The following is a 1153433-nucleotide window of genomic DNA, read 5'->3' as shown; positions in this document are numbered from 1 at the left end:
TTAAAGGAAATCTTCTTCCGTCAGGAAGACGCGCCTACCTACAAAAGTGCTTTAACACCAGGAACATTTTTGGAACATCCACACAGTTACGTGATTTGCACCTGCCCCTCACGTCCGACTTCTACCTACTCCCACTTGAAAGAATTTGTAGCTGAACATATTTTGAGATCAACAAAGGCATTACATCATCTATAGATAGTATTACGACAACAACAGAAGACGAGACATCGCAACTTACGAAATCTTGCCACAGATTGCTAGAATACTGCTGGCAGAGCATACTGTAATACAACAGCCTGCCTTAACGCTGGACAAGTTTCCACTTGCTGTGGCTCAGCACTGCACATCCGTAGTCGCTTACATGACCGGAGACGAATTCCTGTGACACTGCAGCTAGTCAGAGTGACTATGAATATTGGCCTCTCAATCTTTAGCAGCATTTGAATACTACAGCTAGTTACGAGACTTTCGAACAGAGCCGACGCTTTGAAGTCTCCACACCAGCCACTGGTCCAGTCTGGAGCCAAGCATCTTAATTTTAGCTGAGGTGCGTCATCAGCTAGCTACTGGTGTAGAAGTTGCCAATATGCCTGACTGTTCCAACTAACGAGCCACTAAGTGGCAATGTCTACTAGGGTGTGTACGTTCATCACCCCGGGCGATTACGAGAATCCTGGATCCGGCGCGGGACATCTGCACGCCTGACCTAATGTTCACGGCCGCCACTGCGTAAGCTGGCTGCTTACCTAGGATGCCTCCCTTTATCATCATGGACACCTCGTTGTCACACGTCTTCGGCAGAGACAGCATTCGCCGTCTAGAACACACTTCCACTGCTGCAGGACCACGCATGCTGCTAAGGGTTATGCTGAAGTAGCAACCCACTGCCTGCTCACCCAAACACGCCATCGAGGCTCTGAAAAGAACCTCTGTACGGAAGTCTTGCAGAATAAAGAATGCTAAAACTGGATGGTATCTCCAGATTCCGCATTCTCCGTGGTGCCGGTAGACCGCAACCCACAGTTCCCGCACACGTTATTCGGTGGCAGAAACGCCTATTTTGGCTGTAGCATACGCGTGGTATATTCGGCCTCCGCTCTCGTGGATATGCTTCGCAGACCAGAAACGCCTCCTGTCTTACCTCGGACGCAAGCCACACCGACACGTGCTTGGACGTTTTGGGAAACACTGTTAGTCACAGGCACCTATCGCATCCGTGCGGTCACGTCAGCGCGTGAACACGGTGCCGGTATCCCTCCGCGGACAGATACTTACGTCGCCACTCAGCACCTCGACAGCTAGTTCATGTCCGATATGCTGCCCTCGAGCCTACTCTATGGACCACGTCTACTTCTATACCAACACACATACACCTCAAACTACAGTACGGTGCGTGGCGGAGGGTACCCTGTATCATTACTAGTCGTTTCCCTCCCTGTTCCACTCGCAAATAGAGCGAGGGACAAATGACCATATGCCTCCCTATGAGTCGTAATTTTTCTTATCTTTGTGGTACGCATTTTTATGTGAAATGTACGTTGGCGGCAATAGAATCGTTCTGCAGTCATATTCAAATGCCTGTTCTCTAAATTTTCTCAATAGCACTCCTCAAAAAGAATGTCACTTTCCCTCCAGGGATTCCCATTTGAGTTCCCGAAGCATCAACGTAATACCTGCATGTTGTTAGAACGTACTGGTAACAACCCCAGCAGCCCGCCTCTGAATTGCTTCTATGTATTTCTTCAGTCCGACCACAGGAGGATCCCAAACACTTCAGCAGCACTCAAGAACTGGTCGCACAAGTATCCTACATAAGGTTAGGCCAACAACACTTTTCTAAAATTATCCAAACTGAAGTCGACAATTCGCTTTCCCTAGTACAATTCTTACATTTCGCATTGTTTGTAGCGTTACGCCTAGATATTTGATCGATTTGAATGTTTTGTTTTTCCTACTCATCCTCATTAATTTACTTTTTTCTACATTTAGAACTAGCTGTGATTCATCACAGCGACTAGAAATTTTGTCTAAGCCTCCTACAGTCATTCTTTCCGCACACCACAGCAACATCGGCAAACAGCCGCAGATTGTTGGTCACTTTGTTCGCCAGTTCTTTTACGCATGGAAAGAGTAACAGCTGACCTTTCACACTTCCCTGGGTCTACCGATCCGACTAGCATCTCACGCTTTTACTAGGACCACAGCCGCCGACTGAGTGTAGCCACTCCGGAAAGCCTCACTTCCTCAGCTCAGCGCTAGTACCGAGAATCGCGGGCTTTGTCCTACAGGCGACCCCTCTGCATCATTACATCCACTGAAGCTGTATTGAGTTTAGTTCATGGTCAATAAACAAGTTGTTGTTACTTCAATGCGTGGTGCACACAGCACTTTGGCCAACACTTGGCCAAAAATACTTCACTGGCCTGTAGTGGTGTCCACTTAGCCAAGGCCGTTACAAGGGGTAACTTGCAAATATTCCTGAATCACACATCGGCGTTGATAAACCTCACTAAAAATTGTATTGGTCTATACTGACATTAATTTTTATTAGAAAAAGGTATTTAGCTGTCAGATAGAAAAATTTCTAGTTTCTACTCCTTATAAATCTATTGTACTAATCAGTGAACTGTTTAATCTGATGAGCTAGAAAAACCGAAACTAACGGAATATCGGACGGATCGCAGAGACTTCGGAAGTGGTGTAATCGAGAATTAACGATTGTAGTAAATCACTGGTCTGAATAAAATATCACACTAACAATCACGATATAACTGTTTCTCGCACCTCTTCCTTCCTATTCCCAGCACGCCTCCTCACTCACACTTTGTAACAACTAAGGGGAGTAAAACGTACATTACTATAGCTGACATATTCGTCTCGAGAGAATCAGTACTGTATTGTTATTTAGTATAATTCTCATTAATTGTTCAGTCTCAGTTGCTCATTTTTTAATCACATGACACGTTTCCATCATTCTGGATCATGTTTAGATCCAAGCAGTTACGTCAGCGACCTGTCTTGTCTATTCAGAAATTTATAACAGGGTAGCCCGAGGATCTGAATAGACACGTAACTACTTAGATCGAAAAATGATCCAGAGTGATCAAAACAAGTCTTCGTGATTAAGAAAACGAGCAACTGAGATTTAACAAGAAAAGAGAATTATTTTAAATAAAATTGAAATTTCATGTGGTATTATTGCCTGGGATATACCGTGGAATGGGTTCAGCCTCCTTGTCAACAAGGGGGTTCTTTCTCCGTGCGCATGGGCTCCTTTCCTTGCTGATAAGTGACTATTGAGTCGTATCCCTGTTTGTTGAGTGTAGATAGTGTAAATTGTGCCTGTATGGTGGTGTTATACTTGTGCTGTGTGATGACGAGAGGGGTCAGGATGAAATCCAGTGCGGGCACATAGCCCACTCCTCTCTAATACCACCATGGAGCCGCCGTGCAGAACGTCCCCTTCGGCTGAGCAGATCACCATCAACACTATCACATGCCTGCACTTCATGAGAAACTGCGAATAGTTTTTTAATTTAATGCCGGTCATTGGCCCAAAAATTGGTGACCATGAACTTTACGCCACCACCTCTCCTCCTGCCGACCAAATCTAGCAGTGAAAAATTCGTCCACCACCAGGCTTAGAACCGACTTACGTCCAAGTTGGGAGCCACCGCAGAGGCGTGTGTTAGCGACCATCCCTCCGGAGGCGAGTAAGACAGACGTGAGGGAGCTTATGCGAAACAGGAGCTGCCGCCCCAGTATCAATTACGAGAATGTGATGCCGGGCTTCCAGTCAGCTGAACTGACAGGTTTACGAAGTGAGCTTGATAAAGGAATCAAATTAAAAACAAGAAACAGAGGGGAAGGACAGAGATAGAAAAAGAAAGAGATACGACATGACGAGAAAAGGACGAGACAAGGAGAGGATGCGGCACTCCAGACATAAGACTTTCTTGAGGGATGTCTTTCACACACAGCACTCCACTTCCGTTAGAAAGCATTCCTCTGTCAGTAAAGCAATATGGCTTCCCACTCCAAAAACAGAAGAGGGAACAGCGTTGAAGGCTTTTCGAGACTATTTGCTGATATCATTACGCCGGGAGTTGGTGACACCGAACGGTGCTCGGCTGAAGAGGTACCAAATGTTTAGAGTACACAGATTCCTTCTGTGGAACAGAAACTGCTACCGAGAGAGGCCTTCTGGTTGCGTTTTTCTCACTGGCGAAAAAGTGTACGGAGCTAGTTTTATTTAAATTACGGCACTACGCAACTTTCTTCCCCGTCGAAGGTCACGCATGTACATTTCGAGCAAGTCATTGACTTTTCTCTCCGACACGCACGTAAACAGATACACGCACACTCACCAAGGTCGTATTTTTGTCTGCGACGAGACTGATCCTGCCCTTAAAAGAATTATTTCCAAGTTAATAGACGTGACTACCATTTTTCGGAGTTTTTCCACAGTGGAACCGCCGATGTTGGAACAGGAAATGTGGTTAAATGTACATGAAAGGTATGGAGTGAGGAGCAGGGAGTGGAAGTGGAAGTTTCCGGGCCAGTAAAATAATTATTTCCCCAAAGAAAATCGTTTTATTTTCTCAAGGCAGTACTGCACTAAGAGAATAAAATGCGTTAAGTAGATAATATGTTTGTTACGCTACAAAACATAGAAGAGGCTTTAGTCAAACCCGAGTCCACAGAGATTCAGTTATGACCGGAAAGCAAGAGCAAGGCCATGCCTCCCACCTTATACAATGTCAGGAACAGCACTGAGTTACAGAAACTGATGAATCTTGGCAATCAAGCAACGCGACCAGGGACAGGCTCATCAGACTGTTTGCAGAATACGAAAATGTTGTAAGAGAATATTCAGAAGCGTTGTCACCAATTTCATTTCCTTGGTAATGGCAGTCTGCGTATGAGATGGAGTCGGCAACAGCAAGCTCCTTAGTTCGTCCCGCCACGAGCTATTACACGTCTCTGGCCGTCTGCACTGCACACGGACTGCGACGCTCTTTCACTGCAGTCCGAGCTCCAAAGCAGAATGAGCGTCATCCTGCGCGATAAACACTGCACAAGATGGCAGACGGACAGGCCGCGTACTCTGGTGGGGCGCGATCATCGCAACTGCTGGGTAACTACCACAGCTGAGAGAGAACAACCTCTATCTGTATGAGCCGGGACACCTGCGTACGCAGTTGGGAATTTTCCTTACCCCACCGCCAGTTTGTTGCGATAAACACTGCACAAGATGGCAGACGGACAGGCCGCGTACTCTGGTGGGGCGCGATCATCGCAACTGCTAGGTAACTACCACAGCTGAGAGAGAACAATCTCTATCTGTATGAGCCGGGACACCTGCGTACGCAGTTGGGAATTTTCCTTACCCCACCGCCAGTTTGTTGCGATTTTCCTGATAAGAGCAGAACTTTAGAATGGGGAGAGATTTAAATTTGCCCTTCTCATCCCTTTTCATAGCATTAGAAGTGAACCACAAGGTATAGCAGGCTTCATTTCATAACAAGCTGAACCACTATGTAATATCACCAGAGGAGCGTTTCTCGGCGAAGGCGAAAGAGATCGCCATCGGGTAGCAGAGCGGCCTTGTTCGACACAGAGATGTCTGGTGAAAACTCTGATTTGGAACGGTACATATATTAATTTTCAATGTCATGACTGACGAATGAGAAATTAAGTAAACTTTTTAACATAATGCTTCATGCTTTTTCTATCATCTTCATGAAATATCACGAAACAATCTTAGCCCGATTATAAATAGTTCAAAACTCTAATGAACAAAAATTATCAGAATCATCCAAACCACTCACTAACCGCTGCCGCCCCCAGCGATGCAGATAAGTTATGACTTTCCTCATTAATCTGAAATACTGCGAATCAAAGAGTCCGAAAACCAGAGGAAAATGATACCAGTCAAAAGACGCGAGACTTACCAGGTAAGCCGTACTAAATAGAAATTTTATGAGCTTGTCTCCCTCGTAGTAATCCGATGGCGACAAATTTAAGCATGAATTAAATAACACAGATCAAACTTAGATTACGCCCGTAATCAGGAACAAGCCGTGGACTATGAACCTTGTTTTTAGCTTTCAAAATCTTTTCTTAAAGAATTTACTTTATTTACTAGCGATTCATCAAGAACATTAACACATTTAATCACACTATGTGAGCGTGGAAGTAGCTGAAAATTGGTAACTGATGAAACAAATTACAAAAAAAAGTTTTTTTCAATAAATGGTAATTTTATTCCTAAAAGCCCTTTAAAAAAAACAGATTTAAAATTGTAATCATAAAGCACCCTGTAAATATTAAGTTACAATTTATTCAGAGGCATAAATAACTTTTTTATACATATAGTATGAACTTTCAGGCGGGGAACCTTGCCGCTCCCTTTTAACACGGCCGTAGTCACGACCGCTCACAACAACCTCTGGAAGACTACACTGGTGCAAATCTGCAACACACCAGATTACCTTAAACTAAAAGTTTTAACAACTCACACAAACACAAACTATGCACCCCGTAAGAGGGATGGAAGTGGTACAAAAAACTCACATTAAAAATTATTTGCCACCGAAAGCGCAGCTTGTTTTTAAAAGAGATCTTACGGTGGAAGGGTGGCAACTTTATATATAAAATGACCATATAAATAAAATGACCATATAAATAAAATCCATGAAATGCAGTTTTACATAAAAATGTACCAACACGCTCTACATTACACATACACCACCTCGCAAGATGATAGGCAAAATAAAAACATATTTCAGGAATTCGGCCTTTACACCTTAAGCAATAAATTCGTTAACACCGAATCCGACAAACATGACAGAGGCAGCTATTAACGTACGGCAGACCGATAGACGGAGACAGACATTAACTGCCTAACAAACGCGGACGACAGACAAACGAGCAAGCTGGGGACGAGAGACTGACCAAGAAAACAAGTAGAATTTAACAAGAGTAAATCAAACAACATATCACCAATCACTTAACTTCTAATAAACTGCGATTTCTCGAGAAGACCTGGCGCAGCACCCCCAAATTGCTCTCCAGAACCGTCCGCTGCCAGCCGCTTCAACGGACGCAGGAAGGCGCGCCGATCTCCCGTCTCACGGCGTCGCAGCTCGCACCGGCCAGGCTGATATCGTGGGTTGACTCCTGTTGCTCTCGTGTCGACCGCGAAGTCACTACCCCTCGCTATATGCCGCGGCCCACTGGACTCACGTGGCGACCTCACATGCGCCGACGGTCAAGGCGAACAAGTCATCTTGTGACTCAGTGCGCAACCGACCAACCGATCGATCCAACCGCCAATGACCACTGCCCGAACAAACTCGAGCAGACTGGCGGCCCAACACATACTAGCACTCCGGACGACAGACCGACACTGACTGCCTCACAAATGCGGACGAGAGACAGACCAAGATTGACTTGGCTGACCAACTGACTAGACTCCCGCCACTGACAGACTGCCGAGCTCATAGCGCCCCTTAAATGCACGTGAGCAGGCAACTTTTCCCCTTTACCACCAGAGGGAGACACCAAAGCTGCGATTGCCCCAGCGGCGCCACCGCTAGGAACGGAGGGCGACTGCTTCACACTGCGCGCTGCGGCGCGCTCTTCAAAACAGCAAATTTTAGTACGGTTCAGACTAGCTGAAAATAAGTTGTAGAACCCGTTGCTGTAGCAATTTTTAAACGAAGGATTTTATGTCACAACACAGTACTACATTTACTTAAGTTAACTTCCTAACTTGTGTGCCCGGAGCTCGTGATCTAGTGGCTAGCGTTGGTGCCTCTGGATCACGGGGTCCCGTGTTCGATTCCCTGCCGTTTTGGGAACTTTCTCTCGCCGGGGACTGCGTATTTGTGTTGTGCTCATCATTTCATCATCATCATCATCATCATTCTTGACAGTGGCTCGATTGGCTTGTGTAAAAATGCGACTTTGTACGGACGCTGATGGCACGCAGTTGAGCGCTCCACAAACCAAACTTCATCACTAAGCCGCTTCTTATGTGCAGCTGCACTTGAAACACTAAACTGAGAGAGTAAATCCTAACAAACTGAACTTTATCTTTTTATCTCATGTCTACTGAAGATTTTCCATTGTAATTCCTGTCTGTAGGACGTAGCTTTTTTCAACAGTTGTGGCACAGGAAACTGTGGGGCGGAAAGTGGCTGGGGGTTGTGTGGGCGTAAATATTTAACAGTATCCATTAGTCGATCAATCATAGCCCATGACACCAAAACCTATAATGTATCCAATCAAAGTTAACGCCCTAAAGACATTCAGCAGTTAACAAAAGAGAGAAAATCAGCAGTAGAAAACATCAGCCAATTTACCCTCTGCTAGCCACGACACCCAGACCCCGCGCTGTTACGAAACGGACTAGTACAGTATTTGGTCCTCACTGGTGATACTGTATTCCAAGAAGACAGGACCAGTGTTGGCGTAGCTGCATCGTCCAGGATTAATTTTGTGAGGGCAAGGATGAAGTGTCACCTCTCCGCTGAACTATCTACTCTTTTGCAGGAAGAATGGTTGGTGTAATTCCCTTGAAAACCATACAGGAGCTGCATTTACCCACTCCGAGGCGACTGGAAGCGATTCTGAATGCCAAATTGTTCTCCTGCAACGTACTGGATGATAATGTTTTTCTGGTCTTTCCATATCTTGACCACACCCTTTATATCTGGCGATGTGGCAGTGGCCGAGCGGTTCTAGGCGCTACGGTCTGGAACCACGCAACGCTGTGCTCGCAGGTTCGAATCCTGCCTCGGGCATGGATGTGTAGATGTCCTTAGGTTAGTCAGGTTTAAGTAGTTCTAAGTCTAGGGGACTGATGACCTCAGATGTTAAGTCTCATAGTGCTCAGAGCCATTTGAACCATTTGATGTGGCAGTGTCAGTAAAATCCGTTAGTTGATACTACGATCACAATTTCTGATCGCAGTATTGACCGCTTCATTTATTTGTATCCTTACTAAAATGTCACTTGCTACTGCTTATAACGAAGTTTGAGGCACTTTTAAAACTTATATGACTTTTAAGTACAAAACTAATAACCTGTTGGTACCGTAATGGGTAGCATGTTAACGTTAGCGGCCATCAAGATAGGGTGCTCGAGCCATGTCACATACAGCTATGTGAAACAGGTTCACTCATCAGTATTCCATTTTCCATAGTGTCGAATAAAGGTTTAGAAGTGACGCATCAGGAACATTTCCCATTTGGAGCCATTCGTTGTATTTGGAGGAGATATCTGCCGCGTATCGTATTGCGCCTCCCGCACGCGTAATAATTTCGCTGCCTGGCGCTTAGCTCTCTCCGCGGTATGAAGGGCGGGCGGAGTAGCGACGCGGCAGTAGAGCGCGGCACGGCGCTGCTTTTAATTACTCGGCGCTCGCGCGGCACTCAGACAGCGGCTCACCTAACGTAACAGCGTAAACAAAGCTGCGACTTAATTGGTGCCGACAGCGCGGCTCGTCTGTACCGTAAACACTGCCAGCCCTAGCCAGTGAGCGGGCACAAATTTTCCTAAGCTGTAACGCTTGTTGCACTCTGAGGCAACGTTCATCCGCCTCTCTCAGTTCTGTTTCATTTCAACACTTCATATCAAATTCCTGTGTTTCAATAACATACAGAAAACTGTGGAGCTTCCCTTTAGGGATCAGGTTTCTCGTAGGATTATGGAATACAGTGCTTTTCTTAAGACACTTAAAATCGAAGGGTCTGTAGACAATCACTACCAGACGCATTCCTTCTTTCTTCTTTTCACGTAGGCTTTAAAAATTTTTATAGAAACAAGTATGTGTGTCAATATTTATTTATTTATTTGTTTATCAGGTTCATTCCAAAGCTACTTGTTCACGGATCACGTCAGCACAAACGTGGCGTCAAGCAAAGGATAGGCAAAGTTTTCGCCGTCATTACATAATGGCGGCGAAAACTCCATGTTTCGAAAAATTGGAGAAAGTGCAGTGTCAAACGACCATAGGTCACAAAATCAGCATATTCACTTCGCCAACGGGATGCGAGAAAGCACCACGATATCAAAACCATGAGAAGTTGTAGATTGTGTAGCAGAATAGCTGCCAAATTAAATGTCCAATAACATCATGTAAGTTAGGAAATAAAAAATAACCCATTGAAGATAGCACAAAAGGTGCTGAAATAATGTATGGGTGAAACAAAAAAACAGTGTCTTGCAAAAGGCAGAATTCCTCATCCTAAATTTTAAATTGGTCAACATCACTGACCGTTTGAGCAGTTTGGGACAGTAAAACTTCGCTTTTACAGCAGTACCGAGTAAGAACCTGTTTACAAAATTGTTAAGGCTTTCGTGGCCACTTGTTAACAAACTGCCTATTGGCTTCTGTCTCGGGTTCTTCGGCCGACGTTCATCTAATGATTTTTCTGACGTTTCGTCAGCACGAGTGGCTGGCATTGTCAAAGCTTCACCCTCCATTGCCGGTGGTGAACTGGAGCCGAGCTCGCGACCGCAGACTATATGTACCTAGCGCACCAGCGTCCGAGGGCTTCTCCGCGGTCATTTCCGGTGCGGTTCTCCTCTTGCTACCTGCGACGGTCGTTCGCTGCAGTACGGGAAGCCAGGATCCGTTTACCTTAAGGCTTTCCTCTTTCTTGTTCAAACTGTTCGCGTGTTTTTGTATTTCTACAGCTTCTCTGAACAAGCGTATGTGATAGTGCTTCTCTACAGCTAGAACTTCCGTGTCGGCGAATTTTATTACGTGGTCGGTCTTATTCAGTGCGTGCTCTGCCACGGCCGATTTCTCCACCTGCCCCAATCTGCCATGTCGCTTATGCTCTTTGATCATAGTGTTAATGGATCGTCCAGTCATTCCAACATATACTCCCGACATTGCAAGTGGATCTCTTTTCTGCCTCGCCGATCTAAGACACTCTTTGATCTTCCTTGCCGGTTTGAAAATCGTCTTTACGCCATGTTTGCGCAATATACGGCCGATTCTGTCCGTCACTGTGGGAATGTATGGCAGAAAGGCCTACCCAACGTTTCTTTGTCTGGTTCCTTACTTCGCCGAGTGTTTGGCTCTGTTACACTTCTAATATAATTTGTGGAGTACTCATTGCTCCTCAGGACAGTTTCCAGGTGTTGCATTTCTCGTTTGAGATGTTGCGACTCACATATTCGTCTTGCTCTCGTTACGAGCGTACTAATCATGCCTCTTTTCTGGCTCGGGTGGTGGTTTGACAGTTTATGCAGGTATCGGTCCGTGTGTGTCGGTTTTCGATACACGCTGTGTCCCAGGTTTTCACCGTCCCTTGTGATCAGCACATCTAGAAATGGCAGTTTCTTGTCCTTTTCTAAATAGAATGGGACAGAAAGAAACAGCCACGCACTGTCAGCGCAGCCTCAATAGGCCAGGCTCGAAAATGAATCCGTAAGGTTTGAAAATAGTCGCCTAATGGTAAGTACTGCAACTGTTGACAGAACCGTTAATAAACGCTTCATGAAAAGGAGTCGTAAGGCTTTGCTGAATGGTGTATCCAGAGGGCTAGGGTCAGGTGCTTAAGCGGAAATAGTTTCCTTGCTCCGAACGCGATGCTTCTTTCCCCCGCAGTTCCTGACGATTGTCTTAAAACATTAAGGACTGTCTATTTCTGTTCTAACTTGCGACACTAGCCGGCTATTGTGTGCTGCTTGATTTTCACGCAGCCCACTCGGCGCCACTGTCTTGCAGGTCTTCTAATCTCCTTTCAGCGCAGCCATTTGCTTATTCAATACGGTGTGTTTCCGTCTACCTATTTTGTTTTTCTATAAAACCACAAACAGAATTGTACAACCATCAGCTAAATTATGGAATGATTACAATGGGACTCGAACCTGGATTTCCCTCTTCTCGCGATCAGTACCTTACCATTAGGCCATCCGAGCACGCTCCACGGCCATACGCAAATTCCCATATGTCATCAACCATGTGTTTACAACATGAACTCGTTGGTTCATTATTCCCATTCATATTCCCATACAGAGGAGACATTTTAATTGAAAGTTGTTCGCCGGCTGTCGGCGGATAAATACGATATTTCAGTCCCTGTGTCGTTCAGAATTACGACGCAATGTTTCTTAGGAACATTGGATCGAATTCTGAATAACACTGGCACTGCAATATTGTATTTCTGCAGTGTCCAACTGTTTATCTGTTCGTATGTTATAAAACTGACTATCGCTGTTATACATGTAGCACTTCATTGAGACACACAGACAATTTGCAAATAGTATCACTGCGCTTCTTCGTTTGATTGATCGAGGAGACCCTACCATTTACAGTTACTGCAGTATTATTTCATATGTAGCGTTTAGCTAGAGTCTGTATATAAACAAATGATACTAGTAGTTTCAATCTAAAGTTCCGCGTAAAGCAAATCACTCTATGAAACGGAACTGTTCAAAATTTGCAAATAGACGTTGTATTACTTCCTTTCCCGTGGGCAGCGCAGTCTCTACAGCTCTGGCAGTCTCTACAGCTCTGGTAGGAAATTTTTTTCATTGTTTGAAACGGACACAGGTCACACTGCTTCATATCAACTGACAGCCTTCGAGATGGGTCCTCATGTCATGCTCTCCCTCTTCTTTCAGGTGATTCGCTGGGCACATCTCTCCCTGGGTCCGGAGAGCCTTCACAATCATCGTCTATAATCCAGTACTTCGCCACCGAAAGAGGAAATTGCTTATACTTCATTTTTTATTTTGATTCAGGACATTGTCAGTTCTACACTATTTGAAAAGTACGAAAATTAGTGGGTAAATAATGTTTTTTTATCTATTTCATGAACGTCCTTATAACTAGATAGTAAGAAATGTACTGATCTGCAAGATAAGCTCATTTCATGTGAGCATTGTTTTGATTTACACATACAGGCTTCTACATACCCTCTCCTGTGTCTTTCTTTCTTGAATTTGCGACTAAAACATCACGAATTGTTGATATTTGGCATCCCGCTAGTCTTTTGGTACGAGGAGAAGAACGCCACCTTTTCTACAAGAAACTATATTACTTTTCTTCATTTTTGATGCTTTAGCTTTCAGAGTTTGCGGAAAAAGTCTTATTATCCTAATAGTGCCATAGACTGTTGTCTTGTTTTTCAGTACTAAATCGGCAAGATGTTTTTTTTTTCAGTAATCTGACTTGTTTGATGAGGCCCGCCACGAATTTCCGGACTCGAGGCCTACGTGCTCAATTATTTGCTGGCTGTATTGAAACCCTGTCTTCTTCTACAGCTTTTGTTCATCTCACAGCTCCCTCTAGTACAGAGGAAGTCATTCACTGAAGTTCTAACAGATGTCCTATCATCCGTTCCTTCTTCTTGTCACTGTCTTCCACATATTCCTTTCCTCTCCAATTCTGTGCAGATCCTACGCATCCTTACCTTATCAGTCCACCTAATTTTCAGTATTCGTCTGTAGCACCACAACTCAGATGCTTCCTTCGATTCTCTTCTGTTCTCGTTTTCCCGAGGTCCTTGTTTCACTACAAATGTAAATTATCAGAAATTTCTTCCTCATGAATAAAAAATGAATAGAGGTGGATCCCCTCAACGCCCACACCGGCATGATGGCCAACTCAAAAGGTCTACTGCCATCTCTGCATAAGGCTTAGTATTCACTAAAGTGAGGTGTCGCAGGATGTGGGTACTGCGATCTTTGCGTATGTCTGGTTAAGGTTAACCATTAATACGCGCGCATTTGGAGATAGATTGGGTCGAAAGTAAAACGAATGGTAGCAGTTTGAAGGGCAGGGGGGAGAAGAGTGCCAAGGCAAGAGCCAAGGGGAAAAAGCCTCTCCGATAGTTAGGTCGGGTAGTAAGAGCAGTAGCGGATGTCTTGCTGCCTGCGACAAATCTTGCAACGGTAGGCTTTGTTGTTGGTTTCTTCCTCAAATTAAGGCCTATACTTGATACTAGAAGACTTCTCTTGATCAGGCATGACCTTTTTGCCAGTGCTAGTCTGCTTTTTATGTCCACCTTGCTCCGGCCGTCCTGAATTATTTTGCTGCCTGCGTAGCAGAATTCCTTAAATTCATCTGCTTCGTTATAAAATATGCATGCAAATATGCATGAAAAACGTTAGAAAATGGACAGAAAGTCTCGAAATATGCAAGATCAAATAATAAAAAAACATGTTAGTCACTGCGTGCGTAACATCTCGAAGTCCTGTCTCTAGTTGTCACCAATCCTGATGTTAAGTTTCTCACTGTTCTCATTTCTGCTACTTCTCATTACTTTGGTCCTTCTCCGATTTACTCTACACGAATATTCCGTACTCATTAGACTTCATTCCATTCGGCAGATCATATAATTATTCTTCACTTTGACTGAGGACAGCAATGTCATCAGCGAATCTTATAATTAACATCCCTTCACTTGAATTTCAGTTTCACAATTGAACCTTTCTTTTATTTCCAACATTGCTTCTTCGATGTACAGATTGAACAGTATACATATACATCTACATTATTACTCTGCTATTCACAACTGAGTGACTGCCAGAGGGCTTAATGAACCACCTTAACAAGCTGTCTCTCTACCTTGTCACCCTCGAACTCCGCGCGGGAAAAACGAGCACTCAAATTTTTCTGCGCGAGCCCTGATTTCTCTTATTTTATCGTGATGATAATTTCTCCCTATGTAGGTTGGTGCCAGCAGAATGTTTTCACAATCGGAGGAGAAAACTGGTGAATTAAATTTCATGAGAAGATCCCGTCGCAACGAAAAACGCCTTTGTTTTAAGGATTGCCACTCCAATTCACGTATCATGTCTGTGGCACTATCTCCCCTATTTCGAGATAACACAAAACGAACGACCCTTCTTTGAACTTTTTCGATGTCATCCGTCAGTCCCACCTGATGGGGATCCCCACCGCACAGCAATACTTCAGAACAGGGCGGACAAGTGTGGTGCAAGCAGTCTCTTTAGTACACCTGTTGCATCTTCTAAGTGTTCTGCCAATGAATAGCATCTTTGGTTTTCTCTACCCGCAACGTTATCTATGTGATCGTTTCAATTTAGGTTATTTGTAATTGCAATACCTAAGTATTTAGTTGAATTTACAGCCTTCAGATTAGCTTAATCGAAATTTAGCGGATTTCTTTTAATACTCACGTGAATAACTTCACACTTTTCTTCATTCTGGGTCAATTGCCACTTCTCGAACCATACAGATAACTAAATAACTTTGCAATTGGTTTTGGTCACCTGATGACTTTACCAGACGGTGAATGACAGCATCATCTGCAAATAATCTAAGAGGGCTACTTAGATTGTGTTCCTGGTGCACTCCTCCTTAGCTAACCTGGTCTCCCAAGACTCCTCCTAAGCGACCATATTGATGGCGATCTCAGTGCGGACGCCAGATCAACACAGGATGCTGTGAAACAGTACTCCCATCCTCAGACTGTCCACTACACCTGGCCTCCAAGGGGCTGAATTACAGGAGCACGCCACTCGGTAATGTAGATCAGGAACAATAGAGGGCTTACAACACTTCCTTGGGGAACGCTGGATATTACTTCTGTTTTAATCTATGACTTTCCGTCTGTTACTACGAACTGTGAACTTTCTGACAGGAAATCACGAATCCAGTCGCACAACTGAGGCGATACTCTGTAGGCACGCAGACGCTTGTAAGGAAGTTTTCGAAAGCCGTCTGGAAATCTAAAAATACGGAATCAATTTGCCATCCCCTGTCGATAGCATTCATTACTTCATGAGTACAAAGAGCTAGTTGTGTCAATAAATCGTTTTCTTCGGGTACTTCATAGTGTTCGAATACAGTATATGTTCCGAAACCCTTCGCAAATCGACGTAAGTGATGTTGGCCTCTAATTCAGCGGATTACTCCTACTTCCCTTTTTGGGTATTCGTGTGACTTGAGCAATTTTCCAGTCTTTAGGTACGGATCTTTCTGTGAGCGAGCGGTTATATATAATTGCTAAATATGGAGCTATTGTATCAGCATACTCTGAGAGGGACCTGACTGGTATACAATCTGGACCGGAGGCCTTTCCTTTATCGTGTGATTTAAGCTGCTTTGCTACACCGAGGATATCTACTTCTATTTTCCTCGGCTGTTTTTTTTTTATTGGAATTCAGGAATACTTACTTTGTCTTCTATGGTGAAGGAGTTTCTGAAAACAATGTTTTATAACTCTGCTTTTGTGGCACTGTCATCAGTGACTTCACCGTTGTTATCGCGCAGTGAAAGTATTGATTGTGTCTTGCCACTGGTGTGTTTTGTGTATGACCAGAATCTCTTTGGGTTTTCTGCCAGATTTCGAGACAGAATTTCGTTGTGGCAATTATTAAAAGCAGCTCGCATTGAAGTACGCGCCATTTCGAACTTCTGTAAAACTTTGCCAATCTTGGAGATTTTGCGTTCTTTTAAATTTGGCACGCTTTTTTCGTTGCTTCTGCAAAAACGATCTGACCCGTTTTGTGTATCATGGGAGATCAGTCTCATCACTTATTATTTTATGTGGTATATATCGATCAATTGCTGTTGAAATCATTCCACATCTTTTCTACGCTTACGTGATCATATCGGAAGGAGTGCAGACTGTCACTTAAAAAGGCGTTAAGAGAATATCTATCAGCTTTTTAAATAGCTGCACTTTGCGTTTCTTTTTGATGGTTGTGGGTGTTACGGAATTCAGCCTAGCAGCAGCTGCCTTGAGGTCGATAATCCCTGTATTCGTCATGATACTCCCTATTGGTCCAGGATTATTTGTTGCTAAAAAGCCAAGTATGCTTTCGCAACCACTTACGCTCCCAGTTCAAAATAATATTCTGAGAAAGCATTCGGTACAATTTCGGATGACGTTTTATGCTAGCCGCCGGCCTTAAACGTATAATTTTTCCGGCATATCGAGGGCAGATTGAAGTCGCCACCGACTATAATTGTATGGGTTGGGTACTTATTTGAAATGAGGGGGGTCGATAAAACGATCCAATTAATAGTTTAGTCCGATTGTCAAGTTTAACCTCTATCCGTCCTATTTCACAGGAACAATCTAATTCAGTTTCACTACAAGGTAAACTACTTCTGATAGCAATAAGTACCCCACCACCAACTGTAGTTAATCTATCCTTTCTTAACACTGCTAGCTCGTTTGAAAACATTTCGGTTGAACTTATTTCCGGCTTTAGACAGCTTTCCGCACTATTTGAGCTTCAGTGCTTTCTATTAGGGCTTGGAGCTCTGGTTCTTTCCCAACACAGCTACGACAATGTACAACTACATTACCGCAGGAGAGCTTCTGAAAATTTTGGAAGGTAGGAGACGTGGTACTGGCAGAAGTAAAGCTGTGAATACCGGGCGTGAGTCGTGCTTCGGTAGCTCAGATGGTAGAGCACTTGCCCGCGAAAGACAAAGGTCCCTAGTTCGAGTCTCGGTCGGGCACACACTTTTAATCTGCCAGGAAGTTTCATATCAGCGCAAATTCCGCTGCAGAGTGAGAATCTCATTCCGGATGCATTACCGATCGTTTCTACAACTACCTTACTCTGTTTTACCTACCCCCTTTTAGACGGAAGCTCTTTCTGTGTTTTTCTGAGACCCTCTAACCTAAAAAACCGCCAGTCACTTCCACACAGCCCCCACTCCCTGCGTAGCCGCTTCCTGTGTGCAATGGACTCCTGCCCTATCAAGCGAAACCCGGAAACCCACCACCCGATGGCGCAAGTCAAGGAATCTGAAGCCTACTCGGTCACAGAACCGCCTGAGCCTCTGATTCAGACCCTCCACTCGGCTCTCCACCAAAGGACCACAATCGGTTCTGTCGACGATGCTACAGATGGTGAGCTACGCCTCAATCTTGCAACCAAGACTGGCAGTCTTTACCATTTCCACTAGCTGCCCGAAGCCATACAGATTCTTCTCTGATCCAAACACACGTCATTGGTACCGACATGGGCCACCCCCTGCAGTTAGCTGTACCTTGTACTCTTCATGGTATCCGGAAGCACACTTTCCACATCCGGAATGACTCCCCCTTTATACACACGGAGTGCACACTGGATTCCCTCCCCTCCTTGACAGCCATGTTCCTAAGGGGCCGTATTATGCTCCTAACGTTGGAGCTCTCAACCCTCACCCTCTGTGAACACCCAGATCTTGGGGGCCTAGAAGCTTCCTCTCGAACAGGGTGGACGACTGCATCTGGCTCAGAGACTTCGTTAGCCACAGATAACGCCCGAAACCTGTTCGTCAAACTATCTGGGGAGGCCCTACGATCGGCCTGTCGGAAAGTCTTTTGCTGCCTTCCAGACTTTGAGATGACCTCCCATTCGACCACAGGTGAGGGGTCAACCTCAGTGCAGACAGTACCCGGGGCGGCCACAGCAGTGGACCGATTATGGGACACATGGGTCCTGCTCGACGTCCCTCACATCCCTGCGTCCAACCCCCCACAGTGATGCCCCTTGGTAGTAGCCTCAAGCTGACAGAAGCCAACACTGCCTGGAGCTGTGAGCGAAGGGTCACCAACTCAGCTCGCATCTGTATCCATGTCTCGCGGTTCTAGGCGCGCAGTCAGGAACCGTGCGACTGCTACGGTCGCAGGTTCGAATCCTGCCTCGGGCATGGATGTGTGTGATGTCCTTAGGTTAGTTAGGTTTAAGTAGTTCTAAGTTCTAGGGGACTGATAACCACAGCAGTTGAGTCCCATAGTGCTCAGAGCCATTTGAACCATCTGTATCCATTTTTAAAGTCGCTCCTGTTTGAAACTCGTAAAAGCATGTAATAAACGAAATGGTTTACTCTCCTTATTAACAGCAGGAACTCACGTGGCTCTGTCACTGATAGTCTAAGCAAAACAAACAAAAGCCTTTACGATATGATGGTCGATACAAGGGTCGATAGTAATGGCGGTACTCTACGCTTCACTGTTATTAAAATGAAAGGTTGTTCCTAGTAAACACTCAAACAGGCAAGAAACCACAAAAAGGTATTAGTAACTACACAAGTAACCGAAAATAAGTTGCTTCTGTTTTAAAGCTCGTAAAAATATGTAATAAACGAAACGGTGTACTCGCTGTATTAGCAGAGGGAACTCGAGCGACTCTGTCACTGGCGGTCTAACCAACAGTAAGGGCGAAAGACTACATCTCTGTTTTGCACCCTTTTTAATCCAAGCACTTGGTTCTTGGACTTCCATTCTTTTACATGCTGTATATTATCCGTCTCTTCCTTTAACCTACTCCGGTTTTCCTCAGAATGTCGAACATCTTTCACCATTTGACTTTGTTGGTTGGTTGGTTGGTTGGTTGGTTTGTTTGTTGGGGGAAGGAGACCAGACAGCGAGGTCATCGGTCTCATCAGATTAGGGAAGGATGGGGAAGGAAGTCGGCCGTGCCCTTTGAAAGGAACCATCCCGGCATTTGCCTGGAGCGATTTAGGGAAATCACGGAAAACCTAAATCAGGATGGCCGGACGCGGGATTGAACCATTGTCCTTCCGAATGCGAGTCCAGTGTCTAACCACTGCGCCACCTCGCTCGGTTGACTTTGTCGAACGCTTTTTCCGGAGTTACAAATCTTCTGAACGCATCTTTATTTTCCTTAGTCTCGCTTCTATTATCAACCGCGACGTCGAAATTACCCCTCTTAAAGCTAAACTGACCATCTAACACATCCTCCACTTTCTTTCCAATTTTTCTGCACATTATTATATTATTCTTGTCAGCAACTTGGATCCATGAGTGTTAAGCTGATTGTGCCATAATTCTCGCACTTGTCAGCTCTTGCAGTCTTCAGGACTGTGTAGATGAGATTTTTCCGACACTCAGGTGGTATTTGGCCACACTCATACATTCTACATACCAACGTGAATAGTTGTTTTGTGCACTTCCCCCCACTGAATTCAGAAATTCCGATGGAATGTTATACATTCCTTCTGCCTTACTGGATTTTAAGTCTTCCAGAGCTTTTTTAAATGCTGATTCTAATGCTGAATCCCCTATCACTTCCCTATCGACTTATGTTTTCTATCACGCCATCGGACAAGTATTCCCCCTAATAGAGGCATCCGGTGTAGTCTTTTCACTTATCCGCTCTGTCCTCCTCATTGAACAGAGGAATTCCCGTTGCACTCATAATGTTAACACCCTTGCTTTTAATTCCAATGAAGGCTGTTTTGACTTTTCTATATCTTGAGTAAGTCTTCCCCGCAATCATTTCTTTTTCGATTTCTTCACATTTTCCATGCAGCCAATACGCCAATCTCCACTGCACTTTCTATTTATTTCATTCCAAAGGGACCTGTGGTTCTATGTTGCTGAATTTCCTGAACATTTTTGTACTTCCTTCTTTCGTCGATCAGATGAAGTATTTCTTCTGTTGGCCATGCTTTCTTCACAGTTACCTTCTTTGTACCAATGTTTTTCTTTCCAACTTCTGTGACTGTCTTTTTCAGAGATGTCCATTCCTCTTCAACTGAACCGGCTGCTGTGCTGTCCGTTATCACAGTTACTGTAGCCATAAGGAATTTCAATCTCTTCAGTCCTTGGTCTTACGAATCCCACTTGTTAGCGAATTGATTCTTCCTGACTAATCTCTTAAACTTCAGTCTGCTCTTTATCACTATTAAATTGTGATCAGAATCTATATACTTTGCTCCTGATTACGCCTTACAATTCAGTAACTGATTTCGGTACATCTGCCTAACAATGATGTAATGTAATTGAATTCTTCCCGTATCCCCTGGGCTTTTCCAAGTATATCTCCTCATCTTGTGATTCGTGAAGAGAGTATTCACTGATTCACTGTTATTAGCTGAACTTTATTGCAGAACTCAGTCTTTCTCCTCTCTCATTCCAGCACCAAGTCCATATTCTACCGTAATGCTTTCTTCTACTGCTTCGTCTACAACCGTATTCTTGTCTCTCACGTCCACTAGATTTTCATCTCCTTTTACGTACTGCGTTACCCGTTCAATATCCTCATGTACTTTCTCTATCTCTTCATCTTCCGCTTGCAACGTCGGCATGTATACCAGAAGTATCTGTGTTGGTTTGCTGTGGATTCCAATGAGGACAACGTTATCACTGAACTTTTCACAGCAACACACTCTCTGCCCTACCTTTCTATTCATAACGGATCCGACTTCCGTTATACCATTTTATGCTGCTGTTGATATTACCCTCTACTCATTTGACCAGAAATTCTCAGCAGTAGAGATACTGTTATAATAAGCATCCTATTAGATATGGCGCCACATGCAAAGATACGGGCCATGAATGGGGAGAACAGAATGTTCCAACTTTCTCCCTGCACCTGCGTAAATCTCCATATTGCAGATATAACCTGTCTCACTCCTGCACAGCATCCTAAAAAGTAATTCATGCTATGTAATCTTTTCAATGGTGAACATTCGAAAACATAGGCTTCCATCCACAGAATAATGTTGTTGTTGTTGTGATCTTCAGTTCAAAGACTGGTTTGATGCAGCTCTTCGTGCTATTCTATCCTGTCAAGCTTCTTCATCTCCTAGTACCTACTGCAACCTACACCCTTCTGAATCTGCTTAGTGTAGTCATCTCTTGGCCTTCACCAACATTTTTACCCTTCACACTGACCTCCAATACTAAATTGGTAATCCCTTGGCGCTTCAGAACATGTCCTACGAACATATCCCTTCTTCTGGTCAAGTTATACCACAAATTCCTCTTATCCCCAATTCTATTCAGTACTTCCTCCTTAGTTACATGATCTACCCATCTAGTCTTCAGCATTCTTCTGTAGCACCACATTTCGAAAGCTTCTACTCTCTTCTTGTCTAAACTATCTATGTTCCATGTTTCACTTTCATACATGGCTGCACTCCTTACAAATACTTTCAGAAAAGACTTCCTGACACTTAAATCTATACCCGATGTTAACAAACTTCTCTTCTTCAGAAAGGCTTTCCTTGCCACTGCTAGTCTACATTTTAAGTCCTCTCTACTTCGACCATCATCAGTTATTTTGGTCCCCAAATAGCAAAACTCGTTTACTACTTTAAGAGTCTCATTTCCTAATCTAATTCCCTCAGCATCACCTGATTCAATTCGGCTACATTCCATTATCCTCGCTTTGCTTTCGTTAATGTTCATCATATATCCTCCTTTCAAGACACTGTCCATTCCGTTAAACTGCTCTTCCAGGTCCTTCACTGTCTGTGATAGAATTACAATGTCATTGGCAGATCTCAAAGTTTTTATTTCTTCTCCATGGATTTTAATTCTTACTCCAAACTTTACTTTTGTTTCCTTTACTGCTTGATCAATATACAGATTGAATAATGTCGGGGAAAGGCTACAACCCTGTCTCACTCTCTTTCCAACCACTGCTTCTCTTTCATGCCCCTCGACTCTTAAAGCTGCAATCTGGTTTTGTATAATTTGTAAATAGCCGTTCGGTCCCTGTATTTTGCCCCCACCACCTTCAGAATTTGAAAGAGTGTTTCAGTCAACATTGTCAAAAGCTTTCTCCAAGTCTACAAATGCTAGAAACGTAGGTTTGTCTTTCCTTAATCTATCTTCTAAGATAAGTCGTATGTTCAGCATTGCCTCCCGTGTTCCAACATTTCTACGGAGTCCAAGCTGATCTTCCCCGAGGTCGGCTTCTACCAATTTTTCCATTCCTCTGTAAATAAATTGTGTTAGTATTTTGCAGTCATGACGTATTAAACTGATAGTTGGGTAATTTTTACACCTGACAACACCTGCTTTCTTCGGGATTGAAATTATTATATTCTTCTCGAAGTCTGAGGGTATTTCGCCTGTCTCATACATCTTACTTACCAGATGGTGGTGTTTTGCCGGGGCTGGCTCTCCCAAGGCTATCAGTAGTTCTAATAGAATGTTGTCTACTTCCGGGACCTTGTTTCGACTTAGGTCTTTCAGTGTTCTGTCAAATCCTTCACGCAACATTGTATCTCCCATTTCATCTTCATCTACGACCTCTTCCATTTCCATAATATTGCCCTCAAGTACATCGCACTTGTATAGACCCTCTATATACTCCTTCCACCTTTCTGTTTTCCCGTCTTTGCTTATAACTGGTTTACCGTCTGAGCTCTTGATATTCATACAAGTGGTTCTCGTTCTCTTTTGCCCAAAGGTGTCTTTAATTTTCCTGTAGGCAGTACCTATCTTACCCTGGTAGATCAGCATGTTTTTTGCTACACAACAGTTCTCAAACGATTGCAGGGACACTATTGGTTAAAAATATTTGAATATTTCAAACTGTAATTTTCAGATCACAGCCTAATAACGCGATGCTTATTTTTTCGTTATTGGTCAGCTTTATTACCATACTTCAAAGCTGAGCACCTCACTGCTCGTTGGTCGAAGGAAACGCAGTGAATTGAGAGTGAGAACTGCGATTACTAATCTTAACGAAGAAACTGCAATTCCGAAATTGTCATATTTTGAAATGCGGCCCTCAACCATCTGTAGAAAAATTTCGACATTTTGCGTATTAATCCGCAGTAAATTTTTTAATCTTGTTCAAAATGATCGCACACATGTCTTTATGATCCTTAAAAGACCTAAATCTCTTTCTTTCAAGGGACGATTCGTTTACCATTTTTCTCTAAAATTTGAAAGTGTCCAAGAAATAGTATCCTTTGCCCCACCACGCAAGGAATCATGCTCGCATCTACACACATCAAAAAAAGTTTTGCATCAGCCCCGTTTCCAGAACTCCTGAAGATAGACGTTGACTGGACATTGTATCACAGACTCAGTCCCTTTGACTGTTCAGAGATGTTATTAAACTCACCCAAAGATGTAAACAAGCATGCATGAGGAGCGCCTGTTAGACGGAGGGGGTCCTACAGCCGATCAGTATCAGTCATTCCACCAGGAAGAAGGTACACGGCTCGTGTTGTCTGCAGTTCAATCATGCCTAGACGGTCAATACCGCGGTTCGAGCTCGTCTTCATCGTTACTTTGTGCCAAGAAGGGCTCTGAACAAGAGAAGTGTCCAGGCGTCTCACCTACGGATTATGGCTCCGTGTAACCCTGACAGCAACGCCACCATGTTGAATAATGCATTTCGTGCAGGCACTGGACGTCGTGTTACAACTCAAACTTTGTGCAAAAGGGTGTATGATTAGCAACGTCCATGGCGAGGTCCATCTTTGCAACCATGACACTATGCAGCGAGGTACAGATGGGCCCAACAACATGACAAATGGACCGCTCAGGATTGGCATCACGTTCTCTTTACCGACAAGTATCACATTTGCCTTTAACCACACAATCGTTGGAGACATGTTTGGAGGCAACCCGGTCAGGCTGAACACCGTAGACACACTGTCCAGCGAGCGCAGCTAGGTGGAGGAAACCATATCGACAGCATATTGACGAGGCATTCATTTTCATGGACGACAATTCGCGCCCCCATCGTCCAGTCTTGTGAATGACTCCTTTCGGGATAATAACGTCGCTGGACCGGAGTGACCAGCATGTTCTCCAGACACGAACCCTATGGAACATGCCTGGGATAGACTGAAAAGGGCTGTTTATGGACGAAGTGCCCCACCAACCACTCTGACGGATTTACGCCGAATCGCAGTTGACGGGTGGGACAATCTGGACCAACAGTGCCTTGATGAACTTGTGGATAGTATGCCACGATGAAAACAGACATGCATCAATGCAAGAGGTAGTGCTACTGGATATGATAGGTACCGGTGTGCACAGCAGTCTGGACCACCACCTCTGAAGATCTCGCTGTATGCTGGTACAACATGCAATGTGTGGTTTTCATGAGCAAAAGAGCGGAAACGATGTTTATGTTGATCTCTACTCCTTTTTTCTGTACAGGTTTCGGAACTCTCTGAACCGAGTTGAAGCAAAATTTTTTTTGAAGTATGTATATTTGACTCAAAGAAAGTAGGAATCTGAAGGTTGAGAAATCTTCCGCGCTGATGCAAAACTTTATGTGTGCATTATAAACGAAGCAATGCTGCACCCCATACTAAAGTAGATTTCCGAAAGTAATTTCCCCTTATACGTAAGCAATGGAAAGCCACAGATTTTGAATAAGTTTATTTTTTCGCTCCGCAGTTCTGCAATGTTTGCGATCAAGTGGATGTCAGTTGGGTGATGTGCATGTCCCAAACCATTTATCCAACCGGGAAAAGGGGAGCTGCATTGTAACGTGGGATCTGAACCGCTATTCGTTCCTGGAGAATCTCCACATTATTGACAGATGAATGCTAGGTTAGCCCTTCAGTTGACAAAATGTTTCCCACCGACTTAACGAAGAAATAAATGTCAGTACGCACTTTTTGGGAGTATAATGTACAAACCTGCTGAAATTATTATGTACTTCTAAGTCTACCATTAGTTATGTTGCGGTAAAAGTTCATACCAGAAAGAGTTGTACTTGGTTATTCTCGTGGCACATATTGTATTTGTAAATCGGGATTCGATCCCACAACATTACTTTTTCCATCCTTGCACTCTACTATTTATTTCCCCTCATTTAGTTCGTTATTGCTCTCGTCGTTTGATCTGGCCAGACGGTACATGACACCCTTTGTTACTATAGAGGATACGTAGCGCTCTTACCGTAGACGCTGAGACACCGTGCCGGTCACTGCTGGACCACCATATCAGATGCGAATTTGGTTACGCTTGCTGCACTCTCGAGTCACTGCTGCTCTCACGAGTTATGGCGTCTATTCGCTAGGTGGCAGTGGCGTGGTTTCCACAACTTAATTCATCACATTCATAAATTCATAAATTACATTCACAAGCCTTCCTCGGGAATCAGTGTATGAAGCTGTGAAAACGGAGTCAAAATCCCAACAGCAGTTCCTGAGATTAGCCTACATATACAGACGGATGCAAAAAAGGTGACTTCGATGCATATATTCAGAGAGGTGATGATGTGAGAAGGGAGAAGATAAGGGAAATTGGCGGAAAGTAGGCAATGCCTTTCGAAGCACCAAAGCGTGCCAATGCGACGGCTATATCACCATCAATAGTGCCACATGCCCTCACTGCGTGACACATTGCTGGGAAGATGTTATCCTGGACATAGGCGCAAAATGATTGGTGCATTTAAGCTGTAACCTTCCTCCTCTTGCCGACAAATACTGCGTGAAAATTCTTCCACCGCCACGGTTCTAATCAGCTATCTATGAGTCGAGCGTCATCACACAAGAGTGTGTTAGTAACTTCGGCTACGGGAGCGTTGGTGGGGCTGATGTTCTGCAAAATACAGGTAAGTAGGTAATAATACACTGTGACAGTATTCCTAAGATTGACCAAAGATCTCTTCTTTTGCACAGGTGCTACCCTGGTAAAATGTTGTTAATTAAGATCCGGAATGTTTAGAAAATGAAGCGATCGGTTTCATATCATTCGAATGCACCAAACTAAAGCACACTGTGAGAACTAATGGGCGACGAAAATAAAACTAAAAATAAAGAGAAATTAAGCTAAGCGCTCCAAAATTAGTTATAGTGTGTAACGCCTAGCGAATGTTAATAGCAATTATGATTGGCTATGACGTGACCTGCACACGTTTCTGAATGAATGTACAAGATGACCAAAACAAAACTGGACTGGCAACGTATAACACGACATACTGTATGATGCCTTTTATGCTGAGATTATACTGTCCCGAAATGCCGAAAACACTTGTCCGACCAATGTAACTTGACCACTCCTGTACATAATTATGAGAATTATTCGTGTATCAATAACTTGTGCAGGCTGTGTAGATTTTGTAGACAATGTCTCTGACGTTTATGAAATGAATTATATCCACTGAGATGAAATGAATATCAAGGCAAACCGTTCACGTATTCTGAAACTGCACTGAAATGAAGCTATAGAGGTGATTGAAAGTTTGCGCTAGACCAGGATTAGAACCCAGGTTCCCTGCTCATCACGACCAGTCTCCACAACCTTCGGGATATCAGAGAACGCTTCCGGGCTGTTTCAAGTTTTTGCCGTCAGTGATACTTCCATTTACGATTTTCGAATATTGTCATTACTCTGGGGTACTTTAACGTGGTACGTGGTTGATAACAGATGTAAATATTCATTGCATTGCTGATTCAGCGTATCTGAACAGTTTTAACTGACATCATTTCATACAATTGAGAATTCATTCAATCCATTTCCATCGATTAATTTATTGCATTTCAATGAATTTAATTCCTTTGATAGGAATTTTTTACGGCAGGGTGAGCGGCATTAGCCTACATACCGCTCGCTGGCACAAGTGACGCCCTTGTGACAACATTCACAGAAACGTGTGTTTGATTACTTTTGTCTTCAAACATAACTCAAATATTTCTAGACGCCTGCTTCATCCATTAGTCCTCATCAACGCCGGCCGGAGTGGCCGAGCGATTCTAGGCGCTTCAGTCTGGAACCGCGCGACCGCTACGGTCGCAGGTTCGAATCCTGCCTCAGGCATGGATGTGTGTGATGTCCTTAGGTTAGTTAGGTTTAAGTAGTTCTAAGTTCTAGGGGACTGATGACCTCAGAAGTTGAGTCCCATGGTGCTCAGAGCCATTTTGAAGTCCCCATCAACAACTTATAGCAGCGCGTAGAATCAACCTCAGTCATAATGTACGATAGTGGTTTCACGTCAAGAACCTAGGAACCGCCAGCACAAGCCATAGGAAGCCCAAAAAATCTGATGATGGGTTTAAAATAAGCCGAAACTGGCCATAATTAACAAATGTTATTGGTATCTCGACTGTCGTTTTTATCAAAGTCAGCACCAGATCGCTGCGCTCCACAGACAACTACAGGCGTTTGACTTTGCTTTCAGCTTCGTCACGTGATGTCCGATGAACTTATTACGACTTTGTTAACATGAAGGGTACTTTAAGGTACTTAATATGCTTTTCAAAATTCCAGCGGATCCATTACACATTATTAGAGACAACGCAGAAGTCGCAGGCTACCACGAACGTGATTGGGTAGTATGTGACGCTTATCGACTATAATTCATTATTTTCAAGCTTGTAAACAAAGACGAATCACTTAGCAACATACGTGATCTGCTAATGTCCTTTACATCTATTCCATAACTTCATTTACATAATTATGTTCTTCGCAAGCCACTGTATAGTGCATGTCGGAAGCTACTTCTACCCATATTATTGATGTTTTGCTCTATGCCATTCTCGTGCTGATCGAGAGAAAAGTAATTTTACGCCTTGGTACGTGCCCTAGTCTCTCTTATTGTAATGACCTCTACCCTATATATGCGATGGTGACAGCATAATGGTCGCACAGACTTCCTCAAATACCCTGCTGTAAATTCATCCAACAGGAATTTGCGATAACTTCTGTGTCTTCCTTCGATGATTCCTGTATGTTTCTGAAGAATTTATGTTACACTTTCGCATGTGTTAAACCGTCCTGTTACAATACCAGTGGCGTAGCTCCACAACCCTATGTTTACTGACCCTTCAAAAGCTGTAACGATAAAACTGATTGGCCTAACACCAGCGCCTTGTGCGTGAGTTCCTTTACAGATCCACTGGTCTTCCTCTGAATGCTTGCAACAGTAATGTCTTCCCAATATTTATTTCACGAGATCGTCTCAGTTCGTACAGTTCCTTAATATTACGTCTGGAAACTCGTAAGATGTGACGTGCTGATGTCGAATCACAATACGCATTCACGAATCAACCAAACGCTACTATTTTGCGTGCCTGAAGTGTAACAGTATGCCAATAGACAATTTATGCAGCCACGGTATATGAGACGTTTCTCGAATTTTTAGTGGTATGCTATTGATGCCTTTCTTCTAATAACCACGGGACTTCTCATTCGTTACGCAACGTGATAAGCACCTAATAGATGGTGCCCCTCTTGGTCAATGTGGTTTGCGTACTAATCAATCAGGACTTGGTTTTCACCTTTATTACTGCCTCTCGTGAATCTTTTATCTCCCGTGAGATGTCCATCTCGCTCATTCTTCACACTGAAACCTTAATCCATTTCCCCCCTCTCCTCGCAGAGCTAAAACTAGCCAACCCACCTCTTCCTATCTCGTATTTCACATTCAGTGATCTCTTCATTTCTTATTCATTGGTTCCAGACCCAGTTGGCTTTCTGAGTGAACATTACTTACCCTTTCCACGTCACTGAAGCGTGTTTTGAATATTTTAATTAGGTCCCTTCCCAGCTGAACGAACAAGGCGTTATCCGTCCGCTGTTCGTTTTGCTACATGAACACTGATATTTCGTGGAATATTTCACGCAATAACGCAGAGAACGCTGGTGTAAGTATAAATAGCACATAGAGTCTCAACAAGAGACTCATTTCGGTAAATTTTCGATTTGAAAAAACTTTCATTGTGCTGATTTTCGTTACTTTACATGCCATACTTTCATACGCTGTTGAACGTATATTCTGGTTCACAAGAGGTAAATAAATTTATTTGTTTACGAAGAATTAGAATTAGAATGTTATTTAAAGTATACCATCACACATTCTTAGAAGTCTCCGCAATACTCTTGAAATTCTCACATTCACTTCCATCACATTTTCTTCTGAATCGAATGTTTGGCTAATAATAAGAATGACTTCCAGATGACGTGATATATAGACAACCACAATACACGACATAATAAAAACTGTTCTTAAAATGTTGAGAGAGGGTGTGGTCTACATTTCGAGGAAAGTGCGGTTAACAGACGAATTGAACACACAACACTAGGAATTCAGATTTTGTGCAACTGAAAAAATAAAACATATATTGCTAGACACGCTTATACATATTGCGTACCTAGAATCAAGGATTCCTGTTAGTAATTCGAAGTCTCGGTTCTCATAATATGTAGGTAATTTTTATATTTAAGCATTGATCATTGCAATCATTAATATAGCCGTATGTAAACAACAGGTTCATAACAAAACTGAAAAAACAATAATGATTTCCAAATAGAGGTTATTATGTCACTTTTAATACTAAACTTGCAGTGCGAACATAAACCGTGTCCTGGTCGAAGAGTCCCGATTTTAGTTGGTAATACCTGATGGTAGGGAATGAATGTGGCACAGACGCCATAAACCCACGCACCCAAGTTGTCAACAAGAAATTGTGCAAGCTGCTGGTGGCTCCATAAAGATGTGGGCTGCGTTTACAAGGAACAGACTCAGAACTTGGGAGCGTAGAATTAGCCAATGTCTGCGGCCACTCCATGAAGGAATGTACGTTTAAATCTGACAATTAGTGATAGTGATTGGCTCACTATAATTATTTCAGTAGAAGGCACATTTTCCCATCCCAGCCTACATGCAAGTTTTTTGTCTGGATAATATTGGAAACCTGTCATGTAACGAGAGGTATTCTCTGCGTTCCACTCCGTGCCACACCATTATTGGTTAACCACGACAAAAGCCTGAAGAGCTGGAATTTGTTAAACTTATGTATAGACCTATTATAAGTCCCAATTTTCAAGGTCTGCTCCAACTGTTTAGTGAGATTTCTACATTGTTAGAACCAGTTAAGTTTCGGGGAATGAAGTAAGAAGACTCTTGCTTTAGGGAGACTGGAGAGAGCACTGACTTGTGATTAGAAGTTAAGAAAACACTTTCTTCGCGGTGTTGCAGAGAACTACAGAGGGAGATGTCATTGAATTAGAGCTAAGTGTAGAGGCTGAACTGGACGCAGAAATCCAGCTGTTACTGTCGCCGTCTTCCACATTCAAGCTATTTAAGACAAAAAGCTAGTTAACTTATATCAGGGTTTAATTGCGCAATTTTAACATTCGCAGCCAGCTAGTTAGTACTTAGTACCAGAATGCACTCTGGCAAATCTCCTTGGTGTTTGTACTTGCTTTTCTGAGATTCTTCCTTCAACTAACCAACCATTTACACAGATATTGGCTATATCCACAACACAGTTTCATATTATGCTTTCATATACCCACCCACCTGCGTCGGGGCTATAGCTTACAACGACAACCCTTTGTTCACCTTTTGAAAGTTTATATGATCGATTCAGTGAGTAAATCACTTTTTTGATGTTATATGATAATAAACCAAATTTTTATAGTGACCACTAGTTTCCTTTCTGGTTTTAAGAACCCTTTTATTAAAATATCAGTACTTTCGTACTTAACTGGACCACTCTTAGTAATTTTCATTAAATAAGATGTTATTCAGTGTGTGAAATTCTCTTAAATTTCCATTATCTTATGGGTAATATCCTAGGGGTATACTAAACAATTCAATCACAACGACTTCAGCGAGCTTGCTTACAGTTTTTGTGTTATTTGGCGCACTGGTAATGTGCGTCATTGTGTGTTACTGTGAGCAATGGCCATTTGCGAAGTACCCGACTCCAAATGTCGTTTACAGGGAGTTCCCTCAGCAATGTGAGTTTGAATGTTAGATGGATCTAAATTCACCAACAGCGTCAATTACTGTCGGGTTTAAAACCTATTGGCATAGACAAGGCATGATATTCCCCTCTGGTCTCCAGGTTTAGGGTCTTTCTCGACCACATTTCTTACGTATATTACACGGCGTTATACGTACGCAATTACCTGAAGACACGTTGGACAGTCCTTGTTGACAGAGCAAAAAAGTAGGACACTTCGTTCCCAATGTGCTCATGGGAGTATCAAAGAGCAATAGCCCCTTTGTGTCATTATACAAATACCACGTCACCACATCAAGCCATTTCACGAAGCTGATCCCATGTAACTGACTTCATGCACTGATTACCCACAACATTATGACCAACGACTCACTAGCTATATAACCCCGTCCAGATTATAGCAGAGTCACCTGCCGAGGAATCACTGCTAGTCAGACACGCACAGTGCATGTGTCTAATGGGGAAGGCGTGCGATCTATCGAAGTTTGACGCAGGGCAGACTGTATGGGCCATAGGCTCGGCAGGAGATTTTCGGAAACTCCACGACTTGTCGCGTGTTCGAGGAGTGCTGTGGTGTTTGTCTTCAACACGTGGTGAAACCAACGTGAAACCACTTCCGGACGTTGTGGGGTTGGGTGGCCACCTCTCATTAAACATGTGGGACGTCGTACGCAGGACAGACTGGTAAAATAAGACAAACGGCGAACTGTGGCGGAACTAACATCAGACTTTAAGGCTGGGCAGAGTACAAGTGTGTCTGAACACACAGTGCGCCGAACACTCCTAACTATAGGCCTCCGCAGCCAACGACCCATGTATGTGTCAATGTTAACACCACAACATCGACAACTATGACTAAAATGTGCAAGTGACCATCGGAACTGGACGTTGGTGCAGTGACAAAGCGTTGCATGGTCTGATAAATCACAATACCGTGTTCTTCACGCCGATGGGAGAGCGCAACTCCCTCGTCTTCCAGGGGAACAGGTCTTTGACGCCTGTACTGCGGGACGCAGACAAGCTGGCGTCCCGCAGCAAGCTGGCGGCGACTCCGTTATACTCTGGGGAACATTCGCGTGAGCATCCATGGGTCCAGTGAAGCTCGTGCAAGACACTTTGACGGCCAGAGAGTATTGTATAGTGGTCGCAGACCACATGCACCCCTCCATGACGATCATGTTTCCCGACGTCAGTCGCATTTTTCACCTAAACAATGCGCCATTTCATTAGGCCAGGAGGGTGATTCAGTAGTTTTAGTTAGTGGAGAGTTCTAGTTAATGTGCTGGAGCCCTAACTCTCCAGATCTTAACCCGATCGAACACGTCTGGAATATGAATTAATGTGCCGTCAGAGCTCATCGCCTCACTCTCCGGAATTTACGAGATTTACTTTACTTGTGTGTGCACATGTGGTGGCAGCTCTCTATAGCGACTTACCAAGGTCTTATTACTTCCACGCCATGAGGAATCGTCGCTGTTATCCGTGCCAAAGGTGGACATATCGGTAGAGAACAAGGAATTCAAATCAGCTTCCATTCGTCTAGGAATTTATAAATGCAAACGTGAAATCTGACTTCGCAGGACAGAGCGGATCAGGTTGTGGAAAGGGACCAAGGTCAATTACTGTTAGTTATACAAGAACACACACAGCTTTATTGCTCAAACCAATGCACAGTTTTCTCCTTAAAACAACAAAGATCAATTTACGGCAGAGGGCCTGAGGAATTTCTCCAGAATAAGTTTAAATGATTGCTCTTAAAACGCCAAGATTTAAAGTAACGGCTGAAGGTCTTACTTAAGCAAAATTACAATATCTTCTCGCCTAAAGGCCGATTCCCTTCCACCCGAAACACTCGCTCTCTATTTCAACCGACCGACTGACTACTCCAGTAGGCAGACAGCATTCATCTGCTCAGTGGAAATCACAGAAGCTAGACACGGTTCCACGTAAACACACATTGGCACAAGAACCCAAACAATCGTAAAAGCAATCACTGTGGAACAACAAGGACGAATAAATTCGACACACAGAGTGTTTCCGCAAGCGGTCGGCGACCAAATACACGTCGTACGATGAGACGACCGACCGAATAGCCAACCCAGATTGTGTCGGCAATGGTCGGGCGAGTCTTGGCTGTCCGAAGCTGATTGCAGCTCCAACCCGACTCAACTCCATGTCCGTTCGGAATTCGGAGATATGGCGACCCGGGCACACTGGCTCGGACCCATCCATGCAGAGGTAACTCTTGCCCATTGGCCACGACACACGTCCGGCACGATGACCAAGTGACGAGGCCCAGAAACGGTCAAAAGACCAAATACACGTCACCCGATGAGACGACCAACCGATCGACCGACCAACGGTCGTCCCGCTCCAATCTCCTTCCGTCGGGCAGTTCATGTGTGTCGCCAGCGGTTGGCGAGCACTGGCTGTCTGTACCTCAGTGGCGCTCCGTCCCCGACTTCACTGCTGTTGCGCCCCTGAGTGAGCTCCTAACTCAACTCCAGACATGCGAGGACCCGGAAATGCTATCGGTCGCTTCAGAGATGGTACGACAGTGCACTTGTCGACAAGCGCTGCTGCTACGCTCACGCGTAGGTAAGGCAGGAAGTTAGTGACGCCAGTAAATGGAATAAGAAAACGAGGCGGAAGTACCTTAAGAGAAGATGACAAACAATAAACGGGATGAACACGAGCCGCACACGGCTCAAAACACTGTCCAAACCCTGTCCGTTCTTCACAGAAATTTTATAGCATCCTTCCTGCCAGGTAGTGGCAAGTTCAGGTAACAGCAGTCACGCAGTCTATGTTAGACAAAAGAAGCTCATAGATATTGAGCTGTGGTGGCCAGGGGAGGTGCTACAATTCTTCTTCGTGGGCAAAAGACCTGTCCTGAACGATGCGAGCTTTGTGAAGAGAGGCCCTGTCTTCTCGGCCTGAAATTCCAAGCTCAGTGCTTTATGTGCTGACAGAATTCGTGGGTGACATATTCAGTTCTGCAGTGATTTTTCTAGCTGTTGCCCTCTTATTTTCAGTCACCATCCTCTTCAGTGAGCGACTGCCACAATCACTCAACACACCCTTCTGCCGGGTCGTGCCATAGCGAGAGACGTTTCTCCGCTTTCCGTGTATGCATTTACGGAAGTACCTTGGTTACGAAAGAACTCACCATACGGATAGTAACAATTTGCCCACGTTCGAATACACTTGTCTCCCACATAATGCACACACAGCTAAATAGAACCCTGTTCTGATCACGGCTGACACTTGCAACTTGGTGAGGACATTGCACACTTGCCATTCGTGGTCGAATACAACAGCGCAACCTGCAAAACTTGGCCAGCATCTACGTTTATGTTCAAACACGCATTTCTGTATGTTTGTCCAGTTCCAGTATTTTATCTGTTGTGGTTAATAATGACGAAGAGACGGAGAGAAATAAAATAAGCTGTTACAATTTCTACAACATATGCCTGCTTAATAGACATAGGCTAGGGCAGTAATAAAGTGCTACTATCTTAGTTTTTTTTTAAAGAGGTAAATTCGTAGAAAGTTTTCAGGACAGAAGGAAAACTAAATTAAGACTGCAGAAGCGCTATCCCGGTTGCGTGAAAGCTGCCCTTGTTTTGACAGTGAGGTCCCTGCGCCTGAGGTAAACACCCGGACTGTGTTTTGCGGTGCGAGTAAACAACAGCCGACAATTACTGAGGGCCGTTTCTTGCAGCTTTAGCCAACTCAACACGGCGAAAAATAAATGGCCTCCACCGTAGTACAGCCACGGCGGTGCTTGGTGACAGCACGCCGCAGGCACCAGCAGTTGAGTGCGGCTCCGGGTAGCTTGCTCTGTCTCTAATCAGTCATGTGTCTACCAATTTAAATCTTCAGGGCAGTTTGATGTTGGAAAACAAGCAATAATAATACAAAAAAAACATGAAAAAAAGGTGTCATTGTGTTGGTAAAACCGTGACATCACATGTGAGCACATCTATTGTTTCACAGTGCCACTCCAGTCCCCTCCCCCCTCCATCCCAGTTAAATCTTGGTTGTGCAGCGCGATCGAAAAGTAGCTCACATGAAAATAACTATGACTGTAAACAAGAGCTACACTGCATTCGTCCGCTCGGCCACCGGAAGTTCAAGCCACAGATATTAGCGATAACTAGAGTGGCGCTCTACCAGAACTTCGGTCCGGTAGTTTTGGTTCAGCGTATGAATGACGTAGTAAGTGATAGGATTACCAGTATTATTTCTAGCAGTGGCAGGGAAAGGAACATAAATGCATATGTGAAAAAGAAACTAGGAACCGACCTCTTTCTTTTGTTCTTCGCTTGTTTGTTTGTTTTGCACATAACTAGAACCGCGCATCGTTCAGATTTCGTCTATTGTTTATTTTATATGCTTACAGAACATAGCCTAAATTGCATTTTATAAACAATAAAAATTAACTGAAAGCGTAACTTCTGCGCTTTTATCAAATCAAAGCAATTACTTTTGATTCAAGTGGAGTTTACAGGCGCAATTATAAATAAGTGTACATAATTATTGTTTTTATTTTGTACTTGATAGAATTTTCATGATGATGATCAAAGGCAAAAGTTTCCTGTTATTAGTGACAGGTGTGAAAGTTGTTTGTGAATAACAGGAACATGCTTCACACAACCTTGAGAAGTACTGAAGCCATGATTGCTTTGTTTTTGTTTATTTTTTATCTTACCTTTTTTTTAGGAAACCGCGTATTCTAATGCTATGATAAATCTGTATTTTTTTTTACTATAGCATCCATTTATCTCAGGGTACATATAAACAATTTCCGAATAAAACCTAAATTTAACTTTGATGGTTTCACTTTTGTCATAAATACTATTTATTTTTTAGTAACAGAAAGGAGGGTAACTATGTAGAACAAAGTTGTTCCGCATGTTACGTGGCTCCTTATATTGTATATCGTTTCCCAGCTTCTTTTCGGTTTACCGCTTCCGATTTCTGGGGGAATCTGGTACAATGACCGCATGCAGAAACAAAGGGATCGAAATGAGGTGATGCCCGACAGAAATGCAACATACCTAACGTACAGACAGTGCGGTTACGATCTTAAATGACCAATATTACTAGGAGAACTACCATCGTCTACGCTTACTTGCGGTAGCCTAGTCTTATAGCTCTTACTGTGTTCATTGTAGTCTACTACCGTTCTGTACTTTTTCGTTCCTGTTTTATTTAGTCTGGTTATGTTCTACAGCTCTGTCATTATTTTAGTGGGTTGTAACTTCTACTGATTTTCAAAATGAGAGCAGAAGATCTTCTCTGAAGTTTGGAACGTAGGGGACAAGGTACTGGCAGAACTGAAGCTGGTGAGGACGGATTCTGAGTAGTGCTTGGATAGCTCAGATGGTAGCCGCCACGGTAGCTCAGCGTGTTCGGTCTGCAAAGGAATCAACGATCAACTTGCACGGATGTCTTGTGACGTTCGCCCAGACCAAACGCAACGAACAATACCGACACAAAAAAAGATGGTAGAGCACCTGCCCACGAAAGGCAAAGGTCCGGAGTTCGAGTCTCGGTCCGGCACACAGTTTTAATCTGCCAGGATGTTTTATACTGATTTTGTTATTTATTACGTTATTGTTCATTGCGCCTTCTAAAAGCTCTTAACATTACAAGAAAACTCACTGCAATGAAAAATGAAAACTTAAATCTTTTCTTGAGAACTCTGATTTCTCTTGTTTTATTACGAAGGTAATTTCTGCCTATGTAGGTGGGAATCAACACAATATTTTGGTATTCGGAGGAGAGAGTTGGTGACTGAAATTTCATGAAAATGGTATCGCCGCAACGGAAAAAGCCTCTGCTTTAATTACACTAGTTAACAAATTTAAACTTATTTTCTGCATCTGTCTGCCCCGATAGCTGCGTGGTCTGAGCGGCGGTCTGTCACGCCAAGGGGCCCGGATTCGATTCCCAGCCGGGTTGGAGATTTTCTCCGCTCAGGGACTGGGTGTTGTGTTGACCTCATTATCATTTCATCACCATCAGTGCAAGGCAACGGCAAGCCACCACTGGAATCACTTCCCTAGACGCTCATGCGGTGGACCTCTCTGACAAGACTTCCCCATGACAAGACCTGCCGTAAGGCAGAACAAAAAGTAAGTTTCTGCATCTGGTTTGTAAATGAGTGAATTTACCTAATTTTGGGGTGCTGAATACACTCGTAAAATCCGTTTTTCTCTATGACGTCAAATTTCCTAGATACACAGAAGAATAGAAAATGGTTCAAATGCCTCTGAACACTATGGGACTTAACTTCTGAGGTCATCAGTCCCCTAGAACTTAGAACTACTTAAGCCTAACTAACCTAAGGACATCACACACATCCATGCCCGAGGCAGGATCCGTACCTGCGACCGTAGCGGTCGCGCGGTTCCAGACTGTAGCGCCTAGAACCGCTCGGCCACTTTGGCCAGCAATAGAAAACGGTAGCAGCGAAAATTGACACAATTAAGTCAAACAAAAATAAACATCAGAACGTCTGAAATCAATACTATTTTGTGTTTATATATGGTCATGATGCCAATAAAAGGTCCAAATTAGTTCAGAAGATTTTTTTCACCTTTAATCGTCTTTGGTTTTTGAAAAATGCAACGACGGAGCTCTTCTTTTGTTTGCCGTTTCATCACTCTCCCTAACAATACCCCAGCATTAGTCACCCATCATCGAAGTGTTCCAGTGGCCTTGCTAACGGTGTTCCATAGTAAGAACGTCTTGGTGAAAGCGTTCGCAATGCTCCCAAATTTTCCGGGAAGAAATCTAGGTGAGAATGTAAAAAGTGAATTTTAAGCGACATTCTACACCCCATGTTCTTATAGCTGTCCAACAGATCATTCACTACGGTAACATAGTTTTTGTTTTTTCTGTTACAAAAAAAAAGCTTTAAAAGAATACCAAGCTGCTAATTGGATATCTGTGAGTTTGGTATCAAAGGCTGGATCTTTCAGCAGTTTTCTTATTTGTTGTCCAACAAATATACCCTCTTTCGGCTTTGCATCACTTAATTTGGGACACTTTTCTTTAAGTGATTGAAGGCCTCTCCTTCGTAAGCCATACCCTTTACAAAGTTCTTGATAAGGCCCAACTTGATATGAAGAGGAGGCAAAATGATGCTATTGGGCTCACCCGATGGGGTATTGTTCATATTTATGTTTCCAGGAAGATATAACTTCCTTATAGGTCATTCCTTGACTGTATAGTTGTTCTTGGTGTCACGGCTGTCCCAAAGGCACAAAAGGTAGCAGTATTTCGTAAATCCAGCCTGTAAACCAGCAAGGAGTGCAACAACTTTTAAATCACAGCAAAGCTGCCAATCATGGTCCTTGTATTTGATTGCCTCTAGCATCAAAGCCATGGTTTCATAAGTTCCTTTCATGTCTACTGCGTGAACCGGAGGTACCGATGGAAATGCTTTGCCATTATGCAGGAATACTGAATTGAAGCTGGTTTTGCTGGAGTCAATAAATAGTCGTCACTCCTGTGGATTATGTTGTACACCTAGCTGCATCATCAGACCATTGACTTACCTACATACACACACTGGATTCTGCATATCGAAGTACTGAGTGCAGGAAATACCTCTTGATCTGAACAGGAGATGTTTGTCCCTAGAGCTAGGAGGTTCCGTTTTTGCAGTCTTGACCCCAAGAGTTCAGCTTGCTGTTTCGAAAGTTTTAGATCGCGAAACAAATCGTTCAGTTCCTTTTGAATAAAGAACTGAGGCGAAGTGTCATGATATTGAGGGCAGTACTCTTCTATATGATCAACACTTCCTGAATCAGTTGACATGGTGTCTGGTTCCGTGGCTTTCGAGTTACAGATAGGAACAGGCAAACCCTCATCATGGGGCGCAGGACAATGCACTGAAGATACATTTGGATACTCTCATTTTATGTCTAGTTTTGCTTGAATGTCCGAATTATTTGTAAGACAGCAGTAACAGTCTGAATAATGGTCATTAGGCTCACACAACACCATCATATCAGCAAATGGCATGGCTCGGCGTTTTCCTTTCAACCACTCGGATAAGATTGTAGTACAGGCTATGTAGGCAATATGAGGTGTAAAATTTTTATCTTGATTACCAACAGGACTATTAAAATACAATTTATATGCCTTCTTCACCAAATCAGTAATTGGTTTTCTTTGGGATTTTGGAGTGAATTTCCCACACACATACATAAGTTTTCGGGGTGATTTAGACAGCAACGAGATTTAGTAGTTGCCATTTTTCTTAGTGTAAGTACGAAAATGGATCAAGTGGCTCTGAGCACTATGGGACTTAACATCTGAGGCCATCTGTCCCGTAGAACTTAGAACTACTTAAACCTAAATAACCTAAGGATATCACACACATCCATGCCCGAGGCAGGATTCGAACCTGCGACCGTAGCAGCCGCTCGGTTCCAGACTGAAGGGCCTAGAACCGCTTGGCCGCAGCGGCCGGCACACAACATGTGAAAGAAACTTTATTCTTTAAGTTTCGCACATAAACTTAGATTAAGAACAGCAGAAGGCCTAAAACACTTCCTTTGGGAACGCAGGATACCACTTCGGTTTCACTTGATAACTTCTCGTCATTTATTATAAACTGTGATCCTTCTGAGTGGAAACTACAACAGCCATAAGTTGCACACAATTACATTTTATGATATGTTTCGGCCGTAAGACAATGTCAGATAAACGTTGGCACTAGCATGTTACATGACAGGTGTTCAGAATAACTGCTGAAGATGTACGCAGCATCGACTGTCCTACACGCTCAAGAATGCGTACTTCTATCGCGGCAGCGACAGCCGTAGCAACCAGGTTCATGTGAGTATCGACCGAAGTCTAGTAAAGTAGCTCCTCTACTTCTCTCCAGAAGAAGGACTTAGGGTGTACATCTGGTTAACGAGCTCGCCGTGGAACAGGACTCCTGTAAGCATCCCACTGTTCTGCGAACCGTAAATTAATATGATCCCTAACCTCGAATATAAAGCGTGTCCACGTCCCTTCATCATGAAACAACATAAGCTATGGAGTTCTCGGCGGCACATCTTCTAGGAACTGTTCAGGGACACGACTTCATTCAGTTTATTGGAAAGTAATGTTAGACCTAATCATGTAACACTTGACAATATTAAAGCATGCGTTCACAATGAACTTTTGTTGATACGATCGATACAACGGTTTCCAGCACGTTACTACAGGAACTAATTAGCAAACTAGCCTCACATGGGTACTCCCATGGATGCAATGATTGTACCTTCTATGGATGATGCGTGTACAATCGTCGTTAGTGTAAGATTTTCAAAACAGTTCTTTATATTGTGTTTAGAGCTCGTGCAATGCGTTAACTACTGCTGGCAAGATGAAAGCAATAGCGTGCAACACATTCTCTATCAGAGAGACATCCACTATTTTTTGCTCTAACACAAAAGAATTTTAAAGCGATAGTGCTGTGGTGTGGTTGCCGTCACCGTGCGAACCATTCAGCACAGAGTCATTGTGCCGCTCTTCCATTGTACTCAGTGACCAATAAAAAGGTTCATAGCTGCCAACTGTTCACTGGTGGCTCTGAGCACTATGGGACTTATTTCACTGGTAAACCTATCCATACTGCCGTGTATCATTGTAACGTACAGAAAAAAAAAATCCAGAATAATAAATCCGGGATGGAACAGAGAGTTACTATATGCAACCGTGAGGGCACTACTAATTGTAATCAAAATAATCCCTAAGAGAACGCAGGTTTGTTTCCAAAGAAGCATAGCCCACACCGTCGACATCTTAACTGTTGTGCAAATATTTTCAGTACAACCGGGATGCAATAATAAATGGGGGGTAAGAAATCAAAGCATATAAAATGTCTCTGGATCCCAGCTCTCAAAAATTGGCTACATCCAAAATTTTGTCGTTGGAGTTCGGCTTCAGCCTGTATGTTAACAAGTAGTGTACAGTTTCGCATGACGTGTAAAGCTGTAGTGCGGGCTGCTTAGCTCCCAGTGGCCGGCCGTTGTGGCCGACAGGTTCTAGGCGCTTCAGTCTGGAACCGCGCTGCTGCTACTGCCTCAGGTTCGAATCCTGCCTCAGGTATGGATGTGAGTGATGTACTTAGGTTAGTTAGGTTTAAGCAGTTCTAAGTCTAGGGGACTGATGACCTCAGATGTTAAGTCACATAGTGCTTAGAGCCATTTGAACCGTAATTACGAGTGAACCAACATTTCGGTACTCCCGTAAATTTTGATTTGTGTGTTAACGGCGAGGATTAGCGATTACTATGAAGCAGACCTTACTTACGTTTTTGGCTCGCAGCTTGCTATCACGTTGTGTAAATTTGCTTCAAGTCCACGGCTACAAAGTTGCAAGCAATTTCAAGTTGCGAACCAAATTTTAATGGATTAGGAGGTACAGAGACATGGTGTGTAGAACATGTGCCTGCTGTTTACCAGTTTCTGTAGCTTTATCGATAGCGGCTTCCAATGTTAAGAACACTGTGCGTCTAGCTCCCACAAAAATCACATTAGACCCTGCATTGTGAATATGTTTCATTCTTCTTCTGTCCAAAGGAAGCCACCCATAATGAGTTAGCTTATATTAATGAAACACACTGTATTTGAGGTTTTGCATCTGTAACGGACTACAGATAGTTTGTATTCTTGGACATAAGTATGTGGTCATTACTGAGCATAGTGGTTGGCTGGGTTGTCTTTTTCATGTTCCTGACGAAATCCTAGTTACCTTTGATCTGTGCAGGTTAACGAGTCGTCTTTGTGTTTGATAACACCCACCACAACTCCCTCTCCTCTACTAACTTCTTCATCTCAGAATAGGTCATACATTCAGTTCTTATATGAATTGCATAACTATAAGTTTTTTACAATTTTTGGTTTCTACGGTTCCTTCTAGTAATATAGAATTTATTCCCCGATGCCTTTACTCAGGTTCTATCATACTGCTACTTCCTGTGATTTGTGTTTTCACGAACTTCTTGCCTCACTTCTTATCAATCTATTTAAACATCCCAAATCGTATAGTTCTCTCCTTTTCCTGTTTTGTTATTATCTTTACCTTACCCGTACGAGGGTTTGTGTATATTAAAAATACGATCAGAAAGTCAAGTCGATGCCAACACATAGCTAACTGTTCTGGCCACTTATCTTAACGTTGTATCCAGCTGATGGATTACCAAGACAGTGGTATATGGCCCCGGTTTGAGAAGGGTAGGGAAGGACGGAAGGAATATTAGCGTTTAACGTTGCGTTGACAGGAAGACCGTTATAGATGGCTCACAAGCTTGGATTCATAAAGTATAGCGAAGGAAATCGGCTGTGCCCTTTCAAAGGAACCATCCTGGCATTTGACTGGAGCTATTTAGGGAAAGCACGGATATTTCAAGTCAGGCTGGCCGGACGGGGATTTGGACCGTCATCCTCCCGAAAGCGAGACCAGTGCGCAAACCGTTGTGCTATCTCTCTCGGTCTCTCTTTGAAAGACACGGGGGTAAATTTTCGATACAACCCATGGCACTGGCGAACAGGTTGATGATGATGAACTGTTTACCACAACATCTCCACGCCTTTCTGGACAAATATTGGTGATGGAAGTCACTACCAGCATCTCATCTGGAACTGTGTAACCAAGTCGAGAGCAACTTCCTTAGTGAACGTTTTTGACGGTGCCTACGGTGGAGTTAGAGATTTTCTGCATTTGTAGGGATTCGCTACATATTAATAAATATCTGAGACAAAATCCAATTGACTGCTGCTAGGTATAGTTTATATGACTGCCCGTATTTAATGAAATACAATACCCATACGGACAAAATGGAACGTTGCGCAAATTTAGTTACATCCGTAGTGAGTCGACTCGTGTTATATTAAATCCCCCGTTTCGAGATATTATTATCCACCGCTGTGTATCCGGAACGTAAAATTCCTGCTAGCAGTAACGACAGTTCAGGAGGCAGGTAATTTGATAAGCGTGCCGGATGACGTGGTGCTGGCGTCACGGGCAGGCGATGGTGTGGATTGTGACGTCAGGTAGCAGTCAGCCATCGGCGCGGTATCGCCGGTGGTGTATCGCCTGGCGCGACGCACTCTTTGCCAGTGGCAATCAGTACTGGCCGGTTAGAGTAGTGCCTCCGCGCTCAGGTAGCCGAACGGAAAAGGTGAGACGGTGTAAAGTGCGCGTCGGTGGAGTTCACAAGTAAGTAGTAATAAAACCACGTCTGACAAGATCTGATTATGGAATGGTTTACCACTCTGGCATCGTTCTAGTTGTCAGGTACTTATCCATTTTATAGCGTAATAAATCATAAACATTTACCTCTGAAAATAGAAAATTCTCTTATCTTTAATAACTGATATTATTGTGGTTTCAGTATACAGGGATTTATTACAGAAACATCATGTTTTGTTTACTTTCTGAAGTTAGCATCAAAACATAACGTCTGTAAACTATTTCCTAGATATTTACTCTCTGGCAAAATGGCAAAACATTCGTTGCTATTTACTTTCATCGTGTTCAGGAATGCTTTTACAAGTACTACATTCAAATAAAAATGTTTATTCGGAATGGGCATCTTTCTTAATAAATAATATAATTTCCATTTTTGATATGAAAAAGTATCATTATATCTCAAATATTAATGAAATTCGCAGACGCTATGTTCTGCAATGTTTTCGTATGGATTTTAGCAGTTAATGAAGACGCTTGGCTTCATTTCATTTTATCCTTAAGAAGTGCTATTTCGTAACAGAAGTTCTACTCCTCATCTTAAAGACATTTGACGTTAATGAGATTACTTTAAGGTTAATTTGTATGTCACAGACAGTTTGGTTTTATGTGTCTAGAGTGGATAAGGAGAGTAACAACCAAACAAGTGCAGAAAGAAAGAACATGTATCAGTTACTGTGGGGAAATACCTCAGAGACAACTTCGAGAGTAGTTATTTATAAAAATGTATATGATTTAAATCCGTTTCTTAAATATATTTGGTAAATCTTTCATTTTATCTAGCAATTATGTTGATTCTTGATGATTATCCAATGCCATTTGGCAAACCTGGACTGATTTTCACTTCCAGTCATGACACCCAAATTAAAATAAAAGTCCGAAAACACGCTGAGCCAAAGTGTGGAAGATGACGTAGGTGACCCGTTCGGAGTCCTTCCTACCTTCCTCCACTTACTCTTCATTTTCTTGTAGGTAATGTCACGATAGTTAAGGCGCATCCTACACCAATGTAAACAAGATGGAGTGTGTGGTCAAAGACCCACCATTACTGAACAGCTCCAAAGAAAAAGTACGTAAGAAGACACATTGTGCAAACAAGTACAGAAATTCATGGTTCAAATGGCTCTGACAAGGGAACCTCCCCATTGCACCCCCCTCAGATTTAGTTACAAATCGGCACAGTGATTAGGCCTAGAAAAACTGAACACAGATCAGTCGGGAAAACAGGAAGAAGTTGTGTGGAACTATGAAAAAAATAAGTAAAATGTACAAACTGAGTAGTTGATGTGCAAGATAGGCAGCATCAAGGAGAATTTGAGTTCAGGAGTGGCGTGGTCCCGGGTTAGCGTGAGCAGCTGCGGAGCGAAAGGTCCTTGGTTCAAGTCTTCCCTCGAGTGAAAATTTTACTTTCTTTATTTTCGCAAAGTTATGATCTGTCCGTTCCTTCATTAACGTCTCTGTTCACTGTAAAAAGTTTAATGTCTATGTTTTGCGACCGCACCGCAAAACCGTGCGATTAGTAGATGAAAGGACGTGCCTCTCCAATGGCAACCGAAAACGTTTGATCGCAAGGTCATAGGATTCCTCCACAGGAAAACACGTCTGAAATAATCTATATGGCATGTGCGTCACATGACAGGAATATGTTGTCGACCCATCTAACTTGTACACTTGGCGAATGGGTAAAAAGATTCTTCTACCTTGCCCGACTTAGGTTTTCTTGTGGATGTGATAATCACTCCAAAAAAAGTGATGAAAACATAAGAGTTTGTCACATAAACTGCAACAAACTAACTGTCTGAAATTTAAAAAATTAAACTTTTCACCCGAGGGAGGACTTGAACCCAGGACCTCTCGTTCCGCAGCCGCTCACGCTAACCACGGGACCACGACGCTCCTTAGCTCACACTCTCCTTGATGTTGCTTATCTTGGGCATGGACTACTCAGTTTGTACATTTTGCTTATTTTTTTCATAGTTCCACACAACTTCTTCCTGTTTTCTCGATTGATCTGTGTTCATTTTTTCAAGGCCTATCCACTGTGCCATCTTATAACTAAATCTGAGGGGGGTGCGATGGGGAGGTTCCCTTGTGAGCACTATGCGACTTAACTTCTGAGGTCATCAGTCGCCTAGAACTTAGAACTAATTAAACGTGACTAACCTAAGGACATCACACACATCCATTCCCGAGGCAGGATTCGAACCTGCGACCGTAGCGGTTGCTCGGTTCCAAGCTGCAGCGCCTAGAACCGCACGGCCACTCCGTCCGGCACAGAAATTCATAATCAAAGGGACATATGCATGTCGCACCCTCGAAATATTTAAAGGTGAAGACAGAGTGAGTCAAATTTCTCTGTGCGTAATTTAATACACACTCTTTTCTTTCATCTTATGTCTTACTTTTCCAAATGTGCTGTACTTAAAATAATTAATTCAAGTACTGATAACGTGCCACGATAAATCGCTGGTAGCAGTACTCAACTGTGGTATAAATGGTTACAGAGATAAAAAGACAGTATTACCGGGACATAGCTATGTTTATCTGAGACTGCAGGTCCACAGCTCTATTTAACGTCTGATGTAATAGTTGATGCTGTATGTAGTAAACAAAAATTTTGTAAATTTTTCGTTTATTTGGTTTCCATGCATTAACAAGAAGTGAGGGGCACTGGAATATACGACTGAATCGCTTCAAATGGCTCTGAGCACTATGGGACTTAACAGCGGAGGCCATCAGTTCCTAGAACTTAGAACTACTTAAACCTAACTAACCTAAGGACATCACACACATCCGTGCCCGAGGCTGGATTCGAACCTGCCACCGTAGCAGTCGCGCGGTTCTGGACTGAAGCGCCTAGAACCGCTCGGCCACTGCGGCCGGCACTGAATCAGAGTTTCCGCCTTCTTACTAGGCAGAAACAATACATCACCATACTGAAAACACATTTGTCGCTGTCAAAACATGTGCTTGCTACACACGTCCACATCGTTCCCAGACTCTCAATCCTCTCCCCGCCCCCTCCCCCCCCACCTCTGTCAACATCTCATTTTAACGTTGTGGCTGGTGACATCATTCTTAAGGTATCATCTGATTCTTCTGCCGAGAATTAAGTTCTAGCTCTCAGTATCGAAGTATTTCGACCTCGTTGTGGTATGTTGTAGCTCAGCTGCTCCACAAACCTTTCTAAAAAAGTGTCAACATTAAACTGAGCGTTTCCGCACACACACACACGCACACACACACACACACACACACACACACACACACACACACACACACACACGTATATGCACACGCACACATACAACATAATCGAACTCTCATGTGTAAAACAGCTTCAAACTTATCATTAGTTAAGAATCAGCTAAAGTGTTAAATATTTGACTTTAAGCATGTAATTGAGAAAAAGTGTAGAAGAATCCAGCACAACCTGATACCGTACTGTGTTAGGAAATACAATTCAAGGATTTTCAACTCATGTGTTTTGTCAGTAGAATAAAAACTTTTAATGCAGCGAAAAGGAATAATATAAGTGTACCCTTCTGTGACAATACTTTATGTTAATACTTCGTTGCTTAATACTTTTGTGCTACTACAGCAGCACACCTTGCAGGCACAGTTGCAATTAATTGTACGATAATGTCCTGAAGATTCTTACCCCATTCAGACTGCAGAATTTCATACCAATGTGCCTTATTTCAATACGGTTTTCGTCTAGCAGATTTGCTCAGCACTTTCCACACATGCTCTATCGGATTTAAATCTAGAGACTGACGTAGCCAAGTCAAAACCAACACCTTTTTCTTTCCAAGACATTCTTCTACACACACTGAAGGATTGTTTGCAAAGTTGTCTTTCGAAAAATTCCAGCTTCCTGGCACCTGTTTGGCAGTACAGCAGTGTACGTTTGTCCACGTTCCAATAGTCAGGACCTTTCATGCTGCTTTCTACGAGTACTAAAGAAACGATACCTTTGGCGAGGTGGCATCCACAGAATATTATATTTCTTTCACCATGTTCCATAGCTGGAATTTGGTGGCGTGAGTTGCTTCTTTCGTTTACAGAATGACGAAGTTGCTGTTTCCCACCGACATACGCCAGTAACGTTGCCCTACTACTTACGTCAAGTTACACTTACGTACGTCTCTTCATACCACCTTGGATCAATGTTTTGCTGCCCACTTGCAGTGTTCCTTAGCAAACCAATTATCGCCTTCCTCTTCGCTGTCAAGCCCTGATAGCGAATTACATGTCGACAGTCGTCTAAGAATTCTGTCTAATTAACGATAGCTTTTAGTGGTACAGGCAACGGCCTTGCCGCAGTGGATACACCGGTTCCCGTCAGATCAGCTGTCTGGCGTGGCTGGCACTTGGATGGGTGACCATCCGGGCCGCCATGCGCTGTTGCCATTTTTCGGGGTGCACTAAGGTTCGTGATGCCAATTTAGGAGCAGGTCCGATCTCAGAAAACCATCATAACGACAGGGAGAGCGGTGTGCTGACTACACGCCCATCTTATCCGCATCCTCAGCTGTGGATGACACGGCGGTCTGATGGCCCCGATGGGCCACTTGTGGCCTGAAGACGGAGTGCTTTTTTTAGTGGTCGACCTTGTCGTTTGCTGGTTACATGACCAAGTATTCTATTACTTTTATTCCAAACAGGTACCAACTGCTTGAACAGTGAAAAGCACCATCAAACTTGGTCTGTGTTTTGCCTTGTTTCAAAGCATATATTATTATCTGCTTCCAATCTTTATATTTCAGTGCAGGTATAGTTATGTATTAATGACTTTACATTTGTCTGGAAAAGATACCCATTCCTAAGTAGGAGGAGACTTCATACAGAGAGCCTGATAAGGATCGGCTGTGTGACCCTACCATTAAACAGCTCTCGGGATATCGCTCCACGCACGAGACGTATGACCAACTCGACAATAGTTTCTGGGTACCCATATGACGGAGAATAGCCACACAATGTCTGGCTGGAATTTCAGGACGCCAAAGCCACGAGCAACTGTTGAGCTCGAGAGAGGGCTATCAGCTCGTTGTAGCGGAAGAGCTCTGTTCGAATGTAGTATTATCCGCCTAGCGAGTTTCGATCATAGGCTGTCCTCTTAAGTCGCGCAGCTAAAAAGACCTTCCCGTCGCTATTAAGCAGGGTGAAGGGGGCGATAATTACCGATGTGTGGACCCCCATGGATTTTGTGAATAGAGACGATGAGACCCTTTAGAAAGATCTGTTCTCCGCAGGTTACGGTGAACGTGGGCGCTAAAAGAAATCGGGAAGCACGATAAAATTGGACGATGATGCTGCAGGGCCAGGTGACTTGCTATCAGCTACTGCTTGGATAGCACCGAGAACTTCGTCTTCTGTGACTGATGCGTGCTATTTCATTGTCACGTTCCCGGCATCGTGCCGAATGTGAGCTGGGAGACTTTTTGAGTAACAGCCGGTAAATGACAGTAAGCGTACAGTTAGCAAAACGGGCGTGATAGATGCGTCTAGTGCTCCATTGGGTGCCACGCGTCATGCCTTCATCATGCCATCGTCGACCGCGTCTAGAAGATGGTACATCGACCGAGCTTCCAAAGACATGCGGTCACAAGAGAAGGCGCACACCACCGTCCCTTCAAGGTGGCAGCGCGTAATATGCGCTTTTGTGCTGTCCACATCGTTCAGGAGGAAACGGCTTCTTAGAGCAGTCCCTCAACACTCAGGTAATAAAAGCCCAAGGCTTGCCTCCTCCAGCTGCAGAGGCTCTGCCGTGCATCATCACGGACCGGTGCAGGGCAGGTTTTTTGCAGCACAGGCACCACGACAACGTAGACAGTAAGCGCCATGACGGCGGCGACATGAATCCGAAGTCACCTCGATAAGCTACCGACAGTCGGGAGAGTGCAATAGGGCCACATTCAGCTTCGAAGCACCACCGTGCAGCGGGAGACTTCGAAGTTATCCGATCTTCAAACAGCATGCTTCCGAACATAGGCTGCTTGTCAAAACTTTATCCACAAAGTCCCCTTGCAACCCCTAGATGCTTGTAATAGGAATTGTGAAGCACGCTGTATATTGAACGAAGTGGGAAATGGACACTATCTATGACTGACCCCTCTGCCTACAAGGACTTCATTTCTTGTCTCTTCTGCAATGTGTTCCTATACTTCCTGTTCCATGTGTCTGCACTTAACGTCTTCCTTTCTCTACAACCCCCTACATTATCGTTTCCAATCAATGACATGTCCTATTGTAGGGGAGACTGTTGGACCTAGAGTATAATGTGCCTACGAACAGAAGATGTATCTTCGACTGTACTTAGGGGTACTCAATGATTTGAGAATCATGTGAAGGTGTGTGCACTAGAATCTCCATAAGCAGTTTCGGCCATTTCCTATTAAAGCTATTCTTTACGTACAGAATTTTATGAGAAGAAAATGCTATAAATTTTTAGAATCGTGTCTCCAGTTAAGACACACTTCATCGGCGGTGCACTGTCTTGTACACTAATAAAAATCATCTGCGACCATGGAACCTGTGATACTTGGAAATGAATTGCATTTTTAAATGTTTGAACAGTTTTATCTCTCTTTAAAATGGAATTTTTTTCCAGTTTCCTCAGTATTTAACTTGTGACTGGGTTTTGATAATACTTCTGCTTAATATTACTTCGCTCACTGATTATTGATGTGTAGCTGGGTAATAATTTGAGAGACTATTAAACACAGTTCTGACCCGATATTTTCGGTTTAATCGTGCAAGTGTTCCTAGGTACAGGACGTTGTACCTGGTACATTATTCCACATTTCTAAAAACTTTAATTTTACGGAATAATTTTTGTAATTTGAGAAAAAAACTGCAGCGCACCAAATGTAAATTCCATTATTTAAAAATAGACTAAAAATATATTAAATTCTCTCACAGGTCTGACTAGAGGCGAAAGTTTTAAACGTGTATCAAGTACCGTACTCTCCTCCACTCCATCAAAAGATTGTTTCCAGTCGACAAAGAGCAAATACATCTTTCTTGTTCTTGGTATAACTCACCCCTCCGAGTACATATTTATTACATATATGGTGCCCTGTGAAGGGATCCCTGATTTCCAAATCAAATATCTCTAAAACTGAGATCTATAGACGAGTGCAACAAAAAGTACGTTTATTGTGGAAGCTGTAAAACGTTTACACAGAAGCTTCGAAATAGTTCGAAAAGCTGCTAGTAGATAGCGCTGTAAACAGTGCAGCTCGTATAGTATCATCGTGTTTTGAGTTCCATAACTCACTTTACCACTCCAGATATGGATATGTTAATCTGTCCATTATAATCTGCTCCCTGTCGGGAAATACTCGAATTTTAACTCGGGGCTGTACCTAAAAGTCTTTCCGGGTCGTTTGTGCATGCAGGTGCTCGCGAGTGCCCACTGAGAACAGATCTGCAAGAAGCGCGGAGAGACATTAGCGAGCAGACGACGGGCACCTTGTGTACCTTGTAAACTACTACCCAATAGCTCCTTGTGCACTTTGTGAAGTAATATGGATTGAAAAGTGCCATCTAACCATTGTGGTTTGGAAATAAGGGGAGGGCAGTACATCCTCCTGTACTGAACACTAAGAACTTAAATGTACCAATGCAGGGCCAGAGGCCTGCAAGTGACTTGCGAACGGCGCGAATAATTAAAATCGTCTTTGCAATCACATCGCATCACAGTCTTTGCGAAACGCCTGCCTCTCACAGTAAGAACGTGAGGCAAAGGAAGAATGAAATTTGCCATCACATCCTGTTGTATCTCAACCGAAATGGGTTCATATGTCACACAGACCGCCGATTCAAGCTCGTCTAGCGTGATGACATCGTTCCAGTAGGCAGTGTCTTTCCATGTACCCACAAAAAAGGTCACTAGGAGTCAGATCGAGCGAATATGTAGGCTAATGCACTCTTGCGCCAATAAATTTGCAATAATCCAACGCAGCTACTTTATTACTGAAGTATTCATTAAGAAAGCGAAACACCCGTGGACTGTTCGAGCCATGTGGTCTGTTCCCAGCTTGCATGATCCACTCGGTGCACGGTCCATCCTCCAACGCCAGCTGTGTGCTGACAAATTGTTCCACAATGGCAACGTAACTTCCACCAGTGATCCTTTCTCGCATAAAAAGGACAATAATGTCTCTGTTTCACACCTCAACCCGAACAGTGATTTCGCGAAAACCGAATGAATCATACAAATGGGGATTTCCGGACCTGCAAAACCGCCAGTTTTGTTTATCAATGATCCATTCAGATGGAAATGTGCTTCATAAGTGAACCAGAGGCAGCCAAAACTTTCATTATCAATCACTGTAAGAATCTGGTTGGCAAAGTTAGCCCATGCTGCACACCCCGTAGAGGTATGGAATTTGTGGCCTTTGACTTTGAATGGAAACATGTGTATTCTCTGTCTCGTGATTTTATGCATGCCGAAACGCTTCGAAGTAGTCTCTGCTGCAATTATTCGAACGGATTTTCTGGGATTTTACTGAATAGTTCCAAGGCCCGTGGTAACAGTTTCAGGGGTACGTACAGTTTGCCTGGGGCCGCCGGCCGAAGTGGCCGTGCGGTTACAGGCGCTGCAGTCTGGAACCGCAGGACCGCTACGGTCGCAGATTCGAATCCTGCTTCGGGCATGGATGTTTGTGATGTCCTCAGGTTAGTTAGGTTTAACTAGTTCTAAGTTCTAGGGGACTAATGACCTCAGCCGTTGAGTCCCATAGTGCTCAGAGCCATTTGCCTGGGGCCAACATCCCCGTTAGATCATCAGCCACGCTACCTGTCCGTTGGAACTTGGCGAAGAGCTTACGAGTGGTTTTCGCGTAGAATCCTACTCGATCATTAAACCCTGTTTCAAAAAGGCGTCTTGTTGCCGTATGATTGTGTTCTAACCTGTGGTACTCTAGCACCAGAACGTTGTTTGACGTAATACATAATTTCAAAAAGCTCTCACTTTTCAACGTTGGAACTAATAGATCTGAGCTGCGGTACGCTATTTATAGGCATTGTGCTTTGCGATTACAGCGTCATATGTTAGCAACTTTTCGGAGCAATTCTAAACTTCTGCATAAATTCTGTATAAAGCTTTCACAATATACGTACCAATTTTTGCTTTCGTCTATCAGTCACAGTTTTGAGAGATTTAATTTTGAAATCAGGTACTCTTTCGCTGAAAAGTCTGAATGTATCGTTATAAGAAATATGCTTTACGATAATTATATATCAACTACTGAACCCGAAACTTGATTTGACAGTCACAGTTGTCTACTAGCGTCGTTCCGGTAAATATAACTTACAATTCCTGTGATATATCTTGGAGCGCATTCACGTAGTCAGCAATTTTGTCCAACTAAAACTCAACACGACATCCAGTACACACCCCGATTTGAATTTTTTCACGTGGCAAAGTTTTTCCAGATATAAAAGTTGCAACGAGTGCTACAGGAAGGAAAATGGAACTCGAATTTACAGATGTATTACTGTAGAAAGTTATATTACTACATCACATGCTTCGTCAAATGAGCCTTCAATCCACTCACCCCGAAGGTAAATTTTATTCAGTAACATGCATTCTGTGTTCCACCCCGGTCAGGAGAATTCTCGGATGCATCGTTAATAATTCGGAGTGCCTTTGAAAGAATAATGATAACGGAGTTGGTGTGATTAAAGGCATTGCGCCTGCAGTTATAGCAGGCCGTTTCGACAGTAATCAATTTCGATAGCAATCGCGCAATATAGTGTTTTTATGCGCACAAGTACGAAAGGCTTTTCAGAATTACTTCTGATATTTTATTTTTAAGATTCGTTTCGCTCTGCGCACACGTTCGCAAATACGTTTGTTCTCTTTATCTAAGCAACACGATTTTATATTTATCTCGTCTGTGTCATTAGTTGCCTCTCCGTTTGAATAAAAAAGTTCATTAAATAAGAAATGAGACGTGCAACTAAGAATGCAACAAAACTGGATGCCTGGACTCATTTACAGAGTGAGGTAAGTAAACAGGGTACTAGAATTCAGAAAGAAAGAGAATTTCAAACGACAACAGATTTATATTATGCCGATTTCCATGAATTATATCAGCTGGATACTATGATAGTAATTTCCACAAAACAATAATTTTGTGTTTTGCTTTATTCGTCCATCTCATCGGTTCTTTCGTCTGCAATGGCTTTGAGGATATTTTCTACTTTAGTCCTACTCTGTAAAGAGATCTCTCGCCACAGTATAGCCTAAGAGAGATTGCGAATATGTTACTACTGGAATGATATTTCTTATTTTTGTGTGTTTTATTTGAGTCACTTGTTTAAACTTATTTGTTATCGACTGATCCGCCATTAGATATTCCGCTGTTCATTTCTTCAACATACTTCTTACTTTTCGTTTAGAAACTCGTCGTCAGTGGCTTGTTGCTACGGACTGCGATATTTGCTCTAAAATAGAAGTGTCTGCTCTTCTGCAAACTGTTTCAGGACATAAACAATAAACAAAAGGTAACTTCTTTGTCATGGGAAACTTTTAAGTATCGTCTATCACGCAAATTCGTAGGCTTTCACGCCCGAAGTCGCTTTCTTTAAAATTCTCCCGAGTTGTAGCCCACATTATGTCATAAAGTGTATCAACATTTTCGCTACTATTGCAAAAAGTCTTGCCATGATGTGTAATACTACTCGTGAAATGCAACTTTAAACTCTCAGATTCTTTCTTCATACGTCTGTGATACAGGTCTGTATCAAAGATAGGAATCTGCAGCAGACAGAAGCAGTAGAAAATATTCAGTAGGAATGGAACGATATATTGCCGGCAGCTGTGGCCGAGGGGTTCCAGGCGCTTCAGTCCGGAACCGCTACTGCGGTCTCAGGTTCGAATCCTGCCTCAGGCGTGGATGTGTGTGTCCTTAGGTTAGTTAGGTTTAAGTAGTTCTAAGACGATATAAGAATAACAATAATCAAGGTTGATTATGAAGCACTGGATAAGACGAAAGACATACGATAGAAAAGAGGCCTAAAATCTGGACACCACATCTTAAAACGACCATAAAACACAAAAATAAAACTTGACTATCTTAACAACCCGACATACGAAAATCGTCAGTTACAAACAAAAGAGTAACATTTCACAGAAAATCTTTAGAAAAGCAGACGGAGAGACAGTACAGATACATAACATAGAGCACTGGCAGTGGCTCAGATACTCGTGCTACCGATCTCTTTGATATGCTGTCGGAGAGACAGAATGGAAAAGTGGGATATATCGACTTGTGACGTGTAGACGATTTATGCAGAGAAGTGGTGATGGAGGCTGTTAAGGTCTTGAAATGCAGGGAAGCTACAGGTAGGGATGGAATCAATAATTAACTCCTAGAATACAGTGGATGTTTTCTCCATCTTACAAGGAACCCATTGAGAGCGAGGTCGCAAGTTCTACCTCTAGTTCATTTGAATTTGCTGTGTTAACACTTATGACATGAGAAAAATTAGCTGCTAATGTCTCACCATGCGCATCAGGAGGGCGACAGAAAATGAGTGTCCGGGAGGTGCAAATATCAACCTTGCGTGGGATGTATTTATTACACTTCACAAAATGTACATCGACGACATTAATAAAATATGTTCAATACAAACCATCAACCATGCACATCGAACCAAAAAAGGCGTGCCATAGTGATCACAAAGGTTCGCCCCTTCAAGATCAAGACGAACTCTTGGGAGAGACAAACCGTATAGGACGTCCAGCTAGGTATCCACTGATAAAAAATGCGTATAGAACCATACTGGTGTAACGTAGTGACGAGGACCGATGGAATGTGGCGGCATGCAATCGAATGCGAGACAGTTCTGTTGTGAGATTATAGTGAAACTGGCTATCTTGCAAGTAATAGTTGCAGATAATGCGATAGTAGTTTTTATAGGCACGGAAAAAAGAATCATCCAGAGGCTGACTTTGTCCAGTCATTCCAGTTGGAACGAACTGCAATGTCGCACACTTTTCAAGAGGGATAGTTTAAATGAATATGATTTTCATACACACACAAGAAATCAAGCCAAAGCAAGTTATTTTGACCAGCTATTGGTCAGAAGAAGTGCTCATACCATAATTGTAGTTCTTTTATGCCCATTTCCTCACTCCCGTTTGCTGTGACGTAAATACTGATCTACTGTCCTTAAAAGATCACGAACGCGAGAAACAATTGTAGGGGGCAGACTACCTCTAAATTCTCGCGAGACGACAAATAACTTTCCAGCTAATTTACCGCGCTGGTTGACAGTCGACAAATCGTACATGACTGCGTTAAGGCGTTGATGATTGTTAATCATGATACAACTCTCTCGGTACCTTTAATTTCCAGGGTTCCTTTTATATGTATTTCTCCTTCAACTCCCCATTGGTCGAAATCGAAAACAAATTCATCATTAAGCGATAGGACAAGTTTGTTTATCTCGTGTACAAACTTTCGGGTCGATTCCGCAGTTTGCTGTGCATCGTCAAGTTGATGATTCGTTTGAAAATTCGTTATCTTACGTCTTCCAATTCTGCATCACTGTTTGAGGTTATGCAGCCATCCACGGCTTCCCCTGAAATCGCTGTAACCCACTTCGTGCGAAGTTTGGTGTGCATATCGTAGTAGGCCACTATCATGCACATCCTGTGAATTGTATCGACCATCTTTGAAACGCGCAAGAAACCAGTAACAAGTGCGCCTTGTCCTCCCTTGAATATCCGTAGTTGTTCTTATGCACTGCACGGTCATATTGCTGCGGAATTATTCGAAACTTGTTCATAATTGTTTTTTACTACACTCCTGGAAATGGAAAAAAGAACACATTGACACCGGTGTGTCAGACCCACCATACTTGCTCCGGACACTGCGAGAGGGCTGTACAAGCAATGATCACACGCACGGCACAGCGGACACACCAGGAACCGCGGTGTGTGCCGTCGAATGGCGCTAGCTGCGCAGCATTTGTGCACCGCCGCCGTCAGTGTCAGCCAGTTTGCCGTGGCATACGGAGCTCCATCGCAGTCTTTAACACTGGTAGCATGCCGCGACAACGTGGACGTGAACCGTATGTGCAGTTGACGGACTTTGAGCGAGGGCGTATAGTGGGCATGCGGGAGGCCGGGTGGACGTACCGCCGAATTGCTCAAAACGTGGGGCGTGAGGTCTCCACAGTACATCGATGTTGTCGCCAGTGGTCGGCGGAAGGTGCACGTGCCCGTCGACCTGGGACCGGACCGCAGCGACGCACGGATGCACGCCAAGACCGTAGGATCCTACGCAGTGCCGTAGGGGACCGCACTGCCACTTCCCAGCAAATTAGGGACACTGTTGCTCCTGGGGTATCGGCGAGGACCATTCGCAACCGTCTCCATGAAGCTGGGCTACGGTCCCGCACACCGTTAGGCCGTCTTCCGCTCACGCCCCAACAACGTGCAGCCCGCCTCCAGTGGTGTCGCGACAGGCGTGAATGGAGGGACGAATGGAGACGTGTCGTCTTCAGCGATGAGAGTCGCTTCTGCCTTGGTGCCAATGATGGTCGTGTGCGTGTTTGGCGGCGTGCAGGTGAGCGCCAGAATCAGGACTGCATACGACCGAGGCACACAGGGCCAACACCCGGCATCATGGTGTGGGGAGCGATCTCCTACACTGGCCGTACACCACTGGTGATCGTCGAGGGGACACTGAATAGTGCACGGTACATCCAAACCGTCATCGAACCCATCGTTCTGCCATTCCTAGACCGGCAAGGGAACTTGCTGTTCCAACAGGACAATGCACGTCCGCATGTATCCCGTGCCACCCAACGTGCTCTAGAAGGTGTAAGTCAACTACCCTGGCCAGCAAGATCTCCGGATCTGTCCCCCATTGAGCATGTTTGGGACTGGATGAAGCATCGTCTCACGCGGTCTGCACGTCCAGCACGAACGCTGGTCCAACTGAGGCGCCAGGTGGAAATGGCATGGCAAGCCGTTCCACAGGACTACATCCAGCATCTCTACGATCGTCTCCATGGGAGAATAGCAGCCTGCATTGCTGCGAAAGGTGGATATACACTGTACTAGTGCCGACATTGTGCATGCTCTGTTGCCTGTGTCTATGTGCCTGTGGTTCTGTCAGTGTGATCATGTGATGTATCTGACCCCAGGAATGTGTCAATAAAGTTTCCCCTTCCTGGGATAATGAATTCACGGTGTTCTTATTTCAATTTCCAGGAGTGTATTTGTATTGACTGTGCAGTGGTCTCAACAATGTATTTTTCGTTACAAGAGAACCTCTTTTTGGATGGCAATCATCATACAAATATCTAAAACGTAAATTCTTACAGCACTACGGGCAATATAACGTGGATGATTTAAACGACAGGAGGGATTGTAAGTAAAATGAAATTAGAGTAAAATCAGAAATGGCAATAATGGATGTTATAACGTGGACCGAAAATGTAATATAACAAAATGGAAGCAATTAAATCGAAGTTACGCAACTGAACTGTCGGCAGTACCGATTAATCAGTCACTCCGAGAAAGTCTGAGAGATTACAAATTCATAAAAGAATGACAATTTATATGCCCTCGCCCACGAATGAGATAGACTGCCTTCAATGTTCGATGAAATGGGGTGAATTCATTTTTACAGATAACTTTAAGGACGTGAACTATTCAGGTATCAAACACGTATTTTATAGCCCCCCCCCCCCCCCTACTCCCTTCACCCCGTGTTTCAACTTAGATTCTGTAAGTGTGTTCATAGTTATAAAAAATCCACAACCACAGATTTTCAAGACTATATATATGGAGCTAGGAAAAACCATATTTACTTTTCAGTCCGTTTCAAAAACGTGTTACATTAAATAGTTTTTTATTTAAATAATTATTTTCTGCCTTTTAGTGATCTGTGTGTCAAAGTTGTCAATTGATTTAAAACATTTTGACGAGATTAAAGCAGAGACATGTGATTTCAGAATTATTTCAATTTCTCTTCACCCAAGTCAACGAATGTATTGTTTCACCCTACGCTTATCTAACGAAAAAACTAGAAGATAAAAATTAGAGAGAAGCGAGCTGACATGGGTACTTACCATCAACCGTTGCTACCACGGAATCTTTCGAAGTGGAACGGGAAAAGGTGGAAATAGCAGTGATACACAAGGTATCCTCCGTCAAATACCAGATACGAAAGCTGGATAATATTGCTTGTCATTTAAAGTTTCAAATGTTTAACTCTTCGAGAAATGAGGCGTCAATCGAAGTACCCTCCGGCACACGCCTCACGGGAGAGCGAGTTAATACTGCATTGTCTTGCACTTCTTGAGCTATGTTGAAAGTTTCAAGTCTCTAGCTCATCGGGATGTGATACTGGTAAGCAAAGCACGCTCCGCGACGCATCAGGAAACTAAGATAATTAATATTACCTAATCATCCAGGTTTGAGTTGTGGTAAAGTTGCAAGTTGCGGGAAGTTAGTTTAAAATCGACTGCAAAATGTTTACCGAATAAAAAGACTAGAAAGCGACCTTATAAAAAAGTCTTTGTGTGGTGCTCCGATGCCAACACTCACCTCCTGACGACGAACAGGGTATTGTCGTTGGGTCGTTTCTGCTTACAAGCTGTTACTTGTTCTTAGCCATCCTACCACAAGCAGACGTCGGATCACGCACTGCTTGTTTGGTTTCTTTTGCGCAAGAAATAGCGTTTGTGGGGATTGGTGAGTATTAGGTATTTAAAACAAATGAGCGCGATTTATAAGGGGGAAAACCTTTTTTTAAGTGACGTGTCGTATACGACACGGCTCTTTGACATGTGTTCTGATATTCCACCTTGTGGCAGAAAGGTTAATGTCGTTCAAATATTTAGAGAAGTATTGCGTTCAGGATATACGAATGAAAGGCAGCACCTCGAATAATTACGTAGTTCCTATTGGAGCTCAGATCTGCTGCGAGTATGGCCCGACGGACGATCTTCGCAGGCAAAGGCGCACTGGTACAGGCTGATTCACTCGAGCGCTGCACGAGCCGCGACTCTGGACCCAAGGCCAGGAAAGAGCCCACAAGTAGAGCGCACGACCTCTTTGGTCCGCTACTGTGCATCTGAGGGGCAGCCGGCGCTTCGCGTGCTCAAAGTTCTCGGCGGAGTGCAGCAGAGGAGCGGCGCGTGCAGCGCACGGCCCTGGGCCCGGGGCGCGTCGTGGCAGGTAATTAGACGGACAGCTCCACAAAGCGGCGCGCGGTGATTACTGCGTGCGCCGCGCCGTCCCCACTGCCGGCTGTCGCGCTCCAAGTAATGTGCACTGCGGAGACACGGCCGGCCTCTGCATAGAGGCGCAACCCGCCACCGCAGGCCTCAGCCCAAATCAGAGTGAAATTGGACATCTCAGCAGTGCAACACCCAAAGCGTAATCACAAAGTTGTAATGAGCATCTCGAAAACGTCTACCGACCGTGAAACTTCCTGTTAGTACTTCTCTACTTAAACCCCTACAAGTTTTCCCAGCGACAGAATATTTAGTGTGGTCAAATTTGCATTTTGGGTGTTCATGACACGTCGCATCTCGAAACTCAACTTGGCGTCACTGAGAAAAGTTTCAGCAGAATACACGGGGTGAAACGAATTTGGTAACGCAAAAGCAGCGGCCTATATAACTATATTTCATTCAACTTGTTGATGCTCCAAAATGTTCAAATGTCTGTGAACTTTATGGGACTTAACTGTCCCTACATCAGTCCCTAAGCTTACACACTACTTAACCTAAATTATCCTAAGGACAAACACACACACCCATGCCCGAGGGAGGACTCGAACCTCCGCCGCGACCAGTCCATTACTGCAGCGCCCAATACCGCTCGGCTAATCCCGCGCGGCTTTATTGATGCTAAAATGATCTGTTTCCTAGTTGCCTGCAACAGGGCATGCAAGCACAACTATAACGGTTATATATGTGTATACTGGCCTTTTCCTCACAGCTTCACCTACTTACACATTCGATGATGATGATGATGATGATGTTTGGTTTGTGGGGCACTCAACTACGCGGTTATCAGGACCCGTACAAATTCGCAACCTTTGCTCAGTCCAAACTCGCTACATTCATGACTGATGATCAAATGATGAGGACAACACAAACACCCAGTCATCTCGAGGCAGGTGAAAATCCCTGACCCCGCTGGGAATCGACCCGTGACCCCATGCTCGGGAAGCGAGAACGCTACCGCGAGACCACGACCTGCGGACATACACATTCGACACATATATTGAACACACCATCCCCTCCTTCTCTCTGTGTGCATCTCTTCCTCTCTCTCACTCTCCTCATTTTCCCACGTGTATCTCCTCCTCCCCTCTCTTTCTCCATTTCTTCCATCAGCACTCTTTGAAATTATCTTTCTGCCTTCTGCCTCTGATCATATCCTCAAAAATGGTTGAAATGGGTCTGAGTATTATGGGACTTAATTTCTGAGGTCTTCAGTCCCCTAGAACTTAGAACTACTTAAACCTAACTGACCTAAGGACATCACACACATCCATGCCCGAGGCAGGATTCGACCCTGCGACCGTGGCGGTCGCGCGGTTCCAAACTGTAGCGTCTAGAACCGCTCGGCCACTCCGGCTGGCATCTTATCCTCCTCCCATTCTGCGTTTTCATCTCCACCTCCCCCTGTTCCTGTTCCACTTGCCCCCAATCCCTCTACACCTTCCTCATTTCTCATGAATCTCTCCCTATTCCCTTCTCTCTTTCCATTGCCTCCTCCCCCGCACTCTGTCCATCTCCTCCTCTATCCATCTCAACCTGTCCCCAGCCAAGCTCATCGGCAAGTGTAGCCCATGCAGTACTTTTCAGTAAGAAAGGCCTATACTAATCCCAAAACACATGTCATTCAGGGCAGGCTACACATTAGGGACTTGAAATCATTTATTTGCCCTGATGTATAGGCTATCACACCAGCGCAATTCGATAAAGCACGCCGATACTATTCCAACACAGCACTACTATCATGCAGGGCAGCCTACATGTCAGGACCAGGAAATCAGTTTCTCGTACCTGATGCGGGCTGCCTTCCAAAGCAGGTTGATTTGGCAGGATGAGTCCGTTCCAGGAAGTCCTGTACTTCATATAATTGTTCACCAAATTTAAAAATTTAAAATACTGTCGTAATTCACTCATTAAGAGCTATAATGTTACATTCAACGTTTAGCAGAATAAGTCTAGCATCAGTGTTTGCATATGTGGGTTGAGGCAGCACAACTCGTGGCATGGAAGTCAGGAAGACTGTATTAATTCAGTATTTGAGAATAAACGCACTTAGCGATGCTTTTGCTCGCTGACACACCCCTCAAAATAATAAAAGAACACAATGTTTAGCTTTTTATATTTCGCTCTACATGAAGTAAAACTACAGCACGAAGCATGCTCTTTTATTTTATAACACTTCACTACTAATTCTATTCATAACAATTTATTACATTTCACTACTAATTCTGTTTGTAACACATTCCGTAAACAGTATCCACATATACCGCTTAATACACCTGCAAAATTATGTAATTGTATGCCACATAGTTCTGTGCAATTAATATGTAATAGATTCTTAATGGAATCAGTCGCTTTAGCAGGTGGGAGAGGAGTGGGTGAGGGAGTACTGGTAAAAAGTATTATACGTGTAACTATTATGGTCCCAGTAAAACTCGAATCATAGCATTCTCTGTAGCCTGCCAACAATTTTAGTGGTCTACATGAAACCCTGTGCTTTTGTGAAACTGAGTAAGACTTGAGGCGCTGTCTCTCATGTGGGTTACCACGAGTCAAGTCCATTCCCACAGCACGAAGTAAACAGTGTACTTGCAGAACAGGGCGCATCATATATATTCGAAAATATATATCATAATATAAGATAGAAAGGACAACAATATACATTTTTCATACTATAGGAAATAATAATTGTTCTTACAGTTAACTGGAAATGTAACTGTGTCCTGTACGGAATGTGCTGGGTGGATGTGATGGACAAGAAACATACCCTTCAACAGCTCCCCACTACGCTTCATGTTGACAGCTTCCCATAACCTCGTTTCCATATTTCGGTGCTATTCTCCTGCAACAGTCTGTCTTTTACAAGCATAATTCCTTAGCACAGCACAACGGCAGATAAACAGGTAATTTAAAAAAAAAATCGCTCATGACCATCTTGTGGGGTTATGAATGGGCTCTCGTCCAGATAAAGAAAGAAATATGCACCATGAAGTAATTATCCTAATGGGAGGGAACTCGATAGATGAGACGTATATGTACAGACAAACAAATGATCACAATTTCAGAAAATCTGGATGACTAGGAATGACTGACAGTTATTGGATATGTTCCTGAAGAATATCCGGAAAATTCTCTCCAAGTGGGGCTTTAGACCCTTAAAATCCCGGGCTGGTTGAAGGGTCGCGCCCATAATGCATTGAATGTTCTTCATTAGGGAGAGATCTGGAGATCTAGTTGGCATGCTAGTGTTTGGCAAAGACCAAGACAAGCAGCAGAAACACTCGCTGTGTGCATGCGGACATTATCCTCCTGAAATTTACCCCAATGGTACAATTATGAGTGTTCGTAACAGTCGGCTTTTGTAAGCTTGATTTGGAATGGCTCTAGAGTTCTGTAATTACCGATCATAATAGCAGCAGTAATAATAATATTACATGTACTGTAGGGAAGCAGCACACTCACACCTTATAAAATTCACATCAGTCTTTCCATTGTGTGCCAGCCAGTCCACTGTAACTAGCTCTGATGTCATAAATGTTACGCAATACTTTAAAAATCAAGTAAATAACCTGAAACGTTTCTAGCATGTCAGGAGTAATACTAAATCAATACGTGTTGAATATCAGTTCAATAACTTTTAACCATTTTCGAAATTTGGACGTTTTTCTGTAAAAATCATTGGCGAAACAGAAAAGAGCTAGAAACTTAAAAATTTATATTTAGATTCCTTTTGCATAATAATTTAGTAGAAAAGGTATTCTGGATCTCACAAATTAAAATTTTTGTTGAAATTCATGATTTTCTGATTTTTATCTTAAAAATTAATTAGATTAAGTAGGCGAATAAATAAAGCTAGGATGTTTAAATTTAAGTAGAAGGGATATCCGCTATAATCATAAAGATGTGAGAAGTTTCAACTGAATATTTATAAAACTATAGCGATAGTGTATCTACAAAGGGCAAGTTCAGAGCTCGTCTACTGCGTGTAGTGTAATTAAATTAATTATCTCTCCCAAAATATTTGACTTAGCCATGTCAGACTTTTATTATAATTACTTACCTGTGTGCTGATTGCACATTTAAATTGAGAGCTTCATCGGCTATCAGCAAAGGACGCAATGATTTATTCGATAACTTAAAGTGGTGCATTACTAGCCCAGCGGCTAGTCGGGAGATCAGATTTGATCAGGCGTTCCCTTAGCCGTCCGCACCGCGGCTTTATATGTAAGAACGCTGCGCGAGGAAAGGAAGGCCCCAGTTCTCTCCAGACGCTGATAGCGCACCACCTGTGCCGGGAGTCGCGTCGCGTCGCGTCGCGTCGCGTCGGTATCGTTGATATAAACAGCCTCGGATGCAGTAATAAGTTACTCGGGATACGCGTAACCATGAAATCGTTTTCGAGTGAAGTGTTAATTTTGGGATGACGTTAATGATCTATCTTTAGTTTGCGTATGTCGTATTTTCACGTGCCGCCGCAGGACAGACATTCTACCATTATTAGCGTGGCGTTTGATGAACATTATCATCAAATTATGGCGAGCATTCACTTTAACATTAAATTTGTACAGTTATACGAGGCCTGTTCAGAAAGTAAGCTCCGATTGATTGCCAAATTGAAACCACAGTGAACATCAGAAATGTTTTACTTGTAACAATTAGCTACACCTTTCAGCTACTTCTCTACGTAGTCGCCGTTCTGACTTAGACTTTTGTCATAGCGTTGTACCAACTTTTCAATAGCCTCATCATAGAAGGCAGCCGCCAGTGCTTTCCGCCAATTCTCCACGCTGGCCTACACCTCGTTGTCTGTGTCAAAATGTTGTCTTCAAAGACAGCGGTTCATGTGACCAGAGATGAAACTCAGGGGGAGACAATTGCGGACTGTATTGTGGGTAATCTAACATTTCCATTTGAAAACGATGCAGGAGCATCTTCATTGCCCCTGCAGAATGCGGCTGAGAATTGTCGTGAAGACGAAACAGCACGACAGTTATGTAATGTTAGCTGCATAGCTTCAGGCAAAATTTCTCACCAGGCCCTCGTACTTGGCGGCAGACACTATTTTCTAGACATCTTTACGCACTCACTGCGAGCTCAGAAATGAGAAGAGCGACGTGATGCTAACTGGGGTTATACTAGAGACACTACCCAACACATCTGTGCAAAGCTTTATCGGATTTTCATAGTCGTTTCCATTTCGCGACCGATCGGAGCTTACTTTCTGAACGGCCCTCGTAGTTGCATCAGCACATTAGACTCTGAACTGCTCTGGTAGTTGGATTGTGTGGATTCTTTTTGGTCTGTGACTTTAAGAATATAGTGAACTTTTTAGAGAGAATGGTTTTTGGTTATGAATCCCAGACAATCTCCTAATTCCTCAGAGCTATAAGTTGAAGCTATAAATGTATTTCTCGGATGAAGTGGGCACTAGGAATTCTAATTACAGGCTTCACCTTTTGCTAATCACTTTCTGGTTGCCAATATTGTAGTTAGAGAGCCAGTGTTGAGAATGGCAAACAACAGCATTAAATAAATAATAGGAACATTAACAATTATTCCACCCGCCGCCCCACAGTACGTTGTTTTCTATTAGTAATTGACGAAAAGTCGTTCAGTGAAACAAAAGCGATTTCTGGCGTTCTCCAGGGTAGCGTTATAAAACCTCTGCTGTTTCTTATCTATATAAAAGATTTAGGTGACAATCCGAGCAGCTGCATTAAGTTATTTGCAGATGATGCTGTCGTTTATCGTCTAGTTAATTCATGAGAAGGTCAAAACAAATTGTAAACGATTTAGAAAAGGTATCTGGGTGGTGCGAAGATTGGAAATTAACCCTAAATAATGAAAAGTGTGAGGTCATTCACATAAGTGCTAAAAGGAAACCGTTAAATTTCGGTTCCATGATAAATCATCAAATCTAAACGCCGTAAATTCTACTAAATACTTAGGAATTACAATTGCGAATAACTGAAATTAGAAAGAACACACAAAAAATGTTGTAGGGAAGGCAAACCAAAGACAACAGAGTACAATGAGAAAGCTGAAAGGCAAGCAGCATGTTTTCTTTTACCGCTAAATAGTGGAGAGAGTGTGTAAATAGGCTGTTTATGTTTTCTTATCGGCAACGTTACGTAGCGCTCTGTAAGAAAATCACTGGCTGTGCTGTGTGCAGTCTGTGGCTAGTTTGCATTGTTGTCTGCCATTGTAGTGTTGGGCAGTTGGATGTTAACAGCGCGTAGCGCTGTGCAGTTGGAGGTGAGCCGCCAGCAGTGGTGGATGTGGCGAGAGTGATGGTGGAGTTTTGAAATTTGTAAGACTGGATATCATGAACTGCTATATACGTTATGACTTTTGAACACTATTGAGGTAAATACATTGTTTCTTCTCTATCAAAATCTTTCATTTGCTAACTATACCTATCAGTAGTTAGTGCCTTCAGTAGTTAGAATATTTTATTTAGCTGGCAGTAGTTGCGATTGCAGTAGTTCGAGTAACGAAGATTTTTGTGAGGTAAGTGATTTGTGAAAGGTATAGGTTAATGTTAGTCAGGGCCATTCTTTTGTAGGGATTATTGAAAGTCAGACTGCGTTGCGCTAAAAAAAATATTGTCAGTTTAAGCACAGTCGTGTATAATTGTTCTAAGGGGACGTTTCATATGTCGACCCTTAGCCGAGGATACCTCACTGGAATCTTCTGATTTTTTCTTGTAGTTTGTGTAATTAGTGTAGATTTAGTTTATTGCTAGCGCGTAGTTGTAGAGAGAATGTCCTTTGTAGTTGCAGTCTTTCATTGTTGTACAGTAAAACAGGTGTGGCAGGGATGTAAATTTGCACCAAGTATTTCGAAGCTGCGCTTGCAATTAACTAGCTATAATTTTCAGTGCTATGTTTATGTGTTCTCTTATTTTTGCTCTTCAAATTGTGCTTTTCTGTGTTATCGTGTGAAATATTGTGACAATAATGGCGTGTGAAAAACGTAACAATAGGCTCCAAAGTAAACTGAGAAATAATAGTGACGACGAGCGTAGCTTACCAGCACCACTGAGTAATGAATTAACAGACATTCAAAGTAGTAATTTGGTAACTGTGCATAGGGAAATGGAGCGGGCATCAAATAATGGTGTAGACAGTGAAACAGGTAGTGAACAGGGAAGCATTATCGATCGATCGGTCGGCAACAGCTCGCCTCAGGAATCGGGAATGACAGAACACAATATTGCAAATACTGTAGACTCAGGTTTTGGGTTCTCACCGTTTTCTCAAATGAGTCAAGACACATTTTCCGCTTGTCAAAATGTGAATGTTGCCGGTGCAAATTCACTGCCGAAAAGCATAGAGGAACAGATTCCAGACACAAATACATTATTATTGCAATTAATGCAACAAATGAAACAAAATCAGAGACAAACACAGCAACAGTTAGACACAATGGATCAAAATGTTCAGAAGTTAGACACAGTGGAACAAAATCTTAAGAAGTTAGACACAATGGAACAAAATCTTCCAAAGTTAGACACCATGCTTGAACAAACACGTGAAGATTTAACTACTGAGTTACATAACATTGAATCGAAATTTCAAAAAGTCTGTAATGACGTAAAAACACAAATTTGTGAGCATTTTCAACCTATTTTTTCGCGTCATGAAAATGCATTACAGAATCACGAAGCAGCCATAAAAGAACTGCAAACTATTGTTCATGAAAATCACGACCCCTTGCAAGCTAAAATTGACTCAGTTGCATCTACCGATTTGGTTACGCAACTTGCAAAAACTCAGGAAAACTTAAAGGACACAGTAGATACGATTTCAAAGCCCGCATCTCGTGGTCGTGCGGCAGCGTTCTCGCTTCCCACGCCCGGGTTCCCGGGTTCGATTCCCGGCGAGGTCAGGGATTTTCTCTGCCTCGTGATGGCTGGGTGTTGTGTGCTGTCCTTAGGTTAGTTAGGTTTAAGTAGTTCTAAGTTCTAGGGGACTGATGACCATCGATGTTAAGTCCCATAGTGCTCAGAGCCATTTGAACGATTTCAACACAAATGGACACCCTGAAACTTGGTTCAGAAAAACACACAGAGGAAATAATTTCACATCGGATAAAGTAGCCGAACTTTCAGATCAGTTCACTAACTTATCTACAAAGGTAGATGATGATCTGAATGACACAAGACCTGTAGCCTTCACGGACACTGAAGAGTATGAACAAATTATAAAGTTCAAACAAAATCAAAATCAAATCAATACACAGTACAAAAGAGAAATCCTAGATGTACAAGATCAGTTGGCACAAGTAATACAAAAATTACATATTTCAGAGGACACTCGCGCTCTAGTATGGGAAGAGGGACATAGAAATACGGAACAACCACAAAATAATAACACAGGACATTTCGGAAATTATGAAAGAAATTGACAAGGTGCACCGAATTTTGAAATGGAACCGCCGAAACGACGTAACAATGACCGAAATGCGACTCGCCGACATGATGAATTTCACTATAAGCTGTTTATTACTACACGTAAATTCAAAACATTTAAGAATTCTGGCAACGACATTCATCCACAAGCATGGCTCCATCAATTCTCTCATTGTTTTCCTCCCAACTGGTCATTGGAGCACAGGTTAAAATTTATGTGTGGCTTCTTGGAGAATGAACCAGCTGTAAGAATGCGATCGGTCTTTCACGATTGTCACAGTGAAGGAGAATTTTATCATGCCTTCCTCTCAGCATATTGGTCTCAAGCTGCACAAGACCGAGTAAAACATAGCATCATGATGATGAAACACTTTGAACAATCTGAATTTTCCAGTCTTGTCAAATATTTTGAAGACATGTTGCACAAGAACCAGTATCTTTCAAACCCATACAGCCTCTCAGAACTCATCCGCATTTGCTTAATCAAATTGCCTGAACATTTACGACATATTAGTTTAGCAGGACGTTGCAAAGACGACATTGAAGCTTTTCAGGGACTGTTACAAGAACTGGAAATTGACACTGACAATTGCGGAACGCGAAAACACAATTACAGGTCACATCTGTCGCAATTCCGCTGTGAAAGAAATAATAACTGGACACGACAAGGCTATTCTCACAACACAAATCGTGACCAAAACAGACACCACCCGTATGACAACCGTTGGCAGAGTAGTAATAATTACAGAGAAAGATCGCATTTCCGTAGTAATGAATATGACAGAGATAACCATGGATACAGACAATATGGAAACCAAAACAATTGTTATCAAGGGAGACAGAATAACTTCAGACGTAACAGCTCAGCGCGCAGTTACGATTCCGTGAGAAATTCTCCACCACATGACCGACAAACAACAAACTATGTAATCTACCAACAAAACGACAGACCTGAATTGCATCAGAACTGGCGAGATTCAGAGCAGGGCATTCTCGACAAGGTGATTTTGTAGAAGTTAGGTCTCCTAATCCTAATAACGACGCGCGCCAACAAAGAGACAGACAATGACTCGCACCGTAGGCAGTCGCGTGCGCCAGATGGCTCAGAGAAAAATAACATAGACGCAAATCTTGAGAAAAATTCCAGTATTCGTTACCGACGTATACCGTAAGATAATTGCGTTCAAGTTGAAACTCTGAGTACTATGAAGAGTAAAAGATTGCACAACATTCCACATGTAAAACCATTTATTGAGAGATAATCTGCTTTTTAACTTTGTCTTTGCCATAAAACTTTTCACTTCACATTTCTCGTATGCATTGTCAGACTTAGAAACTATTAACATGCAGCTATGTTTTGAAGTTAACTATCCAGTCAAGAACCAAGAGAAATTACTTAAACAGAAATTACGAATGCATTGTTATTGTGAACAGACGACACAGTGTTATTGTGTGTGTACATTCTTGCTTGTTAGTTACACGATTACGTTACGACTATAAGGCTCACATACTTAGAATATATACTGCTAATGAGATTTTAATGCAACATTTTGATTTACTTGAAAATACATTCTGGATTTAAAGTACTTTCTGTGAGATACCAGAAAAAAAAAAGGTGGAGCCCCTCCACGCCCACACCGGCATGATGGCCGACACAAAAGGTCTACTGTCATCTCTGCATAAGGGTTAGTATTCACTAAAGTGAGGTGTCGCAGGATGTGGGTGCTGCGATGTTTGCGTACGTCTGGTTAGGATTAACCATTAATACGCGCTCATCTGGAGATAGATTGGTCGAAATCTGACGAAGGGTAGCGGTTTGAAGGGCAGAGGAAAAAAAGTGCCAAGGCAAGAGCCAAGGGAAAAAAACCTCTGCGAAAGTTAGGTCGGGCGGCAAGAGCAGTAGCGGTTGTCTTGCTGCCTGCGATAGGTTGTGCAAGGATAGGCTTTGTTAGTAGTGGGTATCATGCATGTCGATACCTTGACGTTGTGCGTTTGTGCTGCTCGGCGGCTGGCGCTGGGTGCTGGTACAGAGTCCTCGTTCAGCGTCCTGCAACCTGCAACAGTTATGTTTGTTATCGGTCTTGTGTCCGATAGGTCATATACCGGAGGCACAGTGTGAGGGAGTGTTGGGAGATTGTTCGTGCGTCTGTGGGCGAGCTCGTCGGTGTCCCTGCTGTGGCCTGTTGGTCGGCTCTAATAGCAGCTGGTAGTTGCCAGTCAGTATTGCTGATATGCAGGGGCTTACCGACGTTTGTCGCTGTTTGCGTATGTTAGTTTACCATAGGTAGTTATGCCCTAGCTAGCAGTGTCTTTGGTCGCTTGTGTTTCCACCTGTGGTTGTGATCGTAGTTTCCCAGAGTGAGGATGAAAGGATTGTTCGAGTGTCTCGAGTTCCTGTATAGTCGTGTGGCGTGTTTCTTGAATACTTCCTTGAGGGTATCAAGGCGGTATTCATGGTGAAGATCCACGGTGCGTGTGTAGCGTGGAGCATTGCTAATGATTCGTAGCACTTTGTTCTGTATGATCTGCAGGCGGCGCAGTCGTGTGGGAGCTGCATATCCCCAGACGGGAGCTTCGTACGTCATCAGAGGTCTAATCAGTGTCGTGTATAAGGACCTCGACACCCTCCTATTCAGTGTGCTTTCCCTGTTGAGCATTGGGTAGAGCTGTTTGAGACTCGCGTGCGCTCGGTTGGCAACGTATTCGATGTGGTCCCCCCATGTAAGTTTCCGGTCCAGCCAGACACCAAGGTATCTGACTTTCTCTCAGAAACGTATTGGGCGTGTATGTAGTGTTATCGGTCTACAGTGTTGGTGTTTGCGCAGTAGTTTCGGTCTGCGTGTGAACAGAACTGCTTCGCACTTGTCGACGTTTACTTTAATACGCCATCGCTCCAGCCAAGGCTCAGCTGTTCTGAGTGCTGTCTGTATTCGTGAGTTGATGTTCGACGGTTTCCAGTCTTGCGCGAGGATGGCTGTGTCATCCGCGTAGACGGCTAACGTCGTGTTTCGTGTCGCTGGGTAGTCATTAATGTACAGGTTAAACAAGATGGGCCCCAGAATGCTTCCTTGGGGTACTCCAGCTTGGATACCGTGTTGTGTTGATTGTTTATCCTGCACGTTAGTGTTGAAACATCTGTTCGTGAGATATGAGTGTATGAGACGTACGAGTCCGTCTGGGAAACCAGCTTCGCTTAGTTTGCGTATGAGTCCGTTGTGCCAGAGACGATCGAAAGCCTTTTCGATGTCTAGGAACACGGTCCGTGTGGCTTTGTTCATGTTGTAGCCGTGTGTTATATGTTCGACTACGCGGAGGAGTTGTTGTGTTGTCGAGTGGTGATTCCTAAAGCCGAATTGCTCCGGTCTTAGGGTGTCGTTGGCGATGCAATGCCTAGTGATACGTTTTAGTATTACCTTCTCAACAATCTTGCTGAGCGAGCACAGCAGACTGATGGGTCGGTAATTTTGTGGGAGGGAGTGGTCTTTCCCTGGCTTCCTGAACATCAGGACCTTGGCCGCCTTCCAAAAGTCAGGGAAGTGTTGGTGTGTCAGGATGGCATTCGTTAGGTGTGTGAGGTATTCTACGGCTTTATCCGTGAACTCCTGGAGGACACGGTTTTGAATGCCATCAGGCCCAGGGGCTTTTCTAGCGTTGGTGTGCTTGATAGCCCATGTGACTTCATTTGTGCTAGCACGTCTGATTTCGTCGCGCGACGGCTGGGCTACAAGTCGTGTAACCTCCTGGTCCGTTTCAAGTGTGAATTCTGGGTCTGAAGGAACCAGATTCGGCATGAAGGACGCTGCAAGTGTTGTGGCCATAAGCTCTGCCTTCTCCGTCGCGGAGTAGGATGGGCCGTCTGGTCCTTGTAACGTGGGAATGTAATGTTTCTCCCTGGTGAAGTGTGTGGCCAACTGCCACACGCCAGGACGTGTGGTATCCAGCCGAGCGAGTTTCTGTCCCCATTGTTCGTTTCTGAATGTTTGGATTTTATTCCGTATTATGCCCTGGAGTCTGTTGACGTGCAGTTTATAGAACGGGCGCCTGGTACGCTGCCAGTATCTCCTGAGGCGGTTCCTCATTGAGATAAGGCCCAGGATTTCCTGGGGCAGGGCCGTCGAGTGTTGTCTTGGTGTTGTAAATGGAATGGCGTCAGTCATTGCGTCTTGGACGGCAGTTGTGAGAGCCTCCACAGCCTCATCGATTTGCTGTGTGTTGTTAATTTCGTGGGTGTCAGGAATGCGACTATCAAGCGTTTCCTTGAACAGTGTCCAGTTCGCACGCTTGTAGTTAAGCATCCTGCGTGGTTCGATGTCCTGCAGTGTCTCTTCCATGTGCAGTATTACAGGCATGTGGTCTGAGTCCAGATCGTTTTCAACCGTTAGGTTGAGTGTGCATGTGATGCCCTTTATGAGGGCTATGTCTAACACGTCTGGCCTATGTCGGGCCTGTGTAGGCACGAACGTGGGAACGTCCGGCCCAAGTATAATGTAGTTTCGGCCTAGTGCGTGTTCGTACAGTTTCTTGCCGTTGGAGGTTCGTATTCGTGAGTTCCAATCGGGGTGTTTTGCGTTGAGGTCTCCAGCGGCTATTACCCGCGGTGCCATGTTGAGTACTGTGCTGATATCGCGTGTTACTATGTTTTTAGGAGGATTGTATAGCGATACCAGTGTGGTGTTGGCTCCGTTGAACTTGACCCTAACGGCCGTAGCCTCCAGTCTTTCAAGTGCTGGGAGCTCGATGTTCGTGTGGTCTATGTCTCTGTGTATAATGATTGCCGTGCCGCCTCCCCTCCTGCCATCCGCTCGGTCGGTACGATAGACGCAATAACCTGGGAGGTTTAGTTGTTTGCGAGGCGTAAGCAGTGTTTCGTTCACAAGAGCGATTCGGATACCCTTTCGCTCCATGAACGCGGCCATCTCGGCTTTTTTGTTCGCGATCCCGTTGGCATTCCAAAACAGGATCTGTGTGATTGTGTTTAAGTCTGCGTTTCGGGGCTGGTGTGGTGTATTATCCATGTAGTAGTGTAAAGAGCGGTGTGATAGTGGCTTGGAAGCTAGTCCAGTTGAGCGTACCCGACATGAACTGCATGAAGAGTTGTGAGACACACCCCATAATCTTCGTGACTATTTCGGTGGTCGTGCGTCCGGGGAATAATGTTTCCATTATTCTCTGGAATGTTGTTGTGATGTTGGTCATGTCGGCCTGGGAGTTGTTGGTCATGTTAGAGGCCGCTTGTTCCAGTGTTGGCGTTTGGTGAGGGCTGGCCTGCGAGTCGGTTGTTCGTGTGGCAGTTGTGGGCGCCTGTGTATTTTCTGAGGTGAGTGGGTGTGTTATGTGGGTTGTTGAGTTGGTGTCCGGGATGTGTTCGTGGGTGTTGGTGTTCTGTTGACTGTGTACTTGTTGTGGTGCGGTCGTGTTCCTCGTGCTGCGGCTGTTTCTCCTTCTCCTCCTCCTCTGGCGCTGTGGTTGTCCCTGTGTGGGTGCGTTTTCTGTAGCCTGTGGTGGGCTGCAGTTCGCGATCTCAGGGGGTAGGGTGGTGTTGTTGCTTGTTTCGTGTGGTGTGCCCGGTGCGGGTGTGGTGTCATTTGTTGTGCTTGTCTGTTGTGTGTCTGTTGCTGGGGGTGTTTGCTGAGCGTGTTCTGAGCTCTGGGGCTCCTCTGACCGTCCCGCGCTGCTGGGGCTGCCAGCGACCGCTCCAGCGAAGGATATTCCACTTCTTACTGGGCGCGGGGGCGGTTTTGGAACTGTGATGGCGGTTGGTTTCGCATGTTTCGCGATTTTGCGCCTCAGAGCTGCTTTGTATGCAATGCACCCTCTGTAGTTTGCCGGATGGGCAGCACCACAGTTGGCGCACTTGCGAGGTGCTGTATTGGGGAGTTTGCAGCGTTGGGTTGTGTGACCGCCAGCGCAGATGCGGCAGCGGGGTGCGAGACCGCATCTGATACCCGCGTGCGCATAGCGCTGGCAGTTGTGGCATTGTTGGGGGGTGCGCGGCGTGTTGTACACCTCTACATTAACGACCATGTGAAGAAATAATTTTAACTTCAGCAGGTCGCGGGATTTGGCCGTGTCGGCCAGCTCCGCCATGTAGTTATGTGACGGTCTCGCTGTGCCGAACTCTGACATCCGGTTTACCCGAATGCACTCCCACCCGAGAGCAAAGAGTTCGTTGTGTACCGTGTCGGTCGGGGTTCGTGAGTCTATCCCCTTAATCACGTACTGTTGTGTTTTTTCCAAGACTGTCCTGTACGTGAAGTGTTCTACCTTCCTTTCTTTGAGAAAGTCCAGTAGATTCGTGTAGTCTGCCTTGTTCACCACGTACAGTGCGGCGTGTTCCCCGGTGAGCTTAGAGTAGTATGTTGTGGGGCTGTGCTTATTGTTAAATTCTTTGTTTAGGAGACTTAGGTCTCCATAGTTGTGAATGATGACCGGTGGGAAGCCAGTCGCGGTGTTGTTTGTGTTCTGCGTAGCTGCGTGTATGTTTGTGGTAGCTGCAGTCGCAGGGTTGTTTGTGTTGGTCCCTGTGTTGTTATTGTTTGTTCTCGGCATGGATGGTGTTGGCAGCAGCGCTCGGCCGTTGCCTCGTGAGTTTGTGGGCTCACTTGTTTGCGTAGTTGGCTGCTGTTTGCGCCTTGGGCCGACCTGCTGCCACGGCCCGTCTTCATCTGTGTTTGTTGTGTCCTCTGTCGGCTCTGGATCCGGTTCCGTCGGTGCCTGGGCCGCCAGAGGTGAAATAGGGGGCATGTCCTTCTGTTGTTCAGCAGGTGCCTGTGTGTGTGGTGTGGGTGTTTCTGTTCGTGTGTTTTCGCTGCCCATCAGCTCTGCGATCAGCTCCAGCTGTTCTGCGATCTGCTGGTCCTTCAGGGCAACCTGCTCCTGGAAGGTGGACAGTGGGACGGAAATGATGGCGGGAGTAGCCGGCATTACCGCCTCTTGTGCTGCAGCTTTGCTGCGGGTGAGTGGTGGGGAAGCACAGGAAAGATCGGACATCTTCGCTGTTTCAGGAGTAATTATTTATTTGGATAGGGAAGGATGGAACACGACAATTTTGCTCTTTTTAAGGAGCGACAATAATGCTTTTTAGCGAAAGCGCTGTGTATCTTGTTCCTACAGAAGAGGGGTGTCCGTACGACCTATCTGCGCGGAGTGCAATGCGCAGCGCAAGAGAGCGCGGGTTGAAGAGAGCGGCCTACAGTGCGCGGGGTTATCCGACATGAACGGGCCCCTGACACTGAGATTACCCTACCAAAGAACGGGAGAGTCCCGCTAGGGAGATTTGCAACCGAAGTTGCAGGAAGTGGAGCCGAAGCTCTTGCCACTTAGCGCCCGAAAGCGTTAAGCAGCTTGCGCGGGTTCGTGCCGCTCAGAAGAGCGTCACTGGCAGCTACGCCAGTTGTAGCTTATTAGGGACCACTCCAAGGAGCTATCCGCGGGCAGCTACGCCAGGTGCAGAGAGCAGCGTTCCGCTCGGGTCGGCTGCTCGACTGCGAGTCGAGATACCAGATGATACAGTGGTTAGTTTATGTGACAGCTACACGATTTTATCACATTACTAATGAGTGACAATTTACAATGTTGCTTTTGTGGTGATTCTGTTTTATATCTGCACAGTTTTTCTGAATTCTTCTGGAAAGTAAAACATGTTTTAGTAGTACCTTTGTGGAATAGCTACAAGGAGACAGCCTTTTCCATAGCACAACAATACGTTACAGCACAGTACTTTCTTCATCACGGCAATAAGCGTAATAACTAAGATATCTATACGCAAAGCATTTCACTTTTGTTTATCATGAGGTAAGTACATTGACTTCTGCAGAACTTAGCTTTCGGAGGACGATAACCACGACACTTCCACAGAGATTATCTTACAACAAGACGCACAGTTTAGCGCTACAGTAGACGTATTTGAGTGATTAATTTTGTACTTAAAACATTTATTTTTAAAGATATTTGAAGTACAATGATATAAAGGTTTTCCGTGATACATTTCATTCCACTGCTGTAATCTGTAACACCTGACGGTATAATTACATTAATCCTCAGGAGGGTACACACCTACTTTGTGTACCATGTGTTTGGCAAGCACAAGGAGCCCTAGCTAATATGGTATTTGCTTGTACAACTTTACACATCAGTACCAAATTTCTCTAACACACAAATTACACAGCTATCTGATCATTTAACTGAGAGATAAACATTTTTTTACTACATCAGTGACACATGTTTACGCAATTACGCAGTTGGGTAACTTCACACTTATGAAATTGTATTTTGTCTGTACTTTGTGAACTGTTCATATTTTTCCGGAACCATTGTGATACTATGAGAGCTTTGAATGATGTATTTGGTAAGGGAGCATGATTTTAAGGTATGTTTGAGGTAGATGACACTCTTGAAATGAGCACAGAATTTTTTTTAGGTTTTGACGTTATTGCAGAAAGCTAAGACGTTTTTGACATTTGACTGAGGTGTTATGATGTTATTTTTACGACAACGATGTGTATTTTGCACACTGTTATATTCATAGTATTTTGTTTCTACACATTTGCAACGCAAATTCTTGAAGTGTGAAATTTTTATATGAGACTGTCACTGTAATGCAAACTGGTGTCGTAAATATTTCAATAAGAAAGTTAAGTGACCACCTTCATGTAATGAGTCGTGGGCACCCAGCTGCGCGACAGTCGCCTGGAAAAAAGCCATTAGTGTGTGCCTTTCAGAGGTACAGGGGGAGAAAAAAGGAGGCCACTGTCCTCGCTATTGACATTCCATTGTGGAAAGCATCGCAAATACGACACGCTCATTACTTGAAAACATATCATACTTTGTGCTACTTGCTGAAATGCTTATGAATTGATGGTAAATATTCTTACATCTGCAAACCTGATTATGACAAGTGTCTTTCTACGAGAGTTGAGAGCTACTGACTTACGAAATGCCACATAGCTATTGAATGATGTTTTTATGCTTTGGTTTGCGTAATTGCTTATTTCATTTGATATCTGTTTTCCAGCTGTGTTGCAGCATTGGTTTTATAAAATAAACTTAAATCCGTCTGCTAAAGTGAACACTTTCTGTCAACAGATCTATTAAATAATAATTTTCTGATCCACATTCTTCGAAAAAGGAGCTCTTGGAATGGAAAGAACAATAAGAAGGGACTAATAACAGTAACTGCGTATATAATTTTCTTTTTAAGTACTTGGTAATTTTTTGTAGAATTAGTTTTTGTGGTGCACCACTTTAATGACATGGATATTAAGATGTGAATAGACATTTCCCATATCTGCATTGTTGTCTTTAGTGTACTATTTTTTGTGCTTGAGCTTTGTCATGTTTAGATATAAGTTATTGCATTCGCTGCTGCTCTTTGCCAGGCATAATGTTACTGAATTTGACTTTGTATTACTCTGTTAAGCCAGTTTTACTACTGATTTATTTGTATTGTTTGCTGCACATTGCCTTATATTAGTTGTAATATTGCAATTGCTCTGCAAATTTATTTTAGTGCTGCTTGCTTTGCCAATTTGAATTTTTTTGTCATTGCTGTTTCGTGTTAATTGATTTGTGCTACTGCATTGCCTCGTCCCTTAGTTTAGCATCTGAGCTCCATAGATTTAAGTTAGCTTAAGAGGGGGTAGACTATATAAGAAACTAATTATGATGGATTGGAAGAAATGCATTGAGAAGCTATAAGAAAATGGTTTGGCCAAAAAAGTAGTGTACAGTGGAGAAAAACTATTTTTGAATGAGAATGTGAACAGAACACAGAAAGCATGCTTGGATAGGATTTTTTTTGGCTGGAGCAAATGTTGAAATAAGAGGGACTATCTATGGAATGAAGTTTTGGGTTGGACTGCAGTACCAAATGTTACTCTGTAAACAAATCCTGTCCTTTCCTTTTGTGTTATCCCACTATGTGTTTGTGTACCCTTGTGTATTTGTTTTCTTCCTTTTTCTTCCTGTCTCTGTGTACTGTTTCATAGAATTTTTTTCTCTTCTAGTACTAAGCTACATTCACTATGATGAGGTATACTGTTATCCTCAAATATAATTTGAATTAATAATATGTTATTTACTTTGTAAAGATGTTTAGACATTATTAATTCTGTTCTGTTTCAATGCTCATGTGTGAAATTAATGTTTCGAAAACTATTCTCATTATTTTATATATTTACTTGTGTCATAATTCCTGTAACACTGATGTATATGTTTATTTCTATTCTTTTGTAAAGCCTGTAGTATTACAAATGTTATCTGTATTATTATGTTTTTAATGAAGTTTTCTGTATCTTTGTAATTGTATTCTCATGTTATAACATTGTAATTGTCACCAGTTAATCATATTATTAACTTGTATGTTCCATTTCACTGCACACGTTTCTGTTGGTCATAGTATATGGATAATATGTGAGAAGTAGGGACTGATAGTGTTTGCACATGTGTTAATAATTGAGCAAGGGACTGGATAATAGCATTGCTGGTTCTAAAGCCAATTCCAAAAACGTTGTGAGTGCACAAGTGGTGGTTATGGACTTGCTATATTATCTGCAAGACTCTTCAATGGTGATTGTGCACCTGCACAGTCACAACAGATGGCTGCTGGCCATCTCTACAAGGACTACAGTAGGTTTACACCTTTGCTGACTCACCAGTACCATTATTTCTGCATGGACTGCAGTGGGTCTGCACCTCTGGTGGCCCACCAATACCACAATCTCTACCAGGACTACAGTGAGTCTGCACCTCTGGTGGCCCACCAATACCGTAATCTCTACCAGGACTACAGTGGGTCTACTCTGTGATGACCTACCTACCAATATTCTTCAAAACTTCGACTGACTCTGCTGTGGGTTTGCTCTGTTGTGGCCCATTACCTGTCTGGATGTCGAGAGTCAGCACTGTCTTTCCGTTGGAAGGACAACACTACTTCATCAAGACTGCATGGAAATCCACTACTTCCGTGTGCTTTTTCCTTTGCTGCTCGGACTTTGAGAAAAACACTGCAATTTTACTGTGTTGAATGATCAGGACTGTCTTTATGGACTGTGAGAAAATTTTAGCTTTTGACCAACATTGTATCAATAAGTGTGTGCATTTGATTTCTTTGCAAAACAATTTGTAAAATTTTTTGTGGGGAGCATGGGGGCTATGTAAGTAGGCTGTTTATGTTTTCTTATTGGCAACGTTACGTAGCGCTCTGTACGAAAATCACTGGCTGTGCTGTGTGCAGTCTGTGGCTAGTTTGCATTGTTGTCTGCCATTGTAGTGTTGGGCAGTTGGGTGTTAACAGCGCGTAGCGCTGTGCAGTTGGAGGTGAGCCGCCAGCAGTGGTGGATGTGGGGAGAGAGAGGGCGGAGTTTTGAAATTTGTAATACTGGATATCATGAACTGCTATAAACATTATGACTCTTGAACACTATTGAGGTAAATACATTGTTTGTTATCTATCAAAACCTTTGATTTGATAACTATGCCTATCAGTAATTAGTGCCTTCAGTAGTTTGAATATTTTATTTAGCTGGCAGTAGTGGCGCTCGCTGTATTGCAGTAGTTCGAGTAACGAAGATTTTTGTGAAGTAAGTGATTTGTGAAAGGTATAGGTTAATGTTAGTCAGGGTCATTCTTTTGTAGGGGTTATTGAAAGTCAGACTGCGTTGCGCTAAAAAAATATTGTGTGTCAGTTTAAGCACAGTCATGTATAATTGTTCTAAGGGGACGTTTTAAGTGTCACGTAGACGATACAGGGTCTGGGGTGGACATAATTAAAACATAGGAATTTTCCGTTGCAGCGGAATCTTCTCACGAAATTTCAATGATCAACGATCTCTTGAGAATGCGAAAATATTTTGTTGACGCTGACCTACATATGAAGAAACGATCATCATAATAAAATAACGGAAATAAGAGCTCGCACGGAAAGATATAGGTGATCGTTTTTTCGAGTGCTGTTCGTGATTGGAATAACAAATAATTATTGCGAAGGTGGTTCGATGTACCCTCTGCCAGGCACTTCAGTATTATTTACAGAGTATCGATGTAGATGTAGATGTAGGTGGAGACATATACTAAAAAAAATTAATAGCTACATTTTTAACTGTAGTGTCATTATTGTTGGCAACGGCCTTACCGCAGTGACAACACCGGTTCCCATCAGATCACCGAAGTTAAGCGCTGTCGGGCTGGGCTAGCACTTGGATGGGTGAGCAACCGGCCTGCGGAGTGTGTTGGCAAGCGGGGTGCACTCAGTCCTTGTCAGGCAAACTGAGGAGCTGCTTGATTGAGAAGTAGCGGCTCCGGTCTCGTCAATTGACATACAGCCGGAAGAGCGGTGTGCTGACCACATGCCCCTCCACATCCGCATCCAGTGACGCCTGTGGACTGAAGATGACACGGCGGCCGGTCGGTGCCGTTAGGCCTTCCAAGGCCTGTTCGGACTTAGTTAATGATTATTATTTAACTGCTGTCAATGCAGGAACTGAAACGCACTGAGAATGTACAGCCCATCTCGCAGCACAAGGTAATAGGGCATAATATCACACAAATAAATTAGTGTTCTGCTGAATTGTAATCCATCTACCCGTTGTAGCAATTCCCAGTAATCGACTTCGACCTTCCATGACCACCGTATCTACGATTTCATTCCGTGTCACGGCTATTCATTGTGAACAGGCAGAGTGGCCGACTACTGTTTGACAGCTGAAACACGTACGCATGACGACCTGGCTACTGCAGAGGTCTGTCCGATTATGATCAAATAGACATGGCTATAACTGAATTTTAAATTTCCACGGCGCTCTGTGTTTTCTAGCTCCACTTCAATTTTCACATCACGGGTATTTTATAATGCACATGCTCGTCGCTTGTTAAGGATGCGCATAATATTTAAGTAGTTTACTGTTATATATGCAAAATGATGTAGATACCGATATTTATACATTTGTTTGTGTGTCCTCTGTAACAGATGTTACTGACGATGGCCTCTATGCCTGAATATCGTTCTGGCAATTAAATATTTTCTATGCAGCTCGTGGTGTGGCGAAAGATGTCTGTTAACCTTCCCATGGCATACCTAGCGAGGGATGGGGGAGGGCAACTGCCCCTACAAGCTTAAAAATAAATAAATGAAGCGAAATAAAATAATAACTTCGCAAACTGAATCACTTCCGCCACACGGTGATACACATCATTTCTCTATCAGTATTCATGAAGTTATTTCTCGTATTTTTAGCCAATGTAAAAAACTACTAAAATGAGAATGTACGTTGTTTTGAAAATTTCCGTTACAAACTTCCAGGACTTTTAGAGGGGAGTGAGCTACAACCATTTCAAAACATGTTGATAACGCGACCGCTTCTATGAGTAATTGATTATAGACATGACCCAGTATGTCACCTGTTTTACAATTCCACTCATTAATAGCAAAATAAATAGCTCGTTTGCTCATTGACATGCAGTACGGGTGTGCGGCGTCTCTTTCGATCATCAGAGTCACGCCTGCTGACGGTGGAGGGACTCTTTTCGAACCCGTTGCGTAATTATGGCGAAAATCGTGTGCGATAGTCAGATGTTGTAGAGAACAATCCTGACAAAGGCAACGAGCAACACTTCGATTACCGTGAGGTTCGCCGTTCAGAAGGATCATGTCGGCGTATTCTGCAAACATGTACTCAACCAATTCGCTCTAACACTCACAGAGACGCAAATGAGGTTCGTTTGAGTTCAGAGAGGTAGGATGTACCTCAAATGACATCAGCCGATCCGACGTGACCATCCTCCACAATGACTACACTGTTGCATACCTACCTGGAAAACATGTTACGGAATAATGTAGATAAAGAGGTACAAATTGACACACATGCTTGGAATGACATGGGGTTTTATTAGAACCGAAAAAATACAAATGTTCAAAAAATGTCCGACAGATGGCGCTTAATCTGATTAGAATAGCAATAATTAGCATAACAAAGTAAGACAAAGCAAAGATGATGTTCTTTACAGGAAGTGGTCAATATGTCCACCATCAGTTCTCAACAATAGCTGTAGTCGAGGAATAATGTTGTGAACAGCACTGTAAAGCATGTCCGGAGTTATGGTGAGGCAATGGCGTCGGATGTTGTCTTTCGCCGGTCGGAGTGGTTCAAAAATGGCTCTGAGCACTATGGGACTTAACTTCTGAGCTCATCAGTCCCCTATAACTTAGAACTACTTAATCCTACCTAACCTAAGGACATCACACACATCCACGCCCGAGGCAGGATTCGAACCTACGACCGTAGCGGTCGCGCCTAGAACCGCTCGGCCACTCCGACCCGCATGAAATGGCTATCAAGTCCGTCACCCACATACATTGGGAGAAATGATCTTCACGACAAAATAAGAGGGAACCACGCTGCTGCAGGTTCGAATCCTGCCTCGGGCGTGGATGTGTGTGATGTCCTTAGGTTAGTTAGGTTTAAGTAGCTCTAAGTTATAGGGGACTGATGACCTCAGAAGTTAAGTCCCTTAGTGCTCAGAGCCATTTGAACCATTTGTCTTTCAGCATCCCTAGAGCTGTCGGTCGATCGCGATACACAGGTAACCCCAAAGCCAATAATCGCACGGATTGATGTCTGGGGACCTGGGAGGCCAAGCATGACGAAAGTGGTGGCTGAGCACACGATCACCACCAAACGACGCTCGCAAGAGAACTTTCACGCGTCTAGCAATATGTTTTTTTTTTTTTGTTCTAATAAAACCCCATGTCATTCCAAGCATGTGTGTCAATTTTTACCTCTCTATCTACATTATTCCATGGTTTATTAAGTTTTCAAATTTATACTGACTTTTTGGTCACCCGGTATAACTTTAGCGTGCATTCAACAATAAGTTGTTTTCCAGCGGAGATGCGGAGAAATTAGAAACACTGTTATAAAATTGAACTTCGTTCTGTCTTAATTATTTTGGGATATAGTATTAATAACATTGTTGCAGTAAATAACTGTTGGTAAAATTATTACTGCTGATCTAAAGCAGATACGATAATCAGCAAGTTATCTTTAGATGGCACATCAGAAGCGACAGTATCGACTGACGGAACGATGTACAGAATAAAAATACTTATTTACCCATCAGCATTAACACACAGTATCAGCGCGACAGTAATGTTCACAAACAAATGAGAGCATACAACAGTATATAATTTCTGCACCTATTTCCTTGTATTATTCGTCCTTATCTTACCATACTCTTGTAAATAACTGCAGTAATTCAGAGCGATTGACAGCACTAATTAGAGGCTGGGAGAGCGCTGAAATTTGTAGCCCATGACAAGCGAGCAGACTGAGATATAACGGTTACAATACCATAAGGAGATTTGTGTATCGGACACAATGAAGGAAGGCGTTGCTTTTGGGATGGGGTGAGTAAGGCTCTCACTGCTGGTCGTAACAAGGAATTTAGAATTAGTTCCTCTAGACGGATGCAGTCAGCTGTGTGCGTAGTTGCGATATTTAGAAATTGCAGGATTGTAGCCAAGCAGTTTCACAATGTAATTTTATTCCGAATTGTAATAGGACTGTATCTTAACATCTTAACATTCGTTTAGTGACAAACTGCCTATTGGCTTCTGTCTCGGGTTCTTCGCCCGACGTTCATCTAATGATTTTTCTGACGTTTCGCCAGCACGAGTGGCTGGCATTGTCAAAGCTTCACCCTCCATTGCCGGTGGTAAACTGGAGCCGAGCTCGCGGCCGCAGACTATATATACCTGGCGCGCCAACGTCCGAGGGCTTCTCCGCGGTCATTTCCGGTGCGGTTCTCCTCTTGCTACCTGCGACGGTCGTTCGCTGCAGTACGGGAAGCCAGGATCCGTTTACCTTAAGGCTTTCATCTTTCTTGTTGAAACTTTTCGCGCGTTTTTGTATTTCTACAGCTTCTCTGAACAAGCGCGTGCGATAGTGCTTCTCTACAGCCAGAACTTCCGTGTCGGCGAATTTTATTATGTGGGCGGTCTCATTCAGTGCGTGCTCTGCCACGGCCGATTTCTCCACCTGCCCCAACCTGCAATGTCGCTTATGCTCTTTGATCCTGGTGTTAGTGGATCGTCCAGTCATTCCGACATAAACTTCTCCGCGTGTGCATGGTATACGGTATATTCCCGACATTACAAGTGGGTCTCTTTTCTCCTTCGCCGATCTAAGACACTCTTTGATCTTCCTCGTCAGTTTGAAAGTCGTCTTTACGCCATGTTTGCGCAATATACGGCCGATTCTGTCCGTCACTCTGGGAATGTATGGCAGAAAGGCCGTACTCGACATTTCTTTTTCTGGTTCCTCACTTCGCCTAGTGTTTAGCTCTGTTACACTCCTAATGTAATTTGTGGAGTACTCATTGCTCCTCAGAACAGTTTCCAGGTGTTGCATTTCTCTTTTGAGGTGTTGCGGCTCACATATTCGTCCTGCTCTCGTTACGAGCGTACTAATCATGCCTCTTTTCTGGCTCGGGTGGTGGTTTGAAAGTTTGTGCAGGTATCGGTCCGTGTGTGTCGGTTTTCGATACACGCTGTGTCCCAGGTTTTCGCCGTCCCTTGTGACCAGCACATCTAGAAATGGCAGTTTCCTGTCCTTTTCTACTTCCATGGTAAATGTTATGTTGGCATGGAGGCTGTTCAAGTGTCTCAGGAAGTCACCGAGCTGTTCTTTGCCATGACTCCACACCACGAAAGTATCAGTGACGTACCTGTACCACACCTTAGGTTTGCAAGTCGCCGAGTCCAGTGCCTGTGCTTGGAATTGTTCCATGAAGAAGTTGGCCACCACTGGACTGAGAGGACTACCCATGGCGACGCCTTCCAGCTGTTCGTAGAAATCGCCATTCCGCGTGAAATAGCTCGAGGTGAGACATGCATGGAAGAGCTTTTCTGATGTCTTGCGGAAACATGGAACCGATGTGCTCCAGAGCGTCACTGAGTGGCACTTTCGTAAATAACGAAACAACATCAGAGCTGACCAGGATGTCGTTTGGTACAAGTTTCAGTTTCTTCAGCTTCTCAATGAAATGTCCTGAGTCCTTAACGTATGTGTCGGTCTTCCCCACGTGTGGCTGGAGCAGAGAGGCCAAGTGTTTTGCCAGTTTATACGTTGGTGAGCCAGGAGCGCTAACGATCGGTCTCAGTGGAACGTTGTTCTTATGGATCTTGGGTAATCCATACAGCCGAGGTGGTAGGGCTTCTGCGTTGCGCAGGTTTCTCTGTATGTCTGCCGGCAGAGAAGACGCCTTGATTAGTCGATTCGTATTCCGAGTGATACGCTGCGTCGAATCTGCGCTTAGTTTTCGGTACGTCGTCGGATCTAATAGTTCTCGGACCTTTTGCTCATAATCTTCGCTCTTCATTACGACGGTCGCATTCTCCTTATCGGCAGGCAGTACCAATATACTCTTGTCGGCGTTGAGATTCTTAATGGACTGTACCTCTTCTTTCTTCAGGTTGCCAGCTGGTGGTTTTGCTCGGCGCAGTATTCTGGATGTTTCAGTGCGTGTTTCCTCTGCCCTTTCACAAGGAAGGGTCCGAATGGCTGCTTCGGTGTTGGCAACGATGTCCTCCATAGGTATAGTTTTCGGGATGATAGCGAAATTCCCTCCTTTTTGAAGAACAGACACTTCCTCTTCGGTCAATTGTCGTTCAGTGAGGTTGACCACTGTGTGTGACATGTCGGGAATCGCCTTGTCGGTCTGATTCCGGCATCTTTCAAACTTTTTCTTCTGCTGCTCGGTGCAGCGCTCGATTTCGTTCTGCATTCTCCTGTGAGTGATGCTGTCGATCTTGTCCCAGTCGTCTCGATGCATTCTGCTACTTAGTTGATAGAAAATGTCCAGAAGTTCCTGATCCAATCTTGCCAAGTCTCTCCGTGTTGTATGTATTCGCTCACGAAGAAAAGCTCGTTCCATTCTGTCGTAGATACGATGTGCTTGGGCGGTGGTGAATAGGCGCTTACATCACAAGAACTTCGGTGTAGCACATTCATCTCGGCACCGTGACAGATAGGCGAGAAAGGACATCAGTCGCGCTTTCTTCTTACGTCGTTGGTCAAGGCGTCGGTACAATCTGCAAATCTCCTCCCCGTAGAGGCGTAATAAAAAATTATTAAGGTTTTCGTGGCCACTTGTTGACAAACTGCCTATTGGCTTCTGTCTCGGGTTTTTCGGCCGACGTTCATCTAATGATTTTTCTGACGTTTCGCCAGCACGAGTGGCTGGCATTGTCAAAGCTTCACCCTCCATTGCCGGTGGTAAACTGGAGCCGAGCTTGCGGCCGCAGACTATATATACCTGGCGCACCAACGTTCGAGGGCTTCTCCGCGGTCATTTCCGGTGCGGTTCTCCTCTTGCTACCTGCGACGGTCGTTCGCTGCAGTACGGGAAGCCAGGATCCGTTTACCTTAAGACTTTCCTCTTTCTTGTTGAAACTGTTCGCGTGTTTTTGTATTTCCACAGCTTCTCTGAACAAGCGCATGTGATAGTGCTTCTCTGCAGCCAGAACTTCCGTGTCGGCGAATTTTATTACGTGGTCGGTCTCATTCAGTGCGTGCTCTGCCACGGCCGATTTCTCCACCTGCCCCAACCTGCAATGTCGCTTATGCTCTTTGATCCTGGTGTTAGTGGATCGTCCAGTCATTCCGACATAAACTTTTCCGCGTGTCCATGGTATACGGTATATTCCCGACCTAGCAAGTGGGTCTCTTTTCTCCTTCGCCGATCTAAGACACTCTTTGATCTTCCTCGTCTGTTTGAAAATCGTCTTTACGCCATGTTTGCACAATATACGGCCGATTCTGTCCGTCACTCGGGAATGTATGGCAGAAAGGCCGTACCTGACATTTCTTTTTCTGGTTCCTTACTTCGCCAAGTGATTAGCTCTGTTACACTTCTAATGTAATTTGTGGAGTACCCATTGTTCCTGAGAACGGTTTCCATGTGTTGCATTTCTCTTTTAAGGTGTTGCGGCCCACATACTAGACATGCTCTCGTTACGAGCGTACTAATCATGCCTCTTTTCTGGCTCGGGTGGTGGTTTGAAAGTTTGCGCAGGTATCGGTCCGTGTGTGTCGGTTTTCGATACACGCTGTGTCCAAGGTTTCCGCCGTCCCTTGTGACCAGCACATCTAGAAATGGCAGTTTCTTGTCCTTTTCTACTTCCATGGTAAATGTTACGTTGGCATGGAGGCTGTTCAAGTGTCTTAGGAAGTCACCGAGCTGTTCTTCGCCATGGCTCCACACCACGAAAGTATCATCGACGTACCTGTACCACACCTTAGGTTTGCAAGTCACCGAGTCCAGTGCCTGTGCTTCGAATTGGTCCATGAAGAAGTTGGCCACCACCGGACTGAGAGGACTACCCATGGCGACGCCTTCCAGCTGTTCGTAGAAATCGCCATTCCACGTGAAATAGCTCGCGGTGAGACATGCATGGAAGACATGCATGGCGGACATACAGAGAAACCTGCGCAACACAGAAGCCCTACCACCTCGGCTGTATGGATTAGCCAACATCCATAGGAACAACGTTCCACTGAGACCGATCGTTAGCGCTCCTGGCTCACCAACGTATAAACTGGCAAAACACTTGGCCTCTCTGCTCCAGCCACACGTGGGGAAGACCGACGCATACATTAAGGACTCAGGACATTTCATTGAGAAGCTGAAGAAACTGAAACTTGCACCAAACGACATCCTGGTCAGCTCTGATGTTGTTTCGATATTTACGAAAGTGCCACTCAGTGACGCTCTGGAGCACATCGGTTCCATGTTCCCGCAAGATCAGAAAAGCTCCTCCATGCATGTCTCACCTCGAGCTATTTCACGAGGAATGGCGATTTCTACGAACAGCTGGAAGGCGTCGCCATGGGTAGTCCTCTCAGTCCAGTGGTGGCCAACTTCTTCATGGAACAATTCCAAGCACAGGCACTGGACTCGGCGACTTGCAAACCTAAGGTGTGGTACAGGTACGTCGCTGATACTTTCGTGGTGTGGAGCCATGGCAAAGAACAGCTCGGTGACTTCCTAAGACACTTGAACAGCCTCCATGCCAACATAACATTTACCATGGAAGTAGAAAGGGACAAGAAACTGCCATTTCTAGATGTGCTGGTCACAAGGGTCGGCGAAAACCTGGGACACAGCGTGTATCGAAAACCGACACACACGGACCGATACCTGCACAAACTTTCAAACCACCACCCGAGCCCGAAAAGAGGCACGATTAGTACGCTCGTAACGAGAGCAGGACGAATATGTGAGCCGCAACACCTCAAAAGAGAAATGCAACACCTGGAAACTGTTCTGAGGAGCAATGAGTACTGCACAAATTACATTAGAAGTTTAACAGAACTAAACACTAGGCGAAGTAAGGAACCAGAAAAAGAAATGTCGGGTAGTGCCTTTCTGCCATACATTCCCGAGTGACGGACAGAATCGGCCGTATATTGTGCAAACATGGCGCAAAGACGATTTTCAAACTGACGAGGAAGATCAAAGAGTGTCTTAGATCGGCGAATATACCGTATACCACGCACACGCGGAAAAGTTTATGTCGGAATGACTGCACGATCCACTAACACCAGGATCAAAGAGCATAAGCGACATTGCAGGTTGGGGCAGGTGGAGAAATCGGCCGTGGCAGAGCACGCACTGAATGAGACCGCCCACATAATAAAATTCGCCGACACGGAAGTTCTGGCTGCAGAGAAGCACTATCACACGCGCTTATTCAGAGAAGCTGTAGAAATACAAAAACACGCGAACAGTTTCAACAAGAAAGAGGAAAGCCTTAAGGTAAACGGATCCTGGCTTCCCGTACTGCAGCGAACGACCGTCGCAGGTAGCAAGAGGAGAACCGCACCGGAAATGACCGCGGAGAAGTCCTCGGACGTTGGCGCGCCAGGTATATATAGTCGTAACGAGAGCAGGACGAATATGTGAGCCGCAACACCTCAGAAGAGAAGTGCAACACCTGGAAACTGTTCTGAGGAACAATGAGTACTCCACAAATTACATTAGGAGTGTAACAGAGCTAAACACTAGGCTCCAGTTCACCACCGGCAATGGAGGGTGAAGCTTTGACGATGCCAGCCACTCGTGCTGGCGAAACGTCAGAAAAATCATTCGATGAACGTCAGCCGAAGAACGCGAGAAAGAAGCCAATAGGCAGTTTGTCAAGAAGTGGCCACGAAAGCCTTAACAATTTTGTATTCGTTTAGTTGTTGCAACAACGTTATTCTCAATCCAGTTATTTACTTTCCGCAAAATTTGGGTTTTATTGATACGATAGGTACAAACCTAACCTCTATCTGTTTCATAATAGTCGTTCAAAATCGCTCCAACTGTAGTTCGATGAGCAACGCAGCTCATATCCTGCAGTGAACCTTATAAAATGTATGCGATATTGCAACTAATTTCAGTCGATATACTGTCGTGCGTAGAATAATAGACAGACGAGCCAAAGACTTATATAAATCGATAGTACATTCAGTTACACATCCTAAAGATTCTAAACACGCAGTAATTTACGGATAAAAAGCAAGTGTCACATCGCTTGCTGTGAAAAAGTGCATCAAAAATAATGAGCAAAATCACAATATTGAGTACAATATTGTGCGTTACATATGTTGATCCTACGACCCCTGTGTTCCTGGCTTTAGACTGCGTTGTCTGCCTAGGGCGCTGGCCTACGCTGAATAGAAATTCGATGCCCCTGGCTTTGTTATGCAACATCACTCTGCGAGTGATTTGGCGCCCTGCACAGAACATTGACTGGAACCCCTGATCACTGGCGGTAATGCAGGCCTCGTGTAATTGGATCAGCGACACGCGCGTTCCGGATTAACGCTATGTTGCTAGACTCCTGCCTGATCACGACCTCGGCGATAATTTCATTAACGGAGTACAATACCCCGTCGCTTCTAGCTATTTACAGCGACAAAAAATAGAGGATGAAACTTTACATATTTCAACAGCTCGTTAGATAAAATATGGGCTGAAAGGAACGTGACACTCCACGAATCTGACGGTAGCGCCTGTTCTGACTACATGGTGCAAATTCTCATGTTTGCGATGATTCCTTCTTTTTGAATTAAATAGCAGAATCCGCAGTCATCACCACATTTTATTTGCACATATCAACACTTTCGGCTTGCGGTGGAGCGGGGTCGTTCTGCCGTCTCCTTACTCTTCTCTCTCTCTCTCTCTCTCTCTCTCTCTCTCTCTCTCTCTCTCTCTCTCTCTCTCTCTCTCTGTCACTTTCACCCTGCCGTGGTGGCCGAGCGGTTTAGACGCTTCAGTCCGGAACCGCGCGACTGCTACGGTCGCAGACTCGAATCCTGCCTCGCGCATGGATGTGTGTGACGTCCTTAGGTAAGTTAGGTTTAAGTAGTTCTAAGTTCTAGGGGACTGATGACCTCAGATGTTAATTCCCATAGTGCTCAGAGCCACTTGAAACTGTCACTTTCATCGAACGGTTCACCTACAGTTCTTCCTTCCGACGTCCCTTCACTCTGCAGTAGTAGATACACGATAGGCAGTGTAAAGCAGCATTGATGAAACCACTACCTAATACCTACCACAAAGGGGCCGCATAACTCAAGTTGCAAATCAGTTCCTGTAAGTTCATTTTCACAAATTTCGGGCGGTAGGAGAATGCAGTGTAATTGCAGTGAGGATTTGAAATTCTATTAACGTCTTTATATTCATAAGGAAGCACATGAAATGTCTATCAAGTCCGTCACCCACCTACATAGGGAGAAATGATCATCACGATAAAATAAGACGGAACCGCGCTGCTGCTACGGTCGCAGGTTCGAATCCTGCGTCGGGCATGAATGTGTGTGATGTCCTTAGGTTAGTTTAAGTAGTTCTAAGTCTAGGGGACTGATGACCTCAGATGTTAAGTCCCATAGTGCTCAGAGCCATTTGAACCATTTTTGATAAAATAAGAGAAATCAGGGCTCTCACAGAAAAATTTAAGTCCTGGATTTTCCCGCCCGTCTTTCGAGATTGCAACAGTAGAGAGACAGCTTGAAGGTGGTTTATTGAACCTTCTCCCAGGGACTTTATACTGAATAGCAGAGTAATCACGTAGATGTAGATGTAGATGCACCCGAAGGAAAAATTATAAAACTGTATGACAGTTCTGCAATGTGGGCTGCATAACATCAGGCGAAATCTCTCATCAGGACCTCATAGTTGGCGGGCGATACTATTTTCTGCGCATCTGTATGTGCTCTCCATGCACACAGAACTGAAAAGAGCGAATTGATGTAATCGATAGGAATACTAGAGACACTGTCGAACACATATGAGCAAAGCTTTATTAGATTTTCACAGTGCTTTCCATTTCTTTACCGATCGGAACTTACTTTCCGAATATCCCTCATAGGTAGTCGTTTTTCCCTCGCTGTATTTGGGAGTGGAACAGGAAAGGAAATGACTAGTAGTGGTACACGGTACCCTCCACCACACACCATACTGTGACTTGCGGAATATCTATGTAGATGAGCTCATATTGCCAAGTTATTTGTAGACCTGACTCGATTTTTATACACGTCTGGCAAGAATATTCACTTGTCGCCATTGAATTTAATTCAGTGCCCGATTGGGCCCGATGTCCGAATTTCCATTTCATTTCATCAAATATATGTACAGCTGAAGAGCAGTGAATATAAATATATTCAACGTGACGGCCACTGTCTCTCCCGAACTCTTGAGGTAATCAGCGTGTGGCTGCGAGCAGTGAATATGGGAAAGAGGGGGCGCTAAGAAAGTACTGTTCGACGATCTGGGAATTTTGTTTTGATGGGAAGCTGCCTAGGATAACTGAAGCGATTAAAGTGACCACTCAGGTAAAGGAGGAAACCCGCGTTCGTCAGTTCGGCACAAATTTTCTCTAGCCATTGAATTCATTTCAGTGCCAGATTGCACTGCAACTGATGTCGGAATTTCTGTTTCATTTCATCATAACTTGATTTTGTAATCACAAAAATAACATTATGTACCTTTCAACCAGGGAAGTTTCATTTCGTTTTCTTCGCGCATTGCAGATGCTTCACTTTTTGGTCAGTCAGTGTATTAAGGAAAAAAGGACATGTGTGTAATGGTTACATCAGTAGTCACGCTCAGCTACGAAAGTAACGAGTGACGAATATTTTGTAACACGTATGCTAGTTGGTAATACCTAGTACATACGGTACCAAGATTAGTCGTTGCTTTTACAGCTCCACATCGCATACAGGCGTGCCAAATACCAAGCGCAGCGCACGCGCCTCCACCGGCAGCCTCGCCGCCAGCCGCCCGCTGCGGCGTCCCGCGGTCAGGGACCCCGTGCACTGCCAGGCCGGAGCGGACCACCTGCCGCCCACCGCGGGTATCGATCCCGCGGCCCACCATCGCAGCCGCTAATAGCCGAGCGTCGTCATTACTGGTCGGCAGCAAGTGCTGTAAACTGCGGTCGCCCCGACAGCAGGGGCAGTGGCGGGGTAGGGCGGCGTGGGCCCAGCTTTAATGGGCTGTTTACGCACCCCACAGGGAGTCCCGGCCACGCCTGGGCGGCACACTCTCAGCGCCGTACTGCGTCGTAGGCAGCGGTCGTGATCGCGTCGTAGTGCTCCCGACATTGCACAGCTATTATGATAGCGCCAGGAGATTAGCTTCGTAAAAGTAATGTCTACATTTCGTATTGCATTTGCTGGGTTTTTCTATAAGATTTGCACTTCTTCTTCTTCCTTAGCGGACTTATCGCAATATACAGTGCGTTTAAAATAAGTTGTGACATTTGACGTTTCGGTCCGGAGCAAATGAAGGGAAACGTAGCTGCCGGAGCGTGCTAAACGCCCCAGCTGGCGACGATAATCCCACGCCTACCTTTACGATATTGCACTGCCTGTGTTATTCCGAATTATGATGTAAAGTTCCTTCGGACAATCACTGCGGGGACTACAGCTGTCTAAAACACATTAAAAGTATTCGCAGTTGCGAATATAGACTACCATCAACTGTATAATGGAATAACGACAATGAAAGTTTATGACAGATGGGACTCGAACCCGGATATCCACCTTGTCGCAAGCGGTCGCCTTATCATCTGGATATCCGTATGCGGATCACGGCCGGACCCAAACTTCCATATGTCGTCAATCATGCGTCTACATCCTGTACTCCCGTCCCGCCGAAGATTCGAGTCCTTCCTCGGGCATTTGTGTGTGTGTGTGTGTGTGTGTGTGTGTTTGTGTGTGTGTGTGTGTGTTGTTGTTGTTGTTGTTAACATAAGTTAGTTTAAGTAGCATGTGGTCCGCCCGGTAGCTGTTCGATATTCTCCACTCAGGGACTGGGTGTTGTGCTGTTTTCATCATTGGCTGGCTCTGAGCACTATGGGACTTAACTTCTTAGGTCATCAGTCCACTAGAACATAAAACTACTTAAACCTAACTAACCTAAGGACATCACACATCCATGCCCGAGGCAGGATTCGAACCTGCGACCGTAGTGGTCGCACGGTTCCAGACTGAAGCGCCTAGAACCGCTAGGCCACTTCAGCCGGCTTTCATCATCATTAAGCCGACAAGGTAACTCAGCATGTTCGGTCAGAGAGCTGCTGGGTCTCTGTAATAAAAAAACTGAGTGGAAGGATCAACAAACGAACTTGAACGGATGTCATGTGACGTCCACAACGACCAAATACAACGATCAATAACGAACAAAATGCACCAAAAAAAAGGTCATCGCGACAGACTGTCAAATCCTAAGGGCCCGGGTTCCATTACCGTTTGGGTCAGAGGTCTTCTCCGCTCAGGGACTGGATGTCGTGTTGTCCTAATCATCATCATTTCATCCCCATCGACGCGCAAGTCGCCTAAGTGGCATCAAATCGAAAGACTTGCACCCGGCGAACGGACTACCCAACGGGAGCCCTAGTCACACGATATTTACATTTAGTAGTGTGTGAGTCTAGGGACCGATGACCTCGGCAGTTTGGTTCCTTAGGGGACACACACATTTTTAAGATCCTGTACTCGTTCATTCATTATGTACGTCCCCGTAAAGGCGAGGCATTTTACTTGAAAGACTTCTGCCCCGTTTCGGCGGATACATGCTATACTGCAGTGACTGTGTTACTGCTTGCATGACCGAATGATCTTTGTATTGTAATTGGGAATAACACAAGTACTGCAATATCGTATTTATCCGCCGACACCCGGCAAGGGACTGTCAAATAAAATGTCTCCCCCGTTGGATGTAAGAGTACAGGATGTAGACACGAGGTTGACGACATGTGGAAGTTTTGCGCTGGTCATGAGTGTACGCCTGCCTTTGGTCGCGGCCGTTAACTGGCCGCCAGGCAAACATTATTTCACTTAAGTAAATACGACAATATTGAACACGGCAGTGAAATCAAATGGTTCAAATGGCTCTGAGCACTATGGGACTCAACTGCTGTGGTCATCAGTCCCCTAGAACTTAGAACTAATTAAACCTAACTAACCTAAGGACATCACACACATCCATGCCCGAGGCAGGATTCGAACCTGCGACCATAGCAGCACCGCGGCTCCGGACTGGAGCGCCTAGAACCGCACGACCACCGCGGCCGGCAGGCAGTGAAATCAATTAATATTTTATACATACACTAACGGTGTAAGTGGAGTGACCCTAAAGGATGGATAGTCACTGTCCTCGTCCTCGAACCCGGAAATGGTAACGGAGTTAGTCGTTCACTACTCCCTGTCTCCTCAACTACCTTGTTGGCAAGGCTAACAACTCGAGGTCAGTCGTCTGCGGTAACATTTGTTGTGGCTTCTTTTGTCAGCATTTCAGCCTTACTAAGTGTCGAATTACCTTTCACCTGAGCCCATATATTCCGATTCAGCTAAGCGTGGTTACAGAGAAAGCCAGATAACACTATGTCCTTCAGCGTGAGCTAGTTCGTCGACCTGGAAGCGTGGTGATTTTGGCTTGTACCGCGCTACAAGTTCGATTGACTACACGTTATACATGACAGCATCAACTTTATCCGATTGAAAATTTCTTTGCAACTGGAGAAAAATACCTGCTTTCTTCCATTGATCTACTGGAGCTTTATCTATCACCAGAAAGTGGCATGGTACATTGTCCATTACTGTTGTCGAATTAGCAGGAATATATTACAGGAGAATATGAAAACCACTCTGTGCAAACTTTGTCTTTCATTCCCTCATGACACTCACTTTGCTCCCTGGAACCAAACAGCAATAAGCAGTTTGCAATTAAGTAGAGCCGTGGAGGACAATTACGCTGACACCCTTGCGTAACAGTGCTCTCCTCCTTACTCGTACTGTGCGAGCCTTTCACTAACTTGTCAGTGTGCGACACGCATTAACCCACGTCTCGTCCGGCCACACAATGTCTTCGAACGAAATTCTCCTCTCGGTACGCAAATATTGGCATTTCTAGACCACTGAGTCACTTTCACTTCTCTCGACGATAAATGTCCAAGACGGAAACTTTTTGTGCCGGCAAGGTCTCGTGAAGGCAATTTCAAAGTGACGACCTACTCCGGTTAAACAGCTCTGCCTCTTTGTGGCAGAAAAGAAGTTTATTTAAAGCAGGGTATTCCTTGCACTGATAATAAGCGTACACATGTCTGCACACTGCAGCATGGTAGAATGCGTCCATCTTGGTTACCCGTAATTGTAACTTCTTTTCTCGTCCGTAGTTTTTATATAGAACGAGATGCAGCGTCTTCCTTCCTCTCCGTCTGCTTCCCAAACCTCAGCACAGCTGTTGCGTCCTTGTAACATCTAAAATCGGACCGCCACTATTGCACTCGAGTTCCGAATAACTGCGTGCAGAGTACACAAATTCATGGTCTCGTACCACTTCCAAGGCTCCATGTCTTCACAGTCAGTGAATGTGTTCTTGGACGCTCTTTTTCTATAGGTAATCCAGTGTTCAGACACGCTGTACTGTTGTTATTAAAGCAATGTCATCACAAAAAAACTGGTTCGCAACACCTGATCACTGCGGAACACGTCATCGCCAAAAATTCCACTTCACAGCGAGAGCTGACGAGCGTAGATGAATCTACTGTGCGACTACACGTGGGCTGTTTATTCACTGCATGGTAACAGGGGCGCTTTACCAATCAAACCGCAAACGGCGTTGTAGGGTAAGCCGGCTTACCATTGGTGTTACCTGGTTAATGTCGATAAAACCTATCCGCTGGGCCAAAAGTCAAAAGTCGCAATTAATTTTAAACACACTAATAGGATCAAGAACAATCTATCTTCGCTTCACACTGTCTTTTGCCTGGTCAGTATGGCGACTCGCTGAGGACTGTACGGAGGACATCTAGCCAATGTTGCCTCTGTTTCCCAATAGTTTGCAGTCGACTTTCAACGAAAATCCGCGTTTTCCTATTGTGCTCGAAGTACTCGAATATGTCCACACCACCGTAGACAGGCTTTCCCTCATCTTCTCAGTGATACGTGCCATTTAGTACCAACTGCATATTTCGTCAATAATCACACAGCCGCGAAGTGTGGGGCCAGATGCTCACTGACGTATTTTGTTTTCCATTACAACAAGTCGTTGCTCTGCTCCTCTCGTTGCGAGCCAACATTCCTCACCGTACAAGGCAACTGGGCAGATTAGAGTACCGTATTTTTGCGGCTTGAGTCGGCCCAGGAAACATACCCGATACGAAGTGTTCGTTACTCGTTAATTTCGTTTCTGAACGCTATTATTGATGTTGTAATAACACGCCTCACATGTAGTACCATATCGAGTTGTAGGTATTACGTGAACGGGATCACTTTCCAGAACAGATTTTCGTCTTCTGCATACTGACTAACAGTTAATATAGCTGTGCTGGCATTACTCATAAAAACCTAAGTTGCAAGAGCTGAACTCGCTATCGTACCAGAATACTTCCAAACTGAATCGCCAATCCACTGCCGCACTTACACCACTGCAGGTAGACGCAGCAACTCTGTCGTACTTAAGCCGAGCTCGCGCTGGTAAGGCACGTCCACTTACGGTCATCAAGTGCAGTAACTGTATTTCAACCATTTACTGATCGTTCTGAAAACTACCATTTAACGTTCGGATTGTCGGAGACACCAGCAATTTACTGCGGAAATAGAAACTTGTGAAAAGGATTTTAAGTGTTAAAAACACTTAGAGCTCCACCCGAGTTGGACACGAATTGAATGTGCCGAAAGTAATCATTTCGAGTGACAAGCTGTATTCGCTACTCCGTGTCATCAATGACTTACTCCGCTGAGAGTAAGAAATGTGATGAATGCGAAAACTGCGGCGTAGTTCTTGAGCTCTATAACCGGCGAGTTAAACTGACGATGAACACGAAATATTATGTATTTCGGGAATAACTGGCTTGGCTTCTTATTCTCAAGACCGTATTCGGTTCGAATCTCTGAATTGCTCCAGTGTTGTTCAGTAGCATGCAGGTTCTGAATAATTACTAAAATTCGTAGCATCTCAGAGAGATGGTTAAACATACGTCGTACAAGCCAGTTATTCGCATTCTCACTTGCACTCCTATAGCAAACCCTTTCAGCAACATAATAAGGGTGTTATTTGAACAAAATAAAAAAAAAACGTGACATAAAGTTTCATCAAATGTGAGTTTTATTCTCACTGAACTAAACTTACATTCATGCATAAGACCAAATAGATCGCAGCTAGGAGGAGGAAATGTAAAAATAAAAGTAACAAGTGAAGTATATCAGACAAAAGACGAATAAACGATAACATTTTATATACTGGTAACTCCAGCTTACATATTATGACTGCATGTCTTATACACCCGTACAAGTGTTTTGTCTTTATCACAAATAACACATTTATAGACAATTATATTTGCTCTAAAATAAAATAGTTTTATTAAAACAAAAAATCGAGAAAATTATTAAAATGTCGTTATAGTAACTAAGTCTTTGCGCTAACTTTCTTTCATCTTTGTTACTTAAATAATAGATACGCAAGCAATACAGCCATCTCAGTTAATACCGACCCATCAGGGCAATTAAATGAATGTATTAGATGGAATGACAGAGTTCGTCTGCCACTAGAATTAATAGTTGGGGGCAATTGATAATTGTTTCTTTTTTCGTAGCGGCGAGTGCCCCTTGGATATGCACTGTATTGTATTGTATTGTAATGTATTGAACAGGGGATCTAGAAACGACGGAGAGGCTTCGTTCCGCCGTAGCCCTCAGTGGTTCACAACCCCACAACAGGCCACAGCATTCCTCCCACTCCATCGCCGACCCACACCGAACCCAGGGTTATTGTACGGTTCGGCCTCCAGTGGACACCCCCCCCCCCCCCCCCTCCCACCGGGAACGTCCATACCGGACTAGTTTAAATACAAATGCCCAAATGTTTGCGTGGTAAAATAATTATGTTGTACGCTTACGTGGAAATGGTGTTTGCACACAGTGTAACTGAGGCGGAATAAGGGGAACCAGCCCGCATTCGCCGAGGCAGATGGAAAACCACCTTAAAAAACATCCACATGTTGGCTGGCACACCGGACTTCGACACTAATACGCCGGGCTGATTCGTGCCGGCGACCGGCATGCCTTCCCCTCGGGAAGCAGCGCTATAGACCGTGCAGCTAGTCGGACAGGCTTGGACACGCGTTAGTTGTGGCAAAAGCCGTTTTATGTTCCCTGTGAGGCCAGGTGAGCGAACCGGCAAGCGTGCCGGCAAGCGTAATTGTGGCAAAAGCCGTTTTACGTTCCCTGTGAGGCCAGGTGAGCGAACTGGCAACCCTCAGGTCATTCTCCGGCGTCTGGCTTTGCGCTACAGACAAAGAGAGCGGACAGCAATACAATAAGCGAAAGTCAAAAATTTTGATAGGGTTTTCCTATAGATTATTTTTTATAATTTCCCAGCAACCACTGCATTAAGCAGTCTCTCATGTTATCGTACAACGATGAACTTATCTCGTCTGTTGTTGTGAGATGCTTTGCGACACGCATAGGTGCTTTTCGCGGTCCACCCTCTGCCTGCCCACCATACTACCCTCAGCCATCACGGAGGCTTTTGCAGAAGCACCTTCACTGCAGTCTACAACCGAAACGAAGCAGGCGACTCGCCTGACATCTGCTGCCATCTAACGGAACTAAGGCCAGAACACGACACAGTGACTTAGGAGGGAGGGGGCGGGAGGCTGCTTCCTTTCTATACGTGTTACTCTGTGGTTACACTGTCGGACATGTTGTCCTGTTTGGGTGGCAGTGGCTATTTACGAGTTCATGATGTCGCGTGTGACAGTCTGGCGCCTACTTAAAGTATTGCTGTGGGAAGAGGAGCATTTTCCATCTCTCTGGCGCCAGCGCACCGTGAGAACCAAAAACCTGCCACGGCGGTTCTGACCTGCGACGACCTCCGCGTGAGGGAGAATATCGCGGCGAAGTGGAAGACCGCCTTGGATGTCAGAACTTGCTGTGGGAGTGTGCATAGCTTTTCACGGCAAGCTTTATTTCGCTCCTAGAACGGATTTGTGGTGCAATGTTATAATTACTCCATTGGTGCGAATTAAGCGAGCTGCTTGACAATATTTGGCGATGCTCATCGTGGAGCAATGTTGTTGAGAGGAAAAGGAAGGGAAAGGAAGACTTTTCATGACATTCAGTGGAGGACTGCCGGAGAGCACAGTCATGGTTTTTCCACCGTCACCAGCAATGTTTCCCCACTCACCTTGATACAAGGGTGGACTTTTAGCGGTCTTAGCAACTGTGCACCTTCGAGCAGACATCACGTCACTCGTTGAACAGCACATCGATGAGTACGAGGGTGGTTTGAAAAGTTCAGTTCTTCGTTAGAAGTGAATCTTCATCCATCAAGAATAATTTTCAGTTTTGGGAAGAGATGGAAGTCAGACGCAGCCGTATCAGGTGAATAAGGGGGATGTGGCAACAATTCATTCCTTAGCTTGCGTAATTTTGCCATGGCGACGGCAGATGTGTGCGGGCGCGCATTGTCTTGTCGCGGCACCCATCATACAGATAATTTCTTCATTTCTAATTCTTCAGTTGAAATGTGATGTATCCTTTCAGATGACATCTGGAAAGCGTGAGCAATTTGACACACTTTCAATCGCTCATCCTCCATGATGATTTTGCGCCCCTTTTGCAATGATTTCTGGAGTAGTGACACATCTTGGCCGACCACTGCGCGGATCATCATCTAAACTCTCCTGACAAAATTTAAATTCATTTGTCCACTTGGCGACAGCTGAATATGAAGGAGCAGAATCCCCTAGTGTATTCTGGAAATCGGTATGAGTGTCCTTTGCTTTCATATCTTCCTTTACCCCAAGTACTTAATCACTGCTTGAATCTCGATTTTTTTCCATCTTCACGAATCACTACGCGGGAACAAGAACCCGAGCCATGTCACCGCCACAGCTCTCTTCCAAGAGCACTGACGTGGCACTTGTTTACAGGCAATAGTCCAATGAATATCACGTGAACAACTCGTAGCGCTAGCGCTGACCTCTCGAGGTGATTCCGAGAACTTTTCAAACCACCCTCGTATATCTGCAGCCCGTGATTGTCAGGGATGTTATTTTGAGGAGCTTAGTCTTCACTACAGCGAGTCCATCTGACCTGCAGCACTTGCATTTCGGCTGGTGTGTGTCGTATTGAACGTCCAGCTAGAGGTTCACAATATCTGTCAATTCAACACATATTAATCAGATAGTGTTTATTGCGATTATATTTTGGGAGACTCCATATTAACTTGGTCACCCCATTCCCCTTTTAACAATTTTGCCTGTCATTAGTATCATCTGCGACCGTGAATTTTGTATCGTGTGTGTTTTTCATTTTTTACAGATGTTTTATATACGTATTTCCTACTTTATATTATAATAAATTCAGTCTGAGGAAAACAATATTTTATTTCAGTAGCTTGTTCTTCTTTATCATTTATGAATTTATTAATTCTCCTGTGACTTGGGGATACATCAGGAGGGTAGGATTCCTGTACTGAAATACCCAAAGAACTGCTGGATGCCACAGTTTGATTGTTAGCGCTGTTTAGTCCATCGCGTAGATACTGTCCTGGAGACCCTTAAGGGTGGTTCTGACATTGGCGGGAGATTCCGGGTCAGATGTCGCAGTAATGTTAGTTGTACTTCACCTCTTACTATTTGCGAACCATTGTGGGTACATTGTAAACGCGTGGGAAAGAAGACAGTCGAGTAACGGTACGCTCAGAGTCCGATGAGGGTAACGAACAAAAGGGAAACGAAATCTATTGGCTGAGCCTGGGTGAGACACGAAATGCATGTGAGGAAGAAAAAAAACGAGTAACGAAACTTTCAGGTAGTAACGAAAATTTTCAGATAGTAACAAAACGTTACCTCCAACCTCGTAGAACATTCGTTACTCAGTAACGAATGCATTCGACAAGCAACAGCCATATGTTAAATGTGATAAAAGCGAAGGGTGAGCTCATAAGACAGTGTGCATGTTCAACACATTTAGCAAAGCTAAAGCGGCGAACATCAGCCCTCTCTTGTTAGTTTTGTTATTGTACCAATGATGGCATTTAATCAGTGTCAGTTGATATGACTATAAGCTGCTGCGATCTCTACTTGCAGGTTCAATACTACAGTAGGCTGCGAGCCAACATTTCCAGACTGTTCTGAAACTACTACTCTACCTTTAGAGAGAATGTAAAAGGCAGTTATTAGTTCAAGAAACACAAAATATTATCAGTAAATAGTGCAGTACATACTGGTTCCAATGCCACAATGCGCTGTCGAATATGTTAGTGGCTAATGGAAAAATGTATGAGTTAATAGACTCATGATCAGGCCGGCTATAATTAAACGTGAGAGTGCCCCCATGACAAACTACAATGAAACTTCATGGAAACATTGTAAGAACATGCGAAAGAGAAATAACGAATATCCTATTGAAAGAAAGACGTTTTAATTTCCACACTAGAGGGGTAGGATTTGTGAATTGCATATCCTGTTTACGTTCAAGGTTACAAAAGTTACATAATATTATGGCCAATGTATCCACGACAGGCTGTAACCGCACTAGACATACCATTTCACAATTGTTCACTGCACTTATCCAATGGCTGTCATGGAACGTCCAGCTGTCGTGACACAGCTCGTGCAGTGCCTGAAGTTTGAACATTGCATTCAGAATTCTGACCCATGGCAACAGTACCTTCTTCAGCAATTTTTGCCGCAATTGGCCGTCGGCCTCTCCGAGGTGCAATTCCCAAATCGCCGGTTAATTCGAACTTCCGAATCATGGTCTTCAGCTCCGGTGCGGAGAGAGGACCTCTCCTTCTACCTTTAATGTGTCGATACTCGCGAAGATGAGCAGTACTATTGCTGGTGTTTGAATAAAACAGCTTTATAAGTAAAGCCCTGCTGACCTTCTCCAGACCCATGTTGACAGTCTGCAAATGTAATGCACACTAATGTTGGTGTTTCATCCCGACGTCACCGTATCAGTACCGGAGCTTATCGGCAAGCCGTGACACAAACACTACTAACAACGCGAATCCTGCAGCAAACAGTTTGAACATCATTCCTATAAAGTGTGGTAAAATAGTTTTCCGTCTACACTCGTCAAGTACCAAAAGTTTAGCTATACCTCTCCTTTAAGTTTACACTGACGGAAAATAAAACCGCAGAACCAAAAGATAATTAACGTACAGTAATGAAATTTCGGGAATACATTTGTCTAGGTAACATTTTTAAGAGATTAATATAGCAATATGACAGGTTAATATAAGCGCGACATAAGCCATTACATATGTGAAATACTGGTACACTGATAACCGGTATAACGGCCAGAATTTTAAATGTAAGCATGCAAACGTGCATGAATTGTGTTAACAGGTGTCGCATGTCAGTTTGTGTGATGGAATTCCATGCCTGTTGCCCTTGGTCGGTCAATGTAGGGACGGTTTATGCTGTTTGTGGATTTCGTCCGATAATGTCTCATATTTGCTAGATTGCAGACAAGTCTGGTGATCGAGCGCGCCAAGGCAACATGTCGACACTCTGTAGAGCCATGCCGTGTTACAACAGTTGTATGTAGGCCAGCGTTACCCTGCTGAAGGACACCCCCTTTAATGCTGCTCAGGAGTGGCAGCACAAAAGGTCGAATCACCAGATGGAAGTAATTTGAAGTCAACATGAGTGGGATGCACACCAGAGTGCTCCTAAATGCTCCAAACCAGCGAACGAGTACTGTTGGCCGAGAGCAAACCCGACTGGCCAAAGACTTTGTCACAAAAAGCGGCCGAGAGGATAGTGAAGGGCTAGTAACGATATGTTGACACTAGACACCTTTCACCATCTCCGGGGGTTAGAATAGGCCCGAGGTCTTCCTGCCTGTCGTAAGAGGCGACTAAAAGGAGTCCATCCCCCGCAAGGGGGTAGTTAGGGCCTGCGTCCGAAGACGGACGGTCCCACGACCTATATTTGTGGGCTTTTTGGTTTTTCACTTCTCGTTTCTTCCTTCTTTGGTTGGTTCCTTTCTTTGTTCTTCTCCATCTCACTGTCTTCCTTACTCTTTCCCTTGCCTTCTTCTCCTTGCCTTCTTCCTCTTGCCTTCTCTCGTCTCCGCCTCGGCGTTTGAGACAGTCTGTCCTCTCTCTCCCTCTCTCTCTTCTTTTTCTTCGTCTTCCTTCCTCCCTGCGCGCGCCTGAAGGCCGACGCACGCGTTCGCACGCGTAGCCGGCGACGGGGTAACGCGTAATTCCCCGCCCTGGGTAGACAAGTAAGGCACGCACGTACCCCCTGGTAAAGGCCAGGCCCAGGGAGGGGTGATTTCCTGAGCTGATACCTTCTGACCATGCCGATTGGTCCCTCCGTCTGTTTCTCGGGAGGTGTGACCTGAGGTGTAAACATTCACCTAAGGCGGGAGTGCCCTCTGAGAGGGTCCCCTTAAGGAAGGAGCGCGCCATCGGAGACGCTGGCAATCATGGGGGATTCCTCCGCAATGGATTTCTCTTCTTCTCTCTCGACTTCTGCCCACAAACGGAAACATGACCAGCCCCCAGTGACGAAAGTACTACCGCCTACCCCACAGTTCCTCGTCGTTTCTCGATCTGAGGATGGAAAGGATTTTTCCTCTGTCAACCCTTTCGTTATCCAGAAGGGCGTAGATGCCATAGCCGGATCTGTCAAATCTTGTACCAGGTTGCGTAATGGTACCTTGTTACTAGAAACTGAGAGCGCCTTTCAGGCACAAAAACTGCTTCGAGCCACACTCCTGTACACGTTCCCTGTCCGGTTGGAGGCTCACCGAACTTTGAATTCGTCTCGTGGTGTGGTCTATACTAGATCCCTCGACGGATTGACTGACGAGGAGATTCAATCTTTCCTCGCTGAGCAGGGCGTGACGGCTGTCCATAGGGTCATGAACAAGGTCAACAATGACCTTGTACCGACCCAGACACTTTTCTTGACCTTTGATAGTGTTAAGCTGCCATCGCGCATCAAGGAGGGCTACGAGGTTATTTCTGTTCGCCCCTATGTCCCGACACCTACGCGCTGCTACCAGTGTCAGCGTTTCAATCACACTCGACAGTCTTGTTCCAATGTGGCTAAATGTGTCACTTGTGGCAGGGATGCCCATGAGGGTGACTGTCCACCTCCGTCTCCTCGTTGTGTGAACTGTCAGGGTGACCATGTCGCATCCTCCCGCGACTGTCCCGTCTATAAGGAAGAACGCTGTATCCAAGAAATTTGGGTCAAAGAGAAAGTGTCCACCTCGGCTGCTCGCAAGCTATTGGCTAGTAGGAAGCCCACGCTGCTCCCAGCGGGGAAATACAGTACTGTCCTCGCCTCTCCTCGGACTACCAGCGAGGTGGCAACCCAGACATGCGATCTGACCTTCAGCACCACGGTCGTCCGTTCGGCCAGTGCTAAGATCGCGCGGTCGACGTCTCTTCTTCCTCCCATCGCCCCACAGACACCAGCCTCTTCATCAGCTTCTGCTAAGACGAAGACCCAGAAGTCAGATGCACGGGCCTTCAAGAAGGAACCGTCCCGTGCAGACTTCCTACGTACCTCGACCTCCCAGCCATCGACCGGTACTTCCACCAAACGACCTTCCAAGAAGGCTCATAGGAAGCACAGTTCTCCTTCTCCGCCACGGCGCATTTCTTCTCCTGCGCCACCCAGCGGTTGCCGCCCCAGGCCGTCATCCGTGTCGCCTGGCCGCACCGCTGGTAGCCGAACATCTGGTCGTTCACCGGCGGAGGAAGCTCCCTCTCCCGGCCATCTTACCAAGATGGCCGATGAACCTATAGAACCAATGGACGATGACTGTCCGCCTACTGATAGCGGCGGCAGTGCTCGCTCGAAGCCAGGCCCTCAGCGGCCTTCGAGGTGACCCCTTCTTTCATCTTCCTTTTCTTCTTACGATGGCACTTATTCACTGGAATATTCGTAGCGTTCGCTCCAAACGAGAGGACTTGCTGCTCCGCTTGCACTGTCCGCTCGTCGTAGCCCTCCAGGAAACGAAGCTACGCCCATGCGATCAAATTGCCTTGGCACACTACACCTCTGTGCATTTTGACCTACCCCCTGTGGTAGGTATCCTGGCTCATGGAGGGGTTATGTTGCTGGTCCGGGATGATATTTACTACGATCCCATCACGTTGCACACCGGCCTGCAGGCAGTTACCATCCGCATTACTCTCCCCACTTTTACATTTTCCATTTGTACCGTTTACACTCCATCGTCGTCTGCCGTTACCAGGGCAGACATGATGCAACTTATTGCTCAGCTACCTGCACCATTTTTGTTAACTGGAGACTTCAATGCCCACCATCCCCTTTGGGGCTCTCCAGCATCCTGTCCGAGGGGCTTCCTGTTAGCAGACCTTGTCAACCAGCTCAATCGTGTCTTCCTCAATACTGGCGCCCCTACTTTTCTTTCGGACACATCTCACACCTATTCCCATTTAGACCTCTCTATATGTACTTCCCAACTTGCACGCCGGTTTGAGTGGTATGCACTTTCTGATACATATTCGAGCGACCACTTCCCGTGTGTTATCCATCTCCTGCAGCATATCCTCTCTCCGTGCTCATCTAGTTGGACCATCTCCAAAGCAGACTGGGGGCTCTTCTCTTCCAGGGCGACCTTTCAGGATCAAACCTTCACAAGCTGCGATCGTCAGGTCGCACACCTCACGGAAGTCATTCTCACTGCTGCTGAATATTCCATCCCTCACCCTACTTCTTCTCCACGTCGCGTACCGGTCCCCTGGTGGACCGCAGCATGTAGAGACGCTTTACGTGCTCGTCGACGTGCTTTACGCACCTTTAAACGCCACCCTACAGTGGCGAATTGTATCAATTATAAACTATTACGTGCACAGTGTCGTCGTATTATTAAAGAAAGCAAGAAAGCCAGCTGGGCTGCTTTCACAAGCACCTTCAACAGTTTTACTCCTTCTTCTGTTGTCTGGGGTAGCCTGCGCCGGCTATCTGGCACTAAGGTCCACACACCAGTTTCTGGCTTGACGGTCGCGAATGACGTCCTTGTGGCCCCTGAGGCTGTCTCCAATGCCTTCGGCCGCTTTTTCGCAGAGGTTTCGATCTCCGCTCATTACCACCCTGCCTTCCTCCCCCGCAAACAGGCAGAGGAGGCTAGGCCACCTAACTTCCGCTCCTCGAATCGTGAAAGTTACACTCCTGGAAATGGAAAAAAGAACACATTGACACCGGTGTGTCAGACCCACCATACTTGCTCCGGACACTGCGAGAGGGCTGTACAAGCAATGATCACACGCACGGCACAGCGGACACACCAGGAACCGCGGTGTTGGCCGTCGAATGGCGCTAGCTGCGCAGCATTTGTGCACCGCCGCCGTCAGTGTCAGCCAGTTTTCCGTGGCATACGGAGCTCCATCGCAGTCTTTAACACTGGTAGCATGCCGCGACAGCGTGGACGTGAACCGTATGTGCAGTTGACGGACTTTGAGCGAGGGCGTATAGTGGGCATGCGGGAGGCCGGGTGGACGTACCGCCGAATTGCTCAACACGTGGGGCGTGAGGTCTCCACAGTACATCGATGTTGTCGCCAGTGGTCGGCGGAAGGTGCACGTGCCCGTCGACCTGGGACCGCACCGCAGTGACGCACGGATGCACCCCAAGACCATAGGATCCTACGCAGTGCCGTAGGGGACCGTACCGCCACTTCCCAGCAAATTAGGGACACTGTTGCTCCTGGGGTATCGGCGAGGACCATTCGCAACCGTCTCCATGAAGCTGGGCTACGGTCCCGCACACCGTTAGGCCGTCTTCCGCTCACGCCCCAACATTGTGCAGCCGGTCTCCAGTGGTGTCGCGACAGGCGTGAATGGAGGGACGAATGGATACGTGTCGTCTTCAGCGATGACAGTCGCTTCTGCCTTGGTGCCAATGATGGTCGTATGCGTGTTTGGCGCCGTGCAGGTGAGCGCCACAATCAGGACTGCATACGACCGAGGCACACAGGGCCAACACCCGGCATCATGGTGTGGGGAGCGATCTCCTACACTGGCCGTACACCACTGGTGATCGTCGAGGGGACACTGAATAGTGCACGGTACATCCAAACCGTCATCGAACCCATCGTTCTACCATTCCTAGACCGGCAAGGGAACTTGCTGTTCCAACAGGACAATGCACGTCCGCATGTATCCCGTGCCACCCAACGTGCTCTAGAAGGTGTAAGTCAACTACCCTGGCCAGCAAGATCTCCGGATCTGTCCCCCATTGAGCATGTTTGGGACTGGATGAAGCGTCGTCTCACGCGGTCTGCACGTCCAGCACGAACGCTGGTCCAACTGAGGCGCCAGGTGGAAATGGCATGGCAAGCCGTTCCACAGGACTACATCCAGCATCTCTACGATCGTCTCCATGGGAGAATAGCAGCCTGCATTGCTGAGAAAGGTGGATATACACTGTACTAGTGCCGACATTGTGCATGCTCTGTTGCCTGTGTCTATGTGCCTGTGGTTCTGTCAGTGTGATCATGTGATGTATCTGACCCCAGGAATGTGTCAATAAAGTTTCCCCTTCCTGGGACAATGAATTCACGGTGTTCTTATTTCAATTTCCAGGAGTGTATAATGCCCCATTCACCATGCGGGAACTCGAAAACGCACTTGGCCGATCACGGCCCTCCGCTCCAGGGCCTGATTCTATTCATATTCAGATGCTGAAGAACCTTTCTCCTGCGGGTAAAGGTTTTCTTCTTCGTACTTACAATCGCATCTGGATTGAGGGTCATGTTCCCGCATGCTGGCGCGAGTCTATTGTTGTCCCGATCCCTAAGCCGGGGAAGGACAAGCACTTGCCTTCCAGTTATCGACCCATCTCGCTTACCAGCTGTGTCTGTAAAGTGATGGAGCGAATGGTTAACTCCCGTTTGGTTTGGCTGCTCGAGTCTCGACGCCTACTTACCAATGTACAATGTGGATTTCGTAGGCGCCGCTCTGCTGTTGACCATCTGGTTACCTTGTCGACCTTCATTATGAATAACTTCTTGCGGAAGCGCCCGCCCGCGGCTGTGTTCTTTGATTTGGAGAAGGCTTACGACACCTGTTGGAGGGCGGGCATTCTCCGCACCATGCATACATGGGGCCTTCGCGGTCGCCTCCCTCTTTTTATTCTTTCCTTTTTAATGGATCGACAGTTCAGGGTACGTGTGGGTTCTGTCCTGTCAGACACCTTTCGCCAGGAGAATGGGGTGCCACAGGGCTCAGTTTTGAGCGTCGCTCTCTTCGCCATAGCGATCAATCCAATAATGGATTGCCACCCAACTGATGTATCAGACTCCCTTTTCGTGGACGATTTTACCATCTATTGCAGCGCGCAGCGTACGTGTTTCCTGGAGCGCCGTCTTCAGCGTTCTCTTGACTGTCTTTACTCCTGGAGTGTCGCCAATGGCTTCCGTTTGGCTGCCGAGAAGACGGTCTGTATTAACTTCTGGCGCTACAAAGAGTTTCTCCCATCGTCCTTAAGACTCGGTCCCGTTGCTCTCCCATTCGTGGAGACAACAAAATTTTTAGGTCTTACATTTGACAGGAAACTTATCTGGTCTCCACATGTGTCATATTTGGCTGCCCGTTGTACCCGTTCTCTAAATGTCCTCTGTGTTCTCAGTGGTATGTCGTGGGGAGCGGATCGAACCGTCCTACTTTGCCTATATCGGTCGATCGTCCGCTCCAAGCTGGATTATGGGAGCTTCGTATACTCCTCTGCACGGCCATCCATCTTACGCCGCCTCAACTCCATACAACATCGGGGTTTACGACTTGCGATCGGAGCGTTTTATACTAGTCCCGTCGAGAGTCTTCATGCTGACGCTGGTGAATTGCCACTCACCTACCGGCGCGATATACTGCTTTGTCGGTATGCCTGTCGGCTACTGGCAATACCCGACCACCCGTCTTGTCGTTCCTTTTTTGATGACTCTCTCGACCGTCAGTACGGGTTGTATGTCTCTGCCCTGCTACCCCCTGGAGTTCGCTTTCGTCGCCTCCTTCAACACCTTAATTTTTCACTCCCTGCAATCTTTCGAGTGGGCGAGAGCCACACGCCACCTTGGCTCCAGGCTCAGGTTCGCGTCCACCTTGACCTCTGCTCGCTCCCAAAGGAGGTTACCCCCGGTTCAGTCTACCACTCCCATTTTGTTGAACTTCGTTCGAAGTTCATTAATATGACCTTCATTTATACAGATGGCTCTAAGACCAATGACGGGGTCGGGTGTTCTTTTATTGTCGGGGCACAAAGTTTCAAATACCGGCTCCATGGCCATTGTTCGGTCTTCACAGCTGAGCTCTTTGCCCTCTACCAGGCTATTCTTTACATCTGCCGCCACCGACATTCTGCATATGTCATCTGCTCCGATTCCCTGAGCGCCATCCAGAGCCTCAGTGATCCGTACCGGTTCACCGTTTCGTGCACCGGATCCAACGCTCTCTTCAGCAGCTGGTGGACGTCGGTTCTCCGGTTAGCTTTATGTGGGTTCCTGGCCATGTCGGTATCCCTGGGAACGAAGCTGCAGATGCCGCGGCCAAGGCTGCGGTCCTCCAGCCTCGGACAGCTTCTTGTTGTGTCCCTTCGTCAGATTGTAGCAGGGTCATTTGTCGGCGCATTTTATCGCTGTGGCATGCCGATTGGGCTGCACTTACAGACAACAAGCTTCGGGCCTTGAAACCTCTTCCCGCGGCTTGGACGTCCTCCTCACGCCCTTCTCGGTGGGAGGAGGTAGTTTTGGCCCGGTTACGAATTGGACACTGCCGGTTCAGCCATCGCCATCTGCTGACGGCTGCGCCGGCGCCGTTCTGCCAATGTGGGCAATTGCTGACGGTCCGCCACATTTTAACGTCCTGTCCGGATTTTAACACACTGCGTCTTGATCTTGGCCTACCATGTACTCTAGATGCCATTTTAGCGGATGACCCACGAGCAGCTGCTCGCGTTCTTCATTTTATCAACTTGACAACCCTCTCTAAGGACATTTGATTATGCTGTTTTTTTTTTAATCCTATGCCTGTCAGTCTGTCTTTTATAGTGTTTTCCGTTTCGTTGCTGTTTTAAACTTGTGACTCGCGGTGCATTCCTAACTTAGTCTGGGCGCTAATGACCGTTGAAGTTGTGCGCCCTAAAACCACAAAAAAAAAAAAAAAAAACGACCAGGTGAGAGAAAACACAAACTGTGGCAGGACAATGGAGTAACTCGTACCTCTTGTATAAAGTATTGTGTGTCGATATCAGCGAATTAAAGTTTGGTGTGAACCTTTACAAATCAGTAAGTGTAAGTAAGAACAAAATGTATATCCAGAAAAAGTGCTCACAGAAGATGCCTTTAACATAACATGCGAAATACGAAACACTGCGCAGACTCGTGAAGACAGTAGAGTCCCTGCGTGACCGCCGGAGCTTCAGCGGTTGCAACGGCTATCTGAGGATCTGCCCAGGGCAGTGCTATCTGATGGACAGCGGGCGCCGCCCCCTCCCCCCCCCCCCTCACTCCCCTCCACAGTGACAGGTGAGCGCACCGACGCTAATGCGACGCAGAATTTAGCCCCCGGCTGCTCAATGGCGTCACGTCAGGAGAGCCCCAGAGGCAAGGAGCTGCCCGTCAACTGAGCCACACGATGTCACCAGGCGTTTGCTCAGCACTTGCCTCATCTCCTGCAAACTATGATCTGTCTCTGCAATCTGGTACAGCAGAAACATTGTTTGGCTGCATGCGTATTCTTCGGCATACGTACACGAAGTGTGGTAGTAACGAAAAAGAAAATTCTGTAAGTATTCTTCTAAATTTTCTAATCCCTGACATAATTTGTTGCCTATTATGATGAGGTTTTCTTTGGTTATCGTAACTGATTCCTATTACCAGACTAACGAAATGTATTAGACGTACTGCCGCAGATTATTTCTTTGTAAACTTCGTTCCATATCCTAGAATTTTCTTGAAATTTCACTCTACGTAGTCCGTATGTATTTATTTAAGACTCTGGTACTTTTTGATTGAGCTCTCATTTCATTTGGTATCTGTGATAAATTCAATCGATGGTGTCAAGAAGCTAAGACATGTCATCCTATATACATCCAAAGCGTATGAATATACCAAGGCACAACTTTGGGCTGAATTATAGCAGGCAATGTGAACGTACACAAATACCTTTTCAACATTTATAGCTGCTACATTTCGAAAGAGATTTTTTATGGAAGTAATTATTTTTTGTGATTCGGAATCAGCTTTCAGAGATGACATCGAAATATTGAGAGGTAGCACGCCACTATCTCATTTTAACAACATTTATAACAACAAAATGGTTCAAATGGCTCTGAGCACTATGGGACTTAACATTTGTGATCATCAGTCCCCTAGAACTTAGAACTGCTTAAACCTAACTAACCTAAGGACATCACACACATCCATGCCTGAGGCAGGATTCAAACCTGCGACCGTAGCGGTCACGCGGTTCCAGACTGAAGCGCCTAGAACTGCACGGCCAAACCGGCCGGCTTATAACAACATTTTCAGTCAGATTAATATTAATATTTTACGTCATCATCTCAGTGTTCACCAGTACTACATTTGGTATGTGTGATTTATCACTTTTTTCTGCATGAGGTAATTGTGGGCAGAGCGATCTTATAACTGGATGTGTAAACTGTAGAGAACTTGAAACTTCCTGGCAGATTAAAACTGTGTGCCGGACCGAGACTCGACCTCGGGACCTTTGCCTTTCGCTGGCAAGTGCTCTACCAAGTGAGCTGCCCAATCACGACTCACGTCCCGTCCTCACAGCTTCACTTCTTCCAGTGCCTCGTCTCCTACCTTCCAAACCTTACAGAAGCTCTCCTGCAGACCTGCAGAACTAGCACTCCTGAAAGAATAGATACTGTGGAGACTGGCTTAGCCACAGCCTAAGTGATGTATCCAGAAAGAGATTTTCACTCTGCAGCGGAGTGTGCGCTGATATGAAACTTCCTGGCAGATTAACGTGTACCTGAGGGGCCATAGCGGAGGCGAAGAACAACACAGAAGAGAGATGGATTGCCAGCCATAAATGCTGAGTCCAGAGACCTGGCGGTGTGAGTGATTCTGGGAAGCAGAACTCAGTGAATCGTACCTGCAGAGGGATTTCTGGCTGTACCATACTCCTCTTTTCGCTTAGGGTCAGAGCAGGTGGGTACCGGCTCGCAAAACTTGTTACCTCGGCCAGGCGGCAGTCCTTAATGAAGGCAGCCAGTTGGCAGGAAGTGGGTGGAGGAAGCCATTTAAGAGAGACAACTGTAAACTGAGCTTTTGTGAAAATGGTGCAAATGACATCAAACTCCACGCGTTCTCATGTTAGAAGATGGGACGATAGAGACTGGTTCCTCTCAGGAGACGAAAAGTAAAGGATTGCTCCCCCAGCGTGGGAAACCTGGTGCTATGTTTTGATTGCCTACCAGGCCAACAAGTCAAGAAGGGAGATTCGATGACGATAGTTCGATTGGTTTCTATAATGTGAGGGTGGTTTCGTTTTTATAATTCGGCTCCCATACCAAGGCTCGGTGCAAAGCTGTTGTGATCCAATCATCCTTCGTCTTCTTCTCCTTCCCTGGTGGAGAACTTCAAGTCCATCCCTACTGTGTGAAACTTGTGGGCCGGTCCATAAAGCTCCATGCGTTCTCATGTTAGAAGATGGGACGATAGAGATTGGTTCCTCTCAGGAGACGAAAAGTAAAGGATTGCTCCCCCAGCGTGGGAACCCTGGTGCTATGTTTTGATTGCCTACCAGGCCAACAAGTCAAGAAGGGAGATTCGATGACGATAGTTCGATTGGTTTCTATAATGTGAGGGTGGTTTCGTTTTTATAATTCGGCTCCCATACCAAGGCTTGGTGCAAAGCTGTTGTGATTCCATTCCTCCTTCGTCTTCTTCTCCTTCCCTGGTGGAGAACTTCAAGTCCATCCCTACTGTGTGAAACTTGTGGGCCGGTCGTTGTGGCCGAGCGGTTCTAGGCGTTTCAGTCCGGAATCTCGCTGCTGCTACGGTCGCAGGTTCGAATCCTGCCTCGGACATGGATGTGTGTGGAGTCCTTAGGTTAGTTAGGTTTAAGTAGTTCAAAGTCCAGGGGACAGATGACCTCAGATGTTAAGTCCCATAGTGCTTGGAGCCATTTTTGAAACTTGTGGTCTGTATCTTATGTTGGACTAAGAGCCAGTTTCCAGCGGTACCGACAGTGGAACTGCATTCCATCTCGGACATATTACGTGTCACATGGATGAACTTATTCGTCCTGAGTCGGCCGTCTGACTTTTGTCAACTCCAGCACGCACCGTCGTGCCTGCCAGTCAAATTGGTTTGGCCATATCAGCGAACGGGTGCACTTCACGCTGAAATCTGCCAGGATTTCAGGTCTCTGATAGGGAAGCTTCCGCGTTCTGATAAACAGAATGTGAGTTCTCGCAGTTTGCAAATTTTCGTGGACGCGTCAAAACATTACAGCTGCCTCACCCCGCCACTCCCCGCCCACAGCGTGCTATTTTCTGCTACCGCCGGAATCAAGGCGAAGGGTTAAAATATTGCTGCACCGGCGTAGGGTTGTTAAATGATATTCATAGCTTCCTGTTTTCCGGTGAATCATAGTTTGTGGTATACTTGGTCGCAGTTGACACCATTTGAATAGAATTGGATCTCACAGTGGATTCATGTAAACAACTCGGATTGCGTTGTAAAAGTGATTAATTCAGTGGAGAATTTGTATGACTTCCACTCCAATGAATACTTCGCCAATGAAGCACCATGCCTTTTCTGATTTGTGTTTGTCATTTTTTGTGAGATTTATCAGCTTGTTGTAGTTATAAAAGGATTAATAAATCTTATCATTGCTTTTGTAAACTTAAATACGCAGCTGTTTTCATTCATACTCCAAATATTCACTGTTTTATTTTTATTGTGGTGGTACAGGGATACAAGAGAAATTCAAGGTGCAATATTATTAAAGTTGTTAATTTTATCATTAATCTGATTTCCGAAAGTGATTGCAGGCATAGGCAACAAAAGTGCTATGAATCAACGCACTAATTTTGTATAAAAAATTAAGAATTTAGCTCACGATTTGATGGTTACTGAGAAGATAATACTTTTCTTGGATGATGACATTTAGCATAACTCAGCCATATACACACACATCAAAAAACTTTGGCATCACCTCGGTGCCGAGAATTCTGGAACCTGTACAGAAAATTGGAATGGAGATCAACGTAAGCATCATTTCTGCCCCTTCTATTGCTCACGAAAATCACACTTTGAATATTGCACCAACATAAAGCTAGACCTTCAGAGGTGGTGGTCCAGATAGCTGGTACCTCTAATACCCAGTAGCACGTCCTCTTCCATTGATGCATGTCTGCATTCGCTGTGGCATACTACCCACAAGTTCAGCAAGGCACTGTTGGTCCACATTGCCCCACTCCTCAATTCGGCGTAAATACCTCAGATTGGTTGGTGGGTCACGTCGTCCATAAACAGCCCTTTTCAATCAATCCCAGGCTTGTTCGATACGGTTAATGTCTGGAGAACTTGCTGGCCACTCTAGTCGAGCGATGTCGTTATCTTGAAGGAAGCTATTCACAAGATGTGCGCGGTGGGGGGCGCGAATTGTCGTCCATGAAGACGAATGCCTCGCCAATATGCTGCCGATATGGTTGCACTATCCGTCGGAGAATGGCATTCACGTATCGTACAGCCGTTACGGCGCCTTCTATGACCACTAGCAACGTACGTCGGCCCCACATAATGCCACCCCAAAACAGTAGGGAATCTCCACCTTGCTGCACTCGCTGGACAGTGTGTCTAAGGCGTTCAACCTGACAGGATTGCGTCCAAACACGACAATTGTCTGGAAGGCGTATGCGACACTCATCGGTGAAGAGAACGTGATGCCAATCCTGAGCGGTCCATTCGGCATGTTGTTGGGCCCATTTGTACCGCGCTGCATAGTGTCGTAGTCGCAAAGGTGGACCTCGCCATGGACGTCGGGTGTGAAGTTGCGCATCATGTAGCCTATTGAACACAGTTTGTGTCGTAAGACGACGTCCTGTTGCTGCACGAAAAGCATTATTCAACATTTTGGCGTTTCTGTCAGAGTTCCTCAGAGCCATAATCCATAGATAGCGGTCATCCACTGCAGTAGTAGCCCTTGGGCGGCCTGAGCGAGGCCTGCCATCGACAGTTCCTGTCTCTCTGTATCTCCTCCATGTCCGAACAACATCGCTTTGGTTCACTCCGAGACACCTGGACACTTCACTTGTTGAGAGCCGTTCATGGCACAAAGGAACAATGAGGACGCGATCGAACCCCAGTATTAACCGTCTAGCCATGGTTGAACTACAGACAACACAAGCCGTGTACCTCCTTCCTGGTGGAAAAACTGGAACTGATGGGCTGTCGGACCACCTCCGTCTAGTAGGCGCTACTTATGCACGGTTGTTTACATCTTTGGGAGGGTTTAGTGACATCTCTAAACAGTCAAAGGAACTGTGTCTGTGATACAATATCCACGGTCAACGTCTATCTTCAGGAGTTCTTGGAACTGGGGTGATGCAAAATTGTTTTTGATGTGTGTATGATTAAAATCAAGCGACGGCTTGCAATATAATATGTGTGAATCTCGTCTACGGGAAGAGTATACAAAAATCTTTCACAAAAAACGTAAATATATTAACAACATACAACAATAAATCCGTCGGACTAAATAGTATCCGATATTGCAGTGTGTATGTTATCCTGATGACGATGCACTGCGACGACCACACCCATTACAAAACTTATCAAATTGCGATTAATGGTAACCGTCAGCTTTAGAATGGAGTTGATCACGAAGCAGGAAATCCTGGTGCGAGTCCCGTTCCGGCACCAATTTTCACTGTCGTCATTCCATTCTACAGCTGATGGTTGTTGTTATTCGCAATTTCAAATTCATCTGATAGGATAAATAGTATCCGTCTTGCTTAGCATTGGGTCCTCTTTATATCCTGCCGCTGCCATGGAGCCAGGCACGTGAACGCTGCCAGGAGGGCCGGTCGGTGTGGCCGTGCGGTTCTAGGCGCTTCAGTCTGGAACCGCGTGACCGCTACGGTCGCAGGTTCGAATCCTGCCACGGGCATGGATGTGTAGGATGTCCTTAGGTTAGTTAGGTTTAAGTAGTTCTAAGTTCTAGGGGACTGATGACCTCAGATGTTAAGTCCCATAGTGCTCAGAGCCATTTGAACCATTTGGTGCCAGGAGAACATGAAGAGAATGGAAAATAATACTGGGAATACTTAGCCCAACGTGTTTACTGTTGTTACGTTTTTTATTTAAGATTATTGACGAGAGAACCTGTTGTCAAAACGTGCAGTGTAATTTGATATCTTACCACAGGGCGGGCAGGAACCTGCACGTGTGCGGCGCACTTGCACGCGTGCAGTTAACAGGTGTTCTGCGTGCACATAGGGGTAAGTTGGCCACCCGCTTATCTCCCTTCCCCACAATACCTTCTGTCCGCTCCTTCATCTGTAATGCGTTTTGTTTCCTAGCTTGCTTTATTGAATGAAGGAATAATGTCAGTAGGAGTGCTTGAAAGAAATCATGGTTTGAAAGAGTACCTATTACCTACGATAAGTTTTATTTAATTATCACAGGTGGAGTTTACAATACGTTTAATAGCTGGAACAAAATTTCTACATACAGACAAGGGAAAACAGTTACGTAAATTTTCATCACTGATGTTTGCTCTTAACCGAAACTTATTAATTAAGCAAATGGTTTTCCAGCTCTCCCTATATTAAGCACAATCTTATAACTTGCACGTACCGCTCGGCTATTATTGTTGTCGTCCTGAAAAATTGAAAACAGTGCTCCATAAAATGTTAAATCAGTTAGATCAGAGACATGACGAAAGAAAGTCGCAGATCTCTCGTGACAACAGCAACTACGACAGATTCATCTAGTATCGTGAGATCGCTCTTCTTAAGCTCAGTCAATTTCCCCATCCGCTCAGAATCCGACAATAAATTTTACTCTTCCTTATGAAATATACTATAATGACCTTCAATACTAAACTTCCGCTGACCAGCGAGAATGCTGCCACATATTAAACATTTCGAATTTTCCTTTTTAAAAGATAGCAGATCTCCAGTTCTCCGTTTCCTTTGTTCCCTCTGCATTTTCCGGTTCTTGAAATACAACATTCACTACGTAGTGGTCGCTTCGCATCAACGCCCGCAGCTTAGCCTGGCACTATACTGCCGCAACCTGCCAGCTGTCTCCACTGCACCTGTACACGATTGCACGCGAGCAGCACACGTGCAGCGCTGTGTGCTCATGAGCCGCGTGCATCGTTTGCCCGCCCCTGTCTTATCACAAATTTTATGTGGTTGAGACAAATTTTAATATTTGACTAATAAGAAGCATTGTGGAAGGTTTTTAACGTGTAACGTCAATTGAAGAGGAGGGGATGAAACGTGAAACACCTCTTGACATACATACGCTACATGATCAAGAGTATCTGGACATCACTGTGTAATGCGGAACTGAGCATTAGATGTCACGAACTGAGTATAAAAGAGGGCAGAGAATACCAGAACGGGGCGGTCAGGAGGTCTCAGTGACCTGGAACGTGGACTAGTCATTGGATACCATCCGAGTAACAAGTAAATCATGGATATTCCAACACTTCTAAAGCTGTCCGAGTCGATTGTTGGTGATGTGACTATGAAATGAAATGCGAAGCCACAACAGCTAAACCAAAACCAGTCAGACCTGAAGTACAAGGACCATAGAGCATTGCGGACGCTAATTGCAAATTAATTAATTAATTAAAGGAACAAACTGCTGAGGTCATCAGCCCCCAGCACTTACGCAATCTTACTAACTTACGCTAAGGACAACACTCACACCCATGCCCAAGGGAGGACTCGACCCTCCGGCGGGAGGGGCCCCACAATCCGTGACATGGCGTCACATGGCGCCCCCTAACAGCGCGGCCACGCCATGCGGCGTAGTTAAAAAGAATGGGGTACAATCACCGAGCAGCTCCTCATAAGCTACACGTTTTTGTAGTCAGTGCTAAGCCAGGCCTGAGGTGGTAAAAGGACAGATGCCACTACACAGTGCAGGACGGCAAACGAGTAATTTGGAATAATGAATCACACCATGTCCTGTGGAAATTCAATAGAAGGATCTGGTGAATGCCTGGAAAACATTACCCACCATTACATGTAGTGACAACAATGAAGTACAGAGGAGCCATTGTTACAGTACGGCGATGTTTACCGTGGCTACGGCGTGATCCCCTTGTTCCGCTTGCAAAACGACAAATGCAGAAAGATATGAAGACATCTTACTGGACTGAGTTCTGCACATGGCATCATAAGGCAACATCTGTGAGGCAATAGTTTGTGGAAAACAACGTTCCTGAAACGAATTGTCCTATATATAGTTCCGATCTGAACCCAATGCAACACTTTTGTGATGAGTTCAACGCCGACTTCACTCCAGACCCATGTGTCCAACCTCATCACCTTCTCTGGTTTCGTCTCTTGGTAAATAATAGGCTGCCATTCCTACACAGACATTAAGACACCACAATGAGAGTGTCCCTAGCAATCCTCCAGGGCGGCCAAGAGCGCTAACGCGCTACTTCCTGGACTCTGATAGGAGCGCCGGCCCCAGATCGAGATGCCCGGCCTACTAACGATGAGGGCCAGTGTGCCGGCAAGCCTGGATGTGGTTTTTAGGAGGTTTTCCACATCCCACTAGGTGAATACCGAACTGGTCCCAACGTTCTGCCTCAGTTACACGACTCGCAGACATCTGAAAAATGTTCGACTCTTCCATGGCTTACACTAGATGCAGATAGCTATGGTACAATAATTCCGTCCCAGGGGGTACGGGCTGGCGACAGGAAGATTATCTGGCCACCCCTTACAATTAACAAGCCACGTCCGTTTAACCATTACAGCAGACCCCGCCTGTCGGGATTAATGCAAGGAAAGAGAGAGAGAGAGAGAGAGAGAGAGAGAGAGAGAGAGAGAGAGAAAGAGAGAGAGAGAGAGAGAGAGAGAATGAGAGCGGATTGTAGTCATAATCAATATTGATAGTGTCTGGATACGAAATGTGTCTGGCTGCCGGTTTTCTTTTAGTTATTTAATCCACAGCCACCACTATCATCAGTAAGTTGTGTCAGTGAAGCCTGACATGGTCAGTCGGAAGAGATGGCGGTCTTAATGTGGTTCATTAAATAAAAAAAATTCAAAAGTAAAAAAGTTTTAATGCGTCGACCGCAATTTTCCCATCACAAGTTCGATCTTCAGATCGTTCAAAATAGGGAAAGATGATGAATAAGCACTGGAAAGCATCGTTAGCTGTAGTCATGAGACAACATGCAGGCGTAAGTACGAAATCAATAACGTTACATAGTTGAAAACGCCATCGTGAGAAAGCCAGATTGTAGACGGTAATTTTGCGGGTTGACGGTCACACAAGAAACCGCCCCGTTGCATGAGTAGAATTTCCTGTATAGCCGTCAACCTGTGAAGTTACCGACTACAACCTGGCTTGGTCACGATGACGTTTTTAACTACATAATGTTATTGTTTTGGTACTTACGAATGCATGTTGTTGCATGACTACAGCTAACGATGCTTTGCAAATGTTTATTTACCGCATTTTCATATTTTAAACCATCTGAAGATGGTTGAAGATAGCAACCAAAACCTGTTATCGAATTTTGTTATAGGAAAGTTGCGTATTAGGCATTAAAAGTTTTTATTTTAGAAACTTATTATTTGATTAATAAGTTGTGTGTTTTACGTAATAAACACCGTATCTTGTCTCCACGATGAAAGATATGTGTTCTGGGAACACAGCAAGTTTGAATCACACCATTATTCTGAAACATGGAACGGTCATCGCTTTGTAAGAAAAGCGTTCTGGCGCCGCTAGGATCGGTGGTACTTCGCGCTATGCAGCCTTCAGGCCATTAACTGCGGGCAGTAAAACTGCTGCTCAGAGCATAAAACTGCAGTAGCGCGATACAATACAGCACCGTGTAACGACCCAGGCAAGCTGGCGCGCGGCGAGCAGACCAGCGATTTTGTGTTTGCTCCTTCGCGAGGAAGTTTTTATATCTGCGCGCTTTCTCTAGGAGAACAGCTCGCTCGCCTTACCGTCGTAAAGACCCTTCGCCAAAGTCGTTGCCACCACCTGCCGCGGGCAACGCAGCACCAAAGAGGGTAGCGTGCTAAGGGAACTCCAGCCAGAGAAACGTTCTGTCTCAAGACTATATGAAAGGAGGTGTTGTGGTGGTTAAGAAAACGGAATATTATCAGATTAAATTTTACCTTTTAGTGTACATACAATAAAATTACACTGCAGGCCGTTGAAATTGCAAAACCATGAAGAATTGTAACGGAATTTTACTTGCTATTCGTGCAGAAATACCAGCAAGAACAAGTTTCGAGATGATAATGCACAGGGCAAGAAATTTAATAGAGTTGTCACCTGTGACATCATACCACTACTACTAATTTCCTTTCCTGTTCCACTCGCAGATAGAGCGAGGGAAAAACGACCATCTATATGCCTCCGTATAAGCCCTAACTTCTCGTATCTTAGCTTCGTGGTCCGTATGCGTTATGTTTGTTGGCGGCAGTAGGATCGTTCTGCCGTCAGCTTCAGACAAATCTTGTCAATGGTCTTCCTCGAAAAGAAAGTCGCCTTCACTCCAAGGATTCTCATTTGAGTTCCCGGAACATATCCGTAGCACCTGCGTGTTTTTCGAAACCTACCGATAGAAAATCTAACAGGCTCGCTTTGAATTGCTTCGACGTCTTCCTTTAACCCTGCCTGATAGAGATCCCAGCACTGGAGCAGTACTCAAGAATAGGTCACACTACCGTCCTGTATGTGGTCTCCTTTACAGAAGAACCTTACTTTCTAAAAATTTTGTTAATAAATCGAACTCGACCATTCGCCTCCCCCAACGCAATCTTAACATGTTTGTTGCATTTCATTCGCTTTGCAACGTTACGCCCAGATTGTTATACGACTGGACTGTGTCTAGGAGGACACTACTAATACTCTATGTGAACATTAAAGCTTTGTTTTTCCACTCATCCTCATTAACTTCTATTTTTACACATTTAGAGCTAGCTGCCTTTCAACACACCAACTATAAATTTTGTCTAAGTCATCTTGTATCATCCTATAGTCACTCGTCTTCGGCATCTCCCGATACGACAGTGGCTATATTTAATTGTGTAAAAATTGGACTGTGTAAAAATTGGGACTTTGTACGGGCTCTGATGAAAGCGCAGTCGAGCGCCCCACAAACCAAACACCATCATCATCGTCTTCCAATACACCACAACATCATCAGCAAACAACCGTAGATTGTTGCCCTCTCTGACCGCGAGATCATTTACATCGAAGCACCAGAGAAACTGGTATAGGTATGCGAATTCACGTACAGATATATATGTAAACAGGCAGAATACGATGCTGCGCTCAGCAACGTCTATGTACGACAACAGGTGACTGGCGCAGTTAGATAGGTTACTGCTACTACAATGGCAGGTTATCAAGATTTAAGTGAGTTTGAACGTGGTGTTATAGACGGAACGCGAGCGATAGGACACAGCATCTCCTAGGTACTGATGAAGTGGAGATTTTCCCGTACAACAATTTAAAGAGTGTATCGTGAATATCAGTAATCAGGTAAAACATCGAATATCCGACATCACTGCTGCTGGAAAAAGATAGTGCAAGAACGGGACCAACGACGACGGGAGAGAACCGTTCAACGTGAGAGAGCTACAACCCTTCCGCAAATTGCTGCAGATTTCAGTGCTGCCTCATCAACAGGTGTCACCGTGCGAAACATTCAACGAAACATCATCGATATGGGATTTCGGTGTAGAAGGCCCATTCGTCTACCCTTGATAACTACACAACACAAAGCTTTGCGCTCCGCCTGGGCCCGTCGACACAAACATGGGACTGTTGATCACTGAAAACATGTTGCCTAGTCGGACGTGTCTCGTTTCAGATTGTATAGAGCGGATGGACGTGTACGGGTATGGAGACAACCTCATGAATCCATGGTCCCCGCATGCCAGTAGGAGACTGTTCAAGCAGGTGGTGGCTCTAACATGGTGTGGGGCGTGTGCAGTTGGAGAGAGATGGGACCCATGATATGTCTAGTAGATACGACTCTGACATGTGGCACCTACGTAAGCATCCTGTCTTATCACCTCCATCCATTCATGTACATTGTGCATTCCGACGGACTTGGGCAATTCCAGCAGGACAACACGACACCCCACACGTCCAGAATTGCTACAGAGTGGCTCCAGGAACGCTCTTTTGAGTTTAAATACTTCCGCTGGTCACCATACTCCCCATACATGAACATATTGAGCATATCTAGGATGTCTCCACCCCCTCGTACTCTTAAGGATTTATGGACAGCCCTGCAGGATTCATGGTGTCAGTTTCCTCCAGCACTATTTCAGACATTAGTCGAGTCCATACCATGTCGTGTTGTGGCACTTCTGCGTTGTCACGGGGGCCCTACACGACATTAGGCAGGTGTACCAGTTTCTTTGCCTCTACAGTAATAGTTGTCCTACCACATTCCCTGAGGCACTTCTAAGTATACCTTTGTCTCTGATGAACACTCGGCGTCGAGGAAAACATACTAGGTTCTATTACTTATGTATTCTTCAAGCCACTCACATATCTGGCAACCTATTACGTATATTCGTACAATTGGTTGGTTGGTTGGTTGATTTGGGGGAGGGGACCAAACAGCGAGGTCATCTGTCCCATCGGATTAGGAAAGGATGGAGAAGGAAGTCGGCCGTGCCCTTTCAAAGGAACAATCCCGGTATTTGCTTGAAGTGATATAGGGAAATCACGGAAAACCTAAACGCGGATTTGAACCGTCGTCCTCCCGAATGCAAGCCAAGTGTGCTAACCACTGCGTCACCTCGCTCGGTATATTCGTACAGTCATTAACAGTCTGCAATGAGCTACTGTGCCAAATGATTTTCGGAAATCTAGGAATATGGAATCTGCCTTCATCCTTCATCCATAGTTCGCAGTGTGAGAAAAGGGGAAACTGAGTTTCGCATGAACGATGTTTTCTAAAACAGTGCTCGTTCGCGGACATAAGAGTTCCCGTCTCCAGGAGTATTATTACTTATTTATTCGAACTCAGAATTTGTTATAAAATTCTGTAGCACAGCGACGCTAAGGATATTGATCTGTAATTTTGCGTGTCCACTCTTTTACCCTTCCTTCTTACAAGAACCACGCGCTTTTTTCCAGCCGCTTGGGACTTTGCGCTGGGAGAGAGTTTCATGATTAATGCGAACTAAATAAGAGGCCAACGCCGTACTCTTTGTAAAACTGAATTGGGATTCCATCCGAGCCTGGCGACTTATTTCTTTTCAAATCTTTCAGTTGTTTCCCTACGCCAAGAATGGTTATTATTATGTCGTCCACACGACTCTGTGCAATAGTCAAACGAAGGTATGTTTGTACGATTCTCCTGCGTTAATAATTTCTTAAACGCATAATTTAAAACTCCGGCTTTCGTTTGCTATTTCAGGCAGGTCAACGAGTGACTGGACGAAAGTCTTAGACCCGCTTAGGGATTTTACGTAGGACCAGAATTTTCTCAGGCTTTCGGCCAGTCTTTTGATAAGGTATAATGGTGATCTAGCTGCTTAACTCTATGCCAGAAATCATCAATTGCAGTGGTGGTGTGACAGTCTCTTGGCAACCCATGAGGAGAGGTTTTCAGTGGATGAGAGATCTGCAGAGCAGTCCATTCTTCAGGCCAGGATAGAACAGGCTATATGTTGTCTAGCGTTATCTTGTTGAAGGACCACGTCACGGAGAACTCGAAGACAGAACATCGATAGCGATCTTGAGACATTAGAAGTGTAATGACTGCTGTTGAAACTGCCGGCTAAGCGAACCAGAAATGTTCGTGTTATGTACCCAAAGGCATTCCATACCATCACGACAGGTTCTCGATCCGAATGTCAGTGAAAACAGCAGTGTGCCAGCTTAGGTCTCTTTGGAGCCTCCACATTAACAATGTGTCCGTACTCATTCTACACGCACAATCACGGTTCTTCTGAAAGGACGTCATGGGGTAACTCCTGTGATCAGTGCTGCCGTTTGGCCCACCTCACCAGCCGCGTTGCGTGTCTCCACAACAGTGACCACTGATAGACCCTGGCGCTTTCGACATCGTCCGTCCTCTTTGGCGCTAGTCACGTGGGCCAATGAGGCTCTGCATAGTGTTGATTGATTGACTGATTGATTGATGGGGACAATGGGACTAAATGGCGAGGTTATCAGTCCCGCGAGTCCGAAGTTACTTGCGTAAGAGAGAGGATCCGCTAAAAGTGGACACATCATATGGGTCAAACTATAAAGCGAAGAAGTTAAGACACACACAGTACAACGTATAAAAGGATAGGCCAAATTTAATAACTAGAAAAGCACAGTGATAAGAGAACGGTCTTTGCGCAGAGGAGCAGCCATGAGTGCCAGACCTAGAAAACACAAAGACAGGCCCCAACCACAACTACAACCACCCTGCCTCTGCCCCAGCTCCATGAGCAAGGCAGAACCTTTTATGGTTCAAATGGCTCTGAGCACTATGGGACTCAACTGCTGTGGTCATAAGTCCCCTAGAACTTAGAACTACTTAAACCTAACTAACCTAAGGACATCACACACATCCATGCCCGAGGCAGGATTCGAACCTGCGACCGTAGCGGTCGTGCGGTTCCAGACTGTAGCGCCTTCAACCGCTCGGCCACTCCGGCCGGCAGAACCTTTTATCTGAGAATAAAAACTACTTCTACATAGGAAACTAAGGATGAGTTCAAACACTCGCGAATCGACTGCTAATATTAAAGACAAAGAATCAGTAAGGCCTTACTTAGTACGAAGGGCCAAAAGAAGGGGAAATTTCACCAATATCTGGGACACCTTTAGTCTCGTTCGACAGCCACATTGCAGGGGCCGCCTGTTACGCTAAGAAAACAACGTGTGAACCTGGTATGATCAATACGTAGATGGCATAAGACAGTTGACTTCTTCAGATAGGAGCAGAAGGAAGAGCGCCAAACACCAGTAGTCTCCTTGAATGTGCAGAATTTATTACTGTCAGTAGCGTACCAGATGTTATTCCACTTTTGGCCAAAGAGATGTTTTACGTAGATCCGCATATCTGCACCTTTAATCATGAAAAGGATTTGAAGGGGGGGGGGGTTAAGTATCTGCCTCTCTAGCCAAACGGTCAGCCAGTTCATTTGCTGGGATGCTCACATTTTGGGACGCAGAACAAGACAACCGAGCAGCCGTGGCTTGGGACCCAGGGAAAGACAACTGAGCCGGCAGTATATCCAAGGGCAGACAGAAGGTCATGGATAGCAGTGACCAAATGGGGACGAGAGTAGCGTCAGCCTATAGCCTATAGTTTATAGTTGTTCATTGAGACGGTACATATTAAAACACTGTGGAGGGAGATCTAAGTAACAAAACGGAGGGCCCTGTTATGGCTAGCAGCTTTGCTGAAAACACACTGCATAGTTCCGGCAGTAAATGGTGTTCCTCGCCAGTAGGAGACGTAAAAGCGCATCGCGCCTTATCTATTGTTTTAGAACCAGCAGTGTGGAAGTTGGTAGCACCCTGGAACTCTTCAACGATGGGAAGTACAAGACACTAAAGTGTCACAGGGGTGACAGAGATCTTAGGCCCTGGAATCGGTCGGTCCTAATCGATGGTCGTGGCACCATCCAAGGGAGGAAGATAGGGGGGGGAGGGGGGGGATACACTGAGCACATTCCAGTGAGTGGAAATGGAGATCCCGGCAGACGGAAGTGAGACTCATTCCAATTGCCAATCCAACTCAAGGGCGGATATCAGGAGAGAGACATCCCTTGTTTGCAAAGAGGATGGGAAACACAGGAGGGTGGCGTTTGCATAAGAAACCAGGAGCTGACCATCGTATTTTAGAGAGGAAATACCCGTTTCTTCAAGGAGACTGTCGACGGGACTAGTGCGGAAGGCACCAGTAGTCAGTGGCACCCCATAGTGATAAAAGGGTCAAGTAGTTTCAGAGCGGAAGGAGCTGCTAAGCCATTAACCTGACAACCGTAATCCAATCTAGACAAAACCACAGTGCAGTAAAGATGGAGAAGAGTGGCATGGTCTGCACCCCAATATGTGTGGGCCAGGAGGCGGAGAGAATTAAGCTTCTGCATGCATATAGTCTTCAGGTGGCAAATGTGGGGTAGCCACATCAGCTTTTTATGAAAAATAAGGCTCAAGAAATGGGACTGTGCTACAAAATCTAGGCGTTGGTCGCCTAAATAAATTTCTGGATCGGGGTGTATTGTAGGTCAACGGCAAAAGTGCGTTACCCTCGTTTTAGAGGGAGAAGACTGGAAGCCATTGGAGAGGGCCCATGCAGAGGCCCACAGGATGGCGCCTCAGAGCTGGCGTTCAACAGATGCTACCGAGTGGTATCTGCGCCAGATGCAGAAATCTTCGACATACAAAGCTGGGGTAATCAGAGCCCCAACAGATGTTGCAAGCCCATTCTTGCCGATGAGGAAGAGTGTAACACTTAACACAGAACCCTGTGGGATACCGTTCTCCTGGATCCGAGGGGTGCTGAGTGAAGTGCCAACTCGAACCTGGAAGAGCCAGAGGGATAAAAATTCTCGGACAAAAATCGGAAGGAGGAAGTGAAAGCCCCAGTCATGGCCAGTAACTAAAATGTGATGGCGTCAAGCTGTGTTTTATGCCTTATGTAGGTCAAAGGAGATCGCAAAAATTGCTCTCGTTTGATAAAATCCTGTCGTAATGCTGTTTCCAATCGAAGTAAATGGTCAGTTCGATGTTCTCATCCTTCTCAGAAGCCGCACAAGTTGGTCAATTAGAAGACCCCTACCCATTGAAGTGGCACTATCCCACAGGGGGTGGTGTGCAATGAAGTCCCTGATGAGGAGGTTTGGGGGGGGGGGGGGAGATGGGAGAAGTTGCTGTATTAAGGTAAGCAGGTCACAACAAGGATATCACCTACCTGGAGAGTGGAAGACATTGAATATTGTGATTTCTGGGGCGTTCACAAACGTACTGCTATTGCTTACAGGTTGGTACAAAGGGGGATCCATTCACTGATGACATCAGTGTGAACCAAAATGCAGACACCTCCAGACGCTGCCCCGTGGCTGGCTCTGTTCTGACAGAACTCCCAATAACGATGAAACGTTGGGGAGTAGTCATCATGGAAGTGCGTTTCTTGTAGAGCAAGGCAGAATGCAGAAAACGAGGAAACAAGTTGTTGTATTTCTCGTAGGTGACTTTAATATCCCTTGCATTTCCACTGGATTATCATGTGGTGAGAATCCATAAAGGAGCTGAGGGGAGGTCATGTCACCGAGTCACTGGTCATCACTAACGAAGATGGGGTAATACCCATAAATAACATGACCAATTCAGGTTGTGAAGCGGGTGTTGGCACCTCTGGGAGCACGAGGGTGGGAGGAGGGAGGGGGGGGGGGTTGGCCTTTCCTGGGACATGTTTCTCTTTATTCTCTCCTGAAGGCTGAGGAGGGCAGAGCACAGAGGAAGGAAGAGGCTTCTGCCAGATCTAGAACCGAAAGAGAGCAGGGGACCTTGAAGTACACAGATGTTGCGTTATGTGGCGTAGTTGTGGGAGCAGGCCTCCAACCTGAGAGATGCTGTTGGGCAGGTGTCCTGGGGGAAGGGAGGCCCCTCACTGGCGAGCACCAAAGAAGGGGGCACTTCTTCAGCTGGGGAGAGGGAGTGACATCTGGAGGGGAGGACATGTTAACTGCACGGGAGGAGGAGAAGAGTCAAAAGATGTGCCTGGGGTAAGAAAGAGGTAGAAGGGCGAAAGAGTGAAACAGAGGCAAAAGCAGACGAAATCAACACTGGGTGGTGGTGTCACACTTCTGGCGAACCTCAGCATAATATAGACTATCCAAGGCCTTGTACTCTTGGATCTTGTTTTCTTTCTTGTAAACCAGGCAACCTGAGAACATGGAGGGTGGCTGTCATGACAGTTGACACACAGGGGCTGCCCTCATAGAGTGGGTGGCCACTGTCACCACACAGAAAATCTGGCATACAGTGGGAAGGCATATACCCAAAATGAGAGCACCGAAGGTACCTCATGGGTGGCAGGACTACAGCTTCATCCTTGATATATTCTGGAAGTAACCCACTCGAAAGCCAGATAAAAGCGACGATATCGATACCGTTGTCTTTACGACCCTTCTGCACACGTAGAACTTAATGAACGCCATGTCGTCCCATATTAGCCCGGAGTTCCTCATAAATTTTCAGGACGAAAAATGGTTCCCTGGACCATAATCTGAGACTGAGGAGGGGTAATAGACACCAGAACGTCGCCAAGGCGTTCACTAGCATGAGTGGCTACAGAGTGGGTAGCAGAAGAAGCTTCGATCAACAGGGAGCCCGACCGCATTTTACTGAGAGACTTAAATTTGCAGAACTTATTATCGATATCCTCCACGAGAAATATTGGTTTTGTGGCAGTGAATGTGTCCCTGTCCACATTAGTACAGACCAGGTAGCGAAGAAGAATATGGCGAGCCTGGTCCTTCTCCCAGGATGTATCCAGGGAAGGGAAGACTGCAGTGCGGCCGGAGTGGCCGTGCCGTTCTAGGCGCTACAGTCTGGAGCCGAGCGACCGCTAAGGTCGCAGGTTCGAATCATGCCACGGGCATGGATGTGTGTGATGTCCTTAGGTTAGTTAGGTTTAATTATTTCTAAGTTCTAGGCGACTGATGACCTCAGAAGTTAAGTTGCATAGTGCTCAGAGCCATTTGAACCATTTTTGAACACTGCAGTGACATACAAAGCAGCATTCAATGATCTGCTACCACTCAAAGAGACGGCCATTTGGAAACGGCAAGGTTTTCGCAGTTTGATACATTTCACGAGCCAAGCATCCACTCTGATACCACCCATTCCAATCAGGGGCTCTCCGCATGGGCACCACCCAGCCACAACAATGACCATATGGCACAGTGGCCATTGCTGGGAGTTACAATGATCCAGGAAGACAAGCAACCACTTCTTAATATACTTTGGGAGGGAACACCTCAGGTATCAGTGTTATCCCTACGTCGTCTGGGGACTTAGCCAGATGTGTACATAACAGCCCCACCACACAGAATGGCTACACATTGAAATATGGCATCCCGGCTATTACACAAGTTGAAAATATGGTCACTATTTTTTATAAACTTAAATTTGCCATATTTCGTGACAGTACCTTTTCCGTTAGACGTTTGCAAGCAAATATAAGTCTTGGCTTCAGTTGTCTAAGTATGATTCCACAATGCATCGTTGTCGGCTGCAGAAAATGACGTGGTTCAGCGTGTTTCTCTCATTTTGGTGTTTCAAATACAGTTTCTTCAAATGTAGTTTCTTCTTTTTAGTTAATACAAAAATACACTCCTGGAAATGGAAAAAAGAACACATTGACACCGGTGTGTCAGACCCACCATACTTGCTCCGGACACTGCGAGAGGGCTGTACAAGCAATGATCACACGCACGGCACAGCGGACACACCAGGAACCGCGGTCTTGACCGTCGAATGGCGCTAGCTGAGCAGCATTTGTGCACCGCCGCCGTCAGTGTCAGCCAGTTTGCCGTGGCATACGGAGCTCCATCGCAGTCTTTAACACTGGTAGCATGCCGCGACAGCGTGGACGTGAACCGTATGTGCAGTTGACGGACTTTGAGCGAGGGCGTATGGTGGGCATGCGGGAGGCCGGGTGGACGTACCGCCGAATTGCTCAACACGTGGGGCGTGAGGTCTCCACAGTACATCGATGTTGTCGCCAGTGGTCGGCGGAAGGTGCACGTGCCCGTCGACCTGAGACCGGACCTCAGCGACGCACGGATGCACGCCAAGACCGTAGGATCCTACGCAGTGCCGTAGGGGACCGCACCGCCACTTCCCAGCAAATTAGGGACACTGTTGCTCCTGGGGTATCGGCGAGGACCATTCGCAACCGTCTCCATGAAGCTGGGCTACGGTCCCGCACACCGTTAGGCCGTCTTCCGCTCACGCCCCAACATCGTGCAGCCCGCCTCCAGTGGTGTCGCGATAGGCGTGAATGGAGGGACGAATGGAGACGTGTCGTCTTCAGCGATGAGAGTCGCTTCTGCCTTGGTGCCAATGATGGTCGTATGCGTGTTTGGCGCCGTGCAGGTGAGCGCCACAATCAGGACTGCATACGACCGAGGCACACAGGGCCAACACCCAACATCATGGTGTGGGGAGCGATCTCCTACACTGGCCGTACGCCACTGGTGATCGTCGAGGGGACACTGAATAGTGCACGGTACATCCAAATCGTCATCGAACCCATCGTTCTACCATTCCTAGACCGGCAAGGGAACTTGCTGTTCCAACAGGACAATGCACGTCCGCATGTATCCCGTGCCACCCAACGTGCTCTAGAAGGTGTAAGTCAACTACCCTGGCCAGCAAGATCTCCGGATCTGTCCCCCATTGAGCATGTTTGGGACTGGATGAAGCGTCGTCTCACGCGGTCTGCACGTCCAGCACGAACGCTGGTCCCACTGAGGCGCCAGGTGGAAATGGTATGGCAAGCCGTTCCACAGGACTACATCCAGCATCTCTACGATCGTCTCCATGGGAGAATAGCAGCCTGCATTGCTGCGAAAGGTGGATATACACTGTACTAGTGCCGAAATTGTGCATGCTCTGTTGCCTGTGTCTATGTGCCTGTGGTTCTGTCAGTGTGATCATGTGATGTATCTGACCCCAGGAATGTGTCAATAAAGTTTCCCCTTCCTGGGACAATGAATTCACGGTGTTCTTATTTCAATTTCCAGGAGTGTAATAGTAACATAATTCAAAATTATTTATGACGGCGACCTTCACATTGTTCTTCCGTCAACACACACCAAGAGTTAGCTTCCGACTCGGACTGACTATAGTCAAAGACTACTCCAACGTCAAAGATATTTTACACAATCAGTTTCTTTGCTATTCTTCGATACATTTTCTAATAGTAATCAATATGCCTTTACTCTCAAAACCAGAAGTAAATTAACATATAATAAGACAAATTATAATAAATTCTGACAAAAATATAAGAAAACATTTTCAATTCAGTATCGACAAATACAGTAAAAAAAAAAACATCTCCCAGATCCATTACAACTGCTCCCCAGGGCTTTTGTTGTTATGGACATATACAACAAAATCCCGACCACACTCAGTGATGGATCTGTATTACACAATTAGTACACTAATGATGCAGTCTGATAACCTCTTCCAAATTTGGACTCTTTGAATCTGTGGACTTGTTACTGGCTGTTGTTGCAATGATACTTCCCCATCAATCTCATACACAAAAAAAATTCAAGTAAAGAAATTATTTGACATGACAAATATACATGGTATAAAACATACATGAGAAATATTCTAACATACAGCATACAGATTGAAAATAATAGAAAGGTAAAACTCATTTCCTAGAATAAGATATCTACAACCACTTCTTTGGTCACACTGTGCCAACGGGCTCATGAACATATATAGTGTAGTGTTTTATTTATATTTGCCTTTTATATACACTCCTGGAAATGGAAAAAAGAAAACATTGACACCGGTGTGTCAGACCCACCATACTTGCTCCGGACACTGCGAGAGGGCTGTACAAGCAATGATCACACGCACGGCACAGCGGACACACCAGGAACCGCGGTGTTGGCCGTCGAATGGAGCTAGCTGCGCAGCATTTGTGCACCGCCGCCGTCAGTGTCAGCCAATTTGCAGTGGCATACGGAGCTCCATCGCAGTCTTTAACACTGGTAGCAAGCCGCGACAGCGTGGACGTGAACCGTATGTGCAGTTGACGGACTTTGAGAGAGGGCGTATAGTGGGCATGCGGGAGGCCAGGTGGACGTACCGCCGAATTGCTCAACACGTGGGGCGTGAGGTCTCCACAGTACATCGATGTTGTCGCCAGTGGTCGGCGGAAGGTGCACGTGCCCGTCGACCTGGGACCGGACCGAAGCGACGCACGGATGCACGCCAAGACCGTAGGATCCTACGCAGTGCCATAGGGGACCGCACCGCCACTTCCCAGCAAATTAGGGACACTGTTGCTCCTGGGGTATCGGCGAGGACCATTCGCAACCGTCTCCAAGAAGCTGGGCTACGGTCCCGCACACCGTTAGGCCGTCTTCCGCTCACGCCCCAACATCGTGCAGCCCGCCTCCAGTGGTGTCGCGACAGGCGTGAATGGAAGGACGAATGGAGACGTGTCGTCTTCAGCGATGAGAGTCGCTTCTGCCTTGGTGCCAATGATGGTCGTATGCGTGTTTGGCGCCGTGCAGGTGAGCGCCACAATCAGGACTGCATACGACCGAGGCACACAGGGCCAACATCCGGCATCATGGTGTGGGGAGCCATCTCATACACTGGCCGTACATCACTGGTGATCGTCGAGGGGACACTGAATAGTGCACGGTACATCCAAACCGTCATCGAACCCATCGTTCTACCATTCCTAGACCGGCAAGGGAACTTGCTGTTCCAACAGGACAATGCACGTCCGCATGTATCCCGTGCCACCCAACGTGCTCTAGAAGGTGTAAGTCAACTACCCTGGCCAGCTAGATCTCCGGATCTGTCCCCCATTGAGCATGTTTGGGACTGGATGAAGCGTGGTCTCACACGGTCTGCTCGTCCAGCACGAACGCTGGTCCAAATGAGGCGCCAGGTGGAAATGGCATGGCAAGCCGTTCCACAGGACTACATCCAGCATCTCTACGATCGTCTCCATGGGAGAATAGCAGCCTGCATTGCTGCGAAAGGTGGATATACACTGTACTAGTGCCGACATTGTGCATGCTCTGTTGCCTGTGTCTATGTGCCAGTGGTTCTGTCAGTGTGATCATGTGATGTATCTGACCCCAGGAATGTGTCAATAAAGTTTCCCCTTCCTGGGACAATGAATTCACGGTGTTCTTATTTCAATTTCCAGGAGTGTATATATATATATTTTATATTTTTTTAATTAGTCATGGTTTTTTTGTTTTTCTATTTTTTTTGCTTATGATTTTCTTTTTTTTAGTACAGCTAAAGATACATCAGTATTATCTAAATTTTTTGCAATTATTTATGTACACTTTCCTCTCTACTACAATATTACTACAAGTCACATTCTTGTGCTCCCCACAACATCAGTATAAACAACAATAAACTGCTCATATATCATGAGGCTTTATCTAAAATTGGTTTTGAAACTTATACCTTTGCATGCATGTCCTCACATGCATGCCTTCACCCACAGGGAAGACTTAGCCTCCAAAATTAGAAAAATTCAGAAATGCTCACTAGGGAGACTTTTTTTGTAAAAAAGTAAAAATACATCTTTCTCTCATTCTTTGTTACATCAGTGTTTTTTCATCAGTTTCAATTAACATGTAACTTCAAATTATTAATTTATACATGCAAATATACATACTTGGTTGTACAGGTAGTTTTGTTCTAACAAGCATATTCCAGTGGAGGACTTTTGTTTTAGATGATAATAGATTATTTAAATTTTGAAATTATGATTTCTGTTTATACAGATTTAAAGAGACAACATTCCTAAGACCAAATAATTTCTTTGACTTAGGATACACCAAACGATAAGCATTAGGGTGTGGATTTTCTATGACTTCAAAAGGCCCAATATAGATATCAAAGAATTTTTTAATTTCTGAAGTTAACATTTTTGATTTTTCATGAGATTTGACCAGAACAAGATCCCCAATTTTAAAAGTGGTTAATCTTACCCTATTGTTATGTCTTTTATTCCTCTTTTCCCCTTGTTTCCTCATAGTTTCCCTGACAATATCTTCTCTCTCTTGCATAGTTAAAGGTGTACATTTAGGAAATTCAATAAGTTCTGATATATGATTTGGAGGTCTAATATTAAACATAATCTCATGTGGTGAAAATCCTGTGGAACTATGTTGTAGGCTATTCATAATATCTTCAAAATTTCGAATGTGCTCAAACCAAGTTGGATGTTTATGGCTACAATAGGTTCTACAAAGTCTCCCAGTTTCCCTCATATATCTTTCTGCAGGATTGGTCGACGGAGAATAAACAGATATAAGTATATGCTTCAATTTTGATCTTTCAATAAACTTTTTCCAAATTTATGAGGTGAACTGTGAACCATTATCTGATAATATAGCTTTTAGTTTACCCACCTGTGCGAAATAATCTCTTTCAATTTTTATTATAATTTCATGGCTAGTAGCTTTTTTCACTGGATATAGTTTAATTAATTTTGAAAATACATCTACCATAACAAATATGTAACAGTGACCACCTTTACTCTTTGGTAACATTCCATATAAGTCCACTGCGATAAGATCTAAAGGTTTTTCCAGAATAATGTTTTGCATCTCTCCACCACATCTTTGATTGCTCACTTTAACTCTCTGACATTTGTCACAGGTTGCCAATTCTTTTCTTACCTTCTTTCCAATATTGTAAAAATAAACATTTTCTTGTATCTTTTGAATGCACTTCTGTATCCCACAATGACCAAAACTTTCACGTATGTAAATGATCAGCTTTTCAGCATCTGCCTCTGGCCAACACAGTTTCCAATTATCAGAATCTACATCTGTTCTCCGAAATAAAATCCCCTTATGTAATTTGTAAAATTTATCAAGTTTCTCATACCCCTTCTTGCCTAAACATTCTTTGATTAATTTCCAACTCTGATCCAAATTTTGATTCTTTCTAATTTTGTTACACATAGCTCTAATTGTTTTCTCATTTTCCACCCCTTTCAAGTATCTAATTTTAAATTGCTTTTCCTCCTCTTGTTCAAAAATCTCCTTTTCTCCCCCAATTGGTAACCTTGAAAGTGAATCAGCTACTACATTCTCAGAACCTTTTATGTGATTGATTTCAAAGTCAAACTGTTGCAGAAAAATTGCCCATCTGGTCAATCTACTGTGGTATAATTTGCATTCTTGTAAGTAACTCAAAGCTTTGTGATCCGAAAATACTATGGTTTTATGTCCAATAAGGTAAATTCTAAATTTTGTAAAAGCCCAATGAATTGCCAAAAGTTCCTTCTCTGTGACTGTATAATTTTTCTCATGCTTGAGCAACATCCTGCTTGCAAATGCTATGGTACAATGTATCTTAACTCCATTCTCTACTCTTTCTTGAAATAACTCTGCTCCAAGCCCATAATTACTGCTATCAGTGTTCAAACAAAATGGTAAATTAAAATCAGGTCTGTGTAATAAGTGTTGCTTCCTCAACTCTTGCTTAATTTTATCAAACTCTTCCTGACAACTTTTATCCCAAACCCAAACAGTGTTTTTCTTAAGTAACTGACTTAAACATGGTGCATTCAGACTCTGATCACTTATATGTTTTCGGTAATAACCGCATAACCAAAAGAACGACTTTAATTGTTTTTTAGTCTTAGGAATAGGAATTTCTGAAATTGCTTTAATTTTTTCTGGCTCTGCCAAAATTCCCTTGTCTGTGACAACATGACAAAAAATTTTAATTCAGAAACTGCAAATTTACATTTCTCTAATTTCAATGTCATCCCCCCTTTTCTAAGTTTTTCACAAACTGACTTCAAAATCAAAAAATGTTCCTCCCAATTTTTCCCTGTAACCAAAATGTCATCTACATAGATTATCAGTTTAGACGCAAGTTCTTGCCCAGTACATGATCCAAAGCTCTTATAAATTCGGAAACAGAAGAATTTAACCCAAATGGCACAACACAATATTGGTAACTCTTACCATTGGACAAGAAAACAGTATATTTTCTAGAATTAACCGAAAGTGGTACTTGGTGAAAACCCCAAGTTAGATCCAAACTTGACATATATTTTATATCTGTAAATTTATAGAGTAACTCATCAATATTTTCAGGATGGTCTGTCTGTCTGAACAAAATTTTGTTTAAGTGTCTAGAGTCCAAAACCAATCTTACTCCACCATCTTTTTTCGAAACTACTACTAGAGGATTATTATATGCACTGATACTCCTTTCTATTATATTACATCCTTCCATCTTTTTCAGCTCTTTCTCAACAGCAGGTCTTTTTGATATTGCAATACTGTATGGTTTTATGAAAAATGGTTCATGAGGTTTTACCTGAAGCTCACACTGATAACCCTTTACCCTTCCAGGTATGTCACTGAAAACATCACTGTATTCCCACAGCAGATTTTCTAACTGTTGTTTTTGCTCCCCAGATAAATTTTGTGTTTCTGAAATTTTCAAATTTACTAAATTCCCAAATTCAACTTCATCAGTATCAAATCTATGAATTTCAATATTCTCCAATCTATTTTCTTTTAGTAAATTAATACTGTCAAAATTTCCATTACTCTGATCACCAAGTGTGTTCACAAAATTTGTCTGAATGTATTCCCTTTCACTAGTTTCTATCAAAAGTTTTCTTCCAACCCAATCAAATGCTGTATTTACTTTTACTATCCAATTCATACCCAAAAGAAAATCCTCATTAAATTCCTGAATTACAAAACATCCATGTGTGAACAACTTGCCTTCAATTAAAAATGTCACTAAAGCCTGGCTTTTTACCAATTTACTGCTCTTCCCAGTAGCACCTTTTATCTTTACCTTTCTGAGTAAACCCACTGTGTGTTCTTGTTGTTACCCTATCCAACTTTTCAATATAATTCAGAAACTGCTCTACACTACTATCAGGACAATGACCTAAACTCAACTGCATTGCTGATGGCAATCTTCTCATTAAGGTATCAATTCTGATCAAGTCATCCAAAGGTTTTGTTAAATGAATAAGTTTTTGAAGTTCACTTTAGCAAAATTGTTTCATGTTCCCATCTGATTCCCTATAGTTTCGCCCATTCAAAAATTCACTTTTGATTCTAGTTTTTTTAAGACCATCCCAAAATTTTTCCAAAAATTTTGATTCAAATTCTGAAAAGGTCATCCCCAAAGTTACAATCTGGTTTGCCCAAGTCAAAGCTTCCCCTTCCAAGAATTTTTTCACAAATTTAATTTTTATTTCATCTGGTGAGTGAGGTAAAAAACAATCCTTACAATACTGCATAAAATCAGCGGGATGTAAGGGTCCATCTACCGAAAAGTGCTTCACTGGAATATTAGATATAAGATTACACGTGTTGACATTGTAATTTTTGCTTTGAAATTCAATGTCAAAACTTTCAATTTTTTCGCTAAGTTCTTTGACAGATTTTTTGTTTTCCAAATCATTGCATTCTACTTTTTCTTCTAGAGTAACCAAATGATTGTCAGTTTCTTGTTGTACATTTTTAACTAAAACTTTTGTATTCTCATCCAAATTTTTAATTTCCCCTTTTATCTCATTAAAATCAATTAAATTTCTTTCCCTATCTACCAGTAACTCATTTTTTACAGTATTAATTTCACCGCTCAATTTAACATCAATTTCATTTACTTTTGCTTCCACAGATTCAATTTTTTCCTCAACACTGCCAACTCTGTTCGAAAGCTCACCCACTTGGGTATTGACTGCTTTGACTTGCAACAAAATGTTATCAATTTTTTCATCCCAGTAAGTCTTATTGTCGTCAACTGATTGTTTAATTTCTTTCGTGAAATTTACAAGAAAACTTTTTAAATCAAATTGATCGGTTCTTTCTTTTTCATTTGACCTGTCCTGATGTTCGAAGTCTATTAAATTACTACTTTAGGCACAATACTCTCGAAAATCTCATAAGTCATTGTGAAGAACAAAAATTTATACACAACAATACAAAACAAGATAAAAATATTGTTTTAACAAAATACGAGGGTTTCGTGACTTATCTGGAACACTCTTCTACTGTTGCAAAACCACGTTTTCCATCCATGTGATTGTTGACCAAAATTCTTGAAGTATTTTCTTCTGTCGAAAATTATATTTTTTGCCGAAACATTTCTTCTCCAAAACTTTTACTTCCCGATGAACACAAACACTGTAACACACATTCTGAAGAAACTGGTATTAACACACAAAAATTTTCTTCCTCGTAGCACTGTTGAAGATCTCATGAACACAATATCCCGGCTACAGTCCCCAGTTGAAATATGGCATCCCGGCTATTACACAAGTTGAAAATATGGTCTCTATTTTTATAAACTTAAATTTGCCATATTTCGTGACAGTACCTTTTCCGTTAGACGTTTGCAAGCAAATATAAGTCTTGGCTTCAGTTGTCTAAGTATGATTCCACAATGCATCGTTGTCGGCTGCAGAAAATGACGTGGTTCAGCGTGTTTCTCTCATTTTGGTGTTTCAAATACAGTTTCTTCAAATGTAGTTTCTTCTTTTTAGTTAATACAAAAATAATAGTAACATAATTCAAAATTATTTATGACGGCGACCTTCATATTGTTCTTCCGTCAACACACACCAAGAGTTAGCTTCCGACTCGGACTGACTATAGTCAAAGACTACTCCAACGTCAAAGATATTTTACACAATCAGTTTCTTTGTTATTATTCGATACATTTTCTAATAGTAATCAATATGCTTTTACTCTCAAAAACAGAAGTAAATTAACATATAATAAGACAAATTATAATAAATTCTGACAAAAATACAAGAAAACATTTTCAATTCAGTATCGACAAATACGGTAAAAAAAAAAACATCTCCCAGATCCATTACAACGTGCTGGTGACCTATTGGGCCAAAGGTGGGGCTACAGTGTGGAGCAAAGTGGGAAAGGAAGGGGGCGAGAGTAATGCACGCCGTATGTAGGGTGGAAGCTTGCGTTTGGACCTCTTCCTCCCGAACGCGTCGTATGGAGGAGGTAATTTTAGCTAGACTCCGGATAGGGCACTGTCTTTTTAGCCATCGACATCTTTTAAGCGGCGATCCTCCCCCACTCTGTCCCCACTGCTCTCAGCTGTGGACGGTCAGACACCTTTTAATTGAATGCCCCTATTTTAATCCGTTACGCTCCCGTCTACAGCTATCGCCTGATCTATTGTCGATTTTAGCAGATGACACGCGCTCAGCCGACCGCGTTCTCCAGTTTATTAGTGACAGTGAAGTGACGTCAGTCATTTGAAGCTTTTTTTGGGGACAACCAACCCCTTTCTGTAGTGGATTTTTAAGCATTCCTTCTGCTTTTAGTTTCTCAAATTTTATGACTTTGTTCCCATTGCTGCTGGTTTTACATTTCGGTTTTTTCCTGTTTCCTAAGTCACGGGCTGGGCGCTAATGACCATAGAAGTTTGGCGCCCAAAAACCACAAAAAAAAACCTGCGACCGTAGCAGTCGCGCGGTTCCAGGCTGAAGCGCCTAGAACCGCTCGGCCACCCCGGCCGGCAGCGCAAGTAGTGGCCGAATGTCCCCAATTTTAATTAATTATTTTCACGGTAAAAAATTAAAAAGTAGTGTCGTATATGAAGCGAGCAATGATCAGTGAGATCTCGGACGCGATTTTGATAATACATTTTACTTGTGCTTTGATATCTGTGAGGCGTAAATAACGTGCTGAAGTAAGGCATTTGTGGGTTTGAAAAAGACCTGTTGTTTGTCTGTCGAAAATCGAACTCTGATAAATATGAGGTAGCTCTGTTATATTAGTCTGCCTGGCATTCGAAGCGACGCAAATTATTCCTATCCATACATTCAAATTGAAGTTGGTGAATAAAATCTTCCGCACTAGCTTTAAAAATACTTTTATTAAAAAGACACGACCGGTTTCGCGTCACTGGAGATCCATCTTCATGCCGCGACATGACTGTTAAAAAAGTAAAGAATCCTATCAGCGGAACCTGCATTTCCACTGATGCGAAACTGGCCGTGACTTTTATTAAAAAGTATTCTAACAGTCAGTGCGGTAAATTTTATTCACTTCGTGCCGTTCTGTTTCCGGTCGTCCGACTTCTAAAATAATATGTTCGATTTGAACTTGTGTTCAGCTATTACCGGCCCTGTCGACCGTGCACTGCGGCTATGGTCTCCACCGAATTCTGTCTGTTGCTGTTTCCTCCCAGCTGACTTCATTCGAAGCTTCTGCGTCTTTATTTACAACGTTTTCCCATCCGGTTCTTGCCGTACTCCGAGGGGTCTTTTCATTGTAGTGTGGGTGACGAAAGCTTTCTTGGGAAATCGTCTGCTCTTTTAATACTGATGTCGCCGTACAGTGCTATTTATGATTTGACAACACACCAGTCATTTTCTGCTTTTATCCAAAATCTTCCACATTGTCCTATGGTTCTAATACAGTAGCACATTTACAAAAGACCATATTATTTTCCATCACTATTTGTTTTTAGCCCTAAAAGGTGACGAAACCAATGGCTAAATATATGGTAGGAACTTGAACAAAGCGACAGTGATAAGTATAATTTGTGTTCACTGTCATTCCTGAGGACTACACAAACTTCAGCAGTGGTATGTACTGTTACCCGATCACGATATTATTGCACTTCACCTCACGTGACCGTTACCGGAAACAAGCGCTGACGTTGCAGTAAAGAAGTGCGGTGGTGACGAAGGAAAGCACATCGCACTGTGAATCATATCAAGGCAGTTGTGCATATACTGTCAAGTGGTTCAGCGTGTCCTCGTGAAATGTCACGCTAAAACTCAAGATAAGCCGACAGAAGCACCCTCACTGCGAGGTGCAATAATATATTGTGGTCGACTGATACAGGCATAAGCTGATAATATGTATCAGTAAATGCCTAAGCCGTGCAAAGTCTCAAATACAGGTTGCCTAACGACTTCCAGGTGCAACGAGACTGTTATTTCCAGTATATTATATGGTTACTGACTGGATTAAAAACTGAAATTTCTGTCTTAAGGTACTCGTTAGTAAGTACAATCACGCTAAATCTTTAACACAATTATACAAATTCTAAACTTGGAAATTGCGTGTGGATATATTGAGGCAGCGTAACTCACAGTGTATAAATTAAGAGAATATATTAATACAGTGCTTGAGAATGAGGGCACTTAACGACTTCCAACAAACTTGATAAGCAATTTCGAAACTTTACAAAAGCTGACCCTCCTCACAATAATGAAAGGAAAAAGAGATAATCGCTTACTACATTTTCTCAGTTCATGTAATAAAACTTCGGCATCAGGCACGACATTTTATTTTATTACTTCCCTACTATTACCACTGTTCGCAACATATTTTGTAGACGTATCCACACACACCACTGGATGCATCCGCAGGATTATATCACTGTACGACATACAGTTCAGGAGACATTACATCAGAAGCATTAGGTGCGTGAAAAACTAGCTCTACTTCAAAATGAAATGCAAATTATTAAAACTACACACATCCAGTATTTGTTAAAGAGCATACTCAGTGACTACCAACAAACTTCAAGTACGATTTCGAAGATTTTCCAATTTTCCAAACATTTTGATTTGTCTAAGGGCGAGTTATCCGAAACTAAGAACACCAACAGAATTAGGCTTTAGCGTATCTAACTGTAATGGTTTCATATGCTTCGAGTCAAAAATTGTAACTGAATTGTAGTGAGGTAGTTGAAGCTGATTTTGTGTGCGAGTTCAGTGGGGGGAGTGGGGGGGGGGGGGGCAGGAGGGGGCGGTCGTACATGTTGTACTATTGATGACTGCATGTGGAAACAGGCAGAGAATGCCACGCATCAAAATTTCAGCAGCAACAGCTAAACATATACATTCGGGAGAAATCCGTTTGTATTTTACGCATGTTAAGTGATGACGAGTAGAAATTGTACCATTAATGAGTCACTGAGTCGCCGGCCGGAGTGGCCGTGCGGTTCTAGGCGCTACAGTCGGGAACCGCGCGACCGCTACGGTCACAGATTCGAATCCTGCCTCGGTGTTGGATGTGTGTGATGTCCTTAGGTTAGTTAGATTTAAGTAGTTTTAAGTTCTAGGGGACTGATGACCACAGCAGTTAAGTCCCATAGCGCTCAGAGCCATTTTCTTAGACACTGAGTCAATCAGTCACTTAACACCGTGAACAGGCCAGTGTTCATTTTTCAGAAAATGTTCTGAGCGGTCCCTTGCAATGTTTGAGGATTCTGTGCATGCTTTACAGTGCGCCACCGGGAAGAAGTGCGCCACTGCTAAGACAATTAGTATCAACCAATATTTGAACCTGGTCATTTTGCTTGACGTCATTGTTTCTCATTCCCAAGGGTTTACCGGTATCATTTGTACCTCTGAATTTCTTCTCGTCCCTCTAAAAGTAGTCACAACCTGTGTGATTACAACTTTCAATCCGTTCTCAATATTTATACTTTACTTTCAATAGTTAATTAATAACTCGACGTGTCACGTTGCCACTACTCGCTAGAGTCAGACACAAACTGCAGTGCAAATTTAATATACTGAATCTTGTCGCGTAAACAACGAACTACTTAACCGTGCGGAAACTGAAAGCGGGTGCCATACGCCGAGCACAATGAAGGCCTGTATGGAAAAAACAAAAGCTAGTGAATAAAGCTCTTGTTTATTACTGCACGAACGCCGAAGACTGAAAGATGCCAATACAACGTCACTCCAAGCTAAGTCGCTACACGCTTATTGCACAAGAGTAAAGCAGCTCGGAACAAGAATCACACTAGGCTTACGACGACACAGTTATGAGTCAAGTGCTCTCAGATAGTATCGCGAGTTCTCAACTGATGAGCTGGAGGAAGCTTTGGTTAGTGTGCGTATAAACGAAGCAACTGATTTTGATGCAACGTATCCATAATTCCTGAAAAAACGTGGACCCGAAAACTAAGCAGTGGTTGTTACAGGCAGGTTCAGTACGAGGGTGTACTGAAAAGTAATGCCTCCAAATTTTTTATGTGAAAAATCGTAACGCTTATAAATAAACCAACGTTGTTAACATAATATGTCTTTATTATTCATGTCTACACACCTGCATCCCGCTGTCACTAGACGGCTCCATGTAACATGACGGTGTGTAATGTAACTAGGGGGGTGCTTGAGAAATAGCTTGCAGCAATCGAATTTCCGCCTCAAAGTGTTCATCCATACATGGAGCAACCTCTCCCCTAGTAATACAATGACAGACCACAGACGAGCGTTGCGACATATACAACAGCTCGACGCCTTTGGTTCACTGTCATCGATTATCCTCCACACAGTCCCGACTTACAGCCATTCGATATTCATCTGTTAGCTAAACTTAGAAAACACCTTCGAGGACTTCACTTTGATAGTGATCAACCGTTGTAACCCAAAGCGAGGTTGTGATGGCGTCAAAGAACGTTCTACATCGACGGTATTAACACAACGGTCTCTCGTTCGGAGAAATGTGTTCCTTGGCAAGGTGATTACGTTGAGAAATAAATATTCAGACACGAAGAATTAAAAAAATGGTTCAAATGGCTCTGAGCACTATGGGACTCTGAGGGCATCAGTCCCCTAGAACTTAGAACTACTTAAACCTAACTAACCTAAGGACATCATACACATCCATGCCCGAGGCAGGATTGGAACCTGCGACCGTACCGGTCGCGCGGTTCCAGACTGAAGCTCCTAGAACCGCTCAACCACCCCTGCCGGCACGAAGAATTAACATGTAGAATGTTTATAACAGTACTCATTGAACCCTTAGTTAATAACTATTATTTTCGGTGGTTAACATCTCGCTAACATGCTGGCAAATGTTGGACTACAATCGTACTGAGTTTCCTGACTTCTCAAATGAATTCGATCGCTGGCAACGGTAACGTTTCCAGATTCCTTTACATCAGACTTTACTGCAGATACCAACGAAACATAAACATATATTATTTCCTTTTATTTTTTGTGGTTTAGTATTCCCTTCGAGGTCACAACTAAACACATGTCTTATAGTAGTTATTTCTCCCTATTAGCATACCTCAAAATACACACATAAAAAAAGTTTTGCATTACCTCTGATCCGAAAGTTCCATAATCTGTGCAGAAAATTGAAAAAGAGATCAACATAAACTCCATTTCCATCCTTTTTATTGCTCATGAAAACCACACATTGCATGTAAAACCACACATTGCATGTTGTACCACCATAATGCGAGACCTACAGAGGTGGTGGTCCAGATTGCTGTACACACTGGTACCTCTAATACCCAGCACCACGACCTCTCGCATTTATGCATGCGTGTATTCGTCGTGGCATACTATCCACAAGTTCAGCAAAGCACTGCTGGTCCAGATTGTCGCACTCCTCAACGGCGATTCGGCGTAGATACCTCAGAGTGGTTGGTGGGTCACGTCCATGAAGACGAATGCCTCGCCAGTATGCTGCCGATATGGTTGTACTATCCGTCGGAGGATGGCATTCGCATATCATACAGCAATTATGGTTCCTTCAATGACCACCAGCGGCGTGCGTCGGCCCCACAGAGTGCCACCCCAAAACAACAAGGAACCTTCACCTTGCTGCACTCGCTGGGCAGTGTGTCTAAGGCGTTCAGCCAGAGCGGGTTGCCTCTAAATACGTCTCCAACGATTGTCTGGTTGAAGGCATACGTGACACTCATTGGTGAAGAGAACATGATGCCAATCCTGAGCGGTCCTTTCGGCATGTTGTCGACCTCGCTGCATGGTGTCGTGGTTGCAAAGATGGACCTCGCCATAGACGTCATGAGTGAAATTGCGCCTCATGCAGCCTATTGCACACAGTTTCAGTCGTAACATGACGTCCTGTGGCTGCACTAAAAGCATTATTCAACATGGTGGTGTTTCTGTCAGGGTTCCTCCGAGCCATAATCGATAGGTAGCGGCCATCTACTGCAGTAGTAGCCCTTGGGCGGCCTGAGCGAGGCATGTCATCGACTGTTCCTGTCTCTCTTTATCCCCTCCATGCCCGACCAACATCGCTTTGGGACACTCCGAGACGCATGGACACTTCCCTTGTTGAGAGTCCTTCCTGGCACAAAGTAACAATTTGGGCGCGATCGAACCGCGATATTGACCGCCTAGGCATGGTTGAACTACAGACAACACGAGCCGTGTACGTCCTTCCTAGTGGAATGACTGGAACTAATCGGCTGTCGAACCCACTCCGTCTAATAGATGCCGCTCATACATGGTTGTTTACATCTTCGGACGGGTTTAGTGACTACTCTGAACAGTCAAGGGGACTGTGTCTGTGATAAAATATCCACAGTCAACGTCTGTCTTCCCGAGTTCTGGGATCCGGGGTGATGCAAAATTTTTTTTATGTGTGTAATTTGCAATATTAAATAATTTCAGCAAGTTATCGATAAATAAGGATTGGTAGCAGTCCGTGAAAAAAGTTTTTCTTGAATATAAATTTTGTGCTTACTAACACGTTAACAACAGAGAAAGTATGAAATAGATTCCCTGTAGGTAACAAGAAATAGTCAAAAGGTGCTCTCTTCACTTGCTAGTAATCTTGTGCCATAGCTAACGGAGATTACGACGTGGAAGCTGGGATAACTCACGCAAGGTCGAACAGATAGCGATGGGAGAGTAATGCTCGGAGTCCTCCACCTAGCGATGGTTTTGTTGTGGTTAGCGCGGGCTCCGCTGATCGGCGCTGATGAGTGTCCCTGAGGGGCCACCACGGTACACCTGACCAGCAACACAACACAACGCAACGAGACACTAGACCTAAGCCTTGTGAGCAGACCAGAGCCCGGCTGCGGCTCAGCGCGACCCAGACCCCCCACTCGCCAATTAGCAAGTTGCCCGCACTTCGGGCTTCCTCACTCCCCCACCCTTACCCCTGCCCGTCCGGAAGAAACTTCCAAACCTCCAACAGGGTCGCTCGCCAACAGCAGCACGAGGCTGCAACTTACCGAGTTCTCTGCTCTGCTGCGTTCACTGAGCTACGAGAGCTTATGCGAAATAACTCTACTGTCCTGTACGATGAGAATTCTTCCAAACAATCTATAAGTAACTACTAAACTTCACATTAAGTAAGTGACGAAACGTCACATGAAGGATTCAGTCATTTGAAGATGTGAGATGTGACCCGTGTCCCCCCCCCCCCCCCCCCCCCAAACGTTGCAGCTAGATGCTGGCCAAGTTTAGACTACGATTGGAAAGGATATGATTAAATTTTTTACAGTATGAATTCGGTATTGCCGAGAAAAAATACATTTAGAAAATACTCGTTACTCATTACTTTCGTTACTAACGTCATTACTAGTGTAACAAATACACAGAAAACCTTGTTCGATACCCTAGAGAACTGTGGATATAACCATGTTCATGAGAGCCCCATTCGATTACATTCTGTTTTCTGAACAAATTCCTCTCTTCCGCATACTGATGACTAGTCACTACGGCTGTACTGGCATTAATTATAATAACTGATACTGAAAAACCTGACCGCTTTTCATTTCAAAATTATTCCCGATTGAATCGCCACACCACTGTCGCGTATAGGGTCCTACAGTGTGACATTATTGCCACATACTGGAAAGCGATATCGTATCATTTTTTCTCCCATTAAATCGTGTGACATTTGAGCTTGGGATGAAAGCTTTTCGTTTTTCTCACTGGGAAAGGGTACTCTCATTGTGACCTTAGATTCCTCACTGTCAGCAGAAGGCAGTCAGTGAATCTCATTCAGAGGGGCTAGCCTCCCAAGGGGGATTGGCAGGTTTTGCAGGAGTATGCCTGAAGCTTACTCCATATTTTTGTGGCCACAACTATCAAGTGTCCTCACAAATGGGAGAAAATGCTGTGCTGCCACTGCGATCCCCAGAGAATAATTGAGGAAGACAACGAGGGGTACCCAACAAGACCGGAGTAACATTACCGTGGGCAGAGCTTGTGTAGTACGCATTTCTGGCGCTAGGCAAAATTACATTATCTGTTGAATGGAATGGTCTAATGAGCGCAGAATATGGATTGAGAGTAAATAGAAGAAAGTAATGAGAAGTTGCAGAAATGAGAACAGCGAGAAACATAACATCAGGATCGATGGTCACGAAGTAGATGAAGTTAAGGTATTCTGCTACCTAGGCAGCAAAATCACCAATGACGTACGGAGCAAGGAAGATATTAAAAGCAGACTAGCACTGTCAAAATGGGCATTCTTGGCCAAGAGAAGTCTACCGTTATCAAACGAAGGCCTCAATCTGAGGAAGAAATTTCTGAGAATGTACGTTTGGAGGACGGCATTGCATAGTATTGAATAATGTATTGTGGGAAAACCGGAACAGAAGACAATCGAAAAATTTCAGATGCGGTGCTGCAGACGAATGATGAAAATTAGGTGGACTGGTAAGGTAAGGAATGAGGAGGCTCTGCGCAGAATCGAAGAGGAAAGGAATATGTGGAAAACACTGACGAGGAGAAGGGACAGGATGTTAATACATCAGGGAATGCCTTCCATAGTACTAGAGGGACCTGTAGAGGGCAGAAACAGTTGAGGGAAACAGTGACTGGAATACGTTCAGCAAATAATTGAGGACGTAGGTTGCAAGTGCTACTCTGAGATGAAAAGGTTGGTACAGGAGAGGAGTTCGTAGCGGGCCGCATCAAACCAGTCACAACACTGATGATTCAGAAAAAGAAAAAGTCGTGTATCGCGCAACTCACCGCCAGTTCAGTGCAGCCAGTGTTATCGACTTGGCTTGTTCTTTTCGTTTGAAGTGACCGTTTTTGCTAGCGCTGTTTTGTTCTTATTTCTTTTTTAATGATGGCAATTTTAAGTGAATAACATGCAGCTGTGAAATTTTTTTGCTACTGGGTAAAAATGCTGCCGAAGCTGTTGCAATATTGGAGAAAGCTAATAAGGCACGCAATGGGAAAAACTGAAGTGTACAAGTGGTTTTCTAGATTGAAAATTGGTGACGTTTCGATTGACTATAAACCTCGATCAGGACATCCATTAGCTACCCGAAGCGACGAAAATAATGAAAAAATTCGAGAGTTTATGCTCATAGACCGTCGACAGACAACTGATCAACTGCCGGAGATTAGCGGATTGTCTTGGAGCTCGGTTCAGCGAATTTTAACGGAAGATTTGGGCAGACAGGAGACTGGTTCTTCCGCTGCGACAACGCAGCTGCACACACAGCCATCACTGTTAGACAAATGGCATGGTTCCGCTGCCCCACGCACTTATTCGTTGACCTGGCTCCGTGCGACTTTTCCTTATTTCCAAGCACGAAAAGCGGCGCGAAAGGATACCGATTTGACAACATTGAAGAAGACAAGGGAAAAACAAGGAAGGAGCTGCCAGCCATTTCTAAAGATGACTTCAAAAACGCTTCGAACAGTGGAAGCAACGGCTGGACAAATGTATTAGTTGTAATGGAGAGTATTTTGAAGAGGATAAAGTTGTTTTTTAAACAATATGAAAATATGTAACTTTTAGAAAACAATTCCTGTTTTTTTGGGTACCCCTCGTACATGTCACAATGTTGGGAGTTAACCAGCTTTGAATGCGGGATGATAATCAGTGCAAGATGCAAAGGTGATACCATATCAGAGATTGCATGAGGATTGTACAAACATACCATCGTTCGAGGATCGCACAGACTCCCTATGGAAGAACAAGTAAGTGGCATCGCTGTCGTAGATCAACAACTGAAAGAGTTGCAAACAAGTAAGTCGCCTGGTCTGGCTGGAATCTCATTTCGGATTTAAGAAAAGTACCCAACAGTATTAGTCCTTACTTAGATATGTCGTGAATCATCTGCTGCCCAAGCGTAAAGACCCAAGCGATTGCAGAAAACGCATGTGGCTGCTGTTTGTAACACTAGTAGAAGAATGGACCAATATGCACGACATCGGTTTGTTGCAGAATTCTTGAACATATTCTCAATTCGAATATAGCAAATTTTCCTGAGATGTAAAATGCCCCATTCAGGAATGAGCACAGTTTTAGAAAGCATCGCTCGTGCAAAACTCGGCGTACCCTTTTCTCAAATGATATCCTGCGAACTGAGGATGAAGGGCAACAGGCCGAGTCCTAGTCCTAGAATTCGGAAAAGCGTTTGACACGGTGCCCCACTGCAGGACGTTAACGGAGATATGTGCATACGGATTAGGTTCCCTGATATGTGAGTGGGTCAAAGAGTTCTTAAGTAATAGAGCCCAGTACGTTCTCCTTTTTTTTTTGGTCATCAATCTACTGACTGGTTTGATGCGGCCCGCCACGAACTCCTTTCCTGTGGTAACCTCTTCATCTCAGAGTAGCACTTGCAACCTACGTCCTCAATTATTTGCTTGACGTATTCCAATCTCTGTCTTTCTCTACAGTTTTTACCATCTACTGCTCCCTCTAGTACCATGGAAGTCATTCCCTCATGCCTTAGCAGATGTCCTATCATCCTGTCCCGTCTCCTTATCAGTGTTTTCCACATATTCCCTTCCTCTCCGATTCTGCGTAGAACCTCCTCATTCCTTACCTTATCAGTCCACCTAATTTTCAACATTCGTCTATAGCACCACATCTCAAATGCTTCGATTCTCTTCCGTTCCGGTTTTCCCACAGTCCATGTTTCACTACCATACAATGCTGTACTCCAGACGTACATCCTCAGAAATTTCTTCCTCAAATTAAGGCTGGTATTTGATATTAGTAGACTTCTCTTGGCCAGAAATGCCTTTTTTGCCATAGCGAGTCTGTTTTTGATGTCCTCCTTGCTCCGTCCGTCATTGGTTATTTTACTGCCTAGGTAGCAGAATTCCTTAACTTCATTGACTTCGTGACCATCAATCCTGATGTTAAGTTTCTCGCTGTTCTCATTTCTACTACTTCTCATTACCTTCGTCTTTCTCCGATTTACTCTCAAACAATACTGTGTACTCATTAGACTGTTCATTCCGTTCAGCAGATCATTTAATTCTTCTTCACTTTCACTCAGGATAGCAATATCATCAGCGAATCGTATCATTGATATCCTTTCACCTTGTATTTTAATTCCACTCCTGAACCTTTCTTTTATTTCCATCACTGCTTCCTCGATGTACAGATTGAAGAGTAGGGGCGAAAGGTTACAGCCTTGTCTTACACCCTTCTTAATACGAGCATTTCGTTCTTGATCGTCCACTCTTATTATTTCCTCTTGGTTGTTGTACATATTGTATATCACCCGTCTCTCCCTATAGCTTACCCCTACTTTTTTCAGAATCTCGAACAGCTTGCACCATTTTATATTGTCGAACGCTTTTTCCAGGTCGACAAATCCTATGAAAGTGTCTTGATTTTTCTTTAGCCTTGCTTCCATTATTAGCCGTAACGTCAGAATTGCCTCTCTCGTCCCTTTACTTTTCCTAAAGCCAAACTGATCGTCACCTAGCACATTCTCAATTTTCTTTCCCATTCTTCCGTATATTATTCTTGTAAGCAGCTTCGATGCATGAGCTGTTAAGCTGATTGTGCGATAATTCTCGCACTTGTCAGCTCTTGCCGTCTTCGGAATCGTGTGGATGATGCTTTTCCGAGTCAGATGGTATATCGCCAGACTCATATATTCTACACACCAACGTGAATAGTCGTTTTGTTGCCACTTCCCCCAATGGTTTTAGAAATTCTGATGGAATGTTATCTATCCATTCTGCCTTATTTGACCGTAAGTCCTCCAAAGCTCTTTTAAATTCCGATTCTAATACTGGATCCCCTATCTCTTCTAAATCGACTCCTGTTTCTTCTTCTATCACATCAGACTAATCTTCACCCTCATAGTGGCTTTCAATGTATTCTTTCCACCTATCTGCTCTCCCCTCTGCATTTAACAGTCGAATTTCCGTTGCACTCTTAATGTTACCACCGTTGCTTTTTTTAATGTCACCAAAGGTTGTTTTGACTTTCCTGTATGCTGAGTCTGTCCTTCCGACAATCATATCTTTTTCGATGTCTTCACATTTTTCCTGCAGCCATTTCGTCTTAGCTTCCCTGCACTTTCTATTTATTTCATTCCTCAGTGACTTGTATTTCTGTATTCCTGATTTTCCCAGAACATGTTTTAACTTCCTCCTTTCATCAATCAACTGAAGTATTTCTTCTCTTACCCATGGTTTCTTCGCAACTACCTTCTTTGTACCTATGTTTTCCTTCCCAACTTCTGTGATGGCCCTTTTTAGAGATGTCCATTCCTCTTCTACTGTACTGCCTACTGCGCTATTCCTTATTGCTGTATCTATAGCGTTAGAGAACTTCAAACGTATCTCGTCATTCCTTAGTACTTCCGTATCCCACTTCTTTGCGTATTAATTCTTCCTGACTAATGTCTTGAACTTCAGCCTACTCTTCATCACTACTATATTGTGATCTGAGTCTATATCTGCTCCTGGGTACGCCTTACAATCCAGTATCTGATTTCGGAATCTCTGTATGACCATGATGTAATCTAATTGAAATCTTCCCGTATCTCCCGGCCTTTTCCAAGTATACCTCCTCCTCTTGTGATTCTTGAGCAGGGTATTCGCTATTACTAGCTGAAACTTGTTACAGAACTCAATTAGTCTTTCTCCTCTTTCATTCCTTGTCCCAAGCCCATATTCTCCTGTAACCTTTTCTTCTACTCCTTCCCCTACAACTGCATTCGAGTCGCCCATGACTATTAGATTTTCGTCCCCCTTTACATACTGCATTACCCTTTCAATATCCTCATACACTTTCTCTATCTGTTCATCTTCAGCTTGCGACGTCGGCATGTATACCTGAACTATCGTTGTCGGTGTTGGTCTGCTGTCGATTCTGATTAGAACAACCCGGTTACTGAACTGTTCACAGTAACACACCCTCTGCCCTACCTTCCTATTCATAACGAATCCTACACCTGTTATACCATTTTTTGCTGCTGTTGATATCACCCGATACTCATCTGACCAGAAATTCATGTCTTCTTTCCACTTCACTTCACTGACCCCTACTATGTCTAGATTGAGCCTTTGCATTTCCCTTTTCAGATTTTCTAGTTTCCCTACCACGTTCAAGCTTCTGACATTCCACGCCCCGACTCGTAGAACGTTATCCTTTCGTAGATTATTCAATCTTTTTCTCATGGTAACCTCCCCCTTAGCAGTCCCCTCCCGGAGATCCGAATGGGGGACTATTCCGGAATATTTTGCCAATGGAGAGATCATCATGAAACATCTTCAATTACAGGCCACATGTCCTGTGGATACACGTTACGTGTCTTTAATGCAGTGGTTTCCAATGCCTTCTGCACCCTCATGTCGTTGATCATTGCTGATTATTCCGCCTTTAGGGGCAATTTCCCACCCCTAGGACAAGAGAGTGCCCTGAACCTCTATCCGCTCCTCCGCCCTCTTTGACAAGGCCGTTGGCAGAAATGAGGCTGACTTCTTATGCCGGAAGTCTTCGGCCGCCAATGCTCCTAGACAGCGAGTTTTCATCAGAGACAAGGTGTCAAGGTGTGGTTAGGAGTGGTCCACGGAAGCGTATTATTTTCTGTACACACAAACGATCTGACATACGGGGTGGGCAGCAATCTGCGGGTCTTAGCTGATGACACTGTGGTGTACGGGGAGGTGTCGTCGTTGACTGGTCGCAGGAAGATACGAGATGACTTAGACATTCTAGTTAATATGATGAATAGCAGTTACCTCTAAATGCAGAAAAATGTAAGTTAATGCAGATGAATAGGAAAATACAGCATTAGTAGTGTGCTGTCTCACACATCACGTCAATTAAATATCTAGGTTCAACACTGCAGAACGATATGAAATGGAACTAGCATGTAAGGTTTGTAGTAGGAAAGGTGAATCGTAGACTTCAAATTATTGGTAGAATTTCAAGAAAGAGTTGTTCATCTGCAGAGGAGATCGCAGCTGGTCGAATTAAAGAAAGTCACGCGAGCTTTTCAGAGGCGGGCTGTTAGATTTGTTACCGGTAGATTCGAACAACACGCAAGTATTACAGAGATGTTTTGGTAACTCAACTGGGAAACCTTGTAGGGAAGGCGACATTCTTTTTGAGAAACAATATTGAGAAAATTTAAGGAACCGGCGCTGTCAGCTGACTGCAGGACGATTCTACTACGGGAAACGTACCACGAAGATAAGATACGAGAAATCAGGGGTCATAAGGAGGCATATAGACAATCGTTTTTCCCTCCTTCTATCTGTGAGTGGAACAGGAAAGGAAATTACTAGCAGTGGTAATGGGTATCCTCCGCGACGCATCGTAAAATAGCTTGCGGAGTATGTATGTAGATGGGGATGTAAATGTTCGATCGCCGCCGATTTGAATGTGGAGCGTTAGGAACACACTTCTACCTGGAGCGTACGGAGAAAAATCTACCTCACAGATTTCTGCATCCAACTGCCGTTATGACATCCAGTAGACTATGAGCAGGGAAGCGGCAGGAAAACAGTAGAGGCGATTCCCATTTACTAATGGGTTCTTTTGTACGTCTGTTGTAGGAGTCTAGAAGGTATCCTATGATAAGTATATGACGTTCCTGGAGGAAAATAAACTTCTCTCAAGGACTCATCATGAATCAAAGAGAGCAAATCCCTATAAAATAATCAGCAGGTTCGCGTGGATTTACGTAGCAGTGGTTCGTATCAGTGGTTTTCGCGTCATGTTGATTAACCCTGGCAGCGTAAGTCGGTGAACGATTACGATTCTGTAATGTCATTTAATTGCTAACTGAAGTATTCGGATCGGATAAATCACTAGAAAGGCAATGATCCTGCATTTGCGAACATTAACATAACTGGATTCTTCCTGATAGGAATCATCCGTGCAATGCATTTGGTGATGCAGTCTGCATAACGTGCAAACCTATATGAATTTACTGAGAAACAACCAAAACAGGATAAGCCACTGACTGAAAACTATGAGCACGTTAGACGAGCACGTGAAGAGAGGTTACTTGATTCTCTATCAAACGAGTGAACTGCATGTAATAATTTATAGTTCGTTAAACAGCACGATATGCTTAGCACCGCCTGTTCCAGAGTTATGAAAGCATCATATAGGTGATAAATGATGAAAACCGATATGCCTCGGAGAAATCAGGCGTCCGCGTAAATTAAAAATGCACAAAAGCCATAAGGAATATGCGAAGTCCAATAGCATTGGAGATACTAAGAGGTAACAGCGTGCAATATACGTGAAACATTAGAACAAAGATTAGGTGAATGGCCATTCCAGCTACTCGTACACATGGGCTTCAGTTTCACAAAGTAAAACGATTATGTATTACATATTTCTCAACGTTCGAAGATAATTTCTACAGAAAGCTACTAAAACACGTAAATGGCTTTCCTCTAGCTGAGAGAGGCTTCATAATAATTATACGGGGACAAACGAAATGTATGTTAGCTAAGCTCTCTCACGAGGGTACGAAGCTCAAACACATTGGCAACCTCTGGTTCACCCGAGCCGTAAATATAACAAATGAAGTTAACGTGCTTGAAAGTAACAGCAGAAGCAGAATAAAGTTACTGTAGAAGATTATATTGGCAATGCGCTCCCCATACACAAGAAGAGCATTGTACGAGGTTACCAACTAAAGAAGTATCGCCTGGATCGCTCGGCTCCGAAATTTTGGTGCAAGTGCTAGGGCAAAAACTGGGCTTTTAAAACATTAAATGTATTCACAATTGCCAAAAAGGACAAGCATCACCTGTAGAATGGAATGACGACGTTGAAAACTTGTGCTGGACTGGGACTCGAACCCGGATTTTTCCGGTACTCGAAAGCGGTCGCCTTACCATCTAGTCTAGTTAGATGCAGTGTTTCTAGACTTCCGGAAGACATTCGATACAGTCTCGCACTGCCACCTAATGAACAAAATACGGCCATTTGGATTAACAGACTAGCTTTGTGATTGGACTGAAGAGTTTCTAACAAACACAACACAGCAAGTCATTCAGTACTGCGAGAAGTCTTCAGACGTAAAAGTAACTTCGGGCATGCGCCGTAGGAGTGTTAAAGAAGTACATTACGACCACTGCCCACTGCGACGTTGGAAGCCACTTGGTGGCGTTGTGGGCACATGAAGCGGTAACAAAGTATGTAAGCCGAGCAAAGGCGGATTGGGGAACACCAATGCAAAGATATGGACTTAAAATAAGGAAATCCATTCACATAAGCAACTCTGACTAAGGAGAGATTATTATTACGCAGAGCCTGTGAACGAGTATCTCGAGAAAGGCGAATCTGATCGAATGTTCACGTGTGACTGTCGCGAGCATCTACGGAAGGAGATAGAAGGACAGTGAAACTAACACTAGGCGCTAAATGCTTGGATGTCCAAGACTCTTCACAGATCCAAGGGGTCAGAGGCTTGTCTCCTCTGTAACGTATGATAGATGGTATCTGTGGCATTTATGCCGAAAGAACACAACTCTGGTGCACGCACAAGTGTTTCGGAGCACACCGTTCATCGTATATTGTTGAACATGGAGCTCCGCAACAGACCACCCCTACGTGTTCACATGTTGATCCAGCGACATCGTCAATTACGACGGAATCATCCCCACGAATCAACGGAAACGTGTCGGCTCTTCGGGTGAAACATATTTTTGCTACGCTAGGTCGATGTTTGTCTCCACAAACGCCGTCATCTAGGTGAACGGCAGCTCGAAACGCACAGCGCGTCATTGACGCAGGTCGGTGGGAGCAGTATTATTTTATGGCAGACATTCACCTGCGTTTACGTGGGACCTGCGGCAGTAATCGGAGACACGCTGACAGCTGCGAACTATGTGCACCCCTTCATGCTTGATGTCTTCCCCGACGGCTGTCATCTTTCAGCCATATACACTCCTGGAAATGGAAAAAAGAACACATTGACACCGGTGTGTCAGACCCACCATACTTGCTCCGGACACTGCGAGAGGGCTGTACAAGCAATGATCACACGCACGGCACAGCGGACACACCAGGAACCGCGGTGTTGGCCGTCGAATGGCGCTAGCTGCGCAGCATTTGTGCACCGCCGCCGTCAGTGTCAGCCAGTTTGCCGTGGCATACGGAGCTCCATCGCAGTCTTTAACACTGGTAGCATGCCGCGACAGCGTGGACGTGAACCGTATGTGCAGTTGACGGACTTTGAGCGAGGGCGTATAGTGGGCATGCGGGAGGCCGGGTGGACGTACCGCCGAATTGCTCAACACGTGGGGCGTGAGGTCTCCACAGTACATCGTTGTTGTCGCCAGTGGTCGGCGGAAGGTGCACGTGCCCGTCGACCTGGGACCAGACCGCAGCGACGCACGGATGCACGCCAAGACCGTAGGATCCTACGCAGTGCCGTAGGGGACGGCACCGCCACTTCCCAGCAAATTAGGGACACTGTTGCTCCTGGGGTATCGGCGAGGACCATTCGCAACCGTCTCCATGAAGCTGGGCTACGGTCCCGCACACCGTTAGGCCGTCTTCCGCTCACGCCCCAACATCGTGCAGCCCGCCTCCAGTGGTGTCGCGACAGGCGTGAATGGAGGGACGAATGGAGACGTGTCGTCTTCAGCGATGAGAGTCGCTTCTGCCTTGGTGCCAATGATGGTCGTGTGCGTGTTTGGCGCCGTGCAGGTGAGCGCCACAATCAGGACTGCATACGACCGAGGCACACAGGGCCAACACCCGGCATCATGGTGTGGGGAGCGATCTTCTACACTGGCTGTACACCACTGGTGATCGTCGAGGGGACACTGAATAGTGCACGGTACATCCAAACCGTCATCGAACCCATCGTTCTACCATTCCTAGACCGGCAAGGGAACTTGCTGTTCCAACAGGACAATGCACGTCCGCATGTATCCCGTGCCACCCAACGTGCTCTAGAAGGTGTAAGTCAACTACCCTGGCCAGCAAGATCTCCGGATCTGTCCCCCATTGAGCATGTTTGGGACTGGATGAAGCGTCGTCTCACGCGGTCTGCACGTCCAGCACGAACGCTGGTCCAACTGAGGCGCCAGGTGGAAATGGCATGGCAAGCCGTTCCACAGGACTACATCCAGCATCTCTACGATCGTCTCCATGGGAGAATAGCAGCCTGCATTGCTGCGAAAGGTGGATATACACTGTACTAGTGCCGACATTGTGCATGCTCTGTTGCCTGTGTCTATGTGCCTGTGGTTCTGTCAGTGTGATCATGTGATGTATCTGACCCCAGGAATGTGTCAATAAAGTTTCCCCTTCCTGGGACAATGAATTCACGGTGTTCTTATTTCAATTTCCAGGAGTGTAACTGTCCGTGTCTCGGAGCCAGAATAGTGCTACAGTGGTTTGCGGAGTATTATAGTGCACTCGCATTGATATCTCTGTGACCAAATTTGCCTGACGTAAATCCTATGGAACCCATCTGGGTCGCTATCGGGCGCCATCACCGCGTACACAAATCAGCGGTCCGTTATTTACGCGAATTACATGACATTCGTGTAGATATCTAATCCCTCCGCAAACCTACCAAGAAACTTTCCTATCCCTGGCACGCAGAACCAGTGATGTATTTCTTCCCAAAGACAGACAAGCAAGCTATTAAGCAGGTGGACAACGTTTTGGCTCGTCAGAGTAAATGATTCAGTAGATAACGTCGGAAGTTCCGTAAGGCTTTTCGAGAATGATGCTGTTGTATACAAAGAAATCGCGACGCTATAAAATTGTAGAGAAACGCAGGAATTAATGGCGAGGAAAGCAGCAGCCAGACAAATTTATTGAAAAAATCGTCAGGAAGTGCAGTCCACCAACAAGGGAGTAGTTTATGGAACTTTTGTTCCACCAATACTTGAATACTTCTTATAAGTATGGGATCTGTACCAGATGAGACTGATAGAGGAAATGGAGAAGATCTAGAAGAGGGCAGCACAGCTCGTTACAGATTTGTTTAGCGAGCTCGAAAATGTCAAGGAGATGCTCAGCCAACTGCAGTGGCGGACGCTGCAACACAGGCGCTCTGTATCACACTATGGTCTACTAGTTAAGTTCCGGGAACGTACATTCGTAGAAGAGTCAACCAGTACGTTGCTTCCTCCTTCGTATATCTCACGGGAAGACCCTGGAGGTAAAATTTGAGAGATTCGAGCCCACACAGAGGCTTACCAGCAATCGTTCTTCCCGCGAACCGTACGCTACTGGAAAATCGAAAGGGAAAAGTGACAGTGATATGCGAAATACACAGCGCAAAGTGGCTTGCGGAGCATAGATGTATAGGAACACTGTTTATGGCTCTCCCGGCTAGCCGCGCGGTCTAACGCGCTGCTTCCAGAATGGGAATGCGTGCCAGTACCCAACACGAATGCGCTCGGTGGATTAGTGTCGAGGTCCGGTGTGCCAGTCACTCTGTGGATGGCTTTTAGGCGGTTTTCCATCTGCCTCGGCGAATGCGGGCTCGTTTCCCATATTCCGCATCAGTTACACTACGTCGGCGATTGCTGCGCAAACACTGGGTTAGATGTAGGGTGGCGGTGGGGTGAGAGGACTGTTGTGGACTGTTGTGGGGTTGTGAAACACTGGAGGCTATGGCGGGACGAAGCCTCACGATCGTTTCTAAGTCCCCGGTTCAATACACAGTACAGAATACACACTGTTTATGAGTAAGTGAAGCGAATAACTGTGAAAACAAAAACCTGCCTGATACAGAAGTTAAAATCTTCTGGGTTATTAGGCAGCATCATATTTCCCCTAAAATAATCGACGTTTCAACCCCTCTGCTGGAATCTTCCTCAGGATCTGGCAGTGTCCACTACTGCTAGAATACCCCTCTGCTGGAATCTTCCTCAGGATCTTCTGGTATTCTAGCAGTAGTGGACACTGGAAGATCCTGAGGAAGATCCCAGCAGATTAGTTGAAACGTCGATTATTTTAGAGGAAATATGATGCGGCCTGATAACCCAGAAGATATTAAACTTCAATGACCAACGGCCACGTAAGCCTGCAGACTTACATACTACCTGACATACAGGGTGTTACAAAAAGGTACGGCCAAACTTTCAGGAAACATTTCTCACACACAAAGAAAGAAAATATGTTATGTGGACATGTGTCCGGAAATGCTTACTTTCCATGTTAGAGCTCATTTTATTACTTCTCTTCAAATCACATTAATCATGGAATGGAAACACACAGCAACAGAACGTACCAGCGTGACTTCAAACACTTTATTACAGGAAATGTTCAAAATGTCCTCCATTAGCGAGGATACATGCATCCACCCTCCGTCGCATGGAATCCCTGATGCGCTGATGCAGCCCTGGAGAATGGCGTATTGTATCACAGACGTCCACGATACGAGCACGAAGAGTCTCTACATTTGGTACTGGGGTTGCGTAGACAAGAGCTTTCAAATGCCGCCATAAATGAAACTCAAGAGGGTTGAGGTCAGGAGAGCGTGGAGGCCATGGAATTGGTCCGCCTCTACCAATCCATCGGTCACCGAATCTGTTGTTGAGAAGTGAACACTTCGACTGAAATGTGCAGGAGCTCCATCGTGCATGAACCACATGTTGTGTCGTACTTGTAAAGGCATATGTTCTAGCAGCACAGGTAGAGTATCCCGTATGAAATCATGATAACGTGCTCCATTGAGCGTAGGTGGAAGAACATGGGGCCCAATCAAGACATCAACAGTGCCTGCCCAAACGTTCACAGAAAATCTGTGTTGATGACGTGATCGCACAATTGCGTTCGGATTCTCGTTAGCCCACACATGTTGATTGTGAAAATTTACAATTTGATCACGTTGGAATGAAGCCTCATCCGTAAAGAGTACATTTGCACTGAAATGAGGATTGACACATTGTTGGATGAACCATTCGCAGAAGTGTACCCGTGGAGGCCAATCAGCTGCTGATAGTGCCTGCACACGCTGTACATGGTACGGAAACAACTGGTTCTCCCGTAGCACCCTCCATACAGTGACGTGGTCAACGTTACCTTGTACAGCAGCAACTTCTCTGACGCTGGCATTAGGGTTAACGTCAACTTCACGAAGAATTGCCTCGTCCATTGCAGGTGTCCTCGTCGTTCTAGGTCTTCCCCAGTCGCGAGTCATAGGCTGGAATGTTCCGTGCTCCCTAAGACGCCTATCAATTGCTTCGAACGTCTTCCTGTAGGGACACCTTCGTTCTGGAAATCTATCTCGATACAAACGTACCGCGCCACGGCTATTGTCCCGTGCTAATCCATACATCAAACGGGCATCTGCCAACTCCGTGTTTATAAACATTGCACTGACTGCAAAACCACGTTCGTGATGAACACTAACCTGTTGATGCTACGTACTGATGTGCTTGATGCTAGTACTGTAGAGCAATGAGTCGCATGTCAACACAAGCACCGAAGTCAACATTACCGTCCTTCAGTTGGGCCAACTGGCGGTGAATCGAGGAAGTACAGTACATACTGACGAAACTAAAATGAGCTCTAACATGGAAATTAAGCGTTTCCGGACACATGTCCACATAACATCTTTTCTTTATTTGTGTGTGAGGAATGTTTCCTGAAAGTCTGGACGTACCTTTTTGTAACACCTTGTAGTCTGGGCTCCGCAGAAGTGTCAACAGAATCCATTTGAGCTTAAATATCAGTCCACACAACTGACACAAACTCGATGCCGTCACGTTTCCAGAAATCTCTTATCTGATTTGACGCAATTACGTGGTAACAGAACCTACGAGTTGAAGATATCTGTACCTGTTTTAAGTGGACTGCTAGAGGTCCATAAAGTACGTTTAGCTGTTTCCCGGAGGCAAAATCCGGAGAAGTCCATAAAGAGAGGTGGCCGGTTATTCATGTCCACTCGGGCAGCGTCTGACCTCTGCACCCGCACGTCGACAGACGACTTTTTTCAGTATTCCGTATACGTGAGTGCGCTTTGCGCGATCTGTCGAAACGTAGAACTCCGCCAGAAGGCGTTTCTCGGTTGAAATATTCCACACGGAGTCGCTCAACGGTGAATACGTGTTCCGCGTAAAAAGCTTGGCAACGAGACGCCAGCTAATTTAGAAGGTAACAAATTGAAAGCGGAGGGACGCGTCGACTTGAATAGCGGCACGGCGAAGGAGTGGGGGTGGTCGGCGCCGGCATCAAAGGCCACTACCACCTCACACTCCATCCCCCTCCCAGTCCCCCGGGTGAGCGGATTTGCAGAGGTTGGAATCCAGCTGACAGAGAGGGCAGAAGAAATGAAAAAAATGTCTGCCGCTGATAAGTGCTGGTGTCAGAGAGAGCAGCTATCTCAGCCGCCAATACTCGCACTTGTTCTTCGTTCTGACATTCCGGTAACAAGTTTGGGTTTCACTTCGCCTAGAGTGCTTTCTTTCCTATGGGTGAGTACTATTTCAGAGACGCAAAATGTGTTTCTAAAATCATCTGCTGTAAGACGATGATGGTAGCAGTAAATGATGAACTTCTAGGATCGGACAAAGTGAGGTGGTGCAATTGAAAGACGCTAAACTCGCATCCATTAGGATGGCAGTTCAAGTCGCCATGCGCTTATTAAGATTTCGGCTTCCTGTTGTATTCCTAAATTGTTCATGGCAAATCCCGGGATAGTTCTTTTGGAAAGGACTTAGTTATCTTCCCTTTTTAGGATAGAAGGGCAGATCACCTCATTTATATGTTTTCTTTTCTTTTCTTTTCTTTTTGTGTGTGTTTAGTCTTTTTCTTTCATCCCATCTTCCAATGTCTTGATGGTTCCTGTTGTTGTTGTTGTTGTTGTTGTTGTTGTTCTGTTACGGTCCGATGCAGCTCTCCACACTTTTCCTTCCATTACCAATCTGATAATTGGTTCAAAAGGCTCTGAGCACTATGCGACTTAACTTCTGAGGTCATCAGTCGCCTAGAACTTAGAACTAATTAAACCTAACTAACATAAGGACATCACACACATCCATGCCCGAGGCAGGATTCGAACCTGCGACCGTAGCGGTCGCTCGGCTCCAGACTGTAGCGCCTAGAACCGCACGGCCACTCCGGCCGGCATCTGATAATTCCTTGACGCCTCAGGAAGTGTCATATCAACTGACCCCTTCTTTTCGTCCATAAACCTCTTTTGTTTCAGTTATAATATATTCAGTACCCCCTCATTTGTTAGTCAATCTACCCATCTGATCTTTAGCATTCTTCTACAGAACCACATCTCAAAAACTTCTATTTTCTTCTTGTTTGAATTGATTATCGTCCACCCTTCGCTTCCATACAAGGCTACACTCCAGACAAATACCTTCCGAAAAGACTTGTTACTTCTTTTCATAAACGCTTTTCTTGTTACTGCCAGTCTCCTTTTTATATCTTCCCGCCTTCGTCCATCACGAGGTATTTTGCTGCCAAAAAGGAAAACTCTGAGATCACACTTAAGTGCCTGGTAGAGGACCTTTCGAAACACTTTTAGACTATTTCTCTACCGTTCCTCTCTCTATCGGTGCATGGGAAAAATAAATACTTAGATCTTTCTATATAAGCTCTCATTTCTCTTATTTTATTACGACGATCAGTTCTCCCTATGTATGTTGCTCACAGTAAAATTTTTCCCCTTCAGAGGAAAAAGTAGGTGATCGAAATTTCGCGAAAAGATCTCGCCGCAAAAAAGTCTCTGTCTTAATGATTGTCACACCAGCTGGCTTATTGCATCCATTTCGCGATAATACGAAACGAGCTTCCCTTCTTTTGAGTTTTTGTATGTTCTCAGTCAATAATGTCCTGTAAAGATCCAATTCTGCACTGCCGTACTCTAGTACACAACGAGCAAGCGTATTTTTTTTTTTTTTTTAATCTTATGGGACTTAACTGCTAAGGTCATCAGCCCATACGCTTACACACTACTTAACCTAAATTATCCTAAGTACAAACACACAAACACACACACACACACACACACACACACACACACACACACACACACACCTATGCCCGAGGGAGGACTCGAACCTCCGCTGGGACCAGAGCAAGCGTAGTATATGGACACTCTGTAATAGAGCTGTTGCATCTTCTAAGTACGTTACCAATCAAATGCAGTATTTGGTCTCCCTTCCTCACAATTAACTATGTGATCGTTCCAATATAAGTTATTCGTAATTGTAAATCTTCAGTGTATAGCTGAATTGATAGCCTTTATATTTGTGTGGTCTCTGCTGTAACCGAAATATCACGGTTTCTTTTTTTATTTATTTTTATATTTAATCTGATCTGGTTATCCTCTCTTACATCGAATCAGGGTTTCATACATACATTAGCCTTTTACATCGAAGTTACCTAATAAATAATAGTTTTACTGTGATAAATTGTATTAAAACTATTTGAGTGTCTGCAGTGGCTATGTGAGTAAATAATAAAGACTATAAACTAATAAAGCTACTATGGCATTACTTGCGCTAGTGCTGCTTATGCCACCAATAGTGATAGCATGTAACAACAATAATGAAAGCGGCAGATTTAAAAGAACTTTATATGTGTAGTTATAGGTGTATAGATGTTTTCTGATACAGTATGTTCTGGGGAAAGGAAATCAGCTAAGATTGCTGGGAAATGAGGAAAAGCTGGTTGGAAAGAAGGATGTACTTGTAAAAGGATAACGAGTGCTTAAAGCTACAAGGCAATCATTATTCTTGTTTAAGTAGATACGTCATTAACTGTCTTCTGAAGGTGGAGATGTTACTAAGTACTTTAATATAATACGGGAGACTATTCCAAAGTTGACTTGGTGATGCATCGCTCGTCTCGTCCCTCACATATCTGGCAATCTTTTAGAAAGAGTACATGTACAGCTGCTGGAAGAGACATGTAATTTCCTTTTATCGAGGAATGTTGTAACACGGTTTTGCTATTACAATTCACCTGCTGTTATACTTAATTTTATCTCTGTATAATGTCAGATTTTATGAATGTATTCACAGATCTGAAGATGTAACCATGCTTACCGAAACCGGTAATTTACGATAAAGCTTATTTACAAGTGATCTTGGTTAAGAAGTTCACCTCCTGTCAAGTAATTAATACAAATCGCCCCTTACCACTGAAGATGACTGAACCGATTAATTTACATTATTCTTGTTATGTATGCTTTCACAGTGGAATTATTTGTAAGCCTTGGATAGACCAAGTTCGTGGTAGTATCCAAAACAGCTACTATTTACATGAATGCGTGGTGTCTGACATAGCGTTCATGTAACTGATTCGCCTCGATGGGCTATGAGCCCACAACCTTCAGTACGAATACCCAGTTACGTTCGACTTCCTGTGGGAATCTCAAAGTTGGGAGTAATGGGGGAGGGAGGAGGGGTGAAGTGGACATGGACAGGAACTGTGGATAGGGGACGCTGTGTCACAATGTATGTCGGCTGAGGGGCGTATCAAGATAGACCGCGCAATGAAGGTGAACACTGCGTCCTGGCTGTTCAGTGGTTAACTCAATTTCCCAGTATACATGAGATCCCGGGTTCGAATCCCGGCTCGGCACACGTTTTACTCGTCGCCGCTCGCTCTACATAAAGTCCCGATGAAGCTGACACCATGCATTCTTTCCTTTTCCTTTCTCAGTATTGTCATAACAGTTATTATTGCTGATACAGTCTAACACAAGTCTGACCCATGGGAGTTTTTCAGTGCTACACATTAGGAAATGGGACACTTAAAGTAGTAAAGGAGTTTTGCTATTCGGGGGGCAAAATAACTGGTGATGGTCGAAGTAGAGAGGATACAAAATGTAGACTGGCAATGGCAAGGAAAGCGTTTCTGAAGAAGAGAAATTTGTTAACATCCAGTATTGATTTAAGTGTCAGGAAGCTTTACTGAAAGTATTTGTATGGAGTGTAGCCATGTATGGAAGTGAAACATGGACGATAAATAGTTTAGACAAGAAGAGAATAGAAGCTTTCGAAATGTGGTGCTACAGAAGAAAGCTGAAGATTAGATGGGTAGATAACATGACTAATGAGGAGATATTGAATAGAATTGGGGAGAAGAGGAATTTGTGGCACAACTTGACCAAAAGAGGGGATCGGTCGGTAGGACATGTTCTGAGGCATCAAGGGATCACCAATTTAGTATTGGAGGGCAGCGTGGAGGGTAAAAATCGTAGAGGGAGACCATGAGATGAATATACTAAGCAGATCCAGAAGGATGTAGGCTGCAGTAGGTACTGGGAGATGAAGAAGTTTGCACAGGATAGAGTAGCATGGAGAGCTGCATCAAACCAGTATCAGGACTGAAGACCACAACAACAACAAACAACACATCACCTGTGCGGGAACATGTACTACTCCATTCCATTTCCCCGTATAGTTTTAACATTTGGTAGCCGACCTAAGAAAGGCCTTGTTGGCCTAGGAGTAATGGGAACCTGGCGCGGCGCGGCGGTTGCATCGGCGAGGTACCGGCAGGCAGTGGTGGGTACTCGTCTATGCCACGTCACGGCGCAGCTAGACGCGGCGGTAGCGGTAAGCGGCGGAGGGCCTGCTGGTGTTTGCGGATCACGGCGGCGCTGCGCCGCGGGCCGGCCTGCCTCATGAATATTCAGGGGCGCCGCTCGCCTGGGGTGTAATAACGCGTGTCTCTCCAGCCACTCACGCGGGCGGCGGACTCCGTCTCTGATTCAGCCGCGTGGCGCGACTCAACTGTTTTCTCTGCCACTGTTCAGCTCCGTTTGGAAAGACTGCGCAGACCCACTACGAGCATTCAGAGGACGATGCTTCATATTAATGGCCAGAATGTTCCTTAGCGTGAATAAAATCATTTTTTTTCATAAAATCATTAGTGAACTACATGCACATAAAGGAGAGGACACTGCTAAGACTATAATTTTTTGTTAGTCGTCATCTTTTTTGTGAAGTACATGAATTACATGTCCACGGTGCATCTTTCACTCTGGACTGGAGTGGGCGACGATTTGTAACTTATGTTACAAATTAAAAGTGTTTGCTGCACTGAGCATCATAACTCAACGTTGCTTTACACAAGAAATGCTCTCATCAACTGAGCTATTCAGGGACGACTCACGATACATCCTCAGTTTTTCTGCTAGAATATCGCTCTAGATTTGCGAAACTTCATAGAAGCTCCCTTGTTCGACCAGTCCCGTGGCAAAATGGATTTGGCAGAGAAACGATTTTAGCCACATCCTAGAGATTATTTTTTCGCAGTGAATTTTTCACTTTGCAGTGGGATGTGAACTAGTTTGAAACTTCCTGCCGAATAAAACTGTGTGCCGAATCGGTCCGGCATATAGCTTTAATCTTCCGGAAAATTCTGTAACGGTATAGACCACAGCTGGGATCTAGCATTAACCACCGCTGGCCAACAGGGTCGACAGAGCACCCTCCGCTGTGCGTCTGTTTCTCCACCGATCATCTTCAGAAATACAACGACGTCTGGGACACTGACCAACTACTGCGAGCTTCACATGTTAGCCAGAGGGTTCAACGACACGGAGGAGCGCGGCAGAGTGGTACTTGTTCTGGGTGATCAGCTCCGGACAGTTGTATTTAAACCCCCAGCCAGACAGGGCACAACAGGTCTACGTCACGACGTCCGCCGTACACCAGTCACCGCCGTAAGAGCGACAGTATTCTACTGAGGCGGGCAAAGTCAGTATAGCGTACGAATGACCCAGCCGCCACAGCCGCCGCCGCTGCCGCGGGTTTCACCAGCTACCCACCGCAGCTTCCCAGCCAACGGTCCACGGTTTGTTACTGGGTGACCCCGTTGTCTACTGCAACGCTAGAAGACTCTTTTGGTTGCCTCTTTCCAGCAACAGAGCCGTTTCGAGTGCTTCACATGGAAGCCACTATGCCGGCGTCCGCCGAGTCAATATTCACGCCGGTCGCAGTGGCCGAGAGGTCCTTGACACTTCAGTCTGGAACCACGTGACCACTGTGGTCGCAGGTTCGAATCCTGCCAAGGGCATGGATGTGTGTGATGTTCTTAGGTTAGGTAGGTTTAAGTAGTTCTAAGCTCTAGGGGATTGATAACCTCAGAAGTTAAGTCCCATAGTACTCAGAGCCATTTGAAACTTTTTTTTTTTTTAATTTTCACCAAGTAAACATCCCGCTTCTCAGCTGCGTGTGAGCATCGCAGGTCATTTGCTGTTGCTGCTGCTGGTACTGAAACAGTACTACGGGACGACAGTCCGTTTGTGGGATGAGAGAGCGCATATACAGTTTGAGCCGTGCTGCAGCTCACGTTGTTGCTGTTTGTAGGTTTCTGCCCTCTGTTGGAGGCCAGACGGCATGGTTGCAGTTGTTTGTCTTCTTCTCGTGTTGACTGGCGCCAATCGTTTCGCAAGCATTGCCTATCTGCTAGTGGCAGCAGCAGCGGTGGTTATCGATATGTAGTAACGGTTGCCCTATCTTGTTTTCCTGGTCGTGTAAGTGTGCGAGTTCGGTTGGTGACTGAGAAGCATGTCCGTGCAATGCGAGAACATGCCGGGACCGCTGGCGGCACGCATGGAATGCCGGAAGGAAGCGCTGTGGTCACGAGTGTGCACGACCTCGTCTAAACCAGATCCAGCAAGCCTTAACATGAGTGCACTTCAATCCAAGTAGAGAAACCTCCACCATTGTCATTTCTCACGACTCTCCAGTGACTTGGGTTCGAGTTGCTGCGTGTAGTGTCGCCGAGGTGAAAAGCAGCGAGTAGAGTGCTTGGGGAAGGCAGATCTGATTAGCTTTCCTCGACTTCTTATTACTGTTTACTGCGTTCACTTGTTACGATTTGTTAAGCTCAACCAGCGGTAATTTTTCTTGCCTGGTGGCCGCTAACGTCCCAATTACCTGCCCTGGGGGTTAGTCTACGAAACGGCAGTGTACATTTCCTCACCTTGCCGCTGCTGTACGGTAAGGAGTGTACTTTTCACAGCTTTCTTGATTGTAAGCTGGTTGGTGATTCTCCTACACTGGTGGTAGTGATTCCTTCCTCGTTCCGGGCGTTCTAAACACAGTATTCTGGACATAGTGCATACCGCCGGTTCCGGCTTTGGCATATTGTTCCATCGTTTCATTTGGTTTATTGGACGTCAGGTAGCTTCAGAAATATTATCATTAGCCATTCGTTAGACTGCCAGTAGTCTAAGTTACCATCTTGTGAAGTGAATGCAACTCTTGGCGACCTATCTCATTGCTCGCGAAAGTTTTGCTTGCCGGACCTTCTCAGAGGTTGATTCCTGGAGCACCGTCTGGATGAGTTGCTTGTTTTTTAATTATCTTTTGCTATTGTATTTGCCGTTTTACAGCAGGTTTCAAAATTTTTTATAATATTTCTGTTCCTTGCGTGTAAGGCCTTCAGCCATGATTGTAGTTATTTGCCTTTAAGTTCTAATTTGGTATTTGTATTTTAGCATTAAGCCTTAAAACCTTATTTACTGCCATTCCAGGCATCTGATGCCTCCTGCTGTGTTTGTGGCGAGTTACCTTAATATTTCAATACCTGTAAGTTGTAAATTGCAGAGAGTTCTTAAACAATTCTTAATTTATTGCCATTCTTGGCGTGTAAGACCTTCAGTCGTGATCGTGGTCGCTTGCCTTAAAATTCTAATTTGGTATTTGTATTTACGCAGTAAACCTTTAAAATCTTATTTACTGCCATTCCTGGCGTCTGATTTCGTCTGCTGTGATTGTGGCGACTTGCCTTTCATATTTCAATACCTATAATTTGTGAGTTGCAGCGAGTTTTAAACAATTCTTAATTTATTTCCATTCCTGGCGTGTAAGGCCTTATGCCCAGATCACAACGGCTTGCTTTTAAAAAATTATCTGTTGTATCTGTATTTAATGGCGATTTGCTAAATTGCAACTCACTGAAAACACTATTATTCACACAATTGTTTATTCCTTCATTGATAACGTGTGGTATATTTTATTTATTGTTGAGTCTGGAATCACTAGTTTAAAATAAATTGTGTGTAAGAGGCAATCAATTGTAGCTGATTACGACCCCGTCCACAATCCTAACCGAATCTTACTTTCCCTTGACTACCAGGTCACACAGTTATTCAAGTGTAATAGAGTAGTAAAGAACTTTTTTTTTTTTTTTTTTGTCACCAACGGTTTCGGTGCATCCATCTGTAATCTCCTTTGTCTCATCCGAACCCGGGATGCCCCATGGAGTCGAACGTCTCCTTACAGTAAGACGGCTTCCAACATCGGTAGTAGTCGTTTCATCCGTTTTTTTACAGTTTTTGGGAATTTTATATATGCAATAATACATATATGATCATAATAAATCCATCACAACATGAAAGATTGTACTAAAGTGAAAGACTACACGTAAGAAGATTATGTTTGTGACTGAGTGCTAACGTCTCTGTCAAATGTGTTCAAATGTGTGTAAAATCTTATGGGACTCAACTGCTAAGGTCATAAGTCCCTAAGCTTACACACTACTTAACCTAAATTATCCTAAGGACAAACACACACACCCATGTCCGAGGGAGGACTCGAACCTCCGCCAGGACCAGCCACACAGCGTCTCTGTCAGACACAGTCATAAAATATTGGCCACAAAATATTGTACACAATAACATGAAATATCTTACATTTACTAAAGAAAATTTCAAATTCAAACTGGTTTCTTGTGGACAGACCTTATTTTGAAAAAGAATTTTATAACTGATAAGTTGATTCCATGTGAAATGCAGTGCACAAATAAGACGCCAGTTTTTATGCTTGATGTAAATATGTTCTAATAATACTTTCATTTTTGTATTATACTGCAACTATGATATTTTTTTAATTCTTCTGTTTCTTGTACCTTTTTTCTGTATTGATGCAGAGTCGGCATGTTTATTAACGGCTTTGGCAGTTAATTTAAGGGGTGGCGGGATTCCATTCCAGTCGTCACCGCATTCTGCACTGGGACGGAATTTTGGAAAAATAGCCATCAGCTTTTGCAACACTCACACACAGTACTCGACACAGCAAGACGGCACTGCAAACGCCTAAGGGATTACACAGCATCCAGATATATTATACCAACAACACTTCTCGTAGGTCTTATACAACAGACGGTCTTGATATTAGTGCTTGAAAAGAAACCCTCATCAGTATCAGATGTGACGGAAGGGTGAAAGAAAGTCATTGTAAACATAAGTGCTTCATTTTTAAGATCTGCTTCACAAGTGGTTGATATGAACAACCGCTGTATTGCTCAGTATGCACATACAACTTCCTTCAGTCGTTGTAATTGTTGATTTAGATGTAATAAGTGCTGTTAATTATTGGATAAACAGTATTACTCTAAATTTACATTGCGCATCACAATTACAAGGCTACTAATTAAAACTCCATCATTGCCTCCCATTGTGAATTTTGAGTTTAAAATTTGGCTCGAAGGTGCCTAAAACCTTCATCTGTAATTGTGAAATAGCGTGGCGTCCTGCGACGTTACCTTCGGACTCGACACTTCAAACAGCGAGGCGTCATCACACGCGAAAGAAAAAAATCGAGAGTTTACACGTTAATGTGAGGTGTAAGCTAGATTAATTATGCCGATTTGGCACCAAAGTTCACCACAGTTCCACCCAGCGCCACCGTAGGCGTGTCACACGATGTAACGTCAGTAAACCATCTTACACCTCACGTGAACTGTGCTCTGTCCTTTTCTTGCTTGTGTCGACACCTTGCTGTCTGAAGCGTTACTGAGCTAGAGGGTGACGTAGTAGGGCGCAATTCTTTTGCACTGTTACAGAGGAAGGTTGTAAGCACTTTTAAGTCAAACGTGAAACCTATGCGTCTCAATGGGAGACAATCACAGGGTTTCGAGAAAGTGATTCCTTAATTGTGTTGCGCAATGTAGTTGCTGGCTGTGACAGGGCTGTGAAGGGCTTCTTTGCTGTGCGCTGTGCGCAGCTTCATGAATCTGCGGTGCAATAACTGATTCATTAAATGTGAGGAATGGATCAGCATAAACTGTCTTTTTCTGCAGAGTGAGCCGACAGCTTAAAGCCATAGTACTCGTTGCATCGTTCCCGCAGATCCACATGCGCCAGGGACGTTAACTGTCAGCAAAGATTATGCATTAATTGAATCTGTAGCTGTTTGGTCGATCCATGCTGAGAAATCGATGTATCATTATTAGCTGCACCTCTTTGCAAGATTATTAAAAAAAACACGGGATTTCATAATTTGTGCAGGTAGAAATCGCTATCTCCGTTAATTAAATATTCACCAAACGAATTTCAAGAGCTTCTTTCACCAACGAGCCCCAAAAACAAGAGTCGACGCCTGAATTTCCATAATTTCGTGACGCAAAGAGCACTACTTAGACAACGGCAACTCCATTTCTGTTATTACTTTCGTCCGTTTTTGGGTTATTCCAAACTTTTATTCTGTGTTCAGCAAATTTTATTCCATTCACAGGTCTTTCTCACTTTCACTGAGGATAGCAATGCGATCAACGAATCTTATCTGACATCCATTGACCCTAGAGTTTTGCACCACAGCTGAACTTTTCTTTTAATCCTGTCATTTCTTCTTCGATGTACAGGTTTTATTCAGAGCTCTTCTCTTTTGGTCTTACATTCTTATTGCCCCCTCTTTGTTCTTGTAGGTACTATATATTACTTGTCTTTCCCTGTAGTTTATACCTGTTTTTCAGAGAATATGGAACATCTTGCAAAATATTTCTAAGCTATGAAAGAATACTAACTGCTCTTAAGATGTGTATCCACAATCAGGCACGTCAGAAGTTAGAAATACTACATTCTGCCTCTCACGCTCAGCCAGCTGGATAGAACGCAAGTAGCTGGCACGCATCTTCCCGCGCTGAAACAGCAGCTCTCGTCGTAATCGAGTGCAGCGGCAATGAAGATGGGCCGGCACATCGCCCAACTATGAGTTGCCGACAGCTAGTAAACTAGCCGTAATAGATGAGCTGGCACCACTATTACCACACAATTAGTGTAGCTAATAGTATCTAGTTTGTGTAGTACACGGCGGAACACGTCGTTTAACATGCAACGAATCTGCCAATAGCACGACCCCCCGCCCCTGCGCGAGGGATAAACTTGCCCGTCCATTTACTCCCGGCACTGAACACAGCATCGATTACATATCGCACATTCCGAGTCCGACGCTTGCATCGCTAACACCTGCGTTTACACGCAGTTTTGACCGATTCAAGTGCGGGATCTCTAGCGCTAATAGGTTCAAAAACTTACTGAGTGAAGGCTGTGTGTTTATTACGTGGCTAAAACAAACGTAGAGAGCTGTCACAAGTATGCTATAGCTGGAAATGTAACCATTATAAAAATAGATCCACGTTGTTAATGAAGTACATTCGATGGATCGCGTTAAGAAAAAATGGTTCAAATGGCTCAGAGCACTATGGGACATCTGAGGTCATCAGTCCCCTAGAACGTAGAACTACTTAAACCTAACTAACCTAAGGACATCACACACATCCATACCAGAGGGAGGATTCTAACCTGCAACCGTAACGGTCACAGGGTTCCAGACTGAAGCGCCTAGAACCGCTCGGCCACAAAGACCGACGCATTAAGAATTATCATATTAACTCTTCACAAACTCATGAGCAACACCCCTTTAACAGCGCTTAATACGGTTGTCGCCTTAACCTCTTCAAGCGTCTCAAGTCACACTGAGGGACTTGAGATTGTTGAGGAAGCAGGCATCATACATGAATGGGTTCGTAATATCTCTAATCAAATGTAGCACGTGAGAAAGCTGACTTCTTCAGCCACATCATGAGAGCATCACATCGAGGGAACTGAGATTGTTGAGGGGGTAAGGAATAACTACATAATATCCTGAACGACGTGTTGCGTATGAAGAAGCAGATAGTCACATAAAGAAACGTTGATTGGAACTCGCATGAACAGATAGGTGTGATGCCCACGAAGTAGGTTTTTACGGACCAAAAATGCTCCAAGAATATTCGAGGGTTAGAACTTTAATAGTGGCAAATATTTATTTACAGCTCGTAGAAAATAGACACGTGTTTCAAAGTTTTACTGGTCTTCAAAGTAGTCGCCAGCATTGTGTATAACCCGTTAACAACGATGTGGAAGAAGTAGGATGCTGTTTGAAGTGTCGAGTCCGAAGGCAACGTCGCAGGACGCCACGCTATTTCATAATTACATATGAAGATTTTAGGCACCTTCGAGCTAAATTTTAAACTCAAAATTCACTATGGGAGGCAATAACGGAGTTTTAAATAGTAGTATCCCACCCAATTAGGTTGGAATTACACGTCAGCGTAAGGGTTGAAGGTTACAGTTTCTTTTATTGGACATTAGCGGTCACAAGTCAATTAATGCAGTCGAACTCTGTTTACGCTTACCGATGAAACCTAGTCGGAGACCCAATAGTGGGGTCGCGCGTGGTAACTGCGCGGTCTGGGCGCCTTGTAACAGTCTTCCTCAACATCCGAAACCAGAGATTTTTTGGACACTGGTGTCGGCGATCCAACTCGTCGTCAGGTTGGGACTGTGGGCAGAGCAACCCACTACAGGAGTGTTGGGATGTTCTTGTCCACATACCATTGCCTCACAGATGTTGCTTTGTCTCAAGATGCGTTGTCATGATGACACAGTCATCTTCTCCGAACTGTTCCTCTGCTGAACGCTGTAAGAGGTGCTCATATCTCCCGCATTTAGCGTCTTATTAATGTCCAATGGGAGGATAAAACCCTAATTACGAGAAACAGCCCCATACAAATAAAACCTAAGATATTTAGAGAGCCTAGTTCTAGTGCGTACGAGCACTTCTTTAATTACATATACACAAATTTCTTTTAACTCGATATTGTAAAGCGCAGATATTCTGTGAAAGATACTAGCGACCTGTATGTCCAATCTGAACTTTCTAGACACTTCCGGCCGTAGTGGCCGAGCGGTTCTAGGCGCTAAAGTCTGGAACCGCGCGACCGCTACGGTCGCAGCTTCGAATCCTGTCTCGGGCATGGCTGTGTGTGATGTCCTTAGGTTAGTTAGGTTTAAGTAGTTCTACGTTCTAGGGGACTGATGACCTCAGAAGTTAAGTCCCATACTGCTCAGAGCCATTTGAACCATTTTTTCTATACACTCGGAGACATGTGCTATCGTTAGCTAAAACAAGAAAATGTAATTATACTTCTGTTGTATCAACGCTGTGTCAATTCTCCCTTGTCTACCGTCTTCCACGTTGCAGAGTTGAGTTATTCTGTTAGTGTCAGCCCGTGCAAGTATTTTTCGCTGTCTTTAAATAAGACTAAATGTGTGTATATAGCAAATACTACCGTTATCATTTAGAGAATACTGTCTTTTACTCGACTTTCGACAAATATATGCATTTATTCACTATTTTTCAGTATATTCAACTGCCGGAACAGCAAGGTCGACAACGAATTGCTGTATGACATAATGACTGACTATATACCGCGTTCATTCACTCATTTTTCTTTGAACAAAATACGAAGTGGCTCTACCGACCATTTAAAGTATCTTGCAATAATTTTTGTGCAAGCTACGCTAAGAATTACTCGTTAATTGGTCTAAAAAAAAAGACGTTCTCGAACTCCAGTAGCCGCACGGAGTGGCCGCGCGTTTAGAGGCGCTATCTCACGGATTGCGCGGCCCCTCCCGCCAGAGGTTCGAGTCTTCCCTCGGGCATGGGTGTGTGTGTTGTTTTTAGCATACGTTAACAGAAGCTAGTTTAAGTAGTGCGCAATTCTGGGGACCGATGATCTCAGCAGTTTGGTCTCTTAGGAATTCACACACATTTGAACATTTGAACCATTTGAACCATTTGAACCATTTGATCTTCAGTACCAACAGTAAAAAGATAAGTGATTTCCGACAGTGAATTTTCACAGCATTTAATTACGCACTGCATCACAAGCTTACTTAAAAAGAGAAGGGATATTGCGGAGACATGGCTTAACCACAGCATTTTCTTTCTTTCAGGACTGCTAGTTCTGCTGGTTCGCAGGAGAGCTTGTGTAAAGTTTGGAAGGTAGGAGACGAGATACTGGTAGAAGTAAGGCTGTGAGGACGGGGCGTGAGTCGTGCTTGGGTAGCTCAGGTGGTAGAGCACTTGCCCGCGAAAGGCAAAGGTCCCGAGTTCGAGTCTCGGTCCGGCACACAGTTTTAATCTGCCAGAAAGTTTCATATCAGCGCACATTCCGCTGCAGAGTGAAAATCTCATTCTAGAGGTACAAGATGTTTCGAACAATCTGTCGCAAGATGTCATTCGACACCTTTGTGATCGTTTGCTTGCGAGAATAGGCGCCTGCTTTGTTGCCAGAGGACGGGGTGTGGTGGATACGGCGGGTAAGGGGGAAAGGGGGGGGGGGGAGTATCGGTTACGCTGTGACACTGTGTATTGATACAACCGTTTGGGCGCCGTTCAATGTGACAAGTGAGATCATTTGGTCTGGTTGGTTACCATATACTCCTGCAATGACGAACCAGCTGTCACAACACTTGCCAATTAAGTGAACTTATCCTTAAGGGCGTTTATTTCCAGAAGAGTAATTCATTTGACTCTCTTTAAGTAAGCTTGTGATGCAGTGCGTAATTAAATGCTGTGAAAATTCACTGTCGGAAATCACTTATCTTTTTACTGAATTGTCGAAGACTTTTAGTAACACTGTTTCGAACACACGAATTGATATTCTAAATTACCAACAGTTGAAATTGAAATATCTGCTGTGGGCGAAGTAAAATAAAAATAAACGCCCTCGTAGAGTAGCGACCGCTCTGCGACACAATGTCTCCTCACTTTTTGTGGAATAAACACGCCCCTCTCGCGGCACTCGCAAAACTGAGAAGCTCGCGGCGGTCTTTCAGCAGCCGCGACGGAGGAACAAAAGAGCGAGAGGGGCATAGGAGCGCGCCCGCCTCGCGAACAATGCTTGGTATCGCTTATTGTCATTCGGAGCGAGGGCCGCCCAGAACCTGCCGTGCTCCCCACCCCCGCATTTATCTCGCCTTCTGTGGCGGCGATCTCTGCGAGTGTCGAGGCGTGAAACACGCCAGTACGCGTGGCACGGCTGCTCTCGTCTTTCTCACATAGTCATTGCGGCCGGAACGGAAAAATAATCACGGCTTTGCTAATTATAGCCAGGTAGAGTCATGTAAATAGACAAGGGACGTCACAAACGTAATTTGGAACTAGACGCTCTCTGTGTAACTAAGCAACTTAAGACACTAAAGGCCAGTCTTCCGGTCAAAATAAATTTCTTTTTCAGTATGATGCTGAAACAGGGGCATTCTCAGTAGTATTATACAGCCGCCCGCTCTACGATAAGTCCGATTCTGAAGACAGGTCACACAGATACAGATGGAAAGAAACAGAAGTAATCCGCTGAAGTAAGTATATATATGAGTGTGGATACTTTAGCGGTTCGCTTCTTTCTTTCCCTCCGTATTGATGTCACGTGTGCTACTTTTCAGTATTTAGAAATGGACTTCTCGTAGAGCGGGCGGCTGTCTGAGACTACTAAGAATTTCACTGTTTCAGCAGCACACTGAAAAAGAAATTTATTTTGACCAGAAGACTTGCCTTTAGTGTCTTAAGTTGCTTAGTTACAGCGAGAGCGTCTAGTTCCAAATTACTCTTGTGGCATACTTTACCTATTTACATAACTCTGCCTGGGTGGGCTACTGATGGTGACCGGGCCAAATTTCTCACGAAATAAGCGTCAAACGAAAAAACTACAAAGAACGAAACTTGTCTAGCTTGAAGGGGGAAACCAGATGGGGCTATGGTTGGCCCGCTAGATGGCGCTGCCATAGGTCAAACGGATATTAACTGCGTTTCTTTAAATAGGAACCCCCATTTTTTATTACATATTCATGTAGTACGTAAAGAAATATGAATGTCTTAGTTGGACTGCTTTTTTCGCTTTGTCATAGATGGCGCTGTAATAGTCAAAAACATATGGCTCACAATTTTAGACGAACAGTTGGTAACAGGTAGGTTTTTTAAATTAAAATACAGAATGTAGGGACATTTGAACATTTTATTTCGGTTGTTCCAATGTGATACATGTACCTTTGTGAACATATCATTTCTGAGAACGCATGCTGTTACAGCTTCATTACCTGTAAATACCACATTAATGCAATAAATGCACAAAATGATGTCCGTCAACCTCAATGCATTTGGAACTACGTGTAACGACATTCCTCTCAACAGCGAGTAGTTCGCCTTCCGTAATGTTCGCACATGCATTGACAATCCGCTGTCAGTGGATCACGATAGCAAATATCCTTCAACTTTCCCCACAGAAATAAATCCGGGGACGTCAGATCCGGTGAACGTGCGGGCCATGGTATGGTGCTTCGACGACCACTCCATCTGTCATGAAATGTGCTATTCAATACTGTTTCAACCGCACGCGAGCTATTTGCCGGATATCTGTCATGTTGGAAGTACATCGCCATTCTGTCATGCAGTGAAACATCTTGTAGTAACATCGGTAGAACATTACGTAGGAAATTAGCATTACATTGCAATAGCACCATTTAGATAGCATCGATGCACCATTTAGATTGACATCGGTAAAATGGGGGCCAATTATTCTTTCTCCCATAATGCCGCACCATACATTAACCCGCCAAGTTCGCTGATGTTCCACTTGTCGCAGCCATCGTGGATTTTCCGTTACCCAATAGTGCATATTATGCCGGTTTACGTTACCGCTGTTGGTGAATGACGCTTCGTCGCTAAATAGAACGCGTGCAAAAAATCTGTCATCGTCCCGTAATTTCTCTTGTGCCCAGTGGCAGAACTGTACACGACGTTCAAAGTCGTCGCCATGCAATTCCTGGTGCATAGAAATATGGTACGGGTGCAGTCGATGTTGATGTAGCATTCTCAACACCGACGTTTTTGAGATTCCCGATTCTCGCGTAATTTATCTCCTACTGATGTGCAGATTAGCCGCGACAGCAGCTAAAACACCTACTTGGGCATCATCATTTGTTGCAGGTCATGGTTGACGTTTCACATGTGGCTGAACACTTCCTGTTTCCTTAAATAACGTAACTATCTGACGAACGGTCTGGACACTTGGATGATGTCGTCCAGGATACCGAGCAGCATACATAGCACACGTCCGTTGGGCAATTTGATCACAACATCCATACATCAACACGATATTGACCTTTTCCGCAATTCGTAAACGGTCCATTTTAACACGGGTAATGTAACACGAAGCAAATACCGTTCGCAATGGCGGAATGTTACGTGATACCACGTACTTATACGTTTGTGACTATTACAGCACCATCTACCACAAAGCGAAACTAAAACATTCACCAAAGCGCCATCTGGTTTCCCCCTTCAATCCAGAGGAGTTGCGTTCTTTGTAGTTTTTTCGTTTGATGCTTATTTCGTGAGATATTTGGCCCGGTCACTATCAATGGACCACCCTGTATATATAGGGCGTTTCACAATTCATGTTTAATTGATGTTGCACACTTCTAGAGGCTGTAGAGAGGACTTAAGAGATCAAGTTTTACGTAGGAACGCATATCCGATAATGTCATCAAACGGCGCGACAGAGCGTCAAAGTTATATACGACGGCGCCTGTAAATGCATGTAGATACAGGGTGATTCCGTGATGATGTTACAGAATTTCAAGGATGATGCAGAAGGATAAAAGTATCAGATGAGGTAAGGATCTCTGGATCGGAAGCGACAGAGTTTAAAGTTATAAGCGAAAACCGTTCTCATACGCCTGACGGTTGAGCACATGTACCGGTACTCTTGTTGCTATGATTTGAGAGTAGGCAACTTACAGAGGCGATAGTATGGATCAAAACAAGAAAAAACGTCTACTAAACATGAGCTCAAAAAATGCATACTCTAAGAGCTATGAGCAGTTCTTCATCAGAACACGTGTGTTTCACACTAGCGAAGGTGAATAAGTGCTCCTATGCTGTGTTGTAACATTATAAACTGCAAGGGGTGAACAAATATAGGGAAACGGCGCGAGAAACGCATGACTGAACGTGAATGCAGAAGCTGGCCAAGCCAGCTGGTTGCGCTGTTGTATTTTAGCGTGAAAGTCACCTGTCCTATGTCCTCAATTTGTTGCTACTGTCAGCCGTGTTTAGAACAGTATCTTATAGAACTGCATCTTACGTAGTTGTGAAGCTAAGTGACTTCAAATGTGGACGAATTGTTGGTGCTCGTATGGTGGGTGCTTCCATAACAAAGGCAGCCGAAGTGTTTGGCGTCTGAAAAGGCACCGCAAACAGATAAATCGGAAAGACATCATCCGCTGCGTTACTACGCAGACGGAAATGTGTGTTGAGTGATCGTGACGGACGCCATTGATGAGGGTTGTGATGAAAAATATGAGGATAGCTGCAAAAGTCATTACGAAACTGCCTGTCATACTAGAGAACCCTCCCAACACTAAAACAACCCGAAAGGAGCTCCCTAAGCAGGGAATTGAAGGGCGAGTTGGAAGTCCAAAACCATTCAACAGTGATGTGGATGCCTTTAACAGGGAAAATGTGATGCCTCGGCTGTGGAGCAACGCAAAAATTTCATTTGGACGCATGAGTCACATTTGACACTGTTTCTAACTTCTGGTCGAGTTTACGTCACAAGAGTGAAACACGGCGGGCGTACGATGACGACTTGCGCTTTTGTATCGTAGTATCCCATGAGCGCTATGGTTACAATGCAGGGACGCAACCCTACTATTTTGGCTGATACATCCCATAGTACAATGTTACTTTTTTTTTACTAACGACGATACTCTGTTCCAAGACCACAGGGCCCTGTTCACAGAGCCCGCTTCGTCCAGGACTGCTTTTGTGAGCGCGAGGATGAATTCTTGCATCTCGCCTGCCTGTGTGGTCCAGTTTGGAGAGAAGGGAGATTGATTGACCTTGCCACTATTTTGCGGGAAGAACGATATAAGATTCCATTACAAACCGTACACGACCTTTATTTATCCATTCCGAGACGACTGTAAGCTGTTTTAATTGTAAAAATCGTAGTCCACATGGTAATGTGTAGTAATTGTTGTGTTTCTGTATTTTTATTCACCCGTTGTACTTCTTCCAAGAACACGATCTATTGACAAGCAACCAGCACAGATTCAGAAAAGACCGTCATTCTGAAACACGAAGTGATGAGTGCTATAAAAAGGGGAACTGAATCTGAACCAATATTTCTAGATTTCCAGAAGGATTTTGATACCGTTCCTCACAAGCGCCTTATAATCAGTTTGCGTGCCTATAGATTATCGGCTCAGTAGAGTGACTGGATTCGTGATTTCCCGCCGAAAAGGTCGCAGTTCGCAGAAATTGCAGGAAAAACATCCAGTGAAACAGATGTGATATATGACATTTCCAGGGAAGTCTTATAGGCCGTCCACTGTCCTTAATCTGTGTAAATCTATGTACTCGTACACGATTTAGGAGATAATGCGACCAGCCCGTTTAGATTTTTTTGCAGGTGATACTGCCGTTTTCCATCTGGTAATATAAAGAAGAGTCAATATGGAAAGAAGTCAGATACGGAAGTACTAAGGGATGACGAGACAAGCTTGAAGTTCTCTAAAGCTACAGGTACAGCAATAAGGAATAGCTCAGTAAGCAGTACAGTTGAAGAGGAATGGACATCTCTAAAAAGAAGTTGGAAAGAAAAACATAGGTACAAAGAAGGTAGCTGCGAAGAAACCATGACTAACAGAACTACATCAGTTCATCGATGAAAAAAGGAAGTACAAAAATGTACAGGGAAATTCAAGAATACAGAAACACAAGTCGCTGAAGAATGAAATAAATAGTATGTGCAGTGAGCTAAGACGAAATGGCTGCATGAAAAAGTGAAGAAATCGAAAAAGACGTTATTGTCGGAGGGACTGACTCAGCATATGGGAAAGTCAAAACAACCTTCAGTCACATTAAAAACAACTGTCATAGCATAAAGAGCGCAACGGAAATTCCACTGTTAAATGCAGAGCAGAGAGCATAAAGGTGGAAAGAGAACATTGAAGGCCTCTATGAGGGAGAAGATTTGTCTGATGTGATAGAAGAAGACACAGGAATCGATTTATAAGACATATGGGATACAGTACTAGAATTACATTTAAGACAGTTTTGGAGGACCTAAGATCAAATAAGGCAGAAGGGGTAAAGAACATTCCATCAGAATTTATTTAATCATTGGAGGTAGTGGCAACAAAAGTCTCTTCACGTTGATGTGTAGAATGTATGAGTCTCGCGACATACCGTCTGGCCTTCGGAAAAATGTCATGCGCACAATTCCGAAGACTACTAGAACTGATAAGTGCGACAATTATCACACAATCAGCTTAACAGCTCATACATTCAAGTTGCTAACAAGTATAATATAAAGAAGAATGGAAAAGAAAATTGAGGATGTCTTAGATGACCATCAGTTTGGCTTTAGAAAAGATAAAGGCACCCAAGAGGCAATTATGACGTTGCGGTTGACAATGGAAGCAAGACTGAAGATAAACCAAGACACGTTTATAGGATATGTCGACCTGGAAAAAGCATTTGACAATGTAAAATGGTGCTAGATGTTCGAAATACTGATGAGATAGGAGTAAGCTATAGGGAGAGATGGATAATATACAATATGTAGACGAGCCAAGAGGGAATAATAAGAGTGAACGACCAAGAATGAAGGGCTCGAATTAAAAATGGTGTAATACAGGAATATAATCTCCCCCCCCCCCCCTACTGTACAATCTGTACATCGAAAAAGCTGTGATCGAAATAAAAGGAAGGTTCAGGAATGAAATTAAAATTGAAGGTGAAAAGATGTCAATGGTACGATTCGCTGATGACACTGGTACCCTGAGTGAAAGTGAAGAAGAATTGCGTGATACCGTGAGTAGAACAATCTAATAAGTACAGAAAATAGATTGAGGGAAAATCGAAGAAAGACGAAAATAATGAGAAGGAGCAGAAACTTAACATCAGCATTGATCGTCACGAAGTAGAAGAAGTTAAGGAATTCTGTTACCTAGGCGCTACAGTCTGGAACCGCGTGACCGCTACGGTCGCAGGTTCGAATGCTGCCTCGGGCATGGATGTGTGTGATGTCCTTAGGTTAGTTAGGTTTAAGTAGGTCTAAGTTCTAGGGGACTGATGACCACAACAGTTAAGTCCCATAGTGCTCAGAGCCATTTGCACCCATTTGTTACCTAGGTAGCAAAATAACCAATGACGAACTCAGCAAGGAAGACATCAGATGCAGACTAGCATTGGCCAAAAGGGCATTCCTGGCCAAGAGAAGTGTACTAGTATGAAACATATGCCTTCATTTGAGGAAAAAATTTCTGAGAATGTACGTATGGAGCACAGAACGGAAGTGAAACATGGACTGTGGGAAACCGGAATAAAAGAGAGTCGAGCCATTTGAGATGTGGTGCTACAGAGGAATGTTGAAAATTCGGTGGACTGATAAGGTAAGGAATGATGAGGTTCTGAGCAGAATCGGAGATAAAAGGAATATGCGGGAAACACCGACAAGGAGAAGGAACAGAATGCTACATCTGTCAAGACATTATGGAATGACTTACATGGTACTAGAGGGAGCTGTAGAGGGCAAAAACTGTAGAGGAAGGCAGGAAGTGGACTACATCCAACAAATAATTGAGGACGTACGTTGCTAGTGCTACTCTGCGATGAAGAGTGACATGGGAGAGGAATTCGTGGTGGGCCGTATCAAACCAGTCAGAAGACGGATGACCTCAAAAAAAAAGTCATCAGCCAATCAAAACGAACCGCAAAACGATATAGGCACGAAATCTGCACTGTGAGAATCTCCACATGAGTATAAGAAAAGTATCTGTTGTGGTTCGGTCATACGAAACACCACACAAATCTGAAGACTGTCTATTCAGCTAAGTACCAAGGAGCTACAATTACAAACAACTGAAATTGGAACTATCATGCAGATAATGTTGTGGGAAAGGCAAACCAAAGAGTACGTTTTACTTTCAGAACTCTTAGAAGATGTAACAGGTGTTGTAACGAAACTTCCTACATCAAGTGTGTCTGCCCTCCTCCGGATTACTGCTGCGCGGTGTGGAATGTATACGAGATAGTGCTGATGGACTACTTCGAAAAATTTTAAAGGACGGCACCTCGTTTTGTATTAAGAAGTAATAGGGAAGTGTGTCATCGATATGATGCAAGTCATTAAAACAAACACATTTTCGTTATGGCTCAAATGGCTCTGAGCACTATGGGACTCAACTGCTGAGGTCATTAGTCCCCTAGAACTTAGAACTAGTTAAACCTAACTAACCTAAGGACATCACAAACATCCATGCCCGAGGCAGGATTCGAACCTGCGACCGTAGCGGTCTTGCGGTTCCAGACTGCAGCGCCTTTAACCGCACGGCCACTTCGGCCGGCATTTTTTTCGTTATGGAGCGATCTTCTCGTGAACTTTTCATCAAAGACATTCTCCTTTGAATGTCAAAGTATTTTATTAACTCCCACCTAAATAGGGAGGAACCGTGATATAACAAGAGAAATCAGAGCTTGCTTCGGAAGAATTCGGTGTTAATTTTTTCCACGTCCTGTTCGAAAGTGGAGTAGGCGAGAACTAGTCCTAATGTGGTTCTATGAACTCTCTGCGAAAACTGCAAGTTGCAGAGTAATCATATAGAATGTAAGGAAGAATGGAGGAAGGCATCAACCCAGTCGAAAGACAAACGTTAATAAGGAAAACAAACTGGGACTTGAGACAATTAAGTCCCACACGATATTTCATATCGTGCATAGGTTTTGCAGCAAATACTTCAATACTGAAAGAAACAGAAGACTATCAAGAAAAAGTAAATCGCACTACAATAATAATAATAATAATGTAGAATGCAGATCATTAACTTGGAGTGGGGGATATCAATGCTGGCGCCCATTGTACTGACAAACAATTAATACTACTTAAAGCGAGTAAGGTATCAAGCCTAGCAGTATTCCAGTCAGAGTTTAAACTGAATATGCCCTGGAATTATCTTCCTTCCTGACACGTATTTACGAGAATCTCTTGCGCGATGAATAGTATTTTGTGACTGGTAGGCAATGCAAGTCTCTCCTGTTGACAAAAATGGTAAAAGACTGGATGCACTGAATTGCAGACTAATATCACTGGCATCCGGCTGTTTCAGGTTCCTAGAGCATATTACAAACTGAAAGAGCATGATATTTCTACTGTAAAAAAGGCTTATCTCGAACGGGTCGATGGATATTTAACATAACGCTCTATGTAATACTGGACGCCGAATGTTCTGCAGAAACAAAAATAACATCGGGTGTGTGACCAGAAAGTGTAATATGATCGTCAACGTTCTTGTCATACGTAAGCGATGTATCAGATGACCAACAGCACTGTAATACAGTCCGCAGACGAAGCTGTTTCAAACAGGAAATTGTCGTCGCTGGACCACTGTAGTGTAGGACAAAATTTCCATTTTGCGTAATGAAGGGCAGCTCTCTTTAACTGTGAGTAGATGCAAGAAAATGCCTGTAATTTGACAATATCTGGTTACAATATTGGTTGTAAATATTTCGAGCACATGACATAGAAAAGTTTTGTGGTAATACTAAGAAGCGATACGAGATTGGACTATCAGGAACAGTGTAAGGCTGCGATTATAGTGGAACGCCTCTGCACGACCAGAACAGCACAACACGGAGAGAAACCAGTGCTGCTCAGTGTATGTGATTATAGCGGCGCAGCTAGCGTAGCGCACAGAGCGGCACTGAGGGAACCAAAGATGTTTTGTTTCTGAGAGAAATGACCAGAGTGTTCGATTGACTCTGGCTAATACCGCGGCCTCTTGTGTGTGTGTGATTTCTTTTATGTTTTAGTGTTGAGAAAATGACATCAGTGAACACCATGACAGCAACTGCTTTTACTAAGCGTCCTTTGTGGGACCAATGAGAAAACACTCGCCACGACTGATCCATTTTGGACAAGTTATGTGATGAGGCGGCAGCAAAATGTCAGTATGTACACAGTACATTTCCTTAAACTGTTGTTTTTTCCTTGCATTGACATGAGAGGCTATAATGAAGTAGCATATCTCACAAACATATGAATGTCACCTTTTACTGAGTGAGAAAAAGTGTATAAAACCGTCTCTCATTTGAACAGCTGTATTTGAAGCTCTGTCCGCCTCCTTAGCTGAGTGATAACGTGCTTGCCTCCTATGCAGTGGGCTCCTTGGGAGCTACAAACCGTGCAGGGCTTTCAGCTAGGTATCCACTCTTGAAGAATGCGTGTGGACTCATACTAGTGTAATGTGGTGGTGAGGACTGATGGAATGTGGCGGCATGCAGCCGAATACGAAACAGTCTGTCGTAAGCTTAGCGTGAAAATGGCTAGCCTTTACGGCATAGTTGCAGATAGTGCGATAATATGTTTTATAGGCAGGTTGGTAGGACATGTTCTGAGGCATCAAGGGATCACCAATTTAGTATTGGAGGGCAACGTGGAGGGTAAAAATCGTCGAGGGAGACCAAGAGATGAATACGCTAAACAGATTCAGAAGGATTAGGTTGCAGTAGGTACTGGGAGATGAAGAAGCTTGCACAGGATAGAGTAGCATGGAGAGCTGCATCAAACCAGTCTCAGGACTGAAGACCACAACAACAACAGGCAGGAAAGACCAATTATTTAGAGACCGAATTTGTCCAGTGGTTGCAGGTGATATGAACAGCAACGTCACAAAACTTTCAAGAGGGAAAGTTTTCTCGAAAGCAGTATGATTTTATACGCAGACTAGGAATCAAACAAAAGCAGTGCTCATACCGTAGTTGTAGTTCTCTTACGCCCAATTTCGCACTCAAACTTGCTGTCACGTAAATACACCCTGCTGCCCTTGCTAGATCACGCACACGAGGAAGAATCGTAGGGAAAGTGCACCTCCAACTTTTCATAGCGCAATAACTAACTTTCCAGCCATTTTAACATCGAGATTTACAGTCGGCATCATTGCATACGAATGCGTTAAGGCATTGAAGTTAGTTTGTCTTGATACAACGCTCTTGGGACCTATAATTTACAGGGTTCCTTTCATATGCAATTCATCTTCAAATCCCTACTGGTCAGAGTTGGAAGCAAATTTATTACTGAACGATGGGACAAGTTTGCTTATCTCATATACAAATTTTCGGTCCGATTCCGCAGTTTGCAGTGCATCGTCACGTTGATGCTTTGTCTGAAATTTCGTTATCTTCCACCTTCGAATTCTGTTGAGGTTATGCAACCATCCACTGCTTCCCTTGAAATTACTGTAATCTTCGTATGTCGCGCGCAGTTTGGTGTGCATAACGTAGTAGATCACTGTCATGCACATCCTGTAAATTGTATCGAGCGTCCTTGAAACGCTCGAACACCAGTTTTTATAACAAGAGTGCCTTGATCCCCTTGAATATCCGCAGGTTATCTTATGCATTACACGGTCGTACTGCCGCGAACATATTCGAAATGTGTTCATAATTTTTTTACTATTCTGTTGATATTCCATGTACATAATTCTCTTTAGTACCCGCTCTTTGGACAACGATTATTCTTCACTACGTTTCACTGCTGGCGGGATTTGTGGCTTCCTGTCCGACAATGACAATGTACTACATGGCTCTACAACTGTTTCGATACCGCTCTCACTTGTTAACCACGTATCGTTGTCACTGTACTTCTCGTATAGATTGTCCGTCGAACGTTTCAGTATCTGCCATTTCTTTCTCACTCTTCGAAATTCCTTGGGCTCCTTTCTGACGAAATATCAATTTCGGCAACTGCTGTTCTAGATATAATGCAGTGATTGCTTTTTCCTTCGTTGACATTGCTTTGCTTTGTATCAACATCACTAGCACAGTAGCATTGATGTAGGTTACACATCGACTAAGAGGTGTAACTTAGCTCCATAGCCTCCTGCTGTGCTCACCACTGGATACCTCCTGCACTGCCCCCTGTTGCCATTAACAGCCAATATTGTGGAACGTCGAATGCCGTAAACATCATCGGCCTTCTGCAACCTCGCACTCAAGGGGGTCCCTGTCAGAGAACGCGGAAAGAACACTTAGATTCGTGGCAATAGTTCCGGGAAAACACAACTCATCTATAAGGAAAATGGCATATTGGACGCTACTTTGACCAGTTCTAGAGTTGTGTTGCAGCATTTGGAATCATTATCAGGTTATCAGGTAGTAATGACAGGAGGCTTTGAACGAGTCCATAGACTAGCGCTGCTAGGGTCGTAACAGGCTCGTATATCCTCTATGAAACTTCATCAGAAATGATCTGGAAATTTAAATGGAATCCTTGCAAGTAAGGCATGACACTGATTTTAAGTTCCATATTTAAAAGGTAATTGTGAGAATATTTCACAATATACTACTTCAGTATGAGCAAAAATGTTACAAATAATACCAAAACAGAGCTATTCACATAAGTGATAACATCGTGATATGATGCTGCTGTTTTGTGCGTAGGTGAAAGACCCCCCGGATATGGTAAAGTTAAAATTTATTAAAAAATGAAACAGTGGTAACGATATAATCAAAGAACGACTATAAGCGTCGGCAAAGACATTAGTTTTGATTTCGCAGTAAAGCGCAGACAAATGGCCATTAAACATCATTCACTTTTTTGTACATAGAAATATTGTTACGCAGTACTGCTCGTGCTACGAGTCTATTGTATCATATGTGTTTCTGAATAAGAGAAGTAATAACAGTATTAAGCATTTTTATTAAAGTGAAATAGAACCAAGTTAAGAAGAATTCCTTCATATTTTATATCATCTTGAGAGGCACTGGTGTTCCCTGTAGTCGGCTGCCTGCATTTACAACTGAAATGGAGGAAAGGTAAATTTAATAAACAATAACACAATTTCCTACTCGCAGAACATTTCATAATGGAATTTTACTAATATTCTCTTTCCATTGCAAGCGAAAAGACTATTACCAATCAATTTCTTTCATTCCTTCCTTTCATTCTTTCCTTTAATTATTTTTTTATAATATATTTACTACGGTGGATGTTTGTTGCCGCGCGGTTTAAGGCGCCATGTCACAGACTGCGCGGCCCCTCCCACCGGAGGTTCAAGCCCTCCCTGGGGCATCTGTGTGTGTGTTGTTCTTAGCATAAGTTAGTTTAAGTAGAGTGTAAGTCTAGGGACCGATGACCTTAGCAGTTTGGTCCCTTAGGAATTCACACACATTTGAACATTTGATGTTTGTTAAGAGACTTCACAAAAACTTTGACGGTATCTTGGAAACATTTGGGAGGAAAGCTATCAATGATTCATCGTCTTGCGAACGTCCATTCATGTAGACAGTTTTTGATCATCACTATTTTACACACTTATACAGCATGAACGGTTAAATATACATAGAAAAATACGTAGTATGGAAACAAACAATATAAAAAACAACACTCTAAAATTTTAGACCTGGATATTTAGGTACCTTTAGCAGTCTACATCTCTTGTTGTCGCCAAATGCAGTTCTCTGATTCCACCAGGAAATTTTCGTAATGAAAGCTCTACAATCAGGTGCTGCGTAGCTTGCAGAGCGACCCCACAGTCTCACGTCGGCGCACCCTGGATCTCCATCAGCGAACAGGCACCACACCTTCCATGCCCTATATGGAATAGAACGCGACTTGTCCATATTTTCCTGCGATGATGAAATTCGTTTACACATTTGTAGGATCAATATTATGCTGAGAATTGTTAGAGGAAACATCTGCCAAACCTCTCTCATTCTTGACACACATCATACATCAGAGGAGCATCTTGTGTTGTCCATCGAGGTTTTCTGAAGTCTGCTCGCAGGTATATTCTGTAGCTGGTTATACAGAAGTACGTATTGATGAGAAGCACACTTTTGAATCTCTCACAGACTGTTAAGAGATGTGAAATAAGACTCGGTATACTTTAGCGGCAATATACATCTGCGAAAAACTCTGCAAGCTGCATTGAAAATCAGCTAGAAAAATTGGCCAATACGATTATGGTTTTAAATTTTTCTTGGAGTGTGGAGAAACTCATATCTTTCTTTATGTCTGCAGATGTTTGGGTAAGAGAATATAACAATCTCGATTTCGAGCCCGACGGCTAAGTGGGTCTCAGTCACCTTGTTCTATTGAAAATCACACATCTATCCCGTAGCAATAACTGTGGTAGTAGTAGTAGTAGTAGTAGTAGTAGTAGTAGGTGTAACTAAGGAGTCATAGTCTAAGTTCTACAAAAGACGTTGATTACTAGATAATAAATTTACATTAATTTTATGAGTACGTTCTATAAGGTAGAGAAAATAGACACTGATTACGAAGCCATAAATTTGGATTAACTTTATGAGCGTAGAGTCGTGTATTATTCGATTTATTGACAACTTTGCATTTTTGATCACAACAGAAGGCTTGTAGACTATGTATAATCAGTGGGGCTTGTTACCGTTTCCACCATGACTTTTGTTTTGTTTGTTAAATCATAACAGGTTGAAATGGACTATTGCAAGTTTCAGTTACCTCTGTGCATAGCTGAAGCTATATATAAGATAAATATTTCTACTGCGAGTCATTATTCACCTATACCTTCAAATACTTTTTTGGTGACTTCGAAATTATTGTTTGATTTTTTTCCGCCTGTAATCGAGATGCTGATAAGTAATTGGAACAATCACAACACAAGACACAAAAATAATTTTGATTCAGACTTTATCTACTAGCCTAGGTTCAGAGAATACTTAGAGCCACTACTATAATGACCTCCAGCAAGCTCTCATAGAACAACATAGAACACGATTTCATATATTTACCTGTTCAGGAAAGACTTAAAAATGTACACCTTCAGCCTTTCTTACAACTTATGTAAGTAGCTAAATTCAAAACTTAAAAATTCGTTTTAGCTCTGTGGCAAACAGCAATACTGTAAGGTGTCATCTGTTTCTAGAAATGTCCAAGGATACTTGTTTCTTACAAAAAATTACCCGTACGTTAATGTCATATCGAGTTACTGATTTGAGGTAACTATCAAAGTTGAAGGCACTTCTTCTAATTTACCAAGTTACATTTTGGTGACACAAGCAGATAAAATATAAAGTACTGTAGTCATAATTTATTAATTATACAGTGTGTATATTTCTAAGACATTCTTCTCTTTTCTTAATGTATCGCTCAACTCCTTGTGTACCTCTGCAAGCTCTCCTCATCGGTGATATCTTCAGACTATTGTAAATGAGTAAATGAATGAGATATCGCCTGAATGTAGCAGGCGTGACTTGCATGACCGACTGGACTCTAATGTCCATCGCTGACCCAACAGCCTGACACACGTTGTACAAAACTGCTTGTCTGCTCGGAGTGAAGGTGGCGCTGCCGTTGCCAGCCGAAACTTCCCTCTTTACAGCCAAAACAAGTCTCCAGTTTTCGAGACCGGTAGCTTTGTAAGACTCGTAACTCCAACTCTCAGGCGCCGTATGGCACCAAAGCGCGAAGCCGTTGCTTAGTAGTAGGTGAAGATTCTAGCCACACACGATGTCGATAATATTTGACTCGGCTTGGTATTTATGGGGTATATTTGTCTATACGGTGTTCTACTCAGACGATCGGGCGAAACATTTTCGGCTCATTGAGTGACACGGCACATTTCAAAGATATTACACATCTAAGTACAGACCTGGTAATGTTAAAATGAAATATCGTACACATCACCAGCGGCGATCCACCAATGTGTGTCTCTTACTCATGCAGAACGACATATGAAGAAAGAAAGAAAGCTGCCTATTATCGGGACTGTTCACTATGTCTTCAGTCGTTACTGTGACACGAGCAATCATGTATATCAGGACAACTGGCTCATTGTTTTTATACATCTACATCGACACAATGACTCCGTAAGCTACCGTGCGGCGCGTGAAGGAGGGTACTCTGTACCACTACTAGTCATACCCCTTCTTGCTCCACTTGCAAATGGAGCGAAGGAAAAACGACTGTCTATATGTCTCCGTATGAGCCCTAATTTCCCATATCTGACTCCCTGGTCCATAAGCGCAATGTATTTTGGCTGCCGTACAATCGTTCAGCAGTCAGCTTCAGATGCTGGTTCTCTACATTTTCTCAATAGTGTTGCTGCTGCAGAACCCATAGGGATTCCCATCTGAGTTCCCGAAGCATCTCCGTAACCTATACGTGTTGTTCGAAACTACCGGTAACAAATGTAACAGAGCGCCTCTGAATTGTTTCGACGTCTTCCTTTAATCCAACCTGATACGGATCGCAAATACTTGAGCAGTACTCAAGAATAGTTCGCACCAGCGTCCCACAAGCGGTTTCCTTTACAGTAAAATTCTCCCAGAAGTCGACCATCAGCTTTCCTACCACAGTCGTCACAGGCTCGTTCCGTTTCATGTCGCTTTGTAACGTTAGGCCCAGATATTTAAACGACTTGGCTGTGTCAAGCGGGATACTACTAATGCTCTAGCCTTACATTTTGTTTCTTTTTTTTCCTACTCATCCGCATTAACTTGCATTTTTCTACATTTAGAGCTAGCTGCTATGCATCACAACAACTAGAAATGTTTTCCAAGTCATCTTGTATACTCCTACATTCACTCAACTTCGACACGTTACCGTACACCACAGCATCGTCAGCAAACAGCAAATTGTTCCCAACCCCGTTCGCCGAATTATTTATGCATATAGAGAATAATAGCAATCCTATCACACTTCCCACACTTCCCTGGGGCACTCCTGACGATACCCTTGTCTCTGAAAAACACTTGCCCTCGAGGACAACACACTGTTTTCGTTAACGTAAGAAGTCTTCGAGCCTCTCACATATCTCTGAACGTGTTCCTTATGTTCGTATCTCCACTAAAACCCTGAAATTGGACACCGTGCCAAATCTAGAAATACTGAATCTGCTTGTTGCCCTTCATCCATAGTTCTCAGTATATCATGTGGGGAAAGGCAAGCTGAGTTTCGCACAAGCAACGTGTTCTAAAAGCAAGTTGATTCGTGGGCATAAGCTTCTTGGTCTTACGAAAATTAATTAGGATCTAACTGAGAAATTGTTTAAGGATCTTGCAGTAAACTGCAGTTAGGAACTTTGGTCTGTAAGTTTTCGGGTCTGTTCTTTTGCTCTTCTTATAAACAGGAGCCACCTGCGGTTTTCTCCAGTCAGTTGGGGCTTTGCGCTGGGAGAGATGCTAACGGTTGCAAGAGGGTTGGTAACGAACGGGGGATTTGTAGCTCGGACGTGGATGGCTGGGTACATCTCGCCGGATCAGCCGCGTCCTGCGGGGCGGAATCCATTTGTCTTCTGCGCCGCCGTCAGCGTGCCGAAATTCCAGCGGTCGTGACGCGGCGCCAGACCAAACCAGATTGCACTCCGACCCCCAAAATAGCTGCCGGCATCGCCAAGTGGCGTCTGCCTGACGCCCCGAGCCGCATCAGTGCAGTGGGTGTTGAATTAGATGCAGTACGTGCAGGTACACATCTAGGTAACCAATACATATATTTTTTTCTCTTTTTATTACTTTATTTAGTTAATTGTATTTAATGATAAGTGCTATTAGGGATTAAAAATAAATATGTTTGAAAAGAATTTTTCGATGTATCGTTATGTATCTTGGCTGTAAGGGAACCTTTCTTGATTCTGTAAAATGAACAGTTATGAAACGTCCCCTTAGAAAAACTTAGTGAATTACTGTGCTGGTAAACCCCTTACGTTATTTGATTTTCAAACAGCTGAGCAAAACTGAACGTACTCCGACATTTCTCTCTTTACTTATTCTGATCATCACTAAACTGACACACAATATTTTTAGCGCAACGCAATCTGACTTTTAATAATCCCTACAAAAGAATGGCCCTGACTAACAATAACCCATACCTTTCATGAATCACTTACCTCACAAAAATCTTCATTACTCGAACTACTGCAATACAGCGAGCGCCAATACTGCCAGCTAAATAAAAGATTCATACTACTGAAGTCACTAAGTACTGATAGGCATAGTTAGCAAATGAAAGATTTTGATAAAGAACAAACAATGTATTTACCTTAATTGTGTTCAAAAGTCATAATATATAAATCAGTTCATGACATCCAGTCTTTCAAATTTACTGTCTCTGATTGACACACGTCCAGGTCATCCGCTCTCAAAACTCCGTCATCTCTCTCCCCACATCCACCACTGCTGGCGGCTCACCTCCAACTGCGCAACGCTACGCGCTGTTCACATCCAACTGCCTAACACTACAAAAGCGACTATTCCAACAATGCCACCCAGGCACAGACTGCACACAGCACAGCCAGTGATTTTCATACGGAGCGCTACGTGGCGTTACCAACATAAAAACCTAAACAGCCTACTTACACAGTCTACGGTTAGGGCACGGTGAGGTGGTGACGGTGATTGCTGTCATGGCTTCATGACTAGCCGTTGGCTTTCTTATGTGAGAACACGGGTCAGACATTTAAATTGGACGGTGCAGTCTTACTGTGACCACCGCTGATGCTCGGCATCAACGTGCAACATCTAATCACAGATGGCAAGTAGCAGCACTGGTAGAGGAGGATATATGTACCGTGTGTGTGGGTGGGAGGGGGGGGGGGGCAATAAACAGTACATTTGTTGTCGTAATGTGGAAACGAAGCAGTTTATCTGATGTCCAAAGGGGCATGATCATTCGGTTTCGGGCAAGAGTGGAAGCATTTCCGAAGCAGCAAAGTTTGTAAACTGTTTGCGAGACGCCGTGGATACAGTATACGTACATGGCAAAATGGCGTTGTACAAAACCGGCGCCTGGGCAACTGTGGTGCACCATGGCCGTGGACGACGGCTGTCGAGATGTGTACAGGGAAATAGACGTGGAACTGTTGAGCAGCTGACCACCCAGCTGAAACAAGGGGCTACCAACAGTGTCTCCTCAACGGTCTTTCTTCGAACCTTGCTGCATATGGGCCTCCGCAGGGAGCAGGCGCCTGGTTCATCCACCCTCTCTGACTGCTGTTCATCGGCGACAAAGGCTGGAATTTGCACGCCCTTACTGAACTGAGCGTCCACTGAGTGGCGACAGGTGGTGTTTTCAGACGAATCACGTTTTATGTTCCATCGGACAGATGGCCGTGGGAGTGAACGACATGAAACGTTTGAAAGCAAACACCTTGCAATAATCGCCGGAAGGGTCCAGGCCGGAGGTGGGAACGATGTGGTCTGGGGAACATTTTCGTAGAATTCCCTGGGTGATACGGTCATTCTGGAAGGCATGATGGGGAAAGACAAATATGCATCTATCTTTCGGGACTATGTCCACACCTACATTCAGTTTTTTTTCTCCTCGGGACAATGGCATCCACGAGATCAACAATGAAACGTGTCACAAAGCTCGCAGTGCACGTGCATGGTTCGAAGATCACTAGGATATGTTTACCATACTCCAGCGGCAACAAACTTCCCAGATTAAAACCCAATCTAGAATCTATAGGGCCACCTCAATCGGGCCGTTCACGCCTTGTATCCTCAAGCGAAAAACCGAGCGCACCTGGCAACAGCACTTGAGTCGGAATGGGGCCACGTCTCTGTCGTAATTTTCCACAACTTCATTGACAACCGATAGAGGTCGCGCAGCTGTTAGCACACTGGACTCGCGCTCGGGAGGACGACGGTTCAGACCCGTATCCGGTCGTCCTGATTTAGGTTTTCTGTGATTTCCCTAAATCGCTTCAGGCAAATCCCGGGATGGATCCTTTGGAAGGGCACGGCCGACTTTCTTCCCCATCCTTCCATAATCTGATGGGACCGATGAGCTCGCAGTTTGGTCCCCTCCTCGAACCAACTAACCAACCCCACTGACTCTTCATGCACGTTTCGCAGTGATCCGCGAAAAAGCTGCTTATTCAGGTCTCTGGTTGGTGGTCCCACTAATGTGACAGGACACTGCGATATATGCACCGCAGCAGTGTGAACTGAAGAATGTGATATCGGTTGACTGAACTATGAACTGTGCGATATACCTTTCAACCCTGATGAACAGAGACTGTCTTTGTGTGCACGAGGGACGCATGTCGGTGGATCGCTGATGAAACAGTTCGTGTATCAGATCTGAACAATACGATGACTGTACTTTGATGTGAATAAACTTTGAAACGTGTCTTGTCACTAAATAAACGGTAACTGTTCGATCAAGCCTCGTGGTAGGACACGATACAGACAAATATACCTTGTAGGTACTACTAAGCCGAGTCTGCTGCTATCGTTATTATGTGTGGTAAGACTCTTTGACTGTTACTAAGCAACGGCTTCGCGTGTGGCGCCACAAAGATCGTGCACGTCGATTTGCGAGCCTTTCACAGACGTACAGATTTCGAGTACTGGAGTTTTCGTCTGACGGTCAGGAGACAAGGTTCCGCCTACCAAACTAACGACACCTCCAGTCAGAGTGGACAAGCAGAACGGGTGCTTTCAGAGGAGAGCATGACTGAGTCCACGACGTCTGCGCCGCGGGATGTGGCTAGAGGAAGATTCGCGTACAGCTCGCCACTTGAGACAGCCCCTGTTCAACCGAAAGAACTATACTCGGTGAGCACGTTTCAGAACTTTGCCTATAGCAGTAAGCTTGTGCCACGAAACTGACTTTAAAATACAGTACAATCTTTCCGTGCTATTTCCCAGACCTCGATTCTATTCACTTGCAGTTCCGTTCTACGTTGAAGCGCCAAAGAAACTGGTACGGCATCCGTATTCAAATACAGAGATGTGTAAACAGGTAGAAAACGTCGCTGCGGTCGGCAACGCCCATATAAGACAAGTGTCTGGCGCAGTTGTTAGATCAGTTACTGCCGTTACAATGGCAGGTTATGAAAATTTAAGTGAGTCTGAATGTGGTATTACAGTCGGTGAACGAGCGATGGGATACAGCATCTGCGAGGTAGCGATGAAGTGGCCCTTTTCCCGTACGACCATTTCACGAGTGTACCATGAATATCAGGAATTCGGTAAAACTTCGAATCTCCGGCATCGCTGCGGCCTGAAAAGGATCCTGCAAGAACGGGACAAACGACGACTGAAGAGAATCGTTCAACGTGTCAGAAGTGCAACTCTTCCGCAAATTGCTGCAGATTTCAATACTGTGGCAACAATTTCAGCGTGCGAACCATTCAACGAAACATCATCGATATGGGCTTTCGGAGCCGAAGGCCCACTCGTGCACCCTTCATTACTGCACGACACGAAGCTTTACGCCTCGCCTGGGCCTGTCAACACCGACATTGGACTGTTGATGACTGGAAACATGTCGCCTGGTCTGACGACTATCGTTTCTAACTGTATCGAGCGGATGGACGAGCACAGGTATGGAGACAACCTCATGAATCCATGGACCCTGCATGTTAGCAGTGGCCTCTTCAAGATGGTGGAGGCTCTGTAACAGCGTGGGGCGTTTGTAGGATGCGTACTTAAGTCTGACCATCTGCATCCATTCATTTCCGATGTGCATTCCGACAGACTTGGGTAATTTCAGCTGGATAATGCGACACCCCACACGTCCAGAATTGTTACACAGTGGCTTCAGGAACACTCTTCTGAGTAAACACTTCCGCTGGCACCAAACTCCCCAGACATGAATATTATTGAGCATATCTGGGATGTCCTGCAACGTACTGTTTAGAAGAGATCTCCACCCCCTCGTACTCTTACAGATTTATGGATAGCCCTACAGGATTCATGGTGTCAGTTCCCTCCAGCACTGCTTCAGACGCTAGTTGAGTCCATGCCACGTCGTGATGCGGTACTTCTGGGTGCTCGCGGGTGTACCAGTTTCTTTGGCTGTTCAGTGTACTTCCCCCTTATTGCTGTTTCCAGCGAACTTCGAAAGACTGCCTTATTTACTGTTTCACGTTTAATGGCTTCCGCCAGTTAATTTGTTCTTGGTATCGCGGGTCGCGATTAAATGTTCTGTATCATCGTTTAAATTGGTTATTTATCAGTTTGTGTCTCGGTGTGGAGCGGGAGAATAGTTCTGGGTGTGCGCTGAGTTTGGTCTTAATTTTTGTACGCTAATTTCTTGTAACTTGTCTCGTTTGGCGCTCTGCCTGAATTAGTTATATTTGATTACATTCCCGTCATTAACACCGCCATTGGAAGTTTCAAGCTAGCCGCATTGCTTTTGTACCATGTTTATCAGGACTTCCAATTTAAGTATTCAAGTGAACTTACTGCTTCAATTCGTTCTTGTTTCTTTTATGTGGCGTTTAAATTATTTAAGGACTTGTTGATCGGCTGTACAAGAACTAACAGCTACTGCCACAACATACGGGGGTTTCTTGAAAATTGATGCTTTACAATTTTTTTGTATATAAACGTCCGTAGCTCGTGGTCGTGCGGTAGCGTTCTCGCTTCCCGCGTCCTGGTTCCCGGGTTCGATTCCCGGCGGGGTCAGGGATTTTCTCTGTCTCGTGATGACTGGGTGTTGTGTGATGTCCTTAGGTTAGTAAGGTTTAAGTAGTTCTAAGCTCTAGGGGACTGATGACCATAGATGTTATGTGCCATAGTGCTCAGAGCCATTTGAACCATTTTTTGTATGTTAACGCTGAAAGCTTTTTACATAAAAAATGTTATTAGCGTTCGACACCTTTATTTCTCAACATAGTCACCCTTGCGACGAACCCATTTCTCCCAACGAAGAGACCAGTTTGCAATACCGTCATTGTAGAATGTTTGATTTCATTGACCGAGCCACAACCTCACCTCTGCTTGCTCCGCTTCATCACTTTTACAGTGAAGACCTCGAAGGCTTTCTTTAAGTTTTGGAAACAGATGAAACTCGGATGGGACCAAGTCCGGCCTGTATGGAGGATGATCGACGTCAGTGAACCCGAGATATCGGACTTTTACAGACGTCGCAGCGCTCATGTGAGGTCTACCACTGTCAGGGTGAAGGAGAAGGTGGTGCTCCATGTGTGGAGGAACTCTTCTAATTCGAAACTCGATTAGAGCTAGCTGTTTCTCACGCACCAACATAGTTACCTTATACACTACCATGTTACACGTTACAGTTCGGAGCTCTCTAGTAGCAGAGTGCTGCAGATATGTAGGCATGAAGAATAAAGATGTGGAATGCCTATAACGCTTATCTTACTTTTAGCTTTAAGAGTTTCTACATGAAAAATTCGGATGCATTACTTTTATAGCACGCCCTCGTACAAGCACTGTTGTTTTAACTCGTTCTTGTTTTATTTGTGGGGTTTTCATTATTTATTAGTACCCTGAAAGTTTTTTCTGAAATACTTCTGCCTAAGACAATGTAATCAATTTTCCGGAAATTGAATAAGGCATCCGCCTTGTGAACTGGTTAGTGTATGCTTGCTAAACGTGTTTTAATACTAAATTTTAGAAGTATCAGTCGCTGCGCTACTTGGCCAGAGCCTGTAGAAATGCGCATCCAGTACGGTGAACTAGTGCCAAAATTCGTATCATTGTAAAGGCAAATTAAGTGGGCATATGCTGAAAATAAAATGTATTGTTAATTCTTAATTTGTTTAGTTTTTGGTTTACTTACATAAAAATTCTTTTGATGGTACGAGTGATGTTTACTTGAAGGCCTGGTCCTACCACACCACAAGAACCTTGTTCTATGCCCGTTTCAAATACGTCAGTAAATATGGAAGAACACAAAACAAAAATCTTATAATAGCACGGCTACATCTGTTTTGATACATGAAAGTAAGTCATGGATGCCTAAAAAACGCGATAAAAGTAAACAACCAGCGGAAATGAGACTTCTTATAAAAGTGAGAGGTGTTACCAAGGAATACCGTATAAAAATGAAGGTGTTGAGAATGAACTGGATATTTATAATATTACTGAAAAGATTGAAGAAAATAAAACACTATGGGGAGACCACCCACAAAGAATGTGTGCAGAGAGAGAATCCCTCGTCAGGCCATGCTGCACCAACCAAGAGGAAGAACCATAACGAGGTGACAGTGAAGACCGAACAGGCACAAGCACCTAAACCTTAAAGTGCTGAAGAAGAATACATCACTGCCGCATGTTCCACATTGTGCACACTTCGTAACCGCAGTACCACATCAGGCAAATGACAGCTCAGGAAGTTCATGAGTCGTATCATTCATTCCGTCTAAAAGTTCTATGACAGACCTGGAGGCAGTATTTTCAACACGACTCGTCTGCTGCTAGTACTACTACTACTACTACTACTACGACTACTACTACTATCATCATCAAGCGTCATCATGCCCACATTATCCCGGAATCCAAAGAGGTGAGGTACAACCACAGAGGCGGTTTTTGAAAAACACTGCTAAGTACGATCAGGCTATCCGTTGCTGAAGTTCACCGTTGTTTTCGCTTTAAAAGCACATTTTGTTCCATTACTAATATTTGGATCCACAGAACTGTGGCGGATTGTTGCAACAGTAGTAAGATATAAATTTAGTGTTTACTTCGCACTCCTCACTACAATTTTTCTGCCAAAATGCAAAATGGTAGTCGCATACGCTCCCCTTCATTCAGTGCATTTCTCATGTTCTGCAGATTCTGATTTCTCTCGTAAAAAAAAAAAAAAACAAAAAAAAAATTAATTCAGCCGTGGTGGATTTCCAAACCGCCATTACGCGGCTTGCACGTCAAAACATCATAAATTTGCTTTGTCCTGTTTGGTCGAGAGCTGCAGCAGGAACTGAATCGGCTGAACTCAAATTTGATAGCTGGCCTATACGTGTTTGATGCGCTTTGTTTACTGTATTACGCAAGTTGCGTAGATTCAGCGCCTCAATGTGTTAGGAGTGATTAAGGAATTTATAGGTGCATGTATTTTTATTACTCAACAACTTTGGAACTAATACTTCTCGAATCTGTATTTAATGCCAGTGAATGATGGTAATTTAATACAAGAATTAGAATTTTGAATTCCACAGTACATTTAATTTCATCATTCTCAGCTCAGATGCCCACACGCTGAATTAATCACTCTCGACTAAACACTTTTTAAATTTAGGTCGACCATTCCGTTGTGTTAGAAGTAGCGTACAGCGGATAACAAATATTTAGAGCACGTGTGGATGTCCCTGTTGCGGTCCAGCCCAGTCCCTATACAAAGAGAAGGGGTAAAAATAAAACTACTGTTCCAAAAAGACATTCAGGTTGCTCATACAGTTGAGAGTTTAATGGTTATAGGCACGGGGCTGCAAACCTCTTCATTAAAAAGACGAATTTTATTAACTTGGTTATGTATTAGAAGTAATTTTCTCAAGCTATCTGTAACCACAGATAGCTTCCCTGAGTATAGGATTACCAAATGGTGGGGACGAACAAATTTCTGATTTCACCAGTCATTTAATTCAGAAATTCTTCAAAATGGCGCAGGATTGCAGAAGACCCAGGTTTCAAAGAACCACGCTAAGGCGACGTTGCGCGGAGGGACACCGGCTTCTCCGACGGACAGACGCATGGCGCCACCCCACTAACGCCAACCTGTGCGTGGGTGACCGTCAACATTCCCGCCTCCACTCATGTTGGCAGCAGATACCTTTTTCTGTCGCAGGAAGTATACAGTATGCGGGGACCAGAAATTCCGAAACTACTGAGAGTCACCCTCTCGCCCTCCGTTCCTGGCAGTGCTTTGTATGGTCATTTCGTGGCAGGACATTGTAGGCTTACATTTCTCGAATATTAGCCGTGCGGTAGTATACGCCATTTCGCATTGCAAGTGTTCCATTCCACCACCATGGGAGCAACCAGGCACCATTACGCTCAGTTTTGATCAAGTCATTCGCGGCAGAAATCTCGTGGTGAAGCTGGCCGTCTTTAAAGTATAAATATTCGGTTTGTACCGCGAGAGATGAGCTTCCGGTTTTAAAAATGTTAATTCGGAAATCTTTGTCGTGCTGCCCTCTGGCTGTGCGCTCGCAACGTATTTCCACACAAGGTGTTTTACCTCAACTTGCTATTCGAATCCTGTAGTTCATCTTTGTTAAGTTGCATCAAAATCCCCTCTAGCGAATGGAATAGTTATTGTTACCTATGTTCGTAGTTTGTGTCTTTCCCTGTAACTGTGGCTTGGCCCACAGCAAGTCTGTGGATCGCCTGTGCAATCCGAAATTGTGGAGTGGCTGGTTACCACCTATTTCTATCGAGACTCCTTCTTATTTCAATGTGTTTACGAGATTATATCTGGTTGTCTTTTAGCGGTCTGTTACTGGTCTGTGATCTACCCTGCTCTCCTCGTTAAAAAATTAATTTCAATTAGCAATTGATATTCCTGCACTATGTAAAGAAGAATCCCACGCCACCACGGTCTGGAGAGCAGCATCAGGCGACCTCCTTCTAATCTGATGGTAGAATAGACGGTGACAGGCAAAACTCATTTGTTGAAAATCTCCTCATATTTGCTGGAGCATCTTAAAATATGACTAGATATTTCGACGATCCACCGGTCCACCATCTTCAGGGGAACGCTGCTGTTATAGAGTCCCAAAGATAAGTTTTAAGCGGGTATCAGCAGTAGTAGCAGCAGCAGTTGCTATCTCCTGAAGATAACGGACTGGTGGATCTTTGAAATATTTAGTCCTATTTTAGAATCTGGCAGCAGACCCGAGGAGACTTTTAAGACTTACTACGGCACGAAAACCTAAGAATTCACAGAAATCATTCATTTCTTTCTTTTAGAAACTCCGATACTGAAAGAAACGAGCAAACTACAGTATGAACAAACAGAGACAGAGGCAGAGAGACAGAGGGAAAGAGACAGGTGGGGAGAGACAGAGAGGACAGACAAGGGAAGAGAGACAGAGGGGAGAGACAGAGAAGAAAGAGAGAGAGAGAGAGAGAGAGAGAGAGAGAGAGAGAGAGAGAGAGAGAGAGAGAGAGAGAGAAAGAGAGAGACAGAGAGAGAGAGAGAAATTTTACCATACGCATTTTTAGCTCATCTGATTGGAATTCATCATATTTAGGGCATGTTTTGTTTTTGTGGTCGTCAGTCCAAAGACTGATTTGTTGCAACTCTACCTTCTATGCTATCCTGTACACACCTTTTCATCTCCGAATAACAGCTGGAAACACATCCTTTTGAGCCTGATTACTGTATTCACCTCGGTCTCCCTCTACAATTTTTATCTCCCTGCCCCTGCCAAGCCCCCACCCCCCACCCACGCTTCCCTTCAATACCGCTTTAGTGATTCCGTGAGGTCTCACAGTGTATCCTGTTAACTTATTCCTTCTTTGGGCCACGTTATGTCACATACTTATTTTCTTCCCCAGTTCTATTCAGCACCTCCTGATGGTTTCATGATATATCCATCTAACCATCACCATTCTCCTGTAGCAGCACATTTCCAAATCTTTTATTCTCTTCTTGTCTGAACTGTTTCTATGTGCCTACGGTACCTGCGCTATTTCGAATTACGATGCAATGTCCAAAGAAACACGACAAATAATTCGGAATAACAGAGGCACTGGACTATCATATACGATATATCCGTCGACACCGGGCTGGCAACTTTCAAACTATGTCCCACCTGCACGAGAATACACATAATGGATGTACGAGTACAGGCGGTAGACACATTCTTGATGACTTGTGCAAGTTTGGGTCTGGCCTTGAGTCATGCTCGGGTAACCTAATGGTGAGGCAAAGCCCGCAATAAGTGGGAAATATGAGTTCGAGTTCTGGTATGGCACAAATTTTCGTTGTCGTCATTCCATTATACAGCTGGTGGCTGTCCAAATTCGTAATTATGAATACATTTCAGGAACTGTTTATGAGTCACGTTTCACTTCCATGCAAGGCTACACCTCAGACAAATACATTTAGAAAAGACTGTGTGACACTGAAATCTGTATTCGATTGCAACACATTTCTCTTCTTCAGATATGCTTTTCTTGCCATTGTCATTCTACATTTCAAATGCTCTCTACTTCAGCCATCATCCGTTATTTTGATGCCACAACAATGAGAATAATTATTGTCGAATTTGAGATCTGCCCAAGAAGTATCAGTGGTTTGAATAGAGTCTCTGTCTTCTGCAAAGACAAACATTGATAGGTTTCTTCATTACAGAAAGTTATTGAGTACAGTGTGTTTACAGGTTCCCAAATTCCATACGAAACCTGTTATAATTTGGAGAAGCATTTTGCACACCTGGTGCGAGGTAATAGAACAAGCTCTCGATGCATGTAATTATGGTGAGGTGTTCTGTGAGTTCTGATCTAGCATTTGATTATGTCACATAACTATTAAACTGTATTCGTTTCAGTAGCGTATGAGGTCTATGGTACCTGCTGTTACTCATTCTGTTGAAATATCATAATCCTGTAACACCACATTTCGGAAATCTTCCTTCTTACCTGCTTTTGTAGTGGCCAGGCATTCCGTCGTTGCAAGTACGCCATTCTAGTCACACAATTTAAGAAATTTTATGCTTGACTCAATGTATTCCAGATGACATCTCCAACCGTCTGGATCGGCCTCACAGAGCTGCAACATTTCCATTGGTGCCGGGAATGGATTAAAGACGGATTCCCACTAGGGCTGCCCTGCCGCAAAACCGCGCGTCAGGGCCTTGATTGCCATGGAAACACCGTAAGCGGCGCGGAACAGCCGGCTCTGCCTCGCGAATTGCCCATGTGGAACCCCTGCCACTACCGCATGCCGCGCCATAGGTCTGCGCCGCCAATCACAGAACGCATTGAGCGTGACGTCAGGCACACAACCCTGGGCCACACAAGCACTGGCGCGTACACAGCGGCAGCTATGAAATATTTATCATCCGATTTCAAGGAAACTATTTAGTGAAAAAAATTGATTTTGCTGCATCGTATAGCCTGATAACTTTTCTCGATAAAGGACTGAATTTCTTTTTGTTTTTCGTCGTGGTTACTTGCCGTATTGCAATTATGTAAACCGTTACACGAAATTTTAATGAGTGTGCAGAAGTAAAAACGCATTGCTTGCACTTTGCGTATAGTTCATTTTAGGTGAAACATTATTGTGTATAAAATTTAGTCATCATATCAAAATTGTTTTTAAAGTTGAGAGCAGAATGATAGCTACCACCGTTCTCGAGATATTGACTGACACGTCAGCAGACGGGTTGTGTGGTGGCCGCGCGCGGGTCGCTCGCGATGCGACCGATACTTCACCGTGCTTGTAGTAAGCCATGTGGCTGTATCAGCCCCAAATTTCGTAACCGGTTAAAGAAATCGAAACGTGGTTTTTTGCAAATGATATCTTGTAAACAGTCATGTATTTCATTGCATGATAAATATCTAAAATCTATTTATTACCGAGATGTGAAAGTAATTACACTTTTTTCAGATTGGATCGATGAATTTAACAGAATGTGAAATGAGAATGACAGTGACATTAAACACGTTAATATTTACAATATTCTACATAGAACTACAGAAGTTAAACCTGAACTAATTTGCTGGTATATCATGAGATGTAACTTCCTAAGTATCAACAGTTGTTGAGTATTTCCTTTGGTAAATAAAAAACGCTTTTTTGCTGCAGTGTACTTTTTTTTTTTTTTTTTTGTTCAAGACGCGTTTTGCCTTTTACTTTAAGGCATCTTCGGTGGAATCTCAACTACGCTCTGGTAGATATTACATTCACATTCAACATTCTAGAACTCACCCTGAGTAACTACACAAACACACATAAAAAGATATAAAGAGATATAAAAAGATATAAAAAGATATAAAGAGAACAGAATGAAGAGACCATAGTTTTCAGCACATACTCCATTAGGTTGGCAATGTGTAGATAAACAAACCAAATAAGAAGAGATATAAATTGAACACACAATAGTCATGACTCTAAATCAGTTTTTGTAAAATATCTGCAGCTATTGACAGAAGAATAATTGCGCAAAGAACATGAAAATTGTTAAGAAAAAAGATTGTGACGTGAAAATGTGCTTATGTTGCGTAAGTGATTTTATAGTGCAAGCTACAGCCTGCGACCAAATGAGAGGAAATGCAGACGCCAACCAAAAGCTCGATTAACTAAGTAATCACTTATTCGCGTAAAAAATAAGACATGAAATGTTTCATAATCCACAAATATTGCAAAGCCTTAAAGTAAAAGGAGAATAACGTCCAGAACAAATAAAACACACCACAGCAAGAAAATGGCGTTTGGTATTTGTAAAACGAATACTTTTTCTTTAGTCTGTCTTCTTAGCTAAGTGTTAGGATCAGTATTGTCCCTTGTGTTCATACACTTCACAGGAATCTAACATTGTGCTCATGTTCGTTCCCCCTCTCCTCTCTACATATTCCTTACACTTTCTAGCCGTCTCTTAATTGCTTAGTTCTGGCTTCCCAAATGAGCTCCAGACAGTTGGTTCTCCTTTGAGCAAATTTTTCTTTCTTCTTTCTTATTTAATGTCGGCACTTACGTTTTCCGAGAGTAAAATCGCGATTTTGGACTTTCTGTCAACGTCATTTTTAGACATCTCAATTCTCCATGGCCTTCTTTATTTGCTGTATTTTTATATTTCCTCCTGTCAATTAAATTAAACATATAATGTTTTATCCAAGGATTTCTACTGTATCTTTTTCCCATTTACATCCTCTGCTGACACTTCTTTTCTCAAAGATATCCATTCGTATTGTAATGGATTCTTTCCTCTGTTTCAGTCAGTCGTTACCTTATAGTACCTTTAAGATTATCGAAAAACTTTGCGTCTTAACTTATTCAGGTTCCACGTCCTTAATCTGCTACTGTTTACTGTCACTTTCATTGTAAACTACGGTTCGTAACCAATAATTTATCGTCGGTCTGCGTCTGCACCGGGAAATGGCTTACTGTTTAAAATCTGGTTTCGAAAACTCTGTTCCAAGTATGTATTATTCTTTCATGATGCTTGAGCAAAGTGTTGGTGATGACTACATTATGGTCTGTACAGAATTCTATCAGGTGGCTTCCCCTTTCATCCCTTCCCCCAAGCCTATATTTTCTTACTATTTTCTCTTCGTCTACCTGCTACCGAATTCCAGCCTCTCGTCAGACTTTAAACTTTTGTCTCGCTTAACTATCTGAGTAATCTCTTTTAACGTACGCTGTTTCAATCTGTTCATCATCTGTGGTGTAGGTGGACATGTAAATTTGTGTCACTTTGCTGTGAGTGTAAGCGTTATATTTATCTTGGTAATGATAATGTTAATGGCAGTTAAGAGATGGAGCTGAGTGTTGTGATACTACTTCATTGGTAATTTCAATAGCTAACACTCACACAATGGTTAAAATACATGATCTTAACTTAGCGAATATTGAGGATCAACTGTCAAACATTTTTAATTATAAATAAATGACTATCAGATAACACATAATGTACTACCATTATAGTAAACTGCGTTTAGGTACTGCAATTTGCAGTACTAAAAGCTGTTATGAAAGTAACAATACTTTTCTGTTCTAGAGCGATCTGTTTTCTAAGTGAGATAGTGAACAATTGTGTGTGGTAATCATTAAATCCGTTTATGGTGAAATAAGAATACATGAATTTTGAAATATGTGAAAGCGTACATCGTAAACAAAATAAAACATTGGTATGCCTTCACCCAACTTCGTCTTTCCTTCATGTTCACCATACAGTTAATCAAACACACCGGGAGTTTCGGTGGGCCCCATACCTCAGTGTCGGTCCATCACTGGCTACCGCTACCGTCTGCCGCTTCCAGATGGGAACGCCAACTCCACGAGCCGCCGCGCCACCGCGGAAAACGCTTCCCGCTGCCGCTATCGCGCAGTAGTGGGAATCGGCCTTAACACACGACGCTCCACTTTACCAACGGGCTACGCCATTCTGTTCTGGCACCCTAGCGGAGTGCTACGGTACTCTGGCGAGAGGATCTGTCACCCCGTTTACTGCCCGTCTTCCAATTTCGCAATCGATTTTCTTTCCCATGTAAACGCAAACAAGCTTTGAAACCTATTTGGGCTGTCAGGTTTCTCCTTGTTTTTTTTTTTTTAATTTTTGGCTAATTTGGACGGAGCGGCTTTTTGTACAGTGAAGGCTAAGCAGAAATATTAGACTTAAGCTGTTTACACCTCGTCTAATTCAAGAGAAATAACGACTGCGCTGACGAAATCACAAACTGTAACAGTTGTTTCCCAGGCACCATATCCATCTGGGCTAGCAGATCCTCTTACGATCTTAATACGTAAACTCGACAGCAAAAAACGGTTTCCAGCATTCGGTTTTCGTCTTTTGGAAGACGTGTCGCACGTAAACTTAGAGAATGTGTTCGAGGACTGCTGTGATACACCTTCAAACAAACGGATACATAACTTCATCTCCCCAAGATGATAACAAATCTTTGTGATTCTCACTCTCACTGGTGCTGCGTCATCTTTTAACAAGCAGTGATATCTTCGTTGGATCATATTAAGGGGCTTCAACACAGATCAAACCAAGTTGAAATCTGATAATGAAACGTAACAAAACAGCGCTTGATAAGTAGGTTTCTCCTGTTGAAAACGTAATCTATTTAGCAGTTCTGTAATTCCTTAATGAATAATTTTAAGGTTTTTCACTTGTAAAATTGTCACTCTTCCTTCTTTTCCATTATAACCGCTAAGAACTGCCTGTAGCCAGATAACTAAGTTGTACAACTTTCCAACAAACCAGTCCAACTTTTTTCTTTCCACTCATACGCTAGGTATATACTCAAAGTTTATGGCGTTGCGGAATTTGTTTTATCGCAGAAACTTTCCTCTCCGTATTTATCTCTCTATATTTTCATACTACTCTCCTCCAGATACTCAGATACTTTCGTAAGACGGTTTTACGTTTTAGATTTTTAAAGTGCTACACATTTTTAGCTAGGTTGATATTTAGTACTAATTTAGAGAAGTACCTGTAAAATATGAATGTTTTCTTTCTAATTTGTTTTACATATTGTTGTTACCATAATACTTAGTGACACTGCTTGCATTACCAAGCAAACACTTCCATTACGGTATTAACACGCACCTTCAACTATGTCCCTGGGCTGAGATATGTTTCATCAAGATTGATGCACTTTGTCACAAGGGATAAAAAATTTACTTTAGAGATTTTCTTGCGCTTAGCTAGGAAACGTGTAAATGTTTGGTTGGTTGATTGACCAAACAGTGAGGTCGTCGGTACCATCGGCTTAAGAAAGGATGGGGGAGGAAGTCGGCCGTGCCCTTTCAAAGGAACTACCCCGGTGTTTGTCTGAAGTGATTTAGGGAAGTCACAGAAAACCTAAATGAGGATGGCCGGTCACTGGTTTGAACCGTCGTATCCCGAACGCGAGCACTGTGTATTAACCAGTGCGCCACGTCGCTCGGTCGTTTACGTGGCCCGACACAGAAATGAAGGACACTGATACAGGAAATTTGTGTACTTACGGAGTATGTTCAGTCAGCGGCGGCCCCCTTCAAAGTAAACATAATTCACAGGTGTCTGTATTCATTTCCTCCACCGCCGAAATATGTCTACGTGTCGTTTTCCGTTAGGCTCTGCAGCAGTGCTGATGTCTTCGTCTCCTGCCGAGTCGCCGGCCGCTGCTGGTCTCGCGGTTAAGGCGCTCAGTCCAGAACCGCGCGACTGCTACGGTCGCAGGTTCGACTCCTGCCTCGGGCATGGATGTGTGTGGTGTCCTTAGGTTAGTTAGGTTTAAGTAGTTCTAAGTTCTAGGGGACTGATGACCACAGAAGTTAAGTCCCATAGTGCTCAGAGCCATTTGAACCATTTGAACCTGGCGAGTCGAATGAACAAGCCTGTTGGAAACTATCGTCCAGTGCTGTTGGTTTTATTGATATTGACAGAACATCTCACTGAATGACACAACTCAGAGCTGAAAACCAATCGCGCATTAATATACAAACGTCACCAAGACATGTATATAAATAGTCCACAAGCCACAGCACAGTAAACTGCGTGGCGGAGGGTGCTTCACATCTAACGATTACCGAGCCACTGACGCATTCCGAACGCGTTTTTTGGAAGGGAAAATGTCTGTACGCATCTGTCCGGGGACTTAATGTCTTTTATCTTTGTGTCATAATCTCTACGCGAAATATACGTTAGTGAAGGCTAATTTTTACACTGTCAATTTCGAAAATAGTTTCTCTAAATCTACCCGACAGGTTTGTGCTAGAACTACGTCTTTTCTCTTCCGAAGATTCCCATTCAGTTCCCCGAGAATTTCTGTCACGCTTTCGCATGGGCTGTACTGACATGTTACGATCCTAGCATCGCGTCTCTCATTTTGTGCGACGTATGTTGTCGATGCCTACGTGATAAGGAATCCAAACACTTTAAGTATATTCTAGAACTGGTCGCACTTTCGTCTATACTATTTCTTTTACAGAAGGTCCTGAATATGAAAGAATAACAGACAGAGCCTGAGTGAGATGCAGTAGCGCTACATACTGGGTGGACGTGCCGACGGCTCACTATTTCCCACTAATGAGATCTTTCTGCAAAAGAACGGTCGTTAACAGAAGCGACAAGCCGTCAGCTTAGTGCGAATCCGTGACCACTGGACTCGGGACGACTTACAGCCTTCTGCTCCATCCTTTCGCTAAGCCAGCGCCTTTTTTAGAAACATAACGGGTGCACTACTTTGGTGTAGTTTTTCAACCACAGTGAGGGCACTCAAGACTACTGAAATGTATAAACGTGTTAGATACATGCTGCTAGTCGTCATCTAGGTACTCAAAAAGGGCCCCTCAACAGGGAACTCGAAAACGTGAGAAGATTTACTGGAGACGAGGACTCGAGAATCCACAACAACTGTCCGTATATAGGTCTTCGGAATTTTTGAAATACTCCATCAGAAAGAGAAATAATGAAGAGGGGGGGGGGGGGGGGGGAGGCAGAGACCTTCCCAGGAGCAACTGTCTATTCGATGTCACTGATGCTACCACCAGCCAATGACGTGACAAGATAACAGTAGTTCGGCCCTGCGTAAGTACAACACCTGGAAATTGTGAATCGAGGCCGCCGACTCGTGAAATGTAGCTGCATTTCTTTGTAAAAGGTAGCTTTACCTAAATTTCATCTGTGAACACTTCCCGTTGGAGACCTTGAGCTGATTCGATCCCATGCTGTAATGATTTCCATTAGTCACTGCTGGATTTCATTCCAGTCTGATGCTCAGTTTCACAATTATTCGCTTTGCTATCGTTTCCTATCCCACTTCTTCCAACTCTAGAGCAGATGCTGTTTTTGCATTACGATTTCCTTCTTTCGACGATTAACTGAAGTATTTCTTCTGTTATCCACTGTTTCTTCGTAGTTACCTTCTTATACCTATGGTATTATTTTCAGCTTCCGTCATTGCCAATTTTAGATATGTCCATTCCTCTTCAACTGGACACCCTACTGAGCTATTCCTTATCTCAGTATCTAGAGCGTCAGAGAACTTCAAGAGTATCTTCCTTAGTACTTCTGTACTCCACTCCTTTGCGCACTGATTCTTCCTGCCTTGTTCTATCAGTCAAATATTCATCGAGCTTGTTACATATTTGTCTAGGTACTCCGTACGATGATATAATGGTTAGTAGTCTGAAATGTGGTGTAACCTCGAACGCCTTACAGGAAATTAGGTTGGCGGAGTCTATCTGTTCAGCGTCACCTAATCGTATTTAATAACGTGAAGTCATGACAGTATACTTCTGGTCAAAAATGGTCAAATGGCTCTGAGCACTATGGGACTTAACTTTTGAGGTCATCAGTACCCTAGAACTTAGAACTACTTAAACCTAACTAACCTAAGGACATCACACACATCCATGCCCGAGGCAGGATCCGAACCTGCGACCGTAGCCGTCTCGCTGATCCAGGCTGTAGCGCCTAGAATCACTCGGCTACTCCGGCCGGCAGTATACTTCTGCATTGCTTCCTAATTTAAATGTTTTACCAGTGTATTAGTTGCTTAGTTATTGTCTCATTCTCGTTTTTCTTTTTTCCTTATCTCCTTTGTTTCTTTATCTTCCTAAAACTGCTGTTTAAGACGCATAAGCCCCTCTGTCCGGATTGTGGTGGTGTCACGTTAAATTCTTGTTTACTGAAAGTGTCAGTATCTCCTTAAACCATCCTGTCTCTTGTGGAATACAGTGATTTTCATATTTTTTCCTCTGGCATTGTCTTACTGAGGTTCAGTCAGGGATACTGTTTCTTGTAATAATTTGAAAACGCTTTTTCTGTCTTTTATACAGTTAACTTTTTGGTGATACAGTTTTTATCGTTATAGACCCTTCTGTTTCAACGAACATTTGTAGCACGTTTTTTATACTGTTTGTGCATTTTATCTGTTTTTGGGCTGCTGGGGTTGACCAAAATATAGAAACACAAAACACACGACACACTGACGTTCCTAATATGGGGTAGAACAAGCATTGCCTTTCAAAACAACTTCCAGTCGTCTCGGAATGGATAACCACAGGTTCTGTTTGGATTTGAAGGGAATCTTATACCATTCTTGCTGGAAAATAGTGGCAAGTTCAGGTAACGACAATGGAGGCGGATTACGATGATGCATTCCGCTCTTCAAACTACACCACAAAGGCTCAATGATATCGAGATGTGGTGACTGCGGTGTCCAGGGTAAATGCGATAATTCATCTTCGTGCTCACAAAACCAGTCCTGGACGATGCGGGCTGCGTGAACAAGAGCCCGGACGCTTCATCACCATTTGGGAACGAACATTGTATCATGGGATGGACCTGATCAACCAAAGGGGTCACATGTTCCTTGGCGGTAATGGAACCTTACAGAGTTACATGGCGACCATGGTATGGCTGCCCAAATCATCAACGAACCTCCGCCATATTTCACTCTTGCGACGTGAACTCGGCCAGAAGTTGGAAACTGTGCCAGACAATTCATCCGCCCTAATGAATTTCTTCTATTGGTGCTTAGTCCAGGTTTCATGACTTCGGCATCACGTTTTCCTGTTACATCCACTTGAGTGGTTTTTAAATTCCAGTTCACTCTGCGGTTCTCAGTTTCGCGAGTGGGACATTAATTTGGGCAGTGACTTTCGCAGCTGTCTTCGTCGTATTTTTCATCACAACCGTTTCCAGTGACCATCTCTCACGATCGCTAGACTTACTTTTCTCCGCGTTGTCACTTAGCGGATGATGTTTTTCCGCTTTCACTGCATGCGGTCTAAATTTTCGATACGGTTCCTCTAGAAATAGCAAACACTTCGTCTATCTAGGTAACGGAAGCTATCACCACACGAGCACCAACAATCTGTACACTTCGAATGCACTGAGCTCCGAGATAATCCACGATTGACAACGTATTGACGACGTTGTACACGTGCCGCTGTTGATGAAATGCTCGTACAACTTCCCAACCCGAAGGCTTGGCTAACATCGGCATTTATGTTCAAGCATGCATTTCTCGCCCTGTTTCCATATTTTTCTGCAATCCTTGTACCTTTACCCTGTCCAACATTCTCCTAAATCATCTTTGACTAATACAAAAACTTCAGATTACCTGTCCTCCAGCCAATCTGCATTCTGTTTCTCAAATCAATTTCAGAATTTTTTCGCTATCCCTTGCTGAGTTTGTCAGTTAATCATTGAAATAAAATCGTAGACTTGCATTAACCCGAAAAACGGTTGATGTTTATCTCTTTAATTTTACTGTTGCTGTATAGTGTTCGTTAGAACGCAACGAAAAAGTTGTAATTGAAATTGGGACAGCATTCAAATGAAAACGCAAGTATTTCTTTACACTGAAAATTCTTCGTGTTTTATACTGAGGTGCCAAAAGTCATGGGATATCTCCTAATAGAGCGCCGGACTTCCTTTTGCTCATCGTAGTGCAGCAACTCCGCGTGGCATGGACTCAACAACTTGTTGGAAATATTGAGCCATGCTGCCACTGTAGGGGTCCATAATTGCGGAAGTCTTGTCGGTGCAGGATTTTGTGCACGAAATGACCTATTGATTATGTTCGATAATTGTTAGGTGGGAAACATGTCGTAAGATCTGGGACGGCCAAAGCGTTGGTCGAACTGTCCAGAATGTTCTTCAGACCAGTCGCGAACAAGTGTAGCCCTGTGACATGGTGCATTGGAATCCACAAAAATTCCATCGTTGGTATGGAATATAACTTCCATGAAGACTGCAAGTGGCCTCAAAGTTGCCATTTATCCAGAGGACGCCAATATCATTATGGAGTGCCTTGTTTACAACTTAGGCCCATAGCTTCATGGGGTCCGCACCACACTCGATCCCTACCATCAGCACTTACGAACTGAAATCGTAGCTCATCTGACTAGGTCACGGTTTTCCAGTCGTCTAGGGTCCAACAGATATGGTCGCGAGTGTAGGAGAGACGCTGTAGACTACGTTACGTCATGCTGTTAGCAAAGGCACTCACGTATGTTGTCTGCTGCTATATACACTCCTGGAAATGGAAAAAAGAACACATTGACACCGGTGTGTCAGACCCACCATACTTGCTCCGGACACTGCGAGAGGGCTGTACAAGCAATGATCACACGCACGGCACAGCGGACACACCAGGAACCGCGGTGTTGGCCGTCGAATGGCGCTAGCTGCGCAGCATTTGTGCACCGCCGCCGTCAGTGTCAGCCAGTTTGCCGTGGCATACGGAGCTCCATCGCAGTCTTTAACACTGGTAGCATGCCGCGACAGCGTGGACGTGAACCGTATGTGCAGTTGACGGACTTTGAGCGAGGGCGTATAGTGGGCATGCGGGAGGCCGGGTGGACGTACCGCCGAATTGCTCAACACGTGGGGCGTGAGGTCTCCACAGTACATCGATGTTGTCGCCCGCCTCCAGTGGTGTCGCGACAGGCGTGAATAGTGGGATGAATGGAGACGTGTCGTCTTCAGCGATGAGAGTCGCTTCTGCCTTGGTGCCAATGATGGTCGTATGCGTGTTTTGCGCCGTGCAGGTGAGCGCCACAATCAGGACTGCATACGACCGAGGCACACAGGGCCAACACCCGGCATCATGGTGTGGGGAGCGATCTCCTACACTGGTCGTACACCACTGGTGATCGTCGAGGGGACACTGAATAGTGCACGGTACATCCAAACCGTCATCGAACCCATCGTTCTACCATTCCTAGACCGGCAAGGGAACTTGCTGTTCCAACAGGACAATGCACGTCCGCATGTATCCCGTGCCACCCAACGTGCTCTAGAAGGTGTAAGTCAACTACCCTGGCCAGCAAGATCTCCGGATCTGTCCCCCATTGAGCATGTTTGGGACTGGATGAAGCGTCGTCTCACGCGGTCTGCACGTCCAGCACGAACGCTGGTCCAACTGAGGCGCCAGGTGGAAACGGCATGGCAAGCCGTTCCACAGGACTACATCCAGCATCTCTACGATCATCTCCATGGGAGAATAGCAGCCTGCATTGCTGCGAAAGGTGGATATACACTGTACTAGTGCCGACATTGTGCATGCTCTGTTGCCTGTGTCTATGTGCCTGTGGTTCTGTCAGTGTGATCATGTGATGTATCTGACCCCAGGAATGTGTCAATAAAGTTTCCCCTTCCTGGGACAATGAATTCACGGTGTTCTTATTTCAATTTCCAGGAGTGTATGTTGTCTGCTGCTATACCTCACTGACTCCGAATTTCGAATCACTGTTCAAAGGGATACGTTCGTTGTACGTCCCATATTGGTTTCTGCGGTTATTTCACGCAGTATTCCTTGTCCGTTAGTTCCGACAACTCTATGCAAATGCCGCTGCTCTCGTTCCTTATGTGAAGGTCGTTGGTCACTGTGTTGCCCGTGGTGAGAGGCGATGCCTGAAATCTGGCATTCTCGGTACACTCTTGGTACTGATGGTCTTCGAATACTGAATTCCCAAACGATTTCCGAAATGGTATGTCCCATGCGTGTAGCTCCATATGCCACTCCGCGTTCAAAGTCTGTTAATTCGCCTCGTGCGGTCATATACACGATGTATACCTTATTACATGAATCACCTGAGTACAAATGATACCTCCGCCAACCCACTACCCCTTTATAACTCGTGTATGCGGTACTAACGACATCGGTGTAAATGCATAACGCCATTCCATGACTTTTGTCACCTCTGTATAAATAAGACATCTTATCTACAAATTTACAGACCATTTTCAAATTTAAAAATTTATCTCCAGTTCACTTTATTTCCTTACGGCCTTTCCTGAAATATTAACATCGGGATGGTGGTTGTTTCTGCTTTATTAAATACGATTAATACTGAATATAGTATTTTTAATTTATATGTTTTCTTTCTCTTGTCTTCGAAGTAGTCTCTCGACTGGCTGAACATTTTGAAAACATATTAAGCGTGGTGCAAAGATGAAAGCGATTTCATATTTGAACTTGTTGGGGGACTGCGTGGATGCGTCTACGGAGCAGCTTCCGAACGCATCTGAAATGTCGGCGAATAACGCAGTTACAAAGTAGGCTGCCGGCAGACGACGGCGAAATTACATTTCAGGCGGCGAACGCCGAATAAGTGCAGTCCGCACGGAAAAAGAGTTGGCACGACAGGCGCTCGCGAGGGATGGAAGTTGGCTAAGCGGTAGGGTGTCGGTAGCAGGGGATAGAGAAAGGGAGACGGGGGGGGGGGGGGGGTGGAGGGCGACCTACGTGGTGAGGGACATCAAACTAATCTGAAAACTTTTTAATCAAATTCCTCAGAAATAAAAAGCTCTGGAAGTCTCCTAATTTGCTGGTAACCAACGCTCGCTCCAAATCAAAACAAGCAGAGTTTTCTTTGAGGTCAGCGAGCAGAGTTCTGGCCACATTCAATTGCCTTTAGTTCTGTTTCGCGGAAACCTGCCTGGCTTTTGCCTGTAAATGAGTTCTCAGAATCCGTTCCGTACTTATTACCAAGTTGCTTCGTCATCTGTAATATGAATCGCACGAGAGAGAGAGAGAGAGAGAGAGAGAGAGAGAGACAGACAGACAGAGACAGAGACCTACGATATCTGGCAGATATACTGAGGTAACGGAACGCACAAAACATGAACGAAAATCAAACTTTATGATTATTATACATGAATTTCTAAACAGATTTCTACAAAACTTTAGTGTGGATTACAAGCTGGTTCTAGGTGTACAAATGTCAGACTTTTCATCTAATAGCATGCTCCTCTATTGTAGAATTTAACACTGCGTGGGTAGAGTACAGTACTAAAGAGAATTCTGAATGCTAAAACTATTTTAAATGTCAACCGTAACTTGTCAAATTCTTTATACTTATGACCTTTATCCCCTCATGTACCATGTCACATTTCTGGCCAGATTCTGCCTGTGCCCATTTGCAGATGCAGCTGCGCTGGTGAAATATGTGTCATTCTTAACAACCATTTAGTGCTCTTGGAAACAGACCGAAATTTAAAAATTACATTGAGTCTATGGTCCTACTCACGAATAAACTAAAGAACATGTTCAATTGAACAATTGCCTCTCGTCATCTTTCTTTGTAGTTGTTACAATCATGCAACTAAAATAACTACTGCTTTTTGAGCCTCAGTCATGCGTTTTACAAGTAGCAACAATTTTTCTGCTAAAGGTTTTGTAGATGTAAGTCGGTATTTCGGTTGAAGTAGGATACAAATAATCCTTACACCACTTGTGAGGGGTACCATATCTATCGGGGAGCCAGGCTCTTTGGGAGGCGGACATTCTTTGGTGATTGCCGTGCTGAAATTCGAGTTCCACGATTCTAGAGCGCGCGATTTGTTAAGCAGTTTTGACTGTTAGCCATAAGGTAGCTACTGACTAAAACTGCGTTATTCATCACAGTTATTGAATACAAACCATGTGCATGGGATTGTCATGGAATCAAGAAGTACTAACCTTCGCAATACCGGGAGAGGTGGTTCGGGTTGTTTTATGCACGCCTTTTGAAAATATTAAAATCTAGCCATCTACTTTCTATTTTAAAATTTTGAAAAAAAATGTTTATTGTTTTTAATGGTGATTCCTGACTCATTCCTTAAATGTTTTAAATTTTTCACTTGTGTTGTGTGTAAAAATGAACAATTAACAAATTATACTTTCATTTCTCTTTAATTTTTTTGGATGGGCATGGAGTACCCCCACCCTTTACTTGAAGTCGTGTCAGTGACACAGGATTGGTACTAGGTACATAGTCTCGGCTCTTAACGTTCGCTTGCTCGCCGATTGTTTCTTCATACTCAAATCAGATAACACCGACTGCCTTTATTAAATTTGCGACCGCTGATAAACTTCGAAAAAGAGTTTGTGAGTGACATGGTTGTCAAAATTTCCCAGGTGACTAAAAGCTTCACCGCAGTTTGCTTATCACTTTCCCTCACTAAAAGTAATCAGTTAACGAGTTTCTGAAGAAGCAGATATTTAAATAATCGTTGCTTAGTTGTTCTCTTAAAAAAGGACTAATAAATAGACAAAAATTGCCCGACAATTTCCCACCGATCGAAACGTTTCAAATCAAAACGTCTACATCATTCGTCTTGTCTCCACGCTAATCACTGCCACAGAGAAGAAATTTCATTAAGTGTTTAGTATAATGGAAAAAGTTGAATGATGAAGTTTCCTGGCAGATTAAAACTGTGTGCCGGTTCTAGAAGTTCAATCATGTTTCATTATTATAGCATTTGTGGAAGTAGACTGTACAATGTATATCCGGAGGAGAAACTGAGTTTTGTTCAAGGTAGAATCCCGAAGAAATAAGAGTATACTATTTTAAATTACCATTTTCGCTGATTACTACTGGTCTATAACGTAACAAACTGAAATCCTAGTACATTAACAACACAGTTAATTTTCCAGAATGAGATTTTCAGTCTGCAGCGGAGTGTGCGCTGATATGAAACTTCCTGGCAGATTAAAACTGTGTGCCCGACCGAGACTCGAACTCGGGACCTTTGCCTTTCGCGGGCAAGTGCTCTACCAACTGAGCTACCGAAGCACGACTCAGGCCCGGTACTCACAGCTTTACTTCTGCCAGTACCTCGTCTCCTACCTTCCAAACTTTACAGAAGCTCTCCTGCGAACCTTCTGTAAAGTTTGGAAGGTAGGAAACGAGGTACTGGCAGAAGTACAGCTGTGAGTACCGGGCGTGAGTCGTGCTACGGTAGCTCAGTTGGTAGAGCACTTGCCCGCGAAAGGCAAAGGTCCCGAGTTCGAGTCTCGGTCGGGCACACAGTTTTAATCTGCCAGGAAGTTTCACAGTCAATTTTGTTTATGTAGATTCAATATTTGTGACTCGATATTTATGAATTTTAAGCAGGATTTTGTAATGTTTCCTGCCAACTTTGACCATAGACATGCTTGTATGTAACCCATTCATATTACATCAAATGAGAAGCGACTGTTTTATATTCTGAACGTGTTCGTGTATAGTGTGTTGCTAGAAACGTATTTTCTCGTTGTGTCTATTTAGTGACTGGCAGAAGTGTAAGTTATTTTTATGGCAGTAATTTCATCATAAAACGATTGAAAGGTGTTAACAAATTGAAATTTATATATGAAAAGTTTTGTAAAATGTATTATGTGAAAATAATTACAACATTTTAACAATAGTGATACAATATCTAGTCGTCAGACTTTATTTAGCGATTAGTGTTTGTTCTTGATCAAAGAAAAGTGCTTGTTGCTCAATGTGAACACAGTTTATCGGTATCGACAAGCTAAGGTCGAAAAGTCGTTAGTTGGCACGACTTGTTCTCTCGTCAGTCGCCTATTACATCGCCAGCTTATCACTTTATTAAATTTAAAGATTCAGTAGTAACTTATCATATGTATTAATAAGCCATGTGGAAAAAACACTGAATCGATATTGAAAAAAAGTAATTGCATAAGATGTAGAAGAATCGTGTAGGATGAACAGTATCCGAAACGACTGGAAGAGTTTTTTGTTGTTGCTATAATTTCGACAGGGACGTTTTTTTTTCATCGACAATCAATAAAATAAAAACATTAATACTTTCGTTAGTATAGCATGTGAGTTTCTGTCCAACCTATTCTCTCACTCTTCTGTCACATTTTCTACCACCGTGCCTCTAACGTGTAACAACTGTAGGGATGCAAGTCCGGAAAGACATGCAGCTGCTATGATGTATCACATTTATTTCTTGCCGATGAAGACTGTCTGTCACAGCAGCCGAAACGCCGGGTCTTTGTGTATACTACGACATGACTGCAAATAAAGGACAATTTCTTAAATTCCTTTCAAAATATGCTTAAAATTAGACAACCATATTCGTTGCCATTAACTTTTTATCATTATTGTATGGTGAACGAGTATTGCAGCTATGGAAGTTGTAAGGGGTCCGTAGGCCCTTACTGTAAGTTTGCACTCGGCACAGGTCGATAGGGCAAACAATCGATAGTGTGTCGTGTTGCGAGAGCGAGTGTAAAGTTGAGTCAGTTGTTCCCAGGTTGCGGGCCGAGCCGTGTGGAGGCCTGTTGCTGTAATGCAAGGCTTTACCGACAAAGGGAGTGGCCATCGCCGCGGTTTAACCCCTTCGTGTTAGAATAATACGGGAAAGTGAAGAAGTATAATTACGATTGTGATCAGTGATATTTCTGTGCCGATAGTTTTGGTTTCGCGTTTACCGCGCCGGCACCATTTGGATTGCAGTGTTGGATTGCAGTGATTGAATTTGCGTGTGATAATAATGAATAGCGAGGAAACCTGTGCTGAGATTAGCAGTAATTAAATATGTATGACGAAGGCAGTGGCTGTCTCCTTCCTTTTCACTATTTTTGAGACGAATATAGGTCCTTGATTAGTGAAGCTGTGTTGGCGTTTCTTCTTGTCACCGGACATTTCATTATTACAGCATTTGAGAAGGACAAAATGGAATGTAACAACTCCGTAGCAGTCAAATCCGATTTCCAGCCACATTAGGTACACGGTCACATTGGTTAATATTTATCTGGGCTGCTATTTGATCCGAGCGGGTCGAGATAAATAAATCGGAGGTGTTACAAAGTGCATAGAGCGTTAACAGCTGCGGTTGGTTTGTAACCGATTAGTGGTCATCCGTCATGCTTCCACAATACATTCCATGTTTAAAGATTTAGTGGGAGACCTAGAAGGTCATATACTTCTAACGGAACTAGAGTACAAACACTAGTTTCGTTGGAATCGGTTGTTAATTGCTAATAATATAAACTTTGTGGGATGAAAAGTAAGAATTAAAACGCTTAAATGGCTTGAAATGTAGACCCTGTGGCGTGATGTATTTAAAACCACTTTCTGGAGCACACTTCACATGGTTTGAGATACGAAATGCTGAGCGGTGAAAGACTAGAAAAAAATGAACATAATTTATTAACGTCGACACGACTCAGAAACTTTATGAATCCAGTGACGTAGACGCTGATAGACGAAAACACTATGATCGTGCGGGTATCTTGTAAACTTACAAGCTGGTAGGAGGTTAGCGTCCTTCTGTCACGATCACCTATGGAGACTGGTTGAAGGACGGTAAATCCACAAGTAGGCAACAAAGTGTTAGACACCACGCGCCATCACAGAATATGGATATCGGAGGCTTCCCCGCTCTGTAAAGCAGGATAGGTGGTGATATGTGGCATATCTAAGACAGAGTACAATGCTCGTGCAGGCACAAATGTTTCGGAGCACAATGTACAGCCCACATTATTGAACACGCGGCTCCGCGAAGACCTCCGTGCAGCCATGGAGATCTGTGAGGCTATGGTGACGCTTGATAACTGGAGAGCTGGTCTGATTGCTTTACATAACAAAGTAAATAGAACAGACCCGGCAAATACAGTAGCAGTTAGATAGTCTCCATACCAAAAGAGTTGCAGACGAGACTGGTAGAGAAAACAGTTCGTCCACTTAGACAGTATCAAGTGACCTCAAAAAAGGAAGACCATGGGTGGAAAACCGCTGGGGCTTAAAAATAATAACGAAAAACTATGCAAAGATCTGGTACTAGTTTCTTAAATTATAAGAAAACCCTCATGATCCGGTAGACAGAGTAGTGATATTCGCTGTACTGATGCGGTTCGGAGGGAGCTCGTTAGAAAGCAAAATTTGTAACAGAACTTCCCTCGGAGGATCAGACAGGATGAAACGCTGTCTCTGGTTCTCTTCGATTGTGCTTTGGAGACAATTTGCGAATAAAAAAAAATAAAAAGAGAACACGCCAGGAAAGGACAGCTCAACGAAGTCCTCTTATGAAGTATTTTCCGAAATCAATGTTGGGTGGCATGGAGGAGGACGTTCTGTTCGAGGTACCTCATTACGTTTGAGCTCAGAATGTGTTTTAATATTCTACAACAAATGTATTTCAAGGATATCGGATGGCAGTTTCGTGGATGACTTCTGTACGCTTCTCGTTGACAAGAGTGATCTGTGCTTTCTTTCAGCAACTGGGCACGGTTTTTCGTTAGATGGATGTACGATAGAGTATAGTTAACAGAGAGGCGAAATCAGCCGCAAATTGGATATAGAATCTGATAGGGGTTCCAAACCCAAGTCTGGAAAAAGTATCCAGATCAACTGCCCTGCATTCTCTGACGATTTCACCATGCTGTCTACGAACACATACACTCTTCCAGAGCAGATACTTTTACTTTTCTGTTGTATGAGTTTCTTGGACCATCCTAAGCGTATCTAGTTCACCACGGAAAGAGTCAGTGCACTGTTTTCTGAATGCTGATCATAAGATTTATAAGGAAAAGAATTAATAAAAAATGAAATACTTGACATAGAATTTACGTATAAATAATACATTACAGAGAAAAGTCGTCAGCTGCTTCGAGGAACTTCTGCATAGAATAGAACAGGAGTATCCTTGATGTGCCACAAGGAAATCTTTCCACTTACGAGGATTGCCCAGAAAGTAATGAGCTGCATTTTTTTTCTCAGCCGATAACAATGCTACGAATGCGAAACGTTATGTATGTACTATCTTCAGTTTCGTGTGTGAGCGCGCCAAGTTTCCGTCACTTCCGACAAATAGCGTGGTTGCAGAACATTTTTAAAATGGCGTCTGTAGGTGTACGTTACAAGCAACGTGCAGTCATTGAATTTCTCACTGCAGGGAAAGAAACAGTGGGGAATATTCACAAACGCTTGTGCAAAGTCTATAGAGTATCTGCTGTTGACAGAAGTACAGTTCGTTGCTGGGCGCGGATGGTGAGGTCATCAAAAGACGGTTCGACGGAGCTCCACGATTTGCAGTGGTCGGAGAGAACATCTACGGCTGCCACATCTGCATTTTACAGCGAACTGATGTTGTCGTTCGCGAGGACAGAGCATTACGACTCGGCAGTAGGAGCTGCATCTGTCGATCAGCAAAGGCAGTGTAGAAGCGATTATCTGCATTCTTGGATGTTCAAAAGTATGTGCAAAATGGGCCCCGTGGTGTCTAAAGCTGGATCACAAATCGCACAGAAAAACAATTTTCTTGATTTGTTGCAACGTTTTGAAGCTGAGGGGGAAGCCTTCTTGTCCCGAATTGTGACAGGTGATGAAACCTGGGTTCACCATTTCGAGCCCGAAACAAAACGAGAGTCGAAGGAATGGCGTCATTCCCATTCCCCACAGAAGAAAAAATTAAAAGCAACTGCCCCCGCCGGTAAGGTCATGATCAGTATGTTCTGGAACTGTGAAGTTGTGATTCTCATTGATGTGATGCCAAGAGGCGGTACCATTAATTCAGAAGCACATGTCAACACAGTAACAAAACTCAAGACGCGCTTCCGGCGACTGTGCGGCTGGTCCCGGCGGAGGTTCGCGTCCTCCCTCGGGCATGGGTGTGTGTGTTTGTCCTTAGGATAATTTAGGTTAAGTAGTGTGTAACCTTAGGGACTGATGACCTTAGCAGTTAAGTCCCATAAGATTTCACACACATTTGAACATTTGAGCTTCCGGTGACTTCGGTGCCACAGCAACCCAGGAGATGTTTTGCTTTAACACGATAACACTCGGACCCTCACAAGTCTGAGGACTGCTAAACAAACCGCAAAACAGGGTTGGACAGTGTTACCCCATCCACACTACAGCCCTGACCTAGCCCTGTCGGACTTACACTTGCTTGTGCCATTACAGGACGCCATTCGTAGAAGACATTTTGAGGACGATAAGGAGGTGATCCACACAGGGAAGCAATGGCTCCGCCACCAGGACAAGGATTGGTACCGACAAGACACACACGCCCTTGTTTCGCGCTGAAGGAAGGCCATAGACAAGGTGGAGGTTACATAGGAAAATAGGGTGTGTATAGCTACATTCATTGTGTGTGTAATTCTCATTATGTTTAATAAACCATTGTTGAAGAAAAACAATTCTACACCCAATTCGACACCCACTTTGCGGCTGAATTAGTCCCTCTGTTCACTATAATCTATCGTACATCTATCTAGCGAAAAACCGTGCCCAGTAGCTGAAAAATAAACAGATACCTCTTGTCAACAAGAATGGTATCAGAAGTCATCCACAAAACTACCATCCGCTTTCCTTGAAGTCCATGTGTTGTAGAATCTTAAAACACATTCTGAGCTCAAACACAATGAGGTACTTCGAACGGAACGACCTCCTCCATGCCACCCAACATTGATTTCGAAAACATACTTCATATGAAACCTGTTGCAAATTTTTAGTTCTGTGAAGGATTGAAAATGCATGAAAGCAAGATCGCAGATGAAATTTTCTTTATTTGGATTGATTACTAGTTTCGTCTAACAATCTGTCCATATTCAGATAATAAAATATTCGTGATGGGTACTGGTAGTATTATCGCTCATACATAGTGAAAATCTTTCTTCACATGAAAACATCCATACATGACATAAATAAACACAGCTTCTCATCGTTGGTGGCCAGAGTAATAGAACGGCAGTCATAAAACAACGGCGCTATGCCGTTATAACTTAGTAATTCACACCACCAGTATTTACATCATTACTTTCTAAAAGTACGATCGTAAAGGGTATCAGACGAAATCTGAGACTGGATTGAGGTTCTCTTGGTATGCAGGACGGAACATGTTATCTTGGATGGAGAGTCATCGACGACAGATGTAGAAGTAACGTCTGGTGTAGCCAGGGAAGTGTGTGTGGTTGCTTGCTCTTCATGTTGTATCTTAACGAGCTAGCGGACTACATTAATAGTAACCACAAACTTTTCAGAGATGATGCAGTTATCCTCAACGAAGTACAGTCGGAACGAATCTTTACAAATATTCAGTCAGACCTTGATAAGATTTCAAATTGGTGCAGTGACTGAAGACGCCGGCTGTGAAAGCTTACACGCTATGATGAGTTACTGGAAACTTTCTTTAAACGTCCAGTAATGTAAAGTTGAATCCTTCACAAAACGGAAAGAAGCAATGTCTTATGAATGTAAGTAATATCGATGAGTCTCAGTTGTATCTGTAAACTCATGAAGTTGCCTGCATGTAACCCTTAGTAAAGACATGAAATGAAACGTTCACATAAGCTCATTCGTGGGTAAAGCTGGTAACAGACGTCGGTTTGTTGGTAGAATACTAGTGCAATACAATTAGTCAACAAAGGAGATTGCTTATAAATCACTCCTACAACCCTTCCTAGAATATTGCTTAAGTGTTTGGGACCAGTACTACACTCCTGGAAATTGAAATAAGAACACCGTGAATTCATTGTCCCAGGAAGGGGAAACTTTATTGACACATTCCTGGGGTCAGATACATCACATGATCACACTGACAGAACCACAGGCACATAGACACAGGCAACAGAGCATGCACAATGTCGGCACTAGTACAGTGTATATCCACCTTTCGCAGCAATGCAGGCTGCTATTCTCCCATGGAGACGATCGTAGAGATGCTGGATGTAGTCCTGTGGAACGGCTTGCCATGCCATTTCCACCTGGCGCCTCAGTTGGACCAGCGTTCGTGCTGGACGTGCAGACCGCGTGAGACGACGCTTCATCCAGTCCCAAACATGCTCAATGGGGGACAGATCCGGAGATCTTGCTGGCCAGGGTAGTTGACTTACACCTCCTAGAGCACGTTGGGTGGCACGGGATACATGCGGACGTGCATTGTCTTGTTGGAACAGCAAGTTCCCTTGCCGGTCTAGGAATGGTAGAACGATGGGTTCGATGACGGTTTGGATGTACCGTGCACTATTCAGTGTCCCCTCGACGATCACCAGTGGTGTACGGCCAGTGTAGGAGATCGCTCCCCACACCATGATGCCGGGTGTTGGCCCTGTGTGCCTCGGTCGTATGCAGTCCTGATTGTGGCGCTTACCTGCACGGCGCCAAACACGCATACGACCATCATTGGCACCAAGGCAGAAGCGACTCTCATCGCTGAAGACGGCACGTCTCCATTCGTCCCTCCATTCACGCCTGTCGCGACACCACTCGAGGCGGGCTGCACGATGTTGGGGCGTGAGCGGAAGACGGCCTAACGGTGTGCGGGACCGTAGCCCAGCTTCATGGAGACGGTTGCGAATGGTCCTCGCCGATACCCCAGGAGCAACAGTGTCCCTACTTTGTTGGGAAGTGGCGGTGCGGTCCCCTACGGCACTGCGTAGGATCCTACGGTCTTGGCGTGCATCCGTGCGTCGCTGCGGTCCGGTCCCAGGTCGACGGGCACGTGCACCTTCCGCCGACCACTGGCGACAACATCGATGTACTGTGGAGACCTCACGCCCCACGTGTTGAGCAATTCGGCGGTACGTCCACCCGGCCTCCCGCATGCCCACTATACGCCCTCGCTCAAAGTCCGTCAACTGCACATACGGTTCACGTGCACGCTGTCGCGGCATGCTACCAGTGTTAAAGACTGCGATGGAGCTCCGTATGCCACTGCAAACTGGCTGACACTGACGGCGGCGGTGCACAAATGCTGCGCAGCTAGCGCCATTCGACGGCCAACACTGCGGTTCCTGGTGTGTCCGCTGTGCCGTGCGTGTGATCATTGCTTGTACAGCCCTCTCGCAGTGTCCGGAGCAAGTATGGTGGGTCTGACAAACCGGTGTCAATGTGTTCTTTTTTCCATTTCCAGGAGTGTAAATAGGACTAAGAAGGGATATCGGACGAATACACGTAAGGGCAGCACGAATGGTCACAGATTTGTTTGACCTGCGTAAGAGTGTCACAGAAATTATGAAAGAACTGAACTGGCAAACTGATGAAGATGGACGGAAACAATCCGAGAAAGTTTATTAACAGTGTTTCAAGAACCGGATTTAAATCATAAATCTAAGAGTATACTACAGCTGCCTACATACCGCTACCATAGGGACCGTGAGGGCGGGACTAGGTTAATTATAGGACGTACAGAGGCATTTAAACAATCGTTCTTCCCGCTCTCCATACGGGAGTGGAACGAGAAAATCCCTAATAAATGGTGGAATTGAACGAACCCTCTTCCACGCACTTCACAGTGGTTTGCAGGATACAATGTAGATTTAGATGTTACAGAAGTGTCTAGTGTGTAAACTGAGTGAATGTTGCAGTACCTTCCGAATGAGACAGTATTGTCAAAAACGGATCCCGTGATGGAAAATATTAAAGGGATGGTACAATTAGCATTCCGAGACATCTGAATAACGGCCTACAGAAAGTCTGAAAACTGACACCGCAAATCATTCTAACCACTATTTTCTGAGCTAAGAATATCCATGGTGCGTGCACAGAGTTGCTCCAGAATATAATACCATAAAAATAACAGAATGAAGGTAAGTAAAGGAAATAAGTGTTCGCTTTTTAGTGCATGAGACAGCGGATATCACTCTTGTAGTGAAAATAACAGTATTTTATTTATACACAAGATCCTGAACGTGATAAAACCAAGAAAGCCTTCTTTCTACCATCAAACCTAAGAATATACAATGATAGACTTGACTGACCACCTCGAAGGAATAACATTTCGATTCTAGAAGTGTTCCATGTCAAGAACTGTACTCATTGCGATTTTCGTTGTTAAGCGTTAATCAGTTCTCTGGAAGCCACGTAATGATGTTAGTCACTATCCTGTTGTCTACATCATTTATGCTAAACTACACCTCTTTCACAACAAAACCTGCGACATCTGCAAAGAGAGAAGTGTTTGTGTTCTCTGTCATGTTTAGTGTCCTTTAATTGGTAGAAAAAGAAAAACAAAAAAATACTAATCCAGATTGCCTTTGAAATAACCAAATATCCGATAAATATTAAAGCTACCCCCGGTACCTGGAGAAAGGTAATCGTCGGGGAAATCTTGCAACTGAAAACTAGCGAAAACGGTCCGATCAACACCGGACGCGGAAGATCGCTATTTCTTTTCGTAGTGAGAAACGCGCCTTATACAACAGCAAAGCCATCTCAAGACGAGCTAAACTAAGACATTTGGTGAAAGATATTCTGGAAAAACACAATAGGTTTAACACATAAAACTGCTAAACGAAGGAGTTTTAGCTTACAGTCATTCGTGTTTCTCCAGTATGTTTTTCATTAAATTCATTAAGGCTGTTAGCGACTGCTATCATGAATCTCGAACTAAGACACTACAAAACTGTGATTAAAACTGAGTGCATACAGGTGAACGCCTCCGAATGACAATAGCGTCGGAACTGAGAAATGGAGAGAATTTCGAGAAAAAATACTCGGCAAGGTAACAGGTAAAAAGGTCGTGTATGGACGATATTACGAGGAAGGGAAGAACTTTATCAGGAAAACGATAGGTTAATCGAGTCAGTTAGGAAAAAGAAAAAGAAAATTTTGTGGGCATATGTTTGGAACAAATGATAAGAAGCTGAAAAATAGATTTTTAATATTCTTAACGGTGGACTTTTTTGCCGACGAGTGGTTCAGATAGATGAGAAAGAATCTTGAGTAGTCTGGTGTAAATCAAAGAGACATCTCAGCGGCGGTAAAATTTAGCTCAGTGATCGATCACTTTAAAGGCTTCCCTGGTGCATAAAAACTGAACAGGGAATCTAAAGAGGATCGTCAGAGAAAATTCAAATAGTTTGAGCTACAAGTAACGCCTACAGGGTTGTGTAATTATCACATAACGTGAGGTTATATGGCCATTATCGAATAATAAAGTGAGAAACTACTGTAAACAATCTGAACTGCAAGACTGACTTGGTTTATAATTAAAAGCAATAAAAATTATTAGTACAGATTATGCTGTTAATGTTAATATGTCTGCTAGTTAGGTTATACAGTAGTCTAGTGAACAAAGAACAACTAAGGGAAACACTCGTATAGTCCCAAATTTTTGTCCACTGGTAGTAGAGAGTAATGTGAACAACATACTAAATACCTTGACAAGCGGGTTGTGAGTGGGGGGTGGCGTGAGCCGGGTGGCGTTTGTAGACTACTTTATTGAGTTTTTCTTGAACGACTCCATAACCGTGGATTGTACCGAAAACGTTTCCGAATACGAAACTGATCTACTTTATATTTACTACAAAAAATATTTGCGTTCATTTTTTCCCTAGAACTAACAGTTCCACCGTTCTGTGGTATGAAACAATCGTAATTATTAAAAATTGTGTTTTAATGCTATAAATTTAATGTTTATTGTTACGTGAAACGAGTTAAGAAGTAATATTAAATGTGTGCCACGTCAAAGTGCAGCAGAGCTGTATTGAGGGATAAATGGTATTCTGTGGTGTATCAGGGTGGAGGGTAGAAATGCAGGGAAGTTAGGTCGAGGAAGACAATGAAGTCGACATTGTCGAATACATATTCACGGCTTGTTACACTTTGGGCAGGCTTTCAGTGTGGCAGCCAGCTGACAGGTCCACCTGGTGAACATTTTTATATAACAGCTCACTTAGTATTTGCAAATAAATACTCATTCAATGAACTGGAAATAACTCCACTGTATAAACACGAGCCCAGAGAACATATTTCATCTACTCACATAAGAGAATTGGGCAGAAGATGCTGGGGAGGATTTTTGGTAGGTCTCGCCACGAATTCCTCTACCGCGGTAATCTCCTCTTCTCAGAGTAACACATCCATGCTACGTCCTCAGTTATTTAGTGGATGTATTCAAATCTCTGTCTTCCTCTACATTTTTTACCCTCTACAACTTTTCTCAGTACAATAGAGGCTATTCCCTGACGTCGAAACACATGTCCTATCATCCTGTCGCTTCCTTTTGTCACTTTTTTCCATATGTTCCTTTCTTCCCCGATTCTGCGGAGAGCCTCATTCTTTATCTTACCATTCCACCTAATTTTCAACAATCTTCTGTAGCTTCGATTCTCTTCTGTTCCGGTTTTCACAATGTCCATTATTCACTGCCACGCCACACTGTGCTCCAAATGTACATTCTGAGAAATTTATTTCTCAAACTAAAACCTATGTTTGATACTAGTAGACTTGTCTTGGTCAGGAGTGGCGAGTTACAGTCCGTCTGCAAACTGAAAAGCTAACGACGCTCGTGGTGGGGGAACTGCCGTTCACCGAAGAAAGCTACAGTTGCCGTACAGGATGACTAAGAATCAATTTCCACTCTAGCATTATAAAGTAGTGAGAAAAGATTTACGTAAATTCCGTCCGTATCTGTTTCTTGCGTTAGTATTATCAGTAAATCATATCTGTAAGCCATATAATGTTAACGCACTTTGCGGAAAACAAACACCATCAGGCATATCAACACACTACATCGCCAGTGATTCAAAAGGCGCGGTGCAGTTTGTCGGTATAACTTTGTGAAATCCCTGTAGCTACGTATTGTGACGTAGGGGATAGAGTGGGCATTCACCTGCTCGCCCTTCAGTTTCCATAAATGAGGGAACTGTATGACCGCAAAAAATGGTTCAAATGGCTCTGAGCACTATGCGACTTAACTTCTGAGGTCATCAGTCGCCTAGAACTTAGAACTAATTAAACCTAACTAACCTAAGGACATCACACACATCCATACCCGAGGCAGGATTCGAACCTGCGACCGTAGCGGTCGCTCGTTTCCAGACTGTAGCGCCTAGAACCGCACGGCCACTCCGGTGGCGTATGACCGCAAACCGGCTACCTACATTCCTTTGAATTTCTACCCTCCGCCCCTGAGGCCTCTAGTCTGCTACACAAACAGAACACAGTTCACCCCTTAATACAACTCAACTGCTCTTACACATAGTACACACGTTTAGCATTTGTTCTTAATCCACTTCATGCAACAATAAACATTATAATCATCAAATACTATTTTTAAAAATCTGCTATTTTTCCATCCCCTGTAATGCGAAAACTTTTAGTCAAAGAGCAAAAATGATCAGGAACTTTTCGTAGGAAATGAAATGTAGATTAATTTGATACTGCAAAATATTTTCGGTAGAATCTGCGTTTGTAGAGTCGTTGAAAAAAACATTAGAATTGACCTTCAAAACTCCCTCCCGCCCCAAAATCCCCATCGCACGGTGCGATTTTTAATATGTTGTTCATGAAACTCCCTTCTACAGCTGCACAAAACTTTGGGACTACACTGTTTTTTTTTTCCTTATTCGATTTTTTTTATCTTCGTTGATTAGGATAAGAACGAAATCTTAAAAATAGATTTTATAACTGTACGTTACTGATAAAACGTAAAACGGAGTTGTGAATCCTGACTGGTGGGCAACCAGCAATACGCTTCTTACAACATGCGCTTGGGTCTGCCTGAAGTTGAGCTTCTTGCTTTGTAGACAACTTAAAGCGCGCGTTGAATTATCTAGGACAGTGAGGCGACGCGAAATCCAGGACTGGAAGAGAAGAGGATAAGGAACCCCCTAATGGCTCAGGGATTAGCCTGGCCCAGCGACGTTCACACCAAGCCCTGCCCAGTCCGCAGGGAGACTTCTTTTTAAAATATTCACGACGTGTCAGTGTACCGCAGCATCTCGGCCTGAATTATCTGTTGTAGCTGCTGTGCGCTGTCACTAGAATACAAAGCAGACGTTCGCGATCACACTAGCCCCTCCCCCCCCTCCTCCTCTCTTTCTCTTTCTCTCTCTTCTGCTTCTGTCTCTTGCGGATGGTCACAGCTGTTGAGAGGAACCACCAATGAGCTTTTGGAAAATTTTTGCTCGAGAAAAATACTACTCATTTCGCTAATGGAAGAGCAGGCGTGGATTGACTGGCGCCCTCTGCTCTTTTTTTTTCCATCATTGTTCTGACTGGTTTGATGCATCCCGGCACGAATTCCTCTCCTCTGCACTAACCTCGTCACAGAGTAGCACTTGCACCCTACGTCATTGTTGGCTTTACTCAATTCTCTGTCTTCACATATAGTTCTTACTCTCTACAGCTCGCTCTAGTAGACGCCCTTGGAAGTTATTCCCTGATGTCTTAATACATGGTTATCATCGTGTTTTCCTCTTGTCAGTGTCCCATATGTTTCTGGCGCTGCCGAATCTGCTGAGAATTTTCTCATTCCTTGTCAGTCCACCTAATTTTCAACATTCTTTGTAGAATCACATCTGAAATGTTTCGTAAATTTTTCTTAAAAGATATCATAGTCGCCGTTGACTATGAAATATTTATTGTTGTTACTATTGGAATTTCGGCCTTGTGGCCATTTTCAAGTAACACTGCAAAGTTACATTCTGTCAGAATATAAAACTATCTGACATGAGTACATGTCGTCGTCAAAATGCAGCCTTTTTGACTGTGATAGTCCCACAAGATCTGATGAGTACGACACTTACTACATCGTAATCCCAACCAGGTGAAGTTAAAGAAATGTTTCGATTTTTTTTTCGGTTTTCTCACCATCAACGCACAATGCTGGGCTCTAAACGTACATTGTAAGAAATTTTTTGCTCAGATCAAGGCCAATGTTTGACAACAGCAGACAGTTTTAGGCCAGGAATTCCCTGTTCGTCTGTGGTAATTTGCACACTGGCTACCGGTTTCTGTACTGAGCACCATCCAAAGGCCACTCATTGTCATGCAGTCGTCACGCTCACTTCCCAAGTAGTTGTGTAATATTCTGACAAGGACTGTACTGTATACCAAAACTGGTAGCCAGTAAAAAAAATAAAATTGCGTCTAAAGACCAAAACAAATACTATTTTCAGTCTTGGCAGCTGTTTCAACCGGCAGTACGTCTGGAATATCTACTCCGCAATATCTTCGTTTTCATTCGGTTTACACTCAGTCCATTTTCTGAAGTTACTAGCTTCATTAGCAGTATTATCAGAGAATATTATCATTGATATTCTATCAGACAAAAATTTAATCCCACTCTTGAACCTTTCTTTCGTTATTGTCATTCCATTATCTATGTATAACCTGAATGTTAGCGGCAAAAGACTGCACTTCTTTTTTACGGTCCTTGTGGTCTTAACACTCTGTTTTTCATCTTCGACTCCCATTGTTCCATCTCGTTTCTCGTAAATACCATACCTCGTCCAACTTCTTTACAAAAAAAGGTTCAAATGGATCTAAGCACTATGAGACTTAACATCGGAAATCAGTCCCCTAGACTTAGAACTACTTAAACCTAACTAACCTAAGGACATCACACACATCAGATGTTACGACTGATAATGGGAGCAAGACTTTAAAAAAATCATTGTACATTCTTTGACCGGTACGATAAATATGTTCGACAAAGTAAAACGGTGCAATATGTTAGAAATTATGCGAAAAATAGCAGTAATCTGTGAAGAAATTGGCTGGCCGCTGTGACCGTGCGGTTCTTGTATCTAAGTGCAAAACCAATAAACATGAATACAGCCGTCGACAGTCACAATACAGACCTCTGTTCGCTATCAAAATGGTAGCAGGATATATGTTTAAATCACAACCCAACCAAAAGCCAAACAGTATTGGTTAGTCATTCCAGATTCATTTGCCCTAAATACCGTAAATTCCTACCATCCTTAACTATAAATGGGACAAATATCAATTTCTCTCACTCAGCAACAGTCTAGGAGTAATAATGGATGAAAATCTAAATTTAACTGAGCACGTAACTGCAATGTGCAAGAAAGCATCAGCATCTCTCCATGCCCTACAAAAATGTAAAAAGCTATTCCCTCTTGAACTGAAAAAAAAATCATGTACAAATACTTCAACTTCCAATTATTGATAATAGCGATGACACTCTGCAAGGCATTTCTCAGGAAAGCTCACTGCCCCTAGAACTGGTTATCAGTGCCTTTGTACGGCATATCTGTGATGTTCGAATGTTTGATCGTATTTCAAAATCGTTTGCACCATTATCCTAGGTGTGCACAGATGAACACAGAGATTTCCATATCCTCTGTCTTATCTACGATGTTATCAGTGTTCACTGTCTCTCATAACTTAGGTTACATTATTATGTCGCCTAGTCGAAACTGATATTCAACAAGAAAAATATGTTCCTCAGTTGAAAGCACGGTAGTTTGAGAATAAATTGAATATCTTAGCACTGCCTATTGCACTCCATAGCATTCACGGTCGTTGTGTTGGGGCTTATGGGCGCTCAATGGTCGTTGTGACAAGAGCACAATTATAAAGAATGAAGTTGCAAGGTGGGTTTCCGCCGTGTCATTTGGACAGCAATCTACGCTGCAGATGACAACCTAAGTAATTACCACCTATGCAAATAATAAAACACTCGTACTTGCATCAGTATTGGACAACGCACTAAAATCACAGAACAGTTAGACGATGTTGCGCCCATATTAGAGTCACTATCTGTGGCTACACTGTGGTCGGTTCAAATGGCTCAAATGGTTCAAATGGGACTTAACTTCTGAGGTCATCAGTCCCCTAGAACTTAGAGCTACTTAAACCTAGCTAACCTAAGGACATCACACACATCCATGCCCGAGGCAGGATTCGAAACTGCGACCGTATCGGTCGCGCGGTTCCAGACTGTAGCGCCTAGAAGCGCTCGGCCAGGGCTACGCTGTGTTCCAGAAGTCTAATATTAAAAATATGAACTCACCACGATGGTATTAATGGATAGGCTAAAATCAGTGATTTAACAGCACATAAAACAAATATGAAAAACATAAAAAGCTCTAGGTACTGAACATAGTAAATTCACGTGTAAGACGCATGACATCCCCACGGCATGCTCGTTTACTATGTTCTGCTAAGGTGTATGTTTCGGTGAGCTGCCTTTATCTTCATTGCCCGCAGTTCCCATCATCATTTGTTGGTTCCGAGGAAAACGCAAAGTCCTAAAATGTTGAGTATGGAAGGATGTGTCACCCAATGTTTACATACGTAAGGATACCACTACAACTTATTAGGGCTTACGAAGATAACGTACCCTGGGTGGTACCCCAACATGCATAGACACCGGGCGACACATATTGAGTGTGGAAAGAGGCGTGGAGGTTGTTTTGCAAGCAATCTTGGCTAAGTAGTTCGCTTTGCCTCAATTAATGTACGACTTTTTTTTCCAAAGTACACTTGTCTTTATGTTAATTTTCCGTGTACACGACCTAAACTAAAAAAAAAAAAAGCTGGACAGAGATATTATTGCTGATAAACTACGGGATAAAGTTCCCAGAATTGCAAAGAGATGGCACTGATATCGGTGACATTTGTTTTCACGCTGGTACATCTTTGGCAATAACTTCTGTGAAATGCAGACGTGATCTTCGCTACAGCTTCATTTATGCTGCTTTTGAACATATACGTGTCACGTGTATTTCATTGAAATAGGCAACGAAAATTCTTCAGTACTTTCTGAAACTTTGTAAGCAGTATGTTTCTTCACTTTCAACGCTTAACGAATACAGAGCTTAATTAAAGTGTGACCGTATTCTTCTTGTAACCGAGTAACGTAATGTACGACGCAAACCTGGAATTCTAGGTGAAAAAATTGAGAAGTACACAATACATTACTGGCCGATAGGAAATGAAAGGTGCATGAAAAAACTCACGTCACAGGCGTATCAGAAAAATCAGTGTGGTAAATTTATGTAAAGAATTAACTATTAGAATGCTTATGTTGAATGAAGATAGACACCAAAACGAAGTTTTGGTCGTTTTAAAAAGAACACAATAAAATGTGCTACGCAATCCATACCTTCTTCATGTCCCCTTTACAGGAACATGCACTGCTTCATTTCATTTGCCGTTTAGCTTTAGTATTTTTATAAGATCTAAAACTTTGCTTCCGCCGTTTTTCCTCCATGTTCGAGGCTTTATTGTGAAGAACTAGGAATCTACGATTGAGGCCATCGCGGACCACTACTTTCTCCCATCTTTCGGGCAGCGTACGAAACCCGCAGCGTAAGAGCTGGGCACCTTTCTAGGACATCCATGAATCGATCCAAGTTTTCACTTGTTCGTTTCACAAGAAGTGCTGATCATCCAGCTCGTGCGCCGTGGTAGTCACAGGGAGCAATGTCTCGAGAATACGGTGGGTGAGTAGGACCTCCCCTTTCAACGCTTCCAAGTATTATGTAATTTTGCAGGCTCTCGTGGCCGTTGTCACTGAAGTTAAAATCTTCTTGGTTATTAGGACGCGTCATATTTCTATTGAAATGATCGACGTTTCGATCCCTCTGCTGGAATCTTCCTCAGGATCTTATGGTGTCCACCACTACCACTAGAACTCAGTGTTGTAGCAGTAGTGGACACCATAAGATCCTGAGGAAGATCCCAGCAGAGGTGTCGAAACGTCGATCATTTTAGTGGAAATATGACGCGGCCTAATAACCCAGAAAATTTTACCTTCAGCTTCCAAGTACGTTTTGAAGAGTTTTGTGACATGGTGTCAACCATTGCCATGGTTAAAAATCACGTTTTCATGTCTATCGCTCTGTTTTGGCAGTTGTCTTTCGTCGCTCGTCTCTAACACATCAACTGCCTTCGATAACGATCCCCTGCGACTTCTTATCCCGTTTCAGCAGCTCCGAAACCTTCTCTCCTCCACGGCCATGCCTGCCTTCGACGTCAAAATCACCGTTCTTGAAGCTTTGAAACCATTCTCTGCACGTTCTTTCACTAATAGGTGCCTCACCATAGGTCTTAGCAGGCATTTTACAGGCCTCAGTCGCAGATTTCTTCATGTTAAAGCGGAAAATTAGGACTTCCCGCAAACGATGAGAGCTGCGCTGGTAAGCTGACATAATTTTATGATGCAGTCATCGACTAATGTTTTGATGGAGCTCTGTTCACGAATGCCTAAGCTTAGTTTGTGACACTTAAGACCTACCACTAGCATCACCGCCACTTGCCGCTACTGCCAGCTATTGCACAAGGCCGGACGTAGTAATGGCAATGTGATGTACGCCGTTCAATTCACGCTATAAACGGAATGAAAGATGATGCTTTCCAGAATGAGATTTTCACTCTGCAGCGGATTGTGCGCTGATATGAAACTTCCTGACAGATTAAAACTGTGTGCCGGACCGAGAATCGAACTCGGGACCTTTACCTTTGGCCGGCAACTGTCTACCAACTGAGTTACCCAAGCAGGACTCACGAGCCGTCCTCTCAGCTTCAATTCTGCCAGTATCTCGTCTCGTACCTTCCCAATTTCGCAGCAGAGTGAAAATCTCACTCTGGAAACACATCCCACGCTGTTGCTAAGCCATGTCTCCGCAGTATCCTTTCTTCCAAGAGTACTAATTACGTAAGGTTCGCAGAAAAGCTTCTGCGAAGTTTGGAAGGTAGACGAGATAGTGGCAGAATTGAAGCTGTGAAGACGGGTCGTGACTCGTGCTTGTGTAGCTCAGTTGGCAGAGCACTTGCCCCCGAGAGGCAAAGGTTCAGATATCGAGTCCCGGTCCGGCACGCAGTTTTAATGTGTCAGGAAGTTTCAAAGTTTATGGTGCTGTATTAAAAACAACCTAGTCTATGTCATCTGCCAGAAACGTTATGGGGAATGTTCTTTGCGATAAACAACTAACTCTTCTTACTCACTACTTTGAAATGGGCTAAACAATACTAACGAATATTACGCAAGTCTCCGAGAACAACCAATGTGAAAATACGTGGGAAAGGTCTGAAGTACAAAGCAAATAAAATCTTCCTGGGAACTGGGAACTGTATTAACTTCAAGTACAAATCGTAGGAACATCACCAGATATGACACCAATCGGATTCTATATAAATTTGTGAATGAAAAATGTTTTCTGTCCATTGAAGTTGCTCTGGTATCTATGTACGAGTATTTTACACATCGTCAACCATTGTACTTGAAGGATGGAGTCGTCTGACTGTGAAACTGAAGTCAGTGTTGACTGCAGATTAAGTCGTTGTTTGAGCTAAAAGGAAAGGTGTGTTTAATTATCAGACCGAGAAATTGTCAACTTGCCCTCGTAAGATAAGCCACAAAGTTTTCCTAGGGCCGTAACAGAGGCCACATATACGACTGGAAAGTTTGTTGGAACAGAGGGCTCTTCCTTATTATTTGATCAATTTTTCTGTTCGTATTCTCGTATCTCGTTGAACATAACGTTTATGATGTGATAAATGGCTATCATATTTTTTTAAAGTTCATTTGTTATTATTATAACCGTAACTGTTGAAAATACGAGATACGAGAACAATGTATTTTCTTCACGACCTCGTCAGTGTCCGTCAGCTAATTCTACATGGAAATCTGTGGAGATTAGGAGTGACTATTAAATTATAAAGGGAGCGCTTCCTTTATGTTTTGGCTTTTATTATTCTTCTCTCGAGCACTATAAGTTGTCGATTATCAATATGCACTCAAAAATGCTGCTTTTATGTGATATAAACGTTAGAAGCAGTAGTAATAATTAATGATATTATGCTTCCACATAATGGCAGCTGACCTTACTACAAGAAGCGTCATTCTGCCGTTACGGATAATTACCCGGGAGTGATAGTTGACCATGTCAGCGCCTTCGTGAAGAGAAAGACAATTGCTCGATCACAGCGTATTGCAAAATTGTACATTGCTGCCTTGCTTAGAATCGCAGAGGGCAGTGTATTAAAATACATCGCAGTAAAATTATTTTGCCTATACTGGTGTCCTTAAAATAAACATGAGATGTTATGTCATTAAAATCTGTAACCTGTATTTGGACCGTATGTGTGTGTGTGTGTGTGTGTGTGTGTGTGTGTGTGTGTGTGTGTGTGTGGGCACAGGCGCGCGCCTTTCCACCACCGTGAAAAAATGTTTCATAAAGTCTAATAGGTTTTCGGGGACGGGTATGACCGCAGGAAATAGCTCAAATGGTTCAAATGGCTCTGAGCACTATGCGACTTAACTTCTGAGGTCATCAGTCGCCTAGAACTTAGAACTAATTAAACCTAACTAACCTAAGGACATCAGACACATCCATGCCCGAGGCAGGATTCGAACCTGCGACCGTAGCGGTCACGCGGTTCCAGACTGAAGCGCCGTTATCCGCGCGGCCACACCGGCCGGCAGGAAATAGCTGCTGCGTTCCATGTACATAAAGCGACGGTTGCTCATAATGGCTGCCGCAACTGCTCCTCATGGTCGTCATTAATGTGGGACGTCGGCTCATCGCACTTTTCATCACTGATATATCCACGACGTCGGAAAATACTTCTCACCAACGGCGTTGCATCAGCCTGTTCATGACGCAATGCCCATACACTAGACAGAGCTGATGATGGCTTTCGATCAGCGTTGCGTTGTCTGCATTGGAAAACTTATGACAGACTTAACCTCCTAGTTGACACGAGATGGTCCGCCATTTTTAGCCGTTCAAATTTCGATACTGCGAACGATGGGAGGTGTCAGCTGTGACGAACTGCAAACACATATTGCAAACACATCTCTGGTATATGCGTCCGTAGCTTGAGCAGCGACTTACTTTCAATCTTTTGGCGAGGAATGAAATTTATTTATTGGGTACGTCATGCGAAAAAGTGTACGGTGAGATAAAAGGTGTCGTAAACAGGGTCAAAGGACAAGACTGGGATTCATCAATGGGAGAAGCAAGAGATGTCACTATAGTGGGACTTTTTCGGTTTGGAGAAAGAAAAGAACGTGGAGATAGATTAGCCGAATTCTTTACAGAACCTCAGCTAGTATATGTAACACGTGGTTTTTACACCGTCCATGGAGAAGTCATACAGGAAAGCAAGTGGAGTAGACTTCATTGTAGTTAGACATAGGTTCTGGAATCAAATAAGAATCTACCTGGGTCCAGATGTCGATAGTGACTATAACAAAGTGATAGGAGAATGTTATCGGAAATTCAAAAATCTTAAGAAAAGAACTGGGAAAATTGGATCTGAATAGACCAAAGGATGATGTGGTTAGCTCGACATACGAGAGCCTAAAAAGCGTGGCTACAGTTATGAACATCACCAGAAATGTTAAAGAAACATGGGAGTCCTTGAAAAGAAATATCCTACGAGCAGCAGTAGAAGTAGTTGGAGGACAAAAGGCAAAGCATAAAAAGCAATGGATTGCTGAAAGTATGATAGCAAAAATAAATTTAAGGCTTAACCTAAAACAAGACAACACTGAGTAGTACAAAGACAATATAGAACACTGAGGAATAAAATCAGCCGTAAGTCAAGAAAAGGCTAAACAACAATTTTTGGAGGACCAATGCAAAGAGGTGAATAAATGACCAAGGTAGCAAAACTGGAATCAGCCTCTAAATCAGTTAAACACTTATTTGGAAACATACAAATAAAATGCAGTGGAATCCAAACTGAAGATGGAGTAGTATTATATGACAAAAATATAGTAGAAATGTGAAAACAATGCCTTGAAAAACTGTATGCAGGAGATAATGAAGATCTGGAGCTGGAAAACGCTGAGGTAATCGATCCGGAACAAGAGGGAGATTGTTTCTTGCGCGATGAGTTCAACCTCGAAGTCAGCTAGCTAAAACCTGGGAAGACCACTAAAGTTGACAATACAACTCATCAAGACAGCTGTTCCATTTCATACAAGTTATATATGAAACTGGGGAGCTCCCAACGGACTTTAAAAGAAAGCATCTGCAAACACACGTGGGCATTGTAGGTTCAAATGGCTCTGAGCACTATGGGACTTAACATCTGAGGTCATAAGTCCCCTAGAACTTAGAACTACTTAAACCTAACTAACTTAAGGATATGACACACATCCATGCCCGAGGCGTGATTCGAACCTGCGACCGTAGCGGTCGCGCGGTTCCAAACTGAAGCGTCTAGAACCGCTCGGCCACACCGGTCGGCGACGTTATAGGACCCTCAGTTTGGTAACATAGGCCTCTAACATCAGACCTTGATCATTCTAAGGCGGGTAGAAGGAAGGATGGATGTAATGATCACAGAAGAACAGTTTAGCCTTAGAAGAGGTGTAGACACATGAGAAGCAATACTCGGCTTACGATTAATTCTTGAGAAAAGACTAAAGAAAGGTCAAGACACATATTGCCTTTATCGACTTACAAAAGGCATTCGACAGGGTACACTGGCGACAGCTTTCAAGGTGGTGATGGTGATTGTCACAAACTAAAAGGACAGAAGGGTAATGCAGAGACTGCACAGAGAAGAGGTGGCTGTGATAATGTGTCGAGAACATCAAGAAGCAGCCGCTATTAGGCAGAGTGTACGGCAGGGGGGCTCACCTTCCCCTGTCTTGTCCAAAGGTTTCATTCAAGTGGCAATATATGAAGGTAGGGAGAAACTAGGGCACACAGGAATAATTAAAATTTGTGGAAAGGATCAGACGTTCTGAAGTTTTCTGATGATTTCGCATTGTTAAGTGAAGGTGAAAAACTATTAGAAGCGATGCGTCCCACGTCAAAACCACCCTCATCTCTTCCTACCACATGAAAATTGATAAAGGTGAACCAAAACCCAAATGGTGAGCAGACAAAGCACCGTTGCGCAATGTTCACTTAAAAATGAGGGGCTAGGAGCCGTCGAATCCTTTGCTTATCTGTTGTTGTTGTTATGGTCTTCAGTTCTGAGACTGGTTTGATGCAGCTCTCCATGCTACTCTATCCTGTGCAAGTTTCTTCATCTCCCAGTACCTACTGCAACCTACATCCTTCTGAATCTGCTTAATGTATTCATCTCTTGGTCTCCGTCTACGATTTTTACCCTCCACGCTGCCCTCCAATGCTAAATTTGTGATCCCTTGATGCCTCAGAACATGTCGTACCAACCGGTCCCTTCTTCTAGTCAAGTTGTGCCACAAACTCCTCTTCTCCCCAATTCTATTCAATACCTCTTCATTAGTTATGTGATCTACCCATCTAATCTTCAACATTCTTCTGCAGCACCACATTTCGAAAGCTTCTATTCTCTTCCTGTCCAAACTATTTATCGTCCATGTTTCTCTTCCATACATTGCTGCACTCCATACAAAACCATTCAGAAACGTCTTCCTGACACTTAAATCTATAATCGATGTTAACAAATTTCTCTTCTTCACAAACGCTTTCCTTGCCATTGCCAGTCTACATTTTATATCTTCTCTACTTCGACCATCATCAGTTATTTTGCTCCCCAAATAGCAAAACTCCTTTACTACTTTAAGTGTCTCATTTCCTAATCTAATTCCCTCAGCATCACCCGACTTCATTCGACTACATTCAATTATCCTCGTTTTGCTTTTGTTGATGTTCATCTTATATCCTCCTTTCAAGACACTGTTCATTCCATTCAACTGCTCTTCCAAGTCCTTTGCTGTCTCTGACAGAATTACAATGGCATCGGCGAACCTCAAAGTTTTTATTTCTTCTCCATGGATATTAATACCTACTCCGAATTTTTCTTTTGTTTCCTTTACTACTTGCTCAATATACAGATTGAATAACGTTGGGCCGGCCGCGGTGGTCTCGCGGTTCTAGGCAGTCAGTCCGGAACCGCGCGACTGCTACGGTCGCAGGTTCGAATCCTGCCTCGGGCATGGATGTGTGTGATGTCCTTAGGTTAGTTAGGTTTAAGTAGTTCTAAGTTCTAGGGGACTGATGACCACAGATGTTAAGTCCCATAGTGCTCAGAGCCATTTGAACCATTTTTTGAATAACGTTGGGGAGAGGCTACAACCCTGTCTCACTCCCTTCCCAACCGCTGTTTCCCTTTCATGTCCTCGACTCTTATAACTGCCATCTGGTTTCTGTGCAAATTGTAAATAGCCTTTCGCTCTCTGTATTTTACCCCTGGCGCGTTTAGAATTTTGAAGAGGGTATTCCAGTCAACATTATCAAAAGCTTTCTCTAAATCTACAAATGCTAGAAACGTAGGTTTGCCTTTCCTTGATCTTTCTTCTAAGATAAGTCGTAGAGTCAGTATTGCCTCACGTGTTCCAATATTTCTACGGAATCCAAACTGAATATTACATCAAACGGAAAGTCAAGGTAGGATATTGTAAGCCCAATGCACCAGGCAAGAAAATAACAAGAAAATAACAAGAAAATAAACCTTTTCACATCAAGCAGACCTCATAAAGACGTTTCTCTGGAGTGTGCTGCTGTACGGAAGTGAAACATGAACACTTGGAGAGTCAGAAAAACATAAAATAACAGCCTTAGAGGTATAATGCTACCGCAGAATACTCAAGATCTCCTGGGTATACAAGATCGACAGTCTAGAGGAGAAGACGGATTTCTTCCTGAAGCTAATTTTACACAGAAGGGACACTTGGGTCGGCCATTTGCTGAGGCGTGATGGTATCATTCAAAGCATCATTGGAGGGACAGTAGAAGAGAAAAATACAAGAGGCAGTCCGAGACTAGAATACATCAACCGATCATGGAGGATACCAGCTGCATCAACTATGCCGCTCTAGAGAAGAAGTTCGAATACAGAAATGAAAAGCGAACTGCTGCTAAACAACCTGGTGGTTGAAGACAGAAGAAGAAGAAGAAGAAAAAGACACTGTCCGAACTATAGTTCTGAGTGTGAAAGCTAAGTGTTCGAATGTCCTGGTAGGTTAAAACATAGTGCCGAACTGGAACTCCAATCTGGAACCTTTGCCTTTCGCGGGGAATTCCTCTACTGACTGAACTATCCACGCAAGAAACACTTCAGTTAGTAACTTTTTTCTGCCATTTAACTACTATCACACATCGCAATGTAGTAAGTCTCACCTATGACGTAGCATCAAACATCTGAATGATTTGTACCACATAAGTAAACTTAATACACTGAACAGTCAATATAATCATTCTAAATAGTGTGCAAAACTAAAATTACAGAAGAATCTAAATCCTAAATGGAGAAACTTCGAGCTTTTTACTGTCATATACAACAAACCCGAAACATTTCCTTGAACGATGGTGGAAGCAGGCAACTCAAAAAAATGGTTCAAATGGCTCTGAGCACTATGGGACTTAACATCTGAGGTCATCAGTCCCCTAGAACTTAGATCTACTTAAACCTAACTAACCTAAGGACATCACACACATCCATGCCCGAGGCAGGACTCGAACATGCGACCGTAGCGGTCGCGCGGTTCCAGACTGAAGCGCCTAGAAACACTCGGCCACACCGGCAGGCCATGCAACTCAGCCGTAATTGCTGTCGCATCATGGATCACAATATAGACCTAACCAGTATACATTTTTATCGTCTGAGAACTGCCTCTAATACACGAAAACGTTGTTACTGCGAACCGAATGGCAGTCTGGACTACGTAATGTTCTTCATGAACGGAACACGGAACATAGCAGAGGTAGACTCGTCGAATGGCGTCAGTCATTTCCATTGGTCGGTAAATCAAGATTTCATGCTCATTCCAGTACTACGGATATTTCGTGGTCTTCGGTTGGTTTGACATAACCAGTGGTGACTGTCACCTGCTTTAGTATCGGTTTGATAAGATCAGATCCGATATCGACGCTTCGTTTATGCAGTTCCCGCCAGTAAAACACCACTTCACGCTGCGATGTATAACCAACGAAACTGGAACCGCTTTCCACACTTTCGGCTTATGTTACCTCGTGCATACGGGTACTTCTTGTACTGCCATAGCAACCAGAATAGCCTGACGATGGTATTCAATAGCACACACAACGAAAGAGACTCTACTGCAAAGTTTCGGAAGTACATTTCACTGAGCATTGTGGTTTAAGTAATCCATGGTTTCTGGTAGCTTGTCAGTAATTGCATTTCGTTTGATCTTTTTAACCTTCACTTATCTTTGTAGTTGTATTGCACTGAAAACGTCTTCACAAAAGCGCAAATGTCGACAACATGCCCTGTATGTCTTGATGTCTTGTTTGGAAAGAAACTTGTTACATTCAGTTCATTATTACACCGTTCTGTCTCTGTATGTTATTCCGGCTGTGTTATTTGTACCTTAACAGTGGTACACAGTGATATGGATGGCTGTACTTATGAAGATTTGGCTTATATGCACCTCGTCTATGGATTCTGTGAATGATGTGGAAAAGCAGCACTACCACGCTGTGGTGTGCTAGTCGCGCAATGACGACAACCGTATCATAGTATATTTGCATCTGAAGCTGGTTGTATTACTTTTTGGTTATGCTGTGCGCTTTGGCGATTGAATAGTAAAAGTTTTTTCTCTGTTGTGTGTGTGCTCGTAAAGTCGCCGTGCACCGGATTACGGACTACGAATGTAGATTACTTTGCAAATCCGAAACAAAGACGGAAGAACACAAGCTGACAGAACTGTTTTTTTTCCATAGATACGTGATTGTTTTTTAATTAATTCTACTGCGGGATAACATTAAACTGTTTGGTTCAGTTGATGAAAGCTATGGAATGCAATATGTAGTTTTCAGATGTTCAATTTATTTTTAAACTACGGTGCTTTCAACTGAAGAACATATTTTTCTTGTTGAATATCTGTTTCGACAAGGCGACATATACACAGCTTTAATGCAGGAGTTATTTGCTGAGAAATCCCCGTAAACTGCTGCAATTCATCGTAAAGCGGTTCATCGACTGATAGAAGTTTAGAGAGACAGTTTCAGTGTTAGAAGCTGAACAATCTGGAAGATCGCCTAAACTACACGAACAGAAGTTGGATATTTCTAATTCTACGCGGAAGAGACCAGAAAATTCATTGCGCAAGTTGGCACAAGGCAAAGATATCGGGTTTGCAACTGCGCATAACGGTTAGGCAGACATTGCGACTGTTCCAGTATAAAGTGACAGCAAGTCAAGATTTGGTAGACGTGGGACTTGAAAAGCGAATCAATTTACTGTAGATGATTTACATCTTCGACTGATAGGAATCCCATTGATATTCTTGATGTTATACCGACGAGGCCTTGTTTCACTTCTCTCGTCATGTTTAGACAGAAAGCACAAAATTATCGTCAACGGAGAATGCTCGTGCTGTGTATGAAACACTGTTGCATAATCAGAAAATCGGGCAGCGGATTACTGGACCTTTATTTTTTGAGGAAACCGCGAATAGTGAAATCTATTGCTTAAAGATCCCCAGTTTCATTGGCCAATTAAAGACAGACGAAACTAACTACTCGCAGTTTCAACAAGATGGTGCTACTGCGCATGCGAAAAAGTATGTGTCTTCCTTAAGAGATTTTAAGGTAAGTGTCATCTTACGAAACCTATTGCCCTCTCGCTCCTGAAAACTTACTCCACCAGACATTTTTTTCTTTGGAGTGCAGCGAAATCTGTTGAGTGTCGCAGACGCTCACCCTCTCTTTGTGGCTTAAAAGCTGAAGTAATTCCATATGTGAGAAGCAGATTCAGATCTGCAGAAAGTGTTTGCCAGTAGAATTAGCAGGATCCACACTTATATAGCTGCCCGTGGACGTCATTTCCAACATATGTTATAGCAGCACAGATACTTTTCGAATAAACTGTATTTTCGTAAAAGCAAAGGTAATTTGGGCAAGAAACCGAATAAATCATAATTACATTATTACTGTGTAAGGAGCCAACAGAGACCACGGATTCGTTAAACTAAAATACTCAGAAAATGTACTTGAACTACATGCAAAATATTGTCCATAGAGTTGTGGTTCTCCTGCATAACATTATTAATACGTTTTTCTGTCCTGTATTTATTGTTTCGTTAACCTTGTTAAAGTGCTTTCTTGCTTCACTGTTACATTTGTAACGTTCTTTGTGAAACCAGATGGTTGAGAGTAGACTCGGCCAAGTAGTTGCCGGTCTGTGCAGGCTTCTTTGTAGGCTACTGCAGCTGAGCACGGCCCGCTGGCGTGTGTGTTGCAGGGTGCAGGAGACGGACGGCTCGTTCTTCGAGAGCTTCACGGCGCTCAGCTGGAAGCAGGAGAACCGCCGGCTGATGGCCACGCAGGAGGTGGAGGCGCGCTCCTGCGCCGACAGCCTGCCCCAGCTGGACCACCTGCTCGGCGCCGACTTCAGGCTCCATAAGAATGAGGTACCTGTCTGTCTGCCTCAGTGATGTCTCACGTACATTGTCCAGTCAGGTTAATGTGACCTTCTGTCAGAGGCCTGAATAACCACCCTTCTGCGCAAACTGCTGCGAGACGTGCAGGAAGAGAGTCGACAAGGTGCTATATGGTGCCGACAGGAATGTGGGGCCACGCTGGCTCCATGCCGTGGCCATATGTGCTAGGTTTCTCGGTTGAAGATCCATAGCGTGTACAGTCCGATCGAGGTGGTCCCACAGATTCTCGATTGGGTTGAGATCCGTACAGTATAGTGGCTAGGGGAGCACGGTAGACTCCTCATGGTGCTCTTCGAACCACGCACGTAAACTGCGAACTGTGTGGCACGTTACGTTGTCCTGTTCGTAGATGCCTTCATGCTGAGATGAAATAAGCTGCATCTAGGGTTGGACATGATCACCAAGCACAGATTCACAATTGTGTTGATCCACTGTTCCTTCTAGAATGACAAGATCACCCAAGAAATGTCACGAAAACGTTCTCCAGACCATAAGATTCCCTCCTACGGCTTCGAGCCGTTTGCTTTCACACGTTTCACACTACACAACTGCCATCTGTACGATGAACATAAAACGTGATTCATCTGAAAAAAAGGCAACATATCGCCATTCAGTGGACGTCGAGTTGCGATTTTGAGGTGCAGATTCCATCTTTCGCCGCCCATCAGTATGTCTGCATAGCTGGAAGGAGATTCGACGAACCCTCTGCCTGCCACCAATTGCGAATTGCAGACGCCTTCTTCGGGGGCTCTGCTGGTATCCTCTTGGTTCATCTGGGCAGACAGTTGCTCAAGAGTTGCCCGTGCACATCTCCGCAGCCTTGGTTCTCCCGTATCTTCTATGGGCTTTGGGGTACCACAGTTAATGTACCACATTTAACTCAGCACCGGGTTTGGAGAGCGCTGTATTGCAATGCACAGTGTACTTTAACCACGGCGGCACGCGAACATTTAACAAATTTAGCCATTTTGAAAATGTTTATTTCCTTGGCCCGAAAGCCAGTGACCATGCATTTTTTGATGTCCGACAAATCACTTCCTTTCCGCTTTTCCCAGACACGCTTTATATACCCTGCATTGCTAGTGCGGCTACCTGCCGTTTATGAGTGGTTATTGCGCGTTGACGTCGAATACAAGCGACGTTCACATTAACATAACTGGACCGTGTAACTAGCAGCAACACTAGTTGGCCAGGCGCCATTGAGCACCGCTTAGGTAGCCAATAGCGTGCTGGAACTTCTCCTTATACATTTTTATGTGCATTTATTCTATAGGCCGTCCACTATTTTTTATGTAGCACATTTTGAAACAAGCTATAAAAAGCACACGGATTGTGTTAATCTTTTACACGGATGTGGTACAAGGGGACTCCAAAAAGTAAGTTGCACATGTCGTCCCAAGCGTGCTGGCCGGAGTGGCCGAGAGGCTCTAGACGCTTCAGTCTGGAACCGAGCGACCGATAGGGTCGCAGGTTGGAATCCTGCCTCGGGCATGGATGTGTGTGATGTCCTTAGGTTGGTTAGGATTAAGTAGTTCTAAGTTCTAGGGGACTGATGACCTCAGATGTTAAGTCCCGTAGTGCTCAGAGCCTTTTTTTTTCTTTTTTTCGTCCCAATCTATGACCTCTCCACAACGAGAGTAGTACGTTGTTAGAAGAGAGTACATGGTCTTGGTTTCCTCCAGATGCAGCTCTCTGCGTTACAGATAACAGATTCATCACAGTCTGAGAGTGAAATGGTGGAGCAACTGGAAACGTTCCCCAGAGCTGAAGTAAGCCGGACAGTACAATTCTTGTTACCATAACGTCTAAATTTCACATAGGTTCACCGTGAAATTCTGGTGGTATATGGACCTAATGCAATATCGCTCCAGCTTTAGTGAAGTGGTGGAAGTAGTGCCAACAAGTCAGACGTGTGTGATGTTGATCAGGAAAAAAGGTTATCGTCGACAGACGATTTCCAGGGAATCGAGGAACCTATTAGCAGCAATCACTCACTTGCCCACGATGAGGATGTTCATGAAGTGGTTTTCGAGGTGTGGATTTCTATCGTCCAGGAATTGAACGATCGGTAGAACATTCCGACCGTTGTTTGCAATGACTTGATGACTATGTTGAGAAAGAGTGTCAACTATCTGTGTCATTTTGAAGTGTAGTGCAGCATTCAATAATAGTTACTTGGCCTGCCATAATAGTTGCGTAAGTTACTTTTTGAAGTCCCGTTGTATATACTCTGATGTAGCAAACACTACCTTGCTCGATACATTTCACAAGCGTTTCCGATAAATCGAAGATCAATGTTTTAAGAGCCTATTGAATGTAACAGTGCCATCCGCAGACCAGAGGCGTTATCGCAGTCGGATACAAGACGAGAAATGGATTCGTATTGCGATCGTCTCATCTTCCCCATCCCCCCCCCCTCCCCCCATTATTTTCCAACAGACACCTGTATCGCTACAGGGTATCATATTCCTTCGTAGAAGAACAGTAATAATAATCATAATGACGGTCACAGCGGTACGTACGTTTGAGACGAAGTACAATAGTTATTTGTGTAATAGATCGGGGCTATCTTCTTTCATATTTTCAGACCGCTTATTTTCGATATTAGAAGTGATATATTTGTCAGTCAGGAGTACATAACCCCTCAGGACGCTCTACTGTTACTGAACATTATAGAGACACGTTTATGACGTTTCAATACGCAGCTGGCACCAGCATTTTCAACTGAAGTTGAAGAATCGTGGGTGTTTCGTGGAGGAATGGAATAATAATGGACGAAAGTTGAGTGCAGAAGGGGCACACTTAGGCGTTTACGCTAACGCCGCTGCTCGAGATTCAAATGGTTCAAATGGCTCTGAGCACTATGGGACTTAACATCTTGAGGTCATCAGTCGCCTAGAACTTAGAACTACTTAAACCTAACTAATCTAAGGACATCACATATCCATGCCCGAAGTAGGATTCGAACCTGCGACCGTAGTAGCAGCGCGGTTCCGGACTGAAGCGCCTAGAACCGCTCGGCCACAGCGGCCGGCTCTGATCGAGAGCTGGCGTCCTCGTATGGCATTGAGCGAGTTGCTAAAAATCGGAACACCGATTCCGCGAAAACGCTTGAGAAATGCATCGCAGTATGTGTAACTATATTCTACAATATTACTAAATATGAGGAAAACAGGCGGACTGTTGTAGTACTCTAATGAATAATTTGTCTCCGTCCTTGGGAGAAAGCAACTTTGTGTAACTTCCACAGGGATGTGCGTCGATGTTGGTACACTGAGCACGCCACTCCCAAAAAACAAAAAAAAAACAAAAAACAAAAGAAACAGCTATTCAACGCTGCTTATTTTGTGGAAAGCAGAATAATGGTTGTGATCCGGAATGAGATCGGTTGGTTGTTTTATTCGGCGGAGGGGACCAAACAGCGAGGTCACCAGTCCCAGGCCGGCCGGTGTGGCCGTGCGGTTCTAGACGCTTCAGTCTGGAATCGTGTGACCGCTACGATCGCAGGTTCGAATCCTGCCTCGGGCATGGATGTGTGTGATGTCCTTAGGTTGGTTAGGATTAAGTAGTTCTGTTCTAGGGGACTGATGACCACAGATGTTAAGTCCCATAGTGCTCAGAGCCATTTGAACCATTTTCATCAGTCCCACGGGATTGGCGAAAGATGGGGAAGAAATTCGGCCGAGTCGTTTCAGAAGAACCATCCCGGCATTTGCCTGAGGCGCTTTAGGGTAATCACGGGAAACCTAAATCAGGATGGCCAGACACGGGTTTGAACCGTCGCCCTCCCGAATGCGAGTCCAGTGTGTTAACCACTGTGTCACCTCGCCCCGGTAATGAGATCGACTCTGGGTGGTAAAAATCGTGTAAAGGCACTGAAAATAATGTCACCTGCTGAAGCCGTATCTCCGAAAAGTCCTAGTATCAATGCGTTTTTACGTCCCACAATGAAACTGGTGGCAATCTGACTATAAGTGCACCGCCGATCGACCGGTATGTCTTGTAGAGGGTGACGAGACGACCGTCCGTGGACACGTGTGATCATATTGAGCAGCGTTTTACGCTGGTGGAAGCCCTAAGATATTGAACACCCATCCCAGATGCTGTTAATCTCGGATAACCGAATCCTTCTGTAATCTCCCATATGCTTCAGTCCAACTGTCTTGCATTGGTCATCTTCCCATATTCAAATGCAGTTAACTCGCCACCTGTTGGCTTGTTCACTACACAAGTGTCTATATCAGAGTACTCTGGTTTCGAAGAAAAATCAAAATATTCAGGTTTTTGTCTTTTTATCTTGCTGCTGGTTTTTTCTCTCGATCATCACAACGTAATGACATTACTCTTGAGGCCAATGTTCTACAATTTTTTTTATATGAAGTGTTAAGTAAATTTTACTGTTTGTCTTTCCTACGCATTGCCTTTTGTATCAATACAGGCTGCTCTAGGACTGGGTTGAGCTGTGAGTGATCAATACCATTCACAATTTTCATTTAATAAAACATCGAACACAATTTGACAATGAATTTCGAGGTATTTAAAAATGGTTCTGTTTTTAAAACAGGAACATTCAACAGTATTAAAAGACTGATAGTATCTGCGTCACGCCAAAATTCCAAGACGTTACAATAACAAAATTTAGAAAAACAAGTAACAGAACCCAACCATATCAAATGTTTCAAATGGCTCTGAGCAATATGGGACTTAACTTCTGAGGTCATCAGTCCCCTAGAACTTAGAACTACTTAAACCTAACTAACCTAAGGACATCACACACATCCATGCCCGAGGCAGGATTCGAACCTGCGACCGTAGCGGTCGCGCGGTTCCAGACTGTAGCGCCTAGAATGGCTCGGCCACTTCGGCCGGCCCCAACCATATCCACATGGTGTTAAAACAACAGGAGTAGTTGAATTACACAGGGCTGGCCACCTAAAATAAATACTATTAATAAAACTTGTAAAATGCATAACACACTCTAAATAGACTACTGTAACTAGGCCAGAACACCAAATACAAGCTTGCTACAACCCGGAGAATTTTTATATGAAAGCTTGCTCTAAATGGTGGCATACACATCTAGTGAATATCAGAGTTATAATTTGCCTCACACAGCCAGTATCGCTGCAATTCGAAAAATGCAACACAATGATCAAATGCTTTCACCAGTTCTCTAAATAGTTTAGGCCTTGCAGATGTAGAATGCTTGGGAGACTACCATAGTAAGAGGAGACACAAGCACTCTAGCAGGCAATATACCACGGTTTCTTTCAGCCATACGTGCTCACATGATTTGAAAACGTACAATAACATATGCTGTTCACTGATTACTATCGACCAAATGCATTGAATGGACAACATACCGTACGCAGAAACAATCACAATTTTATAGTAGAACTCAACGCATATGCAATAATAATTAATCGCGCGAACCATACATATACACAGAAAAATATCTGCTCTCTCCTGCAAATACATCACCGATCACGTTTAGGAAATAGTTGATAACAACTTGCCCATGATTTTAAGGAAGCACTGTGTAAAACACACACACACACACACACACACACACACACACACAAACAGAAGATACTACCTCAAAATTGCGTCAGAGAGGTCTATAGCAAACAGATCCCGGAATGCCGTAACTCCACTGCTCGGCCACCACATTTTTCTTGTCGGTTGCTGATTATACAACGGCAGCCATACACTTCTTACTGGCTCCCGACTTAACTGTAGCTGCCCAGGCATGCGGCCAAATCAATGCAACCCGTTCGTTCGGCAGTGCCCCCAGGTTCCTCGTGGTGTGCCTTCTTCCGCGATGCCCAGCGTTCTTGCTAGCAGAACACTGTGACCGATCTCCTCAGGTCAGAAGGCGCTACTATAATGTCGCGATTAGTGTTAGCATCCCTCTTTACAGCGCTACCTCCGCTTTTTTTATCTTGCGGCGGACGGTAATCCTTACTGACGACACATCCTCCCCGACGCAAAATTGAAGCCGCCCGGTAGAAGTGATACGATAAAAGGCTCTCAAATGCCCGTTTACCGTCCTAATGGTTGCCATAACGACGCAGCTATAAACAACCGTGGCTCTCCTTAAGAAATCACATGATTACATGACAGATTTTCGCTCTGGCTTGTACCGCTGCAGGCAAGTGCCGGTTATGTTCAGACATAGCAATCTTTTAACAAACCTCAGCTAAATTTCTGGCTGGATGGTACGCCATGTTACAGTCACGGACCACATTCACTAAAGAATAAGCAGAAAAACCAAATCACAGGTTACACGTTTAGAGAATGGTAAACCTCCCCCAGGTATGTCTTAGTCTGGGAGGTAAAATTACATTTTCTCTTTGATATCTTATCAGCAAGGCAAATGGGATGATGAATCACGTTATTAGTGCAGAATTCCAGAAACAGGACAAGATTTCCCAAGATTGCACTCTCTCGCAAACTGAATGTCGTGGGTATAACTGCAGCTATTTTGTATGTGGTAGGAAATTTGGAAATTTGTGGTAAGGACTATGGGACCAAACTGCTGAGGTTATCGGTCCCTAGGCTTACGCACTACTTAATCTAACGCAAACTAACTTACGCTAAGGACAACACACACATCTATGTCCGAGGGAGGATTCGAACCTGCGACGAAGGGAGCCGTGCGAACCGTGACAAGGCGCCTTAGACCGCACGGCTACCCCGTGCGACCTCTATGTGGTACCTTAATGCTTGGATACATCAGTGTGTTGGTTATTTTTTTGTGTAGAATAGCCTTCGGACGAACATGTCACAAACTTTATGAGCTGATGTTTTCTGCAAGTCTGTACGCCAGTCATTATACTCGTAGACTAACTGTTTAGCGCCCATGCGTCCACTCTTCAACTCCCGACCTGCTGTCCAGGGAAAAATAAGCATTAATGGCTTGCCACATGTACCTGGAGGTACAAAACAACCAAAAACATACGACTTCTTGTCACTATAATTACTGATTGGAAAATGACGTAAATAATGACGTAATGTTGTTGACTACTCAGTCCTCAGTCGCCAATCGAAATGTCTGCACTTATACCCATTACACCCTGTACTTCACAAACATTAGAAGAGTTGGCTTTAAATGACGTGGGACACTTCCACGCTTCATAGCGCTAAACTATTCCTATATGATAGCTGGATTAAATGTCATTCGAATTTACGTGGTTCAAGGAACAGTAAGGTGTATACCTCCTAAAAATGGCTCAAGGCACAACATACCCCTTCAAATATTAGATGATGATGAGCACATTCACTTCCCTAAGGAGGGTTGACCGAATTCTGTAGACTAGCTGACTTTAATGCATACATACACCTACATAACCAGAGTGACTTGGTTGCCCTGTAATTTGTCCTACAAATACCGATCCTACACAGACACTGACACCCATCGGTTTCACAACGGAGATACTGGGGGACAATCAACCAAGATGCACACATACTTCCGCACAACTCCACATCAAGTGGTTCCTCACCTTTAATAGTCAAAGAAACCGAAAACACTGATTTACAGTAGTGAACAACGCCTGTTCTAATTGGCCAGGGACCATTGGTAGCAACAACCAACACCCACTAAATCCCTCGCAAGAACTGAGATTTCTCGAATTTTTCTACTTCCTTGACAGTGCATAAGTGGTAGAGTCCAATTCTTCAACAACTGAAGCTAACTATAACACAAACCAGTATAGCTGGGAGGCGGCGCGTTCCTCTCTACCGGCCACATGTGTAGTGAGGCGGCTCACTGGGCATACAAGTACCTCGCAGACCAGAAACAAACAGCACTGCGGCGTGCTTTCCCCAATATCTGTATTTCCATTTTCCACGGCATAATTCGTCTGTCCACTAACAGACTCATCATTCCAGTGACCTCCTTTGCAGCCATCCTGAAAGAGAACACCAAACAGAGTAGTATTCGCCGCACTAAGGCACCCAAACTGTTGTATCAAAAATATAAACTAGTTATATCTATCACTCACAGAGTACCACACCCATAATCACGCTCTGCTACCAAAATGTGCCGTAGCGAAAATGAACAGGAATTGGCGTTGCAGCGAAGGAACAATAATCTTCGGAAGTTTCCTTTGATAAAATCTCAAAAACAATTTTACAATGAATTTGCACAAGTTTAAAAATCGCACTTTTTCGAAAATTCAGTAGTATCAAAGACTGACAGTCTCTGAATCAGGCGAAAATTCCGAGGTATTACAATAAACATTCAAACATTCAGAAACATGTAACAAACTCCTATGATGTCCACATGATTTTAAAACAACTGGAATAACTGACTTAGCCGGCCGCGGTGGTCTCGCGGTTCTAGGCGCGCAGTCCGGAACCGTACGACTGCTACGGTCGCAGGTTCGAATCCTGCCTCGGGCATGGATGTGTGTTATGTCCTTAGGTTAGTTAGGTTTAAGAAGTTCTAAGTTCTAGGGGACTGATGACCACAGCTGTTAAGTCCCATAGTGCTCAGAGCCATTTTTGAATAACTGACTTACAAAGGGCTGCCCACCAAAAATAAACACTATTAACAAAACTTCTAAAATGCATATCAGACAAACTAGACTATCGTACTTAGGCAAGAGCACCACATCAAGCTTGCTACAGCCGTCACAATTTGCTCTAATGAACGGCGCTCACAGTCTAGCCAATAAGACAGCCGTAATATACCGACCATATGACCACTCACAAACAGTATCGAAGCAATGTGAAAAATACAACCGAATGATCAAATGCTTTCACCAGTTTTCCAAATAATCTAGACCTTGCACTCAGAATGAATTTACAATAACATTAAACAGTGGCAATCTGATCGAGACACAAGCAGTCAGCAGAAAATATGCCAATGTTTGTTTCAATTATACGAGCTCGAATGATCTAACAGCAGCAAGAATAACACACGTGATTCACTTGCTACTACACACATCCGCAGTGAAACATAACACACCATACTCAGAAACAGCCGTAATTTTGTAACACAACTGAGCTTGCACACAATAATCATTAATCACTTTAGCACTAATAAGCGCCGTACGTAAACAGAAATAAATCTGTTCTCCCCCATGAGTACATTACCGATAATCTTCGGGAGATAATTAAGATAGCTTGTGCCAAGATTTTAGGGAAGCGCCGTACGACGCACACGAACTCACACAAGATGCTACCTTAGCTTGAGCCTTCCAGCAACTGACAGGACAGACGGGTCAAGGCAAACAGCACACTCTTCTTATCGGCTGCCGGCTACTGCATACAGCCGCTGCCGCATGCTTACTAACAGCTGGCGAAACAACCACTGCTGTCCAGAAATGTGGTAAAATCCCTCCAGCCCCCTCGCTTGACGGTGCCCCCAGGTTCCTCGTGATGTGCCCTCTTCTGCGAAGGAAATTTTGGAAATTTGTGGTTAGTTCCTATGGTACCAAATTGCTGAGCTCATCAGCCCCTACTCTTACATACTACTTAAAATAACTTACGCTAAGGACAACACACACCCATGCCCGAGTGACGAATCGAACCTCCGACGAGGGGAGAGGGGGGGGGGGGGGGGGGGGGAGCTGGGCGAACCGTGACAAGGCGCTACATATACCTTAATTTGGATACCTCAAAGATTATTATCGTGCATCTGTAAGTACCGTGATATAGGTGGCATTATCTGGAAACCACCGCGTTATGAAGTTACAGTTGAGCCTTCTACATACCTCTGTGGGTGTCAGGATGATGCGTTTTAGCTGGACTGTCCGAAACTCAGATCGCTCCCCATGCTCTCATACGTGAAGTGTGATAAAGACATATTGCGAATGAACATTTCAAGCAGCAACTGCTAGCGCTAATACCATTTGATATAATTCGTCCGATAGCCTGATCCGTTGAGACAGGCGGCGTCAAGCTGGAACATGTTCTAACTCGTCAATCAGCATCTAGAGAGGCTCTGGTGAGGTTCTGTTAACAGTGTCTGTCGAGCTTTATCGATTTCGAGCAACACATTAACATTAAGTTCTGTTTCAAGTCGCAAGATAGTGCCAAAGAGACTCATGAAATGTTAAAGTTGATGTACTGCGATAAAGCTGTAACTCTGAAGGCTGAGGGATTTGAAAGCGGAAACGAATCAGCAGAAGACGAGCAATGTTCAGGACGTCCATTAACCTCAAGTATAGAAGAAAACGAACAAGCGGTGGCAAAAATTGTTCGTTAAAACAGACGAAAAACTATTAGAGAGGTTACTGAAGAACTTATCATCTCTTACGGGTCCGAACAAAGCACTTTAACCGCTAATTTTAAAAAGAGGCGAGTGAGTGCAAAATTTGTTCGGAGATTTTTGAATCATGAACAGAACGAAAATCGTATGCCAATTTGCACATAGTTTATATACTACTATCATTCACGTTCCGACTTCATGTCTAAAATTGTAGCTGAAGATGAAACTTGGATCTATGAGTAAGACCCTGAGGCGGCCCGCCCGGTTACCCGTGCAATCTAATGCACGGCTTTCCAGATTGGGAAGGAGTGCCTGGTCCCCGGCACGAATCCGCGTGGCGGACTTGTGTCGAGATCCGGTGAGTCAGCCAGTCTGTGGATGGTTTTTAGGCGGTTTCCCATCTGCCTTGGCGAATGCGGGCTGGTTCCCCTTATTCCGCCTCAGCTACAATATGTTTGCGATTGCTGCGCAAACAACGTACGCGTACACCACCATAGCTCTACCATGCATACATAGGGGTTACACTCGTCTGGTGTGAGACGTTCCCTGGGGGGGGGGGGGGGGAGGAGAGAAAAGGGGGGATTTCCTCCACCGGAGGCCGAACCGCACAATAACCCTGAAAGAGTGGTTCGATGTGGGGCGGCGGCGGGTTGGAGTGGACTGCGGCAGTCGTCGTGGGGTTGTGGACCACTGCGGCTGCGGCAGGGAAGGAAGCATCTCCGTCGTTTCTAGGCCCCCGGTTAACATACAGTACAATACAATACAATGACCCTGAGGCAAAAATACAGGGTTCTTGGTGGAAAACCTGTGAACTTCCTCACCCTAAAATACCTCAGTCAAAATCAAATATTTAAGTCATCCTCGTTGTTTTTTCGATGCTGAAGGCATTATCCGATCAGAGTTCGTTCGAAGGGGAACAACAGTAAACGCCAAATTTTACAAACGAATACTGCAATGTTTGTGGAACGATGTACGAAGAAAGAGACCAGAAAAATGAGCCAATGGCTTCTTTCTTCATCCCGACAACGCGCCTTGCCACAATTTGCTTTTGATGAAGACTTTTTAGCCAGAAAAGTGTTCCTGCCTGTTCACATCACCTTAATCTTCGGATTTACAACCATGCAACTTCTAGCTCTTCCCAAAAATTAAAATTCTGCTTGAAGAAAAACATTTTGACGCCATTCCTGACAGTGAGAGGGCCACAGCAGAGTAGCTCAACACCCTTTCAAAATAAGCCTTCCAGAAATGCTTCCAGTCATAGACTCAGCATTAAGATAAGAGAGTTGTTAACCAAGGACAGAACACTGCAGGAGGTTTTTTTATTTTTTTTTTACTTCAAATTCCGTGCAAGCTTATTATTTTGTTTCCAGTAAAATGTTACACAGAATTTTTGATCACACCTCGTACATTTAATGAGACCATGTCACGCAATGCAAGAGTAATCGGACAGGGATTGCCCTAGCAAACAAGATACATGGATATTGTAACTCACAAAAGATAAATAGGTTGTTCACTAACTACGAAATGAAATAATGGTCCACGCGAACCCCTGTTTATTACGAAAGTCTCTACTAGCAAACAAGAATGACAAACTATTAAAGGATCTGAATTGATCACAAGAAATGCAGAGAACAGGAAAATTTGTTAATGACGGTCGAAACTAATCTAACGTGAAAATCTCGGCGAATATCGGATGAATCATGGTAATAGAACAAGACCGCAATTTACACATGAATTATGGGAAAATAAAACCGCGGTGACTGCCTGATTCCACCAGAAGACTGAAAAACTACTCATGCAAGTAACATTTGTGATTGAGTCGTAATGAACCTCTAAGCTTCGCGATTGGATTCCGAAATGTGGTTAACCATAACAGCGTACCTGCAAACACACGTTAGTTATCGTCTCCTGCTCGCCCGAGCTGCGATTTCTCACCATATTCAACACTCAGATGCGTGGAGCGCAGCTCTCCATCGGATCCCCAGTTGAAGTCTATGTTAAGTGTTTTGTTCCAAATCCCAGTCCTAAGTCTCCTCCACCGTGTCCCAAGCCGAAGTGGACTCTCTGACGACTCAGAGTTCCTTTTCCATTCTGCAAGTCCACGCATTTCTTGTATGCCGGTGAAAACGAATGTACAAAGTGCTGCTCGACGATATTTTTGTTAACAAGACAACTACGTCCCCATCTTGTAGAAGTTTAGCAAAATTAATCAGTCGTTACACATGTGGGCATGCAGAACTAAAACAATTCTGAGTTAGTGTCCCACTCCTCAACCAGTACGATCGCCCGTCGGCACTTTTCGCAAATTGGCGTCATGACATCTCCTTGTCTGTTTATTTGTTTAGATTACTCAATGAGGAGCTCTTTTACATCTACTTAGGCCATAGATTATTCATATGGCATAAAGTAGCGAGATAAAGTCAGATTAGTGTTCAACAAAAATAAAAGAATTCCAGTTCACAAAGCAGCTCGGCCACTACTCACAGTTCGTCAAGATCTAACTCTTGCCGCCCTCTTATAGATTTCGTGGAAAGCGACTTCTCGGTAGAAATAAAAGTTCTTTTGATTTTTTATGTTTGTGTGGCCTGGTGGCCTGATAGCCCTCTTTTTAAAAACTGATCTTTTTTTTATTTAGTTTTCTGAATTGTTTGATGCGGCCTGCCACGATTTTCTCACCCGTTCAAACATTTCCATTTCTGAGTAGCAATTGCAGCCTACATCCTCGAATACTTGCTGGATGTATTCAAATCTCTGTCTTTTTCTACAGTTTTTACCTTCTACAGCTCCCTCTAGCACCACGGAATTTAGTCTCTGATGTCTTACTGGATGTCCTATCATCTTGTCCTTCTTCCTGTCAGTGTTTGCTGCCATGTACTCCTGTCCTGGTCGATTCTGCGGAGAATCTCCTCATTCCTTACATTATCAAGCTACCCAGTTTTCAACTTTCTTCTGAAGCACCACATGACAAATGCTTCGATGCTCTTCTGTTCCGGTTTTCCCACAGTCCATGTTTCACTGCCATACAATGCTGTGCTCCAAACGTATATTTCAGACATTTCTTTCTCAAATTGATAATGTTTGACTTTTATTGACCAGTCATACCCTTTTCGCCGGAGATAGTCTGCTTTCTACGACCTCCCAGCTCCGCCCATCATACGGTATTTTGCTGCATAGGGAGCAGAATTTCTTAACTTGTTCTGCTTTGTGAACCTCTATTCTGATGTTAAGTTACTCGCTGTTCCCATTTCTGTTACTTCACATTACTTTCGTCATTCTTCAATCTATTCTCAGCCTGTATTCTGTATTCATTAGAGTGTTCACTTTATTTAAAGCATTCTGTAAATCAGCTTCACTTTCTCAGAGAATAAGGAAGTCACCATCCGTTACTTGTTCTTGACGGTTGCCTTGCCTTACTCTTTCCTCTGAAAAAACGGGCGTATTCCCCAGTGGGTGAGGGGGCAAAGTGGCTAGTCGCTTCACACCTATAGTCACCGGCCTGGCATACTGCGTCTGGCCTGGCTCATCACGTACCCAACCGAACCACGGAGAAAACTACCTGCAAAACAGTCTCCAGGAAAGAGGATGAATTAACGTAGACGTAGACAGCTTACTCTTAGCAATCACTGACGTTATTCATTAGAAGCATTAACTATTATATTAACTGACGGGAATAAAGTTCAGATAGTGATGATTTTCAATCAATTATGAATAGCACATGTTACGTTCTGGTCCGCCAATGGACCGCTATATGTGAATATAACACCTACTTCCAAAATCTGATTTCTCTCACTTTCTGAAGTTTTTGCTTGCAAAATCCGATTTCTCTTCTTTAATGAAGTTTTTGCAAATTTCTCTTTAAGTTTTGTGATGAGGGGAACAGGTAGTACAATTAGCCATAACTTAGGCCAATGAATGATTTATTGAGAGGTAACTGGTGGCGTGAAATTCATTGAAATGTTAGGTAAATATAAGGAGGTGGCCTCAAGAAGCGTACCAAACGCCAGACTTAATATTGCGGGGCTGCATTACTAAAACATAATGAGGTGTTTGCCGTTGGTTCACACACACAGACTGAAGTGTGCCTCATCTGCAGGAACAAAAATCTGAGGATACAATTGTCCTAACCCTTTTCAATAAGGAACCACCACCGGAATTCAACACGCGAGTTTTGTCCGCGATGGGGAAAGACATATCTCGAGCACAATAGAAAAATGATATATCCCTTGCACAGATCTGGTAGTCATAGTAAACACAAAAAGTTATATTATTTAGCCGACAAAGAAATGTTATTTGATGTACGGATACAATTCGGAGTGGGCGGTAAAGCAACGCAAATCATAAAACAGAAGCTGATGAGGACTCTGTTTTATGGGGGACCTATCCAAGGAGTTCGACATTAAAGTAGGGGTCACGTAAGGTGCTGGGCTGTGTCCTGATCTCTTCTGTTGTGTTCTGAAAAAGACCATCTGTGAGTGGCAAAAAGAACCTGCCACGATAGGGCTGCTTAACCAAGTATGCATTGGGGAAATCAACAGTGGTATCATGATCAACGGCCTCACATTCATCGACGATCTCGTGAACTTGTCTAGGAACTCTAATACAGCTACCAAGTGGGTAAATACAATAAAGTAGCAAATATAAAAAGGCGTACTGAAAATTTTATTTGGAAAACCAAAATTAAAAGAAATATCAAAGCCAACTCTCGTCACCTGACGGCGTAAGGAAATACAGAGATTGCAGATTTCAATTCGTTGGAGAAATACCAATGAAAACTAGCGAAACAGAATCCAACTACTCTAGGCGATAAAAGATGACCAATGATTTTCACAAGACACGCGCTATATGAAAGGAAAAGGCCATCTCATGGTAGGCTAGACAAAGACACTACAGCATTGTGATTAAAACCGTGTGAGTGTATGCTAATGAATGTCTCCGAAACATTTACAAACAGTGAACAGCATCCTGGCACGTGGAAGACATGCTGATCTTAGAACCACTCATGAAAGATAATTTTAACGTAGCATTTACACCTCACACCTCAATATGTTGTTCCGTTTGGCAGGCTCTCTAATGCTGGTGACCCCTGGCCTGTGTTTCAGCTGGAGCAGCTGTACGTGGAGGTGCTGTACACGATCGCCAACAAAGTGGGCGCCTCCACGGGCCAGTACGCACACTACAAAGAGGACCTCTTCTCGTACGCGCAGAAGGCCTTCGGTATCCCCAATGATGTCCACCGCAAGTTCCTCGCCATCGCCAGCGAAGAGAAGGTAAGTGAGCCAAAAACAGCGTGGCGCTGGCTTGTACCGCAAGGAAATAATATGAGAGCTAAATTCAGTCAGCAAACTAGTCGACATGCCAACACTAGAAGATTTGCAAGGATGTATTGTTCCGACGAAAATAGATTAATGTGCAGTGTGCTATTATCTGGGACAGGGACGCGAGAGTGACTCGTGTTAAATCCGCGAGTACAATTAACTATCGCTAATATGCTACATCGCCCACTCTCAGAGGAAAACATCGTCATCTCGACATCCTATTTTGATGAGAAGAAACATCACTTGCACGATGTCAGCCACAGCAGTCCTTCCCTCTAGAAAATAACAGACGGTTACAAAGTCACATAGTACTGCTGAGTTAACAACTTGAAATCAATATTACGTGCTCGTGGCCCTAAATGGCCACAGCAACGTTGAAAAATTAACTCTTTGATTTCAAACAGTTTGAGGACAGTTTAAAAAAATTGCAGATACATAAAATCTAAAGTGCGAGTACCTTTCAGCTATGCTGAAAGAACAGAATTATCACACAGTACCTGGTAGTGGTGTGGTACCACTAACGTACTGCACAGAGTGAGCAATCTTTCACACACTGCTGCCGACGCTCACACAGAATTTCATTAAACTCCGGGAAATCAATTACTGGCGGTCTCCCTTAACCAATACCACACCTTCACTGTGTGTATGCATTTACGCACTTAAGTATTAGAGTGACAAGCATTTAAACACTCTCGGAGGCACTAGCCCATCTTTAAGCAATCACTCACAGCTCCTCCAAATAAACAGTCTTATATATTCGCAGAAACTTTAATTTCTGTGACCAAAAGGCCGATCTAAACGGCTACCTCAAGTGACAAAGGGAGCCAAGCAAAATCAGTTAAGCAGTTACTTATGCACGCGGTAATAACAATTCCAAAGTGAAGAGGCCTAACGCATAAATATGGTAGACATATACAGGGTGAGTCATAAATGAGGAAAAATATGTAGTGCAAATTGTCACACACTGAGCTATAAACATAAATTCGTTTTCCGCAAGATCCTATGGCAATAAATGACAATTCAGTTGAATGGTAAGTATGTGGAAATATGAAGTGGACTCCTGAGTGTTACTGTGCGCTGACATTCGCCAAGGGAAATCGGCAACACGGCAAAACTGGCGAGTGTTGTAGGTAGTCTCGCCGCTCACGAGAAGGCGAGGCATGCGGCACTAAGCGACGGTCTGCGTGACACTGCGAGCAATGACAGCGCCCACATCTATCTCGTACCTGGTACGCTGGCCGGTATTATGTATTGGGGCTAGTTGGCATAGGGAAAAAAGGAACGTGAGGAGGGGCTGCACCACTGTACATGCATGTTTTATAATTTGGTTTTTGTGTCCCAGACTTAGTTTTAAGGAACGAGTACATAGATGCAGAATACAATATACAGCTATACAGATACGTGGCTGTTAATACAAACGAATACAATACATCTGTACAACTCGAAACTAACATAGAAACACAAGTACTGCTCGAAATGACGGCCACCATGTGTGTGACAAAGTTGAACTCTTCGCAGGGAGGATTGCTGAACACGATCCAACATGTCTGTATCTCTATGCGTAATATCACAGGCATGTTGTATTCAGCGTTGAAGGGTGTTGACATCAACAACCTCTCCTTCATAAATCGCACATTTCACATGGCCCCACAAAAAGAAATCCAGTGGATTCGGGTCTGACGATCTCGCTGGCCATGCTACAGGGCCTGCATGACCGATCCATTTCGAAGGAAGACATTGTCCAGGTGACGCCGCACTGTCCCGCTGAAGTGAGCGGGGGCACCGTTATGCATGTACCACAGGTTCATACGAGAGGCCAAACTACCGTCTTCCAACAATTCCGGTAATGTAGCATCCAGGAAACGCAGATACCGCTCCCCTGTAAGCCATTGTGGTAGCACATGTGGCCCTACGAGATGGTGATCAATAGCACCACACCAGATATTGACATCGCATCGTTGTTGGTAGCCTTATATCAATGTGCTGTGGGGGTTTTCTTCCGCCCACTCGTGCCAATTATGCGAATTCACTATAACCTCCTTCGTGAAATAGGCTTCGTCCGTGAATAGTATTGTTCGTGTAAAATGCTGGTCGTGGGTCTGACGCCGTAGGATAAAGTTGCAGAAGTCCAGCTTCCTCTGGTAGTCTTCTGGCGATAATGCCTGTACCTTCTGCATGCGAAAGGGATGGTAATGGTTTTATGGAGTACTCGCATAACAGTAGATTGTGACATTCCGACCGCAGTGGCGAGAGACCTGGTTCTTATTGTTCGGTCCCCGCAACAGTTTGTAACACTTTTTCTTCGTTATACACACTGTATGTCGACGGTCGGCCACGACAACGAAATCCTGGATGTGCTACACATGCACCATACTCCCTCAAGCGCCTGTCCACAGAGTAAAACGTTTTTGCGGATGGAATGCGCCGGCTAGGAAACCTCTCGTAATACAGTTACCTTGCAACGTCAGCTCTTCTATCTGCAATCCCTTAGGTGAGGTGGATGTCGGTGTATTCCTCGTTTGTGAAACTTGCCATGGTACTGTAGTAACCCTGCTACGCGGCCGTTAGCAGCTGTCGACACGGCGAGTATCGGGCAGAGTGGGCAGCGCAGAGGTGTTGTAAACACGTCATGCACGCCGCGGGTTTACTTCCGCCGTTGTCCACTATTTCCGCTTACAGGACACACATTCCATAACATGGGACTGTACATATCGTTCCCACCGTCAATGTGTGATTCACAATTTCTGATACAATTTCACATACATTACGACAGGATTTGTTCTTTCTCGTATATTTCAAACGCTGGCAGATACACATCAGCTCACTGGTGTGTCATGTGTTGTATCTATGGGTGAATGACATGTCGTGATCGTGAGGCTATCTCGTTTAATGGTTAATAGATGTTTTTGTTTTACGTACACAGTACACCGAGGAGAACGAAATTAACAACGGTGCGTCACGTGCTACGTATAGCAGCATGCGGTCCTCGACGTATTTTTCCTCAGTTATGACTCACCCAGTATATACACTCCTGGAAATGGAAAAAAGAACACATTGACACCGGTGTGTCAGACCCACCATACTTGCTCCGGACACTGCGAGAGGGCTGTACAAGCAATGATCACACGCACGGCACAGCGGACACACCAGGAACCGCGGTGTTGGCCGTCGAAAGGCGCTAGCTGCGCAGCATTTGTGCACCGCCGCCGTCAGTGTCAGCCAGTTTGCCGTGGCATACGGAGCTCCATCGCAGTCTTTAACATTGGTAGCATGCCGCGACAGCGTGGACGTGAACCGTATCTGCAGTTGACGGACTTTGAGCGAGGGCGTATAGTGGGCATGTGGGAGGCCGGGTGGACGTACCGCCGAATTGCTCAACACGTGGGGCGTGAGGTCTCCACAGTACATCGATGTTGTCGCCAGTGGTCGGCGGAAGGTGCACGTGCCCGTCGACCTGGGACCGGACCGCAGCGACGCACGGATGCACGCCAAGACCGTAGGATCCTACGCACTGCCGTAGGGGACCGCACCGCCACTTCCCAGCAAATTAGGGACACTGTTGCTCCTGGGGTATCGGCGAGGACCATTCGCAACCGTCTCCATGAAGCTGGGCTACAGTCCCGCACACCTTTAGGCCGTCTTCCGCTCACGCCCCAACATCGTGCAGCCCGCCTCCAGTGGTGTCGCGACAGGCGTGAATGGAGGGACGAATTGAGACGTGTCGTCTTCAGCGATGAGAGTCGCTTCTGCCTTGGTGCCAATGATGGTCGTATGCGTGTTTGGCGCACGTGCAGGTGAGCGCCACAATCAGGACTGCATACGACCGAGGCACACAGGGCCAACATCCGGCATCATGGTGTGGGGAGCGATCTCCTACACTGGCCGTACACCACTGGTGATCGTCGAGGGGACACTGAATAGTGCACGGTACATCCAAACCGTCATCGAACCCATCGTTCTACCATTCCTAGACCGGCAAGGGAACTTGCTGTTCCAACAGGACAATGCACGTCCGCATGTATCCCGTGCCACCCAACGTGCTCTAGAAGGTGTAAGTCAACTACCCTGGCCAGCAAGATCTCCGGATCTGTCCCCCATTGAGCATGTTTGGGACTGGATGAAGCGTCGTCTCACGCGGTCTGCACGTCCAGCACGAACGCTGGTCCAACTGAGGCGCCACGTGGAAATGGCATGGCAAGCCGTTCCACAGGACTACATCCAGCATCTCTACGATCGTCTCCATGGGAGAATAGCAGCCTGCATTGCTGCGAAAGGTGGATATACACTGTACTAGTGCCGACATTGTGCATGCTCTGTTGCCTGTGTCTATGTGCCTGTGGTTCTGTCAGTGTGATCATGTGATGTATCTGACCCCAGGAATGTGTCAATAAAGTTTCCCCTTCCTGGGACAATGAATTCACGGTGTTCTTATTTCAATTTCCAGGAGTGTATGTACATTAAAGCATGTACACAGTTGAGCCAGTACCACTTTTCCTGATAGTAAGCAATTCCTTAAATTTAGGCGACCAACGTAGACCCCATATTAACGGCTATCATCTAATGCGACCTTTAATGAAAATAGTCAATAAGACATTTCCCTGTGTGCCTCGCACAGCAACGCCCAGTAACTTAAAAGATAAGTAGCACTAAGCTTTCTCTGCCTGTCTAACGCAAATTTTCAGCAGAATCAACAAATCAAACGCTTAACTGGAACTCTTGCGGCGCCCGTGCCAGCTGGTTGACATTTCTCAAATATGTAAACATATGTACCTCATTGCACCGTGGACGTTCTCGTCCAGATACATGCATTCAATATTTACAATCCGCCGATGGCGCCCAATATGCCACCGCTATTACCAGTAAGCGTCAGTGCCAGAAAGAACATCAATACTCCAGTCATTTATGTACACCGGTTACTAATGTGACATATATAAGGTGAAATTACTAAACCAATTCATTATTAAGAAAATCGCAGCACTAAATCTCTAACTGCGAGGCTACAAAATCGGACGAGCAGACGTGAGCTTGTTTATTGTATACGGTTCTCAATTTTTAAGTAAGCAGACATAAATATGGTTCAAATGGCTCTGAGCACTATGGGACTTAACATCTGAGGTCATCAGTCCCCTAGAACTTAGAACTACTTACACCTAACTAACCTAAGGACATCACACATCCATGCCCGAGGCAGGATTTGAACCTGCGACCATAGCGGTCGCTCGGCTCCAGACTGTAGCACCTAGAACCGCTCGGTGACCCCGGCCGGCAGACATACATATCATATGACACTGCGTGTGCTCTTTCCGATGTACAAGCCTTCGATTTTTATAACACCGATGGTACTCATCTGTCACGCCGACTCCAAAATAATACAAAAGGCATCAATCACAGAACACTAACTCTCTCAATAATTATGTACCCGGGTTACTACTGCAACATACACACAACGGAACATTATTCCAGAAATTAATGAGATACGTAGCTTCTACGCTCGAGACAGTAAAATTATTACAAACGGACGTGGATTCGCTCAATCTTTCCACATTTACAACGACCGCTCACATCCCTTCCAGATTGTGGCTATGGCGCCTCGTGAATCTGTTCGGCTTCTCAAGGCAACCCAGCACGAGGCCCCACACAACGTACCTTCGCTTGTTTGCACCTCTATGCAGCCCTTCTTCACGGTATAGCCTGCCCTTCCTATCACTTCGCGTCTGCCAAAGTTGTAAACAGGGCGAGAGCAGAGAAGATAGCATGCGGCGCACCAGGAATACTGGCGCACATCACATGATGTAATCAACTTGGAATCTTTTCGTGTCTCCGAAGCTTTTCCACGTAGGTCTCCTTGTGTTATGATTCTTGAACAGAGTGTTTGGTAACACTGTCTGAAAGTTTCGGCAGAACTCAGTTACTCTTTCTCCCCTTTCAGTCCCACTACCAAGCACATATTCTCCCGTACCCTGCCTCCTACTCTACAAAGACATTCGAATCCCTTATAATTGTTAGGTTCTTCATCTCTCATTATTACTCGCTCAATATCCTCATATACTTTCTCTATCCCTTTATCATCTACTTGCGATCTCCGTGTTAGTGGCCGATTATTATGAGAATCAAACTGTCACTTAACTGTTAGCAGTAAGTCGTCCTCTTCTCTACCTTCCTATTCATAATGAATCCAACTCCAATTATACTATTTTCTGGAACTGTTGATATTATCCTATATTCGTAATGTGTATTTTTCATTTCACTTCACTGAACCTCACTATATCTAGACTGTTCTTAGCGATTCCCTTTCCAGATTTTCTAGCTTTCCTACCACTTTTAAAGTCCTGACATAACGCATCCGGACTCGGAGAATGTTACCTTGTCGTTAATTTTGCCTCTTTCTTGTGGTCGCTTCCCCATTTGGAGTACCCTTCCAGAGATACGAATTGAGGACTAAGCTAGAATCTTTTGTTAGTGGATAGATCATTATGATACATTTCCAGTTACGGGTATATACTATGTGTCTTTAATGCAATGGTTTACATTGTCTTGTGCACTCTCATGTTGCTGATCATCAATGGGCAGCTTCCCACCCCAAGTGTAAGAGAATGTCCTGAACCTCAGTTACCAAGCTTGCCCACTTTGACAAGGTCAAAGGTCACTCCTTATGAGGGTCACTTCGTATGCCAAAATCTTTCATCACCATTGCTGATGATTTTTATTCGAAATTTAAGCCCAGGACTAAAGACGTTTTGATTACCAGACAAAGACACTACTCCTAATCATGGGTTACCAGATTAAGATATCATTCAGAATAACAGGAGACCATTCTTCGTGGACTTCAGAAATAATTACTTTTTTAATGGGATAACAAAAATATTTGGTATTTTTTACGCATTTAGGTTAAGTCCCAAGTTCTGCGTCCTTCTGAGCAGCGACATTAGATTTTCAGTAAACTGGAAGATGGGAGTATTGATAATTTAAGGTGTGGCGAGTAAGAAACTCGAGGTCGTCAGTACAGAAATGATATTTGCAGGAGGTATTAACCAACGATCCATACAAGATGAACAATCCTAGGTCCAGAACTGTCCCTGTGGTACATGCTTCCAGAACTGCTTTTCATTCCATGCCTCTGCTGTCTGTTTGTATGGCGTGGCATTCTACTTCTGGTTTAGTCTATTGAAAAAAAAAAAAAGAAAAATCTGCTCAAAGACCATTAAAGAGCGAGTAGTTTTAGCGGAAAGACAACAAGCGAACCACCTGCTATGTCGCGGTACCGGGGGCAAAGCCGGACACGCGTCTTCCTGTCCGGCGGTGCAAGCGACAGCTCCGCTTTAGCGACCGGCAGCCGTACCATTAAAATGTTTGAGGCTTGATTGAGCGCGAACATGCCGTTGCCATGGTGACCAAATCGCTACAGCGGGCCGCTGGCGTCGCCCTGTCCTCATTAAGGGCTGATGAGGGCTCAGGCCTCCTGCCGACTGTGCTCACGCATAAACTCCACTACGGTGCGATGCACAAGTCTGCGAAATATCAGTTCTCACGGGGCACAGTTTTCCCAACATATATGCATGCACTTGTGCCACAACATTTCTCCCACACTGTGCGAATATTTACAAAAAGTACAACATAAAACAGGCAGTAACACAACAACCCTCAGACGAAACACGTCGCTGATGGAACAGTTTGGCATAGCGTGGTTGTGCCACTTGCTCGTCGCACTGACTGAGCTGGTACACTGTTGGTTGAATACTAGGTAACTGCAATCAGTTTACATAATTGACTGGTTACAGAACACTAGTGGGACCCATCCTAAAACGTAAGTGTCTGATACACCGCTAATCAACACTAACACGAGATATCCATGCAAAAATTGGCAACAAGAATGATCACAGGTTTGTTTTGCCCAAGAGAGAGCATCAGTGCAATGTTGTGACAACAGAGCTGGCAAGCACTTTAAGATTATTGGAAACTATATCCTGGAAGTGCACTCAGAAGGTTTCAAGAATTAACTTAAAGTATTCAAAAAATGATTCAAATGGCTCTGAGCACTATGGGACTTAACTACTGAGGTCATCAGTCCCCTAGAACTTAGAACTACTTAAACCTAACTAACCTAAGGACATCACACACATCCATGCCCGAGGCAGGATTCGAACCTGCGACCGTAGCGGTCACGCGGTTCCAAACTGACGCGCTTAGAACCGCACGGCCACACAGGCCCGCTAAAGTATTCAATCTAGGAATATACTAATTTCATGATGATCGCGCAGACATGATGAGAGTAATTACAGTGCGCAGAGAGACCTTTCAGTAATCATTTTGTCCGCTCTGTACGTGAATAGAACCGGAAGGGGCCCTAACAGCTGCTACAATGGGAACTACCCACTGCTATGCACTTCACAGCGGTTTGCTCAGTGTGGATGTAGATGTAGTTGGAGAGTTGCATATTATCTTATTGGTAACCATCTTGTGTTTGATTTTATTTCCTTTTGTACGCGTTTCCTTCCTAATAGGCCGGCCGAGATGGCCGAGCGGTTCTAGGCGCTACAGTCTGGAACCGCGCGACCGCTACGGTCGCAGGTTCGAATACTGCCTCGGGCATGCATGTCTGTGATGTCCTTAGGTTACTTAGGTTTAAGTAGTTCTAAGTTCTAGGGGACTGACGACCTCAGAAGTTAAGTCCCATAGTGCTCAGAGCCGTTTGAACCAACCTTCCTAATAGATAATATGGAAAATGTGGTTCTGCCTTCAGCAAACGATTCTTTTTGTTTTACTCCAAACATGTTTTCGAGATGTTTCTCCACCTTCAGCGGATTCACTTATTTGGTGTTAAATATCGCCGGCCGCGGTGGTCTAGCGGTTTTAGGGGCTCAGTCCGGAACCGCGCGACTGCTACGGTCGCCGGTTCGAATCCTGCCTCGGGCATGGATGTGATTGATGTCCTTAGGTTAGTTAGGTTTAAGTAGTTCTAAGTTCTAGGGGACTGATGACCACAGATGTTAAGTCCCATAGTGCTCAGAGCCATTTGTTAAATATCATACTAATAATTTTTGCTTCAAGATACATAACAGTTTTTGAGATTGTTGTTCCTGCATTATAGAAGTAATGAGAGAATAGTATTAACCGGAAAAATATATATATGGATACCTTAGTATTACATATTGATGTTCATATGGCTGGCTGACACTCGCAGTACAGCTATTATTGGTTCCAAATTGTCATCTGCAATTAATCCAGATTTCTCATGTTATGTTACGTAATTTGTCAAATTGTAGGCCTTAAATTGAATTACCGCTTTTCATTTTTCCTATTGTTGTATTATAGCACTACAATCATTATATTACGTTCTATTGACAACGAAGATTCGCTGTTTTATTTCGATGCTTTATTCTTCAATTATCGTTTTTTAGGTTAAAGTATTAAGTTTCGAAAATGTGTTGCAGGTACCCTGATTATGAATGGGTTACGTAAATGAATCAGTGGTGGTGGCAGTGGTTTGGGAGGGGGATATATATTTAAATTGAATGGACTTTTTTTTGTAGATTTAGCTTTTACGTACTTCTACAGCGTAGCTCAGCTGTACCTCCTAACACACATCGTTCCACTGTTTGTCCAGTATTCACTTGTTCACAAATACCAGCCATATTGTTTTATGTGTTCAGGATGGGAATTTCGAATTTGCATTGATATTGGGTTTTGGAGTGTGTGTGTGTGTGTGTGTGTGTGTGTGTGTGTGTGTTTTATGTGCCTTCATTTTCTGATAGTTTCTTTAGAGCCATTGCACAGTGCCAGTTTCATTCATTACTTCTTTTCCTTCCACTATGGATTTCAGTATACTGCTTCATTTAAACATTTCTAAGACTGTGTTTTTGTCTATTGGGCTGTGTTTCAGGTCCGTGAGGTAATCAGCGAATGTAGGAGGACTGCTGTTACTTTCAAGGAATCTTCCTGTTCATCGTATTTGATGTTGTAATTTCTACTTGTCTTAGCATACGAGTTGGTAGATTCCAGATGTGTTGTGCTTGTCTTTCTTTGCCTTTGTTTACCCTCAGTTTCTTTGATATGGAGTTGTCTCTTCTGCTGGGTACTGTCTTTCGTTGTTTTTTGAATATGTTGCCAATTCTGCGAACTGCTTTGTTGCTATCGGTGAGTGTGTGCCACTTGTTGGTTGTTGTGGAAACTTCTTTTTCAAATTTGTTGTGTGTTCTTCTGTGTATGTTTATGTTTTGTGTGTATGTGGTTGTGTATTGGTGTTGATCTGTTTGCTGCTGTACATTGGGTGTGTCTTTTTTTGAGGTGAGTTTGTCTACCATGCTTGCTTTGTATCCATTTCCAACAGCTATTTGTTTGATTATTTTTACATGATTTTTGTTGTTGTAGTCGTTGAGGGGAGTTTTATTTATCCTGTGTTGCGTGTGTCGGTGACTTGCTACTTTGCTGGTAACTGGGAGGTTTGGGTTTTGATGTATGGCTGCGATGGTACATAATGGTTTTCTGAATATGGGAAACTCGTTTTGGTGGTTGTGTACGTGTACTGCACTGTCTAAGAAATCTAGCTTTTGGTCTTTTTTTGATTCTATGGTGAATTTTACCTGTGGGTGGGTTGTGTTTGTGTCATTGTGGAGTAGTTAAATATGGTCGCGTTTATCATCCAGAAGGCATTTGATGTCACCTAAATAACGATGATAGTATAAGAAGATAGAGAAACTTCTTCAGAACTTATTTGGTTATTTAAACAAGAATAACTGTGTTTGCTCAAGACAGAACCACATTTTCTACATCTTATAAGTAAACCTTTCCGTATTGCAGTGCACCAATGTTAATGTGCAACAAACACTAATAAAATCGGAGACATAAACGATCAGTACTGAATGAAAGTGTCAGGCTGAAGAGTAATGTGGGTTCTACTGTTGTCAAAATTTTGTTTCCAAACAAGACACACGATGTATACCGTTGAAATTTCCGTTGTTGTGCAGATATTTTCAGTGCAATCCGGATGGAAAGAGAAATAGAAACAAAAAATTAAACGATATGCAATTACTCTGTAACGAGCCACCGGAGGCCAAGGGCCCCTATTACCACATTACAGTTACAAGACAATCACTTCGAGTTTCAAATTCTGTGAGTTATTACTTATAAAATAATGACTGAAGTGAAATGTACTTCCACTCCTACCTATTTTCACCCATACACGATTTTGTATTTCTGTATTGTTGTACCACCAACAGCGCCTTTTTTTGTCTTGCTTTAACTTCTCACTGCTGACGAGATCGTGTGGCTTAATTGCTATAGGCATGACCCTAGATACGATTTAGAACAGCACATCGAGGAAGCTTGTCACTCCGTGACTCCAACAACTTAACATCTCGCCCGCAGGTCATTTAGAAGGTGCACTGAGTTGTGCATCCAGGACAACGCGCACTCGTTCGAACAACTCACTCCGATGAATATTCCACCACCTGAACATCCATCTGAACACAACCAATATGTACACCATGTTGCATCCAGCGTTAAAGCTTTCAACATTTCTAGCTCTCTAACAAGTATTGATAGAAATGTGACTAAAACTGGTTTGCACGCGGTTGGTTTGAAATCTCATCCTTACGATGGGAAAAATAATGTTCTATTCAAAATGTTTTAACTTCTTGTCGTACGTCTCTGTAAAACACCGACTGGCCGAGCGGTTCTAGACGCTACAGTCTGGAGCTGCGCGACCGCTACGGTCGCAGGTTCGAATCCTGTCTCGGGCATGGATGTGTGTGATGTCCTTAGGTTAGTTAGGTTTAAGTAGTTCGAAGTTCTAGGGGACTGATGACCTCAGATGTTAAGTCCCATAGTGCTCAGAGCCATTTGAACCATTTTTTTTTTCTTTAAAACACCTAAGTAAATTGTATTCGTAATTCCGCCGAAAGAATAACGTCTAGCAAATACACTATTTTGGTGCATAAATTCGTAGCGTTCTCGTTTTGAATGTCGGCATTCCGGTTGTTGAGCCGGCCGGAGTGGCCGTGCGGTTCTAGGCGCTACAGTCTGGAGCCGAGCGACCGCTACGGTCGCAGGTTCGAATCCTGTCTCGGGCATGGATGTGTGTGATGTCCTTATGTTAGTTAGGTTTAATTAGTTCTAAGTTCTAGGCGACTGATGACCTGAGAAGTCAAGTAGCATAGTGTTCAGAGCCATTTGAACCGGTTGCTGTTTGTTTATTTATCGACTGCCGTTATTTGTTTGCAGTTCACCGTTGATATTTGAGTCAACATATTATCATTTTGTGAGTAGAGCTGTAGACGCTCGAAAACGGAGTGCCAAGTAGAGAAATCGGAACACTCTCGACATATTCATTGGAGGGGTGACAGCGGCGAAGGCAGCCAGAAACATATGCACCGTGTTTGAGAATATTGCCATTGGACGCAGAACGGCAAGAAAATGGTTATCTCGTTTTAAGGAGGAGTGTTTTGACATTAGTGACTCTCCACGTTCAGGAAGATTTTCATGGTTTGATGAAGATCGTTTGAACGCATTAATTTACAATGATTCACGTCACTACACTAGATACCTGGCAAACGTGATGATGTGATGAACTGTGGTCATTCCACAGCCGTTAGACATTTGTGTGCAATGGAGAAGATTCAAAAATCGAATATATGGGTACCGTATGCTCCAAGCCGAAATCACAAAAATCAACGGACGGCCATATGTGCATCTTTGGTTGCTCGTCATCAACTGGCTCGTAAACAACACTCACCATTCCTGTCCTGCATCGTTACTGGTGTCGATAAATGCTATCTTTATGCTAACATAAGGAAAAGAAAGGTCTGAATTAACTCAAACAAGAGAGCAACTTCCTGTATAAAAACTTGCGCGTTTCCACAGAAGATAATGTTGTGCATCTGGTAGAACAGCGACGGTGTGTTGTACTTCGCATTGTTTCCCGAGACTGTAATCCTCGCTGCTGACATTTAATGCAAACAACTGAGACGTCTTGCACCGAAGTCTAAGAACACCAACTAGGAAGACAGCGTGAATTGACGCTACTCCACGATAAAGCCCGCCCTTATTCTGCTAGACTGACAAAATACGCTATACACGAGTTGGGTTGGGAAGTCATTCTGCACCCACCTTATTCACCTGAACTTGTGCGCTCAAATTTTCACCTTTTCCGCTCTCTGTCGATCAACCTTCAAGGAATTTGCTTTCTGGATGAAAATGCGCTCCGAACATGACTCGACGAGTTCTTCGCCTCAAAACAACGTGATCTCTACAGTGGCGTAATAGAAAAATTACTGGCAGACTGTTTTAAATAGTGGAAGAGAGTATATTATTGATGATTAAAGTCACTGTTATGGAAAAAATCTACGAACTTAAGCAGCAGCCTAATACTTTTCACTTATTGTTTCGTAAGTTACAGATAAAAATACCTCACCTATTATGTATTCCAGCAAGCATATTGCAGCATTAGATCAGAGTTTGATGTAAGGGAGCGGCATATTTTCTCCAACTGAATACAGTGGATCTGATTTTCTATTATGTGCTTGCGGTTATTGATACTAACGAAATTTAATTTCTAAATACTTCCTGTTTGTTCATGCTTATTACTAAGTCTTTCAACAATAATGTGGCATAAATATTCAACGGAGATAATGTTTCGTTTATATTAAAAATATTTTTTTCGCTAATCAGTCTGTCAGTACATTTCCCTCATCAAATCATTATAGACGGCGTCTAATCGAAAGAAAAACATAATACACATCTGCAAGGTTTATAGAAACATGAAGTTATTTTCTTGCTTCTTGTAGCAGTTACTGATTTGGGTGAACGTTTGTGATAAATGTGTTTTGGTACTCTTCTCTGAATGTTGACTGGCAAGTTTTTGTGCGAGATTCAGAAAGTATAAATTAGATCTCTTTTATTCGCTGTAGCAAAAATATTCATTGTTACGTTTTCCAGCCGAACATAAAAAAGTTCACTAATAAGATGACGTGATCTTTCGTTGCCTCGCGCTACTCCTTCGTTAGCGTGGATTCTGAAACACCTCCTGGCATTAATTTGCGAGCTTCACTGTGATACAAAGTGATCTACATTCAAAGTGATTGCACGACAGGAAGGTTTAAGGTTCTTAATTATAACGATATTCACTTAGATTCTGAAGGTAAGCTCGAGTGGAGACGGTAATAAAATTACTGTCCGGTAGTAGTTTCCGGTAGAATGAAGGTAAATAGTCATTTCCTGTTGTTATTTGCCCTCTCTTATTGTAATAAGCAACTAAGATGATTTATAAATACATTAAAGGGATTATAGGGTCCTCATAAATATTTCACATACCGAAGGTGAATTAGTGTCTATTATTTATAACCGTCATTGTTCCCAGGAAACATCTGTCTCTTCTTTCCCTGAATTTCAATGGAAAATTTTGGGGCGGTACTGTCCGCATTAAGATTTACTAACATTCTAACTACTGTTAGATATCAAAAAAAAATTGACCAGGTGCAATTAGGACTCGGGCTCTGACGCTTCTGTACGAACTAATTGTGTTTATAGACAGTTGATCTATTCCAGGAACAGAAAATCTTGGTGGCTTTTACGTGTTATCAGCATTGCTTCTGGAAAAATATCATTTCCAGGTGTTCCAAGACTTTGCAGAATGTTTTAATTTCAAGTCTGAAGTCGGATAACAAATGACAAAATTTTTGTGGGATACAGTTATAAATTAACAATGTCGGATTTCTTCCTTTAGGTGTACTGTGAAACTTTGCCTCTTGTCAAATTCTATGAATCCAGGTGAACGGGTAGCTCCCTATAGGTTTTGATGAGTTCCTAACTATCAAAATATGTGACTTAAATGGCCATGTCTCCCAACTGCCTTGACTTAGAAGCTAATATTTATTACACCGCCTAGAAACTGTAGACCTTAGTATGTGACAAGGTTTAACTCGAAACGTCTACTTGTTACCGAGAAAAAGAATATGAAGAGACCGGGTGTCCAACAGATAGACAGATAACAAACGACAAAAAATATTTTCTCGTGTGAGATTAATTACAAATTAACAGTTTTCGGATATTACCCATTACTTGTACTGTGAAACCTCGCTTACTGCCAAATTTCATGGTTCTGGGGAAGTACTCTGTAGGTTCTGATGATGGAGTTTGCGAGTATCAAAACATGTGATGGAAACGGCCGTATCTTTTGATTGCATTGACATAGAAACTTATGTTTTGTACATCGCCAAAGGCCCATAGACTTTAGTATGTCACATAAATTTAAACTTGATACGTCAAAGTGTTGCAGAGGAAAAGTGGTGTTAACAGACAGACAGACGGACAACAAAGTGATCCTATAAGGGTTCCTTTTTTACCGATTGATGTAAGGAACACTAAAAAAGATTGTTTACAGAATTTGGCTAACGGGAAGAGAGGATGTGATAGCGTAGTAAGTTGATCAAACGTAGACAGTTCCAAAGTGACTCATAATAATCCATTTAATTTACCAATGTCGTTAAAAATCTAGACTTTGCTCTAAAATGCAAGTTGTGGACAGAAAATACAAATGAAACGATCAACAAAAACTTATTTCTGTTCAGTGGAATATGGTGAAATTTAACAGTGCTCCGGAGTATGAAGACAGAAAATAAGCTCAATTGGAGTAAGGACAGGCAAAGCTTCGACTGAGACCTCTTAAAGCAATGCCAACACAGTGAAGATAGTTGGAGAAAGACTGGTGTGGTCAGTGAAGTCCCAGCATAGATGGGGTGATCGTTTCGAAGCTCTCAGAGAAACAGCACTAGCGGAAGTGTAAATCCTAGATAGCTGCACGGTGCGATTCTCTGAGACAGGTTTACTTCCCACCTTTCGCTAAAGGATTACCACCGGTGGTGTTAAATATGTATTGGGGTGCATCCGAAGCCATTATACGGAATTTGATGGAGGGTGCATACTCTATAGTGCTCACAAAGTAACTTGGCTCTTAACCTGTACAGACAGTAAGGAAAAGGACCATATTACCGGTGGGGGTCTCGTGAACGGCGATCGCGCGATAGGGGATGAGAATTTAGAGAGCTGAAGCGTATACACAAACGCATATCTCGCTTAGCTTGCAAACTACAGCTAGAGTGTCATCAAACGCCCGTATTAACAGGTCATGTCAATACGACTAATAATTCAACAAAACTAGGCATTCAAAGTCATTATTTTCTCACTGGAGTACCGAAAGAGAAGTAGTCACACAAACAAAGGGCCAACCAGAGCAAAATTAGTCCGACCAAATCTTTCCATAAAAAAGCTCACAATGCAAAAAGCGATGTAAAAATATAGAATATTGGACATTGTCGATTACTACAATACTGACAGTCTCTATATATAAAAGCTAACTGCCTCATTCATCACCGAGCCGAAACCGCTACGAACAGAAACTTAAGATTTGGAGACAGTATTGATATAATATTGTAGGCATCGTTTAAGAGGGAATTGTTGGCAGTTTGATAAGGGATGAAAGCCTTTTTGAAAACCTGTAGTGAGGAGAGAGATAATGCATGATGCTCTCAGTCAGAGTTTATTCATGCCTCACTTTCAGAAGGAGTTTCCAAAGGGAAGATAAAGCCTGATATTCTCGAACCACAGCAATTCTGACCTCACGATCTTCACTGGATTCTCGACATCGTATAATTGTCCGTTTTTAGCTGCTCTAGTTTACTGAGAAAGACGACCTTTTTCTACGCATTTTTATTCATAAAGAAAACCAAATCAAAATGAAAGAAGTAGACACACGCTATTTGCAAAGAAAAATCGTTATGTTCGTTTTTTATAGCCTAGAAGCCAAATACAAATAAAGCCCATCCAAAGAAGCAAATCAATTTCGTTACGTCTTTAATACAGAAATTGAAATCAGTAAGTGCATATACCTTAGCCAAGTAAATTCAGTGTTAGTTTGTAGCCGTAAAGACAAGATTGCGTACTAAATTCTGTCACTGAAATGAACTTACTTCTATCACTGAGCAAAAAAAAAAAAAAAAAAAAAAAAAAAAAAAAAAAAAAAGACTGACAGCGCCATCTAGTGGTTCTTATGTGATCCACGAAACTAGCTACGCCACCTATGGGGTTTTACGTGAAGTACTCCATGATGATCGCGTCACTGAGGCAAACATCCGAAGTACTAATCTGAGCACATATCGAAAACGTTAAACTAAGATGTCGTCTTTTACCATGGCCCCATTTTATGAAATAAATCCTGTATGATACCCCAAGGTATGCTTCAGTTACCTGAAAACCCCATCAAAATTCGTGTAGTAGTTTTGGGAGATTAGCTTGTTGAAACAGACAAACAGACAGATAAAATTTTAAAAAATAGTCTTATTGTATTCCGTTACACTACCTGCATCACCCATAATCAGTATTCGGCAAATGTTTTCAGTGCACAGACACGATGGTTTTACAGTTTTGTTATTAGTATACAAATGGTATCATCGCACTGTCTGAATACACAATACATAAGTGAACTCTACGAAGGGTTCAATACCCTATTGCGAATACATACTTTTAAACAAAAGCACGATTAATTATTTTATTCATTCTTTCACACATTCAGTTCATTCATTCACACAGAGAAGTACTTAAATCCCATCATGCAGAGAAGTCTTCAAGGAAGTGGGGCGAGTTAGGTTCTACAATAACAGGCAGCCGCTGCCGGCCAGTTGTCTGTATAATGTTAACACCCACGAGACAACACAGCAATACAGTGTGACACCGCCTCTAGCCTCGGTAATGACCGAAGTTCGGCGAGGGATAGTGTCCACAGGTTCCTTCAGGTCTGCCTAATCCAACTGAAGCCACTCACTTACAATTAGATCCCGTACGGACACAAAATTGCTATGATGCACTGGAAGGGTCCAGGCCGGAGGGCAATCCCTGGGTGACCTTGTCATTCTGGAAGACAATGAATCAATACAAGTATGCATCTGTGTCTTTATGCAGCTTGTTTTTCCTTGACACGATGGCATCTGCCAAAAGGACAATGCAGAGTGTCACACAGCTTGTAGTGTACGAGCGCCACATTTAAACCTAATTTATAATCTGTGGGTCCACTTCGATCGTACTGTTCACGCCATGAACATTCAATCGAGAAACCTAGGTCAACTGAGCACGGCACTGGAGTCGGAATGTCTCCACATGCCTGTCGGTACCTTCTAGAACCTCGCTGACTGTCTTCCTGCACGTCTCGCGCTGCAACGCTGCGAAAGGTGAATATTTAGGCTTTTGACCAGTCGTCGTATTAATGTGACTGGACAGTGTATTTGTAAAACATAGGTCGCTGGATATTGGTAGAAGCTTTAGAAAGTAGGACTCATGACAGAAGTCGATATGACAATACTTAAACATCTATTTTATTTAAAATTCACATGAAATCTATTGCAATGTGATCCTTCAAAAACAAACACAGAAAAGTAACATGAAATGCTAGAGTTAATTATGTAGGACTTAGAGATCTTTAGGAAGACTGAAAGAAGAAGAATATCAGAATTCATCCGCTGCACAACTCGCATTTACAAAGGAAAAAAGAGGAAGAACCCAATGAGCGCTACATCCGAGATGCACAAAGAAGCAGTTAAACGCTAGCTGCTCAGACCGTGCATTCTGAAATATGAATCCAGCACACAGTGCTACAGCAAAAAGCAAGACTTATTTCAGATTACACGATCAGAGCACGACAACAGCCAGAGAGTGATTGACGGTCAGCGGGGGTCAACTCCCAGGAAGCGAATGAGTAACCAAAAATATTTTTGGATGGACGGCAGCAAGCTTGTAGCAAATGTCACGAACGTAAATGTGCCTCGAAGAATAAAAACATAGGATCCGCTGGAAAGGTTTCCATGACACAGCGTATTAATACGCACAGACAAGTTCTATGGTCCGTACCAATATGTAACGGGCTTTTACTAATGGCTGACGAAGCATACACAGTTTTAAATGTGGAGGTAATGCACAGGATGGGCCTGCAAGAAAATACTTTTGACAAGGTGGTAAGTTTCTCAGGTATCATGCGAAGAGAAGAGTAAGATCTTTGTTGACTTGCATGCTGAATAGATACTTACTACATCTTTTAGTTGGCTCTTGGGGGTTAAAGCACCATTGCGGCCGCACATCAGGGATTAACATTCGTAAACCGTAACTTCGTAATAAGGCAAGCAGGCTCCTGGAACCTTCCCAGGATGACACCCAACTCTTGAGCAAAACGGATTTCTTGTACACGACAGTGAACACGTGTAGTCCCGGAATCCACTCACTCTCGTGAAAACTTTTCAGCCACTGCAGAACACTCAACACTGCCCGCTTTAAGTTAAGAAATGAACTGATACTGAATGGAGAAGCGAACTGTACCAGCCTCCTTACTTTGGTTATAGATACTACTTGTCTCCCTCGTTACGCATAAATGAATATCATGTTCGTAATAGCTCTCACAGGCGTAAAACAGGTCCGAGAATCGATAAGACTCATTAACGCTGACAGCCATTAACACCACTTGCGACACAGCGTGTGTGAATTCCATGTAATTTGCAGCTGTGGAACAGAGAGCCTAGACTCACCTCCTGGCTGTCTGAATTATTAACAACCCCCTCCCGCTGCGAGCTAATATTTGCTCTTCCGTAGCCTGAGGTGGCAAGCCACTTGATCGATGATGCTGCCTCTTATCCGTTATTCGTAGCGCCATATCTGATGATGGCGTTCACATCAAGCACGTCATCCAACATTCATCCTCGTCACACGAAAACGACTCAACAATGAGTGAGGACGAACAATAATTACAACTGATCGCTAAGAGCAGTTACTCTCTCTCTCTCTCTCTCTCTCTCTCTCTCTCTCTCTCTCTCTCTCTCTTTCTTTCTCCCCTCCCCCCCCCCCCCCCCCCCCCCCCCCCTCCCTGCCAATCCACAAAAAGTGCGCATGTAGTTTGAGGACGGGCTTTCAGTCTTTAGAAATAAATTTTAATAAATGATACGTAGGTGTGTTTAGAAGCAAAGCACGTCACCTGTTCTCTGACATACAGAAGTTGCATTGTATCTAAGAAGTCCTGGAACCCTAGCCCAAAACAATACACAGGTGACAAAAGTCATTGGATACCTCCTAACATCGTGTCGGACCTTCTTTTGGCCGGCATAGTGCAGCAACTCGACGTGGCATGGACTCAACAAGTCGTTGGAAGTCCCTTGCAGAAATATTGTGCCATGCTGTCTCTGTAGCCGTCCATAATTGTAAACGTTTTGCCGGTGCCGGATTTTGTGCACGAACTGACCTATCGATTGTGTCTCATAAATGTTCGATGGGATTCATGTCGGGCGATCTTGGTGGCAAAATCATTCGTCCGGATTCTCCAGAATGTCCTTCAAACCAACCGATAACAGTTGTGGCCCAGTGAGATAGTGCATTGTCTTCCAAAAAATTCTATCGTCGTTTGGGAACATGAAGTACACCGAGAGAGGTGGCATAGTGCTTAGCGTACTGGACACCGGAAGGACGACGGTTCAAACCTGCATCCGGCCTTCCTGATTTAGGATTTCCGTGATTTCCCTTAATTGATTCAGGCAAGTGCCGCGATGGTTCCCTTGAAAGGGCACGGCCGACTTCCTTCCCTATGACGTTTGGTCCCCTCCCCCAAATCAACCAACCAACCATCATGAAGTCCATGAACGGCTCCAAATGGTCTCCAAATAGCCGAACAGAACCATTTTCAGTAAATCATCGGCTCAGTTGGACTAGAGGACACAGACCATTCCACTTAAACGCAGTCCAGACCATTATGGAGCAACCACCGCCTCACACTGTGCCCCGTTGACAACTTGAATCCATGGCATCGTGGTATCTGTGCCGCAATCGAACCCTATCATTAGCTGTTATCAACAGAAATCGGGACTCATCTTACCTGATAACGATTTTCCAGCCGTCTCGATCCAACCTATATGGTCACGAGCCCAGAAGAAGTCCTGCAGGAGATGTCGTGCTGTTAGCAGCGGCACTCGCGTCGGTCCTCTGCTACCACAGCCCATTAACGTCACATTTTGTCGTACTGCCCAAATGGATACGTTCATCGTTCGTCCCACTTTGATTTCTTCGGTTATTTTACGCAGTGTTGGTTGTCAAAAAAATGGTTCAAATGGCTCTGAGTACTATGGGACTTAACATCTGAGGTCTTCAGTCCCCTAGAACTTAAAACTACTTAAACCTAAATAACCTAAGGACGTCACGCACATCCACGCCCGAGGCAGGATTCGAGCCTGCGACCGCAGCAGTCGCGTGGTATCAGATTGAAGCGCCTAGAACCGCTCGGTCACACCGGCCAGCTGTTGCTTGTCCGGTAGCGCTAACAACTCTCAGCAAACGCCGCAGCTCTCGATCGTTAAGTAAACGCCGTCGGTCACCGCATTGCCGAGGCGAGTGGTAAAGCTTGAAGTGTGGCATTCTGCGGCACTCTTGACACCATGGATCTGGGAATATTGAATTTCCTAACGATTTCTGAAATGGAGTGTCCCATTCGTCTAGCTCCAACTACCATTCTGCGTTCAAAGTCTGCTCATTCTCGTCGCGCGCCCATACTCACGTCGAAAACCTTTCACATGAACCACCTGAGCACAAATGACAGCTCCGTCAATGGACTGCCCTTTTATACCTTTGTACACAATACTACCACCATTTGGGCTATTTCATCTCAAATCGCGCAGGTCAAGATTGAATGTGTGACATCATTATTCAGACTTTGCTGAAAAAAATATGTGTTCAAGTTCCACATGATACCTCTCCAAAACTACAGTATTTTGATCTTCTGATAGTTTGGTAAAACGCTGCAGACCTCTTTAAATGAGAGTATTTGTGAAAATATCATAACGAAAGGGAAAATCGAAAAACTGTAGTAAAGAAAGCAGAAGTGACAGAGATCTGAATTTATTTTCAATAAATACTTTGTTTCCAATACTATGAGATGTGTTTAATGCTATGAGGCATGATTAATACATAAATACTTCTCAGCTGTTTTTTTAAATAAACTATGAAAACTTCTAACTTATTGTGAATTTGAAAATTACGTTTTGAAAATATGAATAGTGAAAGGATGTTAACTGTCTTGAAAATGATAAAGTGGAAGGACTGATAACTGTCAGCTATGACATTAAAGCGTGAAATTCTTAAACTGTCAAAATATTTGTACATAAAGATGAAAGAACCTGAAATTTTTTGATTATTTATAAATTATTTTCTCCAAAAACTCCAGCTTAAGTGTTCTAAAAAATTCATGGTACATTAGTTGGTAATTGTAATTAGGGAATGTACAAGCGGAATGGGAATATTTGTCTGTACAAAATGTGAGAAATTTTTTAGGTAGATCAAAGTCTATCTAGTTCTACTCTCAAGGTCAAAAAATATTTAAAATGGTCTCTAATTTTAAGTAAATGTCATGCAAAACTGGTATTTCTGAAACAAAATAATTATCTTACAACATTATAAGTGAGTGGGAAAACAAGTCATAATTTTTTAAAATGAATTTTATAACAAAAATGAGATATAGAATATTTATACCCATATTTTTTATATGATATTATTCACAAATTATTATTGTCTTCTGTCATGATTTTACTTCTTCATGACTTTCCAGGAATTAAAATTGCTTACAATGTAACAACGCTGCACTGTTGGAAAGAGTTCACTGTTTTTTTCATCAGCTTCTCATTGGATTTGTATGGCCATGCTGAATTCGCACACAGACAAGGACGATCCAAGAAGAGCAGTACTTCGGAAATGGGAACTGCACACTGATCTTTTGATGATGGCCATTTGAAAGCATTAACAGGACCATGAGGTGTCATGAAGGAGACGGTTATGCCTTGCAACTCATAAGAGACACTTACCTGTTTCACCCACCTCTGATTGTCATACGTACTAGAAATGAAGTGGCTCACTACAAAGTCTTCTAATGTATATTGTTGTCTCTGCATTTCACACACAGTAAAAGGCTGCATTTCGTGGAGAACCGTTCTTGCAGTGTATGTGCCACTCTGGGAGGCAACCCAGTAGTGACTTGATTGAATTCCTACAACTGGCTTCATAGCAGACCACTCTTCTCTCTTTTTTATATGGAGTTCCTTTAAAGTACTTTCACTTAGAATTAAGAGTTTCATTTTTGTTACTAATGTTGATATGGGGTGTACAAGTCCAGTAGCATCTCTTACAGCACCAACAGCTTCATTCTGGAGATGAAATCTTGTTGTAAGATGTTTATAGAGACCTCCTACCCCATCAAATGCACTTTTTCCATTACCTGTCGCTGAAAATATCCATTAATTGTCTTAAGCCCTGTAATACAGTAGTGACAAAGCTCAAAGCTGTAAGCGGTTTTTAAAATGAGATGCTGCACCGTCAGTCACATACACATGCTTAGGAAATGTATGGCCTCTAGATGCTATGTCATCAATTACCAAGCCGAACCGCACATTAACCCTGAGTTCGGTGTGGGGTGATGGTGGGGTGGGTGGAATGCTGTGGCCTGTTTTGGGGTTTTGAACCATTCACTGTGTGCTACGGTAGGACGAAGCCTCCTCGCCGCTTCAAAGTCCCCAGTTTAATACGCAATACACAAATCTGGTAATATGACAGAAAAGATAGCGTTCTGTGACTTACTAAGTTAGAAAAAAATTTAAGTGGAAAAATTAACCTAAATTTCGTATTTTCATCTTAAATTTGTAAGTTAAAGAAAGCCTACAGGTGTGCGGGTGTCAACCAAATCTGAACACACTCAGAAGGAGCTTTAACGCAAAACATCTGTCAGGTCTCCAATACTTTTGGTTTATTGTATTTTTTTGGTTCGTTAGTGTTTTAAGAGTTATTTACAAAATATATCGTTTTCAAAGGGTCTTACTATTTACAAAAATTAAGATAAAACGAAAATACTTTAACAATAATGTTATACAGGGGTCTAATATATATATTTTTCCAGAGAAATTCCTGAGTACGAGTTGACATGACGCATATGATTTGAGAGGATATCACCTAACTGTAAATGTGCATATCGCTATCCCGTGACTTCAGCCACCTCAGTGTATATCGTACATTGTAGAACAAATATAAAAACTATGTACACACCACATGCATATTTAGGCCACCGCGCCTTTCACAGAGATCTATACACCTCCATGTCCTCCATAACATACTGCGAAGCATCAAAGTAGTAACGCTTCAAAAGACTTCCTTCAAAGGTCAGCGTATATGTTCATTAGTCTGGGGACTTGATAATTCCCATATACTGACTTTTCTGTCAAGGTAAAGTCTAGGCTTCGTGGTTGCCTTGAAAATTGGGTTAGAGATTTAGCTGAACCACGCCCGATCTAGTGGCCTCGAAATTGTTCATTAGTGAAGTCACTCGTCCTGACAGCAAAAGCACGCTGGAGCTTCTGAAGCAATCACCCATGATGTCCTTCTCTTCGAGCAGAGACACACCGTCCGGTCACATTAATGAGACCACCGGTCGAAATCCCGATGCAGCTCAGACAACTGCGAGACTTGCAGGAAGAGAGTGAATCCGTTTCTGAAAGGAACAAACAGGGATGAGGAGCCGTGCTGAGTCCAATACCGCGGCCAGCTGTTCTAGGATTCTCAGTTAAGAATCCAAGGCGCGAACAGCCAGATCGAGATGGTCCCACAGATTTTCCACTGGGTTTAAATCTGGGGAGTTTGTTGGCCAGAGAGGTATGGGAAACTCAACCTGGTGCTATTCAAACCACGCACGTACACTCCGAGCTTTGCGACACATTGCATTGTCCTGCTGATAGATACCGCCGTGCCGAGGAAAAACAAACTCCATGTAGGAATGGACATGCTCCCCAACACTAGTGTTTATCCATTATAGCTGCCAGAAAGACGAGATCACCCATAGAATGCCACGAAAACACTCCCCGAACCCATAACGCTCCCTCCTCTGGTCTTACCACTTACCAAGATTGTTGCAGTGTGTTTGCTTACAGAAGTTTCACGTAGTATACGCCAACCTTCTGTCCTATAGGGTATAAAACAATATTCATTTGAAAACACCATCTGTCGCCACTCAGTCGACGTCCAGCTGCTGTACTGGCGTGCAAATTCCAGCCTTCGACGTCAATGAACAGCAGTCAGCTTGGTAGCATAAAAGAGGCGCCTGCTACGAAGTCCCTTACGCAGCAATGTTCGCTGTACAATCGTTGAGAAGATACTGTTGGTAGCCCCTTGTTCCGTGTGGTTGGTCAATTGCTTAATAGCTGTGCATCTATTCGCCCTTACATATATTCGCAGCCGTCACTCACCTATGTTTCCTATGGCCCGTGGTTCTACATCTACATCCATACTCCGCAAGCCACCTGACGGTGTGTGGCGGAGGATACCTTGAGTACCTCTATCGGTTCTCCAGTATTGTTCGTGGAAAGAGGCATTATCGGTATGCCTCTGTGTGGGATCTAATCTCTCTGATTTTATCCTCATGGTCTTCGCGAGATATACGTAGGAGGGAGCAATATACTGCTTGCCTCCTCGGTGAAGGTATGTTCTCGAAACTTCAACAAAAGCCCGTACCGAGCAGCTGAGCGTCTCTCCTGCAGAGTCTTCCACTGGAGTTTATCTATCATCTCCGTAACGCTTTCTCGATTACTAAATGATCCTGTGACGAAGCGCGCTGCTCTCCGTTGGATCTTCTCTATCACTTCTATCAACCGTATCTGGTACGGATCCCAAACTGGTGAGCAGTATTCAAGCAGTGGGCGAACAAGCGTACTGTAACCTACTTCCTTTGTTTTCGGATTGCATTTCCTTACCATTCTTCCAATGAATCAAAGTCTGGCATCTGCTTTACCGACGATCAACTTTATATGATCATTCCATTTTAAATCACTCCTAATGCATACTCCCAGATCATTTATGGAATTAACTGCTTCCAGTTGATGACCTGCTATATTGTAGCTAAATGATAAGGGATCTTTCTTTCTATGATTTCGCAGCACATTACACTTGTCTACATTGAGATTCAATTGCCATTTCCTGCACCATGCGTCAATCCGCTGCAGATCCTCCTGCATTTCAGTACAATTTTCTATTGTTACAACATCTCGATATACGACAGCATAATCCGCAAAAGACCTCAGTGAACTTCCGATGTTATCCACAAGGTGATTTATGTATATTGTGAATAGCAACGGTCCTACGACACGCCCCTGCGGCACACCTGAAATCACTCTTACTTCGGAAGACTTCTCTCCATTGAGAATGACATGCTGCGTTCTGTTATCTAGGAACTCTTCAATCCAATCACACAATTGGTCTGATGGTCCATATGCTCTTAATTTGTTCATTAAACGACTGTGGGGAACCATATCGAGTTCCTTGCGGAAGTCAAGAAACACGGCATCTACCTGGGAAACTGTGTTTATGGTCCTCTGAGTCCCGTGGACGAATAGCGTGAGCTGGGTTTCACACGATCGTCTTTTTCGAAACCCTTGCTAATTGCTACAGAGTAGATTTCTAGTCTCCAGTCATTCACGAAGATTTTGACGACAGTTGCCTTGGCGCCGATTTTGGACAGCGCTATTTTTACACGCACGGTGTGATTTAACCATGGCGTCACGCGAACACTTTAAAAACTTGGCCAATGATCATGTTCTTTTGGAGGTCAGGTAAGACGCTCCTTGTATTATCAGGGTTTCCCACACGTACAAATAAGAATTTTCAAGCACGTACCCTTCATAAAAACGATGATTTAAACATTTATCCATACGAAATTTCGGTACATATCACAACATCAAAGTAAAATACATACCTGCTATATACACGGCAACATATCGCATATCCATCAGAAAATGAAAGGGTTGCACAAAAACAAGGAATCACTATGAGAAACACGTGGTGGAACATAAATTCAGATAGAATGAAATTTTCACTCCACAGCGGAGGGTGTGCTGATATGAAACTTCCTGGCAGATTAAAACAGTGTGCCAAACCGAGAGTTGAACTCGGGACCTTTGCCTTAGCAGGAGAGCTTCTGCGAAGTTTGGAAGGTAGGAGACGAGGTACTGGCGGAATTAAAGCTGTGAGGACGGGGTGTGCGTCGTGCTTGGGCAGCTCAGTTGGTAGAGCACTTGCCCGCGAAAGGCAAAGGTCCCGAGTTCGAGTCTGGCACACAGTTTTAATCTGCCAGAAAGTTTCATAAATTCAGATGCTGGCCAAGCTTGCAGATTGCACTGTTGCATTTAACCATGAGCAGTACCTGCGAATTGTCCTCAATGCGCTTCAAGCGCCAGTAGCGTTCGGAACAGTGTTCTATGTAGGTGCACTATGTAGGATCTAAGTGACTTCGAAAGTGGGCAAATTATTGGTGTTTCAAGAGGCATCATACTGATGATTTATGTCTCATTAGGGGAAAGCGGAAAAAATCATCCACCAAGACACAACGCTGATGAAAGTACGTGTTGATTGATTGTGGCAGACAGTCATTCAAGAAGATTTTGACGAACAGTAATAGGACGACAGTAACAAAAGTCACTGCAAAACTGAATGTCACATTTGTGAACCCTGTCAGCTCCAAAACAACATGAAGGGAGCTGTACAAGCTGGGTCGTGCAAGGTGAGCTGGAATTCCAGAATCACTCATCAGTGAAGCAAATGCCTGTTGCAGGAAAACTTCATGCCGATGCCACATAGACTGGGCTGAGGACCAATGGAAGAAAGTCATTTGGTCGTACGTTACTTGTTGCACACCGTGTCCTAATTCCGGCCTAGTTTTGGTCCCGAGAGCGAAACATTATGAGGGTTAGGTGATGACTGGACAACCATATCGTGGTATTCTATGAACACTATGGTTGCTCTTCAAGGTTCAATTGCTGCCAAGGTTTATGTGGCCAATCTGGCTGATCAGGTTCATTCCATGATTCAGTATTTGTTCCCCAATGGAGCTGCTGAATTTTAAGACGACAGGGCCGCAGTTCATACAGCTTGCATTGTCCACAACTGGTTTTGTGGGCACGAGATTAAATTATCGTATCTCCCTTGGGTACCAGTTCTGATGTTATCCAGTCTTTGTGATCTACTTTCGAGAGAAGTGTGTATTGTTTCTATCCACATCCACCTTCGTTATCTCAACTTGCCACTATTTTCTAGGAAAAATGATATAAGATTCCCTAGTAAACCATACAGAACCTGTATATATCCGTTCCGAGACGACTGGAAACGTTTTAAATGACAACGGTCTTCCTACAACCATTAGGTATGGTAATGTCTTGGGTTTTTGATGTTTTCCTCGACTCCTGTAGCCCTCGATCGAGGTACGTCATTTGGAAATTGGGCCAACGAAGTACAGCAGGTTGAAACTCGCTGCTTGATATCATTGTCAGGTTATTTATTTAGAAACATCTACTTAAATACCTGCATTTTTAATAACCTGAATACAACATCTTAATAACTTGAATACAACGTACTGATAACTTGAATACAACGTATTCATTTTTCCATTTTTAGATCTTTTTAAATATTATCTGGCATTCTGAACGTGGTTCTTGAAATGCAGCTTCTCTTTTGCAAGGTCATTGGAGCCTGCACAGATAAGGGATCCAGGGACGTCTCGGACACACTGCCATCAAATTTACACCCGACAAATACTCAGTAATACACTAGGATCTTTTCTGGGTGGAACATATAGATCCAGAGGTAAATTTAAAAAACCTATGTCCCATGTCCGATCAAGATTTTCAGGAGCTTTCTTTTGGTTATAATGCTAATGCTGGAACTATAAATCTCCTCTATATTAGTTCCACATGAGATCCTATTTCCAACTGAGATTCTCTCTGTCCCACTACTGAGAAGAATTTGGCTATGGTCAGATTTCGAACAGCTCTCTCCACTTCTTAGGGTACATAATGAAATGTAAGAAAAGATTTACAAAAGAAAATCGACATTCAGACCAATTATTAGATCACTCATGGTACTTTGAGCTATTCTCGTTCTAATATTGTCAGTGGCGCATTAGTATACAGCCGCTGATGATTATTCCAATGTTATTTAATAAGGTCATGCCGATCACCTATAAATATTAATTACATGCGCGACTGATTTGACGGCAGGGGGACAAGTTGTAGATGTTTCAGTTTTCTAAGTGAAAGTTTATTTATAAATCGCCTTACTTTATATCAATCAACATCGTTCGAAGTTATTCCAGTCAACAGATTATGCTCTTGAACTGCGATTCCGCAAGCTCAGCTGCTCAAAACTCTTCATTGGACTCAGAACGTTCCCCAGCCAGAAATTTCTACGATGTTGTAAGAGAAAGAACTCATAGGGTGCCGTATCAGGTGAATATATTTGATGTTCCAACAACCAAGACTTCAAATTACCTCCTTCCCCATTGTCACAGTATCATTGAGGGCAAGTCTAACGTTCTGACAGAAGATGAATCTTAACTTGGAATTCAGGTGCATATTTTCATCAAGTCTGACCAGATCTGTGCTGTTTTTGTTAGTTGTTATTTTATCATTTTTAAGATTATAAATAAGCAGAGATAGGAAAAAACGTTTTAAGGCCGATTTTGGTGCTATTTTCTGACAGTTTTGGTATCAGTTTCTGACTGTTTATTTATGAAGTTCCATCCGTTCCTTATTTTTGTATGATTTAATTGTGTTTGGGTTACATTGAAAATAAAACTGTACTTATTACATTATTTTTAATGACGTCAAAGGTCAGATTTACTACAATTAATGGAAAAAATATAATTTCCTTAATCTAATCAGTTAAAAAACTATAACTATGCAACCATACACATTCCAAAGGAAAGCATTATCATAAACTCAAAGTTCTGAGACATTATACTTCTGATCCGTCAAAACTTCACTCTGGTGTGAAAACACCCACGTGGAGTCTAAATTATGTGGTATCCAAGCTACCTTCAGCACAGCATAAGACATTTCATAATGATGACATGCACCGCTGTCATTGACAATCACATTTTCACTAAAATAAGAAAATGTACGTATTCCTTCAGATTACCGGCAAGGCTGAGACCTCTTATTCCAAGTGTACATAGAAATACGAGGGTTGGAGCTTAACTGCCCTTCAAAGTAGTCACCAGCGTTGTGTAGAACCCGTTTCCAGCGATCTGGAAGGCGTAGTGTACTGTTAGCAGAGCATATTTTGTGGATGGTGCGAATGGAGCGGTCTGCTGCCTGTCGAATCTCTGGAACAGTTCTGAAGCGAATGCCACGAAGTGGCTTCAAAAACTAACAGTAATACTGTGCATTGACGGCCTGCCATGGATTCTGGGGCTCTGGAGCATCACCTGCGACCAGCTTAGCGAAAGAAGCGGCGACACTTTCTGCGCAACCAAACCATTTTGCACGACAAAGCGAGGGCGCATACAGCGCAAGCTATGGCTGCTCTGTTCGGTCGATGGGACTTGGAAGTACTGTACCATTCACCATACTCCTCGGACTTCAGTCCTCGTGACTTTGACTTGATTCCGAGGATGAAGGAATCACTTCGGGGCATTCGCTTCAGAACTGTTCCAGAGATTCGAGAGTCAGTAGACCGCTCCATTCGCATCATCAACAGAACAGGCGCTGCTAACGGTGTACTGAGCCTTCCACATCGCTGGCAACGTGTTCTACACAACGCTGGTTACTACTTTGAAGGTGCAAACATGTAACTCTTTTCTATCAGTTGTGAATAAATAGTTGCCACTATTTAAGTTCCAAGCCTCGTATGTGCCACGCCAGCATTGATAAGAGTTCATCGTTATTATTCTACGATTGTGATCACAGACTTAAATGGACGTGTGGCCATCAGAGTTTTTCGCTCAGTTTTGAAATCGCAACACAAGTCGCGTAAATGATGTTTCTTACTTCTCAATAGCTTGCAGTTTTCATAACCTTTTGCACAATAATGAACCAAAAGCTTTAAATTTTTGTATCTTCGAATAGAGGTAGTAGCTTTATATGGTGACTTCTCATTTCGTGAAAGTTTTATGCAAAATATCGTACAAAAAACGACGCAATTTACGTTGTACAAGTTACACTGCATATTTGTTTGATACGCAAGTATACGTTACATTCACAAACATGTAAATCAACATGATGCCTGCTCTGTTTGCTTCAGTCGGCCAATCACAAAGCACGACATGTAAATGTCATGCAAACTTGGCGCTAAAATAAAAAGCAGAAATACACTACACTTGCAGCATGATTTAAATTCTTCCGTCCATCACACGTGACGACGTAATGTTTTGCGTGACGTCAGGCATCCTGTGCAGTCCTGTGGTGCGACTGCTGATAGAAGCAAACGAGACGACGTAATGTTGATTTTTCGTGCTTGCAAATGAAGTGCTGTATTCGGTGATTTCCATATTTATGCTTGCGTACTACGAAAATATGCAGTTTAAAAAATGCACCGCATTAAAGATCTCTCAATGCATTAGTTTTCGTATGGTTTATTGTGCGACAGTGATCACAGATAGTATCGTATTCGGTGATTTCCATATTTATTAAGCATCTACGTCTATGGATTCAAAGGATATGGCCATTTATACTACATAGTTTGGGGCTTGTACAGTAACCCATCAAAAACTATATGGAACTGCGTGTTGACGCAGGATCATAAAATTTGGCAAGGGGGAAGGTTTCACAATATGAGTGAACAAAAAAAATCCAAACAGTGTCAATTTATAGTTATATCATACAGCTTTATTCTATTTGATATCCGTCCGTCAGTGCGACTTTTCAGACCCTTTTCCTCAAGAAGGTGTTGAAGTATCAAGTAGAAATTTATGTCGTGTACTAAGGTCTATGGTCTCTTGGTGGTGTAAATAATTCAGATAACTAAGTAATCAAAATGTACGACCATATTTTGATACTGAAACTCGCTCGTCAAAACCTATGGACGAACTGTGTACAAAGAAGTCGGTATAGCGAAAAGGCGCGTGCCTGCAAACCGAGAAGTCGCGGCACCAAATTTCATTCGGACCACGCTTCGTTTCAACCTAGCCTCCACCTCTCAATGACGTGAGTAGCCCCCAAAAACGATACATGCTTCGTTAAATTACAGAACACATTTCCCCAGTTGGATAATTGGGGTGGGTCCGGGATACGCAAGTCGCCGAAGCGGTGTCCAGTAGGAAGTCTTGCAACTGGCCATTGAGCACACGAAATTATTGTTATTAATATTACTATATTATTATTATTATTTCCTTCACTTTCTCAGACGTTAAGTCCGGTTAAAAATGGAGTGACGCGGACCTTGATCAAGCGTCACTTCCTTTTAACTGTACAGTATGTGTTATATTGCATTTAGGAACTTTCGGATAATTGAACATGTATCAATAATTACGGATTTCTGTAGTTGTATATATATGTTTGGATGTAGCTGTATTGCATTGATGTACTGGTGGATATTGTGTGGTATGACTCCTGTAGTTGATAGTATAATTGGTATGATGTCAACTTTATCCTGATGCCACATGTCTTTGACTTCCTCAGCCAGTTGGACGTATTTTTTAATTTTTTCTCCTGTTTTCTTTTATATATTTGTTGTATTGGGTATGGATATTTCGATTAGTTGTGTTAATTTCTTCTTTTTATTGGTGAGTATGATGTCAGGTTTGTTATTTGGCGTTGTTTTATCTCTTATAATGGTTCTGTTCCAGTATAATTTGTATTCATCATTCTCCAGTACATTTTGTGGTGTATACTTGTATGTAGGAATGTGTTGTTTTAAAAGTTTATGTTGTAAGGCAAGCTGTTGATGTATTATTTTTGCGACATTGTCATGTCTTCTGGGGTATTCTGTATTTGCTAGTATTGTACATCCACTTGTGATGTGATGTACTGTTTCTATTTGTTGTTTACAAAGTCTGCATTTATCAGTTGTGGTATTGGGATCTTTAATAATATGCTTGCTGTAATACCTGGTGTTTATTGTTTGATCCTGTATTGCAATCATGAATCCTTCTGTCTCACTGTGTATATTGCCTTTTCTTAGCAATGTGTTGGATGCGTCTTGATCGATGTGTGGCTGTGTTAGATGATACGAGTGCTTGCCATGAAGTGTATTCTTTTTCCAATTTACTTTCTTCGTATCTGTTGATGTTATGTGATCTAAAAGGTTGTAGAAGTGGTTATGAAATTGCAGTGGTGTAGCCGATGTATTTATATGAGTGATTGCCTTATGTATTTTGCTAGTTTCTGCTCGTTCTAGAAAGAATTTTCTTAAATTGTCTACCTGTCCATAATGTAGGTTTTTTATGTCGATAAATCCCCTTCCTCCTTCCTTTCTGCTTAATGTGAATCTTTCTGTTGCTGAATGTATGTGATGTATTCTATATTTGTGGCATTGTGATCGTGTAAGTGTATTGAGTGTTTCTAGGTCTGTGTTACTCCATTTCACTACTCCAAATGAGTAGGTCAATATTGGTATGGCATAAGTATTTATAGCTTTTGTCTTGTTTCTTGCTGTCAATTCTGTTTTCAGTATTTTTGTTGGTCTTTGTCTATATTTTTCTTTTAGTTCTTCTTTAACATTTGTATTAACTATTCCTATTTTTTGTCTGTGTCCTAGATATTTATAGGCATCCGTTTTTTCCATTGCTTCTATGCAGTCGCTGTGGTTATCCAATATGTAATCTTCTTGTTTAGTGTGTTTTCCCTTGACTATGCTATTTTTCTTACATTTGTCTGTTCCAAAAGCCATACTTACATCATTGCTGAATCCTTCTGTTATCTTTAGTAATTGGTTGAGTTGTTGATTTGTTGCTGCCAGTAGTTTTAGATCATCCATGTATAGCAAATGTGTGATTTTGTATGGGTATGTTCTAGTAATATTGTATCCATAATTTGTATTATTTAGCATGTTGGATAGTGGGTTCAGAGCAAGGCAGAACCAGAAAGGACTTAATGAGTCTCCTTGGTATATTCCATGCTTAATCTGTATTGGCTGTGATGGGATATTATTTGAATTTGTTTGGATACTAAGTGTGGTTTTCCAATTTTTCATTACTATGTTTAGGAACTGTATCAATTTAGGATCTACTTTGTATATTTCCAATATTTGTAGTAACCATGAGTGGGGTACACTATCAAAAGCTTTTTGGTAATCAATGTATGCGTAGTGTAGCGACCTTTGTTTAGTTTTAGTTTGATATGTCACCTCTGCATCTATTATCAGTTGCTCTTTACATCCTCGTGCTCCTTTGCAACAGCCTTTTTGTTCTTCATTTATAATTTTGTTCTGTGTTGTATGTGTCATTAATTTCTGTTTAATGACTGAAGTTAATATTTTGTATATTGTTGGTAGGCATGTTATGGGGCGATATTTAGCTGGGTTCGCTGTGTCTGCTTGATCTTTAGGTTTCAGATATGTTATTCCGTGTGTAAGTGTATCAGGGAATGTGTATGGGTCTGCAATGTAACTGTTAAATAATTTAGTTAGATGTGAATGTGTTGAGGTGAACTTCTTTAACCAGAAATTTGCTATTTTATCATTTCCAGGGGCTTTCCAATTGTGAGTAGAATTAATTGCTTGGGTGACTTCATGTTGCAAAATTATCACTTCAGGCATTTGTGGTATCATCTTGTATGTGTCTGTTTTTACTTGTATCCACCGTGCATGCCTGTTATGTTGTACCGGGTTTGACCATATGTTGCTCCAGAAGTGTTCCATGTCTGTTATGTTTGGTGGATTGTTTATTTTAATGTGTGTGTTATCTATTGTCTCGTAAAATTTCTTTTGGTTTGTGTTGAATGTTTGGTTTTGTTTCCTTCTATTTTCACATTTTTGGGTCTTCTGAGTCGTTTGGCTAATGTTTGTAATTTCTGCTTCTTTTCGTCTAATTGCTCTGTCGCTTCTTGTTGTGAGATTTTACCTAACCTTTTTCGTTTTCTTTCTGAGATTTCATTTCTTATAAATTGTGTTAGCTGTCCGATGTCTTTTCTCAGTTTTTCTATTTTGATCTGTAGCCTGTGTTGCCATGCTGGTTTTGTGGGTTTCTTCTGTGTGTTGGTTGGTTCTGATCTCTGCCTAGTGTGTATATTTAGTGTAGTGAGTGCTCCTATATAAACCAGTAGTTTATTATTATTATCTTCACTTTCTCAGACGTTAAGTCCGGTTAAAAATGGAGTGACGCGGACCTTGATCAAGCGTCACTTACTTTTAACTGTACGGTATGTGTTATATTGCATTTAGGAACTTTCGGGTAATTGAACATGTATAAATAATTACGGATTTCTGTAGCTGTATATATATGTTTGGATGTAGCTGTATTGCATTGATGTACTGGTGGGTATTGTGTGGTATGACTCCTGTAGTTGATAGTATAATTGGTATGATGTCAACTTTATCCTGATGCCACATGTCTTTGACTTCCTCAGCCAGTTGGATGTATTTTTCAATTTTTTCTCCTGTTTTCTTTTGTATATTTGTTGTATTGGGTATGGATATTTCGATTAGTTGTGTTAATTTCTTCTTTTTATTGGTGAGTATGATGTCAGGTTTGTTATGTGGTGTTGTTTTATCTGTTATAATGGTTCTGTTCCAGTATAATTTGTATCCATCATTCTCCAGTACATTTTGTGGTGTATACTTGTATGTAGGAATGTGTTGTTTTAAAAGTTTATGTTGTAAGGCAAGCTGTTGATGTATTATTTTTGCGACATTGTCATGTCTTCTGGGGTATTCTGTATTTGCTAGTATTGTACATCCGCTTGTGATGTGATCTACTGTTTCTATTTGTTGTTTACAAAGTCTGCATTTATCAGTTGTGGTATTGGGATCTTTAATAATATGCTTGCTGTAATACCTGGTGTTTATTGTTTGATCCTGTATTGCAATCATGAATCCTTCTGTCTCACTGTATATATTGCCTTTTCTTAGCCATGTGTTGGATGCGTCTTGATCGATGTGTGGCTGTGTTAGATGATACGGGTGCTTGCCATGTAGTGTTTTCATTTTCCAATTTACTTTCTTCATGTCTGTTGATGTTATGTGATCTAAAGGGTTGTAGAAGTGGTTATGAAATTGCAGTGGTGTAGCCGATGTATTTATATGAGTGATTGCCTTATGTATTTTGCTAGTTTCTGCTCGTTCTAGAAAGAATTTTCTTAAATTGTCTACCTGTCCATAATGTAGGTTTTTTATGTCGATAAATCCCCTTCCTCCTTCCTTTCTGCTTAATGTGAATCTTTCTGTTGCTGAATGTATGTGATGTATTCTATATTTGTGGCATTGTGATCGTGTTAGTGTATTGAGTGTTTCTAGGTCTGTGTTACTCCATTTCACTACTCCAAATGAGTAGGTCAATATTGGTATGGCATAGGTATTTATAGCTTTTGTCTTGTTTCTTGCTGTCAATTCTGTTTTCAGTATTTTTGTTAGTCTTTGTCTATATTTTTCTTTTAGTTCTTCTTTGATATTTGTATTATCTATTCCTATTTTTTGTCTGTATCCTTGATATTTATAGGCATCCGTTTTTTCATCGCTTCTATGCAGTCGCTGTGGTTATCCAATATGTAATCTTCTTGTTTAGTATGTTTTCCCTTGACTATGCTATTTTTCTTACATTTGTCTGTTCCAAAAGCCATACTTATATCATTGCTGAATCCTTCTGTTATCTTTAGTAATTGGTTGAGTTGCTGATTTGTTGCTGCCAGTAGTTTTAGATCATCCATGTATAGCAAATGTGTGATTTTATGTGGGTATGTTCCAGTAATATTGTATCCATAATTTGTATTATTTAGCATGTTGGATAGTGGGTTCAGAGCAAGGCAGAACCAGAAAGGACTTAATGAGTCTCCTTGGTATATTCCACGCTTAATCTGTATTGGCTGTGATGTGATATTATTTGAATTTGTTTGGATATTAAGTGTGGTTTTCCAATTTTTCATTATTATTATTATTATTATTACCTATATACGAAGCTGTGCTGAAAAGTAATACATCCGATTTTTTTATGTGAAAACTATTAACGCTTTATAAATAAGAAGAAACGTTATTAACATTCTACATCTTTATTCTCCATGTCTATGACTTTATTTCTCAACATAGTCACGCTTATGATGAACACATTTCTCACAATGATACCGTGGTAGAATGACTTTGTTGACGGTGCCACAGCCTCACCACTGCTTGCGCCGCTTCATTACTATCAAGGTGATGCCCACGAAGGAGTTCTTTAAGTTTTAGAAACAGATGAGAATCGAATGAGACCGTGTCGGGAACGTACGGAGGATTATCTATGAAAGTGAACACAGCGTGTCACATTGTTGCAGTGTCGCAGCGCTCGTGTGTGATCTGGCATCATCATGCTGAAGTAGGAGGTGCTCTATTTGTGAATAAACTCTTCGAATTCGTGTTTTCAGTTTTCTGACGGTCTTTCACGTACTGTCGTAGTTATATTGCACACCGCCATGTTACATGCTACAATTCGGAGCCCTTTAGCGACAGAGGGCTGCAAATATGTAAATATTAAGGATAAATATGTAGAAAATTAACAAAGTTTGTTTCATATAAAAGACTTCGAGAGTTTTCAAATAAGAATACGAAATGAAGTTTGTACAGAACCTTTGGAGCACGAGTCCAACACGCACCTCTTTTTTATGTGGCCCGCCACAAATGCGCCCCCCTCCCCCCCACACACCTGTGCCGCTGTGCCAACCTTTTCATTCCTGAGTAACACTGAATAATTTTCTCGATGTTTTCTACCCTGTGTTTTCTCTTTTTTATTTTCTACAGCTCCCTCTAGTACCACCGCGGTTGTTCTCTGATGTCTTAACAAGTGTTCTATCCTACTCTCCCTTCTCCTTATCTGTGTCTTCCACATGTTCCTTTCTTCACCGATTCTGCGGACAACGTTCTCGCTCCTTATCGTATGATTCCACCTTTCTCCATTCTTCTGCAGCACCACATCTTAAACCCTTCGATTCTCTTCTGTTCCGGTATCTTACACTCTGTGATTCATAGCCACACAGTTATTCGCTTCGAAAGCACATTCTCAGGAAGCCTTCCTCAGATTAACGCGTATGTTTCATACTACACACATCAAAAAAAGTTCTGCATCACCTCGGTTCCGAGATTTCCGGAACCTTGTCAGCAAAACTGGAATAGAGATCAACATAAACATAATTTGCGCCCTTTTTACTGCTCGTGAAAACCACACATTGCATGTTGTACCAGCTTACAGCGAGACCTTCAGAGGTGGTGGTCCAGATTGCTGTACACACCGGTACCTCTAATACCCAGTAGCATGTCCTCTTGTATTGATGCATGCCTGTATTCGTCGTGGCATACTATCTCCACAAGTTCATCAAGGCACTGTTGGTCCAGATTGTCCCACTCCTCAACGGCGATTCGGCGTAGATCCCCCAGAGTGGTTGGTGGGTCACGTCGTCCGTAAACAGTCCTTTTCAATCTATCCCAGGCATGTTCGATAGGATTCATGTCTGGAGAACATGCTAGCCACTCTAGTCGAGCAATGTCTTTATCCTGAAGGAAGTCATTCACAAGATGTGCACGATGGGGGTGCGAATTGTCGTCCATGAATACGGATGCCTCGCCAATATCCTGTTGCACTATCAGTCGGAGAATGGCATTCACGCATCGTACAGCCGTTGCAGCGCGTTCCGAGACCACCAGCGGCGTACGTCAGCCCCACACAATGCCACCCCAAAACATCAGGGAACCTCCATCTTGCTGCACTCGCTGGACAGTGTGTCTAAGGCGTTCTGCCTGACTGTGTTGCCTCCAAACACGTCTCCTACGATCGTCTGGTTGAAGGCATATACGACACTCAACGGAGATGAGAACGTGATGCAAATACTGAGCGGTCCATTCGGCATGTTGTTGAGCCCATTTGTACAGTGATGAATCGTGTCATGGTTGCAAAGATGGACCTCGCCATGAACGTCAGGAGTGAAGTTGGCCATCATGAGCCTACTGTGCACAGTTTTAGCCGTAACACGACGTCCTGTGGCCTCACGAAAAGCATTATTCAACATGGTGTCGTTGCTCTCAGGATTCCTCCAAGCCATAATCCGTAAGTAGCTGTCATTTATTGCTGTAGTAGCTCTTGGGCTGCCTGAGCGAGACATGTCATCGACAGTTCCTGTTTCTCTGTATCTTCTACATGTCCGAACAACACCGCTTTGGTTCACTCCGAGACGCCTGGGCACTTCCTTGTTGAGAGCCCTTCCTGGCACAAAGTAACAATGCGGACGCGATCGAACCGCAGTATTGACCGTCTAGGCATGGTTGAACTACAGACAACACGACCCGTGTACCTCCTTCCTGGTGGAATGACTGGAACCGATCGGCTGTCGGACCACCTCCGTCTAATAGGCACTGCTCATGTATGGTTGTTTACATCTTCGGGCAGGTTTATTGACATCTCTTAACAGTGTCTGTGATACAATATCCACAGTCAACGTCTATCTTCGGGAGTTCTGGGAACCGGGGTGATGCAAAACTTCTTTTGATGTGTGCACTTGAGTTATTTTAGTGATGATTGCCACCTTTGCCGTGTTAGTCTGTTGCATATATTCTTCTTGCTTCGTCTGTCACGCGTTACATTGTTTCCAAGGTATCAGAACTCTCTGCCTTGGTCTACTAGGTAGTCCCCAGTTTTAATGTTAAATTTATCACTGATCTTATTGCTCCTAATCCTCAGTACTTTCGTCCTTCATTGGTCTATCTGGAGCCATATTCTGAGCTCGTTAGATTGTTTAGTCCATCCAACATAGACTGTACTACTTCTTCAATTTCATTGAGGATATATATCTCATGTACGTCTGCTATCATTTTTATCCCTTCGCTTTCAATTTTAACTCCATCACTAAACCATTCTTTCATGTTTTTCATTGCATCTACGATTTACAAATTGACAAGTAGTGTAGGAACGTTATAACCTGAGCATGTCGGTCTTGATCCCTATTGCTCCCTCTTGGTTCTGATGTATAATATATATTGTCTTTCTCGTTAGCTTTATACCTATATTTTGGAGACTTTCGAACACCCTGCACCGTTTTACAATCTCGAATACTTTTTCTACGTCTTCATTTCTTATGAAGGTGAGCCGATTTTTCGCAGTTATTGCTTCCATTATCAAGGATATTGTAAGAACTGCGACTACGGTATCTTCACGAACCCTAAAGCTAAACTGATGTCATCTAACGTACTTATATTTTCTTTTCCATTCTTCTCCATATTATTCTTCTGAGCTACTTTGCGTATGAGATGTTAATCTGGTCCATTTCTCGCATTTATATATCTTCTGATTTTCATCAGTCAACCATGTGATACACTCGACGATAAATCAATGTAAATTTGTCCAGTGAATTAAAGTAATCGTTATTACTGCCTAACTGTGTGCTTTGAGATAGCAGACAATTATATTCTGTAACGATCCCGACCCTAGACGACATGAAACGACACTAATGATGCTTGCCGCTTCTTGGAGTGAGTGAGTTTGGAACGCTGTTGTAAAAGATAAAGGTGTTTATCCGGTTTAATTTCGTAGCAGTCGTTTAAATTTCGCTAATAGTGGGCGCTGATTCGAACGGAATTAGTGCACTTGGATCTTTCAAATTAGAAGGTGGCCTGAGGCCCTGTAACGCCACCAACATCCCTAAATTCGTCGGTCCATGGAATAAGGTGCCTTGGGCGCCAAACCCGGGTGGTTTTTCCGATTATCTTGTGGTTTTTGAAATCGTCGCATCTTAATATTCAGCAGTGGCAAGGGGACATCGGCTTGTCTTGTCTGAAAGTTTGCTAATGACCCTGTCATCTGAAACAAATTAATTAGGCACTCCCCAAATAATAGATTAGGAATTCAACGACAACTAAATAAAACACGAATCACAATTAATTCATTTTCTTAAGTTAAAGTTACTCACGGATCATCTGACAAGCAGTAGTAATTCTGAAGTAAAACATTGGCACATCTGACAAAAGGATCAAGGGTAAGATTCTAATAATAATGGCGTATAAAAGTCAAACAAGTGCAACTGCGAAGCTGTACCATGACTTTCGTGATGTTAGTATAAAAGGGGAGATAGTACTAGAGAATGGAATGTATAGTATCTATGGCCAGAGTTGTAAGCAAACTAGTCATTCGAATCTGAAGGCGAGTCTTCAGAATGAAGCTTGAGCTTACTGTAATTGTGTAAAAAAACATATATATATATATATATATATATATATATATATATATATATATAAAACCACTTTGCTGTCCTTACGGATCACGTCAGTGTCAATGCTCGATATCATCATCTCAGTATGTAAGTGGAGGCTGCAACAGTTGCAGAATCAGTCATTGGTGGTGTTGGTGGTGCACCAACGACCCTCACCTGCGGCTAGGAGTCAGCCCAAAATGTTTCCAAGTTCAAATGGTTCAAACGGCTCTGAGCACTATGGGACTTAACATCTGAGGTCATCAGTCCCCTAGAACTTAGAACTACATAAACCTAACTAACCTAAGGTCATCACACACATCCATGCCCGAGGCAGGATTCGAACCTGCAACCGTAGTGATCGCGCGGTTCCAGACTCAAGCGTCTAGAACCGCTCGGTCACTTCGGACGGCTGTTTCTAAGTCCCTTATTTCATCTGTTCAGAGATGGAACCTGGCGGCGTCACGGGCCAGTGGAGGAGAAATCTGGCGGTGAAAGATGCTGGAGATGAAGAAATCCAAAAGTCGAATCCCGAAAATCGAACGAATTTGTGCCGAATGATTCTTAAAAGGAAAACCCATGTTTCTGCATTATGTGTTCTTTATTCTGCTTGGACTGTCAGGACTATAGACACTAAGCGTTGGCCAGAAAAAGATGCTGGACCCCTTCCCTGAGTTTTTCTTAAGGCAGTTAAACAGTACTCCACTTCCTACTATAAACTACCGAAAAAATGGAACTCTGTTTGTTTCTGTGGCCACTGAATTGGGTCGTCAGCAGTACAGTAGAGTTTCTCCCTGTAACTTGCAGTTTATAAACATTATACAATCGTCTCTGTTCTTATGTGGTGTAAACATTTAGTTTTTGTGGACCTGACTGTCTGCAGTATCCTTCCCTTACAAAGGCATGACAGACTGTGGGCTCTCACTCCATATGCTGTCTGTGGCGTCTGTTTCCCCAAAGAAACAAAAGTTCTACATTTTATTCACAACAGTGCATATTCCCCACATTGCAAAGAACAGCATTTTGCCTCTTTCCACCTTCGAGTCGTAAAACAGTCACAGTTAGAGCCCTTACACAATGGGAGATGGCATATATGTTGCCTGTGGGATGCTAGATGTCCTACAATAAAGTGTGGTCAAGTGAGTGGCACTGACCTGCAGCTGGTTCAGTGTGTCTTCATAAGAATTCACCCCGGGAGTAGTGGTCCCTGTAGCTGGTTACAGAGCCTCGCTGCTCGCTTGAGGGTAGGCGGTTCATCCAGTGCCCTTCCATATGGCTTCATACATACAGGGTGTTTCAAAAATGACCGGTAAATTTGAAACCGCAATAAACACTAAAAGAGCAGCGATAGAAATACACCTTTTGTTGCAATATGCTTGGGACAACAGTACATTTTCAGGCAGACAAACTTTCGAAATTACAGTAGTTACAATTTTCAACAACAGATGGCGCTGCGGTCTGGGAAACTCTATAGTACGATATTTTCCACATATCCACCATGCGTAGCAATAATATGGCGTAGTCTCTGAATGAAATTACCCGAAACCTTTGACAACGTGTCTGGCGGAATGGCTTCACATGCAGATGAGATGTACTGCTTCAGCTGTTCAATTGTTTCTGGATTCTGGCGGTACACCTGGTCTTTCACGTGTCCCCACAGAAAGAAGTCACAGGGGTTCATGTCTGGCGAATAGGGAGGCCAATCCACGCCGCCTCCTGTATGTTTCGGATAGCCCAAAGCAATCACACGATCATCGAAATATACATTCAGGAAATTAAAGACGTCGGCAGTGCGATGTGGCCGGGCACCATCTTGCATAAACCACGAGGTGTTCGCAGTGTCGTCTAAGGCAGTTTGTACCGCCACAAATTCACGAAGAATGTCCAGATAGCGTGATGCAGTAATCGTTTCGGATCTGAAAAATGGGCCAATGATTCCTTTGGAAGAAATGGCGGCCCAGACCAGTACTTTTTGAGGACGCAGGGACGATGGGACTGCAACATGGGGCTTTTCGGTTCCCCATATGCGCCAGTTCTGTTTATTGACGAAGCCGTCCAGGTAAAAATAAGCTTCGTCAGTAAACCAAATGCTGCCCACATGCATATCGCCGTCATCAATCCTGTACACTATATCGTTAGCGAATGTCTCTCGTGCAGCAATGGTAGCGCCGCTGAGGGGTTGCCGCGTTTGAATTTTGTATGGATAGAGGTGTAAACTCTGGCGCATGAGACGATACGTGGACGTTGGCGTCATCTGGACCGCAGCTGCAACACGGCGAACGAAAACCCGAGGCCGCTGTTGGATCACCTGCTGCACTAGCTGCGCGTTGCCCTCTGTGGTTGCCGTACGCGGTCGCCCTACCTTTCCAGCACGTTCATCCGTCACGGTCCCAGTCCGTTGAAATTTTTCAAACAGATCCTTTATTGTATCGCTTTTCGGTCCTTTGGTTACATTAAACCTCCGTTGAAAACTTCGTCTTGTTGCAACAACACTGTGTTCTAGGCGGTGGAATTCCAACACCAGAAAAATCCTCTGTTCTAAGGAATAAACCATGTTGTCTACAGCACACTTGCACGTTGTGAACAGCACACGCTTACAGCAGAAAGACGATGTACAGAATGGCGCACCCACAGACTGCGTTGTCTTCTATATCTTTCACATCACTTGCAGCGCCATCTGTTGTTGAAAATTGTAACTACTGTAATTTCGAAAGTTTGTCCGCCTGAAAATGTACTGTTGTCCCAAGCATATTGCAACAAACGGTGTATTTCTATCGCTGCTCGTTTAGTTTTTATTGCCGTTTCAAATATACCGGTCATTTTTGAAACACCCTGTATATAAGCCATCCAAATCTGAATAAAAATGTAAACTAGCTACTGACAATCACTGGTACTAATATGCATTTCATTACTCGATGTTGAGTAATTATTTTGACGTAATGGGTCTCTATATTTTGATTTTATATTAGTTACGGGACAGCTGTGGAAGAAATGGTTGCTTAACAGTGTGTGTAGTGCTAATCCACCAAACTCATACCCATAAACTTTTGCAGGTAGCGGACACTAGACGACCCATCCTCTCCACAATGCCTCAACGTCTGCTCACTGCATAGCCTGTGACGATTAACACCTAAGAGATCACTTTACTTTCAATAGCTGCCTCCAAACTAACGTTTCACAAAAATAGGTCATAGATACATGGTGCCATATTTTGCTCAGTGATTCTGTTTTACTATCAGCAGGGGGCACGACATATGTCGGCAGGAAAATATTTACGTGTTTTGTTCCAAGGAGTATCCCACCGACGTGTTAGAAATGTTTAGGACAGCTGTGTGCAGTTTCCCGGTCACCTGCGTGTCGGTGACAAGCTTCCCGCGTCGCAGGTGCCGCCCGCTACTCCTTGGCCGGCGCTGCTTGCCTTTCCTGGCACGCGGCGGCGGCGTGTAGTGCGAGCTGACCGCCGACGATGAGTAATGGACTGACCCACACGTCCCAGCCGCAATTTATCGTCCGCCGCTGCTAACGCCGCAGGGAGCGAAAGTTGACCAGTCCCGGCGTGCGGACTGCAGAACCGGGAAGTAACTCATGTCAGCAGGAGCTGTATAAATTGCCTGATTCTCTACCGGCGCCCAAAAGCGAAACAGCAAAAAGCAACAAACATTGCAATGCGTTCACTATGGAACCAGAGTAGAAAGTCGTCTGCCTCTCTTAGAGCCACAAACAAGGGAGGAGGAAGGCGGTACACTACGTCGTGAACTACATAGGAGGATGACCTGCAGGTGCACGCAGTGAGCTGTTACCATAGAGCTTAGCAGCAGACAGTGCTAACCAGTTTGGTATAGCTGCGATAAAATATAGCTTCCCAGCCCAAGTACAAGACTTGAAGGAAATATTTCGCAAAACTGGGTGCAGGGGGCGGCCGCTGGTGGCCGAGCGGTTCTGGCGCTACAGTCTGGAACCGCGCGACCGCTACGGTCGCAGGTTCGAATCCTGCCTCGGGCATGGATGTGTGTGTTTTCCTTAGGTTAGTTAGGTTTAAGTAGTTCTAAGTTCTAGGGGACTTATGACCTCAGCAGTTGAGTCCCATAGTGCTCAGAGCCATTTTTGGGTGCAGGGGAGAACAGATTATTAGAGCATTTAACAAGAGAAGAAATGCAGAAAAACGGGAAGAGGAAGAAAAGGGCAAAGTTTCTTTTCTTCCATATTTTGGAAAGCTCTCAGCCAAATTCGAAAGCTATGTGGAAAAAATTGGCCAGTTGCAAATAGGAATCGCGCTCTGATGTTTCCATACAAACCTGATTATAGATGTAGACAGTTTCATCCATCCTGCGAATGGAGAACCTCGACGATCTTTGCCTATTACCGACATTAATAATGGCAAGATATCGGTCCCAGAAAATTCAAGACTTTCGAGAATGTTATAACCTGAAGTCGGACAACAAGTGACAAAAGAAATATTTCTCGTGCGATATAATTAAAAATTCGCCGTTTTTTATTTTTTCTTTAACTTGTACGGCGAAAACAAATTGCTTCTTCCGAATCTTATGGTTCTACGTTACCGCGATGTGAGCATCAAATTATGTGAGAGAAATGGCCGTATCTTTTGACTGCAATGGCTTGGAAGCTTACATTTATTGCACCGCCAAGGGACCATAGACGTTAGTACGTGACATTACTTTCAACTTGATATGTCTAATATGCTTGACAAAATGGGATCTTAACAGACGGACGGACCGACAGTCAGTGAGACAACAATTTATTGTGTGATACAACAACAAATTAATAATTTTCGGTTTTTTTCCCCTTTAGCTGTACAGTGAAACATTGCTCCTTGTTAAATTTCATTATTCTAGGTCAATCAAAAGTACCCTGTAGATTTCGATGAGTGAGTGTGCGAGTATCAAAATGTGTGACATAAATGGCCCTTACCTTTTTATTCCGTTGACTTAGAAGCATCAATTTTTTACATCGCCATGGGACTGGGACGTTGCTATATGACATAAATTGAAACTTGATATGTCTACACATTTCTAAGAAAAATTGTTTTTACCAGTAGTACAGGGCGACAGACAGATGAACGGACAATGAAGTGATCCTATAAGGTTTCCGTTTTAACTGATTGAGTGCAGATATTTCTATTGGTGACAGTGGATGGTTTAATGAATAAAACTATATCAGAATTTACGTCAGTTTCAGACCGTTAATTATAGCTATTACAAGTCATATGGTTTTAGAATGGGCAGTACCTTAAAGTAGGCCTACATGTGGCAAGAGCAAGCCATTAATGCTTATTTTCCCCTGGGTTGGAGGACAGGTGTTTGAATCATAGACGCACGGACACAAAATAGTTAGTCTATAATGTCAGGTTCAAAAATGGTTCAAATTGCTCTAAGCACTATGGGACTTAACTTCTGAGGTCATCAGTCCCCTAGAACTTAGAACTGCTTAAACCTAACTAACCTAAGGACATCACACACACCCATGCCCGAGGCAGGATTCGAACCTGCGACCGTAGCGGTCGCGCGGTTCCAGACTGTAGCGCCTAGAGCCGCTCGGCGACCCCGGCCGGCTATAATGACAGGAGATGTCCACTTAGTGGCCAGAAAACATTATGTGACGTGTTTGTGGTGCAGACTGTTCGATGTGGAGAAAAAACAACCAACACGCTAACGTATGTACATATAAGAAATATCTGACTTACACCAGTTACATCTTGCATTCTGGGTGTTACAAAATGATATCGACTTTGACGGGGTGTAAAGGGTGTCGTGAGGAAAACTAAGGACAGGAACCTGTGTCTGGAAAACTCATCCAACGATGCAACAAACCATTGAATTTAAAGGTGCTGGTTCCTGCTGCTAGGCCAGCCCTTCAACAGCAAACGTGACTTTCTACACTGACAGACCATAGGCGGAACGTGTGTGCGGCTCATAGACGTGGTCGCAAGTGGAGAAGATGGAGCAGCTGCTGTGTATACAGGACTTGTCTCCCATGAATACGATGGTCTGTTGCCCCAGTATATGAAGATTTCTTACACAAGTTTCTATCCACAGTTTGTTTTTCTCCTGTATAACTGAAAACACGAGATTTTAGAGAGTTCTAGGAGAAAATCAAACTGCAGATGGAAACCTCTGTCCGAAACCATCATCCACAAATGCAACAGAGCATCGCGCTCAAAGGAGACAAGGCCTGTCTATGCGGCTGCTAGATCCATCTCCTCCACGGGCGATCGTGGCTATCAGTTCCATTCACTGAACAACAAACGGTATCACGAGACATTCCACCTACGCATGAAACGTACTCACTGTTGCGAATATGGCTCTGAGCACTATGGGACTCAACATCTGAGGTCATCAGTCCCCTAGAACTTAGAACTAATTAAACCTAACTAACCTAAGGACATCACACACATCCATGCCCGAGGCAGGATTCGAACCTGCGACCGTAGCAGTCACGCGGTTCCGGACTGACGTGCCTAGAACCGCACGGCCACCGCGGCCGGCTCACTGTTGCGAATATGAACAACCATTAGCTTCATAATGGAATGACGACAGTGAAAATATACGCCAGACGGAATCCAACCTGGATTTCCCGCTTCTCGCTCACAGCAAAGTATTTTCAGTGACGTGTCCCACTTCGAACTGAGCATCAATGAGCAACGAAGATGTGTCTTGAGGAGCTCCAAACAGCGCTCTGATACCAACCTGACAGTCGCCCACCATACGGACCGACAACCAGGAGTGATGTTCTGCAGCGCCATTTATTTTAGTAGCAGGGCGTCTATGGGTCCCTTCAAAGGCACACTTACAGCGCAGTAGTATGTCGATGATATTCCAAATTCTGTTTTGTTTCACTTCAATGCAAGCTATCCTAGGCATATATTTCAGCACGATAATGCCCGCCCCCACACGACGACAGTTTCTACTACTTTTCTTCGTGCTTTACAAACCCTACCTTGGCGAACGAGGTCGCCACATCTCCCCCCAACCAAGAACGTTTGTAGCACTATGTCCAGTGTCCTCTAACCATTTCGGGATTTTGCTGATCTAACGTTCCAGTTCTGCTCGATATCTCTCAGGAGGACATCCAACAGAAAAAAGTGGTGTAAATGTCTCTAAGCATTATGGGGCTTAACATGTGAGGTCTTCAGTCCCCTAGACTTAGAACTACTTAAACCTAACTAACGTAAGGACAGCACACACATCCATGCCCGAGGCGGGATTCGAACCTGCGACCGTAGCAGCAGCGCGGCGCCGGACGGAAGCGCTTAGAACCGCTCGACCACACAGCGGCCGGCGGACCTCCAACAGCTTTATGAATCAATGCCAAACCAAATAACTGCTCGCATAATGGCCAGAGGTGGATCAACGCGATTTTGACTTGTTCAATTTATGAAGCTCTTTCTTTCGAAAGTTATCTAATTTTTCTGAAAGTGTAATCATGCACATTTACATTTCATCTACAGACTTCCATCCCATTCGGATAATTTCTTCGCGGAACGAGTTCTTTTACTTATCCATTTATTTTTAGAGTATACTTAACAGTAGACTGTCTTCAGTTATTTGACAACACTGAAAATATGTGGTTACTGATTAGAGATAGATAACGTTATCCGACAGTTCACGCTTCTTGCATCTTGTGTCTCACAATTTGGAACTGAAGCTATGGCAGAAGCACATCAATGTTGCCTCTCAGATGACATGACCAGTTCGCATCCGCTTCAGGTAATCACTAGCGAGGTCATGTTCTTCATCAACACACATTTTCTCTCACAAATGTAACAGTAATAAAGAAGGCAACGAAGGCGTGGCGAATCTTTGGCGAATCATTTGGTGTCTGTTGTTATTGAGGGCGTTATAGACCGAGGATAAGCCATATAAATACAGCCTTGGTTCTGCCTCGTACAAAGTCACTTTCAGCTCGCTCCAAACAACGGCTTAGTGTGCCGTTTCGGTATGTTGATTTGCCCTGTCACCCTGTGTTGGTTGCTACCACTATGCAGTAGCGCTAATCATCCGCTGTTGGAGTGCCACTAATTCTACGTGTTTTGCTGTGCCTGTTAATAGATACAGTTGAAACGAACATCGCGATTGCTGTCATATACAATGACTCGTTCGACGAAAGATCTGTACATAGACACAATACAGAAGATAGGAAATCAAAGTATTTCGCTGAAGTATAGATCCATAAAATGGACATCGATTTGTACTAGGATTCTGTAACATATATTCTATTTCAACATTATGATATACCTCGAAGAAAACGATCTACTAGCCCGCCACTGTGGCTAGGTGCTTCAGTCCGGAACCGCGCTGCTGCTACGGTCGCAGGTTCGAATCCTGCCTCGGACATGGATGTGTGTGATGTCCTTATGTTAGTTAGGTTTAAGTAGTTCTACGTCTAGGGGACTGATGACCTCAGATGTTAAGTCCCATAGTGCTTAGAGCCATCTAAAACTATCTATCGACACCTAACAACCGCGGATTCGGGAAGTATCGCTCTTCTGAAACACGACAGGCTGTCTATTCATACGAAATAGCGAGTGTTTTCGACAAGTGATCTCGAACTGATTACGTATTTCTAGATATCCAATAGGCTTTCGACACTGTTTCTCACATGCCGCTTCTAATCAAATTGCGTGCCTGCGGAGTATCGTCTCAATTGTACGATATGATTGGTGATTTCCTGCTAGAAACTTCACACTTCGTAGTTCAAAATGGTTCAAATGGCTCTGAGCACTATGGGACTTAACTTCTAAGGTCATCAGTCCCCTAGAACGTAGAACTAATTAAACCTAATTAACCTAAGGACATCACACACATCCATGCCCGAGGCAGGATTCGAACCTGCGACCGTAGCGGTCGCGTGGTTCCAGACTGTAGCGCCTAGAACCGCTCGGCCACCGCGGCCGGCTACACTTCGTAGTAACTGACGGGAAATTATTTACTGAAATCTGGTGCCTTGGGGAAAGCTTCCCAGACACGTATTATATGTCCAATATTGTTCTTAATCTAGATAAACGATTAAGAGACACTCTCTGCAGCCCTTTCAGATTGTTTGAAGATGATACTATCGTTTACCATCTAGTAAAGCCATCAGAAGATCAAAAAGAATTGAAAATGATTTTTTAAAAATATCTGCTTGGTGCGAAAAGTGGTAATTCACCCAAAACAATACAATGTTTTAGATCTTCCACTTTAGTACTAAAAGGATTCTGGTAACTTACGGTTACACGATGAACTGAATTGCGAACAACTTAAATTGGAACAGTCACATAGATAACAGTGCGAGAAAGCAAAACGAAGACTACGTTTTTATTTATAGAAAACTTGAAAGATTATTTAAGTATACTGAAGAGGCTGCCTACACTACGCTTCTGCTTACTCTGCTAGAGTATTATTTTTTGTTCATTAAAGTGCACATAACGTGCAAAAACAAACAAACGTAAACGCAAATACCAGTATAAATACAAAGCTGAGTTACATTACCCCAGACCTAGTTCTGTTACTGACAATGTTCCTTTTCTGCAGTTTTTCGAATGATATCTTTCACCATGTTTCTTGCACTGTCCACACACGAAGTCTTCATTCGACTGACAGAAACTCTTGTTTTAGCATAACTTGTAGCACGATCCATGCGATGTGTATCGTTTTACCACGTGTCTGAGTTTCTAGTTCGTTTTTTTCCACTCATATGTCATTATGGTGTCAGTTGAGCAGAAGTTGTTCCAGATAAATTTACTTTTTTCTGCGAGTATTTGGGGTGTGATTTCGTAGGCGCTATTGTCGGGCAGGAGCATCTGCATTCTGTCCGGTGCAGCAGATTTCTTTCACTAAGACGTAAGCCAGTCTTGAGGCACTATCTTCCCGTCTCCCAGGATCCGTTTCATGTAGCGAGATTTGACTTTATCTGTTATTAGGTCATTGACTTACAGTCTGTCCCAAATTTAAGCGGATTCCGTAAGTTGCTGTTGGTGCTGTGGCCATTTCAAATAGTTTCATCGTCGTTTTTATTGGAAGTTTTTGAGGCTGTTGGATGTTTTAAACTGCTTTTATAGTTTCTGTTGCTCTTTCTTTCACATGGATGTTGAATGACCTCAGGGTTGACTGCAGAGTGACTACAAGATATTTGTATTTCGGTGCTACTCCTATTAGCAGACAGGTCTCGCATTCGGGAGCACGACTGCCATCCTGACTTAGGTTTTCCATGATTTCCCTAAATAGCTTCAGGTAAAGGACGGGATGGTTCATTTGAAAGGGAATGGCTGATTTCCGTCCCCTCCTTTCCCTAATTCGAGCTTGTCCTCCGTCTCTAATAACCTCGTTGATGACGGGACGTTAAACACAAATCCCCTCTTCCTCCTCCTCCTCCTCCTCCGGTATTACTTCTAATAGTTTCTTTTGATGGGTCAGCCTGTCTTATGGAACATAAGCTATAAAAGGGTACAACGGATTTCACTGTTTCGCACACCAACCCACTGGCAGACCAGCAAGAGGTGTTCCGTCTGCCTCAAACCATGCATAGGATTCGTAAAGGAAACGCTAAGAGATGAAAACACAATTACCGTTAAAACAAATCACGTCACAATAATGTGTACATAAGCTCAGCCATAGATGACGTAAGAAAATGAAAGGGAAAGAGGAACAGATGTATTAACACAAACAAAGATCGGCCAAAGAGTAATCCTTGCAGGCGATCTCAGCGCAAGGATACATAAACTAAACATTAAAACTGAATTGGTCATGGAAACGCTAGAAGCATAGCCTCATCAACAAAACCCGACCTGAAAATCTGCATAGCTCCCATTGAAACCATCGCAATACACTTCGTGTTATTCAGAGAAGAAGGCATAAAGGCAATTAACTAGAAAGTATTCTATCATCGGCGGTACTATCAATAAGAAAACCTGTACCAGTCACAGCGACTTTTGAATTTCTTCAGACATTACCAACAAATAAGCCCAAGTCAGACAGGACATCCAAGAAATTAAACAGAGAGAAGTTAAAAAATTCCTAGGAAAAATAGAAAAAGCAAGACGTCTAATATAGATACACCAGACAAGGGAAGAAGTCGATCTATGCATGATGACTCTGCAATCAAGGAAACAGAAATAAAATATACGAAATCGCAACACAAGGAGTGTTACGATGAACGGCAGAAGCCGTCGTCAGCACTACACTGAGACAGAACCACAACGCTACAATATGACCTGTCCCTGTATGCCAGGTAGGAAAGATCATACGAACCGCTAATGAAGAAGAAGGTGGAGCACACAGAAGAAGAGGCTGGAGGACGAGCAGAACGCGCTCTAGTAAACCGTTCAGAAGGCTCAGAAAACCCAGACTACCAGCAATAAAAGGAATCCCAATGGACGCATGGGAAAACCATTTCGAAACCATCCTATACCTCCAACAACAAGCAAACAGCCTATGAATATAGTGCAACGTAAATAATTGAAAGCCACATCCCTACAGCACGACAAGAAAGTGATAACAAAGACAAAAAGGAAAAAGGATTCAGGACTAGATGAAATCTATAAAGAATAGTTCAAGGAATCCTATCAGATGATGTAAAGCTACTGGTTGGAACTATTCAACAACTGTATGAGCTTAGGAAAAATACTACAACAATGGAGAACATCAACGATCAAATTCCTTTTCAAAGGGAATGGAGAAACATACAACCCGGACTCACACAGAGGCATAGCCCTCGGAAACACATCTTTCAAAATTTTCATTGAAATATTAACCAGCAGTCTTACCGCTGAAGTAGATTCCCAAATACCAAAAAATCAATTTGGTTTGAGAAAGAGAATAAAGACACGCTGGCTTTTCAAAACCTTAAGAAGTAGCAGCGAAATACAAGTATCTGCTGGAGTGTGTTTGTGCAGTATGAGGTCCTTACCAGATAGGATTGACAGATGACATCGAAAAAGTTCTAAGAAGGCAGCTCGTTTTGTATTATCTCGAAACAGTGGAAGAGTATCGCAGATATGATAAGCGAATTGGAACATCAATCATTAATACAAAGACGTTTCTCGTTGCGGCGAAATCGAGAGGATGAAATTTCAATGAGCAATTCTCTCCTACGAATGCGAAAATCTTTTGTTGATACCTATCTGCATAGGGAGAAGTGTTCAAAAAACAAATAAGAGCAGTCAGTGTTCCCAGAGAAAGAAGCAGAAGCAGATAACCTCGGAGTAGTGAAGCAACTTAAATCACTTAATAAAAGCAAGTCTTCTGGTCCAGATTGTGTACCAATTAGTTCCTTTCAGAGTATGCTGATGCAATAGCTCTATACTTCACAATCGTATACAACCGATCGCTCGACAGAAGATCCGTACCCAAAGACTGGAAAGTTGCACAGGTCACACCAATATTCAAGAAAGGTGGTAGGAATAATCCACTAAATTATAGGCCCATATCACTGACGTCGACATGCACCTGGGTTTTGGAACATATATTGTGTTCGAACATTATGAATTACCTCGAAGGGAACTGTCTATTGACACACAGTCGACATGGATTTAGACAACTAGCTCTTTACTCGCACGAAGTGCTGAGTGCTATTGCCAAGGTATTTCAAAAGGATTCCATGTTCCTGAATTTCTGGAAGGCTTTTGACACTGTACTACAGAAGCAGTTTGTAGTGAAATTGCGTGCTTATGGAATGTCGTATCAGTTATGTGACTGAATTCGTGATTTCCTGTCCAAGAGGTCACAGTTCGTAGTAATTGACGGAAAGTCATCGAGTAAAACGAAAGTGATTTTTGGCGTTCCTCAAGATATGGTTGTAGGCCTTTAGCTGTTCCTTGTCTATATAAACAATTTGGGAGACAATCTGAGCAGCCGTCTTAGGTTGTTTGCAGATAATACTGTCGTTTATCGAATAGCAAAGTCATCAAAAGATCAAAACAAACTGAAAAACGATTTAGAACATATATCTGTATGGAGCGAAAACTGTAAATTGATCCTAAATAACGAAGAGTATGAGGTCATCCACATGAGTGCAAAAAGGAATTCGTTAAACTTCAGTTACACGATAAATCAGTCAAATCTAAAGGCCGTAAATTCAACTAAATACCTAGGTATTACAATTACAAACAACTTCAATTGAAAGGAACACACAGAAAATATTGTGGGGAAGACTAACCAAAGACAGCGTTTTATTGGCAGGACGCTTAGAAAATAATGATCGATCCACTAAAGAGACTGCCTACAGTACGCTTGTCCGTTCTCTTTTACTCGTAGAATACTGCTGCGCGTTGTGGAATCCTTACCAGATAGGATTGACGGAGTACGTAGAAAAAGCTAAAGAACGGCAACACGTTTTATATTATCGTAAAATAGGGGAGAGAATGTCAATGATATAGGATATGGAAAGGACAAAATTAAAACAAAGGCGTTTTCCGCTGCGGAGGAATCTTCTCACGAAATTCCAGTCAGCAATTTTCTCCTCCGAATGCAAAAATATTTTGTTGACGATGACCTACATAGGGAGAAACGATCACCATGATAAAATAAGGGAAATCAGAGCTCGCACGGAAAGATATGTCCTGCATAGGAAGAAACGATCACCATCATAAAATAAGGGAAATCAGAGCTCGCCCGGAAAGATATAGGTGTTCGTTCTTTCCGCGCGCTATACGAGATTGGAATTATAGAGAATTGTGAAGGTGGATCGATGAACCCTCCGCCAGGCATTTAAATGTGATTTGCAGAGTATTTATGTAGATGTAGAAGATTTAGTGTGTACATTTATCCCACGTGTTATTCGAGTGTGGACCGGCAGAGAAATAGTGTGAAAGTGGTTCTATGAGTCCTGTGCCAAACACTGAAATGGGAACTGCAGAGTAACCATACAGATGTATAGTAGCTTCGGTCCGTCCTATCGATAAGCACACAAAATTTTGCTTACAAATCTTTTTGTTTATAATGAGAAGTCAACGGCCATATTTTGCTGGCACTGTGCCTTTGAAAAGGTATTATGTCAATCATATTAATGAATTATTAAGAAGGAAATGGTTATGAAAACTTCAGTCAGGATACCAAAAGATGATGAGGGTAATAACGTGGACTTGGCCTTAGTAGACGTACCACTTAATTTACAGGGACGCAGAGCTGAAGGATCCCAGCCACCGAGCTGACTCTCCGCAGAGGATGAGAAATTGCGAAGAGGAAAACGAACACTGAAGTAATTATCTTACGGAAATTACGGGTTATTTTACCGGAAGCGTTAATATTCAAAGCCGTATCACTACACTAAAAACGACGATGTAGTATGGAAGCAAAACGATTTTTTATAAAAGAAGCAGACAAATGCAGGAAATGAAGCACATGAAATATATTGTTATATGGTCGTATTCGTTTAGAACACGTTTTAGAGCAGGAATATCCTCTACTTGTGCATCTAAATTTATACTCTAAACATGTAATGATATATTCTATGGTAATAAGTAATAGATACAGAGGACCTATTGAGTAGCAAAAGTTATTTATCGCTCTAAAGGGCAATACGTACCACGAAAGTTCAACAGTCAAGGAAAGACGTGTATAAACCAAAGGTATCTATAGATTAGACTTCCACAGTGTACAAGAAGCACACGTGACAGTGCAGTGCTTAATAATTACGCTACGCTAGTTTTTGATTACAACTAACTAACGCACATCTTACTGACTAAAAATTCAATATTTTAAACATAGCAGCACAACAGCAGCGGTTTCACGTAACAAAATTATAAACAGCCGACCAGTTGCAATGGATAAAGAAATTCTTTACCTAGGTTTCGACAGATATAAATTTATCTTCTTCATAAGGTATCAATTTGGCGTTAGTAAGGACTAATGTACCATCGCCGTTTTTACAACTGTCGGCATAGATCCATGTGTCAAAAATATTTTATATTAACGTGACAAACCCTAATTTTAGGGCTATATTTTATTTTTGACTAATGGATCTACGCCGACAATTGTAAAAACGGCGATGGTACATTAGTCCTTACTAATGTAAAATTCTTACCTTCTGAAGAAGACAAATTTATATTTGTCGAAACCTAGGTAAATAATTTCTTTATCCATTGCAACTGGTCGGCTGTTTATAATTTTATGACGTAAAATTGTGATATTTCTTATAATCTAGCTTAGTGAATCAGTCATCAAAGTGTGATAAATGGAGGATATCAAGAGGAATTTAGGAGAGAAACAAAATGATTCACGCACATTATTTCCTCACGGCACCAGCTTTTTGGAAATAATATAATGACTCACTGTACGGTAGCAAATTTTTTTCCAGATAATCTACGGAATGAAAATTCTGTCTACATGAGGATGTACGGTAGGAGAGAAGGTTTTTCCAATATCTACAAACAAGGAGACAAGAAGAGAATAGAAGCTTTCGAAATGGGTATTACAGAAGAATGCTGAACATTAGATGGGTAGATCAACTAACGAATGAGGAAGTACTGAATAGAATTGGTGAGAAGAGGAATTTGTGGCACAACTTGATTACAAGAAGGGATCGGTTGGTAGCACATGTTCTGAGTCATCGAGGGATCACCAATTTAATATTGGAGGGCAGCGTGGAGGGTAAAAATCGTAGAGGAAGACCAAGAGATGAATACAATAAGCAGATTCAAAAGGATGTACGTTGCAGTAGTTACTTGGAGATGAAGAAGCTTGCACAGGATAGAGTAGCATGGAGAGCTGCATCAAACCAGTCTCAGGACTGAAGACCACAACAAGAACACAAACAAGGTGCGCATACATCGTTGTACAGCTGTTGGGAATAAAAAGGATACACCGCGAAAATGAACACTTGAACATCGGTGCCGATGTTAACCAAGTCTGGCCATTATGCCGTTGGGTTAGCCCACGAACTCAGTACGCACAATAGGTTGCAAGAGTCGAGATTCCTTATATACTTTGACAGAGTTTACGTGCCAAGAGTGAAACACAGCGTGGATTCGGTGACTAATTGGGCAGCCATATTTTAATATTCCATGGAACCCATGGTTACTTTTAAACGGCGCATTTTTTCCAAGTTTTGTATGACCGTATTGGCTGATCAAGTCCATCCCAAGTTACAATGTTCCTCCCCAACTGTGATTCTGTGTTTCAAGGCAACAGGACCCCTGTTGACATAGCTCGCATCGACCAGGCTGGTCTTGTCAGCACGAGGATGAATTTTCGTATCTCCGCTGGCTACCACAGTCACCAGACCTCGTTATTATTGAGCATTTTTGGTCTACTTTGCAGAGAAGGGCATGTGGTCGCTATCCACCTTAATCATCATTACCTGGACTTGCCGTTATTTTGCTGGAAGAATGATACGATTCCCTTCATAACCATGCAGGACCTGCATTTGCCATTCTGAGACTACTGGAAGCTGCTTTGAACACCAACGGTTTTCCTACACTGCATTAGGCATGGTAATGTGTTGTGTTTTTTGTGTTTCCATATTTTTCTCCACCTCCTGTTTGTATGAGTACTGAGCCGCTGGAGAATCCTGGAATCTTTAACTCCACTGATGGAAGAGAAGAATATTAACTCTCTCTTCTTGTCATTTTCAGTGTTATGATTTGAAACATTGCGAAGGAAATAAGTTTTGAACAACGAAAGTCGTTGTGAGTCGGAAACACACACGTCTGATATACTTAGTCGGAGAGATGTGTGAGCCAGCAGAGTCATTACACTGTCGCACAGAGTGAGACGAACAACTTAGTAAGTCAATAGCTAATAGCTTGTTGAGCTCCCGCTGAGGTTGCAGGACATTGTGAGAACTGCAACCATGTCCCGTGCTTGCTTTTTCCCGGCCTACAGAGTATTGCGTCTCTTTGACAGGTGACACTAGATCCTTTAACTGACACCTAGCACCAATAATGCCCTGGGCAGAGGGGACGGAAGGGGATGTGTGCTGGACACTGCTCATGCCTCCAGCAGAATATCGACATTGACACAGACGGCAAGACATTGGTCCAGATGGTTCTGGTTATTCTGCTGACTGTAGTGTGATTTGTTGGCCTGCCTCTGGTACAGAGGGTGCCACAAATAACCTGAGAGTTGGCGTCTTGATCTCCATTGCCACCCACAATCGCGAAGGCTCTTGTGGTCTGGGACTTGAGGTCATACCAGTACTGTGACTGACGTTTGAATAGAGAAGATGTGCACCTGTGGGAAATACGGTGGTGGGAGGTTCCTAACAGGTCCTGGGTCCAGACATATGAGTTGGCCTACGGTCGTGGGTGAAATGGTCCCACTGAGATTTGAGTGCGGGTGCGCATTATGCATACTGTCACTGGTGTCGCTGGTTCGTCTTACGAACAGTATACTTTTGCCCAGGCTTAGAAATGTGGTGCCTGCATAACTTACGCCGACACTTTGTGTCCATCATGGGATCTACCCAAAGTTGTAAACCCAGACATGAGAGTCCACATGGTAGTACAGGCACAAGTACTGACTGTGGGCTTGCAAAAACGGCTCAAAACACCAAACCGAGTGTGAGGTTTGGAGTCTTAGAAGACCTATAGACGGCAAGAAAGCTGGTCAGGGCTTATTCACGTGGCATAATTACTGTATTTCGCACTTTTATCTGAAATAGATACCTTCGGCACAAATTTTCTAGCAAAGTAACTTAAATTTAGAGCTGATGAACTGAGCAATTTTGTCTGTTTCCATAACGTGGACAGTACACTGAATTGTGAACATAGTCGCAACTGCTTGGATGGCAGCATAAGGTGTTGTTGCAGGCACTAGTGTCAATAGTACATATTCTACAGCTCATCTACTACCAGCAATTACTTTTATCCCTGAAATTGTCTTTCGAATTCCACATGCACACACTCCCAAGGGTGGTCTTGAGTTTCCCACGGGGAAAATCACTGGACTGGGGCCACCGGATTCTGTTTAAAAGAATAATTTCCTCAGAACAGAAGTTCCATTTATTTGTCTAGTCAGGACAAATACACGTAATGGCAGGCCTAAAATTACATACTAGATATCACCCAGGGCAGTCTGTGCAACATATGGAGAATGCTAGGTTGGGGTGCGGGTGCTATGATGACCTGGCATTCTTCATATTTTCATAAATAAAATTTTGTTTTACATCACTACCACAGTCCGCTAAGAAATTTTATTTTTCTTACTCTACAACTATATAGTTCAAATCTGAGATCATCATTTGACAGGATGTTTAAAATAAACCTGAAAATTCCGTCAGGTGAGGACTCAAGGTTGAAACTAGTTGGAGAATAATTAAAATAGCAGTTCATGGTGGTTATTTACAACAAAGTGCCATTAGTGTCAAAAGGACCAGAATACTATAAGCGCCAGTTCAGTCCATTTAGGCGAAGTGCTCTGGTCACCTCCACTGTATGCCTAACGGCACCCAGTGAAGCAGCAGGTCTCGTCCTGTAGCTGCGGCTACTACTCAAATGCTTATGAGAAATTTATCCAGACTACTTTTTATGGCATTATCCGGGGTAAAACAAAACAGCGCGTGAATACCATAGGTCTACAGTATTTACATTAGCATTGTGGACGTTAGAATTAAAGAATTTCATGATCATACATAGAACCAGAGCCGAACACTGCAGTCATTGCGTCATTTCATTTGGGAGCTTGTTATGATGTCCAGAAAGTGATATCAGTGATCTGTCAGTGGACCTGCCTAGTAAGGGTTTGAATTGTGGTCTGGTACAAATTTTCAGCTTTCCTCATTCATTTAAATCAATGTCCATAGGCAGCAAGCGTAATTAATTCCTTTGTGTCTTAAAATCAGATATTACGCACCATTGGATAGTTTGTAAGACGGCACAGCACCAGTGAAATATTCAGATACATCCAACAGCAGTTAAGATCACGTCTCGTTTGAAGGTTGTCAAGCAGGAATCGAATTTAACAAATGCCCGATAGTAGGTATCGGACTACCTAAATTTTATATTGTTTTATTTCTTGGCGCCTACTTAATTAATATGCAAGTTGCGCTACTTTAACTAGAAAAATGGTTCAAATGGCTCTGAGGACTATGGGACTTAACTGCTCAGGTCATCAGTCCCCTAGAACTTGTGTTGTTGTTGTGGTCTTCAGTCCTGAGACTGGTTTGATGCAGCTCTCCATGCTACTCTACCCTGTGCAAGCTCCTTCATCTCCCAGTACCTACTGCAACCTACATCCTTCTGAATCAGTTTAGTGTATTCAACTCTTGGTCACCCTCTACGATTTTTACCCTCCACGCTGCCCTCCAATGCTAAATTTGTGATCCCTTGATGCCTCAGAACATGTCCTACCAACCGATCCCTTCTTCTAGTCAAGTTGTGCCACAAACTTCTCTTCTCCCCAAACCTATTCAATACCTCTTCATTAGTTATGTGATCTACCCACCTAATCTTCTATGGCACCACATTTCGAAAGCTTCTATTCTCTTCTTGTCCAAACTATTTATCGTCCATGTTTCACTTCCATACATGGCTACACTCCATACAAATACATTCAGAAACGACTCCTGACACTTAAAACTATACTCGATGTTAACAAATTTCTCTTCTTCAGAAACGCTTTCCTTGCTATTGCCAGTCTACATTTTATATCCTCTCTACTTCGACCATCATCAGTTATTTTGCTCCCCAAATTGCAAAACTCCTTTACTACTTTAAGTGTTTCATTTCCTAATCTAATTCCCTCAACATCACCCGACTTAATTCGACTACATTCCATTATCCTCGTTTTGCTTTCGTTGATGTTCATCTTATATCCTCCTTTCAAGACACTGTCCATTCCGTTCAACTGCAAAGTCCTTTGCTGTCTCTGACAGAATTGCAATGTCATCGGCGAACCTCAAAGTTTTTATTTCTTCTCCTTGGATTTTAATACCCACTCCAAATTTTTCTTTTGTTTCCTTTACTGCTTGCTCAATATACAGATTGACTAGCAGTTCGGTAATTTTCACATCTGTCAACACCTGCTTTCTTTGGGATTGGAATTATTATATTCTTCTTGAAGTCTGAGGGTATTTCGCCTGTCTCGTACATCTTTCTCACCAGATGGTAGAGTTTTGTCAGGACTGGCTCTCCCAAGGCCGTCAGTAGTTCTAATGGAATGTTGTCTACTCCCGGAGCCTTGTTTCGACTCAGGTCTTTCAGTGCTCTGTCAAACTCTTCACGCAGTATCGTATCTCCCATTTTCTTCATCTACATCCTCTTCCTTTTCCATAATATTGTCCTCAAGTACATCGCCCTTGTATAGACCCTCTATATACTCCTTCCACCTTTCTGTTTTCCCTTCTTTGCTTACAACTGGGTTTCCATCTGAGCTCTTCATATTCATACAAGTGGCTCGCTTTTCTCCAAAGGTCCCTTTAATTTTCCTGTAGGCAGTATGTGTCTTACCCCTAGTGAGATAAGCCTCTACATCCTTACATTTGTCCTCTAGCCATCCCTACTTAGCCATTTTGCACTGCCTGTCGATCTCATTTTTGAGACGCTTGTATTCGTTTTTGCCTGCTTCATTTACTGCATTTTTATATTTTCTGCTTTCATCAATTAAATTCAATATTTCTTCTGTTACCCAAGGATTTCTACTAGCCCTCGTCTTTTTACCTACTTGATCCTCTGCTCCCTTCACTACTTCATCCCTCAGAGCTACCCATTCGTCTCCTACTGTATTTCTTTCCCCCATTCCTGTCAATCATTCCCTAATGCTCTCCCGGAAACTCTCTACAACCTCTTGTTCTGTCAGTTTATCCAAGTCACATCTCCTTAAATTCGCACCTTTTTGCAATTTCTTCAGTTTTAATCTACAGTTCATAACCAATAGATTGTGGTCAGAGTCCACATCTGCTCCCTGGAAATGTCTTACAATTTAAAACCTGGTTCCTAAATCTCTGTCTTACCATTATATAATCTATCTGATACCTTTTAGTCTCTCCAGGATTCTTCCATGTATACAACCTTCTTTTATGATTCTTGAACGAAGTGTTAGCTATGATTAAGTTATGCTCTGTGCAAAATTCTACCAGACGGCTTCCTCTTTCATTTCTTACCCCGAATCCATATTCACCTACTATGTTTCCTTCTCTCCCTTTTCCTACTCTCGAATTCCAGTCACCCATGACTATTAAATTTTCGTCTCCCTTCACTACCTGAATAATTTCTTTTATCTCATCATACATTTCTTCAATTTCTTTGTCATCTGCTGAGTTAGTTGGCATATAAACGTACTACTGTAGTAGGCGTGGGTTTCGTGTATATCTTGGCCACAATAATACCCCTGCATAACCCCTATTTGATTTTGTATTTATAACCCTGTATTCACCTGACCAAAAGTCTTGTTCCTCCTGCCACCGAACTTCACTAATTCCCACTATATCTAACTTTAACCTATCCATTTCCCTTTTTAAATTTTCGAACCTACCTGCCCGATTAAGGGATCTGACATTCCACGCTCCGATCCGTAGAATGCCAGATTTCTTTCTCCTGATAACGACGTCCTCTTGAGTAGTCCCTGCCCGGAGATCAGAATGGGGGACTATTTTACCTCCGGAATATTTTACCCAAGAGGACACCATCATCATTTAACCATACAGGAAAGCTGCATGCCCTCGGGAAAAATTACGGCTGTTGTTTCCCCTTGCTTTCAGCCGTTCGCAGTACCAGCACAGCAAGGCTGGTTTGGTTAGTGTTACAAGACCAGATCAGTCAATCATCCAGACTGTTGCCCCTGCAGCTACTGAAAAGGCTGCTGCCCCTCTTCAGGAACCATATGTTTATCTGGCCTCTCAACAGATACCCCTCCGTTTTGGTTGCACCTACGGTACGGCTATCCGTATCGTTGAGGCACGCAAGCCTCCCCACCAACGGTAAGGTCCAATGTTTCATGGGGGTGCCCTAGAACGTGGAACTACTTAAACCTAACTAACCTAAGGACATCACACGCATCCATGCCCGAGGCAAGATTGGCGTTTGATATGTTGCAATGCAAAAAGAGTGAAATTGAATTTAATGTTTCTGAATGAATACCCTCGAAACGGTAACAGGAATATAAAATTTCAAATAAAAGTAGTGTTGTTTTTAATGTACGCGACTATGGTTCACCTATGTTTACCGAAAAATTCTTTTTATAACTCCCCCCTCCCTCCTATTTTATTCATCAATTCCGCATTTGACTAACAACAAAACGTATGGCATCTTTAATACCAAATTCAGTCGTATATGATGAAGTGGTATTCCAAAGAGGCATTTGTCAAAAATAAGCTAGAAATATTTCTGCATCTCTCTATCCGGACCTAGTATACGTCTGTTTCAATGTCAGTTGTTGCAGTGTGTTCTTGAAGAAGTCTTTTACAGATAATTAAATTTAATTGTATATTTTACATATATTTTTTTCTTTTACTATTATGAAATAAATAATGTGTTGTGTTGAGTTTGGGTTTTATTTTTACATGTTTTTTCAAGTTGCAGCCTTTCCAGATTTATTTATATTATATTTGAAATTGTTTATGCATTACTGTTGCGACGCGTTATTGTAAATTTTCACAATAATGAGAAGGGTGATAAAGTGAATTTGTAGCGTATTTCTGACAAATGCATCGTTGAAATATCACTTATCATATACGACTGAATTTGGTGTTAACGATGCTACACGTTTTGCTAATAGCCAAATGTCGAAAAGAGAAACAAAATAATGAGGGAGAGGGGATTCTGAAAAAAAGATTTTTCGACAAATCCGGATGCACCATTTTAACATATATTAAGAACAACAGCTTCTATTTGAAGCTTTGTTCGTATGTGTTACCGTTTCAACGGTACTTATTCAGGATTACTCAACTCAGTTCTTTTTAAGTGGGTGCTTCGCCTCCTTAACAACCTTATGGGCAATTATAAAAAATATTGTGTCTCTTATTTTGCTCTACACTACAATATATTCAAACCCGATCAAATTCGAAGCGTATCTCTAGGGTATTTTTCCTTGTAAGTGGTGTGTGAATGCTGAGAGAATGAGGCCAGCACTTACCGACTATTCCTCGCAGTCCCATTCACGGTCCACTCACCCGCTCGTTACCGCTAGGCCGGTGTTGACACGGGGGCCCCTGCGCGCCGCCCCCGGCCTGCCTGTTGCAGTAACTCATTAGCCGGCAGGTGCGTACAGGTACCTCATTTCGCCACCGGCCACTCGTCGCCATTAGTGGCGTGTCTTCATTAGGTGCGCTCGCCGCCCACCTTCCGACACTCTCTCCCGTAATTTTTCGTGAAAAACGAACACCGCCGCACTCTCATCAGAGGCGCGCAAGCCCCCCGCGTATTACATGTTATTACTGCCCTTCCCACGGCACCGGAGCCGGTTCCTTTGTACGACAAAGCGGCGCAACATTCCCTCATTTTCGAGCCACTGTGCGCAGACCAGCGCAGCGCTCACATCACACGGGCTTCCTGAAAGAAACACGGCCCAATTAGTCTGATGTTTGTGGAAACTGTGGCGCCTGCAGAATGCAGTATTTAGAGTGCGAAGTGTTACAGGACTGGTATGTGACATTGAGATCTGTGGATGACTAAACGTTTTTCAAACAGAACCTGGTACAACCCTTACTACACATACACTGAAAAACCAAATAAACTGTTACACCTGCCTAATATCGTGTAGGGCACCCCAGAGCATGCAGAAGGGCCCCAACATGACGTAGCATGGACTCGACTAATATCTGAAGTAGTGCTGGAGGGAACTGACACAATTAATCCTCCAGGACTGTCTATAAAGCCGTAAAAGAACGAGGGGATGGAGATCTCTTCTGAACAGTACGTCACAAGGCATCCAAGATATGCTCAATAATGTTCATGTCTGGGGGGTTTGGTGGCCAGCGGATGTGTTTAAACTCAGATGAGTGTTCCTGGAGGCACTCTGTAGCAATTCTGGACGTGTGGGGTTGCGCATTGTCGCCGGCCGCGGTGACCGAGCGATTCTAGGCGCTAAGTCCGGAACCGCACTGCTGCTACGGTCGCAGGTTCGAATCCTGCCTCGGGCATGGATGTGTGTGATGTCCTTAGGTTAGTTAGGTTTAAGTAGTTCTAAGTTCTAGGGGACTGATGACCACAGATGTTGACCCATAGTGCTCAAGACCATTTGAACCATTTTGTTGCATTGTCCAGCTGGAATCACCCAAGTGCGTCAGAATCTACAGTGGACATGAATGGATGTACGTGATCAGACAGGATGTTTACGTACGGGTCCTACACACACCCCAAGTCGTTACAGAGCCTCCAACAGCTTGAAAAGTCTCCTGCTGACATGCAGGGTCCATGGATTCATGAGGTTGTCTCCATACCTGTACATGTCCATCCGCTCGATACAATTTCAAACGAGACTCGTCCGACCAGGCAACATGTTTTCAGTCACCAACAGTCCAATGTCGGTGTTGACGGGCCCAGTTGAGGCGTAAAGCTTTGCGCCGTGCAGTCATCAATGGTACGGGAGTGGGCCTTCGGCTCCAAATGCCCATATCGATGAAGGGTTAGCATTCTGACACTAGTTGATAGCCCAGCACTGAAATCTGCAGCAATTTGCGGAAGGGTTGCTCTTCTGTCATGTTGAACGATTCTCTTCAATCGTCCGTGATCCCGTTCTTCTTCCGGCGGCAGCGACGTCGGAGATTTGATGTCTCACTGGATTTCTGATATTCACGGCACACTCGTGAAATGGTCGTACGGAAATATCCCCACTTCGTCGTTAACTCGGAGATGCTGTGTCCCATAGCACGTGCGCCGACTATAACACCACGTTCACACTCACTTAAATCTTGATAACCGGCCATTGTAGCAGCAGTAACAGATCTAACAACCGCGCAGGACACTTGTCTTATATAGGCGTTGCCGACCGCAGCGCCGTATTCTGCCTGTTTACGTATCTCTGTATTTGAATACACCTGCCTATACCAGTTTCTTTGGCGCTTCAGTGTAGTTACTAAGGCAGTTTTCTTCTCACGTGTCTTAAGTGTAACTACTACAGAGAAGCTGATTAACAGTTTGATTAAGGTATACGACTGTGTCTGCAACTGCATACGTACTGCAGATGGCATATTGTAACATTTTCCACTTTCGTATTCATTTGAAGTCACCAGAACAGAGATGGAAGATGGCCACGCAGACAAACGTATTATGTTGATTATGACTTAATTATAAACGTGTATATGGGACACAAAGTCTTTATTGTCATTTCTTTACCTACTGATTTTCCCCATCTCGATGTCACGTCCATAATGCACAAATTCCTCGTGCTGACAAAATAAATATGGGACTAAAGGTAAAGCTCTTTTCTGAATTCTTTCTATGCCTTCCGTTAACCTAAGCAGATAAATCTCCCAGACTAACAATACACACTCGAAAATCTTTCTCACAATTCTTTTGTAAGAAACATCCATGGCAGGTGAATTACATTTGCTCAGAATTCTTCCAGGAACTCGCCGTGGATTCTAATTTTCGATCAGTTTGTCTTTATGTAGTCTTTCCAGTTCAAATCACATTAAGTAAGTGTTTCTAGTGGGTTCCCTTTACGAATGATTGCCAAGATTTATCGGCCAAGGTTTGGTCATCTATATGGGGACTGCTCTATGTACGTTTGGCAGTGTTTAGTGCCACTTATTTTTTTCTCTAAACATTAAACACTTCTACATCTTTCTCTAAACCTTAGTTAGTAATGCCATGTTCCTATTGTTGAGAAACAGGTCCCTTTTAGATGTATTAAAAGGTGATGAAAAATATACTGTAGCTTACGAAAGGACTGTGTGCTGTCCCGTCTCCACCGCAACTTCTGCTATTTAATTCCTTTTACTGTATACCGTTAACGAGGTGAATGTTTGAGGGTTTGCCTTATTTGAAGAAGAATATGGTAAGAAAGGAAACTTACTTTGTATAATCACCACCAGACGTTGTCGTAATATTCTGTTATTTATGTTTTTCTTTGCCTACACGACCAAAGACAATATTTAAACAGGCCCTCAACCAAAATTCATAAACTGCTGATTTAAAATAACAGTTTTCCACATCAATATACCTTTTCAGCTAATCAGCTAATCGCAATATGTATTTTTCATCCACATTCAGGTTACAGCTCATTCAGATCTTAGAACCGCCGAAACACACTTTTTTGAAATGTATCTCTGCGAAATGGTACAACCGTAAGTCTTCCTGGCTTTTCACAATTATCGCAATTTAAAGGCTTTTTTATCTGTATGTAACCAGGTGATTATAATCCTCATAACTGTCATAAATGAAATATTCTTCTTCGAGTTACACCAGATAGTACGCATAATTCAAAGTGTGAAGTCCCAGCTGAGTTGTTTAGCGTATCCCTAATACGCAATAAGTACGATCCCCCGTGACCTACAGAGAAGGGAATTTCCCTGGTAAGGTATAGGATTGGGATTGGTAAGCAGGGCACGTGGGCTGCTGGAGTGGAATGCTGACCCCATTTGAGGATACAAAAATTTATTTTCACCATTTTAAAACAAAGCACTGGTAACGACACAATGATCAATTAGCATTTGCAAAATGCGGTGATCTACACCGATTATTCAATTGTATAAAAGCAATGATAATAATAGAAAAAAATTAAAAGAAAAACACCCCAACTTTAAATAAATAAAACATTACATTAACGTAACTGCAGATCTGAGCTCACTAGTTGTGAAATTAAGTCAATTATCAGGCCTTATTAATATGAAAAATAACAATTTGTAAAAGCTATTAGGTTTCAAAAATACTCAAATAGCAACATCTCATAAATACATGAATTATCTATTATGGAAATCATTGGGCAATATGATATGATAGCCTGAAAGATCTACATAGCAATCAGCACGTTTTCGACGTTTGGCGTTCACATCGGCCGCGCGTCTGAATGCAGTGCTGGAGAACTCAACTGACAACAACAGACAGGAGGGCCTGGACACAGCAATAACGGGTTCTAGAACACAGAAAACAAGTATTAATATGCAGTTCACCAAAATACTAAAACCAACAGCCAAGCATTGGGTAAATGGCTCTGAGCACTATGGGACTTAACTTCTGAGGTCATCAGTCCCCTATAACTTAGAACTACTTAAACCTAACTGACCTAAGGACATCACACATATCCATGCCCGAGGCAGGATTCGAACCTGCGAGAAGTTATCAATTCCAATTTAAATTGGCGACTGAAGTCTTATACAGAGAATAAACTTTGATTCATAAAATTGACTACTTAACATATTACCAATAATAAAAAGAGAAGAATCGCTGAATATAGGCTACACTTGTAATTCAATATAAATGCAACGGAACCAGGGCACATCGCAGTTACAAGGATTTGCAATGCCAGGTATCCCCGACCCACGTCCAAGTGATTTAAGGAACGACTAGCGAAAACTAAAGTGGGCACACGGAGCAGTCACGTCCAAAAGTTCCACCACAAAATTGCTCACCATTTAAAGTTAGTCCAAGAGCTCACTGTTAACATTCACTCCAGGGTAAACTCCCGCGGTCTCCTCAGGATTCGAGACAGACACGACTCTCAAACAGAGCCTATGTTGGCCGGTGACTGCTTCCGCTCACTATTTCCGCTCCCCGTCAGACCCAGGCGCCGGAACGTCAACACCGTGCGTCCTCGCAGTACACCAAGCTCCGACTGACCACTCGCGATGTTCCATGCGCTGTCTCCCCTCTGTCACTGCCGCCGACAGAGTCTCAGCTCACTAGCCGCGTGCGTCCTAAGCAGAGGGCGCAAGCCAACCAGGATGCCGCTGTGAAAGTAACTTCGACAAATGAACTATCCTGCCAAGAGCATCGCAGGAAGTCACGGCTCACTCCATATAAGATCATGCCACTTTAAGACAAAAATATTGAACAATAGAGATGTTTTATTTAAAAAAGGCCCAATCAAGTACGAAAACACGAGTACCACACCGCACTTGGGTGTATCAATGAAGGAGTTCATCGATTTACAACAGAAGCAAATGATCAAGGGAACAATTTTGTTTATTACCATAAAACATCATATGAAGTACCCACCGATACCCGTATGTGAACTTTTAATAAATGGACAGGAGATTGTAAGTATGAAATCTAACGTTGCCACATGTGGGTGAACACAACAAAAGCGTAGTCATGAGAGTAAATCAGGGCTATAGCCAATGACTGCACGAATGGTTAGTGGTTTAAAGAAAGAGGATAAAACCAGTAGGATCACCAAAGTGCATGATGGAAAGAACTGGGTGGCGGCGAACGTTAAAACCGTGCAGTTAAGCCCTGATGAAAGGGCACAGAAGAGGAATTCGTGTTGAGCCGCATCAAACCAGTCAGAAGAGTGATGACCTAAAAAAAAAAAAGGAAGTTAGGACGTTAACTGGGCTCGTGTTCCCTTCAATTAGATTATTGAATCGCTGGCTCATTCTCACCTCTCATATATGATGTAAATGTGGAAGACGGCGGCAGTGACGGCTGGAAATTCTGAATTCGTTTCGACTTCCGTGCTCATTTCTAATATGGAGACATCCTTCTCTCATCAGCAAGCGCGTTTCTCGGTAGCAGGTCTCGTCTCCTCGGTAGTCTGGCTGCCAGTGTTCTCTGTCTTAACTCCCTGAAACTTGACTGTTCCTGCCAGTGTCAGAATCACGCAGGCTAATTGCGGCAGAGGTTGCGAGTTCTGACCAGTAATAATTTTTGTAAATAAGTGAAATAAACTCCTGCCGTCATGGATTTTGTCATAGTCAGTCATTGATGGTTTGGCATCGGGGAGACGGCAGAAAATCTCTCCCGTTCCGTAACAGGTTAGTAAACCTGTCCTACTGAACGGCTTACATGTAGGCACACATGAGAAAGTACATGTTCTACAGAAATAATTATTGTGAGCCGGAAAGGAGAACAGGTCTATTCAGCATTTAAAAACTGTATTTTTTCCATCAGATATGTAGGAAGTAGAGAAACTTGAAAGATGTGTAAATTAGTGGCAGTACATAGGCTTCAAGACTGGGATTAAAATTCAGGGTGAAAGGATATCGGTGATAAGATTCGGTGATGATATTGCTATTCTCCTTGGACGTGAAGAAGAATGTTACAAGATCTTTTGAATGGAATGAACACTCTAATGGGTATAGGATATGAATTGATGGTAAATCAAACAAGGACGAAGAAACGAAAATTTGCAGAAGTTAGAACAGCGAGAAACTTAGCATCAGAATTGGAGATCATAAAGTAAACTAAGTTAAGGAATTTTGCTATCTTGGAAGTGAAATGGGCAAAGGAAGGAGGATAAAAAGCAGACTAGCGTAATCAAAGAGGGTATTTTTGCCAAATAGAAGTTTCTAGTATCAAACATAGGCCTTAATGTGAAGAAAAAAAATTCTGAGAATGTACGTTTGGAGCACAGCATTGTATATTAGCGAAACACAAATTGTGAGGAGACCGGAACAGAAGGGAATCAAAGCATTTGAGATGTGGTGCTACAGAAGAATGTTGAAAATTAAGGTAAAGAATGAGGAGTTACTCCGAAGAATCGACGAGGAACGGAATATATACACTCCTGGAAATGGAAAAAAGAACACATTGACACCGGTGTGTCAGACCCACCATACTTGCTCCGGACACTGCGAGAGGGCTGTACAAGCAATGATCACACGCACGGCACAGCGGACACAGCAGGAACCGCGGTGTTGGCCGTCGAATGGCGCTAGCTGCGCAGCATTTGTGCACCGCCGCCGTCAGTGTCAGCCAGTTTGCCGTAGCATACGGAGCTCCATCGCAGTCTTTAACACTGGTAGCATGCCGCGACAGCGTGGACGTGAACCGTATGTGCAGTTGACGGACTTTGAGCGAGGGCGTATAGTGGGCATGCGGGAGGCCGGGTGGACGTACCGCCGAATTGCTCAACACGTGGGGCGTGAGGTCTCCACAGTACATCGATGTTGTCGCCAGTGGTCGGCGGAAGGTGCACGTGCCCGTCGACCTGGGACCGGACCGCAGCGACGCACGGATGCACGCCAAGACCGTAGGATCCTACGCAGTGCCGTAGGGGACCGCACCGCCACTTCCCAGCAAATTAGGGACACTGTTGCTCCTGGGGTATCGGCGAGGACCATTCGCAACCGTCTCCATGAAGCTGGGCTACGGTCCCGCACACCGTTAGGCCGTCTTCCGCTCACGACCCAACATCGTGCAGCCCGCCTCCAGTGGTGTCGCGACAGGCGTGAATGGAGGGACGAATGGAGACGTGTCGTCTTCAGCGATGAGAGTCGCTTCTGCCTTGGTGCCAATGATGGTCGTATGCGTCTTTGGCGCCGTGCAGGTGAGCGCCACAATCAGGACTGCATACGACCGAGGCACACAGGACCAACACCCGGCATCATGGTGTGGGGAGCGATCTCCTACACTGGCCGTACACCACTGGTGATCGTCGAGGGGACACTGAATAGTGCACGGTACATCCAAACCGTCATCGAACCCTAGACCGGCAAGGGAACTTGCTGTTCCAACAGGACAATGCACGTCTGCATGTATCCCGTGCCACCCAACGTGCTCTAGAAGGTGTAAGTCAACTACCCTGGCCAGCAAGATCTCCAGATCTGTCCCCCACTGAGCATGTTTGGGACTGGACGAAGCGTCGTCTCAGGCGGTCTGCACGTCCAGCACGAACGCTGGTCCAACTGAGGCGCCAGGTGGAAATGGCATGGCAAGCCGTTCCACAGGACTACATCCAGCATCTCTACGATCGTCTCCATGGGAGAATAGCAGCCTGCATTGCTGCGAAAGGTGGACATACACTGTACTAGTGCCGACATTGTGCATGCTCTGTTGCCTGTGTCTATGTGCCTGTGGTTCTGTCAGTGTGATCATATGATGTATCTGACCCCAGGAATGTGTCAATAAAGTTTCCCCTTCCTGGGACAATGAATTCACGGTGTTCTTATTTCAATTTCCAGGAGTGTAGAAAACACCGGCAAGGAGGAGAAACAGAATGGTACGACATCTATTAAGACATCAGGGAATAACTTCCATAGTACTAGAGGGAGCTGTAAAGAGTAAAACCTGTACAGGAAGGCCGAGATTTGAATACATCCAGCAAATAATTGGGGGTATAGGTTGCGAGTACTACTCCGAGATGAAAATGTAGACGAAGGAGAGGAATTCGTAGCCGGACGCATCAAACCAGTCAGAAGACTGAGAACTCGTCACTCCATGAGCCCCGGGAAGGTGAGTTGGATTTCAGAACGAGATGTTGGCGAATCGTGTCCATGCCAGAAATCTCTGAGCCTTATACTATGGATAAAAATTTCTTTCACTGTCAACGTTTTAACCGGCCGTTCCAGCTCGTGAGTCAGCTCCAAAGTATATGTTATTGAAGTTGTCTGTGCAAGCAAATAATGACTCCTTTACTACGTCGCTGTTGGCGTAACTGCAGAAACACATAAGTAGTTAAAGTGAGAATGACAGGAAAAGAAAGGCCTTGAATTGCAACTGTTCCGGTCAAATCATGAACAGCCTCACAATTACGCACGACAGTCTTCGTATTGCAGTTCCTCTGTGACCAAAGAGACTAACGGTGGCGCATTTTCAGTACACCTAGAGGGTGTTGGTTCGAAATCTTTGGGTGGAAGAAAATATCATTGTCATATTTGTTGACAGGGGAACCAGATGCATTGGTCTACAATTGCTGATCGCGAAGCACTGTTCCCATGTTCTGACATATATCCCAGTGACTGGAGGTCTGGGTACGTTATAATATCTCTTCACCTTATGAGGACCTTCAACACGACAGCGCTCATTGAAGTATAGGGTTGAACAGTGTGTCAGTACTGAGTTTCGACATGGGTCATACGAAGTGAATGTCATAATGAATAAAGAGTAATACAGCACCACAGCCTCCACGAACTCAAAACAACCAACGAAATTAAACAGTATTAATGTAGATGTAGAAGCAAAGCAAATCAAGTGCGAATTCGACACGTTGCGACCGGTGACTACCTACCATCCAGAATTCCTGTATGAATCCGCGATCATCGTGAATATTTTGTGAATAAAACCGTCTAGAACACTTAATAAATCAAGCTACAAAAGGATAAGAACAAAAATGTTCATCGATTATTTTTAAAAAGTTCTAACCAAGAAATTTAGGATTTTCAAAACAATGTTCAGTGTCACCATGCCTAGTCGGAGCGTCAGCTAATGACTTGACTTAAAACATCACAAAAAATATAAGTACTAGCATACAAGTTGCGCTAGTTAAACTTGACAACAATTATCAATCGCATCTGCTACAAAATAATACATGTACAATAACCACATTAATTTTAGTATTATATACACGTCGCATTATGTTGCGACTATACAATAGTACTTGTTATAATTACGTGTTTCGGTAAATAAAAATCTGTCCCCTGTCAACTAAAACTAATCAGACAACATACTAAACTGTGTCGACGTGTACGAAAGATTAGCAACCCGCCCCAAGTTCGCACGTATCTTTGGTCAGAGGACTTAGCTGACATAGCTGTTTTAAATTATGCATACAAACCTTCCTCGTCAATCATATGTCCGAAACAATCACGAACGCAGACAGCTCAAAAACAGGAGAGGTCAGGCAAGCATGTAAGACTGTCACCGACATTCTTTAAGCTCTATATTGAGGATATCGTAAGAAAATTGGAGAATGAACTACATGAAGACATAAAACTGAAAAGAAGCTTTTATGTGAGCGCTATGCCTATGCAGATGATGCAGTCCTTAATACAGAATATGGAATCAAATTTGCAATACTCCGTGTGTAGAATATATGAACCATGAAGACAATGTTACATTCTGAAAATATCTATCATTAAAACTAAAGTTATGGCTTACTATGGAAAACAGCCTGTCCGATCAAAAACTGTTACTGAACACGTCCCCAGTTTTAGTATTTAGGATGCGGTATCAACTTAAAAGGTGGTGTAAAGAATGAAATCAGCAACTTTCAGCACGTATGTGGAACTGTAAATAACACCTTAAACATGTCGAGTATAGAAAGACTTAAAATGACTGTACTTGTCTTGCTGGACGGCAGCGAATATTAGACTGAAAGCAAAAATAGCATACACTCGACTGAAATTAGATTTTCAAGACTTGTCAAAGTTTGCTCAAGGAGAGATCTTATAAGAAATGAGGATATACGAGAAGAATTAAGAAGACAAGTATTTAATTTGAACGATCAAGTGGAATAATACAAGGAGAAAACGAGTGCTGTTTTGAACGTATGGAAGATGAGAAAATTTTAGTATTGTAAATAGGCGCATACCCTCAGGGAAAGAAGACTTTGGAAAACCAAGGAAGATGATTCCCTTAAAAATGCCCGGGGTCCCGGGTTCGATTCCCGGCGTGGTCAGGGATTTTCTCTGCCTCGTGATGACTGGGTGTTCTGTGATGTCCTTAAGTTAGTTAGGTTTAAGTAGTTTTAAGTTCTAGGGGACTGATGACCATAGATGTTCAGTCCCATAGTGCTCAGAGCCCTTAAAAATGTGAAGTTGCAACAGGAGTACTGCCTAAATCTTCAAGTATAGAAGAAGATGATGAATGTAATCTACACCACGAATTCTGCATTGGCTGCTTCTCCGTAGCACGACATCACGATTTTTTAAATTTACATAATATTTCGGTATGACTGGCTGTTTTCCATTTTTCCTGTTCCAATTCAACAGCATCCTACAGTGATTAGCGTCGTTAATAATTATTTTTGATCTCACGGGTCAGTTTCTTGGATTTCTCTGTTCTGGGAAGGAGTGCAATAGAAGCCATTCTGCCTCAACACCTCTCTTTTCTTGAATAAAGAAAAGAGACCTTGGTACGGAAATCGCCGAAGGGACGTCAGACTCTTAAATCTACTCCATCTATCATAATGAAGGGGAAAATGTTATGGGAAGGCACTGTGATATGAGTCGGTCGTCAGCTACCTGAGGCCTATACTGTTCATTCGTCTCCGTATGCCACAAATTCAAATCGGTGGCTACTGGATACAAAATGAACAACAGAACGCCCCGTACGTCTTTGCAGAGGTGACGTGATGTCGGTTCCTCGTACACTTGTGGTTGCCCTGTGCGGCGGTTTTCGCATGTTGAATCATTGTTTATTCCGATGTTGAACCTCTAGCCTAAAAACTGTTGACCTTGAAGACCAGAATTCTTGTATAATCTTCGATGTGCTATGAACAACAAGTGTTACACCTATTATCATCAGACGATCAGTGTCGGTTAGCTCGTGACGTGTTGCCATTTTCATTACACACCTGTCTCAACACTCTACTCAGATACAGTCATTCTGCACGCAACATCCACCCGCAACATTCCAGCATCATACACAGCACATCTTCAATTAGGACAAGTCTTCCCCTCACATTATCTCCATCACCTATACATTTGCTGCTTACTAAACAGCAATCGCCCTATCGCAGCTGACGGTTTTGCCATTCATTCCTCAATAAATAAACTGTAACGAGAAAACATTAAGCGACCAATATTTTTTTTACTGTTCGCAACTTTCCGATGGCTTGGAGAGGCAAGGGCCTCAGGAGCGCCTTTTTGGTACGGCCGCTGCACACGAGTGGAGCAGAACGGTGCTCGCTGCAGAACAGCTCTTAAACGTGCAGGTGCGTGGCGCGGGCCTCATTATAAATAACGAGTCCCGACAGGCTCGCCGGTCTCCGGCGAAATAAATCGATTCTGCATTCGAGTCGAGCAGCGCCGACGGCCGGCCAGGCGTGTGACCATTCATGGGGGGTTCAGCATCAACCACCGAGGCGTGCCGGGCTTCACTCGACAGCGCCACTTTGCCGAGAGGGCAAAGGATAGTCATTACCCCAACTGCACTGCTGATACACTCAACGGCTGTGGAATACCAGCGTCTCCGCCCAGCCTGAAATTGTTGCTCGTGCAAACGGCAACAGTGGTACCAAGCGCCAATTTTTTAACTTGCACACTTTCGGTTTTTACCCGTTTCTAGAACGTACTTCAGCAGAGCTGTTAAAAGAGGCTAATATGACTATGATAGACGGCGTTTTCAGTCATTACTACAACAGTGAGCCACAGACCCCAGGTTTCGATCCAGTTGGGAGAGCGGAGTGGGTCTCTTAGTTCCTTTCTGATGACCCCGCTCCCCCCCACCACCACCCCGTTCCCAATCGCCCTAATGAAACAAAAGACAGCCTCACTTTTAACAAGCCGAATATGTCTACAGCAGTGGCATTTTGTTGAGATGTTCATTGATTTTAACACAACGAGGTGTCTGTAATTTGTAGTATACAAATAAATCATTGGCTTATATATTATCCTTTAAGATATCTCTACTGAATATTTATCATTTTTAGAAAAAGAGATGTTATAATTGTATTAAAATAAGTAAATAGAATTAACTAACAATAATTTTAAAAAGTTATGATATTTTACATGCTTGTGGAGCTGCATAGTAAGTTTAACATTTTGTTTTCTTACGACAAATCAGACAATGAATGTATATTATTATTGCTTTATCTAATGAGCCACGATCATTGTTCCAACAGTAATGCTCAGAAATACATTGATCTTAAAGTGTAAGATGGGCTGAGTTGACACGGAAGACATTATTGAAAATAGTGTCTCCCGTACCGAAATTTGCTGATTGATTTCTGGGTAAAAGGAGTAAGGCAATAGGAGTCTTGGAAGAAGGCTGCACATGCACATACACTACTGGCCATTAAAATTGCTACACCTAGGAGATGCCGCGCTGCAGACGTGAAATTTAACCGACAGTAAATCATTAGCTTTTCAGAGCATTCACACAAGGTTCGCGACACCTACAACGTGCTGACATGAGGAAAGTTTCCAACCGATACACAAACAGCAGTTGACCGGCGTTGCCTGGTGAAACGTTGTTGTGATGCCTCTTGTAAGGAGGAGAAATGCATACCATCACGTTTCCAACTTTGTTAAGGGTCGGATTGCAGCCTATCGCGATTGCGGTTTATCGTATCGCGACATTGCTGCCCGCGTTGGTCGAGATCCAATGACTGTTAGCAGAATATGGAATCGGTGGGTTCAGGAGGGTAATACGGATCGCCGTGCTGGTTCCCAACGGCCTCGTATCACTAGCAGCGAGATGACAGGCAAATTATCCATACGGCTGTAACGGATCGTGCAGCCACGTCTCGATCCCTGAGTCAACAGATGGGGACCTTTGCAGGACAACAACCATCTGCACGAACAGTTCGACGATGTTTGCACCAGCATGGGCTATCAGCTCGGAGACCATGGCTGCAGTTACCCTTGACGCTGCATCACAGACAGGAGCGCCTTCGATGGTGTACTCAACGACGAACCTGGGTACACGAATGGCAAAACGTCATTTTTTCGGATGAATCCAGTTTCTGTTTATAGCATCATGATGGTTGCATCCATGTTTGGCGACATTGCGGTGAACCCACATTGGAAACCTGTATTCGTCATCGCCATACTGGCGTGTCACCCGGCGTGATGGTATGGGGTGCCATTGGTTACTCGTCTCGGTCTCGTCTTGTTCGCATTGACGGCACTTTGAACAGTGGACGTTACATTTCAGATGTGTTACGACCTGTAGCCGTACCCTTCATTTGATCCCTGCGAAACCCTACATTTAAGCAGGATAATGCACGACCGCATGTTGCAGGTCCTGTACGGGCCTTTCTGGATACAGAAAATGTTCGACTGCTACCCTGGCCAGCACATTCTCCAGATCTCTCACCAACTGAAAACGGCTGGTCAATGGCTGCCGAGCAACTGGTTCGTCACAATACGCCAGTCACTAGTCTTGATGAACTGTGGTATCGTGTTGAAGCTGCATGGGCAGCTGTACCTGCACGCGCCATCCAAGCTCTGTTTGACTCAATTCTCAGGTGTGTCAAGGCCGTTATTACGGCCAGAGATGGTTGTTATGGGTACTGATTTCTCAGGATCTAAGCACCCAAATTGCGTGAAAATGTAATCACATGTCAGTTCTAGTATAATATATTTGTCCAATGAATACCCGTTTATCATCTGCATTTCTTCTTAGTGTAGCAATTTTAATGGCCAGTGGTGTATATAGCAAGAAGTTTGAATGATAGTGCTACAGAGTCTGGCGTGGGGAAATTCTGCATGCTGTTTTAAGAATCTGTATAAACTAAAACTGCTTCACTAGCAGAAAACCAATATTGACTGAAGGAAACCGTTCCAAATGGTTCAAATGGCTCTGAGCACTATGGGACTTAACTGCCGAGATCATCAGTCCCCTAGAACTTAGAACTACTTAAACCTAACTAACCTAAGGACATCACACACATCCATGCCCGAGGCAGGATTCGAACCTGCTACCGTAGCGGTCACGCAGCTCCAGACTGTAGCGCCTAGAACCGCACGGCCACTCCGGCCGGCTGAAACCGTTACAGAATCGGTCGTCTTCCTCTACAAGATCGCTAAATTTCTGGTCGAAAGGTCAGACAAAATCTTTCTGAAAATGGCTTGCGAGCGGGGTTTCCGAGAAAGAAGCCTTATCTGAACAAGATGTAAGAGCAGGATCGTACGCAATGGGCTTTAGCACAAAACGAGTGGATACAGGAATAGTGTGCTACAGTAATTTGGAGTGACGAGACTAAGATCGCCTTGAAAGACACGATCGGTGTCACGGTGTGAGGCTGCTTGACATGACGTGGCACTGGGCGATACATGTGCTACAGGGCAACATTAAAGCAAAAAGTACCAATTAGAAGTCCTAGTGTCAAAATTGCAGTCCTCTACCCGTAACGTGTTTCAAGGCAACAAGGATCAGTGCATCTTTTAGCAGGACAGTACACCATATCACATTGTTAGAATCAATAAGAAATGGTTCTCTGACCACGAATTAGCGAGTTGTCTTGACATGGCGTGAGTCCTGACCTCAATCCGACTGAGAACCCCATGAAGGCTGAAAATTATAGTTTCACAAATATATCACTGTAACAAGGGGGAGCTGTTGGAGACTATAGTTAGTTCGTGACTGAAAGTAATCAAACCAGAACATCTTAGATATCTGAGAGACACGATGTCGTGTAGAATCGAGGAAATGAAATACCGTCCCACATAAAATGGTTAAGTGCATTATCACAAATATTAAATACATTCCATTTCCCGAATTTTACAGTTGATAATTAGCAGTGGAAGCACTTCGAAATACAGGAGTCGGAAAAATATGGAAATGCCTCCAGAAATATGTGCCAGAACGTAACCCCAAATGCCAAGCCTGCGGGTTGCCCTGTTGTATTCGACCACGAACTGCAAATCTACAACGTCCTCAATACCTTGTAAATGTCAATAGTGGTCAGAACAGTGTTCTGTGTAGTTTTGAGTGCATTATGACAGAGTCAAGTGAGTTAGAAAGTGGGCAAATTATTTTTGGTGCTCTTATGGTGGGCGTTTCCGTAACCAAGGTTGGTGAATTGTTTGGTTTTTCAAGAAGCTCCGTATTGAAGATCTATAAAGCATACACGGAAAGCGGAAAAATTTCAACCGGTAATTCACAATACGGACGAAAGTGTGTCTTGAGTGGTCGGACGGACGGTCATTGAAGAGGATTGTGACGAAAAATGAGAGGACGGCAGCTGCACGACTCAATGTCGCATTCATGAACCCTCTAGACGCAGGGAATTCCATAACTACTCATCGGCGATGCGAATACCCATAATAGGAAAACGTGGTGCCATAAAACCTGGACTATGAAGCAAAGGAACACATCTACATCTACATCTACATGGATACTCTGCAAATCACATTTATGTCCCTGGAAGATGGTTCATCGAACCACCTTCACAATACTCTATTATTCCAATCTCGTATAGCGGGCGGAAAGAATGAACACCTATACCTTGCCGTACGAGCTCTGATTTCCCTTGTTTTATCGTGGTGATCGTTCCACCCTATGTAAGTCGGTGTCAAAGAAATATTTTCGCATTCGGAGGAGAAAGTTCGTGACTGGAATTTTGTGAGAAGATCCCGTCGCAACGAAAAACGCCTTTCTTTTAATCATTTCCAGCCCAAATCCTGTATCATTTCTGTGACACTGTCTCCCATATTTCGCGATAATACATAACGTGCTGCCTTTCTTTGAACTTTTTCGATGTACTCCGTCAGTCCTATCTGGTAAGGATCCCACATCGCGCAGCAGTATTCTAAAAGAGGACGGACAAGTTAGTGTAGGCAGTCTCCTTAGTATGCCTGTTACATTTTCTAAGTGTCCTGTCAATAAAACGCAGCCTTTGGTTTGCTTTCCCCACAACATTTTCTACGTGGTATTTCCAATTTAAGTTGTTCGTAATTGTAATACCTAGGTATTTAGTTGAATTTATGGCTTTTAGATTAGAATTATTTATCGTGTAACCGAAGTTTAACGAGTTCCTTTTAGCACTCATGTGGATGACCTCACACTTCCCGTTATTTAGGGTCAACTGCCACTTTTAGCGCCATTCAGATACTTTTTCTAAATCGTTTTTCAGTTTGTTTTGATCTTCTGATGACTTTATTAGTCGATAAACGACAGCGTCGCCGGCCGGTGTGGCCGAGCGGTTCTAGGCGCTACAGTCGGGAATCGCGAGACCGCTACGGTCGCAGGTTCGAATCCTGCCTCGGGCATGGATGTGTGTGGTGTCCCACGTTTAAGTAGTTCTAAGTTCTAGGGGACTGATGACCTCAGAAGTTAAGTCCCATAGTGCTCAGAGCCATTTGAACCATTTTGAACGACAGCGTCATTTGCAAACAATCCAAGACGACTGCTCAGATTGTCTCCTAAATCGTTTATATAGTTAAGGAACAGCAAAGGGCCTATAACACCACCTTGGGGAACAGCTGAAATCACTTCTGTTTTACTCGATGACTTTCCGTCAATTACTACGAACTGAGACCTCTCTGACAGGAAATCGCAAATCCAATCACATAACTGAGATGATATTCCATAAGCACGCAATTCCACTACGAGCCGCTTCTGTGGTACAGTGTCAAAAGCCTTCCGTAAATCCAGGATTACGGAATCGATCTGAAATCCCTTGTCAATAGCACTCAGCACTTTATGTGAATATGAGCTAGCTGTGTTTCACAGGAACGATGTTTTCTAAACCCATGTTGACTGTTTGTCAGTAGACCGTTTCCTTCGAGGTAATTCACAATATATGTTCCAAAATCCTGCTGCATTTCAACGTTAACGATATGGGCCTGTAATTTAGTGGATTACTCCTACTACCTTCCCTGAATATTGGTGTGACCCGTGCAACTTTCCAGTCTTTGGGTACGGATCTTTCGTCGAGTGAACGGTTGTGTATGATTGGTAAGTATGGAGACAGTCTTTTGGAAGGATGAGTGTTGTTCCACACTGTTTCCAACATCTGGCCGAATTAACGTCCCAAGAATGAAAGAAGACGGGGGTTCGGTGATGATTTGTGCTGCCATTTCGAGGTATTTCACGGGCCCCGTGGTTACGTCGCATTAATCCCAAGGCTTATGTGACCATTTCGGCTGGTCAGATATGTCCCGTGGTACAATGTTTCTGCTGTAATGGTGATGCTGCGTTCCAAGATGACCGGCGCCCTGTTCACACAGCTCGCATCGTCAAGGGCTGGTTTTGTGAGCACCTGAATGAAATATCGCATCTTCCTTGGCCATCACAGTCACCAAATATTTGGAGAGAAGAGTGTTTGATCGCTAACCACCTCCATCATCGTTACCTGAAGTTGCCACTATTTTGCAGGAAGAATGGTATAAGATTCCATTTTAAGCCATAAGGGAAAATATATTTCTGCATTCCGAGAGGACTGGAATGCCAACTGTTTTCCTACACCGCATTAGACATGGCAATGTGTTGTGTTGGAGGTGTTTCCACATGTTTCTCTCCACCTGCTGCATTGGTGTTATCCACGAGAACACTTCCAATGAAAGACAACATCAGGGTAGAATCTATTACTTTGCACCTGAATGTGCAGACGTGATAACTAAAATTTTATTATTATACCTCGAATAATTTGTATACATTTATAGAAAATAAGTGTGTACTTCATAAAGATGAGAATACCATTTTAAAGGATATAAGCTGATTCACCTGTGGTGGGGTGTTGCAGTGGGGAGACGATATCGTACTAGTAGGACTGCAAACTTAAGCAGCTGAGTATCAACACGACGGAGTACTGTCCCATCTTTTACAACATTGCCTGCAACAAACGTTCAATAAGAGATGGATTAGCTCAGATGCTCCAGCAGCAGAACTTTCCCCGTCACCTGTCGTTAATCGTTTGGAGCCTCGCTTCGGTGACATTAAATGCTGTGGTACACACCGAGCCCACCGATGTTCACATGAAGCGATTACTTGGGAATGAAGGAAGGAGAATGTCTAGTAGCACCCACTACTCACCCTTCTTTAGCCATCTTCTGCGAGCAGAACGCATCTTGCAGTGCCTACATACACTACGTGATCAAAAGTATCCTGACACCTGGCTGAAAATGACTTACAAGTTCGTGGCGCCCTCCATCGGTAATGATGGAATTCAGTGTGGTGTAAGCCCACCCTTAGCCTTGATGACAGCTTCCACTCTCGCAGGCATACGTTCAGTCAGGTGCTGGAAGGCGTCTTGGGGAATGGCAGCCCATTCATCACGGAGTGCTACGCTGGAGAGAGGTATCGATGTCTGTCGGTGAGGCCTGTCACAAAGTCGGTGTTCCAAAATATCCCAGAGGTGTACTATAAGATTGAGGTCATGACTCTGTGCAGGGCAGTATATTACAGGGATGTTATTGCCGTCCAAACACTCCGCCACATGCCGTGCATTGTGAACAGATGGTCGATCTTATTGAAAGATGCAATCGCCATCCCCGAAAAGCTCTTCAACAGTGGGAAGCAAGAAGGTGCTTATAACATCAATGTAGGCCTGTGATGTGATAATTCCAGGCAAAACCACAATAGCTGCAAGCCCTCTTCATGAAAAACACGACCACATCATAACACCATCGCCTCCGTATTTTAATGCTGGCATTACACGCGTTGGCAGACGACGTTCACCGGGCATTTGCCGTACCCACACCCTGCCATCGGATCGTCACAATGTGTATCGTGATTCGTCACTCCACATAATGTTTTTCCACCGTTCAATCGTCCAATGTTTACGCTCCTTGCACCAAGCCAAGCGTAGTTTGGCATTTACCGGCGTGATGTGTGGCTTATGAGCAGCCGCTCGACCATGAAATCCAAGTTTTCTCACCTCCTGCCTAACTGTCGTAGTACTTGCAGTGGATCCTGATGATGTTTCGAATTGCTGTGTGATGATCTGGATAGATGTCTGCCTATTACACATTACGACCCTCTTGAACTGTCGGCGGTAAGTTAACAGAAGAGGTCGGCCTCTACGCTTTTCTGCTGTACTTATCGCATCACGTTTACACTTCACTATCACGTGGGAAACAGTGGATCTAGGGATGCTTAGCAGTGTGGAAATCTCGCGTACAGCCTTATGACGCAATTGACATCCAGTCACCTGACCCCGTTCGAAGTCGGTGAGTTCCGTGGAGCGCTCCATTCTGATTTCTCACGATGTCTAATGACTACAGAGGTCGCTGATATGGAGTAACTGGCAGTAGGTGGCAGCACAATGCACCTAATATAAAAACGTATGTTTCTGGGTGTGTCCGGATACTTTTGATTACATAGTGTATAAGGGGCTTTCGTAAGACGTAATGGTCCATAATTACAGCTTTTTTTTTGTTTGCAGGACTTTTTCATGTCATACTTTTTAATAAACACACTCCTCGTGGTATCAGAGTTGTTCCCGACCCCCTACATCTGCACGCTTTAAAGGGGCAGATGGATAATAGAGATGATACCAACAATTTAAATAACACTAAAATTATGATTAAGAGTTGCAACAACGATTATCGCTTGCTTTACACATGCTAATCAGATTTGCAAATCTGGAGGGACGGCGACGTTCTCTTCGAGAAAGACTATTGAGAAAATTTAGAGAACCGGCATTTGAGGCTGACTGTCGAACGATTCTACTGTCTCCAACATATATTGCGCGAAAGGACCACAAAGGTAAGATACCAGAAATTATAGCTTATACAGAGCCGTATAGGTATTCGTTTTTCCGTCGCTTTATTTGCGAGTGGAAGAGGAAGGCAGAAGACTAGTAGTGGTACACACCGATACGCATCGTACTGTGGCTTGCAGAGCTTCACTGTAGATGTAGACGTAAATTTAACATTTAAAAATGGTCACTTCCACTAACACAAACATCATAGGTAGGACGCAAAGAATTAAAAAACATCGCTGATGCCCGTCTCTTAATCAATTCTAGAGCGTATTCTAAGCTTAAATATTATGTCGTTCCTGAAGCAAAATAAGTTTCTCTCCCCATGAATTAACATGGGTTCAGAAACAAACCACTGGTGTGAGTTACAGCCTGCTGTACTCGCACACATCATATTGCAAAGAAAACAGGGGTTGAACAAAAATATGGAAATGCATGCATACATGGATAAAAATGCAGATTCAGACAAAAAGTCAACACATTACCGTGCCTAATACGGTGTAGTAAAACCGGTGGCATTCTAAACAGCTTCCAGCCCACTTGTGATGGATGGGTACACGTCCTGCATGTTTTTCTAAGTAACCTTATATCGTTCAGCCTGCAGAACAATGGCAAGTTTAGTTAATGATGGAGATGGATAGCGATCACGCACTCTTTTTCTCCTGTGTTGATCGAAAAGGCTCAAGTTTTAGATCTAGGGTCAATGATGCCCACAGGAGATGTGACAACTAGTCACCGTAATCACAAAACCAGTTCTGAACGATTTTAACTGTGTGAGCAGGAGCCCTGCTGTCTTGAAACACAGCACCATCACTGGAGAACAAACGTGTTACCATAGGATGGACATAATCAGCCAAAATGGTCACGTGCTCCTTGGCAGTAACGCAACCTTGCAGAGTATCCAAAGGGCTCATGGAATACCTCAACTTGGCTGCCCAGATTATCATTGAACTCCCGCCACGCTACACTCTCGGGATGAAAACTCAGTCAGAAATTGAAAACAGTGTGTCACTTAATTGGATGAGTCTTGTGTCAGTCTTCCATAGTTCCATAGTCTGGATTCACGTTTCCCTGTTACGAGGATTTGCATCACTGATGAGTGGTTTTGGAATTCCAGCTCGCCGTGAAATTGTCTACTTGTGGGGCTCATATCGTGCTGCTTTGGTGCTGATGGCGTTTGCGACTGCGGCCGTGAGTTCTGCAGTGACTTTTACGACCACTGTCCTCTTATTTTTCGTCACAATCTTCTTCAGTGACCATCCATTACGATCACTCAACACATACTTTTGTCTGCTTTGTGACTTGGTGGATGATATTTTTCCGCCTTCCCTATATACGGTACAAATATTCGGTACTGTGTCTCTTGAAACACACAACACTTCAGCTACCTTACTTACAAAAGCACCTACTATTCGAGCACGTACAATTTGCCCATATTCGACATAAATCACTCAAACTTACACAGAACGCTGTTGCCTTTTGTGGTCAAATAGAACAGCGCAACCTGCAGGCTTGGCTGGTATCTGCATTTATAATCAGGTATGCATTTCTCGTGGTGTTTCCCCGTTTCTGTCCAAAACCTGTGTATTTCACGTAGGGGGTCATGAGAATAAAATAAGCCGGATTGTGGTGGGTAGGGACGATCACTTTCTCCATACTCAACACGTGAATGGAATAGAATAGAAACTTCATAAAATTGGCGTCACGTACTAAACAGTGTCTTTCCAAAGATTGTGGTTAAGAAAATGATTAAGATGTGCGGTCAGATACATAAATTTATATCATAGTCATTGATTTTATGATCTGCAGATGCTGATAGTGAGGTTTTGTCGTGTATCGGAAGTGATTATCTTGATGCTGGTACTGAAGGCGGTAATGATGATGACGGCGGTGCTGTCGGTCAGCTGAGACGGCCGCAATTTGGCGACGGCTGTGAAGGCATCGGTGATATAGCAGGGCGTAAACTAGCAGCTCCCAGCAGTGAGGTGACTAGTAGCATAACTGAATGGATATTGAATGTTGTGCTAGGGATAGTGTAGAGGAGCAGGAAGAAAGAAGGACAGTGAAAAAAGGGTTAACGTAAAATAAGGGCACAGGTTAGAGCGAAAACTAATATGATACTAGCGTTTCTGTATTTTTGAACAAGGAATTAATCTTACTTAATGTACGTGCAGCGTAAGTTCTAAGGTACAAAATGGGGATGGCAGCGATAAAAATGAAGGAGCGCTGGCCATAGTTGTATTTTAGACACTTGGAGCAAGTTTGGACACAGGCTTGGTATGTACACCAATGTGCTACCTATGTAGAGCACCATAGATAACAAACTGTGCATGAGTATTCTAAAATTACATGTGCGACATGCGAGTGACTGGAATTATTGCTCATACAGGAGAATTTACGTTTGTGATCTCATAGGTTTTGTCAGCGTCAGTGTTTAGTGATGTATTTTCAGGTGTTCAACCAAGATGCTCATTCTGTTTTCCTACGCGATATTTTAGGTGCTGCGAGTCGTGTCGTTATGCGTACTCGCTTCTCGAACGCCAAGAGGGCCGTAACTATTGTTGGCGTCGCGCCGATATTTATAGCTGAGTTCGATACCCATTACCCGCTACACCGTTTGATGCCCGTCAGAGCTCGCACTGTTATTCCGTGAGCCGCACAGAGTTTTCTAGCAGTCACTGAGTGCTAGATACCAAGTTTTGCTTAAACTGAAACCTCTGTCCCGGTTTATTATGTTTTCCGGAACTTTTTCTGATAAACGGATTACGATGTCTCTGAAACTTGGAGTTTGTATCATGATGCTGGTCGCCGGATCTCATTTCATGGTTATACTTGAGGCAGTACTCAACGACAGATGATTTCCCGGCCGGGGTGGCCGAGCGGTTCTGGGCGCTACAGCCTAGAACCGCGCGACCGCTACGGTCGCAGGTTCGAATCCTGCCTCGGGCATGGATGTGTGTGATGTCCTTAGGTGAGTTAGGTTTAAGTAGTTCTAAGTTCTAGGGGACTCATGACCTCAGAAGTTAAGTTCCATTGTGCTCAGAGCCATTTCAATAGATGATTTGCTCGACTTTTTAGTATGCTATGTCATGATGGCCCTTGCACATCTCCTCAACTGTTCCAATAGCACTGTGCCACAGTGAAAATGTCAGCAGCACAGTATCAGCTAATCCCTAGCAGTTCCATCGTGCAGGTAACGATTATCGTATAGAAAATTGAAATTCAGCTCTGGTTTTAGTTCATCAATGATTTTCGTGAATGAAGAAAAATAGAAGAAATTTATTACCAACGTACTTACTGTTGTCACAGATGACAAGAATGACACAATATAACAATAATAATATTCAGCGTTCAGTTCATAGTGGTTCCATTCCTCACTTTATTGATATTGTAATTTGTCCTTACGTTCTGTTCTAAAGTGATTCTGAGCAGCCGTCCGCTGTGGCCGAGCGGTTCTAGGCGCTTCAGTCCGGAACCACGCTGTTGCTACGGTCGCAGGTTCGAATCCTGCCTCGGGCATGGATGTGTGTGATGTCCTAAAGTTAGTTAGGTTTAATTAGTTATGGTGACCTCAGATGTTAAGTCCCATAGTGCTTTGAGCCATTTGAACCATTTTTGATTCTGAGCATTATTTTTGTGTTTTATTTTGTGATGATTGTGAAATATTCAAAATTTTTCGGGACGTCGTTCTAGGAAAACAGCGACCTATTAATAGTAGAACTTATTTAGCAAACACAGTAGTGGCCGCATTTAAGTTGTTACGTATTATTTTAAGATGACCGGTTTCGATCTTCTACAGAGATCATCATCAGATCTACATTCCTTGATGACAGTAGGAATCGCTAGCGTGTAGCAGGTCCATCTGGGCTGTAGTGTTCTCCACGAAACATTCGTGGCAGTAATCTCTGAAACGGGACTGATGGCAAAAGAGTTCATTGTCCCGCGTAATTCCTATGGTACAAAAGAGAGAGCACTGAACATATAATGGATTGTTACTGCTACATTATTAAGCTCGAAGTTTCCTAGAACAAGAAATGTCTGTGACCAGTTCTAACATTCCGTCTGCCATGCGTTGTGCTTGACATGAAGAAGAGCACTTCCAGATTAATGAATAGAATATAGCTTTCACTCTAAAGACAGTAATGAAGAAGCTCATTCTGGCTGAGCCTAGAACTTCAAATAACAGAGATTTTGAAACTGACAAGTGATCCGGTGTGACGCAAATCAGCTAAGTGATCTCATAACGGACCTGGCCTTTCAGAAACTAGAGCTAAACTTGTAGCATCACGGACACGAGAAAGGAATGCCCTATCTCCAAATGTGAATGTTTCGGTTTATCGGAATAAGGAGAAAAAATTTACACCTTTAGCTGCAATGCAATCCAATCTTGTGGTCTACATTAATGTACGAGCAAAATGTTTTAAGGAAGCCATAGAAATTACTCATCATATGAAGAGTAGAGACTGTTCATTTAGTCTTCTTTGCACAGTTTGAAAGTTGTATTTCTCCATACTGGTGACAAACTCACTTAAAGTCATCAAGAACAGTGGTAGTCAATGACAGATTTGCGGCGATCTAACTCCACTAACACCGTATCCTGTACTCCAGCACTTTTAATACAAATGCAATTAGGGAAACCAAATAATAATGTCTCATTTGTGAATTGTGTAGTAGGGCTCGCGCATTTCACTACCAATCCAAGTGATTTCATATTATTCGAGTCATCTTTCACTTCAGTAATTCAAATTATTAAAAAAAGTTCTTATACTAAACGTTTCTAGAGAATATAACTACTTAAATAAACATGGATGTAGATACTATAAACATCACACACCCTTCTGAAGCTGTAGCTAAGTAGTTCTTTTGATGGACATTTTTAACATATTATCTTGAAGTAAATGTAGAAATCACAAATTTAAGTAATTTACACATTTCCTATGAAATTTTATCGTACAGCGCTACCATCCCAGCGTTATTTGCGACGTCCTTCACGTTCACTACACCGCTGTCAGTAACAGACTGTTCAGACAGCGTGTCCACACTCGCGCCTTACGCCACCACAACATACGAGCGTCACACACGGCACATCTTTAAATGGGAAAACCCTTCGTCTTCACCACTCAGCGACTATTTTCACCTAGAGTAATACTTCTTGAAACAGACGTTTTTGGAAATGTATCCTATGAAACCAATAGTTACAAAATGTTTTTTTTTAATGTAATCTCTCAAATTCCGAGGGCTTCCTTCGCTAGAGTAAATAGTTCTGTTTCCTGTAATATATTTTTCGTGGGCCAGTTTCCTTTATTAATGGTAACACCGAAGACACCACGCCATTGGGTGGTTGGAGGGGAGGGGACGGGGTGGGGTTTGCAGTCGAGCTTGTTACCGCTGATGACACACACGCATACATACAGACAATTTTGTTTCCAAAATGACCTTCAGAAACTATAATGTAAGGTTACAGGCCGTACACTGCTCACACAACAGCTACATTGTAGAAACGATCCGAAAGTAAGTGTTGTCATTGGTTTTCACACGAAAACATTAGTGTCAAAATGAAATACAGCATGGCATCATGAACTACACACCTCGCTCTATTTTTTGATATAATCGCCCCCGGCACTGAGACATTTGTCGTAGCATTTGAAGCAACCACTCTACTAAAACTTGGTGCCCTCTGACGCAAAGAACTGTCACACAGACGCACCACCTCAGCATTGGTTAGAAAGTGTTCTCGGGAGTGTGGCTTTCAGTTCAGGGAAGAGGTGAAATTCCGATGGGGCAAGATCGGGACAGTGGGCGGGGTGATTCAGTCTCTCCCATCCGAAGCGACGAATCTGATCCTGTGTGAGATTTGCTACGTGTGATTTCGCGTTGTCGTCCAGGAGCACAATATCTTCACTCAAAAGCCCTGGTTTCTTTCGTCGAATGGCGGGCATGAGGTTTGGTGAAGGGGCCATTGTAGGGTGTCGCCTTGATGGTCCCTTGATGAAGTAAATCCAAGAGAATCGCACCTTTTGCATCCCAGGTCACTGTGGCCAAAAACTTCCCTGCGAAGACTGACACTTTGATTTGTTTTCCTCACTGCTGAACTGGGATGCTTCCACGTTGTTGAAGCGGCGGTTAGATTCTGAGGTAAAGTAATGCACGAGTGTCTCATCGCTTGTGGTGATTCTGAACAGCAACTCATTTCCCTCTCGTGTGCAGCGCATCAACTGATCAAGGCTGTTTCCCATCCTTGGACTCTTCTGATCCGGATTCAAGTTTCTCGGCACCCATCTTGCAGACACTTTTCGGTAACCCAAAACATCATGGAGCATATGGTGGGTCTGAGGATGGCCAGTACGCAGTATGGGCACCAGTTCTGATACCGTTAATTATAACTCCACTAACACTGTATCCTGTACTCTAGCACTTTTGTTTTCGATCTTCGTCCTCCACACTGCGCCTTCCTTCTCTGAATATGCAACGTCAGCGACCAACCACATGAGGAGACATGACCTCATGCGTTCATGGACGACAGAGGCACTAGTCCTGCTTACCCATTAATACCGGATAACAGCAATCACTTTCCTTGGCGACCACATACATGTCGTCTGCCATCGTGATGTGAACAGGAATAACCTCGGCCACATTGGTCGGGTGCTACTCTCCTTCAGCGCTCGACCCACGTGGCATTCTTCCTCCGCTGACGCTCCTTCCATCGTTGAACCAGGGATGAGTGTGGATTCGTATAGCGATTGTTTGTGTCACCTAATGTAGCATGTTCTCTTTCAAAAACAATGACGGAAATTACTTTCGTAATATCCCTCGTATTTCTTACTTTAATTTTTGTTTGTTTGTAATAATCACAATTCGCATCATCTCCGTAACTGATTTAACATTAGAATCTTAGCAGATTTCTTGCTGTAAGCGCTCCACAAAACTAAATTTAGCACTGTAAAGTTGTCGTATATCTGTTTCTAAATTTTACTGTGTATCTCATACAAGCATACATTTGTTTATTAATACTTTTCATTTTAAGAACTGTTTATTTTTCATTGAGGTTTATCGCCATTAAGTACTGTGTTGATCTTCTGTGAGAGTAACTTGTTCAGGCGCGAATAATAAATCATTTACGATTTTTCTCATGTTGAATAGCCATTTGACTGCACTGCTTCATTACTTGAACAAAGAATGACTAGGAATGGTGGAACCCTGGAGCCTTAATTAAATCCTGATCATTAAATTTAATATTTAAATTTACCATTCATCTGCAAACAACAAATTATGTACACTTCTTTTTCTTTAATTCAAATAGCCGTTTGATGACACTACTTGATTACTATTATTACAACAATGATAATTGCTATATATTTATTAAAATTTAAATACATTACGCATCGAATGCATTTATTTGTTTTGATGTAAATAGCCAACAGTGCGACTTTTTCCAACCCTAAATCCAGTATCATCTGGAACTTGTAATTTGATTCTTTCCTACCAGATTCCCGCAGCATAGTCAGGTGCCAGAAGTCATGAGATACCTCCAAACATCGTGTCGGATCTCCTTTTGCCCGGAGTAGTGCATCAGCTAGACGTGACATGGACTCAACAAGTCGTTGGAAGTCCTCTGCAGAAATATTGAGCCCTGCTGCCTCTATACCTGTCCATGATTGCGAAAGTGTTGCAGCGCAGGATTTTGTGCACGAACTGACCTTTCAATTACGTCCCACAATTGATCGATGGAACTCATGTCGGGCGATCTGGGTGGCCAAATCATTCGCTCGAACTGTCCAGAATGTACTTCGAACCAATCATGAACAATTGTAGCCCGGTAACACGGCGCATTGTCATCCAAAACAATCCATCGTTGTTTGGGAGCATTAAGTCCATGAATGGCTACAAATGTTCTCCTTGTAGCCGAACATAGCCATTTGTAGTCAATGATCGGTTCAGTTTGACCAGTCCATTCCACGTAAACATAGCTCACACGATTTTAGACCCGCAACGATCCCGCACAGTGCGTTATTGAGAATTTGGGTCCATGGCATAGTGGTTTCTGCGCCACATTCGAACCCCACCATCAGCTCTCACCAACTGAAATCGAGACTCATCTGACCATGCCACAGTTTTCCTGTTGTCTCGGATCCAACCGATATGGTTTCGAGCTCAGGAGGGGCGCTGCAGGCGATGACGTGCTGTTGGCAAAGGCACTCGCTTCCGTAGTCTGTTGCCATCGTCCATTAACGGCAAATTTCCTCACACTGGCCAAACGGATACGTTCGTCGTACCTCCCACATTGATTTCTGCTGTTATTTCACGCCGGCCGTGGTGGCCGAGCAGTTCTAGGCGCTTCAGTCCGGAACCGCGTGACTGCTACGATCGCAGGTTCGAATCCTGCCTCGGTCATGACTGTGTGTGATGTCCTTAGGTTAGATAGGTTTAAGTAGCTCTAAGTTCTAGGGGACTGATGACCTCTCCCATAGTGCTCAGAACAATTTGTTACTTCACGCAGTGTTGCTTGTCTGTTAGCACTGACAACTGTACCCATCCACCCAAACGCCGCTGCTAGCGTTCGTTAAGCGAAACCCGTCGGCCACTGCGTTTTCAGCGGTGAGAGGTAGTGCCTGAAATTTGGTATTTTCAAACATTCTCGGAATCCTATCGATTTCCCACATGGAATGTTCCGTGCGTCTAGCTCCAACTGCCATTCCCCGTTCAAAGTCTGTTCATTCCCGTCATGCGGTCATAATCACGTCGGAAATCTTTTCACATAGATGACACCTCCGTCAATGTAGTGGCCTTTTATACCTAGTGCATGCGATACTGTCTGTCTCATGACTTGTCATCTTATTGTATGTGTTACCTGTTCAGACGAATACACTCCATTCTGCAGTTTTGAACGAAATAACTCGCCTTTTATTCGACGAACAGGTAGTTTTTCATGGTGTCTACCACTACTATAGGGACATTGTGCTGAGGTGCGCGTGAAACAAGGCCCTCTGGTGGCCGTGCGAGCTGCGTTGCCGCCGCTCACAATGGTGAGTGACTGAAGACGAGGGCTCGGCCATTGTTCTGGGAATGGAAACGACCTGCCCGTGTGTGAGCTGTTCAACGTGGGAACATGGCACCTATACCGCCACTCCTGGGCAGTACACATACTGCCTTACCGGCTATATGCTGGAACCGCCTTTCAGGCTGTTCTTCCTGTCACTGCTGTGTCTTCTGCCTATACGCCATCTCGAGAACCGATAACAGGGGCATGCAGATGTCAGGGGCTTAGCCTTCTCGCATCTTCCCTCAGCGAGGACACTCAGGTTACAACAGACATCCACAGCCAAGCTGGGCTGTAGCGACGCGCCGGTCACTGGTCCCTCTCACACCGGGGCCGCAGTATTGACCCCCCAGTAACGCCAAAACATGCGCCTGAAAATTCCTCCCCGGGCGCTGATGTGCTACTCTGTGCCTTCGTACAGCTCGGGCCCCACACGGCCGCTGCAACGCCGTGAATGTATATCTATTGCTAATAAATTACTATGGCGCTCCACAGGATTCCACCACCCCACCTCAGCTCGTCTATGCCACATTCAAGTAGGAGGCCTCCACTTTCTGCTATGAACGTGGACATACTTCTACACATCTTCTCCTTCTTGTAGTTCCACAGTCCTCCGCCCTTCTCGACTTGCGCCGGAATATTACCAGTCTGTCCTTTGTCAGAGTCGCTAATGTCAGTAGATTTCCCCATTTACAGTCCGTATCGACGCTAGAGTGAATTCCCTTTCTTCTCTGCTCCGCTTATATAGTTTTCCTAACGAGTTGCGTGCCTGTAAGGCGGTATCCAATCTCGCGCGCCGGCTGGTGTGGCCGAGCGGTTCTAGGCGCTTCAGTCTGGAACCGCGCGACCGCTACGGTCGCAGGTTCGAATCCTGCCTCGGGCATGGATGTGTGTGATGTCCTTAGGTTAGTTAGGTTTAAGTAGTTCTAAGTTCTAGGGGTCTGATGACCTCAGATGTTAAGTCCCATAGTGCTCAGCGCCATTTTGAACCAATCTCCCGGTGGGCTTCGGTCGTAGTTTTGTAGCTTATCGGTATGTGCAGGTCTTGTTATCTCTCACGATGCTGTTAAATTCACTTTCAGCATGCCCTCGATTCACCGGATCAGTATGTCCGTTCCGTCAGTCTAATGAGTTTTCGATGATAAAAGTATTTTCCACAACACGTTTCCTATGTGAGCAGTGACAATATCTCCGCCCAGAACATGGAAATTCCGTCTCGCATTAGCTCATACAGTCGGCTGTTCCTAAAGTATGAGATCTGATCTCTTCATTGGGTATAGTCCTTCTTCATTTTCAGCTGAAATAAACATGCATTTCTTACCACAATTACCACAGCACCTGGGGTGGCGTGCATGGAATGTCATTGTCTGGCGCGATCATTCCTATCCCAAGGTCTGCCCATGTATCGTCAAACTATTGAGTGTTATATAAATGATCACATGTGTTTTTTTTTTCTCGTACAGTAGACATTGTGAGCAGTTGTGGTAGAACTGGTATCACCGTTACGTTCAATTCCAGGAAAAAAAGGAGAAGAAATAGCAAGTGCGTACACCCCGGTATTCTTAGAAGTGGAACACACACGCATTAAACGTTTAGAAAACTGTTGCACGTTTCGTTGGTAGGAAACGGTTTGAAATGTCCTTAGCAGCTCGAAATGAGGTCGTCTTCTCCAGATTCTGGTTCTCAGTACGACAGCGGCTACCTCGTGGCTACTAGTTGATGCTGACGGTTTACTCCCATACACCAGACAGGCCCTCAGTGTGGCTGCATATTCTTCACATGATTTGATAAGTCATAGCACAATTTATTAAAAAATTTAAATGTTAATTAACAAATACTAAATCATAATTTTAATAGTAATAATATATTATTTTAATTACTTATGATAATTCGAGTATTCACAATAATTTAAAATTTGATACAAAAATACAAAATATCATATATAAAATAAAATACGTTTTATTAATAGGGACTGCACAGTAATACTGACATGTATATCTTTTTTAAATTTAACAATGAGGTATTTCACTAATCTGTGTCGTAATTACATATGAGCAGTAATTAAAAGTAGAAACTTGCTGATTTTGATAGAAAATTGTGATTCAATACTTACTGATTAAAATTTTCACTTGTTAATAAATATAGAATTTAAATAAAAGTAAAAACATAAGAACAAATAATACTGCAAGCAGTGACCTGATAATTAGTAGACTATCACGCTACACGTTCGGCTAGCGACGATTTTGCTGTATATCTGCTTCTCAATCCTTTACCCACCTTTTTTCTAGCCCCCACGTCACTCTCTCCACACACACATGCACACACACACACACACACACACACACACACACCACATCACATCACATAATATCTCACCCAGCACACGCACCACAACAGTTCTCATGAAACATTCAAAATTAACGCCACACTGAATAGTAGCAAAACGATGAACAAATGAGCGGTAACAATAAAAAAACGCCTCTCAATGAATATGGAGACGTAAGTGTTAGCTCAAATCTCGTTTTGAGTAAATACAAAAAAAGTGTGATAAACGGCGTACATAATGACAGTAGAAAGAGATTCCCGCCACAGATGCTCAACAGGTCGGAAAACGTAAGCACAGTGACATACACAACCACAACCCACAAAAATGTATTTCAAAAATAAGTACATTTCCTCATGGTTACTTTGCAGATGACATGCTGTAAATAAGAAAAAAAAATAACGGCACAATAGTCCACATTCACTAGCAATGTAATTTTCAGGTGAACAGCTGAAACAAACTAAACAAAATGAATATGTTAGAGGTCTTTTGGACCTACGGATGACACATAGGTAATGAAACATGTCTGGGTAAATAAAAAAGAAATGCAGTGTGTGTTGCGTAAGTCGACGTTTTACAAAAATCCAAATTCAATACGCAAATGTAGGGAAAAATATCAACATAAGCTTCCAGCGTGAGCAAGATGTTTCTCATATCATGATACGTTTTTAACTTAACAGCATTCGGAAATATTCCAGTCTTCAAAGACGATTTCTTATGTTTTCTTTTTTGAGAATTTTGTCGTACTGCTTAATGGAAGTGATGTACGGGTAGTGCCCTTCAAATCCTGCAAGTATGAAGAAAATCTAAGACGGTCAGTCCTTAAGGTTCGCTTGATAAACACAGAATTTTATCTCTATCCGTTGTTTTTGTTGCGGACAGTTTCACCTCTGACACACGCGCGTTCACTCAACAGTATCGTGTCAAGTGGTTTTAACTCCTGCTCACAGTGAAGATGGCTGATCATGGATTGTGCGGCTGGTCCCGGCGGAGGTTCGAGTCCTCCCTCGGGCATGGGCGTGTGTGTTTGTCCTTAGGAAAATTTAAGTTAAGTAGTGCGTAAGCTTAGGGACTGATGACCTCAGCAGTTAAGTCACTAAGATTTCACACGCATTTGAACATTTTTGAAGATGGCTGTATCATTATCAGCCGAAACATCGGAAGGAGAAATAACGTCCAGGATCCACAGTGAAAGGCGATGGAAAATTAAATGTTCACTGACGCTTAATCGTATCACTTTGTCATCTCTTATCACAGTATAATTCTTTTTACCCACGATATTGTATAGTCGACAAAAGTTTATTTGATTAATGTGGCACGTTTTAAAACATTTCTTAAGCAGTGTAGGTTTTATAACTGATTGCTGAATTCTGAGACGTGATCTACGCGAAAAAAGCTAGAGAAGCTGCGCCAAGTTAGCGTCCCCTGTGCTTGACAATATCACGCTCATTTCTGCCTAAAATCACCTTTATGCTATCGTCCACATAATACCTTCCATCCTCTTCTTTGACACAGAAACTAGAATCGCACGCCCCTGAGCACTGTGATCCGCCTTATTACATTGTTCATTTGGAATTATTAAATTTAGTATTTTACCCGCAAGCTCCGTTGCCTACTGCTTCGGCCATATCACCTTAGTCCTACTCAGCGTCAGCGTGTTTCATGATGTTAACAGCGAAGACGTTTTCTTGGATCTAATCCCATGATTCAGCTACGCTATAAAACAGACGTACTGCTTTGAACCCTGTAAGAACTATAATTTATTATACTCTCTGTCATGGAGGGACTACTGTTTTCCTGTCTGGTTATCTGTGTCGTACATTTCATGAGTTTAGTTCTCAAAAATTTTTCCTTGTTGCACATATATTTATATGTAGTTGCTTCCATTGTCAAATGTCTTTATAGTCTATAATCAGCTATCCATTATTCTCTGTACTATCTGGCAAGACAGTACGATGCGGAAGTGGCCGGACAAGTGAGTACACGGACACCAGGATGCGGCAGCGACACAGTACACATGGAAGAAAGAGCGGCGCCGGTTAAAAGAATGTGACACGTGAAACGGAAACCAGCTCGATGTTCAAGTTGTCGTCAGGCAAACGTATAATATCGAAAGAGCAAGTCCAAAGCTAGACAATGGGACGCAGCTGGGTCGATTCCAAGACTTTGAATGACGAGTGAAGTACAGTTTCATACAGGTTAAGCATAAATTCTTCCTATGATTGCAAAAATTTATTTATAAGGAACTATGTTAGATATAGCTGTGGGATTTGTTGCAAATGTTAGGTTAACTCATGAAGTTTTTACCTGAACATGTTGGAGCTTTACGTCGAGCCTCGGTTACATGGCTCATATGTCAGAAACACAGTGGATCGCTACACTGGATGTTATTTGTTCGCCAGTTTTTGGTTGAAAGTTTTCCAGACCGATGGCTCGCTAGAGACACTCCAATGTAATGGCCGTCACGTTACCATACATAGCATCTCTTGATTTTTTTGGGGTGTTACGTTAAATGTTAAGTGTTTATTTTTTAAGCTGATCTTTTTAGGGCCATCAGGCCCTCTCTTACATCGGACAAGAGTTTCACACGTACAGTACCTTTTCTAACATCATATATACCTAATAAATAACAGTTTTAATATGACAGATAGTATTAAAATTATTTGAGTGTCTATAGACACAATACGAGTAAATAATCGTGACTTTGAACTAATAAAGTTAATGTTGGCAGCACTTCCATTACTGCTACTGCTGACACTAATAATAATAATGACAATAACAGCAATAATGAAAATGGCAGATACGAAAAGAACTTATAGGTGTACACAGTAGATGTCTTATGATGTTGCTATTTCTGGCGAAAGGAAATTTAATGAGCTTGCACCAGCCAAGAATATTGGGAAATGAGGAAATTGGAAATTTGTAGTAAGTTCCTATGGGACCAAAATGCTGAGGTCATCGATCCATAGGCTTACACACTACTTAATCTAACTTAAACTAACTTACGCTAAGGACAAACACATACCCATGCCCGAGGGTTGACTCGACGAACCAAGGACGCGGGGAGCCGCGCAATCCGTGGCAAGGCGCCCCAGACCGCGTGGCTACCCAGCGCAGGGAAATGAGGAAGATCTGGTCGGAAAAAAGATGTTCAAGGGTAACGAGTGCGTAGAAGGACAATGACAGTCATTGTTGCTGCTTCAGCGGATGTGACGTTGTCTTCTGAAGCTGGAGATATTAGTTCTCTAATATAATGCGGGAAATTATTCAAGAATCGGGTTCCTGCCACTGAAAACGACTTCGAGAAAGCGGCTGAACGTTGGAGTGAGACAGAAATGATTTCGCTATGTCCGAAACAGGTGTTTCTGCGTCGTTATTCCGACACTAGAGTAAAGATAGGATGTAAGGTAAGACGTGAGTCACAGTGTTCGTTGATAAGGCAGTGGAGGAGACAGAGCGTAAGGAAATTTCTGCACTCGCCTGCACGCAGCATGGATAGCTACACACATGATGGTGAAATATCATCAAAGAATGTAACATCACAGATTTAACTAAAACAGGCGATCGTAACCATTTCCAGGCGCCCTGAACCTACCTGAGAAAACCTCACAAGATAACATCGCTGTAATCTGTAACTGGAACTATGTTTATACGTTTCGTTTTCAGGTCAAGAGAGAAGAGCACTTTACATTTTTGGAGGGCATGGAGAGATACTGATGCCCTTTTGTACATTGCAGTTACATGCTTAGTTCAGTTTAGATTTTCATCTATTATTACTCTTAGACGCTTTGCTGAGAGAGGGAAGTTGATATTTGTTCTCTGGAACCGCAAGACCGCTACGGTCGCAGGTTCGAATCCTGCCTCGGGCATGGATGTTTGTGATGTCTTTAGGTTAGTTAGGTTTAACTAGTTCTAAGTTCTAGGGGACTAATGACCTCAGAAGTTGAGTCCCATAGTGCTCAGAGCCATTTGAACCATTTTTTGATATTTGTTCAATTTAGGATTAAAGATGATAGGGATTCTCGATATTACGACACGAATACGAGATACTGTAGAGGCGATGACAGAAAGAATGTTGGAAAAGACATAGACAAAAACTGAGCATCGCCTAGAAATTTTTTAAGCAACAAACGGAGCACATTTGAAAGTGTATCCTTATAAATGTTATTGGTTAAACTATTATTTGCAACAAACCGCATAGCTATATCTAGCATACTTCCTTAGAAATACAGCTTTTTAATCGGGGAAAGACTTTATGCTCACCCTGTATACTATTGGAGAGTGAGTGTCAGGCCGCCGAACGCTATTGCCCGGCAAACTCGGTGTGTTCATTCAGGATGGTAGGAGAGTCCGTCGCGCCTGGTGACGATTGTATGTTGTCGACTCGAACCCCTTTAGTATCTCTGATTTATTGTCGAAGTAAGATACCAAGCAGCCCACCCTTATAGTCTGCAATGTTTCTCGGGTAACTCCCAATTTTCAGTTACTACACAGAACGTTTATATCATTCATCTCTCAATCACACAAGTTGTCATCTGAGAACTACCTATATCTCCCTATGTAATAGCATTTAACGCAAACCTCTAATTAAAGAACACTTGTCGTCAATTGTCTAAGATGATTTCTCTAAATGACGTAGTTTTAGAGCACCTAGACATTGATGATTTATCTTTTAGTGTAATTCATGTGTATCATAACACATATAGTACACCAATCGCTCCAGGAAATTATACGTTAACTACTCTCTATTACTTCTGTTATTTCTTTTGTTATCCAGATATTTTCGGTTACTTGTCAGATACTCCCATCTGTTTTTCCCAGAGATTTCCTTAATATCTGATGTACATAATCTTTTAATGGGTCACTAACCACGGAGCTGGTATCTTCCTGTCTTATTTTGTTTGCTAATCTAGATTCAGATAACAGTTTAAAGTATTCATCCCAGAAACATTAAAACACAAAGGAAAATAAAAGGAAATTTAGAGTTTAGTCTTCAGCCAACGTTGGAATCGCAAGAGAGCGAGGACACGCTCGAAGTCGACTAGGATAAAGACGGAAATTAATCGTGGCAAATTCAAAGAAAATATCCCAGTTTCGCCTTAAGTACTTTACTGTTATTTATTTATTCCCTGGTTTACTCCCGCAATATTAGTCCCTTTAGCCTACTCCCTTGCTCACCTAAGAGAAAAGTGTCTGTGACGATTTTAAGGCTTTAAAAAAACAGAAAAGAAATAAAAAAAAGGAAAAAGAAGGCCGTGGCGTATTAATTATTAGATGAAACCTTAGATTCCCGAGGTAAGTGATTAAGATTATTTTTTGATCTGGAGAAATTTCTAACTGCGAGGCAATTTACAACACAGACGAAATCGGCGTAAAAACTTGTGATAAGGACAAAGACAGGGTGGGGGGAGGATCTAAAATCATTTCGAATGTAAATATGTGGAATTTTGTGAACATTCCTCGTGAGGGGCTGCTGTTTTTAAGGACTTATATTTAGAAAACTTATATGAAGGACTAGATGAAACAAATAAAGCGAGTGGTTATCGCGCTTTTGGACAGTTCTCTGTAGAGATGGTATCGGTATAATGCGATCATACAGTGTTGTGTCGGTAATGTGTGTTGTATAGGAATTCATAACGAGTTAAGGATCGTTGAAAATTTACCACAAGAGAGAAACTTGTTTGTCTTAAAAATAATAACGAAAAAATTGTGTAGTATTTCAGGACACCCACTGAAGATGGCTTGTAAATAAGGCGATACGTGCCTGGATGCACAAGTCCAATAAAAATCTTAACGTTCAACATCCAAACGGCGTTTTTCTCTTAAACTGCTGCAATTTATTAATCAAAGAAAATGTGATACTTGGGTTATGGAGTACAGGTGCTACTACAATAATTTTATGTATACTCCATCTCGCAAGCAGCATATGTCCACACTAGCCGGCACCAGCACACGCTTGCCATTGTGTGCTGCCCCATGGGAAACAAGGGATATTCTTCACACTGGTTGAAGACACCCTGCGATGGCCAACGCTACGCACACCCTAAAGCAGGATAGAAGGCGAACTGTTAACAGATCTGGTTACAGAGTAGAATACTGGTGCAGGTGCTCTCAGCGCATGTTGCTGAAAACTGTTCCTACGAATTACTTTTCTTGTTACACCAGGTAGGTTAATGGTCGTGTTCAGATACCCCAAGAAACAGGCAAACTGCTGCTCGATACATGCACCACGCGATGTCCGCGGGCTAGTGGAGGCAGTATTACTCTACGCAGGACATTCATCTGTGTTTCTGTGAGATCTGTGGTACTAATAGAATGTACCATGGCAGCTACGGATTACCTGACCATTATTGCCATCTCCATCCGTTTATACTTGACGTCTCCTAGCAGGATAACAATTGTCCTCGCCACAAGGGCGGAATCGTACTACAGTGGTTTGAGGCGTAAGACAGTGCTCTCACGGTGATACGTTGCCCACCATATTCACCTGATCCGAAACGATGGCAGGCATCTACGACTCGATCGGACGCCATCTCTGGGCTCACAAACCTCGAGTCCGTAATTATTTGAAAATTGCGTGACCTGTCTATAAGAAATCTGGCGCCACAAGCCTGCGGAAACGTATCAGGGACATGTAGAATCATCTCTGTACTCTGCAAATCACACTTACGTGCCTTATTTTATTAAGTCCCTTATTTTATTATGATGATCGTTTTACCCTATTTAGGTCGGCGTCAACAAAATATTTTCGAATTCGGACGAGAATATTGGTGACTGGAATTTCCTGAGAAGATCCCCCTGCAACGAGAAACACCTCCAATCCTGTATCACGTCAATGACACTCTCTCCCCTATTTCTCGATAGCGAAAAACGTGCTGCCTTTCTGAACTTTCTCAATGTGCACCGTCAATCCTATATGGTAAAGATACCACACCGTGCAGCAGTATTCCAAAAGAAGACGGACAAGCATAATGTAAATATCTTTAGTAGATCTGCTGTATCTACTAAGTGTCCTGCCAATAGAACGCAATCTTTGGTTCGGCTTCCACACAATATTTTCTATGCGTTCTTTCCACGGCATGATCAAAAATCGATTCTGTGCATCTAGACATAGTTACTAATGAAACTTAAACCACAGACCATCACCCACTGGACTGTACAAGCAGATGTAATGTATGAGAAAAACAGTTATCTATATAACATTAGCAATCACATGTCAACACATACTTAAAAATATTCAACAATTAATGTAAAATGTACATTTTAATTATGTGTTGTTAGTGCATTGAAATAGCAATAACTGTTGTGTACATATATGGGGTGCGATGAGGACTGAACAAGAGCTGGATGGAAATCAACAGTGAGAGACAGGGTGGGGGTGGGCTGGGTATGAAAGTGAGAGCTGCAGAACTGAGGCCTTTCCCACCACCGGTTACCATAGGTATATTTCTGAAAACATGCCAATTACCTCTTGAATATTCACCAAGAAATCTCCTGTACACTGCGCTCGTTTTAATACGAAATTCGCTTTGAAATATTGGCGTTGTACATGAAACGAGGGTTCGTTTATCTTTATTAGTAGGGCGTTCGTTGTCAGGGATACTATTGTCCTTTTAAAACAGCATACTTTTGAATCAAAATCTGAATCAAAGCATAGTTAGGTAATATCAATATGGAGAGATATAACAGATGATATAAAGGAAGTCCTCCTGGTCTTTTCTCAGTACTAACATGTTTTGTGTCCAGATTCCACAGGAGCTTGAAAATGAAAGGACCTGCTCTCTCATAACGGTATCTGGTGAGTACGATCACTGAAGGTTTCGTCTGGAAAATACTTAGGCCATTTGCGTCTCGAAGTTTGAGAATAATTTTTCTTTGGAAAATACTTGGGCCATTTGCGTCTCCAAGTCTGAGAATAAATTAGCCATCGACTAATTTATACATAGCCTCTATTAATTTAGTCCCCGAGGCTAGTACATAGATCATCGGCATATTCTGCAAGCTTTATGTTTATATTTAAAGTGTCGTATAATTTATTCAAGTATGGGACAAGATGAAGGAATTTAATGTTCAAATGGTTCAAATGGCTCTGAGCACTATGGGACTTAATATCTGAGGTCATAAGTCCCCTAGAACTTAGAACTACTTAAACCCAACTAACCTAAGGACATCACACACATCCATGCCCGAGGCAGGATTCGAACCTGCGACCGTAGCGGTCGCGCGGTTCCAGACTGAAGCTCCTAGAACCGCTCGGTCACAGCGGCCGGCTAATTTAGTGTATCTACATTAACTGCAGGTACGTAATAGGTAAACATTGCTACAGGACATCCACTTGCATTGACTCGAAGTTGGACTTCGTCATTTTACGATTTAAGAATATCATACGTGTCGTGGACTTTCCGATAGCTAAGTGAAGTCCTGGAAGCTAGTTGTGGATTTCATACCACTTTTCCAATAGAGTTTCAGTACTCTTTTCAGGACCTTTAGGATTTGCAACGTTATCGTCAGGTAAGCGAGGGAACTGTCTTGAAGTAGCCTGTACAGTTTTGACGAAACGTGCACAGTTGTGGACACATTTCAAGGTCAAGAAATTATCACACATTAAAATGCCACCATAAATTGATCCTCATTAATGTGAGCGCACTTCGTTTATTTTGTGAAGGGGTGGCACAGTTAGATAAAGTCGAAGAAGAGATACGTTTATTGTCTGTGAAATAGAGCAGAACAATTTTGGACTGTTAACAAAATCATAAAGTTCAGTCAGATAAACAGAATAAAATAGTGACACACTAGTTTCAGATTCAGTGGATCCGCTTTCTGAGTTCAAACCATATATAAAACGTTCCTCAAATTTAGACATTTATACATACTATGAACTCCAAAGCCGCTTATCTTCTGTCGATATGTGAAAGTTCATCTTAGGAACAACTTTGGGGATTTTGATACGGTTTCCACTAATACACAGACTGTTACATGAGGAAGGTGTGTGTGTATGTGTGATTGTGTGTCTATAACTTATTGCTTATTGCTGCTGCGGTTGGCATGTCGCTCGACCGTAGACACACAATACGTGCGAAGACAGCAGAGTCGCTAGTGAAATATAAATGCTGCCGTGCAGGTCGATCTAAAGCAAGAAACTCTGACGCCGCAATCAGTTCTCAGCTCTGACACAATTAAGGAGTTCAGAAGCCACTGAAAACAGATCATTATACGGCTAATAATGATCTTTACTGGAAACAATCAATAATAATGAATATAACGGTGAAATGTAATGCTGATGGATTCAAACTTACCAAGTTTCATTTGTTATACTTAAGTTAATTTTTTATCTATACAATACAAATAAAATGACATTTTATTACTATGTATGTAGATCTTTTAGCTTTATCAGATTCGAAAGAATAAATATCTTAGTCGTTACTCTCAATGCATCATTACAGTTGCTTCAAAACCTCAATTTCCTGTCCTGTTGTTGATCGTACCTGCAATTTTTACCTCTGTTATTTCAACAAATGCTTAATTTCGGGTGCCACAGCCTCAGATTTATTGAAGGATGATTCCATTTGCCACTCAGGTTGTTATAAACTCTGTGTCATTTATGTGGATCAGATGAAAATTGCCAAAGCCGAAATCAGCTCATTGTAGTGATTTTGTAGCAGCGTAAGTGGAAAATGAAATTCTCCTTTTATTTAGTCACACTTGGTTCACTTTACTCAGTAGCCACAAATCTGTCGGTGGCGAGAAATCTCTGCTGATTGTTTTTGTCCATGAGTGTACGTCATTCCATGCATTACTTTTCCTAATATTTTCGCTTTCCATCATTGTACCACACACCTATAGTTTCTCTATTGTTTCTTTCCTTTCTTTGTTTTGATTTTCTCCCTATCCATCCTTCACCTCTGTCTGTGTCTGTACTACAGTATCTTCTACTTTAAGCCTCAGGCAGTGTTAATACAGGTGGATTTACTTTGTGAGTTACCTTTTATCGTCTATGCCAGGTGCTGGTAATTTGTGTATTGTTTGATGGTTTTAATTTGATATGCCTTGCTCGGTAGTAGAATTCTGTCAGCTCTTCATTAATGTTACCAGTTTTATTATTTACTAGCCTGTTACTCCGTTTACAATTAGCCTACATTTCTTTTGCTTACGTTATATTCATTACGCTCATCAATTTTTAAAGTTATCCTTATTTTCAAACTGAGAGGTGATTGTCTGTGCAAATTTTGACAATTTTATCTTATCAGTGCATTGTAATCTTGTTTTGAAATGCATTTACATTAAATCGTACTTTCTGCGCGGGTGCAGGTAATACACGGCTCTCATTTAATAATTTCCTCTATTGGGTAATATATGTACCGTGTACAAAATTGGGAGCCTCTGTTGTGCTATGTAACGTGTTGGCACTGATATCTCTTCCAATAAAAGATCGGTATAATGCAGCTTAAAACTATATTCTCTCGCTTCTTTCTGTATTTAATCACTGTCTGTAACAGTTTGTGTTCGCCCGCCATCAGTGGCAGCTAAACCCAATTTTAATGTCCATAGTTCATCAATAATCTAATCCCGGCACACATTTCTTTCCAACTAGAAGCTGCTGCGTTCTCAACGTTATCCGTGCTATTAAGTTTCTTGATTGATATTTAATTATAATTATACCGAAGTAATATTTCGTTTCGAATACAGTAGGTTTAGGGTTTTAATAATTGTGTGGAGTTTCCTTTTTACTCCTTCTTAGTTAAAAAGTTTCTTTAAGCACTTACGAATTAAATTAATTTGAATAGTGCAGACATGCTCATTTTTATTGTAAGTATCAGTTTCATAAATTCTTGAAACACTGAAGCAAAAGCACTTTGAATAGATTAAATCTTCTGTTACCCACAGTTCAACCTGTCTATAAAAGAAATATATTTTTTTCGGCAGGAAATAAATTAAAATAATTTACAGCCCTAAGATAACCCAGCAAAACAAAGTAAGAGGCACATAAATGTATTTTAGATTGTGGAGCGTAATTTGTTCATCAAGGATCTTACCTTTAATTTAGAAGTATGTTGTATGACTTTTTTGAGATGTCCGAGTTGCTATCTTAACTATAAGGCAGAAGGTGTTGATATGTGTCATCAGGCAGGCTGGTTTAGTTGTAAGCTTGTCATACTTTCCTGAGTTCTTCCGATAGCTTGTTATACCTTTTCAGTTCTATTGGGGTATTAAAGCTACATTGAAAAAGTTAAAAATTTTGCCTGCTCGTGATATAATACTACTAGTTACTAGAATGTGAGTGAAAATGGAACAGGTTGATTGTAAATTTTAAAATAAATTATGTTTGTGCAATTTCAGTTTTCACTTCCCCACAGGTGTTTCAGTGTCTTTAAGAGCGTCATACACACACACACACACACACACACACACACACACACACACACACACACACGAACGCGAGCGCGAAATTACTTACGCTGTCACCATAATAGAGTAGCTCAATCTTTCATTACGTTATGATCACAGCTATGCCTAAAACTGTAAATTCAAATAGTGATTAATTAAATCAATTAAAATTATTCCATGTAAGGAAATTTCCTGCTCTTAGAAGAAAGTTGTAATGAACAGAAAACAAGGCAGCCTCCTAAGCATGGGTTATTTTCTCTAAAATCGGATGGTTCAGCAGTAGTCAATGGAATGTAGTCAACTACAAGTAACTACAAGTGTGGAGTTATAGAAGGGAGAGAAAGCAACAGTATTAAATGCAAGAAGGGAAATACTCTAGAATGAAGTGGACGAATTAATGTAGCCAACCAAAGAACAGGTGTAAAGGAGGAACACATATAAACTGGTGACACACAGTATAAATAAGATGCAATATTTGCTAAACATAATGAATTGGAACAAAAATAGAAGAGATTAAAGATGATGTGTCGGTAACAAGGTTAATCAAACTTGGCACGCACAGCCCGACTGAGGTGGTCCGACAGATTCTCCATTGGGTTTAAATTGGGGAAGTTTGGTGGCTACAGTGGTACGGTAAACTCATCCTGGTGCTCTTCGAACAACTCACTTACACTGCGAGCTGTGTTCAAAAATGGTTCAAATGGTTCTGAGTACTATGGGACTTAACTTCTGAGGTCATCAGTCCCCTAGAGCTTAGAACTACTTAAACCTAAGGACATCACACACATCCACGCCCGAGGCAGGATTCGAACCTGCGACCGTAGCGGTCGCGCGGTTCGAGACTGTAGCGCCTAGAACCGCTCGGCCACCCAGGCCGTCCACGAGCTGTGTGACTGTTGCGTTGTCGTGCTGGTAGATGCCATCGTACCGAGGAAAAACGAACTGAATGTAGCTGTGGACATAGTCCCCAAGGAAGATGCATGCTTCTGTTGATCCACTGTGTCTTCCACAATGACGATATCATCCCAGAACATAAAGCTCTCTCCTCTGGCTTGGACGTTTCCGACGATTGTTAGAAGACGTTTGCTTTCAGATATTTCCCGCCGTAAAATCCAACAGCCCTCTGTCCCATGGTGCATACAACGAGATTAATCTGAAAAGTCCACCTGTCGCCAGTCAGTGGACGTGCAGTTGCGGAATTGGTGTGCAAATTCCGGCCTTCGTCGCCAGTGAACAGCAGTTAGCGTGGGTGCATGAAGCAAGTGCCTGCTACGGAGGCCCAGGCGCAGCAACGTTTGCTGAACGGTGCTCGAGGAGGCTCTGTTGGCAGCCTCTTGATTCATCTGGGCGGTTAGTTGCTCAACAGTTAGACGTCTGTTCGCCCGTATACATGTTCTCAGTAGTCTTTCACCCCTGTTACCTATGGACCGTCGTGCACCTCAGTTGCCTCGGCGCCGGATTTGAATAGCGCCATTTTGCCATACACTGTACTCTTTCACCTCGGCGGCAGGCGAACGGATTACAGATTTAGCCGTTACGGGAACGCTTCCACACTTAGCCTGAAAACCAATGATCATTTCGTTTTGGAGGTCAGATAAATCGCTGCGTTTCCGAATTATAACAATGACTGCACTGTTTTCCGTGTCTCCTCAGAGATGCTTTATATACCCTCCACTTCTATGAATGGTTATTACACATTAACGTATTTAAAAGGGCAGGATGAGTCGTTACAGGTTTGTTAGACACACGGGAGAGCATCACAGAGATGAAAAATCTGAACTGGCAGACGCATGAAGAAAGACATATTCTATTCGGTAATGCCTACTTATGGAGTTTCAAGAACCACTATTAACTGAGGAATGTGGGATTATACTCTACTTATCAGCTCCAGTAAGACAACATTATACTATCTGCAGGATGCACAGAATATTTAAGCTTTTATTCCCCCACAAATCCTCTCGTGCAGGGAATCGAAGAAGCCCAGCATGTTGTATAGTGGGAAATAGCTTCCACAATGCACTTTACCGATGTTATAGATATAGAGAGATACATAAATCCGAAGCCAGGTCCATTTACTTTAACATTTGAAGACAGCCGAAAGTGTCTAATTAATAATTAACATAGAAAAAACTGAATGTTTACCAGAAACATCATCACACAGATTGTGATGAAACATTTACCAATCTATCTAAATAAACTACTACGTATTCTGTTACCATTTAAAAAGATTAAAAAATGTTGTGAGTTGAAGTGTTATTCTGTATTATGAAGAAAAAGCCTTTCTCAGCGGAAGAGAGACGAAAGCCATATTTTGGTAGACAGCAGCCAGAAATCGCACGAGAGAGAGTGCGTCACATGTATAGCATTATCATAAACCTTTGCATGTAGAACCATTTTTTAGCGGCAACTACTCACTGTACACTGGCTGTGTAAAGCATTACAAGTTCTTAGCACACTTTTTTTTAGTCGACTCGCAATGATGTTTAGAGACAATACAATAAATCGAGTTTATATAGTGTGTTACTCTGGCATTTGCAAACGAGTTTATCTGATGCTGGTGTGACAGTAAAATGGTTCAAACAAAGATTATTTATGGCCGAAAGCATTATCTGTTTATGTTACCGAAAAAAACTTGAATAATATACTCCAAAAATACATTGGCCACAAGCATGTTTTTTAATGAGGTCATTATATTTAGTGCGCCAGAGTAGTTAATTTGTATGAGACAAATTTAGCTACGTCATTCTTTTGTTCATCTGGCAATAAATTATGGAATAGAGTAAACATCACCTATAGCTTGCGTCGGCGTCTATAGTTTCCGTGGATAGTGGTGAAACATATCCGGGTGGTGACCGACACCGTAAAATAAGTAAAAGATGGCAGAAGACCCCATTACGATTGTTGGGAACACAAACCCGCCTGGAAAAAGTAGACAAACACATTCCTTAAGCTAACGATATTTTCTGTTGTAAGAACTGAAAACTGCATGCAAGTCACACAAAACTACTGTGAAACCTACAGTCTTTAAACAAACAATTTCAGTACAGCACATATACTTCAAAATTACATTTTACAAACGTGTACGTGCACTGTGTGAAGAAACGTTCATGCCATCCCTCTTTATTTTGAAAATCGCTGCATTGTAAAATTGTTGCCCGCAAAATTGTGTTCCAAGCAGATGGTAAGCCACAAAAAAATGGTTCAAATGGCTCTGAGCACTATGGGACTTAACTTCTGAGGTCATCAGTCCCCTAGAACTTGTTGTTGCTGTTGTGGTCTTCAGTCCTGAGACTGGTTTGATGCAGCTCTCCATGCTACTCTATCCTGTGAAAGCTTTTTCATCTCCCAGTACCTACTGCAACCTACATCCTTCTGAATCTGCTTAGTGTAATCATCTCTTGGTCTCCCTCTACGATTTTTACCCTCCACGCTGCCCTCCAATGCTAAATTTGTGATCCCTTGATGCCTCAGAACATGTCCTACCAACCGATCCCTTCTTCTGGTCAAGTTGTGCCACAAACTTCTCTTCTCCCCAATCCTATTCAATACTTCCTCATTAGTTATGTGATCTACCCATCTAATCTTCAGCATTCTTCTGTAGCACCACATTTCGAAAGCTTCTATTCTCTTCTTGTCCAAACTATTTATCGTCCATGTTTCACTTCCATAAATGGCTACACTCCATACGAATACTTTCAGAAATGACTTCCTGACACTTAAATCAATACTGGATGTTAACAAATTCCTCTTCTTCAGAAACGCTTTCCTTGCCATTGCCAGCCTACATTTTATATCCTCTCTACTTCGACCATCATCAGTTATTTTGCTCCCCAAATAGCAAAACTCCTTTACTACTTTAAGTGCCTCATTTTCTAATCTAATTCCCTCAGCATCACCCGACTTAATTAGACTACATTCCATTATCCTTGTTTTGCTTTTGTTGATGTTCATCTTATATCCTCCTTTCAAGACACTGTCCATTCCATTCAACTGCTCTTCCAAGTCCTTTGCTGTCTCTGACAGAATTACAATGTCATCGGCGAACCTCAAAGTTTTTATTTCTTCTCCATGAATTTTAATACCTACTCTGAATTTTTCTTTTGTTTCCTTTACTGCTTGCTCAATATACGGATTGAACAACATCGGGGAGAGGCTACAACCCTGTCTCACTCCTTTCCCAACCACTGCTTCCCTTTCATGTCCCTCGACTCTTATAACTGCCATCTGGTTTCTGTACAAATTGTAAATAGCCTTTCGCTCCCTGTATTTTACCCCTGCCACCTTTAGAATTTGAAAGAGAGTATTCCAGTCAACATTGTCAAAAGCTTTCTCTAAGTCTACAAATGCTAGAAACGTAGGTTTGCCTTTCCTTAATCTTTCTTCTAAGATAAGTCGTAAGGTCAGTATTGCCTCACGTGTTCCAGTGTTTTAACGGAATCCAAACTGACCTTCCCCGAGGTTGGCTTCTACTAGTTTTTCCATTCGTCTGTAAAGAATTCGTGTTAGTATTTTGCAGCTGTGACTTATTAAGCTGATAGTTCGGTAATTTTCACATCTGTCAACACCTGCTTTCTTTGGGATTGGAATTATTATATTCTTCTTGAAGTCTGAGGGTATTTCGCCTGTTTCATACATCTTGCTCACCAGATGGTAGAGTTTTGTCAGGACTGGCTCTCCCACTGCCGTCAGTAGTTCCAATGGAATATTGTCTACTCCGGGGGCCTTGTTTCGACTCAGGTCTTTCAGTGCTCTGTCAAACTCTTCACGCAGTATCTTATCTCCCATTTCATCTTCATCTACATCCTCTTCCATTTCCATAATATTGTCCTCAAGTACATCGCCCTTGTATAGACCCTCTATATACTCCTTCCACCTTTCTGCTTTCCCTTCTTTGCTTAGAACTGGGTTTCCATCTGAGCTCTTGATATTCATACAAGTGGTTCTCTTTTCTCCAAAGGTCTCTTTAATTTTCCTGTAGGCGGTATCTATCTTACCCCTAGTGAGATAGGCCTCTACATCCTTACATTTGTCCTCTAGCCATCCCTGCTTAGCCATTTTGCACTTCCTGTCGATCTCATTTTTGAGACGTTTGTATTCCTTTTTGCCTGCTTCATTTACTGCATTTTTATATTTTCTCCTTTCATCAATTAACTTCAATATTTCTTCTGTTACCCAAGGATTTCTACTAGCCCTCGTCTTTTTACCTACTTGTTCCTCTGCTGCCTTCACTACTTCATCCCTCAAAGGTATCCATTCTTCTTCTACTGTATTTATTTCCCCCATTCCTGTCAATTGCTCCCTTATGCTCTCCCTGAATCTCTGTACAACCTCTGGTTCTTTTAGTTTATCCAGGTCCCATCTCCTTAAATTCCCACCTTTTTGCAGTTTCTTCAGTTTTAATCTACAGGTCATAACCAATAGATTGTGATCAGAGTCCACATCTGCCCCTGGAAATGTCTTACAATTTAAAACCTGGTTCCTAAATTTCTGTCTTACCATTATATAATCTATCTGATACCTTTTGGTATCTCCAGGGTTCTTCCATGTATATAACCTTCTTTCATGATTCTTAAACCAAGTGTTAGTTATGATTATGTTGTGCTCTGTGCAAAATTCTACCAGGCGGCTTCCTCTTTCATTTCTGTCCCCCAATCCATATTCACCTACTATGTTTCCTTCTCTCCCTTTTCCTACACTCGAATTCCAGTCACCCATGACTATTAAATTTTCGTCTCCCTTCACAATCTGAATAATTTCTTTTATTTCATCATACATTTCTTCAATTTCTTCGTCATCTGCAGAGCTAGTTGGCATATAAACTTGTACTACTGTAGTAGGTGTGGGCTTCGTATCTATCTTGGCCACAATAATGCGTTCACTATGCTGTTTGTAGTGGCTTACCCGCATTCCTATTTTCCTATTCATTATTAAACCTACTCCTGCATTACCCCTATTTGATTTTGTGTTTATAACCCTGTAGTCACCTGACCAGAAGTCTTGTTCCTCCTGCCACCGAACTTCACTAATTCCCACTATATCTAACTTCAACCTATCCATTTCCCTTTTTAAATTTTCTAACCTACCTGTCCGATTAAGGGATCTGACATTCCACGCTCCGATCCGTAGAACGCCAGTTTTCTTTCTCCTGATAACGACATCCTCTTGAGTAGTCCCCGCCCGGAGATCCGAATGGGGGACTATTTTACCTCCGGAATATTTTACCCAAGAGGACGCCATCATCATTTAATCATACAGTAAAGCTGCATGCCCTCGGGAAAAATTACGGCTGTAGTTTCCCCTTGCTTTCAGCCGTTCGCAGTACCAGCACAGCAAGGCCGTTTTGGTTATTGTTACAAGGCCACATCAGTCAATCATCCAGACTGTTGCCCTTGCAACTACTGAAAAGGCTGCTGCCCCTCTTCAGGAACCACACGTTTGTCTGGCCTCTCAACAGATACCCCTCCGTTGTGGTTGCACCTACGGTACGGCTATCTGTATCGCTGAGGCACGCAAGCCTCCCCACCAACGGCAAGGTCCATGGTTCATGGGGGGGGGAACTTAGAACTACTTAAATCTAACTAACCTAAACTAAAAATTCCGAAATTCACATATGATACAAATCACTGCAGTGTCTCCTCTGTGTCCCTTTTTCTAATATTTTCGTCGCAGATCGACATCGCAAGGCACATGAAACTTGCGTTGCACGATTCTTCTACAACGGCTGACTGTGATCTCACAATGAGGCCGTTTGGACTGCCCACCTGCGACCTTTGTATCCGATTAGACTACAAAATTATATGTCTTACTCACATGTTATTTTATTAAAAACTTAATAACCGTTTCGAATTTGCAGCCACATGTAGACACATAATCAGTGGGTGTCGCTGCATTAAATTTTATGTATGATGACGGCTGCAAAGTCGAAACCGGTATATGTATTAATAAAATGTGACCAAGCGGACTTTTATAATTCCTAGATCTGGCAGGCACAACGTTTTAACATTGGAAATGGCAACTCTATGGGAGACGACAGTGGCAGGCTCATATTGGCGTATTGCAGGAGGGAGAAGTACAGCCCGCTACTGCCAAATGCCAGCTGTAAGGGAGCCGCAAAGTGTCGGTTTTTTACGTTAAATTCAAACAGATATATAGCTAACAAGTTTTTATTTCTAATCAATGACGCAGCCACCGTTGTTATATTTTGCCTTCCAGTGCGCAAATTTTCGATGCCGGAACGGTAAAAAAAGTTGGTTTTTGAGCAAAATATCTACAGGTGGCGTTTTGGACAACATTCACATTTTCAGTTTTTCCACTCAGAAAATGTTATGGTGATCAGAACAAAGGGATATTCGGTAGCGCATTATCGGACAAGAAAGGTGGGTGAGACGATTTCTCGCATCCCAGTTCATTAATTTTTTTCCAGGGATCGTCTTGCGCAGTGCGGTCTTGCATTTTTCTGTTGATAATCACTCGACACTTTTCAATTAAAGAATGGTGTACTCGATCCGTTTCTTCACAGTAAATGTCTGCATACACAGTCTGTCCGGGTTTCAGCACTTCAAAATCAACGACCCAGCGAAATGTCCACCAAACACACAAAAACCTGTAAACCTGTTTTCTGGGTGTAAGCCTCGCTTAGCTGTAGTTAGTGGCGATTCATTTGGAGGGAGCCAGTGCCTTTTTCTTTTTGTATCGTCATAGAGGATTCATTTTTCATCTCCAGCGATCAACCGATCAAAAAACGTTTATGTATTGAGCGATGAAGCAATAATTTGCGTGTATTGCATCAGTTAGCTTTGTTTGTCTTTAGTAATATGCTGTAAATCTTCTTGGATAATCGACCAGGTTCGTTAAAAGTGTTTGTAATTTCCTCTATTGTCTGGCACGTCTTTCCTTCCATATCCGCCCTTAACATGTTGTTGTGTAAAGTTGTTAGACTTCCTGATCGATACGAGTCGGAAAGACCAAAATTACCGGACTTGAAATTAGGAAGCCAACTTTGGGATTTGTCAACGTCTAATGCACTTGAATTAACAGCGCAATCGTTTTTGGCATCAACGGTTACGTTATTATCAATGTTAACCTAAAAAAGCATACGATGTCAGATATGTATCTCTTCTGTTATTTGTATGACCATTTCACCATAAATTAAAAAAAAATAATATTTGATTTTTCACATGTAAATAAGTCATTCTAACCTTGGAATGTCTTAGTCAAGGTTTTGAAGTACACGGTGAGCTGATAAATGACTAACGATTGTCGACACGTGCAGAAAGGACATAACTTTCCGGTCGCCCTAGTACTTTAAATAGAACTACTGGTACGTTTCTTTTCATTTGCTGCCCATGCATCCACAAAAACACAGTTTTAACATAGGAAATTAAAATTGTTGGTTATATTAATTAGAAGTACGACGAGTAACAATCCCTTAAGTATTAGAATCTAGCGACGATGAAGTTCGACACGTAATATGAAACTGGGCGTGTTCTTTCATTCCAAACATACCTGACTAGCCACAAAACATTCTTAAAAAAAAAAACAGAGCGCTTCTAGTTAAACTTTAGAACTTTAAAAGACGCAAAGTGGTACTTCACTGATTGCGAACATTAAAATTGCATCATATCGACTGATAGTGTCACAAATTCTGAAACACTGATCTTTTGTACTGGATTGTCCATAAATTTCAGTGGTTATTGTGGACAACAGAAATCAATACGAGCTATGCCAGTTGTAGTTCCCAATTTCATATAACCGTGGTTTGTCTTTTGTCAGCTACAGTGCAGCATTTATAATCGAGAAATTAACGTACTCCGTTTCTTCCTATGTGCATACATTCTGCTGACCATTCCTCATGAAGTGGCCTCTCTACTGACTTCTAATAACGTGCAGTATACTGCCACTGACTCCAAAGGCTTGGGCGTCACTCTACTGCGTGAGGCTTCGAAATTCAAATCGTCAATAGCGGCCTCAGTAAATATGATGACATACTACTCAGGAGGTAGGCCGTAGACGGAGGAGAAAGGGGTGCACATGGTCCAAATGGCTCTAAGCACTAAGGGACGTAACAGCTGAGGTCATCAGTCCTCTAGACTTAGAACTACTTAAACCTAACTGACCTAAGGACATTATACACATCCACGCCCGAGGCAGGATTCGAACCTGCGACCGTAGCAGCAGCGCGGTTCCAGACTGAAGCGCCTAGAACCGCTCGACCATAGAGGCCAGCGAAAGGTGTACACATGGAATATCGCCTGTTATAGTGGCCTGACCGCTTCGACGTCTTAGTGAATTCTGATATGAAACACTGTACACACTCTTATCATCTGGTTTATAACTACATTGTTGGCATTAACTTAAGGCCAAATGAATTTATATGTGGGGGTGTTCCCTTCAGGACCGCATTAAGATGACGCGCAGCCCTTTGTACTTACGAGCTTCCGGGCCACAATTTTGTGATGTATGCTCACATTTATAAAACAATTTTTCAGCTTCCGTCACTTTTGTTAACGAATATTCAATGGCTCGGCTCGTTTCGGCAGCAAGTTATCATAAGGTGCTTACCGTTCAGAGTACGTTACCTTTTACTTGCACTGCGATAAAAACATTCCCAGTGTTGTTATATGCCAGAATTTGTCCTTAACCAGAGATATTTATTTATTTTAGTGTGGACCATTTGTGCATTTCGTACATTTCTTTCTAAATATATCCTTATCTGGCTCGCAGAGCACATAAACAAATCAAACATCATCACATCACACCAAGCAAAGAGACTTATCTGCAGACTTTAAACGTATCTCTAATTAAAAACTAGAGTTCCTGTAATTGCAAATCAACTGATGATCGAAGCACGCGGACGAAACATATCGTTCCAAAAAATGGTGAAAATGGAATGCGGTTGAAACGTTAGTTTGTACATTATACAACACACTCGCAGATCTCGACAAATTCCACACAACATGAATAAACTGAAGTAGTTATATCCCATCAGTGCAGTTCTTTAATAAAAAATAAAGAAGAATTAATATGATATTTTTAATGTTTTAAATGTTCTACATAGTCTCGCTCCTGGGAACAAGATCGCCGAATCGTGGGGACAAATTCAAGTCGCTAAGTCAAATGAAAGCTCAAGATCACACAATCAATGCTCCCATTATAAGCTCAGTAGAACGGATTGCGGCAGAAAGCTTAAATACAATTTTTGTGTTAATTTTTAAAACGTATAATGTTGCTTAATAAATTGGGATTACCTTGAATGTAATTGTCAAAAGCGCTTTAAAACGCTGGATAGTTGTGAGAACAAAGTCGTAAAGAGTTTAATTTACTAATGTTAAAAAACAGTCCTATGTTGCAAATTGCTTTTTACTGGTTTAAAAACAACCGTTCCACCTTGGTTTCCCAGTTAAAGTTTTCCATTTTTTTAAAATATTAATCACGATACAAGGTTGCTGTACCCCCGTGCCGCAATGGATCAGAAAAAAGTTTAATTTATTCCACACTGCAATACTCCGCATTATCTTCCGTTGTGCATTCTACGATAGTTCGGCGGTCCTCACACATCAATTAGTGGTTATACGGTTGTACTCGTCCATCGTGTTGCACTTCACATACATACATAAATGGTTCCACTTCAAGAATAAAATTCTACATAAAATTGACAATAGTACATACATTTTACATAGACATTGACGATAATAAAGTTGGCAAATAGATGTACAATTCACATTCACATTTCATACATGGACTCCATGACATGCACCATCTTACCCACCAATATGCAAATTAGAAGTAATTTTGCATTTATTCTGAATATTTACATTTCCTTTTCTTGTCTTGCAGAACCGACCTCCCGTGCATTTTTCCCTTCACAACTACGCATAGAATTACGTTCCAGCACGACTCATTACATGGAAAAAAGAGGATTTGCTAGGGTGTGCTTCAGAGATCAAGCTACTTCTAGGATTGCTACTTGTAGCGCTGCTCGTTTGTGAGAGAGTATGGGGAATGTTTCATCCCTTGACGATCCTGACTTCATCAGTGCTTGTTAATCGTCTTAATATTTCACATTGATGTATACGTATTTCAAGCTGTATATCTGCCTTATTGGTGCGACGGTTTATACATGTTTACCTTCGTAAAGTGTGACCGATGATTTTACTGTATTTTTGTCATGCGTAATTCTGCTCAAAGTTCATTCCCGCTAAAGAAGAAGGTGCTTATGCTAAATGTATTGCTTTCGCTTCTGCGTGTGTCAAGAACTCAGTGTAGAAAATATTTTTACAGTATTTTGTGTTCATCCCTCGTACGAACTGTATATCATATTTTCATTTATATTCACCTTAAGATTGCTCAAGCTATAACAGTTAGTCGCTAAGGAAGTAGTTTTGATAATACGTTGTTTATCATTCTGATGTATGCGTGGCAAATTACCGTGCTGTGGTATACGTTAAATGTACCGTGTACCTTTGTACTATTGCCTTCATTGTCTATTTTTTTACTCTGCGCTGCTTCTTCAAGATGTTCGTTTTCGCTATTACTTACCGTACATGTAGCATCATATTTCGCTTTCCACACTTATACAATAATTTATTCTGAGACAAACTATATAATCTATCCCTTTTTACTTCGCCTTCGTGACCCTTTCCTAGGTACTCCTGCAACATTCATCTTCATATTCATCGCCGTACACCCATATAATTATTCATTAAAAATCTTCCATATAAATCTCAATTTATATCCATACATTACCTGCGGCGTTCTCATATTGCACCACTCCCCTATTTAACTCATACTACTCTAATACATTTTCATTCTCTTCCAAGTTTCACTCCATGTATGATATACTACCACAAACGTAGATTCACTAAGTAATACCTTCAGTTATATCTAAAATCTTTCACACTCTATTTACTTCCTAGTATTATACAAAAGTGAAATTTCATTTATTTCTCCGTATTGCTTTTTAAACATACAGTACTTACTTCAGTTATTTTGTTAAAGTTCATGTAATTATGTTGTGTGGGTATTGGTGTGTTTTCGTATTTACTTAGCTTACCTTCCGCGTGTTGTACGATTCATGTTCACAGTTTTATTTTGTTGCTTATACTTTTCCTATAAGATACTATGTAATTAGTAGCAACTAACATAAGTGAGTCCTGTAATAACAAATTTGTGGGTATGTATTCTCCCTGTACATTAAGCTCTCTACTTCTAATGTTGTCTGTAAAGAAGTGTAATTCTATAAGTGCACAACTGATCCTCTCACTAAATCTTGTACGATATGTTATTTTAAAGTTTACGTCTGAGTCACAGGCGTTTTTCTATGTGTATATTTCATTCTACCTTTCTCATCGTCGCTTACTTGCGTGCTGTATGTAAGTTGCTTAGTTTCTAAGTTCTGTGGTAATCGCTTTCTTATAAGTGTACATATTATCACTTCGCTTTCAAACTTGACTTAATGCTGTTGTATACAGGGTGTTACAAAAAGGTACGGCCAAACTTTCAGGAAACATTCGTCACACACACAGAAAGAAAATATGTTATGTGGACATGAGTCCGGAAACGCTTACTTACCATGTTAGACCTCATTTTATTACTTATCTTCAAATCACATTAATCATGGAATGGAAACGCACAGCAACAGAATGTACCAGCGTGACTTCAAACACTTTGTTACAGGAAATGTTCAAAACGTCCTCCGTTAGCGAGGATATATGCATCCACCCTCCGTCGCATGGAATCCCTGATGCGCTGATGCAGCCCTGGAGAATGGCGTATTGTATCACAGCCGTCCACAATACGAGCACGAAGAGTCTCTACATTTGGTACCGGGGTTGCGTAGACAAGAGCTTTCAAATGCCGCCATAAATGAAAGTCAAGAGGGTTGAGGTCAGGAGAGCGTGGAGGCCATGGAATTAGTCCGCTTCTACCAATCCATCGGTCACCGAATCTGTTGTTGAGAAGCGTACGAACACTTCGACTGAAATGTGCAGGAGCTCCATCGTGCATGAACCACATGTTGTGTCGTACTTGTAAAGGCACATGTTCTAGCAGCACAGGTAGAATATCCCGTATTAAATCATGATAACGTGCTCCATTGAGCCTAGGTGGAAGAACATGGGGCCCAATCAAGACATCACCAACAATGCCTGCCCAAACGTTCACAGACAATCTGTGTTGATGACGTGATTGCACAATTGCGTTCGGATTCTCGTCAGCCCACGCATGTTGATTGTGAAAATTTACAATTTGATCATGTTGGAATGAAGCCTCATCCGGAAAGAGAACATTTGCACTGAAATGAGGATTGACACATTGTTGGATGAACCATTCGCAGAAGTGTACCCGTGGAGACCAATCAGCTGCTGATAGTGCCTGCACACGCTGTACATGGTACGGAAACAACTGATTCTTGTTGTGGGTTGGCAGGAGAGCCAACACCGGGTTAATAGAGGAAGCCGAAAGGCACGCGTTTTAGCTCACGCAGGCTGGCGTGAGGTCTGGAACAGGACAAGGAAATTAGACTTTTGAAAAAAACGGACGTAGCAGGTGGAATACTTAACTTTAATCCATTAATGATGAGTGTCGCTCTTGACTGTACACGATTCAGTATCAATAGTAACTGGTAATGGCGCCTTGCTAGGTCGTAGCAAATGACGTAGCTGAAGGCTATGCTAACTATCGTCTCGGCAAATGAGAGCGTATTTTGTCAGTGAACCATCGCTAGCAAAGTCGGTTGTACAACTGGGGCGAGTGCTAGGAAGTCTCTCTAGACCTTCCGTGTGGCGGCGCTCAGTCTGCAATCACTGATAGTGGCGACACGCGGGTCCGACGTATACTAACGGACCGCGGTCGATTTAAAGGCTACCACCTAGCAAGTGTGGTGTCTGGCGGTGACACCACAGTTCTACCGTAGCACTCTTCATACAGTGACGTGGTCAACGTTACCTTGTACAGCAGCAAATTCTCTGACGCTGACATTAGGTTTATCGTCAACTGCACGAAGAATTGCCTCGTCCATTGCAGGTGTCCTCGTCGCTCAAGGTCTCCCCCAGTCGCGAGTCATAGGCTGGAATGTTCCGTGCTCCCTAAGACGCCGATCAATTGCTTCGAACGTCTTCCTGTCGGGACACCTTCGTTCTGGAAATCTGTCTCGATACAAACGTACCGCGCCACGACTATTGCCCCGTGCTAATCCATACATCAAATGGGCATCTGCCAACTCCGCATTTGTAAACATTGCACACGTTCGTGATGAACACTAACCTGTTGATGCTACGTACTGATGTGCTTGATGCTAGTACTGTAGAGCAATGAGTCGCATGTCAACACAAGCACCGAAGTCAACATTACCGTCCTTCAATTGGGCCAACTGGCGGTGAATCGAGGAAGTACAGTACATACTGACGAAACTAAAATGAGCTCTAACATGGAAATTAGGCGTTTCCGGACACATGTCCACATAACATCTTTTCTTTATTTGTGTGTGAGGAATGTTTCCTGAAAGGTTGGCCGTACCTTTTTGTAACACCCTGTATAGTCGGATAGGTCATTTCTTGTGTATATTCTCTTCTGCTTTGAATCTTTATACTTATTTCTAACCGTATGCATTCAATAGCCTATGTTAAGTTCACAAATTTAGCGTATTCTACGCTCCTTATAGTACACTTGCGTCGATGCGCTTCTTTTCTTAAAACTACGTATGCTTAACCTAATGATATACTCTTAAAATTAGTGCTCTTTATAGTATAGTCTCCGAGTTGGGCATAAATGTCTCTGTTCGCTATGTTTGTGTAACTAATTTACATTATAGCAGTTAGCTGACAGGTAGTGCATTTCGTATCACTTCTGTTTTGTCCAATTGGCTGCGCGCAGTGGATGACGATTCGCTTAAATTCTAAAATGGTTTCCGTCACGGTGCGCAGTGTGTCTTGGTGCATCTCGGCTGCAGCCGGCTGTCCTTAAAGGTGACACTGAACTTAACTTTGCATTTTGCATACTCTGCCCCTATGATCAGCTGTCAGCCACTTCACGTATAGTTGTTAACGTACGCTCACCTTTAAGCGCAGCAGTGCGTCTCAGTACATTTCACCGCTCGTCGCTCTCGCTAAATCTCGCGCGCTATGAATTCCTTCCTTTTCCATCACTCTTATTCAAGTTTTCGCTCCTCATGTAGTATAACTACGTCATCTAATGGTTTTCACTCTTTCAGTATTCTGTATAGCTGTTTTAGTTCTTGTTGTATATTCCGTGTTTCCTTAAGGAAAATCAGGTTTCCCTTGCTTCTATAGATATTTGAGTCTTAAGAAAGTACAGTATCAAAATACAAGGAAAATTTTGTTCACTGGGTTACATGTCATTCTTTGCATGTTAGATAGTAGAAGAGAACTGAACATTCCTTATTGGCAAAACAGGATAGTGGAAGAGGGAGAAGGTGCCGAAAATATAAATATTGCACCCCCAGTTGGAGACGAGCCGAGCGCCAGTTTATTCGTCAAAGGGCGACAAACCTCTTACCTTCTTGTGTTTTATTGATATAACAGACAGGGGAAGAATGAGACTTGAATATTCATTTAATAAATTTCTATATAGCTTTATGTGGATACACACCTTTTATTTTACCATTTTTTATATTTCCTATCAGGCAGCACCCAGGATGTGGCTTGTCAACAATGATATATGGACCAACATATAACAGTTGCCATTTTTTATTCAGTGCTTTTAACTCCGATGATTTTCGATGATTTCTTAGTAGTAGTATCCTGTCGAATCTGGAATTTTGTTACGTTTTTCAATTTCCTGTCGTAAATTCCTTTATTTGAGCTTGCTCTTCCAATGTTATTAGCGCTCGCCGTACTTTCTCATCTAGGGCTACGTCTTTGTGCCCTAATTTAGATATTGCTTTTGCGCATTCATCTAGTTCCACCTTTTCAAACATACGTTCGGTCGGTGTGTACCGTGTTGATGTGTGCCGTAGGTGATTTACTATATGCTGAAACGGACCCAGGTATTCTGTGGTATATTTGTCCGGATAAATCTATTAAATTCACATAAGCATCGTTCGACAAGGACTTGCTTCCCGGTGGAAAGTGGATACTAAAATAGGACGTATGTTTCGTGATTTCAAAAATGATTTCCATTGGTCACTTGTAAAATTTGATGCGTTATCAGTTAGTACTGCGCGGGGTTTCCCAACGTGTGGTATGTAATCTTCCAGAATCCGCCTTATAATTGGTCAAGACCTAACTGATTTGACTGCGTATAACTGGAGATACTTACTAGAAACATCATACAGGGCTTAGGGATAACGTCCTGCGGCGTCAATAGATACAAGATCCCTTGGTTGCTTTGGTATTATTGGGGGTAGTACGTTAAGACATGTCCTATTCTGATGATTGACCTTTTAGCAAACCGCACAGTGTCTGATAACTTGCTTTATACGTCGCCTCATATTAGGGAAATAACAATACGTAGAAATTTTGGCAGCATACTTTAGCACTCCATAATGTCCCCATGTGAGATGCGTGTGTTGAATTAAGTTGTCCACATATTCCTTGGTATGCACACACACCACTTATCCATTCGGCGATCTCTTCTACGAAAAAGGACGCCATTATGTATGTATAATGTAATACTGCTCTAAATGTTAGTGCGTTTAAAAGTCGCATCATTTATTAAAAGTATCCTGTAATCTGATGTTTGTTCTTCTAATTCGTGGAAATCGGCGAGGCCTTGGGGTAACCGTGATAGAGCATCTGCCAAAACATTCTATTCCCCTTTTATGTACATTATTTCAAAATCAAACTCTTCAACATACATGCACCACCTCGCTATTTTTTATGCAACAACTTACACGTAAGAAGGAAGGATAAATCTTGATACTTAAATTACTACGCGACTTTGGTATGGTCCATCCCACTCGACTAGCACTGCACATTAAAACAAAGAGAAACAGAAACGCACTTGAGTGTGTGGAATTTCATTGTTACGATATAATCTACATTAGAGTTCTTAAATATTAATACTAGAACGACAAGTCAAGCATCGCACGCTTCCGCTTTTTAGAGAAAAACCCAGGTAACATGAAGTCTCCCATACTATACGCCAGCCCACGCTAACCGCGCTTCAGCTACCTAATCTTCATCTAAACCATTTTGTTTAGTTGCCGCATTTGTGTGATTATACTGATAATTGTTAAATAATAATGTTCATACAAATTTTATAGCAATAGATCCGCATTTACTACGAAAATTTTTATTTGTCATTTGTGTTTATTTCTCTCAGTTCTAAATAATCAAACGATTTGCAGGAATAAATGCCAAAAAGAATGTGCTTGTAAATCTTGTGTGTGTGTGTGTGTGTGTGTGTGTGTGTGTATGTGTGTGTGTCTGTCTTCGCTATGGCGTAGGATATTTACTGACTGTTTGACTTGCCGTTAAGTGCTCAGTGATTCACTACACCCACATCTACATCTAAATCTATACTCCGCAATTCCCCTTACGATGTGTGGCGGAGAGTACTCTTTGCATCACTGTCACTTCACCCTTCATATTTCCCACTCACGAATGGTTCGCGACAAGACCGACTGCTGGTTAAGCCTCCGTGTGAGTTCGAATCTCTCGGTTGTACCATCATGGTATTTTCACGAAACGTGGGTAGGAGGAAACAACATTTTTGGTGGCTCTTCTGAGAATGTACGCTCTCGGAACATTATAACAATAAACCACACTGTGATGCAGAACGCACTCTTGTAGCGTCTGCCAGTGGAGTTGTCTATCTCCGTGACGAATTCGCTCTTACTAAATTAAATTGCTGCAAAAGGTATCTCTCTTAAGATTGTCTATATTTCCTCTATCAATCGCACCTGATACGGATCTCAAATTAAGGAGCAATATTCGTATTGCTGGTGTTTATGCACTGAGGATCCTTCGAATGAATCTCCATCTGGCATCTTTCTTAGCAGGGAAAAATTTTATGTTGGCGTTCCCCATTAAATCGATAGATACACGTACTTCTCGATATTTTATGGGAATAACTGCTTCCAGTGACTGTTCTGCAATCTTGTGATCATACAGTAATGGGGCTTTTTGCCTATTTATGCACAATACATTAAATTTGCTTATAAAGAAAGGTCAATTGTCAATCCTTGCACCAAGAGCCAGTCCTCTACAGGTCTTCCCGCATTTCTCTACAATTCTTTGGCGTTGCTACTTCTCTGTATACAACATCATCATCCGCGAAAAGCCTTCTGGAAGTTCCGACGTTATGCAGTAAATTGTTTACACATTGTGAAAAGTAATAGTCCTGTGACAGTCCCTTCGAGTGGGCTCGACGCTACATTTACCTTTGATAATTTCTCTCTGTAGAAAATGATGTGGTGTATTCTGTTTGGTAGAAACCCTTTAATAATCATACAGCTAGTCTGATATTCCGTATAGTCATTTTTATACATTATGTAGCAGTGAGTACCTGTATCAAATGCTGTCCGGAAGTCAAGGAACATAGTATCGAGCTGCACATCAGTCTGTACTGCTTTCTGCGTTTCGTTGATGAGCAAAGCGAACTGGGTTTCACACGATCGTCGTTTTCGGAAAACATCTTGATCCCTGCAGAGGAGATCATCGGTCTCCAGAAATATAGTACCCGAGCGTAAAATATGTCCCAAATTTCTACAGTCCAACGTCAAGATATAGTCCTACAATTTTGTGCTTCTATTGGACAACTCTTCTTCAACATGCTACTGAGATGGCTTCTATCCAGTCATTAGGAATGGTTTGATCCTGAGCGACCTATGGTACAATGCTACTATTACAAGAGCAACTTATTTCGCGTACTCTGTGTAGAATTGCATTCATCTCCCACAAGGTTCAGACACCTTTCGTCTGTTGAGTGATTTCAGTTGCTCTTGTAGCCCATGGCTACTTAATTCCATATCTGTCATTCTGATATTAAAAGCCGGCCATTTTTTACAAAATATTGGAAACATCTAAACTCTGGTAACTGCGACTTGGGTGGGACATACTTTCGCCATATAACATGGGCCTTTTCGTAGCCGTGTGTTTCCTGTGGGGCAGAACCATGTTTATCATTCTCTAACTTCCACTAAATGCCTAGCCTTCTGAAGTCACATAAACATTAACTGAATTTGGCCCTATATCCTAAAAAAGAGCACAACGGAATGTAACTACTGCACTCAAGGCCGGCCGATCGGGAAATGGACTTCACTATATACTCTTTAGTATCTCTCTCTCTTACAGGGTAAATGAAGTTACCGACCGCAGGAGGTGGAACGGTGTGCTGGTATGCCCATTGGGGAAAGTTTAACAAACTATGTTTATTCCAAATTAAGATTTATTCAAACTGGAGCGCACTCCTCAATACTCAGTGAATATTTAACATGCATAGAAACATGACTCTATGTTTCTGTGAGGGGAAACTTCGTCATTACGTTAATCATCATTATTCAGCAATGATTAGCTTAACTAAGGAATGCAACATGGGCACTCTTGTGCTCACACACAAAGATTCAAACACTCAAAAAATACAGAAAGCAGAATCCAGTAATTTCTAGCCAAAGGTGATTCATCCGAACTGGCTTGTGATTCGCAGCGAAAGGAAGCACGAAAATTAACCTGGAGCCTGATGCATGAACTGAATTGTGACTGGATAAAGAACGAAGTCGGTCCTGTCTGAGTAAAATTAAACTACAGCAAAGTTACAACTCGTGAGCTGCTTTAACTCTGTAGACAGCGACAGAAAGAAACTTGGAGCGGTCGAAGTAACCAACCGACAAGGCGATTCTTTCAGCGGTATCGGGCATCTCCTCCAGTCACAAGGTAGCAGACACAACGTCTGGTTTCCTGCTCAAGCTTTTCCATCGGTTCAATGTCTGAAAGATGAAAAAGCACTTGGCGTGCACATGGCCTGAGCAAACCAGTCATGGACTGCGCATGAAGAACGTTCAGGCAGAAAGTAGCCTCGCTAGACTGGCGCCCAAAGCCAGCTACACAAAATTAATCTTGAGGGATATCCTAGGTCATGATACAAAGCTGAACCATGAAATTCTGCCCCAATTTACCGATGTGTGTGCATTCATATAGTCCAGAAATCATTCATGCTTAGGAAAGGTGGTTGAAGACATATGGGGTGCTAAAAAGAAGTATAATAAAATGTGTTTTCTCTGTGTCCTAAGAGTCTTTCGCGACGGCATACATTGCCGTTGGGACATTGTGAACACCATGTTGTCAACTCGCAGAAATTTGTTGAGACACTCAGGAGAATGAAGATAGGCCCAAACGACCCAATGGTTAGCCTGGACGTTGTCACCTTTTACGAGGGTGCCAATACAGGATATGCTCGATCTTTTGGCCCAACATTTTCCATCCGGAATCATTAGGTTGTTCCATCACGTCCTAACGACAACGTACTTTTTGTACTGCGATTAATATTATGAGGCAACGGACGGAACAGCCATGGATCACCACTGTCTCCAGCAGTCTCAAATTTCTCCATGGAGCACTTTGAGGAGCAGGCTCTGCAAAGTGCGACATTACAGCCGTCTTGCTCTCTACGATACGTTGATGACACCTTCCTGATATGCCCTCATGGTGAAGATATACTACAGCAGTCCATCGATCATATGAATGGTGTCCATCCCAACATTAAATTTACTGTCGAGATGAAGAATCACGGCAAGCTACCATTCTTGGATGTTTTGGTTGAGCGGAACGCAGGAGGCCAGCTTGGTCATTCAGTGTACCGAAAACCAACACACACTGATCGGTACTTGAACGCCAATAGTTTCCACCACCCTGTACACAACAAAGCTGTCCTGACCACGTTGGTTCATAGAGCCAAGATTATCTCTAACGACGACCACCTACAGTCTGAATTGCAGAACTTGGGTGTTTTCAGGGAAAAGGGATACAGCAAAAGAGAAATCGCAAACGCTTTCAAGAGCCGCCGACGAAAGACACCTGGTGAATCAGTAGAAGAGGCCAAACGGACTGTATCCCTGCCATACTGTGGAGCAACTAGCAGTAAGTTAGGACGTCTGCTGCAGAAACATGGGCTAAGACCAGTGTTCCGGGCCGCCTCCAAGATACGAGATATGTTGCGCCCTGTTAAAGACGACATTGCTCTTTGAGTGTCCGGTGTGTATGGTGTACCCTGTGAATGTGGCAGCATGTATATTGGACAAACAATTCGCACGGTTTCTGAGCGTTGTACTGAGCACAAGCGCCACATAAAACAAAGGGATCTTGTGCAAGTCGGCCATAACGAAGCATTCCCTAGAAAACGGACATAAAATACAGTTCGAAACTTCAAAAGTGTTGGCTTATGCGTCCACATATTGGGACTCCGTTATAAAGGAAGCGGGCGAAATTCTTTTGAACAACAACAATTTAACAGAGTCCAGGGATACACACTCAGCAGGGCATGGGGACGGGCGTTGGACATCGAAAGAAAGCGAAGAGACATGCCCGACGCGGAAGCGGCAGTTTCAAAGGTGGCGCCACCTGACGCCACCGATGCCGCCACGGGCAATAGTTCCGCTAGCTGCCCGGGTCGACTTACGCGCGCGCGCCACATTGGATCGATCTGATTGTCTGCTGATGATGTCATCATGCCTATATAAGCGAGAAACCGTAGCAGCTCCGGCAGTCAGTGAACTCCTGACAACGATGGAGCAGATGGCCATCGAAAGCTCGAGGATTTTTTTCGAAATGATGTGGCTGGAAAACCGAGAACGTTTTATTTCTGTGCTCTCTCTCTCTCTCTCTCTCCCTCTCTCTCTCTCTCTCTCTCTCTCTCTCTCTCTCTCTCTCTCTCTCTCTCTCCTACCTTGTGAGTGGAGGAGACGCCCGATACCACTGAAAAAAATCGTCTTGTCGATTTGTTACCTCGACGGCTACAAGTTTCTTTCTGTACATGAACATTAATAAAACGGACAAACTGCAGGGACGGATGTTGGATTCATGGATTCCTAACTGGAAATGGAGGATGAAAGGTCCTCTGAATATGTGTCCAGAAATACATCGTTACTACAATAGATGGTGCTGACGAATGACAGTACCTCTGACCACATGTCGTGTGTTCCTTGTGTGTTGCTTGTGTGATAGACACAGCGTACAGTAAACAGCAGAATGGTCTGGTATTAATATTGAGAACAAGCTGAGATGGTGTTTGTGTTTGGCCAAGCTTATGGAAACGGTCAAGAGGTAGCATGGCTGTATGAAAACAAGTACCCTCACAGACACCAACCCTATCACACAACATATTAAGTTCTTTTTGGGCGTTAGTGAGATCTTGGGTACTTTCAGGAAAACATGCAGGGAGACGGTGGACTGAGCATACTTCAGATTTGAAGTTTGTACTAGGTCGTCTCAATGTCCTGTAGAACCCCGTCATCCTGCTTTGCAGGGCAACATACATGGCAGGGGCAAGAAATGGCTTTCGCCGCCGGCCGAAGTGGCCGAGCGGTTCTAGGCGCTTCAGTCTGGAACTGCGCGACCGCTACAGTCGCAGGTTCGAATCCTGCCTCGGGCATGGATGTGTGTGATGTCCTTAAGTTAGTTAGGTTTAAGTAGTTCTAAGTTCTAGGGGACTGATGACCTCAGATGTTAAGTCCCATAGTGCTCAGAGCCATTTGAACCATTTTTGGCTTTCGCCACCCTGACATGTAGGCTACCTGACATGCCTGTCAGAGTAGTGTCAGCCTGCTTTATCGACCTGCTTTGCATGGCAGCCTGTTGTCAGTGGCCCCTAAGGCTGAGATGGATATCACAGAGGATGGATAGAGTGAGGGGCGGAGGATAAGACAGAGTGGGGAAGAGGAGGTAGACCTAGACATTTCGGGATGAGGTGAACAGACAGTCAGAGGAAGAAGGGTACACCGAAAGGGGGAGGAAGAGGAGGGTTCAGTATATGTACCAAATCATACAAGGACTGAGCTGCAAGGGAAAAACTAGTGGAAGATAAAAATCAGTCTTTCTCTTTGGCATGGCAGGCGTTTGTGAAAACACAGGCACAAGAAAGACACGCAACAGAATCTTGATAAAATTACAAAATCACATGAAAGGTGGATGGACTGCCATATTTCATTGCTGAAGGAAAGGAGGTGTTATAATGTGATCTTCTTGAGTAAAACAGCTTTGGAAAAATATGTTTAGTATTTTGACCATCTCTGTGACATCATCCGTTTCGACGCCATTGTGATGACAGAGTATCTGGACAGTTGATCTGTTATCTCAAATGTCTAAAATTCTCAAAAATGTTTGTGCATTAGAACGTATTGCAGACACTAATATGAATGCATTCATGTGTTGCAGCCTCCCATCGTGGTCCTGAACGTGGTGGTGCTGGAGGCGGAGGGCCTGGAGGCGAAGGATGCCAACGGTAAGCAAGGTCTCTACCTCCTCCTGCTGCTTCTCTCGGTGTCAGTAGCGGCCGCACTGCACGACGCGCACCGCACCCGCACAACCCAGCAGCTGCGCCACGCGGGCAGCCGCCATACCAGGCGCTGCCCCTCACTGCAACAAGCCATGCCAGCCGGGACGGAGCGCTTGCTGCCTGTTGCATCTGGCCAGAGAGAAAAAACACTCTGCTGCTCCAAGCACTACAACTGCTCCCACACCTGTTGCATCATGCGTCTCAACACATGCACTCTAACCATCATTTGCAGCCTGTCATATATGCATGAAGAACATCCATGAGACATTCTTAGTATTTAATAGTGCCTGAGTAGCTAAACAACTATTATAGTGGATGAACGAACCTCACTTACACATTACACTAGTACTAAGTATACCTACCAGTATTACTTTAGTGTGTTTGAATTAATAACAATTATTTCATCGACATCTTGTTTGCAACTAGTAGAATACATAGCGTATTTCAAAAAGATTCAACAGATTTCGCAAGACTATATGTTCTACATTAATGAAGAGAGAGAGAGAGTTTTCACTCACATATAGAAAACTTGGAGCCTGTTGTAAGGTTGACAGTACATGTAGCTTCCATAATATGTCTCTCGGATGACCCTGTTTCGATAGACTGCTCGACCAATACCCAATGTGCGTCGAATCAAAATGGAGATAAGGTAATAACAAAGTAAGTTAGGCGTTCTCTTCTTGAACATGTACTATTCAGTTATAACCGTGTGTTGTGATTTTCGTCCAGTGTACAGAACTGTACTTACTACAGCTCAAAGCATTCAACAATGGCGAGGCTGCTTCAAGGAATTGGTGCTTTATGTTAACCTCTTCAGTCTGGAGCTTAGTTATATTCATGGAAAGTTTATGCTCTGTTGCAATAAAGTTTTACTAGTCAAATTTTAATGCTAATTGTTTCTTTTAAGGAGCGTTTAGCGTTCAGTAAGCCGAGAAGTGAATCCCCGTGACGTAAGAACATATAGCATACTCGCACATGAGAGTCATTTCAAAGCTTCACGCATTTTACGCCATTTCCAGAGAAAGTATTTACGGCGAGGTCTTAGCCGAGGAAAATATGGCTACAGAAGTCACGCACCTGTTTATCCTAAAGTCTAGCTACTTCTATAATCATGAGAACACGCCGAGGTTTCAGTTCTACTAGAGCGCTGGACACCACAAGACTAACATCTGCATTAACGTCGTTTCTTAACAGTCAGCGGCCTGAACGATAAATCTCCAAGCGAGGTAGTGCAATGGTTAACACTCTGGACTCGTACTTAGGAGGTCGAAGGTTTGTGTCTGGCCGTCGATATTTGAGTTTTCCCTGATTTTCCTAATTCGCTCCAGGTAAATGCTGGGAGAGTTCCTTTAACAAAAGACGCGTCCATTTTCTTTCCTCGTGCTTGAAACAGTCCGAGATTATGCTCTGTCTGTAATGACCTCGATGTCGACGGCACGTTAAACCTTAATTTTCCTTCCTTCCTGAAAGATGGTTCGGCATTGAGGGGTGTACAAGAATCCTATTTTATCGTCAGCCTTCAAGGTCGCCAGATCTAGTGCTGTCTCATCAAGTTCTGCTTGTAATGGATTGTGAAAGACTATCCGCCTCTCCTTCCAACACCTTCGTGTGAAATGCAGCGGAACATAACAACAGCAGCGAATAATAGCTCTAACCATACTTGTGAAAATATGGGACGAGTCTGACCATCATTTGGATGGTTTTCGTGCGTCTGGTGGACGGCACATTGAACATTTGTGAAAGATAACTGAAAACTTTGATCCTATTTGTAACTGCAAACGGACCCAAAGTCGTATGTGCACACTATGTGTATCCTATGAAGCACACTCGAAGTATCGATACTGGAAGTTTTGTCTGAAACACAGTAAAGGTTTGTTAAATTTCACTGATGCACCACAACTTAACAATTTATATGAACACTAGAGAGATGCCTGTGTAGCTACATGCGTCATAAAATGTTGCATCCCCTATAGAAGCCGTCTGGGAGAAACAGACACTGAATCTAATGAAATTTACACTCTAAGACAATAAACTAACCAACGAGCAACTAACAAACTAGCTAACTAACTGTCCCTGCTTCTAGTTAGTGTGTTCGACGTATTCCTTTTCTCATCTGATTTTGCAGAGGACCTACTCTTATACAGTAGAAGACAAAAAAATGCACCGCGAAGGAATTATGCCAATGGAATAGAAATCGATAGGTTTGATGTGCATGTACAGACAAACAAAGGATTACAGTTTCAGAAAAACTGAATTATGTATTCAAGAGGAAGAGCTTCACAAATTGAGAACATCGATAACGCGTAGATCAACCTCTACCCCTTATGCAAGCAGTAATTCGGCTTGGCACTGATTGACAGAGTTATTAAATGTCCTCCTCAGACGCATAGTGCGAAATTCTGTCCAACTGCACGTTAGACTGTCAAAATCCTGAGATGGTTGGAAAGTCCTGCCCATAATGCTCCAAATTTCCTCAAATGGCGAGAGATCCAGCGATCTTGCTGGCAAGCACGAATAAAAGCAGTAGGGACTCTCGTTGTGTGCAAGCGGGCAACATCTCGCTGACATGCAAGCCCGGGATGGCTTGCCTTCGAGACCAACAAAACGATGTGCAAAACACCGTCGACATACTGGTGTGCTGTAATGGTGCCGCGCACGACAACCAAAAGGGCCTTGCCACGAAATATGATTATTGCCACCAGTGACACCTTCACAGCACATCAGAACGTCGACGATATTCTAGGCACCGTCTCGTTGTTCTTCCCATAATTCCTTTGAAGTGTATGATTTTTTTTCCTTAGGGTGCATACACCTGTCTTGGCCCAGGTGGAATTTTCAATCTCTGAGAAGTTTATTTTAGCCAGAAACAAAAAATGTTTAACTTCTGAAACACATATTCAAGATGACTCAGAAACATTTGGGTGAACTGCAGGGACTGATTCTCAAATCTGAACACAGAAAAATCTTCGGATAAACTTGTGGGTGGACATATTTAATTTTGTAGTTGTTATTGAAACACCTCTTGTGATGTTACCAAAAAAAGTAATCTTAAGGACGTACTCTTACAGACTTCCCACAAAATATGTTGCAGGAAACAATAAAAATCACGTGGTTGATGCAGGATGACACTCCAGCACATTTTAACAATATATTTGAAATATATCTGCCAGTATGTATCTAGACATTTGGATAGGTGTAAGAGGACCATTGTCTGCACTTTTGTCGATACTTGGTCTCTTCAGTTTTTATCAGTGGTGGCTCTTCGGAGAACTAATTCATATAGCAAGTACTCTGTGTACTGCTGCTGCTTTTCAGCAGGTCGTAGCTATCTGCTTTCGGCAACGCTTGGGGATCTCCGGAGGAAGCAACAATCTTTGATACACCTGGTCCACTCATGTTTCTGTAGGTTGATGGTATTATGAAAGCTGCAAGTGGATAATGTACCATTCAAGCAGTCTCTTTCAGTAATAGTTGCGAAACCACAATTTCTACGTTGTAATGCTATATTCACATAATAATATATCAAGTCAAGGTAGCCACTAATTACTATAAACATTCACATTGCCCCTTTCAGCTTATTAACTGCCATATTCAGGTGTGACAGTAATTCACAAATATAAGGGGTACTCAAGTGAAAGAGAGACACATGGAAAAAAGTAAGTAAATATTTTATTATTTCAAAAGTAGTCGACACAACAGTTAATAAATTTATTCCACAGTGAGGCAAGACTCACTGCCTTTATGGAAAAATCTGTGCTGTTGCCTATGGAAACAGGATTGTATCCAGGCATGTATCTCTTCGTCCGAAGGAAAGCGGTGGCCACGAATACTTTTCTTCAGGGCTCAAAAAGTATGGAAATAGGAAGGCTGAGACCGGGACTGTACGAAGGATGTGTAAGAGCTTTCCAGAGAAACTTCTTCAGCATTGTCGAAACAACAGGCATGCCAGCTGCGGGAAAATCGTAATGACCTTTTTCTTTGACTGCCCGCCGCTCATTGGCTTTCTTGAACACAGTGCCACTATTAACGCACAGCACTGTGTGGATATTATCAAAAACTGAAGCGGGCCATCGAATCCAAACGGTCAATGTTGATGAACGGCATCATTCTGTTTGCAGGATAATTCTCGCCAAAATAATGCTGAAGCTTTCTCGAATACGCTTCAGAAGTTCCACTGGGAAGCTCTTACACATCCTCCAAGAGTCCTGAAATTGTCCCAAGCGATTTCCATAATTTTGGAGCCCTGAAGAAAGACGTACCTGGCCGTTGGATTGCTTCGGACAAAGAAGCCACGGCTAGGTACAATCATGATTCCGTAATCAACCGCAAACATTATTCTGTAAAGTTCTTCACTGTTTTGTCTCACATTGGGATAAAAATAGTACCACTTATTGTGATTATTTTCGAAATAATTAACAGTTTACTTACTTTTTCAATTTTCTCCTTTTTGACTGCCCCTTGTAGTATTACAAATCCTCCGTTCCACCTGGCGTTAATAGTCTTTATAAAATCTAAATTTATATGACAATAGATGTAATGTTGGGTATCGGACCTGTATACAAGGTGGAGGTCGCTAAACAATCAAAGAATTGATTTTTATCACAAAAAAGAGACCAGATAATAATACGAAGCACCCCATACTACAGCATTACTTTACCAATATAGCTAAAGGCTCTTTAAGTATTTTTGCATATTGCTTCATGTGCTGCATTTTGCTAAATACTATAGTTATAGATTTTACTGTGAAACATTTAAAGACGATAACTGCATTAAATGACAGTGTTTATTATTTCGTAACCAATACATGGCGTAACTGATATTCCTTCAACTTCAGTACTTAATCATTAGCCGCGCGGGATTAGCCGAACTGTCTCAGGCGCTGCAGTCATGGACCGTGCGGCTGATCCCGGTGGAGGTTCCAGTTCTCCCTCGGGCATGGGTGCGTGTGTTTGTCCTTAGGATAATTTAGGTTAAGTAGTGTGTAAGCTTAGGTACTGATGACCTTAGCAGTGATGTCTCATAACATTTCACACACATTTTTTGAACTTAGTCATCGATAGAGAAAATGGGTTTAGAATAGTATTACGTTTTATTTCATTAACACATACGAATCAGCGAGTGGTGGTAATAAGTAGCAATGAACTCTAAAATATCAGTACAATACAGCTTCTGTGGATGACTGACTGTTCTAGCAGGTCTGCACTCGTAATATTTTTTAAAAATAATCTAAAGGCTCATAAATGATACACTATACGTGGAACACCTCGTGATTCATTTCGCGATGAATCACATTAAATGTTGTACAATCATGTAAACCAAAAACCACCCTCTACAAAGCCCGAACTTTACTACATGACAACCGTTTTTTTTTTTTTTTTTAAATTGACGTTGCAGTCTGTCAAAGGGGAAAAATCTTGCCTTGTCATTGCACGTATAAACTATTACAAAGCAGGAATATGCGTTTGGTTTCTTCGTGTGATATTCAATCAATAGCCTCCCAGCCAGTGTTATCCTCGGTGTTACGTTATTTATGTTAACGTCTTCGAATTGAGTATTTATCAGGGGATCCGCAATTAATACTTTTTTCTTTTCATTTATTTTTGTACACCGTCATTTTCCTGAATTTGGGTAATCTCTGTCAGCCCTTTTTGAACTAACAAATGTCAAGCTTAGCTGCTACAAATTCTTTAGTGGTTCAAAAATGGTTCAAATGGCTCTGAGCACTATGGAACTTAACTGCAGTGGTCATCAGTCCCCTAGAACTTAGAACTACTCGTACTTAAACCTAACTAACCTAAGGACATCACACACATCCATGCCCGAGGCAGGATTCGAGCCTGCAACCGTAGCGGTCACGCGGTTCCAGACTGAAGCGCCTAAACCGCACGGCCACACCGGCCGGCAATTCGTTAGTGGATGTAGTCTCTGTTGATTTATCAATAGGTCCTGATACATACTAACTCATTTCTCAGCACTAGTGAGAGCAATTTGATCAATACAATTCAATGCGGCGTTGTATTAGTCCTAAAGCAATGGAAACATTAAAGGCTTGATGATATCCAGATAAAAGTGTTGTACATGGTCCAGCCACATTAATGTGACCACCTGCGAAAAGTCTAAATGGCCGGCTTTTGCAGCACGGATGTGCAGGAAGAAAATCAGTACGGTTCTGGAAGGTGTCGACAGGGATGTGTTACCATGCGGACTCCAGTGCCGTTGCCAGCTGGCTAGGTTTCTCGGTTGAGGATCCATGGTGCGAATACCCTGGTCGAGAAGGTCCCACAGGCTCTCCATTGGGTTTAAATGCGGGGAGTTTGGTGGCTAGAAGAACACTGTTAATTCATCCTGATGCTCTTCGAACCACGAACGTACACTGCGAGCCGTGTGACACGTTGCAGTGCGCTGGTGGTAGATGCCATACTGCCGAGAAAACTCAAAGTGCATGTAGGGGTGTGCAGGTACCCAAAAGTAGATGTGTTGATCTATTGCGTCTTCCAGAATGACAAAATATACCACGAAAACTTTCCTCAGACCAAAACGCCCTCTCCTCCAGCCTGAATCCTCCTGAAGATTGTTGCAAGGTCCTGTCCGATGGAGCAGAAAACATGATTCATCTGCAAAGGCCACCTGTCACCCTGAGTTGACGTGCAGTTGGGGTATTGCTGTGAAAAGTCGAGGCTTCATTGCCGATGAACGGCAGTCAGCATGGGGTTATGAACCAGGCACCTGCTGCGGAGGCCGAAACGCAGCAACGTTCGCCGAACATTCATTGATGATACTCTGTTGGTAGCCCGTTGCTATATCTGGACTGTCAGTTCCTCTGCAGCTGCATGTCTATTACCCAGTACACGTCTCCGCAGCTGTCGTTCATCCCTGCCCATAGTGCACCGCCTCAGCGCGTCCTTTGGATAGCGCAATTTTGCCATGCACGGTATAACCACGTCGGTACGCGAACAGTTCACAAACTTAGCCCTTTCGGAAATTCTATCATCTTTGGCTCGAAAGCCAATTACTACGCCGTTTTGGTGCTCAGATAAGTTGTTCCATTTCTGCATTTTGACAACGACTGTACTGTCCTTCGCGTCCCCATCCCTCTGACAAGCACATTCAAAACCCGCACCACCGTACTGAGCATGTTCGCTAGAGGAGGCGAAACAAAATGCTACAGCCCGTTACTAAGGTCTAGAATTAGAACAATCGGGATTCCTAAAGGACTGGTTAGACACAGTTGCAACATTTCCACTGCATTCGAAACCGAGTTACCGCACGATACTCAACTTTAATAATGATGTGCGTCATTACTTTTTGGCAGCTCTTCCGTGGAGTGGAATTTTCAGTGTCTATCGCGGCCGCAGAGATGTGCTTTCAAAGAAACAAAATTTACTTTCTAAATGATGACACTTCATAACTACTTGTCGTAAATGTTATAGCATACGACTGTGTTAAACATGCCCCTTTATCCGTCGGGTCTTCATCCACGAGAAAGGCTTTCAGCTAAACGGAAAACAGCTACGTGCAAAAGCGTAGCAAACGCCATTAACACGCAACGCACCATTTTTAATGGCCCTCACGTGACACATGAGACCCGATTTAATCTCTAACAATCCCCACTGAGGTAAGCCAGCCCTAAAAACACGCGCTGTGTAGTGCCGAGGCCGGGAGGCAGAGTGCATTTTAAAGATAATGGCATTCATCTCGTCAGACGGATCAATATAACACGAATGTGTTTTGCAAACTATCCAAACGTGATATTCACTTTGTTTTAGATTATATCGAAACAGAAGTCTGATACGATCAAGGATCTGTTGTTCCACACTTTCTTTCTCTACAGATAAACTTACTTCCACGCCGATATAATTCAAACACTTTTAGTGTATAACGGCTCGAACATACATCCGTGCCATCTGTACGTTCTTAACGGATACGAATACACGTTATGTGTCTTCGATATGTACTTGTATCCTGGTATAAGACCAGATTCTTTTTTTTTTTCTTTTCTTTTTACTTTTTACCATGGCATGTCACAGACATTCAGATATATTTTAACGTTTCAACATGTACTTGAGAATAGCTACAAAGCAGAAATCATTATCGTGTCAAATAAACGAATAATTAACATTCAGGTGGGAAAATTTCTTTCAGAACCATCTGTATGACTGTGGTCCCCCACGAAAGACAAATCATTAACTTCTCTGGTTTCTTCTCTTGATGAGGTATGAGCAGCCACTGCTGCACAAACGCTCAGACACCTCATTGAAAGTGTCCACAACAAGTTTAAGCCGCCATAGAGGCGAACGATGGACACACCCCATATTAATGTTCACTAATAGGTATCCGGATACTTTTGATCTGACAGTATATACCACATGCACAAAAGTTTTCTAAATTCCAAACACTTTCGCACTACAGCAGTAACGGCAAATAAGACACAAAGCTATTCCGCCCCTAAAGCATATTTTTATGGAAGTTGCCTCAAGACACATAATCCCCCACAAGTGTCTTTTCTGACACACTAAGCGTCAGCCTATTACATATCTTTATGCAAGAACGGATCTCTTTCCAGCCATGCAGTGTGTATCAGATCAAGCTTGCGAATCATGCAGAGGGGCAGTCACCGTTCTACCGTCGACTACTTGCGTTCTCCGGCTGAAGCCTTAATGTTACTGATTTAATTACTTGAGGTTAATCAGTAAGGGCTTCCACTGTGAACACGGCTATTCACTTTACCATAGTACATCACTTTTAATATATTTCTCCGAAACAAATTATGTAATTTACTGAAGCATGAAATACAGCAATCTGAGAATTATTACCTCATGACACACGCAAATTTTCTGGTACGTGTAATTCTAAAATCACAATTTTGAAAACAACCTCATAAATCTTTCAAAGTATTTCATACCCATTGTATATACACTACTGACCATTAAAATTTTACTTATTGTGCTTATACAACAGGGGAGTGTGTTGTACCTGTAGAATAAGTGTACCTAGGAACATATGATGTTTTCTTGTCGCTATTTCAACCTAGTGAGCGATTAGAGAATCACCCGTGTTCCTTCTCCAAGAAAAGGAAACGTGAAAATGTTGAACATTCACGTAATGAGCCGCCGATTGCATTCCTCCCCTTCTGCGGCGCTGCAGCCAGAAAAATAGGCAGAATCCTAGGTAGACGAGGTATCAGCTCTATTTTCCGACCTCCTAAGAAGATAAATGGTATGCTACGCTTTGTTAAGGACATCTCGGCCTCAGGATCGCTGGAATTTACATCATCTCTTGCGAGTGCGGTAGCAATTACATCGGTCAGTTCCTCCGCACCGTTTCCGACCGCTGTGTGGATCCACGGCATATTGAAAATCGCGAACAGGAGCAATCTGCAGTTGCTGAGCACACCTCTCAAACAAACATAAAGTACTATTCGACGAAACAAAAGTTTTGCTCCAGGCTCCTACATACTAGGATTCCGTAATTAAAGAGGCTGTATAATTAATAATTTGTGAGAAACTCTTTAACCCCGACAGCGGATATTATCTTAGAGGTGCGTGGAAGCTAGCTGTCGATGCAGAGAAGGGCTAGAGATACTCGTTGCAATATTTACGCTATGGCGGTAGCGGTGGCACCACTAACGCAGTCGTTGACACCATCTGCGACAGCATGACGTAATTACTGACCAATCAGAATACGGCTTTGGACTGTATAAGGCCACCACAGTAGTAGCAGGTTTGTGAGTCAGTTGCTCCTGACGAAGATGACGGACGTAATCGTCGAGAGCTCGAGGTTTTACCCTGTACTAACGCGGCAAGGAGTCCGAGAACGTTTTAAACAATAGTGCCCTCGCGATAGACTTCTTTCACGATTTGTTACCATGACTGAAGTATTTGAGAGCACTAAAACCCACATTTCTAACCCGTAACTGGTCTGTTACGCTTATTAAAAATAAAATTGTACATGAACGAAAGTCTTTCGAGGCACAGCTAGACAACCAAAGTTCTACGACGATTTGACATTTTCTTGATTTCTAAGAGGTCCTAATCCCGTGGACATTTCTTCAAAAAAGTAGCGAAAGCTTCATGATCTTCATAGGAATGAAATGTAAGTTTCCAAGATTAATTTTCATCATCTTATTGCAAGATATACGTAGAAGGAAGCTATATTTTGATCAACTCTTCCAATTAAGTAAGCTCTCAAAATCTGATCAATAAAGCTCAACATAATACGCAAAGCCTCTCTTGTCTCGGCTACCACTGGAGTCTGCCGAGCATTTCTGTAAAAGTTTGCGCTCTTACTAAACGAACCTGTGACAAAACTGTTGCTCTTCTTTGGTTTTTCTCTATTTCGTTTGCCACTCCTCTCTGGTATGGGCCTCATACTGACGAGTAATATTCACGTACTGCTAAAACGGAAGCTGCGTAATGTATTCCTCCACGGGTGAACCACTCTTCCTAAGGATTATTTCAGTCCGGCATCTGCCTTTCCTAAGGTAAATATTACCTTGCAGTTTCACTTCAAATATTGCTCCAAACGCATACTTCCATATATTTTGTGGATGTTCCTGCTGCTAGTGATAGTTCGGAAATTGTGTAATGCGATGATTACTAGGAAAGTAAGGTCCGATTTCAAATGAAACATAAAATATCACAGATTTTTTCAAAACATGTTTTTATTTAGTTCCTTACATGTTTCTCTATTTTTATGCATAGTTCCCATATTTTCTAAAAGCACTAGTATACCAAACTCATAGGCGTCTGCCGCCTGTGCGGATAAACAGTCCTTAACTTCTTCATTTAGTTCGTCACCTAGTGCAAAGCGCTTGCTGCTGAAAAACTCTTTTAGGTAGTGGAACAAGTGACAGTCGCTCGGCGCCAAGCATGGGGTGTATGGTGAGTGGACAGTGTTTCCATCAGAAAGAGCTGATCATATTCTGAGTCTGAATGGTAGAAAGGCCTCTGACATTTTCAGGCAGCAACAAAATTCCAGACGTCAGAAGGCCACATTGCTTATTCTACATCAGGCTCGTCCAAACTGCGCCCCTGGGGCGCTAGCGCCCGCGATCGCCCGCGGCCAGCTCCCCGGGCGAATTCGTGTGTTGTCGCAGTGGCCGAGCCGTGCCGCTTAGCTGGCCGTGCGGACCGCCCGACCGCCCTCCGCGCCTTTCGACCTTATACCATTTATAAGACACAACCACGGGTTTGGATATTTTTCTAGCCGTGGAAAACGTGATAGAGTCAATGGGTTTAAAATGGGAACGCCTGACCAGCGTAACAACGGATGGAGGCCCTGCGCTACATCTACATCTACGTCTACATCCATACTCCGCAAGCCACCTGACGATGTGTGGCGGAGGGTACCCTGAGTACCTCTATCGGTTCTCCCTTCTATTCCGGTTTCGTATTGTTCGTGGAAAGAAGGATTGTCGGTATGCTTCTGTGTGGGCTCTAATCTCTCTGATTTTATCCTCATGGTCTCTTCGCGAGATATACGTAGGAGGGAGCAATATACTGCTTGACTCTTCGGTGAAGGTATGTTCTCGAAACTTTAACAAAAGCCCGTACCGAGCTACTGAGCGTCTCTCCTGCAGAGTCTTCCACTGGAGTTTATCTATCATCTCCGTAACGCTTTCGCGATTACTAAATGATCCTGTAACGAAGCGCGCTGCTCTCCGTTGGATCTTCTCTATCTCTTCTATCAACACTATCTGGTACGGATCCCACACTGCAGAGCAGTATTCAAGCAGTGGGCGAACAAGCGTACTGTAACCTCCTTCCTTTGTTTTCGGATTGCATTTCCTCAGGATTCTTCCAGTGAATCTTAGTCTGGCATCTGCTTTACCGAAGATCAACTTTATATGATCATTCCATTGTAAATCACTCCTAATGCGTACTCCCAGATAATTTATGGAATTAACTGCTTCCAGTTGCTGACCTGCTATTTTGTAGCTGAATGATAAGGGATCTATCTTTCTATGTATTCGCAGCTCATTACATTTGTCTACATTAAGATTCAATTGCCATTCCCTGCACTATGCGTCAATTCGCTGCAGATCCTCCTGCATTTCAGTACAATTTTCCATTGTTACAACCTCTCGATACACAACAGCATCATCTGCAAAAAGCCTCAATGAACTTCCGATGTCATCCACAAGGTCATTTATATATATTGTGAATAGCAGCGGTCCTATGACACTCCCGTGCGGCACACCTGAAATCACTCTTACTTCGGAAGACTTCTCTCCATTGAGAATGACATGCTGCGTTCAGTTATCTAGGAACTCTTCAATCCAATCACACAATTGGTCTGATAGTCTATATGCTCTTACTTTGTTCATTAAACAACTGTGGGGAGCTGTATCGAACGCCTTGCGGAAGTCAAGAAACACGGCATATACCTGTGAACCCGTGCTACGAGGGATACGCACTGGATTCCTGGGTTAGGTCAGGTCAAAAATGGCTGAAGTCGGCTTTTCCTTAATCGCGGCAGTCCATTGTCTCATATACCAGAACGCACTTTGTGCGAAGATTGTCAACATAAAAAATGTTATGGACACAGTTCTTCGAACGGTTATTTATCTTCGATCGCATGTACTCACACATCCCCAATTTAAAGAATTTCTGTCTGATATCGAAGCGGAATACTCGGACATCCCTACCACACCGAAGTAAGATGGCTGAGCAGAGGAAAGGTGCTTCATCGCTTTTTCTCCTTGAGGGGTGAAATAAATACCTTTTTGAAATGAAAGGACGGCCAGAAGAATTACTTTGTGATCCTAAGTGGGTGGCGAATTTGGCTTTTTTGAATGACCTTACTGGTTATTTAAATACTTTGAACATTTCACTCCAAGGCGAAAATCACTCTTTTGCTGATTTAGTGCAGACGATACAAGCATTTAAAAGAAACTTATTTTGTGGGGAAAACAGTTGCGCGAGAAGAATTGTGGACATATTCCTGCACTATACAGTGTTAAAGAAGATGTGGATTTTTCAGATTATGTTCAAATCATACGCGAATTACAACAACAGTTTGAAAACAGATTTTTGGAGATATGTGAGCTCAACCGGCCTTATATATACTTGTTCGCCGGTTTTCCCTTCGGGCAGAGGGCGTCTCACAAGTGCTTCAGCTAGAGCTGACTGACCTGCAGTGCGATATCCGCCTGAAGGACCGCTTTCTTATGTGTAAAACATTGGATGCCTTTTACAGATGTTTCCACGAGAGAAATATCCTCTTTTGCGCAAACACGCGGCCAAATTTCTCTCAATGTTTGGTTCTACGTATATTTGCGAGCGCTTTTTCTCTCTTTTAAAGCTTGCTAAAACTAAGAACCGTTCATTACTTGGCGATAAAAATTTGACTAATTCTTTGAGGTTAGCAGTCTCACGGGATTTTGTACCAAACCTAGACAAAATCGTTTCCTCGAAAAAGAAAAACTTGTAAAATGTTAATTGTCTTCTTTAACAATGTTGACTGTAAGAACTAAAGAGCTTTATAACCGTAATTCTATGTTTAATAAGTTTTCAAACTTGGTCAGTTAAAATTATTACGTACAAAACAGCAAACTAAGGATCCGATTTCTAAACTCTGAAAAGGGATACAAAAAGCTGTAGCACGAAGTATAACAAAAAATATTTACTTGTAACTAGTAACAGTAAGAATATATCCCTTACATAAAACTATTTCTAAAATAGAATATTTTGTTTACGTTGGATCAGACCGCGGGACAGTGCAGCGCAGAGCAGTGCTGTGCAGTCTCAATCGCGCCGCAGCTATCTCTCTCTCTCTCTCTCTCTCTCTCTCTCTCTCTCTCTCCCTCCCTCTCCTATGGCGACACTAGCGACACACGGTTGCGGACGGGGCGCTGAACTACACTGCCTTGCGCCCGCGGGGCGCGGGCGCGCCCACAGGGCACAATTCTTGGATGAGCCTGATCTATATTGTACATCGAAGGTTCGCCATGGAAGTATAGTAAGAAGCAGAGTTTATTGCTGTCCATTGCTGCATAAATTCGACTAACACGACTCGAAGTCTATCCTAAAACATGGTTACCATAACCTTGCACACGAGCTGTCTGCCTGGCCTTGACTTTGACTGGTGATGTCATGTGGCACCATTCCATTGACTGACATTTAGAAGTGAGAAATCAACGCCTCTTTCCCTGTGACAATGTTGATAACCATACTTATGGCATCGGATCAAAACTCATGAGCACAAGCCATTCTTTCCATTTATGTTGCTCAGTAATCAGCCTGGGAAGCGAACATGCACACAGATTGCGAAACTGCAACTCTTCAGAGACAATTTTGTGCAAAATTATTCTACCCACAGTCAGAAATTCCAGTGCTAAAGTTTAATCTGTAAACTGCCATACATCACAATTCTCTTCGTCCACGTCTTTGAGTAAATCTTCTGAGATCACTGATGGTCAGCCTGATTGCAGTTCATCATGGACATGTTCCCGTCCGTTCTTGAAAGCTCGCACCCACTTAACGCATTTTTATGTCACACATCGTATTCTGGAGGTAAACTCCACTTACCTAGCGACGAATTTCCTCTGTTTGGATTGGGTTTCAGCTGCAATTTCCTGCACCAGGTGACGCTCCTCTCCAGGAATCCCTGAAAAGGCATTGCAACTTCACTATATGCAACAGCATTACCGGCTAATAGCCTTAAGGATCTTCTGACGTTATCCAGTAGATCCTTTACACTGCCTGACAAAAAGTGAAACACTCAGAAGGAGAGGAGGAACTGAAATAAAACATCAGTGGTTTGGAGGGTCTGTGGTTATTACAGAATCGCATCAAATTTACAATGACTTTGTACGAGCCTACTTATCAGTATCACTTTGCAACCCCACCGGTCTGGATTCATCCACTGATATGGATGAGAAGGGTGTCACAGGTCATTTTTACCCTCTTCTGAGGCTATCAGAACTACAACTGTTCTAACTGGCATTGAGGTTAACGTCAAAGGTGGTCCCAAACATGTTCTATCGGGAACAAATCAGAGGAGTTTGATGGCCACGGGAGAACGGCAACGTCATGCTGATACTGCGTAGACACGCGCTCTTGAACGCAGTGCGACGCCACTTATCACCAGTCAATGTTTCCCAGACACGGCACCACTCCAAAGTAAATCGTTCGTAATCGGGTGTTAATGGCAATCACCCATGCGACATGAATTCGCCAGTCCAGCTGCTTCCAGTATCCGCCCGGTGGTGCTGGATGACACAGAATATTGTAGGGAGCCCGTTACCTGTTCACGCATATTAGGTGCAGACGTGAAGGGGCTATGATATGCTTGGTGCAGAATAGGACAGTCCTTCCGCTTGGTGATTTGACGTGGTCAGCTGGGACTTTGATGACGAGTATGCCCGCTCTCATACTCCCAGACAGTCCAATATTGTACCTATGTAACTTCCGAATGCCCCAAAAATCTGGACGTAGCACGATTCGGAGAGACACAATACGCAATGTGGTCTCTTCCAAACTCAGGTATTGCTGATGCCATTTCGCAAAAACACTCGGCACGGTGATCTTTCAACATCTAAGCGTGTCTGCACTCGTTATATGCCCTAACAGGCCTGGTAACAACACAAAACACGACCAACACTAATGGACTCTGGTGATGACGATGATCATTGGTTTGTGGGGCGCTCAACTGCGCGGTCATCAGCGCCCGTACAAAGTCCAATTTTTTACACAATCCATTTCCAATCACGAATCCTGATGATTGTGAAGAAATGATCAAGACGACACAAACAGCCAATCCACGTGCAGAGAAAATCTCAAATCCGACCGGGAATCGAACCTAGGACCCTGTGATCCAGTGGCAGCAACGCTAGCCACTAGACCACGAGCTACACATCTAATCATTTACATGTGCGCCTATATTGTGGATATGTACAAAGTTACTTTGACATCCGACCATATCTTCCAAATACTTATGTTTTTTTATCATGCATTGTATGAAGACAATTTTTTTTTCAACCTCCAATGGTCACAAAATTAAGACCACTGTGAAAATCAGACGAAGCTTTGCGCAGATGTGTTGTCCAGTGTCTCTCGTATATCCGTCGATCGCGTCATTTTGCACTTTTCAGTCCTGAGGGTATAATGATCACGTAAACATGCCTAGAACAATAAAGTCTCCAGCCAAGTGTTAAGTGCCCGCTGAGAGTTTCCTCCTGACTTGATGCAGCCGTAATGACGTTATCGGCTGCATAGTGCAGCTCACATGAGCGCCTGCTGAGAGGGAGGCGGAATGCACAGGTATATGCCGTCTGTGACGAGGGTATTGGAAATTTGATACAACGCTACGACAGATATCTAAATCGGAGCGGCGACTGTGCAGCGAAGCGAAGTTACAGCTAAATGTTGCAAATAAAACCGTTTTTACTTTCACGGTGGTTTCCATTTTGCGACCTATCGGAGGTTGAACCAAAAATATCTCTGGTGTATGTTGTAAACAGTAATGATCCCATAACTTCCTTGTAGCATGAGCAAATATACTTTTACATCTCAAGAGTTCTCCCCCTTAAAAATACCACATGCACTCTATTTGTTAGAAACTCTTCTATTAGAAACCAGTCTGATACTCCATACAACTCCTGATTTGTTCGTCAAGCAGCTGCACGGAACTTTGTGTAACGCCTTACAGAAGTAAACATGCACAGAATCAACTTAGGGAACCATATGTGCCGCGCGGGTTTATCCGAGCGGTACAAGGTGCTGCAGTCGTGGACTGTTCGGCTGCTCCCAGCGGAGGTTCGAGTCCTCACTCGGGCATGGGTGTGTGTGTTCGTCCTAAGGATAATTTAGGTTTAGTAGTGTGTAAGATTAGGGTCTGATGACCTTATCAGTTAAGTCCCATAAGATTTCACACTCATTTGAACATTTTTTGAACCATACGTAGATTTCAGATGATCATTGTTTACAGAATCCAAGTTTACTCTTATAGAGAAGATTTTGCCTCTCCAGAAAAGTCACAATACACGAGCTTACGCAATTCAGTGGATGCAGGAGATTGGTCGTGGGAGACCACTACAAACGGCAAAGAATCTGATTTACTATTCTCTCCAAACGTCGATTTATGACAACACGCTATGCGACTCCAGGGACGATTGACAACAGGAAAGCCAGATGTTTGCTTTCGTGGTATTTCTCTTTCCGAGGATGGAGGGGTTATGGTTGCAGTTAAGTTCATAGCACCGTTGTTGGTTATATCTATAATTCCATACGTCGGTCAGAACTTTGGTGATTCATTATTGGGTACAAGACTCTTGGTTGTATAGGTATGATAAAAACAGGATATATATCAATAAAACCTTATTAGAACTATCAAATTTTCTGTGTTTTGCATAATGATTTGCAGAAAAAATCGTTCTGTGCAGCGTTTCTCATTTTATGATAATTTTTCCCATCATCTTCGACCTGTTACTTTCTTATTATGTCAACTGTGGTGTTGTCATGAACATCAAAATTAACATTAACAGACCTCCTCAAAAACGTTTTCATTTTTGCAGCTGGCAGAGACCAGATCGTAGGTGTTCAATGCATGTGATATTCAGATTACACATAAGTAATGGGCCCCCGTGTCCATCACGCCAAGTGTATTACCTGGCAAAGCGAGCTTACGACCTGTCCATGGTGGCAACACTTTCCTGTTTACTCCCGAGAAGCAGGGAGGGACTAGCATACACTCCAGTTCTCTTACAAGTGGAGAGCCATCATAGACTATGAGTCCGCACACCAGATCCCTCCATAGCACACCAATCAAACATAAACAGCTACTTTTATTTTAAATACTTCTCGCACGCTGTCACTGTAACAACATTCATTCACAGTCTAAATTGTATGACTTCATGTTTCGCCTGAATAAACCACCGGCTTTTTCAGTTATGATGTTTAATTTTTCATAAAATTTAAGAGGGCTAATTCTTTCCATCCTCTGATCGGCCACTAAATTTAAAAAATTCGATTTAGCTTTGCGGAGATGTGTTGCGTTGTGTCTATAGTTCGCCTGTCAGTCGCTTAACATCGCTCTTTTTCAGTTCCAAACACACAGTGAGCGTGTAAAGAAGCTTAAAACAATAGAGCGTCCGACCAAGTACGAAGTTCCTGCTGAGGGGTTTCTCCTGATTTCATGCAGCCCACGTAACGTTACTGCCACGCGTGTCCTTCATGACAACGCTCGCCCGCACACTGCTGTGGCAATGAATACGCTCCTGCAGCGTATTCGATGGGAAGTGTTTTATCATTCACCGCACGACTCGGCTCCCTCTGATTTTCATCTGTTTGCTCATGAATCGCTGGCTACGAGGACAACATTTTAGTGCAGACAACGACATGTTCACCATTGTAGTGTATGGGTGGAAACCACAGGCAGCTGCCTTTTATAATGAGGGTATTTTGAAGTTACACCGTCCATCTACTTTTAATAGGTGTTCGCGAAAGTAATACGCCAATAGCTGATCAGCTTCGCCGTTTCTGAGATGCACATTCCCAGCCCATACCAATCTGCTCTTTGTGAAAGTCGCTTATGCCAGTGGATTTCCCCATTTGTGGTTTCATAATGTTTTGACTCACCAGAGCAGCTTTTTCAGTGTTGTTCATCAGTGTTGTATTCTTTGATGACGATAGTCAGTTACAGCTTGATGGTGGGCTTGTAAGTAGAAACGTGCTTTATTTAATAAATAATTGCTGTAGAACGTCCACAGCTGTACTTTTCATTTATGAATCAGATTCGGTTACCATGAGATAATTAATGATACTGTGGTGTCACCGCCAGACACCACACTCGCTAGGTGGTAGCCTTTAAATCGGCCGCGGTCCGTTGGTATACGTCGGACCCGCGTGCCGCCACTATCAGTGATTGCAGGTCTAGTCTAGAGAGACTCCCTAGCACTCGCCGCAGTTGTACAGCCGACTTTGCTAGCGATGGTTCACTGTCTACATACGCTCTCATTTGCAGAGACGACAGTTTAGCATAGCCTTCAGCTACGTCATTTGCTACGACCTAGCAAGGCGCCATATTCAGTTACTATAATTACTATCTTCAAGAATGTATTCTGAACAGATAAAATTGTGAATCATGTGCCGTGAAGAGCGACGTTCATCATTAATGGATTAAAGTTAAGTATCAAACTAATTACGTCCGCTTTCTGAATTCTCATTCCTTGTCATGTTCCACACCTCACGTCAATGTAGTTCTTCCCTCCTCACGCCAGCCTAAAACGCGTGCATTTCGGCCTCCACTCGTAACACGGTGTTGGCTCTTCTGCTAACACAAAAGATACTCTCATAATTTTGTGATTGCGGTGAGGCACTGTGTACGAGAAACCTGCCCCCCCCCCCCCCTCCCACCCCCGTCACCTCTTCTCGTTTTTGCTGTTTAGTTTTGATGTACTCCGTGTACTCGGTTCTGCAAACCTGAGCAACAAGAGTTCCAATAGTTCAGTTATAGCCGTTCCTTGTCGACAAGATGCCGTCTCGCACTGAGACGTTCCATCGCATGTAACAATAAGAGAAGTTGCGACGATCTGAAACTTTTAATACCTAGGTCGTTAAACGAGCAACTGAGCGCTCGGCGGCGACACATTTGAGAACGCTCTGCTGTGTTAACGTTGTTGAGAGAGCCACGCCGAAACTCCTACACCAGACGTGGCGCATTCTCGGCGCCTCGCCAGCGTGGACCGAGCCACGCACGGCAGTTATCTCAGTTCCCTGCTGTCGTCTACACAGTCTGCTCAGTTGTGTGGCAGACTCGCGTAATGAGACAACTTGCTCTCGGCACGTCCTGCGCGTATACCACCAGCAATGCCGTCGAGGTACAGCAGTGTCGCCCGTCGCGACACAGAGTAGGCCGCCTTTGATATGTACTGTGCGCCAGTGTCTTCATGACTGTGCACTGACTGAAGTGGTTGCTACATTTCAGCAACAATGCTGTAACAATATGGCGGATTAGGTAGTGCAATCTAGATTTTAACGAGTCTGCAGGTAACTGAAAGGAACCCACTGTTGTGCGCTAGAGCTTCCCTCTCTAAACCGGCGATGGAAAGCGTTGAATTTACGCTTATGTGTGAAATTAGGAAGGGAAAACGGGCGTACGTGCTTACCTTTGTTCGAGACACGTGGAGGTAGCATTTGAAATTCAAAAAATGTGAAGTGTAAACTGGCAAACACCGACTAAATTCTTTTGCAAAACATAAACTGTTTAGATCTATGTGAGAAAGAAAATTTGTTAATCTTCTACATTTTTGTAATGTACAAGACCAGCACTGTATGCAAATACTGTAATGTTCAGAAAAGTCATCAGTATAAATCAATAACTAAATTAGAAGCAAATAGCTATAGAGTCGCATACGCAGGGTGGAAAAGTCTGATACAAATGATCAAGTCGGATAGATGCAGTCGATCAATGGTGTCTGGACAGTGATGCAATCTAGGAAAGGTTGCAGTGTGAAACAGTTTGGTAGAAGCCTGAATTTCAAGTTCCTTTAACATGGACTAAAGTCGATCGCATGCGGTAGTGTTCCACAAGAGGAGAAAAGCGCCTTAACAGCAGCAGGATCGATGGATTTGTTGTTGTGTGCATCTCAAGACGACCGCCATAGAGGCATGCTGAGCAGCTCCTTGCGTCTTACAGAGGCATAAACACTTAAGAATACGTATACTGAGTTCGATATAGTTCAAAAGAGAGGGCCCTTGAGATACGATTTTGCCCTAATTTGTCCACAGCGACACTGCTGCTCCGTGCAGTACCGTACTTGGTCCTGCTAATACAACAGTGAAGAGCCAAAGAAACTGGTACACCTGCATGATATCGTGTAGGGCACACGTACAACAGCATTGATCTGCAGAAATTTCCGGAATGGTTTCACCTCTGTCATGTTGAACGATTCTCTTCAGTCGTTGTCGGTCCTGTTCTTGCAGGATCTTTTCCCGGCCGCTGCGATGTCGAAGATTTGATGTTTTACCGGGTTCCTGATACTCACGGTAATCTCGTACGGGATAATCTCCACTTCATCACTACTTCTGAGAGGCTGTGTCCCATCGCTCGTGTGCCGACTGCAACACCACGTTCAAACCCACTTAAATTTTGATAACCTTCCATTGTAGCAGCAGTAACCGATCTAACAACTTGTTGCCGACCGCAGCGCCGTTTAACGACTGTTTACATATCTCTGTATTTGAATACGCATGCTCACACCAGTTTCTTTGGCGCTTCAGTGTATATGCAACGTGTAGAACATAATGGAGCTCAAAACTCAAAGAGAATCTCCTGAGAGGATGGAAATTGATATCACAGCCTACCTTCTAAATGAGATACTGTGACACTATCACACATCTCATTCACAAAAAACCAAGTAATATCATACCTTAACCATACATAGATATATTCGTATTGCAAATTTTGTCTGTTAGTTTTCCCTATGTTTTGCTTCCTTTCTTTCTCGCAGATACGTAGTGTCTTATCTCCGGCGGGTTTCTCCTTCCACCATGACTGTGGCAGCGTCGGATTTTTTTGTCTTACTACACGTGTTTCTGGTGTATGCTGTATGCTGATTCTGGGATAGGTGGTATGGTTACAGTAGCATTTAAACTTGATTTGGCTGTACATTTCAGTTGAAATGAAAGTTGATGTCCATTTTGGGAGTCACCAATCCACAACACCGGATTATTGATGGAAATAGCTCTGTTACTCACGGAATCTGTTAGAACAGACAAATTTGCTTAAAGTAGCCCAAGCACATTATAAATGGAGCGAAAAGACTCCAGCAGACCAATAGTTCGAGTTCAAAAGTACACAATGAAAACTGTATAAAGAGATAATGGTACTTGTTAACTAGCTTGCCATGTTCAGTCCGGTGACATACACGGTGAAAATGTTTCTGGTTGCCTCGGCTGTCTTCACCCCACCACTCAACTGAAACAGAAGAATGTGTCGGAAATTTTCCAGTGTTCCGCTTGGCACTCCATTTTCTAGCGTCCACAGCTCCACTCACTATCTCCAAATGACAAAATGACAATATGTAAACACAAATAGGAAACGTGAACTCCAAATAGAAAATGACAATCGATAGATAAAAGCGTAGCGACCGGAATGCCAACATGCAATACAAAAACGCAACGAACTTTTGCTCCAACCTAGTACATAGCCCAGCCAATCCGAAGAACATAAAGGACTCAAAATGCAGAAATACGAGTCTTCCCTGTCGTAAGCAGCCGGTACGAAATTACTTCATCTGCGGGAGCCTTCACCATCAGACATCTCCGACGGCCTGTGACGCCACCAGGTTCCATCTCCGAACAGATGAAAGATTTGAGGCTGACTCATCCCAGGCACCGGTCGTTGCTGCTCCACCAATGACTGATTCTGCTCCTGTTACAGCCTCCACATTCAGACTGATAGGGTGAGATAGAGCCGCGACAGCGAGATGATCCGTAGGGACACTAATGTCATTTTTATAGAATTTCAATAACCTGACGCCTTACTCTGGAGAATTTCTTTCACATTCGAATGGCCAATTTGGTTCTAACACCAGCCACAGATACAACGTGTTCTACATTATGTACTAACATAATGATAATCATAGTACAACTTCGTGACCGCAATTGTTTCGTTTTTATACGGGATTATTACAATCTTACTAGAGACCCTTTTGTCAGATGTGCCAAAGTTTTATTTTAGATTTATTATTGTTAGTCAGAAAATTTTTGAAACACTTTCACATAATAAATCGAATTAATTGTGAGTTGTTTCACGTAGTTCAAGTGGTTCAAATGGCTCTGAGCACTATGGGACTCAACTGCTGAGGTCATTAGTCCCCTAGAACTTATAACTAGTTAAACCTAACTAACCTAAGGACATCACAAACATCCATGCCCGAGGCAGGATTCGAACCTGCGACCGTAGCGGTCTTGCGGTTCCAGACTGCAGCGCCTTTAACCGCACGGCCACTTCGGCCGGCGTTTCACGTAGTATTCATTGAATTCCTAATTCATTATTTTTAAGTGTGTCTAATTACTTCATGTCAGATAACAGGGCCAGTTAGCATACTTTCAGATTACACAATTCGATGTCCCCTTGTACATGGTAACAGTGTGATGGTTCGGACATCACCTGATTGTAATCCAACCCTTCCAAAATACACTGGTAGTTTCAGATCTTCGCTGTCGATTTTCTGGCAGATATCTGCATATTAAGTTCACCTCTTTGCTTAACACATATGTAATCGACAAGTGACTGCAGTTATTTGAATTGTAATTTCATCCAAAGGACTCTGTGATCGGAAGTTAATTGTCTGAATTTGTGAAGTGCCCTGTCTTTTTACGACTGGATGCAACGGTTATCTTGACGCTATGAACATAAATCATCCTGGAAAAGTCTATGATCTATCACATTACCAAATTTTCTGCATCCAGCTGCGAATAGTAAGCTCATTGAGCTAAACCTTAGTCGTCCCCGTGTGCACACACAGATGAACTCTTAAGCCTTTACAGATTGTGCAGCGATCCAGTCACGTACTCAACAACAAGTGCACTGCTTCTACGTGACCGTACGGCAGTACGATTAGTGAAGCTTTTACATTTCAAACTGAGTAAGGACATGATAGAGTGACAAAATGAATCAATCGCACAATGATGGGAAAAAAATCACAACACCAAAAAATAATTAATGTAGAGTAGTGAAATTTCGGGAATATATTTGTCTATGAAACATATTTAAGTGACTAGCATTGCAAGATGACAAGTTAATGTGAGTGGGAGATAATCAAATGCAAACGTTAAATGCTGGTACATTAATACTTGGTGTAGCCGGTAGAATGTTGAATTCAAGAATGTAAATGGTCACGGATTCTGCTGTCATTTTGTGGGATGGAGTTCCGTGCCAGCTGCATTTGCCCAGTCAATAGAGGGACATTTAATTATGTTTGTGAATTACGCCAGAGTTGTCGTCCGATGATGTTCCACATGTGCTCAATTGTAAACAGAAGTGGTGATCGAGCAGGTCAAGGCAACCCGTCGACAATCTGTAGAGCGCGTAGGATTATAACAAAGTTAGGTGGTCGGGCGTTATCCTGTTGGAAAACACCTCCTGGGAAGGAGTTCCCAAATGGCAGCAAAACAGGTAGAATCACCAGACTGACTTACAGCTTTGCAGTCAGGGGAGTGGAATAACCGCGAGAGTGCTCCTGCTGTCATTCGAAACCTCACCCCAGACCACAGCTCCAGGTTTTGGTCCAGCATGTCCATCACGCAGATAGGTTGTTGCAGGCTCTCAAGCGGCCTCCTCCTAACCACCACACGGCCGTCACTAGCACCGAGGCTGAATCAACTTTCATCAAAAAACACAACAGACCTCGACCCGGCCCTCCAGGGAGCTATCGCGTGACACAGCTGAAGTCGCAAATGGTGGTGGACTAATTTCTGGCTCGTAGCTGTCCTTGAAGTAACCGATTTGCAACATTTAGTTGTGTCACTGCCGTGTCAATTGATGCTCATATTGCTGCTGCAGATGCAGTACGATGCGCCAAACGCAATGGTCTTCCCTCCTGGTAGTGCCTCCTGGCGATCCGGAGCTCGGTCATCTTGCGACTGTACATTCTCTTGACCACCGCTGTCAGCAGTCATGAACAGTGGCTTCATACCTGCCGAGGCTTTCTGTAGTATCGCAGAAAGAACATCTGGTTTCCTGTAGCCCTATTCCACGACCTCGTTCAAACTCAGTGATAATGGTGTCTTTGTCTCCCCAAAGACAATCTTCACTAGCATCAGCTCACCAAGTCCAAACTCAAAGGCAAATAACCTTCACGACCGTTTCAGCGTGTATTTAAAGTAAACCTGATTTCCATTCACATAGAGAGGCTACCAGCACCACTGTTATGCGACTGATGATGAAATTGGGGCAGAGATAATCTTTCAGGTGTAGAAAGACTTCTACCAACTTGTGTCGCACAACTCCTTCTTGGTGTTGTGATGTTTTTCCGTCAGGGCATTTCGCCGTGCCCATGGCTATACGGTTTTCGGAGTTGCAGGATTTGTCGGTGTTTCGCGCTGAGTGTTAACAGTGACTGAAGGTGCATCCCAGCCTGTTAGAGAGAAAACATTGCGATGGGAACTGAATCCAATGAACATATTTTGAGTCGGTTACCTCGCTCGAGGGCACATAAAGACTACAGCAACAAAGTTCCTAGAGCTGGAAGAATTTCTGAATACTTCCCCAACCTATTACATCTCGACTGGCCTGCAAAATCACCTTACATGAACTTTACAGAAGTTCTGTGGACATTTTGGATCAGCCGGTAAAACATCGACGTTAGCATCCTCGCCGGTTAGTGGAATTGAGTCATCAAAACCTCAACGAGTGGCTTAACTTAACCTGGATGCGACGTACCTGCATGATATTAATTTATGCTTGTAATGATTTCCCTAGGAGTGACAAATTTTTTGTTCGCTGAGCTTACATGTCGTAGATGGATAGCTGATTAACATAGTTCAGCACTGTAAATTGCGGAAGTTGATACTTACTGTCTTTAGGGATGGGTCGGGGGATGGTGGGTCCGGGGGGGGGGGGGGGCGGAAGGAGCAGGATCCGCTGCTTTAATAAACCAGTGCCTGTAGGGTCCAACCAGGAGGTTAAGGATAACAATATTTACACTTTCAAAGTAACCTCCACACTCTAAAACATCCACAATTAAAATCCAATTCGTAGCTATCACTTATGGCTACAGGATGTGACACATTTATTATAGGCAAGACCGGTTGCCTCTGAATGCAGCTGTTCTAACAATTTGACTGATGTCTGCAATTTCTAAGCAATTGCTTATCTGTCCATTGCAGTGTCAGGACTTGCAATGACTAGCTGCTAGCTGGATACTTTTTGTTTTCTACTTCTTCAGTTTCTTTGACATGCCGCACGAGAAATTCGTCTCCTGCGCCAAAGTCCTCATCTCAGATTAACACTTAACAACCAGCGTTTTGGGATATTGGCTGGATGTAGTTCGGTCACTGTCGTCCGACAAAGTTTTTGACCTCTTCGTTTCCTAAGGCTATTGCAATTAATTCATTTACCTCGGTGAGTTTCCTTAGAACTAAAGCTTACCCTGGGGCGAGAAATAATGTAGATCAATGTGGAAACGCTGTTTAAAAGACAGGCCTTACTACGAATAATAGCAGTGTACTTGAAAAGTTCTGTTTTCTTCTGCAGACAGAGTTCTTTATCACAGGTCCAAGAGAAACTTCTAAATAAAACAAACTATAATCCAAAAGATATTTGCTATGTTATCTTTTGAACGATACATTTGATTCTAACAAGTCCGGCCTATCACACAATTTTTTATGAACAATCGTACATTTCATCATACATTGCAGCATCACGTTTACTCGAACAGCACATCTTGCAGAAGTAGCCAACAGAAGTACTGAACACGCACCGGCTGTCTACAGAACCACCACTTCTAACAGACAACTAACTTTTCAGTTTTCAATAATGGTTCAAATGGCTCTGAGCACTATGGGACTTAACTTCTGAGGTCATCAGTCTCCTAGAACTTAGAACTACTTACCCTAACTAACCTAAGGACATCACACACACCCATGCCCGTGGCAGGATTCGAACCTGCGACCGAAGCGGTCGCGCGGTTGCAGACTGTAGCGCCTAAAACCGCTCGGCCACTCCGGCCGGCTTTCAATAATGGTAGTTTTGGTATTCTCGCTCAAAAGTAAAGAGTTCAGGAACATTCCGTAATCGGAAGTTCGGAATTGCGACTGTGTAGTAGGCCACCCAGATTTTTTGCGCCCTTCGGAACAAAGTCACAAAACTGACTGCGGAGATGTTATTTACGCTCGGTTTCTTAATGAACCACTCGATTTCTTAATGAAAGTAAGTTATAACACATTTACTAGCACACGTAAGAACCACAGGCTATGATAGCAGACTTTCGACTCCTCGAGACAAGTGTTCGCTAGTTTCTCCCTCCTTCATAACGCCCAAAACTTTCCGTTTCTGAGGCTGAAAAACACTGTTGTTTTCGAGGTAGTCCCTCCTTCACCAAACCCAATTAAGAAGTTACTGAAATCATTCCAATAAAATTTGTATCTACCGAAAAGTATATAAACTATTAATAATTGCATCTTTATCCATCCGAAGGTCAGAAATATATATTTTGCCTCTACGATCGTTTCACTAGCTACTTGGTATTAATCATGTCATACTGTGTACGTAACTCCATTCTCTGTTGCACAACATGTTTCACAAGCTCATTTATTATAAATTACTAGGGGCGTTCGATAAGCAATGCAACACTTTATTTTCTGAGAACAGGTTCGTTTTATTTAAATTCCAATAGACCATATTGTTCCTAACTCGTTTGGCTACAAAACCCTATTTTTAAACAATCACCGTTCAATATGACGGCCTTACGCCAGCTTACTGAGAGGGCCTGTATGAGGGCATGGTACCACTCTACTGGTCAACGTCGGAACCAAGGGTTACTGCAACAATAACCTCACCATCATCCAAGTGCTGCTTCCCGCGAACTTTAACCTTCATTGGGCCAAACAGATGGAAGTCGAAATGTATGAGATCCAGGCTGCAGGACGAGTGAGGAAGAATCGTCGAATGAAGTTTTTGAGCTCCTGTCTGGTTCGCAGACTTGTGAGAGACCTTGCATTGACATGGATAAATTCGTTTGTATTTTTGTGGTGACCAACGGGCTGTAGAGCTGATCGTTGCACCATGTGGGAGAACATCGAAGAGAATAACCCCTTCAAAGTTCCAGAAGACCGTAGCCAGCTGAGAGTTCAGATTTGAACTATTTCTTAGTAGGAGAGCTCCGTTGATTACAGTTTTGTTTCCGGTTCGAAGTGATAAACCCATATGTCATCACCTGTGATGTTGCTCGACAAGACATTGTCACGATCAGGTTCTAAACGTGCAAGCAATTCCGCACAGGTGGTCCTCCGTTGCTCTTTGTGATCTTCTGTTAGGCGGCAAGCAACCTAGCGGGCACACATCTTTGAGAACCTCATCTGGTGGACGAGTGTGTCAGTACTACAAACACAGATGTCCAGTTGGGCAGCGAGGTGTTTGATTGTGATTCGTCGATCACTTCAAATGAGCGTGTCCGCTTGTTCCAACATTGCAGCAGTCACAGCTGTATTCGGCCGGCCGGCACAAGGGAGTTGGGACAGATTTGTGCCCCGCCCAGCTACTCATTGTGCACTTGTTCACTGCCAAGTCTCCGTAGACATTATGTAAATGCCTATGAATATTTGCGATGCTCTGGTTTTTCACAAATAGAAACTCAAATGACAGTTTTCTGCTTGTAATGTATCTGCGTTACTGACACCATTTTGAGGGCCAGGTATAACGGCGCCACCTATCGGAACTTCATGAAAATATGGGGCTGAAGAGGAATATTCGACGATGTCCAACAATAAATTCCGCCTTTTTTTTTCAACTGAAACTGGCCGAGAAAAAAATTTGTTGCATTACTTACTGAACGATTTAAATGGTTCAAATGCTTCTGAGCACAATGGGACTTAACATCGGAGGTCATCAGTCCCCTAGAACTTATAACTACTTAAACCTAACTAACCTAAGGACATCACACACATCCATGCCCGAGGCAGGATTCGAACCTGCTACCGTAGCAGTCGCGCGGTTCCGGACTAGAGCGCCTAGAACCGCATGGCCACCGCGGCCGGCACTTACTGAACGCTTCTCGTATAACTATGTTCAAGATTAATACATCAAATACACGCACCATGCTCTCTCTCACTCACTTTGACTGCATGACAGACAAAAATAACAATTTTAAACACAGTGAAGAAATATTCTGCTTGCCAAAGAAAGTGAAGCATCGAAAGACATGGCAGGATGTCAATGTAACATCGTATTCACACACATCAGCGTCGGTTATGTAAATGAGTGGAATCGCAATTCTCTGTATAAGCTAGAACAGCCACAAGAGTGCATTAATGTAGACCGTTTTTATTGTTGTTACTAGGCATCGTATATAATGGACCAGAACAGCGTCAAAAGTTGATTCTTAAGGACACGGTCATACCGCGTATTCGTACTAGACAGCGTTACCAGCAATTGATAATGTTTGAAAGGGGTTTCATTTTGATCTACATTTGGCCGGCTGCTCGTATCGCGCAATATCCTGATTTGTGGTACATTTGGGCGTTGTTCTCTACGGAAACGTGAAGGAAGGCTTACCCGTCGTCAAAGGTTCCACGCGACCACGTCTGACCACCGCAAAGGACACCCGACGACAAGTAAGGAACTCCGAGCAACACCCTGTCATCCCATATAATTGATTGGAGACTAGCAGTAGCCGACAAGGGATCACCGTCACGTGACTAAGCCGCCGCTAACACCAAAACACAAGCAGCTGCGTTTGGAATGGTGCAGTAATAATGGTCTGCTGATGAATGTCGTCGTACTGCGTTCGGCAGTTAGTCACGGTTCTGCACTACCGCGGATGTCCAACGTCAGCGAATATGGCGATGACCCAGGGAGAGGACCCACTCTGACAATGTTTTGAAGAGGCACAGCGCTATGGGGAGCCACCTGGTACGATTTCAAACTGATAGTCGTTGAGGGAACTCTGAGGGCGCAGCGACACCTCAAAGGCAGTCTGTATCGCAATGACTTTCCTCTCACGCGACGGCGCTCGTTCATATATGGCACGTACCTATACGTACTGTCTGCATAATATTGAAGTTCTCTCGTTGCCATCAAGATCCTCACGTCTATCCCCGGTAGAACACCTCGGGCGTCAACTATGTTCCTGTGCCAGTGTTCATGATATCAAGGACCAGTTGTAACAATCGGAGGCCAGCTATCCTGCGGAGAACCTAAAATATTTTTGTGACACCCTTCACAACTGAATCATTGCATGAATCCAGGTCGGAGCGGATGCATACTGACGAGTGAGCTCATACTGCCTAGTTCTTTGTCAGTTTAATTCGATTTTGACATGTCTGAAATAACATCATACTCCACTTCAACCCGTGAAGTGTCGCTTTGTTTCCTCCTCCATTTCTGGTGCGTCTCCTATTTTGTCAGACAGTGAAGAAAATGAGACCACGGACTGCCATTTTCATCACTCGAAAAAGTTAAAAATGCTACAAGCCTTGTCAGGTGGGTAAGGAGTGTCAGAAAATATATGAAGGTTGTGTACTTTCACCTCCCCCTCTATGTGCTTCACCTTTTTGGTCAGACAGTTGACACGTCTGATAAACTGCGTCTGTTGTCGACAAGAAAAGAAAAGTGCGAATAGGACTCGGGCTCTGAGGGTTCTGTACAAACTTAATTATGTATATAGGTAGCGCATCAATATGTTTTTTATGACTGAGGTTACGAGTAACAAACTAAGTGATATAAATGGTCCTACCTTTTGATTGTATTCACTTAGAACCTTAATTTTCTTTCACCGCAAAGGTACCGAGACCTCTGTATCTGACGTTAAGTTTAACTTGATATCTTTACTTTTCCTAGAGAAAAATGGGTCTTAACAGACGGACAACAAGTAAAAGGAGAAACATATTTTATGTAATGTAATTACAAATTGACATTTTTTATTTTTTCCTGTACTTTCACCATGAAGCCTTGCTTCTTGACATATTTAATGGTACTAAGTGGAAAAGAATTACGGTATAGATTTTGATAATTGAGCTGGCGACTGTCAAAAATTTTGAATGCATTGACATAGAAGCTTAAATTTCTTACGCCAGCAAGGGACCTTAGACTTCAGCATTAGACCTAAATTTCAAGTTGATATCTCTAGTCGTTCCTGAGAAAAAGGGGGTTAACAGATGGACAGACAGACAGACGTTTAAACAAAGTGATCCAGTAAAGGTTCCGCTTTTATCAGTTGAGGTGCGGAACCCTAAAAATAAAGCTAAATTCAGTAGGATGTATCGCCACTGTCTGCATGTGGAATTAGATAAACTATGTGGTGATAATGATCACAGTGCGTTCTCCCCCCCCCCCCCCTCTCTCTCTCTCTCTTTTACTGGCGATTCGTTCCTGGGGTTTGATTAAGGACATCTGTTTGCCTATTTACGGCGTGTCTGTGTGTGTGTGTCTGTGTGTGCGTGTGTGTGTGTGTGTGTGTGTGTGTGTGTGTGAGAGAGAGAGAGAGAGAGAGAGAGTGAGTGAGTGAGTGTGTGAGTGTGCTGACGGCCTTGCCGCAGTGGTAACACCGGGTCCCTTCAGATCACCGAAGTTAAACGCTAAACGCTGTCGGGCTGGGCTAGCACTTGGATGGGTGACCATCTAGTCTGCCGACTGCAGTTGGCAAGCGGGGTGCACTCAGCCCTTGTGAAAGAAACTGAGGAGCTACTTGACTGAGAAGTAGCTGCTCGGTCTCGGAAACACATACGGCTGAGAGAGCGGTGTTCTGACCCCATGCCCCTCTATATGCGCATTTCCGCATACGGTGACGCCGGTGGTCTGAAGATGACACGGCGGCTGGCCGCTACCGTTGGAACTTCGTGTCCTGTTCGGGTGGAGTGTGTGTGTATGTATGTGTGTGTGTGTGTGTGTGTGTGTGTGTGTGTGTGTGTGTGTGTGTGTGTGTGTGTGTGTGGGTGGGTGGGTGGGTGGGTGGGTGGGTGGGTGGGTGCAGATTTATAGTTTGTCAATATTGCGTTATTTACTGTGGTTGGTGATCACGAGTGGGTAAACTGTATGGTTTTTGGTGTATTGTTTTTTTAATGGCTTGAGGCGTTGTCATTTGTCAGCCAGAAATTCTGATTCGTTTCTTCAAACGTTTCAAAAACGAGGAAAAGATAAAGATAGGAGTTCAAGACATGATACTGACTGTTACGAAACTGAAACAGCGATGGGTTGGGTATATAGCGAGTCGACATCATAGGAGATGACCGACGACAATTCTGTGTTGCATTCTTCGTCATAATAAAACAAATAATAGACGACCTAACAGAAGATAGAGTGACTACATATAGGAACAAGCAACACAAACGTAGATGGTAATGTACGGAGAAATCTTTCCTGTATCCAGAAGTGGTTTATAAGTGGCTAATGAAGACGATGATGATGATAATGAATATTAAGAACATCATTTAGAGCAAGAACTCAGAATTACTTGTTCGACTTCCAACAGAGAACGGACAAGACTCTTGTCTGACTCGTTTCAGACATCATTTGAGATAGTTTGAACGCTAGGTGAGACCTGATAGAGTCGGAGAGATGTCCAGAGAGATCATAACTCTAAACGAAAGGAAGAATGAAATTATACGGAAGTGTTCAGGACAAACAAACTGAACATTCCATTCACTGCTTGTAACAGGTCTACCGCTGCTGTTTCCGTGCCGCCGGCTTTCCTGCCGCACAGTGTTTATATAAGCCTCGCTGCTCTTCCAGTGCCGCCCGCAGACCCTCTCAGCTCCCGCTGAGCGCGCACTTAGCAGCCGACCGCACGCAGCGCAGCCCAGGAAAACCCTGCAGCCCCCTGGGGAGCTCACATTTTATGGAAAAATAAGCGGATCCCTCTAAACAGTGCACGCTGAGCTCAATGAAAGAACCTATTTCACTTGTACCGACACATCCTACCGTTTCTGTGTTAGGTACGTTTCACAACGTCCAAATAATTAATACTGAACATTAATGGAGCTCGCTCTCTGAGCTGCCTGTGATGTGATGAATTTTTTCTCCTCCAGTCGTAGACGCAGTGTTCGGAACAGTCAGGAAGCCTGTAATGTTTGTACTGTTGTGCTGATATACTCGTACCATCTTGCCAGGCGGCATATGCGAGGTGCGTACACGCTCTAAGGTATCTGTTTTCCTGTCACAGAAAAGTAATTTGAAACATCTGGTTTTTCTCAAAGTACTCTCCCTGCAGCCACAACGTCGACGCCAAGAGTCCATGTCAGTTGCAAATGTTTCTTCCAGAGTCTGTTTTAACCACTTGAAAACTGAGGAGAGAGGAATGGGAAATCATTCTAGCGACAGTATGGGCCGCAAATCAGGAAATACCCTGACTTGAACAACTATGAAAAATGGCAGACTGTTATGGCCCAGTTCCTGGGAACGAACGTCTACGAAATAGCGAATGTTGGTGGCTGATCACGTGTCCCTGTCGTGAATATCTACGGAAAACGACTGAAGGACGGTGAAGCCACGCGGTGTTGGACGTCACGCCTCGGCACAGAACGTGGAGGTCGGAGGCTAGCCCTTTCTGTAAAACAAGAAAGGTGGCGACCTGTGGCAGATCCGACGACAGAGCACAGTGGTGGTGCAAGCAGAAGTGTTCTGCAGCCCACTGTGAAGCGCACATTACAAATATAGTGCTCTGCAGCAAACGTTCCCTGTATGTTCCAGTTTGACCCGACGACGTAGTCAGTTACGATTGCAATGGGAGTGGGATAATCGTGATTGGTCTGTGGATCAATGGAAACATGTCACCGGTCGAAGTAATTACATTTCTTGTTACACCAAGTCGCCATTTCTTGTTACACTAAGTTGCCATTATCCGGGTTAACGGTGCACGAAACATACACCACGCCACAGATGCATGCAGATGGTAGTGTTACACTATGGGAGACAGTTACCTAGGCTGCCACGGGACCTCTGTTAGTAATCGAAGAAGCCATGATGGCTGTGAACTACGTGAACATTATTACACATCAGCCTTCGTGCTAGATGTCTACCCCGACAGCTATCACATCTCCCAACAGAATAACTGCCTATGTCTGTGAACTCATGATGGCTGTGAACTACGTGAACATCATTACACATCAGCCTTCGTGCTAGATGTCTACCCCGACAGCTATCACATCTCCCAACAGAATAACTGCCTATGTCTGTGAACTCATGTTGATGTCTTGGCCGCCAAAACTCTCTGATCTGAACCCAATGGTCTAAGGCAGGGGGGAGGGGGGGGGGGCACTATCGAGTGCCAGTTACGCGCTCACTAACTTCCTGCCGACAATTTACAACAACCGAGTGACCGAGTGACATGTGCATAGACATTTGGTATCATAGGCCTTTGCTGATGATGACTAAGTGTTTAAGAAGACCAAACAGCGAAGGTCATCAGTCTCCGATTCACCTCCAGTACAGATGCAGAAGGACTATCTGAATTCTGCCTGCAAGTTTGAGAAAGCAGGTCGGAAAGCTATGCGAATGGAAATTTATAATGCGTCACCTCCTTGGTGCGTTGCTGTAATACTGTCCGTAAATGATTTATACTTTTGTATATTCGATGGCAGTAGAGGAACGTGATCTAGATTTAGTTTAACTGTCTCACATAGGTAAGAACCGGGTGTTCTCTGGTCCAGCTGCCTAGTACTGGCTATTTTTCAACATCACCCAACCACCCACTTTCATTTACCATTAAAGATCATAATCCTAAATACAGGACTTTTTTTAGGATTTTGGCCAGGGGACAAATACGGAAACATATTCTTATACAAATCCTTATTGTTTTATGCATAGACATTTACACACACAAAACACCTCTTTCTTTATGTTTGTTTCATAGTTTTAATAACACTCAGTTTAATTTTGTAGCGTAGATTTTGGGGGGAATGGGGCCTCGACTGGGAGTTGTGCATCCATACGCTTATTTTACGAATTCGTTTGTTAATGTCATAAATATTTCCACAGAAACAACATGACATCAACAGAATCTTACACTGTAATAAGAACTCAATGGTATATTGCCCAGAGATAATCCTGGTACGATTTTGGCAGCACAGAATAATAGAGAAAATAAAGGTACTTTAAGAATATCATAAACATAACTCAGTTTTAATTGGTTCATATAAGGGGGCACCAAACAAGAATAATATATTCACAATTTCTGCCCATAGAATGTTACAGTCGCGAGACCTCTCAATACAATGCAATAAATGAGTAAGATCACAATATAATCCCACTCTGCCACCAAGGACCTCCACCAGCTACTTGCTACTACGGGTACTACAGCCATTTTTTTTTATTGTAGTCTACATCACTGCCGAGCTATCGGCTCTACGAACAACAACAATAAAATCTTAGTAACTTAAACCTATTTGCAGTGCTAGACACTCCTACAAAATGATAAAAGAAACAATTACAGAACGTTCTCTTTTCCACAACAATAACACACGTCTTCAACATGAAATGAAACACAATACAAGGCACGCTATTTCGCCCTCACGACCATACCATGCAGTACTGCGACTTTAACTAACACATCGTACCCCAACATGCATTATCCACTTCATTGTGCATATCTGCCGCATGTTCCTCTGAATTTGACCACATGTTAACTATACGAACGCGCGGTGTCTGTTCTTAACTGTAAATATGGAACACTAGAAGTGTGCTTTAGTGTCATGCAGTGTTTCTCAGGCATTTGACAAGTTATGTAAATTGAAGGTGAAGGGGGGTGAAAGGAAAAGAAATGGAAGGAACAATTAATGTCATCTTCATCGGGACTTTATGCGGAATCAGCGGCGACGAGTAATAATTTATGTCGGATCGCAATTCGAAACCGGGATCTCCTGCGCCACCCAGGCAGAGTGTTTATCGCAATGCCGCGGTCTATCTCTAGGCGCCTCTCAGTCGACCCACACTCTTTTCTGGCGCCACCTATCCTCAGTCCCCGTCCACGTCCTCCATGCTTGCTAATATGAGATTCCCGCAGAAGGTCGAACGTAAATGTGCGTCCGCACTGAAGGTGCTGGATTCGTTAACCATCGAGGCACACCCCGTATATTCAAATTTATTCTCCTCGATGGGCAATGAACCCACCACCTTCAATGCAGATGTGCAACTACGTTCGAACTTCTATGGGAATTTCAAAGCAGCGAGCATGGAGGACGTGGACGAGACTGCGGTTAAATGGCACTAGATGGGAGTGTGAATCTGCCGAGAGGCGTGCCAAGATGGTCTGCACAACTGAGACAGACACTATGTGCGGCTGCCGCAGTGGTTGGCGCAACTGCCTGGTAAGCAGGAGATCCTGGGTTCGAACCCCAGTCCAGCTCACAGTTTCATTTGTCACCGTTGATTCCGCATAAAGACCCGAGGCTGTTAACATCGACAGTTCCTGTATCTCGCTGGGGTTTTCTTCTTCTCTGGTCACTGAGAAAAAAACACGAACCGCTCTCCAGATAGGTGATGTCTACAACAACACGTACACATCCCTCTTTGACCATAGCCTCCACAGACTGCCCAGCTGCATGGTATCCCAGGCCACACCTGACTCCGCCGTTGCTGCTGGCCATCAACCAACTCTCTCCTCTCCACTGTGCTCCACGCCTCAACTTGGCCTGAGAGGCGCTGGTGTCGAAGCCCGCACACAGAGCGACCCATCTGGTGAAGCGTGCACATAAAATCCGCCAAAACTTCGATCCTGGGAGCAGGAATATTAGAAGTGCCGTTTCGCAAGACACAGTCTCCGTCCCACCCCCACAGCCACCTGAAGCTCCACCGCCTTCTCCCAAGCCAACTAACAGGAGGAGGATCACTAAAATATAACATTTTAGTAAATTAAACCCAAGGTGACATTTAACTGTACAATGGCCACACTACATTTCTTTCGGACCATAGGCCTATTTAAGCTGCGGAGTATACACCCTGCATCCCCTTGGGACTGCCATATCGTTAATTAAGACCATGTCAAAGGTGATGCAATGAACAGTTTCGTAGGGCCCCCTAAAGTGTGGCGACAGTTTTTGCATCATCTTCCCCTCCGCTCCACTCATCTCGACAAAATTTCTCAGGTTCCCCTCTCCTCCCCCCTATTCTACATGGATTGGAACGCCTTCCGCAGTTGTATCCCAGACATCTCTGCTAATGGGTGGCCAGTACATTCTACCGGACTCTACACCAACTTTCCGTGAGCTCTTTAGATGATATCTTACGGGGCAGCAATTTTTCGATACGCCATAAGTTAGCCAATGGGAAACTAGTCTCAAAGGCAAACATCCCACCGGCGTCTTCTTTCGCGTCTCATGCTTTACAGTATTAAAGCCAAACATTAACGAGACCAGTCTCGTCCCAATATGTGTAATCTAAATGATAATACACAATCAGTGCCACTCTCAGATTACTGTTAACTTTTTCAGCGAAGTACGAATTCGAGTAATGTGACGCAGTGGCCAAATGTTTAATTCCCAACCCAAAAGAAAACACTTGGAGACTCTAAATGTAAACACAGTGTCATTTTTGAATACCTAAATTTGTCTCGAACCAAAGTTACCAAAAACTTTCCCCAAAAAAGTATTGCAACTTGTGCTGCTACTGACCTAGTAGGAAACAAACAGGGGAACAATGAAAAACTATGCACACGTACAACAACTTACCTATTTTCTGCGAACAAAGTTGGAAACGGATCAACAAAACCGATGTCCGATATCTCCAGCTCTCTTTCTATCGGTTTCAGTGTCTTGTTTAGAATCTTTCGGTGGTTTACTTATTCAACGTGTCTTATACACCATTGTCCTGACATCCCGGTACATTCCTTTCCATACGAATTCCTCTTGGATTTTTTGTGCCTGTTAATAGACTCTCAAACGTCCAGCCACCGATAACAAAAGACAAATAACATAGGTACTACCTCTGTGGCTGGATGGCACCCCAGGTATCACAGTAAAGTATAACATTTTAAGCATATACAGCCTGATCACTGCTCCAAGTTTTATTCTCCGCTTAATAGTCCTTAAGGATACATCCTCTTCCTAGCGTTTGTTCGTTGCCTTAAATAGCTCCAGGAAATCATTGGACATACAGGGTGTTCGAAAATTATTCTATGTTGAAAAAATCAGACTAAGAGCAGCCGACCAGTTGCAAAGGATAAAGTAATCTTTACCTAGGTTTCAATAGATATAAATCTATCTTCTTCAGAAGACGGCAGTATTATAACAACATGAAGTGATATGTCCTTATCGTTTAGGCAAACATCTGCATAGTTACATTAATCATATAAAATATAGCCCTGAAAACAGGGTTTGTCAGACAAATAAATTAGGTACATAGAAGTTGCAGAGCGCCTAAGCGCTTAGGCGCTCTGCAACTTCTATGTACCTAATTTATTTGTCTGACAAACCCTGTTTTCAGGGCTATATTTTATATGATTAATGTAACTATGCAGATGTTTGCCTAAACGATAAGGACATATCACTTCATGTTGTTATAATACTGCCGTCTTCTGAAGAAGATAGATTTATATCTATTGAAACCTAGGTAAAGATTACTTTATCCTTTGCAACTGGTCGGCTGCTCTTAGTCTGATTTACGTGGAACCGTTGCTGTAGCGCAGCTATGTTTAAAGTACTGCTATGTTGAAAGTACAAAAATGTTCGAAAATTCCCGTTACAAACTTCTAGGACTTGTAGAGAGGAATGAGTAAATAATATTTTGAGAAGGAACCCATATCCGGCAATGTACCGTTTCCGTTGTACGACGGTTTCTGTTCAGATGTTCAACTCATCCACTTTTGCTTGAGAAATTGATTAGGCGTGATGCAGTACAGTTATTAGATAACAATTCGACATGAAACATAACGAAACATCAGTTTATCACTTACGCACATTTGTTTGTATTAACACTTAAACATTGCGTGTTTACAGTATTACAACAAAAAGAGATCCAGGATACTGTACGTACATAACAGTACTGATGCATTATAACAGTAGTCTGATGTGGCGACCAACAACGTTGTTACACACATTAGACCTATAGTTGGACCACTTCGGCCTACCCATCTTTCACCATACCCTCAGCCGAGATGTCTCTGGACCGCACGTGAGATGTGAGGTGCTGCAGAGTCATATGACCGTCCAGAACACCCACCCACACGTTAATACCTAACCGCTGCAGAAATCCCTGAACATGCGTGGCACGAGAGTTTTCGTTTGCCCAGTCATGGCCATTTCGCGTATTCAGTAAACAGTCCCTAGCAAAATTACATTCATCTGTGAACAGAACTCGACGTGGGTGTGTCTATGCAGCGGTGCAGAAACCAAGAGCAGTAGGCCGTTTTGGGGACAAAACGGCTGGACCGATAGCGTGTACCCTTTGTAGGTGGTACCGATGTAATTGTTGCTCACCAGGAAGCTTCGTCATACACAAGGAGCATGTCTGTGTATTCCGAAAACGTGTACCGAACCATGTTTACTGTATCCGAGACGCACAGGCAGTGAATAGGTCTCGCACAAAGACAGATGTTAAGTGACATCAGGTGACCGTCTGACGTACTTCACGTCATCCTATCTACCATATCGCATACCATGACAAGCAACTCTGAGACTTTTCTCTTTCCCTCAGCAGACGTGGAAGCGTTACACATCACAAGTAAAACCGTCGTAGGACGGAAACAGTACGTTTCCGGACATGGGTTCCTATTCAAAATATTATGCACTCACCTCGTTCTACAAGTCGTAGATATCTGTAAGAGGAATGACCGAATACCCTGTATAGCTTACTCCTTGTCGTAAGACAGCTACCTGAGACTCAAAATGTGAACAAAATGAGTATGTCATATTCCTACCACGTTGAAACCTGAAGTGATCTTGTCCCCAACTGGAAACCAGGCCTGTCATCCTTGTTACATCAGATCTCAATGTCAAATTGGTGGATAACCCATCCATCATCCTCAGTTTAATTTTCGATGTAAATTTCCTAATTTTCAGCTCAGCTAATACCCATTCCAGCGTTTTTAACAATCTTGAATTGATCGTAACAGGCGGAGTCTCATCTTCTTAGAAACATGGCCAACCACACACCCACTAATAGGCATGAAAACCATTTTCACTCACAACCGTCACTGTGCTACCAGTATCAAGTAGACGACATACTGGCTTAGTATTAATGTCGCAGCAAGTGAATGTGACCTGTGCGATTTATGTTTGAACCTAGCTGTGAAACCACCAGAGGCAATAATCGAGCGCATAACTCCCGTTGCTTTTTTAGGACACGGTCGACTGCTTGTTTTCAGCTGCGTCTTTTGGTGTGGGCAATCCTTCCTAAAGTGTCCTATGGCGCCACAGAAAACACGACCGTTAGGGCTTGAACCTCGGTTTCGCCACATATTACTTCTGTTCGTCATATCTACTTGCTGTTAATCACCCTTCCCTTGGTGCATATACCTACACCGTTCGATCTGATATGCTAATTCCTCTAAATCTTTGAAGTATGAGGAGGCTAAGCGAATATTTCCCTTAAGTGATGTTACAGTGATCCCTTTCATAATATTTGCTATACCTTCGGCGCGTTCAGCAGTAGATACCTCGTTAACTTTTTCCCCAAACGGCTCATTTACTCCCTGCTAAGGTCCGTAAATCGGATCGACCACTTTCCGCATCCTCTAACTGGGTACACCTTCTTAACTACTATCGATGGGAGTCATTTACCGTTTACCTTTCAGTTATCGCATTCGCTATTCTGCTTACCAAGTATATGGGTACAGCAATTGTAATACTTCAATATCCGTTAAACTAAACATTTGTTACTGCTCACCCAGTGATATCATATTGTACAAATATTTCATCGTAGCGCGTGCCGAATCTAACGACGACTTCTGATTAATCAGCATTCCTGCTAACGGGTAGGTAACGTAGCGAATTGTATTTCCCCGTTCTATCCTCTCGCTCAGACAACTGTACTTTCTCTGTTGGGTTAACATCCTCTCACAGTACCAAATTTAAATACATCTTGCTACGCTGCATGGATGACGACGCCAATGAATCACTTATTATTATCTCTATCCGCGTTGTCCTATCCTATAGTCCACTCACTATCTGCCTACCTCCTGCTCCATCCACTAACAACAGCAAACAAGCATCCATACTGACATAATGCGTAGCACTGGCTGGTAATTTACGCTTACGCACTGGAAGGTTTCTCGCTTTCGTAAAACCGGAGAACTAATTCGCTCTCTCCGGGTATCAACCTAATGTTGCCGATTCCCCTACTCACTTTTGCCTTTCTCTCACTGTCAACGGCAACGGCTCGCCCACGACCTGCTGAAGTGCTCGGGCAACTCAGCCACAGTGCTCGTAGGGACCCGCCCGCGAATTCGTCCTGCTGCGCCTGTGCATCTTCATAGTGGCCATTCCTTTAACAACGTATAGGAATGCAAGATACAATTTTTTAATACTCTAAAACTACAGATACGTGTACCACGCTGGCACAAACGAGATCTACAACCAATGGTAGATTAGGCTTTGGGTTCAGTATGGTTTGAACCAATGTACGACAATGGATATGCCTTCAGCATGATTAAAAATAACTACAGAATGTTCTCTCTTATAGAACAAGAATACACACCTACATTGTGTAATTAAACACAATACAGTGCACACTATTCTGCCTACACAGTGATGCGACGCAGTACTGCGTCTGTAACGAACACACCAATGTGTACTCTATGTGCCATGACCTACTCCAAATATGACCACTTGTCAGGTACCTCAGAATCACTGCTCACTCCTAGTGGTCCGTAGTAACAGTAATGACCAACCACCTCTCTGTACCTGGCTGGGGATGCTGTCTTATCTGGCCACCAGGCTCTTACAGAATGCCCAGCTCCATAGCACAGCAGGCCCTAGCTCACTTCATCTTGGCTACTGGGCAGCAGCCAACTCTCTGCTGTCCACTGCTCCAGCTTTGCTGGAACCGAAGCTTGCTCATAGAGTGAGCCCTCTGGTGGAGCGAGCCATGTAAATTTTGTCAGAGCTTTCATCCTAGCTGTGTGAACTTCAAAAGTGCCACTTCACATTCTATAATTTTTATCTTTTCATTTAAATCTGCATGTAAATCATCTCATTCTTTTTCCAACTAGTAATTCAACAAATAAGAAGCTGGTATATTCTCGAATTCTAATACATATCTAATTTTTTCTGTAAACTATCTGTTTTATGATCTTTAAAGCTACCTCTGATCCTTCTTAACAATTCTTTTAATTGAGCACATTTGAAGATTTTAATTTTTCCTTTTTCTCCTGCATTACACTATTGTTAAACCTTTCCACACTTTCTTGCAGGTGTGTTACAACTCTTATTCTCCTCAATCATGATCTACGGTATATAACTATATTTTTGCAAACTTAGCCAGCAATTTCCAATTAAATGTAATTATTTCAACGGTTTTTAACTCTGCAAATGGCTCTTTTGCTGCTGTATGCACAATGTCAACACCACCACATTTAGATACAATGTAAACATACATTTAGATACATTGTAAACATGGTTTTTTTAAGCTGATGCAAATAGGAATGGAGGTTTATAAACAGATTTTTTGTGTATCCTTTAACATAGTAAACGTTTTCTGCCAGTACTCAAATAAGTGTCCACTTTACATTGCATTACAGTAAATGCTCCGGACTCCCCAGATGAATCCAGATTTTCCCACTTACTTTGTTTAAAGCCTTGAGAGTCTTGCTTGCATATCTGCAATGGTTTCTTCTCTTTCCAATACCAGTTTATATCTTTCCTTCATGGCAATTGCTCTCATGAGATATTTCAGTTTTTATGTTTAGAGTGCGATCTCTTCCATTTCCAGTTTTTTCTCAGAATAATAACTTACTTGAAGGAGTAATTGCTTTTATAGGAAATGGTTTAAGTCTGTTCGATACATTTGGTTGTCTTTCTTAAAACCTGCAGAATTACATTATTTGTTGGAACCAATCCCAATTCGATGGCATTGTGTAAACAATGTCCTGGGTTTATAAAAACATATTTTGCCAGCTTTATGTGGGCCTTTCTGGAGTCTGCGCTAAGGGTTTCCACACAGTTTACAGGTAAATAACTGAAACTATAAGCACATAGAACATATTTTATAATCTTTCCTTGCTCTTGATTGTCTGAGAGGTCGACTTTCACACTAGTCAACTTTGGATTATTCTGATTGCTGTAGTAGACAAATTGTAAGTCACTGCTAAAAGGAGCGCAGCAGCTCTTTAGTAATTTGTTCTTTAGTTTGCACCACGTAGAAACTAAGTAGACATAATCATAATAACCATGGTTTCTTATCTATATGCAAATGTAAAAGTACTTTACAGTTTGAACTCTGAATATTCCTTATCATACCTAGAGGGTATCAATTTGACTGTCCTGAATGATGTATGTAAATTTGGACAATCAACCAAGTGAGGGGCTAACTTCCTTTGGAATGGAATGTTTTTTATAATAAACGAGCTTAAGCTCCACTGCTTCTCTCGTATTGACTGTATGGTCTGCACACTTTCTCTTTTCTTTAACGGAATTTTTATGTTGTTCTCAAATTGTGTCCATTATTATTATCCGGGCTGTTATGCCATGGTCGGTTGACGAATTCTGTGTCGATTCCCAACGTTTCGTCTCCGACTGCGGGAGACATCTTCAAGGGGGTCCGTAGCTCAATGGAAGGTCCAACACACCCACTGGCTCGCTACTGACTGCCGCTAAATTCCGTGTCCGCGCGTTGGGAATCGACACAGAATTCGTCAACCGACCACGGCATAACAGCCCGGATAATTATAATGGACATGATATTTCCGGCAGTGAAAGTCTACATTTTGATCACAAATTGCAAGATCATCTGAACATTTCGCGCTAATTAAGGCCTCAGAACGATGATCTTTTTTGAATGTACTTCTTACCAAAAAGTGATTCTGGTAGTTGGAGTCCAAGATCTTTGTTAATCATGCTTTTTGCGTTCATGTGATATATTTCCATAGAAACTTTCATCACCTAGCACGTATTTCTTTCTATCTGACCTAGAGTTGAAATACCAGTTTTCGCAGATTTATCTTAAAAAATTTTAATATAACAATATACTCTCTCAACTTATTATCTCCTATTTCACCCCCTTAGGGCTGAATTTCCAAACACAGTGAAACATGCATTTATTTCCTAACAGAGAAGAGCAAAACATTTTCATGGATTTACCTTCGAAAATGCTTTAATAATGAAAACAGTTCATAAGACTTTTCACTCCCTATTTCACTCCCTTCGAGGGTTCACTTTTAAAAAACATAGAAACATTCTTTATTAACTTCAGCTTAGAAGCCAAATAACATTTTTCATAGATGTAGCTTTAAAAATACTTGTGGTAGTTCCTTAATAATGATCTATTTTCGAAAAAAACTTGCACATACTGTCTTACCCTCTTAAACGTTAAATTTATAAAAATTTTGCGACACATTTTTTATTGATGACTGAGGAACCAATATTAATTTTCGCAGTTATATCTCCAAAATTGCCTTAATGGCGACTTTCTTTCAAAAGCCTTTCATCTCCTATTTCATCCCCTTAGGAGTGGAACTTCGAGCAATCTCATATTAAATCATGCTTACAGTATAAGATCTACGCCCTCTCCAAATTTCAAGTGTCTATCCTTAGCAGTTTTCGCTGAACGATGATGAGTCAGGAAACCAGTCTGCACCTATTTCACATCCTTAGGGATTGAATTTCCAAAAACAGTGAAATACGTATTTTTTTCAATTCTAACTGAGAAGCCAAATATCAATTTTCAAACATTTTGCTTAAAAAAATACTTTCACAGTGAAGCAGTTTCATAAGACGTTGCAACTCTTATTTCATCCCCTCACTTGTCGAATTTCCAAAAAAAAAATTAAATACTTATTTTTTTATTTCTAACAGAGGAACTAGATACAAATTGTCATAGATTTAGCTTCAAAATGCTTACATAATGAAATATTTCCACAGAAACGTTCATTCCCTATTTCATCCACATAGCAGCTGAATTTTCAAAAACAGTAAAACACATTTTTTTTTTATTTGTAACTGAGAAACTAAATTCAAGTTTTCATAGGTTTAGCTTTAAAAATTATTTCATAGTGGAATATTTACATAAAGCATTTCATCATTTATTTCCAAAAACACTGAAACACTTTTTCCTTCTTTGTAACTGAAAAGTCAAACATAGATTTTTCAAAAATATAGCTACAAAATACATTAGCTGTGCTTCAATAATGACTTATTTTTTAAAAATCACTCATTTCTTCACCCTCATAGTCGTTCAATTTACAAAAATGCTGAAACACGTAAGTCTTTACTTCTGACCGAAAAACCAAGTACCAATTTTCGTAGGACTAGCTTAAAAATTGCCTTAATGACAACATATTTTCAAAAAAACTTTCACTTTTTATTTCACCCCCTTATGGGCGAAATTTTGAAAAATTCCTTCTTAAACAATGCCTACAGTTCAAGAACAACACCCTCTGAAAATTTTAAGTTTCTATCTTCTTTGGGCTGGGTAATGATGAGTCATTGAGTAAGTCAGTCAGTCGGGACATTGCCTTTTATATACAGAGATTTTGTATCTTGAGTATTTTTGTATGGATTTTCTTCCCACTTCCTATGTCACATATTTTTGGTGCTTCATGCGGGTAAGGATTAGAAAGAGACAGACGGGGAGAGAGAGAGATAGAATTTACTCTTGATGCAGTACAGTATTTGACAAATATTAGTAGAGTACAACACAGAGAAAATGGGAGGGGGGGGGGGGGTGAAAGAGAGAGAGATGAAATTTACTGAAGATGAGGCATGTTTGGAGATACAGTTATAACTGTTTTTTATGCTGCGTGTGCATATGAGAGATGAAATTTAACGATGAGCCAGTACAGTGTTTGACATGAAGAGAGAGAGAGAGAGAAAATACAGATGGAACAGTATACAGTGCGTGTGTGTGTGTGTGTGTGTGTGTGTGTGTGTGTGTGGTTGTGTGCGCGCGCGCGCAATTTCCTTTTTCTTAAACATCCTACCAACATCATCTTACTTTTTTTCAGTTTCACATCCACATCATCTTGGACTTTTAGTTTTCATGCACCACCATCTTCATGACGTAACGTACTCTAGGTCATTGATGACATCATTGCTTCTGGCGTGGAATTGGTACTTGCCCTTTTCAAAGTCATTTAATCTAAAATGTGCCAGAAGCCCTATAGATACACTACTACGTTCTACATTTGTAAAATGCTACATTCAATATAACAACATTATAATATTGTAATAATATATGTCACTAACATTTCCCCACTTACTCAGGAGCGAGAGAACACAGTGGATAAAGATTGGAATCTTATTAATGATGAGTAGGTTTTAAATCGTAGTTAAGGTAGCATTTTGTAGATTTTCTTACTGTGACATACTACAGGATTACCCCTTAAAAATCACATGCGGTTTGTTCTCCTATCCTCAAGTGAACTAGTTCCACATCCTTAACGATGTCATCTTTGAATAGGGATTATGTATACTTTAACCGATTTTCCTTTCATCAATCCATCTGTAATTACGTCTGAAGAGAGAACTATGGTTCAGGATCAAGAGATGAACATCAAATAATTTAATATAATTGTTGCAACTAAAATACCACGGCTCATAAGTAAGTTATCAACGCTATAACGCAGAAAACTACTCATGCCTTTGTCGATGGTATTGTTTCGATATCTCCAGCTGTTTATAAAGGATTAGATGTGTCCAGCGTGTATGTGGGCACCACACAAAGGCTTTGGCATAATAGTTGTTGACGTGCTACGTCCAGGTAACTGCATTTACACGAGTCCTGCTACCTTGTACTCTCATAGGGATTACAGCTGTTTATGGCCCCTTCCCAGCGGCACCATTCCGATGCAACTGCAGCTTCTCCTCCAGTTTCCAATTTAGTAGAGTACCTCAGTTAGAGAGGTGGCTCTTGGCTGTATACTTGAGAGCCTTATAAAATCTGAACATGATACTCATGCGGATAGACTGTAAACGTAAATGCTCCCATCAATAACTAATTCTAAATTATGCTCCCCCCCCCCTCTCTCTCTCTTTCTGTGTGTGTGTGTGTGTGTGTGTGTGTGTGTGTGTAGCAACACATACGTGTACAGATCATTAAGCAACTGCGCCGTTGTATTTGTCCAATTACCGCCATGTCTGCGTCAGACATGTGTCTCACACTTTTCGATCGGTTATAGTGCAATTACTTCACAACACCCTAAAATGGCCTATGTAATGCGATAGCTCACACTTCTCTCCTCTCCACATACGGAGTAAAGTGGTACTCTAACATGACAAGTGATTACTTCGGATTGCCAGCATCAGGAAACTACAATAAATTCTAACAACAGGAAAGGCAAAAAGAAATATTCACCTCCATGGCCCACAGAAATACAGCACACATATCGGTTGCAAAAAAAAGAAAAAAAATGTTCAAATGTGTGTGATATCTTATGGGACTTAACTGCCAAGGTCATCAGTCTCTAAGCTTACACACTACTTAACCTAAATTATCCCAAGGACAAACACACACACACACCCATGCCTGAGGGAGGACTTGAACCTCCACCGGGACCAACCACACAGTCCATGACTGCAGCGCCTCAGACCGCTCGGCTAATCCCGCAAGGCTATATCGGTTGCAGCACGCAGCATTATCTCTGGATGTTTTCACGTCGATCGGTGATGCTTTAAATCGCAGTTGGTCCGTATTCATTAACGACAGTATGCAGGGCCCCTTAAGTACCTCGGTATTGTTGTTCGCTGTCAAAAAAAAAGACACTATACGAGGTGCATTCAAGCTCTAAGGCCTCCGATTTTTTTTCTCCGGACTGGAAAGAGATAGAAACATGTGCATTGTTTTAAAATGAGGCCACGTTCATTGTCAATACGTCCCAGAGATGGCAGCACCATACGGCAGATGGAATTTTACCGCCAGCAGCGAGAATGAGAACTGTTTTAAATACTTAAAATGGTGACGTTTTCCTTACTTGAACAGCGTGCAATCATTCGTTTTCTCAATTTGCGTCGTGTGAAACCAATTGAAATTCATCGACAGTTGAAGGAGACATGTGGTGATGGAGTTATGGATGTGTCGAAAGTGCGTTCGTGGGTGCGACAGTTTAATGAAGGCAGAACATCGTGTGACAACAAACAGAAACAACCTCAGGCTTGCACAAGCCGGTCTGACGACATGATCGAGAAAGTGGAGAGAATTGTTTTGGGGGATCGCCGAATGACTGTTGAACAGATCGCCTCCAGAGCTGGCATTTCTGTGAGTTCTGTGCACACAATCCTGCATGACGACCTGAAAATGCGAAAAGTGTCATCCAGGTGGGTGCCATGAATGCTGACGGACGACCACATGGCTGCCCGTGTGGCATGTTGCCAAGCAGTGTTGACGCGCAACGACAGCATGAATGGGACTTTCTTTTCGTCGGTTGTGACAATGGATGAGACATGGATGCCATTTTTCAATCCAGAAACAAAGCGCCAGTCAGCTCAATGGAAGCACACAGATTCACCGCCACCAAAAAAATTTCGGATAACCGCCAGTGCTGAAAAAATGATGGTGTCCATGTTCTGGGACAGCGAGGGCGTAATCCTTACCCATTGCGTTCCAAAAGGCACTACGGTAACAGGTGCATCCTACGAAAATGTTTTGAAGAACAAATGCCTTCCTGCACTGTAACAAAAACGTCCGGGAAGGGCTGTGCGTGTGCTGTTTCACCAAGACAACGCACCCGCACATCGAGCTAACGTTACACAACAGTTTCTTCGTGATAACAACTTTGAAGTGATTCCTCATGCTCCCTACTCACCTGACCTGGCTCCTAGTGACTTTTGGCTTTTTCCAACAATGAAAGACACTCTCCGTGGCCGGACATTCACCAACTGTGCTGCTATTGCCTCAGCGATTTTCCAGTGGTCAAAACAGACTCCTAAAGAAGCCTTCGCCGCTGCCATGGAATCATGGCGTCAGCGTTGTGAAAAATGTGTACGTCTGTAGGGCGATTACGTCGAGAAGTAACGCCAGTTTCATCGATTTCGGGTGAGTAGTTAATTAGAAAGAAAATCGGAGGCCTTAGAACTTAAATGTACCTCGTATTTCTGACCTGCTTGTCGTTCAGCCTCTTCCTCTCTATAACAGGAGGCTTATATTTATAGGGTTGTATGCAATTATATGCGGTCAGGTAAAACGACCATTTCATTCGATGACTCATTTTTAGTTGCATTCGTTCATAAAGCACGAGCGTGGCATATTGTTTTGAATACGCCGTGATCAAAATCATTGGCTGGACACTTACATAAAATATGGGCGAGCTTCACTAAGCAAATTAAGATCCTCTCCCTAAAATCTTTGTAAAAACATTTGACATGACACAGAACTTTAAAACTTTAACCACATTAGTCCGAGTATTGCCTAAAAGAGATGGCAGGTCCGCTGGCAAGTCAGCCGCGGCCCGCTGGTCAGAAAATAAAACGCAATCCAATAAAACGTGGCGCACTTTACTGTGGCATTCTTGTTGCTACGTTTTCTCTTTCATTACGTTTTACTTTATTATGTAGCATTTTACACCTTTTCCTCCTTTCTTTGCGTGTGTGCTCCAGTTTTATTAGGTCTGCCCACATTCGTGTGTCAGGGTGCTGATGACCTCGAAGTTGAGCGCCCATAAGCCCCAACACACACACACACACACACACACACACACACACACACACACACACACACACTTGATCAAAATCCTCACACACGAATTCTACGGTTAGGCAGGTACTGCTAGCATTTACCGCATTGTAATAGATCTGTTTGTAGCTTGTAAGATCTGTTAATTTACTGGGTGACTCTGAATATCGTCACCTTGCTCTGCACTGTCTTATAGTTAAGGCAAAGTCTCTTGATAAGGTTCGTGCAGACCGAAACTAGCTAATATTGTGGGTGAGTAAAACATAATAGTGGACAGCAGTGCAGAAAAGTATGGGAAGCTCTGCAAGCAACAACACACCTTTGCAGAAGATCCCAGATGGGACTCAGAACAGATGACGAAGTTTGGCGGCCCATGCACTGTGCTGTTGACTGCTGTAGACTGTACCGTTCTGTCGACTGATAATTGCTATGCGATCGTAGGGGGTTAGAGGTACTCAATGCATCTGCTGGCGACGACAACTTGTTGGTCGAAACGAGTAACTACATCGTGCAGTTCTTTTGTGAGTTACGAGAATCATATTCGCCTTTGCGAATATGGCTGAACTTTGGCTGCGCTATGCGCTGGTGACGATGAACGTTTGTGCCGGGCCGTGATTCGAACCCCGTCTTCCGCTTGGCGCGAGTGGTCAGCTTGACTGGCTCGGCCAACTGAACACGCTCTCCGGACCGACCCAAACTTCCACATGTAACCACTTTCGTCTGCATCCTATACTCGCACAGGTACTGTGAGTCCCGCACAGGAAGAGACGTATGATTAAAGTCGAAGCCCAGTTATTGAGCATGAATTACTTAATTGCAGTGCTTTGTTGTTCCAGTGTACTTTTCAATATCCTTCAGACAAGCATTCAGCCCTCCAGCCAGCTCGGGATTTTGGACAGAATCTGGCACGATATCCCTCAGGAGGGCCTCCAACAACTCTGTCAATCAATCTCAATATCTGCTTGCGTAAGGGCCAGAGGGAGACCAACGCGTTAGTGACTTGCTTATTTTAGGAAGCTCTTTCTCTTGACTGAACATCCCATTTTATTGAAATTACAATCATTTGTTTTATCTGTGCATGTATATCTCAGTTCTTCATGGTGCGTCGCTATTTTTTTTTTTTTCTTACAGTGTATTTGACAGCGCTGCCTACACCGTACTTGGCAGACAACGAAATGAAACAGCCATGATGCATGCACTCGTATGTTGATTACTGTCCAAGTAGAGCAAGATACAGTTTACGTCAGTCACTCACCTTTCGACCGAACATCCGTTTACTGTCCACTCTGCAACGTATCGTACCTGAAAGTGTTAACTACGTAGGTAACAAGGCAAATTTTGAATCGCGTTCCACAAACTCACTCAGTACAGGTTCGTTTAGTTAGTATAGAAATGTCACGGAGATGCCCACGCAACTCCACTGCCATTTTTTTTAATCCTCCCGAAAAGATCTTGAACATAGAGAGATTCGATCTCAGCCATTCTTCCTGTGCTCTATTTGCGACCAGTCGCACAAATGGAAGAAGTGACAGTGGTAGATGATGTATCCTCTAGCACATCCCGTAATGTGGCTATTGGTATATATTATAGATATTCACTGGTGCGCCGAAACACTTTGACCAAATGAACACTTGCGTGTTAGTTCATTTATTTGAAACACATTACAGCAGAAATTCTGCATCGCACGGATTCGAAGAGCCCTAGGTAAGTTTCATAAGTTGTCTAGGATGATATATCTAAGCACATGTGTCGTAACTCCTGTAAATTACTGACCGGTGGTTTGGGGATGCGAAGCTGGCTTTAGATAATCCCAAGTGTGCTCCATCCGGTTCAGATCACGTGAATCTGATGGCCAGGACATCACTATCACGATCCTCCAAACACTGTAGCACGAGTCGACTTTGTATCACGGACAGTTATGCTGCTGGAAAATGCCATTGCCGTCCAGGAAGGTATTAAGTATAAACGCGAAGAACACAGCAGTCATGGTGCCTTCAATTACTAACCGTAGAGGCCTAGTTACGTCTCTCCCGTATCATAACACTGACTCATCTGCTTTGTGTCTGTGGAACGGTGCACGTTTCGAGCAGCTGTTCGTCTGAATGCGGCTAATCTGGACACAACGATTGATCTTCTGTAACAAGAAACGTGACCTATCTGATAAGGAGACATTAGTCCATTGGATGATGGTTAAGTTTCGATAATCCCGTGGCTAATGTAATCGTAATGTCGTTTGTTCCACATGGGATGACATAGGAGCCGTCTGCTGCGGACCCCCATTTGTGCCTGCACTCTTTTGTATTCTTTCGTCACATCTGCCACATATTGCTGCCTATCCTGTTTTGCAGAGCAGGCGATTCTCCTCCTGTGATCGGGCAGGACGTCCACCTCATAGTTTCTTCATCCTTCAACCACTTTCCATAGATGCTTGCTGTAGTATCATGCGTTCAGCCGACCAGTTTCGCCGTCTCCTAAGCACAAGCTGAAGGTACCGGGCCACCAAAATCTGCCCTTTGTCAAAGTTCTTGATGTCAGAAGATTTTACCATTTGCGACCTGCGTCTGGCCGTCGTCTCTGCTCTGGTTGTATACTTTTGTTACAGCGTCATACGCCCATGATACCACCAGGCGACATTATTTTTGCGATGGACAGTTGCCATGTTTTGATTCATATGTGTAGGCGTGGATGAAGATCTTGTTGTAGATGTACGTTTTCTAAATATGAAAAATTAGGAAGCTGAACATAATCATCACCATCATCATCATGATGTACATTCATGGATTAGGTTCTAGGAATATGTTCCGGATCAAGTGTGTTAGCTCCAACGCTTCCTGAATCGACATGCGCCCATTAGCGCTTTGGATATATATTGTAAACCTTTTTTTAGGATATTTGTCTTGTTGGGTACTGTCTACATGTTGCTTCAATTTCTGCTTGTATGTGTCGATTTTTTTCTGTTATTGCAAATATTTTAAGCTCATTTCTAATATCTTCCTTTCTTCTACTTTACATGCTTCAAGTGATCCGAGGAATTTTGTTTCTGTCGTCTCCAGTCTATTTATGTCTTCCTCCTATGCTATCTAAGCCTCACATCCGTAAAGCAACACAAGAAAAGTTTGTGTTTTATAGAATTCCAGTTGAGTTTCTTTAGTTACCTTTTCGTTTAACGTTAATTTTATTGTTCCACATATGTCCTAAAATTTTGCTGTTTTATTCTTTATGTCTGTATGATAATCAAAAAAGAAAGTCGTAGGCTAGGTAGTTAAAATGACCTACTTGTTCAATGATTTTGTTTTGTGTCGTTTTTTTGAGCACACCTGTTGTTCCCTACGGAATGCTGTTGATTCTGTCGTTTCTGTAGATAATTTTAAATTATGATTTTGGCCAGATTGGTTTAATTTTAAAATATTTCTTTCCAACTGTTCTTCTGAAGTAGTTAATGTAGTCTGGTCGTCAGCATACATTAATATTTTTATGTACTGGCACCTATCTAGTATAGTCCTATGTTGTTTTTTATCTTCTCATTCCATTGTTTATTCATTTTATTCATATACAAAACTAAATAAAATCTGAGAAAGACTGCAACCTCCTTTAACTCCTTGGTTAGTTAAAATGCCATTCTTACTTTTTCTGTTTCCTGTTTTCGTTATAAATTTGGTTTCAGTGTCTAAGCTCCTTAAGGTCCATACAAAGTGTCATGGAATTCCATTTTCTTTTAATATTGACCAGAGATTTGTCCTGCCTTTAATCAGTCAAACGCCTTGACTCAGTCGACAAAAGCTCTGTGTGTGTCATTACTAAATTTTCTCGTTTATCAGTGCCTTCAAAGTAGATATATTATACATTATTTTTCGCCCAAATCTAAATCTGATATGGCCTTCAATTGAATTAGTTTCGGCTATTTCTCTTACCTTTAAAGTCAAGACTTTTGCGTAAACATTTATTTGCTTGTAATTATTACAGTCTTTTTGATCAGCTCTTTATTTAATCGAGTACACATCAGCTGTTGATAAGATCTGCAGTATTGTTAAGTTGAACAAGTTAATAAATTATGTCGTACCTTGCAGCAATGCCTGACGAAACAATCGCTGAAATTACAATAATTGTAGTAGGAGGCGCAAATGCTCTGTACAGATGCTAGTCTTTCTTTTATGGCTTCAATGAGGTATCACTGAGCACCTTCCCAGTACCCTCTAGTCCCGAAGCTGGCTGCCTTAGTACTGCCCTAGTCGGCTTGTTGCCTTTGTTTTGGCTTTCGGGAAATCTCATTCCGCATCCTCTCAGGAGCGAGCTGGGCGGGATTAATGTCTCACCTGCGGCGCGCGGGAAAAGCTAACGCCGCCTCTTAAGAGTTTTCATCTCGTCACAAGCCGCCGAGCGGGCCGGATTAGGGACGCCCTCTGTCCCCGCGGCGTTGCGTCTTCCTAAGCCACTCTCCGACTTCCCTTTCGGTTACCTTCTTTCCATAGAAGGCCACGACTGCGCAGGTGTTTCTGCACTTCACGCATTCCCTACAACGTGCATTTTACACATTATGAAAGCCGAATAAGAATTATAGCGGTAAATCATCTATTTTTAATGTGTGGTTCTCTCTACTTATTGTGTTCCCAGTTATATAAATAGAGGATATTTTAGGAGGAATAGTAAATACGAGGGTGAGTCAATAAAAAAGTCGCAAACAACAGAATACTCAATTTCACATCTATACATATCTACATGGTGGCAGCACATGACAAGTGGAAAATAGCCGATGCACAGTATTCTGCGGCCAACGGTTAATGATCTGCAGTCAAACCAATACGATACGTGTGCTACGGATGGGTACCCGACTAGAACAACGCGATTTTTTTGAGCTGAGGGACTGTCTACGGAGCACGGCTACAGCGAAATTCGTCCTTTATATGGCTGGAACTATTGTTCGTGGAAATTTGTGTTCATTTGGATACAAGTATTCAGCAAAGGACAAGAAAAAGTCGGAAACAAGGAGTGTCATTGGCGCCCTGGTTATCCAGTGAGGCATATAGTTTCTCCGTCTAGGGGTATTTCACTGCCCGCATGAGACATCGGTCTTGTGAGTTGCTGCAGTGTAGGGAACCAAATAACCTTTTTATATCCCGAGACGTCAATAGTTAGATGCGAACGTTGCCACAATAATTCGAAGTTATAGGATTTTAACGCCTTGTCGAACGATACGGAAAGTGTTTAAGTTTACAACTGGAGTATATTGAAACCGAAAATAAATTTCAGGCTGGTGCACGTTGCTCTTATGTCTCTATCCCAGTTTGCGACTTACTTATTGACTCACCATCGTACTTTAAAAGGCTATAGACTAATTTGAATAAAACAATTGATGTAGCAAGTTTCAAATTTTTACTTATTACAGGGATACAGTTGCTAGAATAACCCAAACACTCACGGACGATGCTAAAGAAAGGCAAATCATTAGTGTCAAACTCGATTTTCATGATTTCCATCTCTCACTTCAATGGTATTTAGAATTCTCTCGACAGCGCCGTGTATAACTATTTTGAGGTAGTCTTCAAGTTCTTTTATACGGGAAGCACTATCCCCTCAGGCAAAAATCTTAAGGCAAACGTTCCAAGGACTCGGATGAACAAGAAACATGGCCTTTTCTGTCGATCATTCTTCCGGTGACTGTTCGGTATAGATGATTTGTCACCGGACTTCTAGAATGTGCAGGGCCCCTGTCATGTTTGATGAACATAACTGTCCTTGTAGCCAAACGAATCTCTTCCAGTAAAGCTTGTTTTTCAGCAATTCTAGATTAAGGGGCCTGTAACACAACAGGAACAATCAACTGATTGTCTATAGTACCACAATACAAATTTTCAGAAAATCGTTCTAAAAAAACCTTTCTCCATGGTGGCATGTCGGATTACCCATGTGAGTAACAATGTTACTGATACTGTACTAGACTGCAGACTTTTCGTGGACTGGACACAAGGTCTCCTACCGGCTTCCACTGCAGTATGGTCCACCTCTGGGTCCTAATTTGATTAATTCTGCAATATCGCATGATGGTGCATATCGGCAGTGGCTGGTCAGCCGTTAGTTTCCAATTCAGACTACGTTTACTTGCCTCGGAAGGACACTAGATTCCAAAGAACAGGAGACTAGCTGTAGAAATAACAATATACAATAAAGGAAGGAGAATTAATTGCGAAAACTGAAGGGGCATCTCTCTGCTGTGCATAATATGTTCTAAAACAGTAATAAAGAGACTAGCAGTTATTTTTGAAAATATTCTGCTAGAAAAGCAAACATTTATGTTTGAAGCGGACGCGGATAAATGAAAGGAGATGACAGAGTGTCGAAAAGGGGCAATCGTGTTTGGCCGTGACCATGGCCGCAAATACGTGACGTGGATCGTGCATAGGCAATAAGTTCGTTGCTAGGCAAATCATCAGGTAACAGAGCGGTCAGTAGAGAGACATTAACTATTCATAGACCAAGTGAACTCTTTCGATAAAGTAAACAGAGGAAAGCTATGGTAGATGATCAACAAAAGAGCAATAATAAACTTAAAATGGATGACTAACTTGGAATCCATTGGATGCCTGTGAGTGCAGACACCGTTCGAACGGTCGCTGCGGACACAGGACTCGAATGAATTTCAGCTTATTTAAAAATTCCGCCTATGTGGGGAGGTGCTGTTTTCTACAAATACAGGAAACTTAGAATCAGGCTAGCTAATAGCATCCAGCAAACAGCCTTTAACAAAAGATACATTACCAACATAGTGGCACCAGGGTATGTAAAAGCAGTGCCTTTATGAAGCTCTTGTAATGCACTGATTATAACTATGTTACGAATAGAATGGAAATCTAGATCAGCAATAAATTACGAATTTTGCGACTGACTGCTGTCCTTTCTTAAAAGTGAGAATTGCAATACCTATGCACATAATAAAGATAGCAAAAAGTATGTACCAATGCTCATAAATCGCCACTGCAGGAAATGTAAAATTTAAAAACACGAAAATCTGCAAGTAAGACAAGGACGCAGTTTGTCTCCGATTCTTGTTAATACTTACACTGGCGACAAGCTTAGGAAATGGATACGTAAGTTATTACACTTGTGACTTCAACGAAAGGAATTATTCTATGACATTACTCCTTGCTAATGCCTAGGTTATGATTACTGATTGCGATAACACACTCCAAACTGCTGCTCATACTTTATCCACAATAGCTAAGTTATACATTTTTTTTTTAGCGTCTCCAAATAAAACACAAATTGTGGCTTTCAGAGGCCAGAAACTAAATACCAGCAAAATAATCGTACGTAATCAGAAAATAGAAACAATAAGTACCTTCAGCTTTTTAGCAAATACCATCTCATTCTAAACAGAAATGTACATACGAAATAAGTATAAAGGTTTAATTACGTTGACGGAACAACCTCTAGAATTTTCAGGACTAAAGTAAGAAGGGAAAATCTACCTACGTTGTACAAACTAAGCTTACCGAACAAAAAATTAGTCACCCCAGTGCGCACGAACGGTTGAATCTTAAACCTTTACAGATGGCGCAGCTGTCGAGTAACGTGCTCAGCCGCGTTCACACTGTCTGTACTCGGGCATAAGGCAGCAACGGTTGGTGAGACATTTATGTTTGAAGCGGACGCGGATAAATGAAAGGAGATGACAGAGTGTCGAAAAGGGGCAATCGTGTTTGGCCGTGACCATGGCCGCAAATACGTGACGTTGCTGGATTTGTTGATGTTTCACGGCGAACTGTTCAGCGTGTCTACAAGTAGTTATGTAACTCACATTGTCACGAAATACGACGTAAGAATTGATGTTGGGGAAAGATCCCATCTGAGATGTTCTGGAGAGGTGGTTCACGGATTGTGAATCAAAATCGCTTCCTAACCAGACAGGAATTGCTGCGGGCAGTGAATTTAGCTCCAGCTCATTCCTTTGACAAGAGAACATTGCAACGCACAACAGGTCATTGCTCACGCCTGGTTTTCAAGTTGACAACAGCAAAGCACACCGGGCTGCAAGAATATGCGAATGGTTTTCTGAACAGTCTCCAATCCTATTACATCTCGACTGGCCTGCAAAATTGCCTGAGTTGAACCCCACAGAAAATCTGTAAGACACTTTGGGCCAGCGGGTAAAACGTCGAGATCAGCGTCCCACCATGGTGGAACTGCGCTGTAAAATCATAAGCGAGCGGCTTGACCTGGGTGGAACATACCTTTCCGAACTTGTGGACTCACTTCCTAATCGAATTCAGGCGGTTATCAACTCCAGGGAGGGAATTACACTCTAGTAAATGATGCTTCTAACGTTTTCTCTTAGGAAGACTAATTTCTTGTCAAGTGAGCTTACATCAGTACCAACCATGGCATACGGAAGTGAGTAGTGGATTGTAACAAATCAAATAAACGAATAATACAAGCATCAGAGAAAAGTAAGTAAAGAAAAGTAGTCGGATGCACACTATAAGACACGAGGAGCTTAAATGAGCAGATTAAGGACTACAGAAACAACTGGAAGGACCAAGGCACAAAAACGGAAGTCAACAGAATACCACCGTTAATTATCTGTTACTACCAAATAGGCACAAGGTCTTAAGTATGACCGAGAAAAAGGTGGAAGTGTAAGTAATTTCAATTAAGACAGTGTAACAGGTAAATGCCTAACACACACAGAAAGAAGAAGACGAAGAAACAGTATTCCGACCTCCGCAGGAGGTTGGAGATCCAGTTGGCTCGGCCAAGAATACAGCAGACTCGTACGCGCCTGGCATGTGGGCCGCACATGCTTCATTGAGGGCTGTGGTGCGTGGGGAAGACACAACACTGAGTTCAGTATGGTGGGAAGACAAATAGGCGATCGCTAACCGCAACTTGGAAAAAAGCTCTACGTTCGATATCGAACGAACGAGGGTGCCGTGAATGGCTAATGGTTTTCGGGACAGCGTACTTTAGGAAGCCGCGGAAATTGGGACTGGTGATGGCTTCGTAAACTGAGATGCTGGTTACCAACTAAGTTCTGCTTGGGACCCAGTACTGACGACAGTGCGCTGCGAGCGGTCCCAGCCGAGAGACATCCGTATTGACACACGAGGTAGAGCCTTGCTGACCGCACCGGGACTTGAACGCGGCCCTTCCGCTACCACCGCCCGCTCTGGAGCGGGGAGTAAACGCGGACCGCCGCGCTGTATCGCTTATGTAAGGATACCCAAGACACCGTCTCCAGAAGATAACGGGAGTGTCACTCATCGTAACGTCGCACCCTTTGACGACTCACTCGGCTAGAAATCTGAGAGCTTTCTGTTGGTTTAGCGTCCCGAGATAGAGAACAAAATGTTTACATGCACAAATCGTTTTCGTAAAATTACAGGATCAGATATGTATCTATGAAGAAGTCGTGAACCCATCTAAGGAAAAATGTTAGAGTGATGACACGTTGTGAACACACAATCGCCTTTTAAATTATGTTAGAGAAGTGCAAAATCTTAGTTAAATCTGTATGTCCAGATAGACAACCGAACCGTACTCCTCCAAAGTGTGACCCCAACGAACAGGAACGGATACAGCTTCAAGTTCTGATCGAGAATACAGATTTAACCTATGAGGAAGCTTTGAAAAAACGTTCACTGTGCTTTAGAGCAAATGATTTGTACCTAAGTGTCCATCAGATTGACATTATCAAATGCGGAGACAGGTGATTTACTATGCTAACAAGTGCTCATAAAAATCCTAAGTCAGGATCGGAAAAATAGCCACGCGCTGGTTTCAGCTCACTGACGAGCCATCTTCAGAACAGTAACAATTATTACTTAATTTAGTGTGTATCAGCCAGCGTACAAACATAAGTTGTCATGGTTACATAATGGCGCTTTTAGTATGTATATGGGAACAAGTGTGGTTCAGATCAACAGATTACGACGATGTGTAATGCCTGGTGGTTGACATAGAGATATAATACAAGGCGATTGACAGTGGTAACAGCTGCTTTGTCCATGTGTGGATGTAAGTAAGGCGTATCACTCGCAAAGCTGGCTTCAGAACAAGGAAGTACCTGTGTTACGGCCGTCAGAGAACTAACCTACTACATTATGTGATCAAAAGTATCCGGACACCTGGTTGAAAATGACTTACAAGTTCGTGGTGCCCTCCATCGGTAATGCTGAAATTAAATATGGTATTGGTCCACTCTTAGCCTTGATGACTGCTTCCACTCTATCAGGCATACATTCAATCAGGTGCTGGAAGGTTTCTTGGGGAATGGCAACCCATTCTTCACGGAGTGCTGCGCTGAGGAGAGTTATCGATATCGTTCGGTGAAGCCTGGCACGAAGTCGGCGTTCCAGAACATCCCAAAGGTGTTCATAGAATTAAGGTCAGGACTCTGTGCAGACCAGTCCATTGCGTTATTGTCATGTAACCACTCCGCCATAGGACGTGCATTTTGACCAGGTGGTCGATAGTGTTGAAAGATGCAGTCGCCACTCCCGAAGTGCTCAACAGTGGGAGCAAGATGGTGCTTACAACATCAATGTAGGCCTGTACTGTGATAGTGTCACGCAAAACTCAAGTGGTCCAAGCCCCCTCCATGAAAATTACGACCACACCATAACACCACCGCCTCCGAATTTTACTGTTGGCACTACACACGCTGGCAGATGACTTTCACGGTGCATTAGCCATACTCACACCCTGACATCGGATAGCTACATTTTGTACCGTGACTCATCACTCCACACAACGTTTTTCCATTATTCATCGTCCAAGTTTTACACCTTACACCAAGTGAGGCATCCTTTGGCATTTGCCGGCGTGATGTGTGGCTTATGAGCAGCCGCTCAAAAATGAAATCCAAGTTTTCTCACCTCCTGCCTAATTGCCATAGCACTGGCAGTGGATCCCGATGGAGTTTGGAATTCCTGTGTGATGGTCTGGATAGATGTCTGCCTATTACACATTACGACTCTCTTGAACAGTCGGCGGTCTCTGGCAGTCAACAGACGAGGACTGCCTGTACGCATTTGTGCTGTACGTGTCCCTCCACGATTCCACTTCACTATAATATCGGAAACAGTAGACCTAGGGATGTTTAGGAGTGTGGAAATCTCGCGTAAGACCTATGACACAAGTGACACCCAATCACCTGACCACGTTCGAAGTCTGTAAGTTTCGCGGAGCGCCCGATTCTGCTCTGTCACGATGTCTGTCGCTGATGAGGAATGCCTGACAGTAGGTCTCTCACTCTCATGTGTTACTTTCCGCTCTTTGGGGAAGTGTTTTGGGGAGTTTGTAGCCTTGCGGCTTTTTCTCCACTTTGTACTTGTGTGTGCTTATTTCTGTGATTTTTGGTTGTCTGTGTGATATGATGATTGTTCTGTATGTGTCTGGTACTTGCCTGGGGTTGGCGGGGTGATTGATATTATGGGGGAAGGAAGAGGATCAAGAATTGGATGTGGGGATTTTCTCTTCGACTTAGTCGTCGAAGATCGTCATTGGGCGTTTGCGTTTGTCACGGGACATGTCGTACTGACCTAGGGAGTGGATGAGGATGTTTCCTGACCTTGAAGAGCTTTCATAGAAGGCCCTTGCCAGATCTTGGAAGCGCTCTTTTAGGAATGGGATTTCAATAGCGGAGTGCAGATCGTCAATAGGGAATCCGATGGGTAGGCGCAGTGCCCTCCTGACGGCCCGGTTCTGCAGTCTCTGGAGTTTGTCCAGGTGCTGCTTCGCCACGTATCCCCAGACAGGGTCTGATATACGTTCACACCCACAGAGTTGGGAAGGGACCTGGCTGAGTTGAGGATTGGGTATAGGATTGGCATTCTGGTACTGACCTTCCTGTGGACCTCATCTATGTGGGGTTTCCAGGTAAGACGAGAGTCCAAGGTTACGCCAAGGGGAGTTGGGTTCTGCGCTAGGGGAGTTGGGTTCCGTTTAGTTGGAGGGGGGCGGGGGGGGCTTGAGGAAGACCGCGCCTTCCAAACCTCCAGGTGATCAGCATTGCCTGTGTCTTTTCAGAATTTATGGTAATGCGCCAGCGACGGGCCCAAGTTTCTGTGTCATCTAAAACCCTTTGTAGGCTATGGATGACCTTATTCGCATTTCGTGTGTAGAAGGCTGTGTCGTCTGCGTACTGCGCTGTGTGCACCAGGGGGGCCATTGGTGTGTCCGCAGTGTATAGACTGTACAAAACGGGCCCCAGGACCGATCCCTGTAGCACCCCAGCACGAATCGCCTTTTGGTGAAGGTGGTTGTTTCTACTTTGACAGAGGAAGTCCTATTTGTCGCAAAAAAGTCGCCAATTTTTGCACAGTGCTAGGAGGTTGGGTTGTTTTGGGGGAAGAGACCAACCTACGAGGCCATCGGTCTCATCGGATTAGAGAAGGACGGGGAAGGAATTCGGCCACGCCCTTTCAAAGGAACCATCCTGGCATTTGCCTGGAGCGATTTACGGAAATCACGGAAAACCTAAATCAGGATGGCCAAACGCGGGAGTCCTATTCGTGAGATAGCTTTCGATCTGCTTAACTAAGCTCCCGGGAATTCTTGTGTGTATAACTTGTAGAGTAGCCCTCTATGCCATACAGAGTTGAAGGCTTTGGCTACGTCTAGTAGTAATATCCTGCAGTAGCCTCTGTGATTGAAGCCCTCTGTGGCTGCTTCAACCACTCCCATGATCTGTTGTGGGGCAGAGTGGTTCTGCCGGAATCCGAATAGGAAATCCGGCAGAAGTTGCTCTCTGGTAATATGATCCTGTATGGGTTTTAGCAGGAGGCGCTCATAGATCTTGCTGAGAGTTGGCAAGAGGCTACTCGGCCTGTAGCGCTGCGGGAATAGAAGGTCTTTCCATGGTTTGCATATCGCGACCACTTCCGTGTGTTTTCAGCAAGCTGGGAACTCGCAGGAACGAGCAATCTCGTTGAAGACGTTCGCGAGGTGTGTGATCGCCGAGGGTGGGAGGTTTTTAACTGATTGGTGACACTGTCGTGTCCTGGCACCTTTTTTGTGAGGAGAGACCTAATTACTTTTCCCACGTCCTCGAGGGCGAAAGGTGTGGGTTCGGCCCCTGGCTCCGCCTCAGCATCGAGGAAGACGACAAGTTGACGACGGACTACTTCTTCATGCTCTTCATCCTGGGCTTCTGTCGCTTGAAACTGCTTCGCGAAGGAGCCGGCGACGGCGTTGGCCTTTTCAGTGTGGCTGTTTTGGCAGTAGGTGGCGGAGCGCGAGCGATATCAGAGGCGACAGTTTCTCGATATCGCTCCCAGTCTGTACGTTTGTAAGACGTCTGGTACCGTGGGAGCGCTACCCATTCTCCCACATCGATCTCTAGGATCACTGGGTTGTGGTCGGAGGACATTCTGTTGACTGTCCTTGCGGCCACAAACCCTGCGATCCTCCTAGTGAGAGCTATGTCTAACACGTCGGGCCTACCTCCACTTTTTGGAAAGTGTGTGGGCTCGAATGGACCCCTTGTTTCGAAGTGGTGGTCGCGCGCTAGTCGTTGCAGTTTGGTGCGTGCTCTGGAGGTTGCTCTACAGTTCCAATCTGGGTGTTTGGCACTGAAGTCACCTCCTATTATGAGTTTGCCTTCAATTTGCCGGAGAGCAGCTATGTCTCCCTAGACTGCAACGATTGTTAGTAGTCCAGTGGCAGTGGTTACTTCCACCGCCACTGCTTCAATTTTATTGGTAGCTGGTAAGAATACCTGGAGGTGGGAAATCCCTCTTTTTATGTAAATGACCACTCCCCCACCTTGGGTTGGCCTGTCCTTGCGGTAACTAACGTAGCTGGGGAGTGTCGCTTTTATTCCCGGTTTTATGTGGGTTTCCCTCATCATGCATATGTCGATGGAGAACTTCTTCTTGAGTTCTCTGAACTCGACCTCTTGATTAACAATGCCGTCTGCGTTGAAGACGCACATTGTCAGACCTTGGATATATGGTCGTCTATCCATGATGGGGTTTTGAAACTACAGACGAAGTCGCAGAAGTAAACGACTGCTGGGCTGCTGCCTGAAGGGCAACGAGGATCTGTGTGTTCTGCCCGCCTGAATTCCTTCATCATTTCCATGATGAGGTTCATGGTCTGGACCATAATGCCTAGCACCTGATCCGAAGAGTTGGAATGTGTGTGGGGTTCCCTATAGCTTCCTCTGTCTTAGTGGACCTGGTCGTTATTGTTGTTGTTGTGTGTTTCCCGGTGTTGTTCTTGTGACTGTGTTTGGTGTTGTGGTGATAGGACTACGTTTTCATAGGCTCTCGAAGGAGAAACCACTTCTGCATATGTTGCGCTCGGTGTATCCGGTCTTGGTTTTACCTAGCCTTGTCCGTGTGTGTTGATGTGTTTTGTTTCTTTGGGTGACTGTTATAGGTGGTGATGTTTTGTTTGCTTGTGTGGGGGGCGACCTTGGCGCTCTTTACCTGCTGTGCATGTCTTTTGTGGACCTCACAACCTTGGTAACCCACTGTGTGGTTTTGAAACACAGTGGGCACCTTATTTGCAGGTCCGTGTGTTTTAGTGTGCAGGACCCTGTGTCATTGGCTTCGGCGCACTTCCTGCATCTTATTGGCAGTAGGTGGCAGCACAAAGCATCTAATATGTTTTTGGTGGTGTTCCCATACTTTTGATCACATAGTGAACGTTAGTAGGTACATGACAGCAAGAGCGATTCACCTCAACAGATTATAACGTTTTGTAATGCCTGGTGGCTGATAGACACTCAGTTAAGTAATAATTTTTATTGATCTAAAGATAGCTCGTCAATCAGCTAAAACTAGTTATTAATAAAGGTTTTCCCGAGCTCAACATTTACGATTTTTATCCTTACATAATAATCATGACGCCTATAATAAACTAGAGCTTCCACTACTCATGGTAACCGTTATCCTCGGCGACCTAGAGGGAGGTACTGCTCATACTACTCATTTCCCTTTCATAGTTGTTTGCTTAAGTGAGGCAGTTGCCAGCTATCGACAGTTTGTTTTCTGCCTGACTGTAGACATTAATCACTAAGCAGCTGGCTCAACTGGCTGACTGCACACACTGTCGTCGAGACCTCGGTCAGACATCTAATGGGCCTCACACTATGGAGGCTTTCACGACCGGTATTGTCTTCGCTTAAAACTTCCAGGCTGATAGGCCGTGGTCGATATATAAAACTCTCCCCTGACGTTTCGTCTCCGAGTGCGGGAAACATCCTCAGAAGTAAAGTGGCGAACTGCAAGGAGAACTCGAGGAAGCGCTAACTATATAGGCAGTGCAGAGGGCACCACTGTCCATCACACGGCGTCGGCTATGAGACTGTCTCTGGTAATGCCAACATTCTCGATTGAAAGTAATCGATCGTCACGCTTCCGATGCAAGGCTGGCATCCAAATTTTAACCAGTTTAGCACCTTCCTCTTTCCTGTTAAAATTATTACGGTGTTTATCAATCTCGATAGCCTCTCTATACATGTGCGCGTAATAATGTGAGGTTTAAGGTGTAACGCTCGTCTTGCTTAATTTTATTTCATGATTACCTTCTTGGTAAACATGTTCTGCTACGGTCGATTTTTCCGTCCGACCCAGGTGGCAATGCCTCCGATGTTCAACAAGACGGGTGTTAACGCTTCTCTTTGTCGTACCAATATAAACCTGTCCACAACTACAAGGAATTTTATATACCCCCGGTGTAGCCAAAGGATGTCGTGTATCTTTTTCCGGTCTTAAATATTCTTTTATTTTCCTGATGGGTCTGAAAATAGTTTCCACGCAATACTTGCTTAACACTTTCCCAATGCGATCTGTGACGTTACTAATGAACGGAAGGAAAACCTTGCCTGGGCGGCTGTTGTTCGTCGCTGCTCCTGATTCTCTGCCTAGAGCGAAGTGCTCGATTATCTCCTTGCTAGAATAGCCATTCTTCACGAAAGTTGATCGTAGATGTTCAATATCATCTTCTAAATAAACAGATTCACAAACTTTGTACACCCTGTCTACCAAGGTTTTAATTACATCTCTTTTTTGTCTTGGGTGGTGATTTGAATCTTTATGCAGAAAACGATCAGTATGCGTGGCTTTTCTATACATCTTATGGCCCAACGTTCTGTCCCGTCGTTTAATCACAGATACGACCACAAAACTCAGTTGCCCATTAGTCTCCGTCTCCATACAAAATTGGGTTTTCGGATTAATGCTGTTTTATACGTCGACCACGCCCTATCAGCCCGGACGTTTAAAGTAAACATCTAACGGGGCTGTTTGAATACTGGCCACTTAGTTACGGCTCGCATGACGGTCATGGTCCACCATTACACCCTCTTGGCTCACTAGCACACGACTGTTGGCTATGTACTATTTATTTTGACCAATCTGGAACCTGTTTCAAGATTTGATAAACGTCGGCATGGTCTCGATAGAAAACTGAAATCAAAGACATGTGACCCTTGCCGATCGCGGTGGCCACGCGGTTCTAGGCGCTGCAGTCCGGAACCGCGCGACTGCTACGGTCGCAGGTTCGAATCCTGCCTCGAGCATGGATGTGTGTGATGTCCTTAGGTTAGTTATGTTTAAGTAGTTTTAAGTTCTAGGGGACTGATGACCTCAGATGTTAAGTCCCATAGTGTTCAGAGCCAGCCATGTGACCCTTGCAATTGTTAGGTTCAAATAAATGAAAAAGGTTCCAACCTTAAGGCGACTTCTGAAAGTATTGTAACAGCAAAAGAATAGCACTGTGTTCCTGGTTTATTTCCCTCTGAGTCCAAACGGTTGCATCTTTCTGCATATAGTTTAACAATTGTAGCTGTTTTAACACATGTCTTTTTAGCCTTAACAGAGACACAGGCTTTATGTAACTTGTTTTAAGCATCTATATAGCGATCTGAGTTTGGATTTAACTTTTCCATTTTACTACCTTTTTCCAAAATACACTCCTGTAAATTGAAATAAGAACACCGTGAATTCATTGTCCCAGGAAGGGGAAACTTCATTGACACATTCCTGGGGTCAGATACATCACATGATCACACTGACAGAACCACAGGCACATAGACACAGGCAACAGAGCATGCACAATGTCGGCACTAGTACAGTGTATATCCACCTTTCGCAGCAATGCAGGCTGCTATTCTCCCATGGAGACGAGCGTAGAGATGCTGGATGTAGTCCTGTGGAACGGCTTGCCATGCCATTTCCACCTGGCGCCTCAGTTGGACCAGCGTTCGTGCTGGACGTGCAGACCGCGTGAGACGACGCTTCATCCAGTCCCAAACATGCTCAATGGGGGACAGATCCGGAGATCTTGCTGGCCAGGGTAGTTGACTTACACCTTCTAGAGCACGTTGGGTGGCACGGGATACATGCGGACGTGCATTGTCCTGTTGGAACAGCAAGTTCACTCGCCGGTCTAGGAATGGTAGAACGATGGGTTCGATGACGGTTTGGATGTACCGTGCACTATTCAGTGTCCCCTCGACGATCACCAGTGGTGTACGGCCAGTGTAGGAGATCGCTCCCCACACCATGATGCCGGGTGTTGGCCCTGTGTGCCTCGGTCGTATGCAGTCCTGATTGTGGCGCTCACCTGCACGGCGCCAAACACGCATACGACCATCATTGGCACCAAGGCAGAAGCGACTCTCATCGCTGAAGACGACACGTCTCCATTCGTCCCTCCATTCACGCCTGTCGCGACACCACTGGAGGCGGGCTGCACGATGTTGGGGCGTGAGCGGAAGACGGCCTAACGGTGTGCGGGACCGTAGCCCAGCTTCATGGAGACGGTTGCGAATGGTCCTCGCCGATACCCCAGGAGCAACAGTGTCCCTAATTTGCTGGGAAGTGGCGGTGTGGCCCCTACGGCACTGCGTAGGATCCTACGGTCTTGGCGTGCATCCGTGCGTCGCTGCGGTCCGGTCCCAGGTCGACGGGCACGTGCACCTTCCGCCGACCACTGGCGACAACATCGATGTACTGTGGAGACCTCACGCCCCACGTGTTGGGAAATTCGGCGGTACGTCCACCCGGCCTCCCGCATGCCCACTATACGCCCTCGCTCGAAGTCCGTCAACTGCACATACGGTTCACGTTCACGATGTCGCGGCATGCTACCAGTGTTAAAGACTGCGATGGAGCTCCGTATGCCACGGCAAACTGGCTGACACTGACGGCGGCGGTGCACAAATGCTGCGCAGCTAGCGCCATTCGACGGCCAACACCGCGGTTCCTGGTGTGTCCGCTGTGCCGTGCGTGTGATCTTTGCTTGTACAGCCCTCTCGCAGTGTCCGGAGCAAGTATGGTGGGTCTGACACACCGGTGTCAATGTGTTCTTTTTTCCATTTCCAGGAGTGTATTTATATAAACGCCACTTATCTCAATACAAGCAATGGCGCTAAGGAATATGTATTCATGTACCCTGAATATAATAAAAAATGGTTCAAATGGCTCTGAGCACTATGGGACTTAACATCTGAGGCCATCAGGCTGAAGCGCCTAGAACCGCTTGGCCACACCGACCGGCCCCTAAATATAAACATCATCATAATGTCTACGAATGCTCAAGGCATAGAGTTGCTGCATCAATAGAGCATCGGTGCGCTATTCTGATAGATTTAAACAAATATACGCGCTTAATTATTTGCCATAGACTTAATTCGTTTAGACTTGACAAAGAGCTGTCAAATCACTTTCACAGTAAGGTACATTTCTCTTTAAATTAAAATTACCTTTTGTCGAGTCCTACCCAAACTAAACTATTAGTGTCATCATCAAATCATGGTTGTAGATTTGAACTGAATACAACTAGATTCTCGTAGTACCAAGAATTCTTTCCTGGCAGTGAATATGGTTTTTGAGACCTTTTGAGTATCGTCCGTACTGCAAAAGACAATTTTTTCTCTTTCTTTAAATTAACGCATGTCTTTATGATAAAAAAGTACAGTTAAAGTATTTTTTTTTTCAAAATCTTGCTGAAAAAGCATTCTGACACTCTACACTGATCTTTGTTCACCAGATGTCGTATAACGCAGTTGGGGTGTGCGTGACAGGAAGTTTGTGATGGAAGTTAAGCGAGTGACTTGGCTTTCATCGAGCAGTGAAGTTTGTAATGAATTAAACTTAGTCGAGTATGAAATGAGTGGTAAATGGAGCTCTCGCGGCTTCCCGCGTGCCTGGTTCTATTCAGATCAACGCAGCCGCTCTCCACCGTGCCTCGCACTTAAGCTTAGAGAGAAAGTAGCACTTCCAAATTCATGTGACAGCTTTTGTGGAGGCTACGTCTTAAGAGCAAAACCCGAGATGAAAAGACCATGCTTCCAAAACGAGCCACAAATTAGAAACAACAAACAATTATATCACTGATAAAAAACGTGATATTTTTTCAACTTTTTGCTTGTTTAGTAATGGTTTATAAGTACACAACTGGAAAAGAAAACTAAATTAAAATAACTTTATCATGGGGTATGCGTAACAGGACTACGGTTCCATACTCAGAACAAATGTAAAGCTAAAAATACGATTAATAAGTACCCTTTAGGAGCTACTGAACATTCCTGGTGTCTCGTTATATGGCTTGTGTAATTAGACCTAGCGCTTTCCTGACTTTTCACGATGTAACACATATAATACTGCACCTAGACAAACGAAATATCTTAATGGGATTGCCTGAAGCTACGCGTTCCACAATCATATTCCATTTGAAGTCTCTAAGCTAATCAGAAAAGGCATTAAATACCTATGTAGAGAGCAAAGGATGACTAGAGGGATTAAAACGTCTTGGGGAAGGAAAAGATGAATATATCTTTTGGCATGAACAAGTAGAGATCTTGCAGTAGCTGAACACTATAAAAATTATTCAAAATTAGTAAGAGAAGTTATTAAAAAAATTAAAGAACGTGCCCATTACGTCAGAAATCAGTAATTCCTTCAACAGTCTTAAGGCTGTTTGGAATACAGTCAAACAAGAGACAGGACAGCCGGCCAAATTATAAGATAAGGTCAGTATTGAATTAAATGGAAGGGCTGTATATAATGAGTCAGGTAGAAAATGAGTTTAATAATCATTTCTTAAGTATAATAGTAAATATGGAGGCAAATGGCTCGAGAGAAAAATCACGGCAATATGTTGAGAAAGCGACACTCATAAAATTTAACCACGTGAATGTGTCACCAACTTCCCCCTCTGAAAAAAGAAACAATTTGTATTCTCTCAAAAAAAGGTCATATGACTCATGGTGTTTCAAACAAAGTACTAAAGATATATCCCGATATACTAAGACCTATCTTACTCAAAATATGTAATGCATCACTAACTGAGTGCATTTTTCTACAGAGACAAAAATATGCTATTGTTAAACCCCTCTATAAGAAAGGTGGTAGGAGAGATGTCAATAACTACAGCTCTGTTTCACTATTTACGTCATTTCCAAATTTTCTGTGATGGTGATGTATTCGAGAATAGTGTCTAACCTGAGCAACAATAATATCCACAGCAAATCATACGTTACTTTCAGAAGAAATGCTCCACTGAAAATACTATTTGTACGTCCACTCACCAAATTTAACAACCATTAATAACAACATAGGTGGTTGGTTTTTTCTGTGACCTATGTAAGGCATATGACTGTGTGAACTACAACATCCTCCTAGATAAACTGAGATTTTGTGGAACTGATTGTATAGACACCAGTGGATACTGTCATAGCTAACCAAAAGAATGTAGAAAGTTATACTTAATAATCCAGCCAATGTAGTCATGGGAGACTATTCTGACTAGGGACAGATCACGTATGGCATTTCCCAAGCTTCAATCTTAGGTCCACTGTTATCCTTTATACATGTAAACGACCATCTGTCTCATCAGTAACAACAACAATTAGCCATTTTAGGTGATCATTTTGATGAGAATTTGAACTGTAAAAACCAAATTTTGGAACTTGTAAAACAACATACTTCGACTATATTTGCTCTTCGAATCGTTTCAAATCCTGGGGAGGTAAATCAGTAAGTTGACATATTTTACATATTTTCATTCAGTGATGTCGCACAGAATAATGTTCTGGGTAGCTCATCTTCAAGAAAGAAGGCCATCAATGCTCAAAAATGTGCTGTAAGAATAATATGTCGTGCTCACCCTCGATCATCTTGTAGACATCTGTTTAGGGATTTGGGCATTTTATCCGCTGCTTCACAGTATATTCATTCCTTCATGGGGTTCGTTGTAAATAATCCACTGCACTTCCAAGAAGGACAACGATGTACATTATTACATTACCACTAAGTAATGCATTAATACAACATTTTTTGTAATGATTTTACTTCATATTTTCTTGACATTTAATTTATGTTACAATTCATTGAGTAAAATATAAATATTATATTATAGAACTAATACATGCGCGAAAATTACCCTCTGCATTACAGTAATTTGTCAAGAAAGATTTTAAAATTCCTCTTATTGGCTGCAATACGCTCAATTCACTGGAGAGATGATAAATTCTTTTTTTCTGGTTGTAGAGTTCGTTGCCTTCCACGCAATTGGATAGTACATTGCGTATAATGAAGACTGTTATTTCACAGTTTCACGTTTATGAACACACTGTTACTTTGAAATCATACCAGTTGCTAGCCACAGTTTTAAAAACTCCACTGTGAAGCTGGTGTTTGTATACTGAGTAGCTAAAACAATTGTTTCCATGTGTCTTTTGGATGTAACTTCCAGATAATTCAGTTCTGAAATAAAGAGGGGAAACAGGATAAAATGAATGAGCATCCTGGGAAAGTAAACTCCTGCCTGACATCATTACTAAAACAAGTAACCAGTGCCAAAGCAAATACTGGCTCCCATAAACAGTTTCTAATAGTTGTCCAAGTCAGTATCCGTACGTATAAAGTGGATGTTAAGGTAAGTTTACGTCATATCAATACATATTATGCAATAAGCCAATAAGTATTATACCACAATATTTCCTGTTGGTTGTGCTCCAGCTTTCATTAAGTTCCGAAATGTCATCATTTAACACTGTGACCTACACATAAGCGTATATACAATTTCCAGTTGAATTCTTCTCACTGTGACTATTTTTTGATGTAATTATATTCCTCCATAACTTATGCTGTTAACACCAGATATGTTGGAAAGTGGTCTCTGATGGAAACAGGGCGCTTGTTAAAGCAGCTTACAGTGCTAAATATGTTATTTCTAAACTATGTGTTACTCTGTTATTGAATAGAATTTGCTTGCTTTTTGTGAAAAATAAGTTTATCTTTCTCGTATTATGATCATAGAACATTGAGGTTGCTCTTCCATCCCACTTAGTTATAGCTTCAACAACATACTCTAAATGAGGATTGAGGAATAAATTAGTAATATTACAGTTATGCATGACACCTGTATGTTCTGTACCAATAATGTAGTTCAGCATAACACCACTGAACGACACCGATGTGTCTGTTCAGATAGATATAAGCAACTTTCATTTGTCAAAAGGCTGAAGCAGAATGGGCAGACGCAGTATGGGCTCCAGAAATAATGCGAACACCTCGTGAAAGGTCTATTTCACTTTCAGCACATTCCACTTTCTGACAACACGAGTGTTGGTTCACAGGCTACAGCGACCCGTACTGCTTGCTGGGGCTGACGTCACGCCGCCAGCTGGCGCCGCCGCACCTCGAGACGCCGGGCTCTCCATCTTCCGGGTCGGAGCCGCCGTCGCCAGAGCTGGTGCCCGACGCCGTGGCGTCGTCGCCCGTAGCAGTCGTGGCCGGCATTCTCGGTACCTTAGCTGTGGAACTGGCCAGGGGGCAGCACAGGGTAGGCGGCGGCTAAAAATGGCGACCTCAACAGGACTGCTAGGCCCACACATCGCTACAGTTTTTAAACATACATAGCACCACTTATGGTGGCCAAAATTTGTATTCATTGATTGCAATTTCGATCTTCGTCATTTTCAAGCAGTTATTGTGTATGGAAGTATGTATGCAGGTGTAAATACAGCCATTGCCTCCATCGATTTTCAGTCTGTTCATTGAGCAAGCTGTGAAGGATATCAATGAGAAATTTGGAAAAGGCGTTAAGTTCATGGAGAAGAAATAAAAACTTTGAGACTAACCAGTGACATTTCAGCACTGTCAGAGACAGAAAATGATAGGGAAGATCAGTTAAATAGAATCAATAACATTGAAAACCGGTTGTATGATGAACATCAACAAAAGTAAAACAAGTTTGATGGAATGTGGCTATAATAAATTGGGCTACTCAGAGGGAATTGGATTTGTTTTGCTATAAAAAGGAGATGACATAAATTGCAGAGTGACAATAGCAAGAAGATCTCCTTAAGAAGAGAAATTTGTTGACACTAAACATAAATTTGTACGTGCAGAAGAATTTCCATAAGATATTTTCCTGGGGAGTAGCCTGGAACGTAAGAGCAACAGGGTCGATGAATATTTTAGACAAGAAGAGAATACAAGTTTTTTTGAAGATTAGGTGGGTTGATAGGATGAGAAATGAGAAAGTATTGAATCAGACTAAGGAGGAAAGAAACTTATACACTACATGTCCAAAAGGAGGGCTTAGCTGATAGGACACATTCTGAGGCATCAACAAATCTATAATTTGTGAATGGCGGGAAGGGTGGGGCAAAAAATTGTAAAGGGAGACCAAGGATTGACAAGAATAAACAGATTCATATGTATGTATGTTGCAGCAGTTATGCAGAGATGAAGAAGCAATTTGGTAATGGCGGTAAAGAGGAGGGTAGGGGTGGGGGTAAAAATTGTAAAGGGAGACCAAACCTTGACAACAGTGAACAGATTCATGTGGATGTAGGCTTCGGTAGTTACGCAGAGGTGAAGAAGCTTGTGAATGATAGGCTTGCCTGGAGAGCTGCAGCAAAGCACTCTTTGTACTGAAGACACAAGAGTCACAACAACGTCAACAGGAGTGACACTGCAAACTTCAAACGACCACAAGCATTATTGTATTATGAGTGAGAGAATATAGAGATGACACTGCCATACCCAGATACCTGCCTCGTGAATGATCTATGCAGTACTTGCACTCATTTTAAGTTTAGGATACTTGTTATATTTGTGCATGCATGCACATTTTCATTTATGATATGTGGTTAAAGATGAAGAATAATTATACGTAGATACGCAAAAAATAATAATTTTGGTAGCCATAAGTGTTAAATACTTGTTTTAAACCGACATGAAGGCTGTGGATCCAACCTCATCACACTACATAGCTGTAGGATTCAAGAGTGCACAATGGTAGGGTCGTAGGTGATGGACATGGGTTTTGTTTGCCCAGAATGTCAGTGGAGATTAGGGCAGTCTCGGAGTCAGTCATGTTAACAGAAACCTCCTGCGTAAATAGTAGCATGACCTCCTATATGGGCGCTCAGTGATCATGCCAGTACAGAACTTCAGTGGATTTCCAATGTGAGAATGCTACATGAACTTCAAGAGTCACTTCAGGAGTCATGCCAATTAGGCCTAGATCAACCACGCTGGATTTCATTCAAGGCTACCGTTAATACAGAACTTCACTGAAATATTTAAAATTCTAGGTCTATTTTAACACAGAACATAAGTTTGGCCCAGGACAGGAATGCTAAGTTCCAGCAAGAATTACAAAACAATTTCTCAGTAGAGAAAGTGACAGTTTCCCTAAGCACCAGTAAAGTTTGTTCTTAATGTAGAACTATAGTCAAGTTATCGATAGGACCTATAAGTGTCTGTCGTAGGTTACGTTAATTTGAAACTTTGATGGGAACAGTGGTAGGAGTCCTGAATAATAGTGAAAAGCCATGTTGCTGTAGGACATCAGTAAGGTCTGTAGATCATTGTGAATTGCATCTATAGGGACAATGGCAGGATTTCTAAGAGACAAGAGATCCAACGGTTAGATAGGAGTTACCTTGAAGCATCGTTTCAAGTACGGAATGAAACAGATGATCGTAGATTTGTTAAATAGGTTATCATTATTTTACATTTAGGGTTACAAAATGTAGGGGAGAAAATTTGTAGAGAACAAAAAATACCAGTATACACATTGGGGATCATCAGTATGTAGATGTCACGTGATGAATGCAGACTTGAAAATCATGAAGGTACAGTGGCTTTGGAATCAGCCATCAGCTCTACTACCGCGCCCATCGCCTAGCCGAGCCCAGTGCTGCCCCCAACCAGAAGAGGCAGCGCTAACCCTCCTCTTGCGTATGTTGGTCTTTCAGGCTTGACCCCGTGTTGGTAGCAACCTCGCCATGTGGAACCCCCTACCTGCACTCGACAGTCCACCGTCCGTCTCATCATCATTTCTTCTCTTCATTCTAGCGTAAACTTCTCAGTGTCCATGCTTTACCCGTCGCATTTTCTCAAATTTCTTGAGTGTTTCATGTATGGGGTCAACACCTTATTTGCTCAATAGAAAACAGAGACGGCCTTTGCCGTCGTAAGCCTCTGATACTGCCAATAATCTATACCCCCATACTACCTAACGCTTTGACAGTCATAAACAGACTGACTCTTAAGGGAGAGCAGTACAGAAAGTAATCAGACAGAAAATATGAGCCAAAACTTAAATAACAATAGCGTGTCCTTTACTTCTGATTTCCGTAGAGGACTCAAAGGTAACTAAATTGTTCTGGTTTAAATCTGCGAAGTCCACGCTTTAAAATCACTGTCATTCCGGTACACTTGGTGAGTATTAGAGGTGTCGACTCACGTACGATCTTGTGTAGAGTAGAATTGTTGATCCATTCTATGTACGTTTGTTGCCTACTCTGTATTCCAGGTGTACTTCGTGGACCTAACCTGTAGTACCTGTTGATAAACCGTCCGTTGTATTGTTGTGTCTCTTCTTCCACTACTTCTAATCTTGTCTCATTTTTTTCCCTCCAGCAGCCATTGTCTATGTTTTGCCTGAGTGGTGCTCGTTTTACTGCATTTGTTATTCTTCTCTTTTTTTCTATGTGCACCCTTCTCTTCCAGTTTTTATGTATTTTTACTTCTCTTTCCAGGACATGAAAGTAGTATTTGCTGGTACGTTTTTCACTGTTTTTGTCCCACACCACTGTAAATTTCCTTTTCGATACCTATTTTTATGTGTTTGAATTTTCAATATACTTACATAAATATGTGGATGAAAATTATGAAGTGCTTGACACTTAGTAATAAACCAAACACAAGACTCTCGTATTTTTAACTCGTCTTACTGAAGCAACTGACAAGTTAAATCCATTTCAATTCACGCAGAGATATGTCTTACATACAAATAATGTTCACGTCGATTTAAATACCATTTAGATTTTTCATTACTGTGAAACTCCACCAGATGGTACCATACAGCAGTTACAACAGTATTCAGCTTTTTCAGGGCTGAATGAACTAAATATTTTAAGAATTACAAATTCATTCAGCATATAATACATGGGGCGATTTTTTCCATCCTGTACAAACTCTAGGGATTGATCGCTGAGAGGATACCTATCAAAAAAGGTCTAATGAACTTATTCCCGGAAATTCATGGTTTCCACGCCAGAGACCATTTATTCAGTCATACAATGTTACAGAGACTGCGGTCTAATACGCGCTGTACCTTGCAGCCACAGTTACAGTATGTGTTGATAATTGTTCCCATGTGCCTCAACACATGCGTGTACGCGCCGTAGCACCTTCTGTCTCACACGTTCGCATAGGCTAGGCTGCATCCGAACAGTATCAAAAGCAGCGTGACTACGCTGGTCCAGTGTCTCCGGAATGATCTCTGCATACACGAGACTTTTGAGATGGCTCCATAACCATAAATAGCATGGGTTGACATCCGGTGAACGAGCAGGCAATGTAACTGGACCCCTCGTCCGATCCATCGACCAGGGAAAAGACGATCGAGATGCGTCCAGACGTTAACGACGAAGTGGGCTGGAGCACCATCACGTAGCAGCCACATAATCCTTCGAATCGTTAATGGCACTTCTTCCAGGGGAGGAGGCAAAGTCACCAGCAAAAACGCCGATAGCTCCGGCCTTTTAGGTGACGTGGAAGGAAGACTGGTCCAAAAATACGATCGCCAATTATTCCGGCCCACACATTCCGGCTGCACCGATGCTGATGATTCGCTATCACCGTATCGTGGGGGTTCTGCATACTATCCCAGAGATGACCGTTATGAAAGTTGAAAATACCACTCCACGTAAAGTTGTGGATAGGATGGATGACGCAAGTCCCGGAATCGTGGTTGCCTGGGGAAGCAACCAGCGACAAAACTGCTCAGTACCACCCTCTACGAAGAAACCATGCATACTGTAACTGTGGCTACATGGTACAACACGTGTTAGACCGCAGTCTCTGTAACAAAGTATGATTGAATAAATAGTCTCTAACATGGAAACCATACATTTTCGGACATAAGTTCATGAGACCTTTTTTGTACCGTATCCTCTCAGCGATCAATTCCTAGAGTTTGTACACGGTGGAAAAAATCACCTTGTATAGAAGTATCGAACAAGAACGACATACACATTTTGAAATAAGAGCTTTCAATCCTTTTCGATGGAGCAAATGACCCAACGTTTGCACACCCCAAAAGAATATCACAGCTGGTCTCTTGTATGTTGGTGCTGTATGACTCCATGTTTCCAAAATGGCGGAATGCTGTTTGCAGAGGTTCCCAATGGTAAGTGATGACTCTTCAGGTACTTCCATAAAGCGCAACTCTAATTACTTTTATGTGAAATCCATCATTTTTTTATCAACTGTTAGATGTAAACAGATGCTTCATTGTATTTGCGTGCACAGTTATAGCAAAAGTCATTCAAACATGTAATTTCAAGGGATTTGTTTTATATAACATGAGAGAGGGAAAAGGGGTGTGGATATTTTGGAGACTGTCGATTTTATTGTTGTGAATACCAAGTATCCAGTCTTACTTCCGAGAAGGGTTCGCGCTGGTTGAGTCTAAATCGCGAAAGAAAGTGTTTCGTTTAAGTTATTGGACATCATCAAACTCCCTCTTTGTAAAACTCTTAATATAAAATACCTTATCACCACTGCTCTGTGGAAGTGATTATCTGCACTTCTCATACAATGAAAAAATCAATAACTTCTGATAATGGGAATGAACTCACGAACTGCTATTATGGCTCCGCATCAGCTGTGTAATATATCAGAAGAAATGGAAACTAGTGCTAGACCAGGACTCGAACCCGGCCTTTCTGGTTGTCACAAGCAGTCGCAATAATCACTTCATCTATCCGAGCACGCTTTCAGCAGCAAACCAATTCTCCATTTGTCCTGGTGTCTACTCTGTTGCAGCATTTCACGCCATAACAAGGGAATGAAGAGAGATAACATTGTCTCACCCTGTGCGGGAATCAGCGTAACAGAGTGCGAGCACAAGGGAGAGTAGAAAACAAATGGAGACTTGGGCCACTCCTTTAAGGACGCTCGAATAGTCGAAGGGGTTACGGTGGCAGCTCGCGACAAGCGGGTAATCCGTGTTCGAGTACCGGATCTGCTCCTGACGATGATGATGGAGGCTATCATCTAAGGCTCGAGATTTTAGCCCGGATTGATGCGGCAAGAAAACCGAGAATGTTTTTCATATCAGGGACGTCACGAAAGTCTTCGTTCTCATCTCACAAATATGTTCTGAGGAACAATAAGTGACCCGCATACAGTAGTTTTCTTAGTAATGTGTTCTTTTTAATCCGTTATTTCCGAGTTATGTGCGTGATGCGTCCTTAACTTACTGAGAATAAATTCGTACAATTGTATACCAAATATATTTTTTAACATTTTTCCAAATAAGTTTATAAAACATAATTAGACATTGCCTCGTGTTTTTTAAATGGCTCCATTGTCACCTCTGATTGTTAAAATTACTTTCTTTACTACCTCCACGTTCGCAGTTTCAGCCTACGGCCATTTTCAGATGAAATGACACATGCTTCAGCAAACGTCAGAAACAAAATTTCCTCTTCGGAAGATCAGATATGTAACAAAGCTCAGAGTAGAAGACAGACGTTATCTTTTCTTGTGTCAACTACACACTAACAATTTTTAAAAGACGTTATTTTTTTTTTTGGCTGTTAAAATTACTTTATTTACATCCTCCACTTCCACAATTTCAGTCTGGAGCCATTTTCAATTGAAGTAATGTCATGTTACGGCAAAAGTCAAAATTGAAATTGTTCCACTTCAAAATGAAACTGAGATCGTGGTGGATCTAAATAAAGTAATTTCAACAGTCAGACGTTAAAACGATGTCTTTCAAAAATTATTAGTGTGAACTCTACAAAAGAAAAAAATCGTCAATCTCCGATGAGCTTCATTACATGCCTGATGCCGTCACATTAATGTCCACCGATCTCTGCCGAATATGGATTCTGTTTCATGTCGTAAACCTCATCAATTATTTCGGCAACTACCTCATCAGTGGTAACAATTTGAATGATTTATACTTCATTTTTTATATTTTCACCCAGAGAAAAGACTGTCGGTGACGTCAACTTAGGGGTGGCAAGCAATGCAAGTCCGCAACAACAGCACAAAAATCCCCATATTCAATGTATTTTTCTTCCGAGATTTCTTGTTAGAGCTACAAAAGAGTTGTGTCACTGAGTTCATTTCATCGGTATCTGCTAATCTGCCAGCAAACAAATAGTATAGTTCCATTAAAAAATGCTGATGCCTGAATCTCGGTTTGTAATGAACCTGAGAGCCGAAGATGAAAACAGGCTACAGATGTCTTTAACGGCCGATAGCAATTTGAGGTGAAAACGTTAGGCGCCTCGCACATAGCGGGTGCCCTCCTAAGAGTCGTCAGGCGCTTTTTCTCTTATATTTCGGCAAATTCTTGTAATTTCCTTTTTGCAATGTATATCTGAGTTGTCCAAATAGATAGAGCTTATTAGAATTTTCATGTGACGCCTCTTTTCCACTGAAACCACCGGTTTGTTTCCCATTTGAAAGAAAGAATTTTCGTTCCCATTCGTTATAGCGGTCCCATGTAAGTGTAGTGCGATGTTTCTTTTTCTGATACGTGTTAACAGGGACAGTAAAACACGAAGAATAAGTACCAGCGACATTGTGGCCCTGGCTCGCGCTGAGTGCTACTGCCATGCAGCAGCGCTGCTCGCTCGAAGCATGAGTACTATCCTTCTTCGTACTTTACTGTCCCTGTCAATACTCGTCGGTAAAATAACTATCGCATTAGACTAACTTGGGACCGCTCTATGGAATGAGCTCGAAAAATTTCGCTTTAAAAATCATTATGTTTCTTAAATGGAAAGAAATCGACTCCTTCCGTCAACAATGAACGTCGCATGGAAGACGTGATGTGCAGTATTTGCTTGGGCTGACTCCAGCGACATATTGCTCAGCCTTGAATGTCAGCCTTTCTTCCGACCGGCTGCATGCTCTAAGCATAGCATCTCTGCATTTGATGGTATGTGCACGAAGTCTGAAGCAAGTAGCATTCCAATAGTGAAGCTCAGTCACAAATTGCTAGTTGTAACGACGCACTGCCAAAGACAACGCTGTCACGCTGCTCCAGCAACTGTACAGGCGAGGTGTGCATCCTCTGGATTTCTTTTGGTTCCCTTAAACAGAACGGTATTTTTTGTGGACGCAAGAAGTACTCCAAACGGCTCCGACGGGTTCCACGAAAAGCCATAATCTTACCAACCTCGAGGAGGCGTATGTCATAATAAAGGCGCTGTTAGCGATTCATTGATGAGGGAAGGTCTTATTCTCAATTTGTTAAAGTACTGTATAGACATTTTCAATAACTTCTTTTTGTAACTTCAATCCAGATATCTATTCTTTTTTATTTAGGTCATCAATCTTCTGAGTGATTTGATGCGGTTCGCCACGACTTTCTCACCTGCGCCAGACTCTTTACCTCAGAGTAGCACTTGCGCCGGACGTCCTCTGCAATTTGCTGGATGTATTCCAATCTTTGTCTCTCCCTACAATTTCTAACTTCTACAATACTCTCAAGCCTTAATATATATCCTCTCGAAGATGCGACATAATGTCGTGTACGAAGCATGCGACCATAATGCATAAGTTGCACAGCATTGCAGAAATGCTGGGTAAGTCACTGGATGAAATGTCATCAGCTGGTGAACGAATGACTACCAGATGCTCATAGCGCAGCTTTGGGCAAACTGTGGCCCCGATCAGTAGTTTTTGCTTCATCATGATGCCGTCTTACTATATAACTGACCTGTTGTGTACTCAACATGTACTTTCCGTTCGTGTGAAACACGTGATGTATTTGGTATGTATTGACTATGTTGTGCTTCTTCATACAGCAATCACTGCTGTAAAAATTTTTTATTCATGCATCCTATATTTTCAAAATATCTGATGACGCGAAAACCCGAAACGCTTTATATTATAGTCATTTGTCCCCAACTAACGACATTTCATTTAGTTACCCACCCAGCATTTATGCAGTACTGTTCAACATATACTATCATCCTGCCCCTTCTTCTTCTCGATGTTTTCCATATGTTCCCCTCTTCGCCGAATCTGCGGAGAACCTCTGCACTTCTTATCCAACCTTTCAACCTAATTTTAAACATCCTTGTGTAGCATCAAATCTCAAACACTTAAGTTCTCATATGCTCCGGTTTTCCCGTAGTCCACGATTCACTTCCATACAATGCTCTTCTCCAAATGCCTTCTCTCAGAAATGTCTTCCTCACATTCTTCTTCTGCCATCTTTGCCTGTACTAGAATGCTTTTTACGTCTTCCTCGTTTCATTCGTCATTGGTTATTTTGCTTCCAAGGTAGCAGACTCCCTTCACTTAGTCTAGCTGTGATCACCAATTTTACTATTAAATGTATGGCTAACCTCATTTCTTACATCACTCATTACTTTTGCATTCCTTCGGCGAATTATTCTTAGTCTAGAGCGTGTGCTCATTAAGCTGGTCATTGGAGTTAACTGGCCCTACAACGTTTCTTCTCTTTCACCAAGAATAGCAATGTCACCAACAATCTTATCATTGAGATCCTTTCACACCGAAATTTAATTCCACCCCTGAAGCTTTCTATTATCTCTCTCATTGCTTCTTCGATAGATAGGTTGAATAGTAGAAACGAAAGACTGCATCCCCGCCTTACACTCTCTTTAATCGAAGTTCGTCGTTCTTGGTCTTACAGTCGTGTAGTTTCCTGTTGGTTCTTGTATATGCTGTGTACTACTCGTCTTTCTCTATATACACCTCTTTTCCTGAGAATTTCGAACATCTTGTGCCATTTTATACTATCGAACGCTTTATCTAAGTCGGAAAATACCACGAGCATTGCTTTATTTTTCTTACGTCTTGGTCCATTATCAGATGCAACGCCTGAACTATCTTTCCTAAAACCAAGGTTATCGTTATCTAACAATGCTCAAACCCCGAACAGCTGTTACGTCAGTTCTCTGTTTAGTTCAGGAAGAAAATAGAAAAGACTAGCAGAAACAGCGTGGCAATGGAGTCGGCGTACAACGCAAAAGGATTTGTTTGCTAGCTGCAACGTGTGTTGTAAAACTCAGTGAACAACATGAAACGAAACGTAAAATCGTCTGGAAGGACCAAGCTTTCCGTGCTAAGCAGTGTGTAAATGGCAAAAGGTGTTACAGCGTAAAAACGCGAGGAAGCACGTAACGAATGGAACTGTATTTTATAACTTAGTTTCGAAGAAGCGGCCCTTCTGAACGGCGTGGCTGAACAAAGCACTCAGTATAGCATCTGGGACACCCTCCTTGCAGCGGGCGAGAGTAAAACGCGTAATAAATTATGCTCGCAGAGATTAAGGTAGCGCGCTAAGCAGCGCCGGCTGTCGTTACCTGCTTTTTTATTCGGCGCTCCTCGTAATGAAACTTCTCGCCTCGCTCGTGAGAAACGGAGGGAGCTTAGCGCACTTTTAACTAAAAGGACGCACCGGCACGCACGAGCCTAGAGGAGCGCAGCCAGTACTTCACAGCTTCGCCTGACTTGATTTTCAGGTAGTCGCTCCTCGCACAAGCGATTCGAAGCCCGCCGTAAATTCTTGACGAGCATTTGAAAACAAACGAAACTTCTGCAGAAGTTGTTACCGAGAACCGATGTAATGATGCTCTAGTGCACAGGAATGTTCTTTGTTCGTCATTATCACTAAATATTTGCTTCATTCATTTCGGCCTGTAGCAACCTGTGGTCTTGATTAAGTATTTTGTTATTATTAATCCTATTGCCATTGTTATTTTCTGTTTTGTTTGCGAGTAACTGAAAACAAGTTTCGTGATCATAAATTTTATTGTCTATACAGATTACATATATTTCTGAAGTTATGACGAGTCCCGGTGCCATAAAACCATCTTCAGTTTGTAAGGAAAAGAAAAATAAAATAACTAACCATCAAACACAGATGTGCAAAACGTATGAACGAAAATAGGTTTTACATGATCCATCACTGTCAAGTAACACAGCTCGGTAGAACTCGGAGCATACATAGGAATAAATGTTAGAGTGTAGTACAGACGGTAACCGAAAAAACATACAATGAGACGTAGAGAACTGTCATTTTTATTCATAGACAATAATTACACCGACGTAACCACGATTTTTGATGGTCCCTTGGATATTACAAAAGGCAGGACATGAATGTTAGTAGGGTGTCTGATCACCGCGGACAGCAATGCACGCTCTGCAACATGCTCCCAACTGGCCACCACATCAGCAAGAAGTTCTTGTGGTAGGGCGTTCCATTTCTCCACCAGCGCGGCTGACAACTGCTGGATGGTCGTTTCTGCATGTGGAAGGGCGGTAATACGCCTCCCCCATCGTCGCCGTAGACTTAAGTCGGGAAAACGGGCAGGTCAGTCCACTTATCGAGTATCTTCTAGTTCTAAGAGCTGCTCTACAACCCTGTTCGATGCGGTCGCGCAGTATCTATAAAAATGAAGTCAGGGCGCAATGTAGCTCTGAAATGTCGCACCGGGAGGAAGGAGCATAGTTGACCAGCGAGAGTACAGCGTACAAGATGTAGTGGTCAGTCCTCCCATGCAACGTGAGCCGTACGTGGCTCGTGTTCCCGCCATCATGTATTTTACAGCCTGTTTTTAACGTACTTCCATCTCACTACGTTAATTTAAATTACTACTGTCACTGAGTTGCTGCTTTGCCTGACCGTGATCGGCGTTGGCAGCGCGTATCGATATATTCCCTGTCTTAGTATCTTTGCTCGACTGCTATTACTTCCCAGTCGTTGTCTGTCGTAAGGAGAGTTCGGGTTGCGAGTTGAGGTCGGCCAGTCAGTTGTAACGTGTCTGGAGCGCAGTCCGGACCTGTCAGTCGGGGAGTTGCAATGCGGCACTAGTGCAGTCGGAGCAGCAGTGAGGTCTACATCCACATTGCTCGCCCGACCATTGCCGCTACGCTTCACTTGAGCCAGACCACGGTGTTGGTGGATCGTCGGTCAGTGGTTCTACTGGATGACACGTTTTGGCTCGCCGCTCGTTCATGAGTCGGCTGTGTGTGTGTGCGTCAACTCCCGATTTGTCTTCATGCGTGTTTTGTTACTGTTGGTTATCGTCCAGGTCTTCGTGCAAGTGTTTGTCAGATTGTGTGTGTAGTTAGCGTTATTTCCACTAACGACTATTTTAGATGTTGTTGGCATTCTCACGGGAGTCGGTCGGTTGCTGCGGACCAGCGAAGTTCTCTCCGCGCGGTGCAGTCGGCTGGGTCCGCTGGCGGTCCCTGCGAAGTGTTGGAGCGTGTGAGGAGCTGTCTGATCGCTACGAGCTTCGTGGTTCACCGACCCAGGACGTCAAAGTTGAGTAGTGGTTTCAAGTACCCAAGCCACGTCCATTCACGTTGTGTGGTACGTTTCGGTGGTTCGCTGTTGGGGAGGTTTTCCTGTGAGCAACACCGAGTGTTTCTATTGCTGAAATTTAGCCGCCATGAGGTGCAATTAACTACATTGGTTGACTACAATTCGAGTACACAAGCGGAATTTTATGCCTTGTGGCCGTTAGTGCTCTGGTTACCTGCCCTGGCCACTAACGTAATTTCAGGCAGCGTCCTTTCCTCATCTGTTGTCGCTGTTCAACATGGTGTGTAGTTTTGACAGCTAATACATACTTCATTGTGGATTATCACGTTTGTAACCTTTGGTGTTTGAGTTCTCATGTACTGATTGGTGGCAAGCAAGTCGTTGTGTGGGTCGGTCCGTGGCTGTCCCCTGGTTGGGTTCCGAAGGATCAAGTGTAGTTGGGCTCACCACCTGTCTCACCTAAGTGAACGAGGGCAGACCGACCTCCCTGGAGGCTTCTGAGTGCCGTTTTCTTTATTGTCCTTCTCACTAGTGTTTAATTGTCTGTTTATGATATATCATAGCCAAAGATTTAAAGATTCTTGTTTTTACTGGACTTTATGTATTTTTTAATTTTGGAAAATTAATTGTGGGACCTAAGGCGCTTAAAACCTTATTGTTGAAATTACCCTTTAAGCAAAAACATTGTGGCCTTCTGCCTTAAAAGATTATCGTAACATATTCTAAAATTTTCAAATTAAATTGTGGCCCTCAGCCGCTTGTATTGCACCTTGCATATGTTTGTTCTATCTACTTTTGCCTTGAGGCTTACCAGCCTAGCTGTGATACCATACATATTTTAATTGTTTTATTTGCTATTTTAACTGCATTTTTATTTTGTTGACTTTTAAGATTTCTTGTTTGGAGGCCCTAAGCCGTGAAATAATTGCCTTTTGGAAACTCGTACTTCTAGAGGTTCGGCTATGTGCTGTTTTTTTGTTTTAAAGGTGTTATTAAAATACAATAAATTACAATTTTGAGTGAACCTGACCGACACCTTATTTGGCCCTTTCCACAATCCTAGCCACCTGTTCAGCCCTGCGGGTTTAGCGGGCGTCTCACAACGTTATGCCTCCCCATAGTATGACACCTAGACCACTAAGACTATCATGTTCGAACAATGTTCCTTATTCATTATATGCTCACATCTCTCGCCGTATGAGAGTACAACCACAATCACTACTCAGACTGAATCTGCTTTCATCCGAGAAGAGCACGTGATCCCACCCCTCGTTGCTCCAGCCCTTACGTTCTTAGCACCATCACAAACTGTGTCGCCGATTTGCGGGTGTTAACGGAATACGACGAACTGGACGTCTGACAAAGAGACCACCCCCCGCACAGTCTTTGTGCTACTGTGGAGTGTGGTACTGCTTGCCCTGCAGTCCTGTTGAGCGTGGTTGCAGTCGCACCCGCTGTTTGACGTGGATCCACTCTTGGCTGTTTCACAACGTAGCGGTCATTCGCTGCTGTAATTGGCCGTGGTCGAGCGCCTCCTCTCATTGGGCGAGCAGTGCCTGTTGTGCGGAACGCTCCCCATACACATCAAACAATACTGTGAGCAATACTAGACTCCTAGGCGACATTTGTCACATTTCGTCCTTCTTCCAGTTTCATAATGCCTCTTCTTCCCCGTGTGAAGTCATCCAGATGTTATCTCCGGGCCAGGCTGTAATGAAGAACGCCGTCACAGTGCACTGCAACTGTTCGCTGATTGATACTCGTAGAGCGAGGTGGTGCAGTGATTGGAACACTGAACCCTCATTCGGAAGGCCGACTGCTCAAATTACTTTCCGTGATTTCCCCAAATCATTGCGGGCAAATACCGGGATGGTTCCTTTGAAAAGAGCATGGCCGATTTCCTTCCTAATCCTTCCATAGTCCGAGCTTGTGGAGCTTGTGGTCCGACTCTAATGACCTTACTGTCAAAGGGACGTTAAACCCTACCTACCTACCTTTCTTACCAACTTATCTCAGTGATACACAGTCTTTTCCTGATTCCTTAAGTGCTTTGTGTTGCGGGATGAGCCCCATTTGGATCTACAGTCATGCTGACCTCATGCCATATGACCTCTTACTTTCCGTGCCCAGCTGGGAGACCTTTGGCAACAAAGTATCTGTTTCTGCACTTTCTTTCATTTCTAACGATTAATTAATATGTTATGTTATTTTATCTAGCACTTTCTTAAGTATTGCGGGGCAATGTGTGGCCTAAAGTAAACAACGCTGCTACTTACTTTTTCTTACCGCTACAGAGCTGAAGATGGTTTTACAAGACCGAATTAGTCAGTACTTCATAAATATATGCAATGTAGATGGACTGAATTTGTTGTACATAGATACATTACTGATTTCCTCAAAAACGTCAATGTCCAATTACGCAAAATTTGTGAGTCCTCACCCACAGGGTGATGTCAAGAATCATTTTATAAATAGTTCCATTGTTCTCTAACGGCTGAGTGAATGGCTGTCCGGAATACAGCACAGGTTGCCGCAAAGCGTGATGAATTCGCGTAAACATTAATCCAAACCAAGAAACGTAAACAAGCAAGGATGAATTCTCAATATTTTTATGGCCCATTGATGAGGCTTCATAGAACGCACGACATTGACTACGCATCCCTCGGCCGAGAGTTCTACGTGTGGTATCTCGCCAGTGGCCACACACACCTCACACGACTGCTGCGCCCTACACGGTGCCACGAGGCAACTTGCTGCCTGGACGTTCGGAGTATCTCGAAATATGCCTCGTGTACCCTGTTTCCGTCTCGCCAGTAGCTGCCTTACATCGGAGACATTCCTGTTTTATCTTCAGTAACAGAGGTCGTTTAGGCATTTATCGAAAGCTACTACAGAGTTGTCTCTCTTCTAGGATACTCCTTCTATTACAATCTTAGCTTCTTGGTCTGGATACTGTTTGTCTATAACATGCTGTTTCTCTATCACATCAATCACAAATAAAGTTCAGCATAAAATCACTGAAGCTATCAACGTCCTTTTTATTCATAAATACCTTCGAGGTTTCAGAAGCGACTGTGTGAAAACTAAAATACATACAGAAAATACACCCACATCAGTGGAGGGAGCACGGCTCCAAGTTTCACCTCACTTTACAGGCGTTGAATATGTTCACCGTTTGTGACGCGGCGAAGTTCTTATGTGCACGCAATTCATTGGCGTCGTTGCTGCCAATGCATAGGAAGACGCAACGACAGCAGCCCACTTTGCAAATCTGTTCTCTGCGTTGATGATTTGTCTATACACTGCTTGACATTTACTAAGAAACAGAGACATTATTGGACAGGAATAATCGGCAGGCTGGTTCAAAAATGGTTCAAATGGCTCTGAGCACTATGGGTCTTAACATCTATGGTCATCAGTCCCCTAGAACTTAGAACTACTTAAACCTAACTAACCTAAGGACAGCACACAACACCCAGCCATCACGAGGCAGAGAAAATCCCTGACCCCGCTGGGAACCGAACCCGGGAACCCAGGCGTGGGAAGCGAGAACGCTACCGCACGACCACGAGATGCGGGCAATCGGCAGGCTATGATGGACAATATGCACCACAGTACAAGTGTAATAGGCGTGAAGTTGTATGTTTATAATGAAAAATGGTACAGATTTCACAACGTGGGAAAGCAGGATAACAGACATAAATAACGTTAATGATCGACAAAGGTCGGACGCCCAACGTAAAGATCGATATCATACTCTCAGTAAGGAATATGCCCTCCTCTGTCACTAACGCACGTTTTGGACCTGTTATTCACGCTGGCTACCAAACTGTTGAGGAGTCCTTGGGGGATATTGTCATAGTCCCCTTTCAAGGTAGTTTTCAGTTCTTGCGTGGTTCGGGAAATATGTTCATTGAGAAACACATCTGCCTATAGCGTTCCACGCCTGGTCTACGGGGATAGGTCCAGGGAGTACGCAGGCCTTTCCGTACGTTCAGACAGTGTATGTCCGAACCTCAGCAGTCCTGCGTTGGAGGGCATTGTCGTCCATGAACAGGAAGTCAATATCTACCTCTAAACAGACGGACATGATTCAGAATAATCTCGCCTGAAATACAACTGTGCTGTAACGATATCTCGAGCAAAGATATGCAACAGTGTTCTGCCATTGTGCATAATGTCTGCTCATACCTTAACGCCTAGGTCATACCGATGACTTTCGTGAACATTCTATGGCGTGTAAAGTGTTCCAGTCTCTCTTCACACTGACTGGTGGCCGGAATCACTTGCCACGCGGAGGTGGGATTCGTTGCAGAATGTCATTCTGGACCACTTTTGCTGCCCACAACCAACGTACTCTCTACACGACCAAACGGACCCTTTCTCGGCGATGACATGGTTGAAGTGGGATGCATTTAACAGGCTTCCGAACGTACAAAACAGCTTGATTTAATCGTCAAGAAATGGTTCTGTCACATGCAGGTGTGCAAAATCTGCAGCGATCTGCCTAAGAATGAGATGTCTGTTCCTTTTTGCCACTAGGGCTACGTCCAGGCCCTCTTGTGGTGTGGTGATCCCTCTACGACCACCGGCGTCTTTTATTATAGCATTTCCACCTTCAGCGGCCTTTTTTAATCGCTAGATGATACCTTCGGAAACACTCATTACTGTGGCCTCTGTAGTGACAGTTTGCTCGGCTTCGAGGCGTCCCACTGCTCGTCTACGATATAAGCACTGGAGACATGTTGCAGCACCATATGGAATGGCGCACTAATCGCTACCACAAAAACCTTCGTCAGACAAAGTACTGCTTGAACTGTCTAATGCACACAGAGCGTTCAGGCTCAGTCTTCTACATTTCCTTTCACTGTCACTGGCAGGGTGTACGGTAGCAATTGCCGTTTGTTCCGTAGCAATTGGCAGTTGCTCCTTAGTAAGTATCAAGCAGCATTGTTCTGAGACGCCTGCCCCCTGGTGCAACAACGCCATCGCGCGCATTTCGAACCTAAATCTGGAGAAACGCTATATTCTCTGATGTGTGTCATTTTTCTGTGTCTCGTAGTTTAATTTTGTCGCCTTCTGGAACCTCAGAGGTACTTACGATTAACCCTGTGCTGTATTTACAAGTACACAGTACAACGCTTATTATGTTGTTTACTCGTAACTTAAGGAAAGTATCAGGAATATAGTACGCTATGTTGTATTACAAGGTCGTAATAATCAATCCGTACATTTTTAGTCAGTAGAATGTATAATTTACATACACTGACTTCAACAGATAAAAATTTAGGTCGGAAGCAATCCTAATACTGCCGTCACATGTTCAATGATCCAGACGGTTTAAAATGGCTTACAAGTTTAAATAAAAAACGTGCCCATGCGGAAGTGGTGAGTGTGCGGATAGCAATTCCCTCATCGGGGTAAAAGTCTACCCATAGAGTCCCTTTACATTACTCTAACAGCTCCTTGATGTTTTTGAGCTTTTGTATACAATGCACCGAAGCGTTTGACACGTGGTGCTACAGAGGGACGTCGAAAATTCGTTGGACTGAGAAGGAACGAGGAGGTTTCCAGAGTGAAATTTTCACTCTGTAGCGGAGTGTGCGCTGATTTTTTAAACTTCCTGGCAGATTAAAATTGTGTACTGGGCCGAGACTCGAACGCGGGACCTTTGCCTTTCTCGGGCAAGTGCTCTACCAACTGAGCTAACCAAGCGCAACTCACGACCCGTACTCACAATTTTATTTCCGCCATTACCTCGTCTCCTACCTTCCAAATTTCACTGAAGTTCTCCTGCAAAACAGTGCTGCAAGTTTCGCAGCAGAACTTCTGTGAAATTTGGAAGGTAGGAGACGAGGTACTGGCGGAAGTAAAATTGTGAGGACGGGTCGTGAGATGTGCCTGGTTAGCTCAGTTGGTAGAGCACTTGCCCCAGAAAGGCAAAGATCCCGAGTTCGAGTCTCGGTCCGGCACACAGTTTTAGTCTGCCAGGAAGTTTCAAGTTTCAACGAGGAGGTTCTCCACACAATCGTTGAAGAAATGAACCTATGGAAGATATACACGATAAGAATGGACAGCATGACAGGACCTGTTAAGACATCAGGTAATAACTTCCATAATATTACAGGGGACTTTAGAGGGTAAAATCTGTAGGGAAAGAGCCAACAAAAAAAAAAAGAGGATGTAAGGTGCATGTGTTCCCCTGAGATGAAGAGGGTGGCACAGTTGAGGAATTCGTGACGGGCTGCATCGAAGCACTCAGAAGACATTAAACAAATTTCAGTGATAGTATTGTAATACTGACACATATGAAAAATGTTTCCAAAGGGAAAGACTTTGTGTGATCAGCATATCTCACACATTTCATCACTGTTAATTCCCGTACTTTGCTTCATACATTTATATTTCTTGCACTCTGATTGGATTATATGTTTATTTTATATTTCTAAATTATACTTCTCCAAAAGATGAGCTTTTACAAAAAACAGAAAGACGTACGGTGAATAGTATATAATAAACTTTTAACGGTGTAGGAGAGATTTAAAAATTCCATTCCTTAGTCAGTGAAACATCAAATTTGTTATATTATTTTACATTCTGCAGTTCAAACAGATCTCGGTACCGATCCATGTATCTTCATTTGGATTCAGAGCACTCATTTATCTTACATGTTTGTTAATGAGGTAGACGTAAACTATTCTAGTCTTGATTTTTTGACAACAGTCTGGTATCATATGTATACAGGACTCAGTTTAATAGAATCCATGTATCAGGATGAAACCTCGTTTTAAAATAAGCTATCTGTTCCTAAATTACATCTACTAACGCATTAAATAAGAGTGATTGTAGTAAGCCCACTATATAATTTTGTAGTCCTTTTCTTTGTCCGTGTAGATTATACCTAACCGTTATTTATAATTTTTCCTTCCAATGATCCGCAGCTTGTAGCTATAAAATTCCCCAAAAGCTTTTTTGAGAACAATATATCACTACTGAATTTCTTCGTTAATGTCTCCATGTTTTTCGTTCATCTGATTTTTCTACATATATCCTGTGTTCGTTACCTAATAAACTCTTCGACGCCGTCTGTCGTATGTTATTCGTAATTCTACTAAACTTTATACGCTGCGTCTACTAAGCTAATTCCTATGTAACTGCCACATTTGTTATGGTCATCCCTTTGGAAAATGGTACAACTCGTACCACTTACCATTCTTTTGAAATGACGAAGCTTTTTTTAGTTCATACTAAATAACTGAAACAGTCTAAGATAATAAAGGAAATCTTCTTGCATTAACAAACTCTAAATGTGAGAGCAGAAGGCAATTTACACTGAACCTAAATTATATCAAGGAAATGTATTTTACTAAGCCTTACACCTCGCAGTGTGAAAAACTAACATAAGATATAACAAGTGAAGCATTGCTGGTGTCTACAAGTTTTCTCTCAGAGAGGAGAGATGTACTATTGAAGCTGAAGAAATCTTCTTTACAGTAGTAGTGGTTAAGCAGTTTCACACTTTCACATTTAGGTTCCTGTGAATTAAACTTTGTACTGATAAAATGCATAATGTTAAAAACGTAACGGTTCAGAGCCGCCCACATTTGATGTAAAATATTTCTTTATGAATTACTTTTCGATCGTCTAATCACCTTCAGGTATCATACAATTATTTACAACACCTTGCATGGGGAGATTCTTACTGTGACATCAAATAAAATTCCATAGTATAATGTACCTTACTATTGACGGCAGTGACGCAAGATGTTGTTTCTTTTATTTGACGTAACAGTAAGATCGTTGCCACGTAGGATCTAGTAAATAATTTTATGACACCTGGAGATGATCGAAACCAGTTGTTAATAACGAATTACTTAATCTGCAGCTGTTGGTGGTTCTGAAACACTCCAAATATTTACAAACTGTATAGCACCACCTGCACAGAATAAATCAGATCATGCTTAAGTGGCGAATGAATCGTCGCGAAATACCGTTGATGCAAATGGCATTTTTCTCTTTTAAGGGACGAAGATTTTCGTTGGTGGTTGCTGATTAATATCTACCTCTCGCGCTGCCAATAGCTGCTCTATTTCTGTAAAGGGCCGCAAAAGCAGACAGAAAGCCGCACGCCAAAGCGGCCGCATCAAAAGGAACAATGGACAGTCACTGCTACGACTTTCTCATCGAAACGGAGATGAGAAATTGATCGTCTGCACAGAAGGAGAGCATTTTCGGGAAGGAAAAGTCAAGCCGACTGAACCACCGGGCGGTGAGGATCAAAGGCCGAGAAATGAAGCAGCTTTTAATTTGAAACATAAGCCTCGGCAGCGCACGGAGATTGCCGGTTGCTCAGATAAAGGCCACGTTGACGGGCTGATGACAAGTGAAGCGATGAGGGAGACGTGATAACGTCGTGCGCTTCCACAGTGAAGCTCCAAATGAGTGATGGCTACCGCTGTGCACACACAACACAATGAAACGGAGGAGAGATCTGTTCACAAGGCAAGATAGCGTTTTATGCATTTATTGACTGTTTATTTACTCATCTTCATCTGCATCTGCATTCACATCCAAACTCCACAAAATACTACGAAGCTCATCGCAGAGGGTACTTTCCATTATACTAAATACTAGGGTTTCTTCCAGTTCCATTGACACATGGAGGGCGGGAAAAATGTCAGCCTTCTTTTTTTTATTTTTGTTTTTCTTGCTCCCAATAACTAGCGCTATCTTGTTCTCGCTGTCCCTTCGGGAACCATACGTAAGAGGATCAGTATATTCCTGGATTCCTGAGTTAACACTGGTTCTTGAATCTTAGTCATCAAATTTTGGCGGGATAGCTGGCGTTTATTTTCAAGCGTCTGCCAGCTTAGCTTGTTCAGTGTCTCTGTGGCGCTCTCCAACGAGTCGCACAAACCTCTCACTATTCGTGCTACCCAAAATGACATAAAATCATTATAAGAGTCCGTGATCGTTATCTCTAATCAATGTAATTGTCTGCCTTGATCACTAGTATTGGGTCCTTTGGTTTTCTCTGGGAGGAAACCGAGTGCATACTATAACACACCAAACATCAATTCACTTTATTACATCATAGATAAGAATTACTTAAATTTATCCATTTCCACTGGAAAGTCACGAGTACTTGCTACTGTCTCTGAACGTTACCGTATCTTTTGATGCAGACAAACACAAGTCTCTCAGAGTACATTTAACTATAACTTTCACGTGTTGTTCTGCCTAATACATCGATCACACAGCAGGCCTACTAGGAGTCGATGATTCCGGACTGAGCTGAGTGCTGCTGTGCTCGGCCATAGACAGAAGATCCATTGCTGCGGCATATCGAAAGGTTTCGATGCGTGGCTACATCGGTGTCGCTCATTTGTCGACGCAGCTTGCAACGCCTATCTTTTCATGAGCTTACGTTGCGGGGTACCAACATTGCTTTGACATCACGACACCACAGCCATAATTAGAATCACATTTTAAAAAAACTCGATACACTATATTCGTCAGTTACAAGTACACTTGTACTATGAGTCGTGGTACAAGTGTACGTGTAACGGGTGAGACACAGTGTAGGGAGATTTTTGTATTTGATTCTGATGATGGCTGCGGCCGAAACGCATTAACGGGCATTTTTTTAAGAAAATAAAGATATAATAGTGATCAAGAGGGACATTACATTGACTTCTCATCTTTGTGTACGTTCAGTATCCGGTGTTAGACGTCTTTGGTACGTCATTTTGAACCACACTTGCTATGTTTCCATACTAATTCTCCAGTCAGTTGTGTTTGTTGTCCACTCTATTTGCAGTCGATTTCGAAATATTCTGTGGCTCTATCGTCAGCAACTTAAAAACGGTTATCAAAATGAAAAACAACATCTTGCTGTACCATATCATCCCATGATATAGTAAATATAATATATCTGCTGCATTACAGGACGCTGTGGTGTAGCAGCAAGACATACTTGTGAGTGTATTTCATTTCAGTAAGTGTTCTCACGTTGTGTCGCTACCTGGGAACTAGACCGCGTATTTAGATATTAAATATAAATCACAAAGTTCCTGTGTGTGAAGCGACAAAATGATTCTAAATCGATTGCAAAATAAACATCGAACACTGATCAGTGGAAAATTATTATGAACGTTTAGCGTGTGCGCTCCAAAGTAAAATAAGTTGCAGCTCAGGAAACCATTAACCAGCGTCATGGACTTAAATGGAGTGTTTGGTACGAGTTCCCCACACTCGAGGAATATTCTAGGTTGTGTTCTGTAAGCAATTTCCTTTATAGACCAACTTCATTTTCCCTAAACCTGGCCAATGAACCAAAGTCTATAACCTGGTTTACACACGACTGAGCCTATGTAATTATTCCATCTCACATCCCCACAGATACCTGGGTATTTGTACGAGTGGGCTAATTCCGATGATATTATAGACACTGGATACTTTTTGCGTTTTGTGAAGAACACATTTTACGGTATCTAAATATTTAAAGAAAGTTGCTAACCATTCCCGGCTAAAGAGCTGTGATTATAACCACAGTGGCTACAGGAGTAATGACTGTCTTCTTAAACATTCGACATTTTTTAAGGACCCTTGTGCTTGTAGAAATTTCTGCACGTTCTGTGTGGAAACAAGGAATGTTTTTAGGGCATAGTAAATCTGAATCTCCTCTAAAACGTTAAGGGTATTGCCTTTTTCGAAACCGCACCCATATTTTCACATTTGGAATGAAACAATCCGCACTGACGGTTTCGCGTCAATTAAAGACGCCACCTCAAGAGATCCGTACAAACTTTATAAAGAAACAATTTTACAAAACATTCTTGACAATGATCTGAAGAATAAAGGGTTACTGAAAATAGTATCTTACAGCAATACTTGAAGTGTACTCAAAGAATTCTATTTAAAAACTCACATTGGAATGGTAACTGCCTTAGAGCCAGTTTCCATCATTCACGACAAGTTATAAAAGCAAGCACGCTAAAAGCATTAGTCCATAGTTAAAATAAAGGGGACCGCCTACAACCTATGGAAAAAAACACGGGTCAAGACAGTGTCGTACAAATATAGTTGCAAACTAATCAAACTAATGACGCACCTAGGCAGTTTCCATGTATGAACCCGATAAACGAGAAGGTTATTACTGTGCCACGAGTAGGAATGTGGTTGAGCGGCAATTGGTGAGGCAGTACTGGCCGTTCTGTAATGCGGAAAATGTTAACAGGTGGCGACGGTAACAAGACCGTCACTGCACAAAGCATGAAGGGTAGAGAGGGGGGGGGGGGCGGCGCTGAAAATGTGTCAAGCTGCTTAAAAGGTATGTAAAAATAAAGGGCAGGCTTAGTCCCATTTATGAAACTGAAAGTTGTCAGTTAAAATGTAAAATATTAATCAAGCCTGAGAGGTAAGACAAATTCTGTCTTTCACAAAAAACTTTAAGGACCCTTGTGGTCGCAGAAGTTTCTGCGCATTCAACGCGGAATCAGGGAATGTTTTTAGGGCACAATAAGTCTCAACCTCCTCTAAAATAATAAGCGTATTGCCTTTATCGAAATGTAGTACCTGTATATTCTTTCGGATGTCGGTGATCTGTTGGCCAATTTCGCGCAAATGCGCGTTTAGTGACGACTTTGAGATGGAACCGCTGGTGTACTCTCTGAAGCGGGTTCCCAAGTTTCTTCCCTCGCGACTTATATATTTGGAATTACTGTCACCACAAGTGGTATTATGTATCCTGATGACTTAAAGTTATCCCAAATTTCAGTCTCGCAATGTCCACATTTTTAGTATTATTTTTTGAGATGCGTTTTCAGCTGACGCGAAACCGGTTGCGACTTTACAAAAAAATGGCTCTGAGCAATAGGGGACTTAACTTCTGAGGTCATCAGTCCCCTAGAACTTAGAACTACTTAAACCTAACTAACCTAAGGACATCACACACATCCCTACCCGAGGCAGGATTCGAACCTGCGACCGTAGCTGTCGCTCGGTTCCAGACTGTAGCGCCTAGAATCGCTCGGTCACTCCGGCCGGCGACTTTCAATAAACGCATTTTAAGGTGAGTGCGGATCGTTTCATTCAAAAAATTTTTAAGATTTGCTCAGCTTTTTTAGTTCATAACAGACAACTGCTTCTTGTGCAAAATGGCTGAGTTTCCTATTGACATTGACTACGAGGCCATTAACAGACAACATGAACAACGAGGGACATTAATGACTTCCATCGGGCATTTCTACACCTGTCGAACACTTGCAGCGTCCTCCTTACCAATAAATATTCAATCCTCGCTCAAATTGCGTTCGATATTCCGCTAAAGTTTTATGGTACTGAGCCAAATGCTTTTCGGAATTCGAGAAACACAGTATCTAACTGATTGACTCTATCCGTGGTTTTCAGAATGCATGTATTTTACATTCACATGATCAGTCATTCAACTGGATCTGTAACAATAAGGCGCAAGTTGGAATGAGCCAAGGTTGGGGAAGAAATTCAGCCGAGATTTTATCAAAACAGCTGTCCGTACTGGGGTAACATGATTCTGCATGACCGGGCAGTAAATTTCTCTTCCTTAGTGACTGCGCTACCTGGCTCACTTCCGAATACTTTTCGTTACTGTAACGACATACGCTCTCTTTTGTCACTTCCACGAATCGGCCTCGGTCCCCATGTTGCACTTTGCCATATACGGGCGAAGTCAGCTGGTTCCACCTACTTCCATGCCATAAACAGGCGTCGCAATCGACTAATGGCCTCGGCAAGACAAGCGACTTGTTTCACAGTAACGATTTAGTTCGTATATCTGTGACAAGAGTCTCAAATTTTCTATGGCTATCCGCAGTTACGCTGCCATATGGAATTCATGTAATACATATGTCAAAAAATGTTTCGCATCACCCCGGGTCCCAGAACACCTGAAGATAGACGTTGACTGTGGATATTGTATCACAGACACAGTCCCTTTGACTGTTCAGAGATGCCACTAAATCTGCCCAAAGATGTAAACAACCATCCATGAGCAGCGGCTAGTAGACGGAGGGAGTCCGACAGCCAATCAGTTCCAATCATCCAGTCATTCCACCAGAGATGAGGTACTCGGTTCGTGTTGTCTGTAGTTCATCCAAGCCTAGACGGTCAATACCGCGGTTGGATCACGTCCGCATTGTTACTTTGTGCCAGAAAGGGTTCTCAACAAGGGAAGTGTCCAGGCGTCTCGGAGTCAACCAAGGCGATGTTGTTCAGGCATGGAGGAGGTACAGAAAGACAGGAACTGTCGACGACATGCCTCGCTCAGGACGCCTAAGGGCTGCTACTGCAGTGGATGACCGCTACATACGGATTATGGCTCGTAGGAACCCTGACAGCAACGCCACCATGTTGAATAATGCTTTTCGTGCAGCCACAGGACGTCGTGTTACGACTCGAACTGTGCGCAATAGGCTGCATGATGCGCAACTTTACTCCCGACGTCAACGGCGAGGTCCAACTTTGCAACCACGACACCTTGCAGCGCGGAACAGATGGACCCAACAACATGCCGAATGGACCGCTCAGGATTGGCATTACGTTCTCTTCACAGATGTAGCATATGCCTTCACACAGACAGTCGTCGGAGACGTGTCTGGAGGCAACCCGGTCAGGCTGAACGCCTTACACACACTGTCCAGCGAATGCAGCAAGGTGGAGGTTCCCTGATGTTTTGGGGTGGTATTATGTGGGGCCGACGTCATGGAAAGCGCCGTAACATCTGTACGATACGTGAATGTCATCCTGCGACCGATAGTGAAATCATATCGGCAGCATATTGGCGAGGCATTCGTCTTCATGGACGACAATTCGCACCCCCATCGTGCACATATTGTATATGACTTCCTTCAGGATAACGACATCGCTCGACTAGAGTGCCCAACGTATTCTTCAGACATGAACCCTATCGAGCACGCCTGGGATAGAGTGAAAAGGGCTGTTTATGGACGACGTGACTCACCAAACACTCTGAGGGATCTACGCCGAATCACCGTTGATGAGTGGGACAATCTGTACCAACAATGCCTTGATGAACTTCTGGATAGTATGCCACGACGAATACAGGCATGCATGAATGCAAGATGACGTGCTACTGGATATTAGAGGTACCGGTGTGCAATCTGGACCACCACCTCTGAAGGTCTCGCTGTATGGTGGTACAACATGCAATGTGTGGTTTTCATGAGCAATAAAAAGGGCGGAAACGATGTTTATATTGATATCTCTTCCAGTTTTCTGTAAAGGTTCCGAAACTCTCGGAACCGAGGTGATGCAAGACATTTTTGATGTGTGTATTTTGCTGTGCGCATCGATTGAAGAGAATATGGACTTGCTGTCAGAGAATGTCCCTAATAATATTACCATTGCCGGGAAAGTGACTGCTAAGCTTATTATATATGGAGATAGGAGAGATGCAACAAAAACATTAGGATGGAAACAGCGTAAGCCCAATGTAAAAGACGTGCGCAGTGGCCGTGCGGTTTGAGCCGTCATGTCACGGATTATGAGGCCCCTCCCGCCGGAGGTTCGAGTCCTCCCTCGGGCATGGGTGTATGTGTTGTTCTTAGCATAAGTTAGTTTAAGTAATGTGTAAGTCTAGGGACCGATGATCTCAAGAGTTTGGTCCCTTAGGAATACACACACACACACACAAACACACACACACACACACACACACACACACACACACACACACACACAATGTACATAGTAGAGCTGTTATTGCCATGGTTCTCGTACGCTTCTTGGAGGAAAACTATATCCTTCAGTGCTGAGTGGACCGCAAAATCTGGACTATGGGTGACTATTCAGTTGTTTCGTATGAAACACATACTTATGCCTGGAGATCATCAGAACAAAGCCGTCTGTCTTCCTTCAACTGTGATGCAATATGCCGTAACTTTTTTTCTGCCTTTGAGGTGCCATATGATGTTTTATATGTGACCTAAGGTCATACTGAGAAGGATGGAAATTGGTATGACACTTAGGGTACCCATGAGACATGAATTTTTCACGGATATTATTATCTTCCAACATATTTCTCTCAATCACGCCACTAAAAGACTCTAAGACGCTTTTGTGGCGAAAATAATAAGCATATTATTTCCAGTCGCCTGTACAACTATTGCAGTGTATATGAGAAAAATGTTAACGGCGCATTACCATTTTCTATTGTTTGTCAAATAAAAAAATGGCTCTGAGCACTATGGGACTTAACATCTATGGTCATCAGTCCCCTAGAACTTAGAACTACTTAAACCTAACTAACCTAAGGACAGCACACAACACCCAGTCATCACGAGGCAGAGAAAATCCCTGACCCCGCTGGGAATTGAACCCGGGAACCCGGGCGCGGGAAGCGAGAACGCTATCGCACGACCACGAGCTGCGGACAATTTGTCAAATAATTGTGGTTGTATTTATCGGTAATAATGTAACACCACGTTGGCCATCCTTCAGGTTTTTCAAGCATTGCACGTTAAGAAGATTGAATCTGTATGGTATACCAGAGATGCCTCTACAGCATACTAGTTGGGCCTCCATTGTATTTTAAACTCCTTGCGAAACTGATTCGATCCCGGTACCTGGCATTAAAGCCACGACTCAAGCACAGCCCTTCGATTCTTCCAGAACCTCTCTTCACAGTATTTCGTTTAAGCTCTGCACACCATCCAGTGAGTCGGTACAAACGTTAGTAGTACTGTTTTGTGACCTGGACTATCCTTCAGTTTGAAATGAATAGCTTGTGTGCATTAATACGTATTATATTGTGCCGGCCGCGGTGGCCAAGCGGTTCTAGGCGCTTCAGTCCGGAACCGCGCGACTGCTACGGTCGCAGGTTCGAATCCTGACTTGGGCATGGATGTGTGTGATGTCCTTAGGTTAGTTAGGTTTAAGTAGTTCTAAGTTCTAGGGGACTGGTGACCTCACACGTTAAATCCCACAGTGCTCAGAGCCATTTGAACCATTTTATTATATTGTATTACGTGGACATGTATTCTTGAGGTGTGTGACGCGAATGATCTTTCCACTATCCCTGGGTCTTCAATAGATGTGCCCCTTACTCAGAAGACTCTCACACAGTCGAAGCCCGCTAATAGCACTCACCTCGACAGCAAAGAGTGTCGCTGCCATTGATCAATCGGCTGCTTGACTACTAGCAGTCAGTAATTAAACGTTTTGAAGGGTGCCAACACACTTTTTATTTACCACGAGAACTAGCCTTGTGAAGTCTGCACCACTCATATTCACAGTCACATTGGATAATAATCACATACAACTGAAAGAAGACATAAATAAAACCAGCACTACATGCCTTTTCCACGATGCACGCTCACGCTTAGGCTGTGTAGCCACCCCTTTACATCAAAGCATTCTGGGGTTTACATTCCTCAATGCCAGAGTCCAGTAGCTGGATCCTTCTTTCTAGGGCGCGCTCTGGACAGCCAGTAGGAGACGACAAAGGAAGTTTTAGTCGTTTCACCTGTTCAACCATGCACCCTGTGCGTGATCCACAATGGTGTCACCCAGTTGCGTTTATCTCATATTGTAAAACAGTTTCCATACATGGCATTATTTTATTTGGCTCTAGTCACAGTCTCAAACAAAAAAAAAGGGCACCATCATCATATTCACATATGACAGGTCTCATCAAATGGCAAGTTAGCATAAAATACCACAAACTCAGTTGCAAAGTCGAAACGCTTAGTTTAACGCATCTTTGTTTATATGATTGGATAGGCCTCCACAGCCCAAAATCAGCCACTGTTATCTTGGCCGAAAACTTGTTTTCACCAGTACTGTTTTTTACATTATGATGCGGTATGATACTCAGAAAACTTTCATGTCAGGGTCTTTGTTTAACTTGACAAGCGAGTGTGTGTGTGTGTGTGTGTGTGTGTGTGTGTGTGTGTGTGTGTGTGTGAGAGAGAGAGAGAGAGAGAGAGAGAGAGTGACATGCAACAGGAGGCGCATTTGTTTACGTTGATTCTATATTCTGCCAGAGTAAACAGGTAGAGTTTCAGAGGATCGTCTTACACGCGGCATTGTAAGCCGAACAGGCTGACAAAGAAAGGATGTACAATAGCTGTCGCCTGAAGACAGACCGCCCCTCCGCACCATCTCACAGCAGCAGCCTGTTTGTGACGGTGCGGAAGACAGAATGGGGGCGAGGTGACCGGCAGGCCTCGCTGCAACCGCCACCCCAATGTACCGCGTTCGATGGCAGATTAAACCAAAGGCAGCTGCAGGGTCACGGCACCAGCGAAGCAATCAGAGTTGCTTGCCATGCAAGGTGCATGCAGATGTAGAGTGAAACTTCCAACGAGAGTAACACAGACTGACAATCCAACTAACAAGCAGAACACGGCAAGTGCCACAACTCAGTTTCCCAGAAACTTCGCTCAGTGGAAGAGAGGTCAAAATAAGCGAATGCGTGTCTTGACTTATCTGCAGATACTCAACCGTTTCCGAGAAAATGACAGTCAAAGTCTCTGAGGTACTGTTCATATCATTCAGCACGTAACCACCCTGTCGAAGCGTCGGGGTCTCACACTTTTACAGGCCATATTCGAAACCCGATTATTATTTTCTTTCTTGTCCCTCTCGTTTATCTAATCACACCTGTAGAAGGTTACTACACGAATGTGTCCTATCAAGTAAGGGGATACAAAGTCGTTATATCAATTGTAAAATTACAAATGTGTTTCACAATAACTGTTACATATTGCTACCTGTTCACTTTGAGAATTAATTCGGGAATGACGTGTTTCCCTCACTGCTTCCCTCAACGGGACAAAACCAGGTGGACAGGTCAGAATCGACTGAATACAAGAGCCTTCTTGCAGGCTGAAGGAATAAAAGGGTATGCTTGCTGGCCAACCGAAACCCACTTCTTGGGTACAAGTACGCATCACCATTAATATTATTGAAAAGTCACACAGCAGGAATTTGACTGAAAATAATTTCAAATTTTTCTCATTCATTTATTGTTTTACAAATTTGCTTATTGATATTCTATCTACATGGGTAGACAGATGAAAAACATAATAAAGTGAAACCAATAATCGAGTTTCGAGTATGGGCGCAAAAATGTGAAATGGCGACGGTAGCCGCTGTACCAACACTCTGGCTTTCGTGGTTATGTGCTCAGCGGTAAATAAAGCGTCTCAAAAGCTTTGACTGTCGTCTTCTCAGATACAGTCGAGTATCTACGGAGAAGCTAAGGCACGTGTACGCTTATTTTGACCACTCCTCACTGAGTAAAATTCCTGGGGAAATCGGATCTCTGATTATGGCACTTTCCGTGTTCTCCAAGTAAGCCTAAAATTGAGAAGGGCTTACTAGTGGATGATAGCTCATTTGACGATTGCAGAAGTCTAGCTCGTTCCAGAATACATATTGTTGAAAGATGTGAAATTATATGGCAGTAGATAATGCGGAGGGTAAACTGATAAACTGATGAATCTGGTAAAAAAGCAAACCTAATAAACAACTTTTTGGGAAAAGTATTATTTTTATTTTTTTCTTAACTTAGTCTGGACGCTGAGGGACAATGTCTCGTAATGGGAAAACAATCGGAATCTGACGATTTCTCAGTGTCATAAAATGCATGTTCGTAATTGCTAGGAGAGACAGAAAAATAAAAAAAATGAGCGAGGGAACAGATTTGAGAGAAAGGCGTAATTGTGACTGTAATAAAAATGAAATTGATTGGGCATGACATGCATCCAGTCGAATCGATAAAAAAAGTTGCATGTTGTGAAGCCAAAAGTGACGAAAAGAACCAGGCGATTACGTAATGAAAGGAATATAGACGACGCCAGAAAACATGTGGAAGCAGCATTGTGTCCTAAAGGTGAAGGTCATAGTGCATGGAGAAATCTGTAGTGAATGTCAATGATTATGATGACGATTTACAATGAGAGTAATGCATTTGGGCCAGAGCTATTTCATTCTGTTGTTACGCTTAGGCAAGAAATTTGTTTTCAAGTGTATGTATTTTTAATGGCATCGCCAATCTTCTCATTCAACGCAAATATCTTCTTTATAGGTTATATTTGTTATTGCTACATCTGCCATTGCCATGGCTCATGCATAAACAAGGTATTGGGCTGATATAAATATATTTTTGCTAATTTCATTTCTCCTTAAGCTCAACATACTGATGATCAGTAACGCAGCGTGTTAATAGTAACAAAAAAAATTCAGTCGTTGTCTTGGTATCCCACACAACGTACTCATTAGTTTCGCAGAGCATTTATGTCCTAACGGACGTAGGAAAGTACGTACATATTAGTCGACCACAACATTATTGTATCTGGGAGAGAGAGCGCTTCGGTCGGTTAATTGTGAGTTTTTATCGTGATATTCCACGAAAACACGCTGAGCCACTCGACAGTATGTGCAAAATTGTCTTGAAAGCATTCACAGTGTGATGCGTTTTCCTTAATCACCAATGTACTGTCGTACTGTAACAAAACCAAATGTTTCCGATAACGATCACGGGAGGGCAAGAGTAATAATACCGTGGTCTGGTAGTACCGATGTAGAATAGACTTCCTTAGTTGATGTGTGGTTTGATTTAAAGCCTTGACTGTCGAGTTGGTTTTGTTCTGAATATTTAGCATAACGCGCTGAAACCTGTAGTAGCTTCAGCCATTATCGCTGCACGCCATGAAACAGCACTGTCTTTTTTCGATTGTTCATCAACTCTGTATGCTGGTGCTGCTAAGATTGGTCATGTGACAGAGTCATGCAGAATTGGTTTAGACACTGAGGAAACCTCTGAATAAGATGCAGATGCAACCCCCAAAGGAACGCAGAGGACGGCTTTACTGGAGTTCCAGCCAGTGTGATGACGTTGCATCAAAAAATAACCAAGTACGGAAAAAATATTTCCGAGGAACGCCGTTCCATGAAACATAAAATTTGGTCGATATCTGTAAAACCAGGCTTAGGATTTTAAAGCATAAAAGACTGCACTATTATTTGTAAAACCGTTATACATCTACAACTTGTTTATTTGAGAAACTAGTGAGTATGCTCACCTATTCTGAAAACTCAATGATGATGAAAAATTAGGAGTTCCAGAAACCAGAGATTGCCACTTTACTGCCGATAAAAACGTTTTCCTGCAATGTGACTTCTAGTTTTCATTGGCGTTTTGTGTCCAAGCTGTAACAATGGATCCACATGTTGTCTACCTAACGACGCCAGAAGCAATTCCGATTATACTTCCATGTTCCAAACACTGTTTTGAAATTCCCTCCCTCAAACTTTTATGTCTGGGATCACCAAATGCACCATATGTCATGCATTCAGTCCCATCACACGCAGATCTTCGTTCAGAAGTTAATGTATCCGTTGATATGACAGGCCTGGCATCTCAACAATCTCACGAATCTTCGGTCGACTGACTTCCAGCATAATATGATGAATTACCGCAGCCGTTTCTCAATATATTCTATAGACGACGTCAAATACCCTGTGAACGTACGACCACGTTTGATGCCATTTATCAAGTAATAAACGAACCTGTTTGTGAAGACTCCCCAGTGACCTTGCCCCTATTCAGTGTGAACCTGGGTCACCGTACACATGTTTAAATAAACAGTTTTATCACTGAATTTTATTCACCGTATTTCAGTTTGTCAAAGTATGTGACATATATCACTTAGGATAGCTGTTCACAAATTTCTTCGCGTTATATCTGAACGATTTTACAGAATAGTGCTACGAATCACGCTTCTAGAAATCATGGAGCACAACGAAGTTGTCGTAGCAGACTTATCAATCTATCCATCGTACTGGTGATGCTGAAACGGTTTTGTCACGCAACAGTTCGTTTACCACTGCGCACGCATGAGCTCTGCCTCCCGTTTCGTGTGTATAGCATCGTTCCTGCATGCGCAAAGAAACGTCACGCTAGAGCAAACTACAGAGACCTTTCCGTCCACCCTCTCCCACTTTCATACACACACACACACACACACACACATTCACATTCACACTTACACACACACATTGTATAATTAGAGGTCAGTAAAGTTGAGTGGAACGCGACGTTCCAGCACCGTGTCATTACGTCACGCCTAATAATGGAGGACTTCCCACCAAGTTGAAGTTTCGGGGCTAATTAATGGCTTTCGTGCCGTATTTTTGCTAGTGCTATAATTCCAGTTTCAAAAACCATTGAACATTTGCAGCTGTTTCTAGAGTAGGTGAGCTTGTAACAAGGTTATTAGTTTTAACTGAATTTTCCGTTACTGCATGGTTGAACATGATAATAATATTAAAAAAGAAAACACTTCCTAATGTTCTGCAAAACTGTATTTATTGAGTCATCAATCGACTTTCGGCTTCTCAGGCCATCTTTATGTAACAGCTGCACGTCGCAAACACAGATAAATATAATGTGAGGCTTACAGGTGTTTACATAGAAAAATATTACAATAATTACATTAACTGAAAAGGTTGGGAGGTAAACAAAGACTTATATGGAAATACAAACAACAAATAATGAGAAATAAAATGAATTTATAGTTTGAATGTAGCATTAGTAACGAAAACTTAATTTAACAAGGGGGAAAAAGGAAACTGATTCTGATGGTTTAATACTAGGTTGGTATTTTGTGTTACGCGTTAGTTGATTTCTATTATTTCCGGTAGGGTCATCTTTCTGAACTTTGAAAAATTATAAAACTTCACATTCTTCATCATATGGATGATGTTTTGCTAAAAGATGAGCAGCAAAGATCGAATGTTTCTTCTTTAATTGCCAGCTTCTCTCACGTTCACGTAATCTAATTGCCACAACTCTGCCTGAAAGACAAACGTACACTTTTTCACACTGTTTGCAAGTGATTTTATACACAAAACTTTTTATAATTTATATAAAATTGCAGCACTTCCGTACGCCTGCCAACAGCGGTCACTCGTTAGTTTCAAAACATGGTGCAAAATTCCATATCTTGGCAATACTTCAAACAATCTAGCAAAAAGTTAAAGTCTGACAACCACAGACCTGCATTTCATAATATCAATAACATATCAATTTTTTTATTCAGTGGTAAAGATAAAATGCAAACCATTGGCACTAGCGGTGTATATGAAATCATTTGCAATCATTGTGAAAAAGTGTATGTTGACCAGTCAGGAAGAGCTGTGGCAATTAGGCTACGTGAACATAAGAATAGCTGACGACTAAAAAAGAAATATTCGGCCTTTCCTGATCATCTTTAAGCAGAAAACCATCCATATGATGTGAAATGTGAAGTTTTAAACACTGTCAAAAAGTCAGAAAGATGACCCTACTGGAAATAATGGAAATTTGAAGATACATGACACAGATTGCCAGCCTAGTATTAAATGATCAGACTCGATTTGCATTTCCCCTATGCTAAATTACGTTTTCGTTACAAATACTAGTTTATAACTGTAAATTCATTTCATTTCTTATCATTTATGTACCTCCACATAAAAACTTTGTTTACCCCCGTTTTTAGTTAATGCAATTACTCTAATATTTACCTACGTAAACACTTCGACATTTTTGTGTCTTCTGTACACATAATATCTGTGTAAGTCGCACATCGTGTTTATCTGTGTTTGCGACATTCAGTTGTAGCCTTAAGATGGCCTGAGAAGCAGAAAGCCTCTTCGTTACGAAATAAATATGATTTTTCAGCACGTTAGTAAGAGTTTTCCTTTTAAAACTATTAGTAGTTGTCTTCGTATTTGCTGATGCCAGCGTACCCTTATCATGGAAATCTAAGAAAAATTGTTGATGTGTATCTAGTAATATTCTAAGAGCTTCTAAAAATAAATTCGCTTATAAATTTTGTTTGTTAAGACAAATGGTCTCATTTCCACAATTTTATTCAAGTGATGTTGTCACTCGGTGCGTTTCGACTGACAATACATCCGCATTTACATTACACGAACTGTCATGCGGCGAAGGACAAGTGGTATACGTTTCTCGTAATTAATCCCATGCGGCCAATCCTAATGAACTCCATTTTGTAGTGAAGATATGGTTGTACGAACATAAAACAACGTATGGGCAAACAGCGAGGCAGATTTTCGTAGCTGATTTTGCATTGAGGTTTTATACCTAGTTCCCATTTACTTGTTAACGTAGCCCCCTCTCCTGGCAGGAGCAATTTTTCACCAGATCGCGGAAGTGATAATCAATTTAATATTGTAATTTTTAAGATGGAGATTCCGCTCTCAAACACACAAAAGTCAATAAAAAACATTCTGACTATTTTTAATGGGCAGTCGTTTTCTTCAAAATATAAATCTGAATTTTTGTAAATGGAAGTTTCGCCATTTGACTTCACAGACAGATTATTCTACTGTACAATCTTGATTTTTGGGCTTTGGCCATTTTCAAGTCTCACCTGAAAAGACAAATTATATATATATATATATATATATATATATATATATATATATATATATATATAGGGTGATTCATAAATGAGGAAAAATATGTCGTGCAAGTCGTCACACTTTGACCTACAAACATAAATTCGTTTTCCGCATGTTCCTATGTCAGTAAATGACAATGCAACTGAATTGTAATAATCTTGAAATATGAAGTGGACTTTTGGGTCTTGCTGTGCGCCGACGTTGGCCAAGGGGACAGATCGGCAACAGGGCACAACATGCGAGTGTTGTAAGTAGTCTACCCGCTCACGAGAAGGCGAGGCATGCGGCACCAAGCGACGGTCTGCGTGACACTGCGAGCAATGACAGCGCCCACATCTATCTCGTACCTGTTACGCTGGCCGGTATTATGTATTGGGGCTAGTTGGCATAGGGAAAGGCACGTGGGGAGGGGCTGCACTACTGTACACTCATGTTTTATAATTTGGTTTTTGTGTCCCAGACTTAGTTTTAAGAAACGAGTACATAGATGCAGAATACAAAATACAACTACACAGGTATGCGGCAGTTAATACAAACGAATACAATACAGCTGTACAAATCGAAATTAACATGGAAACACATGACCAGAAGCTGCAGTGGCGGTTTATAAGTACTGTTCGAAATGACGGCCACGATGTGTGTGGCAAAGTTGAATTCTTCGCAGGAAGGATTGCTGAACACGATCCAACATGTCTGTATCTCTATGCGTAATATCACAGGCATGTTGTATTCTGCGTTGAAGGGTGTTGACATCAACAACCTCTCCTTCATAAATCACAGATTTCAAATGGCCCCACAAAAAGAAATCCAGTGGATTCAGGTCTGACGATCTTGCTGGCCATGCTACAGGGCCTGCACGACCGATCCATTTCGAAGGGAAGACATTGTCCAGGTGACGCCGCACTGTCCCGCTGAAGTGAGCGGGAGCACCATCATGCATGTGCCACAGGTTCATGCGAGAGGCCAAACTACCGTCTTCCAACAATTCCGGTAATGCAGCATCCAGGAATCGCAGATACCGCTCCCTGTAAGCCTTTGTGGCAGCACATGTGGCCCTACGAGATGGTGATCAATAGCACCACACGAGATATTGACACCGCATCGTTGTTGGTACCCTCGTATCACTGTGCTCTGGGGGTTTTCTTCCGCCCATTAGTGCCAATTATGCGAATTCACCATACGCTCCTTCGTGAAATAGGCTTCGTCGGTTAACAGTATTGTTCGTGAATAATGCTGGTCGTGGGGTCTGACGCCGTAGGATAAAATTGCAGAAGTCCAGCCTCCTGTGGTAGTCTTCCCTTCTGCATGCGAAAGGGATGGTAATGTTTTCTATGGAGTACTCGCATAACGGTAGATTGTGACATTCCGACCGCAGTGGCGAGAGATCTGGTGTTTTAACACTTTTTCTTCATCATCCGCACTGTACGTCAACGGTCGGCCACGAACACTAAATCCTAGAGGTGCTACATATGCACCATACTCCCTCAAGCGCTTGTCCACAGAGTAAAACGTTTTTGCGGATGGAAGGTGCCGGCTAGGAAACCTCCCGTAATACAGTTGCGTTGCAACGTCAGCTCTTCCGTCTGCTAGCCCGTAGGTGAGGTGGATGTCGGCGTATTCCTCGTTTATGAAACTTGCCATGGTACTGTAGTAACACTGCTACGCGGCCGTTAGCAGCTGTCGACACGGCGAGTATCGGGCAGAGTGAGCAGCGCAGAGGTGTTGTAAACACGTCATGCACGCCGCGGTTTTACTTCCACCGTTGACCCCTTTTTCCGCTTACGGGACACACATTCCCTAACATGGACTGTACACTCCGTTACCGTGTGAGTCACAAGTTTTGATACAATTTCACATACATTACCATAGGATCTGTTCTTTCTCAAATCTTTCAAACGCTGGCAGATACACATAAGCTCACTGATGTGTCATGTGTTGTATCTATGGGTGAATGACATCTAATGATCGTGAGGCTCGTCGCTATCTCATTCAATGGTTAACATGCGTTTTTGTTTTACGTACACAGTACACCGAGGAGGAGGAAATTAACGACGGTGCGCTACGTGTTACGTATAGCAGCATGCGGTCCTCGACATATTTTTCCTCATTTATGACTCACCCTGTATATATGATGCATGAAAATATAATGGGACAGAAAACGCGAAATATTATGTGAATACAATTTAGAATCTAAAAAAGTTATGATTCTCTAAAACGTAAAATTTTTTTTAAAAATTAAAGAGTTCTCGGTATTGCGATACTTGCATGTTGGGCATGATCAGATTTCTATAAACGAAGGCTCGTCGAAATATGTTAAACTTGGTTATATAATGCAGATGTCACAGCATAAAAACGAAAACATATTCACAAAGTGTCTATCAGAAATAAAACAAACATATGTGACATTCACTGGTAAACTATGCCGTCAAATGGTCACCAGACATTTTGTGAATGTGTTTTCGTTTTTATGCTTTGACATCCGCACAGCCTAACCACGTTTAATATACAGGGTGAATCACCTGACATTACCGCTGGATATATTTCGTAAACCACATCAAATACTGACGAATCGATTCCACAGACCGAACGTGAGGAGAGGGGCTAGTGTAATTGGTTAATACAAACCATACAAAAATGCACGGAAGTATGCTTTTAACACAAACCTACGTTCTTTTAAATGGAACCACGTTAGTTTTGTTAGCACATCTGAACATATAAACAAATACGTAATCAGTGCCGTTTGTTGCATTGTAAAATGTTAATTACATCCGGAGATATTGTAACCTAAAGTTGACGCTTGAGTACCACTCCTCCGCTGTTCGATCGTGTGTATCGGAGAGCACCGAATTACGTAGAGATCCAAAGGGAACGGTGATGGACCTTAGGTACAGAAGAGACTGGAACAGCACATTACGTCCACATGCTAACACCTTTTTATTGGTCTTTTTCACTGACGCACATGTACATTGCCATGAGGGGTGAGGTACACGTACACACGTGGTTTCCGTTTTCAATTACGGAGTGGAATAGAGTGTGTCCCGACATGTCAGGCCAATAGATGTTCAATGTGGTGGCCATCATTTGCTGCACACAATTGCAATCTCTGGCGTAATGAATGTCGTACACGCCGCAGTACATCTGGTGTAATGTCGCCGCAGGCTGCCACAGTACGTTGTTTCATATCCTCTGGGGTTGTAGGCACATCACGGTACGCATTCTCCTTTAACGTACCCCACAGAAAGAAGTCCAGAGGTGTAAGATCAGGAGAACGGGCTGACCAATTTATGAGTCCTCCACGTCCTATGAAACGCCCGTCGAACATCCTGTCAAGGGTCAGCCTAGTGTTAATTGCGGAATGTGCAGGTGCACCATCATGCTGATACCACATACGTCGACGCGTTTCCAGTGGGACATTTTCGAGCAACGTTGGCAGATCATTCTGTAAAAACGCGATGTATGTTGCAGCTGTTTGGGCCCCTGCAATGAAGTGAGGACCAATGAGGTGGTCGCCAATGATTCCGCACCATACATTTACAGTCCACGGTCGCTGTCGCTCTACCTGTCTGAGCCAGCGAGGATTGTCCACGCACCAGTAATGCATGTTCCGTAGATTCACTGCCCCGTGGTTTGTGAAACCCGCTTCATCGATAAACAGGTAGAACTGCAACGAATTCTCTGTTAATGCCCAATGGCAGAATAGCACTCTATGATTAAAGTCATCACCATGTAATTGCTGATGTAACGACACATGAAACGGGTGAAAGCGGTGACGATGCAGTATGCGCATGACACTACTTTGACTCAGTCCACCGGCTCTCGCAATGTCCCGTGTACTCAAGTGTGGGTTCATGGCAACAGCAGCTAACACACCAACTACACCCGCTTCTCCTGTGATGGGCCTGTTACGGACCCGTTTGCGTGCTATGACCATACCTGTTGCATACAGTTGGCGGTAGATGTTTTGCAATGTGCGGCACGTTGGATGCTCTCTGTCCGGGTACCGTTCTGCATACACCCTGCAGGCTTCAGCCGCATTTCGTCGACACTCGCCATAGATGAGTATCATCTCCGCCTTTTCAGAGTTCGAATACACCATGGTCACAGTTCCTACAACACTACACTATCGCAGACGTCTGGTAACACGGTGTACTACAGTTGGTCTGCGTGCGGAGACGAATGCAGACTAACAATAGCACAAGCGCTACATGCGGACACTGCGACAGGTAGAACAAAACCACAACAGTGCACTACAGCCACACTCGTAAACACGGTCTTCATCGTAAACATGTCCCTGCAGATGCTGCTCGCCGACCGTGGCCCGTGTTTGTTACAACACGCAAGTGAACGTCGGAGGTTTCAAGCGTCAACTTTAGGTTACAATATCTCCGGATGTAATTAACATTTTACAATGCAACAAACGGCACTGATTACGTATTTGTTTATATGTTCGGATGTGCTAACAAAACTAACGTGGTTCCATTTAAAAGAACGTAGGTTTGTGTTAAAAAACATACTTCCGTGCATTTTTGTATGGTTTGTATTAACCAATTACACTAGCCCCTCTCCTCACGTTCGGTCTGTGGAATCGATTCGTCAGTATTTGATGTGATTTACGAAATATATTCAGCGGTAAGGTTAGGTGACTCACCCTGTATATTCGACAATGACTTCCATTATAGAATTCTGATCATGTCAGACATGTAAGTAACACAGTATCAACTATGTTTTAAATTTTTTAAATATTTACCTTTTTTAGAAACGTTCCTGCATAGTAATGACATACGTTTACACAAATATATCACTTCGCAGTTTGGCTATTTTCAAGTACCACACTAAAACAAAGTGAATATGTACCTACTATGGCCATTTTAAAATGTCACTCTAAAATATGTATGTATATATTCTTTGGCCGTTTTCAAGTACCACGCTCAAATATATATATGTTTAGTTCGGCACTTGAAAATGACGTGCAGCAGAATAAACGGTCTGTGCACTCAAATGGAGGAACTTTCATTTAAAAATTATTACAAGACTGTGCCACAACCCAAGGTAAAATTATCGATCTGAAACTTTCGCTTGTCAGTGGTTAGCACGTTTCACGCATTTGAGGCAACAGTAGGACACTCATCTCTTAGAACGAGTCTACACTAGCTAAGCTGGACTCCCTTCACTTCCTCTTCTGGAGGTATGCACATATCAGCCCAATAATTTCGCTGGTAACATTATACAGAAATTCATTTCCCGTTATCTAGCAGAGCTCAAACATCTTCATAGCCTACTGGGGTCTTTCAAGGAGCACTCATTTCCATACATCCTGACATGGAAAGCAATCATCTTGTACGCTCCGTCTGACAATTGTGTCGTAGTTTTATTCAGACGACCGATCTCAATTCAGTTACGTGTAATAAACTGTTATAAGTGTATATATCTGTTCGTAATTGGCAGCTTAAGCCTTTGATTTCAGTAGAGATAGAGTTCACTGCTCCTTAGTCCATTCTCAATGTGCAAGACACCATCGCATTCATTCAACCAGGCACTATCTTTCTGTGAGGGAAATGGATCTGGCGGGACGAACAATAGAGTCATTGGCGAAGTGAGCTACGGGGAGTGACTCACTTAGCCTGTACTGCCGTGTAATGTTTGCTCCCTCATTCCTCCGCCATAAACCTTGTTCACAGATACGAAATAACGCTTCTGGTGACAGTCAACTCCCGACGTTGCACTAACTTTGGTAAATCACTCATATGCCCCGTGTTCCCTGAGCCATACTGCTTTCCAAGTCTGTATTACTGTTTGTCATTGACAGAAGACCAGGCAGGACCACTATAAACGACAGCTGCTCAAGAAAGAATGATGATAATTTTTTTTACTACATACCTTTACACATTCTCATAATTCTGGTGGTCCTCACCAGAATAGTCTCCTTTGGGTGCGATATATTTGCGCTAGCGCCTCTCCCAGTCTGCAAAACACGTTTTAATGATGGGAAACGTCTCCCATGAAGCTGTTTCTGCAGGTTAGGAAACAGAAAAATGTCACATGAGGCTAAATCCGGGCTATGCGGAGGGTGAAGGATGCATCTCACACTGATTTTTGCAAGATATTCAGTAACAACACTTGTAATATGCAGTAGTGCATTATCGTGGTGCAACATCCAGACTGTTTCATGTTACGTGGTCTTTTGTGCCTGCTTGGACTTGCAAAGTCTTCATCACATCCCTAATTTGTGTGCAGAAACGACATGCTGATAAAACATTCTACGAAAATCAAAAAATGAGGTGACCATAATTTTCCAAGCAGAAGCAAACACTTTTGGGTTTTTGCGGTTGAAATTGCAGGAGATTTCCACTTTAAGCTTCGCTGTTTCCTTCAAGAATGAAAATGATGTAGCAAAGTGGCATCGGCAGTGGTTACCATTGAAAGAAACCATGGCTCTTCCTCTAAAATCAACTTCACCTGCATGCAGACTTGCACGCCAATGTGCTTTTGTTCAGGATTCAGTAGCCGCAGCGAACGAACAAGTATAATTTGTAGATTTTCTGTCACCTACTTGTGTGTGGTACTCAGTGACATTTTCAGTATTTTAAGAAAGCGTTCGTAATGTTATTCGACGACCCTTTCTCACAGTGATGGCAGTAGTGTTGTTTTATTCCGTAAGACCGTAACTAGAGCAGCGAGTCCACCTTCTTTTGAAATTGAATATATATATATCCACTTTAAATAATTTAAATCATTTTCGAGCGGTCACGTCACCGTGCTCCACGTTTTATTGCATTGCGTTTTAGTGTCTGACCAGCTGGCCGCGGCTGACTTGCCGGCGGATCTGCCATCGCTTTTTGGTAATACTCAAACAAATGTGGTTAAAGTTTTGTGTGCTGTTGGATCCAGAAGGTACTGGAAATTATTTGAGTGCGCTAATAATGTGTTACAGTGCATCGAGTGACAATAGAAGATACGCTCGTCGTACCTACGAGTACAGGTTTTCTAACGACATACATGCACACCATAGTAGCTTTTTATTTACGTCAGTCTGACATTTTGCTGGATTTGACAATAGAGTCAGCCAGTTTCAGCATATTGAGAAACATTACAGAACTGTACCATGTAGCTAGTTGTAATAACGTGAAATATCACAGAACTATTGAACTCATGATAGGAATAAAATACATATAAAATAACCCTTTTTGACTAGTACACTTGTTATCTCTGCAAATGCATAACAGAGGAAAGGAGCCATTAAAAATAACGTCGCGTAAAAGATAAGTATTACTGCGTTAAGGTCATTTTATATGCATGTTGTTTCTTCTTAGGAAATAGTGGATTGTTCTGTAGATCATTCGTAGCCATCAAACTTACTACTATTATATTCGCAGTCCGTTGATACTTCATTTGGATAAAAGAAAAGAAAATTTCTTGTACACAAACATAACGTTAATAACAGTCCAAAAAAGAAAAAAAAGTAGAAAAACACGTGTTGACAGTCAAAGCAAAGAGCGTCCTTCAAATTCAAGAGGTGGAGCTAGGTAGTAATACTGTAGTAATTGATTCTCAGGCGCTATTCTGATGAATCTAAGTGTTAAGATTTCATGTACGAAGCTTAAAGCCTACCTTTCAGAATTTTTACACCCAGCCAGATTGCCTGTCACCTTTATCTCTTCATAACAGAGTATGGAACTTTTTCATTTCTGTTTATTCCAATTGAAATTGCATTGATCTTTTATAGTATTTTTCTTTTTTTCTGCTAGTTCATCAAAACTTCGCTAAACGAGACTTCCGTGCGCGAGCATATACAAATGAAGCGAGTGCTCCTATAATGTTGGCGAATTGAAAAGTCTTTTTTAACAGTTGTCAACTATTATATGAAGTATCTGTAATCTGATGTTGCGAGCAATTCTTATTAAAATTTGGAAGTGTTGTAAATTTAGATGATAGGAAACAGAGAGTCAATTAGCTCCATTATAGGATTATTTTTAGCAATATTTGTGCTCTATGTTGAAGGGTTATTTATTACTTGATTACACGCAAACAAAACTTTTGCAAATATAGCTATTATTGCCACACACCAATGAATATATACCATCTCACAACAGAAATTAGGTTTTTACTCTTTATACATGTGTGCTTCAGAACGAACCAGATTGATTGATAAATGGATTTTTTGTGTATTAGTTACGAGAAGCTACAAACGAATTTTAGTTAAAAAAAAAACTCCATTGGTAAACGCTGAAAGAGGCGCGGCCTATTTCATGGGGAGATCACTGATGACATTCCGAAAGAATATGTTCCAAAAAGAATCAGGTAACGTATCACTTCCTCCCACACACACCTCACGAAATGATCATGACGACACAGTCTGAGAAATTAGACCTTATAGTGAGGTTCACGTATAGAAAGATGAAAACAGCTTTTGCTGTAATTAAAAGCAAGAGTAGTAAAATAAAACTACAATGGGACTTCCGCTGTTGAACGCAGAACAGAGACCAGATAAGGAGGGGGGGGGGGGTGGAAATTGTTTGATAACGTAATAGAAGAATAAATTGGAGTTGGTGGTTGAGAAATGTGATCCATTATTAGAGTCAGAATTTAAAAGAGCTTTGGAAGACTTCAGATGATAAAAAGCGAACGGATAGATAACATTCCATCGGAAATTTTAAAATCATTGGGGGAAGTGGCAATAAAACGATTATTCAGTTGACTGTGTAGGATATGTGTCTTACGATATACCATCTGACTTTCGGAAAAAAATTACCCACTCTATTCCGAAGACGACTAAAGCAGGTAAGTCTGAGAACTATCGCATCATCTGCATATCAGCTCATACACCCAAGTTGCTGACAAGAGTAATATACAAAAGAATGGAAAACACAATTGACGATCAGTCTGGCTTTAGGAAAGGGCATCAGAGAGGCAGTTCTCACGTTGCGCTTGATAATGGAAGCAAGGTTGAAGAAAAATCAGTAGCATTCGCCGACCTAGAAGGACCATTCGACAATTTAAAATGGTGCAAGGTGTTCGAAATTCTGAGGACAATAGGGGTAAGCTATAGTGAAAGACGTGTTATACATAATATGTACAACAGCTAAGAGCTAACAATAATGGTGGAAGACAAGGAACGAAACGGTCGGATTAAAATGGGCATAAGATAGGGATCCAGTCTTTTAAACTACTTTTCAGTCCCTGCATTGAAGAAGCAATAACGCAAATATAAGAAAGGGTCAAGAGTGGGATAAAAATCCAAGATGAGAGGTTATCAGTGATAAGATTCGCAGATGATATTGCTATCCTCAGTGAATACAGGATGTTACAAAAAGGTACGGCCAAACTTTCAGGAAACATTCCTCACACACAAAGAAAGAAAATATGTTATGTGGACATGTGTCTGGAGACGCTTACTTTCCATGTTAGAGCTCATTTTATTACTTCTCTTCAAATCACATTAATCATGGAATGGAAACACACAGCAACAGAACGTATCAGCGTGACTTCAAACACTTTGTGACTGGAAATGTTGAACATGTCCTCCGTTAGCGAGGATACATACATCCACCCTCCGTCGCATGGAATCCCTGGTGCGCTGATGCAGCCCTGGAGAATGGCGTATTGTATCACAGCCATCCACAATACGAGCACGAAGAGTCTCTACATTTGGTACCGGGGTTGCGTAGTGCTCAGAGCCATTTTTGTACCATTCGCAGAAGTGTACCCGTGGAGGCCAATCAGCTGCTGATAGTGCCTGCACACGCTGTACATGGTACGGAAACAACTGGTTCTCCCGTAACACTCTCCATACAGTGACGTGGTCAACGTTACCTTGTACAGTAGCAACTTCTCTGACGCTGAAATTAGGGTTATCGTCAACTGCACGAAGAATTGCCTCGCCCACTGCAGGTGTGCTCGTCTTTCTAGGTCTTCCCCAGTCGCGAGTCATAGGCTGGAATGTTCCGTGCTCCCTAAGACGCCGATCAATTGCTTCGAACGCCTTCCTGTCGGGACACCTTCGTTTTGGAAATCTGTCTCGATACAAACGTTCCGCGCCACGGCTATTGCCCCATGCTAATCCATACATCAAATAGGCATCTGCCAACTCCGCATTTGTAAACATTGCACTGACTGCAAAACCACGTTCGTGATGAACACTAACCTGTTGATGCTACGTACTGATGTGCTTGATGCTAGTACTGTAGATCAATGGGTCGCATGTCAACACAAGCACCGAAGTCAACATTACCTTTCTTCAATTGGGCCAACTGGCGGTGAATCGAGGAAGTACAGTACATACTGACGAGACTAAAATGAGCTCTAACATGGAAATTAAGCGTTCCCGGACACATGTCCACATAACATCTTTCCTTTATTTGTGTGTGAGGAATGTTTCCTGAAAGTTTGGCCGTACCTTTTTGTAACAGCCTGTATAAAGAAAAATTATAAGATGTGTTGGTGAGAATGATCAGTCTAACGAGTACAGAATATGGTCTGAGAATGAACTGGAAAAAGACAAAGGTAATGTGGTCGCAGAAATGAGAATAGCGAGAAACGTAGCTTCAAAATTGATGATCACGAAGTTGACGAAATTAAGGGATTCTGCTACCTAGAAGCAAGGACGCCACAAAAAGTAGACTTGGACAGACAAAGGGGGTATCCTGGCAAGATAACTCCACTAGTATCAAACGTACACCTCAATTTGAGAAAAAAATTCCTGAGAATGTATGTATGGTAGTGAAGGATGACAGAGCAAAATCCGGATCGAAAGAGAATCGAAGCATTGCGATGTGGCGCTACAGATGCATGCTGAAGATCACGTGCGCTGACAAGAAAAGGAATGAGGAGCTTCTCTGCAGAGTCGAAGAAGGAATCAATATATGGAAAGCACCGGCAAGAAGAAGGGACAGAATGACAGGACATGTATTAAGGCATCAGGGAATAATCTCCATCGTACTAGAGGGAACTGTTGAAGGTAAAAACTGTAGAGGAAGACAGATATTGGAATACACTCAACAAATAATTGAAGACGCTGGATGGTACACTGAGCTGAAAAGATTAATTATCCCATGAGAGGACTTCGTCGTGAGCCACGTCAAACGAGTCAGAAGACTGATGACTCAGAAAAAAATATTAAAAAGAAACTTGAGGTTTATCAATAGTCACTCTTCCAACGTACCATTCGAAAATGGGACAAGGAAGAGGGGAAGAGACAGTGGTAGAGTGCTCGGTAAATAACTTTCCCCATGCCCGTGCAGACAGCACAGTAGGAGAGCAGGATAATGGTGGTGGCGGAGGGTGCATTGTGAACGGCCACAGCGTGGTACGGGGGTGGAGTTGGACAGCTGTACCCTACGCACAAACGCATGACTTGGCGTAACATGTAAACTACAGCTAGCGAGTTTTTAAACAATCATACTAACAGATCATGTCAGTACAACCAAAACTTCGTCAAATACAGACACTCAAAATTAAGAGGTTCTCACTATAGAACTGACACATAAACAAAGGATCGACCGGAGTAAAACATGTCAGACCATGCACTGCCAAAAGGAAATCTCGTAAAACAAAAGGCAGACAGAAAGTGTAAGGATGAAGACAACGTAGCTTACAACGGAACTGACAATGTAAAATAAAAAACAGAAGCCATGTGGGAATTTTATGTCAGTCGCCTGACACCCTGTTTGCCATTACTACCTAAAATTAAATTTTCTTTTCCTTCTTCCGTGCCTTTCCTGCAGAAGTGAAGCTTCGGAAAGAACTTGTACATAGCTACGTTTCCTGCGTTCTCCATTTTGTTTGAATGAAATAGCTAGCAGTTCTTGCAGTCCTCTCAAACACAGTTTTAATGAGATTTTTGTTCCCTTGTTTGCCTATTCTCAAAAAAATGGTTCAAATGGCTCTGAGCACTATGGGACTTAACATCTGAGGTCATCAGGGGGGTGGGGGGCATGCTAGGAGGAGATGGACGAAGATAGGGGAGTGGGTAGAAGGAGTTGGACAGAGAGGGGGGGGGGGGCAGAGGAGATGAAGTGATCAACATAAAGCGATCACTTTATGTTTGACGTCTGTTTAAGACAGTGTTATTACTCAGGGAACATACACGTTGAAAGCACCGATGATGGCTGTTAATCAGTTGAAATCGATTTGCAAACGTAAATAAAGAAAACATGATCTTGCGACTGGTTGCTGCTTATTTGATAATTTTATAATTCGAAATGACACATGAACTGCAATATGGTACTGCACCCAGTGGATATTCTCTGAAACAAAAAATTTCAATTTTAGATTCCATGTACGTCCAGAAGATGACCTACTATAACTTCACCTCTTCGTCAGCCGCCCGATCTCAGCCGCGGTGTACACGAGCAGACTCGTGGCCGACCCTCATCAGCGTAACGGCGCGCCCGCGCGCTCCGTGCTCAAATACATTATGTTATTGCGGACGGAGCATTTCCTTGATTAGGTTAGGCCAGTCGCGTGTGTTGTGGCAAACACCTCTACTGTGGCACACTGAGCCACAAAGGAAAACTAAGCGCCGCCGACGGGAAATAGCTGACATTTGCAGTCCGTCTGCACGCTAAAATTCTCTAGTTCCGTGCGGTCTGTGACAACGGCAGTTAAATCACGACGGGTGAACATGCAAGTAAAAACGGGGCACTACCGCCAACTGTACAGGATTCGTATAAACAGTGCTATCATTTCAAAAAGTCGTAACTTGGTAACTTTTAGATATAGTCTGCGGCAGAGTGATTTGTTGTAAAACGTTTAGCAGCTCTCAAAGTTTTTGTCTGCTACGTCAAAACTTCAGTGTGTCCTACAGGCCGTAAAACATCAGCGCAAAATTCGAGTTCTGCCTGTGTACGGGTCAGCCTTGCAGCATCAACAGTTCTGATTGCTACACTGATTGCTGCCCAAGGGGCAACACTGTCATTGACGTAACCCAACAAAAGGAAGTCCAACGGCGTGACATCGGGAGAGGGCTGGAGTCATGGGATGAGACCATCCACCTCTCAGTAAATATGTCAGTCGAGACATCTCTCACGTTCAGACTTCAGTGTGGGTGGATCATCGTGCTGGAAGATGACGAACGGCTGCAGATCTTTGATCTTAGGTAGCATCAACTGTTCGAACATGTCCAAGTAAACATCTCCCATTATGGTTTTCTCTCAGAAAGAAATAGATGTAGCTATCACCTTATGGAGTATAATGATCGGCCAGAACATTACGACCACAGACCTGCTATCGATATAAACCCGTCCAGGTTATAGCAGCGTCACCTTGCGAGGAATGACTGCTAGTCAGGCACACGCACCGTACGTGTTGTATCAGTGAGCGTGCTGTCGGTGTGTAGAATGGGAAAGGCGCGCGATCTATCTGAGTTTGATCAAGGACAGGTTGTGACAGCCCGGAGACTCGGCACGAGTATTTCGGACCCTGCACGACTTGTCGGGTGTTCGAGGAGTGCTGTGGCGAGTGTCTTCAAAAAGTGGCGAAACCAAGGTGAAGGGCCATCCAGACATTGTGGAGTTGGGCGGCCACCCCGTGGACTTCGTAGGCTGGGTAGACTGGTAAAGCAGGACAGGCGGCAGACTGTGGTGAAACCAACATCAGACTTTAATACTGGGCAGAGTACAGTCTGAACAAACAGTCCACTGAACACATTTAACGGTGGACCTCCACAGCCGACGACCGACCCATGTGCCAATGTTAAGAGCACAACATCGGCAACTACTGCTCAAATGGGTACCTGACCACTGGCACTATACATTTTCGCAGTCTCAGAGCATGCTCTGAGACTGCGAAAATGTATAGTGCCAGTGGTCAGGTACCCATTTGAGCAGTAGTTGCCGATGTTGTGCTCTTAACATTGGCACATGGGTCGGTCGTCGGCTGATGGGTCGCGACACCATCTTCATCATCGATGGAAGAGCACGAATCCGCCGTCTTCCAGAGGAACAGCTCCTTGACATCTGTACTACGGGACGGAGACAAGCTGGCGGCGGCTCCATTATACAATGGGGAACATTGATGTGGGATCCATAGGTCCAGTGGAGCTCGTGCGAGGTACCACGGTGGCCAAGGAGTGTCGTATACTAATTGCATACCACGCACACCCCTTCATGATGTTCGTGTTTCCTGACATCAGATAATGCGCCATATCATACAAAAAAGACCAGAAGTGTGATGTGCGGGCTCCCAAATAGCCAGATCTGATCCCGATCGAACACATTTGGGATGTTATTCAATGTGGCGTCAGAGGTCATTGTATCCATCTCCAGAATTTACCCGACCAAGTCCTCATTGCTTCCATACCATGATGCATCGCCACTGTTATCCATACGAAAGGTGGACATACCAGCTATTAGGTAAGTGGTCATAATGTTCTGACTGATCAGTGGATCACGCTGCACCAGACATTAAGCTTTAGACAATCACGACGTGCCCACGTGTGTTTTGCGGGTTTTCGGAGCCTAAAATTGTAATGCTGGGCGATTCACATGTCCCGAAATACCGAACGTCGCTTCGTCTGAAAATAGGCACTTTTTCAGGTATTTATTGTCAGCATCTGTGGAGTCAGGTATGGTATACGCGAATCCATACAGCAGAGGATGATCGTTTGGTTGCAGTGCTTTGATTATTTGTTCTTTCCGCGGAAAAAGGCGTAACCGTTTACGTAAAACTTTATGGTCAACTGACATTGCTTCCTGCAACTCGCATGAAGACCAGCGAACGAAATTCTGGGAGCTGCGTTGAAAAACAGTTTGCATTCTGTCTACGCATGCTTAAGACAAAGGAGGAAGTCGAAGGAAGGTCTTGTACACTGCCTGTCTGTTTAAAGCTTTTCAACCACCACGTTGTGTTTGTTTTAACTGAAGGTGCCTTCCCAAAATGGCGCCGATAATTTTCAGTACCGTTGGCGCAGATTTGGAATCTGCATATCTGATGACACACTATGTCTGTTTCTGGTCTGTTGCCATTTTTATGCACTTCAAATCATATTTTCAACAAAGGACAGAGGATAAGAACTGAGAGCAGCTACACGTTTTACAGCAAACACTATTATCTGTCTCCAATAGGTTCCAAGTATGTTTTTTGAAAATTTATTGGTACTTTATAGTACGCTGTATTGTTATACACAACCAATAATGTTACATACTCCTCTCCTGTTGTGATCCAAACGTGATTTTTATTGCATCTACATTTACAGTCTGCAAGCCTCCTAAAAATGTGTGCCGGAGTATACTTCTAGCATCACTGTCGTTCTCTCCCTTTACTGTTCCATACACTGAAGCTGCGTGGACAGAACGACTGTCTACAAGCGCCTGTATCAGCCCCAATCTTCTGGGTGTCTTCTTCGTGGTAGTTTCGCGAGGCGTACAGGAGCATATTTTGTATTATGAATAATGCTTGCATTATCTGTGTTATACGATATACACTCCTGGAAATTGAAATAAGAACACCGTGAATTCATTGTCCCAGGAAGGGGAAATTTTATTGACACATTGCTGGGATCAGATACATCACATGATCACACTGACAGAACCACAGGCACATGGACACAGGCAACAGAGCATGCACAATATCGGCACTAGTACAGTGTATATCCACCTTTCGCAGCAATGCAGGCTGCTATTCTCCCATGGAGACGAGCGTAGAGATGCTGGATGTAGTCCTGTGGAACGGCTTGCCATGCCATTTCCACCTGGCGCCTCAGTTGGACCAGCGTTCGTGCTGGACGTGCAGACCGCGTGAGACGACGCTTCATCCAGTCCCAAACATGCTCAATGGGGGACAGATCCGGAGATCTTGCTGGCCAGGGTAGTTGACTTACACCTTCTAGAGCACGTTGGGTGGCACGGGATACATGCGGACGTGCATAGTCCTGTTGGAACAGCAAGTTCCCTTGCCGGTCTAGGAATGGTAGAACGATGGGTTCGGTGACGGTTTGGATGTACCGTGCACTATTCAGTGTCCCCTCGACGATCACCAGTGGTGTACGGCCAGTGTAGGAGATCGCTCCCCACACCATGATGCCGGGTGTTGGCACTGTGTGCCTCGGTCGTATGCAGTCCTGATTGTGGCGCTCACCTGCACGGCGCCAAACACGCATACGACCATCATTGGCACCGAGGCAGAAGCGACTCTCATCGCTGAAGACGACACGTCTCCATTCGTCCCTCCATTCACGCCTGTCGCGACACCACTGGAGGCGGGCTGCACGATGTTGGGGCGTGAGCGGAAGACGGCCTAACGGTGTGCGGGACCGTAGCCCAGCTTCATGGAGACGGTTGCGAATGGTCCTCGCCGATACCCCAGGAGCAACAGTGTCCCTAATTTGCTGGGAAGTGGCGGTGCGGTCCCCTACGGCACTGCGTAGGATCCTACGGTCTTGGCGTGCATCCGTGCGTCGCTGCGGTCCGATCCCAGGTCGACGGGCACGTGCACCTTCCGCCGACCACTGGCGACAACATCGATGTACTGTGGAGACCTCACGCCCCACGTGTTGAGCAATTCGGCGGTACGTCCACCCGGCCTCCCGCATGCCCACTATACGCCCTCGCTCAAAGTCCGTCAACTGCACATACGGTTCACGTCCACGCTGTCGCGGCATGCTACCAGTGTTAAAGACTGCGATGGAGCTCCGTATGCCACGGCAAACTGGCTGACACTGACGGCGGCGGTGCACAAATGCTGCGCAGCTAGCGCCATTCGACGGCCAACACCGCGATTCCTGGTGTGTACGCTGTGCCGTGCGTGTGATCATTGCTTGTACAGCCCTCTCGCAATGTCCGGAGCAAGTATGGTGGGTCTGACACACCGGTGTCAATGTGTTCTTTTTTCCATTTCCAGAAGTGTATTATGCAATGCCCATCATACATACATGCAAATCTTTTCTTCCAGGAGAGCTAGTCCTGCACGTTCCTAAGGAGAACTACTATGAAGTTCGAGGGGGTGCTGGCGGAAGTAAAGCTGTTAGAACGGGTCGTGAGTCGATGCTTGGGCTGGTATTGATGGCTTACCGATTGAGTTTTAGGAAGCCCTGCGGGTGCTCATGTCAGCTCGGTGGACGATTCGTTCCAGGAACTAATGACATCTGACGAAGCAATCCCTCCCGCCTTTGTTGAGGGCACCGTCATTCCGGTCCTCAAAGCGGTGAGTGGTTCGACGGTCACAAACTATAGATCGCTCACTCTAGTCAACGACGATTACAAGATCTTTGCCCTCTTTCTGGCATGCGTCTCCGAACGATTCTTCCTCGCGTCTTCTCCGTGGAGAAGATATCGCCTTAAATAAAGTGCACCACCGTTTCCTGTTTCCAGTGGTAGTCCGCATGGGCATCCACTTCCCTTCATCCTCCGAGCCTTTACAGCGGTGGTAATTCACAAGTCAGTGGACGTTTGGCAGGACCGGTAACCATCCACCGTTCAGTTCTTAGAGCATCTCACTGGGGACCTGAGGAGCGAGCTCTCCGAAACCATCTTTTTTTCATCACATCTTTCGCTGCCAGGCATACGCTGATGACGTCCTCCTCCAACTCCACCGCTCCTGCTCCGAGATTCGAGCAGTCCAAGAATTAATTACATGTTATGTGGCTACTGCAGGCAGTACGACGAACATCGTCAAATCTTTTGCGATGTACATTGGACAAGGCCTGCAGGAAGATGAAGTGGCACAACAGTCTCTAGTGCGGACATTACGAACGTGTGCACCTCTGTGGAGGGCAAATTGAGCAATTTTCTGGCGGCCCTTGGTTGTTACCTTACGGCTGTTTCCAGCCACGTGACGGTGGCCTCGGATTTGTCAGCGTCAGGATGCGAGCAGCATTCTTGTGTATGAGTACTATGAGACGGACACACCCCCTAACATGCAGCTTGCTGCCACCACCGGTGTCTGTCAGCCGCATCGTGCCTCGCCTTTCTCACTTTTCGGCCTTTTTGTTGACTCCAGTTACGCACATATCAGCCTTCCAGACACACGTCCGCCCACGGCCTACTATTGCGCCATGGTCCTCTTAACGTGCTAAAGACCAAATATCCCACCACCCGATGGGCAATGTCAACAGGAAATTTTCAATAAAACAGAGATTGCACAAATCGGTTTGTCACATTCCCCTCTTTGTCTCCTTTCCCGACATCTCGACACTGATGACCATCATCTGACCAGCGCCACATCGCACGACGTCTGGCGATTCGTACAGCAAATAACTGCCTGCTACGTCCGAGTGCCGCCGGATGCGATCGAACCGCGAATGTTTCTATACACGAAGGACACCAAATATCATGCTATTACGTGGATCAGAGGGTGGGCGATTAGTTACCTATTCCACAAGGGAGCAAAATCCCACCTCGTCTTCTTGACCTATTTACAAACAGACCATGCAGCGCTCAAACACACGCCACGTTACCGAGCATCATTTGCCAACTTCCTTCGAGGGGTCATTGTTAGCCATCCACTTAGTTGAGAGGAATGCCGGGAGCTGAGGGCTCCTACCGCTTTCCAGCGGTATCTCAATTTCAGGCACCTATGATTGACTCTACCCCGACCTCCACGGATGGGAGAGCGCGCCGAAAATGCGCGGATTGTTTTCCCTCTTCTCGTTTTTTTCTCTACGTAGTTTAGGTAGCGCACTTGCCCACGATATGCAAAAGTCCCAAGTTCTTTCATTCTACATCTCTATTTTCATATCTACATATTTATTTATCAGTATAGTCTTCCTGGCGAAGAGCACATTTTTCACAACGAGAGCGTCGGACTGTTGCAGATGTCGCAGCGCTCGCGTGTGGTCTGGCATTGTTACGCTGAAGTAGAGGGAGCTCAATGCATGGACGAAGTCTTCGAATTCGAAACTCGATTACAGCACACCGTTCCTCAAGCACTGACACAGTCACGTTACACACAACTACGTTACAACATGCAGCCATCTAGCAGCAAAGACCAGCAAATATGAAGACATGAAGAATAAAGACGTAGAATGCTAATAACTATTGTTTCTTTTGAAATGCTTTAAAAGCTTCCACATAAAAAATTTGAAGGCATTACTTTTCAACACGCCCTCGTAAATTAATAACAGAGATATCGATACGACTTTGCATTTTCGCATGGAACTACACTTATTTCTGCAGTTAGTGTCATAGTTTTAAAGGATACGAATTCAACGGCTTTTTAGTCTTCAAAGTCAGATTACTGATTTCGGAGTAATTCTGACTTTCTGGCCTCCAGTTTTATTCCTAGAAATCGGTGACTGATTGGCTGGATTACGTCACGAGGATAGCGTGCTCTACGTCTGCGCTCGCTGTCCAGAATCGCTTGCAGCGCCACCGCCTGCACCTAGCGGTAAACTATGAGACGTCTTCCTCCGTGCTTTCACGCATTGCCCCGGCTCTGCACTTAGCAATGCGTGGAAGCGTTCAACTGATGTAGAGGGAGACGTCTGATACTTTACCGTCTGATATAAGTCGTAACGTACGCAGAGGGCGCCACCTCAGCATGCGCCATCTCCGTGGCGTAATTTGGCCAATCAGTTGCCGTTCTTAGGGCCTAAATGTGGGAGTCTCGCGAGTTTCACAACAGTCAGGTTTAGCCCCTGACGACGATGATAGAGGCAATACTCGAAAGCCTGAGATTTTATTCGAATGTAACACGACAACTTAAACGAGTAGACCTACGTTTTATCCAAGGACTCTGCTGCTAAATTTCATAGCCGTGTTAGGATTCATGTGGAGTGAACTAAAACCGATTGCTATCTTTTCCGAAGTCATGATTTCATATTCAAATAAGGAAATACGTTACACTGGATGAAGTGAAAACAATGTGTTGTCCGCAGCTCGTGGTCGTGCGATAGCGTTCTCGCTTCCCGCGCCCAGGTTCCCGGGTTCGATTCCCGGCGGGGTCAGGGATTTTCTCTGCCTCGTGATGACTGGGTGTTGTGTGATGTCCTTAAGTTAGTTGGGTTTAAGTAGTTCTAAGTTATAGGGGACTGATGACCATGGATGTTAAGTCCCATAGTGCTCAGAGCCATTTGAACAATGTGTTGCCGTGATACTAATGTAAGATGGGCACAGAGGAAACGTACAGGGTGGCGTAAGTGAAGCGCAGCTACTCGCAGAGTTTCAGTGTTTGCTGTAATTATCCTATGCCAGCGAAACGTGGTAGATATTCTAATGCGTTAACGGGGACCGATTTACACTGCTAAAAAATTAGTTCCAATTTTGGCGATCAGGTGCAGATCTGACGCTGTGAACGCAAACAAGACGCATAAAAATGTTTCCATATGTAACAGTGGGAAGAAAATGTCAAACAAGGCAGAAAGGCATAATGATAATGTTATTGTTAAGCGCCACTTACACTATTTGTTCTGTATGAGTACCGGAGTCGTCGACGAGATGCTGCATCCGTAGAATGAGGTGACTAAGTGTTGCTCGCAGCTGTTCCGGTAGAATCTGAGCAACGTGTTCCTATACACTGGCCTTCAGATCAGGTAAAAGACACCTTCCTCTTCTAGGTGTCACACCAAACTCATCCGTGTTGGCGAATTTCGTTGTTATCTTCTTTAAGGCACTCATTGACATTGGCCCTTCCGTCAGGCCTTTCAGTCGGCGATACTTTATCAATGCAATAATGTAATTTCTATCGTTCATTTAAAACAGCTTCACTAACAGCACACGTTCTCTCTTTCCTCGACATCCGCACTGTTCACTCACGTTATGGCTTGTCAAATGACGATGTAGATACCATACGGTCACACAAGCAATGTACACCACTAGATTTGCACGTAGTGGCCATAACTTAAACTATGTGCTTTTTTTCCGGTGTACATCGGTTTCGCATTAACGCTTTAGCATACCTACCACGTTATGTTACCGTATGATAATTACAGCCCGCGATGGACCTGCATGAGTAGCTGAACTTTAATTTTAGTCTGTCTGGTAATTTTGAAAAAGTAAATGTCTTTCGCAACCAAGAGAAACAAAGTATACTACTTACTTATACAAAATGTAAACGGAACTGCAAGTAACCCGTTAAGTCGTACTTGCAATGGTATCCCGAGAGATGGTGTAAAACAAGAATGTTGGTTCAGCAAATGTGCGTGGAATTTTATTGTTACTGGTAGTGCACTGGATTATTGTACACGTGGTAAAGAGCAAGCCTGCAACGAGCGGAGCAAACGAAATTTATGATCTGGCAGCAGTTGCTCGTAATCCGTATGTTACTTCCAGACTAATGCAAGTGCCTCAGAAATAAGTCAGTCCATCGTTGTTCTCACTTTGTGCACAAACAGTTTCCGCAGCTTCCATCCGCATCATGCGTACCTTCACCAGCAGATTCACCAGTGGGATCGCAAAAGGCGCACGGAACTCTCTCGCTCGGTTCTGATGTAGCATCAGGACAATGGCTACTTCCTAAAAAAAATTCTCCTTACCGATTAAGCTACCTTAATAAATCATAGAAAGCTGAATGCAACAAAAAATGGTTCAAATGGCTCTGAGCACTATGGGACTTAACTTCTGAGGTCATCAGTCCCCTAGAACTTAGAACTACTTAAACCTAACTAACCTAAGGACGTCACACACACCCATGCCCGAGGCAGGATTCGAACCTGCGACCGGCGGTCGCGCGGTTCCAGACTGTAGCGCCTAGAACCGCTCGGCCACCCCGGCCGGCTGAATGCAACAATCATGTGTTACTGGGCCGCTGAAAGCCTGCGCTGGCTGAAGCAAGTTGAGCATCAGAGGCCGCGGAGTGTTTACGTTTGGTGCGGGATTACTGGAGATAACAAGATCAGTACGTACTTCAGTACCTTAACGGGTAAAAGATATGCACTATTTCGTACCGAAACGCTACTGGAAGCACCACTTGGAATAGGCAGATGTCTGCGGTATCAGCACACGATGGATGCCCGGCTCATTACGCGCTTGTGGCACGATGTGTCCTCACGTAGCTGCTCCCCCGTTGATGTACAGGACGTGAAGGCCTCTCCAGATTGTCTACATGCTCGCTTGATATAACATTACTGGATTTTGTTCTCTGAGGTAAACTCAAAGATGAAGTCCAAGCAAAACTTCCGACGACTAAAGAGTATTTTATTCATCACATTGCCGGAGCACTTACAGACGATATCGAAAGAATCTCTTCAGTCTGACCAGACGTGCTTGCATCAAAGACTTCTAACGTGTATTGCAGTAGACGGTGAGCATTGATTATGTAAACGGAATTTTAAGAAAGTGTTTACTACCAATTTCTGTTCTAATTTTCTTTGTAGCTACATCCTGACATTAAACTAATGGCACGAAATTATTATTTAACGACTTTATACCTCATTTCCCTGTTTTACAAAACTATTCAGTTTTTAATGAGCACCTTTCTTTTATGATTCTGGCAGAAATAGGAGCAGAAGTTGGTTCAAATGGCTCTGAGCACTATGGGACTTAACTAGGAGCAGAAGTGTTACCGTAGTTAACTGTCGAATCATTGTTAGACACCACGACCTTTGCCTTCCAACTGGTGAGCGGTCCAGCCACATGAAAACGAGTATGATTAGTTTCAGTGACTTGCTGTGAGTCTTCTTGGACCAGATCATTCAACTACGTTTCAGATAATCGAAATCGTGTGGACTTTAACACAAACGTCGTTGGTGTAGGTGGCTTGTTGCGTACGCGGCTCGTTGCACTATGTTACGGCCATGCCTGTGTTTTTAGAACTACAGATGCGGACAGTTATCATAGTCCTGTGTCTTTCAAAAAGCCTCTTACAAATAACCGCATCAAGTGACGTGTTTACGTGGGAGGATGGCAGTCCCTGTGGAACCACCTCAGGGCCAATAAGGCAGACGTGTCTCTGACGCTTATTTTCTTTTGTTACTTATACAGAAGAGAGAATAATGCAAAGTGTAAAAGCTAAACTTATGTATCATTTTTCGTTAGGTGTAACTACTATAAGCTTTAATAAAAACAAGTGACACTGCGGCATCCATCGCCAGCAACACGCGACTCTTGGCTGAGATCGACTGGCTGCCAGTAGAGCACAGCTGTTTGTAACAGGCGTTCATTGTCGTAACAGCACTGCTGTGAAAGCTGCTGTCGAGTACCTCGTATAATACGCGACAGTCTTCCAATATGCGATCTTGCCCAAGACTTTATGAGTGATCCTCGCGAGCTAGAAAACATAACCGAGCGGTCTGACAAAATGGAAGAGAGTAAAATCTAATGCCCGAAGCAGTTAAAGCAACTGACCACAACTCGAGTGAACATGTGTAGTATCAATTACGGGGTGATTACAAGCCAGAACAGGTATCCCGCAATATGAAACACAACTGTCCTCCCTTTGCAGGAATCGTCCGACATAATATTTTGACAAAACATTTACAACGTAGAATCTTTTCTCAGAAAACTGTGAAACTGTCGAATGGCGAACATATATAGTGTACTGTGTGAGTAAGAGTCTCTTGTCAACGCGCTCTGTGTGACGACAGACAGTATCTCGGCATCAGATATTTGTGAGAAAGTGCGTTAAAGGTGAGAATTGACTGAAATGGAAGGAAATATGATGTATGATGACATTATGCCAGGAAAAGTCACTTGAGCGCTTAGGTCCACTAAGCTATAATATCGTGCAACGGGAACGTCCTTAAGCCCAGTTATCGCTCTACAAGATCTATGAAGCAAACATAGAGGGTCCTATGAAATATACAGGGTGATTATAATTAAACTGATTATAATTAAAGTTAAACTTTTAACCGCTGTAGAAATAACACCACTGGTCAGAATGACGTCAAATTGCAACAGAATATTATCGGATAAGGAGGAAAACGTATGGCAGAAGAAAAATAAATAGTTACAAAATGTAGCCATAGACGGCGTTGTAAGCATCATAGCCGCGCGGAGTGGCCGCGCGTTTAGAGGCGCCATGTCACTAATCGTGCGGCCCCTGCCGCCGGAGGTTCGAGTCCTCCCTCGCGCATTGGTGTGAGTGATGTCTTTAGCTGTAAGTCAGTTTAAGTAGTGTGTAAGTCTAGGGATCGATGACGTCAGCAGTTTGGGCCCTTAGAAATTCACACACACTACAAATGACGAATGACAAATGAATCATACAACAATGCCTAAGGTGTACCTTTGACGTCAAACAAACTGTACTACTCAGTGTGCATGGGTGTACAGGTGTGATACCGTAGTTACGTAAGCCCATCCACCACGGCAGGGTCATATCACATCAGATGGGAAAAATCGGTTTTTAATTGCCCTGAGGCCAAAACCGCATAAAAAGCAGCAATCAAAATCAAATAGGATCATTTATTTCCGTGTGACTGGCGCAAAACATGTTCAATATGTGTCCAACGATTTCTGCAACAAGTTTAAATCGAAAAACAGCATGTTCCACAACTGATCGAAGTGTTTCTGGGGTCACGTTCAGAATGTGTTGCGCAATGCGTGTATTCAATGAAGCTAAGTTTCCAATTCTGAACACAACATCTTTCAGATAGACTCACAGCCAAAAATCACACGGATTAAGATCAGGTGATCGGGACGGCCAGGCTCTAGGGAAATGGTGGCTAATAATTCTAGCATTTCCGAAATGGCGCATCAGCAGCGGCTTAACTGGATTTTCAATGTGCGGAGGTGCGCCATCTTGCATAAAAATGATCCCATCCACACTGTTGGAGAGCTGGAATGACGTGGTTGCGGAAAAGACACTCATAGCGTTTATCAATGACCGTAAAAGTAACAGGACCGGAAGCACCTGTCTCTTCGAAAAACATATGGTCCTGTTTTAAATGACGCCGTAAACTGGCACCACACAGTGACCTTTTCAGGAAGAAGTGGTTCTATTTCATTTGCGTGTGGATTTTCCGTTGCCAATATTCGACAATTCTGTGTATTGACATATCCTGTCAGACAGAAGTGGGCTTCGTCTGTCCACAAAATCTTTCTCGACCAATCATTGTCCACTTCCATGCGAGCAACAAATTCTAAAGCAAAGGTCTCACTTGCTGATAGGTCAACTGGAAGCAGCTCGTGCACATGGGTAATTTTGATTTTAAGCACCGTGCTCACGGGTATGTTTAATGTTCGGGCAATTCTCCGTGCACTACACGTTTGCACACCACCACTCGTCTCCTCCTGCATTGCTGTGGATATTGCTTCCACTGACATCGAATCAATTCGTTTTCTCCTTCTACCAGGTTGCACACCAAAAGAACCCATCTTTTCGAATTTCCGAATCATTTTCTACAGACCCACGGCAGTCATCGGACCAACGTATTTTTTCAAACCCTTCAGTGTACGGAACTTCTGCAGAGCGACGTGTGCACAGTCATCAATCTTTTAATACAGCTTTACAATCAGAGCGCTATCCTGCATTGAGACAGTCATGGCGAACGTCGCAGACGCGAAAGGAGGAAAAGCCATGTACCCGGCGTGTTTATACCAACTTCAATGGGTCGTGTGCTTGACAGGTGTTTTCATTTACGTATTCTGACACATACAGCGCCATCTATTGATCAATTTTCACACTATTTTTTTCTTCTCCCATTCCTTTTCCCCCTCCTCCGATAATATTGCGTTGCAATTTGACGTCATTCTGACCAGTGGTGTTATTTTTGAAAGTTTAACTTTGATTATAACCACCCCGTAGATATCGAATACACCGTACGCTAAATCGATAATGATAGAGGCAAGATTTTCAGCAGATTTCTGTGTGGCATGTGGTCGCAAGAGGTAACTACATATGGACTATTGACCGAAATCATTTGGTGTTATTTTAAGACCGCCGTCATTGGTTTGTGCGGCATTCGAAAGACATTTTAGCGACTAATGATTCACGGCACATAGCAAAAGGATGAATGTGGACCTAGTCGATGCCTCACGAACTGTACCTGTTGTGGGGTTCCTATGACTAGTGAAGTTCGATTGCTAAATGAACACAGTTCTTTCTGAAAATATTCCTGACTTGTAGCAAGTACGAGGGAAAAAGTTTGAAAGTTGACCTTTCTTGTATATGCATCATAATTCGGCTGCCACAAAAGTAAGGACTAGATTATTGTCATTCGAAGGAAATCTTCTATATTTAAATACGTAGTCTTCTTCGGCCGGTCGCAGTCTCATGACAATTCTTCTGAGCGCACTGGCGTGTCATCTTATAAAATGAATAAAATGCTGAAGTAATTGATATTACGGCCGTGTTTTAGCGGTCTTCCTCAAGGCGTAGACGTTTATTTTAGTATTTTATAAGATGACGTGGCAGCACACCAAGAAGATTTTAATGAAATCGACTAGATTTGTTCAACTGACCTCCTCGAAGCACATTGCGTAGTCACATTAATATGAGCACCTGCCAACAGGCTGAATAGTCACTTTATGCAACGGGGGCCGCTGCAGCGCGTGCAGGAAGAGGTTCTAGAAGGTACCGGCAGGGATGTGGAGTCATGCCGACTCCACTTTCCCGGCCAGTTGCTCTAGGTCTCTCGGCTCAGCATCCGTGGCGCGAACAGCCCGATTCGAGGTGGTCCCTTAGGATTCTCGACTGGGTTCAAATCCGCGGAGTTTGGTGGCCAGGGGAGTACGGTAACTCATTCTGGTGCTCTTCGAACCACGCACGTATGCTGCAATATTTGTCACACGCCGCATTGTCCTGCTGGTAGATACCACCGTGTCGAGGAGAAACACATCGCATATAGGCGTGGACGAACCTGTGTTGATCCATTGTACCTTCCAGAATGACGCGATCATCCAGGGAATGCCAAGAAAACATTCCCCAGACCATAACGCTCCCCTTTATCTGAAAAGCCCATCTGTCGCCACTCAGTGGACGTCCACCTGTGGTGCCGGTGTGGAAATTCCAGCCTTCGTCGCCGATGATGAACAGTCAGCATCGGTGCGTGAACCAGGCACCTGCTGCGGAGACCCATTAAAGCACCATTTGCTGAACGATTGTCGAGGAGACACTATTGGTAGCCCCTTGGTTCATCTGGACGGTCAGTTGCAAACAATTGGACGTCTATTCGCCTATGCACATCTCTGCAGGAGTCGTTCACCCGTGTCATCTGTGGCCCGTGGTGTACCACAGTTGCCTCGGCGCCCAATTTGCATACCGCTATTTTGCCATGCACTGTATACTTTAACCATGACGGCGCGCGAACAGTTTCCAAACTTAGCCGTGTCGTAAATCCTTCCACCACTTGCCCGAAAGCCAATGATCATGCCCTTTCCGACATCAGGTAAATCGCCCACTGCAAGAGCAACCACCTGCTGTCTTTGAGTAGGTATTGCACGTTGACGTCGAAAGTAGGTGGTCACATTGATGTGACTGGACCATGTAGTTTCATAGCTGGCGTATTTGAGCGTTGGCCAATGGGGGTCTAAGGTACAGTTGTCACATTTATACCACAATAGCTCCAGATAAGCAGTAACTTTTGAGTCATCAAAGATTTTGCAGAGAGTAATAGTCTCCAAGTGAGTACAAAACTGGTATAACTTCAGTAATAGTGCCATGAAAATTTGTCCCTTCTTATGCAAAATTTTGACAGAAGAATGAATATTTACGCGTCCGGACTTCGCTCTCATGGATGTTTCCAGGAGTATGGAGAAATTCCTTACCGCAACGAAGAATGTAAGTGGGGTTTGAAACGTATCTTAAATGAGTGCACATGATAAACACTCCTAGTTGCCCGCCAGAAATAATAAGTGGGGTTGTGTCCTCCCTTATAGGAAGCACGACGTGCGAATATTCGTACTTTAGTCATCCAGTGTTTGCGAATGATAGTACTTAGTGTCTTGTACCAAACTCCACACATGATACCAAACCTTTACTCAACTTTTTCTCACTGTCAACCCCCACAACATGCTGAAAGTTTATTTCACTGTTCATGCCGTAAAACTGGATATTGACGTTTTAATTTATCCCTTTTTTACTACTAACTGTTATCGAGACCCATTTTGCAGACAGTATTAACATATACCAATGAAAGAAGCAGCAAAATTATATCATTGTACGACACATATATCATTAGTTACGCCGTCATTAACAATGAGCTGCGTAAACTGAAACTGCAGGACGAAATTCGCTAAAGATACAAGTGAAATATTTGTACAAATACCCCGTGAAATATATTAATTATATATTAATTATATATCTGACATGTGCCTACGTCGGCAAAAACACATGAAATGAGCTCATCCTAGACCCTTCGACCGGTTTCAACCAAATTTCGTACACATATTAGTTACTGTCTGGAAATGAATACTGTGGGAGTAAGAACAGCCAGCCCCTATTAGGGTGGGGCTAACAACGTCGATAAAGAACGGGGAGACGAGATGGACAGTCGAAGAGGAGGGGAGAAGGAGATGGAAAGAGAGAGAGGGAGGAACTGATGGACAGAGAATAGAGAGGAGATGAACAGGGAGAGTAGAGAAGAGGAGGTCGACAGATAAAGAAAAGAGGAGAACGGAGGAGAAGAAGAACAATGAGAGTAGGGAGGAAGAGATGAACAGAGAGGGGGGGGGTGGAAATTAACAGAGAAAGGGAAGGGGAGAAGATGGAAAGAGACAAGGGGAAGAAAAGAGAGAGGGGGGAAGAAGGAGGTGAACGGAGAGGGGGTGGAAGAAATGGACAGAGAAAAGAAGTAGGAGACAGACAGAAAGAAGAGAGAGCATGAGGAGATGCACAAGGAAAGAGGAGGAGATGGATAGATAGGTATGGAAGGAGGAGATGTACAGAACGAGAGAAAAGGAGGAGGTGGACTAATAGAAATTGGAATAAATAAACACTTGAGCGTTGTTTATAAATAATGATTAACCGTCGGTAACACCACATGGAACATGGACGATGGACAGTTTAGCGAAGAGCAGAATAGAAGGTTTCGAAATTTGATGCTACAGAAGAATGCTGAAGGTTAGACGGGTAGATATCGTAACTAATGATGAGGCATTGAATAGACCAGGGGCGAAAAGAAATTTGTGGCACTAGAAGAAGGCATCTGTTGATAGGACACATTCTGAGACATAAAGAGATCACCAATTTCGTACTGGAGGAAAGTTTGCGGGGGGGGGGGGGGGGGGGGGGGGGGATAGTAGAAGGAGACCAAAGGATGAACACAGTAAACAGATTCAGGAGGATGTAGGTTGCAGTAGTAATTCGGAGATGATGGGGATTGCACGGGGTAGAGTATGATGGAGAGCTGTATCAAACCAGCCGTCCGACTAAACACAACACCGCAGGGCGGAACTAGTGTTAAATAACAGGGAGGTTGAGATGCACCATGGCCTTCACTCAAGGACGAATAAACGAAATATCGCTGTTAATCCTTAAACATGGAACTAAACCTTTCTCTTTGAAGAAAACTAATCTTAACCTTGGATACAAATAAGGTCTATTTCTGAAACTGAAAACTCTGTAACGATATATTACTCTGACCTGCTTTAGCCAGCAAACATGTCACCTTAAATGGCGATGAGAATGCAACATAGTACAAATTATCTAATAAGTACAGGCAGCGCTTTTGCGATGGATGCAACACAGAACCCCACGAGAGCATAACACAGAATGCTTTTGTACCGACAGTCAGCCTCGATCGCTACGGACAAACTGTTGCGCGCCGAGAGCCGATTCGCCAGTCAGGTATTCCTCCAAAACAAGCGTACAGATATACCTTCACTAGGCAGGCATAGTCTGCAGCACGCTATAGCAGACGAGAACCCGATCATAAAGCGTCTTTGCACTTCGTCAGCGGTATGTAAGCCGCATCAAATAAATAATTAAGAAGATATTATTTAAAGTGCGTCTTTCAATTGTATTAGCGTTCTACACATTTCTGCCTATTTTATTATGTATTGGACATCACCTCGAACTCTCCTTCGAGACCAGTGGTCGCTTTTTAAAAGCAGAGAGTAATTCCCCTGCTCGGCTGCAGCCATACTTTTTTGCTGGCTAATTTGCAGCAATGAGAGAATTACGGGTAAACGGAAATAGGTACCGGTGCTTCTGCAGCGGAAAATCGGCGGCCTTACTCTCGGAGCACAGCGTGCAACGCGCGTATTCAAAGCTGTGCGCCCGGACTCTGCCGGCGCTTTTATTAGTGAAGCACCACCCAGAGCAGATTAATCTCAGCCTCTCTGTCCCTTTGTGGCATTAGCTTTGGCTAAGCCCTTTGTAACAAGAGGCTAGTTGGGCGACGCCGAGCTCTCGTCATCGATCCATCACGCCGTATCGACTGCCCCGGGCAATCGACTGCTACGCGAACGCCTCTCTCTGGTAGTCATCCGTCCAGCACCCATACAGACCCCGCTGACGGACGTAAAATCCGCGCGACACAGCGGCAAGGGCGTAGGCGTAGGCCTAGGCCCACGATTCGTATACGACCGGAATAAAATAATAATAGGGTCCTTTTACCTACCTCCCAATTTAGATGATACAGTTGTTGAAAGGTTGGTTGGGTTGTTTTAGGGAAGGAGACCAGACAGCGAGGTCATCAGTCTCATCGGATTACGGAAGGACGGGGAAGGAAGTCGGCCGTGCCCTTTCAAAGGAACCATCCCGGCATTTGCCTGGAGCGATTTAGGGAAATCACGGAAAACCTAAATCAGGATGGTCGGACGCGGGATTGAACCGTCGTCCTCCCGAATGCGAGTCCAGTGTGCTAACCACTGCGCCACCTCGCTCGGTAGTTGTTGAAAGGTTCAAAGAAAACTTGAGTCTGACTTCAAACACGTACACGACTCATACGATAATAGCTGGTGGTGACCTTAATTTAACCTCGAATGTTGGCGAAAATACATGTTTAATTCCGGAGGTACGCGTAAAATATCATCCGAAATTGTGATAAACGCGTTCTCTGAAAATTATATCGAGCTGTTAGTTCTTGAACCTCCGCGAATAGTAAACGCTTGTGAAAACACACTTGATCTCTTAGCAACAAATAATCCTGAGTTAATAACCAGCACCAAAACCGATACAGGGATTAGTGAACACATGGTTGTCGTAGCGAGATTGAATAATGTAGTTCCCAAATCCTCAAGAAATAAGCGAAAAATATACCTATTCAAAAGAGCAGTTAAAAATTCACTTGATGCCTTCCTGAGAGACAATCTCCACTCATTCCAAATTAATAACATAAGTGTAGACCAGATGTGGCTTAAATTCAAAGAAACAGTATCGGAAGCAGTTGAGAGTTATACAAAATAAATTAAAAACCGAAGGAGCAGATCCGCCTTGGTACACAAAACGGGTTAGAACACCGTTGAAGAAACAACGAAACAAACACGCCAAATTTAAACAGACGTAAAATCCTCAAGATTGGCGATATTTTACAGAAGCTTGAATTTTAGCGCGCACTTCAATGCGAGATGCTTATAACAGTTTCCACAACGAAACTTTATCTCGAAACCTGGCAGAAAATCCAAAGAGATTCTGGTCGTATGTCAAGTATGTTAGCGGTAGGAAACAATCAATGCCTTCTCTGCGCAATAGCAATGGAGATACTATCGAAGAGCGTGCTGCCAAAGCAGAGTTACTGCACACAGCCTTTCGAAATGCCTTCACAAAAGAAGACGAAGTAAATAATCCAGAATTCGAATCGAGAACAGCTGCCAACATGAGTAACGTAGAAGTAAATATCCTCGGAGTAGTGAAGCAACTTAAATCACTTACTAAACGCAAGGCTTGTGGTCAAGACTGTATACCAGTTAGGTTCTTTTCGGAATATGCTGATACATTAGCTCCATACTTAACAATCGTATACAACCGTTCGCCCGACGAAAGATCCGTACCCAAAGACTGGAAAGTTGCACAGGTCACACCAATATTCAAGAAAGGTAGTAGGAGTAACCCACTAAATTACAGGTCCATATCGTTAACGTCGATATGCAGCATGATTTTTGAACATATATTGTGTTCAAACATTATGAATTACCTCGAAGGAAACTGGCTATTGACATACAGACAACATGGGTTTAGAAAACATCGTTCCTGTGAAACACAACTAGCTCTTCATTCACATCAAGTATTGAGTGCCATTGACAAGGGATTTCGGATATTTCTGGATTTTCGGAAGGCTTTTGACACTGTATCACACAAGCAGCTTGTAGTGAAATTGCGTGCTTATGGAATTTCGTCTCAGTTATGTGACTGGATTTGTGATTTCCTGTCAGAGAGGTCACAGTTAGTAGTAATTGAAGGAAAGTCGTCGAGTGGAACAGAAGTGATTTCTGGCGTTCCGCATGCTAGTGTTATAGGCCCTTTGCTGTTACTGATCTATACAAAGGATTTGGGAGGCAATCTGAGCAGCTGTCTTAGGTTGTTTGCAGATGACGCTGTAGTTTAAAGACTAATAAAGTCGTCAGAAGATCAAAACAAATTGAAAAACGATTTAGAAAAGATATCTGAATGGTGCAAAAATTGGCAGTTAACCCTAAATAACGAAAAGTGTGAGGTCATCCACATGAGTGCTAAAAGGAAATCGCTAAACTTCGGTTACACGATAAATCAGTCTAATCTAAAAGCCGTAAATTCAACTATATTCCTAGGTATTACAATTAACGTAAATCGGCGGGAACACATAGAAAATGTTGTGCGGAAGGCTAACCAAAAACTGCGTTTTATTGGGAGGACACTTAGAAAATCGTTGACCACATGGACATTCGCGAATAGCCTTTTTCCTTCCATCTTCCCTTACGTCATGACTGGCCAATCATATTAGAGGGCCAATTGAAAGTTTCACAACAGTGACGTCAGACATCGATAGTCTGTAATAAATAGAAGCACCTATCCCCATGCAAAACCAGCTATGCCCTGAGGAAGGCCGTTGCAATTCAGCCGAAACGTCGGTTTTAGTTTATTATTGTTGTTAGTTTTTTAGCAATGACGCGGCATAATACCCAGAAGAATTTTAATCACTATGACACCGGCCGCGGAAGCCTCTGTTCTTATGTCTACTGGACAAAATCGACACGCTGCGGCCTACCACCAGACACCTGGAATACGCAGGGTCAATTGCCTCAGAACAATGGCACTGAGTAAAAGCGCCGCGCGCAGTTGTGGAGCGCCCCAATAAAATTACTACATCACCACTGTGAGAGGGCTTAAAGACCATGAGCCCAAGCCCCTGCTCATACCTAAGCAAAGCCAAAATTGAATCATAAACTCCCCTTACCACATAAGTCCAGCCTCAAAGAAAGATGACAGTTTGGATGCACCACACACTGAAAAAAAAAATGACATTAAGTGAGTGAAGATCTCATCGACGGAATTTGAGGTATGGCCTTCGACATCCTCATGGAACTGCGGAAGAAACAGGACGAAAGATCAGGATAAAAAAAGTCCAGAAGTGCATTTCCCGTGAAAGGCGAAATTCTGGATTTGCATCGCAGGTCAACTGACTCGCAGATTGTTGACGAAGTACAATATAAGAACGTACCTCTTCCTACTAGGATACCCGACGCAACTGCTGCCGCCATATTCTCTTTCAGGTTGCAAGTCGCGAGAGGCAGTGCGACTGCATTCTGGCCTCGCGCCCCAGCTAAATCACGGCCTCCATTCATCACGCCGCGTCGGACGCCGAGGGCGCGGCTTAGGGACGAACCCTTCAGCGCAGCGCCGCAGATGACTTATTAAGGCAGCAGCCGTCCTCCAGACCCGCCGTCTGTGTTCCTAATTAAAGACACCCACAGAGCCGCCGCGAGCTGCTCTCGTAAATGCAACGGCGAGACAACAGCCGTTTGGACTAATGTACTGCAGCGGGGCGCGCTGTTAACTGCGTCTGTTCATGAGAACGCCAGACTTAACAAGAATAAATGGAGTAAAATTAGTTTCGCTCGTAATTTTCTACATAAATGAGCTGTATGCGTATATGCGGGATAGACCTACCGAATTTTAAGTTAATGGATGCATTTGCCTTTAACCTAATTGTAGCTCAGTCCAGATAACAAAATCTAGTACGTCCACCAATACTCCGCCCCCCCTCTCAACCCCCTTCAATTATACCAAATTCAGATATTACATCATCGTCTCCATCACATAGTTGTTTAAAATTTAAAATAATTACATTAAATTGTCATAATTTAATCTCCAAATCACTTTGCTTTATTCCCATATGATCGGTTTTGATCCAGATGCCCATCTTCAGATCTAGTACAAAAAATTTAATTATAATTGATTCACATTACAATGTTTAGGAAGGTTCAAAATTACAAAGAAATTACTTACAATATAACAGTTGTGCAAGATACCATTTGTTATACTTACAGTGAAGCCCACCGAATACGGAGCTAAAAGTTCACTGTCATAACTAACCATACACCAGTCTGCTAAGGCTTTGTAAAACAAATGTAAGAAATCTGATTAGCACAACACCTACAGCCATGAAAAGCGCTCTACTGTAGAATGGGGAATGATGTGGTTATTAGAAATGCTCCTAACTACAGTACATGACACAGCAGTATAGAATGTAATAGCATTAACTTATTTTAAAAGGGTTTTATAAACACTTACATAAAATTATAAAAAACCCTTTTATACGCGTCCTAGGTGACACAATGCCTGAAGTGCTCAAAAGTGATCTCCGTGGACTGTTACATTTAGGGACATCTTTTACGTACTATGTCATATGAAACATGGATGAGGAGTTTAAATTATTAAAAATTTTAGAGCTTTAAAACATTTCAGAAATATTATCTTCTTTTACTTGGCGATCGTAAAGCCAGTAGCGCTCGAAAGTGCCCTCTAGGGACTGAAATAATTCATACCTGAAAATGTACCTGCATATAAAATGGCTCTGAGCACTATGCGACTTAACTTCTGAGGTCATCAGTCGCCTAGAACTTAGAACTAATTAAACTTAACTAACCCAAGGACATCATACACATCCATGCCCGAGGCAGGATTCGAACCTGCGACCGTAGCGGTCGCTCGGTTCCAGACTGTCGCGCCCAGAATCGCACGGCCACTCCGGCCGGCAATGTACCTGCATATAACATATAAAACATAAATGTGTTTTAAATGTGTTTAGTAGCAACACTTTAAACGCAACTTTAGAACATTCCAAAACTATCTTCTATTCCTGTTATTAGGGGATAGTAGAGGGAGTTTCCACTGTGTCAGGGCGAGCACCGCACCACCTGATTTTTCCTTTGCCGTGTCCAGTTCGCCTCCAACAACGTGCTATGGGCCGGCGTAGCTGATGCAGGCTGTAAAATGTCTTTAAAAATTTCGTAATAATTACTACACATGTAATAACTTCGCTCATTAAGTGGTTTCTCTAGGCGTAAATTTCTAGATCCTCCAGCACATTCAAATAAAAACTTTTCGGAGCTCAGCGTAGCACTTCCATTTCTTCACTTATTGTGCTAACCTCATGCTTGCTGTCTTTTACTTGCACTCAGATGTAATCTGATTATTGTGACCACAGCGTTCCGTGCATCGGATTTCGAAATTCTGCCCACTCTGCCCTATGAATTGACTATCACAGCCCACGCATTTAATCTTGGACACGCCGGACCTGCTGTATTTATTTTCCTTCGTCGTGATTGAACTATCCTTCAACCCATGCGCTATTCGTCCTTCATTTTGAAATTCATCTGTAACGTATTTGTACAGATTTTAGAAATTCTCTGTTTCACTCCACTTGTATGTCAAAATGACAGATTTCTTCATAACTTTAATCTTTTTATTCTGAAAATGAAGGGCAAATAGATAGAGTACAGACCAACCGCAACGGAGAAAAATAAATACAGCATTTGGAGCTCATGTAAAAGACAGTAAGCATGAGGTTAGCACATTAAATGAATAAATGGCGGTGTTACTCAGAGCTCCGTGAAGCTTTTATTTGAATGTGCTGGAGGTAACGGAAATTTACGCACAGCAAGTGAAAGACAGAGAAAAACTACTTAATGTGCAAAGTGACTTCATGCGTATTAACTGCTGAAGCTTCTTCCAAAGTTTTTAATGATATTAAACCCCTCACTTATGTTTTATATGATGTACATGGGAGCATTTTCGTGTACGAAATATTTCAGTCCAAAGAGGACACACTTGGGCGCTACTGGCTCACGATTGCCATATAGGAGGAGAAGATATTTATGGAATGTTTTAAAGATCTTTTAACGTATTTAATAAAGTCCTCACTATGTTCCACCCATTGCATTTAGGAACACCTTCTATGTATTGTATCAGTCCATGAAGAGCACTTTTAAGCACTACAGACATTGCATCAGTTAGGATCCTTGTAAAAAAAGTATTTTAAAATATTTTATGAATAATTTTTATCTGTTTCCCGTCTTTCCCTTACTTGCACTAAATTCGTGCAAGTATGTACCGTCTGTGCAACTAGATGATGGCCGTTTGTTTGCTGCCGTACGCGTTTCGCTTCATTTATTTGGGTAGCATCATCAGTGGCCTGAAATACATATATCTTTTTATATATACAATAAACGTATTATGTAATAGATATAATATGCTGATATATTACATTTTGTAGTGTTTTTCTCTTGATTCTTAGGTTAGAAGCAACTTTCGTAGCACAAGTTTCGTACTGCGAATGTATAGTTCGTTTATACAAACAGTACAACCCACAGCCACAAATAATGGTTACAGCCCTCATATAATATAAAAACTCAATCAAAAAATTAAAAAAGAACTAAAGAAAATTCAAAACAAGGAGAGAGCACAGACCCCGACAGACACTACAGAACACACAGAAACACAACGCAGACTCATGACATGAATAACATATACAAACACAAAGCAAACACAAGATAGCAAATATACTAAGGAATCAGGGATTACAAATAGCTTACAGAACAAGAAACACACTTCAATTACATTTCAAACAACAGAAAAACAATATAAACACCAAGGAGCAGGATGGCGCTCCACCCCATATCGCTACACACGTGAAAAATATCTTGTCCATATGGTTTCGTGAGGATCCGTGTGGTCATTGGTTCTGGGGTTACCTAAAGTCTCGGAAATTAGGACAGGGGGTGTCTTTTACTGGTTAAAGAAAGGCAAGAAAATGGAAGTACGAAGGGTGCTTGGAACTGAGGCCATTTCAAAAAAAGGCAATAAAAGATAGCATATTACAACTGTGGCAAAATGAATGTAACATTTCATACATTACCTTACTGGCCATGGCCCTTATGAGACGTATCTATACAAAATCGGAAGGCAGGTGAATGCTAGCTGCGCCTGCGGCAATGTGGGCACACCAGAATACACATTGTGGGATTGCGCGCTCTGTGAAGATGCAGCGGGTAATGGACGTCAGATATTAAGGATATGGGATCCCTGGCGCATCTTGGACGATATGCACCAGCAGTATCCAGGAAGGCCAAGGAATACTTCACAAGGCATTCAACCATAAGTCAATATGCTGCCACCCAGGCCTAACAACGTACTCTGTAGGTGGAGAGAAGACGATTGAGGTTGGCGACCACCTAGTGAAATACTGTCCCAAGAATCTATATTGCGTTGGTGCAAGTGATCATGGAAGTGTGGACTTTAAAAAGTAACAGTGATGGGTGGAATTAGTCGTTTCAGTGGAAACGCTGCTGACGCTTTGCCCGACGCCCAAGGAATCCAGCAGACTACGGCTGCTGACCGGGGTATCGTGAGCGCCGATCCAGTAGCGGAAACAACCATGCACAAGTTAAATGCACCAAGTAAATGGACAAACAGAGAACAAATTCTTGCGTTTGCAGTAGATTAGTAGCTTGATAATTGGTTAAGGGTTTTAATGCAGTTTTATAGTAGTAAAAGTTGTAGTAGCTTTTTTCTATTTTAATCTCTCTCTTGTTTTTTTTTTAAATTAGGTATGAGAAACAAACAATTAATACATAACTTATAATTGTCCAAGGAAATGTGATTTGTATGGCCTATTTTTAGATTTTTAGATAATAGGCTGTAATTATGAAGAATAAATAAATAAATACCTGAAGTCACAAGTCTACTACGATCGTCCTACCCCATTAGGGACGCTAAAAGACAACATCTGACGGCAGTTTCTTATTATACCCACTAATGTGCTATGCAGTGTTGTTCACAACATTGTCCCTCCACGACAGGTATTATTGATGAGTGATGGCCTAAATCTTGTGCGTTTGTTATAAAGAATATCGTATTCGCAAAAAATCAATCGTTGCGCACATTATTGCTTTTGTATGATATGAAGCGCCATCTGTTGGTCATCCGTCAAGTACTGAATTTTCAAATGTAACGGACTTTTGGGTCACTCTGTCTCTGAACTACCGACATCATCTGCCGTCGCTTGTATGTCTAGAATTCTTGCATGACATATTTCTCCAATGGGAAGGACAGGATGGACGAGTAGGTCGCCGCGCCCATTTGCGGTGCTGCAGCGCCGGCCACAGCGAGAGTGGAGTGTTGTGGTTTGGCGTGGTCCGGATGCCGCAGCGGGTTATTAGCTCCCGGGCGGCTCGTCGGCCCCAAGGCCGGCGCTGCAGTCGCCACGCCGCCGCAGCCGGCCACTCCCCCTCCGCACGGGAAATAAAGCCGCGCACAGCACTGGCGCCGACGCTGCACTCCATTTCCGTCTCACGTTACACCAGTTCACCACTGCAGGAAATCAATATGTGCGTTACGATCTAAACAAGGCTAAAAAAAATCCCTACTATTGCCTTTTTAAACATTCGTGAGAATTTCTCCACAGCCTGTCCACTGAATACATTACACTGGAGAACTGCAGTTTGGTTGTCTGAGAGCTCAGATGCCCTTTCTTTGTCTCCAAACTCATACAAAACGTGTACGCAGGGTGAAGCGAAATTCGCGCAGTCGGGCTTGGCAGCGCGACTCCTTACATGCCAGCGATAAAAAAATGTCGCTCACAACATTTCGTCCGGCGAGTACATTCAGCGGAAGAAGGACGTTAAATAGTGGCAGTCTGGCAACAATGTAACCACATGTATGGTAAGTACCCCTGTCAGCAAATACTACTCGTGCTGCACAGTTGGTGCAGTGGATAGAGGTTTTGGTTAGCATGCATGAGGTCAATGGTTCGATCCTGATTTGAGGCACATGTTTTTAATTTGGTAAATGTAGTCCAGATGGTACGGGAACTGGCATCTATACCGTCAACAAAGACTACAGCGGATCCTCTGGAAAACATTTGCACTTACATACTGCAATCGTAGAAACGGAAGATTGGTCAGCTTTTAAAGCAGCACTTTCCACGTCGTGGGCGTGAATTAATTCGCACCACTTCATTTACTAGATGCGAAACCTGTTTTATTTGTATCCTTCTCGAATGGTGTCATCAATTAGAACCAAGTATTATTATTGCCCCGTTCAGGTCCATTACATTTCGTTAGAGCCTTACGTTACCAGTAGGACTAGCAACGCGCTTTGCGAATGCTGTGAATGGTCCCAACAGGAAGCCAACGACGACTTCGTGAGCACCATAATATAGCCAGATGAAGCAGCATTCACTCTTGAAGGTGTCTTCAATATGCACAATGCCTATCATCGGTGTGAGGTTAACCTGTACGTCACGTGCGACCGTGGGTATCAAGTTCGCTTTGGTATCAACGTCCGTGTTTGGGCCCCTACATATTGCCTGACTGGTTGATTGCACGAAGGCATTATGTATTCCTCTGAAACAATCTGCTTGATGCGCTGGAAGATGTTCCACTACATGTTTGGCAGAGGATACGGTTCCAACATTATGGTACACATCCACACTCTGGAATTAATGTCACGCAGTATTTCGGCAGAACATTTCCAGGGAAATGGCTCGGACGTGGAGGTCCAGTTGTATGGCCACCGCGTTCACCTGACCTAAATCCCCTGGATTTCTTCCTGGTGGGACACCTGAAGGAGCACGTGTACTCTACTCCGCCGACGAATGTGGAAGAATTGTTGGCGCGTGTTCATGCTGCTTCTTTTACTGTGGATGCAGATTTTCTGCGAAGGGTCCAGAGCTGTATGATCCGGCGCGTTGCGCAGCGTTTGGACGGACGGGGAGGTCGCTTTGAGCATCTGTTGTTCTGAGGACAACGTATTCTGTAGTGAAAATCATGCGGTGATTCATTTGGACATTATTACTCTCACTGCTTGCTAATGTGCGACATCTGAGCGCTCATATTACATGTAGTATAAATGATAAATAGATGTTGGGTTATTATACTGTTCTATCATCTGTAGCTTCTCGAAACTGATATGGTTTTTGTAGTTATTCTGTCTTATGACAGGTCATTTGCTTCAACTGTCTATTTCTTATTTGTCTAACCACGTATTTGTTATGTTCAGCGTTACAAAATGTTCTAAATTTAGGATATATGTGACCTAAGAAGAGGTGTATATCATAGTATGAAATGTCAGAATGAAATTAGCAAATAAAAAAAGATGCTCCCCAACCCATCGACCTCCTACATGCTAACCCAAAACTGTATCCACTGCACCAACTGTACAGCAATCTTAACACGTCCTGACAGAGATTGTTACCATACATGTGGTTACAGTGTTGCCAGATTGCCGCTCTTTTAAAGTCCGTTTTCTGCCGGATGTACTCGCCGGACGAAATTTTGTGGGAGATGTATTTATCGCTGGCGTGTAAGGAGTCGCTCTGCGAAGCCCGAGTGCGCGAATTTCGCTTCACCCTGTATAATGGAAAATAAAGGGAAATTTGCCAAATATACTATTCACAAAGAACAGTTTCATTCATACAAAGGCTGTATGTACAATGAGGTGACAGAAGTCATGGGACACCTCCTAACATCGTGGCATGGACTCAACAAGTCACTAGAAGTCCCCTGCAGAAATATTAGCCGCCTAGGATTGCGAAAGTGTGGTCGCTGCATGATTTTATGCACTAACTGACCTCTCGATTACGTCCCATCAATTTCTGATAGGATTCGTGTCGGGCGATTTCCGTGGCCAAATCATTCGCTTGAATTGTCCAGAATGTTCTTGAAACCAATGGCGAACAGTTGTGACCCGGTGACCTGGCGCATTGTTTTTCATAAAAATTCCCTCGTTGTTTGAGAACCTAATTTCCATGAACGGCTGAAAATAGCCTCCAAGTAGTCGAACATAACCATTTCCAGTCAACGACCAAGTCAGCTGGACCAGAGGACACAGTTCGTTCGATGTAAACACAGCCCACACCATTATGGAGCCACCACCAGCTTGCACACTGCCTTGTTGACAGCTTGTGTCCATGGTTTCGAGGGACTTGCGCCACATTTGAACCCTACCATCAGCTCTTATCAACTAAAATCGGGACTCATATGACCAGGTCACGGTTTTCCAGTTGTCTAAGGTCTAACCGATATGGTCACGAGCCCAGGGGAGGCGCTGCAGGCGATGTAATGCTGTTCGCAAGGGCACTCGGTCGGTCGTCTTCTCCCATAGCCCATTTAACGCTAAATAACACTTCACTGTCCTAACGGGTACATTCGTCTTACGTCCCACATCAATTTCTGTGTTACTTTACGCAGTCTTGTTTGCCTGCCAGCGCTGAAAACTCTATGCAGACCACCCTGCTCTCGGTCGTAAAGCGAAGGCTGTCGGTCCTTCGTTGTCCGCCGTGAGAAGTAATGCCTGAAATTTGATGTTCTCGGCACATTCTTGACACTGTGGATAGCAGAATATTGAATTCCGTAACTACTTCCGAAAGGTAATGTTCGAGGCGTCTAGCTCCTCCTCTCATTCCGCGTTCAAAGTCTGTTAGTTCCCGTTATGCGACCGTAATCAAGTCGGAAACGTTTTCACTTGACTCACCTGAATACAAATTACAGCTTCGCTAGTGCACTGCCCTTTAACACCTTGTGCACGCGATAGTACCGCCATCTGTCTCTGTGCGTATCGCTGTCTCATGAATTCTGTCACCTCGGTGTACATTACACTGGAGAAACGCTCTTTAGTTGTCTTAGATATGTACGCTGCTTTTCACTAACTTTTAGCCTCTGAATCCCAAAATAAGCACAGTTTTCGTCTGTCATGTCAACATTTTAAGCTACAACATACACTCTCTTTGTCTCAAAAGCCATACAAAATGTGCATATAAAGAAAAACAACAGGAAAACTTACCAAATATGCTGTTCACGTAGAACAGTTTTATTCATACAGTGGCAATACATAATTACTGCAAGTTAAATTGTGATCATCCAAACTGTAATGAAATTTCTTGAAACATTCCTTCAGTTACAAAGATTTAACAAATTGATTCATGACACCCAGTTTTATACGCAGAGTTGGAAATAAAAAATCCTTTCTGTCGACAAATGGCTGATGTAGAATGTCCAGGGCACCAGGTTTCTTATCAGGCTTAGGCAGCCAGTTCGGCTACGCCCAATGCTTCTCACGAGCTCTGCTGTTCCACGTACGAGAATAACAGGGATACCTGGTTTATCCATGTTGTTGGGCCATGCGGAAGCCAAAATGGTAGGGCATTTAAAACATTACTCAGATTTTTTGCTTATGCAATATATATATAATTACGGATTCCACACCGTATGACTGCTACCACTAACCTGAAGCGAAAGATTTACTACTACTGCAAGAATCAGTAAAGTAAGAAAGGAGTGAGAATGGATCAACGGCGAAATGTCCTGTTAGGTGATCGCATGATCTAGTACATTCCTGCATATTAGACATTGTTAAGTGCTGGACTTCAGCACACTCTATAAAAAAATCACTGGATGTGCTTTTTAAATTGGCTGTGAAAACTGCATCTGTGAACATACATTGTCAATGACATTGCATGTGTAAATGTGCAGATCATTCACAGCTGACTTTACATTTTGTGATAGGATCAAATGGTATGATGGATTTTTCTTCTTCTTTTGAATACTACGTAAAAAGCAGCACCGTAACGTGGTGTTGCTTGAAACAAAGGGGTAACTTCAAACGATTTGCAGTTATCTCGTTTTTAATTATGGAATCATGGTATGCGTAATATAATTGTTGATTTTGTGTCTTATTCTCAACAACCATAACAAGAGCGGTAGTTATAGAAAAAAAATTAACTAAATGAATGAAGTTACACTCTTCTAGATATCGTTTACATTGTTGACCAGTATTCCCTCTTATTTTTGTACACATTATATTACAGTTTCGTAAGGACTATGGCTATGAAAATTAAGTCATGGATTACGTTTACAAAATCACTGTATTTATTCAAAATAGTCTCCCCCTGAATCAAAACATAGATGAAATCGTTTTAAAAGTGTTTTGAAACAGCCACTTCATTCCCTTTTTGAAGTTGCATTTACTACTGCATTACAGTTTTCTTGGAAGTCCGTAATTACTTCATTACGGTATCCTTTCATTGCCCACTTCAATTTGGAAAGAGCCAGAAGTCGGCTAGAGCCAAATCCGGCGAATACGGTGGGTGGTCAAGGACTGTGATCCATTTGCTTGCCAATATCACCGCTTTGTAGGCTGGAGTGTCGTCATGGAGAAGCAACCAGGAACCTGCCTCCCAGTATTCGGGTTGAATTCGACGAATTCTCGTCTACAAACGCTGAAAGAATGCAGAACTTGATGTTGACTCAGTGTTCCTCCGCCATTGTCCGAGTGTCAGACACGTTGCACTCACGGCCGGGATGCCTGCTGCAGCAGTGCTAGCTAGCGCTTTGACACTCCACACAGCTGCTTTTGAAACCTCAAGGATCGTAACACCGCAACTCGCCACCAGGCTTTATTGCACTTTGGAATTTCACACAATCAATCCTAACTGAACTGGTATACACTATGTATATTATTTCCGTTACGCTTATCGTCGCAGATACTAAGGTGAAGGGACTTGCATCGCGTATGGGTAGAAACTTGCAGCAGTAGTAAATCTCTTTCCTCAAGTCAGATCATCGGGTAGTAGGTTCACGGCGAGTATAAAAAAAAATCTGTATATTGTTTTAAACGTTCTGCCATCCTGTTTCCGATCTCCAACTACGTTACTGTTTTCTATTAAAACTGACTTAGAGAATCGAAGAAAAACATATTTTCATAATTTTGTAATTATCGTTTTTCAGCGACATTTTTCAGAGTGACCACATCACATATAGCATAGGTAATACTGAGTTTTTTGAATGCTCAAAACAGTTTAGTTTCTCCATGATTATTTCTGAATCCATAGACAAATAATAAAAATGTATATACACTACTGGCCATTAAAATAGCTACATCAGGAAGAGATGCAGATAATGAACGGGTATTCATTGTACAAATATACTAGAACTGACATGTGATTACATTTTCACATTTTCCTGTCGGTTACATTTCGCGTCTGTAGCACGTCATCTTCGTGATATAGCAATTTTAATGGCCAGTAGTGTATGTATGCAGGTATGTTTGACATCTCCTCCAAACCCATTGAACCGATCAAACATGGTACACATATCATTTACTGTCTGAAAATAATCACTGTGGGGTAAGTACCACTGACCTATCAAAGCCGTGGAAGTGAGGGTAAAAGGCAGTGTAGCCCACTAAGCGAGAATACCCCTACTTAAGTTATTCGGTGTTTGAAAATGAGAGCACTTAGACTTGCACAAACTTAGTACACACGATTTCAAACCCTTACCAATTTTTTTCTCGCTGAACCGCCAAAAAAATGGTGAAAAGAAAAATGTTTTTCGCTTACTACATTTATTACTGTTAATGCAGTAAAATACGAAACTTATTGTTTTACTACGAACTGTATTCGTGATATATCTTGCAAACATTACTACGTATACCACTGAGTGTACCAGAAAAATTACATCATTGTAGGACCCTTAGCACGTCATAAGCACTGAGTGCTTGAAAAACTACCACATCCTGCAAGATGTTTAAATTTATTGCCTCGTTGTTAGTAACTCTACTCGCAACACATTTCGCCGCTGAATGTACCTAGAAAGATATATCATTTTATGACACATAGTTCAGGAGGTATGACGTCAGATACTGACATGCCTAAAAAACTGCCCCATAATGCATGACGTTTTAATTTACTACTTCTTTACTACTAACTCTACTCACAACACATTTAGCAGATAGTAGGGACATGTACCACATGATGTATTTACAAAACAATATTTCATAGAACATAGTTCAGGAGATACGTCATAAACATCAAGCTGCGTGAAAATAAAACTGCAGTGCGAAATTCGTTAGAGATACAGCTGAAATACGTATACAAATACTCGTGAAACACGTTAAATTTGTGTGAAACAGAGGATGTGTCAAAAAGAATCATCCGATTTGGCATGTCTATATTTCTTAAACAAACATATACAATAAATTTTGTCTTTTGGTGAACAGGAATCTCAAAAAGTTGTTTTTTTTTCATGCCTTTACATAGGTTTTCAGTATGCCCCCCTTGAGATGCACGGCAAATGTCAATGCGGTATTCAGTTTGTTCCCACACTAAAACGAGCATGTCTTGGCTACAGTTTCCACAGCTGCTGTGACGCGATGTCTGAGTTCATTCATTGCTGTTGGTAACGGAGGCACAAAATGGAGTCTATTATAAACCCTAACAAGAAAAAATCACATACAATCAAGTCCGGTGACCTTGTAGGCCAGTAATGTAAGGCTGAATCATTTGGTCTAGTGCGACCGATCCATCGTTCAGTAATCCTTTGATTTAAAAATTCCCGCACTTCCCTGTGCCCCATCCTGTCAGTAAACGAAGTCGGTCGAATCAGTCTCCAACTGTGGGAAAAGAAAGCTCTCAAGTATAACGAGATACGTGCTTCCTGCAACAGTGTTCCCGGAAAAGAAAAATGAACCATACACCATTTCCCGTGAAACTGCACAAAACGCATTAAATTTTGGAGAGTCCCCCTCATATTGTACAACTTCATATAGTCGTTCCGTACCCTACATTCTCACACTATGACGGTTCACCTTTCCATTCAAATGAAACGTTGCCTCATCACTTAACACTAAGAGTGGAAGAAAACTGTCAATCCATCTTGCCAAGAAAGAAATTACAGAACTCCTCACGTTGTTGTTTGTCACCTTCACGAAGTGAATTTAGTATGGTTTCATGTGTAAACGTCGACGCAACACACGCCAGACGGACATCGGAGGCATGATGAGCTATCGATCTGCACGGCGAACGGATTTCTGCGAACTGCTTGTGAAACTATGGTGGATGCGTTCGACGTCTGTGTCAGACACTCGGGGACGGTCCGGCGATTTGCTTTTACACAAACAACCTGTTACTCAGAATTGTTCATGCCGCTACCTAACACACTGTGCTGTATGAGGATCCACACCATACCTAGTATGAAAGTCACGCTGAACAGTTATTACTGACCTGCACTGCGCAAAACGGATACAAAATGCTTTCTGTTGTACAGACACCATTTTTACTAGAACTGAAGGGGGCGCAGACTGCAGCTACCTTGCGGGAACAATATAGAACTCGAGAGAGTGCTCTTTACAACAGTACGTTGTTCACGCACATATCTCAACTAACGGGATGGATAACTATATATATATATATATATATATATATATATATATATATATATATATATAGTTTTATAAATCGGTTGAGTCTTTTTGATACGCCCTGTATATTTGACATTTGCGTTCGCGAACAATGCCATTGGTAAAAAGTTCATCAGAAGCCCTTGGGACGATTTCAATCAAATTTGGTAGGTACACTTATTTGTTAGAATCTAGTTAGAATAAGGTTAAGAATGACCAGACTCATACTGGGACCAGTGTGATAACGTGGAGAGAGAAGGGAGGACGAGGAGATAGGTGGCGAAGATAGGATGAGGAGGAGATGGACAGAGATAGAGGAGAATGAAATTTTCACTCTGCAGTGGAGTGTGCGCTGATATGAAACTTCCTGGCAGATTAAAACCCTGTGTCGGACCGAGACTCGAACTTGCAAAGGTCCCGAGTTCGAGTCTCGGTCCGGCACACAATTTTAATCTGCCAGGAAGTTTCAGAGATAGAGGAGGAAACGAACGGGGGAAAGAGGAGGAGAGGGACAGAGATAGAAGAGGAAATGAGCAGAGAGAGGGAAGAAGAGGAGAGGGACAGAGATAGAAGAGGAAATGAGCAGAGAGAGGGAAGAGGAGGAGATGGATAGATTATGGGAGCGGAGGAGGTGGACAGAGGGATGGGTAGAGATGGAGAGGTGGTGATGGACAGGAACATAAGGGATGGATAGAAAAAAGAAGGAAGGAGAGGTGGATAAAGAGAAAAGGGTACATAGAAAGAGGGGGTAAGAGTAGGTGGATAGAGAGAGGGGGAAAGAGAAGATGGATAGGAAGAGAGGGGTAGAGAAGACGGACAGAGGAAGGAGGAGACGGTTTAATAGAAGACTGGAATGAACAAATACCCGAGCAACACCGTGTTTCTCAGCTAGTTATTAAATACACTGAACCCGCCTCAGTGGCCGAGGACGCACACAGGGTGGAAATATCCATCTGCCGCTCGAGTGATCCCTATACCTAGTACGACTAGTACAGCAAAACGAACGCCAGCGGCATTCGGCCGGTAAGCGCTCGCTGTACTGACAGTAGAGACAGAGAGACAGATAAACAGAGAGAGAGAAAGACAGAGTGACTGACGGTGGTCGTGGTGTGGCCGGTGTTGCAGGCTTCAGCGACCCGTACTGCATGCTGGGCATCCAGCCGGGCGGCCTGCAGCCGCCGTCGCCGCAGCCGGGCAGCGGCCAGAGCTCCCGCGAGACGCCGCCGGGCTCCCCGCGCCACGCCTCGGCCGCCGCCACCGGCCGCACGCTCTCCGACAGCGGAGACCCCGACCAGCCGCACAGGGACACCTCGCCGCACGAGAAGCTGCGCAAGCACCACAGGTGACCGACCGCACTCAAACCTAACGCTCGCTCTGCAGCCGAAACTTAACGACAGTTTAAAACTGTGTGCCGTACTGCGACTCCGATGGGAAGGTAGCAGAAGAGTAGTGACAGCTGCTCAGCTGGTTGTGAGTCATGCCCGATAGCACAGTCCTGGGAAGAAATTTCTGAGAATGTACCTTTGAAGCAGAGCACTGTGTGGTAGTGACACATGGACTGTGCAAAAACCTGAACAGAGATTCGAAGCATTTGAGATGCAGTGCTATAAAAGAACGTTGAAAATTAGGTTGTCTCATAAGATAATGAGTGAAGACGTTCTCTGGAGAATCGACGAGGACAAGAATATATGGAAAACAAGACGAAGGAACAGGGATAGGACTTTTGTTCAGGCATTAGAGATCAACTTCCATGGTACTAAAAAAAACTGTAGAGCAAGACAGAGATTCGAATATATCCAGCAAATAATTGAACACGTGGGGTGCAGTTGCTACTCTGAGATAAAGAGGTTGGCACAGGAGAAGAATTTTTGGCGGACTGCATCGAACCAGTCAGAAGGCTGATAACCAAGAAAAAAAGAACCTTAGGTCGCCGAGCAGGGCCACAGGGGTCAGTGCTGGGCCCACTACTGTCTCCTTTTTTTCAGTCTCCTGGGTGGTTTATGCCGTCTGGCACTAATTCCTCTGCCGCGCCAACCTCTTCACCTCACAGCAGCTCATGCACCCAACTACCTCAGTTATTCGTTGCATGTAATGCAGTGTCTTTCTTCCGCTACAGGTTTTACGCTCTACAACACCCTCTAGTACAATGTAAATTGTTCCCTGATGTCTCAGCTCATGTTCTATAATCCTGTCCCTATTTCTAGTCGATGTATTACTTTCTACAGAGAACGTTCTCATTCCTTACCTTATCAGTCCACTTAATTTTCAACATTCTTCTCTAGCACCACATCTCAAATGCTTCTATTCTTTTCTTTCCTGGTTTTCTTACAGTTCATGTTTCACTACCATACGTTGCTGTGTTCCAAAAGATCATTCTCAGAAATTTATTCCTCAAATTATAGCCTACGAGTGAAATCAGTAAATTTCTCTTGATCAAGAATGCCCTTTTTGCCATTGCTAGTCTGCTTCTTATGTTCTCCTTGCTCGTCCATCAAGCGTTATTTTGCTGCCTACGTAGTAGTATTCCCTCAGTCCATCTGCTTCATGATCACCAATTGTGATGTCAAGCTTCTTGCTATTCTCATTTCTGCTACATCTCATTACTTTTATCTTTCTTCGATTCACTCTCAATGCATACGCTGTAATGATTACACTGTTTATTGCATTCAGTGAATCCTGTAATTCTTCTTCACTTTCACTGAGGTTAATAATATCAGCGAATCATGTCATTGATGTCCTTTAAACTTGTGTTTTAACTCCACTCTTAAAACTTTCGTTTATTTTCACCACTGTTTCAAATGGTTCAAATGGCTCTAAGCACTATAGGGTTTAGCATCTGAGGTCATCAGTCGCCTGGACTTACAACTACTTAAACCTACCTAACCTAAGGACATCACACACATCCATGGCCGAGGCAGGATTCGAATCTGCGAATGTAGCAGTAGCGCGGTTCCAGACTGAAGCGCCTAGAACCGCTCAGCCACAGCGACCGGCCTATCACGGCTTCTTCGATGTATAGATTGAACGGTACGGACGGAAGACTGCAGCCCTGTCTTACACCCATTTTAATCGGAGCACTTTATTCTTGGTCTTCCAGTCCCATTCTTGTAAGCTATAGAGAAATACAGATAGTATATCACATGTGCAAGAACACTGGGAGAACAATAGAAAAGGGATAGCAAGAGCTAAGTGCTCGATTGAAGACGTGTAACATATCGATGCACTCTTTCGCCCCTAATGTGGAACCTCTACATCGAAGAAGCAGTAACGGAAATAAAAGAAAGATTCAAGAGTGGGATTAAAATTCAGCGTAAATGGATATAACATATTGATTCTCCGCGTGAAAAAGAAATAAAGGGCCTGTTCAAGGGAACAAAAAGTTAAATGATTACGAAAGATGCATTGGCGGAAAACCGAAGAAAGGTGAAAGTAACGAGGTGTAGCAGAAACGAGATTAACGATAAACTTAACAATGGATTTGGAAACCCCGAAGTAGATGACATGAAGAAATTCTGCTACCTTTCAAGAAAAGTAACGTTAATGAACGAAGGAAGGAGGGCATAAAAAGCAGACTATCAGACGCAAAGAGCGCATTTCCGGCTCAAAACTTCTCCTGTTGTCTAACATCGCTTTCATTTGATGAGAAATTTCTGATTATGTGCGTTTGGAGAACAGAAATATGGCCTGTGGAAAAACTGGAAAAGAAGATAAAGCATTTGAGATGTGGTGCTATAGAAGAATGTCGAAAATTGTTGGGACGTAACAATGAGGTTCTCCACAGAATCTGGTAAGAAAAAATATATGAAGAAAATTGACAAGGAGAAGGAATAGGATGACTGGATGTGTTAAGACGTCGAGAAGTAACTTTCGTGATGCTAGAAGGAGTAATTGAAGAAAAAACTGTAGTGGAAGGCAGAGTTTAAAATACATTCAACAAATAATTCAGGACGATGGTCGCAAGTTGTACTATTAAATGTGAAGATTCGCACAGGGAAGTGAGTCGTGGCGGGCCGCAGCAAACAAATCAGAAGAATGATGACCCAAAAAAATTCTCTGGATCTATGGAAGAGATTCCCTGATGTGTTGATAAATGTCTTATCGTCCCATCTCTTCTCCCAAACAGTGCTTCCCACATATTTCTTTCCTCGCTGATTCGGAGGGCAACGCCGCGTTTCTTACCAGTTCAACATACTTTTGTAAGGACAAGTCTCAGATGCTGCGGTTTTCTTCTTTTGTGGCTTTTCCCCGGTCTATTATTTACTTTCATGCAATGTTGTGCTCAAATTGTACATTCGCATAGAAGTATTTTTCAGATTAAGTTCTACATTTGATACTAGGGGACTTGTTTTAGCGATGATTGTTCTCTTTGTCCTTGCTACGAATGTATGAAAATTCCTTCATTTCGTCTACCATGTGGTCTATAATTTTATTGTTAAATTTATCGGTAATCGCATTTCTGTTGGTGCTTATTACTTCTACAATTAACACTCAATTTCAGCAAAGTTCATTTTTTACCGTTTATATGTTGTGTCCGCCTCGTTTGAGAAATATTCACGTAGATTTGGTAGAACAATTTTAATTAACGAGAAGGAATACGTTTGCTCCAGTTAAAGACATTGTAAGAAATAATTACTTTAGAAAGATAATTTCATCTTAAATAAGAATAAACAGTGTTGAAAAGAAAGTATCTTCTGAAGTATGGAAATAACACGATTTATGGAAAGGTCAAAGGTCTAAACAAAAACAGTCACTTCCTGTGGAATAAAGAATAAACATAAATATGGTCTAATATCAAAGGCCTTTAGGAAGAAAACCAACACCACTATAAAATAACCCTGACTAGTAAGTACACAATGCATACACTAGCAAAGACTTAAGTCCCGACGGGACAGTGCACAGTTAAAGCTTTGTGTATTTAGTCTCAGTGCAAGTCCCAGGACAGTCCAGTTTCAAAATGCCAGTATGATGGAAGACAGTTAAGTTCCGGATGGAAACCAAGACTCTTACACATCCACTAACTCATCACTGACGTGAAACACAGCGTCGGCGTTGCGGTGGCTACAAAGTGAGTTCCTGGTTACTGTAATTGAATGCATTCGGAGCATGATCCAGTAATCCTACTCGATCCGCTCGTCGTGGCTCGTGCGCCGGCCTTAATACAAGCAGGGTGCCAGGATACTGTACACACTAGTTTCAGTCACGTGGTCCGCGAAAAAGCATAGGTCCTGGGGGGTAACGACTCCTATCAGCGCCTGGGATGTCGCCTAGCGACCAGCCGGATCGTGGACGAGTTGCGTCTGTCTGCCGGGAGGCTGGCTCCTAGGAGTTATGTGAACGCTTGCTGTGATGTAATGTTGGTTGCCTGCTGGGTACGTGCAAAGCCTAACCACAGCATTTTTAATATTGGTATTTTGGTGCGTCTGCGATTAAGAAACATCAGAAGAACAATACAGATTTTGTAAGGAAGGTACACGTCTCATTCTTTTCAAGTAGATTATGTGATCAGGATAAATTGTGCCGCCCCCGGTTGGTACTGAACATACTCGCTGAAGAGTTCAGAAAATGCTCAAAAATTAATAAATATATAAAAGAAGAAGACGTTAGAGTTGTAGTTATAGTGTGATGGAGAATGTTTCAACTATCCCTGGGAGAAGTTTCCTTGACTCTCAGACTGTCATTTTGATCTGGGATTTGGAAAAATGGTTCAAATGGCTCTGAGCACTATGGGACTTAACATCTATGGTCATCAGTTCCCTAGAACTTAGAACTACTTAAACCTAACTAACCTAAGGACATCACACAACACCCAGTCATCACGAGGCAGAGAAAATCCCTGACCCCAACGAGAATCGAACCCGGGAACCCGGGCGGGGTTTGGCAAACCATGTTTCATTCCTACTATTAATAAAAGATGATTACGAGTGAGAGGTAGGCTTGGATATCAATGGGGGAGATTGTAATTTTTTCTTAGGCAATTTTTTATTTCTGGAAAATTTCAAGATGTTATATATTTTTAGGAGTATAGCGATAGGACATATAAGTCAATGGACAAAAAATTCCTATACAGAAAGAAATGTTTTTATGTCGATACCTCACTAACACCTCTGTTCATACTGAAAAAATGCAACTTTTTTCATTCTAGTACTACATGTTTTGTTATTTTCTAGTTTATAATGTTATCTAATTGTGAATAAACCATACGTGACATAAAAAATTGAACTCACATTCGAAGTTAGTCTAAAGAACCGTGAGATTAAGCTATAACCTACTTCCCGACTCGCGATACGTGAGATGGTGCTACGATCCAGCAAGGCCGAGCAGTTAATAAGTCTGTCCTTCGCGCGCTAGTTTCCCGGGGCCACCGTGATCCTACATGGAGTTCAGTATGAGCTTTATCAGCTCATAGATTGCATATTCGCAGTACAGACAAGCAAACCAGATCAACGCGTGCGCCGCGCGTGATAGCCGTGAAAGCGACTTGTCACGGTTCGAACGGCTCCCCCAGTCGGAGGTTCGAGTCCTCCCTCTGGCATGAGTGTGTGTGTTGTCCTTAGAGAAAGTTAGTTTAAGTTAGATTACGTAGTGTGTAAGCCTAGGGACCGATGACCTCAACAGTTTGATCCCATAGGAACTTACTACAAAGTTCCAATTTTTCAACGCGTGCGGCGAAAGGACACAATGATAAACATCAGTCTCGATAGGCTATGATCCTACCACAGCCGAATACCGACATGTGTTCGTAGGCGTTCCTCCATCTTAGACGCGGTGTAACACGATCTTCGCACAAACAAACAATATAAATACGTGATTTTTGAATGGGGAAATCCGTTGCTTTATCTTTCCTTATATACAGAATGTAGATGGGATTATTTCTGTCTAGTTTGTCTTGCTGCGCTGAAATACTATGTGGCCAAAATAAAACTGGTTCTGAAAGTGTTCATGGCATTTCCCGACTACGCAAAGTAAACAGAATTGGATGATTAGAAAACCACTGTGAACACCAGAGCACAGTGGGCTGTATGCTGACACAGGGTTTCATCCTCTCCCTCCTCTAACCATCATGCAAAACAAACATGACACCGCACTATGCACAAACCCATTACAGTCATCTACACAGAACAGATATACTCAAAAAAATGGTTCAAATGGCTCTGAGCACTATGGGACTTAACAGCTGTGGTCATCAGTCCCCTAGAACTTAGAACTACTTAAACCTAACTAACCTAAGGACATCACACACATCCATGCCCGAGGCAGGATTCTAACCTGCGACCGTAGCAGTCACACGGTTCCGGACTGCGCGCCGTGAACCGCGAGACCACCGCGGCCGGCACAGATGTACTTCATTTATTAAAACTGAAACAATACACAAACATTTTTACTGCCTAGACCAGAATTTACATTAGACAATTACAGAATGATGAGTAATTTCGCTTGTTCATGGCAACCATCTTCAGATCCGTAAACAAGCAGAATAAATATCGCGTCAGAAAAATTCTTTGCAACGTAATATACTGTTTAATAAGGTTAAGCCGTCACAATATATACAATAAGAGGCTTCTCATTAGTAAAATGAGCATACATCCTAATACTTTGCAGCGTTTTATGGGCAATATTTTACTGCTTCGAAGCAAGTTACCTTTCAAATCGTAAATTTAGGTGAGTACGCACTGAACAATATCAACAGAGAACATCATGGAAAAATGCATTCGTATTAAAAGACAACCAGACTAAGAGACTATAAATTTTCAAAAACATCATTAAGGGCGAACGAAGTCGTAACACTGCAGAAATAAATACAACTACCTTAGCAACAAAAATGTTGTACATGAATCCAAATACTTATGAAATTTTGAAATAGCAGACAAAGATACCATTACAGACTAGGAATCTATCCAATGAGGTAAAATGGCAAAGTGCCACGTATAAAAGAACACATTGAAATTTCGGTAACACACACCATAATCTTACAAGAGACTGTTAAAAAAAAAGGGGGAAGGGGCACTTGCACAAGTAAAATTACATCAGTCGTCCACTAAATGCATTTGTAAAACAGGTAATACAGTGAGAAAGCTTTCTGAAAGGGCAGCAAAGATTAATAACTGTTTCACACCTGTAAAAAATTGTCCAAACGGTACGTACTAATGTTAAGAAATGAACCTATAATTACAACAGCCGTAAAAATATTGAGAGAACCACACCCTGGTTGATAAGAGTAATCCATCAACACACACAAAATAGCCATCGTTATATTTACTCAATGTTCACAGAGTATTTGTTCGTCTAACTCTGTGTAAAAGCATGTACTGGCGCCCCTCCTGTCTGTCCTATTGATTATTTCTGCCGGGTCAGAGCGAGTCCTTGCATAGTTCAGTTGTTCTTGTCAGTCCGGCTGGGTCATTTTCATTTTATTTCTGTCAGCCAAGAGTACATGTAACGTAACGATGTCTATTTTATGTGCTATGACGCATTACTCTCCTAACAACCAGGGAATGATTTTCTCCTTATTTTTATAGCTGTTGTTGACATAGATTCATCTCTTAGTATTACTACGTATTATTTGGACCATTTTTTACAGGTGTGGAATAGTTTTTAATTATGTTAAAATTTCAAGACTATTTGGCTTCATTGGCTTCATGTACAATATGTTTATTGCTAAGATAGTTGTTATTTCTGCAGGGTTACTACCCGATTCGCCCTTGGTGATGCCTTTAACATCAATATTAATAGTCTGGTTGTTTTTTAATACGAATGCATTTTGGGATGATGTTTACCTTTGGTACTGCTCAGTGCATATTCACCTGCATTTATGATTTGAACGGTAGGTTACTTCGAAGGCAGTAAAGTATTACCAGTACAACGCTGTTAAGTCGACTGGAATATACATCAATTTTACTAGTGGACTAGGCTCTCCCTATGTACATTATATGATCAAAAGTATCCAGACACCTGGCTGCAAATGACTTACAAGTTCGTGGCGCCCTCCATCGGTAATGCTGGAATTCAATATGGTGTTGCCCCACCCTCAGCCTTGATGATAGCTTCCACTCTCGCAGGCATACATTCAGTCAGGTGCTGGAAGGATTCTTGGGGAATGGCAGCCCATTCTGCACTGAGTGCTTCACTGAGGAGAGGTATCGTTGTCGGTCGGTGAGGCCTGGCACGAAGTCGGCGTTCCAAAACATCCCAAAGGTGTTCTGTAGGATTCAGGTCAGGATTCTATTCAGACCAGTCCATTACAGGGATGTTATTGTCGTGTAACCTTTTCGCCACAGACCGTGAATTACGAATAGGTTCTCGATCGTGTTGAAAGATGCAGTCGCCATCCCGGAATTGCTGTTTAACTGTGTGCTGTGATAGTTCCACGCAAAACAACAAGGGGTACAAGCCCCATCCATGGAAAACACGACCACACCATAACACCACCGCCTCCTAATTTTACTGCTGGCACTTCAAACGCTGGCAGATGACGTTCACCGGGCATTCGCCATACCCACACCCTCCCATCGGGTCGCCACATTGTGTACTGTGATTCGTCACTCCACACAACTTTTTCCCACTGTTCTAAGTCGCTCCTTACACAACGCGAGGTGTCATTTGGCCTTTACCGGCGTGATGTGTGGCTTATGAGCAGCCGCTCGACCATGAAATCCAAGTTTCCTCACCTCCCGCCCAACTGTCATTGTACTTGCGGTGGATTCTGAAGCAGTTTGGAATTCCTGTGTGATGGTCTGGATAGATGTCTGCATAGTACACATTACCACCCTCTTCAACTGTCGGCGGTCTCTGTCAGTCAACAACGAGGTCGGCCTATACGCTTTTGTGCTGTACGTGTCCCTTCACGTTTCCACTTCACTATCACATCGGAAACAGTAGATCTAGGGATGTTTAGGAGTGTCGAAATCTCGCGCACAGACGTATGTGACAAGTGACACCCAATCACCCGACCACGTTCGAAGACCGTGAGTTCTGCGGAGCGCCCCATTCTCCTCTCTCACGGTGACTAATTACTACTGAGGTCGCTGATATAGAGTACTTGGCGCAGTGAAAAACGTATGTTTTTGCGCGTCTCCGGATACTTGTAATCACATAGTGTGTGTTGTGTCGGCTTTAACATTTTAAAACTGAATATTATTTTCTCAAGAATTTTTCTCGGGCGATTGTTATTCTGCTTATGCACAGATTTCAAGATGGTTATACACAACTCAAACTAGCCATCAAGATGTAATTGCCTAATATAAATCGGAGTCTAGGCAGTAAACGTTTTTGACATAAATATTTTCTTCCCATTTTAATAAATTACGTTAAGACCGCTGTCTTATTTCCTAGTAATGTCATGCCTCACAGATACACTTCAGAAACAGCTTTCATATACGTCGAGAAAAGGGACCTTCGTGCGTAGAAAATTAAAAGCCTTTCCAAATAGGCAGCCGAAATATTCCTAGAGTTCTCAGTCTACAACGAACATACGACTCTTTCTTTTCACAGAGCACAATGCATCGACGTATGAGTAGTTGAATGTGTCCTGTAGGTATCTGCCGGCCGGGTTGGCCGAGGGGTTCTAGGCGCTACAGTCTGGAAGCGCGCGACCGCTACGGTCCCAGGTTCGAATCCTGCCTCGGGCATGGATGTGTGTGATGTTCTTAGGTTGGTTAGGTTTAAGTAGTTCTAAGTCATAGGGGACTGATGACCTCAGAAGTTAAGTCCCACAGTGCTCAGAGCCATTTGAACCATTTTTTGTTGATATCTCTGTTTCGTGATGTTACACAAAACGCTTATTGAACGTTCAGGCAAGTTTACCAAACTTGTTGTGTTCGCTAGTCATTGTGCTTCTAATTACCTAACTCTGCCAGCGGCCAGTGAGAGAGGCAGATTGTGTTGTGTGTTGGCAGCTTCCGGCTGAGCTTCAAGCGGAAGGAGCACGGCTACGGCCGGGAGCGGCGCGACACCATCCACCGCGACAGCCTGTCCGCCGCCGTGCCCGCAAAGTTCATCCGCGCCACCAGCGTCAAGCCGCAGACGCTCAACCCGCGCTGGAACGAGAAGTTTCGCTTGTGAGTACCTGCATCTTCTACCGACTCCGTCAACACCCAGTTAATCCCACTATAAACATCTCGTGGCCTGCGCCTACCGCCCGCATTTACAGCAATTCTACGCGATAAAGTGTCTGAGGTGGACTTCTCAGTGTACCATTCATTTTCCGCAGCTGATCGGAGTTCGGATAGTAGTAGCTACGATCCCGAGACCCTTGGAGGCTTGGAGTGTTGATTGGTACTGCGCTTGAGAGGTCGATAACTGGCGGCCTCTAGAAGATTTGTTGAAGGATTTAACTTTGAAATCGATTGCACATGAGTTAATAAATTTTCAAAGAACGCAGCTGTAAGGGAAGATGAAACAAGTCATCAGAATAAAAGTATTACAGCTGAACCAAATGAAACTATATTGTTCCACAGGTCTTTTCAAGCCCCAAACACCTATGAAGTATATAAGCAGACTGAAGAGACGAATGGAAATTTGTACAAAGGCCGAGATTCGAACCCAGATCTCCTCCTCACGAGGCATATGCGCTGTCCACTACGCCACCGTGGGACATTGGCTTTGCACAACTGATCTAACTGCCCTAGAAAGCCTCACTCCTCAATTCAAATTCCCATTCACGCCTCAGCCTACTTGGGATTTCCCCTAAATGCAAACAGTAATGCAGAGGCTCTCCAGTTGTATTGGAATAGCACCTCAGCACCGAATCAAATGGGCGATCCGCCTGAAATCCAGGCATAGGTTCCTTAATCAAATGAAGTAGAATGGTTCCAGAGGTCTTTTCAAGTTTCAGACATCTATGATGTGTATATTTGTACCAAGGCCGGTACTCAAACCCAGCTCTCCTGTTCACAGTAATTTCATCTGATTAAAGCCCCTGTACCTGGGTTTCAGGTAAGATGTCCTGTTTCATTTTATGCTGTAGTGCTATTCCAATACAGTTAGATGGCCTCTGGAATTCTATTTCAGTTTAGGGGGAATACCAAGTAAATTGAAATGGGAATGGGAGTTTGGAGTCCGTGCAGTGGCGCAAAACCACTGTGCCAGGGTGGTGTAATGGTTAGTGCGACTGCCTAGTGAGCTGGATACCCAGGTTGGAATCCCAGCCTTGGTGAAAATTTTCATTTGTCGCTTCAGTATGTATTACAGATGAGCTTCTCTCTTACCATCCCGCTTAGAAATCAGAAACATAAAAAGGTTTCACCCATACGATTCTCACATTCAGATTGAGAACAAACAGAGCTAACGGCTATATGCTACCTGCTTAGTACGATATACAGGGTGATTTTACTATATGTATTTATTTTGAAATTTCTTCTTTTACTTATTTGTATTTTAATTAGTGCATCTCTTCTAACTTTATTGACAAACTGCGTGAAACAGCTCCTGAGAGGATAAGGAGCAAAGTATATCATACGGAAATATGGCCAGAAGTGCTTTCCAAAGGAGGTGCACCTAGTTGAAGGTGTAGATAGAACATCTCTGACAGCGTAGATTTCAACCATTCGAAGCACACCTGTGAACATACCAGGCTTGGTAATGTTCTGTCTCTAATAGGGTTTCAGCTTCACAGTCAATAGGGTAGAGAGCCATGCAAAAGTGATGTCACAAGACAACAACCGAGGCGGACAATGACTTGTATAGATGTTAACTTAGAACACATCATTTTGTTGTTGGTGTTAATGCCCAGCCTTCAGTCAGGAATCGATCAGATCCAAGTGTAACCGGTAACTTACAAGCCATTGCGCGGAAAGTATTACTGGAACAGTACCTTGTTCCCTACAACTCACAAACTGAACCTGTATTGAGAATCGGTCTCGTGTCGTTTGGAGCCAATGGCTGTTGAAGCACAGTACTGATTATCAGAGCCGTAAGGAAGCGATTCTCAGCCTTTGGCAAAAATGTGCCCTTCTCCCTCCCCGCCGGCAGGTGTGGCCGAGCGGTACTAGGCGCTTCAGTCTGGAACCACGCGATCGCTACGGTCGCAGGTTCGGATCCTGCCTCGGGCATTCATGTGTGTGATGTCCTTAGGTTAGTTAGGTTTAATTAGTTCTAAATTCTAGGGGACTGATGACCTCCGATGTTAAGTGCCGTAGTGCTGAGAGCCATTTGAACCATTTTTCTCCCTCCTCCATCCCTCACTTCCCCCTCCGTAACTTTACCTTCACAATTTTTCTACTTAGAAGTAATAAATTTTATAATTTTTTAAGTACCTGTTGGTTATAATTAAAGAGCAGGTACTCGCTGAGGTCCAGAGTGGGCTGTAATCATAGTATGGCAGCGATACTTGGTAGGTCAGCTACTACGTTGATGCAGAATTGATTTACGCTGGAAAAAAAATTAATTCCGACTTTGGCTACCAGGTCAAAATCTGGTGCTGTACAGCATATCGTCGACGTCTCCGGTGCTCATACTGAACAAACTCTGTTAGAGGCGCTTAACTGGTTAAAGTATATTTAAACTGGTTAAAGTATATTTACGGTGTTGGCGGCTCTTCGGCTGCGTGTTGCTAGTGGCATTTCGTTTCCATTAGTCGTAGCCAATCGGGTGATGGTATACAGTTGCGAATGAGAACAGCGTCACATTTATTCCGTGATGTACTGAACAATTGTACATACAATGCTCAAAATAAATGTAGTAAAAGTTAAAATACACTCTAGGACCAAAACAAGGTGCACCACGAAGGAATCATCCGAATGGGACGGGAACCGGTTGATGTACACGTACAGACAAAAGGTTATGATTTCAGAAAAGCTGGATGATTTATTCAAGAATAAGAACTTCACACATTGAGCAAGATAATAATGCGTTGGTTCACCTCTGGACCTTGTGCCAGCAGTTATTCGGCTTGGCATTGATTGATAGACTCGTTTCATATCCTCCTGAGGGATATCTTGCCAAATTCTGCCCAGTTGGCGCGTTAGATCGTAGCAATCCCGAGCTGATTAGAAGAGCCTGCCCATAATGCTCCAAACTTTCTCAATGAGGCAGAGACCCGGTGACCTTGCTAGCCAAGTTATGGTTTGGCAAGCACGAAGACAAGCAGTTGAAACTCTCGCCGTGTGTTTACTGAAACGTAAGTCCAGAATGGCTTGCCATGAAGGCCAACAAAATGGGGTGCAGAATATTCTAGACGTACCGCTGTGTTCTTAGGGTTCCGCGGGTGACAACCAAAGGGATCCTGCTACGAAAAGAAATGGCTTCCCATATCATCACTGCTGGTTGTCGTGCCGTATGCCGCGTGACAGTCTGGTTGGGATCCCACCGCTGTCCGAGGCGTCTCGAGACACGTCTTCCACCTGGAATCTCATTGTCAGGAGTAGATATGTCTTCAGTGAGAAGTCACGCTTCGAAATGAGCCCCGATGACTAGAGAAGACGTGTCTGGAGACGGGCCGGGTCAGTGGTAGGATGTTTCTGTGAACTCTTGGGACTTTTAAGTAATTTCAAAAATATGTGCTTAGTCGGACTAAATAAAATAGCAATATGTCCTGGATTCGACCCAGAAAAATATGGCAAGCTTCTATGTAGAGAAAAATTAATAAACAGTAGACAGTATAAGATAATGGGCAAGCATAAATCTCAAATCCTAATTCGATGTTTTTCGACGCATTTACACTTCGGGAGAGTAATTTATTTTAAGTCTGCAACACGATAAAGAGCATTAATGAACTTAAAAACTGAATTGGGTTATCACCTATATTAATAATTGGCAAACAATGCTGTACAATCGCAATAAAGTCATGAGATGTTCAATTGACTCTCTTATTAGAACATGTCACGCGTTTCGGGATTACACCCATCTTCGGACATCACAAACTTCAACTCCTTCTAACCAACCAGGCGTACAGCCTTGACAATTCAAAGAAAGAGTCGAGTAAGGTATGACTGCGACACAAGCAGTCTTGAAGCAGAGCTATTTACTTACGCTCTGCTTCAAGACAGCTTGTGTCGCAGTCATATGTTATTCGACACTTTCTTTGAGTTGTCGAGGCTGAACGCCTGGTTGGTTAGGAAGGAGTTGAAGTTTGTGATGTCTGAAGATGGGTGTAATACCGAAACGCGTGACACGTTCTAATAAAAAAGTCAATTGAACATCTCATGACTTTATTGCTATTGTACAGCATTGGTTGCAAATGATTAATACAAAATTATCGCAGGCCTCAGACGGGATTTTATGTCCTGTATATCACCTATATTTCAATAACAAAAAATTAGCGATGTCTAATCTGCAACACTTATCGCAAAGAAGCGAAATACTCTCTTCAAAGCCTTAAACAAAGTTCATTCTACACTTCTAATTCAAATTAAGTATGAACAGCAGCCACGATACTTTTGAATAGCGTTCGTCTGAGAGATATAATATCATCCAAAATCTACAGAGCGCTCACGAAATTTTACGCCACACCAAAGTCTCGTAACCTCAGGAGCAGTGTATGTTTCCGACAGAAAATAAGTCCTGTACAGCTAAATTCTTACTGTACTTAAATCATATAATGAATAATGTTATCAGTGCACATATAAACTTGAATAACTCACACAAAACCTGTTCTATTTGTTCATCTTTTAGTCTTGAAAAAAGAACGAGGTACTTAAAGCCCCCTACTGAACATCTGCTGTACGGTATTACCTGTAAGTTTCGAATATTTTTTCACTTAAAGCACAGATTTTTGTTTTGTTATTATCGTCCAGTTACGAAGAAATGAACTGCTTATGAAAAAGAAAGATATCATTCCATTATCCTAGCATACTGTCAGACTTAATTTTGTTGACTGCAGATGGGAATAAGTAAAATACAATTAATCGTCATGCAGAAGACTTGGTATCTGGGACATCCGCATCTGAGAGGCATGATTAATTAATTTGATTTCATTCATCATGCAGAATTCTGAAGCTCTAGTGTTTTTGAAATAAATATGGCTTCCTTCAAAAGGCCACCTGAAAACGCAAAATGTATCATTTTGTGCATAAAACGGATATAACAATGAATATATTAATTAGCTACAGACAAAAATTCTATAACTGGGCGTGACGGCTGTATATTTATTCCTGGCACAATTAATATAATGAGTACCTTTCGTTTATTTCTATAGGGTATTGTGTTCAGTTACTCCCTTGTCCGCATTATTCTTCTGTGACAAAATGAAGCTAAAATTATAAAAATGATTGGGCCAGCGCAACGCTGCCAACAAGCTGCCTTGAGTAAAAATTAAAAACCTCTGCATATTGTTATCGCGTTTGCTATAGCGTCATTAATATGGCTCACAGGCATTCGTTCTGATGGAAGCAATATAATTAGCAGATATTTACCATTGTCAGTGTTGGGTATATTCCGTGTCGTGCCGTAGCGACTTACCGCTGTACCGTTGTTTGAACAATACAGTGACTACTTGTTAGGGAGATTTTGATGTTTTGAAATCACGATGAAAATTCTCTTTATTTCTCTAGTCTTTTCGTACAGGATTTTTTCAGTATCTAGATTTAAAATATTAATATGTGTAAGCGATTCAAACGTGTGGTAGGTAATGAATTTCTTGTGGACCAAAGTGTAAATTTACAAGCAAAAAATAATCAGAATGGACAATCGGCAACTTCAAAGCGCCACAGTCGAGAGTAACAGACTGTGAGACGTGGCATAGCGGTGAAGATCCTGTACTCCTGACCCATAAGCCAGTGGTACTGAACATGCAGATTACGGTTTCTGTAATTTATTTCTTATCAGTTCCAGGCCACATCCATATGGTCATGATAGATATGCTTCAAAATTCTCTTTCTGTTAAGTTAGTGTAACTTTTTTGATAATACTGTTGTAGACAAAATATTAAACTATGACCCTCTCTCCTTTTAACGATTTACACTTCTCTTACTGTGCACCAGCATTTTCTGAAGTAGCAATATTCGATTAAGTCGTTGCTACTTGCTGTCCTAAATCAGTTGCGTGCATATTCCATCTTAACACGTCTTTACAACTGTTAAGTAATTTAAAACATAAGCGTTGTTTGTGACGCCATGAAATGTGTAGCAGCACCTACGCGCAACAATTTAATGGAAAACATATTTTGATATAAATATCTGACATGATTCCTATCTGCTCTTTTATTAATTTCACATGTATGAAAATATTCTGGGCTATTATGCAATGATCGGATGATATTCTTATTGAAACCCGACGCTCCGTCCCCTTCTGTGAAGGATATCTTCAGCATGGTCTGAAGCAAATCCTGGCTCGTTACTGAGAATGGGGACGAAACGTCGCCTTTCAACAAGAAATTCGTCAGGCCACTGCATAATAGACCACAATATCTGAAAAAGACTAACATTTCCAGCCGTGAAAACTTACGTTTTACAACCTTACAAAATAATCATCAGCGCTCTGCTATTGATGCCACGAAATGAATTTGACTGCTCAGTTAGCTCCAGCTCATTGTCTACTCTGTAACTATTGTACTGAACTGACAGTTGAGTATAGTTTAAATTAATTATGACTTCTTTGTGTTTCAGTGATATCGATGACGTTGCGAGTGACATTCTACATCTGGATATCTGGTAAGTATCTCGCTGGTAGTTAACAAAGTAGTTATTGATTATTATTGTACGGAAATATTTTCGCTCTATTGTTTATCACACTGCAGACGCGTCAAATAACACTCAGTTTTCCTTGCCATATATGTTTCATTTCACTTTGTAAATCACCTCAAGTGATATTAGGAAAAACATTTTTGCTTTGCTTCGCTTTGCTGAAGATAAAACAATTGTATTTGTAGAATGTACTGCAGACTATTGAGATTTATCGATTTTAATTGCCGAGAATACGTATTATTTTTACGGCAACACTGCAGTTACAGTAAAGCAAAACAAAAATATAATTACAGTAACAAGAAAAAACAGAATGAGGAACTCGACAGAATCTCAATAATGTAACATTACCCAAGAATCCATTCACTACCTGATTAAGTACAGTTTTTTGGGCTCTGACATATATGTAGCCCAGTATTACAACCATGCTATATGACAGCCTACACATCAGGGGCAAGAAATGGTTTTCTTTTTCCATTCATCAATGACTAGGCTGCCCTGCGAGACGGCCACATTGTATTGGAGTAGTATGGGCACGCCTTATTGATCTGCAGAGTAGGGGGAGGGGCAGGAGGAGGCGAATAGGGAGAGGTAGGTAAGAGGAGATGAACAGGCAGAATTGGAGAGGAGGAATGCATAGGGAGAGATGGGCAGCAAGAGATATATATACACATAGAGGTGGTGAAGAGGAGATAGGTAAAGAGGGGTCAGGGAGTATGGAAGAGGTGGGCAGAGAGATGGGGAGGAGGAGATAGGCAGATAGTAGTGACAGGACTGGGTGGACAGGGAGATGGGGAAGGAAGAGGTAGATGCAGAGAGGGGAGAGGAGGAGATGTGTGCTACATATCTGTCGAACACATATGTGAGCAAAGTCATAGGGACTAGACTCAGCTGTGTGTGTGTGTGTGTGTGTGTGTGTGTGTGTGTGTGCAGCATGTTATTCCAAATCCCTGGCTCGATCTGAACGAAATTTGACACACAAACAGCAAACTTCATGAGTAGTGCACCGTGCTAGGTTACAACCCTTCTAGCTCCTACAGGAGTGGAGTCACAGGCAAAGCAAGATATTTCAACCTCTTTCATGTAGGCTACCCTGCTCGGCAGACATATTGTGTGTGGGTAGGGTCAGCCAATGTTATAGACCTGATTTGCTGGGCAGCCTACATGTCAGGAGCAAGGAAGAGTTACCCAGCCCCAATATCTAAGTTGCCTACAAAACAAGCGTATGATAGCATTGGCCTGCTTATTCACTTTCTGTTCAGGGCAGCCTCACATCTGGTGCAGAAAACTGTTTCTAAGTCCCTTACATGAAGGCTGCCTTCAAGGAAGTCATGTTGTGACAGCAGTATCAGCCTGTCCTATGAAACTGTTTTGCAAGGGCTCAATGTGTGGATGGGTGTGAGTAGGGGAGGTGAGATGTGGAGAAAAGACAATGGACCGAGAGTTAATAGGAGGGGATGGATGGGGATAAATGGGTACAGGAGGTGACAAAGGGTGGTGGGACAAAGGGAGGAGGGAAGGAGGAGGAAGTGTGTAGGAAGGGGGAAGTGTGTAGGGAGAAGGAGGTGGATAGGGAGAGCACTAGGAGACAGAAAGGGTGATGGGGTATGAGGAGACAGACAGGAAGAGAGGGGAAGGACAAGATGGAAAGAGAGAAAGGGGGAAGGGAGGAGATGGACAGAGAAATAGGTGCAGGAGGAAATGGGAGCGAGAGAGAAGTGGGTCAGGGAGACAGAGGGAGAGAGGGAGGATATTGGTGGGGAGAGAGGAGGAGCAGACAGACAGAGAGAAGGGATATGAAGATGGACAGAGCTGGAAAGATGAGGTGGACAGAGGGACAGGTGAATTAGGTGGACACAGAGAGGGAGGAGGATATACTGTGTAGTACACTTACGCAAGCAATGTCATGGGGAAAGGCTAGTATATAAATGTAAAGCACCATGCATTTATGCATGTATGTATGTCTAACTCCTTCTTCCAAACTCGTGGATTTATTTCAACCAAATTTGGGACATAGACAACCTACTTCATGAGAAGGTGGTCAACACCTTCTAATCTCCATAGAAGTGGAAAATATGGGGTAAAAACTTTTTTTTCAGAGCCTGTTGAACTGTGATTTATTTTCAAAGAATATTCTTAAGAATTTATTTTATTTACTAGTGATTCATCAAGAACATTAACACACGTAATCATACTATGTAAGCATGGAAGCAGTTTCCAGGGAGTAACTAATGAAATCATAACCAAATTCCTTTTAACAAATGGGAATTTTATTCACTTTAACAGTGCCTAAAAGCATTTTTTAAAAGAAACAGATTTAAAATTATAATCAGAAAGCACCCTCTAAATATCAAAGTTACAATTAATTCAGAGGCAGAAAGAAACAAGTTTTGATTGTATGAGCTTTCGGGCAAAGATCCTTGCCACTCCTTTTTGACACGGCCGTAGTTACGACCGCTCAGAACAGCCTCTGAAAGACTACGCTGGTGCACATCTGCAACACACCAGATAACTTTAAACTAAAAGTTTCAACTATTTACACAAGCTCACAAACTATGCACCCTCCCCCTCTCTGCAGGAGGACTGGGACTGGTACAAAACACTAACAATTGAAATATTAACCTTGCCACCGAAGGTGCAACTTGATTTTAACTTCTAAGAAAAGTCTTTCGGTGAAAGGGTGGTAACTTTATATACTAAAATGATCATTTAAATAAAAGCCCATGAAATGCAATCCTATATAATATTCTACAATGTTGCCCAAACAGTAGTTAAGATGCTCTACAGTACACAGATACCGCCTCTCTAGATCATAGGCAATAATATCAAAGTTTCCAAAGATCAAAACATATTTCAGGTATTAGGCCGTTACACTCCCTGCAATAAATCCGTTAACACACCAAATCCGACAAACATGACAGAGGCAGCTACTATCGTACGGTAGATCGATAGGGAGATTACCGAACAACCCGAACCGCAGGTTGCTCTAACCCGCCCCTACTCCACAAGGAAACAACGGACCACCCAATTTATAAATAACCACCTTCCCGCGGGTGGGCAAACGGAGAAGAATGGTGGGACGACCCCAAAGCAAAACGGCTGGTGACATCACCAAGAAAACAAATAGAATTTAACAAGAGTAAATCAAACAACATATCACCAATCACTTAACTCCTAATAAACTGCGATTTCTGGCGAAAGCCTGGCGCAGCACCCCCAAATCGCTCTCCCGAACCGTCCGCTGCCAGCCGCTTCAACGGACGCAGGAAGGCGCGCCGATCTCCCGTCTCACAGCGTCGCAGCTCGCACCGGCCAGACTGATGTCGTGGGTTGACTCCTGTTGCTCTCGTGTCGACCGCGAAGTCACTACCCCTCGCTATACGCCGCGGCCCACTGGACTCACGTGGTGACCTCACATGCGCCGACGCTCAAGACGGACAAGTCATCTTGTGTCTCAGTGCGCGACCGACCAACCGATCGATCCAACAGCCAGTGACCACTGACTCTCATTTTGTCGCCTTTAAAGGTTGATCCGAACGACAGGCAGACAGTAACTGCCTAACAAATGCGGACGAGAGACAGACTAGCAAGCTGGGGACGAGAGACTGACCCAGACTGACCGACTGGCGAGCTCATAGCGCCCCTTAAATGCACGTGAACAGGCAACCTTTCCCCTTTCCCACCAGAGGGAGACACCAAAGCTGCGATTGCCACAGCGGCGCCACCGCCAGAAACGGAGGGCGACTGCTTCACACTACGCGCTGTGGCGCGCTCTTCAAAACAGCAATTTTTACCACGGTTCAACTGTCATGTAGGCTGTTCTGCCCTCCTTATTGTCCAGATTTGCAGAATAGCGTACACAGCAGGGGCAAGAGACGGTTTTCCAGCTCTCAACGTGTAAGATCTGCCTGCACGACAGGTATATTATGTTGGAGCAGTATTGGTCTGCCATAGCGACATTCTTTGCAGGGAGCCTATACAAGATCGAGAGACAGGGGTGGAGGACATGGACAGGAAGAGAGGGAAGGAGGAGATGAACAGAGAGATGGGAGGTAGAGTGGATAGAGGTGGGAGAATGAGGTGGACACTGAGAATGGGGAGGGGGGGGGGGAGGAAGTGGTGGACACAGAAAAGGGAGAAGGTGAGAGATGTAGAGGTACCCAGACATTTTGGAGAACTTTCACATTATGAACTGGTTGCGAGAGAGGGCTATTTTGCACCTACAAAATACGACATCAACGAAACAAACAGTAAAGTACTTGCATGTTACCAGGTGCTAGTACAAGTCTGTTGGCACTGTATCAGAAGATAATGAGGCCGTACAGTTTTCAACTAAGTATCTGAACTCATTAGATCCTGCTGGTCTGCTTGCGCATCGCCTTTTACTCATAGTGGAAGTGCCAATGACGCTACTTCGAAATCTTGATGAAGTAGAACATGGCTTTGTGTTATGAAGAAGCTAATCAATGTGATTGAGGCTACCTCTTCAGGGAAGGGAGAGGGTGAAAGAGTAGAATTTATATATCCCCGTGTGTGAAACTTTAACGAAGAACATCATCTACAATCAGGTCTCGAGCTACAGTTGTGTGTAATGCATACACTTTCCTTAACCCTAGAACATTGAAGTGGGGGGAGGGAATCTTATATTGCTACTATGGCATCGTAAAGTTTAGTACTGCACGCTTTATTCAAAGAAAGTCATAATTTATAGGATATGTAATAGTTAATTACCGTTATTACATCTATTGGTATGTTACATAGAAAATTAAGTATAAAATGTCCTGTTTTATACCATATAGCAGTCGTAAATTTTACGAGGGTTTAATAATCTAGGTTTAATGTTGGCGATAAACTTACAGATGTGCTCTTTGCATAATTCTCTCTGTGAATATGTTTGTAATTTCTACACTGCAGGATATATTAAATGGGAATTACATTTTCTCGATACGGCTTTGCAAAGACAGCTCACACTACTTCATTAACAATTACAGATTGGGACAAATAAACACTCCACATCTCTAGAACAGAAATCATAGGAGAGAAAAAGGTGGAAAAAGGTGGACATAGATAGGGAGGAGTAGAAGGTATGGCTAATATACAGGGTGGTCCATTGATCGTGGCCGGGCCAAATATCTCACGAAATAAGGGCCAAACGAAAACACTACAAAGAACGAAAGTTGTCTAGCTTGAAGGGGCAAACCAGATGGCGCTATGGTTGGCCCGCTAGATGGCGCTGCCATAGTTTGGTTGGTTGTTTCGGGGAAGAGACCAAACAGCGAGGTCATCGGTCTCATCAGATTACGGAAGGATAGGGAAGGAAGTAGGGCATGCCCTTTCAAAGGAACCATCCCGGCATTTGCCTGGAGCGATTTAGGGAAATTACGGAAAACCTAAATAAGGATGACCGGACGCGGGATTGAACCGTCGTCCTCCCGAATGCGAGTCCAGTGTGCTAACCACTGCGCCACCTCTTTCGGTGCTGCCATAGGTCAAACGGATATCAACCGCGTGTCTTTAAATAGGAACTCCCATTTTTATTACATATTCGTGTAGTACGTAAAGAAATATGAATGTTTCAGTTGGACCACTTTTTTCGCTGTGTGATAGATGGCGCTGTAATAGTCACAAACGTGTAAGTACGTGGCATCACGTAACATTCCGCCAGTGCGGACGGTATTTGCCTCGTGACACATTACCCGTGTTAAAATGGACCGTTTACCAATTGCGGGAAAGGTCGATATCGTGTTGATGTATGGCTATTGTGATCAAACTGTCCAACGGGCGTGTGCTATGTATGCTGCTCGGTATCCTGGACGACATCATCCAAGTGTCCGGAACGTTCGCCGGATAGTTAAGTTATTTAAGGAAACAGGAAGTGTTCAGCCACATGTGAAACGTAACCACGACCTGCAACAAATGATGATGCCCAAGTTGATGTTTTAGCTGCTGTCGTGGCTAATCCGCACATCAGTAGCAGACAAATTGCGCGAGAATCGGGACTCTCAAAAACGTCGGTGTTGAGAATGCTACATCAACATCGATTGCACCCGTACCATAATTCTATGCCCCAGGAATTACATGGCGATGACACTGAACGTCGTCTACAGTTCTGCCACTGGGCACAAGAGAAATTACGGCACGATGACAGATATTTTACACCTGTTCTGCCAGCCGGAGTGGCCGTGCGGTTCTAGACGCTACAGTCTGGAACCGAGCGACCGCTACGGTCGCAGGTTCGAATCCTGCCTCGGACATGGATGTGTGTGATGTCCTTAGGTCAGTTAGGTTTAATTATTTCTAAGTTCTAGGCGACTGATGACCTCAGAAGTTAAGTCGCATAGTGCTCAGAGCCATTTGAACCATTTTGAACACACATTCAATTTAGCGACGAAGCGTCATTCACCAACAGCGGTAACGTAAACCGGCATAATATGCACTACTGGGCAACGGAAAATGCACGATGGCTGCGACAAGTGGAACATCAGCGACCTTGGAGGGGTTAATGTATAGTGCGGCATTATGGGAGGAAGGATAATTGGCCCCCATTTTATCGATGGCAATCTAAATGATGCAATGTATGCTGATTTTCTATGTAATGTTCTACCGATGTTACTACAAGATGATTCACTACATGACAGAATGGCGATGTACTTGCAACATGATGGATGTCCGGCACATAGCTCGCGTGCGGTTGAAGCGGTATTGAACAACATATTTCATGACAGGTGGATTGGTCGTCGAAACACCATACCATGACCCGCACGTTCACCAGATCTGACGTCCCCGGATTTCTTTCTGTGGGGAAAGTTGAAGGATATTTGCTATAGTGATCCACCGCCAACGCCTGACAACATGCGTCAGCGCATTGTCAATGCATGTGCGAACATTACGGAAGGCGAACTACTCGCTGTTGAGAGGAATGTCGTTACACGTATTGCCAAATGCATTGAGGTTGACGGTCATCATTTTGAGCATTTATTGCGTTAATGTGGTATTTATAGGTAATCACCGTCTTACCAACTGTTCGTCTAAATTTGTGAGCCATGTGATTGTGACCACTACAGCGCCATCTATCACAACGTGAAAAAAGTGGTCCAACTGAAACATTCATATTTCTTTACGTACTACAATAATATGTAATAAAAAATGGGGGTTCCTATTTAAAAACACGCAGTTGATATCCGTTTGATCCCTGGCAGCGCCATCTAGCGGGCCAACCATAGCGCCATCTGATTTCCCCCTTCAAGCTAGACAAGTTTCGTTCTTTGTAGTTTTTTCGTTTGACGCTTATTTCGTGAGATATTTGGCCCGGTCACGATTAGTGGACCACCATGTATATATGTCGAACACGTACACGGAGAAAGTCGCGGGTAAATGGCTAGTAAATAAACAATTGATGAAACAACTTAAATAAAATTGAGGAAATAATTTAGTCAGTGACGAAATTGATATAAAATAGAAACTCTATTATTGGTAATACTCAGAATAATACGATGGTTGCCTTAGAAAAGATTATTAAAAACGTTCGGTTCCGCCTCAATTTGAGTTATGAAAATTGTACCGAGTGCAGTCAAGTTACGTAAAGTAGAAAACTATTTGGGAAACTCCCCAATAAATTCAGCCAGCACAGTTGTTATATCAGAATCCAAATCCTGACGAAACAGTAAGCTGGAATTTCTTCGGTTATGTTGCACTACTTTTCGTAAAAGTTCACCAGGAATATACAGGCACATATGCCAAGTTATTGTACTTCAGCCACGAGAAACCACGAAAAAAAACAGAATACTCGAAAGCAGCGTGACAACGACTAAGTCCATGCGGCTGCTCAAATTCGCCGGCCGGTGTGGCCGAGTGGTTCTAGGCGCTTCAGTCTGCAACCACGTGACCGCTACGGTCGCAGGTTCGAATCCTGCCTCGGGCGTGGATGTATGTGATGTCCTTAGGTTAGTTAGGTTTAAGTAGTTCTAAGTTCTAGAGGACGGATGACCTCAGATGTTAAGTCCCATAGTGCTCAGAGCCATTTGAATTTGAACATTCTTTCGAGTTGGCGCATTATGTTGTCAAAATCCTGAGCTTGTTAGAGAGTCCTGCCCATAATGCCCCAAACGTGCTCAACTGTGTAAAGATCCGTCGAACTGTCACCGTGTGCAGGAGCGGAATTCCTTGCTGAGTGCAAGTCCACGACGGTTTGCCATGAAGGGCAACCAGACGGAGCGTAGAATATCGTCGACTTACATCTGTGTTTTAAGGGTGACGCGGATGTCAACCACAGGGGTCCTGCTATGAAACGAAATGGCGCCTCAAACCATTGCTCCTGGTTTCAGCCCGCATGGCGGCTGACATTCAGGTTGGTATCCAACCACTTTTTGGAGCGTCTCCAGACACGACTTCGCTGGCCATCGGGGCTCATTCCGAAGCGGGACTCATCACTGAAGACAATTCTGTTCCAGTCAGTGAGCTTCTAGGCCGAAGAGGTGTGTGGAGGCGCCCTGGACATCTGTGGGATACCAACCTACTTGTCGCCCGCCATACAGTCTGATAGTCAGGATTCATGGTCTGGGGTGCCATTTCATTTCATAGCAAGACCGATATCTGCGGCATCTTTACAGCACGGCGGTACGTCGAAGATGTTATAAGCACCGTTTTGTTGCCCTTTCTTACAAGTCCTCCGGGGCTTACAATTCTGCAAGATAATGCCTGCTCGTACATGGTGAGACTTTCTACTGTTTGTCTTCGTCTTTGCCAAACCCTCTCTTGGTCAGCAAGGTCGCCAGATCTCTCCCCAACTGAGAGCATTTGGAGCATTATGGGTAGGGTTTCTTTAAACAGATCAGGATTTTGAAGATGAAATGCGCCAATTGGACAGAATTTGTCAAGATATCCCTCAGAATGAGATCCAGCAACTCTGTCAATCAACACCAACCCGAATAATTGCTTACATAAGGGCCGGAGACGGACCAACGCATTACTGGCTTGCTCAATTAGTGAATCTTTCGCTTGAATAAATCATCGAATACTTCTGAAATTGTAATCATTTGTTTGTCCATACATATATACATTACATCTACCGATTTCCATCCCATTCGAATAATTCCTTTATGGTGCGTGTTTTTTGTCTTAAGAGAGTAATTCGGCACGTAAATGTTATTTAGAAGTAATATTAAATAAATTTAGGGAAAGGTTAAAGATATTACGGAACAACGGAACACATGCTGACGATATGCACGAATTTCTGCAGATTACATTTAAATGCGGCTTGTTGGAGTAATTGTATTAATTAAAATCGGCCTTACTCTGGTATAATTTTATGTCCAGATAAACCAAGTTATTATATTTTTATGGTACATAAATCTTCAGTTTGACATATCGATGAAGAGTGCCGCTGCATTGGTTTGCCTGTCTTCTTCTTCATGTGCCGTCTCCTCTAAGAAGGTTGGCTGTCATCATGGCAATTTCTGATCTTGATTTGGCTGATGTAAGGAGTTCTGACGTTGAACAGTTGTACCAATTTTTTAAATTGTCAATCCAGGATGTCCGTCTTCTACCCCTCGTTCTCTTCCCACAAATTTTCCCTTCTAGTATTATTTGCAATATTTTGTAATTTACTCCCCTAATAACATGGCCTAAATATTGTAGCTTCCTTACTTTAATAGTTTTAATTAATTTGCCTGTAGTTTATTTTAAATGTTTGTTAAATCGTATTTGAACCGTGAATTTACTTTCAAAATATTTTCATAAGAATTTACTTCATTTACTAGCGATTCATTAAGAACATTAACACATTTAATCACACTATGTGAGCGTGGAAGTAGTTGCCGAGGAGTAATTGATGAAATCAAAATGAAATTGCTTTTAACAAATGTGAATTTTATTCCTAAAAGTTTTTTTTAAGAAACAGATTTAAAATTATAAGCAGAAAGCACCCTCTAAATATCAAGTTACAATTTATTCAGAGGCAGAAAGAAACAAATTTTTGAGTGTATGAGCTTTCGGGCTGAGAACCTTGCCGCCCACAACAACATCAGAAAGACTACACAGGTGCAAATTTGCAAGACACCACATTACCTTAAAGTAAAAGTTTTAACAATTCACACAAGCACACGAACTATGCACCCAGTAGGAGGGATGGAAATGGCACAGAACACTAAAACTAAAAGATTAACTTGCCACCGAAGGTGCGACTTGATTGTAACTACTAAGAAAAGCCTTACCTTGGAAGGGTGGCAACTTTATATACTAAAATGACCATTTAAACAAAAGCCCATGAATTGCAGTCTTAGATAAAATTATACAAGGTTGGCCACACATGTTCTACAGTACACATATACCGCCTCTCAAGATGATAGGCAAGATAAAAACATATTTCAGGAATTAGGCCGTTACACTCCAAGCAATAAATTCGTTATCACACCAAATCCGACAAACATGGCAGAGGCAGCTATTAACGTACAGCAGATTGATAGGGAGATTGCCGAACAACCCAAACCGCAGGTTGCTCTAGCCCGCCCCTACTCCACAAGGAAACAACGGACCACCCAATTCATAAATAACCACCTTCCCGCGGGTGGGCAAACGGAGAAGAATGGTGAGACGACCCCAAAACAAAGCGGCTGCTGACCTCACCGAGAAAACAAGTAGAATTTAACAAGTAAATGAAACAACATATCACCAATCATTAACTTCCAATAAACTGCGATTTCTGGCGAAGACCTGGCGCAGCACCCCCAAAACGCTCTCCCGAACCTTCCGCTGCCAGCCGATTCAACGGACGGAGGAAGGCGCACCGATCTCCCGTCTCACGGCGTCGCAGCTCGCACCAGGGGTTGACTCCTGTTACTCTCGTGTCGGCCGCGAAGCCACTACCCCTCGCTATACGCCGCGGCCCACTGGACTCACGTGGCGACCTCACATGCGCCGACGCTCAAGGCGGACAAGTCATTTTGTGTCCAGTGCGCGACCAACCAACCGGTCCATCCAACCGCCAATGACCGTTGCCTGAGCAACTCGAGCTGACTGGCGGCCTAACGCGCAGACTAAGATGCAGGAACTAAGCGCTGACCGGGCGACCACTCGCTGCGTTCTCTTACTGGCGGAGTGGAAAGACTCTCATTTTGGCGGCCTTAAAGGTTGACCCGAACGACAGACATACTAGCACTCCGACCGACAGACAGACTAGCAAGCTGGGGACAAGAGACTGACCCAGACTGACTCTAGACTCACACCGACTGACCCCAGACTGACCGACTGACGGCCCACTGGCGAGCCAATAGCGCCCCTTAAATGCCCGTGAACAGGCAACCTTTCCCCTTTTCCACCAGAGGGAGACACCAAAGCTGCGACTGCCACAGCGGCGCCACCGCCAGAAACGGAGGGCGACTGCTTCACACTAGGCGCTGCGGCGCGCTCTTCAAAACAGCAATTTTTACCACGGCTCAGTATTCTACAGTAGACTGTGCTATTCTCGAATTAGCCGCGCGGAGTGGCCGCGTGGTTTTAGGCGTCATGTTACAGACTGCGCCCCCCCCCCCCCTACCGGATGTTCGAGTCCTCCCTCGGGCATGGGCGTGTGTGTTGTTCTTAGCGTAAGTTAGTTTAAGTAGTGTGTAAGTCTAGGGATCGATGACCTAAGCAGTTTGGTGCCTTAGGTATTCACACACATTTGAACATTTATTCTCGAATTAGATGTATATCGAAGTGTAGTGCTGCAAGATACCCGTGGTCTAGGGGTAGCGTTTTGATTCAAAATAAAACGTCTTAGGTCCCGGGTTCGATCCTCGCCACTGCCCAAATTTTGATAAATAATCAGCATTGGTGGCCGAAGACTTCCGGCATAAGAAGTCAGCCTCATTCTGCCAACGGCCTTGTCAAAGAGGGCGGAGGAGCGGATAGAGGTTCAGGGCACTCTCTTGTCCTAGGGGTGGGAAATTGCCCCTAAAGGCGGAAAAATCAGCAATGATCAACGACATGAGGATGCAGATGGCAATGGAAACCACTGCATTAAAGACACGTAACGTGTATCCACAGGACATGTGGCCTATAATTGAAGAAGTGTCATTATGATCTCTCCACTGGCAAAAGATTCCGGAATAGTCCCCCATTCGGATCTCCGGGAAGGGACTGCGAAGGGGGAGGTTACCATGAGAAAAAGATTGAATAATCAACGAAAGGATAACGTTCTACGAGTCGGGGCGTGGAATGTCAGAAGCTTGAACGTGGTAGGGAAACTAGAAAATCTGAAAAGGGAAATGCAAAGGCTCAATCTAGATATAGTAGGGGTCAGTGAAGTGGAAGGAAGACAAGGATTTCTGGTCAGATGAGCTGAAATACTAAACATCTTTTTCCAAAGCTGTTTCACAGAGGAAGACCGCACTGCAGTTCCTTCTCTAAATCCTCGCACAGGGGAGTGTTATGGGACCATTGCTTTTCACAATATATATAAATGACCTAGTAGATAGTGTCGGAAGTCCCATGCGGCTTTTCGCGGATTATGCTGTAGTATACAGAGAAGTTGCAGCATTAGAAAATTGTAGCGAAATGCAGGAAGATCTGCAGCGGATAGGCACTTGGTACTGGGAGTGGCAACTGACCCTTAACATAGACAAATGTAATATATTGCGAATACATAGAAAGAAGGATCCTTTATTGTATGATTATATGCTAGCGGAACAAACACTGGTAGCAGTTACTTCTGTAAAATATCTGGGAGTATGCGTGCGGAATGATTTGAAGTGGAACGATCATATAAAATTAATTGTTGGTAAAGCGGGTACCAGGTTGAGATTCATTGGGAGAGTCCTTAGAAAATGTAGTCCATCAACAAAGGAGGTGGCTTACAAAACACTCGTTCGACCTATACTTGAGTATTGCTCATCAGTGTGGGATCCGTACCAGGTCGGGTTGACGGAGGAGATAGAGAAGATCCAAAGAAGAGCGGCGCGTTTCGTCACAGGGTTATTTGGTAACCGTGATAGCGTTACGGAGATGTTTAACAAACTCAAGTGGCAGACTCTGCAAGAGAGGCGCTCTGCATCGCGGTGTAGCTTGCTCCCCAGGTTTCTAGAGGGTGCGTTTCTGGATGAGGTATCGAATATATTGCTTCCCCCTACTTAAACCTCCCGAGGAGATCACGAATGTGAAATTAGAGAGATTAGAGCGCGCACGGAGGCTTTCAGACAGTCGTTCTTCCCGCGAACCATACGCGACTGGAACAGGTAATGACAGTGGCACACCGTTGGGTGGCTTGCGGAGTATAAATGTAGATGCAGTAGATGTAGAGTATCGGGTAATATCAACAGCAGCAGAAAATGGTATAACAGGTGTAGGATTCGTTATGAATAGGAAGGTAGGGTAGAGGGTGTGTTACTGTGAACAGTTGCTCTAATCAGAATCAGAATCGACAGCATACTAACACCGACAACGATAGTATACATGCCGACGTCGCAAGCTGAAGATGAACAGATAGAGAAAGTGTATGAGGATATTGAAAGGGTAATGCAGTATGTAAATGGGGACGAAAATCTAGTAGTCATGGGCGACTGGAATGCAGTTGTAGGGGAAGGAGTAGAAGAAAAGGTTACAGGAGAATATGGGCTTGGGACAAGGGATGAAAGAAGAGAAAGACTAATTGAGTTCTGTAACAAGTTTCAGCTAGTAATAGCGAATACCCTCTTCAAGAATCACAAGAGGAGGAGGTATACTTGGAAAAGGCCGGGAGATATGGGAAGATTTCAATTAGATTACATCATGGTCAGACAGAGATTCCGAAATCAGATACTGGATTGTAAGGCGTACCCAGGAGCAGATATAGACTCATCACAATATAGTAGTGATGAAGAGTAGGCTGAAGTTCAAGACATTAGTCAGGAAGAATCAATACGCAAAGAAGTGGGATACGGAAGTACTAAGGAATGACGAGATACGTTTGAAGTTCTCTAACGCTATAGATACAGTAATAAGGAATAACGCAGTAGGCAGTACAGTTGAAAAGGAATGGACATCTCTAAAAAGGGCCATCACAGAATTTTGGGAAGGAAAACATAGGTACAAAGAAGGTAGCTGCGAAGAAACCATGGGTAACAGAAGAAATACTTTAGTTGATTGATGAAAAGAGGAAGTACAAACATGTTCCGGGAAAATCAGGAATACAGAAATACAAGTCGCTGAGGAATGAAACAAATAGGAAGTGCACGGAAGCTAAGACGAAATGGCTGCAGGAAAAACGTGAAGACATCGAAAAAGATATGATTGTCGGAAGGACAGACTCAGCATACAGGAAAGTCAAAACAACCTTTGGTGACATTAAAAGCAACGGTGGTAACATTAAGAGCGCAACGGAAATTCCATGTTAAATGGCTCTGAGCACTATGGGACTCAACTGCTGAGGTGATTAGTCCCCTAGAACTTAGAACTAGTTAAACCTAACTAACCTAAGGACATCACACACATCCATGCCCGAGGCAGGATTTGAACCTGGGGCCGTAGCGGTCTCGCGGTTCCAGACTGCAGCGCCAGAACCGCACGGCCACTTCGGCCGGCCACTGTTAAATGCAGAGGAGAGAGCAGATAGGTGGAAAGAGTACATTGAAAGCCTCTATGAGGGTGAAGATTTGTCATGTGACAGAAGAAGAAACAGGAGTCGATTTAGAAGAGATAGGGGATCCAGTATTAGAATCGGAATTTAAAAGAGCTTTGGAGGACTTACGGTCAAATAAGGCAGAAGGGATAGATAGCATTCCATCAGAATTTCTAAAATCATTGGGGGAAGTGGCAACAAAACGACTATTCACGTTGGTGTGTAGAATATATGAGTCTGGCGACATACCATCTGACTTTCAGAAAAGCATCATCCACACAATTCCAAAGACGGCAAGAGCTGACAAGTGCGAGAATTATCGCACAATCAGCTTAACAGCTCATGCATCGAAGCTGCTTACAAGAAAATATACAGAACAATGGAAAAGCAAATTGAGAATGCGCTAGGTGACGATCAGTTTGGCTTTAGGAAAAGTAAAGGGACGAGAGAGGCAATTCTGACGTTACGGCTAATAATGGAAGCAAGACTAAAGAAAAATCAAGACACTTTCATAGGATTTGTCGACCTGGAAAAAGCGATCAACAATATAAAATGGTGCAAGCTGTTCGAGATTCTGAAAAAAATAGGGGTAAGCTATAGGGAGAGACGGGTCATATACAATATGTACAACAACCAAGAGGGAATAATAAGAGTGGACGATCAAGAACGAAGTGCTCGTATTAAGAAGGGTGTAAGACAAGGCTGTAGCCTTTCGCCCCTACTCTTCAATCTGTACATCGAGGAAGCAATGATGGAAATAAAAGAAAGGTTCAGGAGTGGAATTAAAATACAAGGTGAAAGGATATCAATGATACGATTCGCTGATGACATTGATATCCTGAGTGAAAGTGAAGAAGAATTAAACCATCTGCTGAACGGAATGAACAGTCTAATGAGTACACAGTATGGTTTGAGAGTAAATCGGAGAAAGACGAAGGTAATGAGAAGTAGTAGAAATGAGAACAGCGAGAAACTTAACATCAGGATTGATGGGCACGAAGTCAATGAAGTTAAGGAATTCTGCTACCTAGGCAGTAAAATAACCAATGACGGACGGAGCAAGGAGGACATCAAAAGCAGACTCGCTATGGCAAAAAAGGCATTTCTGGCCAAGAGAAGTCTACTAATATCAAATACCGGCCTTAATTTGAGGAAGAAATTTCTGAGGATGTACGTCTGGAGTACAGCATTGTATGGTAGTGAAACATGGACTGTGGGAAAACCGGAACAGAAGAGAATCGAAGCATTTGAGATGTGGTGCTATAGACGAATGTTGAAAATTAGGTGGACTGATAAGGTAAGGAATGAGGAGGTTCTACGCAGAATCGGAGAGGAAAGGAATATGTGGAGAACACTGATAAGGAGAAGGGACAGGATGATAGAACATCTCCTAAGACATGAGGGAATGACTTCCATGGTACTAGAGGGAGCTGTACAGGGAAAAAACTGTAGAGGAAGACAGAGATTGGAATACGTCAACCAAATAATTGAGGACGTAGGTTGCAAGTGCTACTCTGAGATGAAGAGGTTAGCACAGGAAAGGAATTCGTGGCGGGGTCGCATCAAACTAGTCAGTAGACTGATGACCAAAAAAAAAAAGTGCTGCAATTAACTCGTAAAATAGAGACCCACAATTTGATATCATCGTATTCGTTGAGTCTCCTTTAGATCCAGTTTTAGTATTTTACATGGATTTCCACCTTATATTCAGCAGCTGGAAAGCGTCACTTGGCCACTGGCGTGCTCTTGTCCCCAAGCTACCAATTTTTAATTGCTGTTTTCAGTGGCCAAATCCTTTTGTGCCCGCACTAAGTACGCTGTTCTGGGCCGTCTCCCTACATCGTGGCTGGCTTTGCCTTATTCCAGCAAAGTCCAAACCAGGCCTGTATACTCGCACCATTCTTTTCAGCTTTTCGAGCATAAGTCCATCTTCCACTGAATAAACTGAGAAATTTTTTTTTCCGTTAAAGTGAAACACGTTTGGCAACAATAAATTCTTATTCATGAGTGATCTGGATGAATGCGAATGAATAAAGTTCTAGTACACCAATAACAAGTAACATAACAACGTTTACACCAGTTAAGTGCGTCCAGATTGCGTAATATTATCCCAGAAAAGCTTAAACAAAGGACCAATGCTAAATGAAGCCTCAAGATGGACTCTGCCCTTCTACTTCATCTGCCGCTTCTCTTTTAGTGAAGCGATCCGTCAACCTGTGTGTGTAATCTACCCAAAATACTTTGATTCTAAATTAAAGTATCTGAACCGGACTTCAGTTGCTCCTGAAGAGTCCGGCATTTTAACCATTGCCTAGCGTTTGTTTGATAGGAGGTATTTACCGTCAGCAAATAAGATCAGGTCGAGACCATATGAAAAAGCACAATGATACCTGGGCTATATAGATGCATATTTTTTTTAGTCATCCTGTCTCAATTCATCCCGCTTTAGGTGTCTGCTAATTTCTCGAAATCGTAAGTGCACCTGATTATGGAGCTCTGATCTCTACCAGGCAACAGAAAGTGTTTCGCAATTCCTGTCACAAGCTTCTAGGGGTTGTGGAGGGGACTTAGTAGATAAAACTTGGATGAGATGTCCGGAATCGAACCGTGTAGATATATGACTACATGGTGAGCCAAAATCCCACAAACATTCCCAAATACAATACTTCACGAAATAATGTAGGTAGTGAGGTAAAATTTAACACACATGCTTGAAATGACATGGGGTTTTACTGAAAACTCAAAAGGTGCACAAGATAACCAACAAATGGCACTTTGTATGATACAAAATCAATAATTAGCATAACAATTGATTTTAGCAAACACAATGATATTTACAACAGATCCTAAATATGTCGGCCGTCATTCATCAACAATGACAATATTGTGTGTACAGTACATCAGTAATAATGATAAAAAACTACCAACTGTCGTCGGGTATTGATTTTTTAGTCCGTAATGAAGTCGGACGATCGTGATAGACTTGCGATTTCGGCTAATCTCACGACCAGTAATCATACGAATTGAGGTCTGGGGACGTGGGAGGCCAAGCATGACGGACGTGGTGGGTCAGCACGCGATCTTCACCCAACTATGGGCGAAGATCTTATGGGTTGGAGTGTCATTCCGCAAAAAAGTCGTATCTTCCAGCAGGGGTTTATAATCCAGGTTAGACATGATCTTTGTCCCTCTCTCACTACAGCTCATTTTATACTCGATTCTCATTTGCGTAACTGATATGTTGTTTTCCAGCACCATCTATTGGCCAGTTTTGGCAATCGTTTTTCATTTCGATAAAATCCCGTATCATTTCAGGTGTCTGTGTCAATTAGCGCATATTCAAATGTTAACGGACTTTTGGATCACCTTGTAAATATGTTTGGATAACTTTTAGATCTCCCATTTCACAGTATGATATGTAGGGTCCACACAGAATAACATGGGCGGGAGATGCGCAATCGGCAGGGCACACTTTGGGAGAGCTGTAACGGTGGGGAGCGCTGTAGGGGGAATGCCGAGCGGTGGAGGGGATGTGCCATTCTAAACTGAAGGCTACGCTTACATTTTCTGTATATATTTAGTGGAGCCCCTCTGCACTCACACTTGCATGGTGACCATTCAAAACGATTTGCCGTCCCTGCTTTTGTTTCTATCTAAAGAGAGCTCTGCTGAAAATGCAACAAAAGCAGCGATTTATTTTCACCTGACTTGTTAACCATTTGTAACTTTCAGGGATGAGGCATGAGTGGTGAATTTTGGGTGAAACCTACACATTTCTCCTGTGGACCTGTTAAAATTTGCTTCTTTTGCCAAAACACAGCGAAACTAAAATGTTGTGCAGATTCAGTTGTGAGAGAATTCTGAAACAGGGGTTTATCGATTTATTAAGAGAGGAACTGGGGAAAAGTAAGGTCAGTAGCTGCCCGCCCGGTTAGCTGTGCGGTCTAACGCATGACTTTCCGGAGTGGGAAGGAGCGCCTGGTCCCCGGCACGAATCCGCCCAGTGGACTTGCGTCGAGATCCGGTGAGCCGGCTAGTCTGTATGGGTTTTAGCCGGTTTTCCATCTGCCTCGGTGAATGCGGGCTGGTTCCCCTTATTCTGCCTCAGCTACATTATGTCGACGATTTCTGTGCAAATAAGTTCTCCAGTACACGTATGCCATTACTCTACCACACAAACATAGGGGTTACACTCGTCTGGTGTGAGACGTCCCATGGGGGGGGGGGGGGGGGTCTACTAGGGGCCGAACCGCACAATAACCCTGAAAGAGTGGTTCGGTGTGGGGCGGCGGTGGGGCGAAGAGAACTGGTAGTCGTCGTGGGCTTGTGAACCACTGTGGCTGCGGAGGGGTCAGAGACTCTCCGTCGTTTCTAGGCCCCCGGTTAACACAATACAAAGTCAGAAACTTATAAAAAAAGGAAATCCTTGGTGCAAAAATCAATGAGCAATGTCATCACTTACGTTGTTCCAGAACCCATAGCATTTCTCATTTCATCTGGTACTGATGGCCCTTAAAAATAACATTCGTTCATCGAAAAAGTCTGTAGTTAGTGAAATAACATGGTAAATAATTAAGTTTTGCATAACAACCATATGGAAAAACACTCTCCTCGTTATGTGGTATCATTTGCCACAATCCCATTTCGATACCTGAAACCGGCTTTGAAATAGATATTTCATTCTGGCTTTATCGCTGGCGCACACGATAGCAAATGACTGTGCTACATCAGATCAGTTTTCTCGAGACTGGTGACCGATAGAGACCTCCACACACGTCTAAAGAAAAATTCATTATGTTATCTAAATTTCATACGCAGCAACATATTATGTAATATGCACCAAACGCAAAATCATAGCGACCCCCATTTTTCGTAGAAAACTTTTTCGAATTTTCTACAGTGTCTTACTCCCACGCAAATATCACAACAAATATGGCTTTTAACTAAATGAAGAAGCTGACGCATAAAGTTACAGCCAACGTAAAAATGAAATTTTTTACCGAATAGTTTCCGTAAAATTGTTTGAGAAAGATTGCATAGCGTGCACCTAGATTCTGTCATCTCCAATCGGCCGAAAGGGGGCAAACACTGTCGACCTCCAATTCTGAACAAACGAATGAACTCGCCCAGCGCTTGGGACGAAAACTGGACACAGCGCGTGGGCCACCGTATCCTGCGTGGGGTCTAATGGTAGAGCCGCGGAACGCATGTATCGAGAATGTTTTCCGGATAGCCTCAGTAAATCTCATACTATTTTTCTCCTACTGGAGAAACGAGAAACTGGTAAGTTCTCTGCTAGCAGGGTTGACTGTGGAGCTTGGACCACGTGGATGAAACAATGTGTCGCGGATACACCTTGTGCAACGGCAAGCAGGGTCAACACATGCAACAGCTCCTGTAGAGCATTCTTTCCGCTGTATGCGTACCACGAAGCGGGAGCTTTGAAAGTAATCCGAACTTCAAACTTATTTTATAGCCAAAGAGTGCATTTCTGGACATAGGCTCCGTTTCAAACACGTATCCCCTCTACAACCCTATAGAAACTTGCAGTAGGAACTGTGAAACACCCTGTATACACTAGAATACAAATGTATTTGCTGTTTGAAAACGCTACGTTGTTGTTGTTGTTGTTGTTGAAGTTGTTTGTAACTTCAGCCCAAAGATTGATTTGATTTTGGTCCTATCCTGCGCAAGATCTCTCCGCAACTATTGCAACATACAGAGTCAGTCAATAGCAGAGGTACATGGTTTTAGGGGTTATAGTATTAGAGATTCTGAACACAAAAAGGTCATATGAACATATGTCCTGTTCTTTATAGTTTCAGATGAAACTAATGAAAAGAATGTGGGAACAAGACAAATGCAGGTGATAACAAATGAAAATTTGTGATCTAATGTTTTGTTTAATTGTGTACATTTCCTACAAAAGATGTTCAAAAAGTCCTTCGTCAATTGCAATGAATTTTGCACGTCTTGTAGAGAGCTGCTGCGATGCTGATCTCATTTAATTTGTACTGACCTTTACTGGAGCACACGCCTGTAAAATACGAGAGAGAATTTCCTTCTTTGGGTCTACTCTGCGCTTGTAGACTTTGCTCTTAACTCAACCCCACGAACAGTTATCTAACGGAGTAAGTTCGGGTGACCCCTGTGGCCAAGAAATGACTCCACGGCGACCGATCCAACGCCCAGGATACTTTTCAGTGATGTACTATGTAACTGGCCATACGGAACATGCAGGTACTCCATCGTGTTGGAAGTACACATGAAGTCGTGTTACCAAACCAATATCCTCCAAGTATTATGGTGATACAGTTTGAAGGAAATCAAAATACCGTACTACATTAAGATGGTTATCTAAAACAACTGGACCGATGGACGTGTGCATTGAAATGGTCAGACAATAGTACGTAAAGTCACTTTCGTTGTATCTGCATGTGATTGCTGGTGAAGCAGGATATGCAGCTGATGCCCTCAGTTTTGAAACAGTTGTATGTAGCGTACGATTGACAAAAGGCATATGTTCAGTTGAATTTTTTTGTTCGGAATCACCAGTACTATTGCCCCGCTCAAAGTATGTATCTTTCCTCCTGACTCACCCCTTATACCCACTTTAACCTGCTTATTGTAGTCAAACCGTGGTCTCCCTCTACAATTTTTAATCACCACAGCCATTTCTCTCCATTACCAAATTAACTCTTCGTTAATCCTCAGCGCATATCCTATCAACATGTGATTGCTGTCAATTAAACTTCTTTCCTGTTCGGCGTGATTCAATAGCTCTTCATTAGTATGCAATCTACCCATCGAAACCTTAGCATTACTATGTATCACGATATTGCGAAAGCATCTTTCGTCTTCCCATCAGTACTGTTTACCATCCTTATTTCTCTTCTGTACACTGCAGACAACTACTTTCCAGAAATAATTTATAAAACTTAAATTTATAGATAAAAATTTCAATGTATAATACACAACTGTACCAGTTTAATTTCATGATCAATTTAGTTCATGTATCTCATCTTCGGATCTCAATGTGAGGGAATAGGATAGGCACAATCGTGTTACATGTTTGGAAGACATCACTATTATATATAATCCGCTAGTATAAAAATGGAAAAATTTACGAGTTTTATTGGAGACTAGAATTGAGCAAAGCACGTTTGAATAAATTTTTGGGAGCCAGAGACGGTCAGGTTCATGACCGAAATCTTCATCAAAACTGCCCAGCACCACCTACACAAAATACTTAAATTTGTATTAGATGAAAATAATTTCTGACACATACTGCACTTTATATGGCACTTCATAAAGTTACCTTCACTGCACGCATTGTAATAAGAAGCCATGTATAATAAATCGCTTGGCGCATCTGCACAAAATGATATGAGCCAGCTTGCTTTGCCTGCTACACTCTTCTTTATCTACCTAAATTGTAAAATACATTTCTGAGAAACTGAGGTAGAAATACGTAACTACTTGCATGTAATACCCCTTTCCGCTCTGATGGACATGCTCACTTCTTTCTTTCTGATGCAAGCGCTGACGCGCACGTTATTCGTAACAACAGAACGGTACATTTTCTGGCTGAAAGTGCAGGTCGCCCGCGGGGTTTTGCGTGTAAACAAGCCGATGGACATGATCGCACAACAGGTTCCTATTTATTCCGACAGTAAGAGAATAGGGTCTCCGGTTCACCTCATGTTAACAACCCCAACACGAAAATACTACGTAGTTTCGCCTGTCTAGGCGGTGCCCGGTATCATACGAAACGCATTGTCTCACGTTGTTTCATTGCTCTGAAATCCTGTTATCAGCAGTGGATATAATACGTGTAGACATCGGGGCGCCCTAAAATTGATCTACTGCTATCGTTGTCCAAAGAGATTCTACAGAGAACGCCACAAACCTCGGTTTGGATCCTGCTACACCTCACTATTTCTAGCTGTCACTCAGTTAGACTATACCAAACATTCCTCTGCGCACAAACTTTCATTCTGGAACTTCACTATTCACCATATTAATTAGGTTTCCGCAACTATTGAAAGAACTCTCAGGCAGAGGATTTTTTCTTGTTTTTTTCATCGATACGTATACACTTTTTTATTTTGTGTTACGATTCATTAGAACCAGTGACCACAATTGTCAGTGATTTATTCCTATTAACATTCTCAGTTGGCTAAAACTTCCTCAATGAACTTCTGTGGCGCACGTGTGCAACGTACGAATACAAAGCGTTCGTGACTATTAGGAAGGAATGAAGGGAATGAAAATAAGGTTCCGGAATGAATCGTTCACTCTTCAGCGGAGTGTACACCATTTTGAAACTTTCCGGCAGATTAAAGATGTGTGACGAACCGGGACTCGAACGCGGAATCTTACTTTCACGGTCAGCCAGGCAGTGGCAGAAGTACGTTGTGAGAACTGGTTGTTATTCGGTAAAAGCGTTACCGCGAAATGCAAGTTTCCATGTTCTATTCTCGATACGGGAGGTATCTACTACTAGACATTAATAACGGGTCTGTCCATCCTTCGCCCTTATGACGGTATGAATTATGCTGAGAACACTTCCAGTGTCTGTGTAGGAACAGCCCATTCCTTTTCACGATCCGAATGCGGAGAAGGTTTGGGATGTTGTACGCTGGGGTCTGGAGCTAAGTCGACATTCTGACACATCCCAAAGATGTTCCATTGGGTTCATCTCGAGCCTCTGGTTAGGCAAATTCATTTCAGGAATGTTTCTGTCTCATAGATGTTATTTTACGGCAGAGGGCATTGTCATAGTGGTACAAACGAGCATCGTCTCAGAACTGTTCCCCCACTACACGCTGTACACAACGCCCTTCATCTCCTTCCGCATGTAGCATTTTCTTAAGTATAATGCGAGGACCACACTTTGACCACGGGAAACACCCCCATATTTTCATACAACCTCCTCCGCATTTCACTGTTGGCACAACACATGGTGGCAGGTAAGCTTCTCCAGACATTCGCCAAACCCAGACTGAAATGGTAACGATGCGGAAATCTGGTAGTGGTAAGCGACCAGACCCACACTCAGTACAATAAAATTTCACGATTTACTTCACTCCAAAAACTTTACAGGGGCTACACGCTGGTATCCCATGTACACCTGACTGTCAAATTAAACGCTCGTAAGGTGATTACTGAATTGTTTAAATCACAAATAAATAAATCAGACACTTTAAACAGCAAAATACTTCTTTTAAGAGAATCTCTGTGCCCCAGCTTTCAGTTAATTCAAAACTTGTAACTGATATAATTTCAACAAGTGTTAAATTACAACGCACGACTTAATTACAACACCAAAACAACAGACCACCAGCCGACGAAAGAAGTTAAAGGCTCATCTTGGAAAAATTCGGTCAGAAGCTGCTACAGAAATTATTTACATTCGCTAAAGGTCCAAACAGGCCTTCCTACCAGATTTTGACAGGTATAATGAAACAATTACGTTTTAGAGCTTTAAAACATATAAATATTACCACACATGCCATAATATCTTAAAACAGTTACACATCATTTAAGCAAAGATACCGGAGTTGTACGTTTACCACAAATCAACAACATGAATCAATTAATCATATGAATATTTCAACAACTCTGTTCTGTATAGTACCGCTTTGGCCCAGTCGCACGTCTTAAAAGCGAGCGCAAGTTAATAACTAGGGAACCACAGATAAGGGAATCTGCTCTTGACTGGTGCCGTTAAATAAACTCAACCACAGTGACAATCCTTATACACAGAAGACACCATATTAAAAAATCTATATCACAGTCAACTGCCACATCAGCCATGTCAAAAAAATAGTGAAATATTCGGCAAGATCCCACCCGTCGGGTGCAATATTTACAGATAAAATTAAATCACACGTGCGCGCTAATTACTGTTGTCAGCCCCTATGAAATATTAAATGAAAGGAACACATACATGTAACATATTGTACGACAATTTTTTGCATCTGATTTCTAAACATCAAACCCAGAAACAGTTTTCGTCGATAAATAAATGGTGCAGTACCTGGTATGACACGAGCACTATCAATATTTATCGACTCTAGTAATATGTTCACTTGAAATGAAACAACTAAGCATCGTTAAGATGTATCTCTGTAGACGGAAACTCACCATCAGCTCTCGTTACTTGATGATGACGACTGGAGCAACGACCGCACAGCAGGTAAACATCGGTGAACTACTATCGTGTCATGTACAGAAACTGGATCCACAACGTCGAACTGTTCCAGACCAGCAATAGAAGGGCGAACAAAGAACCGAAGAAATTATATGTTGCTACCGACCACATAGCCAGCTCCAAACCGAAAAACCTGCCGCCTTTCCAAGTTGGCAATCGTCACGGCGTGCTCTATGTTGACGTGCTCGCCGCCGCGCCGGCAGGATACTCTGACAAGGGAACCTCCCCATCGCACCCCCCTCAGATTTAGTTATAAGTTGGCACAGTGGATAGGCCTTGAAAAACTGAACACAGATCAATCGAGAAAACAGGAAGAAGTTGTGTGGAACTATGAAAAAATAAGCAAAATATACAAACTGAGTAGGCCATGTGCAAGATAGGCAACATCAAGGATAGTGTGAACGAAGGAGCGCCGTGGTCACGTGGTTAGCGTGAGCACCTGCGGAACTAGAGGTCCTTGGTTCAAGTCTTCCCTCGAGTGAAAAGTTTCATTCTTCATTTTCAGTTTATGTGACAAACTCTTATGTTTTCATCACTTTTTGGGAGTGATTATCACATCCACAAGGAAACCTAAATCGGGCAAGGTAGAAGAATCTTTTTATCCATTCGCCAAGTGTACAAGTTAGGTGGGACGACAAAATATTCCTGTCATGTGACGCACATGCCGTCACCAGTGTAGTATCGAATGTATCAGACGTGCTTTCCTGTGGAGGAATCGGTTGACATATGACCTTGCGATCAAATGTTTTCGATTCCCATTGGAGGGGCACGTCCTTTCGTCTACTAATCGCACGGTCGCACGCTTTTGCGGTGCGGTCGCAAAGCACAGACACTAAACTTATTACAGTGAACAGAGACGCCAATGAACGAACGGACAGATCGTAACTTTGCGAAAATAAATAAAGTAAAATTTTCACTCGAGGGAAGACTTGAACCAAGGACCTCTCGTTCCGCAACTGGTCACGCTAACCACGGCACCACGGCGCTCTAGAGCCTACGCTATCATTGATGTTGCCTATCTTGCACATGGCCTATTCAGTTTGTACATTTTGCTTATTTTTTCATAGTTCCACACAATTTCTTCCTGTTTTCTCGACTGATCTGCGTTCAGTTTTTCAAGGCCTATCCACTGTGCCAACTTATAACTAAATCTGAAGGGGGTGCGATGGGGAGGTTCCCTTGTGAGGCCCAATGTATTGAGCAAGTATAAGTAAGGCGGAACTACTTACAGAGTTCCAATGTGGCCTTTAATTATCGTCTGGCAGTGAAACTGGGAAGATATTCTAATGCGTTAATACAGGGTCATTTTGTGCCGGAAAAAATTAGATCCAATGTTGGCCGCTATGAATGCAAGAAAGACGTATATAAATGTTTCCTTATGTAATTGATTAGCAACACGACGTGAGCAGAAACGTTTAAACACCTGGGTAAGGCAGCCGGCCGGAGTGGCCAATCTGTTCTAGGCACTACAGTCTGGAACCGCGCGACCGCTGCGGTCGCAGGTTCGAATCCTGCCTCGGGCATGGATGTGTGTGATGTCCTTAGGTTAGTTAGGTTTAAGTAGTTCTAAGTTATAGGGGACTGATGACCTCAGAAGTTAAGTCCCATAATGCTCAGAGCCATTTTTGAACCTGGGCAAGGCACATTGTTGATTTTATTATTACCCATCACTTACTTAGTTTGTTGAATATGAGCACCAAAGACATCGACGTGATGCTGTACAGAGCCAGTTTTGCACTTGGTGGCCAAAATTGGAACTATTTTTTTTCACCCAAGGCAAATCCGTTCCTCATTAATGCATTAATACATAACTCATGCAGTCGTACGATAATTATAGCCCACACTGGGCCTCTATGAGTAACTATCTCCTCCCGCGACGCGCCAAATAAATTCCAGATACTACAACTTGAGGCACCAACGGTAGCGTACAATATATCATTACGAACGTAGCACAAACCCTTTCGATAACTTTCATTTTGCATTTAGGCACAGTCACGGTAAATTTTATGAATCCGCTGCCGCCATTTGAGTGTAATAATTTTTATTTTACTGTTACACAACCCAGATTTCGGCCTTAGGCCAGTTTCAAGTACAAAGACTTATTTATATGTCAAAATACTGTCTGATGTATTTTGACATTCAAATAAATTTTTGTACCTGAAATTGGCCTAAGGCCAAAATCCGGATTGTGTAACAGTAAAATCAAAATTATTACAGTCAAATGGCGGCAGCATCATTCAAAAATAAAATAAAAATAAAACTTTTCATCGAATTGCCACAGGGTGTAGCATGATGCGTCACTGAAAGTCAGTCATCTGCGAGCATCCACTGTACAGTGCCGTCGCTCTTTGCACCACCGTGATATCCCTAAATCGCTTCAGGCAAATGCCGGGATGGTTCCTTTGAAAGGGCACAGCCGATTTCCTCCCCCATCCTTCCCTCACCCGAGCTTGCGCTCCGTCTCTAACGACCTCGTTGTCGACGGGACGTTAAACACTAATCTCCTCCTCCTCCTCCTTTGCACCACCTCCAGCGTCGCTTAGGATTGGCTACAGAGATGTTTGGCTTAAGGGAAGCTGTTCCAACGTTGTACTCCTCTCTTTTTACTTCTCTTCGCACACTGATTATGCTAGCTGCACCGCTGATAGCACTCTGGGACTCACAAGCGTTTTCCTCGATTTCATGCGATTTTTACAGTCACTTTCCCCGGTTCTCGATGTTCCCTGCCCTCCCATCCGTCAGTATATGAGGCCTGCGCGGTCTTGGTTTAGTTGTGGCTGTTCCTTCGCGTTTCCTTACACAATCCCATCACCATCTGTCGATTTATGTAGCTTTATAAGGGTTGAAACGTCCCTGATGGATTTGCTACTCAAGTGACATCCAATTTCCGGTCTACTCATATTTCTTGTCTTCTGACTGGTTTGATGCGCCCGTAACGAATTCCTCTCCTGTGCCAACCTCTTCACCTCAGAATAACACAGGCAAACTACGTCCGTAATTATTTGCTGAATATTTTTTTGTCTCTGTTTTCCTCTACAGATTTTACTTTCTATAGCTCCCTCTAGTTCCTGGAAGTTTTTCCCTGATACCTTGCCTTAAAAGATGTCCTACCGTCCTGATCCTTCTTCTTGTCAATGTTTCCATATATTCCTTTCCTCATTAGTTCTCCAGAGAACCTCCTTAGTCCTTATCTTATCAGTCCACTTAATTTTCAACATTCGTCTGTAGCACCACATCGCAAATGCTTCGATTCTTTTCTAGTTGTCCCACAGTACATGTTTCACTCCCATACAATGCTGTGTTAAAAAAATACATTCTCAGAAATTTCTTCCTCAAATTAAGGTCTGCGTTTGATATTGGCAGATTTCTCTTGCCACGAGTGCCCTTTTTGCCAACTCCATCCGTCATGGGTTATTTAGTTGTCCAGATAGCAGAATTCCTTAACTTCCTCTACTTCGTGATCACCAATCCTGATGTTAAGCTCCTCGTTATTCTCATTTCTGCTGCTTCTTGTTACTCCCCTCTGAATTCGATTTATTCTAAATCCATATACTGTGTTCATTATATTATTCATTACATTCAGCGAATCTTGTAATTTTTCTACACTTTCACTAAGATTAGCAATGTCATTAACGAATCATGCAATTGATATTCTATCACCCCGAATTTTAATTCCACTCTTGAACTTTTATTTTATTTTCATCATTGCTTTTCCCATGTACAGAGTGAACAGTAGGGACGAAAGGCTACATCCCTCCCTTACACACTTTTTAATTCGAGGACTTCATTCTTGGCCTTCCACTTCCTCTTGGTTCTTGTATATTACCCGTCTTTCCCTAGAGCTTACTCCTGTTTTACTCAGATTTTCGAACATCTTGCATCAACTTACATTGTTGAATGCTTTCTCCAAGTCGACAATTTATCTTTACCTTCTTTCATAATCAACCGCAACGTCAGAACTGCCTCTCGGGTGTCTTTACTTTTTCTAAAGCCAAACTGATCATCGTGTATCAGACCCTCAGTTTTCTTCTCCATTTTTCTGTATATCATCCTTGTCAGCAACTTCGATGCATGAGCTGTTAAGCTTATTTGTGCGATAATTCTCGCACATGTCGACTCTTGCAGTCTTCGGAGTTGTGTGGATGATGTTTTCCCGAAAGTCTGACGGTATATCACCAGACTCATACATTGTACACAACAACGTGAATAGTCGTTTTGTTGCCAGTTACCCTATTAATTTTAGAAATTATGATTTAATGTCCTCTATCCCTTTGTCGCACTTGATCTTAAATCTTCCAAAGCTCTTAAATTCTAATACTGGATCCCCTATCTCTTCCACATCGATTCCTCCTCCTCCTCCTTCTTCTCCTATTAACGTCATGAGACAAGTGCTCCTACTCGTGGAGGCATTCATCGCACTCTTTCCGTCTATCCTCTCTCTGCATTTAACTGTGGAATTCCCATTGCATTCTTAATTTTATAACCCTTGCTTTCAATTTCTGAAGGTTGTTTTGTCTTTTCTAGGTGCTAAGTTATTCCTTCCGACAGTCATTTCCTATTCGATTTCTTCGCATTTTTCATGTATCCATTTCGCCTTGGCTTCTATGCACTTTCTATTTATTTCATTCCTAAGTGATTTGTATTTCTGTATTCCTGATTTTCCCTGAACATTTTTGTACTTCCTTCTTTCTTCAAGCAACTGAAGTATTTCTTCTGTTACCCATGGTTTCTTGTTAGTTACCTTTCTTGTACCTACGTTTGTCTCTCCAACTTCTGTGATTGCCCTTTTTAGAGATGTTCATTCCTCTTCAGTTGAATTGTTAACTAAGCCATTCATTATCGCTGTATCTATTGCCTCAAAGAACTTCAAGCGTACCTGTTAACACCTTAGTAACTCCGTATCCCACTTCTTTACTCATTGATTCTTCCTAACCAGTCTCTTAAACTTTAGCCTACTCTTCATCACTACTAAAGTGTGATCTGAGTCTGTGTCTGCTCCTGGATACGCCTTACAATCCATTATCTGATTTCGGAATCTCTGCCTGACCATCTAACTGAAATCTTACCGTATCTCCCGTCCTTTTCCAAGCATACCTCCACCTCTCTTGATTCTTGAACAAGTATTCGCTAATTCTAGATCAAATTTATTAGAGAACTCAATTAGTCTTTCTCCTCTCTCATTCCTAGTCCAAACCCACATTCTCCCGTAACTATTTCTTCTACTCCCTCCCCTTCAACTACATTCCAATTGCCCATGACTGTTAGATTTTCATCTTCCTTTAGGTACTGAATTACCCGTTCAGTATCCTCTTATAATTTTTCTATCTCTTCATCTTCGGATTACGACGTCAGCATGTATACCTGGACTATCGTCGGTGCTGGTTTACAGTCGTTTCTGATGAGAACAATCCTATCACTGAACTGTTGACAATAACTCACTCTCTGCCCTACCTTTCTATTCACAACGAATCCTACTCCTGCTATAAAATTTTCTGCTGCTGTTGCTGTTACCCTGTACTCAGATGACCAGAAATCCTTGTCTTCTTTCTGTTTCACTTCACTGACCCCCCCCCCCTTAACATAGACTGATACTGCTCCTCTATTGACAAAACAGTACTCCTCGCCGCCTTTTACACTGGCAGATGCTTCTCTCGTAACATCAAGTGATTTACGCATTGCACACTGCACACAGGTGTCCAGAAATTCTTGAACAGATAGTGTATTGTTAATAACTACGACTTCCTCAGGAGTAAGTAACAGATACACAGAATAAGTCATGCACTATCCTGCCAAGTGGGCGTACAAAGCTAAATACAGTCAGCCTAAACGTGTCGAAACACAAATCAACTAAAGTCGTCGTAAATGGTGTACAACTTTCACTGGCACAAAAATCCGCGCTGCCTCTTCTGTAGCAGCTGTTTTCAAAGCCGGTGGTAGTGCAGTGATCGTCCAGCAGCATCTCACGGGGATTCTGCCTGATTGGCAAACCGATTCTGTACTGTACGGCCTTCGAACGGAAATATGTACAAACACACTCGTAATCTACTCATGATACATTTTGACAAATCTGAAGGTAAACTTTAAGCGACCGACACAGTGCATAGATCTGTATACATGGTGACTACATGTAGTTCACACGCGGCAAGAGCGTCAGTTCTATTCTGTATTAACCCAACCAACTATCAAACGTCGGTCTTTCTGTGTCCTACGAAAGTGAAGTCTTTGTCCTGATGATGACTCATCTTAATTGGGTAATCTTCTCCACTCTTCGTATTCCTATGTAGACGCGGCAAAAACTACGAATGAGACTTCCTCTCTAGACCGAGTGAGGTGGCGCTGTGGTTAGCACACTGGACTCGCAGTCGAGAGGAGGAGGAGATGTAGATTTCCCATGATGTCCCTAAGCCCCTGCAGGTTCCTTTGAAAGGGCACGGCCGATTTCCTCCCCTATCCTGGATACAGGCTTAGTTTGTACCCCGTCTCTAATAACACCGAGGTCGACTTGACGTTAAACTCTAATCTTCCTTCCATCCTATCTAGATACCCACTGTATATCTCTTGTAGTAAGCATAAGACGAAGATAACAGAGGATGGAATATGCAGAAAACAACGGAATAAGACCGTAATCGGTTAATATTTACACTAATTCCTCTCCGTCACTGTATATCGGCTTGAAGAATACGCACGTAGAACTAAATATATCAGCATTTTTCTCCAGCTTCAACAGACAGAGAGCGTTTGTTATCTTTCTTACCTAAGTTGTTAGTTAATTCATCGTCGCAGTTGTCCGAATGACAAGTCCTTTGAACCTTAAATTTCAGAACTTACTTTACAATTAAAGATCACGTTTTCGAAATTTATGATTGTACTGAGTAGAAAGAGCATCAGTAGAAGACGGTTTGGTTGTCTCCTTTAACGCAAGCACACATTACCTCTGGGGCCAGCAAAGTACCAAATGCCTACGGAATATTCACTGGCCTTTTGTGACTCATGCGATGCTGCAGTGCCTTTGTTATTCCTAATAACGACGCAATGTTCCTTCCAACTTGCGTGCCTGAACAACTCAGGCACTGCAATATCGTATTCATACGCCGACACCGGGCAAGCGACTTTCAAGTAAAGTGTCTCTCCTGTACTAGAATATACGTAATGGGTGTACAAGTATAGGTGGTAGACGCGTGGTTGACAACATATGGAAGTTTGCGTCTCACCGTGAGTCGCGCTCGGATAGCCTAATGGTAAGACAAGCGGGAAATCCGAGTTCGAGTCCGATCTACCACAAATTTCATCGTCGTCATCCCGTTATATAGCTGACGGTTGTCCATATTCGCAAATGCGAATACATTTCATGTATGCTGTGACTCAGTTCTGGCACAGCAGGGAACTGCGTTGTTTTGTTGAATGTATAGTCCTGCAAGGGTTGGTTCAGCAGAACTAACGCGGTCACTTATTTCTCAAGTAGGTCCGCCATATTGTATTATACAATTCTAAATGCAAGAACGCTGTCCAGAGTCTCATCGCTTGCAACAATAATACGATTCCTTTTTAGTTATTTTACAGCTAATCAGTGTAAAGCTGTAACAAACGAAACGACTGACACAGTAGATACTCTTTATACTTTCAATTTGTGGCATAACGACGGTGGCTCTATCTAGTAAACAAAAGCATGAAACAAGCACCTCTCTACCAAGGAAAGGCATGTCTTCTGGAACAGTTGCTCAACAGAATCTAATGTGAATGACCTGATGAAACCCTTTTATTTAGAACATGTAACACGTCAGCCTCAGTTGCAAATAGAAACCAATCTTTACCCAGGTTTCAGCCAAAATAATTTGGCCTTCTTCAGAAGCCAGTGACACTAAACTACTGCATGCAAAAGTTTGACCATGTCAAGTATAAAACAGTAGCACTGTAGTAACCAGTCATAAACCTACATTACTTGGGCTGAAGAGAACAGCAGGCCCCAGTGCGCGGACGAGGTCGGTAGGTAGCGTGAGCTGCGCCGGAACTAAACGCGGCGAGCAGCTGTGTACGGAGCATTGCTGATGGTCATGCGCATGCGCGCGTGGAAATATAGATACATAACCGTAGCTACCTTTACATTAGGAATTGGATTAATATAACCATTAAAATCTTTAGTGGCATAATATGTAAAAGAACTACTTCTGAGGAGAACGATATCCCTATAACAGATTCGGAGCCCGTGAGAAAGACTAGCTATTACTCGGCAACATTATTTGGTTCAAATGGCTCTGAGCACTAGGGGACTTAACATCTGAGGTCATCAGTCCCCTAGAACTGAGAATTACTTAAACCTAACTAACAAATCCATGCCCGAGGCAGGATTCGAACCTGCGACCGTAGCGGCCTCGCGGTTCCAGGCTGTAGCGCATAGAACCGCACGGCCACCCCGGCCGGCATGCATGTTTATGAATGGTTACTACGGTGCTACTGTTTTATACTTGACATGGCCAAACTTTGCATGCAGTAGTTTAGTGTCATTGGCTTCTGAAGAAGGCCAAATTATTTTGGGCGAAACCTGGGTAAAGATTGGTTTCTATTTGCAACTGAGGCTGACGTGTTACATGTTCAGTTATCACAGTTGCTGACAGGGCTGCACAACGTTAAAAATTCCTTTTATTTAGCACCGCTCTCTCTCAGTTTGTTCCCTCAAAATCCGTTCCTTGCGTCTTCTTGTTCTTCTTCTTCAGCTGCTGTTGCAGCTCCTACTACTAGTGATACTACTTCCTCCCCCTCCTACCTGGCCCCTTAGCTTTGACAGTCAGGGAGACTGAAAGATATCTCAAGAGAGATACATGGGAAAGCTCCTTACGAGTATACGGCCATCAAGTTGAGCGCTACACCACCGTCGCCGTGTGTAAAGGTGCACCACCGCTCAACCGGTCTAGATAACCAATGCCGAAGCTACCAGTATTTAACGGCCGAGTTCTTTAATCTCATATGGATCGCTCATTTCTTTACTGCAAGTCGAGAAGACAATTCAAATGGTATAGCTGCTTGTATGCCGATAGTGAAATACCAAGTAAGTCACACCTCTGTGGACTGCATGTACTTTATTACAGTAGCTATCTGGCGGTGACTACTTCATTTGCACAGTATCAACCATGACAGTTAATTATGTTGGTGGTGGGGTTTGCATCCCATTTAAAGCGCGGCACAGTGGGTATTGAGCGCGGTGGACACTTTGCTTTGGAAAATGTGAAAAGCCAAACGCATGTGCAACACTAACATTGAAATGCTTAATGTGTCTCTCACCCACGACCAGACCGTGATCAAATGTGCTGAGCTCTCGTAGTCCAATACATTATTGTACACCTGACAGATGGCCTGTACAAGTGCTCGCGACGTAACAACCATTTAGCACACAGAATTATTCCACTAACCAAAGACACTTATCAACGGTAACTCTATCGTTTCTGTTTCTCTTCAGCTTGGTAGTCTAGTGGTAAAGCACGTGCCCGGTAACTAATAATTTGCGAGGTCGAATCCCGCTGTCCCCAGAAACTTTAGTCTAACCTTCACCTCTCAACGATGTGAGGAGTCACCAGGAACTACTCGTACTTGTGGTTCCCCTTTCCCCATTATAATAACCGGGATTGCTTATGGACACACAACTCACTGAAGTGGCGTCCAGTTATTATTATCTGAACAAAATTCAGGAGTTTATGAAAATATTCATTTTGAGATATAATTTTCTCGGCTAAATCCATAAGTCATAAACGTACAATAAATACTTAAATATCGAATTCATACGACAGATCCTCTTTGCAGATTCGTTTGTCTTAAATAAGAATTAAAACGTATTGATTATAAGAGATTCGGAGACCACACAAGATGAAACCTAAAGCGATTCATCCTCGCAACGTACAAATACAAGAAATGAACAAGTAGCTCATTTCCAGCATCCTGTAACCTCGCCTTCCTCTTTCCTGTAGACCCAGCACTGCTCGGACAGCAAGCCGCCTGATTCGAGACTGGACGGCTCTTGCTGCGAGCCTCTGTGTAGTAAGGATTGTGTCACCCTAATTCCTTCCAGGACTCTCCCGGTTCTCCCAGCGAGCATCGCGCTTCCAGAAGTCAAAGGCCAGCGCAGGCGTAGTTCTGTCGACACTGCCCTATCTTTCGTACCTGATGGTCCTGAAGGCATGGAAATGTACGTATGTAGGCATACTAGTACAGATGCGTGTAGGTGTGCGCACACAACGTTCGCTTGCGTGTCCTTGCATGTGTGCACGCATGTAGTCACGCGCATGAGTCGGTGTGTCTGCGTGCATGAGCCACTAGCGTGGACGTTCTCAGGGACGTGCACGTACGTGCGCGTATCTGCATGTTTGTGTCGCTATAAAAGCTCTCTCAATGTAGCATCGTTAAACTCAGTGAGTGCATCCTACTTCCACTCACACAAAACTACCCCGCTCCCAAATACTTGATATCTTTATGTCCCAGAATCACAACTACTATACAGGGTGAGTCACTAACTATTTCCACCAACAATAACTCCAAAAGTACTACAGGAGCTGGAAAGTTTGTGGGATAAAAGTTACATGGGACAATGGACGCCATAATATGACTTTGGATTTTTGTTGCTAGGTGGGGCTGCGTCAGAGATATGAAGCTGAACTTAGTTTTTTTTTTAATGAAATGCTATAGTTTGAGCTTATTTTCTGATGGCGGTTACCGAGACGAGTCCAACGACGTGTAATAGTAAGGTCTTTGAAGTCCAACAAAGGTCAGAAAGGTGGCATGAACGTCCATTTACAGAAGGTGTTCGAAGTGATGACCATTGGTATTAATGCAGTGCTGCATTCTTCTTATCATGGATTGAGTGGTATTCCTTATCACATTGGCACTTATCGACGCATATGCTCTGACAGTTCTCTCTCACATATCTTCAGGTGTAGTTGGAACGTCTTTATAAACAATGTCTTTTACGAATACTCACAAGAAAAAATCTGGCGAACGAGCCGGGCACTACACATCTCCTCCGAGTCCAATCCAAAGATATGGGGATTGTCTCTGCAACTCATTTCTAGCCATCAGCGAAAAATGTGCCGGACACCCATCATGTTGATACCACATTCTGTTCCTTGTTCCTAGAGGTATTTCTTCCAATAATAGACCAAATGTTTCTTGCTAGAATGTGGTGTACTTCATGAGATTAAGGTTTCCTTCGGTGAAATAGTGGCCTATAATTCTGTCCCCCAGAATCCCACGCCACACATTCACCGACCGCGGTTTTGTTGTGCAACTTGCCGCAGCCAACATGGATTTTCAGTTCCCCAATAATGCATGTTATGCAAATTAACGTTTCGATGGTTGGTGAATGTAGCCTCGTCAGTAAATTAAATTAAATTACTAAATGTGTCATCCCTCTGAATCTGAAATTGAGACCATCGGCAGAATTCATTGCGACGCATACAATCCGTACCAGTTAATTCTTGGTGGAGACATGGTAAGGATGATATTTATGGCGACGCAGAACACGAACAATACCACTCTGGCTCATACCAGATTCCCTTGCGATCTGACGCGAACTAACACAGGGATCTCGAACTACATTGGTAAGAGTACCAATTTCCGTTTCCTCTTTAGTAAGTTTCCTTTGCTGGATATGATTCCGATGCGTTAAAGATCCAGTTGTTCTCAGTTTATCATACACATATTTAAATGTAAGACGTGTAGGGTGAGTACGTTGAGGATATCTTTCAGCGAATAAGTCTCTGGCTCTCACTGAATTTCGTTGGCATTCTCCGTAAATGAGAAGTAAATCGACTTGTTCTTCGAAGGAATACATCATTCATATTCGCTTGATTCGATGATACTAGTCTTACCGTTCCTATAAGTGTTGTATTTCGAAAACTTGAATGGTGTTTACATGTCAATGGCACGTTTATACGGATACGTCCTATTCAGCGAATATTTACTATTTGCACGATATACGAGAGAGAATTGTCAGAGCATGTGCTTCGATAAGTGCCGGAGTGATAAGGAATACCACTCAATCCATGATAAGAAGATTGCAGCGCTGCATTGATACCAATGGTCATCACTTCGAACACCTTCTGTAAATGGATGTTCATGCCACCTTTTTCACCTTCGTTGACCTTCAAAGACCATGCTGTTACACATCATAGGATTCGTCTCGATAGCCGGTATCAGAAAATAAGTACCAAACTATAGCATCCGATTTGAAAAAATAAATTTGACCTTCATATCTCTGCAGTGACTCCACCTAGCAACAAAAAACCAAAGTCATATTATGGCCCCCGTTGTCCCATGCATCATTTGTCTCACGACCTTTTCAGCTACTCTCACCCTTCGGGAGTTATTCTAGGTGGCAAGAGTTAGTGACTCACCCTGTAGATACAGCCACACACATAGCTCAGATGGATCTCAAGTTTGCTGTCCATCAAATAGTCTAGCATTTCCAAGTGGACTATTTTGGTTGCACTAAACATTTCAGTTTCCGTCCAAGTACTCTCCAAAGCCACTGAGGCGATAACTGCTGATGGCATCAGTGTCTAGACTCGGATTCTCAGAGACATCTTTTTAGGACTGAGGAAGAAGGAAGCGGTTTCATAAGTTTCCTTACTGTTGCCACCCCTCACGAATTCCTCTCCTCCACCAACTTCTTCATTTCAGAGTAGCACTTGCACCCTACGTCCACAATTATTTCCTCGCTACATTCCCATCTCTGTGCATTATAGTTTTTGCCATCTATGGTTCCCTCCAATAGTGTCTAGGTTATTCCCTAATGTCTTAATTCATATCCTACCATCTCGTCCCTTCTTTTGCTGAACTCTCTTTTTTTCTGGCGCGGGGAGGAGTGCGTCATCAGGCTTCTGGCTGACATCCACGAGGTCCTCTCCCGTGCCAACCTCTGCACTTAGGCGTAACAATATTGGACACAAGTCCTCAATTATTTCTTGGATGTATCCCAATCTATGCATTCCCCTCCCAACAGCCTTGCCGTAGTGGTAACACCGGTACCTGTCAGATCACCGAAGTCAAGCGCTACCGGGCTTGTCTAGCACTTGAATCGGTGACCGTACTGGTGTGCCGAGTGCTGTTGGCAAGCGGTGTGCACTCAGCCCTCGTGGGGCCCGTTCAGGAGCTACTTGATTGAGAAGTAGGGGCTCTGGTCACGAAAGCTGACAACAGCTGACCCGTTTCTCCATATCCGCATCCAGTGATGCCTATCCGCTGAAGATGACACGGCGGTCGGTCGTACCGATCGGCCTTACGAGGCCTATTCGGACGGATGCTTTTCGCTACGGGTTTTACCCTCTACAGCGCGCTCTAGTACCACGAAAGTTATTCCTTGTTGTCTTAACACCCGCTTCTCCTCTGCCTTCTCCTTTTTAGTGTTCTCCACAATCCCTTTCCTCGTCGGTTCCGCAGAGTACCGCTTCATTTATTGTCCCTCCGTCTACTTAGATTTCAGCGTTTTTCTGTAGCACCACATCCAAAGTGCTTCGATTTTCTTTTGTTCCGGCGTTCCCAAATTCCACTTTTCACATCCTTACGACATTATACTCCAGGCACACATTCTCGGAAATTTCCTTCTCAAAATGAAATCGATGTTTGATAGTAGCAAAATTCCTTTTGTCTGTGTTACTCCGCTTCGTTTCTCAGCTAGCAAAGTTCCACTCCTAATGCTCCCCAATTACGAAGTTAGTTTTATCGCTAAACTTATTTCAGCTACTCCAGATTACTTTCGTCTTTCTCTGGTTTACTCTTAGTCCATACTTAAGCTCATTAGGCTGTTCATTGCATTCAACAGGTCCTGTAATTCTTTCTCTCTATCACTGAGGATAGCAATGTTATCGGCGAATCTTGCCATTGATATCCCTTCACTCTGAGTTTTAATACCACACCTGAGTTTTTATTTTTTTTCCGCCATTTGTTCTTCGATGTGCATGTTGAACAATAGGAGACAAAGAATACATCGTTAACTAATATCCTTTTTAATCTGAGCCTTTGTCTCTTTCATTTGTGTTCGACACTCCTGGTTCTTGTACATGTTGTGCGCTACCCGCCTGTCAGTGTAGGCTGTACTTATTTTTCTAAAAATTTCACACTTCTTGCTGCATTTTACGTTGTCAAACGCATTTTATATATCGATAAGTACTATAAAGATTTGTTTCTATTAATTCTTGCCTCCATTATCAAGTGCAAGCTCCTGCCTCTCTGATACTTTTACGCTCATCATCTAAGGGATTCTCAATTTTCTTTTCGATTCTTATGAATATTATTTTTGTCAGTAAGTAGCATGTGTGAGCTGTTATTTTGATTGCGCAATAGCTCTCACATTCATCTGCTTGTGACATCCTCTGGTGTGTGCGGATAATTCTTACAAAAATGAGATATACGTGCCGTCTCATAGATTTTACATACTAGCCACTTTCAATGATTTCAGAAATTGCGAGGAAATGTTACCTACGCCTTTTCTTTTCTTTTTTTTTCTTTTTTTTTATTTATTTTTTTGTTAAGTGTTCGAAAGGTCTGGCAAACTCTGACTGTAATATTGGATCTCATACGTCTTCCAAATCGACATCCATTTCTTCTTCTATCACGCCAGCAGACGATTCCTCTCCTACGTAGAGACCGTGAATCAACTGCTTTCACCTATCCGCTCTGTCCTCTGTGTTTAACAGTGGAATTCCCATTGCATCCTTAATGTTGCCGCCCTTGCTTTCAATTTCATAGAAGCTTTTTTCAAGTTTTCTGTATGCAGAAGATGTCCTTCCAACAACCATTTTTTTTATATATTCACATTTTTCTTACAGCGATTACGTCTTAGCTCGCCTGCAATTACTACTTATTTCATTTTAGTGCCGTAAATGCGATATTTGACGCCTGTATTTTAGGTGAAGAATAGAGGCGTTATCTCCGACGAACGTGGTGGTGGTCCCGTATCGGGTGGACCTCTCCACAGAGTGCGGTGGAGCGAAGGTTAAGGCAGTAAACTCGTAATCCGGAGGATGGCATTCGCATTCACTTCCAGTTACCAGATCTAAGTTTTCCGTGGTTTACCTACATCACTTAAGCCAATGGCTTATATAGCTTCGTCCCTAAGGCCTTCAGTGAGACGTCAAAACCTGACCTTCCTTTCGAAAAAATTTCTCCGAGATTTGCCCGCACTTTTAGGGTTCAGTGGATTTCGGCAACGTCCTGTTGAAACCAGTTGTCCGGGTCCATGTGTTCAAGTTGTGGAAAGGTGTATGCGATCGGATTTTCTAGGTACGCTGACTCATTTCTTGCCACATGCTACAACTTGATAGTCTGCTGTGAAAAAACCGTTCGATCCAAATTATTGAAAAATATTAAAAATGTTAGTGCCGGCGTTGTTATTCTAATTTCTATCGTTTTGATAATCAAATCTTTTCAGCGAAAAAATGCTCTTGTGTGGAGCAAATAACTTTGTAGCCCAGGTACGAAGAAAAATTAGGCGAAGAAATTAGTGTAGCAGAAAATTTTTGTACATTGGTAGGGATAAGTGCCATCAACAGCTCACTAGAAATCTTGACTATTGGGGTGTGAGCATGAGGTGGCGTGGACGTTTGAGGGGCACTTTTCTATATTTTTCTTGAATAACTCGAAAAACCGCGGTTTTCTAGCGAAAATGTTCCCCGGTACAAAATTAAACGACATTAAATGTCCTACAAAGAAGGTGCAACTCATTTTTTCTCTAGAGCTAATAGTTTCTGTCTTGCAGAGGAAGAAAGATTCACAAATAATTAAAAATAGGGTTTTAATGGGATGAAATTTATGTTTACTTTAAATGAAGTGGGTTAAGAACAAATATTAAATGATTTACCATATGTAAGTGAAGGAGAGCCGTATTGAGGAATAAACTGTGTTGTGTGGGGTAACAGGGTGAAAGGTGGGTGATGGAGGGTAGTAGCGCGAGGATGAGTCGCCGGATTCTGGACACACACTTTCGTCCTTCATATCTGTTGTAATTTATGTTCATTTACATCTTCATCATTCCATGTTAACAAAAATAACTTTTCCACGCCTCATTTAGTGTCCTCGCTTAATTCGCACATTGAGATCGAGATGAACGCGCCAGTGATGTACATCCAGACTTGTCTGGCTTCGCATCCGCACCGCGGGCGGCGGGGCTTGGCGTCAGCTGGCAAAACCCTCTGGTGGCGTAAGCTAGGGGGAAAGTCGCTTTCCTCCTCCAGCTGCGTTGACGATTCCGAAGCTTTCCAATCGCTGACGTTATTTTCGCACGCAGTTAGACGCTTGTTCTTGGGTTTTCTCTCGGTTTGCTATCCTGACTGTTTATTTTCGTCAAGTTCGATTGCAGAGCGTACGGGATCATTGAGATTGCCCGGTCGAGCAGTGGTATACTACGAACTGTAGATAAGGGCAATAGGCAGATTCAATATTTCTGTGTCTCCGGAAAGTATTTGGCATGGTGCCCCATTGCAGGCTGCTAACGAAGGTACGAGCGTGTGGAATAAGTTCAGCCGGCCAGGGTGGCCGGTCGTTTCTAGGCGCTACAGTCTGGAACCGCGCGACCGCTACGGTCGCAGGTTCGAATCCTGCCTCGGGCATGGATGTGTGTGATGTCCTTAAGTTAGTTAAGTTTAAGTAGTTCTAAGGTCTGGGGACTGATGACCTCAGAAGTTAAGTCCCATAGTGCTCAGAGCCATTTGAACCATTTGAATAAGTTCACAGATATTTGAGTGGCTCGAAGACTTCTTAATAGAACCCAGTGTGTAGTCCTCGACGGCGAGTGTTCATCAGAGGCAAGAGTATCGTCAGGAGTGTCCTAGAGAAGTGTGATAGGAAAGCTGTTGTTCTCTACATACATAAATGATTTGGCGGACAGGGTGGGCAGCTATTTGCAGTTGTTTGCAGATGATACCGTGGTGTGCGGTAAGGTGTCGAAGTTGAGTGACTGTAGAAAGATAGAAGACGACTTAGACAAAATTTCTAGTGGGTGTGATGAATGGCAGGTAGCCCTAAATGTGGAAAAATATAAGGTAATAGGTATGGGTAGGAAGAACAAACGTATTACTAGTGTCCTGCTTGACACAGTCACGTCGTTTAAATATCTGGGTGTAACGTTGCAGAGCGATATATGATGGAACGAGCATGTGAGAACTGTGGTATGGATGCGAATATAAAATGGTTCAAATGGCTCTCAGCACTATGTGACTTAACATCTGAGGTCATCAGTCCCCTATAACTTAGAACTACTTAAGCCTAACTAACCTAAGGACATCACACACATCCATGCCCGAGGCAGGATTCGAACCTGTGACCGTAGCCGTCGCGCGGTTCTAGACTGACTCGCCTAGAACCGCTCGGCCAGAATGTGAATAGTCCGTTTTATTGGGAGAATTTTGGAAAAGAGTGGTTCATCTGTGAAGGAGACTGCATATAGGACGCTGGTGCAACCTGTTCTTGAGTACTGCTCGAGTGTTTGGGATCCGTACTAGTTCTGACAGGAGGAGGACATCGAAGTAATTCAGAGGATGGCTGCTAGATTTCGAACAACACTCCATAACACTATGGAGTTGCATCGGGAACTCAAATAACAATCCTTGGAGGGAAGACGGCGTTCTTTTCGAGAAACTTGAGAAAATTTAGATAACTGGAATTTGAAGCTGGCTGACGAACGATCCTGCTGCCGCCAGGATACGAGAAATTAGGGCTCATACGTAGGCATATAGATAGCTGTTTTTCCATCGCTATGTTTGCGAGTGGAACAGGAAAGGAAATGACTAGTATGGGTACAAGGTACCGAACGCCACCCACCACATGGTGGCTTGCAGAGTATTTATGAAGATATAGATGTAGAACGCTACTTGTCACACCAATTCGATGGTCGTGTTCGCAAACATTCAGTCCAGGTGAACTGCTGCTCGAAACATGCACTTCTCCATCGACGCAAGCCAGTGGGACAGTATTATCTAAGAGGACACGCACTTAGTGGGTGTGGCAGTAATAGAAGGTAGCAGTATAAAAACTGTGAACTACGTGAACATTACTGCGGACCACTGTGACCCTTAACTATTGATGTCTTCTTCGACGGCGATGACATCTTCCAACAGATTAGCTGTTCTGCCATCCGGCCGGAATTGCGCTACAGAGGTTTGCAAATCATGATACTGAACTCACGTTGACGTCTTAGCCACCAAATTCGCCTGATCTCAACCCGATGGACCATTCTGGGACGCTATCGCGCCCACAAAACACCGGCTCGGTAATTGACTGGCCTGTTCGTAGACATCTGGTGTCTTAAGCTTGCGGTTACGTACCAAGGTTTTTTTGAGCCAAAACCTCGCCAAATCGATGCTACATTGCGATATTAAGAAGCTGGTTATAATGTTTAGACTAATCAGTTTACCTCAGATGTGTAGCGAAATTCTCGGACATGTCATCAGTTAAAACATACTGACTTTCCATGAACAAACTGGTGCCCTCTCTCGCTGTTACTAAGGATTAGGAAAACCCAAATAATGCAAAATCCAATTTCTTAATTTCTGCACAATCACTCCTACTGTGCATCTTTGGTACAGAGCCGAGTGGAGGGTCTGAATCAAAGGTTCAGACGGTTCTGCGACCGTGTAGCCTGCACATTTCTCGAGTTGTGCTGTACGGTGGTGGATTTTCGGGTTCCGCTAAAAAGCTAAATAGATCAGGAGTCCACTACACGCAGGAAATGGCTTACGGGTAGCAGGGGCTGTGTAGCGTGCATTGGGCGGTTTTTTGGGTTAGAGGGTCTCGGGGAAACAAAAGAATGGCTTTGGTCTGAGACGGTGCAGGTCAAAAAAGAACCATCGGTATAACAGTTGTAAATTGTCGTCGCTGTGTTGGGAAAGTACCTGAGCTCCAAGAGCTAATAGAAAGCACTGATGCTCAAATCGTTATAGACACTGATATCAGGTTAAAGCAGGAAGTTTTTACAAAGGATATAGCTGTGTTCATAAAGGGCAAATTAAATAAAGTTGGTGATGGAGAGTTTTTTAATTGTTGTCAGAAGTAGTTTACCTTGTACTGAAATTGAAGTAGATGGTTACTGTGAGTTAGTATGGGTAGAAATTATTCTTGACAACCGGTACAAATTAATAATTGGTTCCTTTTACCGATTTCCGGAATCAGGTGACACAGTTACTGAACAGTTCAACGATAACTTGACTGTCATTAAAATAGGTACCTCATACATACAATTGCGACTGATGGTGACTTCAATCTACCTTCAATATGCTGGCGAAAGTACATGTTTAAGGGTGGAGGTAGGCATAAAACGTTGTACGAAATCACATTGAATGCCCTCTCAGAAAATTATTTTGAGCAACCAGTTCAGGAGCCCACTCCTAGTGTAAATGGTTGCGAAAACATAGTTGATCTCTTAGCAACAAATAATCCTGAACAGATAGGGATCATCATCACAGATACAGTGCAGCTGCACTGAATAACGTAACATCCAAACTCGCCATAAATAAATGCAAAATACATGTATTTTTCAAGAAATCAGATAAAAAGTCACTTGACACTTTCCTAAGAGATAGTCTCCACTCCTTGCGATCTGAGTATGAATGCGTAGACCAGATGTGGATTAAATGGAAAGAAATAGTATCAAGGGCAGTTGAGAGACATATACCAAATAAATTAATAAGCTATGGTACTGATCCCCCATGGTACACAAAAAAGGTCAGAACACTACTGCTGAAGCCAAATTTAAAAGAAGCCAAAATGCCCAAGATTGGCGAAAGTTTTACAGAAGTTCAAAATTTAGCGCGAAATTCAAGGCGAGATGCTTTTAATAGTTTTCACAGCGAAATTCTGTCTAGAAATCTGGCAAAAAACGCAGAGATTCTGGTCGTATGTAAAGTACACCAGTGAGAAGACACAATCAATATATTCACTGCACAATAACAATGGTGATGCTGTTGATGAAAGTGCCACATGTTACTAAACACGAATTTCCGAAATTGCTTCACAAAATAAGATGAAGTAAATACTCCAGTATTCGCATCAAGAACAATTGCCAACATGAGTAACTTAGAAGTAGATATCATCGGTATAGCGAAGCAGCTTACAATACTTAAGGAAGGCAAGACTTCCGGTCTAGATTGTACACTTTCTGAATGGTATACCAGTCAGGTTCCTTTCAGATTATTCCGTTGTTGGTGATCATATATAACAGCTCGTTCGCAGAAACATCCGTACCCGAAGACTGGGAAATTGCTAAAGTCACACCAGTAACCAAAAAAAAGGCAACAGTAACAATCCGCTGAATTACAGATCCATACTACTAACGTCGATTTGCAGTAGGATTTTGGACCACATACCGTGCTAGAACATTATGAATCAGCTCGAAGAAAACGATTTATTGACAGTCACCCAACACGGATTCAGAAAATATCATTCTTCTGAAACACAACTAGCTCATATTCTCACGAAGTAATTAGTACTACCGACAGGGGACGTCAAAATGATTCCATATTCTTAGATTTCCAGAATGCCTTTGAGACCGGTTCTCACAAGCGATGTCTAACCAGTTTGCATGCCTATGGATTATGAACGTCACGTACGGCAGGGATAGAACAACAAGTCAGTTGTAGCTGAAAATCACCAGAAATATGGCCGTTCTATCAATTTTCTAGAACCTCGCGTGCTTGCTCGGTATCCGTGGATACAGAAGCGATAACATAATGAAACGCCCTAACAACATGAACAGGAAGGATGGTTACAAGTTACCTACGGCTTGGCTGCCAGCCGTTCCAGCCCGGCGGATCGCATGTGTTCGCCAACCAGCAGCGTCTCCTGACCAGGGTTTAACAGAGCAAAGTCCGGTAACGAGGGAACTAGAGCGCGGCTTCAACACTTCGCTGAAAAAAAAAACACTGTTCCCGTGTACAAGTTTCCCATTTGCTATTGCATACCAGTCACCAGGGAGAGTTGCTTACCTATCACGTACTAGGACGACACAAGCAGTAATCCGCTGGTACATTATTTCCAACCAATTACCAACTAGAGTTGCCTTCCAGCCAACCATCAGAATAGCACAGGAAATAGCCTACGGAATAGTCATCCCCTTCATTGTCCAGTATCCCGGATACGTGGCGTCGGTAGCAACCAGATTACCGAAATAGGCAATACCACGGGAAACACGTTCACCTGTGTTCATCAGTTAACCGTCTTCAAGATTATCGCAGTACGTCGGTGGAAACGTCGACCATTTAGCTCCTTTAGCGCTTTATAATATGTTGTTGTTGTTGTGGTCTTCAGTCCTGAGACTGGTTTGATGCAGCTCTCCATGCTACTCTATCCTGTGCAAGCTTTTTCATCTCCCAGTACCTACTGCAACCTACATCCTTCTGAATCTGCTTTGTGTATTCATCTCTTGGTCTCCCTCTACGATTTTTACCCTCCACGCTCCCCTCCAATACTAAATTGGTGATCCCTTGATGCCTCAGAACATGTCCTACCAACCGATCCCTTCTTCTGGTCAAGTTGCGCCACAAACTTCTCTTCTCCCCAATCCTATTCAATACTTCCTCATTAGTTATGTGATCTACCCATCTAATCTTCAGCATTCTTCTGTAGCACCACATTTCGAAAGCTTCTATTCTCTTCTTGTCTAAACTACTTATCGTCCATGTTTCACTTCCATACATGGCTACACTCCATACGAATACTTTCAGAAATGACTTCCTGCCACTTAAATCAATACTGGATGTTAACAAATTTCTCTTCTTCAGAAACGCTTTCCTTGCCATTGCCAGTCTACATTTTATATCCTCTCTACTTCGACCATCATCAGTTATTTTGCTCCCCAAATAGCAAAACTCCTTTCCTAATTTAAGTGCCTCATTTCCTAATCTAATTCCCTCAGCATCACCCGACTTAATTAGACTACATTCCATTATCCTTGTTTTGCTTTTGTTGATGTTCATCTTATATCCTCCTTTCAAGACACTGTCCATTCCATTCAACTGCTCTTCCAAGTCCTTTGCTGTCTCTGACAGAATTACAATGTCATCGGCAAACCTCAAAGTTTTTATTTCTTCTCCATGAATTTTAATACCTACTCCGAATTTTTCTTTTGTTTCCTTTACTGCTTGCTCAATATACAGATTGAACAACATCGGGGAGAGGCTACAACCTTTATAATAGTGCGGCCTAATACCCAAAATTATTTGATTCAAGGTAACATGTTTGTTTGATTCGTAAGAGAGTGGAGCAACTCTATTCAAACCTGAATTGCAGCAAATACCCGGTATTAGGTGTACTCTGTATGACGAAAATGCCCCTAGAAAGTCACTTTCAACATCCCACTTTTGATCTCTGTAACTGGTCAATAACTATGGACGCAATAACGCGTAGATCCACCTCTGGGCTTTCCACCTCTGGGCAGGCAGTTCTTCGGCTTGGCATTGATGGCTAGAGTTATTGGGTGTTCTCCTGAAGGATATAGTACCAAATTCTGTCCAATTGGCGCGCTAGATCGTCAAAATCCGAAGTTGGCTGGAGGACTCTACCCATAATGCTCCAAAAGTTCTCAATTGGGGAGAGATCCAACGACCTTGCTGGCCAAGATAGGGTTTGACAAGCACGAAGACAAGGAGAAGAAACTGTCACCATAGTCGGGCGGACACTATCGTGCTAAAATGTACGCCTAGGATGCCTTGCCATGTAGGCCACCAAAACGGGACGTATAATATCGTCGACGTACCGTAGTGCTGTAAAGGTGCCGCGGATGACAACCAAAGGCGTCCTGGTATACAAATAAATGGCTCCCCACGCCATCATTCCTGATTGTCGGGCAATATGGCGGGCAACACTAAAGGCTGGTATCCCACCGCTGACTGGGGCGTCTCCAGACATGACTTCGGCACTGGAATCTCACTGACTGGGCAAGAATTGTGTTCAGTGATGAGTCTCACTTCGAACTGAGTGACGAGCGAAGGCTTGTCTGGCACATAGCTCTCAGGAGGACATCAAACAAGAGCAATACTTTCCACCACGGGTTTCTCTGGTTAGCGGGAAAGCGTCAATGAGATGCTCTTCCAGCGCCAGTAGAACACATAACCAAAGACGCGGCCGGCCGTTGTGGCCGTGCGGTTCTAGGCGCTTCAGGCTGGAACCAAGTGACCGCTACGGTCGCAGGTTCGAATCCTGCCTCGGGCATGTATGTGTGTGATGTCCTTAGGTTAGTTAGGTTTAATTAGTTCTAACTTCTAGGCGACTGATGACCTCAGAAGTTAAGTCGCATAGTGCTCAGAGCCAACCAAAGACGCGTTCTGCATCACCCACATCACGAAGTGCAGTATATAGATTGAGCCAAAACGTAATACATTACAACTGAACTATATCTGCAAATAAGACACAATTAATAACACTCAAAGGGAAGAACGCAGAGAAAATTGTAGAATAAGTAACGCACTTCAGTTATCTAGAATGTGATATAGTAACTATTACAATGACATTGAGAAGAAGGTTAATAAATATCAAGCTACCTATGGAACAATTGGAAGAACTTTGGGAAGAAAAACAAGAGAAGAAACACAAATGAAGTTCTATAAAGTTAAGGCCGTTTATACTCTTGTATATGGTTCCGAATCATGGACAGTAACAAAAAAAAAAGAAAAATTACGTATACAAGGAGCAGAGATGAAGTTCATGAGATATGTAAGAGGTCGTAATAAAATGGATAAAATAAGAAATGAAACAGTAAGATCAGATTTAAAAATGTTTTCAGTTAATGACAAGTTAGAAGGGAATAGAAGAAGGATCACGTTAATAATATGACAGAAAACAGGTTGTGAAAAAAGATAATGAATTATCGGCCGACTACAAAGAGGGAACTAGGTAGACGTCGTAAAAGATGCATGGATGGATGACAGAGACCGGAACAGATGGTCACAACACCTAATCCGTGGAAGGAGGTGGTAATGGTGATACTGACGAACGGACATTGCTACACACCTATGAACATACAGCTCCATTCTGTGCCGCACGTTTGTGCGAGACACAGTGCCTCCATTGTGAACGCGGCTTAAGTGTGGTTCGCAGAAACCGTTGCTTCGTAGCTCCAGTCAGATGTGTTGACAAAAATCAAGGCTCATAATATTATTATTACTCATTCAAGGCAAAATGTTACTTGTGTCTGTGGTGCAGTGGGCAGCTGGTGAACGAAAGCCGCTGCAAGCAAGTTACACAGCTAAGTCAGCGAAAAGGTACCATATTTCCGGTGCAAAGCTGCGATATTGAATACAAATATGAATGGTTAGATGTACAAAGTAGCATACTTTGGAATATGTATTCGTAGAAAATGTAGTTAAACCGAAACCTTTTGCTGTTCAAGACAGGGTAATGGTGATTGTGATGTTGATGGTGATGATGGTAATGATGCGATGATAATGATGATGAGGATGATGATGATCTTGTTGGGATTCAGTGTGCCTTCACAATTCAAAAATTAAAATCACAGCTCTGTACCAATAAGTTGCAAAGAAATTTGCACAATGGTGTTAAGTTCGAACATCAAAACCGAAGCTATCGTGTCGTAACAGTTCCCGCAGTTTAAATACAAATGCAAAATGTTATTTTTTACCTCCCTTTTGAAACACATAATCAAGCTATTTAAACTATAATCCAGAGTTATGCAATGGTAGTAGAGATCGAAAGTGAGAAGCAGGCCGCTGTGGCAGAGCGGTTCTAGACGCTACAGTCCGGAACCCCGCAGGTTCGAATCCTGCCTCGATCGTGGATGTGTGTGATGTCCTTAGATTAATTAGATTTATGTAGTTCTAAGTTCTAGGGGACTGATGACCTCAGTTGTTAAGTCCCATAGTGCTCAGAGCCATTTGAACTACTCGAAAGTGAGAAGTTGGAAGTTTACTTCAGATATCACGTAGACAATGAAACAAGGCGTGTGAAATTGTTCTCAGAGAAACAAATACTATTTTGCGTTACTGTTGAACAGGATAGTGGTATTGTAATGTATGATGGACAACCCAAAATACGTACACTGATCAGCCAGAACTTTATGACCACCTAGCTAGTAGGGACTGATAACAGCGGCGACGCGTCGTGGTAAGGAAGCAGTGAGGTCTTGGTAAGTCGCTGGAAGGAGTTGGCACCACATCTGCACACAAAAGTCACCTAATTCTCGTAAATTCCGGGAAAGGGGATGATGAGCTCTGACGCCACGTTCATTCACATCCCAGATGTATTCAAAATGGTTCAAATGGCTCTGAGCACTATGGGACCTAACATCTGAGGCCATCAGTCCCCTATAACTTAGGACTACTTAAACCTAACTAACTTAAGGACATCACACACATCCATGCCCGAGGCAGGATTCGAACCTGCAACCGTAGCAGTCGCGCGGTTCCGAACTGTAGCGCCTAGAACCGCTCGGCCACCGCGGCCGGCGATCGTCATGAAGGGTGTACGTGATCTGAAACTAGCGTATAATACTCCTTGGCCGTCATGGTCTCTTGCACGAGCTCTACTGGGCCCATGAATGCCCACGTGAATGTTCGCCGAAGTACAACAGAGCAGCCGCCAGCTTGTCTACGTCCCGCAATACTGACGGATTCGCGCCCTCCCATCGGCATGATGAAGAAGGTATCGGCATTCATCAGACCATTCAACGCTTTGCCACTGCGCCAACGTCCAGTGCCGATGGTTACATGCCAATTTCAGTCGTAGTTGCCAGTGACGTGGTCTTGACATTGGCACATGAACGGGCCGCCTGCTAGACTGTTCGGCGCACTGTGTGTTCAGACACACTGCACTCTGCCAAGTATGAATGTCTGATGTTAGTTCCGTACAGTTCGCCGCCTGTCCCGTGTTACCAATCTGCCCAGCCTACGATGTCAGACATCTATAATGAGGGGTGGCCACGCAACCCCACGAAGTCTGGATGTTGCTTCACCTCGGTTTCGCCACGTGCTGAAGACAATCACCACAGCAGTCCTCGAACATCCGACAAGTCGTGCAGTTTCCGAAACGTTCGTGCGGAGACTCTGGGCCATCACAGTCTCCCCGGTCAAACTCAGACAGATCGCGTGCCTTCCCCATTCTACCACGGACCGCACGCTCACTGATACTGCACTACATGCACCGTGCGTGTTTCCGACTAACAATAATTCCTCGCCACGTGACGCTGCCATCGCCTGGACGGGTTTATATCGATAGTAGGTCGGTGGTCATGATGTGCTGGCTGATCGGTGTAAGTACTGCAATTCTCCAAAGCAGGTTGTTGTATCAGAAAACCTGTGCAACTCAGACCGAAACTCGATATTGCAGGAAACGAGATTAAGGAAGCAAATACGACGTTCGAGGATGTGATAAGCTCTAAATATACCTTTCAACTATGACAACAAGAAATTGATCACATTAATGGTTTTTATTACAATAAACTGACAATACTTAACTTTGGTTTACAAGTGGACGAAAGCGATTGGCGACATGCAAATAATCTGTGACTTTCGCTGTATGGAATGTTCATTCAAGTAATGGATATGGATCACAAGTAACAGTTCTTCGAGTACTCTCTTCTAGTCCGGGTCTACTAGTGTCCATCTTCTACTGTCCGGCCCAGACTGGCAGGAGCGGTGGTTACATCCTCTTCGGCTGGAGCCCGCTCCTGTCGTGATGCGGTCCTAGTCAGCAAACCATTGGCAGACGTCGTCTCACAGCCTTCTCTGCTCTTACGTTCTTCACCTTCGTGCCGGCGCTTCCGTTATACTGGAACATTACTTACTATCAAACATTTGGTACATGAAACTATAACGCTGAAACACTGTAGTGTTGTTAGCCTCATCTGTTTATTTCTTGACAAATAACATTCTACCACTACTGAAATGCAGTAAACTGAGCTGGCCACTGAGGCACCAGTCTTTGTCGTAGATTTGCTCTCCATGCTGTCTGGATTCAGATGCTCTGCGAGTGTGAATTGAAATATTTCTCGTAACCACATGCATGCAGAAGCAACTTCTCCTGTGTGTCAGGAAATGTTACGAACTGTATAAGCTCCTATTTCAGCTGTTAGCACTATAAGAAACGTTTATTTCACAGCGTTTTGCTCGTACTAAAACTATAGCAATATAATTACTGCTTTGCGTGGGTTCCGTTCTCACCAGATAACGTTTTCATTCAGTGTTTTGCTATGTTTTTATCCATTACTGAACATTAGTAGTCCTCAAGTGTTGTAAACAACCCTCGTCGTGAATTCAGTGTACTGGTTTGAAAATAAGTCTCTCCAGTAAGTATCCTCTCCTTAGCACAGTGCTTACGAGACTTTGCACCTTTTGGCCCTGCACGTGCGCTGTGTTTGTCCGCAGGGACCACGACGACGAGTCGTCGGTGTTCGATGCGGTCAGCAAGCTGAACGAGGTGCGCGGCGTGAAGGGTCTGGGCCGCTTCTTCAAGCAGATCGCGCAGAGCGCCCGCTCCGGCAACCAGGACGACTTCCTCGGCTGCGTCAACATCCCGCTGCAGGTAGGGGCGCGGCGCGCGCACGTGCCGCCGTTGCTAAGCGCAGCTCCTGCCCGCCCGCCCGCAGGCGCTTTAATCACTGTCACCGGCACCAACTTCTCCGTCGGTGGCGTTCTGGTCCGAGCGCCGCCAAGTGTAACCGAGCTCGGCTCGGCATGCACGAAGTTAAAAGGCCTGGCAGCTCCCATTTACCACCAACTGTCCCTGAAATGGCGGAGTGGCACCGGCTGAATGAAATCGTCTGCCTCACAGCCTGGAGCCATTATTTTTATATACTACTGGCCATTAAAATTGCTACACCACGAAGATGACGTACTACAGACACGAAATTTAACCGACAGGAAGAAGATGCTGTGATATGTAAATGATTAGCTTTTCAGAGCATTCACACAAGGTTGGCGCCGGTGGCGACACTACAACGTGCTGACATGACGTAAGTTTCCAACCCATTCCACATGCCCAAACAGCAGTTGACCAGCGTTGCCTGGTAACACGTTTTTGTGTTTGCCTCGTCTAAGGAGGAGAAATGCGTACCATCACGTTTCCGTCTTTGATAAAGGTCGGATTGCAGGCTATCGCGATTGCGGTTTATCGTATCGCGACATTGCTGCTCGCGTTGGTCGAGACCCAATGACTGTTAGCAGAATATGGAATCGATGGGTTCAGGAGGGTAATACGGAACGCCGTGCTGGATCCCAATGGCCTCGTATCACTAGCAGTCGAGATGACAGGCATCTTATCCGCATGGTTGTAACGGATCGTGCAGCCACATCTCGATCCCTGAGTCAACAGATGGGGACGTTTGCAAGACAACAACCATCTGCACGAACAGTTCGATGACATTTGCAGCACCATGGACTATCAGCTCGGAGACCATGGCTGCGGTTACCCTTGACGCTGCATCACAGACAGGAGCGCCTGCGATGGTGTACTCAATGACGAATCTGGATGCACGAATGGCAAAACGTCATTTTTTCGGATGAATCCAGGTTCTGTGTACAGCATCATGATTGTCGCATGCGTGTTTGGCGACATCGCGGTGAACGCACATTGGAAGCGTGTATTCGTCATCGCCATACTGGCGTATCACCCGGCGTGATGGTATGGGGTGCAATTGGTTACACGTCTCGGTCACCTCTTGTTCGCATTGACGGTACTTTGAACAGTCGACGTTGCATTTAAGATGTGTTACGACCCGTGGCTCTACCCTTCATTCGATCCCTGCGAAACCCTACATTGTAGCAGAATAATTGACGACCGCATGTTGGAGGTCCTGTACGGGCGTTTCTGGATACAGAAAATGTTCGACTGCTGCCCTGGCCTGAACATTCTCCAGATTTCTCACCAGTTGAAAACGTCTGGTCAATGGTGGCTGAGCAACTGGCTCGTCACAATACGCCAGTGACTATTCTTGATGAACTGTGGTATCGTGTTGATGCTGCATGGGCAGCTGTACCTGTACACACCATCCAAGCTCTGTTTGACTGAATGCCCAGGTGTATCAAGGCCGTTGTTACGGCCAGAGGTGGTTGTTCTGGGTACTGATTTCTCAAGATCTATGAACCCAAATTGCGGGAAAATGTAATCACATGTCAGTTCTAGTATAATATATTTGTCCAATGAATACCCGTTTATCATCTGCATTTCTTCTTGGTGTAGCAATTTTAATGGCCAGTAGTGTAATTGGCAACAGGCACCACTTGGGTTGCTTGATTGTCAAGTAGCTTCATTGTAACTGTCGCTGGGAACAGAGGGTGTACGTGTAACGATGTCTTGATGAGGAGAGAGACGGCACATGGACCTTGTGTGTGTGTGTGTGTGTGTGTGTGTGTGTGTGTGTGTGTGTGTGTGTGTGTTTGTGTGCCCTTGCGCGCACACAACTTCTTCTCCTGAGTCAATCTTTTCATCTCAGAGTAGCACTTGTCTGCGATTATTTCTTGGATATATTCTACTACTGCCAGGGACGTTATTCCTTGATATCTTAAACACATGTCTTATCATTCTGCACCCTCTTAAATTCCTGTGATTACAACTCGATAATAAATTCAGTTGGGAGGAGCACACCACAGAACTGCAGAAACGCCTTAACAAATCTGTATTTGCAATTCTAATGTTAGCAGACATAGGCGACATAAAAATGAAAAAGTTTGCATACTTTGCCTACTTTCATTCCATAATGGCATATGGTATAATATTTTGGGATAACTCTTCAAGTCAAACAAAAGTTTTCAGAGTCTAAAAGCGTGTAATACGTATTATTTGTGGAGTAAATTCACGGACGTCCTGTAGAAACCTCTTCAAAGAAGTGGGTATACTAACTACTGCCTCTCAGTATATTTACTACTTAATGAAATTTGTACTAAATAACATTTCGTTTTCCAAAAGACAGCTCAGTTCATACCTACAATACCAGGAACAAAAATGATCAGCACAAGGACTTAAAAGCACTCACTTTAGTTTAATACTGAGTCCACTACTCAGGAACACGCATCTTCAATAATTTGCCAGGAAACATAAAAAATTTAGTTACAAATAAAGATCAGTTTAAAAGCAGCCTGAAAGACTTACTAGTGGCCAACTCCTTCTACTTTATTGACGAATTTTTTAATAGAAACAAATGATGTATTTATATACTCATACTATTAGTATTGTTATTTCAGCTAAAAAAAGAAATTGACATGTTCCACATCCACGAGGATCTCCTCAGCACGGATCTATGGAACGAAAAACTAATCTAATCTAAGTCTGTTCCATATATTTCTTTACTTGTGAATACTGCAGAGATTCACCTAACTTTTTAGCAGCCTCCTGTAACACTACATATCATCTCATCTTAAAAGCTTCGATTCCCTTATTGTCCAACTTTCCACAGTCCATGAGACACTTCCGATTAATGTTGACTTCAAGACGGTACATTCTTTGAAATTTCTTCCTGGGATCGAGTAGTACATTTGATGGTAGTAGTCTTTTAAAGGGGGAATGCTCTCTTTGCCTGTGATAGTCTGCCTCGTGTAACCTCCATTGATTCCTTGCTTCGAAGATGGGAGATTAAACAGTAAGGGAAAAAGACGACTACACTGTCTTATACCCTCTCTTAATCCGAGTGTTTCTTTCTTGGGTTTCCACTGTCTGTTTGCTATTGGTTCTTGTACATACTGTATGCCTACTCCTCTCGAATAGCACCAAGGGAGCGTCCAAGCTTAACGTCCCCATCCAACAAACGGATCACCATCATAAGTCTCACATACCTTTAGTCTATAAAATTATCAGGATAGGTTTTAAATTTAACCAATGACTTTGGTGTGGAGTCTATCAGAAACTGTACCCTCCCTTTGACGACCATTTATGGGGGATGATTACGTTTGCACTTTCAAGAGCCGAAATGGTCATCTCCGAGCCTGCTAGCCCCACACAGTCGTACCTTAGCGACATCAGTTACAGAGGTGGGTGGTGGAAGGCCACTATAAGGACCATTTTGGTACCTGTTAGAGAAATCCGTAATAATAATAATACGTTATTTTGAAAAGCGGTTACGTCTCCTCTCCATAAAGACTCGTAAATATACTTTCATCCATAACTCCCACTCAGCCTGTGTGCCTTATCGGGTAGGAAACAAAGAAAAAATAAATAGAGAAGATTCAAAGAAGAACTGCGTCTCTCATCACAGTTCGTTTTGCGTGTGCGGAAGCGTCAGGGACATGCTCACCCAACTCTTGTGACATATGATACAAGAGAGGCGTTGTGCATCAGGCTAAGATTTACTGTTAAATATCAGAAACCGTACTTCACTAGAAGAGGCAACCAACATATTGCTTCCTCTTATATTTTTTTATTATATTATTATTATTTGCGTCGAGACCCAGTAGGGTTATGCAAAGAGCTCTGCCTCATTTGAGCTTTCTTCTGATCTTCCACGCTTCTCTCATTTTTTCTACATAGAGTCTCTTTCTTTCTTCAGTCCACTTTGTCCCAGATTTCCTTGCGACGTCATTCTCTCACTCCACATCCCACTTGTGTCTGTAAACGTTTCTGTCTTCAATTTCTATTGGATCGATTTGTGCTTTTTCTACGTCAAGTTTGACTCGTATGGTCCATGGTACTGTTGACTTGAAGTCAGAATTCTGTTCGTGAGTCCTGTTTGTGATAGCCTGCTGATGTACCTGTAAAACTTTAACCTTCTTTTTCTGACATCTTCCGTGTGGTTTCCCTAGAGTGTGATCTGTATCCCTCTTCTGTTAGCTTTGGGCTGAAAATTGTTTTCATGATTTTGCGTTCTTTCTTCAGTATGCTTTCCATGCCGCATTTCGTATGGAGTGTTAGCGTCTCACTTCCATAGAGTATGTCAGGCCTGATTACTGTGTTGTAATGTCTGATATTTGTTTGAACGGACACACATTTCATATTACACATTTGTGTTTTTCAGTAAGCTCCCATTATTTATTTGTAGTCGAGTCCTGTGAGATCTTTTCTCGTCCTGTAGGTTCGAGAATGTCACCCAAATATTTGAAATTTGTAGCTCTGCTTATCTTGCTATGTTTTGCATCTAATTTTTATGCATTTAATTTTTAGCAAATGAGTAATCCATTAAATTTCGGGCATACAGCAATGCAAATATTACTTCTTCCACTGATACCTCGGCCGCGTACCGTCCGGCTATCCTCAGGCAAGGTGCCAAACGTGGCCTTATGTACCCCACCGCGGCGATACTGCGCATGCAGCTCACAGATGCTGGTCGGCGGCAAAGAGGTACACTTACACTTACCGATGTATGTTCGGGGGCTGTAACACCTTGACGACTTGTGTGCAATTTCATTACACCAAGAGTCGGATTCCATCCAAACTAAAACCATTATCTCTATTTATTAGGTTATTGGTTAATCTAGTTTCTATTGCTTCCTTGAAAATGAAATCTCAAAAGGAAGAGGTGGGTGTTAAAATCGTCACGTCACAGTAATGCATCTAATGATCCGTATCTACTGTATACAATGTTCTACCATAGCTGACTTGTCTGGCTGTTGTAAGCTTGTGTATCTTCCGTGTTCCACGCACCTCTCAAGAATACTGCGTGTTGTCTGACCTATATACGACATTTCAAATTCCCGCAAGGAATCTGATACACACCCACCTTACGAAGCAATAAATTATCCTTCGCAGAGCCGAGTAAGGCTGCAATATTCGTAGGAGGCGGGAAGATCACCTTAAAACGGTGTTTCTCGAGAATACGGCTTATCTTCCAGGAAAGAGCACCAACATCAGGCAAAAACGCTCGTAATCTGAAGTCATTACTATCTTTTCCAGACCACGTACTTTCATTCTAGGATTCACACTGAATGCTCTGCGAATTTCTTTCTGGGTACAACCATTGGCTTTAAAAACTCTCTTGCGGTGTGTGAGCTCTTCTTGTAAACTGCAATTATCGGATACACTGTGCGACCTGTGCAATGACGTCTTAAGGACAGCTAAGGCTTGCGAAGGGTAGTGATAGCTACTGGCATGTGAGTATAGATTAGTATGCGTTGGTTTACGATACACAGCATGTCCTAATGTGCCATCAACTTTACGACAGACGAAAAATCCAAAAAAGGGAGGCATCCATCTTTTTTTTCTTTGCATAGTAAATTTAATACTAGCGTGAATAGAATTCAGATACTCAAGAAATCGATGTAACTCATCCTTCCCGGGAGGTCATATCCCATTGTGTCGTCCACGTACCTCCAGAAGACCGTTGGTTTAAACCTTGCAGGAGTCCAGTGCCTTGTTCTCAAAGCTTTCGTACATAAATTAGCTACCAGATGGGTGAGGGGGCTTCTCGTAACAACTCCATCAATCTGTTCACAGATTTCACCACTACACTGAAACGAGATGACAGGAGTGCAAGCTCAAATTAGGCCGTGATGTTTTCGTCAAAATGTTGGCCGGCAAAGCACCTTGGTTTATAATGATACCACGTCAAAACAGAATATCCGTACTATTTAGTCAGAGGTTGATAAGTCTCTGAATAAAAGCCATAGAATTACTGTTTCCCTACCAATGGTTTTAATAATAAAGCTAAATATTTGGCAATAAGATACGTTGGTGAATCAATAATGCTCGTTACTGGCCGCACGGGAAGATCCTCTAGACGCTCATTCTTATCCATCTTGTGAATTTTAGGAAGCCCAAAAACTTCGGTGGTACTGCACCACGTGCTTCTAAATTGATAACCTCCTTTGGGAGCGATGAAGAGTTCAGTCAGGTAGCAGTTCCTATTGTCACCTTGTTGGTAGGATCTCTGATAATCTACCTGAATGCACCAGTGCTTGGTACACTATATATCTTTTCCTGAGTGTTTTCCTGAGGCAATAGCAGCGCTTCCTTTATCAGCACGTAGGACTACCGTGTCAGTATCCCCAGGCAACTTTCGTATTGAAAGTTTCGCTTCCACAGAAATATCACTTCTTTGTGGACGATGTTCCGTAATTGTTCGGCAGCTTTCAAGGTCTGATTTCTTCATCCGAATCCTGTAATAGTGGTTGAACAGCTTCTTCTGGAAAGAGATTTGCAGGTCAACTTTTTCTGCAGATTCTTTTAGTATTTCCCTTTGTTTAGCTGCTGTTGCTTAGTTATCTGAGAATATGGCCAAGCCGTCTGCAAGACGGCTTCTACATTCTCCCTGTATCGGCCTAGTCCTGTTTGGTTCAAGTGTCCTTGGATTTTGTTCTTTTTCGTATTCCCTCAATACTTTGTCCAGGTCTAGGGTGAATAATAGTGGGGATATTCCGTCGCCTTTCCGTACTCCAGTTTTCATCATGAAGGGATCGGAGATTACACCCATGAATTTAAGTTTCAATACTGATCCGGACAGTGTCTGGTTGATTAGTCGTAGTATTTTTGGGTCGAGTCCCTATTCTTCTAAGATGTTGAAGAAGGATTGTCGGTCAACAGACCCGTATGATTTCTCGAAATCTATGAAAGTGCAAATGACTGGAGTAAGAACAGTTTTCAGATTGAAGATTCGTTCTGCGCGCGAATGACTGCGGTAAGGGCCTATCTGGTATTCACTAATTTTGTGTCCCAACTCTTCTCGTGTTCTCTCCAGTAAGCACGCTTAGAAAATTTTGTCGGTGTGTTGTAGCAGTCAGATTCCTCTGCAGTTGTTCACATTCGTCCTGTCTCCTTTCTTGTGCAGTGGGTGGCTAAGTGAGCATTTCCAGTCGTCATGAAGTTTTTGTGTTTGCCAGACGGTTCTGGTTATTTGTGTAGGTTCCTGTACAGACCTTGACCCACGGCACTACAGTAGTTCTGCAATGGAGCCGTCTCCACTGGATGTGCTGTTGTTTTTCAGTTTAAGCATGCTTATGTGGACCTCTTCTCATGTTGGTAGGAGTGATTCAGGGCAAATTGCAGTGCAGTCCCTTCTTGAGAACCTTTTTTTTAGGTTCAGGGCAATTAAGGAGATGAGAGAAATAACGTGCCAGCTTCTGACAATTCTGTTGATTAATTAATTCGAGCCGGCCGAAGTGGCCGCGCGGTTCTGGCGCTGCAGTCTGGAACCGCGAGACCGCTACGGTCGCAGGTTCGAATCCTGCCTCGGGCATGGATGTGTGTGATGTCCTTAGGTTAGTTAGATTTAACTAGTTCTAAGTTCTAGGGGACTAATGACCTAAGCAGTTGAGTCCCATAGTGCTCAGAGCCATTTGAACCAATTAATTCGAGTTTTCCGTCTTGTTTTCTGAAGCATAAGTTTTGAGGTGTGTTGCCGCGGACCTTCCTTACGAATGTCCTGTAGAACTCGTTCGTGTTGTGGTTGCAACAGTTTTCCTCTGTAGCGTCCAGTTGTTCCTTCATGTACTTTGTTGGTTTGCCTACTGAGTTTTGCAGCCTGCTTTCTAGACTAGTTAAAACGATATAGGATTTTCGGGAGTTTTTTACTATTGTTTTTCTGGAAGACTTGTTTGGGTGTTGCTACCGTATTTTCACATTCTGAGTTCACCATGGGTATTTAATGTTCTTTTTTCATGGTATCAGTTCTTTTACTTTTTGTGTAAATTTTCTACGTAGTTCTTCCTGTGTGTTTGCTCGATGTCTTCCCGTTTCTGCTGGGATAGTGATCTGGATCAACATATGCACCTCTGAGAACTTTAATGGGCCGGCCGCGGTGGCCAAGCGGTTCTAGGCGCTTCAGTCCGGAACCGCGCGACTGCTACGGTAACAGGTTCGAATCCTGCCTCGGGCAGGATGTGTGTGATGTCCTTAGGTTAGTTAGGTTTAAGTAGTTCTAAGTTCTAGGGGACTGATGACCTCAGTTCCATAGTGCTCAGAGCCATTTGAAATTTAATGTCACAGATCTCTTTCTGGATTGAGCAGGAAACGTCACATGGTCTATTTGCAATTCTCCCATTTGTTGACAGATAACTTTCATGTTTTCTGTTTTCGCGGGTATTTTCTGAGGTACGTTGACATAATCTTCAAGCTGTTCTGCTGGCATAGCTCGATGAATCTCATGTCCTTTTTGCTTGTACATTCGTGCATGAGGATCTTTCCCACAGCTCTCTGGTGACTTTTTTTCTCTATCGATTTGTGAGTTGAATTTCTGTGAGACTTTGCCGATATTGACCATCACAGTCTCTAACGTTGCCCAGAATTTTATTTGTTGGTCTGGGGTCTTTTTTCTTATCTCCGTCTGTGGGGACGTGTTTGTGTTATCATGGTGTATTTCTTGTTTGCACACCGTAAGCGCATTGTTATTAGCCTTTTGTTTATGGGGGTGACTTCTCTGATTGAACTGATTATCTTCTTGTGTACCACGAAGGCCATGCCCAGACATGGAGCACCGCTGGCGATTCGTTTTTCTGTCTTCCTCTCTAAAATACTGTAGTTTCCATAACCCGTCATGTCTTACGTCTGTTATGCGTGTTTTCGGCAGAGCAAGTGTCATCATATTTTGTTCATCGAGCATTAATGTTAGGTTGTCCAGTTTTCCTAGTTGGATTGGGGTGCTTATGTTGAAGGTTCCAAGAAATGTAGAAGTTTTGTGTGGAAATTTACCAGGGAACTCACTCAATCTCTCTGTGATTGTTTAAGTGCAGATCCCTCAGAATTACAGTTCCTGTATACCGTCTGTTGTCGTGTGGAATGGTTAGCACCTAGGATATTGTTATTCATCGCACGAGTCGTGGTTGCTTGTAATATTGTTGGTCCAGTGTTTCCATGGGAAATTAGAATCAGGGATTTTTAGTTCATGGAGCATTCATTCACTGTCGCATCCTCTGAGTGGATGCTGACTGGAAAGCCATCCACTCTGGATGCCGTCGCGCCTGTACTTTCTGTGCTGTATTTAGCCCGTCCCGAGTATTTTATTTCCTCAAATACCATGAAGATAAAATTAAAGAGATTCGAGCTTATACGGAAGCTTAACAACAGTCGCTCTTCACATGATTCGTGTCTAGAATGGAATTATAAGTAACAGTGTTCACTAAATATTCTCTGCCACACACCGAAAAGTGGGTTTCACAGTACCTATGTATAAAGGGAAGCCAAATGAAAACTAGACAGATGGAAAAAAGTAAGTAAAGCGATTATTATCTCAAAAGTAACAGACTGTGCTGTATAATGCTAGCTGACTTACCGGAGTAATAATTTCAGGAACGTAATGAAATATATCTTTAACTCCTGCGCCTAGAACTTTTCTGAGTTAGTACTTGTTTTTGCGAGCACTGTAACTAAATCGTAACGGTCTTGATCTTAGGCGATTCCTTGATGCCAATTATGTTTTCCATTATAAGGCTCCGAAACGCATTCTAGATATGATTTGTCGAAGCTACAACAGATAGTTGAACACAGTCAGTGTCGTGTGTGTCATCGACATGACATATCATAAAAGGCTCGCTTATAATGGATTACAGTACTGACCATAGTCTGATGAAGAGGGCTCCGACTCTCCTATACCTGCGACGTTAAATTTAAGAATCATTGTATTTTGCACCAAATGTACTATAAACATTTTTAGTAACACGGTTTTCATACTTGACACTTAATATAAAAGAATTTCAGTACACTTACAACTATTCCTGTTTATAACAGGAAATATTAAAACAGGTTTGTCATCAACTTATGTTTCTGTTGATCTTTTACTCTTTGACATATTTAAAGGCTGTGATATAATGCGTACGCTGACAGCTGTAAAAAGCTGAAAATTTTAGATTACCATCTCGAACAGTTCACTTGAAAGTGTTTCATACAAGGCAAAAGATGCATTGTGAGAAAAAGCGTTTAAAATTTTAACAACAATGTAAAATATTCCCAGACTATAGAAAAGATTTTCTTCGCTAGACATGTCATAATCTATTCTTCTTGTAGAAACTTTCGTCCTTTCACTAGCTTGCCTCTCCAGATCCTTCGGTTTCCTCTCACCACTCCGATTTCTCTCATTCTCAATCAATAAAATATCATTCATCATGTATGTTCCATTGCACATGACATTCCATAATATTTCCTTTCTTTTATGTGGCTATAGCACCATATACTCCTGACTATAGAGTATAATATAGTACTCTGTTTACTGATCTCATACGTTACGTCACTTGGTGCAAATACACTAGGTACCAAGGATCAGAACATGTTTGTACACATAACAACAGTGTACCAAAAGCTGTAATGGACAAAAGACAGTCTTGGGAGATCTGTTCGGTACTGACAAGGGGACCATCAGATTTTAATCATAGATTGTGATAACTCTTAGGTATGTTGTACAGGGTCCCGTCCTGAACACTTCCCTTTCATGCGACGGCCCCTAGTTTTCGAGGGAATCGATTTTGAAGTGTTATGCGTACCTACTATATCCGCAAACGTTAAGCATCTTCCTATCTAGGGATTGTAGCGCAGGGCCTACGGCTCCGGGCCACGACGTTGACTGTGTGGGTTCATGTTCTTTCTTTTGTAATTTAATCGTGTAGAGTATCATTAAATAGTATGTCATATAAAATTATTCAAATATATTCATTTTCCCCATAGTAATTTCGTAACTGAATCATTAGCGCACACTTCATTCAAATGTGTATTCTGTTTGCGGTTCGTAGTTAAAATTCCAAATATTTGGACAGCTCCAACGAGTTCGCAAAGATGGACGAAGTATTATCAGCCATGGAAGGATTCCAGATACAGACGAAAGTACTGATTTCACATTTTGACCTCTGTAATGTACTTAACATGGATCGAATCGGTGGCTAGTGCCAATCGACGTACAGTAGATCCCTCGCGGATCAAAGAGCGAAAACCGATTTCAACTAGATTAGTCGTTCCTTCACAAGACACTATACTACAACTGCCTCAGAAAAGATATTCCATTACATTTGCATATGTATGCAAGAACCATACGGGAAATTTAGTCGGATTGTTCGGAAACTGGACTTCGAGATGACTCAAAAAATGTAATTGTGACTTGCAAGAAATCAGGGATGTTCTCTAAGGTGCTGTACGAAGAGTTTCTAAAATCTGTTGTTCTTGCGTACGTGGGACAAGAAAAATTGCTTTACATTATTGATTTGTGGGGAGGGCAGACTGATCAGACACCTGCACCACAAAAATTATCCCAGCCAAATGTACTCTACTTTGCCAATCCTTTGACGTTTATCTTTGCAAATAGGTAAAAATTTTCATGAAGAGAATTCGGAATGCTCCCGACTTGCTGAAGACTTTTTCCAGTATCGCTCCTGAGAAATCCTCATGCCTGCAAGGCAGTGGCTTTCATTAACAGTATTTGGTGCTATACGTTTTTGCGCTTTGATGCTCCTACAACGAAAACCATCCGGAATTGTGCACTAGCACAGCAAGCGATACAAACGATAGCAAGTAAAACTATTCTGTAACAAATTAAATGCTCACTCGAAGAAAGTTCTGTGTAATGTTTGATTTATTGATGAACTTACTACGGTGAAAATATTATTTTTTTTTCATTTTTCGTGATATATACTATTTAATGACATTTTGCACAATGAAACTGAAGAAACAGTAAGTACATGGAAGGGATTTTAAACCATACCGCCAGCATGTGACCGTGAACTTCAGCCACTGCACTACGCTCACTTGGTCGGAACACTACTGAAGTCACAGGTATAGGAGGCACACATAAAACTTCAACATCAATTTTATCGGAAACAAGAGGCCGTTGCACGTAAAGCCGCTAGCTAAGTATTCAGGGTCGGTCCTTCTACAACGTGCCTAAGACTTATCAATATCCTCATAGGACGGAAAGATGTTTACCCTCACACCAGCCTTCAGACAGCAATTTACATGAAAACACAGCATATCCTTAAGGCACAGTACGCTGTTGCTCAAGTTGACACTCTAGGCCGTTTGCTTCCACACCATAACGAATACAAGAGTATATTCATGCCCATAACAGTTACATCTGTAATGATGCTGATGATGGGCAATTGTTTAGAATGGGATAAACGTTTTGTCATTTAATACCCGTTATATCATCAACATCTCCACAAGTGGTTATAATTAAAATGCAGCTATTCATGGACGTTCACTGTGGGCTGTAATCATCGTATGACAGCGAAATTTGGTAGATATGCTAATGTGTTAATGTGGAACCTATTTACGGTGGAAAAACATCAGAACTGCATCTCGTTGACGTCTCTGGTGCTCATGCTGAGCAAAGTGTTCAAGTGGTGGTAACAATAAAATCAGCATAAAGCGTTTGTCACATACTTGCCAGTTTCTTCCCACGTCGCATTCCTAATACATTACACATAGAAACATTTATATACATCTTTTTTGCATTCCCAGCGCCAGATTTGCACGTGGTGACTAAATGAGCTGTGTAAATCAGTTCTGCATTAATACACTACTGGCCATTAAAATTACTACACCAAGAAGAAATGCAGACGATAATCGTGTATTCATTGGACAAATATATTATACTAGAACTGACATATGATTACATTTTCACGCAGTTTGGGTGCATAGATCCTGAAAAATCAGTACCCAGAACAACCACCTCGACCGTAATAACGGCCTTGATACGCCGGGGCATTCAGTCAAACAGAGATTGGATGGCGTGTGCATGTACAGCTGCCCATGCACTTCTACACGATACCACAGTTCATCAAGAGTAGTCACTGGCGTATTGTGACGAGCCAGTTGCTCGGCCACCACTGACCAGGCGTTTTCAATTGGTAAGAGATCTGGAGAATGTGCTCCCAGAGCAGCAGACGAACATTTTCTGTATCCAGAAAGGCCCGTACAGGACCTGCAACATGCGGTCGTCAATTATTCTGCTACAATGTAGGGTTTCGCAGGGATCGAATGAAGGGTAGAGCCACGGGTCGTAACACATCTTAAATGCAACGTCGACTGTTCAAAATACCGTCAATGCGAACAACAGGCGACCGAGACGAGTAACCAATGGCACCCCATACCATCACATCGGGTGATACACCAGTATGGCGATGACGAATATACACTTCCAATGTGCGTTCACCGCGATGTCGCCAAACACGGATGCGATCACCATGACGCTGTACACAGAACCTGGATTCATCCGAAAAAATGACGTTTTGCCATTCGCGCACCCAGGTTCGTCATTGAGTAGACCATCGCAGGCGCTCCTGTCTGTGATGCAGCGTCAAGGGTAACCGCAACCAGGTCACCGAGCTGATAGTCCATGGTGCTGCAAACGTCGTCGAACTGTTCGTGCAGATGGTTGTTGTCTTGCAAACGTCCCCCACCTGTTGACTCAGGGATCGAGACGTGGCTGCAAGATCCGTTACAACCATGCGGATAAGATGCTTGTCATCTCGACTGCTAGTGATGCGAGGCCGTTGGGATCCAGCACGGCGTTCCGTATTACCCTCTTGAACCCACCGATTCCATATTCTGCTAACAGTATTGGGTCTCGACCAACGCGAGCAGCAATGTCGCGATACGATGAACCGCCATCGCGATAGGCTACAATCCGACCTTTATCAAAGCCGGAAACGTGATGGTACGCATTTCTCCTCCTTACACGAGGCATCACAACAACGTTTCACCAGGCAACGCCGGTCAACTGTTGTTTGTGTATGAGAAATCGGTTGGAAACTTTCCTCGTGTCAGCAAGTTGTAGGTGTCGTCACCGGTGCCAACCTTGTGTGAATGCTCTGAAAAGCTAATCGTTTACATATCACAGCATCTTCTTCCTGTCGGTTAAATTTCGCGTCTGTAGCGCGTCATCTTCGTGGTGTAGCAATTTTAATGGCCATTAGTGTACATTAGAGTATCTACCAGGTTTCGGTGCCATACTGTAATTACAGCCCATACTGGGCCTCTGTGAGTACCTGCACTTTAATTATAATCATCCGGTATGCGCCCTGAAGTTTCATTCACAATTCAAGTCCTTTTTTTTTTTTTCTTTTAACTCTTGATTTTAGCCAGCAATAGCTGCTTCAGTATTACTGTTGATAATCTTCAATGTGCAGCTGTCATGATCGCAACGTAACTAGGATAAGAAATGCGCCCGCAGGACATCCCGTCTACGGGGCTGGACCGCTGGTACCAGCTGGAGGCGCGCACGCAGCGCTCCAACATCCAGGGCCGCATCCGGCTCAAGCTGTGGCTGTCGACGCGCGAGGACCGCGGCAACTCCGAGGAGGACAACGGCTCCGAGATCCGCCAGCAGCAGCGCCTCTACGCCGTCTTCATTGGCCACGAGCTCGACCGCTTCTCGGTAAGACACCAGACTCCACCACGCGAGTCTTTCTCTAATTTGCGAAGACAAAACAGCATAGCCTACGATCCTCGTCCAGCTGCACCCCACAAGTCGCTCTTCAGTTTCACTGTGTGACAAGTTACTGTTGTAGCCTTCACCTTTAAAACTGGTCTGTGCCGACTTCATGTTAATCAGTCATGGCCAAGCCTCTTTATTTTTGCGCATCTACTGGAAACAACATTCATTTGAGCCTAGACGGTCGGGGTGATCTAGCGGTTCTGGGCGCTACAGTCTGGAACCGCGCGACCGCTACGGTCGCAGGTTCGAATCCTGCCTCGGGCATGGATGTGTGTGATGTCCTTAGGTTAGTTAGGTTTAAGTAGTTCTAAGTTCTAGTGGACTGATGACCTCAGAACTTAAGTCCCACAGTGCTCGGAGCCATTTGAACCATTTGAACCGTTTGAGCCTGTTAACTATAGACGACCTACGATCTCCCTCTAATGTTTACCACGTACACCTACCTTAATTACCTTGTTGACGAATCCATGATGCCTTATCACCTTTCCTATCAACCGTCCCTTTCTTTTAGGCTATTTGTTCCATAACTTTTTTTCTTCCGAATTATTCATCAGTTATCCGGTCAGTCCATCTAATCTTCGGCAATCTTCTCTAACACCACATTTCAAAAGCTTCTATTCTTCTATAGCCTGAAGTGTCCATCATTCACTTTTCATTTCCATACAAGGCTAACATCCAGACAAATAACTCTAGAAAAAGACTTCGTAAAAGTTAAATTAAATTCGACTAGCGACATGCTCCGTCTTCGCACGAGTAGCACTAATTATCAGCCGGCCAGAGTGGCCGAGCGGTTAAAGGCGCTACAGTCTGGAACCGCACGACTGCTACGGTCGCAGGTTCGAATCCTGCCTCGGGCATGGATGTGTGTGATGTCCTTAGGTTAGTTAGGTTTAAGTAGTTCTAAGTTCTAGGGGACTTATGACCCCAGCAGTTGAGTCCCATAGTGCTCAGAGCCATTTGAACCAGCACTAATGATCTACAGCTGAGCCACTTGTCTCGCATACCGGTAATACCTCGGGCATGGATGTGTGTGATGTCCTTATGTTAGTTAGGTTTAAGTAGTTCTAAGTTCTAGGGGACTCGTGGCCTCAGATGTTAAGTCCCATAGTGCTCAGAGCTATATGAACCATTTTGAACGGTAATAAATTATATACACAAACCTTACTTGTGAACCAATCTATTAATCAAAAGCGCATCAAAATCCCTGCAGTAGTTCCTCAGATTATGTTTTAAAAACAGAACGAAAGACATGGTGAACGAGTTTCATTTATAACATCTACATGTACCTCTACAAACACACTTCTCAAGCCACTGCACGGTACAATGCAGAGAGTGCGTTGTGCCACTATATGTTGTCTTCGCGGTCCTCACCCCAAATGTACGTTGTAGGCAGTAGAATCGCTCTGCAGTCAACTTCAAATGCCGGATCTCTAAATTTTCTCAATAGTGTCTCTCGAAAAGAACGTCGCTTTCGCTCTAGCGATTCCCCGTTTGAGTTCCCGAAGCGTCTCCGAAATACTTGTATGTTGTTCGAACCTACTGGTAACAAATCTAGCAGTCCACCTCTGAAGTGCTGATGTCTTCCTTTAATTCGAACTAACGGGAATCCCAAAAGCTATACCAGTACTCAAGAATAGGTCACACTACTGTTCCGCAAGCAGACTCCTTTACAGAAGAACAACACCTTCCTAGAACTCTCCCAATACACCGAAATCGACCATTTGCTTTCCCCCAGTACAATATTTATATGCGATTTCCGTTTCATATCTCTTTGTAACGTTAAGCTTAGATATTTAATCGACCTGACTGTGTCAACTAGCACGCTCTTATTGCTATATTCGAACATCATGGAATATTTTTTCCCACTCATCTGGATTAACTTACATTTCTCCACACTTAGAGCTAGATCTCATTCATCAAACAGACTAGAAATTTTGTCTGTCTTGTATCGTCCTACGGTCATTCAACTTCGACACCATCTCGTACACCACAGCGACATCAGTAAACAGCTGCTGATTGCTGCGGGCCCTACATATGTACAGGTGCATCGACGCTGGTCTAGCTTTGCTGCACTCTGGAGTTACGAACACTGTTTACTTTACCGCTTTTCCCACCAGATAACCAGCCGTCACTTCCATCATCGTCACCAGATGTGACTAGAAACTCGAATTGAAGATACAAGAGATAAACAATACTCATATCACAACTACGAATCAGACAGAAACCATTCTCGTGAATCTATCCCCCGGTTAACGAAAACCGTATCAGGGTCCCTGCACTACCTCTTGAGACTAACCTGAACATACACAGACTGGAAAAAGCGGTGGGGGCGGGGGGGGGGGGGGTTCAATTTATAATATGTACACATGTTTGCAATTTCCACTTTTTTAGCAATGGTTTATGACACAATAGTAGTGGGGCAACCTGTGTGTAAGCGCACTCTGCATTGTTGCCAAATTTATTCAAGATGACTGCCATGACGTCATCGAAGATGGCGGCATGTAGACTTGGCAGCAGCACATGATGTCATCCAAGAAGGCGGATTTTGGTGGGGAAAATAGGCCAATTGGGCTATGTCCACTAACCTAACCTTCCAGAAAAACGGTGGGAAATTTGAATTTTGGCGGGAAAAAGGGCCAATGAGGCTACATCCACTAACCTAACCCTCCACAAAAAATTGGCGCCAAACTCAAATTCCAACACGATAATGCCTGCAAAACTGTACTTGTCTTTATTATTATTCATTATTATTCATTATCATTTATTATCATTCATTATCATTTATTATCATTATTATTTATTATTAGTGGCCTACCTCCCCTGAAAAATTTGCACCAAATTCAAATTCCAACACGATAATGGCTGCCAAACCATACTTGTCTTTATTATTATTCATTATCATTCATTTATTGTAATTATTATTTATTTTTAGTATTGGTCCACCTCCACTAGAAAATTGCGCCAAGTTCAAATTCCAACACGATAATGTCTCGAAAACTGTACTTCTATTTTTTATTATTTATTATCATTTATTATTATTTATTCAAGATGTCCGATTTTCGTGGCGAGAAAGCCATTTCCGTTACATCCATAACAAAAATCTATCACAAGTTCAAATCCCAACCCCATAATCGATCACACGTACGAAATAATCCACATCCTATGAACTTTCACGGTCACTTACCTTTTCTCACTGCTAACCTATCAAACTCGCATCAAATAATAAATTGCAATTATAGTTACCTAAGTCACATCCTTTGATTTTGCAGGTGGAAAGGGACTGCAGTCTTTATTTCAAGCAGTACGGTCATCAATTGTTCTCCAGCACAATCAGTACACATCTTCGAGATCGCAGTCCAGTCGCCACGACGTCCGCGCTCCAACTGAGTTAATTCAGATCGTCACGACCCCCTTGCCCCACCAGCCAGCGCGCAGACTGCTGTTGACGGCTGTCACATGAAGAGGCTGCTCGCGTGCTGGAGGTGGTCCGTGCTAGCCACTGGACCAGCGATCACTCCCTCATTGTAAACATGTTTTCGCTGTACACACTGGAACTTGTCGATGTTGACGTCACAACGGTCCGTTGTCCATTCACCACGTGTATTCATCGCCTCCATACGTTTCGCGCCAAAATTGTTTGCCTGGGAGCAGAATCTTCCCCACATCACACAACGGTTGGCCGTTCGGTCCAGCATGCGGTGGGCAAAGAACGCTCTGCCACACTTTTGGCGCGAAAGTTGTTTTCCTGGACATGTTCAAACCTGTCGATGCCGACCGTTCGCCATCCACCACGTGTCTTTGTGCGACCGAGAAAGCCGTGCTACACTTTTGGCCAAAGTTTGCTCGAGAGTGGAATACGCCATGACTGTACAACAACACGTTTGGTCGCCACGAGACCCCTCGCTAAGTTAATTGACTCAAGACGGTCTGCTCTCTCTCTCTCTCTCTCTCTCTCTCTCTCTCTCTCTCTCTCTCCCCCCCCCCCCCCCCTTCTCTCTCTTTTGCATGCGCGCACGCGCGTTATAACCAGACAAGCATCACGCTGCCGCCCCGCGGACGTCCGACCGCTTACGTCACACACCCTCGATCGCCCCTCCATGCACTCGACGGACATAGTCTTGTGTAAATATGCTAACACCCACATCGCACATCTAACCTATCAATTACCTAAGTACTTACTTCCATTTCAATTTTAATCATATTAAATAATTCAGTTTACAATTTCATACATGTATGCAAAGGTGTTCAACTACCTACTTTCAACTACTTTTCAAGGAGCACACCACCACCTCATGCTGAGAACCCTCACCGAGTTTGAATTCTGTCAGTAAAGAAAGGTCACTTGCGCTTTCGCTACCAACCTAAAAAATTGGGTGTAAAGAAAGAACACTTGTTCTAACCTCATCCACCCAAACACCACTTCCTCCTAGGATCAGGCGCCAAGTGTGAAATCTGCCAGTAAACAAAGCTCACTTGCGTTTTCGCTACCAACATAAGAAAATTTCTGCAAACGAAGCGTACCACCACCACCACTTCCTAGGGGGCGGGTGGTAAAACGGCTCAGCCCACACTAGGCTGACGGAGGGAAGAAGGAGTGTACTTTACTTATTTGGGAGCAATTTATTTAGGGATGGAGTATATGTATCACAGAACGCAGGCTCTGACATGCCCCACGGCATACAGACCTGCAAACCACTCCTACATAACTCATGTATAAAGCTCTATACACACTCTTCCTAATTGCAAACTGTCAAAATAACACATTGCACAGCCTACAGGCAGGCGAACCACTCATAAACAATGCACAGCATTTACGTCCATACAGCCAAATTGTCAAAATAATAGTCCATGTAAAAGACTCTGCTTGCTAATCGTCAACTGTCGAAATCATACACCAGCTTTTATTTAAACAATTAGAGGCAACACCACCACCAAGTGTATTCGCCACTCAGTCCATAGCCCAACTGACTTAGTTCATATCGATGCCACTGGAGGACGCTGTAGTGACGCAAGTAGCGTAATCTAAGATGGCGCCCCCTAGTGTGTTCACCACGAGCTCCAGACCCCAACTGTCTTAGTACATTTCCTGACCGTCAGAGGACGCTACAGTGACACCAGCTGATGACGGAGGTACAGTTATCCAGGATGGCGGTAAACAGTGTGTTCTCCACGATATCTACGACGCTGTCGTCTGCTTCGTGACGTAAATCAAGATCGTGAGGGAAGACAACTCAGCCTGCTCTAGACTGATGGTGGGTGTAAAGCACGAGTTCACTCTATTTAGTTTCAAACATTTTCTTTAGCGATCGAATATATCCATCACACTGTTACAAAGCGTCCAGCCTAATGTGCTTGGCGTCACAATGCGCAGTCTGCAGACACGCAAACAACTCCTAATTTCAATAAACAATAGCAAACTGCTCCTAAATAATGCAGTACACATATATGCAAACACGCTCAGTACTCGTAAACTGTCCAAATAACGCATGGCACAGTCTACAGGGCCGCTCGCAAAATAACGCAACAGACGCGCACAAGCACCCGCCACCACACCCTCTCCCCCGCGAAGTCACACGCCTGACAGCCCTCAAACCGCGCACGGGTCTCCGCTCGGCTTCCGCAAACATGAGGTGACGACAGACGCGATCATACTCCACGCCCGTGAAATCCCTATCCAAATACGTGTTCACCTAGACACAGCTCCTGGCGCGACCGGCCAGGGACGCGCGTTCTACCGCAGCCGCCAGCCGCCGCCACCGAATACCGGTGGAAGTTGCATTCCTCTATACAGTCACCGTTATACTGTCATAGCACACCAAAGCGCGTTCACGCTAGTCTCATATTCGAGGCATCTCCAGGCGCCGCTTGTCTCTGCTATTGAATGCAAGGCGTGTTGACACATGCGCTCAGCCACACGTACCCCCCTCCCCCCCCCCCCCCAGCATCATGACCGACGCAACACCGCCAAGTTCACGCACCTAATTGCAAACTCATCTAACAACCTTCCCAATCTTATTCTTACGTCACATCTCTATGTAAAAAGATAAGAGCCAAGCCGACCTCTCGGGAATTGTATAGTGTCCCAGAAACAGTTAACGCCCGCTTTCTTCATGCCTCAGCTTGTATGCACGGAAATTCTCACCCTAACAGAACCTGTTTACCAAAATATCGCCTAATCCAGTCTTCCTCCCGGACATAACGTGATAGCCTTCCTGCTCGCAACATACGCGAATGTTCTCACCGCTCCTATATCACATCACAATCAATCGAGCATTCTCATTAGCTCTTATTGAATTTACCAGTCGAATTACTAACGCCGTCGCTATCGAAGCACCATCCACCTTTTGTTTCTGGGGCTCTCTCTCGTTATTTTCCAAAGATTGATAAATTGGACAGATAGTTCCCTCAACTCAATCTATACACCGCCAACCTGTTCTTTCTTTGTACAGACGCTACACTCATTCGTAATAAACTATTTTACACTGATCACCATTTTTCACAGACAACTAAACATCGCAAAGTTGTGTACAGGTGATCAAATACAAACGATACTCGCAAGAATATTGGACCGTCAAACCGATGTCCAACCAGGGAATATATCACCGAGTACCGTCAATTTTCTCTGTACTTCTCGATATCAAGAACACCGCACTAGCCTCTCGATCACTAACGCGGCATAATGCATAACATATAAACTGTAAATTATTTCTCCACAGTCAGCAGCTCGTGGTCGTGCGGTAGCGTTCTCGCTTCCCGCGCCCGGGTTCCCGGGTTCGATTCCCGGAGGGGGTCAGGGATTTTCTCTCCCTCGTGATGACTGGGTGTTGTGTGATGTCCTTAGGGTAGTTAGGTTTATGTAGTTCTAAGTTCTAGGGGACTTATGACCATTGATGTGAGTCCCATAGTGCTCAGAGCCATTTGAACCAATTTTTTTATTTCTCCACAAACACCAAACTTTAGCGGTGTACAGCGTACTGTAAACCATTGACTAACTAGAAACAAGTAGAGTAAACTGATATTCGCACTCTCGAATCCCTGAGTCGGTCATCTAACAGATCCGAGATGATCAATATTCTCTACAAACTAACTATGGTTGTTTCCACGTCTAGAGCACAGGCAAACGTGTGTCCAACACAGCACAATCCATATTCTCTCAACTAAATAAAGTCATCAAATGTGCGGAAGCAGTCGACCGAACAATTTACATTGGAGGGAATAACGCTCCACCACAAACGCGCCGTGTTCTCAAAGTTACACTCGATCACGAAAGCAGCCCAGGATATACTTAGTTCGCTATTCGGTCGCCTATAACATGGTAAAGTTAACTCATTCGGAAGACCACTACCATTAACGTGGGAACGCAAATCAGTACCACCACAGACTTTGCATACAAGAACACATTCTAGAAACCGCCTCACATATTTCTTCTATCATTATACTTACAATTAAATCTTACGATCTAGGTCTCAACTGAACAGTATTAGGCAATGAGGGAAGTATTGGAAACACACTCTGTTGAACGCTGTGGCTCTGTAAATACCTGTACCCTCCTTAGCACTAGACATACTCCTCCCTTCGCTATCACAGTACGCCATGTCAAATCCACACACCCCCTACAACAGCACATAGACAGTTTCTTTACACAAACGGATATACTTTATAAACCTGATCCTCAAATGCAGACATATCACACATCCGCCCGGTGAATTCTGATAGTCATTAGGCTAAAGAACGCAGTATGTGACCGGTATTTGCAACTCCCTCACACTGCTAGATATTTATCCAGTATGTGTAACGTATCCTGTCTCGATATCATGTCAAATGTTCCGTTATATATCCACTGAGTTAAAGGGGATGACTCATTGAGAAGGCTCACAGCCACAATTGAATCATACTTCGAAACGAATCAGCTTTCTCGAACCTATCTGCGTCAATAAAAATCCTACATGGTCTTAGTCAGTGCCTTCACACCTTGCAATCGCTCCCATTTATACAGCTTTGCATCTGTAATCATACCATTTTAAGTCTGGACTGAGCAGAAGTCGGACAAAGCCATATCCACCACCTTCTGTGGCCCGTCTAGAAAGAGAGCGAACTGAGTTACTGCGACAGGACCCCGTTTTGACCATTCGGGGGAAATGCGCGCATTGTGGTGTGTCCCCAAACTACATACAAGTACTACAGACCCACATCCATTCAAATCTATAAGCCCAACATCCTGTCTTCGTTATTCTCTACTCCGCCCCCCCCCCTCCCCCCCCCCCCCCACGCAGACAAAAATTAACAACTATAGAAGCTCAAATAACTTCATCCGATATAGAACTCAAACAGACGCCATTACTCGCGCGTTGATGCAAAGCTGCGTTGGGGGACCAGCGCGGAGAGAGACAGAGAGATGGAGATAAAGAGAGAGAGAGAGATTTCGCAATGCTTCACAGAACAGCGCAGCGTGCAGCCCTAACGGCATACTTCGCCCCTCACTGAATTTTCCCCTCAAACTGCTGCTGCTACTGCTCCCTGGGTCGACCAAATCTATTAAATACACACTTATTGATACACTACAGAGGGTAGTTTAAAGATTCATCACCTCTACTCTAGAAGAATGATCGTATCCCGCGTACTATACTGTAAATCGCAAGAAACGCCCACTGTGGCCCTGTTTACTTGTTCGAAACACTGTTTTACAACGCGCTTTGTACACTGCCAAACATTTATTTTTTTCTGACACGACTTCGACCGCTATGTCACATTCTAAACTGGCATTATGACGCTCTGATCCACGACCTCTCACAGAAAACTAGACATCACACTATGTAAATCATATTCTTACCACGGATAGCATAACGCTGAAATATTTTTAAATAAAACACACAACATATGGAAACTAGAAGAGTTTGGCAGTGTTGTGGAGAGGTTCCAAACTACCGTGCGAAAGTATTTCATGACCTCTACATTTAAGTTCATATGTCGCCGTGACGAAACAGATGATGGCTCGGCCTTCCATTTCGAGTTATTCGTAATCCTGCACTCACGTACGCGATCGCTGTTTAGCTGCTAGCAACCCCCAGAAGTGGTCTTCCACCCACAAAACTTCTCCCCCCAACTCCGACAGGCTATCTCTCTAAATCATTATACGGTAACCGATGCGCGGATGTGATGCAAAAGACACCTTCGATGTACTGTAATATTAAGCAACAGACTTGATAGTTCGAAGAAATTTACACTAACAAGGGGAGGCCGCCAATTGTGAAATTCAGATTCGATTCATACTGCGCATAATAAAAGCTCACGGCCAGAGGTGTAATGTGGCAAAGCGCCAAGAAGCACTTCTCAGCCGTTGTCGAGAAAATCGACTGTTAAAAGAAACCGTTGCGGTGAAATACTCTCTACGATTAATGATTTTCTACAGCGTCATAGCGCAGCGGTAAGCGCTGCGGTTCGTAATCCGAAGGTCGCCTGATCGAATCTCGCGCCATGCAACATTTTTTTATTATTAGTTTTTTGCAATTCAAATATATAAACTATTAATGAATTGCTTATGCATGTTGGTGAAGGCGGATCGCTCTCCAATTGTACCGCCTCCATTTTTCCGTTTGTTTAACAGGATGTACCAAAGCTGTCCCGTCCGCACTGGTTTTCGACGATGTTATAAGTTGCGCTAGGGACCGCATCAACCTTCTTTCGAAGTTAGCAGGCAACTACGTTGTTATGGGGCGGCTCGTTTCGGCCCATTCAACATCTGGCCTTCAAGTGTAACGAGCGAGTAACGGAGTTTATACTTCATACCTGCCACAGCAAGTTTGTGTTCGTGGGGTCTCTATTCTAATTCGAACGTTTGACTTACGCTATACGTATTCGTTTCTACGTCTTCCGTTAACTATACGTGGTTAACATTATGAAGACAATTAATAACATTTGTGAAATACAACTTTGTTTGCGGAAAACATAATGATGTTCGAAGTCGCCAGTTTTTCCACGACAAACGACTTTCAACACACATTACACCTCTGGCCATGAGCTTTTATTATGCGCAGTATGAATCGAATCTGAATTTCACAATTGGCGGCCTCCCCTTGTCAGTTCAGCACCGGCCATTGATGTGACAGCATGCCCCCCCCCCCCCCCCCATTTCAGTATCACAGCTAAACAGTCCCTTTTACATCACTTTGCGAGTATGATTGCGAATGTGGGTACATTACTGTGCAGTGCGTCCATTAATTGTTAATTCTCGAACACAAACATGATCAAAGTACATCAGACAAGGCTCTACATATTTGTAACACTTCGAGCATAGTGTTTAATTTACGATCTATCTCTCATCGTATGGGAGTCACAGAGCATTCTCTCCGTCTTAGGGTAAAAGACCAAACTCACACGATCATTGACCAACACACCCTGCATCACCGTTAGAGAATTAATCTCCAAGCGATCAGAAGAAGAGCGCTACACTCCACGTCTCGTGAATGAATATAGCTCTCCAAGCCCCAACTCATCCAAGTGCGCGAGATTTCTCGAGATGTTACCATGTCGAGGAACTTAGCACTCCTTACCCATGTATAGTAACAGATTTCAAAGTGCCGTAATGTAATAGCATTCAGTTAAGAATAACAAGAAAAGACTTATTTTTATACGCGATGGAGTTCGAGACGAATTGAGTTGGATACATTTCTACCTAGATCAACGAAGCTATCAAGTCTGAATTATTGTTCTAGAGTCTAGGATCTGTACCTGGAAGGTATTGGTAAGATAGAGAACATAAACACACACACGCCTAAGACTGCGACGTTCTGCACTTAAAAACTGGCTATAATGTTAGCTGGAAAACCTTTCTCCCCTATCATACATACATCCTTCTTCACAGTTTCTCTACGCTGAACTATCTTATCAAATGGTAAAACATTTGCTGTGCATCATACGAGTGCAATATAGCTTTGCGGAGACGTATAGCGTCCACTGTTCACATCCGATCACGGTCCAGAAATTATATGATGCATGCATAAAGCCTACATAAAATGATAGTTACTAGCGGGGGATACATCCTACAATGAAACAGATTAACGCAAAGCAGCAGCGTCTGACCTTTGAAAACTACAAGTCATTCCGTCACTAACTCTGTAAACAGCGCATCAGTCAGACAATGCCTACAGAGGGATTGCAGCGCATCACAAGCTCTTCCTGCTAAGTTAGTTATGACCCTGAAGTCTCGATTTTACATCCAAAATGCGACAGGAGTGTGTCAAGTTTCTTCACACGTGAGATGGAACTCCTCTGATGACCGACAGGTTTACCATTAACGATCGCAAGTAGACAGTGCTTTAAAACACATACGGAACACTTAGCTGTATACGAGTAGAAAGCAGGCTATGTCACCTGACTGATCCATCCAGAATCACTGGTACCTCAATAGACATACACTATAACGCAGCATAATGGGAAAAACATTGACTCCCTCCCTTATTCCCTTCGTTTCGATGTCCACGTTTTCCGGGATTCCTCCTGTTTCAGCGTACTTGGTCCGATATAAAAATTGTTCGGTGCGAACCAGAAGATAACAAAGTACTTCCTCAAGTTCACCGCATTAGGCTCTATATTCGGTCGATATATACCTTTCCCTGATCACTTTTCCCAATTCTATCGATTTGAGGTCAGATTTATATATGCGATCAGTGTTCTAAAATTGATTGTAAATGTAGAGCAGATGCCATCACCTAGACCAAATGCACTGATCGCGATGTCTAATATAGCACTGCACTCGACTGTATCAAGTCACTTCCACATTCGGAGAACGTTTGCTCTGCTTTCTGTATGTCTCTGTATTTGAGCCAATATTGTACATCTTTCTTTCTTACAGCTAGGTCTAGAAGCAGAAAGTCTAATATCAACAGTAGTGCCTCAGTCGGTGTTGTTCTATTGCGCCTGTCAGGCTCAGGAGTACATTTCTCTGTGTTCGCCATAGAGCCTATGCTGCCCTTACCTTTCTGGCTCTATGAGCCTAAACTCTCTATCCGCAGCCCACAATAACGAGTAAAATTGCGTTGTGGTACGTTCTTATTGCACTAATGGCAGCTGAAAACTTCTTTGACGAATTTTTATTTCATTTAAGATTTTAATGCCTCTCTGGCATACGATTTCTACATGTGCATGAAAGTTTTGCTTTTCGCCGATGCTAATTCCAAGGTACCTATATGCTTCTTTTCTTTCCACAGGATTGTGTAGGATTTCTCGTTCTTGATAATGCTCCCTTTAGCGCAGACTGTTTCTTGCGCTACTATCGTTAGTTTGTTTCCTACGCACCAGATACTTAGTCTTTAAAGAACTACCGTACTGTTTTTCTCTAATTTAACTGTCGTGATAGCAGAAATTATAATTTGTCGATCGTCTGCTTGGGTGATGCAGCCTTTAGTGTTTGTTATACTCTTAGGCTGGTTCAGCAAAGGCTCTATACCAAAATCCAAGAACTCGGGACCACAGGCAGAGCTTTGTTGGCAGCCTTTGTTGAGGTCTTTCACAAATTTCTTTGCAGGACGTTCTAAATGCACCTGCTTGTCTCTGCAATAACCTCGTAGAATGTCATATATACAACTGGGACAGTCCATCTATTTCAGTCTTTTCAACAGGGCAGGCCACCACAAATTATCAAACGCCCCAGCTATATCAATCATTACGGCTGTAACATACGTGCAGTCTGAGGTGCTCACAGTACTCATTGCGTGATTTATCGCATCTTCGGTGGATTTCCCTTTCCTGAAACCGTACCGCAAGGGGCTCGTGCCTACTAAATGTCTGTCGTACCTCTGGCGGCGGCACAGAAGCTTTCCCTGTACTCTGGCTAGAGCATTTACCAAACAAATCGGTGTGGAAGATTTCGGTTCTCTTGGGTCTTCCCCTTTCTTTCGCTATAATGATATTCGCGATTTGCCAGATTCTGGGTATCCGACCCTGCAAAAGACATGCCTTTAATTATACTGTTATATATGGCACAATTTGGTCCACTAGCTGAAGCAACACCTCTCCCAGTATTCTATCAGGACCTTGTGATTTCTTCTTCTTTAACTTCTTTATTGCCTGTCTAACTTCATGCCGGGCAGATAGCATCACAACACAGTTATTCACATGCTTCTCTAGGAATTCAGAGCGAAGATGCTGATGGACCTCTGTGTCTCCCATCGTTACATCGTCGGCAACGAAGTTCTGAATAAGTACAGCATTGACGTCCCCAGTCTATGGTCATCGTGGCGTTGGATAGTCGCAGGCTTGATAACACAGTGGGTTATCAAACCTTATTTGTTGCAAGTTCGTATGGTAAGCACCAAACATCTCTTACCGTTTGGTTCATAATGTACCCTTACTTTTTTCTACTCTTGTAGTTCGCTACATTGCTGTTGGACTGTTATATAGAAAATCAGTCTTCTTTGACGTTCCGCTTCCCGTAAGGATCTTTGGTAGTATCTCCTCACCTGCCTTGCTCTGCGTCTTAAAGACTATAGAGCGGGACCCCGTGGAATTCTGAATCCGTTTGACTTTCAGCTTTAGAGAACTTCAAGCGTGCTCCTTCATTCTTAGCACTTTCGTATCTCACTGCTTTGCGCTCTAATTCTTCCTGAGTAGCCTCTTAAATTTCAACTTACTCTTTATCATTAGCCGCGCGGTGTAGCCGTGCAGTCTAAAGGGCGTCTTGTCATGGTTCGCGAGGCTCCCCGCGTCGGAGGTTCGAGGCCTCCCTCGGGCATGGGTATGTGTGTTGTCCTTAGCGTAAGCCTAGGTACCGATGATCTCAGCAGTTTGGTCCCATAGTCCTTACCACAAATTTCCAATTTTCTTCATCATTACTAAATTGTGATCGGAGTCTATATCTGCTCCTGGGTGCGCCTTACAAACCAGTATCCGATTTCGGAATCTCTGTCTGATTGTGATGTAATCTAACTGAAATCTTCCTTCATCTTCCGGCCTTTTCGAAGTATACCTCCTCCTCTTGTGATTCTTGAACAAAGTATTCTCTATTATTGGCTGAAATTTATTGCAGAAATCAGTTACTCTTTCTGCTGTCTCATTCCTACTAACATGCACAAATTCTCCCATAACCCCTTCTTCTACGCCTTGCGCTTCAGCCGCATTCCAGTGTCCCATGACTATTAGGTTTTCCTCCCCTTTACGTACTGAGTTACCCTTCCTACATCCTCATATGCTTTACCTCCTGATCTGCTGCTTGCGAAGTTGATATGTATACCTGAACTACTGTTTTCGGTGTTGGTTTGCTATCGATTCTGATAAGTACAACGCTATCACTGAACTGTTCCAGTAACACACTCTCTGCCCTGCATACCTATTCATAACGAACCCACTACCTTTATACCACTTTCTGCTGCTGTTGATATTACCTAAATTCGTCTGACCATAAATCCTTGTCTTTTCAGTTGCCTTCTTTGAAAATGGAGTTATAATATACCGGTACTTCCTAAAGTCTGAAGGTATTTCATCTGTCTCAAACAACATGTATACTAAATGGTATAATTTTGACATGGTATGTTCTTCCAAGTCTAGGTTGCTTCGTTCGTCTTTCAATGCACTGTCAAACTCTTCTCGTAGTTTCGTGTTTTCCATCTCTTCTTCATCTAATATCTTCTGTGTTTCCAAGGATTTCTGATTGACCTAGTCTCTTTGCCTTCACTATTTCATCTCTCCAAGTGACTCTTTCCTAGCAGATTAAAACTGTGTGCCCGACCGAGACTCGGACTCGGGACCTTTGCCTTCCGCGCGCAAGTGCTCTACCGTCTGAGCTACCGAAGCACGACTCACGTCCGGTACTCACAGCTTTACTTCTGCCAGTATCTCGTCTCCTACCTTCCAAACTTTACAGAAGCTCTCCTGCGAAACTTGCAGAACTAGCACTCCTGAAAGAAAGGATATTGCGGAGACATGGCTTAGCCACAGTCTGGGGGATGTTTCCAGAATGGAATTTTCACTCTGCAGTGGAGTGTGCGCTGATATGAAACTTCCTGGCAGATTAAAAAAGGTCCTGAGTTCGAGTCTCGGTCGGGAACACAGTTTTAATCTGCCAGGAAGTTTCATATCAGCGCACACTCCGCTGCAGAGTGAAAATTTCATTCTGACTCTTTTATCGTTCTGTATTACCTACCTTTTCCTTGTTACAGTGATTTACCATAATTGTCCCTTTGAAACTCTCCACAAACAGTAGTTCTGTCAATGTATCCAAGATTCATCTCCGTAATTTCCTATCTGCCATTTCCATCGTTTTAGTCTGCATATCATGCAGACCACAATTCATAAATTATGGGTACAGTCTACTTCTGCCCCTGGAAATGTTTTTTTTAGTTTTAAATCTGATTTATAAGGTAGACTAATCTAAATTCGGCTCAGTAACAGATCCCAGTAGACCGATACATCTCATGAAGTTAACCCCACAGCTCCCTGTGAAGTTGCTTCTAGGAGATAAAGGAAGCTCGACCACTTCTAAGACTTCAGGTTAGGCTATGAAACCCCTAACAGTTCTACTCTGCAAATTTATTCTCCGGTCTTCTCATTACACGTACGGAGATAGTAACACGAATAACATCAAACATCACCCAGTTGCGTATTTATTTATATAGACATTACAGTAGATTCAGGGACCACATTAAATCAGATTCCGTGGGCAAGATTTTACGAAATCTCGATTTTCCACATTCTTGTTTGCTGTCGCTTTGGTCATTAACTCCGACGATGGTGTAGTTACTGGAGAGCTGTTTGCACTAGGAAAAGATAATTTTGAGGTTTCCCGACGCCTTTCACATCGCAGTAATGCAGCCGTTACACGCGTCCCTACCACGCCTGAGGTTATCAGGATTAGCATACCAATGTCCCAGAAAGAAGAGATCAAGTATGTATATTTTTGCTGTATCCAAACATATCTCAGCATTTTCTGTCCTATCTTCGGCTGGTTTTTGTTTATAATTCTGTCTAACATAATGCTATCGGTTACTTTGTTTTGATAGTTTTATATATTCCACACATAATACAGTCTGAAATGGTTTCTGATGCTTTAGCTTTGTTTAATGCTGTTTTTGGAACATGTTGAAACACTTTCTTTACTATCGCTTTTAACAGTTACACATACATTTTATTTATCTCATCAAAGAAAATAAGCTTTGTACCGTCAGCTCACATACGTACATGATCTCCCTGATTTCTGCCAACTGTGCTGTGACTACTAGACGAGATACTACCTTCCTCCATCACGAACATTCCCTGTGTGCCAACTCCAACAGAGAGTGTTTACTGCGTACGCTCTGTGAATCATACTGGTAAATGTAAATGTCGTGTGACTAGGGCCTCCCGTCGGATAAACCGTTCACCGGGCGCAAGTCTTTCGATGTGACGCCACTTCGGCGACTTGCGGGTCGATGGGGATGAAATGATGATGATTAGGGCAACACAACACCCAGTCCCTGAGCGGAGAAGATCTCCGACCCAGCCAGGAATTGAACCCGGGCCCTTAGGATTGACATTCTGTCGCGCTGACCACTCAGCTACCAGGGACGGACATCATACTGGTAATCTCCCGGTGTAATTCGCCAATCCCAAAACAAACCATCAAACAAAAATGGTTCAAATGGCTCTGAGCACTATGGGACTCAACATCTTAGGTCATAAGTCCCCTAGAACTTAGAACTACTTAAACCTAACTAACCTAAGGACATCATACACACCCATGCCCGAGGCAGGATTCGAACCTGCGACCGTAGCAGTCCCGCGGTTCCGGACTGCAGCGCCAGAACCGCTAGACCACCGCGGCCGGCTAAACCATCAAACAGTCTCTCCGAAAAATCTGCTATCTAATGACGATTAAATATTGTCTAGGTGCAAGTACTGGCAGCTACTCCCCACTTCAGGTAAAAGTAAAGCTGTACGCTTTACTTGCCGCAAAGGATTACTGAGTGATTAACGGTAAAGGGGCCAGAGAGGTAGTTTTGACGTTGCGCTTGATAATGGAGGCAAGACAGGGTAAAATAAGGATACCTCAATAGGATTTGTTGACCAAGAAAGTGAATTCGTGCAAGACGAAATTAACAGAAATATAGCTTTGAGTGTAGAGAAAGGTGGGTAATACACAATACGAATGGAATACCAAGAGAGAGAAATACTCGGATTAAAAGCGTCGTAAGGCAAGGGCGTAGTCTTCCTCTCCCACTCTTCAACCTATAGATCGAACAAACAATGTCGGAAATTAAAAAAAAGTTCAGAATTTCGATTTTAATTAAGGGTGAGAAGATATCAATGATAATATTGGCATTCCCAGTGAAACTGAAGAACAATTTCAATACCTGGAGAGACTTATATGCACGGTATATGAACTGAGAGTAAAGCGTGGAAGGATGAGAATAATGACGAGAAGTAGAAATGAGATTAGCGATAAACCTAACATCATCAAGCATAATGACCACATACTAGAATATATAAAGAGCAGAGCAGAAAGGCCAAGAGAGCATTCCTCGCTAAAAGGAGGCTGATAGAGGGCCAAAGAAATTTAAAAAAATATGACCTAGAAGGCAATCGAAGAAAGATGCTTAGTAAATCGTGAAAATCTGTTTAGGATATTTCAGTAACAGATTTACATCCAGAAATCTGGTGATACTCCCCTTCCCGTGCAATTATTCAGTAGATTATAGAAAACAAATTACACCTCATACCTCAGCATATAAGGCCTTTTCCTTCCAACTTTACATCCATAAAAGTAAAGAGAGTGAGAGGAGAATATATCATCACACATTATTTTCTGCCATGCATCTTACATTGACTTTTGTAGTACTTAATATGTATTTCGTCAGCCATGGTAGTATACTTCAAATAACCAAGGGATTCGGTCGCATTGATTCAGGGAAACTACAGAAAACCTAAAACATGATAAGCTTGGGATTTGCAGCAAGGGTCAGAAGTTAAATTTCCTTATTTTGGATGAGGTGAAATAAATAAAATTTCATAATCCCGGTATTACGCCTCACATTAACTAACCTTTTTTCTTGAAATACGGATATAATAACTGCTAGACATGGACCCAACAAGAAAGAAAATTTCGAACGTAGCTTCCCGTTGGCGTCGAGTCATAATAGACTGAACATTAGCTCATATAAACAAGGAAGGGGATGAGAATCGCAAATCTAATACAATATAGTAACGACTTTCACCCAGGAATAATGACAAAAATGAGCTATTGTGTGACGTAACATATTCAAAGATTTTGTAAAGTCGCTAAGTCGTTAAAAAAAGTCTATGAGGTTTTTCTACGAGGATTTTAAAATATTAATCACTAATCAAAGGATAATGAAATCAACACCCATGTATTACTACCCAAGTGAAATAAGAAGGAATTGCAGAAGTTTACCTCATGAATGAACTACCGTCAGTTACACGGATCATTGAATTGATATCTTCCATTTCCGGTGAAGTATTCAAGGAGTTGAATATTCAGTGCTGGTTAAAACTTCGTACCCGACCGAGTAGCCTTGATCCCAGTTTTAACTTATAATGAATATGCAACGGGGCGATTACTTCGCCAGACGTGTAAAAGACTGCAATTCATTAACAAACTTGAGACAGTGTGAAAACCAGAATATTAGCAATATCCCGTCCACCGTGCACTGTACAGTGTTTTGCGGAGTATAAACGTAGATGACGAAGATCCCTATATTCCAGGTAGTAGTAAGAAGATGCGTGTAGCGTTTGGCATGAAAGGGGAGAGACAGTGATAGCTGAAGATCTGAATTCGTCACTAAAGTGTGGTCGGATGACTCAACTAAAAAAGCAATTTCTCCGAAAGACAGATACCGTATTTGGTTCCTTGTTGGGCACCGCGTAAGCCTGTTATTAATATTCCTCTTGCTGTGGATCTCAGTAGTCTCTACCCTTAATTGTTGTCAACTTCATTGGTTGCTGGCATAGTGGACAGGGTTTCGACTCTCGGTGAATACATCAGGTTTGGAAAGATAAAGAAAGAGGTCCATTCAGCCTCCAGAAACCAACCGAGAAACTGTTGTCACGAGGAAAGTGCTGCATCAGTGTGACTGCCGTGGGAAATTAATTTTATTTACTTATGTTTTCAAGTGACCCGTTCTAATTCCTTTCAGTTGACTCTCTGACTATAAGAAGAGTCTGATCATTAGTACTGCTCCCTAGAATTAGCTTCGTAAATTTGAGTTCTTGCGTAGGAGATCCATCTAACTTTCTGCTTTTCTTATCTAATCTTCCCCCTTATTTATTTCTGTATCAAAAGTAAGCTTCAGATCTTTCTCTGCATATTTACACTCTTATTTTCTTTTTACGACAGTGTGCTACAAGTCATTTGATGTGGAGATAGGATTTTTATGAAATATGTGATCTCTCAGCTTTTCTCAGCGACATTTAGTAATAGCACGCTTCTAGGTGTTCTGCATAGTTGTTTTCTCCGTTTTATGCACGAAATGGAGACAATAACTCGACAGAACATCTGTAAGTATATCACTAGTCAATCATGGTTAATAGGAATTCAACGTCAATGAGACTATTTGAATAATTGTACCTTCTCATTCATTAACCATCTATCACTGAGACGTTTAATAACTTGTTAGAAGTATATTTCGTCCTTTTTCATCTAATGGCAGGCAGAAATTCAATTAAATGAACCGTCTTCTTTCCCGTGAGTAAGAAGACAGTTGATAGAGAACAGAGCCTGCGATAACTGTTTCGAATTTGATCACTGACCAGAATGAAAGTTACGTTTTATTTGCGTAAATGTTAAATTACTGTTCAAATAGGATGTTATTCTGAGACCAGCACGGTACAATTAGCGCCTATGGCTGTACGGCCTTCAGGAGAAAAAAAAAAACTGTCTGGCAGGGAGAAGCGTCCCACGCAGAATGCACTCAAAAGACTAAGGAACTCATGACGCCTAACGACTGTTTCACGAAACTTTCTAAGGGTTCATAACAGCGGCCAGATGACACAATGGGTACCTTTGCACAAATTACAACACTGAGAACCAGAAGGGTCCAAAGCACAGACACATATTTTGAGAAAAACAGATGTTTACAAAAATTAAATTTGGCGACATAAACACCAGTCTCATAGGCCTGAACTGCTTTTTTAAGTCATAATATCCTTTATTTTCTATGAAAAAATAATGTACCCATATTAATTGATATTTACGATTTCATTTTTTATTAAGTGTAATTCACAAATTTTCCTATAGAGGCTTGCGACAAAAGTACCTTTTGACGGTTGTAAAGTATGTAATTATTGTGGAACTAGAATCAGAACAAAAAGAATAGACAGACTACTAAATGCATCACATACACACTTATTACCTATTCCAACATGGTACTCGTTATCATCATTTTCATTAAGCACATTCCCTGGCTTAATTTTCGGATCAAACTGTCGATATTTCTCAGATTACGAAGTACTACTACTACTACGTATATCAGGTAGACACTAAATTATGTTGGTGAAGCTTAAATAACAGTTGAGAAGTACTAAGCATCAAAATTATGCTTTGTGCTTTGGACCCATAAGGAAGTGAATACCGTAGAAAGCGGTGAGGCAGCTTTTCGTGAATGTTCATATAAACAATATGGATATGGATAAAACTGGTTCACCATTATATCAACAGATACCAGGAGCATGAATAAATGCTACAATCTCAAAACCGACGACAGTTTGCTTTAAGCCCTTTTAGTTCTTAGCATGTCGATTTATTAAGCAGTAGCTACATGTGTATAATAGCTACAAGCTCAGAATGTTACGCGCCAGATGTCAAATGTGCGATGTATGTATCACAATAAGTTTCTGGACTATATTATCCCATCATCAAGGAAACAGCTCAATACATCGCAATATTACTCACATTGACAATCATGAAATGAAAAATGAGATTTTCACTCTGCAGCGGAGTGTGAGCTGATATGAAACTTCCTGGCAGATTAAAACAGTGTGCCGGACCGAGACTCGAACTCGGGACCTTTGCCTTTCGCGGGCAAGTGCTCTAACAACTGAACTACCCAAGCACGACTCCTGAAAGAAAGGAGTCCTAGTTCTGCAAGTTTCGCAGGAGAGCTTCTGTAAAGTATGGAAGGTAAGAGACGAGATACTGGCAGAAGTAAAGCTGTGAGGAGGGGCGTGAGTCGTGCTTGGGTAGCTCAGTTGGTAGAGCACTTGCCCGCGAAAGGCAAAGGTCCCGAGTTCGAGTCTCGGTCCGGCACACAGTTTTAATCTGCCAGGAAGTTTCATGAAATGAAGAGTCAGGACCGTGAAATGAAGTTTTTGGAGCAAACGGGAAGACTTGTAAATGTAATGCAATATTTCATTTGACATACATTTCCACGGAACGAATTCCAGCGTTCAGGACGGACGTTTTTCACGTTACCATAAGGAGTTAAAATGTCCTTTAGAATGTTGTCATCAACTTCCGGCGGGAGGTTGAACACTCGAACATTGGTATATTCGATTTCAGCATCTGCGAGTGATACCATACTAACGGAATTATCTCGATGCTTAAACGGGACTTGAGAACCATGTCACGACAGTAATCTTTCAAGGTGAAGGGGATCCATAAATTTCACGTAAAACACGTATTCGTCTGTATCAAAATAAGCGGTATAGGTGATGGCAGGGGAGGGAGGAGTCGAACCTCCGAAGGGGGGGGGGGGGGGGGGGAGCCGCACGAACTGTGGCAAGAAGACCCCTTAGACCACGCGGCTTTAGTTTACGACTGAGAATTGTGAGAATATTATGCGCCAACATTAGATGTTCAAGGAAGAGCTTTATGTTTGACAATATTTGTTGCTAGCCTTTTACTTTTTACGTTCCTAATGGGATAGAAACATCAGTGAGAGCTGGTTTCGCAGGACAGAGCGGATCAGGTTATGGTTGTGGAGGGGGCCATAATCAGTTACTGTTAGTTGCACAAAACACACAAACCTTTATTTTCCTAAGAACCACTTAATTACACATTGCCTTAAAAGAATCAAATTAAACAATACGGCTGAAGGCCTAATTAAGAAAACTTGCGATACCTCCTGGGCTGAAGGCCCAAAACCACACCAAAAACAAGAACGACTGAAGGCCTGAACCCAAGCTATAAAAATTGCTTTAAAGAATACAGACGGCTGAAGGCCTTATCTTAAAAGCATTTCACGTGAAAGCTCGGCTGAAGGCCACACAATGGACATTGAAGAACTCAGGGCTTAAGGCCGGGATAACAAGAATTTCATATAGAACAGATTTTCAAAATTTAGTTTTTAACAAATCAATCTTCAAAGTTTTATTTAAGTCGGCTGAATGCTTGATTTTAAAATTAAAACAAACTAAATTAAAAGACGGCTGAAGGCGTCGCACAGTACATCAGACTAAAATAAAAATCACAATCTGGAACCAACAGAACAGTGGTGTTCAGAAGTGTTCCAGGGGTCGGCCTGAGGAGGTAGCTCTTACGTAAGGTGAGGTGAGACAGGCAGCCAACAGTAAGGTTAAATAATCGGATGGCAACCCGACCCAGGGATGGCTGAAGGTCCGACCAACAACCTAATCAATTCCCTTCCGCCCGGCCAATCGAACGCCAACGGAAAATATCAGCTGAGGACGAAGATACCAGCAGCACAATGTCTTCAAAATTGGCGTCTTAAAGCAGCCAAGGCACAATAACCACTCTTTAAAAAAATATATGAACAGCAACTAAAAGGCTGTCGAACTACACACCACGCCGGACAGCATCAACACGGCGAGGAAAAACACACTGCCGGAAAACTACGCAAACGACCAGGCCAGGTAATTGGAGCATTAACGGCCACAAGGCAGAAAATACCGCTGGCACACTTCACTGATAAGTAACAACCAATTTAATAGTTCAAGACAATACAGGAAGACGACTCCAACACACCATATGATGATGCTAGCCGGAACGGCCCAGGAAGCAACAACCGGCAATGAACGAGGAGATGTCACGGCAGTTGAGGTTTCATAACAGATTAACTGAAGACTCAACTTCAGTGTCCACGTTCGGTGGGCAACGAACTTCGTAGCTTTCGCAGCTAGCACCTCACAACCCGACCGCGCGTGCACGCCACAAGCGGTCTCGGCCTGACCGCGCGCCATGGAGGCTACCTCGCTGCTCTGTCCCAACCGACCGACTACTTGCAGCATGCAGACAGCATTAAAATAGCTGCTCAGTGAAAACCGCACAAGCTACACGCGGTTCCACGAAAACACTTCCACAAACAGCTCAAACAATACTAAAACCACGGACTGTGGAACAACAAGGACGACTCGCAAGAACCCAGAAGCGGTCGGCTACCAAATACCCGTCGTCCGATGAGACGACCGACCGAACGACCGACCAAGGTGGGCGAGTCATGGCTGTCCGGACCTCACTGCTGCTCCGTCCCGACACACGACGACCCGGAAATACTAGCGGTCGCTCCAAAGATAGTACGACAGTGCTTTTATCGATAAGCGTCGCTGGTGCCACTCACGGGCAGGCAAGCCAGCAACTTAGTGACGCCAGTAAATCTAATAAGAAACGGGACCGGCAGTACCGCAAAGACAAGATGTCAAGCAATAAACGGCACTAATACGAGCCGCGCACGGCTCAATCAAGGTATGGTATAATGCAGGACAATATAATTACATGGTTTCCAGTGTATGTAGTATTGCGATCTACGATTTGTTTCCTTACTTTATACCACTTTATAACGTAATAACGTAGTCCCAAAACATGTTCTGGTTATTATATCACACATTTAACAACTGACGCGTAACATTGTCAGTACTGATTCATGAACCAGTTGTACGTTGCTTGACAATACTTATACATGCTTAGAATTTAGGACCTTAGCCACAGTCTTCCCACGTGGTATTGCTTTAGTTTATCCTGGTGTACAGCTGTCTATCCAAAGTACTATCTGTTTTTTAAATTCATCTGTCTTTCGACTGGTTTGGAGTCCTACATCGCTTCCTATCTTCTGCACTACTTTTCAACTCTACAGGGTGTCCCGGAAATGTTGCGACGAAATTCGAGGAGTTGTAGAGGGTGTCTTGAGGAACAAATGGAGGATAGGAATACGTGTCCAGAAATGTCATCCAACGAAGCTACAGAACGTCGAAGTCATAGAAGCCTATGTCTGCCACTAGGGCACCCCTTCGGCAGCAAAATCACGCTGTACACTGACGAAATGTAAGAGGAACGCCTCGCAATGTTATTTCTTATTCAGTGATCGCAACTGATTGCCATGATCGCCATTGGAGAGGATGGAGCTAGCTGCTGCGTAGACAGGCCTTGTCTCTAATGAATGCGATGTTCTGTTGGCTTGGTGGATGACTGTTTCGGAACGGGTTTCCATCTGTAGTTTATTTTTCTCCTGTATTTTAGAGGGTTCCAGGAGAAAAATAAACTGCGGGTGGATACTCGTGTCGGAAACCGCGACCAACCGAAGCAGCAGAGCATCGTATTCATAGGAGACAAAGTCGTTCTAAGCAGCAGCTAGCTCCACCTTCTCCACTGAAGGTCGTGGCAATCAGTCGATCAGTGAATAAACAAACAACATTGAGAGACTTTCTGCCTACCGTCCTTCAGCGTGCAAAGTCACGTTTGCTGCCGGCGCCTATAACATCGGCGCGCTCTAGCGTCGTTGAACGACGTTTCCCAACACGGGTTTCTACCCGCAACTTATTCCTCAAGATACCATCTACAACCCCTCGAAGTCTGTTTCAACGTATCTAGAACACCAAGTTTATAATTTCTTTGTACTAGGACGCATGTTCTAGTATCTGTCTGCACCTACATTACTTCTTTCCATTTCTAATTCCTTCCAGCGCAAAATTAATTTTAGCGGCCTGCGTGGCAAATGTTCCATTAACGTGACCATTCTACTGGTAAGGCTTTCCCATAGATTTAATATAGGGCCTATTTGTTTTTTCAAAATGGTTCAAATGGCTCTGAGCACTATGGGACTTAACATCTGAGGTCATCAGTCCCCTAGAACTTAGAACTACTTAAACCTAACTAACCTAAGGATATCACACACATCCATGCCCGAGGCAGGATTCGAACCTGCGACCGTAGCGGTCGCGCGGTTCCCGACTGTAGCGCCTAGAACCGCTCTGCCACTGCGGCCGGCTGTTTTTTCAGTACCTCCTTGTTTCGTATACCGTCTCTCTACTTTACTACCTTCTTCGATAGTACCTCATCTGATAGGATCAAATTCTCCCCAATTTCTGATCGTTTGAAGTGGCGTAGTGATGAAGGTAAGGGTCTCGTACTGGGGAGGACGGTGGATACAAATACTCGCCTCACACTCAGATTTTCGTGGCTTCCCTGAACCACTTCAGGTCACTGCATGGATAGATCCTTTGAAAAGTATACGCCGATTTCCTTTCACATCCTTCACACATCTCAGTTTATGCACAGTCTCTAGTTAGGATGACGTTGAAAGGACGTTAAAGCCAAATCTTCCGTCCTTCTAATTTATACTTCCCAAATTTTCGCTTGGTATATATTTCAGTTCCACACAATGATATGCTCCAGAACTTTCTTCAGGTATGCCACATCCACTTGACGAATCCACCCCTGCAAGGGGAGAGTGTTTGTCAAACCAGGAACATAAGAATACAACCCTTTGTAAATGGCTGTTGTCATCTTGGAAGACGAGAGGGTCCACAGCATATCCATATCAAAATGTAGAGGGGCAATGCTTAATTACAGATAATGTAGTGATGAACATCGTGGTTTATTTTTATGGCAATGAATGGTCGCAAGTCACGGTGCGAAAACTGCCCCAAAACATCACAGAACCACCTCCGGCCTGATCCACAACTTCCACTCTTCAGTGTGGCATCATTGCACGCCAGTCAACTACTGCCCAGGTACTGTGTTGTTTGTCCAGTTAAAGACGTCCAACTCTACATGCCGCTGAGAGCAATGACCTTTTGCGAAGTACCTCGTTCCGAAAGTCCATGGCATGCAGTTCCATTCACAACGTTGGTTCGCTGGAAACTTGTTGCATTCTTTCAGTCGTGGATCCTTGCGGTGGGAGAGGGGAGAAAGTAAGAAACTGAGACCCCCCATTAGAACCCTACTGTGGATCCGTGTCTGCATTCAATGACTGCAGCAATTTCTGTCGGGTTGGAAAAAACATTGTCATTGGCAAGGTGTGACATCCGTCACTAGTCACTTTCGGTTAGGGTGTTTTAACAACGGCTGTTCTTAACATGTGTTACATGACTGTGAGTGGTCCACCATTCCTTGTAGACAATCCACAATGATACACCAATCAACCTCTTCATCTCAGAAGAACAGTTACACCCAATGTCCTCAATTATTTGGTGCATATATTCCAATCTCTGTTTTTACCTACAGTTTTTACCTTCTACAGCTCCCTCTAGTACCATCCAAGTTACTGCCTAATGTCTAACTCATGTACATGTCCTATTACCTCGTCGACCTATCTTACAGCGCAAATTTCGTATAATTGAGTGACACATACAAAGAATTTCATTGTAAAGAGGCACTGTCCTGAATTAGGTCAGCAGTGGAGTGTCACACAACCGTCTGGTATCAGTTCTACGAGACTTAGAGCTATCCAAAGCATTCGCTGTGAGCAGCAATTCCTTGTCATGTTTGAAACCGATTGTATCTGGTAATGTATGACAATTGTCTCTGGTCCATGTCAGCTAAAGTCTTCTTACTAGCATTGCTCCTACGCCGTATTACGTGGCTGTGAGAGATACACCATTACTGTCTTGATACATCAACAAATCGGTGGACTGCACTCACGATCTGATCACAGGAGAGTCCAAACACGATAACTACTAACTGCAATCCTGTCACTTCTCCATGTAGAGCCTTCTTACTGCGGTGTTCCTTATAACCGACTGACACACAAACTATCTGATCAAAAGTATCCGGACACCGCTATGTGATGCGGAATTGGCGACTATATGTCACGAGAGGCAGACTCGACAGGGTAACTGGAGGCGGGAGCCATTGTCTTATTAGCAGAGAAGCAGTAACAGTAAAATGGGTTGTTCACGAAGGCTCGGTGATCTCGAACGTAGTGACTGGATGTCACCGGAGTAACAAATCCATCAGGGTCATTTCAGATGTTCTAAAGCTGCCCAAGTCGACTGCTAGCGATGTGAGTGTGCAGTGGAAGTGGGGAGGAAACACCACAGCTAAACCTAGACGAAGCAGACATCATGTACTGACGGACAGGACCTCCAAGCCTAGCAGATGGTGGTTGTAAGAAATCGCACGAAATGAGTGGAAGGGATCACTCGTGTGTTCCAAAGTACTACCAGTAGTCCAGCTAGCACAATGAATGTGAGAGTTAAATGGAATGGAGTACGACGGTCGTGCAGCTTCTGTCAAGCCACAAATTTCTGAAATTAGTGCTACGCAAAACATGGGGTGATGTAAAGAATGACGCCATTGGGCAGTGTATCACTGGAAAGGGGTGATTTGAAGTGAGGAATCACGCTACATACTTTGGAAATCCAATGAAAGGGTTTGTAGAATGCCTACCATCATGCGTAATTCCAACAGAGAAGTACAGAAGAGATGATGTTACAATATGGGGCTGTTTATCGTGCTTGGGGTGTCGTTCCCTCATTGCACTTAGGAAAACGCTGTATGCAGAAGTATATGAAGACATTTTGTGGAACTTTAGGCTGCATTCAGCACAGGAAGTTTTCGGAGACTATAATTGAGTGTTTCAGCATGACAGCAAACCCTGTTGTGCGGCAGCATCTGTGAGGTAATGGTTTGTGAATAACAATATTCCAGAAATGGACTAGGCTGCCCAGTGTCCCGACCTGAACCCAATGGAACTCATTTGGGAAGTGTTAAAAGATCGACTTCGCTCCGGAATCCAACATCACTACCACCTCTGGTTTCAGCACTTGAAGAAGAACAGACTGTCATTCCCTCACTGACATTCATGCACCTCACTGGAAGTGTCCCCAGCAGAATTGCAGCTATCATAAATTAAAGGGTGGACATATCCCATGAGTAATAAAGGGACACACACACACACACACACACACACACACACACACACACACACACACAGCCCACAGCCGACCCACCAGCCCATCGCATGATCTCCGTCACAATTTCACGCAACCCCTCCCTCCCCCAATCACTCCACCCAAAAAATTATGTCATGTGTAGCGCTGCCCTGCCAGCCAACCGACAGAGGTTCATCTTTTGTCCCTATAGTCGCTCAGTAAAGTAGGTCGTAAAGTGTGTAGGCTGCACAGGAAATTGGTCGGTCGGTCGGTTGGTGTGTGTGCGCAGTGCCCTTGATGTCCATTACTAGATGCTGGACACTTTTGATCAGAAGATGTACCCACCACTTGGCAGGCATGACATACTTCAGAGCGGTGGAGGGTAACGTGACAGCCTGGCAGAAGTCCTACACAGGTTGTTGTTGTTGTTGTTGTTGTTTTGGCCTCCAGTCCTGAGACTGGTTTGATGCAGCTCTCCATGCTACTGTATCCTGTGCAAGCTTCTTCATCTCCCAATACCTACTGCAACCTACATCCTTCTGAATCTGCTTAGTGTATTCATCTCTTGGTCTCCCTCTACGATTTTTACCCTCCACGCTGCCCTCCAGTGCTAAATTGGTGATCCCTCGATGCCTCAGAACATGTCCTACCAACCGATCCCTTCTTCTAGTCAAGTTGTGCCACAAATTCCTCTTCTCCCCAATTCTATTCAATACCTCCTCATTAGTTATGTGATCTACCCATCTAATCTTCAGCATTTTTCTGTAGCACCACATTTCGAAAGCTTCTATTCTCTTCTTGTCTAAACTATTTATCGTCCACGTTTCACTCCCACACATGGCTACACTCCGTACAAATACTTTCAGAAACGACTTCCTGACATTTAAATCTATACTCGATGTTAACAAATTTCTCTTCTTCAGAAACGCTTTCCTTGCCTTTGCCAGTCTACATTTTATATCCTCTATACTTCGACCATCATCAGTTATTTTGCTCCCCAAATAGCAAAACTACTTTAAATGTCTCATTTCCTAATCCAATTCCCTCAGCATCACCCGACTTAATTCGACTACATTCCATTATCCTCGTTTTGCTTTTGTTGATGTTCATCTTATACCCTCCTTTCCAGACACTGTCCATTCCGTTCAACTGCTCTTCCAGGTCCTTTGCTGTCTCTGACAGAATTACAACGTTATCGGCGAACCTCAAAGTTTTTATTTCTTCTCCATGAATTTTAATACCTACTCCGAACTTTTGTTTCCTTTATTGCTTGCTCTATATACAGATTGAATAACATCGGGGATAGGCTACAACCCTGTTTCACTCACTTCCCAACCACTGCTTCTCTTTCATACCCCTCGACTCTTATAAGTGTCATCTGCTTTCTGTACAAATTGTAAATAGCCTTTCGCTCCCTGTATTTTACCCCTGCCACCTTCAGAGCTCCAAAGCGACGAGTTGAGCTTTTTTGAGGGGGTGGCTGATATTTTGTCCTGTGAGATTGTCTGTAGTGACGGGTGCCGGGCCGGCCGCGGTGGTCTCGCGGTTCTAGGCGCGCAGTCCGGAACCGCGCGACTGCTACGGTCGCAGGTTCGAATCCTGCCTCGGGCATGGATGTGTGTGATGTCCTTAGGTTAGTTAGGTTTAAGTAGTTCTAAGTTCTAGGGGACTGATGACCACAGCTGTTAAGTCCCATAGTGCTCAGAGCCATTTTTGAACGGGTGCCGGCGATGTGCCCGCAGGGCCCGACGTGGGAGTGGAGCGGCGAGCTGCCGCACGTGGCGCAGACGATCCTGCACCAGCACGCGATCCAGGGCGACGTGACGGAGCTGCAGCTGGCCGCCGTGCGCTGGACGGCCTACTGCCGGCAGGCGCTGTCTTCGCCGCTGGACACTCGCATCCTGCTGCGCCTGCTGCAGGACCTGGACGCGCGCTGGCCGCACGAGACGCTGTCCCGCGAGGAGGTAAGCGCTAAGCGGCCCGCGCGCTCCCGCATAGCTCGCCGGATACCGGAGGCCTATTTTCACTATCGTATTCACACGTTGTCTCATTCGGCTCTGCTATTCCGATCAAATATCGGTTGTCCGAGCGTCAGTTGTTCTACACCATGGTCGGCCACGTCGTGCAAAATTTCACTTTTGCACAATGTGCTGCTGGCGAGCGCTCCGAGGTTCGGCCTGTCTCGTCACTGTTTGGTACGTCTCGGCTTTGCTCGGTCCCTCTCGGTATAGCGCCACATTTCATACAGCAGAGCGATGCGACACTTCCTTCCAGCATTTGATGAGGCTTCTTTTGATCGACACGGCTTTCTTCAGCTCGCCAGGGTCTTGGTGTAAGCACTGTTTATCCTTCGCTATTTGTTCGTGGTATAAAGGAAGTTGGTCCAGTGGTTATTCGCACAAAAACAGGCAGTCTAGTGATCCATCGTCACAAGATGTGGATGGGAACGAGAACAGAAGGTTGAAATTCTCCATACCATTATGCAGTCGCAGTAATGGATGAGTGGCAGAAATTTCCTATGGAACATTACACACCACGCAGATAGAATTTAAAGATTTAGTTGACGGGCTGGCCGGGGTGGCCGAGCGGTTCTAGGGGCTACAGTCTGGAACCGCGCGACCGCTACGGTCGCAGGTTCGAATCCTGCCTCGGGCATGGATGTGTGTGTAGTTCTAAGTTCTAGGGGACTGATGGCCTCAGAAGTTAAGTCCCATAGTGCTCACAGCCATTTGAACCATTAATTTAGTTGACGAGGAAAGAATCAGAAATTACAAAGATTAGCAGACGAGATTCTGTGTTCTGTACATCAAAAAGCACTTTGTTGTAAATTAGCAGACGTAGATGACGTGATGACATTGATGGTTCAAGTAGCAAATTTTCGGAAGTAGCATACATTACTACGCCGTCAGGTATAACTGTTTCAGTGAAACTGTACGAAGAGTATGGAGACTAATCCATTTCGCAGAAAAAGTTCCAGGACAGGCTTATTTTATTTCTGAGCTTGCAATACCAAAAGGGAACAAATGTTGCTTTCATGTTAACGTGTGTGTCCTTCAAATGACCTTGCGCGTGTTTCCGCGAAACTCACTATGTGGCAAGGCTGTGCTTAGCAACACACTGTCTGGATTCTTGGCGCATTAGTTTTGGTGACACAATCGATGCTGATTGTGAGCAAAGAGTGAACAATAAGTTCTGCGTTAAGCTGGGAAAACCCTAGTGAAATGTGGACGATGATTAAGCAACTGCAGCGAGGCCCTTTCAAGAATGCAACTGAAAGAAAAGCTCCATCAAGATATCACATACATACGACGGCCTGTGACAAATGAGCTTACAAGCATAGAAGTTGAAAATTTCCCTGCTTTCTTTCAAGACCTGCAGAAACGTTGGTAACTGTGTAAAATTGCCCAAGAGGGCTACTCCGATGGGAGCTAGGATCATTACTTGGTAAGTACAATTTTCTATATTTTTTTTAATCTGTCCTGTAACATTTCTGACAAAGGGAGTATATTCAGAATGAGTCATGCACGACGTAATACCCCTTTTATTTCGTGAATGATTTTAGATACCGAAGCTAGGTTTTGGGCCAATGATAGCACGCTAAGGGACACGTAATTTGGTGTGTAATACAGAATCTTCGCTTTTGTATCGATCGTGATAATGAAGCAAGTATAATTTTTTAAAGAGAATGATATACTTTCTTAACGGCATCCGAAAGCGCATGAGAAGACGACTGCAGTGATACAATGCTTGTTAATTTTGTAGTAGAAACTCTTTGCAAAAGAATGAGAGAAATATTCTAAAACTGAGCAGTCCGGAATCAGCTATTACGTTGTAAACATGGTCATGCCAGTCTACGTCGTTGTATTAACCTTTTCGACTGTTTACTTCTCTGTGCCCCAGAACTAACAAAACTGTGTTGTCTGTCGGCAGATCATTTATGCTTCATAATTTCTTGCATGCTGACATGTACACCAATGTGGAAAAGTTAGACACGCTATTATGAGACGAATGTCAAGAAAATTCTGTGAAAATGGTAATGAAAAACTGCTCGAAGAAACTGTAGTTGTTCCAACAAAAACCTGGAAAAGTACGTACAATTGAAACAGCTTTCCTTAGTCCCATCTGATACGCCAGAAACTAGCATATGCCATAGTCCCACACAAAAAATCGTAGGTGTTTCTAAGTCGTATACAAAATGAGGTTTTATTTTAGTAGCGAAGGCGTGCCTTGCTGCATCGGCATATAACGACTGAGTCTGGTCTGAGAGCGTGGTGTTATTTCACAGCAATGGCCTACTCTCGCCGCATTGCTTTCCAGTTTTAGTGCATTTCTCGGATTCTCTTGCGAAAGGCTTCAGTGTCAGTAATAAAAGCGCTATATCATCGCAATTGCCTTTCCAAGGCCTACTGAATATAGTTATGAAAAGTATACGTTTCCATTAAAAAAAATCATACTTGTATCAACATCTCGGTTGATGCCTGATATCAGGGCATTATCCATACAAAACAGTGCCCCTCAGCGTACTATCAATTGCACGAAACCTCGTTTCGATATCTGTAACCGTTCAGGAAATAAAAGGGGTGTCAGGTCTTTTGTAGCTGAACTATATTATTTCAAAGTACGTTGGTTAAGTCAAGGGGCTTGCCTGAAACGATTTTTCGAATTGAAACCCGCTATTGTTAAATTTATGAAAGAAAAATGAAAGGAGGAAAGAAAATTGGAACACCCAGGATGGGCTGAAGACTTTGCATTTTACGTGGATTTGAATGCACACTGCCCACAATAAGATATTGCAAGGTGAGAAATAATCTATTTATGATATGACGGGGATATGTTTAAAAAAATAGCATTGTGCGGGTGATAAATTATGAAAAAAACACCGTCCATTTCCTAAACTCACTGGTGTTAAAGAAAACATGAATTTGAACAAACTTCTGTCGCGTTAAAAGAATTACAGAAATAGTTTTCCAAACATTTGAGAGCACTGCCAGTTGTATATTTCCTTGTGATCTCTTTTAGAGACCGTTTTGCATTTCATTTTAAAGCGCCCCTGGGCAACTGCAGATGGAGCTTATCGATCTGCAGCCGACCAGTGTGGCCGAGTGGTTCTAGGCGCTTCAGTCTGGAACCGCGTGACCGCTACGGTCGCAGGTTCGAATCCTGCCTCGGGCATGGATGTGTGTGATGTCCTTAGGTTAGTTAGGTTTAAGCAGTTCTAAGTTCTAGGGGACTGATGACCTCAGATGTTAAGTCCCATAGTGCTCAGAGCCATTTTTTTATCGATCTGCAACGTATTTCCCGTTCATAAGCCAAATCCTTCTGTGTTGAAACTGTCCCGAGGCTCGACATTCCACGTCCCTATAATGAGATTGCAAACGTGATAACAATGTTTCGATCAACATAAATGCATGAAAGACTGCTTTCGATTATGAAACGAAATAAGTCACGATTACGTGGCAGCCTGAGTGACAAAAATCTGGAACTGTCTGCATGTGTCCATATGCCGACACTTTTTGTCAGATGTAAATTTCATTACGTCTGCAGTACTGGAAGAATAATTAAATTATACTAAAACTGATTTGTTTGTGATGTTGTTGAGAAAAATGAAATATCAAACAAAGCCAGAAGGTGCATGCAGTGCTTTCGCGGCCCCTCCTCCTTTCCCCCTCTCCCCAGGCAGACAGCGTGGCGTGATATCGGTTGAAGCGTGCACTCGGGCGGGAGAGATTGGCACTTGTGCACGGGCACCGCACACTAGTAGAGATTCTGGCTGTCTGTTTTATACGTATGGTGTCTGTAGATAAGCTGTTCTAATTTCATCAGCACAATATTTAGCTGAATTTAATTCAGTTTTCTTATTTGCATGTGTAGTGAACTATACTGTATATTTGATCTCTCGCTATGATGTGGGTCGAGTAAGTATTGCAGTAATAGTCCACATCCTAAGTGAAAAATATCGCTAAACGTTGGCCATTTACATAATGCTGTGCACCCTTTTCTTTTTTTTTTTCTTTTTTTTATTTACAGTGATCCATACAGGGTATAAACGGTAATTTTACAGCGTACCACGATGATGTAGGGAAAATCCAGAATAACAGTTTTTGTAGACCACTTGTGGCCTAACAAGCCGGGAAACAATTTGAAATTGGCCTACGAAAGCTACCTAAGATGCAGTACGTGTGCGCTGCACCTGGTTTTGAATATCTTATCATATTTTTAACACCACCGACTTAGTCGATGTTAATTGTTTGTGACTCATTTCCGTTTCTTGATAAAATCGTCCTTGAATGTTAAACACTCCTTGCACTTCCACATACAAACTATAAAATTTACGCTTGCGTAAACTGTACATCAAAATTTTGTGAATTTTACTAGCTTAAAAATAACAATTAATTCGTTTTGTTTCTCTGGCCTTTTACGAAATTACCGTGCTAATGAGAGTTCAGTTGAGATCGAAATGTAAACGTAAATAGTTTCGCGTGATGCCTAAAAAAGCGTTTTTTTTCATTACCCTCACTGGAAACTTAAAATTCCTAACGTTAACGAAACAAATAATTTCAATAATCTGACCGACTAAGCCAGTTGTGTAAGAAGATATTCGAAATCTATAGCGGTGCGCATGCACTGTAGCTTAAGTGGCTTTTGTAGGCCAATTTTATGTCATTTTTCGGCTTGACACACCACATGTGTCGTAAATAAAATACATCAGACCCCACCACTCAAGACAACACCGCTGTGGTACGCTGCGAACTTCTCGTTTACATCACCTAGAAAACAGATACTTAGGTTTGCGAATGACAGCTGTGACAGCTCCAGCTGAAAGAAATCTCCAAAAAATCTTAGAACTAAGATGAAATGGCCAAACTACACACCAAGGAATTTCTAGGAAAACACTCACATGGAAAGACTTGACCCCAATGTTGTTGAACAGCATTTACCGTTTACTTTCAAACCAAAAACAAAAAAAATGTTCAAATGTGTGTGAAATCTTATGGGACTTAACTGCTAAGGTCATCAGTCCCTAAGCTTACACACTACTTAACCTAAATTATCCTAAGGATAAACACACATACCCATGCCCGAGGGAGGACTCGAACCTCCACCGGAATCAGCCGCACAGTCCATGACTGCAGCGCCTTAGACCGATCGGCTAATCCCGCGCGGCTTCAAACCAAATATAAAATTATCATAAACATTCAGAAAACAACAATTATTTAATTAGAAAAAGATTGTTTTGAACTGTCAGTTAATCCAGATTTACTTTAAGAATCTCGAGACCATGTAATGTGACTAATTAATAACAACAGAACCATGATTCACAAGCTGGCTAATGCTCAGAATAAACCATACAATAACAATTCTAAAAAAAATCAAATTCATTTGCTGTGGCGAACCAGACCCTTAAGCACAACTAGTGGAGTAAAAAAAATCGCCCTTTAGAAAAATTAACTTTATCAAAATTACTATAATAATTAACATTTTATCAATAATATTGCCTTAGAGAAACAATGAGAACAGGGTGATTCAAAAAGAATACCACAACTTCGAAAACCTGTATTTAATCAAAGAAACATGATGGAACATTGAAGAGTACTTAACAAAGTTTTTTTCAATAGAAAACAAGTTCATAAATGTTCAGTGTGACTCCTCCAGACACTAACGACATCGACCCAGTACTCGAACTCTTTCCATACTCTCTGTAGCATCTCCAGCCTAACAGTTTGGACAGCTGCAGTTATTCCTTCTTTTAGTTGCTCGATGTTAGCTGGTAGATGTGGTCGAAACACCATACCTTTAACACATCCCCATAGAAAAAAACACAGGGCATAAGGTCCGGGCTTCTTGGAGGCCAGTGATGATGTGCTCTGTCACGAGCTGCCTGGCAACCGATCCATTGGTGGGGGTATGTTTCGTTCAAACAGGCACGGACAGAGATGTGCCAATGGGGTGGTACCCCACCCTGATGAAACATAAATTGACGCACTTGTTCTTCGAGTTGAGGGAACAGCCAATTCTGCAACATTTCCAGATAAGTTTGCTACAGCTGCACCTTAGAAGAAAAAAGGTCCAAAATCTTTGTTGACTGAAATGTAACACAAAAAATTTCACCTTAGGTGAATCACGTCCATATTAAGTTGTTTCCCGCGAATTTTCAGTGCCCCATAAACGGACAATGAGCCGAGTGATTTTCCCTGTTGTGTGAAATGTTGCTTAATCGCTGAACACTAGCTTCGAAATGAACCGGTCTTCTATTTCCATTTACTCAAGGACAAACTCGCAGAACTCGATTCTTTTCACCTTATTAGCTTCGGAGAGGGTTTGAACCATTTGTAGACGATAAGGTTTCATTACTAACCTTTCCATTGGGACTGCTAAATGGTCGGTTGCGGCATTTTCAGCTCTCTGCTAACTTGGCTGGTCGATTTTCCTGGACTGCGAGCAAATGCTTCCTGAACGCCGCCAACGTTTTCTTCACTCGTGCGGGGCCGTCCGACCTTTTCCCCTCGCACAAACACCCTTTCTCCGTAAATTGTTTATAGCAACGTACGATACACCATCTATGATGAGGCTGAATACCATACTTGGTTCAAAACTCGCGCTGAACAACTGTCGTCAATTCACTTCTGCTGTACTCGATAGCGCAAAATGATATTTTTTTAGCAGTCGCCATCTTAGCACTGACGACAGATGTGAAGGTTACGTGGCCGACAGCGCTGCTAGCAACCACATGAGCAATTACAGGAAACTTCAGAGTTTCCTTCAATCGACGACAGAAAGAGCGTAGCTCTCCTTTTCTTCTTTGCAGAGTTCTCGATTTTCAAAGTTGTGGTATTCTTTTGAATCACCCTGTATCATTAAGGAAAGACTAGGCCCCCAAAACTATTCATCGAGACAGTAACAGACCATCTGCAAGAACATCAAATAGGACAGTAAGCAACTTCTTGGAACATGAAAAACAAATAAGATTCAGTCATTACATGAAATATTGAAGACCCAAGGCCAGTTTGCAACCACAACTTAAGTTTGCCAGTTAATTGCGTGGACTGGTTGCAACGGGAACAATACATAGACGGAGTCTCTCCGGAATGGTTACACACAAGTTGTGTCGCCCGATGTCTAGGTGTCCCTTTCTGATCGCAAATAAACGTATTGGCGAGCGCGACCCTCTCAGCGACCCAAGCGTGGCTGATTAATGGAAGCAAGGTAGCCCCAAGCAAGAAGTAGATTGACAATTAGGACGGGAGGCAGACCTAGCATACAAAAGCTTGTTAGTCCAGATACAAGAGGAGAAACTCGCGTTATCTCCACAGAGGGGTAGGCCAAATAGTAGCTACAATACAAATATTAAATTTTCTTTCGCAGAACCTTGCACTAGGCCACTACACATGGGACTAACAAAAATTTAAGCAATCGCCCCAAATACCCCTGACTTGCTGCCTTTGAATCTCAATAACACGAACAAGCTGATCTACACGATAAAATGGAATTAGTCTGCTGACTAGGCAACACAAGAATTTTACAGAAACCTTAAATATACAATGCAGCAAAATATTAGCTAGGTCACAAATTTACATCACCAAGGCCTGCAATGCTGCGCAAGATGCTACAAGTAAAATTCCATAACTTAAATTAAGACAAATTAAGCTTCAGCAGCTTACAGTTTACCACAGTTCCAATAGAGAGCCCACGAATAAGTAAGAGGTCATATACACCCAGCAAAACAATCTTCCTGTGAAGTAACTGTAGTTTAAACTTAGCAGTCCACATGGGCAATACTAGAATACAAAAAGATTTCCATCGATTTTCAATACAAATAAATGCATGAATACAAACAAATGCACTACAAATAAATAAAATGCAATACGAATAAAAGCAATACAAATAAATGCGTGGATTTAAAACAGATCGCTCATGTGGAAACTTAACGTTATATTAAACACAGTTGGGGCCAAAGCAGTCGTTTAAAATATAATCTCAAGATATTTCTCAGGCATGCTGGCGATGAAAATGCAGAAGGAAGCAATTACAATGCTTGGATCTAGAGTTCAGAACAATAACACCTTCACTTCCAGAATATCCGCTTCATTCTCCATAAATATGACTTTAGTGGACAAACGGAAGGCGCAATGCACCAGCCCGCGGAGTTATCACCAGCGTGCAACATGTCCAATAGTGCGCACTTCCTCGTGAACTGTCTTGCCAAGCTCGGCGCACTCGCTTGACTGCCACTACGCCAACTCTCTCTCACTCACTTAGCTTCCAGCTCCCAGCCACTGAGCACCACATCGCCACACTTCGTGGCAGCTTACCGAAGATACACGAGCTGCCACGGCTCAAGCGCGCTATAGTCGACAATGGGTCTGTAACCTTCGCCCCTAGGTTTGGGTGCAAGAAACATGGGTGACGCATGTGGAGATGTTGATAGTCTGATGACCCCTTATTGTAAAAGTTTATTGATAATCTTTCTCATCTCCTCCGTCTCACATGGTGATAATCTACAAGGTGGATGGCAAAGAGGAATTCGATTATGTAGTCGAAGCTGATGTTAAAGACGATTAGTTATACCTAAATTCTCAGTAAAAATATAAGGAAATTCGTCCAGTAATTGCAACAAGCATTTAGCTTCTTCCATTTTTAAATGAGAAACGTCAAAATCAGTCTCACTACCTTGAACGTGATTAGCCCCAAAACTAGAAGGATAACAAACGTGGTACCTTTGGTTTAGAACCTGTGTTCTAGGGGTAGCGTCTTTGATTAGTAATCAAAACGTCCTCCGTCCCAGGTTCGAAACCCGCCTCTACTTAAATTTTGATTAATAATCACCACTGGCGGCCGAAGACTTCAGGCATAAGAATTCACCCTCGTTCTACCAACGGCCTGGTCAAAGAGGGCGAAGGAGCAGACAGAGGTTCAGGGCACTCTTGTCCTTGGGGTGCGAAACTACTCCTAAAGGTGGAAGAACAAGCAATAATCAACGGCATGAGGATACAGAAGGCGATGGACACGAATGCATTAAAGACACATAACGTGTATCCATAGGACATGTAGCCAGTAATTGAAAAAGTGTGATGATGATCTCTCCATTGGCCAAAGGCTCTGGAATAGTCCCCCATTCGGATCTCTGGCAGAGGACTGACAAAGGGGCAGTGACCATGAGAAAAAGAGTGAATAATCAAAGAAAGGATACTGTTCTACAAGTCGGGGCGTGGAATTTCAGAAGCTTAAATGTGGCAGAGAAGCTAGAAAATCTGAAAAGGGAAATGCAAAGGCATAACCTAGATATAGTAGGGGTCACTGAAGTGAAATGAAAAGAAGACAAGGATGCCTGGTCAGATGAGTCTAGGGTAATATCAACAGCATCAGAAAATGGTACAGCAGCAGTAGGGTTCATTATGAATAGGAAGGTAGGGCAGAGGGTGTGTTATTGTGAACAGTTCAGTGATGCGGTTGTTCTTATCAGAATCGACAGCATGCAAGCTAGCCTGTGGTGGCGGCAGTTCTTCATCTGCCTAACGACTAAAAAGTCGTAACCACCAAACCCAAGAGGTGCCGCGCAAGGTTCAAATGGCTCTGAGCACTATGGGACTTAACTGCCGAGATCATCAGTCCCCTAGAACTTAGAACTACTTAAACCTAACTAACCTAAGGACATCACACAACACCCAGTCATCACGAGGCAGAGAAGCCGCGCAAGGAAATCAGACATTCGATAAATAGTGGCCCCTGTGTGGATCACCCCTGAGTGGCTGAAATGAAATTAATCTAATTCCTTATAACAAAAGAAATAACATCGTAGGGCATGAGAATGGGTGTCATTGAAAAATTAGTAACAAGGACCTACGGAATCACAAAGAGATTTATTAACTAATAGCAAGATCAAGAGAGAACAAACATATAAACAGAAACTTCAGCTGTATAACATTTCGTTAACAGGAACTCAGGTTGATTGGCAATAGACTTGGGGAACCTAACTGTAATTTACATGTAAATGAGACTGGCTACTGTGAATCAAAGGATGCCATTCCAGGCAAGCACACTCTGCTGAGTCGTTCCACTGGTTGGTCTCTCACGTCAAAATATAATTAAGCACGCTGAAACACCCGCTAAACCCACTGCGCAGAACAGGTGATTAGGATTGTGGAAAGGGTCAAATAAGGTTAGGCTCAGTTTCACCTTAAAATTGTAATTTATTATAATCTAATAACACGTTTACAACCAAAGCGGCACATAGCCGAACTTTTACAACTATGAGTTTCAAATTTCAAATCTAAATGCAATTTTTTCACGGTTGAAGGCCTCCAAACAAGAAATCTTAAAAATCAACAAGATTAAAATGCAATTAAAATAGCAAATAAAATAATTAAAATATATATATGGTCAGCTAGGCTGAAAGCCTCAAGGCAAAAGTGGATGGACAAACATAAACAAGATGCAATACAAACGGCTGAAGGCCCACAATAAAATTTCCAGAATTGATTTACACAATTTTTTTTAAGCATTGCCTATCATAGATTATAAACAGACAATTAAACGCTAAAAGTGACGAATGTGATTATCCACAATAAAATATGTATTGGCTGTCAAAACCACACACCATGTTGGACAGCGACAACAGGTGAGGAGAGGATGCTGCCTGAATTACGTTAGTGGCCAGGGCAGGTAACCGGAACACTAACGGCCACAAGGTAGAAAATTTCACTGGTGCACTGAATTGCAGTCTACATCTACATTTATATTCCGCAAGCCACCCAACGGTGTGTGGCGGAGGGCACTTTACGCGCCACTGTTATTACCTCCCTTTCCTGTTCCAGTCGCGTATGGTTCGCGGGAAGAACGACTGCCGGAAAGCCTGCGTGCGCGCTCGAATCTCTCTAATTTTACATTCGTGATCTCCTCGGGAGGTATAAGTAGGGAGAAGCAATATATTCGATACCTCATCCAGAAACGCACCCTCTCGAAACCTGGACAGCAAGCTACACCGCGATGCAGAGCGCCTCTCTTGCAGAGTTTGCCCCTTGAGTTTGCTAAACATCTCCGTAACGCTATCACGCTTACCAAATAACCCTGTGACGAAACGCGCAGCTCTTTCTTGGATCTTCTCTATCTCCTCTGTCAACCCGACCTGGTACGGATCCCACACTGATGAGCAATACTCAAGTATAGGTCGAACGAGTGTTTTGTAAGCCACCTCCTTTGTTGATGGACTACATTTTCTACGAACTCTCGCAATGAATCTCAACCTGGCACCCGCCTTACCAACAATTAATTTTATACGATCATTCCACTTCAAATCGTTCCGTACGCATACTCCCTGGTATTTCACAGAAGTAACTGCTACCAGTGTTTGTTCCGCTATCATATAATCATACAATAAAGGATCCTTCTTTCTATGTATTCGCAATACATTACATTTGTCTATGTTAACGCTCAGTTGCCACTCCCTGCACCAAGTGCCTATCCGCTGCAGATCTTCCTGCATTTCGCTGCATTTTTCTAATGCTGCAACTTCTCTGTATACCACAGCATCATCCGCGAAAAGCCGCATGGAACTTCCGACACTATCTACTAGGTCATTTATATATATTGTGAAAAGCAATGGTCCCATAACACTCCCCTGTGGCACGCCAGAGGTTACTTTAATGTCTGTAGACGTCTCTCCATTGAGAACAACATGCTGTGTTCTGTTTGCTAAAAACTCTTCAATCAAGCCACACAGCTGGTCTGATATTCCGTAGGCTCTTACTTTGTTTATCAGGCGACAGTGCGCAGCTGTATCGAACGCCTTCCGGAAGTCAAGGAAAATGGCATCTACCTGGGAGCCTGTATCTAATATTTTCTGGGTCTCATGAACAAATAAAGCGAGTTGGGTCTCTCACGATCGCTGTTTCCGGAATCCATGTTGATTCCTACAGAGTAGGAATATAGTTAATTGTACCGCATGGCAGCTAAATTTCAGCAATAGAAACACTCAGTGTTGCTCACAGGAAAACCTCCCCAACAGCGAACCACCGAAACGAACCACACAACATGAATGGACGTGGCTTGGGTAGTTGAAACCACTACTCAACTTTGACGTCCTGGGTCGGTGAACCACGAAGCTCATAGCGATCGGACAACTCTACACACGCTCCGACACTGTGCAGGGACCGCCAGCGGACCCAGCTGACTGCACCGCGCGGAGATAACTTCCCTGGTCCGCAGCAACCGACCGACTCGCCTCAGAACGCCGACAACATCTAAAATCGTCGACAGTGGAAATAACGCCAAATACACACACAAACTGACAAACACTTGCACGAAGACATGAACGATACACAACAGTAACTAAGCACGCACGAAGACAAATAGGGAGTCGCTGCACACACACACAGCCGACTCATGAACGATCGGCGAGCCAAAACGCGTGGTCCAGTAGGACGACCGACCGACGATCCACCAAGACCGCGGCCCGGCTCAAGTGATGCGTGGCGGCAATGGTCGGGCGAACTGTGTCGACGCAGACCTCACAGCTCCAACCCGACTGCATTAGTGGCAGGTCCGGACTGCGCTCCAGACGCGTTCCAACTGACTGGCAGCCCGGACTCGGACCCGAACGACCCGAACTGCGACGAACTGGCGTACGACAGACGACGACTGGCAGGTAATAGCAGTCGAACAAAGATACTATGATAGGGGTATACTGATACGCGCTGCTAGCGCCGGTCACGGTCAGGCAAAGCAGCAACTCAGTGACAGTAGTAATTTAAATTAACGTAGTGAGGTGGAAGTACGTTAGAAACAGGGTAAAAAATACATGATGGTAGGAATACGAGCCATGCACAGCTCACATGCGGTGGACATGGGGAGTGATTACTGTGAGTACAAGGCTGCTATGAAAACAGATGGTTGTGAAAACGATAGATAAGCTACTGAATTTGCCAAAGCTGCACAATGTTACCCATATAGCTGGTGGAACATAAGATTCTGCCGTCTGCATGCGGGCGCTGCCAAAGTGTCGTACTGCGGGAGATGACCTCACATCCGCCGGTGATTCTCCCGGGTGTCCGGATGTCTGTACAACTAACTACTCTCTCTGAAGAAACAGACAGCCGAAAAGCAAGTCCCTGCCTCTCCTATTGCTCAAAACCTTCCGAAAAACAGCGGTTCCTCCTGATGTTTTGGAGTAAAACTATCATGGCCCAGCAGTGGTAACCGTCCCAATCATGTTTTCTAGCAAGGTGACCCGATCTTCCTCAACACATTCTGTTCTACAAAAAAAGAGTACACAATGCCTGGAGGTCCTGTAGCCAAACCCCCAGAACATTTCACAATATGAAGGAAGCTTCCTAGTGAAAACAAGCTCCGCCTCGTCCATAAAACGATTTAGTGGGCGCCGTTTTGGTGAGGCGCGGCGGCATCTAAGATACGCGCCAACTGGAGAAATTCGTCATCCTGTCTCACAAGGTACGCTGCTCTTGTAATAAACACAGTAGCCAGGCGCCAGCCAGACGCTGCTTTACCTGGACTTACACACGGGGTAAGGAGACCAGACTCCCACACTACGTCCACCCACTAATAAAGCGGTTAGTCCGGCATCAGGATGCATGGCGCCACCAGTTTGTAAAGAAGTGTTATTTCGCATTCAGTCACGGCGTTCCCACCCTCTCGCTTGGCTGCTAGCGGAACAAGGCCGTCCGCCGGAATAGCGAACCATAAACCACTGCCATTCAGGGCCCATAGCTAGTTTTGGTAACTACAAACGAATCCACGAATTTGCTTGCTGCTAAGTGAAAGTTCTAAAGCTGACCCTAATCCAATGGTCACCTCCAGCGTCCAAACAATCTGTCTCTATACATAACTTTAACCCCACAACTGCGATCAAGTCATGCAAGTACTGTGAGATCAATGAGTGGTTTACCCTAACCTTAATAGTCCATCAGATTAATATCAATCAGTGAAAATTTAGATACACAACAGGCGAATGAAATTGTATGATAATCACCGAAACAAAATGAAAGTGGAAGTGCTTGATGGGTATTACCATTGCAGTGGCCTGCCCGGAAGGCACCGCCATCTTTCAAGCAAACCAACAGCGACAACGGTAGTTCATGTATACATGCCAACGTCGCAAGATGAAGATGGAGAGACAGAGAAAGTATATGAAAATATTGACAGGGTAATACAGCATGTAAAGGAAGGTGAAAATCTAATAGTCATGGTTGTTGTTGTGGTCTTCAGTCCTGAGACTGGTTTGATGCAGCTCTCTATGCTACCCTATCCTGTGCAAGCTTCTTCATCTCCCAGTACTTATTGCAACTTACATCCTTCTGAATCTGCTTAGTGTATTCATCTCTTGGTCTCCCTCTACGATTTTTACCCTCCATGCTGTCCTCCAACGCCAAATTTGTGATCCCTTGATGCCTCAGAATATGTCCTACCAACCGGTCCCTTCTTTTTGTCAAGTTGTGCCACAAACTCCTCTTCTCCCCAATTCTATTCAATACTCCATCATTAGTAATGTGATCTACCCATCTAATGTTCAGCATTCTTCTGTAGCACCACATTTCGAAAGCTTCTATTCTCTTCCTGTCCAAACTATTCATCGTCCATGTTTCACTTCCATACATTGCTACACTCCATACAAGTACTTTCAGAAACGACTTCCTGACACTTAAATTTATACTCTTCTTCAGAAACGCTTTCCTTACCATTGCCAGTCTACATTTTATATCTTCTCTACTTCGACCATAATCAGTTATTTTGCTCCCCAAATAGCAAAACTCCTTTACTACTTTACGTGTCTCATTTCCTAATCTAATCAGCATCACCCGACTTATTTCGACTACATTCCATTATCCTCGTTTTGCTTTTGTTGATGTTCATCTTATATCCGCCTTTCAAGACACTGCCCATTCCGTTCAACTGCTCTTCCAAGTCCTTTGCTGTCTCTGACAGAATTACAATGTCATCGGCAAACCCAAAGTTTTTATTTCTTCTCCATGGATTTTAATACCTACTCCGAACTTTTCTTTTGTTTCCTTCCCTTCTTGCTCAATATACAGATTGAATAACATCGGGGACAGCTTTCCTTTCATGCCCCTCTCCTCTTATAACTGCCATCTGGTTCCTGTACAAATTGTAAATAGCCTTTCGCTCACTGTATTTTACCCCTGCCACCTTTAGAATTTGAAAGAGAGTATTTCAGTCAACATTGCCAAAAGCTTTCTCTAAGTCTACAAATGCTAGAAATGTAGGTTTGCCTTTCCTTAATCTTTCTTCTAAGATAAGTCGTAGAGTCAGTATTGCCTCACGTGTTCCAATATTTCTACGGAATCCAAACTGATCTTCCCCGAGGTCGGCTTCTACCAGTTTTTCCATTCGCCTGTAAAGAATTCGTGTTAGTATTTTGCAGCTGTGACTTATTAAACTGATAGTTCGGTAATTTTCACATCTGTCAACACCTGCTTTCTTTGGGATTGGAATTATTATATTCTTCTTGAAGTCTGAGGGTATTTCGCCTGTCTCATACATCTTGCTCACCAGATGGTAGAGTTTTGTCAGGACTGGCTCTCCCAAGGCCGTCAGTAGTTCTAATGGAATGTTGTCTACTCCCGGGATGTAATAGTCATAGGGGACTGGAATACATTTGTAGGGGAAGGAGTAGAAGAAAAGGTTATAGGAAAATATGGGCTTGGGACAAGGAATGAGAGAGGAGAAAGACTGAGTTCTGTAATAAATTTCTGTCAGCAATAGCAAATACTCTGTTCAAGAATCATACAAGGAGAAGGTATACTTGGAAAAGGCTGGGTGATACAGGAAGATTTCAGTTATATTACATTATGGTCAGACAGAGATTTCGAAGTCAGGTACTGGATTGTAAGGCGTACCCAGGAGCAGAAATAGACTCAGATCACTCCGAATTCAGATACTCGATTGTAAGGCGTACCCAGGATCAGATATAGACCCAGATCACAGTGCAGTAGAGGTGAAGAGTACGCTGAATTTTAAGTGATTAGGCAGAAAGAATCAGTGCCCAAACAAGTGGAATATGAAATTACTAAGGAATGATTATATTCGTTTGAAATTCTCTAAGGCTATAGATACAGCAATAAGGAATAGATCAGTAGGCAGTACAGTCGAAGTGGAATTGAACGGGCAATCACAGAGGCTGGAAAGAAAAACATAGGTACAATGGAGATAACTGCGAGGAAACCATGTTTAACAGAAGAAATACTGCATTTGATCGATGAAAGAAGAAAGTAAAAAAAATATTGAGGGAAATTCAGGAATACAGAAATACGACTCGCTGAGAAATGAAATAAATTGGAGGTGCAGGTAAGTTAAGATGAAATGGCTGCATGAAAAATCCGAAAAAATTGAAAAAGAAATGTTTGTCGGAAGGACTGGCACAGCATATAGGAAAGACAAAATAAATTTCAATGAAATTTAAAGCAATGATGATAACAACATTAAGAGTGCAATGGGAATCCCAATGTTAAATGAACAGAAGAGAGCAGATAGATGGAAAGAGTACACTGAAGGCCTCTGTGAGGGGGACAATTTCTCTGATGTGATAGAAGAAGAAACAGGAATCGATTTAGAAGAGACAGGGTATCCAGTATTAGAATCAGAACTTAAGAGAGCTTTGGAGGACTTAAGACTGAATAAGGCAGAAGGGATAGATAACATTCCATCAGAATTTTTAAAATCATTGCGAGAAATGGGAACAAAATGACTATTCACGTTAGTGTGTAGAATGTATCATTCTGGCAACATACCATTTGACTTTTGTAAAAATATTATCTACACAATTCCGAAGACTGCAAGAGGTGATAAGTGCGAGAATCAACAACTCAAGAATCCAAGTTTCAGACAAGAAGAATGGAAAAGAAAACTGACGAAATGTTAGATGACGATAACTTTGGCTTCAAGAAAGGTAAAGATACCAGAGAGGCAAATTTCTGACGTTGAGGTTGATAATGGAAGCAAGACTGAAGAAAAATCAAGCCACTTTCATAGGATTTGTCGACCTTGAAAAAGGGTTTGACAATGTAAAATGGTGCAAGATGTTCGAAGTTCAGAGAAAAGTAGTGGTAAGCTATAGGGAGAGACAGGTAATATAAAATATGTACAAGAGTCAAGAGGGAATAATAAGAGTGGACAACCAAGAACGAAGTGCTCGGATTAAAAAGAGTGTAAGAGAGGGCTGTAGTCTTTTGCCCCTAAGTTCGATCTGTACATCGAAGAAGCAATGATTGAAATAAAAGAAAAGTTCGGGAGCGGAATTAAAATGCATGGTGAAAGGATATCAGTGATACGATTCGCTGACGACATTACTATCCTGAGTGAAAACGAAGAAGAATTACATGATCTGCTGAATTGAATAAACAGTCTAATGAGTACAGAATATGGACTGAGAGTAAATTGAAGAAATTCGAAAGTAATGCGAAGTAGCAGAAATGAGAACTGCAAGAAACTTTAAATCAGGACCGATGGTCACGAAGTCGACGAAGTTAAGGAATTCTACCGCCTAGGCAGCAATATAAACAATGACAGACAAAGCGAGAGGACATCAAAAGTAGACCAGCATGAGCATAAAAGTTCTTTCTGGCGAAGAGAAATCTGCTAGTTTCAAATATAGGCCTTAATTTGAGGAAGAATGTTTTGAGAATGTATGTTTGGAGCAAGCAATGTAGTGCAACATGGACTGTGGGAAAATCGGAACATAAGAGAATCGAAGCATTGAGATGTGGTTCTACAGACGAATGTTGAAAATTAGGTGGACTGATAAGGAAATAAATGAGGAGGTTCTCCACAGAATCGGAGAGGACAGGAATATGTGGAAAACACTGAGAAGGAGAAGGGACAGGATAATAGGACATATTTAAAGACACTAGAGAATGACTTCCATGGTACTAGAGGGAGCTGTAGAGGGCTAAAACTGTAGAGGAAGACAGAGATTGGAATACATCCAGCAGTTAATTGTGGACGTAGTTTGCAAGTGATACACTGAGATGAAGAGGTTGGCACACGAGAGGAATTCGTGGTGGACCGCATCAAAGCAGTCAGAAGACTGAATACTCAGAAAAAATAAATAACTAAATCTCGCAGACATTACACGTAGGGACGTGCACGTTGCCGGTTCGGGACAGGGGTCTTTCCACTTCGCCTCTGAGTCCTGAGTAGCGTCTTGGAGGGAGCTATGTTTGATCTTCAGAAAGGCGAGACTCAGAGAATGCCAGCCTCGCTCCTCATGTGTACATCGTTGTCGGATATAGCACGTATTTTATGTGTTAGGAAGTTTCGAGATTGGAAGCTATGTCCTAGTGACGACATCGTTATATAACAAAACCAGACTCAAATGGAACAAGGATGGAGAAAAATTAGATGTTGCTTCAAAAATGCGTTCCTGAGCAACACAGGCACAGCAATATCGTATTCATCCGCCGACACAGGGCAAGCGACTTTCAAATAAAATGTCTTCCCTGTACTAGAATATACATAATGGATGTACGAGTTTAGGTTGTAGACGCGTGGTTGACGATAAATGGTATTTCGGGTCTGGCTGGGAGTCGTGCACAGATAGCCAAATGGTAAAGCGACTGCTCGCGATAAGGGGGAAATCCGGATTCGCGTCCCAGTCCGTCACAAATTTTCAATGTCTTCATTCCATTCTACAGCTGATGATTGCCCATACTTGCAACTGTGAACACGTTTAATGTATTTTATAACGGCTTTAGGCGACGCAGTGCCTGTTCCTTTGGCCATGAATATATGTTCAAAGGAACTTTGGGCTGTGGGAAAACCGGAACAGAAGAGAATCGAAGCATTGATATGTGGTACTACAGAAGCATGTTGAAAGTTAGGTGGACTGATAAGGTAAGGAACGAGGAGGTTTTACGAAGAATTGATAAGGAAAGGAATATATGGAAAACACTGACAAGATGGTTCAAAATGGTTCAAATGGCTCTAAGCATTATGGGACTTAACATCTGAGGTCATCAGTCCCTTAGACTTAGAACTACTTAAACTTAACTCACCTAACGACATCACACACATCCATGCACGAGGCAGGATTCGAACCTGCGACCGTAGCAGTGCAGTGCCAGACTGAAGCGCCTAGAATCGCTCTGCCACAGCGGCCGGCTCACTGACGGAAAGAAGGATGTTAGCACATCTGTCAAGAATTCAGGGAATAGCTTCCATGGTACCAGAGGGAGTTAGAGAGGGCAAAAACAGTAGAGGGACACAGAGACTGGAATACAGCCAGCAAATGACTGAGGATGTAGGCTGCAGGTGCTCCTCTGAGATGAAGAGGTTGACACAAGAGAGGAATTCGTGGTGGGCCATATCAAACCAATCATAAGACTGATGACTCAAAGGAAAACCTCTAATTTGGCCTGAACTTAAACCAAACTGACCTATTTGAAAAATCCAATACACAATTTGCCTTATTAAGAAAGACATAGCCCGAAATGACATACATAGACAACCCTTTCACCATCTAAACCTTAAGAGTCCAAGAAAATTCATGAATTGTAATGTGAACACTGATTTTACCAAGAACAGGAATTAATGGCACTTTTGCTGAACTGGTTTAATGCCGAGAACCTACAGATGCCTTTATATCTCAAAAACCACTGCATTCATTAAACAGAAATTACTGTCTGAATCCTATAATGTTCAAACTGGCTCTTGGTTAATTAAGGTCCACATACGCTCCAATGAACATCGGACGCACTAACGTTGTTACACCTTGGAGGCACACCATGCGCGGCATCAAGGCGAGCCAACCGCTCTAGGCTGCAATGGGTATCAGTCGCCTCAAGTACCAAACAGTTTCGGGCAAAATATCCTGACCCATCACAATGAAAACAATTGCCTTGATTGACAGGAATTCGTTTCTCACAGAATCCCAGGGGAAAACAAGAACTTTTCAATTCGATGTCGCTGTATGAAACACACCTCTTCTAGTTACTAAAACGAATTCCCTCTATCAAACTAGCAATGTGGTCAAGATCTCTGAAACTAACAGGTTTCTCACAGAAAGAGACTCTCAAACGATTCTCCACCCAGACGCCCTCCAAGCCTTCAGCCAATGGTTTGCAAAATACAACATGGCCGACCTGAAAACCAATAACGTGTAATTATCATTAATCTAGCAAGCAATCACATAATTTTTACATTAATCACACTTCTCTCAATGCTCAGCTGACTAATACGCAATAAAATAGGTAATATCGAATTCAGAATTTTACTAAACGATTACCAAACCTCAGTCGGTTTGCTATTCAGTAACATCTCGCACTGGTTACCGCCTTCTGGCAACTTTGGTTCCTCATCTGTATGCTCTTATATATATTCCTCTGTATTCCTGTCAGTTCCGTGAAGCTTCCTTCCACCGAGTAGAGTGCGTGCAATATTACGAGGGTAATCCCAAAAGTAAGGTCTCCTATTTTTTTATAAGTACATAGACCTGTTTATGTCTACAATGGCTTACATCAGTTTACAGCTTGAACATTTAGCTATTTTTCGACATAATCACCATTTCTGTGGATGTATTTCTGTAGACGCTGTGGCAGTTTTTGTATGCCCATGTCATACCAGCTCGCTGCCATGCTGTTCAGGAAGTTATGAACCACTCCTTTCACCTCGTCGTCGGAGCTGAATCGCTTTCTGGCCAAATGTTCTTTTAACCTAGGGAACAGGTGATAGTCACTGGGCGCCAAGTCAGGACTATATGGTGGGTGGGTGATTATGTTCCACTGAAACTGTTGCAGGAGAGCAACGGTTTGCCGAGCGATGTGTGGGCGAGCGTTGTCATGGAGAATGTGTACGCCTTTGCTCAACATTCCTCTTCTCCGGTTCTGAATTGCCCGTTTGAGGTTTTTCAGAGTCTCGCAGTACCTGTCAGCGTTAATTGTGGTCCCAGTGGGCGTAAAGTCGACCAACAATACCCCTTTCCAATCCCAAAAAAACGGTTGTCATGACTTTACTGGCAGACTGTGTTTGTTTGAATTTCCGCGGCTTTGGCGAAGAAGGATGCCGACACTGGCGTGATTGTTGCTTGGTCTCAGCTGTAAAGTGGTATGCCCAGGTGTCTGCATCCGTGACAATTGAGTCCAGAAAGTTGCCCTGTTCGGCTGCAAGGCGGTGAAGAAATGCACGGGAAGCATGAACTCGTTGCCGCATGTGGTCCTCAGTCAGCATGCGTGGCACCCATCTTGCGCACACTTTCTGGTAGTTCAATGTTTCCGGTAAAATTCTGTGAGCGGTGCTTCGGGAAACCTCAGGAACCAGGGTTATCCGTCGATCTTCACGCACGCTTTGCTCAACCTTCAACACTGTCTCAGAAATTGACAGTCTCCCACTCCTTTGATCTTCGTGAATTTCGGTCCGACCAGCTGCAAACTCTCTAGGCCACTTACGAACATTTTTGACATCCATGCATGACTCACCATACACTTCCGCAATTGGCGATGGATTTCAATCGGCGCAGTGCCCTTTGCCTTCAAAAAACGAATAACTACGCGCAATTCGTACTTGGCGGTAACATACAACGGGAGCTCCATTCTCAACGGTTGCCAAGCTAAGACTGAGCGCCTCAGCGCGGCGTGCACATGTTACACACAGCGCGTGAAGCACTTGATAACAGTGTGACCAACTGCCACACAAACAGAGTTCGGTACCTATAAAAAAAATGGGAGACCTTACTTTTGGGATTACCCACGTGTGGCCGCTAGAGGCCCAGAAGGCTCAGTAGGGAAATGGGCAACGGTAGTGGGCGGGAGATGGTCGAGGGGGGGGGGGGGGGGGGGGGGGGGGGGGGGGAAGGCGAGGGGCTCTCGTGCGGACTGGAATACAAATCGAGGGAGATGTAGCTCTACAGCTAGAGCTGAAGCCTTCGCAAAAGTGCCTGCCATGCTGAACTACTAAGCAACAGACCTTATTAACAGATTATGCTAATATGACAAGTAATTCGACAAGTCAACTGTTTATCATTAAAAAGACAATGTGTATGGGATTACGCTGAAACTGAATCAGTGAGAGCGATTTATTTTCGCCTGCCTTGTACATCTATTTTTCTTTCTCTTATTGCCATGTTAAAATTATCTTCTTTTCCCGTATCACAGCGGTGTTTACACAACTCGCTTCGGTAACATATTAATGCAGCTGCAATTGTGACAGAATCCTGAAACAGTGTGCTATTCATCAAACAATTGACAAGTCAAGGTAAATGACGTATGAAAAGCTCATGCTTAGTATTAAAATAAAAGTATGATTCCTTCATTTAAGATGTTACAAAATCCATTCCAATTCTCACTTTACCAGCTGTCGACAGTCCTTGGAAGAATTACATTATTTCCTTGAAAACAATTGTAATCACTCGTATGTCACAGTACATAAGAAAGTTAGGCTTGTTAGCTATGTGGAAAAATAATCTCCGCTTTCTATGCTAGCATATGACAAAACTTCGTTTCGATATCTTGAACCTTTTATGAGATCTGAAGGATGATATGAAATTTCACTACCATTCCCGTTTGCGCAGACGATCGGAAGTGAATACGCTACATTACTACAATACTGTTGACAGATATTGATCTCATCTCCATTTTAAATAAAAATTCCATGTGTTAAGTCCATTTCGTAGCCAACAACATGTGGATTAACGTGAACCAAAAGCAAAGCTTCTGTAACAGCGTTTGAGAAGGGTTGCAGTTCAACCAGCGTACGCACGCCTCTGTTCTTGCAGTGTAGCCGAGGCGGACAGAGAATGTTCGTTAAGCCTAGTTTACACGACGACATTGTGTTGTGCCACTCGCTGCGTGGAGTAAGTTGCGCGCAAATGGTTTCATAATTGACTGTAGACACGGCGAAACCCATATATACTTCAGTTTCGTCGTTTTCTGGGTTCTTGAGTCGTGTCTGGAATGAAAGTTTTGGCAGCTGCATGTCGCACGAATTGAGATGCAGTTCAAGCTTGTTGCGTGGAATCGCTGCATAAGAAAAAAATGAGAAACATGTTTCGATTCGTGACTGGATAAAGAAAAGACGTCAGCTCGGTTGCTCAGCATCCTTGCTGAAGTAATTTGTAATGAAAGACGAAAGAAGTTCTTTTAACTATCTTAGAATGTCACTAGAACTGTTAATGTTTCTTCTAAATAGAGTTAACTATGCGATAAGGAATAAAGATATTGTAATGCATGAAGAACTCCAGGGGACTCGCACCTAGTGAGTACGTGGCTGGCAACCACGGGGCCCCGAGCTAAGTCCTGGCATTGCTTCCACTTACTTATGCCAGGCTCCTCACTTTTATGTTTCCTTTGTCGCCATCCTCAGCCAACTCTTGTTTTTTTCCGACCCTGACGCTATTAGGTTTCGAGGGCTAGGGGTCTTTCTTTTCCCAATCCTATACTTCCTCTGGTACCGGGCAGCAACGGGCACCAGTATCGAATTGATGCACAGAGCAAATGATGCTACAGATGGATCAAGATCGAAGACTCATGGTCGAAGCCAACCATAGTCTGGTTCTTCGGCCATGATACTGCAATGTGGAAAGGAAATGGAAAGACTACCACATTATTATATTTCCTGCACGTTGGAAGAAGGAGGATAATGATGGCGTTTCCTGGAGTAAAATATTCCGGAGATAAACTACTCCCAAGTTCGGATGTCCGGGTGAGAGTATTTCAGGTGGTATCATCAAAAGAGATGTACATTTTAATTTCAGGACTGGGACATGGAACGTGAGAACACTTCAAACAGCAGGAAAACTGGAAAATCTGAAGAGAGAAATGAACAAATGTGAAGTGAACATAATGGGTTTAGGTGAAGTGAGGTGGACAGATAGTGGTGAAATAGTATCAGATAATTACTCAATGTTTTATTCCGGTGGTAAAAGTTTTGCACGTGGCGTAGCAATAGTGATGGGAAATGAATTAGTGCAAAGTGTGAATAAAGTCGTGTGTCATAGTGACCTTGCATTGTTTATGAAAATAAGTGCAAAACCAGTAGACATTCTAATAGTCCAAGTGTACATGCCAACATCAGATCACGATGACGAAGAAGCGAAGAAAATGTATGATGAAATAGAAGACATCATTCAGTCTGAAGGAACAGGAAAAGTAAATACCAAAATCATGGGTGACTGGAATAGTGTGGTTGGACAAGGTAATGAAGCAAACATTGTTGGACAATATGGATTAGGAAAAAGAAACAACAGAGGAGGAATGCTAGTGGAACTCTGTCTCCGAAATAATTTGGTGGTCATGAACACTTGGTTCAACAAAAGGAAGAGTAAACTGTACACGTGGAAGAGCTCAGGAGTTATGAACAGATATCAGATAGACTACGTACTCGTCAAACAGAGGTTTAGGGGCAGTGTGAAGGACGCCAAGACTATGCCGGCTGATTGTAGTAAGTTGCTTATCGAATTTGGATACCGTTTGACGCGAGTTATCATCTCTTATTTTGGTGGTAAGTGATAAATTCTGTATAAGCAAGCGAGAGGCATAATTTACGGGATATATGCCTTTTTCAAGCGGAAATCATGGGCATGTGCACACCGCAACTGTCGCTTGGAATTGTCAACAATGCAATCCGCTTCCGTGCCTTTTTTTTATTTCTTTATTTATGAACGTTACGTGCATAAACACATAAAAGCTGTGTAAGTCAGCATCAGAACTTGCATTTCCACTTTTCGTCCCGTACATACTTCATACCCTAGGCTGCGTTCACACTGCCGGCCGGGCCGAGCCGAGCCTGGCCGGGCCGCCGCCCGCTTCGATATCAAACACATGGTTTTGAATTGCGGTGTTCACACTGGCGGCCGGGCCGCGCCGACACGGCTTGAGCCTCCCGGAGCCGAGCCGACGACATTCCGAGTGTTTAATATTGCCGGCGCGAGCCGACCGCAGGCGCGAGCCTGTGGAGCAGCACTACAGCTTCTGCAGTACACGCATCACACGTCTCCCTTCTGCTTTCATCACAAGTGTGACTGCACACGTCTTTTATTTTAAGATGTTACCTCACATTTCACAATAAGTGAGGAAAAATTATGTTTATTATAATGATACATGCGAAATTACTTTTATTTCATTTATTTAATCTACATGCATTTACAACAATAGCTTGCCAGCGTTCGCGGCATTGCCGCCACTGAATAGTTCGCATTTACTTGTAAACGGAGGCAGATATGAGTGTCACTGAGGGACGGAAATGTGTCCCTACCAGATGACAATGCATTGCAAAGTCATGTTGTGGCACGTTACTATAAGCTGTTGTCTGTGACATCTTTTTGCGATGTTCTTACTTTAATGGATGCAGAATAACATATACATGACATTAACTTGTGTCCATCAATTTGGTATCAGAATTTCGGCTAGTATGACAGTAATGATGCAGTTTCCAGATTATGGAACGAAGTAACCAAGGAGTGTGTTTCAGATAGTACGCACAAATATAAATTATTTTCCTTTATAATTTTATTTGTTTTATTTACAGTGAAATGAGATGCAAAAAAATACAGTAAATAGCAAAGTACTTTCAATTCCAAAATTTATTTGAGAGGTTTTTTAATTATTTTAAGTTGCATTTTTAACGAAATATTCAACAAAAGTGTTCCTGACAGTTTTCGAACGTAATGTGGAATTTCTGTTGAATGTGGCACCAGCTGTCTGCATATCAGCATTGTTACAAAACTTTTCAGCTTCAACATTGCATCCTTCTCTGTCAATGACAATATTATGGAGTAGACAAATGCACTTGACTATGTGATCAGCTACGTCAACGGATGTTTCAATTTCCTTCCTCAGTAGTCTCCATTTATTGGTCATTATACCAAATGCACATTCAACTACTTTTCTTGCTCTGGAATGCATATCATTGTATAGAATCTTCTCGTTGTCCAAATTTCTGCGAGGAAAAGGTCTCATCAAATTCTCTAATAAGGGGTAAGCTTCATCTCCCAAAATGACGTACGGTAGTTCCTGACACATTCCTTCAAGTCTTGTTGGTGGCGGTAATAACAGCTCCCCATTTGTAAGTTTCTTATATAACATACTTTCTTTAAACACGCCTGCATCAGACTGTTTACCGTAGGCACCAACATCCACAGCTATAAATTTGTAATTTGCATCAGCAACTGCTTGGAGTACAATCGAATAATACTGTTTGTAATTGTAAAACATGCTGCCAGAAAGTTTAGGACATTGGACACGTATGTGCTTCCCGTCTATACATCCAACACAGTTTGGAAATCCCCATCTCGTATGCATTTCACTGGCAATTTCTTTAAATCGAGAAACAGTTGGCGTTGGTAAATGAATGGGAGCAAGTGACTCCCATATGGCCATACAAACGTCTCTCACCAACACTGATACGGTGGACACTCCTAATCGGAATGACGATGCTAGTGCATGAAAGGAGATGCCAGTGGACAGATAGCTGAGAAAAAAAATCGTAAAATGTGTTACTCAAGTGTGGTGTTGGGCGAAGTTTTTACAGTTTTGTTTGCACAGTAGATATTTACTTAGTCCATGTCATTTCATAGTAATACAACAATAAATAATTAAAGAGACATTTTCTTGCATCCTTCTATATTCTTTCAATTAAAATAATGAAATCGAAATGCAAAGACCTGAGAGACAGTTACAGAGAATAACTTGTATAACTTGGCAAAATAAGATCATGTGATCCAGGGAATAGTATATTAAAATGCAATTCCACTCGGGCTTTGTTCTGTCATATGATTTTCCTAAGTTCCAAGAGCTATGCACAGTTCCTTACCAGTGGAAATAGAACCACTGAGTCAAAGGGCATATCAGTCTGTCTATCTTACAAGGAAATGAAAAGAATTCTGTCAGGTCATCAGTGGCTCCACATGATGAACTATCACCACTGCCAAGCGCTGCATCATGAAGAAAAACGAAGAAAAAGTTGGAAAATTCTGAAGGAGTGTATCTGCGATTCTTCGTTGAAGGCACAGCAAGACATTACCCAAAATGACGAAGCTAATTACTTACTGATGATTCTCAGGAGTCCCATAAACTCTCTTCCCCTCAGAGGTAAGCGTTTGTGAAATTTAAAATACAAAAGCATGACTACAATTAATTGGAGGTAGTGAATGCTGCACAAAGTTCTACTGCAAACCAAAAAGTGTGTACTAACGAATCTTACCTTATCGTTATACACAATTTTTCTTCTGCTGTTATACTTCTGCGAAAATTTGTGTTCTGTTTCGAAATTTTGTCTTGAATGTTCTGCAGCACATACTGAAATGTATTATGATTCATTCTGTAATATGAATAAAATTTTTCAGGATAGTTTTTAAGTTCTTCATGTAAAGAAAAAAACTCTCCTAAATGTCTGTCGCTATTTATGGGATGAATCCATAACCTCCTAGTTCTTCTGTACTTCAAAACTCGACGAGTAACTGCAGAGTCAAAACAATACCAATAAAAGAGTGAAGACATTGTTCTACACGACAGCACACACTAGCCAAAGGCGAGCAACTGTTGACTGCAGCTGCGTTTTCTAGTGACTTGCTTGTCAGCTGTCGAAGGGTGGGGATTTTTTTTAATTTATTTATTTGGCCTTCGGCAACTAGCAGCCATTTAGCCAAAGAGTAGGGATTACCTTGACGGTGCAGCGCAGCCCGCCAAGGAAGGAAAAAAATAATGAAGAACAATGAAACGCACATCTGTGTCGATCTACAGTAGTTTCATTAACTCTCCATTATTTTTTTTTTCTGTCAAAGTAGACAACGAGACTACAGAATTGCGCTTCAGTTTCTGCAGTAAACGTATCACAAATCTCCAGTTTGTTTTTGTGATTAGTTTTACACCACTGATCACTAGTAATTAGTTTTTTTCTGTCCTGCATTATATGACTACATTAAACCAAGCTGTAACCGCTCGAACTCCGTGGCTTGCGGACGCGGCACTGACGCCACTGAATATCTCGCATTACTTGTGACCAGAGACAGATATCAGTGTCATTATCATTTCAAAAACTTTTTGGTACTTTTAGCTACATTTCATTCGCAACAATGTATGGCCTAAAACGGATCTAACAGTAAGCTACCCGCTACATAACTTTTTCACTACAAGATTTGTAAATCAAGTGCACAACGTTGACAAATAGCATCATTTCACAATGACTGTTAAGAAATATGAAAAGATAAATGATTCAATACGAAGCTAAGATGTTACACTAGCACGTGTACAAAAATCAGATTTTTTGGCCGCATACTTTCTTCAAAATCGGTTGGGAAGCGTTACAAAACTAAGAAATCACGCGAAACGAAAAGTAGACTTTTTCTTTTTTCACGACGTAAGTAACGCTTTTAAGGAAAAAATGAGTTCATAAAACGATGTGGCGCAGTCTTATATACCGCTAAGAATTTTTAGAACATGAAAATCGGAGAAGTGGATTTTCACCCTTTTCGCCGAGCCGGCTCGGCGCGGCGCGCAGTGTGAATGCACTACACGTCGGCCTGAGCTGGATAGGCACGAGCCGAGCCAGTACGCGTCAGCCCAGCCCGGCCCGGCCGGCAGTGTGAACGCAGAAGGCAGGGTTTTGAGCGCGAGTATTCGCGTCTGCTGAGGCACGTGCTCGCGAGCAGGTGCAAGGTCGCGGAGCAGGGAGGGAGGGGAGGAAGGGGAAATGCGCGCGCACGTTTGAATGTGATCTCGCGTTCTTAACAGATTTAACTAGCCATCTGAATGCTTTGAACATTTTACTACAGTGTAAAGATCTGCTAATTACTCATATCATAGATCGAATACGAGCTTTTAACATGAAATTGACACTTTGGGTGAGTCAGCGGGAAACAGGAAACCTAGCTCATTTTCCTAAATTATCATCCATGCAAGATGTTCACAAAGACTGTGAACGTTATTCACATAGTTTAGTTGATCAGCGCTTTCAAGATCTGACAGCACTAGACAGTGATTTTGATCTGTTCTCTCCATATTCCGCGAATATTTAAGAGATTCGTCCTGAGCTGCAGCAAGAAATTATTGACCTGCAGTGTGACAGAGAATACAGAGACAAATTTCAGAACAAGAAAAACATTTTGGAATTCTACAGACACTTCCCTCAGGATAGATTTCCTCGTTTGCACAAACTGTCGGCTACAATAATATCAATGTTCGGTTACACGTATGTTTGTGAACAACTGTTCTCTGCAATGAAATGTAACAAGACGCGCCTGAGAAACGCATTGTCTGATCGAAATTTAAACTGCATGCTGCGCCTAAAATACATAAGAACAATTACTCCGAACATAGACGCAATTGTAAAGGGCAAATAGTACAAGATAACCGAGAATCCCACACTTCAGTGACAGCTTTTATTGTGTAACAGTTCACAAATTAATGCGAATGTAAAGGCATACAGTAAGCTAATAAAATTATGTGGCATGTGTACATTCTCCTTTATTTGTTTCATTTGTCGCAGTAATAATTCGTGAGTGATATCCCTGCAGGTGGCCGCGGATTTACATTGACTGGCAGCAGCTGTTGTGTGCCCCACGTTACTTCCCCCACTCTCCTCTCTGGTCCGGTAGTGGGGGTAGCGTGCTCGCGCTGCTCCGTGCTCGCGCCTTGCTGCTCACAGCTTGCTATGCGAGCACGTATGTTGTGAAGCCCTGCCCTAAGGCGAGTAAAAACAAACTACGTCGCCATCATTATGACATTAACGACTATCTGAAAGGTAACGAAAGTCTGCCAGTAAATACAGAAATGTTAAATCTTGTTTGGTTAAAGTGCAGTTACTGTATCAGAGGATTTTATAAGATGAACACCTTGGGAAACGTTGCAATGAATACTGAAAAATGACATGGCCAATGAGAAGTGAGATACAAGCAGCCAATAAGATTCTAGTTTTTCATTTGTTTCACACTGTAAATAAATCTACTGTCATCCTGTGTTTTCAACAATGTAGTTACATCGGACACCGTCAAGCGACTTCCTTGCAAGTATGATTGGTGTTCGTTTTATTTGCAGGAGTTTAAGCTGTGGTATTAAGGCTCCTGCCTAACCATAACCTCGAAAATCATCGTATATTATTATCATACAGTGAAGCGTTTGTGACAAACAAACTGCAAATATGATCTCTATTCGTTTCACTCGTAGTTATTTTAAGCTGTGCTATTATTTTTCTGCCTAACCACAACATCAAAAATCGACATATATACTCAGAAAATAGTAAAGTATTTTCTACAGGCAAGACTACAAATATGAATGGTGCTCGTCTCATTCGGAGTCATTTGATCTGGGCTATTAGGTCCCTGCATAACCACATCTTCAGAAATCGTCACATGTTCTTGGAAAATAGTGAAGCATGCTGTGCCAAAAAGTTCCAGCCTAACCACAGGCTCCTACATTGCAACATAATCATACGAAGTGGACTGAACAACGCAACCTTATTACACATTCATAACCCTTTCTCATTGCTTGAAATGAAATTAGTGAGATACTTAGCTCCTAACATCAACAGAAGTAACGAAGAAAAGAAGCAATAACTTTATATTGGATTATAAATCCTTTTAACAGCTTCAAGGAATGCTGTAAACATGTCATTCTTTAGGGTTCTAAGCCGCCTGCTCATGTGCTCGAATAAATAAAAATCGGAAGTGTTCATACTCTTATTAGGAGTATGGAAATATCTTTTGATGGTAGATCACGTACCGTTAGTGCTATTGGTGTGCACACCTGTCTCTGGGTCTTTAAAATGTAGGCTATGGTTCACCGAGATATGAACGAAACCTTCATCGCTAAAGCTGTTTTTTGGAGAATAACCGTTCTTCCTGGCAACACATACTTTTTCAGAATCCTGAGAAAAATACGTTTTGTTCTCCTCTGAATTACTTCAAAAAAGTACTTATTGAAGTCACTTTCTGCTCCTCGGAAGACCCACCTTCCGACAACAAGCTTCCGTCTATGAGATTTCCTCTTCCCAAATTTGGATTCGTTAATCTCGACGACTTTCCCTTTACTATCGTGACCATGATTAACACGATCTACCACAGACCGTTTCGCCAAATGCAGTTCTAAGGCTATTGAAGTAGCGTAAAGTCAGCTGAATCGGGTCAAAATTTGTTAAAATCTAAATAAAATACGTATTTTCACACGAAAAACTTTCATTGTAGGCACGTAAGAACAATGTCCTTTTGCCTGCAAATTTTAGTGTATAACACTACTTAAATTGGATTGCTGTACAGTATTTAATCTTGCAGAGTTCACAAGATGTGTCATTATCATCGTCTATTTCTTCGGAGGATCCAGATGAACCTGACCCTGATGATTCATGCTGTAGGTGTAGTTTGTTCTTAACCAGGTGTTTTTCAAACTGTCGGGCTGGGAAGACATTTTTCTTTTCTTATCCAATATTTTTTTTTCTTTTTTGCATTTATATTTTCTGTGGATGTAAGAGGTAGTGCTTTCTGTTTCCTGGCAGAAGATTTTGCTGCAGTCTTGCTTGGGGACGACAACAAGTCGTGGAATGAAATAGAAGACTTTGTCGTGTCATTTTTAGGCCTGTCATAAATTGTGTTGACTTGTGAGAGGAGACAGAGGCTGGAGTTCAGTTTCCGTTGGTGTATTTTCTTGGCTCTACGATATACTTAGCTGGTAAGAACTCGTGTTCAGCCACTGCGTTTTCATTCAACAAAAAAACGCCAATCGAACGAAATCCATTTTATGCAGTCGCTGGTGTTATCGCTCTCATCCATGAGGCCTTGAAAATGTTTCCAAATGTGGGCTTGTTAGCTTCCTTGTTCCTCTTGTGATACGAACGACGTTCATACATCCACTGTCGTAACATGATTTTAGTGGCTTAAAAACTGACCTGTCTGCAGGCTGCAGATGGTGAGTTGTGTGGCTTGGTGGCATATCATACTTACGTTATTTTCTTCGCACTGGAGCGCTTCTGAAGTTTTGTGAGACCATTCACTAGTTAAATATCGAGCTCAGGAAAACCGGTGTGATTGAAAATGTTTCATCCATTGGAGGAATGCTTCTTCATCAATCCATACCGATTATGCCATTGTTATCATGGACCCATTTGGGAAACGGTCACGAAATTGAGGTAAAAATCTTTAAATGTGGCCATAGGAGGGACACAGTTTCCTGCGGAGTTAGCACAAAGTAAGATGGTGATAAGGTCTCCTCTTTCTACAGAGATCTGTGCATAAACAGCTTTTCTCCCTTTTTCAGCAAAAACTTTTCTTGTGGGCTTGTTGTTCATTTGGTAATCTGATTCATCTGATATGATTCTTGAAGTTTTCCCGGCGTACTGAATATTCTATGAGGTTCCGGGATCGAAGCCGGATCATGTTGACTTCTTGCCATGATATTTCGGCCTGCCCCTGTTGCAAACACCTCTGTGCCACTTCACCAAATTGACTCAGGGTGAGTTGCCATAAGTCACAAAGGTTCCGAAAACAGGCTCACAAATAAACAACACACCGACATTACGCAAATAACGAGCCATCAGTGAAATCCATAATAACCAATTTCGCGTACGTTATCTGGAAATACCTTCCACGTCGACAGATATTGAACAAAACTCCAATAAGCTGCGATCTTCCGTTTAAAAAGAAAAACAAATGTTCAGCTGCTGCCATGGAAATGCTTCCACATCTACTGCAGACTATCACGACATAGGCTAAATCAAGGAATATATAACCGTCTAAAAATTTTCGTTAGCATGAAACCTAATAGCACATCACTAATTGCACATAATATTAATTCTAAATTCCTACAAGACAAACAAAATGGTTAGTTACTTTTATTTACGAAAGTTACAAAATTCTGTCATCGCAACAAAAATTTCAAATAAATCAACTTCATTTACGAAACGAAAAAATGAAGAAGAACATTCTTATTCGCTAATTCAACCTCACTCATGATTGGCCGTCTCATCGCTGTGATGTTACCAACAGCCAAGCTTGAAGCAGAAACCCGCGCCACCATAACTGCACTCAGACCTTTAAATTATCCGTAGCAGATTATTCTCGATAACTGGTCGTATCGTCTCTTTTCGAATTTGACAGTTTCCAAAAAAATGTTCGAAAAAACACGCTTTCGCGTAAATGTTTTTCGCACAAGTAACGCCGACATTTTCAAACAACATACGATATTTACACATAATATCAAAGAAGGTAGGGCACGATTCCGGAGAGATACGTTACGTCGATGTCCATTTGGAGTCACAAAAGCAGATCGAACCCCAGAATCAATCATTATGAAATGGATAAAATAGTGCTGTGCGGAATATGTACGGTGTGGATACAAATAACTTGAAAGAGAAATCTTTTGTCATTGCAGACTGCAACAATTTGCATTCGAAGAGGCAGGGAAAGTGGAAATTTGTCTGGAAGATTAGTGAAAATCAAATTACCTGCACTGGCACTCTGCGTTAAATTAGGTCTTTAGTCTGTACTTTCTCTGTGTAGACAGACCATGTCCTGCTTTAATGTGCCGTTGTGAAGGAGTGACGAATCGCAGCGATCCGTCGCTATGTCGTGTGATCTGTTCGGACATCGCACGTGTACGGAGAAAACATATATCGCAGCGATTGATCACTGATCACTTGGAGTTTTGAATGCAGTCTGATGAATCGCGTGCGATATGTGGCAATATGGCTTTCTAGCTGCGACTCGTTCGGCTAGTTTTTAAGTGTGGCTGTATTCTTTGGTTTCGTTTCGCATTGCCCACATTGCGTAAGAACTTTGTGTTAGAATTTATAGTTATCACGGACCACGAACAACTCTGAGAAGTGGAAGTCGGAGTTGCCCTTTATATTAAGAAGTACTGTAATACAAAATGCATCCTTCAATTTTGCAGTAATTAACATTTCGAAGCTTGTGCTGTGGAGGTAGTATTGATGGAAAGTTCATAGTAATGGTTACAAGACAGTGAACTCCAGCTCATGATTTTGCGTTATTTATGGAAAGAAGTACACACAATATTTAACTTTTTTAACTTCTCACCATAATATTAAGTGGACATTTTAATTTAAATCTTCAGGACAAATCTGGTTTACAGGCATACTCATCTCCTTCGTCATTTCATATAACCCAACTTTTCCTCGAACAACTTTAGAATTGCGGCAATCAACAACGCTGCCACTGGTGACATTTCTATAGTCGCAGAGAGACTGAAAACAAACTGTGTATATACTTGCAGTTTAACTATAGGCCTAATGAATGAAAAAGGAACTGAGGACCAACAATCGAAAAAGAATTGTGAAGAAGTAATTGAGGACCCATAAGGGACAAATGAATTTTATCAGCACATTTTTAATTTATTTTTTAAAATTGATATTCCCAATATACGTGTGAATACGTGGATTAACTGCCACTGCTGCTAAATATAGCAGTTCATTTTCCATGGCGGAGTTTATCAACACAGTGGTGTTGAAATTGCTTAGCAAATCGCTCCTGTGTGGTGGCGTCGGCTCCGACTGACTTGGGTGGCACCTTTGACAAGTCAGAAGTTAAGGGGCTCCGGAACGCCCTATACTTGCAATGTTAAAATAAAACTTATAAATTACATCTTTCCTCACAAAGTATTTGAGGTAGGAAGTTGAACTTTTTACAGATTATTTATTGGAATATGGGCTACAACTTAACACAGGGATTTTACAAAATTTTAGTTCAGTTATTAAAGATGATTTTTTTCTATTGTAATGAAAATTCACAACATTTTTTTGCAATTTTTTATTCATATATTCAAAAATATACAGTTTTTTTTTAAAAAAGGCTGTGGTAACTTATGCAGAAGGTACTGTGTAACATTTACGGAAAGTTTGAAACAAATATGTTTGGAAGATCCTTAGAAAACATGTAATTAGTATGAGAAAATAAAAGTTTTGGGAATCGAGCGACAAAGATTGGATTAACTTTTTAGTGCATTCCAGGTCCATAGGATGGATTATCTTCATCCTCTGCAAACTCCTCCTCCAGCTTCCTCTTGTTCCTCCTCCTGTTTACTCTTGCTTGTATTTCTAGACTCTTTACAGCCCTGTCTGCAGCCCGAAGGCGTTCCTTGTCTAAAACAAGCATCGCTCATTGTTGTGTTCGTAGATTTTGCTACCATTTTCTTCAGTTGCAGTTACTGCAACACTGTTCCAAAAGGTGGTCATGTATGAACACTTCTCACATTTCAGTTGTATTTCACTAGCAAGTCCTACGTGCTTTATTATGGAGAGTTCCAGACCAACTTCACTACAATGAATACATCTTACACAGTTTGAAAAAATTCCTTTGAGAATCGACATATCAAATATTTCATTCACATCCGATTCGCCCATAAAACATTCATAGTTTTCACTCATTGAACCAAGCTTCTTCTGTGAAGTATTTTGTTTCCCACTTTGACTGCTATGGCCAGGTGTACTTGAGAGGTTAGGTTCACTCACTTGGTTATCGTCTTTATTGTTTACAGTAATAACACATACCTTTGGCTTTCCAACATTTCTCCTTTTCTTAAAAGCCTTCAGAGGATTTCTAATAACTTTACTTTTACTCATTATTATACTTCAACAAAACAGAGACTCAAGAAACAGAATTAATTATGAATATTTTCGAGATAACGACAGAGTAAATAAACATGAAACAATCGACAATCACACCAGCGATATATATTGAACCATCACAGATTAGCCACAACACATACTTTATCTCACATCACTAAAATGTACCTGATGAACACGGACGTTAATAATAACACCATTTGACAGCAGTTTAACAGCGCCACAGTGGGTCACGCCCATGTAGAACACATTTCAAAAAAAATTTAAAAATAGTTGCAGTCTTCGGAATTGAATAAATTATATATCTATTAAAAGGTAAAAGTCTGCAGATTTAGAAAACGCAAAAAAGTAAACATTGAACTTTTCATGATTTTGAGCCTTTCCGGAGCCCCTTAAGGCACTGCCTTCTGTGGCAAGTCAAAAGTTGGTACACTTCGAACAAAAGATAACGCTTTTCATCGTTAAGGCCGCACGCAAATGTCTGCGCACATCACCACGTCTGCGCAGACAGATCGTTGCCTGTTAATAGGAGATTTGCAAAGGTATGAGATGTGCGCAAACCTGCAAGTTGGAGTTGGAGGAATGACCTAAATTTCTCAAATCGTGAGTTAAAATCACATCTGCGCAGACAAGCTGGAGCGTGTGGACAGGAGATCGCCGCAAATCAGGCGCTAAAACGTGTTTATGTGTGTGGAAAATTAAAAGCAGGGAATACAGCAATAGGAATAGTGAGGCAGCTGCTTGTAATTCTTAAACAGCGAAATAACATTCTTTTAACCCTACGACAAACAGGGAAATGGCACCGGTACAAGAAAAGAAGATGTTCGATGTATACTATTTCCCTCAAACAGCTAGCAAAGTAATGAAATCTTTCCGATCTGGTGATGATGGGATTCCTGGCATACTTTCACTCAGTAACGTCATGCGCCACAATTTAGTGAGTTGTGAGACCGTAGCAAAAAAAATTAGAGCCTATTTATTCTAAAGAAGAGCGCATTGCGTTAAATTGATGATCGAAGACCTTAGAACCGCGCCTTTAGGGACATATTTATTATTACACTTCTTTTATTTCCAAATACGACATGTGTTTCATAACAACAGTGATTTAGAGGTGAACTGTAGAATTCACTACCAAATACTTGAAGTAAAACTTGTCATATATACAGAGCTGAATTTTATATACCAGTACTAAAGTTGCTGGTAGACTTCAGATGGGAAACTGGAAATCTCGACTTAGAAACAAACTTAACCACAGCTCATTGTCCACATATATACCGGGTGATCAAAAAGTCAGTATAAATTTGAAAACTGAATTAATCACGGAATAATGTAGATAGAAGGGTACAAATTGACACACATGCTTGGAATGACATGGGGTTTTATTAGAATCAAAAAAATACAAAAGTTCAAAAAATGTCCGACAGATGGCGCTTCATCTGATCAGAATAGCAATAATTAGCATAACAAAGTAAGACAAAGCAAAGATGAAGTTCTTTACAGGATATGCTCAATATGTCCACCATCATTCCTCGACAATAGCTGTAGTCGAGGAATAATGTTATGAACAGCACTGTAAAGCATGTCCGGAGTTATGGTGAGGCACTGGCGATGGATGTTGTCTTTCAGCATCCCTAGAGATGTCGGTCGATCACGATACACTTGTGATTTTAGGTAACCCCAAAGCCAATAATCGCACGGACTGAGGTCTGGGGACCTGGGAGGCCAAGCATGACGGAAGTGGCGGCTGAGCACACGATCATCACCAAATGACACGCGCAAGAGGTCTTCCACGCGTCTACCAATATGGGATGATTTTTTGTTCTAATAAAACCCCACGTCTTCCATGCGTCTACCAATATGGGATGATTTTTTGTTCTAATAAAACCCCACGTCATTCCAAGCATGTGTGTCAATTTTTACCTCTCTATCTACATTATTCCGTGGTTTATTAAGTTTTCAATTTATACTGACTTTTTGATCACCCGGTACATTCTAAGAATGTAATGTGTCTCAAACATGTGTAAAACTGCAAAAAAAAACATTACCTCTTCAGGTACAGCACTTAACTTGCTTTCATGCAATCATGTTTGCCAGCGAAAATAGCTTTACGTGTGGCGGGTATGATTTCACTCAATGTTTGTTTCGATATTGCAATAGAAAATTCTAGACCCTTTTACTACCTACTGGCAGAAATCTTAACGTCATCGTCAGGCCCTTATGTAGCGACATTGCTGTTCTCATACAAGATTAATGTATTAGGAGTTATGGGCGTCGAAAGATAATCACACGTTTCCACATCCATCTTCAAATAACTACGCCAGTCGTCGAGATCGCCCAGCAACTCGCCAATTTACGTGCGGAAACGCCTTCACTTAAGCAGTCACTATGTAGAACATTTTTGGAAGGTGAATATCAACAGCAGTCAAGTAATGTATAAAATGCATGTGCTGTTTGAGGCTTTCCCGGCGCTGCGTCTGCTTGATAGGTTCCCAGGAATTACGCCGGATAATACTGCAAAAACCGCACAATATTTCAGCGAGACAACTGCCCGCCATCTTCAGGTGCTACTGTCGCGTCGCTGAGAAGTTCGCCAATTTATATGTTGACTTTCTAGAACAGCACAGGCGCCAGCGGGGGCATAACGTCATCGAAGACCAATTGTAGATTTAACTCACGACTGGTCTTCGATGACGTTATGCCTCCGCTGGCGCCTGTGCTGTTCTACAAACCCAACATATAAATTGGCGAACTTCTCAGCGACGCGACAGTAGCACCTGAAGATGGCGGGCAGTTGTCTCGCTGAAATATTGTGTGTTTTTTACAATATTATACGGCGTAATTCCCGGGAACCTATCAAGCGTATAAAATGCATCTTTGAACCATCAGCTGTTTTTATTTTAAAGCAAAATATCAACCAGTCTTCACAGATAAGGGTTAAAACGGTATAAGCCACCACATTTGTCATTACTAAAATAAAATGTAGAGCATATCGTGAATAAACGCACAGGACTTTTAGAAGCAAACATACTAAGAGTACACAGAGCACTTAGTATGTTACGAAATACAGAAGTCTTGACTTTTTTGTCAACATATGTCTTTACTTACCCCTGAGATCTCAAAATTTGTCAAGGAAAAACGTTACAACTTGTCTGAAAATCAGGAAATTTGACTTGGGGAAACTTGTGGCTACCCAGTGCCAGATTTGGAAACTCACATTGCAAGCAACACAGTATAAACATTAGCAAGAGTTTATTTATTTATTTATTTATTATCTATCATCCCAATAATCACATTTGTGATACAGGATTTGTCAGGATACGTTTCAACTATATAATATCTTTACAAATTTTTTTTCTGTGCTGAATTCATATGAATCTATTTATGTTTAATACAATATACAACTAATAAATGTTTTTATAACATAATTTCTGATGTGTTTGACAGACCTATTCCTTGACGTTGTGATTTCATTTGTCAAATTTATGATATCATATATTCTTATACAGTTGAGCAGAGCTATTCACTTATACTGTAGTGACATTTTTTAAGCATGTGGTTCTTAATCTTCTTATGTGCTTGACAGACATATTCATTGATGTAATTCCAGTTGTCACATTAATTTAAACATATATTCTTATACAGTTGCGCAGAGATATTCACTTATGCTGTAATAACATTTGTAAAGCATGTGGTTCTTTATATTCTAATACAGTTGAGCACAGAAATTCACTTACACTGGAATAACATTTGTCAAGCACATGATTGTTCATAACAGTTTTAAATTTATCCTCATTTTTCCAGCTCTTTGACATCTTTTGGTAGTGCATTAAAAAGTTTGATGCCTTGATCACATACATGTTTCTGACTTTGGGTCCTTGTTACATCTTGTAAGTGGAGATCTTTACATTGACATGTATCGTAATTATGGTAGTCTGTATTGGTTTTCATTTTGTCCTGATTTCTTTTGATCACCAACAGACATTTCAGAATGTATAATGATGGAATTGTTAAAATTTTCAATGCTTTAAAAAGGGGCCTACAATGTGTTTGAGGTGGGCTGTGGGTCATTATCCGAATAGCGCGTTTTTGTAATCTGAAAATCTCATTTAGATGACAATTTGTTTTTCCCCAGAATACTATCCCATAGGATGGAATGGACTGAAAATAGCCAAAATATACTAATCTGGTACAGTCATTACTACAAACTCTTGAAATTATTCTACTGGGTGATCAAAAAGTCAGTATAAATTTGAAAACTGAATAATATAGATGGAGAGGTACAAATTGACACACATGCTTGGAATGACATGGGGGTTTTATTAGAACCAAAAAAATACAAAAGTTCAAAAAATGTCCGACAGATGGCGCTTCATCTGGTCAGAATAGCAATAATTAGCGTAACAAAGTAAGACAAAGCAAAAATGATGTTCTTTACAGGATATGTTCAATATGTCCACCATCATTCCTCGACAATAGCTGTAGTCAAGGAATAATGTTATGAACAGCACTGTAAAGCATGTCCGGAGTTATGGTGAGGCATTGGCGATGGATGTTGTCTTTCAGCATCCCTAGAGATGTTGGTCGGTCACAATACACTTGCGACTTCAGGTAACCCCAAAGCCAATAATCGCAAGGACTGAGATCTGGGGACCTGGGAGGCCAAGCATGACGAAAGTGGTGGCCGAGCACACGATCATCACCAAACGACACGCGCAAGAGATCTTTCACGTGTCTAGCAATACTTTTTTTTCTCATAAAACACCATGTCATTCCGAGCATGTGTGTCAATTTTTACCTCTCTGTCTACATTATTCCATGGTTTATTGAGTTTTCAAATTTATACTGACTTTTTATCACCTGCTAAGTAGAAAACATACTGAATTTAGTTTTAGTGCTAATCTCACCACATAGTTTTTCCACTTGATCTTCTCATCAATGTGCATACGCAGGAATTTTTCACACTGTACTCTTTCAAGTTGTTTGCCCTCCATGGTTGGATTTAGGTCGTCATATTCACTTATTTTTCCATATTGCACATAATTAGTCTCTTTTAGCATTCAGTGTTAGCTTGTTTGCACTAAACCATTTTTGTATATCTTGTAGGACATGGTCCACAGTACTGTGCAATTACTGCTTCATATCACTCCCCAACTATTAAACTAGTATCATCAGCAAATAACATGATTCTAGCTTTTCTCTCTGACACCTGAATATCATTAATGTAAACGAGGAACAGCAAGGGGCCTAATACACTTCCTTGAGGTACTCCTACTGTGACCTCCCTTGGATCTGATCTTAGTTTAATTGTTTGGTTAATATTTGTTGCTGTAATTTCAACCATCTGCATCCTCTTTTCCAGATACGACTCAAGCCACTTTTTTACCGGTCCCTTGATACCTATAGCTTCAAGTTTTTCCAAAAGTATGCCATGGTCAACAGTGTCAAAGGCTTTTGACAGATCTAGATTTATCCCGACTACACTTTTTCCCTCTTCCAATTTACTGATTATTTCTTTTGAGTATTCCAGTACAGCTGTTTCTCCCAGCTTGAAGTCCATGCTGATTACTGTTTATCAGATTGTGGATATTAAGATAATGTGTGACTCTAAATTTCATTAGTATCTCTAAAACCTTAGGGAAAGTTGGGAGACATGAGACAGGTCTGTAGTTTTCTATTTCAAGCTTATCACCGTTTTTCAACAGGGGAACGACTTTAAAAATTATCAGTTTCTCTGCAAACACGCCCTCAGCCATTGACAAGTTTGCTATGTTTACCAATGGTTTCGCTATTTGATTAGCTGTTTTCTTTACTAGTACTATTGGCACCTCATCTACTCCAGCTGACATCTTGGACTTCAGACTTTTAATCACTTTTAAAACTTCCTTTTCGTTTGTTGGGACTGCCATCGAACTACTGGCTGCCTTAGGTGCCACCCTCTTAATCTGCTCCCCAAAATTCCTGCTTAATGTCTGGGGTATATTTAAAAGGTAATTATTTATATAATTAGGCATGGTATATTTATCTACCATTTTATTCTCCTCATCTTTTAGAGTAATTTCCTTATCTTTGGTAGGTACCCTGGTTTCTTTTCTCACAATTTCCCATGCTAATTTAGTTTTATTTCTGGACTGTTTTATTTCCATGTCATTACTTAGTAACTTTGCATTTGCAATTACTCTGCCATACATTTTCCTATACCTTTTTATGTATTCTACAAAATCAGTATCTGCACACTCCCTCAATTCTGAATTGAGTTTTTTCATGTTTTCACACGATTTCTTAATGCCAAGAGTCATCCAAGAACTTGACTTTATGTGTACAGTAGACTTGATTCTGGTCAGTTTCTTTGGAAAACACATCTCAAAGTTCATCATACAATTCAATGCAAATACGCTATATGCCTAATTGTACTTGTTTGTTTCATAACATCTAACCAATTTTCATTTTCTAAGATACTTATGAACTTATGACAGCTGTCCACAGAGAAGTTTCTTAACATAAATATTATTTACACCTTCATCTTCCATTGACTTTAAAGGCATTTCAATGGTGAGAGCATTGTGGTCAGACAATCCTAAATCTATGTTTGTTACCTCTATGTCAGTTGTTGACATATTCGAGAAAATGTTATCTATGAGACTATTTGAGGTGTTTGTTATTCTAGTTGAATTTTTTATGTGTGGTGACGTGTTGAAACTCCTTAATATGTCCAAAAATTGCCTTTTTTGTTGACTTTCAACTAGAAGATTAATACTGAAATCACCGCAAAGAATAATCACAGTTTATTTTGTAAAAAGTATTTAGCAACAATTCTAATTTGTCAAAAAAGACTTCTACTTTTTCCCATGGTGACCTATACACTGTTATGACTATGACTTTTTTCATCAGGCCATATAGCTGGACAGCACCCGCTTCAAAGAACTTTTCAATAGGCCTACTTAAGTTCTCTGCTTCACATCTCTTTTTAAATTCTAACTCTTGTCTAAGGTAAATACCGACTCCACCATCTTTTGCAATTTTCCTACTATAGTGATTTGCCAGTTTAAATGGATTAATATGAATACTACTAATTTCATGGTCCTTACGCCAGTGTTCAGTAATACACAGGACATCAGGTTGGGTGTTGCTTACTGCTATTTCGAGTGTACAGTATTTGTTCTTGAGGCACTGCACATTTAGACTCATAATCTTTAGAACAGGGGAGTGAGCACCGACGGTATTTCTTCTTTCGTTTAACACTGTTAACTTGGAGTTTTCATTAAGGCCGGATACCAAAAACCCTGCTGTACCACAAGTTTCTTGTTTCTGTTTCTTTTCCTACTTGAAATGGATGATGTTGATTAATTGTTTGTACTAGCTGTGGCAGCTGATGACATTTTAATATTAACTATAGCAGATGTTGTTGTTTTTGGTGCTTCAGCAAATGTTGCTCTTGTTAAGGTTTTCATTTCTTCTGCTTCTGCCCTCATTTGGAGTGGGATTTTAGGGAACTTTTCTATTGATATACGGCTTATTTCTTCTAGTATCTTTTCACCCATTATCTTTTTTCCATAATAGTTTCCGTGCCTCGTGAAATGGTTTCTCTCTGAGCTGTTTGCATCTACAAATGTTGCACACTTATAAGCACAGCAGATCTTCCTAAATTTATTATTTGTTGACGTTATTTCTTTGTTTACACATGATTCCTCGATTAGATCATGTCAGTGTGGCATACTTACAACGAGAACCTTTAAATTTAGATCTGACAGCATTTTTAGAGTTCTTTAAGTGCCCTTGTCGCTAGTTGGCTTTCATTTTTGTATATGTCATTTGCTCCACCAATTAGCACACAGAATATTCCAGTCTTAACTAAGTTTTTACAATTATTTACTATTTCATTAAGGGGAGCGCCAGGTTTGACAATGCCTGTTAATCTAAATTGGGACTGCCGATCATTTATTATTTGTGCCACACACTTTGCATGACTATCACCGAATACACAGACTTGATATTTATTGTTCTGCAAGTGCCCTCGTTCTGTTGGCTTTATAGTAAACTTTGAAGAAACATTTCTCTCGTTAGAACACACAGATGATCTAGATTCACTTTCACTTGTCTTATTTTTTGAGTTCACACTTCGTCCTGTCGCGTCTTTATCAGCCGTTTTTCGTTGCACTCTATTTACTGACGATTTCATACCGTCATAAAGATTTAGTTCACTACGAGCAGAAGTTTTGTTTGAAACGAAAATTGCCGATATGTTTTCATTAGGCCTACACTCGTTTTTTTAAATCGCCGCCTTTCCATTGGTTTATCAGTTCCTCTAACTTATTTACGTAACGATTTGCGAGCACAAGGTCTTGCTGAAGCAATGCAGTAACACTTTCTTCTATGCAGTTATCGTATCTTGACAAAGCTACCGTTAATAGATCGCAGCATTCCATACCACAGTCACATTTCGCGCCACATTCTTCCGTTCCCGCGAAACACTTTGCATGAATCCATTTTTGCGACACTGCACATAACGTGACACCTTTCGCGATGTAGTTATTGCACTTTATACAATTTATACTCGATATGTAGCTGTTTTCCGTAGAACTGTTGTTTTCCGTTCAACTGTTTATACACACTTCTATACGCGACGCCATCTTTAGGACAAACCCGCATTGACCAGGTAGAAAAAAGTGTTTCCAGAGGACATAGTGAATATTGTAAAAGGTTTTAAACATTCTGTTATCACAGATTTATGTGGCATGTCATGTACTGTTCTGAAGGTTAATGTATCTGATATTGCTGAACCTTTGGCTGCTATCATTAACCAGTGCCTGGAGGTTGGTGTTTTTCCAAACTTCTTAAACCTGGGAAAGACAGTACCAGTGTATAAAAAATGTGATCCTAACAGTCCATCCAGCTATGGACCAATTTCTGTAATGCCTATACTAGCGGAAGTGCTTGAAACTATAGTGAAGAAGCAACTGTTGTGTTGTTGCAAAGACATCAACGACTTCTTGGAAAACCAACGTGAATTTAGAAGAGGAAAATCTACATTTACTGCCATGCTTGATAATAACGAAAATACTGTAAGCATTTCAAGAATAGAAATGCATGAGTTTAATTCTTTGTGATCTATGCAAGGCATTCAATTGTCTCCTACTCCTCAACGGTGATTCGGTGTAGATCCCTCAGAGTGGTTGGTGGGTCATGCCGTCCATAAGCAGCCCTTTTCAACTTATCCCAGGCATATTCAATAGGGTTCATGTCTGGAGAACATGCTGGCCACTCTAGTAAAACGATGTCATTATCCTGCAAAGGAAGTCATTCACAAGATGTGAACAAAGGGGGCACGAATTGTCGTCCATGAAGATGAACACCTTGACAATATGCTTCTGATATGGTAGCACTATAGGTCGGAGGATGGTATTCACGTATCATACAGCCATTACGGTGCCTTCCATGACCACCAGCAGTGTACACTGCTGCCACATAATGGCACCCCAAAACACCAGGGAACCTCCATCTTGCTGCAGTCGCAGGACTGTGTGTCTAAGGCGTTCAGCCTAACTGGGTTGCCTCCAAACACACCTCCAATAATTGTCTGATTGAAGGCATATGCGACACTCATTGGTGAAGAGCACGTGATGCCAATCCTGAGCGGTCCATTCGGCATGTTGTTGGGCCCATCTGTACTGCACTGCATGGTGTTGTGGTTGCAAAGATGGACCTCGCCATGGATGTTGGGAGTGAAGTTGCACATCATGCAGCCTATTGTGTGCAGTTTGAGTCATAACACCGACATCCTTGGCTGCACGAAAAGCATTATTTCACATAGTGGCGTTGCTGTCAGGATTCCTCCAAGCCATAATCCATAGGCAGTGGTCATCCACTGCAGTGGCAGCTCTTGGGCAGTATGAGCGAGGCATGTCATCGACAGTTCCTGTCTCTCTGTACCTCCTCCATGTCTGAATAACATCACTTTCATTCACTCCGAGATGCCTAGACACTTCTCTTGTTGAGAGCCCTTCCTGTCACAAAGTAACAATGTGGACATGATCAAACTGTGGTATTGACCATCTAGGAATAGTTGAACTACAGACAACATTAGCCGTGTATCTCCTTCCTGGTTGAATGACAGGAACTGATCGGCTGTCGGACCCACTCCTTGTAATAGGTGATGCTCATGCATGGTTATTTACATCTTTGGGTGGGCTCAGTGACATCTCTGAACAGTCAAAGGGACTGTGTCTGTGATACGATATCCACAGTCAACATCTATCTCCAGGAGTGCTGGGAACTGGGGTGATGTAAAACTTTTTTTTGTGTGTGTAGTAATAGTATGCATGCTTATGCTAATTTGTTCTTGTATTGTAATGGTTGTGTAATCTTAATCTTGTAACTCTAATGCAGTCTATCCACGTGAACTATGTAGTTATGGTAATTGCTACTGCCATGCTTTGTTGCATATTTTCAAGGTTGGTTTTACACATGATGAATGTTGTGACATCTGCATATAGTACTGCATCAAGTGCTGTAACTGTGTGTAAATCATTTATATAAATAATGAAAATTAAAAGTCCAAGAACAGATGCTTAATGTACATCCATTACAACTGGAAAACATTCTGATGTTTTATTATTTACCTTAACTAACTATTTTCTGTTGTCCAAGTAAGACAGCATTAAGCATAGAGCAATCCCTCTCAGCTCATAGTGATAGAGTTATTTATGAGAATATTGTGGGAGACCATATCAAAAGCTTTCTTCAGATCCAACAGTGTTGCACAGATAATATTTTCATTTTCAGAGTAGCTGTATATTTTTGATACTATGCTCCCAATTGGTTTGGCTCTAGAAAGGCTGGATCTGAAAACATGCTGTAAGAAGCTAACTATGTCATTAGATTCAAGATACTGACTCATCTGTTTATGCATGCAATATTCTATTATTTTTGAGATGATGGGTATAAGTGATACAGGTTAGTAGTTATCTGGAGACTCATTTCTTACATACTGGTTTAGCTACAGGTATTTTCAAACACTCTGGATCAATACCTTCATTCAAGATTTGATTGATTATTTTAGTTAATGGCATTACAGTTTTATTTCTGACGACATATTTAATTACATAATCTGAGAGGCCATAATAATTCCCTGCTCGAGAATTACTGAGCTTAGCTATTGATTCATTGATCATCTTCTCCATTACGTGAGTCCAGCAAAAGCTGTTGTCCGCTTACTGTTCATTTTTGCCAGCAGTGCCTTTGCTTTACTTACATCCTCCATGATACTATCATGTGAATGAAGCCTGTCAAAATGTTTACTTAGATGGAATTGGTGCCTGGTATACTTTAATATCACAGTTTATTTCTGTTTCAATAATTTCCAGTGCAACTTTGTGTTTATTCACTGAATTCATTATATACATATCATTTGCTTTGCACTGTGCTGCATTGATTTCAGGCCTGTAAATCTTTTCCAATGTTCCCTGCATTCTCCATACTTCCGAGAAAACTCAGTCAGAAGTCGTGAACAAACAATAGGCCTGTTTTTCCATTTTCCTCGAAATTCAGTTGTTACTTGTAAGTATACATGGTTTGGGTGTGAAAGCAATGTTTCTTGTCTGATTGTTTCAGGAGGAGAGTCTGGCGGAATCATTCAACATGTTCCTTGAGTTCTCCTTGCAGATGTTGAGAAAGCATCGTCAGTATTTTCCCCCACACAACAGAGCAGCCATGTCAAGGCTTGATTATCTGCTTAGGTAATACAATTAGTATTGTGTAGGCTCTACTCATTGTTGCCCGTTAATACAAGCAGCAGCTGTTGGTATTTATAAGTGTAATCTATGATAGAACACAACGTATATGTGAAAAATGTGCTGGATGAACTACTGATTCCTAATATACTGCTAATGATTATCTTCTACAGTTGTATGTAATTTCTAGGTTTCAGTTATTGCCTAATGAAAACTGTTTGGTTCTTAGTTGATGCATAGTGAATTAATTAAAAAGAAAATACTACTGTACTAGAAATGTATGTATTATTCAGTTTCATATTCAACACAACATTACAAAATAGTGCCATAATACTGATATTTATGGAAGTCCATTTTAAACTTCATTGAAGGAATCTCATTTACAAATGTTGTGCAACATTTATGCTTTCAAACAATGTCTCCATCTGTAACAGGTCCATAGAGCCTCCTAGTCACCCTCAACCTATAGAAGGGGAACAGTAATTAAGACACTGGACTCACAATTGGAGAGATTTGGATTCAATTTCCCACCCTTCCATCTAGATTTAAGTATTTCTATGATTCTCCAAAATCATTAGAGGTAAACACCAGGATGGTTCACCCGAAAAGGATGCAACAGAAGCCTTTCCACAATCTGAGATTACTTATCTAATGACTTAATGATCAGTGGGATGCTAAACCCTGATTGTTCTTTCTTTCATCATGACTTATGAAAGTGTCAAATTTCTTTCTACCCTCCTTTCTTGCTGTCCTTGTTTTCAAATGTTAGATTATATACCAGGAAATGACAGTGCTGTAGATTATTATCATTGTTCTGTATGAGTGGACTCAAAATCTGAAGGTTTTTCAAAGACTGAAAAACGTCTCTCTCTTGCTTGTATTTTTTCCCTTTAAATCAGAGTAATATCACTGTATATAATTAATGAAGCTGCCAGTTATGTGAACCTCTCAACATATTCATACCATGTATTCATTCTTACTTACTGTGATCTGTAGACCCACTTTTGTAGTCTGCTGTATGATGCCTTTTACCATTTAGACTCTCTTTGACTTTTATCATCACCATCATGTCATCTATATAGGCCTCTCACTTCATTCACTTCTACACTATGCTGTTGTTTTTAATCCATTCTAACACTCTATTAAGTAAAAGTAGAATATTGCATCATTCTCTTCCAGCTCACATTTCAGCCAAAACCACTCAGATTCCTTTCCATTATACTGAACTGCATCCATCATTCCTTTTGTGCACATTCTTGTTAGATTTAGAATCTTTTTGAATATATTACATTATCTCATGGTAAAGTAATCTGCTAAGCTTTGTAATATTTTGTCTTTTCTGACCATTTCTGTACCATTCCCACCCACAATGAAAACGGTTTTCATCCGAGCGCCATTCTGAGTTTTTGATTGATTACATTGGTTATAGTGCTCTGCCATTATGATGATCCAAGATCACTAATCTCATTACCTATGTATTATTGTCTCCCTTGTGACTTAAGTTGCTTCTTTGTTTTGTTAGCTATCACTTTCCTTTCAGCTTCTTTTCTGTCCTGATACGTGCCTCTACTGGTTTCAGTACCACATCCCTTGGTGCCATGTACTCCCTACATCACCGGTCACAGCTAAATTACCAAACTTATATGTAGTTGGTATTCAGGCTTATTTCACTGTCTTCAGTTTATCACCATTAATACCAAAAATTCTTAATGTTCTTATTCTCAAATGGAGCTTTCAGTTTAATATCCGTGTCCAAAATCGGGGAATTGTCTGTGTTGCAGTCTGCTTCATGATGTCTTCCACATGTTATCAAAAACTATTGGTAATGTGTGTGGGACGTGTTTGCTTGATTTTATTCTCATCTAGTGAGGTCTGTGTTGCCTGATAAATCCACTTACAAAGTGATATGAATTATGTGATTCACAAATCTCCCTTACTATGCTAATGAGCTACATTGTTCTATTGAGCTTGTTAAAGCCTGCTCGATATTATATATGTCATGAAATTACTCCCAGCTGATTTTTTTCCACTCTACTCCATCAGTAGTATAACAAATATGAACTATGTTTTATGTGCTTTGTTAAGAAACATCAAACATCCTTGTGTGATATTCACTAAGGAATACAGCTTGTTGTCCTCAGCACTTCTTTCTATATTTCTCATAAAATTTAATAGTTATTTTTATAGGTGCAAAAGCCACAAAAAGTCTTAGGTAATTAATTTTATAGCTGATAAACTTTGCTTTCTTGTTTCAAATGTAGTTAGTTTATGTAGATGTGATGTACAGACTATATCTGCACCACTAGAAGTAAATTTTTTTCTCTATTAATTGGTAAAGCAGCATAAAGAATGTCTGCAGATAGTGAGCTGCATCACAGAATTCAGCTTTATGATAATGCAGGCTTTGTGTCACCTATGTGATGGTGTCTCTTTCAGGTAAAACTAGTTTCCAAAAATCTCAAAAAGTTCTTGACCAGTTTATTTCCAATTTTCACACAATAACCATTTGGATGGCCATGAGCTATATGTTCTTAATATATAATTATGTGTTACACTTTTTATGTCATTTCTAAGAAAACTATACATACCAGTATAACAAATAAAGAGGAAACATTGTCAGCAAATATATCTAAAAGTTCTTGACCTATTTACTTCAAATTTTTTTGCAATACACCAATAAACATTCAGAGGTATATAGGCTGTATCTTTCTTTAAAACAATAGTCTATAGGTTTTCTGTTAAAACTGTCTGTGAGGAAGAAAGTGCTGTGCAGTGCTGTGAAAATGTGCAATTTTGTTTTCTTTCCTACTGTTGGTATTAACAGAAAAACTGTGTGTTAGGAAAGTTGTATTCATTCTCATTTACTTATGATTAGAATAATACTATGTATCCAGCATTTGCAGATTAAAAGTGTGCAAAATAGTGTCATTAAAACCACTGTCCTCACAGATCCAGCAACTGGAGAGGTCACTCTCATACTTTGTATATCAATGATAACAACTGATTTACCCATTCCCTTTAAGCAAATCAAGATTTTGTTTGCAGTAATGATAAAGAAGGCTCAAGGTCAGACATTCAAATACACTGGAATTGATTTACAGTGTGAGTGTTTTTAATGTGGTTATTTTCTCTAAATTTTACCATACAGGATCACTAAAACTGAAACTATACTCTATACTTTTGGAACATAGACTATACAAACAACAATTGTATACACAGTAGTATATATGTAATATTATATATGTGCTGTGAAAATATGCTGTTTCGTTTCCTTCCTAGACAAATTTTTCACATGGACATGCCCTTTCATGAACTGGTAGTTCAAAAAGGCAGTTCAAACTCTTACCAACAGTATCCCAAAAATGGAAATGTATACACTTAAATTTTGTAATTGTATTGTGTGAAAAACATTTAAAAAAACATATAACATTCATTCATATTCTATACTTCCAAGTTCCATATCTTCAAAACAGGCAAAATTTCAATGAGGAGACAAAATTTCCATCCTCACACATTTCCCAAGGAGACCTGATTGGGACATATACCCAGTTCACACACCTGTTTTGCAATTTGAAGCATTGCTAGATTGGCTAGTTTTTCAATAAGTTTAACACTTAAGAACTAGAAGTCTGCATAAATTCATCTTTTGTTGTGTGCATGTGCTCTCCTGAGGGAGCACCACATGCATTTTACATGAAAGTCCTGGCCACTGGTGAGGGAGGCATTGATAGGGGACAAGATATTTCGTCAAGAATTACCAATTCATAACATTTGCTGTACATGTGTCATAGGGAATTTCTGATAACGCAGCATCCCATGTAGAGATTACATGGAAAATACTCTCTCAGTTGACTAGTTTACAATTTATGCATATTTTCACTAATTCTAGAGTTCTAAAATCCAATAAAATGACATAACACCTTTGTTTGTTCAAAGTTTAAATCTGTCTTATTTTGAGTTTGTCTTCTGCTGCTGCAGCTCTACATAATGCTGTGTGGGGTACAACACTGGATTTAGCTGATGTATTGATTACCACTATTACACACGTACAGTAAACACAGGGCACACCCTCTAATTTCATGACACATTTGTAATTTTACCTTGCATTTTAATTGAATCAACTGTGGGTTCTTGGTGAAACATTGTAAATTAACTAAACAAACATTGTTTTTTTAGCCTTGTTTCACAATTTATTATCAATGTTATTGCACAACCTAGATTTCAGATTGGAAGCCCATTTTCAAGTACATTACTGATTCACAAAGATGATAATACATAGATAAACATGATGACAAGGCAAAGATAATCTCAGCTTCTTAGTATTGATCCATAGCTTAATGTACACTTACATCAATGACTATTTTTTAACAAATTGCATACATTATTACACATTCACCAATTATACTACAATGACCAGACTAAAGTTATGCATCAGCTAAAATATTTTTAACTACGATGGACTGGGGTCCAAAGTATTGCTTCTATCCTGGGGTTGTGATCTCATCTAAAAGAGTGAAACAAGGTCCTTTTTAGTTGATGCCACTTCAGCAACTTGCGAGTCAATGATGACGAAAATGATGATAAAGTGATCTTAAACATCACAGTTGTTTTTCCAATCTACTGTCCTTGCCTATCACATTTATTTTAAAATATAAGGGAATGACAGACATAGGCTGCAAGGAGGCACTGATCTACGTCAATGGGGTAAGTTGAAAATTTGTGCCAAAATGGGATTCAAACTGGGTCACGTGCATACTTGGTAGGCGTTCTGACCACTAAGCCATCCAGACACAGTGGTCATTGCAACTGCATGGACTACCCTAGCATGCCTCCCATCAGACCCAAATTCTCAACCTACCCACACATCACTAATATCATGCCCCTTGCCCATTATTCTTATTATTTGCAGCATTTCGCTGATTACCCTAAGAGTTCAAATCTAGTGTGCATGTTAAAGAATATAAGAGTTTTTGTAATGTAGATAAACATGGTAAAGGAGGAATACCAGAGATCTTAAACAGAGCTTTATATGTGTCTCTGGATTTGCAACCAAACATGACTTTTTGTGAGATCTTGTATCACTGAATGATGGAGTTACAGCAATCTCTATTATTTGTAACTTTTTTTAAAAAATAGTCTTGATCACAGTAGAACATAAAATTACAATTTTCTGATAACCAGTTTTAGTTGATTGATAACCATCTTTAGATAAACTTACAAAAGATGAAGAGGCTCCATTATCCCATTAGCAGACTTTTAGTGCAACTGAAAATGAAAATTCACTCTGTTGCTGAAATATTGTTAACATGTGACACAAAAGACTGATTGTTCATTTCAAAACTCTGCAACTAAGCTGTTGTAATCTTCAGTCCAAAGATGAGTTTGATTCTGCTTTTGTGGGCTAATCTATCCTTTGTAGCTTCTTCATCTCTGCATAATTGCTGCTACCTACATCTATTTGAGACACTTATGCCTCCCCCTCCCCCTCCTCCCCTGCCTCTCCCCTTTACTAGGTTAACTTTTGCGTGAACACAGATATGCAGCTCAAAATCATATTAATTGATTCTGCAGCAAAGAGTAAAGCTTGAACCATTTTATATTACATGTGCCCTATTGTTGTGGCTCCATTCCAGACTACACTGCAGAGCATTGCAAAAAATTAAAGGTATTAGCAACCTGAAGGTTGGTTTGAACACCACAGTGTTTTATTTGGCATGGTCCTATAGCAGAAAATATGCTGTGGCCGTCCTATGACCTTTGAACTTAGTTGCCCAGCCTGTTATGGGAGGGATCAACAGTTATGTGAACTCTGTACCACAGTACATCTTGGCATTTTTCACATTTCAAGACATGGAAGAAGTGATAAGTAACAGAGGAAAATCCAAGGATTAACCAGAGATTGAATGCGAGTTCTTTAGATCCATAGTCTGACATGTAACCACTTTCTTCTTTTTTTAAAATTTTTTTGTATGTGATTTTTATTTATTTCAACTCCCTTGTTGCCCCCCCCCCCCCCCCCCACATTGCCCTCACTATGTTCATAATCTTGTACTAATTGATCAGATACCGTGTAGTTATGATGTTCAAAGGAATATTAAATCAAGAGAATATTTTTTATCTGGACTCAAAAAAAGAACCCTCAACCAACAGTCAGATGTTCTACTTTCTAAGTCTCTCATGTCTTATTAGTTTTTTGTTTATACAGATGTAAAATTGTACTTCATTCTTTACTTTTAATTTTGTATTTCATATCAGTTTTATTTATAAGAAAATTGTAACTAAGTTAATGACCTTCTACATAAACATAATATATCATTTCTTTTGAACAGGTGTCTTGGTCTTTTGGCAAATATGAAAGCATTCTGGAAATGTTGCCCCTTCAACAAAGAAATTAGAGGCGAGATTATTACAGCTCTTAAGAAAGGAACACTTGAATGGTAAGATTTTAATTCATTCATTACTTTGTTAGTGTATGTAACATTCTTTTTCATAGCAGTTTAGAAGGTAAAAAATGAATAATTATTTTTGAAAAATACATTGTACCTACACAAAGATTTCTATATATATATGTATTCTTCCATCTGTGAAGTATCCTAGGCCAAGTGAGTACAAAGGTAATGGTTGATATGCATGCGTTACAGTAACAACTGATTGTTTATTAACCATGAGCTAACTCAGTGCGGTATAGCTTTAGAGGATGAAGATTCACACATGAGTACAACTGAAATGTCATTCTGTGACAATATGTAGTGAGTGCCCACTATGACAATGTCCACCATCATCAGTAGTAGTGATGAGCAGGGAGGTGCCATGGAGGCAGAGCAACATGCTCCCATAAGGCCGTGATCTCATGGGCTGTCGAGGAGCAGGTCCAGTGAAGCAGAGCCTTCCGAAGTGGCTCACAGGAGTTCAGTGGCTATGATCCAGGCAATGGTGAAGAAGTACCTGTCATAGCGAATGATGGGCATGCAGTGGCTGTGATCCAGCTGAAGACAAAGTGGGGTCTTCTGGAACAGCTGACAGGCATACAGTGGCTGTAATCTTGCCAAAGGCATGAGACAGCACTATGGGATGGGTAGCAGAAGCAACAGGCATTTTGATTCAAAGCATAGTCCAGAGCTGAACTGGCCATTGAGGGCTGAGTGGCAACCTAAGTAGCTGTCAGCAGAGAAATAAAAGCATGGTGTCACATGGACGTGTGACTGTGCAGATGTAAGGAGCTGCCTGTGACTACAGCACTGTTTACCATGGCTTGTGCACAACGTATCAGCACGGTTTGCGCTGCCAGGCATTCTGACAGCTGCAGGAGGCTTGTCAGTCAACAGCTCGGTAACTCTTCTGTTGACAAACAACCTCCCAAGGTAATGCAGGGCCGTGTCTGTCCTGCAAAGCATATCTGTGAGTGTGCTGGACAAATATGCAGAGGCTCAGCTCTGCAATACACTACACTCCCCCCCCCCCCCCCCCCCTAAGGGAGGTAGTGCAACCATCTCAAGGCACATAGCACTCAGTGGAGGAGGCACCGCACAACCACCAGAACGGATTGAAACAAGACAATAGAGCAATATTTTAATGAACATAAAAAAACTGACCCCAACAAAAAAAGCACACTGTTTCCAAGCAGGGTAATGACAACTGGCCACCTTTGACAGTGACAGTGAAGGCTTGTGTAGAGGCAGGGCTTGCAGCAAAGAGTCTGAGAAGGTGCAACCCGGGCCTGGAAGAACACACAATGAAACTGGCATTACCAGCAGGGGTGGCTGGTTAGGTACAGGGACAGCCACATAGGAGGTGGTGGTGTTGCTGACTTCTGGGAACAGCTTTGAGAGGGGCTGGCCATGACTGGGCACACCTGCGACAACAGTGACAGTGCTGATAATGGCTGGGGATGGCATTGTGAGCACCAGCTGTGATAGGGCTGGCGATGACTGGAAGGTTGAGCATGACATGGCCAGAGAGAGAGAGAGAGAGAGAGAGAGAGAGAGAGAGAGAGAGAGAGAGAGAGCAGACAGGACAGGCTGTCAAATACTGTACTGATGATGAAAGGGCCAACAGCGAATATGTTGGAGTTTGATGTTGTCATGTACATGGGCTGCACCGGTACCAGATGGATATCTGGTGTAGAATTCTGTGAACAGGAATAGAGTGCTACACAGCATTAGAATATAGTAAACAAGTGTGACAGCAGGAGGCCCAGCTTGCTACACACATAACTCCTGGATGCTCTGTCTGAATGCTGTGGCAAAAAAACCGGAGAACCTGCGTGAATGATGCTCTGCAGCAGGTCCTAAGTTGCCCAACCCCTGAATGGAAGGGCTGGAGGCAATGATGAACTGTCAAATTCCTGAATGGGTAAGCTGGAGGCAACAATAGTTCCAGTGATTGAGAATGCACTGCAAGGGAACTAGGACCCAAACAAACACAAAAACTTGAGGAATTCACTGACCAATGACAGCAAGTAAGAGAATGTGCATTGGAAAACCACATGAAAAGACTGACCAGACTACGCAGGAGAGATAACATTGTCAAGAACTTGCATCTGCTGAGAAATTTGTACACTGATTGCAAAGGAACACCTATCAGAACCGAAACAGCCAAACAGCTGAACACAGGTATTGAATCCAAGAATTGGACAGTCCATGTCTGGTACACAGTTGGACATACTTCCGTTTTCAGAGGATTCAAATACAGATTGGCACAATACAATAACATGACTACACTGATGAATGAACACATAAGCAAAATCACACAATTGAAGAATCCTGCTACAGTAAAAATTAATGAAGACACACCAAGAAACACAGAAACACATTTGAAGTGGCTTTGTCATCCTTGTTGTGCCATGATGTCACCATCTATGGGGAAGAAGCCAGCTATGGCTGCACAGTCAGATTGGAATGTGACAAGGCATGGCAGCATTGTGCTTGCCATGGCAGAGGGAGCATAGCCAGGTGACAGACGAGACCAGGATCTGGTGCTGCAGACAACAAACCAAGAGCATTAGCTGGAGTGGATGAATCTTGAGCAGAGACTACACTTAGAATCCACACTAATTATGAGTGTCACACGTATCACAATACCATTCTACTCATCACCAGTAGATGTTAATATGGGCAATGAAAGAAGTCACCAGTTCAAATATCCTTGGTAGAATGGTGTACTAAGGTATTGATTAATATGCACAGTTTAGGATAACGACTGTTTGTTTGTTAACCATAATATAACTCAGCACTGCTTTAAAGGATGAAGGTTCACACATTAGTACAACTGAAATGACCTTCTACATAGCAAGTGCCCACTACGACAAAGTCCACAATCATTGGTAGTGGCGATGAGCAGGGAGGTGCTGAGGAGGCATACAGACATGGTCCCATGATGCAGTGATGAGGAAGAGGTCCAGTGAAGTGGAGCCTTCCAGAGCAGCTCACAGGCATTCAGTGGCCCTGACAGTGGAGGCACTGTTGGATGGGCAGCAGCTGTGGTAGTCTTGAGGGCAGCTGGTGGTCAGTCAGGAGTCCACAGCTGAACTGATCAAGGGGCTCAACAGTGATGTAAGTACTAGTAAGCAGAGGAATGCAGGAGCAGTATCACATGGACATGTGAACACGTGGACACAAGTTGGTGCGTGATCCTGCAGTGCTGTTTGCTGTGATTTGTGAACCACATATTGGCACAGCTTGTGCCCACATATGCTATGGCAGTTTTATGAAGCTTGGCAGCCAACAGCTCAGTGACTCTTCTGGTGACAGAGAACCTCCCAAGGTAAGGCAGGGTCCATGCCTGGCCTGCAATGCATATCTGTGAATGTGGGAGACAAATATGCAGGGGTCAGTGAACTGATACCAAATTGTTAACAGTTACATCTACAGAAATGAGAGTAAAACATTTTACTAAAAACAGTATTCTCAGTGTGTGATGAATAAAATGTCCTTACAGCTTAACTGTATTTATTTTAACCTGGGCTTTTTGAAGTTTTTGAATGTGTCAGTTTCATGAACTGTTGACCACTGACTTATTGTATTAAAGTTAGACTGCAACAGTAATCAAATTTCATACACTGAAACAATTTATTGACAAAGAAGACAGGTTATCACTCACCTGCTGATGTAATATTTGAATTAGTTGCAACTTGGCACACACAAAGATCACATGCTCATCTGTAGCTGTAGCTATCAAAATTTTAGATGTACCAAGTCACCATCCAGATTTAGGTTTTCTGTTCTTTTCTCAAACTGTGTAAAGTGATTAAAACAATTGCCATGATGGTTCCTTAAAAAATGATGGCCATTTTTCCTTCCTAACCTGATCATATATTCCTCCTAAAATGCCCTCACTAGCTTCCTTTCAGCTTTAACGCATGTACATGCAATGCATATGCATGTGTGTGCTTGCTCCTCCCTCCCCCCCCCCCCCCCTCTCCCCATTTATCTTGGTCCACAGTACAAAAAAAGAGTGAGAACACATGCAAATAGGTACCCATCTTCCTAATTATCTCCATGGTGATCATAAGAAATGCATGTTTTCATTCTGTTCATTTATTGATTCACTCATTTTGTTCTGTAAATCCCACCTTCAGGGATGTAGAATAAGTCCAGTTATACTTTAACAGAAAGAAGCTGCTATTGTACACTACTTCCATCAAGTGTACAAACAACCAATTACAATCATTTTATAATTTGTTTAAAGTAACTTTGTGATTGATATTTGGGTGGTAAGGTCTAGCTGCCAGCCAACTACAACTCTTTCTTGAAAACCATATGCTTGCTGTGTTGTTGGTTTTGTAGGTACATGCAGAGCCTTGTGAAACATGGCTGGCTGCTCTTTAATACACATTTTCCTTGCCAATGCAACTACAAAGTAATTTTATTTGAGCTATAATTTGTTTCCATTTTTAATTTATTATAAATCAGGATTTGATGTGTATGAGTATAAACACACCTACTTTAAGAAATTGCCAATGCTCTTTCTCTCACCCTACTCAGTTGTTGTTTATATTATAGTTTCACCAGTTTCTACTCAAATGCAAATAGTAGCTATTCTGAAAAGAATGTCATCTTGACATACAGTCACTCACATGATGATGTAACATATGAATTAGTTGCACTGTGGCACACAAAAAAAGACCAGATACACACACATGTGTGTTCCCCCCACTCCAACCCATCTTGGTCCACAATACGTGAAAATGCTCCATACTGATGCCTGTTTCCAGCAATTTTCAGTTATAAATAATAGTGATATCAGTTTGAAGAACAAAAATATAGTAACCTAGCAGTTTTTGCAAGAATGTGTACCTGCTTTAATATATGACAAGCTGTAGTATATATTTTAGGTGATTATATACTCTATTTTATATTTTACTTAACAACATAGTATAGTTTTTAGCAGAGTATCAGAACAAAAACATTTTAAACATATTGCTTGTTCTTGACAAGTGTCTTATCTTAAACATTTTACAGGTATGAAGAAATTCATACATACCATAAACCAAGTTCAAGGAATCAAGATGTTGTTATACACAGTTTGATCCATCTCATTACATTGTTAATTGTTGATCTTCAAAAAGGATTAGATTTCTACAACAGTTTATTTGAAAGGTGAGATACCGTACTTTCAAATTATGTTAATTTGTCATACCAATGTTTGAATGAAATCACCTGAAAGACGTAGAAGTAATTAATGAGGTTATAATGCTTCATAAAGTCTTACAAATGTTACAGACACAAGCAGACATATTTAAAGACAAAGAGTTTGGGCAGATAAATATGTCTGCTTGTGTCTGTATATGTGTGGATGGATATGTGTGTGTGTGCGAGTGTATACCCGTCCTTTTTTCCCCCTAAGGTAAGTCTTTCCACTCCCGGGATTGGAATGACTCCTTACCCTCTCCCTTAAAACCCACTTCCTTTCGTCTTTCCCTCTCCTTCCCTCTTTCCTGATGAGGCAACAGTTTGTTGCGAAAGCTTGAATTTTGTGTGTATGTATGTGTCTGTTTGTGTTTCTATCGACCTGCCAGCACTTTCATTTGGTAAGTCACTACATCTTTGTTTTTAAATATATTTTTCCCGCGTGGAATGTTTCCCTCTGTTATATTCATATCATTAATTTGAACCTAAAAACATTTCAGTTTGATATGCTTTCTTAGTCTTCTAAAGAGTGCAGCAGAGGAATTCTAAAGAGTGCAGCAAAGGAAACATATGTTTTTTAAACTGCTAGTACTCAGTGGGGAGTGAGGACATTGACCTTGGACAACCTCGACATATGTTTCAGACAATGCAGTTTCAGTCGCTGCTATGATGGAATGTAGAACATGGTGTTTTTATAGTCATGCAGGTTTTTAGGAACAGTGATTCAGTGAACATGGTTCAATATCTTTTCCTTCAGAGTTATGATACTGAATGCCAAGGTGCAGTCCCATATTGAAACACCTTGCTGTGATTGGTTGACGTTTAAAGGAGTACTGGCTCTATGGCTGCAGGGTGGAGAGTGGGAGGGGGATGGGGGGAGTTATCCACTAGGTGACAGGAAGTAGCACTGGATATGTCTTGTCATTAGCCTCATTGCATTTTACATTATAATCTAAAATTTCACTCATATAAAATAATGATCATCCAGCAGCTAAATGAAAGGGATTTTGTGAAACACAAAAATTTTTGTGACGTAGTAGATATTATTCTTAGGGAAGATGTAGATGTTTTAATGATGAAGTTGAGAAAATGAACAGCAGTCAGTTGCTAATAACATGTTTATTGCATCAAGATTTTAACCGCTATGTGGCTATGATCACTACTGTGAGAACTCAGTGTTCACACCAAGTATGAACTGAAATAGTGATGTGGATAGTCTAGTAGGAGCTATTTGTGTAGACAAGTGATAATGATGATTTGACTTACATCTTACCACATTGGTGGTAGTCACACAGTGGTTGGAATTTAGATATGCAGTAAACAGGTTATTAGTGACTGATTGCCATACATACATATGTTTTCTCAACATTAAATAAACATAGTTGCTGAGCACACCCACTCCATATGGAATCGAATTTGATAAATGTCTTAATAATGATGAGTGACAGAGCCCATTTCCTTCTGGATGGCCATATTAATGTAAAGAACTGTCAGTACTGGGCTTCAGAGAACCCATGTGAACCACTCTGGAAACCTCTCAAAAAAAAAAAATTTGGTGTGGTGTTTCAAGACAGTGATTGCTGAACCTTACTTTCTTGACTCAAGGGAAACCGCTTTTACTGCTATATCAGCATGCTACCTCAAAATTTTAAACAGCTTCCTGCTTCCAGAACTGGAAAGTCATCAGGTGAACATGTGAGAAATGTGGTTCCAGCAGGATGGTGCCTCAGCTCAAATGGAAAGAGCATCTGTGGAAGTGATGCAACAATTGCTGCATATCATTTCATGATTCAGCAATGTTTCTTGGACTACATGCTCTCCCCGTCTATCAATTTGTGACTTCTTTTTGTGGAGCAATCTGGAATCAAGAGGGAACATGAAAGAGTGCTACAGATTTGATGACCTGAAAATTTCCCTTCATCAAAACATTAAAAGTTGTGTCAAATGAAATGTTGAAGAAAGGTGTGTAGACCTTTGAGGGGAAGCTCCAAATTTGCATCTGAAAAGAAGGATGTCAGTTTAACGATGTTACTTTCCAAACCTAATTAATTTATGTAGATGTCAAAAATGCAATACACATATTATTATTTAATTTGAAACATTTGTCTATAAATAAAACTGTGCAAGTTATTCACTATTGAGAAATAGGTTTCCTTTCCTCCATCTTGTACTTCAACGTTTCTTCCTTAAACTTATCCTGTTTCTAACTACTCTGATTTGCTTTTGTGGTTGGTGTGAATTTAAACTCAGTTGCCATAAATATCTAATATGTTTTATTGAACAGTAAATGGCTTATTTTATATTTCATCTAATGCTGTTCTGCTCTTTGTTACAGCACAAATGGTGTTCCCTACTTTTCTGCAATTTTCAAGCAGCTTGAAAAAATGGTGAGATAAACAACTAACTCTATGATTTATTTATGTTTTGAATGTACCACAAATGTTTTGAATGTAACCAAAAATGGTTGTTGTTGTAAAATATACTTTCAACTTGCATCCTTCACTAGCTGAAAACCTTTTTAGTTTCTCATGTTACCCCTGATGTCTTCTTTTGGGTTGATTCATTTATGATAACATTTTACTGTCCTGAGTAGTACCTGTGTATAAATATAATTTTATTTTTATTTTTAGTGATGTGTGTTTTTATGTGCATATTCTTTCAGTCCTGTGTAATGTGAGTCTCTGTTTAACGGTATGGTTATGTTGTCTTCAGACTTAAAGAATTGATGTAGAAATTTATAGTTTTCAGCATGTGGTTCAACAGATCCTTATTGTGTTCCTAAATTGAAAAAAGTCCTAAAAACAGAAACTAGAAAATAACTGTATAGAAATTTTGGACCACCATTGGTTAAATATTTTATTACCAACCCAAGAAATAAATTGGGAACAATGTGCAGCATCTTATTCAGTGTAAAAGAAAACTCAAATTTAGTTACAAGTGGACCACTTGAGTTTGCTAAAGGCATAGAATTGTGTGTTTCTAGTGTTCTTAAATCCATTCAAAACCCTCGAAAAGAACAAAAAAGTAAGAGAACATAATATTGAACTTACAGGCCTAAGTCTGAAAACAACATTATAATTGTGTGTATTTGGTTTTGTTTCTATGCTGTTGACATCCTGTACTGTTGATTTTAAATTATATGTGAGAGTTGATGTTTGGAAGCTAAGTGCAGGAAAGAAGACCATGAAGTGAAATCCACCCTTTATGTTCTCAGTTGGCGGAGGATGTGGGCAAAGAACTGGAAATCTTTGAGGTACCAAATGGTCAAGGGCTGTGATATTGCCCTTTTAACGTCACTTAGAGTAGACATAGTTCTCTTAGTCCCAAGTGTAAGACAACATTTTTGGTACCTTACAATTTCAGTGGTTTCCATTTACAATTTCTGTTTACAGTGCTCATCATCAAATGTTTTGGTGTTGTTATTTGATTTCATATAAACAGCACAGAGGTAGTTATTTTACATACTATTATGTTTCTGATAGCTTTTTCTCACAAAGCATACTTTAGGCTCATATTTTATTGTAAAATATTTAAACTGACAGACATATAGACTTACATTTTCTGCATGTCTTCTGTCACCAGTTTTGTATCTAATATTGACTGCAAAGCAGAAGTGATCAGCACAGAAAATGATGGAGTGAGAGGGGAGGGGGGGGGGGGGGGGGGGAGAAATGTAAAATTGAAACTAAAAACAAGAAAGAGAGCAGTCAATTGAGGATACAAGGAAACATTTGGGAACTCATTAACTGCAGGATCATTCTAGTAGAACAGAATTGTATAAAAGATTACTGCCAAAGAGAAGGAAATGGGTTTTATATTTATCATTGATGAGCAGTTGAATTAAGAGGCATTGACCTAATAATGTGTAGCATTCCTTTTGCTCTAATGGTGGCAACAACTTGTCATGGCATGGATTCCAGAAAACACCTAAAACATTGGGGAGATATTGTGATCTCTGTTCATTCAAACACTGGACATAAGAGACTGACCAGAGCTGGGTCCAAAGAAAGTACATCTTTCCTGATGATGCTGCTTATGTACTCAAAACCATCAAGGTCAGGTGAACCAAGAAGACAACAGTATTGCCTTCACGTTCCAGGAATGTACCTCAAACCATTTGGACACAGTTCAGTAGTGATGTGATGGTGCACTGACTTGCTGAAGATACATGTCTCCTCAATGATGCTGTAAGTGAACAAATGGATGTTCATGATGTGAGATGATGCCAGACAAATCACAGTCCTATTTTCGTCCTATGTAATCATATATCACACAAAATTATCTCCCTGATCTTTGGGCATTTATTGACAAAATTGGTGGGTTACTAGTTTTTATGTTTGCACTCAAGTTATCATTCTTTCTTTACCCAATATTTTGATGGCTTTCCTAGTTGTCTTTTTTAGGTGTCAGACATAGATTTTATTACTTGTTGTTTGGACTCCTACTTCTATCACAAAGTGCCCTAGCAAATCTTTCCTTGTATCATCAAACGACAAGACAGTCAACAGAAATTCAAGCCAACTGAAAATGTAAGAAATTTTGAGAAAGAAAAAGGATTTTGTCATACACATTTGTCATTACCTAAAACAGCTCATGATTCTTTTCATTAAACTGTAGGCACAACCTGTTCCTAAATATATAACTGCTTCTGTACTTCCTCCTCTTTGTCCGCCTACACCATCAACTCAAGAGAAACCAAAATTGCTGTCATCTGTATTCTTTATCTCTTGCCACTTGTGTCATTGTACTATACATCACCATTATGAAAAGCAAAGGAGATAGTTCACTTCCTTGTTTCCACCCATTTCTCTGTGTCAGCATACTTTTCTCTATATTCCCACAATCATAAAATTAACACCTCCCTGGTACATCTCTGCTTCTCTACCCATTTTCTTCTCCGGGTCTCTCAAACTTTACTTCTGAATGTAGTGTCATACGCTTCCTGTAAATCCAAAAATTCCATCAATGGATCTCTTGCCTACTTGTAGTGGTGTCCCTGCACCTGTCTCACTGCAAATATGATTTACGAGGTCTGTTCAAAAAATTCCAGAACATCCGTATTTTCGTGCCAGTGGTGTGTTGAAGCTAAATGCAAATGGTATCCCTGTAAACACCTGTGTTTAATGTGTAACTGCCAGAAGTTTCGTTGTTGTATGGAACTTAATATTGTTCAGTGCTGTAGTGAGTAGAATGTTGTGTCACACAGTTTGCAAATTTTGAGGTTGCAGAGTTAGAGGATTAATGCATTTGCATTAAATTTTGTGTGAAATTCAGTAAAACCTTTGCAGAGACACGCCAAATGATGCATGAAGTCTATCTTTATGAGTGCTTAAGTGCACCCACTGTTATGAATGGTTCACATGGTCTGAAAATAGTCGAAAGGAAGTTAAAGATGACTCTCATTAAGGATGCCCTTCAACTTCTACCAGTGATGCTCATGTTAGGAACGGCAACCAAATTGTGTGTGCCAGTCAAAGACTGACTGTCCAAGAGATTGCAGAAGCATATAACATTTCAGTTGGATCATATCATGAAATCCTGACACAGCACCTTGGAATGCATTGTTGTGTTGACACACAGTTTGTCCCATGCTTCGTGAGTCAAGACTAAAAAGACCTTCATCTTGCAATCTGCGAAAAGCTTTTGGCTTGCACAAATGAAATCGAGATGTTCCTTAAGAGAGTCGTAACTGGTGATGAGATGTGGGTCTATGGTTATGATGTTGAAACCAAGGTTCAATCTTCACAATGGATCAGAAAAGGTTCCTCAATACCAAATGTCAAAGCCATGCTGACAATTTTCTTTGACTTTGAAGGATTAGTTCATTATTAATTCATGCCACAGGAACAAACTGTTAATCGATGGTACTATTGGGACATGATGTGACACCTGCAAGAAAATTTGTGAAGCAAATGACATGAAATGTGGTAAGACAGTCCATATGTTTTGCCTCACGATAACGCGCCCCATGTTCATCCCTGTTGGTGCATTACTATTGCAAAAAAAACAAAATCACTGTGCTGCCTCATCCTCCATACTCTCCAGACATTGCCCCTGTGGACTTTTCTTTGTTTCCAAAGTTAAAAACCCCCTGAAAGGATGAAGATTTGCAATGATAGACAAGATGAAAGAAAATTTGCAGATGACACCTAGAATGATCCAGCAAGAGGTGTTCCAAGGCTGCTTCTGGAAGTGGAAATGGCATAGGGAATGGTGTATCAATTGTGGAGGAGAGTATTTTGAAGGAGACCATGTACGATAAGTAAAAGGTTAGCATAGAAAAATTTTGTGGACAAAGTTCTGGAATTTTTGAAAAGACTTTGTATTTTGCACACCTTCCTGGCTTGAAGTCATACAGTTCTTCTCTCAGTTATTTTTGTATCATTTTCAGGATCCATATATCAAGAATCTTCTAAAAAATGTTTGCATTGTAACATACAAGGGTAATGCTTCTATAGTATAGTATAGTATAGTATAGTTGAAGACACACACAGTTCTTCTAGAGTACTCAGTTTCTTCAACATAGCTCCGATAACTTTCTACAACCACTGTGCCCCAACTCTTCTGCTGATCTGATATTTTCACATTTATTTCATCCAAAACTGGTGTCTTTCCTCCTTGTTATGTTCTTCAGTGCCTCTTCCACTTCCATCCACATTAGACCTTTTGCCACTGACAGTTAATCTCCTCTATATCTCTATATTCCTCCACTGCTCCATCTTGCTTCTGCAAATCATCAAAATACATCCTCCATAGCACTTAGAGGCTGTCCTCCTTTCTTACCTCATTCTCATCTTTATCAACCATTTTCACATTCTCTGCCATTCCTCTTCTCCTATTTCTAATCATTCCAAACAATATCTTCTTATATCCTTCATTATCCTGTTCCATCATTGTGGTTTGTTTTTCATCACCTTTCTCTTTTCGTCTACAACAACTTTTTGTGATTCTCTCTTTCTGATATTACAGTCTTCATACTTCCGATGTCATTTGTTGAAACTATACTCTTCACATCATATTCTTCTTCAAAATTGCTTCTATAACTTAAGAATTTTCCTTGCATCTCCTATTACTAGTCCTTCCGCATACCTCCTCTGCTGCATCTACCAGTGTGAGCTCAGAAGTTCTCCATTTTTCTTCCACAGTTTGCAGGCTCGTCCTGTAGGGTTTTGTTTCTAATTTTCCTCTGATATTGTTCCTTCAATTTGTAAATGTTCCTTCATAGATTCGCATTATTAGTGAAATACTTCATCTAAAATATGCAACTCATTCATAAATAACACATTCTGTACACATACATGATTGCAACATTCGTTTCATAAAAAGCATTATCCACAATCACCTTAAGTGCACTTTGAGTAATAAAATTACTACTGTTGCACTTTCATAAAGCAAATTTGGAAGGAACTATTACAAAGAATGTATGTTCAGTTAGCTTTTTATGTTGACCTCTTGTTGCTGCGTGCATCCTACGGCTGTCACTGCATCTCCTGTCTTTGCCACCAAATGCCTCGGTCTCACCATTCCTTCTCATCCTTTTCTGTGCCTCTTCTCTCAGTTGGCTACCACTTAGCCACCCTTTTCATGGTCTTCCTCTTCTCCTTCCAGGCAGTTGCCATGAAAGTGCTCTCTTTGGCCATCTGCCTTCTTCCATTTTTTAGACATGCCGTAACCATCCCAGCTATCTTTCTGCCATATTATCCATAATAATGTAATGGTTCTGCATCCTTTTTTTTATTTTCTCATTTCTTACACAGCCAAGTAATTCTCAAGTCATTTATTTCTAAAGTTTTAGATATTTTTTTCTTTCTGTTAATGTCAAATGATTAAATAAAAATAAAACCTCTAAACTCATATTTGAGAACCAAAGTACAGGATTTAATTTTTGGATAACCACTCTTCCCTGCTTGATCTATTGTTGGATGTCTCTGTCACATATTCCATTATGTTATGAATACTATTCAGGTCCTTCAACTCTTTACATATTTTAATTTCAAGTCCATTGTGTCCAAATTCCTTACTTTCTCTCCAGAACATCAATATTCCATCTTCTCAAAATTAATTTTCAGATGCCACAATTTGCTAAACATGAATATATATTTTCTTAATTGTTTGCTGAAAAGACCTGATCATCAGAATAGAAAATTGTGTACCTACAGTGGTTCCCTACTTCAAATCCCCATGTTCCCTACTTCAAATCCCCATCCTCATGCACTTTCTACACCAGAGATCCAGTGCCTTCTACATGTGCATCTTAAAGAATGTGGAGACAGACAGCATCCTTATTTCAGTCCTGTATTTATTTTGAAGGCCTCTGTAGAAATTTATTTCCCCGCTTTAATGATGCATTCTGCTGGCTTGTTGATGTTTATGATACTTCTTACATAAATTCTCGAAATTCCCCTGACCACAGCATCTTGAACAATGTCTTTAGTGGCACTGTGTCACACCTGTATGCTTTCTCAATATCTGTGAAGTGCAGATGACTGCTTAGATTCCTTTCCAGTTTCTTCTCCATGATCTGTCTTAGGGTAAAGATGTTATCTACACATGACCTGCTCTTCAAAAGCCACTTTGTTTATCCACTTTAATTATAATCTTTTCCAATTTTGACTTTGAAATCCTCCTGTACAGCCTGCTAATGGGACCTGTGACATTTATGCCACGATAATTGCTACATACATCCATGTTTCCTTTTTTATGCATGGTGCTTAGATTTCTAACTTTCTCTCTGCTGGAATTTCCTCCCCATATCATATGCATGTATTAAATAAGTTACTCAAAAATTCATACTGAATGCTTGAGCCATACCTCATTAACTCTTTTGATACATTTTCAGGCCCTAGTACTTTTCCTATTTTTATTTGTGTAGCCACCTTCTGCACTTCTTTCATAGTTATTTTCTCTACCTCTTCACCAGCCTAGTTCTCTCTCATCTACTTTATTTCCTTGTACTCTATCCTTTCTTTTGTTAGCAGGCCTTTAAAATGCTTACTCCATTCTATCAGACTAATAATCAGCAGTTTTGCTCTTTTTATTACCTGTTTCCTGAGCAATACAGCTCGCATTTATCCTTCCAGACTAAGTTTTTCCTTTTTCAGATTTCTTTTTTTACTTCTCTGTTCATTCTAATATACAAGGCTCTATCCTGTTTGACTCCTGTTCTCAACCAGTTACTGTACAACATATTTTTTAGGTTTAACTTTTCTTCAGTGCTTTGAGTCCACCATTTTAGGGACCCCTGTCCTTCTTGCAGTCCCATGGCTTCAAATGCTGCTTCATGTATGCACTTTTTAGTTCCTTGGTACATATGCTCCATTGTTTCTTTCTTTGAGGTGCCTCAGTTTGTTTGGTAATTGCAATTAATAAAGAAATTGAACGAATTAAGCTATCTAAGTCATATTTTGTAGTATCTATGGTCCTCAGTAAGTGAAGCAGGCAAAAAGGAATACAAACATCTGATAAATGAGATCGGCAGGAAGTGCAAAATGGCTAAGCAGGGATGGCTAGAGGACAAATGTAAGGATGTAGAGGCTTATCCCACGAGGGGTAAGATAGATACTGCCTACAGGAAAATTAAAGAGACCTCTGGAGAAAAGAGAACCACTTGCATGAATATCAAGAGCTCAGATGGAAACCCAGTTCTAAGCAAAGAAGGGAAAGCAGAAAGGTGGAAAGAGTATATAGATGGTCTATACAAGGGTGATGTACTTGAGGACAATATTATGGAAATGGAAGAGGAGGTAGATGAAGATGAAATGGGAGATACGATACTGCGTGAAGAGTTTGACAGAGCACTGAGAGACCTAAGTTGAAACAAGACCCCAGGAGTAGACAACATTCCATTAGAACTACTGACAGCTTTGGGAGAGCCAGTCCTGACAAAACTCTACCATCTGGTGAGCACGATGTATGAGAGAGGCAAAATTCTCTCAGACTTCAAGAAGAATATAATAATTCCAATCCCACAGAAAGCAGGTGTTGACAGATGTGAAAATTACCAAACTGTCAGCTTAATAAGTCACAGCTGCAAAATACTAATGCGAATTCTTTACAGACGAATGGAAACACTGGTAGAAGAAGACCTCGGGGAAGATCAGTTTGGATTCCGTAGAAATGTTAGAACACATGAGGGAATACTGACCCTACGACTTATCTTAGAAGAAAGATTAAGGAAAGGCAAACCTACGTTTCTAGCATTAGTAGACTTAGAGAAAGCGTTTGACAGTGTTGACTGGAATACTCTCTTTCAAATTCTTAAGGTGGCAGGGGTAAAATACAGGGAGCGAAAGGCTATTTACAATTTGTACAGAAAGCAGATGGCAGTCATAAGAGTCGAGGGACATTAAAGGGAAGCAGTGGTTGGGAAGGGAGTGAGACAGGGCTGTAGCCTCTCCCCGATGCTATTCAATCTGTACATTAAGCAAGCAGTAAAGGAAACAAAAGAAAAGTTTGGAGTAGGTATTAAAATCCATGGAGAAGAAATAAAACTTTGAGGTTCACCGATGACATTGTAATTCTGTCAGAGACAGCAAAGGACGTGGAAGAGCAGTTGAATGGAATGGACAGTGTCTTGAAAGGAAGGTATAAGATGAACATCAACAAAAGCAAAACAAGGATAATGGAATGTATACGAATTAAGTCGGGTGATGCTGAGGAATTAGATTAGGAAATGAGACACTTAAAGTAGTAATGGAGTTTTGCTATTTGGGGAGCAAAATAACTGATGATGGTCGAAGTGGAGAGGGTATAAAATGTAGACTGGCAATGTAAAGGAAAGCGTTTCTGAAGAAGAGAAATTTGTTAACATCGAGCATAGATTTAAGTGTCAGGAAGTCGTTTCTGAAACTATTTGTATGGAGTGTAGCCATGTATGGAAGTGAAACATGGGCGATAAATAGTTTAGACAAGAAGAGAATAGAAGCTTTTGAAATGTGGTGCTACAGAAGAATGTTGAAGATTAGATGGGTAGATCACATAACTATTGAGGAGGTATTGAATAGAATTGGGGAGAAGAGGAGTTTGTGGCACAACTTGACCAGAAGAAGGGATCGGTTGGTAGGACATGTTCTGAGGCATCAAGGGATCGCCAATTTAGTACTGGAGGGCAGCGTGGAGGGTAAAAATCTTAGAGGGAGACCAAGAGATGAATACACTAAGCAGATTCAGAAGGATGTAGGCTGCAGTAGCTACTGGGAGATGAAGAAGCTTGCACAGGATAGAGTAGCATGGAGAGCTGCATCAAACCAGTCTCAGGACTGAAGACTACAAAAACAACAAAATGGTCCTCAGGAAAATATTTGCCTCTTAATTTGCCTTTGCCCCATAGATGTTAGTACCATCTTTGCACCTAACAAGAAGTGATCTGAGCCACATCCTGCACCCCTGTAGACTTTAACATCATTAGTTCTTATGTTGGAATTTTTATCATGAACAAAATTGCCTATTACTGAACTGATATTTTTGGAAGGGCTCTCCCATGTATACTTGTAGATCTGCTTGTGAGGAAATAAACTATTTAAAATACCACGGACAATGTCTCACTTACTTCAACTAACCTTTCTCCATTGTCATTTACAGCCTCATTTCAATATCTTTCCACTACACCATTATCTTACTTTTCCCTAAAAATTTTCCATTAACTTTTTTCTTTTTCAAGTGCACATGCTCTCTAACAAGGTTGTTAATTTGTCATAAAACTCATATTTGACTTTACTGTCAGAATCATTTGCAGGTGCATAACCTCTGAAAATGATAACTTTGTGGTCGTATTGTGAGATTTCCGCAATCAGTATTCCTTCATTCATTTCCTCCCAGTATTTGATGTCTCATATATTTTCTTATGGACAGCTATTGATTCCCTCTTTTGGCCCTTTTCTCCTTTTTAATGTAACTGTAAAAAAGAATGTAATCTGCTATATTTACGTTTCCCTTCCCCTTGACTTTTGTTTCACTAAGAACATACACATCTAACTTCAACATGACTAGTTTCGAGCATACTTCTTTTCTTTGTACCCAAACCCTGCTCATTCCATAGTGTTATAAACATAGCCATTTTCTGTAGCCATCTTCATCTCTGTGCTGATCCAGTACTGTTTTAGAACTTGAGCCAAGAAAATACTTTTACAAATGCTGGGGAGCAGGCCCAATGATTCAACTTCCACCTGGGAGGACAGTACAGAGTCCCCACAGCCTGGGGGAGGTTTCATTCTGGAAACAATTACCCTGGCTGTGGCTAAGCCATGTCTCTGCAATATCTTTTCTTCTAGGAGTGCTAGTCCTGCAAGTTTCACAGGAGAACTTCTGTGAAGTTTGTTAGGTAGGGGATGATGTACTGGTGGGAGTAAAACTGTGAGAACGGATCGTGAGTTGTGCTTGGGCAGCTCAGTTGGCAGAATACTTACCCGGAAAGGCAAAAGTCTCAGTTTCAGCTCCTGGTCCAGCACACAGTTTTAATCTGCCAGGAAGTTTCATATCGGCATTCACTCCCCTGCAGAGTGAAAAACTCATTCCGGAAACATTCTCCACAATGTCCTTTCTTCCAGAAGTGTTAGCCCCAAAAGTTTAGCAGGAGAATTTCTGTGGACTTGGGAAGGCAGTAGGTGATGTGCTGGTGGAAGTAAATTTGTGAGGATGGGTTATGAGTCGTGCTTGGATAGCTCAGTTGGTAAGACACTTGCCCACAAAAGGCGAAGGTCACAGGTTCGAGTTCTGGCCCGGCACACAATTTTAATCTGCCAAGGAGTTTCATATCAGTGTACACTCCACTACAGAGTGAAAAATCATTCTGGAACATCTAAATAGTGGAATGTCAATTATGATGATATGAAAATGAGGATAACGCAACACCCAGCCCCAGAGCACAGAAAATCTCCAACACAGCTAAGAATCAAACCCAGGCCCTTTTGGTTAGCAATCCATCATGCTGACTGTGCAGGTACCAAGGCAGAACTTTTATTTGGCAGCAAGAGGGTGTGCTGCCTCACTGTCATAACTCAGTACATGACTAGTTAAACAACGTAGTGTGCAACATCTGTATTGGTCACAAGGGGCCAGATGACAGAGCTTCTTTTGAATGGCCTCCACATTCACTTGCTTTGATGCCATAGAATTTTTAGCTTTGGATGTTCATAAAAGATCATGTGCATGTGCCTCCACTACCAGCAGCATTGAAACAGTTGTTGCAACAATTACACCAGACACACTGATCAAGCTTACACACTGATCAACTCACTTATTGACTTGATGTGTGCCATGTAATGAATGGTGCTCACACTGAACATCTGCAAGAAAAACTGTTTGACTTGCTCTTTCGTTTGATGTGCTATTTATAATTGTAAGTTGAATGTAATAAATGCTTCAAAGCCTGATATTCATTTTGAAACACCTGATATTTCTCATCATTTCATTTAAAACATATAATCAGATGCTGGTTTTAGACCAATCACTGATATTCCAAGTTACCTTATAGCTTTCTTTATTGTCAAACCATAAGTTTTCAGTGTTCATACCATTGCAAAAGTCCAGTAGTCTTTCAGCTTCCTAGTTTCTGTTTCCCCAGCCATTTGCTCCAAGTTCATTTTCACAACCATGTCACTCTGCTCCAGTACGTAAATTCAGATCTCCAATTAGCGTATACTTGTAGTATCATCACTGCTTTGCCATTCGCAGGCAAGTGCTCTACATCTGAGTTACCCAAGCACAACTCACGACCCATCCTCACAGCTTTAATTCCACCAGTACCTCATCTCCTACCTTCCAAACTTCACAGAAGCTCTCCTGCAGACCTTGCAGAACTAGCACTTCTGGAAGAAAGGATATTGTGAAGACATGGCTCAGCCACAGCCTTGGGGATGTTTCCAGAATGAAATTTCCACTCTGCAGTGGAGTGTGCGCCAATATGAAATTTCCTGGCAGATGAAAACTGTGTGCTGGACTGAGACTCAAGATCAAGACCTTTACCTTTTGTTTGTAAGTGCTACCCAAGCATGACTTCTTCCAAGAGTGTTAATTCTGCAAGGTCTGCAGGAGAGCTTCTGTGAAGTTTGGAAGGTAGGAGATGAGGTAATGGCAGAATTAAAGCTGTAAGGACTGGTCGTGAGTCATTCTTGGGTAGTTCAGATGGTAGAGATCTTGCCAGAGGAAGGCAAAGGTCCCAAGTTCTAGTCTCAGTCTGGCATACAGTTTTAATCTGCCAGGAACTTTAATATCAGCACACACTCCACTGCAGAGTAGAAATTTCATTCTGTACCCACTCCATTTATTGTGTCTTTCTCGCTGCCTGTCCAGTAGTCTAAAATAATTTCTCAGTTCACAACTTTCTTCTGCTCTCCATCTTGTTCCTTTCACCCATAACACATTCAGTTTTCATTTTTCCACGATGTTAACAAATTCTTCCATTTTTTATCTTGCAAAGTTGGTACTTTAAACATTCCAAATGCTAGTCCATGCCTGCTGCAGTGTTGTCTACCTTCGTATCATAACTCTTGATGCTCAAAACAATTCATTTTGACAGCATGTAAAGGCAGAAAGTCATATTCTGAAAGAAAAAAGACAAGAACTATAATTTAATTCTGTGAGATACAGAAAACTATATAATTAGAAAGTCTGAAGGGAGTTAATGATATTGGAAGAAAGTTGACTTTGAACACCACACAGTACGTCACCAAAGTGAAAAAGCAAACTTATGTCATTTATTTTCATTTATCATGAATATTATCTATGAAAAACTAATTAACTAACTTGGATACAAGTTGATAGAGAGTTATGAAGATTTGTAGCCTCAATAATGATGATTGTAACTTTTTAATGTCTTCTTCTGACCAGAATAAAGATGCCTATAAGCAACAGATAAGCATAAATTTATCTAAATGACCCTCACTGTCCATTGCAATTAGTCTGCATGAATTTATTTTAAGTTTTGGCAAAAACATGAAATAAGAAAATAATGTCTTAGGGGACTGATGTTGAAGTGCTTCAGAGGCAAGTTGTAAAAGATATTCCCAACATTTTAAAGTGAAAATGCAAACTTTCTCTGTAACATCTGTTATTGTTACTAGCAACTTAATGTAATGACTAATATTCACACTGTGGTCAACCTTTAATGACCAGCAGTCAATCAGTAGCTAGCTGAAGTTCATCATTATGTTCTCACAGAGACTGGAAGGAACACTGCCAGAGAATGTGTCCAAATATGCAACTGAGGAAGGCTAGTAGTTGCACCACTAATGGTAAAGTGTAACCAAGTTACAGTAATTATCATAGATTGTTCGTTTCTCCATTGCTTGCTAATTCCTCTCTAAATGAAGTGTTTTGTATCCTCATGGTGTCTTGCAAGTAAGAATTCTGTTGTACTAATAAGAACTACGCTACATATATATATTACAAACATTTCCTGTCTTGCAGGACAAAATGTATGTATATGTGTGTGAGTGTGAGTGTGTGTGTGTGTGTGTGTGTGTGTGTGTGTGTGTGTGTGTGTTTGTGTTGGGGAAAGGGGGGGGGGCAGTAAGTAAAACAGCCTACTATGTGAGTCCGTGGCTGCATTACTTCTGCTGATGAAAATACTTATCTTGGAGTGAATCATCTCCTACCATGAAGAAGATTAATTTATAAGTCTCCTATGAATATACTGTAAGTACTGTCCATTTAATATTTTCAGGTTTAATTATTTATTGTACAAGGGACAGACCAGGAAATATTGTAACTAATATCAGTAACTTCAAGTTTTCGTGGTGTAGTGAGTGATTCATTAGTGTTTGGGTGTGCAGCTGCAGAAACCATATTTCTTTAGCTGATGTTTCATCCACATATATTTCAAAAGCTATATGGCTGAAAGTCATGTGAAGAAATAGGTTCTTGTGGTTGCATACCCAAAATCCAGTGGTTCAGTATAGTTATTAGTTATAAGTCAGGTATAATTTCCAATCAATACTTTATTTTGGAATGAAAATAATATTGTGCTACTTTTTTCCCTTCCATATACAAAAATGGCGCAGCAGTTTCACTCCAGACAAAGGTGCAATATACTACTGGTATACAAATAGATAAGAGCACCTTTTTCTGTTCATAAAAACAGAAATATTTGACACATTGAGTGACTTCTGCATTGTAGCAGATGCTCTATAATTTTATTTTCATCAGTTAAATTGCTTTATGTGTTCACATTCCCATTTTGTTCCTCGTATGCTGTTTTGAGCTACATTCTAAAAATTTCAATTCTTCAGTTTCTCACATTTCCCTGCAAATCATCTTGTTTTCGGTGACTGATGAAAGCTAAATATGTATTTATGTATTACATAAAGATATTTTCTGTACCTGTAAAATCAGACTCCAGAAGCTGTTGTTTTGTAAAATATGCTCGGCACTCTTATCTGTATGTGTATAGGTAGAGGTTGACTATTTTTAAGTAATTTAAGCTCTAAATAAATTTATTCTCATATATAAAAACAAATAAAAGGACCTTGCCATGGCAGTGACCAGTCACACAATGTTTTATCAGGCTAACATTAAGTTAATATACTATTTCACATAAACATATTCTATGGAAACCACTGATTGTAAGATGCAAATACTCTTTCATTAACAGTAGCTTAGGCTTTTTGCAGCGAGAACTGCTTCAATCACCTCTTTCTTTTATCTTATGAAAAATTACACCAAATTTCATGGTATGAGATGAGAAATTGGAAAGGTGTCTTGTTTCCAAATCTGCATGCAGCTTTTTGGCTTGGCCACTGGAATTTTGTATAAGTGTTAGTGGTGATGGCTAGGCTTCTCCTGCTTGTAGTTTACAAAATTTTTGTTGTAGTGTAAAGCAACTTTTAATTAATGGTAGTGTTTCTTTAGCGTTGTGCAAAGCAATTTGAAAAACACATTTTGATCAACTAGCATGAGACTAAAAAAAGGAGGGGGCAGGAAGACAGAAAAGAGCTTTTTGTAAATTAAATAGGTTTTTTTGTGCCAGTGAACATTGACAGTGAATGAATTCTTGAAGGAACACCTCAGTTAGCTACTTGCAGCTTTTGGTTTTCCATCAAGAATACTTTCATTCAAATGAAATGTATATAATAACATTATGAGATGGATAATTTGCTACTCTCCATGTGGAGGGGACATTGCATTATTTTACTATTTACTTCATTTGCAGAATAATAATTACAGCTACGGTGAGTAGTATGGTTTTAGTTTGGTTAGCACCTCCAAGTTCGTGAGGCAAAAGCAAACTATAATGTTTCTTTCTCTCTGGGCAGTAAATCAGGTGCTGAAGTATAGACAAACAGATGCAAAATGGTTAGCCTATACTGACATCTACATCTATACTCTGCAAACCTCTATGAGGTGCATGACAGAGGGTACATCTCATTGTACCAGTTATTAGGGTTTCTTCCTATTCCATTCAGGTATGGAGCATGGGAAGAATGATTGTTTGAATGCCTCTATGTGTGCAGTAATTATTCTAATCTTATTCTCACAGTTTTAGTCTACAGTCCACTTAGTGGTTCAGTTACGACATGCAGAAAACATCAAGTAGCAAATTGTGTGATGTTTTTGTGGGAAGACTATTTGATGAAGAGAAAAACAACCACCACACTGATGTGTGTACATATTAAGGTGCCACATATAAAATATCTATACTTATGCCACTTACACCCTGTATATTTATAAAATAATAAAGTTGATATAGTATGTACCAAACTTAGTTTCAAATTAACATTCAGACATTGGATGTAATCAATATCCTCATCTGTTGCTGCAAGGAAATAGTTTCTGAAAATTGTCTTGAGCAACTATCTCAGCAGCACACATGCAATGGAAATTTCTTAGTCCTTGTATCTACAAATACGCCAGACCGTATCGACAATGTCAGTATGGAAATGGGGATTAGCAATTAAGATGTCATTATAGCAGCTATGATCACAAAAGTAATCAGTCAATAAGGTTAGAAGAGAGTTTCTGCTAGATAGAGCATATAAGTAGTTATTAACAGTTTACTTAGACAGTGAATTGGGATCACTTAGTACCAATAAGATGGATGTAGAGGAATTATGGGCAAATTTTAAGCAGATTCTAAATCATGGTCTGGAGAGTTACGTGCCTAGTAAGTGGATGAAGGATGGAAAAGACCCACCATGGTTTAATAATGAAATTCGTAGGTGCTGAGAGGCTATTGCACTCTTAAGTTCAAAAGGGTATGTGCAAATGACAACAAGCGAAGTTTAGTAGAGATTCATTTGTCCGTGAAAAGATTTACGCGCAAAGCATACGACAACTACCACAATCACACCTTAGCAAAAGACCTGAGAAAATTGTAGTCATAGGTAAAATTGCTAAGTGGGTCTAAGGCTTCCATTCAGTCTCATGTTGACCAGTCTGGTGTGGCAGTTGAAGATAGCAAAACAATAGCCAAAGTTTGAAATTTAATGTTCAAGAAATCATTCTCGCAGGAGAACCATACAAACATACCATCATTTGACCATTGCAATGACTCCCTTAAGGATCACATAGAAATAAGCATAACTGGCATAGAGAAGCAACTTAAAAATGTGAAAACAAATAAATCACCAGGTCCAGATGGAATTATGGTTTGATTTTGCAAAGAGTACTCTACGGCACTGGCCCCTTACCTAGCTAGCATTTATTGTGAATATCTCGCCCAACATAAAATCCCAAGCTATGGAAAAAAGTGCATATGACTCCAGTGTATAAGAAAGGTAAAAGAACGGACTTGCAAAATTACAGACCGACATCCATAACTTTCGTTTGCTGCAGAATCCTTGAGTACATTCTCAGTTTGCACTTAATAAACTTTCTTGTGGCTAAGCAGCTTATTTCCATGAATCGCTTGTGCGAAAATCAGCATGCCCTTTTCTCACAATATAATGAGAACTATGGATGAAGGGCAACAGGCAGAATCCATATTTCTAGATTTCTGGAAAGCATTTGACATGGTGCCCCATTGCAGGCTGTTAATGAAGGTATGACCATATGAAATAAGTTCATAAGTGTGAGAGTGGCTCGAAGACTTCTTAAATAATAGAAACCAATATGTTGTCCTCAACATCGAGTGTTCATCAGAGACAAGGATATCATCAGGAGTGCCCCAGGGAAGTGTGATAGGACTGCTGTTGTTCCCTATACACATAAATGATTTGGTGAACAGTATGGGCAACAGTCTGTGGTTGTTTGCTGATGATACCCTGGTGTACAGTAAGGTGTTGAAGTTGAGCATATGTAGGAAGATATAAGAGAACTTAGACAAAATGCCCAGTTGGTGTGATGGATGACAGCTAATCCTAATGTGAAAAAATTTAAGTTATTGTAGATGAGTAGGAAGAACAAATCTGTAATGCTTGGATATGGTATTACTAGTGTCCAGCTTGAACAGTCAAGTCACTTAAATATCTGGGCATAACATGACAAAGCAATAGGAGATGGAATGAGAATGTGAAAACTGTGGTAGGGAAGGCAAATAGTTGACTTCAGCTTATTGGAAGAATTTTAAGAAAGAGTGGTTCACCCGTAAAGGAGATCGCTTATAGGACACTGGTCAGACCTATTCTTGAGTACTGCTCGAGTGGTTGCGATCCATACCAGGTCGGATTGAAGGAAGACATCGAAGCAATTCATAAGAGGGCTGCTAGATTTGTTACTGGTAGGTTTGAACAAAACTTAAATTTTATGGAGATGCTTTGGGAACTCAAATGGGAATCCCTGGAGGTAAGGCAGCATTCTTTTTGGGAAACACTATTGAGAAAATTTAGAGAACTGGCATTTGAATCTGGCTCCCAAATGATTCTGCTCCCACCAGTGTACATTGTGCATAAAGACCACAAAGGTAAGATACGAGAAATTAGGGCTCATACGGAAGTGTACAGACAGTTGTTTTTCCCCCACTCTATGTGCAAGTGGAACAGGAGGGGAAATGACAAGTAGTGGTACAGGGTACTCGCCGCCACACACCGTATGAAGGCTTGTGGATTATTTATGTAGATCTAGATGTAGATGTAGATGTAGAAGGGTCCCCTGTAGGCTTAATTTGGACACTCTTCCACTTTGTGTTGGGTTGTTTGCTTTTTGGCTCCGCAGTCAGATTCTGGAGATGGTATCTTCCCCCATTTAAGGAGTATGTCAGCACTTCTGCCATGACCAGTATGTATTCTGTTTAATGTGTGTTGAAATCAGAAGGTTTCTTTGTGATCGTGAAATTTTGATATTGTGTTGGGCAGTGCTCTTTTCCTTGTTGTTTTGAGACATTTTTAACATCAAAGTTTGGGTTCATCAGTTCTTCAGCAGTGACTAGTGCTCGTCTTCTCTTTGAATCTTATGCTACCCTCAGCTATCTTATAATACAAGAGTAAATGAAGGTTATAGTTAATGTTGTGGTACTCTCTGAGAAGAACATTTTTGCTCCCTGTCTCTGGTTACGGCATATGGCTCAAGAAGGGCAACCATGGAGTAGGGGTGGATTTTATTATGCTGCTGATAGTGTACCTAGTGTCATTAGAACCACATTAATCTTGTTCATATGTGAGCTATTAATACATAATATGGGTGCAGTATTCTGCCCCCAAATAGATGAGCCCAACTGATGACGCACAAAGTATATTTGCTGTGGAGCTCCAAGAGGTGCCACACAGTTTATGGATGATATGACTCCTTGTCTTTATTTTATCTGCCACCTCTGTCAGGTACTCCTTGTAAGGGAGTGACCTATCCAGCATAACTCAAACACTACAGCCACTGTCATTCATGTGCACTATGGCCCGAATGTAACTGAGTCTGAGGTGAGCAGTGATCTTTGTGAGGATACAAAAGAGGTGTGGAGTGGTGAGGAAGAGGAATAGTGGGGTAGGGGGAGGAAGAAACTAGTGCTCCCTAGCATACAGAGGTGTGGCAAGGACAGGGTAGTGGTGTACTGGGTACAGTGTCAGGAGGTTTTTCAAAAATGGCTCTGAGCACTATGGGACTTAACATCTGAGGTCATCAGTCCCCTAGAGCTTAGAACTACTTAAACCTAACTAACCTAAGGACATCACACACATCCATGCCTGAGGCAGGATTCGAACCTGCGACTGTAGCAATCGCATAGTTCTGGACTGAGCACCTAGAACCACACGGCCACCGCGGCTGGCTCAGGAGGTTGTGCTTGGGAGAGGAGACAAAGGGGAGATGACGATTGTAGAAAAGGGGAAAGAACTAGATAGTTGTGTTGATGGGATAGAAGGCATGTGTAGAGATGGAGTGAGAGCAGGGAAGGGAGTAGGCAGGTGGAGTACAGGGACTAGTGACACTTGAGGCTAGAGAGGTTGTAGGAACAAAGAATATGTTGCTTCAAGCGAGGGGGGGTATGCTCAACAGCTGGGTGGTCCAGCTGTCTCTTGGCCACAGTTTTGAGGTACTGGTGGTGGCTGATGGGTTTGATGTGGATAGACAGCTTGTTTGTGGTCATGCCTACGTAGAATGCGGCACAGTGGTTACAACTGAGTTGCTAGATCTCATGGCTGCTTTCACAGGTGGCCATTGTTTTGATGGAGTATGTGATGCCTGTGGCAGGATTGGAGTAGGTTGTACTGAGAGGGTGTATGGGACAGATCCAGCATCTAGGTCTATTTCAGGTATATGAACCATGGGGCAAGGGGTTGGGAGCACTGGTAGAATACGGATGGACAAGGGTATTGTGTAGGGTGGGTGGATGGTATAATAACGCTGTAGAAGGATAGTGGGAAGGATATTTTTCATTTCAGTTCTTGGCAAGGTGTACTCAAAAGCTTGACAGAGAATATGTTTCAGTTGCTTCAGACCGGATAGTACTGAGTCACAAGAGAGATGCTCCTTTACGATCGAAGAACACTGGGTACATGGGGGGATGCTAGGTGACTGGGGAGACAGGACAGGGAACATCTGTTTCTGGAAAAGGGTGGGGGGAGGATAATTTCAATCTGTTATGACCTCAGTGAGACCCTTAATTGGAGGGGATGCTCATCACAACAGATGTGACAACTGCAGGTGGCTAGCTTGTATGAAAGAAACTTCTTAGTGTGGAATGGGTGGAATCTGTTGAACTGGAGGTATTGTTGGTGGCTGATGAGTTTGATGTGGCTGAAAATACTATTGCAGCCATCCTTGAGGTGGAAGTCAACATGGCTTGTTGTATTGTGGAAGATCAGATGAAGCAAATGGTGGAGAAGAAGATTACAGAGAAATATGGATAGGATGTCCTCACCCTCAGTCCAGATCGTAAAGATGTCACAATGACAATATGTGCTAACAAGCTGTTTGCATGAATGGCTACTGTCAAAGTGTGGCCAGAGACTGCTATAACACCCAGTTGCTCAGCATGCCACCCAACACAGTGTACTTGACTTAAATGACTGTTTCACAGCTTGTGCCATCTGGATTCTTTCCTTAACACCAGCTTTTCTGAATTATGCAGATGGAAACTTTCCCTGCAACATATCCTTTGTTCCCATGACCACCCTGGCCTCAGCCATAACTGTTCCTTTTCTTCCATCTACCTATCGACTTCCCTCTTCCCATTCCAGCTCCCCTTTGCTATTTTTCTCCTGTCCTCTTTGCTCTGTCCTGCTATGCCTCTTTCTGTCCACAACATGCCTCTTCTTCAACCCCACTATCCCAAAGATCTCTGCTGTCCTCAAATGCAGTCGCAATTGAGTCTAAGCGTCCTGCTGCGACAGTGGCCATTCTGTGTGTTGTGAATGTGTGTGTGTGTTTTGTTTTGTCTATGTTTGATGAAGAAGGACTTAGACTGGTAACTAGTGTTTTTTCTAGTAGTGCTTTTTCAAGATGTATGTCTGCCACTAACACCTCATCTGTGTGGTGACTAGTGATTTATCCTTTTCATATTGTTGTTATCCAATCCTGCCTTCAGCAGCAACAACTGCTGAAGGCCATGGAGTCATATGTTTCAAAATAGAAAAATTGTAGGTGGTGTATCTAATTTAGGTCTGTTCAGCAATGTAATTTGTAATGAAATGTAATGCTGTTTGTATTGTTTGTAATTTATGAAGTATTAAAGATTAAGCCTATACGTGTGTGAAGAATATGAAGTACTATTATTAAATAAAAGTATTTATTTCATATGCAGTTAACAGTAGAACCAATCAAGTTTGGTAATATCTATGACCATGGCTGGGTCACTTATGATCCAGGTATCTTTCCCTTTTATTGCCCTGTCAGTGGCTTATTATGGCTACTAATGAATCTGTTCTTTGAAGTACTGGATATATTATTATTAAATCAACAAAAACAAAGTAACTTTTCTCAAATTATTAATTATTATTCAGAAAACTCACATATGTTTTCTGGGTTCTTTATTGGCTAACATACATAATGAGCACAGGTAGTAGTCTTTTTATGTGCATTTACTGCAGACAGTTTTCTTACACATATGATACTTTACTAATGATTTGCTTACAGTGCAGTCAGACTTTACAAGGCTAAATGTCTGGCACACCGTTTTAATCTGCTAGGAAGCTTCATATCAGCACACATTCCACAGCAGAGTGAAAATCTCATTCTGGAAGCAGTGTTTGTCATAAATCTGTATGACTTTTAATAAATAGAATCCAGTATTTGTTGGTGTGAAAAATATTTTATTTGAAGAATGTCATTGTAATAAGTAAATATAAGTTATGAATAGCAGATGAGCAGCAGCTGTGTAGTAAAACTTTGGAGGCAGGAGCTTTTTATAGAGTGGCAACTTCCTTACTAATTTACTCAGTTAAATTTGGATGGCATTTGCTTGAACAACATTATGCAGTAGAGTAATAGCTTGTTGTTAATAAAGAACACAGATTAAGCTTCTGTGACACCTTTGCCTTATGTTAATGTGTACGTGACTAATTTCACTTCACTGAAGGTTGTTCTTGATAGAATCTATGGAATGAATTATTGAATGCATGAATGATAATATGCAGAACAGAAGGAAAAACATTACATGGCAAGATATACAATTTTAAGTCATGGCAGAAGAGAACAAAATTATTTAAATAGATGGCAGGAAGGAGAAATATATGAGTAAAAGAGTGTAGCTAGAACAAAGTTAATTAAATCAAGAGAGATGAATACAGAATATGTAGATTATGAAAAGGTAAAAGCCATCACAGTCCATCTTTGTCAACAGAATGTGGTCCTTAAGGGAGAACAATCTCTGTATTCCTCAGAAGCAGCTTTTAACAAGCTCAGTTTCATGCTTTGTAGTTTGTTCAATAAACATACATGTGTCATTCGAAAAATAGAGAATGTTTGTTTCTACAGACATTTTTATTCAAGATAATTAAAGAAACTTATTTTACAACAAACTTTGATATCTTAACTATTTTTCTACACAGTAACTGTTCATATCTAAACATTTGCCATAGCACTTTACAAACTTTGGTTTACCTTCTGTATAATAAGTTGTTGCCAATTTGTTGAACCAGTCATTAAAATCCTGTATCAGTTGGTTATCATTTCTATAGTGCTTTCTGCCTAAAAGTCCTTCAATTTGAAAAAAAGATTTTAATTCCTCAGCAACAATTCCAGTCAATAAGACATATGATCAGACCCAAAGCTAATCCTTCATTGATGCGGTAGCATGCAGGTGAGCTTTATCATGAAGAAGCGCAACATTGGTGGACTACAATCAATTTTATTTATTCTGAACAGCCATTCTAAGCCACTTAGGGTCTGACAGTAGGCCACTGCATTTATGGTCTCTGCTTTATGTATAAAGACAATGAGTAAGACACCCGTTTGATCACCTTTTTGCTGTGCAGAATTTTTTTGACCTTTTTTGGGTTTTTTTTTTTTTTTTTGGGGGTTTCTGACTGATGCCATTTCATTGTCTGGCACTTCATTCTGGACTTTCATGTAAAATCCAGGTCCCTTTTTAAAGGGGCTTCAAAAACTTACCATTATACTAATTGTGCTGAATAAGAAAAGTCAGCAAAACTCTCCTTTGTTGTGTTTTGTGTTCATTCGTCAAAAGTCAAGAAATCCACATGGCACCTACTTTTTACAGTCCACATCACAACTGATAATTTGATGAAAAGGTGATTAAGAAATTTCAGGAAAGCACAGGGTCAGTCCATCAATAGTAAATGTCTGGCCTGTTGAATTTTTTCCCCTGTCCTTGATTTGAGTTCATTAGTCACAACACAAGGTCAGCCTGACAATTCATCATTGTGAATATTAAACATGTTGCATCATTTACAGACTGAAGCTTCATCCATTTTTGCACACTATTAATTTTGACCTTTCATGGATGTACATGCCCTGCATCCCATGCTTGACAGCACTACAGGTAGAACCAACAAGCCACTTAGCGTAGAAGTAGAACTGAAAATAACTATTCATGCATTAGAAGAATTCCGGCACAGTGAAAATATATTGATAGGTTTTCTTTTGCAGTTGCTATAGTGCAGAGTGTAAACACTATATACTGGCAGGTGGCCAAGAGCATAAATAAACGAGAATTTTGACCGCCAAAGAGGGAGGAGTGGTGCAAAGAAACAAACACTGCCTCCCTCTCGCAAGACAGCAGCATACATCCATATGACACATGGTCACAGGGATCACTGATCCTTTCTTGTGTTGTGAGGGCTGCATCCATGATGGACTAGAATTAGTCTCTTCTCTCATTTCAGAATAAGAAAAGGAAACAAAGAGCAACACAGAACACAAATCATTCACAAAGAGCTACCATACAATTGCTTGTTGAGGGTGGCGGATTGTCATATATGTGGTAGCTCAGGCCAGATCTGTTGCAGTATTTGATGCAACCACAGTTCAAAACACCTGTCACCTAAACCTACCATGTCAAAAGTGTCCACATCATACCAATTTTTGAACTATAGCTGGCAGAGAAATGTACATGTTTCTTTGTCCTAAGACGCTAGGTCCTTCGGCTGAGTACTACGTAGCATTACATGGTGTTACAGACCATTCAGCTGTCCACAATTAGTGTAGCACCACAGCATTGAGCACACTGATACATTGTTGCATTCATGCACTTTTGATTTTGCAAACACATTTTTACACACATTATCTTTCCAAATTCAGCTTCATCAGGTGATGTGTGATACCATTAACCAAAAGTGGTTACATTTTCAAAATTTATATGCAGGAAATAAAGCTCTTTCAAACTCTCTGATAAAATAGCTCATCTAAATACAGTTTGCTTTGAAATAGTGCCTGTTAGCAAAATGCACATTTAGAGGCAGAATTCACAACTGTATTTGTGTTTATCAAAAAATTTGAATTTTTCAGGTCCCTAGTAATATTTATAAGATAACAGCAGGTGTGGGTGAAGAAGTACATGTATCATTAGATCAAAACATTCTTTACTTTTAGACTGACCTTCCCTATTATCCCAGCATGGCAAGTTTGAAATGCCGTAAAAGGCATGGATCTTGACGACAACCACTCAACAGCACTACTATAATCTGCAACCACTGGTGCACACAGAGTCACACACATCTTGCTAGTCTATCAGTGCCAGTGGATGCTCTTTAAAGCGAGTAGTGCAGATGCTTAGTCAGTCAGTCTGATTTCACTATTGTATTGATCTCACTATGCATTGTTGGTTTGGTTCTGGATTCACTACATCTTTGTTTTTCAATCTTGGTTCACTTGTTGTTCTTGTTATTCCACCATGCCTTCTCTATTGTCTGTCTCTCCCTCCTCTCTCTCTCTCTCTCTCTCTCTCTCTCTCTCTCTCTCTCTCTGTTGTGCACCTGTTCACTCACTGTCGGCTCTCTGTCGATGTCCTTCGCTAGTCTCCACAGCTTCTTGAGTCATCCTCAGTCATTTTTGATTCCAGTCACTATAATTGGCAATGAGGTAAAAGTACTTGTGCAGCTTGTGGAATAGCAATAGCAACAGCTGCTCCTGCAGCAGCAATTGCAACTACAGTTTCAAAAACTGACTGCTGCTCCTTCAGGAGATACAGCTTTCTTTGGATCGCTGACAGATCCTCGGTTCCCAAACCATCCAGGCTGTGGTCACTGCCCTGGTAGAGTGCCGCTTATCCACATTTCTGTCACTTAACAATGCCAAAGAGGATTGGGACACAATGGCAGCACCTGAAGCAGCACTATGTTGCTTTTCAGGTTCAGATGACACTGTCCAACAGTCACTCTTCTTTTCTTTGATTTCCCCATAGATGTTTTTCTTACTAATAAAGTTGGTTCCATTCGCGAATCCTCTCACACTCATGATCAAGTAGATGTGTTCATTGCTGTCAAATTACTATTTACAATGATTCCATGTGGTTGCATCATGCCTCGATTTCTGTCAGTACCACAAGCAACTAGGTTAGTCTTACCACTAGTGGACATTGAATCTGCAAGAATTGAGTCAACATTGCAATTTCACTTGTATGAACCTGACTTGCAGAACTTCAGAGGCAGATTCCTTGATCCAGTACATTGTTGTCCAATTGGCTCCAGATCCATAAGTATGCACTGAAGTCCTCAAACTAGACAACCATCCCTTAGACAATATTTTGAACATTGTGCACACTTTTGAGATCACGCAGGTGACAAATGAATGCCTCATGGCTTAACGCCAAATAGCAGTGGTGCAGCCACCATTTCAGCAGCAGAATTCTTGTAAGTCTTTTTCCTGATAGCAGCATCATGATTCATTGATTTTGGACATGCCAGTGTGCTCTGAACAGCCTGTTATGCCCCATTGGTGAAACCAACATCTCTGAACTCCCTGCCATCAACTGTCAGGTCAGCTGGATGCCGCTGCCACTCCCCACATGCATTAAGGGATGGTGCGTAAACTTCAAGCAGTTGTTTCTCAGGGCAGTCCTTCTGCCATTATGTTGTTTATTAAATTCATGACTGTGAAAGAGGATGCCCCTTTCCAGGTGGACACATGACATGATTAACCTCCAAATGTATGCTCATCTTGGTTCCCTTATGTGGCCCTGCTCTCCCATAAGTTGGTCACATATGGCGACAGTTTGATTCCCTCTGGGGTCAATGCACAAGTAACACTGAACACAAAAAAGTCATATGGTTGATAATGCTGTTTGTTGCCAATAGTCTTCCAGAGTCAATTCACAATCAGTGCTGCTGTGCGGGATTAGCCAAGCATCTGAGGCGCTGCAGTCATGGACTGTGCAGCTGGTCCCGGCGGAGGTTCGAGTCCTCCCTCGGGCATGGGTGTGTGTGTGTTTGTCCTTAGGATAATTTAGGTTAAGTAGTGTGTAAGCTTAGGGACTGATGACCTTAGCAGTTAAGTCTCATAAGATTTCACACACACACACAATCAGTGCTGCATACAAAATGGTTATGCATTTGGTAATGCTGTTTATTGTCAATAGTCACTCATCTGGCAACAGTTTCAGTCTGGATGCCTTTTCACTGTTTGGGTTCTCCATCACTGATGATGTTCAGGTCATCTCACACACAGTTACCTTCCAGGATCTCAATGACCTCTGTACTGCTTTTGTGCTCTATTCAAAACTGGCCCGGGGTGCTCTACAGGTTTCCAGCCTCATATCTCCTTACGTCCAGATGAAATGTCCCATTTCTGCCAGCTGCATCTTATCCCTGGGCAGCCATTAAGCAAGAACTCGGTTGTCTCCACAAAGCTGAGGTAATTGAACCTGTTACCACCCCTGGTGGTGGTGAAGATACCCAATGGCTTCCTCCAACTACATGGAGATTTTAGATCAGCAATCAATGCCCAGGTACAACTGGAACTCTGCCCCACTCCGTGTACAGAGGACCTCCTCACAACACTTTTTGGAGGTCAATATTTTTCTAAAATAGAATCTATATTTGCAGATCCCACTGGATGAGGAATTGCAAAGCATTATGGTTATCTGCACTGCCCTTGGCTTATACAAATACAAGTGCTTGCCCTTTGAGATCTCTTCCACTTCAGCAATCTTTCAGAGTTATATGGAACAGTTACCCATGTCTATCCATGCTTGTATTAAAAATCTCAATGACTTACTTGTCTGGGCACTGCACAACAGGAGCACCTTGTACAACCTTTGTACCCTCTTTACTACTTTGCATGATGCAGTGCTCAGAGGCTGCTTACACAAGTTCCAGTTTTATGCTTCCACTCAGCTGACTGCAAAATAAGGACGTTCAGTTCAGGTGTACAGCAGACTGTGAGGACACCTTCATGTGGCTGAAGCATCTTCTGCACTCAGCACCCTGCCTTACTCCATTTTCTGCACCACATCCACTAGTTTTGACCTCTGATTCTTCTCCCTGTGACGTTGGTGTAGTGATAGCACATAGGAACAATGACAATATTGAGCAGTTTATCACCACTGCATTAAAATTTCACACACCCTCTCAAAAGAACTATTCGCAAACAAGAAATAAGATTTGGCAAGCATCTTGGCCATTAAGAAGTTCCATGTTTACTTATTTGGGACCAAGTTTACCTTCATTATGGACTACAAACCACTGGTAGCAGCCTTTGGGCCCTGCTTCTGGGGCAGATATCACAATGACTCCAGCACTGGGTGCTTTTTCTCAGCTCTAACAGTTATACCATTAAATACAAATGCAGTGCGCAACATGCAAATGCAGATGCTTTCTCTCGAGTCACCTTGGGGCACGATCTGGAATTCTGCCACCAGAAAATCTCCTGTATCTACTTCAATATGGAATGATAGCACACTTTGGATGAGTTTCTCATTACAGCTACTCACATCGCTGCAGACAGGCACCAAGGCACCACAACCCTATCTTATGGTGTGTCATGCCCTACGCGCTCCTTGGGTGGCCCACTTATTTTTCAAAGTCTGTTGATCGAGAACTCCGGGCCTGGGCTTGCCACACCCACCATTTGTTGGTCATCTCTGATGTTCTCCTGGTTGATGCTGAGGCAGATAATCATCATGTTGTCATCCTGTCAAGACAGCACTCTCAGGTTTTGCAACTACTCCATCGTGGTCATTGGTGTATGTTGTAAATGAAAGCCTTTGCAGGATGACATTCTCACTGGTGAGGACTGAACAAAGATGTGGAGGCCATTATGCATAACTGTTGTGCTTGTGCCCAGAACCAGGCTGCTTCTTCCCAGCCTTTCACCCCCTGGCCCAATCCCGTCACCCCTGGAACCATGTTCATATGGAATTTGCTGACCACTTTCTTGGCTCTCTGTGGCTCATTGTCATGGACGCTTATTATCACTACACATATGTGATCAGCATGGTGTCCACCACCACTGATGACACCCTCAATGCCAATGTCCAGATTATAGTCAATGAATGGCTTTCCCTCATCATCATGTCAGACAGTGGGCATCAATTCTCGGTGATGGCTTTCAGACAGTTTTGCATCTCCAGTGGCATCAAGCACCTATTATATCTGTCATTTTGCCCGTCCTCGAGTGGCGAAGTGTAGCATATGGTACGAACGTTTAAGCAACAAATGTCAAAGACAATAGACACTTCCACCTCCACTGCTGTATTCACAATGTATCTAAGCATCTATGGGACCTCTCCTGCCCATGACCATAGCCTGGTAGAGCTCCTCCATGGGCAGGAACTGTGTACTCTTTCCCATTTCCTCACTCCACAGCCCCAGGATGCCCTTACTTGGCTTTTCTTGTGCTACATGTTGCAGTCAGCTGTATGGGCACACTCATATGGGAAAAACCCTCATGAGTGCCTGCCACAGTGGTTACCACCCACGGGCAATACGTTACAACAGTTGACACTCTGAGGGGCTTGGAGTGCCATCATACCAACTCCTCCATTTATGCATGCCAACCACACCACTGTCGGGGGTTCAGTCAGACCTATAACGCCCACCCATGCCAATCCACCACACACCTGGGTACAACTTCTGCTCCAGAGCACCAGTGGCAGCTCCTGTGGACACAGACATAGAGGTGGAGCCCTCACTGCAGCCTCTGCCCCCACAGCTGTCATCCACCTCAGCATGCTGCCAGACAACCTGGGGTCTTCCCTCCAGCCAGTGGGCTTCAGTGCCGGGACTTTTCTCTTGCTGCCAGTTTGCTTTCCCAAAGATTGTCCTGGGCACTTCCAGCCTTGTATGCTCATTTTAGAGGAGAGGGATCTGGTATCCTAGCCTGGTGAGTTTGAAAGCTCACTGGAAGGCATTGACCTCAGTGACAACCACTAGGTGGCACTGCTATAATCTGTGAGCACTGCTGTCACTGCTGCAGCATTAGCTACTGGAACATATGTATCCTGCCAGCCTATCAAAGTTGGTGGCTGTCCTTTAAAGCCAGCAGCACAGCTACTCAATAAGCAATTGTGGTTTCATGGCATTATTTTATTGGCCTTACCTTGCATCATTGTTTTGGGTCTGGATTCAATAACTCTTATTTTTGACCTTGGTTTACTTATTGGACTTACCATTCTGCTGTTCCATCTCCTTTGTCTCATTTCCTCTTGTTTTTGTCCACTTGTTTACTCTCTGGCAGTGAACTGTTGACACCCTCAACCAGTCAGACAGTCTCCACAGGTTCTTGTGTCATTCTTGCTTTTGTTCAACTCTGGTCACTGTACTCTCATATTAAATGATGCATGTAAGATGATTTATATCATGCTCATCATGGACACCACTGATGGCAGTGGAGGCAGAGGCTGCAATGAGGACTCCACCTCCATGTCTGTGCCCATGGAGCATATCTATCCAGTTACATTATACTGTCAAAAATTGGTTGTTTTGTTGTTATATAAGATGATGAGAGTGTTTGCTGGGGTTTAGAACTGTGAATATTGGATAACTTTGCATCTTGGATTTCCTTGAATGTAAAAGTAATTGTGAGAAGTAATGGAGAGGCAGATTACATAATACTAGTAACTGAATGGAGCACTGTTATTTTCCATAAAGGATTCCTCATTCCTGAGCAATACTAAGAAGTTACAAAATCTTGCTAGGAACTGCAACAGAGGAGTCCAAAGCAAGAATGAAACTTGTATAGCAGACATTTGATTCTGAATGATCTGTGGGGAGACTAGGTACATTATTATGTTTGATGAATGTGTTTATGAGCCCTTTGAAGCACATCACATATTACACATTGTGATATGAAATTCTCATATGTTCAAATAAGTGTAAGACCTGGGTATGCCCACACCACACTGACATGCACAATTATTTTCAAATTTCCAGTCTAGTGCTTTTCCATAGTGTATCATGATTTGGTCTTTTTGATTTTTATTAACAACACTGGCAACATGATAATACAAACATTCAGTTATCCTGTATGTACTACACCTATGTTGAGAGACCATGAGCATATCCAGAAAGGATGAAGCCATACTATGGCTTTAGCTTGCTGTACTTTTAGGGTATGTGTTTTAGGAAGGGAAAGATTAATGTTCTAACGCAGTCCCCTCTGACAGCGGTCACCGTTTCACAGTCAGGGTGATTTTTTTTTCTTTTCTTCTTCTTCTCCTTTTTTTCCCTCTACCAATGTCACATTTCTAATAGTGTGCAAGACTTCATTTGCTACTGTTACAGTGTTTAATCTTCAGAGTCAATGCTTCTCTCTTCTGGGAGAAAAGTTGAAGGGGAAGGAAAAGGGATGAAGGAAAAAGACTGAGAAAAGGGTAGTCACCCAAACCCCAGGTCAGGGGAAACTTACCATCCAGTAAATCTCCCTTGACCCAGTGTTCTAGGCAACTTTCTAAAATCTACCCCTTTCTCTAAGCCGCACCAGTCCTTCTGCTTTGCTCCTCTTCCTTCCCCTTCAATGCTTCTGCCAGAAGAAGGAGCAGCTAGATCCAAAAGATTGCAAACTTTGATACCTTTTACATTCACGTTTTCCTGCTGCCAGTTGGTGATTAGAAATTTCACTATCCAGTTACATTATATTTTCCAAAACTGATTATTTCTGTTGATACACAACTAGAAAAGTCGCAGGTGGTATAAACACGAAACATTTCTTACACATATTTTATTTCTTGTGCAAAAGTCGTTAACATTTCTTACACATATTTTATTTCTTGTGCAAAAGTCGTTTCTGCAGTTGATTTCATATTTCTTAGCCCAGATAGGGACCAACAGTTCTCATACTGTGTAAAAGCAATGCTCAAGTGAGAAGCTACTGAGATTCTTACTAACACTCTGAATACCAAACTAAAGAAATAATGCAGTATACTGGAGGGGTCATACCAGACTGTCCCAAAGCAAAATGTATTGTTAGACATGGCACATGTACAAAAACAAAAGTAATCACATACAGTAACACAGTACAGGAAAAAGAATAATACATTACAATAACAATGCAATTAAAAAATATCTTACTTCAAGTGTGTTGGCAATAAATTATGTAAATATATTAAAATGTTTGTTTTTTCCAAATATAGTGTCCCTTGGGAATTACACTTGTTTCAGTTCGAATCAGTGCAATTTTTGTATACTTTTTTCCATTTTCATACCTGCATGTCCAATACACTTACCACATTTTATTTTATGCTTCTGGTCTTTTTTCCCTAGTGCACAGTTTGCAATGTCCTACACTGGCTGTCTGTTGCAGAGGTTCCATTGAACTTGATTGCTCTGTCAGTGGGCTTGCACCTTCACCAAACAATAATTCCTTAATTGCCACTCTCTTGCTTGTGGGCAACCCATTCAGCTTCTGCATTCTTTGCTTCACATGAGGCTTCTGAAGTTCTTGTCCTAGATCTGACAAACATTTTCTCCTAGTATCATGTACAAGAGGCTTCCAGTTGAGGGTGCCCATTCCCTGGTGCAATAAGGGGGGTAGGGGGATCAGCTCCTTAGGTCTCAGGGAAAGGGAAAAATTTAATATAATCAGGTGTTTTTCCTTCAAGAAAATTATTTAAAAGTTTGTATTATTCAGGTTTTTAACAGAGTTGGAACCGGAACTTTTTTATGACTAGTTACGAGTCAGTATTTGTCTTCCAAAATATTAAAAATACTCCATACTCCCAGATCAACCTCCCTTGCCACAAACTATTGTAGGGGCACACTTGCTTCCAGTCAGGATTTTTTGTCTTCAAAATAACATACCCTTTTATGGCTGCTGTGTCGATCATGTTGAAGAATAGCATAAATGCCCAGTGCTCGGAAGTCCTATTGCATCAACACTCATTTATCATTTTGTTCATTCTGTTTGCAGAATCTTTGGTGTTATTGTAGTTTAGAATAACATTGGGTTTGGACTCTTCCTTTTCTGTGCTGAAATTATCATCACGATATTCAGAACTCAAAAAGATTACTGCCTGGTTCTTTTTAGCTATGTGTGACACTAAGGTTAGATTTTTGTTGAATGCAAACAGAGATGAAAATTGTGGTTTCAGTGGCATTGGTTGAAGTTCAGGTGGGATTTTGGGCTTGCTTTTTATAAGAGTACCAGTTAAAGTTAGCCCTTGAGTCAAGAGCTGCTGTGCTAGTGGAGCATTCGTAAACAAGTTGTCCATTGTAATACTATATCCAGTTCCTAAAGAAGATGAAAGGTCCATTGCAACTTAACAGTTTAACAATGTCACATAGTCTGCAAAATATAAACTTTTTCAAACAGCTGCAAATAGTAAAATAGTATGTTGGTGTCCTGCAGTACCACATTTCGTATGCAGAAAATTAAACAGACACTTAATTGTTCTTTTAATTAAAATATTGCTGATGGCAGACTGTTGTAAAGTTGAACGACTTGGTTAAATGGTAATTTTTTAAAGGCAGAGGTACACATTCATCTTGTACCATGATCATGGACATTCATACTTTTGCTGAATTTCATGATGTTACTATTAACAAATTTTCACAATTCTAATGTGTAGAGATTGCCAAGAGGTAAAATGAGTTTTTTGAATGAGTGGTCTCAGCTGTCACCTGGCATCACACTGTTAATTATTCTCACAGCTCTCTCCTGGTTGAGGAGAATGTCTAAGCTATGTGGGATGCCTCCATATAATATGATACCACATGGTTATATTATGAAATTGTGTATAGTAAACAATGTGAACTGCTTGGACTTGGGCAGTATGCAAGGATGTGTAAGGGGACGCACACTTTATTCAGCTTACTATTATTTCTGCTGATGTGTGTTTGACATTTTACATTGTTCTGGATTCACTGGCCAAACAAATCGTGTTTCTGGAATGGGGGATATTTTCATATTGAGCACAAATTTCTTGGTTCTCAGGTAAGTTCAGGAATGTGGTGTTTTTGTGTCAACTATCAAGTTATTTCTGTCAAACCAGCCACCCAACTTACCTGTACTTTCTGTTATTGTCTCTTACGTCTGATGAATGTTTTGTACAGTGTACCTAAAGAGTTTTGCTGCCAAAATTGCTTAATTTCTGAGGCCTAGGAGAGCAATGATGGGTTTTACTGCTGTTTTGTGATATTTCCTCTTAACAAGATTGCTGACAGCAGACCGAGGTATTTGTAGCTCCTGTACAGTCTCTCTGAATGGGAGGAAGACTAAACTTATGTCATTCAAACTCATATGTGGTGTTGTTTCATTGTGGGTGCGTAGTATAGATGCAATAAAAATAAAAGTGTGCAAATTATACTTCTGAGTTGGTAGGCTATAGACAAATCAGAAAGCAGAACATGAGAAGCAAATATTTATTGTCTTCCAACATCTCTTCCGTGTGCATACTATGAAATACAAGAACACAAAACACTGAATTAAATACCTACTGTACTGTATGAACTTCATTGGGGGTTTGTTATCAATAAATATAGCAACATTAAATTAATGAAGGTTCATGCCTCTTCAAAACTCTAGGTCCCTATCTTTTATCAGCAGTGAGTATAATCATTCATTGTTTTTTCCATTTATAGATAATTACATCTATCACTATCAATTATTAATGCAATGTCATTGCATCACAGATGGAAGTGTGTCTCTCTGTGATTACGCATAAAATGATGGAAAATCCATGAAGGAATAACAACAATATGAGGAAGAAGATATACCGCTACTCACCATGTAAATGAGACATTGAGTTGAGGACAGTTGCAACAAAAAACAGCCTTCTTCTAAAGTAGAAAAGGCCTTCTTCTAAATTAGAAAACATGCACACATTCAGACAATCACAACTCACACACACATGACCACTGTCTCTGGCCACTGAGGATCAACTACAGACAGCAGATGCAACTCTTGGGAGAAGCAATCCACGGGTGGTGGTGGTGGGGGTGGAGGGGGAAGGCTGGGTTGGAGAGGGGGAAGGATAGCTTGATAGGGGTGGGAGAAGGTGTAGCGCTGCTTGTGGGAGTATGCAGGGCAGGGATGTGGTGGGGACTAGTGAAGATTGAGGCCATGGGGTTTCAGGAACATACGATATGTTTCAGGGAGAGCACTCAGCTTCTCAGTTCAGAAAAGTTGGTATTGGTGGGAAATATCCAGATGGTGCAGGTTATGAAGCAGTCATTGAAGTGAAGTACATTGTGTTGGGCAGCATGTTCAGTGGGTGGGTGGCTGAGCTGTTTCTTGGCCACATTTTGTTGGTAGCCATTCACACATACACACAGCTTGTTGGTTGTCATGCACATGTAGAAAGTAGGACAGTGGTTGCATCTTAGTTTCTAGATCACATGACTGATTTTGCAGGTAGCCTTGCCTTTGAAGGGATAGGTAATGCCTGTGACCAGCCTGGAGTAAGTGGTGATGGGAGGATGTGTAAGACAGGTTTTACATCTCGGTTTGTTGCAGTCATATGAACCTGAACTGTGGGGCAAGGAGTTGGAAGCAAGGGTGGACTAGGGATGAACAAGGACATTGCGTAGGTTCAGTGGTAGGGGTTGTAATGATAGGGAATAGGGTATTTCTCATTTCAGGGCATGACAAGAGGTAGTCAAATCTCTGTTGGAGAAAGTGGTTCAGTTGCCCCAGTCCTGGGTGGTACTGTCACAGAAACGATGCGTGTCTTCTTTGTGGCTCTACAGTGGATATTTGGGAGGTGGTAGGGGACTGGAGGGACGAGGTAACAAAGATCTATTTCTGTAGAAGGTTTGAGGGTAATTTTGGTCTATGAAGATATCAATGAGACCTTTGGTATATGTGGAGAGGGACTGCTCTACACAACATATGTGACAGCCATGGGTAGCTAGGTTGTAAGGAAGAGGCTTCTTGGTATGGGATGGGTGGCAGCAGTTGAAGCAGAGGCATTGCTGATGATTGGTTGATCTGATGTGGACAGAGATTCATATGTAGTCATTTTTGAGGTAGAAGTTGATATTGAGAAAGATGGCTTGTTGGGATGAGGGGGACCAGATGAAGTGAACGGGGGAGAAGGTGTTGAAGTTCTGGAGGAATGCAGATAGCATGTCCCCGCCGTCAGTCCAGATCACAAAGACGTCATCAATGAATCTGGACAAGATGAGGAATTTGAATTCTGGTTAGGAAGCATCCCTCTAAATGACCCATGAATAGGATGGCACAACATGGGGCCTATTGCTGTATCATGGATTTGTTATTTATTTTATTTTATTTACACATCAAATTCCATAGGACCAAATTGAGGAGCAAATCTCCAAGGTCATGGAATGTGTCAGTACATGAAATTACAACATAAAAGTAATAACAGATAAAAATAAAATGTTTAGGAATCCAAAAAAGTCAGTCCATAAGTTTAAATAAACACAATCAACAATACAGCAAGAGTTAGCTTAATTTTTCAAGGAACTCCTCCACAGAATAGAAGGAGTGACCCATGAGGAAACTTTTCATTTCAGATTTGAAAGCACATGGATTACTGCTAAGATTTTTGAATATGAGTGGTAGCTTATTGAAAATGGATGCAGAAGTATATTGCACACCTTTCTGCACAAGAGTTAAGGAAGTCCGATCCAAATGCAGGTTTGATTTCTGCCAACTATTAACTGAGTGAAAGCTGCTTATTCTTGGGAATAAGCTAGTATTGTTAACAAGAAACAAAAGTAAGGAATATAGAAATTGAGAGGCCAATGTCAAAATACCCAGACTCGTGAACAGAGGTTGACAAGAGGTTCGTGAACTTACATCACTTACTGCCCAAACTGCCCATTTCTGAGCCAAAAATATACTTTTAGAATGGGAAGAGTTACCCCAAAATATAATACCATACAAAATAAGCAAATGAAAATAAGCAAATTAGACTAATTTTTGTGTCAAATGATCACTCACTTCAGATACCATTCGAATAGTAAAAATGGCGGCATTAAGTCTTTGAACGAGATCCTGAATGTGGGCTTTTCATGACAGTTTACTATACAGGGCATCCCATTTATTTTGTCCGCCCTAAAAACCTGTTTGTCCAGATGCAAATTACGAAATGTTTCAAGCAAATGTTCGTTAGCCGCCGGGGGGACATCAATCAGTACGATTGCCTTCATTCTACCTTTGTTTTTTACAAAGATATGAACAGTGGTGTGACTTTTTTAAATGGCACCTGTATTTTTTATTCGGTAATTCATTTCCTGTCCTAAAATCCTAATCAAAAATGTATCAGTGTGCCATCCACTGAAACACAACATCGTTAATTACATATCACAACATTGACTTTGAGCCCAGGATCACAAACTCATCCACTTGCTGGAGTTGTCAGAAAACAAATGAAAACCAAGTAAAAACATAACACAAAATTGACTTTGACTCTCCTGTACCATTGCCCAGGAGGAGAACATTCAAAGATGCTCAAAGTGGTGACCCTGGACACTGATACACTGGTGTACTCATTGAATGAAAGAATTATTTACTGCTTCCAATGTTGCCTGCTGAAGAGAATTACAAGCAAGCATGATATGTTCCTGCATGTCCTCTGGAGTTGTTGGAATATCACAATAGACAATGCTTTTAACGCATCCCCAAAGAAAAAAGTCCATAGGATTTAAATCAGGAGAGCTAGCAGGCCAAGTAACTGTTCCTCCTCAACCAATCCATCTGGTAGGATACCTTCAGTTCAGAACACAATGTGCACACAAGGCATTATGTGCTGGACATACATTGTGTTGATACCACATAAGCATTCTGGTTCTTAGTGGCACTTCATCCAGAAGAGGAGGAAGAATTCGCCTGAGGATGCTGTGCCGTTGAGACTACCATTGATGAAATAAGGGCCAATAATTGTGGTGCCAAGCATCCCACGTCAGATGTTAACTCTCCATTGATGCTGATGTTCCACTTGTCTAAGCCATTGTGGGTTGTTGCTAGACCAATAATGCATGATCCTTTCGGGTGGGTGAGAATTTGCAGCTGTGACCACTGATAGAACTGTACATGATTCTGGAAATCATTCCCATGCAATTCTTGAAGTATGTGTACATGGTAAGGATGGAACTGATGATGTGTAAGAATACGATGTGCACTGGTTTTAGGAATGCCAGTCTCGTGTTCAAGCTGTCGTGTGCTCACATGTGGATTCATAGCAATGGAAGCAAGAACAGTAACTTTGGCAGCTTCGTCTATGTGAGTGCTATGATGACTGTGTTGCCGTGGGTTGAAACTTCCCATTTCCTGGAGAGTTGCAGCAAGATGAGAAAACATCAGTCGGGAAGGTGGGTTCTTGTCAGGATACCACTCTCTGCACAGTTCCACTTCCTGCATAGCATTTCACCTACCTTCAACAACAACAATAAAAGAAATGTTATGTCAATACAGTTTGTAGGAAGGATAGCCTTTACTGTATGCCTACTCTACACAACAGTATTTAAAAAGACTAAACTACTGTACTAAATGTATCCATACATAAGAAAACAGTATTGCAATTACTGTTCTGCTAACTTACATTCCTCATAGATGAGTAGGATTTCTACTGTCTCTTTGTTGGTGTACTTTCTACTTACACAACTCTTCAACTAATGATGATTGACGGAATGACGGGTGTGCATTCTACCTATGTTTTCATTTGTCCTCTGTCAACATCAGCACATGAATGTGTTCCATTACCCCGAGTATCTGCACTAAGTGCTGGGAGTGTCAACGTCAATGTTGTGTTATGTAATTAATAACATTGTGTTTCATTGAATGGTACATTGTAATACATTTTGAATAAGTCTTTAGGAGAGGAAATGAATTACCAAATAAGAAATACAAGGTACCATTTAAAAATGTCATACTGCTGTTCATATCTTTGTAAAAAACAAAGCTACAACAAAGGCAATCGTGCTGATTGATGTCTCCTTGACAGCTAAAGAACATTTTCTTGAAACATTTTGTTATTTGCATCTGGCCAAACGGTTATTTAGGGTATTTAGGGTGGTCAAGATAAATGGGACACCCCGTATATCGGAAGACCTAGAAATTTGAACCATTCAGTTTCACTAATGATATGCTCATCCTGTGAAATTAAAATGTCAGGTTTTGTTGAATTGTGTGTTAGAAAATATACAATTTTCTACAAGCCATGAACTTGTGTCATGAACTGCACTATTTGAAACTGAGCTAAAGTTGCACACAACATCCTTTACTACCAAGTTAGTGTCATCAGCAAACAGAAATATTTTAGAGTTACCAGTAATACTAGGGTGTATATCATTTATGTAAATAAGGAACAGGAGTGGTCCCAACACTGATCACTGGGGCAACCCCCACTTGACCGTACCCCATTCAGACCCCATCACCGCCATTCTCAACATTGTGAATAGTGATCTTTTGATGTCTGTTGCTAAAGTAAGAGGTGAACCAATTGTGAGAGCTACATCCCGTATTCCATAATGGTCCAACTTCTGGAGCAATATTTCGTGACCAACATAATCAAACACCTTAGTTAAATCAAAAAATATGCCTAGTGTAATAACACTGTTCACGTTTACGTCGCACTGCACTTAGCGTAGACCGGGACTGTGTCCTAGGCATGCCCGATGTTAACTGACTGGCACGGCCCGTGCTGCCGGAGTTGTTGTTGTTGTTGTTGTTGTTGTTGTTGTCATGCCGGCAGAGGTCGCGTCCGAATTCTCGCGTGCCCTCTGGTGGACGGGACTCTACTTGCGGCAACTACCGTCTGTGACGCGCCGTGCCAATGTGCGCCTCCCGCGATCCTTCTGGTGGCTACTACACTCCTCCTCCTTCGGGGGGTGAAGCCACTGTGATCCACTGCATCAGAAGGTGGAGCGTCGGGCAGGAGCGATGACCTCCACATCCATTGGATGGCCGGAGTCGAGGGGATCTGCCAACCCTCGAGCCGGAACCTTCGAATACGGCTGGAAGTGACCCACACGAAGAGGCCCCCGTCGTCCCACAACCGGAGACCGGGACAGAACGGGCGACAAGCTGTTGAACTCCGGATCCTGTTCCACCCCGGGAGGGGCAAGACCCAGCAGCGGGGACGAAGGGGAAGGGACGACCACAGGTGAACCAACCTCCTGAGAAACCGGGCCTGCTAGGGGGGCCAGCTCTCGCTGGGGCATCTCGAACGATGGCGATGCTGGTGCTGGAGCTACTGGAGGCTGCCAAGGCGGAGAACCATCGCAGTGCGGCAGAGGCACAGCGGGGAGAGGAGGCAACGTCCCCTGCGAAACCAACACAGGTGCCGGCAATGGGGAAGCCGGTGTCCAAGAGGGCGGAGGGTGGTGCCCGAACGTGGATGTAGCTGATTTTGGTGACGACGTACCACCCGGTCCCCCGCCTGCAAGGTATAGAGCCGGCGGCCATTTCAGCGCAGGACCACCGCTGGTATCCAACGTGGATTGCGACCAAACCCACGGGCCCAGACCGACGTACCCAGTGGAAAGCCAGGTACTCCGTTTTGTGAAGACTGGCGAGGACCAGGCCGGAGGAGGTGCAGCAGAGCCCTAGGTTGACGCCCATGGAGGAGCTCTGCGGGGCTGCGTTCTCCCATTGGCGTAGTCCGTTATGCCGTCAAGAAAAACGTCAATGCTTCCTCCGCAGGAAATTCATGCACATACTTTTTCATCTGCGTCTTAAATGTGCGCACCATGCACTCGGCTTCCCCATTCGATTGTGGATGGAAGGGGGGAGAGCAAACGTGCCTAATACCGAAGCGCCTACAAAAATCCTGGAAGGTCTGCGAAATAAACTGCGGTCCATTGTCCGAGACCAGGGTGATTGGCAGACCTTCCACAGAAAAGATTTTTGCTAGTGCCTGAATTGCAACTTCTGAAGTGGTTGAGGAGCAGCGCACCACATATGGGAATCGGGAATAAGCATCAATGACAATGAGCCAAAAACCGTTTAGAAACGGGCCCGCAAAATCGATGTGCACACGTTCCCATGCTTGGGTTGCCGGCGACCATGAAGAGAATGCTGCCCTGGGAGATGCTTGTTGGCTCGCACACTGGGAACAGGTGGCCACCAAGTGCTCAATTTCTCTGTCAATACCGGGCCAGTACACATGTCTGCGAGCCAAGGTTTTAGTACGGGAAACACCCCAGTGCCCCGCATGTAATAACGTGAGGACCTCCCGTCGCAAACTTGCAGGAACAACCACGCGAGGAGCTGTATCATTGGTAGCCAGAAGGAGAACGCCTCCCAAGACCGAGAGGTGGTCCCATAGAAGAAAATAATTACGAAGAGGGTCCGAGGCCCAGCCCGGAGGGCGGGATGACCACCCCTGCTGAATGAGGTGAACTACTTGCCGGAGAACCGGGTCAGCTGCCGTTTCCCTGGCAACTCGAGAACTAGTGATCGGGAAGCCATCAACCGCTTGGCGGGACACCACATCCAAATGAAAACACATAATCTCCTCTCGATCGAACCTAGGATCCGGGTCCACTGGAAGACGGGAAAGACCGTCGGCGTTGGCATGGTGTCCTGTAGGGCGAAAATGAATGTCATAATGGTACTTAGAGAGGAACAAGGCCCAGCACTGTAGTCTGTGGGCCGCCCTATCCGGAATCTGAGAGGCGGGGCCAAATAACGATATTAACGGCTTATGGTCAGTGATTAACTGAAACTTCGTGCCATACAAGAAAGGGTGAAACTTGGTAACAGCGTAGACAATGGCCAAAGCCTCTTTTTCCACCTGGGAGTAATGGGCCTGCGCGGGACTAAGCATTTTAGACGCAAACGCCAGTGGTTGCTCGGAACCATCTGCGTTGCGATGGTCCAGGATCGCCCCCACCCCATACTGCGAAGCATCTGTAGCCAGGACCAAAGGCTTACGGGGATCAAAAGTAGCCAAACAAGGGGTTGACGTGAGGAGGCCCTTCAACGAGGTGAATGCTCGCTCGCATGCAGGCAACCAATCAAAAGGAACACCCTTGTGCAGAAGGCAGTACAGCGGGTGGGCTATAGTGGAAGCCCTGGGAATGAACCGGTGGTAATAGGCTATCTTGCCTAAAAAAGCTTGTAACTCTTTCAGCGAAGCGGGCCGAGGAAGGTTGACGATACCTTGGACCAAACTTCCTAGTGGCTGGATACCGTGCCGAGAGATGGTGTAGCCCACATACTCAATGGATGGTTGAAAGAACGTTGACTTTGCAGGTTGCAACGCAAGCCCACAGACCTGAATTTGAGAAAGAGGGTGCGAAGGTTGTGCAAGTGTTCCTTCGTGCTGCGGCCTGTGACAATTATGTCATCCAGGTAATTAATGCAATGAGGAATTGTCGACGTGACATGCTCAAGGTAATGCTGGAATATCATCGGGGCACTGGATATTCCAAAGGCCAACCACTGGTATTGGTAAAGGCCAAACGGGGTGTTGATGACCACCAACCGTTTGGAGTCCTCATCAAGTGGTATCTGATGATAAGCCTCCGACAGATCGATTTTCGAAAAATATTGGCCTCCCGCCATGGAGGAGAACAATTCATCAGCACGAGGCAAAGGATAGGTGTCCACCACCAATTGGGAATTAATGGTGGCCTTGAAATCGCCACAAAGACATAATTTTCCCGAGGGCTTTCTTACAATAACGAGGGGCGAAGCCCACTCACTGGAAGAAATGGGAAGAACGACCCCTAGGGCTGTCAGCCGGTCTAGCTCTTCCTTTACCTGAGGGCGGAGAGCCAAAGGGGATCTGCCTCACGCGTAGAAAACACGGGCGAGCCGACGCCTTCAACGTTAAGTGAGCTTCAAAATCTGAAACACGCCCCAGGCCCTCCTCAAAAATATCTGGAAAGTCGGAGATCAAAGATTCCAATGATTGATAGGGAACATCTTCCGAGACCAACTGTATGGTGTCTGCGATAGAAAAACCGAAAGCTTGAAAGGCATCCAGGCCAAAAAGGTTAGCTGAGCTCGCATCACTGACAACGATAAAAGTAATAGGCCGAGTGACTGATTTGTAAGTCACGTCGGTAGTGAATTGACCCAACAGGGGAATGAACTGTTTACCATAACCGCGTAGACACCGGTAAACTGGCGCCAACGGGGGCAATCCAAGGTTGGAATAAGTTTGTGCATTCAACAATGAAACTGCCGCGCCCGTATCGACTTGCAGTTGTAACCGGCGCGACCGAACCGGCACCTCGATAAAGAGTTTGCATGCCGATGCGTCGGGAGCTTGGCCCGATGAAACTTCCTGAATGTCAACGTCCATGTCCTCTATACCTGCTTCCTTCGATTCTTTTAAGGCTGAGCGGCAAACTTTCGCAATGTGACCTTTTCTATTACATTTGCGACAAACGGCCCAACGCTGGGGGCACTCTGACCGATCATGATGTATATAGCACGACACACAGGACGGCAACAGGGGCCGGCGGCCGGAATTCTGTTTATGCGCCGTGTGGGAGCGGCTGTAACGGCCGGATTGTACCGCTCGCACGTCGTCCAACCCTGACACAGTGGACGCGGCCGCGCCGCCCTGAACCTCCGCGACGTCGCACCACGCTTCCAGCTGTTGACCTGCTGCGTGAGAGACCGTACGATTGAGCAATGGACAGGACTTCCTCGAGAGAAGGGTTTTCTAACTGCAGGGCCCGTTGCCGGACCTCCCTATCAGGGGCCGAACGAACAATGACGTCGCGTACCATAACGTGGGCGTACGACTCTCACGACTGTTCCGTGACAAAATGACACTTGCGACTAAGACCGTGCAGGGTAGCGGCCCACGCCTGGTAAGACTGATGGGGCTGTTTCTTGCATTGATAGAACTCGACCCTAGCCGCCACAACATGCATGTGGCGGCGATAATATGAAGACAGCAATGAACACAATGCGTCAAAAGACAAGGACGAGGGTTCCTGCAACGACGCTAGCTGCTGCAAAACTTGATACAGCGAGGGAGATATCCAAGAAAAGAAGAGAGCACGACATACCTCCGCATCAGCAACATGAAACGCCTGGAAATGCTGGTGAAGGCGATGTTCATATGCATCCCAATCCTCCGCCGTCTCGTCATATGGGGGAAAGGGAGGAGGGAACGGCGCCAGAGCAGACGGCGTGGAGAGCAACGCCGCAAGCACTTGTTTCATGGTGGCCATGAGCTCCGTCTGCTGCGCAACCAAAACTCTCACCAAATCCTCCATGCCGTGGAGAAGCTGCGAAACCGGAACAACGACGCAACACGTGAAAGAACGACCCTACTCGTCGCCAATTGTGTAATAACACTGTTCACGTTTACGTCGCACTGCACTTAGCGTAGACCGGGACTGTGTCCTAGGCATGCCCGATGTTAACTGACTGGGCACGGCCCGTGCTGCCGGAGTTGTTGTTGTTGTTGTTGTTGTCATGCCGGCAGAGGTCGCATCCGAATTCTCGCGTGCCCTCTGGTGGACAGGACTCTACTTGCGGCAACTACCGTCCGTGACGCGCCGTGCCAATGTGCGCCTCCCGCGATCTTTCTGGTGGCTACTAGACCTAGCATTCGAAACCTTTTGTGTAACCCATCAATTACCTCACAGAGAAAAGGGAGTATAGCATTTTCAGTTGTTAAACCACTTCTAAAGCCGAACTGTATCTTTGATAGGAAATCGTGTGGTATAAAATGATCAATTATCCTTACATACACAGCCTTTTCAAAAACTTTAGCAAACATTAATGGCTTAGAAATAGGTCTAAAATTGTCTACATTATCCCTTTCTTCCTTTTTATAAAGCGGCTTCACTACTGAGTACTTAAATCGTTCAGGAAACTGACCATTCCTAAAGGAAAAATTACAAATGTTGCTAAATACAGGGCTAACATGTCCAGCACAGTACTTTAATATTCTGCTTGGCACTCCATCATAACCATGAGAGTCCTTAGTCTTCAGTGATTTAATTATTGACTCAATCTCCCCCTTGTCTTTATCACAGAGGAATATTTCAGACATCGATCTCAGAATGGCATTTGCTAAGAAAGTTATAAGATTCCCTGTAGAAAATAAATTTTTATTTAATTTACCAGAAATGCTCAGAAAATGATTGTTAAATACTGTACATACATCTGATTTATCAGTAACATAAATATTTTTACTATGAACTGACTTTAAATTGTCGACCGTGTGCTGCTGACCAGACACGTCCTCCACAACTGACCATATGGTTTTAATTTTATCCTGGGAATTAGCTATTCTGTTTGCATACCACATACTCTTTGCCTTCCTAATAACATTTTTAAGCTCCTTACAACACTGTTTGTAATGGGCTACTGCAACTTGATTGTGACTACTTCTGACATTTTGAAACAATCCCTGCTTTGTTCTACATAATATTCTTATCTCACCAGTCAGCCACCCAGACTGCCTATTGCTGCTAGTACCCCATTTAGAATATTCTAAGGGAAAGCAACTCTCAAAGAGCATGGGAAATGTGTTAACAAAAGCATTATATGTATCATCTATGTTATCAGCAATATAAATATCCTGCCACTCTTGTTCCATGACAAGGTTTAAAAACGCTCTATTGCTGTTGGATTAACTTTCCTACATTGTTTGTAATTACATGTGACATTTGTTCAAGTGCAAAAGCCTTTTACTGTTAAAATTTGTGCATCATGGTCTGAAAGGCCATTCACCCTTTTACTAACAGAATACCCAGGTAGTAACAAAGAATGAATAAAAATATTGTCTATGGCTGTGCTACTGTTCCCCTGTACCCTAGTTGGAAAAAAACACAGCCTGCATCAGATCATATGAATTTAGGAGATCTGCAAACATTGTTTTCCTTTCACCATCATATAGAAAATTTATATTGAAGTCACCATATATAACTAATTTCTGGTACTTCCTACAAAGTGTATCAAGAACCCTCTTTAGCTTTAGCAGAAATGCTCTGAAGTCACGAGTTAGGGGATGTATAAACAACAACGATTAGAAGTGTAGTTTCACTAAATTCAACTGCCCCTGCACAACATTCAAATATCTGTTCAGTGCAGTGCTGTGATACATCTATGGGCTCAAATGGAATACTGCTTTTTACGTACAAAGCCAGTCCACTGCCCCACAAGGAACTCCTTGAAAAACAGCCACCCTATATGTATCCTGGTAAAGGAGGGCTCTCAATTGTCAAATTATTCAAGTGATGCTCCAACATACCAATAATTTCAGAGTCAACATCTATAAATACTTCACTAACTTTATCTCTAATACTTCTTATGTTGTTGTGGTCTTCAATCCTGAGACTGGTTTGATGCAGCTCTCCATGCATTCAAAGGTGAAGTAATTGTAGGTGAGGATGTAGTTGGTCATGGTAACCAGGAAGGATCACACCCAGATATTTTGACTGTGATCAGTATGGAGTCATTCCCCTAGCCACAGCAAATTCTTCTCTGTTATTGGGGTAGAGAGCATGGACAAGCATCTTGCTGAGGTTAGGTTTCAGATGGCTAGCATCAGTGGAGGTGGAGTGTGTTTAAAGTTTGTGTTAGGTTCTCTTCTACCACAGAGAAACTTGTATCTTGCGCTGCTACTGCAGTCTCATCAGCATCTGTGAACTGCCTGATGTTATTTGATATTGTCTGATCCTTTGTATATATGCACATCATAGTGTATTTGTGCAAAGACGCTTCCTTGTGGCAAGCCATTCCTCTGATTGCTCCACTTATTGTTCTTCCCATAGAGGCTGGCATAGAATCTCTTGCTGTGGAGAATGTTGCCAACCAAGAATGTCAGACAGTGGTCTTTCATCAGATCATATAGTTTAATCCCTAGTGTCTGATGGTTGACAATGTCATATGTGGCTTGTAGGTCTATGATGGCCACTCCATTAATCTTCATTCACTCAGATTCATTGTCCTCGATGTTATGCATCAGGTGTAGTGTCGAAAGAGCAAATGTTTTCCCAAGTTGTAAGTCTAATTGCAGATATATGAATTTCTCTTCTAAGATATTCATGTTCTGGTGGAGTAACACTTGTTCCATGATCTTAATGTTATGGCAGAGCAATGGCAAAAGTCAGAAAACCTGTGGGTCATTTGGTTCTTTCCATAGTTTCACTAGGGTTACCACCTTGACATTCCTCCACACCTTTAGGATCTGCAGTAGGTAGCATGGCATTCATCATGTCCAGGAGTGATTTCCATGTTTTGATACAAAGTTATAAATTTGTAAGAAATGCAGTTCATCACACCTAATTCTTTGTTTAGCTTCGTGTCCCAGATGACCAACTCGAGCACAGCCACGATGAATGTATACTTGAGAAAATGGTTTATCACTCCCTAGATCTCTTGAGACCTCCTGTTGTTGGTTTTGCCATTCAGCAACAGTTAGTTTGCCACATGTTTTACAGTTAATATGGTGAAGTTGATCTGAGGAATTGTGGGATCCACACTGAGGGTCATGAGAAGCTTAGGAGCTTCGAAACTCCATTTTGTCTTTTGGCTTTTACAAAGGTTATCATCATCTTGTCTTCTGCTTGTCTGGTCTCTTCATTGAAGGTGTTACTCTGGTAGAGACCTTGGCATTTCTCCAGCATAGTTTGCTGGCAGCAGGCTGTATTATAATATATTCTGTCCTACAGTCTCACGATGTCCATATCCTCAATACCTCTACAACCATCTCCCCACTGAAGCACTTCCAGTGTATTTTGTGAAAACTGAACATCCTCTCTGGCTTCACCATGGCATTGACAATGCACATGGTGAATCTGTGGTGCGGCAGTTATCCTGGATCAACTGAAGGTCATTTGGCTCTTCAGATGCCTTGATTTCAGCTCCATTGTCATTGGTTTTCTGGTAGCCCCATGCATTACTGTAGCAGTTAAAATCTCCTAGTATAAAGTTGACATCACTGTACCTAAAATTGGGTGGTTCTGTGAAGTTATGGTTCTCCTCCATTGGTTTTTGCATACAGGTGTCAGAGTACTGTGGTGTGCACATGATAAGTAGTTTCTCTCTAAGTAGTCTCTCTCTGACAGTGAGGTTGAGGTGATGTCATCAAACCTGGTGAAGATCAATCAACTATATGGGTCATGTGGTCTCTCTAAGGCATTTCTCCATGTCAACAGTGTTGGGTGAGCACCTTGAAGTTCTCCTGTGCTTATCCTTCACTTGGAGGATATCACAATCACATTCATTGCATATGTCAGCCATTAAAATTTATTTGTTACTAGATAATCCATCAATATCAATTGCTGTTGCTACAAGCCTTGAAAGAAGCTGTTTTGATTTAATTAGTATATTCATCTTCAGTTTATTTTGTTTATTCATCTTCTTCATTCTAACTTCTTTGATGCTTGTAGAAGGGTTTTTGCTGACCACCAGCACTTCCAGGGGACACCAAGTTGTGGATCTTAACAAAGTTCAGTGAGGTGCCTTTTATGTCTGCCATAAGATGCTTGTTACAGGAACACTTCTGCATCACTTTGCCAACTGACATTGCTGTGGAAGCTTTGTTAACTTGTAATATATTGTCTTATTCAGCACTTCAGCACTTTTCGAATGTTTATTGATTATGTTATGGTCATTTCAATGAAGCCACACAAGTTTGCAAGCAGTTTTCCTGCTTCAGAAGTGATTAATTGTCTCACTTGTAAACTGATTGCACCTGGAGTGATATTAAAATTCCTAAACTGATGAAAGGATCATGAGAATTCAATGAATGTTGCAGTGGAACTGATGAAGTTGTTGATGAACCTAAAGTGTTCTACAGTACCTGTCAGTGAACTTTTAGTTAGGATTTGCAAATGAGACAAACTAAAGTATTGGACTCTGACCCATGTGCTCAGAGTCAATCTTTGCAATACTGAATGACTGCATGTTATCATTTGAAAGAAGACTTCATACTGGAGTCAAACCTTCTGTCATTTAGGCGAGGGCAGGTAGGCACCAGATCACCAATTATGACTTTTGATTATGATGTCTTCTATTGGAGTGTGTTGTTGCATTTTCATGTACATTGATCACTGGCTTCATTCTATACGGAACATCATTAGGCATGCTAAGTGCAATTTCACGTAACTGATCTGAAATATACAGACGATAAATAAAACAGTGAGTATGATACATGTCAAAGTTGCAGAGTAACCAGTTGGTTTCACTTGCATTGTACAGTATCCATAAGTTACAAAGGTAGATAGAGTATAATGACAAGATTCGTAGAGGAGTGGAGGGATACACATTAGAAGGTGCTTTCCTTAGGTAAATGAAGGTAGTGAAGACTTTACGTTTAAAACAAGTTAATAAAATGAAATTAAAGGCAGCAGATGAAGGTAAGTTTAGAACAGATGAGAGTTTTGTAGTTAATGACTCAAACACAGTTTTAGGAAACATCCTTATTTTTTGTGATCCTTCCTTTTTCCATAACAATTATATATTTACTTACCAAATGGCAGCAGGAAAAAAACACATGAAAAAGATATGGAAACTTCCGAGGTTTTAGAGCCAGTGTCTCCTTCTTCTGGCAGAAGAGTTGAAGGAAAAGGAAGAGGGATGAAGGGAAAGGACTGGTGAGATTTAGAAAATGGGAAGTGTTACAGAGAAGTCGCCCAGACCCTGGGTCAGGGGAGACTTACTGGATGGAATGAAAAGGAAAGACTGACTTTTGGTGCCTGCACCAGACAAGATTTGAAGACTTGAGAACTTAAAGGTGGAAGATTGGGTGCTAAGCAAGTCAGAAATTGCTGAAAATACTGATATGAGTGGAAAGCTAAGTGTATTCTGCGGTAGACAGGTGAGAGGGGAGGGAAAAATAGACAGGTCAGAAAGTAAAAAAGTGAAAGGGGATAAAGAAAGGGAATAGTTATTGGAAAAAATTCTCAGACCACCGAAATTAATAAAAATATAAGTGGGGAGAACCAAGCATGTGTTGTAAAGTCAGGTCCCACCTGTAGAGTTCTGAGAAATGAGTCGTGAGGTGGAACCCAGATGACAACTGTGGTGAAACAGGCACTGAGGCCACATAAAGCAATGGGGATAGTCACATGGGCAGGTGCCATAGTGTAGGGAAATAGATGCAAAAGGAGCATAGGTTCTAACCAGGCTATTGTACTGAATGATGGGGGAGGAGTTAGGGAGGGTAGGGGGAGGGAGGAAGGGCAGAAAGCTGTTTTAGGTAGGGTAGACAAAATATCAGACAGTATTGACCTCATTTTAGGGCAAGATTTTTGGAAGTGATGACCCTGTTGAAGTAGTTGATCAATACACTGAAGATCAGGATAGTACTGCATGACAGGAGGTGCACAGGCTTGTGTGATTAAAGTTACATACAGTGAAGGCTGAGGTGTAAATGGTGGTATATTGTTGTGCATCTGAGCAAACATATTTGCCTTGAATGCTAGGGCTGTATGGGAAAGATTGTTTTACTTGAAAAGGATGGAAAGTGTCTAAATGTAAGTATTGTTGTTTGTTAATAGGTTTTATATGAACAGAAATGTGTAGCTTACCCTCGGTGAGGATGGTCAATATCAAGGAAAGTAGCATGAGATTTGGAATAAGACCATGTGAAATTTAATTGGTAGAATGTATTTAGATCAACCTTGTGAGCCCATATGGCAAAGATGTTGTCAACATATTTAAACCAGACCAGAGGCTGTAGGCTTATGAATACCAGGAACACCTCCTGCAAGTGAACGAAGAAAAGCCTGGCATAAGAAGGAGCCATCCCAGTTTCTATGGCTGTACCTCTGATCTGTATGTGTGTTTACCCCTCAAAGGTAAAGTAGTTGTTGGTAAGTATAAAGTTGATTATGGTGAGCAGGAATGGTGTCATAGGTTTGATAAAGTTCACACACAGACAGACCATGTACTTGGGAAATGCTGGTATGAGAGAACCACATCAGCGGGTGTCTTCAATGGAGGATAGGGATCTTTGTACTGTAGCTTGCAGGTGTTGGTCAGTCAAGGTAGAGATATGTTCAGTGGTTACTTTGAAGCCAGAAATTATGGAAAATGCATGATGATTGGATTTGTGGATCATTTTTGTATGCCTCCGCATGTGTTAATTGGCTTTACAACATGTGCCTGGTTGTCCCCAACCCTGGCTTAAATTTAAATTAATTTAACTGGTAAAAGCATTTCTTTTCAAGAACTATTCCTTTTCTGTGATCCCTTTTACTTTTTTTCTGACCTGTCTATTTGTCTATGCCCCCTCACCTGTTTACCACAGAAGACATTTAGCTCCCTGCTCTCATTGTTTTTTTCAGTAATCCATGTTTTGCTCATTACTGCATCTTCCACCTTAAAGTTCTCAGGTCTTCAACTATCACCTAGTGCAGGCACCAACATCAGTCTTTCCTTCTCATCCCAACCAGTAAGTCTTCCCTTACTTCTGGGCTTCTTTTCCTTAACTCTTTTCATTTCAGAAACCTCATCACTCCTTTTCCTTCATTCTTCTTCCTTTCCCTTCAACCATTTTGTTAGAAGAAGGAGACACTGGCTCCAAAAGTTCATACATTTCCACATCTTGTTCATATGTTTTTTGTGCTAGCTCTTGGTGATATGATTTTTCATCTGTCCTATTGTACTGTATTTTCAAACAGTGAGAACTTTCATTGACATATAGAGTTGAATATATTTTGTCTACCTGTCTACATCTATGTGATTACTCTGCTATTCACAATAAAGTGCCTGGCAGAGGGTTCAATGAACCACCTTCAAGCTGTCTCTCTACCGTTCCACTCTCAAACGGCATGCGGGAAAAACGAGCACTTAAATTTTTCTGTGAGAGCCCTGATTTCTCTTATATTATTGCAATGATCTTTTCTCCCTATGTAGGTGGGTGCCAATGGAATGTTTTCACAGTTGGAGGAGAAAACTGGTGATTGAAATTTCATGAGAAGATACTGTCGCAATGAAAAACACCTTTGTTTCAAATGAATGCCACTCCAATTCACGTATCATGTTTTTGACACTATCTCCCCTATTTCGTGATAATACAAAGTGAGCTGCCCTTCTTTGTACTTTTTCAATGTAATCCATCAGTCCCACCTGATGCAAATCCCACACCGCACAGCAATACTCCAGAATAGGGTGGACAAGCATGGTGTAAGTGGTCTCTTTAGTAGACCTGTTGCACCTTCTAAGTGTTCTGCCAATGAATCACAGTCTTTGGTTTGCTCTACCCACAATATTATCTATGTGATTGTTCCAATTTAGGTTATTTGTAATTGCAATCCCTAAGCATTTAGCTGAATTTACAGCCTTCAGATTTGTTTGACTTACCAAGTAATCAAAATTTAGCTGATTTCTTTGTGTACTCATGTGAATAACTTCACACTTTTCTTTACTCAGGGCCAATTGCCTCTTTTGGCACCATACAGATACCTTATCTAAATCATTTTGCAAATCATTTTGATTGTCTGATGACTTTACAAGATGGCAAATGACAGCATCATCCGCAAACAAGCTTAAGACGACTACTCAGATTGTCTCCTATGTTGTTAATATAGATCAGGAACAATAGAGGACCTATAATACTTCCTTGGGGAATGCCGGATATTACTTCTGTTTTACTCAATGACTTTCTGTCTATTACTATGAACTGTGACCTTTCTGACAGGAAATCATGAATCCAGTCGCACAACTGAGGTGATACTCCATAGGCACGCAGTTTAGTAAGAAGACGCTTGTGAGGACCAGTGTCGAAAGCCTTCTGGAAATCTAAAAACAAGGAATCAATTTGACATCCCCTGTCGATAGTACTTATTACTTCATGAGCATAAAGTGCTAATTGTGTTTCACAAGAACGATATTTTCTGAATCCATGCTGACTATGTGTCAATAAATTGTTTTCTACGAGATACTTCATAATGTCCGAATACAGTATATGTTCCAAAACCCTACTGCAGATTGACGTTAGTGATATAGGCCTGTAATTTAGCAGATTACTCCTACTTCCCTTTTTGGCTATTTGTGTGACTTGAGCAATTTTCCAGTCTTTAGGTATGGATCTTTCTGTGGGTGAGTGGTTGTATATAATTGCTAAATATGGAGCTATTTTATCAGCATACTCTGAGAGGAACCTGACTAGTATACAGTCTGGACCAGAGGCCTTGCCTTCATTAAGTGGTTCAAGCTGCTTTGTTACACCGAGGATATCTGCTTCTATGTTTCTCATCTTGGCAGTTGCTCTTGATTGGAATTCAGAAATATTTACTTCATCATCTTTGGTGAAGGAGTTTCGAAAAACCATGTTTAATAACTCTGCTTTAGTGACACTGTCATCAGTGTGACTACGTAGGCTTTCCCGGCGTAATAAGTCTTGAAAGTCTTTTCGGGTTTGCTGCCGGATCCTAAAATCAACTTGACTCGATATTTCGGCGATCCAACTGTTCGCCATCTTCAGGAAATGCTGCTTCTGCTGATGAGTCCCGCTGAGAACTGACGCAAGATTGCAATTCGACGTCCTATATAGGCCACCGTTCAGTACACGGCGCATGCGCCGCCCATCACGGTTTCTGACTTCCAAAACAGGGAGGTGGCGCCGCCCTTAGTGAAACCCTGCTGGCAACGATATATCGCAATCAAAGCCGCATCGAAGAACGTTCAGTTTTGACGCGAGATAATACAGGATTCCACGTTTTGCTAAGAGGAAACCCATTGTCCCTGTTGATTAAATTATCAGCCAACCTAATTTCGATCGCCTCTTTATACACACTATTCCAAAAACCGGAAATGTTGGCAATTACAACAGTTTCCTCAAATTTCATTTTGTGTCTCTCATTAAGGCAGTGTTCTGCTACGGCCGATTTTTCCGGCTGTTGTAGCCTCGTGTGACGGCGATGTTCCACACACCTGTCATTCACTGTGCGAATAGAACGGCCAACGTAAGCTTTCCCACATTGACACGGGATTTTGTACACCCCGGGTTTCTTAAGTCCCAAATCATCCTTCACAGAGCCGAGCAGAGCCCTAATCTTAGAGGGTGGACGAAACACACTCTTAATGTTAAAACTCCTTAAAATTCGTCCAATCTTAAACGATAAGCCTCCAGCATAAGGAAGCAAGGCCACAGATCTATGTTCCTCTTCAGACACCTCCGGAGACGGTCCAAATTCCATAGCCCGACGAATCTGTTTCTCGGTGTATCCATTTTCCTTAAAAACAGACATCAAATGCTCAAGTTCTTGGGTTAAGCTGTCTGCGTCGGAAATGGCATATGCTCTCCGTACCAAAGTCCTAAGGACGCCACTACGTTGGTGTGGTGGATGACAACTCTTAGGGTGCAGATACAAATCTGTGTGTGTCGGCTTTCGGTGAACGCTGTGTCCCAAAGTTCCATCTGGTTTTTTATAAACCATAACGTCTAAAAATGGAAGCATCCCATCATTTTCAACCTCCATAGTAAATTTGATACGGGGATGAAGACAGTTGAAGTGGTCCAAAAACCTGTTAAGAGCATCACGTCCATGCGGCCATACGAAGAAGGTATCGTCCACATATCTCCAGAAGCACGTTGGTTGCAAAGCTGAAGTCCTCAGTGCCATAGCCTCGAAGTCCTCCATAAATAAATTGGCGACTATGGGTGACAAAGGACTACCCATAGCCACTCCGTCATTCTGTTCAAAAATGTTACCGTTAAATAAAAAACACGTGGAGGTCAGCACATGACGACAAAGCTTCACCAGCTCTTCATCCAGTTTTTCACTGATCAAACTAAGGGACTCTTCCAGAGGAACTCGTGTAAATAGGGATACCACATCGAAACTCACTAACAGATCTGAAGGACTCAACTTCAAAGATCCCAATCGTCGAATAAAATCCACCGAACTGGATATATGGTGTTCACATTTTCCAACAAATGGACTGAGAGCAGATGATAAATACTTTGCCAGGTTATAGGTCGGTGCACCCAAATTACTAACAATAGGGCGTAGAGGAACCCCTTCCTTATGCAACTTAGGCAAACCATACAACCTAGGCGGAACGGCAGCACCAGGATGAAGTTTCTTACGTAAATCATCTGATAACGAACTCTTTTTCAGCAGTGAAAGTGTCTTACGTTTAATCCTTTCTGTGGGGTCATTAGATAGTCTTCTGTACGCCGGGTCATTGAGAAGTAAATCCATTTTTTAGGACATAATCATCCCGCGTCATTACAACCGTGGCATTCCCCTTGTCAGCTGGTAAAACTACTACTTCGTCATCATTCTTGTTAGTAATTTGGGTGCACCGACCTATAACCTGGCAAAGTATTAATCATCTGCTCTCAGTCCATTTGTTGGCAAATGTGAACACCATATATCCAGTTCGGTGGATTTTATTCGACGATTGGGATCTTTGAAGTTGAGTCCTTCAGATCTGTTAGTGAGTTTCGATGTGGTATCCCTATTTACATGAGTTCCTCTGGAAGAGTCCCTTAGTTTGATCAGTGAAAAACTGGATGAAGAGCTGGTGAAGCTTTGTCGTCATGTGCTGACCTCCACGTGTTTTTTATTTAACGGTAACATTTTTGAACAGAATGACGGAGTGGCTATGGGTAGTCCTTTGTCACCCATAGTCGCCAATTTATTTATGGAGGACTTCGAGGCTATGGCACTGAGGACTTCAGCTTTGCAACCAACGTGCTTCTGGAGATATGTGGACGATACCTTCTTCGTATGGCCGCATGGACGTGATGCTCTTAACAGGTTTTTGGACCACTTCAACTGTCTTCATCCCCGTATCAAATTTACTATGGAGGTTGAAAATGATGGGATGCTTCCATTTTTAGACGTTATGGTTTATAAAAAACCAGATGGAACTTTGGGACACAGCGTTCACCGAAAGCCGACACACACAGATTTGTATCTGCACCCTAAGAGTTGTCATCCACCACACCAACGTAGTGGCGTCCTTAGGACTTTGGTACGGAGAGCATATGCCATTTCCGACGCAGACAGCTTAACCCAAGAACTTGAGCATTTGATGTCTGTTTTTAAGGAAAATGGATACACCGAGAAACAGATTCGTCGGGCTATGGAATTTGGACCGTCTCCGGAGGTGTCCGAAGAGGAACATAGATCTGTGGCCTTGCTTCCTTATGCTGGAGGCTTATCGTTTAAGATTGGACGAATTTTAAGGAGTTTTAACATTAAGAGTGTGTTTCGTCCACCCTCTAAGATTAGGGCTCTGCTCGGCTCTGTGAAGGATGATTTGGGACTTAAGAAACCCGGGGTGTACAAAATCCCGTGTCAATGTGGGAAAGCTTACGTTGGCCGTTCTATTCGCACAGTGAATGACAGGTGTGTGGAACATCGCCGTCACACGAGGCTACAACAGCCGGAAAAATCGGCCGTAGCAGAACACTGCCTTAATGAGAGACTCAAAATGAAATTTGAGGAAACTGTTGTAATTGCCAACATTTCCGGTTTTTGGAATAGTGTGTATAAAGAGGCGATCGAAATTAGGTTGGCTGATAATTTAATCAACAGGGACAATGGGTTTCCTCTTAGCAAAACGTGGAATCCTGTATTATCTCGCGTCAAAACTGAACGTTCTTCGATGCGGCTTTGATTGCGATATATCGTTGCCAGCAGGGTTTCACTAAGGGCGGCGCCACCTCCCTGTTTTGGAAGTCAGAAACCGTGATGGGCGGCGCATGCGCCGTGTACTGAACGGTGGCCTATATAGGACGTCGAATTGCAATCTTGCGTCAGTTCTCAGCGGGACTCATCAGCAGAAGCAGCATTTCCTGAAGATGGCGAACAGTTGGATCGCCGAAATATCGAGTCAAGTTGATTTTAGGATCCGGCAGCAAACCCGAAAAGACTTTCAAGACTGTCATCAGTGATTTCACTGTTGTTATCGTGCAGTGAAGGTATTGATTGCGTCTTGCCACTGGTGTGCTTTATGTATGAATTTTATTGTGGAAATTATTAAAAGCATCTTGCATTGAAGTACAAGCTGTATTTTGAACTTCTGCAAAACTTTGCCAATCTTGGGAATTTTGCATTCTTTTAAATTTGGTATGCTTTTTTTGTTGCTTCTGCAACAACGATCTGACCCGTTTTGTGTACCATGGGGGATCAGTACCATCACTTATTAATTTATGTGGTATATATATCTCTCAATTGCTGTTGATACTATCTCTTTGAAAACATTCCACAAATTTTTTACATGTTCATGATCAGATTGGAAGGAATGAAGACTCTCTCTTAAAATGGTGTTAAGAGCATTTTTATCAGCTTTTTTAAATAGATATACTTTGCGTTTCTTTTTTATGGTTGTAGGTGTTACGGTATTCAGCCTAGCAGCAACTGCCTTGTGGTTGCTAATCACTGTATTTGTCACAATACTCACTATTTGTACAGGATTATTTGTTGCAAAAAGGTCAAGTATGCTTTCGCAACCATTTACGCTTTGAGTGGGCTCATGAACTAATTATTCAAAATAACTTTCTGAGAAAGCATTCAGTACAAATTCGGATGACATTTTATGCCTGCTGCTGGCTTTAAATGTTTAATTTTTCCAGCATATCAAGGGCAGATTGAAGTTACCACCGACTATAATTGTATGGGTGGGGTTCTTATTTGAAATGAGACTCAAGTTTTCTTTGAACTGTTCAGCAACTATATATTCCGAGTTAGGGGGGTCGGTAAAATGATCCAATTAATAGTTTAGTCCAATTGTCAGGTATAACCTCTACCCATACTATTTCACACAAACTATCTACTTCAATTTCACTACAAGGCAAACTACCTCTGACAGCAATAAATACTCCACCACCAACTGTATTTAATCTTTTCTTTCTGAACAATGTTAAATCGCTTGAAAAAATTTCAGCTGAACTTATTTCCATCTTTAGCCAGCTCTCTGTACCTACAACTACTTGAGCTTCAATGATTTCTATTAGGGCTTGGAGCTCTTTTCCAACACAGCTACAACAATTTACAACTACAATACCAATCGTTTCTACAACTACCTTACTGTGACAGTTGACCCTTCTGTGGTTCCCTGAGACCCTCTAACCTAAAAAACCACCCAGTCTCTTCTACACAGCCCCTGCTACTCATGTAGCCACCTTCTGTGTGTAGTGGAGTCCTGACCTATTAAGTGGAACGTGGAAACCCACCACCCAATGGCGCAAGTCAAGGAATCTGCAGCCTACACGGTCACAGAACCGCCTGAACCTCTGATTCAGACCCTCCACTCGGCTCTGCACCGAAGGACCACAGTTTGTTCTGTACAATGCTGCAGGTGGTGAGCTCCACCTTAATCTCGGAAGCAAGACTGGCAGTCTTTACCATTTCTGCTAGCCGCCTAAAACTAGACAGGAATCTGCTCCGATCCAAAGTGACATTGGTACTGACATGAGCCACCACCTGAAGTTGGCTGCACTTTGTTCTCTTCATGGCATCCAGAAGCACCCTTTCCATGGAATGATCCCCCCCCCCCCCCCCCCCCCCCTGGAATGCACACAGATCGTAGATCGTCAGCTACAGGTAACGCCCGAAACCTGCTCATCAAACGAACCGGGGAGGCCCTACGATTGGCCCCTCTGAAAGATTTTCGCTGCCTGCCAGACTTTGGAATGATCTTCCACTCAACCACAGGTGAGGGGTCAATGTCAGTGCAGGCAGTACTAGGGGCGGTCACAGCAGTGGACTAATCGGAGGACATGTGGGACATACTCGACGTCACTCGCATCCCCATGTTCGATCCCCCACAGTAATGCCCCTTGGCAGCAGCCTCAATCTGTGTGATGGAAGCCAACGCAGCCTGGAGCTGTGAGCGAAGGGTTGTCAGCTCAGCTCAGATCTGTACACAACAGTCACAGTTCCTATGCATTACTGCAGTCACTCCTGTTTGAAGCTCATAGAAATACGCAACGAACAGTGTACTCACCTTATTAGCAGCAGGATATTGAAGTGCTCTTTCACTGATGGTCTAACCAACACTGAGCAGTTCTAACCAAACAAACAAAAGCCAGTATGATATGAGGGTCGATACAACGGTCGATAGTAATGGCAGTACTGTACACTACACTGTTATTGAAATAAAAAGCTGTGCATAGTAAGCACTCGAATACACACAAAATTACAAAAATAAATTAGTAACTACACAGATAACTGAAAATTAGTTGCTCCTGTTTTAAGCTCGTAAAAATATGTAACAAGTGAACGGTGTACTTGCCTTATTAGTAGCAGGAACTAGCCGTGCACTCTCGCTGACGGTCTAACCAACATATTTTTGATACTTGTGATTTAATTTCTCAAAACTTGTTGCATTTTTTGTTTAACTCTGAATAAATTGTGTCTGAGACATACTGCAAAATTCTCCATTATTCTAATACTAACTTTGTTCACGTCCTTACTTTTACCATTGTCCTTGTATCCCTGTAACTGTTTTGTTTCAAAAATAACAACTTAATCATCTTAATGTATCACACAGAGGGCAATGTCTCTTACTGCATATTCCCCCACTCCTTCATAAGTCCTGCCATTATATTCCATCTTAGTGACTTACAGATTCTGGAAACAGTACATGAAATTGATTAGTGGCTCAGGAACTATGGAGTCTGTTCAAAAAAATTCCGACTCTTTATCCACAAAATTTTTCTAAGTTTACCTTTCACTTATTGTGCATGATTTCCTTCAAAATACTCCCCTCCACAATTGATACACTGCTCGCAGTGCTGCTTCTGCTTCCAGAAGCAATCTTGATACACATCTTGGTGGATGGCATGAAGCAGCATCTGCGAATTTTACTTTTCATCTATCGTAGCAGATCTTCATCCTTTCAATGGGTTTCAACTTTGAGGGGGGGGAGTGGCGTGGCGGGGGGGGGGGGGGGGGGCGGGGGGGGGGGGGGGGAAGAACATCATAACCATAGCCCCACATCTCACCATTTATGATCCTCTTAAGGAACATTTTATTCTCACTTGTGTGGTCCAAAATTTCTTCACAGAGAGGTAAAGTTCTTTCTGGTCTTGACTCATGGGCCGTGGAATGAACTTGCCAGCATCACAATGCATTCCAAGATGCTGTGTCACGATTTCATTACATGATTCAACAGAAATGTTACATTCTTCTGCACTCTCTTGGAAAGTCAGTCTTTGATTGGCATGCACAATTTCATTGATGTTCATGACATGAGCATCATTGGTAGATGTCAAAGGGCATCCTGAACAAGGGTCATCTTTAACTCCCATATGACCATTTCAAATCATGTGAACTATTCATAACACCAAGTACAGCTTAAGCACTCATCCCTGTGCTGCATCATTTGGTGTGTCTCTGTAGAGGCTTTAACTCTGCCATCTCGAAATTCACAAACTGTGTGACACAACATTTTTCTCAATACAGTGCTGAACAATAACTAACAGACATACAACAATGAAACTTCTGGCAGTTACACATTAAACACAGGCATTTACAGTGATGCCAACCACATTTTGCTCCAACATATCATTGATGCAAAATTACAAATGTTCCAGAATTTTTTTGAACAGACCTCGTGTGATGAGTATCATACACTTGTTTTGTTTATCATATGTGTGTTTGAGATTAGTTAACTGGTATCAAAATTAGTATGTGTCACTGGTTTATTTTAACAGATCTGAAGATGATCAGTGAAGAACAAAATCTAGGAGCAGTGTAAAAATAAATACAACAATACACTGCAGTAAAAGACAGTGTGCATGGATTTTCTCTCATTTACAGTATGTCAGCTTTCATAACAGTGACATATTTCTAATGAGGACAGTACTCTATCTCAGCTACACTTAATGATTTAGTGTATATTATTCAGATTTTCTCTCATTTACAGTATGTCAACTTCAATAACAATTACATATTTCTAATGGGGACAGTACTCTATCTTAGCTACACTTCATGATTTAGTTTATATTATTCAGGAAGTTGCTGTTGAGAATGGCTTCAAATGTCTTTTGTTGGAGTATTTAGCAAAACTGGAACTGTTGAATGAAAGTATATACATATTACCACACTTAAACAATAGGTGTTGGACAACTGCTACCCATCCCAAGAAACAAGTGGAGAATGAATAAAATTTAACTCTTTTTTAATCAGTTTTTAGGTTACTAGTTTCTTTGTATTATCATTTCTTACTATGAGATTAACAATAAAAAAGGCAGTGTTAATAATAATTCAGAATCATATTTTGCTTAAAACATAACTCATTAAATGAAAGTAAAGAGTTAAGATTAAGCAAGAATCAAAATTTCTTGAAATAAGTACTGTCCTAAACAAGCAGTTTCCATGTAACTGTAAATCACTAAGCAAGGACACCTATACCTGGGAGCGATGAAGTGGGGCGTGCTATCCCCCTCCTCCCCCCCCCCCCCCCCCTCCCATGCCCCATAACTCATAGAGAAAGTGAAAAATATAGCATAATGTTTTTCTTTGAAGCAAAATCATTTAAAAATTTATATTAAAAATGAAGAAATTCTCCCAGCCGTATTCTAGTATCAGCCGCAAGCAGTTGACAACAAGTGTATGGGCCTGAAGATGATGTTGTTACAATGTCGAAACTAATTGCCAAGATAAAATCGACACCTTAAATACAGCTGGAGGGATTTCTTCATTTTTAATATAAATTTATACCAGGTGATGTCCCACTGTCCTCCATTTCAACTATGGATGTACGATCATTTAAAAATTGGTATTATGCAAGTTTTTAACAGGGTTTTTCTCCATAAATATTAAAAATACTTCACACTCCTCAGTTTGACCTCCCACCAATGCCCCCCCCCCTCCCCCACACACACCTCTACAAACTATTATATGGGTGATCTGTCACTAACAGTCTACTCCCAACATATAAAGCAGTAATATTTCCTGAATGCCACATTGGTATTGCCTAGGTGCTTGGCCTGATGTTCTAGAGCAGGGTATCCTAAACTGTACTTGGTGGAACACTGGTGTTCCATGGTTCCATGGAAAGTGAAGTACTTCTCCACAAAAACTGGGTATCTTCCTACCTCATCCCCCACCCCTCTGACATTTTTATGATACTATTTTTTTTTTAATTTTATAATTTCTGTGTTACTGCGTTTTGACGCATGGTGCAGGGAATGGCATTTGAATCTCAATGTAGACAAGTGTAATGTGCTGCGAATACATAGAAAGAAAGATCCCTTATCATTTAGCTACAATATAGCAGGTCAGCAACTGGAAGCAGTTAATTCCATAAATTATCTGGGAGTACATATTAGGAGTGATTTAAAATGGAATGATCATATAAAGTTGATTGTCAGTAAAACAGATGCCAGACTGAGATTCATTGGAAGAATCCTAAGGAAATGCAATCCTAAAACAAAGGAAGTAGGTTACAGTATGCCCACTGCTTGAATACTGCTCAGCAGTGTGGGATCTGTACCAGATAGGGTTGATAGAAGAGATAGAGAAGATCCAACAGAGAGCAGTGCGTTTTGTTACAGGTTCATTTAGTAATCGCGAAAGCATTACGGAGATTATAGATACACTCCAGTGGAGGACTCTGCAGGAGAGACGCTCAGTAGCTCGGTATGGGCTTTTGTTGAAATTTTGAGAACATACCTTCACCGAGGAGTCAAGCAGTATATTGATCCCTCCTGCATATATCTCGCGTGAAGAGACCATGAGGGTAAAATCAGAGAGATTAGAACCCACACAGAGGCATACCGACAATCCTTCTTTCCACGAACAATACGAGAATGGAATAGAGGGGAGAACCGATAAAGGTACTCAAGGTACCCTCTGCCACACACCGTCAGGTGGCTTGCGAAGTATGGATGTAGATGTAGCTGTAGATGTAGATTAGTTACGACTTAAAAATGAAGTAATCACTCAATAAAACAAGTTTTTCTCATTTAAAAAAAATTATTAACCTTCAAAGTAAACAAGGTGTGCCATCAAATTCCTAGGAATTTCAAAGTTTCCATGAGAGGAAAAGTTTGGGAACCCCTGGTCTAGAGGTAAAACTTGTACTCAGAAACTGAAAGATGCCAGAATTGAGTCACAATCAGACTACAAAATATTTTAGTCTGCCTTTAATGTAGTCTTCACTTCTCAGTGATATGAAGATTTGCCAAGAATTACACATGGCTCTGATTCTGTGTTAAAATGAATGTCCCTTTTTCCTTAGTAGGATTACTGGAGTTGGCTAGGAGCATGCAAGTCATCAAAGTGGCATCCAGTTGAACAATTTGTACCAGACCATTAGGCCACTTCCTAGATATGAAGCTCAAAAATTAAATGAACACAATAAATAAAATCTGGAAGCTATGTGCACTTTTGTTGAGAGACTACAAGTTAATTGAAGGATCATGTCTGAAACCAGTACTCATTAAAGGCAACATGATAAGTCAGTTCTATAACTACTTTCTGAAGAAATGAGTTGATTCTGTTTGTTGATGACAGCAACATATTAATCACCAGCAAGATACCAGTATAAATGCTGGAAATATCTACTGAAGTGCTGAGGGATGTCTACAACTGGTCACAGGAAAATAAAGTAGCCCTCAACATAAAGGAAACAAATACAGTATGCTTTAGAATGAACGGGAAACAGAGTCCCTTAAATTTAAAACTAGATAACATCTCCATAGATAATGTACCTACAACAAAATTCTTAGGATTCATATTGACAGCCAATGAAGTGGAATGAACATGCTATGAAACTGTCAAAAAAGAGATCCACAATATGTTGTGCACTTAGAGTCCTTGTATCCGCATGCAGTGATGAATGTTTGAGAACTGTATACTTTAGTTATGTTCATTCAGTAATCAGTTATGGTGTAATTTTCTGGTGAAGCAGTGCTCAGAATTTACAAAAAATACTTAAAATGCAAAAGAGAACTGTAAGCATTATAACAAAAAGCAGTAAGTTGCCCACTGCAGAGAACGTTTCAAAATGTTACAATTTTGAACTGTTCCTTGTGAATTTATATTCCAGACCATTGTGTATACCAAGAAAAGTATAGAAAATTATAGTACAAATAGCAGTTTTTATAGCTATACTACAAAAACATGTCAATGTCTTCACCTAGACAGGAAAAAGAAACATGAGACTCAAAGTAGTTTCTTGTATGAAGCTGTAAAACTCTATAATAAACTGCTGCAGAAAATAAAAGAAACAGATAACATGTACTGCTTTAGGAAAAATCATAAATTGTATTTGCTGGAACACTGTTTTTACACTATAAGTGAATTCCTTGGCAAAAATGATTGTCAATAAGTTTAGTCTTACAATGTTTAACTGTATGTAGTGTTTTGATAAGGAGCAAACATGATTGTAAATAACTTATGTCTCACAATGTTTAACTACATGTAACAAAAAATGGTATAAATATGTGAATGCACACAAACTGACAACATACATACGTTTTAAAATGTCTGTGGATGGCTAAATAAATAAATAAACAAATGTATTTGTATAATTGTTAAGACTCTCACGGCCATTTAATGTTATGCTGATCAGTGGAGTGCTTTTGGAAGTTTTTGTTCAATAGTTCCATGGTTGTCCAGGTGATTTTCTGACATTTTGCTACCATGAGTGGTTTACAGTGTCAGAGAATGATAATGTTCATTGCTGGTTTTATGATTTCACGAAACATCTCTACAGGGAAGAGAATCCAAGTTTTTAACAATTACTCACTAGCAGTTGCAGTCAAAATACATACCACTCTTGTTACAAAATATTGCTAATCCATCTAGACAACTGTTCGCTGAAGTACACGAAGCATATTCAACATTCATAGTGAATTCAATATTTTTGACTTCAAACTTAATAAATGGATATCTCACATGAAATTAGTAATGCTAAGTAGTCAGTTCTGTATGATTATTATTCTTTTTAAAACTGTTAATGTGAAAATAGATACATCAGCTCTTCATCTCCCTATTTTTTCTGCTTATACATACATAACAATTGTTTTAGGTACAAGGTGACATTGGACCACAGGTGGCAGCTTTGTGTGTGCAGTTTCAGTCACCTTCTCCTCCAGATGATGCATCACTTCCTGCTGGCTGTGAAATTGGCACTGCTATCTTTGAACTGTATCTTGCATTGCAGGAGTTTGTCAGGTGCAGTACAAGTTTAATGGTTCCAAATATTTTTGAAGTGTTGCTACATGTAATTTTTTGACATTTTGAGTATATAGCTTGTATGAGGCTTCTATGAAAAGTAAATATATAAAAAAAATGTTTCCAAATCACTATATTTATATTTCACTGTATAAATTTTGTGAAATTATCTACATGCTTCTTTAACGTGCATAGATTTGAACTTGGCCAACATCTTCAAACACCTTAAATAAAATAATTTTGGGTGTTAGGCTGCATTGTTGTAAAACACTAATCCAGCTAAACCCCTTATATTTCAACTGTTTTTGCAGCACTCTTCTTCAGGGTGACTAAATGTGTTTTATAATCTTGTCACCTAACACCCAAAATAGTTTTATTCAATCTGACACTGACCATGGAACCTTATGAATTTATAATCTTCACACACTATTTCTTTAGACAGGTAGTCCAGTTTATACATACTTTAGAAATGGTCACTTATGGGAGATAAGAGACGTAAACCAATCTTTTTGTGCCTTTGTCCTTATGAATTGGCAAGTACTTAAATAATCGGACAGAAGGAATCCCTTGAGGTGTCATGTGACATGCGGATGCATTTGACATGGCATGTGGATGAAACATAGTGCAGTGCTGCTGGTGGGTGATGCTGCTGACTCTCATGGAGCTTTCTAGAGTCTAATGTGCAAGCAGAGTGACATGTTTCATTTGTTGTCTTGCGTGTATGCAGAGTGGTATGCTGCAGTCATCTGCCACTGTATGTATGACCAGAATTGGGATTCCTGTTTGTCTAGCTTTGGTGGAGTGTACCCAGAGGAATGGCATCCCACTGTGTTCTGTGGTGATAGCAGACAGACAGGTGGTCAAATACTACAGCCCCTCCCCCCTTAATAGACATGGTGAAGCCATTGGGGTGCAGATGGCCACAGGGAAGGAGGAGATGTGCAGGAGGATGGTGACAGAGGCCCTCACCAGTGACTGTGATGCAGGCCACTGAAAAGGGGAAAATGGGCATAAACATGTAAGAAGCTCAAAAGGCAGAGAAGAGACTGTGTTGTGTACATGACAAAGAGAAGAAGCCATTGGAGGCTGCAGTGTTGATGATGCACAACAAAAAGAAATGAAGTGAAACATCTGAAGAAAAGGCATTGTAGAAATCAAGTGCATTGATTAGGCATGAAATGTAAAGTGGGAAACTAAAGACCCATCCTGAAGACGATTGCAGAGTTGGTAAAGAGTGGAGCAGTTTCAAACACAAAGAGAGGTGAGACTGGGATCCCAGCGCAGAGGCAACAGCAGAACCGTACATAAGGCTGCAGCATGGGTATGGCAGGTGCCTGTTGTGATGGCTGCAGGGTGTACAATGTGCTGCCAGTGCAGGTTGGCAAGAAGGGTAGCAGTAGGACGTTGGCAGATGATAGGAGACAGTTGCTGAAACCAGTGGTGGCCGTCTTGACGCAAGGGTGCCCATGGGGTCAGACATGCAGTAACAGCTGAAGAGAGCACAGCAGAACTCAGTTCCAGACGTGACAGTGCAAGCCAAATGGCCCTGGAGGTCATCAGATATCTCATCCCAAGGGGTCGGAGTAGCCCCATGCAATGAATCACCCTCAGAAGGAAGACCAGCCACGGTTGTGGCCTTCCGGCAGAAGATCTAAGCAGCATTGGCAGTAACCAGTGGAGGCAGCCACCTGGCAGATGTGTAGGTTCGCAAGGTGAGGAGTAGACCTGGAAAAACAACAGATGTGCAAGAATATCATCAAGCAAGTACAACCAGGCTGCCAAAGGTGCCAACACCTGGCCAATCTTGTGAAAAAATTTCCAAGAACATTGAACAGGAGGTGTAGCGAAGTCCACGAGGCCACATATGCTGACCATTATGGAAAACAGCTGGAGGCTGGTGGTGACCAGGTTGGGGCAGCACCATGCTGGTTCCCACAGACTGCGGGATGTGTGCTATGGAGGTGCCTGTCAGAGAAGGTGAAAATGTGATATGACTAAGATCCACATTGAGAAGGGAGGAGACCCAGGAGGGGAAGGACAGCACCAGAGGTGGGTGTGAAGCATCAGTGACAGAGAGGAAAGGAAGGCGAAACGACAGGAGATGTGACAGACCAGGATCAGCAGAGGCAGCTGAGAGCAGTGTGACGCTTCCTTCAGATGGAGAAGGCGTTACAAAGGGGATGGGAGACACAAGAAGCTCAAGGGGGTGACCAATGGTGGAGAGCATCTAGTGCAATAGTGGCTTGCAAGGGCTTGGCAAGGGCACCGGCAGTGCAAGAGTAAGCAACACAGGAGTGGAGCTGGTGGCACCACAGCAGGAGGCATTGCAGCGGGAGGCGCTGGATCAGAAGACACCAGAGTGAGGGGTGCCAGAGAGGGAGGCACTGGAGGGGGTGGCACCAGAGCCAGGGGAATCAGGGCTCAAAGGAGGTGGCAGAGCTTCAGGTAGTAGTAGGGCTGGAGAGGATGGCAGAGCCAGAAGATGCACCAGAACTGGAGAGGGTATCAGAGTGTGAGGATGCATGAGAGCTAGAGTGAGCATCAGAGTCCGAGGATTGTGAGTGAAATGAGCGGTGCCCTGGGTTAGTTGCTGCAACTGCAGTCCCCGTAAAGGGAAAAGCTACAGGAGCAATAGTTCCAGTGCCAGAGGGACCATGGTGGTAAAGGAGATGAGAATAGTGTCAATGAAAGAAAAGTGACACTCATAAGACCATTTGTCATTACCACTTTTATACCTTGGTTCTTATGAGGTGGCAAGAACAGCATGTAATAAAGTTGGGCTGCAGATTACAATAAAAAAAACCCTTTTATTGGTAAACACACAAATAAACACTTCACATTTCTATCATGAAACAAAAAATAATATCACCTTCTGGGAGAAAAGGAGGTTTCATGGTTGATGATAAAGTCTCTGACCATTGTCCAACTCGGTGTCCTTGTTTGATGACTGGTCAACATCCAGTCAGTGTCTATGACCAGAGGTTCTCAAAAGTTTTTTGTCACGCCCACTTCTGAAACAAATTATTTGGTCATCTACCTATTTTTCTTTCCTTCCTCACTAGTCATCATACCTATTGCAAAAATTACCCACAGTGTCTATTTACATCTGTCTAGTTATTGCAACTATCAATTACAACAATAACAGTAATAATTATTTTCGGTCACATGAGAGTTCAACATGTACTGTTCAAAGGTGGTGAAAGTTAACAATTACAACTAGTTTGTAAATAACCATGGCTATGTGTGGAGTCATTGAAAAAGAGCAAGTATGTGTATTTCACTACATACATATTTAATTAAAAATTAGTTCACAACTTAGTTATTTAGTTAAAGTTTAATTGTCTCCATCTGTATTGCTTTTAATTCATTTGGAATGTTTTAATATTTGAAAGATCACAATGCACCAATGATGATAGGACAATAGTTGACATTTAAATGTCAATTTAAAACTGTTATATCCAAACTGATCATCCAAAAATGAAATAAGCAAGAGTAAAAATGCACATTATTCAAAATTTGGAAATTTTCTGACATTTACACATCTAGTGTGATGTGTGTGCTTAAATTTGTGAAGAAATCAGATCCAGTGTTGGCTAGATCTTTGAAATAGCAACTTGCATATCCCCTTCCAGCTGCTGTCAAGACCAATGTTTCATCTTGATTAATGCCACTAAAGAAAGTGTCGACTGGCATGTAAATTGATGTGGAGGGTAATAACAGGTCCACTGCTGTTCTTGCTGAATTGGGATATTCATTTCTAGTCTGCACCCAAAAACTTTTGAGAGAGTTTGATTTAAATGCATTTCAAAGTGTTCCATCACTTGAGAATTTTCTTAGCTCCTTCTCTTCTACTATTGACAAGTAGTTTGTTATGATCTTGTCAAATGGACTGGGGCTCCAGTCACACTCAGATGGATGTCTGGAAATTTATCCAGGAATTGTTGATGAATGTTTTTGAGATGTACTATGCTGATTCTATTAATCTTATGTACATCCATCTATTTTCCTTCACGAAATCATTCAGAAAAGAAAACACCTGGCAGTTACTGTTCTGCATATAGGTTTTCCAAAGTCCAAGTTTTCTCTTAAATACAAGTACTTTCTGACTTAGAAACATAATATCACTATTTCACCCTTGAAGTCATACATTAAGAGTATTCAGTTTCTCAACAATGTTGGCCAAGTGGCATAATATTAGAAGCCATTTTTGTCTGGACGCTATGAGTGTAGGACTACCGTTCAATTGGAAGTTCATCTTTCAGCTGCACAATGCCACAAAGGACTTTACAACAACACAGGCAATATAACTCCAGGTGCAATAGAAGCAGATCATGAGTAGAATCCATTTCCTCACAAAGAATGGGAAATAGACTAGTGTTTAAAGCTTGTACTTTCACAAAATTTACAACACTGACTGCACTGTTCAGCACTTTATTGACTTCCTGTTGCACTACTTTAGAAGCCAGTGCCTCCCTGTATATCATGCAGTGTGTGAATTTTACAGATGGAGAAACACCATACACTCTTGCCATGAACACCTTCTTAGTTCCAATAAATGCTGATGTCCCATTGGCACATCTACAAACTCAGTTTGTCCATGACAGACTGTAACCAGCAAAAAAAGGAATTTACAAGAAAGAAACTATCTTCATCTGTAGTCCTTCCTTCCAGATATTTACAAAGTAGACAGTCCTCATGCATTTCATTTTCTTAGCATTAGCATACAAAAACATGAAGCTGGAAAAGATTTCTGATATTAGTAATGCTGAAACGGAAAACGAGTGATTTTTTTTTTCATTTTCAAGTCGGTCGTGTAGTGAGCCAGCTTCTACGGCTATACACATTCACTAAGTTCAGGGTATAGGCTCAGGTAATGGTAATTGATCAAACACATGATTACATAATAATACATTTATTGACAATGGTTGGTACACTAAAAAACTTGGAGAGGTACTGTCTGAAGTGTGTACATGCTGCAGTTGCATGGACCACGGTAAATAGTTCGACTAGTGATCATGGTCAGTGATCAGTGATGCACTTTCTTCAGTGGTTGAGCATGCAGTCTAGTCTTGCTGATGCAGAGAGACAAATGAAGTCTTTCCAGCTGAATGCACAAATTACTTCTTGTTTCATGGGATGCCATTTGATTTGCGGACACAATAGGACGGAGAAAATGATCAGCACCTTTTCAAATCCGCAAACGCGTCAGTGGAGAGCATGGATTCTACTCAACACACATTGTCTGTGCTTGACAGAATCTGCAGTCAGTGCAAACATCCATGAAGCATGGAGGTCTAGCTCACATTGGCTTTCACTTTTGTCTCTTTTGCACCCATGGCTGCAACATTGCCAAAGGTTGGCCTAACAGTAAAATCTGTGCTGTGGGCAAACACTGCCACTCCACTGTCTCCAGCGTCTCGATGGCAGGTGACTGGTGGGGTGCATGCTGGCTGCATTGTGCAGTGTGATGTCATTATGATGTGCATGGGCGTTCGAAATGGACGCAGCCTTCAGCTCACTTGACTTAGTCCACTGGCTAATGGGGTGAGGGTGGTTGCGAGCCTGTGTGAGGCATTGTCCAGGTAGCTGCCTGGGTTGGGTGGTGGTAGGTTGAGGCACACTTGGCTGTGTGGCGACAGCTGGCAGCATCCATGCATCATCGGCAAATACAGGAGCAGACTCGGCCTGTCCAGTTGCATGGAGAGCGTCATCCATTGACAGGTCATCTGCTAGGTCAAAGAAGTGAAACGGCATCCAGAGCAGTCAAGATGTAAGGTTGCTTGACTTGACTGACCGTGACTTTAGTCGACTTGCTGCTGCAGTCAGACTGCAGAGCCTTCTCAAGATAGATGATCACACAGTATGGTCCTAAGTAGGGTGGCCCAAGTTGTGGCTGTACCATGTCTACGTGCAACATAAAATACCTGCTGCACTGTAAATTTGTGTGATCAAATACTCTGCGGGGGTGCTGTGATACGTCACTGCATACCGTCTGAGCCTGTCCATGTGACTGCACGGACGTTCTGCCTGTGGTGGGGCCAAGGCATCATGTGACAGTGGAACCACCTCCATGAATTTACCAGAAATGGAAAGAGATTGACTGTAGATGATGTCCACAGATGAAACACCCATCTCATACTTCGGTGTTACTTGCAGAGCAAGGAGTATAAGCACAAGTGCCTCCATCCAAGTGATGTTGTAACATGTCAGGGACACTTTCAGCCTCCAGTGGAGCTGCTCAACCATATTGTTAGCTGCTTTGTGGTAGGTAGTCATTCGATGTAGCCACACACCACATTTTTGGGTGACCTGCAGAAACAGCATGCTGTCAAACTGGAAACCAAGATCTGTTGTTGGGTGACTGGGGCAGCTGAAATATACCACCCACATGTCGAGGAAGGCAGTGGTGACAGTCTCGGCGCTATTGGCATTGCCTCTAGCCAGCGTGTGAAATAGTTCACCATTGTCAGTAGGTACTGATTGCCTTGGAACAGTCGAAGAGAGCCCACAATGTTCACGTGGGCGTATGCGAAGTGGTATATCACATCAGGAAGGCAATGATGGGTGCATAGGTATGTCTCAGCTCTGGGACACTAACACATAGTGCAGGTGTGTGCCCATTGCCAATAATCTTTCTTGAGTCCTGGCCAGACAAAATGTTCAGCCACAATCATCACAGTGGACTTACAGTGGGGTTTGATAGCCCCTAGACACAGTCAAATGCAGTGCACCAGAATTTCTCTTGGAGAAATGGTTGATGTGTGCCTGTCAAAACATTGTGCCAAATCTTGTGGAAGGAACTGGGATTGGGCACTAATTTTCATGAGCTGGCTCCAAGTGAGCTGGGTCTGTATGTGTGGGCCATGTCTGTAGCTCTCTCTCCAAGAGCCGATTACACGTCGACAGCTCTTCTCTAGCCTTTTGGAATTCCTCCATAGTTGTCATGGTGGAATAGCTAAGTTCTCATATGCTGGGGAAAACACACACTAAGGGTAACGTGACACACATGAATAAAACATGAACATGAAAAGAATAAATATTCAACTTTCAAACCACATGTTTGCACCATTACAGGCAAGCACAGAAACTTTTGTCTGGGAGTCCATTCAAGATTCCACATTGATTCTGATCATCAAGTCCATCAGCATGTGTTTTGCCTACAGATCACACTGGTCACCAGTGAAGTGGGAAATGGGTGGTTTTTACCGCTTTCAAATCCATCATGCTGTGACCCAGATTTTACTGCTGCACCCACACACTAAGTGGGCAGAAGTGAACCCAGAATTGACAGTAATTGATCAAATATGTGATTAGCTAATAATACATTTATTGACAATGATTGGTACACCAGAAAACTTGTGAAGGTACTGTCTGAAATGTTCCATGCCGCGGTTGTCTGATGATAGTTAATAGCTCGACCATTGATCCCAGAGAATGCACACTTCTCATGCCTGGAAGAGACAAAGGGTGTGTGCCTGTCAAATGCACAAATTGCCTCACATTTCACAGGGTGCCATTTAATCCATGGACATCACAGGATGAAGTGAACAATCAGCACCTGATCAAATCACAAACATATCACTGTGGAGCTCACATTCTACTTGACTCATGTAGTCCACAGCTGACAGGATCTGCAATCAATGTAAATGTTCATGAGCCATGAAGGTCTGGCCCACACTGGTTTTCACTTTTCATGGGCACTGCATTGTTGCTCAAGGTTGGCGTAATGGTAAAATTTGCACTCATGCACTAATACTAGCATGCCACTGTCCACATCATTCTGTGGTATGACTGCCACACTGTCACCAAGTTGCAACATGAAGTTTGGGATGTCACAAGGATACGGTAGTAATTAATTTTTCCTCTGAGGCTGGTATTCAGTTCAGATTCTCACTAAATCTTTCTCGATGCATGATTTCATACATTTTGATGGCACTGGGAAGAATTAATTTCTCACTGATAATGTTTGGTCCCTTTGGATTTTGAAGTTAAGTAGAATACCTTTAGGGATGCTCTTAGGGCTTTCTTTGGAACTGATACTTGTTTTTTGAGGAATCTGACATTTGTTTTTAGTTGTTGCCCATGTCACTTAGAAAATTCAATGGATTTTCTTACATAGACTGGATGTTTTGTTTGCAGGTGTCTCTTTAGGTCTATAAGCTTCATACTATCAATGTCTATTGCTGTCATTCCTCTTTATTCAAAATGAAACTGGTGAAGCCCAATGTCAGCCAATCAACTTGATATTTCCACACTTGAGTTTTTCATTTAGAAATAACATTGCCAATGGTTGGTGTCCAGCTAGGTCACATGCACGCTAGGCAGTGTCTTGGTTGGAGTCCTGGGCTTCGCTGGGTCAAAACTCTGATCAGAGATCTGGGAAGTGGTGATGACTGCTTCTGAAAAATATTACCGATGCATGAGCTGCAGGGAACAGCCAGGATTGGGCCCAAAGGGTGAGCGAGTGCTGTCATTTAGTGGTCATGCAGTGCCTTACATAACCCAGTGGAAGGATTTCTGTGAGGTGTTATGTGACCTGTAGGTGCATATGATGTGGTGTATGGACAAAAGTAGTGCCGTATTCACAGCACTGCAATCGGCTGCACACACTGCTGGTGGGTGATGCTGGCCCCTCTTGTGTATTCGCCTTGAGTCTGGCATGTACACAGAGTGAAGTGTTGCTTATGTTGTCTGTCTTCTACACAGAGTGACATATGTTGCTGTTGTCACCTGCCACTATTTGTAAGCACACAGTGGGATTGTCATGTGTGTCTGGCTTGGGCAGGGGATGCATAGATGTTGGATAACCTGCCAGCCCCACATGTGTTTCACAGTGGTAGTAACCAGGTGAGTGGCCGGATACAACAGTCTCTTGACTGATATCACTCTTCATATGTATATCACTGTTGTTAGTATTACAGTGTGAAGTACACCTTGCTCTTTCATGTTCAAACTGAAAATTTTCCAACCCAACTTCATAGGCCTTGAATCAATACAGTCGGTAAAGAGGCAAATACATGTTTAAAAATGCTTTCCAGAAATGTACAGTATGTTCTGGTATGGAAAAAGAGTTTATGATGGGAAAAAATGAAAAAAAAAAAACAGATAAAATCAAACAATGGAAAACTCAGGATGGAATGTGACAATATTACGAAAAGGATAGTTGCTACTCACCATATAGTGGAGATGCTGAGATGCAGATAGGCACAACAAAAAGACTCTCCACAGTAAGCTTTTGGCCAACAAGGCCTTTGTCAGAAGTAGACAACAGAATACACTCATGCGCATGCATGCACACATACACACACACACACACACACACACACACACACACACACACACACACTCTCTCTCTCTCTCTCTCTCTCTCACACACACACACACACACACACACACACACACACACACACACACACACACACACACACACACACACACACACAGCTCATGACCACAGTCTCTAGCAGCCGAAACCAGACTATGAACAGCAGTATATGACAGAAGAGGCAAGTGGGTGGGGGTAAAGAAGAGGCTGGGGTGGGGAGATAGAGGGATATCAGGGTAAGGGTGGGGGACAGTGAAGTGCTGCTGCAGGAGCATGCAGGGTCAAGATGGAGAGAAAGTAGTGCAGCTGGGTGCAGTCGGGAGGTTAGACAGAGGGCAGGGGAGAGGGCAGAGGGTAACAGAAAAGGAGAGAAGAAAAAGGCTGGGTGTGTTGGGTGGAATAAAGGGCTGTGCAGTGCTGAAATGGGAAGAGGGAAGGGGCTAGAAGGCCAAGACAATGACTAACAAAGGTTGAGGCCAGGATGGTTACGGGAATGTAGGAAGTGTTGCAGGAAGAGTTCCCACCTGTGCAGTTCAGAAAATTTGTTGTTCGTGGGAAGGATCCAGATGTCACAGGCCCTAAAGCAGTCATTGAAATGAAGAATGTCATGTTGGGTGGCATGCTCAGCAACAGGATGGTCAAGTTGACCTTTGGCCACATTTCGTTGGTGGCCATTCATGCGGATAGGTAGCTTGTTGGTTGCCATGTCCATATAGAATGCAGCACAATGGTTGCAGCTTAGCTTGTAGATCACGAGTGGTTTCACAGGTAGCATCAGCATTGATGGATGAGTGGTCCCTCTCAAAATACACCGAGTGTCTCAGTGAGGCCTTTACAGAATGTAATTACCATCCAACCTTATACAAAAACAGATCTCCTGTGCCTTACCTCTCCAGTCACACAACACCTCCCAAAGTTTGACCGCCCGGCTGCAGAGAAGCATTTCCCTCATGACTCAGTACCACCCAGGACTGGAGCAACTGAATTACATTCTCTGCCACTGTTTTGACTACCTCTCATTGTGCCCTGAAATTCCCACTCAATATCGTCTCCTCCCCCTCCTCCTGTCCCCCTCCCCAGAGGCATTCCACCACCCACTGAACCTATACAATATTGTTGTCCAGCCCTAAACAGCCCCTGCTCCCAAACCCTTGTCTCGTGGCTCATATCCCTGTAAGAGACCTAGATGCAAGACCTGTTCCATACATCCTCCCACCACCACCTACTCCAGTCCGGTCACAAACATCACCTATCCCATCGAAGGCAGGACTACCTGTGAAGCCAGTCATATGATACACAAGCTAAGCTGCAACCACTGTACTGCATTCTATGTGGGCGTGACAACCAACAAGCCATCTGTCTGCAAGAATGGTCACTGATAAACTGTGACAAAAAGACAACTGGACCACCCTGTTGTTGAGCACGCCACCCAACACAATGTTTTTCTGTCAATGACTGCTTCACAATCTGTGCCATCTGTATTGTTCCCACCAACACCAACTTTTCTGAATTGTGCAGGTGGGAACTCACCCTGCAAATATATTCTATGTTCCTGTTGCCCTCCTGCCCTCAACCTTCATTAGCCATTGTCCTGACCTATCTAAGCCCTGCCCTCTTCCATTCCAACACTACACAACCCTCTGTTCCACCAGCACAACCAGTCTTTTTACTTCTCTTTTTCCGATACACCCCCTCTCCCCTGCTCTCCATCTAAGCTCCCACCTACCCTACCCTCTCTCCATCCTTCCCTGCACCCTCCTGCAGCAGCACTTTACTTGGCCTTCCTTCCCACCTCTTTCTGCTCCTACATCTTTCTCTTCTTTCTTCTCTATTGTTATTGAAACAAGAACAAATGGTAAGATTTCAAAAATTATGGAAACGTAACCACTTTTTTAAAGAAGAGGTGATGAACATAATGACAGAATTGTTGTGTCATGCTCAGTGAGCCATTTATTAACATCAATTTTAAGGCCCAATATAAATAGGGAAGTATCAGTCTTACAATGGAACAGTATATCCCTTAAAGAGAAGTCTCGTTTACTTTGCTTATGTTATGTTATGTTAACCGGGGACCTAGAAATGGTGGAGAGGCTCCGTCCCTGCCGCAGCTGCAGTGGTCCACAACTCCACAATGACTACCACAGTCCACTTCACCCCTCCGCCGCCCCAGACCGAACACAGGGTTATTGTGAGGTTCGGCCCCCAGAGTAATGGTGGTGTGTGCTTATGTGGAGAACTTGTTTGCACAGCAATCGCTGACAGTGTAGTGGAGGCGGAATAAGGGGAACCAGCCCACTTTTGCTGAGGCAGATGGAAAACTGCCTAAAAACCATCCACAGACTGGCCGGCTCACCAGACCTCGACACAGATCCGTCAGGCAGATTCGTGCTGGGGACCAGTGCTCCTTCCCGCCCAGAAAGCCGTGTGGACCTTACTTTGCTTGCTTTCACTCTACTATCTTGTATGTTGTTTTATTTTTCAGGTAATTGTGTGCACCCACCAAGAATATTTTTAGCCCAGAAAAGAGCAGTCAGACTGATCTATGGTGTCAGCTCATGAACTTTAATAGGCCATTGCTCAGGTGTCACAGAATTCTAACTCTGCTATGCCTGTACATACATTCCATCATGGGATTTGTTTGTGACAAAATTTACTGATTCAGAAGAAACTGCAACATTCATTCAGTGAACACTAAATAGAAAAAAGTATGCACTTGGATAACACTTTGTTTAGCATTGTACAGAAAGGTGCAGACTGTTTGGTAGGATTCATTTTTCAATAGGCTTTCAGGAGAACTAAAGAAACTTAATGATAAACCTGAAGTTGAAAGGTTGCCTTGTGGCACATTGTTGTTCTATATAGGAGTTCCTCAAAGTAGTTGGGAACTTTCATCTGTAATATGTTATTTATTACAATAATGGAAATTCCTGGATGGGTCAATACATGAAATAATGTAAAAGCTACCACTCAGATGTAACAGATAGATGCATGGAGCACAGTAACACAAAATATGAAACAGCATTGTGTGAATGCTGTTTTCTGTTACACGTTATTGTGCTCCTAGCATCAATCCACTACAGGTGAGAGGTTGCCTTTCCCATATTTTACGTATTTTATTTATTTGCATTCTCTCTTGCAGTTTTTTTTATGTTTTAATAAGTCTGCAATTTTATTGGTTATAAAGTTTCTAGCCAACTGTTCTGTTAGGTACCGGTATGTACTGAATCATTCCATGACTAAGTAGCCTTGGCTTGCATGGTAGATAAATAAAGTAGATATTCACCAAACTTTGAAGTAAAGTAAGTGATAGCATAGTGAAAGGGAGAAAACAGCAAATGTGTCTGCCATGTCCTAAACATACATGCTCCTGTTTCTGTCCTGTTAATGAAGTGTCTGTACTGCCTCTCCCTATTGGAGACACCTAGGAATATAGACATTTGCATCAGATCTGGAGGGATTCTTTTAAATGTTCAAGTTCCAGCTGCAACACTATATTCTTCCCCTTTACAATAAGCAGATAGAGCTGGAAATATTCAAGTTTGCTGTTACAAAGAGTAAAAGAATGGCTGGTGGCCAGCAATTTTCTGTGTTTGTTTGCCATCAACAAGTACTTTGGGAATGTTAGTGTTTCAGTGTTGTGTTGGAGATAGTGTTGGTGTTGCCATGTTGGGATGTTACCTAATAGGATGAAAACACCGCACATAGTGGCCACCAATAATCGGTGTCATTTTGATATTCTATCTTGGAGTGGGTTGAGCAGCTACATCACCCTGAAGCGGTAGCAAAACTCAGTTCAGAGGTGGTGGGCTTCATGGTATCCTTGATGGATGGTGGAAGCACATTTATTCCTGGTTGCACTATGGACTGACTTCTACCTCAGTGCTAGAATAAAAGTAGTCTATTTTTCAAAGAATTATATAACCTAATATTGTGACCAGCTGATCATGCCCAGTCAGGTACTCGCTTCAGGAAATGGACTTGGTGCAACCTGGTTGTATCTGCAGTGTCTGGTGCATCAGGTGGAGGAATGTTCAAAGTTACCTTCTTTCCATGGAGCACCTCAGACATGTTGCATACATTAGCTTGTGTGGAAGAGTGTTAATTCAACTTCTGTTATTTGTTTTCTCTTCTAGCATTTTCTGTTTTGATGTCTGTGCAGACAGCTTGCACTGTATCTGGTGAGGGTATACACAGACACCATCAATGTGGTGTATACCAGGGATGGCCAAAAACTCTGCATGCATGTGTAGCTCTCACATGCATGTGGAGCTCTCTTGTCTGACTTCACACCTTCCTCATTACCTAATCACATTGGCTGAGTAGAAAGACGGGGAAACTGTGAATGTGCCACATTAGATGACAGTTGCAATCACAGAAGGAACATTAAATGGATTGCATGCAGTGTGGCTGCATATTACACTGTATCAGGAAACTCGATTGACTTATCCAAAAGAATCAAGAATGAAATAAACATGCTGGCATTGTCAGTTAACTACCTGCTGATATCTGCTACCATGGCAGCTATGTAGGAAGGGATTTCTTGTCATGAAAGACTAATTTCAAGAAAGTTCTATACATTCAATGTTGTATCGGATTCCACTACCTCAATAACTCATACTCGCCATCACTGGAAGATTTATTTGACCTGGCAATTTTGAGTGCTATTTTTTAGTCTGATTTTCAAGGTGCACTGCTACAGTTGGTTGCTATCTAAACATAAGGAACTATGGAATGGATGAATACAATGGTTTTTTTACAAATATAAAGGGTGATCAAGAAGAGTTTCAATTTGAGGGCATTGCTGCAGTGTATATGCAATGTAGCATCACTCTGATGTGAGTGTACAATCACCAACATGTACACAAGGGATTAGTGTGGCATTCATGTCTACTCCAACATGCATTCAATAAATGTGGAGATATAAACTATGATGACATTATAACCATATGAGTCCCAATTGGGCCAATGTGCTGTTATACTTTTCTTGGCTGCTGAAGGGCAAACACCAGCGGACATCTATCATAGAATGAAGAATTTGTGTGGAGTGGCATGTCTGTATAAAATCACTGTTGTGGAGTCATCTGTGAAAAATTTTACAAGGGGTGCTGCTCATTAATGATAATGCATGTCCCCAAATTGCTAATGTTGTAATGCGGAAGTTATGCCAACTCAAATCAGAGACACTTGAGCACCATGCTATAGTCCTCTTCTCTCCCCATGCAGTTAGCATGCCTTCAGCAGGCATAGAATTGGTCTATGATTCCTGTCAGATGAGAATGGAATTGCTCATGCAACAGGACACGGTGATTTACCAAAGGCGTATCTTCAACCTAGGGCACTGGTGGGGTGATTGCCTCAATTCTCACAGCAAATTTACCTGATTAGCATAGCATTTCTGGACTGTACAGCCTCCAAACAGAAACTTTTTGATCACCCCTCATAAATACGTACGAATATAAACAGCACAAAACAGTGATTTGCATGGGGTACTCACATTGGAATCAGCTCAGTGCGAAGCTCTGCATCTTTTTAGATTGGTCAACTTGTTTGCTCTTGAAGCATTTCTAATATCCTCTCACAGTCTGATTAATGCTTAAACTGAATTTAATAGTTGTCTGGCTAACGAACACAACAAGTTTTACATTGGCAAACTCTGAGAGAACTTAGAACGTCAAACCCTAATTGACAATGTACTGTTGGAGATAAAGCACTGTTTCAATAAGCAGCAGGTTGCAGTTATACATGCCCTTCTGTTGATACTGACCTACCTGCCAGTACTGTGTCCTTTAAACCAACTGCACTTCCTCGACGTGTTTAACTTACCTGACCTTCCCTGTAGTGCATTTATCAGTACTCTGCATCCCAGTCACCAAGCGGCAGCAAGAGGAAACAGATATGAAAGTTGTGGAAGTGTGTGATCTTTCAGAGTTAATGCCTCTTTCTTACAGCAGAAGGATTGAAGAGAAAGGTAGAGGGTGAAGGAAAAGTACTGGCAAGGTTTAGGAAATAGGGAGAGTTACAGAAAAGTTGCTCAGGTTCCAAGGTCAGGGGAGACTTACCAAACAGGATGAGAAGGAAAGACTGATTGCTAGGAAGCTTGTCTGTTGCAGTTCCAAACAATCATTCTTTCCTTATCCTGTTTGGTATGTCTTTCCTGACCAAGTGTTTTCAATGACTTTTCTGCAACTGTCCCCATTTTCTAAACCCTGCCAGTCCTTGCCCTTCATCCCTCTTCCTTTCTCTTCAACCATTCCGCCAGAAGAAAGAGCCACTGGATCCAAAACCTTACACATTTCCATAACTTTGTGTTTCCTCCTAAGGCTGCTTGATGAGTAAAATGAATTGTAAGTTATTCCTGAAGAATTAACTATGATTTCTGCAAGATGGATATATCATTTGTTGAATTCTGACCAAAATCAAATTCAAAATTAATTTTCTGGTTAATTTTTTGGATTATTTTAAAAGAATTTATTTGATCTTATGTGCAATTTGTTACTGTAGATGTCACATAGGTCCATCACATCATGTCAGGCATGCAACAGTAGTCAAACAGTGGGTGGCTGCTAGTGGTATTGTTGCAGAAAAGGCAAAACAATTTCATCTGATGCAAAGGCTATGGCCAGTATCTCCTAGGATGGAAAAGGGTTTCTTTATATTGACTGCCTTTGTAAAATGTGAAACAATAACATCAATGCTATTCAGTGCTCTGAATCAATTTGTATTGAACAAATACACCAGAGTAAGTCTGAAATCAAAAAGGAAAGAAAAACTGTCTTTTATCGTTACACACAAAGTTGTTTTGGTTGTGAGAAAATGAGGGTTGTGGAGTGTGAACTGTTGGAACATAAACACTGTTCACATGATTTTAGATCATCTGACTTCTGCTTATTACCACAGCTAAAGGAATTTATGGTTGAAATATTTTTATGTTGAATGAAGAGATAATGGAAGTGGTAGATTAGGATCTGGAAGAGCCAGCCGGAGTGGCCGAGTGGTCCTAGGCACTTCAGTCTGGAACCGCGTGACCGCTATGGTCACAGGTTCGAATCCTGCCTCGGGCGTGGATGTGTGTGACATCCTTAGGTTAGTTAGGTTTAAGTAATTCTAAGTTCTAGGGGACTGATGACCTCAGATGTTAAGTCCCATAGTGCTCAGAGCTATTTGAACCATTTAGGATCTGGAAGACCTAACAGAATTGTACTTTGACGATGAAATTTATTCGCTGGAAGAAGTTGTACAAAGTGCACTGAGCTAAAAGTGAACTACCTCAAAACATAAATTCATTCTGAGAAAAAAAATTCACTGCAAGGTTGAGAAATGCTCTCCCCCTCCAGTATATAACATAATCCAAAGAAACTTAATACACATAATACTCAAAGAAGCAAACATTTGTGCAAAATATTGTTACAGAATGTGGAGTGCAGAGTAACATCTACAAAATTTCTGGGAATTCATGTTGATGAAAACTTAAATCTTAATGACCATCTATAAAATTGCACAGAAACTCCATACAGCCTGTTTTTCTCTAAGAATTATATCAAACATTTGTTGTCAAAAGGTGCCAGGATGGCATACTTCAGCTATTTCCACTCTCTTGCAACGTATGGAATAACATTTTGCGGTGTCACCAGTTGCACACTAAATTAAATTTTCTCTTTACAGAAGGGGGCTATATAAATAATAATACACAGTCCTCCACAGACACACTAAGAACACCTATTCAGAAAGCTTAAAATGTGAGGGGACTTCAAAAAGTAAGTTAAATATTATTATGGCATGCCTGATAACTTTTATTGAATGCTGCACTACACTTCAGAATGACACAGATATATGACATTACTTTCCAACATCATCACCAGGCCTCTGTAAACAATGATCAGAATACACTGTCAAATGTTCAGTTTTTCAATGATAGAAATCCACTTCTTGGTCATGGAGACATTAGAGCACAGTTGTGCGTGTTTCCTCAATATCAGAAAGTCTGTAGTTACTGTGGATCAGTTCCTCAACTGCCTAGATATTGATGTCTGCAGTCAATACTGATGGCCTTCCTTCCCGGTCAGCATAGCCCATGTCTCTGTGGCCTTAGTTAATTTGTTGACACTGTTTCTCTGTGGCTGGACATGATACTGCATTTGGTTCACATATTGCCAGAATTGCATTGTGAATCTGTGTGCAGTTTAGAGGTTTTGCCCACAAGACTTGCAATGTCCTGTGTAATTCATCTTTGCAATATATTTCCAGTCATCATGTCATTTCATCCCAACATCTGCATCTGTTAACCTTTCCACAGCAAAATTTTGTCTGCAGGAAGCCCAGAATTGTACTCTCTTCTGACAATACGCCACTCTTGTTGCGCAATTGTCTTAGCATGGAGTAAGGTTTGTAACTTGAATTCCATTCATACTGTTGTTGTGGTCTTCAGTCCTGAGACTGGTTTGATGCAGCTCTCCATGCTACTCTATCCTGTGCAAGCTTTTTCATCTCCCAGTACCTACTGCAACCTTCATCCTTCTGAATCTGCTTAGTGTATTCATCTCTTGGTCTCCCCCTACGATTTTTACCCTCCACGCTGCCCTCCAATACTAAATTGGTGATCCCTTGATGCCTCAGAACATGTCCTACCAACCGGTCCCTTCTTCTGGTCAAGTTGTGCCACAAACTTCTCTTCTCCCCAATCCTATTCAATACTTCCTCATTAGTTATGTGATCTACCCATCTAATCTTCAGCATTCTTCTGTAGCACCACATTTCGAAAGCTTCTATTCTCTTCTTGTCCAAACTATTTATCATCCATGTTTCACTTCCATACATGGCTACACTCCATACGAATACTTTCAGAAATGACTTCCTGACACTTAAATCAATACTGGATGTTAACAAATTTCTCTTCTTCAGAAACGCTTTCCTCGCCATTGCCAGCCTACATTTTATATCCTCTCTACTTCAACCATCATCAGTTATTTTGCTCCCCAAATAGCAAAACTCCTTTACTACTTTAAGTGCCTCATTTCCTAATCTAATTCCCTCAGCATCACCCGACTTAATTAGACTACATTCCATTATCCTTGTTTTGCTTTTGTTGATGTTCACCTTATATCCTCCTTTCAAGACACTGTCCATTCCATTCAACTGCTCTTCCAAGTCCTTTGCTGTCTCTGACAGAATTACAATGTCATCGGCGAACCTCAAAGTTTTTATTTCTTCTCCATGAATTTTAATACCTACTCCGAATTTTTCTTTTGTTTCCTTTACTGCTTGCTCAATATACAGATTGAACAACATCGGGGAGAGGCTACAACCCTGTCTTACTCCCTTCCCAACCACTGCTTCCCTTTCATGTCCCTCGACTCTTATAACTGCCATCTGGTTTCTGTACAAATTGTAAATAGCCTTTCGCTCCCTGTATTTTACCCCTGCCACCTTTAGAATTTGAAAGAGAGTATTCCAGTCAACATTGTCAAAAGCTTTCTCTAAGTCTACAAATGCTAGAAACGTAGGTTTGCCTTTCCTTAATCTTTCTTCCAAGATAAGTCGTAAGGTCAGTATTGCCTCACGTGTTCCAGTGTTTCTACGGAATCCAAACTGATCTTCCCCGAGGTTGGCTTCTACTAGTTTTTCCATTCGTCTGTAAAGAATTCGTGTTAGTATTTTGCAGCTGTGACATACTAACTGTGACATACTAACAATACTCTTTCTATGTATATACAGATATCAGGGCTAACCTTTAAGATTTTCAGACATATTTTGAGTTTCATAACTACTTCATGTGAAATAGCACAAAAGCTAATACAAAGCAAATGAAAAGAACTAACACACAAAGGCAAATGAACCACATTTGTAGATTGGAGTTTACATCAGAATGTTAGAAAATGAAAATAAATTTTAAGCAGAATTTAAAAAATCTACTGAAACAATATTTTTACTCTGTAAGCAACTATGTTGGCCAATAACATTTTGCTGGTATGTTCATTTTGAGCAAAAACTGAAAATACCCTCTTTTACCCATTGATATATTCATTATGTATAACATATCCAACTTTCACTGAATCAGTGTGTTTAAAATGATTTGCTGTTTGGGGAGAACAAGACTGTAGGCCTATGGAAAAGAGCCTATGAATTTATAATAACAGAAGCACGTATGCATATAAATTTGTATTACTATATAAGGTTCACTTTGTATTATCTTGTGTGTGTGTGTGTGTGTGTGTGTGTGTGTGTGTGTGTGTGTGTGTGTGTGAGTTGTTTTATTTATATATTTGTATCTGCCATTTTCCATGTAATTAGTTCAGATAAAATTTACATTTACATTTGCACAACAACCATACAATATTTATTGTCTACAGATGGACAGAGACATATACAGTATTTAAAAAATAAAAATAAATGTTTTCTAACATCTGGTTGTTAATTTAAGTCTGATAAATTACAGTTCGTTAGAGTTGCAAAAGGCAAGACCACTTACAGATGTAGTGATATTCATTTATATCAGCTGTCTGAATTACATAAGGAGTACACAATTATCTGTAAAACTTGTCAAGCCAGAAAAGACATAAGGTGATTGAGAAGTGGAAGAGATGAACAATTTAACTAAATCAATGACAAGATGGCTTAGAGACTATATTAGACTATATACAGGATGACACAGAAGAACTTTCTCATCTTTGATACTGTGAAAAACATCTCTTCTATCGCAAGCTCTTTGCTTTCCATATTTTGGGAGGAGCTGGTGAGGAGTAGTAAAAGAAAAATGTGCAACAATATTAGGAAAATGAGAGTTTGCTACTCACTGTAAAGATGACCCATTGAATTGCAGATAGGCACAAAAAAAAGACTGTTATACATTATACCTTTTCGGTTAGTGCTTCTTCAGTCAAGAAAACACATACATTCACACAAGCAAGTACACTTCATGCACAATGACTCTACTGTCAGCAGCTCTGACCAAAAAATGTAAAGAAAATGTCCAGTAAACAAGACCTCTAGAATGCAGACCTTAAGAGCTGTGAGCAGTTCAAAGATGAACAAGTGCTCACAGCTTCTAAGGTGTGCATTTTAGAGCCCATGTTTACTGGACATTTTTTCTCATTTGGGCCTGTACTACCATCTCTCAAAATATGGAAAGCAAAGCACTTTCAGTAGAAGAGATGTGTCTCACAAAAGCAAAGATTAACAAGTACTCACTGACCTTAAGGTATACATTTTAAAGCCGTGTTTCTTTTTTTGGTCCATACCACCACCTCTGAAAATATGGAAAGCAAAGAGCTTCAGTAGAAGACATGTGCTTCACAGTAGTAAAGATGAACTAGTACCTACCACCCTTAAGATACATGTTTTATAGTCTATGTTTACTAGATATTTTTTCTTATTTTGTTCCGTACTACTACCTTGGAAAGTCTGTCATTTTGGAGTTCTGGTTCACCATGTATATTGTTCATTACATTGATTCATACTTGGAATATCTGTGGAACTGCTGATTATGTTTGTGCCAGGCAGTCAATGAACTGTTGCATTATGCTCACTGTGTTCTACAACATGCCTTTTAGCATCACAACTGGCAGTTAGACATTTTCGAGTGACGACATAGGCACATTTCTGCTACTTTGTGAGAATTACTTTTGAAGACTTGGTGAGTTTTGGGTCACCTGAAGATATTCATTTATAACAAAATCAGTTGTGGTGTAATAAACCTACTCTAATGTAATTGGATAGATAAAAAATCTACCTACCAAGCAGCAGCAGGAGTACACACATATATTAAATAGTTTTTATGTATACATGTGTCCTCGTGCAGCTGCTTGGTGAGTAGGTTTTTTATCTATCCAATTACATTATACTGTCAAAAATTGATTACTTTTGTTGTAATAAACATATTCTAGCTACATTTTAATGTTTTTAATTAAATTTTGTGTTGTATTTGTTTGCAGTTTTCGAGACCATCTCTCGCCTGTTGATCAAAAATCTCTGTCTATAAATTGTTACTATGAGTGGTTTGAACCAGCACTTGACAGATGGTTGGATGTATCAAAGTTCAAGGTAAATTTGACTGAAATTCAAAATGACTGATACTTCAATGTTTGCATATAAATTGTGTAGCCAACTAAGCTTCACATGCATTTTTGTTGTATAGGCAATGCATCGTATCCACAAGGCAGCTGAACTGAATAAAGTTTGCACTGGTGATTTCATTGTTAAACATAGTACCTCAGCTGTGGATGCAACTGCGTGTTTCTACCAGGTTAGTGAGCGTCACATTAAAATAAAAATCTGGATGAAATAAGTAATATTCTATAGGTTCAGCTTGTATAAGAAAGAAATAGATTCACTTGTGACACATTATTATAATAGTCTTAATGAATAGTTTTTGTTGTTCCTTCATTGTCGAAGGATCAATATCAGTTACATTTCTTGTATATGTAGAAATGGTTCTTTGTAAGTCTTCGTTCAAAGAGTTAAAAATTTATAAATATGAATATTTCACAAAATTGTGGCTTGTGTGTCTTCTGTTATTAATTTTTACAGATAAAAGAGTTCTGGAGGCAGTTAGCTTGGCCTGACTTAGTGGGATCATACAACTACATAATGAAGATCATTGATGTAAGTATTTCTGAATTCAGTAACCAGTATACAAAAGTAAAAATTAACGTTAACTGTAAGTGAACCAGGCTGTACTGATGGAATGATAAGATAGATCCCTACAGAGGGTAAAAAAAAAAAGAAGGTATGTAGCATGGGTTGCTGAAGTGTGCAACACCAGGGCCCCACACTCACACTCATTCTTGCCCTTCTCAGTTTGTCAGTGCACTTGCACAAGGTTACTGGCTTACTGGCACTGAGTTTTGTCTTGTTGTAGTGCTTATAGTAGGTACATGGTTGTACTGAGGTGATAGGAAGAGAGGTGAAGGGTGCATGGAAAGAGATGCCACATAAGCTGACTAAAAAAAGAAACAAGTGAGAAAGAAGGTTGAAGAATTAACGATGAGAGGTACTTGAGTTCTCTTTTCCCTTGTGTTCCAGTCTTTTGTCTATTTATTTTTTATTTATTTATTTATTTATTCATCCGTGGAACAATAAATATTGTATGGATGTTGTCAGATTACAACACATTAGCACACATTTACATTTACAATTAAACAGGTTTCTCATATTTTGTGTAGTTTTTATAACTAGTCATACACATATTTATAATTACATAATATTTTGGTGATAATGTCATATGTTGCTAATAATCTACATCTATGTTAAATATTCTTTTACAGTATAACAACTTTTACTTAATAAAAAGGTTTTAAGCTTTTGTCTGAAAGTGAGGGGCTCATTTATTTCTTTAATTTCTTGTGGTAATTTGTTGTACAGTTTTATCCCATTGTAAAATAAACTTTTTTGCATCTTTGCCTTGTTCTTTCTATCTAGATGGAGGTGGTGACAAGCTCTTGTTTCATGGTCATGTATTAGGCTGTTTGTGTTGTACATGTTGAGATTTTTCTTAATGAACATTATGTTCTGAAAGATATACTCACAAGAAACAGTTAGAATTCCTAGCTTTCTAAATAATTCTAGACAGTGGGCCCTGTTGTTGCTATTTGTTATTATCCTTATGGCTCTTTTTTGTACTTTGAACACAGTTTGTATGTTACTGGCACTTGTTCCCCAAAACATGATCCCATAGCTGAGGACTGAGTGTAGATATCCGTAATATGTTATTTTAAGACAGGTATTATTGCATACCGGTGCAAGGATTCTAAGAGTATAGTGTGCTGTGGATAATTTCTTTGCCAAAATGTTGACATGATTTGTCCATTTCAGTTGGCTGTCTACATTCATCCCTAAGAATTTGGTACTTGTTACACATTCTAATTCATTATTATTAACTTTTATTCTAGTGGCATTGTGTTTTTTGTTCAATTGGAAGTTAATATAGTTAGTTTTCTTTACATTTAGGGTTACTTTATTTTTTAATGACCAGTTGTGGACATCATTGAGAGCCTCGTTTGCTCTTTCTGACAGTTGTGTTGGATTTTCACCTGTTATTACTATGTTGCTGTCTTCAGCAAAAAGTATTTTTTCGCCATATCTGATACTTTGTGGGAAGTCGTTAATGTATATAAGAAACAATATTGGGCCTAATACACTTCCCTGTGGGACGCCTATATTCACATTTTCTGGGTCAGACAGGTGTTTTATAAGGGAATTGTTTGAAACTTGTGATATCTCAACTCGTTGAACTCTGTTTTCCAAGTATGATTTGAACCACTTCTTTGTCACACCTCTTATTCTTATTTGCTCTAATTTATGAAGTAAGATTTTGTGGTCAACTGTATCAAAGGCCTTGGACAAGTCTAAAAAGATACCACTTACATTTTCACCTTTGTCCAGTGCTTCTAAAATTACTTTAGTGAACTGTGCTATAGCAGATTGTGTGCCTTTTCCGGGCCTAAAACCAAATTGGTCATTGGAAAGAAGATTATATTTATTCAGGTAATTTAGCAGTCTCTTTTTGACTAGTATTTCTATTATTTTAGAAATGATAGACAGTATAGAGATCGGCCTGTAGTTCTCTACATTTTCCACACCTCCGTTTTTAAGGATAGGTATAACTTTTGCTTGTTTTAGGTACTCCGGAAAGTATCCAGATTCGAAAGATTCATTAATTATGTCTGTTAATGGGCTCTTTATGGAGTCTATACAATCTTTAATTACGCAGACTGGGATTTCATCAAGTCCTACTGAAGTTTCATTTTTTAGTTGGTGTACTACTAGTGCCAGTTCCCTTTCTGTAGTTGGCAAGAGCACCATTGAGTTTGTTGGCTGGTTCTGAGTAGGTAAATCATACGTATCTGGAAGTTTCTGCTGTAATTTTTTTGCAATACTACTGAAATATGAGTTTACAAAATCAGCTAATTTTTTAGGGTTACCTACTGGTACATCTTTGTTTTTAATATGTGAATTGAGGTCCTTTTTAGCAGAGTTAGATGTTTCCTGTTTGACGATGTTCCGGACTGCTTTGCTCTTGTTTTCAGCTTCAAGTAATATTTTGTTGTTTGAAAGTTTTTTTGCGGCTAGCAACACCTTTCTGTAAATTTTCCTGTACTTTTTGTAGGATTGCAGAACTTCTGGGTTAGATTGATTATTTTTTATGGAGTTGATATATCTAAGAGTTTCTGAGGATTTTTTGATACCTGTAGTCACCCACTGATTTCTCTTTGTAGTTTTAATTTGATAAAGAGTTTTGGGAAACATCTCTTCAAATCTGAGTTTAAAAATTGACATGAACGTGATAAATTTCTGATTTGCGAACCTTTTCCTCTATCCAAAACTGTAAATACATCCTTTTGCCACAGTGTCATTTTGTCCAAGTAGCAACATAAAAATAATCTGGAATTCTGGCACAGTTTTATAACCTGTCATAATCCTTGCATTTGTAGTTTCTTCAACTACTTTCACATGTAATTCTTCAAGCTTCCCTGGAAATATGTTGACATGTTGAATAATTGGATCTTCTGCTGGATATTTGCATTGTTCTCACACGATGTTTCAACAACCTGACTCAGTGTCTTCTTCAGGTGCTCCCTGAGACTATCAAAATATCATGCGAGAATGACACAATCAACCACATGATATTTTGACCGTGTGACTCACTATCTTCTTCAGGTGCTCCCTAAGACTGTCTCAGGAGCAGCACCTGAAGAAGGCAGTGAGTCATGATGTTGGAATGTCATGCAAGAACGACATGGACAGCCAGCAGAAGACCTATTTGCACTGCTTGGCATTTCATTTCATTGCTATGATTACAAAACATAACTCAGTTAGTACTTCTGATTTAATCTGACAAGAATTGACTACCTCCATCTGCTCTTTATAATATTTTTCAGCTTCCTTTCTTCTGTGTATCATATCAATACTAAAATTTCCTAATTTTAATTTAAAATTTTCTTTCACATTTCGTAATTTACTTCCCAAGCAAACTTTTGCTGATTATTTGTTATCATTCAGCACCACTCAGACCTGACTGTAAGTTATTGAAGTCCAATTTTACATTTAAACTACTAATCTCAGAACAATTTGTGTCTATTTTTTCACTTGAGATTCTTATGTCACTTTTAAGGTCCCTACAATTTTTGTTCAGTTTGAATTCAATGTCGAATTTACTCTACTGATGTTACTTTTAATGTCTTTAGTCATTTCAGATCTTCATCAACATATTCATACAATGCTCAAGTATTAATTAACATTACCTTCATAATACAATATAAGAAAATATAATCATTCAAATTCTAAAGCAAGCAGGTGCAGACAGGTCTGAAAATTACCAGACTATCAGTTTAATAATTCACGGGTGCAGAATACTAACATGAATCCTTCACAGAAGAATGGAAAAACTGTTAGAGGCTGACCTCGAGGAAGATCAGTTTGGATTCCAGAGAAATGTAGGAACATGTGAAGCAACACTGATCCGACAACTTCTCATAGATGATAGGTTAAGGCAAGGCAAACTTACATTTATAGCATTTTTACACTTTGAGGAAGTTTATGATAATGTTGACTGGAATACTCTCTTTCAAATTCTAAAGGTGACAGGGGTAAAATACAGGGTGCAAAAGACTGTTTACAATTTGTACAGAAACCAGATTACAGGTATAAGAGTTGAGGGGAATGAAAGGGAAGCAGCAGTTGAGAAGGGAGTGAGACTGGGTTGTAGCCTATCCCCGATGTTATTCAATCTGTGTATTGAGCAAGCAGTAAAGGAAACAATCAAAAATTTGGAGGAGGATTAAAGTCCTTGGAGAAGAAATAAAAACTTTAAGGTTTGCTAATGTCATTGTAATTCTGTCAGAGACAGCAAAGGACTTGGAAGAACAGTTGAACGGAATGGAGAGTGCTGTGAAAGGAGGATGTAAGATGATCATCAAAAGAAGCAAAATGAGGGTAATGGAATGTAGTCATATTAAATCAGGTGATGCTGAGGAAACTAGATTAGGGTATGAGACACTTAAAGTAGTAGATGAGTTTTGCTATTTTGGAAGTAAAATCACTGAGGATGGTTGAAGTGGGGAGTATATAAATTAAATGTAGACCGGCAATGGCAAGAAAAGCTTTTTGAAGAAGAGAAATTTGTTAACATTGAGTATAGATTTAAGTGTCTGGAAGACTTTCTGAAAGTTTTTGTGTGGCGTATAGCCATGTATGGAAGTGAAACGTGGATGGTAAACAGTTTAGACAAGAAGAGAATAGAAGCTTTTGAAATGTGGTGCTACAGAAGAATGCTGAAGATTAGATGGATAAATCACATAACTAATGAGGAGGTGTTGAATAGAATTGGGGAGAAGAGAAATTTGTGATACAACCGGACTAGAAAAAGGGATCAGTTGGTAGGACAGATTCTGCAGCATCAAGGGATCACCAATTTAGTACTGGAGGGAAGCGGGGAGGGGGTAAAATTGTAGAGGGAGACCAAGAGATGAATACAGTAAGCAGAAGGATGTAGGTTGCAGTAGTTACTCAGAGAAGTAGAGGCTTGCACAGGATAGAGCAGCATGGAGAGCTGCAACAAACCAATCTTTGGACTGAGGAAAAAAACAACAACAACAACCACCACCACCACCAATTTCTTAACCTTTAACATTCAAGAGTTCAGTAAGCAATGCCCTAGCCATTTCGTCAGTTACCTAATTAGTATTTATTTCTACACCTAAAACTGAATCAAGGTCCAGTGTTATGCCACTCTCATTACACAAGGCACTCTTAAGTACCAAATCTTTTCCATCATTGCCTTATAATCCTTGCTCCCTAAAATCACAATATCCAACTTCTTTGTAACTCAGCTTGCCAATAGCTATAGAACACTTAACAAAATAAAGATGCTTTTATCTTAACTCTAGCTGTGTTGCTTGCTCCCGTAGATATGCTTTTCCCTCCTAACAGGCCAGTTTCTTCATGTCAGGACACAAAATTACAATAAGCAAAAGAGCAAATATGTTTAACTAGGTGCAGTATAACCAGAGAAAAGATAAAATTGTGGATACTACTGTGTGAAAATAATTTCTATTTATATGGGAATTGAAACTTCATGGCAGATTAAAACTGTGTGCTGGACTGAGACTCGAACTCGGGACCTTTGCCTTTCGCGGGCAAGTGCTTTACCAACTGAGCTACCCAAGCACGACTCACAGCCTGTCCTCACAGCTTTACTTCTGTCAATACCTCGCCTCCTACCTTCCAAACTTTAACTTTTTGGATATTAATATAAAATGTATAAAAAGACAATAACTGGATTCACAGGAGATAAATTCATTACTTTAGTTTACACTTGATTGGATGTCCTTAACCTCCAAGCAGTTGTTCCTATGTATAAAGTGCATTAAATACAAATAAAACTGTTTTGCACCATTCTGTTGTTGTTTCACAATGGCAACCCAATACCTATTCCTTTGTTATTGCTTCAACTGACAGTAATAAACTGTGTTCTCATACGTTCAAATGAGCACCAATAATATAAAATAAACAGCAATATAGGTAAAAAAGAAAAAAAAGTACAACCTATGCAAGAAATTACCTGGCATTATGATCTGGCAGCACAGTCTCACAGTTAGGCACTTGTGTATGAGATATAATGAGTAATCAAATAAGTGGTTGGCTGGGATGTGATGCAGCTGTGGTTTTAAATGCTTCAAGTGAGTCGTTGCTGTGTAGTAACACTTGTTTGTGGCAACAGAGTGATATAATGAAAGTTTATTTCATCATTATTTAATTAAAGAGTGCTTTAGTGCATATTGTGTTGGTTTATTTTATCATTGTTTAATTAAACTAAGGTTAAACTATGATTCTGCTCTTCCATGTTTACCTTGGTATCGTAAAGACAGCTATACTTTACATGTGTGGCTGCTCATGTCACAAAAATTGGCAGCATACTCACTCAAGGGTTAAATGAGTACAAATTATATTCCTATTTTATGATGTGAAAGTAGTGGCATGCACTTGAATCTACAAATGCCCACCAGGTTTCTGGAAACTCAAATTTTCAAACTGAAATATTTCATAAACTAATAAGTTATTCTAGGAAATTTATGCATTTTTGGAATCATAAAAATTAGGACAACACTACAATACCACTTATATTCTGAAAGGATTACATTCTAAGGTCCAAATGTTCAAGAAACTGACATTTTGGATATTGATAACTTGAATATAGACAATGTTTGAATTGCACAGTTTTCAGAAAAAATGATTTGTTCTTTAGAAAGATGGGAATAAGGGTCTTCAAGTAAGAGATATCAGTACTAAAACAAACAATTCTGAAGTACTGCTGTTTCAATGAATTGTAAATTTTGTATATTATTCTAGGTGCAAAGTTTCTACATGAACTATCTACACTACTGTATCAGCAGACTGTAAACTATACAAAGTTTTCATAAAAACAGCTTGGATAAGAATTTGTAGATTGTATATATTCACAGTAAGTGTGTTATTTGAGGAATAGAGGATACAACAGGGGAAAAAAATTATCTAACTTTAACTCCAACTTATGTTTCCTTTTTGGTACACTACTTGTTCTCCTGGTCCAGCATTTGGATTACGTATACATTTATTTTTCTGCAGTGTAGTTGTAGCTCCTACTCTGGTTGTCTCTATTTCAGTAGTTGTGCATTTGTGTTGAATTTCATATAAATGTAAATAATTCCTTGATATGAATTAATAGAGGGAAACATTCCACATGGGAAAAATATATCTAAAAACAAAGATGATGTGACTTACCAAACGAAAGCGCTGGCACGTTGATAGACACACAAACAAACACAAACATACACACAAAATTCAAGCTTTCGCAACAAACTGTTGCCTCATCAGGAAAGAGGGAAGGAGAGGGAAGGACGAAAGGATGTGGGTTTTAAGGGAGAGGGTAAGGAGTCATTCCAATCCTGGGAGCGGAAAGACTTACCTTAGGGGGAAAAAAGGACGGGTATACACTCACACACACACACACACACACACACACACATATCCATCCACACATATACAGACACAAGCAGACATATTTAAAGACAAAGAGTTTGGGCAGATATGTCAGTCGAGGTGGAAGTGCAGAGGCAAAGATGTTGTTGAATGACAGGTGAGATATGAGTGGCGGCAACTTGAAATTAGCGGAGATTGAGGCCTGGTGGATAACGGGAAGAGAGGATATATTGAAGAGCAAGTTCCCATCTCCGGAGTTCGGATAGGTTGGTGTTAGTGGGAAGTATCCAGATAACCCGGACGGTGTAACACTGTGCCAAGATGTGCTGGCCGTGCACCAAGGCATGTTTAGCCACAGAGTGATCCTCATTACCAACAAACACTGTCTGCCTGTGTCCATTCATGCGAATGGACAGTTTGTTGCTGGTCATTCCCACATAGAATGCGTCACAGTGTAGGCAGGTCAGTTGGTAAATCACGTGGGTGCTTTCACACGTGGCTCTGCCTTTGATCGTGTACACCTTCTGGGTTACAGGACTGGAGTAGGTGGTGGTGGGAGGGTGCATGGGACAGGTTTTACACCGGGAGCGGTTACAAGGGTAGGAGCCAGAGGGTAGGGAAGGTGGTTTGGGGATTTCATAGGGATGAACTAAGAGGTTACGAAGGTTAGGTAGATGGCAAAAAGACACTCTTGGTGGAGTGGGGAGGATTTCATGAAAGATGGATCTCATTTCAGGGCAGGATTTGAGGAAGTTGTATCCCTGCTGGAGAGCCACATTCAGAGTCTGATCCAGTCCCGGAAAGCATCCTGTCACAAGTGGGGCACTTTTGTGTTTCTTCTGTGGGAGGTTCTGGGTTTGAGAGGATGAGGAAGTGGCTCTGGTTATTTGCTTCTGTACCAGGTCGGGAGGGTAGTTGCGGGATGCGAAAGCTGTTGTCAGGTTGTTGGTGTAATGGTTCAGGGATTCCGGACTGGAGCAGATTCGTTTGCCACGAAGACCTGGGCTGTAGGGAAGGGACTGTTTGATGTGGAATGGGTGGCAGCTGTCATAATGGAGATACTGTTGCTTGTTGGTGGGTTTGATGTGGACGGACATGTGAAGCTGGCCATTGGACAGGTGGAGGTCAACATCAAGGAAAGTGGCATGGGATTTGGAGTAGGACCAGGTGAATCTGATGGAACCAAAGGAGTTGAGGTTGGAGAGGAAAATCTGGAGTTCTTCTTCACTGTGAGTCCAAATCATGAAGATGTCATCAATAAAACTGTACCAAACTTTCGTAACCTCTTAGTTCATCCCTATGAAATCCCCAAACCACCTTCCCTACCCTCTGACTCCTACCCTTGTAACCGCCCCCGGCGTAAAACCTGTCCCATGCACCCTCCCACCACCACCTACTCCAGTCCTGTAACCCGGAAGGTGTACACGATCAAAGGCAGAGCTACGTGTGAAAGCACCCACGTGATTTACCAACTGACCTGCCTACACTGTGACGCATTCTATGTGGGAATGACCAACAACAAACTGTCCATTCGCATGAATGGACACAGGCAGACAGTGTTTGTTGGTAATGAGGATCACCCTGTGGCTAAACATGCCTTGGTGCACGGCCAGCACATCTTGGCACAGTGTTACACCGTCTGGGTTATCTGGATACTTCCCACTAACACCAACCTATCCGAACTCTGGAGATGGGAACTTGCTCTTCAATATATCCTCTCTTCCCGTTATCCACCAGGCCTCAATCTCCGCTAATTTCAAGTTGCCGCCACTCATACCTCACCTGTCATTCAACAACATCTTTGCCTCTGCACTTCCACCTCGACTGACATATCTGCCCAAACTCTTTGTCTTTAAATATGTCTGCTTGTGTCTGTATATGTGTGGATGGATATGTGTGTGTGTGTGTGTGTGTGTGTGTGTGTGTGTGTGTGTGTGTGCGAGTGTATACCCGTCCTTTTTTCCCCCTAAGGTAAGTCTTTCCGCTCCCGGGATTGGAATGACTCCTTACCCTCTCCCTTAAAACCCATATCCTTTCATCCTTCCCTCTCCTTCCCTCTTTCCTGATGAGGCAACAGTTTGTTGCGAAAGCTTGAATTTTGTGTGTATGTTTGCGTTTGTTTGTGTGTCTATCAACGTGCCAGCGCTTTCGTTTGTTAAGTCACATCATCTTTGATTTTAGATGTAAATAATTCCTTGCTTATATTTCACAAATGCTTAACTATTCCATAGGTACCTAATAAATTGTAATATCCACTCAAAAAATTACTCATGGAATGCATGGAATGGAAGAAGGAAAAAGAAAATGAAAGAGAGACATGCTATATTTTTCCTCATGTTGTGATTAATGTGTTTGAGCTCCAACAAGATTGAGATGTTGCCTGCTTATGTTCATATAGCCATTGCTGAATTATTAGAAAAAATGTCTTTTCCTTTGTGATTTTAAGTGTTGATTTTTATTTTATTAATTTTTGTGTGGTCTCCATTTTAAGACTAAAAACTAAATATTTTCACTATTTCAGTGTATCTGTGGTGCAGCCGTGTATTATGCTGATCTCACCCATCAAAAACTTCAAGATACAGGATATTATGAGGACAATGCTCCCTTCAAGATAAGTGATGAGGTAACTACCACCTGAAACAATCTTGCTGTGGTAATGTTTTCGTCGCTAAAGGATTACCCTGTTAAAAATACAGAAAAATATGGTTAAAATTTATGAGGCATGTATTGGTCACCTAAACAGTTAGGTTAACACATAGTTATTACCTGGTTAGATTTAAAGTGAATGATTTGCCATGACAGCCACATAGAGAATGCAGTAGGAATACAGTTGAGTGTGGAACATCTACACAACATAGCCTACGTATTGGGAATGTAAGCACTGAATATGATTTTTTGCCTCAGTATACAATATTATAGTTTGCAAATGGTTAAGCTTTTGCAAAGTTTGTTGTTACATTGTATGAAGCTGCCCAGAAAAAAAAGAACTGAAGTTTATTTTTATATGTTACCTTGCGACGGTCTAGTATCATTGTGTCTTTTGTTTTGAGATCAAATTTAACAGTGCAGTGCCCCTGTATTTTATTCAGAAATTTGATTTCTGATATTGATTTTAATTTGAAAACCCACTCCTTCTCCTCAGCAACTCCAAATTCCAATAAATATTTAATATTCCAATTTTTTTTTTTCAATTGGTAATAAATTTCACCAACATTAACATGAATGTCACCTTCATTAGACATAGCAACAGTTATAAGAAGTACTCAAGTTGAGCTTGTTGGGTTGCTGTACAAATACATACAAACTCTGCAAACCACTGTGAAGTGCATTGTAGAGGGTAGTTGGCATGCCACCACATGTTAGAATTTCTTCCTCTTCCATTCACATTTGTAGTGCAGAAGAAATGGCTGCTAAAATGCCCCTGCTCTTGCTGTAATTAGCCTAACCTTGTCTTAGCAGTCCCTGCAGGAGTGATACTTGGAGGGATGAGGAATATCTCTAGATTGTTCACTTAATACTGTTTCTTGAAAGTCTGGAAAAGTACCTTCAAAGCATAATTGGCATCTGTTTTCAAATCTCTGCTGATTTAGGTTTTTCAACATTTCTGTGATCATTCGTGCAGCCCTTCTTCATATTCATTTAACATGCTGTGTTAGTCCTGTTTTGTATGAACCCTGCACACTTGAGCTGTATTTTAAGATTGGTAGTGTGTGTGTGTGTGTGTGTGTATGTGTGTGTGTGTGTGTGTGTGTGTGTGTGTGTGTGTGTCAGTTTCAGTTGTGACACATTGAAATTTTAGGCCATTTTATGTTTCTCAACATTTAAAACGAAGTTCCAATCTTTGCACCTCATTGAAATCTTAATATCTGATGATATTTGTGCAGTTTTTTTTTCGGATAGTACTTCATTTAAGATAACTGCATCATCTGCAAGAAATCTGAAGTTACTATTAATACTGTCTACCAAGTCATCAACATACAACATCAACAATAAGATTCTGAACATATTTTCATGGGGTTTGCCTTTAAGTTACCTGTATTTCTGTTGGTGGTTCTCCATTCAATGCAATATCATCCTCCCTACCAAGAAATCTTCAATCAATCACAAATTTTGTTTGATAACTCATATAATCATATGTTTGTTGCTAATCATAGATGTGGCACCAAGTCAAAATCTTTGGAAGTCAGAAAATTCTGATTCCATTTGATTACCTTGACCCATGGGATTTCAGAATGATGGGTGTGAGTAACACAAGGTGGATTTTACACAATCAGTATTTTCAGAAACTCATGATGTGGAAAATGTGATTCTGTTCAAGATACCTCATTATGTTTGAGCTCGTATTTTACAACAAAAAGTAAAAATAGGTCTCAGTCTCATTGTATACATATTTTTTATTATTATGTGGTTGGCAAAAGCATGATTTATTAATGAGAACTTCTAATCAAGTCTACTCAACATTTATCTGAGCTAATTTTAAAATATTATTCGAACAAGGCTGCATTTGATAGAAATTATATGAAAACTTTGCTTTTTATTTTTACATTTGAATTATTATTTTTCCATTAGTTAGAACAGAACACATGTATAATTTTTTTACTGGTAGTCACATGTGGTTTGTCAGCTTTATTCTGGTCTGAGACAGCTACTTAAGAATATGTGGTAAGAAATAGTGGCTGTATGGTGAAACAAGATGGTTTCTCCATTATACTAGCAGACACTGACTTTTTGTGTGAAATTTTACTATATAAAACTGCTTATTGTGTGAAACACTAAATTATCTGTTTGCAAAATTTGTTTTTTGAAAGGTTGATTCATTTGATAAGAGCCAAAATCTTGATACAGAAAAATCTGTGGAAGAGGTTAATGTTTTTATACACTTGTTTCTAGTTTAAGTTCAGACATTCCAGAGAGACAACAACCCCATAAAGACTCCAGCTTAAATCAGTAATAAAATTTTATAGCACCAAGGCAGCACTACAAGTGTTAAGGAACAGAGAGTTGGACTCTGACACAAAAACAGTAACAAAGAATCCCAGGAGCAGAAATGAGATGTTTGTGTTTGGCATTAGTTTACATAAGAGCTGATCACATCCAAAATGCAGATATAAGACTCAAGTTAAAGAGACTATTCCAACACATAGAACAACATGTGAAAAAAAGGTGCTACCATACTGAAAGAATGACCAATAATATGTACAGGGTGGTCCATTGATAATGACCAGGCCAAATATCTCACGAAATAAGCATCAAATGAAAAACTACAAAGAACGAAACTCCTCTAGCTTTAAGGGGGAAACCAGATGGTGCTATGGTTGGCCCACTAGATGGCACTGCCGTAGGTCAAATGGATGTCAACTGTGTTTTTTTAAACAGGAAATTTTTTATTACATATTCATGTAGTATGTAAAGAAATATGAATGTTTCAGTTGGACCACTTTTTTCACTTTGTGATAGATGGTGCTGTAATAGTCACAAACGTGTAACTGCGTGGTATCATGTACCATTATGCCAGTGTGGATGGTATTTGCTTCGTGATACATTACCCGTGTTAAAATGGGCCGTTTATCAATTGCGGAAAAGGTCGATATTGTGTTGATGTATATTGCTATTGTGATCAAAATGCCCAACTGGTGTTTGCTATGTATGCTGTACGGTATCCTGGACATCATCATCCAAGTGTCTGGACCGTTCGCTGTACAGTTTTGTTATTTAAGGAAACAGGAAGTGTTCAGCCACATGTGAAATGTCAACCACGACCTGCAACAAATGACGATGCCCAAGTAGGTGTTTTAGCTGCCGTCACAGCTAATCCACACATCAGTAGCAGACAAATTGTGTGACAATCTGGAATCTCAAAAATGTCAGTGTCCACTCTATCAGATGTCATAGACATCAAATTTAAACTCAAAATGAAGCCTTCCCCTTATATCTACCTTAGCATCAGGTGGAATCCTACAAATGACATCTTTCTCAAAATCTGACACATTGGGAACATTAGCTCACAGAAAAAAACTTCATCTGATTCCACTTTGGAATGCCATTTCCTCATAAGTGTAATTTCTTCATCAGTGATAACATGCCCAACACTATTTTACACTTTTCTTTGAAGGAAACTTCACTAAAACCTGTTTCCCATGGAGCTGATGTGTCAAAGAATAGGGAAGGCGCTGTTCAAAGTCACCCCTTGAAAGACAAGTCTTCATATTTTATTTTTTTACATCACCAGAGAATAATTTTCTGTAAATGTTCATTCAAGTGTTAACCTTACCCATAAAACTCATTTCAAATTCTAAACTCAAAAATGCTTCTAATAATAGGCAAGTGTTTTTGTGGTTGTGAAGGACCTTACATTTCCAGAAAATTATTTTGTTTTCTGGTGTTGGTATAAAATGTTATTTCATATCACTGTCGTATCATCTGAAAGTATCAATTATTGACAATATTTAATGACACTGTTCTCAGTTCCATATTTACACACTAGGATGCAGAATTTGTTTTAAAAAGACACTAAATTGCTGTTTAAAGTTGCCTCGCTGTTCAAAGTCACCCAATTTACAGTATTTATTTGGCTCTAATCGAAAACATGTTAGCAAAGCCAGCCCTTAATTATTTCCAAAGTAATTTCCAGATTCATCAAAAGTATTGTTTGCATAACCATATTTGTTTATTTCATGATTTAAACAAATAATACGGCTTAACCCTTGTAGTAGAAGAAACTGTTAAAAGGATGCAAATTTTTGATGTATGCAATTAACTGAAGGAGTTAAGTTTTAATTGTAATTTCTGTAAATTAAACGCTCCCAGGAGCGCAGCATTCATTTGCTGAGTACGAGCTTGGTGACCCCGGGGTCCTGAGCTGGGGACTGATCAGTGCCACCAGTCTCCAGTCACCGTAACCCCCAGACATACTTCAGCAACCACTGTATGGCATGGCGGTGGAATGTTGTGTGCTGCGGGGAATGGTGATCTTGGCTTGACGGCCTGGATTGCGAGGAAGGCCAACCTCTGTAAGAACCCCTCAATCTTATGGTGTGCTGCATGCCTATAAGATGCATGGATGTTGGGGTTTAACAGCCACAAGCGGGCAACCTCTGGGGCACCTGCCCCACCCCAGTTGTATAAGGTTTACTGAGGTATGAAGGGCTCTGTCTGAGCGGACCTTTAGTTCCCTAGCTGCTTGTGGGGCCCCAATGGACCCTTTGACCTCTACGTTTCCCCCTACCAGTGAATTGGGTGGGCCACTGGTAGGAAAACACACCCCATCGAAAAAGCGGCTTCGTGCTGCGAGTCCTCCAGCACCTCGTGTTACTAGAGATTTATCAGACTGTCATAACAGAGCACATGCTGATAACCAGAATGTGTTTTTGATTGTCAAACAGAAGGAGGGTAGCTTTGAGAGGGTTTCCCCCTTTTATATCCACAAGGGTCTTGAGGGAATTGCAGGAACAGTGAAATCTGTTAAGTGACTGCATAATGTGACTCTGTTAGTTGAGACTTCTAGTTCCTGTCAAGTCGCTTCTCTTCGGAAAGCAGCCTGTCTCAGAGAGTATGCTATCGAGACCGAGCTCCACTCCACTTTCAACTATAGTAAGGGTGTTGTGACATGTAGGGACTTGGTGGATATCCCCACAGACGAGTTGAAATCTGAGTGGGCTGCCGAAGGTATTGTTGATGTGCAGCATATTATGAAACGAGTCGATGGGGACCTAGTCAAATCTGGCTCGTTTGTTCTCACGTTCAGTTGCCCGAGACTCCCAGAGCATGTTAAAGCGGGTGTCTTACTTTTGCCAGTACAGCCATATTTCCCCAACCCAATGCACTGTTTTAAATGTCAGCACTTTGGGCATACTACGTTTGGGTGCAATGGGATAGCCACTTGTGGTAAATGTGGTCAGCCTGCCCATGAAGGAGCCGATTGTTCATCACTTGTGAAGTGCATGAATTGCTCTGGGAGTCACCCTGTCTGGAGCCGGGTCTGCCCCATCTATCGCGAGGAACAGAAGATACAGGAGATCAAAACATCTAAGCGCATCCCCTATGGTGAGGCCAAGAAGCTCTTTAAGGCCATGCAGCCTCTTGTGTTTACAACATCTTTTGCTTCCGCTCTGAAGAAACTGGTACAGTTGGCTACTGTTGCTACGCAAATGGGGGTTGCTAGTGTCAGCACTAATACCTGCATTTGCCAGTGCACTTGTGCTGCTGCGGTTGTTTTGAAACCTGCAGCACTCCCCACAACGTCGGACAAGGCTGTGGTTGCTGACATTGGGGTACTTCCTGCCCCTCCCCATATGGCGCCTTCTGCCCAGGCGAGTAAAGCTCCAACTGTTGACAAGGTTCTGCATTCTAAGCCCCCCAAGACGAAGACTCCGAAGGTGAAGGTTTTGCCACCTGAGGCAACTAGTCAGGGTTGGTCTGATGACGAGGCCACTGTACTGTCTGACATCTTCCTTGGGTCGTCATCGGAACTGATGGACATTGATGTTGACCGAGGGTGATCTTCTCACCCCAGGAATAAATCTCTGGCCAGTACGGGCTCTCCTCCAAAACACAGAGGCAGGGTGGAAGTTCAGCCACCCTGATCACTGGCTCTCATATTACAGTGGAACCTGAATGGGTTCAGGACGCATGTGGCTGAATTACAACTCCTTGTACGAGAGTGCCCCTTGTGCTTATGTCTCCAAGAGACACATTTTCGGGCCACTGATGCTCCTTCTTTACGGGGCTATACCATATATTGAAAAGATGATCTGATGGGGGAAAGGGCAAAGGGTGGTGTTGAGATTTTTGTCCGTGACATGCACCAGTCATCTGAGCTCCCTCTCGTTACGGACTTGCAAGCAGTTGCAGTTGACCTTCTTGTGGGGCGGAGGCTCACAGTCTGTTCCATTTACTTACCACCTCAGGATGCAATAGACTCTGAGGCTCTCACAGACCTTATTAGCCAACTCCTCCACCCATTTCTCCTTCTGGGGGACTCCAATGCTCATAATGTTTTATGGGGCTCTACGACTACTTGCCCTAGGGGTCGCGTTCTGGAAAGCTTCATGATGTCCAAAGAACTGTGCATCCTCAACTCTGATGCTCCCACTCATTTCTGTACTGCTTCTGGGTCGTCATCAGCTATTCACCTTTCCTTTTGCTCTCCAGCACTCACGGATTCTGCTCTGTGGGAGGCTGCTGCTGACCTCCATTCTAGTGACCACTTCCCCCTTGGATTCGCCTCCTGGATGAGGCTGTGGCATTCTCAGTGCCGCCCCGCTTGCATGTCTGCAGAGCTGACTAGACACTTTTCAGCTGTCTGGCTGTTTTGGAACACCGTGTCAGCGTCCACGAATGGGTCAACCATGTTACATCCATGATCTCCCATGCTGCTGAATTGTCAATCCCATGGTCCTCCGGTCATCCCAAGAGGCATCCTGTCCCTTAGTGGACCACTGAGTGCCACTCAGCCATCCGAGCCCGCCGTAGAGCTCTGCGCCGCTTCAAGTGCCGTCCCTCAGCTGACAATCTTGCAGCCTTTCAGGTGGCAAGGGCCGTGACACCACGGGTGATTAAAGAGAGCAAACAACAGTCATGGCACTCGTTCTTGAACTCCATCTCCCGCTCCACTAGTTCTATGAAAGTATGGGAAGCCATCAGGAGGATTTCCAGGAAACGCAGCCAACTATCTGTCACGGCATTGCTGCATCAGGAATGTCTCTTCACGGCACCGAGAGTCATTGCCCAGACACTGGCCATGCATTTTGCGGAATCTACCGCCACTATTAACTGTAATCCAGATTTCTGCCACTACCGCACTGCCATCGAGAGGGGTCACTTGTACTTCTGGTCTACAAATTCTGAACCCTACAACTGCCCCTTCACAATGTGGGAACTGGATTTGGCTCTGTCTGTGGCTCATGATACTGCACCCAGTCCTGATCAAATCCGGTACAGCATGCTGCAGCACTTGTTGTTGCCATCCAAGGAAGTTCTCCTGAATTGTTTTAATATGATATGGTTATCCGGCACGCTCCCTGACTCATGGAGGGAGGCAATTTTGATTCCCCTCGTCAAACTGGAGAAGGACTGAATGCATCCCAGTAATTATCAGAGTATTGCTTTGATGAGCTGTGTCGGGAAGACGTTGGAACGCATGGTCAACCGTCGCCTGGTTTGGCTGCTCGAGACCAGGCAGCTCCTTAGCCACTCTCAGTGTGGCTTTCGGAGATGTCGTTCAACTATAGACAACTTGACCCTGCTTGAGGCGGCCATCCAGCAGGCTTTCCTACGTAACCAGCATTGTCTAGGTGTATTCTTTGACATTAATAAGGCGTATGACACTACTTGGCACCACCTTATCCTCAATCACATCCATCAGTGGGTCTTTCGTGGCCATCTCCCCATCTTCATTTGGTCCTTTCTTTCCCACTGCCTCTTTCGATATCGGGTTGGTAATGTGCTATCTGATTTGTACTTGCAGGAGAATGGTGTTCCTCAGGGAAGCGTTTTAAGTGTCATCCTCTTTTCCGTCACCATTAACAGTATCACGTCCACTATCCGGAGTCCTAATTGCGTCTGAGGAACACCATTCTTCCTTTTAGCGACACTGTGATGTTCCTGGGCCTCACTTTTGATTCCAAGTTGTCCTGGTTGCCACACCTTAAAGACCTCAAGGTACGGGCCCTGAAGGCACTGAATATTTTGAAGTATCTGAGCCATCAGTCCTGGGGAGCAGATCGGGCGTGTCTGCTGCAGTCTTATAGGGCTTTCGTCCGATAGCGTCTTGACTATGGATGCACTGTGTAAGGGTCAGTGAGGCCTTCGTATCTGAAGATTCTTGACACAGTACACCATGAGGGTATCAGGCTGGCCACTGGTGCCTTCCGTACCAGTCCCATCCCCAGCCTGTGTGCTGAGGCAGGGGAACTGCCCCTCGCCATCTGGCGGAAACTCCTCATGGTGCAACGGGTGTGTCAATTCCTTGCCTGTCCTACCTCCCCTGCATACCCTACTGTTGCCCAACCACCTATGGAACATCTCTTTTCCAGTCGTCCCAGGGCAAAGAGACCATTTGGAATTCGTGCCAAGCATTTGCTTGAGTCCCTTAGTGTGGAGCGTGTGGCACCCCAACTCCAGGGTTTTACCCGCCTACCTCCCTGGTTGCTCCAGAGGCCCAGTGTCCTTTTAGACTTGTCAGAGTACTGGAGGAGCTGCACTCCTGCATTTGTTTTTACCTCCTTGTTTTACGATATTTTAAACCAGCATCCCAACCATGTACCAGTATTTACGGATGGATCTAAACAGGGGGACTCTGTTGGTTGTGCTGTTGTTTTCCCTGATCGAGTTGTCAAGTTACGGCTTCCTGCAGCGTTTACCATCTTTGATGCTTAATTGTTTGCGATCTTGCGGGCATTGGAGCAGATGAGATGTGTTCCCAGTCTTAAGTTTCTCATCTGTTCCGACTCCCTGAGTGCCCTTCAAACCATGCAACACTTGTACCCAGCGGATACAGTCGTTCAGAACATCCATGATGCCCTACTCCACCTGCAATGGCAGGGGAAGGAGGTTTCTTTCTGCTGGGTCCTGGGGCACATGGATATTAAGGGAAACGAGCTGGCAGATGTGGCTGCCAAAGATCCATGTTCCCTCCCTCACATTGTTGAATGTTTGAATGTGCCGTCCCCCTCCATGCTGTTACCTCCCTTTTGCATTTTTGTGCTATGCGTCAATGGGAAGAGGAGTGGCTGGCAGTCGGTGAAAACAAGCTGTGTCTGGTCAAGGCCACCATGCAGCCATGGCGTACATCCTACCAGTCCTGCAGGTGGGATGAGGTTCTCCTCACTCGCCTCGACATTGGGCACAGTCCCTTAAAGCATGGTTTTTTACTCCGGCGGGATGACCACCCCAATCTGCAGTGCTTGTGGCGTCCAGATTACTGTCCACCACATTTTATTTGACTGTCTTTTATTCTCTGACCAGAGGGCGGTGGTTTCCTTGCCACCAGATTTGCCCTCTATTTTGCAAGACGATGCAATGACTGTGGTTAAGGTCTTTGTCCTGTCCAATTTGTTGCCTCCGATTTTAGGGAGAGGATTTTAATGTGCTGCTGGGTGACTGGCTCACCCAGGTTTTAGGTAAGAGGTCCGCCAGTCACAATTACCTACTTGTTTCACTTCGATTTCTGTTCTCTTTTCCTTGTGTTTTCTTTCCTTTTTTAGTGCGTTTCTCCCCTCTTGTTTTGCCTGTGTATGTGAGGTTTTGGAACTGCGTCAAGTCTGTGTCTTTTAGCCGTTCTCATTGTTCGCTGTCCGTCTTCGTCCCTTCACCGCATGTGTCCCTGTTTCTATGCGTTTGGGCGCTGATGACCACGCTGTTTAGCTCCCAAAAACCTCAAACCACACACACACACACACACACACACACACACACACACACACACACGTAAATTAAACATTGAACAATGTGTAGTTTCAGTGCCTATTATTGTGATGATATATAAGGGCCCAATTTTTGGTCCCAAGACAGTCAGTCCACGGCCAAGTTTTAGACAAGAAACCTATGTTGATTAGATCAACAACAATGCATCAACTTAACTGTGAAATAAGTGTAACACAATTAGGCCATGTGTTAAAACAATGACAGTGTATGTTCCATATGCACCTTTTATTCTTCAAGATCTGTGGACTGTATGGTTAGGTTTTTACTGCTCGTAGATGTTCAACAGTAAACTATTGTAGCAGTATGTTGATGTTTGCCTGTTTTCTAGTGATGAGATAAAATATACTTAAGGGAGACGAAAATTTAGTTGTGATGGGGGACTGTAATTTAATAATAGAGAAAGAAAGAACAGGAAAAATAGAAGGAGACTGAGAAAGGAATGAAAGAGGAAGTCCACTGATAGAATTTTTCACAGAACATAATTTAATCATCAGTAGCACTATGTTCAAGAATGCAGGAAGGTTGTATATGTGGAAGAGGCCAGGAGATTCTGGAAGATTTTGGATAGATTATACAATGGTTAAGAGAGAGATTTTGAAACCATATATAAGATATTTCCAGAGGAAGATGTGTACTCAGATCTAAATTTATGTTTTATGTATTGTGCATTAAACCTGAACAAATTTCAAAAAGGTTACAAACTAAAGAGATATATTCTCAAAAAAATTAAGTGACCACAGGTTGTTGAGAGGTAGAGGGGGAGCATTAGGCAGTGCTTACCTGAAATAAGGTAGAGGAATGCAATAGAAGATGAATGAGTAGAACTATTCCACTCCGTGTGCAAGAAATATGAGAGAGGGAAAATACTCTCAGACTTCAAGTATAATATAATAATTCCAACTTCAAAGAAATCAGGTGCTGACAGGTATGAATACTAACAAACTGTCAGTTTAATAAGTCATAGTTGCAAAATAATGGCATGAGTTATTTACAGAAGAATTGAAAAACTGGTTGAAGCTGCCATTGAAATCAGTCTGTGTTTGGAAGAAATGGAGGAACATGTGTAGGTCAAAGAAAGGCAAACCTACATTTTTAATGTATGTAGATTTAGAGAAAGTTATTATATTGTTGACTGGATTACATTCTATGAAATTTTGAAGGTAGCACTGATAAAATACAGATTTTGAAAGATTATTTGCAACTTGTACAGAAGCAAGACTGCAGTTTTAACTGCTGGAGGACATGAAAGGGGAGACGTGAATAAGAAGGGAGTGAGTCAGGGTTGTAGACTATCCCTGGTGTCATTCAGTCTGTACTTTTGAAATGTAGAGCTAAAGAAAAATGCTGAATATTATATGGATAGAAATTTGTGGTGCAACTGGATTAAAATAAGAGATCAGTTGATAGGACACACTGTGCGAGTCAAGGACTGATCAATTTAGTATCAGAGGGAAATGTGGAGAGGGGAGGGGGGTTGGTAAAAATTGCAGAGGGAGAGCAAGAAATGAATACAGTATGCAGGTTCAAATGGATGTAAATTGCTGTGGTTATTTAGAAAAGAAGAGGCTTGCACAGTGTAGACTAGAGTGAAAAGCTGCATCAAACCAGTCTGCAGATTGAAGACTACAATAATAACTAATAAATGTAGGGTAGAAGACCACACAATAGGTGCAAAGACCAATTTCAAGATCCTTGAAGACAGAACAGTCTTAACTAGACTGATCCTTGTCATTGTTATTGTTGTTGTTTGTTTATGGTGATTAAAAAATTTATTGTGTTATATGAATAAACTTGTCCTTCTTTAGCAAAAGATTGTTTTGGCAATCATATTCTGTTTTAAAATTTTAAGTAATGCAAAAACATCAGCACATCTGATAGTGTTATTAAGTGCAAACTCAGCATCCACTAATTCCTCTCCAGTTGATCCATGTTGTTGCTTAGAATTTAATTTTTTATTTGACTTTCCATTAATGGATTTTCCTACAGAACAAAATTGGTGATTTCTAGAATATTCCTGGGGGATGGGTCCTTTTAAGCAATCTACATTCTACCAAGGAACATACAAATTTTTATTTAAGTCTAACAGTGAAAAATCCAGGATGGAATGTAACAATACTATGAAAAAGAAAGTTGCTACTCACCATATAGTGGAGATGCTGAGTTTCAGATAGGCACAGCAAAAATACTGTCACAAATGAAGCTTTCAGCCAGTAAGGCCTTTGTCACAACACACACACATGACTGGATCTCCACTACATGGTGAGTAGCAGCTTGCCTTTTCATAATATTATTGTATATAAATCTAGTTTGGGATTTGTAAAACTTACAGTTCAATGTGGGAGGACACACTGTTGTTTTTATGCATTACCATCTGTCTTTTACTCTTAGAATCTAAATGGAAATCAATAAAAGATTTTTAAAAAAGAGTCCATATTTGGTATTGTCACTTTCCATGCACAAACTAAACTATTTTCCCTCTTCAGGCATGACCTATGTTTACATATTTCTCTGTCACTAACTAAAAATTCTCAAAGTGATACAATAAAATAGTCAGTAGCTTCTTGCTATTTCCTTTTTAGGTGAGTTCAGTGAGTCCTCACAACAGGTGGGTTGCTCTCACCCTGGGGTCTGTGTGGACTGTCCTTCCTATTTAACTTCCCAACATGCACTTCTCTCCTTCCTGAGGACAGAAGCTAGTTCCACAAGCTAGGGTAGTGTACTTTACCATGTCTGTTGTCAGTTCCTACTTTACCATGTCTGTTGTCAGTTCCATGAAGGGAAATACTCTCCAGCAGTTCTGATTCATAATTTATCCCAATCATCTCTCTTTTTCTTTTCATCTTCTTCACAACTGCACTGCATACACTCAAGGTACATCATGTACTAGAAAAAAATTGTCATGTGTCTTCTCTATTCATTTTATACAAATAATACTGCTTTTAGATAACACATAATCCAACAGTAATCATGTCTTTTCTTCCTTCCTTCTGTCAACCCATTTCTTTTCTTGCAGTATATTGAGAGCAAACCTTTACCTATTAGAGCTAGCTTTACTAAGCTTGGTTTACTCATTGAGGCTCCTCTTGGAAAATCTAGAAGACAATTTCATCCATAAAATTACAACTTCAAATGATAATTTTTCTCTTGTTTTGGATCAATAATTTTCAAATTGACACAATTTTGGATCGCTTAACTGAGTGCAACAACAATTACTCACTACTCTGCCCATGTGTATCTCATTGACATAGCACAGAAAGAGGTCATTTACACTTCTCAAAGAAATCTTTTTCATAAATTAATAACTTTAGCTATCCTCAATGTGGTATTTCTCTCCATTTATATTCTGGTTTTGTGCAACTTTCTTCTTTTACCCACACTTCCCCCTCTTTCTTCCAGAATTGTACATTTAGCGCTCATGCACAACTTCACAATTCTTCTTCTTAACATTCCCCTCTGATGACTGTAGACTGAAGTTCTGGGTTAATAGACACCACTGTGAAGAGTCCATTATGATTGTGTAAAATCTTACTTCAGTCTGGAGTCTGGCTGCAGCGGCCAGAGACTGTGGTCGTGTGTGTGTGTGTGTGTGTGTGTGTGTGTGTGTGTGTGTGTGTGTGTGTGTGTGTGTGTGTGTGTGTGTGTGTGTGTGTGTGTGTGTGTGCACGCATGTTGTCTAATTTTGACAAAGGCCTTGTTGGCTGAAAGCTAATTGTGTGATAATCTTTTTGTTGTGCCTTTTTGTGACGCAAGATCTTAGCTGTATGGTGAGTGCAACTATCCTTTTCATTATACAGTAACTTCAGTCTTCAGTTTTCTAGATCAAATTAACAACACCATGTGTCTGTATTTCATTATGGAATCTGATTCTTCATTCTGATTTGAATCTGGTACTTTGCTCCTTCCTCTTGCTGTCTTCAATAGCCAGTAAGATTGTTCAATTAGCAGTAATTTCCACCACCATTTCACAACTGTCATGCTTATTAAGCATAACAGCAGATACAAGAGGTATACAACTGAGCATTCTCAAGCTCTTATCAACTTAAGAACTTCAATGTAACTGAACAAGTACCTTTTTTTCAATAATTTCAATACATCTATATCAATATTTGTACTCTGCAAACCACTGTGAAGTGCATGGTAGAAAGTACTTCCCATTGCACTGGTTATCACAGCTTCTTCCTGTTCCATTCATGTATGGATTGTGGTAAGAATGATAGTTTAAATGGCTCTGTTCTTGCTGTAATTAGTCTAATTTGTGTCAAAATTCTCAGAGGAACATCTTCATGGCGAAATAAACCCTTGACCATTCATGTTGCCTTGTCTGGTCTGCCACCTGTTTTACCTGCAACTGAGCCTGTGTGATCTTTCCATTTCATATCTGTACGAACTGTTACAGCAAGGTATCTGTATGAGTTGAGCAATACTAGTTGCAATTCATTGATGTTGTAGCTGTAGGATACTATGTTTTTCATTATCTGATGTGCATAATTTTACATTTCTGAACTTTCATTAAATGCTGCCAATTTTTGCATCACTTTGAAACCTTATTAAAATGTGAATGGATATTGGTGCAGCTTTATTCAGACAGTACTTCATTACAGATAACAGGATCCTGTGCAAAGTCATTAATATACAATATGAACAGCAAGGGCCCCAAGACACTTCCCTATGGCACATCTGGCTCTCCATCCAAGATAACATGCTCTGTCATCCCTACCAAGATATACTCCATTGAGTCAGAAATTTTGCTTGTATATAATACAATTGTATTTTCAATAATAAGGATAGATGTGGTATGGTATCAAATGCTTTTCGACAATCAAGAAATATTGCATCTACTCGACTGCCGTGATCCATGGCTTTCAGAATGTCATGTGAGAGTTGTGCTTCACACAACAGATGATTTTGGAATCCATGCTGGTTGACATAGAGGAGGTCATTTTGTCAGAGAGATCTCATTACATTTGAGCTCAGAATATGATCTCAGATTTTACAACAAGTGGATGTCAAGGATATTGGTTAAAATAGGGACTAACTTAGCCACAAATTTAGTATTAGTAGGGATTTCATTGGGCCCTAGAGCTTAGTTTGATTTTAGCAATTTCAGTGGTTTTTCAACACCACTGACACTAATATGTATATCAGTCCTCTTTGCAGTGGTACAAGAATTAAACTGCGGCACTACTACTGGATTTTCCTATGTAAAGAAACCTATTGCAGCATCACTAAACAGAGCAGTACACAGCACACATTTCTTTCCAAATGATTTTTCAAGGCTTCCACTAGCTTGGCCAGCAGTGGCTGGTAATCACATCTTGGTACCAGCTGTACCATTTTATCAGATGTGCTCTACTGGATCCACATCACTGCACAACAACTCAAGGGAAGCAATGGAACTTATAAAAAAACTTGAATCACCAACAGTATTCAAATATCACAGGCCAGAAATCAAACATGTACAATCATGTTTGTAGATAAGAATGACACTTACAACCTAGGTTCTAATTTTCTAATTATTGCCCTCTGTATATCATCCCATGTTATTCTCATTTGTGTGATGCACATTCATACTAGTTTGTGAAAAGAGTAATGATGAAATATCAGAACACTTAACTGCAAGACAACAACTGAGTGCCTGAGAGGGAGTAACTGTTCACACAGTCTTCCTTAATGCAGTAGAGTTATTTAAGCAATTTCAGGGAAGAGAGGAGAAAAAAGCTTGATCACAGCATTATTAATAAATTTTGATTATTAACTGATAGATTTCTGAAATGAGGAGACATTGAGGTTGAACATGACTTAACACAGGTTATTAATCTGTATAAAGCCATGATCCCCAGTCAGAGTGTAAAACTCAAACAATCGAAACTCCAGGTAAAAATGCCAACAATGTAGGAAAATATAGATTGCTACTTACCATAAAGAAGACATGTTAAGTTGCAGAAAGGCACAATTAAAAGAGACTTGCAGAAAGCTTTTGGCCATAGCCTTCATCAGCAAAAGAGAAACACATACCATTCATATACACCAGCAAGCACATCTCACACACACATGGCCACCATCTCTGGCATGTCAGGCCAGACTGCAACTATCACATGGGATGGAAGCAGCAATCTGGAGGGTGCAGGGAAGGAGGAGGGATAGTAGGATAGTACTGTACAGGTTGTGGGCGGGGGGGGGGGGGGGGGCGGGGGGGGGGGGGACATGCTGTCTGGTGGATCAGGGATTGGAATGCCACAAGCACAGTATCAGGAGTTTGTGGAGCAGAGCAGGAAGGTGGGGAAAAGAGGAGTAGGGAAAGATGGGTGGGTACATTGGCGGAGGGTGGTAAACAAAGAGGGTGAGAGACAAGAATGGGGAGGGAGGAGATGATAGGACAGAGGGGTGGAAGCTGTCAGGTGGAGGGTGTGGGGACAGTATGTTACCATAGGTTGAGGCCAGGATAATTATGGGAGTGCGAAATGAGGTGTAAGGATAACTCCCATTTGCTCAGTTCAGGAAAGCTGGTGGTGACTGAGAGGATTCAGATGGTTCAGTTAGTGAAGCAGCCATTGAAACCAAGCATGTAATGTTCAGCTGCATATTGTGCCACAGGGTGGTCTATTTTGCTGTTGGCCTCAATTTGGTGGTGGCTGTTCATCCTGGTGGGAAGCTGGTTGGTAGTCATATCAATATTAAAAGCTGTGCAATGATTGCAGCATAGCTGATAAATGATATGGTTGCTTTCACAGATGGCCTGGCCCTTGATGTGCTAGGATAAACCTGTGACAGGACTGGAATAAGAAGTGGTTGTTGGCCGGATTGGGGAGGTCTTGCACCTGCGTATTCCACAGGGATATGACCCTAGTGGTAAGGAGTTAGTGTTGGGAGTGACAATGGGATGGACTAGGATGTTGTAGAGGTTGGCTGGGTGACAGAACACCACTTTAGGAGGGGTGGGAAAAATCTTGGGTAGGATGATGGTACTGGGTGACAAAGGGGGCACTCCTTTGTGACTGGTTCTTGGGGGTGGGGCAAGGATTGGAGGTGTGAGGGAAAATGACATGAGATAGTGCTGCTCCAATCCCATGTGATAGTTGCATTCTGGCCTGAGCTGCCAGAGTTGGCAGTCGTGTGTGTGAGGTATGCTCACTTGTGTGTATGAATAGTGTGTGTTCCTCTTTTGCTGATGAAGGCTGTGTCTGAAAGCTTTGCATAAGTGTATTTTAATTGTGCCTGTCTGCAACTTAATCTGTCTTCTACATGGTACGTAGGATTGTACCTTTTCCTACATTATAGACAGCAAAAATCAATTTTTATGCCATAAGAGTCATCTTAATGAAGTTTCCATCACAATTCTGTTTCATAATTACTTTGCTCATAAACGTTTTTCAGTATGGTCCATCACACTTTACAACTAACGTTACCAATCAGCTACATTTCTGTATGTTAATTGTGGTAGCTAAAACTACACAACTTCAGAAATGGTCTGATTACCCATTACCATCATGACTACAAAATATGAAAAAGGTAATAATTACAAAGCAAAATATTTATTAACTAAAAGCATAGGTTGCTTACCTGCGCACAGCCTCTGATGGTGGTTGTTATAGATTTTACTGAGGTAATGTTGTCATTTGCATAACACAGGCATGAAAACATATCTTACTGTGTATATTGATTAAAGTTGCTGTGATTATAGTAAAAAATAAATGCAAAAACAGGAGTGTGTCACATCTTTTCTGTAATATAGTAGATGCAACAACAACGTTATGGAAAATAATACATAAACAATTAAGGAGCAAAATATGTGGGTAAAAGCAGAAGTGAAGATCAGATGTTTCCATTTTATGTTGTAACTTGGACACACAATGCAACCAAGAATGTTTGTAAACTTTATTAGACTGTGGCATATATGCCAATCACAGTAACATACACTCAACACAGTAAGATAATGCAAATGTGTGCAATCAGTAATAACATGATAACTGAGCACAAGCGTAGTGTGGCAGGGGTTAAATAGGCACTCAGATGTGGCAGGCTCTATCAGAAGTTCACAGTATTGCTTTTCCATAGTGCACTCTCACAGGTGACAACACACTGCTAATACCCACGGCTTTCAAGTGTGTGTGCATTATTAATTCCTCTTCCCTTGGGCAACAGCTCAGATTCACAAGATTTCCATGGCATCTACCATTGTGAGGCTTTGACTGAGATGACATGCTGATACTGAGGTGTGTGGTTGGAAGTGCTTGTGGCATGGGCACTGTTGCAGACCACCACCTCACATCGACCCATATGGTAGGATGGGTGACATTGGTTCCATGTCGACATCAGGTCCAGGGCCTAGTGATGCTGGAGACCTTTTAGTTGATGGATGAGGCAGAGGAGATGGCATGAGTATGGATGGCAGCTGCACTGGTACTGGTAGCAGTATTCGAGAAACTGTGCTAGGTACATCCACCGGTGTCAGGGGACCCCTCGTATATTGTGGCAAGGCCCCAACCACATAAGGTGACCTGTCGAGTGATGCAGACTGGTGTGCCGTAGTCAGTGTCCCAGCCAGATTGTCTGGTCATCCACATGCAGGTGCAGCTGGTTTTAATGATGTGCACAGGGGAAGATGTCACAAAGACAGTAGCTGTGGCATTGGAAGATGATAGTGGAGGCAATGACCAAATCGATGTGCCCAGACAGCCACCTCAGGCCAGAAATGGGATGATGGCTGCATGGGTCGGTGTCCCTGGCTGGGCCGCAGGGGATGCAGGAGTGTCCACGGTTGATGTCTTTGGAGCAGTTCGATGGGGCTGTTGTCGCCAAATGGTGTAAATCGATAGCAAGGCAGAAACTGATCAAAGGCAATGTGAATGGGGACTGAGTCATGTACTTTTTCACTTGCACTTTGAATGTTCTAATTAACCTTTTGGCCTCACTATTGAATTGTGGGTGGAAGGGTTGGGCAAAAATGTGGCACATCCTGCAGGCATTGCAGAAGTGGGCGAGCTTGTGCAACACAAACTGAGGGCTGCTATCAGAGACCAATGTTGCTGGAAGTCCTTCAAAGGAGAAACTTTTCGACAGGAGTGCCACTGTGGCAGAGGATCAAGTTGATGGGCAATGAACCACATATGGGAACCAAGAGAATGCATCAATTACATTAGCCAGGATGCATTAATGAAAGGGCTGGTGAAATCAATGTGGAGACAATCCCAAGTCTGCAAAGGTTGCGGCCAAGGAGACAACATTACCCACAGTGCAACTTGCTGTGGTGTACATTGAGAACATGCCGTAACCAAACAAGTGATGTTGCCATCTATACCAGGCCAAAAAACATGACAGCAAGCCAATAACTTAGAGCATGACAACCACAGTGATCAGCGTGCATCAATTGCAGGATCTGCAAATGGAGATCCAAGGGAACCACTATGTGAGGAGCTGAATAGTCCATATCAAGGAGTAGAACACCATAAATGATGGAGAAATGATGCCAAATCACATAATGGTTATGGAGTGGTCCAATGCCCTTGATGGAGGCACCTCAGGCCATACATGTTGTACACACTGTATCACATTCCATAAAATCAGATCAGTAGCACTAGCCTGCACGACCTGAGCACTAGTGATTGGAAAATCATCAAGAGTTTGTTGAGAACTGTCATCAACATGGAAACAGTAACTCCTCCCAATCAAAAACTTGGTCCGGAGTGGCCAGAAGATGGGAGAGCACGTCAGCATTCTCTTGTTTAGCCATGGGGTGGAAGTGAATGTCCTAGTTGTACTGAATGAGGAACAGTACCCAACATTGAAGGTGATGCACTGCTTTGTCTGGCAACGACACTGAAGGTTTAAACAGCAAAACTAATGGCTTGTGATCTGTGATGAGATGGAATTTTACACCATACAGGAACATATGAAACTTCTTTAAGGCGTGAACAATGGCGAGTGCTTCTTTCTCTATTTGTGAGTATCCAGTCTGAGATGAATTAAGTGTCTTTGATGCATATGCAATAGGCTGCTTGGAGCCATCAGAATATTTAAGAGCTAACATCACCCCCAGCCCATGCTGGGACATATCTTTTGCTAACACTAAATGTTAACCCAGTCGGTTGGTTACAAGGCAAGGTGCAAATTATAACATAGACTTCAGTTTGGAAAACACCTTTTCATATGTGTACGACCAGTGGAAAGAAGTCTCCTTATGCTGCAAGGCATGTAACAGTTGTGCAACCGATGCTTCCCCAGCAAAAACTGATGGCAATAAACAATCTTACCAAAAAAAAAAATTGGAGTTCCTCAATCTATGTAGGATGCAGAAGAGCCACAACAGCAGAGGAATTTTGACAAAGGGGTTTGATACAAATGCTAGAAACCTCAAACCCAAGATAAACAATAGAAGACTGAAAGAAGTGGCACTTTTCCAAATCACATTTTATCCGAGTGGCCTGTAACACTGGAAAGAGCATATGTAAGTTGCTGAGATATTCAGTAGTGGAGGAGTCAGAGACCACAGTATCATCAACATAGTTGCCTCAGCCAGGCACAAGCCTTATGAGTTGTCTGAGAAACCTCTGAAAAATTGCTGTGGCACTGGCTGTTCTAAATGTTAACCCTAAGCATTGATATAAGCCAAAGGTGTGTTAACAACCAAGAGGCACTGAGCCAGCATCAATGGGAAGCTGCAAATACACAGTATAGAGGCTGATCTTGGAAAAAAGTTCATCAGGGCACAGCAAGGGTTATGTGTCAGTGATAGAGTGAGCATTGACAGAAACTCTGAAATTGCTGCAAAGGCTTAACTTTCCCAGTGGCTTCTTTACAATGACTAAGGAGGTAGTCCATTCGCTGGATGCAATTGGTTAGTTGACCCCATAGGTTGTGAGCTGTCAAGCTCTGCCTTTTCTTGGTCACAGGGCACCATCGGTCCAGGCAAGCCCAAAAGAAACAGGGTCTGACCAAAGGTTTCATGATGATGTGGGCTTTGAAATTATTGGCACAACCCAAGCATGTAGAAAACAGAGTGGAAAATTCAGAGCATAAATAGTTGAGTGGTGTATAAGGCACTCGATCAGAGATGAGGCTAACTTCCATCAGAAATAGTAAACCCAAGAAGATTACAAGTTTCCAAACCAAACAGATTTTCAGTCTGTTCATTGATCACCACCAGAAAAGTCAGCAGATGAACCACAGATTTATATGGTACTGAATCTGAGAAACTACGTAATATTAGAATGCTTTGTTTATTGAATGTGACTAATATATATGGCACTGTTGCTACAGGAGGACCCAAGTCCATGTACATCAGCAAGTTGAGCAATGACATGGCAGCACAAGTGTTGACCTTGCATGCGCAAAACCTTCTGATAAGCTTTGACATCAAGAAAAAACTTATTGGGTGCAACGGAGATTGCCAATACACAATTGACATCCATGGCAGCGTCTGCAGTAGGCTTTTGGAATTTTGCATTACACAAAGAAGCAATGTGGCGAATTTTGTTGCACTGGCACCAAACGACCCACCACTTAGGACAATCGGACCTATGATGAGTGACAAAACACAACGGACCAGAGGGAGCATGGGGCACTTGCATTGTTGTTCATTACCAGGCATGGTTTGCTGCTGCTGTGGCCATGGCTACCACTGTGAGATGGGCCAGCCACTGTGATGTTTTGCTTGCATGCAGACCGCTGCCACGATATCGCCCCTGTGAACCATCTGACAAATGACGGGAGGAAGCGGGTTGAACTTCTGCAACCTCACAACACCATTCAGTTTGAGACTCATATCACTCAAAACCTCAAACAATTGTGCAGTAGTTAGAATGTTGGAGAGGGAGGGGTTTTCACATTGAAGGACCTGCTCACGAACTTCATGATTGAGGGCCAACCAAATGATTGCATCACAAACTGTTTGGTCAGCAAGCAACTACTCCTGCTGTTGACTGAGATGCTGCAATGCTGCAGTAAAAAACCCTTTGCTGATAAACCAGACAGTGTAAAAACTTCATAGATGCTGTGGAGGACCAACCAGAAACTGAAAACCATGCAGGAAATGATCCCACACTCTTTGTCACTTGTGTTATAACTTGGACACACAACACAACCAAGAATGTTACTGCACTTTCCTAGAATGTGGCATGTGCGCCAATGATCGTAACATACACTGAACACAACAAGATAAGGCAAATGTGTACAAACAGTAGTAACATTATAACTGAGCATGAGTGTATCACAGCAGGGTTTAAGTAGGAACTAGCCCATGGCGGGCTCTGTCGGAAGTTCACAGTACTGCTCTTCCATGGCGCACTTTTGCAGGTGACAACACATTGCTAATACACACGGCTTTCAATTGTTTGTGCTTTACTTCATTTTAGAATGCCAATAACTTTGTATAGTGCAAGGAAAAAATTGAAGATTAGGATTTAATGTCCTGTCAACAAAGGGGTTGTTAGAGCACAAGCTCAAATTGATGGAAAGAGTGCAACAGAAATTGGCTGTTTTCTTTTCAAGGGAACCACCCCAATTTTTGCCTAAAGCACTACAAAACCTAAATCTGACTGGTTAGACAGAGATTTGAATTGCAGCGCTCTTGTGCAAATCCAGCGTGCTAACCACTACACCACCTCGCTCAGTATTTTTATACAGTCTCCCTGTGCAGCTTCTTCCCATTTTTATTAATGCCCATACTATTCTTCATTTCTGTGTACCCTTTTCAGTTTTATTTCATTTTATTATCATTTTTATTCCATGTGAACAATGTCTCATTACAAAATGATCATGTCATATATCTCTACATCAAGTCCATTGTAAATAAATACACTTATTAGTGATGATAATAATAACAAAACAATGTCACTGTGAATTTACTAATAATAAACAGGGAACGTAAAATGTAGAATCCATGACATATCGCTAGGAACTATTATGTTGGCTTGGTCCAAGGATGGATGCTGAGGAATAGGTGGGTGCTGAAACAGAGATAAAAATAATTAGAAACACACATAATATGCATGTGATGTTGTCTACTTAACTTTATTCTGAAAGTCCAAATAGTATTCCGCACTAGTCCATTACACAGGCACATAACGGGTAAGCATACTAGTACTGCTGCTAAGGTTCCACAATTAGCCTGGCTGGTATCAGTGCAGCATCTTCTTAAGCAAGCTCGGTGCCACTACTCATGCTTGAGCAGAGGGTTTGTCTATTAGCTGGCTGTGCATTGGCAGGGCAATCACATATGTTACTGCCAACTTATAGGTGTTGACTGCCTGTTGTGGTGCCAGCAGTGTACAACACCACATATTCTATCATCACCTTGGAGTAATATATGAAAAATTGTGGAAAAAAGTAATCAGAATGACTAGGTTGTTGACTCTCCTAAGACCCCATTAAAAGAACAAAATAAATTCCATTTATTCTGATAAATTGTTATAATAAATACAATTGATGTTAATTGCTCCTTAGGTACTCCAGCAGAGAAGAGAATGTGCCCCACATATACAAATGGTTATTCCAACATTACTTTAAGGTACCTAGTCTTTTTACAGTTGTGTGGTAGAAACAATAAGAAGTGGTAAGAATATAAATAAATATAAAAGAGAGAATATAGAAACTGAAGAAGTTATAGTATGTGTTATAAAATTGGGATGGTTGTGGTCTCCGTGCAGAGGAAATAAACTGATGGAATGAATGAATAGTTTGTGAGACATTTTAGAATATTAAATTATCTAGGGGTAATGTAATTGCAGTTGGTTACAAACAGCTGGAGATCATGAGATATGGAGAAGTCTGAAGAAGCCTCTCTTCAAAAGAAGAAAAAAAAATCTGCTGATTATATAAGGATTGCAAGAAACATGGACTAGTCTTCTATTATCCCTCCAGCCCTGTCTTAACCATCAGCTATACATTTAATGAAAGAGGATATACAGAAATAAATATTAACAGCAGCACAACCAAAAAGAGAATTTTATCTTACCAATTGCCAAAAGCAGAAGACACACACACACACACACACACACACACACACACACACACACACACACACACACACATATGTGATGTTGGACTTAAATAAGTAATATAACAGGTTCTTTACTGTATCTGATTTGTTTTGCTTTTTACAGATGTGTGTAACTGTAAATGACCTTGAATATGTTCGACGATGGCTTGCCCCACTTGGCACTGAATTGCAGGCGGAAGTTGTATTAGAAGCAGTTGAAGCAGGCAGTGGAGGAAGCCAGCAGTGGCGTACTGCTTTATATAATATGCTGGATGGAGCTATTACACAGCTTGAAGCTCGTGCTCTGCAGGTTATCAACAGAGTTGCTGCAAAGGCAAGATGAACAGTTCTCTTTTCCTATTTTTACTTCAGTAATGCTTTCTGTTTGCTTGTGTAAATTTTTCTCTTCATCTTAATGTCACTTTAGATGTGAGTTACAGTTTATGGTACATATAAGTTACGGTAATGATTAATATTACATGTGACAAGTGTGACAAGAGTGGTACTACATTTACCAATTATACTCTGATTAGGAAACTGTATGTGTTTGATACTGATTCTCTACTTTGATAAGAAAATTTAAGGTTTGTTATTACTATTTTGTTCATTTATAATTAACTTTTTCCATCTTTTACTTTATTTATGTCTATTTCTATTATGGAAGAAAAGTATTTCTGGTGCATTGCTTCTGCCAAGGAATGAGTTGTTTTATGTTTTCAAACATGCATAAAAATCTCCTTTCTATTACACTGGTATTCCTAAGACATGTTCATAAGTCATTCTGCCCACCCCCAGTAGCTGAGTGGTCAGTGTGACAGAATGTCAATCCTAAGGGCCGGGGTTCGATTCCCGGCTGGGACAGAAATTTTCTTCACTCAGGGACTGGGTGTTGTGTTGTCCTAATTATCATCATTTTATCCCCATCAACATGCAAGTTGCCGAAGTAGCGTCAAATCGAAAGTACTTGCACCCAGCAAATGCTCTACCCAATGGGAGGCCCTAATCATACAACATTTACATTTAATATAAGTCATGCTGTTCAGTTTTGTCCTACATCTTCATACCCAGTGCATTAACTGAAACATCAGTTTTAAATGACAAGGCATTACAGCATGTTTTACATTTTTTATTAAAAAAATGAAAAAGAAAAAAAGAAAAACAAGTTATGGATGCAGTTGAGTCAGTGCTCCCATACAATGATTGGATAGTGAAATTTCTTCCAGACTATTGCATCAATTTACACCAATAAAGTAAATTCAGAATTATTTCAGAGTTTATACAAAGTGCTTCATACTGTATAACATATTCATATTTATAGTTTTATTTCTTTATTGGTGCCTTAAATCATTATTTGATATATAGTTTATACACACAATATAGGAGAGTGCAGTTTGAGATAGTTGTATGAGATAGATATACATAATATATTTTTGCAACAGTTATTCAATACATGGTGTGTACTATAAACATTATGAAAACAACTTACATAATAGAGAGCAATAAATATGGTTAAGAATGTTCTATCAATAACATTAACTTACATAATAGAAAGCAATAAATATGGTTAAGAATGTTCTATCAATAACATTAATTTCTGTGGTTTTCAAAAAACTCAGAAATATAATAGGAACAGTGATCAAGCAATTACTGTTTCAGTTTCAATGTAAACATATAAATTTGGTATCTGTTTCAAATAGGATGGTATATAATTACACAGCATGGTGCCAGTGATATACTCCTCCTTATCAAATCCTTTTATTTACTGTAATAACATATAGGTTATACCTGTGTCGTAGTGCAATACAAGTGAAAATCAGAACTAAGCTTGAAGATATTTTGTTCCTTTAATGTGCTTCCTTTTGTGAAGATTGGTGTTTTGTAAATACATAAAGATGACAGGGGCAGTATATTGAGATTTTTAAGTATTGGTCTACAGGAGCCTGTATTTCTCTTATATTATTATTATTCTGATAATTTTTTTCTGTGCCACTGATGTTTATATTTTGAGTGAAATGTTACAGCATGCATGAGTGTATTTAGTTTTTTTATTAGATTACTCTAGTGTATCTCCTATTTTCTATTTGTTGAATATGTATATCTAAAAATTTTGTCTCATTTACTGCTGAGGTAGTTTTTCCATAAATGCTGCAGGGTGTTCTGTGTAATAGGGCATGATGACTGCTTAACTACTAGGCAACTGGCAATGTGGAACTGTTTCGTGTAGTACAGTTTCAACACTTTACTGCAATCAACACTCATTTGCATAATATTGTCACATTGTAATCACAATCAAGACCAAATCCAAAAGGTGAGTCATCACTGATCTACAGCAGTTACCACTGAAAACAGGTTTCTTATGGACAACAGGTTTCTTATGGACACCAGCATACAGATAGAACAGAACTGTCTTGTGGGTGGAGAGTGCTTCTGTTTGTACAAACATTAAATATTCCAGAGTATGCAAACATTAGAAATTTTGAGAACATTCCAGAAATGATAAATACTAAATAACAAATATCTGCTAATGATAGGGTTTGGGCTGGTGGCATGCAGCTTAGCAGCCAATCACTCTAACAGCTATTTCACAATGCATGTGGCCCAGCTCACAGCAGTGCTTCCTCTCCTTAAGAAACAGTGACACAATTTCTAGAAATTGTCGAATGTGGAGCCCCTATCATCAATCTGTGCCTCAGGACTGAAATAGGACTTAATGTAGAGGGCATTGTTGATCTCTCTGCCCTTTTGTCTTCTTGATAAAGGGTCTTAATCCTTGACTCTGTTTGTGATGTCCAACAAGTGACAAGTGACAACCCAAACTAGCATTTTAGTAACTTTTCCAAAAGTCCTCCTTTCCACACCGATACTAATACCAAGTTTCCCAGATTGTATCTCTCTCGCCAGTACTTGGTGTTATTGACCTTGCACCTCTTATCCTGGGCATCTATGGACCACACAGAAACTAGCTGCCTAGCTTCTTCGTCCTGGTGCTGACATGTAGTTACCCTAAGTGTCATCTGGCTGACTAGGAACAGTGTATCCATTGTCATTTCAGCATTGGGACTGTGGAGCAGAAAGAACAATGTGAAATGCGTCATATAGTACTTAACTTTGATATATGCAAATGTTATGACCGTCAGTATTGATTGTAGTCCAATATCTCTTATCAACATCAACATACACTGAGAGCATGTCTGCCAATTTCTTATTAAAGGGTTCTGTGAAGCCATTTGTCTGTGGGTGTTAGGCCATTGTTATCATGTGGGTGATCTCGCAATATAAATAAGATCAGATCAGAGACCATCAAACAGGGTCCTCCGTGTTTCAAAATGATATATTCTACAAGGAGTCTTGGAATTTCTCGAGCCTCAATAATGGCTTAATGGCTAATCAATTAATGAAGTATGCCATCTTGTGCATAAACATGAGATTGACCAAAGTATAATAGCAAAGGTCAGAAGCTACAAGTACAGAGTCAAAATCTGCAATGGAAAATGTGGTTACTTCCAAACTTACCTTGTAAGTTAATTAGTTCCACAGAATTTTAACTAATTTAATGAAAACATGAAATGCCAGTCTTTACAGTGACTGGTGTCATCATTTCAAATCTGTCTATTACTTCAAAATGTTTTACTAGTATGTACATCTACATCTACATGATTACTCTGTAATTTACAATTAAGTGCTGGCAGAAGGTTCATCAAGTCACCTTCAAATTATTTCTCTAACATCACACTCAAAAAAAGAATGCAGGAAAAAAATCAGCATTTAAATCTTTCTGTGTAAGCACTGAGTTCTCTTATTAATATGATGATCACTCCTCTCTTTGTAGGTGGACAGCAACAAAATAATTTTTGCATTTGGAGGAGAAAGATGGTGATAGAAATTTCACAAGAAGGTCCTTCCACAATGAAACACACCTTTTTTATAAGGACTGCCAGCCTAGTTTGCATATCATACCTGTATCTCTCTCTCCCCAGTCTCATGATAATACAAAATGAGATGCCCTTCTTTGAACTTTTTCAGTATCCATCCTCAGTCCTATCTGAGGCACATCCCACACCCAGAGTACTCCAGAAGAGGATAGACAAACATATTGTACCCAGTCTCTGTAGTAGAATTTTGTAATTAAGCATAATTTGTAATAAACAAAGTTTTAAGCCCATCTTTTACATTAGGCATGGGCAACCTTTGGTGACCAGTGGGCCAGGTTCACATACGTATTTCAGCACGTAGGCCACTTTGTCACATGACATGACAACAGTGCTCCTAACACATAAAGTAAAAACTAGTGGGTCTGTGGTGTTAATGTTTACATGGTAATGGATTGATATGAATGACACCCCTTTCTCAACAAGCCATGCCCACCAACTATGACTCCAAAATAGCACTGTTGAATGTAAGTTTATATTCACCCGATCTTCACATTTTAATTTATTTGTGTGTCGTAAACAGTTTGTCTTTATCTATGACTTTTTGTGATAATTGGCTTAAAAACCCCATTGGAAAATCCTGCAACACCATTAGTAAAGAAACTATGCTCATGACGTGTAAATAAATGAAATTATGTGAAGATGGGATGCCAGGCATCTTGAAATATCATCTTGGAGAAATAAATCCCTATAAAAATAACTGGTTGCAGCTAATTCTTTATAAATTACCCACATTTTCAACAGCTGCCATGTTCTAATGGATCCGCATTAGACAAGAATTAGTTGCTAGTGTTTATATGAGAAAGAACTGTAAACATGTAAACAGAATGGCGATTTGTCAAACTGATAATAATTGTCCTCACACACTCAGTTCATGTTGGTACTACTGAGAATGTTTCAGATGGCATCAGTACTGTTCTTTGATATTTGTAGTAATAACAATAACACTCACCCTCAGACGTTCATTATATTAACATATTGACAATAGTATTCATCGTTTGAGGGCTTCCTGACTTCCATGTGAAATTTGTATCATTGTTAATGATACACATGAATCATATGTTGTTTACATGGCACAAAAAGGCCGGAATTCTCACATAAATGACTGGACAGTCAATAAAAAGACAGTACTCATGTGATGTGATAGCTGCACCTGTCATGCATAAGTTTGAAGACATCTGTGACATGCAGATTTGCAGATAATATATTTAGACTCACCCCTAAGCTTTTCAAGAGAACATGAATATTATCACACATAGTGAAATACAAAAATTCGGCAATACAGCCAAAAGGAAACTCACCTGGCTTGACGGCAGATTGCCCAGCAAATAAGGAGGAATTTTGTCCATGACTGTGACAATACATCAGACCCCATCTTTGGATGTTTACATTTATTTTCACACTGTACTTTAACTCAATGTCTTGGTTCCTTAAATTCATCATGATAACCCATACCCCAAAACAAAACTTTTGAAGATCATGTGATTGCATAGAAACCCATGTGAATCATGGAGACTTTGTCTAAATCCAATATGCTGGACACACAAATTTTGCCAGCAGCCGTTAGGAAAGCTGAAAAGTGACACTTAACAAATATATAGACAGCGCTTTACTACTTTTAAAAAATATTCAACAGCAGCTTAATATAAGCTCTGAGTTTGAATTTTTAACACAAGATCATTGATATCTGGATTTAGGTCATTGAAACTGAGTCTTAAGGTATTTTCCAGGTTGTCTTCTGTTAACCTTGCATGTGTGTTGCATTTATTTGTTTTCATAAGAGAAAAAAAGAGTTGTTCACACTTATATGTGCTTCCAAAAAGATAAATTTTCCTTCTTGCAAATAATCTCAGTTGCGAATATTTCTTTTCAGTCACATAAGTTTTATAAAATTTGACCAGGTTTATTTCTTCAAATTTAGATTTTAAAGACAAATTGTCCTTAAGTTCAATAAGTTCTATTTGAAGATTTTCTGTGGCCTTTTCTACATCACAAGTTATTGGGTTAGGACATATAGCAAACATGCTGTCTGCATTCCTGAAATCAGAAAACCTTGTGGTAAATTGCACTAATAATGATTTCAGCTCATGAGCATAAGTAACATAATCAACATTTTCATGAGTTGACAATGTAGGAAAGTGGTAACAGTTTCCAGCATTCATCTGCATTTCCCACAAGTGGATCTCTGCCGGAAAAGGTTTCAGATGGCTGTGTAATTTGTGAATTAACTGCCCTCATTTCTGGAGTTTGTAATTAAAGTCATTTAAATGAGATGTGATGTCAACCATGAATGTGAAATCACAAATCCATTGGGGATCATTTATTTCAGCCAGTGGTTTCTCTTTGATAGCCATAAAATCTTCTATTCCTTGTCAAAGATCATAGAAATGTCTTAGCATTTTGCACTTACTCAGCTATTTCACTTCACAATGGTAAGCTAAATCTGCATATTCAGAGCACAGATCATACAAATACTGATTGAATTGGTGGTGATTTAGTGTGTGGGACTTAATGGAATTGATGCCCATGGTAACCACATCCATGACATGTTTCATTTTAATTGATTTAGCACACAAATTTTGTTGGTGAATAATGCAGTGAAGAATTGTTAAACTTTCTTTGTCAATATTTACTTCAAAAGATAAAATCTTTTTGTGAACTGACCATCGCAGGTGCCCCTTCAGAAAAAACTCCAGTGAGTTGACTCTACTGCAGGTTGAAGGTTTCAATGATTTTTTTCAACTTCATGAAAAACATCTTCACTAGTAGTGATTACTTCTAATATCCATAATTCTGCCACTGTTTTGAAATCCACATCTACACTTCAAACAAAAATCACTAATTGAGCTGTGTCCAATGAATCAGTGCTCTTGTCCAAAGTAATGGAAAATGCTTTGAATGTGGCAGCACGGTCACACAAACTGTTTTTAATGTCAACAGCCATCATCTCAGTTCATCGTACCATGGTTTGTTGCAACAGAATTATTTGTTCAAATACTTTTTTTTATCATGATACAGTACATCAGTGATGTCCAAGAGGCATTCCTTTTTGAATTTGCCTTCAGAAAAAAGCTGTAATGACTTGGCAATGCTTCTGCTCACTATAAAACCAGCTTTAACCAAATTGTCACAGTGTGTCCTTGATATGGGGAACATTCGCTGTTGCTTTTCCAAATTGGAAATTACTAACGTAATTCTGTCTTTCCCTAGTTGCCCTGTAAGCTGTTGTACAGCAGTGTGTTTCATAGAAAAGTGCCTTTTCATGTTATATTCTTTCACAACAGATAATGATTCACTACACAACAAGCAAACAGGTTTATTGTTGTACATCAAGAAGAAGTAATCCTCAGTCCATTTTGTCTGGAATAGATGACATTCAGCATCTACTTTCCTCTTCTCAACGCTAGACATTTGTTGAATGAACTCGACGCAGAGAGACATTTGCACGAAATTGAGAAACAATTAGCACAGAACTTCATGTACAAACTGACAGCAGAGAACTAGCTTGTGCAGCAGCAGCTGCTGCTGTTGAAGTCAGTACATTTTGTGGGCAGTTGGTAATTGTAATGGCATTGTTTCCTACTACAAGCGTTTGCGCTCTATCAATGTGTACCAAAGACACAGGCAGGAAATAACATGCACATTTGACTCCTGTGCTGCAGCAGCAGTGGGAGGCAGCTCTGTACTGCACTACACATGAAAGTTGCTAAAAAGGTGTCAGCCACTTCCACAATGATAGCTGACGCAGCAACAGCCAGTCACTGAGGCCAGCACTTGCATGTGTGGCTTCTCTTATCTTGAACATCTGCCATCCAGCACAGTCTGAGACTTGTCACCAGGCTGTGCTCTGTTTGGCCAGTCTTTAAGCAAGACTTTCACTGGTCTGCATCATGAGTTGCAAACCTGTGCCGAGCCTAGCTGAGCGTTGGCAGGAATACCCAAAAGTGCTTCTCGGATGAAGTGAGCAACTTGTCTTCTCCTGCAGATAACGTCCGCAGGCCAGACTGAAATCAATCACAGGGCGGATCCGGCCTGCAGGGTGCCGGTTGCCCATCCATGTTCTACATATTGCTTCATCACTACTCATAGTTGAACAATCTGTATTCCTACATAAATTCACCCTTGGCTGGAAATCCTTCCAGCTCTCATTTAACTTCTGATTAAGTCTCTCACTTAGTTCATCCCTTTCAGTTGTTCCATTTCTTCTGTTTCTTTCCTTTCATTCTCTCTCTTTTTCTTTTTGTGCTGTGATGAACTGTTGAGCGTTGGTACACCTGGGAACCAAGGAATCTTATCCTCTGTAAATACAAGGAACTTGGGAACAGAGGAACCAGTACCAACTGCTGAGGAAGTAGAGGTGGCCTTCAAGAAATTGAAGAATAAGAAGGCCCTGGGAATGGGTCTAATACAAGCAGAACTCATTAAAAATGCAGGAAAGGAATCTGTCAAACATGTTCACAAGCTTGTAGTTAAGATTTGGAAGATGAAAGTATCCCTGAGATTGGAACATAGGTATCGTATGCCAAATACACAAGAAAGGTGACACTGTGGGGTGCTCTAACTACTGGGGAATTTGCCTATTACCTACAGCTTATAAAATATCCTCCAACATCCTTTTTAATAGGCTTTCACCCTAAGTTGAAAATGCTGTTGGTGACTGTCATTGTGGGTTTCATTGGGGAAGATCTGCTGTTGATCAGACTTCACAATACAGCAAATACTAGAAAAATGCAAAGATATTGGGATTGATACACATCATATCTTTACAGTCTTCATATCAACCTGTGACAGTATTGACAGAAGAGAGCTGTATACAGCAATGGACGAGTTAAGCATTCCTAATAAACTGATTGCCTTAGTGAAAGCTACTATGGAAAACATCAAATTAAAATACATGATATATAATCAAGTCTGTGATCACAAACAACGAAAAAGGTTGTAAGAGATGCAGGCATCAATACAATAGGGACTATCCTGTATAAATCATTTCAGGTACTGGTATGTGCAGATGATATTAATATAATTGCAAGAAAACCAAGATCAATGAAAGAAGCTGCTAGAAAGATGAACCTACATATAAAAAAGGAAAAACTAAGTATATGCCTGTAGCGAAAAGGGACTATTCAAATGAGCCCTCATCCATAGAAATTGGTTCTTATAAGTTTAATGACTTGGGTCAGAAGTAAACTGTAAGAATAATGTTGGCTCTAAAATTCAAAAATAAATACTATCTACCAATAAGTGCTACCATGGCCTCAGAAAATAAATAAGGCTGATGCTAACAAAAGGTGCTGAAACATGGAGATTAATGACACTTAATGAAAGGCAACTGGACATATTTGAAAGAAAGATCTTGAGACAAAATCTCGGTCCAGTGGAAGAAAATTGTGTCAACCACGGACGGTAGGTACTGATAACAAATGACAGAATGCATAAGAAGATATTTAGTGCAGTGCCTGAGGGAACCTGGAGAGCAGGAAGATGAAAGCTAAGGTGGGAGAGAGATGTCAGAGAGGACATGAGGAAAACTGGAATCCAGAATTGGAGGAGTTCAGCACTAAACAGGAAAGAATGGAATAATCTTCTACAGAAGGCAAAGACTTATGCCGATGATATGATGATGGTGATGATGATTATGGTTTTAAACAAAACTAATTATATTTTTGCAGTCAGGTAGACTTAAATCTGGTCTAAATAAGAAATGGATATATTCAAGGCAACATGAAATATGTGGGTTACATAAAATCAGAACCAAAAATAACAGAAGAGAGAAAAAAAAAACATTATTAGTAGGGGTGTAACTAGAGCAGACTGGAGATGCTCTGTTTCAAACTGCCCCTATACCAAAACTGTTAGCTTCAGTGTGAAGTTTTGTCTTAACATTCTTGTTATACAATGCTAGAACTGTAGGAGATGTTAGCGCCTCCAAAAGAACAATGAAAGACATCTGCACCTCATTTCAAGAAAATTTGGCATCTCTCTACAGTAGTTCTTGCAAGGGATGTCCCTTGGCACGAAAGTCTTTTATAAATCACTGGTACTACAAACACATTCTGAGAAAACTTCTCACATCATGATTGTGCTGAAGACTCATAACATCTGTAACTGTAATTATTTTGTGTCTGGATTAGAATGGACTCCGTCACCATTAACAAAGAGCCACAAAATTTTTATTATGTGGGCAATGAAGCAAGGTGTCCATTGTATGCTCAAAGGTAGCTGGACCATAATAGAATCCAAGCAGCATAACTTTGAACTCATAGAGGCCATCATGTGTTGTGAATGCAGTCTTTTCCTGGTGAGCCTCACCATTCTCAATTTGCCAGTAGCCTGCTGCTTGTCCATAGTTGAGAAATGTTGTGTTCCTATCAAGCAGTCAAGGGTGTTGGCCATCCTTCTCTCTCACAAGGTCCACAGGAGAGGGTCAAGGACTATCTGAAAGTTCGATGGTGTCACCATAAAGCATATTCTCCATGTCTTCCTAGATTCTCTGTCATTCAGTTGGTGACATTCTAAACTAGTATTTGCAAATTGGTGGTTTATCCCTGGTGTTGATATTATGCTTTACAATAGGCTTCTTGGTCTGTCATCCCCCCTGGTCCAGATTTGAAAGCATCAGAAAATTGGTGCAGAATGGCTAACACTAGCTGACATTGCTTCTGAGTTAGGTCAGATCCTATTGGCATGTTGATAGTAGCTTACTCCACTGACTTGTCTGTAGTTGTAGCGAAGTATGATTCTTCATCAATGGCACTGAGCTTGTAGTCTACCCCCTCCTTCCTAATTCCATCTATTGTACCTCTCCCTTTTTCCTCCTAAGGTAAGTCTTTCCGCTCCCGGGATTGGAATGACTCCTTACCCTCTCCATTAAAACCCACATCCTTTTCTCTTTCCCTCTCCTTCCCTCTTTCCTGATGAAGCAACCGTGGATTGTGAAAGCTTGAAATTTGTGTGTGTGTTTGTGTGTTTTTTATTGTCTCCTATCAACATACCAACGCTTTCGTTTGGTAAGTTACTGCATCTTTATTTTTAGATATATTGTCCACATTAGTCTTTTATGAAGGTTTGCATGGAGCAGAGATTACAAGAAACTCTAGTTTACTTAGCTCATCATGTAGAGTTGACTCCAGTTCTTCTTGTCTAGGAGTCTGATTCTTGAAGCTGAAAATATCACATTTAAGGTCCTCACAGTTGGATTGATCTAAATAAATTTGAAGATTGGTGTTGCAGAACTTTTTTTTATGTTAATGTATTTTCTCAGATTTTAGTACAGTATACAGTCTTTTGATTTTTCACATTAACAAAGCCAAAATTACATTGTTTGCACAAATACATCTGGTCATAACAGCGGCATGCTTAATGCTCTCACACTCACACCATATTCCAAAGGGTTCACTATTTTTCTTAACAAATGAATTTCTGCACGTTTCAGTTACATTATTAATTTCAATTATTATTTCATAAATGAATCCAGAAATAAACATAGTAACCAGTACAGTATTGTGTAATTAATAATAGAAATAGTAATTTCAAATGTTTCCAAAAAAGTAATTTTAACTGTACAATCAGAACTAGTACTTCTTGATTATAACATCAAGACTAAAACATTTTATAAAGTAATTCTTTTTTGTAAATTTTAGCTTGAAATACAACATACTGTGCATAAAATTATATGAAAGTTTTCAGAAAAGCAACTGTGATAATATTGACCTTCTCTAAAATTCGAAAAAGAATTCTGGCATTGACAACTACTTTTGAGGAAAAGTAATGCTATAGGAGGATGTCCTGTTACAAGCTACACACCATGGGCTGGTGTGGCTGTTCCCAAGCACATACCTTTAGGAATGAGTTATGGCTGCTCATGACAATTAACATACGAGAGTTCTCTTTTACCACCTACATGACTGTTATTTGCAAGTAGATTTCTTTTGTGAGCCTGAGTAGATTTCTTTTTTGAACCTGAATAGCTTTTTGCAATTGATGAAAGGTCCACAGTTTAATTGAGCATCTTGATTGACAACTGGAACTTATGGTTACTGTAGTAGATTTGTCAGTCTGGAGCTCTGATCTTCCTCAGATTATGACTGTGCATGATGCATGCAAGAAGTTCCACCAGAGAATAATGCTATGACCACATTATCTTGAAGAGACAACATCAAAGGACTGTGTTCTTTCATTGATGTTATTCTTGCAACACATGTTCAAGTTTCCTGGATGTATTTCATGTTTGTGACCTTCAGCTCAATCTTTTGTTACCGAACATATTCTTCTTCAGTTGGCAATGACAAGCATTCAACATTATAGGAAAAGAATCCCCTATATTGACTAGTACCTGTACTAGTACCTGTGTGGCTTTTGAAGATGTCATTGATGAGATTTCCTGGTGTCTTTGTGCACATTGTTCATGGAGGATTTTCATCTGTAATGTCCTCAGCTCCATAGATGGTCGCCTCAGTTTTCCTCAAGTCAGTGGCTAAGTGAGTGGCTGCTACCTCTGTATGGTGATGGGAAATGGTTATGTCAAATTGGTGAGCATCCTAATCCAGGTTGATTTTAATCATCTATAGGTGACAGGTATGAATAGAACTGTTGTGATAGTTGATCTCTTGTGGTGTGATAGTGATCAAACACTTGTCGTCTTTCTCTGCAGTAGCATACAGTGTATTCATGGCCCCACAGTGGAAAGATATCAGCATGTTATCCTTCATCCTCCAAATATCTGTTCTTCTATGGGTTTGTTGCACTTGGCAGAAGAGTTAGATATACCTGTGTTTGTCAGATGGTGGAATATCATTTTGCAGCTGCTGCATAAGTACAAGTTAGTCAAGTTCATTCTTCATGATGCATTCAACAGGTTGTGGAGATTAATGCTGAAGATCAACACATTTCTTCTTCAACATTCTCTATTATCTCCTGACGTCTGGAGTTGACATTCAAGGCTGGTATCTCTTGCATACCCTGTCTGATATTTCTAGCTGCTATAAATTGCTGTATCTTTTCTCATACTACTTGGCATATAAGAGAGGCGAGATCATGGTGGCCCCCCACAACAGCAGTAGAGACCACATTCAGGAGTTAAACATAGCATTTCCTCAATGCCCCGGCAGCTCTTGATCAAATCCGCAGTTTCTGTAACATCCCTTACCAAAAGGGCTTAGTACATGTCTTCTGTGACTACTTTCATGAAATATGTGATTTTGTCAGCTTCTGTCATATTCGGTTTCACAGTGAGGTATAGTGAAAAAACATTCTGAATGTGAAATATGGCCCTGTTCTTCAGTTATTCTTCCACTTCTTCATTTAAACCTGGAGTTTGTCCCAGCTATTGAGCTTCTCCATTTCATTGTTGAAGCACTGCTAGGTTGTGCCGTTCAAGTAAAGGAACACATTTGCCAAAAACATCATGTGATCCCACGTGTTGTATTTGGTAACTTGGTCAAATCTCCTCATCCATTTCATCAGGTTCTGATCAACATCTCTGGAATACACTGATGGGTGCCTGATGTTGACTGATGTTTTGGCATACATTGGTCTCCTGAATACACATGGACCTTGGGAACAATGTACTGCTTGTATTCCAGTTTTGTTTGTGTATGTGAATGCTTTTGCATTACCCAACTGGAACCAATGTAGATATTTTGAACTGCTAGGTTTCTCCACCAAACAATGTCATGTCATAACCAGAATCAAGTCCAAATCCAAAAGTAGGATCATCAGTTAAGTACAACAATTAGAACTGAAAGCAATTTTAATACAGACATTAATGCACTGCTGCCTCCTGTTTAGAGAGTGCTACTGTTTACACAAACATAGGCTATTCCAGAATATGCAAATAGTACAAATGTGAGAAATTTTGAGAACCTTCCAGAAATTTTAAATACTAAATAACAAAAATTTACATGTGATCACATTTTTAATGGAAGCCCACAGCACACTAGACAGCAATCCTAATTCCTACTCAAATTCCATGCAGCACACCTTGAAGCATTATATTCAGATTGGTAGTTAAATTGTTATTTCTTCTTGAATTTTCAACAGGAATACGATCTCAAAAACTGAAGCCGTGATAAATATGCAAGGCAACTAAGTAAAGGGATTCATTTGCACAGGTCACATACTATATTAAAAGAAGACTGCTAAAATTACTATGGAGCAATATGTGGCATACTGGGTCATGACTGTTTATTAAACATTATGATGTGAATCATTTCCTTAATATTGATTAATTCAGTAACAGTAGACAAGGAGTTCAGTGCAGACATATTCTTGTGCTTCACAGGAATTTTTTGTGAAGTAGTAGTAGTAGTAGTAGTAGTAGTAATAGTAGTAGTAGTCAATGTAACAGTTGTTTTATTCATTGATAGACCTCTTTTGCAAGGATATTGGGCATGTCTTGGTATTAAAATTTAAGAACAAAAAAATAAAGTAATTTACATATACAGACATTTACATAGTTACAGGTCTAGCACGATAAGGATATGACAGGTAGTCAGTCATGGCCTAACAATAAAATCCATCCCAGCACTCGCCTGAAATAATTTATAGAAACCACAGGAAACTTAAATCAGGATAACTGGATGAAGATTGGAGCCTCCACACTCTGAAATAGAAGGCTACTCTGTTTAGAACATTGCTACCTCATTTAGTTTATCACTAATGTGCAATAGTGTTTTACTAGTAAGTTATTCAATAATGTAAAAGACTAATGCCTCACTGTTTACTCATTTCTCACTCCCAGTCACTGCAAACACTTTACATATAATACATACAATGTATCATAACACTGTATGCACTACACAAACTATCAGCTGACATCAGGACCAAATTCCAATTTGCTAGCTTGAAATATGAGGTTTGACAGACCAGAAATAAGACTGATGATGCTAATTTATGTAACATTAAATATGTTCAGTTACAGGGCCTATTTGAGTTCACACAGATCTGCAGCCTTCCATTTACAGTTCAAAACATTTCTCTATGGATCCGCACAGGTGTCCTGCCATACCTGTCTTTCTGCAGAGAGCAAGAAGGCATCAGTAAATTGATCATCCATTGCCACAGTCTATCAATTTTAATATATCTTGTCACAGCTTAAGAACACAGTTCGAGATAAAAAAATTTGTGCTGTAATACACCATGCCAAAAATGTTCCTTATTCTCATTTAATTTTTTGTTGAGGTACTAGAATTTGGAGTGCTGGTATTCCCCTATTTTCACCAGTATTTTTATTTATCCTTGTATTATTGTTTTGCATATATGAACGTTTCTGCTGTGTATGTAATTTTTCTCGGACCTTGTGTCAAAGGGACTGGAGGGAACATATGAAACATACTCCATTGTATGTAGACTCCATTAGGCAGAAGAACAGTGCCTTCCTTACATGTACACCTGTTATGATTACACATTCTGGCTTCTTTTTTTATTTTTAGCATTTATGAGAATGCAAGCATTAATTGTCCTCTTCTGAGGAATCATAAGTAGCTCACATGGTGGACCAGGAAGAGCTTCATCATTCATTTGGAGAAAAAGAAATGAGCAGTGACTACTCTAGTGTTGGCAGATACAGTATCATTTGTTTGCTGATACTGGCTGTGGCAGGAGTCAAAACATTAATGACCTAAAGTCTTCTGACTTCTATTAGTTCAGAACTAGGGTGTTGGCTACTCAAAAAGTAACATACTAATAGCTGGTGTAAATGAACAACAGTCTTGGCAGAAATTTGTCATACACTATTTTAACATCCATCAAGTTCATAGTTATCCATCATTCAGCCTGTCTTTTTTTACTTATTTGTCCAAACCTGAACACTGTGATAAATCTTGATGCATATTCATTGTGCGTAGTGTTGGCGTAAGGCTTTTATGTTTCCTCTAAATAGTGTGACAAATGAGTAACTGCTTTTTACAGACTCCTGACATTAGTGCTTGTACTGAGTTCTTAGTTCTGTGTTTGAGTGATTATGGACTATTACCGAAATCAAAGGAAGAGAAAGGGTAACACAAGTGCAAATAAATATGTTACAATTATTAAGTGACCCCAAAAGAATCACTGACTTCAACATTGACATCCAAGAGACAGTTATAAACATAGTGTTATATGCCCTCACCACACAAGATGTTAGGGATTCAACCCACATTCTGTGGATTCAATCACATTCTGTTGATCAGGTACTGCACTGCTCACCACCATTTCTAATGCCCTTGTTTTTTTCTGCCTTCATGATTAATAGTTCTATAACATCTCTTCTCTTGTTCATCAATTCTACAATGATTTTAACTCTACTGTTCTGTCCATTTTGATGTGAGAACCTGCTGAACTAGCTTTTGTTTCCAACACTTTGAAGATTGTTATTTAGGCATAAGAATCATTGTTCTGATTAAAGGTGCATTTTTCTTTACTCTTTGCAGTTGTAACTAACAGTGTCTGTAATATGTTTTTTTTTTTTTTTTTCGTACAGATGCGGCCAGCCCTGAAGAAAGCAACATTTCATCTGGCATGGTCACCAGACTCCTTACCAGCTTCTGAAGCCATTTCACCACTACTGGAATACCTTGATGCACATCTTGTTGCCCTTAATGCGGCACTTCTGCCACGTAATTTTGAGCGACTGTTGTCTGATGTGTGGCAGGTGTCATTGCTAGAGCTGGGTCAGCAGATGGATGGCAGTGCCGGGGTGTGCTTAATTGAGAGTTTCATTTCTATAGTCTTTATATGCACACAAAAAGTAAAAATATACAAATAGCAAGCCTATATATGAGGCATGTTCAGATAGTAAGTGTACTAGATTTTTATATTCTTTTAGAGTAAGTGTATATGAAAAAATTTACAGGATATAGTTTATACACTTTTTCATAATTTTTTGTCCAAATAATCGCCATCCCTTTCAATGCATGTGGGGAATCATGGCACAGGATTCTTTATGCTCTCCTCAAACAATTCTCCCATCAGCTTCCTCCCCACTTCAGAACCTCTTTCTATGCCTGCTTGTTGGTTCAAAATTTAATTCTACTGACGTGGAATTCAGGGAAGTGAAAAGATGACAATCTGAAGGTGACAAGCCAGGAATACTGGGGGTGGTTCAAAACATCCCAACAAAATGAGTTCAAGAGCAACTTGGATGCTAAGACTGTATGAGGATGGGCTTTCTCTCCTCTTGTCAGCATCCCTTCCTTTCATTTTGAATGCTACTTAAGAGAGAGAAAGAAAAGGATTCCCACAATATCATTCTGCATTGGTGGTCTTGTCCTGAGGCATAAATTGGCAATTATACCTTTTTGGTCCCTAAACACTGAGGCCATGATTTTTTTGCCACAAATTATGGTTTTAAATTTTTTGGCAGATGGAGAATTGGTGTGATGCCACTGTGATGACTGTCTTTTTGTCTCACGCGTGTAATGAGCCACCCATGTTTTGTCTCCAGTCACAGTAGAGCACAGAAAATCCCACCTTCCAGTTCAAGTTGCTGGAGAAACTCGCAGCCACTTTTGACTCAGTTTTACTTGTGCTGCACTGCCAGTGTTCTGGGACCCATCTTGTGCACTTTTTTCCCATCATCCCAACGTTTTTTTGTGGTTGTCTCACACAAGAGAGTTCCAGAGAGTTGTGGAAACATTGCATAAATTTCATCCCCTGTCAGTTTGCAGTCTTATGAACAGTTCCTTCGATTTTTGCACCATTTCATCAGTCAGAGTGGAAGGTCTCCTCTGTTCATCATGAAGATTTATTGTGCCTCCACTACACTCCCCACACAACTTAAACACACCCATTTTGCTCATAACACCTTTGCTATAAACTGTTGTGATTCACGAAAAAATTTCTGTAAGTGCTATTCCTTCTGTGAGTAGGAAGTGGATAACAGCATGAGAAGTTTCCATACTAATGTGTTCCTGTGATGCTTGCTCTGGTCGTGGAATCCCCCCCTCTACCACTCATTGTTGCCAATCCTCAAAAAGTAAAAAATATAGTCCATTATGGTCACAGTACACTTACCTTCTGAACAAGCCTCATATATAATGTGTGTGTAATGCTGAAAATTTGTGGGATGTTCATAAATAAGAACTTGTTCAATCACTTGTGCAAAATCAATATTTAATTATTATGATAGACTTTCTATGCATTGTTTTTTGTTTATTGTGTAAACATCCCCTGCAAAATGACAATCAACCAAGAGCTGAGAGCCTGTTTTAAGTTATGCTATGTTATACTGTATGCATTCCCTCATACATACCAATTTCTAGGAGAAATAACTAACTTAAAAGTTTTCATTCAGCATAAGTACCTGTGAATTCACTGTCAGATTAGAAAACAGTGCCAGGAAGCAATCATTACGAATGTATACAAAACATGATTACAGAGGTAAAAATAAATAATTGAAGTTTCAAAAATTGCACTGGAACAAAATCAGTATTTTATTGGCTCAAGGCAAGGTGTAAAATGAGTCAAATGTCATGAAAATAAAATGACTACAGATGCACAAAATGTTCCTACAATTTAGCTTTTTGCCAGTTATTGTAGCTCAGAACGCCAGAGATATGCTGTTCAATCTTAAACTATTTCTGCTGCTTTACGTGCCTTATCAGTACAATTACCTTTTCAGACTTCATTGCCAATGCTTTCTGCAACTCTGTCAGTATTTTGAGTGAATGTTTCATGACCTATATGATATTAAAAAATGAAATGAAACTATTTCAGTTTCCCTGCATACTTTCACTTTGGAAATGCTGTTATAAGTAACAACTTTACAAAATATTACTCTACTAAATGACGGTTACTATTATGACACTATGAATGTTTTCTGGTGACATGATGACATACATGTAGAAAAATTTCATAAGCAACATAAAAATATGGTTGACATTATTTCTGTACTTAGGTCAGCATTCTGTTCTGAATAATCTCTGTTTCATTTTGAATAGAAGAAAAAAATGTAGAAATTCAACACTGAAGAGCATTCTTCCTCTTGTGACATCTTTGTGACTGACACCAAATATTTCATCCCTTGCAAAGAATGAGAAATGCCTACATTCACAGTTCACTTATCTTTCATTTAAATATTTCAGTTCACCACAACCTGTTGCAGTCACATTTCCTTAATAAGTGCCTTATCATTAAATGGTAGTTTTGTTAGCACATTGCTGTGTGCCCACTCACAAGATCTATTTGCTTGCGACCATCCACAGGCATCCACCATTTCACATATGGACAGTTGATCAGGAACAGCCTGCTTTACAGTGCCGAAAAATGGGCAGACTTGATTCAATATATTTTATGAGATTTGCCAGACATTCATGAATGTACCATTAAAAAATCAGTGCTAAACAATACATTATAAAAGCAGAGATATGTTTCACTTCATGAGAAATACTGAAAAGAAATCCAGCTAGCAAATGTGTTCTTGCTGTACTCAAGGCCAGATCCTCAACTCATATTAAGTCATATTTCAGTGACTGTCTTAGGTTGTTAAGACTGTATAATTCCTTCTTTATTATCTTCCATTTAATCACAATATATTAATAAACCGGCTCTGAAATATTCAAGGTGCTAAAAGAAAATTATTTTGTAGACCTCAGTAAATACCAGTAGAATAATAAATATATTCTTTACCTATAAAGAAAGCAAAAGAATACTTTACCAAGTCATAATATTACTGTATCTGTTTAACTAAGTCCATAATATTATTGTATTTGTTTGATTGCAGGACAAAATGCCCATGTTCTATGAGCGACTGTATGAAGCACTGGAAATTCTTGTGGATTTCTTCCATGCTGAGCAGAAAGGTTTACCACTGGAACAATTGAAATCATGTATGTCAGTCAATAAACAGCTTAACATAACTATTAAAAAATTATGAAGTGACAGCTACCTATATAGTGTTGAGAATCATTGTCATTACATATGAAAAATTACAAAATCATCATCCAATCTAATTATCTATGCAAAAGTACATTTTTCATATAAGATTTCAAAATTTGACCAGTGGAACTGAAAGATAGGAATTACTAAACTGGGTGTATTGGAGACCCATCACAGATCTCTTAGTCCTTTAAAATTACAGCATACTGGCACACTGTGCATTTGTGTTTAACAATTCACTGGAATATGTGTGGCAGAAAAAAGATATGGACTACCATTGTGTTTGTCTTTCTTCTTATGTACTTCAAATTGAAACATGATAAAAATGACTGATCATACTTCTTAATATGTTGATTGGTCATAGGGATTCCTATTTCACAATCATGTACATTGTGTTATTTCATATACTCAGCACTTTTTATTTTTCAAAATGCACTGGCAATATTTGCTGACTATCTAAACTAAGCTAAGTTGTTCAATTAAAGCCAGCCAAAAAAAGACTGGGTCACCTGTGACAGCAGCCATGTCGTATACCAGCTCCGCTGCAATCATTACACAGGTTTTTATGTTGACATGCCTACCAACCAGCTGTCCACCAGGATGAATGGCCACCACTAAACTGTGGCCAAGAGCAAAGTGGATCACACTGTGGCACGACATGCAGCTGAACATAACATCCTTGATTTCAATGGTTGCTGCACAACCCAGGCCATCCGTATTCTTCCCTCCACTACCAGGTTTTCTGAACTTTGCAGATAGGAGTTATCCTTACAACACTTTCTCTATCCTCAAAATTATCCTGGCCTCAACCTACAGTAACCCACTGCCCCCACACTCTCCATCCACTGTCTGTGCCTCTCCATCCTATTGCCTCCTTCCAACTCACATCCCCTCTCTTCCTCACTGTGTGCTGCTCTCTGCTCACATACCCACTGATCTTTTCCCCTTCTCTGCTCCATTCCTTTTCAACTTCTCATATCCCTTTCCCCTCCCTCCCTGACAGCCTCATGACTCTGTGTCTGGCAGTCTTGTACTGCTGTCATCTGATTCATGCATGGTCCACCAGACAGTACTCTTCTCTCTCTCCATCCATACCCTGCTATCATTTCCCCTTCCCCATCCCACTGTGAACTGCTGCTTTTGTTCAACACAAGAATTTCATTCTGCAGCCAAAGATAGCAGCCTAGTGTGTGTGAAGTGTGCTTGCTTTTGTGAAATTGTGTTTGTGTTTTCTTCTCAGAAGAAGGCTTGGGCCAAAAGCTCAGTGTGGAACAGTCTTTTCATTGTGCCTGCTGCAACTCAGTGTGTCATCTGTACAGAGATTAGCAATCTACCCTTTTCATAATGTTGTTGATATGCCAACAGTGCTTGGTCTTCACCAAAATACATTAGGATGCAAAATTCTTAGTAAAATCTGTTACTATGTGCTATCCATCTTGAGCTGACTGGAATCCAATCTTAGTAAAATGTTTGCTGATATATGTAAAATTCTGAATAACATGGAAAACTTACAAGAAAGAATATGGATGAGAAACAGTGAGTGTTAAAAAAAGTGGCAAGACTGGACACTCCCCAGGATATAATGTGCTTGACATCATAAATAAGAAAGAATTTTTGTACATAATGCACTGGAATATAAATGGCCTAAGTGCTGTCTTTTCAAACAAAAGTTATAAAGTTGACAAACTACAAATTATTCTTTCTGAATGTAAAAATGACAAAATTATTTGCCTCAATGAACATTTGCTTACAGCTGATAATGTTAAAATACTTAATGAAATCAAAAATTTTGAAATAGTCAACAGCTTTTGTACTCAAGAGCAACCATGTGGATGCTCTTGCGTATGTACTCATTCTGATATAAAATATGACATGATTGTAATTATTTGACTGAAGAGAGTGTATTTGAAAGCTGTTGTGTTGGGTGAAGGGACATAAATATTGTTGTAGTTTCTATTTATGGAGTACCAAAAAGGCTACAACTGAAGCTTTTCTGGTCAGATTTCAGTGCCTGCTTGAAAAATCCAATAAAGAAAAAAGAAAGGAAATTGTAGTGGCAGCTGACTTCAACATTAATATTGTAGTTCAAAGCAATGATGTGTCCAAATTCTCTGACATAATATGCAGTCAATGACCTGTACTAATGATATTTTAACAAATTATATGTTTGAAGGTATTTATAAATGTTGCTTAGATTTAGTAATCTCTGATCACTCTGTATTATTCATTGACAAAGAAATTTCATGTAACAAAAGCCATATAAAAACAAACCTCAATTTAAAAAAATTCAATTGTATTTAGCTATACGTTAAGAGAAGCAGAATGGCCTTATGACAGCTATATTTCAGGTAGTAGTAACTTTGATAACTTTTTAAGTAGCTTTCTTGAAACATTTATTGAAACTTATCCATTCAGAACTACATATAATAAGATGACTAGTAATCTTATATGGATAACTCAGGTTATAAAAATTGCTCGTCTCAAGAAGAGGCAACTCCACAGCAAACTGAAATATAATAAAAGTAGGCATTTTACTGAGTAGGCCAGACATTATAAAGCTATATTTTAAAAAGTTGTGAAGGCAGCTAAACAAATGACAAACAATAAGTTCATTTTACAACATTCAAGTAAGACAAAGACAATGTGGCCCACTGTCAGATCAGAGTAGGAAGCTTGGGGTAAGAGATGGAGGGGGGGGGGGGGGGAGGGACTCTAGAACTCATATTCTACCAGTGATGGTACAGGATACAGTTTTGGTAGCAATGTCAAATACATTAACATTTTGGAACATGGAGCACTGCGTAGACCACGATGTGGAGATAGGGAGAACTGCAGGGGTGGCAGGCATATATTCCATTGGCCTCAGTGACACGTTGTAATGATGAATTGATACTGTCAGATGTTGGTGGGAGGAGAGTTGATCATGACGCCAATGCCACTGGAAGCTTTATGCTTATGTGGAAAACATGTGATAGCTTCATGTTCTTATGTTTGTAGAGGTACCCACCATAGATTTTGTCCATAGTGACGAGGACACAGTGCCTCTGCTGGAGAATCATGGACTAGATGGTGTCCTGTCATGCATCTGTGGATATAGTCGATGGAGAAGAGTCAGCAGGGCTCAGCTGTAGAGTAGCTCCACTGCACTGTACTAGCTGATGATGGTGGCCTTTTATGTGTTCAAAAACTTTGTTGGAGCATCGTCAGTTGATGTGGGCCAGACAGTTATCTTCAAGTTATCTTTAAGAGTCCAGACCATTTGTTTAGCTCCTCCGTTTGAGAGCAGGAGAAGAGGAGCTGGAAGCAGATGTTTAATTCTGTGATGTTTGGAAAAGATGAAGAAGGCTGACAATGTAAATTGTTACTATTTATGGAATATTCCATCAGTTCTTAGAGGAACATAGACACATTAATAACTTGAATAAAATGTATTATAGTGGGATGTTAATACATTGTATTCAAGTTATTAAAATGTAAATTGTGGTCCTCTGTCAGATGCAAATGTATGAGGAAGATCTTCAGTGGTGATATTTGTGTGAGGGCCTGGGCAGTCATTTCTGTCATTTCACTTTGTAGACAAAGTATGTATGGGAATTTAGATTAGGCTTAAAGACTGTGATTCACATGACATTGAAAAACAGGACCTGCAAAGTTGATGTGAATGCAGTCGTATACACCTGCTGGTTGTGTTTATTAAGAAAACACTTCAGATAGTGCATGTCATTAGTGGGTTATTGATTTTCTTATTGATTACTGGCCAGCAAACATGGTGGCAAACCTTGACTCCCATACGGGTGGTATTCCAATAACCTGCTTCGAGCAGTGATTGAATCTTCGGCTGAAGATTGTGTGGAATTACCATGAGATGAGAGTGATGCTTCATTGCTATCAAGAGCTCTTTCTCAGAGTATAATATGATGTTTCAGAGCAAAGCATTCTCTTCATGGTGATGACAACTGCAGTGGTAGATGTTCTGGTCAACCTGTCCCTGGTTCTTTCGGGACACATTTCTGTGATTTATTTGCAACTGCAGAAGTAATGACTGAAAATTCTTCAGGCAGAAAGTGTGCTTCTGATTTAACTAAATGGATTATTCTTTCCAGAGTGATTTTTCATGTTTAATATTCTTTCCCAATCAGTATGCAATGAAGTTAAATGTCAAAGTATATGCATTTTAGGTATAAATACACACCATTCTTGCACAACTTAATTACCACTAGGAACAAATTATTACAAGCAAATTATGTTTTACTTATCTTTCACTCTTGCTTCCTGTTTGTTATTTTTGTTACATGATGATTCTAACATTTTTCTATGCACTTTTCGCCATTTATTGTCATCAGATCAGCTGTTCACAGTACCATTTAGGTTGAAAGCCAAACAGAGACTCACTAACACAGTATGAGAATCACCAAAGTATTTTTGCAGGATAAAAGCAAAACACAGATTCAGACTGAGTCTGAGAAACATTTGGAGTGTACCATCCAACAATGGAAAATCCAGGAAGGAATGTGACAATATTAGAGAAGGAAAGTTGCTACTCACCATATAATGGATGCCGAGTCGCAGATAGGCACAAAAAAAAGATTCTCACAATTATAGCTTTCGGCCATTAAGGCCTTTGTCAACAATAGACACAATCACCCACACACAACGCGTGCGCACACACACACACACACACACACACACACACACACACACACACACACACACGCACACACACACACGACTGCAGTTTCAGGAACTGAAAGCCTTCCCCCCCCCCCCCTAGAAGCATGAAATGCTCCTGCATATCTTGCTCGGCTAACACTCTGGAAGATGATTTCTTCCTTATCAAATTCAATATTAGTGCCCACAAATGACCTGGAGAGTGCATCTCCATCAGTGTGGTGTGATACAGATTTGAAGACAATCTTACAGTTGTCTTGTGACAGCCAGAGCGAGAGCACCAGCAGCAGCGAGTACTGTTTGTATAAAGCGTTTATTTTGCATTTTGTTTACGACCTTCCACTAAGGAAGGGATTCTATTTGTGTTTATCTGCTCTGCATAGTAACTAACAGTTCTTGATAAAACTTTACGTAGTTTTCATGTTAGATTTCTTAGTGTTTTCTTGATCGTTTAGAACAGAAAGCGCCCTAAAACCGTCTTTTGTTTGTTTCGCGGCCGTTAGCCACTAGTCACTTGAATCAGCAGTTGTCTTGTGACAGCCAGAGCGAGAGCACCAGCAGCAGCGAGTACTGTTTGTATAAAGCGTTTTTGTACTTATTTGCTGCGCTTAGCTTTTAAATAGTTTTTCTGGGAAAACCTAGCGTAGTTTTCGCGTCTCGTATTTCAGTGAGTGTTTCTTGATTATCAGAGTAGCTCATCAGAAGATTATCTTGGGAATTTGTCACCGTATAGAGTAGGGTAAACATAGTCATGTGTAGGGACTGTGGTTGTTGTGAGCGGACGCAAGGAGAATTGGCCACTCTATTCGGGGGCAGGTGGAGGCTTTGTCTGTTAGGCTCATCGAGCTCGAGGCGCAGGCGTCGGCTCATAGTGGCGTTGGGGCAACTGTGGTGAGACCTATGCCTACTTCGGTGGCCTTGGAATCACATGGAACCCCTGATGTCGCTGCGTCTTCCGGCAGTGAGCATCTTACCGGTCAGCCATCACTCCAGGGTGAATGGCGGACAGTGGTGGGCTCGCGCGTGCCTGGCCGAAAGGCGAAGGTGGGATCTGGCCGTGTGGCAGCTGCCTTACCCCTTTCCAACACGTACGGGGTGCTTCCTAGTGGTGATGACATCGTTTCCGAGCCACCACAGGATGCCTCGCCTGTTGGGCCAGTGGCCGATTCTCCGGCAAGGTCCCGACAGTCACAGAGGGCGGGCCTATTAGTTATAGGGAGCTCCAACGTTAGGCGGGTTATGGAGCCCCTCAGGAAAATAGCGGGTAGGTCAGGGAAGAATGCCAGTGTGCACTCGGTGTGCTTGCCGGGGGGTCTCGTCCGTAATGTGGAGGAGGCCCTTCCGGCAGCTATTGAACGCACTGGGTGTGACCGGCTGCAGATAGTAGCACATGTCGGAACGAATGACGCCTGCCGCTTGGGTTCTGAGGCCATCCTTGGTTCCTTCCGGCGGCTGGCTGATTTGGTGAAGACAACCAGCATCGCACGGGGAGTGCAAGCTGAGCTTAATATCTGCAGCATAGTGCCCAGAGTCGATCGCGGTCCTCTGGTTTGGAGCTGTGTGGAGGGTCTAAACCAGAGGCTCAGACGACTCTGCGACTATAATGGTTGCAAATTCATTGACCTCCGTTATTGGGTGGAGAACTGTAGGGCCCCCCTAGACAGGTCAGGCGTGCACTACACACCGGAAGCAGCTACTAGGGTAGCAGAGTACGTGTGGCGTGCACACGGGGGTTTTTTAGGTTAGAGGGACCCCCCCTTGGGCGAAACGATAAAATACCTGACGGCTTACCAGAGAGGACATTATCATCGTTGATAAAGAACGTCCGTCCTCAGAGACCAAAAACAGGAAAAGTTAACGTAATATTGGTAAACTGCAGGAGTATCCAGGGCAAGGTTCCTGAATTAGTATCTCTTATTGAAGGAAATAGTGCGCATATAGTATTAGGAACGGAAAGTTGGTTAAAACCGGAAGTGAACAGTAACGAAATCCTAGACACAGAATGGAATATATACCGCAAGGATAGGATAAACACCAATGGTGGAGGAGTATTTATAGCAGTAAAGAATTCAATAATATCCAGTGAAGTTATTAGCGAATGCGAATGTGAAATAATCTGGGTTAAGTTAAGTATCAAAGGTGGGTCAGATATGATAGTCGGATGCTTCTATAGACCACCTGCATCAGCAACCATAGTAGTTGAGCGCCTCAGAGAGAACCTGCAGAACGTCGTGAAGAAGTTTCGTGATCATACTATTGTAATAGGGGGAGACTTCAATCTACCAGGTATAGAATGGGATAGTCACACAATCAGAACTGGAGCCAGGGACAGAGACTCTTGTGACATTATCCTGACTGCCTTGTCTGAGAATTACTTCGAGCAGATAGTTAGAGAACCAACTCTTGAAGCTAACGTTTTAGACCTCATAGCAACAAATAGACCGGAACTTTTCGACTCCGTGAATGTAGAAGAGGGTATCAGTGATCATAAGTCAGTGGTTGCATCAAGCGTAATAAGAAATGCCAAGAAAGGAAGGAAAATATATTTGCTTAACAAGAGTGATAGGGCACAAATCGCAGAATATCTGAGTGACCACCATCAAACATTCATTTCTGAGGAAGAGGATGTGGAACAAAAATGGAAAAAATTCAGAAACATCATCCAGTACGCCTTAGATAAGTTCGTACCGACTAAGGTCCAAAGCGAGGGGAAAGATCCACCGTGGTATAACAATCATGTACGAAAGGTACTACGGAAACAAAGAAAGCTTCATCATAGGTTTAAGAGTAGTCGAATCATAGCTGATAAGGAAAAGCTGAACGAAGCGAAAAAGAGCGTAAAGAGAGCAATGAGAGAAGCATTCAACAAATTCGAACATAAAACATTGGCAAACAATCTAAACAAGAACCCTAAAAAGTTTTGGTCATATGTAAAATCGGTAAGCGGATCTAAATCCCCTATTCAGTCATTCGTTGACCACGATGGCACCGAAACAGAGGACGACCGAAGAAAGGCAGAAATACTGAATTCAGTGTTCCGAAACTGTTTCACTGCGGAAAATCGTAACACGGTCCCTGACTTCAGCTGTCGCACGGACGCCAAAATGGAAAATATTGAAATAAACGATATCGGAATTGAAAAACAACTGCTATCACTTAGTAGCGGAAAAGCATCCGGACCAGACGAGATACCCTTAAGATTCTACAGTGATTATGCTAAAGAACTTGCCCCCTTTCTATCAGCAATTTATCGTAGATTGCTGGAAGAACGTAAAGTACCTAGCAACTGGAAGAAAGTGCAGGTCGTTCCCATTTTCAAGAAGGGTCATAAATCAGATGCGAATAATTATAGGCCTATTTCGCTTACGTCAATCTGTTGTAGAATAATGGAACATGTTTTGTGTTCTCGTATTATGACGTTCTTAGATAATACAAATCTCCTTCATCATAACCAACATGGATTCCGCAAACAGAGATCATGTGAAACTCAGCTCGCCCTATTTGCCCAAGAAATTCACAGTGCCGTAGACACTGGCGAGCAGATTGATGCCGTATTCCTGGACTTCAGGAAGGCATTTGATACAGTTCCGCACTTATGTTTAGTGAAAAAAACACGAGCTTACGGAATATCGGACCAGGTTTGTGATTGGATTCAGGATTTCCTAGAAGAAAGAACACAACATGTCATTCTTAATGGTTCAAAATCTGCAGATGTAGAGGTAATTTCGGGAGTACCGCAGGGAAGCGTGATAGGACCTTTATTGTTTACAATATACATAAATGACTTAGTTGACAACATCGGTAGCTCCGTGAGGCTATTTGCAGATGACACGGTTGTCTACAAGAAAGTAGCAACATCAGAAGACTCGTGCGTACTCCAGGAGGACCTGCAGAGTATTAATGCATGGTGCGACAGCTGGCAGCTTTCCCTAAACGTAGATAAATGTAATATAATGAGCATACATAGGGGCAGAAATCCATTCCAGTACGATTATGCCATAGGTGGTAAATCATTGGAAGCGGTAACGACCGTAAAATACTTAGGAGTTACTATCCGGAGCGATCTGAAGTGGAATGATCACATAAAACAAATAGTGGGAAAAGCAGGCGCCAGGTTGAGATTCATAGGAAGAATTCTAAGAAAATGTGACTCATCGACGAAAGAAGTAGCTTACAAAACGCTTGTTTGTCCGATTCTTGAGTATTGCTCATCAGTATGGGACCCTTACCAGGTTGGATTAATAGAAGAGATAGACATGATCCAGCGAAAAGCAGCGCGATTCGTCATGGGGACATTTAGTCAGCGCGAGAGCGTTACGGAGATGCTGAACAAGCTCCAGTGGCGGACACTTCAAGAAAGGCGTTACGCAATACGGAGAGGTTTATTATCGAAATTACGAGAGAGCACATTCCGGGAAGAGATGGGCAACATATTACTACCGCCCACATATATCTCGCGTAATGATCACAACGAAAAGATCCGAGAAATTAGAGCAAATACGGAGACTTACAAGCAGTCGTTCTTCCCACGCACAATTCGTGAATGGAACAGGGAAGGGGGGATCAGATAGTGGTACAATAAGTACCCTCCGCCACACACCGTAAGGTGGCTCGCGGAGTATAGATGTAGATGTAGATGTAGATTAATAGAAATAGAGCCCACATATGTATGCATTGTGCTGTTTTTATCTGGCAATGATGAGCAGGAGCTGAATAATGCCAGTATAAGTTTTTGGTATATTATTAAGTACAAATATATCCCATAGAAATATATGCGTGAAATTTTTTCCTAGTGTTACTTATTTTAAGTGCCACTTTCTGTATATCTGAGTAATTTTGTTGCACAGAATAAAAGATTCTTTAAATAAAATCTCTATTGAGTGTTTGGACTGATCGTTTATTTATTTGATTAAACTGTCTCTATTCTTTATTGTGAGATGCCTATGACCAGTATTAGTGGCTTTATGGTTGAATATGTTGTTAAAATGCTTTTATTAATAAGTGATAAGGTCTCTCACATTTTCAGGTTATGTGGACTGCCTTCTCTTTTTTTAAGTTTATTGAGGGAATCTGAACTTTGCACAATGTCAGAATTAAGCTAGGCTTAATAATTAAGTTTCTCAATAAAATATTGGTCTTTTTTTATATCCTGTGGAGGAATGTTGTTTGATCAGTTCCCGAAGATGTTTTTGCATTAAGAGAATGCCCTCTTTTCTAAGTCTACATCACAGGTATTTAGTCAATTTTTGATAAAACAGTCAGTTCTGCAGGCTGCACTTCAGAGACAGCTTGGAACAGAAGTTGGGATTGCGGAAGATTCTGCCAGGTGTTTGCACCTATGATGATGAGAATGTCATCAAATCAATCTGAAACAATATTTTTTTCTCATAATCAGCAAGTTAATGAATAGCTTTCGAGAATCTCATGGCTCAGCATCATTAAGTAAGGTCATTTCTTTTCTGTGTGCATAATTACATGCACTTCATCAGGTAAAACTTTGTCCAATTTACTTGCCATGGAAGCACGCTGCATTTTCATGTGAACAATGATGTTTAGGCTATTTTGCAAAACAGTCTGAGTAAGACAGAAGAGGGTTTTATTGAGGATGTACAACCAAGAAGCTTTTGGAGAGCTATGAATTATATTCATAATAACACTGTTTCTATGACACTGTAAGACTTCCGTCAAGGTTGTCACTTCTGAATACTGTCCTCTGTTCTCTTGAACTTCCTGCTTTACTGAGCTGTCTCTTTATATTCATTCAGTTTAATCAACTGAACTGCAGCATGTTGTGGAATTCTGGCCAATATTCTTTTTCCATTTCTGTAGCTAACTCAAAATCTTGTGCAGTTTGTAGAGTGTAATCTAGTAACAGGTCATGTTTGTGTTGGTCATGTCAGCACATAAAGTTACTATACCAATATAGACCTTTTAATTAAAAAGTCCACTCATGTGGACTCTGATATGACTCTGATGGATGCTTTTTGTATCTGTAGAATCTGAGTTGACAGTGCACAATGTGGATTTTAAGATCATGATATGTTGCTAACATTTCACCAGTTTATCTAGATACTGTAGAGAACAAACCTTTCAAAAAAGACATAGAGCTTTGTGAGTAGACCAGAATAGAAAAAAATATTTGAACTTCTCAGTCTATTCTCTTACATAGCTGTGAAGTGATAAAGTATTTCATGCTGATACATTTTCCAACTGTTGATTTCTCAGAATAAAGGGTATTTTGGGACTGTCAGTTTAGGTGACACTGTGACTGTTTATGTCACTAGTTGTTGGTGAGTGGTTGATCATCTGTTACTTTTGTAGTTCAGCTTCTTTTTGTTGCATTTCCACCTACTTTTGTTATCTTGTTGCTTTACCACTGCTGTGTCCATGAGTCTAAATCCTCATCACCAGTGTTGCATTGTCCATTAATTAAACATGACATTTTCAATTTTTAAGTTTTATTTGAGGGCTAAAGGCACTAATTCTTTATAGTATTTATTTTTCATTCTTTTCATCACTGTTGGAAGTTACAATAGATAACTGAAACATATAATTTATAACATTTACAATGCTTAAACGTTTACTATTAAACTCAAAAGGGAAGAGTTATAATACACTGTCATCAACGGAAGTGAAATATATATAAAAAGAAGTGATTGAGATTTCAAGTGAGCCAGATGAATTTATATGCTGTTGCTCTATCATGATTGATTTATTCTCTGATAGTAACTAACTATTAATAAGTAGAACAATTGTTAATCCTTTTTACTTTTGCCTTTTTTCTGTGCATTTGCTTCAAATTTATAAAACTCAGGATTTAATACAGTTTTTTAATTTGCATGCTTGGGAAGTGCACAGTATTTCTTATTTCACCAGTACAGTTTTTGTCTCAGTTTCCTTTAATATTAAGTCTTTACTTCCATTTTATAATAAATTTTGTTTTATTAATGCATGATGATGTACATAACAGCAACATATTGGAGTGTGGAACAACGTCTGCAGTATCACAAGACAGACACAGAAGGTCTGATAAACCTGTATTACCAACAACGGTTGCAAGATCAACTGGCAACAGAAAGCACCGAGTACGGCGTTCTTTCAGTGCGTGCTTACTTCAACCATGACTCCCTTTGTGTTGAAGTTCTGAATGCACGTGATGTCATTCCTCTGGATCCAAATGGTCAGTAATTATTTATAATTTATTCAACAATTGGTAACTGTCAATTGTATAAGCAACACACCTACATTTAAAACCAATAATATAAAGTGGTTATAAATATACTTAAGGTCTAGAGTCACAAACTGCACAAACTGAAGTGTCTGTGGAAGTAAGTACTCCAGTCTAATAGTATTTATGAATTTCAAACATTATGGTTGCATTGTTAGGAACAAAGGAGCAAAAAGTGAATGAGGTAACTCAGCGAGAAAAGAAGTAGGAGCAAAGTAAAACAAATAATTTGTAATCCTGTACCAAGAAATCTTCTCGTTTTTTCCCTGTTATATTTAGCGTGTATGAAGGAACTTCTATTTTGGAGAATCTTTGATCTCTTTATTTACTTAGTGCAGTGAATTGAATCAGTGAATGTGATTGGAAAACGTCCTTAAATGTTATTATTGCAAAATAAATCAACAATTTTCTCCTGTCAGCCTGTTTTCTGGCTTGAACCTGCTTTCAGTGCACAATCATAGTCAGCCATTCAAACATTATGACATATGTGGTAGTCATACAATGAAAGACCTGGACTGTTAGGCAAATATTTTCCAGCCATATCTCTCACCAGTTCCATAGTACATCAGAAGACATTATCATAGAAATGGACAATGTTCTTGGAAAGCATTTCACAGTGTTTGAACTCTATGCATTTCAGCTCGTACTGTGGAATTTCTAACAAGCAAAAATGACATGCAAGTGTCAAAAACAAGATTTAACAGCGCATGTACAGTTTTTCGAGGTCATAAAAGTTCCAGGACAGGTTTTTTTTTACAAATAGAAAATTGTGTTTACCAAGTAATAATCCTGGCTCCTATCAGAGTTCAGCTATTTACACACAGTTGCCAACATTTCTGGAGGTTTTGGAAGCTAGCAGGCAAATTTTCAGCTGTGATGATTGTAATCTCAATTGTCACAGCCCATTAGTTGTATGTGATATCTTGATGAAGCTCTCATTTCAGACGGCTTTTCATTCATGGAAACAAGAAAAAATTGCAAGGTGAGAGGACAGGTGAATATGCCAGGTGTGGAATGGCAATAAGAGAAGGCCTGGTCAGATATGTGGTCCTGCAAAATTATCATGCAGTAATAACCAGTCCTGAGAATACTACAAACCAGGGTGGCAACATTGCATTGCTTGTCGCAAATGTTTCAAGACTTCAGTGTAAAAGTTTGGTTCACTGTTTGTCCTGGAGGAACATACTCAAGGTGAACTGATCCTTTACTATCAAAGAATGCAATCAACATTGTCTTTGACCTTGAAAGTTGTCATTTGACTTTTTTCAATGCTGGTGATCCAGGACTCAGCCATTCAGTACACTGATGCCTTGTGTGAGGGTCATGCTGGTAGCACCAACTTTCATCCCCAGCAATAGTCTTTGACAGAAATTTTATTTTATTTTACTTTACTTTATTTTACACATCTAGTTCTGTAGGACCAAATTGAGGAGCAAATCGGGAATGTGTCAGAACATGAAATTACAACATAAAAGTAATAAACAGATAAAATAAAATGTTTATAAACCCAAAAAAAGACAAGTCATAAGTGTATGTAAATGCAGTCAACAATATAACACAGGAATCAACTTAATTTTTCAAGGAACTCCTCGATAGAATAGAAGGAGTGACCCAGGAGGAAACACTTCAGTTTCAATTTGAAAGCACATGGATTACTGCTGAGATTTTTGAATTCTTGTGGTAGCTTATTGAAAATGGATGCAGCAATATACTGCACACCTTTCTGCACAAGAGTCAAGGAAGTGTGATCCAAATGCAGATTGGATCTCTGCCTAGTATTAAATGAATGAAGGCTGTTAATTCTTGGGAATAAGCTGATATTGTTAACAAGAAATGACAGTAAAAATATATGTGATGAGAAGCCAATGTCAGAATACCCAGACTATTGAACAAGGGTCAACAAGAGGTTAGCGAACTTACACCACTTATTGCACAAACTGCCCATTTTTTAGCCAAAAATATGCTTTGAGAATGGGAAGAGTTATCCCAAAATATAATACCGTATGACATAAGTGAATGAAAACAAGCAAAGGTGACTATTTTTAGTCTCGACCTATCACTTCTTTTAGATATCATTCAAATAGTAACAATGGTAGTATTAAGTCCTTGAACAAGATCCTGAATGTGGACTTTCCATGACAGTTTACTATATATCTGAAGACCTATAAATTTGAACTGTTCAGTTTCACCAATCATATGCCCATTCTGTGAAATTAAAACATCAGGTTTTGTTGAACTGTGTGTTGGAAACAGTAAAAACTGAGTGTTACTGTCATTTAGCGTTAGTTTGTTTTCTACAAGCCATGAACTTATGTCATGAACTGCACAATTTGAAACAGAGTTGCACACAACATCCTTTACTACCAGGCTAGTGTCATCAGCAAACAGAAATATTTTAGAATTACCTGTAATGCTAGAGGGCATATCATTTATATAAATAAGGAGTAGAAGTGGCCCCAGTACTGATCACTGGGGCATCTGCTATTTGACCATGCCCACCCAGACCCCACATCACAACCACACTAAACACCATCAATAATGACCTTTTGCTGTCTGTTGTTAAAGAAAGAAGCGAACCAATTGGGAGCTACTCCCCATATTCCATAATGGTCCAACTTTTGGAACAATATTTTGTGATCAACACAAACACCTTAGTTAAATCAAAAAAGATGTCTACCATTTGAAACCTTTTGTTTAATTCATCCAGTAGCTCCGAGAGAAAAGCGAGTATACCATTTTCAGTTGTTAAACCACTTCTAAAGCCGAACTGTACATCTGATAGCAAATTATGTGAAATAAATTGATCAATTATCCTTACATACACAACCTTTTCAAAAACTTCAGCAAACACTGATGGCTTAGAAATAGGTCTAAAATTGTCTACATTATCCCTTTCTCCATTCTTATAAAGCAGCTATACTACGGAGTACTTTAATCGTTCAGCAAATTGGCCATTCTTAAAGGAAAAATTACAAATATGGCTCAGTACATGGCAAACATGTACAGCACAGTACTTTAATATTCTGCTAGGCACTCCATCACATCCATGAAACTTCTCAGTCTTCAGTGATTTAATTATTGACTCAATCTCCCCCTCATCAGTGTCACAGAATAGTATTTCAGACATCAATTTTCGAAAGGAATTTCCAAGAGAGTTATATGATTCCCTGTAGAAACTAAGTTTTTATTTCATTCACCAGCAATGCCCAGAAAATGATTGTTAAGTACTATATATATGTGACTTATCAGTAACAGAAATATTTTACTACGAACTGACTTTATAGTGTTGACCTTGTGCTGCTGGCCAGGCACTTCCTTCACAACTGACCATATAGTTTTAATTTTCTCCAATGAATTAGCTATTCTATTTGCATACCACATACTCTTTGCCTTCCGAATAACATTTTTAAGCACCTTACAATACTGTTTGTAATGGGCTACTGTAGCTTGATTGTGACTACTTCTAACATTTTGATATAATTCCCACTTTGTTTTTACATGATATCTTTATCCCACTAACCAACCACCCAGGCTGCCTTTTACTGCTAGTACCCTGTTTAAAATACTCTAATGGAAAACAACATTCAAAGAGCATGAGAAAGGAAAGCACTATATTTGTCATCAATGTTATCAGCACTATAAACATCCTGCCACTCTCATTCCTTAATAAGGCTTAAGAAACTCTCTGTTGCAATTGGATGAGCTTTCTTATATAGTTCATAATTACATAAAACATTTGTTTGACTACAAAAACCTATTTGTATTAAAATTTGTGCCCGTGGTCTGAAAGGCCATTCACTCTTTTATAACAGAATGTCCATCTAGTAATGAAGAATGAATAAAAATATTATCTATGGCTGTGCTACTGTTACCCTGCCCCCTGGTTGGAAAAAACATAGTCTACATCAGATCATATGAGTTTAGGAGATCCTCCAACTTCCTTTTTCCTGCACAATCACTTGCAAAATTAATATTGAAGTCAGCACATTTAACTCATTTTTGTTACTTCCTATAAAGTGGACCAAGAACCCTTCCAGCATGAGCAGAAATGCTCTGAAGTCAAGAGTTAGAGGATCTATAAACAACAATAATTAGAAGTTTAGTTTTACTAAATTCAGTTGGCCCTATGCAACATTCAGATACCTGTTCTGTGCAGTGCCATGATATGTCTATGGACTCAAATGGACTTCTGTTTTTTGTGTACATGGCCACTCCCTCACTACACAAAGAACTCCTTGAAAAACAGCCAGCTAATCTGTATCCTGGTAAAGGAATTGCCAGACTCTTTAAATTGTGCTCTGATATACCAGTAATGTCAGAGTCAACATCTATAAGCAGTTCACTAACTTTATCTCTAATACCTCTTATATTTTGATGAAATATGCTAATTTCTTCTCTACTTGAATACCTGACCTCCTCTGAAGGTGATTCCTTTGTTAGAGGGACTTTCTTTAAGCAGGGATACCTATCAGTTGACTTCAATCTAGAAAAAGGTGCAGCTTTAACATCAACTACTACCGTAATCTTTCCATGAGTGATCCCACCATCACCCACTACACTGTCACCTATAAGCTTTGCCAGCCTCCCCTTCCCATACCTATTGTGGTTTAGGCCATGCCTTGTGAGACCCTATCTATTGATAGACTCAGCTGGCACCACTGCAATTGAGCCATGCCCTCTGCCATCAGTGCCTTCTCCAGCCCCATGTTAACATGCCTAGTGGCAGCATTAAGATGAGGCTGATCGTGACACTGAGAAAATTTCACAAAGTCCACATTAGTGCCACCAGTTTCAGTAGCTATCTTCACCAGGTCACCACTTACATCATATTCCCCATCTCTCTCAAAAATATTCCTTGCTCCAACCAAAATCACTACCTGATACTCTTTTGTAAAATTCCTACGTAATTCCCCTATGTTAACAGTTACCTGAGCCAACCCTGCCATAGGCTTCACTATGCTGGTGACCTGGTACTCACTCTCCAATGTTTCCTGCAACTGCTGGCCCACACCTCTGCCATGCAACTCTGACAGTTGGTCGAATCTATTAGTTTTATTCAAAGTCTGTCTGGATATCTCCTCCTAGCTGCCTTCTTACCAACTGTTGCTTCCCATTCCCCAGTGCCCTTCATACTCCTCGACCAATCTAGTCCCTCCTTTGCATCTTGTAACTGCACCTGAAGGGTGCAGATCTTACGCTCCTGCTCCTCTATCAACTTATTTCTGCTACAAATTCTGCACTTCCAGCATCACATCTTGCTCTGCTCAGTAGTTCAGCAGAAATTCTTCATATTTCCTCTTTCTGTTCATCTGTTAGTGTGTGAGGATGAGTTTTGCATTAAGTTTCTGTTTCCCTAAATCTTTGAATAAAATCTTATGACAAACATCATGATTCGTATTAAGTTCTTCATATATTGCATGCACAGTTATATGATGGTCTTCTTGCTCTAACTGTCTTACATGCTTCACATTTGCATCGGTGTGTGCTGTAGATGGGCAATCACCTCTGGGATCATCTTGCACTTAATCTCTGTCTTCACAAAACCTTTTGTGTCACTCAAAAACATAACTTCTTGAAAGTTCCTTGCCTGCATATGCTTGCTTAATAACTGTCCACATTTCACTAGGGGTTTCCTTACAACTTAATGCAGAACTTAATGTTCAATCTTTGCTCATAATCAGCATCCATTGTATCACTGTAACTAATGCTTCAAGAACCCAAACAGTGCATTACTAATCATAGTCCTGCCACCTAATGAGTTTGTGCAGAAACATGGCAAAGGTCTATTCAAGGACACACACATACCAGGTAACATAAAAAACAACATTAGTTCCTTTTTAGTACTGCGAACTAAAAAAAAAAAAGACGGGTCATGGAACATTTCTGACAAAGGAAGTAAGTTAAAAGGGAATTAACACATGGCTACCCTAAACTAAAGATCTGTTTATCATGTTTTGACTTACAAGTAGCTCTCATTGTGGTGACTTAAAGAGTTGGATTTTTGCTTATTTCAAATTCTTTCAATTCCTGTTGTCTTGTGGAATTTTCTTCTGGGGCAGTTGATGCACTGGTACATTAGATAAAATATTTATTCAGCAGAAGTAAGTTGTAAGAATATTACGTAAAGTAGATAACCATGCACTTTCTCCTTATGGAATGGTATGTTGCTAATAATTAAAAAAATGTTTCAGTTTAACCAGTCACTGTAAAGAAATTTCTCAACAAACAGAGACTACTGCATAGTAGATGTAAAACAAAGTGTAGAGCTATAGATACTATAGATAGAGAGATATTGAATGAAATACGTTTAGCTGTCAAGAGAGCAATACATGAAACCCTCACTGACTATTGTAGCAGGATATAGTCAAATCATATTTCACATAACCCAAAAAGATTCTGATAATGTGGTAAGGCTGTTGGTGGCACCCAAGTTAGTGTCTAGTCATGCAGATGAGACGGAAACTAAAATTGAGGACAGCAAAGGAAAAGCAGAAATCTTAACTCCATTTTTTTATGTTCTTTTACAAAGGAAAACCCAGAGAGTGAAGTAAGCATTATTATCAGTGGTATTGAGAAACAACCGAAATAATTAAAACCAAATGGAATCCCAAACTGGTTCTATACCCAATTTGCGGCAGTATGAACACCTGTGTTAACTATATGAGGTCCTACCCAAAATATCTGAGAATTTCATAGTAAAAATCAAAGAACTATACTTACATCCTAATGTCCTCTGTCACCTTCAAACTAGCCACCTCGGGTATGTATGCAATGATCCTAGCATTGTTCCCATTTTTCGGAAGCACTTTTGGAAGTCCACAGGGGTGAAGGGTGCTCATGACCCATTGCAATTCCACTTGGATGTCTTCATTTGAGTCATAATGTCGTCCTTTCAACATAATTTTCATATTTGAGAACAGTTACAGGTTGCAATGGGATAGGTGTGGTGAGTTTCAAGGGTTGGGGACCATTGCCATGTTGTTTTTGGCCAGGAATTCCTTCACATCGATCAAAGTGTGCACATATGCACTGTCATGGTGCACCAGCCAGTCTTTCTCTTTCCACAACTTTTCCTGTTTCCACCAAACATTTTTCCTCAGTTGCCTCAAAACCTTACAGTAAAATTGCCTGTTGACAGTCTGACCAAGTGGAACAAAAACATGCACCACTGCAACTCACAGGTGCATGTGCCGAATATGACACAACTTTGTGCCGCAGTAACTAAGACGTGTACCTCAAGACATCTAGCAGCAGAATGTCATACTGCTGCTGGTTTGGCTGGTTCAATGAAATTCTTGGATAGTTTGGGTAGAACCTCATAATATGTCATAGATCCTTCGAACAAAAGACCGAGCCCAGTAGTTGGAAAAAGTGCATATCACATCCACTTGCATGAAGAATAGTAGAAGTGATGCACAAAATTGCCATTCAGTATCTTTGACATCTATTTGTTCTAGAATCTTAGAACATATTCTCAGCTCAAACATAATGAGATATCTCAAACAGAATGACCTCCTCCATACCAGCCAGCATGGATTCCAAAAATGCCAGTCATGTAAAACCCAGCTTGCACTTTTATCACATGACGTAGTGAAAGCTTTGGATCAAGGCAGTCAGGTATTTGCAGTATTTCTTGATGCCCGAAAAGCATTTGACTCAGTACAACATATATAGCTATTATCGAAAGTACGAGTGTATGGGGTATCAAGCAAAATGTGTGACTGGATTCAGAATTTTTTGGTACTGAGGCTGGAACAAGTTAACTTGGATGGAGGGTCATCTACAGATGTAGAAGGAACTTCAGAATTGTCCCAGGGAAATGTGTTGGCACCCTTGCTGTTCATGTTGTACTTGAACGACATTGTGGACAGTATTAATAATAATAATAATTAGAAGAAGCTCAGATTTTTTGCAGATGATGCAATTATCTATCATGAAATACTGTCTGAAAGAAGCTGCATAAATATTCAGTCAGATCTTGATACAATTTCAGAGTAGTGCCATAAATGGAAACCTGCTGTAAATTTTCAGAAATGTATAATCATGCACTTCACAAAATGAAAAAAATGTAATATTCTATGACTACAAAATCAGTTACAATCAGTTAACTGATAGAAGTACCTATGTGTAACTCTTTGTAGGGATATGAAATGGAATGATGACATATGCTCAGTTGTGGATAAAGTGGGTGGTAGACTTTGGTTTATTGGTGAAATACTGGGGGAGTGCAATCAGTCTACAAAGGAGGTTGCTTACAAATTCTTCATTCAACCCATCCTAGAAAACTACCTAAGTGTGTAGAACCCGTATCATAAAGGACTAACATGGTATACTGAATGTGGATGGAGAAGGACAGCACAAATGGCCAAAGGTTTGTTTGATCCATGGGAGAGTGTCACAGAGATGGTAAAGAAACTGACCTGGCAGACTCTTGAAGATAGAGAAGACATACTTAGAAAGTTTCAGGAACCAGTTTTAAATGATGAATTTAACCCCCTGTGTATCACTCCTGTAGGGTTTGTGAAGGCAAGATTAGATTAATAACAGCAAGCACTTTAACAGGTGTTTAAACAATCATTCTTCCTCTCTCCATACATGAATGAAGTAGGAAGAAACCATAATAACTGATGCAATAGGATATACTCTCTGTCATGTACTTGACAGTAGTTTACAGAGTTAGATGTGGATGTAGACACACAAACTGTAATGCAGAACATAAAAATTAGTTTTATGTAGACTTTGACTCCTTGTTTAGGATTCAGATTGCAACTATGTACTCTAGTAAAAAGTTCTTAAACAATTTCCCATCCAACCTAAAGAAAGAATTTGTGAATCCATCCCAATTTAAAAGAAAGTTGCAAACTAAGTTCATTGAATACCCATACAAATTATTAAATTATCTATATTCAGTCACTGAAACACCAGGTATCTGCAGGACAGCTGCAAATGGTCATTATGTAGGTACAGGATGACTAGCATTGTATTGTAAAGCTTTTGTTGTTCTAGGTGCAGGTAGATACTTTCTTTAAGAAATACTAATGTATTAATGTAAATATTAAGCTATCAGTAAGAGATAATTTAGGCAGCAGCAGTTTTTTCTCAGAGTGGGGCATATCCCGTAATTTACTAACTTAAATTAGCTGTCATAAGCACAAGGAGAAAGGAGCAGAACAGTGGTATTTTATAGTTTATATAGTGTGCTGTTCCAGTTTTTGAGAGATTTTTCCCTTTTGTTAATGTATATCTTGACTTATTCCACATCCCTGAAGATTTCCTTCTTGATGGGATCTACAGAACAAAATGAGTGTGTCAGTACTAGTTTCAAGTTATGTGTAGTTAACTGATTGTACCATTTATAAGAATTGACAAATATGTAGTCCTTCCTGAGAGGAAAACAAGGACTTTTGTAAATGGCATGTTTTTCATAATTCCTCCACTACTGACTCTTCCAGTTGCTTTCAGACTCACAAATGTAGACATCATTGTTTAGAGACACAAAATGGCACAGAAATAATTTACATCACTCACTATACCACCAAAGATGAACCTTTAATAAAGTCATTCTTTGAGTCTACTTCTTCATCCATTGACATGAAAAGTATTTTCAAATTGCACAATTTTGGTAAACATTTTTGGAATACAGTGATCAATTGTTATATTTAGATTAAAGTTCAGTCTTGATCACGTTATGTCTGTTTTAATGAGTAACCGGTTTCGGTTTTTTTTCCTATAAAACCATCATCAGACCCATTGGCTCCCTTGGGTTGGTAGGTGGAGCTCTCCTTGCTGCTGTGCAGTCAACTGATCAGTTGATTGCACAGCAGCAAGGAGAGCTCCACCTACCAACCCAAGGGAGCCAATGGGTCTGATGATGGTTTTATAGAAAAAAAAAAAAAAAAAACGAAACCGGTTACTCATTAAAACAGACATAACGTGATCAAGACTGAACTTTAATCTAAATATTTTCAAATTCTTAATTGAACTTTGTTGCTGATCTGTATGGTAGGTTCTCTCCTTTTCATGTCTTCTTATATTGAACTTTTCTTTCATTTTTGCATACCTAGCACAACTGACACCATCCATAATCTTGCCAAAATATTCTAATAATATCTGTTGATAGCATTTCCCACTTTGTTGTGCGTTCCAGTGTAAAGTTAACTTTTCACAGTTGGCACAGCACATGTCCAGTTAACATGTCCCCTTTTTGTCAAAGGTTTTCCATTGCCTTGTTATTTTGCTATTCTTTCTGTTGCGAATTTACTTCTTGCTTGGTCTATCCACCAAACTTTTAACATACCTTTTAAGTGCTTCCAGTTGATATTTCATCACTTTCTATATGAACTGTGCTTCACTTTCAGCTTAGTGCTGTATTGTTATTACAACCATTCCCTCTTTTACTGAATCAAGTGCACTTTTTAGCTACCTCACTACTAGTACAGTACAACAATTTTAAGTAAGAAGGAAGATCAAATAACAATAAACATCATTTTACTCATCTGCTTCTTGTTTCTCCTCATCAGTAATGTGGCTCATTGTAAAACATGGATCACTGAAAGAATAAATTTCACATTTAGAAAGTATGATAAGACTTTTGTCTTTTATATAAGAATATGTCTTGTATTGATTTTGTCCTTCTGCCTGTTTTATTTTCTTCATTCCATATTTTGCACTTCCATGTTACCTTGCTGATAACATTACAATTGTTCAACAAGACAACTTCAACTTTCAACAGTACAATTACACTCCAGACAACCAATGACTCACACCAAAACAAGTTAACTCTAGAAGAACAAAGATGCAACTACTCGAAGCACAGTGATCTTACAGAATATTGATTTTGTACAGCCAGAAAAATACATTTATGATTAAGCATTTCTTTTACAAATGTTCTCGGAATAAATGACAAAAATAACAATAATCACAATAGTTTCAAGTGGAATTACAATTTTGAATTGGAACAAAAATATGAAAAATAATTGTTTTCTGAAAGATAATAAATACTATTTTCAATGTGTGTTTTATCCCAGTTTAATTTTTCCACCAAAACTAGAATAAATGGAAGACTGCCATTCGTACTTGCAATTTGTACTTTATTGGATGGTGATGTTATTTGTCACATTTATCATACACTCCAGTATGTGACGAAAGAAGATCCACTGACCTGTTCCATTGCAACTTTCAGAAATTAATTCGGTTACACTGTATCAATATTTAATACCAATGAATCTCTACCATGGTCAATATTTACGCCTAATTTAGTCCCTTGTTTTCACAACCCTTTCTAATCTTTCTTCTTATATACCAGAACTACTTAACTGTTTTTGCAAGCCTCACAATGGTTATGCTAGTTTATGGGTTTAGCGTGGTAGGGTTGCCGAATCCAATGATGCACGCTACACCACGTGTAATAAACACTATTTTTATTTTTCGTAAGCACACATATACAGTTGTTTACATTCTGAATTCTCGGTACACGTCCGTACACTTTCATGCGCAACCACAGACTGGGGCAAAGAGCTTGCCAAAAACAAAGATATTACACGCGACTTGGTCGATAGTCGCCACATTAGCCCCCCCCCCTAGAGTGTGGAGCACAAACATAAATATTGGGGCATACATGTAAAGGGAACACCCAGGGGGGAGGGAGAGGGTGTTTAATCAGAAACCATACCTTACATTACATTACATTAGTAATTGAAGTCTTCAAGCCGGCGAGGGGGGCGGATGGTCCTGCCTGACCGGGTGAATCCTCGTACAGCAGTTGAGGGATCTGGGGAGGGGATGGTGGGTTGTGAGGGGCCAGGATAGCGGATCTGAATGCCTGTGGCGGTACGTAGGACTTTGACCGTTGATGGGTCAGTACCAACAGGCAAGGGGACAGACTGGAGGAGATGAATGTGAGTTAAGTTGTCACTGGGGAAGCTGGCTTGTTCGTAGAAGATGAACACATTACCCGGCTGCATAACAAAAAACACATTAGAGCTGCAAATAAGATCTGTGTTGACATTCACTACCACTTCCTTATACGGGTTGACAGAATCTCCACACGAGTCGTCATCGGTGACATCACACGCTCTGAGGCTGGTCCCTGATACATCACTGAATCCTAACAGGGGAGAGGCGAGGGGCTGCCTGTAGGAGGGTAAGTCATCACACGCATCACTCTGCATAGGAATGTCACACGCACCTGTAGCACTGTCACACGACTGGGAGTGGGGAACGTCACACGTGTGGGAATGGGCGTCGCTCATCCATGGACTGTCGGTAGATGCCTCATGCGAGGTGGGTGCAGCAGGGGATGGGATCTGACTGGGTGGGGTATCGGGCAGTTCTCCCAGAGTCCATGCAGGTTTGAGGCGGCAGACGGATACCGTTTGAGGCGTGCTGTTAATGAGCACTTCGAACGTGTTGGTACGCCGTGATATGACTCTGTGCGGGCCCGTATATGGAGGTCTGAGTGCCGGTCGGATGGTGTCATCACGCACCATGACATGAGTGCACGACGCCAAGTCCTTATGCAGAAATACGGGAGGGGGCGTGTGTGGTCGAGGACGTGGCACGCGGATGTTAGCAATTAGCTCCTTGACCTGCCCAACGAATGTCGAGTCGCAGATTTGATCTGGAGGAAGTGAAGGCTCGACTAACTCTGCTGGGAGTGTGAGGGGTTCTCCATACAGTACCTCTGCCAGGGATGCGCCAAGGTCCTCTTTGTACGCGGCCCGAACGCCTAACATTACCCATGGTAAGGCATCGGCCCACTCACCTCCGTGGCACATCAGGGAAGCTTTAAGCGTTCGGTGCCAGCGTTCCACAAGCCCATTGCTCTGGGGGTGGTATGCTGTAGTCCTAAATCGTTTCACCCCACACAGTTCACAAAGCTGTCGGAAGAGGGCAGACTCGAACTGGCGGCCCTGGTCGGTGGTGACAGAGACTGGGCAGCCGAAGCGCGAGATCCACATTAACAGCAGGGCTCGGGCCACTGCATCGGCTGTGATAGTAGTGAGAGGAGTTACCTCTACCCAGCGGGTAAACCTGTCAATTGCGGACAGTATGTAACGGAAGGGGCCTGAGGGGGGTAAGGGCCCGACGATATCGATGTGTATGTGCTGGAATCTTCTTTTTGCCACATCGAACGTACCCATGGGGGGCTGTGCATGACGTCCTACTTTTGCGCGCTGACAAGCCACACATGCTCGTGCCCAACTGCGACACTGTTTTATCACCCTGGGCCAAACAAAACGTTCAGATACCAGACGTGCGGAGGCGCGAATGCCAGGGTGTGCCAAGTCGTGGATACTATTAAATATGTCCCGGCGGAGAGGTGCAGGAATCACCGGGTGTATGCGTCCTGTTGAAATGTCGCACCAGATGGGTGATGAAAACCCAGGAAGTGTCCGTAACTCTAGTTTGAGTCCTGTTTTGATATCGGAACGCAATGCTGCGAGTTCAGTATCCTCTGTCTGCAATTTAGGGAGCTCACTGAGGTCCAGTTGTGAAGATAAAACCGACACCCGAGACAGAAAATCAGCGACGACATTGTCTGCGCCTCTGACGTAACGTATGTCATTCATAAACTGACATATAAGGTCCATATGCCTAAAACGTCTCGGGGATGAGTCCTTACCTGGGTTACGGAAAGCGTAAACCAATGGCTCGTGGTCGGTAAATACCACGAGATGGCGACCTTCGATATCGTCTTGGAAATATTTGATAGCAGCGTAAACAGCAAACAGTTCCCGGTCGAAGGTCGACCATTTACGTTGGGAAGCGGTCAGTTTGTGGGAGAAAAATCTGAGCGGCTGTACAACAGAACCCACGGATTGCTGAAGTACTGCCCCCACTGCTGTATCACTTGCGTCTGTAGTAAGCGAGATGGGAGCATCAGGAATGGGGTGAGCAAGTGTAACAGCTGTCTGTAAGGCTGACTTTAGATTATCAAATGCGCGACGCATATCTGGAGTCCACGTGACCGCCCGAGACCCTGATGTGTTTTTTCCTGCGAGGGCATCCGTCAGTGGGGCTTGTATGTCGGCGGCGCGGGGAATATGTTTACGGTAGTAATTTACCGTTCCAAGGAAGCGGCGGAGGCCCTGAAAATCTTTGGGCAAAGGCACCATACTAATGGCCTCCACCCGTTCAGTTAGGGGGCGGATGCCGTCGCCAGAAACTCTGTGGCCCAGAAAAGTGACACTGGTGCGGCGGAGTTGTGACTTAGTATTGTTCACTGCGATACCGTTTGCTTTTAATAGTTGGAACACTGTATTTAAATGTTGTTCATGTTCCTCGAGGGAGGAAGAAAAAATTAACAAGTCGTCCAGGTACGCATATGCAAAGTCCAGTTTTCCAACCAGCGAGTCGATGAACCGTTGCCACGTCTGTGCAGCATTTTTAAGGCCGAATGGCATAAACAAATACTCGAACAACCCGAACGGGGTGATGATAGCGGTCTTTTCAACGTCCTCAGGTGCCATTGGCAGTTGGTGGTACGCCTTATGACAATTGACTACACTGAAAATTTGTGCCCCATGCAGCTGGGAAGCAAAGTCTTGAATATTTGGGATGGCATAATTATCTAAAATTGTTCTGGCGTTAAGCGCCCGATAGTCACCGCAGAGGCGGAAAGTGTCATCTTTCTTGGGCACCAAATGAATGGGTGACGACCAACAACTAGAAGAAGGGCGGATAGTCTTATTATCTAAAAGTTCCTGAACAATAGCTTTAGCGTGTTTAAGTTTTTCCGGATTTAAACGCCTAGCCTTTGCACGTACCGGTGGGCCTTCTGTGGTATTTATTCTGTGGACAGTACCGTTATTGATCGCGAACACCGATGGGGATGCTGGACCAGCACCCGTTGCACTGTGACTAACCTGTAATGCACACGTGTGTGTGTCCAAGGCCGGCAGTTCAGCAGCAGTGGCGGTGATCCACTGGTAGTCCTTGTCGAAGAGCTCGGTGGGGTACCTGGTAGCGTCGCGGGTACAGCTTCCGTCCGGCAGTAGAAATGTCACGCGGCGTCGGCTGCAGGTGCGAGGAAGTGGTGCGGGGGTTGGGGGCGTGGCCGTGTGCGACAGCTGGGCGGTCTGCTTACGCGCGTCCGTGAGCTTGGCTTGCACGGCGGCGATGCGTAAGCGGAGGGCCCCATTGCTGTCCCGAAGTTCGTCGTTGTGTGATCTAAGAGAAAGCACTGCAACAGCAGTTTCCGCTAGCTCACACAGCAGAATGGCGCTTTCGGATGAGAGGGGTAAGATATCTGAACCGGTGGTACGGTCTCCCGAGTTAAAGGTTAGTGTACCTCGTTGTAGGTTGGGTGACAGTGCGTGGGCTAAGAGAAAATCTACCCCAAGCACGGGTTCATCCACATCCGCGATAACGAAAGTCCACTGTAAGGGCGTATTAATGTCCTGCAGTTTAAGGCTTAAATTCGTTATTCCATGAGAGCGGATCAGGGAATTATTGGCAGCTCAAAGCGGGGGGGGCAAGGCTGAAGCTCGAATTTAATACCTGCGGACAAAGGTATCACACTAACCTCGGCCCCCGTGTCGACTAGAAATGAAAGGCAAGACACTGCATCTTTCATGTACAAGCGTCCTGGCGCGTGAGGAGAAGAAGTATTTAGTGATAGGCGTCTGTGCGGTGCAACGCGGCCCGTAGCGCCTGAATTGGGTCGCGTTATTAGTTTGGGAACGCGCATGGAGAACGACATTTCTTAGCCGCATCGCCAAAGTGGGAGTGGAAATAACACCAAGCGGGGCGGCGCGTGGCGTCGCCCGTCGCGCTGGTTGAGGTCGAAGCGGCAGTGGAGGGGGACTTGTTTGTAGTTCCCTCCGATGGCGACGCTGCAGTAGTGCTGGTAGGAGAGGAGTTACTGCGGCGGTTGCCAGGCGGCGTTGGCTCCGCGCGCATGCGTGGAGCGAGTCGTGCGCACTCTGTACTGCAGGATGGGAACTGCCGCGCAGGTGTGCCAACCCCTGAGGCCTGAGGGCACCCTGGGGGGGTATGCGGGGGGGGCAGAATGTTGTAAACCTGGTCTGCGATCTTCAGTTTGGCATCTAGTGGGGCCGAAGTTACATGTAGAAGGTGAAGTTGAACTTGCGGGGGAAGTTTCAGCAACCAGATGGTCCAAAGTGTAATGTCCGGCATGTGATGCGTGTCAATCATAGCGCGGAGATGACGCCAGAGTTGCGACGGGGACCTGGATCCCAGCGATTCCTGACTGATGAGGCGGATAGCTTCCTCTGTCGATGTGGATAGTCGCTCGAGGATGGTGCGTCGGGCGAACGCATATTTGTCCGTAGCGGGGGGCGAAGCCACAATGTCGCAGATCAGATCCAGCTCGTCATGGAGGTGACACAGTAAGCATAGAAACTTCGAATTGTCATCGGCGACGCCGTGTAGCTGCAGGACGTGGTCGACCAAGGCAAACCATGTGCGTGGGTGATCCTTGCGAAGGGGTGGTAGCTTCGGCCAACGGGTGGGAAAGTCTTGACATAAATGTTTATCAGAAACTGTCTCTCCCTGTCCATAGTTCTGCAACGTAATTGTCTCGGGTGCAGTAGCGGTGCACCAGCTTCCGCCACTGTCAGTGGCACGTGGCACGGTAGGCGCATCTGGCTCGACCTTAGTCGAGAAATCAACGAATCGAGCGGTCGACGGAGTAACGCCGACGGGCGTAGAATGGACCGGCGCGGTAGAATCGACCGTAGTCGACCGATGTGCGGTGAACGACGGAATACAGTTTCCAGGCCCCTCCCCTACAGGTGCATTAAAATAGTTAAAATCACGTAATGTTTGTGGAACACACGCGGCAGGAACGGCGTGTGCCGTCGGAAACACTCGTAAAGCGGACGTTGGTGGTGTAGGGGGGGGTTGGTGCAAAATCCGGAGTTCCGGCAGAAATATGAACTCTCCTGTCTTGAGCATCCGGCTCGATTTGTACAGTCACTGATTCGGGTGGAAAATTCACACTTGCACTTGGGAAACCTGTAAACATAGTCACTGGGGTTTGAGCACATTGTGTCGGCTGTTGAGCACTCGGAACACGTGGAAAGTTCGTATTGGACGTAATATGTTCATATTCAAAGTTTTGTGCGCGGAAAACGTTCTGATGGTACGGAACACTGTCACACGACGGCTGACTCATGTACGGTAACGGAAAGTTATTGTTCGTACCTGATGCCGGCACACATGGCTGTGGAATTGTATAAACACTGTCCTGTTGAGTACAGCTAGTCGATGTGTTCGGAAACTGCGTAGAACTATTGTGGACGCCCGGTGGATAATTGTAAAACCATGCCGAAGCATCCGTTGGAACACTTAGTTGGCACGTGTTCGGTGTAGCAGGCGGCAAGCAATCCATTGTGTACTGCTCGACGGTATAAGATTTCGTTGTAGCACTCGCGAACAAAATTCGGGGTCACCAGTATGGGTTTAGCGTGGTAGGGTTGCCGAATCCAATGATGCATGCTACACCACGTGTAATAAACACTATTTTTATTTTTCGTAAGCACACATATACAGTTGTTTACATTCTGAATTCTCGGTACACGTCCGTACACTTTCACGCGCGACCACAGACTGGGGCAAAGAGCTTGCCAAAAACAAAGATATTACACGCGACTTGGTCGATAGCCGCCACAAGTTCATTATTATAATATTGTACTCCAGTCTTCATAATATTTGCCTTTTGCTCATTTTATCCTTAGCCCAAATTATGTGGTAAATAACTTACTTGTTTCTTTCAGTACTTTTAGTATTCCTTGTACAACCAGAAAGGCTATGTCATTTCCAGCCTCACCACTGATAGCTTTTCTTTACCCAGTTTTATTTCTATTCTGAAAATTCTGGTACTTGCTTCATTACTGTTCCAAAATGTCGGCTAACATGGTTATTAACAAAGGCATGTATTTATTATTTTTCTGCTTTTACTTATTTTGGCTTGATATCTGTAGATTTTGTGGCTCAGAGCTTCATAATGCCTTGATTTTGAGAGTGAGCACTTGCACCTGCTCATGCTCCTGCTCATGAGCTGAGCAATTGCAGCTTGGTGCAGAGTAAGGGAAAAATTGTATGCATACTGTGGTCAAGACACATAGGAGAAGCACCAACTGTGAAATGGGGGAGGCTCAGTGGAGCCACCTAAGCTAGTTGGCTTGTGTAACATTGACAATGTCTTTGCATTTCAGTCTGCTGTGGGAGGAATCTTCAGTTTTGCAGGGCTCCTTTCTCAGATGAACATGTATTGCATACATGATGTGGTGGGCGACGTTCACATTCAGCTCATAAATCTGTTTAAAGAGTTTGTTATGATGTAGCTAGCCATTTTTATCAGACATACTAACAGTGAACTTGAGGTCGAAAATTGATACTAGTAGGTACTGGACTTGTTAGTAGCAACAAAGGACATTCTTAACAGCTTTGTAGAAAGTGTAGGAAATGCAGGGTTATCAAGATAGTGGCCAGTGTGAAAGTATGTCATGTATCCCCATGAAGAAAAGTAAATTTAGGTGAAAAAAAGAAAGCATGTGTGAATTATAAGGATGAGAGATCAAAGTTAAATGAACGTGTAACAAGTTTACAATTCATAATTGGTGCCCTAAAACAGGATATTAAAAAACTTCAAATGGGAAAAAGTGACACGCTAATGAAACAAGAATACTTGATCTCTACAGATAAGTGGAAAACAGTTACAGAAGAAGACAGCATTCAGGAAGTAAAATCTCAAAAAAACAGTGAAACTGTTTTGCAACAAAACAATGTGTGCATATCGAATGCAACAAATTATGGAATAAAGCCATCTAACAAAAATATGGTGCAAAAAACTATAAGTAAACAAAAAGGCATGTGCACAAACAGTTATAGTGTGTTATTGAAAAATGAATCAAACTTACCTCACAATAATCTCAAAGTGTCACATTCTCAAAGAAAACATGAACCTAATATCATATGTAAAAACAGATTCAGTGTGCTAGCAGAAACAACAAATACACAAAGTGATGCAAATATTCAACTGAAAGTTTCAAAACTGAAAACAACAAACAACAGTCAATGTGTAAAACAAGATGCTGGCATTATTTATCTGCTTGCTAATAGTAATGGAAAAGGATTGGCAGAAATTATGAATGAAAAAATAATAAATCAAAGTGTTGTTGGATTCGTGACACCAGGTGCTCCACTACAAGAAGTTACTTGATACATTGACACATGTATCAACCAAGGAAGTTGTAAGTCTTGCATTATTTTAGGTGGAGCAAATGATATCTACAAAAACGAGGATAAGTTTGCATTGAGATCTTTAAGGGAAGCATTTGAAAAGGTTACAGACATGAAAGTGTTTGCAACAAGCATACCTATGAGACATGACCTCATGAAAACAGCGTGTGTAAACTCAGAAATTGAAGCAACTAACCAAAAGATCGAAAAAATTTGTAAGTTTTTCAGCAATGCAAACTAGTTTGCATTGAGGTCTTTAAGGGAAGCACTTGAAAAGGTTACAGACATGAAAGTGTTTGCAACAAGCATACCTATGAGACATGACCTCATAAAAACATCGTGCGTAAACTCAGAAATTGCAGCAACTAACCGAAAGATCGAAAAAATTTGTAAGTTTTTCAGCAATGCAACATATATTAACACAGACAGCCAAAAAAGGGAAGATTTCACTACCCATGGAATGCATAGAAAAATGAAAGGCAAAGAAGCACTTTGTGATGTAATACTGAAATAACTGAATCAAAATCAGCCTGGCTTAACGTGACCTACAATTATAGCAGCAGCAACGGAATCATCAGCTGCAACTGAAGAACCAGATACTTCAATGATTTGAGACAAAGCTGAAGAAGCAAAAAGAGGATTTCCAACAAGTTTAGCTACAGTGCCCCAAGATAAAACTTCAAAAATCACATGTGAAACACCAACTCACTACACATCAACCCACACCACTCGTAAAAGGAAAGAACCTCAACGATTTTTTATGGTAAATGGCTCCAGAGAAATGTTACATCATTCATGTAAAACATCACTCTGGAAAGAAAAATTCAACAGTAAAAGTGAAGGGGGCTATTCAAGGGAAGATGTGCTGGAAACTATAAGTAAGTATAAGTCTTCATTCCTAATGCACTGGTACATAAACAGACTAAATTCAACATATCGTCATGATAAAACCACAAAAATTGACGAGCTACAAATTATTCTTTCACAAGGAAGAAATGCCAAAGTCATTTGCCTAAATGAACACTGGCTCACAAATGATTCATTCACAGTTTTAAATAAGTTAGAAAACTTTAGGATAGCTAGTTGTTTTTGTAGGCAAAACAGTACTCATGGAGGCTCCTGTATATTGATTAACAATTTATTGGAATATAAAGAAAGAGACAATTTTGAATATCTAAATGAAGAGCTTGTATTTGAAAGTTGTTGTGTAGAGCTAGAACAACAGAATATCATCATCATCTCTAAATACAGAATTCCAGGTACTGATGTAAATACATTATTCTTACATAAATTCCAGTGTCTCCTGTATAAAGTCACTAAAGAAAATAGGAAAAAAATTGTAATTGCTGCTGATTTTAACATAGATACAGCAAACAAAACAAACATGTCAACTAAGTATATTGACATAATTCAAGACTATGGCTTTAGACTAAATTTCACTGACTTCACCAGAGTAAATTAGCGAACAGCAACATGCATAGACAATATTTTAACAAATTATACATTTGAGGACACTGCCAAATTCTCTTTAAACCTAGGTATCTCAGACCACTCTGCTCTGCTTATAGAATTAAACTTACAAAAAATAAATAGCAAAAAAAGGGAGGAGATGCTTTATGAAACATTTCAGTAAAGAAAACATAAACTTGTTCTTTTATAGATTAAATGAGGTAGACTGGTCATTACAAAAGAAAACTCATGTTCAGAAAATTTTGATAAGTTTTTAAACAGCTTTTTACATGTCTTCAATGAAACATTTCCACCCATAGATTTCTCAAGAAGAGCAACAAATAAACTAAAGTGGATTACCACTGGCATAAAAATATATAGCAATAGAAAGAGAGGGCTACATACTGAGCTGAGATCAGATAAGGGTCCTGAGTTCATAAACTATGTTAAAGCGTATAAAAAACTATTTAAGAAGGTTGCAAAAGCAGCAAAGGAAATGACAAATACTAAATTCCCTAAAAAAACACACAAATAAATCCAAGGCAGTATGGACAGGGACAAATCTGAACTCAGAATCAAATCTAGCAACCAGGAAATCTCTAAAATAAAGGTACAAGACAAAATAATTGTACTTCCTGCTGAGATATCAGAAAATTTTAATAAATTCTTCATAAATGTAGCAAAATCTGATGTTGATGTAGTCTCTTATCAAGATAATGTACATTTGTTTGGCTCAAATCAGAGCAAGAATGAGACCCTGATTAAAGTTAACAAAAAATATAGTAAAATATGTAAAAAAAATGATACTAAACATAAAAAATTAAAATTCTGTGGGATGGGATGAAATACCTGCCAAAGTCATTAAAGCAGCTACAAATATAGTAGCACACCCACTACACAAAATAATTAATCAATCACTTGAAGAACAGTACTTTCCAGAATTTCTAAAATATGCAGAAGTCAAACCAGTGTTTAACAAACACTCCAAAGATGATATGGGAAACTACCATCCAATTTCCCTTCTTCCTGTGTTTTCTAAGATATTTGGAATGATTGTTGCAATCCAAATTCAAAATTTCTGCTACAAATACAATGTAACCTCAAAAAATCAATTTGGATTCCAGAAAGGCAAAAGTACAATTCATGCAATCAACGAATTTGTGACTAAAGTTAGTTCCACTTTGGACAAGTCACAAAAAGCTGCAGAAATCTTCTGTGACTAATCCAAAGAACTTGACTGCACAAATCACTCCTTACTATTATATAAAATGAAAAAATATGGAATTATGGGTAACGCCTTACAGTGGTGTGAGTCATATCTAATGGAGAGAAAGCAAAGGGTTGTCATAACATCAAACAAAGGGAAATACTCCTCGAAGTGGAGAACCATCTCACAGGGAGTACCACAAGGCTCAATTCTGGGCCTAATCCTTGTTTTTTGTGTAAATGACTTCCCCATAAATGTAAATTATCATTCAGTTTTATTTGCTGATGACACATCAGTACTGGTAGAAAATAAAAACATAGAAGAAATTCTTGATAATGTCATAGAAACTCTACATGTTTGGTTCCATCTAAATGGCCTGAAGCTAAATATTTCAAAAACACAGCTGATGCCATTTAAGACAAAACAGTCTCAAATAAATGATATTCACATTATGCACAGAAGCCAGTATCTAAATGAAGCAGAGCATGTACAAGACAAGACTTTAGTCTTAGGAATGAAAATGGACAGAAACCTATCATGTTTAGATTAGATTAGATTAGATTTACTTTCATTCCAATTGATCCGTACTGAGGAGGTCCTCCAGGATGTGGATCATATCAGAAAAACGACAATACATGACAAATATTTACAACTAAAAGAAATAAGCTAATGTACCATTTCACAGATCCCAAGTGGAATGAGCGTCATTTTTTAATGAACACTATATGAAAGTCATTTTACAAATACTAATCCACTGAATTTAAAATAAAAAGTTTTTTATTTATTTATAAGGTAATAAACATGTAATACAACTACTATAATACTTATTTACAATGAACACATTACTGAACTGAAATTGCGCAGAAGTTATATACACAAATCAGTTGGTTTTACTGAGAAATTCATCAATGGAGTAGAACAAGTTCGCCACCAATAAATCCTTTAGACTTCTCTTAAACTTAATTTCATTGGTTGTTAAGCTTTTTATGGCTGCTTGCAAGTTATTGAAAATGTGTGTTCCTGAATAACGCACACCTTTTTGTACAAGACTAAGTTACTTTAAATCCTTGTGAAGATTATTCTTATTTCTAGTATTGATTCCATGAATTGAGCTGTTGGGTTGAAAAAGTGATATATTTTTAATGACAAATTTCATTAAGGAAAAAATATATTGGGAAGCAGTAGTTAGTATCCCTAGTTCTCTAAGCAGGCTTCTGCAGGATGTTCTTCAGTTCACACCACATGTAACTCTTACTGCACATTTTTGTTCCCGAAAAACTTTAGCTTGGCTTGATGAATTACCCCAAAACATAATCCCATATGACATTATGGAATGAAAGTAAGCATAGTATGCCAGCTTTTTCATTTTTATATCCCCTATGTCTGACAAAATTCGCATTGCAAACAGAGATTTGTTAAGACGCTTCAGCAGTTCTGTGGTGTGCTCCTCCCAGTTGAATTTATTATCAAGCTGTAATCCCAAGAATTTAACACTGTCCACTTCTTCTATCTTCTTGTCATCGTATGTTAGACATATACTCATGGGACACCCCTTATAAGTTCTCAACTGCATGTAGTGTGTTTTTTCAAAGTTTAGTGAGAAAGAACTGGCTAGGAACCAGTGATTAATGTCCACAAATATTTTATTAGCTGATCTTTCTAAGACTATGCTTGATTTGCTATTTATTGCAATGTTTGTATCATCGGCAAACAAAACGAACTTGGCATCTGGTAATGTTACTGATGAAAGGTCATTGATATACACAAGAAAAAGTAAGGGCCCTGAAATGGAACCTTGTGGATCCCCACATGTAATTATTTCTCAGTTGGATGATGCCTGATAGCTTGATACATGTCTCTTTCCTTATAACACCCTTTGTTTCCTACCAGAGATATAAGATTTGAACCATTTTGCAGCATTTCCTGGTACACTATAATACTCTAATTTACTTAAAAGGATATTGTGATTTACACAGTCAAATGCCTTTGACAGATCACAAAATATACCAGTTGCCTGAAATTTTTGTCTAATGAATTAAGCACATTTTCACTGTAAGTGTAGATAGCCTTCTCAATATCAGAATCTTTTAGAAAAACAAACTGTGACTTTGACAGTATGTAATTTGAGATAAGATGGTTATAAAGCTGACTGTACATTACTTTTTCGAAAATTTTTGAGAATGCTGGCAACAGTGAAATTGGACGGAAATTTGATGCTATTTCTTTATCTCCCTTCTTAAACAGTGGCTTAACTTCAGCATATTTCAGCCATTCAGAAAATATTCCACTGATAAATGACTGGTTACACAGATAGCTTAAATCGTTACTTAGCTGAGAATCACATTCTTCAATTAACTTTGTTGATTTTTCGTCATACCCACTAGATGTTTTTGATTTTAAAGATTTTATGATGGACATTATTTCTGTTGGGGTAGTGAGGGTCAAATTCATAGTATGGAAGTTGCCTGAAATTTCTAGTCTGAGGAATTCCATAGCAGCATCTACCGAACCTGACAACCCCATATTTTTGGTAACAGTTATAAAATGTTTATTAAAAAGTTCTGCAACACTATACACGTCTGTCACCAATGTATCATTTACTCTTAATGCTATTTGTTCCTCTTCATGTCTGGTTCTACCGGTCTCCTCCTTCACTATATCCCATATTGTCTTTATTTTGTTATCTGATATGACTATTTTTTCCTTGTAATATATTTGCTTTGACATCCGTATTACAGTCTTTAATATTTTGCAGTATTTATTGTAATGTGCTATATAGCATCAACATCGGAAGTGTTTCGGATTGACAGATACAGTTTTCTTTTTGTTTTACAAGATACCCCTAGTCCTCAAGTAATCCATGGCTTTTTTTGTAGACTTTGCTCTAACCTTGGTAAGTTTTGAGGGAAAACAGTGTTTGAATAAGGTGAGCACTTTATTAGCAAAAGTGTTATATTTTTCATTCATGCCATGAGCACTGTAAACATCAGTCCAGTGAATGTCTCTGAGGAGTGTCCTAAAATAATCAATTTTTGGCTTATTGATTACCCTCTTGAGCTCAGATTTAACATATTTTATATCCTGTTCAGTATTAACATTTAACAGAAGGAACTGCATGTCATGGTCTGAGAGGCCATTGACTATTGGTTTTGTAATATAATTTTGTTCATTGGACTTTTCTATAAAGATATTATCAATGGCTGTTTGTGAGCAAGTGGCTACCTTAGTGGGGAACTTTACAGTGGGAATTAAGTTGAATGATAGTGTTACTAACTCAAATAAGTTCTTATTGGGAGAGTCTTTAAGGAAATCTACATTGAAATCACCAGCAACCACTATTTCTTTGTTTTTGGTTGTTAAATTGGCCAGTACAGCTTCAAGGTGGTTTACAAACAGATTAAAGTTACCTGCAGGTGCTCGATATACACTTAATATTATGAAGGATTTTTTGTGAAATTCTAATTCTGTTGCACATGCTTCCATATGCTTTTCTAGGCAAAATTTATGAATGTCTATGTTCTTAAATTTATGACAGTTCCTAATGAATGTGGCAACTCCTCCTTTCTCCATTTCTGATTTACAAAAGTGAGATGCTAACCTAAACCCCGTAACATTTAAAAGTTCTATACCAGTGGTCACATGATGTTCGGAGAAGCAGATTATGTCAGCTGGGTTTGAAGACTCTAATTCATGCAGATAGTTAATTCATTAATTTTATTTCTCAGTCCTCGAATATTTTGATGCAATAAAGATAGCTGACATTTCACATTGACTGAGTTAAAATTTGGTAGAGTTATAATATCTGCTGCCTGTTGAAAATTCTTAATCAATAGCTGCTTATGCTGATGTAATATGGTCCTCACACATAGATTATCTAAAAAATAAACTAAACAGCCTGGCGTTTGCTATGATAATCTTAGGCAATGTCACTAGTTTAGACACAAAAAAGGTAGTATACCAAAGTTACTTTGAGTCAGTAGTGAGATACGGTATTGTCTTCTGGGGGAATGCTAGCAACATGACAAAAATATTAACTTTGCAGAAAAAACTTATGAGAAACATATGCAGTGCAAAGCCAAGAGAATCTTGTCAGCCATCATTAAGAGATCTTAAGATACTAAGTGTTCCCTCATTGTATCTGTATCAAATGATTATTTTCACAAGTAATAAGCCTAAACTCCTTTTGTCAAATAATTTCCAGCATAGTTACAAAACTAGAAACAAGGAAAGCTTCATGATGCCAACATACAGGTTAAATCTCTTTGCACAGACTCCACAATATATGGGAACAAAAGTATACAATAAACTGAAAAACACAAATTTTAGAAATGTCCAAACAGAGGCAGTAAAAAGAGAATTGTGTAGCACCCTGGTGCAGAAATGTTATTACTCTGTTGATGAATTTTTTAATGATCTGATCATCTGAGCAGGATAAAAACAATAATAATAAATAGTATTCAGATTTTATTGTGATTATGTGAAAAATACTGTGTTCCATGTATAATTTATCATAGTTATATGCTGATGAGTCTCCTGTACATAAAATCAATGATTTAACTTGTATGTTATGAGACAATATAATTCTGGTTCAGATACTGAATTTAACAGTTTGCATGTCTACAGACAGAGTGCCAGACATGTTGCAAATAAATTAAGAGTTGAAGTGCAATTGAATGAGAAAATAAAAATTACTTCCACCACCATGTGAAATCAGAGGGGTTTTCTGCATGACCCACCAGGAGACTGTACGTGCAAAGAATGAAACTTTGCGAAACAAAATGGAATATAATTCATACAGTTAATAATGTACAAGAGTATAGACTTCAGTAGTGCTAATTACATAACTTTTTGAAGATATCAACAGCTAACAAACATGGCTGTCATATTACGGTACTGTGCACTGGCATTGTAGGGGCTAGCTGTTAAAGTGATTTTTTATGAGATAGATATGATTGTGGAAATGAGTAACAGATGTATTCTTGAACCTAAACAGTCTTAATGGAAAAGTGACCTTTCATTTTATTTTTATTAATGATTAATGAAATCCACCTCATCTGTATTTTTGACATTTATTGTGTTATGACCAATTTTACTTTTCTCAACATCTTCAGGAAGACTATACCTCACCCACCAAGTTGTGCTGAAGTCACAACATAGATAGTCTAGTTGCCATATATAATGGTAAAGACAACAACCAGACCATCTACGCCTTGTCTTCAACACAATTCGGTAAGGATTTAGTATAAGGCAGCCTGAAGATGTTCAAAGAAACAAAACTGGTTATAAGACAATAAATATGGAAAATTACAGCTGAGGTGATTTTCATTAATGATTAAAATATGGGATCGAGATCACCACCCTACATTATCTACTGATACAATCAGCCATCTGAATGACATTCACTTTGATATGCAGCTTGAAGTAAATAGCTTGTAGTGTGACAGGGAAATTAATAACAAATTCAATAATAACAGAAAGATTGTAGATTTTTACAACCATTTCACTCGGAATACATTTTCTCGATTCCACATCATGACATCTTATTCCACCTTAAATAGTCAAAGACTATGAAGATGTACTGAATTATTGTTATTATTATTCCTGTACTATCTTTTTGCCTTCAGCTTTGCAGTGTATGCACATATATCTCACATATAGGTAAATATTTCACGTACACAGGGAAAAAATCACAACACCAAAAAAAAGTTACTATACAGTAATGAAATTTCAGAAATAACATTTGCCTAGGTAACATATTTAAGTGATTAACATTGCAGTATCACAGGTTAATGTAAGTGCGAGATAGATCATGGCAAATGTGAAATTCTGGTACATTAATAACCTGTTAACTGCCAGAATGTTGAATGCAAGCATGGAAATGTGTATGCATTGTGTTGTACAGGTGCTGGATGTCAGTTTGTGGGATGGAGTCCCATGCCTATTGCATATGGTTGGTCAATACAGGGATGGTTAATGCTGTTTGTAAAGGACGCTCAAGTTATTGTCCTGTGATGTCATGTACGTACTCAAATGGAGACAGGTCTGGCAATAGAGCAGGCCCATGCAACATGTTGACACACTGCGGAGCATGTTGGGTTACAATGGCGGTATGTGGTTGAGTGTTGTCCTGTTGGAAAACACCCCCTAGAATGCCACTCATGAATGGCAGTTCAGCAGGTCAGCTCACCAGACTTACGTACAAATTTGTAGTCAGGGTGTTGGTATAAGCACAAGAGTGCTCCTGCTGTCATACAAAATCACACCACAGACCCTAACTTCAGGTGTAAGTCTAGTGTGTCTAGCACACAGACAGGTTGGTTGCAGACCCTCGGCTGGCCTCCTTCTAACCAAGAAATGGCCATCACTGGCACTGAGGCAGAACCATCTTTCATCAGAAAACACAACAGACCTCCACCATGCTGTCCAATGACCTCTCACTTGACACCTGTAAGTCACAGATGGTGGTGGTTTAGGGCCAGTGGAATGCACACTGCAAGGCTTCTAGCTGGATGCTGTCCTTGAACTAACCAATTTGTAACATCTTTTTGTGTGTCTGTGATGACAACTGTTGCTCATATTACTGCAGCATATGCACTGTGCTGCACCAGAGTTATATGACAAACATGATGTTCTTCCCTTTGGATAGTGCCACGTGGTCATCCAGAACCCAGTCTTCTGGCAACTGTACATTATCATGACACCACTGCCAGCAATCACATACAGTGGCTACATTCTTGCCAAGTCTTTCTGCAATATCAAAGAAGGAATCTCCAGCTTCTTGTAGCCTTATTACATGACCACATTCAAACTTAGTGGGATGTTGATAATGGTGTCTTCATCACCTATAAGCCATTCTTGACTAACATCAACTTACCAAGTCCAGTCTCAAAGGTAACTAATTTTCACAACCATTACAGCATGTATTTAAAGCAAACCTGATTTGCATCCTTATAGTAGTATATACAAAAGAGATAATGAATTTAATTGATGAAAGAAGAAAATACAAAAATACGGTAAATGAGGCAGGCAAAAAGGAATACAAACTTCTCAAAAATGCGATCGACAGGAAGTGCAAAATGGCTAAGAAGGGATGGGTAGAGGACAAATGTAAGGATTTAGAGGCTTATCTCACTAGGGGTAAGATAGATACTGCCTACAGGAAAAGTAAAGAGACCTTTGGAGAAAAGAGAACCACTTGTATGAATATCAAGAGCTCAGATGAAAACCCAGATCTAAGCAAAGAAGGGAAAGCAGAAAGGTTGAAGGAGTATATAGATAGTCTATACAAAGGTGATGTACTTGAGGACAATATTATGGATATGGAAGAGGATGTAGATGAAGATGAAATGGGAGATATGATACTGCGTGAAGAGTTTGACAGAGCACTGAAAGACCTGAGTCGAAACAAGGCCCAGGGAGTAGACAACATTCCATTAGAACTACTGATAGCCTTGGGAGAGCCAGTCCTGACAAAACTCTACCATCTGGTGAGCAAGATGTGGGAGACAGGTGAAATTTCCTCAGACTTCAAGAAGAATATAATAATTCCAATCCCAAAGAAAGCAGGTGTTGACAGGTGTGAAAATTACCGAACTATCAGTTTAATAAGTCACAGCTGCGAAATACTAATGTGAAATGTTTACAGACTAATGGAAAAACTGGTAGAAGCTGACCTTGGGGAAGATCAGTTTGGATTCCGTAGAAATGTTGGAACATGTGAGGCAATACTGACCCTACAACTTATCTTAGAAGAAAGATTAAGGAAAGGCAAACCTACGTTTCTAGCATTTGTAGACTTAGAGAAAGCTTTTGGCAATGTTGACTGGAATACTCTCTTTCAAATTCTGAAGGTGGCAGGGGTAAAATACAGGGAGTGAAAGGTTATTTACAATTTGTACAGAAAGCAGATGGCAGTTATAGGAGTGGAGGGACATGAAAGGGAAGCAGTGGTTGGGAAGGGAGTGTCACAGGGTTGTAGCCTCTCCCCGATATTTTTCAATCTGTATACTGAGCGAGCAGTAAAGGAAACAAAAGAAAAGTTAGGAGTAGGTGTTAAAATCCATGGAGAAGAAATAAAAACTTTGAGGTTCACTGATGACATTGTAATTCTGTCAAAGATAGCAAAGGACTTGGAAGAGCAGTTGAATGGAATGGACAGTGTCTTGAAAGGAGGGTATCAGGTGAACATTAACAAAAGCAAAACGAGGATAATGGAATGTAGTCAAATTGTCTTGTAATGCTGAGGGAATTAGATTAGGAAATGAGACACTTAAAGTAGTAAAGGAGTTTTGCTATTTGGGGAGCAAAATAACTGATGATGGTCGAAGTAGAGAGGATATAAAATGTAGACTGGCAATGGCAAGCTTCTTCATCTCCCAGTACCTACTGCAGCCTACATCCTTCTGAATCTGATTAGTATATTTATCTCTTGGTCTCCCTCTACGATTTTTACCCTCCACATTGCCCCCCAGTACTAAATTGGTGATCCCTTGATGCCTCAGAACATGTCCCACCAACCGATCCCTTCTTCTAGTCAAGTTGTGGCACAAACTCCTCTTCTCCCCAATTCTATTCAATACTTCCTCATTAGTTATGTGATCTACCCATCTAACCTTCAGCATTCTTCTTTAGCATCACATTTTGAAAGCTTCTATTCTCTTCTTGTCTAAACTATTTATCGTCCACGTTTCACTTCCATACAAGGCTACACTCCACACAAATACTTTCAGAAACAACTTCCTAACACTTAAATCAATACTCGATGTTAACAAACTTCTCTTCTTCAGAAACGCTTTTCTTGTCATTGCCAGTCTACATTTTATATCCTCTCTACTTCAATCATCATGAGTTATTTTTCTCACTAAATAGAAAAACTCACTTATTACTTTAAGGGTCCCATTTCCTAACTGAATTCCCTCAGCATCATCTGATTTAATTTGACTACATTCCATTATCCTCATTTGGCTTTTGTTGATGTTCATGTTATATCCACCTTTCAAGACACTGTCCCTTCTGTTCAACTGCTCTTCCAGGTCCTTTGCTGTCTCTGACAGAATTATAGTGTCATTGACAAACCTAAAAGTTTTTATTTCTTCTCCATGGATTTTAGTTGCTACTGCAGATTTTTCTTTTGTTTCCTTTACTGCTTGCTCAATATATAGATTAAATAACATCGAGGATAAACTACAACCCTGTTTCACTCCCTTTCCAACCACCGCTTCCCTTTCATGCCCCTCAACTCTTATGGCCACCATCTGGTTTCTGTACAAATTGTAAATAGCCTTTCACTCCCTGTATTTGACCCCTACCACCTTCAGCATTTGAAAGAGAGTATTCCAGTCAACATTGTCAAAAGCTTCCTCTAAATCTACAAATGCCAGAAACATAGGTTTGCCTTTCCTTAACCTATCTTCTAAGATAAGTTGTAGGGTCAGTATTGCCCCACGTCTTCCAACATTTCTACGGATCTTCCCCAAGGTTGGGTTCTACCAGTTTTTTGATTCATCTGTAAAGAGTTTGCATTAGTATTTTGCAGTCATGACTTATTAAACTGATAGTTCAGTAATTTTCTCACCTGTCAACACTTGCTTTCTTTGGGGTTATATTCTTCTTGAAGTCTGAGGGTATTTCGCCTGTCTCATATGTCTTACTCACCAGATGGTAGAGTTTTGTCATGGCTGGCTCTCCCAAGGCTATCAGTATTTCTAGTGGAATGTTGTCTACTCCTGGGGCCTCATCTTTTTACCTACTTGACCCTTTTACCTACTTTCATCTCTTGAAGCTACCCATTCTTCGTCTATTGTATTTCTTTCCACTGTTCTTGTCAATCATTCCCTAATGCTCCCTCTGAAACTCTCTACAACCTCTGGTACTTTCATTTTTCCAGATCTCATTTTCTTAAATTCTTGCTGTTTTGCAGTTTCTTCAATTTTAATCTACAGTTCATAACCAACAGATTGTGGTCAGAGTCCACATCTCCCTTGGAAATGTCTCCTGGCCTCTTACATGTATAAAACCTTCTTTCATGATTCTTAAATCATGTGTTGGCTATGATGAAGTTATGCTCTGTGCAAAATTCTATCAGGCGGCTTCCTCTTTCATTCTTTACCCCCATTCTGTATTCACCTACTACTTTTCCTTCTCTTTCATTTTCCTACTATCGAAGTACAGTTCCCCATGACTATTAAATTTTCATCTCCTTTCACTATCTGAATAATTTCTTTTATATCATCATACATTTCTTCAATCTCTTCGTCATTTGCAGAGATAGTTGGCATATATACTTGTACTACTGTGGTAGGGATAGGTTTCATGTCTATCTTGGCTACAATGATGCTTTCACTATGCTGTTCATAGTAGCTTACCCACACTCCTATTTTTTTATCCACTATTAAACCTACTCCTGCGTTACCCCTATTTGATTTTGTATTTATAACCCTGTATTCACCTGACCAGAAGTCTTGTACCTCCTGCCACCGAAATTCACTAATTCCCACTATGTATAACTTTAATCTATCCATTTTCCTTTTTAAATTTTCTAACCAACCTGTCCGATTAAGGGATCTGACTTTCACATTCCCCCCCCCCCTCCCCCCCCCCCCCCCCCCCCCCCCCCCCCCCCGGAGATCCGAATGGGGGACTATTTTATCTCTGGAATATTTTACCCAAGAGGACGCTATCACCATTTAATCATACAGTAAAGCTGCATGCCCTTGGGAAAAATTACGGCTGTAGTTTCCCTTTGCTTTCAGCTGTTCGCTGTATCAGCACAACAAGGCCGTTTTGGTTAATGTTACAAGGCCAGATCAGTCAATCATCCAGACTGTTTCCCCTGCAACTACTGAAAAGGCTGCTGCCCCTCTTCAGGAAACACATGTCTGTCTGGCCTCTCAGCAGATACCCCTCCATTGTGGTTGCACCTACAGTACAGCTGTCTGTATCGCTGAGGTGCACAGGCCTCCCCACCAATGGCAAGGTCCATGGTTCATGGGAAGGGGACAACATATTAACTGAATGCGATGCAGAAATTTCTTCATGAAAACAATGTTGAAGAGGTTTCTTGCACTCCCTACCCACGTGACCTGGGTCCAAGTTATTTTTGACTGTTTCCAGTGATGAAAGACATACCACATGGCCACACAGTCTCCAGTCATGATACTATTGCATCAGAAATTTCCAGTGGTCAAAACAGTCATCTAAAGAAGCTGTAAGGATACTTAACAATAATGGAAATTACTGGATGGGAAGATACATAAAACCACTTTTCTATAGATAACTGGTGTGTGGTGCATAGGAACACATAATAGAAAACAGTTAATGTTAGCTTTCGAGCTCTTGCTCTTTTTCTAGTAAGAGTACACACATTCACATAGGCACAATCACACAGACACCCAAATGTGTACACTCACGGTAGCAATGCAGTCCTGCCTCCACAGGACACACAGCTCACAGTGTACGTGTTTGGTTAGAAGAGCACCAGATTTAAACCCAATCAAGATTCTGTGGTACCATCTTGATCAGGCTGTTCATGCCATTGATCCTCAACTGAGAAATATAGTGCAGCTGGCCACATCACCAGAGTCAGCATGCCTCCACATTCCTGTCAGTGCCTTCCAGAACCAAACTGATTCTCTTCCTGCACAGTGGTCCAAACTACAAAAGATGTTTACTCAGGCTTTCAACAGGTGGTCACATTAATGTGACTGGACAGTGTATGTATTTTACAATAACTTTTTCGTGATGAATATAAGCATTGGTATAAGTGTGTGTGTTTTACACAACATGACAATGTAGATTATGTTGAAATGTTAAAGATGGATAATAAATAAATGAAATTGATAAAAGTGTATATATTATTTTCTCTGATTGTATTCATTCGTCATGTTCCATTGACCCCATTATGAAGATAATCTTCAGAGGCCATATTAAATGAGATAAGGGTGAACCTTAAAAGAGGAACAGCTCTTAATAATTAGATCTGTACATGGTGTTTATAATTAAATGTAATTAAATTGCTATTTTATGTTTTTGCTTACATAGATTGAATTTAATATAGTCATATAGAAACACTATTACTTACAATAAAAAAGAAAAAACTCTTACTTTCTCAGTTATATCAAATAGCTGCTGCTAGTCTACTGCTGTAAACTTAATATTTATATCACCATCTCAATATTTATCAAAGCTTAACAGGAATCTACATTCTTAAGAATGTTTGCCTTTCTACAGTAACCACTGCTACTTGTCATGTAACTAACATGAATCTTCAATTTTTAAATCTAAATTATGAGATAATTTGTAGGAGTAGCTTATAATGTGTGTTTTGACCTCTTAACAAATTACAACCTAAATACAAAATTCTTTTATTTTGTAGTTCACAATCACAGATGATAAACAAAACATAAAACATTTAAAAAGCACTACACTCCCAATATTATGAGATTACATTGATTTTAACAGTTTTTGTGATCTGTTAACGTTGACTGTAAACAATGGTAAGGGACAAGTTGGTTGTTTGAAAAAACTGCAAGTAAAGTTTCAATAAAATATAACTAAGATATTTCAGGTACATGCAATTTGATTCTTTTTAATCAAATAACCCTTGTTTTACAATATGTCTACAGTAATGACATATTTTTAAAATGGTAAATTCTTCCCAAAATTATATTCTTAAAAGTTTGTCAGTGAGTGCTTAATCTTGCTTATTTGCAAAATAAGTACACTTGACATGGGTTTGCTTTGGCTTACCACTGTTTTCTTGAGGGGTGAATTAATGAAACATTACTGCAAAATCTCTCAAAAATACAAATTTAAAAGTCCAGATTGTTTCACTTTTTGATATTAAGATTTGCATTAACAATTTCTGCAGTAGTGGCCTTTAACACACCCTGTCATGTAAATTCTCACAAACTATGCTAAGGGATACAACTTAACATTGTCCACTTGCTTAAATAAGTATTCGCATTTACCTGATCAGCAACATATTTTGAGGTGCATTTCCATTCAGGAACGTATTCAGAATCCTTATCTGAGTCGTAGTTATCCACATCATCCTAGATTCATACAAATAATCCATGAAAAGCATTTTCCTGTCATGAATACTCACTTGTTACTACTATTGGCAGCTTTAGCAAGAATTGCAATTGGAGATTGAGCTGTCATTTATCAGTTTATCTTGGAACTATCAACCAGCACGAATAGATATGAATAAAGCACATCACTTACCATGCCTTACATGCAATGACTCTTATTTCTCATCAGTGGTCCCTGAGATATGTATAGAAGTGGAAAACAATATGCTGATTGATATTTTATTTTAGTATGTAACCTTATTTTGGCTTTATTGCCTTCATCAATACATTTCCTGATGATGTAGATGAATATATGTCAACTTTGTGTAAACTATTATTGCTGTCTATAGTTGTTGGTTGTAATATTATTTTCAGCAATGTTTTAAAGTTGTCAAATAATTTGCTGTTAGATGCATATTATAAGATATAAGTAATATGCATATAATATAATAACTGTCAACTTTGAGTAAACAGCTAGGTGTCAAAGTTGAATTTCTACAAGTGCCAGATAGTAAAAACCATGTTATAATATACGTGTAACAGCAAAGTATGAAACAACTTTAAAACATTGTTGAAAATTATATTATAATCAACAACTATAGACAACTATAATGGTTTACTCAAAGTTGACATACGTCCACCTGCAACATCAGGACATGTACTTATGAAGTTAATAAACCTGAAATAAGCTTATATACTAAAATAAAATATCAAACAGCTTACTGTCTACCAGTTCTTTGTATAATTTCCTACTGTGACTAATATATGCTGCAGGTCCCACAAAAAAGAAACTTTGATCTTCATATGTGTCCTATAAAGAGTCTTTTTCTTTCCCAAATTGAGAGAAAAAAAAGCAACTCTGTAAGTCTGTATTACTTGTAATAATTTATCATTTGGGAGTGATAGGATCCAAATCCCCATGCCATTTTCCTAGTTTAATTTTTTGTGATTTCTCTTAATCACATAAGGTAAGTATTTGGGTGGTTTCTTTGAAAGGCATTTGACTAGTTCCCTGTCCCATTCTTTACCAGACTGAACTTGTGACTAATTACCTCACTGTCAGACCTCGTAATTCATTTCTTGTTATGTCATTGTCAGATTGACTTTAAACCTGAGCCTTTGTTTCTTTCTTCTTTTCTAACTAAACATAGTGTTTTGCTGACATGTTAATAAGTACCAATGCTTGCTTTCTTCACAGGTTTCAGTGATCCATTTGTGATAATTGAACTTCTTCCTCGGAAAGTTTTTGCTCATTGCACTGAACAGCAAACTAATGTGCAGAAGAAAACGTTAAATCCACTCTTTGATGAATGTTTTGAATTGTGAGTTTTACATCTTTTATATGCATGGATTTATTTTTCAGAAAATAGAAAGTAAGTGTACAAATAATGGAATTAAATCAGACTATCACACATACTTTTCAGTTTTCAAGCAGTGAGAAGTCCTGGGTGGAATTACAACAATATGGAAAAGTTAAATTGCTTCTCTCCATGTGGAGGAGGCATTGTGTCAGAGACAGGCACAGTGAAAACAGACTTTTAAAATATTGTGCTTTCAGACAAAAAGACAGGGAGCTCTTCCTGCAATATATTCTACATTCCTGTAACCCTCTTGGCCTCAACCTTCGTTGGTCTTTGTTCTTATCCTCTAGCCCCTTTCCTTTTCCCATTCCAGTACTACACAGTCCTCTGTTCCATTAGCACATGCACAGTCTTATCTCTCTCCTTTTCTGGAAACCTCTCCTGCCTAACCTCCCTACTGCACCTAGCTACCTAGCTGCCCTACCCTCTCTCCACCTCACCCTGTATGATCCCACAAGCAGCACTTTACTGTCCCCCACCCCTACCTTGCTATCCCTCCCCGTCCCCACCCCAGCCTCCTTCTTACCCCCACCACCCGGCTGCATCTCCCATCATGCACTGCTGCGCACAGTGTGGCCTCAGCAGCCAGAGACTGTGGTCATATGTGTGTGAGTTGCATCTGTGTGTGTGTGTGTGTGTGTGTGTGTGTGTGTGTGTGTGTGTGTGTGTGTGTGTGTGAACTACCCTTTTCATTATACTGTTACATTCCATCCTGGATTTACACTGTTAATAGAAATTTGAAAATACACACACATTCACACAAGCACAACTCACACACATTGCCACTGTCACTGGGCCCTGATTGAGCTCCAGTACCCAGAGACAGTGGCCATGAGTATGTGAGTTGTGCCTGTATGTGTGTTTTTCCTATTTTGGAAGAAGGATTTTGTCCAAAAGCTTAATAATTTAATGGTATTTTTCATTGTGCCTGTCTGCAATTTGTCTCATCTATTGGTGAGTGTGGTGAGTAGCAATCTCCTTTCCATACTGTTATTATACTTTTCAGTTTTTCATCTATCTACAGTTTTTTTTTTCCTTTATTGATCCTTGTGCTTGACTATTGTAAATGGGAACTTTATTTAGATTTGTGTTGAGGTTGCTCCAACCAGGATCTCTAATTTTATTGAGCTTGGGCACTTTGTTCAACTTTATTGTTGCTGTTTTCTTTTTATCTGTTTATGTTTGAGGAAAAGTATATCAAAATGTAGAACTACTTCATCATCTTCTTCAACATTACATTTATTATTGTTTCTACAGAACTGTTCTTCCTATCATGTGTTTGTGAATAGTGTGAATGAGGCATTATACTTCCTGATGTAAAAATCACATGTATTTCATAACATGACAGCCTCTGGATATTGGTTTCCAAATAATTTTGAAAGAATTGTTTAAAGAATGTTTTGGGGAAAAAATAAAAAAAACTGCTACCATTTACTGGCATTAAGGCACCATTAAAATGCATTGAAATTACGTAAATTGACCATTTTCCTATTTGTGTAGGAATATTTATTAGCTGTTCCTCAAGCTGTGTGACTGATCCTCCAATTTTTTGAGTAATACAGCTCTGTATGAGAAGATCACTCAGCATCTGGTACCAGAAATAAGAAACAATGAGGCTTAGTTTACATAGATCCCTCTTCCTCAAAGCAGTTCAGATATCATTGTAGCAAACAGTGTATGTGTTGGCACCAGAACACTGAAATTTGTATATTTCCATAGTTAACTATGAAGTTTTACTGGGAGGAATGTAAAAATCCAATAATTTTGTAGATGAAAGAGGTATAAATATAGAACAAATATGAATGGTATGGACATAGGACAAAATAAAGAGGTGGTTGACATTGGTGAAAAATAGAAATAAATCTTTCAGGTAGCCCCTTGGCTAGAAAATGGGAAGAACAAGAAAGGCAAATGCGCAGCAATTGGAACAGAAAAAAATATTAGTCACTCAGAATTCAGTATGAAAAGAAACAATCCAGATATTGGAATTAGTTAATGTACGCTAGTTAATTCAAATTGAGCACTGGATGTGTGGAATTATTAATTTTTCACATATTGAACAAGCTTCAGATAATTTTTAATAACTTTTTACAAAATGCTTACAATATGCAATTTATTCTAGTTCAGTGACACTGGAGCAATGTCGACATGAAGGTGCCATGATACTCTTCACAGTGATGGATCACGATGTTCTCACATCAAATGACTTTGCTGGTGAAGCTTTTCTGGCACTGGGTAATATACCTGGTGTAGCAGATAACAACACAAGTATTGACAACTTCCATGGATTAAAACAGGTTGATCTGAATCTCATGCACCAAAAGAACAAAAGTAAGTTACTTGCTAGCCTATAGAACAGCAGTATTTCCATATTTATTATCTGTTGATTGAATCTTGTGCAGTACAGCAGACTTTATGACACTAGATGTCTTATACATAAGTGCATTGATATACATAGACACAAATGTTGTTTCATAGGTACAAAAAAATTCATTTATACAGTTATATAGCAAGCTACAGTTTGACACTTAAACGTATACTAATATCACATATTATCACAATATTGTCTTGCTGAATAGATAGAGTAGTACTGTATTTGTTTCTGAAACTTTTTATATGTCAGATAGATTTTGTAGTATTAGATTGTTTGGTGTACAGTTTTATCCCTAGGTGATAGGTTTGTCAAAATTTGATATTCAAATACTGAAGCCACTTCAACACTTTATTAACTTAGATACACAAAGTGTAATCAGAGTATGCTTTACACTAGAGCATGACACATGAGAACAATAGTGGACAGTACAATAAAGACAATAATTTCCAAAGAGGCACACTTGTTCATTGTTTTTGTGTTTATACTGGTGGCATCTGTCAATATCAGCAGTCATTGCTGCTACAAGTTCCTTCTAGACATCTGTTAGTGTTTTTAAGTATAAAATGAAGATTGTCTTGCTGCCTCATGCAGTTATTCGAAAAATCTGTTTTTTTCCATATATTTTTAAAATTAATTTCATGTTTCTTGATGAAGAGTAATCTGGTAACTTTTTAAACAAATATCTTCATTAATCTCTAATGCTCTTCCTTATAATGATTCTATTAGATCTCTTTGGAATTATTAGTGTGCTCTGTGCTTCAGGAAAGTTATCCCAGAAAGGAATTCCATGTTTTAGATGTGAATAAAAATATGCATAATATCCACTAGGAATTGTCTGCTTATGTATGGGGCTTTTCAAGATGCTTAAGGTTTGAAATAACATGGCTTTTTATTTTACTTACATTTCCTTTTTGCATGTAGCCATTATTATTATTATTATTATTGTTATTGCTATTGTTATTATTATTATTATTGTATGCATCAAATGCAGTAATACGCATTTAGCAAGACAAAGAAATATATACAAAAATGAACATGTGAAATTATATACAGTACACAAGTTTTAAAATGGTTCGGACTACACTCGGATGTTGATGGACTTGATCGAGCGAGTGCCTCATGGGATGCTTGATGGAGCTTCTCAGTGCCACTAGGGAAGCGTCTGATTGGACATTCATTCACAATGTGGCTCATTGTTTGGGTGTCACCACAATCACACACACTGTCACTTGAAAAGCCCCACTTGTGCATGTTGTATTTGCACCTACCCTCTTCAGTCCGATATTTGTTTAACTGCACCCACACCTCCCTTGGTTGGTGGAAGCCTGGAACTGGAACTGTTGGATTGTCTACAAGTTCATGGTTTCGGTTCTTGTAGCTTGCCACTCACATTTCCACTCTGCATCCTGGTCAAATCCTGTGGATAGCATTTGGACTCCCATTTCATATGCTGGTCTTCTAGATTTGAGGCATTTCCTGGGCAGTGATAGCAAATTGTCATGCAGAGGGGTCGAGTTGTTTTCAGAAACTTGCTGACAGAAATTGTAAAGAGCAGCCTTTCGACAAAGGTCTGGCAGACAGATGTTTGAAAGCACTGGTAGCCAGCAAATAGGTGTAGACCGGACTGTACCACTAATTACTCTCATAACTGAGTTCAGTTGGACATCTACTTTCACTACATGGGCACTTCAGAGCCAAACTGGTGCACAGTATTCTGCTGCAGAGTATACCAGTGCAAGCGATGCTCCTCAGAGGACTGATGTGGTTGCTCCCCATGTACTGCCTGCCAGCTTACTCACAAGGTTCACTCGGGTTTTATCTTCTTGGCCAAGTTGGAAAGGTGTTTTTTGTATGTTAAAGTTCTGTCCAGAGTGACTCCCAGGTATTTTGGGCTTTCATTGTAACTGACTGTGCCAAGAGGGCCGAACTGTGGACTGATCTTTGGCGGTTAAAAGCGATTTTTAGAAACATTGGTCTCAGTCGCCATGTCTCAAAATACTCATAAAGTGTAGTAAGGCTGTTTGTTAGGTGTTCTTCACATTCAGAAAGGTCTTCACTCTGATATGAAACTGCCAGGTCATCTGCATATTGAAATTTTTGGCAGGTCAGCTGTGTAGAGGTTGAATAACACTTGAGCAAGAGCAAAGCCCTGAGGTAATCCGTCATTGAGTACATGCCATCTGCTTTTCTCTTCTCCTTGATGTACTTTAAACTGCATATTGCTTAACATGTTACTTAAGAGGTTGCCTAGAGTTTTGCAAGGTATTGCTCTCAAAAATTTCAATAATAGGCCACACCATGTCATAAGCTGCTGACAGGTCAATGAACACTACTCCAGTTTTAAGTTTCTTTTGGTATCCAGATTCTATGTGAGTAGTCAAGGAGGGCACTTGTTCACAGCAGCTTCTATAGGGTCTGAATCCAGCTTCTTCATGTGGTATCACAGCATTAATTTGATCTTGGATTCAGTTGAGAATCATTCTTTCCAATAGCTTGTAAGTACAGCTAAGTAGAGATATTGGGCGGAAGTGTTCTGCAACTATTCCCTCTTTCCCTGGCTTTTTGTTAGCAATAATTTTTGCTCTTTTAAATTTTATGGGTAATGTTGCTGTACGAAGAATTTTGGTAAACAGGCAAACTAGGCAATTTTGCGTTACCGGTCCACTGTGCAGCAAAAATTCAGGGTAAAGCCCATCTGCACCTGCAGCTTTCCTACATTTCGTATGCTTAAGGGCTGTCTCCAGTTCAGTGATTGTAAATGGAGAAGAGAATTCTGGATTGTGTTACAGCGATTTCTTGACTTCTGTAAGCTCTCTCTTTACTTTCTGAAGATTTGCTTTGTCTGTTGGGATCTTAGAAACTCTCACTAAGTGACTGGTGATTGAGTCACATGAGACCGTTGAGTTTTCTTTGTTGTGGGAAGTCTCTTTGTGAATCAGCATCCATGCTTTTCTACTGGAGTGTGTGAAATCGAGGTCCCTTGTTTCTTTGTGCCATTTTTCTTTCCTTTGTTCATTCAAGGAATTCATAATGTTCGTAGCTGTTTCTTGGTCTCCACTTTCCTTGAATTGGTTAAACAGCTGGTTGATCTCTTCATTCCAGCCAGGAATGTATTCTTTCCGGCATCCTCTGGGTATGCTCTTTCTGGCAATAGATATTATGATCTTTAAAAACTTTGAGTATCATTTTGGAAGTGCCGGGACCTGTGTTATTGACTCGTCCAGCAATTTAGAAAATTTATCCCAATCTACTTTTTGAATGTTCCAGCAGGATACAGGAGCAGATCACACTGGGGGAATGTGTAGCCTGTAGGAGATGAGAATGGGGCAATGTTGGCTTTTGGGAAAGCTATGCAGGACTTTTCTGATGATAGTTCCGCTTCTACTCTCCGAAGGGTAAATAGTTGACAGGCAGAGGTCAGGTGTGCTCTCTGTACCCCATCTTCCAGACCTAAATGTGCCTTTTTCCTTTGAATCATAATGGAGCTTAGTTTGCTTCCATCCATTCTGCCAAACTTCTGCCATTTGCATCCTCTTCAGCATAGCCCCACTCATAACTATGGCTGTTAAAATTGCCTACATATATTGCAGGATGTTCTAGCACTGGGGGTTTGCACCAAGTGCTATTCGGTGGTTTGTAGATATTTGCTATTTTTATATTTCCGATCTGAATTACCACTACCATCATGTTTTCTTTGTCTGATTTCTCCTTGAGAATAAATGAGACATCCTTTAAGTTGTTGCGGACAAAGCTGGCAACTCCATATTGAGGGTGGTTAATTCGGGACACTAATTTATAGCGTGGGATGTGCCCTCGCTTCCACAGAGCATTGTCATCTTCAGTATGAGTCTCTTGCAGTGCTAAGATATCGCCCTATTCTCTCTCAAAATTTTAGATAGTATTTTGCCCTTATTTGTGGACAGTCCCTCAACATTCTGTTGACATATTCTGAGCATGTTTCCACGTTGGCTCTGAACAGTGCCGTTTGTATAGAGTTTCATATTGTTGTTAATTTTGTAATCAATGTTGGGATTATCTTTAAATTGCCTTCTGCGAGATTTAGCCTAATTGGATTAAAACTGTGTGCCATGCCGAGACTCGAACTCAGGACCTTTGCCTTTTGTGGGGAAGTGGTAACCAAATGAGCTACCCAAGGGCAACTCACAACCCATCCTCAGAGCTTCAATTATGCCAGTACCTTGTCACCTACCTTCCAAACTTCACAGAAGGTCTTCTGCAAATCTTGCAGAAGAGCTTCTGTGAAGTTTTGAAGGTATGAGATGAGGTACTGGCAGCACTGAAACTGTGAGGATGGGTAAGGCAGAAGTCCCAAGTTTGAGTCTTGGTCTGACACACAGTTTTAATCTGCCAGGAAGTTTCATATCAGCAATCACTCCACTGCAGAGCGATAATCTCATTCTGGAAACATCCTTCAGACTGTAGCTAAGCCATGTCTCTGCAATATCCTTTATTCCAGGAGTGCTAGTTCTGCAAGGTCCACAGAAGAGGTTCTGTGAAGTTCGGAAGGTAAGAGATGAGGTACTGGCAGAATTGAAGCTGTGAGGATGGGTCGTGAGTCGTGCTTGTGTAGCTCAGATTGTAGAGCAGTTGCCTGCAAAAGACAAAGCTCTCGATTTCGAGTCTTGGTCCAGCATACAGTTTTAATTTGCCAGAAAGTTTCATATCAAAGAACTCTCCACTGCAGAGTGAAAGTCGCACTATGGAAACATCTCCCAGGCTGCAGCTAAGCCATGTCTGTGCAATATCCTTTCTTCCAGGAGTGCTAGGTCTGTAAGTTTTGCAGAAGAGCTTCTGTGAAGTTTGGAAGGTTGGAGATGAGGTACTGGCAGAATTGAAGCTGTGAGGATGGGTCGTGAGTTGCGCTTGGGTTGCTCAGATGGTAGAGCACTTTCCCACGAAAGGCAAAGGTCCCAAGTTCGAGTCTCAGTCTGATGCACAGTTTTAATCTGTCAGGAAGTTCCCTTAATATTGAAAATTCCTCCTGGGACACCCTGCAGAATTATGTAGTGAGATATTTATTTTGGATAAGAGCATCACAGAAGACCTCCCTGTACCCCAGATCATATTTCATCCTAGTAGTTCTCTTTTGTAACACAAGCATTTTGTTCAAGTACACATCGGCAGCCCACCCCGTATAGTCCTATCCCATAATGCGTAAATGGGGAATCTTTTGCATAGTATACTATTTTCAGTGTTTTATTCTGCACAATTTTGGAATGTTGATTTAACAAATACTATGGACTGCTTATTTTCCTGCATATGAAATTAACATGGCTTTCCCACAGAAGATTGCCATTCAAGTGCAGACCTAGAAATTTACAGATTTCGTATATGAAATTCCACAAGTATTTCCTACACATTTGCGGGATGAGTTGCCTGCTTTGAACTCCAGTAACTGAGATTTTGTGGCACTGACTTTCAGGCTCTGGTTGCTAAAATATTTAGTCACATCTGATGTCATATGTGTTGAAAAATATGTTATATCTCCTCATCAGCATCATAAAACAGCAGAGATGTGTCACCAGCATAAGCAGTTATTTGTAAATTAGAAGGTTGTTCGATATCACTTACATACACAAAAAACAGAAATGATCCCAGTATTGATCCAGTGACATGCCGTGTGTTACTGTTTCAGTCGTAGACTGAATTTGGATTTTCGTCACTCTACTTTGGTAATAAATATTTGTGAATTATTTATAGTTTTTAGGTACAGAGGCTGAAGTTCAAGAGAGTTGTTGCTTGACATTGCATGTCCTCTGCTTCTTCAAAAGTGGAGGACATGGCAAAAATGTGAATATTTGCACATCGGGGTGTACTCTTCTTTTTCATCTCCATTCCCCCCCCCCCCCCCCCCCCCCTCCCTTCTTCACCCCCCTCTCCTCATCCTTTGATAGGTAAGTGGTTCTTATCCCCACAGTGATTCTTTGCAGACATTAAGTGATGACATGTATGCCAAGTTTGGTTTAAATCATTCCAGTAACTTTGTAAAAGATATGGAACATACAGACATACATTTTTATATGCATGGATACCGTATTTTTAATCTGATTTTGATGAAATAAACCCCAAAGTTACTCATGTTACTTATGAAAATCTGATGAAAATTCATCATGGGGATTAGTGTACAGATCTTCTTCTTCTTCTTCTTCTTCTTATTATTATTATTATTATTATTATTACACACATTACAGGGCTTTATCAGACCATGCAAATGAATTTATGACTACTTGTTCTTCCTGTCTTTCCAATACTCTCTAATTCGTTTGCTAAAGGCCCTTTTCCTTTCTTCGGTCCACTTTGGTCTCCAGGGTTTAGGTGCTATCTTCTCTGACATTACTTCCCTCTTGTGTATTTTGTGTCTATAGACACTTTTGTCTGTCATGTCCACTGAATCTATCTGTGCTTTTTCCAGATCAATTTTGACTTGTGCCATCCAAGCTGTAGTGGTTTTAAGCCTCTGTATGTATGTGAGTATTCTGTGGTTGAGCCTGGTCTGTGAGAGTGGCCATAGAATTTGTCTCCTTTTTCTTATGTCCACTGTGAGGTTGGACAACTTCTCTATGGTGTTTCTGGAATGGAGCCTGTATCCTTTGCCTGTGAGTTTTATTCCAATAATTTTCCCGATAATTTTTCTTTCCTCTGTGAGGCTGTTCTCTAGGTAACATCAGTGTCTTGCAGGCATATAGCACCTCAGGTTTGATTACAGTATTGTAGTGACAAATTTTGATGTAGGTGGAAAGACATTTTTTGTTGTAGATAACCTGTGTTTTGTATAAGGCTCTCTTTGTCTTCAGTAACCTGGTGTTCTGCATGATTTTCTCCTTTCCTGTCAGTTCCCCCTAGGTATTTAAAATGTATGACTCTGTTGACCTTGCCATATTTTGTGTTTATACTCAGTATGTTGAGTTTTGTGCAGAAGAACTCTGTTTTTGGAAGGAGATCTGTAGCCTTACTTTTCCTGCACACTCTTTGAATACTTCTACCTGCCTGATTGCTGTGGTTTTGTTGTCTGCAAGTAGTGCAAGGTCATCTGTGAAGGCTAAATAGCAAACTTCCAGCATCCTTGGGTCATCCTAGTTGCACTGGCTTCTAGAATGCTTGTAATTTCAGCTCTCTCTCCCATCCCTTAATGACTTTGTCCAATGCTAGGTTGAAGAGGAGTGGTGAGAGACCATCACCTTGATGCACACCTGTCCCGATCTCAAAGGGTTCAGAGATTGCCCCCCTAAATTTCACTTTTGATGTCGTGTTTGTCATTATCTATTTGACCAGTCGCAGTGTCTTGTTGTCCAAACCTTGTCTGTATAGGATGTTCAACAATGACTGGCAGTCAACGGAGTCCTAATCTTCCATAAAATCAATGAAAGTGCATATGACTGGTGTATTTCTGAGGGCTTTGATTTTCAGCTTGGTTTTCAAATTGAAGATTTGTTCTGCACAGGAGCGACCAGGTCGGAAGCCCGCCTGGTCCTCGCTGATCTTGTGTTCCAGCGAGTCCTGTGTCCTTTTGAGTAGGCATGCTGAAAGTATCTTGTTTATGATTTGTAGTAGGGAAATGCTCCCGTAATTGTTTACTCTGTGTGGTTGCCTTTTCTATGTAATGCATGAATTAGGGCACATTTCCAGTCATCTGGCAGCTTTTCTGATATCCAGATGTCTGTGTGATTTCTCTAAGTGAGTTTGGTCTGAGGTTTTTCAGTAGTTCAGCCACTATACTGTCTTCGCCAGATGTTCTGTTGTTTCTGGGTTTGAGTTTGAGGATGTGTCTGTGGACCTCCTCTTGTGTTGGGGCTAGTGAGTCCATGTGCTTCTTTGTCAGTTCTTCCTCTATGAATCTTTCTGTGGGTTCTGGGCAATTCAGAACCTTGCAGTTATCCTTATTTGTCAGTGCCAATTTTCCATCACATTTTCTGAAGCAGAGGTTCTGTGGTGTGTATCCTCGAATTTGCCCTGCAAATGTCCTGTAGAAATGTCTTGTGTTGTAGTTAAGGAAGTTGTCCTCAATGGATTCCAAATGTTCTTTCATGAATTTTCTCTTGGCTTGTCTGATAATATTTCTGGGTCTTTTTCATGTTTTGTTGAAAGTATGTAAATTTCTGGGGAGTTTTTTGCTATCGTATTTCTGGTATGTAACTTTCCTAGTGACGAGTGCATTCTCACAGTAGGTGTCCCACCAAGGGTGTTTGGTGTTCTTCTTCAGAGGGATGTGGGTTTGTGCTTTGGGACCAATGGCCTTTGTAGTCTGGTCCCTTCGACCTCCACAAACCAAGCAACCAACCAGCTTGTGCTTTTTCTGTGATTTTTTGGTGGAAATTTTGCCAGTCATTCACATTTTTCTTTTTTCCAGGCTTCTTTCACTCCAGATTCTGTGATCTTTGTGTCAAATTTTGGTTGGGGGCTTTCTTACTGAAAGTTCTCTTTGGGGTGAATTTGTTTATTATTAGAATAGATGATGATCATTTGTATTTGTGTGATTTAGCATGAAACCAAAATTTAGCAGATACCTTTTTGTACTTAAGTCGATGACTTCACACTTTTCATTACTTAGAGTCATCTGCCTGTTTTCACACCATACATATATCTTTTCTAAATAATTTTGCCATTGATTTTGATTATATGATGGCATTAAAAAATGGTAAATGGAGCATCATCTGCAAACATTCTAAAAGGGCTGCTCAGACTGACTCCTTAAATTGTTCATATAGACCAGGAACAGCAGAGAGCCTATAAAACTCTCTTGGGGAATGTCAGATATTATTTCTATTTTACTCAATGCTTTCCATTAATTATTATGGACTGTGCCCTTCTTGACAGAAAATCATGAATCCAGTCACACAATGGAGACGATACTCCATAGGCATGCAATTTGATTGGAAGTCCCTTGTGAGGAATGGTATCAAAAGCCTTCTGGAAGCCTAAAAATGTTGTTGTTGTTATGGTCTTCAATCCTGAGACCAGTTTGATGCAGCTCTCCATGCTACTGTATCCTGTGCAAGCTTCTTCATCTCCCAGTACCTACTGCAGCCAACATTCTTCTGAACCTGCTTAGTGTATTCATCTCTTGGTCTCCCTCTACGATTTTTACCCTCCACACTGCCCTCCAATACTAAATTGCTGAGCCCTTGATGCCTCAGAACATGTCCTACCAACCGATCCCTTCTTCTAGTCAAGTTGTGCCACGACTCCTCTTCTCCCCAATTCTATTCTATCTCCTCATTAGTTATGTGATCTACCCATCTAATCTTCAGCATTCTTCTGTAGCACCACATTTGGAAGGCTTCTATTCTCTTCTTGTCCAAACTATTTGTCATCCATGTTTCACTTCCATACATGGCTACACTCCATACAAATACTTTCAGAAAAGACTTCCTGACATTTAAATCTATACTCGATGTTAACAAATTTCTCTTCTTCAGAAACGCTTTCCTTTCCATTGCCAGTCTGCATTTTATATCCTCTCTACTTCGACCATCATCAATTATCTTACTCCCCAAATAGCAAAACTCCTTTACTACTTTAAGTGTCTCATTTCTTAATCTAATTCCCTCAGCATCACCTGACAATTCGACTACATATCATTATCCTAGTTTTGCTTTTGTTGATTTTCATCCTATATCCTCCTTTAAAGACACTGTCCATTCCGTTCAACTGCTCTTCCAAGTCCTTTGCTGTCTCTGACAGAATTACAATGTCATCGGCGAACCTTAAAGTTTTTATTTCTTCTCCATGGAATTTAACACCTACTCCAAACTTTTCTTTAGTTTCCTTTACTGCTTGCTCAATATACAGATTGAACAACATCGAGGAGAGGCTACAACCCTGTCTCACTCCCTTCCCAACCACTGCTTCCCTTTCATGTCCCTCCACTCGTATAACTGCCATCTGGTTTCTGTACAAATTGTAAATAGCCTTTCGCTCCCTGTATTTTACCCCTGCCACCTTCAGAATTTGAAGGAGAGTATTCCAGTCAAGACTGCCAAAACCTTTCTCTAAGTCTACAAATGCTAGAAACGTAGGTTTGCCTTTCCTTAATCTTTCTTCTAAAATAAGTCGTAAGGTCAGTACACGTGTTCCCATATTTCTACGGAATCCAAACTGATCTTCCCCAAGGTCGGCTTCTACCAGTTTTTCCATTCGTCTGTAAAGAATTCGCATTAGTCTTTTGCAGCCATGACTTATTAAACTGATAGTTCAGTAATTTTCACATCTGTCAATGCCTACTTTCTTTAGGATTGGAATTATTATATTCTTCTTGAAGTCTGAGGGTATTTTGCCTGACTCATACATTTTGCTCACCAGATGGTAGATTTTTGTCAGGACTGGCTCTCCCAAGGCTATCAGTAGTTCTAATGGAATGTTGTCTACTCCCGGGGCCTTGGCCTTGTTTTCACTTAGGTCTTTCAATGCTTTATCAAACTCTTCACGCAGTATCATATCTCCCATTTCATCTTCGTCTACATCCTCTTCCATTTCCATAATATTGTCCTCAAGTACATCGCCCTTGTATAGACCCTCTATATACTCCTTCCACCTTTCTGTTTTCCCTTCTCTGCTTAGAACTGGGTTTCCATCATTTTCTCCTTTCGTCAATTAAATTCAATATTTCTTCTGCCACCCAACAATTTCTACTACCCCTCATCTTTTTACCTACTTGGATGAGTACTTCTCAATAAATCTTTTTCTTCAAGGTAATTCATAATATTCAGACAGAGTTTATCTTCAAAATTTGTACTACAAATTGATGTCAGTGATATGGATCTGTAATTGAATAGATTACTTCTATTTTCTTTGTGACCCGTGCACCTTTCCAGTCTTTAGGCATGGATCTTTCAAAGAGTGAACAGTTGTATATGGTTGCTAAATATAAAGCTATTGTATCAGTATGCTCTGAAAGGAACCTAATTTGTATACGGTCTGGACCAGCAGTCTTGCCTTTATTTTTGTAGTTGTTCTTGGTTCAAATTCTGGAATATTTATTTCATCTTGTTTGCTGAAAGAATTTTGGAAAATCATTTCCAGTAACTCTGCTTTAAAGGCACTGTCATCAGTATATTACCTGCCAATACAATCACACAGTGAAAGTATTTACTGCATCTTGCCACTGATGTACTTTACTTATAACCAAAACCCCTTTAGGTTTTCTGTCAGATCTAAAGACAGGGTTTCTTTGTGGAAACTATTAAAAGCATCTCACATTGAAGATCACACTAAATCTTGAGCTTCTGTAAAACTATGCAAATCTTGGAGATTTTTAAATTTGGAATGCTGTTATTATTACTGTTATTATTATTATTATTATTGCTGCTGATACTGTCTCTTAATTATTCGAAAGGGAAAGGTAACCTTTGGAGCTGGTTAAGCTAGACCACAACGGTTCTGATGTGGTAAGCAGCTGAGCACAGTAGTTGAACATTTATTGGATTACTTAGTTTACAGATAATTCATACCTTCTTTTTCTTAAAACATTGAAACCAATAACCCTTAAAACATTAATATCATGCAAATCAATACTGAAAAGTAATTACTGAAACTCTAAATTACCCAAAATTTCTTTTCCCTCTAACATTATAACCAATGACCATTAAAAAAATTAAAATGATTCAAGGTATTTAAAATAATTGCTGAAGTTCTAGATTGCCCAAGTTATCTTTTTCTTTAAATATTAAAACTAGTAACCTTAAAAATTTAAAATCATTCAGTTCTTCTGTCTAAACCAAATAAGCTTAAATTCAGAAACTCTTTCACATTAGTGCACTGTAAATGGTCATAGGGATACCATTTCAGTCAATCCAGTTGTGAGAAAACCAACATTACAGAAGAACTAATAACAAAAGTTAATTACAATTCCCTGCAGGATAACATGTGCTAGTGCAGCTGCACACAAATCAACCTTTCATCTGTGTCAGATACATTGCTTTTATACAGTCTCAGATTACGGACAAATTCTGTAAACAACAAATTATAAAAAAACATCTGCATTCACCAAAAGTATTCTAGGCTAGCTACATATATGATGTACTAATCTTTGTGGGTAAATATGTTATGTATTACACCTTATACACAAATATTATATATGTTAAACTTTTACCAACTCTTGAACCTGAGGCAGTTTTGAATAATACAGTTAAACCTTGATGGGGTTGATTGACAGCTTTGTAAATACATAAATTAATTAACTCCTTTACATGCAGATTTCAGCCAGTGGAACATGAGAACATGTATCCACAGTCACGAAGTGCCCTGAAGCTGACATCACTTCTCTAGAATATCATGCACACATACATGGAAATTTGCAGAACACTGCCAGGGTATGATTTTGTGACACCATATCAATGATTAGCCCAACTCACTCTTTAGTGCAGCATCCAGTGTGATGTGTCCCAAAGGAAATAGGAAAAATGCTGCTGAGACTTGCTTACCAAAAACAGTCCAGTCACATGCACGTGACCAGAGTCAATCACTGATGGACAAGTTAATATTCCAGCCAAGATGAATGACCCAGTTCAAATTCCAAACTGATTGCCAATGCTCACCACAATTGATAGGAGTGCAAGGCACTAATTCCAATGTGATGTGCTCCCTGCCATCCGCCGAACAGACAGTATCCTCCAGGCTGCTGACCCATCACTCATATGATACCGTAGCACTTCCCATGCTCACAAATAGCATGTGCCTGGCTCTTGCTACATGGCTTACTCCTCTCTCTGTCGTCCAGTCCACCAGTCACCACAGGCTCACCCAGTGTGCACTTAAAACTGCTATCCACACCTGGCATCTCTGACCACAGAACAATGTTTCTTTGGGTTAAGGCACATTGAGGCCAGAAATCGATACAGTCACATGTATGCATTGCAGAAGTTAGGACCGAAAATCATATGACCATATCAATTATTATTATTATTATTATTATTGCTTCTGCAACAATGCGATTAACTGTTTTGTGAACCATGGAGGATCAGTACCATCTCTTATTAATTTATTTGCTATATATATCTCTCAACTGCCATTGATAATATTACTTTGAATTTAAACTACATCTGGTCTATACTTACATAATCAGATTGTAAGTAGTGTAGACTGTCTTAGGAAGGAATAAACTGAATTTTTAGCTTTGTTTTTAAAAAATATATATTTTGCATTTATTTTTGATGGAATTTGAGGAGACCGGGTGGTTTTTTAAGGCATAGGTCATCAGGATACTACAGAAAAGGCATCAGTCTGAAAGGGAACAGGACAAGGGTAGACCTAGCAACTATCAGTATTGTAGATGTCAATTGTCATTGCACACAAGAAGTGGCTACATGTATAGCAGGGCTCTGTGGAGGAGACTGGGTAATCTTTAATGTTAGAGGGAATCAGGACACTACAGAAGAGGCATCAATTTGAAAGGCCACAGGACAAGGGCAGACCTAGCAACTATCAGTATTGTAGCTGTAAACTGTTATAGCACACAAGAAGTAGCTACATGGGTAGCGGAACTGTGTGGAGGAAACTGGGTGGTTTTTTTAGCTTAGAGGGCATCAGGAAACTACAGAAATGGCATCAATCTAAAAGGGTGCAGGACAGGGTAGACCTAGCATTGATCGATATTGTAGCTGTAAACTGTTGTAGCTGTGCTGGGGAAGAACCAGAGCTCCAAGCTCTAAAACAAAACACTGAAGCTAAAACCATTATAGCAATGGAAAGTTGGATGAAGCTGGAGATAAATTCAGCTAACATTTTTAAAAAGGACCTAAATGTATTTGGGGAGGATAGATTAAATGTAGTTGGTGGTGGAGAATTTATTGTTGTCAGAAGTGGTTTACCTTCTATTGAAATTGAAATAGGTATTTCCTGTGAGTTAGTGGAGGTTATACTTGACAACCGAAATAAATTGATAATTAGTTCCTTTTACTAACCCCTCACTCAGATGATACAGCTGCAGAATAGTTCAAATAGGCACTCTGCACATTAAATATTCCTGAATATATGAACATTACAAATTTAAGATATCTCAAAAATGTTTCAGATGTGATAAATATTAAATAACAAATAATTGCTAATGGTTGGGTTTGAAATGGTGAGTCACAGCACGCCATCATGCAATGCAAATCACTGCATGCCCACAGCTCATGGCATGGCTTCCTCTCCTGAAGAACCACTGACCCACTCTTTGAGAAGTTCTAATTAGAGCCAACTGCAGCACCCTGGACCTTCATCTTGTTGATGGTATGGCTGTGCTGGTTGATCCTGGTATTCCAGTAGTTTTGTTATATTCTCTTCACTATGATGAGCATTGAAGCTAGCAGCTCTTGTCAAAGCATCATGCTCAGCAAGAGGGTCTTCACTTCCCTTGAACCACCCATCATCAATCTGCACCTCTCGATTGTGGTAGGGCTTCATAAAGTTGGCACGGCTGATGTCTCTGTGCTTTTGTTTTTTTGATGTAGGAGTCATAATTGTCAATTCCATATGTGATATCGTACAAGTGATGAATGACACGATACAGTGAAAAGTAGCAGTTTTGTAATGGTAGTCTCACTTTCTGCCATTGGCCTTGCCAGGTGGTAAAACCAGTTCCTGTCAGATCACCAAAGTTGAGTGCTGTCAGGCTTGGTGAGCAAATGGATGGGTGACCATCTGAGTCTGCCACGTGCTGTTAGCAAGCTGGGTGCACGCAGCCCTTGTTAGGCCTATTGAGAAGTAGTGGCTCCGGTCACAAAAACTGGCAATGGCCAGGAGTGCAGTGTACTGGCCACGTGCTCCTCTGTATCCGCATCCAGTTATGCCTCTAAGCTGAGGATGGCATGGTGGTTGATTGGTACCATTGGGCCTTCCAAGGCCTGTTCAGACAGAGTTTAGTTTCAGTCTCACTTTCTCACATGCATAAAAATGGATGAAAAGCCTCGTGCATTGTACCTCACTGATCAGTGCTTGGCATTATAGCACTCCTGGTCTTTCTCCTGGGTGTCCATGGCCCATATCCAATCCCGCTGCCTTGCTTCTTTGGCCCTGATGCTGAGGTGTCTCATGTGGCCATCCCGAGTATCATCTGGTTGAGATGGGAACAGTGTATCTATTGTCATTTTGACCTCGAGACCATGGAGCAGAAAGAATGGGTGAAGCTTCATTGTGTTGTATGGGAATGTCATGGCAGGCTGTATTGTACCCAGTCTCTCTGTTTGATATCAACATAGTCAGGAACATATCTGACGATTTCATATTGAAGCATTATTTGAGGCCACTCATCCATAAATGCTAACAGTTGTCATTATGTGGATGATGTTGCCATGTGGACTTATCTCTGATACTAGTCTCAACTGTAAAGTTTTGGCAGAATCAGATATCATCACAGGGTGTGCTCTATACTTGAAAATCATGTCTTCTACAAGGAAGATCTTTCACAAAGGCATCAAAGTTAGTGTCCAGTGGACACAACATGGACAAGACAGAAACTGAAATTAAGAGTTGCAAAGCAAAAGAAAAATGCTTAACTCCATGTTTTCAAATATACTTTTACAAAGAAAAACCCAAGAGTATTGCCCATGTTTAATCCTCACACCATTGAAAAGATAAGTGAAATTTATATTAGTGTCAGTGGCATTGAGAAACAGCTGATATCATTAAAATTGGAAAAAGCCCAAGGACCCAATTGAGTCCATATCAGATTCTATATTCAGTTTGCACCTGAGTTAGTCCATCTGTTAACTACAATCTGTTTCAGATCTCTTGAACAAAATACACTCCTGTCTACAAGAAGGGTAGCAGAAGTGATCAACAAAACTACTGGACAGTATTATTGACACAACAGTGATTGTATGTTACGAGATGAATAAATCTATCTATCTTAATTTCTTATAGAACCTTAGAGCATATTCTGAGCTCAAACAAAATGAGGCATCTCAAACAGAATGACCTCCTTCATGTAAACCAGCATGGGTTTCAAAAAGGAAGATCATGTGAACCCAACTCACACTTTTCTCACAAGACATCCTGAAAGCCATGGATGAAGGCAGTCAGGTAGATGCCATGGATGAAGGCAGTCAGGTAGATGCAGTATTTCTCGATTTCTGAAAAGCATTGGCTCAGTATGTCACCTATGCATGTTATCAAAAGTACAACCTTATGGGGTATAACATAATTTGTGACTGGATTGAGGATTTCTTGATAAGGTGGAAAGATTTTGTTATCTTTGATGCAGGGTCATTGACTGATGTAAGAGTAACTTTGGATGTACCCCAGTGAAGTTTGTTGTGTCCCTTGTTGATTATGTTGTATATGAATAACCTTGAAGACAATATCAACAGACTTTTCACAGATCATGCAGTTATCTAGAGTGAAGTATAGTCAGAATGAAGGTGCACAAATATTCAGACCTTGATAAAATTCCAAAGTGGTGCAAAGATTGGCCACTTACTTTAAATGTTCAGAAATGTAAAATTGTGCACTTCACAAAATGAAAAAACATAGTATCCTATGAATACAGTATCAGTGAATCGCAGATAGAATTGGTAAACTCATACAATTACCTGGATGTAGCACTTAATAGGGACATGAAATGGAATTATCAGATAGGCTCAGTCATTAGTAAAGCAGGTAGCTTACAAATTGCCTGTGTGACCCATCCTAGAATACTGCTCAAGTATGTGGGACCCATACCAAGCATGACTAACAGGAGTTATTGAATGTATGTAGAGAAGGGCAGCATGAGTGGCCAGAGGTTTGTTTGATCCATGGAAGAGTGCCACAGAGATGTTGAAAGAACTCAACTGGCAGACCTTTAAGGATAGCCAGAAACTATTCCAAGAAAGACTGCTAACAAAGTTTCAAGGACAGGCTTTATTTGATGACTCTGGGAACATAGTAAAAACCCCTATATATTGCTTCCATAGGGATTGGGAGAACAAGATTAGAAGCTATAATAACTATAATAACTAGTACGATGGGGCATACACTCCTCCATGCCCTTCACAGTGATTCGCAAGAGTATTTTTGTCAATGTAGATGTAGAACTTTACAATTCAAGAAGCTTCAGCAGTCAGCAAACTTTGGTGACAGCATAGCAGGTGAGGTAGTCAGTGCAGTTTATATCCATTGATTTCCATTTGCCAACCTGAATAACCTCCCCAAGAGGTCAAGTCCAGCTCATTGGAATTGCGCTGCTGCAGGTAGGACCATTACAATACCCTATAAATAATTGTAGCACAGGTTTCCATTGTTGGCATTCCATTGAGTGGCTCACAGAGTGTCTTAAGAAATATGTAGAGGCCTTGCCAGTGACACATGTGTCCATCTCATGCTAGAGTCTTCGTGGATCCCAGGTGACTAGATGTTGGAGCATTGTGGAAATACTTAACGATAACTGGCTGTAGAGGAGCTAGGATGATGAGCAACCATTTCTGCCCTATTGGATCATAGTTCCTTTTATACAGTGATCCATTTGTTAATTGGAATCCTCCTTTGGTTGGTTCCCCATTGTTCAAGGCTTTTATGGTTTTCAGCAATGATAGATGTTCCTTCTGTACGTCAGCGATGTCATTTAACACAATGATGACTGAGAATTCATCCCCGCTGCTGCAAGCCGACCGATGTGGCTGAGCGGTTCTAGGCACTTCAGTCTGGAACCGCGCAACCACTACGGTTGCAGGTTCGAATCCTGCCTCAGGCATAGATGTGTGTGATGTCCTTAAGTTAGTCAGGTTTAAGTAGTTCTAAGTTCTAGGAGACTGATGACCTTAGATGTTAAGTCCCATAGTGTTCAGAGCCATTTCAACCTGCTGCTGAACTCTGCTAATTTTTTTTGTGAAGGCAGTCAGTATCCTTGTGTTTGTGTCTGTTGTTGTATACCATTGTGACATCATACTCCTGAAGCCTCAGCATCCATCTCACCAGTCATGGTAGAGAATGGTGATCAATCATTATGGTCAATGTTTGTCAAATAAATACAGCCAGAATTTGTTGATGGCCCATACAACTGCAAGGCATTTTGTTGGTTGCAAAGGAGTTCATGCTGGTCTTGGAAAGTACTCTCAAAGCATAAGCTATCACCTCTTGAGCACCTTCCTGAATTTGTGCTAGAACTGCCCCTATGCCAAAACTGCTAGCTTTGGTGTGAAGTTCAGTCCTGGCACTCTCATCGTGCAATGCTAGAACCGGAGCTGTTAGCTCCTCCTTTTAAGAGAAGGAAAGACCTTTCTCACATTCCAGGAATATCTGGGGTCTCCACATGATAGTTTTTGCAAGGATATGCATTATTACAGAAGTACTTTATGACTTGCCAGTACTATGAGCACATTACAATAAAGATTCTTATATCATGAATCCCCCCCCCCCCCCCCCCACGAACCACGGATCTTGCCATTGGTGGGGAGGCTTGTATGCCTCATCGACACAGATAGCTGTACTGTAGGTGCAACCACAATGGAGGGGTATCTGTTGAGAGGCCAGACAAATGTATGGTTCCTGAAGAGGGGCAGCAGCCTTTTCAGTAGTTGCAGGGGCAACAGTCTGGAAGATTGACTGATCTGGCCTTGTAACACTAACCAAAAGCTGAAAGCAAGGGGAAACTACAGCCGTAATTTTTCCCAAGGACATGCAGCTTTACTGTATGGTTAAATGATGATGGCGTACCCCTGGGTAAAATATTCCAGAGGTAAAATAGTCCCCCATTTGGATCTCCGGGTGGGGACTACTCAGGAGGACGTTGTTATCAGGTGAAAGAAAACAGGCGTTCTATGGGTTGGAACGTGGTATGTCAGATCCCTTAATCGGGCAAGTAGGTTAGAAAATTTAAGAAGGGAAATGGATAGGTTAAAGTTAGATATAGTGGGAATTAGTGAAGTTCGGTGGCAGGAGGAACAAGACTTCTGGTCAGGTGAATACAGGGTTATAAATACAAAATCAAATAGGGGTAATGCAGGAGTAGGTTTAATAATGAATAAAAAATAGGAATGCAGATAAGCCACTACAAACAGCATAGTGAACACATTATTGTGGCCAAGATAGATATGAAGGCCATGCCTATCACAGTAGTACAAGTTTATATGCCGACTAGCTCTGCAGATGACAAAGTGATTGATGAAATGTATGATGAGATAAAAGAAATTATTCAGATTGTGAAGGGAGACGAACATTTAATAGTCATGGGTGACTGGAATTCGATAGTAGGAAAAGGAAGAGAAGGAAACGTAATAGGTGAATATGGAATGGGGGTAAGGAATGAAAGAGGAAGCTGCCTGGTAGAATTCTGCACAGAGCATAACTTAATCATAGGTAACATTTGGTTCAAGAATCATAAAAGAAGGTTGTATACATGGAAGAAGCCTGGAGATACTAAAAAGGTTTCAGATAGATTATATAATGGTAAGACAGAGATTTAGGAACCAGATTTTAAATTGTAAGACATTTCCAGGGGCAGATGTGGACTCTGACCACAATCTATTGGTTATGAACTGTAGATTAAAACTGAAGAATCTGCGAAAAGGTGGGAATTTAAGGAGATGGGACTTGGATAAACTGACAGAACAAGAGGTTGTAGAGAGTTTCAGGGAGAGCATTAGGGAATGATTGACAAGAATGGGGGAAAGAAATACAGTAGAAGAAGAATAGGTAGCTTTGAGAGATGAAGTAGTGAAGGCAGCAGGGGAGCAAGTTGATAAAAAGACAAGGGCTTATGGAAATACTTGGGTAACAGAAGAGATACTGAATTTAATCGATGAAAGGAGAAAATACAAAAATGCAGTAAATGAAGCAGGCAAAAAGGAAAACAAACATCTCAAAAATGAGATTGACAGGAAGTGCAAAATGGCTAAGCAGGGATGGCTAGAGGACAAATGTAAGGATGTAGAGGCATCTATCACTGGGGGTAAGATAGATACTGCCTACAGGAAAATTAAAGAGATCTTTGGAGAAAAGAGAACCATTTGCATGAATATCAAGAATTCGGATGGAAACCCAGTTCTAAGCAAAGAAGGGAAAGCAGAAAGGTGGAAGGAGTATATAGATGGTCTATACAAAGGTGATGTACTTGAGGACAATATTATGGATATGGAAGAGGATGTAGATGAAGATGAAATGGGAGATATGATACTGCGTGAAGAGTTTGACAGAGCACTGAAAGACCTGAGTCGAAACAAGGCCCAGGGAGTAGACAACGTTCCATTAGAACAACTGATAGCCTTGGGAGAGCCAGTCCTGACAAAACTCTACCATCTGGTGAGCAAGATGTGGGATACAGGTGAAATTTCCTCAGACTTCAAGAAGAATATAATAATTCCAATCCCAAAGAAAGCAGGTGTTGACAGATGTGAAAATTACCGAACTATCAGTTTAATAAGTCACGGCTGCAAAATACTAACGCGAATTCTTTACAGACGAATGGAAAAACTGGTAGAAGCCGACCTCAGGGAAGATCGGTTGGATTCAGTAGAAATGTTGGAACACATGAGGCAATACTGACCCTATGACTTATCTTAGAAAATAGATTAAGGAAAGGCAAACCTACTTTTCTAGCATTTGTAGACTTAGAGAAAGCTTTTGGCAATGTTGACTGGAATAGTCTCTTTCAAATTCTGAAGGTGGCAGGGGTAAAATACAGAGAGTGAAAGGCTATTTACAATTTGTACAGAAACCAGATGGCAGTTATAAGAGTCGAGGGGCATAAAAGGGATGCAGTGGTTGGGAAGGGAGAGAGACAGAGTTGTAGCCTATTCCCGAGTTATTCAATCTGTATATTGAGCAAGCAGTAAAGGAAACAAAAGAAAAAATTGGAATAGGATTTAAAATCTATGGGGAAGAAATAAAAACTTTGAGGTTCGCCAATGACATTTTAATTGTTACAGACAGCAAAGGACCTGGAACAGCAGCTGAACAGAATGGACAGTGTCTTGAAAGGAGGATCTAAGATGAACATCAACAAAAGCAAAACTAGGATAATGGAATGTAGTCAAATTAAATCAGGTGATGCTGATGGTATTAGATTAGGAAATGAGACACTTAAAGTAGTGAATGAGTTTTGCTATTTGGGGATCAAAATAACTGATGATGGTCGAAGTAGAGAAGATATAAAATGACTGGCAATGGCAAGGAAAGCGTTTCTGAAGAACAGAAATTTGTTAACATCGAGTATAGATTTAATTGTCAGGAAGTCGTTTCTGAAAGTATTTGTATGGAGTGTAGCCATGTCTGGAAGTGAAATGTGGGCGATAAAAAGTTTAGACAAGAAGAGAATAGAAGCTTCCAAAATGTGGTGCTACAGAAGAATGCTGAAGATTAGATTCTTAGATCACATAACTAATGAGGGAGTATTGAATAGAATTGGGGAGAAGATAAATTTGTGGCACAACTTGACTAGTTTAAGGGATCGGTTGGTAGGAAATATTCTTAGGCATCAAGGGATCACCAATTTAGTATTGGAGGGCAGCGCTGAGGGTCAAAATCATAGAGGGAGACCAAGAAATGAATACACTAAACTGATTCAGAAGGATGTAGGTTGCAGTTGGTACTGGGAGATGAAGAAGCTTTCACAGGATAGAGTAGCATGGAGAGCTGCATCAAACCAGTCTCTGGACTGAAGACCACAACAACGACATATCACGAATATGCCAAGGAGTTGAAAAATCTGTGACTGATCTTATTTTCTCTTGACTGATGCAGACATCATTGTCATTAATTAGGAACACCAAAATCTTTACTTTTTTGGCAATGAGATGCACTTTTTAGGATTCAGGTGGAATCCTGTAGCATGGAACACTTCAGCACCGTTGTCAGATAGCTTAGTACAAGGGTTGGAACTTAAATATTCGCAGATATTTATTCACAACTGATACATAGAGGCACATGTTTACACCTTGTTACTGTCCTTCAAAGTAGTCACCAGCATTGTGTAGAACCCATTGCCAGATATGTGGAAGGCATAGTATACCATTAGCAGAGCCTATTCTGTTGATGGTGCGAATGGAGCTGTCTTCTGCCTGCCGAATCTCTGTAACAGTTCTGAAGCGAATGCCACAAAGTGGTTCCTTCATCTTTGGAATCAAATTAAAGTCACAAGGACTTAAGTGCAGTGAGTATGGTGGATGGTATAGTACTTCTCAGTCTCATCAACCGAACAGAGCAGCCACAGATTGCGCTGCATGTGTCTGCACATTGTCATGCAAAATGATGCGTGAGCTGTGCAGAAAGTGTTGCTGCTTCTTTAGCAAAGTTGGTCACAGGTGATGCTCCAAAAACAAACAGTAATACTGTGCACTGACAGTCTGCCATGGAGGAACGTAATGTGTTAGTATTACACCATCACAGTCCTACATGCGAATCACCATAACTTTAGACCACTCCATTCACAGCATCAACAGAAGAGGCTCTGCTAAAGGTATACTAATGGTATACTATGCCTTCCACATCTCTGGCAACAGGTTCTACACAATGCCGGTGACTACTTTGAAGGACAGCAACAGGTGCAAATATGTAACTCTTATGTATTGGTTGTGAATAAGTATTTGCCACTATTTAAGTTCCAACCCTCATAGTTCATCAAAGGTCTTTGAAAAACAATGTTAGCAGTAACATGTCATCCATTTAAGGTGTCAAAGCAGGCGGTCCACCATAGGCTCAAAGGGAGCTGGAGAGTTACTTAGTCCACACAGCATAACTCTAAACTCACAGAGGCTGTCAGGAGATGGGAAGGCTGTCTTTTCCCAGTCAGCCTCCTCAGCTTTAACTTGCCAGTAACCTGACTACATGTCAATAGTTGAGATATATTTTGCTTCTTTCAAGCAGTCAGTGGTATTATCAATGCATAGTAATGGATAAACATTGTTCTTCTTGATTTTGTACAATCATCAGTAGTTGGCAAAGAAACCCCATATGCTGTCTTTCCTCTTCACTAGGACCACGAGAAAGAACCAAGGATTCCATGGAGGTGCAACGATGTGAGTTTGCAGCATTTTCTCCACTCCTCCTGAATTGTGTGTTGTTCAGCTGATGACACTCAATGTGAGCACTGGCTAGTTGGTGGATTATCCCAAGTGTTGATACAGTGTTTTATCATGGTCTGCTTTGTCGGTATTTTCTCTGCTCTGCATTTCAAAGCATCTGAAAACTGGTGCAGAGCAGCTATAACTTTTCGATGCTGTTCCTCGGTCAGCCCAGATCCGACAGGCAGTTTGATAGTAGCTTCCTCCCCTGCATTGTCTGTAGTGGTAGTGGAGCATGATACTTTGTTGACGACACTAAGCTGCCCTTCTCTGGCTGGTCCATCTGTCCCTACACACATATCTTTGGGAAGTGTTGTGGTGGCTCACGGCAATTAGTGATCCAAAGTTCTCTTCGACTGTCTATAATGTTTGTGATTGTTGCTGCAAGTAGATTTCTTTTGTGAGTCGATGTAGCTTTTTTTACTGGACAACAGCTTGACAGTTTAACTGAGCATCTCAATTGACAGCTGGAATTTGTCTCATTGATGATGTCATGTTACAGGTGCGTTTATAAGTGTGCACCTTGCAGCTGTAGTGTACCCTGCATGGAAGCAGAGTTACCCAGTGTGAACACAGGTGTGAATGAAATCACTTGCATGCACTTGTAGAGGATCGACAAGCACCTGCACACATGCCTCTACTTGCATGTGAGGAAAGTACAGTTAAACACGGTAACCAGCCACCATGCACACAGGTGTAAACACAACTTATCAATGTCAACTGCAAACAATCGCCAAGAGCAATCTTTGTTGTGAGTGCGTGTTGGGATACCTTCTTCATTGTGGTGCTCTGGTTGTCCACCGTTTATGGTTGCTTGTGATGCCTGAAAAAAAAAAAATCTCCTGACAACATTATTTTAAAACAACAGATTTGAGGGGCTATGTCCTGCCACTGATGTGTGTCCTGTTACTGCAATACATGCTCCTGTCGGTGCATGTATTTGTCATTGCTACCTTGAGCACAGTCGCATTTACATCACATAACATAGACTTCATCATCTGGTCATTACAAGCATTTGATATTACATCTTGGTAACTGTCATCCACAGAGGATTTTCATCTGTGGTGGCCTCCCTTCCACAAATAACCACCTCACTTAGTTTCCCGAATTCACCAGCTAGATGAGTGGCTGGTACCTCTGTACAATGATGGGATTCATGATTTCCTGTATGAAGAGAATGCTCTACTCCAGCTGATTTTTGTATTTTTCCATAGTCAGCAAAGACTTCTATGTTCCGTCACCCATGTATTCATTCTTCCCTTGATATTTCCAATGTAGATTGTATCACACATACAGAAAATTTTATATAGCCTACATGCTGACACAGGAGGTTATATATCCTTTACAGATTTCAGTGTTTGACAAATTTTCTTAGTTGGACTAAAAACTAGTCTTACGTAATGTTTGTGTAAAAAAGTTTCTATTCTGATCAGGGGAGAGAAACTGCATCCTTCCATCATTGTGTTTTAGTGTTGTTCTTTGGCCTACCATCATTGTGTTTTAGAGTTATCCTTTGGCCTACTGCTATTTAGTTGTAGAACCTTATTTACTGCTTTCCTGAATAGCTATTTTTCTCAGAAGCCTATATCAGGTATTCATGCTTAATTTGGCATCCAGGTGTTCCAGCATAGTATTTTTAATGACACCCTTCTTTTGTTGTGGACAATGGTTGGAGTTGTTGTACAAATATCTGTTTGTATGTGTGACTTTCTTTCTGTGCAGTAACACACAATTTGTCCAGGGCATCCACAGTGAAAACAGACAACATGTATACCTATGTCCTTTAAATGACTGTTTTTCTGTGGGGCATTTTACATGGTGGAAGTGTTGGTTGTATCTGCATTGGTCAGGTATTGGGTTGTTATTTGGTGGTGACAGTGTTAAGTTCAAATTGGCGAAGTCCTTTCCTCATGGTGTATTTGAGTGTTGGTGGGGATTGGTGCCAAAATGAATCCATCTTGAAATGTGCAAATGTTGCACATTTACTTACAAATCTTTGCTCATCTGTTGTACGAACAGTTGCAGAAATCCATATTTTAACTTACTCTGCCTTTAGGTTCTTAGACGATACTGAAATAATGAATCAGCACTCTAACTAAACTAATGTATACAGCACATTGATTTTATAGAACTTTTTCATATATTCCAAAAAATAAAATTTGTACATCAGATTGACATAGATTTCAAATAACAAAAGTATGCATGTGACTCTTTTGACAAGGCTTCACCCACACTCCTTAAATAACTTTACAATAATACATAATGTATTCTCACCTTGTTAATGTTTTCTACAAAATTACAGTCAAATTTGTGTTAATTTGAAGAATTTAGTAATGAAAAAAATATTGTTCTGACATAAAGTTTTATGTACAATAGTAATTTTAATATTTTTACCAATCCATTAATACTGTAACATGTAGATATGCAATGTTGATATGTAAAAAATTACATATTTTAAAATATGAGTACAATATTATTTTGATTCAGAAGTAGGTTTTCATCAATATCAAATAGAGTACTTTATAAAGAACTAAAGATTAGTGATTTGAAATATTGTGACATTTAAATGCTGTTGTTTATTTAAAAATTGACAGTGGTGACAGTGAATTGAAAACAAGTGATTGCATAAATACATTAATAATCCAATTGAATTCAGTTATTTCTCAGTTACTAAAAATATAAATGTTAATATAATAGTAGACGTTCTAATATACAAGACTGGGTATTATAAACATTAGTTGACCAACAATAAATGTGGTCTCACTATATCCAGAATGTGTGATCCCAGTCTGCTTCATTCCATCTTCTCCTCCTTCTACATTCTCTATTACCTCCTGATGTGTGGAGTTAACATTCATGGCTATTATCTCTTGTGTACTTGTTCAGGCCATTATGGCTGCCATGAAATACTGTATCTCTTCTCTTAGAAACTGCCATATGAGAGAAGTGAGTTCATGGTTGTCTTCCACAACTGCAACATTCAGGAGTTGATCATTCCTCTTTTATCCAACTCTTTCTTTGTTGCATTTCCTCAGTGCACTGAAAACTTTTGTTGACAATATAAGGAAAAGGATGGATTGCAGCTCACCGTAAAATGATGCTTTGAGTTGCAGACAGGCACAGCGAAAGTGCTACACGTTTAGCTTTTGGCCAAAGCCTTCTTAAGTAAAAGAAACACAAAACACCCTCATTTACACAAGCAAGCACACCTTGTGCTCACATGACTGCCATCTCTGGCAGCTTGGATCAGAATGCAGCAGTCTGGAGAAGGTGGAAAAGTGAATGGGTAAAAGAGTACGGGTTGGGGGGAGAGAAGAGTGCTGTGTTATGGAGGAACAGGGACAAGATGGAGGCATGACAAGACTGCCATAAGGCACAGCATCTGGAGGCTTTGGAATGAGGGGGGGGGGGGGGGAGTGGAAGAGGGGATGGGGAAGTGGAAAGATGGATGGGTGCATTGGCAGAGAGTGGCACACAATGAGGGTGATGGTAATGTGGATAGGAGGAGGTAATAGAACAAAGGGGTTGGAAACTATTGGATGGAGCATGTAGGAACAGTTAATTATCATAGGTTGAGGCTGGCAAAATTTTGGGAGTGGAAAATCTGTTGTAGTGATAACTCCCATCCACACAATTCAGAAAATCAGGTGGTGGAGGGGAGGATCCAGATGAATAGGGTTGTAAAGCAGCCATTTAAATCAAGCAAGCTATGTTAAGCTGCATGTTGGGCCACAGAATGGTCTACTTAGCTTTCGGCCACAGTTTGGCGGTGGCCATTCATCCTGGTGGACAGCTGGTTGGTAAACGTACCAATATAAAAAGCTATACAATGAATGCAGCAGAACTTGTGTATGACATGCATGCTTTCACAGGTGGACTGATGGAATAAGATAAGCATGTGACAGAACTGGAATGAAGTGCTGGATGGGTGAATTGGGCAGACAGCAGTTTAGGAGGGGTGGGGAAAGATTTTGGGTAGGATGTGCCTCATTTCAGGGCATGATGATAGGTAATCAAGGACCAATAGAAGGATGTGGTTCAGCTGTTCCAATGTGGGGTTGTATTGGGCAATGAAGGGGGCACTCCCTTGTATCTGGTTCTTGGGAGGATTGGGATGGGTGGGAGGGGGGGGGGAGGAAGGGGGGAATGGTGAGGGAGATCTGTTTGTGGACTAGACCTGGGGCATAATACCTGTCTGTGAAGGCTCTGGTGAGGCCTTCAACATAGTGGACAAGAGAGTTCTTGTCACTGCAGATATGTTGTCCCCAGGTGGCCACGCTGTATGGGAGAGATTTTTTGGCATGGAAGGGATGACAGTTGTCGAAATGCAGGTACTGTTCATGGTTGGTGTGTTTAATGTGGACAGAGGGTTGGATGGAACCATCTTCCTTTTCTGAAGAAAAGATGACACAATGAGTTGCAGACAGGCACAACTAAAAGACTGTTAGACATTTAGTTCCCTGCGAGAGCATTTTCTGAAGAAGGCTTTGGCTGAGAGCTAAATGTGTAACAGTCTTTATGTTGTGCCAGTCTGAAACTCAACACATCATCATCTTTACAGTGAACAGCTATCTATCCCTTCCCATATATTATTGATATTCCAACCTAGAATTTCTGTTGTTTAAATGCGAATGTTGCTGTGACATCCTTTACCCCATGAGAGCTTGGTACATGTCTTGTGTGACTCCTTTCAACAGGTGTGAGATTTTGTCAGCTTCTGTCATTTTTTGATTCACAGTGTAGCACAGAACCAAAATATTCTGTGTGAGGGACAGAGTCATTTGCCCATGACTTTGGGCCCTGTTCTTCTGCAGTTCTGCTTTCTCTCTATAGTTCTGAAGCCACTGGTGTACTGTAGAAGTAGGGATTTGGCATACACATTATTTGATTCCATCTGTTGTATTTGGTGCCTCGGTCAAATCCTTTCAGCCATATTGTTGGGCCTTAACTAACACCTCCGGAGAACACTGATGGATACCTATGTGCAGCTGATTTGCTGCAGGATATTAATCCATTTGTCTCCTTAATATACAGACTGTGGGAAGAATGCACCACTCGTATTCTGGTTCCTGTCCATATAGGTGTCGGCATTTACGTTGCCTAATGGGAGCCACAGTGATCTAGATGTTTTTAAGTACCCAGCTTTTTGATTGAACAATGTCATGCCATAACCTCACTCAAGTACAAATCTGAAATCGTGGTCACCAATGAAATACAACAGTTAGCACTGAAAGCATATTTATTATGAACACTAATTTATTTCCAGAACAGAACTGACCTCCTGGATGAAAAGTGAAGCTATTTAAACCATCATTTAATATTCCATAATTTTGGTATTTATACAAACATAAAATATTCCAATACATACCCACATTGGAAATGTAAAATATTTCATAAACCTTTCAGAAATGATAATTACTATATAACAAATAATTGCTGGCACTGAGGCTTGAATTAGTGACCTACAACACACCAACCAGAAATGCTAACTACACTCCAGGCACCATAGCTTGCAGCAGTTGCTGATTCAAAATAATCTCATATTTTTCAATAAAATTTCAAATCTGGAAGACAACAGTTTTCTCAAATACTTTCTGCAGGATTTGAAGAAGAGAGATGGGACAACAATTTCCCTTTTCCCTTGTTCCTTTTTTAAAAAGCAGTTTTATGTCTGCATACTTTAGTACCTCTAGGAAATATCAATGTGCTAAAGATTTGTTAATTATTATAGATAGTTGATATCCTATGATTCTACACAAAAAGTTAAGGACTTTGTATCACATCCCAACCTGCAGGATTTTGTTTTTCAGGGACAATTCAGTATTTTCTACACACATTGCTGAAACTGCTTTAAATTTTGTGAGGCATTTAGACTTTTGATTGAGTCTGAAGGGACATACTTTATTCTCATAATGTGCAACATTGACACCTGATATCACCACATTAATTAAGAACTCACTGCAGCATTCTGAAATTTCTGCTGGATTTACAGTAATCATAGTTTTGATAAAGAAGAATAGTTCACAATGACAGCCAGTAAGTGTGTAACTAGCTGTTGTGAACTTTGCTTCTTTATGAAAACTGTTGTACACAGCTGTTATTGTAAAAAAAAAAAAAAAAAAAAAAAAAAAAATTGTACTACTATGGTGGGATCATGAGCAAATTACTCTTATTATGGTACAACTTTTCTGCTGTTCATGTTGGTGTGTAGAATGTATGAATCAGGCAACAAACCATTTGACGTTTGGAAAAATATCATCCATGCAATTCCAAAGACTGCAAGAGCTGACAAGTAGGAGAATTAACAGCTCATGCATCCAAGTTGCTGACAGGAATAATATACAGAAGAATGGAAAATAAAATTGAGGATGTGGTAGATGACATGGTAGAAAAGATAAAAGCACAAGAGATGTGAAACAAATACTAACAAAGAGATAGAGGGGCTGACCAGTACTTACCTCAGCTCAGTACAGCCGATAGATACACATAAAACAGAACTGAAAATTTACGTTCCTAGCTTTCGGAACAAATGTTTCTTCATTGGGGAGGAGAGAGGGGAAAGAAAGGAAGAAGGGAAAGGAGATTCAGTTACTCACAACCCAGGTTATGAAGCAACAGGGAAAGGAAAATAGGGCGGGTAGCAAGGATGGAGGCATGGTTGTCAGAGGGAAGCCAAAGATATTCTACTGTAAGTACTGTGCCAGCTTCAAACCAAAGAGGATGCATACAGAAGTAAAGAGGTATATAGTTAAAGATAAACACAATTATGTAGGATGAAAAGATGCGTGAATGGCTAAAGAGGAAAGGGAAAGAGGAGAAGACTGAAGAGTGAATGGGAGTGAGGTTGTTTAACGTAGGTTCAGTCCAGGGGGATGGCGGGATGAAAGGATGTGTTGGAGTGCAAGTTCCCATCTCCGCAGTTCAGAGGGACTGGTGTTGGGTGGGAGAAGCCAAATGGCACATACGGTGTAGCAGGTTCCTAGGTCCCTAGAATTATGCTGGAGAGCATGCTCCGCTACTGGGTATTGGGCATCTCCTAGGTGGACAGTTCGTCTTTGTCCGTTCATGCGCTCAGCCAGTTTAGTTGTTGTCATGGCAATGTAAAAGGCTGTGCAGTGCAGGCATGTCAGTTGATAAATGACATGTGTAGTTTCACACATAGCCCTGCCTTGAATTGTGTTTGTTTTACCAGTAGCGGGGCTGGAGTAGGTGGTTGTGGGGGGATGCATGGGGCAGGTTTTGCAGCGGGGTCGGTTACAGGGGTAGGAACCGCTGGGTAGAGAAGGTAGTCTGGGAATATTGTAGGGTTTAACAAGGATGTTACGGAGGTTAGGGGAGCGACGAAAGGCAACTCTGGGTGGTGTGGGAAGAATTTTGTCAAGGGATGATCTCATTTCAGGGGTTGACTTGAGAAAGTCATATCCCTGGTGGAGTAATTTGTTGATGTTTTCGAGGCCAGGATAATATTGGGTGACAAGGGGGATGCTTCTGTGTGGTCTGGGGGTAGGAACATTGTTGTTGGACGGGGAGGAATGTATTGCTCAGGAAATCTGTTTGTGGACAAGTTCTGCAGGATAGTTGCAGGAGAGGAAAGCACTGGTCAGGTTATTGGTGTAATTGTTGAGGGATTCATACCTCTTTACTTCTGTATGCATCCTCTTTGGTTTGAAGCTGGCGCAGTACTTACAGTAGAATATCTTTGGCTTCCCTCTGACAACCATGCCTCCATCCTTGCTACCCTCCCTATTTTCCTTTCCCTGTTGCTTCATAACCTGGGTTGTGAGTAACTGAATCTCCTTTCCCTTCTTCCCTTTCTTTCCCCTCTCTCCTCCCCGATGAAGGAACATTTGTTCCGAAAGCTAGGAACGTAAATTTTCAGTCCTGTTTTATGTGTATCTATCGGCTGTACTGAGCTGAGGTAAGTACTGGCCAGCCCCTCTATCTCTTTGTTAGTATTTATTTCACATCTTTATATAAGATTTTCCAAAAGCACAAGAGAGGCAATCCTGACATTGCAGTTGATAATGGAAGCAAGACCAAACTGATTCAGTGCCCTGAAGTTTCACTTCTTCATTTTGCAGTGCTTCATTGTCAATGTTTATTACATCAGAATGATTGTTCTCATGCTGCTTTCTTTTTGCATCATGAACAACAAATCAGTTGACAGTCAAATATAAATTTTTGGTGTCTCTGCATCTTGTGAGGACTACTCTCTCATGGACAGGTAACAGTAGTCACTACATAAGAACCTCCATGCAGTCTGTGTTTTTACGGGCTCATCCAAATATTTGTAAAGTTCTCAATATCTGCCAAAATTCATTACTGCAGACTGTGTGGTGGTGGTGGTGTCCATAATTTTGATTTGACTGCTCACTGTTGTTCAGTAGATCAAAATTTATTCAAAAAGACAGTCTGAAATTATGGAACTTATCAGCTACTCTTATGCTCATGTGTATGCATTGTCTTTTAAATTACTGACACAAGTATCTATTTTTTTTTCTCAGAATGTGATGCAAAGAAAGCTTGTTTGAAATGGTGCTTGAAAGTGACAGGATGCAATCCTTGAATTGATATGAACTTCTGAAACTTGCTTGTACCAATACTGGTATCAACAGTCAGGTTTGGCATTGTACTCACTTACCGTGACATTTCTCTTGTACTGTGTTTCATCTAAAATGTGTTCAAATTTAGGTCTGTCCATTGTTCCTACACATCAGCTATCATTTTAAGGAATGCCTGTTTATGTTGTGAACAACCACTCTTTACTATCGTGATCTCCACACTTCATTCATTGATCATTGAGCATGCTCTATGTTGTGAACAATTACTCTTTACTGTTGTGATCTCCACACTTCATTCATTGAGCATGCAATCTTTCTCTTGTTTTGATTTTACTATTTGAACTTTTGACTTGAGTGTGGATTGTTCATCATAACTTCTAATGCTTCCTGAAATTCTTGTTTATTCTTTTTGACTGGATCCTTCACCCGGTTTAATTCACATTTAAGTTCATGTTGAAGGTCAACAACTTGCTTTTTTAATTTGTTCTAAGAGCATTAGTTCGCTGTCTAATGTTGGTGATTTGCTCCTGAAAAGCATTATTCATTATCTTGATGCACTTAAACAACTGACTCAGTCCAACTGTTACTCGTTTATGGCTAACCTTTGGTGTGATAAACTCCACTGTTGAGCTGAAAATGAGTTTCTCATGTTAATACTACCACAGTTTAGCCTGCTGTTCATTAACAAAATTCCCGAAAGAAGTTTCGTAATCATCATTTACAATTTAATTGTCTTGTACACTGAACCCGTATGCTAATGGTAGTACATTCACTGTTAACATTCATTGTTAAGGGTGACATGGCCTGTCTTTCTGAAAGCTGTTCACTGTTTTTGGCTTACCAATTATCGTGCCTCTCCAACTTCATTTTTAGAAAAACAATATGCCGTTATGCTGGGCTGCTGTGCACTCACTATAGCTGTGCATCAGACATTTCCAAATGTTGTGATAAAGTAATATCAGTTATGTTCATTGCCATTTGTGAGCACTTTTCTATTAGCTCACTTCCTTTATAATTACTCCTAGTCTTGACAATTATTGATTGTTTCTCAATCACCATTATTAGTTGGGCACAGTTCATTAAGCACAGTTAACTGGATTGTCACTTAGTTTTCTGTATCATTTATTAGAACTGATTACTGAATTCTAGTAACAAAATTGTGCCATGAGGTTTGAATAAAACTTCAATTTTAATGATGCTTCAATTTTTATGACATTCCATACTTGTTAATTGTCATTCAGTATTATTATTACACTTCGTCTGACAGCAATCATAAATTCAGTACACTACTTGGCTATATTCAACTGTTTCCTCCAGTCAACTGTTCATGATTGATGTCACATGTGATTCCCCTGGAATGTAGTCAAAACATGAAACATTAAACTCAGTGAGCCCAGAGAAGCTAAATCAGGGTGTATACGACCCGGGACAACCAGGAAAAACCTGGGAATTTTTTCATCTGGGAGAAAACCTGGAAAAACCCAGGATATTTTTAGAATTCTGGGAATTTTTCATTGTTTTATTTTTCAGTTAAATTTTTGTGATTTTGACTGGTAAGAACCGATACTCAACAAAGGACATTACTGTATCCCGTTACTGCAGAATACTTCAACAATAAAACATAAATGAGAGAAAAAAAAACAAAAATAAATTTAATTGTGAAGGAAATGCCCCATATACGACAACGACACACAGTGCTCGTGCAAGTGTCTGCCAACAGCAAAATGTGTAAAAGGCTTTTATATTAGATTCGTTTTAGCAGTTACGAGCGGGCTCATGCGCATTCGCAGTTGAGTTGCGTTTGAGTAGTAGATTCTCCCGCTTCTGGCAACAGGAATTGGCTGTTGGCTGTGCAAGCCATCGCAGCAAGCAGCTAGATGCTACTGGGAAAAGGGAGCACCAAATTCATATTCTTGAGGAAAAAAAACTTGTTTCACAAAGCGCCTAGCATCCAGCGCACGTTTGTCTATCAATTACTAATATGATTTTGAAATGCTTCCCTGTTGGTTTCTGAATGAATCATAAGTTGACTTTTGAATGCATGCATAGTGTATGTGATGTCTCTGTCAGGAGAATCCTCGTCGCATCTAGAAATAAACTTTCCGCAGACAAAAGGGGACGGGGCTATACAAGCTGAGGGAGTAAAGACGAACGGATGAATGCCAGTTGCTGTTTGATTATGTGGTTGATTGGGTTTGTAAATGATCAACATTATTATAATTACTAGTGAAATCCATAGATTCAGACTACCAGGATGGAAATAAACGACTGACAGGAATAACAGGTGAGAAAGCTTACATATTATCTTCTCGGTGTATCCAAGAAAATGAAATTTTGACAGAAAATTTTTGGCCAGATCACTATACTAGTAAGGACCAGTAGTACAGTCCCTGGTTAGCAGCTGCGTAAGTTCTATTCGGGAAGTAACACGGAAAATGTGTTGTTCGAACACGTAATAATGCCTAACCGGAAAATAATCACAGGATAACTAAACCTGTGATTCTGGCAGGGTTAGTGAAGTTAATCAGCAAACAAATTTTTACAATTGCAGCAATAGCTACAGAATTGGTGATGACAAGATTGTTAGAATGAGGAAGGAGAAGAAACAGGGACATCACACAAATTATGGAAGAATAAGATGTTTCCAAATTTATATAAAAATTTCGTAATACTACTTTTCGATCTCATGCTTGAGAAGCTGGTGTGTATGAATGAAATGTGGAACTATTTCCAAACATAAAGCTTTTTGCTTGTAGTAGGCCTAATAGGCATTTGATATTGGTACTTCGTGGATTATATTCTGTCGTGTTATAAAAGTGCCCATTTGTGCCAAAACAGTCTCGTTTATTTGGTGTGTTACAAAATTGCTGCCATATTAGAAAGGCCTATGTTGTTTTATCTAGCAGACAGTGACAAAATAGATGCAACCAGATTGAGAAACCACACCAGTCTTGGGTATTATTTGTATTAACAGCTTTTTCAGTATTAGATAACGACATTTCGATTTTTCATGTAGCAAAAGGTTTGACGAACTTTGATGAGGTAATAGATTCTTTCGCAGAAAGGAAAGCACACCATGTAAAGCTGTATTAGAGAGAAAAAAATGCTAGAAGCTAAGGTTTGAAGAAATGTGTAATTTCTTGCTTATCTCTTGTCAGTATTGGTTTTATATATCCTATATTTAATTTTATGTCACACAAAAGAGCAGGTTATTAACTAATAGGCAAAAAGAGTTCAGAGTTTCTGAAGAGTTCTTGTTCTCTCGATTACAAATTATCCCATCTGCTATTAATTGCAAGATTTTTTTAAAGAGGGGCAGGCTGTCAAACCAGCTGACTGGGAGCAGGAGAGGCACCACAGGACATTTCAATTTCCACTATCCTGAAAATAGTTTGGAAGCGTGGTAGGAAAATGCTTTATCAAGAGGTGTGGCACTGCACTTTGGCATACATAGGACCAAATAATATGTCTTACATTTCCTTGAATACATATGTGGGCCCCTACCACCATGGCACAGCGCATCCCCGGGTTGTGGATAGGGAATACGGACTTCAGATATGAAGGGTAGCTGCGAATACAAAAAATAAGCAGTCGCGGACAGCCAGTGGGGAGCAGGCAATGGCGTGATGAAACATCCCTGTTTCTTCTTCTCTTACTAACAAATCTATTCATCAAGAATCAGCAACATTAAATGGCGTGGGTCCCTTTGAAGTAAAATATTCTGGAGGTAAACTAGGTTCCCATTTGGATCTCTGGGCAGAACCTACTTCGAAGAGATTCAGGCTGAAAGGGGATGGGAACATGGAACATTAAAAGTTTGAATAGGCCAGGAACGTTCCAGACATTATTAGACAAATTAGATAGATACGATGTTGACATTACAGCTATTCAAGAAACTTGGTGGCAGGGGGAGGGTAGTATAAAGATGGGTAACTATACATTTTTCTATGGAGGTGCGGAAATTCACAGTTTCGGAACAGGTTTCGCAGTACAGAGAAAAGTGCTTCACGCTATCAGAGATATAAGGTTCATTAGTGACCGACTATCAGTTATAGTGTTGTCCAGCAGGTGGAATAGACTAGCAGTAATTAATGTACACACACCAAATGAGGATGCTGATGAGGTGGTTAAAGACGGCTTTTATGAAGAACTAGATCAACTGTGGGATGAGTTCTCCTCCTACAATACAAAATTAATCATAGGCGATTTTAATTCGAAGGTAGGGAAGGAGGAGGCATTCCGGCTTACAATTGGGAAAGAAAGTTTGCATAACATTTCAAATGATAATGGCACAAGGGTGGTTAATTTTGCTGTTTCAAAAGACATGATTGTTGAGAGCACGTATTTCAAAAGGAAGGACATTCATAAAGCAACTTGGGTCTCTCCGGATGGACACACCCAAAACCAAATTGATCATGTTCTTGTAGATCGGAGATGGCACACTAGTATAGAAAATGGTAGGACTTTCAGGGGACTAGACTGTGATTCTGATCATTTTCTTGTAGTTGCCAAAGTTCACCAATGGCTATCTACAGCAACATCAAGGTGTCATAATGCAGAACTTGTTAGGTTCGACACTGACAAGCTAAATGATGAAAACTTTAGAAGACGGTACATGACAGAAATTTCAAATAGGTTTGATGCTCTCAGGACACATGAAGATCAAGATGGGGATGTAAATAAACAGTGGATCACTGTGAGGAATAATATCAAAGAGGCAGCGAAGGTCACAATAGGTACAATTAAGAAGAACAGGAGGAAACCGTGGTTCAATGAGGGATGCAAGAAATTGGTAGAGGAAAGGAGAAAAGCGCGTTTAGATTGGGATAGAATGGGAGACAGTAAACAAGAGGAGTTCTTCAACATGAGAAGGGAAGTTGGTTGTAGGCTATGGGCAATGAAGAGGGATTATTTGAACAATCAAATTAAAAAAATGGAAACATACAGTAAAACAAAAAACATTAGGGAACTTTACCTAGACATAAATGGGTATAGGAAGGGGTTCAAGGCTAGGACAAATGCACTTCGAGGGAATGCCGGGGGAATATTGACAGACCCCAGTGCTGTATTAAGTAAATGGAGGGCGTATTTTGAGCATCTATTAAATGTACACCAGGAAGCAGGAAATGAGCAAGTGTACTAAATACATACAGCAGAACCCCAGATACCTGAGCCAACGTTAAAGGAAGTAAGAGATGCAATCAACAAATTGAAAAACCATAAAGCACCAGGATCAGATTGCATAACTGCAGAATTAGTTAAAAATGGGGGGGCAGAAATTGGCGGAAGTAGTTCACAAACTGATAACTAAAGTATGGAACTCAGAGATGATACCTGAAGAGTGGCAGGAGTCAATTCTGATCCCAATTTTTAAGAAGTGACAAAATGAATTGTAGTAATTATAGAGGGATATCGCTATTACCAGTATGTTCCAAAATTTTCTCGAATATTCTGCTAAGCAGGCTTACACCATACACAGATGAAATTGTGGGGGATTACCAAGCTGGCTTTCAGAGGAACAGATCAACTATAGACCAAATATTCAGCCTGCGTCAAATTTTGGAAAAGAAATGGGAATACAATAAACCAGTTCATAATCTTTTCATAGATTTTACAAAAGCATATGATTCAATATTGCAATCAAAATTGTACAGAATTCTTTTGGAACTTGGAATACCAAAGAAGTATGTCAGACTTATAGAAGCGAGTTTGAAAAACATAAAAAGTAGAGTACATGTGGGGAAATTGGAGTCAGAAGAAATTGTAATGAAGAACGTACTTAAGCAGGGAGATGCCCTGTCTCCACTACTTTTTAATTTAGTCCTAGAATATATTGTATGAATGGCAGCAGATAATTCAGAGGGTGTGGAGTTAAATGGAAATATTAAGATCTTAGGGTATGCAGATGATCTGAACATCATTAGCGATAGAAAAGAATCTGTAACAGTAAATGCAAATGCGTTAATCAAGGCTAGTGAAGATGTAGGTCTAAGGATAAGTGAAGACGAAACTAAATACCTGGTTACTACTAGAATGCCAACAGCAGTAGATCAGGAAATGTTAAGAGCTGGAGACATTCAGTTTAAAAAAGTGAACACATTTAAGTATCTAGGTATGGACATCACTTCGAGAAATGAGATTTAATCTGAACTGAAGAAGAGATTACGGGGCGGGAAATGCATGCTACTTCTCACTGAATAGATTACTTTCATCACAGATTTTGTCTAGGAATTTAAAGATTCGACTATAAAAAACTATTATTCTACCAGTTATGCTGTATGGGTGTGAGACTTGGTCTCTCACTGTGCAAAATGAAAAGCCGTTTCGAGTATTTGAAAACAAAATTTTGAGGAAAATTTTCAGAGCAAAAAGGGATGACACTAGCGGAGAGTGGCAAAAACTGCATAATGAAGAGGTTCACGAACTCTGTTCAAGCCCTGACATAATCAGTATTATTAAATCACATAGGCTGCAATGGGCGGGTCACGGCAGCGCGCAGAGTACTGGTAGGGCACTTAGAGGGAAAACGTCCTGTGGGGAGACCGAGGCGTAGATGGGAGGACAATGTGAAGGCTGATTTGAGGAGCCTAGGTATGGAAGGTGAATGGAAGGAAATAGCCCAAGACAGGGACAGATGGCGAGAATACGTTGCTGCGGTAATGGACCCTCGAGTCCGGTATGACCAGTGAGTGAGTGAGTGTGAGTGACATTTGTTTTATGTTTCAGACTTTTCAGAAAGATGTGTGCTACAAGATGAACATATTTTGAAAATTCAATTTTTTTTAGTATTGACCCGGTTCGCAAATGTCATAGGTGCTGATGTGGAAAGCAGTCTGAGTTATAGTGGGTAGTCTCCACATGATCCGTGTTTACATTTAGTGATTTTGCTGTTTCCCCTTCGTTTAATCTCACGTCAAATGAAAACAAAACAGATATTTGTGGCCGGGAGCTATCAAGTGAATTAAAACACATTCACATAATTACGGAAGGCTAAAATATGTCATTAGTTTCAGATTTTATTTCCACCTTTCTGACAGTCAAGCATAAATCGCCTTGTGGAACAATGAAGTTACTTTTGTCTGTTTGCTAAAGAAATTTGACTTTTGTTAACCTTTTCCACAGAGGCAGTCAATGTATTTCAAACGAAATGTTTAATTCCTCAGTACTGGGTAGTTTCAACTGTGCACTGCATTTCAAGTGCATGTTTTCATTTTCTAGCACATATGGCATTATGCCATAATAAAGAACCAAACATGATATAATACAGTACTGGTGCTCCAAGAAAATTTACATCATGAAAACCACACTGAAAATCTTAATATCAGGTCAAGGACTACTTCACTGGGAATCGGGACATATGAATGTGCACTTTAAGTATGCATTTTAAATGTGCACATTTTAATATGGTTCACGAAATTCCAATGCTCTTGCAGTATCCTCTGATGTCTTGTTTCTTTTATGGCATAATGTATGATCTTTCAATGTTTTATACGTACGTACAAGTGGGCTTCCTACATCATGATAGCTACCTAAACGCGGTGTCACCTGTTATCTGCGCTCTCTGGCAAATGCTGAAACAAACCTATTTCTAACAGGTTGCAGGAAAATATTGTGAATAGTGGTTTGAAAAGCATTACTTTCAAAGTAAATATCCTTTTACATAAGTTGAACTATGTGCAAGAATGTACCATGAATTTATTAAATCACAGAGCGTTTGACTCTCATTTAAAGATCAACTCTTTGATGACAAACCAGTTAGAAGAATTTCAAACCCTGAAGATCAGACATTTATGTCATTATTAAAAATTTTACTGGCACATTTGTGTGATGTATCTTAAAGTGTAACACGTGCAAAAAAGATCAACAGTATATGTGAAAGCTTAGCTTCTCTTGCAGCTTGAAAACAATATTATATGTGAAAGCCTTGCTTTTCTTATAGCAACACTATTTATATTAATTTAAACTATTAACTTTCCCTGTTTATGTGTTCGTACTACTGTCCTATGCTCTGAATATCCACTGTCATCAGCTGGCGAGATCACGTAACATGAGCTACGAACGGCTTACAAAAGCACATCAAAATCTCGATTTCAATTATTCGGAAAGAAACATGCGGTGTTTGGTGGAATTGCAATGTATACTTTTGTAATATGAAAATACGCAGTGTACATGTTGCTGCACATTAAAGATATTTTCAAAACATGTCTTTTTCCATGAGTTTCATTTTCTAATGTGCCGGGAAATTGTACGCCCATGTGTAAAACCACAACCATTCAAATGATTGATAAGGGAAAATATACTGTCACCCAGGAGAAAGTGTATTTTTAGCCAGGAAATCTGGGAAAAATCCAGGAATTTTTTTTCCTTGTCCACGTATACACCCTGTTAATGAATGTTGTCCCACCTCAAAGAGGTTTTATCTGTTCCTGTATTGATGAAGATGCAGTAAAGGTGACTTCACTAGCCCTAAAGAGATTTAAAAAATCAGTAGGCTACGAAACCGAGGTAATTTTTCTAACTAAAATATTTAACCCTTGGATGCATTAGTAGCTGGACTTGCGAAAAATGCATGAGAGGGGTATATTAGACCCCGGCCTTAAAACTGATACAAAAAGTTAGAAGTAAAACAGTACTCTCGGATTCTGATGGATTTGGTGACAGAATGGATTGGAAAGTGTTTATTTTGATGGTGCGACCTGTATTTTAGGATGATATGAAATACAGTATCTTAAATTACATTATAATTTTCCTGATATTAAAGAACAAACTTCCATTTTTACTGTGTCCACACTCAGATGCTTTACAAATATTTACACTGTATAGCACACTTGATCTCTACGAATACTTCCACTAAGGTCTTTGCAAATATTTTTTGTGCACTGCACAGACTGTCTTTTCACCACTTTCTCTATCTAAATATTTTTTGTGGGAGAAATACTAAATATATTTGCAGGAGCCTCTAAAAGGGACATGCTGTTCATCTATAATTAATGTTAAGATGCATCCTTTGCAGCAGTTTTCTGTGAACAGTTTCCAAACATAACAAAACTGTGCTAAGTTATCACCCTACCTCCTGGTGTTTCTGTCCACTTGTAAACAAATGTTAAGGCTCTTATTATATCTTCAGATTTGTTAATTGAGAGGTGGCCAGATAATAAGGTTGGTAAAGCTAAAGTGAAATAACTCTGATTGACATGTCCCAGTTTCCACTTACACTTGCTTTAATCAAAGAGTCCAAAAATGGATTCATTTCATAGAGGTTACATTGTACCGGTTTTTTCTTTTTACTATCAGTATGAGTTTCTTCTAAATAGTGCAATGCATCATCTCCTGTAACCTTATTTGTGAGATAATATAATCCCATTCTTACTTGTACTGCAGCTGGGTGTCCAGCCATGTGCAATCTTTTATGTAACATGACATTTCAACAGTGTAACTTTCCATCATCTTCAGGTGATACCTGTAGAATGAGTATCTTTGTATTTGCTTCACCATGCCTTCTTTTATAAAGGAGGCACAGTGTAGTGAAGACACTCACTCTTTAGATATCACCTGCAGGTAACGACTTGATAGGCTATTGTTAACATAATGTTACATGGATGAGTGCACCTGGCTGGACACCTGAGAGCAATAAAAATATTGCCAGGAAATCTTAAGATCACAAATCCCATGTTTCCTTAGAAGAGACAATTGCAGTACCTCTTACTGTCTTATGTATATATGGGTCCACACAAGCTGCAAATTTCTTCAAGGAAGTCATTGCATAGGCTGCTTTTATTTTTTAAACAAACACTTTATTTCATGATTTTTTTGCTATTAGATAATTTTGCCCATTTCGGTATTTTCAAGCTACACAGAAGTGAATCCTGCCTGTAAAATGATAAAATGCAACCCTTATGCAGGTCCTTGCCACTGTATCAACATCAGCCACACTACATCCTTAGGTTAACATTAAAAATAAAACTGCACGTGATGTAGTCAATCTCTGAACTCAACATTTTGATTTACTTAAAAGCTCTGTTCCAAATAATAGGAAACTTGAACAAGGATTATGTGTAACGGTATTTTTAGAGAATGCTAAATCCATTCCATTGAACATTTTACCTTTTTCATGGTAGTGTGCATGGGTAAAATAATTGAAAACAGTCATATTTTTACTGTGCTGGCACAGTGAATGGCCGAAGGCAAGGGGAAATTACATCTGTAATTTTTCCCAAAGACAAGCAGCTCTACTGTTGGATGAAATAGTGATGACATCCTCTTGGGTAAAATATTCTGTAGGCAGAATAGTCCCCCATTTGGATCTCCAGGCAGGGACTACTCAGGACAATGTTGTCATCAGGAGAAACATAACTGGCTTTCTATGGATCAGAGTGTGGAATGAGGCTAGAAAATTTAAAAAGGGATGGATAGGTTGAAGTTAGATGTAGTGGGAATCAGCGAAGTTCAGTGGCAGGAATAACAGGTAATGCACGAGTAGGTCTAATAATGAATAACAAATAGAAATCCAGGTGAGGTACTGTGAAAAAAAGTAATGGATGCATTATCTTAGTCAAAATAGACGCAAAACCAACACCCATCACAGTAGAACATCACCACAGTAGTATTCAGTGGTACAATTATTTCCTCAAATGATAAAGTGATTGAAGAAATTTATGGGGAGATAAAATAAATTATTCAGATAGTTAACAGAGACAGAAACTTAATTGTGATGGGGGACTGTAATTTAATAATAGGAAAAGGAAGAGAAGGAAAAATAATAGGTGAATATGGACTGGGAGAAAGTAATGGAAAAGGTAACCGCTTGGTAGAATTCCGCACAGAGCATAATTTGATAATCACTAACACTTGATATAAGAACCACGAAAGAAGGTTGTATATGTGGAAGAGACCTGGGACACCAGAAGGTTTCAATTTGATTTACATGGTAAAAAAGAGATTTTGGAACCAGATTTTAAATTTTAAGTCATTCCCAGGTATAGATGTGGACTCTTATCACAATGTATTTGTTATGAACCCTACATTAAAACTGAAGAGCTTGCAAAAAAAGGTAGGAAATTAAGGAGATGGGACGTGGATAAGTTGAAAGAACCTGAGGTTGTTGAGAGTTTCAGATGTAACACTAGACAATGATTGACAACAACAGGGGGAAGGAATATAGTAGATGACAAATGGGCAGCTTTGAGAGATGAAATCTTGAAGGCAGCAGAGGATCAAAAAGGGAAAAAACAAGAGCTAGTAGAAATCCTTGTATATCACAGGATTGGTTAAAGAAGAAAATACAAAAATGCAACAAATGGAGTAGACAAATGTGTGAAAAATGAGGCTAATGAGAAGAGCAAAATGGTGAAGCAGTAATGGCTAGAGAAAATGTTGAAATATAAGGATATAGAAGCATATATCACTACAAACTGAACAATGGAAACTCCAATTAGGGATATCAACAATGTAGGAAAAGACAGATTGCTACTTACCATAAAGGAGACATGTCAAGTTGCAGATGGGCACAATGAAAAGACACTCATATTTAGTTTTTGGCCACAGCCTTCATCAGTAGCCAACAGGCACAGCATCAGGAGGTTGTGGAGCAGGAAGGTGGGAGTAAAAGAAACAAGAAAGGAGAGGAGCAGGTAAAGATGGGCAGATGCATTGGCAGAGGGCTGCCTATAAACAGGGTGGGAGACAAGAATGGGGAGGAGATGGTAGGACAGAGGGGGTGGAAATTGTTGTGTGGAGGGTGTGGGGACAATACATTACTGTAGGTTGAGGCTGGGATGATTATGGGAGCAGAGAATGTGTTGTAAGAATATCTTCCATCTGCACAATTCAGAAAATCTGGTGGAATAGTTTTGTCATGGTCAGTTCTTCCAATGACAGTAGTTCTGATGGATGGCAACTTAGATCTTTCAGTATCTTGTCAAACTCTTCTCACATATCGTATCTCTGATCTCATCTTCATCTATGTCCTTTTCCCTCTCTATGATATTGACTTGAAGTTCATTTCCCTTGTATAGCACCTCTATATACTCTTTGCTCCTTTCAGCTTTCCCTTCTTTGCTTATTACTGGTTTTTATCATTTGATTCTAATATAGCTGTTTCTCTTTCCTCCAAAGATCTCTCTAATTTTCCTACAGGCAGTGCTTACAGTACCTTTCCCCTAAAGAAGACACGTCAAGATGCAGACAGGCATGATTAAAAGACACTCACTCACAGCTTTTGGCCACAGCCTTTGTCAGTAAGGACACACACACACACACACACACACACACACACACACACACACACAAAAGCAAGCATGCCTCACGCACACATGACTCCAGCATCTCTGGCAGAATGCAACATCATGTGGAATGCAAGCAGCAATCTGGAGGGAGTGGGGAAGGGGAAGAGATAGTAGTGTACAAGTGGGGAGAGAGACGAATGTTGACTGGTGGCATGTGCAGGGACTAGACTGCCAACAGGCCCAGCTTCAGGAGGTTGTGGGGCACGGAGATATGGAAAAAAGGAACAAAAAATGACAGGAATGGGGAAAGACAGGCAGATGTGTTGGCAGAAGCCTGCAAATAAACAGGATGGGAGACGAGAATGGGGAGGAGCTGACAGGACAGTGGGGGTGGAAACTGGTGGGTGGAGGGAGTGGGGCAGTATGTTACCATAGGTTGAGGCCGGGATAATTATGGGAGTGGAGAATGTGTTGTAAGGCTAACTCCCGTCTGTGTAGTTCAGAAAAGCTGGTGGTGTATGGAAGAATCCAGATGGCTCAGATAGTGAAGCAGCCATTGAAATTAAGTGTTTTATGTTCAGCTGCATGTTTGTCACAGGGTGGTCTACTTTGCTCTTGGACAAAGTTTGGGAGTGGCCATTAATCCTGGTGGACAGGTGGTTGGTAGTTATGCCAACATAAAAATCTGTGCAGTGATTGCAGCAGAGCTTGTAAATGACATGGCTGCTTTCACAGGTGGCGTGGCCCTTGACAGAGTAGCATAAACCCATGACAGGACTGGAATATGAAGTGCTGGGTGGGTGGATTGGGCAGGTTTTGCAGCTGGGTGTTCCACAGCGATATGGTCCTTGTTGCAGGGGATTGGGATTTGGAGTGGCATAAGGACGGACTAGGATGTTGGGGATGTAATGGTACTTCCCTTTAGGAGAGGTGAGAAGTAAATTGGGTAGGATGTCCTTCATTTCAGGGCACAATGGTAGATAATCAAGGCCCTGGCAAAGGATGTGGTTCAGTTGTTTCAGTCCAAGGTGGTACAGGGTGACAAAAGAGACATTCCTTTGTGGTTGGTTTTTGGGGGTGGTGGGAGGATTGGGGTTATGAGAGGCAATGGCACAGGATATCTATTTGCAGACTAGGTCTGGGGGCTAGTGCCTGTCTGTGAAGGCCTTGGTGAGACCCTCACCATACAGAGCAAGTTAGTTTTTGTCACTGCTTATATGCCGTCCCCAGGTAACTGAATATGACACACTTGATTTCAATGGCTGCTTCACTACCCAAGCCATCTGGATCCTTCCCTACACCACCAGCTTTTCTGAACTGCACAGATGGGAATTATCCTTACAACACATTCTCCACTCCCATAATTATCCTGGCCTCAACCTACGATAACATATTGCCCCACTCCCTCCACCCAACAGTTTCCACCTCCACTGTCCTGTCATCCCCTCCCAATACTCATCTCCCATCCTGTTTATTTGCAGGCTTCTGCCAACACATCTGCCCGTCTTTCCCCACTCCTGTCGTTTTTTGTTCCTTTTTTCCCCATCTCCGTACCCCACAACCTCCTGAAGCTGGGCCTGTTGGCAATCTAGTCCCTGCACACGCCACCAGTCAACATTTGTCTTTCTCCCCACTTGTACACTTACTGACAAAGGCTGTGGCCGAAAGCTGTGACTGAGTGTCTTTTATTCGTGCCTGTCTGCAACTTGACATGTCTTCTTTAGGGAAAAGGTACTGTAGGTACCACCTGTAGGAAAATTAAAGAGGCTTTTGGAGAAAAGAGAAATAGCCATATGAAAATCAAATGATAAAAACCAGTAATAAGCAAAGAAGGGAAAGCTGAAAGGAGCAAAGAGTATATAGAGGTGCTATACAAGGGAAATGAACTTCAAGTCAATATCATAGAGAGGTTAGAGGATATAGATGAAGATGAGATCAGAGATACGATATGTGAGAAGAGTTTGACAAGACACTGAAAGATCTAAGTTGCCATCCACCAGAACTACTGTCACTGGAAGAACCAGCCATGACAAAACTATTCCACCCAGTTGCAAAGAAAGTAGGTGCTGACATGTGTGAATATTACTAAACTACCCATTTAATAAGTCATGTTTGCAAAATACCAACTTGAATTCTTTACAGAAGAACTGAAAAATTGGCAGAAGGTGCCCTCGAAGAAGATTAGTTTGTGTTCTGGAGAAATGTAGGAACGTGCGAGGCAATACTGACCCTACGACTTATCTTAGGAGATAGGTTGAAGAAAGGCAAACCTATATTTGTGGCTTTTGTAGATGTGAAAAAAGTTTGTGGCAATGCCTACTGAAATACACTATTTGAAATTCTGCATGTAGCAAGTGTAAAATATAGGGAGCAAAAGAGTGTACACAAACCAGACTGCAGTGGAAACAATAACTGGGAAGCAGTAGTTGAGAAGGGAGTGAGCGTTGTAGCATGGAAACCAAAGAAAAATTCGTGGTGAGGATTAAAGTTAAGGGACAAGATATAAAAATTTTGGGGTTTGACAATGATATTGTAATTCTATCAGACACAGTAACGGACTGAGAAGAGCAGTTGAACCAAGTACACAGCATCTTCAAACATCAACGAAAGAAAAACAAATATAATGGAATGTAGTCAGGTTAAATCAGGTGGTGTTGATGGAATTTAATTAGGAAATAAGACTTTAAAAGTATTAAATGGGTTTTACTATTTGGGCAACAAAATTATGGATGATGGTCAAAGTAGAAAGGATGTAAAGTGTAGACTGGCAGTGGCAAGAAAATTGTTTCTGAAGAAGAGGAATACGTTAACACCGAATATAGCTTTAAGTGTTAGCAAGTGAAATGTGGACAGTAAAAAGTTTAGACAAGATGAGAATAGAGGCTTTTGAAATGTGGTGCTACAAAAGAATGCTAACAATTATATGCGTAATTGTGTAACTAATGAGGAGGTACTGAATAAAATTGGGAAGACAAGAAATTTGTGGCAGAACCTGAATAGAAGAAGGGATGGGTTGATAGGAGGGAAGTGTGTGTGTGGGGGAGGGAGGGGAGTGGGGGGGGGGGGGGGGGAGGAGGTAAAAACTGTAATATGAATACAATAAGCAGATTGATCAGGATGAATGTTGTAGTAATTATTCAGAGATGAAAAGGCTTGCACAGGATAGTGCAGCAAGGAGAGCTGCATCAAACCAGTCTTTAGACTGAAGACCACAATAGCAACAACAAATGTAATCATTATATTTGGAGGAATTTTATATTATTTGCATTGCTTTCATTCTCCCAAAACATAATTCCACCTTACAACAAAGTTACAGTGGCAGACTATCTGTCATGTGTCTGTAAGAGTAAAGGAGGCCACTCAGCTGCCCGGTGTGGCCGAGCGGTTCTAGGCACTACAGTCTGGAACCACACGACCACTACGGTCGCAGGTTCGAATCCTGCCTCAGGCATGGACGTGTGTGCTGTCCTTAGGTTACTTAGGTTTAAGTAGTTCTAAGTTCTAGTGGACTGATGACCTCAGAAGTTGAGTCCCATGGTGCTCAGAACCATTTTTGAGGCCACTCACATTATAGGAGAAGGATTGAGTCAACACAAGCACATGCAAAAGACAGTGAAAACTTGTTTTCATTCTATGTGTGTCTGTCATCTATTCAGTGCTTCTGCTTTTCAGTGAGTGGTCACATTTACTCCTAAATTATTTACATTCTACCAGAAGTTTCTGACTATAGGTGTCCATATGAGATGCACTGAACAGTAATATTGCTGCAAATGGAAGCCTTTTTAATTTGTTTGCCATGTAACATGTGTGTGTCTGTATATATGTAAAAACAAAGATGATGTGATTTACCAAACGAAAGTGCTGGCATGTTGATAGACACACAAACAAACACAAACATGCACACAAAATTCAAAGTTACAATGGCAGACTATCTGTCATGTGTCTATAAGCAATGTCTGCTTGTGTCTGTGTATGTGCGGATGGATATGTGTGTGTGTGCGCGAGTGTATACCTGTTCTTTTTTCCCCCTAAGGTAAGTCTTTCCACTCCCGGGATTGGAGTGACTCCTTACCGTCTCCCTTAAAAACCACATCCTTTCGTCTTTCCCTCTCCTTCCCTCTTTCCTGATGAAGCAACCGTTGGTTGCAAAAGCATGAATTTTGTGTGCATGTTTGTGTTTGTTTGTGTGTCTATCAACATGCCAGCACTTTCGTTTGGTAAGTCACATCATCTTTGTTTTTAGATATATTTTTCCCACGTGGAAAGAGGGAGGGAGAGAGAGAGAGAGAGAGAGAGAGAGAGAGAGAGAGAGAGAGAGAGAGAGATTGAGTTAGCTATCTATCAAGAAACTTAGCAAGCAAACGCCTATTTGCTGTTCAACATCTCTTCTATTCAGTGAAATGAATCCATTTTCATACAGATGTATATAGTATATAATACAGTTATTCAGAATACTCTCATAGTAGTTAAATATACTGTAGCAGTTTAACAAAAGCTTAATATTGTGAAAGAAGAGCAGCAGATTTGTAGATGTAGTGACTCTTAAATTAATTCAAAATGATAATATGCAACCTTTTTTGATGAAATAATTTTTTTAGTAAGCACCTTTTGCAAATATCTGTAGCTCATCTCGAATAACAGTTTTTCATTTAATTGACAGATGCAGTTAATCATAGTTGCATTTGTGTGTTGATTTTTGTTGTGACTCAGTCCAAATCCCTAAGATTCTTCCTCATGGTATGCTCTATAGATTATGATGTGCAAATGAGTACACTTCAGAGTTGCTTAAGTCCATACTTTCATGGCAGTGTGCAGTGAGAACTCATATACTAGATGCTGTCAAAAAGAAATAATAACAATGTATTTTGAATGTCTGAAGTCGTAGTAGTGTATATATGAACCTAATGTTACATGTTTGCAGACCATCCAATACTGCAGATTTTGGAGACAAGAACTGTGGACAAAATGGCCCAGGATTTTGTTAAGAAACAAAAACCTCGTATAAGTACATAATACATTACATGTACTAATTTTGAAATGTGTACATATAAGATGATATGATTAATATGGTACTTACATCAAAAGGAAAACTTGTGTCCCATGCATCATGTGAGAGCTGTTCTATTTGAAGGAACTAGTGCAGAACAGGCAGTTCAGAAATTGCTGATCATGAGAAACAGCTTTTAAATAATATTACCAAAGCACAATAAGTGTAGGATTTTTAAATGTGTGTTGTAAGTGATAAAAAAACGAGTTTTGCTATCTCAACATCAATCAAGGTCAGTAATGTCCACTTTTTGTGTACTGTATAGTGAATTTATGGAAAATGAACTAACTGTATAAATTGTTACAAGAAATTCCATGTGCCAGTCTTGCAGTGCATAATACTACAAGAAAACATCTGTGTAAAGATGTTGCAGTGTGTGTTTAAAATCAGTGCTATTAAAGGACCAGATAAAAATCAATGTAATATCAATTTTGCTTAATTCATCTTGCATTGATGTTGACACAGTAATGGTTTTGGTTATATCTTTTTGCTGAGTAACAGACGACAATGGCACATCCTAAGTGCAATTTGTCTGTATTCTATTCCAGTAGCTGGACAATAACATATTATTATTACTATCATCTTTCTGCAGTGTTGATTTATGGAGCAATGTTTCTATAGCTATTTAAGGTGACAGATGTGAACTGTTTACTTAGGTGTTTGATCTTCAATCATTCTGTTGTGATATATGGTATTGCTTGCATCTGTAAAGTGAATTTGAAGGAGTGATGAATACTGTTCAGTTCATGCGAAACCTCATTTTATAGTTTCTGATGGCCATTTTTCTAGTACTGTGATATGAAAGACAGTAAATCTACATGCATATGAAAGTCGGAGTATGTGGCACCATCAAAGACTTAATTGAAAATGTAAAGACAATCTTCTTCAGAGATAAGCAGCAACCAGCTGTCTTTTAACTCATATTTTTTTATGTTTGAACTTGTCCTCTGAATTCTAAGAAAATGAATATTTTATAATGTAATAAAAATAAAAATATAGTGTGCTCTACTAATCTTTAATAAGAATAACTTCTGGAGTCAATGTGGATTTTATATTACCTGTTACACTACAACTTTCAGCATAGTCTATATGAAACATAACAGTTGTGCTGTTAAGTATTTCAACATATTTATTTAACTGGAGAGCAGGAAATCTTCCTCATCACTTATAACTGACATGTGAATCTGCTCAAGCTCTCAGATTTCTGTTTATTTATTTAATTAATTATTTATTGCCTAAGGATGATTCCATAACAGAGATGTTCATAATGACCAAAATTCAAACAGTAAATGCTGTTTGGTAATTTAAAATAAATAAAAACTTTTATCAGATTTTGTTTGTTGTTTATGCAGGCAGAGGTTGGAATTCTACTGCATGTGAAAAGCCCATTGCACAAAACAAGTCTAGCAACTATTCATTCATCTGGAAACAGCACCGATGTATTACTTTATTGGAGTTTTCTCTTTTTGCTTTCCAATAAGACATGAAGAGCTCTTAAGTAAATTAAATACAAGATTTAAGCAAGTTAAGGCTTCAAACTTTATTTGTGGTAGATAAGTTCAGCTGATAGTGAGGTTCATTAAGCAGCATGCCATTCCATTAATTAATTTTTTGTTGTGCTGCTTATATTCAACACCCCCCCCCCCCCACACACATAAATTTAACAAACAGATGAAAGTGAAGTATCGAATATTGGGACACAGAAAGGTAAATAACACACAAGGAATGGTAGATACGTTCAGCTGATAGTGAGTTTCATTAAGCAGCATGCCATTCCATTAATAAATTTTTTGTTGTGCTGCTTATATTCAACCTTTCCCCCCCCCCCCCCCCCCACACACACATACATTTAACAAACAGATGAAAGTGAAGTATAGAATATTGGGACACAGGAAGGTAAATAACACACAAGGAAACACAGCAATCATAGTAGGTACTTTTCTACAACTGTACAATAGTTATTTCCATTGCTGACTGTTAAACCTATGCACACAAAAAAGAAACTGTTTTTTCCATTGGTATTTTCTTATTCAGATATATCTATATTTTAAATAAAGAAAAGTGTTAACTTTTATATAAATATTACTCAGTTCTTTGTTGTTTATAGTGTTTCACAAAACATAGTCATCACCAACATATATTGCTGTCTACAAAATTATTTTTAAATTTGTACGTGAAAATCAGTTCAAATTTTGTACATTATCTTGTGCTCAATTATGTTTGTCCAGGGTTGCAGAACATTAAATTCTCTGTTGTGTCAGAAATTATCCATCAGTTCCAAGAAGTATGTGAATGTATTGGTTTATTGTTAAGAACAATAAACTTCCTCTCTTTGATTTAACCTTTCTGTGCAAAACATTAAGAAAATGTGAAGATAGGCAACTTTTACAATACACAAGGAACTTTGTGACTGACAGGTTCATTAAAATAGTTAGTGGTGATTGTCATTCAGTGGTTAAAATGCAACTCTCCACCAGAGAAAACGTATGAAAGTAGGATAGAGATCCTCAGGGAAAGGTAAATTGCCCAAAAAGAATAAAGTGGTGAAAGAAGTCTAAAAATTAATAAAAACTGCAGTGAGAGAGTTGTTCTAAAGACTGGTGAGTTGAGAGAAGAAGAAGAAACTGGAATGAAATGTTGTCAGCGTCACTGTGAGAAGAGTCTAGAAGTGGGTGGAGAAGATGGACCAGCGAATGTTACAAGCAGGACAATTGTATCACTGTAGAACATTCTGGGCTTCAGAGAAAGGGCAGGTGATGGTAGTGGCAGTGGTTGTGGAGGGGGGGGGGGGGGGGGGGTTGGGGGGGGCAGGGGGGGGGGGGAGGAAGAAGATGCAAATGGCCTCAGCTGTGATGCAGTTGTTGCCAGCTGTGTTGTGCTAAACTGTGTACTCTGCATGTAGTTGTCTGAGTTAGTCATTGGGCACAGTTTTCCACTGGCTATTACTTTGAGTGGATAGTTTAGGTCAAGGCCATGCACACAGGAAACTGTGGATTAGTTGCAACAATGTGGATGTATGGAATACATTTTTCTACTAGCTGCCACATCTCTTGTTTGATAGGACATTATTGTGACCAGGACTGGAATTCAAGGTGCACATTTCACAACCCATGTTATCCAAATCTTCCTGTCTGTCTCCCTTCCACAACAAGCCATTTCTGAATTGCCCCCCCCCCCCCCCCCCCCCACACACACACACACGCACACACACATACTATCTTTCTATATCTTATGATTCCAGAATCTTTTCTGTCAGTGTGACAGCATAAAATAATTCTTGTACTTTATCTGCCTATACTTCCTTGTGCTTCCTGTTGCTGCTTGTGATAAATCAGATACCTGAATTTGTATCAGTGGGACAAGAGGATGGAACAAGGGTGCCATAAGTATGACCCATATCTTCACATGGTCTGGTGGTCACTGTAATAACATTTTAGGCCATACAGGAAGTATTTGAGGGAGGTTATATCTAACTATTAGATGAATTATAACATATAAAGTCCTGACATAGAATTTAACTCATTTTTGCTGGTCTGCAGTATTTCTGGAATTAGTTTATGGGTGGGTATGGGCTATAAGAGGAGGGTAGGATATAAACTGTGTAACTTTATATGAACTAGCTGGGGAACCACCAGGAATTGGATGGCAACATGTAGGAAAGTTGCTGGTAGCCAAGGGTTGGGCAGATGAGAACAAAGTGAAACACATTATTGTGAAGATGTTAATATTTTGGAAGAATGAGGACATAATCCCTTGATCAAGATACCAGATCATACAAATGGCATTAATTAATCTGAAGCAGATAAGGGCTTTGGACATGCAGGAAGGATTACTCTAAAATGGCTGAAGATGGTTAGCACAGGATGATGTCATACGAGTGTCCATGACTGTGTCAGAGATCTGCTTATAAGTGAGGACTTTGAAAGTAAAAAAGGTGTGATGGAGTGTGCAGATGGTCATGTTTATGAGAAAAAACTTGGAAGATTTGGAATTGACAGTATGAGTTCATAGGGAAGGTGTTTGAGGAATTCATTAACATCACTGTCAAGACCCAGTGAGCTCCACAAACAAGTCACTTATGGCATCTCCTTCCATTTATTGGGTCCATCATACACAGCGACTAACCATCAACAAAGGTTCACTTCCTTATGGATTAGTACTAATCTTGAATGTAACAACTACACCCCTCTCCCCTGACATGACATCAGTTACCTGTCTTTATCCCCAGAAAAGAGAAATATTCTTTTCAAAAATCAGCCCGACCCCTGATAAAATGCAAGCCACTGGCCATGCCACTTACATAATAGCCTTGTTCCTCCTTAAGGTACCCTCACTTCAAACTCAGTGTCCCATGGACCATATGTCAGGGAAATATTCAGTTTTAATACCTGCTTCAGATTTCTAGCGGCTACTCCATTTCCCAGTCCTATCACTGACAAGTCCATTTGCGTCAGAGGCAGTACCACTTGTGAAATTGACCATATCATACATCGGCTTTTTATAAACTTCCAGATGCAAATGAATGCCATTCAACTGTTCACTTAACTGAAAAGCACCACAAAACTATGATCACTAGCTAACTTGAGTAGAAAGCTGAAACAGTATGCTGTTCCATACAGCGTGATCAGCTTCACAGGCCATTTCACAATCTATATTACCCTGAATCTTCCTCTCATCCTCCTTTCCACAACAGGCCATTTCTGAATTCCACAGGTACACTTTGCCTTTCCACCATCTTATGGTTCCAACATCTTTGCTCTCAGTGTCACAATGTAAATTAATTCTTGTACTTCATCTGCTTATAGTTCTTTCCCTCCCTGCTAATTATTTTATTTTTATTCCCCTTACCAGCACCCCTTGGGTCCTTTTCCTCTATCTAGATCCTCCACCTTCCTTTCACATATTTTTGTTTTGCTTTCAGTGATCTATCTTGCAATCTACCAGTTTCCTTTGTGTGTAGTTATAATTGCCCATGGTTGGCTCAGTTGGAGTTATTCATATCTTCATATTTCTATCTCCCCATGGTCTTCGTCTCCTTCCTTATTCCTTCCCTCTTCTATTATTTCCCATCCACTTAAGCTTAATCAACTGCTTGCCCAATCAAGTCACATAATCAAATTAGAAAGTTGTGTGTGTGTGTGTGTGTGTGTGTGTGTGTGTGTGTGTGTGTATTTGTGTGTGTGTTTTGCTTGATCCCTGTGTGTGTGTGTGTGTGTGTGTGTTTTGCTTGATCCACAGGGATCCAATGGCTTTATCCTTATTGGCTATTTGAAGACAGCCTGTTGAGGTTCATTCTGTACATGTAGCCATAGAAAACTAGCCATCTTCTTCTGATGATGCCAATGAAGTTTTTCCTAGTGCTGGTAGAGTTCACAATTAGGTTTGTACCATTGTCTCCCATCTAGTGCTTTCCTTAGTCCCACTATCTTTTGCAGGAATTTCTTTACTTGTAATTTGAGGACAATTGTTGGGGTGTTCTTGGTTAGGGATAGGCACTCTGCTGCAGAGATGGCTCTTTATAAAACAATAAAAATTGAAAGAAAGATATATTTCATAAAACAATGTAAGGGGCACAGGAGGGACTGGGTTTTGATTATCTCAAAGCTGATACTTTGTCTGCCACAGATAAAAGAGAAAAGGGAAGAAGCAAAGTTGTAAAAAGCTCTAGATGATTAAATGATGAAACAGAACTGAACTAGCCACATAGCATTCTGACTAATATGGTTTGCAGCAGTGATGCAGAAAGTGGACATAACCAGTTGAGTGTAATAGCGGAGATTCAGAGGCGTAGTATGGAGAGAGATTTGACTAGTTAAAAATTAAAGTACAAGAATCAACCATAAGAAGCACTAAACAGGATGAGATGTGGAAGTTGAAAATTTACAAAACACTGGGAAGAAGAGACGATAGAGGAGAAGAGAGAATGATAACATGAGTGTAAAAAGAAGTTCAAGAAATAAGAAGAGACACCCTTCTCTAGTGCATTGGGATGCAGTGTTATTAGTTAGTACCTATTTGTTATTGATGATAGATACAGGTTGTAATGGGTGTATGTGTTACTGAAAAATGTTTGTATTTAATATGGAATTTTGCATCTCTTTCTGTGACCAGATGTTGTTTATGACTGCATGATTACAACCTATACTTTTATCTTAAATGTTCTGCTATGCATGCTAATTTCCATGTAATACACGTGAAACACAGTAATGGATTCACCACAGTAGTCATGCAAATGACTAACAGAAAGAGAAAACACCGCAATAAGCTTGCCTAAGCCCTGGACTTCCAGCATTTGGCTGCATTAATTTGCATCAGATGTGGTTTAATTGCGTGTCAGATGTATAATTGAGCACATCACTTAGTCAAAGCAGGTATGAACAGCATTCGAATATGTGCGGATATGTGGTATGAGTTAATGAAACACACATCATGAGCACATAGTTGTAAAAGGGCATAAATGAGCTCATTTTGCTTGGGGGACCTCATCAAGATGAAAAATGCAATCATGGATGGATTATCCGAAGTTGGATTCTTTTTTAGTACAGTAATGTTGTGAATAAGGAAGGGAGGGCAGAAAGTCACTCTGGGTGGCAGGATAACATCTCACTTAAAAAGAGTTCCATGAATAACAAAACAAAAACAAGACTTTTGAATTAAGGATCTCATTTCTTGTTATTTTAATCATTATTATTAGTGATAACTGCTTTTATTTTATGGAAGCCACTAGAAGCACATCTTTTGCAGTTCTTAGCTACTGCACAAATGGAGATACACTGATGACATCTGTGTTAAGATATTAAATCATGCTAGTACCTTCACAAACAATACATACCATATCAGTTTTCTCTGCCGAGAGATTTCTTGTTCTCTTTGAAGCACACTGATAATTAATACCATATCAAATATCAAAATATTGATCTGCCAGTGAATCTAATCTTGCATGGTTGCTACAACTGACTGGGCAATTGCTCTGATGAAGATATAGATTTTTTTTTCTGTTGTGAGATTCAGTCATTGTCTGAATTTATCCAGTAGGTAACAGCCCAGTCATCACAACATTCACATGAGAAGAACACCAAAGATACATTTATATTTTCCTCCAACATCCAAAAGGTCTCACTATCACTCACCCCATTTTTATATTGCCCAGACTGGAATATCAACAATTATAGAAAGGGTAGTTTGCTACTCACTGTAAAGATGACATGTTGAGTTGCAGACAGGCACAACAAAAGGACTGTTACACAATGAGCTTTCAGCCAAAGCCTTCTTCAGAAATGAAAGGAAAACACACACACATTCACGCAAGCAAGCAAATCTCAAGCACACATGATTGCTATCTCCTTCTACTCTGGCCAGAGCACTCGTGAGCACTATCTCTGGCCCATCTTGCCAGAGCGACCCGAGAAACCAGTCATGTGTGAATGAGGTGTGCCTGCTTGAGTGAATGTGTGTGTGTTTTCCTTTCTTTTCTGAAGAAGGCCTTGACCAAAAATTCATTGTGTAGCAGTCTTTTCATTAAGCCTCTCTGCAGCTCAAGATGTCATCTTTACAATCAGTAGCAATGTATCCTTTGCATAATTGTTAAAAGTAGAAATAATTACCTTTTGGAGCTATTAGTTCCTCCCTCAGGCTGTAAAGAGCGATATGTTGGCAGTTAGGAAGAAGGGCCAGGTCACTCGGACTACAGGTTGAGAGAGAGAGGTGATCTGTTGTGAGGGCGAGAGGAGATAAAGAGATAAAGGACTGTTACACAATGAGCTTTCAGCCAAAGCCTTCTTCAGAAATGAAAGGAAAACACACATACATTCACGCAAGCAAGCAAATCTCAAGCACACATGATTGCTATCTCCTTCTACTCTGCCCAGAGCACTCGTGAGCACTATCTCTGGCCCATCTGGCCAGAGCGACAAGGATGATGTGCACTGAAAATATGTAGCTGCCAGCCATTCTGCCTCCTCATAATTTTAAGTCTGATATTTCAGTTACAGGTATTGAGTGCTGTTGTGGTGCATTTTAATATCAAGTAATGACAGTTTACCATTGTGTATTGTCCAGAAAATTTCTGAATGTTTTAAATATGTATGTTTAGTGCTGAAATAATGCTGCATAGAGTAAACTATGATTTCTGCCCTGCTGCCTGCTGAGGTATTCCTTAAATCTATTATAGACTGAGTTGTACTTTGCTTCAGGTTATATTCAGATGGTTTTATGTAGGTTCATTTTATTTCAAAGGAGTGTCAGTTTTCTACTTTTAATTGGTACAGATGTAGAAGGGAACTGAATATTTGATTATTCTGATTGTTTGATTGGATAGTTTCCCTGTGCAGAAAATATATGGCACAGACTCTTTAGAGTCTGGGACTTTGTTTAATCATATATGCAACTGGGTCACTGGTGGGGGAGAAAAACCAGTTCTTAAAGGAACTGATATAATTCTTGTTTACAGTTAAATAATTTAATAGGGAAAAAGTTACAAATCATTAACCAAAAAGGTCACTTTACTGAGAGCACAAATTAAGTAGCAGGTTTTATAAGAGAGTATTGCATTCACCATGTAAGCGAGTATAAGAAAGAAATATGTAAAACACCATCAACACACTTCTCATGCCACAGTAAGTTTTGTCAAAAATCAACTATTTCTTGTTTATCATAAACATTTCTGTTACCAGAGGAGATGCAGAAGAATCTGTATTCTAATACTGGTATGATTGGTATTAAATTGTTTAGCTGGGGTGATATGATATTATTCTGAAATATGAATTAAGAGGCCTTAAGTCCCCTTAAATTCTAAAGAAGATGCTAAGGTATTGTAAGAACCTTTAACTGGTACAGTTTTCTTTAATGTCAAATTATAAACATTTTTATGTATTTGGCTGTATTGGGCACTTCCCTGTATGATTTGATTTGTGGAACATGAATAAATGAACAGAACTTAGTAATCTGATTTCACATTTTGTTTATGCTGTTTGAGTAAAGGGCAACATTGTACTGCTTGTGGCCTTCGTCTACATGGTGGTTCTTACATCACATTAAAAAACATTTTAGCCCTTTTGCTTTGAACTTATCTCTGATTAACTTTTACGTATATTAACATTAATACTTATTTCCCCTTTCTGTACACTATTTCATCGACCTGTGCATATTGCTCTTGTCAATGGTTCATATCTGCACGCATTCTGTAGCATTATGTAGAAGTCAGACAGTTTGAAACCCTATTTTGCTTCTGCTTGTAAGAAGAATTGGGGGAAGGGAAAAAGAAAATAAAAAAAGTGTGAAACAGCTGCATAGATGAAGAGTCACTTCAACTTTGTGTGTGATTTGAATACCTTAAACCAATGAAGCAAAAACTTATGGCTACTTTTGTATTAGCCTCATATACTTATTTCAACCTTCACTTTAGTTAGTCTTTTATTGTGCTCTCATGCCTGTAAAAATTTATTCGTCATGCTTGTATACGCATTTGTTCACTGAAAAGCACAAATTTCTTCAGAAAAATGGTGTGAACTATTAGTCCCACAACATTTCAGTTAAGCTTATTTTACAAAACAAACAACAACTATGCATTTTGTTTCAAAGAAACTGAATTTTACAAGGTGTATTAATGCATCAACAGCAAGCTCAGAATGTGTGCAGTGATTTCCATGGCTTTGATTACAAAATCACAGTAAGTTCACTGTGCAGTGACCTGAAAAACAACAGTTGGCTTCACTGACAGCAGAAATTACATTACTCAAACAAGACTCCTCATAAATGTGAAGACTGGTAAATAGTGTGTACAAGAGAAAAAATTAGTTCTCTGCACCTGTAGCAGAAGACAGGTGTAACTAAATTAATTTAAATATTGTATGCATATGGCTCGATAGAAGTGTAACTTGTGCTTTAATAATGGTTCTGAATGTTTGACCACAGACAGATTTTATCTATCAGATATACAGCAGCTTTCCTGTAGATAAACAAAACTGCTCACTGGTAGTAAAGTAGTTACTAAATTTACTGATTGTTGTTACAAGAATTGTTGGGAATAAGAATCTTTATCTCCACTAGTTTATGAAATCATTGTGGATGTATCAGTGAATGTTATTGACGTAATTACATGTGTTCTGTGAGTGGAATAAATATTCTCAGTGTTGCCTCAAACCATGATCATTTTACTTATGTTGCCTCAAACCATGATCATTTTACTTAAAACTTAAGTAAAACAACAGGTTTTGGGCAGAATAAACACAGTTTGCTGAAAATTACAGAAAAAATTAAGTTTCACACTCCATTTGTAGCAATACATAAAAAAAGTTATTACATTCACAGAACACATACATCTCAACTAAATCAAACAATGGGAAACCCAGCTTGGAATATCAACAATATTAAGAAAAAGATAGATTGCTGTGCATAGTAAAGATGACCCACTAAGAGTTGCAGACAGGCATAATGAAAAGACTGTTACACATTGTAATTTTTGGCCAAAGCCATCTTCAGCAAAGCAAACATACACACATTCACACAAGCAAGCACACCTCATGCACACATGACTGCTTTTACCAATAGCTCCGGTCAGAGCTGCTGGTGGAAGCAGTCGTATGTGTGAAGTGTGCTTGTTCGTGTGAATATGTGTGTATTTATCTGCTGATGAAGGCTTTAAGCAAAGAGCTATAATGTATAACAGTCTTTTTGTTGTCTCTGTCTATAACTCAGCTGGTCATCTTTATGGTGAGTAGCAATCTCTTCTTTTCCTAATATGGTTGATACACGTCAATTACATTTATATGTATGTAGCCAAATAATACATACACTAGTGAAGGCATAGATACTCATTTACAACATCCCCACTAGAGTCAATGCCTGTGTTATTTATATACTTGAAATACAGTTTTTTTCATAATTTGATGATGTCATGTTCTTGGCAGCAACTTTGTCACATATGAGCAAGCATCAATTCTGCTGAAATTTGTTTTATTATAGCTCGAGAGGAATCTCGAGAGGAATCTGTTTCTTTCTTTTTCTTTTTTTCCTTCCTAGTTAAATTATATCTAGTCTCAATATACTTCATTTGTCTGTTGTAACCAGGTGTTATTAGTAAATAAATTGCACCTTTGTAGTTGCAAGAAGGTTTAACTGGATAATTTTCAAGGAATGGAGAGATTTCTCTTCCTAGCTTTTGCAACTAGAGTGCCTCACGACAATATGGGCACAGGGTCGTGTATTTAGCTTCAGTAGTTGATAGAGGTACTGGGAGCCATTTCTTACTGCTCTAAGAAATTCCATCTCTTTGTGATTTAAACATAAGTCCAGTAGTTGACCTTCTGTCTTCTGTGTCCTCTGCCCAGTCTGCATTACTATCCCCAGCAATTGTGTGTTCCCATCCATAGAAAATTGCAGTTTTAAATCCTTAGTCCCTGTTAAGTATCACAGGATTCTTTTAATTACTTGCTAATGAGGTGCTCCTCGATCATTGTTGAGGCGACTTAACAACTGTGATTGTGTATGCGAGTTCAGCTGTTGCTCGGAAGTGTGTATGTGTGCATCAAATAGTCTACAACTTCTCTGTAGGGATACCTTGTGATTCTGTTGCCCATGCAATCTAATGCTTCTACTAACTCTTTCAGATTAAATTTATTCCTGAGTTTCATTTTCAAGCTTTCCTTCCCTTTTGGATTATTAATAAAACTTGTATTATCAACATAAATGGCAACAATAATATGCCACTTCCAGGTTTCCTCTGATAAACATGTGAACCTGCTCTAGATCTTTTAAAATTCATGCTCAAGAGTGCTTTTTTAATTTTATTATTCCATTTGTGGACAGTTTGTTCTAACATCATGATACATTTGGCCTTAAACAGTTCCAGCAACAAGATTAATTTCTGGAATTTTTACATACATCTGCTCTTTCAAATCACCTTGTAAGAATGCTTTAACAACATGTAAGTGACCTGTCTACACCATAATTTATAAGAGGGTAAAACAGCTGTTCCCCTTGTCTGATTCTGGTATGTGACTGCACCTCTTCTCTAACTGCTCGAAGGCATTTATGCAATTCTTTACTTTGCATAGCTTCTTCTAATGATGACATATCTGAATTATGTGCATCTGTAGAGCAATAGTACATGTAATTATCCTTCTCACTGGTTTTGGAATTCTTTTTCATCTTCAAAATTTCTCTGAGGGTGCAGAATTTTTATTTGTATTAGATGAATTTGATCCTACTGAGATGTTGTGATCAGATAAAATATCTCTTCATTCGTTACTTGTATCATAAGTACTAGATCCAGTTTCAATGTTTTCTGAGTTTCCTTCCTTAATTTCATAATATATTTGTCCAGTTGTGAACAGAACAAATAATCTTTCCAGTAACTGAGGCATTTTAGAAACTGTTAGTATATGATCTCTCTTCTGAACTGCATTTTCTTTAAATCTCCCAAATTGTTTCAGCAGGCCAAGAGTCTTTTTGACCACATGCTTTAGAGTTGCCCTGGAGCAGAAATATCCGTCTTCTTTATTTTATTTTACCTTTCTAAGCATCAGCTACATGCTGCAGAGCTTTTCAGGGTTAACTTTCCACCTTTTTTCCAGTCAGCCAGTATGTTGAGAAAAACTTAACATCAGTTTTCCACCCTTCAGGAAAGAGTGGCCTGTCTTCAGCAATGGGAACCAAGATATCTCCACACATGCTCATTCATCTGGAGGCAGGGTTGCAATGGTGACACCAAGCCTCATCACATTGCATAAATCTTGGAACTGAAATTTGTTCCTTGTTCAATTTCATCATAATATTTATGTCAAGCAAATAACCATTCTTTGCTACTTTCAGATTCTGTGACAATTGCTTCAGCAATCACAGTACAGAAACTTTATCATAAACAAGTTTCCAATGTACTAAATAGTGCACAATTCCCTTGCTCATTAGCACTTCAAGAGCAAATAATGATACAATAATTCTGATGAATTAAATCACTGACAGCTGAAATTTGGGGAAGTTGGTGAGAATATTGCTTGCCCAGATATTTGCATGTCCTTGATACTTCTCTGCCCTGTCTTAAAGCATTAAGACCACCATAATGTGGTGCAATGTGTGAAACGTGCTCTCTGTACTGGTACACCTCATTATGTGATAAATTTCTGAAATGTGATCACCTACTGAGAAAATAAATTAGGTATCTGCTCTTTGCACTCGCAGATTAATCTGTCATGCACTCAGCCAAGCACAACAATGTTCTCCAAATAAAAGAATCAATTTACTGCAAATTAAATCACTGACAGCTGAAATTTGGGGAAGTTGGTGAGAATATTGCTTGCCCAGATATTTGCATGTCCTTGATACTTCTCTGCCCTGTCTTAAAGCATTAAGACCACCATAATGTGGTGCAATGTGTGAAACAGTGCTCTCTGTACTGGTACACCTCATTATGGGATAAATTCCTGAAATGTGATCACCTACTGAGAAAATAAATTAGGTATCTGCTCTTTGCACTCGCAGATAAATCTGCCATGCACTCAGCCAAGCACAACAATGTTCTCCAACTAAAAGAATCAATTTACTGCAGATGCATGACTGTCAAAAATACCACACCATCTACTGGCAAACAAAATCAACCCTCTGCAGTTTGACAGAAGATGCTACAGCAAAACTCTGGTCATTTTGGCATTCGTTACACATACAAAGAGAGGTGAGATCTGATGGTGAGCACATGGTTTAACAATGAGACTGTTTTTTTGTGGCTGCCTTGCCTCAACTTTCCCTTCTTAGTGAGTGTGGTTTAAATTTTAAAATCTTAGTGTGCAAGTATCAAAGAATTTAGTTATCAAATTAAGTCATTGTGTATTATAATAGATAGGTAACCTTTCACTTAAAATCATTTCTTCTTTCCATCACATAATGAAATGCAGGCTGTTTGGAATAAAATAATACAAGTAGGAAACAATAATTTGATTGATATCACAAGAAATATTAACTGATAATCTACAACCCACCCATTTATAAATTGTGTCAGGAAAGAGGGAGTCCCATGTAACTCCGACATGTTTAATATTTTGTATACAGTGCAAGGTATCCAAACATGATGTCAACTAGAGATAAGACACAAAGAGAGAAATATTTCACTGAATGTGTGGTACTAACAAAACTAGTATTTACCCCCAAGATGCCAAAGGAACTAAATTTCTTTTGAAGGAAATGTATCTTTCAATGCAATTTTGGAACCACTGAAAAGACACTGCAGTATTGATGATGCTTGCTCATGTTTCCAGCATGACATTTCACAAAGGGAGACAGGATTGTGCTAAATTTTAAAGCCAAGACTGGTGGTGTAGCTCATGTTCTGCTTATTCCCCATTGTTTATATTGCAAGAAATGTTGGCCCTCATATTTAGTACATTTCCCACCTCTCATGTGACAGAGTTTTCTGAAAACCGGGACATGCATCATTTTGATATTCTAATTTCAACAGCTCTTAAAAGTAGTTAAAAGGTACATTTCATGCTAAAACCATACTAACTTTGGTATTTAGTTTTATTGTTGTAAATAAAATACTTATGGATGTTTACCAAATAATAAAAAAATCTCACCATTATGTGCTATTATTTCTTGAAAACCTTTTATGTTAGAACTATTTATGAAACATTACAGATGTCCACGTTGTATATGACACCTGTATAAACCCTCATACTTATGAAATTCCATTTACTTTACTGTAGAAATCTAATAGTTTTAAACATGGAATTTCACATTGGAAAAAGGAAAATTTGTTACAGCCGATATTGCTATATATGCTGCATTACAAATGCCAAAACCCTAATTTCAGAAAGGAAAAACAAAGATTAGAGGTTTCGTGGACATACAGCAGTTTAAGTTCGATTTGCTTAATTTCATGTTCTGTATTTGATCACTAAACAATTCTTCTGTTTTTCCAAATGTACAGTTAAATAGCAACATGCTGTACCATATAAAATGCCAATTAAAGAAACTTCTCATTTTGAAAGCTATGAATCATTGGAAGAAAGAAGTTCTAGAAAATGTGTTTGCTGTATGAGTATGTGTGTGAGTGTGTGTTTTGTGGTGGTGGTGGCAGGGGGGGTGAATTCAATGAAAATTGTTTTAATTTTTAGTGTTCATACTTTCTAAGAGCTGATCATGTGTATGTTAGTATGTTACCAGTACTTTTATTTTAAGAGTTGAATACTTTGTGTTTTGTGAGAACTCCACTTGTGTAACCTTTGTTGTTCTTGATGTGTGCTTTTTCAATGCAGTTACATTTTATGAATGATTTAAATCTCTTGAAATAGATTGCCACCTTTGTTACACAAAACTCAGTCAATTAAGTCATAAACCGATTTTCTAATTACTAAGTGCAGCAACTATAACAGATATTTTTAAAATGTATTAATATAGATACTATTTTTCCTATGAAATGTATTTTAAAGCTACTTCTTACTATCACTGTTAAAATTAGATGAAGCTGAAAGAGTATGTACCTTTTTGTATAAAAATGGCTTATTTTAAGAGGTATTTGAGGACTGTATTATAATACTGTATCACAAATACAGACTATATAAATCTCAACATATGTACAAACTATGTGTCACATATTTAGCAAGAACTCTCATCAATATTAAATTTAGTAATACGTACCACACTGTCAGAAGCATGTGTGGTGAAAAGGTGTATCTCAATTTCACTGTGAAAAGGTAATTGTTGTATACTTTAATAAATAACTGTTTATCATCAACCTATATTTTTTTTACTCATAACCCAGTACATCATGTTTATATCAATTGATTATTATGAATCAAGAATTATTACACACTATTGCACTGAAACAAACCAAATTCAAACTAAGAAGTTCAAAGTTTAATTTCCTGTCAAACTGAAGTGATCAGGGACTAGGTGCAAGCTTGATATGCACAAGGATGGGGGAAGAAAATTGGCCACTGATTTGTTTAACTGCCATGTTAACATTTATCTCAAGTAATTTAGGCAAAGCACGAAAATATAAATCAAAGAGCTGGACAGAGGTTTGGACCCGGCTGTTAATGGAAAGGACTGAGGAATTAAACTAGAATGTAAATTATGGAAACTGAATATATCTTAAGTGTAACCATAATACTAAACTATCTTAACTAAGTTACACATGGGTACATTTTACCCTATTGTCCTTCCTTTAAAAACAGAAAATTAAGAACTCTTGAATTTTTATGGTTGTAAAAAGAATTCTGTTGTGAAATGTAAATAGGGATAAAATTAAAGAATAACTTTTCTTCTATTGAAAAAAATTCAGTGGAGGTGATATTGTTCTTTTCAGTTGTTGATGTTGGTTGGATATATTGTCACAGATAATGACGACGTAAAACTCTGTTTTTCTAATATAAGTTTGAGTACATAAATAATTTATGATTTCTATTGAAAATAAATTGACAACCCACACTAAGTGCTCCCCACATGTGTTATTTCTATATATTTTATTATGAACAAGGCTGTGTTGTGTTTGTTTTTACAAAATCTGTATTACTGTGCAAGACAGACTGAAGGCTTTATCACACACAGCAAAATACACTTACAAATACTAAATCCTTGTGAATAGTCAGGGCACTATGCGTAAATCTTAACAGTCCTTGATCTTGCTTGTAGCCAAAAATGGGTACCATATCCAACTGCTGATGTGTTGTGGTGCACCATTATATTACCATTTGACAGCTACACAAGATGACTATCTTGTTTGACCTCAAGAGGAAGGCATGGCAAAAACACCCAGAATATTCCTGTTAGAAGCATATTGCAGTGATTATTGGTAAGTTCCCAGAGAGTTTCAAAATACTGGGACACCCTCACTCTCCAGGGGTTGTAAATATGAAGGGCCAAGCTTAAGGTTAAAGGGTAGAGATCCCAATGATATCTACAATGGAGACAGAGATGACTGAAATAGTGCAGCTGGTAGATGAGGCACACTGGCTATCTGGAAATTAATGCAGAAAGGCACTATTGCCTTGTGGTAAAGAGGGATCTTCAAAGATCAAGGAAGTTAACCCTAACAGAGAATCTTCAGATGAGTTACGCTTAGAGAGACAGCTGAAGAGTAACTGTTTATATTCTGGTAAACCTTCCGGGATGTAAGGTCGTGGTCCATGAAACTCTTCAGCTCCTAACGTTTCATCCAGAGCTGCGCTGGACATCTTCAGAGGGGTGTTTCTCCTCCGGTGAGTCTTGCACCGGAGGAGAAACACCCCTCTGAAGATGTCCAGCGCAGCTCTGGACGAAACGTTAGGAGCTGAAGAGTTTCATGGACCACGACCTTACATCCCGGAAGGTTTACCAGAAGATATGTCATCCGGTCATGAAAGCCTTCAACTGTTTATATTGTTCTCAACAATAGAAGGGGCTTCAGATGGTAAGATGACTCAGTTCTTGTGTCCTGGGGACCAATGACAACCTCATGCTAACAACAAGAACAAGAGATAAGAGTTCAATCAAGTTTTCTGGAGTTTCTTGACATCAATCTACAGTTGTTCATGGCCATGTCATTCTCTGCAAGTTTATTTGTTTACACACATTCAGCTTTGTAGCCAGCCATTAGTGACATGAAAGTCTGGACCATATTGATAGCTGCTCCATAATCATATTAACAGTCACTGCTTTGTTTACTGTTCCTTGACTACTGTAAATCTGTGATTTCATGAAGCCACGATTTTATCCACTGTTTGGTAGTTTGAGTCCCTGAAACAAATACCTTAATATCCTGATGCTAATGAGCACATTGATGATACTTTTTAGTGTCTTCAAAAATAGAGAATAAATCAATTATGGCCTCAAAGTGAACATCCTAGAACTTTTGTGCAATAGGTCAAGAATGGTATGCTTTTTAAGTGTGGTCGTAAAATCCTACATCATCTTTTCCTATTTTATTATTCCTTCTAATCTTAGTTTATTATAGCTGTTATTAGTTTTTGGTGCTGAATTCACTACTGCCTGATGATTATGATTATGGGTTTAACCCTTAATTCACAGTGTGACCTTTCTGAAATGTAAACTATGAGGTGCAGTCTGTGGGACCCATATGTTTAAACTGAGATTTAAGGTGTAAAATATTTGAAAATTTTGAGTTATATGACATTTATTTTTACAATTATGTAAGTGTTGTTTGTTTACTCTATGTTGATTTCACAGCATTAAATGAAGCCTGCAGTTGTTTGCTTTTTATCACACACGGTTGGTGGAAGAGATATCTTCAAGCACACACACAATTAGTGGAAGTGGTATCTTCAAGCAGCCTCAAAACACTTCTGCCTTGCAGATAGCCACTGATTCATGAAAGGCTTTAGGAAAAAAACCTTGAACAAAATTACCTGGCCAACCTGAATGGATTGTTTGCTACGAGCTGGTAATGCAGACATGTAAAGAGACACACTTGAAACTCTCACATCAAACCTCAGAACAAGATAGGACAAAACTGAAAACAACCAGGCATGAATAAGGACATTAAAAATGTTGCAAGAAGAGAACTTAAGAAATCTACATAAGAACACTCTCTCACAGGTGCTCACTGAAATACCTACTAATGATGATACAAACAAAGAATGGTCTAATACTAAAAAAGGAATAAAACATATAGCAAGTGAAGTGCTAGATGAAAAACACAGAAGCAGTCAGAAAAGGGGTTTAAAAATTTGGAACAAAGAGATACAAAAGGCTATACGTGATACATAAAAAACATATAATGAATACCACATACAGAGGAAATCATTAGACACTAAAGAACAATACAATCATAAAAGAAATAAAATAAAGTGATAGCAAGATGAGGGCATAGGAAATTGTGGTACATAGAATTGAACATGATATCAATGGGTGACAAGAAATAGCAAATTAGTATAACACTTCAACAAAGGAGAAAAGCAGATACTGTAAATCTTCAAGTAATACAATCATTTGACTGGACTACACATTATAAAAAAACTATAGTACAGTTCATAAATCAAATAAGCAGATAATACAGAATGACTGAAAGAATAGATTATGTAGATCTGACAGAACTGAAGACAGTTAGAAGAAAATGGGAGATGAAAAACTGAAAATCACCAGGACTAGACATTAAATTCCAGATACAGAGGAATTTATAAAATAAATAAATCAAAATATATTGTTATTTAGATATTGATTATTCTATCTGTATGATGGTGATTGTGATTGCAATTGTATATGCTTATCTGGAACGTGGACGTTTAATTATTCGGTGTCAGATGCTTGACAATGGCTTTTTCGTAAAGGCAATGTTACTCGTAGTTGACCGTGAAATAAAACTGAATAATCGGACTTCGTAATTAAATCATTTCCAAAGACTGCTGCGGTAGGTGCGGACTCATAATCTAAATCTCAATATTACAATAATTTGCCAGCCATGCCAATACGTCGTACAGAGGTGATTGTCTACTAAACATAAAAAAGTTACACAGTTAGTTAAATCAGATATATTCAATGAATAAGCCTACAGTTCATAATCCTACTTACTTTTATAAATATAAATTCTTTACAGAATCGAGTGCCTAGTGTGGTTGCAACTCGCAGTATTCTTCTATAACATGAAATATGGCGGTGTGCCAGACAATAAAATAAAATACGTGCTTCTCCCACCACTTCAACCAGAGCTCTCTCTTTCTTAATCAAACATAAGAGTAACGTAATTGTGCTTTTGTTTTATCAGCGACACAGCGCTGCAGTTGTGTGCCATAGGCTTTATTTATTTGTCACTGATTATTTATTTAATTAATATTTCGCGTTTCCGCGGAAACTCACACTCGGCATGCAAATGTGCCTTTATAAATTCATTTAGAATTAAGACTGCTATATATCTTTAACGTGTGCTGGGTATACTATGAGATACCAAAGTAATGGAAAATAGCAAAAATTATTTCAGTATAAAAGAAAGGCAAAAGAAGAATCAGCAATGAAGATGAAGAGATAGAGAAACTGTATGAGGATATTGAAAGGGTAATGCAGTATGTAAACGGGGACGAAAATCTAATAGTCATGGGCGACTGGAATGCAGTTGTAGGGGAAGGAGTAGAAGAAAAGGTTACAGGAGAATATGGGCTTGGGACAAGCAATGAAAAAGGAGAAAGACTAATTGAGTTCTGTAACAAGTTTCAGCTAGTAATAGCGAATACCCTGTTCAAGAATCACAAGAGGAGGAGGTATACTTGGAAAAGGCCGGGAGATACAGGAAGATTTCAATTAGATTACATCATGGTCAGACAGAGATTCCGAAATCAGATACTGGATTGTAAGGCGTACCCAGGAGCAGATATAGACTCAGATCACAATATAGTAGTGATGAAGAGTAGGCTGAAGTTCAAGACATTAGTCAGGAAGAATCAATACACAAAGAAGTGGGATACGGAAGTACTAAGGAATGACGAGGTACGTTTGAAGTTCTCCAACGCTATAGATACAGCAATAAGGAATAGCGCAGTAGGCAGTACAGTTGAAGAGGAATGGACATCTCTAAAAAGGGCCATCACAGAAGTTTGGAAGGAAAACATTGGTACAAAAAAGGTAGCTGCGAAGAAACCATGGGTAACAGAAGAAATACTTCAGTTGATTGATGAAAGGAAGAAGTACAAACATGTTCCGGGAAAATCAGGAATACAGAAATACAAGTCGCTGAGGAATGAAATAAACTGGAAGTGCAGGGAAGCTAAGACGAAATGGCTGCAGGAAAAATGTGAAGACATCGAAAAAGATATGATTGTCGGAAGGACAGACTCAGCATACAGGAAAGTCAAAACAACCTTTGGTGACATTAAAAGCAACGGTGGTAACATTAAGAGTGCAACGGGAATTCCATTGTTAAATGTAGAGGAGAGAGCAGATAGGTGGAAAGAATACATTGAAAGCCTCTATGAGGGTGAAGATTTGTCTGTTGTGATAGAAGAAGAAACAGGAGTCGATTTAGAAGAGATAGGGGATCCAGTTTTAGAATCGGAATTTAAAAGAGCTTTGGAGGACTTACGGTCAAATAAGGCAGAAGGGATAGATAACATTCCATCAGAATTTCTAAAATCATTGGGGGAAGTGGCAACAAAACGACTATTCACGTTGGTGTGTAGAATATATGAGTCTGGCGACATACCATCTGACTTTCAGAAAAGCATCATCCACACAATTCCAAAGACGGCAAGAGCTGACAAGTGCAAGAATTATTGCACAATCAGCTTAACAGCTCATGCATCGAAGCTGCTTACAAGAATAATATACAGAAGAATGGAAAAGCAAATTGAGAATGCGCTAGGTGACGATCAGTTTGGCTTTAGGAAAAGTAAAGGGACGAGAGAGGCAATTCTGACGTTACGGCTAATAATGGAAGCAAGACTAAAGAAAAATCAAGACACTTTCATAGGATTTGTTGACCTGGAAAAAGCGTTTGACAATGTAAAATGGTGCAAGCTGTTCGAGATTCTGAAAAAAGTAGGGGTAAGCTATAGGGAGAGATGGGTCATATACAATATGTACAACAACCAAGAGGGAATAATAAGAGTGGACGATCAAGAACGAAGTGCTCGTATTAAGAAGGGTGTAAGACAAGGCTGTAGCCTTTCGCCCCTACTCTTCAATCTGTACATTGAGGAAGCAATGATGGAAATAAAAGAAAGGTTCAGGAGTGGAATTAAAATATACGGTGAAAGGATATCAATGATACGATTCGCTGATGACATTGCTATCCTGAGTGAAAGTGAAGAAGAATTAAATGATCTGCTGAAAGGAATGAACAGTCTAATGAGTACACAGTATGGTTTGAGAGTAAATCGGAGAAAGACGAAGGTAATGAGAAGTAGTAGAAATGAGAACAGCGAGAAACTTAACATCAGGATTGATGGTCACGAAGTCAATGAAGTTAAGGAATTCTGCTACCTAGGCAGTAAAATAACCAATGACGGACGGAGCAAGGAAGACATCAAAAGCAGACTCGCTATGGCAAAAAAGGCATTTCTGGCCAAGAGAAGTCTACTAATATCAAATACCGGCCTTAATTTGAGGAAGAAATTTCTGAGGATGTACATCTGGAGTACAGAATTGTATGGTAGTGAAACATGGACTGTGGGAAAACCGGAACAGAAGAGAATCGAAGCATTTGAGATGTGGTGCTATAGACGAATATTGAAAATTAGGTGGACTGATAAGGTAAGGAATGAGGAGGTTCTATGCAGAATCGGAGAGGAAAGGAATATGTGGAAAACACTGATAAGGAGAAGGGACAGGATGATAGGACATCTGCTAAGACATGAGGGAATGACTTCCATGGTATTAGAGGGAGCTGTAGAGGGCAAAAACTGTAGAGGAAGACAGAGATTGGAATACGTCAAGCAAATAATTGAGGACGTAGGTTGCAAGTGCTGCTCTGAGATGAAGAGGTTAGCACAGTAGACTGATGACCAAAAAAAAAGAGGGGTATAAGCGTTCTGAATATTGCTTACAAAATCTACAGCAAAATAATAAATGAAAGCTAGGAAATATCTTGAGTGTAATTTTAATGGAGAAAAAAACAGGTGCTGAAAAGGGAATATCAAGTATAGACAATGTTTTCTCACTGAAACAGATAATACAAAAGAGATGAGAATTTAATCTGGAAAGTCGCCTAGCATTTGCGAATTATGAAAACATATTTGAGAGAATTTGCAGAGATACCCTACTGACAATAACGGAAACAGACGAATCCCTAATCATCTGACCCATGTTGCAAGAAACCTATAAATGAACAGCAGAATTAGAACTGAAACATGTAAAGAGAGAACACTTTGGTGTAGCTTGTCACAATCATTATTCAGTATTTATGTAGATGACATGATCAGACAATGGAAAAGAGATGGCACACCACCAGGCTTAATGACAAAGTTATCATACAAGACAGCAAAGATAATTTACTAAAGGCATTACATAAACTAAATGAGATAAGCACAAGCTACAATCTGACTATATCTATAAATAAAACTAAAAAACATGTATTTTTTAAGTATGCACTCAGTAAGACCAAGCTGACCACAGTGGCCGAGCAGTTCTAGGCGCTTCAGTCTGGAACCGCGTGATTGCTACAGTCACAGGTTTGAATCCTGCCATGGCCATAGCTGTGTGTGATGTCCTTTGGTTAGCTAGGTTTAAGTAGTTCTAAGTTATAGGGGACTGATGAGCTCAGATGTTAAGTCCCATAGTGCTCAGAGCCATTTGAACCATTTTCTCAGTAAGAACAAACATAGTCCTCAATATTAAACTAATAGATAACTCATTTGAAATATTTAAGATGTGGTACATCATATTATCAATATGTAAATACTGTATACAGAAAAAATAATACTTACCAGCATACATGTGGCACAATAAGAAGAACACTTAAGGATAATCTCAGGAAAGAATGACAACTGAAATTTTATAAAGTCATGACAGTTCCCACTTTATTATATGGGGCAGAAGATTGGACCCCGAGTAATAAAGATTTATGACAACTATGTAGAAGTATCAAAAATGACATTTCTAAAATCTGTGAAAGATAGCACTATGGAAAACAAAATTATAAACAAAGTAAAAACTGAAGAATCAGGGAGCAACCAATAACCAAAAAGGCAATCCAGTACAAAGAAAAATGATGAGAACATATACTTCGTATGTTGCCACAAAGTCTTGATAAACTAGCTATGGATTATAGACAATGGGCCAAGAAAAGTGTGGGAAAACAAAGCCAGAGATAGTGAGACCAGAATGGACCCTACAGCTAATACTGGAGTGGCAGAAGAAGAACAAATGAACACACAGTCACATACTTTTGTGTGTGTGTGTTTTTTTTTTTTTTAATAGTACTCATGAATGAAATGTTATAAAACTGAATGTTACATTCTGAAATATTATAGTACCACTGTAGCAAGTAAATTTCCACATAAAACTAAATTCCAGAGTTTAAACTTGGAACATAAGAATTGTACTCGATAGAAACAATCACTAAGAACACATCTGATTTTAACTAACACTTTAAGTATTTTACTGGAACACTGAATAAATGAGTATTTTTAAAATTTTATTAGCTACTGAAGGCATTGGTGTTTTAGACATGATGTCCTGTAACACATTTTACAAACACTCTCTTGGAGTACTCAAGACAAACAGGAATCTTGCACATTTCACACAGGAACACCATTTCCTCCTTTTCTTTGAAATCACACAGTTTGGACATTTTTCTTGTCAAGATGGCCATCTATTGCATCCACTGATACAGTTTCTGTATTAACTCCCAACTCTATCAATACAAGTCCTCAGTTCACATATAAGGTGGATATTTTGAATTCTTCTTTCCATGTGAGGAGTAATAAACTATTTATGTTTGTCTGTATGAGTGCTATCTGTTCTTTTGGACAAGTCCGAAAGAACACACTATTTCTATGTTTGATTCCTCATCCAGATATAGAATATACCAGGTGTACCGGTATGAAATGAGTGTTAAGATACAAATGTGTCAATAGGGAACATTTGTTGTGAATGAGCCTTAATTTTTTTTTTGTTTGGTTGGTATGACATTTGTCAAAGATATTTAGCATACATCAAGTCATGGAACAAACAACATTATATGTTTTCATCGTGTTAACAATGTCGAATTTTGTAACAGAAAGTGATGATTTGCGCAAAGAATTAATTTTTTGTTTTCATTTAAAAAAAAGTGGTGCAGAGTCCAAATGCTTGTCGAGGCATATGGTGATCATGCTCTATCAGAGGTAACATGCAAAAGATGGTTTCAACGGTTCAGAAATAATGATTTTGATGTAAGAAATGAAGAACATGGAAGACCACCAAAAAAGTTTGAAGATGCCGAATTGCAAGCAATAGTGGATGAAGATGATACTTTGAGTCAGAAGCAAATGGCAGCTATGCTAAATGTTGCACAACAAACAATTTCTGACCGTTTGAAAGCTATGTGAAAGATCCAAAAGTGTGAAAAATGGGTGCCACATGAATTGAATGAAAGACAGATGGAAAACCATTTGTCAAATTTTGCTTCAAAGACATGAAAGAAATTCAATTTTGCATCAAATTGTTACTGGAGATGAAAAATGGATTTATTTTAAGAATCCTAAATGGGAAAAATCATGGGTTAATCCGGGGCAACCATCAACATTGACTGCAAAACCAGATCGATTCGGCAAGAAGACAATGCTCTGTGTTTGGTGGGATCAGGAAGGTGTGGTGTATCATGAGCTTCTAAAGCCCAGTGAAGCTGTGAATACTAATTGCTACAGACAACAAATGATCAATTTGAACTATGCATTGATCGAAAAAAAGACCAGAATGGGCCAGAAGGCACGACAAAGTAATTTTTTTACACGATAATGCACCTGCACAAAAAGCAAACCTGGTTCAGGATACAATAAAAACACTTGGCTGGGAGCTGCTACCCCACCCGCTGTATTCACCAGACTTGGCCCCTTCCGATTCCTACAAAGGGTGTCTGATTGGTTTGCTTCAAAAGACGAACATTTCTATTGGCGTAATGTCCACAAATTGCCAGAAAGGTGGTCAAAATGTATAGAAATCAATGATCAGTACTTTGTATAAAATGTTTTTACTTTTCAATTCAAAATTAGTATTTCATTTTCACAAAAAAACACTCATTTCATACCGGTGCACCTGGTATCCAGAAAGGAGAAATTCAAATCTCTGTCACATTCAGGCAAGAACAGAGACCATTTATTCAGGGTGTTGCAAAAAGGTACGGCCAAACTTTCAGGAAACATTCTCCACACACAAAGAAAGAAAATATGTTATGTGGACATGTGTCCGGAACTGCTTACTTTCCATGTTAGAGCTCATTTTATTACTTCTCTTCAAATCACATTAATCATGGAATGGAAACACACAGCAACAGAATGCACCAGTGTGACTTCAAACTCTTTGTTACGGGAAATGTTCAAAATGTCCTCCGTTAGCGAGGATACATGCATCCACCCTCCATCGCATGGAATCCCTGATGCGCTGATGCAGCCCTGGAGAATGGCGTATTGTGTCACAGCCATCCACAATACGAGCACGAAGAGTCTCTACATTTGGTACCGGGGTTGCGTAGACAAGAGCTTTCAAATGCCCCCATAAATGAAAGCCAAGAGGGTTGAGGTCAGGAGAGCGTGGAGGCTATGGAATTGGTCCGCCTCTACCGATCCATCAGTCACCGAATCTTGTTGAGAAGCATACGAACACTTTGACTGAAATGTGCAGGAGCTCCATCGTGCATGAACCACATGTTGTGACGTACTTGTAAAGGCACATGTTCTAGCAGCACAGGTAGAGTATCCCGTATGAAATCATGGCGGTGAATCGAGGAAGTATAGTACATACTGACGAAACTAAAATGAGCTCTAACATGGAAATTAAGCGTTTCCGGACACATGTCCACATAACATCTTTTCTTTATTTGTGTGTGAGGAATGTTTCCTGAAAGTTTGGCTGTACCTTTTTGTAACACCCTGTGTGTGTGTGTGTGTGTGTGTGTGTGTGTGTGTGTGTGTGTGTGTGTGTGTGTATATATATATATATATGCATTGATATATATATGTCTGCTTGTGTCTGTGTATGTGTGGATGGATATGTGTGTGTGTGCGAGTGTATACCTGTCCTTTTTTCCCCCTAAGGTGGGTCTTTCCGCTCCCGGGATTGGAGTGACTCCTTGCCCTCTCCCTTAGAGCCCATATCCTTTTGTCTTTCCTTCTCCTTCCCTCTTTCCTGACGAGGCAACCATTGGTTGCGAAAGCTAGAATTTTGTGTGTATGTTTGTGTTTGTTTGTGTGTCTATCGACCTGCCAGCGCTTTTGTTTGGTAAGTTTCATCATCTTTCTTTATATATATATATATATATATATATATATATATATATATATATATATATATATATATATATATATCGTGAAGGTTAATATGATCATTCAGTGCAGAGCACTCGCCTAACCTCATGCAGGAATTTGCATGATGCAATGAGTAGACAGGAGAAAAAGGCCTAGGAGATGCTAGATTAGTAGTGTGCAGCAAGTGGGAATTTGGACTGGAGGAGATATGTGCTTGGGTATTCTGTGCAGTTGTGTCTAACCACTGTGCCAAGGCACTGCAGAGTGTTAATGCATCTACCGAGTAAGTAGGACACTCAGGTTCGAATCCCAGTGTTGGTGCAAATTTTCATTTGTCACAATTGAATTTTTTCACTGCCCAAATGTGTCAAAAATCAGAATTTCTCCTAAGATTTACAAGCAATCTTAGTGAACCTGATTTTTAAGAATAGTAGAGTAATAAACTGCTTTGCAAATTTCTTCATAAAGTTCAAATGGCTCACAAGTTCATTATCTGAGTAGCATGATGCATACTGGACAGCTGCACAACAGCTCTGTTTTTCTTTGGAACACACAAAAATAGTGTCATGCTTTATGTGAATCCATATTAACTGGAGGCTATGGGAAGTACTCCGGAGGCTTGAAATACCTTAGGTATCTCTCTTTTGACTTTTCTTATTACACTAACCAGCATAACCGATTTTTTCCATCACTTGGGCAAGTTCCACGGAAGAACACCAGTTGTCAGTCATCACATTTTGATGGCTTTGGCTAGTATAAGAAGTCAGATGCATGCTAGCATGGGGAGTGAATAATTTTATACTGTGCTGCAAGAGTCCTTCTGTTACAGTTCTTCCCAATGTTTTACAGCCATTCAGGAAATAATGTGATTTGGAGTCAACTAGGCTCTGAACTTTTATTCTGTATCTGCCACATTCCTTCAGCATCAGCAGTTTTGATGGCACCATATGCACCAGTAGTGTAAGCTGTATGGCAATTTTCTACAGATTTTGCAAAAATGACAGGTATAGCTGCTGCTCATTCAACTGCCAGTCATTCAGCTCTTTTTTGGTGTTCATTGAAACAGAGATTTCAAAGGAGAATGTTGAATCTGTTTCAGCTCATAATGTACGGAAACATCTCCCTCCCTGTCCCATTTATTGCCCAGATAGCAGAGGCACACTCAACTTAAAAGCAGGAGGCCAACAAATGTTTTGAGTTATATGCATCTCTCATATCTGTGCCATTTGCACTTTTCCACAGTACTCATTCATGTTCAAGTCTGAGATATGTGAGTCATACTATTTTCTCCAATTAGTAAATTATAGATTTCTTTAGACTCCACATGATGTGTGAGAGCTCTGGCTGTAGGATGAAGATGAGAAAGGTGCAAGGCAATACTCAGCCTCAGTGTCCTTGAAAATTGACTATGGGAAGATTTCCTTGACCAGCCAAAACCATTCTTGCCACAGTAATATTCTTTTTGCACAGCTGAGTATGCCTCATCATGAGGAGGAACAAAAAGTTTCCTATCACCACTGTCTAGATCTTCTTTCTTTGAATCATACTCTTATTCACTAGCAGATCTGTGGTTACTGGCATTGCAAAATCATTATTTATTTCTTGGTCTACATCATGGACATCTTCCTTCATCCATTGAGCAATAATTTCATCATATTTAGGGTAGTTAAAACTGACACATTCCTGTGAACACATTTTGTACTATACTTGAGAAAACAGATAGAATCACGAGGCACAGTCTAGGAAATCCCAACATATGTTAACAACAAACAAAAAGTTGATAATACAACTGACAATAAAACAGTGTTGAGTTTGCGATTTAAGGAGGGTATAAAAACATTCCACCAGAGCTGACCTTGGAGAGCAAGTTTGAAGTTTGTTATGAGGTCTGAGAGACTACACCACAGGAGTTAAGGTTTAAAGAGACTAAATACCTATGTTCATCATCTCTTATTCACCCCCTGGCTGGAATCAGTGCACCCCATTTTTCTGTGTCTAGAGTAAAGCTCAGTGCAAATGACAACATTTATATGTTTGTGTAGAGTGTATCAGACGTGGGATGTGGGTACCAGCCCAGTATTTACCTATCAGGATGAGGGAAACTGCCTATAAACCACATCCAAACTGGCCAGCTCACCAACCCTCATCATTAATTGATGAAGTGGATTTAATCCAGGTCAGGCTCACCTCCCATGTCTTGGAAGTGGCACGTTGACATGTCTGGCTATCACGATGGGAAATTCACTACTGCAGCTGGACAAGCTTATTGTTTGCAGATTCACAGAACATGTTCTTCAAAAATCTCACTCTAAAAGCAAATAATAAATTGTGTTCCTTTCACCCTCTACCTGCTGCTTTACTATAGTGTTGCCACTATAATGACTGTATATGACTGGTTGTCCATCAGATATGAGTGAATAGGATAGTTTAAAGTGAAGATCAGCATGGATTTATGTTTGGGGATCAGCAGGAACAGAAGATTGTTCAAGGGACACTAGCCAGCCATCTGCTCAATTCAGAGCTCAGCCTGAGGGGATGGATCCAAATGGTACTGTTACTTAAGCAGCTGTTTAAGTCATCACTGTTGTTATGTGCAGTATGTTCAATAACCAGACAGTTGGATCTTCAGTTAACCACAGCCTGGTAATGCACAGTCATCGGGTAGATAGCTGGTCAGTTTTTGTATTATACAGGATGCTGCACAGTTGTTACAAACAACTGGGATATGACATTGCTCCTTCCACACTTGCAGCCCTACCTTTGATTGAATAGTTTAGTTTATTTGTGTTCATATAACACATTTGTATTTCATATACCATATTTGTGTTTCATATACCACATATCGTAACTGTGATTATTCACTCCATGTCCATAAAAAAAAGTGCCACTACTGGCTGACTCTGTGACATCACTAAGGAGCAGACTCAGTCTTGGGAACAACTGTGACATGTCCACATGCACTTATGCAATGTATTTGTGGACTGTTTTAGTTTCTGGCTCCAATTATGAAAGGTAATTTGCTATTCTGCTAGTTCTAGAAGGTTGCTGCTATGTGCTTTGCCTCACCCTGCTTTTAAATAGAAATTGGTGATTAAAAAAACCAAGCAATTGTCACAACAAAACATGCAAAGAGCTCAAAAACTGCAAGCTGTAGTCTGTTTTTGTAGGCTTCTTTTGAAAGAAATGTGGAAATGAGTAAAACATTTTCTAAGTTGGCTATGAGAAAAGTTTTAATGAGAAACTAAAATCTATATAACACAATTTTAATTTTATAAATATCAGAATAGCAAATGATAAGTGAACACTGCAATTCTAGAAAGCATTTGAATTAGCTAATCTAATTGCTGCAAACACTTTAAAACAATGTCACACCACTAGCCCTTGGATTTTTTTTTAAATCAAAATGAGGAGGTAATGTTGATGCAAGTTGTTTAAACTCACCCCTACAAAATGGAATTACCTTGAGAAAACAGCATTGAAAAATATGATTTACATGAAACAGAAGTGAGCTTGGCAACATCAATTTTAGAATCTTGCAAGGTAGTTGGGAGTTACAATTTTGTCAGTCAAACTCTGTCAGAGGAGCTTCACTTACATCACTATCGTAAGTTCCTACATGCCGCAATTTACATTAAAATTGTTACATTCTATCTTAAACTGATGACAATTGCCATTTACTTGCTTTGCAGAAGTGTGATGCTTCTGCTATCTTTATTTTGTCTTTTGATGATAGCCAGTGCAGATGGATAAATGTTCAAGTTCTGGCATAAAACACACACAGCAGACACACAATAAGAACAACCAAACAGAAGCAGCCACTACGAAAAGGTTAAAACAAAAGTTAAGAAACAATAACATAATAATAACAAGAGCAGACAAGGGAAATGTAACAGTACTCATGGATAAAGAGCAATACATCACAAAAACCAAGGAATACATAAACACCAATGCCATACAAAAACTGAAGTCAGATTCAACTACACGATTCCAGGCAAAATGGATAATGAACACTGAAAAACATTGAACACACACTCACAGACAAACAGAAGTACTACATAACACAGAAAAACCCACAAGCATCAACCGCAGTCAACCAAAAGTACATAAAGATGGAATGCCATTGAGAGCTGTTATCAACTTCAAGAAAGCCCCAACATACCACATAGCCAAACACCTCCAAAAGTTAGTTACAAAACACTATAAAGCAGAAAACAACAGAACAGTGATAAACACAGGAAACCTAATAGAAAACATACAGAACATACAGGTACCACAAACAGCAGCACTGATTTCATTCGACATAGAAAATATGTATACCTCCATCCCTATCACAGAAACAATAGAAATCATACAACAAAATCTCTCATCCCACAGCAGCCTCACCACAGATGCAATAAAAGAAATAACAGATATGCTCAGACTGACAACTGAACAAAACTACTTTCAGTTTGAGAAAGAATATTATCTACAAAGGAATGGACTGCCCATGGGATCCCCAATTTCAGGAACACTAGCAAACATTTTCATCATTCACCAGAAAATCAGATATTTGAAAAGATAACCACAAATGAAAGTTTCAGAATCATATATTGCTACAGATATGTGGATGACATTATTTGTCTGGTAGATGAGCCAAGTGAAAAAAATAGATGAACTCCATTCGGAAATAAACAAAGCTCATCAGAACATAAAATTCACACTTGGAAAAGAAAAAGAAAATCAAATAAATTTTCTTGACATTACAAAAAATAAAAAATTGGCAAACATACATGTAACATCTTTAGAAAACCAACAGCCACAGACACAATAATACATTCCACATCCAACCACCTCCACAGCCAGAAACTTGCAGCACTAAGACACATGTTACATAAACAGAATCCCACTCAGCAAGAGAAACTATGAACAAGATATGAGTACAATCATACAAATAGCTAGGTATGGCACACATGTGGTACACAGGCTCAATCAAAATCTAAAAACACAAATACAAAACAAACACAACATTTCCAGAATACAAAAGAACTCACAAGCTGACAACTCAACACACTCAACAAACACACACAATGACAACACCACACAGAAAAGAACCAGATGGTACACCATGACCTACACACATGAACTAACACACAGAGTTGCAAACATCCTAAAGAAACAGGGCTTCAAAATAGCATATAAGCCTGGGAAAACCCTCCAATCACACCTAAGCCAGCCAGCTACCAAGAGGAACAAATTCCAACAATCAGGAATATATAAACTTGAATGTCAAAGTTGTGATGCAGTATACATAGGCATGACATGTAGGAATTTTGAAACAAGATACAAAGAACATATCAGATGTTGGAAGTATGAAACAAACCATTCCACATTTGCAGAGCATTTAAAACACCATAACCATCATCCTACAAACATGGAACACGAAATGAAAATAATGAGAATAAGCAACCATGACAAACATCTTATAAAAATGCAAGAAAACTTCCACATCCAGAAAGCCATAGCAGAAAACAAACATGTGATAAATGAACAAACACACATCAGCACAGGCTCCCTACTACACTTAATAAAGGAAATGATAACATAAAACAAAAAAAGCTCTTCCCCACACCATCTGGACACACACACACACACACACACACACACACCACACCACACCACACACACACACACACACACACACACACACACACACATACACGAACAGATCACAGATACTTCAATAATTACACTCAAAAGTTTGGCAATAACATTCGATCTTTGGCAAAAACATTTGACAGTCGGCAACAGAAACCAAAACATTGCATTGAAACAAGCCTTCAGTTCATAGTGCTGTGGAATCTGGGAAAAAAATCGCAAATTGGCATTCATAAGAAGAAGAACAACACCAAAAATGCAACAGGAGCGTAATATGTAAGAAATAGTCCACGCAACCTGTAAGTACAGTTCAAAACATTACTACTTAATAGGAAATACCAACCACCAGAACAGTTTATAACCTATAGGCACAGTGACAAAAATGTAAATTAAATAGCTAACATACGTACATATTCCAGGCCACTGATGCGCCTTGCAGAAAATAAAGGCGAAACGCATATGGCACTAAAATTGTGTTTTATTCAGTTGCTGTCAGAAGGTCCATAAGTAAAAATTATCAGTATACCGTGATCTGGCATAAATTTTAACTATTTCTGGGTGGAATGAGCTGCTAGGAATCCTATTAAGTACATCTGAAGCAAAACAATTTTATCAGTGAATTTACCTTTATCAGCACTCTTCTTTTATTGTGATAGCTTTCCAGAAATCTCTAGGCTTCTATGGATCTCACATTTGCTAAAACATGTCATCAGTCATGCTACAAGGGAAATTGCAGAAAGGAAACTCATCAGTCTTAAGAACTCCATTCTATGGTAAATTCAGCAAGTCCATTACATAACCAGTTACTTTGAAATGACAAGAGCATATTCTAACATTTGCAACATCATTCACAACATCTTTTCTACAGAATTTCAATGACCAAATCTTTTGCAAATTTGCTTTTTCAGTCCCTCTTGCGTTAGGACAGTTAGCATTTCAACCAACAACAGAATAACCTGTGTTGCTTACCCTTACTCAGAAAACTTACTTACAAATCACTCTGTGGACAGTTGTAATAACACTGCAGTGACGTCATGTGCACAACAGCATAGCGCGCGCGCGCGCACACACACACACACACACACACACACACACACACACACACACACACACACACACAGAGAGAGAGAGAGAGAGAGAGAGAGAGAGAGAGAGAAGGAATACACAAAACTGGCCCAAGTAACAGAAATATGGCTTTATTCATAAACCTTTGAATGATACCAGAAATAAACAAACCTTTTGTGACTCCACACGTAGCAAGACAAATGAATCATACAAAAGGTGCAACATGAGCAATACACAGAACAACTTACATGAGCAGTATAAACTAAAAGATCATAGTGAGTGTGAGTCAGGACTGCTCTGCACATATATATGTGGGAGTCGCTGGTAGACGATGGGGTGGAGACCGTGCCGAGTGCATGCTTTCTACTGGTGGCCTCTAGTGGCTTGCCTATGCTGATACAATTGGCAGTTACTTAAAGTACACACAGCAACACTACACTCTGTGCACCCACACTCATATGCCCAAATAATAGGATACAGCAAACCTATTCCTTGTGGGAAGAGGGTGTACAAATGACAGAGGAAATGCAAGAGGCCCAAACGGAGCCACATCCATTGGATCAAGAGTGGTGGCAGCTGGTGCTGAAGGTGGGGGCATGACGATGTGCTGGGCAGGCACTGCAGTATAGGGCCGGAACACGTGCAGATGGAGGCATAACCAAGGGTGGTGGGCCTCCACAACACATACTGACAGCACCGGGGAGAAGGGTGCCATCACCATCTCTGTGTCATTGTCAGCACACAGATCGCAGTGTGGAGGAGATGGATCTGGAACCACCAGCAGTGATGCCTGAGATGATGATGATGATGATATGATGATGATGATGATGAGGGTGGAGGCGACCTGACCAGGACATCATGCTGAGGCAATGAATCCAAGGCCAGAGATGGACCAGAGCCCAGCATCGGGTAGATGGAATCACAGGCCACTCCACATATAGGAGGCAGCTAATGGGACGGGGGCACCTCCACAGCAGGTGGTGATGGGATTGAGGCAGAGGGTGCAAGATGGGTTGTGTTGTGGGGGCTGTATCTTCGAACTAGTAGCTTCTGACAGCAAGTGGGGCCACATCTGATCAAAATGGTGCATTACCAGCTCGATGGTCATATGGACATCACAAAAACGGCACCCCGGTGGCAAACAACAGTGGCCAGTATCCACTTGGGCTGGCAACCAAACCCTCTTGGCCACACTGGCAATCCCAGTGTGTAGCAGTCAGATGAACATGACTGTGGCAGGTATCGTGCAGTCTGCAGCAGGTGGAGGAGCGTGTGTAACTGCTGGCCATGAAGCAAATCGGAAGTCTCTGCTCCCCCGTAGGCGTGAAGTGATAGGCACTCAGAAAATGGCATCATCCAGCAAAGCATCCACAATAAACTTTTTCATTTGGGACTTGAATGTATGCACTAGTTGTTCTGCCTCGCCATTTGACTGAGTGCAGAATGGTGAAGCCGTAAAGTGACAAAACCGTGATAAGAACAATATACTGGGGCCCATTATTGGAAATTAAGGCACTAGGCAAGCCCTCCACAATAGAAAAAACCCTCGAAAGTGTATGAATTATTAACTCAGCTGGTGTCAGCAGACACTAAATAATGTACGGAAACTGGGAAAATGAGTCCACAACCAAGAGCCAACAGGAATTCAATATGAGACCTGTAAAGTCACATGAATGCATTCTCATGGCTGGCGTAGAGCAGCAAGGGGGACAGAGATGCTCTGGGAGGTCCCTGTTGGCAAGCATCCTGCTCAATACCCATGACAAAATGAACAATTTCACCATCAGTGCCTAGCCAAAAACATGTCTTCCAACTAACAGTTTAGTGTGCAAAACTCTCCAAGTGCCCTGCTGGAAAACGCTTAGAACCTTGTGACGTAATGGGGCAGGAATGACTTGACTGGGAGAGAGGTCTTCCGTGGACAACAGCAAAACACCATCGAAAACAGAGAGGTGATACTTAAGGAAAAATAGTTTCACAGGAGGTCCAAAGCCTGACATGGCAGTTTCTCTGGCCACCACTGTTGAACAAACCGAACCACCTGGTGGAGAACTGGGTTGGTGGAAACAGCAGCTGCTATGTACGAGCTCATAATTTGAAAACCCTCAATCACAGCCTGCATTTCAACATCAAGATGCAAGCCAAGCAGTTCTCCATGGTCAAAGTCGGGATCAGGACCCACAGGAATCTGGAACAGAACAACCCCAATGGCATGATTAGATGTAGGTCAAAAATGTATTTCGTAACTGTAGCGAGACAAGGTCAAGTCACAGTATTGTAGGTGGTGTGCTGGCTTGTCAGGCACAGAACTGTCAGGGTTAAACAAGAAACCATGGATTTATGGTCAGTAATAAGGTGAGACTTGAAACCATACATAAAAAATGAGATTTCTGGAGAGCATACACTACGGCAAGAGCCTCTTTTTCCATGCTGTTGGGCTGGAGCAAGAGATTTAGGGGCAAAAGCAACAAGTTGTTCAGAGTTGACATATTGTGAGGCATCAGTTACCAGAAATATGTGCTGGTTTGAAGAAAATGTAGCTAAACAAGGGGCCAAGAATAATTTGGATTTCAACATTTGAAAAGCACATTCACAATCCACGCTCCAGCAAAAAGGTACATTCTTGCATAACAATGCTTGCAACGGATGGACCAATGTGGCCAGTCCCATCAAGAATTTATAGTAGTAGGCTACCTTCCCTAGGAAGGCGTAAAGCTCTTCATGGATGAGGGGTGAAGCAAAGACCTAACAGCGGAGATGTGGTATGGCAGAGTGTGAGCCTCATCCCACGAGACTTCGAACCCCAAATAAAACATAGAAGGTTGAAAAAACTGAGATTTTGTGAGGTTACAATGTACTGACTTTATGACAAAAAATAAAGTGCATATATTTTTCAAGTGATTGGCCGCGGAGGAGCCCATGACAATAATATCACCCACATAATTAATGCAACCTGGATCAGGCTCTTGGAAAACAGCAGGTGTGCGACAAAAACGAGGCTGAGCCATGTATTTCAAAGAAATATAACTAGAAAAATTTGTTGTACACCCAATACTTTCGAAAAATAAGTCCAAAAAGCCCTCATACAGTGTTTCCAATTGAGCATATGGAACCTGATTGGACACAAGGTGAACTGCGTCAGTGAGAGAAAATCCAAATACCTGAAATGCATCCATTCCAAACAAGTTCTCAGTACTGGCATCAGCAACTGCCAAGAATGTAATGGAATGAACCACTGGCTTGTAAGAGACAGATGCCATAAAGTGTCCCAGCAGTTCAATGTTCTGTTCATTATAACTGACCAGCTTCTGCGTGACCAGTGTCAATGGCAGCAAGCATAAACCATACATGCTTTTGAGAATTCAATAATGTCACTGCAGAACCTGTGTTGACCTGTAGCACTTGGCAAAAAACACTTAACAAACAACTTGGGAGAAATCATAAGCACTGGAGTCACACAGTTTCATCCATGTCCATATCCTGAGCAACCTTTGTTGAACAACACACAGAGATGAGCTGGCCTTTCTACTAGCATGCATTACAATTAGCCCAGCAGTTAGGGCATGACAAAGGCTCATGCTGCACAAAACAGAAAGGACAAGACAGAAACAGAGAATGTTGACGCTGGTGTGGTCACAGCTGCTTGGGCCAGCCTTGGTCTGCTTGGTGCTGGGCCCACATGTTTACTGCCGCCACTGCCACTTCCTCATTCAGGCAAGCTATCTGTCGTCCTAGTGCGAACATCTTGTGACGCTACTTCAACATCACCCTATGCCTCAATCTCGTCACCAGCTGTGCAAGAAGCTTCAAAAGATCGTGCTATTTGCAAAATTTCTGGCAATGGGTGGTTTTTACAGAGTAAAGCCTTCTGGCACACTTTCTTGTCTGGAGCTTAACAGATAATTGTGTTCATAGAGTCTTCATAAGAGTCATTATGGGCATCAGTAACAAACTGACATTTATGGCTAAGGCCATGAATGTTGGCTGTCCATGCCCTGTATGACTGGTTTGGTTTCTTGCAGCTTTGGTAGAATTCAACTCGTGCCACTATGACATGCTTTCATTTGTGATGGTAATTGGACAATGAAATGCACATGTGATCAAAAGTAAGAGCCACCAGTCCTTGTAAAGGGGCATGCTGACACATTATTTGATACACCTTAGGTAGAATCCACAAGGGGAATAAGGCTTTGCATAAATTTGAGCTTGTCACACTGAAAGCCAAAAAATGCTGTCTAAGTCTTTCTTCATAAGCTTCCCAATCCTTGGCTGTATCATCATACAGAAGGAAAGTGGATGGATAGACTGTAGAATGGTGTCTGTTAATGGAAGCTGAAGAAGTGGCCGCTGCCCAAGTAAGCTGTTCAATCAGGGCCAGTAGCATGGCATCCATGAGTAATCCAAATGAAACTGCACTTAAAGAATGCACATACTGAAACCATTCCAAATTCATATCCAGTCATGTAGTAACAAGTAATACATGAAAATAATCCAAGTAACACAATCATGGCTTTATTCTTAAACCTCTGAACAACAACAGAAATAAATCTCTTGTGACTCTACACATAACAAGACAAAAGAATCATACAGAAGGTGCAACATAAGCGAAACACAGAATAGCTAATGTGAGCAGTACAAACTAAAAGAACATAATGAGCATCAGTCAGCGATGCTCTGTGCATACACAGGGTGGTCCATTGATAGTGACCAGGCCAAATATCTCACGAAATAAGCATCAAACAAAATAACTACAAAGAACGAAACTCGTCTAGCTTGTCACATCCACTTATGGTGTGGAGAAATATGAGTGGCCTTCTGACGTTGTTTGCCAGTTTGAAACTGCTGGAACCAAATACTTTTGATGAGGTCTTTCCTCTTCCATGTTTCAAGAAATATATATTTGCTGATGGTGTGGCTAGGGCATTGAGCATGATGAGAAGGTCCGTATCCTTACCAGCAACCACAACCTTCTCATGTTCCTGTGATACCTCAAGCACTGTGGCAACAATTAGTTGGCCTGTGTCTTCATTAGCTTGCTTTACTGGGAAGCCTTCACCTTCAAAATATTCAAGCTAATGAGACATGCTTTATTTCTGTCATTGGAAAGGAGTTGCTCCTGAGTCATAGTCACCATCATTAACTCGGTAAAGATGACCTCACGAGTAGTGTGTCTTTTGCTTCAGCGGAGGCGCTCAGTATATTTGATGCTTTTGGTGGGCAGGTCTTCTGGGTAGCCATCAAACACCACACTTGTCGCACTTCTGCTGTAGTGTCTTTTACATAGTCAACGTATTCGGTTAAGATTAACTGGAATGTTTCACAATTCTTCCATACAACCTGGTGGAGAAGAAATCCACCATCGATGAGAAATGCTGCTTCTTCCAGGTTTACATCATTCAGTGGTGTGAACAAGTCATATAACACTGACTTGGGAGTCTTCCTCATTCTAGATGAATCGAACAGAGAGAGAGAGAGAGAGAGAGAGGATAGGGTGTCAGCTCATATTAGAAGAATTCTTTAAGCTGTTCGTCAAATTTCTTGAGAAGTGCTATCCGGTGGAATATGGTTTCAGGGTTCACTGGTATATCCTCCCCATGAATGGTCACCTTAGGTTTAAATCCCTGTATACTTATCACTCTTTTCTTTTGGACAAACTCAATGTTGTCAAAGGTTTGACCAACTAGGGTGAGCATTGAGGATTTGCCCATTTCAAATGCTCTGTGATAGTTGATGGAGTCATCTCCGACGATTCCTGTGCTGATGGACATAACAGATTTGGTAACAGGAATAGGATCGTGGGTTTGAAACCACTCAATAAATTTCTGAAGGTTTGCAATGTTACGCTGAACTCTAGCATCGCTCGCATCAACATGTTGCTCTGAGGTAGTGAGTGATACCCCACAAAACTTCAACCTGCTGGGTCACTGTAGTAACAGTTGGCATGGTCAGAATCCATCTACTCAGAGTACTGTCTGAAATGCCGTGAACATGACTAAGCCCTCCAGTACTTTTGAACCAGCACATTAGTGTTTGCTCAATCATCATGTCGGACCATATCCCTTTCCAAAACTTATCAGACCTCCTGATAGTAAACCAGCCTTTGAATGCAAACTGTGTATAGTCTTCTGATATTTACCCCTTACTTTGAACAGTATTTAAATTTTTTTTCAATCTTTACTCATGATAATGTTATTTTTGAGTTCTCTGCATAAAACTGATCTAGAGACCTAGATTTGTAAATGTGAAGTACCTTGCATGTATAGCAATGAATGTACAAACTTAGCCATACAAAAGCAGGTAGTCCATTTCACTTTCGGTCTCATCAAATGCAGAATTTATTCCCCTGTATCATTTGTATGAACCACTTTATTGATAGATGAGATGGTTTCAACGATATTACCAAAAAAGAGAAGTTAAAACGAAAATTTTTCATGCACATGTAAAATTGGTCCAATTTTGAAGGGAAACGGATGATCCAAAAAATATGCGGATGGTCTCATTCAATGCAGAATTTCATGCCCTACAATTTTTAATTCCACTATGTTTTCGAGATTGTGAGTCATTTACGAGATATAATCACAAAGCTGAAAAAATATCACTTTTTCAGGTACATTTTTGCCCCCCACCACTTTTCCACAACTCTGCTGAGGGGGAAAATCTAGGATAGTTATATTGGGCCAAAAATGAAGCCATTAAAACAATAAAACCTTTTGTAGCAATTATTTCTGATTTGTCTAATTTTTAGGTTTAACCCTACTGGACTAATATACTCAGGATGGACGGAAGGTGGAATTAGTGGTGCTGCATACAACCGAAACTCCAGTGGATGGTTTGATGCAGACATTTTCTGTGAGTGGTTCTCCACAATAATTATGCCATATTGCAGGAGGCTTGATGGTCCAAAAGTGCTTATTGGTGACAATCTCTCAAGTCATTTAACATTACAAGTTATTCAAGATTGTGAAGCAAACAACATTCGTTTTGTCTTACTTCCACCTAACTCAAGTCACATATGCCAGCCTCTGGATGCGGCATATTTTCGTCCTTTAAAGAGAGCGTGGTGAAAAGTTTTTGGTGTGCGGAAGATGAAAAACAGGGGACCACTTCCGAAAACAGAATTTCCTAGATTGCTGAAATCCGTAATTGAACCCATAAACTCTACTTCAGCAAGGAATGTGAAATCGGGTTTCAAAGCTTGTGGCATAGTCCCTATAGATCCACAGAAAGTTCTGAGCAAACTGCCTCAGACATGTAGAACATCCATTGCAGATCTGGAAAAGTCTTGCACAGACTCACTCAGTGAGCACTTGAAGAAAACTTGTGAAAGTAAAATACCAGCAAGCTCTCGTAAAGTTGGGAAATGACTCAACATTTTGCCAGGAAAAAGTGTCCAATGCAAAGATTTGATTGTTACAGATGAGGCAGAGAGAGCAGTAAATGATGCTGATATGGGGGATGTCATGAAAGCAGAAGGGAGCGGATTTTTTGAAATGCATTATAACAAAGGTGATCATGTCCTCGTTCCCTTCAATACTGAAAAAAGAGATAAATGTTATCTAGGAAAAATTATGGAAGCAGATAAAGACACTGCTATGTTCAGATTTTTAAAGAAAAAAGGTGGCAAAAAAGAGAGACATTTTGTGCACCCTAATGTTGCTGACATTCAAACAGTTTCCTTATCAAACATTATTTGTAAGGTAAGGGTGAAAGATCTAAGGAGGGGTTGGTATGCAGTCTCAGACATTAACGTGAACAGTGTGGAGTAGATAGAATTGCCATATGTGACATGATAACATTTTTATGATGTTGGTTTTGTGGTCAAGTTCTTAAAAGTAGTACCCCTCATTTAACTGTATTTTCAATCGCAATTTTGATATTAAATGTCCTTTTTAAAAACATATACCGTACACAACTGTTTCATCTAAAAAGACATACAGTGGTGCACTCTCCACCTTGAATGGGGTAAAGTGGTTTAACTATGAAAATATATAGGCGATCCACTTAACCCCAAATAGTGAGGTAAAGCAGATCAGATTTTCATAATTTTTCTCTTGGTAACCATGTTCTGTAAAAATATAATGTTAGTGGAATCTGAAAGATGATAAATGTAAAATACCTGACAATTTTTTATCAGATTCTAATTAATCATTTAAGTCCTCTTTTCTTAAAAAAAAAAGGATCAATTTTTGATCCACTTTACGGTACCTTTCTCAACACTGACTTTCCTAGTAGATCAATGATCTCATTTTGAATATCGTGGGATGTCCACTTATACACCGAATGCCCTAAGCAATCTTTAAACTCAGGTATGTCATTCTTTCGGAATTCGAACAATTGAAAAATTTTTGAGTTTATATCTTCATGCTCTCTAATTGCTAGTCCTTGTTGGTATATAAACTGCATGGTAGTAAAAATTGCCTGAAGAGCTAAACTGCCTTTCTTCATATCACTAACTGTTCATTCAATTGGGAGGCCACACTTTGGTTAGTGATAGAATTTAATTTTAAAACACCTTCTTTACGCATAAACGTATTTTCATGAAGATGGAATTTTTCCAAAGCCTTTTTCCAGTTAGAAAACCCTATGGAAGTAAATGCATCTGCTTTTTTTTTTTTTTTGAAGAAAATTGTAATAGATTTTTAGCATCTGCCTCTTTGCAGGTTTTGCAAAATACATTTTTGGTAGATGCTTCATTTTCTAGCCACATATATTTAATCAATCAAGACTTCTGAAATGATCTTCCCTTACCGAACTGTCCAGGTTTCGGCTGTGAATGGTTCTCGCCTGAAGACGACGAAGCAATTGGCGACACAATAATTGTTGGAGTTTGACTTGCAGTATCATCAACTTCCAGGAACGACTTTTTGGTAACACATTTATCCATTACAAACTTAATTCACAATACACTAAGGAACTAAAGCAAACGAATAAAATATAGTCATACAAAACAGTCGACTTGACACTAAAGTCAGAACACTGCACATGTTTCCAGCATACACTGAACGGAACTATCCACTCTGAATGACTGCAATAGCAGGGTGGGCTTTATATAGCCGCGGCGTCATAATGTCTCGAAGCACCAAGGCGACACGAGGTGAAGGGTTCCAGGCACTTCTGCTCCAGTCCTTTTGATGTCACTATGACCGCAGCACTGGCCCGTCGGCGCCAGACTTTACACGAAGCTTTGCGCACTGGGACTAATTCTAAGTGTGCTTGCAGCACCATAACACTAACATGACTCACACCACTTGTTTTCAGTTAACCTGCTTACTACCATAATAATTTTTTGTTTTAACTCATTACTGAATGTATTTTAAAAGGTAACTATTGTCAAACAAGGAAAATAAAAAATTCCAACATAATTTTGTGATTTTAGAAAGCATAATATGACTAATAATTTTCTTAAAATTGTTGGGGGTGAACGAATTTTTGAGGGGGCTCGGGCCCCTTCAGGCCCCATGGAGTCAGTGCCTGAGGCAGAACAAAGGGTTTTGTTACAAAAGACACTCACATAGGCTTGCTCTTGAAAAGCTCCAGCAACAGCCTTGATTTTCCCCAGTATAAATTGTTGCTTGGAATAGGGTAGAATAGAGGAAAGTGGCCTAAGAAATAAAATAAAGCATTTGTGGGTTAATTGTGCTATTTATGTCAACCAATGTTCCATTAAATTCTTTGACAAGTACTTCAAAAGAAAATGATACCAAGAAAAAAATTATTCACTACAGGTGCCTTATTCAAGTTAATTTGTTATCTGTTTATGTCTTGCCTCTGGTAATTGGAAAATCATATATGAAAGGATAAACAATCAATTCCTAAAAAAAGTTGATAATAACTACTGTCATTGGTTCAGTGTGGGTAGTACACCACTATTCCAAAAATCATAACAAACATCATGTCTCTTGTCAATTATGTTTTTCAGCATACTGAAAGCCATGTCAGCATTAGCAGACTGCCATTTTGCTACATTGAGAAATGTATCCTCTTCAAAACCAAGTCATTGCAGTTTTATACGAATGAAGCAATATAGTAATAGAAAAGCAAGGATTTGTCATGTCTCATAACAATGACCACAGATTTTCAAGTCATCTTTTCCAAGATACCATTCTTGTTATTTTAACAGTATTCTTACAGGTGTTTTACATTATTTCTAAATTCAGAATTGGCACAAAAACCAACAAAATTGTATTACATACACACATACAGAAATGCAGTAGAATAACTAAGGGCTGTACCTAGCAGACACTGCAGGGAAATAAAAAGAGAACTCTGCACGTACCAGCCACTACCACAAAACTGCCCAATTCCGTACTTTATATTGTTCAATAGAGAAGTTAGATTGTCATTACTGGGATAGCCTTCAGTTTGGCAGGGCTGAGAGGGAGGGGGGGGGGGGGGGAGGGAGGGAGGGAGGGAGGGAGGGAGGGAGGGAGGGAGGGAGGGAGGGGGGAGAGAGAGAGAGAGAGAGCAGGAAACACTAAGTTCTGTAGGAGGCTGTAGTAAAGAGCTTCATGTGCTGTTGAAATTATTAGCTGTGAGACAAACAAAAAGCTAAAAGACCAAGGTTTTCCAGCTACTAGTGATTTCTTACAATTCAAAACTATGGATTGTGTGCATCAAGGGAAGTTTCCCTAAAAGTACTTTCTTACGAGTTCACGACTATGTTCACAATGCCTCTTGTTGGAATCAAATTAATATCTTGGGTTACAATGGACATTTTCACTATTGATGAAGTGATTGTTCTATATTGAGCATACATAAGCAGATTGGGTGCTCTATGGAGTCTCCGATTCAGCAACATGTACCTAGTGATGCACATACAAAGAACAAAGCAGTGCAGTCATCTAAAAAGCAAATGTTACTGACGCAGAAGCAAAAAGATTCTAAACTATTATCGATTTCCTGAGAAGTGGTGAACACACAAATCCTTCGAGAGTAGATTGTTTTGTGAATGACAGCCTTTAAAGTGCTGTGGTCTGAGGGAACTCAAAAAAAAAAAAGTTCTTGTATGTATTCATATGCCGCAGCCAATATGATGAAGGTAGCAACTGTTCCGAATATGTTCTACCTGCATTTGACATGTTCACCGCCACGTGGCTGCTGGCAGCCATGGCAGAACCGCATGCCTAATGCAATGTCCCTCGCCTGGCAATGAAACATCCACCATTAAGCATGCAGCAGTCGACATGTTAATCCGCCTCATCTGTCTTCCTCATGCACTGCAGTGTATTGCTGATGAAATGTGCAGTGGAAATAAAGAAACAAAATTTTCATACATAAGAAAGTGCTACATTGTGTCGCTCAGTAGATTACTGCTGCTGAAAAGTGTTTCTGCCGGAGCAGTTGGCCTTTATAAATGAACACTTCCATTCACAAAATCTGTGATTGATTACAAAATGCTTTCATGTACTTAAAATAAAAAATTCTCAGAGGTCCATCCATAGCAACTATGGCTTCTTTCCTAGTGCCATTAAAGAATTAAAATCTATCACGTTGGCTTTGCAGAAATTGCTAAGAATATCAAATGCAAGCTGACTGACATAAGAGGCAATATTGAACAGAGAGTAGTGAGTAAGGTTGATGCTGTTTTGCTAGGAAATCCAGGCTACCCAACTGTTGCTACTATCTGCAACATATTCAGCTGGGAAGAAGACACTCCGACAGACTTGACTCTGAGCACTATGGAATTTAACTACTGAGATCACCAGTTCCCTAGAACTTGGAACTATTTAAACCTAACTAACCTAAGGGCATCACACACATCCATGACCAAGGCAGGATTTGAACCTGCGACCGTAGTGGTCACACGGTTCCAGACTAGCGCCTAAAACTGCTCGGCCACACCGGCCGGCACTACAATGGACTTCTCTACAGGAATGTTTCATCTCCTAAAATTTATACCATCAATGTCTTGGTCTGTCGAGGATAATTTTCATCCTGCTTTTGATCAATGACATTCTATGCTCGTAGAAAATTTGAAGTAGCTGGTTGCTCACTGCACTTAACTCTTATTAGCACAGTACAGATCTAAAAAATAAGACAATATATGTAACTTAAAATTACCTTTTTAATGTATTTTTTATGTTTCTGCTATGTTTACGTGTACCTTTATGTAAGATATACAGTAGGATTTAATGCAACTCAGAAGTTGATTTCAATGAAATTGTTTCATGCTAAACACTTTCATGATATTACTATTGTCGTACACATTTTAGGCCTACCTATTTTTGTTACATAAGTACATACATATTTTGTGTGATTATATTAAATGAAAATCAAGGCTCTACGTATAATCACAGATGATCCAAGTCATCACACTACTGTAAATGAATCACTTAGTATGTTCACAAGGGCTTCCAAACATAGTTTTCCAAAAAACAATTTCCTGATACTGCTTCTGTATGATCATCTAAACACTCCAATATTGATTCTGAAAACTGAGATTCTGTTGCTGCATTTCAGCTCCCATAACATAGTCCCTCATGTACACATACTACTGTATGAGAGTCTGGAGTGGGATGCATGGTTGCTACTTGGTCTTTAAAATGGTTCTCTCTGTCTGGAATGATTGAAAAGTACTAGTACTGGACTGAGCAGGTGGTTACTCATCTCCTTTATTTGACTGAAGATAAAGTCATTCTATCTTTATCAAATGGAGAAAGATACTGAACTAGCGACCCACACGTTACTCATGGGTAACAATAGCAACATTTTCATATAACTAACACCGTGAGCCAGGCCTTCATAGGTGACACGGTGGCATGGCCACTCATTTGTCAGTGGGGCAGTCATCATCTTGAGATGTGGCATGTATATATAATGGCCATTATTTGGAAGTCACCACTGAGCAGTATTTCCGCACACTGCAGGTTGTGTGGTATCTTACAGCTCTTATCATTGCAGAAGACGTCACTCCAAACACCAATTAACACGTTGATTGGTATGAGGTCGGTGGTAGCCACAGCAGAGCCTCACACCAGACCTGACCTGGTGTGGCAGCGAAATGTCCACGTCTATGTATGCTTCAGTCAATGTGTTACATACAGAACAAATAACTTTTGTGCTACAAATACTAACAAAGAGATAGAGGGGCTGGCCAGTACTTACCTCAGCTCAGTACAGCCGATAGATACACAAAAAACAGAACCGAAAATTTACGTTCCTAGCTTTCGGAACAAATGTTCCTTCATCATGGAGGAGAGAGGGGAAAGAAAGGGAAGAAAGGAAAGTGGATTCAGTTACTCACAACCCAGGTTATGAAGCAACAGGGAAGGAAAACAGGGAGGGTAGCAAGGATGGAGGCATGGTTGTCAGAGGGAAGCCAAAGATATTCTACTGTAAGTACTGTGCCACCTTCAAACCAAAGAGGATGCAACAGAAGTAAAGAGGTATACAGTACAAAGATAAACACAACTATGTAGGATGAATAGATGCGTGAATGGCTAAAGAGGAAAGGGAAACAGGAGAAGACTGAAGAGTAAATGGGAGTGAGGTTGTTTAACGTAGGTTCAGTCCTGGGGGATGAAAGGATGTGTTGGAGTGCAAGTTCCCATCTCCGCAGTTCAAAGGGACTGGTGTTGGGTGGGAGAAGCCAAATGGCACATACGGTGTAGCAGGTTCCTAGGTCCCAAGAATTACGCTGGAGGGCACGTTCCGCTTCTGGGTATTGGACATCTCCTAGGCGGACAGTTCGTCTGTGTCCGTTCATGCGCTCAGCCAGTTTAGTTGTTGTCATACCGATGTAAAAGGCTGTGCAGTGCAGGCATGTCAGCTGATAAATGACATGTGTAGTTTCACACGTAGCCCTGCCTTGAATTGTGTATGTTTTACCAGTAGCGGGGCTGGAGTAGGTGGTTGTCGGGGGATGCATGGGGCAGGTTTTGCAGCGGGGTCGGTTACAGGGGTAGGAACCGCTAGGTAGAGAAGGTAGTCTGGGAATATTGTAGGGTTTAACAAGGATGTTACGGAGGTTAGGGGGGGCGACGAAAGGCAACACTGGGTGGTGCCAACAAACCTAGCCTAGCCACCCTACTCAATCTCCCCATCCCAGCACATACCCCACACAGACCAAATCTCAACTATAACCACAGTCAAATGCCACATATCACCAGTCCCAATTCGGTTCTAAACCTCTCATCCAGATCCCTCTCTCCTCCAGAGACATCTGTTCTATCAAAAGGCTTAACCTTTAGCCCCACGCCTAAATTCAACCACACTGCCCTGGTTAAAGATCTCCTCTCATTCACCAGGAACCTCAACTGGAAATATCACTTCACTACCCAAACACAGCCCCCAAATACTAGACCCAGTGTTGAACCCTGTCTGGAACAGTTCCGACCACCTTCTCAAAGGGATCCTCCTCCCCTCCCCCAAAACCATCCCTTGCAGACATTTCAGGAATTCCTCACATCCAGTGTTGCCTCCCAGTCCTTCTTGAAGAACATCCCGACAACCTCCAACATCACCCCAGCTGAATCCCGTGCCATTAAGGAGCTGAAAACAGACCGCTCTATTGTCATCCTCCCGGCGGATAAAGGCTCCACAACTGTGGTACTTAACCGTGTGGAGTATGTGACAGAAGGACTGCGTCAACTCTCCGACACCTCAACCTACAAAGCTGTTACCCAGGATCCCATTCCCTCCATCCAGACTGAGCTGCAGAAAATCCTAAAAATCCAAGGTCCCTCACAAGGCCTCACAACGGCTTCCATAGACTTACTCACTCCACCTGAGCCCCGTACTCCTACCTTCTACCTATTACCCAAAATCCACAAAGAGAACCATCCTGGCCGTCCCATTGTAGCAGGCTTCAAAGCCCCAACAGAACGTATCTGAGCTCTGGTAGACCAACACCTCCAACCTATCACCCGCACATTCCCATCCTACATCAAAGATATAAACCACTTCCTAGAACGCCTCAAATCCGTTCCCACTCCTCTCCCACCTGAAACCTTTCTTGTCACCACAGATGCTACATCCCTTTACACAAACATCCCACATACCCATGGTCTCTCTGCCCTAGAGCACTATCTCTCCCAACGCCCACCCGAAGATCTTCCAAAAACCTTGTTCCTTATCACACTTACCAACTTCATCCTAACCCATAATTACTTCACCTTTGAAGGCCAGACCTACAAACAAATCAGGGGAACGGCCATGGGAACCAGGATGGCTCCATCCTATGCTAACCTCTTCATGGGCCGCATGGAGGAGGCTTTCCTGAAGACCCAACAGCTGCTTCCCCTGGCCTGGTATAGGTTTATAGATGACATCTTTGTGGTCTGGACTCATGGTGAAGAAACACACCTTAATTTCCTCCATAACCTCAACTCCTTTTCGAATCTGAATTTCACCTGGTCCTTCTCCAAAACCCAAGCCACCTTCCTGGATGTTGACCTTCATCTCGTTGAAGCTCACATCCACACCTCTGTCCATATCAAACAACAAACAGTACCTTCACTTTGATAGCTGCCATCCATTCCACATCAAACGTTCCCTTCCCTACAGCCTAGGTATTCGTGGCAAACGTATCTGCTCCAGTGATGAATCCCTCAACAATTACACCAATAACCTGACCAGTGCTTTCCTCTCCCGCAACTATCCTGCAGACCTTGTCCACAAACAGATCCTGAGCAATACATTCCTCCCCGTCCAACAACAATGTTCCTACCCCCAGACCACACAGAAGCATCCCCCTTGTCACCCAATATTATTCTGGCCTCGAATACATCAACAAATTACTCCGCCAGGGATATGACTTTCTCAAGTCAACCCCTGAAATGAGATCATCCCTTGACAAAATTCTCCCCACACAACCCAGAGTTGCCTTTCGTCGCCCCCTTAACATCCTTGTTAAACCCTACAATATTCCCAGACTACCTTCTCTACCCAGCAGTTCCTACCCCTGTAACCGACCCCGCTGCAAAACCTGCCCCATGCATCCCCCGACAACCACCTACTCCAGCCTCGCTACTGCTAAAACATACACAATTCAAGGCAGGGCCACGTGTGAAACTACACGTCATTTATCAACTGACATGCCTGCACTGCACAGCCTTTTACATTGGCATGACAACAACTAAACTGGATGAGCGCATGAACGGACACAGACGAACTGTCCGCCTAGGAGATGTCCAATACCCAGTAGCAGAGCATGCCCTCCAGCATAATTCTAGGGACCTAGGAACCTGCTACACTGTATGTGCCATTTGGCTTCTCCCACCCAACACTAGTCCCTCTGAACTGCGGAGATGGGGACTTGCACCCCAACACATCCTTTCATCCCGCCATCCCCCAGGACTAAACCTATGTTAAACAACCTCACTCCCATTTACTCTTCAGTCTTCTCCTGTTTCCCTTTCCTCTTTAGCCATTCACGCATCTATTCATCCTACATAGTTGTGTTTATCTTTATACTGTATACCTCTTTACTTCTGTTGCATCCTCTTTGGTTTGAAGGTGGCACAGTACTTACAGTAAAATATCTTTGGCTTCCCTCTGACAACCATGCCTGCATCCTTGCTACCCTCCCTGTTGCTTCATAACCTGGGTTGTGAGTAACTGAATCCACTTTCCCTTCTTCCCTTTCTTTCCCCTCTCTCCACCCTGATGAAGGAACATTTGTTCTGAAAGCTAGGAACGTAGATTTTCAGTTCTGTTTTTTGTGTATCTATCGGCTGTACTGTGCTGAGGTAAGTACTGGCCAGCCCCTCTATCTCTTTGTTAGTATTTGTTTCACATCTTTATATGAGATTTTCCATTAACTTTTGTGCTACCTAAGACTCATATGCCAATCTAGTGCAAGTATCAAAATCCCTACAATAGATCCAGAGATGAGCCTCCATACACAGGTAGCAGAGGACTAGTTTTTAATGTTTATCGAAGGAGAATATATGTATTTTGGTAATAATAATTGTGTGTGGCTGAATGGCTTTATGCCAGTCTTTCAATTGGACATCACTTTGGCAACTTGTGTGTCCCTAAAGTATCACAGTTATCCAATGGTAAAAAGGGGACGTACAGTTTAATGTGGAATCTGAACCATGCTTTGTTTTAGGTGAATCTCCATACCATGAGCACTAGGTTAAAACGAAGAGTGAAAAATCTGTGAACTGGCCGGGACTTGATCGCATGACCTTTCTATTTCCAGGTGCATGCTTTACTGCAAGACCATCAGGCCCATCATTTTCACACTGGCAGAGGACTTTATTCATCTTAGTTCAGTCAAAATCCAAGAAATATTTATAAATTATATACACAAACCAGTAACTATTAAGTCAAAACCGGATAAAAAAATCTCCACAGTAGTTCCCCTGAGATTAGGCTGAGCATACAGACAGAGCAAGAGACTAGACTAATTTATTTATATATGTATAGATTAATAAAATCAAACTCACTGGCAACAATCCTTTATCTCACATAGCTGGCTAATTTCTAAACAGCTAAATACATGCAAATCTGAGACTTTCCTGTGATGTAGGACCCACACGTGGAGGAGCCCTCAGTGGCTGTGTTGTCCAGCCCTTATAAGTAAAGGTTAAGTAATTATTCACTTAATAACATTTCTAACCATGGATTCATACACGAGACAAAATTACAAATATAGCAACCTCAATCATGGGACTATAATGTGAATATTTGGGTGAGAAAACTTAATATGAAAATTCCTATTATAAAATTAATTTTTCTCAGTTTTCTTGACTCATTGATGTGTTGCTTCAACACAAAACCATCAGGGATATTAGACACAAAATGTTGTAATATTTAAAAATGGAGCTCACACTTGCACAGATTTTTCACAGAGCCTTTTAGGACATAGCTATGTGACGCTGCTGTTAAATCTTTGTAAAGAATTAATGCAGTAGTTGCCACTGCCTTAACTTACCATGTAATGTCGTGAGAGTATGCAGAAACCTACCTCAACTGCTGTGTTTACAAACACATGCAGCCTGATCTACGAGCTGACTACCCTCCACCCACCAGTGCTGATGTGGTAACATTTGCTGACTTTTGTATTCTAGCCTTGTATCTCATGGTCAATGATATCTCGCGCCCCCCCCCCCCCCCCCCTTCAGATGGTTTACTGCACTTTACTAAGGGCTGCACAAACAATTATTTCCTGTTTCATTGGTTTTCCTCTCACAACTTATAATTCTTGTGGAGGACTTCGCATATGATGAGATATCTGGAACTGTGGATTGGTGTCATCATGTGCTGTAAAAGGTTACCTCGCATTATCTTGAGTTCTAAATAGACAATACATAATAATTCTGTCAATTTACTGTTCCAAGTTTGTGGCCTTTCTTCTGTACCTTTTTTCAATAACTTCATACAGCTGATACATATGCTGTTTGTTTTATCTCTGATGCTATCATGGTCAGGAAACAAAAGATCTTCAAGTAAGATAACTTTAATCAGGATACAGAGAAGTGGTAACTGTTAGGGTAACAATTTCGATTTGTTTTGATTGAGGCTACCACACTCCCTTAAACATTTTTATCATCATTTGCACAACCGCTACACCTACATCTCTTCCAGTGTCAAAGGGTGTCTTAGACAATCAATGGCTGGTGAAAACATGTTTGATAATTCTGTGCCCAAATATGTTAAATTTTACAGTCACTCCAAGTCTTCAAACTGTAAGCATAGTAATGCCCCGCCAGTGATCGCGCTCCATTATTTTCCACGACACAGATGACCTCGTTGGGAAAAATGAAACAGTTTTTGGATGCGAAGAGACGTGGGTAAGATTTTTAACACTTCTTCTTGGACAATTTCTCCCTCAGTTTGCCAACATCCACTAATAAAACAAAGTCTCTCTCTTTACTCAAAATATTGAAAAGATAGAGTAAACTTCACGTCATGCTGCAAAAATCTAAATAGCTGATTTACATACCCCATTCAAAGAAATCAATTGAAAGCATCAAACAATTACAAGGGAAATTTACAATAAACTAGTCAATGTGGAAGTTATTTTGCATTACACATTAATAATATAGCACAAGTATTACTGAAAGATTTAAACTATGTCCAACACCATGTAACCTCAATATCTACATTTCACAGGCCGTTCTATCTGGGCATGCCACAGAGGTTGACCTGAACCTCAACCTTCGTAGTTCCACAGAGGCTCAATCACAAAGATGAAGCGTAGCAGTCCTGAGGAGACCATCTGGAGTTTAGAAGATACACAGAGGAATACATGTGGGAAATTTGGTCTGTCCACAAGACATGCTAACAAAAAATCAGTTGGCCGCACACTGTCGGAATGTTCATATCCAGGTTTAAGCCTAGCCTGGCTCACAGTTTTAGCTTGTGACACCTACAAGCTTCATGTCATGATTACAATGATGAAGTGGCAAAATTGCTTACTACCTCGAACAGATGTCTTGATAACTATCCCAGAAGAAAGTGGATTGCAAGAACCTGTCTCAACAACTTGGGGTTGGCAGATAATGAAAAAACTGCATGTTAATGTGTTTCCATATGGGCTGAAGGTTATTTAAAATGCACAGTGTAAATATTTTAATGTGCTCTACAATAGACAACTTGGGGTCCCAGAAATATCATAAGGGAAAGTCGCTTTCTCTATTCAGTTCAGATCCATCTTCACGCTTGGTGAAAGAAAGAGGAAAGCATGTTAAACCAGATCATAGTTTAAACTTAACACGATTTCTGTACCATAGTGCAGTATTAAGTGTAAAGTAATCAGTATAATAGATATTTTTTTTACATGCATATATAATTTTTAATCAGATCCATTTCAGTGATGTACAAATAACATGTTCCACAGTAGATGTAAAATCATGCAACTATGTGAACAATATTTCCACTAAATGAATACATAAAAATTCTGAATAACTGTGGTCCACTGCAGATTATAACATTTGGACTTTTCCTATGTTCACTACAGAATGCTTAAAACAGTACAAAAAGTAAGATATTGAATTCAGAACTGAAAATAATATACATCAAAATAAAATCAAGCAATAATTAAAAATTTATCTCAGTTGCTGCTCTTTGATAGATTAACCGTAAGTTTATAGTCTTCGTAGCAACATGTGGTCACTGATAATTTTTGGAATGGCTATTTACAAAATACTCACACCCGCCACAAAATACAGAACAGGTACCATTACATGAAAGTTCAGTTTTACAAACATATGAACAAGATACAAATCTCAGCATACAAATGTGAAATTACTTAAAATACAGACATTTGATATGAACACAATGTCAGTCATTGTTGTAAAATTTAACATCTTCATTTTGGAGAACCAATAACACGTTGCTGTCTTCTGCTACGAGGTGTTTCTGAAACAGAGGTACAAAGAGTAACATTAAGAAAACATAAAGATGCACGCGGCCGAACCGCCACAACCCCCCCCCCCCCCCTCCACACACACACACACACACACACACACACACACACACACACACACACACACACACACACACACACACACACACAAAGAAACACAAATTGGCTGCAGTTTAAGCTGCCAAGATAAAAATGTGAGAAAAATCCTTCAGCTGCATTTCCAACAAAATATTTCATATCTCTCGCCCTGAAATCAAACTAGTTGTCATAAAGCATTTTAATAACCAACTAAATCGGATGGGCATTGATTATTCTCTGTCACAAAAGCTGGCCTCAGCTTTCAAATATACTTTACAGAAAGTACAGTCAGTGTAACAAATGCCTTGAGACTTACAAGCTGAGTCCGGAATCATTAATGCATACTGTTGTCTATAATCTCAAAAATTGAAGCACAACAATAACAGCAAGAAGGAGCTTCTGTCAACATCAGAGCTTTCGTTCTGATTTACTAGATTAAATTCAGCTGGCATAAATACAAATAGTATTAAGCAATATATTGACAGTTTATTGTTAATAAAGAATGCAGCTTAAGTTTGTAAGTGTTGCTTCTCTTTTGATGATGTATATATTGACTTTTTCACAACACCCTTCCTTTAAGGGATCCACTGAATGAATAAAAAGTTTGAATTTTTTTAAAACTAAAATTTGATTTACAAAGGCAACAAACTGCGAGAATATGAAGTCAGATACAGGTAGTGACTTAAGGATTATTTAACAAAGACATGGTGAGAACTAGGAAATATATAAATTTTATTTCTCAGGTTTTCTGGGTGTTACTCATTAATCGTGTATTTCTGAGTGTTCTGCTGACTTATTTCCATTGTATGCACAATATTTTGATAAGCGACCTGGCATATTTCTTCCGACTCTGGTTTAAAGAGCTCAAACACTTCCATCTAAGGACAGCCTCAGAGAAGAATTACAACAGCTATGATAGTGTTCCGAAGGAATGGGTACCTTGACCATCAAATTAAAAGGGTGATGCAATCAAAACCAAGAATGTCTGGGAATGGAGTAGAGAGATTGAGGAAGAGAAGCAAAAAATAGCTTATCTAGCTTATGCAGGCCCAGTATCAGTAAGATCGACAGTCTGCTATGAAAACACAGTATTCAGCTTGTTTCATTCTCTTCAACTAAGATAAAAAGTATTCTGTTCAATGTTGAAGACTATCAAGGTCTCTGAAAGCTGGTGTGTACTTGACCCCATGCGAATGTGAATTTCTTACATGGTGCAGACACAACAATAACCAAGGAGAAATGCAAGGATCATCATCAGTGACACGACCAAATAAAAACCAAGCAGATAGCTGTCACCAACTACTGCCTTGGATATACTCATGAAGTGAAATATGATGAGACCAGTACCACATTACAAATGATAAGATTCTAGGATAGCGTAATTAAGGAGTCTATCGAAATAAGTATTTCAGAAAATCTATTAAACAGTGATGGAGGGCTCTCAATTTATTAAAATCTCACTGGGTACCACAAGCTGAGTGTTTGAATCACAGAACATCAGTGTGAGCTCTGAAAAACAAAAAGAGCATCAAAGGGCGTTGTGAGCAAAGAAGACTGCTGGGTCGGTCAACCAAATATTGTGCAAAAATTGAAACCAACTTGGCAGAACACCTGGAAGCACACTATTACGCATACAGATTTAACTAAGGCACTGAGAATCATAAGGGTTCAATGCACAGGAACAAATTTTGAGAAACATAGATTAAAGGAACGATTTAGGAGCATACACGCCTATAGGGGAGTGCTAATTAACAAGAATAACAATAAATAACAGGGAGTGCTGGAAGAGCCATGTGAGCTGGTTTGGAGATATAATTCCTAAAAGCTAACAAATACAGTAAACATCAACAGGTTACTACCTCTTAATTAAGGGGGTCCCCAGCCATGGTAGAGTCTTTGAACAAAGCGGGACTGTGAATGGCACACACGACATTGTCTGGTGGCATGGGAAAACTCACTCCAGTGGCGTGCTTGACAGTAAAGGGGCGCCAAACTGGCTGGGAATAGAATGGTAATAAACCCACCTTTTACTCCTGGCAAATACTGCAATTCACTGCACTGTTTACAAGGTGTATAGCTTTGCTTCCACCACTTGCCGATAGGTGGCGACAAAGGTAAGAAGCAGTCAAAAGAAACAGATTGCAGATGTCAGGCAGTTAGCTTGGACCTTGGTCAACATAACCTCATTCAAACATTAGTTGACTTGTGTCTGCATCATAAGGTTGTTCTTGATTGAAAATGTCAGTTTACGAGCATAATTCTCATAATTTGCCGGAGGTGTTACTGTTTTGTTTCAATATGAAGAAGACAGCAGCTGAGTCTCATGGAATGCTCTCAAGTACGTATGGTAAGAACACTATTAGTGAAAGAATGTGTCTTGAGTGGTTTCAATGCTTCAGGAACGGTGATTTTAATGTTGTAGACTAGCATAGTGGTGGAAGAAAGAATGTTTTTGAAGATGCTAAATTGGAGACATTGGTGAGTGAAGACTCGCATCAAAAGAATTGGTACGATTAGTGGAAGTGACACAGAAAGCCATTTCAAAACATCTTAAGTCTATGGGCATAATTCAGAAAGAAGGAACTTGAGTCCCTGTGAGCTGAAACCAAGAGACATTGGACAGCATTTGTGTGTTCGTGAACAGTTGCTTCAGAGGTAAAAACGGAAGGGATTTCTGCAACGCCTTGTGACCGGAGACAAAAAATGGGTTGATTATGATAACCCTAAATGCAAAAAATCATGGGGATATCCCGATCGTGCTTCCACATCGATGGCCAAGCCGAATATTCACAGCTCCAAGATCATGCTCTGCATTTGATGGGACCAGTTCAGCATCATGTACTATGAGGTGTTAAAACCAAGTGAAACAATCACAAGTGCTCATTATAGAATGCAATTAATGCGTTTGAACAGAGCATTAAAAGACAAACGGCTGCAATACAGCGAGAGGCACGATAAAGTGATTTTGCAGCACGACAACGCTCGACCCCACGTTGCAAAAGAGGTCAAAACATACTTGGAAATGTTAAAATGGGAAGTCCTACCCCACCCACCGTATTCTCCAGACATTGCTCCCTCTGACTATCACCTGTTTAAATCAATGGCACACGGCCTGGCTGACCAACACTTCCGATCTCATGAAGGAGTCACAAATAGGATCATTTCATGGATCCGCTTCAAACGATGAACAATTTTTTCGATGCAGGATTTGTAAACTGCCCGAAAATGGCAGAAATTAGTGGCCAGCAATGGAAAATACTTTGAATGATACATGTGTAACCAATGTGTTTCATTAAAGCTTCAAATTCTGGGGAAAAAACAGTGGAAGCAAAGTTGTACACCTTGTACATCACATCGTGCACAGTATTCCAGGTGCTGATATGCAGAGGACAAATCAGGTGTCCGGAAACAGGTTTTGTAGAGAGCTGTGGCCAATGGGAATACCTTGAGGGAACGCGGTTCGGGATGGTGGCGCAGAAGATGAGGTACATTCCTCTCGTTCACCAAACTGCGACAAAAAGCTGACATTCGACATGGATGTAAAATCCTGCTCTCCATGCCTACTTCGGCGAAGAGTGGCAGACAATGATGTGAGCCACATGGTGTTGAGCAAGAAGAGCTGCCGAGAGCATAGCCGGGAGGTGTTGCCTCATTGAAGCGGAAGAAGAGACTGCTTAAGCGACGGTTTGACAAGGGTGGCAGCCAGAAAGCAAGGTAGTGTAAGCTCTATGTCTGGGGGAAGCGATCAGCTATGAAGCTGGGGGCCGATGGTACCTTGGCTGGCGGACACTTCACTGATCGCTGGTTTCCAGTCGGCACAGCTCGTCATCTGCTGCTACAGGTGGAGACGAATGGAAGGAGCTGCCACAAGATGTTCATGAAAATCAATTTTAGAGACAAACCAAAAGTCTGAATTGTTTTTTAAACAAGTCCCAATATCCTATACTTCCTATGGAAAAATAGTGTACCCACTTTATATTATGAAAAATTAATTAATATTTCTGAATATATTTATTAGTAGTTTTAATTCACAGAATTTTCATATGTGGGATTGTTATAATAGTGTCTTTTGAACTTGTAAAGTTTGTAATTAATGTGAAACTAAAATCAGAACATAAAGAACAGATACTAAATGCAAAACACACACACACACACACACACACACACACACACACACACACACAAAACTATTACATATTCCAACACTTTGTGCTTCTCGTTATCATCATTTTTATTAAGCACTTTCTGTGGCTTGAGATTCAGATAAAACTGCCAATGCACCTGTGATTATAAAGCTTCACATACATGTTGTTGTTGTTGTTGTTGTGGTCTTCAGTCCTGAGACTGGTTTGATGCAGCTCTCCATGCTACTCTATCCTGTGCAAGCTTTTTCATCTCCCAGTACCTACTGCAACCTACATCCTTCTGAATCTGCTTAGTGTATTCATCTCTTGGTCTCCCTCTACGATTTTTACCCTCCACGCTGCACTCCAATACTAAATTGGCGATCCCTTGATGCCTCAGAACATGTCCTGCCAACCGATCCCTTCTTCTGGTCAAATTGTGCCACAAACTTCTCTTCTCCCCAATCCTATTCAATACTTCCTCATTAGTTATGTGATCTACCCATCTCATCTTCAGCATTCTTTGTAGCACCACATTTCAAAAGCTTCTATTCTCTTCTTGTCCAAACTATTTATCGTCCATGTTTCACTTCCATACATGGCTACACTCCATACAAATACTTTCAGAAACGACTTCCAGACACTTAAATCAATACTGGATGTTAACAAATTTCTCTTCTTCAGAAACGCTTTCCTTGCCATTGCCAGCCTACATTTTATATCCTCTCTACTTCGACCATCATCAGTTATTTTGCTCCCCAAATAGCAAAACTCCTTTACTACTTTAAGTGCCTCATTTCCTAATCTAATTCCCTCAGCATCACCCGACTTAATTAGACTACATTCCATTATCCTTGTTTTGCTTTTGTTGATGTTCATCTTATATCCTCCTTTCAAGACACTGTCCATTCTATTCAACTGCTCTTCCAAGTCCTTTGCTGTCTCTGACAGAATTACAATGTCATCGGCGAACCTCAAAGTTTTTATTTCTTCTCCATGAATTTTAATACCTACTCCGAATTTTTCTTTTGTTTCCTTTACTGCTTGCTCAATATACAGATTGAACAACATCGGGGAGAGGCTACAACCCTGTCTTACTCCCTTCCCAACCACTGCTTCCCTTTCACGTCCCTCGACTCTTATAACTGCCATCTGGTTTCTGTACAAATTGTAAATAGCCTTTCGCTCCCTGTATTTTACCCCTGCCACCTTTAGAATTTGAAAGAGAGTATTCCAGTCAACATTGTCAAAAGCTTTCTCTAAGTCTTCAAAGGCTAGAAACGTAGGTTTGCCTTTCCTTAATCTTTCTTCTAAGATAAGTCGTAAGGTCAGTATTGCCTCACGTGTTCCAGTGTTTCTACGGAATCCAAACGGATCTTCCCCGAGGTTGGCTTCTACTAGTTTTTCCATTCGTCTGTAAAGAATTCGTGTTAGTATTTTGCAGCTGTGACTTATTAAGCTGATAGTTCGGTAATTTTCACATCTGTCAACACCTGCTTTCTTTGGGATTGGAATTATTATATTCTTCTTGAAGTCTGAGGGTATATTGAATTTAATTGATGAAAGGAGAAAATATAAAAATGCAGTAAATGAAGCAGGCAAAAAGGAATACAAACGTCTCAAAAATGAGATCGACAGGAAGTGCAAAATGGCTAAGCAGGGATGGCTAGAGGACAAATGTAAGGATGTAGAGGCTTATCTCACTAGGGGTAAGATAGATACCGCCTACAGGAAAATTAAAGAGACCTTTGGAGATAAGAGAACGACTTGTATGAATATCAAGAGCTCAGATGGAAACCCAGTTCTAAGCAAAGAAGGGAAAGCAGAAAGGTGGAAGGAGTATATAGAGGGTCTATACAAGGGCGATGTACTTGAGGACAATATTATGGAAATGGAAGAGGATGTAGATGAAGATGAAATGGGAGATATGATACTGCGTGAAGAATTTGACAGAGCACTGAAAGACCTGAGTCGAAACAAGGCCCCCGGAGTAGACAATATTCCATTGGAACTACTGACGGCCGTGGGAGAGCCAGTCCTGACAAAACTCTACCATCTGGTGAGCAAGATGTATGAAACAGGCGAAATACCCTCAGACTTCAAGAAGAATATAATAATTCCAATCCCAAAGAAAGCAGGTGTTGACAGATGTGAAAATTACCGAACTATCAGCTTAATAAGTCACAGCTGCAAAATACTAACACGAATTCTTTACAGACGAATGGAAAAACTAGTAGAAGCCAACCTCGGGGAAGATCCGTTTGGATTCCGTAGAAACACTGGAACACGTGAGGCAATACTGACCTTACGACTTATCTTAGAAGAAAGATTAAGGAAAGGCAAACCTACGTTTCTAGCCTTTGTAGACTTAGAGAAAGCTTTTGACAATGTTGACTGGAATACTCTCTTTCAAATTCTAAAGGTGGCAGGGGTAAAATACAGGGAGCGAAAGGCTATTTACAATTTGTACAGAAACCAGATGGCAGTTATAAGAGTCGAGGGACATGAAAGGGAAGCAGTGGTTGGGAAGGGAGTAAGACAGGGTTGTAGCCTCTCCCCGATGTTGTTCAATCTGTATATTGAGCAAGCAGTAAAGGAAACAAAAGAAAAATTCGGAGTAGGTGTTAAAATTCATGGAGAAGAAATAAAAACTTTGAGGTTCGCCGATGACACTGTAATTCTGTCAGAGACAGCAAAGGACTTGGAAGAGCAGTTGAATGGAATGGACAGTGTCTTGAAAGGAGGATATAAGGTGAACATCAACAAAAGCAAAACAAGGATAATGAAATGTAGTCTAATTAAGTCGGGTGATGCTGAGGGAATTAGATTAGGAAATGAGGCACTTAAAGTAGTAAAGGAGTTTTGCTATTTGGGGAGCAAAATAACTGATGATGGTCGAAGTAGAGAGGATATAAAATGTAGGCTGGCAATGGCAAGGAAAGCGTTTCTGAAGAAGAGAAATTTGTTAACATCCAGTATTGATTTAAGTGTCAGGAAGTCATTTCTGAAAGTATTCGTATGGAGTGTAGCCATTTATGGAAGTGAAACATGGACGATAAATAGTTTGGACAAGAAGAGAATAGAAGCTTTCGAAATGTGGTGCTACAGAAGAATGCTGAAGATTAGATGGGTAGATCACATAACTAATGAGGAAGTATTGAATAGGATTGGGGAGAAGAGAAGTTTGTGGCACAACTTGACCAGAAGAAGGGATCGGTTGGTAGGACATGTTCTGAGGCATCAAGGGATCACCAATTTAGTATTGGAGGGCAGTGTGGAGGGTAAAAATCGTAGAGGGAGACCAAGAGATGATTACACTAAGCAGATTCAGAAGGATGTGGGTTGCAGTAGGTACTGGGAGATGAAAAGGCTTGCACAGGATAGAGTAGCATGGAGGGCTGCATCAAACCAGTCTCGGGACTGAAGACCACAACAACAACAACAACAACAACAACAACAATCAGGTGTTAGTCTACTTTTTTTTCAGTTATTTGCTAAGCTTAGCCCAGATGATAATTTCAGCCACCTCTAAATGCCATGCCAGTGTCCTTGAACTCAGAAGGTATGGACTTCGGTGACACACAGTTTTATAATTCCTTTAGAAAAGTGAATGTATTATTAATGAGAAGATACTTACCTTTAAGAATGCCTTTCTATAGGCAGTCTGGCAACAATGAGCATTTTCTCCATTATTCATTTTAATTATATTTTCAATTGTGCTATTTTTAATACTTTGATTCAAGTGTCGTATTAGCAGGCTATTGTTTCAATCTTTAACGATTTCTCGAAACCTCAGATAATGTAACACAGCATCAAACAGATTATTTAGCTTTTAGTGAAGAAATAAGCTTGTAATCTTATAGCATCTTTGGTTGACAAGTTTTGTGCATTCAGAGCTCCCATAAAGATAGATGGTTAACTGTGTAATAACATTAATTAAAGCAATATTATATCATAAATAAGTAAATTAATACCTATTGTAAACTATCAATTGAAGGGTTCACTTCTATTTGCATATTTTTTGAAGAAAGAAAACATCTCATAGTCATAAATTTTGGCCTAGATTTTGTTTACATTATTGTGACTAAGTTATGTGATTATTTCAACAAAGTACAGTTTGTGTTGCTAGTATATTATTACACGCTATCCATTTCATTATCTAACAAGCAGCCAAAGTGAAAAGTTTGGTAATAAGTGAAAAATCCATAATTTGTAGACTCGATTTTTTGTTTACTTTCGTTTCCTCACATAAACAATACTCATTCAATTGTTTCTACTTCTACAGAAGTTCTGAATTAGTGCCCAAACTTTCTAAGAAATTTAATGTATTTATTGAGTAGTGTAGGAAGTTTTCTTGTTTAATCTAGATTATAGCTAAAATTTGTTTGCCACGAGTGAGAAGTGTATGACTTGCCGTTGGATTGTTAGTTACGGGTGTTGTGCGAGGTTCGTTGCAGTTTCTTATATGTGGGGGACTGTAGTGGCATGGGAATTGGGGAAATAAACAACCAGTTGTGTAAGGTTTGCTGTAGAGATAGGAAGATAGTGGAACATGAGAAGGTTGCTACCCTGCAGGTGGAACTAGATAAGGCAAAACAAGATCTGGAAATGTTAAGGGGAGAGAAGGGAAAGGAGATGTGGGAGCGACTATAGTTTATAGAAGAAATAGGAATAGGATTTTCTCATACATTTTTGTTATCAATGTGGGAAACTAGTTTGATCTGTTGCCACAGTTGGAAACTGATGAGCCACAAGTATATGTAGCAGTAGACAGGACACAACAAACTTCCAAAAAGTGTTTGAGAAGTAAGAGGCCAGAAATAGTTGTGAAGAAGAAGAAGAAGAAGAAGAAGAAGAAGAAAATTTTCTTGTTAGGCAGTTCACATGGTAGAGATGTTGGCCAACTGTTGACGAATGATCCAAGTCACAAGTTTTTTGAAATCCAGTGGAAGTCCAGGTCAGGTGATGGAGGATGTAAGTTCACTTCACAAAGACATCACAAAAGGGAGACACCAGGGTAAAGTGGGTGGGGCTGGCAACGGCATAGACAGGGTCCTAATTATTCAATTGGGGGTGACAGGTAAAGATAGCTTCAGTATCAAGATATACTGGTGTGGGGCTTGTATCTGTTGTAAGGTGCCATGGCTGACCTCATTTAAACTCTTCTGTTAGGAGAGTTAATTTACCGTATTTACTCGAATCTAAGCTGCACTTTTTTACAGTTTTTGTAATCCAAAAAACCGCCTGCAGCTTAGAATAGAGTGCAAAGCAAGCGGAAGTTCTGAAAAATGCCTTTTTTTTTTTTTTTTTTGTGGTTTTAGGGCGCAAAACTTCTATGGTCATTAGCGCCCAGCCCGTGACGTAGAAAACAGGAAAAAAACGAAATTTAAAATCAGCAGCAATGGAAACAAAGTCAGAAAATTTGAGAAACTAAAGGCAGAAGGAATGCGTAAAAGTCCACTATAGAAAGGGGTTGGTTGTCTCCCAAAAAAAAACTTCAAATGACTGACGTCATTTCACTGTCACTAATAAACTGTAGAACGCGGTCAGCTGAGCGCGTGTCATCTGCTAAAATCGACGATAGATCAGGCGATAGCTGTAGACGGGAGCGTAACGGCTTAAAATAGGGGCATTCAATTAAAAGGTGTCTGACCGTCCACAGCTGAGAGCAGTGGGGACAGAGTGGGGAAGGATCACCGCTTAAAAGATGCCGATGACTAAAAAGACAGTGCCCTATCCGGAGTCGAGCTAAAATTACCTCCTCCCAACGACGCGTTCGGGAGGAAGAGGTCCAAGCGCAAGGAAGGGCTTTCACTTCCCGCAATTTATTGTGGGGAAGTGTTGACCAATGCGCTGAAAAATGTTGGTGGGTGCCGCCACAACTAACTTTTGCCGTCGAATATATGTAGCGCTACACATGCATGCTTTGTAGGCACAAAGATAAATACTGGCACCAAAACCTCTGCGTCAGTAAATAAATTTAAAAAAAGGTGGAAGACGAGCTTTTTTTCTCCGCCCCGAATTTCGACCACTGCATTTTCATACATTATCCAACGAAGTAAATTCCGTATTGTTCATCTTCGAATATAGCAGCCTTTCAATGTACTACGAAAATCCGACTGGCAAGACTGACAAGTGGCAAAGTACCAGGGTTACAAACAACAGAACGGAATTTTTTTAGGGTAGCGAGGGTAGAAACAAGAAATGTCCTGAGGCAGGCTGAAAATGGCATTCATACTGATAAAACAGGCAACCAGAATGCAACTTTTAACATACACCATTCATGCAAACAAACCCTGAGTTGAAAATGGAAGTATTCAAAAACAGACAAATAAATTCAGTTCATCCAGTTGTAATTCAGCTAGCACACAATATCCGTTATCCTTACTGCACCACAATACCCGAGGACTAAGTAGTAAGTTTAAAGAGTTGCTTATTTTTGTTGAAGAGTTACAGTTGCACAACCAGTTGATACAATCTGCTTCTCAGAACATCATGTGACTGCTGGTAAAGACATGTTAAATGTTACAGGATTCAAGTTAGCTTTTTATTTTTACAGAGAAAATATGGAGAGTCCGAGTTGCCACATTTGTCAGAACCTGTTTTAACTTCAAGCATGATATTGATAAATTTTGCTCAGAGCAGCACTTAGAAGTTTGTGCAACAAAAGTATTATGAAATAAGCAGCCTTTTGCAGTAGTAAGTATATACAGAGCAGCTTCAGGGAACTTCAACCTCTTCATAAAACATCTGGAAGTTCTGTTGTCCCATCTCACAGTAAAAAACCGGAAACAGTGTTTGCTCAAAATTTTAATGTGGATTTATTGAAAAGCTCTGTAAGTGAACAATTATTGCAATCAGTAACACTGTAATTCAATTCAATGCCTTCTGTGAACTTTGCAACTAAGGTATGCAAGTGCTCTGAGCCAACTATTGATAATATCTTTGTAGACAAAACTAGGGGAAAAAAAAGTCATATCACAAAACCAATAGTAAATGGGCTATCTGATCATGACTTGCAGCATCTTGTGTTAAATGTTGAAACTTGTAGGATTAAAAATCTATTAAAGCTGAGTGCAGGAGGGTAATAAATCAGTCAAAAACAGAGTTTTCGGACATTGCTCAAAGACATGAACTGGATAGATGTTTACAATACCTCCGACTCAAATGGAAAATACAAAGCATTCATTAATAAATTTACTTCCTCTTTTCAAAATTGTTTTCCCCTAAAGATAACTAAAATCAAACAGAAGCCTAAAAATAAACCATGGCTCACACAAGGAATAAAAAAAGATGTGGGACAAAAAGGAGCCTGCACCTACTATCTAGGAATAGCTCTGATGCTAGCACTATAATGCATCACAAAGAACACTGCACACTATCCAAGCAAATAATCTATAAATCTAAACAGCTTCACTATGAGGAAAAGATAATTACATCAGACAATAAAATAAAAACTATATGGGATATGAAGAAAACAAAGAAAGGTGGAGCCAAAACAGAAGAGGAACAGATAGCTCTAAAAATAAATGAGATGTTCATAACAAGGGCATGTAGTGTTGCAAACCTCATTAACAAGTGCTTCCATTAAATGAAACAACAAGTTTACTGTTACCAGTCACCGTTTTATTTTTTCCACGACGCGTTTCGAAGGTTTAAACCTCCATCATCGGGTGGATTTACATTAGTCAGTATTACATATGTGTGTGTGTTCTGTTACGATTTTGGAGGAACTTGTGGCACTGCCTAGTGGAGAAACAAGACACTATTTCAGAATATGGTTTTGGATTACTTTTGACAAAAAATTAAACTGATATCTAATGGTAAACTTTAATAAGTAAACTAGAGTACCTCCAGTGGTCACAGGTTCCTTTCGCTGTCGTAACACATCACATGTATACTGCCACATTTGTAAACAAATATGGCGTCTGGAATCAGCTGGGTGCAAGGTTCGTATAGCAGAAGAGAAGACATAATCGCAAAGTGCAAAGAATATACATCGTAACAACATTATTACAGAATAATTGTTCAAAGCATTTGGAGGTGTTTGTTTTGCGGTGTCGAATATATGTGTGTGTACTTCAGGTGGTATATAAATCCAATTTTGAAAAGTTAGAACAGCTAAACATTCACACTCGTTTACACCATCAGGTGAAATGTTAAAATTGCTTAAACTTCATACTTGATAATAACAATTAGGTGAAATGTTACAGACTTGAATTACAATGATCATATTGGCTACAGCAGGAAAATCATACATAGATGACACTCTTTGGAGAAAGAAAGAAAGAAAGAAAAAAGAGAGAGAGAGAGAGAGAGAGAGAGAGAGAGAGAGAGAGAGAAAGAGAGGAATGAGTGAGTATATGAGAGCAAACATTTACATGGCAAGGAGTCTTAAGATTACATGTTTAGGCAGCTCATATATGCAACATGTAATCTTAAGACTCCTTGCCATGTAAATGTTTGCTCTCATATACTCACTCATTCCTCTCTCTCTCTCTCTCTCTCTCACTCTCTCTCACTCTCTCTCACTCTCTCTCACTCTCTCTCCAAAGAGTGTCATCTATGTATGATTTTACTGCTGTAGCCAATATGATCATTGTAATTCAAGTCTGTAACTAAGGTTCCATCTTAGGTCCATTGCATTTTCTGGTGTACATTAGTCATGTCTCAATTGTTACAGTGCCAGACACTAAGTTTGTTTTGCTTGTAGATGATAGAAACATTGCAATAAATAGCAAGTCAAATACAGATTTAGAAATGGCTGCTAATAAAATTTTCAATGACAATAAACATTTCAAAGCTGATTCACTGTCATTAAATTTTGCAACAACGCATTACATGCACTTCAGAACCTGTAAGAGATTTCCTTCCAGCAAGTGAATAACATGAAGATATGGAAAACGTTGACAGTGTTAAATTTCTGGGAGTACAACTGCACAATAAATTTAGTTGGGGAAGGGCATACCGTAGGAATGCTGAAGTGCCTACACAAGTCTGTATTTGCAGTGAGAAAGATGTCAGACGTACGAGACATAAATGTAAAAACTTTGCATACTTTCATTCTATTATGTCATACAGGATCATATTCTGGGGTAACTACTCAAACCGAGCAAAAGTTTTTTAGCGTGCATAAGCATGTAATAAGACTCGTTTGTAGTGTAAATTCAAGAACAGCATGTATAAATATGTTCAAGGAACACTGTATTCTGAACACTGCTTTAAACAGAGTTCGAAAGACTTTTTGATAGGAACTTCTACCCTACACATGAGTATCGTAACAGGGGTTGTTAGACCAGCTTACATAAACATGTCTGTCAGATTTCGGTTGTGACAGTATTTGGTCACTATAATCAAGATTAGGCATTTTGTATACAATAAATTTATTAAAAGTTGCATTACTACATTTCATTCTGACCACGTACTAATTCTGTAAACATTAGCAGTTCCAGAATGAGATTTTCACTCTGCAGCGGAGTGTGCACTGATATGAAACTTCCTGGCAGATTAAAACTGTGTGCCGGACTGAGACTCGAACTCGGGACCTTTGCCTTTTGCGGGCCAGTGCTCTACCAACTGAGTTACCCAAGCATGACTCACGCCCGGTCCTCACAGCTTTACTTCTGCCAGTACGTCTCCTACCTTCCAAACTTAACAGAAGCTCTCCTGCGAACCCGCAGGCACACAGTTTTAATCTGCCAGGAAGTTTCATTAGCAGTTCCAACTTACTGTAATGTATTCACATATTTTGACAATCTCCTGACAAATGATCACAGTAGTGAATATTATATTAAAATATTTTGCATTTTTGCATTATATTTTCTAACCTGTTCCACAGCCATGAGAATCGTCTCATTTTTGGGTCTATGGAATGAAAACTGAATCTAATCTAAAATACTTCAGTCTATCAGACAGCTAAACCGTGCAATTCAATGCCTGTTAAACAAAGATTTTAAAAAGCTCAGGACTTGCTTGCTTAGCAGTACAATACCTTTATTTAATATCTTCTTTGGTTTTCCAGTAGCAGAACTGCTGTGCAGAAATGTTGGTGTTTTCCTCAGAAGATCAAACTGTTCGTCTTCCTCAGGGACATCGCCTGATTTCTTTGGTGATTTGCTGTATGTCTTACTAGGTGGTGTAATATGCGGCTCTAAAAGTTAAACAAAAATGGTGTACTCAGGTGATAGTTCATGTACTTGTCACATACATAATGTACAAAATGGTTAATATTTTTCAATGATGGATGGCAATGGACCAAACTTACATGTCACATGCTGTACTATGAAAGTAGGTTTAACTGAGATTCCCCTCATTATTCAGAGGTAAAGACAGGGAACTTAGGACTCATTACATCCAGTCTCAAATTTCTCAGTCAAAGAATAAACTTTCAAAGAGAGTAAGACAAACAGTCTCGTGTGTTCTATGTCTTACAACTTAGCTAATCTACGAAATATGGGATAAGGAAACTTCAAATTTATTAGAAATGAAACAGCATTCCAAGAGTGTCCATAAGACGACAAAATCTGGAAACCTTTCCAATCTTAGTGGATTTTAAGAAAGTAAAAAACTGTCTACCAAATATAATGAGAGGTATGTGTGACTCAGAATCTCTAATACCTCCCTTGAAGCTATTTTATATATACCACAATAAAAATGAAGCAAAAATGTTTGCTACAGTGTAGTTGGCAACTGTCACATGGCTGAAAGCAAATGCTTCAAAATTACTGAAACGTCCCTCTGTTGTGCATAAGGCTCCTGAAGCAGTAAATAAAATTCAGCGAACAGTAATCTAGTAGTCGACAAGTAATTTATTTCTCACGAAAAACTCATTTGCACGATGACACAATCTTCTGGCCAATAATGCCATATAATCATTTCATTTCATTTCAACCAGTTACAACTATGACAAATCAATTCGCAAATTGGATGACATTTTTCATGAAAATAAACGAATAGGGGGAAAAGCCATTAACAATATATAAGGTGGTTAGTGTTTTGAGTGAAAAAGACATACTTTAGGTTACTGTTTATATACAATGCTGGCCATTGCAATTGCAGCACAGAACTAATGCCAAATTTCCAGAAACTGTATTACATGCTTAGATATGCAAATTATTAGCATTTCATCCCAAAGACATGATAGTAAAGCCACCTACATTCTGCGTATAAAGAAAGATTACATAGTGGGTTTGTCATCCAAAAATTGGGTTTGAATGAAGAGTTTACAAGTGAAAAAAACTGTTGTCAGAACACACAGGATGTGTTCTGCAATGAAAGTGTTTTTTCCCCTGACTGGTGGTGGATCTTAATCGACTGAGTAAAAGAATTAAAAGTTGGCAATAACTGTAGATGTAGGGGAAAAAAAGGTTGTTTACTGTGACTATGAGATTAGCACCTAAGTTGTCGTTTATGAAATCTCACATGCATGCGGCCCCTCCCCCCTCACTGTTCATCTCCTCCTCCCCTCTCTCACGGACCATGAGACAAGTTTATTGTTACAATCAATGAAAACTTGATTGGGAACTGAAGTTTCTTAAAACATATGGGGAAATTAGTAGAGATAATTGGTTAGTGATCTCTCCTGCAGCTGAATCTGTGAGGATAGTAGTTTCAATGACAGTATTCTGCATAGTTAAATCTGCCAATATTTAGAATTATGAAGTTTTGCTTGATACAAATTCTGCAGTAGTATTCAATAACATGACAGTAAGCCATACACAGAACTTTTGTATCATACACTCCTGGAAATTGAAATAAGAACACCGTGAATTCATTGTCCCAGGAATGGGAAACTTTATTGACACATTCCTGGGGTCAGATACATCACATGATCACACTGACAGAACCACAGGCACATAGACACAGGCAACAGAGCATGCACAATGTCGGCACTAGTACAGTGTATATCCACCTTTCACAGCAATGCAGGCTGCTATTCTCCCATGGAGACGATCGTAGAGATGCTGGATGTAGTCCTGTGGAACGGCTTGCCATGCCATTTCCACCTGGCACCTCAGTTGGACCAGCGTTCGTGCTGGACGTGCAGACCGCGTGAGACGACGCTTCATCTAGTCCCAAACATGCTCAATGGGGGACAGATCCGGAGATGTTGCTGGCCAGGGTAGTTGACTTACACCTTCTAGAGCACGTTGGGTGGCACGGGATACATGCGGACGTGCATTGTCCTGTTGGAACAGCAAGTTCCCTTGCCGGTCTAGGAATAGTAGAATGATGGGTTCGATGACGGTTTGGATGTACCGTGCACTATTCAGTGTCCCCTCCACGATCACCAGTGGTGTACGGCCAGTGTAGGAGATCGCTCCCCACACCATGATGCCGGGTGTTGGCCCTGTGTGCCTCGGTCGTATGCAGTCCTGATTGTGGCGCTCACCTGCACGGCGCCAAACACGCATACGACCATCATTGGCACCAAGGCAGAAGCGACTCTCATCGCTGAAGACGACACGTCTCCATTCGTCCCTCCATTTACGCCTGTCGCGACACCACTGGAGGCGGGCTGCACGATGTTGGGGCGTGAGCAGAAGACGGCCTAACGGTGTGCGGGACCGTAGCCCAGCTTCATGGAGACGGTTGCGAATGGTCCTCGCCGATACCCCAGGAGCAACAGTGTCCCTAATTTGCTGGGAAGTGGCGGTGCGGTCCCCTACGGCACTGCGTAGGATCCTACGGTCTTGGCGTGCATCCGTGCGTCGCTGCGGTCCGGTCCCAGGTCGACGGGCACGTGCACCTTCCGCCGACCACTGGCGACAACATCGATGTACTGTGGAGACCTCACGCCCCACGTGTTGAGCAATTCGGCGGTACGTCCACCCGGCCTCCCGCATGCCCACTATACGCCCTCGCTCAAAGTCCATCAACCGCACATACGGTTCACGTCCACGCTGTCGCGGCATGCTACCAGTGTTAAAGACTGCGATGGAGCTCCGTATGCCACGGCAAACTGGCTGACACTCACGGCGGCGGTGCACAAATGCTGCGCAGCTAGCGCCATTCGCCGGCCAACACCGCGGTTCCTGGTGTGTCCGCTGTGCCGTGCGTGTGATCATTGCTTGTACAGCCCTCTCGCAGTGTCCGGAGCAAGTATGGTGAGTCTGACACACCGGTGTCAATGTGTTCTTTTTTCCATTTCCAGGAGTGTAGTTGGTCATGGCGACTAGGAAGGAGGTTGTTGGTTTGGAATCTGTCGGACGTTGGGAAAGGTAGTGGTCAATAGTGGTAAGGCCATGGGCATTACGAATGTTATTGTAAAGGGAGGTGGCATCAATAGTGATGAATGAGTAGGGCACTCTGTGGTAAAGGGACAGGAGCTGTGGAGAGTCAGTGGAGGAAATGGGTGGTATGTTTTACGTAGGAGGGTAGGTTCTGAGTAATAGGTTGAAGGTGATGGTCTATGAGAGCAGAGATTCTCTTAATGGGGGCACAGTAAGTAGTAGTAGCTTATCCTGTAGTGAAGTAGAGGTGGATAGTTTCTGTGAATTATTATGTGTGGAGGTTACACTCAACAACCGAGCTAGGCTAATAATTGGTTCCTTTTACCGACCTCCCAACTCAGCAGCATTAGTGGCAGAACAACTGAGAGAAAATTTGGAATACATTTCACATAAATTTTCTCAGCATGTCATAGTCTTAGGTGGAGATTTCAATTTACCAGATATAGACTGGGACACTCAGATGTTTAGGACGGGTGGTAGGGACAGAGCATCGAGTGACATTATACTGAGTGCACTATCCGAAAATTACCTCGAGCAATTAAATAGAGAACCGACTCATGGAGATAACATCTTGGACCTACTGATAACAAACAGACCCGAACTCTACGACTCTGTATGTACAGAACAGGGAATCAGTGATCATAAGGCCGTTGCAGCATCCCTGAATATGGAAGTTAATAGGAATATAAAAAAAGGGAGGAAGGTTTATCTGTTTAGCAAGAGTAATAAAAGGCAGATTTCAGACTACCTAACAGATCAAAACGAAAATTCCTGTTCCGACACTGACAATGTTGAGTGTTTATGGAAAAAGTTCAAGGCAATTGCAAAATGCGTTTTAGACAGGTACGTGCCGAGTAAAACTGTGAGGGACGGGAAAAACCCACCGTGGTACAACAACAAAGTTAGGAAACTACTGCGAAAGCAAAGAGAGCTTCACTCTAAGTTTAAACGCAGCCAAAACCTCTCAGACAAACAGAAGCTAAACGATGTCAAAGTTAGCGTAAGGAGGGCTATGCATGAAGCATTCAGTGAATTTGAAAGTAAAATTCTATGTACCGACTTGACAGAAAATCCTAGAAAGTTCTGGTCTTAAGTTAAATCAGTAAGTGGCTCGAAACAGCATATCCAGACACTACGGGATGATGATGGCATTGAAACAGAGGATGACACATGTAAAGCTGAAATACTAAACACCTTTTTCCAAAGCTGTTTCACAGAGGAAGACCGCACTGCAGTTCCTTCTCTAAATCCTCGCACAAACGAAAAAATGGCTGACATCGAAATAAGTGTCCAAGGAATAGAAAAGCAACTGGAATCACTCAACAGAGGAAAGTCCACTGGACCTGACGGGATACCAATTCGACTCTACACAGAGTACGCGAAAGAACTTGCCCCCCTTCTAACAGCCGTGTACCGGAAGTCTCTAGAGGAACGGATGGTTCCAAATGATTGGAAAAGAGCACAGGTAGTCCCAGTCTTCAAGAAGGGTCGTCGAGCAGATGCGCAAAACTGTAGACCTATATCTCTGACGTCGATCTGTTGTAGAATTTTAGAACATGTTTTTTTGCTTGAGTATCATGTCACTTTTGGAAACCCAGAATCTACTATGTAGGAATCAACATGGATTCCGGAAACAGTGATCGTGTGAGACCCAACTCGCTTTATTTGTTCATGAGACCCAGAAAATATTAGATACAAGCTCCCAGGTAGATGCTATTTTTCTTGACTTCCGGAAGGCGTTCGATACAGTTCTGCACTGTCGCCTGATAAACAAAGTAAGAGCCTACAGAATATCAGACCAGCTGTGTGGCTGGATTGAAGAGTTTTTAGCAAACAGAATACAGCATGTTGTTATCAATGGAGAGACGTCTACAGACGTTAAAGTAACCTCTGGCATGCCACAGGGGAGTGTTATGGGACCATTGCTTTTCACAATATATATAAATGACCTAGTAGATAGTGTCGTAAGTCCCATGCGGCTTTTCGCGGATTATGCTGTAGTATACAGAGAAGTTGCAGCATTAGAAAATTGTAGCGAAATGCAGGAAGATCTGCAGCGGATAGGCACTTTGTGCAGGGAGCAGCAACTGACCCTTAACATAGACAAATGTAATGTATTGCGAATACATAGAAAGAAGGATCCTTTATTGTATGATTATATGATAGCGGAACAAACACTGGTAGCAGTTACTTCTGTAAAATATCTAGGAGTATGCGTGCGGAACGATTTGAAGTGGAATGATCATATAAAATTAATTGTTGGTAAGGCAGGTACCAGGTTGAGATTCATTGGGAGAGTCCTTAGAAAATGTAGTCCACCAACAAAGGAGGTGGCTTACAAAACACTCGTTCGACCTATACTTGAGTATTGCCCATCAGTGTGGGATCCGTACCAGGTCGGGTTGACGGAGGAGATAGAGAAGATCCAAAGAAGAGCGGCGCATTTCGTCACAGGGTTATTTGGTAACCGTGATAGCATTATGGAGATGGTAATAGACATCGTCCCGAACGAGCAACATGACCCCACCATGAGCTGGGATACCGTCCACAGGGGTGAGGTCATACCGCTCCGAGGTATAGTGGGTAAAGGCAATACGGTCAGTCGGGCGCAACTTGGTTTCCTGGAGACCTAGGACGAGTGGAAAGTGCAGGCGGAGGAGCAGTTGTAATTCCTTCCGATTAGATCGAATACCTCTTATGTTCTAATGTAACAAGGCCATCGCTAGTCAAAAAGTTGGGGGAACGAGACGGGGAAGAGCTGGTCACTTCGACGGCCGCGGAGGGCCAGGTTGCGAGGGAACAACGCTACAACCGGCGGGAGGCGGATCCGGTTCCATCGAGTCGTCGCCAGCTGCGGCCGCTGTCCCTGGTTGTGTAGGTGGGGCAGCATCATTTGCCGACGAGAGGTCAGCTGAGTGCCTGGCAGCAGAGCGTCCCGGCGAAACTGAGGACGGCTGGGAACAGCGATTCACGGATGGAGCGTCAGACGAAACGCGCCGGGGTGGAGAGGGGGATAGAGATTTCTTCTTGGAGGCCTTCTTGGAAGGCCGAGGAGGCACAGGGATGGTGGGCTGGACCCGAAGAAGGTCCTCACGCGCTGGGTCCGCTTTGGAACGCCGGACCTCGGAAGCTGGGGTCCGGAACGTTTCCCCGATGGACGCCTGAGAAGAGGATCGCTTCTCAGGTGGCGGGGGGAGAAGAGGAGGAGGAAGGGTGGCCCCTGGGGCAGAGGGGGTGGGGGCCTCGGGGGAGGAGGATTTGGAAGGGAGGGATTTGGGAGGCGGAGGCAGAGCCCCCTGATGGGCGGAGGAGGCGGAGGGGGGACAGGATAGGGGTGAGGATACCGCGGAAGGAGTGGACACAACTGAGGCAAACGAAGTGGTCAATGGCACGGGATGGAGGCGGTCATACTTCTTCTTGGCCTCAGAATAAGAGAGCCGATCCAAAGTTTTGATTTCTTGTATCTTCTTCTCCTTCTGATATGCGGGGCAGTCTGAGGATCTAGGCGAGTGGACGACAGGACAATTAATGCACCGAGGTGGTGGGGTGCATGTATGTGCCTCACGAAGAGGACGTCCACAATCGCCACAAAGGGGCTCAGCCTCACACCGTGACGACATGTGCCCAAAGCGCAAACACCTAAAACAGCGCATAGGAGGCGGGACGTAAGGTCGCACGTCGCACCGGTAGCACATCGCCTTTACCTTCTCCGGGAGAACGTCCCCCTCGAAGGCGAGGATAAAGGCCCCGGTGTCGATGCGACGGTCTTTGGGGCCGCGCTGGACTCGCCGGACGAAATGCACGCCGCGGCACTCCAGGTTGGCCCTGAGCTCCTCATCAGATTGTAGCAGGAGGTCACGATGAAAAATAACTCCCTGCGTCCTATTTAGTGCCAGATGTGGGACAATGGATACTGGGATGTCCCCTAGGTGGTCGCACGCCTGGAGCGCCGCCGACTGTGTGGCGGAGGTGGTCTTGATAAGAATGGACCCTGAACGCTTCTTGCTGAGAGCCTCGATTTCCCCGAAGACGTCCTCAATGTGCTGAACAAAGAACATGGGCTTGGAGGTGGCGAACGTCCCCCCATCGGTTCGAGAACAGACCAAATAGCGGGGGAAGTACTTCGCCCCAAAGCCAGCGGGCCTGTCCCTCCTCCCATGGAGTGGCCAAGGTGGAAAGGGCAGGAGAACCAGAACTAGAAACGGTACCTTTTCTTTTGAAAGACTCAGCCGCAGAGCGACCTGATACGTGTTGACGTTTCATCTGCGAAACGTCCGCCCCGATACCACCCACTCCGACCAGGGGCTCTCCCCACGGGTGCCACCCAGCCGCAGCAAGGGCCACCTGGCAGGATGACCATTGCCGGGAGTCCTGATGCCCCAAGGAGAGGGGCATCTACTCCTTGGCCGACATGGGGAGGGTGCAGCTCAGGTATCGGCAGTACGATCCCTGTGTTGTCAGGGGGCTACAACCTAGAGGGTACATGACGACCCCACCACAACGGGCTGGCTACCGTGCTGGATTTCTGGTGCCATGGAAAGTCCATCATGATCGCTGGTGCAGATGGAGATGCACTATGGGTGTAACTTGGACAACCCATCAGGCGTTTAGTCGCAATTTGAGGAATAGTGGATATGGTTACAACACCGGTGCAATGCTGAGTGCCAAGGTCTTAGTGCACTTAGGACCAGTGGGACACCACCTAAGGTGTCCTTCCCCAAAAGGCTCGTACTTCTGTAGAATTTTGAAAAATGGAGGTCAAACCCCAAGGGGGACCATCACATAGAAGGCCGAAACGGTTGAAACTCCTTTTAGTCGCCTCTTACGACAGGCAGGAATACCTCGGGCCTATTCTTACCCCGGACCCGCAGGGGGGTTGCTCATCATTGTGGGATCCGTACCAGATCGGGTTGACGGAGGAGATAGAGAAGAGCTAAAGAAGAGCGGCGCGTTTCGTCGCAGGGTTATTTGGTAACCGTGATAGCGTTACGGAGATGTTTAGCAAACTCAAGTGGCAGACTCTGCAAGAGAGGCGCTCTGCATCGCGGTGTAGCTTGCTCGCCAGGTTTCGAGAGGGTGCGTTTCTGGATGAGGTATCGAATATATTGCTTCCCCCTACTTATACCTCCCGAGGAGATCACGAATGTAAAATTAGAGAGATTAGAGCGCGCACGGAGGCTTTCAGACAGTCGTTCTTCCCGCGAAAGGAACAGGAAAGGGAGGTAATGACAGTGGCACGTAAAGTGTACCTCTGCCACACACCGTTGGGTGGCTTGCGGAGTATAAATGTAGATGTAGATGTAGTGAAGGTGGCATTGTAAATTTCACGATTCAAAGATTGGATGGAGGTGGCCGTGCCTCCTCTGCTTGTTTGCGGGGGAGGAAGACAGGGTGGTAATGGACAGAGCTCGAAACTTCCGCGAAAAGGCAGCCGAAGGCATTTGAGAGATCCTCAGGATCCACAAGGACTTCATTCGCTACAGTCAGGCCAGAAACCGGGGAGTGAACCTTGGTGCAAGATAGCTGGCGCAGGCTACCCTAGACAACCGAACGAGGAGTAAAACTGTTGAATGAGCTGGTGAAAGCCACCCAGCAAGCCTTTTTGCTTTCTTTGATAACACGACGACATTGTGCACGGAGTCGTTTGTAACTGATATAGTTCGCCATCGTAGGGTGGCGTTGGAAGGTGCGTAAAGCACGTCGCCGAGCATGAATAGCGTCGCTGCAAGCTGTAGTCCACCAGGGGACTGGGACTCGATGTGGAGAAGAGGAAGTACGAGGGATGGAATATTCAGCAGCAGTGAGAATAACGTCCGTGAGGTATGTGACCTGACTATCACAGCTGAAGTTTTGATCATGGAAGGTAGCCAGAGAGGTGAAAATGCCACAGTCGGCTTTGGAGATGTTCCAGCTAGTGGAACGTGGAGAAGGGGTGTGATGCAGGAGACTGATTACGCAGGGGAAATGGTCGCTCGAATACGTGTCAGACAGAGCATACCACTCGAACCGACGTGCAAGCTGGATAGTGGATATTGATAGGTCCAAGTGGGAATAGGTATGCGTTGTGTCCGAAAGGAAGGTAGGTGCACTGGTATTTAAGCAGACTAGATTGAGGTGGTTGAAAAGGTCTGCCATGAGGAAGCCTCTCTGGCAGGATGCTGGAGAGCCCCAAAGGGGATGGTGGGCATTAAAGTCTCCAATCAACAAAAATGGTGTAGGAAGCTGAGCAATCAGTTGTATCGTGTCTGCCCTAGTAAAGACAGATGATGGAGTGTAAACAGTACAAATGGAAAATGTGAAAGTGGGGAGAGTAATTCGGACAGCAACTGCCTGCACATCTGTGTGCAATGCGATTGGATTGTAGTAGACATCACCCCGAACCAGCAACATGACCCCTTCATTGAGCGGGAATACCTGCCGCAGGGGGTAGGTCTAAACGTATGGAGGTAAGGAGTGCCAGGTCAATACGATCGCATGGACGTAACTTCGTTTCTTAGAGACCTACGACAAGCGGGCAGTGCATCCGAAGGAGCAATTTTAGTTCCTCTCGGTTGGACCGAATGCCGTGAATATTCCATTGAAGAAGTGCCATTATGAAAACAAAAAGAAAAAGAAGAAACAAGAAAGGGTCACCTCGATGGCCACTGAGGGTTTGGCTTCAAGGGAGCACTGCTGCTGTAATCGATAGATGGTGAGTCATAGTCCATCAACTCAACAGTTGCGTCTACCACCTTCCTGAACTGGTCACGAGGTGGCAGCTTCCTCCGCCCGTGAAAGGCCATATGATCGGCTACCAGCGGCGCGGCCTGGTGAAACTGAAGATGGCCGGGACGACAACCGCTGGGTGGCGCAGGAGAAGAACTGCTCCTCAGCGGGGATGGAGAACTCTTTTTTTCTATGAGCCTTCTTTGAAGTAGTACGTTTTGTCGAAAGAACAGTAGATGGCTGTGAAGTTTGTGTACGCAAGAAATCTTCACGTGTCTGTTCTTTTTTGAAGGTCCGAGCATCTTATTTAGAGGTCCTCATCTTAGCTGTAGCAGATGATGATGTTTGAGCCTTAGAGTTGGTGGGAGGAAGAGGAGACATTGATCGGGCGATCTTAGCACTGGCCGATCTGACGACCGAATCGCCAAATGTTAGATCGCATGTCTGTGTAGCTACCTCCCTGGTAGGCGGAGGAGAGGCGAGAACAGCATTGTATTTACCTGCTGGAAGCACAGTGGGCTTTCTGCTACTGAGTAACTTGCGAGCAGCCGAGGTCGACACCTTCTCTTTCACTCGAATTTCCTGTATACTTTTCTCATCTTTGTAGACAGGGCAGTCGCGATAGGAGGCAGCATGGTCACCAATACAGTTGATGCAATGAGAGGACGGAGGTGGACAGTCACCCTCATGGGCGTCCCTGCCACAGGTAACGAATGCATTTAGCCGCACTTCAACAAGACTGCTGTGTATGGTTAAACCGCTGACATTGGGAACACCTTGTAGGGATGGGTACATAGGGCCGAACAGAAATGATCTCATACCCCACTTTAATTCGTGAAGGCAACTGCACATTGTTGAATGTCAGGAATATGGTTTGGGTCGGTATGAGGTCCTTGTTGACCCTTTTCACGACCCGATGGAAGGCTGTCACTGCCTGATCAGAGAGGAAAGACAGAATCTCCTCATCAGTTGGTCCGTCAAGTGATCTGGTATACACCACGCCACGCGACGAATTCAAGGTGTGGTGGGCCTCCACCTGTACAGGAAATGTGTGTAAGAGAGTGGCTCGAAGTAATTTTTGGGCCTGGAAGGCGCTCTGTCTCCAACAGCAAGGGACCGTTGCGCAATCAAGTGCAAGATTTCACTGGTCCTGCAATCGCATCTACACCCTTCTGAATGATGTAAGGGTCTACTGCTGAGAAATGGTGACCATCAGATCTTGTGACAACAAGAAACTTCGGTGTTGGTGGTAGACTTTTCGGAACAGGAGTTTCAGATTACCAGTGTCTCCAATGGCGCGTTCCTTCCTTGTGGGGGGCCTCTCAGAGGACACTCCCACCTTACGTGATTGGTCACACCTCCCGAGAAATGGACGGAGGAACCAATCGGCACGTTCGGAAGGTAACAGCTCACGCAATCACCCCTCCCTGGGCCTGCTCTTTACCAGGGGGTACGTGCGTGCCTTACTTGTCTACCCAGGGCAGGGAATTACGTGTTACCCCATTACAGGCTACGCATGCGCATGCATGGGTCGGCCTTCAGACACGCACAGAGAGGAAAGAGAGAGAGGGATAGAGAGGGGTAGAAGAAAGAATCTCAAACACCGAAGTGGAGAATAAGACACGGAAAAGAAGGCAAGGAGAATGAGGCAGAAATAGAAGCAAGGGCATGAACGCGAGGAGAAGAGTGAACGCAGGGAAAGACCAATAGAGGAAGAAAGTGTGAGGATGGAGAAAAACAAAGGAAACAGGATCCTGGAGTGTTCAAACGTCCGTCTCCGGACAAAGGCTCGATACATTACTCCCAAGAAGAGGGAGTGTGAAGGGAAGGTAAGGGGGGGGGGGGGAGTATTGGGGACGAAGAGGAATGGGGAAGGGGGATAGGGCAGCCCAGAAAGGAAGGAGAACTGCACTAGCTCGGGGCCCTGTGCTCGCCATGCACGTATCCACAAAAGAGTTGTGGACCCTTGGGGGGACATGTTGTCTGAACCTACCGGTTTTGAATTGCTTCAATGTCTTCCTTCAATCTGACCTGGTATGAATCCCAAACACTTGAGCAGTACTTAAGAATAGGTTGCACCAATGTCCTATACGTAGTGTCCTTCACAGGTGAACTACTCTTTTCTAAAATTCTCCCAATAAACCGAAGCCAACCATTTGCCTTTCCTACCACAGTTCTCACATGCTCATTCCATTTCATATTGCTTTGCAAAGTTACGTGCAGATATTTAAACTACTTGACTGTGTCATACAGAACACTTAGTGATACTGTTTCCAAACATTACAGGTTTGTTCTTGCTACTCATCAGCATTAACTTACATTTTTCCATGTTTAGAGCAAGCTGTTATTCGTCACAATAAATAGAAATTTTGTTTTATCTGTCCTGCACCTTCCTACAGTTACCCAGCTTTGAAAACTTACCATACACCACGGCATCATCAGCAAACAACTGCAGATTGCTGCCCAACTTGTCTGCCAAATCATTTATGTGTATAGAGAACAACAGGGGTCCTGTCACACTTCCCTGGGCACTTCTCATGATACCCTTGTTCTGATGAACATTCGTCATCGAGGACAACATACTGGGTTCTATTACTAAGGAAGTCTTTGAGCCACTTGCATATCTGTGAATTTATTCCATATGCTTGTACCTTCATTTACAGTGTGCAATGGGGTACTGTGTCAAACGTTTTTCAGAAATATAGAAATCTGGAGTTTGCTCGTTGCCCTTCATCCACAGTTTGCAGTATATTGTGTGAGAAAAGGGCAAGCCGAGTTTCGCATAAGCAATGTTTTCTAAAACCATGCTGATTCGTGGATGTAAGCTTCTCAGTCTTAAGATAGTTTATTATATCTCAGCTGGGAATATGTTCAAGGATCCTGCAGCAAACCGAAGATAGGGATATTGGTCTGTAATTTTGCAGGTCTGTTCTTTTATCCTTCTTATATACTCGAGTCACCAGCACTTTTTTCCAGTCACTTGAAACTTTGTACTAGGCAAGAGATTGAAGATAATGCAAGCTAGGTAAGGGCCAACGCCACTGAGAACTCGTAAAACTGAATTGGGATTCCACCCAGACCTGGTGATTTGTTTGCTCTGTTTGCTCTGAGCACTATGGCACTAAACATATGAGGTCATCAGTCCCCTAGAACTTAGAACTACTTAAACCTAACTAACCTAAGGACATCACACACATCCATGCCCCAGGCAGGATTCGAACCTGCGACTGTAGCGGTCACATGGTTTGAGACTGAAGCGCCTAGAACCGCACGGCCACACCGGCCGGCTTGCTTTCAAATATTCCAGTTGTTTCTCTACACCAGGGACATTTATTATTATGTCGACCATACAGGAGTCAGTCTGATGGTCAAATGACACTATGATTGTACGATTCTGCTGTGTGAACGATTTTTTGAATGTGAAATTTAAAACTTTGGGTTTCGTTTTGCTATCTTCAACTGCCATACCAGACTGGTGAAGGGAATGACTGGAAACCTTACACCCACTTAGCAATTTTACATCAAACCAGAATTTTCTCAGGTGCTCTGCCAGATATTTTGCTACGATGTGATGCTGGTAGTAGTTGTATGCTTTGCATATACATATTTTCACAGAAGCACAAATTTCTACTACCCTTTGCTTGTCATCATTTGTGCATTCTCTTTTGAACCGAGAATGCAACAGCCTCTGCTTTCTCAGCATCTTCAGAATTTTGTTATTAAACCATGGTGGGTCTTTTCCATCCTTATCCACTTATTAAGCAGAAAGCTCTCCAGACCACGATTTACCATCTGCTTAAACTTTGACCATAATTTCTCTATGTCCATCTTACTGGAACAAAGTGATATCAATTCATTGCCTAAGAGAGATGCTAACAGCATCTCTTCTATCTAGCAGAAACACTGTCCTGGCCTTCTTGACTGCTTTATTAACTTTCATAACCATAGTTGCTGTAATAACATCATGATCGCAAATCCTGTTTCTAAGCTGACATTATTGATAAGGTAAAGTCTATTTGTAGCTAAAAGATTGAAGATCTTTCCATTGTGTGCTGGCTTCCAACCTAGCTACTCAAGACATAAGAAAAATGTTGAAAAGTATTTCGCATGACTGTCTGTCTATAGCTATTCTTCCAAATATGTTGCCATTTCTGAGGTTGTGGTTACTGTGGGACCTGTTTTTATTCAAATACATATCGAATTTCGCCTCTATACAGATGTGAGAAAGTCTCAGTGTCACTTGCTCCCAAATATATGTCTTCCCACTGCTCTCATTGGCTGCATAGAACTAGCAGATGACATGTTCATTTGTTTCTGTCATACGTCACAGTGAGCATCAGCAACATTGTAGAACAAAACTTAAGTATGCCACTGCCCCTGATCTTTACTTTTACTGTCTCCTGTAGAAATGAATACTATTGTTGAGTATTTGAGTAATCTTAAATGCAATTCAATTCCAACTGTGAGTGGACTGAGGTAAACTGCAGTTTAAATGTGGTAATTGTTCCTAAAAAGCCAAAGTACGTGGTATACAATCCCGTGTTTGGCAAAATGATGTTATTTGCTCCCTGCTCACCACTCACCTCTGCGCCCTCCTCTGGCATCAATGCTCCTCCTCCAACCCGTTGCAGTTCTGTACTTTAGCAGCTGTGAAACACTGATTGCAATACACTATGTGATCAAAAGTATCCGGATACTTGGCTGAAAGTGACTTACAAGTTTGTGGCACCCTCCATTGGTAATGCTGGAATTCAATATGGTGTTGGCCCACCCTTAACCTTGATGACATCTTCCAATCTCGCAGGCATACATTCAGTCAGGTGCTGGAAGGTTTCTTGGGGAATGGCAGCCCATTCTTCATGGAGTGCTACACTGAGGAGAGGTATCGATGTCAGGCAGTGAGGACTGGCACGAAGTCGTCGTTCCAAAACATCTAAATGATTCAGGTCAGGACTCCATGCAGGCTAGTCCATCACAGGGATGTTGTTGTTGTGTAACCACTCCGCCGCAGGCCACGCATTATGAATAAGTGCTTCATTGTGTTGAAAGATGCAATCCCCATCCCTGAACTGCTCTTGAACAGTGGGAAGCCTAAAGGTGCTTAAAACATCTATGTAGGCCTCTGTGATAGAGCCACATAGAACAACATGGGGTGCAAGGCCCCCCCCCCCCTCATGAAAAACATGACCACACCATGATGTTCACCAGGTATTCGCCATACCCACACCCTGCCATTGGATCGCCACATTGTGTACTGTGATTTGTCACTCCACACTACGTTTTTCCACTGTTCAATCGTCCGATGTTTACGCTCCTTACACCAAGCGAGGCGCCCATGAAGGGTCTTGCCGTTGTAATTTCCTCATGCAACAACAATAACAGTCAGTTTAATATGATTGATTTCTTTGTTAGGCATTTCATTCTCAATAAATTTTCCTTTGTCTCATCTGAATGTCGTCATGTTGTAAAGCTGATTAAAAGCTGGTTAAGTTTTTACCCAGTATTCTAATACATGAACAGTAATCGAATTTCTCATTTGAAACCCCCTTAGTTAATCATTATAGTCTCTTATAAACAAATAAAATACTGAGCTGGGTACAGAATCAAGTAATGTTTCTGGGGAAGGAGAACATTTCAGCTTTTGAATGTTACCTTCCTTAAAAAACAGCATTAATGTTTGTATGTGGTATCCATATGTGTATTAGAACTTTTATTGCAAACCTGTTGAAGTACAACAACAGTTTGCAAGATGATAGAATTCAGTGCTATTTCCTCCGGTGTGTCACAAAACCATCAAATTTTAAGCAGAGCGACTGATTGTTGTCGGGGATAATTCAAACTTTCTCTCATATCTCTTTCACTAGTGCTGCACAAGTCAAATGTCATGCGATTGTTTGAGCAACTTGGATATTGTATCGAGAGCTTCTGTGTATCTGAAATCTTGAACCTGTTTGAACTCTAGTGTCGCTTGCCCAGATCAGCCCTTCCGAATTCTTCAAAATACATTTGCGCACGACCTCAATATCCAATGCTTGATCTGTAAGTGAAAGATGACTCCTATATACTTCATTGAACAATGCGACCCTGTATTTTTCAAATGACGAATCTGGGGAAAAACCTCATATTACGATCAGGTAAATACTGAATGTTGTCAATATAACCAACAAGTCGGCAGGCTTATTTAAAAAATATTTCTTGCAGTTAATACAGCTTGTTAGTGCTGTTGAATGGTACAGCCTCAGGAGAATCTCTGTCAAGGTTTAGTGCTGACTGCCATATGTTTGGATGACTTAGGACCAAATCAGTGCAGCAGCAAATGAGTAAGTAACACTAGGAAGAATATTGTATAAATCATACATGGCCTAATTTTGACAATACTATGAAAAGGAAAGTTGATACCATATAGCACAGATGTTGAGTTGTAGATAGACACAACAAAAAGATTCTCACAATTAAGGTCTTTGGCCATTAAGGCCTTCGTCAACAGTAGAGGAGGGACACACACACACACACACACACACACACACACACACACACACACACAACTGCAGTCTCAGGCAACTGAAACCACACTGGGAGTTCAATATAACTGAATCCCTGATACAGGCACCACAGTCATGTTTGATTCAGTTAGTTAGTGGTATGTCCTTTTAATTGAATCAAACAGTATGAGTAAAATATTAGAACTGCTTGCAAATAATGCAAAAAGTTTGCATTTCATTTAAGCAATTACCATGACACATATTAACGCTGAAAAATTTCTTTGAAGTACTAAATAAGTACTGAGCTTAATAAGCACTAGCTCAGATTTAATTGATCTGCAACATGAGCCAAGCAACTCAAAACGTTCAACGATCCTACTGCTTGAAAAACAAATGTTCAAGCGGCGTGGGTGACACAGAATATTTTAAATACCCATTTGTATGGGAATAACCAAGTCCAGACATTTCCACTGGAACTTATGTTCTCAATTCACATGCATCACCATAAAATCTTTAACACTATGACCAGCCACAAAAATCTTATAATATGAATCAAACTGAAAAGAACAGTACAGAACTATGCCACCTGAGGCTGAACTAGAAAAGTCTGCCTTCAGGGCTGTTATGCACAATGGGTCTCTGAGTGAAATTTGCTTGTCCTTTCAAATGTTGTTAATGGTCATATCTCCTTAATTTACACACTAAATACCCAGAACATAGAAAATACAAGTTTGAAAAAATAAATAATCTATTTTGACATTACGTTCTTATTCTATAAGGACAATGTTCTCTATCTATCCTTTACTTAAGCTGGGCACTAATCCGCACTTTCTGCCTCAATATTTCTATGAGAAGAGATCACATTAACAGTTGAAATTGTAGGCTAACCTGTGTGTATACTGCATAAGAAACAGAAACTGTAGTCTGCATTGTATGGTACGCTGTAATAGTTTTCTTTAATTTACTACCAGCTTCAAGTTATTAACTTATGTGAAAGATATGTCATTAGTGGAATATCAGCAATAAATACTTATTTGTTTGCCAAGCACTTAAATGCATTAGAAAAACAGAGGTAATCATGGCTTACAAAACAACAAGAGTGTTGTAGCACTTATAACTTATCCATTGCCAGCCTTTTTCTAACACCTGACACTTAAATGACAGCCTTTTAATAAAACATTAGTAACTACTCTAATATTTGCGCTACGTGGTGGATGCTGTTGTGCTGTTCAATTATTTCTAAAGGTGGTTTCTGATAATATCTGTTCCATAAACATCCACTGGAAGAGACCTGGAGACACTGGAAGATTTCAGATAGATTATGTAATGGTAAGACAGAGAATTAGGAACCAGGTTTTAAATTCTAAGACATTTCCAGGGGCACGTGTGAAAAGTGACCACAACTTATTGGTAATGAATTGTAGATTAAAACTGAAGAATCTGCAAAAAGTTGGGCATTTAAGGAGGCGGGACCTGGATAAACTGAAAGAATCAGAGGTTGTAGACAGTTTCAGAGAGAGTATTACGGAACAATTGAGAAGAACGGGAAAGAAATAAAGAGGATGATAGCTTTGAGAGTTGAAACACTAAAAGGCAGCAGAGGATCAAGTACGTAAAAAAACGAGAGCTAGAAGAAATCCTCGGTTAACAAAAGGGGTATTGAATGTAATTGATGAAAGGAGATAATATAAAAATGCAGTAAATGAAGCAGGCAAAAAAGAAAACAAATATCTCAAAAATGAGATAGACAGGAAGTGCAAAATGGCTAAGCACAGATGGCTAGAGGGCAAAGGTATGGCTGTAGAGGCATGTATCACTAGGGGGTAAGATAGATATTGCCTACAGGAAAATTAAAGAGACCTTCGGAGAAAAGAGAACCACTTCTATGAATATCACGAGCTCATATGGAAAACCAGTCCTAAGCAAAGAAGGGAAAGCAGAAAGGTGGAAGGAGTATATAGAGAGTCTATACAATGGTGATGTACTTTAGGGCAATATTACGCAAATTGATGAATACTGCATGACAAATTCAACAGAGCACTGAAAGACATAAGACGAAACAAGGCCCTGGGAGTAGACAACATTCCAATAGAACTACTGATAGCCTCGAGAGAGCCAGCCATGACAAAACTCTACCATCCAGTGAGCAAGTTGTATAAGACAGGTGAAATACCATCAGACTTCAAGAAGAATATAATAATTCCAATCTCAAAGAAAGCAGGTGTTGACAGATGTGAAAATTACCGAACTATCAGTTTAATAAGTCGCAGCTTCAAAATACCAACACAAATTCTTTACAGACGAATGCAAAAACTGGTAGAAGCCAACCTTGGGGAATATCAGTTTGGATTCTGTAGAAACACGTTGGAACACGCGAGGCACTATTGGCCCTACAACATATTTTAGAAGATACATTAAAGAAAGGCAAACCTACACTCCTAGCATTTGTAGACTTAGAGAAAGCTTTTGGCAGTGTTGACTGGAATACTCCCTTTCATATTCTAAAGGTGGCAGGGGTGAAATACAGGGAGCGAAAAGCTATTTACTATCTGTACAGAAGCCAGATGGCAGTTACTAGATTTGAGGCTCATGAAAGGAAATCAGTGGTTGAGAAGGGAGTGAGACAGGGTTGTAGCCTAACTCCGATGTTAGTAAATCTGTATACTGAGCAAGCAGTACAGGAAACAAAAGAAAAATTTGGAGTTGGAATTAAAATCTGTGGAGAAGAAATAAAAACTTTAAGGTTTGCTGAGGACACTGTAATTCTGTTAGAGACAGCAAATGACCTGGAAGAGCAATTGAACGGAATGGATAGTATCTTGAAACGCAGCTATAAGATGAACATCAACAAGAGTAAAACAAGGATAATGGAATGTAGTTGAATTAAAACAGGTGATGGTGGGGGAATTAGATTAGGAAATGAGACAAAGTAGTAGATGAGTTTTGCTATATGTGCAGCAAAATAACTAATGATGGTCTAAGTGGAGAGGATTGGCGACAGTAAGGAAAGTGTTTCTGAAGAAGAGAAATCTGTTAACATTCAGTATAGATTTATGGGGAGGTAGAATGGAAAAAACATTTTTTTCACGTTTTCGGATTTTTATCTTATTATAAAATTTGCTATTTTCCGAATAAAATGATGTATATGGCGAGAAGATTGTCACGAAACTCGAATGTGCTGGCCACGTCCAGAAGAGGATGGGCACCAGGTAGAAGAAGTTGAAACAAAGTTTGAGAGACAAGAAACTTTATGGTGGTAAAACCATAAGAGGCAAGTTGACAGACAAAATGATTGATGAACTGCAGCAGTATTATGGGATGGCCATTAGAAATAATACTGAGGATTTGTTGAAACCGAAGCAGGCAGTATGGGCCAGCTTCTTCCACAGACAGTCAACTGATAAAAACCAGTACACCACCTTTGCCCTCCTGGACCTGATTCATGGTGCAAATTACTGCAATGTCCAGTACTCAAACAGTTCATAATACAGCCATAAACAGTCCATCCCAGCAACAGTCATGGATATCATAAAACCCATTTACAGAGACCTGGCAAATTCTGAATTACTGAAGAAGGGTCTGCATGGTCAGATTCAAAATCCCAATGAGTCATTCAATAATCTTATATGGACTTGTTTACCAAAAAATGTTTTTGTCGGAATGAAGACACGAAGTGGGGGTCAGTGATGCTATTATTGCTTTTAATGATGGCAACATTGGTAGGGTGAAAGTGCTACAGCATATGGGAGTTTATCCTGGAGCAAACTGCATCAGAAAACTTGAACGGATAGACAAGGTTCACATTGATAAAGCAGAGTATGCTGTACAGTTGGCCACTAAGGAGTGCAGAAAGAAGAAAAGAAGGAAAAACTTGGAAAAAGGTCAAGAGGATGATACGCAGTATGGTGCAGGGTGCTTTTGAGTGACTAATAGCAAAAAATTAAGCATATATTAAGTGTGTTAGTTTTTTTGAAACTTTAGAAGCCGTTCCTGAAAATTTATATTTTCTGTTGCAATTTTCCCTAAATCTCAGAAACCACTTCGAGCAGAGTATTCAAATTTTCATGAAGTAATAACATACATATCCTGAGTCTACTGAACTAAAAGAAGAACGTAATGTTAAGTATAATTAAAATTATTTAAGATAACGTACAAAAAAGTACACAAAATTTTAACTGTATAATTAAAAAATTGTATTTCCGAAAGCAGTGGCTGAAATGAAATTATTGTACTTCAGTAGACTCGGAACACACAGTTTAATGTCCTGTAAATGTTTCATGTCAATGGCTACAGTAGTTCCTGAAATACAGGGAAGCCATGTCAGGATAGGGCATTCCAACTTCCCTTAAGGGTCAGGAAGTCATTTTCGAAAGTATTTGTATGGAGTGTAGCCATGTACGGAAGTGAGGCATGGATGATAAACAGTATAGACAAGAAGAGCATAGAAGCTTTTGAAATGTGGTACTACAGAAGAATGCTGAAGATTAGATGGGTAGATCACATAACTAATGAGGAGGTACTGAATAGAATTGGGGAGAAGAGAAATGTGTGGTACAACCTGACTAAAAGAAAGGATTGGTTGGTAGGACACATATTGAGGCATCAAGGAATCACCAATTTAGTACTGGCGGGAAGCGTGCGGGGTAAAAATCGTATAGGGAGACCAAGGGATGAATACAGTAAGCAGATTCAGAAGGATGTAGGTTGCAGCAGTTACTTGGAGATGAACGGGCTTGCACAGGATAGATTAGCATGGAGAGCTGCATCAGACCAGTCTTTGGACTGAAGACTATAACAACAACAGCAACAAGCTTCTGAGTGTTCTTCCAAACTGTTGTTTCCATTGTTGCAAAAAGTGGAAACAACAACTTGGCACAACACCTGGAAAGACACCATTAAAAGAGGTAATTGCTTTTTCATCAGTACATGTACTATCACTATTTATAAAAGTTGTAAACCTACCAAATTCAGCCTCTTTATCATTGTTCAGTACATCTGGCGTGAGTTGTTTCATTCTATTGGAAAGTCGTCTACTTGACTTTCTTCCATCAGCAGCTGTGCTATTTACCTGAAAGTAAGAATATATAATATATTGCATTCCAAGACAACAATTAGGTTTTAATTACTTCAGGTCCTAAACAGAATAGATAAACAAAGGAATTTTCTTTGGAGCTGTAATGAGACTGTCACATATTTACTTAAAGAAAGAAATTATGTACCTAGTGCATAACATATCGGAAAACTTCTGACTATTTATTCTGCAGGAAATGCAGATTCAATTTACAAAATTTACAAGTAACGTCAATGTACGTAGTTCCATAGCCATAACTTTATTCTGTGTGCTGGCAATCTAAACTACCTCGTGATTCATGAACGTATAATAAGAACTTTAGAGTCATGTGTGTCCACCAAAAAAAGCAATTTAATATTGGGACAAATGTTACTTCAGGTTGGTTGTATTCAGAACAGAGAAGTGGAGGAGATGTGCAGTGTGGTGAGAGAGACTCATGAAGTGGACACAAAAGAATGTCTCAGACATCAAAAGAAATCTCAAATGACACTGAGGGAAGTTCTGAATAAGCAGAGTACAGATCCATTCGAATTAAACCAAATCATTACTAGAATATTTATTTCAGCTACATTAGTTGTGTTTCCACCAGTGATATTAATGATGTAGTTTTTTGTCCAATGATTAACAACAATGCTCAACCAAATACTTTGCTTTATTTAGAAAAGCATTATCAGTGGATATCCAAACAGTTTCTGCTTCATATAAATATTGTAGAATTAATACTATAACTTAGGATACTTTGTTAACTGCACCAACTAGTAACAGTTTATCAACTCCTCACGTTTTTTAATGTAAGATGAGATTTTATTCTAATGGAACACTGAAGAGATACATTTGCCAGTGTAAGAACACCTTTACTTCATAAAATAGTCAATCTCCACAGCCGAGCGGTCAGCATGGATGGCTGCCATGTGAAGGACCTGGGTTCGATTCCCAGTACTACCAAGGAACTCTACAATCACACCCACTCTTATTATCTCTCCTTTTCCGACACTCCCTTGCAGCTGCACATAGCTGCCCTATCATTTCTCCATCTCGTTCCTGCACACTTCCTAGCAGCACTGCCCTGTCCGCCAGCCCTACCCTACCATTCCTTCCCCTCCCCACCCCAGCTTCCTCCTTACCCCCACCCAATCGCCAATCCCATCGTGCACTGGTGCTGCTACTCGCAGTATGGCTACAGTTGCCTGAGACTGCAGTCATGGCTGTGCAAGTTGCATTTGCGCACACAGATCTTTATTTGTGCTAATCTTTTTGTTCTGCCTATCTGGGACTCAGCATTTCCACTGTATGATGAGTGGCAATTTCCTTTCCATAATATTGTTACATTCCATCCTGGACTTTCCACTGTTTAACTTTGATTTTTAGGAAGACGTTACAAAGTGGTATATGGTGGCCATTACACCGTCTTGCAATTTTTGTTTGGTCAATGGTTAAGCCAATAAAAATGATTGTATATCCCAAAATGCTAACCGAGTTTTCAGGACTACTAATGAGAAACTGCCTGCCAGTAGAATATATAAACACATAAGAAGTTAGGAAACAATATTCACCTTTTACCTTTCATTTCTCCTTCAACTTTCCAGCCTCTATTTACATGCAAAAATCCTGCCATAGTAGGATTGGCATCCTGTGCACTCTAATAAACTTTTGCTGTACTACAGGCTTGAAACACAAAAGGGGAAGAAATAAAAATTATGAATATGGCCTTTTAATTCACTAAAGGACCCTAATTTCTATGAAACTTACTGGCAGATTAAAAGAGAATGCCAATCACGACTTGAACTTAGGAACCTTGCCTTCTGCAAGCAATTGCTATACTGGCTGAGCTACCCAAGCAAAACTCAAGGCCAGTTCTCACAGATTTACTTTCGTCAGTACCTCATTTCCTACCTTCCAGACTTCGCAGAAGTTCTCCTGCTTGGGTAACTCAGTCAGTAGAGGACATGCCCATGAAAGGCAAAGGTCCCAAGTTTGTGTCTTAGTGTAGTACACAGTTCTAATGTGTCAGGAAGTTTTATATCAGTACACACACTGCCACAGAGTGAAAATTTCATTCCGGAAACCCTATTTTTTATGTATGCCTATTTGAACTGTATACAGTGTCTGACGCTCAGTTGTACAACTTAGCATTTCAGAGTATACAATAACATTTATGGCTCAACTGTTTGGGCAAGCGGGACAAAAATGAGAAGAAAATTTACACACTGGAAACTGCCTGTACATTCTACAGCTGAAGTTTCAGAACACACAGAAAAATCGTGTATTGTTAAAGCTGATATCGAACAGCCCCTGGGGAGATTTGTAAACCAGAAATAGAAAGTTTAGTGAAGACTGCAATGATTTGCCCACACTATTCTCTCTGTTAATTTCCTATAAAATAATTAGCACTGACTGAAAAACCTATTCTAAGTTGGCCAAAATGCATCTAAAATGACACTGTGGACGGAGATCAAGAAATACATAGTTCCAAGTCACCAGATATTGAGCGAGAATGAGAAATACAATGAAAAAAAGATGACTAATTACAAGGTTCATAGCATATGACATTTATGTGCAGGAATAGAATGAAAATTAAAAACTGATACTGTTCGTAAGAATGTTGTTGACTGTACAGTTTATTCCTTTCCATTATAACATATCCTTAACATAAATCTTTTTGTAAAATAGACTGAGCTGCACTGTAGATCAGAAGTCACAAAAACCAGATACTGCATGTGTTGTGTCTGTAACATTTTATGACCACTTTATCCTAAATCATTTAACTTTGGAGCAAACTTAATACCAGCTTTACTTTGTAGATTGTTATTGTGTTTTGTTGTTGTCATTTCTGTTTTTTTCAGTCTGAAGCCTGGTCTGACAGCGCTCTCCATGCTAATATATCCTATACAACCCTCTTCATCTCTGTAAAACTACTGCAAACTACATCCATTAGAACCTGCTTACTGTAGTGAATCTCTAGTCTCATAATTTTTAACCCGAACATTTCCCTGCCCCCCCCCACAGAGTATATAGAGTATATAGACACAAACAAACACAAACATACACACAAAATTCAAGCTTTCGCAACAAACTGTTGCCTCATCAGGAAAGAGGGAAGGAGAGGGGAAGACGAAAGGAAGTGGGTTTTAAAGGAGAGTGTAAGGAGTCATTCCAATCCCGGGAGTGGAAAGACTTACCTTAGGGGGAAAAAAGGACAGGTATACACTCGCACACACGCACATATCCATCCACACATACAGACACAAGCAGACATATTTAAAGACAAAGAGTTTGGGCAGAGATGTCAGTCGAGGCAGAAGTGTAGAGGCAAAGAAGTTGTTGAAAGACAGGTGAGGTATGAGTGGCGGCAACTTGAAATTAGCGGAGATTGAGGCCTGGCGGATGACGAGAAGAGAGGATATACTGAAGGGCAAGTTCCCATCTCCGGAGTTCGGATAGGTTGGTGTTGGTGGGAAGTATCCAGATAACCCGGACGGTGTAACACTGTGCCAAGATGTGCTGGCTGTGCACCAAGGCATGTTTAGCCACAGGGTGATCCTCATTACCAACTAACACTGTCTGCCTGTGTCCATTCATGCGAACGGCGAAAAGACACTCTTGGTGGAGTGGGGAGGATTTCATGAAGGATGGATCAACACAATCTGGAACCACAACACCCTAATTCAGTAGTTAACCTTTCCTCCAAACCTCTCTCCCAATCCGAAACCTCTGTCCTATCCAGAGGCCTCACCTTCAGCCCCACTCCCAGATTCAACCAAACAGCCCTCGTCAAAGATTTACTGTCCTACACTCGTACTCTCTGCTGGAAGTATCACTTTGCCACGAAGAAAAATGATCCTACTCCTAATGATCCGACTCCTCAAGACACCATCCAAATTGAAAGCCCTGAAATGAGATCCATCCTTCATGAAATCCTCCCCACTCCACCAAGAGTGTCTTTTCGCCGTCCACCTAACCTTCATAACCTGTTAGTTCATCCCTATGAAATCCCCAAACCACCTTCCCTACCCTCTGGCTCCTATCCTTGTAACCGCCCCCGATGCAAAACCTGTCCCATGCACCCTCCCACCACCACCTACTCCAGTCCTGTAACCCGGAAGGTGTACACGATCAGAGGCAGAGCCACGTGTGAAAGCACCCACGTGATTTACCAACTGACCTGCCTACACTGTGATGCATTCTATGTGGGAATGACCAGCAACAAACTGTCCATTCGCATGAATGGACACAGGCAGACAGTGTTTGTTGGTAATGAGGATCACCCTGTGGCTAAACATGCCTTGGTGCACAGCCAGCACATCTTGGCACAGTGTTACACCGTCCGGGTTATCTGGATACTTCCCACCAACACCAACCTATCCGAACTCCGGAGATGGGAACTTGCCCTTCAGTATATCCTCTCTTCTCGTTATCCGCCAGGCCTCAATCTCCGCTAATTTCAAGTTGCCGCCACTCATACCTCACCTGTCTTTCAACAACTTCTTTGCCTCTACACTTCTGCCTCGACTGACATCTCTGCCCAAACTCTTTGTCTTTAAATATGTCTGCTTGTGTCTGTATGTGTGGATGGATATGTGCGTGTGTGCGAGTGTATACCTGTCCTTTTTTCCCCCTAAGGTAAGTCTTTCCGCTCCCGGGATTGGAATGACTCCTTACCCTCTCCCTTAAAACCCACATCCTTTCGTCTTTCCCTCTCCTTCCTTCTTTCCTGATGAGGCAACAGTTTGTTGCGAAAGCGTGATTTTGTGTGTATGTTTGTGTCTGTCGACCTGCGAGCACTTTCATTTGGTAAGTCACATCATCTTTGTTTTTAGATATATTTTTCCTGCTTTAACATCTTTGGTGCTTATTGGACAACATTTCAAGCACTATGCCTCCTAAAAATAGTCCCCTCTACTGGCAACACACTTTCCCCATCATTTCTTCCACTTTTGGAAAGCCTCCTGGAATGCATATTCTGGGTTGGCACATAGGTCTCTTATAGCACTATCATGAATCTCCTCTATGGTTTCGAAACAATGTCCTTTCAATTTGGTTTTAAGTTTGGGAAATAGGTAAAAGTCTGCTGGGGCTATGTCCGGAGTATATGGTGGATGGTGCACAACAGGAATGTGATCAGAATGAGACTTTTACTCTGTAGCGGAGGGTGCACTGATATGAAACTTCCTGGCAGATTAAAACTGTGTGCCCGACCGAGACTCGAACTCGGGACCTTAGCCTTTCACGGGCAAGTGCTCTACCATCTGAGCTATCCAAACATGACTCACGCCCCATCCTCACACATTTACTTCTGCCAGTACCTCATCTACTACCTTCCAAACTTCACAGAAGCTCTCCTGAGAACCTTGTGGAACTATCACTCCTAAAAGAAAGGATATCGGCGGAGACATGGCTTAGACACAGCCTGGGGGATGTTTCCAGAGCGAGACTTTCACTCTGCAGCGGAGTGTGCGCTGATATGAAACTTCTGCAAGGTTCGAAGGAGAGCTTCTGTAAAGTTTGGAAGGTAGGAGACAAGGTACTGGCAGAAGTAAAGCTGTGAGGATGGGGCGTGAGTCATGCTTGGGTAGCTCAGATGGTAGAGCACTTGCCCGCGAAAGGCAAAGGTCCCGAGTTCGAGTCTTGGTCCAGCACACAGTTTTAATCTGCCAGGAAGTTTTAGGAATGTGATGTTTTGCTAGATAACTGTGTACTAAGAGTGAGGTGTGCGCTAGTGTAACATCGAGATGCTATATCCAAGTCCTGCTTTTCCCACAATTCAGGCTTCTTCCATGCACAGAATCCCTCATGTGCATTAGGATTTGTAAGCAACTTCTCGAACAATTAAATGACTATTTCCACAAATCACAGCACAAACTCTCTCGACATGGTCATGATCTGTTGATGTGGAAGGTTGTCTGGGCTTGGGATCACCACCAACTGACATTTCACCACTCATAGCACTGCATGCAACACATACAGTCTCCTCCACATATGCTTGCCTAAGAAAGTTTTCCAAAGTTTGTCGCAAGACTACACACACACACACACACACACACACACACACACACACACACACACACACACACACACACCATCATGAGAATAAATGGAGGACCACCAAAGCAGAAATTTGTACAAAGAACATGGCCACATTCATTGTAATTAGGTATAAGTGCAACACAACCAGTAGCGCTCACACCCATTCCTATGATCCGTCCCCCTAAGTCCAACGCGCCCTCTGTGGAGGATGACATAGTACTGCCACATGTTTGATGTTCAGATGTGTGTGAAATCTTATGGGACTTAACTGCTAAGGTCATCAGTCCCTAAGCTGACACACTACTTAACCTAAATTATCCTAAGGACAAGCACACACACCCATGCCTGAGGGAGGACTCAAACCTCCACCAGGACCAGCCGCACAGTCCTTGACTGCAGTGCCCTAGACCGCTTGGCTAATCCCGCGCGCCCCACATGTTTGGCCTTTTGGAAGTATGCACATGCATCACTGCAGTCAGACATATAAAAGACCTAATGAATATGTTGCTTAACCCATGGCATACAATGATGGGTATATCCATCATCATGCTCTCGCGCATTTACATACAATGAAGGGTACATCCTTCACTGTGTAGTCACATTTAGTTGTGTTTAGTTTAGGTGGCATGTTAATATATGGCAGCAGCTGAGTCCGCCTTTGAATCGACCGGAAATGCTCAATTGCAGCTAATTATTATGATGCAAAGTTGGCATGTTCATCTACATCTACATCTACATTTATACTCCGCAAGCCACCCAACGGTGTGTGGCGGAGGGCACTTTACGTGCCACTGTCATTACCTCCCTTTCCTGTTCCAGTCGCGTATGGTTCGCGGGAAGAACGACTATCTGAAAGCCTCCGTGCGCGCTCTAATCTCTCTAATTTTACATTCGTGATCTCCTCGGGAGGTATAAGTAGGGGGAAGCAATATATTCGATACCTCATCCAGAAACGCACCCTCTCGAAACCTCGCGAGCAAGCTACACCACGATGCAGAGTGCCTCTATTGCAGAGTCTGCCACTTGAGTTTATTAAACATCTCCGTAACGCTATCACGGTTACCAAATAACCCTGTGACGAAACGCACCGCTCTTCTTTGGATCTTCTCTATCTCCTCCGCCAGACCGATCTGGTACGGATCCCACACTGATGAGCAATACTCAAGTATAGGTCGAACGAGTGTTTTGTAAGCCACCTCCTTTGTTGATGGACTACATTTTCTAAGCACTCTCCCAATGAATCTCAACCTGGTACCCGCCTTACCAACAATTAATTTTATATGGTCATTCCACTTCAAATCGTTCCGCACGCATACTCCCAGATATTTTATGGAAGTAACTGCTACCAGTGTTTGTTCCGCTATCATATAATCATACAATAAAGGATCCTTCTTTCTATGTATTCGCAATACATTACATTTGTTTATGTTAAAGGTCAGTTGCCACTCCCTGCACCAAGTGCCTATCCGCTGCAGATCTTCCTGCATTTCGCTACAATTTTCTAATGCTGCAACTTCTCTGTATACTACAGCATCATCCACGAAAAGCCGCATGGAACTTCCGACACTATTTACTAGGTCATTTATATATATTGTGAAAAGCAATGGTCCCATAACACTCCCCTGTGGCACGCCAGAGGTTACTTTAACGTCTGTAGACGTCTCTCCATTGATAACAACAAACTGTGTTCTGTTTGCTAAAAACTCTTCAATCCAGCCACACAGCTGGTCTGATATTCCGTAGGCTCTTACTTTGTTTATCAGGCGACAGTGCGGAACTGTATCGAACGCCTTCCAGAAGTCAAGAAAACTAGCATCTACCTGGGAGTCTGTATCTAATATTTTCTGGGTCTCATGAACAAATAAAGCGAGTTGGGTCTCACACGATCGCTGTTTCCGGAATCCATGTCGATTCCTTCATAGTAGATTCTGGGTTTCCAAAAACGACATGATACTCGAGCAAAAAACATGTTCTAAAATTCTACAACAGATCGACGTCAGAGATATAGGTCTATAGTTTTGCGCATCTGCTCGACGACCCTTCTTGAAGACTGGGACTATCTGTGCTCTTTTCCAATCATTTGGAACCCTCCGTTCCTCTAGAGACTTGCGGTACACGGCTGTTAGAAGGGGGGCAAGTTCTTTCGCGTACTCTGTGTAGAATCGAATTGGTATCCCGTCAGGTCCAGTGGACTTCCCTCTATTGAGTGATTCCAGTTGCTTTTCTATTCCTTGGACACTTATTTCGATGTCAGCCATTTTTTCGTTTGTGCGAGGATTTAGAGAAGGAACTGCAGTGCGGTCTTCCTCTGTGAAACAGCTTTGGAAAAAGGTGTTTAGTATTTCAGCTTTACGCGTGTCATCCTCTGTTTCAATGCCATCATCATCCCGTAGTGTCTGGATATGCTGTTTCGAGCCGCTTACTGATTTAACGTAAGACCAGAACTTCCTAGGATTTTCTGTCAAGTCGGTAAATAGAATTTTACTTTCGAATTCATTGAACGCTTCACGCATAGCCCTCCTTACGCTAACTTTGACATCTTTTAGCTTCTGTTTGTCCGAGAGGTTTTGGCTGCGTTTAAACTTGGAGTGGAGCACTCTTTGCTTTCGCAGTAGTTTCCTAACTTTGTTGTTGTACCATGGTGGGTTTTTCCCGTCCCTCACAGTTTTACTCGGCACGTACCTGTCTAAAACGCATTTTACGATTGCCTTGAACTTTTTCCATAAACACTCAACATTGTCAGTGTCGGAACAGAAATTTTCTTGTAGATTCAGTAGCTAACACGGCCGATTCATACGAAATCCAAACCGAAAGGGTATGTCTATTTCTTGAAGAAAGTGATTTGAGTGATTCTGATGGTGAAATAGATTATGGAAACAGCGACAGCACAGACTCAGTAGCGAGTGACACCAATGGTTGTATTGACAAGGAAAATTTTCCCCTCCACAATTGAGTTGCTGTAGCAAAGCCGGCAACGGGTACATCGACAGTTACTGATGAGTGGAACTGGGATAATGTTTGCAATAACCCTTACATTACCAAGAGCAGCTCTGAGGGCAAGATAGACGTTACTATTTGCAGATCCCTAGGCCAAAACCCATCACACTTGCATGTAACTACGCAGTTTTTGGCACTTAAGTTCTGTGAGTCGGTGGTCAAGGAATACAAATTATTTGTTATTTGCCGCTGAAACATGTGCAGGATCAACTGTACATGTGGAACGGAGGAGAATGGTTGACGTAGCACACTGCTTTCCTGTGACAGTAGATGATATGAAGGTCTACTTTGCACTCTGCATACTTACGTCTCAAAGAAAGAAACCTTCTGTACAAGATAATTGGTAAAAGTGAAAAATAATATAGACTCTTATTTTCAGTAAAACCATGTGTTTTTGGATATTCAAGGCTGTCTCAAGGTATCTTTGTTTTGCTACTGATTCTGCAGTTATGCAGCATGATAAACCGAGGAAGATCAGACCAGTTATTACTCGTCTTCTTGACATATTTTAGAGGATGTACATGCCTGGAATAAATGTTGGTAATAATGAGAGTCTGATGAAGCTCATAGGCAGATTTTCATGTGTACAATACAACCCTTCAAAGAGGGCAAGATTTGGTTTGAAAATATATGACGTATGCTCAGCTAACAATGGATACTGTTACAATTTCAAAATTTACGCAGGTCTTGAGGCAGAAAAAGTATCCAAAACCTTAACAAGTTAGAGAGTTGTTACGAATGTGTGTGAGGTTTTACTGGATGAATAGAGAACAATATACATGGACAATTGGTATAGTTCTCCCAACTTGTTTCTAAAGCTATTGAAGAGGAAGACCTACACAGTTGGAACTGTAAGACCAAACAGGAAGAACATGCCACCACAGTTCAAGAACTCAAAGCTGAAAAATGGCGAACTGGCTTTTGCATCGGCACAAACTTCTCGCTGTGAACTGGATTGACAAAAACCCAGTTCACACCCTGTCAACCATTCAAGATCGACCTGATTATGAAAGCACAGCAAAAAAATGGGGAGACTAAGCTGAAACTTAAGTGTATCAACAATTATACGAAAGGAATGGGCGGAGTTGCTGCGCACAACCAACACATAGCATCATATCTTCTTACAAGAAGATATGTGAGGGCAAATAAAAAGATATAAAAATGTTAAACATGGCAGTTCTTAATGCAAATACAGTACGGTACATGATGAACTCCAGTAAAAGGAGAACGAAGTTCACAGATTTTTATCTTAACCTGGCAGAACGAATTCTGAAAAATATCAGACTTCCTGATTACAGGATTCACAGATGCCCAAGCCAAGGAACAAACCCATGAAGACTACAAGAAAGGCACTGGGGACATTTTCCCACAAAAATATCCCCAGCTGACAAGAAAGCAGCACTGTGTAGAAGATGTAAGGTATGTTATGACAGAGGATATTGCGGAGAATCCTGCTTTAACTGCGAAAAGTGCAAGATTTGTCAACATGTGGATAAGTGTTTTAAGCTTTATCACACTAAGACAAACTATATATGATTATATTTCACAATGTGATAGAGAATTACAATAAATACACTGCTGCTGCTCTAATATAGCTTACATCATGTTGCTGTAAAAACAGGGCAAGATCACTGAAAAAGAACTTCTTTGGCTTCCCCCTGACAACCATGCCTCCATCCTTGCTACCCTCCCTGTTTTCCTTTCCTGTTGCTTCATAACCTGGTTTGTGAGTAACTGAATCCACTTTCCCTTCTTCCCTTTCTTTCCCCTCTCTCCTTCCTGATGAAGGAAAATTTGTTCCGAAAGCTAGGAACGTAATTTTCTGTTCTGTTTTGTGTATCTATCGGCTGTACTGAGCTGAGGTAAGTACTGGCCAGCCCCTCTATCTCTTTGTTAGTATTTGTTTCAGATCTTTATATGAGATTTTCCATTAATTATAGTGTAGCAGTTAAGTTATGTAGCAGGTATGCTGAAGGTTGTGGGGTCAGATGCGCTGTTTTCAATGAAATGCCTGATCATTATTTTTATTCAATTAATTGGTTAAATTTAATCTTGTCCATTCCTAATGCTTTCAAATAACGCACTAATTTTTGTATTAACTTTTTGCTTGCTCTAATTTTTTCTTCCTTTCATTATTTTTTCATTTGGAATCTCTCAACATTATTTCAATAATTATTATTTAAGTATAGTACTATTTAAACGTTTAAAAATACTGATCTAATGATTAAAAACAGAAGACAATATAACCTACATCTACTGACTGGATGGTGTGAAAATTTTTTGTTACAAGACATAAGAGGTACTACTATTAATAGTAATGCAATATTTTCTCCACTGAAGTTTGAGGAACTTTAATTTTCATAAAGCAACGACACAAATTTTCAATCAGACAACACGGACCCATTTTGAAATCAAACGTGTTCTCTCTGTTAACCATCTGTGAGCCTGTCAAACAGTCGCAAACTGAACTGCTGCACTGAAATATGAGCAGAAAATATTGGGAAGCGTACAATATACATATTTTTGTATGGCAACTGTTGTACAAATATTTAAAACAAATACTTCTCTCACCATGAGCAAAGATGATTTAAATGAAAGGTTTTCAAAACTAAACAAAACTCAAGTAAAATGGTTAACAAATATAATGATTGTATTAACATGGATGAAAATATAAAATAATGAACGTAAGAAACTAAATCTAATAATTTTAGGGAAGTTGTTCAAAGATCACACGAGATAAAAGAAAAGGTTAAAGGAAGAAAAATAAGAGCAGAGAAAAAAGTTAACATAATGATTAAATTGATATGGAAAAGGATTAGAAATAAAGAAAATTATATATATGCTAAATTAAATAAAAATAACACAGTCCTATTGGCGAAGATTTTTAGTACAAAAAGACTGCACCCAATGGCACTGACCTAAACCTTAGGCATAGCAGACAGATAACTTAACTGCTAGGCTATGATGTCATTTTGAAAATCAGTGGTTAATCATAGATGCAATGTATCACAAAATTTTTTTGTTTTTTTACTTACTTACTCATAACTGTGGCCACACCTGTGTGAATGGCTGCAGGATGTGATATCTGTGACCCTAACCTGCTCCACTGTATATATGGTTTCAAACAGTTCATCCCTCCCCTGGATACATACCCTTGTAAGCACAGAAGGGAAGACAAAGATGGAAGATGAAAGGGATATATTTGCAGAAGGACTATACAAGAAAAACAATCTTTTAGGGCACTGTTATGGAGAGAAAACAGGTTGTAAATACAGATAGGAGATTCAATACGGCAAGAACAATCTGACAGAGTACTGAAAGTCCTAAGTTGAAACAAGACGCCATGAGTAGATAACATTCCCTGCCAGCCACGACGAAACTGAAATAACCTATTGCAACTGTTTCTTTCAGGTATAGCATAATTGATTATGCAAACATTTGGCAACTTATTATTCAACCAAACTATCAAAACAGCCACTTTCATTGTGTTTTGATGGTGACTGTTCAGACAGTTATTTACTCAGTAAGGTTATTTACTATGACAAACTTTGGATCAGTGCAATACAAATACCTTGTTTCCAGTTTCTGGTGTACTGATTTCCCTCAAATGGTTTGTGATCTTCATCAGTGCAGTGCTGCACCTGCTATTCCTTTTCTGTTTTTCACTGAGCTGTGCTCTAATTAACACAACTACTGGTGTGCAATTAGCTGTAAAACAATGAGAAATAACAATGAAAAAAACACAATCAATTCACCATTAATCCTGTTTTAAGGTGAACTGAAATTTCCTATGCAGATCATACTAATGAATAGCATCATATCCTTTCTGTGTGTATTTCTGAGGTAATAGTGTGCTCACTGTCAGTAAAGAAGGCATTATTAGAATTTTATTTTGTATGCAAATTAAAGCTTATCCATTGTCAATCCTTTATCTCTAAAGTTCCTGCTCTCTCTTCCACTCTGTTTAGTAACAACTAAAAATATACTTAGATCTTGTTCTTAATGCTTTAACATTCAGAATTTTATACTCGGTAACAAAGTGACTTTAACATTCAGAATTTTATACTCGGTAACAAAGTGACTTTAACATTCAGAATTTTATACTCAGTAACAAAGTGACTTTAACATTCAGAATTTTATACTCAGTAACAAAGTGACACATATTGAGGGAAAGGGCTCCACGTGGTCATCTTTGTGGAAGTCTAGATTCCATCCTTAACTTATTGCAAACATCAAAGAAACAATCAATTCAAAATTTTGACTCAAGCGAACAACTGCAAGGCACCCCCACCCCCCAATGGCCTTTAAGCTTTGAAATTTTCACTGAAAGACAATTTACTTTTTTAGATAATGTTTCAGATATTTCACTTGTAGATACTGGTAAAAGGAATGTGAACTATTATATTAATTAACAAACAATATTTATTTCTAGCAACCTGTTATTTGCTGCTGCTAAGTTTATATGAAAAAACACTAAATACTTTCCATGAGAGTATGTTACACAATTTTTCATAAATGTTATTTTATATATATATATATATATATATATATATATATATATATATATATATATATATATAAAAAACAACAGATGATCTGGAAGAAATAATTCCCAAATTGAAACAAATAGCTGAACAAGTTGCCCCTATAAATCCAAGGAAAAAACACCAGTGGTGGAACGATGAATGTGATGAAGCAGTGTTGGATCGACACCAAGCCTGGTTAAGGCATCAAAATGAAAAAACAGAAAAATCATATTTGGAACTCACAAAACAAAGGAAGACAACACAAAAAATAATAAGGAGAGTTAAACGTCAGTACCAAAAAGATATACTTCTAATGATAGAAACAAATAGTGAAAAAGCAAACTCAAGAGACTATTACAAAATATTTGGCAGACAATTACAAAGATATGATCCTCCAACATTAATGTTAAAAGATAAAGATAATAACCTAGCCCATAGCAATAGTAAAAATACAGAAATTCTAGCAGAAACATTTAACAAGTTACTAAATTGTGAAGATCCCTCAGAACTTCTTCAGATAAACACAGAAACCCCAATTAAAACACCAGCAGAAAATACAAATCCACCAACAATTAATGAGGTCTACAGAGCTTTGAAAGAACTCGAAAACTACAAAGCAAGTGGAGAAGATCAAACGTTTGCTGAACTTTGGAAATATGCAGCAGAACCAGTAAAGATAGCATTACACCAATGCATAGTAAAAATCTGGAACGAAGAGAAATTACCAGAAAATTGGACTACTGCTATAATATATCCATTACATAAGAAAGGAGAAAAATCAAATCCAGACAACTATAGAGGAATTTCCCTTTTGGACTGCACGTATAAGATCATGTCAAGAATACTATACAACCACTGTAAAGATCAATTAGAACTGGAACTGGGAGAATATCAAGGAGGATTTAGATCCTGGAGAAGCTGCCCAGAACAGATAATCACCTTGAAGTTAGTTATGGATGTCTACAAAAGAAGGCAAAAACAACTAGTCATAATCTTTGTAGATTTCAAAAAGGCGTATGATTGCATCCATAGATCTTCAATGATGAAAATAGTAAGGAATTTTGGACTTCATCCTAAATTAATAAAAATGATACAGTTAACCTTAACAAACATCAAATCCAAAGTAAAATTTAGAGGAGAAATATATGAACCATTTACGATTAAAACAGGGTTGAGACAGGGAGATTGTTTATCACCATTGCTATTCAATTGTGCTCTTGAATATGTAATGAGAGAATGGTACAAGGACAATCCTATGAATATTAAAATTGGAACTAAGAAAGATAAAATAAACCTAAATTGCTTGGGATTTGCTGATGACCTAGCATTACTAGCTAATAATATTCAGGAAGCCACGAAACAAATAACAAGCTTACAAAATATAGCACAAAAATTAGGACTCCAGATATCATTTGAAAAGACTGAAATAATGGTAACGGATCCACTTGTAATAGATCACATCACAGTGAACAATAGGGAAATTAAAATAGTGAAACAATTTAAATACCTGGGTGAAATTATAACACATAAATTGGACGAGAAACCTGCATAGCGAGCAAGAACTAATAAAATGATAAAAGCTCAAAAACTAACATGGTCTACATACAATAAAAAATGTCTATCAATTAAAACATTACAAGACGGTGGTTCAACCAGAGGTTACATACGGAAGTGAAACTCTTTTTAAAGTCACCCAGAAAAACAGAATTGACAAAATTTAAAAGTAGAGAGAAGAATTGCTAGAACATGCATAAATAAGAAATATCAAAAAGCTGGGCAATGGCGGATAGTTCCAAATGAAGTGGTATACAGAGAACTGGAGCCCATCACTGATACTATACGAAAGAAAAGGATCTCTTTTTGTGGTCACATTCTGAGGACACCAGAAACCAGATTATCAAGGAAAATTATTGAGAAACTCTGGAATTTGAAACAACAAGGAGGATGGCTTAAGGAAATAAGAGAGGATATGGAATAACTGGAAATAACTCTGCATGATTTGCAGAACAAAACGCCAAATTTAAAGAAGTTGAGGGACACAGAAATAAGATTTAAACCAAAAATTGACAAACGACATACAATGAAAAGGGTATTTACAGATAAGGAACGACGAAAAGCATCGGAACGAATGAAGAGATACTGGGCCACTCGGAAGGGGAAAATACCAAAGAAGAGGACCAGAAATGGTTGACTGAAGTGGTCCAATGAGGCCGTAAAAGCAGAAGAAGAAGAAGAAGAAGAACTTCTATTTTCATTAATTATTATTACATAAATTTTTATACCTTCTACATTTATATACTGCTGTGTACTTGGTTTACAAAGGAGAATCTCAGGCAGGAAAATTAGAGTTTAACATTCCGTCCATAGTGAGGTCATGAGCGACCACGCATAAGCTCGGATTACAAAAGGAAATTGGTTGTATCCTTTTTGAAACTATCACTGGGCCACTTGCCTCATTTGGAGAGATCACAGAAAACCTAATCGAAACCTGTACGGCTGGACTGGGATTTGAACAATCAACCTATTGAATAATTGTACAGTGTGCTAACCACTGTGCTACCCCCCTATGAGAGTTTACAAAGCTAATTCGTGATGGCAAGAAGAGACTCTGCTGAAATAGCATGTTCTTATAGTTCATTACACAAAATAAGAAAATCTCCTTACACACCATGGTTCCAATCAAATCATTGGAGCCAGACTGCCCTCAAAGTAGCAAGTTTTAAACATTTTCTCCTAGCATCTATGAGTAGTAGAGCTTACAAAAAAGGAGTCCATAGCATTAGTGATTCAAAAATCTATCAGTGCTAAAAATTCATGAATTCTTACTACAACAATGGTTCAAGTTCAGGGCTACCATCATTATCCTCTTAAGGAATTAAAAAAAAAAAGACTGTTTTGGTCATGACACTAAATTATTTTATTTTCAAAATATCATTACTGAACATCTGCCTCACATAGTATACTCATTTCACACACACTTTGTGCCTACTATCACACATCCATGACAGAAAAACTGAGATGTATGTGCTTAAGCTCGAGGTTATTATAAATGATTGAAGTGATTTCATAAATTCACTGTAGCTACACTGACATACTGTCATTAAACTCAGTACACATACAGAAAAACTCAGGAAGTTTTGTATTGTTTCAGCTGCACTTCAGAGTTCAGAGTTTTGTCATGAGAGTACAGCAGTGAGCAGTTAGGCAAGATGGTGACGGTGCAGAGAAAGCATATGTTGTGCTTGAAATGCATTCATGTCAGTCTGCTGTAAAACTGCAATGACACTTCAGAATGAACTTCAAAGAAGATCCGCCAACAGCCTACTCCATTCAAATTATGCGAGCAGCTTAGAGCTTCACGATTTCACTGCATGGGAAATCAACATGTTGGTCTGCAGTGAGTGAATAAACGGCTGACTGCATGTCGGAGAGTTTTGCAGGTGGGTCACAGAAGTCAATAAACTGAGCACGTACAGATCTGAACATACCAAAACTAACTAACTGGAAGGTCTTAAGGAAATGACTGAAGCTGAACCCTTAACGCTTGTGATTGGTACAAGCCCAGATTCCTGATGACAAAGTCAAAATAATTTAATTGGATGGATAAGGGGTAGATGCGTATGCAGGCAATACAACACCTGCAATAAAATGAGAATTCTGCAATAAAATGAGAATTAGAGGAAAGTAAAATGGACTTGGCAGTAACTCCACGTGGGATGACGTCAATTCTACAACAACTTGACGTGTTTGAATAAACCATTTCAGGACAAGCTTAAACGCATGCACACAGACTGGCTTTTGAAAAGGGACAGACAACTGACACCAACAGGACGTGTAAAATGCGCAAGTTTGTCGCAAGTGTGCCAACTGATTTATGATGCATGAAAGTGTGTTCCAAATCAGACAGTGCAACAAGCATTTAAAATTTTTTCGATATCCAATACACTAGATGGTATGTCAGACCAAAAATTGACAAACGACATACAATGAAAAGGGTATTTACAGATAAGGAACGACGAAAAGCATCGGAACGAATGAAGAGATACTGGGCCACTCGGAAGGGGAAAATACCAAAGAAGAGGACCAGAAATGGTTGACTGAAGTGGTCCAATGAGGCCGTAAAAGCAGAAACAGAGAATCGAGTGATAGTGATTCAGAGCCATGACCGATATTTTAAACATTACGTGTAAGATGTATAACAAACCTAATAAAATTTTGTTTTAAATTTCAGCGTTTAATTTCCAAATTATTTTCATTCGTTGTGTTGCTGCTCTGCATTGTACAGGATAGAAAAGCATGGAGAGCTGCATCAAAGCAGTCTACAGACTGAAGACAACAACACACTCTGTATTTGCAGTCATCACTAAAAGTCTACTACGAAAATCCGACTGGCAAGACTGTTTGGGATGAAGGCCAATATAGGCAACTCTATGTTTTGAATTTTTTCCTACCTGTGACAAGAGATGATTGCTAATAGGAACTTTTGTGAATCGTGAATCACATGCAGTATTCTCTTCACTGTAAGAATAATACGAATGTAAACATTATGCTATGTATTCTTTCGTGTTTGCTGCTATCTCATTTAAATCCTGTCTGCCTAATAAACTACGAAACTAGAGTGAGACAACAGCAAATACGGAAGAATATATATATCATGTCATTTTTATATTCTTATTATTAATAAAATTATAAACAGCCGACCAGTTGCAATGGATAAAGAATTCTTTACCTAGGTTTCAACAAATTTAAATTTGTCTTCTTCAGAAGGTGGCAATTTTACATTAGTAAGGACTAATGTACCATCGCCGTTTTTACAAATGTCGGCATAGATCCATTTGTCAAAATTAAAACATAGCCCTAGAAATAGGGTTCGTCACGTAAATATAAATTTTATTACGTGGAATCGTTGCTGTTGTGCAGCTATGTTTAAAATACTGAAATTCCTGCCCGCCAAGGTATCAAACAAAAGCTGCAACCAGGTACATGGACATCAAATTAAAAATTGTGAAAGCAGGTATGGCTATTGACTTTAATCAACAGTGCCTACCGTATTTACTCGAATCTAAGCCGCACTTTTTTTCCGGTTTTTGTAATCCAAAAAACCGCCTGCGGCTTAGAATCGAGTGCAAAGCAAGCGGAAGTTCTTAAAAATGTCGGTGGGTGCCGCCACAACTTAGTTCTGCCGTCGAATATATGTAGCGCTACACAGGCATGCTTTGTAGGCACAAAGATAAATACTGGCGCCAAAACCTCTGCGTCAGTAAAAAAAAAAAAGTGGAAGACAAGCTTTTTTTTTCTCCGCGCCGAGTTTCGACCACTGCATTTTCATACATTATCCAACGAAGTAAATACTAATTCCGTATTTTTCATCTTCGAATGTAGCAGCATTTCAATGTACTACAAAAACCCGACTGGCAAGAATGTTTAGGATGTTTGTCAATATGGCCAACTCTATGTTCTGAATTTTTTCCTATCTGTGAGAAGAGATGGTTGCTAATACGAACTTTTATAAATTGTGAATCACATGCAGTATTCTCGTCACCATAAGAACAATACGAATATAAACATTTTGCCATGTATTGTTTCGTGTTTGCTACTATCTCATTTAAATCCTGTCTGCGTAATAAACCACAAAACTAGAGTGAGACAACAGCAAATGCGGAAGAATGTACATATCATGTCATGTTTATATTCGTATTATTCTTATGCTAAACAGTGATACAGTCAGAAATGAAGCGAGGCAATTGACTAGATTTTTAAATCTAAGATGACTAATTTCTGTGCAGAATGCAATGTACTAAAGAGGCGCCTGCAAAGATTTTCAAACGGAGAAAAATTTTCGCTAAACTCTCGTTCAGAACATCTTCTATCATACGCAGTCTATTATTTGGTTCTTGTTAATCATTATCAAAGAAAGCAGCAGTGAAGTAGCAGTCTCTTGCCATTGTTTCGCTAATGAGACGATTCCTCTCTCTCTCTTTTTCTTTTTTTTTATTTGTAAGCGGCGGTAGCGCGCTCAAAAGCAAGCCATGCCGCGATCGGCGACAGGCCGTAAATACGCAGTATCAGAGTACGACAAACAATGCATGACACAGTACAGTAATGCATTTTCAGCGTAGAGTGACGTAAACACCTATAACAAAGAAAACTGCGCTTATCAGATCAAAGAAAAAATAAGCAATCAATTCAAACCAGACGAAGCACGTGAAAAAGGAAGGGTACCCGTATAAATACGGACGGAGCGCCTGACGCATAGCAATGGCTACCTGATGAAGCTTAACTGCTAAGCTTACGACTCGAACCAAATTACTGTAGCTGTATCGTCATTCATTCGACCTAAATTGTCTCATATTACAGTGGACCAACTTTGTTTCGATTTGGAGATGCTGCCTAAAACTTTTCTCTCCCCTTGAATTTCGAGTCTCAAATTTCAGGTGCGGCTTAGATTCGGGAAATTTTTTTTTCCTTGATTTCGAGTCTCATTTTTCAGGTGCGGCTTAGATTCGAGTGCGACTTAAGACTCGAGTAAATACGGTAGATAAAGACATTACCCCTGATTATGTGAAGGCGTACTTAAACTTCAAATAGTGTAACAAAGTGCCTTCTGTTAAAAAGAAATTAGTGCGTTCAGTCATTTCGAATAGCACAGTGAATTTGTACAAGAAAAAAGATGTTCTTAATAGTGAAGCCTACTGTATACACCTATTTTTAATTAAAGCCTTTAAAGATCTTTGTAATTTCCAAATTGACCACCTGTGGAATAGTATTAATGAATGGCTCTTTAATCGCAAAGAAGAAATCAAGGCCAGACATGAAAGAAAGTTGTTGAAGTTTAGTAATAGGACCACAAGTAAAAATGTTAATATAGCAGTCAATAGTGTCAAACATCAATTTTACGAAAGAATACTGAATAAAACCAATATTACTTTTACGCAGGCTGAGAATGACTTGTTATGTAAAGGCCTTAAATATAATTTGCCTGCTCAACTCTATAAATATCCAGTTATCTGTAATCTTATTGTAGATCTTAAAATCGGTTTGGAATCCCTGAAATTAGAGAAAACCGAGCAAGTCAAATGTGCATATGAATGTAATAACATAACAGAAAAAGAAATTAAATTACTTCCTAATGGGCAGATGGGCGAATATAGTATAGTAAAAAGCATTAATCGTAAGCTTAGAGAACACGTCGCCTTAGTCACTAAGAGTGACAAAGGGAACACCGCTGTCGTGGCTTATAAAAATGAATATATAGTAAAGACTGTAAAGTTTTTTGAGGAAAATGACATCACTGAGGTTACCATAGATCCAACCACGGAATTGCAAAATGAAATCTGGCATACTTTAGCTAGTTCTGTCAGCCTGTTCAATAACTTCTAAAAGAAAAGGCTTATAAATACGAACCCAAAACCACCCGCGCTCAGAAGTCAGTTTAAACTGCACAAACAAAAATCACCCGATTCGCCCTGTAGTGAATGGAATAGGTAGTTCACATCACACACTTGCTAGGCACCTCCATTTTAAAATTAAAGATGCTTTCACATTTGAAAATAATTTTTCTGTTAAAAATAGTAAGGAATTAATTAACAATATTCAAACTGTAAGATGTACACCTGACACTGGACTGGTTTCCTTTGACGTCGTCAGTCTTTATACAATTGTCCCGGTCGATGAAACCATAGCCCTTGTAAAAAAGAATCTTCTAAAACATAAAAAAACTAAGTGAAATTCAGATTGCGGAACTGATTGGTTTGCTTAAGGTCGTTTTAAAATACAATTATTTCACGTTCAATGGGAAAATTTATGTGCAACCAGATGGTTTAGCAATGGGTAGCCCCCTCACCGGTATTTTAGCAGATGTTTTTATCAACGCCCTGGAAATAACATTCTTCAATTCAAGTTCAGAATTACACCACAAAATCCACTATTATGCACGTTATGTTGATGACATTATCATTGCTTTTGATGGTACTGATCATGAGTTAGAGCTTCTTTTCAATACTTTCAATGGTTTACATGAAAACATTTCCTTCACAAAAGAACTTCAGAATGAAAAAGGTGAACTTAACTTCCTCGATTTAACAATTTCTATACAGAATAGTTCCTTCAATTTCAATATCTTCCGTAAGGAAACGAATTCAGATAATGTCATCCCTGCTGACTCAACTCATCAAAAAGCTCATAAACTGGCGTTTTTTCATTCTGCCATTCACCGTATGGTAACTACTCCTTTATCACCTGCCAATCAACAAAAGGAATTATATGTCATCAAAGCGATTGCTGCTAATAATGGGTACAATCAGAATATGATTGATTACTTGTTCCGTAAGAAAACTTCCCAAAACTGTTCGACTTTGAGCAACAACCTCCCCACTGATAGCAAACAAGCTAAGAAATTTATTTCCATTCCTTTCTTGGGTAATATATCGTATAAGATTAAACGTCTTCTAAGGAAAAAATATAACTGTAACATCTCCTCCTTTACAGATAACAGTTTAAAAAGAAATCTTGTACATTCAGTAGAGATTGCCAGCGATTGGTTTTCCAATTCAGGTGTTTACAAACTAACCTGTAATAACTGTCATTCATATTATATTGGTCAAACAAGCAGAGCTGTGAAAACAAGATATAAAGAACACCTATTAGGTAAAAAAGGAGTGAATATACACAGCTCTACTTTTGCTGAACACCTCTTGATAGCCGGCCATACGCCTAAACAGTTAGAAGAGACTGTTACCCTACACAGAGAAGTCAAAGGGCGTAGACTAGATCTGTGGGAAGAGTTACAAATTTTTAAACATCTAGAGCTCAAGGACGGTAATATACTGAACGACCAGTTGAACCTTGCTTGTAGACAATTTTTCGAAGGTTTTAAACCTGTACTGTTTATGGTATAACATTAATGCTGGTAACCTTAGTGGTCTATTTTCTCAGAAAGCTATGATGCACTTTCAATGCTTTAAGCTCACTACCCTTTATGTAATGTGGTTTTCTCACGATGTATGGCTGCCACTACGTCGGCCCTTATGCGATTTTGTCTGGCTCTAAAACTTTGGTTCCCTGCGAATGTGTATTAACTGGATTGTGGACCAGGGTTCGTAATTCTGTCTTAAGAGCCATTATTGTCAATTTTAAAGTTCTGACATATATACCGTTTGTGGGCTTCACTAATATAGTAATGTAATTTTTATATTTTGACTGTATATGCCACTGTGCGTAACTCTCTCGGCGTAAGTGCCACCTGCCTTTTTGATGTTTAACTACATTAATAGTACCAATGCTCCCATACTGTCATAACGGGAGTGTTAAACGCTTTCCTTCTTTTTATTGTTACTTTATCTAAGGACATTATTAATACTGATAATTTACACGTTGCTTTTGTATGCCAATTGGCACATGGTTCGCGCTATGAGCGCCACCTACCCTGGTCGCAGAGTAACTACACTGGCCAATTACACTCAGTCGGTTGTGAGCTCTGCAAGATCCATGTACTAATTTATATTTACGTGACAAACCCTATTTCTAGGGCTATATTTTAATTTTGACAAATGGATCTATGCCAACATTTGTAAGTACCAGTCGTCGTTCTCATATTTCTGTAATGCAAGAGCTCTAATTTATGTTAAAATCTATTCTTGACTTAAGTTTCATACCTTTCTAATGTAAGCTATGATGTTCATTGTCCTTAGGCCACCTTCTGAAGAAGACAAATTTAAATTTGTTGAAACCTAGGTAAAGAATTCTTTATCCATTGCAACTGGTCGGCTGTTTATAATTTTATTACGTGGAACCGTTGCTGTTGTGCAGCTATGTTTAAAATGCTGATTCTTATTATTCTTATGCTGAACAGTGATACCGTCAGAAATGAAGCACAGCAACTGACTAGATTTTTAAATCTAAGATGACTAATTTCTGTGCAGAATGTAATGTACTAAAAAGGTGCTTGCAAAGGTTTCAAACAAAGAAAAATTTTCGATAAATTCTCATTCAGAACATCTTATATCATACATAGTTTATTATTTGGTTCTTGTTGATCATTATCAAAGAAAGCAGCAGTGTAAGTTACAACAAATAGCAGTGTCTTGCAATTGTTTCATTAATGAGACAATTCCTGTCTCTTTTTCTTTTAATTGTAAGCGGTGGTAGCGCACACAAAAGCAAGCCATGCCGCGAGCGGCGACAAGTCGTAAACACTCATTATCAGAATGCGACAAACAATGCAATAACGCATTTTCAGCTTAGAGTGACGTAAAAACCTATAACAAAGAGAATGGCACTTCTCACATCAAAGCACAATATGCAATCGATTCAAACCAGACGAAGCACGTGAAACATATAAATACGGACAGAGCGCCTGACGCATAGCAATGGCTACCAGACAAAGCTTAAATGATAAGCTTACAACTCAAACCAAACTACTGTAGTTGTATCTTCATCCATTCGACCTAAACTCTCGCTTATGTTAAAATGGACCAACTTTGTTTCGATTTGGAGGTGCGGTCTAAAACTTCCCTCTCCCCTTGAATTTTTAGTCCCAAATTTCAAGTGCAGCTTAGATTCGGGAATTTTTTTTTCCCCTCGATTTTGAGTCTCATTTTTTCAGGTGCAGCTTAGATTCAAGTAATTGCAGTATACACCAAAACCGTGACTTTTGCTAGGAGGACATTTCCTTTAAGCGCTTTGATGAAAGCACTCCTATCTATTTGGTTATCTTTTGGACCTGTTTGACCTTATCTGATAAAATGTGTGCCTCACCATGCTAAATTAACTCGTAACTCACCCATTTGGAATGTAAGGTCTCTGTGGAAGATAAATCCTTGCACCATTTTCAAAGCTTTATATAGACTAATAGTCAGTGGTATGACAGCCATTCTTTCACATGTATGGGGTGCTTGACAATGTACAGCAAAGGAGGCTTTAATCAATAGTGACCTGTTTTGCATTTTTTCCATTGCATCTACTGATCCTAATTTGTCTTCTAGCTATTTGTTCCATGTAAAACAATGGCTTTGTTGCCATAAATGTATTTCCATCTGTTCTAGTATACCACGGATTGAATGAATTTTTTTGTTACCAATCATCTGGATTGACAGCTGGATGCAGGTGCGACTTGATACATTTCATATGCAAAACATCTGCCCTGACATCACTAACTCCGATTAAGTGCTCTTCCCACAGGAACCACTCAAGTGCAGCAAAGGTCATCGCGCATGACGCCCACTGCCAGGAGCCCCAATGCTCAGGAAGGTGAGCACCTACTATCTGGCAAGCTTGGGGAGCTGTCACAACTCAGGCATGAGAAGTGTGGTACCTGTATTGTCAGGTGGCTTTGCTGAAATGTTACATAATGACCAACCACGTTCGAAACGGCTAAAGCTTTAGTTTTTAAGTGCATAACACAGCCTACATAGCTACTGTGGGTAAAGGATTTTGACACTGTAGGCAATAGGTACTATTTATGGTGTTCTATCCTAGGTCCACACAGCAGACAACATTTCTGGCAGTGGAGGTGAAACCAAAAAGTGAACCAAAAACTACTTCACCCAAAAAACTGATGTAGAGTACATGGATAAAGGTGTAAAAGCCTCGTAAGAACCTGGAGACATAGCCTGGTCAACATAAGAGAATGTCACCACAGAAAGGAAAATAGGAGAAGCAAGGATAGTCTAAGGTGGAGGATTGCAGTACAAGAAAGGAAGTAGGTACTACAGCAGTTTGGGGGCCCATGCTCACTATGACTTACTCACAAAAGAGCTGTCACGATCTGACCCGAGTGCCTGCCCCGCCCCCTCCCACCTCTCTTCACAACATGGGTAAAATTCTGTTCCTAAAGAATGAATTCTACACTTAACACAAATGTGGTACATACTCACATCAAAACCTCCAGATGTCAGACACTCAGATCAGTACCAAACATCGTATGTCGATACAGTATCGACCAAAACACCAGTTTAATTCATGCTGTGTGCTGTCGCACACTAGAATATGTTTAAACAGTAATTAAAAGTAACACCAGAAATACAGTGCATAGCAAAAGCGTATCTGTGAGCAACTGATATGAAGATCTTGTGTAGGTGAGTTGGTAGAGTGACAGATCATTGTACTGAAGTCCTGTGTTCAAATACGGAACTTTGGTATGGTGATCTGATGCTCTACCAACTCATCTATGCGGGATTTTCCTATCACCTGTCACAGATACACTTTTCCTAGTGCTAGTGTTACTTTTAATTATCATTTATGCAAGTTCTACTGGACGACAGCACACAGCATGAGCTAAATTGGCGTTTTGGTTGATACTCTATCGACATACAATGTTTGGTACCGATCTGAGTGTCTGAAATCTGGAGGTTTATGTATCAGCAATCACAAATGTTATCAACCATTTATAAGCTATCTGATTTCAAAGTAATTACTACTTTTGATTTACAGGGTGGACAAGGAAAACAAATCCTGGATTTTTCCCGGTTAAAAACACACTTTCTCCCGGGTAACAGTATATTTTCCCTTATCAGTCCTTTGAATGGTTACAGTTTTATACACGGGTGTACTATTTCCCGGCACGTTAGAAAACGAAACTCAGGGAAAAAGACATGTTTTGAAAAAAATCTTTGATGTGCAGCAACATGTAAGCTGCGTATTTTCATATTACAAAAGTATACATTGGAATTCCATCAAACACTGCATGTTACTTTCCGAATCATTGAAATCAAGGTTTCGATGTGCTTTTGTAAGCCGTTCGTATCTCATGTCACGTAATCTCACCAGCCGATGGCAGCGGATATTCAGAGTATAAGACACGTGATGTAGTCAGCTAACAGCAACATCACTGATAAGTAGCACGAACACACAAACAGGGATAGTTAATAGTTTGAATTACTATACATAGTGTTGCTACAAGAAAAGCAAAGCTTTCACATATAATATTGGTCTCAAGCTGCAAGAGAAGCTAAGCTTTCTCATATACTGTTGATCTTTTTTGTGCGGTGTTACACTTTAAGATATATTACACAAATGTGTCAGTAAAATTTTTAATAATGACATAAATGTCTGATCTTCAGAGTTCGAAATTCTTCTAAATGGCTCCTCATCAAAGAGTTGATTTTTAAATGAGAGTCAAACGCTCTGTGATTTAATAAATTCATGGTACATTCTTGCACATAGTTCAACTTACGTAAAAGGATATTTACTTCGAAAGTAACGCTTTTCAAACCACTATTCGCAATATTTTCCCGCGACCTGTTATAAATAACGTTCATTTCAGCAGTTGCCAGAGAGCACAGACAACAGGCAACACCGCGCTTGGGTAGCTATCATGACGTAGGAAGCCCGTATGTACTTACGTGTAAAACATTGAAAGATCATACATTATGTCATAAAAGAAACAAGACATCAAAGGATACTCCAAGAGTATCAGAATTTCGTGAACCATATTAAAATTTGCACATTTAAAATGCACACTCACATGTCCAGATTCCCAATGAAGTAGACCTCGACCTGATATTAAGCATTTCAGTGTGGTTTTCGGGATGTAAATTTTCTTGTACCACCAGCACTGTATTATATCATGTTTGGTTCTTTGTTATGGCATAATGCCATATGTTCTAGAAAAGGAAAACGTGCACTTGAAATGCAGCAAACAGTTGAAACTAGCCCGCACTGTGAAAATAAACATTTCGTTTCAAATACATTGACTGTCTCTGCGGAAAGGTTAACTAAGGTCAAATTTCTTTAGCAAACAGACAAAAACAACTTTATTGTTCCGCAAGCCAATTACACTGTCAGAAAGGTGGAAATAAAATAAAATCTGAAAGTATTGACATATTTTAGCCTTCCGTAATTATGTGAACGTGTTTTAATTCACTTGATAGTACCCGGCCACATATATCCGTTTTGTTTTCATTTGACGTGGGAGTAAACGAAGAGGAACAGCAAAATCACTAAATGTAAACACGGTTCACCTGGAATCTACCCATTATAACTCTGGCTGCTCTGCACATCAGCCCCGGATGTACGACATTTGCGAACCGGGCCAATACTAAAAAATTCGAATTCTCAAAGTATCTTCATCTTGTAGCGCACATCTTTCGGAAAAGTCTGAAACATAAAACATATGTATTCGAGGAAATGTAAGACATATCATTTGGTCTTAAGTATGCCAAAGTGCAGTGCCACACCTCTTCATAAAGCATTTTTCTACCGCACGTCCAAACTATATTCAGGAGAGTGGAAACTGAAATGTCCAGTGGTGCCTCTCCTGCTCCCAGTCGGCTGGTTTGTTGACAGCCTGCCCGTCTTTCAAAAATAATAAAAATAATAATAAAACTCTCAATTAATAGCGGATGGGATTATTTGTAATCGACAGAATAAGAACTCTTCAGAAAATCTGAACTCTTTATTGCCTATTAGTTAATAACTTGCTCTTTTGTGTGACATAAAATTAAATGTAGGATATATAAAACCAATAGCGACAACAATAGATAAGCAAGAAATTACACATTTCTTCAAATCTTGGCTTCTAGGATTTTTTCTCTCTAATCTTGCTGCAGCTTTATTCTTTTCTGAGAAAGAATCTATTACCTCATCAAAGTTCGTCAGCCATTTTGCTACATGAAAACTCGAAATTTCGTTATCTAATACTGAAAAAGCTGTTAATACAAATAATACCCAAGACTGGTGTGGTTTCTCGATCTGATTACATCTATTCTGTCACTGTCTGCTAGATAAAACAAAATAGGCCTTTCTAATACGGCAGCAATTTTGTAAAACAACAAATAAACGAGGCTGTTTTGGCACAAATGGGCACTTTTATAACATGACAGAATTTAATCCACGAAGTACCAACATCAAATGCCTATTAGGCCTGCTGCAAGCAAAAAGCTGTATGTTAAGAAATAGTTTCACATTTTCATTCATACGCACCAGCTTCTGAAGCACGAGATTGAAAAGTAGTATTACAAAATTTTTATATAAATTTGGAATCTTCTTATTGTTCCATAATTTGTGTGCTGTCCCCGTTTCTTCTCCTTCCTCGTTTTAACAATCAATCTAGCCATCACCAATTCTGTAGCTTTTCCTGCCATTGTCAAAATTTGTTTGTTGATTAACTTCACTAACACTGCCAGAATCCCAGGTTTAGTTACCCCGTGATTATTTTCCGGTTAGGCGTTATTACGTATTCGAACAACACATTTTCTGCATTACTTCCATAATAGAACTTAAGCGGCTGCTGGCCGGGGACTGTACTACTGGTCCTTACTAGTGTAGCGGTCCCACCAAAAATTTTCTGTCGTAATTTCATTTTCTTGGATACACCGAGAACATAATACATAATCTTCCTCACTTGTTATTCCTGTCAATCGTTTATTTCCATTCTGGTAGTCTGAATCTATGGATTTCGCTAGTAATTATAACAACACTGATCATTCGCAAACTCCAAAATCGACCACATAATCAGACAGCGACTGGCATTCATCCATTCGGCTTTACTCCCTCATCTCGTCTAGCCCCATCCCTTTTCTAGATGTGACGAGGATTCTCCTGACAGAGACATCACGTACACTATTCAAAAGTCAACTTATGATTCTTTCAGAAATCAACTTAAAATGTTTTCAAAAACCAACAGGGAAGCTTTTCAAAATCATATGAATAATCGATAGACAAACATGCGCTGGATGCTAGGCGCTTTGTGAAACAAGTTTTTTTCCTCAAGAATATGAATTTGGCGCCCCCTTTTCCCGGTAGCATCTATCTGCTTGCTGCGACTGCTTGCACAGCCAACAGCCACATTCCTGTAGCCAGAAGCAGGAGAATCTACTACTCAAACGAGAATCAATTGCGCATGCACGTAGCTGCTAAAACAAATAGAATGTAAACAGTTTCGAATTCATGCTCATTCGAGGCAATTTGTTGTTATGAAGTCTTCCTAAAGCCTTTGACACATTTTCAATTGGCAGACGCCTGCATGAGCATTGTGCGTCGTCGTCGTGTATGGCACATTTCCTTTGCAATTTAAGTTATTTTCGTTTTTTTCTCTTGTTTACATTTTATTGCTGTAGTATTATTCTGAAGTAATGGGATACAGTAATATCGTTTGTTAGAGTACCAGTTCCTACCAGTCAAAATTACAAAAATTTAACTGAAAACTAAAACAATCAAAAATTCTCGGAATTCTAAAAATATCCCGGGTTTTTCCCGGATGAAAAAATCCCCGGGTTTTTCCCGGGTCGTATACACCCTGATTTACAATCTCATTTTTGGAATTTGTATTAAATCTGCATTTTGTCCTCGGGGATTTTATTTTGTACAGTAAATCTTTTCTCTTCTTGTTGTGTTAGTTTTAGTTCTCTTTACTGAACCAAAGAAAATTATTTTTAGACCATTCATATCTCGTAATTTTGGCAATGGTGGAAAAGAAAATTTGAGCTTTAAGTATTGCTGTAAATCTGATGATTTCTTGTATTTATTTCATCAAGAGGCAAAGGAGAGAACTTATCATAGAAATCAATGAAGTGAACTAATACAACACCTCTTTGGTTCGACTGTTTTTCCACTTTTGAAGCAGGATCGGCAGGGATGAAACTGGCAATGTTTGGATCTTTTGGTTCACTGCACTGCATTGCAGCCTTTGCACGCCTTAAAGCTGAAACAGAATTTTTTTGCACAAACACTCAACTGAACATCGAACCAGATCAACTGAATATTAACAATTTCATAGGTACAAATTTCCAATATTAAATTACATATGGAGAAGTAGCATTTGCGATGATCAAGTACATACCAATAAAGAAGCAATGCTGAAATGAAGAGACAAAAAACTATTGCATGAAGTCCTGCAGATCTACGAGTACATTTTACACAAAAGAATTTGAAAATAAACTACGGAGTTGGCAAAAAGTGAAAAAACACAATACTGAAGCTTTTTATGAAGTAGAGGTCACAGAAGAACAACTGAACCACAAAACCTTGACCACGAAAGTGGACACAGACTGGATGAGTATGGTGGCCTGATTTCATTCTGCCACCTATTTTGAAATTTCTCTCTCTCTCATTAATATTGTTCCTATATCCATTCATGTGACGGAGGTTTGAAAGGTCTGGCAAATTTCCATGGAAGAACAGAATGTTTTTTGTTGTCCCTTTATGGTTGGTAAGCTTGATTAACCAAAGGAAGTATAAAGAATTTCAACAATGTACAGTTCATTGTTAATAGCCGTATGAATTGGTCAGCGTGTCGACTGCAATTGAAAATGGAGAAAACCAAGTTTCATCCTTTTATTAAACATCTCCATTTGAAGGGTTCGACAGCCACATAAATCAAAAAAGAATTGGATGAAGTTCACACACTCTTCACCATCACTGAAGACTATTTACTTTTGGACTGATTAATTTGAATGTGGTTGGATAAGCACCAATGATGAAGCACGCTCCAATTGTCCAGCTGAGGTCAGCAGAAAGGAAACCATTGAACAAATCCATGATATGGTAATGCAAGACCGCTGAATAAAAATTTGAGAGATTGCTGAGACTGTAGTCTTCTTAACAGAGAGAGCACATAATATCCTGCACGGAGAATTGGCTATGAAGAAGCTGTGTGTGAGGTGGGTGCTGCAATTGCTCACAGTCTACCAACTGCATATCCAGAACAATGTCTGGTGAAGTTTAATCACGATCTGCAAGACCTTTTGTACTTATTCGTGGTTGTTCATTAAATATGGATCAATCATTACATACCAAAGTCAAAATGGCACTCAAAACAATGGACAAAGGCTGGTGAAAGTGCATCAAAGAAGGCGAAGACCATTTATGAGCTGTTAAGGTGATGGCAACTGTTTTTTGGGATTCCCAAGGAATAATCCACATAGATTATTTCGAAAAAGGACAACAATAACTGGGCTCTATTCTGGTTCATTGTTGAATTGTTTTGAACTTTTATTGCCTGATATAAGATGAAGATTGGCTTCCAAAAAAGTGCTCTTTCACCAAAATAATGCATCATCCCACACATTAGAGGTAACAACGGTGAAATAGCATGAATTGGGCTTTTAACTAGTTCCTCATCCACCTTATTCAATCCAAAATGGCTTCTTCTTGTTCCCTAACTTGAAACTTTGGTTTGCTGGGAGCAAATTTTTGTCAAATGATGTGGTGATATTAGCAATCAGATTATCATGCAGAGCTTGACAGAACCTGTTTTTCTAATGGGATGAAAAAGCTAGAGGGTCCCCAAACTAAGTTTATATCCCTACAAGATGACTATGTTGAGGAGTAATGTGAATTGGTTATGAAACATTTTTTCTCGCTTTTTTACCAGACTTCTCAAGCTATTGTTATCTGTTATGTCATAGTCACTGGAAGTTACACTGATCTGATGAGAATCAGTTTGTTATATTACTGTTGCTAATATTTTGTGTGTAGATTACAAACTTACTTCATGGGAGATCCTCAATAATATCTGATACATTTCTGTTTCTCCTTAAACTATGGTCAAACTCAAATTCAAACCATTATTACACTTAGTTACATTTTACTCTCATTTATCACTGTTAAAACACGTCATTTGAAAAATCAACATTCAAAACCATTTTCTGAGGAATTCTGTCATCTTCGTTTATACATTGTAATATCAGTCTACCTGCTTCCTGCTGGCAAAACATAATGCATGCACAACTGGAGGTTGTTATGTCAGTTATACGTGAAAAAAATAGTGAATCAAGGCACACATGTTTATGAAGTTTTACATTTTTTGCAAACAGGGAAGGAGTATAGGCCGCATCTGACCATGCTGGATTAATAGTCAATAATACAAATCAAGCAATCTATATGTAAAAATTAAGGAAAGAATGTTACAGTGACGTCAAGTCACCACTTTAAATTTGTGAAAGGATAGAGAGAGAGAGAGAGAGAGAGAGAGAGAGAGAGAGAGAGAGAGAGAGGGGGGGGGGGGAGATGGGGAGATTACAAAACAGGTATCATAGTTGAAACCTTTAAATTTAATTATACTTACACAGCCACATATCCTGATTTCCCCTAAGGCAAATGAAGGTAAAATTAAACACAGGCATAACCAGTGACAGTCAACACTTGCGATTAAAATATTTTGTGTCAGGAAGAGAGAGACCTCTATCTAATTCAGAGGGCAACCAGAAATTTGAACTTCACACCAATATTGCAAAATCATTCAAACACAACAGAAATGAAACTTTGTACAAAACACACTCAAGAGATCAGCTGCATCACTAATACAGAAAAAAGTATTGTATATGCCAAGTGTGGGCAACATTTGGTGACTCATGGGCCTAATGCACATACATACTTAAGCTTGCAGGATGCCTTGTTACATTACACTATAGTAGCGCTCCTAGTGCATAAAGCCATAATTACCGTGTTTGTGATGCTAATGTTGATGCGGTAACGCATCAATGCGAATGGCACCCCTTTTCTGACACACCACACTAACAAATCATGTCTCAAAACATGCATTTTTGAAAGTACATTCATTTTATGTTCATCCCATCTTCAAATGTTTACATTTATTCATTCATCGTGAACAGTTTCTTTACTTATGATGTTTTGCAATAGTTGTCTCCAAAATTTCTGTTGCAAAATTCTGCAACACCTTTAATAAAGAACCAATGCAATAAATTAAAACATCTGAAAATGGGATGCTGGGCATTTTGAAGTGTCATAAAAGGAAAATAAAAGTCTATAAAAGCAACTGGTTGTAGCTAATTCATCATAATTTCAATTTCAACAGTTCCTGTGTTCCAATAGGTCCACAATGGACAAGAATTATTTAGTAATGTTACTACAGGAAAGAATAGAAAAACAGAATATAGCAATGAGACAGGGAATCCCAGTCAACAAGCAATTACAGAAACTTCGTGATTTTTGGCCAAAGGCAGGTCATTCTGTCACGGGCTGGACCCAGATGTGCGTGGGATCTGCTTCTCTTCTACTAGTCTTATTGTTTTACTTTAATTGAAGAAATCAGAACATACATGATAATTTCAAAATTTGTGTGTGTACAGACTGAAGCGGTGAATGAAAATTGTACCAATGCCAGGAATCGAACTCAGGTCTCCTGGTAACTAGGCAGGTGCATTAGCCACTAAGCCACCTTGGCAGAGCAGTTCACAGAACTGCACCGATTACTTTGACACACCTCCCTCCTTGATCCAAAGTCTCATTGCCACCTCAGTATACATAACATTCTGCTAAGATGGCTTAGTAGCTAATGCAGCTACCTAGTAAGTAGGAGACCCAGGTACGATTCCCGATCTTGGTACAAATTTTCACTCACTGCTTTATTCTATATAGATAAAATCATGTCTGTATTGGACCAGTGAAATCTCTGAAATTGTGTCATTTCATTAATAGTTTTAGATGTCAATGTCAGAAAATTGACTTACTAGGGTATCTACTATACTGCCTATTTCAGCGCATGTATGTTCACTTCCACTGCAAACCATCACTCCCACAGCTTCGTTGAGTAAAATAATAATTTTAAGATCTATTTTTCTTCTGAGTGCAGAAAAACCATAAAAAGGGACAGGAGGACAAGAGAAGAAAACACACACACACACACACACACACACACACACACACACACACACAATAGCAATAGCAATAGCATTTGAAAATAGGAATAAATTCCTGAAACACATAATAATAATAATAATAATAATAATAATAATAATAAAGAAATGCAATACTGTAATTCTGAGAGATGTGTTATTATATCAACAAATACCATACCCTTGCATTTATTATTCTAGCTGGTGGTAAAGCTACTGGGTTGTGTAGTTATAGTCTGTGGAAACTTAGCATGTAAGCATTATTTTCATAATTTGTCCCTGAAAAACAATACTTATAAATTGACCAAGTGTACATTATGTTTAGCAACATTCATAAAGAAAGTATGAAAATTGTGCCTATAATTTGTTTATTGATGTAAAAACATGTAACTATCAAAATACTATTCTCTGAATGTTCGATTTGCATAAAATATAGCCACAAAAAGTCTGAAATAGGAACAGTCATGAGGTTAGCTGCTACCATGATTAGAGGCTAGTAGTAACTGATACCAGCACAAAAGTATTCATCCTATAACATTAAAAAAAAAGGGGAGGTAAGCAATCATCAGGTGATGCTTCACACATTTTCAAACCTGCAATGTGATCTCGAACAGATGACTTTGAAGCTACTTGTTTTGTTTTAGATATTTTGGTTACACCTTTTTTCTTCTTCAGTGGAGATGAGTGTTGTTTTTTGGGTTCTGTCCAGTTATTGTCTTTCAGGACATCCAGCTCTTCAAATTTGGAAATTACATTTTGAACCTGATGAGGAGAATGGGAACACTTACAAGAAATGTTAGACCTAAAATTGTAGTACAAGATACATCTCAAAAGTAAACAACATGACACACTAAAGTTTCATATTCATTTTTATTTTCAAGTTACACTAAATATTATTGGTGACACTTAATGCACTATATAGAAATTACTTTATGTGGACAACTGTTTGCATCTGAACATATCACATTTGTAGTTTTTAGTATGATTTTGAGCTGTACAATTTGTATAAAATAATAGGGATTTTTGTAACAAATTACCATGAGTGTAGTCAAGTGAAGCCACAATTTAAATGCTCAAAATTAACATACTGTAAAGTTAACTCTAAAAATACTCACTGTAATATTTGGAACAGAGTCTATTACACATAACCAATCATAACAATTATGTTTGTTTCCAGCTGAGAGTTACATTCTGCTTAAATAATTTTATACGTAATTCGTAATTTTACATTAATTAAAATGATATATCTAATAATGCCTAAGTCTGCTGACATTGTTATAATGTTATATATGAGACTGCAGCTATGTTGGCGTGGCAGTTACTTTTTGGAAGATTGTGAATGGTAGTTTTATTATGTTAGTAGTTTATGTACTGAGGTTTTCGCAACTAGTTTGTGATTTTAATGTTTCCAAATGGAGTACAAGGTTCTGTTGAGGAGCAGCTCAAGTGTGAACTGAATACAATGAATGAGTAATATATTTAATGGAGTTTGACTTATCATTTTAAAAATTACCATCCACGAACTGCGAGTTACATACCGGCATATTCAGCAAGAACTATGGCTATTTACTTCAGAGACAAATACTATGCCAAGGTGGATACACCGACTCCCGTCGGATCATCTAAGTTAAGCACCATTGAGCATGGCCAGTACTCAGATGGGTTACTGTCCAGGTATGCCTTGCACTGTTGACATTTTCCTCTTTGCCTTTATGGTAGAGGGGACAGGAGGGGTGGTGGTGTGAAGTCCTTGATCACCCGGTTTTGCACCAAATGTCTTGGATACAATTTCAAACCCCTCTGCAGTGTCTCATGAAGCAAGGGTCTGCGACACTGTTGATAGTTCTCTGTCCATCAGATGGGGACGTTAAACAGTCATCTACATTGGGAGATACATTTACACAGCTCTCACACTTTGTACAGGAAGGATGCCTATGGGTGCAAAAGATAGAGAAAACCTTTTCAATTAGGTGGCTGCAGCTGCCCTTTGGGGATTTCCAGCCATTCACGACATACGACTTTGCTTTTTCACTTCAATCAGAGATGTAGGACAACAATGATCGACGACAGATTACACTATGTAAGTACAAATAATCAATGCGACATTAACCGATCCAATAATTATTAATGCAAACTGTAAATATGTTTCATTTACAGCCTGAAGAACATGCAATCACTAAACTGGAAAGTCTGAATTTTATTACTTTATTCTCACAGCATGTTTAAGAATGGGGAATGTTACAATGTCCAGTATTCAAATGACTACATTTGCTTTGTAGTACTTTTACACTGAGTTACTGGCTAATTCCACTGATTACAGCATGTATGCTAGAACTTTGAAGATGGCTACAATGCTGAAAGATAGCACATTTGAAGAAAAATTAGATGTAGCACATCTTGTGTAACGAAGGGAGAATACTTATGAATCACAGTGTCTAATTGATATGTCGAAGAACATGAAACTAATATGCTGAAAGCAAGAGAAGACATTAAAAACCATAGGTAAGGAGTAGCTGTCCAAAGATTTGCATGCAACAGGCACTGAAAAGTTTAACGTCAATGGGGTGAGTTTCTTCCTATATGAAGTGGTAAGGGGTGAAAAAGGAGCAAATATATAAATAAATTTACAATACTTATTTAGCCATAAGCAGTTCATTTGTTGGCATCTCTATTATCATGCCTCTGAGTGATGTGCATACAAATTAACAAGAGATGATACCTTTAAAAACAGGATGAACCCCTCCCACAAAAATCTTTAAAAATATAGTTGTTGTTTTTGTGGTCTTCAGTCCTGAGACTGGTTTGATGCAGCTCTCCATGCTACTCTATCCTGTGCAAGTTTCTTCATCTCCCAGTACCTACTACAACCTACATCCTTCTGAATCTGCTTGGTGTATTCATCTCTTGGTCTCCCTCTACGATTTTTACCCTCCACGCTGCCCTCCAATACTAAATTGGTGACCCCTTGATGCCTCAGAACATGTCCTACCAACCGATCCCTTCTTCTAGTCAAGTTGTGCCACAAGCTTCTCTTCTCCCCAATCCTATTCAACACCACCTCATTAATTATGTGATCTACCCATCTAATCTTCAGCATTCTTCTGTAGCACCACATTTTGAAAGCTTCTATTCTCTTCTTGTCTAAACTATTTATTGTCCATGTTTCACTTCCATACAAACACTTTCAATAATGACTTCCTGACACTGAAATCTATACTCGATGTTAACAAATTTCTCTTCTTCAGAAACGCTTTCCTTCCCATTGCCAGTCTACATTTTATATCCTCTCTCCTTTGACCATCATCAGTTTTTTGCTTCCCAAATAACAAAACTTCTTAACTACTTTAAGTGTCTCATTTCCTAATCTAATACCCTCACCATCACCCGACTTAATTCGACTACATACCATTATCTTCGTTTTGCTTTTGTTGACATTCATCTTATATCCTCCTTTCAAGACACTATCCATTCCGTTCAACTGCTCTTCCAAGTCCTTTGCTGTCTCTGACAGAATTACAATGTCATTGGCGAACCTCAAAGTTTTTATTTCACCACCATGGATTTTAATACCTACTCCGAATTTTTCTTTTGTTTCCTTCACTGTTTGCTCAATATACAGATTGAATAACATCGGGGAGAGGCTACAACCCTGTCTCATTCCCTTCCCAACCACTGCTTCTCTTTCATGCCCCTCAACTCTTATAACTGCCATTTGGTTTCTATACAAATTGTAAATAGCCTTTCGCTCCCTATATTTTACCCCTGCCACCTTCAGAATTTGAAAGAGACTATTCCAGTCAACATTGTCAAAAGCTCTCTAAGTCTACAAATGCTAGAAATGTAGGTTTACCTTTCCTTACTCTAGGTTTTAAGATAAGCTGTAGGGTCAGTATTGCCTCATGTGTTCCAATATTTCTATGGAATCCAAACTGAACTTCCCCAAGTTCAGCTTCTACCAGTTTTTCCATTCGTCTGTAAAGAATTAGTGTTAGTATTTTGCAGCCGTGACTTATTAAACTGATAGTTCGGTAATTTTCACATCTGTCAACACCAGCTTTCTTTGGGATTGGAATTATTATATTCTTCTTGAAGTCTGAGGAAATTTCACCTGTCTCCCACATCTTGCTCACCAGATGGTAGAGTTTTGTCAGGAATGGCTCTCCCAAGGCTGTCAGTAGTTCTAATAGAATGTTGTCTACTCCGGGGGCCTTGTTTCGACTCAGGTCTTTCAGTGCTCTGTCAAACTCTTCGCGCAGTATCATATCTCCCATACATCTTCATCTACATCCTCTTCCATATCCATAATATTGTCCTCAAGTACATCACCCTTGTATACACCATCTATATACTCCTTCCACCTTTCTGCTTTCCCTTCTTTGCTTAGAACTGGGTTTCCATCTGAGCTCTTGATATTCATACAAGTGGTTCTCTTTTCTCCGAAGGTCTCTCTAATTTTCCTGTAGGCAGTATCTATCTTACCCCAAATGATAGATGCCTCTACATCCTTACATTTGTCGTCTAGCCATCCCTGCTTAGCCATTTTACACTTCCTGTCGACCTCATTTTTGAGACATTTGTATTCCTTTTTGCCTGCTTCATTTACTGCGTTTTTATATTTTCTCCTTTCATCAATTAAATTCCAGTCACCCATGACTATTAAATTTTCGTCTCCCTTCACTATCTGAATAATTTCTTTTATTTCATCATATATTTCTTCAATTTCTTCGTCATCTGCAGAGCTAGTTGGCATATAAACTTGTACTACTGTAGCAGACGTGGGCTTCGTGTCTATCTTGGCCACAATAATGCGTTCACTATGCTGTTTGTAGTAGTTTACCCGCATTCCTATGTTTTTATTCATTATTAAACCTACTCCTGCATTACCCCTATTTGACTTTGTATTTATAACCCTGTATTCGTCTGACCAGAAGTCTTGTTCCTCCTGCCACCGAACTTCACTAATTCCCACTATATCTAACTTTAACCTATCCATTTCCCTTTTTAAATTTTCTAACCTACCTGCCCAATTAAGGGATCTGACATTCCACACTCCGATCCATAGAACGCCAGTTTTCTTTCTCCTGATAACGACGTCCTCCTGAGTAGTCCCCACCCGGAGATCTGAATGGGGGACTATTTTACCTCCGGAATACTTTACCAAAGAGGACGCCATCATCATTAACCATACAGTAAAGCTGCATGCCCTTGGGAAAAAATACGGCTGTAGCTTTCCCTTGCTTTCAACCGTTCGCAGTACCAGCACAGCATGGCTGTTTTGGTTAGTGTTACAAGGCCAGATCAGTCAATCATCTCCAGACTGTTGCCCCTGCAACTACTGAAAAGGCTGGTGCCCCTCTTGAGGGACCACACGTTTGTCTGGCCTCTCAACAGATACCCTTCCATTGTGGTTGGACCTACGGTACGGCTATCTGTATGGCTGAGGCCCGCAAGCCTCCCCACCAACGGCAAGGTCCATGGTTCACGCGGGGGGAGGGGGATATTGTTAAGTGAAGAAAAAGGAAGTAACCTGACTGAGCTTAACCATTTTGGTGACTCACTGCCATCAGCGATACTGTACTTATGAACACTTCTGGCTGGAAAATCGGGAACTTTACATAAACTACAAGCTTAGAATCAAAACAACCATGTGACTTCTGAAATTTTCCCGGCGTATTTCTTCTTAAACAACCATGTTTTACTACACAATCTTATTGGCTCTTTTATTCCAACAACCTGAAACACCTCATGAAATCTAAATTGTTGCAACTTTGCACTGACTTGAACAAAGTACTGCTAGAGGGAAGAGACTGACAGAGAAAATTATATGACAGAGGTTTCAATTACAAATGGTTGGGTTTCTAGTTGGACATTTGCATGTTGACACACCAATCCAATTATGATGTAATCCCAAAACTGTCAGAATTTCATGTGAATCCAGTACTTGCAATATATCCACCGGGAGAACTCCCAATTGCTTTCACATTTTTACTATCCCTTCAAGTTGTATTTCCTTAATTCTTTCATTCATCCTAAATTACTGCACTTCTCATGCTTTAAACACGTTGAAGTAATTTTCAGCTATTCCTTCCCTTTCCTGCAGTTGAGATGTTATGAGGCAACCTACATATTCCCACATTTAAGCAATACACAATGGCAAAGAAGTGAAAATAAGCCCCCTAAGTTTCTGAACTTAATTCTGGCTGTAATTTCATAGGCAAGCAGGTAAAGAAAGTAGTTAAATGTTCTGAACAGACCTGAGGAAAGTTTAAAAATAATTGAACAATGTTATGAAAAGGATAGTTGCTACTCACCATATAGTGGAGATGCAGAGTTGCAGACAGGCACAACAAACTGACTGCCACAAAATAAGCTTTCGTTCAACAAAGCCACTGTCAAAAAGTCGCAAGACTGCAGTCTCTGCCAGCTGAAACCACACCTATACTTTTCATAATATTGTTACATTCCATCCTGGATTTTCCATTGTTTAATTGAACGATGTGTACTTCAAGAATGTTTGGGCATTAATATGAACAGTGAATCATCTGATACATATTTCAAGTGTGTTTGCACTGTCTGAGTTAAAAACAAAGGACGCATATACATATTCCTAGCAGTTTACAGTTACTCATTGTAATTAACTGTTATATTGTGTGCTTAAAGAACTGTATTTTCACACAACGTTTGGTGACAGTTGCCGAATCACGCACCGGAATGGTCACATTGTATGCTGGAAAAATTGAGTTGCATGCCAGAATGACAAAATGCACTCTATGAATGTTTTTGCATCAACCATCTCATGTAGAATTACTAGTGACGAACTGTGTCGCATAATCAACATCTGCCATAGCAAACATACAGAATCCTGTAAGCTCTGACTTTCCAGTGGGAAACTGGATGTTTAGTCCGATTGCAGTGAAAAAAGCAGCTCTGCTTGTCATATAATCCAGAACTGTGGTTTGCGCAACTCGAGAGCCAATCTGTCTAGGCCCACATCACAATGGAGAAAACTAAATACAGTTATGTGGTGGCTAGACATAATGAGCAAATGGCTACAGAAATATAAGACATCCTAGCTTTACCATCAAGCACTGAAGAACAACCTACTCTCAAGCACGCACTTGTCGCAGTCAGAAGCTAAGCGAGTTGAAAAATTGCTCAGCACTGAAGAACTTTGTGCCATTGTGACCACCTGAACTCCTTTGTTGTTTTTAGAAACTGGCAGGCAACGCAAATTAAAACAATTTTCTGCAGAATATATGGCTGTTTCACATACCTGCAGATGCACAGAAAATACTCACAGTTTGCAATGGTGACATAGGTGTCTCGATCAAACTGATGAACAAATAGTTGAGATGTATCCATCGATTGACATTGCAACTGCCTTCACCAGAGCAGACTTCTCTGGAAGCACTATAAGCATAGTAGCTGAAAACTAATGAAGTTACAGCTACAGAAATATGGCACTCCACACATGGACTGACAACAATCCTCTTGTAGCAGAAACAGGTATTTGCCCACCACGGAGAACATCTACTCGTTTCATAAAAAATTTAGAGCTGTTATTGTAGAGACTACACGTTAGCTCATCCTCTTCCTTAAACACATCTCAGTTACGGTAGACTGTGCCATCAATTACAATTAGAGCCATTTTACAGCAACATGTACAGCACAACTAGCAACCACTAGCTTTTTTCAGCAAGAAATTATCACCTTTGCCAGCAAATAGGTGAACATACAAATGCGAGCTCCATGGAATATATGCCTCAATCAACAAGTTTAGGCATGTGCTTGAAGGCAGATATGATTCTCAGGACCATAAGCCATTTGTATTCACTCTTTGTCACAAGCCAGACAAGGCATCATTGCACCAGTTATAGCGTCTGAACTTTACTGCACAATTTACTACGGTTATTCATCATATTATTAATGGGCAGAATAGTCTGGCAGATGAGCTACCTCACATTGACACTGTCATGAAGGTATTTTGAATTCACAACAGCTGCCAATGCCCAGGAAGGAGGCAGCGAGCTGAAGGTATGCCAGACTTACTGCTCCAACACCTCCAAATACCGAGCTCAAACACAGCTCTATACTGTAACTTACCAACACCACAAACATGACTATTATGGCACATTTTCACAAACAAGCAATTTCATCTCTTCACTGCCCCCCCCCCCCCCCCCTTTTTGGAGTAAGCGGCAGTGCGGAACCGAGTCAAATGCCTTTCGAACCTCAAACTGGGAGCCAGTATCTACCAGCCTGTTGTATATCATGCACAAAGAGGGCCAGCTGTGTCTCACATGAGTGCTGTTTCCTAAAACTATGCTGGTTTATGCAGATGAGCTTCTCAAAGTCTGGAAATATTATTACGTCTGAAAACAAAATATGTTCCACGATTCTACAACAAATCTATGTCAGTGAAATTGGCCAGTAATGATGTGCATCCGATTTTCTACCCTTTTTATAGATTGCTATGACCTGAGCCTTCTTCCAGTCCCGTGGAACTTTCCACTGTTCCAATGATCTCCGAGAGATGATGGATAAGAATGGTGCTATATTTGTAGCATAGTCAACATATAATGTTACGGGGATACCGTCTGTGCCAGATGCCTTCCTGGCGCCTAAGGATCTTAACTGTTTTACAATCCCAGATACACTAAACACTATGTCAGCCATCCTTGCGTTTGTTCGATAGATGAAAGGGGGAATTGTGCTGCAGTCCTCTACCGTAAATGAGTTTTTGAAAGCTAGGTTTAAAATTTTGGCCTTCCGTGTATCATCATCTGTTACATAACTCATACTGTCAAAAAGAGAAGGTATTGAATTATTTGTAGCGTTCATAGATTTTATGTACGACCAAAAGTTTTTGGGGTTACTTTTGACTCTGCATATAAAATATTGCTTTCAAATTCATTAAAAGAATCTCTCACTGACCTTTTGACAGCTGCTTTCATTTCACATAATTTCTGTTTGTCAGCAGGGCAGTGACTACGTTTAAGACGACTGTGCAAAATTCTCTGCTTTCTCAGAAACTTCCTAAAGCTTTTGTTGAATCACGGTGGATCCTTTCCCTCCCCTATATTTTTGCTAAGCACGTATTTCTCTAGTATGTGGAGGATAACACCTTTAAATTCCAACCAAAGATGCTCAATATCTGTGTCCCACAATGAATGCTTGGAACTGACTATGAAGATAAATGAAACAAATGACAAGCTGGTGACCAAAAATGGACACAGAAGTTGAGTAATGGTTTCACAATGTGAATCTTGTCAAATAGCAATACCCAATCACAAAAAGGATATTCTAAATTAACCTTCACCATCCCCAAGCAACATAACCATGGGAAAGAATTCACACTGATTTTGCTTGACCATTTAGGAAAGCATACTGGATCATGTGTTGACACACAATCACAGTTCCTAAACATATTTGACACCAACTTCAGGAACGATGCTACAAGCACTAAAAACTCTTTACCATACAAGGATTCATCAAGACCATAGTTTTTGACAATGGTATCAATGTAATTCACAAATGTCAGTGGCATGAATGGCATAGAACTCCTGACTACAACTTCATTTCATTCTGCTTCAAATGGTGCAGCAGAAAGATTTGTCAGTAATTTTACAGAAGCTTCAAAGAAAGCTAACTGGGGACGAGAGAACAAGCAAGGTGCTCTGCCAAAAATGCTGATTACTCACCGCACGAACTGCCGAACTACTTCATGGTCATCAGCCAAGGAATATAGTCACAGATCCTTCCATTAAAAGAGGAAGTACAGCCAAAGACAGGTTCAAAGTTTCAGGTTGGTGATCAAGTGTACGCCAAAAATTTCTTGAACAATTTGTGAAGTGGATCACCTTGGATCTTGACAGTGTAATCAAACAGCTGCGAGCTACACTGTACATTGGAAAACAACTTTATAGACTTGTCGAAAGGCACCAAAATTAACTAAAAAGTTGAAGCATAATAAAGAATAGTGGGCAACACAGAACTCAAAAGGAATGGCACTTACTTTGACTACCTCCTCAACCAGCAGTGGAACAGGATAAAAATGACCCCATGCTACTTCAGTGACTGAATCAAAAAATACACAGATCAAGGAGACATTTACTGAACTTAGATCATTAGGGTTCATTGAAATGTGGTTCGCTGCACCCCTTCTTCAAATAAAATGGAATGTTATACTTAAACTTTTCTACATTTTCATGGAATTTCTGTGCATATATACAAGTGCCACGACATTTAGTATGGCATTCAGTTATTGTTTTTGTGCTACATTCACCTATGTTACAATCTTATTGTACAGAGTCACCACTTTGTGTTAATAAACGTGTATTTATACAGGGTGTTTATGTATGAATGGTGCTGTTTTAAAAATTAATAAGAAATTGATTTACTACTTTATATGGGCAAACCTTATACCATAAGCAGCGGAAACTTTCCAAGTTTTTGATGCAAATCACACGGCATTAAATTTGGCAAACAGGATAGTCAGTGGACAAGATGCTTGTCTGCTGTTGCAGGATGTCTAATCCAGTGTTGATGAACACTATTAAGAAGCTCTCTTACATTCCCATAAAAATAACATGGGGCACTGTCTAGTTGCAAAATGTGATCATCATAACATCTACATCATACTCAGCAAGCCACCTAATGGTGTGTGGTGAGCGGTACTGTCAGTACCACTATCTGATCAATCCAACCCTGTTCCAGGGCATGGGAAGAATAATTGTTGGTAAGCCTCTGTATTAGTTCTAATTTCTCGAATTTTCTCCTCGTGGTCAATACGTGAGATGCATCTGGAGCGTGGAGGGGAGAGGGGGGGATATGTTATCCGACTCCTCCTGAGAAGTGCTGTCCCAAAATTTTGATAGTAAATCTCTCTATGATGCCCAATGCTCTCTTAACGTCTGCCAGTGGAGTTCGTTTAGAATCTCCATAACACTCTCTCACCAGCTAAACGATCCTGTGACAAACCATGAAGCTCTTTGTTGGATCTTCTCTATCTCCTCTATTAGTCCTACCTGATAGGGATCCCAGAAAGATGAACAACATTCAAGAATCGGGTGAACAAGTCACTTCTTTCATGGATGAGTTACATTTCCTTAAGATTCTTCTCATTAATCTGAGCCTGATGTCTGCTTTTCCCACTACCTGTTTTATATGGTCATTCCACTTAAGGTTGCTTAGGACAGTTACGCCTAGATATTTCACGGCAGATGCTGTTGCCAGCTGTTTGTCACTGATAATGTGGCTGTACAGTAGTGGATTTCTTTTCTGAGGATAACACGTAGGTTTTCAATATGTCTCAAAATGAATTGCCTGCTATCATTGGTTGTTCAAGGAAAATGGGCTGTGCACTTACTTGTATGAACCGCACACAAAACATTCACTTTTGGTGAGTCTCACATACTCTTATGTAGTTTCTCACTTCCCCAGATACGGACAGAGAGTGCGTTCACCTTGCCACTTACATTGATAGTGGCTTCATAGCACAAGATAAGAATTTGTACAAAACCAGTGTCCTCCACTCTTAACTGCAGCTCTTCACAGACCTCAAGTCTTCACTTATTTGCTGATGTAAGGACCTGCACTCATCACACTTGTACAGTTTGAAACTTAGCCATTTATGTAACACTTTCTATACTGTAATCTTTGGCATGCACAATTCCCTGCTTGCTTTAGTAAGTGACTTGCGGCGATTTCACTGAAACATCTTGCACACTCTCAACGCATCAGACACATGAGGAGGACCAGGACTCATCCCCTTACAAAAGCTTCAGGTTTCCATGAAAGGACCAGGACTCATCCCCTTACAAAAGCTTCAGGTTTCCATGAACTGTTGGTACCACGTATCTATGTTATTACTGTGCCCGAAACTCGCACTGCACTGTAACCACAGCTCTGGACACCTCAAAATTGAGCACACAGAAAGCCCTTTTCCTGTTTCAATGCAATCCTGGAAACACACACTATGCCTGCGCAGTAAGCCTCACAAATAAAAATCAGGTAGCATATCAAAAGATTGTACAGTTTCCTACTTATGCTTTAAGATTTGCCCACAAAGTAATAAATCTGTTTATTATTAATTTTTAAAAAAGCAGCTCATGTACATTGTTACTAAAAAATATAAATACAATTAATTTACCCCTTTTTCTACATCACTTTAGTAATCTCTTAATCTATTACTCTAATGAATGTAAGCATAAAATCTGCTGAAGTAGACATTCCTTTTGCAAATATAGAAATTTATAAAGAGATATAATATTTCAAACTACAGTCGCCTTGACCTGTATCGAATGTTATCTTCACACTGTCTGTTTGCCACTTCATGGGTCAGGTTGTGCATCAAATACACCCCCCCCCCTCTCTCTCTCTCTCTCTCTCTCTCTCTCTCTCTCTCTCTCTCTCAGTCCTCTCTTTCCTTAAGTGCATCAACTTGTTTACCTCCCCTCTTCTATATCAACTACATCACTACATTTGTTCATCTCTTTCTGGTTCTTCCTCGTGGTCCCTTCCAGAAAATATTTTTTGCACACTCACCTCTCCTATTCTGTCCATAACATGTCTTACCTTCAAAACATCTTTCAAGTTTCATCTCTACTGTCTGCATTCTGCTCTCTTCCCACTTTCTTTTTATCTATGTGCCAGCTGTATATGCTATAATGTGTTCATAAATTGAAAACACAACTTTTCTTATATTTCTTTGGGAGCATGTTTCACTGTATATCCATTACACTCTGGCAGAAACTGTTTGCTTGTTGTATTCTTTATTCAATTTCTTCTGCTATCTTGCCATTATTTGTCATCACACTTCAGTACTTTAAACTTTTGATCACTTCCAAAAATTTTCCACTCAATTTTATCTTTTCCCTTGTCATGAATAATGTTTTGCTCTTCTCTGTGTTTACTAGCATCCCAGATGTTTTCTTTAAGTTGCTTCCATAGATCATCTTGCCTATGCACTTCCATTTTTCCTCACCCATCAACAGTGATGTCATCTGCAAATAACACGGCTTTCGTAGCATATCTTCCTAATTTTTGTTTAATGTTCTTATGAATTTTGACCATGACTATGATGGTTTTACGTGCTAAAGAACACTTCTTTGTATCCCACACTACAATCTGCCAAACATCACACCTGTTACATAATTATTTTTGTATTCAATCATCAAACACTGATCATGTACATACTATGGGTTTTGATAACTGCACCAATGAATGTATACAATAATAGGATATTAAATTTAAAATTACATCTTAAGTTTATGATATCACAGTATTATAGACTACTTCTACCTCATATACAAAGATGATAATTGGTTTTGTACCATCTTTCTAAGGAACTGTACTAGACATGACAGAACTGCCAGTGGCAGTTCAATGTACAGCTTTATGCCAGTATATTTAAACTATTTTGATTCTTAATTAACCAAATAAATTGTAAATTGATGATTTTTAGCACGAGCACTTGCACTTTTTCAGGCTTCTGCTTGTGAGCAGAGCAGCTGCAACATGGCAGGGAGTGCAGAGAAAGCATGTTAACACTGGCCGTGACAACATAAAAGGGCTTGCTGTGAAATAGGGGAGAGTCAGTTTTAAGAGTAGCGACGCTTAATTTCAGTAATGACAAGGGATAGTAGTGTGACACAGACACTATGTTTGCACTTCCATCTGCATTGCAAAGGATCTTCAGATGCATGGTACTGTTTCAAACATGTCAATCTTGCAACACATATAGCAGATGTCACATGATGTTCACAGTCAGCTTGTAAATCTTTGTGAACAGTTTGTTACAGCTCAACTAGCCATTTTTATCAGAGGCACAAACAGTGAACCTGGAGTCACAGAAAGCTCAGACTTCATAGCAATGGAGAAATGTAGAAAATATATATGTTTATCACGAAATTTATAAGTGTCTGTGTCTACAGACACAGCACCAGTCATGTTGGATATAAATCATGATTCCAACCACAACTGAATGAGAAAATGAAAAAGCTGGGAGAACACCAAGAAATAAGAGGGGTTCACTACATGACTCAGCAGAAAAATTTATGTGCAAATAATGTCACATTGAGAAATGAACTAAGTAGGAGTGCCAATCTGAGAAATTTCTTGAAGACATCAACCTTCAGCAAGAAAATCTGTGAGGTGCACTGGCTTGTTCCTGAACTTAAACAGCCTTTGTGGAAAAGCAAACTAGCTTTCCTTGTCAGTATGACCAGCCATCTGAAATACTCTAACACTTCACATATTCAAGGTAAGGATCTGTTGATAACACATTTCATTGATTGTGCGCACAAATTCAAAATAAAATTCTCACTTTGGGAGAATCAAGTGAACAAGGGAAATGCAGTTCTTTTTTCAAAATTATCTTGACTGAAGTACTATGGTACTGACAAACTTCAAATGCTATCCACCTATTTATCTTACCATTAAGGAAGAATTTCTGTTTTGATTTAAGGATTTGACAGAGCTGGAGGGTGTTTTTCGTCCCTATATTCAGTGAATACTGAAAACATTTGTACAGGTATGCAGCTTTAAGAAACTGACCTGTAGCACGACAGGTAAGATAAAGATAAATTTAAAAACAAGATATATGTTCTACATTTCTACAAGCATTTCCCTCACGGTCAGTTTCTTCATTTGCAGAAGATGGCTTGATTGCATGTACATCTTTAAACAAGTGTTTCCAGCAATGAAGAATAATTAAATGCCTTTGAGATATTGTCAGACCATAACCTGAACTACACATTACATCTACAAAGCACATGAATGAATGAACCAATTGTAGACGCTTTTGTAAAAGGGAAAAAGAGCAAGAAGATTAAAGAGGGTGAGATTTGTTCAAGAATTGTTACATGTATAATGCATGATTAAGTAAAATGAGAAATATGTACCTACTTTGTAGTAAAATTATGTGGTAGTATTAAGCTTTTAGTTTACCTGGTAAATGTATAGCAAAGAAACCTCATTTAAACTGATTTGCACGTTTTTTATGGCAAAATTAATTAGTCTAAGAAACATGCGGTATCCACATCATCTCTTTTCAAGCCTCCATACAGCTCCCCACTCCCTACCCTGCAGAGAAGTAAAGGAAATGTCCTCACTGCTTGTGGGCCTGTGCTTGCCACCTGCTTGGGGAGCCCAATGACTGAAGTCTGTCCTAAATCCATATTATTTCTGTTCTGTGACTGTGTAAAAAATTTCTGCATGTTAAAGTCTCCATCTGATTCTTCATTGCCTTTTTAGGTCTCTGAAATGTGATGGGCTTGACTATTTGTAATGCAAGTAATAAAATTTCAATTTTTATTACCAACATCCCCTCCCCCAGTGGATGCTTACAATCCTCCCCAATGCACAATTCCTGTGAAACTGGGAGCAATCTGAAACAATGTAAGTGTAACACATAGCACTCTTCGCTGCTCTCTGTGAAATCCACTGCATTAAATATAAATTTTCTTTTGTTTTGCTATGCACTACGCTCTTACTATCTTTGTTGCCAGACAACTTAAAGTTTCAGTTTTGCAGGAATTATCCATTAAATTGGGCAGACTAAGTCACTGCGTAGAGGACAGCACAGGACATACCATGAATTTCTTGAGGTTATGACATAACAATTAGTGTCAATACAGTTTCCATTGCACAACATTGCTTTAATGATAAGATCAGCTGAGCTGTGCTTACTAGCGTATATTTTGAAAATGTGTCGACAGCAAGAGCTTCTCTGTTGCATACGCGTTCACCATGCCAACCTAGCGCTGAGTAAGAAAAGCATCCCTTCTATTCGTAACAAAGTTAAAGGTACGTTTGAATGACTAGACTGGTAAGTATGATGTCAGTTGGCATGCTTTGCAACTGGTCATGGCATGGCAACAGCTGTGCATGTTGAACTTCAGTTTTCCAAATGTTGGACATTTAGCAGGATTTACACCCAAAGACAATGTGCAGTCAGTGGCACAAGCCTTTGCAATGGAACACAATTTTCTACAGCCACTTGCAATGGTTTATATTGAGTTCTGCACCCTGAAACCTATTCCTCTGTCTAGAAGCTGAAAAGGAATCTATATGGCAGTGTGTCCACTAAAAATCAACAAAAAATGCATTTAGTGGCTTTTGAATCTGGGCTACAAATACAAGTGAACAAAGCTACATTTATCTTTGCAGCATTATGAGGACAAACCCTAAGCCTGTATCAATAACAGCAATTAGTCCACAGTACCTGTAGATTTACCATTTCCCAGAAACCTTGCAAATCTGATTCTGTCACTCTTACAGGCCCACTATTTTTTTCACATTCATCAATAAGCCCTCTGTACTGTGCAAGCTTTTCTTTGATGAGTAGTTTGGTTTGTCCAGTGGCAACATCCACCATATCATTAACCTCATTTGGTAAAATGGCCGACTGTTCTTGAGTAAATGACCATTTACTACATAAAGTCTCCAACTGTTCTATCACAGTGTTCAGTTCCTTCCTGAAACAATCAAGAGAGTGCTACAGCTGGAAGACATTCATCTGTAATTCAAAATATCTTTACACTTTTGATAATTTTACTTTTGACAATAAGTAATGAAATTGCTTCTGTGTAAACTTAACTGGCAAGCTACTTTAGTTCAGACAACTGGGAGAATTCTATGATTGACTACAGGTTGTGTGTTTTGTGTTACTGAAGTGTTCATCATAGTTGTTCAAAATAACTTAATTATTTTCTTTGAGAAGCTAAGGAATGGCGTGAAGAAAACAGGGAATGGTAGAAACTGTAGCTTGCCTTGCAGATGGATGATCCAGTTGACCACATACTCAGAAATATTATAGCTTCACAAGTTGCTCTGTTTACAATGAAGTTCCCAACCACCAACAATACCACTAATTTTAAAGCTGTTAATCTCTAGGATATACTGCGGCAGGAATTAGAAATGAACAGGCAGTGTAAAGGAGCATCCAATTTATCCAATTTCTGTATAAATTGCAATCAGGTCATTCCATGTCAAGCAAACCAATCTTAGGCACTATCTCTAATTTGGATGAAATTTCATTTATTCATTCTCTCTCTACAAAAATAGTGACCTTATTATATTTGAGTTTTTAAGTATGCTTCCATTTTTACAGCTTTTTAAAGTGATCTTGTTTTGACTTTCTAGCATTGGGAGTTAATGAAATGACATTATGGGGGGGGGAGATGAAATTTAAATGAAATGACATTATGGGGGGGGGGGGAGGATGAAATTTAGTTGAACGCTTAAAAAAAAAAAAAAAAAAAAAAAACGCCCACACCCAATATCTTTAACTTCAAGAAAGAGCCACAGCAGAAAAAAATTACTTACCTTTCTTGTTATTTCTTGTTATTTCTTTTTTAAAGATGATTCAGAATTACTCTGAATCTCATAAAAGGAAAACAGAAAATTAATGATGGATTTTTTTCCTTTATTTTTATATTGTATGATAGTGATTAATGATTTTCGGACTTTAGTATCTAAAATTGAACAATGGAAAATCAGGGATGGAACAACAACATGAATGGATAGATTGCTTTTCACTACACAAAGGCATTGAGCTGCAGATAGACACATTAAAAGAAAACAGAGGACAGGGAGGAGGGGAGGTGGGAAGGGGGATAGGTAATAGGGGCACAGGAGGGGGGGCAGTGTGGAAAGGGGGGATAACAGGATAATAGTGGGGGTGGAGAATATGCTGTAGTGTTGCCTACAAAATTGTGTAGGGATGAGGCAAGTACAGTTTGGCGGACTGCTATGTGCAGCACCCGAAGGCTGTGCTGACGGGGAACAAGAGAGAGGCGAAACACGAGAAGGGGGAAAGAATATGCAGATGCTTTGATGGGCAAGGGGCATGAAGGACAGGTACTAGCTATAGTTGAGGGCAGGACGATTACAAAAACAGAGGACATGTTGTAGAGAGAACTGGTGAGGAAAGAATCCAGTTGGCACAAGCTGTGAAGCAGTTATTAAAATCAAGCACATCTTGTTGGGCAGCATGTATCGCAACTGGCTGACCCAGTTGTCTCTTCTTCACAGTTTGGTAGTCACTGTTCATGTGGACAGAACTTGTTAGTGATCATAGCCATACAGAATGCTGCAAAATGGTTGCAGTAAAATTGGTAGATCACGGAGAAGCTTTCACAGGTGGCCCTACTTTTAATGTGACACAGCTGGAGTAGGTGATAGGAGGATGTATGGTAGGATATTTGTCATTGCTGGGCATGGCTAGAGTTAGTCAAAATCTTGGCGGAGAATGTGATTTAGTTGCCCCTGGGTGGTACTGGGGGATGGATATCCTTTGGACCTATCAGCAAGTATGTGAGGAATGAAAGGTGACCAGGGAACAAGGCACAAGAAATCATGTTTCTGGACAAGCTGGTGAGATAGAAACTATCTGTGAAGGCCTCAGCAAGATCCTCAGTACATCTGGTGGTATTTCTACACTCCTGGAAATGGAAAAAAGAACACATTGACACCGGTGTGTCAGACCCACCATACTTGCTCCGGACACTGCGAGAGGGCTCTACAAGCAATGATCACACGCACGGCACAGCGGACACACCAGGAACCGCGGTGTTGGCCGTCGAATGGCGCTAGCTGCGCAGCATTTGTGCACCGCCGCCGTCAGTGTCAGCCAGTTTGCCGTGGCATACGGAGCTCCATCGCAGTCTTTAACACTGGTAGCATGCCGCGACAGCGTGGACGTGAACTGTATGTGCAGTTGACGGACTTTGAGCGAGGGCGTATAGTGGGCATGCGGGAGGCCGGGTGGACGTACCGCCGAATTGCTCAACACGTGGGGCGCGAGGTCTCCACAGTACATCGATGTTGTCGCCAGTGGTCGGCGGAAGGTGCACGTGCCCGTCGACCTGGGACCGGACCGCAGCGATGCACGGATGCACGCCAAGATCGTAGGATCCTACGCAGTGCCGTAGGGGACCGCACCGCCACTTCCCAGCAAATTAGGGACACTGTTGCTCCTGGGGTATCGGCGAGGACCATTCGCAACCGTCTCCATGAAGCTGGGCTACGGTCCCGCACACCGTTAGGCCGTCTTCCGCCACGCCCCAACATCGTGCAGCCCGCCTCCAGTGGTGTCGCGACAGGCGTGAATGGAGGGACGAATGGAGACGTGTCGTCTTCAGCGATGACAGTCGCTTCTGCCTTGGTGCCAATGATGGTCGTATGCGTGTTTGGCACCTTGCAGGTGAGCGCCACAATCAGGACTGCATACGACCGAGGCACACAGGGCCAACACCCGGCATCATGGTGTGGGGAGCGATCTCCTACACTGGCCGTACACCACTGGTGATCGTCGAGGGGACACTGAATAGTGCACGGTACATCCAAACCGTCATCGAACCCATCGTTCTACCATTCCTAGACCGGCAAGGGAACTTGCTGTTCCAACAGGACAATGCACGTCCGCATGTATCCCGTGCCACCCAACGTGCTCTAGAAGGTGTAAGTCAACTACCCTGGCCAGCAACATCTCCGGATCTGTCCCCCATTGAGCATGTTTGGGACTGGATGAAGCGTCGTCTCACGCGGTCTGCACGTCCAGCACGAACGCTGGTCCAACTGAGGCGCCAGGTGGAAATGGCATGGCAAGCCGTTCCACATGACTACATCCAGCATCTCTACGATCGTCTCCATGGGAGAATAGCAGCCTGCATTGCTGCGAAAGGTGGATATACACTGTACTAGTGCCGACATTGTGCATGCTCTGTTGCCTGTGTATGTGCCTGTGGTTCTGTCAGTGTGATCATGTGATGTATCTGACCCCAGGAATGTGTCAATAAAGTTTCCCCTTCCTGGGACAATGAATTCACGGTGTTCTTATTTCCATTTCCAGGAGTGTATTTGCATTTTGACATTTTACCCTACTTTCTGAAGTTTAATCTTATAACTTCAAAGTTGAGTATCCTACTTCTGTTAAAGTAACACTTAAATGGCTTATAGATATTTTTGCAATTCTGTCATTTCTATACCACTCTGCTCAAAATGTTTTTATCAGTATCACATCATTGTACGACTTAAACATGGTTTCATGACAAGATGTACATAACTGCAAAGGTGATAACTTTAATCAATCTTAAATACAGAGGTAGCCTGGGTTTCCTGTACAGTGACTATTACTGGAATTTGCTTAATAGCCTTTCATGTATTTTGTGTGGGTCACTGGTGGCCCAAGTGAGTTAGAGACCATAGTGTTATTTCCTTTATTCCTCCTCACAATCCTTGTCACTCTCTTTCCACCTTTGCCTTGCTGCATACTTTTCCACTTGACTCATTTCATCCAATCCCTGGTCCCAGTTGGGTTCAGTGTAAAGACAATGTTGTTCTGTGTGCATTTGTAGTTGCACTGGATACGAGTGCAAGTTCGTGAGCTGAGTCATTAGATGAAGTCTTAATTTATGAGCCTATCTACTTCTCAACATCTCCACTATAAACTGATTGGATCACTTCACTCATTCACTGCTTATATTCCAGATAGTATTTTCCAATATCTCTTTTACCTCTAACAATTGTCACATTTTCATAATTCTTACCTTCTCAGCTTCCTTCCATTTGATATCTCTGAATGAATAATATCATCTTTGACTGATTGTTTCATTCACTGCTATGTGCCAGTTATACCAATATCGGTACAACTACATGTGACAAGTGAAATTCTCTTTTCCTTATTTCTTTCTTTTCTTTAATATAATTCATAACTCAATATTCTACCTTATATGCTATTTGAATAAACTACCTGAACTGTACTAAAGGTTGAGAGTATTACAAAGCTGCCTAGTTTGGAGTGCTAACAAATACCACCATGTTCTGCCTCTTCTTCAGAAAGATAAATTATTTTATTTCTGTAAACAGCTCTAGACTATGAAGGTAATTTAGATTCACCCATGTAATTCTTTTTTCTGTCATGTATAATGCCAGTTTTGAAACCAACCTAACATATGTAAGTTTCCCTATGAATGCCATATTCATTTGTATAGTTATGACACACTAAATGAAACAATTCAGACTCTCTAATATAGTTTATTTATTTCACAAGTTATGAAGTCTTTACCTGTATTGTGAAACATCTGTTTTTTTATCAGAAGGCACAGCTTCTGCAACTAGTGGTTCCTTATTTGGGTCCGATGTATTATAATCTAGTTTCCTTTTACTCGACAATGGATTTTCACATAGCTTTGTAGATGATGATGATGATGATGTCTCTTTTGTACTTCCTTTCCTACCACTTCTCTTTGTAATGATGAGTGGTGTAGAGGCAGTTTCCTTTTGCTCACCTACACAAAAAAAGTTTTTGGCAATTTCTTTATGCCACCAATAGAAATGAAAATCACATGAAAGACTTTTTACAAAAAAAAGGTTAATTTATTTGTAAACATATTAGGAGTTTATAGTATTATGAACAGGATAGATTGCTTCTCACTGTATAGTGTAAATGTTGAGTCACAAACATGCACAACAAAAAGACTGCTAAACAAGTAAGCTTTTAACCAGAAGGTCTTCTTCTGTATAACACACACACACACACACACACACACACACACACACACACACACACCACAGGTTACATTGATGGCATTGCAGTAGACATTATGGTGATAATCTTTTCATATTTTTGGGCCACAGTAATGTAACAATGTTTGAATGACATTTCAACTCTTTGGGTGTACAACATCCTTATTTTATAATACCATCATCATTTCAGGCTTCAGCCACTGTCAAGTACAACAATGCTGCGTATAATCAGACTTTGTTAAGTGAAGTCATTGTCAAGATTTACTGAACCGGATGTCCTGGCATGTAGACAAGTACAAAAACAACGAAATGTATGGCAGACAGGTAGCAAACATGTTTACCAGCCATAAAATAACTGAGCCACAGAACAAACACTAATGCAGTGCAAAATGGCTAAGCAGGGATGGCTAGAGGACAAATGTAAGGATGTAGAGGCTTATCTCACTAGGGGTAAGATAGATACTGCCTACAGGATACCTTTGGAGAAAAGAGAACCACTTGTACGAATATCAAGAGCTCAGATGGAAACCCTGTCCAAACCAAAGAAGGTGGAAGGAGTATATAGAGGGTCTATACAAGGGCGATGCACTTGAGGACAATATTATGGAAATGGAAGAGAATGTAGATGAAGATGAAATGGGAGATACGATACTGAGTGAAGAGTTTGACAGAGCACTGAAAGACCTGAGCCGAAACAAGGCCCCGGGAGTAGACAACATTCCATTAAAACTACTGATAGCCTTGGGAGAGCCAGTCCTGACAAAACTCTACCATCTGGTGAGCAAGATGTATGAGACAGGTGAAGTACCCTCAGACTTCAAGAAGAATATAATAATTCCAATCCCAAAGAAAGCAGGTGTTGACAGATGTGAAAATTACCGAACTATCAGTTTAATAAGTCACAGCTGCAAAATACTAACACGAATTCTTTACAGACGAATGGATAACTGGTAGAAGCCGACCTCGGGGAAGATCATTTTGGATTCCGTAGAAATATTGGAACACGTGAGGCAATAATGACCTTACGACTTATCTTAGAAGAAAGATCAAGGAGAGGCAAACCTACGTTTCTAGCATTTGTAGATTTAGAGAAAGCTTTTGACAATGTTGACTGGAATACTCTCTTTCAAATTCTAAAGGTGGCAGGGGTAAAATACAGGGAGCGAGAGGCTATTTACAATTTGTACAGAAACCAGATGGCAGTTATAAGAGTCGAGGGGCATGAAAGGGAGGCAGTGGTTGGGAAGAGAGTGAGACAGGGTTGTAGCCTCTCCCCAATGTTATTCCATCTGTATATTGAGCAAGCAGTAAAGGAAACAAAGGAAAAATTCGGAGTAGGTATTAAAATCCATGGTGGTGAAATAAAAACTTTGAGGTTCGCCGATGACATTGTAATTCTGTCAGAGACAGCAAAGGACTTGGAAGAGCAGTTGAACGGAATGGACAGTGTCTTGAAAGGAGGATATAAGATGAACATTAACAAAAGCAAAACGAGGATAATGGAATGTAGTCGAATTAAGTCAGGTGATGCTGAGGGAATTAGATTAGGAAATGAGACACTTAAAGTAGTCAACAAGTTTTGCTATTTGGGGAGCAAAATAACTGATGATGGTCGAAGTAGAGAAGATTGAAAGGTATGTTCCGAGATTCGATCAGGATAGAGCCAGTGAAAAATGTCGATAGTAGCCAACCGCAAGGTTGGACGAGTAGTACATATTCAAGTAGTAAGATCTTTGACAGCTGACAGAGCTAGGTGCACACGGTAAAAGTTAGAGTAATGGTGAGGAGATGCGCAGAGACAGGAGACATGTTTCGAGTCGGAGCTAGATGCCTGCAGGAGGCAGCCGGGTCGTGACAGCATCAAAGTAAGAATTGGCGCTACACACATAATAAGCTATATATTGAGTGAAACTCGGCACATACCTGGGGAAACTAGAAAGAATAATTAATAAAATAGGTTTTCTTTGGTTAAATAATGTCTAAAAGCTAGATAGAAATCCCATTGTTGATGCAATAAGAATTTTGTGAAACTTTCTCGTAAATCCATGCTATATAAGTTTTTTTTAGTTTTTCACATGTGCCTTAAAAGTTTGAACAATAACTTTTTTTTCATCTCACACCTTATGTCGTTCTCCACATCCTGGGCTTGCATTGAACCAAAAGGTACATTAAAGTAAAGTTCCCATGAGTAAAGTTAATAATTTCATTTATCAGAGCAAAATAATCTATATGCCATTGCACAGTTGGCAAATTATTCAGATCAGGACAGAATTTTTATTAAGTAACGAACAGGGCCCAAATTAGTAAAGTTATCTAGAATGACAATTTTATGCCATTGCACTACGGCTGAGTTGAATATATGTTTTATTATCGGCTAAACGGGAAGGAGTGCACGAGCTAAGTCCACAGACTCAGTCAGATGCAGGTTGGAGACTTTCATTTATTTTTACCACTAAACTTTCATGCAGTCAGATGTGTATTTTGAGTATTAATTTTCCAACAATATTTTCATGCAGCCAGATAAAGTTCAGTTCAGTTAAATACGCAGTCAGATGCAAGTTTGATTAAGGACTAAAGCAGTCACATGCAGTTCGGTATAGTTTAAATAGAGAATTTTTATTAACAACACTTTCAAGATATAAAATGTAGACTGGCAATGGCAAGGAAAGCGTTTCTGAAGAACAGAAATTTGTTAACATAGAGTATAGATTTAAGTGTCAGGAAGTCGTTTCTGAAAGTATTTGTATAGAGTGTAGCCATGTATGGAAGCGAAACATGGACAATAAATAGTTCAGACAGGAAAATAATAGAAGCTTTTAGAAATGTGGTGCTACAGAAGAATGCTGAAGATTACATGGGTAGATCACATAACTAATGAGGAGGTATTGAATAGGATTGGGGAGAAGAGAAGTTTGTGGCACAACTTGACTAGAAGAAGGGATCGGTTGGTAGGACATGTTCTGAGGCATCAAGGGATCACAAATTTAGCTTTGGAGGGTAAAAAATCGTAGAGGGAGACCAAGAGATGAATACACTAAGCAGATTCAGAAGGATGTAGGTTGCAGTAGGTACTGGGAGATGAAGAAACTTGCACAGGATAGGGTAGCATGGAGAGCTGCATCAAACCAGTCTCAGGACTGAAGACCACAACGACAACATGTGCATGAGCATGTGCATGGTACTATGCTGTGACTTACAACTCTAGAGGAGTGATTAGACCTACATCTTCTAAACAACGAATGATACTCGCAATCAAAAGTTGTTACATAACAAGAAAATAGTAACATAAATTAACCAAATATAAATGTTTAAATCTTATATGTGGGTTTTATTTTTATTTTGCATGTGGTGAACTCTATCAAGGGGCAACATGTGTCTTCTGCACACGATGGTGATTACAGAAGTTCACGAGAGAGAAGACCTGCATAGATGCGGAAGTAAGTAGTCCATGGAACACCACCATCCTGACCTGGAGAAGCACAGACTTTTAAAGAGAGTGCGCTAAACGATCTCTGCATCCACAATACGCTTTTATATCGTTCCGCTTTTCATAATTACGATGATTTTTTGTAATTAAGCCTCAGGAACAGTTATAACTTGTCAACATGTCCAAACGGGACAACTGAGGTGTGTGTATCATCATGTCATTAAATACGATATAAAATTGTTAGTCTGCACCTTAATTTTTTTTTTTAATATATAAAGAATGTTGTGTTTCATGACATTTTGACTGTTAAATCATGGCATATATTGTACAATCACAACTATTTATGTATTTGACTTCTTGGTTTCAACATTAATATTTTACGTAAATTAAGGCCTTCACACCTTTGACTTCCCACGCCAGATGGCGGTTACTATGCTATAACAAATTTTGTTATATTTGATGCCATTTTATTAGTATATTTTTCTTTTCTACTATAGTTCAATTCTTTTATCTCGGCGGCTCGCGCATGCCCGCCCAGGCGCGGGAGATTGCTGCGTTGCCAGTTGCACACGACACGCGCCAATAGAAGCAGCACCATAGTATAGCATAGTTCGCAAGCTTACGTTTAGGGGGAAGCACGCAGTTCATGAAGTAAAGCCACCACGACCGCATTAACCCTTTCGCTGCTACAAAGACGTGCTCCCTGCAATCCGCACCGTGCGCGATTTTGTCACTGCACTGCTCGCCTGTGCAGACACATCGTGTTCCGACTGCTTTGACACCCTTATCATTCGATTCCACAAAAACTATTTGGTCCAAAAATTTGATTTTTACACATCATCTTCACTGATACCTTCCCCCCCATAAATGACTTAATTTTGTTTCGATGTTCAACACAGTTCTTATGCAGCATTAAATATAGTAAACCATTGCTCTAAATTTTGAAGAGTTTGCAGAGGTAAAAGTCCATAGAGTATACTTTCCGTATGGTCGATTTTAGTTGCCACAATGTTGAGAATGAAATGTGGACAAGATACCTAAATTTCATATTAAATTTACTGTATAACAATATCTCATTTAAGTACCACAAAGGTGTCGTATGTAACACTGAGAAATATTCCGTCTTCCACGACTGTAACGAAAGTTTTATATACACTGAGCGTGTTTGGCTTTATTTTAAAGCACTTCAATCAATCAAAAGGAAGTAGACATAACACATTAAACAAAACTGTGGACTTACAAAAACATTAGGACTTGAATATACCATCTATCAGTGAAGTGCTCTGAGCTACGTCAAATATAATTTTTGTGTGTGGCACACACGAACATCATTTATTTGCTAAAACACTGATCAGCCAACACAAACGTTGAATATTGTGTTACAGCAGCACAAAACTACGAAAGGTGACTTGGCAAAATGGAGGAGACAAAATACTGTCCACTGAAGATGCTTCAAAAGAGAGAAACGCGTCTGGTCTAAATAAGTCGCTTATTACAGTTGCAGAAGAGGAATATATTTCAGTACCATTGCTAAAACTGTGACTGTGGAACAAAAATAAGAAAGAGAACATGAGTACCATTGCGTATGTGCCATACCTTTCATTGATTGAAGTGCTTTAAAATAAAGCCAAACACCTCCTGTGTAAATAAAATAAAACTTTTATTACAGTCGCGAAAGACGGAATATTTCTCAATATTACATACGACACCTATGTGGTACTTAAATTAAGTGAGATATTGTTACACAGTAAATTTTATATGAAATTTAGGTATCTTGTCCACATTTCATTCTCAACATTGTGGCAACTAAAATCGGCCATACGGGAAGTATACGCTATGGACTTCTACATCTGCAAACTCTTCAAAATTTCGTGCAATGGTTTACTACATTTAATGCTGCATAAGAACTGTGTTGAACATCGAAATAAAATTAAGTCATTTATGGGGGGGAAGGTATCAGTCAAGAAGACTTAAAAATCAAATTTTTGGGCCAAATAGTTTTTGTGAAATCGAATGATAAGTGTGTCAAAGCAGTGAGAACACCATGTGTCTGCACAGGCGAGCAGTGCAGTGATGACAAAATCGCGCACAGCGCGGAATGCGGGGAGCACGTGTCTGCAGCAGCGAAAGGGTTAATGAAGAGACAAAGCACTAGAAATTTCAAAAAATTGCATTCAAAAGAATATAATTCGTGAAGTTAGGCACTTCGATATTGTTTTTGAATAATGAAAATATTATGCACCGCACAAGGTTTGAACTCATAACCTTTCGCATAGAAGCCCATCACCTTACCCGTTGCGCTAACACAGCTCGTCTGACCAGAAGACGCCATGAGGACTCTAAGGGGTCATGCAAAATACTGACAAACACTGTTGGTATGACTATGAATTACTCACGCTTCGTCGAAGTACAATAGGAAATAAACAATTACCGCTGTTCTTTATTGTGAAAAAGCGGTTCGTCAGATTGATACAAACACCTTTCCTTGCTATCGCCTGATTAGGAGTCTCATTGCTTGTTTGATTTAATTAATTAATACAATATGAAGCAATTGGTACAAACAATGCTTTTTCCAAACTTTCTATAAAAGAAAGTCTGCTATCAAGACATTGCTTTTGTTCTCTTACTTTATTTATGACTGAACGTTTCTAAAACTGAAGACACTCGTCCATGCTCTGCACTGCAGTCGAGATCTGGCAACGTCGTTCTCTGTTCATTGGCTGACTGTGTTTTGTGACGTCAGATGCGCAGAACGAACCTAAACTCGGCCGCCAACATAAATGACACGCACTTTAGTCCTGTAATTTGACACCTTATAATCTACCACTTGATTTTTATTCTTACATGTTTTTTTTTTCCTTTTTTAATTTGTTTTGAAAATAACACACCAGTGTATGTTATAAAATGTGCATTTCCCCCTTCCTTTTTGCTAAGTGTTTTTAATGTACAATTTTAAATATTCAATTAATGATTTCCAAGTGCACATTTGGTATTTTGTGGTAATCTCTTGCCAAATAAAGTAATGTTAAGTCTTCACGTGACATGTTACATAGAGGGCGTTCCAAGCCCCTGTCACACCGAGGTCTGCCGTATAGGTGAATGTAAACAGCACCTTCAGTTATTGTGATCGTTTCATAGCTTCTGTTACTGCTAGTAACTAGACACCAGTACCTACGAGCTTTAATTTGTACTCTAAAGGTATGTTCTTACCAACAGTTTGTTCCTACTCAGGTGTATTTGCTGTCTTTTGTTTCTTATTCACTGATAGCTATGTGAAATATTTAGCTTCCAGCACTGAAGATGGTCATTATGTGATCAAAAATCGATTTTGCTGTTAATAAATCATCAAAATTACAGCCAATGCTAACCTTCCTTCTAATTTTAGTTCCAAAGAGAGATTATATTAACAACCAATACATATTTTAAGAGACAGAAATTGAACTTAAAAGAGATTACTTTTAGTCTTCTTCTATACTGAATGAATGAAGGCCATTTAATGTAGTTAATTCATGGAATGATTAGGAGAGTATACGATTTGTTAACTCTGAAACAGTATGGAAAGTTATTTATAGAAACATGGTGTAGCAAAGATATCAATTCCGGATTTTAAATTAATTATGACAGACTTGAAAAAGACATCCGAAAGAACAATAGTCACACTGAAGCAAAGCTGATAATACCTAGGGATCTGAAAAATACTCTTTTAGGATAAATGCAAATAACAGAAACAAATCGTTGAAAGCTTAAATAAAATCAAAAGAAGAAAATATGCAAAGGCAATTTGGGGGGGGGGGGGGGGGGGGAGGAAGGAAACTACAGAAGTTTTTGCATAAACAAGCACTCCACTCAAACATTCCCCAATCACCACTTTTTAAACAGCCAGTTACAAAGTATTAGGCTTTGCCTTTAAGCACGTAGTGTGACAACTTTTTCAACTCTTACAGCTAACCACAGAAAAAGTTGTGAAATTCAGCAAACATAGCCAAAAGTCTTTAGGGCCCTAAGTTTATCCACACACAAGGAGAGAAGTTACACTGCCACGCCCTCTACGTCCTATACTTGGCACAATTAGAAAGATACAAAGAACTATTTTCTATGTCTATTTGGTATTATACTGTCTTAGAGTAACTGTTTTCTGTGTGCTGACAGTGGAAATACAGCACTGATTGTGCTCTCACCTTAGGAAGTTCCAAGTGTATACTGGATTGCAAATAAACATGTGTAATCTCAAATGGCATACGATTTAATGACTTAACACAGCAATATTTAAGGAAACATACATTCAAAGCTCCCACAGAACATTAGCAATGGAAAAGGTAGACTCTGACATAAAATCTGGCCAGTAGCTGTCTGCTTCAGAGTGTGCATCCACACTGCTTGCCACAAGGGACAAATAACGTGGTCAGTCTGATAATTCTGTTAAGTTCAGTGATTTACAACTGGCAACAATTTAAGCTGCGGCAGTTCCTGGAAGAAGACTTCTTGTTTGAGCTGTTAGCAACTTCTATGCCTGTGGCTCAGCAGTAAACTGCTTACTGCCTGAATGGAACATCTGTTGGTCAAGAACATTCACATCTAAATTTTTATACCACCTTTCAACCAAATGCTGAAGTCATGAGTGTACTGGTAGAGCAGACACAGAAAGTTTGCTTGGAAGATTCTCAAGTGACATGGATTTGGATTCTTTTCTTCATTTAGAAATGAAATAAGGCTGGAACATTATGAAAGCAGTGAACAGGCTTGCTAGTATACATTGTACGTATAAATGTCTAAAGTTAAAAATTTGATGACACAGAATTGCACAGTGCCCACATCTACAGTTCAGTTTCTGTGCTGTTGAACATAATTTGCAAATTGACTCCTCCATGGCATTGAGTAATTAGTTACCTGTTTTTCTCATGGCTTCCATACCCATCAACATGTCAGCATTTTGATGGTAGTTGTGAAATTCTTTTTGCATCTAACTTATAATTGTGGTGGAAAGTTATAGAAGTACCTCAGTCTTTAACCCTTTTAGTGCCAGACGTTTTCTCAAAAGATCACGTTAAAATTGCCATGCGATTTTACAGTAAAATACAGACCTCTGCCATACTTGCAATAAAATCTTAACTAATGCATAAAGGAATGTAATTTTTTTAATTTTTAGGGAATGCTGCTGACTACAGTTATATGTGCAATACACATTGTCAAAGAACATATTATCAGAGAAAAAAATTATTTTCATGATGGAGTTTATCGAAAAAAATTAAAACTTTGATTTCAGTTTACTCTGAGACCCATCAAATGATGATTACTCAAAAATTTCAAGTATTTATGGAATCTCTGTAGTTTGCTTAGCAAAAACATCATAAAGGAATACAAATTTTTTTTTATTTCACTAAGGAAAAAAATCAAAAAGAACATAACTTTACAAAAAAAATTGTTTTGCTCTGAACGTGTTCTCAGTTTTTCAGTCATAAATCACTGACAAATGTGAGGTTGCAGTTATAACTACTTGCACACATGCTGACCAACACATGAAGGATGCAGTCCTTTCTTGCAACAAACACATACTGTTCATAAACGCCGCTTCTTATCCTTCGTAAAACAAACACTACAGTAGCGTTCCTTTCTCCCCGGAAGAGTCTCTACACCATATACTGTTGGAGCAGGTACATTTATATCTGTTGCACTTGTGGTTGTAGTCCTTGCCTGAAACCACTGTTGAGAAAGTTTGCATATGACTATGCTGTTAAACTTCAGCCGTGTCAGTGGTTTGTCGCTGGGGTTTAGGCTTTCCTTGTACAAAACATATGCATTCAGCAACATCCTGGCAATTATGCTGAACACTACCTTCTTCCACATCTTGACAGTCCTCTCATCTAAATAGCAGTATGCCATCATATCAGATGAGTCAATGCCACCCATATACTTATTATATTCAAAAATTACATCTGGTTTCTTGGCCGACCGTCTATTGCGAATTGTCTTTTCTGATGATGTAGCAGAGGATGATGTACTCACAAGGAAGACTGGATTTCTCTGTGATTTCTTCTGTCTGAAGCCACAGAGAAGTATAAAAGATTTCGTGAAAAACTTTAGCTGACCTACAGCATAATTCAACAGAAGACCACGTGGCAGGAATTTTCTGTTTCTTCTAATTGTTACCGTTAGATAAGTGCAGACTGAATACAGCTTTTCTGCCAGAGGAATAGATGTAAAAGAGTTATTGCAAAACACATGGTAACCTTTTTGCATGTAGCTCCCAAGAGCTAGTAGTTTCATGACAACTACATATCTCTTATTTCGTTTTTGTCATCATCACTTTTTGCACCACGGTATGCATAAAACCCTAGGCAGTAATTTACTACTGAATCACACAGCATCCAAAATTTGACTCCCCATCTGTGATGATGTTTATTGGGAAGGTACTGGATTAGCTGTGAGTGCACCTTTGTCCCAACAAGACTTTCATCTACGCTCAGTTGCTGGTGTGGAGTGTAGTAGCGACGGAAAACGTTGTTGGCAATATCCACCAACACTTGAAATTTCGCTGTTGGATCATATAATGGGTGACCAGGAGGGTGAAGTTTCAAATTGTCTACAAAATCTAAGAACGGCAGCAACAATTGAAACCTGTTACATGAAAACATTTGTGAAAACCACGGTGTCAACAGGTTTGCATCAGTTGACCAATAACTAAAAGTAGTTGTTTTTTTTTTTTATCAGTCCCATTTTCAAAATCACTGCTATGAAAGCCTTCATTTCTGCTACAGTTGTTGGTTGCCACTATTTGATTCTCGAATTTGGCGATAAATGCGTTGACTGAATCACCTAGCGAGCGTATCTGTTAGTCTCAGTCGCCATAATCGTAAGTAGCTGCTGCGAGAAGAACAAATTGAAAAAATCAATTGGTGTGGCGTTTGCTGGTATATGTTTAGGGCCTGGTACTTCTGCATACACAAAGCTTGGAGGGGGCGGATTGTCTGATGCCTCATCCATTATTTCAACAAAAGTATTTGCACTGCAATTCAGTTGTGTTTGGTCATCGCAGTCATTTGCTGACGCACAATCGTCACTTGAAGAAGAAAACGACGAGTCCTCTTCTCCACCAGACATCTCATAATCCAATTCACTTTCTGCAAATCCTGCAAACTCATCTTCACTTCCACTATGTATCATATTATTGTTTAAATCACTCGTATCGAACCCCGACTTCTTACTTGATGACTCCATGCTGCCGCGAAATACTCTGTAACACCAGAGAAGTTTATTTTACTCGGAATAACACACTGACAATCGAAAAGAAGATCGATATGCTGTGCCTTCGACCTTCCTTCTGCATCCTGGCTAGGAAATACTAACAACTTTGCCTTCAAGTGCGGAAAAAATGAATGAGAAGGGCATCACGATCAGATCGTTACTAAGATTTTTCGCCGAAAATCTGGATCACGATCAGATCGTATTTGGCACTAACAGGGTTAAAGTGCCATTTGATGCGTGAGCAAAAAACTAATATCTATAACTTTGCCATCTCTACACTGAAATTGTATAACACTGCCGTTAACAGCCCCCTTCCACACCAGAGAGCTCCAAAAGATGTGAAATTCTGGCTTAAATCGAACTGAACACCTCACATAGAGAGAGTTCCTAATGTCTAGGTCTATCTTGAAATAACGCAGCATAAAAACCAACTGCGTGAGCACATGGGTGCTTGCCTCTCCTCTGGCAACCCATATGAAAAGAGCACGACAAGAATTTCATTACAGAGTTGCCTCCAGTACAACTAAGAATTGGCAACACCTTTTCAAATATCTGGTACTCTGTCAACGTGCATTTAATTGTGTGTGTGATCCTGAACTGTTCCACTGAGTTAATTTTCTACTTCCTTTCCACCTCAATGGCCCATGCTATTAATCTTCATCTTACATTAGACACATAAAATTTAATTTTTGGATGCCAGGAATTCCATTCTTCAAGTAAGTAACAACTGTTCTTATCTTTAGTGTTGCGTTTTGAAGCTCAGGGACCAATACTGCAATGAGGGAGAACTGCTGCTGACACACTCTTAAGATCAGTGGTTCAGCCTATGTTTTGCGATGAAAGACCAATGTGAGTTATCAGTTCTAATCACAGTGAGGATCAGCAAACTCATGGTTCTTGTTTTTCCTTTTATTTAATGGAACTGCAGGGAGACTTACCAGACTTCTCGTGCCATGCATTAAGTCTCCTCCGATTCAGGTTTTTTCCCCAACTCTACACGCCTTTTCCTAAAACTCTCCAGTTCCTTTCCCTTCATCCCTTCTGCCGGAAGAAGGAGCCACTGGCTCAAAGCTTGCCGAAGTGAAACTGTTTTATATGTGTGTTCTCTTTCTGCCACTTGGGGAGTAGATTTTTTTAAATCTACACAATTACATTATATTGTCAAAAATTGATTATTTTCATAGTTAAAAAATAGACATTAGGATGGAACACCACAAACATAGCTCCAAGCTTAGTTGAGCATATATTCAACTTAATCAATTTTAAATCTAAATCCTTGTTTCAAATCCTCCAGTGCAGTTCCGCGGGCACGCTTTGACAAAGGCCTTACTGGCCGAATGCTTTATTTGTGACAGTCTTTTTGTTCTATCTACCTGCCACTAAGCATCTCCGCTATACAGTGAGTAGCAACTTTCCTTTTTATAATATTGTTACATTCCATCCTGGATTTTCCACTGTTTGATCATCTGTTCTTCATATATAGAGTCAATATCTGGCACTTGTGGCCAAACGAACTTAATTCCTTGTTTCAGGAGATACTTGATGTTATATGCTAAACCCGAATCACTGCCTGAAACGACAGCTTGTAATCTGAACAATACACACTGATGTAACCAAAATCATGGGATCTCTCTTAACACACTGTCCGACCTCGTTTTGCCCAGCATGTTGCAGCAACTTTTATGGACTGAGCAAGCTGTTTGAAGTCTCCTGCACAAATATTGATTGATGTTGCCTCCTTAGTAGGTTTGTCGGTGCAGGAGTTTGTGCATGGAGTGACCTCTCAATTATGTCCCATAAATGTTCGATGTGATTCGTGTTGCGTGATTTGCGTGACCAAATCATTCGTTCAAACTGTTCGGAACGTTTTTCATACCAATTGCAAACGATTATGGTCCGGTGAAAATCCCATCATTGTCTGGAGACATGAATCCATGAATGGCTGCAAACGTCCTCAGAGTAGCCAACTCTAACCATTTAGTCAATAGCTCAGTCCATTCAGTGTAAACACAGCCTACACCATTATGAAATCACCACCAGCTTGCCCAATACCTTGCAGACAACTTGGGTCTATAGCATCAGCTCTTACCAACTGAAATCTGGCGATTTCATGATGTTAGCAAAGGCACTCTAGTCTGCTGCCATAGCCAATTAACCCAAACTTTGCTGCACTGTTCTAACGGATCTGTTCATCATACGTCAAACACTGATTTCTGTAGTTATTTCATGCAGAGTTGCTTGTCTGTCAGCACTGTCAACTCTACACAAATGCCGCTGCTCTCTGTCATGAAGTGAATGCTGACTGGAATTGCATTGTCAATGGCGAGAGATAATGCCTAAAATTTGCTATTTTTGGCGCACTCTTGATATTGTGGATCTGCGAATATCGAATTCTGTAACGATTTCTGAAATGGACAGTCCCATGCGTCTAGCTCCCGATACCAACCAGCATCACATCAGAAATCATTTCACATAAATCATCTGAATATAAATGAAAGCTCTGTCAAGTACTGCCTTTTTATATCTTGTGTACATGATACTACTGGCATCTGTATAAGTGCCTATTGCTATCCCATGACCTGCCGTTTTCTTAGTTGTAGGCCCATAACAATTAAAAAATGAGAACTTGTCTATATACCAACGCTCAATGTCTGTCTTCCTCAATTACACACTGTCACTGGCATCAATGCTCTCTATTAAATCGTGTATCTGTAATCCTGGACTAACTATGGCTGGTGGTCCAAGTAACCCAAAAACAGAGAAATCTGTGCACATGACCTCTGAAATCTTAAATTACTGCCAGATATACACATGTGAACAAAAAGCTGATCAATGGTCAGTTTTGTGGATTAATTGTGTAACACACATTATATACTTAGAAAGACTGATGGCATTCCAGTTAAATGACATCGGTAGATTTTTCACAACCAGATTTTAAAACACTTTTTCTGGAGGATGGATTATTTGGCACTACATGGCACTATCTAATGTATACTGTGGATGTTTAGTATGTACTGGTGAGTGGTAAGGTTCAACTGAGAGCCAGCAGAGCTGTAAAAGTTTTGGTGTACGAATGGTCAGTAACCATGATGGTCAAAGTATACACAGTTTATGGTATTGTTATATGATCTGACATATCATTATTTGCTGTTTTTGTGGTACAAGAACTGGTTTGGTTTGTGTTACACAAATTTTATGTTACTTCCTCAAATGGAATGCTAAATGTGTCAAAATCTGCTGTTGCACAGAGAGATGGATTACATTAGATGAACTTGTTAATATACACAGTATTAATTCCATTCAAGACTGTTTATGTATTCAATGTTGCTGCCCATTACAGAGAGATGCTACTAACAGTTCTGAAGAGCTATGTTGCATGTACAGATCATGTTTTTGTAACATGCAATGCATACTTCTTAAGGCTCATTCACACTGGCCATCATGTCTTGGCCCATCGAAACATGTTTTAACTTATTTCATATGGTGGCATTTGCACTGGCCATCACGACAGAGCACCCTCAAGGTTTCTCAAGAACAAAGTTTTGATGGATCACATCATTGTTTCATTGCCCTTCACGTGACTCCAGGCTTATTTCCTTCCGATACACAGCCATGCTGTCATCCTCCCATCTCCGTTTCATCATGCATTCATTAGTTTGTGGTTTCCGTGGTTGATATCAGTTTTTAGTCTACGTTTTTACTATTTATTCGTTAGACTGTAAACTGTTCAGCCATGCGAGTTGAAATCACTATTTGAACTGATTTGCTGTGACATGACGCACTGTGTGAATACACCCTGACGAGATGGTGCTGTAACGGTCTGTGTGAATTGGCCTTTATTCCCAAGCAGTACTTCAGTGAAAGTTAACATCATCACAGAGGCTTAGCTTCAAGAGATAGTAATTAATTTACTCAACTGTAAACAAATATCTAACTGAAGCCAATGAGAGTTTGGGAACTAATCTACATTTGTATTTGCATCACGCTCTATAAATACCTGCTAGGTGCATGACTGAGGGCGTTTCCCCACTGAACCACACATTGTGGTCTCTTTCCCCTCCATTCACATTTGTAGTGCAGATAGAATATTATTGTTTAAAAGTTTACATGCACATTGCTGTAATTTGTCTAATTTCATCTTTGCAGACACGATGGGAGGATAATGTAGGGCAGATAGTAATGCATTGTGAGATTCTTTACTTCACTAATCGTTCTTAGAACTCTATAATTCTGCCTGTATGGAATAGTTGGCATCTATTACAGTCTACAGTTCAGGCTAACCAGTATTTGCTCGATTGATGCTTTTACATTCATTCAGTACTGTCTTTGCAAAATGCCGTGACCTGTAGAAGCACAGTTGACAGGGCACGCATGGGGAAAGAGGTAGAGGCCAGTGGGCAGGCACTGTACGGGAAGTGCTGCTCTGAACTGAAGCCTACGCTCACAGGTTTTAAGTGCAGCCTCTCCACACCCACACTTGCTATTCAGAAAGATCTGTCACCCTCCTTTGATTAGTATCTAAAAAAAAATTTCACTGAAGATGCAGCGATTTGTTTTCACTTGGCTTCTTAACCATTTGTAACTTTCAGAGAAGTGTCAGGAGTACCGAATTTTGAGTGAAACACATTTCTCTGGTTGTCATGTTAAAATTTGCTTCTTGTGGCAAAACACAGTGGAGTATACAGTGTCATCCCTCTAACATGTTGTGCAGACACAAATGCGAGACATTTCTGAAACAGTGGTTTATTAAGTGAAGAACTGAGAAAAAGTAAAGTCAGTAGCTTATTAGAAATGCACTTCCTCCATATAAAATAAACTTCTATTGTCTTCACTTATGTTGTTCCACAACCCATAGCATTTCTCATTTCACCAGCTATCGACAGTCCCTAAAAATAACAGTCTTTCATCAAAAATGTCTGTCATTAGTGGATCAACACAGCAGATAGTGAACTCTGGCACAATAACCATATAGTAGTGTGCTATCATTTGCAAGAATCTCAAACAGTTTATGAAATATGAGGAATGTAGTGAATATTTCATTCTGGATTTATCACTGGCACGGCACAACTGCAAATGAGTGTGCTGCACCAAATCAATTTTCTTGTGGTTGGTGACAGAGACCTCCACCCAAGTATGAAGAAAATTTCAAGATGTTAGCTAAATTTCATATGTAGCAACATATTACATAATTTGCACCTAATGCAAAATCATGGCAACCGAGTAGTTTCTGTAAAATCATTTGAGAAAGATTGCAGGGCACGAGCCTCGATTCTGTCATTGCCGACCGACTCAAAGATTGCAAACACTTGCCAGCATCCTGTTCCAAACAAACGAGTGAACTTTCTCAGCGCTTTGGATGGAAACTGGTAACTTCAAATCAGCTATCTTATCCCGCACAAACTATATTAATCCGAAGCATCAGGGTAATGTTTTACAATGGGTTCCAAGTGTTATGTAAGGCATTGCCTATACACACTTATTCACTTTTCCCATTATCTTGCCAATTAAGTCTGACACCTGCATTTACTGATCCTATGTGACCACTGTATTTCATACACAAATATTTGGGTGTAACAATTACAGTATAGTCATTTTCTTATTTCGTGTAGTGCCCAATTTTACATTTCTGAACATTTAAATAAAGTTGCCTCTCCCTTTAAAACTTTGAAATGTTATGAAGATCTAACTGAATATTTGTGCAGCTTTTTTCAAATAGTACTTCACTATCAATAACCATTTGCAAAATTTCCAATGTTACAGTTAATATTGTCTGCAAACTTATTAATATGCAACTTTAATAGTTAAAATCTGACACACTTTGTTGTTAGTCTAATTGGAGAACCAAAATAATTGGAAAACTAAGGAGCATTTTATAGTAAAGCTAAATTCCTGAAAACCATGGTAAAATTTTGGGAGATCTTTGACATTACCCCCTCCTCTCTTTTATTGTTTTAACTGCCTGACTGAAAATAACAGTTAAAGCCTAAGCATCTCAAGCATTTAGGATGGAATTTTTAATATGAACCGATTCCTGTTGATAAATCTACTCAATACAATCTAAAATGCCTGATCACGCAGTATTTCCTCTGCACCTACAGCACTTTTGACACTGATGCTATGCTAAAGGCCTAGAAACAGTAATATACACTATGTGGTCAAAAGTACTCCGACACCTCACTGAAAATGACTTACAAGTTTGTGGCACCTTTCATTGTTAATGCTGGAATTCCATATGGCCTTGATGACAGCTTCCACTCTTGCAGACATACGTTCAATCAGGTGCTGGAAGGCTTCTTGAGGAATGGCAGCCCAGTCTTCACGGACTGCTGCAGTGAGGAAAGGTAGCAATGTCGGTCAGTGAGGCCTGACATGAAGTCAGCATTCCCAAAGGTGTTCTATAGGATTCACATCATGACTCTGAGCAGGTCAGTCCATGACAGGTATGTTATTGTCGTGCAACCACTTCGCCACGGGCCGGGCATTATAAACAAGTGCCTGATCATATCGAATGATGCAAATGCCACCCCCAAATTGCTCTTCAACAGTGTGAAGCAAGAAGGTGCTTAAAACATCAATGTAGGCCTGTGCTGTGATAGTGTCACGCCAAACAACAAGGGGTGCAAGCCCCCTCCATGAAAAACATGACCACACTGACACCACCGCCTCTGAATTTTACTGTTGGTACCACACACGCTGGCAGATGTTCACCGGGCATTCACTATACCCACATCCTGCCACTGGATCGCCATGTTGTGTACTGTGATCCGTCACTCCATACAGTATTTTTCCACTGTTCAATTGTCACATGTGTAAGCTCCTTACACCAAGCAAGGCATCGTTTGTCATTTACCGGTGTGATGTGTGGCTTATGAGCAGCCGCTTGACCATGAAATCCTACAATTGTGGGTAAAGGTATTTATCTTATGGTCATAATGATGGGCCTCTAAGCTCTCCCAAACGTATATTTCCTCCGGCCAATGAGAAGTACAGCCCCTCAGCTCCTCTATCACCCAGGAAGTGCAGCAGAAAAGTGTGTCGCCAGTCACATGCTCTTCCTACATGGAACGCATGGTTGCAACTCTATGCCTATGTTATTCCAGGAAGGCATGGTTAAATTTCTCAAGATCCTCTCCAAAATTTTAGATCTCAAATTACACAATACTGAATCCACCGATTCTTCAGCCCATCTATAGGAAATAACAGCTGCTGGTCAGGAATTTCCAATTCCCTTTTATGGTGGTAGCCACCCAACCACAAAACTACTCAACAAGCTGAAGTATAAGCAAACACTGCTTCCATACCATCCACCGAAGCTACAGCTCAATTGTAGAGTTTTTGATCAGGTGCAGCAGTGGATCGGAAACTTTACCACACCGAAAACCCCCGGCTACCAAGAGGTTTCTTCAGCTGTATTGCCAAGGTCAGTGTGCGTGTAGGCAAGTAAGACTATTCTGCGTGAACTGTGCACACAATTTGAAGCCCGTGCTCAAACACTGATGACAATTTTGATATAGAAGGCTAAATATAAGCTGGACGAGCCCCTTGCAGTAACATTGTGTGAACAAGCTGAGGTGACAGAAGGTGTTAATTCAATGTAATATTTTACCGCATTATGTATTTTTACTAATAAAATTTTAATATTAATCATTCAATTACAATTTCTTTCACTTTAAAACAGCAATATCACTTTTCAACCTGGAACTTCCACAGTCCCCGACACTTTGCCTGAAACTTCCATTGTCACATACTGATTCCTCTGGACTTTCTACTACCCAACAAACATTACACACACCACCAACAGTCGAACAGAGATAAGTGAAAGAACTGTACATATGATACACGTCCATAGTTCACTATAAAGCTTATCTGTCCTTTGTATTCATACTTAACATGCTCGATGTGATCACCTAGTCCTAGACTTCGCTTTCTTTCATTTCATTTCAACAGCATGTACATTAGTACATACAGATTTCATATTATCTTTCTATTAAAAATACACACACACACACACACACACACACACACACACACACACACACACAGAAAGAGAGAGAGAGAGAGAGAGAGAGAGAGAGAGAGAGAGAGAGAGAGAGAGATTTTTCACAATTTTCACTTTGCTTCCTCCCATCCTTATGGGAAAACTGGATTTCACAGACGTCTCTTGTATGAAATCTAATGCTCTTTCACATGGTCTAAAAGTGTTTTTTTTTTTTTTTTTTTTTTTTTTTTTTTTTTTTTTTTTTGGGGGGGGGGGGGTGCAACATGAATGTTTTTGAGAGGGTGGGCACTTTCGATATTTTCACAGAATGGCCAAAAATACTGCTGCTTTTCAGCATGCCCTAGTATCAACAGTGTTCATCAGAAAAACAAACCTGATTAGTACATTTTGTGGAAAATGTTGTCTACTTCGTTTTTCGAAGGTGACCACTTGGGACAGAATACAATATTCAAGATATAAGCAAAAAACTGAGAAAGTGTGAAAAATTTGAGTTTTTTGCATGTTTTGGTGTGAAACCAAACTCTCACATGGCAATAAATATGAAATTCACATTCAGCAAACCAAAAGCATGTAGAATTCCTGAGAAACATAACTTCTACAACTCAATATCTTAATGGGAAAAAAAAAAAAAAAATAAAAAATCACCATTTGTACAACAAGCACAAATTACAAATTAACTATCTACTGTAGTACCAGTTAAATTCAGCTAAATATAAACTTATAAAAATTATTAGTGGCTTACCTATTTTCTCCACATTCACAGAACATGGTGTTAGTGTTATCTTCAAATCTGTTTTCTGCTTATGACTGGACATGGGGAGCGGTGCAATGCCTTTGGGTGCCTGAAAGAAAATTGTTTGCATATACAGAACAGCAGCAAATGCTGTAAAATGCATTTATAGTTAAATTTCCTTGCAAACTAAACAAATTTTTATTTTTATTTTACACAAAAAGGTATGTCCATTTTGACAACGTAATTTTGGAAGACACGTCTCATTGCATTAATGTACAGATTGCTTTGATAAATGCAAGTGAATTTTGTCAGTATACATTTGTTGCTAGCACCACCAACCTAGCCCCATATGGGAAGTCACATGCTCTGCCTGTCACAGGCCAGAACAAGATGGGGAGTGGGAGCAACACCTCTCTAATAAACTGTGGACCAATTGGCTTAGCTGGTACAGCCTTGTAAAGATATCTTGCCAGTTACAGCGAAGACACCAACAGCAGATCCAGCTGAGCAGCAGTCATTTGGAACGGCGAAAGAGGCAACACTCCATTGTGAGGATAATACAGAAGCAGTCTTATAGAAGCCCATAAAGGTTGCAGCCTCCACCATTCTTCTCACGTTGGGTACATCATCGCATCAGACATTTATGCGACTCACGATTCTCCAGAAATGAAAAATGATTGGTCTGATTAATGATGTCTATTAAAGCAAAGAAAAAGGTCAGACAATGTGGTGCTGGAAGTACATTAAATACTGGAGCATGGAGTGTGTGGGGAATCAACAAACAGCAAGAATTAAAACACAAACTAAAGTTTAAGTTGAATTAGCAGTGATAAAAAGAAAAAAGTTACAAGAATCTGGAATTATTGCATATTCCATATTCAAAAGTGGCGTAGATACAGACAAGCATCAGCTATAGTTTGAAACTTAATAATGAAGGAATTGAAATTAACATTTGTAACTCCACACATATTACTAAAAGAACAATGCCTAGATACCAATTAACAGGAGACTACCCGGCTTCCTGTAAATGTCTAGGCAGTTCAACAAGAAATGGACACTGCAACAGTTAAAAGAAGAACTTCACAAAATCCGTATATAAAATTTGTGAAAACAATAGGAATGTTTTAGGGGACTTCCGAATAAGGACAGGACAGGACAGGTTTCACAAAACAATGGAAAAGTAATACTTAACTGTATCAGACAACATTTAATAGACAGTCCTATATCTCTTTCAGAATCAAAAGTAGAGTCTTTGAACACAAACATATCTAAATATACATATATATGGAAAAAAGATACATATATATGGGATATATATGTATATCCATATATATGGATATACATATATATGGAAAAAAGATGAATCAAACATATAATAGATTATATTTCATCTAAGGAAAATTCAATTGAGGAAACTAATGAATACAAGACAGAATGGTGGTCACTACTCACCTTCATCAGGAGAAATGTTTAGAACTGCCGACAGAAACACACGAAATTGATGACATTAGGGAGTGGGGAAAGTTGAAAAAGAGGAAGGGCAGGTTACTCATACTGCTGAAAGAGAGGATTATGTGTATGGCATCTCTAGTGAAGCTCTGAAAGACAAGCAACATCACTGAGGTTAGGTTAGTGTTGTTTTAACGTCTCGTCGACAACGAGGTCATTAGAGACGGAGCGCAAGCTCAGGTTAGGGAAGGAAATCGGCCGTGCCCTTTCAAAGGAACCATCCCGGCATTTGCCTGAAACGATTTAGGGAAATCACAGAAAACCTAAATCAGGATGGCTGGAGACAGGATTGAACCGTCGTCCTCCCGAATGCGAGTCCAGTGTGCTAACCACTGGGCCACCTCGCTCGGTCATCACTGTTTGATGGCGACAGAAGAAAGGGGACATAATTCGGTAGAATTACGTTTTGGGCATTTCTGTTATCCATTAAATATAAGAAAATTTCTGAACTTTAGTTGTCTATAAATGAGGAAGAGTTTGTGTGTGTGTGTGTGTGTGTGTGTGTGTGTGTGTGTGTGTGTGTGTGTGTGTGTGTGTGTTAATAAAATAAATTTAAAAATTGTGGAGAAGGGCAAAAGTGTACAAGAAGTCTATGTATCAATGTTATTTACACGTGTTTTGATACTTACACAGATTTTTTTAAATTTTTTTTAAGCTACTCCTCTTTAGAGGTGGTGTGAGCGGAGTTCATCAGCAGAAATCCAGACATCACAGCAAGCACTACATATTTGTCAGTTCCATAAGGACTGCTAAGGGGAAACTCCCAATACTTCCTATTTGAGAGTGTCTCCATGGACATTCAGGGACAATAATACAAAAACAGGAGTACCACGTAAAATGGAAGTTGATGACTTAACAGTCTGAGTTTTGCTTTTAATCACAAAAGTACACCAGGCTTATAAAATGTTAATTTGACTGTTTCAGAATAAAATAAAGCAAACAAGGATAACCACTGTAACTGAACATTTATTTTTTTCTTCAGTGTGACAGTACTGAAGGCAGAGATGTCGCAGGCTGAGAAATATGGGGAAATAGTGCACACTGTTAGGTAAACGAAAGGCTGCAAGTTAATTTGCATTTTACCAATTTCATATATCACTGTGTTTAAAGATAATATGTTGAAGGAAGTTAAGGAGGGCAAATTTCATGAAAGAAACAGTGTTTTATTCACTCAACAGGTACCAGGAGGTGAAGCATAATTCACACTAGAAAATTTAAGGAAAGTTCTCACTGCAAGAACTGAGCACTTGAATACTTGCAGTCTGAGTGGTTCATTCCTGTACATTTTAGTGTGTGTCTATATATACGTATAAAGCACCAGATGATGTGAAGAACAATATACAAGTGGATGAAAGTGTTCGGAGTGAGACATTTGCTCTATTAACCACACATTATTTTACAGGGTAGGAAAGATACTGTAAAATAATTTCATCAGAAGCAATAGGCAACACAGCACCTAACAAAATAGTTGCACAAACACACACACATTTGTAGAACCAGTAACAGAAGTCTTGTTATGAATTCAGGGCAAGAAATATGAGGTAGTATTTTTGAAGAAGGTATTTTTCCTTTAAGATAAGGATAACTTTTGTACTTACAGAATAGCATTATTGCATTAAATTGTAATCTAATGGATGAATGTAATATGTTTTGATATATGAAAGTGGCAGCTGTTATCAGATCTCAAACAATAGTGCAAGCAAAGGATATTTGAGCATAGCAGAGGTCCACATTTATGACTAATAATGTGAACTAATACACAATTAAACTGAAAGAGTAGTGCAAAAGGACATTTTGGGTATAATGACATTTTTATATACTGCAAGTTTGTAAAGGACCAATTTAGTAATTTTATTTGTGTGCGCCAATATTGGATTAGAGTCCTGTCTACCACAAACTTTCACTAATTGTGGTGTTTTCTTTAGGTGTGGAAGTTGTCCAAGGTAAAAATTACACCAAACAAATGTCTACCACGTCACAAACCTACAGAAGAACACAGATGGTGTGGAGATACTTTCAAATATATGACAATATCAAGCTGACAGTACAACTGGTATCTTAGTTTGAGTTATCAGAGAAACATACCACTGAACAGATGAAAAAACTGGGAAAGAAAGAAAACATATATTAAGAACTAAGTAAAGCCATTAATACAGATTCTATCCTGACCTTGAATTTAAAATTATTTGGTGCAAGTTTAGGCAGCTCATTTTTCTTCTGGATAGTAGCAGTTTGATTTAATTTTGCTGTTCTACTCATAGACCGTGTTACACGTACAGCAGCGGTAGCTGGTTTTTCTGGTAGAATATCCAGCTTCTTCGATGTCTTTGTTTTAAGCAGAGCATCCGTTCTAAAAGGTGACCTTGTTTTGTAAGGTGACCCAATGTTATGACGAACATGAGTCACAATAAATGGCTTTCTCTTTGTTTTATTTTTCTTTTTGGCTTCCTCTCTGGTCCTTTTCCAAGCCTCCAGCTGTCTCGCACGAACATCTTTCACAGCTGAAAAAGAACAATTAAGTACATATTTCCAAAGGAACTACGACATGAAGAAAAGCTCTTTCACAGCCTTTTTTTAAAAAAAAAAAAAAAAAAAAAAAAAAAAAAAAAAAAAAAAAAAAAAAAATCTTAGACTGACCAGTATTTGACCCTTGACCTTTTAGTTTCAAGGATTTTCTGCCAGATCATGAGGCCTGACTTCACAATGGAAGTAATACAAACAGTTCATTTCATGATACTCAAATTTCTGAAGCACATGATAATCTTGTTGACTATAGGAAAGACTTGTTTGTACTATTTTTTTTATGAAATGACTTTACAGACCAAAATTTAAAAATATAGACTAAAACTGATCAATCTGGAAAAATATACACTTTTACAGATTTTACTGATCACTTTCCATTGTTGCAACTGCCTTTCAACAAATTACTGATAAGGAACATAAAATACCTATTACTAAAACAGGACTTCCTTAGTTAAAGTTTGCAGTCAGTTTACATCACAAGGAAGCATTTACTAATAAAACTTTAATTTATAATGAAGGCATTAATATTGTTCCATCATTATGCAACTTCTCAAAACAAGTTGACACCTTACATGTACATAACAGGTCTTAAATTAAATTTAACACTGGATATACATATTCCTCCACCCTCCATGAGCCATGAACCTTGCAACTGGTGGGATGGCTTGTATGCTTCTGATACAGATACCCATACTGCAGGTGCAACCACAATGAAGGAGTGTCTTGAGAGGCCAGACAAATGTGCTTTTCATGAAGAGGAGGAGGAGGAGCAGCAGCAGCAGCAGCAGCCTTTTTAGTAGTTGCAGGGGCAACAGTCTGGATGACTGACTGATCTGGCCTTGCCGTGCTGGTACCACAGCTGTAATTTTTCAAGAGGGCATGCAGTACAACTGCATGGTTAAATGATGGTGACATCCTCTTGGGTAACATATTCCAGAAGTAAAATGGTCTCCCATTTGGATCTCCAGGCGCGGACTACTCAATAGGATGTTGTCGTCAGGTCAGAGCATGGGATACTGGATCCGTTAATCGTGCAGGTAGATTAGAAAATTTTAAATAGGGGATGGATAGGTTGAAGTTACGTATTGTGGCAATTTCTGAAGTTTGTTTGCAGGAGGAGCAGGACCTCTGGTTAGGTGAATACAGGGTTAGAAATACAAAATCAAAGAGGAGTAATGCAGGATTAGGTTTAATAAGCTAGGTTGGTTGATTAAAGGGACCAAACTACTACATCATCGGTTCCTTTTTTCTTGAATAAACAGGTCTACGAAACTGTAAATCAGAGGAAAACCCAAGTTCTACAAAAGCTAGACACAAGAGAAGAAAGGGGAGAGGGGGCATACAAGAAGAAAGGTTGGCGAGATGGCCTATCTAGGGAGCAGTTGGAAACCCCCAAAAGCAAAACGCAATGAAGGGGCATATATCAGTAGCATACTTGAAAAGCTGTTGTTGGTGCCTGATCTGCAATGGAGGGACCAGAGCCTCTTCGAGTAAGATCTCCAAAGGGCTAGTTCGAAAGGCTTCTCTCAAAAGTATCAAAAGTAGAACCCTGCAGTTGTGTATCAGATCCACTATCCGCAATGCTGAGGGTGATGCTAAACTGTATGCCAGACGCCCATAATCAAGACAGGACTGTATCAGGGCTTTGTAAAGCTGCACAAGGATAGTTCAATCTGCACCCCAGCTGGTGTTACTCTGGCAGCAAACCGCATTAAGGTGCAGCCAGCACTTTTCTTTAAGCTAGCGAAGATGGGGACTCTACATCAAGGAAGCATCGAAGGCCAGTCCTAAAAAAACTGGTACATCTCTACCACACTGAGAAGCTGGTCGTCGAGGTAAAGTTCTGGCTGCGGGTAAATGGTACCATGTCAATTGAAGTGCATGAAGTGAGTCGTAGCAGCTGAAAACTGAAAGCCACAGGTGAGGGCCCATTACTGTGCCTTGAAGTCAACATTCAGCAGAACACACTATAAGAGTAATAGTAGAGGCAGAAGTCATCAGCATGCAAGGAGGGTGCTGCTGAGGACCCCACAGCTGTTGCTAGACCACTGATGGTTACTAGAAAGAGAGGGACACTGGTACAGTGCTCTCCAGGACCCCATTCTCTTGGATATGGGGGACAGGGTTACAGTGGGAAGCACCAACTCGAACCAGAAAGTATGGTGCAACAAGAAGTTTTGGGTAAAAATTGGGAGCAGACCCCCAGAGACCCGAACTGTGTAAGGTAGACAGAATGTGGTGTCGCCAGGTGGTGTCATATGCCTTTTGCAGGTTGAAGAAGACGGCCATAAGGTGTTGACTGGTGGCAAAAGCTGTTCAAATGGCAGGCTTCAGGTAGACAAGATTATCAATAGTGAAACGGCCTTGGCAAAAAAAAACCCTGGGGCAAAGCCAGAAGACACACTCAAGGAGCCAACACAGCTGCTGGCTCACCATGCATTCAAACAACTTACGGAGAACACTGGTGGAGCTAATTGGGTGATAACTGTATCTCTAGAGAGTGCTTACCTGATTTCAGTACCGGGATTATGATACTGTCTCACTGCTTCAGATTCAGTTAAAGATGGCAAGGTTATGACAAAGACAATTGTAATAAAACTGGTTATGGTGACAGATGTACTAACTGACCTTGGATCATATGAAATGACCAATTACCAAGTTGAAGATTCAGAAACCAGAAGTCCTCTACCATATAGCTACATGAAAACGTATAAACGTCAACATATATAAATGCTCAACGTATTTACAATTATGATTCTGGACTTCTCAAAAGGATAAGCAGTGATACAATTACTTGTATTTTATATTTTATTTATGAAATTTATATTTCAAAGATGATTTTGCACATATTGGTCGATATAAGATAGTATTTTCTTTGCTACATATTGTTAGAGGTAAATCTTTGTCTTTTGAGCAGCGAGTGGTACGAGTTGGAAGTACGAGGATGGAGTACAAGTTGTGTGTGTTGTGTTAGCACTATGGTTTATGCTGTTCTGAAGTGAAATGACTGAAAATATGTGTGTCCAGCTACAGAATGCACACCAGTGTTCATATTACTTAACTAAATGAGACCAAGCATCCTCTAGGCTAGTATGGAAAGTTTCATTTTAGAATGGACTATGAGCCTACAACAAAGAAGAAGAACAAAAGATTAGTATTATGAAAACAGTTAGGCGAACTCACATTCTACCTCTGCTACCTCTCTCTGCAGTGTGTAACTAACTCAGTATGCCAAGTGCTGTGAAAATGTGACCAGCTGCACAAATTATTAACTTACTTTTAAATGAACAAATCAACTTTGGGGTATAAGTGGGTGGTGATGATAAGACAGTCCACCGATAGGTGCTTTATCATTTGACAGTGGACGCAGGTTTACCCTGGAGCTTTATCAGAGAAGTGGGCTAGGACACTGACGAATTCCCACTCAGTGAATGGAGCATTATACGGCTCCAGGTGGTGCATAGTAAAAGATAATTACTTTCGTTCCACCAGCTGTTTTAAGGCATGAAAGGCAAGTTGGTAATGTCACTTGCTGAGACTCTAACATAACGCAGAGCAAAATGTTCAGCGACAGTGTCTGGGTCAGTGTAAACAGCATTATTCAAGGTACGATTTTTTACCCTCCACGCTGCCCTCCAGTACTAAATTGGTGTCTGGTATCAGCAGAGATGTCTGATCTTAGTCCAAACCTGCAAAGGTGAGACACAGGGTCTGATGGTTGAAACGTACCATACCCAGCAGTCTTACTTTCATCATTTCATTAGGTGGTGGACCTGTGCACATAGCTGCTTAAAATGCAAAGAGTTGTTCCACTGATGGGTGCCACTTATGGCATTTGAGAGCCCACCTATGATCTCTAATGCCCTCTGCGATTTCTGATTACCACAAAGGTACCGTCTTCAATCGGGCTGGGCCCAAGGAACAGGGGATCTCTACATCAGCTTCCAAGAGATTGGCTGCAGTTTTGGTCTGCACTACCTAATTGGTATCTCCATGCACCACAGAGCAAAGGAGCAAAGGGCAACAGCAAAGGCAAAAGCATCCCAGTCAGCACCGTTGAGAGCACATCTGGGTAGGTGTCCAGGGGAGTGACACTGAGGGAGGAACAGAAAGATCGAGAAGTGGTCACTGCCACACAAGTCATTACTCACCAGTGAATGGATGGGAGAAGACAAGAGCTACAGAAGGACAGGTCAATGGCTGAGAAAGTTCCATGTGCCACACTGAATTGTGTGGGGGCACTAGCATTCAGGAGACAAAGATCAAGCTGTGCCAATAAGTTTTCAAGGTCTTTATCACAGCCAGCTATCTTCGTTTTAACCCACAAAACATTATGGGCATTGTAATCATCCAAGATTAGGAAAGGTGGGGGAAGCTGAGAAGCCAATGCAAACAGTATGTTCCAAAACACTTCACCATCAGGACGGAGGTAAACACTGCACATGGTAATATCCTGAAATGCCCTTACCCGAACAACCACAGCAACCAAAGGTATTAAAAGGCACAAGTTCACTATCATGTCTAGAAGTTACGTGCAATCTCCTCCAGACACCTTATCACAGGTAGCACAATTCTTATGACATCCCTGGTATCCAAGAAGGGCTATAGTGCACATTGCTGGGAACCAAATCTCCTGAAAGGCAATGCTGAAGGCAGGGGAAGTGCTTAAAAGATGATGCAGCTGAGCCAGGTGGTGGAAAAAACCACTACAATTTCACTGGAGAATAGTGTCTATGTACTGTGAGACCATGAAGGGACCAAGGAGGCAAGTTATGCTGCACGGTCATCTGCTCCCACTGACAGAAATTAAGGCATCAAAATACATAGGTTATGGGTTCCAATGTGTGGTGTGACCCAGGGCCCATCAGAATGTCTGCCTCGGATGCACGTGTGGAACAGACAGGATCCGCTGGTGTGGGGCCACCAGAATATCCTCCTCCTTGGAGGACTACTACTTATCTTTCCTCCCCTTAGAGAATTTGGATCCCTGTGAGGGCTACTCTGAATTAGTTTCAGGTAATTACGACGATCGCGAAGTCCTGCGACCAGCAGCCTGTGGCTCCTTCAATCACTGGCTGGCATCCAGTTGTAGACCAGAAGAAGCCATGGAAGGAAGTGTTTTGAGGGACAGAGTCCAGTTGCAGACTAGAAGAACTCGGAAGGAAGTGTCCCGAGGGGCCCCTTATTAGCAAGAGAAACCAGGGGAAGGTGATTTGTCTCTGGCTAGGAGGTGGAGATCAATGTGCCCAGTGGGTGGTAGGCCAACAATATCAAAGTAGATGTGGGGCTGTGTAATACCCCAATTATAGAACCCATAATGAACAACCTTTTGTTGGACAAAGAAATAGAAAAATCAGTCATCCTGACAGTGATGACAGCTACTGACAACAAAATTTACACTCTTGACAGGTTGATTAACAGGAATGTTATGTAAATACTAATGCTTATCACAAAGAAAGGATTGAATGGAACATTAACATATGATACAAAACAAAAACTTTAAAGAAAGAATTCACAACTTATTACTGTTGTTGTTGTTGTCTTCAGTCCTGAGACTGGTTTGATGCGGCTCTCCATGCTATTCTATCCTGTGCAAGCTTCTTCATCTCCCAGTACCTACTGCAGCCTACATCCTTCTGAATCTGCTTAGTGTATTCATCTCTTGGTCTCCCTCTACGATTTTTTACCCTCCACGCTGCCCTCCAGTACTAACTTGGTGATCCCTTGATGTCTCAGAACATGTCCTACCAACCAATCCCTTCTTCCAGTCAAGTTGTGCCACAAACTCCTCCCCAATTCTATTCAGTACCTCCTCATTAGTTATGAGATCTACCCATATAATCTTCAGCATTCTTCTGTAGCACCACATTTCGAAAGCTTCTATTCTCTTCTTGTCCAAACTATTTATCGTCCATGTTTCACTTCCATACAAGGCCACACTCCATACAAATACTTTCAGAAACGACTTCCTGACACTTAAATCAATACTCGATGTTAACAAATTTCTCTTCTTCCGAAACGCTTTCATTGCCATTGCCAGTCTATGTTTTATATCCTCTCTACTTCGACCATCATCAGTTATTTTGCTCCCCAAATAGCAAAACTCATTTACTACCTTAAGCATCTCATTTCCTGATCTAATTCCCTCAGCATCACCCGATTTAATTCGACTACATTCCATTATCCAAATTTTGCTTTTCTTGATGTTCATCATTTTTTCAAGACAGTGTCCATTCCGTTCAACTGCTTTTCCAAGTCCTTTGCTGTCTGACAGAATTACAATGTCATCGGCGAACCTCAAAGTTTTTATTTCTTCTCCATGGATTTTAATACCTACTCCGAATTTTCCTTTGTTTCCTTTACTGCTTGCTCAATATACAGATTTAATAGCATCGGGGAGAGGCTACAACCCTGTCTCACTCCCTTCTCAACCACTGCCTCCCTTTCATGCCCCTCGACTCTTGTAACTGCCATCTGCTTTCTGTACAAATTGTAAATAGCCTTTCGCTCCCTGTATTTTACCCCTGCCACCTTCAGAATTTGAAAGAGAGTATTCCAGTCAACACTGCCAAAACCTTTCTCTAAGTCTACAAATGCTAGAAACGTAGGTTTGCCTTTCCTTAATTTGTCTTCTAAGATAAGTCTTAGGGTCAGTATTGCCTTATGTGTTCCAACATTTCTATGGAATCCAAACTGACCTTACCCGAGGTCGGCTTCTACTAGTTTTTCCATTCGTCTGTAAAGAATTCGCGTTAGTATTTTGCAGCTGTGACTTATTAAACTGATAGTTCGGTAATTTTCACATCTGTCAACACCTGCTTTCTTTGGGATTGGAATTATATTCTTCTTGAAGTCTGAGGATATTTCGCCTGTTTCATACATCTTGCTCACCAGATGGTAGAGTTTTGTCAGGACTGGCTCTCCCAAGGCTATCAGTAGTTCTAATGGAATGTTGTCTACTCCCGGGGCCTTGTTTCGACTTAGGTCTTTCAGTGCTCTGTCGAACTCTTCACGCAGTATCGTGTCCCCCATTTCATCTTCATCTACCTCCTCTTCCATTTCCATAATATTGTCCTCAAGTACATCACCCTTGTATAGACCATCTATATACTCCTTCCACCTTTCTGCTCTCCCATCTTTGCTTAGAACTGGGTTTCCATCTGAGCTCTTGATATTCATGCAAGTGGTTCTCTTTTCTCCAAAGGTCTCTTTAATTTTCCTGTAGGCAGTATCTATCTTACCCCTCGTGGGATAAGCCTCTACATCCTTACATTTGTCCTCTAGCCATCCCTGCTTAGCCATTTTGCACTTCCTGTCGATCTCATTTTTGAGACATTTGTATTCCTTTTTGCCTGCTTCATTTACTGCATTTTTATATTATCTCTTTTCATTAATTAAATTCAGTATCTCTTCTGTTACCCATGGATTTCTACTAGCCCTCATCTTTTTACCTACTTGATCCTCTGCTGCCTTCACTATTTCATCCCTCAAAGCTACCCATTCTTCTTCTACTGTATTTCTTTCCCCCCATTGCTGTCAATTGTTCCCTTATGCTCTCCCTGAAACTCTGTATAGTTTTAATCTACAGTTCATAACCAATAGATTGTGGTCAGAGTACACATCTGCCCCTGGAAATGTCTTACAATTTAAAACCTGGTTCCTAAATCTCTGTGTTACCATTATATAATCTATCTGAAACCTAGTATCTCCAGGGTTCTTCCAGGTATACAACCTTCTTTTATGATTCTTGAACGAACTGTTAGCTATAATTAAGTTATGTTGTGTGCAAAATTCTACCAGCCAGCTTCCTCTTTCATTTCTTAGCCCCAATCCATATTCACCTACTATGTTTCCTTCTCTTCCTTTTCCTACTGTCTAATTCCAGTCACCCATGACAAATTTTCATCTCCCTTAACTACCTGAATAGTTTCTTTTATCTCATCATACATTTCATCCATTTCTTCATCATCTGCAGAGCTAGTTGGCACATAAACTTCTACTACTGTAGTAGGCGAGGGCTTCATATCTGTCTTGGCCACAATAAAGCGTTCACTATGCTGTTTGTAGTAGCTTACCCGCACTCCTGTTTTCCTATTCATTATTAAACCTACTCCTGCATTACCCCTATTTGATTTTGTATATATAACCCTGTATTCACCTGACCAAAAGTCTTGTAGGCGCATGCAGTTGTAAGTTTGCTGTGACTACAAAGTAAACTCAGCAATGAAGATGTTAACTTCACTTGTCTCTTGTACTCTTGAAATAGTAGTACGCATGTTACATGCTACTAGATTGTTTTAAACCTGATCTGAAATTTGAAAGTTTTATGACTGGAAGTATTAGTTGGAAGTTGGACTGACGTAAATTCATCTTTACCGTTTAGACAGATAACGGGATAGTTGATAAAACTGACAGAAAAATAACTCATGCGATTGCTGATCTGTGGCGGGACTTAGCCTTCGTGATACTTAATGGTCACTAACATCAAAGGGCACAGAGACTGATCACCAACATAAACTCAATTATTAGACTTGATTAGGCAACAGATAAATACAAGCACGAAGAACTTACAATTGTGCCCTGTTGTCAGAAGCTATTGTCAAAGTCAGAATTACTGATGCTAACAGACCCAATTCCGTGAATGAAAAATCAGGTGTGTGTGCTCAGTGTAGGTACAAATAATTACGAACAACAAGAAACTTTAATTCTTCATGTCACCTACATCATTTAATGGACATTTAATGTGTATTTGTGGGATTACTGATTCTTCGGACAACAAAGGTGAAAAGTGATTTAGTGACCATTTAACTGAACAACAATAAGATACACCGAAAACAATGCATTCTGAACATTGCTCAAGGGCATGTATCTCTGGAATTACATCTTGTAGTTGTTGAACATGCGACATAGTGACGCCTTGATGACGGAATAATGATTAACAACTCAATAGCCTCGCAAAATCATAATGTTGCATCGGCTTGATTTTTCACCATTTGAATACCCATTCTCAAACCAGGCATAAGAACTACAGTCAGCAAGTTCGCGTGGACTGAAAATCTGTCGCGAACATCCAAAGGACTTTTGGTTATCATTTCAGATCAAGGGAGTCATCGTGTTATCAAGTGGTGCAGTCGCTACATTTATAAGCGGAGATTGACACACATCGAACACCACTGCCTTAATTACAAGCAAGGGCAGCGCACACACTCCGGCATGCTGCTATATCGAGACATTGATATCAGTTTTGAGAGACAGTGTCTGAAAAATAACCAAACTATGCGAGGAGTTTGTTTTTCTAATAGTTACAGATTAGCAATGTCGTGATTGACGGACGCTGTTCCATGTCATCTCGATTAGGACAACCATCACGATCGAGCAGAGACAAAACCAGACGCCACAGCTAGCTGCAAGAGGAGAGCCCCAACCATCAGTGAGGCAGGCTTGGTCAAGCAGCCATGAGGGCCCACTGTAAGAGGTGTAACAGGCAGGAGTACTGTGACCAAAGGAGGGCGACGTCACTATAGCTGCAGTATATGGCACTGTTATACATGCTAGTTGCAACTGTTCATAATTCCTCTTGGCCTCTTGATAAGTTAGTTTGTCTTATGTCTTGTATTTCCTTCTTTTCCTAGAAAATAGTGCAATCTGGTGGGCAGGGAGAATGGTGCTTTCCAGACTTAACACAGATGGGGGGGAGGGGCACAAGGAGCGTTCACATGCAGTGGTTGTCTACAATCTCTACAGATGGGGCAAGCATTATAACATGAAGATGTGCCCAAATTTTAAACAGAGGAGGAGGAGGAGGAGGAGGAGGAGGGGGTGTGGCACATGCTGTTTCACATCGCATCAGCCCCATCACCTTGACATTTCCAGGCAATGAATCACCCTCAAAGGGGCATCAGTAGCAACCCTAATATCCTTTGACCTCCTATGGACATAAAGTGTAAACCCTGTTGCTCCAAGTTGGCATGTAGCTCATCATGAAACTGCGATAATAGGTCTCAGTGAAAAGTGATGCCCTGAATCACATTTAGATTAGTACAGGGAGCCACAGTCACCAGTATGTCACCCAACTTATTACAAGTAAGCAGTGCCTGTGACTGGGCAGAGAATGCTGTTTTGATCGAAATTGATCCTCTTTTTATTTTGGAGATGGCTGCCACTTCCCCAAACTTGTTTCTAAGTTCTCCTTAAAGAATAAGGTCTTTGTGACCAAGACAGAATCATTATCAGTCCTTGTGCAGAGAGTATGCCTCTGCTAGCCGCTTAGCCCTACATTCTTCCCATGGTGTAGCCAGGGAAGGGAACATTTTAGGGTTGTATATCTCTGCATTAAAAAGAACCTTCCTCCCATAGAGACCACTGGAGCCATATGGCCACAAGGGGGAGATAACTTCATCTGCTTGACTTGCGGCTCATCTGTCATGTTGCCATCCACTCCATACAGGTGATGTTCCCATGAGCACCACTCAGCCTCAGCAACAGCTAACTGGCCAGTAATCAGTTGTTGGGTGTCCCCATGCCTGAGTCACAATGAGCACATACTCCTTGGCATACAAGGGGAGTTTTCAGCTCAGACACCAACAGTGCAATCCCTGTGTGGTCAAGGGGTTACCACTGTGCAGGTACTTGATGACACCTCACAACAGGATGGCTACAGTCCTGGGTTTTGCGTGTATTATCTTATTAAAGGGAAAGGTGCGAAGACGTAAAGACACAAAGGCAGAGCACACACTGCATTGCACGTTCTTCCCTGCACGATTCACACTTTTAGAGAATTTTGAAAACTGGTGACATGTCAGGTCCAACAATGGGGTCCATATATGTATTTTTTTTATTTACTGAAATGTTGTAGAGAAGACCGGAAGTGGAAACGCTAGTCCTATGTCCAAGCAGGGTCTGCACCAAGAAAACCATTAGATGGAGAGGCAGAAGGGTGAAAGTATAGTGTAAGTGTAAGCCTGCAGCATGGAAAGGAAGTATTGCTGCAAAGGCTGATGGCCCGTGTTAGCTAAGCAAGTACTCACAAAAGAGAGGCGAGTAGTTAAATGTGAACTGGTGGAAAAGAAAGCAAAAGGAAGCACCATGGTAGAATTTTACACACAGCATAATTTAATTATTGCTAACATTTGGTTTAAGAATTACAAGAGAAAGAAGAAAGATTTCAGAACCAGATTTTAAATTGTCAGACATTTCCAGGAGCAGATGTGGACTGACCATAATTTATTGGGCCTGAACTGTAGATTAAAACTAAAGAAACTGAATGAAGGTAGGAAATTGAGGAGATGGGGCTCAGGTAAGTTGAAAGAACCTGAAATTGTTGAGGGTTTCAGACGAAGCATTAGGCAACGGTTGACTAGGACAAGGGAAAGAAATGCAGTAGAAGATGAATGCGAAGCTTTGAAGAGATGAAATTTTGAAGGCAGCAGATCATCAGATAGATAAAAGAAAAAGCTTAGTAGAAATCTTTGACAACACATGAGGTATTACGCTTAACCAAAGAAAGGAGAAAATATAAAACTGCAGCAAATGAGGCAGGCGAACGGGAATGCAAACGCCTAAAAACTGAGTGACAGGAAGTGCAAAATGGCTAAACAAGAATGACTAAAGGAGAAGTGTAAAAATTTAGAAGTATACTTCACTAGGGGAAAGATACGTACAGCCTACAGGAAAATTAAAGTGGCCTTTGGGGCGTGGCAGGGTGGGGGAAGGCAGCTGTTTGAATATCCAGAGCTTGGATGGAAAACCAGCTCTAAACAAGGAAGGGAAAGCTGAAAGGTGGAACATGGAAAAAGCAGACACATCAAAAAAAGTTTTGCATCACCTTGGTTCCCAGAACTCCTGACTGAGACATTGACTGTGGATACTGTATCACAGACACATTCCCTTTGACTGTTCAGTGATGTCACTAAACCTACCCAAAGATGTAAACAACCATGCACTAACAGCACCTATTAGATGGAGGGAGGTCTGACAGCTGATCAGCACTAATCATTCCACCACAAAGGAGGTACACGGCTCGTGTTGTCTGTAGTTCAACCATGCCTGGAAGGACAATACCGTGGTTCGATTGCGTCCACATTGTTACTTTGTACCAGGAAGAGCTCTCAACAAGCGAAGTGTCCAGGCATCTCAGAGTGAACCAAAGTGATGTTCAGACATGGAGGAGATACAGAAAGACAGGAACTGTCGATGACATGTCTCACGCAGGCTGCCCAAGAACTACTACTGCAGTGGATAACTGTTACCTGCAGATTATGGCTCGGAGGAACCCTGACAGCAATGTCACCATGTTGACTAATGCTTTTTGTGCAGCCACAGGACGTCGTGTTACGACTCAAACTGTGTGCAATAGTCTGCATGATGCGCAACTTCACTCCCAACATCCACGGCGAGGTCCATCTTTGCAACCACGACGCCATGCAGCACGGTGCAGATGGGCCCAACAGCAGGCAGAATGGACCCCTCAGGATTTGCATCATGTTCTCTTCACCGATTAGTGTTGCATATGCCTTCAACCAGACAATCATCATAGACGTGTTTGGAGGCAACCCAATCAGGGTGAATGCCTTAAACACACAGTCCAGCGAGTGCAGCAAGGTGGAGGTTCCCAGCTGTTTTGGGTTGCCATTATGTGGGGATGACGTGCGCTGCTGGTGGTCATGGAAGGTGCCGTAACGGCTTTACGATACGTGAATGTCATCCTCCGACCGATAGTGCAACAACATCAGCAGAATATTGGCGAGGCATTTGTCTTCATGGACGACAATTCGCACCTCCATCGTACTTATCTTGTGAATGACTTCCTTCAGGATAACGACATTGCTCGACCCGAGTGGCCAGCATGTTCTCCAGACATGAACCTTATCAAACATGCCTGGGGTAGATTGAAAAGGGCTGTTTATGGACAATATGACCTGAGGGCTGTTTATGGACAATGTGACCTGAGGGATCTATGCCAAATCACCGTTGAGGAGTGAGACAATCTGGACCAGCAGTGTCTTGATGAATGGCAGTATGCCACGAGGAATACAGGCACCAATCAATGCAAGACGATGTGCTACTGGGTATTAGAGGTACCGGTGTGTACAGCAATTTGGACCACAACCTCTGAGGGTCTCGATGTATGGTGGTACAACATGCAATGTGTGGTTTTCATGTTCTGTACAGGTTCCAGAACTCTCGGAACGAAGGTGACGTAAAACTATTTTTGATGTGTATATAGAGGGTCTACAAGGGAGAGATGTACTTGAGGTAAATATTATGAAATGGAATACAATACAGCGAGAAGAACATGTGTTGAAAGACCTAAACCGAAACAGGGCCCTGGGAGCAGATGACATTCCTTCGGAGTTACTGATAGCCTTGGGAGAGGCAACTATAACAAAACTCTCCCATATGGGGGTGCAAGTTATAAGAGACAGGTGAAATACCCTCAAATTTCATAAAAAATGTAATCATTCCAATTTCACAGAAAGCATATGTATGTTACTGAACTATCAGTTTAAAAGGTCATGGCTGAAAATACTAACACAAATTCTTTACAGAAGAACAAGAAGAATGGAAAAAGCTGATAGAAGCCAACCTCAGGGAAGATCAGTTCGGATTCCAGAGAAAAGCGACCCTACGACTTATCTTAAGAGAAAGGTTTTCTTAAGGGAGGGAGTAAAAGGCTATCTACATCTCGCTTATTTAAATCTGTATTCAATGGTAGTTAATTTCTCTTCTTCAGAAATGCTTTTCATGTCATTGCCAGCCAGTCTACATTTACTGCACAGAAAGTAGGCAGCAGCTGCCAGAGTCAAGGCACATGGAAGGGAACCACTGGTTGAGAAGGGAGCAGGACAGGGTTGTAGAATATTCCTCACATTATTCAATCTGTTCATTAAGCAAGCCGCAAAGGAAACCAAAGAAAAACTTGGAACACGAATTATAGTCCAGGGAGCAGAACAAGGAGAATGGAATTTAGTCTAACTAAATCAGGTGATGCTGAGGGAATTATATTAGGAAATGAGACACTTAAAGTAGTAACCGAGTGTTGCTATTTGGGCAGCAAAATAACTGATGATAGCCGAAATAGAGAGGATATAAGATGTAGGTGGGCAATGGCAAGAAAAGCGTTTTTGAAGAGAAATTTGTTAACACTGAATATAGATGTAAGTGCTGGGAAGTCTTTTCTGAAAGTATGCGGATGGAGTGGAGCTGTTTACGGAAGTGAAACATGGATAATAAACAAATTGTGTGACACAACCTGACTAGAAGATGGATAGGTTGATAGACCACATTCCGAGACATCAAGTGGTGGAGGGGCAGGGGGTTAAAAACTGTGGAGGGAGACAAAGAGAGGAATATAGTAAGTAAATTCAAAAGGATGTAAGTTTGAGTAGTTATTTGAAGATGAAGAGGCTTATAAAGAATAGAGTAGCATTGTACCAGTTTTAATACTGAAAACAACAACAACAACATTTATATTCCTATTCACTGTTTCACACTGTAAGCATCGGTGCAGTACATGGGAGCAACAACTTCACATTAGAAGCACCACCTCTCTGAGCAAGCCTTTTCAACCAAAGTGCAGCAGGTTCCTCAGAGGTTGCACACTAATGACTGTTTAGCTTAACAGCCATTAATCCATTGACATACAGGAGACCTAGGAAATAAAGTTCTAGTTATAGAAGTTTGTACTACCTTCATGATTTGGATAATCAAACAAAGATCCCACCAACAAGTCCTATGACTGTCATTGAAGCATATCTATTGTCTATAGCAATAGAGCACTCTGCTGCTGACCAGTCCATGGCTCAAGAACGTCTAATTCACCTTTGTTGCACGCTGCCTGTACTCACCGAGTTCCCAGAGAATCTAAATAAGGTACAATAGAGCCTGAACTTTTCAGTATGGGAAGTAACATAATACAGTGAAGCCCGTTTGTGGCTCGTATTGTTGGCACAATAAGTGCCAATTAGTTTCTGCTCCACATATGTATTTTCCTTTTGGTGTAACATGTTTGCATCCACACCAAGAGGTGTTCTACCACAAAGGGTAGTGCTGTAATGTTGTGTGGGGTCAGTGAAAGTGCTGTTTAAGTCAGGATATCTACAAATCTTTATAGCAGCCTAGCCGCAAAATTAGAATTACTAGTCTGTAGGAACACCTTTTTTCCATTCTCCACCTTGACAGTTGACTGCGATCCTTTCTTTCTCTTGAATGTATCAGTTTACCGCTCCTGTAATTATCTTGTTTCTGAGCATTATAGTGTTTTTTCTATCAAATTAACTGCCTCTTTAAAGCAGTCATGTCTAGTTTATAACATTAACATCACACATGGTGATGAATCCCAGAAGTCAACACAGTGAGTGTTATTACTATTTGTAATAGTGACACTTCATGTAGAACTGAATTCAGTGTTGTTTATGAGTGAATAGGAAAGAAACTCAACTATATTAACAATTATGAATTTGCAAACGAACTTTTAGAGTATGTATGGCCCATAGTTGTAACAAATTGTGATTATAGTGAATTATATTAAAATGGCTAACACAGAGCAACTTGGTAGCGATATTGTTAATGATGGAAAACATGTCTTATCAATTTTCAATTTGCTAATTCCATAAACTGTGTAACATTAACACCATGTGCAATGATATAGGCATTGATACATACTGAGATGATTATTCCCCCTAATGATTACCCTAATTACATTCCTTCTCCTATCTAGCGAACTTTGGCCGTTGTTAAATACTGACTACAATGAGTAAGGTTTCTTCCACTATGAAATTAAATTGAATTAAACACCATTTATTAATAGCAAACAGCTTTCCATCACACAAAATTTTTCCAAAATAATCCTATTTGCTAATGCTGTGTGCCACTAAATAGCGAGAACTGTTGACCTACAAGGCCATCCATGGCTCACCAACTAACTGTTTGCTTAGCCTGCTACTAAATACTGTTAGTGTCAGCAATTATATTACTTTCAATCATGTAAGAGTAATATTCCCTTACAGATGCCGAAGATTTGACTTGCAAACAAAATATTTTCACTTGTTCCCAAATCGTCAGTTTCACGAGGCAAAAACATCCTGTTGAGTTCAAATACACACCAGACTACATGGACCTAGGCAACAGCCACCAGGAGGCAGGCATTCCTAATATTTCCAAGCACTGCTGCTGCTGCTGCTGCCGCCTCAGCAGTAGGTGCGGGCTACACCCCACACACCAGCCTATTGGCACTGGCAACCATGCTACAGACCTAGCAACGCTGGCTCCTGAATCTCGGTCATGTTCTGACTGTGCTTCATATCGTTCTTTGTACTCAGCATTGCTTGGTTCTTGATATTGCTACATCTAGGCTCTCGATTTAGTTTACCCTTGTCATTCTGTCATGCTGTCTGTGCTGTTCGTTCATCACTGATGGTGATTTACCAAAAACCGCAGAAAGACAACAGCAATGTTCTCGGCCCCAGAGTCTCTGCGTCATGTCCAATTCCACTTACTATAACTGATGACAAGGATAACTTAACTGTGTCCTATGGAACTTCCAAATAGAACATTTGTGAGCACAACCTCTCGAATTTTTCCAATATTTTCATTGATTTGAGCAGTTAATGGACATCCAGAATGAGGTTTGCATTAATCAACATGTCGCCATTTTTAAATCGAGAAAACCACTCTTACACTTGAGGTTTTCCTCAGCATCATCTTGGTAAGCTGTTTTCAACACTCAAACCGTTTCAGCAGCATCTTTACAGAATAGAAAAAAATTTCATGACTGCACATTGTTCATTTACACCTGCCATTGTAAAAAATGGAACAGCACTAGCATAAACAATTACTGCAGATGAACAGAACAAGCCAGGTCCCTTAAAGGCGGCACTGAACCGGCAATGAGTTGGGCTATACACACCTCATGGCAGACATACTCTGCCCATAGCAATGTTAGTCCAGGGGATTTGTTTGTTCGTTTTGTACCCTCTCATATTTTTTGTCGGCCTCTTCAACAAGTTACATGAAGGATGTAGTGTAACACCTAGGCAACATGACAGAAGGAAAGAAGTAAGACAGAAGAATGGGAAATTAATGATTTTGCGCAAGACGATTTTTCAGTCTGGAGACATTAGCGAAAATTAGAATATCTTTGCACTGGTAAGTTGCATCATTGCAATTGACACGATTGTTCTTTAGAGAAGTGTCCTCTAAAACATTGTCTATTAAACAAAATACTCTAAATTAAAAAATAACCAGTCAAAATGACCTCCCAGTTGGGTATCCAAATTTTTCAAAAATCCACTTTTTTTAGGCCCAAAAATAACAAACAAGGAGTGATTTATGAGAGTATTTTTTCCTATAGTTAGATATCATACACTACTAGCCTCATATAGAGCATGAACACTTACAAATGTTCCCTTAATTTTTTTATTAATTTTTGAAATTTGAAAATTTTCCATTTTTTTTTAGTTTGGTGTTAGTTATCTCAGGTGGGACTGAATATAAAAATATTATTTTTACACAGTATTTACGCATATAAGATAGCAATGTACTGTAAAAATTTCAACACTGATATCTAACTGTGAACAAAGATATGAATTTTTGAAAATGAGGAGATAATTCACATTACTCTACAACTGATCTTACGGTTGTTGCCAGTTTATATGGTTTATTGTTTCACTGTAACAAAATTTAATTGTGGCATATTTAGTTAACACTACCAACCAATATTCATTTATTTATTTTTAATCATGAAAAATTAAACAAGAGGAGCTTTTGCTTTTGTTCTATGGTAATAAAAATGCCCATTTACGTTTAGGTTTATTGTCAATAAAGAAGTACATTACTACTGGGTGTGGCATTGTTGTCAGTCTGTTCTGAAACCGCTGTTAGAGTGGATGTACATACTTCATCGAGAGTGTAGAATGTGTTACATGCTTTGTTCTGTGTGTAACTCGTAATTAATTTTCAGAGTGTAACTGGAGTGCAATAACATGGATGAACAGTGCTCTGTTGGACAGATAGCAAGCAAAGTGTGTCACAAAACAGTTTACAGTTCAGTTTCAAGAAACTTGAAAATTGTCAATGACTTTGATGAAGTTAGACAAACTTTGTTTAAATTTCGAGTAAGTTCTTCTGTAACATCAGTGTGTGAATATCATGAGAAGTAATATATCCTGAAGTACAACCACATTTTTGGAAGAAAGCGCTGTGACCCACTTAAAGTTCATGAAAGGCCTATTACTAAAGGTTTGAGGGAAATAAAACTTAAACATTTGTCCTTGTTATGTGAGAGTGAAACAGCTTCCCAAGTGAAACATAACGTGATTACTGGAAATTCCCTGTGCCCAAATTTTTACTCAAAAATATTTGTTGTGAATCCAGAACCAGAATCATGTAACCTTGTTAATGACATTTATATTCCTAATGAGGAAGCTGTTAGCATATTGGATTTTGCTTGTTCTAAGTTAGATGTATCTCCTGCTTCGAAAATAATAAAATTAAGTAGCAGAAAAAGAAAAGCAGCTATTGAAAATAATGTACAACAAATTTCAGACAAAATTAGAAGGGACTTGGAATTGTGCTTTAATAATACAGATACCAACATAATTTCTAAAGAAGAAGAAAACCTACCACCAGCATCATCAGACACTGAATCTTTGAGCTTAATAGAGAAATTAAAAATTATGTTCAGCGACATCTAAAGAGGAAAAAGTTAAAATTTTTAGTTTGCTGCCTGACTCATGGTCAAGAGAAAAAAAATAGTTAATGAATTCAACATTTCTCATTGTTTGGTTAAACTAACCTGAAAATTAGTGAAAGAGCAAGGCATTCTTCCTGTTTTAGGAAAGAAGAATGGAGTAGGTATAAGTGACGAAACAATTAAAAAGATCCAGCAGTTTTTTGAAGATGATGAAAACAGCAGAATGTGCCCAGGTTGCAAAGACAGCAAAAGAGTTGTTATAGATGAAGTTAAAGTAACAAAGCAGAAATGACTAGTGCTGTCAAATTTAAATTATGTAGCTTTCAAAAATTCTCATCCTGAATGCAAAATTGGAAGGTCAGAATTTTGTGACCTCTGCCCTAAGTTGTGTATTTTGGCTGGATCCTCAGGAACACACTCCATATGTATGTGTTAATATCATCAAAGTGTCAAACTGATGATTGCAGGTGCAAAACTCAGTGATCTTAGCTACAAACAGTTACTACATTTAATGGTCTGTGACACTAACAGTTATGACTGCAGGATGGGTTTGTGTAATAAATGCCCTGGTAAGGAAACCATTGTTGAATTGTTTCACGAATATGATGAGGCAATGCCATACAGTACCACCTTCAAACAGTGGGTCACAACTGACAGGGCAGAAATGATAACAGTGGTTGAATCTCAGGAAGAGTACTTGGAATCTGTAATTGATAACATACAAAAACTCAATGTCAATGTCACCACTATATTTCGAAAATCCAAAGTAAGTTTTTGAAGGAAAAAAAAGGACAACTTCATGAAACTGAATACATAGTGGCAGCTGATTTTGCCGAAAATTTTACACATGTGATTCAGGATGCAATACAAGAGTACCACTGGGTCAATGACCAGGCAACAGTTGATCCATTTATTCTCTACTTTAAAAATGAGAAAGACGAAGTTTGCAGTTCTTCAATTTGCATTCTAAGTGACTTCTTGGAGCACATGTGTTACAAAAGTATGGAATAAATTACATAAAAGAAAATTTTCCCAAGGTTGAGAAGCTGATATACTTTCCAGATGGAAGAACAAAAAGAATTTTTCAAATCTGAGCAACCACAAGGTAGACTTTGGGTTGGAGACTGAATGGTACTTTTTTGCATCTTGCCATTGTAAAAATGCATGTGATGGGGTAGGAGGTCCGACAAAACACGAAGTAAGTAAAGCCAGCCTACAAAGACCAAATTCTCACAGTACAGGACATGTATGTCTTTTGAAAGGATAATATTAAAGGGATTACCTATTTTCTGATCAAGAAAGAAGAAGTGGTTCTGCATATGAAAACAACACTCCAAACTAGATTTGAAAACTGTACAGCAATACAAGGACAAGGCATTTCCACAAACTGTTTGGTATTGCAGAAAACTTAGTTCGATGCTATGTAACATCAGAAACCGAAATTTATGAGGATCACTGAGGCAGTAAAATTACACCTCTGTCTTTAACATTGAATGATATAGTGGTATGTGCGTATGACAGACATTGGTAGCTTGCAGAGGTTGAAAGAAGTAGTTTGGAAAACAATGATGTTTTTGTGCATTTTTTATCACCTTACTGGCCCAAGAACATCATTCAAGAAATCTACTAGTGACAAATGTTTTAAGGAAACATTCAGTGCTTTAACTTACCATAGCTACTGGGATATCTTTTTCTACATCACAGATGCTGTCTGAAGAAATAAGTGTCCTTAACATTCACCACCAGGTTTAGGAACAGTCGTGTCTCTAAGGTTGTTAATTGAAAATATTTATTTAAAGTAGCCTATGTCAAAATAATATAAATGTTAATTTCAGTGATGATTCCACTTTCTGTATATAATTCAGTACCCTAGTTCAAAAATAATTTTTTATATCCTGCCAATATCACACATGAATAAGCAACAGCCATACGATCAGTTGTAGAGTAATGTGAATTGTCTCATTTTTTAAAATTCATATCTTTGTTCAATGTTGAAATTTTTACAGTACATTACTATCATATAGGTGTAACAACTGCGCAAAAATCATTTTTATATTCAGTCCCACCTGAGATAACTAACACCAAACTTCACAAAAAATGCAAATTTTAAAATATCAAAAATTCATAAAAAATTGAAGAAACATTTGTAAGTGTTCTTGCACTATATGAGGCTAGTAGTGTACGATGTGTAACTACAGGAAAAAAATATACTCTCATGAATCACTCCTTGCTTGTTATTTTGAGAGCAAAAATTAAATTTTTGAAAAATTTGAAAACCAAACTTGGAGGTCACTTTTTAAATTTAGGGTATTTTGTGTACTAGACAATGTTGTAGAGGACACTTTTCTAAAAACAGTCATGTCAACTGCAATGTTTTAACTTAACCCAATGCTGAGATATTCATAGTTTTGCTAACGTCTCTAAATTTAAACATCGTCGCATGCTTACAAACGAAAATGGCTGCCATTCAGTAAAGGTGAAAGGTAAATTTTTTTTAAAAAAACTGTTTTGAACTTCAATTATAAGGCAATCACATAATACATAAATATGGTCAAGCAACCAACTTCATTTTTATTGTACCACTTCATTTGGATTGACCCAGGTATTGTACAAGTATCTGGTTTGGTAACTTTTCTAAATAAGATATACCAAACAACTCTCAATAGAATCCTATAACAAGCACCACAGACATTCTAATTTACCCCACTTTTATTTTGTTAACGTCAAATGACATTGTTCCATTTGAAAAAGCGGATGTTTGGACAGAAAATATGCTTTCTAAGTACTAATACAATCTGTTTATTGCTAACTATATGAGCCCCTGACTTCCAACTCATTATGTGAAAACTGCATAACAACAGCACTTCCCATTTCTGCAATATTTGTGGAGCAAGTTTTACGCGTTTCACACAAACATAAAACATTAACAACATAGGATAAGGTGAGAATAGGACAGGAAGTCAGCCAAGGCTTAAACAAAGGAATCATACTAATAGTGCCCTTAGCGACAAGGAGAAACTATGTAAGACAAGCCAGGGTGGGTGGACAGGGAATAAACACTGGTCCTCTCGACTACGAACGTCCAATACTTTAAGGCTGGAGTCGCCACCTCACTTGGTACACGATTGGAATGGAGCTAAGTACATTGTTGACATTGTGACTTAACTAATGCCCTACCTCTTATAGGACAGAGGACAAGATGAACAAAAACCCCAGTGAAAGATTTAGCCAATTTTCCCAAAGCCTCATACGGCACTGGGTGATAATGGGAGTACTCATTTGTTAACACTTCAATCAAATACACTGGCACTGTAAGAAAGAAATGACCAATTTACTGACTATTTGGGCAGGATACGTCGATTTCAAACTCGGCAGCAAAATACTAGACTAGTTACGAAAAAAATATATGATTTTAATTGAGGCACGGCTTGGCGGAACACTATCAGTGTTACGGTATATTGTGTAATGGAGGCAATTATTTGTGATGATTTTTATGAAGGATAAAATACGTCATAAGTTAGCTATGGTTAGAAAAGTGTATTATATCTTATCAACTACCAAAATCCTCTTGAAGCAGAAATAAGGATTTATTGCATTCACAAGTTACTTATACTTCTACCACTTAAGTTATGTTCACTATTACTGCAGCACTCGTCACCGTTTCTGTAAATACGTAATGCGCAACGAACTGAAAAAAAATGGTTTGAAATTTCGTCGACGGGTAAACACAAGAAAACCGGAACATACTTACGCCTTTCCGTTGATTCTGTTTCTTCTTCACTACCAGCCAGTCTCTGCTTATTAAAAATATTATCCCGTTTGTTTCTACGCTCCGTCTGCATAAGCGCTGCTGTAAGTTCACGTCTAAGTTTTACACTTGTTATCTTCGGCTGTTTCTGTTCAATTCTGAAATTATTACTCATCTTCAAAATACAGAGCACTATGTCAAACCTCAAAAACGACTTTCTATCTAAACTTTCGCGCCCTTTATATTTTCAGCCATGGATAACATATTCACTCGTATGGCATAAGGTACCAACTGTAAAATATCGATAACAAAGTTACCTCTGATTTTGCAAACATCACTACAAACTACAAAGTCCTGAAAGTACAGCAGCCTGTGTCCAGGTCGCGTCGCATTTAACTACAAATAAATTTGTGCACAAAATGACTGAACACTGAAATTTATTTTTAATATGATGTCTACAATGGACAGACATTAAGTCTTAATTCTTTGAATTGTTTCCTCTGTATTTTAGACTCTTTCGTGACCGATTTCTTTAAAGCATGTGACTCATTGTCATGCCTACGCTCATTATCGAGAGTACGTGCGTAGTGAAAATTGCGACTGTAATGAGCATTTCTTG

General features: G+C 41.8%; 2 protein-coding genes across 3 annotated transcripts; one reads left to right on the top strand and one right to left on the bottom strand.

The window, feature by feature from the left end:
• Nucleotides 1-246990: 246990 nt before the first annotated feature.
• On the top strand, nt 246991-962747 carry LOC126475073 (BAI1-associated protein 3). Its single transcript, XM_050102632.1, has 26 exons — nt 246991-247096; nt 262442-262609; nt 392959-393025; nt 548294-548510; nt 558061-558222; nt 564706-564750; nt 616916-617072; nt 631558-631761; nt 661593-661814; nt 708979-709103; nt 715427-715534; nt 720557-720694; nt 723060-723111; nt 723939-723977; nt 786755-786900; nt 808153-808261; nt 808356-808463; nt 808748-808822; nt 818697-818798; nt 842698-842907; nt 858960-859175; nt 862200-862305; nt 873993-874202; nt 910384-910507; nt 912669-912877; nt 961600-962747. Exons 1-26 carry the CDS (start codon nt 247001-247003, stop codon nt 961689-961691), a joined length of 3507 nt encoding a protein of 1168 aa, XP_049958589.1. The 5' UTR covers nt 246991-247000; the 3' UTR covers nt 961692-962747.
• A 52269-nt stretch (nt 962748-1015016) lies between these two features.
• On the bottom strand, nt 1015017-1153099 carry LOC126475072 (disks large-associated protein 5-like). 2 transcript variants are annotated; one of them, XR_007586651.1, is made up of 12 exons: nt 1152818-1153099; nt 1130022-1130353; nt 1126353-1126452; nt 1106482-1106704; nt 1101637-1101889; nt 1086005-1086173; nt 1081364-1081477; nt 1063884-1064020; nt 1051183-1051288; nt 1029793-1029951; nt 1019452-1019538; nt 1015017-1015592 (listed from the first exon to the last, which is right to left on the bottom strand). XR_007586651.1 is itself a non-coding variant. In XM_050102631.1 (11 exons), exons 1-11 carry the CDS (start codon nt 1152987-1152989, stop codon nt 1015543-1015545), a joined length of 1815 nt encoding a protein of 604 aa, XP_049958588.1. In that variant the 5' UTR covers nt 1152990-1153099; the 3' UTR covers nt 1015017-1015542. The 2 variants fall into 2 exon arrangements, 1 of the variants encoding a protein (XP_049958588.1); XM_050102631.1 differs by lacking the exon at nt 1019452-1019538.
• Nucleotides 1153100-1153433: the final 334 nt, after the last annotated feature.

The sequence above is a fragment of the Schistocerca serialis genome, chromosome 4 (genome assembly GCF_023864345.2).
Source record: "Schistocerca serialis cubense isolate TAMUIC-IGC-003099 chromosome 4, iqSchSeri2.2, whole genome shotgun sequence".
NCBI classification, from domain to species: domain Eukaryota; kingdom Metazoa; phylum Arthropoda; class Insecta; order Orthoptera; family Acrididae; genus Schistocerca; species Schistocerca serialis.
This window is presented reverse-complemented; position numbering and strand designations above follow the sequence as displayed.

Coding starts and splice junctions, on each gene's coding strand:
- LOC126475072 (XM_050102631.1), bottom strand. CDS start 1,152,989: ATGAGTAATAATTTCAGAATTGAACAGAAACAGCCGAAGATAACAAGT. Junction 1,126,453..1,130,021: donor CAAATAATTTTAAATTCAAG/GTCAGGATAGAA, acceptor ATTTTCTTTCAG/GCACCCAAAGGCATTGCACC. Junction 1,081,478..1,086,004: donor TGTTCGAGATCACATTGCAG/GTTTGAAAATGT, acceptor ATTCTGTTTCAG/CTTTAAGGCGTGCAAAGGCT.
- LOC126475073 (XM_050102632.1), top strand. CDS start 247,001: ATGGCCACGCAGGAGGTGGAGGCGCGCTCCTGCGCCGACAGCCTGCCC. Junction 808,823..818,696: donor ACATAATGAAGATCATTGAT/GTAAGTATTTCT, acceptor TCACTATTTCAG/TGTATCTGTGGTGCAGCCGT. Junction 818,799..842,697: donor CCTTCAAGATAAGTGATGAG/GTAACTACCACC, acceptor TGCTTTTTACAG/ATGTGTGTAACTGTAAATGA.